Here is a 1153433-nt window from a genome sequence, read left to right on the forward strand (position 1 = left end):
TTGTGCCCCTTCTGGACTCACCCACGCCCCCACCCTAACCCCCCACACACCGATTCCTCTCTCAATTTTCTTTTCTGCCTTTCCGAAGAGGGAGTTCTTAAAACATTTCAGAGAAGACAGAAAAGGTCTAGGAATAAATTCAGTAAAGTAAGTCCTGTGTACAAAAGACAAAACTTTCAGGAACCTGTCAGGGTAATAAAAGAGAAATTTAGAACTTGCTCTGATGGGAGAATGGAGTTGGGCATTTTTGGAAAACCAACACAGAAGTATACAGAAAAAAATTGTTTCTGAGAGGGCCCTTTTTAGTGTTGTATCAGGCATAAAATGCCCAATTATCTATCAAGAGAAATGGAAAGGCCCTCCTAAGGCCCTCTCAGATTCATCTTTGTTCAGAAGATAAAAATTAAACTGCAGTTCTATCTCCTAACAAGAGCAAACACTCAGCTCTCCCCTGGAGATTTGCAGGAATGAGGCTTGAGCTCTCAGGAGACAGGTGAGTAATCTCAAATTCCGCTGCGAGCCTGCAGCAGGGTAAACATTCTCTGCCCACTGAACGAACTTAACACTCACATGCCTTGGGTGAGAATGTCTGCGTATTTTCATCACCTATTTATTGTACTAAATATGACTTTCGGGTGGTATAGTTGCTTTGATTTTCTTCACCCTTCATTTTTCTGATTATAATATTCCCTCTATTTTGCTGAGTGAATTGGATCAGGTTAATTTTCCTGGGATTAAGAAGTAGTATATAGTGTAGGAAAATATTCTTTCTGCTTTGTTTCTTGATAGCACTGTACAATCTCATACAACCACTTAAAGCTTAGTATATCGAAAGGGCATCTGTAATCAGCCTTTGAAAATTACTCATTAAAGGACCTAAAAACATAAAAGACTGCTTCAAGATGGGCATGGCTATGAAATCCAGCATTTCCTCCCACTCTCATACTGGAAAACACAGAAAAGCCACAAAAATATGAAATTTTTTTGTGAAACTAGGAGACAGCTATACTCCAAACTCAAAATACATGCAAGACTGCACTGCCCGTGGTGTATGGGATTTCTGGTTCCTCCACATCCTCGCCCACACTTGGTATGGTCAGTGTTTTTAACTGTGGGCATTTAAATAGGCATGTAGTTGGTTTTTGTTGTGATCTTAATTTGCATTTACCTAATGACCAGTGATGTTGAAAATCTTTTCATGTGCTTATTTTCCATCTGAATATCTTTGGTGACAGGTCTGTTAAAAGATTCTGCCAATTTTAAAGACCGACTTGTTTTTCTTATCATTGTGTTTTGAGAATGCAAATTTTGCTGATCTGTTGGGCGGGCAGTAGGATTGTTACCTTATTGCAATTTTAACCGGCATTTTCATGATTATAAATGAAGTCAAGCACTTCTGGGTTTATTGGCCTTTTGGACTCTTTTTAGGGGAAGTGCCTATTCATGCTTTTTGTCCGTTTCTTTCTATTGGATTTTCTCATTTTTTATTGATTCGTATAAGCTCATTGCATGTTATGGATATGACTCTTTATCTGTTAGTGAATATCTTCTCCCACTCTGCGTCTTGGTGATTTATAGCACCTTTTGATGAATAAAATTTGTAATTCTAACACAGTTATATTTATTGGTCTTTTCCTTTATGGTCTGTGCTTTTTGTGTCTTATTTGAGAAATATTTCCCTTTCCAGATATCAAGACTATATTATGCAAACTTATTTCAATAGCTCTTTCATTGTGCCTGTCCCTCTTCAGTGCTTCATCATCCACCCGTGAACCGTGTAAGACAGGAGTCCACATTTATTTTTCCACATATATACTCAACTACTACGGCACTGTTCATTTAAAAGATGTCATTTTCCACTGCTCTCCACTGCGTCGCCCAATGTCCATACACGCATGACTCTGCTGCTGGGCTCTTTCTTTTGTCTCATTGGGCGAACTTAATTACTCCACAGCGTCTTCATGTTACTAAGTCTTGAATCTGGTTGAGAGATCTGATAACTTATGCTTCACAGACTAACATACTTACCACTTCATTTGCTTTGTATTCCTTGTGCCTCTCAAATCTTTTATCTGGAATCATTTTTATCCTATTAAGTACATCCTTTGGAATTTATTTTTAATACAGTTTCGTGGGTGTTGAATACTTCCATTTTTTGTTTATCTGAAGATTTTACCTTCATTTAAGAGGATAACTTCACTGGCTATTTATCTTAGAGCATTGAAGATACTATTTTACTGACGTTTAACATCCTTGGTCATTGTTGAGGAGTGAGCTGTCAGTCAAGCTCTTGTTATTTTGGAAGTATTCTAACTTTTCTTACTCCTGTTGTACTTAAGATTTTCTCTTTGCCTCAGGTATTTTGCATTTTCATTATTGTATGTCAAGGTGTGTGCTTCTACTTTAATTAAGATTTTATTGATCGTTATAGATTCACATACAGAAAAAATAATACAGAGAGATCTCATGTGAGCTTTTCCTAGTTATCCTCCACATTAAAATTGTGTTAAACTATAGTATAATATCACAATCAGGAAGTTAACATTTATACCATCCTATAATCTTATGCAGATCTTTCCAGTTTTACTTGTGCTCATTTGTGTGTGTTCAGCTTTATACAGTTTTATTACATGTGGTACTCCGTGTCCCTCAACCCAGTGAAGATGACAGATAGTTCCAAAACCGTGCGTACCCCTCATGGCGCCTTTTTGTTACCACACCTGTCTCCTCCTCGCAGTCTCCTGAGTCCAGAGAGACGGGCTGCAAAGCTCAACTCCTCCTCATATTGTTTTAGACCTTCTCACTCCACGTTCTATGCCCCTTAGCAAATCATTTGCATTTTTCATCTTTTTGTCTTTTTATGCTGCATTTTGGAAGATTTACTCTAACCCATCTTTTAGCTCACTAAGTTTCTTTTCAGCTATTTCTCGTTAGTTGTTAGACCTTTTCACTGGGTTCTTGGTTTATAGTTTTAGAGTGAGAAGACTGACTTGATTTTTCAAATCAGTGTATTTTTCAAAATAATTTTCTACTTCTTAAACTTGTTTTCTTGTAATATTTTTAGCTTATAAGCATAAGTTGCCTTATATGTCTTTTAATTTAAATATCTGAATTCTTTATGATTTTATTCTGTTATCTACTTTTCTATGTTGGTTCTAATTTATGGTATTTTCTTTCTTGTATGTCTGATCATTGTATTGAAAAAAGTTAATTGCATAAATAATGTGAGAAATTGCAGAAATCCTCAAAAGAGAATTTTCACTTGCTTTTGCCAGGAGCTTGGGGAGTTAAGAAAGCATCATCTGCTGAGGCTGCAGGTCCAAGGAAGGGTTTCTTTTCTTCTGGTTCACCCTCTCTCAGAGGGTATAGCTCTTTTCAAGTGCTGCACTTAGGGAGGAACTGATTTTGAAGTCCATCCTTTGCCCCAGGAGGTTGCCAAAACAGCTCCATCCTGCAGCTCCTTGTTTCTTTCTTTCTTTCTTTTTTTTTATGAAGGTATTTGCAAGGCTTTCACTTATTTATTTATTTTAAATATATTTTATTGATTATGCTATTACAGTTGTCCCATTTTCCCCCCTTCACTCCCCTCCACCCTGTACACCCCTTCCCACCCACACTCCCCCGCTTTAGTTTGTATCCATGGGTCATACATATAAGTTCTTTGGCTTCTACATTTCCTATACTATTCTTAACCTCCCCCTGTCTGTTTTCCACCTGCCATTTATGTTACTTATTCTGTGTACCTATTCCACCTCTCTCCCCCTCCCACTCCCCTATTGATAACCCTCCATGTGATCTCCATTTCTGTGGTTCAGTTCCTGTTCTAGTTGTTTGCTTAGTTTCAGCTGATTTCCCAAAAGAGACATTACAGGCAAGAAGGGGCTGGAGAGAAGTATTCCAAGTCATGAAAGGCAAATACCTACATCCAAGATTGCTCTATGCAGCAAAGCTATCATTTAGAGTGGAAGGGCAGATAAAGTGCTTCCCAGATAAGGTCACGTTAAAGAAGTTCATCATCACCAAGCCCTTATTATATGAAATGTTAAAGGGAGTTACCTAAGAAAAAGAAGATAAAAAATATGAACAGTAAAATGACAGCAAACTCACAGTTATTAACAACCACACCTAAAACAAAAACACAGCTCCTTGTTTCTTTGGGTAAAAGGCTTTTAGCTTTGAGCTTAACCCTCTGAATTTTCAGCTTATCCCAGATTTTGGCTAGGTAATTCTTCAGTATCTTGTTAGCTTATCTATGCTCTTAGAAATTTTAAAAACACTTTATTCAGCTTTTTTTAGGTATTATTCAGGATGCTGAGGGATCACTAAATATTTTTAATTTTTTTGAGAGTTTGAGTCACGTAAATGTAATACCAATTTAGAAATCACACACACGTGCGTGCACACAGGCACCGTGGAAAGATTCCAAATAGGCACTTGTAGCAGGAGGAAAGTTGGGGAGAATTTTATCACCGCTCTCCATGCCCTAATACTCTGTGAAATCAACCACACAACCACGGAGTCTGTGTTTTGTTATTTACTTTTGAGGTTTAAAAAAACGATGTACAGATTGCCAAAACTTCTTGGCACAAGTACAACTAAAACACAGAATGGAGCGTGGGGGTGAAGGAGAGCAGAATTATTTTCCATATTAATCACATAAGTTCATTTACCAGTGAAAGTTTCTAAGGCAGCTGAATTTAAAATAATATATCAGGTTTTTTGGGTTTTTTTAGTTTTAAAAACTATGATTTGAATTAGCTAAAAGCAAAGATGATAGCTGTTATTGTTACATTCAATTTGTCTTCAGTAGCCTGCTTAGTCTGGAAAAGTCAGTAAATGGAGTCTAGGAAGATAAGAGAGTAAGCTTAGCCCGTGATCTACAATTTATTGAAGGCACATCTCTTAAGGCAGCAGCAACTTCAAATAGCAATGGCTAAGTACCTCTTAAACATGGCTTCTTGAACAACAATTATGCCTTAAGCAAAGGGGAACAAGATAACACTAATAGGGAGAGACGCCAGGATCCACATACAACTGAAGGGAAGAAAAACAAGAGTGTATGTTTGACAGTGATGTTTCTGTTTAATATCCTATAAAAGAAAGCAACAAGTGTTGGCAGCTCATGATGTTGACTGGAAAACAGTTATTTTCACATAAAAAGAATCATAATTTAAATTAAGCAAAAGATGATAAGTAAATCCCACTTAGCACTTTCCATAAGTTCATTCCATTTAACCTTAAAGTATCCCCACCCAACAAATCCACTCAGATCAAGCTGTGCTTTACTCTCGAGATATTTTAACCCTTCACTTACAGCAATCTTAAGAAAGTCAAGAATGGTAAAGATTTGTGAGCTATCATTACCCTGTTGTTCATTTCTTCTCCTTACCAAAAATGTCTTAGTCATGCCAGAGAGGGTTTACAATGAAAAAAAGATACTTAAGAACTTGCAACAAAGTTGATTCTTTCGGAATCAGATCTACTCTGATAGCTCCTAGAATGTTCTCCGGTAGCATCAATGTCTCAGGGAAATAAACTATTAGGAGATGTTTCTACAGTTATTACATTTATGAATATGAGTTTGCCCCACAGCACTTACTGACAATAGTTTTGCAACTGTTTTCACTAAATATTGTATAGATTCAAATATATGAATGAAATGTGTAAAGTACAAAAACAGCAATGCAACACTTCAACAAACACACACCCCAGTTTAAGAATCCCTGAATTACTGTCACTCTCTAAGCCTCCAGACTGTTTTCCCAGCACATTCCCTCTCTATCCCAGGTAACTATAATCCGATTTTCCTGTGTCATTCCTTTTGCTTTTTAAAATTGCTACCAAGTATATTTCTTCTTGCAAACAGTATATTGTTTATTCTTCGCGTGGTTTTAGTACTTTATATAAACGAAATTGTCAAGTGTCTTCTTGAATTTAGGTGGTTTTTTTTTTTTTTTGCTCCTTAGAGATTCAGAAACATTGTATGTGGTTGTAATTCATTCATTTTCCAATTGTTTACTATTCCCTTGTACGAATATTCCACAGTTTATTTATTAAGTCTACTATTGGGTTGTTTCCAGTTTTTTTCCTGTTAACAAACAGTGCTTCTAATAACATCCTTGCATGTGTATGGTTTTTAAATTTTTTTTGAAGTATGGATGGGAGTGGAATTTGTAGGTCACAGAATTGGTGTATCTCCAACTCAACTGGAAAATATCAAATCATTCTGAAGTGATGGTTCCAATTTTCATGTCCACCAAGAGCACAGAGCAGTCTGGTGACTCCATAAATTAAGCAAAATGTCATATTCTGACATGAATTAACTTCTTATTATAGTCTTAATTTCCATTCCCCTGTTTCTTAATGAGAGTGAACCTCATATATTTTCTGGCTTTTTTTTTCTCTCAGGTGAAATGGCCCTTCATTTTTCCCCCCTTTTTCTCTTTTTGATCCATTTTTTACACTGTTTGTCTTTTTCCTGTTGATTTTGTGAGATTTCTTTAATATCCTAAACTCTAATATTTGCTCAATTATATACATTGCAAATATCTTCCAATGCTTGTCTGTGTTTATTTAATTTATGGATATTTTGAGCTGAAGTTCTTTATTTAAATGTACCAATTAATGCATTTTTGGATCTTGTTTTAGCAGCCTTCATAATGCCGTAAGCATAAAAATAATTCTCTATCATTACATCCATTGAAAATTATGTTTGTGCTGGTGTTTAGGCCCAGTTTTATTTTAGCTCATAATTATTTCAACGCTCTTTTTTTAAAAATAAGTCCCTTTATCACTATTAATATGAAAGGCCAACTTACCAATTTAGTTTATGTAGTTTCATTCTGTTTCTGGGAATGCTTCTGTTTTGTTGACTGACTTCATTGTACAGTTTTACAATTAATTCTTTAAAATTTATCTCAGTAAGGCAAAGTTTGCTCTGTTCAGCAGTGTCTTAGCTGTTTTGGATTCTGCTCTTCAATGTAAACTGTAGAATCAGTTAGTTTGTTAAGTACCATAACAGATGAAGTACATACAATATATACAATATACACACCATGTGTCTGACCCCCGTTACTCTTTACCACCTCTTCAGCCCCCTCCTTTCCCTCTGCTCACTGCCATACTGTCATCTGTGTTTTGATTTTTTCTTTGTTCATCTTGTTTGTTCACTTGTTGCTTTCAGTTTTATATCCCACATGTGAGTGAAATCATATGTACAAACAAAATACATACAAACAAAAATCAAAATCATCAGAATTTTTACTCAGATTATATTGTATTTACAGATTAACTAAAGAGAAAGCTGAGTTTTTATGTTATGTCTTCTAATTCATAAATATGGTGCTTCTCTCCATTTATTTAGGTCTTACTTAATATTGTTCATTTAAGCTTTATAATTTTCCCAATGAATATCTTGCATGTTTGTGATAATTTACTCTTAGGTGTTTAGTTTTTAATGTCCTGGTTAAGGCTATATTTGTTTGATTCCATTTTCTAACTCCATGTTGCTAAAGTATAGAAATATGGCTGAAGTTTTTCATAGATTCATGTGTCCAGCAGGCATGCCAGATTTATTCAGTGAGTCTTTAGAGGTTTCTACATAAATAAAATAAATTATACTATCTGTGAAAAAATAAGGGATTCCATTTTCCTTTTTAAACTTTACGCCTTTTCTCTCCATCCCTCGTTGCCCTAATGTAGCTGTGGTGAGAGCAGGAACCCTGTCCCCGTCTTACCTGAAAAGGAACACTGTCAAAGCTCCGTCACTGGGTGTTGTCGCAGGCTTTTGACAATACTTTTAGTTAGGGAAGTGTTTCGCTTTCACTTCTTAGTCTGATAACTATTTTAACACAAAGGGAAGTTTAATTTTATCAAATCCTTTCTCTGCACCCATTTATATGATTGTACATTTCTCTTTAATCTGTATGGTACATTCTGGAAATTTATTTTCTGTTACACCATATTATATTCCTGAATGAACATACATATAGCAGATGTTAAAACTTTGATGTCTATCTTCACAGGTTAATTTGGCCCGTGATTTCCTTATACTGTCCTCTTGGGTTTGAGACCAAGGTAAGGAGAGCCACATAAATGGAGAACATTTCTTCCCTTTCTATAGTTTAGAATAGTTGTGTAAGACTGATATAAAGTCATGTATTGAATGTTTGGTAGAAATTAGTGGTAAGGCATTCGAGCCTTCTTGAGAAGGCACAAGGAAGGGGAGACATTTAACTACTGATTCAATATTTTTAATAATGAAAATTTTATTTTGTTTTCCCCTTTACTTTCCTTGTTAATTTAAAGTTTTCTAAGAATTTGTTCATTTTATATAACATTTTATATTTATTGGCATAATATTTAAATATTATCACTTTAAATTATACAGAGTGCCTACTTATGCCTCCTTTTCATTGCTAATATTATTGTTGTGCTCTTTTTAAGTGTTTAAATTTATTGAAGTGGCAGTGGTTAATAAAATTACATAGGTTTCAAGTGTGCAATTCTCTAATATACCTTAGGTATATTGCATGTACGTTTATAACCCAGGATCAAATCTCCTCCTGTTACCATGTATTTGACCGTTGTTACTCTTTACTACTCATCTTTCCTTATGGCCGGGTAATATTCTACTCCATACATGTACCACATCTTACATATACAATGTATACAGTGGTATGTATCTTTTTTTCTTGCCCAGTCTTACCAGAGTTGGTCAATTTCCTATCAATTTCAGAGGATCAATTTTTGGCTGTGTTCATTTTCTCTATTTTATGTCTGTTTTCTTTCCATTGGTTCTCTGTTATTTCCTGCCTTCTATTTTTGGAGGATAAGTTCAGTTTTTTGTTTATCTAATTTCTTAAATGCATCACTCTGAGACTTTTTTATTTTCTAACATAATGACTTAAAGCCCTACATTTCCCTCTAAGAACCACGATGGCTTCATCACGTAAGTTTGTTATGCAGCATTTTCACTATCCTTCAGTTCCAGTATTTTCTAATTTTCATCATGATTCTTCTTTGATCTATGCGTTTTAGAAATGTTTAATTTTCAAAGGTATGAGTTTTGTCTTACCTTTTCATTAATTATTTCTAACTTTATTTCATTGCTGTCAGAGAACTTTCTACGCAACACCAGTCATTTAAAGTTTGGTGAGCCTTGCTTTGTGGCATAATGTGTGGTTAATTTTGTGAAAATTCTAAGTGCCCTTGAACAAAATGAACATTTTACAATTGATCCATTAGGTTAAGCTGGTTAATTATGTAATTCAGATCGTCTATATTCTCACTGATTTCATGAGCCTGATCTCTCAGCCATAAAGCAAATGTGTTACAATGTCTCACTCTGATGGTGTACGTCTTTTCACCCTGTGTATACATATGTGAAGACCATTATTAAGTAGATACATACAAATTAAAATTCTTATATCTTGCCAATTGAAACTTTTCTCCACACTGTGATTACTCTTTTATCTCTACTAATATTTTGTCTTAAAATACATTTTGTCTGAAAATTAGGTAGTTAGAGTAGAGTTCTGCTTTTGACTACCATTTGTGCAATAAATCTTTGTTTCATCCTCCCGTTTTCAAACTATACCCTGAGGCTTCAGGTGAGTCTTTTATTTTTTATCAAGACTAAAAAATCCTTGTCTTCCAACCACATCTTTAATTATATTTTAATATTTTATATTCCTGCAAATAAAATTAGGGACAATAATAATAACACAAAACCCAAGATCGGTTTCCCCAGGCATCACTAAAACACTCTAAAAGCTCACATAACAAAGTGCTGAAGATTTCTACATTACACAGAACATTTTAAGCCCAATTTACCAAATTAATTAGTGCTAAATGGATGTCACTGAGTATGTTGTATCTAGTGTGTACTTATTCTTGTGGAATACTGAATGTAAATTACCTTGACTTTCTATGCTTAATAATAAATATGTACTGTTACATAACTAAACAGAGAAGTTATACATCAAATATGGTAGAGATTCTATCTAAACTGGATCTAGATGCTAGTGGCCAACGATAACTGGCAAAAGCAAACACAAAAACTCAACCCTTGGGAAAATAACACTAGTAAGAGATAAGACATTATCAGAAAAATAGCTGAATAATTCTGCAAAACCTATAAAACCTCTTTCTGAACAAACAGAACTTTATGCTGTGCATATAAGGATCCACCATATTTGGTTTTCATTTCAGATATTAAAATTTTGATAAAACCTCTGCAAGCCATTATTGCAAGTATCTAGACACTGAGAGCTCAGAAGTGAGAGATCTCTATTTGGAATTCTTTCTACTATCCTATGTATTTTTTTCTATTTTCCCTACCTTATTTGAGTCTACATTTTTTGTTCTATCTTTTCTGTTACTTTTACCTTTTAAAAATTTGATTCAGTTTTTTCCCTTTCATTTTCTTTTATAGATTTGGAAGTTAGGCTTTCTATATTTATTCTTTTATTGGTTACCTTAACATTTTCAGAGTGCCTACTTATCCTATCAAAATCTAAAATTATAGCCCTGACTGGTGTGGCTAAGTGGATCGAGTGCCTGCCTGTGAAGCAAAGGGTCGCCCTTAGGTTCCCAGTGTACAGCACAGGCCTGGGTTGCAGGCCAGGTCCCCATTAGGGGGCATGTGAGAGACAACCACACATCGATGTTTCTCGCACTCTCTTTCTCCTCCCCTTCTCCTCTCTAAAAAAATAAATTAAAAAATCTAAAATAACAATTTTCATATCTTTAAAACAATGACCTTGCTAACCATTAAATCTGATTATGCCTTTTTAAGTTATATGTAATTATTATGGTACATCATAGTGTTACCTTATTTTTTGTATCCTCCCTGTGTTTATTTCTATGTATTAGGTAGAGTTGCATTGACTCCCTATCTTGGTAGCGTAGCCTATGTAATAGATGTCCTGTAGGGTCCAGTGGCACAGCCTCCCCTATCACCCAAGCTGGGTATTCAAGGTGTGCCCTTTGTGTACCCAGCTTGGGTGATAGGGGAGGCTGAGAACACCTTTCTTCTGTAGTTGAGCCTTGATTGCTGTTGGCAGGTAAATGGGAGGGATTTACCCAGGCCAGTCAGCTGCAAGAACTGGCTGTGACCACTGACCACCAACCTCCGTGGAGGATCAGCTGTGCAGGGGCAGGGTGGTTGGTGGTGCTCTGACATGGTCTGTAGCTGTCCACTGGGTGCACAGGCTCTGGGGTTTCCCAGATGGTGCAAGCCAAGGTCAGCTCCCACCTGTGTTCTGCCCAGGGCCACCCTGCAGGAACTATAAAGCAATCTAGAGATGACTGCTACTTGTGCTGGGCTTGGAGGTTCCCAGGTAAAACCAAGCTATGAATCTACGCTAGCAGCTGCTAGTACTGGGCCTAGGGCCACTTAGCAATAGGAGTAGGGGCTGAGGGCTCACTGAGGCCAGCTGTTGCTTCTTTGAAAGGGTTTAGGAAATTGTGAAGCATAAGCTAAGACCAGCCATACATATGGAAAAGTCACTGTTAACAGATTGGGTAGGCCCTAAATTGGGTGGGACAGAGTCTCAGGGGGTCTCCAGGGCAGGGCAAACAGTGTTAGCCAGGTTGATGGGGTCTCAGATATGGCACCCACCTGCCAGCTCTGTGACTCTGTTGGGGGAGGGTTCAGAAAAGGGACAATGGCCTCTTCCTGCCTTTCTGTCTGGGAGAAATCTGTCCTTCAGCTCTCACCTTGATGCCAGACACTTCAGTTCCTCCCTATATGACACTGTTGTCTTTCAAACTGCTACTATGGTGCTGGAGATCAGAGGAGGTGAGTCTCAGTAAGTCTGTGTGTAGGTTCTTTAAGAGGACTGCTTGGGATTCTAGAAATTTCTTCCACCAACTCAAACCCTTTGGTTTTTTGCAGCCAGAAATTATGGGGACTTATCTTCCTGGCACTGGAACCTGATGTAGGGGGACTGCTGGGGGGCTGGGACTCCTTGCTCCTGAGATATCTCTCCTGAATTATTATGCACCACAACGGGTGAGGGACCAGCCTATTCCACATCTCTGTGTCTCCTACCTGGTTGGATATGGTTTCTTTAATTCCATATTTGTCAGACTTCCATTCAACTCAATTTCTGATGGTTATGAGTGATACATGTTCTATATTAGTTGTAATTTTGATGCGGTTGTGCGAGGAGGCGAGCCTTCATCTTGACTGGAAGTCTATTGTTATTGATTTTAAAGAGAGGGGAAGGGGGAGAAAGAGAGAGGAACAGCCATGTGAGAGAGAATCATCCATGGTTGCTTCTTGCCCACACCCCAACTGGGGACTGATCCCACAGCTAGATATTTATCCTGACCTGGAATCGAATCCAAGACCTTTCGGATCACAAGACAATGCTCCAACACACTAAGCCATGCCAGTCAGGGCAGTTTCACCCTGTTTTAAACCCAAAGACAAGTATTGTTTTGTGCATTCAGTGTTGTTTGTTTTTACTTACATATTTACCACTTTCTTTTTAACCCTTTTTGCATCTTCCAAGTGAAACTGCTTTCCTTTTGTCTGGAGTACATCTGCTGAATTTTTTAGAGAGAGTATCTTCTGTCACAAACTCTCTTACTTTTTCTCATCTGACAATATATTTTTCTTTTTTCAAAGTTATTTTGCTAATTATATAATTCTAGACTGACATACTGTTTCTCATCCCACTAAATATTCCACTATCTTCTCATTTCTATTGCTGTTGCTGAGAAGTCAATCATCAGCCTAATTATTTATACTTCCATTCCCTCTGGTAGGTTTTTGTTGTTGTTGTTTTTCTGTTAGTCTACACTATTCTGTACTTTAAGCTACATACTCTAGGTGTTTGTTTACTTTTTATTTATTTTACTGTGGCTCATAATCTATAAGTTGATATTTTTCATCAAATTAGCAAATTTCTGTCTTTTTTCTCTTTGGATGTTGCTTCTACCTCATTCTTTCTCTATTTCCAGAACTCCAATTATTTGAATTATATTGGAATTTTTCACTCTGTCCTACCTGTCTCTTTTTTTTCTACCATATTTTACACTTTACTCACTGTGCTACATTCTAGAGAAATTCATCAGATCTGCCATCTGGGTCACTAACGTACTCATGAAAAATCTAATTATCCATTAAACCCAAGTGCTGTTTTTATTTAATTTTTTTATTTCTGAAAGTTCTAGTTTATTCTTTTTAAAGTCTGCTTATTTAGTTTTATAGCACTTTATATTTTAATCCTCTTTTCAAAGCAAATATTTTTAAAATGCTAGACACACCATTTTATTGTCTGATAAATCTGTAAGAGTTTTGCTGGTTTGATTCATTGTTTGTTTACACTGATGGTGCTTGTTCGTGTTGTCCTCTTTTCTTGTGTGTTTGTGATTTTGACAGTGATTTCCCATTCTTTGGAATGTCAATGCAAGTGTTCTGAGGCCTAGCTTGATACTGGATAGCATGTTTTCCATTCAACTTTTCCCCAAGTTCTGAGGACAGTGACAACCTGGGACATCACTAAACTAAAATACCACCAGTAGCCTTTTTTAACCATCCGAATGCTATGAGTTCAATCTGTAAATGCTTGTGTACTGATCTGTTAAAAATTATTGGGAAAGCCTCTTTTCCCATAAAGCTGATGCCACATTTCAAGATAGATAAGCTTCCCTTCAGTCTTTTTCCAGTTAGTCCTTTAATTGAGGATCTAGCCACTGAGCTCTCATGCAAAGACAATCACCCATCAGACCCCCTAGCTTGAGTAGTTTTGCCCCCTGACACTCTGCCCTCAACCTTAGTCACACCACGTGGAAGCTGAATTTAAGTTCACTTAAATTTGGCAAGTATCTTAGGGTGGGAGCTCCACTTACCTGTCAGAATTCTCATTTTCATTAGTTTTTCACTTCTGAGGGAGTCGGATCGAAGTATGTCTTTTTCCATAATGCCAAAAGCAGAACACCAACCTTATGCTTCCTTATTACTTCCGTTGGTATGTGCACATGTATGTGCAAGTGTGCAAAAGGATCTGCTCTCTACTATTATTAAAACTTCAGTAATTAGTTGAATTACACAAAATGCCTGTGTCTGAGGATAACATTAAGATACTTGTGTTTATGTTACTAATGTTCTGGACTATCTACCATTTTTGACTTGTGTTGTTTCCATGTCAGCTGCATTTGAGTTCACAGGATCGACTCAGAAAACTGTTCCTCACACCGCCTGTGACCTGACAGCTCCACGATGTGGTTTTTCCTTCGTCCGAAAAGAAAATGAAATAACGCTCAGTTTCTTGTGACCTCTCCCAGAAGACAGAGAGTATATAATGCCATCGAATTCTCTATTAAGTCTTTTTGTTTGTTTTTTAGTTTGCTTATCTTTGAAATTATATGTTCTTGCAATTTGTGTTTCTATAAAATAGTAAAGACACACAAGGATCTGTGTCCCAAATGAGGTAAGAAATTTGTGCTTGGACATCATGATAAGCCTACAATTTCTGCTCTAGGAAAAGTGATAAAGGGAGTCTGAACATCATGGACTGGTAGATCACTCTGGCAGTGGGAACTAAGCCCAGGGACTTAGAATAAAAAGGAAAACAAAACAAGAACATAGACTAGGAGAGAGAGACTAAGCCTACTTGTGTTCATGTACATGAGTGCTTCCATGCATTCAGTTTTAGAGCAACTACAAACACCTTAAATCTGTATGGCTGAGCAATGTTGAATTTTCCAGTTGACCATGTTCCTTTAAAAGAAAAAAAAATGTTTAAATAAATAGGTAAATAGTTCACCAGGTTGTGACTCTTGATACTTTCTCCTAAAGTACTTTTTTTTTAAATTTTCCCATAACAAAATGAGAAGGCATCTGTGACTGTTATTTAACATTTACAGAGCACCTAACAGGTACAAGGCACTTTGTATGTATTATACAACTTCATTTATGTCCCACTAACCCTTTATTGTTTCCCATTTTGAAAATGAATAAATTGAGGGACAAAAAAACTAAACAATATATCCAAGTTTACTTGTATGTTAAATAGAGATGCTATGATTTAAACTAATCCAAGTAAAATCTCTAATTTTTCTAGTATAATCTAGCAAAAGTTTAATCATTTGTATTTAAATTAACATCACTCAAGGAGTGTTAAGGAAATAGGAAGAAATACTTTCGTAATTCAAATTCGAGGATCAGTTTTGGTGTTCTTTTCCAGAACAAGGAAGCTTACGGAGCTTAGCAGATCAGTGGAAGCAGCCATAAAGTTAGTGTTTTAGAGGCTCTGAGTGCCCATGTGTCTGTATCCAAGTTGAGTATGTGTAAAAATAAATATTACCTGTAGAAAACACGTCTTGATTAAGTAAGGAAAGCTTAAAAACAAGCTTTGCCATGAAAAAAGTAGGTAAATCTTCTCATGGATAACATGACAGTAAAAAATGTATTGTTACTTTGTTCCTTTTGATATTTTTCCATTCTAATAGATTTTTTCTAACTCAGAGACAATTATTATAGAAGAAAATTATTAGTCACTGTAGTACACTCATATATTATTAAGTAAAAACTATTGTCAAGTGACATATCTCTTCTAAAGTTGACATCAACACATTAAAATGACACTGAGACCAAATGTCCAGGCTTGCATCTCCCGGTAAAACACCTCTAGTGAGTGGGGAATAGGCAGCTAAATTTACTTTGCTGATTGGTATTTTATTACATCCTACCCTAAAGAGCTCTTGTATAAATTTAAATGGAATTAGATAAAACTCGAATAGTGCCATTTGAAGGATCTCTATTCTAATGCAATCAAGATAGAATGTCTCAAGGAGCCCTCAAGCCTCTGAACCAACTGGCCATTCATTGGTTCTCTGACTCCTGCTGCCTCTTTCATCTCTGTCCTATGGTCTAGGCAAAAAGAAATGTTAATTTTTCTATATAAGAAATGTTGATAGTGCTTAACCTTCTAGAGTAGTATTGAGATAGACATGCTTGTTAACCTGTTGACCTTCCCTGGTATTATTTACATTGAAAGATTTTCTTTTAAATAGTAAAATATTTTTTATATAAATGTCTAGCACATTTTTCCAGTGCACATACCAAACACTGAAGTTCTAAATATAGAAACAAATGGTATACAGACCAACACATATTACCAAACAATAGCAAGCAAATTCCCCACTTCAACCTCTTCAAAAGATGCTTTGAAGAATTGTTTAAAGCAGGGTTTCTCAACCTCAGCGCTGTTGACACCTTTGGCAGGGTAAGTCTTCGTGGTGAGAGCTGCCCTGTGCATTGTAGGGTGGTTAGCAGGCTCCAGGGCAGGTAGGATGGCTAGCTACCTCTTGGACGCCAGCAGCAGGGCCTCCCCACATCCTCAACCTCCTTTACCCCGTGCCTACCAAAAAGGGCTCCAGGCATTGAAATGTCCTCACCGAGGCAAAATCACCCCCGGTATAAATAATTAGCTCTGGGTGAATGCATAATTAAAAAACCATTTTAGTTGGTTTTGGATTATCAAGTTTTAGATAATCTTTCTATCATTTTATGTTATGTATTTGTCTGCTAAAAAAGGTTTTAAAGCTTTGGAAAAATTACAGTAAATTATAGGCTGCACTAGTAGAATATCTATTCTAGAGTTTTGACACATGGTAAGCACTCAATTAGCTATTGTTGAATGAATTGATGAATGGATGAATGAATAAATTCTCACTAAGAGAATGAGATGGCAGTTTTGTGTAAACTCAGGCACGATTAGTCATGACCCAGCTAACCACTGTAGGACCGGACACTGACAGACCCCTTAAAAACCTGGGCGAGGGCGGGCAGAACAGCACAAACTTCTTCAGGCGTGGGCAGGAAACTGCAGCTAGGCAGCCACTGCTGCATTTCAGGCTCATGCTGGAACCATGCAGTTGGCGGTTATCCGATACATACTCGCAGACACAACACGGCGCCCCCCAGGACTACTGCACAGGATGACACCCGCGGGTGCGAGTGGGTGGGCAGGTGGCCTGACATTTTGGAAGCTGGTCAGCCAGTAACGGTGCTCTGGTCACCGCTCTAACACAAGGTCACGACTGTAGTTCCTGGGGGCGACTGACAAGACAAAGCAGAGAATTTCTCATGCCAGTGAAAGGAATTTAAGCATAACAATGACTGATTTATTTGCCAGACTTGAAGTTCTGAGTTGGCCCATAATCTTTTCTTTTATGGCATGAGTAGATGTTTCTTGGCGGTTTGTATGTTGGTGGGCAACCTTTTAAAGCACTGGGTTGCAATGATATTAATACATATTTATGTGTTTATATATACATGCACTAAGCTGTACACATGCACACACACACAATCGTGCTTTCATATTTAAAATATCCAAATTCTGAAAAGTTACATTTGGAACAGATTTATGTTATCTGTTTTGTGCTCCCATAGAGTACCCTATGAAGCAAGTTCAAGAATTCATTTAGACACTTCCAATAGAAAAGGTCATCATGGAGATCCAAAAATCTCAGTTTTGTCAATTCAAGAGCTCTGTGGAAACCACAAACCTTCCTGCCATGGGAACACCCTGATGACGCGTTATATAAACAGCTCCCTGAGAGATGGTGCGGGCTGCTGCAGGGAGGTCAAGGAAGTCCCTACCACTACTAATATTCCCATACATCCAATACAAGGCATCCGAAGACAGCCTCTGGAGACTCCTCGTAAGATTCACTCCTTTAAGGGTGCAGTCCAAGGACTCACAGCCCAGGACCCATAAATGCCAGGCTTTATGAATTGCTTCAGAGTGTCTGTGAACCGTAGCAGTCATAGGAAAATTATAGGTGTATTTTGTAGATATTTTCTAAGGCTTTCACCAAATTCTCAAACCTCTGTCATCCATAAAAACTTCAGAATCATAAATTCAAAGATATTCTAAGTGATGAATTCATTGCATCACTAGACATCTAAAATACCACATATATTTTAGAGTTAAAGAATTAAATACCTATTACCATTTTAATATTGCTCTTAGAAGCATAATAATATTCAAAGCTATATATCTTAAGGTTTTCCTTATTTAATTATATCTAGTAGCCTTTAATAAATTATTATTAATTCATAAACAAATGCACAGCCTAATATATTTCAGATATGGTTGCTTCCATTTGCTTTTGAAATTTACATATAGTTCACATGAAAGCTATCACCACTAAATTTAAAGTTTCACTTCTGGGTTATCTCAAGGTTTATCCATAAAAACCATATTATCTTCTAAGTTCATATTTCCATAAATTTTATGTGCCTGATAAATTTCAGTTAAATGTTAACAAGTACAGAAGCTAATGATTCAGAAAATTAATCAGCTATTATTCTGAAGTTGCAAGTTGAATCAAAAACTGAACATAAGGCGCATGTTGGTGTGCACGAGGCAGTAGCAGCAGTGAGCGCTCTGTCGGAGCTACGCCAGGGCGTTTGCAGGAACTATTTCATTTAATCCTCTCAAAAGCCCTGTGATACGAATAATATCATTCCCACTTTAAGCATAAAAGAAATGATTACATAGGGAAATTCAGTAACTGAGACAGGAACTAGGATCCCCAGCTTATATGATTTTTCTGACTCCAAATCCTAAGCACTTTAAAAACAACTTATTGGTATTTATTGCTCCATTTTTGCTTCTCACCACCCAAAATATTGGGTCTGGTGGCCCCCAGTTTCTTCCTTGTTTTTAATCATCCTGTTCACATCAGGAAATATCTTCTTCCTTAAAATGATTTCAACTTTATCCCTCTTTTCCTCAACATGCTGCAGTCTCACATAGAAAATAACAAGCAAAACCAAAACCAAAAGCTTTGAAAACATGCCAAGTAATACTCCTTCCATTTCATTGACCTTATCAAAACGTTACACCATGGTAGCAAAAAAAAGAAGAAAAAACCCAAAATAAAATAACTTGGTTGCAATCCCACTTTACCTCTATTTTTTTATTTTTTAAAGATTTTATTTAAAAAGAGATTTTATTTGTTTATAGCAATATTTTTGCTGCTATATCTCCAAGGGCAAGGGAAATAAAGGAAAAAAATAAACCAATGGAGCTATATCAAATTAAAAAGCTTCTGCACGGCTAAAGAAACCATCAGCAAAATGAAAAGGGAACCGACTGTATAGGAGAACATATTTGCCAATGATACATCAGGCAAGGGTTTAATCTCCTATATATATATATATATATAATCTCATATGACAACACCAGGAAGACAAGCAATCAATTAAGAAATGGGCAAAGGTCCTGAACAGACAATTCTCCAAGGAGGACCTGCAATGGCCTACAGACATACGAAAAGAAGCTCAACAGCACTGGTCATCAGGGAGATGCAAATTAAAACCACCAGGAGGTAGCACCTCACACCTGTCGGAATGGCCACCATCAATAAATCAACGAACAAGTGCTGGCGAGGATGCGGAGAAAAGGGGACCCTAGTGCACTGTTGGTGGGAATGCAGACTGGTGCAGCCACTGTGGAAACAGTATGGAATTTCCTCAAAAAATTAAAAAGGAAACTACCTTTTGACCCAGTGATTCCACTGCTGGGAGTATACCCTAAGAATCCCAAAACGCCAATTCAAAAGAACTTATGCACCCCTAGGCTCATAGCAGTGCTATATACAATAGCCAAGTGCTGGAAACAGCCTAAATACCCATAAGCAGATGAATGGATTTAAAAATTATGGTACATTTATGCAATGAAATGCTACACAGCAGAAATAAAGAAGAAATTCCTACTCTTTGTGACAGCAGGGATGGAACTGGAGAGTATTATGCTAAGTGAATTAAGCCAGTGGGTGAAAGACAAATACCATATGATCTCACTTACTAGAGGAATCTAATGAACAAAATAAACTAATGAGTCAAAAAGAACCAGAGACACGGAAACATGGGACAGGCCGACAGCTGCCAGAAGAAAGGGGGGATAATGGTGGAAAGAAGGGGAAAAGATTAGACAAAGCACACGTATGAGTGACCCATGGACATGGACAACAGTGTGGGGACTGACTATGGGCATGGGACCTGGGCTGGGTGGAGAAGGGGAAAGGGGAAAAATTGGGACAAGTGTAATAGAATAAACAAGAATTTTTTTAAATTATTTATTTAGTTTTAGAGAGAGGGAAAGGGAGGGAGAAAGGGAGAGAAACATCAATGTGAGTGGAACATCGAACTGTTTTCTCTCCCACGTGTTCCAACCAGAGCAGGACCGAACCTACAACCCAGGCAGATGCCTGACAGGGAATTGGACAGGCGAGCCTTTGGTTTGCAGCACGACGGCCAAGCAACTGAGCCTCACCGTTCAGGGCCCCTCTGTCTGTTTTTCAGAACACTTGCCTTGCACACATATTAAGTCCTTTTTTTCCTGGATGATATGGTAAGTTCCTCAACCTTCATTATAAGTAAAATAAAACAAAAATGCATTGTTTATCCAACATGCCTCTTCCTTCCTTCCAGGTAAAACTAAACTTAAGAAATACAAATTTGTTAAATGGACCTCTTTTGAAAATATTAGATGTAGAAAATGGTAGATTTTATTTAAAATGCTGTAAGAGTACTGAGTAAAGTCAATAGAAGTGGTCCAAGTTGTACCAGACTTCAGAACGGACAGTGAAATATTGTCAGCTGAAACTGTAGCTCAGATGTCCAAATGCCTGCTCAACCGTAGGGCCTGTAGGAATGGCCGTAGTGGACACTCGGGTCTCACATGAGTGCCCATTGTGCTTTGTTTAGCACCTTCCTCAAATGCAAATCCTCTCCTTGCTGCCACCTCTTTCTTATCCTTCAGAATCATTATCTCCACTCCCTCACCTGATTTTTGTTTCTATAATTCTGCATGACAAAAACAAACTAACAAACAAACAGAAACAGCAACTTTTTCAAATGACCTCCTTGTTGCCGAATCAACAATTGTTATCCCATTTGATCTCTTCCCAGCATTTCCCTGTTGAAGCTTCTTTTTCTGGCTGTTGTGGCAACGATCCTCAGCAGTTACTCAGCTTCCTCTGTTTCCGTCTCCTTCCCTTCTTTTTCCTTTTCCCATACCCAAAATACTCATGGGCACCAGAACTGGGTCCTCAGGCTTCTTTCTTCCCACGTCAATCTACATGATTTCCCAGGCAATCTGATCCCAACCTATCACTTTCATCATATATATATATCATTCTCAAATTTTGATTCCTGGCTCCCCCTTGAGTTGTGAATCCATATATCCAAAGGACATTTCCACTGGGCTGTCTCAACAGGCAAAATAAATTCAAAATAAAATAGAACTCAACATCTTCCCTTCGCCTGGTGGCCTCCCCAGGTGGTCTTTCCTAGTTCGGTGAATGATACCCCAATCCCCCTACCTACATACTTATGTCTGAAAACTGAAGGTTGGGCTTAACACCTGTTCGCGGATTGACAGCTATCACTAAAGTCCAACACAGACACTTCAGCTTTGAATTCCCAGCTTGGAGTAGTGTGTTCCACACTTAGGTGCCCAATCCACATTGGTTTTCATTAAACTGAATTAATATCAAGTGCTTTTCTGAAAGTGGAAGTAGAGACATGTAATTTCTTGCTTAATATTCTTCAGTGGTTCCCTACTCCATTTATGATAAACTCCAAAGTTCTTGCTGAAACCGTAGTCACAGAGCCCCTGCCTTCCTTCTCCTCTCTCTTCTTTATAGTACCACCTTCAACAGAACCCTGGGCTCTGTAAAAACCCAACTACTGCCATTCTCAAAGAATGCTCACGTCTCAGGACTTCACGTTCTCTCAAACGTTTTCTCTTTGAAAACCCTCCTTCACGATTTCACCAAAGTCCAGTTATTCCTCAAGACTTAGCTCAGCTATTGCACGCTTCAGGATATCCTCTGTGGCTTCCCATAACATCCTGTGAGAACCTCTGCGAACCCATCACCATGTTAGAACTACTTGCCTGTCTCCCCCTCTAGTCCATGAACATAAGAATCAGGACTGTTTTTCATCTCTGCACCCACTCCAGCTAGCACAGCACCTGATGATTGACGATTGCTTGTGGAAGAGATGAAAATGTTTGGGGAGATTCATAAAGGATGCTTTCTGAATGTGCCTCTGGAAAAAATAAAAAAGGTAAAATGTCAGTACCACTAGAGGGCACAGAATTCTAACAGAATTTTCCACTACACTGGCTCAAAGGAGATGTGTTCCTTCTGTATCAACCTCTTCACGCAGTTTCTAAATATATGGACCTTAAAAATATCAAATGGCTGTATCCAAACTACGTCCAGAAGAAGTGTTACAGTAGTTGACTGAAAGTGAGCAGTGCTGTCCTAACTGACATGTCAGAGAAGATGAAACTGGGTAGAGCCAAACATAATAAACAGGGTTTTATGACTAAAGCTGAAGTTAGTTTTAGGGAAAAGATCAAAATGTAATTTCAGCCCTGACTCATGTGGCTCAGTTGGTTGGCTGTAATTGCTCAAAGTGAAAGGTCGCCAGTTCGATTCCAGGTCAGGGCACATGCCTGGGTTGCAGGCCAGGCCCAGAGGGGCGCATGGGAGAGGCAACTAGTAGTGTTTCTTTCTGAAACACTGGTAGTGTTGCACATTGATGTTGCTCTCCTTTTTCTCCCTCCCTGCCCTTCTCTCTAAAAATAAATAAATAAAATCTTTAAAAAAATTTTAATGTAATTTCAATAAATTGATACAAGATTTGTGACTGTTTAACAATTTCCAATACAAAAAGTATCTATGCAGGGAAGCCCTTACTTCTGTAGGAAAAGTAAAGAGGAATGTTAAGGCTATTTCTGTATTTAGAATGGAACCCCAAAGCCTGCTTTAAAATAACAAATAGAAATTTTCCAATACTTCTCTTTTGGAATGAGAAACTGTCAAGTGACTAACACACAATGATAGGTAAGCTTTTTCTTTCAAAAGTTAACATAATTTAGTAGTTAAAAATATTTTTGTTTTTGTGGGTTTTGTTTTGTTTTTCCATTAAATACCATAAGTTTGAGTCCTGGCTCAAATACTTATTAGTTTTGAAACATTATTAACTTGTCCAAAGCTTAGTTTCTTCCTCTGTAAACTGGATATGAAAGCAGTGTCTATTCACGGGGCTATTGTCAGAATCAAGTGAAATAATTCTTATAAATCACAGTGCCTGAAGCACAGTAACTGAAGCTAAAATTTGCTATTATTTTTCTTTGAAAGTGGTGATCAGCATGTTATTAATCCTTAGGAGAATCAATTTTGATAGTTGCTGGAATGAAAACAGTGAGATCTTTGGGCCTTTCTCCTACTGTTTGTACTCACACCTACACTCTTTCTGCATCCCTGGGGCAAAGGCTGCTCTGAAAGGTCCACGCCTCATCCACTGTGTGGGGCAGGGCCAGGGTCCCTACTATGTTAGAAACTTCATGTCGTCTGGCCAGACTCAAGTGAACTCTGATGTTGCCCTGGGTTCTCTGACTAATTTCTGCTTGTTGGAGAAACATCTTGAGAAACTTAGCATCATATCTCTTACAGATCAGAATTCTTGATTGATTAAAAATGGTACTGTGGTACACAATGTTGATAAGTTTTAAATAATAAAAGAAGGCAAATATGTTTACTGAACCAGTGGTTATAATGAGATACCTAACAAATGCAATGAAGGCTGCTATGCTTATTGGTTTGATTATAACCTGATAGAAGGAAAAATAAAAGCCGAGGGAAAGGGTGACATAGTTTAAAGGGCTTTCTATTCAGTGACAAGGAGACTTCCGTTCTACCTCTAGGCCCACCAGGCAAACAGCAAGGCAAGTCACTGAATAGCAGCCAACCATGGATTTCCATTTCTTCATCTGCAAATTTCCTTTTTGCTGTAAGGTTAAGAAATCTATTTATCATTATTACTCTGGTTGGCCCAGTAATTTCACAGTGGATCAAAGTATATCCACATCACTGAAAAGTGTCACTTACAGTGCTCACTAGTTGATCAGAACCACAAACACTACTTAATGGGGGGGTATGTTGAGGCGGAAAGGCTGGGCTAAAGGGAAGATGGGGAGGCATAAAGAAGAAGGAAAAGGGGAGAGCATTTTGTGAAACTAGCTCAGATCTAGTTATTCTGACTCAAAAATCTCTCCTCGGCATCTCTAGCTCTTGTATTGAACTTTTAATATTATTATTTTAGAGTACCTTCAGAAGAAAAATATAATGGGATAAAAACATATTGAAATAAAATATTTTTAGTAACTACTTTCAGTTGAAACCATCTCCATGTGGACTTCAGCAAATAGAAGTTTCCATGATTCAATTTTGGGCAGACATCTTTTAATGTGCAGAGAATGATGGCTGAAAGCAAACCCATCTCCAAAGGATGGAAGGGCCAATCAACTCACACGTTCTGCACTAGCAATAAGCATTTGCCGTTGAAAAAGGTGGTTGTCCTTTAACTTTGTGCTTCTTTATAATGCTCTAATGTAATTAATTATGCACAGGATATACACTGCATTGTTTCACTCTTTGACCAATGTGCCCATCTTCTCTTCTGATATTTGGGTTTTAATATTTCAGCAAAAAGAATGAAAGACTTTTCTAGCAACATGTATATTCAAAGGCATAACAACAGAAAAAGCTTAGTCACAATACCTTGTTTCTCCCACAGTTAATTCATGCCTTTTGAGGGGAGTGAGCGGGTAATAAAGAAAGTGAGGTACATTGAGATAATCTGGTAGGAGTGGCTATGCAGCTCCACTTGGCCTTGGTTCCAGAACATGCAAGGGCAGGATGGTTATGAAAGCTAAATGGCAGAGACAGAGAAACAAAGCCATGTGCTTTTAAATGCATACTCTGTTGAAGATGAGGACTGGGTGGATGTCTTACTAAACTGGGAGGCATGATGGTTGGGTTCCTCCCAACCCTGGTACTAACTGCCTGTGAACGCTGGGGCGGGTCTCCTTCTCTGGGCTCTCTAACTGGAGGTTGCTCTAGAAGAGATGATCCCAAAGGTGCTTCCCAACTCCAAACTGCTACTGACCATCGGATCTGATTTTTTAAAAGTTTAACGGCATTTGTTTAATCAACATCACAGTTGCACTAATGCTATTACTGAACCTCAGGAAAGCATCACTGGGTATTTAAGCAGCTGGCTCTCTTCCTAGGAAACATTCATGTTCAGCCTTCCAGAGACTTCCTGCTTGCACGCTCGGCCCAGCCACACCAGTGACATGGAAGTGGCCTGACTTAGGCAGCAGTGGTGATCAAAGTTTGCAAGAAAAGAAAAAATCCTCTTGGTTAAGAGGAAATGGTTTTCATTTTCCTGCCTCCAGAAAAGCCAAGGTTTTCAAGTTTAAAGAGTGCACGCGAGTCATTTTAAGTCTGTCTCTGGGTATTTCACCCTGAAAGTCCCCTTATAGAAACTCCGTGGGGAGACTAAATATAGCAACAGCAAACTCCCCCTAGCAAGCAGCCCCTGCCTCCGTGCAGCCCTAGGATTGGAGAGCTTGCTCCAGGGCGCTGTCTGCATCTGCCTGGAATAGCAGGGCACGGAGCAATTTCTCCTGCACCTCCACAGCGCGTGGGTGTGAAGTGTAATAGGGGAAAGGGAGAGTGACTCTGGGTATTGCTGCTCCGTGCACAATCACGTGGCACCTCTGCCAGTTGCGTAGAGCTGCTCTGAGGCCAGTGCCTGCGATGGAGAGGCTTGGGGGAAAGGAGGGAGGGAAAGCAGGGTCCTGCCAGTGGCCAGGAGCTGGCAAGAGGGTTTTACAAAAATAATAGCAATGACAATAAAAAGTGAAAATAAAGCATTTAAGTTGAACTACTGCCACAGGCAGGAAGGAGCTGTCGCGAGCGTGGGTATGTGTACAAGAGAGAGTTGGGAGAGTGTCTGTCTCCGAGGGGCAGAGACAGCTGAAATAAGACTTTTGCCTTAGCACTGCCGGGGGGCTAGGCTTCCGAAAGGAGTAAGGCACGCCGAATCACTACCTTGCAAAGATGTGCCATGGGTTTGTGGTAGAGGCTTAGCTCTTCCTTCAGTTTAACTTGGTGATCATTTGCGTTCATTCTGGAGGTGGGGGGTGGGAGGGGGAGGTCTGCTCTGTTAGAAGAAGTTCCCAAGCCTGGCCTTCTTTCAATTTCCCCACGCTGACTGTGATGTACAACTACTTAGACTTTATAATACGGCGTTGCCGAAGGCCAAAGCCCGCAGTGGCACTGTGGTCTCCCTCAAAGCCAAGGACGGGGGCTTTGGGCTGCCCCAGTGTCAGAGGAGGAGGAAGACCCAAGCAAGTCTTAAAACGTCTCTCACCGTGTAAACTGCAGCGTACGCGGGTGGGGTGGGGACTCGAGAAACCCGTGCCCTGGGCTCTCCACCTTTCAGGATTTTTCTCTTAGACCCTGGGGCCGCCGCGGCCACGGCCGAGACTTCGCAGTTTTATGACTTTCTCGAACTTCAATGGAAATTTCTTGACCGAAGGAACCGGATTTGTTCTCCCATGCTTCGCGCCACTGTCAGGCGGAGCTCCCAAGCAAGCCGTTAACCTGCGGAGGGACCACTTCAGAGTTTTTGTGCCCTCCCCGTACTCCACCCCCGGGCTGGGAAGGATGGCCAAGTTACTCGCGGGTTTGCTGTTTGATGCTGGGATGGAAAGTCACAGCCTGCAAGCTGGAGCGAGCCGCAGGGAGATGCCTGGTCCCCGCCTCGCCGTCTCGGCAGTCCCGTCCTGCGGGGTTGCTCACTGAACTGCCTAGGGCTCCAGAGCTGTGCGGGACCCCAGAGCCACTGTCCCGAGCGTCGCCCGGCGCGCCCGCTCGGGACTGGTCAGTCCGGAAGGGCAGGGCCGTTCCCGCTCACACACCCCTTGCGGAAGGATGGCAGGACCTGGCGCTGCAGAGTAACGGCGGGAGAAGCAGTGATCTGCATCTTCAGTTTCTCCTCTGGGCACGGGGCTGACTTAACCTTCCGGACAGCTCCCAAGCCCCAGAGCACCAAACCAAACTCGCGCCTCGGGGAGGGGGCTTTCGAGCCCCGTCCTCTGGGGAGGGGGTGGGGGGAGAAAGGCAGAGGCAGCCTGGGCGTGGAAAGTGGAGGGAAAGAAGAAAGGGGGAGCCTGGGGCTGGGTGTGCGCGCGTGGGAGCGCGCCTCGGAGCGCCCCGCACTCCCCGTTGCAGCCCTGGGGGCCACTTCGTTAGGAGGGAGTGGTAGCCACGGGGATCCGAGGGAGCGAGAAACCCTGTCAAAGCGACGCCCCAAACAGGTCCGGACTGCGAATTCGAAGCTAAAGGCTGCTAGAAATTGGGACTCCTCGTCCTCCTCCGCACCCCCCACCTCCGCCCCAGCCCCGAAGCCCCAGCGGTTTGCTAGCTGCTGCTTCCCCGCCCCCGACTCGGAGGTCGGGAGCAGGAGGCCCCGGGTCAGCCGCGGCTTCCTCCTTGCAACCCGCTAGCGCGCTCGCGGCCGCTGCCCCCGGCGCAGGGACAGGCGCCCCCCTCGCGGTGCCCGTGGTGATGCCATGCCCCGCCACCACGCGGGAGGAGAGGAGGGCGGCGCCGCCGGGCTCTGGATGAAGAGCGGCGCGGCGGCGGCGGCAGCGGCGGGCGGGGGGCGCCCCGGCGGCGGCATGAAGGATGTGGAGTCCGGCCGGGGCAGGGTGCTGCTGAACTCGGCGGCCGCCAGGGGCGACGGCCTGCTGCTGCTGGGCACCCGCGCGGCCGCGCTCGGCGGCGGCGGCGGCGGCCTGAGGGAGAGCCGCCGGGGCAAGCAGGGGGCCCGGATGAGCCTGCTGGGGAAACCGCTCTCGTACACCAGTAGCCAGAGCTGCCGGCGCAACGTCAAGTACCGGAGGGTGCAGAACTACCTGTACAACGTGCTGGAGAGACCCCGCGGCTGGGCGTTCGTCTACCACGCGTTCGTGTGAGTACCCGAGCCCCCCGCGCGCCCCCTGCCACGCCCGCTTCGGGTGGCCCATGTGCCTGGCCCCCTGGGACGCGCTCTCCGCGCCCACGCCCTGGCCCGGCGCGCGCGCGTGCAGACACACACGCGCGCGCACAGACACACACACACTGCGCGCACACGTGGTGGCTTTTATTTCTTTGCACGTGTTTAATGGTCTTCCTCGTAGAGCCTTCCACCTCCCGCAGCCCCACCTCTCCCACCTTTACCAACTGAACCTTCTATCCGAACACACTCAATAAGCTGTCGGACAGTTTTAGGCAGCAAAGACCGGAGCCAGGCAGACGTGAGACCTAAGCTGCGCGGATAATTGGGAGCGAATAGGTTCCGAGATACGTAAACTTCACCCGAGCGGGGCGCCTGAGAGCTGGGAAATGCAAAGGGAGGACGTGTGCCCGTGTGAGGCTTGCGAGACTTTACTGGCGAGGTCAGGAGGTGATGGCGGGGCTGGTCGGGTGGAGAGAGTTGTGGGGGCGGAGCTGGTGAAGCTGTCGCTCGGTGGGGAGAGCAGCTCGGTTTTAAGTGCGCCCGGAAACATACCTCGCCACCACCAACGGAAAGTCTTTCAGTGCATGTAGTCCTTCCTGCCACAGAGGTGGCCAAGGTCTGGAAGAGGCGAGCAGGCCGGGGCAAGGTGATGCTCCCAAGACAGTGGTAGAGGGCAGTGGGGAGTCTGGGGCGCTTGAGCCCGGCCCAAAGTGCAATAGGAGAGGCGCAAGTGGGCCGCCCAGGACAGGGATCAGACAGTAGGTTAAGTGGATATTTGTGGCGCTGAGTCAAAGTGTGTGTGAGTGTGTCTCTGTGTGTGTGTGTGTGTGTGTGTGTTAAGTAAGCCTTCGCCATCTAGCAGAGAATGCTTAATGAGAAAATGATTGGAAGCAAATGTTTATTTTTCCCTTAGGCATTTAAAACCTTTCAGTGGCTTTAAAGTTTACTACTGTTTTTCCCACAAGGTCCATTCATTCAGTCAACTGTTTGAGCTAGGTTTATCTGGACATTTTGAAGTAGTTTTTATGCCAGTACAACCTTTTAATTCTTTCTTCTTTCCTCTTTTTCTTTCTCTACTCTCTTTTTAGTTGTTTTTCCTTTTCTGCTTTTTTATGTTAAAATAAAATAAAAAGATGTCAGCATTAGGGAACCAGTAGAGAAAGCTGCGGTCACTGATGCTTCCTTGTTTCCCAGTAAATAGGTTTCAAACTCGCGAACTAGGTTTCTTTTAGAAGTGAGGCATGCCCTCTGAACATAGCTCTCACCTGGGATGGAGGGTTGGCACCGAGAGGAATTTTTTTTTGAAGCAACAGGGAAGAAGGGGCTGGCTTTGTAAATCGGCGAACCTGGAATTTGACCACGTAAGAGCCAGGAAATTGGTGGAGTCTACAATCTGTGGGGCTCTGGTGTCTGGAAAATTTTACAGTCTCAGATTGATGTGAATATGTAGCATTAGGTGGAATATTCCAGCCAACTTTCCATCTCACAGTGTACACAAGGAGAACGTTGTGTTGCATTATTATTACATCAAAAGGTGTAACTTTTATTATTCACTTATGTAAGATTCACATTGATTTAGATGTGATTACTGTAATAAATGATAGACGTGGAGAAATACTACTGACACTTTTCATGTTCAACCCCTCCGAGTTGATATATAATTAATCCTATTAATTAATGAGCTTGATAAATTATTTTGACCTGACAAGATCCACTAAAACATTAAGCGATAATAATCTGTGCTCAGTTTGGCAGCAAAATATATACTGTATGGATAATGACTTCTTTTTAAAAAAGAGGATGTTCAAAATAGTCACAGTTTTGAGTTTATATCTTGATGCCATTTATTGCCTTTAATTTTTGGCAAATTATGTTTGTATGTCAGAGCAGGTTAGAGACAAACTTTGTTGGTGCTCATACTTTACATGTCCTATGTGTTGCCTTTGAACCTGAATGAACACTTCTTGTAATGCAACATTTTTTCCCAATATGTTCATGTTTAACAAGTTTTTATGGCCTTACAGAATTTCTAAATTTTGACAAATGATTTTTTTCAAGAGATTCAGGTTTGGATAATGCTCTATTCACTAGGCTTGATCAACCTATCAGTGCCTTTAGTGGTAGATATGAAATAAATTAGGTAGTTTTCAGGGTGACGTGCTACTGTAAAGGCCGGTATTACACATTTCTGGAGTCTGCAACTGTAATGTTTGAGCGATTAGGTAGTCGTGCCGGGCCCACATTAACACAAAGAGGGACCGAATAGGATTTTCTGGGAGGGTTGTGCAACTGCAGGGGGCCCTGGAGGACAGGCCATCTTTGGAAATTGCTGTTTATGATTCTGAACAAGGAGCTTTAGAATAGCTGCGCTTTACCTATTAAATTAATAAAGGAAAGTTACTTTGAGCTGTGAGTCTAACAAGACTATTAATAATAAAGGAAATTATAAGAAAGCTATTTCTAGAGGGGTGTAATTAACTAATTCCCTGCCAGCCTGGGAATCCCCAAATCTTACTTTAATAACAGTTTTTGTAACACATTAAGGTTCTTGCCAAGAACAAGTGCACTGTGATTAATGAGATACTTCGGGGATGGATTTACTTGGTAGACCCAAGTTTTCACTGCCAAGAAGCAAGAAAAGTACATTTAAAGTTCTGTTTCAGGTAGAGAAAATTATTTGTTAAATATGCACAAATCATTATTATAATGGTATTTTTAATGATGTAAGATGGTGTCAAGTGTATAGATCCTAGCCTACTGCTGAGACGGCTGGCAAGAACAAGAGATGACCTCCTTCAAACACTTGCTTGCAATCTATAAATTGGTGGAGATTAGAGAGTCCACTCCCTTATCGTTCTTTAGGATTTACCAGACAGGTCTGTTTTCTGGTTTCCTATTCCCTGTCTTCAGCTATTCTTCAGTTTAATAGACAAGCTATTCAAATATGAGGTGAGAGATTTCTTTAAATCTTATATTTCTATTTTTAATTGCTCCTCTTTTGTAGGGAAAGTTTAGAAGAGTAGTGGTAGCAGAGGGACACATGGTGGGGCTCCATATATAAATCCGCGTTGATGCAGCGAATGTGTTTCTGAGAAGCAGCATGAGGAACACTGTGGTGGATACATGGAGGTGCATCCTTGTCTCGTGTAATGCCATGGATCACAATGTATAGATACTTTAAACTAGATGAAATAATCCAGCCACCCAAGCTGGGAACCTGGAAGTCATCCCTGACACCTTCGTCTTTCTCATACTTGCTCCCAATGGCCATTCAAATGACCATTAAATTCTGTGTATTCACTTTCTAAATATTTTTCAAATCTATTCCCTTTTCTTCCTTGGGACTGCTACTAGTTCTCTCTGTTTCTCAATGTCTCTCCATTGGATTATGTGTAATATTCTGTTATTTAACCATCTAGCTTTTCTTCTCAGCCTCCCAGTCCTGTTTCAACCTGATAATGTCTCCCTAAAATGCAAATCTCATCATATCATTCCCTCAGTTAAAATATTTCCATGACCCTTCACTGTCTACTCATTTATTCATTCATTTATCTATCTGCAAACATGTGAGTGTCTCCTATGTGCTGACTCCCAATTAGTAAGGCAAAAGCCCCCATTCTCAAGGAGGGAATCACAATGGAATGATTCCAAGCTTGTGAACAAGTATGAAATGATGTTATCTGTATCATTACAGAGAAAAGCAAAAGTCTCATGGGAAAAGAGAGGGAAGTAGAGATGAAGGCAGAAAGGTAAGCATGAGCCTCAAAGAGGAAGTGAGGAGTGAACTGTTTTGACAAATGAGTAGTTAATTTTTAGGTGCAAAAAGCAAGAGAAAATGAGCAATCCTGGTAGAGAAAACAACTTGGGCAAAAACGGGGACTTGTGAATCAACACAGTAATTCTGTGAAGTATTTGCAGGGTGAAGATAGCTGCAAGAAAAAAGAGTAGAGAAAAGGCACACATACTTGACCTTGGATGGCCTCAGATGATGACCATGGAATCTGGCCTTCATCCTGTAGGCAGCAGTGGTCATTGAATGGTGACCATCAGAAGAATGATATAATCAAAAACAAATGTTGGAAAGATCTGTCTTTTGGTAAATTGATCAAAGGGTACAAAATGGATTCAGTATGGCTTGGAAAATGATGATAGTGGTTGTTCAAGCTTTCTATGCATTCTTGTATTATTTTATCCATAAACTCATTATATAAATGTCTGTTGACTATCTGCGGTGTGTCGTGGACTATTCTAAAAAGATTAGAGATGATCATCTAAGGAGCTTAGGTAGTGGGAACAAGAAAGAGTTTAATTGGAGAAATGTTATGTAGGTAGAACTGGCAGATTGTTTTCAGCAGTCTCATGTGTGATGTGAGAAGGCTGATTTTGACTTGGGTGAGGTGGGGGATGGAAGTACCCTAAACCAGTACTATATGGGGTGAAGGGCAAGGGTCACATTTTCAGGGCAATATAATGACATTAGATTTAGACTTGTTGAGTTTCACATGTTTTGAAGACATTTGGGTGGAGATTATAAGTGGTAAAAACACAATTATGAACCAAGTACATTCGGTCAACCGGAACCATTTTTTGAAAGTTAGAGAGCACTCAATAAAATATTTTTGAATGAGTGAATGCATTTACAAATCTAGAGCTTAATCTAGATATATACATTAGATATTCACATTTGGAAGCCTCCACCAATTGCGGTAAAGTGATGTATGGTAGAATGAATGAGATCGCCCAAAGGTGCAGAGTAAGATGTGGATATGGTGGAGGACAGAGTGTGGGGAATATCAGTGTGAACCAGTGAATGGAAGACTAAGAGTCCTTCCATCACACAGCAACCAGAAGGCCAAGGAATAATCCAGGAGACCTTATTTTCACAAAAGCAAAGGAAGGAATCTTTAGCTGCCAGTGCCATAGAAAGGACTAAAAGAGGCATGTGAGATTTCATTGGCTTGGTCATGAAGGAGGTCACTGATGGCATTTACTACAGCAACTTGGGTGGAACTCTGAGGGTTTTAAATGTGATGTGAGTGGATTGAGGGTGTTAAGAGTTGGAGAAATGGAGACAGTGGTGTATGTTATACTCTACATTCCTTGGAGCTACTCACGGGATGCTTCATGACATGGCCTCTGCCTATCTTTCTCTCCTCATCTCTATTTACACCCTGAGCCCCAGACTTACCATCCTGTGTCTTCCTGCCATGCTTTTACTCACACTCTTCTCTTGTTTTCTTCCCACTTCTTGTACTCTGGCTGTCTAGCTTCTACTTTTTTCAAAACACAATTGATGGATCACTTCTTCTCGGGCCTCTCTCAGCCCTACCAGAAGGATTTAGGTGCCCCTCGTCTCAGGTTCCATTCCACTCTAGGAATGTCATGAGAATGGTGTTTGCTCCACTCTTTGGTCACTGTGTGCTGCTTGGTCTGTCTTCCCCACAGAAAGGTGAGTGCCCTACGCAGAAAATAGACTTATCTCTGAATCCCAAGCACCTAGCATGATGCCTTGTATCTAGTAGATATTCGATAAATGCTGGCTTAATGAGTGAGTGAATAATGTTCCTTGGAAGTTTTACATAGAAGAATTTTAGAATGAACCAAAGCTGAAGGAACTACCCAGTCTTTTTTATTTTCTTGAAAGATACTGGTAATTCATTTAAGAGGAAAGAGGTATGGGGCTAGAAGTAGGAGACCATTTCTTTGCTCCCAACTTCTCCACTAATTAGCCTCATGACTTGGAATAGTCATCTCACCCTTTTAAGTCTTCAAATATTTATCTGTGAAATGGACACAATAGTGTCTGTGATCCAGCCAAGATGATAGAAGATACTGTGGATTGTCTAAATACTATCAAAAAGAGGAGTATCTGTCATAAGAAATGATCTTTTTATTATTTCTCTTCCTTGATGTCTGAGCTTCAGGGCCACCTTCTAACTGGTCACTTAAACTTTACTTCTAACTCCTGGAGAGGTTTATGCTACATAGTAGCCAGAGTGATCTTTCTAAAGAGTTAAACAAAAAACATCACTCATGTGCTTGGAGGAGGAATCTGTTTATTAACACCTATCTTTACTCAATTCCTTAAAGTCAGGGCCTCTCTCTATCTTCTTGTCTGCGATATCATCAGCACCCAGAATAATATCTGCCACATGGAAGATGCCCCATGCATACAGATTGATTCACTTACTGATACTCCAAATCTCCAAAATATACTGGTTTCCTGGTGGAAGGTAGACTTTTACTCTGTTGACCACTCTCTGTGTCAGGACTCAATTAGACCCAATGAATTATATATATATACATATATATATATATATATACACACACATATGGAAATATATATATGTAGAAATATATATATATTCCCCTCTGAATTAAGTCTATAGAAATTGTTTGCATTATATTTTTGCCTCTGTATTCCTTAAAAATCACTGGTTTATTTTAGTGTAGAGAGGCCTTATACAAGTTATACTGCTTTATACCTTTCTAACATAAAATGCTATTTGTACCCTTCAAATCTATTCGTTTCCAGATATTTAAACAATGCTATAGTATTTGAGGAACATATTACAATTAAATAGCTTGAAAACTGTTAAAATATTAGTATGGGGAATATGATGGCCTACAAGAAAAAAAAACATAAGAAAAAAATATTTCAAAATAGAATTAAGTTTTGATACAAGAAACCCTATAAACAAGGAAGATAGCCAGCAATCTTTTTATTATTGCTTCCAAAGAAGTGGTGCCAGTTTTAATTTTTAATTGCAAGTGGCTCCTTTGGCAGATGAAAATGCCAGGAGAGCATGTTTTTTCCTAACTCAGTGGTGTGGAACTACTGAAAGTCCAATTGTTGAACAGCCATAGCTCATAGTTATGCTTAATGATTTGTAGCTGTTTCAGTTTTAATTTCCTTTTTCTTCAATCATTTACAAGTATTCTATTGGACGTTTTATTTGGTTGCAACCTGGGAGATAGATTGGCCACACAACTGCTTTTTTGAATAATTATTGGAATTCTTTGATGGGTCTCAGAGTTGCAGGTGGATTTTTGATTTTTTTCTCATCAGTTTGTCTAAAGAATGAGTTTCCTAAATGCTACTGACATCATCTATTTTTAAACTTAAAAGTAGTTCGAACTTTTTCTCTTATGTATATGGATCACACAGATGTGCACATATATTCCACACACACAAACACATACAACATACACACACTGTATCCTTTAGCAGAGAATTTATTAGGGCAAATATTTACATTTACCTTATTTTTGCTCCTCTAAAAGTAAATAGGACATTTCAATAAAATGTAAATGAAAAATAAAAAGAATCTTAAAGTTACTCTGGATAATATGGAGATAATGTTATAATTTGAAAGCTATTTAAATTTAAGTGTATATGAAGACATACACTTTTTACAAACTTGGCCATAGTATTTGTTATTTCCATTTACAGTACCTGTGAGGTAATTCTAGAGTCTCTATTCCTTCTTTAGTCCATGGCAGGCTGACCTTTTATAATGATCATGTTATAATTTCTCACTTTTTAAACAGTCAGTTTAGTTTAATATTTAATTAACAGCCATATGTGTACAGTTAATATGCTAGATGCAGGGGGTTCAAAAAAGGCGATGATGCAGACTTGGACTTCAAAGAAATTCCACTGGGGAATATGATTAGATTTGGATCCAATTACCAGCTTCACCTTCACCAATTTGATGACTATGACAAGTTGCTTCCAATACCATCCACTTAATCTGTAAAACAGGAATGATAGTATTACATCCAGCTACGACAATATTATATATACATATATATGTATATAATTACACTTAACATAGTGGCCGTTACTAAAAATGGAAAGAAAAACACAGATAATGTGGTAGAGGGTTGTACTGCAAAGTTAAAGGTCCAGGATTTTATCCTGTGGGTGATAGGTAGTCTTTGAGGTAGGCAGGGTTTAGGCAGGTAATAATGCCATTGAATTTCCATTTTAGATTGATCACTCTGGCAGCTATACTGTGAATGATGACATGAAAGGGACAAGCTGGAGGTAGGAGATCCATGTTGAAACTGTTGTTCCAACTTAGGCAAGGTGACTAGGACTTAGACTGGGGCAATGGGAGTGCAGATGAAGAAAAAAATATAGCAGTAGAATTGAAGTGTATTAATGAATAGGTGAATGTGGAAGATGAGGAAGAGGGACAGATTTATTTCCTGATTCCTGGTTTGGGTGGTTGGCTAGATAATGGGGCCAATATCTGAGGTCAAGAATACAGGTGGAACAACAGGTTGAGGGGAATGTTGGGGACAATAAAATGAGTTTAGTTTTGGAGATGCTGACCTTTCAGTGACTGTGGCACTTCCAACTATGTATGTCCAGCACCTGTAGATGAAGATTTAAAACATGTGAAACTACAGACAGATAAAACCACAAGGAGAGCATGTAAAGAGACAGCAATAGCTCAAGGGTGGAAACCCAGGGAATACTAAGAAGTAAAAGGTAAGCAGAGAAGAAGGGGAATAAAGTGGAATAGATAGCAAGATGCAAAGAATTACCAGACAAAAATATGATCAGATGTCATGGAAACCAAGGATATTGAGAGAGTTTCAAAAAATAGTTAACTATGAAATGCAGACAGTGGGAAAGAAGATTGTTACCACCAACAATAGTCTTTAGTTATTGATTTTGTGCTGAACATTATTCTAAATACTTCACACACATTAACCCTTAATTATCAGAAGAGCTACGAGATACCATTAGTATTACCATCTCCCTTTAATGGATCAGAATACTGAGGAAAGGTGAGGTTCAATAACTGGCCCAACGTCACCACATGAGTTAATGGTGGAATAGGGCTTTTACCAAGGCAGGTTGCTCTATGTTCTTAGCCATTATATATTTTTTGGATGGTACCTGTGGGCCCAGGCCCCACTCCCCATCACATGGATTGCATAAGTACAACTACTACTTTGGGGTCTAGGGTAGCTCTTAGCAATATAGTAAGTACAGTAAGTCCTCACATAACATTGTTGATAGATTCTTGGAAACTCCAACGTCAAGGAAAATGATGTATAATGACACCGATTTTATTATAATCTAATTGATATAATCAGGAGTTAAGCTCCTATGGCATATTTCTGGTCACAAAAGCATCACTAAACTTCTAAAGACCCAAACATTTCTAATATTAAACATTGAAATAAATGTGAGTTATACATACACATACTTAAGAAAGATTAATGAAAACAAGTAAGATAATTATTTTTCAACCCACTTATTCCATTTCAGAGTCTTGGGTGGCTGGGCCCCATCCTGACAGCTCAAGGCACAATGTAGGGACTCATCCTGGACACGACCCCTTTCTATCACAGGGTGTACTCACACACCACCCCCAGCTCACTCAGATGGGGCCTGTGTGGACATGCCAGCCAGTTCACCTCACGTGCATGCACACTTTTGGGATGTGGGCAGAAACTGGAGTGCCTGGAGGAAATGAATCCACAGAGATGAGGGACAAAGTGCAAACTCCACAGACAGTGACCCCATCTGAGAATCGATTTTTTTCTCATCAATGTTATAATAAAATGACACTTTTCATGGACCTACTGTATATGCAAGGTAAACATTTGTTAAAAATGAATAATAATTAATATCCTTTATGACCTAGTATCAGAGAATTACATATAACTTTGTAGTATAAGGAATGTGTGTTTCTCTGTGTTCAAATTCTAACCAGCTCATAGTCTAATTTTTCCATAAGATTTTCCTGGTAGCTCTGGCTTATTTCCTTACCTTTATTTACCTCCCCCAGCTTTCATTACATTTGGATCATGTATTCTAGCCCTTAATTACATTTTGCATTGTGTTCTAATTGAATCGCTGGTCTCATTCTTTACAAAAAAAAATGTGTTCAAAGAAACCAAAGTACTCTTTTCTTTTGTGTCTTTTATGGCATCAAGCCAAGGTTTTCGTTCTAGTTTCTAATCAAAATTCACCTAGCTTATTGCTACCAGGGGGACTATTTGAATGTTACAACCTTTTTTTTCTCCAAACAAGACTTTCCTTAAGTTCTCTTACTTTAAATTGTGGAGCAACTTGTATTGAGGACCCAAATTGCTATAGCAACTTCTTAATACCATTTTCTGTGAATGTTAAATTCCTAATTTATACTTTTATTGCAGAATACCTAAAATTCACTTAAAAATAGCAGCAATTGCTTCGTTTAATTTCATAATGGCTAAATATAGAAGCATTTGCTCCAAATTGATTTTGCAGGATTTTCTTTCTTTAAATGAATAAATAAAATGCTCTTGTTTTCTTCACACTAATGTAAGTATGTTCCATTTATCCTTCCTGCCTCTTTGCCTCCCCTCACACATATACATTTTTCCTGGACATTTCTTCCTTTATCTCTCTCCTTTGTCCTGTTGTTCTCCCTTCCCCCGATTTAACCACTCCTAGTTGGTTTTTGTTATTGTTGTTTGTTTGTTTCTTTTTCTCCTTGCATCTGTCTTTCTGGAACGGTGTTTTTCTTCAATTCTATTTACCATGTTGTATAATTCGATGTCTCTTCCTCTTAAAGTGGTCTGCTCTTAATCAAGAGATGCACTGACCTTGTAATTGCTTACAAACTCCAAGACTCCATTGCATAAGTAGACCAGGCCACCTAATTTATACATCACACTGCAGTAATTAACAGAGGCCTCTAGAAGGATGTAGGGGTTAGAGAACCCTACTTTTCTTAGAGTTTTAGTTAGGCTCAGATTTCTTCAAAAATAAGAAAGAGGAGGCTTAAAATTGCTCTGAGATTTTTGAATACCTGTTTGTCTATTATTTCTGAAATCTGGGGCTACTCAGATTCAGTGAATAATTCTTAAAGGATCATATTTTCCATTTTTGAAGTTGATTACTATATACAGTTGAGGAATACATTAGAAATTATTTTTATTCTAGATGGAATTATTATAGAAAAGGGTACATTAAAGATGTCTAAGTATGTTTGTGATGTAGTTAAACAGCAGTTAACTTAAACATATTTCTCACATAGATTGTTGCTGTTGTTTGGAGTTTCCTTACTCTAAGAACAGTGAGCCAAGAAATAGATCTATAATTTGGCTGCAAAGAGACATAGTTTTCCTGTTTAATTGGGAGAGTAAAGCATGAACTCAAAATGCAAGTTGTCATAAGACTACATATGAGATAGAAAATCACCTGGATTTTTCCAAAGCATAAACCTTTTGAAAGCTATTCCCATAACCTTTTATAAAATGGGAACCCACCTCAGGGAGCCTATTTCTCCAAACCTGCTTTCTTTCATGCCTGACTGAGTCTAGGACTGGATGAAACTGAGCATTTAGCTCGTGCTCCCCACGTTCAGAGTCGTTGGATACATTGCTCAGCTTTCTGATTTGCAAAATTAAGATATAATTTTCCAGTGTTTGTTCCATAAGCTGACCTCATGCTATATAAGACCCTGAGTAGGAACCGCAGGGCTGAATGAAAATAAAATGCAGTTCTCTCAAAAATGTTTACTGCAAAAGGATATCAATTTACTATTTACTGAAACCATCTCTCTAAATCGACTTAGGATAAAAGCAAAGATTGACCCTTCTTCAGCAACATTTAGCTATTGCTCCTATTGAAGGGATTTACAAGGTGAACTCCAGGATCACTATATAGAGAATTGCCAATTGATAGTTCTCTTGACCCCTTGAGAAAGTCTGGACCAGGGTGCCCAGCTGCCTGGGCAGGTGGGCATTCTGCTCAGGACATTCCCACACAAATACCAAACCCAGAAGTTCCCACTGATCATAGTAATTTCCAAAGAGCAGTAATTAAACTAGTTAAACTAAATGTTCTAGTTAATAAAACATTCTGAGTATGCTTAATTTGCTCCAAAATAGTTTTTAAAAATAGAAAAGAAACTAATGCTTCTTTATAATACTTTTGGGATGTTATTTTTCCCCTCCCTAAAACAGCTTACAAACAATAATGTATCTAAAGGGCTATTTTAATCAAATGAAATGCCTGTTTGTTTTCAGTGTACGTTCTAAGCTTCTAATAACTATCAACTTTTTTATTCTAGTACATAGAAGGAAAATATTATATTCAGCCTTTCATCGGGCTTGGAATGTATTCATTCACTCATTTTTTCTTTCATTCATTCAACATTTCAGTGACCACTACATACTGTGTTCTTGGAACATTGTAGAAATACTCCTTTCCATTTGATTTGGATTAACTCTCTTCAGGCTTGTGAAAAATGGCTCTTTCCTTCAACTAGAGAGTGGCACTTCGGAGCGAAGATAAGGTCAGTGAGTGTAAGAACGTCTGTTCATCGTGATCCCTAAGGTACTCTTGATCCAGCGCCTTAGGATTACAGCCTAACCCTTCAGATGTACTTCTGAAGCCAATGGGTAGTCTGGCTACGGAACTGCAAGGTGAGATTAGATTAGCTTTAAATGTACCATGTCAGATGATAAAATGCTATAGTAGTTTTGTTTTGCTCCATCAAATGGAAAAGGCAGAGAAGTTGAATGGCAATACAAAAGGCTTTTGGGGAACCCGTTTATAACTCTCAAGAAAGGACTTTGAACCCAACGGACACTTGTTCTTCTTACTCATGCCATCCTTGGCAGTTAGAAGAAATGACAGCCACTTTATTTAGGGGCAATATTTTTACCAAGCTTGAATATTCAAATTGGCATCCAAATTTTTTTCGTAGAAAAAAGCCAGATAAGTTCATTTAAATTCAGATCCACCAAGGGGAAAACACAATGAGATACTTAGAGTCAGCCCAAATGAGCCAGCTACCCTAGCCATACAGTCTTACTTCATTTCAGTCTTGCACTTCCCAGTGGTCTTGCAGACCTTCCAAGTGTAGGGCAGAAGATACACGAAGAAATAAAGTATTTGGTCATCACATGTTTGCCAATCACATGGACTTCTAGACAGTCATTCAGACCACCAGCCTGATTTGGCCGTGCTTCAGTGGCCCATTATTCCCTTCTGTCAGTAGAAGGGAATAGGAGTTATTCCACTCAAAGTGGAAGTTACCTTTAGCAGGAAAGATTCCCATAAATGGCTCCAAAGCTTTTGCTTTCACTGTTGGACTTGATGTGTTACTTTACAAATTACTATTCCCAAACTAGTTGGGTCATGCTGCCGAGAGCTGTTTTCCAGACCTAGTGGGTATAGAGTTTTATTCCAGGCTTCAGGGCAGGAAGTGAATAATAAAAATAAATTTACAGATGGCACTAAATGAGATTGCCTAGACAACCTTAAACAAGAATAGTCAAGAAACTGTCATATTGTACTGGAAAAAAGAGAATTCTTCTAAATCAAGGGTCGATACCATAATTCAGAATTGTCATCAATGAAAGATCATACATTTTTCCTCCAAAAATGGTTAATGGCAGTTATGTGAATTTTTTTTGTTTTGCTTTGGTTTGCTGTTGGTCCAAAGTCCCTTTCCACATTACAATCTTAATTTAGACTTCCAGAGCACATGATAATACGTTTAAAAGATCTATTCACAATAAATCTGTTGTATTTTTTTTTATACTTGCTTCAAGAGCCACATGTAAAGATAATGGTTACTCCAGAACAAGTGACTGGGGTGGGGGTGGGGAGCAGCAACATGGCATGACAAGGACCTGGCCTGGACGGTTAGTTCTGTGAATATGAAGGAAGAGAGAATAGGAGAGAGTTCAAAGGGATAATGGCAGTTCTTAGTCCTTGATTAGAGTCTGGTAGACAAAAGAGATGAAAGAATCAAAGTTTTCAAGGTTCCAGGCAAAAGTGACTATGACCCAGCAGAAGTTGCTTAATTCTGGTTTTAGAGAGAGATCAGGTGGACAAGTTGACATGTAACCTGTGTGAGGTTTGGGGAAAAAAGACAGAAGGTCATTAGTGACCAATGAGGTGATGGATGAAGAAATAATAAAGGTGTCAAGAGAAGAAGGTAGGGAGAGAGGTTTCATGAATACCGACATTTGGGGGGAAAGAGGAGAAAGGGGTTTGTGACAGAGACAGAAAAGAAGAAGACTAGGGTAATATAGAACCCACAGGAGGACTAAGTCTCAAAGAAGGATGCAAGGAGATGACAGGATTACAAAGAAGAGAAATGTACGTGTAAAAAGAATCAATAACATGGAAAGCCAGGATAAAGGAGGAGGGGACAGAAGAAAACTTGAGGGTCTAGGAGTGAAGGGCACCGGCAGCACCGTGTGGTAAGAGGACATCCCCTACCCCAGGGGAAAAACTCCTCCCAGAAAAAAGGGCCAAAATAACCCGCCAGCTAGGTAGTACGCTGGCACAGCAACCAGCCTCTCAGAAGGCCCCCCTCAGGTGAGGGTGCTCTGGAAGGTATGACTGGCACCAGGACTCCAGGAGAGAGTGGTAGTCAGACAGCCTCCTGTGAGAGCAGGGAAATCTGGTTTGAAAGCAATCTTGCAGTCCCTTAAGAAAGATGCCGATAAGTGCAAAGCAGTTCTAAAGAGTGTGAGATAAGGCACCAAACAGTGCTTGGAGGTGGAAAAGGAGAAGACAGATTAGGCAGCATAACTGACAATTCAGTGGTTGAAGAGTGAGAGGGAATGGAGCAGCAGAGTCCAACTAAACCTCTCTTTGTGCCTCTCGGCAGCTGGAGGTCCGTACAAATGTAAAAGCCTAGGGGAAAGGGCCCCTTGAAAGGGGGAAGATTAAAGTAATTGAGAGAAGATCCGGGAAAAAGAGATAGGGATTTGTGGTTAAATACAAGTCTGGGATGGCGACTTTGGGTGTGATAAGGAGGAGGGGGGTTACTGATTCCCTGACAGCAGCAGGGGCCCTGATGGAGTTTGGCATGACCAGGGGGAGGACTCGTGTGCATGATTCTGAGAACCTCTCTAACAGTGGTGTGCGGGGGAAATTTCAAAAGCAGGTGGAAATGGAACCATACCCCACAGCTGGCAACTGTGCATCCAAAGTAAAGGGAATGAGAAATGCTTTGGAAGCCCCCTACACTGAACATGGGTGACCTTAGGCAAATCACTGACATCTCTAAGCGCCGACCCCCTGATCAAGGTGGAAATGTGCAAGTGTGAAAGCTCCTTGTACAACACAGTTGCTGGCACGCACACACACATGCACACAGGTAGCTTTTTTGCTCCCTAAGCAAATACAGTCTTTTAGCCGCATCCAAGAAGGAAATACTGCAATAATAGGCCCACACAAAAACATGTGCTTCATGAATAAATGAGTGGATAAATGAATTAACATATCGGAATATATCACTTATTCTACAACAGCATTGTATTTGGAGACAAGATTATGTGGTCAGAAATTCCTGTTATCTACAGAAGCTCTTTGAGCTTGAACAAAGTAGATTTTTCTCAGAAATCAGGAAGTATTTTATAATCTCTTTATTTTTGAGCACATGGATAAAGCTTAAATTTAAAAAATGACCAGAGGCTACTGCTTTGCCACATTGCAGTAATAGGGTTATAGAGCTGGAAGGACCTCGGGCCACCTCCTGTAACACTGCCCTTTTTTAGATGGGAACACTGAGACTGGAAGAATGTTAGGTAACTTGGTCAGGATCAAACCCGGAGTGCCAGCAGTGTGCTGGTGGCCGGGCCTTCCCATCGCCCTCCCAGAAACGACTCCAATTTTAAATCCTGTGATCTGCCCTAGCCTTCCTCTTGTAAAGATTCTGTACAGTTAAAAAAAAAAATGAATAGTGACATTTATTTCAAATGCTATTGTTGGTTCAACTATTATATGAAGAATATAGTATTGAAAAGCATTTTAGTACTTTTCACTGTGCATGTTGACACAGAAAAATATTTCTCTCTTTTACAAATTTCTAAAAACCAGCAAAAGATGTTAATTTTATGGCTTTCTTCTAAAGAATCCAAATAATGAAGAAAGGGTCTCTTTGGGGGTTAAACATATATTGACTCTCTCTTTAAAGTCTCCAGTAAGTGGATAGATCAAGTAAGAAACAAATGAATAGTTACACCTTCAGTCACAGCACTGTGTTTTCTTTCCAGGTATGAACATTTTGTGAAAAACGTCTCCAAAATTCGAGCAAATGGGAGTGGGAGTGGGAAAGAATATATATAAATGTTATGTGAAGATTCCAAAAAACATTTTTCTCTCTTTCTGCCTCTCTCTTTCTATCTCTGTCATTACACTTGGTAAATTCAGTAGAGAAAAGCAAATGTGTTCATCCAGAAATTCAAATGAGCTCAAACATCTGTATTGAAAAGTGCCACGTTAAACAGGTCCAGCACCAGCTTTTCTGTCCGAGGGAGCCTGGGCCATGACAGTCACATATAGGCAGGGCAGCAGGATGCAAAGACGTCACTTCTGAAACATCTTTGCCCTGTTTCATGAGAGGTGAGACACATCTCCAGCTTTGCAAGCACCACTTTTTAAATGTGAATGGTTAAAATTTACTTAAACTTAAAATTTACTTTATCTCTCTGGTATTTCTTTGTCTCTATGTAATAGACATTTTGTGGTTAATGTTATCATTTGAATATTAACGGTTTCATTAATGAATTACGAGCAGAAAGGAATTGTGGTGGTTGTTTAGAATTGCTGGCCGGCCATTGTGTGCATGAGTCACAAGCACACCTTCAGAGGTGGTGTGTACTTTATGTACTTCTTCAGGCATCTTCCCTTTGGCTAGGAAAATTTTGACACAGAAGTGACTTGAAGAAGACAAAGAACTCTCATTTATCCTTATGAACAGTTCGTTGCACTGTTATACCCATGAGTTTTGAATATCTACGGTGTTCTTTGTTGGTTGTCATAACCGCCTTCACTGATGGTCCTGATTGAGCCACTTCACTCACTGTCCAAACACAGCCAGCAAGTGAATGGAGGGGTGGAAAACAGGCAGAGGAGATTCCCTTTGACATGTGGTTGTTGCTTTCTTTTCCTTAGAGAAGAGGGTTGGTTTGGTGTCACAAGGTAAAGAGCATTTTACAAAGGTCACCCTTTGCCATGGAGCAGATTTGAATACAAATGCAGAGCACTTACGCTGGACTGCAAATAAAGGGACCCTGACGTGATTAAACCCTGACCTTACCTATCCAGGAAAGTCTGATTGTGTGGTAGGCACTGCTCAGCCACATCGAACTCATAGGTCAAACCCGCACCCTGTGCATTGATATCAAGCTATTAAATTTTCTGATGGCTTCTAAAGACAGCCTCAGCTGTTAAGTGTTTGTTACAGAGGCCAGGGTTTTCTTTCATTCAGAGCTCTATGTTGTTTGCAAAGATGGAAGCATACGGATGTTCCCTGAAGCACTGTCATTTAAAAAAATACAGGAATAACATAAATGCTATCATTGGCAACTAATTAAATCAATGTTGTCAACATTGTCCAAGGGAAAAATGCATTCTTTGAAATTAAAAAAAATAAAAATGGGCTTCGGGTCAAGATGGCAGCATAGGCAGAAATGTCTTTTTTCCTCTTTGCACGACTACATCAAAATTACAACTAAAGTAGAACAACCGTCACTGAGAACCATGGGGAATCAAGTAGAATGGAAGTCTGACAACTACGGAATTAAAGCCACCACCCAGACTGGTAGGAGGGGCACAGATGCAGAATGGGCCGGTCCCACACCTGCGTGTGGTGGATAAAAGTTTGGGAGGGATATCTCAGGAGCGAGGAGTCCCAGCCCCATACCAGGCCTCCCACCTCAGGGTTACAGTGCCAGGTAGATAAGTCACCACAACTTCTGGCTGCAAAAACCAGCAGAGATTGAGTTTGGGGAAGTAACTGCTAGAGCCCCAAGCAGTTCCTCTTAAAGAACCTACACATGGACTCACCTACTCAGACTTACTCCTTCTGAGCTCCAGCAACAGGGTAGCAGTTTGAAAGGCACCAGTGGTATACAGGGAGAAACTGAAGTGTCTGGCATCAAGCTGAACAGAGGCCATTGTCCCTTTTCTAAACCCTCCACCCAGAGAGCCAGCAAGCTGGTGCCATATCTGAGGTTCCATCGACCTGACTAACACTATTTGATCGGCCTTGGAGATCCCCAGAGACTCATCTCCACCCAATTTAGGGGCCCGCCCAAGCTGATTTTCCATTTGAATGGCTGGTCTTGGCTCATGCCTTATAATTCCTAAATCCTATCAAACAAGCAACAGCTGGCCTCAGTGAGTGCCAGGCCCAGCACTAACAGCAGTCAGCATAGAGTCACAGCTTGGCTTCACCTGGGAATCTCCAATACCAGCACAAGTAGCAGCCATTTCAGATTGCTTTATAGCTCATGCAGGGTGGCCCCAGGCAAAACACAGTTGGGGGCTGACCTTGGCCTGCACCACTGATCCTCCACAGAGGACAAAGTTTGGTGGTAAGTGGTCACCGACAGTCCTTCCAGCTGACTGGCCTGGGTTAATCCCTCCCATAGATCGGCCAACAGCAACCAAGGCTCAACTACAAAAGGAGGGTGTACTCATCCCACACAAAGGGTGCACCTTGAGTACCCAACATGGGTGATAGGGGAGGCTGTGCCACTGGATCTGTTGTGTAGCCATGCTACACAACACCTACTACATTAGGCCACACTACCAAGACAGGGAGTCAAAGCAGCCCTACCTAATATATAGAAAAAAACACAGGGAGGCTGCCAAAATGAGGAGATAAAGAAACATAGACCAAATGAAAGAACAGATCAAAACTCCAGAAACAGAGCTAAATGAAATGGAGATAAGCAATCTATCAGATTCGGAGTTCAAAACACTGGTTATAAGGATGCTCAAGGAACTTAGTGAGGACCTTAACAGCATAAAAAATACTCAGTCAGAAATGAAGGATACACTAGTTGAAATAAAGAACAACTTACAGGGAAACAACAGTAGACTGGATGAAACTTGGAATCAAATCAATGATTTGGAACATAAGGAAGCAAAAACCAAGCAATCAGCACAATAAAAATAAAAAGAATCCAAAACAATGAGGATAATATAAGCAGTCTCTGGGACAACTTCAAGGGGTCCAACATTTGCATAATAGGGGTGCCAGAAGAAGAAGAGAAAGAGTAAGAAATTGGAAATCTACTTGAAAAAATAATGAAAGAAAACTTCCCTGATTTGGTGAAGGAAATAGACATGCAAGTCCAGGAAGCACAGAGTCCCAAACACAATGGCTGCAAAGAGGCCCACTCCAAAATGCATCATAATTAAAATGCCAAAGGTTTAAAGATAAAGAGAGAATCTTAAAAGCAGCAGTAGAAAAATAGTTACCTCCAGGGGAGTTCCCATAAGACTCTCAGACTTCCAGGGGAGTTCCCATAAGACTCTCAGCTGAAATCTCAAAAGAAAGTTTGCAGGCTAGAAGTGATTGGCAAGTATTTAAAGTGATGAAGTATTTAAAAGCAGGGACTTATAACCTATATTACTCTATTTAGGAAAGATATCATTTAGAATGGGAGGGCAGATAAAGAACTCCCCAAACAAACAAACAAACAAAAAAACTAAAGGAGCTCATCATCACCAAATCATTATTACATGAAATGCTAAAGAGACTTATTTAAGAAGAAGATAAAAACTATGAACAATAAAATACAAATCTATCCATAGTTGAATCTAAAAAATAAACTAAGCAAATAAGAACAGGGACAGAATCATGTCTTGGGTACAGAGAGTGTTTTGATGGTTGCCTGATGGAAAGGCGGGGATGAGGGAATGGGTGAAGGGGTGAGGGGCTTAAGGAGTACAAATAGGTAGTTACAGAACAGCCACAGGAATGGAAAGTACCATATAGGAAATGGAGTAGCCAAAGAACTTGTACACATGACCCATGGGCATGAACAATGGTGTGGGGATTGCCTGAGGGAGTGGGGGGTGCTGGGTGGAGTGGGGGACAAAGGGGAAAAATCAGGAGTACTGTAATAGCATAATCAATAAAATATAATTTAAAAAGGAAAAATAAAAATGCATGATATGGTATGATGTGGTTTCTAAATGGAATTATTAGGTGAAAACAATCAAGGTGTAAATGGTGTATATAGTATCCATAAGTATTCACTTTAGTGAGTAAAATAATACATATACACACTCATTAGATTCTCATTATTCACAGTACTTATGATCTCTAAATTGCTGTGAACAATGAATTTGTGAATACTGAATTATTTCTCCTAGCAGAAATATAGATTAGGCTTCTTGGAGTCTTTAGTCACATTTTCATCAACCAATCAATACATAAGCTGGTCTTATGTGTGTTTCTGTTTAAAGACACATTATTTAATATGCAGTTGATTTATTAACATTGAATTCATAGCCAGGAGCACTATAACTCATATCTGAGTGAAGCTCACCTTAGATGTGCTTTTTCTAGAAGGCACATCACATCCTTCTTGCACTTAGAACATTAGAGAGCACTCAGCACTATAGTGGGAGCATTTTAAACCGCAGAGTCGTGTGTGTGTGTGCGTGCGCACACACACACACTGCAAAGACTTGGCATTAAATAGACCTTGGAAAGGACACTTGTTATAGTATGGCTGCTGAAACAAGAAGGCAGAGTATCACTATGGTCAACGTCAGCAGGGAAAGTGGGCATCAAGAGACTCGGATTTTGGTCGCTCTTTGCATGTCCACGAACAACCACAAATGCCCAGGGAGCATTGATTTTGGGGTTACAAATACATTTTAGGAGTAAGCAAATTCACAAACATGAAATCTGCAAATAATGAGGATACCAATATAATTATACGCACCCCCCTCAACTGATGCATGTATACAAATAGAAAGTTTCTAAAAGGACTGAAAGAAACTGCTTGATGGAAGTGATTTGGGGAGAATAGGACTTCAGGGCAGGACTGAGACAAGATGCACCTTTTGTTGTAACTCTCTCTGTCCCTCATGACTTTTTTTTTTGCTGTAAACATAACATATACCTTCTCCTCTGTTCTCTCTTCTTGTCCTGTACCATCACCACCATCTATCTCCATTCTCTCAGCAAGCCATGTGCATTTTCTGAGGAGCTCTACGGACAAGAGTTTATTTGAGCCAAATTTATCATAGTAAATACACCTTGAGTCTGGTTGTTGTAAAGTTGGTCAATACAGTTTTGCAAATGAAGAGTGGTTTACAAATGCTAAGAATGACACTCAGAACCTGAGTTCTCTGGGTAACATGTGTTATGGAATATTACCCTGCCTCCCAGCACCCTGTGAAGGCCTGGACTTCAGGGCATGTTAAGTCTGCCAAATATTCTTGCTCAAATTCTTACCACGGATTGTGGAGTGGAAGCTTAATAAGTAGGAAACAAGTTAAATAATTTTAATAATATAATGACAGCTATCAAATCAGTAGATGGTGTGTGTGGAAATTCCCTTTAGGTAGAATTCCAGGTTCTGGTTTTCCCTCATTTTTCTCTTGGTGGCAGAAGTGGTAGCAAGTCCCAGGTGTGGTCTCCCCTGGCTTTGTGCTGGGCTCAGTCAGAGTTACTGAGTCCCACCTTCCCCGGGACATCCAGAACTCAAAAGCATTCATTTATGGCTTGTCTGAAGCTTGTTTCTCAGCTTGGTTTCTTTATTTTGAAATCTTGCCATTCATAACTTATAACTTTAGAAGAAGAAGGGAAAGCATTCATTTTATCTCATATTTTTTCCTTGCATATGCCATGGTATTCTTTTCTTTTAGCACCCATGAAAAGCCTAAATAGAAAGTAACCTCCCCGTAAAGTCTTTCTTCCTAATTAGAGATTTTCACTTCCCCCAAGTACTTCCTGCGACGTACTGTAGCCAAGCTGACAGAGGGTAAAGAAAAGGTGTGTAAGGTGTGCCCATATCTAATTACAGCTGGGATTCACTAGTCTCCCATGTCACCCTACGTCCATTGCTGCTTTATAATCGAAAACTCCTTATAAGTTAGTTTGTAATTCAAACTTCTGTATAATTGGATTAATTGGATTTCTGCCACCCATCACTGTTTCTCTTCTCAAACATTGAGAATATTGCCTTTTAAATATGTTTGTATGCATATACACATACATAATCAAAATGTGTGAAAACACCCCTTCATTTGGGGAAAAAATACAGGCTTGTAAAAAATAACTTTAGCAACAAATGGTGAGTTTATTTTAAGAATACTTTGTAAATGTATGGACCTCTAAATATAAAAATAAAAAGATTTCTCAGTTTATTTTTCTACCAAATATGACAGTTATCCACAAGTGGAACAGATTGTAGTTATTACCGACCCTATGTCTGCAAAACCACAGGGGTTTCAGGAAGAAGCATGTGGATGTCTATTGGTCTGCATTCTTTACAGTTGCATCTGTACCCAGGAGCCTTCAGTAAACTAAAGGGACCTGTTTGGACCAGAACCTGTGTGTACTGAGTGTGCTGTGCTGGTCATGGCTTTCTTGAGTTACTGAGGATGGCTTTTGGCTGGTGACTCCCTGGCATCAAGTCCTCCATGACTGGTTTAGAGTCTTGTTCCAGAGTATACACTGTAAGGTGATACTGCTGCTTATTAGCAAGTACACAGCCTAGATATAGTGTCCCATTTATATATCACCTTGTAGCCATAGCTGTGAGCACTGAGACACGAGTCACCATAACTTTGTAACTTTAGTCATATTTGAAGGGGCTCTTGCTTTTAGCCCTATAACACTCTTTAATGATTCAGATTCTCTTTTTGTAGACAGGGCCATGTACCAAACCAAACCATCATCAGAAGGTCCCTTAGCAACATAAGCACCGGACAGCCAGTTTCTGATTCTATGTAAGGGCTGTCCGTAAATGCTTCCCATTCACAGCCCCTGCTGAGAACACCGCTGCCTAGACCACAGGCCACATCCAGCCTGCTATCGGTTTTTATAAATAAAGTTTTATTGGAATACCATCATACACATTCATTTATGTATTGTCCACAGCTGTTTTCATGCTCTAACCGCAATGTTAAGTAGTTGCAACAGAGACCTTATAGACAATAGAGCTGAAAATATTTACTATCTGGCCAAGGAAATGTTTACTTCTCTGCCCAAGCCAGAAAAATCTGTTTTCTGTCATGTGTCCTTGTCCTGTTGACAAGTGACTTATAGAGACATAGGATGAAACATAAACAGGGTAAGTCAATTGTTAGTAGAGTTGAAATTGAAAGGGTGCCATTAGTTGGAGCTCAGGTCATGGCCAGTGAGGGAAAGTACAAGGTATAGTTATGAGGGAGCAGAAACATGAGTTAAGTGGAGGAAACTAATCAGGAGACAGAGGGCAGTAGATCAGAGCCAGAGGAAAGCAGAGATGTCAAAAGATGAGAGAGAGAAAGACCATATTACTCTGAGACAGAGATTAGCTTCTTCCTCAAGCTCCAAGCATTTCTGGCAGCTCTCCAATCCACAGGTATATGTACACAAACCTCCTTTGTCTGTATAAGGCAAGAGCTCCTTTTTTGTGCAATTGAAAGAGAGAGACTAAAAGAGACCCTGTATTATGTATTTGGCCATCACGGGGCAAATTTAGTTCCATAGAAATAATTCCCCTTTTGGATCTCAGTATTGCCAATCAATAAGTGCCAATAAATCAGCTTGGGCAGAAAAGTCATTTGATGTAGTGGAAAGAGGCCATGTTGATAGAAAATTTATATGTAATGTTTAGTGCAGTTATCTCACACTTAATGAAATTAATGTTTTTCTTTCTATTTGTTCAGTCAATTGGTAAATATTGGAAACATTCTAAATATAAAGAACTTGTGTGTGACAGCTTGATGGATGAGGACATGTACATAAAAAAGACCCACTACTGGGGAACGCAAGCAATCTTCTAAGACAGTTTGGCCAGGTACACCAACAACTAGCATGCAGAGAAACCAGTGCTAATTAAATTTAGTAAGTATTTATAGCAGACTTATTATGTACTAAAGCGTAATGCCAGGCACCATGGATACTGACATGGATGAGGCTGAGACTTTGACCTTGGAAGAACAGTAGTGCTGTGCGTGAGGAGAACGGAGGATTGCTTTCTGCCACAGAGACCAGGGAGGCCATTGTGGGGTGACATGCAGATGGACGCGTGAGATAATTGGGCAATTAGATTGCCCACCGCAGCATCACTGGTAATAGAAAAGTTATACATCCATGAAGAGAATAATGAGTAAGTAACTGGCAGTGTCATCATACAATAAAATACCATCCAGTAGTTGAAAGGAATGAATTAGAGCTACATGAATCAATACTGATGAATCTTAAAAATATCTTACAGGATGAGACCAACTACTATATAGTATTTTAAAACACAGAAAGTAATACTTCTATATTGCTTAGACTAGCATACATATGTGGTATGAATATTTCTTTAATGTTTAGAATCGATAGATACAAAAATGGCTTTTAAATCTGGGGAAACAAGGAGGGAACTTGGATTGAGGGGCCAGGTTTCAACTGTATCTGAATATGTAATTCTTTCTTTTTTTAAGGCCTAACTCTGAAGGAAATAGAGCAAAATCAGTGATGGGCACATTGACATTGATTTTATTATTCTCCGACCTTTCCTGTTTGAAATATCTCCCAAGAGGGAAAAAAGAAAAGCCTGAGTGTGTTTATATGGAGACATTCCAAAGAGTGCGTGGTGATGCTCAGTTACTCTCTGAGCAGGTGATATGGATTAGAATACAGTTTTAGCTCTGATCTCCTCAGTTTTATTGTGTGCTTCATCGTATTAGTCAACCAAGTAAAATTCATTTATTTGTGATAGAGTCCGGACTCCTTCACGTGGTCAAACTAATAAACGAAGCCCGGAGATGGTTGTGTTTGAGCTCAGTCTGTGTCCTGCCCACGGGTATGTGGCTGTGCTTATATGGAAGCAGCAGAAAGGTTCTCAGAACTGAGGGACAAATATGTCAGGGATCCCTGGCCAATACTTCTGCTGCAAAGACTAAGGTTCCACACATTTGGGGGCCACAGCTCCTTTCAGAATATGAGAAAACTGTGAACCATCTCCTTAAAGGAATATGCACGTGTGTGTGAATATGCATAGGTGTGTGTACAAGTACATACGCACAGGATGGTACACATTTCCTGAAGTTCATAAGCCATGGCATCCAAGACCCTTGGGTAAGGACCGAATGGATAGACACATTGCCTTAGATAAATTTGGTCAAATCTTTGGGTGAGGACAAATAATGGTGCAGTTTCTGTGACCATACACAGGATTCTGGATGCGGAGCTGCAGACATAGTAAAGGGTTTGTGTCATTCAGTGAGATTTCATAAGTGCGTTGATTTAGAGATCCTGATAGCCACTGTCAATGTTGGAGCACAAATGACCAAAACATACAGACTCTGTTCCCGCCGCAATTGTTTTGGAATGGCTCTTGAATGGTTCTTTTAAAAATGAAGCCACTGGGCACAGAAAATCGCTCAGCTCGTTCTGTCACGCCGTGTGCAGTCATCGGGATGGTGTAATCCAGCTGAGGGATTGCATCTGAAAGGAAATTCAGATGACAAGCACAATCTTGGCATCAAACTCTGACCACCAATGTAGAATATGACTAAGGAATGAAAATTTGTTAAGAGGTTAGGACAGAATGAACTTAACACATTTTTATTCACCAGGTGGTAAATAGAAATGAAATCCCAGAAGCTTGGTTCATTGAATAAACACAGCAGTGACTGACATATCCAAATATAAGTAATAGTTTCTCATTGCTAGTGTTGTTTTTTCTGTTATGCATTTTTATTCATGATTTAAATACTTAGTGACTCTTATAATATTAAACTCCATTTTCCATTTTTCTGAAATGATATTTATATCTATTGGTTTGATCAGACAATTAAAATGCACTTATATGAGATATAAACTATTTTTCTTCTTTCTTATAATTTAATCTGTATTAGATCATTCATCTAGTAATTGTTGTTCTTATATTTACCTTAACCATATTTTTTTCCTTAACAGGCTGACTAGCTAAAGTATATAAAAACAGTGACTCATGGGCATCTATTTTGAAATAACCAATATAAATAGGTGCAGTCTGGTTATACCACATTTTAAACAACTGTCCAGCCAAATGAAATGCAGAAAGAAAAATAAAAGTACTACAAATACCTTGAAATGTGTGTTTCAAGCTGACTTTCAGAACAGGTCCACATTTATATAGCTGCATAAAAAAACAAGGCCAAGAAACCAGAAATTCCAGAATATTTTCAAACTGGCTTAGACATTTTGACACTTTACTATTTTTCTCTGCCAGGAGAGTAAATGAATGGTTTGCCCTCTGGGGGAAAAAATCCATGTAAAAGAGAAAATATTTTAAATTCTTACCTTTACAGAAGAAAAAACAAAGAATAGTTCTTCATGGTGGGAGGGATGGGCGTACGTACATAGGGAGGGCACGGTGAAATGTTTTTGTGTAGAGTCTTACACACTTGTAATTATTTCCTTCTTTTTTTTTTCATCACACATTTACGAGATGAGCCTGGTGATACGAAGATGAAAGAAATCATTTCTGTTTGTAAGCAGTTACAGTTTTCAGGGAGAAACCTGAGGAAACAACACAAGTGTGTGCTGTGGGAAAGCAGTGACTACTCCTGTGGGGCATGGGGGAGAAGATGGGGGAGCTGAGTTCAAGTTTAGTGGGCGAAGGATGCCAAGGGTCAGCTTGTTGGAGGCAACAGGTGGGAAGGATCAGGAACAGAGGCCAACTGCAGGGAAGAATATTTTGTGAACTCCTGTTGTGAACAGTAGATTGTACCTTGTGTGGGGAGATGATGTAAGAGGTAATAATTCTGCCTTCTTAGAGCTTTTTGTCAAACCTTTTGGCCGTATATTTAATGTAGCTTCTTGCTCATTGTACTGTAATCACCTGATTACCTTTTAGTCTGCTCTGTAAAGTTCTCAAGAGTAGAAAGACTACTTCCTTCGTCTCTGTTCCCTAGTGCCTAGCATAGGACCAGGCGGCTGGTGCATGCAGAATGAATGCCCCTTTGGTATTACTGAATGAATGAAAGGATGGGTAGATAGATGGATGAGTGGATGGAGAGATGCTCTGCATTTATAAAGAAATGTACTTGGGCTGTGAATGCTTTAGTGGAAAAAAAACAAGATAGAATGAAAAATGCAATACATTGGGTGTGGTAGTATGTAAAAATATTTTTATTAGAAATGTTCTTGGACTTTATTACAAATTAGAAATTATTTCCCCTTATGCCTGGTTCTTCCATAATTTCACACTGATGCATATACTAGTGCACTTGTTAAATTGTTGGACTAAACTCTTCTTTGATTTTGAAGTATATTCTTTCATTGAGATGACAGTTTCTAACTAGTAAAGAAAGTGTCCAATTAAAACACTTTAATTGTGCAATGTGAACCTCAATTTTGTGAAAATAAACAGCTTAATATACTGGCAAGAATATCTTAATTCTGTTAAACTCTTTAAAATGGTATTAAATGTCAAAGAGTACACCTTTCAACTACCAGTGGAGGAAAAATAAAATAGCTCAGGAGACACAAGGAGAGCAAGCAGACAGCTGGAATTTTGGGGAAATGTCTGTGGTATTTGGGTTTATTTTTAAGGGAAAAAGATTTTCCGTTAAATTTTGTAATACAATAACATTTTTAAAAACTTACACTTGTAAGAATCTTTACAATGCTGATGTAAAACTCACACTATATTTTATTCATGAGTTACCATTCGTTTTTTGATGGGGGTGGATAGGGTAAGAAACGGTTTCATAAGCTTCTCGCATCTACTTTAATTACCTCTTTCTTGTTTCTCAGTTCATGCACTCACACCTGAATTTTTTCCACATCTCTTCATTTTTTAATTTTTATGGAATCTATGTGTAAACAACCCATACCATACATAAATTTTAAAATACTCCAAATGTTCACTAAGACTTTAAAAGGAAATCAAACATAAAGCATTCAGTAATATGTAGGCAACTTAAGACAGAAGAGAGAGAGAGAGAAAGGCTTTCTGGTCTTGTGTCTTTTTCAGATGAGGAAGTTTTAACTACTGCTGCCTTAGCAGAGTGGGATATTAACTCCTCTGAATCATTCTCTCCAGCTTGGAGTCCCATTCTCATTTTTCTGTCCCTCGTCTTTTCCCCCAACATTTCCCTCTCCTCTCTTCCTTTTATTCCCCTCATTCTCCTCCCCCCTCTCCTTCCCACAAAAAGCTCCAAGAGTTTGGTGGTGATTCTCTAGAATGGACCTGGGATTAATCCTCACTTCCTTCTGTCCCCTGCCTGTCCCAAGCACTTTTAAAGATGTGAAGAGGGCCTGAATGCCCTTGGTTCCTTTAGGCTTTTCCTGACCCGCATCCCAGCCAACCTCTCCCCTCACCCTGGCCACTGGAATTGCTCAGGGGCCTTTGGAAAAGTGGAAGGCACACTTATTAATATCAAAATTGCTGTACTCTGTTTTAAACCTGAAAACAGGCTTTACACTAGTGAACAAAAACCTCTCCTTCCTAGTCAGAAGACAAGGGTCAATTCAGCTTCACAAATTCTTCTGAGAATGATCTTAAACGGGGAACCCTCCAGTCTCAGTTTCCTCATCTGTAAAATGAGATTAGTTCGACCTGCCTCACTGGGGTGTCATGAGGATTACAAAGAATGATGGAAGTAAAAAGCCAGACACCCAGCTGGCACGTACTCCATGTCGCCTTCCCTCTGCGCCACCGTTCACCACACCGCAGTCAGCCCCATTTACTCACAATCACAGGTATTCGCAGCTTACAGATACCACAGTAGCAGTTGCTTACTGTAGTGTGTTTATTCCACGAGAGTAGTTTTAATTTATTTTAAAAGACAGGGCCCTCCCCCTTGGGTTCATGACAATATGTTTCAGCTGCCATATTTTCTGTATCGCCCACGTCTTGAAGGCTCTGTGTTAGGTACAGCCTGCAGGTTGTCGGAACCAGTGGCACGGGCCTCGGATACACTGAATGAGTCTCTCTCCCCCCAACCCTTCAGTTTTGCTTTAAGGATCCCCTTTGGTTTGAGTACATTTTTATCAGTCTGTTTATGTAACTTTGTCTCCATCTTTAATTGTGAAATTTGTTTCATAGATGTTCATTTTCTTTCAGTACTATTCAGAGAGAAGAAGGTAATGCATGGTACCCAAAAGAGAACCCTAAAAAAATGCCTTTTTGCATTTTTACTGCACTTTGGTGATTTTTATCAGCTGCATTATTTTATAGTTGTGTTCATATACTGTTTGTTAAAATAGTTATTTGGAATAACTGAATTAATGTAAATCTCTGAATAACATATTTGCAAATGTGGCATTTTATTTTGTTAGTGCAAATATATACCTGTTGCTAAGTGGGCATACAAAAACAGTTTATTCTCTTACTAAAGATAACTATTTATCAAAATGACAGTATCTTAATATTTTTAAGAAAACTATTTGCAAATATTAGAGAAAATGTTATAGGGAAAAATAAATTATAGGTATTATGTGTTTGACTATGTGATGGAAACTTATACAAGCCCCTGTATATTAATAGTTTCATATTCAATTACCCATTCTTGTACACAATAAATATTTTTAATACTCTTTTTTTCTCATCTTTAAAATAGAAACAATAGTAACACCTTCTCATTGAGTTACTTTGAAAATTAATATACACAGGACTTAGGCCAGCACCTGGCATATGGTAAGCACTTGTTAATGTTAGCTGTTGTGATTGAGTTTATGCCATAAACGTAGCCCAGAATAAGACCTTAGGGACATAATAATAGGGATAATCAATATTTTAGGTAGGGGAAGACATGAAGGAAATAAACAAATGGCTTCCATGTTTAGAACATGTGGTATAAGAGTGGAGGGAAATTGGACTGGGGTCCAGGGCTAGGGATTTGGGAGTGCTCGGAGTGTGGGGGGAGAAGGGGGAACACTGAGTTGTGTTTGGGACGCATTGAATTTAAAGTGATAGGAGGTCATTGCCATGACTATGCGCTATAGCGACCTCACGGATTGAACTAGAATGTTTATTTTATTAACTCATTCTCTTCACGAGCTATCTACTATGGGCCAACTGTGTGCTAGATACAGTGCTTAGGTGAGAAACCTAGGGTGGAAATGTGCAAATTTGAGTCCGTTTTTGAAGGGAGAGTTAAGAGTGATGAACAATATGATAGGCATGAAGAGTTGGCCAAAATTTACAAAAGCAGAGGAGAGAAGAAGGAAGAAATCTCCAAGCAACTGACACAAGAGGCTGAGGGCATATCAAGAGAGTGCTGTCGGAGAGAAATGAGCTTCCAAAATTATGGGTGTTCAGGAAAATCACTTTTATAGGTATTGAATATGCTTTTTAGAGTTTAGGGTCATTTTTGTAAATTACAGGGATAGAAAAGGAAGATAAAAAATTATTATTGGCTTATATCTATACCATACTTACAAATGAAAATAATTACACATATCTACTTATTCTATGAAAGCACTGTTTTCATGTAAGTAAAAGTATTGAAGCAGTTGTTTAATGAGCAGTGAAGGATGTATTTTTATGCTCACATGTTTGAAAACAGTTATGCATTTTATGCGTAATTTGTAATACATCAGACATACCAGATAAATAATGTTTACTTTATTTTCTTATGTTTGGTAGCAAGGATTTCTTTAAAGAAAAAAATATAGATGTTTGTCTTAGTTGCTATGTACAAACAAAAGGACAAAATGGGGAAAGGGACTTCAGAATCAACTGGGATGGACCTATAGTGTTCATCACCCAACACCCAACACTAAAGGAGACCTCAAGTACTGCTAGATTTAGCTCAAATCAACAAATATGTATTGACTTCCGACTTTTGAGCAATGTGTTAGGTTCTACAAACCACAAGCTTATTATCTTCAAGTGACACTTACAGTATAAATAGCCCAGACACGAAGGAGAGTGTTCTGATCACCCAGATACGTTTCTGAAGCACTGTGAAGCTTCTACAGAGAAAGAGACCTGCTGGTTGACAGAGCAAGAAAAGTTTCATGGAGAAGCAGAATTAGAGAGAAGTGAGAAGTAGGAATGGGGAGTGGGAACAACAGGAACGAAGATGTGGAGATGGGCTTGGTGCCTGGCGTCCCTGGGGCATGACTGTTCTGTTGGCTAAAGAAAAAGGGACACAGAAGCAGGGAACAGTAGGAAATTGGGATGGGGAGGGTGGAGTGGGGGCATACTAGGGGTGCTTCTTCATTACTTTAGAAAGACAACTAACTGCATTGCTCACCCCCTATGACTCGGGCATTGCCTGCATGCCCCGGAGGTTTAGCGCTCAGGTGCGCTCAGCGTGGTATTCCGTCATGAGTGTGTGCTGCGCAGTTACGGCTCTATTTATGTTTTTATCAATCTCAGTGTCCCACTCCACAGAAGGAATAATCTCTCAGCAAACAGCACTTCAGTTAGTGATATCAAATTATTTATTCATCTATTATATCTTTGCAATATGAAAAGGCATTTCATTATAATAAAACTTCTAACACAAATAACTATGAAATAAGAACAGTCAGTAAATTTAGTTTTCATTATTTTAATGAGTTAAATAAACATTAGACATTCAAATTTCTGGGTTTTATGCCCCTCAAGGGTTTTGCCACCACACCCGTGAATGTCCACTGTGAGCCCATCATCTCTGGCTCTGGAACTTTTGCTTTGGACCTAATCACTTCTGCTGACCTGTGCTTCTGGAATACATTTGGTTCTGTCACCGGGTGCTTTAAGACATTATTATGTAACATTATAAAACAAATTATTTTTAGCCAAAATCTGACAAATCAAGGTACAATTTAAAGCCCAAAGCCTAATAAAATTATGGGGTGGAGGGAGAGTTTTAAAAATCCACTTCACAAATTTTGCAATCCTCCACTCATATACAGCAATTAATCAAGTCATACTTTTTAATTGAGCGAGGTCTTACAAATGTGGCATGATTTTCAGTGCTTAAAACTATTAAATAATTTTTTATCATCCATTTTCAAAATATATCTCCTCATTTACTCAATTGTTAATTGGGACTTTTTCAAGGAAATAGATTTAAGCATTATAATGTACTTTCTCAGAACAAAATAGATTATTTATTTTACTTTTGAAGCTTTTTGAGTTTGCCTCATGGACCATTCAAGCCTAAAGGAAGAAGCCGGGTCTCGTTCATTCACAGTGGGTCCAAGGAGGTGCTTAGTAAGTTCACTCCAAAATGAAGGACAGACCAAGGCTATAAACTCTTATTTCAAATAAAGGCTCTTGTAAATACAAATTCATATCTTATTTGCAACTGATCTTATGATATAGTCAATAGCTTTTATATTTGTCAAATTTGTGTAATTATTATGATTTTATAAAGGAATTTAATGCATCTTATACAGCAATGGTATCTTTGATGTTCCCATTCTCCATTATTATTCTTCCTTGCCACTGCTCCAACTTCGTTTTTTGGGGGGGAAAGTCTTCTGAATGTGATACACTCAAATGATATTAGGATGGAAATATCACTGAATTCTCACAATGTTTGCATTTTAGTTCACTGATTAAATTCAAGTTAGTCATAGTCATTATGATATTTGGGGGCATCTGCAGACCAGGAAGTACCATGGGCGGCCCAAGAAGCTTTCCTGAAACTCGTGAAATCCTTCCCTTCTGTATTGGATCCTTCATGAAGATTCAATCTTTATTTCAAAATTGCATGCTTCTTTCCTTTACGTCCTTATGAAAAGTCACCTCCTCTCAGAAGTCTTCCTGGGACAACATGAATCCAGTGATACATGCTGACTCCAGCCCTGTGCTTCCTCAGCACTGTAAGAGCCTCCAGTAGAACACATGGGAATTTCTCAACAAGCGTGTGTCTCCCTTACTGGGCTCCTCTGGGCTCCAGCTTTGATTCTTCATCTTTACGCCCAGCCACTGGCTGGTTGAATGAGTAAATGCTAAGTTCTTAGAGACCTTTGCCAGCTTCCAAGTTGAATTGTGGTGAGATATTTTAATGCCTGAATCTTGCAACCAAACCGTAATTAGTGTTACTTGGATCAACAGTTGAGATCTGTTGAGTGAATTTCTCGCCTTCCTGAGTATCAGCCACTTCCTGTGTTCTTACTCAAATATGCACATTTCATGATAGATGTTTCTTAGAATTATGAATTTTTTTTTCACAGTGGTCTGTTGCTTTAAAGCAGGGTGTCCATCCAACCTGTGGCCTGTGGGTTGCATGCAACCCAGGATGGCTGTGAATGCGGCCCAACACAAAGTCATAAACTTTCTTAAAACATTATGAGATTTTCTTTGTGATTACATGTCACAGTGTGTTTAATGTGTAGCCCAAGACAACTCTTCTTCTTCCAGTGTGGCACAGAGATGCCAAAAGTTTGGACACCCCTGCTTAAAGTCCCTGAGATTTCCAGACATATTTAACAACATCCAGACAATGCCAAACTTTGCCATGCATACACCTCAGCAATTGAGATGATTTAAGGGTTTTAAAACTATCTCTTTTGAAGGAAAAATTAGTTTACCTATGGTTAAGTGTTGGGATTGCCTGCTTTCAACTTGCCATCTTACATTTGGGTCTCATCCTGTACAATATAATTTAATCGACGTTGACTCCACTATTAAATCTTCGGCCCGGACTTCTCCTCTCATTTATCAAAGGGTTTCCATGTGGATGTCGGATAGGCATCTCTACCTGAACATCTAGAAAAACAAATCCCTGGTCATTCTCAGGTCCTCATCCCAAACCTGCATCCGCATGATCACCCTCATCTGGGTGTCTCACCACTTCAAACTCCAACCTTCTAGACACTCACACAACAAATAAATAAACAAATAAAACCCCAACAAACAAACAACCCCCACCACAACAAAAAAATCAACAATTTTTACTTATTTTGACTCTTCTCTCAAACCTCATGTTCAGTCAATAAGGTAATCTTTTTGTGATATCTCTAAAACCTTCCCAGTGCTCGCCTCCTCCTCCACTCTCAACTTGGTCGTTACTGCGTTGGCCCCTTACGTAATTTTTCGCATTCTGTTCTTGTCCCCACCAGTCTGTTCTCAACCCTGAAGCTTAGGTGAACCTTTTCAAGCTTAAGTTAGGGCATGTATTTCCTCTGTAGAAAACCCTCTACTGGTGATATTGAAATGTTAAGAACTTTATTAATAATAACTTCAGTTAATTTGTGTTGATCGCTTACACTATAGCAGAGCCTGTGCTAAAAGCATACATGCCTATTCTCATTTTATCCTCACTGTGGTCTTTTTTATCATTGCTATCTTTCACATGAGAAAACTGAGCTAAAGCAAGATTAAACAACTTTCTGAGGATCACTCAGATAGTGAGGTGGCAGAGCTATGCTTTGAACTTCAGCACCCAGATTCCAGAGCATAGACACTAAAAAAACTAAGCTCAGTTTTTCTCCTTTCTGTGTAACTGTTTAACACTCTGAGCATGGCTTTTGATTATAAACGAGACCTATCCATTCATCCATTTTTTTTATCAATCAAAAGAGCCAACAATAAGATGTAATATATTTAGAAAGTAACTTTGTGATGAAGTCTCTCGTATCCTGTTTACATAAGAAGTACTCAGCAGTAACCACCAAATAGTTCTCTTGACATCGATGGCCCCACGAGTGTTTTAGTCTGGCTGGAGATACTACTGCTAAGTTTTAATGTTTATCTTGCACTTTAGTCCTTATTGAAATTCTGCTATTGATTGTTTTATTTTGACTTTTTTCTCCATCATTGTTTTTTTATTTTTTAACATTTAATTTATTTTTAAAAGATTTTATTTATTTATTTTTAGAGAGAGGGAAAAAGAGGGAGAGAAATATCAATGTGTGGTTGCCTCTTGCATGCCCCCTACTGGGGAGCTGGCCTGCAACGCAAACATGTGCCCTGACTGAGAATCAAACTAGCCATCCTTTGGTTCACAGGCCGGCACTCAATCCACTGAGCCACACTAGCCGGGGCTGTATTTTTAAAATCAATATTCATTAAGGTGATATGTGAGTATGAATGATGAGTACTGTTCTCAGAAAAAATGCATTAATAGATTCTATTCTTTATGAGAGGTAACAGGAACTAAAAGGAATATAATTGTAGGTAAAGTAGAATATTTAGTTTAATTGGGAAGTGTTAATGTTACTGTATTTTATAAAATGAATAATGATCTGTTCCAAAATCATTAAAACTTAAATATTGGCATATTATTATAAAGGCACTGTTAAAAATGTGTAGAAGACTCATTTTTATAGGTGAAAAACATTTTTAAATTACATCTGATATTTTCCATAAAGTCTAACCAAGTATAAATGTCAGAACATATTTTTTCTTTTCCAATATTTTTGATACCCACATCTAAATAACTGTCCAAAGGAAAATTATTATATATAGTGAGATGTAGTCCTCTTGCCAAGAACTAAGCCACTAATATATTCTTCAGTCCTTATTGTGTTAGAAATGTAAATTCTATGTAATTTGTTATTATTTCTAGTCAAATTATAATAACCACACATTGTAAATTTACTGAATGAGTACAACATAAAATTGACAAAATTTTTACACCTTAATGTACTTTTAGAACTTGGTTAATATTTCTTTGTTGTTACCATGAAGGCTTATGAACTTATTAAGCTTCATCACTGTTAGACATTTATATAATAAAATTTTTAAAAAGTGAATGCCTGCTTTGAGTTACTGTTCTCAAATTGAGAGTTATTCTTAGAAAAATACAAGTCAACCCACCATCCATAACATTATCTAATTACTCCAATATAGTTAAAAGCACATTGACGATATTTTTCCTGTAGGAGTCGGTTTCTTTACATGTTTTCTATTTATTCAGCTTTACTGTTTCTGTATTGATTTAGGCTTGGACATGTTTTTTTTATTAATATTCCCATGTATCTCAATTCTACTTGACTAAAAATTTGATTACATGCACATGATAAAAAACCTACGTACAGAAAGTGCAAACACTGAAAGACATGTTTCTCACTGGTCCCACCTTTGCTTCGCTTCCTCAAAGGCAGCCACGATAAGCAGTTTCTTGGTATGTTTCCAGGGATATGTCTATGCAAGCAAACAAGTGAACATAGCCCTTTTTATTTAGCTAGTGTTTTCATTGGACACGTTTTTAAGATTTTCCTGTATTTTCTATAACACATACACCATTGTGGATCAGTAGAGTATAGTGAACCGATGAGCTTTGGAGACTTAAAGATTTGGGCTTAGAGGATGGCATGGTACTTAATGAGTTTTGTTGGCTTTGTTATTTGGTTATTTAGTCTTCCTAAGGGTGTTCTTTGTGGGTTCATATATGTAAAGCATTTAACACACTGCTTGGCACGTAAAAAACTATTTTTCTGGATTTATAGAATCTCATCATGGGTTAGCTAAGATTCACGAGGTGAAGGATAGGATGCTTCTGAATTATTTACTAGTTGTTAATCATTCCGGAAGCTAATAGAGTAGAGAGGGCTGCATTCTAAATGAACACCAGGGATATGGGGCACCCTGCTCATGAGCCCCGCATACCCAATTATTTTTCATTTCATGTTTATTTAATATTTTCTTCCCACTCCTAGGCCTCTATTTGGCATGATCTTTCTTCCTGTTTCTCTCCTCATCTGATGCATAATTCTTCACCTATTTTGAAAGTAGTATATAGCTTACATCTTTCTTCTCAGTACACTTACATCCTGAGCCTTATGATGCAGCTGAGAATTACCATACAAGCACATTTGCTTTAATCACAATTCCTTTCATATTTTTAATGATTAAAATTAGGATACAATAGGAATCTCTGTATTCTATGAATAAAAGGAAAAGTAAAATTTTTGCCCTTTCCCCGTATAGTAATATGTCTGCAATTAATTTCTGTTTATTTTTCTCAGCCACTCAAGAAGTGTGGTGGTGGTGTGATAACATAAATAGCTTCGGTCTGGAAAGTTTTCGCTGGCTGAGAAACAGGTGTAGAGAAGCTGCTAGGTAGGTACCATTGCCCTCTGCCCACGCAGGGAAGAAATTAAAAATTAAACAATATTCACCAATAATTAAACCGAAACAGGTGATCAAAAACTTGGGTTAACTCCTGGAAAAGAACATTTTTTAAATATACCTGAAGGTATATTTTTCTTTTAACTCTAGAAACAGCTCACAGTGTCATTAAGCAAGTACAATGTTCTAGGAAATAAAAACTGACTCTACCCTTTCAGGAGATTGTTTTGTTGTTGTTATTGTAATGTTTAAATCACCCTAGTTATTGGTAAAAGAAAAAGAAAGAAGACTACTTTTGACAGCTAAAACCTATAAATATGATGATCTGGAATAATTGCCAAAGTTTATCTGAACTTACAAAGGCACAGAGAGTAGTAATATTGGTGAGTTTTATGTTGCTCTTAAAAACCTGCCAAGGGAAAATGTTTTAAAGGTCTCCCGGAAAACCCATGCATGCTACAACAGCAGTCGCCTGATTGTTAAAATAGTCATGTACTCATATTTCAAGGAGGCTTAAAGTTTCACTTCAAGATTTGTCAAGTATGTGAAGATCACATAGCGCAATTATAATCATACTTGGTATTTAGTGTAATTCACTTCTTGAGGGGTATTTTTTAGGGTCAGTTCTTTCAAAATATTTTATTTTCTACATGTGAATGACAACACTGAGCTGTACTGAGGTTTGTTTCTCTGAGCTCTCTTCTTATTCCTCTCTTCTCACCCCCACTCCCCTTTCCATGGTTTCCAATCTACCCTCCTGTGGCTGTCCCCTCATCAGCATTGGCTGCTCCAAGCTTGGAGGTGACTTTGACCCCAACACAAGGAGCGGAGGACACAGAAGTGAGGACAGTTTTGGTATCTTCAAGACCAAACAACACTGCTGAGCAGAGTTCAAGCCCTACTTGTTCCCTTCCCCTTCTCCTTATCATGGCCCTGGGCTCCCCAAGGGGTGTTCTACAGTCACGTCATTGGAGGGCCCCTCAAGTCCAAAGTTGTGTACTTTCCTCTACGGCAGGGGTGTCAAACTCATTTTCACCGGGGGCCACATCAGCCCGCGATTGCCTTCAAAGGGCCAGATGTAATTTTAGGACTGTATAAATGGAACTACTCCTTAGCAGTTAAGCAAGAGCTCAACACTGCCTCCAGGTAGGAACAAGGCGCCGGCCGGATAAAACAAGGTGGAGGGCCTGGTGTTTGCCACCTGTGCCCTAAGGAATCTCATAGCTTATCTCCAATTCGCTCTTTGGATACTTCTCAGGTTTCACAAGAAAGGAGAGCAGCCTCGTCAAAGGTCTGCCATACATTATTTTCATCACGCCCTGAAAGTAGAATAAGAAGAAATCTTCATGAGTTATCACCATCCACAACAAGGCGTAAAGGGGGCAACGAAGGGACTAATCAGTAAGGAAAGGACCTATGAAAAATATCGCTGTGGTGGCAGGAAGCAGTAATACCTGTGGTTTCAGGTAGCAATGTTCTTTGAAGGTGTAACATGAGGCCTGGAAGAGGAAGCCTTATAAACACAGGGCAATAACTTTTAAACTTGTCTTCCTATTGTATTGTTTGTAGTTGGCATAAGAGTACCGAACATAGTTTGGTCGGGTACCTGACACTCCAAGTTTCATGGAAGACCATTTCTGACGTGGGAAAAAAGTGACAAAACGTCTACATTTTCCAAGGGCATGGAGGAGAGGCAGATTTACCACAGAGTGAATGAACCTTGAGTGTCACTCTCCCTCACTTGCACAGCCCCTTCCAAGGCTCTGATTTTAATTTTCCAGTTTTGTATTTGAAATCTTGCATTTTTTCCTCAAGGAGTGAGTAACCTATGGTTGTGTGACACATTCTAAATAGTTTTAATGCACCCTATCTGAAGGCACTCTAAGAAATAAGCTCTATGATTTGCTGAGTGGTATAATTTCATCTACAGCACTCACAATTGTTGTACTGAAATTTGCTGAAGCCTGGGGTTACCTAGACTGGTGTTTCTTCAGGACCGTTTCCAAGTAGATTGAGCTCTCTGACCCCCTGCTCCCATGTACTTGACCACCTATCATGTGGACTAAGAACCTCCAGGACACCTTGAAACGTTCCAACATCCGAATTACAGGGGTGCCAGAAGGAGAAGAGGAAGAACAAAAAATTGAAAACTTATTTGAACAAATAATGGAGAACTTCCCCAGTCTGGCAAAGGAAATAGACTTCCGGGAAGTCCAGGAAGCTCAGAGAGTCCCAAAGAAGCTGGACCCAAGGAGGAACGCAACAAGGCACACCATAATTACATTACCCAAGATTAAACGCAAGGACCTACATCCAAGATTACTGTATCCAGCAAAGCTATCATTTAGAATGGAAGGGAGGATAAAGTGCTTCTCAGATACGGTCAAGTTGAAGAGGCTCATCATCACCAAGCCCTTATTATATGAAATGTTAAAGGGAGTTACCTAAGAAAAAGAAGATCAAAAATAGGAACAGTAAAAATGACAGCAAACTCACAGTTATTAACGACCACACATAAAACAAAAACGAGAGCAAACTAGGCAAACAACTAGAACATGAGGGTTGTCAATAAGGGAGTGGGAGGGGGAGAGGGGGGTAAAGGTACAGAGAATAAGTAGCATAGATGATAGGTGGAAAATAGACAGGGGGAGGGTAAAAATAGTGTAGGAAATGTAGAAGCCAAAGAACTTATAAGTATGACCCATGGACATGAACTATGGGGGGGGAACGTGGGAGGGAGGGGGGTGGGCAGGATGGAGTGGAGTGGGGGGGGATGGGACAACTGTAATAGCATAATCAATAAATATATTAAAAAAAAAAAAAAGACTAACTAGGGTGCCTAGGAGTGAGAACTATGAAAATACAGCCCCTTTCCCATAGATGTTGCCCAATATTAAGTTCTTATAATGTCATACTTCTCTAAAATTAAATGGAATTTTCTTTTTCAAGTGTATTTTATTGATTATGCTATTACAGTTTTACCTTTTTCAAAGTTGTACCCTTTGTCCCCCTCCCTCCAGCATCCCCCCACTTAGTTCATGTCCGTGGGTCATACATATAAGTTCTTTGGCATCTCAATTTCCTATACTATTCTTAACCTCTCCCCCCGTCTATTTTGTATCTGCCATTTATGCTTCTTATTCCCTGTACCTCTCCCCCCATTCTTCCCTCTCCCCCTCCCTGCTGATAATCCTCCATGTGATCTCCATTTCTGTGATTTTGTTCCTGTTCTAGTTGTTTGCTTAGTTTGTTTTTGTTTTGTTTTTTTTAGGTTCAGTTTTATAGTTGTGAGTTTTTCATCATTTTACTGTTCATAGTCTTGATCTTCTATTTCTTAGATAAGTCCCTTTAACATGATAAAGTCTTGGTGATGGCGAACTCCTTTAACTTGACCTTATCTGGGAAGTACTTAATCTGCCCTTCCATTCTGAATGAAAGCTTTGCTGGATAGAGTAATATTGGATGTAGGTCCTTGCTTTTCATGACTTTGAATACTTCTTTCCAGCCCCTTCTTGCCTGCAAGGTTTTTTTTGTTTTTTTTTTTTTTTTAGAAATCAGCTGATAGTCTTATGGGAATGCCTTTGTAGGTAACTGTGTCCTTTTCTCTTGCTGATTTTAAGATTCTCTCCTTATCTTTAATCTTGGGTAATTTAATTATGATGTGTATTGGTTTGTTCCTCCTTGGGTGCAACCTCTTTGGGACTCTCTGGGTTTTCTGGACTTCCTATAAATCTATTTCCTTTGCCATATTGGAGAAGTTTTCCTTCATTATTTTTTCAAACAAGTTTTCAATTTCTTGCCCTTCCTCATCTCCTCTGGCAACCCTATGATTTGGATATTGGGACATTTAAAGGTGTCACAGAGGTTCCTAAGCCTTTCCTCATTTTTTGGAATTCTTGTATCTCCATTCTGGTTGAATGTTTATTTCTTCCTTCTATTCCAAATTGTTGATGTGAGTCCTGGTTCCCTTCCCTACACTGTTGGTTCCCTGTATATTTTTCCTTATTTCACTTTGTATAGCCTTCACTTTCTCCTTTATTTTGCATCTGTACTCAATCATTTCTGTGAGCATCCTGACTACCAGTGTTTTGAACTCTGCCTCTGGTAGGTTGGCTATCTCTGTGTTACTTAGTTATTTTTCTGGAGTTTTGATCTGTTCTTTCATTTGGGCCATATTTCTTTGTATCAGCACACCTGTTACATTGTAAGGGGTGGAGCCTTAGGTATTTGCCAAGGTCAGGCAACCCATTTCGTTGTGTTGTGGGGCTATACATGGGGGAGGGGTCAGAGAGGGAACAATGCCACTTGCTCAGCTCTTGGCCAGCTTTCAGTCACTGTTTCCACTACCCACAAGTGAATTGTGCCCTTCTGGTGCTGATTCCCAGGTGGGTGGGCTTGTGTACATTCTAGGACCCTGCGGTTCTCTCTAGTTGACTCTCCTGTGAGACTGGGAGTTTCTCCTGCTACTGCAACCACCATAGGTTTTTACAGCCAGAAGTTTTGAGGCTTTATTTTCCTGCACCGGAACCCTGGTTACATGGTCAGTCTTGCTCCCTACTTGTTCCTTGTGGTTTATCCACACGCAAATGTGGGACCGCCTGGTCCTCCAACCATTGCCTTGCTGTGTGTCCTTTCCGACCCAGCTGCCTGTCTCCACCCCTCCTACCAGTCTGGATGAATGTTTCTTCTTTAACTCCTTGGTTGTTGGACTTCCATACAGTTCAATTTTCTGGCAGTTCTGGTTGTATTTTTTCTTTAAAGTGGCTGTTATCTTTCTTTTGGTTGTATGAGGAAGTGAAGTATAACTACAACTCCATCTTGGCTGGAAGCTCTAAATGGAATTTTCTAAAGAAATATTCATATTTTAGTTATAAAGATGTAAGTTACAATTAAATCTGGAATTGGCATACCAGGTCAAAATGATCTCAAGTATAAAATCCCAAGTGAAGAAAGTGAGATTTAGAGAAGTGACCTAAGTCTAGGACTTTCTCAATAATTATGGTGTTTTGAAAATGCATTTCAGTTCTAAAATAAGATCTTCTTTCAAAGGCACATCTTTTTTCAAAATTTATGGGATGAAATACAAAACATATCCTGTAAAAATATAGTTCATATTAATGAAATACAACTTTAGTAAATATTTGGAAAGCTATTTGAGAGTCAAGAAGAATAAACTGAACTCATGAAATCACAGGCTGAGGAAATAATATGATCAAAGGCCATATTATTCGAAGGCTTGATTTAAGGCCAGGAACTTTGTTGAAATAATGTAAATTAAATAAGTAAAATGTAATAAGGCTTTACTTATTGCTTAAAACTCCCAGTGTCACTTTGCTATTAAATCTGTTTGCCATTAGTCTCATAAATCCCCCTTAAATTGCTAATAACATGAAGTGGTTAGCTACATAGACATTTTATCAGATAGGTAGATAGGCTGTAGTTTGCTACTTGCAAATATATTTTAGGATAAAAGCATTATTTCTGAGAATAAAACAAAGCTTTTAAAACCATACAACTAAGTCTTGCTTATAAATAAAAATTTTACCTTTTTTACATGATAGTATTTATATATTACCTGTTGCAACAATTAAAAATTTCAATTCTAAGACTGTAATTTGTGGACAGAACACACAAATTGTGTAGTATGATTCCCTCTGAAAGCTCTTATTGCCATCATTTACATCCACCCAGGAATTTCCATGAATTTCTGGAAGGAGAATCAAGTAGCATTCTTGCAAGGCTTTAATTAGCTCAGTGTGGATTATTCACACTGTAGATTGGCTATTACATAAGAAACCACTTTCAGAATCAGGCCTCCTATGAGATCACTGAAGCACAGTAACTCTTCCCCAAGAAAGCAAGCTGCTTCCTTCCCATGTAACTATACTTCGAAGGGATAGTTCACCTGTTCAAATTTCCACTTGTTCATCTTCATTGGTGCAAATGATCAAGAGCTGCCTGGGTGAAGGTGGTTATAGTATGCCAGTGATTATGTACCCCATACCCTGTTGTCCTTGAGGAAATATCCTCAGAGGCCATACTCACCACTGGTATGTATGCCAGAATGGAGTGGGGGAGCTGTTTCTCAACCTGGTTGGAATTGTCTTCAGTCACTTAATGAACCATATAAGAACTTCAGTCCCTTTTTGGCTTCTGGTCATGAATGAGTCCCCAAACCTGTCACCCACCTTCCTCACTATTCTTGCCTTCCAATGACTGCATCTCTGTTTTCATAATCAAAAAGGAAAGAGTTCCAGACAAGGAGTTCCATAAGTGAGTTCTGCTGTGGGAGTATGATTGTACCTTACCCATGAGTGTTGAAGACTTGATTGAATCTTCAAGGATTTGATGAGGTTATTTTCACACTATAAAAATAAAATTAAGTATCATTTATTTTATGAAGTTAATAACAATAAAGAAAAATGTAGCCATATATCATGATATTATAAGGGCCTTTACTATAGTTATAGAAAATTTCAACTCTAAACTTGTATTTATTCTCACAGTCTATAAAAAGAATATAACAAATGAAATAAATTTACATTTTGACTTGTGGAGAAGACAAGCTTTATTCCAGCTTCTTGGTACTATCAAATCATTGGTTTCAATATCATAAAACAGAATCATTTAAAATAAAGGTTGATTTAATTTTTTTTCACTAGGTTTAATAGGTTGATAAGTGATTTACCCTTATTTTTGAATTTATTTATATCTGTAAGTTTGAATCTTATTTATGCCTTTAAAAATTCTTTATTTTTGAATAACTTAAAATACTGAAATTATACACATGTATATGAAAAGATTCAAAATACAAAATATACTAGAAGGTGATCTGAAATATAGATTTATTAAATGCTAACATGAAAATATGAGAAACATTCTAATAATTAACTACAATTGCTTTCTCACAATTATTTTATCATGAACTTTTTTTTTTAAGTGCAACTCATTTTTTAACCCAAACTATCTCACATCCACTTGGTAAACACAGGAGAAATGTAATTATAATGTAAAAAAATGTTGGTTCACAAAAGATTTTTCTTAATACATTAATTATTTAAACATCCACAAGTAAGTTCTTCGATTGTGAAGAGAAAGATTTAGCAAATATAAAATCTGATTTTAAAAGGTAAAAGACTTACAAAAATACCTTCTTTTAGTACCAGAAGTGGCTGGTTGGTATGGCACCCTGAAGTGGCTTCTGATGACTCTCACCTTTATATAATTCTTTGCTCTTTTTTTTTTATTGTTGTTCAAGTACAGTTTTCTCCATTTTCACCCCACCCAACCCCACCTCCCACCCTCGAACCTATACCTTTTGGCGTTGTCCATGTGTCCTTCATACATGTTCCTTGATCCCCCCCATTATCCTCTATTATCCCTCTCCCTCATCCTCTCAGATTACTGTCAGATTGTTCCTTATTTCAATGTCTCTGGTTGTATTTTTCTTGCTTGTTTGTTTTGTTGATTAGGTTCCACTTATAGGTGAGATCATATGATACTTCTCTTTTACGGCTTGGTTTGTTTCACTTAGCATAATGCTCTTCAGTTCCATCCATGCTGTCACAAAAGGTAGGAGCTCCTTCTTTCTTTTTGCTGTGTAGAATTCCATTGTGTAAATGTACCATAGTTTTTTGATCCACTCATTTACTGTTGGGCATTTAGGTTGCTTCCAGCACTTGGCTATTGTGAATTGTGCTGCTGTGAGGTGCAATTCACAATATTGAATTGTGATATGTGCAATACAGTGCAATTCAATATTGTGCAACCTATGCACAACATTGGGGTGCATAGGTTCTTTTGAATTGGTGTATCAAGGTTCTTAGGGTATAATCCCAACAGTGGAATTGCTGGGTCAAAAGGCAGTTCCTTTTTAGTTTTCTGAGGAAATTCCATACTGTTTTCTGCAGTGCCTATACCAGTCTGCATTCCCACCAACAGTGCATTAGGGTTCCCTTTTCTCCACATCCTGGCCAGCACTTGTTGTTTGTTGATTTGTTTGTGAAGGCCATTCTCACCTGTGTGATATGATATCTCATCATGGTTTTAATTTGCATCTTTCTGATGGCTAGTGATGTTGAGCATCTTTTCATATGTCTCTGGGCCCTCTGTATGTCCTCTTGGAGAAGTGTCTGTTCAGGTCCTTTGCCCATTTTTTAATTGGGTTGCTTGTCTTCCTGGAGTGGAGTAATGTGAGTTCTTTATATATTTTGGTAATCAGACCCTAGTCTGAGGTTTCATCTGCAAATATGTTTTCCCATATGGTTGGTTCTCTTTTTATTTTAACGTTGTTTTCTTTAGCCCTACAGAAACTTTTTATTTTGATGAGGTCCCATTTGTTTATTCTTTCCTTTATGTCCCTTGCTCTAAGGGACATATCAATGAAAATGCTGCTGCGTGAAATATCTGAGATCTTCCTGATTATGTTCTCCTCTAGGACTTTTATGGTATCATGACTTATATTAAGTCTTTTATTCACCTTGAATTTGTTTTTATGTATGGTATAAGTTGGTAATTGAGTTTCACGTTTTTGCATGTAGCTGTCCAGATCTCCCAACACCATTTGTTGAAGAGACACTATTCTCTATCACCACTATTTTTACTCCATTTTATGCTTCTGCCCCTTTGGCAAATATTAACTAACTATAAAGACTTGGGTTTATTTATTTCTGGGCTCTCTATTCTGTTCCATTGGTCTATGTGTCTGTTCTTATGCCAGTACCAGATTGTTCTGATTACAGTGGCCTTGTAATATAGTTTGATATCAGGTATTGTGATCCCTCCTACTTTGTTCTTCTTTTCAATATTGCTGCAGCTATTTGGAGTCATTTATGGTTCCATATAAATTTTTGAAATATTTGTTGTATGTCTATGAAATATCATGAACTTTTTAAGTACATTATTCATGTTAAAGTGTAGCAGTAACTCCAAAAAGAAAAGTATCAGGTGTAGTCATAAAATAAGGCTAAACTAGCTGCTGGGGTTCCAACTAATTTGTAGATTATTGTTTTCATCATTTACAATTATATATGTTCCATTGTTTATAGACATAGAAACAATGGAACATCTATATCTATATCCATAAATATAGATATACTGCAATAAATATTTCTAAAATATTGGCCAAGGTCCACTACCCAATAAATTAATTTATAAAAATTTTAAAGATTTATGTTACTATAATATTACCAAATATTCATTAAGAGATTAATGTAATACTGTTTTCAAAGATGTGAGAAACAGCTTCTGATAAGAAATATACCAAATACCTCTTGTCTCCCCTCCTCCCTCTCTCCCCCTCTTTTCAGTTGCCTTTACAACAAGCCTTCTGGCTAGCTCAGTTCAAAACCTGGATCCACCATAACAGGAGGAGAAAAGGAGTGTGATGGGTTAGATCTAACCAATTAAAGCAGCCACCAAAGCTCCTGACACCTGATGTCTCTCCCTGCCCTTCCTGTGGATGCCAATAAGCCTCCTATTGTACTTTTACTGATCCCTTAGACTTTTATTTGCACTTCACCCCTTACCTCAATATGCAGGGGAATCAAGGTCTTTTCTTTTTGTTCCTCTACAGATGACTGCAGTTGATCAGTTTGTTTTGAAAGTTGACAGTTGAAAAGAATACAGAAAATTAAAAGTTACCATGAGGTAAACACCACAAAAATCATTGTTGTTAGCAAGAGATGCAAATGGATGCTGAAAGGAGTAGATGAAAGCTAAAGGGAAAACAGGATATTTGCATAGTCTCCAAGTATCACCCCCTCTAAGATATTTAGTAATTACAAGGGAAAAAATAGTCACTTTCTAGTGTAGAAACCCAGATAACACCACTTTAACCACACAATCATAGTTAACACCACCAGTAACAAGATACATCTATGTTATATTTCCCAATATAATGGTAATAAGACATTAAAATCGCATACCCCTATATGATGGTATGTATATTAATAATACATAACCTAAATGTAATAATAACAAAAACCCAACTTGAAAGATATTCTACAAACTAATTGACCAGTAACCTGCAAATTTTAAAGTAACAAAAGGGGAAGAAGGAAAAAACTGTCAGATTAAGGGAGACTAAAGACATATGACAAATAAATGCAATGTGAAATCTTGGTTTGCCACTGAAAAAAAAATAAAGACAATAGTGAAAAAACTGGTATAATTTTTTAAAAGCCGACCATTTAGTTAATAATAATGTGAAGATGTTAACTTCTTGGTTTTAATAAATGTACTATTTATATAAAATGTTGCTTCGGGGAAGCTGTGTGAAAGGTGTTAAACAAAATTTGACTAAGTAGATTTGAGGATCTCATTAGCTTTATTCAATGATTCATGAATGAACAGGATCCCATCAAAAAAGAGGAAGCAGTTCAAAGCAGCTGTACAAAATGGAAGATTTTTTCAGCAGATGGAGGTGGAGGAATGAAGTTCTAACAAAGTGGATTATTTCAGGCAAGATCACCTTCTTTGTGGAAAGGTAGAGGGTCTATCAGACATATTACTTCACTAGTGTTGACCAGGTAATTTCAGATTGACTGGTTAAAAGTCACATTCCTGAGACAAGATAAAACTGCCGTTGACTTTTGGCTTTTTGATATGGGACTTAGCATAACTGACTCCATGTTGGGCCTGTTGTTTCTTTTTGAGCAAAACTATAGAGAAACTCACTGTACTATATTTGCCTCTTCTTCTGTAAGTCTAGAAGAATTGAAAATTTAAAAATTTACTTTAAAAAGATCTTGACAGCTCAAATAAATATAATTCAATTGTATTGACTAAACATAATTACTGAGCACCCACAATGTGCTAAGCATGACAGAGGATATGATGATGAGTAGACACAGTTTCTTCCCTCAAAGAATGTACAGTTTGGTGAAAACAACCAAAATAAGACAGCTAACACAAAAGAGGCAAAGATGAGTCCTTCTGGGGTTGTACGTGTGTGTTTGCGTCTGTGTGTCTGTTCAGTATAGTGCATTAAGAAAATCTTTTTGTGAGTATAACATGATAGAACTTGAAGAATAGGTTTCACTTAGACTAAAAAACAGAGACAGGTTCCAGGTGTAGAAATCAGAATAAACAAAGCAAGAATGTGAGTGTGTTTTGGACTAATAGGTGGCCCACCCACCATTACATTTGGGTAGAAACCCTGTCCCCTGGGCTCCCTGTAGAGGAGGTACCCTCTGAAACCAAGGTGAAAACAGCCTTGCCCTTGGGCTTATACTGGGCATGGCAGCCCTGATGATTTCTGAATTGCCTTAGGGATCATTTTTTCCTTCCTTAAAAAGTAGCCCATGTTTACTGCTGAATAGCTCCTTCTTCTGGTCCTGTAAACCCAAAAAGCCCAGCAGCTTTTCTTTCTCTGTCCTCTGTAGTTCAAACTGGCAGTGTCTCTGTTGTTATAGCCCCATCTCAATTCCTGGCTTCTGCTAAGATAGCTGATTAAATCCTTGAGTGGAATCCATGATCTCTTCATCAAATGATTATTCAACCATACCTTCAGAGTTCTCTTCAACATAAGCTTTATTATTATTATTATTTGCAATATGTACAGGCAGAGAACTTTACAACTCTCCAATTTCTGTTTCCTTTTTTTGCTTAACAATTCCTTCCTCAATTCATCTCTGTCATCTCACATTGTGCTGTAAGCAGCAAGCCACACCTTCAATACTTTGCTTAGAAATCTCTTCTGCTGGATAAGTTTCATCAACCACAAGTTCTGTCTTCCACAAAACACGAGGCCACAATTCAGCCATGTTCTTTGCCACTGTATAACCAGGACTGCCTTTTCTTCATATTATTTTTTTAAAGATTTTATTTATTTTTAGACAGAGGGGAAGGGTAGGAGAAAGAGAGGGAGAGAAACATCAACGTGTGGTTGCCTCTTATGCACCCTCTACTGGGGACCTGGCCCACAACCCATTCATGTGCCCTGATTGGGAATTGAACCAGTGACATTTTGGTTCACAGTCTGGTGCTCAATCCACTGAACCATACCAGCCAAAGCTCTTCATGTTCTAATAATGTGTTCTTCATTTTAAGTCTTCACCAAAATGGTGTTTAACATTCATATTTCTACCAACATTCTTTTTATGATAATTTATGCATTCTCTAAGAAGATGGAAACTTTCTTTCCAGCTCTCTCTCTCTCTCTCTTTTGTTTTTTCTGGGCTCTCACCAGACTGTCTTTAACATTCATAGTTGTACTAACAGTCCATTCATGTCCATCTTGACTTTCTCTAACGTGCACCTCAAAACTCTTCCAGCCTCTACCCATCACCCAGTTCTAAAGCCACTTCCACATTTTTAGGTATTTTTTACATCAACACTTCACTTCTGGGTCCCCAAACCTGTCTTTAACTTTAATTCCCCTCATAAAGGCCCTATCTCCAAGTATAGTCACATTGGGGGTTGGGGCTTCAATATTAATTTTAGGGGTGCCCCACATTACGTCTATAACAGTGGACAATCTGAGAGAGAAAAGAGTAGGGAGGCTGTTGATTTTCAAAGGGATGCTACAGTGAGGGCTTGCTGGGCTGTGTTGAAAGCTTAGATTTATTTATTGTCAGAAGAGCCAGAAGGGTTTCTCATGGTTTACTCAGGTTGTCTTGAAAGACAAGATAATGACACTGAATACATTTTTAATCATCACTTTAAAAATGTGCTGCCTCTTGAGTTTAAATTTTTTAATATTTATTCAAAAATAGCATCAATTTTACACAATATATAGTAATTTCACCTTTGTACATAACAGAGAATGCTAGGATTATCAAAGTAACCATGACAACAAGCTTTCTTACAACCCAGTCCATGATGACAGAGCACATGGGCAGGCCAGTTCTTAGCAAGAAATATTCGTTTGTGGTGATATATATGTGTGTGTATATATATCATATACACACACATATGTACACACACATATATATATGCACACACACATTACAACCGAAAAAAAAGATCCACTAGGAGAGTATATCATCAGCTTTGGCATGAACAAGCAGCCTAGTATTTTTACAAATAAAAAAGTCTTAATGCTTTGGTGTCAGAAATCCCAAATTTGAGTTTAGTCCTTGGCATTACACAGCTGTACATTCTTTGCGAAGTGACAGCCTCCTGGGGCTTCAATTTCCTCCTCTGAGGAAAACAGGAGCTGTATCCCTGCCAGACCTACTCTCCAGACTTGTCAGAATCGGAAGGCATCATGCCCCAAAATGGACTTTATAAAGTATTACATGATTTAACTTATTATTTCATTACTATAATAGTGATTATTTTCTTATATTTATTGCTTTCACACTCACAATTAAAGGTGATAATAAAAGTCTAGAGATATCCTTATTACAGCAAAAAAATTATAGAAGAAAAAGCACTTACATCTTTGAAAGGTTAAATGATTTGTAGAGATGATATATGAGGAAGAGAAGGCCAATAGATAATCCAATAATTGCCTTCAAGCCAGTGAAAATTTTCCAGAGAGTTAATAATGATGAGCAGAATAGGAAAGTTCACCATGAGTTATTTAGACTAATTAAACAAAATAACTTGGCAATAGTGAGAGTCACTGCAAAGTAGAATTGGCTTCTGGGGAGGTTGTGGAATCCCATTATGTGGCAGCTGTCCCATTGGCTGGGCACCATCGACCTCCAGCCTTGCCTTGAGGTGAGGAACTCAGACTTCAGACCCAGGGTTCTCTGTGAGCTTTGTGCTCTTCTTCCATATAAATCTAGGTGCTATGCTAGTGGGTGAGGGAACTTTTTATTTTCCTGGTACTGATTGTTTACCTATGGAACAATAAGCAAACAGCAAGTCACACACTGAACATAAAACGTACCAAGTGTTTTTCTCTCCTTGAAATCTAAAATGTTCTCTTTTTATTTTAAAATGTCAGAATGAAATTTATTTAATAAGTATGGTAAATATTAAAATAAACTTTTTTCCAAGACTGTTCACATAAAGTGATTTGTTGATGGGGAAGACAAGAAAAAGGGGAGGAAGGAGAGGAGACTGAAGGGGAGGGATTCAGAGGATGGGGGTTCTGCATTTAGGGGGAGAGGTAGAGATGGAGAGGAGAGGAGGATGTGGAGGGAGGATACACTAGACTGAGTAAAGGGCACACCCTACTGTTCACTTAGACTGTGGAAATCATCATTGTTATGGCCTTCACTGTCTGCTTTTGGAAGTTTAGCTGGTTAACTATTTTGTCCAGATTTTCAACCCCTCAGTTCCTTTACTTTGGTGCAATAATTGGAAAGGGCCACCAGAGTGGACACTGGAAATTTTCTAGACGACAGTGGCAGTGACAAAGCAATTTCATCTGGATGACATCAAACACATGTTGGCCGACCAGAAGCTTTTTACCTTAGCTGTATGAAGAGGTTAACATGAATTGGCTTTCTGTTTCTAGAATTTCAACCACTCTTAGTACAATAATTTACCATAAGCATTAATAAATTATGTTATTCTAGTGATACATTTTCTCGTAAGTTAACTTTGAAGATTTGAAGGTTGAAACTATGCACTGAATAATATGTGTCACTCCAGATCCTTACTGGAAATGAGGGAAGGAATATCTGTCTATCTACCTATCATCAATCTATATGTCTGTACGTCTGTCTACCCACCTGCCTACTACCTATCAATCTACCTACCACCTTCTATCTATCATCTCCCTCCAGTGTTTTTTTTAGGAGAAATTATTTTTCAATTTCTCAAATCCTCTATAATAATTAAAGTTAAATTTCTTAACTAGATGGGATGGAGGATGGATTCAAGAGATGCTCAGTAGATGGAAGTCCTTAAAAAGGTTAGAAATCAGTATGGCAAGTTCTTTCTAGATAATCTAAGTAAGACTTTGCTATCAACTCATTTTAATTCATTGTTCAGTGAATACATATGTGTATGAGCATAACTGCATGGATGCTACCAGATCTCTTACTTTAAGTAATATACATCTTGCGTGAAGGCTGCTTGTGTGGAAAGTTCTTTGTTAAGCTGCACTTTACACTTTTCATTGTCAGGCACTGTCGTTCAATCTTTAAGACATGCAGTAGTACGTTTTTGCTTTGTTCGGGTCTTCCTGAGACAAAAGCAAAAACAAACCCAAACAAACAAACCTTTCTTCTCTGTTTACATTCCCCAGAAGACATTATATATTGGTACCTGGGGATCACTTGATTTTTTTAAGCTGAATATCCAAAACACTCTTAAGGACACAAGGTTTAGTCATGAACTTATTTGTTACATTATCAAATGAGTTGTACTTTCCATCTAAAGGCTTTCCAAAAAATTATATAATTATCAACTGCTGCAAATAAAAACTTAAAAGTATAACTCCCAGGGAGAATTATAGAAAGTGATCTAAATTATATTAATTTATTTAGTGATTGAAGTGATATTTCAGTTAAAACATTGCACTTTTGAATTCTGTTGTAGAAAGCCAGTGTTTGTCTGTGGGCCTCTGATTTCAGTGTTTGATTCTGACCCCAGTGTCTGCTCCCACTTGGCCTCGCAGCGTTGCGTCCTACATGGACAAACAACAGCCATGTGCGATTAGCCATCAAGGGTAAGACGGAGGGACTGGACAGCACGGACAACAGTGAGAAATGCCAGTGAGATAGTAACTGAAATTTCCTGGCACGCTTCGGCAAGCGTGGCACAATTTTCCAGCATGACCTCCAGTGAAACTCTGTTTTTATGGAATTTATCCTCCTTATTTCACTTTAGATTTTTTTTTTGACTTAAACAACAGAAATTTATTTTCTCACAGTTCTGGAGGTTGGAAGTCCAAGATCAAAGTGCAGGTTGGTTTCTCCTGAGGCCTCTTTCCTGAGCCCACCCATGGCCCCCTTCCCACGGCGTCCCAAGCACGGTCCTGTCTCTGGGCACAAGCAGCCCTGATGTCTCTTTGTGCGTCTGAATTTCCTCCTCTTACTGGGATACCAGTCAGGTTGAGTTATAGGGTTCTCGTAAGAATGCCCCAGGTAATCAATCTCCTAGCCAAAATTTAGTCATAGGCATACTTGTCTAGCTTTGGAAAAATACAACAACATTTAGACGATAGTCTACACTATATAAAAATGCCATCCTTGCTCAATCAAAGAACCAGAACACTGTGTACAACTTTGTTATAGACCCATTTTTTATCGTAACTGAGAATTTTATTGTCATCCAATTATTTTTACCTGAAATAAAAACGTAGAACACATAATCCATGATAGATTCTTTTAAAGTAAGCCTTAGGGTTTTATATTCCTGTAGCCTTATACTATTAATTTTTAGAGTGGTGATTTTATGTGATGGGAGCAGTGGCTTAGAAGAATCGATCCATTTCAGAATTGAGGGAATAAATCGCTGAACATTTTAACCTAGTTTATCAGGACAGTCTTTCCTTTGTTTTTAAAATATACCCGGTCTAAGCATCTTATTGATTTTGAGACTGTGTTTTTCTCTTTTTGTAACTGTTTAAATAAATTCAGTGCATCTCTTCTTTGGAGATACTATTATGGGATCTGATTTCACTAACTCTTGCAAAGACCTTCTGACTTTGAGGTTACTAATGGGAGGTGAGTAACCTGTGTGATCCACCACACATCCTGTTTAGCACTCCATTTGAAGGGCTAGGTACTCTCTACTCTTTTCCTCAACACAGAGACACTTCCTAGCATGTGAGCTACGGATAGAAGCATGTGAGAATACAATACATCCAAAGAGAATGGAGACATTTCTCTCTCTCACCTTTTATCCTGGATTGTTTAAGTACTGTTTTTTTTTCCTCTCATAATGTGGTAGAATAAAAGTGCCATTATAAAGTATCCCACACAATTACAAATTCAATCATGCTGAGCCAGAACATGCTCAGCGATGACGTCAGAGGGACAGCGTGTTTTTGTTGTATGGTAAGTCTAAGAGGAAGCAGGTTGGTATTCCTGTCCCTAGTTTTCAAAATGAATTTCTGGAGTAAGCATCTCAAATTTTCCTAGATTAAAAAAACAATATAAAAATTTCTGTTTGGAAATGATAGAAAACAATGCTTTGGTAATTAGAAAGAAACTTTGCTATTAATTTCTTTATAATAAAATTGTGACATTAATTGACCAGAATGACTTTTTTAAAATGCTTTTACTTATCTTTTTGTTAAGTATCTTATTTTTTATCTTTCCATAAAGTTAACATTCTCCTTAAGACCTGTTTGAAATCTTTGTTATCCTAATTTTTTCCCAATTCCTTCTAAAAATTCTTATTTTTAAAAACCAGTGTAGAGATGAAATTGTTGTGACTGATGTGTCTAGATCTTTCGCTTTGTTTTTATTCAAAAAGCCTCATGTCAAAGCAGTGGACTGTTTAGGTCTTGGTTACAATTGTTTTTTTAAGTTAGTATTTTTCTTCTCAGCTTTATTTCTGGCTTGGGTGTGTGTGTGTGTGTGTGTGTGTGTGTGTGTGTGTGTGTGTTTATAAAAAGCCTTGAAATTTGTAAGGCTTATCTTCTCAGGCTGCAAAATCAAATTAGTTTTGATCGTGGTCTCAGTTCGTTAGGTCTCCCTAACAAAACGAACTGAGTCAGCCGCGGCCTGGTTCACGGGATCAAACGCACACCAGGCTACCCTAGTCTCTGAGGCCGGCATGGCCCCGCCCCTCGGCTGTGGCAGGGAACAGCCAGCCCGGGGTTTGTGCCACCAGACAGACCCCTGCGTAACTGGTGAGCACTGCGGCCCTTTCAGGGACTGCGCTCCAGAAACATCAGCATCAGCCTTTAGGTTGATGGATCTCTCCAGGACTGGTGCTGGCTGGAGAGTTCCCAGATACTTTAGGAATTTAGGAATGGGAATGTTTAAATTAAGATGACAGAAAATAACTTTTTAAAGAGAGAACTCTGGTGGTAAAGATTACTATCACTGTTTGCCATACTATAATTTTTTTAACTACTTAAATTTATCTTGAAATGTTATCTGTGTCTCCTGTCACACAGGATTAATATATCTCACATGATCATTTACTGATGCTTGCCTTGCCTTTATTAAACCTTTTTTTTGTAATTAAAAACTTACCTAATTTTTGTTCTGAATGCAACATGTTTCTGTATAAGGGTTTTTTTTTTCACATTTTTTTTATTGTTGTTCAAGTACAATTGTCTCCATTTTGCCCCCACTACTTCCCACCACTGCAGCCATCCCCACTTCCCACCCTTGATCCTACCCTGCTTTGGCTTTGTCCATGTGTCCTTTATACATGCTCCTGACAACCCTTCCCCCCCACACACACACGTTTTAAATTTTAGGTAAGAGAGTATGTTTTAGCTTTAGTTTGTATCTGCGATATGTGGCATAGTGCTAGGGAGTTCAACTGAATGAGAAATTTATTCAGGACACCTACCATGTTCAAAACATAGTGCCTACCTAAGAATCCCTTAAAGACGAGATGTAACGCTACTGAACTCACATATCAACACACAAAGTTGAACAAGCAGCCCTGTTTGCTTCTTTTCATCTTTCATTACGGTGATGGACACCACATGTCTTTCTTAGGTGATTTTCTCCGGGTAGTTAGTAATCACTGCCATGATTGTCTGTGATATGGCACCACTCAGATAGCAGCTATTCTGCTTATAATCAGATGAACACGATACTGTGTTTGGCTTTGTTTATGGAAAAAAAGATATTTTATGAAATTGTGGTTAGAGGCCTGTTAGCAAAAAGGATGAGTGGTTTCTTGGAATTCTAATTTGAATTTTTGAGAGAAACAGAGGAAAGTGCCTCGCTGCGGGGCTAAATCGGTTTGTGCCTTGCTTCTCTAGCTGAAATCTGTGGATTCTGTCAGAAGTGTCACTGGGAGAAGAAATGATTCTATACAAGGGCATTAAGCAATGCTAAAAAAAAAAAAAGATGATGCTGATGATAACAATACTGTCAGCTCACTCTATGGCCAACATCATATAAGGCACTTCAAATGTATTAGCATGTTGAATTCTCACATCCTGTGTGCTTATCCTGCTTTACAGATGGAAATATTGACGCCTGGAAAGATTAAGAAACTTTCTTAAGGGCATAAGTCGGGGAATCAGGGTTCGAATCAGTGTGACTCCAGGGCTAGTGTTCTTAAGCACCACCTCACTGCACATGGTTACATTAAACTTTGCATTAATGGCACTTCCAAATGCGTGACATTAAAAACTAAAGAAAAAAAGTAGCACAGGTGATATGTGTATATACATTTTAAAGTAAAAAATTAGATTACTGTTTTTATTTTTCTGGGAATTTTCATTGCATTAAGTTTCTAGAAAACCAAAATATGAAACTGGGCATTTTCCCAGCATATGTGTGTGGCACTCCAGTAAGTGTTTAAGACATCATTGGAACAACATTTAATTTGTGGGGTCTTTTTTATTAATGTGCTCAATTAAGTAATTATTTCTTTTGCCTTTTGGGTATGTTCCATATTTGATCTTCTCCTGCTTTCAAGAAACCACACGATATAATTCTTACTTAATTCCATTTGACTCCATTTCATTCCAAAAACAAAAATTATTTTTTTAAAAAAATGCAAAGCACTTATTTTACCTATGAGAAAAGCCAATAAAAGGAAAGAATTACCCAGGGCATTTTTTTTTTTCAAAATTTAAAGTTGGCAGGAAATTTTGTTTATAAAACTATGGAAACCAACTTGAGATTCACATACAAGCATTTCGAAACTTGTTTTGCCAATGCCTTGTCACTCAACAACTCCCTTAACCTCTCAAGGTAAGCTTACAGTGAGTGTTTGTTTTGGAATATGAGGACAACCAGGCATTTGATGACAAACAAGCATTTTTTACCTAGATGTTTGAGATACAACTCACATACCATGCAATTCACCCTTTTAAAGTATAAAACTCAATGGTTTCTAGTATATTCACAGAGCTGTACAATCATCACCATGTAATTCCAAAACATTTTTATCATTCCAAAAAGAAATTTCATACTCATACATAGTAACAGTTGCTCCCCACCACTGCCACCACCACATCAGCCCTAGGCACTTCCAATCCACTTTTCTGTCTCTGTGGAGAGACAGACTTGGCTATTCTGGCCAATTAACGTAAATGGAATTGTGCAATATGTGGCCTTTTGTGCCTGGCTTTTTTTAGTTGACACACTGTTTTCAAGGTTCATTGATGGTGTAGTATGTTAGCAGTACTTCATTCCTTTTTGTGGCCAAATAATGTTCCACTGGATGGCTAGACCACTTATTAGTTAAGTGGTCTACTTATTAATCATTTGATAGGTGTTTGGGTCATATATTACTTTCATACTAAAAGTCAGGAGAACAGAAGCAGGAATACAATCCAAGCGAGTTCCCAACTAGAGGACAATAATTAACACTCTTGCCTTCTTTCTCATATGAATAGGATTAGTCTATGAAAAGAAGATACCTTTAAAAAGAAAAATCCTGACTTTCATTTATTCAGGCAAAAGAGGACTTTTTGTCACTAAAACACCATAGCAAGTTAATATTGCTTTTCGTTGCTTTGCCTGACATTTGGTAGTATAAATTCATTGGCTAGAACAAGCAAAAAAATCCACATTAACAAAAATATAAGAGGATATATTTTTTTAATTGTTTTATACCAAGTGAAGCCTGAAAATAATCAGTATGGTATCATAAAACCCAGAGTAAAAATTAGCATTATGTTTTCCTCCTTGTCTTTGTTGGAGAATTCTCAGATAACCCAAAACATAAATTTCAATTTATAGTGAATTTTATGACCTGATACTTTAAGTGGGTGTTTAGCAAGTGGCAATAGAAGAAAGAGCACTAGACTGCAATTACTTATTGCAAATCACAAGCTGCTAGAAATACCACTTACTAATTATGTACCAAAGAACTTGAGTGAAAAAGCGTGGACTGGCAATGAAGCTTTGCTCATCACGGTATGTACTTGCTTCTGTAGCCACAATGCCCATGACCTGTGCAGTCATCATAGGTCTCCAAGGGAACACACAGGTCCTGTGTGTTTGGGAAGTCACAACGTGAGGGGGTGAGAAGCAGGCAGGAGGGCTTGCGGTGTGATGGCCTTCGCCTGTAACTACTACAGTGGTGATAACAAGGACAATAAGAATTAAGAGCAGTGGCTGTTATTCGTCAAATACTTACTATCTGCTAGGCACTTTGCATCTATATTTTACCTCTTCACAATCTTCCAAGATAAGTTTTATTGTCAACATGTTTCAAATTAAATTTATTGGGCTGACATTAGTCAATACGATCATATAGGTTTCAAGTGTACAATTCTACAATGTTATCGTTTGTACCCTACTCTGTGTGCCCACCGCCCGAAGTCAAATCCTCTTCCATCATCATACATCTGACTCTTCACCATTTGCATCCCATCCCAACCCCCTTCCTCTGACAACCACCGCACTGTTGTCTGTGTCTGAGTCTTTGTTTGTTTGTTTGTTCATGTGTTGCTTCAGTTTTATATCTCACCTGTGAGTGAAATAATATGGTTCCTAATTTTTCCATCTGACTTATTTCACTTACCATAATACTGTCCAGATCCACTCATATTGTTGCAAATGGCAATATTTCATCTTTTCTTATATCTGAGTAGTATTCCATCGTGTATATATACCCCATCTTCTTTACCCAATATTTATCATCACCATTTCACAGATGAGAAAGTGTGGCACTGAAGAGTGAAGTGATTTTCCCTGTGTCACAGAACTAATGAATCACAGCTGGGGTTCAAATGCAAGCTTGACCAAATCCACAGTCCCTCTCTTTGCTACTGCAGAGGATAAGTATTTCATGTTTGACCTTGAAGCTGTAGACATCACATACCCATACTAGTGATAATAACATGGTTTATTCAGCCCAAAAGATGCAGACGCTGCATGCATGCCCCAAATAAATGCATTGCTCCTGCTTTTATTCTGGATCCTGCACCTTCATAGCTGCCCCTGTCAGTGTATGCCCATGGGTCGCTGTTGTGCCATCCGTCCTCCTGTGATCTTAGGCTGCTTGGGACAAGGTAGGATAGAGTTTAAGGCAATCAACTTGTGAACCATCTCCTTTCAATACCTTCAGTGCCTGTTTCTGACTTACAGAATCTAGAATCACATTGAAATATTTTAATTTTCCTTTGAGGAGTCTTTGGGTGTCCCAGGGACCCCTTCCTAGGTTGCCTTGAAGGATGAAAGGAGTTCTTACCTGAGGGGAAACTGGGAAACACCTGGAGTTTTCCAGGATTTGAGGATTTCCTAGAGTGTCAGAGCTAATTTGCTTCTCATGAGATCTTCAGATTTGACCCAACTTTTAAGTCCTTGGAGAAAAGTACTTGATTGAGTCATTTCTGTAGAAGTTCAAACCATAAAAGTATTTCCTTATATGTTTTAATGCTTAGCAATCCCATGTGTAACATTGAAGGGACTGGATGAATTCCTCCCCCAGTCAAGTTCTTTGGGCCAATACAGTATCATCATCATCATCATCATCATCATCATCATCATCATCATGAATTACCTTGTCTTCAGGACTAATACACTTGCTTAAATTCTCCATGGTTCCCTCTGGTATCTGTCATATCACATTCATTGCACTCCTTGACTGATATTCTCTGCCTGACCCCTGAACACATTCATTTCTGAAACTCCCAGGAAAGGTAATCTTGTAAACTTCTAGCTCTACTGTTCTCTGATTCTCTGATCATTTTCAGTTTACCCAGCAGGACTTGCATTCTTTTCCCTTGACCCCATACTTGACCTTTCTTTCTTCCCTCTACCCCACTTCACTTTCTTTCCCTTTCATGCCTAGACATCCGGTGCCTCCACCCATTCTTGGCTACCTACGTTATATGCTCATCATCTATTATGCCTATGGTATAACTAGCCAGTCTCTACAAAGCAATGGGAAGGGGGGCGGGGGGAGAGAGAGAGAGAGAGAGAGAGAGAGAGAGAGGGAGAGAGAGAGAGAATGAGAACAGGTCCACTGTGGTTCTCCCAGCCCCGCTTCTAGATGAGTGTAATCCCACTCTACCCATCAAGGTGATCCTTATTCAAGTCCAAAGGCTCTTGTTTTGTACCAGCAGAGACTGCATTCCACACCACCCCCAAGGCCCAGAGGTTCTGACAAACAGGACCCTGGCCCCTTGCCCACTTTTTTTTTTTAATTTTAGGGTTTTTATTTTCTCTCTCTCTCTCTCTTTTTTTATTGTTGTTCACCTTGCCCACTTTAAGGCACATTCACATAGCGGGGTGAGAGCTTGTACTGACAAAGTATGTGGGCTTCTTCCCAAGGTATTACTTAACTGTTTTGCCTGGAAAACTCTGTCCACTCTGACAGATGATGACAGCTTCCAAAAACCTTTCATCAGCATCTTCTGGGGCAGACCTGCCTCTGCCACCCGGGCCCTGCTTTGTTCCTCCTCCGCGTCATGCTTTAAAATGCTTCCCTGTGGACTGCATTTCTTGGCATACAACATTGTCTCTCCTCTCTTCCGTTTAGTTATACATCAGGCCAAAAACCAGATAAGCACAGAGAAACACACAGAATGAAGAGATAAAAAGGGAATTTCAGAAATGCTGTCGAGAACATGTTTCGTGCAGCACAGCACTTTTCAGCGCTGTTCAGGGCCTCCCAGGTGACTAGCTTCTTAAAGCTCACTCTTGGAGAGTTTCTGTCTCCTCCACTGCCCAAGTCTCAATTGGCATCCACGTGTTTACTTCCAGCACTTCTTTATCTCTTCCCTTCTTCACTTGATGCTTCGCATCATGTGTGTTTTGGGAAAACAGATGAAGAGACGGGTCAGAATTACACCTAAAAGAAGTTGCAGGACCCCTGTGATAGCATGAAGTTCCTCTTATGAGTAAGTAAATGCATGAGTTTTATAGTGTTGGGACACGTGCAGTCAGTTTTGACGTCCATCGGACATTTTAAAGTTATTGTTAATTTTTCACCAAGGCTCAATCCAGTTGAGGTCCTGAATTAGTTATCTGAGGATAGGTGAGGTAGGGTCATAGAAAAAAATATAAAATACAAAAGGTTTCCAGAAATCATTTAATATCATTCTTTATACCCTTTATTAAAATTACATTTCACTTATCTATAGAAATCATTTACTTTTTATTATATTTATTCCTCTAACATGCTTCAGTGGTATATAACAATGTGAAATCTTTATAATTGCAGAAAAGTGAGTTTTTTTAAATTTCAGTCTTTTGACATATTTTTTTCTCACTGTACCCAAGTTGCCAAAAAATGTAAGCTCAGTAAATACTTATCACCTCCAGAAATATTTCATGGCAAAACAGAGCACATTTAAAGTGAAAACAGTTCTTTAGAGTGAGAGAAGCATTATAGCTATAAAAATGATTGGAGTTTTTACCATTAAAATGTCACATTAAGTCACCGAACATTTTTGCTCATTTTGTTCTCATAGTTGGGAACCTAATTTACTGATGGTCTATCTATAATTAATGTTGAGGTTTAAGGTAAACTTTGCAGAGACAACCCTCTGGAGCCCTCCAGTGAGACCACAGACACGGGCTGCTGCTCCTGTCACTGTCAAAATGGGCCGAGCTCTCTCACAGAAGTACTAGCTGCAACGGAGTGAGTGAGGCGGACAGGGAGGCAGTGACTAGAGAACCTTGAGTCGTCAGTCTAATTCCCCTGTGGATGGACTTGGCTTTCACACAGGGAAAAAGAAAAATTCTACCAAAAAAGAAAAAAAATGTCCTGTAGTCTCAAGCATCACCTCAGACTCATCCGAGCCACTCACAGACGTAACCATTTGTGACAAGGGACACCAGGTGAGAGAGCATGAAGACAAGGAACATCCTGTGGGTGGAGGGTCCGCAGCAGCATCCTTACATACAGAGTAAGACATGTTTGTGATAGGTCCACACTAGAAGATCGCAGTCCCCTTGGAAAGCTAAATTTCAGAAGTGGAACACTTGTGTAGTAGCTGAGAAGTAGGGTTCAGATAAACATTATGTACAAAGTATTAAGCAAACTGTAGTTTATCTCTGTTCGTTACATTTAAGTTTTTACTATTGAGCTGAAATCTACATACTGAAATGCAGTACAATTCAGTGACATTGCATGAAGCTTTAAAGTAGTTTAATGATATTTAGCTTTTTTCAGTTAAAACCAATTTTGATAAAACCTCAATTTTGAAGGAAATATGAACAAAATCTCATTGTAAGTTGACAGTAACTGATTTACATGAGTTATTTAAGATTTTTTATGTTTTTATTATTTTTTATTTTTTTTAGAGAGAGAGGGAAAGGAAGGGAGAGAAGCATCAGTGTGAGAGAGAATCATCAGTTCACTGCCTTCCATACATGCCCTGACTGAGGACCACACTTTCAACCCAGGCATGTGCCCCGAGCAGGAATCAAACTGGCTATCTTTCTGTTTGCAGAATGACGCCCAACCAACTTAGCCACGCTGGCTGGGGCAAGACTCGTTTAAGAGTTAAAGAGTACAAGATTAAATTTGTAACATGTGAATTTTAAAACTTCGCTGGAGTGGCTTGCAAAAGCGTGAATAGAATCCTTTTGCCATACAATTGTACATAGTCATACTCCCATGCTTATTAATATTTCTTATATTTCTTCTTCTTCTTCTTCTTCTTCTTCTTCTTCTTCTTCTTCTTCTTCTTCTTCTTCTTTCTTCTTCTTCATCAGCATCATACTTTCAAGTTACTCTCCCTAGATTGTTTACCTGCTTCCAGCTCTGTACTTCAGTTCCAACTCTTCCCTTTGCCTTATCTCCCTTGATAAATTGTGTTTCATGAAAACAAGGCTTGTGTCTTATTTAGGGTTGTGGACAGAGCACTAGTAAAATATCTTGTCACACATTGTTGAATTGAATGGATTTAAACAATGTAAAACATTGATGTTAGCAATGACTAGGCAGCTTTCTACAGAAGACTTACCATGCAAGAGGCAAAGCTTTCGTGTGTCAACATAAATGATGTTGCTGCCCACGCTGAGGACAGTGTTTGTTCCCCAAGCACAGATAGAACTCTAAAATGGGGTGACACATGACTCCTGGAATCTGCTTCCAAAAGACCCTAACAGCACTATAGTTTAGATTTCTTAAGCCACAATAGTGCAAGTGTATTTTTTTTTGCAGTTCTTGTCATTCTTTGACTTAGAAGAAAGATCCTAGTATATTGTATATGAGGTCTGTCCAGGAAACGTCCAGCCATTGCTAATCTAATGAGAATGGTTTGTGCGACACCAATGTAACCTGGGAGCTAAGGAGAGTGGACTGGAATGCACATGTGTAAACAATGATGATTTCATTGTCCTAGTCAGAGGGGGTGGTAGATGCAGGTGGGTGGGCATGTGTACTGTGTGGCCTTCCCATTCAAAATGACTAAGTAGAGCAACAAATCTGCTTCCAATTGTGCATTAAGCTTAAACATTCCTCCACAGAAACTATTAGGATGCTTCCTTCAAAAGGCTTATGGGGACAATGCAATGAGTGCAGCGCAAATAAAAGTGTGGCACAAATGCTTCAAAGATGATCAAAAATCTGTGGAAAGTGATCCCTGCTCTGGAAGGCCTGCAACAAGCAGAACACCTGGGAATGTTGAACGTGTGTGGGCTGCAATCAACAAAGATCGGCGACTGACAGTGTGAGAACTAGAAGCTGACCTGGGGATTCCAAAAGCTACTGTGTGCGAGATTTTGATGCAGAATCTTATCATCAAACGTGTTGTGGCAAAATTCATTCTGAGGCTTCTGCTACCAGAGCAAAAGGAATATGGTGCTGCAGTTGCTAATGACTTGATTCAAACCACTACCAATGAACCAGATTTCCTCAAGAAGGTCATAGCTGGAGATGCATCCTGGGTCTACAGCTATGATCCAGAAAGGAAGGCCCAGTCGTCCAAATGGAAGTCACCTGCTTCTCCTCGGCCAAAGATGGCGCGGCAAAGTCACAGCAAGGTCAAGACCATGTTAACTGTGTTTTTTGATTGGGAAAGTGTTGTCCATCACAAGTACACCCCTCCAGGTCAAGTAATTAATGAGTAGTACTACCTCAGTGTTCTTCATATGTTAAGAGATGCAGTATGACAAAAACAGCCGCAGCTATGGGCAACTGGTGATTGGCAGCTTCATCACGATAACGTGCCCACTCATGCATCACATCTCATGCAGAGTTTTTTGGCAAAACATCAAATCACCCAGATGAGTCAGCCCCACTACAGCCCAGATTTGGCATCCTGTGACTTCTGGCTTTTCCCAAAACTGAAATCACCTTTGAAAGGGAAGAGATTTCAGGCCTGTGATGAGATTTAAGAAAATATGTTGGGGCAGCTGATAGTGATTTGACAAAGGATTTTGCAGAGTGTTTTGATGCTGGGAGAACTGTGTGAGGTCCCAAAATGCCTCCTTTGAAGGGGACTGAGGCATCATTATTCTGTGTACAGTGTTTCTTGTGTCTTGTATCTTCTTCAATAAATGTCGCTATTTTTCATGGTATATGGCTGGATACTTTCTGGACAGACCTTGTATATTAAATATCACTTAGTGCGGGGGTCCCCAAAGCCCCCTGGGCCTCGGACTGGTACCATTCCATGGCCTATTAGGAATCAGGACACATAGCAGGAGGTGAGCAGCCAGTGAACAAGCGAAGCTTCGCTCATATTACCAACTGAACCGTGCCTCCTGTCCCGCACCAACCCCCCCAACCCATGGAAAAATTGCCTTCCACGAAACCAGTCCTTGCTGCCAAAAAGGTCGGGGACCACTGACCTAGAGTACTATATGTATGTTATATATAAATGGGCTTCAAATAGCATAAAAAGAATGAAAATTACACGTATTCCTTACTTTCTTTAATAATAGATCAAAAATTGTTATGTATCAGATAATGATTCAAAAATATCCAGAATCATTAGCTGTTTAATCATTGATTTTTTTTTTTTTTACCTAAACTAACAGGCAGCAAACTGGTTTCGCTTCTTAGCAAAGGTCCTTGAAAGCTTGAACTCACGTTAAAGGTCAGTACATGCAAAAGGAGTGACAGTTTTAGAGGGCTTGCCGTAATGGTTTTGAAATGGATACCTATCCATTTCACCTATCTCTGCGTTTGCATTCGACTTGTGTCCTCTTCATGACCTCAGTAATAAAGATATTTCAACTTGGAATATACAGTTCTATTTTTAGAAGTATTATTTAGACCAATTTATAAACCCTGTGATTATTAAATGTTTGTGAACAAGACTTCCAATGTCTTTGGAATGATCCAAATGAAAGGGGTCTTGTATTGAGCAATTTGCCAGTTTGAGGCCTGCCTTTTACAATTGCTCTGCAGTTGACCCTTTAGTCCTATTTTGAGTTACCAGATGAAAATAAGGTTTCCCTTCAAGTGGTGGTTGCTAAGGGCAACTGGCACTGACGCCAAAAGATGAATACTCTACCTCCTTAGTATAATGCTTACTTTGTGAGCTAAATAAAAAGCTAAATTGCAGAGAAAGAAGTCATATAAATGGGAACTATCAAGAAAGTAAAAGAAACAGGAATATCAGAGATGTGAATATTAGAAAGAGAATTACCATTAGCACTTTCTTGCTATGCCTGGCATTTTGGACTGACATTCTAATCTCCTGAGCTCTCTGCCTTTTCATACAACATAGCTAGAAAATTAGCATCTGACTTTCTTTTGTAACACGAATGTATGTCATTAGTTCTTAGTGGATTTTGAAAACCTGCAAGTGAAATTCTGATGGGTTGCACAGAGAAGTATTTGTCCACTTTTTCATCTTGATTCTTCAAGCACAAGCCACTCGCTTGTGCCATCACAAATGCTTTATGCTATTTGGAAAATGTGTGGCAGAGAGTTATCTGTAACTGAAGTTGAGTATTAGCTTATTTCATGACCGTGTTGGTTTATTTCAAGAGACTTCATTGTCCATATGATGTGTTTTAGCAGCATTTATAACTTCTTTGACCCATTGTGCTATTTTAATATAGCCATTGCAACGATTGACAAAGCTCGGAAGAAATGTCTCCTTTATTGCATCCTTGCCACTACTGATTTTGAAGGGTGAGTTCATTACTCCTTTATTGGCATCTGCTGTGTGTCGAGGATCACACACTGATTGGGGAAATGGACGTAAAATCAAGTAATTACAGATTAATATACTTTGAGCTATAATCAAGGCATAAACGAGATGTCATAGGAACACAGAGAAAGCGCCGTGCTCACTGATTGAGTCGGATTTAGCTTGTGGATGTGTGTAAGAAACATCTGCCTGCAGCAGGGTCACTTCCTTGATTGTCAGGGTTCATCCGACTGGTCTGTTTGTTTCTTTGCATGTCTCTTTCCTTCCTCTCTGTTTCTGAACCTAGTTTGTTGGTTAAAGAAGATAACTCCACTAGGGAAGATTCTGCCTCCCAGAGTGGGGATTCCAGAATATGGGTTTCTGTACCTAAGACTCTGAATAGTCTCTGTGTGAGAATGAACGGTTTTGACATTTTCTAAGATGAAGGATGAAGGGGAGAAAGAGTTCTGTAGGCACAGCCTCTACGTCCCAAGACAGTCCTAACTTCAAATGGGTCCTTTTACCCCAGTAAGAACTGCCTAATCAGACTTTATGTCCTGAAGCCTTTGATTCTGGAAATATGGTCAATGTAGCAAAAACACATGGGAATGAAGGAGTGCTTGCAAGGGACTGCTGTGGTGTGGTACAAGGGTTATGATAAAGCACAATAAGAATTAGAAAGGAAAAAGGAATGTAAGGACATAGTGTAGAAGGTTTTGTATGTCAAACTGGACTAAGAAATGTGGCTTTTGTCCTCCAGGCAGAGGAACCAGCAAGTTTTTCAACAAGAGAATAGATATGATCTTTTTTTTTCAAAAGAGAATAATTCTAGTAGCAAAATGGAGAATATGCTGGGTTTGGGTTTTCGGGAAGGAGATGGAACTTGGAGGTGGAAATTTTTGTGTTGCTAACTCGTAGCTAATAATTAGAACCATGAATTGGAGGGTCCAGAGAAAGCAGGTAAAATTAGATGACAATCAAGAAAGAAGGAATCTTTAGAAGTTTCTGTAGAGATAAAAGGAGGAGGAGCAAGCAAACAAGCTGTGAGGGAGTGATTAGAAGGAAGGGAACCAGGAAAGTGCGTATAGGAGCCCATCGAGGAGAGCACTTCAGGACAGAGGAGTGAAATTGTTAGTATTGGGGTAAAGGGTTTTCTGGGGGCAAGAGAGAGAACCTAATGGATAAAAAAGGTTTCTTTAGAGGGCCAGAAAGAAGAATTACAGGAAAATGAAACTAGTCCTAAAGCAGTAAATGTAGCTCTAATCGTAGAATTACAGGACTGACTATTACCAGTTTTTAAATTGTGCCACTGTAGGCCAAGACTCCACTTAAACTAGTTGAGAGAGGTGAACATTTTAATTGCTTATATTGAATCCAAATTATGAGCTAATAAGCAGAGGTATTAAAACTAGCACCCTACTGATTTAATTTGGAGAGAGGTATTTATATTAGCTGTTTCTAAGATTTTTCTTTCAACCTTCCTCAAAACCATAGTTATTTGGCAATTGGTTCCCAATTTTGAAAAAAGTGCTATAGTAAAGGAAGAAATACAGCTTCAGATGTTTTAGTTTCTGAAGGTCTCAGAATTCCATCTTTCTTTTATTCTCTTTAATGTTTTTTAAAGAACACTGAATAGCTTAAACTTTTAGATTTAATTTCTTTCTTTGTACCCTTACATGTAAATGCCTGCTGCCTTCTGTCCAACAAAAACTTGGAACTTTATTCTCGTTCACCTTGTTTTAAGCAGCAAAGTCACTGAGGGTCTAGTGAGAAATTATACATTTTTGATTGGGCAAAATATGTATAATTCTTTTTTCCTATAACTGCTGTCATTGATATTTTACAGAATAACATTTCCATGAGGAATAGTACACAGGAAATATGCAACATCTGTGCCCCTTAGATGGGACGCCCACACTGGGACCCTCGGAGAGGCCATGCATGGGTGCACCCCTGTTACTGGGAAGAGGACTTGGTCTGCTGATAAAGTAGCTGGAAGACAGAGGGTTTCTGTTAATTTCATCTGAGTGTCTGACATGGTAACAGATGCATCCTTTTTTGTGTCTGTCCTTTCTTCTCATGCATTGAGATGGGGCATGTGGCTGAGAAACAGAGTCTTAGCTTCTAGTTCTGACTTGGGACCATATTAACTCTGTAACTGACTGTGGGTAAGCCAATAAAGTTTGAGTCTTTCAATTTGCTCATTTATAAAATAAAGGCAATGATATCACCCAGACAACTTCGCAGAATGGCTAGGACTTTCCGAGGACACTTGGACCAAAAACTTGAAGAGGTGCATTACTGTTCTCTTGGAACCGCACCTTTTGCTGTAATATGATAAGTACTATCTAGATATTTGTATGAATAAATGATCATTGTTGTAAAGTGTGTCTGTATTTCATGCCTCAGTGTCATTTCACAAAGGCATTAATTTCTACCTAACTCCATAATGTTTTCACTTCTAATTTTTTATTATGAAATTTTTAAGCTCTCAGAAAAGTACAGAAAATCATAGATGTTCTTGTGCCTTCTGCGTTCCTTCAGGTTTTCTTGCAAACAAGTGAATTTTACAGATACTGCTAAAGCCCCACGTTCCCATCCCAGTCACCTCTTTCCCTCTCTGAATGTTATCATTGTCTTTAAGTAGGTGTCTATTAGTTCCATGTGAGTTTCTATGCTTTTACTACATGGGAATTTTTTCATAAAGTGTACATATAATATAATTTAATGGGGGGGACTCCACAAAAACCAGTATTTTCTCCTGGAGGGCGGGCCCCTTGTAGTTCCGGCTTCCCCTGCTAGGTGGGTGCTCTGTATCTGTGCACCAGCTGGCGTTGTTGTGAGAGGCTGTATTCAGCTTCAGAGACTTTATTTTGGAGATTTTCACTGTGTTTGCCCATGTCAGGATGGGTGGTTTTCAAGTGCACCTGCCCACACCATGCTGAGCATTCAGCAGTTTTTGGCCCAAAACTGCATGACTTCCGTGCCCCACCCTCCCTATTCACTTGTTCCTGCCTCCGGGAGACTTCTTTTTGTTTCCCTGATGAAAAGTGTGTTCAAAGGGACATGTTTCGCTGATGTGAAAGAGGTGAAACAAAAAATGGCAGAAGCAATGAAAGGCATCAAAATCTACAAATTCAAAAACTATTGTGAGCAGTGAGAAATATGTCTTGATAGCACCATAGTTATTACATAATCTATTTGTGTTGTACCCTAGTGTATTGGGTTTGCATGAGATAACTACAGAAGAAAAATAATACATCTCCAAAAAGAGATTTAGGTTAATAGATAGGCAGGATTTACTTTGCAATTTTAATATAACGTTTTTATGCAATGCTAAGTGGCAACTCTCTCTGCTACCTTTTAGTGGGCCACAGTCAAAGAAGTCCTATAAATTAGTGCTATTTAGGGGTTCTCTGCTTTCAGAAAATATGGCATATTAAAGCACAGGCTTAAAATATATAGTAAATTTGGGATTTCCTAAAATAGGACAGTAGGATTTACAATTGTAAACACCTTTGCACAGGGACACTCATGGCACCTTAAATATGATTTGATGTACCAAGTTTATTTTTTCAATGCTCAAGAGTACATCTTGCATAAGGAGGAAAGGCATATCCATCATTTGAAAGGCAGTAATTTTAGCACTAATCGATGACAGGCACTTCAATACTACATATTTAATAATCATAGAGGTAAACTCTACTGAAGATGAGGATAACCAGGTTACCACCGTGCACCCTGCCAAAGCCTCATAGCTGCGGCAGTCAATCGTGGTATCATTCTTCATTTCCATGTCTTGCCATGTTCATCACTGTGAAGCTGATGAAACAGTCTTTTAACTCATTCTGTAAAACTACTGTGTTATATAAATCAGGTGATCGTTAAAGCAACATTTATTTAGTTTTGTGATTTCATTCTACTCAAGAATCATTGAGTGACCTTTCCCTGTGAAAGAGTATTTCAAAGAGTATTGATTCTGCAGCTGTATTAGGATGGTTGTTTTTACTGGCCATTTAGAATGTTCACTTATACCCTAGATCCTACAAATTATGTATTTCTGGGCAACATTTGAAATGAGGAGAGAGCAAGTGGGATGCAGGGGGAGGAAGGAAGGGCCATGTAGAATAGTTATAGAATCTAGTAACTCACAGCTGTGTTTATTTCAGTGGCTTCTGCTGAAATTTGGAATACAAATTCTATGTTCATTCCTGAAACATTTTTCTCTAAACTATATGCAAAGAAAGCAGGTGAGGGCAACAAAACAAACTAGAATCTGAGATGAGTTTCAGAATTGGAAGATTTCGAAGAAATTAGGAGCTAAGAAAGTTTTGCCTTAGTCTTTGTTGTGGTCTGAAATATTATTTATCAGACAACTGTGTCCGACTCGAGCGAACGATGACTGCAAATGAGATCAGTGGCCAGATGCTGACCAACTGCCACTAGAGATTTGCAGACAGCTCCAGTGGCCATAAAGGGACTTAAACAATACCTTTATTCATGCCAGTTGAGTAAGACCTTGCTTAGCTTGACTGTTAACCTCTAAAATTAATAATCTAGGTCAAAAAAAATTTTTACTATGAAAGTTAAATTATCCTATTTGGCTGCTTATATCATCAAGTGAGTTAGAAGACTGCCAAACCTCTGACTTTATTGTGAGTTACATAAATGTTGCAATTGAAAAACAAATGATAGTTCTTTTAATCTCAAGAATTTATAATTTGATGGATTGAAGTTTTATTTGATACTAAGAACTTTCAGCCACATAATTTTTATTCTTAGCCACTTAGTTTGGCTTATGCTGAGATAAAATGACTAATTTGAACTTGGATTAATTTGAAAATTTAGCATACTATAGATTAGAAGTGCCCCTGATTACTTACACTGTTGACTCAAACTTCTGTGAGCAAACTAGTTAACATTTATTAAGTCATTTTCAGGCATCATGCTTCCCATGCATCGCACCTTACTTTTCATGTACAAACAATGTTTTTCTATTTCTGTTTCTTCATCTGCAAAATGGGGATAGTAACTAAAGCCATCTCAAGGGCTTATTTGAGAATTAAATTGGATCATTTATATAAAGCTCTTAGAACAGCACTCAGTAAGTGGAAGATATTAAAATCAGATATTTTGATAATCAAAGCAGCAAATGAGATAGGCATTATTATTATCATTCCAATTTTTAAATGTGCAAGTAGCTCCCACAGCTGGCAATGCTAAGATGCAAACCTAGTCCAGTTTGTTTTCAGAGGCCAGACCCTTACCTACATTCAAATAGCTAAATAGCTGTTAAATTTTGTGTCCATTTAACATATTCCAGATTCTTCAAGCAGACCCTGCCACGAGCACCCCCAATTCCGGCATCACTGTTCTAGCTCTGCTCAGGCCCACTCGTCTCTTTCCCATTGAGTATTTTTTTAGAAGAATTATCAGATTAAATGGAGATTCTACATTTAGAATACAATATCCAGTTCTGAGATTCTCAACCACAGTGCCAGTTGTTAGATGTGTCAAAAGAAATATTATTCATAACAATAAAATAGTACAATAAAGAAGTGAAGGTTACAAATGAGTTTTGAAACATAAATTATACCAGCTGTAAGATTAGCCCCAAAACAACAGCCCATTCAGTCCTTTCCAAACATGCTTTCTTAAGAGGAAAAGCAAAGGAAGAGCTGCCAATGCTCCTCAGAGAACTTCACTCAGAGAATGGCTGAGCAGCAAAGCCACTCTTCAGCTAAATGCTTACAAGGATCTCCCTCCTAATTTAACCAGCCCAGTAAGGAAAAAGTATCAATATACCTGGAATCATCAGATACCCTGTAGATCACGACAAAATGATATTTGGTCACCTCTCTATCGTCTGTCTACATTGCTGCTCACTAAATTTATTTATGTCTCAACTCATTTTAAAAAGCCTAGAACAACAACAATTAGTTATAGGTGGGGCTTTAGTACTAAAAACATGGGGAGAAATTTTGCAGTTAGCTGAGTTACTAAAATGACTGAGAAGATGGAAAAATTACATCTTGGTGCACTTTGGAGAAGGTTGTTCATGCCAGCTCAAGGTAAAAGAATGCTTAATTAAAGCTTTGTATTCATGAAAATTTAACAAGCAATTTAGAACATCAGCCAATTTTTTATATCTATCTAATTATGCAAAGGTTAGCAAAACTGACATAATGTTTAAAACTTTTTACCTTGACTTCAGACCCTCTGGAAATGGTCAAAAAATTGTTTTAGACCATTTTTTACTCCCCCAAAGCAAGTAGCAAGTATTGTTATTAAGTTTTGCAACTACAATACTCTCAAATTATCAATAACAAATTTTGCAATTTTATAAATATGCAGTATTATAAATTCTATACTATTATAAATTCTACAGTTATTTTGTATTTCATACATATGGAGGAATAAAAAGTATTGTGGACTGGTTTTTGATGTAGTTAATAAACTGTATTACATCACTATGCATCACTATTAAGAGGATATTCCCCTAAGTTGTTAAATTCTTTCCACATTAGAAATTAGAGAATAATTTGGAACATTAGAATTATAGAGTAATTCAAAACAAATACAGTATTGGGGGGTTGGCTACTCTGCTGAATATTGTCCTAGAACACTCTTTCAGAGAAAAGCCAAAATTCATACACCATTGCCTCAGTGAAGATCCAATATGAGGGCAGAGTGTGGCTCAAGGGAAATAAAGGTGGGCATTCCTGAGTTACCGTCTAAGCAGAGGGAAATGCTGATTTTTTTTTAAGGAATAAGGGAAAAGGTTTAGAAAAGAGATACATTTTTGCAAGTGATAGAAAGCATTAAGTTCTTGGAATGTTGCAATAAATAGCTATGGTTCAAGCAGAGAAAGATGTGTTTTCAAATTTCAAGGAACAAAAACCCCTTGTGTTTCATTCTACTCCTGGTGGAAATGCTGTAAGGCTCAGCCCCGGGATGGCCCAGCTCGGCTGCCGCCCTCCCATGTCGTCAGCATGTGATCCATTCACACAGAAAGCAGACAGCGAAGATTCTCACTGTCAGGGGTGGACAGTCCTCTAGACTTCTCTGCAGTCGAAAAAAAAAGGTGACTTTACAATAAGATTTAACTTCATAAAGCTGTACTTTTGACAGATCCAAGTGAAAAATATCATTCAGAGTTATTGTTCCAAGTGTTCAGCATTTTCACCTCCTTAGAATTAGTCTTTATTCCATTGAAAAATATTTCACTAATTAATCTGTCTCTTCCTCTCCATCTCTGTCACCCCTGACCTGCCCGAGACTCTATTCAGTGCTATTCAGAGACTCTATTTCAACAGTCTCCTCGCTGGTTGTTCCTTCTTCCCGCCATCCTCTGCACAGCCAAAGTGATCTATTTAGGATGCAGATCTGTTGACATCACCACCTCCATTGCCAGAGCCCTGCAGACAGAGGACAAGCTTTAATCAGAACAGACCACACTCCCTGTGCACCGGAGCCACCTTCGCTCCCTGTACTCTCCCTAAGACTCTCGACTACATCCCGGCAGCTCTGAACTGCTTGTCGTGTCCTGTCCTTCCCAACCTCTGCTTTTGCCCACGCTGCCCTTCTCTTTCTTTCACTCTAATTTCTCCTTTTAGACTCTTCCCCTAGGTGACTTCATCCAGATGTGGGTTGGGTGGCCCTCGTCCTTGAGCCCATGTTCTGGGCATGTCTCGATTACTCCACTTCCACGTTGTTACTGACATTGAGGTTCTTCAGTTCCCCGAGATGGAAATCGAGAGGAAACTCCAGAGAAATTTCCAGACAGATTTTATTAAACTTATGCTTGAGCACAAGGGAGGCAAGCACAAAGAACAGGAAGTTCCTCTGAGCTGGCTCCCAGGACTGGCTCAGACTAGCTGCTTTTATAAGCTGGGGATAAATTGGGCTTGTGGAGGGCCAGGGTGGAGCTACTTTCGCCTTCTGTCAGGTTGCTTAGCAACTATTTTCCTGTGGAGCTGTGAGGGCTAAGGCGCGGACTGTTCACTATTGCCAGGAGGAAGGTTGTATAGCAATCAAACTTTGAACATCTGCGCCTACAAGTCAGTCATTTCAACACGGGAAGTTAGAAGGGAGATAAAATCAGCTACTTCTGCCTTTTGGAGTAGGGAGTGGTGAGGTGGTGACATTTTTGCCCAAGTTCCTTCTGACCACCTGGTCTTAACTTGGCTTTCTGGCCAACCTGTATTTTCTATTTCTAGGCCCAAGTTCCTGTGCTGTCTCAATGTCGTTTTGTAATTATTTGTTGTTTCTTCCTCCCCCATTAAATTAACTTTGGGGGGATAAGAATATTGTCATACCCATCCAGCAAAACCAGAAGAGCTGAAAATATCTAGTTAAACCATTTCTTAAAAAATATTTTATTTGGCTGGAATCAAGGTACACAGGCTTAAAGTCTCGCAAAGAAGCATTTGTAAAGAAGCCAGCTCAGTCTATAAACTAACAAGTTCAGGTGTTTTAGATGTGTGTCAGCATTTTTAAGTAGTCCTTTACTTGTACTGATGGGGGGTTTTTGTGGGGGGGGGTTTTTTTGCACTTTTTCGTTTATCCAATTCTGTTTGTAATGTGTGCTTAATTTTCAGCTAAATTGCAGGAATGTACATGGCTCTGCAAAGGAAGTAATTACCCAGGATGAGGACATCTGATATATTTGCTGTTCCTGTGAGACTTGTAAAACCACTCATTCTGAGGGACTTTCTCTTAAAATAAGGTTTTAAAATAGGGCAAACTTAATAAATGGTTTACTTGTGGCTGTGAAACACCAATATTTTGTACCACATTTTTATGTGCCTTAAAAAATATGGCCAAGCTATACTTTTCAATTAAAAAATTTTTTTAAAGGTAATACTACCTGAATTTTTTCTGAATACTGATAACTCTACATAACATATGGTGTTAATTATATTTTTTAAATGTTATCAATAGTTTCTATTCTAGGGTTAAGCTTCACATTTTTAGATATGTTTTCATTATCATAATTAGATTTTTGGGAAGATCACACCCTATGTTCTTCTTTTTTAGTGTATGTAACATAATTCTTTAGAAAAATGTTTCCTCCTGTGTCTATGGAATGATAGTGGACTCATGTTAAATTTATTAAAAAGATTACTTTCTGAAACCCATAAAGATCATATTGAAAAATTGCAAGTTCACTATTTAAGCCTTTAAATAATGCATTGACAACATACGTGTTCTCTTTATACATTTGTAAATTGCCATTTCTCCTTTCTCCACGATTACCCAGGGAGACCCCTGAGGAATGTCTGTAAGAGATGCTCAATAAATGCTTTTAGGCAACTGCAATAATGACTTTCTTTGCTTAGAATGAAATATTTAGTGTTTTTCTCCAAAAATCACATATGCAGCCTTGACTGGTGTGGTTCAGTGGCTTGAGCATCGTCCCACAAACTGAAAAGTTACTGCTTTGGTTCCCAGTCAGGGCATGTGCCTGGGTTGTGGTCCAGGTCCCTGGTTGTGGGTGTATGAGAGGCAAGCGATATTTCTCTCATGCATCAATGTTTCTCTCTCTTGCATTCTCTCTCCCTTCCTCTCTCTCTAAAAATAAATAAATAAATATATATATATTTTTTTAAATCACATATAGAATGATATATGCCAATAAGAGCTTTATAATTTGAGGGGTTCCTTCCTTATAAAAAGGGAACATAAATATGAGTTCAAAATTTCCATATGTTTTGTCCTTGCATTTGAAAAAAGTAATCTTGGTTTTTCTGAAAAAAAATTTGCAAGTGATGAAAAAGTTATTTCTGTTCATATAAAGGTTCCTCTTTGTTTACCATTTCTGTAACTAGGATCCTTTTTAAACATGGAATACTATTATTTGATCTTTATGTATCTCTAACTTCCTACCCTATTCTATTATAGACCTCTTGATTTGGTGATACTTTGTAAAACATGCTATTTCTTTCCCTTTTTCTTCCTCTATTCCATTAAGTTTATTGCATTTAAAAATGATCACAATTCCATTGCATTAAATATAAAAGTTATTTACAGAGATGTAAATTGCATTCTGACTCCTCAGTTCAGAAACAAAGAGAGGCGCTTCTCTGCTTACACAACAGCTTAGCCTGTCTTCAAAGTTGTTTCCCTGCTTGACTCTTGGTATCTTTCCAAATAAACAGAATTAGTGTTTCTCCAATGCTTTCTGTTCTTTTCTGCCTCTTTGCTTTTGTTCAATCTATTTCTTCCTCCTGATGTGCTCCCCTCTGTTTTTGAGTTGAAATCTTATCCTCATCAGTTCCATTAACCACACAGGTGGTGACTTCCTTGATACTTGCACCCTGGGGTGTCGAAGGTGTAGTAAATAAGTAAGTACTCAATCACTTCAGTTTAGATGGTTAAGCTGTGAGAACAGACATTCTGGATCATTAGAATTCACTGCATGTCTATCAATCATCAGTAAGTTTAAACAGCAGAAGCTAAAGCTAGAATATATTTTCATACTGAATCCATTTACTACTACTTTTGTCAGTGTTTGATAAGTATGAATAGGACAAACATATTTTGCCAAGACATAAATAGAAGAATTGCCTTGATAGAGTAAGAGAAATACCAGTGGCTTCTCTGTGGATACTTTTTTTTCCCTAAGAGTAAATGTTTAAGTAGGTGCAGGTTGAAGTGTTGAAATGATTTTAATTGTGTAACTATTCTTAAAAATATGCCTAGAGAGGTTTTTATTCACCTTTTTAATATTTTATTTTTCAATTACAGCTGACATGCAATATTATAATGGTTTCAGATAGACAACGTAGTGATTAGACATTTATATAACTTACAAAGTAATGGTCCCAGTAAGTCTAGTATCCATCAGGCACCATATATAGTTACAATAATACTAATGACTGTATTCCCAACATTGTACTTTATATCCTGTGTTTATAACTGGGAACTTGCTAATCCCTTCACCTTTTCATTCATCCCTCTACCCTCACCCGCTTCTATCTGGCAACCATCAATTTATTCTCTGTATCTATGAGTCTGTTTTGTTTAGTTTTACTGCCATTATTTTTTAGACAAAGCGCAGCCAACAAGGTAAATAAAGATTTGTAAAATTTAATTCCTCTCTCTGTAGAATTGTATGGTCCCTTTAAAAAGTAGCTAGGGAAGAGCAAAATTTTCAAAGCAATTATCAGTCCTAATTTTTAACACAAAAAGAGCTGTCATACTTTATGCCTTAATTACTTCAATTTGAGAGCAAATTTGTTAAATTGTTACAATGCTGACAAGCTCAAATTCCCTGAAATAAATGATCAAAATAAGAAGTGCAGTATAAGATTAAAAATTTATTCTTTTTTGGTACTGCTGTCTTGCTTTAAAAAATGAGTGTTTTTGAGTGTGAAAGTTTAACAAAAGAAAGAATAGCAAACTATTTAAAATGTGATACTACATTTGCATAAATTATTTTGCATTAAGTATTTGACAAATGTTTACTGCATAAAAAGATTGGTTAATATACTTTGGAACTTTGGTCAAATGAAACAACAGAAATCAGAAATACTAAACATTAAATAATTAAATTTGGTTAAAATGCCAATAAGTGCAGTTGTACTTTTCCTTTTTAGAATGAATTATTGATCGGTTAAAAAAAGAAGCACCTTGTTGGACATTGGAAATCTGGCTATTACTATTTTTTCTTCTTTAAAGCAAAAGCATTTAGATACTCTGAGAACAAGCTGTGAGATTGAAAGAATGCTTTCCGTATAAGACGAGAGAGTCTGGTAAGTTTAATGTGTAAAAAAATCATTAAAAATTGTTATAATTGAAATTTAAAAGATGTCTTTTTTAAGGAAAAATATAATTATCTATGTGTGTATATATATGACATTTATTAGGGCTTTCTTTTTACCAGATACTGACAGACACTCAGGATAGAAAAATGAATCATAACTACCATTCCTCGGAGATCTGCATTGTAGAGAATGTAAACAGAATAACAATCTTACTTTGGCAACGGCCTTATGTTGAGTTCTAAACTATTTTTTCTATATCCTATAATGTACTCATATATATGCATATCGTTATAATTACAAAAATCTGAGACATATGTGAATGTGTGTATACATACATATTCATGTTTTTAATCCATTTGTTTCATGTTCTTCCCATGACAAATCATACTTGATGTTAGAGTAAGTAGATGAGAAAGCATATCAACTCTGTTAAGCAATAGATCATTTTCGTTCATTTCTAATGTGGGACACTAAATTGGTGTCATAACGGCCTGGAAAGCCTCAAAGTGCCTTCCTAAAATATCTAAATTTAAACCAAGGCATAATTTAATCAAAAAAAAAAAAAAGAGAGAATGCAACTAATGCAAATGTTCATAAAAAAGAAAAATACAGAAGAGTTTTTCTATAGTAAGCCACACCATTAATGATTTAAAGTATCATCTATATCTGTCCCCTCCCTGTCAAAAGAACAATACTTAGAACTGCACGTGATCATTTTCTATGCTCACTCATATCCATAAACATGGATACACCCACACTGATGTCATCATACTACCTATGTTAACATACTCCTAGGGACAGTTTATTTACTTGTTTCTTAGTTTTCATATCAGGGACAGAGATGTCTAACTAACACAGTCACACACTGAGTGTATATATGTATGCGTGTACACACAGTTAGACACGTGGAACAACCAGGGTTTCCAACTGGGAATGGTGATTAGCTACTTCATAAATGGCTTTTAGGTTTGTATGTATATTCACAAAGTTGCCCAATTTCTTTAAAGTATTGACCATCTCCACAACTGAATGGGAAATTTTGAATCTCACAAGTGTTGCCTATCCCCCTAGAAAGTCAGTGTTGATACACCTTTTAATATCAAGGCAGAAAGTGGTAATTAAATTAATATATCAGTATCGATTTTCTTGGTAATCCAAGTGTTCTATATGTGATCATTCTTCCTTCACCTGCAGGCATTATCCAACTTTTTTGACTATGCATGTGTGTGGGTGTTTATTCAAAAATAATTTTAATGACATTATGCTGCATATCTGAATTCAGTAGGAAATAAAACAGTATTTTCCATTGAAATGAATAATATTTAAAAACATCCAAAAATGGTTCTTGAGATGTTATAGTTAAAATAAAATGCTTAAGAATGTTCAATTTAATGTATGATCTTTGAATCTCCTGGAATTTAAATTATATATTAACTTGATAGTAGTTAATTTAGGAGAGAAGAGAAACTAGATACCAATTATAATTTTTAAAGGTACATGTTAATCATTCAGCAACCAAAAAACTTAATAAAATGAATCCAAGAGGTTTTTCCCCAGTAGCTGCCCAGAGCAAATGACCAAGTGCTCAGGGCCTACAGCGGACGTCCAGGCGCACACGTCCAGCCAGAAGGCGAGTCTGACTCTGACCTGGCCTTTTACCCCAGATGAGCTCCAAAGCTGTAGGTCTCTCTTGTTTAAATTTCAGTCCTTTGCCTCCATTTCTCTTCTGTCAGTCCTAAAGCCGCAGTCCCTCCACCCCTACCCCCTTGGTCATGCCCATCATTTGCTGTTTAACTGCTCATCCGGGCTTTAGACCACTTTTGAGGAACTCCCGTCACTTCGCATTCCAGCAACAGTTAAGAAAACCAACGTCTTGTTGAGTCGCACCTTCTATTTTCCCTCCATCGACATCTTGTCATATTTCTGAGGTAACCTCCGTCTCTACACTGGGAAGGAGTTCTCTCCACCCTTTATTCTTCTATTGCTTTTTCTCACACTTATTTCACACAGTTTTACCTGGTCCTTTGCAATTACATTCTCCATGACACACAAAATGTACTTTCCTTTTAATTTTGCCTTTCTGGATCCCATTCAGTCTTCAGAGCCCCTGCAAATTTGTGCATTCCAAGATTTCCCCCAGGGCTCTCCAGAAGGTGTCCAGTGACTCTGGACACTTTCTAAGCCACTGAAAGAAATTTATTAGCAATACAGGACATCTAGAACTCAGTGACGTATGTCTCGTGTTATACGGTGATATTGTCTTTCTAACATGTAACATGTGAGACTGTCTCTGTGTCACATGCAATGTGTAATATTGTCTCTGTAACAGCTTTTGAACAGAAAGAGCCAAGTCTGAGTCTTCTCTTGATCCTAGGCAGAACACAAAGAGAACCTGGCCGGCACTCAGTATAAGTCTCATTTATTGAGTAGATTACAAAGGTCATGAACACTTTAAGTCATCAGTGTTCACTTGGAGGCAACTTTGGCCCCCCCAGGGGATGTTCGACAGGGTCTGAAAACATGTTTTGATTGGGATGTCCTACTGGTGTCCACAGAAGCCAGGACGCTACTGAGCATTCTTCTACAGCCCCACAAAAAAGAATTATCTCCGACCCCAAAATGTCAGTAGAGCCAAAGTTAAGAAATTTTATTTAAATGGATATTACATTTAACTGTAAATAATCAAGGATCTTATATAGCTCCTCAAAAGAAAGAACCTCTAGGGTTTCAGCCAAGAGACACAATTATATATAATTGCCTTCTTTCTTCCACTACTTATGGAAGATGAAAGAAATACTCAGAGATAGCAAGAAATAATTTGAAAATTTCACTCTTTGAACTCTCCTAAGGCCACCACACAATAAAATCAGGTGAACTGAGTGTTCACAGCACTCATTCAGACTCGGCAGGAACTACCCCTTTGACAGCAGCTGTCCTCTGCCTGAGTTCACTCTGCTCTGTGCTACTCAGCGGTTTTCACTTCCTTATTCATATCACCTGCTGTAATACACTTTTTCTGACAATGTATTTTTGATATTTAAATTTTAATTACAAATGACTAAGTGGCAAAGTATTCATAACCTGTTTAAATTGTTGCCTATATTAACACATTTTATATTTATTAAGATACAAAATTGAAAAAGGGTAGAAAAATATTAGAAAAAAAATTGAAATGTAAAAGGGAAAATCATTTCAGATATTTTTAAAAATACCTTATTTACTTATTTTTAGAGAAAAGGGAAGGGAGGGAGAAAGAGAAGGAGAGAAACATTGGTATGACAGAGAAACACTGATTGGTCCAAGCCCGAAACGCAGGTGTGTCCCTGATTGGGACCCGACCAGCAGCCTTTTGCTGTGCACAATGATGCCCACCGGTCAGCCAACTGAGCCACACCAGTCAGCGCTGGCTATTTTGAAAGACATGAAGTTATTTGGAATTTTATCCTATTGCAAAGAGAAAAAAAGTTATATTTAAGCTTATTAAACAAATACTATTTTTTTTTCAAACTCTCCTCTAGATAGAGACAAATCAAAATGGTAGCAAGTGTAATTCTTTTGGCTCATACTTTCCTCCTAAAGTTATTTTGGAGGAGGAAATACACAGTTCTCTAAGAAATTGCAAATATTATATATATGTATAGTTTTATATTAAATTACAGCTATTTTTAGAAATCCTGAAATAATATGTTATCTAAATATTATATTGATCGGTTTTCCTGCTTTTAAGATACTCTAAAAATAAAAGAGGCACAGAGAACATATTTACTTTTACCCAAAATTACTTGGTTTGGAGTTGGAGCCATTCTAAATATGTGCTTTTATTGCCTTGTTTTTAAGACATTTATTTCAATCCATACAAAACATCCAAATAATTTGGTCCTGGAATCTCATTCATTGGTGAACTAAAAGACCATCCAAATAATTAATAATCTGGGATTACGCTTGGTCTTTGGAAAGGAAATATTTCTAGAAATAAAAATACTGTTATTCTCTTCCTCCTGTAATTTTCATAGCACTCTGATGGCAGTTTTATGGCCCCTCACAGAGATTTGGCCCAGAAAAAGCATGTTTGAACAGAGGGTGTAGCCTTGCTAAATCAAAATGAATTGTGAAATAGCTAGAAATGCCACAACTTCTCTGTACGTGCTGCAAATTGTTTCAAGATGTTTTCTATAAACTTTCACTACTTCTGTTTTTTTTTATCTTATTCATTCATTCAACAAATATCTACTAAGAACATACCATGTACCAGCCACTAGTCTTAAGTGCCCAGGTACCACTGAGCATAGCAGACACTCTTCCTGTGTGACAGAAATTACATCCTAACAGGTAAGAGTCAAATAGCTATACAAGTAAACGCACTCATTTACTCATCTAAAAATATGTATGGAGAGGCCCTGCGTCCCAAACCTGTTCTAGACTTGAGGGATATAACCAAAACCTCAGAAGCTCACATTCTGGCAAGCAAATAAGACAGTAAGAAATACAAAAAAAAAAAAAAAGTAAACAAGTATTATCATGTTTGGTGGTACTATGAAAGAAATAAAGGTACCTAAGGGCATAGAAAGTTTTGAGGGTTACAGCAATATGTTTAGAGACTCAGTGGTAATGGATGTCTCTCTAGGGGTATTTGAATAGAGACCTGAATGAAGAGAGGGAGTGAGCCAAGAGAAGAGAATTCCAAGTAAGAAGTGCTTAGATCAGCAAGGGGATTTGGGTGAGTGATGGAGAATGGTAGATGAGGTCAGAGAGATAGGACGGGGCTTGATTTTGTACATGGCAAACAGCTTTGGCTATTATAATCTGTGGAAAGTTCTTTGTAACAAGTCAAGGTGCTAACAAACAGGTTACTGGGAGTCTAACCAAACCTAAGAAATTTGGGGAGGTTTCTGTTGGTGTCTGCCTGTGTCCCCAAATTCATATATTGAAGTCTTAACACCCACGTGACTGTGTTTGGAGAGATGGCCTTTAATGAGGTAATTAAGGTGAAGCAAGATCAGTAGGGTGGGACCCTAATCCAACAGGACTGGTGTCTTTAAAAGAAGAAATGTCAGGGATCCATGCACAGAGGGAAAAGCTGTGTGAGGACAGCCAGCCATCTATAAGCCAGAGAGTTAGGACATAGGAAAAATCACGCCTGCCAACACTGTGATTTGGTCATCCAGCCTCCAGAACTGGGAGAAAAACAAGGGTGACTCCCACATTCCTGAGTTCTGCAGATGGAAGGAAGTTGATACTATATGCATGGTGGGGAACTCTGAACTCGTAATTTTATCCCGCTACCTGATCAGTTCCATTTTGGGCATGTTGAATTTGAGGTGTTTCTAGAATACCCAAGTGGCGAACTGATTAAGTAGGTGAATCTGGAGTTCAGAGAACGGATGGGCGCTAGAGACAGAAACTTGGAGGTCAGCAGAGTATACGTAGTAATGGGAACCTGCTGCAGTGTAAGTTCTCTGCAGACAGGGGATTTTGTTTGTTTTGTTCACTGATGTATCCCAGGTGCATGGAATACTATTGACATTATAATAGGCACTTAATCCATATTTGTTGAGTGAATGAATGAATGAATAGATTACCCAGGGAGAGAGTTTAACATGAAAAGAGAAACAGGTCTGGAATGAAACCTTGAGGAATACTAACATTTACAGGTTAGGGAGAAGTGCAACAGTAAGTGCAGCCTGAGGTGTAGGAAGCCAAGGGAAGAGAGCCTTTCAAAAAAAGGCAAATCCATCCTCTGCAATGAGTGACATGCAGTAGCAAGCCTCGCATACTTAGAACACTTCTAAATCTTAACAGTTAGACAGTTTTTTAAAGGCTTGAGTTTATTTATCACTGTTGTCAATCTTGGCATCAAAGATTTGATTTCTCATATGTAAGATTTACCTCAGATAATAGTCTCTCGGAACCCCTTTGAAAGCACGTCTCTGACACATTTCCAGCAAGAGCACATATACAATTACAGCATCATTCTTTGCATCGAATTGTGATCATAATGGCAGTTGCAAAAAGTGTATCCACGTAATGGAACACCAGTAGCTCTTATAGATAAGTTCACTTGGAGTCTCCTCTCTGGGTGCAAGCTCAACCACTGTTTGCTCTTCTGACTCCCTTGCTCCTTTTATTTCACTCTGTACTTCCCTATGCTCTGCATGAAACAGACTTTATTAGCTTCATGCCTAACCACGTGATGAATCATAATTAAGATTTGATTGAACAGTAAAAAGTTATTTTATTTTGCCAGCTGTATACCTTCTAAAACAGAAAAAAATAGACTTATCTTAAAAGAGAAAATTTGGTACAGATTGTAATGAATTTCTAAGGTTCTAAGTATAATTTGTCTAATTATAGTTATTCTCCTACAGATTCTCTGCTGTGCAGCAGAGCTGTGGGATCCTCTGGGGAACACTCTTCACTCACGAGCATGGTTTTCTTATAGCTAAATTAGGGTCACAGCTCTCAACTTAGAGATCAAGGGTAGTCATCAGAAAATCCTCTCTCCAGCTCCTCTGAATGACCTCTTTCCTCAGGTAAATAATTCACTTGACTTTTACACGTTATCATCTATAATTGAAAGAATAAGGAGAAAAGTCATTAATTAGTCCTTGATTAAAATCTCAGCTGCAGACTGTAAATATTTAGTTTAAGAAGTACTTCTCTTCCTCCCTGCTTTATTTTTCTTCAACACATTTATCCTACTTGAAATTTTATTATACGTCTATTACTTTATTTGGTCTCAGCCACTCATCCTTTGAAAGGTAATCTGCATGAGAACAGAAACATTGTCTCTCAAGTTTGCGGCATCTCCACTCCAACACCATGCCCGTCACGTTGCAGTTGTTCAGTAATATTACAGAACGAATAAATGAATAGACGGCAGGAAGTGGATATAAATATGTTGGTTGAGTTTTCAATTTAGTATGAAATGCAATACTTGCTATCAAGTTACACATTTGAAATCCAGGAAACATTATGGCTTGCTAACATGTTTAGCTGATTTCTGCTAATCTCCAGCTCCACACTGGTTGTTTCCAAAAGATCCAACAGGCACTTTGACTTCGAGGTATCCCAAACACCATTCTTTCCACCCCCTGGCTCCCACCCAGCCCTCACACCTCCTCCTCCTCACCATCTACTGCTCATTTGAGTTATAAAACTCCTCTCTCTCCTTCAGATATCCAACCCATCACCAAGCTTCATTAATTCTTCCTCTGCGATGTCTTTTACATCCACCTTCCAACCCACTTGGTCCTTGTTCTGGTTCACGGGGTAACTTCCCTTTCCTGGCAGCTATAGGAAGAAACCTCCTAAGGTCTTCTGGTGCCTCTAGTCTCTCTTGTCCAAGCAATATTCCACATTGTCAGCTGACATCTAGTAAAATAAGATAGCAATTAATTGATGAGAACATTAATTTATCAGTAAATAAAAATTAGTTAAATTCCTTTTATGTGTCCGTTCTAGGCTCCAGAAATAGTCCAAACCCTCACAGGGCTCTCTGTCTAGTGGAAGGGAGTAGAGACTCAAAATGCTCATGTCACTGCCCTTCTTAAAGTTGCGCAGACTTCTCGTTTCCAGTGGAATAAAAATCCCTTAAAACGTATTTCCGAACTCTCTTGCCTTTCTACCTTCATTCTAGACCATCCCCGAGACCCTAAGCACAAACCCGCTACCTAAGTCCCGCCTTGTTTCAGGAAGGGGTGTGCACTTCCACCCTGGGCTGTACCGCTGGTTTGACCTCACTCCCCTCACTGGAATGAATCCTCTTCCCCTTACACTTGTGATGAAATCCTACTCATTCTTAGAAGCCCAACTCAGTTGTCAGCTCACCACCCACCCCACCCCCCACCCCCCCACCCCCCCCCCCCCCCCCCCCCCGAGGCAGAGAAGTAAGACTTTTCCGTTTGCTCACAGACTTGGTTTATCCCTCTGGACAGGCATTGAGATGTGCTGTGGGTGGGGGGTGGGTTCTGAGTATCTTAAAGATATATGCTCCTGCTGAGACCATTTTTTGTTTGTTTGTTTGTTTAAGGCCTCTTTGTTCTAATAGGAGATAATTACTGTCTTCATTTCTACCTATTTACCTGTTTGAGATGTTACATTTATATCAAATACTATCTGTTAAGGAGTTCCTAGACGCCCTCTAATATGCTCTATGAAGTGCTAGCTGTGATTGTGCAATGTAACAATCTGTGCTCTTTTTCTCTGAAGTTCTGTGTCTCTAAGCGGTAACAACAGAGGTTTTACAGCCCATTTGGTAGGAACCATCTCACTGTGTTCAGAGTTCAAAATGGAAATGGATTCTCCACTAAACTGAAACAGAGCCTTCATGGAATATCTATAGAATATGGTTAAATACTTTGCTCTCCCTTCTTCACCTGGTGTGGCACAGGAGCAGTTACTTATGTACTTAATGCCTGATATTGTCTGGTTACAAAAGGATTTGAAAATCTCTTTTACGGTAAATATGGATAGTGGTAGTTGGTAGCCTTGGGTAGTACTGTTTAATAGCTACTATGCTTTCACTAATGACCATCAGATTCAGGGATTGTCAACTGACATATGCGAGAATCCCTTCATAACACTAGCAAATTTCAGTTGGTTTCTAAATGATAAATGCTCATGTCGACACAGTTCAAAAATAGCAGAACTTGATTTCCCCTCAATATCCTGATGATCATATTCACAGACATCAGGGAGTCTGGGCAATCAATCTGATGGGTTTTTGCCATCTTGTTTAGAATAAACAAATTAATAACAGAAACAGTTTTCTAGCAGGAGATAATAAAGGAAATGGGCAAGCAAAAATAAATGTTACAAAGAGGAAAAATAAAGTCTTGGTGAGCAGATTAATTGCTTTTGTAAAATAGATGGAATTTTTTAAATGTAGGCAGGAGTTTTAAAATTATATGATTCAGCTAAATTGCATAATATTTGTTTCTATCATTAAATAATTCTCTTTCTATTGGGGCCAAAATTGATGTTTAAATAAGTTTTATGACAAAGAAGTGCTTGCCAAATGATTTACTGGTGAACATTTCTTTAATAGGACTGAGGGAATCAGTGAAAGAGGCAAATTTCAACAGGTCACTCCAGGGTGGGTGTGGAGGATTAAGTCTGTCCCTGAACCTACTGGTGAGAACACTGAAGGATGCACTGGTGTGTGTAGGACACAGAATGACCAGTATCTCGGTGAGTTCACAGTACGACTAAGTTCCCCTGACCTGTCCCAAATCACTAAGCTAGATCCCTTGGGGCTCTGGCTTTCTCTTGCGAACTTTGGCCACAGTTTTACACAGTCTATAGGCTCTCAATGGATGTTTTCATCTGATCATTACAAAGGCTTTTGGGGTGTAGAGCAGCAATTTCCAATCAGTGTGCTGCAAGAATTTTTAAAACATGCCATACCTAACTATCTAGTCAGGGGCACTGACCTCTTTTCCCTTAGATTGTCAAATTAAAAAATGACAATGACCAATACAACAATAGCTGCCTGGTGTGAATGAATGAAAATTACACCTATTTTTTTGTCAGATTGGCAAAAAATGTATTTTTGGTGTGCCACATAATTTTAGTAATTAGTTCATGTGTGCCACAAGATGAAAAAGTTTGAAAGTCGCTGGTATAAATGTTCACACAAGATTCTGAAGCATAGGATGAAAAGAGGAAGGAGCAGAAGAAGCCAGTTCTAAATTTTGCTGAAAGCAACTGTTGCCTTCACAGAACAGTGAGCCTCCTTGGTCCCTCCCTGACATGTAAAGGGGGTGGACCCTGTTGCTGGCTGAGGCCATGCATCAATTCAATAACATGTAATTTACTTTGTCATTTTTTATTGTATATATTTAATGTGGGTAACATGATGCTTTGATATACACATACATAGTAAAATTAATACTAAAGTGTAAATAATTCACATATTTGTCTCCTCACATAGTGAGCTTTTCTGTGTGCATGATGAGAGTACTGGAGAGCGATACTCTCAGCAAGTAGTCAGTATACAATACTACATTAGTAATTATAGCTGCTGCGCTGTACATTAGATCTCTAAAACTTGTCCATCCTGCATCACTGCTTCCTTTGAAATATAGACACATGTAAATAAAAAGGGAAATCATTTATAAAATATCTCTAAAACAATATTTGGTTTTGTGGTATGGTATTTAATGATAATTAGATAAGAACCTAATGCTATGAAATTCTGATGATATTGTCATACTGAGTTCTTAAAAGTTATAATTATTTAAAAATATCTGAATATCTTAATATTGCTTGAATATGTCATGTATGTTGAAAAATCTTATAGCTAAAAAATAATTTTTATTAATAACATATCAAAACTCAAAAGTCTGTGGTTAATGTTTATGGAATAATTACTTTTATTTTATTTTTTATTATTTTTTAAATTCAATTTTATTTTTTTTTATTCAGTTACAGTCGTCTTCATTTTCTCCCCTTCCCTCCACCCCACCCCAGCCAGGCCCCCCTCCCTCCCCCACCTCCACCCTCCCCCTTGATTTTGTGCATGTGTCCTTTATAGTAGCTCCTATAGACCCCTCTCCCCACTATCCCCTCCCCACTCCCCTCTAGCTATTGTTAGATTGTTCTTAATTTCAATGTCTCTGGTTATATTTTGTTTGCTTTTTTCTCTTGTTGATTATGTTCCAGTTAAAGGTGAGATCATATGGTATTTGTCCCTCACCACCTGGTTTATTTCACTTAGCATAATGCTCTCCAGTTCCATCCATGCTGTTGCAAAGGGTATAAACTCCTTCTTTCTCTCTGCTGCGTAGAATTCCATTGTGTAAATGTACCATAATTTTTGGATCCACTCATTTGCTGATGGGCACTTAGGTTGCTTCCAGTACTTGGCTATTGTAAATTGTGCTGCTATGAACATTGGGGTGCACAGGTTCTTTTGGATTGGTGTTTCAGGGCACTTAGGGTATAATCCCAGCAGCGGAATTGCTGGGTCAAAAGGCAGTTCCATTTTTAGTTTTCTGAGGAAATTCCATACAGTTTTCCACAGTGGCTGCACCAGTCTGCATTCCCACCAACAATGTACTAGGGTTCCCTTTTCTCCGCATCCTCTCCAACATTTGTTTGTTGATTTGTTTATGTTGGCCACTCTGACTGGCGTGCGATGGTACCTCGTTGTGGTTTTAATTTGCATCTCTGTGATGGCTAGTGATGCTGAGCATCTTTTCATATGTCTCTGGGCCCTCTGTATGTCTTCCTTGGAGAAGTGTCTGTTCAAGTCCTTTGCCCATTTTTTAATTGGGTTGTTTGTCTTCCTGGAGTGGAGTGGAATAATTACTTTTATATTGTTACATGCAAAATAATAAAAATATAATTGAGCTTCTATTTTAAAGCAATAAGAATTCTTGTACAGTTTGTTAAAATGCAATGAGACAGTATTGCCTCATAATATTATAGTCCACATCTAGAAACATGGTATTTATTTGTATCATAGACAAAATAATGCAGCTGATTTTATATATTTTTTAGTTTTGAAAAAACACTTTCACATACAGCACCATTAATTCATATGATTTTTACCAAATTAAAAGATAGCTTATGAGATCATTTTAATTCTCTCAACATTAGTTATCAAACTTAAAACTTTTATGCTCATAATGTTTTCATATCCCTTCTGATTTTTTTATTTAATGCAAAATTTTATAACATGTAGACACATATTTAAAGAAAATACATTACCATATTTATAACTTAGAGCAATAATTTATGAATGTCACCTAATAAATGAAACACCTATTCTGAAGAACTTCTAAATGTTATTAAAACATCAAGAAACCTTAGTTTAGCATCTGGGATTTCTTATAAAAAAATAGAAAACAAACTACATATGTATTTTTGGAAGAAAGACTTAAAACTTAAAGAAAATGGTATAAAGAACTGGCTGTGGAGAAGTAAGTCTTAAACTGAGTTTAAAGAAACAGATCAGGTCAAATACAGTTCAAACCTTCCTTTCTATTTACCCTCTAGGGGACATGCTTCCCATTGTATTTCAAATTTTAATACGTTCTCTCTGCTTGTGGGTTATTTTAGCTCTATTATTAAAATTGCTCCCTTTCTAAATGTATAATTTTGAAAGGTTTGCAACGTCCCATGCATGATTTCTTTAGGGGAAATCATAATAACAATGATAATAATAAAATGTTGATGAAATAAAATTCATCTTTTAGGAATGCATCTTTAGAGGGTAAGTATAAAGAATGGAGGTTCAATAACACATACATTTAAATAAAACAATGCAAGTTGATCTTCACAACAGTCACCATAATCAGCTTTCCACTTATTTCAATGATATTGCTATTGTTCAAAATTATTTTAGAGCTCTTCTTTTGGATCTGTCTTTGTAACCAAGTTATGAAGCACATAAAAAAAAGTCCTAAATGTTGTCATTGTATCTCATTCTTAACCCAGATGTCATTGCCCACCTTCGTCGTGTATCATCAGGGACTCCAAGTGACCTGTTACAGCCTCCCAAAACAGAATTCCTTCTTTGAGTTTACTTAAAAGAATGGGATACAGTTTTAAGAAAACTAAAAAATGATTTTGAAATACTTAACTGGCTGTTCATGATAACAAATGTGTAACCTTACAAAGTAAGGTTTTATAAAGGAAAGCAATTATCTGAATGTATAAGATATAATATGTGCAGCCATATATTTTTATCTATTTTTTAATTTATGAAGGAACTAACCATGCAAAAAGAATAAGAATACCATGAAAAACTATTCTAAACTTCAAGGAAGCATTTAAAATTTTTCTCTTTTTGTTTGAAAGTTCTTTTGCGTAATTGAATATTTATTTGGCTTTTGTAATACCAAAAGCAGCAGGTGAAACCCAGCTCTAGAGGCTTCTCCAGGGTCTTTGTTAATCTCAAAGGAAGCTTCACTTTCTACAAATCAATCCTGGATACCACATTTTGTAAGGCTGGACGTATAGCCAGAGATAAAATTTATTTTCATGTTTTAATGACATGAACAGGAACATGTCTGTTTGGTTCACGGGTGTTATGGGTGTCCTAGCACCCAGTATATAGTAGGTGTTCAATTACTCTGTTGAGTGTATTTTGGATGTCACACACATACCTTGTCATGTTTAGGTGTCCTGATGTTATACAGAAGTGTTCAACTTAGGTGAGAGACAACAGTGAAAATTTTGTTTTTACGAAAGCAATTTTTAGAGAAGAAATTTAGATATACTAATTCATAAAGTGACATAGCTCCTAGCTCTTCTTTATCCACTATTTACCCAGTACCATCTCAAGGGAGCAATTTAAATTCATTTATTAATTCCATCAACACACATTCGATCAGTACTAAATACCTACTACCTGCACCTGCCAAAGAGCATTCTGGGGACTGGGATAATAGCTATAAAGAAAACAGGAGTCCCAAAGAGTTGGTGTTCTAGTGGGGAAGAATAACGATTCTCGAAGATATGGTCATTTATTTGTGAACACTCTTTCTGATGGTTGTGAACACTGTTTCTGATGGTTGACAAAGTGTGAGTAACGATCCCAGTGTAGAGGGATCACTCTGGCGTAATTTGATGCGATTGATAAATTGAATCACAGCAAGGTGTACCCATTATCCAGTCTGAGCAAATCTGAACAGTCAGATACCTCTCACCTAGTATTCCTTCACCAATGCTGTAAATGGCCTGCTTAAAAAGAATGGGAGGCCACCTGGAATTTCCCAGTAGTTACAAAATAAGTGTAATAGCAAAACGTTCATGGAGGCAATATGCTTTCAGAAAATAGCACATGTGAAATGTCAGTATAATCTTTAATAAAAGCTACAGACATTGCAGCTTTTTATCTTTGCATCAGCCACCTATTTTAAGAGTGATAAGCACAACATCACCTATGTCATTAATTCAGAATCCCTCTCCATGAGGCTGCTTCTAACAGCCATCTAAGCCAGCAGTAAAACCTGAGTGAATATCTTTGTTTATGTATCCATGAATGAGTCTCCCTAAAAGCATGAAAAATATTCCTAGCACTAAAAATGCATTAGGAAAATTTCTTTATTTTTTAAAGGCCATTTGTTTTGTAGACATTCATTCAGCTTTGACAGGACAGTACTACCAATAGCAGCTGGAATCCAGCCATGGAGTCCTCCCCAGCATCACCTCACATGCCTCTCTTTTTCCCAGTCAAACATCCTGCCAATCATTAGCTCTTAAGTCTCCAGAGGCCAAAGACTGTGTTTTTTGCAAGCATCCCTTCCGCCCCCAGCAGCCACCCCAAAGTATACACAAAGCCTCACCATGGATCAAAGAGCTGGGAAAGCCCTCTCTTCCTTGCCTTGAAACTGAGCTTGTCCATAGCAGCCAGCATTTACTTTTTCTTTAGATACGTATGATCCTATAAAAGAGTTCCTCTGAACTGATCTTAAGAGGGTTTGAATAGTTAATTACGTTACAATGTAGGCCTCATCTTTCGCTGGTCTGCCTACTCTGCTTGCCAGCTTTCTATCAACAGTTGGTGGCATTAAGCAACAGCTGCCTTATCTTTATCTTGCTTTTCACTTGGAGATTCGGGAGCTAGGCCAGGTCTTGAGACTCTTTCCTTCTGCTCCTTCTTATGGCCTGATCTGAAATCCTTTTACATATTTGGGATACCCAGACACAGAAAGACAAAAAAAATGACATTTTCTCCATATTCCTCAATGTAAGTTCCAGTTTAGGCCCGCTTTTGTGTGTGCTTGTATTTCATTAGTTCTTTTTGTATTGAAATGTAAAAATATTCTAGCTTTGTTTTCTGAAAATAGGTCTTAGAAATAATTCAAACATGGATGTAAAATGTAGTCAGCAGGAAAAAAGATACTGCTGGGATCAAAGTAGAGAGTGTTTGCTCAGCATTTATGTATTCATTCATTCACTCATTCAGTAACTATTTATTGAGCCTCTACCGTTTGTCAGGGTCTGTGGAGCACACGAAGGTGAACAAAACATAACTGTGTTCCGTTAAAACACGCAGCCTCGATGGAAAAATCATAATCTTGTAGTGAACCAGCAAGAGTCTGAACTACTCAGATTTTTAGACCCCTACTAAGCTAAGTTTTCTGATGGAGAAAGTGTCATTTCTTTTCTCTGCTCTGGGAAGTATTCTGAAAGCCGGCAGAATCTCCCTTCCCCAAAGATGAGCGCAAGCGCATTGAGGTGGAAGACAGAGGCAGAGATTTCTCCAGACATTAGACATCTCACCAATCCATTCCACCTGCTGCTTCCAAAATAATTCCACTCAGAAACCCCTCCTCTGAGTGGGTTCCAAATTCTTAAGTAACCAAAAAACGGCAACATTTCATTCGATTCTCACACCAGTGAGATGAGGTAAATATTTTTTACCTGTGAAAAACCTGCATGAGAACTGCCCAAGCCACGTCAGGTTCAAAGGCAGGTCTATGTCACTCCAAAGCCATATGCATTTTTAAAGTCATAACTTCGTAGTGTCCTGCTTAGAGTTCTTTCTCCATGAACTTGGCATCTTTTGTGGGCCATGATGGCCTAGCAGTCCCTTTATGGGTGGCACTCATAGGTTCCTCTCTTATCTGTCTGAACCTCCCTTGTTTCCTCAAACAACTCCTCAAGGCTTAGACTGTACGGTGTCGCTCTCCCGGCACCACCTCCAGTCTTTTAGCGGTAACAACAGTTCTCCAGACCCCTCTCAGGGCACTTTCTTGGGACTGACACCCTTGCTTTAGGCCCTTCCGGCATGATACCACAGAGTCAGAGCCTCTCCGCATTGTCCCAGACCTCTGAACTATCTGGCAAGAAACTCTTACCCTCAGGTGACAGTTAATGTTAAATCAACATTAGAGACATGATCCAAAGCTGTATCTGTCTGGCACCCAAGACAGCGCTTATGGTCATTGTACCATTTCGCCTCTGCAGTTTTCTTTGTCCCAGACAAAGGAGCATCAGACCTTTGCTTTTGTGTCATTATGTCAGCTTGTAATAGTTTCACTATCTTTTCCATTGCTTTTTTTATCGCTGTAAGTGCACAGCTCACTTAACCTTCTGGTAGCTTTGCTGCTTTTAATCTGCCATGTAGCAGATGCTTTTTCACATCCTATTAAAAAAAATGAGAGATGATAAGACTCCCAGAAAAGGACTCCCGTGCATTTACTCAAGTTTCTCAATCTGCTGAGTTTACTGTTGCCTTGTCAGAGGGGGTTCTGCCCGCTCCATGCCTCTCGGCTCTGCCATGTTACTTGTGCTGCTTCATCTCCCAAATTCTAGGCAAGGTTTGAGCATGTAATTTTCTTCAACTTCTTTCTTATTTAGCCAATTTTCAGCAAAAGAGTTTTCTGCTAATATATAAAAATCTTTCTTGGACAAAACTATGATCAAATCTGTGGAGTGATATGTGATATTTGATGTGATTCATAATTGCTATAATAAAACTTCCAGAAATGTAAAATAATATGGGATCTTAGAGAATACTTTGTCTGGCCTTCTTATTTTCAAATTGGGAGAATGTAGACCATGGGGATGAAGGATTTGTTCGAGGTCCCAGAGAGAGTGGGCCCAGAGCCAGAATAAAATTCCAACCTCCTGTTCTTAGTCCATAGCTTCTCCCTCTCTCACTCTTACTTCTTCTCCTTCTTAAAAAGCATTAGGTATGTCAGTTAAGTGGCTGAGTAGAGTAGTAGTTAATCTTCTGTCAGTTCCTATTCTGCAGAGGACAAAACGTAAAAGTAAAGAGATATAAATTTAGAAGCCAGACAGTGACCAAATGCTAGTTCTGTCATTTTCTAGTTATGTGAGGTTGGACAAGCTATTCTATCCTTCAGTTATTACATCCATGAGAAAGATGAGTAATTACTCAGGTTAGATAGGGAGGAAGCCCATGGTGGGATCTGCCAGGGGTGGGGGACAAAAATGAGGGTCAGGGGGAGTTGGGTTTCTGGCTATCCTCCTATCATTTGGTCTCTGGAGTGTCCTTTGCCCATAAAATGGAGTTTCTTCATCTGTAAAATGGGAATGATAAGGGTATTTACCTCTTAAAGTATTTTTCAGGATTCAGATGATAAATTTAAAGTCTTAGCACAGCACCTAGAACCTAGTAAGAGTTCAGTACTTTTCTCTTTACTTGTTCTTATTCTATAATGTAAATCTTGACAATCCAGTGCTTTTCATGTGGCAATAACATAAGAAATAGAAGGAAGGAAGTTGAGATCTATCTGATATCTAATCTATCTGGTGTCATGCGTTGCCATCATATGTGTTATGAGCTACAAGTCTTACATGCTCTTAGGGCAGGAAACCCATAGAGCCTCCCGCCCTTCCTTCCTTCCTCTCCTTCATTTATCTCAGGTGAGTGTTTGAATAGTTTGGTACTTTAAGTATTTTTTTAAAGACTTTATTTATTTTAGAGAGGGGAAGGGAGGGAGAAAGAGAGGGAGAGAAACATCAATGTGTGGTTGCCTTTCATGTGCCCCTTGCTGGGGACCTGGCCTGTGACCCAGGCATGTGCCCTGACTGGGAATCAAACCGGCGACTCTTTGGTTCACAGGCTATTTATTGCTCAATCCACTGAGCCACACCAGCCAGGGCAGTATTTTAAATATTTTGAATACATTAGATTTTGGAAGCATTTTTGCAAAAAAATAAATAAAATAAAATCTATGATTCAATTCGTTGCCATTCACCATTACCTTCCCTTTACAATCCTCCATACTATTTTAGTGCAGGTGAGAGATTTCTGACCCCAGCTAATTTGAATTTATTTTTCAAATGAGAGTTCATGAGCTACTATGCTAAAATTAAGGCCCATTACATATTCTGCACTTCCTTTGTCTGCTAATGGTGTAATACGATTTTTAAGGAATTGAGTTTCTTTTTACATGATTTCTTCTTTAGGAACTCAGGCTTATTTGCAAGTTTTTTTAATCTATATGTACGTTTATATATTTTATATAGATATATTCTCCCTTGTTGCCTTCTAATTATTTTAAAGAGTTGGCATTACTCCTCTTTATTTAACCCATGTAAAATAGCTCCAATCATGAAGGAAATATGGTATGAGAATATTAGGAAAAATTGGTAGTAATGACTACGTCTGTTGTTAGAAGCAAGAAGGGAACATGAAACTAATTCCTACAAAATAAAAAATATATATGTATACTTAAATGTACTAAATAGATTCCTCAGAACTTGGTCCTTGTTGTTTTTATTTTTAAAGCAAGGAAAGATTACTTCCTCTTCTTTTTTCCTTAAGCCACTTTTATTCAAAGAAAGGCTTAATTTTGGAGATAATTTAGGGGATTAAATGTACCTAAACAACAACTAGGAATTGCCCCGTGCCCTGTGGGATAGTCTATTCTTTGTGTATTTTTGCTAGAGTATAACAAGGGCAATCCCAGTGGTTGCAGGCTTTCCCTGGAACCTTCACTCCGCAGCCCACTGCCTTGGAAAACTGTCTATTCTGCCCTAAGGAGACACTCTGGATGCACACATCACACACACACGCACAAACCCCACAAGTGGATTTAAAATGAGAAATGGAGAAGTCATTTGACAAAGGAGGAAAAGTTTGCTCTGATGAGAGATTTACGCCCCCACACTCCTCCTTAGTCACCATGCCTGAGTGCCATGGCTGAGAAGGGAGAGGCAATGCTGAATACAATCAACACTGCCACGGACTTTGTGACATGTGGTTTTACTCATAAATAACATAAATAAGCAATAGCTCATGCTTATGAAAAATGTCTGTCTGTATGCCTTCTGTGTGTGGGTCTCTCTCAATTAAAAAGAAGCATTTGAAATCCAACAGAAAATACATTGTTTAATTTACCATCAGCTTCAGAGCAGAAATACAAGTTATGTTATACTTGATAGCATGGTTGCAGTAGGAAAGGCAAACAACAAATTTAAACAACTCAGTATAACCCAAATAATGTATTAGTTTACCTAGGAAGAAATTAACAAAGAATCTGAGAGAGTATGTTAAAAATTGGTTTATAGGCTGAAATAAAAGATGTATTTTTCTTACAGTTCTTGCTACTTTTCCGTAAACATGATTCATTTAAAAAATCAGCTAACAGAGGAAACATGATATCTTTTAAAATAGTTTTTTAATGCAATATCAAGTTATATTATCATCTAATTGGTGACAAAATAACACTGAGTTATATTCAACTCTTAAGATATAAGCATATACTCCAAAAATGTGTAAACTTAATATATTTAATGAAGTTCAAGTAGCAATCTTTTTTCCTGTGCTTACACAAGCTTTTAAAAACTAATTGATTACATTGATTGCTGTTTTGCTGGAGGATTTCACTGATTAATTTAAAAGTATTATAGATGGTAGAACAGGACTTTTCTTTAATAAGTGTAGTAGGAAAAAATAATTTCTATAGAATTATTTTTAATCACCAAAGATAAAATAACCTAGTTACGTTCATTCTTGGCGAAAACCCTTTTGGGGGTTTATTCTTTTTGTAGTAATCTCATCCCCCTTTTATTTTTAAATATTGCAAGTAACTTATTTATTTTTTTAATTTAAGCTTTTTAAAAGATTTTATTTATTTATTTTTAGAGAGAGGGGAAGGGGGAGAGAAAGAGAGGGAGAGAAACATCAACCCAGTCATGTGCCCTGACTGGGAATTGAACTGGAGACCTTTTGGTTTACAGGCCGGCACTCAGTCCATTGAGCCACACCAGCCAGGTAATTTAATCTTTATTATATATTTTTTCCATTACCATTTAGTCACCCCTCTTCCCCCAGCAATCGCCACACTGTTTGTCCATGCCCATGAGTCCTTTTTCCTTTTTGCTCAATGCCTGTACCCCTTCACCTCCACCCCACTAGCTGCCTAGAATATTTGATTTTACAGTGAAGATAATTTATAGAATCAACCATATTGTATCATACAGCTTATTATATAACAAAAATGAATGCACCACTGTCATTTCTTTCTCAGTAGTTTCCTAAAATGTCTTATACCCAAAGTAATTCACATTCAGAATGCATGGATTCATTGTATATAAAAATTCGTAACTCACATAATCTAAGACAAAATACGAATTTACTTAAAAAAGTTTGTTACCTAATAATAATGATTCCTTAAATTTATCAGAGAAACCCAGATATTTGCAAACTATAAATAAAATCTGTTTTTAATTATCTGTCACTTTCTTACAACAAATAACTTCTTTTCATAAATTTTAATGTTCAAGATAAACAGGGCACCTTTTTAAATTCTTGTTAAAGTGAGATCGTGTTATTAAAAAGCAATGTTAGGTGGAAAATAGATTATAACATGTTATTGAATAAATACAAAAAATAGGTAACGCTCTTTAATTCTATTCTGTGGTTAGAGAAAAGGAAGAACAATGAGGAATAAAATTAAGAAAATGTTATAGACCAGGGGTGTCAAACTGACTTTCACTACGGACCACATCAGCCTCGGGGTTGCCTTCAAAGGGCAGAATGTAATTTTAGGACAGTATAAATGTAACTACTCTTTAACTAGGGTCAAGGAGCCCGGCGCTGCCACCTGGTAGAAACAAGGTGCTGGGCCCGATAAAACAAGGCGGAGGGCCAGATTCGGCCCGTGGGCCTTGTGTTTGCCACCTGTGTTATAGACTGAATGTTTGTGGGTTTCTGGCCTCCCAAAAGACATACGTTGAAATCCTACCTCTCAATGTGATGGTATTAGGAGACGAGGCCTCTGGGGAGTAGTTTGATAGTGGAGCCCTCATGAATGGAATTAGGGCCTTATAAAAAAGAGACGAGAGTTTGCTCTGGATCTCTGCTCTCCTCCATGTGGAGCTACAATGAGAAGATAGCCATCTATGAACCCGAAAGCAGGATCTTACCAGACAGTAGGTCTGCCAGCATCTTGATCGTGGACCTTCAGCCTCCAGAGCCGTGAGAAATGAATATATGTTGTTTAAGCCACCCAGTATGATAACAGCCTAAGCTGAGACAAAGAGAACATGTAAAATGAGGGAGTGAAGACACAATTAAGGCCTTAAGTTCTGTGGCATGTTGATTAAAGTTGGGCTGTTCAGATCACATTTAGTCATGGGATTCAGGAAAAGTGACTTCTTTTCAGATATTAATCAGTTGGTTAACTGCTATAACGACTCATTCCTTACACATGGAAAAGTTCTCAAAATGGGGCAAATGTGACCATGAACTTAACTGTGATGGACCTCGTTCCCTATGCAGCACATCAGGGTCTCAGTGTGACCCGCTACAGGGGTTCTGAGCAGTAACATCTCTTTCAGGGTAATTTTTACATCATGAGCTGGAAGTTCCTACTTTTCATTTCAATCAAGATTTACAGGGAAAAACAAGTGCAGAAAATATCAAGCCCATCTCTGAGGTAATGATCTCCAGTTTGTGTGAGATTTCCATTTCATAAAATCCAAACATTATTCTTACTATTAAATAAAACTATTTCCATACTAAAATTCAATTATATTTATGTACTCAGTGATCCTCACTCTTAGAGTTTATCCCCATTATTTTCTGAGGAGAAGCCATATGATTTTACAATTTTTGTGGACCTTTGTGAACTTATATAGACATGTACCAAATAGTAATGATTTCCCAAACACAGCTCCTCAGGTAAATCGAACTCAATATTTAGCAGCTGTTATTCCTCAGTAACTTTTCATATTCCTGCATTGTTATATCAGTTACCACAATAACACATGATAACAATTTACCTAAACCCCAGGAGCGTTCAGGAAGCATTTAGTTCTTCTTTACATGTCAGTTGGGATTAGTTGTTGTTTGGATTATCTAGGCTACCCTCAACGGGGTTTAGTTTTAATTTGCAATTTCGTTCTAGGTCTGCTAAACCTTTCTTTCATCCTCCTTGGACCAGAAATGTGTGAAGAATAGCCTCCTCATAGCAAAAGGCAGAATGCATGTGTCAAAACCCAACCAAGTAAGAACATTGTAACCCTCTGCTCAAGCACTTCTGCTTACATTCCGCTGGCCAAAGCAAGGCACGTGGCCAAGCCTCTCATCATCGAGGAAAGAAAATATGCTTTGACTCCAATGGAGGTTCTGCAAAGTCACATGGAATATGGCATAGCTATGGAAAAGTTGAGAACGAGGGACAATAGTGCAGTCTGCTGTGCTTTATCTTCTAGATCACAATTACTTACATGCCTTGCACATACAAAATGCCCATACCTAATAATCTTGTTTCTCCAAATATCTCAGAGTTATTATTAATTTTTGGAATCAGGTTCAAAGTTCAGGATTTTATTATTTATATTAGTTCCACATGCAGCTCCTCTTGATATGGATACTTGTAAATTTAAAAGACAAAGTGTCTAATCCTCGCCCACAATATACACTCCCAGCGTATGTGTACAAAGGGGACAGAATGCTCACAGGGAACACGCCATTCACAACAGGGGACAACAGGGCACATAGCAGTCACTGGTCCATAGCAATTCTGATATCTCCCTGAAGAACGTCGCCAGGTTTCCCTAGCCTGGATTAGGCGCAGATTCTGCTCCCCGGGAATTAGCCAGAAAGGAAAGGAGGCTGTATCAACTCTTGCCTCAGTGAATGTATTTGGAAAAATATCAGAATTTTCAAGATAAGCAACATAAAGATTTTTCCATTTAATTTTGACATTTTCTGTGCCTCTTTAACATGACATATCTTAGAACATAATTACACAAGTCTGCAGATTTAAAAAGTTCTTGGTAACATGTACACATACTCTTTCACTTTATTAAAATTATTTATTTCATTTTTGACTATGTAACATACTTTAACAGCCCAAATATCAAAAAGTATACAAAAATTTAAAGTGAACAATTGACATCCCAAAATGTTTTCACTTTTATTCTCTGTTTTTTATACAGAATAGTAATATAGTAAAAGTATTAGGCAATGGTCTTTTTTTGCACTTAACATATATATTTTTCTATGTCAATACAGAAAGAGCTCCCTCATTATCACATTTAGTGGATATACCACAGTCTGTTTAACCACTTACCCACTAGGGTGTTTCACAGTTTTGTTATTACAGATAATATTGCAGCGAATAATCTTGTACTTATGTGTCTTCACACATTGGTGAGTATAGTTGTAGGAAAAAACAAACAAAAGTGGAAATGTTGAGTCAAAGATTTATGAGAATATAATTTTGAAAGAAACTACCAAAATATCTTTGATGTACTGTCTAACAATATTACTCCCACCAATGCTATAAAAAGGGCTTCTTTATCTACAGCCTTGTCAACAGCGTGTTAGCAACCTTTTGGAACTTGGCCAATTTTCTAAGTGCAATGTTAAGTTGCATTTATTTTGTTGTGAATGAAAAAGAACTTCTTTTATGTATTTAAGAGCTATTACATAGCTCTATTTCATTAGTCCAAGTTTTGTTTGTGTGTGTGTGTCAGGGAGATGGAGAACATAAAATATATTACTTACAATTTGAGTGAAATAAAGTTTGAAAATTACTACCTTCGAGGGCAGATAGAATCTGTTACTAAGAGAGGACTGAAGCCCTTGACACTCTGAGCCCTTCAGATTCAAAACAGCCTCAGGCCCTGCGGCTTCATTCACCTTGAAGGGTTGTTCTGGGGCTGCTTTCAATTCTTGGAGACTTCAGCAATAGAAACCAGACATTCTGGTGTGTGAAGTTTTACTTTTTAAATGGTATAAGTATATCAAGATATTACATTACATTTTAGGTTGTCAACTATAGCCATTTAATATTTTTCAACATATCCAAGACTGTATGCAAATAAACTGGTAAGATTTTCCATTCACATATTTGTTGGAATGTGTTATTTTTCTTGATTTTTTATTTGTGCTGTTGTGTTGGATTTATTATATTGCTTTCCATGATGAATTATAAGACTTTGGAGAGCAGCATAGAAAAATATTTTAAAGAGGAATTTAAACCAAGATTTCCTTCACTAGGGAATGAATAAATAAGTGGAAGTACATCCAGATAATGGAATATCATTCTGTAGTAAAAAGAAATGTACTATCGAGAAGACACGGAAGAAACCTAAATGCACATTATTAAGTGAAAGGAGCCTGACTCTGAAAAGGCTACACACCGAATGACTCCGACTATGTGACGTTTGGGAAAAGGCAAAACTGTGCAGACAGCAACAAGGTCCAAGCCTGCCAGGGACTGGGGGTGGGAAGGATGAACAGGCAGGGCTCAGGGGATTTTTAGGGCAGTAAAACTACTTTGTACGATTCTGTAATGATGGCTACATGACATTGCACATTTGTTCAACTCACAGAGATTTGTCCATGGATGGGAGCACGGCCTACATGAGATGTCTCTACCTTCTGCTCAGTTTTGCTGTGATCTTAAAACTTCTCTTAAAAATGAAGTATATTTAAGACATTTTAAAAAATGAATTAGGGATTAACATAAGAATTATGAAAAGGGTATATACTTGTGCAAAAATACAGAAATCAGTTCTCCATTGGATAATTCCATGGAATAACTGTCAAAAAAAAGCCTGACAGTACTGTTACATCTGAAGGACTGAAGCCACCATTTGTGGTAAATGTATGGGACCAATGAATAAGATATAAGGAAAACAATTTATTTTACCACACCCGGTTCTACCATCGACCTTTCCACTAACTTTTCATTTTGGTTTTTCTCTGCTTAGTCTCTATTGCTTCTGAACCTCTTTCACTTCATAACAGAAACTCTGAGCTTTTGCTGCTTCACTAAATTTCATTTTAAAACCTATTCTTTCTTGGAAATGATCAATAACACTGCTTTTACAAATGCGGCATTTGAAGAAAATCATAGTCCCCTAAATAATTTGTTTCTCTATCAGAGAAGGCAACAGAGCTACAGATGGTATGTTCAGTGAGTCGAGAACTTAGGGCTGAGAAGCTATTAATTCTCACAGCGGTTCTTCTACTATTTTATGGTCCCAGGACTTGATGTCATTCAGAGTCTGCTTCATACACTATAAATCTATAAAATGAGGAAATAAAATTTAACTCTTGTTTTTAAGAATATTTACAGCGTTGTACACTTAGGCTATTGTACTGGCTATCTACTGCAATGTAACAGATTCCACAAATTTAGCAGCTCAAAACCAAAGAAGTTGACTGTCTCACAGTTTCTGTGGGTCAGGTGTCTAGGCACAGCTTCTCTGGGTTTTTGGCTCAGGAACTCATGAGACTGAAATCAATGTGTCGGCCAAAAACAAACAAACAAACAAACAAACAAACCAAAAAAAAAAAAACACCCTTAAGTATTTACCAGAGAAATAATATTTCCAAATTTTTTATTACAGTAATCCCTTGGCCCCAGTCAGTCAGAGTAGCATCTGCAGAGAACTACTCTAGTTTTTCCATTCCAATTATCTTCAGTTCAAAAATATTTTTGAGTGCCTATTATCTGCCAGTTTAAGGCGCTGGAGACACTAGATGAGTAAGAGGACCTGACCACAGGGGATGAATGATCTAGAGGTGAAGCAGATTGGGGAATGGTGTTAAGGGAGACCAAGCCTGAATCATTTTGAGAAGAGAAAAGAAATTCAGAATACCTGCCAGGATCAATTGCTCCTGAGAGAAACTTTCCTCCTAACGAGTAACTAGAAATTCTCTGCAAATAATGGATTTGCAAAAGGGAGCTGTTATATTGGGACACTATGAAGCAGGCTGCTGTCATCATCCGAGTTGACAAGGACTGCTGCAAAACTGAATAGCTCAAATGAGATGCTGGATGACAGGCCACGTTCAAGGAGCAGTTTTACAACTGTGTCTGTAGTGAGAAGATAGAGCCCTGTTCACCCAGCATAGAAGGAAGAAGAAATTCTGAGCAGACAATCGAAGGGTGAATAAAGGCTTCCCCAAACATTGTTACACAAAAGGAAGGAAAGATTCCAGGAAGTAGAATTGCCTGCTGAAAGCTGTAACAAGCTGCTGGTACCATCTTATACTTTGAACTCCAGGTGGAACCCTGAGGATTTCAGCTGCTAAGTCCTGTCATGGCTTGTGTCCTCGTCCAGTCCCTTGCCTCTTCCTCTAAGTATGACTTCACTGATGCTGCAATTGAGCATCTCTGGGGAAGAAGATCTAGGAATTGCTCCAGGATTTTTGAGGATTTTGGAGGTCATTTTTGCAAGGCTTGCAATATAATGAACTTTGTAGCTAAAATAACACCACTAGGGGGCTCTCTCTACTGGAAGGGCTTAAAAATGTGTCACCTCTGAGTTGGGAGAGTCTCTGCTGGGAGTTTTTGTGGAGTCACTGATATGTTTGACCTTTCTCTGAGAGTGGGAAGTAGGAGTCAGCATGTTCAGGAGCGTTGAATTGGCAATGAGTTGAACCTTAGCAGGCTTCAGTTTCGATATAAGATTGCCCAGTAAATGGTTAAGTGTCCCCTGAGATCATACAATGGTTCTTTTTCTGTGGCCTTTCTAATAATAACAAAGAACCAAGAAGTCTTTTTTTCTTATTGTTGTTCAAGTACAGTAGTCTCCAGTTTCTCCTGACCACTCTCCCAACCCCAGCCATCCCCACCTCCCTCCCCTGATCCCACCCCCCCTTGGTTTTGCCCACTTGTCCTATATAGCTGTTCCTGAAAACCCTTCCCCTTTTCCACCCATTGTCCCTTCCCACCTCCCCTCTGGTTACTGTCATTTGATTTGCCTAAAAGGATGGTGCCCCTCAACTTTTTACCTCCTCAGGAGGTGACCTGTGAGAAAAAGAGTTCCACGGGGTGAATGACTGGGGAAGAAAGAATCCAAATGCCTCTTCACAGCACTGTTTCTCAGACTTGCATGATTATGTGAATCACCTGGAAATCTTATTAAAATGCAGATTCTGATGTTGTAGGCTAGCAGGGTGAAGCTGGTGAAAATTTGCATTTCAAACAAGTTCCAAAGTGATACTGATTCTTCTGATTCACAGACCTCACTTCAAGTAGCAAAACTTTGAAGCATCAGGATAGGATAAACATACCTTAGGAGATATAATTATGGTCTTCATACACTATAAAGCTGCAAAATAAGAGGAAATGGCTTATCCCATGCAACTGAACTAGAAATTACAGAACTCTTCAGGAAGACTTAGAGGACAAAACAAAACCCAAACATATATATTTACTGAAGCAAATTGCTCAAGGACTTGTGAGGAGAGAACAGGAAATCTGACAATTGCTAGAGAATAAGACAAACCTAACTCCGTTGTCTCCTAACTCTGAAGGATATGATCTTCTGTTTTAAGTTTTAGGAGCCATTTAATACCAACTGGTCAAAGAACTCTGCCCCCACACCCACACACCCCACCCTACCCCGACCCCCCTTCATGCCAAGCCATGCATCCCATACCTGCCACGGGCTCTCAACTGCTTTCATACGACAGGGCATCAACGGAAGGTTCCTGCTTCATAGTTGAAGTGTAGACTTGGTTGTCAAATATTCTAGTTATTTGGCAGTGGTGGTGGGGTGTTGGGGTGGTGTATGAAATCCCTGTAGGGGTGGGGCAATGGAGAAAGACTGGTGAGAAGATAGCTTCACTATCAAAGGCTACTGAAGATTGTATGCAATAGGGCATTTGAATATTTAATGCAATGCAACTCAAAGATCACCAAAGAACTTGTACTTCTCTTGAGACAATGTAGTAAAACTTCCGTTGCACGATAGATGCTATTACACGCCATCTTAGAAATAGTTTTAGAAAACTATTTCAAACTTAGAAAAAGTTTGTAAGGGTTGCAAAAACTCTACTTGGTCTACTCACGTATACAAATGCGCCTTCCCCTGCCCTGCTTTCTACTACTATTTATATCAGCTGGCCTCCAGGAGGTCAGCTTTCTTCACAGCATCTGATATAAATAACCACAGTACTCTAAGTAGATCTGCTCAAGATTTACAGGTAGTTCATGGGCTGGTATCTGGTTATTTATATTAATGATTTGGCAGTGCAATGCTTTTGTGACTAATATAAATTCTTTTACATAAAAATGCAATAATCTTACACCTGACTTCAATGGTTTTATTAAAAACTCGGTATACTTAATGAACAGGTATGTCAAGTTTGAACACGGCAGGGACATGAACAAGCAGAAGTAGTGGACTTTCGAGGCCATGCCCTTGAGCTGAAATCTCTGTGAGAGACTTCAGGGAAGTCCAGAGGCAGAAATGAGCATAACGCACTCAGCAGAGTACAGCTATCTGATTTACCCCAGGTCTGCGCTGACAACTCTCGGGCCTGGGAAGTGTGGGCATCTGCTTATTTTTGTGCCTTTTATACTGCAACCCAAAGAAACATGAAATATTATTGCTTCTTCAAAAAAATTAGTCAACAAAAACTGTAATATAAAATTCTTTTTAAGGGTGAAACTAACCAATAACTTTTATCTTGAAATTGTCTATGTTAAAGGCTACTCTGTCTGGCTTCTGCACAAAATTCTCCAAAGACCTTTTTTTCATTTTAACCATTTTAGATGTATCTTGACCTAAAACCCACCATTGACTTCAGGCAGTACAGCAGCAGTCATTAATACTTACAAGATTTGAATATCAAAGTATGGAATAGAAATAGAAGCGTAACTAAATACATAAAAGCATTAATAAATAAGTAAGCTATAGTTTTTCTCTGCTGGTAATGAGTTCAAATAGTAAGTCTAAATAATGAAATCTTTCATAATATAAATAATTCATTTTATTAAGTATTTTTCATTTACTCATTAAAATGTAATTTAATTATGTTAATAGAATTTTCATGGAATTTAATCTAACATTACCATGCAGTTTCATAATTTGAATTTGAAAATAAATTTCTAGTAAATAAAAACCCATTTTATTTTCATTTTTCATTATGCAATATAATAGATGAAAACAGAACATAACGGCAATTTTACAAATTCAATTTATTAATATCTCTAGTAGTGACCGTACAAATATTATATTGCAATAAACATATGCCCTTTTAAAATCTATACCCCATATTTTCTATTAGGATTATGCTTATATTCACTTTGTATCTTATAAGTAATTTATAAAGGAAAGAAAGCTGGACCTAGATTTGACTTCCTGGTTCGTAGGTATCCTTACCAGGTCTGGAACACTGAGTCTTAGCTTTCTCATTGGTTAGTTGGGAGTTCCAACGTTAACAATGTCTATCTCATGGATAAGTATTGACTAGGTGAAAATAAAATATTGAATGCAGTATGAATTTTTGTTATTGTATCTCTCAGAATAAGCTAGGTTTTGCTGAAATGACAAAAGAAAACCAAAGCCACAAATCTCAAAGGCTTGAAAAATGGAAGGTCATTTCACTCCCATGCATTACTTCTATGGGAGCGTTGCTCACTGTAATCCCCACGAGACCCTGTGAGCCCAGACCCAGTGCTCCCTGTTAACTTGTGCCTCCACAAGCACCAGGTGAGGGGAGAGATGCTGGCAACTTGTGCACTGTCAGTTAAAGCTTTCTCCCAGAAATGGTACACCAGGTCGGCTCACATGCTCACCGTTCATTGGCCAAAGCAAGTCACATGGCCACCCCAGGCCTCTGGGGGAATGAGGAAGTGCAGGTTCACAGCACTTTTGGAGTCATTTTAATATCTGTGAAGAGCTCTAGCGGTATCACAGTATTAAAATGTGAAACTGTAATTTATTTATCCTAACACAATTAGTGGAGAAATTATGCAGGGTGGGGCAAAAGTAGGTTTAAAGTTGTTAGTACAGCCCTGGCTGGTGTGGCTCAGTGGACTGAGCGTGGGGACAGCAAACCAAAGGGTCACATTTGTATTCCCAGTCAGGGCACGTACCTGGGTTGCCAGCCAGGTCCCCAGTAGGGGGCGCATGAGAGGCAACCACACAAAGATGTTTCTCTTCTCTTTCTCCCTCCCTTCCCCTCTGTCTAAAAATAAATAAAATTTTTTCAAAAATTTTAAAAAGTTGTTAGTATGAAAAACAGAGTTTACCCTGGAATTATTGTTTATTAATTGTATTATTTTACATGTGAACAACTGCAAACCTATTTTTGCCCCACCCTTTATTTGCCTGATAATGGAAGTAAGTGTGCAGCCAAGATTTGAGAAAGGGAGATGTTATGATATGAAATAAATTAAAATCAGGATACTGCTTCAAGGCATATGCACTGTTATTAGGAACATTTTATATATTTTGTATATATATTTGTATGTATACATAAATTATATATACATACAAGTATATGTATGAGAAAATACTAAGAAAGGCAGAAGGACAAAAGGCTTGCTGAGAAATCCTACATCTAGACTGGGGAAGGTTTTTTTGGAAACACGAATTAAGAACTGAGTAGCGAAAAATGTGAGGGATGTGGATTTATGAACAGGAAATGATGAATTAAAATGCAGAAAAGAAAAATTCCAACACAGAAATTTTGATTTCTGGTCTATTCTTAATGAGTACATTTATGTCATTTTTGCCAAAATATCAGGACCTTTTAATCTCATGACTCAGCTTGTCTGCATCTGTGTTTCTTTTGCTCTTTGTCTTATTGCTTTGTCATTTAAAAGCCCAGTGATGAAAGAAATTTTGGAAACTATATTCATTTCTATGTGCACAATTGCTCCTGAAAATGAAATGATCAATTAGGAAATCATTGGCTCCTTCATACTTCTTTTCTCACCTCTAATCATTTAATTGCTTAAATTGTGCTCTCCAGACTTAGCAATTCATTACAGTATCTGATCAGTAGAAGATTAAATGTTTATATTAAGTTAGTTCGTATGAATTTCACACTTTTTGCAATTTCTAGCAGCCACCAAAAATTATTCAGCATTGTCTTTCAATAATGGCAGTAATCAAGGCGAGGTTCAGGTAGGGTACTTGCAACTCTTTATTCCTTGTTCTGGATTTTAGCTTATATTTACAGGAATGTTGCAGCCATGGTCTTTTTTTTTTAATTTAATCTCTATTATATTTTTTCAATTACTATTTAGTCCTTATATACCACACTACCCCCATCAATCACCACATGGTTGTCCATGTCCATGAGTCCTTGTTCTTTTTTTGCTCGATCTCTCCACCCATAACCTCCCCACCCCCGGCCACTAACTCTCATCTGCTCTCCATCTATGAGTCTGCCTCTGTTTTGCTTGTTAGTTCAGTTTGTTCATTAGATTCCACATATGAGTGAAATCATATGGCGTTTGTCTTTCTCTGATTGACTTATTTAACTAAGCATAATGTTCTCCAGATCCACCCATACTGTCGCAAAGGGTAAAATTTTCTTCTTTTTTATGGCTGAGTAGAATTCCATTGTGTAAATATCCCATAGTTGTTCTATCCACTCATCTATTGACGGACACTAGGGCAGCTTCCATATCTTGGTGATTTGTAAATAATGCTGCAATGAACATAAGGCTGCTTATGTTCTTTCAAGTAAGTGTTTTGGGTTCCTTAGGATATATTCTCAGAGGTGGGATCCCTGAGTTAAAAGGCAGATCCATTTTTAATTTTTTGATGTATCTCCATACAGCTTTCCACAGTGGCCACACCAATCTGCGTTCCCACCAATAGGACAAAAGTGTTCCCCTTTCTCCACATCCTCACCAGCACTTGTTGTTTGTTGATTTATTGATGATAACCATTCTGACAGGTGTGAGATGGTATCTTATTGTGGTTTTAATTTGCATCTCTCTGATGGCTAGTGATGCTGAGCATCTTTTCATGTCTCTAGGCCTTCTGTATGTCCTCCTTGGAGAAGTGTCTACTCAGGTCCTGAGCCTATTTGTTAATTAGGTTGTTTGTTTTTTTGGTGTTAAATTTTGTAAGTACTTTATAAATTTTGGATATTAACCCCTTATCAGAGGTATCAGTGAATATGTTCTTTCATTCAGTGGGTTGTCTTTTAATTTTGTTGATGATTTCCTTTGCTGTGCAAAAGCTTTTTAGTTTGATGTAGTTCCATTTGTTTTTCTTTTGTTTCCCTTGCCTGGGGAGATATATCTGTTAAAAAATTTCTATGAGCATTATCCAAGACTTTGCTGCCTGTATTTTCTTCTAGGATTTTTATGGTTTCGGGCCTACTATGGACTAAGTCTTTGGTCCATTTTGAATTTATTCTTGTGTGTGGTGTAAGATGGTGGTCTAGTTTCATTTCTCTGCATGTATCTATCCAATTTTCCCAATACCATATTGAATAGACTGTCTTTAGCCCATTGTATGTACTTGCTTCTGCCACTAAATATTAATCGACCGTAAATGTGTTGGTTTATTTCTGGGCACTTTATTCTGTTCCATTCATCTATGTGTCTGTTTTTATGCCCATACCAGTCTGTTTTGATTACTACGGCCTTGTAGTATAGTTTGATGTGAGGTAGCATGATTCCTCCCACTTTGTTTTTCTTTCTCAAGATTACTGTTGCTATGCAAGCCCTTTTGTAGTTCCATATACATTTTTGAAATATTTGTTCTAGGTCTGTGAAGTACATCATTGGAATCTTGATAGGAATTGTATTGAATCTATAGATTGCTTTGGGTTGGATGGACATTTTAATGATGTTAATTCTTATTCATGAACATGGTATGTGCTTCCATTTATTTGTATCTCTTTCAATTTCATTCTTACAGTTTTCCATGTACAGGTCTTTTACACCCTTGGATAGGTTTATTCCTAGGTATTTTATTCTCTCTGAAGCAATAGAATTGCTTCAAAGAATGGGATTGCTTTCTCAATTTCCCTTTCTGTTAGTTTGTTATTGGCATATAAAAATGCAACTCATTTCTGTATATTAATTTTGTATCCTGCTACTTTGCTGAATTCATTGATCAGTTCTAGTAGTTTCTTGATTGAATCTTTGGTATTCTCTATGTACAGTATCATATCATCTGCAAATAAAGACAGTTTTATTTCTTCCTTTCCAATTTCTATGCTTTTTATTTCTTCTTCTTGTCTGATTGCTGTGGCTAGGATTTCCAGTACTACATTGAATAAGAGAGGTGAAAGTGGACATTCCTGTCTTATTACCAATCTGAAGGAGAATGCTTGTAGTTTTTGCCTGTTGAGTATGATGCTGGCAATGGGTTTATCATGTATGGCCTTTATTATGTTTAGGTATGTTCTGTCTATTCCCAGTTTACTGAGAGTTTTTATTATAGATGGGTGCTGGATTTTATCAAAAGTTTTTTCTGTATCTATTGATATGATCACGTGGTTTTTATCCTTCATTTTATTTATGTGGTGAATCATATTTATTGATTTGTGAATGTTGTACCAACCTTGCATTCACAGTATAAATCCCGCTTGATCATGGTGTATGATCTTTTTGATATATTGTTGTATTCGGTTTGCTAATATTTTGTTGAGGATTTTAGCCTCTATGTTCATCAGGGATATTGGCCTGTAATTTTCTTTCTTTGTAGTATCTTTATCTGGTTTTGGAATTAGGATAATGCTGTCCCTGTAAAATGAGTTTGGGAGCCATCCTTTTAAATTTTATGAAATAGTTTAAGAACAAGAGATGTTATTTCTTTTCAGAATGTTTGGTAAAATTCACCTGGTCATCTGGACCACGGCTTTTGTTTGTTGGCAGTTTTTTTTATTACTGCTTCAATTTCACTAGCTGTAATCTGTCTATTCAGATTCTCTGATTCATCCTGATTTATTTTTGGAAGATTGTATGTTTCTAGGAATTTATCCATTTCATCCAGATTGTCCGCTTTGTTGGCATATAGTTGTTCATAATATTTTCTTACAATCCTTTGTATTTCTTTGGTGTCAGTTGTCATTTCTCTTCTTTCATTTCTGATTTTATTTATTTGGGTCTTCTCTCTCTTTTTCTTGGTGACTCTGGTTAAAGGTTTGTTAATCTTGTTACTTTTCAAAGAAACAGCTCTTGGATTCATTGATATTTTGTATTGTTTTCTTAGGCTCTCTTGTTTATTTCTGCTCTGATCTTTATTATTTCCTTCCTTCTGCTCACTTTGGCCTTTGTTTGTTGTTCTGTTTCAAGTTCCTTTAAGTGGAAATATTGTTTATTTGAGCTTTTTCTTGGTTTTTTTTTTTTTTTGAGATAGGCCTGTAATACTATGAATTCCCCTCTTAGGATTGCTTTCCCAGTGTCCCACAGATTTTGGAGTGTTGTGTCCTCACTTTGATTTGTTTCAAAGTATCTTTTGATTTCTTCCTTGCTCTAGTTGTTGACCCATTGTTTAATAACATGTTATTTAGCTTCCCTGTCTTTGCATGTTTTCCATTGTTCTTCTTGTGATTGATTTCTCGTTTCATAGCATGGTGGTCAGAGAAGATGCTTGATATGATTTCAATCTTCTTAAATCTATTGACACTTGTTTTGTGTCCTAACATGTGGTCTACCTTAGGAAAATTTCCATAGGGGTGGCTGGGGTGGGAGGTGGGAATGGTGGGGGTAAAAGCAGACAACTGTACTTAAACAACAGTAAAATAATTTTTTTAAGTAGAAAAAAAGAAAACTTTCCATGTGCACTTGAAAAGTATGTATATTCTGCTGTTTTGGAGTAAAATGTTCTGAGGATATCAGCTAAATCCCTTTGATATGGTATGTCTCCTTGTTGATTTTCTGCCTGGAAGATCTATACATTGAAGTCAATAGGGTGTTGAAATCCCCAGCTATGGCAGTATTTCTGTTGATCTCTCCCTTTATGTCCCTCAAGACTTGCTTTACATAGTTAGTTTACTAGGGTTTATCCTCTTGTTGGATTGTCCCCTTTATAATTACGTAGTGTCCTTCTTTGTCTCTTAGGACAGTCTTAGTTTTAAAGCCTACTTTGTCAGATGTAAGTACTACTATCCCAGCTTTTTTTCCCTTTCAATTTGCATGAAATATGTTTTTCTAACTTTTTCCTTTTAGTCTGCGTATATCTTTCAATCTGAGATGGGTCTCTTGGAGGCAGCATATATATGGGTCTCATTTTCTAATCCATTCAGCTACCCTATGTCTTTTGGTTAGAGCATTTAAGCCATTAACATTTAAGGTGATTATTGATAGATATGTATGTAGTGCTATTTTATTGTTAGACTCTTTTCCTGTTTTTTTTCTTTCTTTTTCTTCTTCTTCTTGTGAAAGCAAGCCCTTTAACATTTATTGCAGTACTGGTTTTGTGTTAATAAACTCCTTTAGCTTTTTCTTGTCTGGGAAGCTCCTTATTTCTCCTTTAATTTTAAATGATAGCCTTGCTGGGTAAAGTATCTTTGGTTGTAGGTCCTTGCTTTTCATCACCTTGAATATTTCACGCCACTCCCTCTGGCCTGAAATATTTCTGATCAGCAATCAGGTGCCAGTGTAATTGATGCTCCCTTATAGGTTACTACCTGCTTCTCTCTTGCAGCTTTTAGGATTCTCTCCTTGTCTTTAAGCCTTGTCATTTTAATTATGATGTGTCTTGGTGTAGGCCTCTTTAGGTCCACCTTCTTTGGGACTCTCTGAGCTTCCTGGATGTGTGTGACTTTTTCCATGACCAGATTAGAAAAGTTCTCGGTCATAATTTCTTTAAATAGGTTCTAGATCCCTTACTTTTTCTCTTCTCCTTCTGGTATTCCCATAATATGGATGTTATACTTCATGTTGCCCAAAATGTTTCTTAAGCTCTCCTCATTCTTTTAAAATTCTTTTTTCTTGCTGGTGCTTTGCCTGGGTGTTTTTTTCTACCTTACCTTCCAAAACACTGATTCGATCCTCTGCTTCGTCTAACCTGCTGTTTATTCTTTCCAGTGTATTATTTATTTTCAGATATTGTATTTTTATGACTGGTCCTTTTATATGGTTTTTATGTCTTTTTTCATGCTCTCAAGTATCCTTATAATCATTACTCTAAACTCTTTACCTAATAAATTGCTTCCATTTCATCTAGTTCTTCTGGATATTTTTTCTGCAGTAGTTGTTAAACTAATCAGTTGTTAAACTCATCTGTCATTAATTTAATCAAGCTGTAAGCATCCAGGCTTAAGTACCACAGGGTGGGGCAGAGTAATTCTTGCAGGTGGTGCTATTGCTTCCCCTCAGGCTGATGCCATTTGGAGAGGAGTGGTCTGCCTGAGAAAGATGACTTATGCAGTATGGGGAATGAGTCAGCACTTGGATCCTGGCAGCTGTTCCTTCAGTTCTATCCCCAGAGCCACCAGCCCCAGACTCTCCTCAAGCATCTCTAGTCCACTTTGCCCTCCCTCTGTCAGAGCCCAGGGTAAGTGGCTGCAAATGAAATTTTGTGTGTTGGCCCTTTAAGAGGTTCTCTGCATCTCCATCCATTTCTCCCTGACAGAGAGAAACCCTGCTGCATTTCATAGTTGGATGTTATCTGGGTTCCTTTCTGGCTCTGTTGCTGTAGGTTGGGGAGCCCAGCTTGTGGTTTCGATCCCACATCTCTCAGGAGGAACCCCCTGGCCACTGACGTATTCCTCTGGCACTTCAGCTGCCACCAGTAGAAGCCCAGCCAGCCCTTTCATGCTACCTCTGCATTGCCTACCTGTCATGTTGTGGTGAAGTGGTTTCTTCTGTCTGATCTTGGTTATAAGGCTTTTCTCCATCTAATGTTCAGTTGGTTATCAAGATGATTTCTCTACAATTTAGTTGTAATCCCAGACTGGTCCTGGGAGGAGGCTAGTTTAGCTTCCACTTACTCCTCTGCCATCTTGGATCCCCTGCCATGGTCTCTTTAAACTAAGTTATATTTTGGTTTGAAACTAAAGCAACTTTTTCAGACAGAAATTAAGATGCTGCCTTGATGGAAGCCATAATGAATTTTCAACTTTTCTTAAAGGAGATGTTTGTATTATTTTTATTAGGACTGCCATGTACAATTACCACAAACTAGGTGGCTTGAAACAACAGAAATTTATTCTTTTCAAGTTTGAGAGACCAGAAGGCTGAAATCAAAGTGCCAAAAGTCATATTTCTTCTGAAGACTTCAGGGAAGATTTCTTCCTTGCCTTTGTCTAGCTTTGGGTGTCTCCCAGCAACCCTTGGCATTCCTTGGCTTGTAGCTGCATCACTCCAGTCTCTTCCTCCGTCATCACATGGCTTCTCTCCTTTGGTCTCCCTGTGTACCTGTGCAAAATTTTCACGCCTTATAAGGACACCAGTCTTGGGACTTAGGACCTACCCTAATCCAGTGTGACTTCATTAACTATTACATATGTAGACCCTATTTTCAAATAAGGTCATAGTCACAGGTACCAAGGGTTGGGACTACATGTCTTTGGGGAGGAAACAATTTTACCCATAACCACGGTGTTACTGAAAAATTTCTGTAATTCTCTGGCATTCTGTCTAAAGGATTCTGTGGAATACCTTCCATACCAGCCTTAAATACACAACAGATACTTATTTCATCAAGATTCTTATTGCCAGATAATAATTCCTCCTTGCTTCTGATGGCCATTTTATTTAAAATTCTGCATCACTGTTTACTTGATTTAACACTTAGTTCCTTGATATCAGCTCTTCTCTTTCTCATGATTTTCTCAGTGGGACTTGTCAACTTTTACTTTTTTTCTGAAAGCGTTGGGAGCAAATTCATATGAACCAGAGTAGACATGCCAGTGATCGGGGTGAGTCACCATTTTCCCCCTGTGTCAGGGATCTGCTGACAGATGCTAATGGTAGCTGTCATTGAACTAAATATGAAACAAAGGTAAAAGAAAACAAGGTTGGCGCTGCTTTTAATTAAGACACTTAGAATTGTTTTTCTCTCTAAGTCTTCTATAACTACCTTGGATACATTTAGCTAAGTGCTTTTTTTTAATCTAAGAAAATTTTTGAAGCACCTTATCTTTCAAGGTGACATTAATATAATTTTGAGTGTAGTAATAATAGAGAAAGTTATGAAATTCCATTTAGGATGATAAATTGAGACCCAACGGTGCCAGATAATAAATTGAGATGCAATAGCACCCTTTTAACTGCATGACTATGTTAGGCTACTATATAGCTATATACAATGTATATAGCATACATTGTATATAGTTATATAATAGTTGCTCAAAGTAATGAAACTGCTTGATTCCATCGAGCAGAACTGCAAACCTTTATAATTATAGTAACAAAAGTTGATATGTTGTAGTGTAAATATTGCCTAGAAGGAGCCAAGGGTATGGATTTCGAGGTTTCTCAAGGATTATATTATTTTATAACTCTAATATTTACTTGTCTCCAGCTCAGGGGTTTATAACCTAAGGTCCAAAATGTGGATAGAATCTTTATTTTCACAAACTTTAATATTTGATACCTCCTTCAACTATGAATGTAAGCAGCAAACCACAGTGGTATTGGCACCAATGGAAACCATAGATCATTTATAAATCACAACACAGTTACTGAAAAAAATGAAATTTAATTTATACTCATCACCACTTCAAAATTGTTAGCTACTGGACCTGCTGCTAGACTTTGTTATTTAATGCATTAATACAGAATTTTTTCAATATTTTCCTAATAATTTCCATGTAATCATTCTCATTGTAATGTGTTTATTTTATGCATTTAATAAAATGGCTCTACGTGCTTCATGGGACTGCCAAAGTGCCCCACGAAACAAAAAACATTAAGAATCAATGTGTTAGCTTTAGTCCCCGCTATTTCACAATGTCTAGTTAACAGTAGGCTCAAATATTGGCATTACATATTACTGCATTTCCTTTTCTGTCAACCAATTGATTCATCAATTGAAGTATTATTTTTAAAACATTATGATACCTAAATTGGACAAAATGACTGAAGATGCAGGGTCATAAGAATAAAAGTATGACATAAAATTCCAGTCCTCAAGTACATTTCAGTCTAGTTAGCTACATAGCATATGAATATCTTAAAATAATGACTTAATTTGTATGTTTATAAAAACATTTTCCAAATGCTGTCCTACATAAGGACTCATTGGACATCATCAATCATGTCGTTAAGTTGGTAGAGCAAGATCATACCAGTTTCTAAGTAAAGAAATAACTAACTTTCCCTTAAACAGAGAAAAGATGGAATAAGAAACTGTATAGTTCAGTAGGACTTTTCATTTCATATCACTGTTTCCTTTAAAACTCCTACATCATAAAAATCCCCAGTCATACATTTCTTAAATTATAAGATGGCCTGTTAGCAATAAAATGGATTGGAAGACCTCAAAACAGGAAAGAGAGGGAGACTACGCTGGGATCAGGCAAGTAGTTACTGTCCATGAGCTCTGATGCAGTTATGTGCAGGAGTTTTTTATCCCAAGCTTTTCCTAAATGCAAGTACTCCACAAAACCTAGGAGAAGAGATGACTCAAGCAGAAATAAACCAACCTGGCTTCAGTATCTTCTCATTAGCTGTAACCTTCCTGTTAAGGTACTTTCCCTAAGATTTTTTTTTTATTCAAAAAGTATTTCACTAGAGCATTACTTGGCATCCTGTTACAAATGAGAATCTTGGGCCTCACCCCAGACCTGCTGAATCAGAATCTGAATTTTAACAAGATCCTCAAGTGCTCTAAATGTGCATTAAAGTTGGAGAAATGCTGTTGACTTTAAGCTCAGCCATCAAAACAGAGAGATGACTAAACTCCTACACTTTGCTCTTCAATAGTTTGAGATTTTGCTGTTGTTTGTACCTTCATCAATAGACATGAGGCCCATACTAATAAAAATGCATTAATCACTTTGGGTGAAAATTTCATTAAATCAGGTGAGTGTTTCTAAAGAGATGGTGAACAAATTTTCATAATGGTGAGAGCACAGTGCTTAGGAAAACCAGCTTCTGTTGACAACACGAACTTGCCGGGAATGCTCAGTGAGTGTAAGTGGTAAACATTTAGAGGGAACAAGGCCCAAGTATTGCATTAGGCAAATCATTAGTGCATCGTGTGCCAGCGAAAACTAACGCTTTTCCTGTACCAGCTTTGGCATGTTCACACATGAATGTATTTCATTCAGAAAAAGTGAAGGCTGGGTTTATGAGAAACAGATGTGTCACGGTTCACCCACTCCCTGACCACCTGTGGTTTGCCCATGACTCAACTTTCTTGAATAAAGGGAGTTAACTCTTGGATCTTGGACAAATTTTAAATTACATATTTATTTTCTTCCTCTTCATATTTCTCTTCACTGTTCATTGCTATGACAAAACCTTACAATTCAGAGAAATCTGAATAAACTACGAATGAATTCTCAAAACTCCAAAGCATTTTCATTTAAAAGCAAGTCCTTGCGCTGATGTTTAGATTGTGGTTCTGTTAAAAGTTCAAACAGAATACCAACTTACCCAGCCAATTAGAAAGAGTACTTTTGGTTTATAGTTTAAAGCCACCTGGTTATGAGGTGTTTGTACTTACTGCTTATTTTGTAGTTATTCTCACTCAGGAATATGCTTTAGATTCCATCAGTCAGTCACTTAATCTTCAGCTACCCCGTTCATGGAACAATGTGGGCAAATTAAAACCATTCATATTCCACAGACTTCAGTACCTCCTGTTAAAATTCACTCTGAACGCTTCCTCCAATTGCTCACAAGTCGCCAAAAGTAAGGATTTGAACTTCATTATATTTTATTTCTGCTGCTATGCTCTGCTTTCCATTCCCCAGAAATGGGCAGGGAAATGGTCCAGACATAGGTAGGTGGATGGAAAACTACAAGGCACCAATAGCCCACATAGGGAGTAATTATGTCTTGAACAGTCACTGACAATATTTTTAAAAAATATTATTTCCATTTATGTAATCAAGTTAAGGCTGTTTTTGACATACCACTGAGGCTTCTTTTTTTAAGAATATTTTTTATTGTTTCTTCAGAAAGCATTATCTAATTAAAGAAAACATAAATTAATATTGTCTGTCAAAGAAGTACTCACCTTTTATGGGTCAAATTACAATAACAACATTATTCAAAAAAGCAAAGCCTTTTTAAAAACCCATAATTACTTCACTGTCTATAATTTTTAATTGAAATGCAAATAATATAGAATTTAAATTCCATAAAACCTTGGTCTATATATCTTGATATCAAAATGCTGTCCAAAATAGCACATGGGAAATTTTTACATACTTTTTATAAATGGGAGCACTTAAGTGACAAAGAAGTAACTAACCTGGCCGCAGTAGGAGACATTCACAAACCTTAAAAAGAACTCCCAAATGTATTTCTTAAGTTAGTGTTTTGTGAGTTCAAATGCACCACCTCTATCTAGAGTGAAAGAATGATCGGGAAATAAATAACCTATGCAATCTGATACGATTAAGTATTAATTATTTAGCAATAAAAATTTATTAGAAACCGACTTGAATGTCATTTTGAGATTTAGTTTTCAGAAAAGAAAGTATTCCATTTCGACACAGTAGGTTTGAAAACACAGCACTATTTAAAGTTTACTCAGGTCCAAAAACCTTCAATAAATTATCAATGTACTTTGGGATTTATTAATTTTAATCATAATAAAACCACTGATATTAAATTGTGATCACAGATGGAGCTATAGAAAGTAATAAGCTTTTTAAAATGTTTTTCAGTTACACTTTATATTTTAAATAGTTTTTGAGATATAAATCACATAGCAGAAAATTCACCTGTCATAAGTGTAAAATTCAGTGATTTTTAATAAATTAACCAAGTTGTTCACCCACATCACCATCAGTTTTAGAACATTTTTTCCATCACTCTGATCAGATCCTAATAAGATTCCTCACACTTGGTCACATGTCCATTTGATTTAAAAAGTTACAACACTATCACTTCATAATGTAGTTACCCTATAGGGTCAAATATGGCTCTATTTGATATATTAAGATCTCTGAATTTGAAGTTAAAATGCTTTGAATTAGATAGATGTATAACAAGAACACCTGGCCCATTGGTCACACTTATACTGATGTTTTATCTGAGAAGAAAAGCTACAGTGATGCCCAAAGAGTGTAACTTGCCCACGGTAGATTCTTTCACACGACAGTACCCTGAACAAGTTTTACTTTTCAAGCCTTCCACTTTCATCCCTTCAGCATATAGTGAGTGAGTTTAATTTATGTCACTCAAAAATATACATCTTTAGAGTATGCCAGTTGACCAAAGATATTATTTTAGATGTTTCTTGGATAGAGCTGGTAGTGGGGTACAAAAAATAGCTAAAATATGGGGCCTATAATTAAAAAGCCAACAATTTGGCTCAACAGAAAACTCTGTCCAAAATTAGCTTTAAGATAAGAACGGTTATCCAAAGTAGTGGTAAGCAGTGGTTGGGAAGGGAGAGACACAGGGGGAGGGTAAGCAACAGCGTTGGAGCTGGATCCTAAGGGCTACACAATGTTTTGATAGAAACGTTCAAAGCTAGTTCCAAGGAGAGGGAGGGTACAGTGTGAGCCAAGGTGTGGACTCTCGAAACTACAGGGCGTATTTAGGTAATGAATCATTGAGGTATGATGTGAGCTCAGAGCGGGGAAAAAAGGCTGGGAAACGTGGGTGAGAGTGTAGGTGGAAGCCAGATTTGAGAAGGCTTGAATAACGTGCCACAGAGGTAAGACTGTTCTCTGCATAACAGGGAACCAAAAGCAACGTTCGGTGGGTTTTCCTGTCATCACATCACACTCACATTGGTTACAAAAAGGACAAATGTAAAGAAAATATACATATTTAGAATGCGAAATTATCAAATAGTTTGAATTACTTGAAACTGCCATTTTTGAATGTCAGGAACAGTCAAATATCACCATTTTCATAGAGTTCACCTCAATAAAGTTATCTTTGAATCATGAATGTGTATTTTACCTTTGACTTGTTTAATGAAAAGACATTGTTGAAATGCGATGTAGTTAAGACTGTGAAAGTCATCACTATAATGTAGCGCAAAAGGCAACGGATCGATTCTGTAATTTCTGACTAACCGCGGCTTCCTAGATACGCTCTCAGGCACATCACATACCTCTATTCATCACTTGTTACTAGATGCATTTTAAGGACAAATAATGGTCAGAATGTTTATATAAATTTCCCCAACTCATTAGCAAGTAAATGATAGCGTTGTGATTCAAACAGACATCTTTTGCTGTGTTTTGGTGGCGGGATTGGGCAGTGCAGTTTGCTGCACGTTGAGATTAAGCTATTTCTGCCACATGACCAACAATCAATCCCTTCGTGGGAAATGAAAAGTATGTTGAACACCTGTCCTGAATAAGGGACAGAATCAGGCCCCAGGTAGACAGCAGTCATCAAGAAAGATACTGTCTGTCTTTTTATGGAGCACATATTTGAGTCAACAGACAGATTTTAAAACACTAATCACAACTAATTGCTTCACTAAAAGCAAACTATGTGCTCAATACAAAGTACAGGCGGGTGGATACAAGGAGGAACTTATCTTACATACATGAAGGAAGAACAGAATGTGAGCGAAGGCCTGAAGATGAGTAGCAGTAAACAAGTAAAGGAAATAAAAGGATTTTAGGCAAAGAAAGTAACATAGATGAAGATTTTTGTTTTCCTTAAATAATAACTTTATCTCGAGGCACATAAACTTGGAGTCAAAACCAGGGTGTTAAAGAACAGTTTCCTGGGGTGGGGTGGAGGGATGGGAAGAAAAGGCATACAACTGTAATTGAATAACAATAAAAATTAAAAAAAAAAAAGAACAGTTTCAGTTTGCCTGTGCCCCAGCCACAGATACGGGCAGTCCTCCTCAAAAGCAACACCAGTTTTTCCTCCGAGTGTTCACATCGCATCTCCAGTGTCCCCTCCTGCAGCCCATTACAAGAGTAACAGTCCTCATACCTTCCTGAAGTGCCCATAGCCACAGGTGCACAGTTTAAAAGGACAAACCGAGGCAGCCGGTGTGAGTAAAATAGAGAATTAGACTAAGTTATTCGAAGCTCTATTTCTGTCCTAGTGACCTATAATACCGTGTTTCTGGGCTTCATGCAGGTACTGAAACTACTCCCGACTGAGTAGGCGGCTTTGTGAGAAACAGGGCACAGAGAATATGTGCAGGGGCAAAGGGCGGGGGCGAAAACCAGCTAACGAAAATCTGAATTCTAGAAGAATGCTTTCTGAAGAGATAGGAAAACCGTGTTCCCACGTATTCAGTCTAAATGTTATCTATAAACTAATAATTCAAATATAATGCAGTTTCTTGTTTGCTAAAAGTGTAGGAAAATTGCTTTTGTACAGGAAATGTTTTAATTTATTTGTTATTATAACCAAGAATGTCAAATACTAATTAAAATACATAAGCTAATGAGAAAAACTGTTTTAACTTTATTTTTATTTTTGACACTATTACAAATGTCTCCATTCCCCATCCCACCCCACCCCCGTTAGCCCATCTCCCCCCAACCCTACCCCCTTCCCCTCGGCCACCACCAAACTGCTGTCTGTGTCTATTTGTCATGCATTATGTGCTTCGGCTCATCCCTTCTCCTTCTTTCCCCAGTCCCCGCCCCTCTGGCAGCTGTCAGTCTATTCATGTGTCCATTGCCTCCGTTTCTATTTTGCTTGTTTTTATTTCTTAGATTCCACATATGAGCGAAATCATATGGTATTTGTCCTTCTCTGACTGGTTTATTTCACTTAGCATAATAATCTGCAGGTCCATTCATGCTTCACAAAAGGTAAGATTTCCCTCTTTTTCAGCCAAGTACTATTCCACTGTGTAAATGTATCACAGCTTTTTGATCCACTCATCTACTGATCTTGGCCCTGGCCAAGTAGTGTGATTGGTTAGAGTGTCGTCCGGATCTGCCAAGGAGAAAAACTTTTAAGATTCAGATAAATAAATCTGACTTTTGGTTATTTTTTCAATTTTTCTTTTTCTGGAACTAAATTCTTGAATAGAGCAGAATTCATATTTTAGCTTCTTTATATGCAACAGGCTTCGTGTAAGGGTCCTTTTCTTCTGAATGTTCCACAAAACACCCGTCAGATACTAGGATGTTTCTAAAGATATTTTTAATATCATTTTTATTTTAAGTCAGGTTTATTGAGGTCCAACTTATACGCAGTGAATTTACCATTTTTAGACATCCCTATAATTTGGTGAGTTTTAAGAATCCTATGCAGCCATGTCACACCACAATCAAGCTATAGAATACTTCCATCATCCCCCGAGTTCTTCCGTTTCTGTTCTCTCATTTTAGGTCCTGGCGATCACTGATCTGACTTCTGGCCCTATAGTGTTGCATTTTCCAGAGTGTCACATAAACTTTTTCACTTGACATAATGTTTTCCAGGTGAATCCATTTTGTTTTATGTATCAGAGTTGATTCCTTTCTATTTTTGAGTTGTATTTCATTGTATAGATATACCACAATTTGATTATTCTTTCACCAATTAATGACCATTTTCGGTTATGTCTAGGTTTTGGTGATTGTGAATAAAACTGCTATAACCATTCTCACATCAGTCTTTTTGTGGATATTTTATTTGGGTAAATATGTAGCAGAGGGAATCTCTATTGTATGGTAAGTGTACATCTAACTTTATTAGAACTGCCAACAGTTTTTTCAAAGTGGTGATATCATTTTACATTCCCATCAGGAAGGTATGAGAATTTTGGTGGCTCAACATCTAGAACAACAGTCTGTTGTGACAGTTTTTAAATTTTAGCCATCCCAATTGGTATATAATGGTATCTTATTGTAGTTTCCATTTGCATTTCTCTAATACCTAATTATGGGGAAGACCTTCCATGTGCTACTTACCACCTATGTCTCTTGTTAGGTGAAGTTATTTTTTTTTATATTTTGCCCATTTCTTTAAAAATAGTTCGCTTTTTAGTAAACAAAAAACAAACAACCTTGATTGTAAATTTCTTTACAAATTCTGAATGGACGGGTGTTTTATCACATATGTGTTTTGCAAATATTTTCTCCACGTCTATGGCTTGCCTTTTCATTTTTTTAGCAGCGTCTTTTTCACTTGCATAGATTTCCTACATAGATGATCATGCAGTCTGCAAATAAAAGATAGTTGTATTTATTGCTCTCTAATCTGTATACCTTTTATTTCTTTATTATACATGTTTGCATTGCCTAGGACCTCGATTGCAATGCTGAATAGGAGGAGTGAGAGCAGGCACAGTCCAGCCAGGTTTTCCTGATCTTAAGTGAAAACATTCAGTCTTTCACCTTTCCATGTGCGAGTTGGAGGTTTGTTGGAGGTGCCCTTTATCGGGTTGAGGAAGTTCCTTTATGTCCTGGTTTACTGTGAGTTTTATTATGAATAGATCCTGAATTTTGTCAAATGATGTTTCTTATCTATAAAGTATATTGCATTTTTATTAATGCGGTTGTTTTTAATCTGCATTTCTGGGATAAACTTACTTGGTTGTAATGTATTTTTTTCTGTACCACTGGACTTGATTTACTAACTGTGTGTGTGTGTGATTTGAGAATTTTTTTATCAGTGATCCTTAACTGAGGACAGTTTTGCTCCTCATCAGACAGTAGGCAAATCTGCAGAAATGTTTGGTTGTTACAACTGGAAGGAGGGGGAAAGATTTGCTACTGGCATCTAGTAGGTAGAGGCCAGCGATGCTGCTAAATACCCTAAACTGCACAGGACAGCTCCCTACAACAAAGAATTATCTGGCCCTGAATGTCAACAGTGCCACGTTTGAGAAGTTCTGCTTTGTATGTTTCCAATCTTTTAAATTTGTTAAGATTTGTTTTATAACCCAGAATATGCCTATCTTGGTGAATGTTCGAGATACACATAGAAAAAAATGTGCATTCTCTTACCCTTTGGGGAATACCACATAAATGTCAATTAGGTCAACCTGGTTGATAGTGGTGTTTGAGTCTTCTATACTCTCATTGAATTTTCTATATACTGGTTTTATAGATTACTGAGAGAAGAGTGTTGCAATCTCCAGCTATAATTGTGAATTTGTTACTTCATTCAGTTGCATCAGTTTTTACTTCACATATTATGTTAGTTACATTCAGGTTTTCATAAGTTCTTGAAGATTGACATTTTCATCATTACATAACATACCTCTAATTCCCCGTAATATTTTCTTGTTATAAAGTCTACTTATTATATATTAATGAAGTTACACAAGCTTTCTTTTGATTAGTGTTTTGTGGTGTATTTTTTCATTCTATAATTTTTTAACCTGTATACAAGGTCTGTCCAGAACATATCCAGCCACATACTATGAAAAATAGAAACATTTATTGAAGAAGATAGAAGATATAAGAAACATTGTACATAGGACAATGACACCTCAGTCCCCTTCAAGGTAGGCACCTTTCAAAAATTTTGACTGGTAGGCACCAATCAAAAAACACAGTTAACATGGTCTTGATCTTGCTGCAACTTTGCCGCATGCCTTCTTCGAACATGGAGAACCAGGCGGCTTCCATTGGGACGACTGGACCACAGCCATAGACGCATGATTTATCTCTGGTTATGTCCTTCTTGAGGAAATCTGGTTCATTGGTAGTGGTTTGAATTAAATCATTAGCAACTGCAGCACAATGTTCCTTCTGCTCTGGTAGCAGAAGCCTCGGAACAAATTTTGCCACAACGCATTTCATGCCAAGACCTTGCGTCAAAATCTCTGACATAGCAGTCCTTGGAACCCCCAGATCAGCTTCTAGTTCTCGCACTGTCAGTCGCCGATCTTTGTTGATTACAGCCCGTACACGTTCAACATTCTCAGGTGTCCTGCTTGTTGCTTGTCTCAGAATCACATTCTGGAAGTGATTCCAGAATGTGAATCACTTTCAACAGATTCTTGACCATCTTTGAAGTATTTGTACCTCAGTTTTATTTGTGCTGCAGTCATTGCATCATCCCCAAAATCCCTCTGAATCTTCTGAATAGTTTCCACAGAGGAATGTTCAAGCTTAATATAAAATTTGAAGCAGATTCATTGCTCTACTCATTCAGTCATTTTGAATGCAATGGCCACACAGTGCACATGTTCATTCAACAGAATCTACCACCCCCACTGACTAGTACAGTGAAGTCATCACTAGTCACACATGCGCATTCCAGTCCACTCTCCACCATCAGGTCACATCGACGTCGTGCAAACTGTTCTAATTATATTAACAATGGCTGGACTTTTTCTGGACAGATTTCATATGTCTCTATATTGAAAGTGCATTTTTCTTTTTTTTTAATTTTTATTGTTATTCAATTACAGTTGTATGCCTTTTCTCCCCATCCTTCCACCCCCCGCCGAACCCACCTCCCTCCCCCACCTCCACCCTACCCCTTGATTTTGTCCATGTGTTCTTTATAGTAGTTCCTGTAATCCCCTCTCCTCACTGTACCCTCCCCACTCCCCGCTGGCTATTGTTAGATTGTTCTTAACTTAATAAAGTGCATTTTTCTATACAACATATAATTGGGATTTTCTCTAATTCAAGTGGACAACTTGTCTTTTAATTAATGTGTTTAAAGCATTTACATATAATGTGATTATCGATTTGGTAGGTTTAAATCTACCACATTGCTCGTTATTTTCTATCAATTGTATGTGTTCTTTATTGTTTTTTTCTTCTTTTCCTAACTTCGGGTTAATTAATTTTTTTATGATTCTATTTTATCTTTGTTCTTGGCCTATTAGTTGTTCCTCTTTTTAAAGCTTTTTAGTAATTTTTCTAGAGTTTAAAATATACACCTTTAACTCATCGCAATCTACATTCAGGTAATTCTAGACATTTTCACCTATACTATGAGAACCTTTCCATACATACTCCATTTGCTCTTTGCCATCCTTTGTGCTGTGTTAGCATTCACTTTACGTCTATTTATGTTATAGGCTTTGTAAGACATTGTTATTATTTTTGTGGTTACATCCTTAAAAGTGAAAAAGTATCTTTTATTTGTACCTCTATTTTTACCATGTCCAGTACAGCTTATTTCTTTACATAACTCCAGATTTCCATCTGCTGTCACATGCATCCTGTCTGAAGAACTTCCTTTAACTTTTCATGTACCAAGGTATTGTTGGCTTCATGCCTGTTCCCTGGTGCAGGTGGTCCCCTCCTGCAAGTCTCTGCCACAGCAGGGATCCCTCTCTCTCTCTCTCTCTCTCTCTGGTTTTCTCCTCCCACGCTTTCTCATGCACACCTGCTGAGACCCATGGACAAGAGCTTATGAGTAAGAGTAGACTCCCCGGTGTCTGGAATTTCTAGCTATTTCAACTGACATATTAATCCATGTGGTCTTTTATAAATTTATTAGTATCGTAGCTAATTTCTTCTTATCTCTTTGTAAGGAGTCCCCTTTTTCTTCCTTACTTGGTAAAAGATAAAACATTTTATGTCCCTCTTGGAGGGGCTTGTCACTCTTTGGAGTTCAGTTTATTTGGTTGCTTTGCAGCTCAGCTCTCTAAAGGGCTCAAGGCAAGTGGTAACCTATACCTTCTGGCTCTTGTTCACTGACAGAGGGAGCAGGGCTCTTTTGTGGTTTTCTATACCCTCTACCTTTCTGTCTAAGCAAACCTCCCCTTTGACCTCTTAAACAAAGACAAGTGCTAGCCAATTTGGATCTGAAATGGTTCAAAGCATTTCAGGACTCCATTTTACGTGTATTTTAGAATGGAGCCTGCATTGTCCTGAATAGTATCTTATGTTATCCTAGTTGTTAATTATTCAGAAGAACATGTGTCACTACTAATTCCTTGTGGAGTTTTTCATTTGAGAGATTTATTTATCATGACCCCAAAGTGTCTATTTCTACACAGGCATTATTAAATCATTTTACAAAAAGAGCAAGTGTGAAAGTGTCTGAGTGCCGGGGCTCAGGGCTGGGAGGTATTTGGAGGGATGGCACGCTACGAGATTAACCATGAGATGTGCTTAAGTTCCCATTTATTACTTCTTATTTCTCTTAACTCCTGTAAGTTTTATACGTAAGATTAATAGCCAACTGATTTCTGCAACATATTTATCATTCCCTGCTCCTATGTACTCAAATAATTTAAATGTGCTTGATAAAACTAAAATAAATGTATTTAAAAGCAATAATTATGTTTAATTCTTTGGAATCTGGGCTGCATGCAAAAAAATTGCAAGATTCTCTTAAGTATCTATTATTAAATAATACTTAAGGCCAGCTTCAGCATACTGAAGGCTGCCTTTTAGAAGTGCAGGATATACTATAGACATTCAAATATAAGGAGTAATGTTAATGCCCATAAAATAATTTCACCTTCATTTATGCTGAGATGCAGTATCGTGAGGAAATTTAACATTGTATGAGGATTAATATAAAAAGAAACTGGGTGCTAATAGAGCGTTCAAATTTTCTGTAGCATTCATAATGTTAGGCCTTAAAAACCCCCGCAAAACTGTGAACGAGATTGAATCATAGGAGCGGTGAGCGATGAAGCAGAGCGTGCCAGGTAAGGCGCCCCAGGAAAAGGCTGTTCACCCAACACTGCCTAGTCCATGTGCACTTAAGGCATCCTTTAAGAAAAACATATACATTCTTTGTGTATGGGTCTTTATGATTTTATTTGTTAAAATTGTCCACTATGGAAAAGTAATGTAATTAGGAAATTAACATTTAATTTAAATCCATTTCTAAGAACAGAAGAAAATCAACAAAGTTAATTATGAAGTTACAAGCTATATCAATTAGCTCCTTTTGGAGTTGGAGTAGTTTAGCATGTGAATTAAAGTAATTCAAGAAACATATGATCTCACCTTTAACTGGAACATAAGCAATAGAAGAAAAAAGCAAACAAAATATAACCAGAGACATTGAAGTTAAGAACAATCTATCAATAGGCAGGGGGGAGTGGGGTGGGGACAGTGGGTAGAGGGGATTACAGGAACTACTATAAAGGACACATGGACAAAATCAAGGGGTAGGGTGGAGGTGGGGGAGGGAGGTGGGTTCAGCTGGGGTGGGGTGGAGGGATGGGGAGAAAAGGCATACAACTGTAATCGAATAACAATAAAAATTTAAAAAAATAAAAAAAGAAACATTTAGTTGCCAGGCACAGTTGAAGTACCTACCCGGTAGGTACTTCCGCAGCTGCGATAGCATAGTCTCTGTTCTCAAGTGGCTTCCAGTCTGGTAAGGGGATTAGGAAAACTCAGCACCACAGGGGCGAGGAAACAGCCACCCCGTGTAAGAGCTGCAAAGAGCCAAGCCCAGAGTTCACAGGGCCCAGACTCTCCCAAACAGCCAACGGAAAGAATGCAGGCGGATAGAGATCACGGTGAGAGGGCAGTGCTGAAAGTAGAAAAGAATCCCTTCTCCGCCCCCTGACACTGTTCATAAGATGATGGCCTCGAAACTGAGCTTCTCTTCTTTTCTTGAAGGACATAGAATTCCTTGTGCAGCTCACGTACATCTGTCTCCCCAGCCCTCATTTCTCCCAGCAGCAATTGCCTTTCCCTCTTGTTGTTCATATGAATGCACTTCAAAACTATTATTATATTCTTTTGTGTCTTTGTTTTATATTATTTTTTCATGTTTTAAAGGCATCTTTATGAGAAGATTTTAGTACTTTGTTTGAAAAAGGATAACTTTACCAAATTCGTAGCCACGGATAACCCAGGGGAAGGTTCAGGGGAACAGGTGTAAATTTTCTCTGGGTCTTCAACAGTTACCTAACTACTAAGCACTTGGGTCAAACCAGAATTCAAGGCAATTGGAGAGCTGAAGCCAGCCTGAGCTGAGAGCCAGGATAGAGCAAGAAGCTTTTAATACTACCAGTTGCCAATTAGGAAAAGTGTAAGAAATTTACAGATGAGTAAAGGAATAGAAATGAGATTTAGGGCAATTGTAATTAATATATTCAGTCAGGGCTTATAGTCATCTTTGGATGTGCTCACTTATTTAGATTGTGCACTATGTGCTGCTTATTTATTTTTTAATTTTTTCTTTAGTTTACCATTATAAAAAAAAAATAGTAACTTATGCATCTCTAAGTAGGAGATGTATCAGAGCTAGGCTCTGTCCAGAGTCCTTACCTACTTGGTTGACTTAAAGATACAACCAAAAGGCTTGAAAACATGCCAGGAAGAAAAGGTTACTAGCCCCACCCAGGAATGGCCAGAAACTTCAGCATGAATAATTCTAAGAGAGAATTGGTTGAAATCAGGGGTTTATTAAGTGGGAAAAAGTATCTTTGGCTTTCAAGAATGTTCTATTGGCCAAAACATCTACAGCCAAAAGAAAGTTAAAGCATCATATGATGTTTCTTATTTTATATGAACCTGGCTCTCCATAACAGAAGCCTGGCTGGGCCGCCGTCAGAACTGTGTGAAACCCAGAACTTTGGGAGATAAATGACTGCCTGATTCCCCTCTGGAAAGGCAAAGAGATGGGGTCTAGGTCCAAAAACTGGTCTATACATTTTGCAGCTGGGAGTCTGAAGTCTAAAGCCAAACATCTTACCAAACAAGTTTTCTTTTCTCTCAAGTTTCAGTCTCCTTGCCACTTCATTTATAAGCAAAAAAATAATAATAATTATGGTAGAAGAATGATTAGTTCAAGCTGATCTTGGCTAAGGGTTAAAGGAGAAGCATATCTAAGTTAGCATCATGTAATAGTTGCCTCTTCCACTTTTATTTTGCTCCCTAATAGAATAATTATCATTGAGCTGAGCATTTTGGAATAATTATTTCTAGTAGAGGCATTGCCTAGTCCTTACCTGTACATGAATGGAGGCCTGTTTCCTTACGGGTAGGTAACCATGCCTCCCAGCTTACCTGAGGCAGTCCCAGTTCATGCCCCTTTCATTCTCAAAACATGGTTTGGATGAAAACATAAAACCACAGGTCATCCTGCTAATGAGCCACTGGCTCCTCTCAAGACAGCTCCTCCCAGAGGGGAAACTGCTAGCCAAATATACCCACAGATATAGCATATGAAATATCACTGAAACGCAAACTTCCTGCATTTTATTGTCACATTAAAAGAACTAAAGTAAACGAAGCACAACATAAGGAAAGGGATAAAGATTCACACCCACTTTCGTCTCTTTTCCAATGGAAGTGCCTGTGGGACTGAGAAGTCTGGTAATTAGCAAAGGGAGGGAAAAGGTAAGACATGCAAATGAGAAAACCCTTACTAAAGCCACGCTGCCTTCCCTGACCGGAGCAAACACTCAGCGTTCCTGTCCCAGAGTGACACAGAGCTCCTCTGAGCCAAAAATTTCATGAGAAGGGAAAGGAACCTTTTTCCAGGTGGCACGCTTTCCCTTCACAATGAGGGTGTGCTCCTATTGGGCTTTGTCTGTACTTGGCAACGTTTATTAATACACCAAGTCCAGTCAATCATACTGTAGCAAGAAGGGCTCTTGTTGGAAGAGCAGCATGAACCTCCAGATTTGGGTTTAATAGACAATGTAGCAAGGTCTCTTGGGTAAATTTTAATAGCAATTAGAACTAATTAAAAAGACAGGCTTGTCAGCACCTGAACCAGTGGAAAAAGAGAGCCAGTGACTTACTTGGCTTTAGATTTTGAGCTGCACCCAAGTTAAAGCTGAGTCCAATTGTTTCTTCAGCAGTATGTGCACGTTGGGGGTGGGGGCAGTGTATATGGATGGGGTGAGAGGGTTTGTAATCATAGATACCGGATCAGCTTTGGAATAAAAGTGAAAGGCATTCTTAGTTGCTTTCAAATTCTCTAAAAATAGCCACACGTCCATTGCCAAAGCTAACATAGACAGGATTCCCATGGAAACCCTTTGGGCTAGAAGGGGAGGGTATTATTTTTTCACCAGTTATTGGTTGAATAACTGTTGCCTATTAACATATCATTCTTCATAATGTAGGACTGTTATCTATTGTCAAAACTGATGAAACCCTAAAGGCACCTGCTTATCTGGAATACTTATCTAAAGGGAAAACAATGACGTTACTTAACAGATTTTCACAAGGAAAGCTTAACAGAAAAAAAAGAAAAGAAACACAGGCCACCTTGTTTCACATGCTGTGCTTATGTTTTTAGTTTTTGTACTTGGTTTTCAATTCCTAGTTCGAGTCCATGGTCATTATCAGATTTTATTATATTATTTCTCCCATGTATTTATTTGTGATCATAGTCATGCTCATATGCATTTTTCCATTTGGAGGGAATCCCTTTTTTTCAATGTGTTTGTTAATTCTGAGGAACTAGGAATTTAAAGAACGTAAGGTAAGCCTAGACTTTGACTTTGTGGAGTTAGCCGCTGGGAATGTCGTTTTCTCCCCTTTCAGATGGAAGCTATAAATATCAAAAATATTAAGAGCCAAGAATAATCTGTTATTGGTCTCTTTTCTCTTGGAATTTTAACATCTTTGGGAAAAGATATTTGACAAAATAACTGTAAACTATCATTTTATGGATTCTGAGATAAGATGAAGTTAAATATTATTAAAGATTACATAAAGCAAGGATACAACAAAATTATAAAGATATTTTCCACATAAGCTTGAATAGATAAAAATTTACTAATGTATGCTAATTGATAGTCATTTTTTTAATTTTTTTGAATTTTTTTTATTGTTGTTCATGGCTTCATTCTTTGATTTTTTTTCTTTCTTCCTCACTCCTTCTTTCTAAAATGTGTTTTGTCCAAGCTACATTGTAAATAATAATTAACATACACATATGATTCCTGATAACCTATCAAAACACATCCATGTATATCAGAATTAATCTATCACCAATATAAACATAAACGTTTATAAAGTCATAATTTTTCTTTCAGTATTATCAAACAGTATACATATTCATCACATGTCATTTCATTTCCTTATCTGGTCAATGCCATTTGACCTACAGTTGTAAAAAATGTCTTTGAGTTACTGCAATGTGCTTATTTTCTTGTTTAGTATTTGTATCTTTAGATAAGGACTGAGGAGGCGATGCAAAAACTGAAAATATTTCAGCTCACTATCTCCAAATATATGGTAAAGTTACATTTCAGAATATTCTTGTCCTCAATAGCAGTGGTAGCAGCTGGGAACAAACCTTCGATAAGCAGAAGTCACCAAGATTCCTAGATGGCATCTGGAATTGTCCAAGGCTGCTGAAAAGGTCTGGTTTCCCTCCCCCGTCACAGTGGGCAAGAGGCCTGCGCATAGGAATTTGTGGTCCCGCACACAGCCCTCTTCCTCATTAAAGCTGGGCCCTGGGCACGTGCAGAGCCTACTGTCACTCTTCCTGGCCCTGTCTGCAGGGAGACGCTTGCTGTCAGCCAGGGAGAGCCTGTAGAAAGGCACGGTCAATCAAAGCTGTCTGCTGGCGTTCTGTGTGTGATGAATTCATAAAGTCACACTAAATGTTTGGGGGAGGGGTATGAAGCATAGGGTATCACAATCTGGAAAGACTGCTGAGGGGTTTTTTGGTAACTTTATAGATTTGAACGTGTTAGTGCATGGTTTTAATTTTGTAAGAAAGTGTGGGGAGGTTAGGAGAAACACAATGTGAAAAGCATAGGCCTGTGTTTAAACACAGCTTTGCCACTAACCAGTTGGGTGACCTGGGGATGTTATTTTCTTTAATGTTTTTAATTTGGATGCTCCACATCTTTTCACTGAAGACAACATTTAATCATATGATACAGGGTGGGGCAAAGATATGTTTACAGCTGTGAGTACGTGAACACAGAGTGTATCATTGTTTATTAATTATTGTATTTTCCATGCAAACAACTGTGACTTACTTTTGCCCCACCTTGTATTTATTATTTATCATTTTAATCAGACATTAGCTTTCACAAGTGGTCAAGCAATGCTTGACATTGCAGAATTTTGAAAACATCAGGAACAAAAAGGGTAGGGTGCTGTCACCAAAAGTGTGGTACTATCAGAATGTATGAAAAAGCTAATTTAGATTAACATCCAAATTGGAGCAGTTTTTCCTGGGCTCTAGAGTAAATACAACCTATTATACAAATAAGAGGAGGATGTCATTGTGTTGTGTGGAAGTAAGTAACTAATACTACACATAGCTACAGTTTGAATAAGTTACATTTACTGCTGTGTCTCAAGAATCAATTAAGGAAGTATATTAAGTTCATGCATTTTAGTTAAATTTTATTTTTATGCTTTCTGCTACAGTAACCCATTATTGTCATTTGAATCTGATTTAAACATTTAATCTCATCTTTCCAAGATATAAAGCTAATTGGGTAGCACTGAACCATTTTAGTAATGCTTACAGTAAACACACACACACACACACACACACAACCCTGCACAATTATATTAACAAGCTATTATCCAGAATCAGATTTATTTTTATATAACAATAATAAATTAGTGTCATAGATGGTAGATTTTATTTACCTAGGAGCAATGTAATATATCACTTACTTATTACAAACATAAAAATTCTCCTTCAGATAAAGATGTATCTTCTTATTTATTTTTCTGAAAAAGCATTAGTGCCCTGGGCCCTAGATGTGTCTCTGCCACAGTACCTTGAACAATGTTAACAAACCTACATTAATTATTTTCTAAACAGGCCTAAGGGACCCACAGGCAGGATGTGTTGGCCTTAAAGAGATGAGTTATTTATCATAAGCACTATCTTGTAGACTTTTGAAAGAAACAGTGTGGGAGTTTAAATTACAGGTCCAAGAACCTATTTTTCGTCTTTCTCCCACACATATACTCATCCCCTGTCATATTCTTGCCCTAAAGTTTGCAAATTCCAGTGTTTCTCAATAAATCCTTCCTTTAAATGAATATATAAAATGTCAATGGCAAGTCATGTTTGGTGCCCTTCATTATCCTGTGTCAAGATTTTTCATATCTGACTACTTAAAATATAAATTCATACAATTATAATACTTTAATAGCAGAACAAATTGTGTTATCAGAGGAAATGTGTTCATTTCAATTCTGAGACTTCTGGTATCAAAAGAAGCCTCCAGCTAATGTGTTCTCTGAATTCCATAGTTTAGGTTTCACAAAGTCAGGAGAGAGAAAGCCAAAAGAGAAGGTAGATGTATGGAGGAACATTTTCAATGTTTCATGTTTCCAAGTAGTCCCTTGAGGCGTAATCATGGGCTGTTGTGAGAAAGAACAAAACACCCAGGAGAAAAAAGAAACCTGAGCTGAGTTCTGGCTCCACTGTCTCCTTGTCTGTATCCCTGGGAAATCATTTCTCTTTGCACTTCAGTGCCCGTCTTAGTATGCAAAGCTGCGGAGTGCAAGAGTGCAGATCGAGAGCTTCCTTTCGTCACATGGCTCTGTAAATTCTGAGTTACTGTACAGCTAAAAGAGCTTATGATCATTATTTTGATAATAGCTACCTAGAAGAAGGAAAGAAAATCTAAGTGGGCCAAGTCACTAGAAAGGCTGCATGTGCTAAGGTCACACACAAAACACTAAGCAACTGTTATGAGTAAGTGACTTCTCATCATGAGGAAATACCCCGCTAGGTTAATTGGAAAAATTTTCCCAATTAAAAATTTCACTCATTTTAAGTGACAAAAATAAAAGTAAAAGAACTGTATGAGACTTCACAGAATATATTCCTCTAACTAGAAGTTGGTGTTTGGTACCAGAAAAGATGGAAAAATATAAACTATGCAATGCAACAAATAAATATGAAGCATCTAGTATGTGCCAAGTACTATACCACGTGCTAAGGATTGTGTGTTGAACAAAGCAAGCACACAATTCATCATTCTTGAAGTTTATAGTCCAGTTGAGGAGGGAAGGGGAAGGCAGACAATCAATCATCAATAAATAAGAAGAATATCAGGACCAGATAAGGGCTATGCAGAAAAATAAAACAGAGCAATGGGACTAAATGGTGACTACTTTCCACTAAGTGGTCAGGAAAGTTTGTTATCATGTGGTGATATTTAAACTGAAATCTATGTGATCAAAAATAAACCAACCCTGTGAACACTGGGGTATGAGTGTGAAAAAGGCCCTAAAAAATGAGGGTGAGCTAGAGGTGCCTGAGGGTCCATATGTTGGAGTACACTGGTCAAGGTGGAAGTACGGACTGAGATAAGGAGAGATAGGCAGAAGACAGTGCTTATCTACCTCCCTCTACCACAAGCAAGGGGGTTGGACTGGACTGTGTGTGTTGGGTTATATTTGGATTCGACTGTATGATGAGTCACTGCTGGAGTGTTTAAGCAGAGAATGACTTGATCTGTTAGCCTATATAAAACATAATGCTATCTGCTCCATGGAGGTTAGACTATAAGAGGCAAAACTGGAAACTGAGAGACTCCATATAAGGGAGATTATTGAATTGTTAAACAAGAGACCATAGTAGCTTAAACTAGGGTAGTAGTAATAGAGACATTTATTCATTTATTCAACAATATTTGTTGATGGCCTACTATGTGCCAAATCCTGTTCCAGGCATTGGGTGTGCAGCAAGGGTCAAAACACAAAACCCGTCCTCTTGTAGTTTATATTTAATGGAAGATATAGACAGTCAAGGGGAGAGATGAGTGCTCAGACTATTTTAGATAAGCTGGTCAGGGAAAACCTCTGATCAGACATAAATGGAGTGAGGGAGCAAGCACGGAAGTTGCCTGGCGAGGGGAGGACTGAGGCCCAGGGATGGCAAGAAGACCCTAGAATGGGAATGTGCTTGGAGAGTTATAGCAACAGTATGGCTGGAGCACAGTTGGGTAGGAGGCCACTGGAAAGATTGAGGCATGGGGGCTAACTAGGGCAAGGTCATGCAAGGTCCGGTAGACCATGGTAAGGATTTAGATTTTGTTTCACGTTTTATGAAAAACTTGAAAGGTTTTGGAGAAAGATTTTATTTTACTTAATTTAAATAAAATTTCAATATGTTTATTGATTTTAGAGAGAAAGTAAGGGAGAGAGAGAGAGAAACATCAATTGGTTGCCTCCCATATGCACCCCAACAGGGGATCAAACCCTCAACCTAGGTATGTGCCCTGACCTTGAGATCACACCCCAAACCTTCTAGTGTATGGGACAACTCTCCATACATGGAGTTGGTCTCCATGGGACCAACTGATTCACACCAACAGGGCAGATTTTATATTTTAAAAAACTATTCTGGAAGGCAGTAGGGTATACTGTGTTTTCTGCCCAGTTTTTCTATAAACCTTAACCTGCTCCCCAAAAATTCTATTATGTTTTTAAAGATATATGATTCTGAAACTGACACATGGAAGGAGACCTGACTTGGGCTGATGAACACACAGTACAGTGTGCAGGTGATGTGCTGTGGAATTGTGCACCTGAAAGCTGTATAATGTTGTTAACAAGTGTCACCCCAATAAACACAATAAAAAGGAAAAAATGGGTAGAAAAGCTATAATCTACAAAAGTTACCAACCATATAAAATATCCAAGAAGCTAAATGAGACATATATCAGATGTATGGGAGAAAAAACTATGAAACAGGAAAAAAGTGTATAAAATAATACAAAATAAAATGAGTAATATTCTTGAGTAATAAAAGAAAAGAATTACTCTGACTACTGTTTGAAAAAAGACAATGCATATGGAGTAGTGGAAAGGAAGTAGAAACACCTATATGGAAACTGTTGCAGTAAAACCAACAAGAGATAATGGTAGCTTGGTCGGGTTGGTAGGGGTGTAAGTGGTGAAAAGTGCTCACTTTCAGGACATAATTTGAAGGTAGAGTCTGCAGGATTTGCTAAATCATTCAGTATTGGGTATGAGAGTTAGAAGCCAAGAAAATGCCAAGGTTTTTATCATGAAGAATTAGGTGAATTTGCTGGAGATGGGAGTGTGAAAATATGGAATTTAAAGAGTGGGGACCAAGTGCTTGCTTTTAATCATGTTAAGTTTGAGATGCCTATTAAGTATCAAAGTGGAATTGTCTAGCAAATAGTTGTATAAGTTCAGAGTAGGATATGAAACTAGAGATACAAATTTGTGTTATCACAGCATATAGCATGGAGATAGTATTTAAGCTATGGAACTAGGTGAAATCACCTGAAAAGTGAAGGTAGACAGGAGAAGAGAAAATGAAGAGAATGAACTTAATATGTCTTTTGAAGACAGAGACACAAGAATTTGTTGATGAATTAAAGAAAGGCAACAAGGATAAATTATTGGCTTGAATAACTGAGTGTATAATGGTGTTGTTCATGAGTTGAGGAAGACTGGGGGAGGAGCAGCAGTACATTTGTAGGGAAGGAATCACAGTTGTCTTCTGGCATATTACATTTGAGCTGCTTGTTAGACATGCAGAAGAACTTGCTAATATGCAACAGGTTTTAAAACCAGGAAGGGGTAATATCAGCCAATGGTGCTAAGACAACTTAATAGCCGCATGGAAAAAAAATGATGTTGAACCCTTACTTCATACCATATACAACAATAACTCAAAATGGATCAATACCAAAATGTAAGAGCTAAAACTATAAAGTTCTTAGAAGAGAACTTAAGTATAAATTATTATGACCTTGAATTTGGCAAAGGATTCTTAGATATGACACCAAATGCATGAGTAACAGAAGAAAAAATACATTATTAGGACTTTATCAAAATAAAAAAACTATGTTTCAAAAGACATCATCAAGAAAGTAAAAAAGATAATCCACAAAATGGGAGAAAATATTTGCAAATCATATATCTGATAAGGGTCTAGTACCCAGAATATGTAAAGAACATTTACACCTCAACAATAAAAGGACAAATAACCGATTTTAAAAAATAGATAAAGGATCTCAAAAGCATTTTTCCAAAGATGATATAAAATGATCAATAAGTACACGAGAAGATGTTTAACACCATTAGCAACCAGGGAAATGCAAACCCAACAACGAGATACCACTTCAGTTCAAGTGAGATAGCTATGATTTAAAAGCAAAGGTGGGTAATAATAAGAGTTAGGGAGGATATGGAAAAATTAGAACCGCCATGCACTGCTGGTGGAAATATAAAGGTGCAACCACTTTGGGAATCAGTCTGGCAGTTCCTGAAAGGATTTAACATAGACTTACTATATCACCCAGCAACTTCACTCCCAGATACAGTATACCCAAGAGAAATAAAGGTATGTCCACGCAAAAATGATTATGAATGTTCATAGCAGCATTACTCATAATTACCCTAAAGAGGAAACAACGCAAATGTTCATCAACTAGTGAATGGATAAAATGTGGTATAAAATGTTGTATAATTCAGCAATTAAAAAGAGTGAAGTACTAATACATGCTACAATTTTGATAAAACTTGAAAAGAGTATTACATCACAAAAGATCACATATTGTATGATTCTATTTATATAAAATATTCAGAATAGGCAAATCTATACAGACAAAATGTAGATTAGTGAAGAAAAGAAATAATAAGACTTAGAGACAAAAGCAGTGAAATTGAAAACAAGAAATTAGTAGAAAAAAATCAATGAAACCAAAGTTGGTCATTTTAAACAATGAAAATCAACAAGCCTCAAAACTCACACAAGAAGAAATAGACAATCTAAATGGCCTGTATGTATTAATGAAATAGAATTAATAATGAAATAATAAAAATAAAATAAAAATAACAATGAATTCATAATGAAACCTTCCAAACAGAAAGTACTAAGCACAGATGGATTTACTGGTGAATTCCAAACATTTCAAAAAAAAATTTGTATCAATTATCTCTAATCTCTTTCACAGAACAGAAGCAAAAGGAATACTTCCTAACTTATTCTGAGGCCAATATTACCCTAATCCCCAAACCAGACAAAGGTATTACAAGAAAAGAGAATGGCAGATTGATATCACTTATGAACATAGATGCAACCTTTCTGAACAAAATAGTAGCAAATTGAATCTTCTAATGTGTAAAAAGAATTATACACCACAACCAAGTGGAATTTATCCCGGGTATGTAAGGCTGCTTCAACATTCAAAAATCAATCAATGGCCCTGGCTGGTGTGGCTCAGTTGGTAGGGTGTCATACCGCAAACCGGCAGATTGAGGGTTTGATTCCTGGTTGGGGCACATGCCTAGGTTCCGGGTTGGGTCCAGGTCAGGGCACAGATCAGAGGCAACCAATGGATGTTTCTCTCTTGCATTTATGCTTCTCTCCCTCTCTTTCTTTCTCCCTTTGTCCTCTCTAGAAAAAATAAGCATGTTCTCAGGTGAGAATTTTTTAAAATCAATTAATATAATCCTTCATATCAATGAGCTAAAAGGAGAAAAGTCATATGATTGTATCAAAAGATGGAGAAAAAGCATTTGATGAAATCCAGCACACATTCATGAGAGTGGATCAGTGATCGCCTAGTGCTGGTGGGGAATGGAAAAAAATACAATAAAAGTTGAAAAAAGGAAATGGGAAATGAAAGCTAAAACATATGTTTCTTAAGGTGATGAAAAGTTTTCAGATTGATTGTAGTGATGCGTGCACAACACTGAGCATATTAAAGACCGCTGAAGTATATACACTTGGAATGAGTGAATATGCGGTGTGTAAACTACACCTTATGTTACAACAAGTTAATAAAAAGAGAGAAAGCAGACCAGCAAAGCAGTGGACAGTGAGCCTGAAGAGGAATTCGTGAAATGCATTTTCACAGGAGCTGAGAAGAGTGGGTTTCTAGAGAGGGGGGATGGTCTGCTGAAGTGGATGGAGAAGAAAAAAGGAGGTGAGGAAGGGAAGACAACTACTTAGAGCTTCTTCAAGAAATCTTGCTAAGAAAGTGAGTAAACAGATGGGACAGTAATGGGTTAAGGTGGGGTGACTTATTGTGTTAATTTTTTGTTTTACTTTCTTTTGTTTTAGATCAGTGTTGTTCTTTGATATTATTGTTCTAGAACAAAATGAAAAATTGATGCTATAAGAGGGAGATAGTGGATAATTACCACAGCAAAGTCTCTGAGAGAAGGTGGAACCCATAGGCTAGTTGAAAAAGGAATGAACCTTGAATAGGAGCTGGAACCCTTTATCCAACATAATTGGAAGGAAGACATATAATGGGTACAAATGAGTGATGATAGTTATCATATAAACCCAGTTCATGAGATTTGTGGGAGTTTTTTTTTTTTAGAGCTGCCTTGTTGTGCATGCACACAGGTGTGTGTGTGTGTGTGTGTGTGTGTGTGTGTGTGTGAAATTTCTTTCAGGTGTAAAACCCAACTTTTCATTCCCTTTCATCACGTTTCAATCTGGGACTATCCCACATGGTTGGGTTACATTTATACACATTTCACTCTCTGCTTCACTGATGGAGCTGTGTATTGGGCTTCAGCCAACAATTCTTGCAGTGGAGGAGGAGAGGAAAGCATTTCATCATCTGGAAGTGAATTACTCTCCAAATAGCCAGTCTTCTATCCTTGGCCCAAGCCAGGAACTCCCTAAACACTCCTCTTCCCCAAATGCTTTTCCGATTTCAACTTCATAGCGTGATCACAGAAGGATGAGCTTCCAGTAAAAGGGCAGAACAGAGGAGCGTAATTCAAAAGTAAAACAGAAATACTATGGCATGCCAACACATGGGTAGAGAACAAATACATATATTTTTAATTTTGTTCATCTCTTCAAAACTGATTTTTGACTTTTGACAGTAAGGTAGAGTCAATGATATAATGTTTAATGTTATGTACATAATAAAAATACAACCTTTAAGATAACAGTTGTCTTCTGGGTTGTTTAATAAAATTACAAAGTACTAAATAAATCTAATCATAATCAAATGCAAAATCATAGATACATCACGAAATGTATTGGGTTGGCCAAAAAGTTCTTTTTTTTTCCCGTTAGATGGCTCTAGTAGTGCTTAGTTGTCTCTAACTTCATTAGAAACAATTTTGTTAGATTGTATTGTGACAGCTGTCATCCTATCAGCATGCATTTAAAAAAAAACTTACCAAAATTGGTGAATTTTTGTGTAGCCATTTTAATATTGAAGATGAAAGAAAATATGCAACATTTCAGCATGTCATACTTTATTATTTCAAGAAAGGTAAAAATGCAACTAAAACACAAAAAAAGATTTGTGTAGTGTATGGAGAAGGCGCTGTGACTGCTCAAATGTATCAGAAGTGCTTTGCGCAGTTTTGTGCTGGAGATTTCTCACTGAACAATGCTCCACGGTCGGATAGACCAGTTGAAGTTGATAGGGATCAAATCAAGATACTAACTGAGAACAATCAACATTATACCATGCTGGAGATAGCCAACATACTCAAAATAGCCAAATCAGTAAAGTTATCAGTGAAAATGAAAAATGTGCTTTTTATTTTATGGAAAAAAACATATGGACTTTTTGGGCAACCCAACAAAATGCTTCTTCGTTTCCAAAGGACGGGTAGGTGTAGTTCTGGAGACAACTGGCAAGCAGTACCTCCAAAGACATTGGGGAACCTACTCACCTGCTCTTCCACTTTTGTATTAAAGACATTAAAACATCAGTAGATGATTATGAGAAGTTTTTGTGATGATTTATTGTCTGAGGAAAAAGAATGACAAGTAGATTTATTTCAGGGCTTTCAAAGGAATGAAATATAATAAAACTAAATATTGTAATCTTTGAAAGACATAAAATACAATGATATAAAATATAATCTGCAGAGCAATCAGTTTAGTTTTGAAAAACCAGAAGATGACCTGAATTATTTTAAAATCAAGAGCATTCAGTATGAAATCAATAATTATTTTAAGGAGAAAGGAACCATTATTCATAAATGTGAGTTAATTTCATTTTCTACACTTTTAGTGTACTCTGTTGCATGTTGCAATTCTCGTGTGTTACTGAGATTTATTTAGTACTTACATATGAATATCAGAAAAAACTGAACTGAAAATATGTACTTTAGGACATTTTTGTGCATATACTCAATAAATTAGTAGTATTTACCCACTAAAGGAACTTTGTTCCTATAGTTATCGACACTATATTTTGATGTAAAAACTTGAGAAACTCAATTTCATATTGTTATTATCACAGTAAAAATATTTTAAAATAAATATACAACAACATGAAATATTTTATTCATTATTTATCCACAAACTCCTATTTCTTACTAGTGTGCCAAACACTGCATCATGAATTTATATATATAAATCTATATATAAATATAGGTAAGTATGAAATTCTGTCAACCTTCAAGGAGCCCTCAATCTAGGAGTAGGAGTCTATGAAGGGATTGTAATCAAAGAAAGGCAATATATTAGATGCACGTACTGAAAGAGGTTTTTGCACAACTAGAGGAAGAGCAGACAAAGTCTGGGTGACCTTCCTGGAAAGGTGAGCAGGAGATGAAGGAGGAAAAGCTTTGCTGCATGCCCCAGGGTTATGCGTCGCCAGGAAGTAGAGGTTACTGGGGGGACAGCGACAAGAGCCCATCTCCAAAGGTGAGTGGGCATTTAAGGCTCAGATAAGATGGGCATGTATTCTTTTACTCTAAATCAAGAAAATAACAAATTATATACTTTCAATTGAATTAAACTTACTGTTTTAAATAAAAAGATCAAAGAATGGGATGTTTAATCCATTGGGAAAACAAACTTTTCTAGTCACTTAAAAATGACTGTTGATGGTAATGTGATTAGTAAATAGAAACTACCTTTTTAGACTTCATTAAAATGGAACTTTGGGGATTTTGATAACAGATTTATTTAATAGCTCCCGAGAGATGAGAAGCTGGGGAGGTAGGTCCAAGGGAGGAGAGGATGGGTCCATGGACAGGAAATTTAGGAAGAGGGGGGAAGAACTTCGGGGATCCCGGACCTATGATTACATGCAAAACAACTGAGTGTGTGCGTGTGTGCATGTGTGCTTTCAGGGGAGGGGTCTGCAGTCTTCAACAAATCCTCAAGTGATTTATAACTCCAAAGAGCGAAAAATCTCTTGTCTTAAAATACAAATTTATTTTACACATGGTAGACTTTTCTCTAATTCAACATCCTTATTATTCCAAATTTTTGAAAAATCTTGCACTATGAAATTTGACCATAATTTGGGTCTTCCGATACTTTATCTCAGATACACTTACATTTTTAAAAATCTTACATATATTTTAGAGTAGTCATTGCAAAAAGTACATTGCTATAAAAGATCATACACCAAATCACAATGTAGGCTGGACTCTAATCACCATGGCAACAGCATACCTGCTACAAAGTGCAATGAGGTGAGTCTCAAGGCTGAGTTTTGAAAAGGATAATAATTGACAATTTTTAGAAACTAGACAGCAGTTTAAAACACTTGTACATGGTTCATTGTAAATTGTTAAGTGGTTTTATATATTAAGTGGTGAAACTTCTTTTTTATTTTAGTCAAATAAATAGGCTTCATAGTAGTGAAAATTCATAACCTATTAATTGTTACTTATTGGGTAAGAAGACATTATTTCTTTTAAAACAGTTTTCATTGTTCTTAATTTCAATGTCTCTGGTTATATTTTGTTTGCTTTTTTCTTTTGTTGATTATGTTCCAGTTAAAGGTGAGATCATATGGTGTTTGTCCCAATAGCCAGAGGGGATTGGGGAGGGGATAGTGGGGAGTGGGGAGAGGGGTCTATAGGAGCTACTATAAAGGACACAAGGACAAAATCAAGGGGGAGGGTAGAGGTGGGGGAGGGAGGTGGGACTGGCTGGGGTGGGGTGGAGAGATGGGGAGAAAATGCAGACAATTGTAACTGAATAAAAATTTAAAAATTAAAAAAAATAATAAAATGCTGAAAGAAAAAATAAAATAAAATAAAACAGTTTTCACTGAACTGTAACATTTAGAAAAAAAATAACAGTCCATTCTCCCCCCCACCCGCCATTCAAAACACTGAGAAATTTGGGGAAGAGTATTTTCCTAAAAACTCTGAAGCTACCAAAAAAGTTGTCTTTAATGAAAAGATGTTTGCACATTCACCCACCACACCTGAATTGTGATGGTTACTCACAGGTATGAAACAGAAAGGTTAAAAATTGAGCTAAATTTTCAAGGACATCTTTTATTTCAATGCCACAGGTAACCTAGATTTTAACTTCTCAATATGCACTTTTAAATACACATATTATTGAATATATCAATAAACAAAAGTATAATGTATAGAGACTATTTATTAGCCTTAATCTTTTTAAATTTCTAATTTATATGTGAAAATTATGTTTTTAAAAGAGAAGCCCTTTTTCTACTTCTGTAACAATAAAAATGTGGGGCAAAAATCAATATCAAACTTTGTAAAATGCATATGGACATACTCAGAACCAAGAAAGCTGAGGTCTTCTGGTGGGTTTGCATTACAAAATATAAGACCTATTATATTAGCATTTGAGGTAGTGCAGTTTTGGTTTGAGGAAGAACAGCCATAAATCAATGCAAAATGGTGCATCCAGAAACAGACCCACACATACAGATTTATGATGAAGATCACACTGCGGTGCAGTGGGAAAAGATTTTTTTTTCAATAAGAGCTGCAAGGACAATTGGATAGTATTATGGGGGGAAAAATGAATCTTGACCCCTTCACAATGTACACAAAAATCAATTCTAGATGAATAGCAAATCTACGTGTAAAGGTTAAAAAAACAAAGCCTCTAGAATATGAGTTGGCAAACTCTTCTTAAAGGGCCAGCTAATAAATTATTTTCGGCTTTACACATCCTACAGCCTCTGTTACTACTACTCGGTTCTCTGCCATTGTAGCAAAAACAGTCATAGATGACACGTAAGTAAATAAGCCTCTCTGAACACTAGTAAAACTTTATTTTTATATCTATAAAAATAGATGAGAGGCTGAATTGGCCTGTGAGCCAAAGATTTCCAATCCCTGTCCTAGAATGTCTTTCTGACCCTGGAGTATGCAAAGATTTCTTAAACTGAATACAAAAGATGATAACCAAAAATTTAAAATTTGATGAATTAGACTATATTAATTTTTTTAATATATTCATCAAAAACACTGTTGAGATTGTGAAAAGGCAACCCAGAAAATAAAAGAAATATTCAAAATACCTATGTACATCTCAATTAATTTTCACAAACTGAACAAACCTAGGAAGCCAGTGCCTAGTTCAAGAAACAGATTATTACCGCCCCTGCCGCAGAACCGTCTGGATTCACATCCAGGATACACACACACACACACACACACACACACTTCCTACAGATAATTTTTTAAAAATGCAACCCATTAGAAAAAAGAAAAGAAAAGAAATTCTTGAGTGAAAGTTTTACAGAATAAATTCCACAAAAGATAATATCCAATTGATCAATAAATATATGAAAGTTTCTCAGCCTCATGAGTTATCAAGGAAATAAAAAATAAAACTTCAGTAACATACTACTATGTATACACAAATGAAAAGAGGGTTTGGGGGGAGAATTCTAATTATCATCACGATGTAGCACAAGTGGAACTCTCATAGGCTGCTAGTGAGAATGTAAATAGGTATAATGCCTCTGAAAAACTGTACTAGCTACCTGAGATGATTATAAGCGTATCCTATAATCCAACAATTCCATCCTTTGGTATAAAATCAACATACACATATCCATGTGGTTACGAAAATTCCGGTACCTAAATGTCCATAGTGGCACTATCCATAATTGTCACAATACACATCAACAGAAGATCATAAGTTATATGTGGCATATTCACACTATAAGTACTGTGCAGCACTGAGAAAGTTCTACAACTGCACATAGGGAAATGCCGTGTGGTATGTCCACATAATATACAGTCACACTACACAGCAATAAGAATCATCTACAACAGGCAATAATACAGATGAATGTCTACCCAGATGCACCCTCCAAAAATATATTGAGTGAAAGGAGCCAGACACGAATAAGTGCGTATAATGTGATTTTAATTGCATAAAGTTCAAAACCCAAAACTTACCTGTGATGTTAGAATTTAGGCTCATGGACACTGAGGAGGGAGGACATCATAACTGAAAGGAAACAAGCGTGTGGAAGGCTCCCTGGGCTGCAGGGCAGTAATGTTCTGTTTCTTGATCTAGGAACTAGTTTCGTAAGATCGTTCAGTTTGTGAAAATTCATTGAGATGGTCATTTAATTGCACTGTTTCATGTACATTGTATTCTGCTGTAGTTTACTCTACAGGGGCTTAAGTCAGTTGAAAAGCATTAGATTAGCATCAGAATAAACGAGGGTGATGTTCCCTGGCTGCCCATCCCCTTTCTGCTTCCTTTTTATTTTGTTCTTTCTTTTACTACAAATTTGTACATTTGATGCTCCAAATATAGCCCACAATCTATATGGCATACTGATAAGATTGAATAAATTAGTATATAGGAGAGAAGAAACAAATCTCCCATGCAGAAGAATTCAAATAATTTATGTAGCTACTCTGCCCTTAAGAAGGAACAATATACCCTCCCCTTCAGGGTAGGCTGAACATAGTAACTTCTTTCCAAAGAGTACAGCACGTACAGGAGGGAAGAATAACTTGACAGTGTAAAACCTGACAAGACAGCTTCAAGGTCAACCTCATCACTGATAAGTTGTATTGATAGTATGTACCCTTAATATGATGTGATCAGAATGATATTTTGCCTCCATGGTCTTCCTCCAAAACCCATAACTCTAAGTATGAAAAAAAAAACCAGACAAGCCCAAATGGAGGGACAGTTCACAAAATAGCTTACCCAGTACTCCTAAAAACTGTCAAGGTCATCAAAAACAAAGAAAGCCTGAGAAAGTATCAGAGCCAAGAAGAGCCTAGGGACATATATCGTCTAAATGTAATATAGTACTTTGGATGGGATCGTGGAACATCAACAAAGGATGCCAGGTAAAAACTGAGGAAGTCAGAGTATGGTAGATATACTTTGTTATGATATATATACTCTACTAATGTAAGGTGTCAACAGTAGGGGAAGGTTGGTGCAGAATGTGCTGGAACTCTCTCTACTATCTTTACAATATTTCTGTAAATCTAAAATAATTACAAAATAAAACGTTTTACTAAGAAAAATAACCCACATAGTAAGTGTAAACCAGGAAACATGACTTACAGAATCAAGTTATTAACAATAAGAAAATGCTAGAGTAGGAAACAAAGACTAGTTTCATAACCCAAGAACTAGTAAAAATGCAGTGATTATTCCTTGCTTTCTCTACAAGTTTAAATGCATTTCTATTGATCAAACTTTGAGAATGTGAATTACTTTTGTTTACTTTGATATATTATGGTGAGAGCTTTATGCACTATAACTTACTCGGAGATATTTTAAGTTAAACTCTTTATATAGGAAACTTCATGCAAAAGAGCTGAGTGAGGAAATAGGGAATGTTTTTGTTAGTAATTACAGACCATTAAAAATAAATTTTCACTCCATTACACTCTTTCAACAAATATAATAGAAGCATCATAGAATGTTGGAACTGAAAGGGGCATTTAAAAGATTAGTTCAGTTCCTTAACTTTATATGAACTAACTCAGTGCCAGAGAGCTTGGGACTTGCCCAGGGTCATAATAAATTGGTGGCAGAGCTGGAATTCATTTGTTCATTTGAATAAGCATTTACTGAGTATTTATTATGTTTCAAGTACTATGATAGGTGCTAGAGATAGAAAAATGAGTAAGACTCTATCGTTCAAGAGAAGGAGGTGGCGGTGGAGAGAGGCAGGCAAATGAATGGAGGATACGGTGCGATGTGGAAGTGAACCAGTAGACATGAGTTCAGGGTGCCATGAGAATGAAGGAGCAGATACTTGACAACTAGGTATCACTTGAGACTTTGTAAGACAGGCAGAATTTATACAGGTGAGGAGACTGGGACTAGATATTCCAAGCAGGGCTGGTCACATGAGCCAATGGCAAGAGATAGGTGAAATAATGTCTTGTACGGGAAACTAGGCAGTCTGCTGTTAGGTAGAGTAGAACATCAGGGAGCAGCGATAGTTCTACTGAAAATGCTAGATCATGGAGAGGATCTGTGCCATTTAATGAGCTGAGTCTTTATCCTGTAAGAAATGGAAAGTCATGAAAAGGTTCTGAATCTGAGGACACTCGGATGACTTTTGTGGAGGATAGATCTGAGAAGGAGAGGACCACGTACTGGGAACTCGGTCAGAGATTACTGCAGTTCACCAGAGACGGAGGGTGAAGGCTGGTCTAGGAAGCTGGTGGTGACTATGGAGAGAAGGAGGTATATTCCAGAAGTATTTAAGAAAAATGGTTGGTGATAATTAGATGGGGTGGGGTGAGCGGAGTGGGTAGATGAAGTTGCTGGCCAAGAAGTCTTAAATGGGCCCCCCATCTGTACTGCCAGCCTTTGGAACATCAGATCTCACAGGGCACACATAGGCCCTGGGCTCTGGTGAGCCATCTGTCTGCCTCCCCACCAGGACGCAGCTCTGATTGCCAGCAGGTGAGGGCATTTTGAGCTAAGAATTCAAGAGAAAACAAACAACAGAAACAAAACTCTTTTCCTGGGATAAAAGGTACCTTCTTGCCCTATAGTCACATAATCAAGTGAGATCGTGGAGGTGATTCTCTGCGGAGCCAAGGCTTTTATCTTCACTGGCAAGCTACACAGAGCCTGCCCTAGAGTTTCCATCTGCCCCAAAGGGGGCACCTCCTTGAATCTCTGCCCTGATGCATCTCACGTTAGGCTTGGTGACTGTGGGAAAAGGGTCAAGAGGAAAGACATTGAGGTCAGCTTTAAACAAGCTACGTTTAAAATATCTGTGGAATATTCAGTTAGCAACATCCAAAAGGCAGTGGGATAATCAACTCTGAAACCCTAGGAAGACTTACCAACTCGATAGTCATAGGCTGTGGTAGTAAAATGTCACGTGTGTGACTGCCATTTCCCAGGGACAGCGTCTGGGGTAAAAGGAGAGCAGTGGAAGGGACAGCAGGCCAGAGATGCAAGTCATAGAATCACCAGCATTTGAAATAGAAGAAAAGCCTCCTATAAAAGGTTCAACAAGATGGTCTGAAATCAACCAGGAAAACTGGGAGAGATTTGTATCCCAGAGCACAGAAATTTAGATAGTTTTCAGGAGAGTTTGCTCAATGGCATAGAATATAGAAGAGCCACTAAAAACAGCACCTCAAAACATCCGCTAATTTGGCAATGAGGAGGTCATAGGTGACTTTAGTGAGTGATGTCACTGGAATGATTGTCCTTAATTGCAGTGAGGTGAGTTGATGAGCATGTAGGCGGTGAACAAGTGGAGACTGTTTTTCTAGATGACTCTTTAACAGTTGGATGAAATTGAAAAAAGACAGGAAAAAATGTAGAGGCAGAGCTCTTTTTTTTGTTGTGCATTTTATTTGGCATGAGATGTTTAGTAGATTTGCAGGCTACAAGGACAGATGCCAACAACGAAGCAGGTATCGATGAGAGAGGTGTGATGAGGCAGAGTTCTGGAGGAGGCAGGGGAGGCCAGAGTGAAGGACGCACAGAGGAGGGGCTAGTATTCAACAGCTGAAGGAATATTTTTTCTCAGACCCAGCCAGGAAGGAAGCCAGCATACATGAATAGACGTACAAGTTCATAAGACAGTGTGTGTGTGTGGGCATGTGTGTGTGTCCCAGAGAAGGTGGCGGGACAGTAGGGAAATGAAGATAGTACTTACAGATTTGGACTACAGAATCCTCTCCTGAGAACGAGGAAGTTAAATGGAGTCTTAGGAAGCAGTGAGGGTTTAGATGGAGGGTAAGGAGTATAGGCAAGGGCATCACTGAGGATAAAGATTAAACTGAAGCTAAGGGTGGGAGACAATGTTTGACAGCGACTATCTGCAAGCTCATGTGATTTTCTTCAGTTGTCCTCAACTGATAGAATTTTTCAAATATAATAAGTATCTTTTAATATATTCTTGGCATTATGCATTGTAAACACTACCTCAATGCCAGTAGGTTTGCATATTACCCTGGCTGACAGGTTAATTAACTTCTCCAAGGTTGCATAGCTGGTGAAAAGGCAGGCAGGACTAGACTGCCCAACTCCAGCCCGTATGTTGTTAGCCAATATGCTCCATTTCCTCTCGAGAAGCTACAGCTTTAAGAATTGATATGACGTTTTGTCTAGCCTCAGGGAATTTGTAATCCACAGAAGAAGATACGTCAATAAATAATTACAAGCAAATGTGGGGGTTGATATGTTCAGAGAGCAAAGAAGAGGAACCCATCCCTTTGAGCTTTAAGGAAGCCTTCTTAGGGAGCTGACGCCGGAGCATTTAGCAGATCTGAGTCAGTACTCACCAGGTGAATGAGGAGTCACCAACACTGCAGACAAGGACTGTATGTGCAAAGCAACGAGGCATCTGAAGGCACCACACTTTTGCTCAATGCACTGTTGGTTGAGTGGTGTGAGGATTAGACTAGGTATGGGACCAGATATTAAGAGCATTGTATCTATCTAGAATTTACTTCATCTGGTAATCAGCTGGGTGGCATGTAATGTCTTAAAGAAGAGAATGACATCAGATTTGAGTTTGAGAAACATGACCCTGCTGGTACCAAGCAGGATGTGTTATACAGCAGGAAGGATGAGAGTTATTAAAATTATCCACTGTCACTTACTCTGGGGCAGGCACTGTGTACGTGATTTACACAGATTCAATGATTTCACCATCACAGAACAGAACCCCTATGAGGGAAGTGTAACTATTCCCATTTCACAGATGAGGAAACCGAGACATGATAGTTTGAGTAACTTTCCCAAGGTCTTGAAGCCAAAAAGTGGCAGAGGCAGAATTTGAACACAGGCATACTGGCTCAGGCAGGGATCTGGGCTGGGAACCTATTGCGATGGCCTCAGCTACTGAGGGGAACAGGCCTAAGGCAATAGCAATGGAACGAGAGAAGTAAGAATCAGTCCCAGGTTCCAGATCGAGCCCAGTGTTCTTGTCATTAGTTGTCTGAGTTTGTTTGTTTTTTGTAGTTTTGCTTCTCTATCTAAACATAGATCTCATAACACCTGTAGTGGGTTGAATAGTGTTCCCCTAAAATTCACACTAGATCAGAATGTCAGAATGTTATCTTATTTGGAAATAGGGTTTTTGCAGATATAATTAGTTTTTAAGGTGAGGTCATACTGAATAAGAGTGGACCCTGAATCCAATGCCATTGTAAGAAGAAGGGAGAACACACAGAGAAGAATGTGAAAATGAGGAGAAATTGGAATGATGAAGCTTAAACAGAAAAGGCCAGGGATTGCAAGGACCCAGCAGGATCTGGAAGAAGAAAGGAAGAATTTGTCCCCAGACCCTTCAGAGTGAGCATAGCCCTGTTGACACCTCACTTGTAGACATCTAGCTTCCAGACTATTACAGATTACATTTCTGTTGTTTTAAACCAAAAAGTTTGTGATAATTTGTTACATCAGCCCCCAGAAATTAATACATCTTTCTTTACTCAAGTTAAATTTCCCTCAGGGTTATATTGTCATGTATTGTAATTGCAAACAAATAAATGCATAGTTTTTGAAGGAAACATCATTCATGACTGAAGATCTCATGAGGCCACCGTCTTGATTGCATTTCACTGCCCTTTGCCCCCTAGGCTAACCTCACTGGGATCCCCTGGAGCAAATCTTGCTTTCAGCCTTCATATTGTTACCCATACTTCAAATATCTCAGGTTGAAACAACAGAAGTCTTTTTTACCCTAGCCTGGCAGTGACATGAAGTTAAGGCTTATTTTATAACCCAAACATCTCCCTCTGTGCTTGAAAGGGTATAAAAAGAGTGCTCAAGCCTGCTTTAGGCTTGGCTTTTGCATCGACCCCAGAGTTGACAGAGTCTGCTCTTACTCAAGACCAGAAATACGAGGAGCTGTCTGCGAAGCACGTGATAAGCAATGGAAGCAATCAAACACAAAGGGGGTATTTTCACATCTTATTGAAACCCTGAGTCTCCACAGCATAAATTGCAGGATTGTAGAGCTAAGGGACAGAATTGACATGTAACTCCTATGTAACAAAAAAGAGTTAAAATCATTTCAATTTCTACCAATACAGTGGCATTGATTTAACTTTTAACCCTACATCATTTATTCTTTTCTCTGCAAACTATTTTCTTGTGGACATGTCACTTATATTTGTTACCTGCTTCACAAATGCTGGGGGGTTGGTTTTGTTTACCACTCATTCATGTACAAGAATATGTGTGAGATTTTCTGGGGCTGCCTACTCAGACTCATCAGTCACAGAGACACCTAGCCTGCACGTGCGTGCACACACTCCTCAAGAGCTTGAGGTGCAACCTGATGGTAAAGAAGGGGACTTGGCGGTTCAAGCAGTTTTGCCCAGAGCATCTTCTCCACTTTTGCCGCCCTGGTCCTAGACAATGTAATTCCTTCCATGCTTTCCAAGGAGCAAGAGTATTATAAGTTGTGTGTGGTTAAGGAGATAAATAACTACTATTCTATTCTCCAGAAACAAACATATGCTGTAACAAAGCCGGTGCCACTTTCCTATTAAAAGTTACCCCTGCAAGGTTTTGATGGTTGTTGTTTTAATGAATTAGTTACATTAGCAGACAGGATGCAGGCCTTGGGGTCAGTAATAAGGAAGTTCTAGACACTTAGATTTTACCTGCCATATCTCCTTTTAGTAGAAGTCCCTCAACCTTCTGTTATGTGATCTTCATTTTATTTTGTCATAACAGCTTAGTTTTATTTATTAATTTACTCATTGTTTATAAGTAAATTATAGCAGACTCTGACCCACCTTACTCACTGCATGACCTTCAGAGCCTAGAGCTGTGCCTGCTGCTAGTCACATGTCTGTTGGGTGCACGCATCGGTGCACGCAGAGTAGCTACCCCAGGGAGCACAGGTGTGAGGACTGAGAGAGAGAAGCCGTGATAGCAGCTCAAGCAGTTGGCAGCAGAGGCTCTTCAGCAGAAGCATAGAAGCAGGGGTTTGTGAGAGACCTGGGGCAAAGTGTTAGGTAACCTCAGAAAACTGTTGCCTGAACAATCTGCGGAGACAAAGGAGGGAGGCATATGGAGATCGGACCCAAAGCGGGGACGGACAGGGGCCAAAGGGCAATTCTTCAAGTCATATCCTTTGGGCAGGTGTATAGAGCGGCACGGCGGGGCGGGGTGGGGGGGGGGCCTATGTAAGCTGAACATTTCCATAGCTTGCCAATAAAATGTGACTTGTAAATCAGGATCTCAAAAAACAAAAAATCTGAATTCCCAAGTACCATTCCCAGGGGCTTTACAACAAAATATGCCGTTTGAAACCCAATGTTTAGATGTGCTCCGTGGAGAATGGCATATAGCCGTGGTATGCAGTGCAATGACATTGTCGGGGGAAATTTAGACTCTGAAATAAAATAACTAAGTTAAAATATGTAAAACACATTTAAAAAATATTCAGGTAACATTACCTGGCTCTGGGATGTGCCTTTGCCTGTTCTTTCCAAATCTGATCCCACCTGGCTTTATATAGGAGACGAGAGAGGCTTATTTCACCCAAAATATCCTAGGTATGTATTTCCAGATGAAGAAACTGTAGAAACAAAGCAGAGCATATCACTGTGTTTAAAGAAAAGTGGAGAACTGTACCTATATTAACATTACCCAAAGTCACCTAGTTACATTAAAAAGTTTCAAATAAATATCTTGAAGGGAAAAAGACAGTGTCCTTTTCTGAGTTAATATGTCTCTGTGCTGTTGTCTGGGCGCCTTTTCAATTTTCCTTTGTGACTTGGCTGCTTTTGGATTGGAAGCTTCTTTTTTCTTATCTGCGAGGGGGAATGCTTTTCTGACGAGAGCCTGATGACATCGCTGGATGGCAGGGCCTGCGTGGGTTTACCACAGAACACAGAATCCTGTGTCGCCCATTATCATCTGAAATGTGTCCTATTGGGCCCAAAGGGTCCCCAAATGAGGAAATAAGATGAGCATGCCAACATGGGAAGCGGCCACTCCTACCTGTCCTTCCCCATACCTCTGGTGGTGATTTCACCGTCCCTCCAGTCCTGGCTCGTTATGGCGAAGTCCCGGAGGACACAGCCGTGAGCTCACATTCAGCAAAGGGCTCTCATGGGACTCCTTTGCCTAGGCGGAGCATGTCAGGGGAAGGAGTGGGGGCGAAGGGACTGACTGAATATTATGGGCCATGGTTCTAAACCACCAGTGCTGTTCAGGGGGCTGTGCTTCTCCTCTGTGCAACCTTTCCTGGAAATTCTAAAGCTGATGAGCAACACCTGAGAGGGAGGAGAGAGGGGAGAGAGCAGAGGGAACAAGACAATCGGATAGAAGATGGAAGAGAGGTACAATCCCTGAGAGATTTACAGGAAGGAAAAAAAGACTTTAACTGTGACATTGTTATAAATAATAGTTCCATATTAGGTAAGATTATATTCACTACAGGTAATAGAAATTGGACTAACAGTGGCTTAGCAAGGTCAGGATTCATATTTCTCACATAAGATATCTGGAAGAAGTCAAGCCTCTACAATGTCATTAAAAAGTGGGGTTCTTTCTGCTGTTGGTCACTGATATTAAAGAAATCTTTTTGATTCCAATACTATAGCCAATCTACATAAGAAGCCTAAATAACAAGAAGGTTGTGTGGAGAACTCAGAATCAAGTCAGGAAAGAGACCTGAGCATTAATCTTCAGTCGGTCTAGGCTGGTCAGCGTCCAGGCCCTTGAAGCCAGCATGCCAAGGCACGTTCTTCTAACTCGGGGCTCCTCTGGACCTGCCAGTATTCGCCTCGTCACCTCCATGACTGTGACATTCCTCCACTTCCAAACTTACTCAGCCCCTGCTGATTGACACATTTTTCCTGTGCGCTCACCAGCTAATCCACCCTTATCAGCCTGGGAGCCATTCTGCCACTGACATGATTTTGTTTATTTCTCTTCTGATTCACCATGTGTGTGCTGCTTTTACCGCTTTCTCAAGACCAATCTGATTTTCCTTTATATTTTTAAAATTATTTTTCGTTGCCTCAATGTCTATGTCTTAAACAATTTACATTGCAGTCGTTGCTTTCCTTGGGTATCTGTGAGTCCCCAGCCTGACATGTCCCTTAAGTGTTTGGTGATGGGTTTGTAGGTAGTTGAATGAGCGAGTGAATGAATGAATGAATGAAATGTCAGAATGGAAGAAAAGTCAGAAAAAAATACGTAGGCATTTTGCAGACTATGTGTTGTGGGTAGAGTGAGTTTAAAATCAAATTCAAAATCAAATTCAAATCCTGGCTCTGCTACTTTCCCTGGAAAGCAGCATGGGAAGATCACTTCACCTCTTTGAGACAAAGATTTTGGATATTCGTAAGATGGGGAGAGTAATACTTTACAGAACTGTGTGATGATGACTTATCAAAAACCTAGCATAAGGCCTGCCCCCGATAGTTTCTTAATAGAAAGTTTCCTCCTTCTTCCTTCTATATGAGTAAGGCCTCTTTTTGTACCTGAATTGTTTACAGTTACAGTTTGAAATCTTATTTATTAAATTATGCAGCTGGTAGCAATAATATTAAAGATGATTTGGTAAAAGAAAAATCACATATTATTTGAACATATATTTTATAATAAAAATTTTCAAATAATTTTAGGCCCCGACATATTATACTTGACCTTACAGTTTAATACCATAACTCTACTAATAGAATTCTTCCCATAATATAAGCATCACATAAACCTACTCACTCCGTAAGCCCTGTCCCTTTTTACATAACAATTTTTCAAAGGTTTCTTAATGTTTTGAAATGGAAAATTCCTTCATTTAAACTCATATCTCATATTTTATATCTCGATATCTGTCCTTAAAAATGTTGTGCTTCCTTATTTGTTAGCTCCAGAATAGTTGTAACATTATAAAGAATCAAAATCTTCTAACGCAAGCTTCATATAATAATCACCTGAAGAGATAACCATAAAATTCCGAAGCCCCTCCCCATTCCAGATCAGAATCTCTGAGGCAGCAGCCAGAGAGAGTCATCTGTTTTCAGTCTTCCAGACGATACCAAGGTGCAGCCAAAGGTGTCGGCCATAATCTCTCCCACCATCCACATGTAACATATGAGGGAAAGGGAATTCCAGAGGATAAATGATTTTCCCTGTGCCCCTTAGCTGAACTGGAACTGAACCCGGTTTTTCCACCTCCAAATCAATGTTCCAAGCTAACCTAAGCCTAGAATTTTAGGATGCAGTTTCCTTGATGCATACAAAAACTTTGCTGTGTAGAATATTGTTTAAATTAATTTAAATGTATGGATATAAAGAGAATATCAATGATAGAAGGATTAAAGTATTAATTTTCAATTCATTCTTTAAAATTCAGTTAAGCACATGTTATGTATTAGAAACGGTGACTCTTTCATCATTGGGTCTTTTTTTGTGAGGTGGATATTACCATTTCCACTTTTCAAAGGAGGAAATTGATACACAAAAAGTTCAATAGACTCACATTAGGTCACATTACCAGTGAGTGGCAAAGTCAGGAAAGGAACCCAAATCATAGGACACAGTTTTGTCTGTCTTTTTCATCCCTGAAAATAGAATTTTATATTTCTATGATTCATCATCTTTTCTGGTATTTTTTCTTTCGGACACTATCTCAATTGATTTGGTAAGAATTTAATTAACTCATAGAAAAATTCTCTTATTTGGAAAACTAGAGACACTTGAAAGGTAAACTTGTAAATTTTGCAGGCTGTACCTAACAGTTAAAAGCCATCTAAGGCATCTCAGCATGATGTTATAGGGTTATTTCCCTGATAAATTTAGTGTGGGGGTGTCATTCTGTTTTGGAAGGGCCAAGAGGAGAGGACCCACTGAAGAAGAGTAGTGAGCAGCATGCACTTCTGTGCCGCAAAGGGCCGTTTTACATTGAACTTGGACAGGTCCCAGTGCAAGCGAGTAGAAGAACAATACTGAGATGAGGGGACCCTGCAGTGTCCAAATACAATCAGAACTACTCTCAACTTGTCAAGATAAACAATCTGACATCAGACATAACTTCTCTCCAGAAGGCATTAAAATGTTGATTTAAACATTAACAGTTTCTTGAAGTAATAGTTTTAGTTCTTTAAAATAATGCTAACAAGTTTTCCATTATTCTCCCTTGAAATCTAGATCTTTCACTCTGTATAAAATGAAAGTCAACACAAGAAAGGCTGGCAAAGCAGTGGCAGTTCCTATGCGCACATGGAAAGGCCAGGGAAGCCCAGGGAAGCCACAGTCAGCATCATCTGAACTGGAATGCAGTGAAGGTGGATTTAGTGGCCGACACAATTTCGTACCAGCTCGAGCTACAGATTAAATATAGAAAAATATCACATAAATATTCCTCTCTGTACACGTTAAAACCTATTTAGAAAAGCTAAAGTGGTCTTGAAAGTTAAGGAAATTAAAAGAATAAAGCACAAAATATTAAGTATCAAGATACAGTGGTACCTCGGTACGCACTGTTAAATTGTTCTAACGAATGGCGAGCAAGCAACGACTGATGAACCATTTCCTCTTGGGTGCTGGCACGGTGACTTACACAAGTTGTGGCAAGTGCAACCAGGGGTGAGCAAGCACCAAGTGCTGAAACGTTGTTTTCTCACCAGAATGCAACCAGGTTTGACAAGTTCTGAAGCCAATGAGTACTGAAGTACCACTGTAACAGAATTTTTAGGTCCAAAGAATAGTGTTTAATGTTTGTTTATTCAACAAAGATTTTTGTATTACCTTCTATGCATTGGAAATTGTTCTAGGTCTGGAGGTAAGAACGGTGAAAGATATAGGTAAGGACCTTGCCTTCCAGCGGCTTGCATTCTAGTGGAGGGAGCTCACCAGTAAAAAGTAAGAAGGTCTATAAACAAGATCATTGAAACTTCTTAGGTGCGCTGAACGAAATGTAGACAGGGTGTGCACTCAGAAAGTGATTGGTGGTGGGTGAGAATGGCCCCTTCCATGGAAAGTAAGGGAGGGCTTCTTTGAAGAGGGGACATTTGCAGTGACATCTAAAGGCCATGAGCCAGCCATGGGATGAGTTAGGAAGAGGGCATGTGAGGCAGAGGGTTCAGTTTATGTAAGTGGCTGAAATGGCAGCTTTGCATTGGAGAGGAATGAAAAGGAAGCCAAAGCCAACAGTCATGAATGACGACAAAGTGCATCAGTTAGATGAGTATCCGGAAATTAGGATGGAAAATTAGGATGGAAAAATTCCCCTGATGTCATATTTGGAGGTGTTCAAACTCCTTTCCCTCCTATCCCCATGTCTTCCCACTATCTCAAGCACGTGTCATTTGGGAGAGATTTCAAATATTGATTTCCAGAAAGGAGCATCTTGCTCTCTAGTTCAGAATGTCATGCAATTGACTTCCACCTGTGTTTGGTTGGTGGATGGTTTTTATAAATTCAACTATTTGGAAACCATTAGCAAGGAAGCTTCTGTATTTTTTATGGGAAGAAAACTCATATAATACACTACCTAAATTGAGACTCCCAGAAAATAAATATAAATACCATAAATATAAAACCCTGTTCTGACCTTCAATTCTTAGTCATGCTGGCAAGTCAAACTGTTGAATTTATTTGTGACTCTATGAAGGAAGCTAGTTTTTGGTATTCCAAATATGTCTAAATATTTGTTTCTTTTGTTCTTTATTCAGTGTCTCACCTTATAGCCTTTCTCTTTTGCCACATCCATTTATTTCTCAAAATCACTGCTAGCAAAACTTCCACAAAATCTCATTTTAAATTCAAGCTTCTCGTTGCTGTTGTTTCTGCTTTGGGAGGGGAGCTCTTTCCATGCCATTCCTTTGACTTTTGGAACACAATGAAATAAACATTGGAGATATCCTCTTGTGCCAGCATTAAAGAATCAATGCTTTTTAGATGTCTGACAAGTAAATCAGCTCTCTTGAATGAAACAGATCTTTAAATAAACATAGTTCTTAAAATGCCCGTATTCTGGTCATCACAAAGTCATTAATCAGAGCATTTCGATGATGGGTCCTGTGTCTTTTGTCTTAATAGAGATTTTTTCTCAACTGACTTGGAGCTATGATTACCACTCAACCTACTTCTCATGTTTTATGTGCCTTAAAACTTGTTGCTACTGTGCATAATAACTGGGAGAGCATAGCTGCAGGGCTCCAGTTACTCTGGCAAAGGAAATTTATTACATTGTCTCCAACTAAGCATGCAATTAATGTCTCTATTTCAAGGCTATTTCAGCAAATTCAAAACCCAGAGGCTATCTATACATATTTAGGGATGCGTAGGAATGCTGGTGATATCTTCATTGCAGTGAATAGCCACGCCAGAAGAATGTGGGGGAGAATATGAAATATCTTATCATGTGTTGCAAATATTTTATTGCAACTAAGGATGTGGTATGATTCTAAAAACCTGTAACTCTAAAAAGTCTCAGTGGAGATAGAATTGACACACACACACATACACACCCAGGGAGAGTTTTTAAAATGAGTGAGATGTTCACCTTTCACTGGAACATAATCAACAGAAGAAAAAAGCAAACAAAATATAACCAGAGACATTGAAGTTAAGAACAATGTAACAATAGCCAGAGGGTACGGGGGAGGGGACAGTGGGGAGAATGGTTTTCAGGGACTACTATAAAGGACACATGGACAAAACCAAGGGGAAGGGTGGAAGCAGGGGAGGGAGGTGGTTGGGGGGGGAGGGGTGGGGAGAAAATGCACACAACTGGAATTGAACAAAAATAAAATAAAAACAATGAGTGAGATGTTTTTAGGTTGTCAACATATTGGCGTGGAGGTCACAAATGCTGAATTTCTGTCTGCAATGCATGGGGCTGTTGCACTTGCAAATTCTGCTGGACATTTATGTAGGTAAAAAATCTGTTAACATGGTCTGAACTTAAACCTAACTCCATTTTGCAAATAAACACAAACTACTTTTGCATGATTTTAATAATCTTTGAATTTTGCAGCAACGCAACTACTGTGTAAAGCAAGAGGCAACTGTAGTTAGTTTTATTTGGAACTTTACAAAGAGTTGGTCACAATTAGAAAAAAATTATGCCATTGACGGCAGGCCCAGCTTGTGGTATTTGAGCTGCCAATAAAACATGCCTGATTATTATAAATTTGCAGCAGTTGCAACCTCAGGGATTCTGTGTTTAAGTACCATCACCCAACAATGTAATTATATCTTCTAATCAAGTGCATCATGCCCATTTACCTAGTACATTTTTATTATGAATTAGTTTCCTTACATTTCCTTTATATTACTGATCTTTGAAGAATTGTGTGTTTAAGAAAATATTTTATTTATTAGTTTCATTTCAGGATATTAGAGGAGCATTATATAACAATTATATTTTTAAAGGAGGGTCAGGTAAGCTAAGGTTAAAGGCAATTCTTCTAAAATCCATCACTCCTCCGAGGGGAAACAGGGTGCCCTACAAGTGCACACATGTTCATTTTGGTGCGAAGGCAGGAAGGGGGCATGAAGAATTGGCCTCGATTCCAGCGCCTCCTGTATGCCAGGCCCTGTGCCCAGCCCTGCAAATGCATGATCTCACTTGTGTGCGATGCGCTGAGAATACCACGTGTGCTCTGGATCTCTGGGCCCTGGAGTGCACATTCGGAGCTGTCTGCTTCACGTTTGGGGAGCAGAGGTTGAGCAGAAATGAGTAGATGACTATTCTTGACGTCACTGGAATGTTAAAATTATTTTAAAGTTCTATTAAGTAAGTGACAGTCTCAGAGCCTGATTTAGGGTAGCTAATGAAATTTTCACAAAGAAATATTATCATGAAATTTGAAAAGATTTCATAGTAGATGCACATGAACGTCGGTGCACGTTGGGGCGCTCGTGCTTCCTATTTATAGCTCTCGGGACACATCCGTAAGTGATAAATGAACACTGAAATGCTACACATATGTTTATGTCCATTTTTAGCTATGGAGTTGTTTCAAAAGTAGTATCTCCACTAAGCCAAATCTCAGGCATTTAGAAAGTACAAAATAATTTAAATTTCTAAAATGAACCAAAAAAGAAAAAGAGGACCAAAGACTGAGAGATACGGCCATCATAAATATGATACAAAATTATTTCTTAAAAATACTGTAAGAAAAACATACTTCATCAGAATTCTGTAGTAATCCTTCTTTGGTGGTTGATTAAAGTTTTTAAAGACTGATAAAAGAGGAACTTTCTGATACATAGATATCGCCTAGGCATTTTTAAGAAGGTAATTTTACTATACAGTATAAAATTTCAAAGAAGTCAATTTAAACATATTAAAATTTTGAATGAGTGACAGGTTGTTTTCCTTTTGCCCAGGAAAGGCTTGAGGTATTTAATGAGAACAGTGATTGGTGTATCTTGTTTTTGACTGACCAGAATATGCCTTAAAAATTAATAAAGACAATCGATGTCAGAGGGGCTGACGTTGGGAGAGAGGGTCCCTACGCTGCAAAGGTGGCCACACAATAAATTTGAAGATAACTAGAATCAACCTCTCTTTTTTAAATTTTATTGTTGTTCAAGTTCAGTTGTCTGCATTTTCCCCACACCACTCCCCGCCCCGACCCCAGCCATCCCTGCCTCCCTCCCCTGATTCCACCCCCCTTGTTTTTGTCCATGTGTCCTTTATAGTTGTTCCCGAAACCCCTTCCTCCCTTCCCCCCCATTATCCCCTCCCACCTCCCCCCTGGTTACTGTCAGTTTGTTCTTAATTTCAATGTCTCTGGTTATATTTTGCTTGCTTGTTTGTTTTGTTGATTAGGTTCCACTTAGTGAGATCATACGGTATTTTGTCTTTCACTGCCTGGCTTATTTCAGTTAGTATAAATCTCTCCAGTTCCATCCATGCTGTAGCAAAGGGTAGGAGCTCCTTCTTTCTTTCTGCTGTGTAGTATTCCATCATGTAAATATACCATAGTTTTTTTATCCACTCATTTGCTGATGGGCACTTAGGTTGCTTCCAACACTTGGCTATTGTAAATTGTGCTGCTGTGAACATTGGGGTGCATAGGTTCTTTTGGATTGGTGTTTCAGGGTTCTTAGGATATAATCCCAGCTGTAGAATTGCCGGGTCAAAAGGCAGTTCCATTTTTAGTTTTCTGAGGAAATTCCATACTGTTTTCCACAGTGGCTGCACCAGTCTGCATTCCCACCAACAGTGCACTAGGGTTCCCTTTTCTCCACATCCTCTCCAACACTAGTTTGTTGATTTGTTTATGATGGCCATTCTCACTGGTATATAGTGGTATCTTTATGGTTTTAATTTGCATCTCTCTGATGGTTAGTGATGCTGAGCATCTTTTCATATGTCTCTGGGCCCTCTGTATGTCCTCCTTGGAGAAGTGTCTGTTCATGTCCTTTGCCCATTTTTTAACTGGGTTGTTTGTCTTCCTGGAGTGGAGTCCTGTGAGTTCTTTATATATTTTGGAGATCAAAACCTTGTCCAAGGTATCATTGGCAAATACGTTTTCCCACACAGTTGGTTCTCTTTTCATTTTAATACTGTTTTCTTTAATTGTGCAAAAACCTTTTATTTTGATGAGATCCCATTTGTTTATTCTTTTCTTTATGTCCTTTGCTCTAGGGGACATATCAGTGAAAGGATCAACCTCTTTAAACCACTCTTTCTTAGGTTTCCTTTGTTGCAAGTTGTAGTAACCCAAATATAACTGTTTTTAGCAAAAAATGAGAATATGCTGGCTCACTTAACTAAAATTTCAAGGGTATTACTTGTTTCAGGTGTAGCTGGGACTCTCAAGTTTTGTTATTAGATTGGCAACTGTCTCTTTTACTATTTCTTGACTCTGCTGTTCTTCCTCTGAATTGATTTCTCTCTATAGTAGACGGTCTGCACATATTAGTTGACAGAAACACCATGCTTAAGTTATCCTTATCCAAACAGAGTGAAACTTCCTTTTTCCAAAAAGATGAATGAATAAATAGGTGCTGAGATGGGCCTTATTGAACAAATTCAGGTCTAATGTCATGAAGTAAATACTGTGGTCTGGGGGATGAATGGATGGTGCTGATTGGCCAGGCCAAAGTCATGTGCCTTCTTGGAGAAGGGATGTTAGCTCTGTCAGAACCTGAGCCAAATGCACTGATATGGGAGGAGATGAGTTTCTATAGCTTCCAACTGCTGGTGGTCCAACCCAGGGGGAACAGCCAGATATTAAGAAAATCTATTTTACATATATTACAGTTACATAAATCCTAACTTATTCATCTTCCTCTTGAGATGTAAGAATGCATAGTGAGGGAATGACAGAATTTTAGAACTGAAACAGACTTTGTAAATTATGCAGTTGAAAACCCTCAATTTAAGTAATTTTTGAGAATTTGCTCATCTTTAAATTGAGTCTTGCTAATTGCAAGAGCTGGTTATCTTACAGCAGTGAAAAATACTTAAGTGGAGTAATATAAAATATGAATCAGAATCTTATAAAAGCATCCAGTGTATATCCTAAAGGTATTTTAGGAATGGCTCCTAAGGCAGGATACAGGGGTTATTCCAAAAGTTTACATAAAATTTAAAAAACAAGTTTCATCTTTTTCCTTTCCCAGCCATGTTTTCATTTCCTAAGTTTTTATTATTTTAATAAATTGTTACTCAGTCAAATATGTACATTGAAAAACAATTGTGATTTTTTTATTCTTTATATTTTAGTTCCTCTGATCCTTAGTTCTCATAATTATTGCAGATGAGCACAATTAGTGTGCCCCCTTTGCTAGCAGAAATTAATTATTTCATAAACATATATGTGTTCACTTCAGAAAATGTACACCCTTAAAAGAAATGCAAAAAGAAACCTAAATGGACAAATTCTCCCATCCTCGACAGAGATGCCCAATAGGTATTATTTTAAAGTGAGCCAGGACCACAGAGAACCAAAGGAAAACATTTGTGTCTGCAAGGGCTTATCTCAGTTCATTAGAGCTGGTGATAGGAGGACAAGGTCAGGGACCTAGTCTCTGGGAGTGCCTGCAACACCCTGGACCTAGGGCCCCACACCACAGCACTGTTCTTGTCTTAGAGGGCATCTGACTTGAAAGATAGGGATAGAGTAAGGCCCAACATTCTCCAGCCCTGTGAGCACATCTACAGAGCATGCTGCCTGGTGCTAGCAGCCAGACTCTTCATTCCAGAGGCATTTACATCATAAATGGGAATTATAAAACTATGGGGAAAGTATCAAACTGATTTTTGCTGACCTATGAAAGTTTGTTTAAGGTTTCAACTTAATTAAATGCCTTTGTCATATTAAAGACAGTAATACAGTAATGTTAAATTTTGCAGGAAATACTGATTTAAAAATTTCCAAAGGTCAAAAATTGAAATACAAATAGATACTGTAATAGGATTAAAGTGCAAGAAGAGCTAATGGTGAATCTGTTCATTGACTATAATGAGATTATTCTCGGGCAGATGAGGCCTCAGCTTAAACAAGAAAATGAGCTGTACAAAGCAGACATGTAATATTGCAACTTCTATGAACTCACTCCCCTTGTGTGTTTTTCTCAATATACTTTCCTCCTGATTTCTTTGGGGAAAACAGAAACATTTTTCATAGAACCTCAGCAAAGTTTTGTGCAAGTTACTAAATTTATATTTAATCCTAAATTTACCTGTGTCAACTATTTATTAACTCTTCTAGTCAGAACAGCATAGCAAATAAAAACTCACATGACTTAGCCTTGTCAATCTTTTATTAAAATCTTCAACATAAATACTGTTTGTTACAGTTACACGGGCAAGAACCACAATATGTTATTGGAGCTAAGCCAGTTAAGTTAATGATATATTTTAATTTTGTGAATGGATACATTTTAGTAGACTTTTGTAGAATAGTGACTTAGCTACAACAGACTTATAGTGTGAATAAATAATAATAAAAATCAAATTTTGGCTAGAATTTTTGGCAGAAAAAAGTCAACATATTAAATTATTAAGATATTATTCACAGTTTTTAAAGCTTCATTAATTTTTATTAGAATTATACTTTCTGTCTTCATTATTAGTAACATTAATGAATTTTTGAATGCCTAAAATAAGAAGTTACTGTATGTAAGACACTAAACCAGTCACTGTGGGGAAACAAATGAATGTGAAAATGATAGATCTTCTTAAGGAATTTACAGCCTAGGTGGGATACAAGACATAAAATACGTAAAATAAATAACAGTATAGAGCACTCTCCATTACCCGATGTGTGATTTAGAGAGTTAATAATCTAATAATTCAAAAACAGAGCAAGACTATTATGGAAAGTGAGCTAGGTCTTGAGAGATGACTATAATTCATATTAGTGGAATGTGTTGAAAATTCACAAGTATGTTCAGATACATCTTATCTCAATATTTTTTATGTAATGGGCCTGCATTTTAAAAAATACCTTCTAAGCGGATATTTTAGTTTTGGGCATGAGGCTTCATTAGGACACATTATAATACACACTGTAAATTATAAATAGGAATATTCTCAGATGAGGGCACAGAATGGTATTGAGCAAGTCCTGAGTTCATGATACACTGACATTATTAGTGCAAAGACTGCCTTTCTTTTTATATAACATTTAATGCTTTGATTTTATTTGTTTAGTTTATCTCCTTTCTTCAAAATATATTGTACAGGATGTTTTTTAATTTACAAATAATTATTTACATAAGTGGACAAACATAGTGTATTAGTCAGGTTTCCCCAGAGAAACAGAACTAATAGGATATTATGATATTTACTGAGAGAGAGAGATTGATTAGTTTCCAGGAACTAGTTCGCACAGCTGTGGGGACGAGCAAGTCTAGAGTCTGTGGGACAGCCCAGCAGGCTGGAAATGGACAGGAGCTGATGCAGTCTTGAGGCAGAATTTCGTCTTCCAAAGGGAAACCTCATATTTCCTCTTTTGGCCTTTTAACTGTTTAGATGAGGTCCACCCACATCATCAAAGTAACCTCTGATTATCAAGGTCAAAACACATCTACAAAACACCTTCACGGTAACACCTGTATTAGTGCTTGATAACTGAGAACTGTAGCATAGCCACGTTGACACATAAAACTAGCCGTCACACATGGCTTCTGGAACCCTATTCTGCTTCAGATGGCTCTCAACCCATTCAGTATCTTTACTGTTTGCATAGCTTCAACAGGAGAATACACTTGTGAGTTTAACTAAGTTATATTCCCCATTTCAACTCATGAAGAGAACAGTCAGAATTCTCATCAGCCCAGTCTAGTAACATGTTCTTCGAGCTCCAACGTGCAAGCTCCAGAATTGGAATGTGTGATGAGCATGAGGAAGGCGCTGCAACTGGTTATTCGTGCACTAGTCCTTAGCTCTGGGGCTGCCCCGGAGTCCTGCCCTTGCATGGAAATGGTAGCTGGCCTCCACTGAGCATGCGCCAGGTGCCGCACTAGAGCTCTTCAGGCCCTTCACTTCTCACAGCGTCCTCATAGAACTCTTCCAGATCGTGTAGCAGGAACTTAGATAAGTGGCCTTGCAGGTGATGCTGATCAAGTCTACTTGGAAAAAATATATTACTAATTTTATTTAATTATCCTGGTTATATCAAAATTTTTAATTATTACATTTAAAATAATTCAGATTAAAGTGGGGGGAGAGGAAAACAATTTACTTTGACTATTAGCACCTTATAATTGAGTACTTTAAATCATATAATCTAAATAACTAGACTAATAAATAATTATAAGAGAAAACCTACCTTTATTCCCACCCACACACCACATTCCCCAAGTTACAGTTTGAGTTTCAAGGAGGAAAGCCACATATTTTTTAATAAAGTCTTATTTAACCTCTTGTCCTTTATGCAGAAAAACTGTGGTAGCAATTTTAAATTACTCAAGCATTTTATACAACGAAATAAACAATTATTTTTGCACTTAATCTGCTGATGAAATTAACTGCTGACTCAGTTCTGGTCCCTCATGCAGGCAAAGCAGAACTTGACTTCATAACATTGTTTTAACTTACAAAGAATTCTATTTGTGTTAGCTATAGTCTCATTTCAGTAACAAAGATCAATATAGGGCACATTTCTAAAGATGGGCTTTTTGTACATTTTCAAATCAAAGCATTTGGTTTAGAAAGAGCATTAAAGTCCATGTGAAATAATCCTCCTAAAGGTCCAAGAGCTCACATCTTACAACTAGTTAAAAATAAAGCAAAGGCTAGAAGTCAGACCCACCCCCTACTCCAAATGCCTCCCAGTCAATAACGCTGCTTTCTGGTCTCACTAGAGCTCAGTCTCGTAAACCTCATTTTCCCTTGTAAACTCTTTCTTCATATAAACATGCACCTCTGTGTTGAATGCAAGGAATTATAGCATGATCACTGTACCATAGTGAATGATCCCATGTTCTCATGATTCTTCCACAGTACTGTCTATCAGTCCCTGGGCGGCACCAGCATTAATGTTTCCAGAGACAATCAGGGAGCTGTTTTCAGAGATTGCACCAGCACATTTTTCTGGTGTCTAACAGCATTACCTGACCTTATTTTTGAGGCAACCACAGAGTCCCATCTCGGGCCAGCCATGGTCAATATTTGTCTTGGACATAACCTTCGCTCCTATTGTTATTATACTCTCATTGATCCTCGTTTCAAAAGAAACTCCATTTTGGGACTGGTGGGGTGGGGATATGGACTATTATCATGTACAGGTTCATTCTCAACATTTTAATTTTTGAAAATACAAATCTGTATAATAAACTCAAGATAAAATCTGGGCCAGGAACAGACACTTAATGGGGAAAAATCACCGCACTGCCTGCTTGCTGAGTCCCGAAAGCCGTGCTCCTCTAAGCTTGGCCTGGGAAGTGCCAGGCATATACCTTTCTCCAAGGATCTCAACTCTCATAAGCGTTCCCAGGAGTCTATGCCTAATAGTTTGAGTTTCCAAGCGTAGAGCTTGCTGTCTATGCCAGCGAGGTCTGCCCAGTGGCGCACACCTGCATGCCTGCACGGCCATTGGATCTGTCCTCTAAATTAGTCTCATACCCGATTTCTCTTCAAAATTCTGGATGGAGCTGTGGCTACACTGTGTTAATGCCTTAAATGTTATATATGCTAAAAAAAAAAGAAAACACGTTTTTAATATGATCGCAGACTATAGTCACTGAGACATATCGATCCTGCTTGCTTTCATCAGATACCTTTTACTTGATTATTTGACTAAATTGCTTCATTCCACAATCTTTCTCATCTTTTTTACTTTCCCAAAGTGTTTTCTTCAGATAGTTCTTAAGAAAGGTTCTTCTTTATTCTTAGACAAATATAAACCCAATAATTTTTCTTGATAACTTTAGTAGCTATATAAATAGATACAGGTTAGGAGAGTAGTAAAGTATAACATGTTATGAAACTTAGACTCTTGAATATAAGCAAAAGCATTTATAAGTCACATTTACGTGACCTTACATGTCACTGTTCTGGATTTTTGAGATGCTTCATAGTACACATAGTCACTTCTTCCTGGCACCTGGGGTCTACTGAGCAGCAACTGGCGGTAGAGAGCTGAAGGAGCAAGCAGCATGGAAGTGCAGCGCAGAAATATCTCGGACTTTCACTTTTCTTTCTTGTTTGGTCGGCCACAGTTCTCATTTTGTTTTTCTTTTTTGCTTTCATGATGCCAAACAAGTTCCATGTGCCTAGACGGAAACTGAACCTTACAAAAGTATGTTCTCTTTTATTTGACATTGATTGGGCTCCTTGCCAAATAATCCTAATTCTTAGCTATATTAATAACCACAGAAAAGGATAGAGGCATCATTCCCCACAGTACCGACAGAGCCAGTTGGCTTAAATAACAAGACAGGCAAACGTGCAGAAGGCGACAAAACCTGCACCCCATTAGGACAGGGTTCGTCACCATCTAAGTAATGCCCTTAAAAATATGTTTGCTCCTTTATCTTTCTTACTGGTCGTAAAAGTAATATGCATTTATTGGGTAAGTTAGAAAACTAAGAAAAATAGAAAGAGCAAAGATTGCTAACAATCCCACTATTCGAGTACTGCTCCTTCTATTGTGTTGCTGTATTTCCTTCTGAGTGCATGCATTTGGGCCACTTTTGGTCATAATACACCTATCTTTGCAACATAATCATTTACCTTTTTTCTTGAAAATGCTTCACAGAACTATTTTAATGGTTTGGTAATAATTCATCATGTGGAATTTTCCTATCGATTAACATTTAAGTCCAATGTTTCACTAGGCTGAATCCTACAGTGGTAAACACCTATCTACAAAAACCACTTTGTGCGCACTTGTGTGTGTGTGTGTCTCAGTTATTTCCCTGGGAGAGAGTTCTAGAAGCAGAATTGCTGGCTCACGCATACAGTAGAAGTGATTTGCCGGAGAATTGTAGCAATTTATAACTTACACGTTCACCAAGCCTTCTGCCGACGTCCTAATCACCACGGCTGTCTGCTCAGCAGGCTGGGGTCGGTTTTCAAGTGCTAACGTAAATACAAATTTTGAAAAAGAGAATTTACGTAAGAGCTCTTTGGTAATGTGAGACTGATCTGGTGTGCCCTTTCTGAGGACATAATATTAAATATGGAAATGTTAATATTATTAAAAGAAGCACTTAATTGCCAGGTACTGCCAATTATCATCAGTGAATTATGTCACTGTATTTACAGATCTAAGCACTCAGAATCTAAAAGAATTTAGCACAGACTAATGAGAAATAGCTCTCTTTTATCCTATTTGTTTTTGTTTGTTTATTTCCTCTTAGTGATCTTACGGCTTTTCTAAATATCTTGAAGAGCAGGGCAATATGTCTTTTCCCCTTTTGTATTCACCTAGAGCTGTTAAAGGGCTTGGAGGAAGACTTGGCGAGCTCCAGACCAGGGGTGTAGAGTGCAAAACTAGGACTGGTTTGAAGAAATAAGAGTGGGACCCCGGCCACAAACATACAGGCCAAAACGATATGGGATTTATTTCCCATAAAGTTGGTGATTAATTAATTGATTAACAGACACATATTTCTTTTCTAACAGTGTGGGATTTATGTCTCAGTACGACACTGAATTCCTAGTTATAGATACCTTGGCTAAATGTCGTGGTGCCTCAGAATTTTCAGACAAAATTGTGTTTCGCACGCAGACCATCTCAAGATGACCTCTTGAGGCTGCCTGAGCATTATTAGTCTCTGCTTATTGCCTTACTTTGTCTGCTACTTTTTTTCCTCTTCAGTTTTGGTCCTCTGGGCTTTTGCTGAACTGACTCTTAACTCCTTACCTTGTCTTTTTGAGGACTAATCATTTTCTTCTTTTTAATTGTATTTGTTAACTTTTAGTTTTATTTTTTCCATTGTATGGAAATAAAATCTATAGATGGGCTTGTGGCTTCAACATCTTTTTTCTACATAATAAGCATTCAGTACTATAAGCAGCCTTGTCTCTCTCATTGTTTATTTTAAATGTATCTCATTTGTCATGAAGATTTGTCAGTGAGAATTTTCTCAGTCTGTGTGGTAGAGTGCTTTATTCTATATTTATTTATTTGAGTGTATCTCTTCTATCATAGTTTATATTCAACATTATTTTGTATTAGTTTCAGGTGTACACCATCCTGGTTAGCCAGTCATATACTTTACAAAGTACTTCCAGTGCCCTCTGGCACCATACACAGTTATTACAATAGTATTGACTGTATTTACTATGCTGTACTCTACAGTCCTGTGACCATCTCGTAAGTACCAATTTGTACTTCTTAATCCCTTCACCTTTTCCTCCCAGTCCCATCAATACCTTCCCCCCTATGCCTTCCCCTCTGGCAACCATCAGTCTGATCTCTGTATCTATGAGTTTGTTTCTATTTTGTTTGTTCATTTACTTTTTTCTTTAGTTTCCACATGTAAGTGAAATTGCATGGTATTTGTCTTTCTCTGACTAACTTGTTTCAATAAGCATAATATTTTGTAGGTCCATCCATGCTGTTGCAAATGGTAATATTTCATTCTTTTTATGGCTGAGTAGTATTCCATTGTGTGTGTGTGTGTGTGTGTGTGTGTGTGTATACCACAGCTTCTTTACCTGCTCATTTATTGGTGGGCACTTGGGTTGCTTCCATATTTTGGCTATGGGGCTGCATATAGCCTTCAGATTAGTGATTTGGGTTTCTTCGGACGTGTACTCAGAAGTGCAATTGCTGGGTCATAGACAGTTTCATTGTTATTTTTTTTTTGAGGACCTTGCATACTGTTTTCCATAGTGTCTGCTCTAATCTGCATTCTTATCAACCGTGAACAAGGGTTCCCTTTTCTCCATGTTCTTGCTATGTGTGTTTATTTTTGATGTCAGGATATCCTACAGGTGGATTAGTTAAATCAGTCAACAAAGTAGTCTTGAAACAGTGCAGGTATTCATATCAGAATATCTGGGTTTAAGTACCAGCGACCCCTTGCTTATACATATTTATTCATGCCATAAAACTTGGTTCGTAGTAAGAACTCAATAAATTTGTATTTTTATCTCATCATATTTATTTAGTAGTTACTATGTGTATAACAATAGAATAGATGTTTCAAAGGTAGAATTGATTTATGCAATAGTCTTTTCTCTCAAGAGGAGGTAAAATCTATTAAATTATACATTAAATTATTATCTAAAATGAACACATTTTGTACTTTGAAATTCTTTCTCTACTTCACTTATCATCGTCTATCCTGATTCACTGGAAGCTGAAGCCCCGGTTCTCAAAGTTTGGAGGCAGCACAGTCACTTGACAGGGCTTGTCCCGTGGACATCCAGGCATGGCACAGAGCTATTGGATAGTGGGCTCAGGCGATCATGGAGCTCACCAGAGCTACAAACCACTAACGTGAATCGTTACTGTTTAGCACTCCTATATGGGTTAGTGGGGCATGTGTTCAACCTGCCTGTTCTTCCCCCCACCCCCAAACCAGCCTCCTGGAGGAAGTGACATCTGAGATAAGGCCTGAAGAATAAGAAGGAATTGCTTTCTGCAGGAGGCAGAGGCAGGTTGCAGGAAGGTGTATCAGGCAGAGGAAGCTATAAGTGCAAAGGCCTACAGAACAAGAGAATGAGACCTTTGTGGGTAACTGGAAGAAGTTCAAGATGGCCGTTGTGTAGAAAAGGAAATAGGAAAGGAAGTAAGTAGTGTTAATATCTTGGGTTTTATCCTGAGAGCAATAAGTTGCCACAGAAGAGTTAGCAGGAGCTACGGGTGATCCAATGCTTGTTTTACAAAGGTCCCTCCGCTGGCAGCAGTATGAACAGTTGAGTGGGGACAGAAATTGGAGGAAAGAGTTGACGGTGGCCTTATCTGGGCTAGTGGCAAAGGAAATGGAGAGAAAGGGGATGATTTGAGAGCTTCTTAGGATTATCTAAAGAAGTTGTTGAGTATGATTTTGAACCTTCTACTTCAAATGACTGAAAGCACAGTTAAGTCAGGACGTAGGAAGAGCACCTGTCATGGGAGCGGGAAAGTGGAGAGATGCAACATCAAGAAGCTGTGACTGAGCTGATTTCTTTTTGTGTGGACTGGAATATTCAGTTAAGGCACCTATGTCAGCCACATGAAAAACCTCCCTGTTGAGCCTCTGTTTCAGTGCTCGGGGTGAAGCACCATCAAAGCCATGTTACCTTTTCTCTTGAGTAGCTGTGGCTCTACTTCTGTTGCTCATGTTAGTCATCCTGAAGATCCACTCTGTCAATTTAAAATAAATCAGTTTAAAGCTAGCAAAACAAAAGGCCATTTTTACTTGTTATTTTTATGTCTTATGCCTTGGAACTGACAAGGAGCCTTTCTCAAGATAGGTGGTGAATAGAAATGACTGTAAAAGTGACACCACATTTTTTGAGTCACGTCCGTGTTGACTAGACAAAACTTTGCACACAGAGGAACACATGTAAAAATAATAATCCTGATGCTGACCATGTTGGATGGAAATTTGCACACAGAGCACTTCCTTATTAATTAATCTTAATAATGTCAAGACAAAGGAGCATTTAGTGACAGTTACTCTGCCCAGATAGCAGAGATATGCTGCTTCCTAATGCTTCCTCTTACTTTCACTTTTTTCTAAAGTTCACAGATGTGCCCTTGATGTGGTCCGGGTATTTTCGTGAACTTCTGGAAAATTTCACTCACACACTAATGGTTCCAATGAACACAAAATACCTCTTCCAGAGAGTGGTTGCCAATAAGCAGTATTTTTAGAGGCACATGTCACAGTTTCTGTTTACCTCTGTTGTGACTGTTAATGGGCCCTGAATGATTAAGAAACAGTCTCTGATAAAAGGCATTACTCCACTGCTTCATTATATACTATGGGCAGTAAATGTTTACTACACTTCAGGCTCAAGCGAACATGTCATTAAACCATGTTCCTGTTAAATAAGTTCCCAGAGCACAACTGTTCCTCCCTTGAACATGTTTGCCATTTCCCTGCGTCTGAAATTGCAAGTCACTCCTTCGGGTTCCTACAGCTAAATGCCCCTTCACAATGATGCCGTATCATGTGGGCGTGCTCCCTTGGGGAAGTATTTCTGACTTCTTTGGTAAACTCCGCCACTCACTGCAAGAGACTATCTCTGTTTCCAATAATATTTTTGACCTGTTGAGTAAAGGAATCCTTTTCAAAGAAGAAGTAGGAGGTGAAAAACACACAGGATGTGGAACTAAACACTGGAGTTGGTATGACATTTTATTGCCCTGAATGGATGGATACACTATGATATTCTGGGTATGTGGGGAGTAGCTTTCCTCTGGGGACTGGAGAACCAGGATTTCTGGTATCTGACCAGAGTAGAAATCTATTTTCCTTTCCCATCATAGGAGAAGTGAGTATCACACTTTCTCACCCTCGAGCTCTGCAGGGAACCTTTCTACATCTTCTGCTGTGCTTGAAAATGAAAAAGGAAGTGCTTGCTATTGAAAACTGTTCCGGCTACTATAATGTTAGTGCTAAAAATTATGACCATAAGCAATTAGAAGAGAAAAGTCGCCCAGGTGCCATTTTGGCTTTCAGTAAGCATGACCATAAAAATAAAGTGCCTCTTTGGGCATGCTCAGTGATTACGTTGAGGTTGAGTGTGAATACAGGGGAAAATATCTGAAACATAAATATGTATTTTCCATTCTGACATATAGGGTTAACATTATATTTAGAGCTATAACTATGAAGAGTTAGCATCTTTTCATCTAACACAACATGGTAACATTTTTATGCCTCCTAACCTGCGGGTGCTAAGAATACCTTGTGTCTGGTCCTCCTTGGTACAGATTATTCACTTTTATAAACTGATGAGGTTCATTTCCATGTGTTTACACAAGGACAGGAAAATGTTTTCTTGCCTAAAGCTCCGAAATGGCATCATCTCACGTGGCTCAGGCACAGACCTCGCCAGGTGGCTTAAAAATGCAGGGGGAGCAGGGAGTTGCCAGGGTCAGAGCCTGTGTGTAAAATAAGCAGCCACAGTTGGCATTAAACTTCCATAATAATTCCCTGTGCTAAGCTTGAAGCAAAGGAAAATTCTGTTGACAGTCAGGTCTGAAAAGCATACTTTGGTAGGAAGGAAGAATCGTAGAGGGGGACTTTCTTCTTTCCTCCTCTTCCTAGAAGAATCTTTTACTTGTGTGTGCTTCCTGAATTCAAGGGAGTCTAATAAATTTCAAATTCTAGACAATGGCATGAAGGCTATTTAAATATCATCAGCTAGTCAGTTTCTATGCATCCTCTCTTAGGAAAAGATCATTATTTATTTTTCATGTGTTTGTGGATAAATAAAATATAAATGATATGTGCAAGCATCTCTTCCCTACTAAAAAGGAACATTCTATCCCACCAGCAGTTTGCTTAAGACAGGTTTTTCTCAGAATTAATCTTCTGTACTCCCACAGCACTATAGAAGTAACAGCATGTCTCATGGTTGACATGTATCAGAGTCATTCAAGGATGATTCTTTCAGCCCCACCGGATTGTGAGCCAGGGGGCGCTAAGTTCCGAGGCCTACTCATCCTTGGAACCCACTCCAAGGACATGGAGGCCCACTCCTCCTACGAGGCATAAGCCAGCACTTTACCCATAGCAGGTACTGAAATCTCGCTGATTGAATGAAATCAGACTGAACAGGGAGACCACAGGGAATAGCATTTATACTATGCTGAAAAGCATCGAGCATCAGAATCCATTTAATGACAAAGCCCCTGTGTACTCTGTCATGGACTGACTGCTGAAATTGTGTACACAGAGTAACTTGGAACTTTCATGATAAAAATTAGTGAGAAAGAGCTAAAGAGCCACTTTGTACAAAGAATATCACTGCTGGTCAGGAAAGGAGGAGGGGAGGCTTGTTAGCACTGCATAGAATAGAGCTAAGCTGATTGGCCTGGCTTCAAAAGTGAGACCTATTGAGAAGCTACCATGGGCAGCACATTAACTGTGCCCAAGCTTCATTTCTAACTGTAAGGAGACATTGCCAAGGTTTAGGAACAAGTGAGAGCAATTTATAAAATAAGCAGCAAACCAGGGTTTACTCCAGTATCTACTGTCATTTGAGTTACTGAATCAAGGGAAGAACATTTTTAATTGGAAATATTTTTTATTTAAATGGACTAAAATGCACATTTCCCTAGGTGATTTATAATCTATTGAGTCATTTATAAGATAGTGTTACAATATAGTGTACACTGTTTGAAAACATTCTAAACGTGACTCTTTCTGGGTGAAATCAAGCATTGTTTTGTTTTATTTGTGGGGTTTTTTTTCCTTTATTTCTTACTTAGAGATGCTGTTTATTCACAGTGAGGAACTGCGGTGTTTCATCGGCTTGATTTTGCAGTTCATTGTCCTGGATTTGGTTTTTATCAGCTACCTAGGACTCAAGTGAACAGTCTGAGAAATATACTTAAACAAAACAAAGCTTTTAAAAATAACCTTCTTTTTAGGGGCTTGTTTCCAGGATTCTCCTAGTATAAAGGTCTCACCCTGACAATATGTTAGCCAACTGGAAAAACAGTTACTTTTGAAGCCTACTTCAATCCAACTTATTGTTGGGTAACTGTAATATGAGTTTACAAGATTTTTCAGTGGTTTATTAGCATGTGGCACATACGGGAATAGAGAAATAACGCCATCCAAATGAGCCTCTTCCTCTACTTCCCACAATTAATAGACATTACTTCAGCTCACTACCAACTCATACCACCTTTTAAAGTGAAAGCTTTTATTTAAATTACCTTATCGTACCCTTTGGACCAGGTGTTTAGCAGTCACGAGGCTGTCAGTACGGGCTCACTGACTGTATGGAGCCCTGAATCATGCCTCCATCGACCAGAGCCCAAGGAGCCAGGCAGCTAAGAGCAGGGAAGAGAGCAGGCAGGATTATTTCCAGAACAGGAGCACAGCACAGCACAGCACAGTGCCAGCCCCAAGGCCACTGAGAACAGGACCTGGGGGCCAGGAGCAGAATGGAAGGTGAGACAAAGAACGGTACTGTGAAAGCAGCAGGAAAGGGACAGGTGCTCAGTGCAGGGTGGCAGATCACTGCCACTTCCTAGAAAGAGCGCACCTCTGGGGCTCGTGGACCCTCGGTGACTAGGGTGAGTTTCACAGTACCCCTCATCTGCGGTAGAATGTACAATGGAATTCTGATGTAGCAGTCCACTCCTCAGCATCCACTCAGCTGCCTGGCTTCAAATCCTCACTCTGCTACCTGCTAATTGTGCCTCCTTCGCGAGATGACTCAAGCTCTTCTTGTCCCTGTGTCTTCATCTGTAAAATAGAAGTTATAAAATCATTACCATCTCATACATCCTTATGAAGATTACTTACCTAATGTGAAAATGGTCTGGTTTGGCTCCTGTAAGAGCAGCAGCTGGCGCTGGGAGTGAAGTGTTTCATGTTGTGTTTGTTGCAACTCCAAGGACATGCCGATTGAACTCTCCAGTTCTTGTGTGGCTTTCTTCCCCCAACAGTGTCTGTAACCGGCTTTGTCTCCTCACCAAATCCTTTGCAGTAAATTAATTTTAAATTTTAAATCCAGAGGTTTACTCACGCAGAATACCTAAGTGTGGAGGTATATAGTCCTGGTCTTTCATTTTTCATCTTGTTAACTGAAAAAGGTCATGGGGATGACAACCAATCTCGGTCACAATGACAGTAAGAAGAGGAACTCTTCCTTGACTGTTTTTGTATGCATTTCTTTTCAAGAAAAATAGAACCCTTGTTTAGAGTTTTAAGTAGGAAAACACTTGGTATAATATTCATAATTTTGCACAAATTTTCACACAGAATCTTGTTAGCTGAATTCCAAAAATAGAACAAATACCAAGCAGAAGAGTACATGGGAAGGGGTAAAGGAGTGGACCTTGGCGAGCAAGTTTGGGATTTCATTTTTGGTCATCCATTTTAAATTATAAATGTGCAGAGTTCCAGTGCTTGGTGTTTTTAAAGATGCTGAAAAAGAATCAGACGTGTTTTTTTATTCTGAAGCAGCATATAGAGTTAGGTAAGCAACATATGACCTGTACATAGGAACTTTACATCCCTAGAGCTTAAGACATACCTGGCAGATAAGAATTACGAATTGCTCACTTTTTATTCCTAGAACAAAGCAAAATCAGAAAATACAGCAAAAGATTAAAAACAAATGTTTATAAGTGCCCTAAGGGAGATGTAAAATTCTATGGAGAGATGAGAGAAGGATGTGGGCAGGCAAGCAGTCCAGCCAGGTCTTCACTGATGTGCAGGGTTTCTGGCTTTATTAACAGAGAGGACATGAGCAAAGGCAGGGACGGTAGAAAATTTAGGGAACAGGAGTAACTCTGAGTAGGTTAGGCTCAGTAGTGAGAAATGAGGTTGAAAAATAGGTTGGCTCCAGACCTAGCAGAACCTTGAAAATTAGGCTTGGAAACTTGGACTTGATTCTATAAGCCATTGAGGACCTGTGAAAGATGTTAGAGCCCGATTAGAATTGAGCTTCAGGAGAATGAATCGTTAAGATGGATTAGTAAATTTCCAATGATGAATACGATGGAGATGAGAGTAGAACTCTCTGGCAATAGGGACAAAACCAGTACCAGAAGCACTAAGAAGTTAAAATTGAGATGACTCATCCTCAGCCTCTTAGTGACAGATGAAGGTATCATTAGCAGAACCAGGCAGGGCACAGAGAAGAGCTGGCTTGACAGGGGAGATGATGAGTTTTACTGGGGTCATGTTAAGTTGAAGGTGCTGGCAGGATGTTCAACATTGGAACTCATGAGAGAGATTTTCAGTGGAGAGACCATTCATCTGAAGAAGATAATTGAAGCCTTGGAATTAATTATCAAGTGAGGAAGCCCTAAGAACAGAATACTGAGGACAGACCTGTAAGGAGCACCCACATTTACAGAGCAAGAACACACAAAAAAGGAACGGCAGAAAAAATGAAATGAATACCTTGGAGTGTTGAGGAAGTCACTGAGGGAGGAAGTGTCAGAAATAAAAGAGCACACAAGAATTTTGTTGTTGCAATAAATACGGAAACTGAAAAGAGATGCTGAATTTGGTGAGTAAGAGGAATTGGTGGCCGTCTCTGAGAGCAGACGAGTGGTGGGGGCCAGGCAATACAGTAAGCAATCAAGGAGGGGATGTGTGGTAAGAAAGTACAATAGAATCAATGAGCAAGATTTTGTTCAGGATATTTGGTAGTGAAAGGAAAGAGATCTTCAATTCATCTTGATTCTACCATTCCCTTAAGAGTCACCAACTTTGCTTGGCAATTAAGAGAACAATAGTAAATTAAAATAACTTTGTAAGTGCCCTGGCTGGTGTGGCTCAGTTGGTTGGAGCTTCATCCCATGGACCCAAAATTCATGAGTTTAATTTCTAGTCAGAACATGTACCCAGGTTACGGGTTTGATCCTTGGCTGAAGCACATATGAGAGGACAACTAATCAATCAATGTTTCTCTCTCATGTGTCTGTCTGTCTGTCTGTCTCTCTCTCACCATGCCTCTCTCTCTAAAACAGTGATGAAAAAAATGTCTTTGGGTGAGGATTAAAAAAAAAAAACTTTGTAAGAATGAGATTGCAACAGGCCTATAAACTGGAAAAAAGGCCCCAGTATATACCATAAGGACTATTTTGAAAATTAATATTAGATGATACAGGATCTGAAAATAAGTGGTAACATATGGGACACAGGCCATAATTAATATGCTCCAATTGGATGAGATCTACATAATGTATATAGATTGTTGTAACAGTTAATGTGGTTTCCCAAACAGCTCAGATCTGGTTCTGAGGAGAATCCCAGTGGTGGATGAGCCATTTATGATTCAGTCATGTGTTTGCCCAGGGATGTGACCTGTCCTCCCATGGATGAGTTACCTTATGTCTCAATTACCATTGCCCTTCCACTACCATTGTCTCAGTAATATCAGAGAGGGAGACTGAGGAATCTCTTCACAAGAGAGTTCTTCAAGATGGAAAAGGAGGAAAACCAAGATGGCGGCATAGGTAGACACACTGCGCCTCCTCGCACAACCAGAACTGACAGAAAATTGCGGCAAGGGGCACCGACACCAAGGAAATAGAAAATAAACATTCATCCAGACTGGTAGGAGGGGCGGAGATGGACACCGGGGTGGAGAGGACTCGCGTGGCTGTGGTGGGACTGAGACTGGCGGAGTGTGGGACGAAAGGGGCAGGCAGTCTGACCACTAGCAGACCCTGCAACCCTACATTTGTGCAGATAAACTGAGAGGGCTGGGCTCAGAGTGGCGGAGAGCGGGGAAGGCAGAGCAGTGGGTAGCACCCCGGGGACCCACATTCGCACACAGATAAACCAAGCGAACGGCGGGGAGCGAAGCAGACTGCGAAACCCAGGGCTCCAGCTCCAGGAAATAAAGCCTCAAACCTCTGATTGAAAGCACCCGTGGGGGTTGGGGCAGCAGCAGGAGAGACTCCCAGCCTCACGGGAGAGGTCGTTGGAGAGACCCACAGGGGCCTAGAGTGTGCACAGGCCCACCCACTCGGGAACCAGCACCAGAGGGGCCCAGTTTGATTGTGGGTATCGGAGTGAAAGAATGAAAGCCAGAGGAGAGTGGGACGGGAGCCATTGCTCCCTCTCGGCCCCTCCCCACATACAGCGTCACAGCACAGCAACCAGCGTTACCCTGCCCCACCCCGGGAACACCTAAGGCTCCGCCCCTTAAAGTAACAGACACACCAAGACAAAAAAAAAAAAAAATAGCCCAAATGACAGAACACTTCAAAGCTCCAGAAATAATTCATATAAGCAGTGAACAGATAGCCAACCTATCAGATGCACAGTTCAAAATGCTGGTTATCAAGATGCTCACAGAATTGGTTGAATCTATTCGAGAAACAGATGAAAAAGTGAAGCCTATGCTAAGAGAAACAAAGGAAAATGTACAGGGAACCAATAGTAATGAGAAGGAAACTGGGACTCAAGTCAATGGTGTGGACCAGAAGGAAGAAAGAAACATCCAACCAGAAAAGAATGAAGAAACAAGAACTTGGAAAAATGAGGAAAGGCTTAGGAACCTCCAGGACACCTTGAAACATTCCAACATCCGAATTACAGGGGTGCCAGAAGGAGAAGAGGAAGAACAAAAAATTGAAAACTTATTTGAACAAATAATGAAGGAGAACTTCCCTAATCTGGCAAAGGAAATAGACTTCTGGGAAGTCCAGGAAGTTCAGAGAGTCCCAAGGAAGCTGGACCCAAGGAGGAACACACCAAGGCACATCATAATTACATTACCCAAGATTAAACGCAAGGACCTATATCCAAGATTACTGTACCCAGCAAAGCTATCACTTAGAATGGAAGGGAAGATAAAGTACTCTTCAGATAAGGTCAAGTTAAAGAAGTTCATCATCACCAAGCCCTTATTATATGAAATGTTAAAGGGAGTTACCTGAGAAAAAGAAGATCAAAAATAGGAACAGTAAAAATGACAGCAAACTCACAGTTATTAATGACCACACCTAAAACAAAAACAAGGGCAAACTAGGCAAACAACTAGAACAGGAACAGAACCATAGAGATGGAGATCACCTGAGGGTTGTCAATAGGGAAGTGGGAGGGGGAGAGGAGGGGAAAGGTACAGAGAATAAGTAGCATAGATGATAGGTGGAAAATAGACAGGGGGAGGGTAAAAATAGTGTAGGAAATGTAGAAGCCAAAGAACTTATAAGTATGACCCATGGACATAACTATAGGGGGGGGGAATGTGGGAGGGAGTGGGTGGGCAGGATGGAGTGGAGTGGGGGGGGAATGGGACAACTATAATAGCATAATCAATAAATATATTTAAAAAGAAAAAAAAAGATGGAAAAGGAAACCAGACTAAGTAGTGCATCCAGCAAGGAGGAGGGAGAAAATTCCTAAAACCTGCCTTGCACGTGAAAGACAAGAGTCAGAGTAAGTATTTCATTGAGCTAAGAAGTGCAGATATGTATGTGGGGCATTATCCAGCGCCTGCTGGGATGCAGCTGCCAAGTAGGAATTGCCTCGGAGGAACATTTTGAGGAAGACATAATGAAAATTGTGCTGCTACAAACATTTGTATTCAAATATGGATAAAAAAACTAAATTAAATACAATTAAATAATTTTAAGAGAAGACATAATATTTGCCTACTTCCCAACCAAGAAAGGATAGATGACTCCATCTTAAAAATAAAATCACACATAAATACTAAAATTAATGTGATTATTATTATTAATGTTACTATCAGCATAATAGAAATGGTGAAAACGTACCCTCACACTTGCTGTAATATATCTAATTGAGGAATGGTGGAAATAAGGTGCATTTATCCTTAATAACGTGAATCATTGGTGTAACAATGATCCAATTATATGAGAAAAATGATCATAGTATGTTCATTTTAAATATCAAAAACAAAAAAAATCAGATAATTACTTGAGTGTACATGGCTCAAAATTAGATTCTAAAAATACGAAGCACAGGAGTTGCTACTGCACAAGTACAAAGGCAGCTCGACGTAGGTGTGTTATTTCGGAAAGTGCATAAAACTGAGCAACAGGTTACAAAAGAACTGCTCAACCCAGTCATGGAACAAGAATCAAAGCTGAGTGGGACCTTAGAGGCTCCTCTTGACGGCCTCCTGGTTCTAGAATTGAGGAAACTGAGGGCCAAGATGTCCAAAAAACCCATTACATTAATACAGATAAGTCAAGCAAAATCCCTTTATTAAATTAGTATGGCACATTCAACTGAACAGGTTTTATATTCATCAGTTAATATTTTTAAAATATCTCACTCAGTTTGAGTGTGGCCTAACTTATAAGCAATTAACTTATGCTTAACTTATGAGCAAAAAGTATCTAAACTCAGTTTGAATGTAGTTTAACTTAAAAGCAGTAGAAGTTTTATATCACACATGTAAGAAAAATTTGTGAATGAACATTCACAGATACTTAAATTTGTCTGAAGAAATCTCATTGAGAAGTTACACGTTAATTTCAACATGGTTTTTAAAAAACCACATGCTTTCTCCATTTATTAGAACCATAAATTTCCAAATTCAATAAATTTCATTGACACTGATTAATACAGACTGGATTGTTGTATAATTTTTAAATTATATCTGTTTTTGTTTATTATACAAAGTAAGCATATTACAGGACAAAACAACAAGAAAAGGTCTTTTCTTGAGAATTATATATTTTCATTGTGTGCATACTACACATGTGACTATTTTGTTTATTGGTTTTATGAAAGCTGGGATCAGCTAATTTCAAATCTACATAAACACTGCCGTTACTATTTAACTAAAATCTACGCATTATATAAAATGGATGTGTTATACAAGTTTGGACTTCTAGCTTCGTGAGAAGTTGAAACTTTTATTATTGTAGTAACTGTTTATAGAAATTTGTCCTAATGTCTATTTTGCTTCAGTACAATAAATACATAAAATCTTTACTGTTAAAAAATGAATGTTTTTTTATTTGACTTGTATTTTACAGAACTATAAATATTACACCATATGGGTGATTCTCTTGACCCTTATGTCAAGGGTTTTAAGAATTATTTTAGAGATATTTTGGAATTTTTAATAACAGAATTAGTTGACCTGCATAGTTGCCTATTTTACAGTAGATACAGGTGGAGGTAGGCATACGCTTTGTTAGACATGGCACGTACTCTGAAAGGAGTTAGTGTCCGTGTATTCACTCATCATGGAGTAAAAATCTCTACTAATGGTGTCTATCGTTTCATTATTTAAAAACTTGAGAACTTAGTAACATGTATAGCAGAGTAATATGTACAGGGAATTAATATTTATCCAGCAATAAAGTTACTAAACCAGCAGTAAGTCTATGAATTAAAACGCCAAGAATTTAATATGAAATCATGATATCACATAGCTTGCTTCATATTTCTTCATAATTTGAAGGGTTTTTTCTTTTACAAAATCACTACTAAAATCAAAACTGCTTGTTGTTTCTTTTAAGAGTATTCAATTTTTTTTTCTAATATTCCAAAAGTAACCCCAGTGAGGCATATCTGAGATGAACACTCAGGAAATTTTCCAAGGCCCTGCAGATTGGTCCCCTTCTTCCAGAAAGACTGCTCTCCCTCCCTCATGGCCCACTGTCTAGTCCAATGCCATGGGATTTCACGGCTGCTCAGCTAGGAGTCTGTTTGGCGTGTCTCACTCAGTTGAGCAACAACTTACCTATCACATTTTGCCAGCTTAGCTCTGGCCAGCTCCTCTTGAGCTTCCCTCAAGGTGACCTAGGCTTCCTGTTTGTCTGCCTGTTGCAGTAGCACCTGATTTCCACTTCCTGGACAACCTGTTGACTTGAGAGCCGCACACTTGGACCCTTTCCCCGCTCCCTCTCTGGTCCCCTCTGCCCCCACGCCTTCTTCTCCTCAGTGCTTTCCAGATCCCTGTAACAGAGGCTGCTCCAGCGGGCGTTGTACTGATTCACCACTTCCTTCACTCTCCACATCTAGGGCCTTGGAGCTCATTTTCCTTTCACCAGTGTAGACTCGTTAGGCTCAGGTACTTCCACGCTCTGCCACAGTAATTGTGTTCTAGTCTGTATTTTCCTTTGGGGGCCCCTATCAACTCCTCTTGTCATAGTGTCTGGAAGTTCAGGGTGACCAAATAGAGGGCCTCATGGTTTCCATTTGAGGGCCAAAATGCTATTGGGTAAATGGGAGAACTGAGGCATACCCAGGTTAACTCACTTGGACAAGCCACCCAGCTGGTGAGAAATACAGCAGGGATTCCCACCCAGAGAGTCAGCACGCCCAAGTATGTGTTCTTAAACCCCAACCTTGACAAGGTGAGGGTGAGTGGAAGGGGTGGAATATTGAGGAGACTGCTAACAAATTGACTAACCCATGACAAGTCACCAGCAGGCCCTTATTTTTCTTTTTTTGTAAGTAGATTTAATAACTTAGGACTTCATATGTAAATTCCAAAAAATTTGGTGTGTTCTTTAATAAGGACTATATTTAAATATCTCATTTTTCTATAGCAGGGAGAATAAAATTCATTAACCAGGAAGACAGAATAGGCCTGGGGGGAAAGCTCAGAAAAAATGTGGCAGTTTTTTTTGCTCTCTCTGGCACCAAATCAGAGCCAGATTCACAAAAAGACCTAGGCAATGCTGGAGCTATCAATGAAATGCATCACTTCCCTCTGACATGAGGACCTGCCTCTGAGCACCAGAGGAGCCTTAGAACTACACACATATGAATTAGGGTTTTATCAAGTATCATCAGAAGAATTACCATTTTCCACATAGTGTCTTATGCATTTATCTTGTGTTTGCTAGAATATTTTATGAGAACATCCATAAATGTGGAGGAGCTGCATAAAATTATCCCACTGGGCTTTCAGCTGGTCTTCTGGGGAAGAGAAGCTGACACATAGACAATGAATATGCATGTTGCGACAGGAACAGAAGGACAAAGAGAGTGACAGGTACCATCAAGTGTTGTGTGGGCTTAAAGACTGATGTAACAGTGAAGGTAACGTGGGGAGGTTGAGACAGACGCTGAGACTTCTAATAACTGTGCGGGTCAGATGTCAGAGACAGGGCAGGGTTGCAACTGTATTTTGTAAGTGGTGGCAGAATATTCCACATAGTTACCTAACATTAGCGTTCTAAGCCACTCGAAATGTTTCCACAAGAGGCACTCTCTACTATTAAAATTTCTGTTCCCCACACCTTCCAGCCATGCCACCTCCAATAAAAAGCCACTCTAAGGAAGGAAAGCCAGAGATCGGTGGTGGGTTCTAAATCTCTTCTCTCTAACGTCGGGACACTTACAGACATTATCCTTTTCCTTGAGCTCAACTGCAGTGTGCATATACATGAGAGGCAAATTCACTTGTCTTCCTCCCAAATTGCCTTTCATTGGATTTCATATATTATGTCCTGTCATTGTGGAAGACATTTGGAGTTAAATATTCTATTGTGACTGAAATGCCACAGGCATTTATCTCTTCTTCCTTTTTTTTTTTTTTTTTTTTTTTTTGCAGAGCATCCACTCCTGAAGTTTCAAGAAATTTAAAAATATACATATTACAGTTTTTTCCATATTTCCAGTTACCTGGTAATTTCTGACATTACTCTTCTCTCAAGTCATCTCTCTATCTCCTTTTTTCCTACTTTTATTAAAAACAAGTCATTTTCAACCTGGACTATAATACTTTTCTCTTATTGTGCTTCCTGGAGTCTGGGACCCTAGTACTGTCTTACCCAAGTGTCTTAGCGTTGCTTCCAAAACTGCCCGCACAGAACTGTTTAATGACTTCTAGTTTTTCTCTCCAAGCCTCTTGCACTCGTTCTTGTTGCCTAATAAACCAGGACCAAGGAACTCAGTCTCTGCATTCAGGCTCTTGTCGTACCCCCTGAACTGCCCCATTGCATCCCATATGCCTTCTGTCCCCTATTAACTCCCTGTTCAGTCTTCTCCACAAGGACCTAGGTTCCCAGCATGCTCCAAACTACAGTCCTTTTTGCTTCAAGGAATCTTGGGAAGTCTATCTTCTGCATACACTCTTTCCTGACCAGCTTGGGGAAACTATCAAATTTCCGGAAATGACTTACTAAAAAAGGATGCAGCTTCCCAGGCCTCCCTTCCCTACAATGCTAATTGGAACTTTCCTGATATGAAACATTGTTATGACCCAGTGTCTTAGGTAGCTCAGACTTCTGTAATAAAACACCCAAGATTGGGTGGCTTGAACAACAGCCACTTATTTCTCACAGTTCTGGAGGCTGGAAGTCCAAGATCAAGGTGTTGGCAGATTTGGTTCTTGGTGAGATCCATTTTTGTCTTGTAGACTGCTCCCTTTTTCCTGTCTTTTTTTTATTTTTCAAATACAGTTAACATTGAAGATTATTTTGTATCAGTTTCAGGTGTGTAGCATAGTGGTTAGATAGTCATATACTTTACGAAGTGTTCACATGGCACAGAGGCAGAGGGCTGTGGTCCCTCTTCCTCTTCTTAAAAGGACGCTGATCCCATTATGGGGGCCTGCCCCTCATGACCTCATCTAAACCTACTTACCTCCCACAGGACCCATCTCCAAACACCATCACATCAGGGGCTAAGGATCCAACATATAATTTTGAGGGGACACAAACATTCAGTCCACAGCCCCCAGTAAGCTTCTGCTTGTGTGTGTGGTCATTTGGGTCACTGCATTTCTGCAAACTCTCTACCAGTCACAAAGGATGTTTGCAACAGACACTTAGGGATCTACCACTTGATCAGGTCAGAGAATGATATGCCATGTTTTCCATAGAACTTTCTCCACTCGCCTTCCTTTGTGTGAGCTTTGTGCACAAGGGTGGTCTACGCCACAGTAACCAGGGTTAAGCCACACAGTATGCAACAGGAGAGACGTCCACGGACGCTTCCATAAAGCATGCTTCTTGAGCTGTGCATCTGGGAACTTGCAGGGCTCCTATTTCTTTGGAGTTTTTTTCTTAAATAAGCTTCATTTACCATCTCTTTGTACTAAACCTCTCACATTTACTGGAGAATGGGAAGACAAATCAATTTATAAACTCTATGTATTTCCTATTGCTACAGAAAAAAATTACCATAATGTGAGTGACTTGAAATAATACAAATTTATTATTTTATACTTCTGGATGTCAGAAGTCTGATGTGGCCCCTGGCTAAGGTCAAGGCATCAGCAGAGCCGCACTCTCTCCTAGAGGCTCCGGGGAGAATCCATTTCCCTCTCTTTTCCAGTTCCCAGGGGCCACCCGCACCCCTTGGCTCACGACCCCATATCACTGAGACCATGTCGCTTCTCTCTGACTCCCCCGGCCCTCCTGCCCCCCTCTTATAAGGGCCCCTGTGATTACATTGGGTTCGCTCTGACCATTCAGGATAGTCTCTCCTCTCAACACGCTTAACTCAATCACATCTGCAACATCCTTTTGCTTGTAAGATAACACATTCATAGGTTCCAGAGATTAGGACTTGGCTGCTTTGAGGGAGCATTACCTGCCTACCCCACTCCACTCAGTTGTCAATATGAACCTGTGTATAGTACCTTTCACATACTGATTGAAAATAAACATTAATATTCAATGAAGAGAAGAAAGTTGTGTTTTTAAGGTCCCAGCAAGCAGGTATTTAATGGCCGATGGAGCATTATGTTCCGCTTTATTTATGGAGGAATGTTTATCATATATTCCTAATACACCAGGATGGCTACGTATCGAATTATTGCTGATACCTGCATCTAATACATACACATTCATAGCATGGAGCATTAAAAATGAACAAGACCTAAAAAATGCCAGAATCCATTCTATACAAGTACTTATAGGAATCTCCTGGAATTTTCAAATGTAAGAATATGTCAAATTTCTGAAAAATCCTCCCAGTGACACTTTCTCTCACTCTGCCCATGGTTTTCCTCCAACATTTGGACACACTTTTCCCTGTAACACCCCATGAGCCAATGACAGCTGCGGAGGGGGCCTGGCATGTCTCTGGCAGGCACTGGGGCTCCTCCAGCTCCTGACCCGGGCCTTCTGAGCCTGCCAGATGCTTCCCTGCACGTCCTGTTCCTGCCCCGTGACTACGGCTGCACCTCTGCGGGCCAGACCACATGCCAGCTCAGGAACTCAAAAACGGAGAACACTGGAATGAAAAAAATGTTAATTAACTTAAGAGACCAAACACACATGGGTGGATTGTGGATTGTCAGGGCAACGCATTCAAACCCATTTCAGATGGGGAAGTCCAGACAACTTTAAATCAATTAGTGCGACCCATTTCATCCTCCACGTTTGCCTATGATCAATTTTCCTTATAGTACACAGTATGCAGAATACTTTCATGTGTTTTTCTTAGTTATTTTAATTTCTCCAAGTTATTTCTAATAACAAGTAACATTTTGAATGTTTTTTCCTATAATTCTTATTTAAAACAGAAGCACTGTATTCCAAGCAGACAAAAATTAAACATTAGAGGTTTGTTTCTGAAAATGTTTCCCTTTAAATAATTACTAATATTTGAAGATAATCACCATCAACTCATTGCAAGCTCCGTACCTACTATCTTAGAAGTAATTGAACACTAGAAATGACCTTTATCAGTTCTAAATCTTTAGTAAATTTAGAGGGGGAGTCGGTAAAATAAAGAAGAAAAAATTTGTTTTTTAAAAGGAGAACAAAAGTGTTAACTAAATTAGGAAATTGTTAGTTTTATTTCTTGTATCTAAATATTCATTAACTTTGACATTTGTTATGCATTCTTAAAAGACATATTTTTCTCATCAGTGTTTCTCCTTTTCCACTTGGCAATTATTGTTATTTTCTATTGCGTGAATAATTAGCCTGCCTTTCCATTTACACATTTAGTTTTTAGGGTAAAGTCAATATTTCCACCCTAGCATTGGGCCTATGGTTTGCAGTCTAATGGTAAAGAGCCAAATTACCTCCGGAGAACAAAGATGTGACAGCCAACAGCGGTGACTTGCGGGTGAGGAGGGAAATCCCTTCACCTGAACAGAGTTGGTTAACAGCTGGATAATATGTTTATGAGCCATGCCTGTATTTACCTCTCTCTTGCTCTCTCTCTCTCATCTTTCTACACCACTTAGTAATGTTTGGATACAGGAATAGTCACCTCACTTATTTCTAACACAATTCTGCAATAATAAAGCCTTACCCGTGTGCAAACCTTTCACTGCTTTAAAGCATTTTCATCGCTATTCTTTCCTTTGATCCTCCCAACTACCCTGAGAGGTGATCAGAAAAGACAGTAATATTACCGACTGGGCACATGAAGAGACCTTTTCAAGCCTGAGCTGCCTGTGAGGGCCTTTGGGCAATGTTTTCATCTGCAATTGCCACGTGAGCCTTGCTCTAACAGCAGCGTGGGGAGAAACAAAAGTTAAAAAAAAAATGTTGGTCTGAATGTGGTGAAGGCCAGCGGGGAGGAGGGGCCTGGGGGAGAGGGAAAAGGGAGGGAGAAGGGAGGGCATCTGTAATAGTGTCAACAGTAGAAAAATCATGTTGGTCTGGTGCACTTCCGGTGTTCCCTGATGCCCTTTCCCCTTCTCCCTGGTATAACAAACGTTCCTCAGCACCTTCAGATGTTCCAGGCTGGCAGGCTGTCTTCTCCCATGTCACCCCTCCAATTCTACTCTGGCAGAGAATGTGACCCCCACCCCCACTCCCAACACACTCTGGCTTGTTTTTACATCACACTTACTACCTTCAGATGTACTACATATACATTTCACTTTTTCATGCAGTGTATTTGTTGTCTGGCTTCCCCACTGGAACGTAAGATTTTTGAGGGTAAGAATTTTTCTCTGTTTTATCTGTATCTCCCATGCAACTGGAATACTCTGGCAAAGGGCCTGGTCAAATGTCAGTATGAGTCACTGGGACTTAGGGCACAAACCAGCTCCACTCCCATTCTCTCCTTTTCAGAGGCAAGGATGGCAATTGTCTTATAAGCAAGACAAATACAGCTTAAATTAGAGAACAAATGGTCTGGCCTTAGGTATTCGAGCTTTACAGGAACGCATGGGCCCCCACTGTCTAACACGTGGAACCCTGAGGGCCCAGGAGAAGCTGAGTTTGGGAGCAGGCCCTCCTTCTCCTAACTCAAGTGTGTTGTTCCCTGGCAACCTGGACGTAGTTGTTAGTTAGCATCCTTCCTGTTTGTCCACCCACAGTGGCACGTGGGAGGCCCTGCATTTTTTGAGGGGATGAATGGATGAATGAATGAATGATAAATAAATGAAACCAGTTATTTGTATATGAAAGTAAATCAATGTTATGGAATGCTTTATTCTTAATTGTACAGAGAATGTCTCAATCAAGCAAAAATTGGCAAATAAAAGAGGGACACTTGGAGTCTGTAAGGCCAACCCACTCATTCAACCACATCTGCCTTTATGGGGTCAGCCTCAGGTGTTGTGCCAGCAAGCAACGGCACTCGCCTGGTTGAAGAGCCACTCTGGCTCGGTGCCCCTCTCCCAGCATGTCCCTCCACAGAGCCCTGGCCAGGAGCTTCCGCTCTGCAGGCTGTCATTTACACACGCCAATTCTGGGCATAAAAGAAAAACTACAAGCGTGCAAGGTAAAGATACCAGTTTAATCTGCTCTAATTTTTGAAAGATCCGTATATTCACAAATGACATTAGGAATACTTCAGTCACCAGTCATTCTTCCTCTGAGATTAGTCATCAGACCCCTTGATTAACCTTGTGAATGCCTTGGGAAAAACCAGATAATTATAATGAGCTAAATTTAGAAACAACAGTCATTTTTTCTATGGATTAGAAATCGTGAAAGTCAGTGTCTCTTATCAGTCTTTGCACCTCAGAAGCTACAGGAACATTATAAGAAATAATGAATTGAAAGAAATATGTCGTGCTTCTAATTGAAAAAAAGACTTTTATTTCAGCTTCCTTGGATGCCTATCTGCTTATAAGAATATATATGTTTAATATTGCCTCCTAAGTGTTCTATGATCTTAGAATTTTTTTAAAGTATTCCTGGTTTTCATAAAACCCACAAAATAAAGATAGATCAATAGATAAACAGACACATATATACACATGTGTGCATACTTACCTGTGTGCATATCTGTATGGATAAACATACACACGTGCATGTATGTGATACATTCATGGTAAACCAGTTTGACTGTGATTGGCCTGCCTCTGCATGTTCATTTCTTCTCTCAGCGGACCAAGGCTCTCCAGAGATATTCTCATACCCTTCCCTCCTGGGGTCTCAGCCTGTGTTCCACCTGCAACAGGACCCCTTACAGAAAAGCCCTTATCAATTAGCTACTGCTTATTTCAGTACAGTCTTAAAATCAAAAACCTCAAGATAACAAAGAAATTTATTTTTTGAAGTAGAATTTCATGCAGCAATTATATAGATGAAAGATATTTTTGGCCCAAAGCATTTTTGTAACACATACCATGTAGAGGAGTCTTCTTGGTTCTACTTACAAATGACTTTTACAGTAGTATTAAAAGGCTTCTGTCTCTCTCTCTCTCAGCTCCTTTGTGCATTTATGTAACACATACTTACTGGATACATTCTAGGCACAGTGCTGGGAACTGTGGGAAAGGCTATAGACTCATAATACACACTCCAAAATCTACAGTATAAATTTTGCCACATGAATAGCTTAGACGATTCTGCAGATATCATAGGGGTTCCAAGCAAAAGAATGTTCTAACGCAAAGCATCAAGGGAGCATTCAGAGAGGAGGTAGCATGTGAATTAACAATGAAGCCATTAAATATAAGTAGATGTGTTGTAAGTAGAGGAGAAAGCATAGGAATTCGAGGGTAAGGGAAGGTATGATAAAATCATATAAGTGCTAGAATGAATAGATGCTTGAGGTAAGGTGAGTTTTCAAGTTTACACAAAACAGGCTTCTCTGAGAGAGTGGTGGAAAAGTGGGACTAAGATCTGTGGTAGACAGACGGTCAATAATCTCAAATGTGTGCTGAAGAACTTCAGATTTGTGTATGGATAGAGAGGGAGAGCCGTCAACAATGTCTTTTAGGGAGTGACATGGTTAGAGGGCCCCTTCACTGGGCTTAAGCTGGGATGTGGAGAAGACTTAGTGAGGTGATGTGAGCCTGACTTCAGGGAGCTTAAATGGCAGGCAAAGCCTAAGCAATTGTGATGGAGGAATGTGGGGTACAGAGAAAGAGGTGTCCAAGGTAACTAAGGTGCCGATCCTGAATGTCTGGTAGGATAGCAGGGCCTTTAACAGAACTGGAAAATCAGGAAGAGGGCATTCTCAACTTCCTGCAGGGATAGTAGGTTGTCCAAGACTCAACTCCTGTAGAGGTGAGAACTGGGGAGATTGGCAATGGATGAGATACTTGAAAGAATGAGAGCAAAGAGAATAACTAAGAGTAGGATCTTAGTTTTACCCAAATTTTAGTGACAGGCCCGAGCTTTTACTGATCTTTCTGTTTTATGTGATTGTACAGCAGCAACTCTCAACTGGGGGAAGAGGGGGTGTTGTTAAAAGTGTAGGAGGGGGAGGGTGCAATGCTACCGGCACCCAAAGGGCAGAGGCCAGGGCAGCCTGGAAAAGTCCTACCGTGCACAGGACAGACACGCACAAAGTTAGCCGGTTCAATAGGCCGGAAGTGCAGAGGGTGAGCCCCCCGGCCCTGTGTGTGCCCACAGAAAACCCCCGCAATGCCTTGTTTAGTCAAACACACACCCTCTCTCAAATGCTCTCATCTCCTATAAGAATTAAAAGATAGAAATCCTTTCACAAATAAGCTCTCCACAGGGGTCTTCAACTCTTCCATCATATTTCCCCATTAATAATAATAATAATAACAACAACAACAACAACAACTACTACTTAAATAAGAATGCCAGTTCCGGACTAAATTATTTACACAAAAGCAAGTAAACACTCATCTTTTTCAAGGAATTTCAACTGAGTAAACACTTGGTCATATTTGTCCAGGGAGTTCACAGAAGCACACAATCAATAGGAATCAAGTTCGTGGACTTGAGCAGCCACAGTCCATCCCTGAACTTCCTTGCCTGCCTGCCAATGGCAGCAGTGACTCACAAGACAGGTCTGCACTGGGCCTGCTCTGCTTTGCTCGGGGTCCTAGTGTTTCTGCACTTGGAAATAACATTTTATTTTTGTAACTTTCCTCAATAGATACCCGTGTAATTCATTGTGAAAATAAAAACAAAAAGTAAATGTGGAAGAGTGAAAATATTCATGAATCTCTGGACAAGTAGCTTAAATACTTGGGTGCCATTTTTGTAAATCTGTGTGTGTGTGTAGAGAGCCACACACCGAAACTATTAACAGAGCATTAATATTCATTTAACTTTCCAGATGATAAATCGGAAGAGATTTTATTGATTTTTTGGCTTAGTTGGCTTCTATATTGTCTGCACTGGAATGAAATTTTTAAGTTAGAAATTGGAAAATAGCATATTTTTAAAGTAGACAAAATTTCATGCATTTTTTTTTCAGATTGCTTTTAGAAAAACCTCACTGTCCATCCATAGGAAAATATAAAATAAACTTTGGAATACTTATATGATAAGTAAATAGCAATTAAAACAATAACCCATATCTATATTTGTTAACATCAATAGATCTCAAAAAAGATAAAATTGAATGAAAGATACAAGCTATAATATAATATGTAAAATTATATTCCTTGTGTAAATTTAGTAAAAAATGTTAAACAACACTGTAAATGGGTTATGGGTTACAAAGGTAGTAAAGGTTTTAAAACGTAGACTGGAAAGATCCACACCTAATTTGTGAGAGTAATTGTATCTGGCAAGGGAGTAGGGGAATACAAAGGGAAGAAAAGAAGAACCTTGACGTTATCAGAAGTTTTTCATGGTTTTTGTTATTTGTAAATGCTTTTTTATTTCCCCCAACTTGACTTACAGCTCTTTATAAACAATGATCATACCTACTCATCTCTTTATCCGTAATGCCTCTCACTTTATCTGGCAAATATGGTGGTGCTGAATAATTGCCAAGTGAATGAATGAAGCATCAGTTAAAAGCATTTTGGCCCTGGCTGGTGTGGCTCAGTTGGTTGTAGTGTCATCCTGCAGACCAAAAAGTCACAGGTTCAATTCCAGGTCAGGGCATATGCCCAGGTTATAGGTTCTATCCCTAGTAGGAGAACCTACAAGAAGATAACCAATCAATGTCTCTCTCCCTCTCTCCCTCTCTCTCCCTCTCTCTCTCTCTCCCTCTCTCTCAAAAAGATAAGGCCCTGGCTGGTGTGGCTCAGTGGATGGAGTGTCAGCCTGCAAACCAAAGGGTTGCCAGTTTGATTCCCAGTCTAGGCAGGGTACATGCTTGGGTTGTGGGCCAGGTCCCCAATTGGAGGCACGTGAGAGGCAACCACACATTGATGTTTCCCTCTCTTTCTCCCTTCTTCCCCTTCTCTAAAAATAAGTAAATAAAATCTTTTTTAAAAAATAAGGCATTTTGGAAAGTTCACAACTTTTAGAAGAAAGAAACAAACGATAAGTTGTAAATTTAAATATTTTTTATTTTTAGTTGGGGTAAAAAAACAAGCAAAAAATATACATAACCCAAAAGTTATCATCTTAACCACTTTTAAGTATATAGTTTCATAGTGTTAAGTATACTCATATTGCTGTGCAACAGATCTCTAGAACCTCCTTATCCTGCAAAACTGAAACTCTATACCCACCCATCAAGTCCCCATTCCCCCTCCCTCAGTCCCCAGCAGCCACCATTCTTTCTAAGAGTTTATCTGCCCCAGATACTGCGTAAAAGTGGACTCACACAGCACCTGTCCTGTCCTGCGACTGGCCCGTCTCAGCCAGCACAACATCCCCAAGGTCCATCCATGCTGCAGCAAGCCGCTCTGTGGTTCTTTACAAAACCAGGTGAACGTATAACAAGCAAAATGACAAAAATGTGAACATTTGTAAATTTAGAGTCAAATATATGAATGTTTGCCATGTTTTTCTCTATTCTTTTCTGTATTTTTTTAAGTTTTAAAGAAGAAGAAAGACAAGAGTATTTCATTAAATGGGGCTTGAGTTGTAGGGAAAAAAGAATTGAATTGACCACAAAGTAACTACTCTTACATTAGGATAACATGCCAAGACCTGAACTGCTCAAAAGAAGCAATGCCTATTTTCATTCCTGTTAAGTTTCAGTATTAAATATTATGGGTATTCATTTGAGTCTGAAGCATGTACCTAAATAAGATAAATGATTTTGTTTTTTGTATAGAGACTCTAAAGAAAATACCCTGAAGATGCTTGGAGAATAAAGGAATTGAGTTTTATAATTTGAAAAACCTGATTCTAGGTAGTATGATGCCTGTCAAAGGTTTTACACAAAACTGTCTCATAAGCTGCCTCTTGGTACAAAGGCCAAGACACAATTAAATTCCATCCTATTTACTTGAGGAAACTTTAGAATTGGCCATCTGCTGCAAGACTCTGCTGGCCTTGCCTCTTTTATGTGGAAATGGGATTATTATCCTGCTTAGAAAGCCAAAGCAAGGCCTGTAATCTTTTCTTAAAGAGGCATGTGTAACTTCCATTAACACATATCCCAAATAATATTCCAGCATCGCTATTTTGGTTATATGGCTCTCAGATGGAATGTGGAAAAATAGCCAGGAATGTTGATTTTGCTTTTGATTCCAAGTTGCGTTTACTTTGTATTACTTTCCCGCTGCCCCTCCCCCAAAGAACTGCTGAACTGGCCAGTTTTGTTTTCTTTCTCTAACTCCATTACTCAGGTGAATTTTTAATGAAGTCATCACCATATTTTAGTCAACCTCCATTTTAAATGTGTGATATCTCCCCAAACTCAGAAACATTTTTTTGTGAGTGGGGCACAACATAAATTTCCTCCAAACGTGGTAGGCTCAGACCTAGATCAAGAAGTTTAAATGCATATCATGGTTTCTTTCCTCCCCATCTACTGCTTATATATTACTTGTATGCTAAAGTGCTCTTTCCTGCCAGTCTAGAAGCAGCCTCAGAATCCTTCTCAACATTCAACTTAAGTCTGATGCTGAGTTGATCAGAATCAATACATGAGATGAAACCTCTTAGTGCAGATGCTTTCCAAGACGCTTGGAATCCCCTTACGATCTAGATAATAATACATTGCTTCAATCACATTGATTGAGACTATTTTTTCTCTTTCCTTCTCTAGGAGTAGATTAACATCTACTGTCTAGTAAGCAATATTGACTGTCTCCTTGTAGATCACAAAACAAGATATGTTTTCTTGTCAATAAAATTTCACTCTTGATTTTCAGCATGAACGGAGTAATTTTGTCAATAATGTATTGGGTAGTAACAATTTGTAATCGTACATCGAGTGAACTGTCATTGTTTCAGACACTGTGCTGTGTCATACGTGTACTTCCTCACTTTATCTCTGCAACAACTGTCTAAAGCAGGAACTCTGACTACGCAGCTGAGAGCACTGAGGCACAGAGAGGTCGATCAGTCATACCTGAAAGGGGCTGAGCCCAGGTTCAGATCCACAAGCCGTGCCCTTGAACCATTGTCCCACACTCAGCTCTGTGCTGGAGTCTGCTCCTACTGGCTCACAAGAGCGAGCTATTAAATTTTCAGGAATTTTGCAAGCTGACTGTTAAACATGGCCATTATTAAAAATTAAATTATACAAACTTTAAAGTGAATAAATTACATTAAAATCAAAGGTAATAAATAACCTAAGTTCATCGTTCAATTATTTACTGCACTTTACTATTCTTACCCTTAAGGTTATTTTTTATTTCTTGTGTCATTAAGGTGGAATATAAGAGTGTACTATTTCATTTTTCTTGCCGACTCTGCATTCAGCGGCATCGCGTTAGCAGCTAAAATCAGCCGTGAATAAAGAATTCATGCCACCGAAATGGCAAATGCTATATCAGTCAGGGTTTTATTTTCTTTTGTTGAGAGCCAGTTATTAAACATTGACCAGCACAACCCTGACTGCATTGGAGGCGGTGGTCTCGTCAGTTCTGTTTATTTGTCTGTCCTGTGGTTGTTTTTGCCATTGGCTCCCTCACTGCTACCTATTCCGGGTGAGCTGAGATTTTGCCGGAGGCATCTAATCCTAAAGTGAGAAGGATAACGAGCCTCATTACCTTCTCTAGTCTGGCTGTAGGTTACTAACAAAACAAGTCTGAATTTTAAGAACAGAAATATTTATTAGATGACAAATAGGTAGACAATGGGGTACCTGGGTAGAAATTGATCATTATGTGACCCTAGGATGAGTACATTAAATATAGATTATATTTATTAGAGCAAAACTAGAGGAGGTTTGCAAATTTTATAATGTATAGATACTATTTTTATGTAAGCATGATGGTTTATTTTAGAGTCATCAGCGAGCTGCAGTGTCTGGGGCCCCTGTCCCTACAGTAACCTACTGTTTCAACTTCTAAGTGACAGTCGTGAGTTTTTGAAAAGACGGCCGTGTCTTTTTATCTTTATATTCTGTTCTTCATTCTGTGCTTTGTCTTTGCGTGATGCATTTCAGTTAGTAGATGCTGATCAATAATTGTGGAATTCATCTGGTTCTAAGATTCATAGCAAGTATTCTCTTTATAAATGTTGTTATATGTTGTATTTCTGGCAGTCTGTTGGAATATGGACCTTAGTGAAAAATGTGCATATTTCTGTTCTCACCTAGTATTGACAGCTAGTGCTTTTATTCAGTTTTTATGTGTTCAAAGGAATAATTTAGCACCTCATGGAGACCAGTATAAAATAAAATTTTCAAGTTAATAGAATTGTGTCATTTATTGTTTATTCATTCAATGAATTTTGCCAATTATTAGGTAAAACATAAACCTAATAATTACTTTTGTTTGGTACTTACTATGTCCCAGGTTCTAATATAGGCACTGCCTCTATCTTATACAAAATATGCAATAATTCTATGAGGTTGCTGTTATTATTATTCCTATTTAAACAATGAGGAAACTATATTCTTTGCAGAGTTCAAGTTACTTGTCCAGACTTAATCCCACATGAGTGTTTCTTATTTCTGAGTTTCTATATTTAACACCTGTTCTGGGTGTTGTGTGGAATGTCAAAGAAACATGTAACATAGTTATGAATACTGAATAACTTTCGACCTCGTTGGGAAAAAGACATGCAGCAATAATCACATTAAAAAGATGACCATATATCCATTGAGTCACAGAAAAAAGCAATAAATATAAAAGCAGAAATAAAGAACTTGCATCTCAGTATGTAATACTGAGTTTCCTTTTCTGTGCAGTCTCCTTGTGCTAGTCTAAAACACTCATACTATCAGTCCTGCCTGTTAATCTGAGAAGTCATCTCATCCATGTGTTGCTACCCATGGTACTTGGAGAATATACTCCAGATCGAATTAGTGTGGCTGAGATAGAAACCTGATGGTATCTACCACTAACATAAAACAGCAAGTCCTCTGACAGCTCTTGCACAGCTTGTTCAGAAACCAGCTCTCTGAAGAGGGAAGGTATCACCATCTAATACCTACCTCTTTTTCTATGCACAGCACTGTTAACTGAATAATTTCTTTGCTTCTTATGTTTCTTATGTAGTATGCTAGAATGAAGAATGTATACACAAACCTTGGAATTCCCCTTCCTAGTCCCTTTCCTTTCTGAAATTTTCCCCTGACTTTCCAGTGGCTTCTTTCTCTGGTTGCACCAGCTACCCTCAGGGTAAAACTGCAAAAATCTGAACCTCAACCCATTCTATTTGTTCCTCCAAGATTTTACTCCCCTTCAAAATTTTTCTTTGTTCACTCTCCAGCGTCTTCACGTAGTTTTTTGTTTTTTGGTTTTTTCTGTACTTGGACCAGAATTTATAGTTAGTTGCAAGCGGTTCAGTCAGGAGCTTATTCTTCCAGACCAGATGTGGAAACTCCTATACTGATTATATAGAACAAAACATTTTTCTGCCATCTGCCAGAAACATATTGCACTAACATAAATTTATGAGTCAAACACCTCCCTTGAGGGTTAGACCATTTGCCACCCTCTATACGCAGCAGCGCTGAGAGCGTACGCATATTGTCTCAGCTCACATGGTTACTCTGATAGACTCATATCATTAAGCCTCTGGGTGACTGTTTTACCCCCGATCTAAGGGATTGTTTCACTTGCCCCTAACCCCCACCTTCTCTGAAACACCCACCGACAGTACCCAGACTGCTGAGAAACAGTCCTGCTCTCGAGGGACTACAGAAAATATTTTCCTCACTACACAAGGAATCCACGCAATGCTTCACATAGGATTGCCAACAAAATCAAATTTAAACCCAGCCTCCTGCCTCTGTCACCACCGCCACCTGCAACCCAGCACTCACACCTCTTTACATTCCCTCTTTTCTGTCACACTGCATATTGTTCCTTGATTACTTTTAATAAAACTATCCTAATTCTTACTAGCTTTGTAAAAATACTATTTTGATTGTGAATTTCTGATAATGAAGACCAGCCAGGTACTTATTAATTAAATTGAGTCAAAAATTCTATCTAGCTTGGAAAGACCTTCCCTTCTCCCAACATTTTACTACTCTGCTATGAAAATGCCTGCACCCGTACTTGGCCGTATATACACCATGCCACTCTTCAAATACAACTTTGTCGTGAAATGCTTAGGGTATTGAAAGAAGTAACTCTGGATTTCTACATTTCTTATGAATTTTATTCTTCCCAAAACTGTAATTGTTGAAGACTGTAGTGTCATATTTCCTACATACTGTTTTTATTCACCATAAACCCCTAGTTCTTTCTCTGCCAATATTATACCTGATTATTCCTTTAAAACCTTATATGCATGAAAATATGCCTTCTTTCATTTAGCTACATATGCTACTTAAACCCAGTACTCATTTCTTAAAAGATGTAGAGCCCCTATGTCTACTTGTGTCAATAACAGATTAGCTCTATGCATTGCTGCAATTATTGTGAAACATTTAAGCGACACTGATGTTCAAATCAAATACAGCATAAAACAAATGAGCCAAAAGTTGATAAAGTTAAATAACTTTTGGAAGATTTTCTTGGACCTTGGTTATCAAGGGGTCCCAAAGTGCTATCACATTACCTTTTGATCAATGCACATAATGTATAAAGATAACTTGAATCAAAATTACAATAAATGAGAAATATCAAAGGATTCCATTAACTGGAGATTTCCACACTTCATAAAGCAAAGGTTCATTAGAGATTGAGCCAAAACGTTTCCTGGTGGGGGAGGGTCAACTCTAAGAAATAACCTGGAAGCTAATGGGATGCGGAAATGAGCATGCCAATATGTTGACATCACTTGTAGAAATGATTTCCAGAAATTGAGTGATACATCTTTCTCTCTGATTTAGTCCATTGTCAAGTCTCCAATGCCCATTTTGCTTGCACCCTCTCTTTAGACAACAGCTTGAAAGTATTCACTCTGCTTGTAGGGCTAGATAGCAACAGCAATGATAACAAGAAGGATTAGTGGCTGTGATTCACTGAGTACGTACTAGGTGTACGTACACCATGTCATTCGTGTGGCCAAACAACCTGCATCACAGTTGTCATAATCCCCACTTTTCAGGGCAGAAAACTGACTCTCAAAGAAAGACACATGGAGTTAATCCAAGGTCACACTGATGGAAATGGCAGAACTGGGATGTAACCCACTCCGGTCTAACTCTCAAGCTTGAACTTGTAACCACTACACAACACAGGTCCCTACACTGTTGGGGATGACCTCATCTAATGAGAACATACTTTGTAGACTCGGGAAAGGTTGCAGGCATAGACGTGGAAATGCTTTAAAAGCCAGAGAGTGCCATAGAGATGCAAGGCATTGTTCCTGTTTGTTTGCTTTTTTTCCCCCCTTTCTATTATCACACTTGGTAAATAAATGAGTCATCCTGAAAAACGTATGCTTCTCTTCAGTTTATTCATCTCTAAATCAACTCCATGGTGAAACATACTCTTCAAAAGCTGAAGACAGTATAAAAATAGAGAATTCAGATAAATTAAACCTCTTGATTCAAACTCTACATATAATTAACTGTAACACAAAGGCAAAAGAATCAACTAATAAAACCTCACTCAAGTCTTCAATTTCAAATATTGTCTGAAAGCAAAAAAAAAAAGTTCTACATAAAAATCCTGCAAAATACAAATTTTAAAAAGCAAAACAAATAGTAGAGCAACCAGGTCTATGGACATAACCTCCCTAACATTTCCTTAAATTACGTGAAGGTTGTGACATTTCGTGGCCACTGGCACAGCTAAATATAAACAGATTACTCTGTGCCTCTTCCCTGTGCTTTTACTGACTGACACAACAATTAAGGGAACAAGTTTCCTTTGTAAATTACAGCTCCATGCAGCTTTGAGTAAGCAGAGAGTGTACATTAGAAATATTTTTAGCTTGACATGAAACTTTCCAAAGGCTCCTAATTAAGCATTTAAGCCCAAGAAACTATAATTGCAACTGCCAAAATAACTGGGAAATCATACCTTTGGTGGGATCAATCTTCAACTAAAACTATTGTTTGGAAAACCTTATGGAAAAAGCTTTAGTTTTCTTCAACATCCTCTTAAACAGAAGGGTACTTTTTTTTTAACAGAAGGATACTTCTAACACTGCCCACTTTATGAGAAATTCTGGTGCTTTGTTTACGTGCAGAGAGGATATACAGTAAGTGTGTGAGCACATACAGGTGAAAAGTAGGGCTGTAAGAGTCAGTCCTTTGTGAACAGAAAAGAAAGCTTCCAGTCTCATCCTGCTGAACTCTACAACAGCGCAGTATGTACCCACGGTCACATGTGGATTCTGGCCGTGGGAGTTCATCTGTCAGAATCACTGGGAGAAATCTTAATACAATATCGCCTCACTTATAATTTCATCCAAAACCTACTTAGTCTTCATAAATGTGCAACATTTACAAAAGAATAGTAATAGATTTTTATGCAGAATGCATCTATACAGCTCATACTTCAAATATTATATGAAGGTAATATGTTTTTTATAGTTTAAATGCTAAGAGCTCTTAGATTAAAACAGCAGTTGCTTTTAATGAGGAATTTTCAGGGCCATTAGCATATATGAATTTAAAATAACTGTCATCTAGCTACTATTATCATAACAAGTCATGTGGTGGGTCACTGGTACAACTACCTAGATAAATCTTCTGTGGATATTTTTAGAGGACTTTGTATCCTTGTAATTTTAAATAAGTAATCACATGAAAGCAATGTTATTTCATTATTATTTTCATTTGAACTTAAGTTATTAATTTTTATTATGATTCATTTTAATCCCAAAACCATAATTTTGGCAGCTAGTATCACAAAATGGGCTGTCAGTAAAATTTTGGTGACAGCTGCCATTTGTGAAATCCTTACAGAGGCCGTCAGGCAGTGCGTGGACTCACTCACTGAATTCCCCAGCCCCACGACCTTTACACTCATTCTGCTCAGCAGCTCAGAAGGTAGAGAACTCCGCCCGGGGCGACAGAGTACAAACTGTCCAGGTTGGATTTGGACCCAGCCATTCTGACTCAGGGCTCTTCTCTTCATATCATCACTATGTGGATGTGCCGATTCCTGTTAAGTGGGTAAATGAATAAATGAATAACACACTGGCTTAGAGGAAGAAATAAACTGCAACAGAATATGATGGTAGAATAATGGCTTGTTTTCAAAGACTTACATCACATTGCTTTCATACGTATACAGTTTCAGAATAGGCCCCTTGGGACACTCCCGTCTTATACTAATGGCACCACCAATTCTCAAAACAGTTGTGGAGCTATCCTTGGGAATCAACTTCAGAGGCAATTTATAAGCCACAAATGTATACAGTTTAGCCTATTGGCTAAATAATCCCACTATTTTTTTAACCAAAGAGGATTAGCCTGCATGAGTATGCACCTTCCTCACCAGAGCTGGCTTTGAGTGACATTTGGCATTTCAAAGACTCAAATCCACCCTCAAAGGGTGAAATGTGCCAGCTGCCTAACTTTCAAAAGGATCTGTCAGTTTATTTTAATCAATTCCAAAATCGTCATCGGCAATAGAGGCATCATTACAAAGGCAGAGTCCACTAAGTTGGAAACTCTGATGAGGATCCTGTTCATTTGGATAACTAACTTTTTCAGAAGACCCCAAATTGTATTCATTCTTTTAAAAAGTGTGAAAAGTTCTGCCTTTCCCTATGTTTGTTTCATACTAGAAAATAAGGGATGGGGTAGAGATTAAAGGGGACACCTTCTCATTTTTTGCCCCAGAATATTGCAATATTTAGGTCCCTTGGAAAAATTACTTTCCCTCAATTGAGACTTTTAATGGTGATGGTGATGATAGAAAGGCTGTCAACAATGATTTACTACAAATGGAAGAGTAAAGGGTTTTTAGTGGCAATTGGGAATTGGTCTAAGGCAAAATTTAGAAGTAGAAACTTTGTTCTTTAACCCCTGTTAGGTCCCTTCATCCTCTATTTCCTCTCCCATTGAGACTGCACTTAAATCTTTCTTCCCTCCCCTCAGCATCTCAACTTTTGTTCTATGTGGGAAGTCAGGAAGGTACCAGCTAATGGCAGTTTGCCATGTGACCAACCACTAGTGCTTGCATTATGCAAAGAAACTTTTAAAGAAGGAAAAGCAATCCATCTTAGCCACTGGGGAATGCTTCCATCTCTCTCACATCAATGTTTCTCTCCCTCTCCTTCTCCTTCCTTTCCCCTCTTTCTAAAAAGTAAAATAAATAAAATCTTTATTAAAAAAAGAAAGCAGAAGCTATGAAAGTACACCACCCAGATGTACTGTTAAAGCAAAAATGCAAAGTATAGAACAGTGTATAGTATTATGCTGTGTGTGTGTTTTTATTTTTTTATTTTTTTAATATATGTAGTGATTATGCTACTACAGTTGTCCCATTTCCGCCCCTTGACTCAACTCCATCCTGCCCACCCCCTCCCTCCCACATTCCCCCCCCTATAGTTCATGTCCATGGGTCATACTTATAAGTTCTTTGGCTTCTACATTTCCTACACTATTCTTACCCTCCCCCTGTCTATTTTCCACCTATCATTTATGCCACTTATTCTCTGTACCTTTCCCCCCACTCTCCCCCTTCCTGCTCCCCTATTGATAACCCTCCATGTGATCTCCATTTCTGTGGTTCTGTTCCTGTTCTAGTTGTTTGCTTAGTTTGCTCTTATTTTTGTTTTAAGTGTGGTTGTTAATAACTGTGAGTTTGCTGTCATTTTTACCATTCATATTTTTTATCTTCTTTTTCTTAGATAAATTGCTTTAACATTTCATATAATAAGGGCTTGGTGATGATGAACTTCTTTAACTTGACCTTATCTGAGAAGCACTTTATCTGCCCTTCCATTCTAAATGATAGCTTTGCTGGAGAGAGCAATCTTGGATGTAGGTCCTTGCCTTTCATGACTTGGAATACTTCTTGCCAGCCCCTTCTTGCCTGTCAGGTCTCTTTTGAGAAATCAGCTGACAGTCTTATGAGAAATCCTTTGTAGGTAACTGTGTTCTTTTCTCTTGCTGCTTCTAAGATTCTCTCCTGTTTAACCTTAGGTAATGTAAGTATGATGTGCCTTGGTGTGTTCCTCCTTGGGTCCAGCTTCTTTGGGATTCTCTGAGCTTCCTGGACTTTCTGGAAGTCTATTTCCTTTGCCAGATGAGGGAAGTTCTCCTTCATTATTTGTTCAAATAAGTTTTCAATTTCTTGTTCTTCCTCTTCTCCTTCTGGCACCCCTATAATTCTGATGTTGGAACGTTTCAGGATGTCCTGGAGGTTCCTAAGCCTCTCCTCATTTTTCTGAATCCTTGTTTCTTCATTCTTTTCTGGTTGGATGTTTCTTTCTTCCTTCTGATCCACATCGTTGATTTGAGGCCCAGTTTCCTTCACATCACTATTGGTTCCCTGTACATTTTCCTTTGTCTCTCTTAGCATAGCCTTCATTTTTTCATCTAGTTTTCGACCAAATTCAACCAATTCTGTGAGCGTCCTTATTACCAGCATTTTGAACTGTGCATCTGATAGGTTGGCTATCTGTTCACTGCTTATTTGAATTATTTCTGGATCTTTGAAGTGTTCTGTCATTTGGGCCATTTTCAAAACTTGAATTTCTCACATTGTATTTCTATCCCAAAATGTTAGGAAAGACAACTCCCGATGAAAACCATGTAGTTTCAAAAGAAATATCTGAAACTAGTCTCGTTCATGCTGCAGAGGAAGCAAGAACCCTCTAGCTGTGGTATTTACTAAGTACTTGAAGGGCCAGTAGTGGCCTTCTCATGTAATAACTTTATGCAGAATTCTCAGGACAGACTTTTAATATTGATAAGTTTTACTATTGACAAGATGGTGATATTAATAAACCTTAACATTGATTAATGCTGATACATTAATAACAAATGTACTTAATAAGATTAAAATTAAAGTTTTCCTGTGCAATTTGGAATGAAGTAAGGGGGATTCTGACTTGGCTTTGTAACTCAAATAACTTTTACCCACCCCCAAAAGTCCATCTAATTTGAAAAGGAAAATGACTACCAGGGAACTTATGAAAACATCAGTCTAGCCTTTGCCTATCTGACAGATGAGGTTAAACATTTATCTGAATTAAGTCTAATGTCAGACAGTAAACTATGTATTGATTGAAAGAAAAAAGGAGGGTAGGCCAATTTCACCAGCTAGATACCCAACAGAACTTGCAGTGTGAATTAGTAAACTTAAGTGTTCCCAAAACAGTCATTAAATATGTAAGTAAACAGGGGAGGACCAAGGCAATGGTCCAGGATCCGTGTTGTTGAAATGCATGAGGAGATGAGGCAGATACTTCTGAATTCCTCCAGAGGCACTGTTCTTATGCTTAGTCGTAAGCTAGTTCCATGAGGCTCCGTGTTTGCATGTGAAGAATTGATGGGGAGGCAGGAGCTGCCACTGAATGCCCACCAAACACATCCTGAGGAAAGGGGACAAAGAGAGAGGGCTGAAAGATTCCAGCAATTTAAAACTAAATGGTGCAGCCATGCTTCTTTTTATTTAGCCTGCCGTACTTGCAGGGAGATAGATGGGCGAGTCCCTGAACCGTGGATCCTGTCATGTCTTCACTCGCCACTTGTGAACATTTCCCATCCCCCCTGCGTGGTAGATTTATTTCAAGTAATCCAAAAACCATTTCAAGATCTCCAACATCCTGGAATTTACAATAAACCTTCAGAAGTAAATCCTAAACACTCTAATATTGAAAAACATTTTTCAACATCAAACATATTTCTTATCTAAATATTTTGGTCTACTGTGTGTTTTTGAAGATACAAAGTTTTGCTGGTTTCCTTCATGTAAACTTATGATTTTTTTAAACACAAGAAATCTTACAACATCAGAGTATTTCTCAAAAATGGAAGTGTTTATTTAGAAGCAGTTATGATTTCCAGGGAGGTTTATTATCAGGTAAGAGCTATAAGCCTGGCTTAGTCTTGTATCAACCATCCCATAAGGAAGAGAATCATTGTTTAGTCCAATGGAAAATGGTTCAATGCTTGGCCTTTCATTGGATCTAAAATAGAGTATTTATCTGAGATGATTTTCACAGTTGGCATGATCTACAATGATATTTATTTCAGAATTGCTCAAGGTCTTATTTCCATGTAAAGAAATGATTGACCAGAAGCTGAAGGATGGTGAGATTGTTTGACTGCAGAAAAGCACAGGTGCCCCGCAGGACATCCCGAAGGACCTAAAAGATCTGTGACTTCTGAGTTCGAGGCTGTAGAAACTTAACAACTACAATGTGGTCCACCACAAGCCTTTAGTTTTCCTCCATGTACATTGCTTTTATTTTTCTAACTATGTGACTCTGGGCTCACAGAATCAAAACCAACACTTTGTTTAATGCTTACAATATGAGCCCTTGAGCAAATAAAATTAAATATTGTAGTGTAAAAATAAGAAAAAGGAAAGAACGGTAAGGGGGAAAAAGAGGAAGGAACGAAGGCTGGGAGAGAGGGAAGGAGGGAGGAGAAGCAGAGCTGTGGCTACTTAGCTCAGGCTGTGAGTCAAGAGTTAAATGGTATTTACTGAGAGCCTACTATACGCACAGCAAAGCACTCCATTAATTTCATCATGACTCCTGGCAAGTATATCTTCCATATGACTCTTGCCCCCAACTCTCCTGTAAGAATAATCTTTCACACTATTTAGTTCCTAGAGATGCTGTGAAAATTGTAAGTGAATGTTTGTGAAGCACGTGAAATCCTCAGATAAACGTGTCACGTACACAAGAAAGAAAGCTGCCTTTCCAGGCCACAGAGTGTGGAGTTTGTCTAACAAGCCAGATTTTTCTGGTTGGATGCTACTTGCCTGGAGCTATGATACACTGACGTAGGTCATGTGCCTTTTATTAATATGAGTCCATGATTCATGGCCTAATAGGAGCATAAGCTCATGATGATCAAATTATTTTTATGTAAACTAAATGTCTCCTAATCTTTTTCATTCCTTTTGAGTAGAATGCCTCAAATCTTTCTGATTCATTATACAATTTTTAAAAAATGCTTCTTGACAAACAAATGCTCCTTATGTTCAGGAAGGTTCTTGCAAAGATGTTCAAAACCCAAAAGTAATTGATTGCTTAGAAGTTGGTTTACCTATAATCGAAGTAAATTTTTAAAGTCCTATCAAGTTCCAAGACAATTTCAGAAATTATCACATTAAAATGATGTGTTTTGATATATAAAGAACTCACACGACTCCACTCCAGGAAGACAAATAGCCCAATTAAAAAATGGGCAAAGGACTTGAACAGACACTTCTCCAAGGAAGATATACAGAGGGCCCAGAGACATGTGAAAAGATGCTCAGCATCACTAGCCATCAGAGAGATGCAAATTAAAACCACAATGAGGTACCATCTCACACCAGTCAGAGTGGCCAACATAAACAAATCAACAAACAAATGTTGGAGAGGATGCGGAGAAAAGGGAACCCTAGTACATTGTTGGTGGGAATGCAGACTGGTGAGGCCACTGTGGAAAACAGTATGGAATTTCCTCAGAAAACTAAAAATGGAACTGCCTTTTGACCCAGCAATTCCACTGCTGGGATTATACCCAAGAACCCTGAAACACCAATCCAAAAGATCCTATGCACCCCAATGTTCATAGCAGCACAATTTACAATAGCCAAGTACTGGAAGCAACCTAAGTGCCCAACAGCAAATGAATGGATCCAAAAACTATGGTACATTTACACAATGGAATTCTACACAGCAGAGAGAAAGAAGGAGCTTATACCCTTTGCAACAGCATGGATGGAACTGGAGAGCATTATGCTAAGTGAAAAGCCAGGTGGTGAGGGACAAATACCATATGATCTCACCTTTAACTGAAACCTAATCAACAAAAGAAAAAAAGCAAGCAAAATGTAACCAGAGACATTGAAGTTAAGAACAGTCTAACAATAGCCAGAGGGGAGGGGGGAGGGGACAGTGGGCAGAAGGGTTTTCAGGAACTGCTACAAAGGACACATAGACAAAACCAAGGGGGAGGGTGGAAGCAGGGGAGGGAGGTGGGTTTGGCTGGGGTGGGGTAGAGGGGTGGGAAGAAAATGCAGACAACTGTAATTGAACAATAAAATAATTTTTTAATGATGTATTTTGAGATTAAGGACCATATTGTTATCTTTTCCAACTAGTTCAAACGTTAGAGAGCAGTTCATATGCAGGTTTTTAATAGACTTGCTGAACATCTTGCAAAGTTAGTTTGTAAATTGCCAAAAAATTCTACTATTTAAAGTTGTCAACATACATATGACATTATTAATTCAATGGCACTTTTTGAAAGATACAATTCTGTGCTCTTCATAATGTGTGTCAAAAGTTAGCAGCACTAATTAGCACTCCGCTGTCTGGGACTGAGCTCACTTCCAGCGGTTAATCTGAGAGCAACCCAACAAAGGCTCCTGTGATCCAAACAAGTCTGGCCCTTCGATTCACATGTCAGACTTCCCTAGCTAGAACTTTGTTGCCATTTGTCTTTTTTAAATATCTACACCATTATTACCACTGCTTGCAATTTACTAAAAAGGTCACTTTCTAAAGAAATTGGCACATACATGACAAAATATAAAATCTTATCTAAGGCAGATTATAGGTTATTTAAATTTTTGATACATATTCAATCAATTTGAGTCTCATTAACTTCTCTGTCTAATACAGTTGTTTGCATGAAATTTAAATTATTCCATAAGCACTCTAGGAGAAAATTGATAGTTTTTAAAGTTATCTATATATGTTAATGAAGTTAAGAGTATATGTAAAAAGAATATAATAGCAACATTGCACCCAAGATGATAAATTTGTATGTGGAGAGGCTTTTAATCATCTCTTGCAAGTTACTGATTTAAAAAACTAATTATTGACATAAAAAAGAATATATTGTAAAATTATATTTTGTATTTTTCTTGAAAATAATTGAGATGCTTTTTCCAGAACACAGTTTTTATTTACATGTAGATCAATATAGATGGATCTCGCCATATTAATCTATATATCTATATAGATATTAAATGGAGACTGTAAGTAAAGATACAAAGAGATGGAGATAATTCATTACATAGACACAGTTGACCCTTGAACAATGCAGGGATTAAGGGCGCTGACTCCCCCATAGTCCAAATTCACATATAACTTCTGACTCCCCCAAAACTTCACTATTTAGCCTACTATTGACTAGAAGCCTTACTGATAATATAAGCAGTCAATTAATACATATTTTTATGTTATATAGATTATATACTATGTTCTTACAAAGTAAGCTAGAGAAAAGAAAATGTTATTAAGAAAACCATAAGGAAGAGAAAATACATTTACAGTATAGTATGTATTGATTGAAAAAAATCCATGTATAAGTGGACCCACACAATTAATATCAGGGTTGTTCAAGGGTCAAATGTATGCAGTATTAACAAACAATAAACTACTTTGTATTTTTCTTGTAGAAAAAATGTACTAACAGCAAGTTTCTCTATGGCCTTTCTAATAATATTTAAAGAGAACTCTGTAACAATATTCAACAGAACACAATGATTTAAGCATAAGTAAGACATACTGTGCTATACTGTGCTATACTGTGCTATACTGTGCTATATATATAATAAAATAAATTAATTAATTAATAAATAAATAAAATAAAATTATTTATTTATAACAAATAAATAAATAAATTCATAGCACAGTGTGCTATATATATATGTATATATATATAGCATACTGTGCTGTACTGTGCTATATATATATATATATAGCACACTGTGCTATGAATTTATTTATTTATTTGTAGAAGCATAAAAGTCTACCAACCCCAGCAGTGTACTACAAGTGGTTCACCCCAGCTTATGAGAGCTAAATATTAAATTTTCAGGAATTTTGTAAGCTAATTGTTAAACGCACACATTATTAATTTTTTAATTATATAGATTTATAAACAAAATACCTGTATTTTTCATTTTTCAGTTAGAGGTGACATTCGATATTGTACTAATTTCAGGTGTACAACATAGGAATTAAACATTTACATAACTTACAAAGTGATCACCTCATAAGTTCTGTACCCATCTGACACCAGAGTTATTACTATCATTAACTACATTCCCTATGCTATACTTTACATCCCCATGACTGTTTTCATACAGCAATGTGTACTTCCTCATCTCGTTGCCATTTCACCAATCTTCCAATTCTCCCTTCCATCTAGCAACCATCAATTTGTTCTCTGTATCTAGGAGTTTGTTTCTGTCCTGTTTTGTTAGTTTATTTTTGTTTTTTAGGTTCCATATATAAGTAAAAGTGCATGGTATTTCTCTTTGTCTGACTTACTCACTTAGCATAATACCCTCCAAGACCATCCATGTTGTCGCAATGGCAAGATTTCTTTATTTTTCATAGCTGAGTAGTATCCCATTGTATACACGTACCACATCTTCTTTATCCACTCATCTACTGATGGGCATTTAGGTTGTTTCCATATCTTGGCTACTGTAAATAATACTGTAATGAACATAAAGGTGCATATATCTTTCCAAAAGAGTGTTTTATATTTCTTCAGTTAAGTACCAAGAAGTGGAATTACTGGGTCATATGGTAGTTCTATTCTTAATGTTTTTTAAAGAACTCCACCAACAGAGCATGAAGGTTTCCTTTTCTCCACCTCCTCACCAACACTTGTTTGTTGATTTATCGATGGCAGCCATTCTGACAGGTATGAGGTGATACATCATTGTGGTCTTAATTTGCATTTCCCTGATGACTAATGATGTTGAGCATCTTTTACTGTGCCTGTTGGCCATCTGTATGTCCTCTTTGGAGAAATGTCTATTCAGGTTTTCTGCCCATTTTTCAATCAGATTGTTTGGGTTTTTGTTGGGGGGTTTTTTTTTGGTGTTAAGTTATATGTGTTTTTTATATATTTTGGATAGTAACCCCTTATCAGATATATTGTTGGTGAATACCTCTCCCATTCAGTAGGTTTTCTTTTCACTTCATTGATGGTTTCCTACTCCATGCAAAAACTCTCTATTTGATGTAGTGCCATTTACTTATTTATTTATTTTTGTTTCCTTTGCCCAAGGAGACATATCCAAAAATTCCTTATTAAAACCAACATCAAAGAGTTTACTGTCTATGTTATATTCCAGGAATTTTATGGTTTGGGGTCTCATATTTAAGTATTTAATCCATTTTGAATTTATTCTTATCTATAGTGTAAGCAAGCAGCCCAGTTTTATGCTTTTGAATGTATCTGTCCAGTTTTTCTAACACTGAAGAGACTGTTTTTACCCATTGTGTATCCTTACCTCCTTCACCATAGATTGACCATACACACATGGGTTTATTTCTGGGCTCTCTATTCTGTTACATTGATCTATAAGTCTGTTTTAAAGAGTACTGTGCTCTTTTGATTACTGTAACTTTGTATTTAGAATAAAGTACCTTTAAAACAAAATTAACAAATACTCAAAACTCAGAAGTTATTTATTGTATCTATGTAAAGGAATATTACATAATTATGAACTATTGGACCTCTCTTCCCAGCTTGACATTTAGTGACATTGCATTGGTAGCTTGAAAGTGGCCATTGCGGGAGTGTTTACACCTCAGAAACCAGCAAATCCTACGGATGGGTTTCCCTCCCCCCAAACAGTCAGCTGTTACATTTACTGGCACACCACTCACTTATCCTAACTAAATAATTGAGTTAATATCTACTTCTATTGATTCTTTATATCAATTTATCCTTTTTTCTGATAGACTTCAGTGCAAATGAGGAAAGGACAATATTATATATTTGATCTATAAAAAGTGTTTTGAAATTTTGTGATGCTAAGTCTTCTTCCTAAACTTGAAAATCAGGTGGGATCTGAGGCAACATGGACAAACTGAGTTCAAGTGTAGGTTGGCAAATAATTTTGCGCCCTTCTCGAAGGCAGTCCTGGCTGACGTGCCGCCAGGTTGAACAGCTTGCTGCTATATCCAGTAGCAGGAATGAAGCTGAGTTGACATTCACTGAAAAGAACAACCTCAGTCTCCATATAGCTCATCCTAGTAATTCATCAGCAGTCTCCTTTTCAACAACTCTCCATGCCTTCACAATTCAGTTTTCATTCATTTTTGTTTTGTAGTGTAATATGTTTCTTGTAAATGTTCAGAGGAACATGGAGTTCCATTATTGATATGCACACTGAAACCTTAAACTACAACTATATTTACGACTTACCATCCACTTTCTGGATGGAATCAGTTTGTCTTTTTGTGGAACCCTCTTCCAACAGGAACACACCAGAGCAGATCATGCCAGGACCCACTTTGCGGTGACATGTCTGCGCAGTGAGATTATGGTGACCTAATGAATGGGAATACAAAGAGAACTTCTTTAAATCTGCATGCAGCATTCCATTCAAACTTCACTTTGGGTTCTTAAATATCATTAAATAAAATATAATACAGATCTTTACAACTTAGTAGAAAACATACGTGTCCCACTAGTAAATTTAGAAAAAGAGGAGGAAAGATGAATGAAGGTCAATGAATTTATCTCTTTATAATCTGTTTGTATTAAATATTCAAATTAACTTACTAATGTTACATGTAAAATACTTGTAATAACACTTTACTGAAACAACACTGAATATGAGGTGATCAGAATATTATCCATGGTGGCAAAATTGTTAGGAGATTATGTAGGTTTAATTGATGAATATGTTTCTTTTTACTATTAATCTGTTTGTTTACATAAAAGACATTCAATATTTCTCTGTAATTCTGTCATAATTTTTTAAAGTAATCCAAAAAAGTTTACAATGTTTATCATTACCTTTTATAAGAGAATAATCTTGAAATATAAGTTAGAGGGTTCCTTTTTTCATATTTTAGTCTTTTGAGGGGTTGTATTTTCTATTCAACTTCTTTATAGTGTCAAAGCATGAAGATATTATATCTAAATTACTTGCTCAGAGGTTGGTAACAAAAATGTGTGTGTATGTGTCCAGAAGGTATCCAGCCATGTAATATAAAAAAAAGATATTTGTTAAAGAAGATACAAGATACATTGTACATAGGACAATGATGCCTCAGTCCCCTTCAAAGTAGGCACCTTGGGACCTCACACAGTTCTCCCAGTCACCATCAGCTCTCCCATCGTATTTTCCTGAATTTCATCGATGGTCTGAAATCTCTTCCCATTCAAAGGTGATTTTAGTTTTGGGAAAAGCCAGAAGTTGCAAAATGCCAAATCTGGGCTATACAGCTGCTGAGTCACCTGGGTGATTTGATGCTTTGCCAAAAAACTCTGCACAAGATGTGATGTATGAAGGGGCTCATTGTCGTGATGCAGCTGCCAATCACCAGTTTCCCATAGCTGCGGCCTTCTGAATCATTTGAATAGTTTCCACAGAGGAATGTTGAAACTTAACGCAAAATTTGATGCAGATTTATTGCTCTACTCACTTAGTCATTTTGAATGCAATGGCCACCCAGTGCACATGCTCACTCAACAGTGTCTACCACCCCCACTGACTAGCACAGTGAAGTCGTCATTGTTCACACATGCATTTTCCAGTCCACCCTCCTTGGCTGCAAGGTTACATCAATGTCACACAAACCATTCTCATTTTAACAGTGGCTGGACTTTTTTCTGGACAGACCTTTTATGCACACATATATACACATACACACACAGAGTGGGGTAAAAGTAGGTTTACAGTTTATCCTTGTATTATTTATTATTGTATTATACATTGTAAACCTACTTTTGCCTCACCCTGTATTTGCGTACACACACACACACACACACAAAACCATATTACATGGGTGATCAGAGCAAGTACATTCATTTTATCATTCCAGATGAGAAGTGTCATTTATGGATTCACAATTTCCCTATTTTAATTACATGGCCTTGTGGAAGAAAAGACATAATTATCATTTTCAATGTCCCTGGCCTCACTGAGCAAGTGGCTCTTGATATTGACATTTTGTACCATGGATAATGATACTCTTCCTTCATTCAGAAGAACCAGAAGTGCTATGTAAGCACCCACTCATCAATGCCATTGTTTTATCATCAATTATCACGCATTAGAAAAGAAACAGCACCAAACCTCACCCAGCGCAAATTATTATGTTCTCGCTATGCTTCGCCCATATTAAACATTCAAATTAAGTTCATGCTTTTGATAAGGAGATAAGAAATTATGCTGTGGTAGGACCAAAATATTCTTTATCAGACATGGCATTTTAAACAAGGTAAATTAAAGCTATTTAAAATTTAAAAGTTTATTTTTAAGGAACATGAAATTGCTGATAAAAATTAACCAGAAATTAGAAGAATGCTTGAGTCTTAGTTACATTAAGACTATTATTTTACTAAAATGCTGGGTTTTTTAAAAGGAATTACTAAAATGAATAGTTATTTAAATGAATATGTTATCTTCTGTCTATGTTTTGCATTTTTTTACTATATAAGTATGCACACACATACATACAAAAAATAATTTAAGAAAACAATGTTTTAATTTTGTATACCATCATCCATTATATTGGTAGGCAAGGTTAAAATTCAAATATTTCATTCAGTTTGATTAAGTATTTTCAGTTATTCTGATAAGACACAAAGGAAGTGATATTCACATGGCCTAATCAGTTTGGAAAGGCACTCTGGTGGAGTTTTGGCTAATGGTGGACTGCAGGGAAAGAGTGCTATTATGGCCAGCAAGGTTCTGAAAGTGGTTTATGAGTCAGGAGCATATTAAACTGTAGAAATAATGAGGCTACCAACTGAGATATAAAATTCACCATGCAGATTCCACCATCTGATAGAAATGAGATTTTTAATTAAATTTTAGTGGAAGGCCTATCTTCTGAAAACCTTACATAAAAAGGTTGCTACAAATTTGGCAGTGTATGTGAGTTCACCTTGATTTAATCAACCTAGACTTTGACCATGGGATCCTCTATGAAACCATTGCAATTTATATCCATACACCTCAAAGGAAACTAAAATGAAGGGTTTTGCTCCTTATAAATTGAGGAAAGTGTATATGCTCTTAATGTTTAAATTTTGAATGAGCATTTTAAGATGTGTTTATTAGATAACAGCTGCGTACATGTGGCGTTTCTTTTGTCTGGGTTCTGCTCTATTAAAGTTTCTACCATTTCCATCATTGACTTTTTTCTTCAACTTCTTCAAGCTATTTGAAAAAGATGTCTTCTGAGAAGTCAACACACATGAAACTTGGGTTTAGATCAGAGCCTGCCTGATACCTATTTACTTGCTGATTTTTTAAATTGAAGTGATGTTCGTGGTTGACAGTGACATCAGCTGGGGGAGACTCTCCCCTTAAAAGGGTGCCACGTTTCCTTGTGTGAATTTGAATGTCTTCGGTAGGGGTTTCCACGTAGTTGGAAAATGCATGACTTAAGAATAATTTAAAAATAAAAGTAAGCCAGTTATAAGTTTACAAAATCCGTGATAGCAACATATATGTGTGAGTGTTTATATCTGTTGGTGTACATGTATGAACAATGAAAATGAAATGCCAACACAAATGAAAACAAAAAAGTAATCATGCTGGAAGTGAAATTGAAATCGAATTTAAATGGAGTTATGGAAAAAGTCGCTGACGTGGGAATGTTGCCACTGCCCCACTCAACAGCCTCCACGTGCAGTCAGAGGAACCGCGTGAAGGCGGGCCCATTGACATACAAGAGGAAAGTGGTGGTGACGAAAAGGATGATGTCCCAGAGACAGCAATGCTAGCAAAATAGTAATTCACATTAAAGGAATTCTCAGAGAGACTTCATGACATGAAAGTGTAAAGGACAAAATGTTGGAAACTAATACAAACCTAGAAAGGAGTATGACAAATTTCCAAGCCATAGAAACAAGCTTTTCCCGTATTGCAAATGGTTCACACTTCACTGGGTGGCCAGGCTGTGCGGCCAAGATTAAAAGGCAGGGAAGTACCACCCAGGGAACAGACCAGTGCATCATTCAAGGTCACTGAGAGTTGACAACACACACAACAGGCACAAGTGGTGCAGCATTTACTGGTAGCAAGGAGTGTGAAATTGCACAACACCTAGCCCCGTGGCATGCGTCAGTCCCTGGTAGCCAGCAGATCCCTCCACAGCTCACTCAGGCAATGCAGCTGCACACACCACACTTTGTGATGGAGTAGGACCCTAACCCTTCCCCTTGGGCTCTGAAATACAGAAAGGGGGGTGGGGCTTGAAGGCCATCCAAGCACAGGCTTAAGCAGAAAAAAGGAGTCTACATCAGTCCCTAATCCGGGAAAGATACTCCTGCCGAAGAGCTCAGCACTTTTATCTCCCAGTAAGAAAATGTCCATGGCCCAAGGCCACTCTGTATTTTTTATTTATTGATTTTTAGAGAGAGAGGAAGGGAGAAGGATAAAGAGGGAGAACCTTTGATTTATTAATTAATGATTTTTTAACTTTATTAAGTGGATCTTAAGCATACTCACCAAAATAATAATGATGATGGTGATGATGTCACCTATGTTGTCTATGTGAGGTGATAGGTGTGTTCATTGCCAAGGCCACTCTTGTGCTGTGTGTGCGGCAAGAAGCTGTGCATTGCTTACTGCCTGTCCCAACAGACAGTGACTTGGCAAGAAGAAGGTATTATTCAAATTATTAATGTGTTTTTACAAAGAAGAAGAACACTTTAATTCCCAGTGTTTCGATGGTTTTCAGTTATAGTATACTTAAAATACCTTTGTTTTACTTTTTTTCATTTCCCTATACTTTTATAACTGACAATGAGAGAATTATGAATGTTTTGACAAAATTTTTTAAAATCGTGGGTTAATCATAATTTTACCCTTGGTTATTAAAATGACTGTGCATGGTTTCAGTCTGCAGTCGTTTTCCCAGCTGCACACTACTGTGCTAAGAAAAGACCGCGTGTAAACTTCAAATGCTGGCATCGTCTACAGGAAGAACAGTTTTAAGTACCAAATAATTTACAAGCTAAAGTGTTTGCAATTGTCTCAATATTGACCTTGATGTTCTGCCTTTTGGATTAAGCATGAAACTAATGACTTTAGAGTATAAGTGAACATTTTCCCAGAGATATAATTTGTGTTTATTGCATATTTACAAGTCCAGGAAGAAAAAACAGTGGTGGTTTGCTGACCCAAAGCACTGACTCACGAACTGAGTACTGGGAATTCTCTCAGTGTGGGTTCCACCATGTGATCTGTTAATGAGCAGCCATTGTTTACTAATAGCCCACCATGTGTTCTGGAGAAAATACAGAATCTCATGCTATGGTTCCCACTTTCAAGGAGTTCGCAATTTAACTAGAGAATAAGAATATATTTATTAATTTATTCAATAAACATTTGAATACCTAATATGTACCAGTCATAAAAGGGGTACATAAAAGGACAAAATGTGCAAAGAATGCTGCCTCATAGAACTTGCATTCCACAGCAATAAGTAAGAAAAGTGAACTTAAGTGAACAGTGATGTGGATCTAAAAGGAGACAAATAGTAGGGGTTTGAGAGGTTGTGAGAAATCATCAGAGAACGTAGAATTTGAGCTAAATCATAGTAATAGAACTATATATGGAGTATGCATGGAATAAAATTATTCTAAATTTTCCCATGACATTTAACGTTCAAATACCGTTTTGCTTTGAAATATGTATTTATAAACATAGCAAAAAATTTTTCAGATACTAATATATGCTTTAAAATTGTTTTCTATCTTTCTACTAAAATATCCACATAGCAACGTTGCAAGGGAGGCCGCCACCTGAAGTCCTCTCTGCTTATTAATTGCATGACAGCCATTGGGCAAAGTAATTTCCATTGGCTAAATTCTTCCCCTTCAAAAGGCATAATCTAATGTTAATGGCCTTAAACGTCCTCTCTCAATATAAACACTCAACTTCTTTCTTCAGATTTCGGTAAAACTGAAAGAATGCATTCCTGGAAAGAACTACTCTTATTCACTCAAACTTATATATATGGCATACAGACTGAATTACTCATAATCAGAAAGCCAGAAAATGGCCTTTCACTTGTCAAGAAAGAAATAATCTCTAAGATTTCCAGCCTCTGAAGTTGAGAAATATATTTAGCCATTGAATATATTTACAAAGGAATAGTCTGTAAGTGTACATTTACATTTTTCTTTTTTATTATTCCAGTTACTTTTTCATGTCTGCCTTCAACACCAACACCCTCATATCTGTCTTCAACACCAACACCCCCCAAATCATAAATTCCCTGGCATAAAAAAAAAACAAAAAACCTCTCTCATGGATTCTTTTCTATTTATAAAATAAAACTGTTATCCTTTGCCCATCCTTGGCTTTTGGTCATTTCTATTCCATGCAGGCACAGATAATGTGTTGGAAGAGAGAGTGAACTACAGAGAATAGTGTAGTGGTTTCACATGATAGGTATTTAGTAAGTGACCATTACATTCCTTTTTAGCTGACTGAATCAGTCAGGGTGCTTTGCCCCCAGTCACAGAGCCTGGTCAAACTTGACTGAAACCATAGAGTTTATTTGATCACATAACAAGAAGTCCACTATCCAGAATTAGTTCACTGGACAGAATGGTGGTTCAGCTTCTCTGAGGCTCCCTGGTCCTCACCTCACGATTGTGAAATGGCTGCAACAGGGCCAAACACTTTGTCCTCACAGAACATCAATAGCAGGAATGGAGAGGGGACTTCTATCTCTTTTTTTTTTTCTCAATCACTTTCCCACTCTCTGTTTTTAATTCATGAAGAAATTATTTCCCAGAATGCTCTCTAGCATGCTTTCCTCCAACTTCCAAGAGCCAAAATTGGATTGTATATCCACGTTCCCAGCTGCAAAGGAGGTTAAGAAAGCAAGTTCAACTTCTATGGCAGGAGGTGGGCTTTGTTGGGAAAAAAAAAAGCATAGAAAAATGTTTGCAAATTGGCATAAACATTTTTAACAACTATGAAAATGTATAATTCCATGAGGCCTTTAAAAAAATCTCTATTATAGCTATAATCCTGTATCACCCATTTGTTTTGCTTTGTGTGATGTTATTTATAACATTTTTCCTAACATCTGTATCTCTGTGTCCATACAAATTTCTTTCAAAAATTATTTTGTATTTCAACAATGAGATCAGATGTTCCTGTGTTTCTGTCACTTCAAACCCCTTTTTCAAGAAGAAAGGCTCTTTTCCTGACACCCGTACCTTTTGGTTGGGTTTGACCATTTTTTAATTGGGCAACATGTTGCATATATATTTATATTTCTTAAGTCTTCTGAAGGTAGTAACTTTCAAAATATGAATTTTATATTATTTCTTCTCAACATTTATATTTACATTTTTAGTTATTATATTTTTCCTGTATATTTATGTTTTTATTTTTTCCACTTAAACTTCTGACTTTACATCACATTTATTTGTCTTCCCTAGAATAAATTTTCTTATATATGACATCTCTCTATTATCTGATTCCTCATTTTAAAGTTCTGTATTTTGATTGTGGTTGGTAGCACAAATCTATACATGTAATAAAATTTCATCATTTTATGTACGCATTAAATAGAGCATAAAAACTGATGAAATCTGAGTAAAACCTGGAGTTTAGTAAGTTGTGTTGTGCCAATGCCAGTTTCCTGGTCTTTTATACAACTGACCCTTGGAAAACACAGGTTCGAACTGTGCGGGTCCGCTTATATGTGGATTTTTTAAATGAATACTGTAAATGTATTTTCTCTTTTTATGATTTTCTTAATAATATCCTTTTCCATGGCTTACTTTATTGTAATACACTATCACATACAAAATATGTGTTAATTGACTGTTTGTGTTTTAGGTAAGGCTTGCAGTAGGCTATTATTATTAGTCAACTTTAGGGGAGTCAAAAGTTATGCTGGGTTTTCAAGTGTGCAGGGGCTTGCTTGAGCAAAGGAATGCAGGGGCTCGCATCCCTGATGCCTACATTGTTAGGTGGTCAACTGTATTGTGTTACCCCGAGGAGAGCTTGGTAAAGGGTACACAGCATTTCGTGTACCCTTTTTTCAACTTGTGTGTAGACTTATTTCAAAAAAAAAATTGTGTTCTCTTATTTCTTTCTTCAGATTGAGCATGTTTATACCAATAAATTTAAAAGGTTTGTATACTGAAAGAGTGTATTAACTTCCTTATTAATGAATTTCAAGGCTCTCTCTTATGATAATAAAGTTTTATTATAATAGAGTCCGATAACAATAATAAAGTTTTCCTTTTAACTACAGTGCTTTCATACTATGTAAAATGCTGAAAAAAAATTCCTATCAATAACATTCTAAAAGTCTATTAATAAAAATAATAGTTTTTTTTAAACATGGGTAACAAAGTAATTAACTTTATTCCAATTATGGGTAGATATGGCTAGCAAGTAATTTATTTTTTCCCCACATTTTCCAGCATTTCTTTCAAATTGACTGCATCACACATTGCTTCTTCCACTATGATTTTATCTTTGCTTCTCCTAAAATATTTAAGCTTTGTGCCCTTTTTTGATATCTTTGTGCCTGCCTCCCTCACTTATTCCTGATTTTTAAATACCTGTTTGCCATTTCTTTATAATTTTATAATCTTATTGATCAAAAAATATTTTTCCCTTTGTCATCCCTGCCTTTGACACATAATTATTGGCCTTTTTCCCTATGTAGATGCTGGACAGGACACCCATGGGATGACAGCACGCTTTTCTGAAAAGCTAAGGCTCAGTAAAGGGACAGGACACACAAGCTCTCAAATGCAAATGAGATGAGGTTCCCAACACTGTCACAAGCGTGGTGACACTTCCCCGGACTTACCTCCATTTTCACTCTAACTAATCTTGGCTTCCTCAGACGTTCCACCTGCAAGGTAACAACACGACAAATATCTGAACCCCAAGCCTGTTCATACTTTCGTCCAATCTGGTTATTTGAACCAGATTTTTACAAAGGGCTCAGTCTTTCTTGGGGAAAAAAGGTTTTTCAAAGCCCTGGGATATAGGAACTGCAGCCCTGGCTTCACCTGGACTCAGTGTGTGAGTTTGGCTTACTTAATTTTCTACGCTTCAATTTCTTCATCTGTAAAACAATAGGAATAATAAGACAGGGCTGTTCTGAGAATTATGTGGAAAGCACTTCATACAATACCAAAAAATTAGCACATACCTGTGTATATTGTTTTTTTATCTTTTTTAATTTCAGGGTTTGTACTTTTAAAGAATCAGCTTATTCATTCACTGAATAACATTTATTCAATGTTAATCAAGCAGTATCCACTTTCCTTGTAAAAACCCATTCATTACAGATATAGTTCTTCCTTCAAAAACATTGTATTTTCTACATTGAGTATGAATTTCAGTCCTATGATCATTGTTTCTTTTTGTCTTGGAGTTCATGTATTTCTGGCTCACCTCTGCCCTTTATGGTCATCTCATCTGTGTGTATGCGTGTGAGCGTGTGTGTGTTTAGTGTGTCTGTGTTGGAGGAAGAGGGAGAGAAGAGCGATCGCCTCTCACTCTGAGTAGCTTTCCCTTTGGTCATATTTTTTTGTCCATCTCATGGAGATTAGTGTTGACATACACCCTATTCGAAGCTTTATCTGAAGAATCCTGTGAATATTGGGGTTGAGAGCTCATGTTTTCAGTTGGTAACATAAGTACAGTGATGCTACTTAGACTCCTAAAAACAGAGATTTTCAGCAGGTGTTCCTCAACAATTTTTAAAACATGCAACACCTGACTATTTATTCAGGGGCACTGACCTCTTTTTCTTTAGATTGTCAAATAAAAAATGATAACAGCCAACACAATAGCCATTTGGTGTGAATGAATCAGAATTATACCTATTTTTGTCAGATTAGCAAAAAATAATATATTTTTGGTGTAGTGCAGAATGTCAGTAATTACTTACATGTGTCGTGACATGAAAAAGGCTGAAAATTGCTGTCCTAAAGCACTCCCAGGCTCATTGGATTAGCAAAGTGGCCATGAAGCCATTTGAAACCCTTCTAGGATGTGACCAGAATGGAGAAGTGCAGCCGAGCAGGGAGTCAGCCTGTGCCTCATGAATTTTCTTTTTTATCGATAATGAGTCCAGAGAAGCAGATGGTTTTAACTATGCAACCGACCAGCAAAATTCTCCAAATATATAAAATAAATATCAAAGATCCCTTTAGAGGATAATTTAAAGCACAAGTAAATTCCAAAAGGGCCAGGAGCAAAATTGAAATAGTAAGAGGACTAGTGAGGTGTGTGGGGAGTTAGAGAATGAATTAGTGAGTGCTGCCCCCAGAATCCCAGGAGCCCATAGATGCAATGGCCAAAAGAAAGGATGTACCAGAATGTCCCTCATTAGGGGTCTCTAGAAAGATTCTTTAAAATTCAGTCCCAGCCCTGGCTGGTGTAACTCATTGAATTGTGCATGGGCTGTGAACCAAAGGGTCACCGGTTCAATTCCCAGTCAGGGCACATGCCTGGGTTGCGGGCCAGGTTCCTAGTGGGGACCATGTTAGAGGCAACCACACATCGATATTTCTCTCCCTTTCTTTCTCCCTTCCTTCCTCTCTCTCTAAAAATAAATAATAAATAAAATCTGTAAAAAACTCAGTCCCAATCCCCCCAATGTACTACAGAAGATCCCCTTTGGTGTGGTTTTGGATGTTTTCATCAGAAAGCTCTTCATCTGCAAGTACCGGTGAATGTGAAGTAATTGAGCTTAACCTTCAGGGCCCTTCACTTAAGCTTCATGGCCCCTGTAGCAAACTTTCCATTGTAATTATTAATTCTTCTGGAAAAAGTCTCCCTGAATGGTACATGTTTTAGGCATCACACAACATGGACCCACCCCCAATTGTCAAATAAAGAAACTTATTTAAACCAACACAAGTAAGTAATCCATTTCTCATGGGGCCTTTATTCCTTGTTTCTCCTCCTCTCACTGTGTCCATTCCATTTTTCTATCCTCTGCAAAACAGCTTTCCTGCCTGCTTGTGGGTTCCTGGCCTTACTAGATCTCTGGGCTTGCGTATAGTTTTGGCTAGCAGTGGTGCTAAGTTTGGCTCCAGCACCGCATGAACTTTCAAACCAAATCCCCACAAGCAAGTCACCGACTCCTGTCCCTAGGCTCCAAATCTAAATTCCTCAGAGAGCCGCCTGACTGGCCAGCTTGGGTCAGTTGTCACTCCCATCCCATCAGCTGTGCCTGGGATAATTGGGGATGGTCCTGTCACAGACTAAGAGAAGTATTTTGGGGGGAGTGGGGCGGCAGATTCTCTATGGAGAGTGAGGACTGTGAATGGGTTGGCATGAATGTTATGTCTACTGTATTTGAAAAGGAAGGTGACTCAGTGTTTTTAGTCTACTTAAATATACTAATAAGTGAACAAGGAAGGGCAGTAGCAAATGGCTTGCTTTCTCACTGTGATTCACACAGTGCTCAGAAACCTCTGTTTTCCTGTCTTTTTATATTTTTAATGACTTTCAACTTTTTTAGCAAGTGCTTTTTAGCTTTCAGAAAACACTTTCACTAATTTGCAGAGTGTCTCATAAGTTCATTCCAGTGCTAAAGTGCCCTTCTGGTGACTCTCTCAGGCTAGGGGGGAAACCTAATCACTGTCTTTTTTTATATCTAAAGACAGTAACACGTGTTTGTTTTTCTCTAAGCTAAACACATTTGCACTGTTATTCTTAAGAATATAGCCAAAAAGGGAGAAATGATGTTATTTTCTGGTGAACGTTTGGCAAAACCTGGTAGCACCTTATGGAGTCAATTAGACTCAACTGAGTTCATGTGTACAAACATACTCTATTTCTTAGCAAGCAGGTGTGTCTAAAATGTGTTACATGGGAATATAGGAAAGACATGACCCCAGAATTCTAGAACAATCAATTCTAGAACATTTGTACACCCATGCTGTAAGCCACAGAGAGACTACCCTTTTTCCAGACCCTTCCTTACATGTTAACCCTTATGAGCAAGTTACCAGATTGCTCAACACAGCAGGGTCAAACCAGTCTGCTCTCAGTAGACAAGATGTGTTATCCTAACACTGTATATCATACCCACTTTGGAAGCAGGTATTTCTTTCATCCAATTGCCTTTTCTCAATAATGCATTCCTAAAATTTATATTTTTGTATTCTTGTTTCTGCCTATGATTGCAAAATATTTTTTCATGAAACCTACAGCATTTTATTGAAAAGATTCAATTTTTATTGAAAAGGCTTAGAGAAAGGCAAATTTAGCTGCCAAAAGGGCCAGCTAGATAATCATTCTGAGAAAAAATAATAAAAAAATATTTTTAATAGCTCAATGGTAAGTAAAGGGGAATAATAGGTAGACCCAAAGAACACCGGCCAATATATACCTGGACAATAAACTAAGTCATTAGTTTCTTCCAAATATAGGTATATTTCTAACAAATACTTCTTTAGAGTGTTCTTTTTATTTTCTTAGGGTGTTCATTAATTCACAAAAATAAATTTCTTTAAAACTATTGATGAATATGAGTAACAAAAAGTTACAACTGAAAGTATCAAATATTTAAATTTCTATTACACAAATAATTAGAAGTATTGTGTATTGTAAGTATACAGTAAAAGTATGAACTTTATTTCAATCACCACTTTGTCCTACTTCGGACTGTCTCAGTCCATATTCATCTCCTCCTTATTGTCATTGCACGGGGGTTGCAGCCTCCCTCTGCAAGTATCTCAGTGCCCAAATACCAAAACTATGTCTAGATCCTGCTGCCCGTGTTCTAAATTCCCATATTTCAACATACCACCCTATATAGATAGGCTTTACACTTTCCTTGATCCTACGCCCTTTCCCTTGTACTTGCACCTGCCTGAAATGCAGCCTGCACGTTGGCTTCATCTATAGCAGACAGAGGCTATTTCCAGTGCTACCTGGCTGCCTGTGCTGCTACTTTTTAAAAATAATTGCTGAAGTATTATGTACCATGAGTACTACTCATGACACAAAGTTACTTAGTACACATATAAAATAAATTACTAAGTACTATCCTAGTAGCCTTACTAACTTAACGGCCAATTCCAAAATACCACACTCTTTCCTCGGAAGCAGTGTTTGCTCACTGAGAACATCTGGGTCAGTACCTGACCTTAGTTAAGCTTCTTCGCCTTATCACAGGTCCTTTCCTGTGGTATTAGCTGAGTTATTTGCAAAACAACCTGATATTCTCACAAGGTAATGCTTATTAAACATCAAAATGTTAGTAGCAGGCAGAGCATGAGTCAATCAGACTTTATGAAGCCATGCAGAATTATTTGAAAATACTAGTTTCCATCAATAATTGCATACTTTTGTTTCACACACACACACACACACACACACACACGCAAACAAGGTCCCAAAAGTCTTAATGAGATTTTAGACTTACTAACTTAGAAATATAAATACAATATAGAAAACATCATCTGAATGTTTAATTAGTAGATTTTTTGTTTATTTATTTTTGAAAAATAAAATTTTAGCTTTAATATTTTTTGTTGTTCCAGTCATCAACCACCTTCGGTCAGAGGGACTCATAGACATTCTATAGAAATGGAAAAACAAGAGTCCTAAGATTTACACAGAGCTTTTCCCCTCTGGGTCAATATTTGAACATTTTTGCAGTTCACAAAGTTTCTGCTATTTTGGAGAACCACCCTCGTGAGAAATAGTTCATGTCGTTGCCCGAGGAAACATTTGTTGCCCACCTTTTACCTTTAGGGTCTACCATACATTGCTTATATTGCTTCACTTAATGCTTACAGCATCTTTGGAGGTGGGTATCAGACTTCTTGCTTTGTAGATAAGGAACCTGGAGTCTAAAGGAGTGAAGCGACTTGACCATGATACTTAAATGTCCATGAAAACCTGGACCTGAATCCCAAATCCTCTGGATCTGAATCTCAGGTTCTTTTGCTGCCATTGTGTTCTCACTGTCTTTTTTTGATGTTCATTTAGAGACTCCATTGTCATTCAAGTGTGTATGTATTTAAAGCCATCGTGAAAATGTATACTGAAAAACAGACTTGGCCAAAATACAGAAAATTAATAGGTAAACTATCTCATAGATATAGTCTCCCTTATCTACCCTAATCAAAGGAATTAAGTGGAATTATGGATTCACTACAAATTATTGAACCTGTTTCAGAGTTATACAATGGCCTTGTCCCGGTCCTACTCTCTGTAAGATTTGGTGCATCATCTCTTTGAAAGGCTAATCCCCACACTGAGTTCTTTTGATCATAAGGGATCCCAAACAGGATGTTTTGTCATGCGGAAAACCAGCACTACTGGGATGCCAGCTGGAGACGTGTCATGAAAACTTGGCCCCAATTCCGAGGCCAACAGTGTGTTGAAATTAGGACATATCATTTACTTAGTTCCTGGCTACATACTTTACAGCTGACAACTGGAGATTACTAATAATGTCTTCTATGCATATGTACCCTTTCCCAGGAAGATTTCAAGTCATCATATCAGCACATAGCAGCTATTTAACTGTCTGACTATGGGGAGCTTTTAAGTCCCCAGAATCTTTAATGTGGGGGGACATTAAGAGAGAAATATTGTTTTTCTCCACAGCAGGGCTACTGTACAGAGCTCCTCCATGTGTATCAGTGGAAATTGCATAGCCTATCCATTTCAAGTGAAAAGATAAAAGCTGGTGTTTCTAGCCAGCATTGGAACCAAACAAAAATTTGACTTAAAGATCTGAACCCATCCACTCCTGGAGGTATCCACTCCTTCAGTCACTTCCTGGTACCACATTGCCTGTGTCAACTTTACTAGCAGAGAGATAATAACAAACGTTTTGTTGAACATACACTATATAGAAAGCTGGGCGCTCTCTATAATATAGTCTTAATTAATTATTCCAACAGTGCTCCAAAATAGCTATTATTAACCCCATTTTATAGAAAAAAATACTGAGACCAGATAAATTAGATAACTTTGCCAGGTGTCACAGTATAACATGACAGGCAAGACTAAAAACTCTGTCTGACTCTGACTTTGCCATATCGCTCCATAATCATCATACTGATTCTCATTCCCTCTCTCCCCTGTATTTCAGCCATTTCTCTCTTGGTCTTATTCTGTGAGGATCTTGGTCTAATCTACTAAAAAAGCCCAGAAAGATGATGCCGATGTGTGGTAATAGTCAGACACATAGGTCTGACTTCAAACCACACTTTAGTCAGTCCCTTTAATTCAGTTCAATCCTTGCCATGCATCCAAATCATCAGCCAATTAATTTAAGCAGAGAAACAGCTGGAGAACTTAGATTGTGCTATGATCTAACTACAGTGCCTAAGGACCTTGAACTTCATGATCTATATATAACATCAACATTCTCAATACCACTCAAAACATATTAGAAGATCCTTCTCTGTGTTCTTACCATCTTCCCTTTGCATGATCTCAAATTATTTGCTCTCGATTTATATTTAAATATTTTTCTGCCTAGCCTTTATAAAATTACAGTAACCCATTAAGCTCTGACATTGCTACAACTGATCCAAGGCACAGAATGCATATTATTTTAATAACTGAATGATAAATACAGGGGATGGCAAACGTAGGTTTACAGTTGTATGTGAAAGTGTGCTTGAGTATAGTAAGTAGACTGCAAGAATGTGTAAACAATAAAGGCCAGCGATTTGAGCATTTACAGATTGTACCTAAGTGCACCGTGCCATTGTGACATTCTTCTGAGTGAATAAAGCCATTGTAGTAATCATAACGTGCGTGTATTTTTCCATATAAACAACTGTAAATTTACTTTCACCTACCCTATATATGTGGGTACATAGACTTGAAGGAAGATAGTGTTAAAATATGGATGTAAATCAGCATCTGCTTTATAGAGGGAAATAAATTTCTAAATGTTAATCTAATTAAATTATCGCATAAAATTGGCTTGACTTTTGCTTTCTCAGAGTAACTCACAACTTTTTTATACTTATTTTAAAAGATGATCTTATGAAAATATAACTTTGGGTTTTGTTCTGTTTGATGGCTATTTAACTTAGAATTCTTGCTATTTAAAGCTCAGAGTCTCTCTTGCCAGCTTGTTCCAACTTTTAGCAGTCATAGGCTAATTTAAAAGAAGCACAGAATGTTGTAGAACAAGGGGAGTTAGATCCCAATCCACTCCACTACGGTGAAACCGACCTGGAGTATTGCTTTGTTTGGTTCAGAGTGTACTTGGAGAAAATATAGAAAACAGAAGCATGTTCCAAACAGAGCCAACAAGAAGGTGAATGAATTTGAAAACATTTGTAAAGAGGAATAACTGAAGGAACCTGAGATGTCTAATCCAAAGAAGAGAAATTGCAAAGGGAATAGAGTAGCTATTACCAAATAATTGAAGAATTCATATGTGAAAGAGCCATTTAGATGTGTTATTTTAGACTGGAAGGAGCAGAGCCAGAACCAATCCACAGAGCACCACAGAGAGCTGCCTGGGCCGTGTCCTACACAAGAGTGCCCAGCCAAGGGGTTATATGAAGGCTGCAATTATACCCATGATCCTTTAGTCAAGCCCTATGGCCTTGATTAAGCTGTAGGATGGTAAAGACCCTCTCTGGAAATTGGTCTTTCTATAGGGCATGCCTTTTTCTAATTTGCATGGAAGCACTGCGTGTGTTACGTAGGCCCTCATTTCAAGTTCACATAATGAAACCATTTCTATTAGTCGTTTTCATTAGAAAATGGGCTTCCTCAAAACCTAGTGGGTCCTTGGACCTTTATGTTTCAAGCAATTAGATGACCACTTAATAGAAATTCGCGAGACAGAAAGGCGCGTTAATCAGAGGTAGTCCGGGAAATACAGGATCTGAGAATTCCGACACTGGCAGAAGTTGTTGAGAGAGTGGGCCTAGCTGGAGGGGAGGAAGTGGACACAGCAGGTGCCACATCGCATCCAGTGAGTACTGTCACAGGCAGCAGGCAACTCTGCAGTTGCAGCTAGCATCAAGAAGAACCAAGCAGCAACGGTAACATAAGCAGAGCACAGTCATGGGAAAGACAGGAAAGGGCAACTCTAGAGATACAGCCAAATGGATGGCTGCCTACATCAGAAAGATAATGTCTGGAGGTAGGGGACCACCCGGAAAAAAAGGTGGTAGCCTAATGCTCATCAGGATGTGGAAAGGGGGAAAGCCTGTCGTATTGTTGGTTGGCATGTAAATTGGCACAGCCACTACCAAAACAGTATGAAGGTTGTTCAATAAATTGAAAATAGATCTACCTTATGATCCAGCAATACCACTGACAAGTACATATGCAAAGAAAATGAAATGAGGATCCTGAAGAGATATCTGTATTCCCATGTCTTTTTTTCTTCTTTTTTTTAGAATTCTACATCTTTATTGTATTTTTTCCATGCCCATTTAGCCCCTTTACACCCCCCTCTCCCTGGCAATCACCACACTATTGTCCATGTCCATGGGTCCCTTTTCCTTTCTGCTTAATCTCCCCACACCCTCACTTCCTCCCTCCACTAGCTGTCATCTCTCTCCATCTGTGAGCCTGTCTCTGTTTTGCTCATTAGTTCAGTTTGTTTAGTGGATTCCACATATGAGTGAAATCATATGGTATTTGTCTTTCTCTGAATGGCTTATTTCACTTAGCGTAATGTTCTCCAGGTCCATCCACACTGTTGCAAAGGGTAAAACTTTCTTCTTTTTTATGGCCGAGTAGAATTCCATTGTGTAAATGTCCCATAGTTGTTCTATCCACTCACCTGTTGGTGGACACTTGAGCTGCTTCCACATCTTGACGATTATAAATAATGCTGCAATGACATAAGAGTGCTTATGTTCTTTTGAATTAGTGTTTTGGGTTCTTTCGGATCCCAGAAGTGGGATCCATGAGTTAAAGGGCAGATCCATTTTTAATTTTTTGAGATATTTCTATACAGCTTTCCACAGTGGCCACACCAACCTGCATTCCCACCAACAGGACAAAAGGGTTGCCCTTTCTCCACCTCCTCACCAACACTTGTTGTTTGTTGATTCATTGATGACAGGCATTCTGACAGCTGTGAGGTGGTATCTTATTGTGGTTTTAATTTGAATTCCTCTGATTATTAGTGACGTTGAGCATCTTTTCATATGTCTATTGGCCATCTGCATATCCTCTTTGGAGAAGCGTCTATTCAGGTCCTTTGTCCATTTGTAAGTGGGGTTTTTTTTTGGTGTTGAGTTTTGTAAGTACTTTATACATTTTGAATATTAACCCTTTATCAGATGTATCAGCAAATATGCTCTTTCATTCTGTGGGCTGACTTTTTTATTTTGTGGATGGTCTTCTTTGCTGTGCAACACACTCCCATGTTTATTGCAACACTGTTCACAATAGCCGAGACATGAAAACAACCTGAATGTCCACTGACAGATGAATCAATGAAGAAGATATGGTATATGTACACAGAGGAATATTATTCAGTCATAAAAAAAACTTGCCATTTAGGACAACATGGATGAAATTTGGGAGCATATACTAAATGAAATAAGTCAGACAGAGAAATACAAATACTGTGTGATGTCACTTACATGTGGAATCTGAGAAAGATGAACCCATGGAAGGAAAGAAAAGAATGGCCATTGCCAGGGACCAGGTGGTGGGGAAATTGAGGCAAGGTTGGTTGAATGGTACACACTTCCAGCTGCGAGAGGAACAAGTTCTGGGATCTGACGGATGGCATTGTGACTATAATGGTACTGTACTGCATTCTGGTAAGCAGCTGAAATAGTAAATTCTAAATAGCCTCACAATAACAACAAAAAAGATATTATGTAAAGTGGAGGATGTGTTAACTAACAAAATAAATAAATTAATAAATATAAAAATAAGTTTAAAAGAGAAATTTAAAGTTTTGAAAAATGGTGATGGACCTGAGGAGAGTAAGACAACCTTCATTTCCTAAGGAAGGTAATGAAAATAGAGATTCGAGCACAAGGAACGATGTCAAGAGGCAGTTTCTGGCCAGGGCTCAGTCTCAACTCTTAGTGAAGCACTGTGTTAGATTCAGTGCTTATTGTGATGAGGTCGAGTCTTTATGAGTGCTGACCCAGAATTCCTTTTACCCTCACCACCTGCGAACTGAGCTTGAGGCAGACTGACCTTGCAGGTGAGGGTCAAAGTGGCTCCGACCTGAAGCGAGAGCAGCCTTGGGAGAGCGGGAACCCGAAAACCTGTGGATGATTCATGTGCTGGGGCAGTGCTTAGACTACAGGGTCTTGTCAGTGTTCTCCAATCCTTAAATGCTCTGATTCGATACAATTATGAACCTTCTGCACTGAGACTTTCCATTTGTACAATGTGCTTTAGATACACGCGTGAGTGCCTTTTCTTCCATAGGTTTCCTTGCTCGCCTTTTACAAGCATAGCACTTGTAGAGACAGAACATTTTGACAGAGCCTTTTTGACCTTCAGTCACTTCAAAATGTAAACTTTGGGGAAAAAGTATTGAAGAGGGTGATATTTTTAAGTAAAGACCATAGGGGATGTTGCCCCTCTGTGCCATCCTTCGTGATTTTCTCCACCAGGTGAGTGGGACCCCATGTCAGGCTAAGGTGGACGTGGGCTCCAGTATGACTTCCAGACAGTTTAGGCTCTGGGGTTTGGTGAGTGTCAGGAAGAGAATGCATATGACTTTTGTGCAAAGAACCTGACATTTTAAGAAGTCGAGAATTTAATGGTCTGCTCTTTAGGGCATATCAAAATGTTCCCTCCACGAAACTGCCGCATTGAAAAGTCCACAGCATCAAATTGGCCACATTGATTTCACCTGCACACGCTCATGCTGTAAAATAGAACTCTTCCCGACTTGCTGGCATTTCTATTATACTTTTGAATACTGTTTAAAAACCTCAAAATTTGGAATCATGGTATAATTATTACACTGTATAATCAGATAGCTGGATTTCTGTTGTGACTACAATGACATCAGGAAAACCTTGCAACTCTGGCGACTTATTTTATGATTCTTAATATTTCTGTGTTGATATGCCCTATGAACTTGGCAAAAATATATATAATAAATTCCTTATTTTTATTAAAATGTATCCAAGTATTTAAAGCCATCACTCATTTTTAGACCAATTTATCATAATCTATTGTCTTGAAAATAGTATAGTTTTTGAATGCCCTTTTATCTAACATGTGACCAGTGGGAGTTTTATACCCAGGGGGTAAATTATGTAATATACAAATAATCAATAATGCATGTTTCTTGTGTATATCATTATAATGACTAGAATTCTATATAAGCATAGATTTTTAAAAGTCAATTACTTAACCGAAGATGATTGTTTTCCTGGTGCTTCAGTTTTTCTTTTTTCCTTTTATGTTTTAACCACTTGAGAGCGATACTGTTGAACAGGTTTTCTGTCTTTCAAGTAAATGCGATGAGTTCGTGCAGACTGGTGCGGGGCTGGTCTGCATGAGGCATCACGTGCCGTGTTAGTCACTGTCGTTGAGTGGCTGCGGTACGGGGTGCAGAGTGCAACGTGCTCCGCCAACTGTCCTCCTACTCACCCCCTCACGTTTTCACGGAAAGAATTAGCTCCCCCATTTAACAGAAACCTGCAGCACCAAGAGGAGGACTTTTTATTCAATTACAATTTACAGACAATCTAATTCTGTGTTAGTTTCACACAGATGTACGGCAGTCGTGTACTTTACAGAGTGAAGCCCCCCAATGCTTCAAGTACCCACCTGGCCCCGTACATAGTTACCACAAAATCATTGACTACATCCCCTATGCTGTAATCTACATATCAGTGAACATTCTATAACTACCAATTTGTATTGCTTAATCCCCTCACCTTTTTCACCCAAAAGGAGGACTTCTTAATTTTATTGCTTGTTAAATTTGGAACAAGAGGTAATTTAAATAGGTATCATTTCTATAGTTTCACTTTTAAGTTTTTATTTGACCATGTAATGTACTGATAACTGATTATGCAAAACCTAGCAGGAAATTCTTGGAAACAAATCAAAGTACCTGGTTGGCTTTTTCCTTTTTCTGTTCTATCTCCGTCCCTGTGATATACTTGTATATTTATGTAGTAAATGTTGTGATGCTGTAGCTGCCAACTCCTTCATCATTTAATCTGTTCAATAAACAAACTATGTAGGAATCCATATTTAAAGAAGTAGCTACTCACTAAAGTTAAAGATTTGTTTTACTTGGAGTATAATAACGCACCTATAGTAGTAAAAGCAGTATTAAACAAAAATATTCTAAATGATACTTGCCATGTTAATCCAAATTGAACAATATTTAACCTAAATGTAAACTAAAAGCCAGTTCATTTGTTCACTACAGAATAATAAAAGCCAGAGAAAAATCAAAGCAACCAATCCAGGTTCTATGTATATACTCCAATTTTGCACATAAAGGTGTCTCTCCCTCCTCCTCCTGCTCCTTTGAATAGGATACTTTCCATCCAGCAGAATCTTAGATTGGGCAAGCACTTACCTGCAACCTCAGATTTTTTTTTTCTCAAACGTGCCATTAAAGAGGTGAGTGCTCATTTTAAGAATATAGGAGAAATTTTACCTTCCTCTCTTCTGCTAGGACAGGAAGTTCCCCTAAAGAGTAAAAAACAAAAACAAAAACACACAAAGAGCTACAGCAAAAAACAAACAAACCTAGAACTATAGGGAAGCAAACTTCTTGGCAGGGTGTCTTCCACCTTTTCAATCCCTGAGAGATTTTCAGTAGATACTTGATAAATAGAAGAATGATCGGATAGATGATGGATGGACAGAGGGATAGATGGACAAACGGAAAAGGAACTGATTTGGATTTCACAGCCTTATCCCAAACATAGCCTCTGTTTCTCCATGTACTTCTCTGCCTTCACTTTTACTTCCTAAAAGAAGTGCCAGCACAACTGTGTCATACTCGACTGTTTGTTATGACCCTGCTACTAAAATTAAGTGCTGAGGTTTTTAAATTATTCATTTTAAGTTAGAACAGATTCAGAGCTATCTCTATACAATGTCACTCTTGCCGATTTGTATTCCAATGTATTTGTCATGAGTGAGTATGGAAGGCTGCTCTGTATGAAATGGACCAACAGGGCATGTTGTACCTGTGGACATTGTCTTGTGAGTCTCAGCAAAAACGAATTTCAGGGACTACTGCTTTGAGATAGCAATGATAGCTGATATTTATTGAATAATTTCTATGTGCATACATTTTTGCAAAACAATCTCTAACCCCACTAAATGAGGTGGCTCTGCAGGCACCTGCACAATCTGGGTGATATTTCATTTGACACCATCAAAACTCTTGTTCTATTACAATCCTCCAAACTTTAATGGACAGGAAAAGAATAGAAATACTTACATGGTATTTCTGTTTCCAAACATCAGATGTGATTTATTGCTGAGTAATGCAGCAGGAACAATGGTTTTCACTGGCTTAGAAAAGCCTAACTACTTTCTCCTTAATCATATTAGTAACTATTTTACTATTTAATTATATTTCCAAAGCATCTCAACCAGAACAGTGTTTGTAATACATTAAAAATAATCTAGAAAAACTCTACTTGCTCACTAGATGACTAGATGAGTTAAGATCCATCTACCAGAAAAAGTCTAAGGTAGTCATTTTAATAGGGACATGTGTATATTTTGAAGTATTTCCATAATACATGTACACATTTATCTTTTACAAAACATAATGACAGTCAGCAAGTTTGTTAATAGTATGAGTTGAGAAAAGACTGTGTAAAGCATGACACAATAAAATATAAACTCTGAAAATGTGTCTTTGGATTAAAGATCCTAATTCAAACCTAAATCCAGCTGACATTATATTTAATGTCTTCATTATGATAACATTTAACCATTAAAAGACATAGTTACTTAACCAAGTGAGAATGCCTCTTCCAACCTGAAAGAGCAAATATTTTAATAATATAAAACATAATTCACCTTTGTTATCTTAAGAGCAGCCAAATAACTGAATATCATGGTTTTTTGTTTTCTGGAAAACAGACTACCAATAATTTTACCAAAGTAGTTGTTTTAGAAAAAACTTGAAAGTGAACACATTTAATTACCTGGAAAAGATAAATGTTACCATCAAATTTTATCTATTAGAAAACATTGTAGAAATGATAGAGAATGTAATCTGGGGCCTAACTGTTTTATCAACATAATTCTTGATTGCAAATGATTTAACCATCATACAATGAGGTTTTTCAGGGAAACTTATTTTCACCTCAATCACTGAAGTTATAAAACTCATATTATTTCTCAAGTCTTATTGGAGTAATTTATAAGAAGAAAAAATTGGCAGGCCTTTTGTCAAGCACATGACATCATTTAAGAAACAGTTGTAATTGTAATAGCTGCCTCTCATTATCTGCCCCAAACCAGGCACGATTCTAGGTACTTGACTTATTGTCATGTCTCACAGCCCATTGAAGTCCTCTCACCCCCATTTATTTCACAGATGAAGAGACTGAGGCTCCTCCCTACTTAAAGGACAGAACATGAATTTAATCCCCAGCAGAACCCTTGACCCATGTGCTTCATTGGTATACACTCCCTTGAAATATTTATCTTTAAAAGTTCACAGGAAACACAAAATCATATTTTTACAAAATAGAATACAAATTTCTCAAAACAGGACAGCAGAGCTTATAGTCAAATGTTATTTTCTTTAAATAATGCCATATACAATTCTTCCAGTAATGTTGCCGTTAATGAAAATACTTTGGAAATCTGGTTCTGCGACTACCTGTAAGTCCTGCAGCACATTTTTTTGACTATTTCCACCAATAGAAAAGTCTTTGTTCATTAGAGATGGCTTTCATTCAGAAGGAGCTTGAAAGCATTTGGAACCTGTTTTATGCACGAGGTGGGTGATAAAAGCAGCTGATACAATATTTGCTCAAAAGTTTTTACAGCAAGTTCACTGCGACATCATCATCACAGTGAAGTCAGCTGTGCCACGCCGTCCCGTGGCTTTGTTTTGTAAGGGATCTCAGAGGCAGCGTGATTTCTCCATCATGATAAATTTGAGTATTTTACCCAAGAATATGAACTTTCCACAAATAATGTCATTGCTATCACAGAAGTAAATCATCATTCATCTCACTTAGATTTTGGCAAATAAACTTTTCTCTGTATTGCTGTTCCCACTGCAGACTATGATGATTTATTGCCAGGTTTTATTGAAAAGAACATATTTCATTGCCAGTTACGAATTTCCTCAAAATCACATTAGTTTTCCACTTTACTTGAAAAAACACAACAAATCTCGACTTGTCACCGTGTTTGTTCATCAGTCATATGTGTGAGACATCTTGGCAGGAACTTCTCTCATTCTTTTTCTTTCTTTCAATTTAATTTTTTTCATTCTTAACTTGTTTTATTTTAAATTAAAATTGTTTTGTTATATAATCTTAATCATTCAGCCATTATTCTTATAATTTATTTTAATAGCCGAAGTCAATGTCCAAATCTTACTTTTATTGGTCCCTTGGGTTCTTCATGTATTATTACTTGAATCTTTATGTTACAGATAATGGAGAAAAATTAAAAATACAATGGGTAATATAATAATTGCCAATGTACCTGCCACCAATAAAAATTAACATTTTGTTATGATTATTTTTGATTTTTTGACAAATTAAATATTTCAGTTAAAATTGATATCTGCTTGTATTTCTCCCTTAGTTAGTCCACACTGAAACATTTTTGATGCCATCTATATAATCCATATACAATATATGGAGTTGCTTGTGTAATTTTTTCTTTATAAAAATTATATATATCATACAGTGTATTATTTTCTATAACTAGCTTTTTTTTCACTTAACCTAGTCAATTGCCTTTTTGATGTCCTGGGCTTTTGTACACAGAAAAGAATATCTATAGTCAATCGTTTGTCTTTAAATTAATATACTGTTTAATAGAGTTTTAATTTTAAAGTCCAGCTTTCATAAGATTTCAAAGTAAACTTCTAAATCTTTTTTTTAAGCAGCAATTTTTGTGAATAAATTAAATACTAATTCGTATTTGTCTTTGAATTAATATTCAATGTATTTATGCATTTGGTAAATAAAAATCCCCTAAACACTTAAAAATACTTAAAGAAATGTTAAGCATACTCTCAAACATTTTTAAACAAAACCACAAATTTGGTATATCTGCTTTTTTCGAGCACTACAACCACCCAGGAAGGCAGGCTTTCAAACACACACACACACACACACACACACACACACACGCATCTTCCTAAACACACAAACACTGCTTACACATCCAATAGCTTAGGTGGATGGTTCTTAGAAATCAGATTACCTTGAGCATCTAAACATTGGTTACAAAATTAAATCTTTCTGTGTATTTAATCAAAAATCTCAAGTCCTTCATGTTGGAATTCTTTAAAAGTGTGTCTTTATTGATCATGTTCCAGTTAAAGGTGAGATCATATGGTATTTGTCCCTCACTGCCTGGCTTATTTCAATTAGCATAATGCTCTCCAGTTCCATCCATGCTTTTGCAAAGGGTATAAGCTCCTTCTTTCTGCTGTGTAGAATTCCATTGTGTAAATATACCATAGTTTTTGGATCCACTCGTTTGCTGATGGGCACTTAGGTTGCTTCCAGTACTTGGCTACTGGAACATAATCAACAAAAGAGAAAAGCAAACAAAATATAACCAGAGACATTGAAGTTAAGAACAATCTAACAATAGCCACAGGGAAGTGGGGAGGGGACAGTGGGAAGAGGGTTTTTCAGGAACTACTATAAAGGACACATGGACAAAAAGCTATCATTTAGAATCAAAGGGCAGATAAAGAGCTTCCCAGACAAGAAAAAACTGAAAGAGTTGATCAGTACAATCCATTATTATATGAAATATTAAAGAGACTTATTTAAGAAAAAGAAGATCAAAACTATGAACAATGAAATGGCAATAAATGCGTATCTATCAATAATTAAATCTAAAAAACAAACTAAGCAAACAAGAAGAACAGAGACAGAATCATGGTTACAGAGGGTGCTGTGATTGTTGCCAGATGGAAGGGATGTGAGGGAATAGGTGAGGGGATTAAGAAGTACAAATAGGTAGTTACAGAATAGCCATGGGGATATAAAGTGCAGTGTAGGAAATGGAGTAGCCAAAGAACTAATACACATGACCCATGGACATGACTAATGGTGGGGGGATTGCCTGAGGGAATGTGGGGTGCTGGGTGGAGGGGGGCAAAGGGGAAAACCTGGGACAGGTGTGATAGCATAATCAATAAAATATAATTTTAAAAAAGAAAAAAAAACAAGGGGGAGGATGGAAGCCGGGGAGGGAGGTGGGTTTGGCTGGGGTGGGGTGAAGGGATGGGGAGAAAATGCAGACAAATGAAATTGAATAACAATAAAAAATTTTTTTAAGTGTCTCTTTAAAAAGCAGATAATACAAAAAACAGATAGTACAAATTCAAATTAGTCAAGTAATTACAAACTATTATTGCACTTGAACTTACTGCACAAGTTCCTAATACTAAGAATTTGGTTTGTTTTTTATCATCTCTATCATTTTTCATACCATCCCATGTGACAATCATTTGCCATGAAAACAAAATGACCATCTTAACCTGACTGCTTGGTTAGAAATTAAGTTTACAGGTTATTGAATTAGGACCTTAATGTGTTTATATATTTAGACTATTAGCCCAAGAGTTGAGGCACTGGAGCCTGGCTGTGCTTTCTTACACGGTCCCACAGAGCCAATGATTATTGGGATGGATTCTGTTACGATACCATCAGCCGCTAGGTGTCAGCTGGTCTATTGTTGAGAAATGGTTTCTCATGGCCTGTCCTGTGGGCACCCCTTAATTGTCAACCTCACCCTTTTTCTTGTTCGAATCTCACAGACAACTTTTTACTATCTGAATTTTCCTAATGGAACTAATGAAAATAAAATGCAGTATACTTACTGGTACACAGTTTTAGTGAAATATGTGTTTTCTTTTTTTTTTTCTTTTACTTTTTTTTATTGTTGTTCAAATACAGTTGTTTTTATTTTTATTGTTATTCAATTACAGTTGTATGCCTTTTCTCCCCATCCCTCCACCCCACCCCAAAATATGTGTTTTCTATAGACATTATTGGAAATTCATTGATGCCTGTGCTTCTATACACTCATATGATTTACCAAATTTGAGTAATATTATAAACTCATGGCCTGTGACAGGATTATTTTCTTTTTGGTGCTGTCATTGTCACAACCTCTGAAAGCATTTTTCCCTATAGTACTGCCCCCTGAAATCTTTGAAAGCACCTCACTTTCTGGTAAGAACTGAACACTTCAAGTACAACTTTATTTTCCCTACTCCGCAACAGGGAATTAACTGCTCAGCAAGGAATCCTGGCTCTTTTTATGGAACTCAGAGGCCACCATTTAGGTGCCATGGGTGCATGCCAGGTTGTGACACATGAGCACTGGTGACGGCTGCGGTGGCATTTTCCCAGGATACTGCCCAACACGGCAAGGAGACACATCGTTTTGAAGTTTATGTGAACTTTATTAAGTTTGTTTTACCTTTAAATTCAATTTTATTAAGGTCTATTAGAAAATTATTCTAATATAAAATGTTTTATCTCATTGTTTCCCTTTCAGACTATCATTCTTTCACCAGTCCAAATATGCCATGTAATAATATCAGATTGTATATTAAATTATGAGAATGTCTAACCTTAATAGAATGAGGTGTGATTTACTCAAATCCCACATCCACCTCAGTTGTAACTGATTCTCCTCTTTATGTAATTATTTTTACATAAATTTACATAATTTTACATAATTTTTGGATGAATATGATGTTTTCAAGATATGTATATATATATGGTATATATTATTATTATTTATCCATGAGATTTAGAGTGTTTTAACTTTTTGGCTATTACAGATAATGCTGTAAACAAATATCCTTAAATATGTCTGTTACCAGGTGCTAAATTTTCTCTGGGATCTGTATCTGTAAGTGTAATTATCAGGTTATAGGTATTCTTCACTATTAACTCTACTAAATATTGATAAAAATGCAGTGAAACCTGGGCTGACAGCTTTCATCTCCACCAAGAGCACAAAAGACTTTCATTTCTCCTCATTCTCAACAATACTTGATGTTGTCAGACATTTTAATTTTTAGCCACTTCTGATAGCATGAAATGTCTTCTCTTCACTTTTTTGCTCTTCATTGTCTTTATTATAAGTGAGACTGAGTATCTTTTCATTCATTTACTTGCCATTCAGGATTTCCATTTAGTGAATGTCCTGTTCACATCCTTGCTTATTTCTCTTTTATGTCTTTTTAAAATGATATTAGATATTCTAAATGTATACTATTTGTTATATACGTTAACATATACTTTCTCAAGTACTTTTAGCATGTGTGCCTTTTTATTGTAGAGAAATTTTATGTTTTGCTACAGTGAATATATCAATTTTATCCTCTTGCGTTTTGTGTTGCATATAAGAAGTCCTTTCTTGCCTTGATGTAATAAGGTTATTCTCCTACATTTTCAACATTTTCAAGTTCTTTTTTGTATTTAATTCTCTAAATCATTTGGAGTTGATTTTTATGTATAGTGTGAAAACTCAAGTCTAATTTATTTCATTTTCATTTTCAAAGGCAATTGTCCCAATATCACCATTAGTTGATTTTCCTATTTTCCCAGCAGATTTGTAAGGCCTCCTCATGACGTACCAGATGCACGTGTACGGAGTAAGCTTCTGGGCTCTCTGATCTTTTACACAGATACACTTTTTGTCTATCCCAGCATCCATCAATGCTCTTGATTGCTATATATTTAAAACATCTGGTAAGGCAACTCTCCCCTTCTTGTTCTCTTTTTTTCTAGTTGTCTAATTTTGGACCTTTACTCTTTCATATGATAACTAAACCACTTTGTTAGTATTCCTCCCCCCTAAAAAAAACCACTTATGATTTGCTAGAAATTGACAATTTATAGAAAAATTTGAAAGAACTATATCCAAAAAATATTGTGTCTTCCCATCCATGAATTTGCCCTAGCTTGCCATTCGCTCTGGCCTCCTGTGCATAACAGTAACATCAGACCCATCCGCATCTTCGTTGTATTTATACCTGGGTATCTTCAACATTCTGTTGCCATTGTGAATAGTGTCTTTTTGGTATTTCATTTTCTATTTGGCTATTGCTGCTGTATAGAAACACTACTGATTTTTGTAGATTGGTCCATATCCCACCACCTTGCTGAACTGCCTAATTAGTTTTAATAGATGGCTTTAGTATCTTGGATTTTGTATACAGATTACCAAACCTATCAATCATGTCAACTTTTCTCTCTACCTTTTGAACTCGATTTCGGACTCTACTCCAGTGCAGTGTTAAACAGCAAGATTGATAGCATTCAAAGGGCAAATGGCAGGAGCAAAAAAAAAAAAAAAAGAGCAGTTGGATTCATTCAAGGTTGATGGAGCAGAAAGGAATTAAGAAATTAAAGATTATATTAGAAACTATTCACTCTAATAATCCAGCTGGATGGTGAAAATGATGATGATGGTAATGGTGATAACTGACACCTAATGATTGTTACTACATATCAGAAATTGTGTTAAATATTTTACACTTATATCATATTTAATCCTTAGGAAAACCATATGAGGAAGATGACTGTTAGTATCACCATCTTAGGGATGAGAAAATGAATCCTAGAAAGTTCAGTGACTTGCTCGTTGTCACACAGCTAGGGGTTGATGGGTACGAGATGCACAATTCAGGCCGCCTCTCTGAGAACTCTCAGCATTATTAAACCATCACTAATTTCTTTAGTTCTATGCAGAGCAGAATGGGAGTAATACAATTCCAGCACAAATCATTTTAAGCTCATTTTCACTTCTTTCTCAAGTATATCTCTGGTTATTTTCCCTGGAGATGTTTAAAAACAGAATAGAAACCTATGTTTCTTAGATTCCAATTAACAAACAATTACTGAGCACCAATTATATGCTAAGCATAAGACATTCAAAAATAGCTAAAAGCACAATTTTCTCAAAGAGTTTTCTGAAGCAGATAATTGAGGATGTGACCAACTGTAATTACAGACAGAATAAAGGACATAAGTAAAAGTATAAGCGAAATGCTACTTGGGATGAAAGCCAGGGAACAGATTAGATTACCCTTTGAGACTTTTTCCATCTGGTGATTCTGCAATTCAGTCTTTGCTTTTCAGCTTTTTGATTGTGTACTTACTGATAAAATTTTTAAAAAGTAACAGATAGAGATAGGTGAATTACTATGAAGGCGTGCCCATGCATTGATTTTTTAAAGAACAGAATGGGGGTGGGGGAAGCAGTATACCCCTTCCCTAAGGAGTAATTTTATAAAATATATTATTGCCACTTCACAAGCTAAAATGTTGCAATTTAAAATTTAAAAGTCCAGCACTGCTACAGATATATTTAATCTCTGGATTTTGGTTCCACTGTACAGAGAGAGCTTCATGGTACAAGTGGACGTGGGTGGTTCTAAGATTCATTTGCATAATTGTTAGTAATGCAGAACAGGGTACAGGCATCAAATAGGAAATACTCCATTTAAAAAGCCTGAATCTGCACAAACCAACCTTGGGTGCACTTCTAAATACATAAGAATAAATATAAATTAAGAAAAATGAAAGAATCTATCAGGAGTTAATGTCTTCAGGAAAAGCACAAGGCACCAACTTGTAAAAAGTTGTTGAGACAATTAGATTTAAGTGCTCAGAAGTGTTGATACTTTTACTTGGCTCATCTTTAACTTCATCTTTGAACATCTATTCCTTTTTCTAAAAATCAGGTTTTTTAATTTACTACTGAGAGTTTGGGTGTAATTACGCATGTTAGGGTTGTTATTATTTCCTTCTCATCAGCACCCACTGCACTAGGGACGGTGGAACTCGCCTCTCCGCCTCCTGTTGGGTCTGTGCTGATGGCGGGGTGCTGTCCTGAAGAACATCTTCAGGACAGAGGGGAGCGTGACAACAGTGTGTGCGTCGTGTAGTAGTTTATGGTCCTTAACGTTGGCAGCCGCTTCTATTTTTTCATGTGGGTAAAATACACTTATATCCCATTTTATTTTTCAACTTGATTTAGATAGTTTTTGTGTGACTAACAAGTTATGACTCATGCAGTTGTTGGTCTGTAATTAATCACCGGCCTAAGGTCTATCAAAAACCCACTCTTCTGTGAGATTTCCAGCAGTTGGGAGCCTGAGACTCGCCCGTCTTCTGTGCCTGCCCTGGGGTGTACCAGGTAATCATTGTCTGATGCGAGCTGCTGACATTCAGAACACCTGGGCTGTCTACACTTCTCAAAATGTTGAACGAGGTTTTTCCTCCTACACTGTTGTCAACTATTTACTTGTACCACCATTCCCTTCTAAGACAGTTGATGCCTTCCAATGTGTTTTCTGGTGTTCTGTCTTGGCAAAACAAAGTGAGAAATTATAACGTGAAAAATCCTAATAAGCTTACTTTTCCTGCTAGGCTCATGCTCTATTAAAAATTCCTGAAGCCTCCACAGTTGGATTTTATAGACTTCTCTTGAAACTTCAGAGCCAAAATGTTTGAAAGGGTTTAGGAAGAGAAAGAAAAAAGAGGGAAGAATCCAATATGACACAAATATGCTTGGGATGGAGCTGACTCAGAAAGAATGAAGTTGTCAGAATACAGCATTTGCAAGCAATGGGGAGAGATAACGTCAGAAAGAGACCATTGTGCTGCTTAGAGGCCGGGGGTGCAGAACTGAACAGCAGAGTTTCCATTGCTACCTGCAGGAAAATCTCATGCTGCAGCTCATCACACAGCAGGCAATGAGTGAGAGTAAGAGACCGGGCAGCTGCCTGAGCTGCCATAAAAGATAAGAAAGTGGAAAGAACAAAGAACACCCAGGCTGGAATCTAAAATAAGGCAGATTAAAAAGAGTGGGAGGGAGATTTAAAATGTCAGGCGCAAGTGAAGTTGAATAAAATACAAGTTGTTGCTGAAAGGATGTCATTAATAAAATTAAATGCAACTGTATGTTACATAGTGAGAACTCTTATCATTGCTTGATACATATTAAGAATCCGTACCATTAAAGGCATGTACAATGTGTCTTCATTTTCTCAGAATTTATATGGTGAGATAGATAAATCTGCCACATCACGTAGGTGTTCGAAGATAGGACTCAATAAAAATTCTTTACATGTAAAATAATGGATGTTGAATTCTTTTAGCAAAAGATTTCATGCTGTGATAAGAATAGTAGTGTTCTTTCAGGAAGATATTCACTCTTTGATCCTGAATACAACCTAGAGCCTATGACCGGGCCCATCCTCAGGGATACTCCCACTTTCCTTTACGTATGTTCAAGTGAACTGCCGAATCTATGCATAACAGTGAATCTCTAGCAACAGGCAACCATGAACAGAATTCAAGAGAAAGAGATCATATTTTTTAATGAGGTCATGACTAGCTTACATTAATAACTAGCACACTTCTCTCTTGCCACATACAAGTCACTTTTCTCAGTTTCAGTCTCCTCGCCTTTTAAATGAATAGAAATGGCAAACTCATGGGGTAATTGTGAATAATGAGACAATAAATATAAAACATTAATGAGAACAACTGACCATTTGTCAAACTAGAAATGATTCAACAAAAGTTAGCTTCCATTATTTTTAAAGTGTCATCTATTTAAGTTCATAGAGCATTTCAATTTAAACCACCTTTGTATTAAAATTAACTCAGTGCATCAGTGCCTAGTAAATAATAGAAACTAAATATTTCTTTACTGAATAAATTAGTACATGGTAAAAACAGTTTCTGCCCTCAATGAACACAATCCGCTGGGAGAGACAGAAAATGTAATTGACACTTACAAAAGAATGTACTAAATGCTATCAAATGAGTACTTTGGAATACCGAAAAAAAAGGAGTTACTTTTCTGACAATATGATGGAATAGGTACCCTGAAATCCCTCTTAAAACATCACCTAAAAATGCACTGTGGAACTAGTGTGAAAGTAAGGGAGTCCACAAAGCCAAAATTAAGGAGAAATCATGACTCTGGAGAGAAGGCAGTTGGCCTCTGCTTTGTGCTTCCGCCAACAGCTAGTGGCCTAGAACTCAGATCTCACATACTCAGGAGAGAGGGGACAGAGCCCAGGACGTGATGACTGTCTCTCAAGTAAAGCAAAAAGCAAAAGACAAAAGCATCTCTATCGACTCAAATGTGTCAAAATTATTCTGACACTTGAAACTTTACCTTTGACGCTTCCTAGAAAATACGTCTTATTCACATCCCTACCATTCCCATGGGGACCAATTTAAAGAAAGAGTGATTTAGAAAACAGCCATGAATACACAGTCACCCAGTGCCTTGATGTCTTCCTACTCTCCACTGCCTTTCAACCCAACAGCTGTCACTGTTATCTCTATTATCATTTAGTTTTTGTCCAGAAATTGCATGGCATTGAGCTTTGATGGATGCTCACAACATGTTTGTTAGAAATGACATGCAAATTTTTCCAAGAGATTATGTCTCAAGTTTTTATTCGAAGTGAGAAAGGCCAACAACAACCAAATTTCTTTCTAAATTAAATATTAAGAATGGTGTAAATAAATTTCCCTCCAGCTTTGTCTTGGCTGACAATTCTTCTGGAGTAAAGTTGATTATTTTTATGATTCTTCACTGAAACTGTCAGATCTGTCCAAGGGAAAACTAGTGTAAGGAGAATGTATAAAGGTGATTGTTCATATAAAACCATTCCTTTTAGAGGCAAAAGAAGACCATTTGTTTTGAGGGAAATTCATGCACCTTACGTTGCCTGCCTTATTTTGTAAAAGGTGAAAGAGTTATATCATCCGAAGAGAAACCGGAGTCTGCTCACCTTATTTTGATTATCAAAAATAACATTTCGAATTCAGCGCAGTAACTTCAGAGGAGCAATTGATCTCAGAGAGATTAAATAACATGGTCACACAACTGTCATGTGGTCAGACAGGGATTTAAATTAGATCTTCCCCTGGAAAGTCAAGCTCAAACTCCAAAGCAGTCAGACCTGCACTGGTTTTCAGGGTTTTCTTTCTCAATGAAGGCCACGCAGTGGTTCTCCCCTGGGGATGGCTGTGAGGAGACACACTCAGGCCTCCGCTCCATACATTCTGATGCAGCAGATTTCAGGTGGCGTCTGGAAGTCTATATTTTTAAAAAGCTCCACAGTAATGCAGATGCTTATTCCTTGTTAAGTAGCACCAAATAAGCTACTTTAACGTCAGCTGGGCTGTGAAATAACAACAATGCTGGCCATATATCTGAAGAACAATGCAGAAGCATGCCATGGAGAATATGGGGTTTGGATTTGAAAAGGAAAAAGACAGCATGCAGTTATCAAGGATTCTTTCAGAGATGACAAAACCAAGGAGTATCAGGATTAGGAAGAACATTAAGTGATACTTTGAATTATTTATTACCATATACATTATAATGCTTTTAATTTACATGTTATTCAAACACTGGTGATGTTTATATATCTTATCTGTAATAGGCGTAATGCATCTATTTAACTATATATGTATAGAAATTGTCTTTTTAAAAAATGCAAAAAGAATTTAGAAAGTGTTCTTTTTCATAGATCCTAAATAGTCTATATTAATTGTCAAAGTATTTAGAATGTGTCACAACGTGGACAGTTTTGTATCTACTCCAGAAAATCTACTTACTTACTGGAAATTTCAGTGAGATCTTCACAAGATGAGTTGTACAAATTCTAAACTTTAGAGAGTTGGACATTACAGAGAATCTTTTATTTTAAAAGAATGTGCTTGAGTTACAAAACTTAATGGTCTCAATATAAACATGAGTTTAGTTCCAAAGTTTATTTCTTAGCAAGTCTATTAAATTATAAGATTATTTATGAATTATAAGAAAGTACCCAATTAGAGTTTGTGAGGGAGGCCACATTGTAACTGAAATGTCATATATGAGTTGTCCAAAAAGTTCATTTGGTTTTTTTCCATAAGATGGCTCTAGTAGTGCTTAACTGTCTTTAACTTCATTGGAAACAATTTTGTTAGATTGTATTGTGACAGCTGTCATATCAGTGTGCATTTAAAAAAAACTTATCAAAATTGGTGAATTTTTGCATAGCCATTTTAATATTGAAGACAGAAGAAAATACTCAACATTTTTGGCATATTGTGCTTTTTTATCTCAAGAAAGGTAAAAATGCAACTGAAACACAAAAAGATTAGTGCAGTGTATGGAGAAGGTGACTGACTGAATATGTCAGAAGTGGCTCGAGAAGTTTTGTGCTGGAGATTTCTCACTGGGCAATGCACCATGGTTGAGTAGACCAGTTGAAGTTGATAGCGATCAAATTAAGACATTAATTGAGAACAATGAACATTATATTATTCAGGAGATAGCCAGCATACTCAAAGTATCCAAATCAATAAAATTATTGGTGGAAGTAAAAAATGCATGTTTTATTTTACAGAAAAAAAACTAAACAAACTTTTTGGTCAACCCAATAGAAAACAGAACATGGTACTACTCCAGGAGCAAAAGAAGAAGAGGGTGAAAGTGTAAGACTGGCTCACTTTAGAGCTCAGAATAATAAGAAAACAGTTGGAATTTCACTGTATCTGTAATGAGTTACAGAAGATTTTTTATAGGAGAATAAAGGACAGTCGGAGCTGAAGCAGTTGGTTCCTTTTTCATTATGAACCATTATCATGGTTATTGAGGACTCAACAACAATAGAACCAAAGGAAAAAGGTAAGAGAAAAAGTACAAAATGCTTGAGAGCAAGCTAGGATACATCAGGATACATCAGGATACATCGCGATGGGCCTGGAAGTATGAGGAGGTAGAGGACCACAGCCAGAGTTCAAGGCTTTGTTGGTGGGGTGATGAGGGATGGAGTAGAAACATCACTAAAACCAGCTTAAGATTAAGTGACTTTCAAGGAAATATTTTTACCTTATAATTGATAACACCTTTATTTAAAAACAATGATTCTGTGTATGCCCTGTCTACACTGCAAAAATCCTGTCTCTTCTGCCCACACTACCAATATAAAGAAAGGCAGGAATATTTTCCTTGGCTTTTTTTATATCTTCGATGATAAATTTAAAAGTTCAAGTACCAACAATTTTCTCTCTTTTTTGCCATTGTTTCTGCATGCTTACTTATTTTTTAAAACTATATATTTTTGATTATGCTATTATAGTTGTGCTGACTTTTCCCCCTTTGATCCCCTCCACCCAGTGCCCCCCACTCCCTCGGGCAATCCCCACACCACTGTTCATGCCCATGAGTCAGGCGTATAAGTTCTTTGGCTACTCCATATCCTATACTGTACTTTACATCCCTGTGGCTCTTCTGCAACTATTTGTACTTCTTAATCCCCTCACCTTTACCCCTTCTTCCTCTCTCCCCTCCCATCTGGCAATCTTCTGATAACTAGCTTCTTTTCTCTTGCTTTTAAGAGTCTCTTTCTATCTTTAATTTTTGGCATTTTAATAATGATGTGTCTTGGAGTGGGCCTCTTTGCATCCATCACAATTGGGACTCTCTGTGCTACCTGGACTTGCATGTCTATTTCCTTCACCAAATTAGGGAAGCTTGCTTTCAGTGCTTTTTCAGATAGATTTCTAATTTCTTGATATTCCTCTTCTCCTTCTGCCACCCCTATGGGGTGAACATTGGACTTCTTAAAGTTGTCCCAGAGGCTGTTTATACTGTCCTCATTTTTTTGGATTCTTTTTTCCTCTTGTTGTTCTGATTAGTTGTTTTTTGCTTCCTTGTGTTCCGAATCATTTATTTGATTCTCAGCTTGATTCACTCCTTGGTTTTTTCCCTCTAAATTGTTCTTCACGTCAACTAGTGTATTCTTCATTTCTGATTGGGTCTTTGTAATGCTGTTGAGGCCCTCACTAAGTTCCTTGAGCACCCTTATAACCAGTGTTTTGAACTCCGCATCTGATAATTGCTTATCTCCATTTCATTTAGCTCTGTTTCTAGAGTTTTGATCTGTTCCTTCATTTGGGCTGTGTTTCTTTGTTTCCTCATATTGGCAGCCTCTCTGTGTTTGTTTCTATGTATTAGATAGAGCTGCTTTGACTCTGTGTCTTGGTCATGTGGCCTAATGCAGTAGGTGTCCTATAGGGTCTAGTGGCACAGCCTCCCCTATCAACCAAGCTGGGTACTCAAGGTGAGCCCTTTGTGTGGGCTGAGTACACCCTCCTCTTATAGTTGAGCCTTGGTTGCTGTTGGTGGGTGAATGGGAGGGACTTACCCAGACCAGTCAGCTGCAAGGACTGGCTGTGACCACTGACCACCAACTCTGCCCTCCGTGGAGGACCAGCTGTGCAGGGGCAGGGGTTGATGTTTGGATAGTGTCTGTAGCTGCCCACTGTGTGTGCTGGCCCTGGGGTTTCCTGGGTGGTGCAAGCCAAAGTCAGCCCCCACCTGTATTTCGCCCGAGGCACCCTGCCTGAGCTATAAAACAATCTAAGATGGCTGCTGCCATCTGGGTTTTAAGATTCCCAGGTGAAGCCAAACTGTGACTCTAATATGGCTGCTTCTAGGGCTCACTGAAACCAGTTTTTGCTTGTTTGATAGGATTTAGGAGCCAAGACCAGCCATTCTAATGGAAAAGCAGCTTGGGAGGGCCTGTAAGTTGGGTGGGTAGAGCCTCTGTGGATCTCCAAGATGGGTCACACAGTGTTAGCCAGGTTGATGGAGTCTCAGATATGGCACCAGCCTACTGACTCTGTTGAGGGGAGGGCTCAGCAAAGGGACAATGGCCTCTGCTCGCCTTGACGCCAGACACTTCAGTCTCTCCCTGTATACCACTGGTGCCCTTCAAGCTGCCACCCGGGTGCTGGAGCTCAGAAGGAACGAGTCTGAGTAGGTGAGACCATGTGTGGGTTCCCCGAGAGGAACTTCTTAGGAGTCCAGCAGCCTCCTCCAGAGACTCATTCTCTACTAGGTTTCACAGCCAGAAGTTGTGGGGACTTACCTTCCTGGTCTGGGGGGCCTGATGTGGGTCTGGGACTCCTCACTCCTAAATTATCCCTCCTGAACTTTAATCCATGTGGGTGTGGGGTCCACCCATTCCATCTACCAGTCTGGATGGATGTGGTTTCTTCAATTCCATAGTAGTCAGACTTCCATTCAACTCAATTTCTGATGTTCCTGAGTGATGGTTGTTCTATATTTTAATTGTAATTTTGATGTGGTTGTGCAAAGAGTTGAGCCATGTCTTTCTACATCGCCAACAATTTTCCCAACAATTTTCTATTTAATTCAATATGCTGGAAAAGTGGTCTTTTTTGTTTGTTTATTCATGAAAAATGACACACCTATGTACTGAGATATTGTAGAGCAAATAACTTCATGTTCTGATTTTTTACTTCAATTTTAATAGGAGCATTTTCTCCTGATATTACCTGTTACTTCTCAAAAGTTATTTTTAATAACTGTATGGTATTTCTACTTGTACATGTACCAAATTTCTCAACAATCATCATCTTTCTTGATCCATTTAAGATTTTTTCTTATGCATAATATTGAAATGAATATTACTGTGCATAAGATTTTTCCTTATCTCCAATTATTTAATGAGGGTAAATTCATAATAGTAAAATTACTGAGTCAAGCCATATGTCTATAGTTGATGAACTAATTACTTTAAAAATACATTTATACTTTTGCATATATTCTACAGTGTGTAAAATTTTCTCATGATTTATTATTTTCATAATAAACTATTATATTTATTTTTTCTAATTTAAATCACTTTGATTACCAGTGACATCCTACTGTTTACTCATAATTTTTTCCTTCTTTGTAAGTTTCCCATTTGTGTTATTGCCTATTTACTAATTGGGATCACACTGTTTTTCTTAAAGATTTGGAAGAGTTTTGTAGTCGATGGCTATCATCATATTTTTGAGCATGCTTCAACATTTTTTCTCACCAAATTTTGATCTTTCTTTTATATTTCAGTGTATTCTTTCAGATCACACAGAAATTTAAAATTGTTACCTTTACTGTGTTATTTTGTATATGATTTTCTATAACTTATCATTTACATTTTTATTTAGAATGTTTGAGCTTTATTATTTATAGCTATCCCCAAAATATTCAGATTTTCTTGTTGGTGAATGAATATGAGAAGAAGACTTTAGGGTTTTTTCCCCATAAATAGCAAGCCACTTGTTCTATAACAATCTATTGATCTTTCACCATTAACTGTGACATTGCTTTCATTATAAGTAAAATGAACTTTGTGTATATTTCATTCTAAGCTATCTCTTTACATCTTTGGTATGTTTATCCTTATGATGTTGCATAGCATCTTAACTGTTATATTTTATATTTCAATTTAAAAAATAAACTTTCAAAACAGTTTATGACAAATAAAGATAAATTATTTAGTTGATTTGAAATAGGCATTCTGAGCTTCAACCTTCATGTGCAAAATAGGTTTGTCCAGGATTTTAAGCAATCAAGAACTTTCCACAAAAAGTGAGCTTTAGGTACATTTTTTTAAGAGAAGGAGGTCACTTAAGAGATGTAGTAATCCAAACCCGCGTCATTAAGAGAATAAAAGCCCAGCAGTGCCTTGCTCTGTTAATTTCTCTAACCACCATCCATGCTGTGCCACCAATGGGGTGCTGGCTTTTTTTCCTAAGTGATTAGCACATACGATGAACCGTGACAAGTAATTATCATGACCCTTGAAATTTTAATATATGTGAACATTGCCACAGTGTTATTATTCAGCCAATCTGCTAAATTGCTTTCTACTTAATCTTTTCAATAACATATATTTGAAATTCTTAGCTTTCAACTCAGTTCTAAGTCTGCCTGAGTGCCGGCTGCCTTTTACCGCTGGAGGAAGAGGGCCTCTGCTCCACCACCTCCATCTATGCAGAGGAAGAATCCTACCCAGAGACAAGCTCAGTTTACAAGATTAGTGGCTAAGGCAAGGCTTGAGTCTACGTCGCCTGAATACCATTTCATTACTCTCTCAACCCTCCCTCCTGACTTTCCTATCTTCCCATGCTATTGTTTCATTGTCTCATTGAGAAAAAGTAATAGTAGTTCATGCTCAATCAAGATAGATATGTGTATTTTTTCTTGTATTGGAAACCAAAAGTGCTATACAGCCAGTCTGAATGGGTAATATTAATAGAAATATGTTGACAAGCCAAGACGTTTTCTTCCTCAATGCCTGTACCTAGTATGTACATTTGTTCAATATTTCTATCCTCAAGAATTTGGAACCTTGACTCTATTCTCCCATAGACATTTAAAAATATATGAAAGAATATACTTTATTCACAAGCAGATTTTCCATATCCATTTATGTCTCCAGAAAGCACTTATCAACAGAAGCTAAGCATATGGACTTTCTAAAATTAAGAAAACCTTTTTGGAACTTGGAGAGACTTTTGAATAATGCTGGATGCAATAAGCCATAGTGAATTATTCAAAACAGAAACTCAAAGGGGTGAAGGAAACAATTTGGTGCTATAGAACCAAAGCTCCATAAATTAATATATGGTGATGATATTCAGGATCATTTAATTTGGTGGCATAAAAGAGAATCAAATGAATTGAAGAAATTCTTATAAATCTACTTTCTTTTTTAAAATTGAAGATATCTGCTAATTTGATTCTACCACCTGTGCTTTACTGCAATGTTCAACAGTTTCTTTATATGAATTGATAAATATGCATTTTATTTTCCAAATATTTCTTTCTCTGTAATTAAAAGCATAGAAATATAACTTAATATTTGTATGAAATTGAATACATAAAATAGAGAAGTCCTAACAGACCTTACCAGATGAACATCCTTGTGATGTTTTCAATCCTCAGATATTTTAAAAGTGAAATAGTAACACTTCAATAGGAAGTTTTCAAACAAAAGGTAAAGCTCCAGAGGCATAGTCAGATTTTAAAACACTTGAAAGAAAAACATAGGTGTGAGGGAAAAAGTTACAGGTAATAAGATTTAATGGTTGTGAGAAATATCAGACGAAAGCTGATAGTGTTCTCTAGGAAAAATAGCTTTTGGGCAGACAGAAGAGTAATGAGGTGTGATACTAAGTGAAAAGTAAAGAAAGCAGAAACAGTAATAGCAGAGAAAGCTCAAGAATTAAAGAGAAGATTAAATCAGAAGATAGAGAACATGAGGGATCCCAAATCTTTTTCCTTAATCAATCTGATGGGACACTAAACCACTGAGAGTCCATTTTTCTCAAGTGAGAATGATGCTTTTGGCCAAAATCAGATTGTTCCCATGGATGGGAGCTGAGGAAAGGTGCAGTCATGGCAACTTAGATGGGGAGACAACCAGCCTGCATTGCGACTCTAGTCTGGGGCCAGGGCTTCAAGAACTATGATGAGAAACAATGCTGCTATTTGGAGATCACCATTTGGAAGTGTCTTAGCTTCCTCAGTATAGAAGAGAGGCCGTTCAAAGCAGAGATGCTGAAAGCAATGTATGGGAGTACCTAAATAGACTATGGCTGATGCAAAAAAGAAAAAGTTCCAAACTGGTAATCGTAGGTAATTTTACATTAAGAAAGATGAAAAATTTAGGACATCCCATCAAAAGGACTTCAGACATCAGGATCATATGTAGTGGTTGAGGTAAAGGCACATCCTCAGTGAGAACGATCCCAGATTGGTTCCCTACAGTTAAGTGTTGCTGAATTTACTTAATGCATAGTTATTTCTTCAATAATAAAAAGAAAGAAAATGTATAAATCCCTTTATCAAATAAAAATCATTTTTTACTTGAACTGCATGATACAAGCACATTACTGCAGGCTGACGGTGATACACTAAGTTGCAGAAATACTACTTAACCATACAGCTAATCCGATCATTGTTTGTGGCATTGAACTCTAGGATTAATTATGTTTTTATACCCTACACATTTCTAAAAACATGTTAATAAAGTTATTAAGTCTGGAGCTAGACATGACATTAAAGCTCATTTTTTTTAACCTTCTCATCCTACAGTTGAGGAAATAAAACCAGAAAGGTAAATGTGCTCAGTGCTTCACAGTGAGAGACAGAGATAGAAAAGGAACCACCTGCCAGAGCATTTAATGCTTACATAGAATATTGTAAGAGTTACATTTTTATTACCATCATCTATCATTCTTCATCTGATCAGCTGACTAATGCGTAAACATTTATAAATTTAAACCCTTTCATTTATAATCACTCTTAAAGAATGAAAAGGATTTTTTTGTATGTTTGAAGCTGATAAATTACTGGCCCTGGTACACCATGCTCCTGTGCATACTTCATCTCTTGCCTAGACCTCCTACTCCTCTCACCCAGATATCCTTGAACTTTCAATTTGGTTGCTCTGAGTTTCTGGACAATTTCCTCAATGAGAATCTGAAAAAGGTTAAAATTAACGTGATAACAATATATTGAAAGTGGTGAACATAGACATGCCTTAGTACTCACTGTATGACAAGCAATGAGGCAGGTGCACCAACTTCACATCAGCTGACTACCTCAAGAAGCCATGGATGGGAGAACCAAGATGGCGGCGTAGGTAGACACACTGCGCCTCCTCACACAACCAGAACTGACAGAAAATCTAACAGCAATGAAGTCCGACACCAAGTAGATAAAAAATAAACATTCATCCAGACCGGTAGGCGGGGCGGAGATGGGCAGCCAGGGCGGAGAGGACTCGCGTGGCCATGGCGGGACCCAGACTGGCGGAGTGTGGGATGAAAGGGGCAGGCAGTCTGACCACTAGCAGACCCTGCAGGCCCACATTCTCGCACAGATAAACCGAGAGGGCCAGACTCAGAGTGGTGGAGAACAGGGCAGGCAGAGCAGCGGGTAGCACCCGGCGGGCCCACATTCGCGCACAGATAAACCAGACAAATGGCTGGAAGCGAAGTAGACCGCATAACCCAGAGCTCCAGCTCCAGGAAATAAAGCCTCAAACCTCTGATTGAAAATGCCTGTGGGGGTTGGGGCGGCAGCAGAATAGACTCGAAGCCTCACAGGAGAGGTCATTGGAGAGACCCATAGGGGCCTAGGGCGTGCACAAGCCCACCTACTCGGGAACCAGCACCAGAGGGGCCCAGTTTGATTGTGGGTATCAGAGTGAAAGATTGAAATCCCGAGGACAGTGAAGCAGGCGCCATTGCTCCCTCTCAGCCCCTCCCCCACGCACAGCTTCACAGCTTAGCGTCACATTACCCCGCCCCGCCCCAGAACACCTAAGACTCCGCCCCTTAAAGTAACAGACATGCCAAGACAAAAAAAAAAAAAAATGGCCCAAATGACAGAACACTTCAAAGCTCCAGAAAAAAATACAACTAAGCAAGGAAGAGATAGCCAACCTATCGGATGCACAGTTCAAAACACTGGTTATCAAGATTTGGTTGAATCTGTTTGAAAACCAGATGAAAAATGAAGCCTATGCTAAGAGAAACAAAGGAAAATGTACAGGGAACCAATAGTGATGCGAAGGAAACTGGGACTCAAATCAATGGTGTGGACCAGAAGGAAGAAAGAAACATCCAACCAGAAAAGAATGAAGAAACAAGAATTCGGAACAATGAGGAGAGGCTTAGGAACCTCCAGGACATCTTGAAACGTTCCAACATCCGAATTATAGGGGTGCCAGAAGGAGAAGAGGAAGAACAAAAAATTGAAAACTTATTTGAACAAATAATGAAGGAGAACTTCCCTCATCTGGCAAAGGAAATAGACTTCCGGGAAGTCCAGGAAGCTCAGAGAGTCCCAAAGAAGCTGGACCCAAGGAGGAACACAGCAAGGCACATCATAATTACATTCCCCAAGATTAAGCAGAAGGAGAGAATCTTAGAAGCAGCAAGAGAAAAGGAGACAGTTACCTACAGAGGTCTTCCCATAAGACTGTCAGCTTATTTCTCCAAAGAGACCTTACAGGCAAGAAGGGGCTGGCAAGAAGTATTCCAAGTCATGAAAGGCAAGGACCTACATCCAAGATTACTGTATTCAGCAAAGCTATCATTTAGAATGGAAGGGAAGATAAAGTGCTTCTCAGATAAGGTCAAGTTAAAGAAGTTCATCATCACCAAGCCCTTATTACATGAAATGTTAAGGGACTTACCTAAGAAAAAGAAGATCAAAAATAGGAACAGTAAAAATGACAGCAAACTAACAGTTATAAACAACCACACCTAAAACAAAAACAAGAGCAAACTAGGCAAACAACTAGAACAGGAACAGAACCATAGAGATGGAGATCACATGGAGGGTTGTCAATAGGGGAGTGGGAGGGGGCGAGGGGGGAAAGGTACAGAGAATAAGTAGCATAGATGATAGGTGGAAAATAGACAGGGGGAGGGTAAGAATAGTGTAGGAAATGTAGAAGCCAAAGAACTTATAAGTATGACCCATGGACATGAACTATAGGGGGGCAATGTGGGAGGGAGGGGATGGGCAGGATGGAGTGGAGTGAGGGGGGTGGGAAATGGGACAACTGTAATAGCATAATCAATAAATATAGTAAAAAAAATTCTAAAAAAAAAAAAAGAAGCCATGGATGGAAGACACACATTGTATTAGACATTTGCAAAGGGGAATGGGTGGGAGAGGCCTGAGAAGGGGAGCTCAGATACAGGGCCTGTGCTCAGGACCCCAGATGGGGCCAAGTTCAGATTGTAAAAAGCGTTGTTAGTTATACCAAGGAGGTTTGAACTTTGTTCCAAGAGCAATGGAAGGCCCATGAAGAGTTTATAGCAGGAAAAATCACATGACCAGATTTATGTTTTAGAAAAGCATTCTCGCTCTAATGTGAAGAATGAAGGAAGAGTGGTCAGCGGGGTGAATGGAGAGTAAGACAGATGGCTAGAATGGTGCTTGGAAATAAGAGGTGATTGATGAATGATTGCTGAGTGTGCATTGTAGCAGAGTAAGCAGTTACGATGCTGTTGCTGAAATCCAGGCAAGAGAAGGGTTTACCAGGCCACCAGGTGGCTTGTCATCGAGTGTACATTAGCATTAAGTGTCCAATACAAGTCTGCAAAGTTAAGGGCACCCCATACATTTATGTTGTATGCTGAATCCAGAGCAAAGGATGTTTTTTATTTTGTTTGACAAGATAGCATTTCCCATGCAGCAGGTTGCTTCCCTTAAAGATGTGGCATTCTTTTACCACTGAAGCTGCATTACTTCTGAGCTGGCAGTTTTGCTGGTGGCTTCTGTGCTTTGAGAGCCTCACCCATACATCTTCTTCCCCATTTAGCAGTGTGCATTCCTTCGCTCATTCTTCACAGCAAGGTTCAAACACATGAAAGTTTTCTAATTATTAACACCCAGGAGAGGGAAAGATTGGAGAGAAAACAGGAGAGAGTAAGAAAATCCACACCAGGTGAGTTATTATGGAGTATTTCTACTAATTGATGCCCTTACCATCCCAAATGCTGGCAGATGCAGCTTGTACAGGATCCAAAAGACTCTCACCATCACTGAAACTATTAGTTAATTACTTGGGAAAATTATGTGTTGCTGGCACATAGGGCTATGCACATAGAAGGCAAATGAAATAGACTTACTGGGTTTATTAATCAATAACTTTTGATAATGAGCATTAATAGATTAGATATGTTTCCTAAATTTATAGATACATCCACTAAAGAATAGAGCTTTCCACCTCCTTGTTAAGCCAGGGTCTCTCTTGCTTAGTTTCAGAGCTGTTTGTGATTTTCCAGAACTAGGAGCAACTGTTGTCCTTAATGCTGAACTTACCAGAGAGGTCTGGAGCCTCGTGTCATGCAAAATGCTCAGGCTTTGTCATCATACTGATGGAGGTTTAAATTCATGTCATGAGACACTTCAGCGTGACAATCATGCACAAGTTCTCACACTTGTCTGAGTCTGACACATATGTTTGCATTCTTCATCCATGATATAGAGTAAGCTTAATATAACTTAGATAAAAGTCCTAACTGAAATGTTTGGAATATTAGCTGCAGTCTGAAATTCCAGATGTGTTTTTCCACTCTTTTTTCTCAGCACCAATAGATTGCGGTTAGATTTTAATCAGTAGTATTGTTGATACCAAACAAGCTTGGGAAAGTCTCAGTAAACTTATCTCCTTCAGTAAAATTATAGAAATTCAGACCTAAAACCAGTCTTCAAGGCCACTGCATCATCATGAGCGTTTAGAGTAATAAAAGATACCGTGGAACAGTGGTTCCCATGTGTTCCTGGGGACCCCTGGCAGCCTGTCTCGGCCAGTGGCGTGCCTGTCCATGGGTCCACTAAGTGTGTTGTCTATAAAACATCAGAACTGGGTATCCCACATATGTGCAACTGTTTTTTTGAAGGTGTACAGATACTATTGTGATTAGAAAAAAATTCTTCATAAGCATTACTAAATTTTAGTAGTGTTTTGTTGCATGAAGTACAATTGTACTCATGCAGAACCTATGGACATTTTCAACAAGGTCCTTGTACTGGAAGGACTTGGAATGTAGCAACTTGGAACACGGAAACTATGGCATGTGCGCATGGCATTGGGAGGCGTTACTAACTCAGTCCAGTCTGGGGAAGAATGCAATAAGGAATTTTATAAAAACAGACTTACAGATATAGAGAGAAAAGCTAGGAGGATGCATAGTGAAAAAAGGGAGATGAGACCATTTTAGCCTACAATCTTTTTAGCCATTAATGTTTTTATTACCAGAAGTAGGTGTTTCAGGGGTGGGTTTATCAAGGCTCCACAGGAGCATACTTTCAGGACCAGGTTGCCCTTGTGAACTCGTCCTCTTCAGTGCTGGTAAGAGGGGACAGGTGGGGGGACAGTGCCGTCTTGTGGTTTGAGGCCTCAGCTTCCCACTGACACATCTGCCATGCCACAGGGCTCTCTTTTCCCATCTGAAGTGTGAAAATATAAATATAAAGCACAGTAGAAGAAGGTTTTTTAAATGTAAAATAAGACAGAAAACTCCCATTGCTATGATTTAAAAAAAAAAAGCAGCAAAGATAAATCTTGGTTTCTTTACCAAAGAGAGGGTTCTGTGAGGATAAGCTGTATGGGGAGGTAAGGGGAGGAGGAGGGAGAAGGGGACTTCTGGACAGTGGTGGCCTGAAAGTGCTGTTGGTTGAGTCCCCCTGCACTCAGGCCTCAGGCCAGGGCTGGAGCAGTTATGTATTTATGTACCTGCCAAGGACCAGCAGAGGAAGGAGGCCCTTTGCAAGCATGCAAGCTCAGCAGGCCTGCTGGTCAAAAGAAACATGCAAAACCCAGACCAAATAAGCCCTCTTGGCTGTCTCTGGCTTGCTCTCCCCACTCAACAGAAAGTTTGCTTTTTCTATGGTTCTGCATTTTTATAAAAAGATGTGGGGAGAAAAGTTACAAGAATAATACAATGACCAGGAAATAGAACCTATTAATTTAAAAAAAGGTAAAGGGGTTGGTGTTACTTAGTCAAGAGAAGAAATGCCAAAGGGACAACTTAATAATGGCTTTCAGTAAAAACTGTGTTGCAGTGAAAATGCAGATCTGTTTGCTCTCAGCACTGAGGCAAAATAAGAAGCAGCCAGAGGTGTCAGCCAGGTATGTTTAGGTTAGACATGAAGGAGAACTTGTAAACTTCAGAGATGTTTACACTGATTAAAAGGGATGGATAGCTTCACTGCTTCTGATCTAGTATGTTTTCTTATTTTAAAAAGATTAAATAACTATTGGTTCTCATTTATTAAATATTAAATAACTATTGGTTCTTTGCTCCCAAATAAAAAAGTCCACATTTTTTCCTTTTGTTTGTCCAAAAAAATGACCACAAAACTCAGAAAAATTAATCCAATGGTTTTCATGTTGATCAGTTTTCCTGAATTCTCCCAAAGTAAACATTCCCTAAATCTCCCTGAAAATGGTAGGTTCTATCTTAAAGATTTCAATTTCAGAAAACATTTTTTTGAAATAAATACTTGTGTCTATGCTAAGGGCTTGAAGATTGAAAGGGTAGCACCTGTGTGATGTGCTTCACCTTGTGCATATACACACAGACACACTCACCATCACACACACACACCATCACACACACACACCATCACACACACTCACCATCACGCACACACACTCACCATCAAACACACACACTCACCGTCACACACACACTCACCATCACACACACACTCACCATCACACACACTCACCATCACGCACACACACCATCACACACCCTCACCATCACGCACACACACTCACCATCACACACACACTCACCATCACATGCATTCCCCATCACACACAGGCACACTGACTAAATTTTAAGTGCTGCCAAAAATCTTCAATGTACTTCTGTCTTCATGTTTACCCTTGTTTGGTTATTTAAGATCCTGTTTGAATATTGACACATACAAATAAATGAGTCTGGCATGGAACACAAGATCTATGAAACTTATAGACACTCCTAAAACTCATAGCCAGTACCATGAGTCTCACCCAAACCAGAATTTGCACAGAAATTCAAGTGCGAACCCACACACATGAATTTGCTAATTGAATCCCTCCCTAGACCATGGATATTAAGTGGCTTTGGCCTTATCCCTGATAGATAATCTTGGGGAATTGAGACATAGCTATAAAATCAGTCTTTTGAAGAAAAGTAATTCATTTTTTATTGTTCAATTATTAAAACTGAGCTCATTTATACAATTCCCAAAGTTACCGTGACAGAGCAGAGTCATCAGCAGTTTCTATGGCAGCAATGTCTCATGTTATTTCTTCTCCCAGCACCTTTATTATTTACACAGGATTAGTTAGGGGTATTAATTCCTAATACAAAGCAAAAACAATTCAGGTTTCACTCTCAGCTTTATATCACCATAACCCAGTAACGTCTAGATGTTGTGCCTGCCTGGAAATATTTCAGACGACACTGATGTTCGCACCTTAGACCTTCCAGGAGAAATCTAAGAGAGCCAGAGGGGAATGAAAAAAAGGGACTGGACTGATGATAAAGAGAAGAAGATTGCTGTAATGCGAGGCCAGTGCCTAAGGTTAGCTCGCTCGTCCTTAGGAACAGTTGTGCAGACTGCACTGCTCCCTAAGCACAAGGGGTCAAGAGCATCTTGTGTTCAGCTGGATTATCCCCACTGGAGAGCTTGTCAGCAAACCTGCCTAACTCTGACAGAGAAAACACTTTGCCTGTTCACAGTTCTACCAAGGTGGAAGTGAATTCTTCCCTTTCATACTAAACCCTTAAGTAAATCTGAAAAGTTTTCCTATATAACTAGTCTTTTGATAAATTAAATTTAATAGTTTTGCTTTTATCACTGAAAAAAATATTGAGATTAATAATTAATAACATATTAATGAGCAGGTTGAAAGTATGTTCTACATTTACTTCAAAAATGCGAGGAACATCTTAACCTCTCAATACCTGATATATCAAACTTCTCAACACCTCCCTGTAGTTGTTGTATCTGTGGGAACATAGCTGTCTGTATACAGTTGGCTGGCTCTAGTGGTCAACCAGCGGCTGCAAAGGGCCAGGAGAAATGGGCAGCGGTGTTATTTTGGGCACCGTTCACTCACTGCGCCCCAATGAGGAGGCCTTTCCCAGGCATCTCAGAGTGTTTGCTTTCCAAGACAAACTGGGGAACCTCCACGGAGGTTGGGAAGACTAGTGAGCTGGAACAGAGGGCAGTAAGAAGTGTCCTAATATGGTTCAGCTGGGTCAGGAAAGAATCCAAACCCTGTGCTTCGTGGGCCATTTCTGCCTCTGGCAATGATGTTTCCTAATGATGAAGAATGTCTCTGGAAAGCATCCTCCAATGTGAGGAGTTTGGACTTCGCAGGACATATTCGAGAGACGCCTAACTGAAATACAGATACCTAATACTCTCAGGTGAATTTTTCCTCTTTCTGCACTATGAACATGTTCCCTAGCCACGGAGAAATGAGGCGTTGGTGTGCTTACACATTCACAGGAATGAGTTCGCCATCTGGGAGGAAAGGCAGTGCCCCTCCAGGGGAGTCCAGGACACTGCAGGAATAGCTGATGCAGAAAGAAGGGAGGAAAAAGACAGCACTCAAAACTGCCTTGCGGTGGCGACCAGGGACGCCCCCGCTGCAGCTTATTCCCAGGGCATGTGGTGGAAATAAATTGACTAAGTAAATCTTGAGAAAGGGTGAGTGAGGCTAGGGGGGAAAAAAGTACCAATACTTATTTCAGCTTTACTTTCATGTTGCAAATTTGAAATAGTTTTAAAAGAATGAATACATGGTAATAGGACAGAGCTGTGAAAAAGCTTTTCGTTGAACTGGGTGCATGGGCGGCCGGCAGAGAACTTACTGTAGTACGTGTTCTGAGACATTTAAGGGTTTTTCATGAGATGTTTGGCCCTAGAAAAGAGGGCCGGACCAAAGAAGCCTGCGGCCCACCCCTTCCTCACTCCCCTTAACTTACTGTTAATATTACTGGATCGTTACTATGATCTAGATCAGGAATTCTCCACCTCAGCACTATTGACATCTGGGAACAGATACTTTTTTGTTACAGATGGATGCCCTGTGCATTGTAAGACGTTTAGCAGCATCCCTGGCTTCTGTCCACCAGACTCAACAGCACACACCCTACTCTCCCGACTTGTGACAAATGTTTTTAGACATTGCCAAATGTTCCCAGGGAAGATGAGGGGATGGGGGTAGACAAAGCTGTGTTTGACGGAGAACTTTCGATCTAGTTTAAACTTTCCAAACTGGGTTCTGGATGTCACCACGCTCCATGAAAAAGTGGCACCTTGGGAACTGGTGCATGCTCTCTCCCCTTCTTAAAGAATCCTACTGCATGTTAGCATTTTAAAATCTGTCAGCAGCCCAGGTTGACTTTGCTTAAACCCAAGTTAAATTTATTTAAGCACCGTATCCCTGTTTTCCACTAACATCTATTAGTATTTTGTGAGGTTCTTTGTCCTTGAAACACACTTTGGATGGGCTGCAACCAAAAGAACTTAGATAGTGAACACTTCATGTTATTATTTTAAAGGTTCCTGTGATCAAAAATCCCTGAACATGGAGGTAATCATTTTTGTGAATATATTTCAAGGTCACAAGAAAAAGGCTTTATTATGAGGAGAGGCAAATTTTATGCCTCCCAGAATCTTCAGAATTGGGGGAAGAGTCAGAGCAACAGAGGACAAGATGAGCCAGACCCTCACTCAGTCAAGTTCCTGATCAGAACTTCAAAGGTGATTGAATGCTGGCCGCCCTACACTCCTTTTCCCCCTAGAATCTCAAACCACACCAAACAAATTAATACAACGAGAGAGATATGTGACAATAAGCACCTAGTCTAAATAGCTACCACATAAAACTTTGGGGTCCTATCTATAAATTGGGGGTTCCTATGCTATATATACTTCTGTGGTTATGGTAATATATTACAATAAAAGAACAAAAAGTTATGTAAACAAGCTCAAGTAAACAAGTGGCAAGTATCGCGCAGCTGCATGAAGTCCAGAAAGGATCCACAGAGACTACGGCTTGGCGCAAGGAAAACTTTAAGGGCTTGAAGTGCTCTTTCCTTTTCTAGTCTCATCTCATCGTGCCTTTCTGCCCTTCCCTTCCTCCCATTCTCTCACTCTCTCATAGTTTGTCATCCATTCTTTTTTCAGAACGGCTGCCCCATCCTCCCCTCCGTGGGTAGGCTTCTGCTTCCGCACTGTTACAGTTCTCATAAGTTCAGTTGGCGCATGGCTGTTCTGATCTGGGCCTGATTTGGGTGTGAATTTTTATGACCTTTTCCTAGATGACTGGAGTATCTATGGCCATCCAAAGGCCTACTTAATTGGCTCTGGATCAGGTGATTGCCTCCAGTCTAGTAATCTGCAGCTAGGGGGAGAAAGGGACAGGCACAAAATATTTATAGGGTAGCCAAGATCTGCTCATTCAGCAGGTGTAAGGGCCAAGGCACCTCTTAAAGAAAGAGGTTATGGGTGAGACAGAATCCCCAAAACGTAGTTGTTACAACCCACTTCTGTGTTCAGTGGTACAGACACAACACCAGAAATAATCACTAGTACGTGTTGGGTCCTACCTGTACATATGTCAGGTGTTTTCCTAATGTTTCTTAGTCATTAACTTATTTTATTCTCATAACAAACCTATGAGGTAGACACAGCTATTTTCCCCATTTTACAGGTGAGGAAACAGAGGGACAGAAAAGTTAAGTTGCCCAAATCCAGCAACTGATAAATGATGGAACCAGGATTCAAACCTAGGCATCCAACTCACTCTGTGCTCTTAGTTAATCTACTGAAATCCCTCTCTGGAGGGAAAAAAAAAAAGATAAAAAAATAAAATATATTGAGTAGCTTCAGGCAGTTAGATGCCTAAATTTTAACAAACTATCCCCGGTGAGCCGGTATTCCTGAAAAAGCGTCAGCCGGTATTAAAGGCAACCCGCCTGCGGTTACAGATCCATCCATCATAAAGCTCTCATGCCTGTGATGGATGCGCTGTAGGTGAGCTCACTAGTAACCTCCAGCTCTTAGAGCGTACCTTTTGCTTGGAGCCCAGCAGCCTATAGTGCAGGGATGGTTTAGCTCAATCTTGACCGAGTCCCCACTGCTCACTGAGGCTGTCTGGGAGCAGCACTGCCTCCACCTCCCCCTCTTCAAGAGAAGGGATTCTGCATCCCTTTTTACCCTCCAGTCTGCCTGTCTGCCTTTGTCACGATCTGTGTCTCTCTTTTCCATGAGTTAATCAAAAATAGCTTGATCCCTTTGAATATAGTGGAGCATTCTGAACCAGAGAGTGGGACTCCACACCTAAGATCATCTGTGACCTTAGGCAGATCACCTACACTCTCGCTAACTTACTCTCTTATTAATAGGGTGGTCATTAGAGCTACTTGCTGAAGACTTCTGCCTCTGAAGTGCTGTTTCAGAATCAGAAAACTCTAACCTTTAACATTTTCCTGACATTCAGTGCAGTGAAGAAAAGGCCCAATGTTCTTTTTTCTATGTTCTATATTTTTGCTTAGAATATGTTCATTGTTCCAATCCCTTGACCAATTCCAGGCTGTCTTTTAAACTATTTTCCTTACTAGATCTTAGCTAGTACTTTTTATGTTTATATTTAGAAAGATTTTTTAAAATATAGTGGTTTTGCCACACAGTAAATTTTAGGGGTTTCTTTTCTTTTTTTTTTCTTTTTGGTGTGTTTTTTTTTTTCCATTACCATTTAATCCCCTTATACACACCTCCCCCCAGCAGTCACCACACTGTTGTCCATGTCCATGAGTCCTTTTTCCTTTTTACTCAATCCCTCCATCCCCTAACCTCCCCCAAGCCCTTAGCTGTCATCATTCTGTCTTATCTGTAAGTCTGCCTCCATTTTCCTTGTTAGTTCAGTTTGTTCATTAGATTCCACATATGAGTGAAATTATATGGTATTTGTCTTTCTCTGACTGGCTTATTTCACTTAGCCTAATGTTCTCCAGGTCCATCCATACTGTTGCAAAGGGTAAAATTTTCTTCTTGTTCTACAGCTGAGGAGTATTCCATTATTTAAATGTCCACTAGTTGTTTTACCCACTCATCCACTGATGGACACTTGGGCTGCTTCCGTACATTGACCATTGTAAGTAACGCTGAAATGAACATAGAGGTGCTTATGTTCTTTCAAATGAGTGTTTGCGATTCCTTCAGATACATTCCCACAAGTGGGATCACTAGGTCAAAAGGCAGATCCATTTTTAATTTTTTGAGGTATCTCCATACTGTTTTCCACAGTGGCTGCACCAGTCTGCGTTCCCACCAACAATGCAAAAGGGTTCCCCTTTCCCCACATCCTCGCCACCACTTGATGTATTAATGATACATCACACAGGTGTGAGGTGGTATCTCACTGTGGTTTTACTTTGCATTCCTGTGATGATTAGTAACATGGCACATTTTTCATATGTCTATTGGCCATCTGTATGTCCTGTTTGGAGAAGTGTCAGGTAGGTCTTTTGCCCATTTTTAATTGGCTTGTTTGTTTATTGGTGTTGAGTTTTATAAAATCTTTATAAATTTTTGAGAATAACCCTTTATTAGATACATATATCAACAAATATATTCTCCCATGCAGTGGGTTGTCTTTTATTTTGTTGATGTTTTCCTTTGCTGTGCAAAAACTTTGCTGTATAGTCCCATTTGTTCATTTTTTCTTTTGTTTCCACTGCCTGGAGAGACATATCTGATAAAATATTGCTACAAGCAAAGTCTGAGATTTTGCCGCCTATGCTTTCTTCTATGATTTTTATGGGTTTTGGTCTAACATTTAAGTCTTTAATACATTTTGAATTTATTTTTGTGTGTGATGTAAGAAGGTGGTCTAGTTTCATTTTTCTGCATGTATCTGTCCAATTTTCCCAACACCATTTATTGAATAAACTATCTTTAGCCCATTGAATGTGCTTGCATCCTCTGTCAAATATTAACTGACTATAAAAGTGTGGATTTATTTCTGGGCTCTCTATTCTGTTCCATTGATCTATGTTTCTGTTTTTACGCCACTACCAGGCTGTTTTATTACTATGGCCTTATGGTAAATCTAGATTACCATTTTTTGCTGTGTATAATATGTACCCGTGTTGTTGGCCCAAGCTTTCAGGAAAGAAAATCTTTTGTTTTAATATTTAAGTCAATTGTTTGTTTGTTTTTAGATACTTTTTTGTATTATAAAGGAATTTTAGCATTGATTTTTGAACATACTATGGTATAAGAAATTTTATGTAACAAAGAATTACAAAACAGAAGAACATATACAAAGTATTTCAGGTACTACCCATGTATAATGCACATCTTTATTTTTCCCTCAAAAATTTGGACAGAAAAGTGCACACTATACATAGCAAAATATGGTATATTAGGCAGCGTGACTCCTCCCACTGTGTCCTTTCTCAGGATTGCTGTTGATGTGCAGGAGCTTTTGTAATTATATATAAATTTTGATATTTGTTCTAGTTCTGTGAAATATGTCTTTGGAATCTTGATAGGAATTGTATTGATTCTATAGATTGCTTTCAGTAGTATGGACATTTTAATGATGTTAATTCTTTCTATCAATGAACATGGTATGTGCTTGACTTATTTGTATCTTCTATTTCTTGCTTCAGTGTCTTATAATCTTCCAAGCACTGGTCTTTTACATCCTTGGTTAGGCTTATTCTTAGGTATTTTATTCTTTTTAAAGCAATAGTGAATGATTGCTTTCTTAATTTCCCTTTCTGTTAGTTCATTATTGGCACATAAAAATGCAAATGATTTCTGGATATGAATTTTGTATCCTGCTACTTTGCTGAATTCATTTGTCAATTCTAGTATTTTCTTGCTGGAATCTTTGGGATTCTCTATGTACAGTATTATGTCATCTACAAATAAAGACAGTTTTACTTCTTCTTTTCCAATTTCGATTCCTTTTACTTCTTATTGTCTGATGCTATGGCTAGGACTTCCAGTACTATGTTGAATAAGAGAGGTGAAAGCAGACATCCCTGTCTTATTCCCAATCTTAAGGGAAATCCTTATAGATTTTCACCATTGAGTGATGCTGGCAGCGGGTTTATCATATATGGCCTTTATTATGTTTAGGTACGTTCCCTCTAATAGCACTTTGCTCAGAGTTTTTATCATAAATGGGTGCCAGATTTTATCAAATGTTTTATCATGTGGATTTTATCATTTATTTTGTTTATGTGGTGAATCACATTTATTGATTTGCAAATGTTGTACCAACTTTGCATTCCTGGAATAAATCCCACTGGATCATGGTGTATGATCTTTTTGATGCATTGCTGTATTCAGTTTACTAGTATTTTGTTAAAAATTTTATCATCTATGTTCATCAGGGATATTGGCCTATAATTTTCTTTCTTTTTAGGGTCTTATTTTGGTTTTGAAATTACAATGATGTTGGCCTCATAAAATGAGTTTGAATTTTATGAAATTGTTTGAAAAGGAAAGATGTTATTTCTTCTCAGAATTTTTGGTAAACTTCACCTGTCCAGAGCTTTTGTTTGTTGGGAGGTTTTTTTTGTTTGTTTGTTTTTTGATTACTGCTTCAATTTCCCTAGGTGTAATCTGTCTATTCAGATTCTCTGATTCATCCTGATTTACCTTTTGGAACTTTGTATATTTCTAGGAATTTATCCATTTCATCCAAATTGTCTGGTTTGTAGATACATAGTTGTTCATAATATTTTCTTACAATCCTTTGTATTTCTTTAATGCCAGTTTTTATTTCTCCTCTTCTATTTCTGATTTTATTTATTCAAGTCCTCTCTCTCTTTTTCTTGGTGACTCTGATTAAAGGTTTGTTAATCTTTTTTATCTATTCAAAGAAACAGCTCTTGGATTCATTGATATTTTGTATTGTTTTCTTAGACTCTCTTTTGTTTATTTCTGCCCTGATCTTTATTATTTCCTCCCTTCTACTCACTTTGGACTTTGTTTGTTGTTCTTTTTCACATTCTTTTAAGTGGAAATTTTGTATGAGTTTTTTCTTGTTTTTTGAGATAGGCCTGTAATGCTATGAATTCCCCTCTTAGGATTGCTTTCCCAGTGTCCCACAGATTTTGGAGTGTTGTGTCCTCACTTTGATTTGTTTCAAAGTATCTTTTGATTTCTTCCTTGCTCTAGTTATTGACCCAGTCATTACTTAATAACATGTTATTTAGCTTCCCTGTCTTTGCATGTTTTCCAGTGTTCTTCTTGTGATTGATTTCTAGTTTCATAGCATGGTGGTCAGAGAAGATGTTTGATATGATTTCAATCTTCTTAAATCTATTGAGACCTGTTTTGTGTCCTAACATGTGACCTATCTTAGAAAACTTCCCATGTGCACTTGAAAAGTATGTATATTCTGCTTCTTTGGGGTAAAATGCTCTAAAGATCTCAATTAAATCCACTTGATCTAATGTGTTGTTTAAGGCTTCTGTCTCCTTGTTGATTTTCTGTCTGGAAGATCTATCCATTGAAGTCAAAGGGGCATTAAAATCCCCAACTATGACTGTATTTCTATTGATCTCTTCCTTTATGTCCATCAAGATTTGCTTCACATATTTATTGCTTCTGTGTCGGGTGCATATATCTTTACTAGAATTATACCATCTTGTTGGACTGTTCCCTTTATCATTATGTAATGTCCTTCTTTGTCTCTTACTATAGCCTTGGTTTTAAAGACTACTTTGTCAAATATAAGTACTGCTACCCCTTTTTTTCTCTTTTCAATTTGTATGAAACATCTTTTTCCAACCCTTTCCTTTTAGTCTGTGTATATCTTTTGATCCGAGATAGGTATCTTGGAGGCAGCAGATATGTGGGTCTTGTTCTCTTATCCATTCAGCTACCCTAGATCTTTTGGTTGGAACATTTAAGCCATTTACATTTAAAATGATTATTGATAGACACATATTTAGTGTCTATCGTTTTTTTGGTAGACTATTTTTCTGTGTTTTTTTTTTCTTTCTCTCTTTTTCTTCTTGTTAAAGCAAGCCTTTTAACATGTGTTGCAGTACTGCTTTGGTGTTAACTAACTCCTTTAGCTTTTTCTTGTCGGGAAGCTCCTTATTCCTCCTCCAATTTTAAAAGATAGCCTTTCTTGATATAGTAGCTTTGGTTGTAGGTCCTTGCTTTTCATCCCTGTGAATATTTCAGGCCACTCCCTTCTGCCCTGAAATGTTTCTGTTGAGGAATCAGATGACAGTCCAGTTGGTGCTTCCTTGCAGGTAACTACCTGATTTTCTCTTGCTGCTTTTGGGATTGTCTCCTTGACTTCAAGCCTTACCATTTTAATTATGACGAGTTTCAGTGCAGGCTTATTTAGGTCCAACTTGTTTGGGACTCTCAGAGCTTCTTGGAGTTGTGTTCTTTTTCCTACACCAGATTAGAGAAGTTTTGGGTCATTATTTCTTCAATTAGGTTCTTGATCCCTTGCTCACTCTCTTCTCCTTCTGGTATTCCCATGATGCAGATGTTGCTACACTTCATATTGTCTAAAATGTTTCTTAAGCTCTCCTCATTTTTTAGATTCTTTTTTCTTTTTGTGGCTATGCTTGGGTGTTTTTTTTGCACTTGTCTTCCAAATAACTGATTTGTTCCTCTGCTTCATCTAAGCTACTGTTTATTCCTTCCAGTGTATTATTTATTTTCAGACATTACATTCTTTATCTCTGACTGCTCCTTTTTTATGGTTTCTATGTCTTTTTTCATGCTGTTGCGTATCCTTATAATCATTATACTGTCTAACTGATAAATTGTTTGTGTCCATTTCATCTAGTTCATCTTCTGGAGAATTCTCTTCTTCTTTCATTTGGGGTCTGTTTCTTTGTCTTCCCGTTTCAACTGATTCTTTGTATTTGTTTCTATGTATAGGTTCATCTACAAAGGCTCTGGCATAGGCCTTTGTCAAAGACTGCTTGTGACTGGCCCTGGTCAACCTGTCTGGAGCTATCAGCAATCCACAGCGTGTGGCTCCCTCTGCTGGGCCTGTTTTTGTGCAGAAAGAACAAGATGTGTACCAAGGCCAATTTTTATCACCACCTGGCCTGTGATAGGATCAGCTTAAGACTCAGAGCTCCCAGAGACCTGCCTTAGTTGATAAACTAATCAATGATATAGCCTCAAGCTATACTCAAAAGCTGGCTTAAGCTCCTCAGGGTAGGGCAGAGTAATTCTCATGGGTGAGGCTATTGCTTCCCCTCAGACTGGTGCCACTTGGAGGAAAGTGCTCTGCCTGAGAAAGATGGCTTCTGCCATATAGGGAATGACTCAGCACAGGGTCCTAGCAGCTATCCCTTCAGTTCTCTCCCCAGAGCCACCAGCCCTAGACTGTCCTCAAGCATCTCTAGTCCACTCTGTGCTCCCACTGCCAGAGTCCAAGGTATGTGGCTCCAGATGAAATTTTTTGCATTGACTCTTTAAAAGGCATCTCCAGCTATCTCTTACACAGCTTTTCATAGTTGGATGTCAGCTGGGTTTCTTTCCCAGTCCTGGTGAGCCCAATTTGGGGTTTAGACCCTACAGTTCTCAGGAGGAACCCCATGGCCACTGAAATATCCCTCTGGCACTTCAGCTGCCACCCATGGGAGCCTAGCCAGCCCTCTCACAGTGCCTCCACACTCCCTACCAGTCACGTTGTGGTGAAGTAGCTTCTTCTGTCTGTCCTTGGGTATAAGCCTTCTCCCTAACTAGTCTTCAGTTGGTTATTCAAGATGATTTCTCTACAATTTAGTTGTAATGCTAGATTGGTCCTGGGTAGAGGTTAATGCAGTTTCCACATACTCCTCTGCCAACTTGAGTCTGCTATATTCTAATATTTGAATAGATCAGCCATCTTTTTTAACCAATGGTCAAATACGTAAGCAGAGACATGGAAATAGGAATACACATAGCAACTTTAGAAAATGCTGTAAAGATTAACTAAGTTTAAGAACATGTTAAATGTGGGAAAAGAGTGGGTGATGAGCCAGAAATAACTGACCAGGGGCATTCCTGGAAAACCCAAGTTTGTAGTGAATGACAAAGAGCAAGACAGTGGAACCAGGAATATCAGAATTTGAGTCTTGGCTCTTCTGCTTACACAGCTTTGAGCCTCAACTTTTCTCTAAAATTAGAAAAACTGGAGAATGTATTTCACTAGGTTGTAGTAAGAATTACATGAGCTAAACCATATTAAATTCTTGATAAGTGTACAAATGTACATATACATAAGTACTCAAACTTTGTTAGCTAATCTTTTGTCTAGGGATCCTTGAATATTTTAACAATGAATTTCCCAATGTATTAAATCAAAACATTGTATAAATAGTTCATAACCCATTGACCCTCTGAACCTAAAACTAGCTTGGCTTTCTGACCCTAATATAGTAACTTTGTCAGTTAAGGATACAAAGAAAAAGTTAAGACATATGGCTCCCTCAGCTTGAAACTTTTGATACTGTCAAAGGATGTTTCTCCAAAAACGGGAAAGGGTTTGCAGAGAACAGTGCCAGAAAAACCCATCCTTTTAAAGCTTAGTCAACAATGGTAATGGCACACAGCTAACAATTCATTCAAATGAAATCAGATGTCAGCCTCAGTTCTCTATTAAGACTGACTTCATATTTGTGGTCATATTTTATGTAAACTTCCTAATGAATCTAAACATATAGCAAATGCTCAGTCAGTTCCAGTGAATTATTTAATAGAAAAGTGTAACACTTTTCTACTTGTGCTGTAGTTACCTAGTACATACTACTCTACTTCTTTATATGATCTTTAACTAAAAGAGAACTATAAACACAGTTTTTACCTTTGGGGATGATTTTGAATGCAGTAGTTTTCTTTTCAGGTTAAGATGAGTTTGGAAAAAGGTACTAAAATAATTCAATCACAATTTACTAAATTAGAACGCTTGCTAGTACTATGTGGGTAATATCAGTCACATTCAACTTGGAGATATTTATATAATTTTCTATTTTTCTTCCTTTTTCTAAAGATTTTTTTTGGCTTTTTATTGTTTTTCAGTTACAGTTGTCTCCATTTTCTTTTCTAGAGAATTTTTAATGTGAAAAGGAGTTTCCTCATACTTCATCTTCGAATCATTACATGCCATAACAAGCTGACCTGAGATTTACCGGTCATTTCAAAACAACTTGCAGTATAGCTGAAATACAAACTCATAACAGATTTTTTTAAAACTATAAAGCAGAAATAGTGTCTTCTTCTTTACGGAAATTAGTATTGTAACTCTTAACTCAGCTATTTTAAATAAAAGTGAAAATTAGGGATCACTAAAATCCCACTTAGAGGCCCTCAAGATAAAGTTGCCTTCTCAGGTGGGCCCTGTAGGGGAAGAAAAAGTTTTCCTCAACCTTCTTTGGGACCCTGGCGGCGTCTGAAAAGTAAAGTGATAAAGACAGATTAATAGAAGCGTATAAATTTATTTAATAGAAGTTTTATATGACATAAGGAAATGAAGAGCAAAGAAACAGTTAGACCTGTGTACTTTTTATGTTATGTCTGATGAAAAATGAAAAATCATGGAGGAATGTAAGAGATTAAGGATACGAAGAAAGTTAGTAAACGGGGGTTGGGGAACACTTACCACAGCGTACTAGGATTCAGATTCTCTGATTCACCCTGACTTATTTTTTGGAAGATTGTATATTTCTAGGAATTTATCCATTTCATCCAAATTCCTTTGGCATTCCTTTGTCTTCAACGAAAAAGGATACTCTTTTCCTCCCAGAATAAGGAGGACACCTCTCACATCAGATTTTACGACCTATTTCAGAGAGGAAGAGGAGGAGGGTGTGCGGTCAGAATGACCTTCTGTCATTCTCTCAAATTCTTCCCCTTAAAATATTCAACACGCCAAGGTGCCATTTTTTGGTGTAGTATGTTCTGAACACCATCAATCCCCATCCCCACCTTGGTTATGGACATCACCCTGTCCTTGCAGACCCCACAGTCTGCGTGTCATCCACAGCACCTGGCCGAAACTGTCTGGAGCTCACCTGTTATTTTGAAATCGGCTCTTCAAGCCCAAAGCCTTCCCTTAGGTGACAGATCTCTCCCTTTCCCTCCCAGAGCTGTGCAAATTTTAATTCCTTTTGTTCCCTAAAGTATGTGAAAAGAGAAGAGAGGTCATTTTACTATTCAATTATTTTTTCCATAATTTATCATTTTAGGGCATGATCTGAGACATTCTAAAACTATGAAAATGTTTGTTTTTATTTGAAATACATAGGAGAAATATAATCTACCATTGAAAATTACCTTTCAGTAAACCATTAACGATTCTTAATAAAAGGAATCATTTTAACATACTTTTAGAAAGATATGTTAAGTATGCTATCCAGCATCTGAAACAATTAATTAAATGCTTTATAACATAGCTAATTCTTTTCACCTTGTATTTACATCCTGAAGAGACAAATATCAGAATAGATCTACAAATTATCATTCATTTAAGCACCCAGCTTTTTAAATTGAGCATCTATGTGCCAGTTGCTCTTTGAGACAAGTTCCAGGCAAAAACAGTCTCAGTGCTTGGCTTCACAGAGTTGATAATGCACTGAGGATACAGGAAAAAAGTAATCCGGTAGATATATAATTAGAACTCACAATATGGGCTCTGGAGGAAAATAAATGGGTACAAGAGCAGGAAGAAAGGGTGGCTTTGTCAAAATCTGTAGGTTGGTGTCATCCAGGTAGGGATGAAGGGGGATTATGAGTGGAGAGAACAGTTTGTGTGAAAGAGGAGTTCGCTTAATAGTTCTGGGAAGCTGAGGGAGATGCTGCAACTGGAGACTTGCAGGAAAAGGGGAGATCCTGCTGAAAGTGATAGCATATAATGCTGTAAGATGAGGCAAAGGCTTTGTATTTGTTCTGAAATGCCATGAGAAGCCATCTAAGGGTTCTACACTTAGATGCTTAGATGTGTGGTCCAGTCGATGTTGTATAAAAATTACTCCATTGACCGTGGTGAAAACAAACATGGAAATGCCAGAGAAATAGCAGGGAGCCAAAGAAGCTGCATCTGGCAACATGGTGGGCCCAGGAAGGGTCCTCTACAGGTGACTGAGGTTGGGATTGAGGACAGAGAGTGTCTGCTTGCTCCCTATTTTGCCTTCAGGGATCCAACCTTCATTCATGCCATTAACTGCCAGGGAAGATAGTAAACTGTTCTGCCCCACAGAATTTTATTGGTTTGGGACACAGAACTTGGTAGAAAAATATTAATTAATATTACTGCTGCAAGAAATTATCAGCTCATAAAAAGCTGTACTGTACTAAAAACTACCATGCTTATTTTGTTTATGGAAAACATCTGTCCCCAGTGTCTGCTGAGGCATCATTTCTTTCTACTCCTGGCATTATATTCTGGTCTCTGAAAGTCAGTATATTTTAACTATACTTATTACGTCTAATCATGTAGTTCACTTGTACATTACATAGCAATGGTACCTAATGACTCCCTAAGCCTCCAGTTATATTAAAAGACAATAAGCAATATCCAAAAGGTGCCAACCACCCTAGAGTTCCTTAGAATTTTCAACTTAACTCTTTGGGAATGGGGGAGACCCCTCAAATTGTGAAAGTTCAAAATCTTCTTCCTCTAACATTTTTAAGGGAAATATGAGGCTTGTATTTTTATTAAAAATATGTGGGGACAAATGATGTCCTCCAACAATGATGTTTCTCATTTCCATAGCAACTTCTTACCTTTTAAGCTCAACAAATCATTTTTACTACTCACTAAATGTTTAGATAAAGGCCCAGGGGCTTCATTCAAAAAATAAAAAGTGAAGCCTTACAAAACATTGACACAAGGAATTAAAACAAAACTGGCTAACTTTAGTCTCACAGTGGGAAATTTTATAGTCGTTTCAGTAGTATTTAGTGGTTCTTTATTAGCCATGTGGAAACGCTAAAACTTTTATAACCCAGAATTCTGTAGTTTTAATATGTGGCAAATATCCTTGGATTAAGTCTTACAGAGCTTCTCAAATATTTCAACTATTGCTAGATTTTTTTTCCATAAAATATGACTTGTCCATATCTTATTTTGGAAAACTGTCTAATTTGTTATATTACAAATCAGAGAAGCAGGCCCTCTCCTATTTTATGATGATGTGTTTCATGTGTGTTCTCCTATGACTCTGAGGGTCCTAGAGTCCAGCAAAGGCTTTTTCTACAAACAAAGGTTTTTAGCCCATGTAGATGACAATGAGACTAAGACAATAAGAATTTTAAATAAATTCAGTGTCTTAAAACAATCATTTCAGTCATGGAAATGAGAAAATGGGATAGGGAGTGAGGAGAATCTGGCTAATTTCTTCCTATCAGGAAAGAAAACATTTAAATTTTAAATGTTTATCATCTAAAGAAAAGATTTAAAATTAAAACATGATGTAAATAGTATGAATGCCAACTCAACCATCCTCTGTACTTTTCTTTAATGCTATATACTTTAATTGCTTTTATTAACTGAATTTTCTATCTAGAATTACACTGGATTTATTGATTTGTCTTGTTTTAATTAAATCTATTGATATCCATTTAAAGGTGACCCATACAAGTGTTTTCCCATTTATTTTTGCAAATGGTAATTCTGGACTCACAGATTTCTAGGCGCATTGCTGGTCACAACAGGTATCCAACAAATATTCCTCCCCATTCCTGTACCTGAAACAGATTGTAAAATTCTTAGTTTATAGTTTTCTGATTTGACTGTCTAAATCCAAAATCCAACTTTGCTTTTAGCCAGTTACACTTGGCAAATATTATATCAGATACTTCACTGAATTTAGGGAAGAGGATCTTTCCAAAATGTTCCTCAGCATCCAGTGGCAGGAGTACTACTACATATGTAGTTGAGAGCATCCATTCCAAAGACACTAAGAAATCTTGAAGATTTCATATATAGAGTGTTCCATACTTGCTCAGTAGGTTACATTTACATTAATATCCTTTCTATATAGGGAGAATCTTAGCATTAAATAATTTTCTACTAGCCTTCAACTACCTCATTCCATAAAAGTTTGAAGAAACTTTACTTAAATTATATCTAATATGAGAAAAGGTAAACAGAGGCCCATATATTTTTAGATCTGTAGTAGCATGAGAAATCTTCATTTTATTTTAAATAAGCCTCAGTTTTGAAAAACAAAAATCCCTAGATAGATAATATACATATAGAATATACTCTAATGTATGTCTATATGTGTATCTATGAGGAAAAATAATTCTTAAGTCTAATTTCTACGGGCATTAGACATTAGAAAGAACTGCTAATACCCCCAGCACAGTTTCCTACTCTGCAGGTGGCAATAAGGTTTTGATTTTTCATTCGTGAATTTCTTTACTCAGTCAACCAACATTTATTAAACATTGTACCAGGCACTCCTCTAAGTGTTGTAGGCCCAGAGATAAGTAAGACCTGGTCAACGCATTCAGAGACTCACAAAGCACCCTAAGACTAGTTCCCAATCCTGAATCAAGTATATAGGACTGACTATAGGAGGATCACATGTATATGAGTTTAGGAGGATAGTTATGATTATATCATTAATCAGTTATGTAAGTGATATTTTAAAACTCTAGTCTCATAAATACTAACTCCTAACTGAGGCTACCTAACTAATTCAAAAGCTATAAACAAGTCCCTCAACTTTCCAATGAATCGAGTTTACTCAAAGTTTTCTCATTAAATGCAGTGCTGAAACTCAGATCCCTCCTGTATTTATAGAATTGAGCTGAGAGTGACCACTGATTAAGCTTCATTAATGTGGGTGAGGAGTGAGAGATAAAAGCTTGTGTCAGTTAACCGAAGGGAAAAGAAAATAAATTTCAGTGGAAGAAGACCAAATGGACAGTATGAACTTGTTACTCCTCATAAACCTCCCACAGGCACATAACACGACTGCCAAAAAATGTACTTTCACTTGTCCGGGTGCAAGGAAATATCTGGCAGAGTATCTTATTTATTAAATCTTAAAACATATTAATTAAGAATCTTATCCTTTAGAATTATAAAGCCAACTCCATGTGTTGTACGTGAACTGCGAAGAGGTCCATATGCAAACCTTTGGTTGTGCCAAATGGAATATATAGAATACTCGTACATTACATTGAAACAGAAATTTAATAAGATAGGGGAAAATGGCCCAGGGCAGAATATGCAAAATCCAGAACAGTGAAACTATTCATTTTATCCAAGATAACTTAAACTGTGCACAATTTGTTAAATATTGTTGTTGACAAAATTATAAAAAGAATATCAAAACCATTTGGTAGATATGAATATTAAATAGAACCTTGTGGCTATGTTTTATTCATTTTTATTGATGCAATTTAGCTTATTTTCTTTGCCATGAATGTTAGGATATTTAGTGTAATATTTGATGCATAGTTATATTAAATAGTAATTATTTATGCTCTCCCCCATTCTTAACATTTGATTTTCTTCTATGTTGATCTCATTAGATAAATGACCATTTTCATAGCTATCTTAAGTCACCTTTGGAAGGAGATGGTATATAATAAAAAAATATACCTTTGTATCATAGAGTCGAACAGAGTTCTTTGTGCAGAGTAGCAGCTTAACAGACATTTGCTACATTAAGTATGAATTGATTGGTGGGGTAAATAGATAGAAAAAGACATCAAATAATTTATTAAAAGCAATGCAAGTTCATCTGGGAGGAACAACTATGGTATGTTTTATAACCCTAAAATTTAAAAGGGAAGTTTTTTTAAATATATAATAAAGCAGCTATTTCCAGAAAGACGGATGTTTGATTTGGCTTTTTGTACGGTAGCCAGTCTTGGCTTTCTAAATCACCTCGAAAACAGACAGCATTTGAGCCATGTTTGCTGTTAACTAAGTAATAAACCACAAGACTTTGGCTAATTTTTGAGGTCATGAATACAAGGCAGTTAATTGCCTTAGTTAAGACTATGGGCATTTTACAAAAATCCTGTGCCAGCAGTCCTTGAAATAAGGTTAAATAGATTTAATTTATGTTAAACTTTAATTAACCATATGCACTACTCTGTGATAACATTCATGCATATGTTGCTTACATTAATTGCTTTCATAAGTTAATTACTGCACCACACATTGGCTTCAGTTTATTTGAAAATTAACAAATGTTCACACCAGCTGTGGAAGTGATTGAAGGCAATAAATGAATAAACCATTGGTTTACTTGTTTAAATTAAATCTGCTATCTCAAGCTGTCCTGAGTCTTAATACATTGAAAAAGACACTTGGGAAGTGATGATCATGTACTTCCAATTTTAACCACTGCTTAGTCATACTTAGTTAAGTAATAAAGTTGTGAACCTTCGCATTTGTTTCCATCTTCTGCTTTCTGTAGTTAATTGAGTCATCGTTGACTGTGATTTACTGTTATTGTGACAGAATTGATCTATACTTTTATATAATCAGAAATACACCTGGTCTTTATACAGAAATGCACGTGGTATGTTAGCCTGATGTCCATTATGGCCACTTTTAACTGGGTATTAAAGTTTGCACCTTGAGAGATGATTCATATAGACAAATGGCAACTTTTTTAGTAATAGAACCCATCTTCTATTAAAACAAAAGTTTACCATTTTGTTACATCAGTTTATTTCCCTGAATCCGTGCCATGTTGGCCAACATAGTGTGATAATACTATACTACTAATATATCTCGTATAAACACCTATACTTCCCTTAAATACTATTCAAAACGCTTTTGTTAAGAATCAAATTTCAGGATGTCTAGTTAAAGATGGTGGGTTGAATGCATGCATTCGCCTCTAATCCCTTCCTGACATCCCAATAAAATGAGTATAAAGAGGGTTTTTTTTTTTTTAAGGTTTTAACTCACTAGGACACAGGAGATAAAAGACAGACTGCAAACAGCCCTGAAAAGCCTATGGACAAGTGGTAACCGACTTAGCAGAACCTAGAGAGTTAAATGCGAAGTCAGCAGCTGGGAAGGCCAAAAAGATCCCTAATTTCTATTGCCAACAAAGGGCTCAGGGCTGTGACACTGGGCGCCGCTGGAAGTGGGAGTGAAGGGGGTAACAAAAAAGGGTCTGGTAAGCTTGTTCCAGAGCCAGTTACAGCCCAGATCCCTCCCCAACTCCACACAAGCACGTAATTAACCCTCCCACAGCCTGGCAAAACATGGAAGAGACCACGAGAGAGAGCTTCCAGGCGGTGGTCCACCCGCACAGCTGAGGGAGGAGTACTGCACTAAACACAGGCAGGTAAAATCAAACATCAGCAAAAAGGATTACACCCCCAGGCACTGCAAGAGCCTGCTCTGGGGGCTTTTCACAGCCTAAGAACAAAGACTTGACTCCATAGCAAAGAGGGCAGTGGATCAGGTCCCCAGAAAAAGGCTCAGCCAGATCACCTAATGATAAAGCCCACCCAGCTCCAGGTCCTCACTGAGAACTTCAGCTGATGGTAGGAATTGTATGGTCTTTATTTTATTTTACTTTTCAATATCAGTTTACATTCAATATTATTTTGTATTAGTTTCAAGTGTACAGCATAGTGGTTAGACGATTATACTTTACAAAGTGCTCCCCCTGATATTTCCAGTACCCACCTGACACCATGCATAGTTGTTGCAATATTATTGACTACAGTCCCTGTGCCATACTTCACATCCCCATGACTATTTTGTAACTACCAATGTATACTTGATTCCTTCACCTTTTTCACCCAGTTGCCCAACTTCTCAGGCAACCATTAGTCTGTTCTCTAGATCTATGAGTCTGCTTCAATTTTGTTAGTTTATTTTGTTTTTAGATTTACATATAAGTCAAATCATATGGTATTTGTCTTTTTCTGACTGACTTATTTCAACTAACATAATATCTTAGTCCATCCATATTGTTGCAAATGGTAAGATTTCATTCTTTTTTATGGCTGATATTCCATTGTATATATGTACCACAGCTTTTAAAAAGACTTTATTTATTTACTTATTTTTAGAGAGAAGGGAAGGGAGGGAGAAAGAGAGGGAGAGAAACATCAATGTGTGGCTGCCTCTTGTGCGCCCCCCACTGGGGACCTAGCCTGCAACCCAGGCATGTGCACTGATTAGGAATCAAACCAGCAACCCTTTCATTCACAGGCCAGTGCTCAATCCACTGAGCCATACCAGCCAGGGCTGTAGCACACCTTTTTGATCCATTTGTCTATTCATGGGCACTTGGGTTGCTTCCACATCTGGCTATTGTAAATAACATGGCAGTGAACATAGGTGTTCATATGTTCTTTCAAATTCGTGTTTTGTATTTCTTCAGATACATACCCAGAAGTGAAATCCTACCAAAAATAGGACCCAACTCTATTAGAAAAGTGAGAGCTGGAGCACAGAAAATATGTGTGTGGATGCATTGAGGATGGCAAGAAAACGAGGAGAAAGGGGACTGTATCCTCATCTTACTAAAAGAAGTCAATAGAGAATGCCTGAGTAACCGAGAAGCAGCAAAGAGGCATTGTGTTTAGATTTTTTTAATTAGGGTCAAATTGTGAGTGGAAGCTGACCATTCTCAATAGCTACTTTCATGGGGCTCGATAGTTTATTAAACATTTTACTAAATAATACAAAGATTCCTTAATGATAAACCTTAGGTCTTCAATTAAGTTAGGTCTTCGGCCAATGAGGTCAGTGGCAAAAGTTCCTTATCCCATGTGGCCCAAATGAGATCTGAATATTTGAAAAACTCACACAAAATTATCAGAGGCCTGAAAGTAAAAGAACAAAACACATGCTATTTAAGCGCCAGAGGTTTTGTGCTTTTTAAAAATTCAGTTAGACTGGAAAGCAGTTAGCTTGGGAATAAGAAACTAGGTGACTCTCAACCTTATACATGAATCACTTTGATTTTTTTTAAAACCCTAAATTTAAAGTGTAATAGATGCATACATAGTTCTCATTTTTTAAATATAAACAAACTTTAATTAGTGCAAGAGAAAGCTTCTATTTCTTTACCAATTTCCCAGAGTTGACCCTTTATCACTTGTTTTAACGCATGTCCTCATGATGGTCTGTCACCCTGGGAAGTGTGTAGCCCTAGGAATTACCGATTTGGGACACCCCATCTGATATCATGTCAAACAGCTTAAAGTGCATCTATATCCTGCATTGCATATAAATCATGTGAGGTATAAAATTTAAGAGGATATTTATAATTTTGCTATTTAAAGTATTATTGCTTTAAGGAATTCACTTCCCTTATGATTTATTTGTTAGCATTATCAGCTTTTCTGTACTTTATTTTACACTAAAACTGCTTTTTAAAGTGCCTAGAAAATGTTTCTTGAAAATTCTTATGAATTAATATATAAGATTTTTATTAACTAAGAATGTAAGTCTGTCAATGGATTATGATTTATGTGAAATGTGTATTATTTATATTGCTTTAAAATAAGTTTGAGCATGAAGAAACAAATGTAGTGCCATTCTTGAGTAACAGTCCTCAATAAAGCAGCCAGAAGGGGAAGATATCTGAATTTTTATAAGCTGTTATATTTGGAAGTATGTTAAATGAAAATTACCTTCAGATGCTCAGATTGGAAAGAATTCTGAATAGAATTTATGCTGTTAATAATTTTAGGAATTTAAAAGTCTTAATTAGATTACCTTGACAACAATAAAAATATATAAATATATAAATATATAAATAAATAAATAAAGATAGATTACTTTGAGAAGCATTACAGGAACTGTTAATGAGTGTTAAAGGGGGGTATAAAATTAACCTTTCCTATTCCATTTCTTCATCAGGTTAGTTTCTATCATCTGTTAAAGAATAATAATACCTTTGCTTCTAGTCCATACAAGATGAGCATCTAGTCGAGGGGTAAGGAGATGACAAGCAACTACAGCCTTATCATTCTGGAGATGTGCACCTTGCCTCTGACCACATTAGATTAGCCAGTCTCTGCTGTTACCAATCAATGACCTCTGTCATCTGTCAGAAGTAATTAACTGACTTGATTATTTTGAATTAGGTCTAATGAATTTACCAGTATTGTTTTTCACTCCATAAACCTGTCTTAAATATTTTAAAATATATATAACAATTATGAATCAAAAATACAACGTAAAAGCCAATTGCCTTCTCTTCATGTTACAAACTCTTTCTTTAAACTGAATACACTGATGTCATACAGCTTCTCCTAATAGCAGTGACTGTAGAGGACTTTACAGTTTGTTTTTTCTTCATCGTTACTATAGGCAAGACATTGTTCTAATTTTTAGACAGGGTCCTTGATCTCTCAGAATTTTTTCTTGAAATACACAATACAAACAATAAACAAGTGAATAAATAAATGTAATTAAATAAGTAAACAGACAAATGTATGAAGTCTCCCATTAAAAGGATAATTCCAGATAGCCATGAGTGCAATAAGGGATAAAACTGGCTGTTTTAGGAATAGAGGATATCAAAAGACATTGAATCCTTCTTTAGTCTGAGTGAGTGGGCTTCTCTGAGGATGTAATATTTGAAATGATGATTGAATAACCTACTGAGCAAAGATCTAGGGACAGAGCATTCATGCAGAGCCAGTAGAAAGGCCCTAAGTAGATTATAGCAGTGATGATGATGATGATGATGATGACGATGACAATGACAATGACAATGACATAGTAAGGATGATGATGATGTTTGTGATGCTGTGATAATGGTGATGGTGGTGATCGTGATGACAGTGGTGGATGTGGTGATACAGTTCTTTTACAAATAAAGCTCAAAACTAAATACAATGTTTATGGTTACACAATTGTAAAAGATACAGCACCCAAAGCAAAATATTTAATGACAATGACATTTATTTTTATTTAATGTTTATTATATTTTTCCATTACCATTTAGTCCCTTTATACCTCCCTCCCCACAGCAATCACCACACTGTTGTCCACAAGTCCTTTGAGTCCTTTTTCCTTTTTTCTCAATCCTTCTATCCCCTAACCTTGCCCCCACAAATAGCTGTCATCCTGCTCTCCATCTATGAGTCTTTCTCTATTTTCCTTGTTAGTTCAGTTTGTTCATTAGATTCCACATATGAGTGAAAGCATATAGTATTTGTCTTCCTCTGACTGGCTTATTTCACTTAGCACAATATTCTCCAGGTCCATCCAAACTGTTACAAAGGGTAAAATTTTCTTCTTTTTATGGCCAAGTAGTATTCCATTGTGCAAATATGCCATAGTTGTTTTACCCACTCATTTACTGATGGGCACTTAGGTTGCTTCAATATCTTAGCAATTGTAAATAATGCTGCAATGAACACAGGGGTGCTTATGTTCTTTTGAATTAGTGTTTTAGGTTCCTTCAGATATATTCCCAGAAGCGGGATATCTGTGTCAAAAGACAGATCCATTTTTAATTTTTGGATATATCTCCATACTACTTTCCACAGTGGCTGCTCCAGTCTGCATTTCCAACCAAGAGTGCAAAAGGGTTCCTCTTTCTCCACATCCTTGCCACCACTTGTTATTTTTTGATTTATTGATGATAGCCATTCTGACAGGTCTGAGATGATATCTCCTTGTGGTTTTAATTTGCATTTCTCTGATGATTAGTGGCATTAAACATCTTTTCATGTCTGTGGGCCATCTGTATGTCCTTTTTGGAGAAGTGTCTATTCAAGTCCATAACTAGATGTCTCAAGTGGTTGTCTCACCCCAGCTAAGTGTATTTCCCAACACTCAGTGACAACCGCTTCAAACCTTCTCTCCTTTGCCTGATTGGTTGCTTCCTTTTTCAAAATTTTTTTTAATTTTTTTTTAGTTTTTATTGAATTTATTTGGGTAACACTGGTTAACAAAACTATATAGGTTTCAGGTGTATAATTCCATAACATCATCTGTATATTGTATTGTATGTTCACCACCCAAAGTCAAGTCTCTTTCCATCACCATTTATCCTGTGTTCACCCCTTCTACTGTCTCCCACCCCTTTTCCCCTCTTGTAATTACCATAGTGTTGTCTGTGTCTATGAGAGGTTCTTTCTTTGCTCTGCATTATTCTTATTAGCATTTAACATGATTAACATCTCCTGTTAAAAAGAAAGAAAAAGAAAGTGAAAGAAAAAGAAAACAAACACTTAGATCTCAGATCCCCATCCAGCTTTTGCCTACTTCTCTGTTCCTCTTTACAGCAAAACTTCTCAAAGAATGGTCTGTCCTTGCTGTTTTCACTTCCTTAGCCTCCCTGTAACTCATTCCCATTGAGCTTCCATCTCTTCTTTGACCAGTTCAATGACATCATCTGCATCCTGTTCTCGTTCTACCTCATAGTAGTATTCCATGAAAATGACCAACCTCCTAGAAATTTTTCTCTCTTCTGGCTTTCTCCCGTTCAATGGCTTCTCTTCTCTAACCTATTTCCACACTTGGGATTGTCCTAGCTCTGGGCATTCTTTGTTTTCAAATTTCCCCTTGATGACATGTCTTCAAATCTCATCTCTAGGCTGATAATGTCCATCTTTTAGTTGCTGTCCTGAGCTCTCCCCTGAACTCCAGGCCCACACAACTAGTAGGCTCCTTGACATTTTTACTTATTTGTCTTAGTTACTGGCACCTTCCACTCAGTTGTTTATATTGACTATAAGCATTCATGATATTTCCCTTTTTCTCGCTCCACCTCCAGTGCATCAACAAATCTTGTCCATTCTACATCTAAAACATTTCAAATCTGTCTGCCTCTCTAACTCTCTTACTTGTCCCCTCTCTCTGTCATCATCACAAGTTCCCTTTTTTTTGCCTGGGTTACTGCAATAGTTACTAACTACTCCCCCTGCTTCCACCGTTGCTCCCCATAATCCAATATCCAAACAGCAGCCAAAATGACCTATAAAAGTATAAATCAGATTATAACTCTATTTTGTTTAAAATACTCTTCTTGACTTTCTTTTGCCCTTAAAATAAAATCCCAATTCCTTATCACAGCCTGCAAGAAAAACGCATGATCTGGTCCCTGACTTTTCTTCACATTACAAGTTTTCCACTCCCTCACTAATTTCCAGCCCTCAGATCTTTCTAGTCATCAAATACATTAGGCTTGTTTCTGCCTCAGAGTCTTTATACTTGTTTAATCCCTCCACATGGCATGTCCTCATGTCCCACTTGTCTTAGAACTCTCTTCTCCAGGTATCAACTCAAATGGCCCCTTCAGACTAAAGATCTCCCTGACTACCTGTTCATATATAGCTCCCTGAACTATATATCTGTTCCATTGCCTTTTTAAATTCTCTTTATTGCACATGTCACTATCAGAAATTCTCCGTGAGGACAGGGAGCTCATAGTCCCAGAGCAGAGAACAAAGCCTGATTCATAGGTGACACTCAGTAAATATTATTGTAAAATTAATGAATGAATGAAAAATTAAACAGTCCTATTTTAACCTTAAATTTCACTCAAAAATTACATGAGGGGTTTTTTCTAAAGAAAGGAAAGTGGAATAAAATTAGATGTTGTATTAAAATTAGTCACTTGCGAAGTTGATAAGTTTATGATTTTTTCAACTTTCACAACTGTTTTCAACCATTGCAAATATTATATTTTAATTATTTTTATAAAATATATAATATACTTTATAATTCAATAATATATACAATCTCATTTTTGAAACTAATAAATCTACTTAACTCATTAAAATATTATAAATTCTATAGCAAATTCCTGGCTTTTGTCAAAACCTCTCACCTCTCTCCTCCTCAGCTTGAGTTCCCACACATTACTTAATGTCTCTAGACCTTAAATACTCTCACTCCATCTAAACATTACCATCCTACGAATGTGTTCCTGTGTTTGCTTGTCTCTGTAATCACTCTAGATTCTCAATTGTGCATTTGGCATAATTAGGAAGATCTATGGCTGTAACTGTAACTGGGGCTGTGAGGGTCCTCAAGGAGCTCAGAGTACACACAAAATAAGCTAACTCAAAAAAATTGAGAATTATAAGCTGGAATTTTAAAGGACTAAAGTATAATTTTATTACAGTAATTTACAATAATGTTCTATAAAAAGGAATTATAGCTTGAAGTGCCCAAAGAAACTCACCATTCCCTCATTTTGGGGATATTCAAGGGCAAAAAGACTTAACAGTCCTGTTTGGTATTCTGTAAATCCAGCTGCCAGCCAAAGCCCAGGTGACTTTGGGTAAGGTATCTGTCATCCTTTGGCCTGTCATCCTTTGCTTGAACCAGCAAGAATCTGTGCAATGAACAAGATAATAAACTTCCACAGGCATGAGCCAACCAGACCACTTTTAAAGAAAAAGTTATTCTTGTTTTCACCACAGAATCATACATCTGTAAAATATAGCAGCCATGAAAATTAATATAATTTTGATTAAGTTAAATTACACTTTTAAATATATTTTATTGATTATGCTATTATAGCTGTCCCACTTTTCCTCTCTCCTTATTCCCCCCTGCCCCACACCACCCTCCCATCAGCCCTCCCCCACCCCAGTTCATGTCCATTGGTCACACACACAAGTTCTTCGGCTTCTCCATTTCCCACACCACTCCCAACCTCCCCCTGCCCATCTTGCACCCACCATCCATGCTTCTCATTCCCCACCCCCTTCCTCCACCCCCCCTTCTCCTCCCTGCTAATAACCCTCCATATGATCTCCATTTCTGTGATTCTGTTCCTGTTCGACTTGTTTGCTTAATTTGTTTTTTTGTTTTGGTTCTTTTTTAGGTTCACTTGTTGATAGTTGTGAATTTGTTGTCAATTTACTGTTCATATTTTTTATCTTCTTTTTCTTAGATAAGTCCCTTTAACATTGCATAGAACAAGGGCTTGGTGATGATGAACTCCTTTAACTTGACCCTATCTGGGAAGCACTTTATCTGCCTTCCATTCTAAATGGCAGCTTTGCTGGATGGATGCAGGTCCTTGCCTTTCATGACTTGGAATACTTCTTGCCAGTCCCTTCTTGCCTGTAAGGTTTCTTTTGAGAAATCAGCTGATAGTCTTATGGGAACCCCTTTGTAGGTAACTGTCTCCTTTTTTCTTGCTGCTTTTAAGATTCTCTCCTTATCTTTAATTTTAGGTAATGTAATTATGATGTGCCTTGGTATGTGCTTCCTTAGGTCCAGCTTCTTTGGGACTCTCTTAGCTTCCTGGACTTCCTGGAAGTCTATTTTCTTTGCCAGATTCAGGGGAGTTCTCCTTCATTATGTGTTCAAATAAGTTTACAATTTCTTGCTCTTCCTCTTCTCCTTCAGGCACCCCTATGATTCAGATATTGGAATGTTTCAAGATGTCCTGGAGGTTCCTAAGCCTTTCCTCATTATTTTGAATTCTTGTTTCTTCATTCTGTTCTGGTTGACTGTTTCTTCCTTCTGGTCCAAATCATTGATTTGAGGTCCGGTTTCCTTCCAGTCACTGTTGGTTCCCTGTACATTTTCCTTTATTTCACTTTGCATAGCCATCACTTCTTCTATTTTGTGACCATACTCAACCATTTCTGTGAGCATCCTGATTGCTGGTGTTTTGAACTCTGCATTTGATTGGTGGCTATCTCTTCATCACTTAGTTCTATTTTTGGAGCTTTGATCTTTCATTTGGGCCATATTTTTTTGTCTCAGTGCACGTGTTACTGCCCTGCAAGGGGCGGAGCCTTAGGTATTCACCAGGGCAGAGAAACCAATGTAGCTTCATTGTGGCACTGTCTGTGAGGGAGGGGACTGACAGGGAACAATGCTACTTGCTTGGCTCTCAGCTTGCTTTCAGTCACTTCCCCCACTACCTATAAGCAAATTGGGCCCTTCTGGTGCTGATTCCCGGGTGGGCGGACTTGTGTATGTTCTAAGACCCTGTGGGCCCCTCCAACGGACTCTCCTGTGATCCTAGGAGTTTCTCCTACCACTGCAACCCCCACAGATTTTTCTAGTTAGAGGTTATGAGGTTTTATTTCCCTGCACTGGAACCCTGGGTTTCCCAGTCTGTCTGGCTCCCCAGTTGTTCCTCTTGGTTTATCTGCACGCAATGTGAGACCACCCAGTCCTCCAGTCACCACTTTGCCATGAGTCCCCTCCAACCCAGCTGCCTGTCTCCGCCCCTCCTACCAGTCTGGATGAATGTTTCTTCTATAACTCCTTGGTTGTCAAACTTCCATACAGTTCAATTTTCTGGCAGTTCTGGTTATTTTTGTTTTTAAATTTATTGTTGTCCTTCGTTTGGTTGTGCGAGGAGGCAAAGTGTATCTACCTGTGCCTCCATCTTGGTCAGAAGTCATTAAATTAAATTACATTTTAATGAAAAGTAATTTCCTTTTCTTTTGTATACCTATTAACAATTCTTCCCCATAGCACTTCAATTATGTCAAAGTCATACTTCCTCACCCAAAATGAAGGGCAAAGTTGTACCAAGCATACAAAAGGTGACCTCAAGGGTGATGTATGCCCTAGAATTAGCCAAATAAGTGGAGAAATGTGTGTTTTGGGAAGCTCTAAATAAATTCTTCACTTTGTGTTATTTTGAATTTGTAAATTTCATAGTAAAATAAAAATATTTTTATTGTACTATATCAAATAAATTCAGGGTTAAAGGTAGTGGGAGTTTTTATTTTAAACCCTATAAAAAATTTCAAATATGTTTATGTAGGCCACAGTTTTCTCAAAACCCTATCACATCTGTTTGACCACAATGGTGTGAAATACTGGCTATGTAGTCAAAAGGCAGAGGTTTGTCACTTAAAGCTGAATGATTTGAACACATCATTCACCCTCTCTAGGTCTATTTTTTATCACCCTTCCCTGACCACCTCAGAAGTTGTCCTTATTAAATTCCATATTAAATTACTTTGTTATACAAACAAAAGGTTGAATTTTGTTAGCAGAAAATGCTTACCCCTAGTACCCAATTAATTCATTAGTAAATTAATTAAGACATTGAACGAAGTTTTATGGAGTGCCTACTAGGTGCCCAACATTTCCCAAGGCTCTGGGCTTCTGTGCATAGGGCAACAAAGTAGATTTGGGGTAGGACTGGGGTGGGGGGTGGGGAAAGTGGGAATGAAAGCACATGAGCATGGAGTTTCCACTTGAGGTGATAGAAATATCTAAAATAAGATTGCAATGATGATTGTGCAATTCTGTAAATTTACTAATAATCATAGAACTGTACATTTAAAACAGGTGAATTTTAAGGTTTGCATATGTAGTTCAATAAAGCTTTTATAAAAATAAATAAATAAGGCATAGTCCCTTAGAAGTTTATAGTCTAATGGGAAAAACTGACATATAAACAAAAAAGTGCTACAATATACTGGAGAAATATGGATGCTTGATGACCTATAGTTGTATATAGTTGAAACTTCAAATGATTTAAATATCAAAACACATTAGCAAACTCCTCACTCCACAAGCAAAACTGTTTCAAACCTAGAACAGATTTCACACTCTACTGAGAGACATACAATATCTAAAATTTGGAAAAACTCACTATCCCTTGTGCTCAACTTGCCATGTATGAGACTTTACTTTAAGAAATATGGCCTTGACACATCTGGAAATGTTGCCAATGTTGTAAATGTGGTGTTCATTGAGCATAGCAGAACCTTAGTGCTGTTTGGAGAGTGGGTGGAAGCAAGGCTGGGGAGGACCGCCAGGCCCTGGCACACTCGTTTGCTTGAACCGGCCCCCGGCAAAGTTGCCTGGCAGGGATCCCCAATCACAGAACAAGCAGAAGGGAAGGGGATGGGTAGAGTGGGCGACCTCAAGCCCACCCTGGTGTGCACCTCTGCTTCCACTCAGAAAGAATGAATCTGTCATTTCCGTCCATGCTTCCTATCTTCAGAGACACTCACTTTTCTGCTTTCAGGACACTAAAAGGACTCCCTTGCTCTAGGTTTTAGGTTAGATCTCAACTCTTCCAAGTTTTCCTGCATGATAGTTCCAGCGATTGTCCCAGTTTAAATCCTAAACCCCCAAACTACTTTTCAATTTACAGACAAGTCTTCCTTGGAGCGACATCTCTCCACCTAGTATCTGCCTCCCTGAAAATACACTGGATATTATTTTCTTCCAGCTTGATCTGTACACCTCAGAAGAGAGGAGCACCCCCTACCCTGCCATTTTGGCCAGTGATTAATTCATGAATTCTTTCATTTACTGAAAAAAATATTTATCCAGATGCATTATTTCTTTGAAGTTGATCCAAGCTGATCAGATAATGTCTCCAGTACTAAAGCACATGAAGCCTGACGGATCCCTCCCCACAGACAGCCCTGTGTGCTGCCCAACAACACCTAAGCACGTGTCCTCACAGCCAAAAAAGTGCAGCGCTTCTTTTCATTCACTTCTGGGGAAGTTGAATAACATGTGAAAATGATTAAAAAGATCAATAGCAACAATCATTTACTTACTGGATTTCTCAATTTATAACTACATATAAGGCAGCACATGAAAAATATTTATTTCTATAGTGTCTTTCCCTCTGAGTCATTTTAAGGTTTGAAAGAAAAATTCATTCTTCTTAAACTGTCTCTCTGGACCCTGGTTTTCTCTATTATAAAATAAAGGGGGTGGATTTATGACTTCCAAGACCTCTTTAAACTTAATAGTCTTTGATACTCTGAATCATACCCAAAATTTAGCCCTTAGCTCCACAGCGAGAAGAAGAATTTTGAACAAGAACCAAATGGGGCTGCCTACTCCCAAAACAATGCTTAATGATTTGACTACATCTACCAGAAGACACAGTCTATCAAGCTGAATTATTTATGTGTTATTATTGAGATGACTATCACTGGAGTCAAATTATTAAACTTTCATCAGGAAAAATCTTTTGCCCAGCTCTGTTTGTTTTCATGGATAGAGTGGGTGTCACCTAACTCAGCCTAATTTTTGTCTGACTGGAGAGTGTCCCCAGCCCTCCTCACGCCCCTGGGTCTGCAGCACTCCCATCCAGCCACTGCTGGTGTGGTCCTTAGGCCACGTGGTAAACAGGCCAGGTGCAAACAGGCCTGTGTGTGACTCTGTGATGCTACTAGCTTTCAATCGCACTCCCAGATGGGGGCAGAGATGCCATCAGTGTGTGCATCCCAGTGCACCGGTTCTGTCAGAAAAACAGACCATTCAGGCGACTCTTTGCTCCACACAAAGAGGCAGTACAAGGCGGCAACCAAGCACATGGACTCCGGATCTGCACTACCTGGACTCGAATCATAGCTTCACCACGTACAAACCCTGCGACTCTTAGCCTCGGTGTTCCCTGTTGGTAACTAAAACGAGAATAATAATAAGGCTCTTTTAAGGATTAAATAAGGTCGCGTATATGAAGTACATGATAAATGCTCTGTGTTAGTTATCTATATGTCTTACCTTCGTGGGGAAAAAACTTAAAACTAAACCGCAAAGAAAAGAACACTTACACAGGCAAAGAATACGCGGTATGACACGAAGGCACCGGCAGTGGGTGGGTCTGATGGAGCATGGCCCAAAGTCCCTTTCTGTAAGGTTGTCAGGAGCCCAAGATGAGATGTTCATAAGGCGCCTAGACTAAGAGAGGTCTCAATAAGTATGTTTCCTTCCCCTGCACAACATCTTTAATTTTATTTTCTTTATTTCCTTTTCTTTTTCTCCCTTCTTTCCTTCCTTCTCTACTATTTTATCCCCCTCCTCTTCATCCTCCTCCGTCTCCATCTTCTTATTCCCATGAGATGTCTACGTATCTCTGTCTATATTTCCCTTTCTTCCTCTCTCTCTTTGTCACACTCTTTCATTCTCTCCTCTTTCAACAAATGATCACTGGTTTCCTTCTCCATGCCAGGCACTCTGGGGACCCTGGGGACAAAATTGGGGAAGAAGCCAACATGGTTCAGACCCCCTTCTAGTCTAGTGGAGGAGAAAGGTATTCATCAGATGACTCACTAATGAAGGTGTAATTACAACATCAGATAAGTGTCCTGAGCCAATAAGACACTGTTTTATAAGGGCGTTTATTGGAAACCCCTGACCTCTGAGAGAAGGGTAGGAGCATTTGCTAAGTCTGAAGGCTTTGATGGAGTTTACGAGGCCCAAAGGAGGGGACGACATTCTCTACATTCTCTGTGAAAACAATGGTTCATGAGGAGACCTGTGGCTAGTGCGACCATTTTAAGAATGAGACTGGAAGTCAGGGGAAAATGTACTAATGGTGCCGCGGCAAAAATGTGATGCACTGAAGACATTTGGAAGAAATATTACAATATCTAGCAAAGAGTTTCTTTACCTTACAGATAACCAAACAATATCTTGTGATTTATTTCTAAATAACAGTTTCCTCTGCACTTACAGAATCATGTGCTTTATTTTTTTAAAGATTTTATTTATTTATTTTTAGAGAGGAGAAGAGAGGGAGAAAGAGAGGGAGAGAAACATCAAAGTGTGGTTGCCTCTTGCACGCCACCCACTGGGGACCTGGCCTGCAACCCAGGCATGTGCCCTGACTGGGAGTTGAACTGGCAACCCTTTGGTTTGCAGGCCAGCACTCAAGCAACTGAGCCACACCAGCTGGGGCTCATTTGTTTTAAATACATGTAGTTATTTACTGATTGACCTTGAGTATTAAAACTAAACCTATTTCTCTTGTTCTACCTCAATTTGTTTTAATATAATTGTCGGTAATTACCCCCATACATAGCCAAGTACTCATCAAGGATTTTATGATTACGCTATAAAAATCAAAAAGTGGAGTCATTCTTGACGCCTCAGCTCTGTAGCTGTCATGAAGGCATCAAGAATAGGCTCAAAAATATTTTTTACAGGCAAAATAATTAAAGAGATTGACAGATAAAAAAGTTAAAGAAATAACCCAGTGCAGAGAGATTCTGCTCTCTGTATTCTAATTGCTTTTTAACTTTTCAGATTATTTGAGGAAAATTTGAAGATACAATTGAAGCTTCAAAAGTATAGCTGAGTTTTCCAAGTGTTAAGAAATCCAGGCTTTTGTAAATTAATTTTTCCTTGAATGTTCGCTCTGGTGCCATAGGGAGTCTAAGGAGACGTGGAAAGACTGTGGTAGAAATAGTGTCTAGAGCTAAAATAGCCAACGATATTAGCCAAAAAGTTAAGCACGTTGACCTTGGCCTGTATCTATGTGTATCGACCTATTTGGCTGACTTCAGGAAGGAAAATGGTTGTAATTGTTAACAGAAAATAACCTGTTTGAAGTTTCGGTCTCTGGCTATATGAAGAGTGCATTTGGCACACCGGGCCACGCTTCACAGGCTGTTTAAACTTACAAAGTTAAACTGTTCTGAAAGGAGATTTGGAAATTAGATCATCAATTTCTTAAATTCATGTCATGATCATTATTTTCATTGGTGCAACTAAAGATGCAATTCAACATTGAAACAAACACAGTTTCTCCTCATTTACTATTAAATATAGTCAGCATAGTCAGCGATGCATGTTATTGTCCCACATTATTTTTTTAGCTAAAGGTATAGCTCAACTATTTCTCAAAAACACCAATCTTTATGCAGTCAGTGAAGGGTAAACTTGCCCTTCCTTATGCCATACAGAATGTGCATGGTTAATCCTAAAGTACAACTATTGTTAAGGATCCTTCACTTCAGAGGGGAATTGAACATTAATTAGGAATTTGTTTGTGTCGAATGAAAGCAAACTTGGTCGCACTGAGATGAGATTTATTTTTAATTGCTAACAATATTTGAGGACTAAATTACAGAAAATTGCAATCAATTTCCAGTGTATTGGCTCTTAAAATTAATCAGGCAACTGGGTTAATAATAGCATATTTTTATTAATACCTATGAAAACATCTGTACTCGTTCATCAGAAATCTTCAAAATTATGTGCTAGGCAAAAAGTGTGAAATTATTCTTTAAAAGTTTGAATAAGTTCTGAGAGCAGTTTCTTACTAAGAGTGAATTAACTACATTTTTAGTCCATTAATTTGGGGAGATAAGGTGGCTAGATGTTAAAATCATAAGCTCTAGAGCTAGACTTCCTAAGTTCCAAACTTATTTTCCATACCAACTAGCTGTGTGATCCTGAGCACGTTTTTTCTTTGCGCCTTGGTTTTCCTATCTGCAAAATGGGAATGATAATAACACACAATAATTGCTAACATTTACACAGCCCCTACTGTGCACCAGGTACTGTTCTAAGACAGAGAGAGAGAGAGAGCGGTGATATGACATGGCTGGTACTATTCTCGGATCAATTAGACATTTCATCTTCATACAACTGTATGAGGCAAGCACCATTTTCCTGTGTCGTAGATAAGGAAACTGAGAAACCAAGAAGTAAAACAACTTGTCCAGAGGCAACGACGTGCCAAAATCTGAATTTAGACCCAGGGTACTTAGCCCCCAAGTCTCTCCTCAGCCACAATCCTATATTGCCGAGTGCACCCATCAATATCAGGCTCAAATGAGACTATATACCTAAAGCACTTAGACCATTGTATGGCTCTAGTAATATTCAATAAGTAGTCATGTTATTGGTTCATAAAAATTATAAACCATATTTTGTTATATGAGGTCTCTTACTGCAATAAATATTTAACATTTCACTAAAATTTTCTTATTTATACCACATTTAGCTATGTTTTGTGGGATTTATAGTAAGGTTATTTTGGGGTCAACATAAACTAAAAGCCATCACACATTTGTGGTTTCCATAATTTTATACACCAGAGTATGAAATAATCAAGGTCAATTTTTTAAAAAACAGTTTATTCACTTTTTTCCTACAAATATTTACTTGTAGAATAAGGCACCTACTACATGCCTGGCATTATTCCAGGAACTATCAGAGGGCAGAGAACCAAACAGACCAGGTCCTGGCTGTCATAGAGCTGACCTCCTAGTAAATTATTCTGCCTTTGACTCAATTCCAACTTGAGCCTTTAATCCTGGGAAACTGCGCCACAACTAAAATGAAATCTTCCATGGCCAAACACTTGGGACGTTAGCAGGGTGATGCATTGCACAGGCCGCAGAGCTCTGTGTCACCAGCCTTTGCCCACACACTTGAGAAAAGGCATCTCAGGATCTCTGAGAACTGCATCCATAAATGAAGCCCACAGGGAAAGAATGTGCTGGCCGTGTTTTTCTCCACTGGCACATGAGGGGATGCCTTGCAAGTCATCCCATTCTCCTGGTCACGGCGTGGAAAAAAGTCATAAGAGGTCCAAAATAGAAGCTGAGGATTTTAAATTCCTGAGAACAGACTTTGACCACTTAATTTATTCCCTTATGTTGTTTTCTCGTGCAGTTATTCCTTTTTAAATGTTTTTTCATATTCTGCTACTATCCATATTATGTGCAGGGATTACATTAGTGAAGGCTTCATATCAGATTATATTCTTTTACTAGACAAGGAAAACCAACTCATTTTAATAATGTTATTTTTCAAGATATTTTTTGAGCCACTTTATTATTTGAGGTTAAATTACTGAGCTTATAGAAAATTTAATCTCCTAATAATTTAAGGGAGAGCACAAGTGTCTCTTTTACTCTGCAGTTCTGGCGACCTCTTCTTAAGAAAAGGCAGGGGAGAAAGGAAACCTGCTTACATTGACCACCCACAAATTTAACATGCGTAATCTCGTTTAATTCTCACAACAAATCTGGAAGTAAGCACATTTATCCCCCATTTCACCACGTGAAAATAGAAATTCAGGAAAGCCGTGTGTCTGGCCCAAGTTCACTGAGGTAGCAGAACAAGGATGCTACCGGCTGTGTAGTATAACATAGTCCATGAAACCCAGTGTATTACTTGAACCGAGATTATGCAGATATGTAATTATCAAACCAGTGCAGTTCAAAACAGAAAGCTGTTCTGAACTGTCTCTTAGAGATTCTATTTTTATATTAATAGTGTGAAGAACCATCTCCAAATGCTTTTTATCAAAAACAGTTTATCAAGAATAATTGAATTAGTAGCCATTCACAATTGATTTACAATAATTATAAATCAATTATACTTTTCCGATGAAATGCTGCATTTTTTTTTGCTTTTTTATTAAATTCATTGGGGTAACATTGTTTAATAAAATTAGACAGGTTTCAAATGTATAAATCCATAATGCATCATCTGTATATTGTATTCACAACACACACAATATTGTGCTCACCGCCCAAAGTCAAGTCTCCTTCCATCACCAAATCCCCCCTTTATATTCTTCTACCTCCCCCACCTCCTTTCCCTCTGGTAATCACCATATTGTTGTCTGTGGCTATGTTTGTTTCTTTTGCTTAATCACTTCACCTTTTTTACCCAGCCCCCCAATTCCCCTCCCCTCTGACAGCTGTCGGTCTGTTCTCTGTATCTATGAGTCTGTTTCTATTTTGTTTGTTAGTTTATTTTGTTCGTTAGAGTCCACATATAAGTGAAATCATAAATTATATGTCTTTCTCTGACTGGCTTAATTCACTTAGCATAATGCTCTCCAGGTCCATCTGTGCTGTCACAAAGGATAAGATTTCCTTCTTTTCTTGTGGCTGAGTAGTATTCCACTGTGTAAATTGTACCACCGCTTTTTTATCCACTCATCCACTTATGGGCCCTTGGGCAACTTTCCAATCTAGGCTATTGTAAATAATTCCACCACAAACATAGGGGTGCATATATTCTTTCAAATTAGTGTTTGAGGTTTCTTTGGATATATTCACAGAAGTGGAATTAGTGGGTGAAAAGGCAGATCCATTTTTAGTGTTTTGAGGTATCTCCATACTGATTTCCACATTGGCCACACCAATCTGCATTCCCAGCAACAGTGCAAAAGGGCTCCCCTTTCTCTACATCCTCACCAGCACTTGTTGTTTGTTAATTTATAGATGACAATCATTCTCTCAGGTGTAAGATGATATCTCAGTGTGGTTTGAATTTGCATTTCTCTGATGATTAGTGACATTTAATATCTTTATAGATGACTAATTTCCACAATAGCCTTTGAACCTCAATATTACCTGCACTTGTATTAGAGAGCTGCCAGGTCCTTGTACATAGGCTCTCATTGATCATAATTAATAATGGTGATGTTCAGAGAAAAAAGTAAAATTTTGTTCTAACATAAAAACTAATAAATATATCCCACTTGACATGCTGTTTCTCCTGAGCTTTGATATGAAATAGGGGTTGTTTCACACTGCAAATTTGAGGTCAGGAGGTTTTTAATTTATTCTTATGACCCTAAGTCAGGAGTAAAAGCTTGGAGCATCTAAAGTCATTATCATCATCAAATAATATTTATCATGCAGGAGAAGGGTGAGGTTTACACTGGTAAGTATAGCTGAGATTAAAAGAACTTCTTGCATTCTTAATAGGTCATGAGCCTATTGTGCACCGATCTGGAACACCTAGAGCCAGTGGAGTGTCTCTGATGAAAAGCCAATGAAAGGTCTCTTATGCTTAGTATGAGATCTAAGGTATAATTGCATCACATCCAGAAACATTATCGTTTTTCCTTCTGTACTTTAAAAAACAAAAAATATGATTGATCTTTAAAGAGGCCCCAAAGCACATGTCACTGCCTATCAGTCCATCGATCTACCTATAATGACCACACTTTTCTGTCAAATGTTAAATAGTAGGATATGGCATTGCCACCATGGAGGACAGATCTATGTGGAAAGGTATACAGATAAGTTACACAGAGACAGCTTATAGTTAATTTTGTTTTACAATATAAGGTTTTAACTAGAATGTTGGCTTCTGTACAATTTAGATACAGTAAAAATATGTTTAAAAAACATTTTTAAAAAAACTTCAGGAAAGTCTTAGTGGCCCAGTTGTACAATGTCATTAAGAGGCACCAACACACTGGGGTTCTCCAAGAACACCAAAAAAATTGGTTAATGTAGCACCCCATCAGTTTAAAAAGCAATTCTCAGATTTCCCCACCATCTCAAAATCAAATTTCATGGTGGCAGACATTTAATTTTAAAATAATTGCTGAACTGAATTTTGATAAACAATATTACAAATTTGAAGGAAGTTTGTTAAATTTCCTTGAGCTTATTCCTATGAAATTTTAAAAAAATTTAAAAAAAGATTGGCTACACAACCAGCCAAGACTTTTCTAAAACCAGCTGGCTTATAAATTCAACTGACCTGTCGTGGCCACACTTCACAGTTAAGAATCATGAGAAGAACTTGTTCTGAATCTTCTGGCTGACTCCCCATGCAGAGTGAACAAGTATCTTCTGTGACATATAAACAGTGTTTTATTAGGTTTTGGCTTCCTTTCTCCCATGGAATGGATAATGCTTTTTTTCTTTTTCATGGACTTAGGGTCAGTACCAATTTTTCCTCTCGAGGTACGTATTATGGGAAAAGAGAAAGTGGAGATTGTCTATCTTTTGCCCTTGCCAGTTACTAAGGTTGCCAGTTATCTTAAATCTATCCCCAAGTAAAGCAATGTATGTTTTTATATTTATGAAAAATATTTCCTTAAGTTATCATCTATATTTTAGTATTTAAGTTACTAATCATACTAATAGATTAACACATGTCTACAGTTCATTTTGGTTTTCCTCAAGTCGAATCATAAAGAAAGCCCTGAGAAAGTTTGAGTTTATCAAGAGAAGATGAAGATTTTATGTGATTATTTCAATAACTCTATGTTAATATTATCTTCTTGAAATTCCATAGGAAAGGATGATAGATACATGGACCAAAAGAAGTTTTAAATAGCAAACAAAACACAAACAATTTCATTAAAATCTCTACTCTCATTACCACTTTTCTTTGTACTCTCTTCTGGTTAGTATTGTTATTAGATCAAAATTGTTTCTTGATTGGCAGTGTTCATATTTACTTACACTTACTCAAGAAAAACAGAAAGGAACACATATTTTTAACTCATTAAAATTAAAGTAAAACACAGACACAAGTCCTTGGCCCTCACAAATGGTGCGTTCCAGGTGCAAAAGTTGAGCCCTGGCTTGCATTTAATATTAATTCTCTACAATATTAGACAAATCATCTGCCTGTGCTATCTCATAGGAAATATGAGTAGTGGAAGTATTGTTTCTCTCTCAGAGCTATTATGGCACTTGTTTCTCATGGTCTGGAATCCAAGAGCGCAGGATAGAATTACATGTTGCAAACAGCATTGCCGGCCATGTAAAGTGGAGCAGGACACTTGGATCCGCCATGTTGGAACAGAGCCTACTGGTTGAGGAGACGGGCAAGGACAGGTGTAAACACCCTGTGCTTTTATGTCTCTCCTATTTCTTTAAAACTGATTATGGAACATCAACATTAGTCAATGGGAGATATTGTTGAGTTTATATGCTCCATGTATATTATAGTGTTAATATTACAAGCTGAACAGAAAAAATTTAATTACAGTGGTATAACTTTCAAAGTATTCCTATTACACTCATTTTTACGTATACTTCAAGTCAATATTTTATCATATTCAATTTTGGCATTTGTGCTCAATATACTATGAATTGGACATTTCTGCATGATTAATAAATCATTCTTGCCATTCTTAATAGGAATAAGTCTAGCTGCTGCTCTCACCAAAGTTACACTGGGAAGCAAGAGTAATATTTACTTCATCCTTCTCTCTCCTCCAGTAAACTAAGTTTATTTGGAAAAAATGATTATCAACTTAATTTCATATTCAATCATGAAGAAAGAACAAGACTTCTTTTTTTACAAACACTCTACCCTCTCAAATGGTTTTTTATTCAAAACTATCCTGAACAACCTTTTTATTCAAAACTTTTTACCTTTTTTAAATTCCCAAAAGTGATGGAAGAAATTTTGTTTTTTCAGAAGCAGAATTAGTATAAGAAATATCACAGAAATTTCTCTTGAATATTTTTTTCAGCAACTATCCTGGTAAGCCAAATCACTAAAAATCAAGAATAGCCAAGAAAAACTAGAACAAGGGCCACTTGAATTTGAACCTCTTATTGCTTGTTTTAAATGTCTGTCTTGATAGTTGTTTGCATTAGAAACTGATAGAGTATCCAATATCACTTTCTTATGACATGCCACTAGGGGCTGGTTTTGGTAAACAAACTGATTAAAAGATTATCTGTCATCCAGAATTTTATCATCTTTTATATTGATTTGCTTGCTTGGCATCAGGACACAGTCGAGTGTCACTGAATGGAGTGGATGAGGCTATCACTTCCCGAGAAAGAAACTAAAATTGTTGTCCAGAATTCAGGCAGAAAATATTCACTGATTATTGCCAGCTTGCGTGATGCATGAAAGAAAAGCCCAACTGGTTGGTAATACACTAACTGTATGGTCCCCATTCGTGAGTCACAGGAAGCACGGAGCTTCTCTCAGCTGTCTCACTGCCTCATTCAGTGGGCGAGGCAGCTGCTGTGCCCTGTGTTCACCTGGTCACGGCGCTGACTAAGACGCTCATGCCTGCTGCAGCAGTGGCCACAATGATGACCACACTGATGGGGACAGTTGGGCCACAGCTATGTGTGTGTCAGAGGGGATTGGGGGAGGGGCGTATTCCAAAGGCTGGAGCAGTAGAATGATCACAATCAGGCATGGTCCATCTTGAATTCAAAGGATAGGCTTTCATAACCTGGAGGAAGACCATACCACGGAAGGGGGAATCCAAATAGTAACTCTTTTTGCATCTTAGGATGTCATAAGGATTAATCATCCAAATGTAACCTTCTACGCTCTACAGAAGGCCATGTGAAATGAAGCTCCTACTAATTATTAGATTAGATATCTGGTTCAAGACCTTAAAGCTATCCTTCTCTAGCCTTTTCTATTGCTGCTTCTTAGATCTGAAAATGTAAATCATTTCCCTGAAAACTTTGAGCCTGATTTCCAGTTCCCTCTGTTGCTCCCCAAACCCTGAAGAAGAAAAAAAAGTGTTGAAAATGTGAGTATCTTCCATACAGAAGGGGTATTTGACATGAAGCAGTGGGTACTCTTGCAGTGGCTATATTGGGTGTATTGTACCTCTGATTTAAATGTTCAATTCTCTCCTTTTTCTCAGAACCTCTTTTCCCGAAAATTATTCTTCCCTAATTTAAGCCCTTAGCTTGCTAGTGCTGGAACCTCTGCCATCCTCTAAGATATGTAACCTGGAGGTAATCATGAAAACACCATCTATACCTTTGCTCACTTTTTATTTGGTGATAGTGTTCTTATATCCTAATCCACAGCCATTTCCCACAGAACATCCCAAAGAACAAATACCTTTCAGGAATGAGAATTATGTACCTAGAACAAAGTGCAAAAATTAGTTTTTAATACATGAAAAAGGTGATCTCATTCCTGAAGTGCATAGGAGAAATGGACTCTGAATTTCATATTCTATCTAAATCCATTAAATTAAAAGAGAAATGAAGGAACTTGATGGAAAAATAGTTAACATTTCACCAAATAAAATGAGTGTCATGTCTCTGAAATTAAATAGTTTGGCTTGTATAACCGTGGTTAGATATGAAAGGATAGTGTTTGTGCCTGACAGCTGAGATCATTACTTAAGAACAATTTGTCCGTGTGGAAAAAATGGCCACTGTAAGTTTGCCAAGTAGAAGTAAATTAGAAGGGTGAGTGGTGAAATGGAAGCAAAGAGGAAGGATTCAGTGAGATTGGTATTGTTAAATGAGGATAGTTGCTGTGTCACATAAAGAAGTCAACTTCAAAGTTTGGCTTCAAAGAAAATGTTCCAAGAAAACATGCGTGTGCACATATGCCTCGACCCACAGAGCCAACACAAACGTCCAGCACGCTCTCTCTCTTCTATTTGTGCCAGCAACTTTACCATTTATTTGGTCCAGGAGGTTTACTTTCTGAGATGCCTCATCATTTTCATCACTGAGAAGGAGTTTTATTAGACATGCTGCTAAAGCCGCTTTAGGACCTAGCATTGTACACTTCTTATACATAGCTCAGAACCCCTCTGTCTAAACCATACTCTAGAATCTGTATCTCGCCACTGTTTCAATAAGCACTCCACAATTTTTGAAAGAAAATATTTTTATACTGGTGTGAAATCACCTCAAAATTGGAAACATGACAAAAATATTTAACCTTCCAAGGGAGGGAAATAATTTTCTCTCAACCCTTATAGGTTCTTAACTGAAACACTCCCATAATAAGAGACAAATAAACAGGAGAAAACCAAACAGAAGCTGAATGTACCTGGAGTATACCCAGGAAAACTGAATAATTCCCCTAAAGGGCTCGAGTCATCACTTTAAACGCTATCTCCAGCTGAAGACAAAAGAAGATGTTGGGAGTGGAGGGGAAGCCAGTTATGGGAGGTTACCAGGAAAAACACAGTAAACAAGGGCATGATTGTTATGCAAATTCAAGTCCTTGCTTTCTCCATTAATAAATTTCTAGAGATTTAGTCCTTCTCTACCTGGTACAGTGAGAGAGACAAATGGAGAGTTTTGCTGTTATCTGTGGAGGCAGGAGCAGAGTAGACACAGTCAGGGGTGGAATGAGACTTCCTCAATGTGTACCTGTTACAGAGGTTTGGCTTTTAAAGCATGAGAATGTATTGTCTATTCAGAACAAAAGTAAACAAAAATTTAAAAGAAAAAAATGTAAGAAAGGTAAAGAAAAGAATTACGGTGAGAAAATGCAGACAGCTGGAGAAGAAAGTACAGTCGGTATTTCACCACAGTCATCACTCTTTATCTCATCATTCTGGGGCCGAAACATTTCCCTGGAGAGAATTTATGAGACTTCAATCATAATAACCATCCACCAACAAAGAACAGTAGCAAAACCGAGTCCACACCAGGCTCTGGCCACTAAAGTTCAAATTCCTTGGCAATCTCTCAAGGGTTTTTTTTGGTTTTTTTGTTTTTTTTTTTTTGGCAGACCTCAGTACAGCCAAGTAAGAATATGTTGTCTCTGGGTTCATCTTCAGATACTTTTATGCAACTTCCTTATCGATGACACAGTACAAGATTCATTAAGACCACGCCATGCTTCTGGCTCCAACTGTAGGCCTTTGTTAGACAGGCTCACCTGAAAAATCAAGTGTTTCACATCCAGATCTGTCTGGCTTCAGGGCTGTGTCAAAGAGCAAATGGGGAGGGGGGAAGGGAGAAAGAGGAACAGCAGGAGGCTTTGGTGGGGGTAGATGGTGAAGAATGAGTACATATAAGTACAAGATAATGCTGCAGAAAACAGTTTGAGATAATTAAGGCAGCATTCCAGCCTATCCACTTAAGGGAAGCTTATCAATACAGTTATACTTTGGTGAACAAGGAATTAATGTAGGGTATAATTTCATTCTCTGAAGATTTTTCAAGGGGTGTATGTGTGTGTGTGTGTGTGTGTGTGTGTGTGTTGATGAAACTCTCACTTCTAGTAAACTTAGAATAAGCTATTGTTTTTTAACCTATCATCAATTATAGAAAATGTCACTCTATAGTAAAGGGGAGCAGGAATTTAAGGCAAAAGCATGATACAGCAACAAATGTGCTTTTCTAGATACATAGCCCTTCCCCAGAAAAACTTAGTACAGTAAGCTTCTTAAATGCGTGGTTTCCTATGTGTGGTTAAATTGTCCGACATCTGTTTAATGAGCACAAAACGCTTGAAAGGAAGGGCAAACATTGGCCTCAGACGTGAGGGCTCGGGGCCCGAGGCTCTGTGTGTGCACAAACTCATAGGCTTACAGCCCCCCAGTCCTGTCCACTGTTGTTGCCTTTCCATCTAGATCCTGTTGACTCGAAATTTGTCTTTAGCTCATGGAAAAGGTTTCCCTTTTTTTTTTCTTCCTACAGATAGGAGAAGGCTCTTGGCAGATTTCTTCAAAAGCAGTTAAGTGAGTAGCATCATGGAAATTTGGCAGTGAGTCGAGGACAAGGGCAGACCTAAACATTAGTTTAGGTTATTTTCACAGGCAATGGTTCCACGATTTTTCATTCCTTTATTTTTTAACACTTAACATAATCACTCACAACAATCCCTCCTCAAGTGAACCCGCTGGTCCATTCTAATCATTGTGTAGTCTAAGTAATCGTGAAATTTAACTTTAACTTGGATATATAAACATTATGGCAGAACATGAATAAATCATCCAAAGGCCTGCTGTACTGTTCATTTTACACTTCTTTAAACTTAATGCAAAAAGTCAAATTCAGACCTTTGATTAAATAAAAATGGAACAACTAGATTACTTCGACATATTGCATCTCTGGTAATGTTGTCCTTTTGCCCTTTAAATCATTTTTAATTGCTTTGAGTGTTGCCAAAATGCTTGCTCACTCTAGTCTATTATAACTACAAGTAGGGAATTTGTGCATCTAATAAAAAGAAGATGTTTACTCCAGGTGATTTAATCTACCTTATGTTGGTTGGGTTACTTGGGGAGGGGTGCAGGTTGGTATAGAAGGAATTAGGATCTGATTCTTGAATAGTGGCTCAAGATGTTAACAATCTTGAAACTGAATTATTTTGCATTTTATACTTTGAAAGCACTGTAGTGCACCAAAGTACAAAAAAATGGGTCTTCTAAGGTTCTATTTTTAAAGCTACTATGCAAAACCAGTTGTTCTCACAATAAGGCCAACTTTAAAATTTTTTAAGTGCTAAGTTCTTTAGCCTACAATTCTGTCACCATTTGATAGAAACCTTTCCTTTGCTGTCAACTAAGAGAGAAGGGAATGAAACTAATAAATTTCAAACACGCACTTCATGTTGCTGCTATACTCAGACTGCTTCTTTGTGCTAAATCCGTTACTGCATTCATCATTTCATGTAATACTTGGGAGCAACCCAGTGTCAATAACTTCATTTTACATATCAAAGAAAACACCCAAGCTCAGAGAGAATGCTCAAAACCACCCAGCAAGTCAGTTATCAGAGAAGGGACCCAAACCAGGACAAGTCATTTAGCAGCTTCATAATTACATCGCTGATATTGTCAGATTCCAGGAGAGAAGCAAGGCAGGTTGAACTCCTAAAAGTTTGGCTTTCCTCCCTCTCCCTTCAGGATGAGCTTTGGACATCTCAAAACTCTGTGATGTCAGAGGTTCTGAATGTTTAGAGTTACTGTTGGTAGACTGTTGAAAGGTTCCTCAAAAGTCAGCATGGGTAGCCCCAACTGGGGTGGTTCAGTTGGTTGGACGCCATCTTGCAAAACGAAAGGTTGCTCATTCAATCCCCAGTCCAGACACATGCCTGGATCACAGGTTCCGTCTCTGGTTGGAGTGTGTATGAGAGGCAACCCCTCACATCAATGCTTCTCTCCCTTCCCATCTCCCTCCCTTTCCCTCTCTCTAAAAATAAATAAATATAATCTTTAAAAAAAGTCAGCATGGATACAATCAGATGTTTGGAGCACTTGGTGTTCAGACCCATTTTAGTACATTGTACAGAAACTGGTTTGCAGGCTCAGCTCTGCTTGACTGCCTCTCTTGGCCTGTGGACCTGGGCTTTCTGATCTTTGAGATGAGTGAGGGTAGACCTAAAACAATAGGTTTCAATGCTGCCTATAAGTTTATAAAAATATTTTTAAGTTCTAATGCCCAAAATCTTTTTAAATTCTTTATACATTTATTAAAAAACTTTTTTAAATTCTAATACCCAAGGCTTCCAATTTGCTTCCATCTTTGGTTGAAACCTGAACATGAATATTTTTTAAATGCTCCTCTGATGATTCTGATGTACAACCAGAATGGAGAACCACTGGTTGGGATGTTCTCCCTGTGTCTGTCCATTTCTAACAGATTCTTGTCTTAACATTGAAATGCTTATGAGGATATTTTTAAATGTCATAGCCATCCTGCTCCATGGCATCAGGAGCCTAAGGAAGGTTAATTTTATAAATATTACTCCCTAGTGTCCATATTGTTTTTGCATTGCATTTAATCACATGATTGGCTGCAGAAAACCTAAGAGAAAGGCTTAAAGAGCTCACCAGGAAGAGATTTCATCCTTGTTCTCATTTTTCCTGTCCCGGTCATAACAGTGTTTTCTATCAATCATTCTTGAAAGCTAAGCCTCACCAATTGTGAAAAAGAAAAATTCTTAGAGAAAAGGAGCCTGCTTTGAGAATGACTACATTGTTTTATTAGATTCCTTAGGGCCTTCTGTGCCTTTTAAGTTGATGTGTACCCAGTCCCTAATACAGTAAGTAACTGGCACATACTAGGTGCTCCATTTCTTTCTTACTAAATAAATAAATGAAAGGCATCCAATTAAGCCAATGGATTCTTTTTTTTTTTTTTAATCTGAACACTTCATGAATTTGCGTGACATCCTTGTGCAGGGGCCATGCTAATCTTCTCTGTATCGTTCCAATTTTAGTATATGTGCCGCCAAAGTGAGCACTAGCCAATGGATTCTTGAAAGCAGAAGAGTGTATTATGAATATAGTTCCCTCGTGGAGCTTCAAATTACCCATTACAACAGAACAATTTGAATCTACTATAAAGCAAGCAGGCCGTTGAGGCATTCAATGTCTTAGCCGCCTCACCTCCATCCCAGGTTTACCAGTTGGAAAGATAAGTGGTTGATTTTATGGAATTATAGTACTGAGAATAAAGATCATCTCAAATAACCTATCCACAACATGTAGTTAGTAGAAACACAAAATTGATGTTGTATTCAATTTATGAAGACTGTTTCACAGTTGTTTTGTATGTGAGGTATAATATTCAGTCTGTCTAGCTCCAAAAACCCATTCTATACTCCCTCCCAACATACCCGTGTGCACAAACAGAGCACACTCCCCTATCAGACGCGTGCTTACTTTCTAGGTTCTCACTTTAAATTAAATGTCTGTCTGTAAGCTATTAAAGTCAAATGTTGTCTCTATATTGAATAATATGATAGGGAATTTAGATTTTTTATGCTGATATATCAAGGTACAACAAAATATGAAAAATATTTGAGGCTTCATACATGAGATACATAAGGAATATATGTTTAGTTGATGCTAAACAGGCTTTACACTAAGGTCAAGAATCAGGTAATAATTCCATTGATATTTATGGGAGGATTGTCCTAATTGGCACTATAGGAACATAATTTCTTCCATTTTCAAAGTGCTGTACATTATCTGCAAACAGGAAAACATGTGGGGACCATCTATTAGTACCACAGTATATGGAGACATTAATGTTCTTATATCACAACTAGGACCCGTTTTACTAATAACAACAATGAGTATAAAACTTCATGGAAATCTAAATATGTGCAACCTGTTCACTGCAGTAAAAGTAAAAAGGAGGGTTTGGAAAGTATTTATTCTTCTCTTTTCTCCTCTATTCTTCTGAGTTACATTTTCACACTTAGGATGTTACCAACCAGCCAATACTTTTTGCATTCTGTTTTGAAAATGTGAACTTTAAATCAGATTTTTTGCAGGAGAAAATGAGTTTAGTAATCTCTGGTGTTGTTAGGAGGCAGAGCCTGCATCAATAAGTAGAATAAAATGCATTTAGCTTTCAGGCTAGGACTGGACAATAATGATCCTGCAAATCAGAGCTAGAATTCTAGATGCTCTGACTGGGAATCTTGCCCAGGGCTTTTTGGCTCTCATTTTTGTTGTTTCATATTTGCTATTTCATTTATATGCATCAAATTAACACAAGCTTTCTTACTTGGGCAAGAAAAGGAAGATGCTTATAAGTTGCTGGAGTTAAGGAACTCCAAGGAACTCTCCAAGCAACAAAGCTCCCAATTAAAATTCAGGTTTCCATATTTTTAGGAAACAGCATATATATGGATTATCTACAAAGACATTCAACACATACTCTTATTCGAGAATGGTGTTACCAATTAAAGATGCCATAAAAATATTTTAGGTGACATAGTTAAGCACAGCATATATGAATCTTAAAGGTAGCAAACAATATGAGTTTGGTTATATAACATACTGGACACCCCTGAGATTCAGAAATGTTAAGAAAACAAGAATTCTTGGCCCCAAATGGGGGAGAATGAATAAATCATTTTCTTTTTGCAGAGCTTATAATACATAATGATTGTCTTGTCATTTTTTTAATTGCTTTAGAGAAACTCAGACTGAAATTATTTTATAGAAGTTTATTTATAAATTTGAGGATTTAGGAGATTCCCAATACAATTCAATCTAATTACAGAAATTACATTCCCCAGCACAAAAAGTATGGCAACTATACTTAGTGCATTTAATTTTTTAACTAAACTTACAGCAATAGCTCTTTTCATCTAACACTGTAAAACAAACATAACATGGAGTGATTTTGTACTGCTAAGGATTTTTGAAAACCTTCCCAGCCATGGGCCGACATGAAAGGGAATGTTTGATGCACAATATTTTGTGTGTGCTGAGCTTTTTTCTGAGGTAGACTGGGATTGCAATGAAAGAAGCTTGACAACACAGTCCTTCCACAGGCAGTGTGACATCTGAGCCTGTCACAGTGAGAATTACCAGCATGAGACCGAGAACTTGAGGTAGAATAGGGTGCCCAAGTGAACCTACAGAGAAATTGGACCACATTATCAGTAGCACAAATGATCAAATTTTAATGGTACACCATTAAGACAACCTTTAAAATACCTGTGATGTCAATTTATAAAAATATTGATCAGACTTTGCTGTTCCCTTTATTTTCTTACCTTTTAATAAATATTTAAATGTTCCCCTCAATATTCTAGTTCGATGCCCCCAGATTAGTTATTTCTATATGTATTATCATCATACAAAACAAAAAAGTGTTCCTCCTTGGGTCCAGCTTCTTTGGGACTCTCTGAGCTTCCTGGACTTCCCGGAAGTCTATTTCCTTTGCCAGACTAGGGAAGTTCTCCTTCATTATTTGTTCAAATAAGTTTTCAATTTTTTGTTCTTCCTCTTCTCCTTCTGGCACCCCTATAATTCGGATGTTGGAACGTTTCAAGGCGTCTGGGAGGTTCCTAAGCCTCTCCTCATTTTTCCAAGTTCTTGTTTCTTCATTCTTTTCTGGTTGGATGTTTGTTTCTTCCTTCTGGTCCACACCATTGATCTGAGTCCCAGTTTCCTTCTCATCGCTATTGGTTCCCTGTACATTTTCCTTTGTTTCTCTTAGCATAGGCTTCATTTTTTCATCTGTTTTTCGAATAGATTCAACCAAGTCTGTGAGCATATTGATAACCAGTGCTTTGAAAGGCACATCATAATTACATTACCCAAGATTAAACGCAAGGACCTACATCCAAGATTACTGTATCCAGTAAAGCTATCACTTAGAATGGAAGGGAAGATAAAGTGCTTCTCAGATAAGGTCAAGTTAAAGAAGCTCATCATCACCAAGCCCTTATTATATGAAATGTTAAAGGGAGTTACCTACGAAAAAGAAGATCAAAAATAGGAACAGTAAAAATGACAGCAAACTCACAGTTATTAACGGCCACACATAAAACAAAAATGAGAGCAAACTAGGCAAACAACTAGAACATGAGGATTGTCAATAGGGGAGTGGGAGGGGGAGAGGGGGGGAAAGGTACAGAGAATAAGTAGCATAGATGATAGGTGGAAAATAGACAGGGGGAGGGTAAAAATAGTGTAGGAAATGTAGAAGCCAAAGAACTTATAAGTATGACCTATGGACATGAACTATAGGGGGGGAATGTGGGAGGGAGGGGGGTGGGCAGGATGGAGTGGAGTGGGGGGGGAAATGGGACAACTGTAATAGCATAATCAATAAATATATTAAAAAATAATAATAATTTTAAAAAAAGAAATTAAAAAAAGTGACTGTCCTTATTAATTAATTACCTTAATAATCTAATTAATTCATTTTTAAAGCTGATGCAATTTAGTAAGCTAAAAAAACATACAAAATATGATGCTGTCCCTCCCCAACTTGTGGCCAAGACTGATGTAAATGAAAGTTAGATAACAACATACAACAATATATGATCACGTGTCAAATTGTGCAAGATGCAGGAGGTGATATCAACAGCAAGTGGAGCGGAGTGGCCTGGAGAAGGTGGGGTTGGTGGAATTTTGGATGGGCTGAGGTGCCAGGAGAAAGTCTTTTAGACATGACTTGAGCAAAGGTGCCAAGTAAGCATGAAAATAGGGAGATGCTCCCCACCCTGGAGAACTGTACACATGGGGAATGAGGTTGGCAGAGACCAGGTCTGGCCATGTGTGACAGCTCTGGATGGCAGGCTACATTCGTTCAGTTCAAGAGGCCATGGGGAATTACTGAAGGCTGTTGGGAGGGTAAAGAGAACTGATTAAAAAAAAAGGAGGATTAGGAGCAGTTTGTAGACTATATGGCAACAGAAAAAAAAAAGTGGAGCCAGGGAGACTACTAAGAAGCCAATGGAAGTATCCAGTTGTGAGTCATTTGGCGTCTGTACTGAATGGAGCTAATTTTATTGCTTCTTGGGGCCACACACTGATCCTCTGCAGAAGATTTTAAGCTTGTCCTGTTGACAAATTCCTGTTACCTCAACATCTCCAAACTATGATTTTTGTCCCCTCAGCTCGGTGAAGCAGTTGCTTGGGCTCCACCTTCCTGCACTACATTCCAGAAGGTGCATCTAGTGAGAGACCTGGGTGACTATAGGACTCACTTTGCGTGTTTTCCTTTTCTAATGGATCACAGATCTGCATTACTGTTCTCAAGCAACTGAAAACAATTGTTTCATATGGTTTTTGCAGTTTTATAGTTGTTTAAAATGGGCAGGCTAGTCTAGAACCAGTTATATCTGAAGTGGAAGCCTTCCTAAGAGTTTTGTATATTAAGAGACCATCATTCATTCCTGAAACATCTCTTCTGTTGTTCATTGTTTTATTCTTTATCCGATTAATTATTGTGTGCATCTACCCAATGACCCTCATGTTTGATATATGCTTGAAGTGTTTTCTTTTAAACTGTGGATTCTTTGTCATATGTTTCACATTCTCTCAGATATATAAATTATAAAATTAAATTTTAAAAAAGAATCTAAGCTGGTTACTATGTAATTCCCAACTACAATCAATTGCTATCTGGCATTTACAAATTTTGTTACCTAAGGATTTCAATTCATTCTAAAGATATTATTAATTTTTTTTCTTCTAAAGTGATGAGATTTCTATCTCATACTTTTCTGAGGAAAAAAACAAAGTTTCAACCAAATTCTAATGTTTATAAGCTCAAACATTATACATGCTACTCAAAAAATGGTTAACTGACATATTTACAAAAAAAAAAACATTCTGTAGCTGGTTGAATTTAAGTAACTGGAGGTAATTTGGGACATTTTGGAGTCAGTTTCCTTTGGAGGCAGTGATATTGGTTTAAATTGCAGATCTAACGTGAAATATTTTAGAAGGGCTCCTTAACTTTGTTGATTGAAAAGCTGAAAGTTAGCACGGAGTTGGGGGGTGCAGGGGAGAACCTTCTTTGCTTGACCACAGTGCAGTACATGGCTCTGCATATGTGCAGGACTCATTTGTGAGTGATTTATATATATAAAGCTTGAGTGAAAATACAATTTAAACAATATATTTTTTAACTTCAGTGTTTCACAGAGAAAACTTAGTCTTAGTGGAATTCAAATTATTATTTTTTTAATAAATGACGATTCTTTCCTATTAAATGCTATAGAAAAGAAGTTGACACCTGCATTTCTTTTTTTCTAAGTATTTTTTAATATATTTTATTGATATGCTATTACAGTTGTCCCATTTCACCCCTTCACTCCACTCCATCCTGCCCACCCCCTCCCTCCCACATTTCCCCCTAGAGTTCATGTCCATGGTTTATACATATAAGTTCTTTGGCTTCTACATTTCCTATACTATTCTTACCCTCCCCCTGTCTATTTTCTACCTACCATTTATGCTACTTATTCTCTGTAACTTTCCCCCCACTCTCCCCCTCCCACTCCCCTGTTGATAATCCTCCATGTGATCTCCATTTCTGTGGTTCTGTTCTTGTTCTACTTGTTTGCTTAGTTTGCTCTTGTTTTTGTTTTAGGTGTGGTTGTTAATAATTGTGAGTTTGCTGTCATTTTTACTGTTCATATTTTTTATCTTCTTTTTCTTAGGTAACTCCCTTTAACATTTCCTATAATAAGGGCTTGGTGATGATGAACTCCTTGAACTTGACCTTATCTGAGAAGCACTTTATCTGCCCTTCCATTCTAAATGAAAGCTTTGCTGGATAGAGCAATCTTGGATGTAGGTCCTTGCCTTTCATGATTTGGAATACTTCTTGCCAGCCCCTTCTTGCCTGCAAGGTCTCTTTTGAGAAAGCAGCTGACAGTCCTATGGGAAGTCCTTTGTAGGTAACTGTCTCCTTTTCTCTTGCTGCTTCTAAGATTCTCCCCTCCTGTTTAATCTTGGGTAATGTAATGATGATGTGCCTTGGTGTGTTCCTCCTTGGGTCCAGCTTCTTTGGGACTCTCTGAGCTTCCTGGACTTCCCGGAAGTCTATTTCCTTTGCCAGACTGGGGAAGTTCTCCTTCATTATTTGTTCAAATAAGTTTTCAATTTTTTGTTCTTCCTCTTCTCCTTCTGGCACCCCTATAATTCAGATGTTGGAACGTTTCAAGATGTCCTGGAGGTTCCTAAGCCTCTCCTCATTTTTTTGAATTCTTGTTTCTTCATTCTTTTCTGGTTAAATGTTTCTTTCTTCCTTCTGGTCCACACCATTGATCTGAGTCCCAGTTTCCTTCCCATCATTATTGGATCTCTGTACATTTTCCTTTGTTTCTCTTAGCATAGGCTTCATTTTTTCATCTAATTTGTGACCAAATTCAACCAATTCTGTGAGCTTCCTGATTATCAGTATTTTGAATTGTGCATCTGATAGGTTGGCTATCTCTTCATTGCTTAGTTGTATTTTTTCTGGAGCTTTGATCTGTTCTTTCATTTGGGCCAATTTTTTTTTTTGTCTTGGTGCACCTGTTAGCTAAAGGGGCGGAGCCTTAGGTGTTCACCAGGGCAGGGTAACGCTGGTCGCTGCTCTGATGCTGTACGTGGGGGAGGCGCCGAGGGGGAGCAATGGTTCTTGCTCCACTCTCTGCCAGATTTCAGTCACTCCCTCTGCTACCCACAATCAAATCGGGCCCTTCTGGTGCTGCTTCTCGGGTGGGTGGGCTTGTGCATGCTCTAGGTCCCTGTGGGTCTCTCCAACGACCTCTCCTGTGAGGCTGGGAGTTTCTCCTGCTGCCGCCTCAACCCCCACAGGTGTTTTCAATCAGAGGTTTGAAGCTTTATTTCCCTGGCTGGAACCCTGGTTTGCAGGGTCTGTCACCTGGTCCACCTGCTGCTGCCTTGCCGGCCAGCTGCAGCTTTGCCCACCCCACTCCACAATCCTCCACCTTGCTGGATCCGCCAGCCGCTGCCTTGCTGCAAGTCCTCTCCTCCTGGCTGCCCGTCTCTGCCCCTCCTACTGGTCTGGATGAATGTGTCTTCTTTATCTCCTTGGTTGTCAGACTTCCATACAGTTCAATTTTCTGTCAGTTCTGGTTGTTTTTTGTTTTTAAGTTTGTTGTTGTCCTTCTTTTGGTTGTGCAAGGAGGCACAGTGTGTCTACCTATGCCTCCATCTTGGCTGGAAGTGACACCTGCATTTCTAATAGCATGAAAATACCTAAAATCTAAAAGAAGCATTATTTAGCAAAAATATATTACTTAAGTGAGAGTAGGAAACCTTCATGTTAAAAACTGACTTTGAAACCTTCAATTAAATTGCTATACCTACTAATCACAGCTCTTATTTTTAAGAGGGCAGACTTATATTCCTTGTCAAGTAGGTCATGATGAGTTTTGGTGCCTCATTTAAGTTCCCACAATTACCCATCATTCAGGAAAATGGAAAAGAATGGATATCTACTAAAATAGATTACAGTGATGTTGTCTTGGCCACTTTTACATTAGTTCTCAAGTCATAGAGTGAGTGCCTTGGCAGCTTTGTAGTTATTCAATCGATCAACTAAGTAATTATAATTGTCCCCTGATAGATGGTTAAGTGTAAGCTGTGAAACATTAAGAATGATAGCATCGTCTGAGTTGCTCATTTTACTCCTCTCTGTGGCCCTTACAATATTGTATGTGAATTATTGTAGGGATGTGGCCAAATGATTTGTGCTAATCAATAGTAAGAGCAAGCCTCATTACTCAAGTTTCTTAGGGTGTTTGCAGCTGCCATTGTTTTTCATGTTGTAATTCCTGCATATTTATTGATTCTAAAACCTTCACCTGCAGTGAAAATATGTATTAGGGTACAGAAAGATTTTATTTTTATGTGAACTATAAATATTTTATTGATTTCATATACACCATATTTATAAGAAAATATTTTAAGCTCATATTTTACATAAATTGATCATAGTAATGTAACCTAATTTATGTAACCATTCTCATTACATAGAGGAAGTTATATATAAATATTTATGTATTTGGAAATTTATATGCAGTTTATATATGGTCAATCCTTATTATTCATAAATTTTACATTTACAAATTTGCTAAGTCACTAAAATTTATTTTTGAGATGTAAATCAATATTTGTGGCACTTTGTGGTCATTGGCAAAGTAACAAAAAAGTCAGTCTTCTGATGCACGTGTTTCCAGTTAAGGTTGGACAAGGTTACGCTCTGCTTTCTCATTTTCATTCCCATACTGTAAACCAGTGTACTTTTTACGATCTATTTACTGCTACTTTTTCACATTTTTGTGCTTTTGTTTATGATCTCACTACTTCAAATGCTCCCCAAGAATAGTGCTGAAGTGTTGCCTAGTTTCCCAAACAAGAGAAAGCTGCATTGTGAATTATGAAGAAAAGAGATGTGTTAGACAAGCTTCTATGGACATCACATCAGTAACGGTGCTCCTGGCCATGAAGTCAATGTTAGTGAATCAACAATACATGTTAAACAAGATGTCTCTAAACAGAAACACACATGAAACAACGTTATGTATTGAATGGTTGAAAACATTATTGTGGTCAGGGACTCACAGGAGCCCAACCACATACCTTCCCTAAGACCAATGGTCTACTGTTCTCAATCCAGTGTTCCCTGCAACTTTACAAAATATATAACTACCACAAATAACAAAAATCAATTCTCTTCTGTGTTTTTTCCTAGAAGTCATTAACCCAACATTTTATTATGAACCATCATGGCCTGGTTGTGAATGTGAAATACACCATTTGAGCAGATGATTTTATGCCCATTTTGGTTGGCACTATCCCTTGACCCACAGCATTAAACAAATTGCAGGAGAAAGGTAGCCCACTAGGCTCCAGAATTGTTAACCATTGGATAATCATGTACATTCAGTCATACCTTGCTACTCATCAGCTTCAGAACTGGTCAGATCCTGAACTCATCTCATTTTGACAAAAAAATGTTTCAGCAGTCAGTGCTTGCTCAGGACTCATTGCACTTGCTAGAACTTTCATGAGTCATACCACCGTCCCTCAAGAGAAAATGCTTCACCATTCAGTACTCACTGGTTTTGGCACTTGTCATGTGTTCTGGAATGAATTAATGATGAGTACCGAGGTACCACTGTATTCTTTTTTTTAAAAATACTTTTTTAAAATTGTGTTTTATTGTTTAAGCTATTACAGTTGTCCCTGCTTTTTCTCCCTTTGCCCGCCTCTACCCATCCCCACTATCTCCCCTCCCTTGGGAAATCCCCTCATTGTTGTCCATGTCCATGGGTCATGCATTGTGTTCTTTGGCTAATCCCTTCAGCTCCTTTCACCCAGTCCCCCTTCTTCCCCTCTGGCAGCTGTCAGTCTTTTCCATATATTCTTAAACTTCAACAATGAGGCTGCTACTAAAGTTTAACTTATTAGGTATAGGCATTTTCACTTAAATGTTTAGTAAAGGCTCATAACTGGGGTAAGTAGGATAGAATCCTGTTGCTTTAGCACTAGCAACCCCTAATGAAGTGCCCTATGGAAATAGAGGGTAAACTACTCTGTCTGTGTATGAGAGCATCTAGCAGGGGTATCCAATCTTTTGGCATCTCTGGGCCACACTGGAAGAAGCATTGTCTTGGGCCACACATTCAAAAAACAAACACTAATGAAAACTCATGAGCAAAAAAAAGATTTTAAGTAATTTTATGATTTTGTGTTGGGCCTCATTCTTAGCCATGTCGCCTGTGGGCTGTGACTGGGACACCCATGAAAGAGCATGCTTTTACATGGAATAATTAGGTTCATGAATTAGGATGTAGCTAAAAGAGATGTCTGAAAAACCTCTTGGTTTTACAAAAGGGAAATAGCAGGCCCAGAGAGGTGAAGGTGCTGTCCAAGCCCAGATGGTTGGGCAGAGCTGGGGAGGCATCGCCTGCAGCCCTGTGGGAGTTCTTCCCTCCAACAGACTGCCCCCCACCCTGTGAAGTTCCAAAACCAACTACAGAAGAGAGAATACATTTTTGCCACTTTGAGATGTCATCCCAAGCCCAATGGGGATTTCTTGTTATTACATAAACATATTACTTTTCTTCTTCATTAGTTTAAGCACATTTATGAACAGAAGTCAAATATTTCCAATTAACTTAGAATCAGAAGTTTTATTTATCTTTCCATTTTAAAAGGGAAAGCAATATTTAGTGTCATCACAAATTAATATTTGTGATGACGCTAAAATATTAATATTAAAGCTGAACTGTCATTAGGAAAACAGAAACTCAGTGGTGTTTGGTTTGAAACCCATGACTGCATCTTGTGCAGATCCAGGTGAGAGGCACTGTGGAGCGAGGGAACGTTGCAAAGGAAATGCTTCGAGAAAAATTTACTCCATACAGGCTCTATCTGGGAGTCCAGCACTGCCTCTGCCACCCAATAAATGGCACAGCTGTTTGGCAGTGTCCACCAACAGCTGATTTCAATAAAACCCACTCAGTTGTGCCTTCAAGACTTGTTTTTGAAGGGAGTTAGAGAGATTAAGGACTGAAAACTCATGTTTTCTATCTCGTAGGCAGTCAGAGGAAGTTATACCCTTACAGTGCATAGAGTACAGAGATACATATACAGTAGAATATTTTCTTCTACCATACAATACACTACATGGAGCGAAATTTCAGCAGTGACAAGGCTAGAAGTTTTTCATTAGGCTAGATTCACACAGTAGAAATGAACTGCCATAAACTTAATGGCATTAATTTTAGGGTATTAATTTTATTTCTCCTTTTTTAGTATTCTCTTTAGGATAGAAACACATTTCTTGCCCTACAGTCAACAAATTTTTCAAGCTCCTCTCTGTGATTTGATCGCTAGTCCCTGTACCCTTCCTCTGCAATGACTTCTGATCAGCACAGTGAGATATAACAGCACCGTGTAACTTTAAGATGTACACCTAAAACAAAAGGCATCCTTCTACTTAAAGATAAATGAGTAGATGAGAAAATGCATGGTGAGAGCCTTTGGCACATATAATTTTTTTTTATTTTTCAATGTATTTTTCATTCCTTCTTATTTTTCTTCAACCATATGAAGCAATCAACAAATATTTATTAGGTACATTGATGTTTTCAGAACTATACTATGTTCTACAAAGGTCTCAATAGGAATAAAGAACATGTTCCCAGCTTTCAAGAATGTAATGTTTACTAGGCCAGGTTCTAAAAATTACAGGTGTCATTTATGATATCAAAATGTGGGTGGGTAAGAATAGTGTCCTTGATTTAAGTTTTAGAAACAAGCTGTGCTACAATCTTCCCTAGAACGTCACCATCACACATGTTAAAGGAGTCTCAGAAGTCCTGTGATAAACCCGGTCACTGTTATTCCAGCCTTCCCAAGATGAATTTGACAGAGGAGCTGATTTGTTGAGTCAGATCGATGAAAATCTTCTGGGATGCTGGTGTTCTGTGGAAAGCAGTTTAGGAAATTCTAAAGTAGAGAGCCACATAGGGCATTTTAGTTAACGTTTGAGTACGACCTCAAAGCAGTGAACGTGCAGAGAAGAGAAAGATCGTTATGTCATAAGCTGGTGACGAGATACCTAACAGGAGGTTGGACTTTAAAAGAAATAAACAGGTTGTTGAGAAAAAAAGGGGAACACTGAGATGAGGAAAGGGAAACTCAGGCTCCGCCCCCAATGTGTTCACATTGATTACTTTGGGGCGTGGAGCAGCAAAGGTGTAACAACGGTGAGCACTAGGCACTTGGACTTTTTAAGTCATATGTTTCTGTATTATTTCCATGCTTGTTTTTGCAATACTTATTCTATAATATGATTGCTTATTCTTATAATCATGATACTTTTCTAAAATTCTCTAAGGTTTACCTATCACATTAACTACAATGTATAAAGTTATTTCCATAATTCATACACATGTATGTGTGTATACACACACGTGTGTATGCAAAATTCACAAACAGGTGTTCAAGTACAATATCTTGATCAAAAACAAGTTGAAGCACCAAGGTCAACTTGTGTTGTACACTTGAACACCTGTTGTTTATTCATCTCTCAAAGAAAGCTGACTTCAGGGATGAGAATAAACAATGTGGTTTCTTACTAAGTTTCTTTTTCTCTTTCGCTAGTCATCCAGTCAGTATGTGATAAGTTTATACCTGAAACTAAGGAGCAGAGGAGCAAGCTGAAAATAGCCAACTTGCAATCCCTGACTATAGTTTGGCTTCTGTAAGAAAGAACCTTTTGCTTGCTCTTCAGTTTCAGTGTATTCATTTTTAAAAGTACATTTTATTTTTAAAATGGCAAATTCAGGTATTCCTTAATACTTAATAAGCTACTTGTGCCTAAAACAAACAAGTTTGTGCCTAAAACTCATGCCTAAGAAACACAAGATTTTCTTATCTGAAAAGATAACCAAATTTGAAAGTAACTGAACTGAAAAGCCTAGAGAAAAAGCAAATAGTTTGTAAATATTGTCGTCTGCTTGGAAAGCCATTATTTCCTTCATCTCCTGCAGATATTATTCTTAAGGGAATTTTTTAATGTGGGAAATAGATATACATGAACTTGAATGTAAATAAATGTATACATATATATTTGGCTAAGTACACAGGTATAACATGTATGATTGGACCAAGTAAAATTGCCAAAATTTAATTGTTTCTGAAATACAATAAAGACAATTTTGTATGGTTCAACCTAATAATTTCGCTCACTCATTAGTGTTTTCTCCTGACTTGGGCAGACAGTTTGCCAGTTGTGTTGGATGATATGTTGACTCTCATCACATCCCAGTTTGGGTCAGAAATTTTCTCTTCTGGCTTCTTCCACCTCTATATCATCCTACTCTGTCTCTTGTTATCTGCTTACGATTACTGGACAATCTGGTTACTTATGGTTGTCCTTCTATGCTGATCCATTTCCTGCATGTCCAATTATCAGACCTCAGATTAAAGGTCAGAGGAAGTCCCTGTATTGAGTTCAGTATCATGGGCACAGAATTAGTCAACTAATGTTCTCTTTCTCTATTATCTGTCCTTATTTCTATTACTCTTAATGCTATCTAAAAGCATATAGAGGATCCTCGAAATTCAGGTACATGAGAGGACTCTGTAGGATGGCAGCCTCTAATTGTCTGATGTCACTGATGAATTGCTAGGCAGGAGTTCTAAAGGCCTGCATAGAAGACTGGCTCTGGGACAGATGCTGCCAAGAAATATTTTCCCCAATTCAAAGATTTTCCCCAATTCAAAGATTTCCCCTATGTTCACTGCAGCGTTATTTATAATAGTCAAGAAATGAAAGGAACCTAAGTGTCCATCGATACACAGATGGATAAAGAAGAGGTGGTGTATATAGACAAAAGAATGTTACTCAGCCATTAAAAAAAGAATGAAATCTTGCCATTGTGACAACATGGATAGACCTAGAGGATATTGTGCTGAGTTAAATAAGTCAGACAGAGGAAGACAAATGTCATATGAATACACTTACATGCAGACTCTAAAGAACAAAATAAATGAGCAAACAAAATAGAAAAAGACTCATAGATACAGAGAACAGACTGATGGTTGCCAGGTGGGAGGAGGCTGAGGGGCTAGGTGAGGACGATGAAGGGGTTAACAAGTACAAATCGATAGTTACAGAGTAACTATGGGGAAGTAAAGTACAGCGTAAGGAATATACCAGTAACATTGTAATAACTATGCATAGTGTAGGATGGGTACTAGACTTATTGGGGTGATCACTTCATAAGTTATATAAATGTACACCTGAGACTATAATTGTATGTCAATTGTAACTGAAAAATAAAAAATTTTAATTATTTTAAAAAAGAAATATTCCTCCCCAAGTCAAGCATGCTTACATTTATTTGCCCCCTATATTTCATTCTTCACTGGATGCCACTATGATTACAGATCAAAATTACTACTAGCTTCCATGGATTAAGTATCTAAACCTTAATGTGACCAGTAATTTGACTACCCCATGTGTGTATTATGTGTGCACATGTATACAGTAGCAATACAATGATCTAAAAATGGAAGTTGCAGAGGGATGTTCTATGTGGAGTTTCAGTAATACCAAATTTAATTTCCCGGTTCAGGAGAATTAGACTTTAGAGGAGGTGTTAAATACGACCTAATGAGTTTCACGACAGACATTTGTCAGCAGAAACAGGAAAGATTCTTTGCTACTGCTTGCGCATGGTGTCAGGTTGCACCACCTTCCCAGCTACTGGTGAAGAGGCTCCCTAACCGTGGCAGGATGCGTTGCCACCTCCACCTCTGCCAGCCACTGCCAGTCCACTCGCAAGCTGCCATGCCAGCAAGCTGGTTTTCAAATTCCGCCTTTCAGAAATCTAATGTAGAAACAGACGATGTCTTCAAAGAACCGGCATTTTCTATGTACTAGTGACCAGATGAATATTAAACACAGCACTTAAGTAATACAAGTTCATAATTATTGAGCTGTTTCTTTGTATAAAGCTCTCGTGGGTAATATTGGTGCCTCGTAGGTATTCAATGAATTTTTCTTAAAGTCAAAGAAGTGAGAAAAAGGCCTGCCCTCAAGGGCTTTATAATCCTCTCACAAGAATGCTCACTATTTACATAAGGCTTTTATTTCATCACATACATAATCAAAACTTACCTACCCAAGGCATGTATTAAATTTCTCACTTTACAAGTGAGGAAACCAAAGCTCAGAGGAGATAGGACATATGACTAAGAGCTCTTTATTAGTCAGGGTTCTCCAGAGAAACAGAATCAACAGGAGATGTACATATCAGATATTTATTAAAAGGAATCAGCTCATATGATTATGGAGGCTGAAAGGCCCCACAGTCTGCCACCTGCAAGCTGATGATGTAATTGTAATTCCAGGCCTTAGACCTGAGAACCAGGGGAGCGGATGGGGTAAATCTCAGACTAGAGATAGGAGAAGATGAGAGGAGATGTCCCAGTTCAAGCAGTGAGGCAGGAAAAGGGGGGTGAATCCCTCCTTTCTTTACTTCTTGTTCTATTAAGGTCAAGAGATTGGATTAATGCCCACTCATGGGGAGGACAATCTACCCCACTGAGGGTACCAATTCAAAAGCTAATCTCATCTGGAAACAACCTCACAGACACACTCAGATATAATGTTTACTTGGGGTACCCCATGGCTGGTCAAAGGGACACCTAAAATTAACTATTACAGGTTTCAAGGTAGGAAGTAGTGAATGAAACTAAACTAAAATCCAGGCCTTCTACATCTAATGCCTAATCCAACAGTTCCACCAAACTTCCCTGACTCACTAAATCAAACTGAAAAGAAAACATCTCAGCAAACAGAAGAAAACAATATCCATTCATTCATTCATTCACTGGTGCCTCAAATGAGTAGAAAAAGTTGTCCCACTGTCAAAACATGTGGCCTTCAGTTAATAGTCTGCTGGCTTTAGATTCTTGGTTATCACAGTTATATCATATTGATAGGATTATAAATTTTTTCATTAGTGGGAAGGAAATCCCTGTCTAAAGAAACAATGCTTGCGTACTCCATAGAGAGAAAGATATAAAAGCCCCAGAGTCTACAGTACTTTTTAGAGATGCTACAGATTTTTTCAAGCATTTAGTGTTAAAGAGTTATTCTCGGATGCCTTTTAAAAATATGTGTGTATATAGGCACATTATTGCATTTGCTCTTTTATTGGAGGGTGAGGGTTTTGTAGAAATCCTTTGAAAGACTGAATTATTATGGCAAATCATTTTGAAATTTGAGAACATTAAATTACTTTCTGCTTCTCAAAGCTTCATGGCAAAGAGAGATTATCTGGAAAACATTTTTTTTTTCAGGTACTACCCATGTATAATGTGCATCTTTATTTTCTCCTCAGAAGTTTTGGCAAAACAGTACATATTATACATGGCAAAATATGGTCTCCCGTGATTCCAGGTTTCTTTCTTTTTTATTGGGCTATCTTCTCATGTTCATGTGCCCTTACCTTGTCATTGATTTTCTTTTTTTTTTAATATATTTATTGATTATGCTATTACAGTTGTCCCATTTACCCCCCCACTCCACTCCATCCTGCCCACCCCCTCCCTCCCACATTCCCCCCTATAGTTCATGTCCATGGGTCATATTTATAAGTTCTTTGGCTTCTACATTTCCTACACTATTCTTACCCTCCCCCTGTCTATTTTCCACCTATCATCTATGCTACTTATTCTCTGTACCTTTCCCCCCCTCTCCCTCTCCCACTCCCCTATTGACACCCCTCCATGTGATCTCCATCTCTATGGTTCTGTTCTGTTCTAGTTGTTTGCCTAGTTTGCTCTTGTTTTTGTTTTAGGTGTGGTCGTTAATAACCATGAGTTTGCTGTCATTTTTACTATTCCTATTTTTGATCTTCTTTTTCTTAGGTAACTCCCTTTAACATTTCATATAATAAGGGCTTGGTGATGATGAACTTCTTTAACTTGACCTTATCTGAGAAGCACTTTATCTTCCCTTCCATTCTAAATGATAGCTTTGCTGGATACAGTAATCTTGGATGTAGGTCCTTGCGTTTAATCTTGGGTAATGGAATTATGATGTGCCTTGGTGTGTTCCTCCTTGGGTCCAGCTTCTTTGGGACTCTCTGAGCTTCCTGGACTTCCTGGAAGTCTATTTCCTTTGCCAGACTGGGGAAGTTCTCCTTCATTATTTGTTCAAATAAGTTTTCAATTTTTTGTTCTTCCTCTTCTCCTTCTGGCACCCCTATAATTCGGATGTTGGAACGTTTCGAGATGTCCTGGAGGTTCCTATGCCTCTCCTCATTTTTCCAAGTTCTTGTTTCTTCATTCTTTTCTGGTTGGATGTTTGTTTCTTCCTCTGGTCCACACCGTTGATTTGAGTCCCAGTTTCCTTCGCATCACTATTGGTTCCCTGTACATTTTCCGTTGTTTCTCTTAGCATAGGCTTCATTTTTTCATCTACTTTTCGAACAGATTCAACCAATTCTGTGAGCATATTGATAACCAGTGCTTTGAACTGTGCATCAGATAGGTTGGCTATCTCTTCGTCACTTAGTGGTATTTTTTCTGGAGCTTTGAAGTGTTCTGTCATTTGGGCCTTTTTTTTTTTTTTTTGGTCTTGGCGCTTCTGTTACTTTAAGGGGCAGAGCCTTAGGTGTTCACCGGGGCGGGGTAACGCTGGTCGCTGTGCTGTGACACTGTACGTGGGGGAGGGGCCGAGAGGGAGCAATGGCGCCCGCCTCACTCTTCTCCGGATTTCAGTCTTTCACTCCGATACCCACAATCAAACTGGGCCCCTCTGGTGCTGGTTCCCCAGTGGGTGGGCTTGTGCACACTCTAGGCCCCTGTGGGTCTCTCCAACGACCTCTCCCTTGAGGCTGGGAGTCTCTCCTGCTGCCGCCCCAACCCCCAGGGGCACTTTCAATCAGAGGTTTGAGGCTTTATTTCCCGGAGCTGGAGCCCTGGGTTGCACAGTCTGCTTCACTCCCCGCCGTTCGCCCGGTTTATCTGTGTGCGAATGTGGGTCCCTGGGGTGCTACCCACTGCTCTGCCTTCCCTGCTCTCCACCACTCTGAGTCCGGCCCTCTCAGTTTATCTGCACAAATGTAGGGTTGCAGGGTCTGCTAGTGCTCGGACTGCCTGCCCCGTTAGTCCCACACTCCTCCAGTCTCAGTCCCGCCACGGCCACGTGAGCCCTCTCCACCCCGGCGCCCGTCTCTGCCCCTCCTACCGGTCTGGATGAATGTTTATTTTGTATTTCCTTGGTGTTGGACCCCCTTGCCGTTCAATTTTCTGTCAGTTCTGGTTGTGCGAGGAGGCGCAGTGTGTCTACCTACGCCGCCATCTTGGTTCTCCCTGGAAAACTTTTCAAGCTCTTAAAATTTTACAGCAATGGAAAAGTTGCCTGACACCGATTGCAGATAATATGGTACCTGGTAAATTTACTGTTGCTCTTCACTCAATTAATATTTTGCACCAAGCAACATTAAACAGAAAAGACAAAGATCAAATACTCTTCTGATCAATTGGTCCTTCTTTTACGTAAATCAAATGACAAAATGGGAATAATAAAGAAAGGAAGCTGTTTTTCTCTTAGTTCTGTGGATTGCAAAGTAGCATTAAATTTAATTCTGCCTAAAGAACTTTCAAATGTGTGATGTCACTTTGCCTGCATCTATTTTTCCTTTGGTTATTTTTGTATTTAAAGAGACAAAAAGCATTCAGCTCTGTAGATGAATTTTCCCCCATGTTTTCAATTTATTTTGAATGAAAACCTTTAAGTCTGAAACATTCTGGAGTAAAAGTACACTCACATGGGTTTTTACCACAAGGACTTGAGTAGGAAGAGATACACTGAAAACCTTTCTTGGGGATGAATGGAGAACAGGAGAATTACAGTCGTCTGCCAGCTGAGAGTAGAAATCACATCAATGCCCCTCAACTCGAAATCAAGGGTTGGCTATCTACAGCCCGTGTACCAAATCTGGCTCACTGCCTGGTGTTGTAGATAGAATTCTTTTAGACTACAGCCTCACCCATTCACTTACATATTGCCTGTGGCTGTTTGAACACCACAACTACAGGAATAAGTAGCTGCAAGAGAAGCCATATGGCTCCGAAGTCTAATATATTATTGTCTAGTCCCATACAGAAAAGTTTCACCATCGCTTCTGTAAATCTCCTTTCCCTTCCTTTTCTACAGGTAGCAATAATTAGTGTGAAAGGCAGCCTAGAATGTCTTACTGCAAGAAATGGAAAATAATGTTTTGGGTTGGCGGGGATGGGGTTTTGGATTGTGCAGGTGATACTTCTAGGTTCCTGCCAGTCTCATGCATTGAAGGACCCAGGAATCAAAAGCCACTTCTGACCCCTTGATAACATGGCCTTCCTACTGCTGCTCTATGAACAGAAGCAAAACATCAGGGTGCCCAGAAACAACTGCATTGCAAACTGACAAGGATGATCAGGTTCATTTAGTACATCCCTGTCACCAGACTTTCAGCGGCTGGCAAGTAAGTGGAAGAGAAAGGAGACTCTCCCACTTACTTGCCAGCCCCTGAAAGTGTGTGGACAGTGTGTTAAGCTGACTGCAAATATATTTTTGGAAGCAGAAGGTACGCGCTGTCTAGTGCCTGTCTATGGCTTGCCAACTTTGCTGGTCCATAAAATAGTTCAGTGACTCTACACAGTGTGATGCTGGCTTCGCGCTTTCTTTCAACTGGGGTCAGCAACGGCAACAGGTGCCACCATAGGCCAGTTCTGCGACAAGCCCGCATCTTCCCTGTCCCCTGGGCAGGTACTTACTTGTGTAGCCATTTCAAAGTTTATGGTTATTACCCTCTGGAGACATCTGTCTGCTAAGCTTATTTTTTCCTGATGTTGTGCCACATCATAAAGTCTACCGCCAAAAGTCCTCTAACTACTTAGGAAGACTTTGTGTTCTGCTGTTTTAGCCACCTTACTACTTTATTTCTGTAGGTCAAACAGGGTAGAGGAAATCAGTAGCAATTCCACACTCCGTGGCCATGGCCCTCACCACATCGCCTGGCTTCCTTTGGTTACAGGTTTTCATTCTGTGAGAGCTTCGAAACTCACACTGTGCTAGAAGTGATGGGCGCGCTTGTGTGTGTGCATGACAAAGACCCCAAATAGCTGCAGCAATTTTGAGAAAGAAGAACAAAGCAGGAGGGATCACAATACCTGATATCAAACTGTATTACAAGGTAACTGTCATCAAAACAGCCTGGTACTGTCATAAAAACAGGCACATAGACCAATGGAACAGAACAGAGAACCCAGAAATAAACTCAAGTCTTTACGGTCAATTAATATTTGACAAAGGAGGCAGGAACATAAAATGGAGCAAAAACAGCCTCTTCAACAGATGGTGTTGGGAGATCTGGACAGCTACGTGCAAAAAAATGAAACTCGATCACCAACTTACGCCATACATGAAAATAAACTCAAGATGGATAAAAGAATTAAATATAAGTCGTAACACCATAAAAGTCCTAGAGGAAAACATTGGCAGGAAAATCTCAGACATTCCACGCAGCAACATCCTCACAGACATGTCCCCTAAAGCAAGGGACATAAAGGAAAGAATAAACAAATGGGACCTCATCAAAATAAAAAGCTTCTGCATGGCTAAAGAAAACAGCACCAAATTACAAAGAGAACCAACAGTATGGGAAAACATATTTGCCAATGATACCTCAGACAAGGGCCTGATCTCCAAAATATATAAAGAACTCATACAACTACACTCCAGGAAGACAAACAACCCAATTAAAAAATGGGCAAAGGACTTGAACAGACACTTCTCCAAGGAGGACATACAGAGGGCCCAGAGACATATGAAAGGATGCTCAGCATCACTAGCCATCAGAGAGATATAAATTAAAACCACAATGAGGTACCATCTCACACCAGTCAGAGTGGCCAACATAAACAAATCAACAAACAAATATTGGAGAGGATGTGGAGAAAAGGGAACCCTAGTGCACTGTTGGTGGGAATGCAGACTGGTGAGGCCACTGTGGAAAACAGTATGGAATTTCCTCAGAAAACTAAAAATGGAACTGCCCTTTGACCCAGCAATTCTGCTGCTGGGATTATACCCTAAGAACCCTGAAACACCAATCCAAAAGAACCTGTGCACCCCAATGTTCATAGCAGCACAATTTACAATAGCCAAGTACTGGAAGCAACCTAAGTGCCCATCAGCAAACGAGTGGATCCAAAAACTATGGTATATTTACACAATGGAATTCTACACAGCAGAGAGAAAGAAGGAGCTTATACCCTTTGCAACAGCATGGATGGAACTGGAGAGCATTATGCTAAGTGAAATAAGCCAGACGGTGAGGGACAAATACCATATGATCTCACCTTTAACTGGAACATAATAAATAGAAGAAAAAAGGAAACAAAATATAACCAGAGACACTGAAGTTAAGAACAATCTAACAATGGTCAGGGGGCAGTGGGGAGGGGACAGTGAGGAGAGGGGATTACAGGAACTACTACTATAAAGGACACATGGACAAATCAAGGGGGAGGGTGGAGGTGGGGGAGGGAGGTGGGTTCAGCTGGGGTGGGGTGGAGGGCTGGGGAGAAAAAGCACACAATTGTAATTGAATAACAATAAAAAATTAAAATTTAAAAAAAAGGGGGGGGGAGAGCCCCGCAGAGACTGCCCGTGGAGCATGGGCACTCTCAGGAAACCTCCCAGGGGTAACCGGCTTCTAAAGCACTTAGATCACATGGGTTTAATCAGTTGAAAGGTACCAAATTCATAATTGAACTTTTATTATCAAATACACTACTTTAAAATAGCTCTTTGTTTGCAGGGAATATAAACCTAGTTTATCTCCTTTTTATTTTTGTTCCCAATAATAATATTTAAATAAATGTACTTCAGAATTTCTATTTTTCATTTTCAGGTAATATAATGGTTATTATCATATATTCATAGAAAATTGACATGATTAAGTCATTATTTCCCTAATAAATTTATAACCTTTTTATAGAAAAATGATTCAAGCCAGACACTCATTGTCAAACATTTTTTAACATATGTTTTCAACCTTTGCCATAACTCACTTTCTACATAAACAAACCCTTTGAAACAAAGTCTGGAAAATTTAATCCACACGGGTTCATATCAAAACCATTAGACTGGATTACTTTCCACAGTGGCAGCACCAAAATTATCTCTTGAAAAGATGGCTTTAAAAGGAACACTCACATAGATTTTACCAATATTGTCTCTTCCTCACCCTTTACAGATAACTTTTATTTCATTCATGGTTATAATTAGTACGCTTTCCTGATGGGGCCCTGTCTCAGTCAGGTGGAGAGGATTGCCTATTCGTTGGCCTGGCAGCCTGGCTCAGCGTCATCCATGGCCATCGTAATGATGAATCTCCACCTGGTCATCTTAACTCCGGCCCCTTTCTGACTGCAGCCCAGCAGCTTCACAGCGCTGCTGCCCTCTAATTTAGGGCAGCCTGGAGTCATTTCCCAGAACCACACTAATGAGGGACAGCGCCCCTGGTTTCAGCTCACCAAAGCAGCTGTGTGTCAGGAAGACACCATGGCTAGCCAACCTTGAGAGTGCCACTGCACAGGTTCGAACCCAGCCAGGATGTCGTCATTCACAAGGGTTTGCTTAGACACACAATCGAATTATTCCAGCCCCTCAGGCTTTCCTGAGCGTGGTTTCATGTTTTACATTTTCAGGTGTCATGCGTTATAAGCAGAAATTTTAAATAAGTCACTTTACTTCTTGGTCATAATTATTGTCCGTGTTCATCAAATCTTGTTGTAATTAGGTTGCATGTGTCAGTGCGATGCTCAGTGAGCATTTTAAACTCATTAATATACTTATGCATTTATTTGTTACGTTAAAACACAGATTTCGAGTTTGGTGCCCTCACTTCATCATTAAAACAGCTGGAGGGGAGAGACAATGAGGTATATGGGGCTGAATGGGACCAGAAAGCTGGAGCTTGGGGACCGCTGACGTGTGACTGGCTGTCTGTGGCTGCAGGCAGGAGAAGCAGCACGCAGAAGGGTGACGATCCCTTATTATATCACATTATTATATTACAGTGTGACACTGTGCAGAAAATAGAAAGGAGACAGGCCTGCCCAGAGGGCCTCTCTGGAAGAATGGAGGAATTAATAATGTTCTGGTGGGGATCTTAAAAACCAGACAAAGGAGTTTGACTATGACAGCAAGAGAAAGGAAGCATAAGCTTTAAAAGGAGGCCTTGGCATGATAAGAGCCGTTCTTTGGGGCGTAGGCTGGAAGGCCTCTGCAGGCTGGATTCCAAATGCACTATTGCTTTGGCTTGACGGGTGGTGCAATTTCACTTCTGAAATTCAATAAATGTCACTTTTTTACTAAAGCCTTCCCTGGCACTCTGTCCAAACTTTCAAATCCCCCAGAGTCTGCATCCTATCCTTTTTTTCTGCTGTGTGTGGAGTTTTTTCCCCTCCTTAGCACTATCACTCTCTAACCCTGTATACATTGTATTTGTCTATGTTGTTTATGACCTAACCTTCTACTAGAATGTAAATTCTATTAAGGCAGAGATTTTTGTCTATTTTATTCACTAGTATACTTTCAGCATCTGAAACTCTGTGTCATACACACCAGGCCCTGAGTAATACATGTTACATAAATAAGTAAATTTATTAGAACCAGTACCAGGCTTGATTCTTGTTACAAAGTAATAAAGTGGCAAATAAGGGAAATGAAGTTCCTGTCCTCATGGAGCTTAAACTCTAGCAGAGGAAACCAAAATAAATAAGATGGTGCTGTTTGCCTAGAGGAAAATATAACAAGTTAACAGAAATATAAAATACATAACAAGAATGTGAAATATAAAAGTAGAATGCTCTCCTGTCGCATGCCTTGCATATATGACAATAGGAAAGACTGTTTTTGTTTTTATTTTAAATTCATTGGCCCAAAACAGCATACACAGATTTTCAATCGCAGTTGTATTTTCTGGAGAGGACACAGAAACAGAGCTTACAGAAGCAAACCTGACTGATGGGTTTCTAAATCGCAGACCTCAGGGCCTTTAAGAAATAGTGTTCAAGTTGTCTTGTTCTATTCTGCAAGATCATTCCCAGTCACTCCATTCAGCCATCCACTGCCAGGATGAAAAAGATGCCTTTTGACTGCTATCAGAAAAAAGAGATTTCTTATTTCATTTTGATAGGCCATGATTCATTCAATTCATTTTGGACCAAGTGAGTGTCTTCACAGAGCTCAGACTTGTGATAGGTACCCAGAGCTGGGGCAACCATTGAAAAGCCTAAATGTTCCCATCTTGAGACCACTTCTCAAGGAGGTATGGTCCTTTTTAAAAAACACAGACTGGGGAAAACTTGGAAAGAAAAGAGCAGTGATCCCTTCCACCAAGAACGTGCTTTTTTCCAAGGAACCGCAGTTGTGTGGATGCGGGTACACTTTTTGCACGGGGACAAGTTCTTCCAGCATTTTTACCTGCACTTTCAGAGACAGTCCAGCCCATCGGTCCTTTCAGCAGAACCTGCCTTAGGCACTTAACCTTTCGTGGCTCAGGCACCCCAAGACAAAAAAAAATGGCCCAAATGAAAGAACAGATCAAAGCTCCAGAAAAAATACAACTAAGTGAGGAAGACATAGCCAACCTATCAGATGAACAGTTCAAAACACTGGTAATCAGGATGCTCACAGAATTGGTTGAATTTGGTCACAAATTAGATGAAAAAATGAAGGCTATGCTGAGTGAAATGAAGGAAAATGTAGAGGGAACCAACAGTGGCGGGAAGGAAACTGGGACTCAAATCAATGGTGTGGACCAGAAGGAAGAAAGAAACATCCAACCAGAAAAGAATGAAGAAACAAGAATTCAAAAAAATGAGGAGAGGCTCCAGGACATCTTTATACATTCCAACATCCTAATCATAGGGGTACCAGAAGGAGAAGAGGAAGAGCAACAAATTGAAAACTTATTTGAACAAATAATGGAGAACTTTCCCAATCTGGCAAAGGAAATAGATTTCCAGGAAGTCCAGGAAACTCAGAGACTGCCAAAGAAGTCAGATCCAAGGAGGAACATACCAAGGCACATCATCATTACATTACCCAAGATTAAAGATGATTAAAGATAAGGAGAGAATCTTAAAAGCCACAAGAGAAAAGGAGACAGTTACCTACAAAGGACTTCCCATAGGACTGTCAGCTGCTTTCTCAAAAGAGACCTTGCAGGCAAGAAGGGGCTGGAAAGAAGTATTCCAAATCATGAAAGGCAAGGACCTACATCCAAGATTGCTCTATCCAGCAAAGCTTTCATTTAGAATGGAAGGGCAGATAAAGTGCTTCCCAGATAAGGTCAAGTTCAAGGAGTTCATCATCACCAAGTCCTTATTATATGAAATGTTGAAGGGCTTTATCAAAGAAAAAGAAGATAAAAAATATGAACAGTAAAAATGACAGCAAACTCACAGTTATTAACAACCACAGCTAAAATAAAAACAAAAGCAAACTAAGCAAACAACTAGAACAGGAAAGAATCACAGAAATGGAGATCACATGGAGGGTTATCAGCAGGGGAGTGGGAGGGGGAGAGAGGGGGGAAAGATACAGAGAATAAGTAGCATAAACGGTAGGTAGAAAATAGACAGGGGGAAGATAAGAATAGTATAGGAAATGTAGAAGCCAAAGAACTTATATGTATGACCCATGGACATGAACTAAAGGGGGGGAATGTGGGTGGGAGGGGGTGTGTAGGGCAGAGGGGAATAGAGGGGGGAAAATGGGACAACTAATAGCATAATCAATAAAATATATTATTAAAAAATAAAATAAATAAAAATAAATAAAAAACACAGACTGAAGAAAGCAGAGAACATAGATAAAGGAACATAATTAGAAGTCAAAAAAACTTTTTTTACTTTTTTAAATTTTAATTACAGTGGACATACAATATTATATTAGTTTTAGGTGTACCACATAGTGATTAGACAGTGAAGTAACTAGCGAAGTGATCACCCTAAGTCTAGTACCATCTAACACCATACACAGTTATTACAATATACTGACCATGTTTCCTAGGCTGTACTTTGCATTCTCATGACTGTTTTTATAACTAGAAATTTGTACAATTTAATCCCTTCTCCTTGTTACCCATTCCCCAACCATCAAAATGTTCTCTGTATATATGAGTTTGCTTCAGGAAAACAATTTTAATAATAGTAAAAACGAAAGATTTGAAACCCTAGACAGAGACCAATTAGCAGAGCTAGAAAGGAGCATAGAAAGGAACTAGTCTTGTTACCCAGACATTCCACCCGGACATTCTCCAAAGAACCCACATATTACAATGCATTTTTAAGCCTAGAGAAAATGGAAGGTGTGTAACCAAGAACACATTTTTTTTGTTAAAGAACCACAATCTTTAAGAATAATTTCAGCTGGTTAAAAAGCCAGATAAACCAGAACATACCACAAAAAAAGGGTCTTTTTTCCTTGAAAACAAAAATCGGGAATAGAGAAGATATAGTCCTGCTGTTGGGGACTGGTGGTGTCACAGTGACAGAGAGAAAGCAGAGCTATTCGAATCCTAACCTATTGCATGATTTCATCAGAAGCATAATTTCAAACTAAAAGGAATTTTTTTAATGTGGTTCAAAGAAAATGAAAATATATAATGGGCATATTGTCAGCCATTGTTAATGAGTTAGTGTTGCTGGATCCAGATTTATTTTGTTATAAGGTATCAAAGAATTTGTGGATGAACTTGAAGAACTTTTAATAAATGTTAATAAATCTTGAGAAATGCAATTGGTGCCAAATGACCAGAGAGAAGAAAATATTCTGAGTGTCTAAAAGAATAGCAAAAGGGACTCTGGACTTATATTGATAAGCTCAATAACAACTAGAAATATTCCAGAAAGAATAGTAAGAAAGTGATTTCTAATAAATTCAAAAGAACAACTAGGATTTCTGGAAAGCAGCACGAATTCACAAGAGCAAGAAACACTACACTAGGCTTATTTCCTATTTCAATAGTTTACCCGTTTGCTATATCAGGGGAACAGAGTAGATAAAACATATCTTGAATTCAGCAAAGCACTGGAAAGTGTTTTATAATGTTTTGAAGATTTGTACCTAGTGAGAAGTATCCAGAGACGAGCCACGGGGTTTGTAAAAAATCTCTGAAGACACATGCAAGACATTTGAAGATTCTTGGAGTAGGGAGTTGGTAGTTCATGCTAGGAATAAATGAATCAAAATTGATGTAATATGAAGTAAAAATAGCATGTAAAATAACTTTTCAGAAATCCAAGTGAGAGAAGTCTATTAGGTTTAGTTTACATTAAGTTGAAGTTGAGCCCATGGCATCATTTGCTTCTTCAGAAAGAATGCAACTTCAAGCTGCATTAAGACTGCCACTCCAAGTAAAGAGCAGTGATGTCCAAAACCACACATTTCTCACTTTCAGATTTAGTCAAACATATCACAAATACCCTATATCACCCAGAAGGGACTTGCATCTGCTAACCAAATACATGTGGGTAAAAATAAGTAAAGGTCTGTATTCCCACTAAACTGAAAACGCTGTTAGGCATAGACCATACCTAAGTTCCCAATACCTGTAAATATCTGTGACTGAAATAATACAGTGAATGAAAGGTGATGATAAGATGATGCAAAGAAGTCAGGAATGAAGTTAATCCATAAACACATATGACAAAAGGGTCTGCACCTCCAAACTTCCTAGCAGCCAAGGTGAGGATACAAACATGTTAAAAGATCACTGTGTCCATAAAGCAAAATCCCATCATGTTTTCCAGGAACAACAGATAATACTTTGGTCTGATGGACTGTGGAATTTCTTTTGTTTCAAGACACTTGTCTTCAGAGATTTCTTACAAAATAACTAGGGCTCATCTCTGGAGAATTTTCACCAGGTACAAACCCTCCCAAGAGTTGTATCACTCTGCCTGAATTTCTCTTTCTTTTCCTCAAAGATATTATAAAACACTTTCCAGTGCTTTGCTGAAATCAAGATATTTTATCTATTCTATTTCCCTTGCATAATAAGCTGGTAAACCTATGGAAATAGAAAACAAGCATGGTTTCATGTTTCTTGATCTCAAACTTTTTTATCTAGAAATCATAGTTGTTCTTTTGAATTTACTATAAATCATTTGCTTAATATTATATCTAGAATATTCCTAGGAGTTGTAATTGAATGTATCAATATACAAAGTCTAGCATCCCCGACTTAGAATATTTTCCTCTTTCTGGCCATTTGGCACCTGTTACATTTTTCAAGGTTTATTAAAGCGGGGGTGTCCAACTCACAACCCGCGAGCTGCACGCAGCCCAGCACGGCTATCAGCACAGCCCAACACAAAATCACAAATTTACTCAAAACATTAGTTAGTTTTATTACTAATTTTCATACTAAGTTTTATTACTTAGATATGTACATTTTCTATATTAGTGATCACAAACTTGGAACCTGCTCAACAATTTTCAGAGATTACCAAATGGGCCGCTGCATAATTAGGGTTATTTTGTGAGGACTTTTTGCTTATCTGTGGTGGCGGACATCACAAAAATTATGCATGGATCTTTTTTTTGTTCATCAGTTTTCGTTAGTGTTTGCATATTTAATCTGTGGCCCAAGAACGCTCTTCTTCTTCCAGTGTGTCTGGAGATACCAAAAGGTTTAACACACCCCTGTATTAAAGTTTATTAATAAAAGTTCTTCAATTTCACCCACCAATACTTTGATGCCTTACCACATAAATCTAGACCCAGCCACATGAGCTCATTAAAGCGGCCAACGATTTGCCCATCGTATTGCAAAAAGATCTTTTTGTAATAAAATCCTGAGAGAAATTTCTCACATCATACCCCATTAAGCAAATACAATATGAACTACAGAAGAACTCTTAAAATACTATAATAAATTGACTGAGTGCTTTTTATTCCTCAAGAAGACAGCAAAAACTCAAACACAGTTTAGAGAAAGTATCCCATGAGCGATGAACGTAGCCAGGTCCAAGTCCACAGGTTGTCAGTGGTCAGGTTTGCTCCAGACCCTGTGGTGTGGCAGGAAAAATACAGGAGAATAAGCGAATGAATGTCTTCAAGACAGTGTTCTTTGAAACCAAACTTTTGCTCTTAGGTAGGCGGTGGAAAGTTTGAATTTGGATTTCCTGGCAACAATTGACAGTGAAGATATTTTATGTTCTCGACTCAGTGCTGTTTTGCTTAGACAGGAGGATAGTGACGGGGCTGAGTCAAACGTTGAGGGATGCAGGAACAAACTGGGTGCCCTTAAAGAACAGTGACAAGGAGAGTGACAAATCTGGACATTGTTCCATAGGCAAAGTAGACAAAGAACTGGGCTTTGTAGATGTAATTTGCAGACTGACAGGGAAGTCACGATAAAACCAAATATCTGAAGAACACAGAGAGGAGAGAATACATGTCCTCCGTAGCCCAGAGCCCAAACGAGGGCCAGTGAGTCAAGGGCCTGGGTAAGGAGACTTGACTCAGAGGGGAAAATAGTCTTCCCACCGTGGAGCCGTCTGTAACAGGATGGTGCTGCCCTAAGTGATGGGAGAGCTCTGGATGCTGGAAGGGCTCGCGGAGAACCATCTGCACAGTGGTCTGTCAGTGATGTTTCAACACTGATCCCTGTCTTGAGAAGAGCTCAGTCAGATACCCTTCCAGCCACGAGGAGTAAGAATCAGCCTAAGTGTGCTCTCTGTCTGTGTTTAGGGTCCAGGGACTGCTCTGAGGGAAGGATCTGGAACTACTGTGCATTCCCTTGCTGCGCAGCCTTCCACAGCAACACACTGTGGGAGCAGAAACCTCTCTTTCCCACTTCCTCGGACTTCCTCTGAACGTAAAACACATTTCACTTTTTTAAACTCTTAGCTGATGATACAACTTCACAGAGATAGTATTCATGGATTACCGTTTGGGGGAATATTTAGGCTTCGTTGCACTTGAGAAGAAGAATTGTGAGGTGTTTTTAATCAAATATTCGAAATCACCTTGACAGAAACCAGAAATGTCCTGTTTAATTTTTACTGTTATGCACTGGGAGCTGGGGCATGCTGTAGACTGATTTCACGTGCAAAGTGCCCTTCTTTTATGGAATAATTATGCAGAAGGACATTTTGCAAAATGCCAAGTTTAGAAAGAAAGGTAAATTTGAGATGCTGGAAGTAAAAAATGGGTTTCAGCCGTTCCTCTGATGATAAGGTTTCAGTTTCCCCAGGCAGCATGGTCTCTAGGAAAGTGTCGTTGTCAGCCAGTAGGTCATCTGTAGCCACCGATGCCAGCGTGTCTCCAGCCATCAGAATCCAAGATGCACTTGCTCGGACTCCCATCACATGCCCTGAAGCACACAATTCATCAAAGCCGTGCTTAAACATGTACAGTCGGAGGCCGGGTTGGATTTCCTCTGGGAGTTGTTTTTGAAGAATTACCTGTAAAAAAAAAAAAAAAAAAAACCCCTCTATATCTACTTCTTATTAGCATTTTTATTTTAATCCCAAGATTTCATCCCACTTAAGACATTTACGATCTCTCCTCTCCCAAAATTTTCTTAATGGTTCACTTACATGGAACCCTGATGGTCCAGCAAAATACGTGCCGAGGGCACCTTCTAGGTAGAAATGTGTGGACAGTTCAGTCCACAAAGCCCACACAGTTCATCTGCCGGCTCACTGAGCTCCACTCACGGAGATGTCTACTTTGAACACCAGCCACACTTCACCTTTCTTCACTGCCTTTCTTCACAACTGTTTGTGAGTGGCTGGGGTTGTTTGTGTGCATGACATTGTGTAACTTGCTACGGTAACTTGCTATTGACAAAACGTCAGCTGAGCCTTTGTGAATGCTTCGTTTCCTACCATTTTAATTCTTGCTAAATGAATCCACGCTTGAAGCACGAGTTTTGGAAGCTGGACATCATCCGTTCCGCAAGCACCATGATATTTCCAAGCAAAGCCTTTTTATCAAATTAAATCTGACAAATTGATTCTTAATTAATCCACAAGAAAAGTTGGTGGTGGTTTTCTTGAGTACATTTAGAGGCCTTTTAACTGATAATATTCTGTGTCATAACTGCCCTTCTCCTCTTACAATAAATAGTGCTTTCAAAAGAAGAAGCTTTAGACAAAAGGTCTGCATCAAAGAGAATTTCTCCATAAACAAAATAGAAATGATTGCTTCAGGCAAAAGGAAGGCCCATGGCTGTCACAGAATAACTGTGAAGGAATATGGATCTTATATTATCTCAGGTTTAAGGTAGAAAGAAAAAATATCCATTTTTTTTCAAACTCACCTTAAAACTTACCTGAGTGAGTTGGTGACTCATGCCAAAAAAAGCCACTCCCCGGCTCTCAGCCCTGCCTTCTCCCCCCACCCCCACCCCCACCCCCAGGGAATGAATGTGTTTATGTGCCATGGGCCTTCAGCAGTGATGACACCTATGAACAGTTCCTCAGAATAACAATTTTAAATGCATCAGATACATGTGATCACAAAAAAATGATGACATGCTATTATTAAAACAGTAAACAGTAAACAAGTTATGTTGACATGCTTTATTAAAACAGTAAACAAGTTTCGGATATAGTAAGAATCTGGCACAGCATGCTTCTTTATTAACGCATTAAAAAAAACAACCCCGGCAGTGGATCTAATAACTACCATCATCCTGAAGTACTGCTGAACAAAATCAATACTCAAGATGAAACAATTATGGATTCATCTACAATTGTAAAGTGGGGTATGAAAATATCTGTGATTTCTATGAATGGCAAAGTCATAAGTACTGCTAATACTGTCATGGTTTGTTGCCATAGTTAATGACAAATAAAAATGTGATTTTTTCCTATCTTCGTTCACAGCCCCCCTGAATTCTATCCACAGACCCCTTGGAGGCCCAGGGACCCTAAATTAAGATACCCTGCATCCAATGACTCTTGCCCCTGCTCCCTCTTTTATTCAACCAGTACAGGGGGAGCAGGTAGTGGTCAGTTGTCAGCAAGCACACATGTGTGCGGGGTCCTCGGAAGCTGATGTCAGCAGAGCCACACTCAAACCCCAGCAGTGCACTGTGTCCCTGCCAGTGAGCCTGACGTCTGAACACTGTCACCTCGGTGGGGTCATTCTGTGTCAGCTCAGTGCTTCCCCAGCCAGAGCGTCTGTCTCTGGCAAAGCTACCCATAGCCAACACATAGCAAAATGTGTTCTTTGTTCTCCAGAATGTCATCCTCCAAGACCAGGAAATGTTTCCCCAAGTGTCCTTTATGCTTATGTACCTGAACCTTACACGCTTGGTCTGCACCTTCCTTAGGATAACACGTTCCATACCTTTACTTCCCCTATGAAAAAAGTACTTCCACATCTCCAACCAGACCTTGTGCCCAAGACTTAGGTCCACAATCTCTGTGGATGACTAAAATTGGATTTATCCTCTTCTCCTCAAAATCAGTTTTTCCTTCTGACTGTTTCCTCCTGACTTGTTAGGAGTCTCACCAATAACTAGGTATGGAAACTTCGGGCTTTCCCACCATCACACCTTCTTTCCGAACTTTACTCCCCAATCTAATAATTGTGAAAGGCAGAGAGCGCCTGTACTTACAGCATCTCTGCAGTCTGACTTTCTATTCCATTCTCATTTCTACCAGTTACTTTACATCCTAACCTAGATCACCATTACTCTTACCCCTGCTACTCAAATATTCAAACACGTCCTAACATAGCTGCTGACAGCTTCATTTTACCAGAGGGCAGCTCCACTGAGCTACAGACAGACTCCACCGTGTCAGCTTCTCCCCTGAGCACGTCCCCAGACTCCCAGTTCAGCCACCTGTCTGACCCCGAGCTACAAACTCAACAACTTTTTGTTCCATGAAACAGTGAGCAATTTTACCTCACTTTCTTGCTCATTGCCTTCTTCATATTGTACCCTCATTCTGAAAAGCATTCCTCCAGAAGCTTCCCTCCCTTCAAAGACTATCAAGCACCACTGATTTGTGAAGACTTTCTTGATGTGCTTCCACCGCTCCCCATCTAATGAAGTAGAATCCTCCCTGCTTCGGCCGCTCTAGCATTTTTCTCAGGACCTATCTGCCTCGACCCTTCATTACAACCCATTATGTTCACCTTACCCACTGCACTGGATATTAAATTCCTTAAGGGTAGGGACTGCTCTAATTCATCCTTGTGTCTCTGTAGTTCTTGGCACATTGCCTTGTACAGTGGGTACTCGTACATCTTTTCAATTGAACTAAAATGATTCTTATACAGAAAATGATTTTGCAGTAATGACCTCCCTTCCACTTTCCACGCACTGCCAAAGGATAAGCTAGCTAGCAGGTGTTCACTAACTCTAATTTGTTGATTAACTAGTGAATTCTAGTGACACTGTGCTTGCTCCTGGCCTTAACCCCCACTGTCTCGTGGACGAGACTTTTCCACCACTGTGCAGACTAACTCCTGCTGGGCCTTCAGGGATGAGTTTAATCAGTATTTTTTCTAGAAAGCCTTCCTAACCCCAAGTCTGGCTTCATGGGCATGCAACCTCTGGAGTCCCATAGAGCCCAGCACTTACAGGGGTCCCACACCTGGTGTCATGTTCTACTGTTGCCATCTTGAAATTCTTAATAATTTTTTAACCCAAAAATGTCCCTGTATTTGCACTTGACCCCACCAATTAAGTACAATCAGTCCCACCTAACCCCTCCTCTCCTGCGTGCTCTGCCATCCCCTGTGTTTTCCCTGCCTTGACAATCACTCAGAATTTTAATATTTCACTTACATCTGTTTAGTGCTCTGTGTGCCTCCATAGACCCTAAATTCTAAAGACAAAAAAAGAAAAGAATTGTTTATTGTTATATACCCAAGGCTGAGCCTAATATCATGTACATCATCAATATTTGCTGGTTGGGTAAATGGATGAGTGGCTAAGGGAAGGAAAAGGAGGAGGACCAGATGAATTAGTGAATGTGCTTGTCCATCCACACCCCTTGGGAAGCGGAGCATCGGAGGTCTTTGACCTGCAGTCTTCAGACAGACCTCCGTAGCAATGACGGAATTCAAGTGCGGAAACTACTCCTCTTAGAAAGGAGGGTAAGATCTACCCAAGGAAGAAAATGGGCAGAGTAGTGACGTGAAGTAAAAATATTAAACAGAAAATGATTAATGAGGAAGGAACAATCAAAAGTAATCATGATATAGATCTGTTTTGAATGCAAACATAGCTACCATTGGGATGCTTTCGAAGGAACAAGGTATCTTAGTGATTAAATAATCCAGTACTTGCTCTCCCTACAGTTTTCTGGTAAGCTGCACTCATGGGGCATATCTAGACAACAGGTACTCACCAGAGGAGAAACACATGTCACTGTCTTTATTTGATGCCACATTATCCTCCAAACCACCTTAGTGATTCCTGATTTTCGTCTTCTCATTGGGAGTTTGCAGGTCATATAGGTGCAATGAAATTCAATTTCTAGTTTGTAATTTTTAATCCATGAGGACCAATTTAATAATCTACAGTATCTTGAGTCATTATACTCATGAGTGAAAACTATTATGAGTACTTATTAACATTGTGTACTAGGTGCTTTCATTAGTAAACTCCTTTTCCTTAGAGATTTCTATTTGGAACGATAACTACTTCCCTCTCAGTGAAAAGATAGAGAAATATGCCCCAAAGCCTTGCTGAGCCAACAGTGTGATGGCCGTTCTCATCTGTGCATGCTCATTCTGCAGCACTGACAGGACAGACAGCCAGGACAGACAGCCAGGACAGACGGCCAGGACAGGCAGTACTGGAACCCTCTTTCTGCTGCACAACCTTGGATGAGTTACAAAATGTTCTTACTTCTCAGTTTCCATATCTGTGTAATGGGAATAACGATATTTCTACTCCATACATTTATGAGGATAATGTGGTTAGTGCATGTGAAAGGGGCTCAGCCCTGTGTAGCAGCTCGTAGAAAACCCTCTGTGGGCATTGGGAATTGTTTTCAGCATGGAGACTATGAGCAGTTACGAACTTGCACTCTGGTTCTGGTAGGATAGATACAAAGAGATAAGGGATGCATGGCAGGTTAGGAGTTGGGGAAACTTCCTCTGAAGGGCCAGACAGTAAATATTTCAGTCTTGTGCACCATACTGTCTCTGTCACACCCTTCAGTTCCGCCATTGTAGAATGACAACACATAAACGAATGGGTGTGGCTGTGCCGATCAAACTTTAATTATTTTTTTAAAAAAAGGCATTAGAGGACAGATTTGGTTCCAGACCATAATTCACCAATCCTTGGCTATAGGCCCTTGGGGGGTCACAAGTGCAGTAGAAAGACTTGTAAGACTTGTCAAGGCAAGCCACGGCAGGGCGGGGGGCGGGGACTAACTCCAATCTGTACTAAAGAACATGGAAACTGATATTTTCAGGGGGAGTATTATATGAACTTCCCAGAGAGGAGTAAAAGCAAAAATTATGGCCTAGAACAAGTAGCTCAGGTATTGTTGCTTTGGTTTTTGTTTTGTTTTATTTTAGACCTGCATTTCAAGATAAATAACTTTAACTTTAAAACAGAGTCTTCCCTGTTTATTAGACGTTTCCTTGGGAACTCGGCTCCCCTTCTGCACCTTAGAAGTTCCGTATTTCTAGGAATAAAAGCCTTTGTAGATTGATTGGTAGAGAAGTCTGCTTCTGACTTTTGCTTCCTTTCATTGTATGTGAGCAGACAGTGGAGGGGTCCTTTCTCTGGTAATTTGACTGTAAGGAAATGGAAATTGGGTATCAGAGGAAATCATTCCCTTCTTTTTTATTCTTATTATTATTATAAAGAAATAACAAAAGAGAATCTGTGAACAATATCAGACACTGAAAATGGGCCCGGGGCTTTTTTTCTAACGACCCCTTAGAACACTTGCCTGTTCGCCAAAACCATTAAATGTGAGGCAGAGTCTGCGTCTTTGAGAAGAGGGCAGCTACTGCACGTGCTCACAGGATGGCAGAGCAAGAACACACTTTCTGGGCCTTTCTCAAGACCCCTGCTTGGGAAGGGCGTTCATGGGAAATTCACAGGTTCTGAGATACGGATATTTGAATACAACATGCAACAGGCCCCCACAACCTTCTCTTCACTAATAAGTGTACAATATGAGAAAGACAACAAGCCAGAAAAGAAATGAGGTAAAATATTTGCTCACTGTTTCATGGAACAAAAAGTTATCAAGTGTGACTGAAACACGGGGTCAGACAGGTGGCTGAACTGCAAGTCTGGGGACATGATGGAGGGAGAAGCTTGTATGGCAAGGTCTGTCTGTGGCTCGGTGGAGCTGCCCTCTGGTAAAATCAAGCGCGCCATACATCGTACTGTATTTTGCTATTCCAGATGGCTAGTTCCTTCCAGGGCCTTTATGATTTAATCAACACCAATTCCAATGGATCTGGCGCTTTATTCATTAGAAAGAAGAAATTAAGTCTGTCATGATAAGGCAAGGTTCTCATCAGATTTCTCTTCTTTGTTGTTGTTTTACAGCTTTCTCCTTGTATTTGGTTGCTTGATTTTGTCAGTGTTTTCCACCATCCCTGAGCACACAAAATTGGCCTCAAGTTGCCTCTTGATTCTGGTAAGTGAAACCTATGAACAAAAATGTACATAAAGTTTATGTAATATAAGAACTATCTATATTATATATACAATGCATTTTATCCCACAAAAAGTGCTATCTAGAAAAAATGTTACTGTGCAGTATAGAAGTTTCAAAGATCACTGAAAAATTTGCCTACCATTTTAACCTTTAGTCAATCCTCAGAAATATATAGATATATTCAGGGTTGCTATTACATAGCAATAGCTGGTGTTGCAGATATATCATAATAGAATTAAATACTCAGAAGCAGTTTTAATGATGTTTATCTACAAGTATGGTAACAAATAAATTATAAGAAGAATTAATGTCCATGAGGTCTCTCATTCCATTGCTAAAAGCTACAATATAAGAACATTTTCCAATAACCACAATTTAGCAGTAGATGTGTATAATTGGCCAAGATCTATGAGAATATAGCACCTCATTAAAAAAAAAAAAGAATAGTCCTTTATGCTCTTTTTAACCAACAAAACACATTGTGAGTTTTGCTGCTAATATAGTTACCTGGTGAGAAATTCTACAATTTACTGTCAGTCCTCAACCACACAGAAGTGCTTGATCCATTTCAAAATGAGAAAAAGACACCAAGATATTTTATTTTGAATTATTCTGTGGCTTTTGAACTCTTATACTTTCTGTTACAACTAAAGTAGAACACTGTAAACTCAAATCACATCAGTTGAAAGTTTGGTTCATTTACATACATTTTGACCCACTCACTCAGTCCAAAAATACCAGACTTGACAGTCTCAGAACTGTCTGAGTGACCTCTCACCCGGACTCATGTCAGCTGTAAAACCCGTGAACTACAAAGGAACAGGAAGAAAGAGGGGATGCGGTAAGATGGCTGTGTGCCCTAAAAAACAGACATTGGTTATGTACAGCAGCAAACATTTACTATAAGAAAATTATTCTTACCTTGAAGGTGGAAACTGAAAGATGTCAGCTACTATAACCTGAGCAGAGGGCAGCTGCTCATCTTACCTGCTGAATGTTACCAAAACTTCAAGTCTCAGTCCTATTTTCAGGGAGAAATCATTTTTGAGCCTGGAACAAATCTATTACAATTTGTTTCCATACAAACTGTGCTCAATTAAGGTTACTCTTTCACAACTCACGATGGAGAAGAGACAGACCAAAAAGCACACTGGGGATTGGTTCTACTGATGAGGTTTCCATTTGGGTCACAAGCGGCCTTTCAGCCTCATGCACGCCTTGCTAACAAGTGATCCGAACCCAAGGTCTCAGCGGCAGCTGGCTTTTAGGTTCATACACAGAACCACAGCCGGGAATTTTGGAATGAAAGTAGAAATCTGATTGTCAGACTTGGGAAGAGGAAAAACTGGATGACCCATGAGTGGTATATAGTACACGTAAATCAAACACAGGAATGCCCCAGAAACGTTTCTCTTATAACCAGATCAAGAATCCAGAATGCTAGGTTTACGTCCTCTGCATCTATGGAAGACAAACTCAGTCATTGGTGGTGAGTCTGTAAATAGTCCAAGGGAACGCATGTTATTACAAAGCTCAAAGCTGACTAGTATCTTGACTTTAAAACTTCTGAACAATCAATCAGTTTAATAAGAAGAGTGCATTCAAGAAGAAAAATGTAGACATTGTCACACATCCCCAGTCTTTTTTTGCCAGCTTTATTGAGACATAATTAACATGTAACATTGTGTAAGTTTAATGTATAATGTAATGGTTTATATATGTATATATTGCAAAATGATCGCCACAATAAAGTTAATGAACACTTCATCAGTTCACATAGATACCATTTGTGCGGGGGGAACTTTTAAGCTAGAGCCACTCGTAAGTGCACAGTACAGTACTGTCAACTCCAGTACCACGCTGTACATCAGATCCTCAGAATTCATTTGTTTCATAACGAGACACTTGTAACCTTTGACCAGCTTCACCCACTTCCCCCATCCCTCACCCCTGACACCGCTAATCACTCTGTTTCTGTGAGTTTGGTTTGGGTTTTTGTTGTTTGTTGTTGTTGTCATTGTTGTTTAGACTCCGCACAGAAATGAGATCACACAAGTTTTGTCTTTTTCTGGCTGACTTATTTCACTTAGCATAATGCCCTCAAGGTCCATCCATGGTGTCACAAGTGGCAAGATAGCCTTCTTTTTATAGCTGAATATTTCTTTATATATATCACAGTTCCTTTATGCATTCATTAGTTGGTATACCCTTAGTTTGTTTCATGTTTTGGCTATTGTAAATAATGCTGCAATGCAGATGGGGTGCGGATACCTCTTTGAGATCCTCATTTCATTTCCTTCAGGTGGATACCCAGAAGTGAGATTGCTGGATCATAAGGCAGTTCTATTTTTTATTCCTTGAGGAACCTCCATGCTGTTTTCTGTAGTGGCAATACCAGTTTACACTCCCAGGAACAGCACACGAGGGTTCTCTTTCCTCCACACCCTGGCCAGCAAATGTTACCTCTTGTCTTTCTGATGATGCCCATTCCAACAAGTGTGTGGTTTCGATTTGCATTTTCCTAATGATTAGTGCTGTGAACATCTTTTCATGTACTTGTTTGCCATTTGTATATCTTTTTTTCAGTCTTGAACACCTTTGAATTTGATCCCTTCATGCAAATGAGTCCTTTGTTTGGAGCATGGTGGTAGGCTCTGCAGACAGATGTTCTCGAAAGGTGTTGCTACCTGGCATTCCATAGGAATAGGGTTTGCTTATCCTCCTGTTTTTGTGCTATAGTGATAAATCGTCTGCGTGTGTTTGAGCCCCAAGTGTATTCTTAAAACCTACCTAGAAATATGCACACTGAGGTGCAGGTCAAAGATGTACTAATGTTGTTCTTCTTCATTAATTCTTTTTCCCAAAGCTATGTCTAACCAAAAAAAATGAAATATAGACTTTTTATTCATTAGAAGTTAACAAAGTAGTTAACATAGTATATCATAAAGTTCACTCAGTTGCAGGATATTGTGGGGGGGAGCAAGAGCGATCTTAATGATTTAGGGAATCTCTTCTTTATTCTTTTAACATGCATGTTTGAGGTAGCTCATCTGATTTCAAAATCTGTCTACCCTCTGAACATCTAATCAAACATAATTCATGGAGCACAATTCTGGCCAGCAGTGTGTTTAGTTCCCAAGATGAAGCCCATCTAAAAAATTGCTGTCCAAATAGTAATAGGGATGGCTTTTAAAGTGCAGAAACTTACCATTAAGCCACTTTTGTATTCTTCTGGTCACAGTATAACAAAGGGTAAATTTAGAGGAATTGTATATGAATCATACATCACAATTGTATATTTTTCATAACTGTCCCATTTGGGTTTTTTAAACGTATTAAAAGATGTTCCCAAATTCTAACTCTGATTCTATTTCTGTACAAATAGAGGCACCCACACTTCTGACAGGCAGCGTGCTCCAGGCAGACGGCCCCTGGACAAACTGCCCAGGGGCCTCTTCGACGCCCACACTCCCCACCTGTTTCCTTGGGGGCACCAGCATAACAGGATTTGCTCTTGCTCACCTCCTGTGGTCCCACAGTCTTCAGGTCTCCATATTTGACCCCAAGGGGAGGCTCTCCCGTTCTCATCCAGAGTTGCACTCCCAATGCTACTGGCAAACTGGTAACTGACTTGCCTCAGTTCTTTCCAGTTGTGTGAACTGGGGTTTCAAGATATGATGAGGTTCCCTTGTTTCTCTCCACAGAAGCAGCAGAGCATACACTTAAGAATGTGATTGACACCACTGAGTTCAAATTCACTTCTACCACTTTTTATCTGTGTGACTTTGGAAAGTCACTCTCTGTGTCTTAGTTTTCTCATCGGTTCAAAATGGCTAATAATATACACCAGTTCATAAAGTTGTGAGGATTAAATTCCAGCACAGAGAAAGCTAGTCAACATTATGGTCACTGGCTCTTCCATATATATATATATAATGGTATGTAATAAAGACACAAGTACAGGTGAGCAGTGGAATATTTGAAAATGCTATATTTGAGAAAATACCATACTTTTCTAAAAGAAAACAGGTATTTTTGGAACAGTTTTCTCACCACAGATACTGTTAATTAGGGCAACTTTTTGCACTAAAATTGACTCAATACACATTCAGAACCAGCATGTGTTCACAATAAGTATTCATTTTTGATGACGAATAAAACAGATTTTTATTACTGTAGTTTTCTGATAAATGTATCTGATGGCAATGGCATGGCTTTTTAAGCTCTTCTGAGTGGAGCACTGGGCAGGGACCTCCGCGCATCTGACTGGGAGCGAGCTCTGCCCTCACTCTGGGGATAAAGCTTATGAGTGCTAGATCGAAGCCACCTGCCCAAATGCCAAGGACAGGTCAAAGCTGGTGTTAATTTCTTATGTTTTGTCAATTCTTCAAAGCTGAAAGGGAGCTAGCATTTTTAAAGTAATTTTCATTTACAACTCATTGATTTCTTATTAAAAGGAAAAAACTTGCAAAATAAGTATTTCTCCTCCCATTTTACTGAATGACTAAGTTTCAAGGTCATGTCCCCACCATCAGACAGAGCCAGGACTCAGTGGGCTGGCTGGCTGAAAACCTGCACTGTCTTCACGGCATCCAGCAAGCTCATTCTCGCGCTTCTTAATCAAGACAAGCAGGTCTAACCGAAATGCATTTTCCAGCAGTAAATAAAGTACTGATGTCTAATGCTTCTTTTTGGTTCCAAATATGTGAAATGATGCCTACCCCCTTTTACTAGGTTTAGTAAACTACCCTCTTTTATTTTTTTCTAAAGTGTCCACTTGCGAAGTTACCAATAGTAGGTGTATCAATTCAGACCACTATAAGATCTTTGTATAAAGAACTCCAAATTCTCTCGTGTAAACAGTCAACAGCCTGACCTGCGGGGGAAATAGTCAGGTGTGGAGCTCGTCTCCTTGCCCAGCTCACTTGTTCTGATGGGAACTGTGCTCCTGAAGGGAGTGCCCACCTTCCAGCTTAAACTATGGTGGAAAGTTTTGTTTGGATTTGTTTTGATTTTATTAATGCATTTGTATATTTTAGAATTTCATGTCCTATTTCTTAAGAACAATGCTGTTTACAGTGTATTTCCTCTCAGCTGAATAACTTCATGCCTTCTAGATTAATTTTAAAGTACCCATTTTAGGCCTTTAACATAGATTTTTTTTCAACATATTGAAAATGGGTTACCTCTCCATTTACCTCAAGTGATGAGTGTCAGCCATGAAGTTTTTACTGAAGGTGGTCGTTTCTAAACGTGCCCAGCCACAAGCAGTGAAAGGATTGCCATGATGGGTTCTAGCGAGATAGGGAATGTCTCAGCAAATTTGCGCCTCTACCCTCCTACTGTGTTAGGAGGTCTCCAAACCACAAATGGATTGTACTAAGCATCTGGACAAGTACTCAAACACATGGTCAAATATCAGGTTTGTCCAAACATCTGGGTGTTTGGCACCTTCTACATAGAGCATATGTGCATTTGCTGTTTTTGCCTCACGTAGCAAAGCAAACATGGGTTTGCTGTTTCTCTGTGTAATGAATTAGTTCCTGAAACATGTACAAATCTAATTTGGGCAGATCTAATTATATCTTAAATGCACTAGTGGAGCTTACTATTTAAAGAAAATCTGTAGTGAATCCTTTTGTAAAGTCAAGAGTCCTGTTGAAAAGCTAGTAACGGTGACATAATTAATCTGTGCTGCAGGTTTGTTTTCTTCCAATTTGGGTGCCTGTCGGGTTGTTTTTAATTGCTATGTAACAATCCATGATATGACACAGTATTGAAGAATTACAGCGATTGTTGCCCCATTTTCCATCAGTCAGCATTGGTGGAGAGGGGAAAATATCAGTCAAAAACACATTTTTCCTGTCCTTGCAAAGTAGAAAGATTTGCACATAAAAATTGTATGATTTTGCGTGAAATAAGATTACATTAAGTCTTCACATTTGAAGCTCTAGTATTAAACATTGTAAGAGGGTATAACAGAGTTCAAGGATAAGAATCCATTCGAGGATATTAAATCTTATGTTTGTAAGGGAAGGGGCAGAGTCTCAGATATGAAGCAATCAGACACGAGGAATGCGTGATGCATCTTGTTTATCACACCCCTGCAACTGACTGCAGAAAGCTCTCAGAATATCCTGATGAGCATTGAAAAGTGCAATTATTTTCCTTTGCTTGTCTTTCATCAAGAAAAATGCAAATAAACTTTAAAATGATTTATGGAGACTAACGACCCTCATCAATCTGCTGACAGCTGAAAAGAAAAAGCAGTAGTTTAACACCTACACTGACTCTTAACGGAAGGATAATAATATAGTAACTTGCCTTATGAAAAGTATTTCAGCTATTAGAGCAAAGAGTTGTTCAATTTAAAGATAATGAAGTAGTGTCTGAAAAAGAACAGTTCTCTACCTACAATTAAGGAAGGAAAGAACTTTCCCCACTCCTGATGGAGCCTGTGTGTCTGACCAAGTGGCCCGGTCCACATCACAGACATGCTCTGCACAATCTTGTTTCGAGACTCGACAAGCAGCCCAGCAGACACCCTTAAAGGTGTCAGTGAGCCCCACTCAGCCAGGTCCCCCGGATTTCCCATGTCCTTTTGAGCTCCACAAAAGTATACTCAACTGAGAGAGGGAGAAACAAGGTGGTATGGTAAACATTTGAGAGTTGTTAGAAAATAACAGAGTTCAAGGTAGTTGGCAATAAAGGAAAAACACCCTTCTCTTATGTTCTTTCCAGGCTTAAATAATTTCCACTATTTGGAACCTGAGTCAAACACTTTTGTCTGCCTGGAATATACTGTCTCTTCCCTCTGACTTCCCTCAACATTGGCTACTTGGCATTGTATGTCCTCCCTTATTCATTTATTCAAGAATATTTATGCAGCACCCAATATGGGTGAGGCATTCTTTTGGGATATAAGGATGTAGTGATGAACAAAACAGGCAAAATCTCCATTTTTGTGGGGGATACACATGCCAGGTCTGTCTGGAAAAAGTCCAGCCATTGTTGATATAAGAACAGTTTGCATAACATCAATGTAACCAGGCAGCCAAGAGGAATGGACTGGAATGTGCATGTGTGAACAATGATGACTTCACTGTACTAGTCAGTGGGGGTGGTAGACACCGTTGAGTGAGCATGTGTACTGTGTGGCCATTGCATTCAAAATGAGCAAGTAGACCAACAAATCTGCATCAAACTTTGCATTAAACTTGAACATTTCTCCACAGAAACTATTCAAATGTTTCAGAAGCCCATGGCTATGGGCAACTGGTGATTGGCAGCTTCATCACAACAGGGCGCCCACTCATGCATCGCACTTCTGGTGCAGAGTTTTCTGGTGAAACATCAAATCACCCACGTGACTCAGCCCCCCTATAACCCAGATTTGGCACCCTGTGACTTCTGCCTTTTCCCAAAACTAAAATCACCTTTGAAAGGGAAAAGATTTCAGACCATCGATGAGACTCAGAAAAATACAATGAGGTAGCTGATGGCAATTGGGAGAACTGTGTGAGGTCTCAAAGTGCCTACTTTGAAGGGGACTAAAGTGTCATTGTCTTATGTATAGTGTTTCTTGTATCTTCTTCAATAAATGTCTCTATTTTTCATATCGCATGGCTGGATACTTTCTGGACAGAAAGTAAACAAATTAGCAAATCAATATATTAAGGGTTATAAGTAAAAGGAAAGCAGGAAAAAGGAATATATACTGAAGTAGTATGTCGATAATCTGTTTAGAGAAGTCCTCTGGAAAGGGTAGCCTTACAGCAGAAGCTTCAGTGAAGTGAGGCATCAAGCCATGCAGAGATTCAGGGAAAGAGCATTCCAGGCAGATGGAGCTTCAAGGACAAAAGCCCTGGGCAGGAGCACACCTGCTGAGTGAAGGAAGGGCAAGGAGACGAGAACAGCTGAAGGAACAGTAAGAACAGTAAGCCAGGGAAGGAGTAGAGAAAAACGAGGCACCAGTCGGACTGCAAATTTCTTGAGTATAGGATCCAAAACTGATTCAGTGATAGCAGTTAATCCAGTGGCATCTGGTAGCAAATTATCAATAAGCATTTGGTGAAAGAAGATGGCCAGTTGTTTAATTGTACAACATTAATATTGAAACTTCACAATATCATGAATATGGCACCAAAATTCAAAGAAGGTGCATTGCCTGACTCTAGCATGGATTGGAGTACGCGAGTCATGGGCTTGAAGCCATGTAGGAAGCAACTGAAGTCATTCATGTAAAACATAATGAAAGCCTAGATGAACAGAGGCAGCGTGAATGCAAGGAGGGGATGGACTGAAGTGACAAGTCAAAGCTGCCAATCCTGTATGCTCGGTCAATGCCTCACAGAAAGTCTTTTCTTCTCGGAACTGAGACAGTCTGCCCCTTGCTTACTACCTGGCTCCCAAGTACTCGCTTCCTGCCTCATTACAGATGCTTTTGATGCTGCGTGTGGTTCTGATTCACCCTCTGTCTTCTCACTGCCTCTTTGGTTTAGACCTGCATACTGCTCTGACCTATGTATCCCAGTCTGAATTCCCAGATGTTTTCTAATCCTGTAGATTTCCACAGAATGCCAGATATTTCCCTGCATCCTGCCTACGCCCTCTCCTAATTTCTCTAGGCCCAGTCCCTTAATTCACTGCAGTTTTAATTCAAATATATGCCTATATGAAGTGCTTCCTACATTTCAGCCTCTGTGCTGGGGACTGGAGCCCTAAATGTGAATAAGACATTGCCCTGCTCTGGAAGCATATCTAAAGCACATTCTTCTCTAAACCTCTGATCAACTCTAGAAAAAATAAAAGCCTTAAAATCATGGGTTTACAGAGAATAAATGGTGAAACTGGATGAAAGACAAGCAGGTTAATTTGTTATTTTTTTAAATTTTAAAGTTCCCACTTTAAGACATATTCACATGAATGAATCATCTATCTCTCATGAAAATTACAAATAAGATTATCAAAAACTATCCTCAATATAGATTACCACTAATCACTTTCTTATATTGAATATTGGGTTGGTACTGCACGAGGCCAAACCCTGGAAAAAGTGGGTGGGTCCCCTGTTCCTATGCAGCCGTACATCAGGGGTCACAATTAAGGTGACAAGACATTATCATGCTTCTGCATAGCAGATTAGAGAAGAACTTTCCAAGCTATAAGTGGCAGCTTGACAAACAACATTACAGGCTGGATTCAATGAAAATGCTGCAGACCTGGCTCCCTCCAGGACTATAAATCACAATGAATCCACAGAACATTACTGGAAAATGGAGAACAGGAAGGAGACTGGGCATGTGTGACAGGCCCTCCAGCCTTGGCTCGCTGAAGACTAATTGAGGGTGATTCAGCGCTGCAAGATCTCAGCGTCATGGGAAAACCTGGAAAGCCTTCCACGGAAGAACACTGCAGAACAGCCTTAACAAGGAAATGCAAACCCCAGACCTCAACCAGCCTTGGAAAAGGGTGGGGAGTAAGGGCAAGAGGGAAGATTCACTCTGTTTCTCACTTCCCTTCCCCCAACTCTACAGAACATTTTTTTAATCAGATGAAATCAAGTACAAATCAATATAAAATGCCAAGAGAGCCCTGGCTGAGTGGGTCAGTTGGCTGGAGTGTCGTCCTGTACACTGAAAGGTTACAGGTTCAGTCCCTGGTTGGAGCACATACAGGAGGCAGCCAATCGATGTTTCTCTCTCTCTCTCTCTCTCTCTCTCACCAAAAAACATATCTTCGGGTGAGTATTTCTTTTAAATACAAAGAGAAACCCTAACATAATGGGAGACTGTTGTGCATGTTATGCAGAAGTGAAGGGGACCCATAGGCATCCCTGCTTCTTTCACGTCATGATAATAAACACAGGAGAACCTGGGAGTTGATTAAAACTCTACAAAGCTGAAGGGTTTTCTGCCCCAGTTAACCAACACATTTGATTCTCTTCAGCAAGCTCCTTCCTGGGTCATTTTCTGGTTTGGACCTATGGTCTACAGCAGTGGAAAATGGTACAGTGAGGGTTGCTGTTGCCAGGCACGGATAGGCATTAAACCAGCTGAGGCAAGCGAGTTGTGTGACCGGGTCGGGAAGCTTATCAGTTTGTAGCATCCAGGAAAGAACCATGCGGAGCTCTAGGCTGGAGGTCAAACATGGAAACATGCAGCTGGGTCCTTCAGAAGTCCAACTGTGAGGACGAGCGTTTCCTTGAGTCACCTCTGCAGACTGAAGGAATTTTTTTTTTACTTTGAGCTGCTCATTGACTCATTTTTTCACTCATCATATATTCACTAAGCACCTACCAAGAAGGCTGGGAGCCAGAAGCACTGCACACATTACACACCAGCTGGACACTGAAATACTCATATGGTCCCCATCCCTGTCTGGGATGGTTCTTTAAAATTATTTTTCTAACTAAATCAGCTGGAGAATTTAGAGTTTTATGCATATGCAGTTTCTTCTCTTGCCTTACGGTTCCATAATGCAAATCACCTCATATGCAATTGTAAATAGAATAATGATGTCAATGTAACATGGAAGTTAAAGATGATTTCCCCAAGTGACAACAGCTGAACATAAAGCATAGCAGCCTAGCTGAACCCAGCAAGTCTGGAGGAGTGCGAACTGCCCGTGTCTGCCTTCTTTATTTTGGACACTTGCTTGGCCTCGGAAATGCTTTCAGGCAATTCCCCCAGTCTTTGTGTAAAAGATACAAATGTAAGGTGACAAACAAAAGAGATCCATCTTTGGCATCACTACATTTTGTGCAAAACCTGCAATTCTCTCTACCAGTGACATGTGATGCGGGGCCCTTGCCTCCACAACTCAGCACCCTGAACCCTTCCCAACATCCCCTTCCATCAAGCTGTCTTCACATTTGTGTTCTGAAGGCCAGGTTACTGTAGCATTTCCTTGGTAGAATTTGACATAGCTTTTTTTTTTTTTTTAAGATTATACAAATCTAAAAAAAAAAAAGCTACATCAAATTTTGTTGACATATCTTTTTTTATTTTACAGTTACGGTTGACATTTAATATTATTTTATGTTAGTTTCAGGTGTACAACATAGTGGTTAGACATTTATATAATTTATGAGCTGATCCCCCTGATCAGTCTAGTACCTATGTGATGCCATCTGTAGTTACGGCACTATCATTGACTATACTTCCTATGCTGTATGTTACATCCCTGTGACTGTTCTGTGACTACCAATTTGTGGTTCTTAATCTCTTCACATTTTCACCAAACCCTCAACTCCCACCTGGCAACCCTCAATTTGCTCTCTGTATCTCTGATGTTGACATATCTTTTTAACTCTACCGAAATCTTATTAGGATTGTTGTTTTTGTAAGATCTCTGCTTCCACGGGTTCAGAGTGCTTTGCCATAGCTCTATTTTCATCATAAGCCCTGTTCTTCTTAGTGAGCATACTTGCCCTAAAACTAGGCTTTGCTTTAAAACCAGCAAGCCACTATAGCACTGTGGCTGGAAAGCCAGTAGATGTAAGTGGCCACAAACTTACCTATTTTGCCTACACAGAAGTGTACATTGTATTCTGCTTGGTAATATGGTCTTTTCAAGTGACAGGCATCAGCAGCACCAAGTTGGTGAGGGGGCGAGGGCAGGGCATGTCATTCTTAGGTCAAATAAATCAAAAAGACAAAAACCTATATATTAGGTGGTGGTTTGGACTATTCTTTATCTAAACTTTTCTACTCTCCTCTTTACCAAGCTATGTCAAATAAATCTTTATGCTTTATAGACCTATTCATCAAAAGTTCAGGTTTTAAAATTTAGCCTAAATTGTAATGAAGTTTTATGCAGTTTAGATAGAAAAATAATGTTGTATGGTGCTGCAGGTAGAATCAAATTTTAAGACTGTTAAAATATTTTCAATCAAGCAAATTAAGAATATTTTATTTAAAATATAAAATAATTTGATTTGATAATTTTAAACTCTATTTTTCACGTTAACTGTCTTTTGATATCTTCTCAGTATATAAAAAAGCTGTAACATTGGGATTATTCTATCTCTTCCTGCTTTAACCTAAAGTAAAATTCCAAATAATTGTCAGAATTAAAAGATCTAATTCCTTACCTTGCCACACACAGGCTCCTCACATATCTCTGGTCTTGCCTGTATCTCTAGCCTTATTTCGACACCAATTTCCCTTAAGATTGCCCACATGGGCATTGTTGTATGTATGTTTAACTACGCACATGTGTGTAAATGCACACACACACATTCGTACCATCACACTCTACACTCCAGCAATACTGAGCCATTCATATTTTTCACACATAGCGTGTCTATTCCTTTATTAATTGTATTTCTTCTATTTTTAGAGCCCAGCTCCACTGTTTCTCTTCACCACCTTGGTAATTCCTAGTTATTTTTTAAGTTTCAGCTCATCTCCTCTCTTTCTAGAAGTTTACCCTGACTCTGCAGGAGATGTGATGTTACCTTCCTCTGTACTCGGGGTCCAGTGCAGCTCAGAGGAAATGGCCAAGAGCAGCATTCATGCTCCAGTGTGATTGCAGGTTTCCCAACATATATTCTATTTCTGTTAAGACTGACATAAAATTATTGTCAGTCATCTTTGTATTTCCTAGTACGTAGTGCCTCGGTGCCTAGCATGTAGGAGATGATCAATAAATATTTTTAAATGTGGTGATGTGGCCATCCGATCTGAAGACACCGGCAGTGATTCTCCACATGCAGCCTTGTTTAGTTGTCTCTAGAGCATGCATCACTATTTGATATTTTCTTGTTTATTTGTGACTCTTTTTCATTATTGGGTTTTGTCACCAGAATACAGGTGGACTTTTGTTACTGTGTTCACTCTCCCCTGTACCTAAGCCAAACATATGTGCAAAGCCTAGGACAAAAGAGATGCAAGACAAAACTATCAAATGTGTGAAATGAATGAGTAGATCCAGATTCCGCTATCCTCAACTAATAACAAGCTTTTGAATAAATTAGTATATAAGTTCAGTGCCTCCAGAAAAACCATTGAAATACTCTGATTTTAATAAATCTTTTAATTGTAGCAGTATGAAATTCCAAAACCAATTTTTCACCCATATGGAAGACCTATAAAAGCAAATATAAGTATTGTACAACACAAGATTCAAAGATCTAAAATGATTATTTGCTCATTTTTGCCTTTTTTTCCATTCATCTTTACTTTCTGCTGAGTTTCACTTACCCTTCTGAGTCTGGGGTAATCAAGTATCTATGTTATTAAAACAAATACTTGTACCTAACATCAAAGCTGGCTGATCATTAACATTAAAGAATAATAGTACAGCCCTGGCTGGTGTGACTGAGTTGGCTGGAGCATTGTTCTCTAAACTGAAAGATCACAGGTTTGATTCCTGGTCAAGGCACATCCCTAGGTTGTGGGTTCTGTCCTTGGTCGGGGAGCATACAAGAGGCAACAGCTTGATATTTCTCTCTCATATTGAAGTTTCTCTCCCTGTCTCTAAAATCAATAAGCACTTCCTCAGATGATGATTTTTTAAGTATAAAAAATAATAGTACAACATGAATCAGTAGCCAACATTAAAAATAAATAGGATCATATAACAAGAGAGAATTACTGCAATGACCTAACCAGTTATTCAACTCTAGCATACTATAATTAAAAAGTCATTTAGTAATGACTGAGTCATTCATTAATGATCTCTAGAGGCAAAAGAAATAGGGACTAATGTCTCTAAACAGCCTCCTGTGATAGCATTTTAGAACAACTGAGCTTAATTAAACTGAGATGTAGTTATCACTCCCTCCTCAGATCTCATGCAATACATCATTTATATTTTACTTTTGACATGCATTTTCCTTTAAACCTTGCATTAAACAAGCATTTTTTAGTACCTATTATGTTTTAGACTCTACGCCCTAGCCTATTCCTTAATCTTTAGATTATTCTATCTTTTCCCATTTGTTTACCTAAAATAAAATTCCAAATAATTTTCCGAATTAAAAGATCCAATTCCTTACCTTGAGAGAGAGAAGCAAAATTGAGTGAGAGAATCAAAAGTAAGCAGAATCAGAGACTATGTAATCCACAAATATGGCGGTTTAATAGAAATGTGTAAAAAGGACAATTGGTTACAACAGAGGGAGTGATTGACTCCTCTGCTGTGAGTTAGGGAAGGCTTCCAGAGGTGGGAACATTTTAGATGGGTCTTGAGTTACAAAGGTGTGGGACAGTCAGGCTAGATTTTAGGTGGGTCAGGTAGATGAGCAGATGCTTATAGGAAAGTTGAAACCATGCTGAGAAGAATCTAGTTCTCCAAATACAGTCATTTAGATTTTATGCTGTTAAGTGATGGAAATCAAAAGGGTGTCTTTAATGAGCACAATGATCTGATCAAATGTGGTTTTGAGAAAGATAATTCTAAGTACTCCTTGGGGCATAACTGGGATGAAGAAGGTGCAGAAAAGAATGGAGGCTGCCGCATTGCCCTAAGCCACACAGTGAGCATCTGGACTAACACGGAAGCAGAGGGGAAGGAGAGGAAAGGCTGAATTCAGGCAGCATTTGAGGGACGGTGTCTGAAGTGAGAGATGGGGGTGAAGAAGCCTGCGAGTCTGACTCTGGACTGTGGACAGGTAGTGGCACCATTGCCCAAGACCGAGAACACAGAACAGGTTCAGAGGAAAGATAGGATGGTTTTTAAAGTTATTACATGGCACTCATTTGCAGACCATCAGAAAGCATTGGGAATATTTTATGTATAGTCCAGGAGATGTGGGAGTCTAAATTTGGAGATCATGGGTATGTAGGAGAAAAGAAGGAACTCTGAGAGGTTGAGGGTAAAAAAATTGTACAAGGATATAGTAGCCACCCTTGTGGTGAGCAAATCATTCTGAGATCAGATGTAATGCTAATTCTCTTCCCTATGTTATGCCCCTAGAAACCTAAGGCCAAACATCGCTTACTTTAAAATTTGGACATGAAGCATTTCATTAAGCAGCTTCCCAGGACAGGGCTTACCACCTGTGTCACCTTCAACAGTGAAATTTAAATGGTTGGGGCATTAACTTACAAGCAGTCTTCACTCAAATTCTGGTGGCTCCTGGATGAAGGATGCAAAACCAGGGATGGAGCCTTCTCCCCCAAAGGAGCGATGGATCGACATTGCACTGAGGATCCAGTGAATTTAACTTTTTTTTAATTCTTTAAAAGTTCTCGTGGAGAACTACTCTTAATTACCCTAAATCTAGGATAAAAATCCACAAAGCTTCAGGGTGATTGCCATCCCCTGCTGCTGCCCATGTCCCCACACGATAGAGGGATGGAGTTCTCCAAGAAATGGAGGACCCTGGAAGGTTGGGTTCCTTCTACCCACATAAATGTCCAAGGTTATGTGGGATCAGTGCTTTGCAGGAGTTGAGCACTTTCCCTAAATATCAGTTCTCTTTACAACAATTATTGGATGAATTGAAATCACCTCCTAACACATGGTAGGTTATTTGCTGCACCCTTGAGAACCACTCACCTACACTGTTGTGAACAGTAAAATGTCAGCCCTCAGTCTGTGCCTCTGACATAAATAATCCTGGCCAAATAGCTGAACAGCAGCTATCAATACAACAGTTCAATCGCTGGCACAAGCATCTGTGTCACTGGGACAGAATGATCAAAGGAACATTTATTTAAAAGAAAGTTTAGGTAACCTACATATGGCGTTTCCCTTGCTATGTCATCAAATGATGGTTGGAAGTAGGAAAAAAACACAAAGTTTGCAATTTTCAGGAGATGACAGCAGGAAAGCTGAAGAGAAAAGGAATTAATTGCTTGAGAAAATCCATCTGAAATGAGAGATTACTTTTTCTCTTGTCTTAGTAATATTTAGAAATATAGAGAGATGAAATAAAATCTCAACATGATTTAATTGTAACCAGAACCAAATTCGTCTTTATGTTTCTGTTGATGACAACTTTTTTAACTTATAAGATGGAAATTTCTAACCACTATGGTGACTAGACACTTCTTATAAGACTGATGTTTTAGGTGAACAAAAACATGAGTCACCTAGGTTCCTTTTACAATAGACCAAGAAAAAATCACCACAGCAAATCGCCACACTCAACTTTTATGAACCAGGTCCCAGCCTGAGGGTGCTGAGAGGCGAAGAGCATGCAGGGGGCGCAGTGGCCGTCCGCCGCCCTCCTTCCCAGCTCCGCACTGCTGGAAAGTCCCCTGACACTCACAAATTTTAACACTTAAGTAATAGCATCAAATGTAAGCCACATGCTTTTCTTTTCCTAATTTTACAAATTTATTTTTCAATTACAGTTGCCATACAACATTAGTTTCAGGTATACAACATAACGATTAGACATTGTATAACTTACAAAGTGACCACCCTGATAAGTTCTAGTACCCACCTGACAATACACATAGTACAATATCATTGACTATATTCCCTATGCTGTATTTTAAATCCCTGTGACTGGTTTTATAACTAGCAATTGGTCTTTTTCTCTTTTTATTAAATTTATTGGGGTGACACTGGATAACAAAATTATGCAGGCTTTGGGTGCACAGTTCCACAGCTCATCATCTGTACCCTGTATTGTGTGCTCACTGCCCCAAGTCAGGTCTCCTTCCATCACCACTTATCCCCCTCCACCCTCTTCCATTTCTCCCCAGGCCCCTCCACCCAGCGATCCCCATACTGTTGTTGGTGTCCAAGAGTTTTTTTCTCTTTTTTTTTCTCAGTCCTTCCACCCAGCCCCCCAATCCTCTGTCATACTTCTTTCACTTCTTTTGCTTATTCCCTCAATCCCCATCCCATCTGGCAACCATTGATTTGTTCTCTGTATCAATGAGTTTGTTTCTGTTTTGCTTATTCATTTATTTTGTTCTTTAGATGCCACATATAAGTGAAATCATATGGTGTTTTTCTTTCTCTGTTTGACTTATTTCACTTAGCATAATGCCCTCTCTAGGTCTATCCATGTTGTAGTAAATGGCAAGATTTCATTATTTATATGCCTGAGTAATATTCTGTTGTATATATGTACCACCGCTTTTATATCTACTTGTATATCAATGGGTGCTTAGGTTGTTTCCATATCTTGGCTATTGTAAGTGATACTCCAATGAACATAACAGCACACACATCTTTTTGCATCAGTCTTTTGGACTTCTTTGGACATGTGCCCAGAGTGGAACTGCTGGGTTAGCTGTTGTCTTTTTCTAAAATCTTGCACACCCAACATTTGGTTGAGAGACTGTGGAAGAAAGTATTATTTTAAAATAGTATAATGTTATAATAATATTATTTAATATTATTAAAATATTAATATTTTTAAAATAGTCTCACTTCATGGTCACTCTTCAACATACAGCTCTAAAGGCAGAAAATAAGGGACAATTGAAGTCTCTTCTTCCCAACTTTGGCTTAACTGTCAGAAAAGTAAAGAGTAATCTCTACTGTCTTCACACTGCCCCAAAGACTTCTGACCTGGATATATATCAAACTTGGAGAAAAAGGAGGCAGTTTTACCAAAACAGTTGAAACATAGTTGATGCTCTAGATCCCCAAAAATAAGAATTTAAGCAGAACAGGATAAGCAAACTTTGCTGAGTTTTATATTCTACAAACTTACAAGTAAAAGCATTCTAAGTGTTCTGAATTTCCATTTAAATTTATCTTGGAAAATATATACAAATGAAATACAAGATGATCCTTGTGTATCTGCTGATTTTCTTTACTACTAACAAGTGATAACAAAGCTAACATTTTTTCCCATCTCCTCAGAGCCACCCTTGGGAGCTGGTCAGTTCAGGGCCACATTGAAGACCAGGAGGGAGGGACTGTGGGTTGGCACTTGGCAGTGAGCAGAATAAAATCTACTTGAAAGTTCTAATAATTATAAGAAATCATAAGATAAGGATATGTTGTAATATATGTATGTCTTCAAGCTTCTGCTTTTAGCATGTGTCAGGGAAAGTCTTGTTCTTCGCTTAGGTTTCACTCTTATTCTCCTGCCTAGAAGAGACATACATATAGATTCTGTCCCAGAGTTCATGCCCTTCTTCGTGTATCATCTCTGGGTGCCCGATGCCTCTCAGAGAAAGCCCCCACCTTTACCAAAACCTGGTGAGTGACAAGAGCAGCTTTAATGAGGAGACAGAGAATGAAAGCTGATTCTTCCTGAGGCCTGTGTCCTGAACTACATTCCCATTGTTCTCAGCATAAAAGTCAAAGTTCTTACAATGACCTAAAAGACCCTCTGGCCTGGCCCTCCATCCCCATCTGTCTTCATCTCTTATTCTTCTTCCCTTACCTGACCTACCCCAGCCATCCCATCTCCATGTTCTTCTTTCATACCGCAGGGCTTTTGCACCAACTGATCCTTCTGCTTCAAAGCCTCCTTCATCAGAAATCTGCTTGGTTCACTCCCTTAATAACTTCCAATCTGCTCAGAAAAGCCAACCCTGACTCTCCTGTTTAAGGCTGGACACCTGCCAGCTCGCTCCAGCACCTTTGCCCTCCTTTATCACTCTCTATGACACCTATCCTCTGTTACATAAAATGTACTTATTTATTATGTTTATTATATGCTCCCCTCTCTGGAAGCATCAGGCGGGCAGGGATTTTGACTCTTTGCTCACTTATGTATCTCCAGCACCCAGAAGAGTACCTGGTATGTAGTAAGCATGCAATAAATATTGAATGAGTGGATTTACTTTACAGCAGTTAGAAAAGTGGTCTCTATATATCAAGCACTTGTTCTAAGTACTGTATAAATATTGGTAAGTCATTTAAACTGTGGTAAAAACCCTATAGAGGAGGAGTTGTTGTCCCCATTTTATAGAAAAGAAAACGGAGGTACCGTGATGTTAAGTTACATTGCCCGAAGTCATACAACTAGTGAGTGGCAGAGCCCCTTCGTGCTCCTAACCTGCTCTCTGCTAAAGGAATGAATGAAACATGGTGGAATCTCCATTTTCAGCACCTTGTCTAAAGCTTCCTACTATGACCAAGTGGCCCCAATGTTTTATAGTGGCCTAATCAAGTCACTGCACTGGCCCTCTGTTCCCCCGGAAGGGGAACTTACAGGTGTTTAGGTCTCCAGGGGCAGGTTTCAGGGAGAGAGAAGCAAGTAGGCCTATCTACCGGGGCAGGTCACAAGCACAAAAAGGATCAGAACAGAACACGCAAATCAGAGCAAGAAGTAGAGACAGGGCTGCAGAAGTGGGTCTCAGGCCCATTGGATCGGGACAGACGCCTCCTGCGGATCCACCTCATCCTGCTTCTGCTAGGCCGGGGCTGCTCCCAGCCACCACAGCGGCCTGGAGCTACCTGGGAGACAGGCTCACACATGGTTACATACTAATTTATGCAGCTAGCTATAGCTTTTTGGAATGATTATCTCAATGTTTGGAAAACATTTAGGATGATTGAAAAGGGGTAATTAGAATTTGGGAGGAGGCATATTTCTTACCAATTTTCCATTGAGTTAATACTTAGGGAATTTCTGCTAACAAACTGTTGCCAAAAAAAGATCCTGCTGGGTTTTCTTTAATTAATGAGTCGGCTTGGTTGTAATTATTTCATTAATTGCTTAAATGCAAATAAGTGCTATTGAAGACATTGAAAACTATTTCGTCTTAAATATGTTAAAGTGTCCCCCTTGTCCTGTCATTTGTGTTCTTAATTTGCCTAGTAAATCCTCTTTAATCAGTGCTACCAAAATAAGTGTTACCTAAACTCTAGCAGAATTATCACAAATTCTGAGTTAATGGAGTCTGAATGGAAGTATATTTGTGCTCTTGAAGAAGATAAGGGTCCTCTGAGCCTGTGTTTGCGATGTAAACAAGCAGAGTAAACAAAATGGAAGTTGTAAAAATGGGAACTTTCAACAATATAAAGAATTTATATGCTGATAAGATACCAATTTGGGGTATATAAAGCTAGTCTTTGAAAACTATACATTCAAGTGTCTCTTAGATGCTCTGTATTGTGGTAGCTGTGAAATCCTTGCATTAATACAATTCCATTCCCTGCCTGTCAAGATACCGGGCTGGGAGGGGGGAGCAGCAGGAAGTCTCTCCCACAACCACACCTGACCAGAGGCTGTGGTACACACAACTGTAGAGTCAGGCTGCCTGGTGAGCCTGACAGCATTTCTTCCTTGGAAGCTTCATGATCTAGTCTGAAAGATAAACAGGATGAAAAAAGGGGAGCACAGACAAGAGAGAGGGCAGAGCTATCTCTCTCAGCCAAGGAAATTCTCCCTACTTCAATAGGAGAATCCTCTCTGTGGGTCCCTTGTGCCTCGTCCCTCCAGCCTACCACCTCCATCTCCCACCACCACTTCAGTCTGAGTAAATTTACCTTCAGCACGCCTTGCCCTAGGACTTCTTTTTTTTTTCACACATATTTGAAATACAACTTTATTCCGATTCTAAACAAAAAGGAATGGGAATGACAGTAACAACCAAGGTTTCAGCCCTGAGCATTGTGATGTGACTGCAGCAGTCTCACAGTTAAAACTCGATACAGCAACAACCGCATTCCAAAACAGCTCAATACGCAGCCCCAGAAAATGAAGGTATTTTTTTAACTGCCACATTCACGCCGAAGCCCGTTCATCTCCTTCCGCATCCCAGAGATCCCAGAGACCAAGCACAGGTTCTGCTTAGCTATAGAGGGAAGTGGCGAGCACTCTGTGCCACAGACATCACAGGACAGCTGCTATAAACCTAGACTTCTCGCTCTGGGCTCCAGCTTCCCTTTCGCATCCTCTCCCCAGACAGCGGTGGTCTGAGCAACCTCTAGGCTGTGCTCACACTGTGCTGCCAAAGCTGGGTCCATGACAACCTCTGGTGGAACAGGAGCAGACATGGTGACAGCCCCCGAGTTAGGGTCTCCAGTTAGTTTTTCAGCAAGCCAGAGGAAGGACTTTTCAAAGTCATATTTACTTTTGGCAGAAATGTCGTAGTACTGAAGATTCTTCTTTCAGTGGAAGACAACTGATTTTGCCTTAACTTTTCCATCGTTAATATTCACTGTGTTGCCACACAGCATGATGGGGATGTTTTCACACACTCATGCCAGATCTCTATGCCAGTTAGGCACATTCTTGTGCCTCTCGAAGTTTCATCAAACATTATAATGCCACATGGGCTTGGATGTAACAGTGTCTCTCAGTCCACAACACTTCTCCTGGCCAGCCGAACCCCACACATTGAACTTAGCAAGACCTCTGCCGGTGTGGTCCACGAAGGGGTGGACTCAATAGCCAGTCATGACCTTTCACAAATGTAGTTTTCTCAGTCCCACCATTGCCAAACAATGCAAGTTTGAACTGAACTTGGGGCTCTCCTTGGCGGCCACAGTGATGTTACTTCCAGAAGGACCCCAAGGGCCCGTGTGACTGAAAGCTGGAAAGGGAGCAGAGGCACCCTTCCGCTCCAGGAATTCCTTAGTCTAAATTCTACCAAAGTGTCTACTTGACACGCTTTATCACTTTGCATCCACTCAGGCATTGTACGTGGCTTCAGAAACGGTAAAGGCTGTACTCTCTCCAATGAATGCTTTTCTGGGCCAGAGCCTTACTTCTAAACAGACAGTTATTTTTGCTCAAAGCCTACTTTTTGTTAATATCCTGTGAAGTCAATATATGGGTCTATATTCCATGATTCGGCACTAATCATGCACAGGATGTTTCATTACTTAAAATGTGAATCAGTCCTGTCATACGTCGTCATATTACTACCATGGCCTCCAAATCAAATGTCATGTTGCCAGGAAGGAATAAGTGCATGACCAAATACAGGAGCAGGAGACCAGAGCAGGGTTTCAAGTTACTGTGAGAGATCATTTCCCTCCTACGCTAAGTGATTTTCCAAATCAGTCCATCGCCGATCAGAGGTGGTTTGGCAGGTGTGCATGACGGGTGCCAAGAAGACAGCGGTATGTTAATTAAGATATGCTGATGCTGTGAGCACAGGTGTTTGGCAGAAGTAACCTTCCAGACACTATTACAGGCAAATAATAATGGTGGCTTATGTGCAATAGGAGCCATCTCTGTCTGAGTTAAAGGTTAGGTGTAGCAAGACAAGACATTTTCTCTCCAACAGACTTTAGAAAAACAGATTGAGATGAGAACACGGCTCAGTGAATAGTGCAACAGAGATGCGGATTGTGATAGCAATGAGGGATATCCCAAGTACTCCTTCAATTCAGCTTTTAGAATAATTCACACTTAAATCACATAGATAAATATTTGGTATGTACTATGTCTTATGTTCAAGAATCATAAAAATTGGTGTTCTGAAACACTTAAAAATTTCCTAAAGTTCTCTTGTTTTTATCCTCATTTCAGTACTTAAGCCAGGAGGTATAAAAGATATAGTCCTTCTTAATCTATTGTTTAATGGTTTAAATGAACAACAGACAGAGGAGCTCATTAAATTAGTTCAAGGTTATCTATGAACAGGCCCTTCATCTTACTCAATTTAAGAGTATTCTTGATTTATAGCATGACTGGTCTTGAATGATTTTGATGGATAACTAGAAACAATTAACTAGATACATAAATAAATATCCCAGAATCTTGACAGATTTCATAAAGGATCCAATGTGAAGATTCACATGGCTAATAAAATTGAAACTATTAAAATAAATGATCTTGCATATATTTGATTTTTATTGTGACCTGAATGTTTAAGAGGGCAGAAATCTTCCAATTTCCCTCAATTTAGAAAACATTATTAATGGGACATTATTACAATGTCATTGTTTGCCATACTTTGGGGATAGTTAACATTTTATGTTTATCAGGGATTGCACTGAGAGTTGATACGTGCTTTCTACTTGCAGTGGTATGTTTTGTCAATAGCGCCTCCTGTAGATTTTTATTCTTTGAGTTCTGTCTCTCCTTTTCTTCTGGTAAGCCTAGATGACTCAGTACCAGCATCAGTGTTGGAAGCTTCTGTGCAAGTTCACATACAAGTATGTGTGCAAGTGTATGTGCTAATGCTTGTGCAATATGCACCAAGAGTGGTGTGTGGTTTCTACCTCTCAGAGCTCACAGAAGGATATCACTCCTTTTGCCGCAGAGTACACTAACACCAATAATACACACTGTAGTAATGGGGAAAATGTACAATCTTAGGTTAAAAAATGCACTTTGATTCTTGTAAGGGAGAACAGTTGGGAGGGGAGGAAGCCAAGACTGTTTTGGATCAAAATAGCTTCTGTTCTGCCAGAACATCTAGAAGGAAGGTGTGTCAGGTGACCCAGAAAAGCAAGGGGACTTCTCCCAGTGGCATATGGAGGTCTGCAATACAGTCTATAGTTTGTGGACACGGAAAGAAAGCAAGATAGTATCTGATTTCTGCTGGACTTCACTACTGCCAAGCCCATAATTTTCTTCACCTGCAAGCCATGGTCCCAAAGGTTTCTATTTCTTCCAAGTTATGCCCACTGTTTTCACATTCTCCCTACAAGGGGAGAGTCCTCTGCACTGGACAACTCCACAGATGAGGTTCTCAGGGTTCCACCCCTCCATCAACCTCTGTCTTCCTCATTACTGAGTGAATAAAACACTGCCTGCTTCTGCTTGGCCTTCAGGAACCACTTTGGCTTCACCCTGAAGTTTCCTCCAAAAACCAAAACACTGAAGATTTTGCCTAAAACATGCTCGAACAAATGGAGAAACTTTTTAAGAAACTTCCAGCCTGTCTTGAGAAACTTTCTTAACCAATGGTGAAAATCCTGTCATTCTAGGAAGATAGTAAAAGGAGAACAGATAGTATCAGATGACCCCAAATGAAAGCAAAATTGTTCAGCACTATAAACCATAAGAGTAAAATTGGGTAATTACTGTTACTGTCCTAGAGCTCAGTTTAATCAAAATTAGCACACACTGACACCACCAAGACATCTTGCAGTAAGAAACCGTTCACTTTCCATTAAAATTAGTGCCAGTAATGCTAAATAGGCAAGTTGCGGGGGGGGGGGGGAATCACAAACCAATTAACATATTCCAATTTTTCTACTAGCTTGTTCTTCAGAATTTTGATCTTAAGTTAATAAAGCAACATGCTAATTGATTTTTGCTGAAACTAAAGTTTTGAAGTAAAGGAAACTTCAACAAATATTTCTTGAGGGACTGCCTGGGAAGAGGAGTTATAACAATGGGTGAGGATTTCTCAAGGACCACCGCTCAGCACATACCCCACATCAGTTTTCAGTGTGTGTGTCTTATCACCCCCAAATAAATTATAAACTCCTCAAGGAGGGCAGACGCTTTGCTCACATTTATACCTGCATGGTTATGGTATTCACTATACAATTGTAAAGTGAAATCATGAAAAGCAGAACACCTATAAATGAAGTAAATGTTGCAGAGCAGTTAGTTATGCTAAACAATGCAAAAACCCTAAAGGAAGAGGGAAGGGACAGAGTTCCTTGAAGTCCAGAGATCTGTCAATATGAGAGCAACTTCTTTGGTCCAAGCGAGAGCACTGTAAGGGCTGCGACATAAGTCCCAAATGAGAAGAGTATAGAGTTCTGAAAGCTCTCCAAGAGCACACCTAGTCCTGACCTCTTAGTAGCACAGAAGCCATTTTAGTCAGCTGGGGCTGTTATAACAAAATACTGCAGACTGGGTGGCTTAGACAACAGATGTTTATTTCTCAGTCCTGGAGACTCAAGTTCAAGGTCAAGGTGCCAGCTGATTGGTTCCCCCATGAGGGCATTCTTCCTGACTTGAAAATGATTGCATTCCCACTGTGTCACCACATTGTGAAGAGAGAAACTGTGGGCACACTGCTCTCTTTTCTTATAAGGGCGCTAATTTCATTATGAAGACCCACCCTTGAGACTTCATCTAAACATGAGTACTTCCATCTCCAAACACCATCACCAACCACCATCACATTGTGGGTCAGAATTTCAACATATGGATTTTGGAGGGAAGCAAACATTCAGTCCATTACACTATCCTAACTCTTGTCTTGTCACAGGTGTTCACCTCAACCCACAAGAGAAATAGCCCCAACAGAAGAGAAGATTTGCTTTATAGCTAATTTGACTGATGTGTGCCAATTTCTGAAGGCCAGGGAAGTCTCTTGATTGAAATACATTATTCATTTGTTGTAAGGAATTTTATTTAAAATTTTATAAGAAGAACCCATTGCCCTTGCACATTCTCTTACTATAAAACTAATAGAATGGCCTAATTTTATTTCTGGTAGCAGAGTTAATTGTATTTTTGTTTTTATTATTGATATATTTATTTAAGCATAATATTTTTTTTGTATTTTTTAATTACAGTTTACGTTCAGTATTATTTTGTATTAGGTTCAGATGTACAGCATAGTAGTCAGATAATCATATACTTTATGACAAAGTGCTCTCCTGATATTTCTGGTGCCCACCTGGCACCACACAGTTATTACAATATTACTGACTGTATTCCCTATACTATACTTTACATCCTGGGACTATTCTGTAACTACCAATTTGTAGTTCTTAATCCCTTCACCTTCTTCACCCAGCCCTTCAACCTCCCTCCCTTCTGGCAACCGTCAGTTTGTTCTCTTGAATCTATGAGTCGGTTTCTGTTTTGTTTGTTCATTTATTTTGTTCTTTGGATTCTACATATAAATGAAATCACATGGTATTTGTCTTCCTCTGTCTAACTTAGTTAACTTAGCATAATGCCCTCTAGGTCCCTCCATGTTTTCACAAATAGTAAGATTTCGTTCTTTTTTATGACCAAGTAATATTCCATTATATATGTACCACAGCTTTGTTATCCACTCATCAGTGGATGGGCACTTGGGTTGTTTCCATATCTTGGCTATTGTAAATAAAGCTGCAGTGAACATGGGCATATATAATATCCTTTCAAAGTAGTATTTGGCTTTTCTTCAGATATATACCCAGAAGTGGAATTGCTGGGTCATAAGGGAGTTCCACTTTTAATTCTTTTGAGGGACCTTTTGGAGACTTTCTTGGTGTTCTCATTTTGATGTGATTCAGGGCTTTCAGCTTCAATTCCAAGTTGAACTGGTTCATTTGTGATTATTTGGCAAAACCATAGCAGAATGAATATCTGGGTTCAGTTCAAGGTACAGCAAACTGTTTTCAATTTTTCCAGCTTGGAGTTCATGGTTGAGAGGTTTAGTTCTAATCCCTGCTATATACACATGTAGCTGGATACAAACACACCCATGTATAAACTTTAAACAAATTAAGGTATAATTTGGCTTGGGGTGGAGGAGGGTAGACAACCAAAAACAACTCAGTGAGTCCACTTTCTGTTCCCAATGGAGGGAAGAGGAGCATGTGAAGGAAGCCCCATTGTGTGCACTGCCAACTTGGACACCACAGCAGAGGGCAACACTGTGGCTCTGCCCCGTGGAGAGATACCCCTGTGGCAGGTAGCATCATGCTTTACCCTGATGTAAGATATGACTTTAAGAACACAAAACATGAACACAGAAGTGGGCACTTGAGTGTCTCCCTCATATCAGGTGGGCATTACTGCCCTTAACAGCCACCAACCCAACCCTAAGTGTCTAAAATCACTACACGGGGGCAGAAGCACTCATTGTGGCCTCCCACCTAGCAACCAGGACGCACAAGGCCACCGCTGGGCTGAGCTGTGGGGGAAACTCAGAATGTCCTCTGTCCCAACTTTTGTGGTGCTGCTCTTCTCCCCAACAAGGAGCAGCCACTTACTGCCTGGACCATATGCTCCCAACAGGTGGCCCCAGCACCTGAGAAAAACCTGTCCCTGATCTTTCTTTGGTAACAAATTATAAATCAGTCACTTGGAATGGGACATTTTCAGTCTACTCCCCTCCCTATGCCCCTCTGAGGAGCCTTTGGGATAAATGAACACTGTCATATAAGTGTGATTAAATGAATTACTTTTCAGATGGAGATTTACATTTTAACAGGTGTGAAAAACTTGAAGGGATAAATTATTTCTACAGAAATTTCAGGAATCACGCAACAAAAAGCAGGAGGACCTCAGGAGGCACCGGAGTTTCTTGGCGCTCTTGAAATGAATTCATTTTTCATGTCTTCCTGAGCCTTCCAGCCAATGAGGCCAGCACAGTTACACTGGCTTTCAGAACCATCTCAATCACTCTTTCCCAAGGCAAGAACCACTGACACCCCTCACTCCTTGTTCTGGGATCCCCATCCTCACCCCTGCCCCACTCTGTCCTCACCCCCCTTCTCATCGTCACGCCCTCCCTCCTGCTGTGTCCTGCCCTACACACCCGCACTGTCTACTAAGCAGATCAGTGAAGTTCCATCATTCCTCACCGCCAGTTCCCTACAGACATGGTTAAGGTATTATGTTAACTCCACAGCAAATCAGTCCTTTTCATAAAAACAATTATTCCTTCTCTCTTCCAATAGGCTAACAGTTAATATATCATCCTAAAAAGTAAGAAGAATGTGAAAGTAAGCTAAATTGATGATAGCATCTGATGGTCTCTAAGTAATGGTTAGTAAGCACTTGTTTAGTGTTTTTTCTGCTCTTTAAAAAAACAAAAATCAAAACATGATTTATTTTTGTATATTTATTTCCATTTTCTGATTTAAGTGTGGATCACCTCTACATCTTAATTTCATTTCCTGAATAACTACTGTACTGGTAGAACTTTCCAAATTTCAAAGAATAGAACTTCAACCCTTCTGACTGATGCCTTTCCCGGCAATTTATGACTCAGTTTAGTTCACACACCCTTTCCCTGCAGGGATTGTGTGAGGAGGCATGTTGGCCTGCTGCCTTGTGTTACTTTAAGTGTGTACACAACAAAAGGAGAAAAAAATAGCTGAAAATTGATTATGTTGATATTCTGATGAAAGGCAATAGTTCCAATTTTGTATGTCTAATTAACCACAGCTCTTCAAAAATTGGTGCAAATGTCACAGGGTTTATAATGTTGGCATTTCATCTTCACAAAAATGCTATTTGATGGCATAAAACTAGAAAAAACTAATGGTCACAGCAGACAGCTTGCAGATTAGACGAAGTTCACTGTGTTTTAATGAACAGTGCTGTTAATTAATGAGAAAACAACTAAAACATGAGCTGTGAGGCATTGTGAATTTGTGGCCCCCGAAATCAATCAATCTTTACTTAAAACCACTTTGAGTAACTTGAGAATAAAATAACTGCAAGAATAGAATTTAAATCTCAGATTATACAGCAAAGTCTTATATATCAATGAAAGAGCATCACAGTTCTCTGGTATGACATGTAAAGATTCTTCCTTAATATCTAGAAAAGAGGGTTAATGCTAAGTTAGTACTATCTTTTTTTAAATTATATTTTATTGATCATGCTATTGCAGTTGTCCCAATTGTTCCCCCTTTGCCCTCCTCTACCCAGCAACACCCGCTCCCTCAGGCAATCCCCACACCATTGTTCACGTTCATGTGTCATTCCTGTAGATCTTTGGCTCTATTTCCTATACTGTACTTTACATCCCCACCAGATATTCTGTAACTACCAATTTGTACTTCTTAATCCCCTCACCTCCTCACCCATTCCCACACCCCCTCCCATCTGGCAACCATCAAAAAACTGCATATCCATGATTCTGTCTCTGTTCTTGTTTGCTTAGTTTTTTAGATTCAATTGACAGATATGTATTTATTGCCACTTTATTGTTCATAGTTATGAACATGCAGATGTAAGAAATAATATGAGGTATCTTGTGTGTACTTTACCCTGTTTCTTCAAATGGTAACATTTTACAAATTTGAGTATAATATCATGACCAGAATAACAATACTGCTACAATCCATAACTCCTTCTTAGACTTCTCCAGTTTTGGTCATACACAGTTGTATGTGTGGTTTTAGTTCTGCACAATTTTATTATATATGGAGCTCATGGATCTGTCACAAAAATCAAAATACCAAGTAGTTCCATCACCACAAGGATCTCTCATGTTCCCCTTTAATAACCACACCTGCCCCTTCCTTCTCTCCCACCCACCACTCCCCCCGACTTCTAGAAACCATTAATGTGTCCTGCATTTGTAAGAATTTTCACTTCAAAAATGTTATATAAATGGAATAATATGATATGTAGCCTTTTGAGATTGCCTTTTTTACACTCAGCATAATAATTCTCTAGGGATCCATTCAAGTTGTCTTATGTATCAACATTTTATTCCTTTTTATTGTTGAGTAGTATACCGTGGTGTGGATATACAACAGCTTGTCTAACCCATTCATGTGGTGAGAGCATATGGGCTATTTTCTGGTTTGGGCCATTATGAATAAGTCCGCTATGAACACTTGTGTACAGGGAAGGGAGGGAGAGAGAAAGGGAGAGAAACATCAGTTGGTTGCCTCTCATATGCCCCCCAACTAGGGACCTGGACCCCAACCCACGCATGTGCCCTGACTGGGAATTGGACTGGCAACCTTTTGGTTTGCAGACTGGTACTCAATCCACAGAGCCATATCAGCCAGGGCATACCCATATATTTATAAGAAACTATTAGACTGTTTTTCAGATAAGTATTATCATTTTACATTCCCACCAGCAATGTGTGAATGATCCAGTTTTCCTGCATTCTCCCCAGCATTTTTTGTTGTCACTATTCTTAATTTTAGCCATTCTGATGCGTCCAGAGGGTTATCTCATTGTAATTTTAACTTGCATTTTCCATATGGCTAGTGAAGTTGCATATCTTTCCATGTACTGATTTGCTATTCATATACCCTCTTCAGTGAAATGTCCTTCATGTCTTTTCCCCATATTCTAATTTAATTTATTTGGTTTTTCTACTCTTGAGTCTTGAGAGTTTTTATATATTCCAGATGCTAGTCCTTTGTCAGATACGTAGTTTGTAAGTGTTTTCCTCCAGACTATAATGGACCTTTTCATTCTCTCTAATTTGGATGAAGTCCAATTCATCAATTTTTCCTTTTGTTTCTTCTGCTTTTGGTGTGAAAATTTTGCTTAATCCAAATTCCCAAAATTTTCTTCTGAGTTTTTTACTAAAAGCTTTATAGTTTAACATTTAAGTCATGGTACATTTGAATTGATTTTTGTATAAGGTGTGAGGTAGAGATTGAGGTTCATCTTTTTTTTTTTTTTTTTTTGCCTCTTGATTTCCAAGTGCCCCAGCATCATTTGTTGAAGGGCTATTTCTTCCTTTATTGAATTGTTTTTGTACTTTTATTTAAAAAATCAATTTGCCTGGGTCTGTTTCCAAATTCTCTCTTCTGCTCTGCTGTCCGCTGTGTGCCGGTGCCTCCACCAGCAGCTCACAGCCTTGAACATCGGAGCTATCCAGTAAGTCTTACTGTCACACTGGGTGAGTCCTTTGACTTGATTCTTCTCTGCTGGGATTGTTTTACCTATTCTAGGACCTGGGCTTTTCCATATTAATTTTAGAGTAAGTTTGTTTTATTTCTACAAAAAAACAAAATTTTGCTGAGCTTTTGATAAGAATTTCATTAAACCTATACATCAATTTGGGAAGAGTTGACATCTTTATGATGTTGAGTCTCCCAATTCATGAACATGGCCTTTCCATTTACTTAGGTCTTCTCTGATTTATTTTATCAATGCTCTGTAATTTTCAGCCTGTCCATGTTTTGTCAAGTGCATAGCTCAGTGTTTCATTTTCTATTGAATGGTTACAAATAATGTTGTGTATTTTATTTATTTATTTTATTCTCACCCACGGACATTTTTTCATTGCTTTTAGAGATGAAGGGAGGAGAGAAAGAGATAACCATCAGTGTAACAGAGAAACATCGATTGGTTGCCTCTCATTGGCTCCCCTACCAGAGACTGAGCCCACAACCTAGGCATGTGCCTTGACCAGAAATCAAACCCACAACCTTTTGGTGTACAGGATGATGCTCCAACCAACTGAGCCACATCAGCCAGGGCAATAATTTTGCCCTGTGCTTTTCATTTTGGTTTCCACATCCTTGCTATTGGTACACAGAAATGCAATTAATTTTTGTATGATGATCATCTATCTTATAACTGTACTGGACCCACTTCTTAGTTCTAAGAGCGTTTTGTACGATTCTTTGTATTTTCTCTTTAGACAAGCATGTCATCTGCAAATAGAGACTGTTTTAGGTCTGTCTTTCCAATTTGCATGCCTTTTATTTCTTATATCCTTGCCTTATCAACATGACTGTATTACTCAACTCTATTGAATAAGAGTGATGAAAGAAACATTCAGCCTTTTTCTTGATTTAGAGGATAGCATTTACTCTTTTGCCATCACTTATGACATTAACTTTAGGTTTTTGTAGATATTATTTATTACATTGAGATAATAAACCTCTATTTCTAATTTGCTGAGAGTTTTGATCATATGTGGGAAACCTGGATCTCCACATGCAAAAGAATGAAATTGGACCCTTATCTAATACCATGTAAAAACAATCAACTCAAAATGGGTTAAAGACTTAAATGTAAGGTCTAAAATCTATAGGAGAAAACATAAGGAAAAAGCTTCTTGACATTGGTCTAGACAATGATTTTTTTAATAAGATCCCAAAAGCACAGGCAACAAAAACAAAAATAAACAAATGGGATTGCATCAAACTGAAAAGCTTCTGCACAGCAAAGGAAATAACCAACAGAATGAAAAGACAACCTTCAGAATGGGAGAAAACATCTGATAAGGAGATAATATCTACTATATAAAGGAAACTTCCATAACCCAATGGCAAAAAGAAGTAACCCAAATTAAAAATAGGCAAAGGACCAGGATAGTCATGTCTCAAAAGAAGATACACAAATGGCCAGCAGGTATACGAAAAAATGGTCAACATCACCAGTCATCAGGGAAATGAAAATCAAAATCACAATGTCCTATCATCTCACCCTTGTCAAAACGTGTGTTCTCAAAGACAAACGATAGGTTCTGGTGATGGTGTGGAGAAAAGGGAACCTGTGTGTATTGTTGGTAGAAAGTGGTCTTCTCACACTTCCATCCCCCACTTATTCTGTCAGATTAGGGATGATTGCCCTTGTCTAGCTCAATAGAACTTTATTCCTTTTTATTGAAATAAGATGTAAATTTTGGGAACCAGGAAAGAGAATCTGTTCAAAGTGGTTTTCATTCTCTTGTCCCCTATCACGTAAGCCTAAGACATTGAGAGAGGACTTCCCCACAGCCTGCCGCTCTGGGCATGAAGGAAACTTTCCACAGTCTTCTGAACTCTCACCTCTCCCTGCTGCCTACTCAGTGATGGAGATTTTTGAGGTTATTTTTCACACAGTCTGAAACCAAGCCCTCATGGAAATACTAAGTAATGGTATAGAGAGAACAAGAGAATTCTGAATCTAGTGTTACTTCCCCCAAGGCAGAAGTTATGGTCCCATAGTGAAATCCAGTTATAACTTCCTCTTGCTTGATTTGGAAAAAAAGATTTTTTTCCCCTAACCTCTTTTTTTAAAAAAAGCAATGAGCAGTATTCCTGAACAAGGGGCCCTGAGTAAAGAATTCTTAGATTTAATTTATCCTACCTCAGTGCAACATAAAAATGGTACAGTGATGGCCTCCCTTACTTTAGAATAGTGGCTATATATTTATTACTTTAAAATAATGTCAACTATTCACATGAAAAAGAAAAATCATGATATGGTAGTTCCTGGGGGCCCAGGCCACATTTGGGATCTTGTTGGGTATCCCTCACAATAAGATCTCTCACCAGCGGACTGCCACACTTTCTGGCACAAGCAGGAACTAGAGACAGGGGTAGAAAAGTGGACTTGGCATTAGACCTGGATAGGGCAAAAGCCCACCTACGTGGGCATTTTAGGCCTCCACATGCTTTTTACATATGAGAAAATGTGATAAATTAAAAAGAGGTGTTCTGGTACTGTAGTCACCTTAATGAATGAATAGACCCAACTACCTAGATATATAACAAAACAAAACAAAAAAGCCTTTCACATCAATAATGAGTGCATGTTGCATGGTTTTCGTTACTTGTGCACCAGGTCATTTTCTGAGATTTATCCCATAGATAGTTTTAAGTCACTATAAATAGGCAGCAATGATATTGGAGATTTGTTTTCCATCAGGAGAAAAATCTGTGGATTACTTAGTGCAAAAAACAGAAGGATAGAATGATATATCTCTACAGGGCATTTCAAAAGTGCAACACATCATTACATACTATGACTGAGGAAATAGACACCTGCCTGAAACTTGCAACAAAAAGGGCGTGTTCCTAAATTTGATAACGTTTTTTATGTTGGTACATGAGGTGGGAGAATGGGGAGTGGATTAGGACCTTTACTTTCTTTTTTTTTCTTATTTTTTATTTTTATTATTATTTTTAATCATTTAATTGTTATTTGTTATTCTTTAGCTGTGAAATAATATTTTTACTATTTTTTTATTCAAGTACAGTTGTCTCCATTTTCCCACTGCCATTCTCCCCCACCCCAATTACCCCCACCTCCCACCCTCAATCCTACCTCCCTTTGGCTTTGTCCATGGGTCTTTTATACATGTTCCTTGATGACCTTTCCCCTTCTTTTTCTCATTATCCCCCTCCCCTCTCCCCTCTGGTTACTGTCCATTTTTTCTTTATTTCAGTGTCTGGTTATATTCTGCTTAATGTTTGTTTTCTTGATTGGGTTCCACTTATAAGTGAGATCATATGGTATTTGTCTTTCGCTGTCTGGTTTATTTCACTTAGCATAATGCTCTCCAGTTCCATCCATGCTGTCACAAAGGGTAGGAGTTCCTTCTTTCTTTCTGCTGCGTGGTATTCCATTTTGTAGATGTACCATAGTTTTTGATCCACTCACTTACTGAGCACTTAGGCTGTTTCTAGCATTTGGCTATTGTAAATAGCACTGCTATGAACATAAGTATGCATAAGTTCTTTCCATTGGTGATTCAGGATTCTTAGGGTATATTCCCAGCAAAGGAATTACTGGGTCAAAAGGCAGTTCAACTTTTAGTTTTTTGAGGAAATTCCATACTGTTTTCACAGGGCTGTACCAGTCTGCATTCCCACCAACAGTGCAGTAAGGTTACCTTTACTCTGTAACCTCTCCAGCACTTGTTGTTTGTTGATTTATTAATGATGGCCATTCTGACATGTGTGAGGTGGTATTTCATTGTGGTGTTTTTTTTTCTAAGATTTTATTTATTTTTAGACAGAGGGGAGAGGAGGGAGAAAGAAAGGGAGAGAAACATCAATGTATGATTGCCCTCCCGCACCCCCTACTGGGGACCTGGCCGCAACCCAGGCATGTGTCCCAATTGGTAATTGAACTTGTGACCCTTTGGTTTGCAGGCTCGCACTCAATCCACTGAGCCACACCAGCTGGGGCTCATTGTTGTAATTTTCATCTCTCTGATGGCTAGTGATATTGAGCGACTTTTCATATGTCTATGGGTCATCTGTATGTCCTTCTTGGAGAAGTATCTTTTCAGGTCTTTTGCCCATTTTTTAATTGGATTGTCTGTCTTCCTGATATTGAGTCGTATGAGTTCTTTATATATTTTGGAGATCAAACCCTTGTCCAATGTATCATTGGAAAATATGTTCTTCCATACAGTCAGTTCCCTTTTCATTTTGATATGGTTTCTTTAGCTCTACAGAAGCTTTTTAGTTTGATGTAGTCCCATGTGTTTATTTTTTGTCTTTATGTCCCTCGCCCTAGGAGGTATATTGGCAAAAATATTGCTGTGTGGATATCTGAAATTTTACTGCCTATGTTTTCTTCTAGGACTTTTATGGTGTCACAACTTATATATAGTATAGCAGATAGAGAAGCCAAAGAACTTATATGCACAACCCACAGACATGAACTAAGGGAGCAAGATTGCTGGAGATGAGGGGGACACCAGATGGAGGAAGGCAAAGAGGAAAATAATTGGGACAACTATAATATCATAATTAATAAATTTATGAATATTTTAATAAATATTGCTTTCCTCGATGGTGTGGCTCAGTGGACTGAGTGTGGGCCTACAAACCAAAGGGTCACCAGTTCAATTCCCAGTCAGGCTACATGCCTGAGTTGCGTGCCAGGTCCCTAGTAGGGGGTGTGCAAGAGACAATCACACATTGATGTTTCTCTCCCTCTCTCCCTCCCTTCCCCTCTCTAAAAATAAATAAATAAATAAATAAATAAATAGTTTTAAAAGATTGTTGAGGCTATTGTGGGTTTTTTGAGGTTCCACATAAATTTTTGAAATTTGTTCTAAGGACCTTCACTTCTACGCTCTATATTCCTGTGATGTTGGAATGTTTTAATAAAGACTATCACTTTTATAATTAAGCAACTATAATAAAATCACTTAACAAATAATAAATTCAATAAATATTTTTAAAATATCTATTGTTCTACATTATAAATGCTGAGTCAATCCTTGTTTAAAAATTAAGACAGGAAATTTTTAATTTGTTTACTTTTTATTGGATGACACTGGTTAAAAAAGTTATACAGGTTTCAGGTACACAGTTCCACAGCATATTATCTTACACTGCCCTGTGTGTTCACGCCCCCCCCAAGTCAAGTCTCTTCCATCACCATTTATCCCCCTTTACCCTTGTCCACTTCCCCCCACCCTCCTACCCTGGCAGTCACCACACTGTTGTCCATGTCCATGAGTTTCTTCTCTTCCTTTTTTTTCACGCAATCCTTCTACCCACACCCCTAAGTACCCCAACACTCCCCACCGTCTGACAACTTCTGTCTCTATCTTGCTTGCTAGTTCATTTTGTTCATTAGATTCCACATGAGTGTCTTTCTGTGACTGGCTTATTTGACTTAGTATAATATAAGAGAAGGAATTATTTTTTAAAGGAAAACCAAGTTCGATAAACTCAGTGCCTGTACCTATAGGGACAACAAGATGACTATGATATGCTTGCTCCAGAGATACTTTCTTCTTTAAAGTTCTGTTTGGTTTCTCATTCTATGACCCACTGCTTAATGGGACACTTTAGTTGGCCTTTCCCCAAGGTTCACTCCCAACTCTTGTAAATAATCTCAAAGTCATTTTGCTGGAGCAAGTGCTATTTTCTAAGCAGCTTTAACCAAAGGGCTGCATAATAATTAACAACCTTCAGATTTGAAGAATTTAGGGTCTCATTTCCGGCAAAGGATACATGTGCCAAACATGCAGTAATGTTTTTGAAACTTGCTGTTCTATAAGGAGGTTTGGACACCATAATACAAGAACTCAGCATACTTCTAAATAGTCAGTTCTTTTTCTCTGAAAACAACTCTTAAGAGCTTAGAGATTGTCACTCTTTGCAACAAAATGCAGCTCTGTTTTCTGCAAAACTGTCAAGCCGGGTTTTCAGGGTCCTCTCTTTCACTTCAGGTACTTCACATGTTACCAGGTAGCTGAAGTCAGCTACCCAACAGACTCCAAACGAGGCAGATTGGTAATTCAGCCTGCAAATTTAGTATTGAAACTAACTCTTAAATTTGCAAAATGTTAGAGACTTGAAAAGGAATGGCATTCCATGATAGCAAATGCACACAATAGCAAATGCAGAGATCTCCACATTCTCCAGGTTCTGTTTGATTTGGAGAACAGATGTTCTTAACTTTAGTCATGTAACATATAGACGTTTTAAATGAAGGGCCTAAATGGCCAGAGATACCCATAGAGCTACTTGCTATGGTTGCTCCAATTGCCTCTAACATGTCTTGTTTGATACTTTAGGAGTTCGTGATGATTGTCGTCTTTGGTTTGGAGTTCATCATTCGAATCTGGTCTGCAGGTTGCTGTTGTCGGTACAGAGGATGGCAAGGAAGACTGAGGTTTGCCCGAAAGCCCTTCTGTGTTATAGGTGAATATCAAAATCCAGACACTTGGATTTCTGCATCCTTTTCTTCTGCCTCCTGTCTGTATTGTAACATTTAATTAATATTCAAAGTTAATATTCATACAGTGTTTATCACATCAAGCACTCTTGCATTTTAAAAAGTGTTGACTCATTTAATACTCACCACAACGCTGTGAGGTAGGTATTTTTATTATCCCCATTTTACAGATGAAAAACCTGAGGCGAAGAGAAATAAGTTATTAAAAGTCATATAGGTGGTAAGTGGTGGACCTAGGACTTGAGCCAGGAGGTATGGCTCCAGAACACCCACTTATATCAAGTTATGCTGAACTGAATGGTTCTCCAGTATCACCCTGTATTAGGGAAGCATTCACTTCAGTGAGTATAAAACCTCTCTTCTCTACAATATGAGCAATATCCTTTTATGCTTTAACTAACTGGAATGGATAGACGTGTATTAAACCTGGTAATGCATATCAGTTAGTGTTCCTCACGACTGATTACAAATATGTTTTACTTTATGCATTGGTAACCTCAGACCAGATCAAGTGTTTTCCACTCTGGAATATGCGGCCCCCACCCTGCAGTCCTGAAGTAAGAATCACATCCCTGCACCTCCCTTGATGCTGTGGGTTCTGTGGGACTCCATTCACCTGGGTGCCAGCTGCAAATTATACTTCTTAACAAAGATGCCATATGGCATTCTGAAGTTAGGATCTGGGATCTACCAGCATTATATTTTAAAGGGTATCATAAATTATATCTCAATATAAAATTCTTGTTTTAAAAAATCATAAGTTACCTATATCTCAGCCCTTTATCTCTAAATATTTCAATGTAGATTTTTCTAAGAATAAGGACATTGTTTTGTATATAACCTTCAGTAAATTGAACATCGATACAGTATCTAATCTGCTGGCCGTATCCCGCTTTTGTCAACTGACCCAGCAGTGTCCTTCATGTCATTCTTTCCTCGTCAGTGCACGAGCCCGTCTCAGATCACTTACTGCACTTAGGTGTCGTATCTCATCAGTCCCTTTTAACCTAGAACCACTCCACACACTTCCTTGGCCTCATGACTTTGACGTTACAGAAGAATATAGCCTCGCATTCCCCTTTTTTAAAAAATAAAATCTTCTTCTTGGGGTAAAAATAAACCTGATATATAAAAGCTATTGTTGCTGTCGTTATGGTTGTTGTTGTTATTTAACAGCTAAATTTGGTTTTCTCGATCCCTTTGCCTTCTCACTTCTTTGGCAGCCATTCAAATCCAGATACTGCACATTCTTGGTGAGGATTACTTATTTCAACTATTTCCAATCTCTGAGAGTGGATTTTTAGTCTACAAAGTAGTGTAGACTATCTCCATCCACAACAGGTTTTTCATTTTGTTTTAGAAGTCAGGAAGTATTGAGCCATCTTCTTAATGTCCTCCTTTACCCCTGTTCCCTGTGGCAGGGGCAGAATGATTTAAGGAGGAATTGGAGGAAGTGTCTCCCATCCATGGGCACTGTGAAGAACAATGTTTTATTCCATCCTTGTTGTGAAGGAAGAGCCCTGTCCTGGGGATGGGAGAATGGGTGGGTTCCCCACACACTGTCTGCCACTGAGGTAATTTCATAGTATTCACATTTCAAAAGAGTCCCCATTTATTCAATCACTCTTTATAGAATTTAGCTGTGTGTGAAGCACTGTAGTAAATACAGTGAAATTATAATTCAATCTTAAACGGCCTTGTCCATCCAGCTGCCTCTCTTCTACAAGAACAGGCTTTCCTCTTTTTTGGAAACCATTGCTCAGGTGTAGAGGAAAGTAGGTGGTAACTCCCAGACCTGCGGGTCCACCCAGCCCCAAGGCATATTAGTGAAAGCATTGGATAGTTCTCTCTGGAGATTTTACTCTTTTTCAATTCTCTGCTCAGGAAACATCACGAAGGACTATAACCTGATGTGAAACTGCTGTACAACAAGTACTTTCTGTCCTACAAGGGACCCAGACAAAACAATCCACAAGGCAGGTGGCTGACCAAGACTCCCTTCACTTCTACAGGATAAGGTTGGCTCACGGATGACTGAGGGAGTGTTCTAGTCCAGATTTTAAAACCAATTAAAATTTGGTTTTGTTCCAGTTCCAGAGGCAATGCTAATGTATTTCTGGCCCCCAAGCTGAAAAGAAGGTTCTTTCCCAGATGTCTGCTGCCTTTTGATAGCTGCTTTCAGCTATGGATGCATCAGTACATCTTAGTCCTTTAATCTTTCTCTTCCTGCCTCAGATCCTTGCAGGTTTTGAAGCAACACATGACTCTAAACATGGTGGGGTTTTTGTTTGTTTGTTTGTTTTTACATTTGATTATGCTATTACAGTTGTCCCATCCCCCACCTCATTCCCCTCCACCCTGCACCCTCTCTCCCACAGCATTTCCCCATTTAGTTCATGTTCGGGAGACATACATATATGTTCTTTGGCTTCTCCATTTCCTATACTATTCTTAACCTCCCCCTGTCTATATTGTAGCTACCATTTATGTTTCTTAATAACTGTACCTTTTCCCCCATTCTCCCCGTTCCCCCTCCCTGCTGATAACCCACCACATGATTTCCATTTATATAATTGTATTCCTGTTCTAGTTGTTTGCTTAGTTTGTTTTTGTTTTTTCAGATCCGGTTTTTGATAGTTGTGAGTGTGTTGTCATTATACTGTTCATAGTTTTGATCTTCCTATTTTCCTTAAATAAGTCCCTTTAACATTTCATGTAATAAGGACTTGGTGATGATGAACTGCTTTAGCTTTACCTTTTCTGGAAAGCACCTTATCTGGCCTCCACTCTAAGTGATAGCTTTGCTGGATAGAGTAATCTTGGATGCAGGTCCTTGCTTTTCATCACTTTGAATACTTCTTCCCAGCCCGTTCTTGCCTGTAAGGTTTCTTTTGGAAAACAGCTGACAGTCTTATAGAAACTCCTTTGCAAGTCACTGTGTCCTTTTCTCTTGATGATTTTAAGATTCTCTCCTTATCTTTAATCTTGGGTAATGTAATTCTGATGTGCCTTGGTTTGTGCTTCCTTGGGTCCAACTTCTTTGGTAGTCTCTGAGCTTCCTGGACTTCCTGGCAGTCTATTTCCTTTGCCAGATTAGGGAAGTTCTCCTTCATTAGTTTTTCAAATTAGTTTTCAATTTCTTGCTCTTTATCTTCTCCTTCTGGCACCCCTATGATTCAGATGTTAGAACATTTAAAGTTGTCCCAGAGATTCCTAAGCTCTCTAATTTTTTTTTTGAATTCTTATTTTTTCCTTCTGTTCTGGTTGAATGTTTATTTCTTCCTTCTGGTCCAAACTGTTGATTTGAGTCCCAGTTTCCTTCCTGTCACTGTAGGTTCCCTGTACATTTTCCTTTATTTCACTTTGCATAACCTTCACTTTTTCCTCTACTTTGCAACCATAGTCAACCATTTCTGTTGAGCATCATGATTACCAGTGTTTTGAACTCTGCATCTGATAGGTTAGCTATCTCTTCATTGCTTAGTTGTATTTTTTCTGGAGCTTTGATCTGTTGTTTCATTTGGGCCTTTTTTTTTTTTTTTGTCTTGGCATGCCTATTACGTAGCTAGGGGCTGAGGCATAGTTATACACCAGGGTGGGGAAACTCATGTAGCTTCATTGTGGCATTGTATGTGGAGGAGGGGTCCAAGAGGGAACAATGCCACTTGCTGGGCTTTCGGATGGCTTTCAGTTACTTCCTCTGGTACTCACAAGCAAATTGGGCCCTTCCAGTGCTGATTCCCGAGTGGGTGGGTTTGCACATGTTCTAGGACCCTGTGGGTCTCCCCAGTGAACCCTCTGGTGAGGCCGGGAGTGTCTTCAGCCACTGCAACCCCCACAGGTTTCTTCAGTCAAAGATTTTGAGGCTTTATTTTCCCACACTGGAACCCTGGGTTGCACAGTTTGTCTGGCTCCCCAGTTGTTCCTCCCAGTTTATCTGTAAATGTCAGACCATTTGCTCCAGCAGCCACCACCTTGCCATGAGCCCTCTCCACCCCAGCTGCCTGTCTCCGCCCCTCCTACCAGTCTGGATGAATGTTTCTTCTTTAACTGCTTGGTTATCAGACTTCCATACAGTTTGATCCTCTGGCAGTTCTGGTTGTTTTTTGCACTTAAATTTGTTGCTGTCCTTCTTTTGGTTGTGCGAGGAGGTACAGTGTGTCTACATACACCTCCATCTTGGCCGGAAGTCCTAAGCATGATGTTATGTTATCTGTAAGACTCGACATCTTTGGACCTATCAATAGTGACCTTACAAATTTAGTATAACACGCTTCAAGCATAGATTTAGTTTAGTTAACTCCTTCGGCCTTTTCTTCATTTGGATATTTTACCTGTAGTAAATTAATCATTTTGGAAGAAAATTTGGGAATGAATAAATATATAATGAATCCCTATTAGAACAAAGACAACATTTGTACTTACATTTTAGGATAACTCTGCATTTTTTTCAGTCATTTATTAATGTACATATAACAGTTTGACCCAGTGGTCCAGCTGCATTGAGGTGCTAATAAAACATATTCAAATGTGGCTCTGCAGTATGAGGTCAATAAAATTTCACTTACACAGAGGAACCAAATGTCACTGCCTGAAGGCAATAGGTTGTACCAGGTGATAAAACTCTTTCTGGGCCTCTTTAATAGGGCCATAAAAATAATTGATGTCACCAAATGAACCTTGTATTTCCCTTGTTCCACATAATTTACCATGATGAAATGAAAAAAGGAATAACATCTCTCTCATCTGTCCATGACAACTGTTCTGAGTTTGGAAATGTAGCTAAGATTTCTCAAGACTTCGTGTATTTGTAAGATTTGGTTACTCTGAACATGCCAAATATACACCCAAACATTTGTAGAAGTCTTGAGTATTCAAAAAAAGATTGTGATAATTTGGCTATGCCTTCAGTATGGAAAATGCTTTCTGTAAGCACACAAATGTTGTTCTTTCCAACTGGAAAGAACTGGAAACTACCTCAGTGGTCAGCTAGTAAGCCTCCTATAGTATTGAGCCCTGTAGATCAACTGATAGTATTTGGACACAATTTGTTAGAGGCCCACAGGCCAATTCCCAAAGACTTTAGCACTTCCCCCTCCTGAGCTGTTCACCCTCTTACCCCTGCACTCTAGCCAGAACCAGAAGCTTTACAAAACCTTGCTGATTTTTAAATCATTGTATACTTGGGTGTGTTGGGAAAACATTTTAAACAACAGTGCTCACCTATGGGAAGAGAAAAATCTATTTAATTTTTTTTAATTAAGTGCTTTCTTTCATTACCATATGTGTTTATATCTGCTTGATTGGGGAGTTTGCTTTGAAAACTGATAAAATCTTTTTTTCATTACAAAATTATTTCTTATGCCTATACATTCAATTTACATCTCTCCCTATGGCTCTGTTGAAATAACATGTCTACAGCTAGCGGAAATAACTATTGCTTTACCAATTTAGAGAGTCAAATATATTTTGGGATGACTATCCAGGTTGCCCTTCATTTATCTGAGCTGGCTGCTTTACAATTTCTCTGCAATCAAGGACAAATCACTCACTCAGTGAACATTCGCAACTGAAAATGTGTGAAATAACTTCAAAGACTGATCTGGTAGCCATTCCTTTTTCAAGCTTTCATTAATGACCTACCTGAAAATTGCAAATAGTGCCAAAGGCTGGCACTTAGATCAGGATAATGAGCCTGATGCATCAGGAAGCCAACAAATGACTTCCCACAGTGGATTTTTGGATTCCCTGGCGACTTTAAAGACAGATATAACAGGGCCATATTTTTCAATCTTGCAGCACATCTCAAGGAAACAGAAAATACTAGCTTGTAAATCTTGGATCTGCATTTGATGCTAAATACAAGTTAATTTCTTAATGCTATTTTAACAGATTTTCTTCCGTGTGATATTTCCACAAGGAGACAAAAGAGGCAAACCACAGCTCCAATGTTTCCCCTGTGAATTGAGCAAATATTTCTTTGACGTGAGATAACAGTCTCTCGGGAAAATGCCTAAAAGTGTATTTTTTCTTAATGAGAAAAAATAACCAGCTTCTTACTAGGCTAAAACATAATTGAAGCCTTTATTAAAATCAACCATATAGCCAAGGCCACACTAATATACCTGTGAGTTCATCTCATTAAAAGTCAACTTCAGCAGCTAATGTGTTCAGAAGTTAAATTGGAGATTCCCAGAATTGCCACCAGCCTCTCAACTGAAGATTTGAGACAGCTTTTTTTTCTTTTTTTCTTTTTTTTTTCTTCTCTGCCTTCTCCATCTTTTGTTCCAAGAGATGTTAAATTTTATTCTAAGTCCTTGAATTGCATCATTTTCTATACTTTCCTACCTCCTCTCTCCTTTGGTAGAAATTATATTCTCTCAAGTTATTTCCTACCAATTGATTTACCACAAAACATTGAAGCCATTTCAATCCTTTTAGTTATTCATAGCTGATATTTATTAGCTTCTATATGCTAGGTACTGCTCCAAGCACTCTATAAATATTATATCCCATTTTGTGGATGAGGAAGTAAGACAGGACTTAAGAGACTTGTCCAAAGTTAGAAAGATGGTAGGTGAAAGAAACAAGATTCACTGCTGGATATTTCACTCCAGAAAACTATACCTACCTGATGAACTGTTTTTACTCATACTTCTGACATCAAATCTAAGGAGATTTTTTTCTCACACCAACCAATTCTCCAACTCTCCAAACATGAACTGGGCATTCAACAACTCAATTAAATTCTGATACTAACTACCCAGAGTGAGTGCAGACACACAGATTATGAACTTATGCCCACAAGGCTCCCCCTGCGCAACCCCCAGCCTTGACTTCAAATGCCAGCCACAGTGAGGTGCCCAGACTACACACACTTCTGCCCAGCTGACTACAAATTTAGGAGTTTCCACAATCCTCCCACCTCAGGTTTGATAGTTAACTAGAATGATTCACAGAACTCAGGAAAGCGTTTTACTTACTATTATTGGTTTATTATAGAAGATACAATCCAGAACAACCAAATGGAAGAAAAGTGCAGGATGAGGTGGGTGAGGGAAAGATTACCACGGAGCTTCCATGCCCTCTCCAGGCATGCTGCCCTCCAGCACCTCAGTGTGTTCACCAACCTGGAAGTTCTCAGAACCCCATGGTTTGGAGATTTTCATGGAATTTTCATTACATAGACATGACTGATTAAATCATTGGCCATTGGTGATTGAACTCATCTCTAGCCCTTCTTGCTCTTCAGAGGTCCAGGGTTGGACTTAAAGTTCCAGCTTTCTAACCATGCTTTGGTCTTTCTGGTAAGTTAAAGCTATTGAGGGACCCCCAGATATCTGTCATTTCATTTGCATACAAAAGACACTTATCATTCCGGAGATTCCAAAGTTTTTAGGAGCAGAGTGTCAGGAACCCAGGACAATGACCAAGCAAGTATCTAGTGACATCTCCCATTGCACCACACTACCCAACTATGAGAAAATTGCCCTTATTATTTATTAGTATTTTTAAATTAAATTGAATTAAACCTTATTTATTGTCACCAACTCACAAAGAACCTGACACTTTTATGTTCACCTTTAGTAGCCCAAGAATTTTTAATGAGAAGCCGGACTTTACAAAATGACTTTCAAAGCAGTATCAGCCTTAATTATACCAGGTTTAGTATCAGGTTACCTACCGCAGTTCTCTAATCTAAAGGGGAAATTGGGCTCTAAAATAGACTTACTCAACCTGTATCAGATTGCATATGCTCTTGAGCAATATTATCATGAGGATCTCCATGTATTTCCTAATTGGAGACATATCCAGGATAAGTGATGTTACTCCCAGAAAAGCCTTTGTTTGTTAACATTAGTAGACATTATTGAGAAACCTGTTTAGGTAATTGTTGACCTGGTATACAAATCTGAACTTGTCAAGTAGCTTGATTAGCTGATATAACTTAACCATATAGATGCCTTTAGAAGGAAATGAGTAGTGAAAGATTATTTCCCACTCCTTCCATAAACTTCAGTAGAGCACTGTCATATGTTGTACTAATAGCCTGTACTAGCTAATGTTATGTAAGAAAATTCATTCACAGATAGAGCACTTACAATACACCAAATGGGATCTCAGGTGTAAAAAACACAAAGATGAATAAAACGTGGTCCTTGCCTATAAGAGTGCAGTCTCCTGTGCTCTTAAAGAAGGACAACACTGGAAGGAGGGAGACTACGGTGAAACAAAATAAAGGTGATGGAGGTGGAAGCAGTCATGGGAAGGGGATATAGAATCCCATGACTAATTGCATGAGACACAGGAACTAAAGGTACCCTGGGTTTTGAGCTTACTCATTCAACAAATATTTATACAATGCCCACCATGTCCAAGGATGATTCTAGATGCTGGGGAGATTGTGTTGCACCAAACGAGCAAGATCTTACTTATAGAACTAACATCCCAGTGGACAGAAGAAACAATACACAAGGATGTTTATATAAAACAAGATAATATCAACTAGAGAGAAATGCAGTGAAGAAAATAAAACAGAGATATTGGGGACTGCTTTAGATAGGGTGGCCTGAGACAGTCTTTCTAAAGAGTAAACCATCAAGTTGACCTGAATATTAAAAAAGAGCCAGGCATGGGAAGATTTAGGTACAGATCTTTTCAGGCCAGAAAATAGTAATTGCGAACATTCTTAATACCCAGTGAAATTGGCTTGTCCGAGGAAAAGACATGAGGTCATTTTGGCTGGAACTCAATGAGTAGTGGGGAGAGTAGTAGGAGCTCATGGGGAGACAGGCACAGGTCACACAGAGGTCACATGAGGGTCATGTAGGCCATATGAAGGCATATAATCACCTGATATGAGGAAGCTTCTAGCGACAGGTAACCAGGTAAAAGTCTAATAGATGGGTGGCAGGTATCATGTTGAATATTTGAGCTAAAAAAAAATTTTCTGATCAGGCAACAAAAAGTATGAATATACAAGGTTCTAGGTGTTTTAGTCATCTATACCTGTTTGAACTTCTTATCAGCAATACACAAATTTTACCCATTCAGAAGAATCTAAACCTACTCTCTCTTACTTTTCCACATAGGTATATATCTACCCTTAGAAACATAAAATTTCAAAATGAAAAAGAAAATGCATTATGTTCTATGATGCATGAGCCACGGGAACTAGGGGAATGTGATGAACACTTTTCCACAGGCCAGTGGTGACCACCACCAATAAACAATCCCTAAGAGCCCGTTTACCGATACTCCACTGCACACTCTTACTTATAGAGTGTTGCAATGCAGAGTTATTTCATTAAAGACTATTTATTTCCTTTGATAAATTGTCCCCTTTTGCCCTGAGATGTTATCTGAAGACTTATGATCAATAAGAAACATTAAACTGTCACTAGGGGGTAAATTTTCAAAGTGGTGCTTGGAATTTGCCAGTGTGAGTCCCATTAACTTCAGTGGAAGTCCTGCGGTCAAACCGCTGCACGTGGCTTTGAAAATGTTCTACAGCACGTCTCTGCCGTGCTTTTTTTTTCATTTTTAATAAATACCACAGAGCAACTCAGTGCGCAGCTGATTGCAGTATTTAAAAACGGGGATAATGTATTGTGCAGTGGGCGGCTTTTAAAATTAGATTTTAAAGCCTCATTCCTGTTAAGAGTCGCAACAACAATATAAATATACCTTTAATCCTTCAAAGAGCACCTTTCTATCAAGTAATTTGGAGCTCAATTAGAATATAGTGCTCATAAAACAGCACCGCGTCCCTCTGCGACATTGTTTATCTCACTCTATGGACAGAAAATTTGAGGCACTGTGAAATGAGAGTGCCTTGTACCTGGCCCCTAAGTCAGCAGTGAAGCCAATAATAGAATGCTGGCCCCCCTGTAGCCCATTGCCCTGAAGCGCTGCCTCTGTACGAATCAAATTTAATTACAGCATAATCCATTTAATCTACACAGGGACAAACAATGGGGGTACAGGGAAAACGAATTCATTAACAGGGTTGGTGGGAGACCATGTTATGTAGAGTAGCAACTTTTCCTTTCGGGATCCAGATTTCCTCGTGGTATCTGATGCCATGAAAGGGATGATCCTAATTCCACTGGCCACATCAGCAAAGGACCTTTCCATTTCCCTCACTTTCAAACATAAGTAAAAGTTCCCCCTAAAAATGCTGCAGAACCATCTTTTTTGTTAGAAATAACTTACTGATTTTTTTTAATTATGAAAGGAAACAGCACATTAATTTTCTCCTGGGTCCCTTTTGGTTTGAAAGAAAAAAACCACATTGAGTTAAAAGCTCAACTCACAGTCTTCCTTGAAATAAAGTATAAGTGAAGCTTTGCTTCATTTTTGACTTTTGATTACTTGGACACTAATTCACTGTGCTTGTGTGCATGCTAATCAGTCCATTGCCTGTTTCCTGCTACACATTAAAGAAGGGGCAATAGTTTACGAGCTATGTTTAGATAAGAAATCTTCCTTTGAAGCTGAAATAACAGAAGGTTGGGAGTTGGGCAATCTGGAGTCACATGAACAGGGATAAAATTTCATAGTTTAAATTATAAATCATATTTAGAGACTATCTCTTATAATTCCTATAAAAATCTTATTAAAGTTAGAAGAGATTATGATACCCATTTTATATATTTAAAATGGAGTGTTAGATTAAGAGCCTTATCAAGGGTCATACTGCATATAAGCAAAAGAGTCAGAACCCAAAATAAACAGAGATTGGCTCACATCAAGTTCCAGGGTCTTTCTTCGACACCACATCTCCCTGTACCACCCACTGTGGCACAAGAACAAATTAATAAACCATGTGCTGATGTCTGATCCCCATCCCCAAACCTCCCCACACCCCATATTTTAGCTGATGTGAGATCTAAAAGAAAATAGATGTCAGTGCCATAAAATGTGTAATTCTTCTTCCCATCAGTCATCGTCCTAAGATCAGACTTCTTTTTCAACTTTTTATTTTGAAATAACTTCAGACTTATGCTTAGAAGTTACAAAAATAGTCCAAAGAGTTCCCTGGTACCCATGTACTTTCATCCAGCTTCCCCCAATGAGAGCATCTGACATAACTGTAATGCCATTATCAAAACCGGGAAGTTGATATGGATACATATTACTAACTAAAGTACAGGCATTCAGATTTCACCAACTTTTGCATGCACTCAATTTTTTCTATATACATCACATTGAAATTTTATCACATATATAAATTAGCCACCATGATCAAGATACAAAACTTTCCCACCACCCTAAATTATCTTAGAGTGCCACCCCTTGCATTATCCCTTTATAGTCACTCTTCCCCCTCCAAGTACTAACCCCTAGGAATTATTAATCTATTTTCCATGACTGTAATTTTGTCATTTTTAGAATGTTATGTAAGTGGAATCATATAGTAGTAACCTTTCAACTGGCTTTTTCACTCAGCGTGATGCTCTTGAGATCCATCCAAGTCGCTGCCTGGATCAGTAGTTCATTCCTTTGCACTGCTGAGTAGTACTCCACAGTATTGCTGTCTCACACTTTATTTATCCATTTATGCATTTCAGGTCAATGGGTTGTTTCCATATTGGGGCTGTTTCTGTATTTTGGGTACCATGAGTATTACGTACAGGTTTTTGTATAAACATGAGCTTTTCTTTCTCTGGGACAAATACCCAGGAGTGATATTACTGGGTCATATGGTAAGTGTTGGTTTAACTTTATCAGAAACTGCCAAACTGTTCTCCAGAATGTAGCCATTCCTTTCAAAATATAAAAATGCCTAGAATATTTCATGGCAGTAAATTACATCTGTGCTGACTTAAGTGACATTTTTTATTTTCATAGAAAATGTATGATTCTGCTTTATCTGGTTTTCTATGAAAATTATTTCATAAGCAGAAGTTTCTAAAGTTCGTATTTAGCCCTCTAGACCAATAAGACAAATGAAAATATAGTCCATTAAGGAGTAGTTCTTCATGCTCTGGTAAATGAATATAACTTTGATGTTTACATAGATTAACTGTTGAGAGATCAATTAATGTAAAAAGTCAATACTCTGCAAATTCCTGAAGGATCATTGCTTAAATCTAACTTTACTTTATAGAAAGTCCTTTTTCAAGCAAACTTTAATGATACCAATAGTAATTATGCTTGCCTGCTAAAAGAGATATATACAGTTGTCCCTCAGAATCTTCAGGGACTGGTTCCTGGACCCCCACAGATACCAAACACCCCAGAAGCTCAAATCCTTATGTAAAATAGCCTAGTATTTGCATATGCACCTCCTCCTCTCCCATGTGCTTTGAACCATCTCAGATTAGTTATAATACCTAATACAATGTAGAAGACATGCAAATAGTTGTTATACTGTATTGTTTAGGGAATGATGTCAAGGAAAAACATCTGTACATGTTCAGTACAGATGCAATCATCCTAGGCCTAATTACATACTACATATGAGCAACAACATAATATTTTTTCTTTCAAATATTTTTCTTCCATTTTTAAATTCTTTTTATTTTTCAATTATAGTTGACATGCATTATTATATTAGTTTCAGGTGTACCCCAGTGATTAGACATTACATAACTTGCTAAGTGATTATCCTGATAAATCTCACACCCATCTGACACCATACGTAGTTATTAGAATATTATTGACTGTGTTCCCTATGCTGTACTTTACATCCCCATGACTATCCTGTAACAACCAATTTGTACTTCTTAATCCCTTCACGTTTTTAACACATCCTCCCCAAAAACCCTCCCGCCTGGCAACCATCAAAATGTTCTCTGTATCTGTGAGTCCATTTCTGTTCTGCTTCTTTTTATTTTGTTTTTTAGATTCAGTTGTGATGGATATGTATTGATTGCCATTTTATTGTTCATATTTTTAATTTTTTTTTCTTCTTCTTAAAGAAGACCCTTTAACACTTCATAAAATACTGCTCTGTTGGTGATGAACTCCTTTAGCTCTTTCTTGACTGAGAATCTCTTTATCTGTCTTTGGATTCTAAACGATAGCTTTGCTGGGTAGTGTAATCTTGGTTATAGGTCCTTGCTTTTCATCACTTTGAATATTTCTTGCCAATCCCTTCAGACCTACAAACTTTCTGTTGAGAAATCAGCTGAAAGTCTTATGGGAGCTACTTTGTAGGAAACTAATTGCTTCTCTCTTGCTGCTTTTAAGATTTCCTCTTTGTCTCTAACCTTCTGCATTTTAATTATGATGTGTCTTGGTGTGGGCCTCTTTGGGTTCATCTTGTTTGGGGACTCTCTGTCCTTCCTGAACTTGTATGTCTATTTCCTTCACCAGGTTAGAGATGTTTCCTATCATTATTTTTCAAATAAGTTTTCAATTTGTTGATCTCTTCTCTTTCCGGCACCCTCATGGTGCAAATGTTGGTGTTCTTGAAGTTGTCCCAGAGGTTCCTTACACTATCTTCATTTTGGGGGGATTCTTTTTTCTTCTTGCTGTTCTGATTGGATTCCTAATATTCCAAATAGCTGATTTGATTCTTGGCTTTATCTACCCTACTGTTGAGTTCTTGTAAATTAGTCTTCATTTCAGTAAGTATATCTTTCATTTCTGACTGGTCCTTTTTTATGTTGTTGAGGTTATAATTAAGTTCATTGAGCATCCTTATAACCAGTGTTTTGAACTCTTAATGTAGTGGATTGCTTGTCTCCATTTTGTTTAGTTCTTTTTCTGGAGTTTTGATCTGTTCTTTCATTTGGGCCATGTTTCTTTGTCTCCTCATTTTGGCAGCTTCCCTGTGTTTGTTTCTATGTATCAGGTAGAGCTGCTATGTCTCCAGGCTTAGTAGTGTAGCCTAATGTAGTAGGTGTTCTGTAGGTTTCAGTGGCACACCCCCCTGACCACCCAAGCTGGGCACTTGAGGTGTGCCCTATTGTGTGGGTTATGTACACCCTTCCCCTCATAGTTGGGTCTTGATTGATTTTGGCATATCAATGGGAGGGATTTTCCCTCAAGCTGATCAGCTGCAAGGACTTGCTAAGACAACTGACCACTGACCTCTGACCACTGTGGAGTATCAACTGTCTAGGGGCCCACCCCACAGAGCAGGATGTACTTCAGTGGGGCTCTGGTGCCCACTGGGTCTATCCCTTGAGTGTGTTGTTTGTGAAGATGTTTGGGTGGTGATCTGAAGCTGTCCACTAGGTGTGCTGGCTCTGGGACCTTTGAAGAGGTGCAGGCCAAAGTCAGCTACCACCTGTGCTGCTTTGTTCTGCCTGGCACCACCCAGCATTAGCTACAAAGCAATTTATAGATGCCTAATACTTGTGCTTGGCTTGGAGGTATCCAAGCAAGACCAAGATGTGAACCGAGGTCAGCTGCTGCTATGCTGGGCCTGGATCCTCTTAGTGAGAGGTATGGGGCACACCAAAGCCAAATGCTGCTTGTTTGAAAGATTTTAGGAAAATCTAAAGCATGAGCCAAGACAGGCCTTTCATATGGAAAAGTCATTCGAAACAGGTGGGTGGGCCTGAAATTTGGGATGGGTGAAGCCTCAGGGAATCATCAAGGTGGGCCAAACAGTGTGAGTCAGGTTAATGGAGACTCAGAGATGGTACCCGCCTGCTGGCTCTGTGTCAGAGGGCTCATCAAAGGAACAATGGCTTCTGCCAGCACTTCTTTATGGGGAAAAGCTGTCCGCCCAGCTCTCACCCTAATACCTGACAATTCAGTTCCTCCTTGTATGTCTCTGTTGTCTCTCAAGCTGCTGCCTTAGCACTAGAGCTCAGAGGTAGTGAATCCAAGTAAGTCCATCTATGAGCCCTTTGAGAGGAACTACCTGGGTCTCCAACAGTACTTCATCTCATTCAGCCTCAATCCCCGCTGGTTTACGGCCAAGAGTTATAAGGACTTCTCTTCATGGCACTGGAAGCCTGGGCTGGGGGCCCTGGTGTGGGGCTGGGACCCCTCGCTTCTCAGGTAGGGCCTCCACAGCTGAGATATCCCTCCCAATTTTTACCCACCACACATGGATGTGAGACCAGCTTGTTCTACATCTCCACCCCTCCTACCAGCCTTGATGTGGCTTCTTCTTTAATTCCCTATTTGTAGAACTTCCATTCAGCCAGATTTCAAGTGTTTCTGAAAGATGGTTGTTCTGTATTTTAGTTGTAATTTTGATCTGGTTGTGGGAGGAGGATAGTACCATGTTTACTTATGCTGCCATCTTGCCCAGAAGTCTCTTTTAAATATTTTTGACCCATAGTCATTGAATCCATGGATAGGGAACCCACAGATATGGGGGGGCAAACTGTAAGCACATTCATTAGAGCCTTAAAGCACTACTCCTACAGAATAAAAACTTTTAAATTACTACCAAGGCCCATGGAGCTTCATAGCAAAGTGAGCCCAAAACTCATTGTTCTAATGTGATCTAAAAAGAGGTCATTTGGTCTCTCTAATCTCACACCTCTTAGAAATTCCCCTATTCCTAAAATTATCATCTCAGGCTCTTCTTTTCCTCCACAATTTTCTTTACTGTCTCCCAATGGATTCTTTATCAGCATCAATAGAAAAGTCATGTTCTCAAAAATTAATAGCAACCCCATGTGGTCAAATTCATGAATTTTAACTTCATCCCCACTTTGGTTATAAGTGATGTTGGAACAACTAATTACTCATTTGGAAAAACATCAAGTTGATCCATATATATTTTACCCTATTCCCAATCCCCAAATAAATCAAAGATTTAAATTAAATAAAACTGTAAATACTGGGTGGAAGAAATAGGTAAATTTTTTTATAATCATGTAACCAGAAGACTTTTCTAACTGTAATTTTAAAAATAGAAGGTATAGAAGAAAATATTGATAAATTTAGACTATATAATATTTAAAATTGATAAAATTAAGCTACATAAAATCAAAGAATGCTGCATAAAACAAAACAAACATGCTAATTCAAAAGACAAATGTGGGAAAATATAATTCCTATAGAGATAAAGTTAATCATTTTAAAATATAAGGAGCTCTAGAAACTAAAAGGAAAATTCAACAACCTAGTAGAAAATAAAATATGTCAAATGCATGTGAACAGAGAATTCACAGAAAATAAAATACATGTTTTTTTCTTCAACATACTAAACCTCACTCATAAAAAAAATGCATAGGATAGTATTTTGTCATCCATCAGATTGGCAAAGATCCAAAATCTAACCATTCATTTTTAGTGACACCGTGAGGAAATAGGCATTTATACTCCATAAAGTACAAAGTGGTATCACCCTTATGGAAAAGTGTCACTGTCTCCTAAAATTACATGGCATTTACTCTTCAACTCAGAAGTGTACTTCCCAATAGTTTCATTAATTTATAGTAAGTTCTCAGTGTAGCTGAATAAACTAAGAACACAATAAATAGAATGCAGCAAAGACCTTTCTCAGAATATCCTCAAGTATTCAGCCCTGCCAACAGCTTGACTTTAGTTCACTGAGACTGATTTTGGACTTCAGACCTCCAGCACTGTAAGATAATAAATTTGTTTTTTTTTTTAATGACCTTTCCGTCTAGCTGTAGAAGGATCTCAGGATATATTAAGTAAAAGAAAAATGTAATACTGCCTATGTAGTGTGCTACATTTTTGTGTAAGAAAATTGCTTTTTATTTATATAAAGAAATATTGAACAGGTTTTTTAAAAAGAATAAAAATGTTCACTTGAAGATGAGTAGGGACAAAGTAAATTGAGACAGGGTTAGAAGCAAGATTATTCATCATTTTCTCTTTATGTCATTTTGATATTTAAATAATACAAACATACTAACTATTCAAAAATTAAATAAAAAGAATGTTGCCTGCACATAATAAGCACAATGTAAATGTTGACTATTATTATCATTGTTGCCTAGCAATATTAGGATGAGTTGACAGGTTCCTATAATGAACAGTTTTGCAGAGTCTCACACTCGAGGCATTTTTGTCATTGCAAAGGGCAATGCTAAAGGTAACTTACCATAGGATTTTCTTATGAATGTCTTTAGTCCTAGGCTGAAGTAACACAGAACAGCATTTTTAACTCTCTTAATAATGCCCTGTCTGGAAAGGTTTTCTGTGATTTGCCTTAATTTGTCCTCCCCACATTTCTTTAATTTTAAACTTGGAATTTTAGTTGTACATTCTCAAAAGATTGCCCAAGATTAAATAAGAGAATACGTGGAAGGTGCTAAGCTTAAGCTTGGCATGTAATAAATGCACCATAATTGTTAGTGGTAATAAACTGAATCATAAAAGTAATGGGTTCAGTCTAATCTCTGATCAATCCTAGAAATGATAAATACAATCAGAAGAAAAATTATCAACTCAGTAAGACCTCTTTGTATGTTTTTGTTGGTTGTTTTTCTCCAATCAATACTGATTTCCTAGAATTTAAGACTCTATGTACCTTAGTAAGAATATATTTTATTTTCAGAGAGCAGGGAATGGGGAAGTAACTATTCCGGGTGCTTTTTGAGTCTAGAGCTCTTTAAATATGATCATTTCAGAGATGGTTGTGTTACGGGGTCTAAAGGCTTTGGGGTTAATACGAGGGGTTTCTGAAGCTTTGTTGTTTACTGGTTTTCCATTATGGCTTAACCTATGTTTCTCCTGGGTTTTCATGGCCCCTTAACTAGGTGAACTGACCCTGCACTGTGCTCCTTGTATTTCTCTTATCATAGCATTCATCACCCATGATCGTGGTTACTCCATTCAGTATCTTCTGTGCCAACTGTCCTTGCAGCCCCCTGTGAGCAGGGTGTCAGCTGTCTTGTCCACCCATCCAAGTCCCATTCACACTTGTTATTATTGTATACCCAAGTCCTAGCAGTTTCTGGCCACAATAAGTATCTATTGAGTGATTAAAAATTGAAAAGAATCGCAGGTTAGTAGACATCCACATGCAGAACCTTACTCCTTCATTGCACCCTCTACATATACAATGTAAAAACAGTGAGGAAGTGAAGGAAAAATTTGTGACAATTATCCAAACAACGCAAGACAAAAAATATATATAAAGCACCTTTACCTTGTTTATCAAGAGCCTTCAGAGGAATAATTTTTGCCTGCATTTTTTGGTCTAATTGCTTCAGTTCCCTATAACTTGGTCATGTGAATGTGATGATATTTTTAAATAAAGTGCTTACTTTGCATGCTTGTAACTATAGGCTCCTTTACAGGAGGCTCTTCTACCCCCACGTGCCTTTCTCTCAATGTTTTTACTTTGCCTTTTACAAAATGTTTTAAATATTTGATTTTAGCTTCTACCACAGACTCCAAATCTGTGCTTGGAATTTGGAGATCAAAGTACTGTAGCTAATCCTCAGGACATTTGCCCTTGTGTGGCTTAAGAATCCATCTCTTATCAAGTTTCTGTGGTTTTCTGGATTATTTACTGGTCATGATGCTAAAATGTGCACATCTGAAACTGTTTTTGAATTACATTTTCTTGATACATCTTCACATGAAGTGTGTGGGGAAATATCCTGCTCCCAGATGGTACTGAGCTCTGTTAGGCCGTCTCCAGCCTCAACATAAAGGATTCCCAGGCTGAACTATCACATGTTTTCAATAAACCTTGTTTTTTGTTCTCCTTTAAACAGAGCATGCTTTATTCAAAAAGCTCATGATGGTAGGAAAGAAATCAATAATGACAAGAAAGTCAGTCCAGAATAGGATTTTTCCTCATAGCTTAGGATTTGTTTTGAGACAGTACGTTTCGCAGACTGAGCCGCAGCTTCGCAACTTGGTTACCACAAATTCTAATCCTGTCCTGGTTTGTGTTATCTTCTATAGGCCTCTCTGGGACACTATTTCTTCCCTTTTAAGCACAGATAAGAACAGTAATGCACTTTGCAGGGTTCATAAACAGTAACACATAACAGCAAATATGAAATTAGAAAGTTCTAAAAACTGCCCTGTATCTAGGGCCAATGAGGGCAAATTTGGGCAAGGATTTTATAATCAAACATGGAACTGAGAAGTATAACTAAACATGATTTGCTTAGTTAATAACCCCCCTAAAAATACAGATAGATGGTGTATGATGTATCTGCACGTGACAACACGTAGGGTTTCCAAAATTATAATGAGTGTCAGGTATTTATCTGTGGCTTGTTTTGCTCACATTCACTCCTTGAAGGCACTACCATTTCATTCTTCACAGAAAAGTCCATTTTCACACTCCAGTGTCTATCCCTAAGGATTATTCAGGAGCCTAAACTGTATCTATTTCTTATTTCTAAAAATAAGAAGCTGTGCGTTGAAAGAGATTAAGAAAACCAAGCATACCAGGTAATTCTCAATTTCCCCTGAGAATACTTAGAATGAATTCCCATCCATAGGTGTTCTTTGCTTAGTGACATTTTAGCTGAAGTGACTTGTCCATCTGCAAAATCCAAATAGCACGGTCTAATTCAAAGCACTTCCTGAAGATATCCTTTCAAAAACTTTTAGTAGTAGGTGATGATTAATCATAACCTGATGTCTGAAAATAAGTATCAAGTTTCTCAAAGAAAAATCACAGATCCCAGCACTACTAAACATAAGCAGCTGCCAAGATTCAAAGAGTCAGTATCATTCAACTGCTTAGAATAAGTGCAAAAAGGGAATATTGAAAGCTAGGTATTTTGCTTTCCCCTGTGAATTTAAGCCTGCAATGGCATTGTTTGACTGCTGATGTATAAACAGGCGGGTTATGACACTGAACAAGATGCCTCAGCATCTGGTTTCATCGTAGGATGTCAGGGGGTTTCCAGTAGGAGTTTCAACTTTAATCATTCACTGGTCAGATTCCAGATTTTTTTAGACCTGTAGTCAAATGTGGGTGCGAGCTCTGCTGAACTGAAACCGGGCGCAGGCTTGCCATTCGGTACGTGTGAGAACGTGGAGGAAAATAACATCTGCAGACATCCATGTGCAAAATTGCTGCTTCTAAAAGGCTTTCTTGTACTTTCTATATAAAGGAACGTAACACCCAGCCACGGTGGCATTGTCCTAAAACGTGTCCTGAATCATCCAAAATATGCATGACTTTTCATCCTCTTGATTTATTGAGGACTGATGGGATTCCACACAGGTAGTTTACTCAAGCCACTACAGCGTGCCTTAATAAGATGGGTTTGCCTCCTGCTCATTCACAATGGTTCTCAGAGGACAAATGCTTTTTTCATGTTTTATAAATACAGAAACACAGCTTCCTTACATCCCCCAGTCTGTAATCCACAACTGAAATGAAACATTTGTGATCATCTTGTGAAGCAATAGTTTCAGTAGATTACTGATATGGGAGGAGATTGGTCCTGTGACAAAAAATAAACAAACAAAAATATCTATTGACTGAGTCTGCACCCCTGCCCTCTCTCCAGAACTCCAGCCTCACCCACTGCCTACCAGAGAGTTAGAGGGCATCCCAATATTAACATGGCCCAAAGCCCTCAAATGGCCCTCCTCTGTGCTCCCTCTTCCCCCTGCTGCAATATTTGCCCCACTCAGTATATAGCACTTCCTTCATACAATGGCTCAGCCAAAAAGCCTTTGTGTCGCACCGCACAATCAGTCCTTCAGCAAAGCCTCCTCCATCTCTGCCTTCACAAGGTGACCCACTTCAATAACCTGGCTCTTCTCATGCTGCCCTCACCCTTTGTCCAGTCCACGGCAATGGCTTCTTCTTTTTTGTTTTTATTATTTACTTTTGGAGAGGGAGAAAGGGAGGGAGAAAGGGAGGGAGAAAGAGAGGGAGAAAGAGAGGGAGAGAAGCATCCACATGTAAGAGAAAGATCAATCAGTTGTCTCTCAGACACGCCCCAACCAGGGCTCTGGCCAGAACCCCAGGCATGTGCCCCGAGAGCGAATTGAACTGGCAGCCTTTTGTTCTGTGTGATGATGCCCAACCAGTGATGAGCCACGCTGGTCGAAGCAGTAACAGTGGCTTCTCAACTGGCCTAATGACTTCCACTCCTTCCCCTCCTGATCTGTTTCTCAAAGGCAACAAAAACCATCTTATAAAATACAAATTTGATCCTGCACTCTTCTGCTCAGAATCCATCCTACTTAGGACATCTATAGCTGTTACCAAGCCACCATGACCTCAGCAGAGCCCACCACTCTCCCGCTTCCTCACTCCACTCAAGCTGACCTGACCTCCTCACCTTCCCCTGAGCACACTACCCATGCTGCTGCCTCAAGGTCCTTACATTTTCTGCCCGGAAGACTTTGCCCCCAGATTCGGTCACGGCCACCCCTTCACTTTATTTGATCTGGGCTCAAATGTCATCTCCTCAAAGATGTCTTCCCTGACCACCCACCTCAGACAGCACTCTGCTCCTCTGTGCTCCTGCCCGCCACTCTGCTTTTTATTTCTCAAGACCCCTTGTCTACTGCAGGAGAACAAGCTCCTTGAAGCCAGAACAGAGTTCTTTTATTCACTGCTTCAACCCCGGTGCTTGGCTCATAGCAGACATGCAATGAGAAATACTTGTTGAATGAACTAATGCGTCAGTGAGTGAATTGCCTGCACACTTATTTGAGACAAATCATTTCCAAAACCATCCTGCCAATGCTTCATCATTCAACCACTTGATGTCCAAACAGAAAAATGTAACACTTAGAATTCTAGAAACTCAGACATAGAAAGGACCCTTAACACCTTCCAGTTCAATCCACTTCGTTTTTAAAATATGGAAACCAGCACTGAGCAATAATTGGTGACAAAGCTAGTTAATGGCAGAACTGATAGTTAAACCAGGCATAATTCAATGTTCTCTATACTTTCATACGTTATATCTCTATTCCTTTTGAGAATTTAGAACTTTGTGTGCATAAGCAAATATAATGGAACCCCAAATTTTCAATTCTTCCTTGCCGCTCTGTTGGCAATAAAGCACCTGGCACATGATATACTTGGGACACTAAAAAATTACAAATTCGTGCAGAAATTCGTGCAGAAATGGTCCCACATAGACAGAACAGGCCAACAACTCTCTCATATCCTGTTGTCCCATGGGAACAAACTGAAATATAAAAATTTGTAAATTGTAAGATTCCTGCTAATGTTTTCTGAATGTCAACAAGTTGCAAGTAGTTACATTCCCTGTTCTTAATAACACTTGACTTCTTGGGGTTTTATGTTTAAGCCTTGATTGACTGCCTACATTTCTGTTTCCTGGTCTTTTAACTGCAGAAAACTTATCAAAAGAGAAGCATGGAAAAAATATAACCACTGAGGAATCAGACAGATATGGTTTAGATTCTTGGCTCTGTTTTCCTGCTAAATGACCTTGGATAAGATTCTTGAACCACCTTAATATCCATTTACTGATCTATGAAAACGTATGTGTATGTATAAAATAATTATTTTTACATTAAAAAGTTAATGTGATGCCAGGTTCACCAAAGCAGACTAAGGACTTTGTGTGTATTATTTCATTTAATTCTCACGACAGCCTGGTGAGGAACATGGTTCTAGCCTTTATTTATAGATGACAACTCCAAGCCTCAGCAAGATTAATGGGCCCGAGGTTATGCATCTAGGAAAGCACAGAATGAGCAATACCTGGGCTCTCTCGCACACAAATCCATGCTCACAACCTCTGCGTCTCCTTGGAGGGCTGTTACAGAGAAGGACTGAAATAGAGCCTGTGTGCTTAGCATCCCACAGAGCCCTGTACACATCAGAGATACTCAATAAATGCTACCCTTGTCGCTTCTCTCTCCTCCCACTGACTAGATAAATTACCTTGGCCTATGTGCTAACCTTGTTTGGCCATAGCTTTTTATTTTAAATAAATGATTATTCTTGTTCTTATTACAAAAGCAGTGCATGCTTATGATAGATCATTTGGACAAAAGAGGTCTGTATAAAGAAACTAAACTTGATCCCATCGCTCAATGATCACAGTTAGAATGCAGATATAGAGACTTTACAGACTGAGAACCGAGATGGCGGCGTAGGTAGACACACTGCGCCTCCTCGCACAACCAGAACTGACAGAGAATTGAACGGCAAGGGGGTCCGACACCAAGGAAATAAAAAATAAACATTCATCCAGACCGGTAGGAGGGGCGGAGACGGGCACCAGGGTGGAGAGGACTCGCTTGGCTGTGGCAGGACTGAGACTGGCGGAGCGTGGGACAAACGGCGCAGGCAGTCGGAGCACTAGCGGACCCTACAACCCCACATTCACGCACAGATAAACTGAGAGGGCCGGACTCAGAGTGGCAGAGAATGGGGCAGGAAGAGCAGTGGGTTGCACTCCTCGGCTCCACATTCTCGCACAGATAAACCGGACTAACGGCGGGTAGCGAAGCAGACCGCGTAACCCAAGGCTCCAGCTCGGGAAATAAAGCCTCAAACCTCTGATTGAAAACGCCCGTGGGGGTTGGGGCAGCAGCAGGAGAGACTCCCAACCTCACGGGAGAGGTCGTTGGAGAGACCCACAGGGGCCTAGAGTGTGCACAGGCCCACCCACTCGGGAACCAGCACCAGAGGGGCCCAGTTTGGTTGTGGGTATTGGAGTGAAAGATTGAAATCTGGAGGAGAGTGAAGCAGGCGCCATTGCTCCCTCTTGGCCCCTCCCCCACGCACAGCTTCACAGCATAGCGACCAGCGTTACCCCGCCCCGCCCTGGAACACCTAAGGCTCCGCCCCTTAAAGTAACAGATGCCAAGACAAAAAAAAAAAATGGCCCAAATGACAGAACACTTCAAAGCTCCAGAAAAAATACAACTAAGCGACAAAGAGATAGCCAACCTATCGGATGCACAGTTCAAAACACTGGTTATCAAGATGCTCACAGATTTGGTTGAATCTGTTCGAAAACCAGACGAAAAATGAAGCCTATGCTAAGAGAAACAAATGAAAATGTACAGGGAACCAATAGTGATGCAAAGGAAACTGGGACTCAAATCAACGGTGTGGACCAGAAGGAAGAAAGAAACATCCAACCAGAAAAGAATGAAGAAACAAGAACTCGGAAAAATGAGAAGAGGCTTAGGAACCTCCAGGACATCTTGAAACCTTCCAACATCTGAATTATAGGGGTGCCAGAAGGAGAAGAGGAAGAACAAAAAATTGAAAACTTATTTAAACAAATAATAAAGGAGAACTTCCCTACTCTGGCAAAGGAAATAGACTTCCAGGAAGTCCAGGAAGCTCAGAGAGTCCCAAAGAAGCTGGACCCAAGGAAGAACATGCCAAGGCACATCATCATTACATTACCCAAGATGAAACGCAAGGACCTACATCCAACATTACTGTATCCGGCAAAGCTATCATTTAGAATGGAAGGGAAGATAAAGTGCTTCTCAGATAAGGTCATTTAAAGAAGTTCATCATCACCAAGCCCTTATTATATGAAATGTTAAAGGGAGTTACCTAAGAAAAAGAAGATCAAAAATAGGAACAGTAAAAATGACAGCAAACTCACAGTTATTAACGACCACACCTAAAACAAAAACAAGAGCAAACTAGGCAAACAACTAGAACAGGAACAGAACCATAGAGATGGAGATCACATGGAGGGTTGTCAATAGGGGAGTGGGAGGGGGATGGGGGAAAGGTACAGAGAATAAGCAGCATAGATGATAGGTGGGAAATAGACGGGGGAGGGTAAGAATAGTGTAGGAAATGTAGAAGCCAAAGAACTTATAAGTATGACCCATGGACATGAACTATAGGGGGGGAATGTGGGAGGGAGGGGGTGGGCAGGATGGAGTGGAGTGGGGGGGGGGAATGGGACAACTGTAATAGCATAATCAATAAATATATAAAAAAAGAATGCAGATATAGGTACTTTTATAGTTCTTATTTATATACATACTATATGAAAACATAATACTTTGGGGGACAAAACTGAAATCATTCTATCTATCCTGCTATATAATCAATTCTTTACGAATGGATGCATTGGAGTAAACATTTTCTTATCTGTGACAGATGATAGCTACCTTAGCCACGGAGATCACTCTGACAGTAAAAGTAAGTACAGTAACTAAATAAGCTCTAAATATACCAAAGGGGAATTAGGAAAATATTTTTATAATCTTGGGCAGTCTTTCTAGATGACTTGACTTCTGTGACTTCTAAATAACATGAAATCCAGAATCTGTTTTTTTTTAAGTCACACTTTTGCCTATCACATTGGCAAAAGTTATAATTTTAAAATATTCTATGCAATATATGAAAATGCTTAGAACAGTATCTGTCACACAATAAACAGTAAATTTTAGCTGTTACTATTTCTATTATTATTTTATTAGCATTACTTTGTATAATGCTAATAAAGGAGAGAGAAAAATAAGTCCTTTCATACATTGTTACTGATACTTGGTACCATCATTGGAGGACATTTTGGTACCAAAACTCAAAATTTGCCAACATTCAACCCAATGAGCCAATCTCTAGAAATGTATCTTTAAAAAGAACCCACAAAAATGTTTGTGCTGAACCATTCACTTCAGCATTATTTCAACAGCAAAAATTAACCTAAAGGTCATTAACAAATTTTTGGCTAAGTAAAGTCATTAAATTTATTTCCTATTTATACACATGTCCAATGTTTTGATAGATTATAGCAGTTTTTAATTTTAAAATGTTAAAAAATGCACTTCATTAAAACTATCCAAAGTTTAGCTAGCTTATAATGAGACCATTACAAACAGCTCAAGGGATGGGAACAAAAACAGTGTTGAGAAAGGAATTTACATATAATCATCAGGAACATTGTATTTATTGCACTTCTGTTTTCCCAGAGATGAGATAAAATGAGTTTAAAGAGCGAAAGGAAAGCGTTAGCTATTAAGGAAAACTTTCTGAGACTCCAGACAGTTTCTCGAAGTCAAGATGTACCCTCTTTGTGGTTTACCTCTAAAGAATTTCTCTGTCCTTACAGTTGCTAGTTTAAAAGTGTTCCACCATGCTTTGTTTAACCCATATGATTTCGTTCTTTCCATGGTTATTTTAAATTAAATCAAATGTAGTAAATCAAATGTACAGTTGATGTACAGTTGGCCCTCCACAGCTGTGGCTTCCACATCTGCAGATTCAACCAACCTCAGAACAAAAATATTTGGAGAAAAGTTACATTGTTGCTGATGTGTACTACGCGGTTAGGCCAATGATGGCTGTGTCTGTACAGAACCTGTACAGGCTTTTTTATTGTTGTTATCCCCTAAACAATGCATACTATGCCCTAAACAACAATGATTACATAGCATTTACATTGTATTAGGTATTACAAGTAATCTAGAGATTACTTATAGCATATGGAAGGAGGTGTGTAGGTCATATGCAAAGACTATATCATTTTATATAAGGGCCTTGAGCATTCACAGATCTTACTATCCATGGGAAATCCTGGAACCAATCACTCACAGACACCAATGGACAATTGTAAACTTTCTAATAGGTGCATTGTATTGTGTAATTGTGCAACAAAATACAGCCCATCGAGTTCGGATGTACAATTGACCTTGCTTTAACCCAGTCTTTGGGTGCATGCTAGGGTAACCTTGCATGTGAATCCATCTTAATAATGAGGGCTTTTCAGTATTTCAGTGACTAATCTCTCTCAAACAGGATCCAGGATGATCATTTTACATTGATTTTGTAAATAATACTAGAACAAAGTTCCACTGGAGTCTCATGATAAGCTCGTTTACAGTCCCTATGTGTCTGACATATCATTACAGTTTTCGCTTTGTTCAAATCTTTGTAGTCTCCTCAAATCTCAAGAATTCATCCGTGAATCATTCTAAGTAATTCAGTAAGTATGTGAGCCTACTTCTAATACCTTATATTTCACATTTCTAATGGCTGCTTGTAATCAATAACTACTTCTCCACTACTTCCCAACATTCACATCTGTTTCCTTTGGGAGAGGCAGATTTTAAGAACTCAGGATTGCATGCTTTTTTATTTTTTCCATGCAATCTGGAGCTCCTCCTTGTTTATTAGCAGTTCTATTTCTTTCTCATACCCCATTTTCTCTTAATGTACCCATAAAAGTACCATCTGTTTTTAGTATTATTTTATGTCTGCTTTATCCTCCTTGTACTTTTCATTTCCCTGAATACTTTATGCAGTAACAATTTATTCTTGCTTTATTATCCACCGGCTTTCACAAACCATCCCTTTTTCCCTCCTTCACTTCCCCACCCCCAACCCATGTCACCGCGGATTTTCTTTATCTGAGAGGAATAGCCTACCACACTTCCTAAGGGCACAACTCCGGTGTCAGGTAAAGGCCAGCTCAGCCTCGTTTGGATTGGACTTTGACTGATTGACCACAGTAAGCCTTAGTTCTTTATTTGTAAGGAGCTGATAATAATTCTCTACATACCTCACAGGGTTTTTAGGACTAAATTTAAAAATGTGCATCAGGTTTTCCCCACATGGGCGCTACTAACATTTGGGGCTGGGTAATTCCTCCTCCTAGGGGCTGTCCTGGGCCTTGTGGGATGTTTCACAGCAACCCTGGCCTCCACCACTAGATGCCAGTAGCAACCCCGCTCACAGTCAGGACTATCTCCAGTGTTGCTAAATGTCCCTTGGGAAGCAAAATTGTCCCCATTAACAATTATTTATGTACAGAAAGCATTTAGCACAATGCCTGGTACATAGTAGTGATTTTATAAATATGTGTGATAGATTGGTGATTAGATGGATGAATGAATATTCATTTCAAATGCAAGTGTCTAATAAAATAGCTGACGCTTGATTTAACTGCTTAACTCATGAATGGTTAAATAAATGAATCTGAAGCCAATAAGCTTCAAGGACTGTCTATAGTGTCTTAAACTAAAATGTTTCAAAAAAACATTTTAGATAATTAATTACTTGCACGGCTTAAGTTACTCCACCCAATTTTCTCCAGCTTTATTGAGACATAATTGACATATAACACTGTAAGCTTAAAGTTTGTTGATTTCATCAAATATATTATAAATTATTAATTAATACCTGCCTTATATCACATAATTACCATTTCCTTTTTGTGGTGAAAACATTTAAGATCTACTCTCTTAGAAATTTTCAAGTGCATAATACAATATTATTAAATATAAATATTCTGCTATATATTAAACTCCAAAACTTATTCATGTTATAACTAGAAGTTTGTAGTTTTTGACCAACATTTCCCTCTTACTCCCTAACCCCACCCCCAGTCTGGGCAACTATAATTCTAGTCTCTGTTTATATGAGTTCAGCGTTTTTAGATTCTACATATCAGTGGTATACAGTATTTGACTTTCTCTATCTGGCTTATTTCACTTAACATAATGACCTCAAAGTCCATCCATATTGCTGCAAATGTCAAGATTTCCAAGGTTTCCTTCTTTCTCATGGCTGAACAATGTACCATTACATAAAATGTATTTAATAAATTATAAATAGTGTGGGGGGGTGTGTATATATATATATATGTAAGTATATATATACACCTTCTTTATCCAGTAAGCTTATGGACACTTACGTTTTTTCCAAATCTTGGCTATTGGGAATAATGCTTCAATAAACATGGATGTGCAGGTATCTCTTCAAGATCTTGTTTTAATTGCCTTTGGATATATACCCATAAATGGGATCGATGGATCATGTGGTCGTTCTATTTTTGGTGTTTTGAAGAACCGCCGTACATTTTTCATAGTAGCTACACCACAGTGCATTCCCACCGATGGTGCACTGGGTCCCCCTCCTCTCCACATCCTCGCCAGCACTTGTCTGTTTTACAGTAGCCGTTCTAACAGGTGTGAGACAACATCGGGCTGTGGTTTTAATTTGTATTTCCCTGATGATTAATTATGCTGAGCACCTTCTCATATACATGTTAGCCATTTGTATATCTTTCTTGGGGAAAATGTCTACTCAGTTTCTTTGCCCAATTTTTAATCAGACTTTTATTTATTTTTTTATTATTGAGTTGTATCAGTTATTTATGTATTTTGGATATTGACACTTTATCAGATATGTGATTTGCAAATACTTTCTCCCATTTTGGAGGTTTCTTTTTCATTTTGTTGATGGTTTTCTTTGCTGTAGAGAGGTTTTTAATTTGATGTAGTCCCCCTTATTTATTTTGCTTTGTTGTCTTTGCTTGTGCTGTCAAATCCAAAAAATTATTGCCACAACCCATGTTAAAGAGCTCACCTCTGTGTTTCCTTCTAGGAGTTATATGGTTTCCACTGTTACATTTAAGTCTTTAGTCTATTTTGTGTTGATTTCTGTGTGTGGTGTAAGATAGTGGTCCAGTTACATTTTTTTTTTTGTATGTGGCCATTCAGTTTTCCCAACACTTATTATTGAAGATCCTCTCCTTTCCCCATTATATATACTTTGGATTGTTTCTCATTGATTAATTAACCATACATGTATGGTTTCATTTCTGGGCACTCTATTTTATTTCATTGATCTATTTGTATGCCGATACTGTTTTGATTACTACAGCTTTGTAATATAATTTTAAACCAGAAAGAGTGATGTTTCTAGTTTGTTTTTTGTTTGTTATTTTTTTCTCAAGATTATTTTGGCTATTGAGGCATTTTTCAGTAAATTTAAGATTTTTTAGTCTATTCCTCTAAAAAATACCATTGAAATATTATTAGAAATTGCATTGAATATATAGATTACTTTGGGCAGTATGAACATTTTAACAATATTAATTTTTCCAATTCAGGAGTATGAAATATTTTTCTATGTATTTGCATCATCCTCAACTCTTTCATCAATGTCTTTTTATTTAATCTTTATTATATTTTTTACATTACCTTTTAGTCCCCTTATACACCCTTCACCCCAGCAATCACCACACTGCTGTCCATGTTCATGGGTCCTTTTCCCTTTTTGCTCAAACCCTCCACCACCTACCTCTCCCCCCATAGCTATCAACTGTTCTCCATCTGTAAGTCTGTCCCTATTAGCCCAGTTTGTTCATTAGATTCCATTTATGAATGAAATCATATGGTATTTGCCTTTCTCTGCCTAGTTTATTTCACTTAGTATAAGGTTCTCCAGGTCCATCCATACTGTACCAAAAGGTTAAACTTTGTTTTTATGACCTAGTAGTATTCCATTGTGTAAATGTCCCATAGTTGTTTTATCTACTCATCTACTGGTGGATACTTGGGCTGCTTTCAGATCTTGATGATTGTAAATAGCACTACAATGAACACAGGGGTGCTTATGTTCTTTTGAATTAGTGTTTTGGGTTCTTTTGGATATATTCCCAGAAGTGGGATCACTGGGTTAAAAGGCAGATTCATTTTTAATTTTCTGAGGTATCTCCATACTGCTTTCCACAGTGGCTGCACCAGTCTGCATTCCCACCAACAGTGCAAAAGAGTTCTCTTTTCTCCACATCCTCACCAGCACTTGTTGTTTATTGATTTATTGATGATGGCCATGCTGACAGGTGTGAGGTGGTATCTCATCGTGGTTTTAATTTGCATCTCTCTGATGATTAGTGGTGCTGAGCATCTTTTCATACATTTATTGGCCATCTGTATGTCCTCTGTGAAGGAGTGTCTATTCAGGTCCTCTGCCAATTTCTTAATTGGGTTGTTTAATTTTGTTTTGTTTTCATGGGGTTTTTTGGTATTGAGGTTTCTAAGTTTTTATAAATTTTGGATATTAACCCCTTATCAGATATATCAGCAAATATGTTCTGCCATTCTATCGGATGTCTTTTTATTTTCATCATGATTTCCTTTGCTGTGCAAAGACTTTTCAGTTTGATGTAGTCCCATTTATTGATTTTGTTCTTCTGTTTCCCTTGCCTGGGGAGATATATCCAATAGAATATTGCTCCGAGCAATGTCCAAGATTTTGCTGCCTGCATTTTCTCTAGAACTTTTATGGTTTCAGGTCTAACATTTAAGTCTTTGTTCCATTTTGAATAATCTTGTGTGTGGTGTAAGAAGGTGGTCTAGTTTCATTTTTCTGCACATATCAGTCCAATTTTCCCAACATCATTTATTGAATAAACTATCTTTAGCCCATTGTATGTGCTTGTCTCTTCTCTCAAATATTAATTGATTATAAAGGTGGGAGTTTATTTCCGGACTCTCTATTCTGTTCCATCTACCTATGTGTCTGTTTTCATGCCAGTGCCATACTGTTTTGATGATAACTATGGTCTTGTAGTATAGTTAGATATCAGGTAGCATTATTCCTCCAACTTTGTTCTTCTTTCCCAGAATTGCTGTTGTTGCTATGTGGGGCCTTTATAGTACCATACATATTTTTTAAATATTTGTTCTAGTTCTGTAAAATACATCATTGGAATCTTCATAGGAAATGCATCAAATGTATGAATTGCTTTGGGTAGTATGGACATTTTAATGATGTTAATTCTTCCTATCCATGAACACAGAATGTACTTCCACTTATTTATATCTTCTTCTATTTCTTTCTTCATGTCTTATAATTTTCTGTGTATAGGTCTTCTACATCCTTGGCTAGGTTTATTCCTAGATATGTTATTCTTTTTGCAGCAATTATGAATGGGATTGTTTTCTTAATTTCCCATTCTCTTAGTTCATTACTGGCATATAAAAATGCAGCTGATTTCTGGATATTAATTTTATAAAGTAAGGTACTACAAAAATAATAAATACATAAATAAAGGTGAAGAGTACTTATAACTTCTAAAATAATTGCCTAGGCAATATTCTAGATGGTACTGACAGCAAAATTCCAGTAGACAACTGTAACCCAACCAGAAACATTTTTGTAACTGTGTTCATTGTTTGCCATTTGGTTGCTCATTTATGCTTTCATTTTACTGAACTCTGACTTCCCTCTTGTGATCTGAATTACAATGAGAGTATTAAATTAAATCTGTGGTTACCTTTGCATATTTTGTGACTTCAAACATTTAGATTATGATTCACTGCGTGCATAATTTTTTTAAATTATGCAAACCAGCAGCATTCCTTTTACTTTTTCTGGGTTTTCTCTAATGAACTAACTTCATAGTATACTTTTTTGTGCTGCAGTCTAGCAGATCTATAGCTGATTTTTTAAGCTAATGAAAAATATGCCTCACCTTTTCCTCTGTAAAAAGGGAACTTATGATACTTAACCAACATGATTGTTATGAACCATATTGTTATGGTTGTTATGAATACAACTTTTGTAAAACACTCAGAACTAAAGAAAGTACAGGCACATAGTAAGTTTTAAGTGCTGTATTTTCTGTGCCCCTATTACTCATTTACTTATTTCTAATCTTTTAACACAGTAAATGGGGTATTATACGCCCTATTATTTCCTTTGCGCACTTGGAAGGAAGCAGGATTAACATGAAAAGTAAAATCAAGCATATATCCAGCAAGGCCATATAAGGAATATCCACCTCTTTGTCTGTAAGCCACTTGTCTCAGGAGTAAATCCCTTCAAATGATGAAAACCAAGATGTTTGTACACTAACTCTTTTTTGAAGTATTTTTTCTGATCTCAAAAGACATAATCATTGTTATAAAATTCCAACATGAGAGAAACTTATAACTTAAAAAACAAAAGGATCTATTTATCTGAACTTGGACTCTATCCCTAGATATAATTAATGGGGATGATCTGTGTATGTTTTCACATGGTTTTCCTGTTACATAATATTTATTTATTAAAATAAGACTTCATTTTACATACTGCTTTGCAACTGGCCATTATTCATTTATTTGATGGCTTTGGTGCTTGTGTCAACATGTTGGATCTCTCTCGTTTTCGATGGCTGCAGAGAGCAGTGACTCATGGACGCACTTGCGCTCTCTGTGTACCTACCCACAGAGCCACAGAGCACTCAGACCTCATTGGGAAAAGCCTGTCTGCTGACCTTTGTATGGCCATCGACTCGCCCTCTCTTCCTCCCTAAGTCCTGACCCAAAAGGGGCATCAGGAGAGTGATTCAGAAGATCTTCTCAGTCCACACCAGGAGACCAGAGCTTTCTGGGTGCAGGGAAAAGGACTGAGCTACACAATGAGCACAAATTTGTCCTTTGGTTAATCCTAAGGACCACAGAAACATTACAAATGCAACACCCTTGACCTGAAGCTCCTCTGTGCAGTGTGGATGCCCGGTGGTGCACAGCTCACTTGAAGCAGGAAGGAGATTTTATTTGAGGATGTTAAGGTCAAGCGAACTTATTTTAAATTGTCATAGGAGGCCATTCATCCCCACTTTGCATCTTCCGCTTCAAAGCCTACGTTTCATCATTCAAATATTTTCCCTGGGAGCGATTAAGTCCTCTTTTATCTTTTCCATGCTTTCATTAGCTGCATTTTTTCTCTTTCTAGCTTACAGAAGGGTAGACCTTTTATGCCAAATGCCAACATGTCAAACATTAAATATTCATTCCCATGCACTGCGCATGTGTATAACAACTTACTCTACTGTAACAAATGTAATGTTATTTAATTTGTGTACCAAACTTACACATAATTGACTGACCGGGTATAAAGAGTACTCTATGCAGACAGCTTAGACTATTCAGCTTAGTTGAGGCTTTTGTTAAACATGTAAAGCTGCAGGCTCCACAACATAAGAAAAATTTTTTGCAGAAAGGAGCTACAGGCTTTTTTGTCGAGAAAACAAAATATAATTTTTGATAATTATACCAACTTGTACCTTCCATGGCTGGACAGGCTAGGATGCCTCTGTGGCATCAGCCAGGAAACCCAGGTGTTAAGGCTGAGGGAAGCTCCTTTCTGCCACACAGGAATGCGAAGGAAACCAGAGATGTTGGCGAACCCTGTCCCCCGGCTTCAAGGCTCCCTAGAACACCGGACTTTCTGAAATCCATTGTCCAATTGGTTGAGGGCTAAATAGGCAGTGTTTCAGAATCGCACAGGAAAAGCCTAGAATGTTCGCACCTCCGAAATAAAACAATAGATAGGTCTTGTTCTCCGCGCATTCACGGAACCCGAATGGCGCTAGCCACGCCGGGGGTCGAGATCTGGTTATTGATACCCCCAATAGGTCCAAGTGAACCTTACTGAAATATTGTTTTGAGAAATAAAAGTGCCTTGTCATGCTTCTTATGACTGTTTCAAACTGTTTCTTGCAGATACCATTGTTCTTATCGCTTCAATAGCAGTCGTTTCTGCAAAAACTCAGGGTAATATTTTTGCCACGTCCGCACTGAGAAGTCTCCGTTTCCTACAGATCCTACGTATGGTGCGCATGGACCGAAGGGGAGGCACTTGGAAATTGCTAGGTTCAGTGGTTTATGCTCACAGCAAGGTAAGATTTACTATCTCGGTTATAGAATAAGATTTTGTTTTACTTTTTCATAGACTGCTGTAATATTTGATAAACATATCACAAGCAAACCTACTCATTTCAGAAATTGGTTAAAGTAATTTAGAGAAACAGTATATAATGGATTTTTTAAACATCTTCATAGCCCTGACCGGTGTGTCTCAGTTGGTTGGGCACCTTCCCGCATAGAACAGGTTGCCTGTTCAATTCCCATTCAGGGCACATGCCTGGGTTGCGGATTCAGTCCCCCAGTGCGTGCAAGAGGCAGCCCATTGCTGTTTCTCTCTTGCATGGATGTTTCTCTCCTTCTCTCTCTGCCTGCCTCCACCTCTCTCTAACAATAAATAAATAAAATCTTTAAAAGTCATCATAAACATGCAAGGAGTAGTCAAACTCCATGAGGTAAAATCATGCATAGATTTGTTTTCCTTTCTCAAAGATTTTTTTACTTCTAAAAATCTTTCATTCCTTTTTTTTATCCAGGAATTAATCACAGCTTGGTACATAGGATTTTTGGTTCTTATTTTTTCATCCTTCCTTGTCTATCTGGTGGAAAAGGATGCCAATAAAGAGTTTTCTACATATGCAGATGCTCTGTGGTGGGGCACGGTAAGTATACAAATCTGTTTTTGTGTATCAGATGTGAATTTTTTTTCCTTTGAATACAGCATAGTGATTCCTATGAATGGTCTCAATAAAAATATTAACTCCCAAAAGGGAGTTATGTGAAAATATATAGCACTTACGATTGTCTCAAGAATTTCCCCCCTCTTTGGCTCAGCAAAGTTAAGTTCTCGTATAAATTATTAGTAGTAATGCTTGAGTGCTAGATTGTTTCCAAAATAAAACTATATTACTTTTAACTGTGATTAAAATGTTGATAGGCTTATTTATTTGTTTTACTTTTTTGGAGCACAGATTTAAATTACCAAGCGCTGTACTGGTTTATTATTCATCAAATTGTTTATCTGATGTAAAAAATAAAGGAAGGGTAGCTGAACAAAAGTTAGAAAAGTAAAATTACGGCACAAAAAGTAAAAAAGAGAAGGCTGGGAACCATCTGTGAGATCGGAGATTATAGACACTGAATTTCAAAACTTTTCATTCAAAAACCTACTTTTCCTTTATATTTTTATTAAAGGATAGTTTTCCAAACAAATTAAAGCAATTATGACTCTCATACAGAAAGAAAATAAACACATGCTAAAGTTGTTAACTCATTTTTTAAAATTTAAGTATTAATGAGGGAACCGGTAAGGTGTTACAAGCAGCTCAAAGGACTATCCAAAGAACAGAAGCATCAAGTTCAGGAATATTGAAATGAACGGCAAAAAACTGTGGTTCGTTTGCACAATGGAGTACAACACAGCCATAAAAAAGAAGGAAATCATGCCTTCTGTGACAGTATGGATAGACCTCGTGCGTATTATGCTGAGTGAAATAAGCCAGTCAGAGAAAGACAAGTACCATATGATTTCACTTAAATGTGGAATCCAAAGAACAAAATAAACTAACAAACAAAATAGGAACAGACTCAGAAATACAGAGAATCGACTGACAACTGTCAGAGGGAAGGAAGGTTGGGGGCTGGGTGAAAAAGTGAAGGGATTAAGCAAAACAAAAAACAAAAAAACTCATAAACACAGGTAACAGTATGGTGATTACCAGACAGAAGGGGTGGCGGGGGAGAAGTAGAAAGGGGTAAAAAGGGATAAATGGTGATGGAAGGAAACTTGACTTGGGGTGCTGAACACATAATACAATATGCAGATGATGTAGAATTGTACATCTGAAACCTACATAACTTTATTAACTAATGTCACCCCAATAAATTCAATAATTTTTTTATTTAATTTTTTAAAAGAAAATGTGCAAATAGAGGCAAACTGGCTTCTTCCACAGTGTCAGAGGGAAGTCAATCAAACCACTGCTAGGCAGAGGTTGCTTTCCATGTCTGTAGACAAGAATCATTTTGCAGTGCTGCCAGCTACCTACAACTTACAGAGCTGTAAAAGAGCTCCAAGAACATGAAAGGTGCAGTGCCCCATAAAGTCAGAATTCAATAACCTGGAAGGGTGTGCACTAAACAACGCATAGTTTTCCATTGAAGAAAAATATCCCCTACAGTGTGAAGAATTGAAAAAGCGGTCATTGGCTGGAAGAGGCCTTGGAGGTCACTCAATCTGTCCACCTATTGAGGAATATGAAGCCAAAGTGACTTATTACCTTATATCTTATCACCAATAAAGGCCAGGACAAAACAAACTCCTAAGGCCCTCTTTCTATGAAAGTGTTGACATTAACTAGATATGAGTCAGAAAAATATTACCAAATGCAATGTTTGCAAATATGTTGATATTGGTATGCATTAAATAAATGTACTGCCTAAAGGAAAAATAAATAAATGAATAAAATCAAATAAAAAACTGCCATGAAACATGTGCCTAATAAGAATGTCACAGGATAAAGAAGTTCTTTGTGCAGTGCATAAACTTTTCTCTTAAATTTTACTCCTTAAGACATTCCAACAGGGTGTTATGTGAAAATATACAGCATTCATAATTGTTTAAAGAGTTTCCCCATCTCTTTGCCCAACAAAGTTAGGTTCTCTTATAAATCATAAGTAATATTTCTTGAGTGCTAGATTGTTTCCAAAATCAAAATGCATCATTTTCTTAAACTGTGATGAAAACATTGGTAAGTTGTTCATTTAGCTTTGTGGATGGAGCAGAGGTTTAAGCTACCAGTGGGCAAATTGTTTCCCTACCCCTCAAAGCCTCCTCGGCAGGAACGAGACTTTTGTCCAGGACAAAGGGAGTGTTTCAGGACTTGTGTTAAGCAGAACTTGGTATGGTTTTCTTTTTAATTTTTATTGTTATTCAATTACAGTTGTATGCTTTTTCTCCCTATCCCTCCACCCCACCCCAGCCAAACCCACCTCCCTCCCCCACCTCCACCCTCCCCCTTGACTTTGTCCATGTGTCCTTTATGTTTGTGGTTGTCTAGCAGCAATGATGTAAGAATCAAAAATGTATTCGCCCGAAGATTAAGACTTTTTTCCTTCAATTTCCAGAGTAAATGTCTACAAGATTGTGTGAATGATAACAAAGCGTGTTGTTGGTGTGATAATTTAGTGTCCAATTCCTCTCCCCCCCGACCCCCCTGAGGATGATGGGCATTCAGAAAGCAGGACAGAGAGCAGTCACCTGACATTCTGGAAACACTTTGTATGTGTAGAGAGCAAACGAAAATGGTTGACTCGTGGTGGGGTAAACTGTGTAAACTGAGAAAGCAGGAGGCTTTTCTAGCCAGTGAGGGGAAGAGAATTTATAATTGCAGCCTTCAAAGCAACAGTTTGAATGTAAGGTTAGTTTTGCTTCTTTTTGTAACTATTTAAACTCCTGAGGCGCTCAGGCGCACCTCTTCCCACGGAGATGCAGTTGGTGAGTCTGGCCTGGCAGCGCCTGATCCTTTTTTCCATTCGCCTTCCTCTCCCCTTATTACTAATAGGAATTGTTGTGTTGTGCATTGAGCAGTGTGTGGGAAACTCTTAATACATGTCTCACTCAGTCACCAGATTGTTTCTTTTGCCAGAATAATCCAAGTAGCAGATTTTCAAAGATCATATCTGTGACTTTTAGCAGGAGGGTAAGGGGGAGAGCAACATATTTTCATCAATTTTCATTTTATTAATGCTATTTTGACTGAAATTTAACATGTACTTAACAGACTCTTTGAATGGCCTAATTATCTCTCTAATTTTTTAAGAAAAAAATCTATTCTTGAATATTAGAGTAAAAATCTTCTAAGACAATAAGTTTCTAGGGATAAAAATGGCCTTTTGGGACCATGTTGGTTTATTGATATTAACTGACTCATTAATGAAATTGTCTAAAGCCTAAAATAATAAGGAAACAAAAGGCTTATTATTTCTCTTCATTATAAGACTATATACTATGTCTCTGGTGTGAAATAAAATAAATTTAGAATATTATACTTTCTATTATGTATTAATGAAGACCTTAAGAAATATATGGCTGGGTACTTTTTAGTTAAAATTGCCCATCTTGCACATACCAGACACCTTGCTAACTATGGAAGTATCCAGAATAAATAGGGAAGTAGCTGAGCATTTCTAAGAGCTAGACTTTGATGGGGAAAAAAGGAAACTTCCTATATTAAAACGGCCCAAGGAGTTGACATGAAGTATCAAACTGCAATTTGTGATGCAGGGATACAGTGCCCCAGTGAATTCTAAATACTAACTACTAAACGTCTTTCATTAAGAAGCTGCTGAGGGCTGTTTCCGAGAGCAACTTTTGGAGGAACACAGCAGCGTGATCAGCACTGCTTAAAGCCAATAACAATTCAAAGAAGTTTGATATCTGAAAACCATTCCATACTAGTGAATACCAGTACCTAGCTCAATGAGTAAGGAGGATAACCAATATAAAGGGCCTGGCGCTATAACACATGCCGGAAGATGGTGGCTATGATTGGCATAGATATTGCTGTTGTGGATGTTAGATGGAAGCACCATCATAACAAAAGGAACAAAAAAAAGCCATATGCTTCACGGTAGACCCAGAGCTTAAGCACAGAAGAAGCGTGGGAATTGGGGATTGCAATGGAGCATTGATGGCAAAGGAAGTGGAGGAGGATGAATGGAGCTGACTCTAGTGGCTGTGACAGCTACTGGGAAAGGGGATGTTCTGACTGCTGGACAGAGCTCCATTTAATGTTACTTCCTGTTGTCACTTTATTCCTTTTTAGTTGCTTTATATTTATTCTGAAATAAATATACAACAGGTTTTACTGCAGTTACTTTTTATTATTCCTTTATTTCCTGTTATTATTTTTCTCCTTTTGATTTGGTTTAGATTTGTTCTGAAATAACTTTAGATTTCTTCTTTTTCCTGAAGTAATTTTTTCTGGTAATGACCTGGTAAATACCAGCTGGTCCTCTTTCTCTTTACTGCTATTTTTGTGATGAAGATAGTGTGTGTTTGGTTTTTTAAAGTGAATTCAGCAGCAGATAGTACAAATCTACCCTTCAGTAGCATCTGAATACCACCTCCACCTGAGACCATGCGCTTGAAATTGTTACTTCAGGCATGAAGGAGAATTCGGTACCAGCCAGAGTTGGTCCTAAAACTCATGCTGAATATCTTAACAGTCTTTCTCAAAATAGACAATATACAAAGCTCTAGTACAATTAATATACTCTGCACTCAATAGGCCATACCACCTGCAAAATCTAAGAATAAGAAAGAGTGTAAATTTGTAGGATGACCAAAATACCTTTTCCCTTGATAATACCAGTTATAATTCTGAGACTCAAGCCTCCTTCCACTGAGTTCACCAGGACAAAATGTTTTCTGCAATGTGCTATAAGTGGTTGTATGCTGACTCAGTGCTGGTACATTAAATAAAAGTTAACAAACATTTCTTACTACCAGTGCATTACCTGATGGTATCAAAGCTTTCCTTGGCCATGAGATAATCAACACATCAGTTCCTAACCATTCAAGAACATTGCTGACTACCAGGCAAATACTGAGACACGCGTACCCCAGCCACTGCCCACCAAAACACCCGAGCAATCAGGAGCACCGACGAGTCCCATGCCGCCCTGAATGGCACACATTTATGAAGTGCATTGTTCATAAGCCTCTTTGGAGAAGCCTTTCCTAAGAGTCTGTTCCTTTTATAATGTCATCTCACACATGGCCCTGGACACTTTTGCTCAGTATTATTCCATAAATATTAAGCACATGCTGTATAGAAAATAACAGAATAATAGTCAGGAGACCTGGGTCCCAGCCCCATCCTCATGACTTAGTGAAGGTGTGATATTGCACAATCATTCAATATTCTGTTCTGTAAAATAGTGATAATAATATTACACAAAATTTCTGTGTGTTAAATGAGACTGGACATGTAAATATGCTTTATCAAGCACCAGACAAATGTTAATGATTCCTATTATTACACATTTGACCACAAGCCTGGAAGAACAATATAGAATGCTAATGCCCTGAGCTATCTGCCACAGCAGAACCCAAATTATATGATGCCACTGCCACAGGAGATCCTGGTGTTTAAAGATAGAAAACCATTCCGATGTTCCAGGTGTCCAAATTTCAGAATTAACTGCACAAGCTCTATGACTACCCACTACCTGAAATCAGATGCTCAGGAAGTGACCCAAGGGGAAGAAGAGAGGAGGGCAGGGGAGGAACAAGAAGAAATTATTCCTGGCTCGTGTGGCTCAGTAGATTGAGTGCCAGCCTGCTAACCAAAGGGTCACTGGTTCGATTCCAAGCCAGGACACATGCCTGGGTTACAGGCCAGGTCCCCAGCAGAGGACACATGAGAGGCAACCACACATTGATATTTCTCTCCCTCTCTTCCCCTCTCTCTAAAAAATAAATAAATAAAATCTTTTTTTAAAAAAGAAAAGAAATATTGACAAGTTGCCAACAATAACCATACCCCTTAAAGGACCCCCTTTGGGAGAAATTATACTGTGCTATGGAAATCTACAACTAGTATATTCTTAACTTGTTCATGTGAATGCATTAGCTATGAACTAGTATTCTTAATTATATTCTCCAAATCAGGCCAATAAATTTTTTTGATATGTTACTTGAAGGAAAGAAAGAAGGAGTTAGACCTCCTGGTCTGGAGTTAATTCTGCTATTAAAAAAATGAAAACTGTACCCTAACTGCTGCCTAAATCATAATCCAACCATAGCATCTGCCATCTCATAAAAAAATTTTGAATTTGCATTTGTTTTGCAGTATTATTCCTGAGGAAGAATTCTTGATTGCCAAACACACTAAGTGCCCCCAATGCACCTCAGACTTTTCTACTACAAATAGACCTTTATGCCAATATTTGCAACCCATAGATTTTTCAGAAAATATCTTTTCTCACCTGGGGGACTGTGGTTAAACATGTGGAATATGAGGGCAAACATTTGTCTGAGCTGTTCCCACCTGCCAAATCACCTTCAAGTAAATGGTCCAACTGGAGAGGAAGCACAAACTACCAGCCTTCATGAGGCTGACAGGGGTGAGCAACAGGCTGATGTGTGCGTTTCCTCTTGGGCTCCGATCTGTCCCGTCGGGACAGCCTGAGAATGCATCTGCCCACGTCCACCTCAGGTCGTCAAGTGTGGTTGGTACATGGCATCCTCTCAATGCATTACTCTGCCTAAAACTGCACTGAGAGCGATAGTGGAAATGTTCTAAATATGCCTTTTAATTTTTAAAAGTATATTTAAAATTTCATGGCTTTTTCAATGATATTGTAAACTCCATGGTCAAAAGTCAGTGAGCAGGGTATAAAAACATACACTGCTGTTTAAATTTGAACTTTATTCTTTTCATCTCCCTTTGCCTGGAACAAGATTGTGATTAATCTGTCATCTGTTTGGAGTATGTTATTTCTTTATTTGGCTTAGTAAGAGACATTATTCTGTATGGTATTGGCTAGTGAATTTATTGTAATTCCCACAGTGAACCTGTGCTAAACAAATGGTTGGCAAAGCCCTGACCAGTGTGGCTCAGTTGGTTGGGTGTTGTCCTATAAACCTAAAGGTCACCAGTTCGGTTCCCAGTCCAGGCACATACTGGGTTGCTGATTCAGTCCCCAGTCAGGGCACGTATGGAATGTAACCAATTGATGTTTCTCTCTCGCATTGATGTTTCTTTCCCTTTCTTTCTCCCTACCTTCCTCCTCTCTAAAAATAAATAAATAAAATATTTAAAAAATAATAAAATAAAATAAATGACTGGCAAAGAGAAAAATCACTAGTAGGAATCAAACACAAATAAGTGTATAATAAATACATAAATAAAATGTTTAAATTGTATCTATCCAGCATATATTATCAAGCATATCTCTTATAAACTCTGGAAGTAGGTAAAAAATGGATTATGCCTAAAATAGTGGATTTCCTCCAGGTATGATTTCCTCCAGTCCCCCGAAGATCACATATGCCATCTCTGAAGGTTCCCTGAAACAAGCTGCTGTTCCAGGAGCTCCCTGAGGAGCTGGTGCTTTGGGGGTCCTGTTTGAGCCACCGTTCTCAAACTTTAGATCCAAATGAAAGCAATCATTACAGGGTCCAGCCAATGAAGGGCTCACAAGATTTCTGGAAGGGAGAAGTGGATCTATTGTTAAACATAAGTGTGGGAGGAGAAACCCTGAAAGGGCTTCTCCTACTCAATTTGTGTGCAAAGGACCCACTGATAACCCCTAGCAGAGCCTTCCAAGTTCTAGGAATAGAAACATAATGTAGTTGTACTGTTCCAAGGAGACGCACTGGGACTTCAAGGACAGCTCGACCTGATAGTCTAGAAAATCTGAACATCTTTGCAAGCCTCATCTGCTGATGGTTTTACTGAATGCAGCCAGTCATTGTCTTAGAAAGTCGGCAGCTAGGTCAAGCAAATGGGCCAGCGTGAATTCACAGCAAAAGCTCCCATCTTTTTATTGTAAGTTTATCTTAGAAATTTCCTGATTGTATGTATGGTGCTAGCTCTCTGATCATACCAGAAAGCCCAGCAGGCCCCCTTTCAGCCACAAGAAGTGAAATAATGCACCCAGGAAACCTCCACCACCACCCTCGCTGGCACAGAGAGACAAAGCTGCCACTCTGTGGGCAGATCCTTCTCAAACCTAGCCAGCGGTTTGGCAACCAAAGGCCTCTATGCTTTCCACCAAGGAAGCTGCTGTGGCCGCCGAGCTGCTGGTCATTCTAGTCCCAGCTTCTGATGACATGCTGGTCATTCCTGCACGTGGTGAGACATGATCATCCAGAAGCCTGAACCAGAGTGCAGAGAAGGTGGCAGTCTTTGCTTCCCCCAGAGAGACTCCAGGGTGCTGCTCCAGGTTCACCATAATGGCTCCTCCCCCACAAACCACCCTGTAAGATAGAGGGCAACCCTCCGAGAATGAGAGAGCAGGCCTTCCTCTCTACTCAGGGTGAAGCACTGAGCATGTCGTCACTTTGCCATGTCTCAACCAACTTAACTCCCTGAGCCCTGGCTCAGGAGAATAAGTCAAATGTAGTCTGTGAAATGTAGCATTATTGCTGTGACTGAACCATGAAATTTCTCCTTCTGTTACAGAGCGGGGGGGGGGGGGGTCCTTCACAATAAATTATTACAGAAAGGATTCCCCCTTTCTGTCTCTGGAGGTTCCTTCCCCCACGCCCACCTGCTAGGTTCGCAATGCCCGCCGCCAGAGGAAAGACGTCTCTCAATGCCAGAGACTGGTGAAAAGGAAAGGAATTGTTTATTTAAAAGTTACACAGACTTAGAATAATGACCTAATGTCTTCAATAAGATACTAAAGTCCTCTAGAACACCCACAGATGCACAGTCCTTCCCTCTCCCTGTGCCCAGTCCGGGGTACCGTGTCTCAGGAAAGGAAGTAGAAGTCCGTGATTCAGGCTCCCGGCACCATCAGCTGTGTGGCTGCTGCAATCTCCAGTTAATCCAAAGCCATGTGGCACCTTCTCATGGCCCAGCAGCAAGAGTCCTTTCTCCCCTTTCTCTATGGCTGCAAAGTCTCTCCTGCTGCCTAAGCCGCGTGGCAAGAAGAAGCACTCCAAAACCTCGTGGTCCTCTCTACTCTCCTTCAGAACCGCGTGGTCCTTTTCCCTTTCCCCTCAGAACCTCGTGGACCTCTATCTATCTACTTGCTTCAGAGTCTCGTGGTTCACTCCTTCCTTCAGAGCCGCATGGTCTCCTCCCCATTTACTTTTGGAGCCGTGTGGTCTCCTCCTTCTTCCCCAAAACCTTGTGGTCCTCCCCACTACTATGGAGCCGCATGGTCTCTTCTTTACTTCAGAGCCGCATGGTCTCTTCTTACTCTATGGCTGCTGGGCCTAGGTTTAAATCCCAGCGCCCAGCTTCCTTTGCAGCCCCATTTCCGACTCCTCCTACAGTCAGCTACACCTGCCAGCATCCCTGTATTCTTCCAGCTTTACTGGGCTGCCATAGTAAGTCTGGGCAGGTGTGGCCCCATGGCATGGAGCCAATCATCTCCACGCTCTCACGCAGGCCCTGTTAACCAGGGGGAATTGCTTCCCAGACCCATCTTGGGTGGAAGTCACTCCTATCTCCCTGGCTCAAAGCAGGGCCACAGCTATTTAACATATCTATGAAACCAGTTAAAGGTTATAGATATGTTAAATGACTGCCAGGGGTTAGCTACAAAGCTGTTGCTACCCAAAACAGCTCTGAATGGCCCTGTTCCATGTGTCCCATCCCCCCTGGCTCAGGCCTGTGGGGGTGAGGACATCCTATATACATTTTTCTAATATTTCCTGGACACCCCGAGTCCTGGACCCCATTATAAATCCCTTCCTGGGGCCCTCCTCTTGGCTGCACCCTGCTTCACTTCTGTATATCATTATTAATAAAATGATGTAAAAGGATTAAGCTATTTTGCAGAAAAAGTGCAGGAGATTAAAGTCTTTTCCACACATTTAAGATTAGGAACCTGTAGTAAAATTGAGCCAGAATACTTTCCCTGCAATCCCAAGAAATTCCTTTGAGAGCCCTTTACTGATACTGTTGGTGGCATTTGATTAACTTGGTTACTAGGTTCCACTACAAAGTCCCTCTTTTCAACCTTGGATGACCTTCCTCTGCCTCTTGTTGATTTGTACTTGACACCCTCTCACACGCTCAGAGCCCAGGTCTTTTCCTCTGTTACAAGCCTTTTCCTCCCCACAGATAACCCTGTCCTCTCCTTCACTGGAACTAAAGGGAACTAACTGACTGACTAGAGCGTTCCCTGGCCTCCACTCACACTGTGTCCACACCTTCACCCCAGGGTATGAAAGGCATCTTTTCACACTGCCAGGGCTATTCCCCTCCAACTGTACCATGGATTCTATGTGCTCTGCTTCCTTGGGTGCCTTAGCCCATCATAAAGCCTCCACCTCTTCCCTCTTCAGTCTCGTCCTCTCTGAAAACACGCACAATTATACCCTAGGAAGCCCCCTCCCTCCACCTCAGAGATTCCAAGGAGTTCTCGCCCTATATTTCTCACTCCCTTTGTCGCCAATATTCTTGAAAGGATTCTTCATTGATTTACTAAATATTTATTGAGCTCCTTCTACTTTGTGGCAAGCATTTTGCTAGATGTTAGGGCATAACAAAGAGTAAAGAACAATGGTTCCTCCTTCTAATAAAGGAAATAAGGACCTTTCCACCAAAGAAAAATACAGCGAACTACCACTTATGACAAGTGCTATAGGAAACAAGGATCCAAAACTGAGATGAACAGAGGTCCTATTGTGGACAGAGTGGATAGGGAAGGCCTCTCTGATGGTGGGGTATTTTGGAGAAGACCTGAAGGATGAGGAAGAACCCTGGGAAGAGTGGGGAGAAGAACAATTCTGGCTGAGGATAGGCTGAGGCAGAAATAGCCTGGGTTGTTTGAGGAGTTGAAAGGACACTGTGGTTAAAAGTAGTGAGCAAGGGTGAAATCAGAATGCTCTTGTGGAGGTAGGTGGAGGCCAGATCATGTAGGCCATAGTTAGGAGCTTAGAAATTATTCTGAGTTTAATGAGTAGCCACTGAAGGGTTTTCAGAGGGCAATAATAAAATGATACCCCTTGCAGATGTGCGGACAAGGAGCTGGAGGGAGGCAAGAGCAAACACTGAGAGAGCAATTAAGAGGCTGCTGCAGCAGCCTGGCATACATGGTGGCGGTGAATACAAAGCGAAGGGGATAGTTTGCAGGGTTTCAGGGAAGTAGAATCGATGGGACTTGCTGGAAGATTCAGTGAGAGGAGTGAGGGAAAGGGGCAATCAGTATGACTGGGAGGCTTCTGACAGGAGCACCTGGATAAATGGTGGAGCTCTGGATTAGGATGGAGGGGATACGCTGGGCAGAGTAACAGGTTGGGAGGAAGCGAAGAGTTCTTTTAAACACGCCTAGTTTAAATGACTGTGCAATGTCCAAATAGAAAAATCAAGTGCAGGTACATGAATCTGAAGCTCAGAAGAGTGGTCTGGCCTGAAAGTATAAATTTGGTGTGTTCAGCATTAAAATAGTATTTAAGTCCATGAGAATATTTAAGATCACCTGGAAAGAAAGGTAAAAAAGAGAGAACAGAAGAGAAAATTAGGGAAAATATAATTTTTAAAAAACAGAAGAAGGCCTAGAAACAAACCTCAGGAATGCAGTATTCCAAGGCTGACTAGAGGAGCAGGAGCCACATAAGAGGAGCCACCAAAGATATAAAGGGAAAATCACAGAAGGGAGGAGAGAAGAGGGGTTCTGGGAAGGGGTGTTCAGCTGAGTAGAACGCTTCTGAAAGGTCTGGCATCACAGAGTTTATCTCTCTATCGTTTCTGCCTCTCAAAATGTTACCCCTCCTTCAAAGCCCAGGTAAGACGGCATGGCCAAAGCAACCACTGACTTGGAAATGACCAGTGACCTTCTATCTCTGTATCAATCTCTCTTCTCAGTCTCCTTGTTATCCATATACCTGTGACATCACCTGCCTTCTTTGTAAAACTCTCTTCTCTATTAAGTTTCCATCTGTATTACTAATTCCTAGTACTCTTACTTTTTAAAAAATTATTTTTCTTTGATTTCACTTTCTCTTCCATCCCTTAAATGTTTGTGTTTCCTGAGGTGTCTTTGGGCCCCTTCTTTGAATGCTTTGCAATCTCATTTATTCACAAAACTTCAACAATCACCCTGTGCCTGAATCCAGAACCCAAATCTCATGCCAAACCCAATCTCTCTCTCTCTCTCTCTCTCTCTCTCTCTCAAAACTCAAGCTTTTGATCTCAATTTCTTGCTCAACATTTATAGATCAGAGACATAGTGACATTTTAAAAAATGCTTCTTAAAACCAAACTCTCCATCTTTGCTCCAGAACTTTCTCTTCCTCATTATCATATTTTTTTTTTATGGTGCAACCATCTTCCCCTGGAAATTGTTAAGTCATCGTTGGTTTTGTCTCCCCCTGCCTCCCAGGCAGCAATCAGGGCATTTCTATTGAACTTCCTAAACACATCTCGTTACCCTCCACTCCCACATAGTTTCACTGCCCCGTTCCAGCTCAATTACCCTTCATTCTGGGAGATCGTGCAGCACCTCATAGGCCTTGAAGAAGAGCTGAGACTGTTCTAAGGGACATGGGAAGCATCTGGAGCAGTTCATCCCAGGGAGAGACATGATCTAATTACCACTTTCCAAAGGCATGCCCTGATCTGGCTAACCTGACTTTTCGCTACTCCTCTTTGCACCGATCATGCTGCAGTGCACCTGAACGACTTACTCTCAGAACCCACCCTGCTTGTTCTTACCGCTGTGCAGCTGGTCACCTGCCCCCCCACCCAGACCGCCCTCTTTATCATTTCTGCCTCTCAAAATACGACTCCTTCTTCAAAGCCTAGGCATAATGACACCTCCCAATGAAGCCCCCCAAGCTTGTAATAATCTGTTCTCTGAATCCCCGTGGCAGATTAATTGTACATCCATAGTAATACCTGTCTTCCCCTTTTGTGTTTTAATGATTTGCATATGGCACGTCTCCCTCTTATGCCGTAAATATCTCAGGACAAGAACTATGTGCCTCTTGTTTTTGTTCCACCACAAATCATAACACATACCTTGCATGCACCAGACCTTCAGGAAACGCCTGCCAAGGTAATAAATGGACAGCCACAATTAACATAAATTATTGTTCTGTGTACTGGTCTAGTACTAAATCCATGGTGCTATCTCTTCTGTATCACTGATGGTTATCAACCCACTTAAGTAACCTTTCTTTGACTACACTTAGAAAAGATGGAAAATTGTGTTATAAAGGAGGAACAAGTATGTAGGTTATTCCCTATCTTAAACAAAGAGAAGTTCTGTTATGCGTCATGGAAAATTAAAGCACGGTAATAAAAGGCACCAACAAGACTTGCTGAATGATGATTTAGTGCAAACATTGTTTTGCCTCCTGTTCGGAGGTCCCAACTTTCCGCTCACGTACTTAAACTGCACATTCTATTTATTTTGTTTTCAGATTACATTGACAACGATTGGCTATGGAGACAAAACGCCCCTGACTTGGCTGGGAAGATTACTTTCTGCAGGCTTTGCGCTCCTTGGCATTTCTTTCTTTGCACTTCCTGCCGTGAGTATCTTTGCAAAAATGAAGCAGTTTAAATTAGATCTTACAGGTTCATTAGTGTGAGCTTTCACAAATGACTATGCCCAGGAACCTATCTACATCAGGTACAAGTACCATTTTTCTGACATGATGTTGACTTTTCTACATGTATCTATGTGGATAGGTTCTCAAATATACTGGTAGTCATCTCTTGGAGAAGCTTAACCTGGGAGTTTTATACCAGCAAGGTCTTAATGACGAAATGTTAATTCACATGGTATCACCTTTCAGTCGACATGCTACTAATACACTCAGAATACTTGGAAAGTTTTAAAGGTTCCTTTTTAAACTGATGGGTCTGCTTTGGTTCACAATGTGTGCTGCTGAAGAGGTGGGCGTGGGTAAGTGGAGTATTCACCTCTTCAGATCCATTTGAGTGGAAATTATATGACCTTAAAAGGTTTTCAATATGTCAGATGATTTATTCTTTGTGTCATCGTCATTGATTTTTCTTAATGAGCAGTTTCTGCATCTTATCAGAATAAAGAGCACATTTATCTTCTCCCAAGCTTCTGATTATTTTCTCCGTAATGGATGAAGCTTGTCTCTCTGATGATTGTGTCTCCTTTTGTTTCCTTAAAGGAAATTGGTCAAGATCTTACAACTTGCCTCCATCCACAAGCTCTCATGTTTCTCACACCACTCTCATGGGGGGAACAGGAATAACAAAAAGGAGTTTTTAAAGCAGTGGCAGCAGTAATGACTAAGGAAGAATACCCAAGTCTTGCTCCAACAGAGCTGACTTATGTCACAGTCTGCCCAACAGAGACCCTGGGGCACCCCTCCCATGAAAGCCAAGGGAGTGGGGGTTTTCCGCACCACAGCCTTGAGCTCACGGGGCTCACTCTCTACCTGTGAACCAGTGCAGAGGCAGCTTGGCCTCCCCATGGCTGCTGCCCAGCTCCCGACTGACCAGCTGGCTGGTTCTGCCCCAGACCACACAAAATCACAGAGAGCAGACTAAAAAGGGCCATGCAGAAGCTTAAGCATTAAGACTTCACTTTGAAATCTGTTTTTGTCACGAACTACCTATGTCACTGTTTTAGTTTGCTGGGGCTGCTGTAACACAGGATCTCAGACTGGTGGTTTAACCAATAGAAGCGTTTGTCTCACAGTTCTGGTGGCTACAGGTCCAAAGTCAAGAATGTTGCAGCACTGGCCCTTTATGAGGGCCAAGAGAAAGGATGTGCTCCTGGCCTCTTCCCTTGGTTTGTAGATGGCCATCTTCCCCCTCAGTCTTTACACTGCCTTCCCTCTATCTGTGTCCAAATTTCTCTCTTAAGAACTCCAGTCACATTGAATTAGGGCCCACCCTTGTTGTAACCCAATCACCTCCGTAATGGCTTTATCTCCAAATAAGGTCACCTTCTAAGGCACTAAGGATTAGGACACCAACATATGAATTTTGGAGGGAAGCAATTCGGCCTATAACAATAACCTTGGGTATTTATTCACCAGAATAATGAAGGGAGAATTATTACACCTGAGAAATTTTGTGAACAACTATGTGATAATGTCCCTCCAGTACTTATCATAAAAAATAAATAAATAAAACCTTTGTCCTACATGAGTCCAGATATATGTGTTTCCTGTTGCAAAATAACTAAATCAAGGCGAGTCAAAACAACATCTCACGTACCCAGAGTCAAGTTATCTGGCAACCTCAGCAATTTAGAACAGAGCAGGAAGTCACTCAGTAACCAGATTCCTTACAGGAAAATACTTTCAGAGGCAATAAGATGCAGTCTTGGGCTTTTTCCCCAAAAAATAATGGCACAAAACACCTGCTGCTTTTATGTTTATACTTAACCAGCAGCCACATGTGTAACAACTCTGACCCATGAGAAACTCCAAACAGGGAAGTGGGCTGCCGCTTCTGGGCCGTGGAAACCACGACCTGCGTGTAGTGTCCTCACAGGCCAGCCTCTTGACACCCATGCTTAACCTTTTCTTAACTTAGAGAAAATTTCAATAGTTTCACAATTCTTTGAAGATCATAACCAGGAAACGTGGAGGTAGGCTGATAGAACAAACACTACAAGGGGAAGAGATGATGAAAGAATAAGAAGGGAAAGAGTAGAAAATCTGTAAGAAGCAAGCGCACATAAGTGCCCCAAAAGTGTAAAGACCTGGGGCCAGTGAGTGGTAAGGTCAACGCCCCTCTGGGCACTGGCTGCCTCCAGCACAGAGAAGCACCTGGTCCCCACCGTGAGACTCCGGCCCACCACAGGGGGATTGAACTGTGTCACTCTGTTCGGTTCGAGATCAAAAACTAAATAATCATTCTCGGAAATGTTCCCCAATAAAATGATTATAATTTTTATATATGCCAATTAAATTAATATATTTTGGAAATCCCCAAACTTGCTTGCACAGAACAGAACATTCCCTAACAATGCCAAGAAAAGTAAACTTTTCTCTGGATCCTTTTTACTGCAGCCTCACTTTAGGTGCGGAGTTCTTGTATATGTCATGGAAGACTAAATCGTCCGTGTACACCATAGAAAAAACAAGGTGGCTAGAAACGCCACTGCGTCCTGTACACCCACCAGCCAACACGCTGTTGGCCTGAGATTCAGGACAGCGCTTTGGCACTTTGCTAAGGAAGTTAGATGTAGGTTACCGGCCACCAGTGTTTGGGGTTTCTCCCATCCAGGAAACCTGAGGACCAAGAAAGAGCCTTTTCCCATCTTTCCCTGAAAGCAGAAGGACTCTGCTGCGCATCGCAAGCCATACAGGTCACCCTTCCCGAGCTCCCCTGGGAGGGCCCTGTCCCAGGGCAAAGGAGCTGGCAGACACAGCCCCAGGTCCCCAGCACACCCTCAGGGACAGGCTTTGTCCTCTCCTGGACACTCCCCACCCTCCTGCGGGGGCTGTCTTTCAGCCTAGCCTGTTGGCCATGTGTGAGGTACAAATCAGGCTCATTTCATCTGTGAGTTACCAGGGACAGATATTTCAAATGTTTACCAAAACAAGTTTTCTTTCCACTGGGTGTTTACGTAGTACCTCTCGGTATAATACTAAAAGTTAAAAGTTTAAGTTCTCTGATCTTAGAAAATGGATTAAAATAAAACTCAATTCCTAAGAATTTGTATCTGTTGGTGTCACTATCTGAAGGGATGGCACATGAATGTTATATATATAAGTTATATATGGGTATATATATATACTTACATTCATATATACATAATAGACTTCATTTTAACAGACTTCCCATCAGGTTCACTGTGCTGTACACTGAGAGAAGTGGAAGAAAATTGGAATGGAGCCATAATGAGATGATAAGCAGACCAGGTTTAATAGCTGTTATAATGTACAGCCTGGTGCAAGAGCTATGTAGCAAACATTTCCCATCAACTAGCACACATTTCTAAGCAGTGCCAGTATGATTTTCAGTGCATTCTAGTTTGTTTGGCAGATGCTACGTCTGTGATATGTAGAGCCTGTCTTCATTTTTCAAAAGGGATTTAACTCCAAACCTCATATCCACATACCAAGTGCTTCAAAATGGTAGCTATTGCTGTTAACTCAATATCTACAAAACCTGAATGATGCTCCCCATGAGTGGTTTTCACATAATGCACAGTATAAACATATGCTATAAATTCTAATGTTTCATATTCTCTCACCTGTTAATACTTCATGAAAATTGACATTAAAAGGAAAATAACTAAATCTTTCCTAAATGACCTTAAATAGCCAGGAAAAAAAAATAGGAGTTATGAATAACTATAGTTGATCTGGATTTGGAAACGGAGAGGTATTTTTATAACCTCTAAATAGAGGGAAATGTTTAAATCTAAAAACAAGACCGTGCAGTCCAGGTTTTTCTACGGTTTACTTTGAGGAGTCACAACCTGTGTGAGACGCAGACCTTAGCAAGAGATGGTCTCTGAAAAAGAGATGGAAAACAGAACCTACGATGTAGTTTCTAATTTTGTGACACAGTCATCTATCCTAATTAATAATGAAGTTGATCATTCATTAATAGCAAATAGTATCAGCATATAACTGTATTTTAAACATACAGTAGTTCCCCTCCCCGCTTATTCACAGTTTCACTTTCTGTGGTTTCAGTTACCAATGGTCAATCTTGACTGGAAAGTATTAAGTGGAAAATTCCAGAAATAAACAGTTTATAAGTTTTAAATCACATGTTGCTCTGAGTAGCATGAAGAAGTCTCCTGCCCTCGTGTTTCATCCCACCTGGGACTGTGCCCAGCACAGCCACGCTGTAAACCCTACCCACCCATTAGTCACTTAGCAGTTGACCTTGTTATCAAATCAGTTATCAGACAGAGAAAGGCCACATTCACATAACATAGTATAGCATATAGTAAAAATTGTTTTGTTTTATTACTGTTGTTGTTAATCTCTTACTGTGCCTAATTGGTAAATTAAACTTTATCCTAGGTGTGTATGTATAGGAAAAAACGTAGTACATAAAAGTTTCGGTCCTATCGGTGAGTGGTGTTAGTATCCACTGAGGGTCTTGGAACATATACCTGTGAATGACGGGGGGACTGCTGTAATCATGTTCCTTACTCTCTGCTAACTGTCACAGATGCACTCAGAATTGTACCTCCTCAAGAAAAGAAAGAAAGTTAAAGTTCCTCTAGAATCCCAAAATATCTTAGCCAAGTTTTCATTCAGCTGAGACTTACCACCTTCTAAAGAAGAGGAACCCTGTCCTCCCCCCTTTCCCTGTACTTTGGTAGGTGGAGAATTCTAGCATCATGAGGACTAAACTAGGACAGGTTTTAAGCACTTTCCCCCACCCCCCATTTCACAAATGGAAAATATAAAATTTAGTCATTTCATCAAAATGCTAGAAAAACTCCCATGTCCACCGCAACAAGACTTGAAAAGTTCCAGGATATAACCCACCTCTGTCCAAAACCAGAGCTCCTGCCCTCTGCATTCCATCCCTGGATGGGGCCATTTACTCTAATTGGAGCATAAGGAAAAGTTACCGAGATGGCCATACAAAAGACATTTTTTTAAATGGCGATTTTTATTTGTAATTATGGTGCCTCTGCTATATCGTCAGTGGCAATCAACAGTGATGCTGGTTGAGTTACTGAAGAACAGAAGTTGTTGTTCCAAGGCGATCTTGCCCAACAACTTGCCATTGGCCACTAGGATTATCACAGCAGTAAACAGTGTTTGTTTTAGTAAGTAGTATTTATGGACAAATTGCAGATTGTTTGTCTTTTCTCAGATTCATTTTAGAGATTTCTTTTTAATTTTTTGTAATTGCAACAGTTCTTTTCAAAAAACTTAAGTACTATTTTTATATTTTCGGTCCAGGGCATTCTTGGCTCAGGTTTTGCATTAAAAGTACAAGAACAGCACCGCCAGAAACACTTTGAGAAAAGAAGGAACCCAGCTGCCAACCTCATTCAGGTAAATGTCAGTGTCACAGGTGGATGGCAACGTCTGTCTCCGCACGTGCTGCCCGGGTCCTTTTCTAGTCTCTGAGCTTCATTGCTTCATGGAGCCACTGTTGTGTTTCGTTTTGTTTTGTTTTGTTTTGTTTTTAAATGAAACTAGAACTTAATGTACAGTCTTGGATTTGAGCAAGTGTCCCTCCTAAACAGAAAAATAATACAAATTTTCAGTAAATGGTCCGTGTAACCTGCGTCGTTCAGGTTAATTAGCCATGTCAGCAAGGCCATGCAGAGGTTAGCAGCTATGTTACTCCCGGAATAACCTCATATGTCTTACGAATTACTCGGTGAAGTATAATTGATCATTAGGTGATGTAGCAGAACACGGAACCGCTCCCTGCATTACGATCACTTCCTCCAGCCAGATGCACGCCGCTGACTGCAGAACAACGTATTTGTTTACGGTGTCAAGGTTTAGTACTGTGGAATCACTTTCAGTGCCATCGAGAGCATTAACTTGAAGTAGTTATCTTGTTTTAAGAACTGGTGGGATTGTGGAGTACATCAGTGTTTGGAAACATGAAATCATAAGCATATTATTGGAAAGCTAACTCATAATATATAGGTTGTTTAACATTTTCTTTTCTTGTCTATAACTCAGGATTTGCTTCGGTACTAAAAGGAACACTCCTCCATTTGCCATCCTTATCTTTTGGAAGTAGCATGATCCTAGAACCAAGCTGTTTAAGAATCATAAAATACCTTTTGCTATAGACCCATAGCTGGCGTTATTTAATTATGGACGTGATGACTATACGATATAGTTTCCTCCCTTTCTGCAAGCCAGCGGGGGATCCAGAGCTCCTGACTGAGGGGGTCTGGGCTGGCGATCTGAGCTGCTAGGAGGCTTGCCTTCACGCTGTAGTAACTGCACACTATTTTCGTTTACACTGTGGGGTTAAGCGGGTGGGTTGTAGGGTGGGAGAACCACTGCATGACCATGCCCTTAGCCTTTCCTTGTGGCTGTGATGGTGTGTGAAGTACCTCCAAAGCAAACAGGGCAAGGGAAAGAAGTGGGTGAGCATGGTTCACTTCTATTATGAAACAGATCTGTTTTGTATCTGATGACTAAGTGAGGATATCAGTTTTTAAATCAAACTATTCTGCAACTATTGACAAGAAAATGGACCATTGGGCATGACTTCTAATACAAACCACTGAGAGTCTCTATTTTTTTTAATTTCCAAGTTTTAAAAGAGCACTAAAGATAATCATTTGTTTTCTTGAAGGAAAAGATCTCCAAGTAGCAGGAGTTTAAGATCTGAAGCCAAATGATGAAAGAGGTGTCACACACTCTAGTGCGCATGCAGCTGCCCTGGGGCCCAGAGCTGACAGCCTTCCATCCTTGGTGATTCTTAACTGGCAGAGGGGTGTTTCTATACTTCTAAAGAACTTTTCTCCTTACCATTTTTTATCTTTTAATTATCTTTTCATTTGTTTCTTACCCTTTAATTTCCAGAACAAAATTCTAAATTCCAACCTGTGTATGTAGCGCTATTCCATGGAGTACTTGCACCCCCCCAGGCACCACGCCCTGGCTACACGCAGGCCCATGATGCACCTCACATACACCTAGCCTACTTGCTCATGAATAAAGATTGAATCAATTTAAAACCCATACTAATTTACTTATAGCTTTTTATTATATATTTTCTCAATCAACACCTATTCAAAATACAACCACTTCTGTGTATAGATCTGTGCTACTTCTAGATATTTAAAAAGGACTCTATATCAAAAACCACCTTAGAATATTAGTTATTCTGTTAAAAGTGAGCCCTGTGAGGTGCATCCCTTGCGACGACATAGAGCTGTGCTGCCCGATGCAGTGGCCACTGGCGTACAGGGCTACTTAAATTGAGAAAGCCAGTTCCTCCGCAGCGCCAGTCACATTTCAAGTGTTCAATAGCCGTATGTGCCATTGACTACCATATTGCACAAGGCAGCTATAGAGGCTAATAGGAGGAACTTTCCTAATCTCACTTATCATCATCAACTACTAAATCGGGCAAAAGCAACTGCCACCTGACCTTGAACATCAGTCAGTGCTCCTGGAGCAAACCATTGGAACAGACATGTTATATGTCCCCTCGGGTAACCCCTAAAACATGGGGAGAAGCTAATTGAGCAGTTTTGCCTGAAGATCTAGAATTTTATTTTATGGAACTTGGTTTTGTAACATACTGTGACCAGTAACTGAACTGTACAAACATAAGTAACAATAAAGCGAAATCATTAATTTTTCTTTTACTTAGAACTTTAGCTCATGTGTTGTTCTGAATGAAAAAAATAAAAGACTGCAAAATGAAAGGCTTGAAACACTCAAGAACACCTTTAAAATCTAATCATAGTTTCAGTAATCAAAGTAGAAGCTACTAATTTAAGAAAGCAATCGTTTCCTCCCATCCAGTTGCAATTTATTTATTTATTAGTCATGGGAATAATAGTATAATTATTAAATGTACTCACTGTTCTTCCTTGCTGACCCTCAGCCAGAATTCAGGGCTTTAAACCTTGATTATATAGTACAGAAATTGCTTGTAAGGATGCACTAGATTGAAAAGCAAGCTTCATTTGCTGATCCATTTATTTTCTTACCCAATAAACCTGCCTTGGATTCCAAACATGCAAAGCATCAACAGCAAGAGCAATCTCATTTGTTTTAAGCTAGAGCCATTATCTTTCTAAAAGGGCATGAAATGCCCATATTGCTTTGTCATTCGGGTGGTGAGACAACTGAATTAACCAGCATCTCAGGGTTTTAGGGGAAAGTGCAAACCCCACCCAGCAGCTTACAGCAAATTTAGCTGTGTCAATATGCTTGCATGATTCATTTAAATTAACTTTTCATTTCAAGGGGAGCACTCCGGGAAAAGAAAGTGCTCTCACCAACGTTTTGAATACTTTCCCAAATGTCACAACTTTTATTAGTAATACCTAACACTTATGAAGTACTTTTTAGTTTGCAGAATGTGTCTGATACATTATGTCCCTTGATCCTAAAGCCAAACCTAGAAAGAGCTAAGACTCAAATCCCTGATGTCTGAATTTGAATCCATTACTCCTTTCATAGAGCAGCAGTTAGTTACATGTTAGAGGTTTACCCCTGGAGAGAGAGAGCCAGTTCAGGGTGGAGCCAAGATGCTTTAGTAGAAAGAAAACAGGGGAATTAAATGAAAGTTTGTGAAATAAATGCTGACAAATGGGCTTATTTTCGTGAAAGGGAGACATTAGAAGATGCTGCTATAAGGAAGCTAGCTGGTCCACAAGGAGAAAAATATCTATCCATCTGTCTAGAAACTTTGGCTTTAACGAGTAAAACAACTGCATTTTTACCCAGTTACCTTAAAGTAAGGCCACCAGTCAGTAAACTCAAACCGCTTATACATCTTTTTAGTGCTTCAGTCATAAATAAGAACAGATGGGGGGTTGGGAACCTGGTGTAAAAAATATAGCAGTAGAAGAAAAGAAAACATAGGAAAGCTAAAGTAGTGAAAATCTTCTAGAAAGTAGAATAAAAACACAGAGATGGAAAATAAGACAAAAAAAGAAAGGAAACTTGGATGATCCATTCAGGAGACCAAATATCCAAGTAACATGAGTACCTCAAAAAGAGTACTGGGAAACTAAGGGGAGGATTCGTCAAAGAAATATCACATTATTATTCTCTGAAACAGAGTGGCCACAGGAAGCAGGCCCACCAAGTGCCCAGCCCTGTGATCAAAAAACTGCACACCGAGGATATCATGGTGAAGGCTGAGAACACTCACAAAAAGATGGATCTTAGGATCAACTGCCTTCTGGGCAGGACGTATCCCAAGGGTCGAGAATCAGAGTCGTGCTGGATTTCCTCATGAGTGACGCTAAAATTAAAAAACAGTAGAGTAGAGAAAATGGTTTTCAATGTAGAATCCTATAGCAGGCAAACTAATTATTGAGTGTAAGACTAACATAAAGACATTTGTAGATGTGCAATATCTGAAAAGTTTACCTTCCATTTACCCTTACTAAAGAGGCTACTTTGTGATGCAGTCACCGACCTGCAGTGTCCGCGGCATTGCGGCTGAGACGAGACAAATTCACATGGACTACCGAGTCCTGTGGAGGAAAAGGGACTGCACAGCCACTCTCTCAAGGGGAGAGCACCCTGACCCTTGCCTTGACAGGCTTTTATTGCTTTCCTGGGCACATTACAGTGAGGATGGTCCTCATTTAACATGCACAGGTTCACTTTAGGTGGTTACAGAAAACAAGGGAGAGGGTGTTGCCAATTACATCAAAAAGGAAGGATATTTGCAAATGTAAAGGGAAAAGTGGTTGAACTGGTTACACTGGTCCTTGGAAGGTTTAGCATAGATTTTAGGAAGTTACTTTAAAGATATGCAGAGAACATTTGCTGCCTCAATTCAGGGTGAAGGAGTTTTAGCAAAAAGCAAGTCTCATAGCAGCCTAGGTACAATGCAGGCCTGATTCCCCATGGGAGAACCTATCCGTGGGTGTGGGTCCTGTGTGCTGGACCTCACTTTCCACTGGCCTTTCCGAGTGGGAGCTGGGCCCACGCCATGCAGAATGGTCTCCTATAACTTTATGTGTGTGTGTATCTCATTTTTCCCCATTTGTCCTCTGATGGACACTTAGGTTGGTCCAGGTCTTAGCTACTGTGAATATTAGTCTTTGCTAATGCTGCAATAACATAGAAGTGTAGATATCTCTTTAATACCCTGTTTTCATTTCCTTTGGATATATTTTCAGAAGTAGGAATTTTTTGAGGAATCTTACACTGTTTTTCATAGTGGTATATATATAAGTTTAACCACGAAAAAGAAGGAAATCCTGCCATTTGCAACGACATGGGTGAGTCCTGAGGGCGTTGTGCTGAGTGAAATAGCCAGACAGAAAAAGACACATAGTGCACGGTAGCACTTATATGTAAAGTCTTTTTTTTTTTTTATTAAGTTAAACTCCTAGAATCAGAGAGTAAAAAGTAGTGGCCAGTAGCTGGAGTGTGGACGAAATAGGATAAAAAGGATACAAACTTTCAGCCCTGGCTGGTGTAGCTCAGCAGATTGAGTGGAGGCTGCAAACCAAAGGGCCACCAGTTCAATTCCCAGCCAGGGCACGTGCCTGGGTGTGGGCCAGGTCCCCAGAGGGGGGGTGCACAAGAGGCAACCACACATTGATGTTTCTCTTCCTCTCTTTCTCCTTCCCTCCCCCTCTATCTAAAAATAAATAATTTTTTAAAGGGGGGTTTGGGAGTGGAGGCTTTGAGCAAAAAAGAAACAGGACTCGTGGACATGGACAACAGGGTGGTGATTGCTGGGCAGAGGGGAGTATAGGGGGACTAAATGGTAATGGAACAAAATATAATAAAGATATATTTTTTAAAAAAGAAGTTAATTGATAGTGCCTCAAACTGAAAAATCAAAATACATAAGTATGAGTACAATCCTTAGGAATTAAGATTCTTAAAAATAAAAGCAACAACTATAAAAATGGACAGCAGTGGCATCTAAGGAACAAAAATCAGTGAGAAGCAAGGTGGAAAAACAGATTACTGTTTCTCATCCTGAATCTTCTGTATCTCTGACATCTTAAATTATGTACCCTGGAAATAATCAGTTTCGTGTTAATTATACCTTTGGATGGTCAGCTGAAGTTAAAATTTTTAGAAAGGGTCAAATGTGCCATAGCTATAATACTCCAGACAACACAAACTAAATGCTCCCTAAAAACGTAATTATACTGACATTGTAGTTTTAATTATAGAGCAAATTATGAATTTGTTTGGCTGCCTTGAGCACTGTGGTCACCTCATAAATGGTAAATTTGCCTTTCATGTTGCTCCTTGTTGACTTATCTTTTGGAGTATGTATGCCATATAAGTTAAATCTTTCTGGGGCATTATTTTTTTCTTGCTAACCACAATGTGATTTTGGCTTGAAATATGGGAACATCAGCTACTTGATCTTTTGGTTGTGATTTTAAATTTCAGTTACCAGAAGAGAGAGAGCTAAGGACCAGGCAAAGTTGTTAGAGTATAAGAATAATAGAGCTATTCTTTCCACATTCGTCTCGACTGTTGTTAACTGATATCAGTCCTGAGATACATTCCACTTGTTTCTCCTGCACCTCCCATTGACAGGACATGGGTAAGAAGGGAGCGATGAAAGGGTAAGAGCTTACCCACTGAGATTACCTTGATAGAAAAAGAGCAAGAAGCCAGGTCTCATTGTTAAGATCTTCAATTTTCTAAGAGTGGCCTCTTTTGCCCCCAGTTCTTTATAACGTTGGCCGTGATGTTCTGGTCCCATTTTTTGCTGTATTGTTGTGGATTTTTTTTTTCTCTGGTATCTAAAAAGGCATAGACCTGCTGTATGCTTCTAGTTCTACATGAGTCTTTCTTTCTCAGGAAGTATCTGAGCTCATGTATATTTGCCTTCTATGGAAATTGTTTAATTAAAGCATCTATCTATGCCTTCACAGCATTGAGGTTCTCTGGGCCTCACTACAGAAGAAGCTGCAATAATAAATCCATGTGTTTTATCAATTACTCTAGACCACTCTACTGTTTGTGCAATATTTGCAAAAATTAACATTGAGACAATGATAATTGCTTTATTCTCTATAATGTGCCATGATGCTTAATGTAAGTTTTCACAGATTTGCAGGATAAATGAGCATGGGCCATGTAAGTAAGGCTCTAGGCAAGAAATGCTGCTTCAATTATTTAAACCTTCCTTAATAATATTTAAAAACCCTCAGGTCCTGCTATATATTTTTTTAGTTTTTAATACCACTTCTTGAACATGTTATTGAAGTATAATGTGCATACGGAAAAGAGAATACAGCCCGAGAGAACGGCGCACTCCTGTGTCCCAGAGCGAGAAGCAGAATGTGGCCTTTCAGCGCCCTTTCTCGATCACTGTCCCCCAGGGGAAGCCACAGCACTGCAATTTAAAAATGTGTCTCCCCTGAGGGGCTTTTCTGGACTTTAGGAGAATGGAATTACAGAATATGTACTCTTTTGTGTCTTGTCTCTCTCACTCACCATCATTGGTGTGACGTTCATCCGTGTTCTGGAGCACAGCTTCAGTGTACTCACACTGCGTCCCGTTCCATTGTTAATGCTCACAGTATATGTACTTATCCTACGTTGGTAGGTGTCTGAGCATTTGCAGCTTTAGTTTATAAAGAACAGTGTTGCTTCCAGCGTCGCAGTATACATATTTCAATGAACACGTATAAACATATCTGTTGAGCACATAGACAGGAGTGTGTGTCTGTGTCATAGGATCTGCATGTGTTCGGCTTTAGCAGGTACTTGCAGACAGTTTTCTGAAGTCGTTGCGTGGATGTTTAACTTTTTGTCTAGCACACGTTTGTTCAATGATGTTCTCAGGAAAAGGAGCATTACCAGATCGCTGCTTTCTTCATTGTGGGGTTCCCCACTGTGAATGGCGGTCGTGTAGTAGGAGTGCGACCTGTTTAAATGACTTTGCCACATGACATTGAATGCTTTGATATATGAATTACAATAAAAATTTTCTCTTCGGATTTTGGACCATTATAAATGTTTTCAGACTTATCACAAAGGAAGAAATTTGCCAAAATCAGTGTGGAAAATACGTTCAGGCAATGGGCAGTTCAGAGGGATGCTTTTCCAACAGGCAGGAAGTAGTCGGCAATGGGCAGTGGATGGGCTCCGAAACCAAGAGCCAGGCAACCTGAGATGGTGCCAACCCTGCCAACCCTCTGTAAACCTCTGATCTTATCTGAGCCTTTATTTTCTCATCTGCAAAATAAGGGGTCTTGAGTCACAGTCTGGGAGGATTACATGGAAGTACCGCACAGCCTACAGGTCAGGTATAATTACATGAAGTAGACAGAGCTTCTGTTTCACACCAAGGAGCTACAAACGTATTCCGGGACCGCGGGATGAAATCCTTAAGTGCTTTCCCGTTGTAGTCCTCCAGGAGACGTTTTCCTCCACCTTGTTTAGCCCTGCTGTGATCACTGCCTCCATTTTTAGCATGAGAAGTGTTACATAGTTCAACTTCGCGGAATTTCACTAAATCAGTAGCATACCCTGGTGGTCATTAGTTTACTCTCTAGTTTACTTGTTAGTTTACTAGTTGCATTGTGGGTTTCAGTAGTCACTTGCCTCCATCTTATCGAATGGTGATTAAAGGTGTGCAGTCGGGTCCTGGCAGGCCTGTTGGTAGTTTACCTCCGGTCACGTCTCTCCCTACCCAATTCAGAAAGTGCTTCATGTTACACTTCGTGCTTTTGTTCTGCGGTGTCAGTTGTTTCGATGTGACAGAATATGTTCAATAGCCACCTGAAAAACGCCAACGTGGTCCTCTCCATTTGGGCGTTTATCAGGGCTAAGGAAAAGATTCTTAATGTATATTAACTTACAAATAGCCCTTTATTTCATTCTATCTTCTTCTCTCTTTTTTTTTTTCTTTTCTATGTCCCCGCACACATCGCATGCAGTGCGTTTGGCGTAGCTATGCCGCCGACGAGAAGTCTGTTTCCATTGCAACCTGGAAGCCGCACTTGAAGGCCTTGCACACCTGCAGCCCTACCAAGTAGGTATCAGTGTGACGGCTGGCGCTGTAGTCGAGTCTCTTCCAGTCTGAAATCAAACTCTGCACAAGCGCGCACGCGCAGTGTCTGTTTGGGGCCTATCTTCTTCTCGGCTTCTCCTTGAGAGATTCAGCCCAGTAGCGATCGGGCACAAAACTCAACGGATTCAGTATCATTCCTCACCATCCATAGGGGCTTAAAATGAAAGGAATTTAAACTTTTATAGAGATTTATTTCTACTATTTTATGTTTATTTTCTAATATCTCATTTCATACAACCCACCAGAACCCTAAAGGTCAGCACAGTATTTTTGAAAATTAATGGTTGTTCTAACTCCATGCATCATCCGACCCCAAGCGGAAAGTGCTTTGAGAACAATGTATGTTTGCCCGCTGGAGTTCCTCAACGTCATTGCCCATCCAGACCTGCTTACAGGATGGTCCTTGAGCTTTCACTTGCAGACCAAACTAGTATCAGTAGGTGAGTAAGAAAAGAGCTGGAGTCCTAATAGGGTTATAGTTTACCATGAAGTGATGGGACCAAACATTAAAATTTGGAATTAGCCTTATTTGCATTTCCTTGGCCAAAGGAAATCACCTAGCCACGCCCACATGCACAGAGGACAGGAAAGTGCCACCCTGCCACGTGCCTGGAGAAAGAGGAGAACCAAACATTAGGAACAGTCCTCATGGTTGTTGCCACTGAACTTTGACTTTAAAAAATAAAAAATCCTTAGTCCTGGAATCCTGGACTCCAGTTCAAATAGCAGAGCACATATTAAATCATAATCTCCATCTAATTAAAGAAGTCTTTGAAACAACCAAAGTAAGTCAAGGTAAAGGCTTTCGGAGAGTCACCCTGCTGGATTACCATGGTCAAATCCCTGGACTGTTCAAACATTATCAAACTGCTTATCTGACTTAGTATTTTAGAGCACTAGCCATTTCCTTCACAGCCCAGCAAGACTTCAGTCCCAGTGGCTTCATAGGATTAGGCACCTAACCACTGTGATTCAGGCAGAGACGCTTCTTTCCTACTGGTGTGGAAGAGAAGTCAGCTGGGGAAAGCTTCCTGACGTGTCCCCTGGCACTGCAGGCTCAAAGGACATGTGTGAGGCAGCAGAACACGCACTGCAGAGGGGGGCAGGCATCATTCACTGACGGGTCTGCTCTATTGCTTCCTGTCCTGCCCTGGGCTTCAGTCTTCCCACGCACAAGGTGAAGGGCAAGACCTTGTCTAGCTAACTTGTAAGCTCTAATGGGGCATGTCTCCTAAAAGTTGGTGGCCAAACTATGTCAGCACCTGTGATGGAGACAGTCCTAGAACGCCAGGATTTTAAAGGGGATGCAACCTTTGCAAAGACAGAAGTGTGGGTGCTGTTGAGTGAATGTGTGGAGGAGAAGCCTCTTTTCATTTAGATTTTTAAATTTAGTTAAATTCCCTTACTGAGTACTGGACTCTTTCAAAGTTGTAGTATGGCAGTGGGGGTGGGGGGGGGAGGAATATAACTCTTGAGTCATCTATCCCTTGGGAGTATGAATCAAAAATGGGAATTACATAAAAATTGCACTTCTTTTCTTCATGAAGGGTTCCAGGTCCATGCATAAGAGGAAGGGTAGCAGAAAAGCCAAAAGAAAGTTCTCAAGTGACCAAAGAGAACAGTCTGTTACCATATGTGATCATTTGGCTTCCCACTTCCTCAGTTTTTAGATGAAAACTCATTCTGAAGCCTGGAAAAACTGTTTAATAATTAGCCATATTCTTCTAGTATATAAACTATTGTTTTACTCACATAACTTCTTTATCTTCCTTTGAGATTTTCCCTGTTTTAGGAGGGGGCAGAGGTGGAGGGGAGTTTATACGAACACACGCATTCACCCTGTCCCACTGTGGCTGTTGGCCAGCCCCTCAGTCTCCTCTCCCCACACCCCGCATGAGCCCCTGAGACTCAGCCCCACTTACTGAATAACAGGTGTTGGTCCAGAACGGCACAGAGGTCACTGGCAACATGCATGGAACCCTGGACGTCCTAACCGCTCCCTCAGCAGACATGCTTCATTGTTCTAAACTGTAGTGGGTCTGAATCTTTCACATTGTTTTTCTTTGTTAAACCATCAAGAATGTGGTGGTAATTACAGCCTCTTTCCAAAAAAAAGAAATGTTTACTGTCTAAAACATGTAAACTTTGCCTACAGTTTTAATGTAGTCACAAACTCCCTGAAGCCAAGTTCAGAACCTTTGCTTTAGAAAGCAAACCTGCTTTAATCAAGTGTGTAGGTTTGTGAGGAGAATAATTTACAGTGACCTAGAGGGATATTTTTACATTTATAAAGCTAAGTGACTTATGAGCACAACGTGGTATGTAGAGAAACAGACCAAAACTTATTTCTATTTACATGGTGTACTTTCCTGTCACATTCTGGGCTTAAAGACTTCTGAAGGCAGAGGTCATTCATTCATGCATGCACTCATTGCCCAAGGATTTACTGAGTACTTACTACGTCCAAGGCACAGGGAATGAAACAGTGGAAGAGAAAAACAAACAGATTAGGATCTCTGGCCTTGGGAGCATATATTCAAGGGCTTCTGGGAAGAGACAATAAAAATAAATAAGTAAAATACGTAATCGATTAAGTGGTGATGGGTGCTGAAGAGAAAAGTAAGGTGGAGAAGGAATTTAGGGAGCATTAGGTGCTGCAGTTGTAATGGGTGGTTGGTTGACAAAGGGATCATATTACCAATAGCATTGTCCTCATCGTCATCATTAAAAAACATCAACTGTGCTCTTGCTCCCCGCAGTTCTACAGATACAGTGGGATGACTTGACTCTACAGCCTCACCCGAGGGCGTGAGATACGAGAGAGGTGTGAGAACTGTGCAGGGAGAGAGGGGCAGGGCGTCGGCCGTGCGTTCCCACTCAACCTGCCAGGGATACACTCCACAGTCTCCTACTCACCTCTAGGGTCTGGTTTGTCTCTCACATTTCCTTTGAGGTCTCTGCGGTTGCTATTTCAAAATTTTGTTTCAATAACAAAAGTATTTATGGAGGGAACATGTATTTCTTGATTTTCTTCTCAAAGGGAATGAAGACTACGCAAAGGGTGAAACACAGGTAAACGTGCCGTTGTAGGGAATGTGTCAAATAGTTTATGAAGCTATGGGGAATTACCACGCTCCGAGGATGCCCGGTGGTATCTTAAGAAGTGGGAATTTAGATATGATCTAATCCAATGCCTTCAATTTATTCATAAGAAAATCAGGACCCACGAGAGAGTGAGGTGTCTGCCTAGGGACACACAGATCACTGGCACCATGTCCCAAACGCCTGAATTTGCTAAACTGGGAAATTAAAAACACCACCCAACACTAGGTGAGAAGCGCTCTAACAGATTTGCTCTGTGCCTGACATGCTCCAAGAGAATTCCTACTTTATACAACAGGAAAACGTCGGTCCGCCTCAGCAAGTGACTGAGGTACAAATCACACATTAACGAATCCAGATCAAGAACCCAGAAGTCTGGGTAAAGCAAGGGGCTACAGCTACCGTGTAACCAGCACTGCTCTAAGACTCTCTGCTAGTGCTGGTTGGATCGGAACCACCTTGTCTTAACCAGGGATAACCCTGGCCATTACAGTCTGTACTTTTTAGTTACACATAGGCAGTATTGGGGTTTTGCTAAGTAGATAATGTTATGCTATCTCTGGTCTGTGCCACAAAGAATATATGTCAAAAAGTTGGGTACGTTTATTATAAAAAAAAATTGCTTCCATGGATCTTGTTTGAAAAGGATTACTTAAGGTATTTGAGTCCTCAGTCTCCAGTTTAGTCATTGCCAAGTGCTATAAATGTTTTCACCGGTTTATCATCATTTCTCTTATGTCTGCACGCACCTGAAGGAAAGAACAAGGGGAATCATCAAGCAGGTTTGTGCTCTCTTCTGCTACATGTTTGTTTATATATCTGTGCCTAACAGATGTTTTAAATGTGCCTCATGTGCGGAAAATCGATCAACAAATACAAGATGATTAAAAGTGACCTTTTACTAGATTGCCTGCAGAGGTTGCTGTTTTATTGATCCCCCTACCCCCTCAAGAGCAGAAGTGTCTTTCACTAACTCACTCACTGCTTTTTACAATCTGCTGGGCATGGGATATTGTGGGGGCAAAATAATACATACAGTCTTTGGCTATCCCTTGCTACCATTTTCCCAGACAGAAGTCACACCCAAGTATTTAAATCTCAAGAAGCAGTACAAGATATACTCCCTTCCTCGGGGTCCTTCTTTTAGAGTGAGAAATTGGTTTTCGTTGGTTCATTCATTTGTTCGTTTTTGGCAAAAGCAACACTGTGTACAGGAGGTGAGAACAGTCTCTCTGTGGCATGTCCAGCTCACTGAGCACTGAGGTTTACTCAGGTGACCTGATTCAAAAGAAGAGTCCCCCTGACTCCCATCCTTTAGGAAGAACATAATCCTCCCAGAAAGTTCAACAAATAATTTGGGGTCATTCTCCCATGCCTTGGAAGGGAAAGCTTTACTGGAGTAAACAGCAAAGATTTAGACCTAGAGAGAATAAGAAGTGGGTAACACACTTTAATCTGTGTTACTGAGTACCAGTAAGTACCCAGGAGTCTGGGTTTGGGGGCAAACCCCTAGAGAACAGAGCCAGGTGATGGTGTGAGAAGTAGCAGAGGCAGAACCAGCAGGAGAATCCCATGTGCCTGGCAGGGAAGAAGGGAGTCAGGTCTTTTGCCTGGTATTGCCACTTGCTTCACTACCGAGGCAACAAAGGCATCCTTTGTCCAGAGTCAGCCTCTGAATGGGGGCCAGTGTGGGTCCAGAAATTGTTCCTTTAGCTTTGTCAAAGTAATGGCATTAATCGTGATATATTTATACAGTATTGAAACTAGTTTTGCAAGTTCACTTGGGGTGAGGACGCTCTGGGTCACCCATTTCTGCATCATATTAACACTTAAAAAGATTCACACACCAAACCATAAATGCATTCGCTCATGATGGTTGATAAACATGGTAGGATGTTCAACATCAAGCAGCTCTTCGGGGTAGATGAGCCTACACCGGGGAGGCCGTTAAAGCTCCTTCTCTTATTTGGCAGAAACTGAGTTGGAGCAGACTCTGCCATCCTTCTGTTGTGAACACTTTACTTGAAAAAAGTTACACCGAATAAGTCATAGCCATTATAAGCCATCTTAGTGTCTTCGGTGATATTTGAAAGGCTTTCCTTGTCCCAGGAGTTATCCTTTTACAAATTATCTCAAAGAGTGATTTGTCTCCAGTCATTAAGGTCTTTGGCACAAACCTCATAGCCACCTGAGAGCAAGGTCACCTGTCATGATTGCATCCTCCAAAACAGGGCTGTTGACACCTGCAGGGGAAGTTTGTAAATCACGGGGATGGTCTTGCCAAAGTGCGACCTCTGTGGCAGTCCTGCGTGAGGGGCCCCCTTGGGCTGACACAATGATATCGCACTTTTCCCAGATGTTAGCGGGGCAGAGAGCAATGACGGAATTAAAAGGTAGCTGTCGCGCTTCAGCCCCTCGGTCCAAAACTGAACCTCCTAATCAGCTCAAGATTCAAAAGCCTACCAACCAAGTTTTTTAAATTTCATGATGCTCATATATACCCGCAACATTAAAATGTATTCTGCATCTGTGTGGCTGAGGTTGTCAAAGATAACCCACCTGAGGGTTTGAATATGTGCAGAATAACTGAGCTAAGTGATTGCCTTAGAGAATAACACAGAGAGTTCTTGCTTCTCTGTGTCATTTGGCAAAAACTACCTGAAGACAGTTCGTGAATTACTACTTAGCGTGCACGCTCTACGTAACGCTTCATACGCTTACGTCTTCTAGCCCCTGAATACATATCACAGCACCCCACAGAAAGCTTTGACAGAGAATGTGCTCAGCAAATAATTCTTAGATAGTGTGATCAAATGTTGCTGATCTCAAGTAGTTTGTGTAAAAAGGGATAAAACATCAACAAAAATGGCAGAGACACATAAAAACAAAAAAAATTAAAAAGTAAAAACATTTCAATAATCTGAGGGAAAAAAAGATGAAGCTCCCATTTTAATATTACCTTGGCTTTCACCTTGTTGTGTTCCATAGGCAATGAAATTTATAATATTGCATAATAAATGCAAAAAGACTATTGTAATAACAATACAACAGTGCCATCTTAGGAAATGATAAATTGGCCCTTACTCAACCAAAATGTGCACAAAGGAAAATGCATTTATAATGAGAATTCTCCCTTAGCAGGGAACAGGTCTGGATCCAGAATATTGTTAATTAACTCTTGGCCCAATTTCAGTGGGAATGATAAACAGCACCCAAGTGCAGAGCCCTTTGCAGTTTGGGGCCATCAGGTTATTGGTGGTGATTCAGATAAGCAAACTAAATACCCTGTAGCCAACTCACCAGGAATCTCAGAGCCTGTAATCCCCTAAAATCCTTCCTCCTGGTGTTTCATTGTGTTAAGATCAGGTAGCAACCCAAGTGTAGATGGGTTCAGTAGAGCAGCCGATACCCCTGTCCCGGTGCCTGGCACTTACTCCCTCTGAATGAGAAGGCCACAGTTGTAGACAGGGCTCTACATGGAGAGGTTTTTCTCTCTGCAGAATGGATGGAGACCTCACACTCTTAGTTAGCTAGGTTCCCTGCTCTGGAATATTCTTGTTAAGGAGATTTTGTCTTTGCACACAATTAGGGTATGTTTAAACAAAATCCCTTCAAAATTAGGGCACTGAGAAAGACACCCAGTTCTGACACGGCTCAGCATTGTTTGTGACAGATCCAACTTTTTCTTGAAAAATACAAACCATCAGTTCAAGAAAAGCTCAACTAACAACAGTGGGAAAATAATGTTTCTTTGACTCTTTGGTAGAGGGTCAGGTACCAATTACTGTCAGTCTCAACTGAGCCTGCTCTGTTCTTTGTCTACTGAGACCATGAATACAACTTCCTAAACATCATTTAATTATTCATTTTCCTCTGTCTTCCCACTAAAACAGTTCTAATCTCACAAATGTGTTTATTAATTTATCCTAATAACTCATTCTATTAAGTAATCTTTCCAACTCACTTTTTAAACTGGACAGATTTTCTTTGTTTTGGTACAAACTGTCACTTTCAGAGAGCAGAACTGGCCTACAAACCCATCCAGCCAGATTAAGCCAGAGTTCTCACCTTGAAGCTTTATGTCCTCATCCCTCCCTCCTTGACAAGGAGATCAGTGAGCTGTCAGGCAGTTTGTGGATTCATCATTGCGCTGCTACAAGAAGGCTTCTACTTCTTCCTGCCTGTTAAGATTTTTTCGCTACAAGAATGGATCATACCGTCAGAGTTTCAGGGATTATCCATAAAGCTGACTGTCTCTGCTTACCCCGTCTCCTTAGTCAACCACTGTTGAATGTGTGCTTCGCAGTGAAGCTGCCTCGCTTGCAGTTTATGAGGAATTAACAGAACTCTGTCAGACTTCTTGGTAGACTATCTAAAGTTGTTTTAACAAGTGCTTGTGAGACTGTTATAAAGATGCATGTCGCAACAGTTAACGCACAAATGAAAATGATGTTTTTATTACATTACATTACAATACTGTGCTGTGATCCGCTGAGTGCTTTGTCCAAACTGCTCCTCTGTGGATGGCTGTATCAGGCTTTGAGGAGATGTGGGCTCTCAGGAGAGAAGACTGTGTTCTGATATTCCTTCCGCATTCATTTTCCATTATTTCAATTTCCTTTCTCTGTCCGCAATGAATGAGCTGCATGTGTTGTTACATGCAGCAAGACTAGGCCTTTATTTTCAGCATAGTCAACTTGTGCCGTTATTGGCAAAATGTTAGATCATTTCACAATTTTTTCAAAATGATTTCTTCTTCTGCTCTCATTTATTGATGGAAGGGAAGAAAACACACCATAAGACTTAAAATAAGTAACTTTTTTCTATTGAAGTAGCAACCTGGAATCTTTTCTTCTGTCTTTTGAACATGTATGCAATCTGACAATCAGGTATCTATATTAAGTATAACCGCAGGTGTTTCATACAAATCAAATTTTTTTTTATTTCAAAGCAATTAATGTTATCAACTTCGTTGATTCTTGTAAATATTTATTTTTTTAAGTTCTGAAATATTTTGTTCCTCAGTCATTTATACTACATTGTATTGCTATTAATTATAAGGGTTGCTATGTTCTAAAATATTTATATTCCTATTTTCATATGAATCAGATGCTAACACCATCATTTTTAATGCCTATTCCAAATCTAATTATTTCAACCTAACCATCAACGGCACTAGATATATTTTGAGTGGCACTCAATTAAACTACATAGTAATTACTGCTTAAATATTCTGTATACTTATATCTGAAAAAACAATATAACCAAATAACTTTGTTTTTCAAAATGGAAAATAAAAGCCCTCAGCACTTTCCTGGTGGTGAAATGCTTAGTAATGTGCTACTCTATTTCCCTCACTCCTAGTAAGTTCTGTAGTAGTAAGCAGAAGCTCTTCAGAATGTACACCACACGGAAGCAGAGGTACCCAGCATCCCAGCTATTGACATGAGACTTGAGAATGCCAACTAACCTCAGGTGCATGACCAGGTTACAGCGCCATCCCACTTGAGCCCTGTTCAGAGACTCACTCTTCCTAAGGACTTCTCGAATGAGGTTTTCAACCGGCTTGTAGTTTTCCTTGTTGCCTGTTGCCTGCTTTGATACTCTCTACCCTTGAGACACATTTGTCCTCTTGGCAGGGTCCCACGCAGTACTGGCAGTCAGCCCCTTGGCGCCTCCTTGTGGTAGGACAACTGCTGAGCTGCTGCACGCACTGGATTGTTAACGGCTCACTTGCCATATTGTGCCTGAGGCGAGAATTTGTAGAAAGCTTACCCGATGAAGGGCTAAAACGCTAATTAAGTATAACAAGAACTACGGAATTCTAAGTCCAAGAGGATTACTGTGGGTTTATAGTGATGCCACACAGTTCCCTGGCAGGGAACATCCCGTAGCAGACTGCATGCTGGGCCCATTTGAGTAACTGGTCCGTCTGGCTCCTAGAGAGGGAAGAATTCCCTTGCAGAGGGGCTGTGCAGACTCCCCTGAGTACCGTCCTCAGCTGGGGATGTGGGACTACACGCTAAGCGCTACGATCAATGACCACAACAACTCTTTGGTGACTTTCTCCCAAGGGAGGCCTCCTTGTTGTTTCCTAGGGATAATCCTTGTTATTCCTCCTTAAAACAATGTCACATAAATCTTCCTCAAAAATCATGTTTACTGATGTCAGACACACACTAATAATAGTAATAATAATAATAATAATAATAAAAACACAAAAGGAAAATAATGAAAATTTCAGTGGGCCAGTGAAGAATCTATATTTCTTAATCAATGTGTGTTTTCAATAACAGCCAACTAATCGGTTTAATAGCTGTCTAATCAAGATGCTCTGTTGATATCCAAAGGGGAAATGAAGTAGAAAAACTAATAAAAGTGAGCTTTTTGAAAGAGGACACAAGACCAGATCTTTGCCTTGGAAAAGAAAATGTGGCCTGGCTAAGCAGGTCTGGATTAGGATCTTATTCTTAACTTTCATACATTATGTCCAAAAAGAGAGTGAAAATATTACATTTTTTAAATTTAGTGTGCCTAATATGTTGAGTTAACTTTAAAATAGTTCTTGAGAATTTTTTAAATAGTAGATATGGGCAAATATTCAAGTAATTTAGAAGGACAAAAAGAGAAATGGTACCTAGAATTCATTTATATCAACTTTAAGGGCTTTAAATGGTACTAAGATTCAGAGAATAATACTTTCGCTTTCTATTAATTCTTAGGAACAATATCAAAATATTTCAAAGGGGTGATTGCTAAAAATATTTTCATGGGAGCAATTGTTTTTCAATATTTTGTTGTTATAAATAAGCTATGGTGGATTTGATGCTGATACTTATTTTGGATTTTTTCCCTTTTTTAGCAATTGAAATTTTTTAAATGAAAAATTAAATTTCATATCAAATGGTTTTATGATGTATTTATCAGTTTCCTGTTCATTTAATAGGCCTAGGAAAGAGAGAGATCTCGAAAGTCTGAGAAAATAATTTTATGTTAACTAAAACGCAGCCTTCTGTAGTAATTAGGTTCTGTTAGTTCCAGAAAAGGTAATCAATTAGACAAAGAATGGTGAGAACACTTGCAATGAAAGCTGTGTCAACTTAAGCCATTCATTAACCTAAATAAAGATGCAGAGGTAAGCATATGTTCCTGAACCAGCTCATCGCGAATTCCAGGGATGGAACGGATGTGCTGACACTGAAAGGAGATTTGAAATTTTTACAACAAAGAAAAAAAAAGCTTGAGGAGAGTAGACATTTGGGGCACTATCCCTTGGAGGACTTGTGTAAATGATTTGAAGGCTTTGGATGAGGTGGAGAACCTAGCCTGAGATAAAAAGACGCAGTTTTATGACCTCGCTGCCGTTGCTCACTGTAATCTACTGTTTAATCACACGCTCGTCAGTGCAGACAGAGCCTGTGCTGCTGGGATGGTTTTAAAGGACTCTTCAACTCACCTGACCCCATCGCAGAGCTGCCCAGCCTGTTCTTTGCATGTGCCTTCAGTTAGTCGTGCTGGATTTGGCTACGTCTGCGTTTCCGAGGGGAGCTGTCGGTTGCATGGTCAACTTGTTTATTGTTACCAGGACTTTCTGATCACCATAGTTCATTATTGATTTGTTTTCATGTGAACACACATAAAACAGTGGTGTCTTTTTTAGAATATCATTTGTTAAGCAGCTAGGCATGGAAAAATAAATGTTACTGTTTCTTGTTAGCTGCAAAACACATATCCACTAAACACATTTGCTGTTGGCATGCTGCAGTTGGGGACAGTGGACATTTCGGTAAGTGGAAAAGAGAAGGCCTCCACTTCGTCTCAGATAATCTGTGTCCATGAGAATTCTTCCTTTGTGCCCCACAAAGGCTGCAGCTGGACCGCAGGTCCCCCCGCATCTCAGAGCAGCTGCCCCAGGTGACTCCACTCCAACCCATCACCCTTCATTTCCTCAGGCCCTGAAAAGTTCTGGCCCTCTCACTCGGTAACAGTGTCACTTTCTAATAAATAGCACACTGTTTGCAAGTGAAACAACACACACAAAACGGGTATGCAAAGCTTCTTACAGTTCATTTGACTCCCGCAAGAGGCCCTTAGCCATGTTGTTATTTTTGTCTCCATGCGAGAGATGAGGACTTCAAAACCCAAGTCTCCGGGATTCCCACCTGTCCTTCCCCCCACCGCACCCCATCTCTCGATTAGAAAAACAGAGAGATGCACTTTGGATTCTGTTGTTGCTAATGTTTCCTTGATCAGCCCACAGCAGTCCAATCCTAGCTGGCACCTGAGAACTGAATATCCAAACAAATGTAATTTACCAGTAGCTGCCACAGCAAATCAATACACCTGTTTGATAGCAGGAAACTGTGTTAGTGAACATAACATCTCATTCCATTAATCAGTCATCATTCATTACATGTTGGGGCTGTTCTACCTGGCGTGGTTTTGTCTCACAAGAATGTATGTGGACATAATAGAAGAGTGGTGTGCAGTGTTGTATGTTTAATATTATGTGTGCAGTGCTACCAACCGCTGTGGGAGTGCATGAACTTACGGACACCATAACCTTGCCTGGAATACAAAATGCATGCAGAATGTAGACATATATGAATATGTAACTGTCTCCCTGTTTTCCTGTAGAAATGTTTAGAAATACAGAGATATGCTCCCAAATAAAAAAAAAAGTAACTTCCTTTTAAATCACAAATTTTGAGGTTAAAGCTAAAATCTGTTTTGAAAGCAAACACCAAACCAGTTCTTGGGTATTTCCAGTGTAATTTGTGTACAAAGTACTGTACTTGACTTCAGACCTTTCTATGAAGAATCCAGGAAGGGCGTGTGTACCTGTAGTGTGAGATTGACTTTAAATGAATGTAAACAGAGAGATTAAACAAAGCTTAAATCTTCAATATGAGAAAAATATATTTCTATGCTCCGACTTGCTGGGAACACTTTATTTATTGAAATGTATATGACCATATACCATTTCATCAAATTACTTACCCATGGGAAATGGCAGAAATTGCTTGAAATGGAATAATCGTACCTCTGTTGTCCACAGTCAGAAGCTAAGTTTTAAGGAGCGGGTGCGCATGGCTAGCCCAAGAGGCCAGAGTATTAAGAGCAGACAAGCCTCAGTAGGTGACAGGAGGTCCCCCAGCACTGACATCACAGCCGAGGGCAGCCCCACCAAAGTGCAGAAGAGCTGGAGCTTCAACGACCGAACCCGCTTCCGGCCCTCGCTGCGCCTCAAAAGTTCTCAGCCAAAACCAATGATAGACGGTAAGCCCTGCTTTTCCATAACCATTTTTAACTTGATAGGCTGTAGTGAGTGAGATTTTGCAGTAATTAATTCTCCATGGTGCCACCTGAAGATAGAAGGAAACAACCTCAGGGAAAGAATCGCTCGTTTGTTTTATTGGAAATTTATTCATGGCCTTGGGCAAACGTACGAAACATATGTTTACTCTTGGAAGTGACTTTGGCAGCCAAATCCAAATTTCAAAGAAATCAAAATGTTGTTAAGCTTGCATTCATATCTGCAACACATTATTATTTATCAGACAAGGTCTATGGCCAGATCAGCGTGACTGTCGTTCTGATGTGTAGATTCTGTCTGGCCAGCAGAGGCCCAACGCCCAGGGCCGGTGCTCTGTGAGCGTCGGGAAACACATGGAGAGAGTAACAGCACCTTTGGGGACAAAAATAAGGTGCCATTGTGCTTTCCACTACGTTCCGTTCACTACTAAATCAGAGACCACTGCTTATTTTCCCTTAGAAAAATTCCTGTTGCAAGTTCTTATCTAATGATAAGTGGAATTCCAGTCCTCCCAAGGGGAATTAACCTGTTTTATTTATCATACTGTGTGACAGAAGCCTCCTTGCCAGGACATCTTACTGATTACCACATAATTTTCATGTTTATAAAATAAAGCATTTTCTTTTTCATTTAAGATTAGCTTGGTTTTCCTTTTAAGTATGTCCCCTGGGATTTCTTACACTGGGAAAAGAACCAAAATCAAATAGCATCTTCCATTTATGCATGAAAACTGCGAAGGCTATCAGTTCTTCTGTTCTCATTCCCTTCCATAACCTGTATTTTCCCAGGCCCTGAAAGCCTGGGGGATAAAATTAACAACCAGGAGTCATAATCACAGTAATCTTGGGCTCCCAGCAGTGAAATCCCTGAAATCCCAGTCCGTGGGTCCCTTCCAGCCCATTCAGAGATCCTCAGGGGCATCCCCATTCTCGAGTGAGCAACATAAGACCCCCCTTCCCACTTCTTCATTCTCTACAATCCCATGGACACCATGCTGTCCGAGTAGATGGCTGGCAGCTGGCCCGATGTGGCCCTCGTGGCAGGGCTTGCAGCTCCCACCTCGCCTGCAGGTCATGCTGATCCTGCCAGCTTCCCCCCACCAGTCACTTTGCTAAGGTAGGAGGTGGCCCCTCTACCAGCCCTGGACACTTCTCCATCAACCCCTGACAACCCAGATTTTCTGTGTCCTCTCGTTTCCACACTCTCCTCCCTAGGAATTTGGCTGAGAGCCTCTGAACAGCTGAGTCAAGAGTTACCAGTTACAGGGCTTTATGTTGCTCTCAAAATAGACTTTCTGAATATAAATGAGTCCCTCCTTTCTGGAAGGCAAGTTGGCAACATATATCAAAAGCCTTTACATAAGCCTAAGCTTGGATACATCCCACCCACCAATTCCACTTCTGGGATATAATCGATACAAAGAAATAATAGCAGACATTAGTAATAATGCTATAAATTAAAAATTATTGACATATTGACATGAAAAGATGATCACAAAAAGTAAATTATTCCAATTTGCTGTGTGTGTGCGTGTGTGTATGTAAATTTATGTATTTTATAGTAAAATGTCTGGGAAGATTTTCAACGTATGAAGTTACCTGCCTGTGGTGAAATCATAGTTATGTTTTGTTTCTTCATTTTGTTCACCTGTATTTCCTCCAAACCCCTCTCCTTAACGTCGATTTCCTCCCAAGTGGAAGGAACAGCAGGTCTGAGTGCTGGAGATCCGCCTTCTTGACTGCAGACATAAATTGTCTGATGAGGTTTAACAGCTCCTGGGACAAACAGAGCGGCTGCATTGGGCTTCATGGCTGCCATAAAGTGCCACAGACCGCGTGACTTAAACAAAAGAAATCTATTTTTTCACATTTCTGCGGGCTAGAAGCCTGAGATCTCCTTGGCTTGTAGACGGGCACCTTCTCCCTGTGTCTTTGCTTTATCTGTGTCCAGGTTTCCTCCTTTTGTAAGGATGCCAGTCATTTTGTATTAGGGCCTATGCAGATGAGCTCATTTTAAACTAATTATCTCTTTAAAGACCCTATCTCCAAATAGAGCAACATTCTGAGGTACTAGGGATTAGGACTGCAACACGTCAATTTTGGAGGGATACAGTCCAGCCCAGAGCAGAGCCCCGGCTCACCACATCACAGCATCTCCAGGCAAGCTGGGCTGTGCCTGTATCTTCACACCTACCTCTGGGTTCACACTGGGGGAGAAACGTGCACTACCCACAATGGGTCCACACGCTTCCAGCCTGAGCTTCAAAAAGCATCCGACTCTGTGCCGTGAGGTCCTTACAGCCCGTTGAACACATCTAAACATCATATTAAAGAATCTGGATTCTGAAAGTGAAAAATGAATTCTACTCGTATGTTTAGCCAGAGGAAAAGCATTTTTCAAAGACTCCTGGAGTCAGTACTATCCATCACAGTATTTTCAGTTACTGCAAAGGTGTCACAGAGGTCAGACAGATTGAAACAGAAGTCCTATTCTCAACCAGACCACAAATTGGAAAGGTCTCCTGCCATTCATTTTCTACATCATTCCATACAAGTGCAGCTCTGTTTCATTAGAAAGGAATTGCTTTTCTCTGGTTGATGTCCATCTCAATTGGTTCTGAGCTCCCCAAGTGACGGGAGGCCTGATTGCTATTCCGTTGAAGTAGGAATGTTGACTGCCCACCTGGAAGAGACCATGATTCCTGACTCCTCATTTATCCAGGAGTCCGGAATCCTTACCACTGATTTAACTCAAGGTTAGGTCTTAGGAAAACAGCAGTTCTCTTTTCATACAAAACAAACAAACAAACAAACAAGCAAAAAAACCCACCTGAAGTAAGTTCAATTGCAATAAACTTTACTCCTGAATTATACATTTTTATTTATAGTGCCTCTCCAGGTTTTAAGCATTTCTAAAACCCACTTACTACTCATAGAAAATAATATATAACACTAAGGTCAATTCCCAAATACAGGGTAAGACCAAAGTAGGTTTCCAGTTGTTTGCAAAGAAAAAATAAAATAATTAATAAAAAATACTACAAGAATAAATTCTGTTTCACATACTCCCAACTGTAAACCTAATTTGGCCCCGCCCATATTCCAGAGCTACTTGCTCACTCCCTTCTAGGGTTCCTTTTTCTACTTCTCTCACTCCCGCACGCATTGCAGGCTTCTCATCGCCCACTAACAGCTCAGGAGGAGAGCGTGAGCAGCAGAAAGAATCGTGGAAATTCAGGGTGGCCTTCAGTTAACAACTAAGTTACACTAGGAAAATAATGGGCCTATAACTGAAAAATACTGTAATACAAAAACAAAAGAAACTTAGGATTAATCTGTAAGTTTTAACAATTACTGTGAAATCTCCTTTACTGTAGGTGGTATTTTTATAGTTTAATGATGCTTACAAAAGGTTATAAAATATTTCATGTTGTTTTTATTTACTATAAATTTGGGTGAAATGCACATATTACACTTAAAAAGGGCACAGTTGCCTCCAATAGTCCCCATTCGCATGCACCAGGGAAGCAGAAAATGTTGAAGCCAGAAATTTACAAATGGCAAAAAGGGAAGAAGTAAACTGTTAAGGGGCTGGTGTGATATTTCCACAGCAAATTTATTCTGATCAATATGATATGAGTAGTATTTTTAGTTTATAAATCCAATAATAAGAAATAGAAATATTGCACTAATCAATAAATAGTAGTTAAGCCTCTTCATATAATTTTTTTAATTAGGTAGGATCTGACTCCAGGTTCCACAGGTAAGTGCAATTATGTGCTTTTTCTCTCTCTGACTGGCTTATTTCTCTCAGATAATGTCCTCCAGGCTCACCCATATTGTTGCAAATAGCAAGATGTCTTTCTTTTTTAAGAATAAATAATACTCCGTTGTATAATATATACAATGTATCATAACTTCATTTCACTATGTACATGTATATCAAGTCATCATGCTGTATAATTTAAGCCTATACAATTTTGTTTTTAAAATAAAAAAGAAATTAGGTAAGATAAGTGATATTTTTATCTTAATATATAAGAGTAGTAATGATAAAAGTAACATTTATCAGATCTTTTTCTGTGGCAGGCATTCTCCTAAATGCTCCACTTTCATTATTTCATTTAATCCTTTCAATACCTCTATAAAGTAAATACATGATTAGCCCCATTTTATGGCTGAGGAACCTGAGACTTTGAAGCTAGGTAACTTACTAGAGTCGAACAGATACAGGTAAGGGAGCCACAGTACAGACCCGGGCAGCCTTATTCCACAGTCCTCCTGGAGGTCGCCTTCTCAGATGTACTCCCACAGGGCATATTGATTTGCCTTTAAGAATCTTTAATATCTTTTTCCCCACTACCTCCCCCCATCTGCTCTCACTATTCCAGGGTCAATTGGTCAGATCCCGTCCTATATAAACCATTTGACCTTGCCACTATCCCATCCCGTTTTTCTCCCAACCTCAGCTGCCAAACCTCTGAACTACATCACCTTTAAAGACTGCCAGAGCTAGGAGATTAGGCAAATTGGGGAAATGACCTCTAGATGACAAGTATCTGGGAAGAGACTCAGAATAGCAGCTGCATTGGGCTGCATCTGTTTACCTAGGAGGGAGGCAAATGGTGGTCATCTGAGGCCTGTTTCAAGAGGCAAAAAGTATGTCAAGAGAGGGACAGCTGTCAACAATAGACGAGCAAATGGAACGTGGCAAACTGCAAGTAAAAGGGATACCCAGCAGCCAAAACTGACAAGAATGAAACTAAAGTACAGCGAGGGGAAAGTCCGGATTTCTGGTGACCGGTCGCTACCTAGGACTACTATACTTGCTGGACCCTGCACGTTCCCTGCATGCTTGGGAACGCCTTTCAGAAGTACACTCAGAGTACAGTCATCTTGATAGAGAAGGATAGGGAGGTAGTCTGAGGTAGTTCCACCATGCAGTGCATGAAAGAATCTGTCCTACAAACAAGCCTGCAGAGTTTAATGCGTTTAACACTGTTTTCACTTTAGGGGAACATATCAGTGCTGCTGGGCAATTCTCAGGGCTCATGCTGGCTGCTATGGGAGGTACAATGTCACCAGATGTTTGTGAGAAAGACTAGCTGGACCCAGGTACAGGACATGTGCGGGGTTCACCGGAGCAGAAGCTGGGTAGGCTGAACATGCAAAATACCTCCCAGTACCCTCATTCAGGCACTGCTAATATCTCTTCTCTCTTCCATGTTCCTTTCTCTGCTCAGCCAATTAGGATGCATTTGGTTGCAGGGCACAAAAGAAGCAAATTCAAACACCATAAACAATAATGAAATGTATAAAACCACATATAAATAAGTTCAGAGGTAGGACAGCTCCTGGCATAGGCCATCAGGGTCACTTCTCTATGATTCTCTAGTCTTCTTTGACTCTGCCAGTCCCTACATCTGCCTCCTCCTCAGGCTGGGAGCAAGATGCTGTAGCAGCTTCAAGCATCTTACCCAGACACGATACTGGGAGAGGCAGAAAGGGGATTGTCTTGTGCTGGTATCTCTTCTTAAAGTGAAGAAAACTGTCCTTTCATGTCTTCTTTTGCAGAATTGGGTCTCATACCTAAAGTGATCACTGACAAGGGCAATGGGTGTGGCAGTCACTGGTCAGGGCCCAGCACCTGAATCTGGGGCCAGAGTCCCCGAAAGCACATGGGTCACGGTGGGGCTGTAACTAGAAAGATTTCAGGATTCATGCTGAGAGATTGGACATTGGAAAAGAACCTCTAGTGATGTCTCTGATAGAGCCAAGAAAGTGAGGAGAAAGAATTCCCTTAAACATGTTTTCTCCCAAATATTCTGTCTACAGGTCACTTCTGTTTCTCTAAGTGGCTATGCTTTTTAAATATAAAAACCCAATTTGGAATTTTTTTTTGCTTTCTTTTGCCACATAATTTTTATGAGACATGAGCACAGAGGCCTAACTCTTTGAATTTCAAAAGGAAAAAGTGGTTGAAGGAAAAATAAATGAATTCGCATTTAAGTTATATAATCCTTCTTCACATGCCATCAGCCCGTGCACCCCACCCAGGGGAAACGGGTGCAGTTGCCTTCCTCGCCTCCTCACCAGCCCCAAGACGCCTCACTCCTCAAGCTGCTTGCCTTGGAGACTCCTCCCCTCTCAGGCTAATGAAAACTAACTCAGCCTCCCTTAAAAATAACAAAAGAGTAGAAATTCACAGCGTGAGCTGCTGGAACCCTCAGCTCTTCTTGAAGATAGTAAGTCCATCCCCTTCCTCTTTTTTTTTTTTCAGTTTAATTCTATCAAATGCCCCCTCCCTTAAAAAGTCACAGTTTGAAGGGAAGGAAAGGGGGCAGTCTGGGCCTGGGTCAACACCTACACAGCTGCCCAGGTGCAACTTCTTCAACCTCTGTCTTCCGGGGCCACCAGTCCCCTAGAACTCTCATTTGAGATTGTCGGTGTGAGTGAGAGAATACTGACAAGAAGGAAGCATTTTAGTGCAGTGATTTTGACAACTCTCCTAAACTAACAGACTCCTTTACCAACAATGGGATGTTTTCTTCCAAGTGGCGTAAATCACAAGCTATTAACATTTTATATTTGACTAGTTTATGCACACGGGCCTTTCATCTTATACTAGTCCTCTCTGACACAGACTTTTCAACGGCATCTACTTTTCCTCAGGTTTTTCTCAGTCTCCCACTTGACGCATTTGTTTTGGTGTTTGCACTTAATATTTTTCTTGATTTTTCATATACATGGCTCAGCTTCACCTAGACTTCAGTCATAATTTTCCACAATATACCATACTTCCTGACACTTTTGGAAATTACCCGGTGATGACTCCACAGTGCGTTAACAGAAATAATTGTTTTTTTAACCCATGCACCACTTTTTTAAGTTAAATTTATTGGGGTGGCATTGGTTAATAAAATTGTATAGGTTTCAAGTGTAGAATACTATAACTCATCATCTCTATATTGTGTTATATGTTCACCACCCGAACTCACATCTCCCTCCATCGCTCTATATTTTGCCTCCTCTCACCTTTATTCCCTCCCCGCACCCCCATTTCCCTCCAGTAACCACCATGCTATTGTCTGTGTCTATGAGTTTATGTTGGTTTGTTGCTTTCAGTTTTATATCCCACAGGAGTGACATCATATGTTCCTTAACTTTCTCCAACTGACTTATTTCATTTAGCATTGATATTCTCAAGATCTATCCATGGTGCCACAAGTGGCAGTATTTCATCTTTTCTTAGAGCTGAGTACTGTTCCATTGTGTGTGTGTACCACACCTTTATCCAGTCGTCCACTGAACAACGCCTCAGTTGTTCCAATGTCTTGGCCACCGTGAATAATGCTGAAATGAACATAAGGGGACATACTCATGTATCTTTACAAATGTTTCCACATGTTTCAGGCAGGTACCCGGCAGAGGGGTTTCTGGGTCATTGGGTAACCCCATACAGAAATAATTCTTATTAAAGCAGTATTCTCCTGGGGCTTCAGTGTCACCTGTCTGTACACTTCCCTGGCAGGGAATCCCTGACAGAGGAGCATGCCCACTGCTGTGAGCTCCACCTGAGGGTAACAAAACCTGAGGTTCTCTTTCACGAGTGAACAAAAGGCTTTCTTGAGAATGACTGGACTCTGAACTCTGGAAATTAATGCTCCATAGCCTCCTCTGTGCCGCTTAGTTGTTCGCATAATTCTCTTCAAATCCTACAGAGCGTGCTCGGTAGGATTCTGAAACACACTTTCAGCTCTTCACTAAGGAATTGGTGAAAACCATTACCTGGAGGAATTTTCTGGGGTAGAGGGTAATTTCTCCTTCAGTTGTCCAGGTTCCTCATTCAGTCCATCTGTCCGTCAGTCAGTCCTTCACACAAAGACAAACCCTAGTCCTCTCCTGTGTGTGCAACACTCTTCCTGTCTCCCTAAGGTCTGCTCTGTGTTCTGAGGAGAGAAGGGACCTGTCAATCTCTGGTCATAGATTCTCAGTGACCAAGTATTTATGATACTTGGTAAGGGTTGCTTTTTCCAGTGCTTTTTGTAAAATACCTGTTCTTAGTTTTTAAAAACTGGAGAAATGCATTTCTATTTTGATTGGACTAGAGTTTTCCCTGGCTTTCTATTCTAATCCAAGGACTGTGTATTTCTGCCTAGATTATTCTAGGTTCTGCCCCAATATTTGTTGTCACCTTACAGTGATAGGAAAAAATATGCTTTGCTTCTGTTGGTGGGAAGACACCTTTCTACTTAAGATATGAGCTATAAGTGGATGCCATCTCCTCCCTTCAAGCAGACTCTAAGCTGCCAAATGAACTCTGAGTACGACCTTAAGCCATACCTTTCTGGTCTCCACAGATCCAGGACTTACTGAGAAACTCAGGGTTGTAAACTGGCACTCTGAACTTTGTTTCACTGGCACAGGAAAGCGCGTGTGTGCATGCGTGTACATTCATGCTTTAAAATGAACTAGAATGCTGTATTAGTTACCTGCTGTTACATAAAAACTGGCCCCAAACTTGGCAGTTTAAAACAACAGACAATTATAATCTCGCAGTGCCTGTGGCCAGGAATCCTGCAGCAGCTTGGCTGGGGGTTCGGACTCAGCGTCTCATGGGGTTGCAGTTAAACTCTCGCTGGGCACGAAGTCATCCCCAGGCTCACCTCGGGGGAGGCCCCATACCCAAGCTCACTAGAACATTCGCTGGCAGGCCTCACTTCCTTCTATGCCAGCCACTCTGCAGGTAGCCTGAACGTCCTCAAGACGTGCAGCTGACAGAGGGAGCACACGCTTGAGAGAGAGCACCCTTGAGAGAGAAAGACAGAAGCTGCAGTCTTTGACAGCCCAACCTCCAAAGTGACATGCCAGCACTTCCCTCTTATACTAGTGGGCACACAGACCAACCTGGGACACTGTAGAAGGGGACTGTACAAAAGGGTGGATACCAGGTGACGGATATCATTGGGGGCCACCTTAGTGGCTGGCTACCGCAAATGCTTTTGAATCAGATATGTCTTTCAAGTGGCAGATTTCCACCATTCCCTGTTGTCTTTGCCAGAACCCCCACCACCAGCTCCCTGTCCCTTTCAAACGCTTCCTTTCCCTGCCTGTCACTAATGCCTTTGGGTTTGTGACTGCTAGCCTAACCATTTTATGCCCAGTGTCTTATGTATTACATATAGCTCACACCCTCAACCTTGACCACATTAGAACTAAACTATTATATTCCATTCTTAGTGCAGCCTTTCATAAGTGATATTTTAAAAATATTGAGTATTTGATTAATGTGACCAAATAAAAGAAAATGAGAGAGCAGGAAACCAGCTGGTCAGTAGCAAAACCAAATTCTTTTCACCTCTACCCCAGGGCTCTATTTTTCACCATGTGCGGCCCGTCTTCAGCTGCGTCACGCGGTTGTAGAAGAGGTGTTCTTGGTCACTTCCAAGGGCAGAACCAGAACCAACAGTGCTATGTCCGTTTTTAGCTTGATATCACAGTAGTCTTGCAATTAGAGACCCCACACCAGTACAACAGAGTCCACCATTGGAAGCCTTCAAACCAAACTTGGTGGTCAACATTCAGGGATTTCTGGGCCCTTAAAGAGATCAAGTGAACAACCCCCTACAAAATTTTCTTCCATACCTGACTTTCTGGAACTCCTCCTGTGGCTCTTCCTTAACTGTTAACTCTTATCCTCCCTGGAAATTCCAAACTGAAACGTGGAAGAGGGCAAGAAGGGTTGGCTGGGGAATACCAGGAACACGATTCCTGTCCTGACCCTGGTCTCATCTCTCGTTGACATTGCTTATCACCTCTCAGAGTCCTCCCCTTTCTATCCCCTTTCTACTGTCAGCTGCAGCCCTCAGTTTCCTGTGAAGTATGTGATGTGTCCCACCTGTTATTATGAGGAGTATATGTCGGCTCCAGAATGGAGCATGAATTTGGGTAAGTCTTCCACTGGCAGGTTTCCAGTCGGATCAACAAGTATTTGAGGGCTGCTCGCAGGGCTAGCATTTCCTAGGAACTAAAGGGGGCGAAGTGAGCCAACATGATGACCACCACCTCAAAGAACTTGCCATTTGTCCACAAGTTTCACCACCCAGTCCCACCCCAGTCACAGTCTTGATTGACATGTGGAGGGGGGGGAGACAAAAGGCATCTTCCTTACTCTTCAGACTTCACACTTTTCAGAAATAACCTGTGGGTGACCTCTGAAATGGGCACAAAATAAGCGCAAAGTTACCCATTACACAAATCACAGAATTTAGGCCATATATAAGAGAAGCGCTTTGTAGCTGCATGGTGGCTTTTCATTTGTATATCTCAAATTATTCCCTTCAAAGGCACACTTAGTTGTCTGCTTCACAAAGAGAAACCAATATGACACAATTTTTAAATTATATTTAATCGCTTTTGTGGTGTGCTCTACTTGGTAAAGAAGATTTTTTTTTAAAGTTAGGGAAAGGCCAGATCCTTTTTCTGACGGATGGCTGACACAGGAAAAAGCCACGTTACCCAAGCATTGCTTTCTCCTATCTGCTGTCTGAAAATCACATTGTCCCAAATTCCTTTTGTTTTATTTTCAGTGTCTAATTTTTCCCAGCATTTCCTCTCTTGCCATCTTTGTCTTCTGTTGCCATGTGCAATGCATAACAAGAGCTTCTGGATTCCAAAAATACAGGAAACCTCAGAAGAATATTAGCTGGGGAAAATTAATTTCTGTATCTCTAGTTACAAAGATTCATTTGCACATGAAATCTTTAACTCCCGGTAGTGAGAAATTTGCATTTTCACTAATCTAATGCAGTAGCAACTGCTGCACCATGTCATTCTGTTGGAGTCGGTGACTAATCTTTCCCAAAATTGATCTGAACCTGTGTTCCCATGATTTTATTTTGGTTGAAAAATGTCATGACCTCATGTCTTCTTACATTTGTATCAGTTATCTGTTGTGGCAAAATTATCTCCTCCTCCCATATTCAGTGGCTTAAAACAGCAACTCTTTATTTAGCCCGCAGTTCTGTTGGGCAGTACTGCTGGTCTTGGCTGGATTCACTCGTACATCTGGTATCAGCTGCTGGGTTGCCTGGGGGCTGACTGGCCTAAGGAGGCCTCAGCCGGGCTGACTCTACTCTGCCTCATGTGGTCTTTCAGTCCAGCAGGTGGGGCTGACTCAGGTGGTGGTGGTGGGTTCCTAAGAGGAGTAAGAGCTAAACCTGCAAGATCTAGTGAGGCTTAGGCTTAAACTCTTACAGAGTGATGTCCACTGCATCCTGCTGGTCAAAGCAAATCACAAGAACAGTCCACATGAAAGGACTGGGAAAACAGGCTCCACTTCTTAAGGTGAGGAGCTCCAAGAATCGTAGCCAGTATTGCAATCCACCACCCCAGTTGTTTGTAGCTTATTTGCTTTTATTCTTTGCAATATCCTATTAGTTCTATGAACCAATGTGTTAGTGTCTGATTCACTTTTAATTCCTCCGTTTATTTTCCTTCACTTCTAGAGTCTAAGAAGCATAGGGAATAAAATAGCATTGTTAGCACCTAACATATGTCAGGCACTGATTATGCATTTTCTATTGGTTCATTCAATACCTATATAGCCATTTTGCAAATAAGAAATCGAGACTCAAAAATGTAAATAATTTTTTCATGTAGCTCAGTCCAAGTGCTGGAGTTGGGGGTTGAAATTGCATTTAGATATAATTCCAAAGCTCTTTATGTTCTACCATACTCCTCAGCATGTTCTCTTTCATACATGTCACATCACTAATAAATGAAGTTTGATGTAAATCAGCTATAAGTTTAGTGTTGCTCAAATGAGTTATCTTCTTTTTGTCAATTAATTTGCAAATCTGCTCAATGTATGCCTCTTTGTCATTATATATACACGACAAATGTTCTCTCCCTATCCCTTCAAGTGTCGATTAAGGTAATGCACCAGCAATTCTCATTATTTTTTGAAAGCAACAAAACATTGCCATCTCTGGACAGCTTAGTCCAAATGGTTTACACACTGGAATTTCCTGGCAGTATTACTGCTAGGGTAATAAGAATTGAAAGTTGAGGGAAAAAAACCAGATTTATTTCAAATTCCCCAAAAGACTTGACTAATGAATGATGCCGATTTGTGATTCTATCGTTTGTCAGACACTGAAAACCATGACTGCTTTGAGGTCAGACATCTCTGAGTGTGATTCAAAGGAGTCAAATCCCATCCTTTAGCAAATTAAATAAGTTATTTTTAAGTAACTTTGTTGTCAATTCAGAGTGTTTCTCACTGAAGTGAAGTACGGTCTGTCTTGGTCTAGAAGGGCAAGAGCAACCCACCGATATCTTCTAATCTGACTCAGTTCGGATGTCTGAGGCGTGGCCATCAGGCGTGGACCAATGACCGCCCCGTTATGTGCAGGTGGTTGGCCTTGGCTTTGCCATAATCACATGGCTTTGCTAGGGTTACCTGAACATTTGTCTAACAAAGGCAGTCCTGCTAGTCTATGATTTACTTTGCACTGATTACAAACCCTTAGGTGATTTACTAGTAGAACTACAAATGCCTACAAAAGTCAGTTTGTGTTTTCACAAATTTGGGGGTTCTATGTCTTTTTTTTTCCTATTGGAAAGACTCAGTGCCTTGAGTATGGTGAGTTCTCAAGGAATTTTTATGAAAGTTGAATTAATTTGACACAGCAGTGGGAAAACCAGTCTTGAAATAAAATGGAAGTTGTTTCAAATTTCTGTCCCCTCACTAGATTGGGTGAGATGAGGCAAGTAACTTAACTTCATCACACTCTCTCTCTATCTTTAAAGTAGCAGGAATAATACCTACCTAATAAGGCTATGTGTAAAGTAATGAGATACAGTGTGTGTAAAATGACTGTACAATGTCCAACATAATATCTATTATTGAGAATAGATACATGTATTGCTATGATTTATTAACTCATTAATGCTAATTTTCATGAGTTAAAGTTCTAGGCTTGATTAATTTGCATGTTTTCATCTTCCCTTCTTCTAGTACCAGATGGTACCTCCTACCTATGGTAAATGGAAGTTTAAAAGCTATGTTCATACAGTCTACAGTCATACCTCCCTGAACGCGCCCAATCTCGTCTAAAAGTTATGTTCATACAAACTTTATCCCTTTACTCCTTAGACTGAGTTTTAGGAGTCCTCTTGTTGAATAATTTATATAATCACAAAAAGAATAACACTACCTTTACTATACCTCATGCTATTATTATTTATCAGGGACCATTCCCTTTATTAAAGATAGCATAAATAGTTCCTTTGTTCTGGAAAAGAGGTATTGGTTTACTAGACAGCCCAACGTGTGGCATGTAAGAGTTGCTTAAAAATATTTATTGTGAATGAATGAATGATGAATAGCTAATGAAGAAATAAATGACTTATTGTCTATTCGGGGTCATTACACCTTATTCATAAAAATTTCTCTGGGATTGTGAAAAGCCCACACACAAATAACATGTATCGCCGCAGCACAGAGTGTGATGTTATTAAAAGTGTTTGTTGCTGAATCACGGGATGCTGAGGTATTTAATGAAGTGGCTATGTGGGTGATTTTTTAAGAAGGTAATGAAACCCTTGCATTGTTTTATAGTTGCAATAATTTTAAAAGAATACATGTAAACATACTTCAGTGTGCCCATTTGAATAAAGATAGTCAATATGGTAACATAGGAAATTAAAAATAAGAAAGAAAAAAGGTCTTATATTTTTTTCTGTTTACCTTATGGACAATTACTAAGCCATTATTATGGTGTGACCAGCAATTTTAGCAATATAGATGATATTAATTATTTCTGAAAACTCTCTAGTGTTTCATATCATCACTCAAAACAGAAAGACTCCTTTTAATTCTTAGGAATTGTTCCATGGAATTTTTCCAGCATTCCTGCTAGCCAATAAGTAAGGTTATTTGATAATCCTTAATAAAGAATCTTAGGGGAGAAGGCAGTGAGTGGAGGTGAAAGAGGGTATAGGGGCATAAATGGTAATGAAAAAATACAATTAAAAAATTAATTAAAAAAAGAATCTTAGAGAAATTCATATTATAATTAGTGTAATTTAAGATGTTGATAATAAATTATCTACTCAAACAGTGTATGTTGGATCTTTGATCTTAAAAAGAAAGTGCAGAAGTGTCTTATTAGTAAGTTCCCTCATTAGTGTGCATTAGTATTTCTAATTAGCAAGCCTGAGAACAAACACAATAAAAATCAAGTTTGCCAAATCAACAGAGTGCTGGTTCATGTATTTGGTGAACATGGTTAGATGGCTGTGTTGATTGGAACCAAGTTTCCTGCAGTTGGCCAGCCCGTTAGTAACCTTGTACCCGTCTCGGTGATCAGATCAACTGCCACAGTGTTGCAGTGCTTGTGTTGACAGGTAACCATTATCTTATTTGATAATGACCCCAAAGCTCAAGAGAAATAACAATGCCAAAGACAAGCCATGAAGTGTGTGCATGGATAGGGGAAAACATAGTGCCTGTAGGTTTTGTAGTCCCTCAGATCTGTAGTCCTGCAGATGAGTAGTCCCTCTCATCTGAGGGACTACTGTTCTTTTGGACTCCAAGTTAAGTGGGTTGCAACCTGTGTGCATTGCCACGTACCATCTGGCAAGGAAGCGTGTGAGGGGGGCAATAAGAAAACTCAAGACAAAAAAAAGAGATTTCATCCTTCATATCAAAGAGCAGTGGGTGATTTTTTAAAAACATCTGAGGTAGAATTGATGATGAGATAGGATAGACTGAAGAGAAGTAAAAATGAGGAAGGTGCACCAGGCACAAAAGATGTGCCTACAGTGCTTTTCAGTCTATGGTAGAATGCCATAAAATTAAATTAATGAGTTATGATTAGCATTTTTTGATGAAATGAAGCAAGGTGATGTGGAAAGTTATGAGATGACATGGGAAGGTATGGAGTTAGATGGGATGGTGTAGGCCAGGATAGGAAGTAGAATGTGTCACAAATAATAAGATCCAGTATTATTTGAAGAGCCTTTTAGGTTTTTTCCAAAGAATTTTTATTTTACCAAAGTAATATGTATGCCTAGTTTTTAAAGTCAAATAATGAAAAATAACACAAAATGAATCATAGGCTTAACTGTAAAACATAAAGCTATAAACCTTTTTTTAGACATAAGAGAATAGATATAGAACTAAAGAAAGAGTTCTTAGACTTGGTACCTAAATTATGATCCATAAAAGGAAAATTGATAAAGTGGACTTCTTCAAAATTAAAAAAACTTTCACTCTGCAAAGTAGTATCAAGAGGATTAAAAACAAGCTTCAGAATGAGAGAAAAATACTTGTAAACCACATATCCAACAAAAGACTAGTATCTAGGATATATAAAGAACTCTCAAAACCCAACAGTACAGAAGAAAAAGGTGAATGAGAAAATTAATTAGAAAATGGGCAAAAGACTGAACAGACATTTCACCAAAAGGACATAGAGATAGAAATAAGCTCATGAAAAGACATTTAATATTATTAGTCATTAGGGAAATGCCAATTAAAACCATAGGCGATATCACTGCAGACCTATCAGAAGGACTGAAATAAAAAAGAGTAACAGCACGAAATGCTGAGGAGAATTCAGAGAGCCTGGGCCACTCCTATATTGCTGGTGGGAAGGAAGAACAGGACACTTACTCTAGAACAGCATGTGGCTGTTTCTTATGCAACTAACCATGCAGTTGCTATATTACCAGCAATTGTGTTCTTGGGCATTTATCCCAGAGGAATACAAATCTGTGCTCATATAAAACCTGTACATGAATGTTTACAGCAGCTTTATTCATTATAACCAAAAACTGGAAAAAAACCCAGATGGCCTTCAACAGGCTGTGGAATATTATTCAGAAATAAAGGTGAACAAACTAACAATATGCACAACAACTTAGATGAATCTTGAAGGAATTATACTGAGTTTTTAGAAAAAGGTCAATCCCAAAGGTCACATACGATGTGATTCTATTTATATAACATTCTTGAAATGACAAAATTATAGAAATGGAAGTCAGATTAGTGGTTGCCAAGAGTCGTGGCTGTGAGATGGGAGGGAGGGGGTGTGGTTCTGAAGGGGCGAGATGAGGTCTCCTCCTGACGATGGAAATGTTTCGTATCTCCACTGTACCGACGTTCCCATTGGGCTGTGATGCTGTACGATAGCTTTGCAAGGTAACGTAATTGGGGAAAGCTGAGCCAAGGGCACACGGGATCCAAATTATTTCTCACAATTGCATGGGAATCTACAATTACAAATTTAAGGTGATGATTACAATTTACAAAATTGAAAGTTTAATTTAAAATGACAAAATAGATTAAGTCAAATAATATAAGCCCTTTATAACAAAATATGAGGGTTCCCTGCCTCACTCTCCCGTTCTACCACCAGACCTCTTTCCAGAAACCACAATTTCTATTTTATCTGTTTCTTCTGATAGTTACAATTTCCCATATTTCTTCAATAGTATGTGTGTATAGTTAACTTCTGATTAACCATTTTGAACATGTTTAATTCCAATCCTATTAAGTGAAGATTTAGCTTTTCTTCCCACTCTTTCCCTTCTGCAGACCCTCGGAGCCTTCTGATCTGGGTTTTGTATTTGATAAGTCAAAAGTCAGGGTCTGTGCTGTGTGTGTGTTATATTGTACTACGAGTGTTTCTCTTTTCTTTTGCTTTTCCTGTAGTAAGTAAATGCCCTGCTTGTTACCATTGTTGGCACTTTCATAATTCTTCCCACATGTTTCAAAACTGTCTCACTAAAATTTCCCACAAAGTCAATTGCATCAGGTAACCGATCAGTTTATTGTGATTATTCTTGGAGAATTCATGCTGAAAACCTCCGTCCTCCTTTTGGCTACGCTGACTGCCCTCTAAGCCTGCTGCACGGCCATTATCTTTTTAATTTCTTTCTATTTTCTTCTAGATTGAATTTCCAGTTCCTGGGATCTCATGTTCCTGTTTTTCTTGATTTTTTTCTTTTTTTAATATTTTTTTTATTTTTTAAAGATTTTATTTATTTATTTTTAAAGAGGGGAAGGAGGGAAGAGAGGGAAAGAAACATCAACATGTGGTTGCCTCTCGTGCACCCCCTACTGGGGACCTTGCCTGCAACCCAGGCATGTGCCCTGACTGGGAATCGAACCAATGACCCTTTAGTTCACAGGCTGGCATTCAACCCACTGAGCCACACCAGCCAGGGCAACCTTGATTTATTCTTATTTCAAAAAATAAAACACCTATTTTTTTTAGACGAAAAAAATGGTATGATGACAGGTGTGACACTGACCACTGTCAATGTGCCTATCCCCTGGTTCACACCGGTCTTACCTGGAACAATAGCCACCTCCCTGGTGATCACAATAGCGTGTGATCACACAGGCTTTTCCTTCACCTCATCCTGTTCCTGTTGTGTCTCCTGTGCCTGGGTCTTCCTCTCTCTTGGTTTACTTTCCGTTTTGTTGAGGTACACCAACCAGTACATTGACAAAGAGTGCAAGGAAAGCAAAATTTTTTGAGACCTTTCATGTCTGAAAATGGCCTTTTTCCATTCTCATGCTACTTGATAGTTTGGCTTGGTATAGAATTTAGGCTAGAAATAACGTCCCTTCAAAATTTTGAAAGCATTGCACGCTGTGTATTTGTTTTCAGTATTGCTATTAAGTCCACAGTCATTCTAATTTTTGTATGTGAGCAGCGTGGTGTTTGTTTGTTTGTAGAATTCACTTTTTGTCCTGTGTTCTGAATTTTCATAGTGATATTTCTTGGTATGGGTGTATTTTTATCCACTATAGTGGATCCTCAAGGGGTCATTTCAAACTGGTAATTTATGACATTCTATTCTGGAATACTTTATTGCTTTTTTTTTTTTTTTAAATGATATCCTCCCTTCCTTTTCTCTGTTGTTTCTTATGGAAATCCATTATTTGGTGATTGAACTTGTGGACTGGTCCTTTCATTTTCTTATCTTTTCTCTCCTATTTTCCACCTTCTTACAAACTTTTAGCTCTAATTCCTAGGAGTTTTGACCAACTTTATTAACTAAATGATGGATCTCTAACAGATTTTTATTTCTGCTGTCATTTCTAAGGTTTTGTTGTTGTTGTTGCTATTTACTGAGTGTCCCTCTGTTTCAGGTCCCTGTGTTTGTTTCATAGAGTTGGACTCTTGCCTTATCTCTGTGAAAATATTGATGGCAGGAACTTGAAATTTTCTTTTCCTTCATTTCTGTTTCTTTCTAGTTCATTTTGATCTCTGTCTTTGTATGCGAAGTTTTCCTCAGAGATTTAGTAAACCTTGGATGTCTCCTCATAATGAAGTGTGGAAAATGAAAAGGGTGACTGGCATTTCTGAGCATGTGGTTGGAGGCAATCGACTTTGATCTTCACCATAGGTTGATCTGGGTCAGCCATTTCTTGGAAAATTTGTGCTGTCAGTATATTTATCTCTTTTTTCTTGGTCTACTCAGATTCCACAGAAAGTTCTTACCCAAACTCCTAGCTGGAGGATAAAGGTCCTGCTGCCATTGTTATTAGTGACCAGATGCCAGTAGGCTCCCGATGTTCATGTTGTATATGGTCACTTGATACCCCAACTTTTGGCATGATGCCCATCCTCAGCTGTGCCTGACAACCCTTATTTCAAAGACTTCCAATCAGTCCGGTACTGGCAAAAAGAGACGCATATGCCCAAGGGTGTGGGGCAGGTTGCACACGACCTTTTTGTCTTGTTATTATCCAGAGGTCCCTAGTGCTGCCAATTCCAAAGGCTTTTGAGTTTTCTGAAGTGTAACTTTTGTTGTTTCTCAGCTTTTCCCAGTGTTGGCATAGGATTTTCTCTCTGGTGTCAGCTAGTCAGTTAGGTAACTTGTCCATCTGCTTTCTTACTTCCAAAATTATGCTGTCGCTGCCTCCTCTCCTATTCTATCCTTTTATGAGTTTGTGTCTTTTTTAAAAGTTTCTCATCAGTATGTTTTTAGTGGGTTTTTCTGAAGGATCAAAAATAGATGTCTGTGTTCAATCTACCGTCTTAACCCAGAAGGGAAGTTTTTCATCGGTGTGTGCGCTGGATCGCAATACTAAGTGCATTTCTCATTGTGGATGGAAATCCAAAAATTTGAAAAGCGCTGCTAGGGCATGCCACCCACAAAGTAGTCAAATATATACAAGACTAATTGAAGGAGGTATAAGTGGACAAAATAGTAATAAAAAATACAATAACGATTGAATTTTTAAAAAAAGACTAGTTGTATCTTCTCCTTCCTGTGAAAGCCTTTTATGTAACTGAGGGAATTTTAAAGGTATGTGGGACCAGTTTTTTTTTTTTTCAGAATGTGGTATTTCACAGGAAACTCTAGATCTAACTCTTTTTAGGAAAAAAAAAAAAACTAAGCTTCACTCCCTCTGATACTGTATTCGAATGGGCCTCTTTATTTCTATTATGGGTACTAAGGATTATTTATTCTGGTTCCCACATTTTCTGTTCCATGTTAGAAAAATCATAACACCAAAAAGTAAAATAAACAGCAATCACAGTGAAGTTATACAATCTCTGTGAATCTGTAATCTCCAATTGTGCTAACATTTGCTATATAAATTATAGCTACTTTGGTAAAAATACACAGGAAAATGCAATTTCCTGTTCAAAATGTTAAAATTATCTCTTCACCTGGAATATGGGTTTAACAACTCTAGAGGATATCTTACTGTGAAACCAGTATATGTTGCAAATAAACGCTTGGACTTTTTCTCAATAAAAACTATTTTTGTCAGATACTCTAGCATCTTAATGCTATAGCCTAGGAAAAATTTAATGGGAATATGTTCGCAGGTGCATCAGAAAGGTTTTTACAATGTTACCTTTTACTTCTATGGGAATTCAATGAGATTATTTCCTAGTTCTTAATATGAACTCATTTCTGAGCTCTTACTCTAAATCTCCTAAGATTTAGAATTCAGTAAACAATGGTCACATGACTGAAATTCCACAATTTGACCCTACAATACCAGCAATGTCAGGTACTAGGATAAAGGTGACATTTGGAGAGACACCTGAGTGTGAATATTCAACAGTGACATGTGAAGTTATACTACATATCACTGTAATGTATGTGCATTTCTATTAATATTACACTGCTTCTGAAGAGAAAAATACTTCTAGGTCGCCTTTCTGTTATACCAATGTGGATGATATAGATAATTAAAGTTTATAGACCCAAGAATTTGAAGTGGACCTACAGGCTGCATTTCACCCTAAAAATAAAGTCCCAGAGTATGATTTTATTCAACAAATATTTCCTGAGTTCTACTATAGAAGTTATTCATTTTCTTACTTGAAACTCATTTTGTCTCTTAAATATTTTCATGGGGCACTGGTGATGGGGGCAGGATTCTATTTTTAAATCCTATAAAAACTAAACACTATGAGGAAAATTGGGGTATTTTTCACAGTAGGATCTTGAAGTATACCTAGTCATGAAAAAATCAGCAAAAAAAAGCCATAAGAGAACGCTGTAAGAACAAAATCCAGGTTAGCTAGTAAGTTACACTTTGTGTAACCCTGATCGGTCTCCTCAATAAATATCAGCAGAGAGTTCTAGTCGCTTGAAATACATCAGAGAACAAGATCCTGGTCTTTGTAGAGCTGACATTCCAATAGAGAAGATAAATAATGAACGCAAACAAGTCAATTCTTTAGTATATTGGAAGGTTTCGAGTGCTATGAAAAAAAAAGAAAAAGGAGAGCATGGTAGGGAGATTCAGATTGGTTGGAGGTAGAGGGGGTGGGGCATAGTAACCTTAAATTGGGTGGTCCAGGTGGTTCTCCTGAAATCTGATATGGGGAACAGAGACCTAAAGCAGCTAATGAGCCCGGAGGCTGCCTGGAGGGGAGCATTCCCCAAAGGGAGCCCTCCAGAGAGAGAAGCCTGACTCCTTCAAGGAGCACCTAGGAGGCCTGGGAACAGAGACAGGGGCCTGTAAGGAAAAGAGCAGGGGGGAGACTCAGGGGAAATGAGGTCAGAGGGGAATTGGGGAAAGGGGAGACATACAGACCTGTAGGCCTTTTAAGGACTTGGGCTTTTACTCTGGAAAAAATGGGGTGCCACTGGAGAATTGTGAACACAGAGACACAATCTCAATTTTAAAAAGATTGCTCTGCCGTTAATAACCCTGTGTCTTGGGCAGGCCATTTAATGTTGCTGAGCTGCAGTTTCTTTCCTGTTAAATGAGCACAGTATTTCTAATCTGATAGTATTATATTTTAAATTACAGTTCACATTTGTAAACCACAAAATATACAACCATTTACTAAATACAGCTGTCATTGATAAAAAGGGCCCGTCCTCCATGCCACAAAGTGTCAGGGCAGAGGCGCTGAATTCAGCCATCTCTAAACACAAAGTTGAGAAACAGGGGCCACCCTGGCCTCTCAGCCAACACCTCCATTGGAGACACTCATCCCTCGGCATCCGGGAGATGATTCACCTAGTGAACAAGAACACAGTGAAGGACCGTCTGCCCAACCTCCGAGTTCATGCAGTTTCAACACCCTATATCCAGACGTTACGGAAGTCACAGGAGCTGCTGTCATGGTGCCCAGGGAAAGTGTTTTTATCATTCATGAAGCAAAGGAGCGTTAAGTATCTTCTTTGCACGGCACAGCGTTCTCGGGGCAGACGGCACAGCGGTGAGAAGACAGACAGTAGTGAGGCACATGGATGAGAAGACACGGCCCGCCCTCACAGAGCTTTCTGTCTGCAAGGAAAAGGGTTTGTAAACAACCAACTATAACACTATGTAAGAAGAACTGTAAGAGATAGTGTCCACAGTACAGGAAGACAGGGCTGGGTCGGTGTCAGGGGTCGGGCTGGGTGTCGTGGAGGTGTTAGCCTTTTGAAGGGCTTGTGATTGTGCAGCTGAATCAGGCTCTGCACTGTCACACTGCTGTCCACACCTCTCATCCTCTTCACTTTGGATAACTCAAAATAAAAGTAATTGCTAAAGTACAAAATAAAATTGTTTTCAAAATAGCACAAAAGTTATATGTGTGCTAAAATTTAAATGGTGTGTTTTAAATACTCTGTTGGTCTCCCCATTTTTTGGTGCACCTTGGTTGTGTGGGACTGTATGCATATTATAATCTGTTCACTGCAAATTCAGCACCCAGAGAGTGCCTGCCAAAGATAAGGAAAGGAAAGGAGAGAGTGGATGGCGGTGTGCAGACAGTACCCCTTGGGAAAGTATCCAAAGGTAATTCATGATGCTTAAACAGCACCTCAAGAAACTGTTGTAGTCCACTGTAGCTGGAGCATGGGATGGAGCATGGGAATAAGATGAGCCTGAATGTGGGCTTTTGAGCTATCAGAATAAAGTTCCCTCACATGGCCATCAGACATGTTCAACTTTCGATCTATGTTGACTTTGACATGAAACATCAGTTGAGACGGGGCCCAGATACTGTTCTTGAAGTAGTGGGTGCACCAACATGTCCCATGGTTCCAACGCTGGTTTCAACCACCACATTACCATTTTTTCACCTGAAGCACAAGTAGAATATGCTTTTAAGGCTATTAACCAGGGTGGTCTTACATCAGTAGCTGTCAGAGAGAAAGACCATTGCAGTAGTTGTGACACAGAAGAAAGTACCTGACAAATTACTGGATTCCAGCACAGTGACTCACTTGTTCAAGATAACCGAAAACATTGGCTGTGAGATGACGAAAGTGACAGCTGACAACAGATCGCAGGTACAGAGGGCACGCTGTGAGGCAGCTAACCGGAAATACAAGTACGGCTTTGAGATTCCCGTGGACATGCTGTGTGAAAGAATTGCTGTTATTTCTCGGGTCTACACACCGAACACGGAAATGAGGCCTCTTGATGGTTGTATGATTTTAATTGCTATAGATGAAGAAGAAGGCCCTCCGGTGTACGGATGTGATCCTGCAGGTTTCTACTGCGAGTTTAAAGCCGCTGCAGCAGGAGTTTTCAAAGGAGTCAACCCGCTTTCTTGAAAAGAAAAAAAAAAAAGAAGAAATTTGATCAGACATTCAAACAGACAGTGGAAACTGCGATTACAAGCCTGTCTACTGTTCTAGCAATTGATTTTAAACCTTCAGAGATAGAAGTTGGAGTAGTTACAGCTGAAAATCCTAAATTCAGTATTCTTACAGAAGCGGAGGCTGACGCTCACCTTGCTGCTCTAGCAGAGAGAGGCTCAACAGTGCGGTTAGTTTACCAAATCCACAACGCCACTTGCCCGCGTGTTTGCTAACAGCAGACCGGCGTTGTGGAGGCCCTGGATTGAAAAAGGAACCTCTCCCACTCCTCCTGCCACTGAAGTGGTTAGGACTCTATACAAATAAAAACAGTGCTTTGGGGGGGGGGGGGGGGGGGGAAACCATCGGTTGACGCAGAAAAGACACTGGAAGGAAATCTGCCAAAATTGAAGAGGATTTGTTCAGAGTGTTAGAACTATGTGAAATTTTTTCTCAGTCTTTATGATTTCATTTAAAATTCAAATGTTCAAAGTTTTTACAGAAAGCAAATATTCTAATTATAACAAGAGAAAAACAAATTAAAGTTCAAAAGTATTTGGAAACAAAAAAGTCTAGAACAAAAAATATATTTTCTGGAGTATTTTTCTGGGCTTCTTAGGAGTGCCTTGAAGGCCTAATTTGCAACAACTAGCACAGAACAGGGAAGGAAAAAAAAGGACCTCAGCCAAAGACATAGGAAAATGAAATTCTGCTGCTGCATCCGAGCCCAAGCAGTCATTCTAAACTCTATCTGAATTAAAGGAATTGCCTTTGAACTAGTGTATGAGTAAACTGGAACCTCTAAATTTAGGATGATATTTAAAGTGTTTAGAAATGATAGTGGGGACCCTGGCTGGTGTGACGCAGTGGATTGCACCCCTGGACTATGAAGCAAGGGGTTGCCAGTTCTATTCCCAGTCAGGGCTCATGCCTGTGTTTCAGGCCAGGTCCCCAGTAGGGGGCACTCCAGAGGCAACCACACATTGATGCTTCTCTCCCTCTCTTTCTCCCTCCCTTCCCCTCTCTCAAAAAATAAATAAATAAATAAAATCTTTTTTTTTTAAGTAGAAATGATAGTGAGGAAAGGTAATTGAAATAACAACCAGCACCAGAAGGAAGGAACCCTGGGAAAATAAATGGTAATTCACAACAAGATATAATTAATTAGTTATCACCACCATTAATAGTGGCCATTTTAATGTGTGTTCCCCATAGGATAATGGAATAGAATCATCATATGCTTCATTTAAAATCCTAAAGTAAAAATTTGTTGTTAACTTCTAGCCCTCACACACTTTTACTAGAAGAAACATGTTGCAATAATGGTTGCCTTTAAGTTCTGGAATTTTGGAAGATTTTTTTCTTTATTCTAATAGTCTTTCTATTTTCAAATACTCTAGCTTGGAAAGCATTTATTTCTGTGAGGGGGAAACATGATTAAACTTACTAAGGAATTATGAGAAATACAAATCATTTATAATCTCATACCCTACTACAGCTAATATCACTTTTACATATTCTCTTTTAGCTGGTCCATAATATTTTTTAAGATTTTATTTATTTTTAGATAGCAGAAGGGAGGGAGAAAGAGAGGGAGAAAAACACCAATGTGTGGTTGCCTCTCACACACCCCCAACGGGGATACCTGGCCCGCAACCCAGGCATGTGCCCTGACTGGGAATTGAACCTGCAACCCTTTGGTCCATAGGCCTGTGCTCAATCCAATGAATTACACCAGCCAGAGCAGCTGGTATGTCTTCATATTTCATTGTACATAGTTATAATTAACATGAGTATCTAGTTTCATAGTTCAATTTTATTTAACATTTAAAAATATTTTCATATTATTATATACTATTCATAATTATATTTTGGTAGCTGTGTAGTGAGTGCATCATGGTGGTCAAATACTACAATTTACAATTTTCCACTTTGGGACATTGAAATTTATATAATTTCTTCTCTGCAATAGGCAATAATACAATAACCATTATATTATCACTAACAATGTGAAAATGTACCAGATTCACCTCAGGTTTGTTAGTATTAGTCATTATTCTTTTGTTAATAGGTATAATTCCATATTTTGACATAATAATTTTTCTTTTGTTTCTAGTAAGCTTGAATAGTTTTCAGTCATTTTCACTACTAGACGTTTCTCCTGGTTTTTGTACCTTTATATTTTGGATTGTAATACAATCAAGTAAGCTCCTTATCCATTATAAACATTGTCTTCTTATACACTTTTATTTTCTCCCGATCAAGCATCCTGATCTTTGCATTCTCATTTAGTTATTTCAGGCAGTAACATTTTCTGTCTCCATGACGAACACTGTCATCTGCCCCCTTTATTGTTTTTTCTATTGATCCAAATATGAAGACAGTATCAGTCCTCCACAATAAAACTAATGATTTCTGCTAGGTTTTGACAATTCGATTTTATTTTGGTCTATGAACATGTAAGCCTCTTATACAAGGGGGGACTCCAAAAAACCAAAATTATCTTCTGGAGGGCAGGCCCTTTGTAGCACAGGCTTCCCCCACTAGGCAATGTTCTCGGAACCCATCTGTATCAGTGCCAGCTGGTGGTGTTGTGAGGCTGTGAGAGGCCTCAGTGAATTTTTTTTAAAGACTCTTTCAATGTGTTTGCCCATTTCATGGTGGGTGATTTACAAGCACACCTGCCCACATGCGCTCAGTGCTCAGCAGTCTTTGACCAAAGATGGGGTAACCCCATGCCACACCCTCCCTGTTCACTCAATTTCACCCCGAGAGACTTTTTTTTGTTTCCCTGGGTGAAAAAAGTTTTCAAAGGGAAACATTTTGCCGATGTGAAAGAGATGAAACAGAAAACTGCAGAAGCACTAAAAGACATCAAAATCAGAGAGTTTCAAAACTGTTGTGAGCAGTGGAAAAAAGTCTCAATAAGTGTATTACATCAAACGGAGAGTACTTTGAAGGGGACTGAAAATTGAATATGTAAGAATAAATACATGCCCTGGCTGGTGTGGCTCAGTGGATTGAGCTCTGGCCTGCAAACTGAAAGGTTGCTGGTTCGATTCCCAGTGAGGGCATATGCTGGGTTGTGGGCCAGGTCCCCATTTGGGAACATGCAAGAGGCACTCAGTTGATGTTTCTCTCACACATTGATGTTTCTCTCCCTCTTTCTTCCTCCCCTCCCCGTTCTCTAAAAATATTTTTTTTAATTTAAAACATTTAGAAAAAAATAAATACACAATTCATTTATAAATAAATTTCAGGGCTTTTGGGGTACCCCCTCATGTGTAAAAACAGTAGTGACTCTTTCCAAAGAGAACAGTGCTGAGGCCTGGAGAGAACGAGGTTTCGGATGGCAGAGGGACAGAGGACAATAACTGGAATTCAGAAAGCTGAGGCTTTTAAGTTGAGTAAGAAGATGATGAAAACTTGTTCCTACATCACCAATTTCTCAAGGGATTTTTTTGGTTTTTATGACTTGATCATTTCCTGTTGTCTCATGAAGCACCTACACCATCTCAAATTGTTCCTTAGGAAAATATAGTGGCGGTACCTGGGGAAACATGGAGAATTAGTCCCAACCCAATGGCAGATGAGTCAAACACACTCCTCAGCTCTGCCTGAGGGAAACCAGAGGCCGCCGGTTTTTCACTTACAATAATGGTTCTGGCCTTCGGCTGTACCCTGGATTCCTCTGGGGAGCTTTAAGAAAAACTCTGATGCCTGGATTCCAACCCTAGTTTCCTAATGTTATTGGTCTTGAGAGCATTATAGGTATTGAGATTTTTTTAAACCCTCCTCAGGTGATTCTAACTTGTAGCCAAGGTTGAAATCCACTGTAATCATCGCATCAAGAAATGTAAGCCCTGGCTGGGTGGCTCAGTGGATTGAGTGCCAGCCTGAGAACTGAAAGGTCACCTGTTTCATTCCAAGTCAGGGCACATGCCCGGGTTGGGGGCCAGGTCCCCAGTTGGGGCATGTGAGACAACCAATAAATGTTCCCCCCCTTCTTTTTCTCTGTCCCTTCCCCTCTCTCTGAAAATGATGACTTTTTTTTTTAAATAAATGTAAAAAAGAAATCTATTCTGTAAAAGGAGATGACCGAGAGAAAGAGCTAGAAACTGCCTATCCTTTTATCATAAATATCTACTACATCTTGATGGCAAATTTCATAGTGGAACAGAAAACAGAAGTTTCCAGAATGTTTCTGTACCTCCTCCCTCTTCACCATCTAAGGTCCAGGTAGTCCTTTCCAAACACTATACAATGGATTTCCCAAAATGCGAGGGAACAAGGTATCTGAAAGCAAATCTTGCACACTGCTAACCAATAGGAAACAGCAGAGGGTTGGGAGAGAGACAGTGTTGCATGTTATACGTCATTTCCTGCAGGCATGGGTTTTGCACTGGGGTAGCCTCCCCATCCCTGGGAGGAACACCCACAGGGAGCACCGCGCTCCACTGGCATTTTGCTGATCATGACTAGGTCTCATGTGAACATCAGTGTTCACATGAGCTTATGTTCCCATAACCCACATCTCCCAAAATGCCAGGACAGAGAGCCAGATGTGTGGTTGGAGAGCAGGGAGGCAGCCTTGGCTGGAGGGTTAGCCCCACGCAGGTGCTTTAGGGTTCACAGAGGGTTTTAAGCCTCTAGAAATCATGAAAAAGACATTTAATGTGGTGTTAACCTCACTGGCAAGAAAGTGGCGTCTCAAGATACTTATGAGGCAGAAAGATGGCATTTTCCCCATTTTTGAGGCTTTAAAAATAAGGAGAAAAGTTTTGTAACTCAACCCTTGCTTCAGTAGATGTCAGCAAAGATACTTCCTCTGACCAAATCTACAAAGAAAATTTTTTAAAGACTGAGAGTTTATGCTGTGAACAGTCTGGTTTAGGTGGTATAACAAATTCCACAATCAGGTGCATCTGGACATAATGCAGTTGGTGACTGACTCCCACCTTCTGCCCAGTCCTGTTTCTAAACAAGGTGGATAAACTGAAACTCTTGTTGGGGTAGAGGACAGGGATGAGGGAGAGCAGCACTGGGCTGGAAGGAAACTCATAATCATTTGGGATGCTCCCAATTCCATTTACAGTCAGTGCAAACATTATAACTTCACTATCTTTGCTTTCTGCTTATTGTGCCTGTGCATACCTGCTGAAGTTTTCCACTAATTTTGTAGGAACAGGGCCCTGTATTTCTACTATTCCATTGTTTGGACCTTCATTAGCATGTTAGGGTTGGGTGTGTTGTATTTTCAAGTAGGTAAGTCACTGATACAGGCATTGCAGGATCTTCTCTCCCTGTAAGCCCTTCCGTGTTCCCCGTTTTCTGCGGTATAAGATAGAACCACGTTAGAAGTGGTTCTCACTAGATTTCAGATGAGGGAAAGCAATCACATGCCTCTATTTTGAAGGGCAGAGTAAAATACTCCTGTGAATTGTTTACTGGGAATCCTGACAAAATGCATTAGTTGACATTTCTTTGGGGTAACTAATGTCTGAGTTTCTCACGGGAGGCCATAAGAGTGCCTGGTGACTGGCTCTGACAGCCACCTGACCTATGCGTGAGTCTCCCCAACCCCGTCACCACAGACAGTGGGCATGGGTACTTCCAGGTCTTTGGGGGGCATGGACTGACTCAGCACACGACCATGGTAACCGCATGGCTCTGAATCTGATCCTTTCTCAGTGTTATTGGGTCACTTCACCTGAGATCGCAGTAGCCAGGTGCACACAGCCATGTAAAGGAAAATGGAATGCGGGAAAAGGAAATCCAAGTACCAACAAGAGGAGCAAGAAAGACAAATCTGGAAGGAGTCGGGAGTGAGACTCGGAGCCAAGCCGGGTTTACCAGTGCAACTCCAGAACCGAACTGCTTAGATTTAAATTCCCCTCTGCCATTCACTCTCCATGGGTCCCTGGGCAAGCTTCTTAGTTTCCGTGCCTCGCTTTCATAATCTGTAAAATAGGAGCTAATAATAATAATAATTCATGGGGTTTGTAGCAATTAATTAAAGTTCTTGCCACATAATTTGATTTCCCTAAAAAGCACATCACTATTATTCTCATCATAATTATTGTTCTTGAGTGGAGAGTTGGAAACCATAAAGAAAAGTTTTCCCAACCGTGTTAGTTTCCTAGGGATGACATAAGAAATCACCACCAACTGGGTGGCTTGAAACAACAGAAATTTATTCACTCACAGTTCAAGAAATCGGGGTGTCCGAAAGCAGAGTGTCACCCTGGTGATTTCCTTCCGGGGTCTCTGACAGAGAAACCACCACACGCCTCCCTCAGTTTCTGGTGGGTGACAGCTCTGCTCAGTGTTCTTGGCTTGTAGACGCATCACTCCACCTCTGCTTCCGTTTTCTCTGTCCCCCTGTGTCTTCTTTTCTGTCTTACAATGACACAACCATTGGACTTAGGGCTCACCCTAATTTAGGATGATCTCATCTTAAACCTTACCTGAATTACATCTGCAAAGATGCTTAATCCAAATACAGTTATATTCTGATGTTCCAAGTGAACATGAACTTGGGGGCAACACTAGTCAACCTACTTCACCACCTAAGAACAGATTGGGATCAAATCGGAGGAAGAAATCGTGAAGAGCCCTGGAAGAATGTCACCTAACCTTGGGCTGGTGTTAGAACAGGGCTGTGTCGTATGGGCGGTCGATCAAGCGGTCGATCAAGCAAAATGGCTGGCTACCATGAAAGTCATCACTGAGTCAGAACCAACTGACACAGAGTTAGTCACCATGCTCCTGTTCAAACTGCAGGCAACTTCTCTGGAGAGAAGTTGAATGTACCCAGCAGGCGGCACGTGAGCTGAGCCCTTCCCCCTGCCCTCTCCTGACGTAGTGCATGCCACTACTGAACCCACTATTGAACCCTGAACGCATTCTGACACTGGGTAATCAACAGCAAGGGCAAGAGCTTTGGAGCCTCAAGGACCTGGATTTTAATAACATGCTCTGCAACTTACTAGCTCCACTTACCACCTTTGTGTCCTCAGGTAAGATACTTACCTTCTCTGAGCCTCAGTTTTGATACTTAAAAACCAGGCATAATATCACTTCAGACTTGTAGATGTCAGAAAACTGATGTATGCGGAAGCTACACCTAAGTGCCTGGTTTAAATTTCAGTGAGTGCTTGCTGTTATCATTACCTTTGTAAGGCCAGAGAGACCATGAAGAAGAACCCTGAAGACCCATCTGCAGCTCTTCCCCCACCACCACCTCCACTCTCAGCACACAGTAAACTGAGTGAACACACAGAAAATAGTTTAACTGCATTACACATCAACTGCATGCTATTACAAGCACTGCTTCAATGAATGGACCTCAATAGCTTTTCAGGGTTTTTTAACCCACCCTGGACAGCCCGTGGCACAGAGCTTTGCTTGACTTGGCAGATGAACACTGGGCAGAGCAAAGGCAACAGAAAGCACTGTTGGTCCTTTAGTGTGTGTTAGCATTTAAAGAGACTTAAATAGAAGTCAGAGGCTGTATAACTCATGTCTCGTGTGCATTTTTATTACTTTATTACCAAACTAATACATGTTCCTTGTAGAAACTTTGGAAATATAGCCAAGCAAGAGAATAAACTCATTTTTTTATTGTTGTTCAAGTACAGTTGTCTCCATTTTCCCCACCACTCCCCCAACCCCAGCCATCTCCACCTCCCGCTCTCTATCCTACCTCCTTTGGTTTTGTCCATGTCCTTTATACATGTTCCTGAAAACCCTTCCCCCTTCCCCCCATTGTCCCCTCCCACCTCCCCTCTGGTCACTGTCACATTGGTCTTGATTTCAGTGTCTTTAGTTATATTTTGCTTGTTTGTTTGTTTTGTTGATTAGGTTCCACTTATAGGTGAGATCATATATTAATAGCAGATCAATATATAGATTTTTCTTTAATAATATATTGTGACTTTTTTTCCAATAACTAGTTTTAACATCATTTTTAACAGCTTCTTAATATTCCATTATATAAACCTGCCAATATTTATTTAACTCATCCTCTATTCCAGAAATTTTAAGTCATTTCCAATATTTTGTTGCTGAAAACAGCTATAATGATATGAGTTTATTCCTTATTGATTTGATAAATTCTTACTAATTTGGTTTATTGTAACCCTACCCCCTTTTCCAACTTTTGCAATTAACCCAAAAGTCAATTTGCTCGGTTTAGGAGGAACTGATCTTGTTATTTAACCTGAAAATCCGTCAGCATTGTTTGCGTTATCTTAAGCGACCTCTCCTGCGCTGCCTGCGTCCGGTGACCGAGAAGCAGTCAGTGTTCTCGGACCTGACTACTCCCTCACTTGCTCAGGGCATGGGGCTAAGGGGCTGATGCCATGGGTTTCAAGCTCTAGCTACACAGGCCAGTTAGTTAAGTATCCACAGGCTGTTTCCCTAACCCAAAGAACCGTTTTTTAAATGCTGGCTGTTAGTTTCAAAGAACTGGACAAAGAGCAGGTGTGGATCAATACAAATCTATCACCGCTGAAGGAAAGACAGTGTGTCAACATCTTCATCTCCCCCATGGGAAACAGCTCAGTAAGGTCTTCGTGTCAAATAACATAAAATTGGTGAGGCTGTAGAAAAAGAAGAGGGAATGACATTGGGAAAACCAATTGGCTGACCTTATGCTTCTCTTGGTTTATAAGCTTAGTCTGTCAGTCCCCCCTATTGCTCTATGAGACAAGTTCAGCAGCATGTTTGAAATAGCTGGTAGTAGTGTTTAACTGGCAATTCTCTCTTGCAGCTGACACCGCCCTTGGCACCGATGATGTGTATGATGAAAAGGGATGCCAGTGTGATGTGTCTGTAGAAGACCTCACCCCACCACTTAAAACTGTCATTCGAGCTATCAGGTTGGTGGAACACCTCTGACAAAATGATTCAGAGATCTGTGTTGCTATGTTGTTAAGTTCTTTTTTATTGCAGGTAAATCTCCTAGAATAATTGCCTTCTCTTTTCCCATTCAACCACATGCCTATTAAATTCTGAAATATTTTTTCTTAATACAAAACTCTATGGTATTTAACACAAAGTGTGATACAAAAGGTGGGTGGGATTTGAGAAGCCACGCCGTGTCAGCAAGATGACATGAGAATGACATGAAGCCATCCCATGTCGGCAAGATGACAGCAAGATGGTGTGTGATGGGCTGCTTCTTACAGATATTTAGTGCATAGACACAGCTGGATTTTGAAAACTATTTTCATGACTTGATGTTCCAACCCATGTTCTGCAATTTGTATCAAAGAAAAAAATCCCCTAGGTTATTTCAAAACAGGTTGAGTTCTAAATGGGAAACCTAAGGTATTCTGCAGTTGCTCGTACCCTGCTGAAATTTAACTGTTACAAGCAGATCTTAACATGCTTCCTCTACTGATGGCAGAAAAGGAAGTGAGTACCCAAAGCAGCTTATTTCCAGGATTCACACCCCACAAAAAAATGTAGAAGCTGGACTAAATGAATTGCCGCATGCTCAGCCTGCCGACGTTAATCCCTGGGGGAGAATTGGTGTCTGTCAGAAATGCCGAGCAACTACACTACAGAGAAATACCTCTGATATTTTGGTTCTTTTGGCCTCTTACCAAAAAGCCAGAGGGAAGCCTAACAACGAACCCAATTTAGCTATTCAGATACTTGGTCTAAACTCAGATCAGTATGATTGATTACTTGTTTCTATTCTGAGTTAGTCATTTAGCATCATGTTACACATTGCTTTACTTTGTGGTTGGAAGTGACCAGGAAAGCAGAAACGAGTTCTAAAGATTTTGGTGAAAGTCTGTGGGGTCAAAGAAAATCATGGTATAATGAAGTGGTGTGCCCCCAAAGATGCTTAAATGTCATCTGTAACAACTTAGAAAGAAGTGAAGTCCAGTGACTTCCCCACAGAATCTTCAGGCAACAATCCCTATGCGTAAGGTGATCAACCCCCTTATGTGTCCTGGGCCATCCAGATTATGCCTTTTGTCTCACCGTCATCGTTAGTAACACTCCCTGTCTTTCTCACAGTGTCCCACTCCGGACAATTATATGATCACCCTGTCCCTGGGGAACCTAGAAGGCTTGGATAATATTTAATCCCAGAAAACGCAAGGCTATGCAGTAAAATGATGCCTGAGGCTGTCAGGCATCTGGGAAGGATCCAGAACTGCACTGCCCAATGTGGTAGCCGCTGGCCACATGAGGCTATTTAAATTAATTAACGTTAAATAAAACGTACTTTTAATGAAGTTTAAAATTCAGTCCCTCAGCAGCACTACCAGCGTTTAGGTGGCTAGTGTCAACTACATTGGGCAGAGAAGACACAGCACATTTCCATCACTGCAGAACGTTCTATTGGACGTCGCTGGTCTAGAAGTCACCTTGAAATTCTTTGCATTCATTCATTATATCCATCAAAAACTCCAAAGCAGCAATTTTCAACAACCGTGCCATAAGAATTTTTAAAACATGCAATACCTGACTAAGTAGTCAGGGTTACTGACCTCTTTACCCTGAGATTATCAAACAAGAAAACTGACAACAGCTAACACAATAGCCATCTGGTGTAAATGTGCTGTCTTGAACAATAAACATATAGGTCATATAATAGAGTTGCATCTTACTGGTCACGTTGCATAATAAAGTTGCTTCTGATTGATTAATTCCTGGTACCAGAAATTCTTATATACAAGTGTAGGCCCCTGATTTTTTTTGAGAAGTTACTTTGGAGCCCTGGCTGGTGTGGCTCAGTGGACTGAGCACCAACCTGTGAACCCAAAGGTCTCAGGCTCAATTCCCAGTCAGGACACATGCCCGGGTTGCAGGCCAGGTCCCCAGTAGGGGGTGTGCAAGAGTCAACTGATTGACATTTCCCTCCCTTCCCCCTCTCTAAAAACAAATAAAATCTTTTTTTAAAAAAAAGTTACTTTGGAGCTAAAAGGATAGGTAATAACTTTTTTTGTAAATTAATCAAAATTATACCTATGTTTTTTGTCAGATTGGCAAAAAATATATTCTTGGTGTAAGGCAGAATTTTAGTAATTAGCTTGTGTGCCCTGAGAGGAAAAAGGTTGAAAATCACTGCCCTAAAGTGAAGGTGGGCAATTCATCCACAGATTAGTCTGATTTGCAACAAGTATGGTAAAATCTTATCTAATGGGAGCAGATTAGGTTTCCTAAAAGTCATATTTAATCCAGTTTGTGTCATTTCCTAAGACCTGCAGAAGCTTTCTAAGTTTGCCTCGCAACCTATAAAAAGAATTGTGAGCTGCAAGAAAGAAAAATGAAATAGGTTTATTCTGCTAGCTAAGCAGTTTAGCAAGAGCTTAAGATTTACTTTCTTATACCTTCCTCTTGAAACTTGACTGATTTTTTGCAAGGTCCTTTGCAGAATTCCCTTCTTTTCAGCATTCTTCCTGGACAGAACTTTATTACTTACATGTGGATTTGGGGAGCTTTCTGATTGCTGCTTCATGGCACTTGAGGTAGATGTTTTTCTCCTCCATATCCTGATTCTGATGAGTGTGTCTTTATTTCTCACTTCTAAGTCCCATTTAAAATTGGTGGGTTCTATATAAAAACATAATAGCTACACCCAAGAGTTTATAAGTCATTGGAAATCTTTGACTCATGATATTACTTAACTTATAAGACTGCACAATTGAAAGACAGCCAATACAATGAGCCGTTCTGAAAAAGAGTTTGCAGTATACATCCCTAAATCTCATTCGAAAGAGGCCTGTTCCTGAGTTTAATGAAACATAAATAAATTGAACATCATTTGGTTTTTTGCCAGATCATGCTCACCTCTTACTGCACACCTAGAGTAGTATGTTACATGTATACTACTGATTTCAACTGTGAACCATCCATTGCTCATCTCTAAAATAGTGACCTCATTTTGGCATTCTCCTCATTATTTTTGGTTATTTGATTATTGAATGTGACTACTTGAACATGCCTTTGTCTTCCAGTAGCTTTTTCAATAATAATAGTTTTTCTTAAAGTCAAATTAAAATTAAAATGTGTAACAAAATATGTATTCCATTGCAAGGGTATCAGCAGGGAAAATAATCTCATTACCTTCACAAAGAGCAAAGTCAGAATTCTTTAAAAATATCTATTAAGCATCTGCCATTTTCTAGTTATTTTTTGAGAGTAAAGATTCTCAAGTAATGAGATGATTAAGACCACTCTCAACTAGCCTGGACTTTGTTACCTGACTGTATTTTGAGACTTTTTTAAAGAATGACATCACCGCCCTGACCAGTGTGGCTCAGTCGGGTAGGCGTGATCGCACAAAGCTAAAGGTCACCACTTTGATTCCTGGGCAGGCCACGTGCCTGGGTTGCAGTCTGTCCCTCATCGGGGAGCGTATGAGAAGCAATCGATCAACATTTTTCACTCACGTCAGTGTTTCTCTCCCGCTCTTCCTCCCTCCCTTCCCCTTTCTCTAAAAACAAATAAAATCTTTTTAAAAAAAGAGAATGACATCACTTTTTATAGTGCCAAGCAATGGCTATTCTTAGACATTTCCAAAATATGTCTTAAAAGACAAAAGAATACTTACTTTTGTATAGTTTCTCCAAGATTACCACAGATGATCCTCAAAATATTAGTGGGAATGAGCAAAGATCCTGGAAATGTGTTGTCAAACTCCTTTCTGAGAATGAAGCCTGTACTTATTTTTAACAAAAATTCTGTATCTTGTTAATGGTTTATTTTTTTTTTAATTTATGCTACTACAATTGTCCCATTTTTCCCTCCTTCGCCCTCCCAGACCTCCTCCACTTCCATAGTGAATGCCCACACCCTTGTCCATGTCCATGAGTCCCTCCTGCATGTTGTTTAACTAATCCCTTCGCCTGCTTTCAGTCAGTCCTCCCCTCCCCCCACCCTCTGACAGCTGTCAGTCTGTTCCATGTTTCTATGCCTCTGGTTCTATTTCGCTCACTAGTTTATTCCGCCAGTGGTTTAACTCAAACAATTATGTGTCTTTTTTCCACTTAGAAATTAATTTATAATAGAAAGATGAAATTAGCAGGGAAGTAAACAGATTGACAAGCAAATTGATAAACTCTTGAATATTCTACACACTCACTTTTCACTATTATGGATAGTTGTTTGCTAGAGCTGCCATAAAAAATACCACAGAGTGTACGGCTTAACCAACAGGAACTTATTTGCTCACAGTTCTGGAGGCTGGAAGTCCAAGATCAAGGGGTCAGCAGCGTTGCTCTCTTCTGAGGCCTCTCTTTCAGCATGTGGACGGCCAACTTCTGACAGTATCCTCATGTGGCCTTTCTCCCGTGCACCCACTCACGTGTCCAAATTCCCCCTTCCTATAATGACATCAGTCAGATTGCATTAGGGCCGACCCTAACAGTCTCGTTTTAATTTAATCTTCCCCTTAAAGGACTTGTCTCCAAATACAGACACTTTGTGAGGCACTGAGGCTCAGGGCTTCCACATACAGGTTTGGGGGACACAGTTCAGTTCATCACTCAGCAAGATACTGTTGTAGTATTGCTATTCAAAAAATATTTTCTCAGGCATAATATCAAAATTTCAGATTTAAAATGAGCCCACTAATTACCTGGATACATTTTTTCATGATATCAAGCATCCAGATATTTGGGACTATCTGAAAAGGTTGACTGAGTTACCTTTCAAGTTTGCACTTGGCATTGTGTAAATACTACATAAGTGTGAATCTTGGGCAAAATTCCAGAAAAATTAATGTACATTCTTTTATATAAAAATAAATTTTAAATGTCATATCCAATATAACTATATTTATAAAGGGTCTTGGAATAATAATTTTTTTAAGTGCAAAAGAAATGTCTGTATTTGTCTTCCTGTCCCAAACTGGCTAGATAAATTCTCAGACATGCACGCCAAGGCAACATCCCAGCACTCTGTAAAGCACTGGGCAATGAGAGGAAGAGCTCTGTCCGATAAATGGTGCAGTACAAAGCTTACCTGCGTCTTTCCAGTATTTTTTTCATAGAATGATTACTCCTCAGATCAAGGCCACACTTAAGATCCTCAAGAATAACTGTTCTCTCGTCTACTTGTTTTATGCAACCGTGTTTTCTGACCGTTGTTAAGGAATGAATCAGAGTTCCGTACAACTTGTTCTTCCTGTGAAGATCACCAAAACAACCCAATGGAGATTACTCATTATTTTGAAGAGAAATGATCGAGAAGCTTTTGATTGTATCGTGTTCTTAACTTCTCTTGATGCCTCTATGCAATAATCACCATGCCTGCTACAATCCACTTGAAAGCAACCTTTTACTCCCCAGGCCAAAGCAGCCTTCTAGAGAATCAAAGGAGTACATAAGGCCTTGAGTGAAACCAGGATTCTTTAGTTGAAGCTGCAGCTTAGCCTTACCCTGGCACCACGATGCTGCTCAGGAGAGATACCAGTAACCAAGAAGCATGGCAGCCCCTGCGTAACCTTGGGCAACTCATGTCATCTCTCTGTGCTTTGTTTTCTCATTGGTGAAGTGAAGATGGTAATAGTATTGACCTTGTAGGTTTGTGACAAGGATTAAATGAATTGACATTTGCAGATCACTTAGGAAGGACAGTGCTGGGCCCAGGTAAGCACTATCTAAAGGCTACCTATTACAACCTCCAGGTGTCTGAGCCCCTTAGTGCCTCCACTGCCCATCCTCCACTCAGGCCAGACCCTCTCCTTGCTGAGCTCTATGTGCGTCACGTGAGAGGAGCACTTCTGTCTCTCTTCTGAGGGGGGTGCCTCCCAACTTCCAACCATTTGCAGCCTTGCCTGCCTGTACCCATTTTCAGGAGTCATCTCCTCACTGCCTGCACTGAGGAACCCCTCAAAGTAATGCTACTCAGAGCTGGAAGAGCAATCTTTTCGCCCAACTGTGAAGCAATGTTCCAAGATCTCTCCCTTTTCACCCTCTGGGTGAGCTCGCTGCCCTTGCAGGCACCCTCCCAAGAAAGAATAAGACAGTAACAGGGAGAAATTACTGTCATCTCCCTCCCCCACCCACACAGAGGCCTGACTTCAGCTTTTTAATGTTCCTCCCAGGGGGTCAGTTCATGCACTCAAAAAATATGCATTGAGCTTCTACTCTGCACCAGGCACAGGAATAGTGTGTGTTTAGAAAGAGGGAACTGCAGCTGTCAAAACCCAGAGGTGAAGATGGCGTTAGACAGCATGTGAGCGAGGAGGACAGAGGACGTGGGGAGGGGAGGTTAGACTAAAGAGAGAGGAGCAGGGATCTTTGTAACAAGCGGCGGGCATGGAGGCTTTTAACTACAGAAATAAATTTGTCAGATAGAGGCTTTATTCTAACAGTTAGAAAGATGACTGATTGCAGTGTGAGGAACGGATTAGAGAGAGGAGACTGTTGTTACCACACCTGGATCTGCTGGGGGCCTGAGCCCGGCAGACAGAGTGAAGCGGTGTGAAGGATGGATTTCAGACCTCCTCATATGTAAGAAATAATAGGGTTTGAATATTCACTGGTGGAGAGTGGAAGAGCAGTAGAAGTTAAGGCTGATCCCTCTGGGTGCCTGGCTCAGACAGAGGCTGGTTTGGAGGCAGTCAGTGCACTGTTTCAAGTGTTGAGTTGGGGGGTCAGCAGGCAGGTGGACCCCTGGCTCTGCAGCCCAGGAGACAAATCCAGAATGAAGACACACTTGGTAGTCATCAGCACAGACGTAGGTAATGTACAGACATGTCACCCCAGGGAGAGTGTTGGAGTAGAGAGGGAGAATGGCCAACACACAGAGTCGAAGGCTCACGAGAATGTACAGAGCTGCAAAAGGAAGAAGGCCCTGATGCAAACAGACTGGAAAAGCCAGACGGTGGGACACCAGGGCAGCATGTGGAAGAGGAGCCAGAGGAGTGTTCCAAGTGGTTGGCTGTGTAAATGCTGCCGAGAGGTCAAGAAGATAGAGACGGGAAAGGTTCCTCAAAAGTGGCAACAAGGAGGTCACCAGTAGCTTTGGAGAAAAATTCAACAGAGGCCAAAAAGTCTGAAGCCTGAGTATAAACAGAACACTTTTCCAAAATTATCCACCAGAATCTTTCACTTTAATAGGAGCATAGATGAGGTGTCAAGAATTTCTTTATAACTAGCAAAGACTCATCAGCTCCTCTGAAATTACTCAGCTCTGAGCATCAAAGAGAAGAACCACTGCTGATGTGTCAGCGATTTGGAGGTGGTTTATGCAAATCAGTCCTCGCAGTAACCCTGGGCTCACAGGGATGAGATTTTCCAGTTTTCTTGCCCTCATGTCCTTTCTATTCTGAAAGGCACAGATGGGACCATTCCCCTGACCGTGCCCTAAAAGGCGCTCTCGACTCTGAATTTTTCTTACGTCTCACTGCACACTCAGGCAAGGGTGCTCCACAGAGAACAAAGAAGAGGCACACATTTGCCGTCGTGGGTTTCTGTTAAATCTATGAGCTGTTTAATCATCATGAGTTCTTCACTGTGCTGATGGCATCTCTGCCATTGTAGCAGAGGTGAGGAGCCTTCACGAGTCACTCCTAAGACATTCTTGACAGCCACGTCGGCGACAGGTTGCAGTCAAGGGTGCTTCTGGGAGAATAATTTACGGATCATTTAGCACATATTTTTAAAATCAGCTAATATATTCCCCAGAATATTCCTTTTGTTTGTTTCTGTTTTGAAACAACTTGTAGCCACACTTTGCTACATTTGCTACACACTCTGGTCACATTAAACTAGTGTTTTCAGGGAAAATGCATTCCTTTTGCACCATCTAATTTTTAACCATTTATTTGGTTATAATTTAAACTGAATCTCCTATTCAGTGCAGTAACCAAAAATATTCAAGAGCAATCAACATGTATGAGCACTTATTTATTTACTTATTACTAGAATTTCATACCCCTAGGAAAATAAAATTCCAAAATTTAGTTACTATATCAGTGTTCACAAAATTCTGGGAGGAAAGCTAACCATTTACTGACTTGCTTGGATCCAGAAGTTCTCAACCGGTTTTTACTACTCATCTCTTTAAGTGAAAACCCAACAAAAACCAAATAAACAAAAAGAATTTTATTTAATTTAAAAAGAAAATAAAACCCAACAAAATGTACAGGATAGCCTACTAGATCCTGAATATAAAGCACAATAATAACAAGCATTAAAAGAACAACTGTAGCCCTGGCTGGTGTGGCTGAATGGATTGAGCACTGGCCTGTGAACTGAAAGGTCGCTGGTTCGGTTCCCAGTCAGGACACATGCCTGGGTTGCAGGCCAGGTCCCCAGCTGGGGCTGTGTGAGAGGCAACCAATCCACATATCTCTTTCACATCAATGTTTCTCTCCCTTACCTTCTCTCTAAAAATAAATATGTAAAATCTTTAAAAAAAAAAAAAAAGAACAACTGTACTCCCAGTGGTAGAAATAGTGTGGCCACAGAACTTTCCTGATCCGTAGGTCAGCCCCAGGAGATACCTGCTTGCCCCTGCAGTAAGAACATCTGTGAGCCTGTATACAAATGGAATTCATTTACATGACTCTATCAAGAGTTGAAAGCAAGATAAGTCGGTACAGCCAGGGACTCCTGGGGTTCCTTAGTCACTGGCTAGGATCCCAATCTGAGATCAAACAAGAGTGAAGTAGTCCTGCCTATATAATTCTATAACTAGTTTTGAAGGGTTCTCAGAGTCTAAATACTCTACATTTGACCCTTAAACAACACGGGGCTTATGGGTGTTGACACCTGCACACCTGTTCCTCATAGTTGTAAGTCCACATATAACTTTTGACTCCCCAAACACGCAGCTAACCAACGTAAGAGTAATAAGAAGGGTCGGGAGAAGAAACACATCCACACTAGAAACATAAGATCTAGGAATATAACAGGGCCATTCTGCAGCCCGGAGAAATTTTCTAAGACACCATGAGTGCAGGGTGCAGAATGGGTGTCATCTCCTCCAGCAACTGTCTGCTGTCCCCTCTACCATGCACTCCATCACCAGTCTGTGCTTCCCACCACCTTTCATTGACAAGGTGGATTATGGCTGTCTGCCCGCTTGTCTGTCTGCCCTGGTAGACTGCGTGTGCTCAAGCAGCAGGGTTTTCTTCATCGAAGTACGCCTGACATCTAGCACAGGACGCAGCACATAGCAGGCATTCGATAAATGTCTGATGGGTGACTGAATGCATGAATGAGCAAATTCTTGAGTCCCACTCAGCACACACACCTTTGGCATCACTTAGAGAAGCGCCACACTGAACTCATCTAAAGAGCTCCACACTCTGACAGGTCAGGCTCTAGAACCCTACCAGAGCTCCCAGTGCGGTGACTGTTGCTCCCCCAGGACTGCAGACTGGCAGGGACTGGAGACCAAGTGCTCACAGGAGGCTTCTCCAACTCTGCCTGAGTCACCGGTCCTCAGCGCCCAGTACAGTGCCCAGCACACAGCAGAAGGTGCCAAGTGAATGTTTATTGAAAGAATGAATAGTCACCCGGCACTCCCTTTCCACCCAAAGGCAGTCCTTTGAAAAACTAATTGAACTTCATGCATGAAAACTTCAGACCTGACTCAGGGCAGGAGGGCCAGGAAGCACTCGGGTTCTGATTGGAGGCCGCACACCAAAGCACACTGACGCTCAGCCTAAGGGGTTCCATTTGTGTGACTTGGGAGACATCTGGGTGGAGGCAGGGAGTATGGGGATTGTTCTGCCCCCATCACCCCAATCCCACACCCATTTCAGTAGATCTCAACCTGAGCTGCACGTAAGAACCACCTGAAGAGTCTTACAAATTTTCTGGACTGCACCCTGGATTAATTAAAACAGAAGTTCTGAAGGTGGGACCCAGGCTGTGGCATTTTTTTAAAGCTCCCCGCTGATTCCAGGGAGCAGCCAAGCCTGGGAAAAACGGCTGTCTCTCCAGTCAATCAGCCCGCCGCTGCAGTTCACAGTTGGCTGAGCCCTCTCCGCCCTGCACATGGTTTGGCTGCTGGCCGGGCCCTTCCATCTGTTGGGTGGCAGCAGCAGTCACTGCCGCTTCTGTCTTCTAATCATTCTTATCTCTGCATATTCGTATGCAGTGATTTTACCCCGGTTCAGAGGCCTGGAGGAAGACTTTTGCAAGATTTTATAGCACACAGCAGCACAAAAAATGCACCTACATTGCCTTATAAGTGCATATGTGTGTGTGTGTGTATATGTAAATATAATCTACCCAGAGTTTAACATTGCTTTAGTTATTTCTTTGTGCTCAGAACATTTTCGGAGCATACTTCCTTCAGTAACAAGACCAGTTAGTTGCCAGTTTAGATTTGTGATGAATCTTTTCCCCCCTCTAGTGGTAGTACTGGGGCATGTCAGCTTTGTGTAACAGGTTTCCACCTCTTAGACCCCTAGCCTCTAGTTCCCAAAAGCATCAGAGGACACTGGTTAATTTAGGGACCTTTGCTCTTCGCTGCTGCATTAGCTCCTGTGAGATTTACCCTCGTGAAGGGAAAACACCGATGAGGCTCTAGCTCACTCCTCAGCCTTCTGTCCGTCCTCCAAAGGACCTTCAACACCTGTAAGAACAGGTCATTCACTTCAGCAGAATTTTATTGAGCACCTGTTATGTACCAGGCACACATGAGTAAAGAGAGCTGTTTCACATCAAAGCATCTTTTCTATTGTTTTTATTTGATGATAAAATATTAAGATCTTAATACTCAGACAGTAGTAGAGCATTATGTTTATCACCAACCAACTTACTTCACCTCTCTGGGCTTGTTTCCTTATCTGCAAAATGGACGTGACAATGCTATGTTTTCCATAGGGGTATACTATAAAGCACTGCCTGACATTATTATCATCTTAATCATTAAATGTATTCTAAAGGTCCTAACTGTACTCTAGAACAATTTGCTCAAACACACCTTTCTGCCCAGCAATGCGGGGATTATAATAAATTTCTTCGGGCCTTTCATTTATTTACCTTTAGAGAGAGGGAAAGGGAGAGAGAAAGAGAGGGACAGAAACATTGATGTGGGAGAGAAACATCCATCAGTTGCCTCTCGCATGCCCCCACCTGGTGACCTGGCCCACAACCCAGGCATGTGCCCTGACTGGGAATTGAACCAGCAACCTTTTGGTTTGCAGGCCAGTGCTCAGTCCACTGAGCCACACCAGCCAGGGCTAATCTTCTTTAATAAGCAGGTAAGAGGCCACCAAGGTCTTCTGCCTCAGGCCAGGTTCATGGATTGTGTTTATTCAAGGCATTTCCTCATGACTCTTTTTACCTAGACCAGGGGTCAGTAAACTAAAGTGGGAGCCAAAGCCAACCCAATACTTGTTTTTATAAAGAAAGTTTTACTGAAACATATTTATACTCATTCGTGTATGGTCTATGGTTGCTCCCATGCTACAGTGCGGAGTTGAGTGAATTCAACAGAGACCACATGACCCATAAAGCATAAAATACTTACTCTCAGGCCCTTTGTCTAGACTACGAGTTGCTCTGGATTTACCCCCAGCTGCATTTAGAGAGTCAAGATTCATAATACACAGGCTAACCTACATAAGAACCCAGATGGGAAATCAGCTTTCCTGCCTTCCACCTGCCAACCCAGGACACCCCCAGCCCCTAACTCTCCTTCCTCCCCCTTGCTTTGTAGTAAAAAGTTTTAGTATCTGAACTACAATGGTCTTGAAAGAAAAAAAAAAGAAAAACATTTCAAATTTTAGTCTGATAGCTATTTCTGGACATTTTCTTCAATTTTCAGCACCCTCATATCTTTCCTGAAATTGAGAAGTAGTGAACACTGGGCTTTATTTCTTCCTGCAAATAACCAGAAAATAGGCTCTCACTCTTGTGTGCACACAATCTCTTTGTGCACTTGCAGCTACTAGCTGGGAAATCCTGTCAAGCAAGCTGACTACTACAGTGAGGCCGATGGATGTCTCCTGCATCTGCGTTATAGTAAGCAGAGGGCCTCTAGGACTCGTGGTAAAGTGGAAACACTACCATTTGGGGGGTTGGAGAACCCACATTAGCAATGGACTGGATCGTGGAGAGGACCCTTTGAGGAAAGGACGGTGGTCAATTTGAAGGGCAGAATGCATTCCAAGCATAAGATCCCCTTTGGGAAGACGGAGATGGAGTTGGGTTGAATAGACTTAACATGGCCTCAGATTCACTTGTGTGAGATTGTGAGTACAGGAAACAGGAGGAGGTCAGAACAGCAGAGAGCCTAGACATTTTCCTTACCCCTTACAAGCTTGCCTGCCATAATCCGCCCTGTGACACTAGCTTAGTGGGGTGGTGAAAACACAGGCTGTGGCATCAGCAATCACCTGCCTCTGACCAGCTGTGCAACCTTGGACAGGTCACTCAACCTCTTGAATTTTCACATGACCCAAATATCAAAGGTGGGAAATTCTTACAGTTGCAAGTTGACATAATGCAGGTAAAGTATTCAGTGTAGCACCAGCCACCCAGCAAGGGCTTTGCTATTGGAGACCCCTTGACATTAAGCTGAGGTGGACAAGATCTATGTCCTGCTCACTTTCATATCCCCACCACCTAGCTCTGTGTCCAGTAGATGGGAACGGGCCACTGAGGTCAAATTCATTGCATGCTAGAGATGGAAGCAGTTTTAGGCATCCCAGTGATGACCAGAGAAATGAGGAAATGCTGCAGGGACCAAGGATGACAAGACTAAGCAGTCAGAGATGCTTTCCCAGGCTTAGCTCAGTCTCTCAAGTTTTCTACTTGATTTTGACCATGAAAATCATGTCCAGCCCTGGCTGGTGTGGCTCAATAGATTGAGTACTGGCCTGAAAACTAAGAGGTCACTGGTTTGATTCCCAGTCAGGGCACATGTCTGGGTTGTCAGCCAGGTCCCCAGTAGGGCATGCACGAGAGACAACCACACATTGATATTTCTCTCCTTCTCTTTCTCCCTCCTTCCCCCTCTCTCTAAAAAAGTAAATAAATAAAATATTTTTTTAAAAAATCATGTCCAGTCCCTGGAGAAGGGAGTGGGGACTGGGGGGAAGGAGGGAGGTTGAGGTAACTGAATGATAGAAACGGCTCACACCACCTGACCCTGATGACAGGGGTCTCCACTCGAAATGGATCAGCATACACTGGCTAACATGGTCAGCCAGTGTGTAACATGGCTAACACACCCACAGTGGGTGTGCCTCACATTCACTCCCCACAGAATGGCATGATTTCTAGAAGCACTTAGAGTAGTCTCTTAGGAACAAAAAAACTAATGTCTTACTCTTTTTAGACTCTAACTACATGTTTTCATCTCTGTTTCTTGAAGGTTCTATGATACTAAAGATTCATTCGGCCTACGTAATTACTATCCCATCAAACTCTTCACGTTTGGTACTTACTGATCTATTCCTTGACGTTCAGTGTTTTCGTCTTTCTCCTTACTTCCTCATAATGACAGCTTATTGTCGTGATTTAATTGCTTTGTGAAATGCTAATTATATTAGTTATCTAAGGTGAAAGAATATTATGTTTTTATGATTTTCAGAAGCAGTTCTATTTAAATAACTTTTCTCAACCAGGCAGGCCCTGCCTATTAATGAGTGAACATTTCTACTTTAGAAAGTATTTTGGTACTCATGAAACAGAGTCGAAGGCTTATGCTGTTCCTGAAATGTGCCCGAGGACCTCAGGTCTATTCTAAGGCATTCTTTTTAGATCACTACAGAGTCTGCGTTGTCACAGAACACAAGCAACTTTGAACAGCTAGAAAGTAGCTAACCCTCATCCATTTCTTCAGCAAACATTTACTGCATCTCTAATACTGGCCAGAGAATGCGTGGGAGGCCAGGGTAAAAAATTCAGACTCTGATACCAAGTCCAGTGGGTGAGATGCAAAGCCACAGACTCAGCTACACAACAGCGTGTTTGAGAGCACAGAGCAAGACCATCTACCCCCCAAGGGGCGGTCAGGAAAGATTGCCTGGAGAAGTCAGTGCTTGACTTGAGTCTGGAACAGTTAGCATTTAGGTACAGGTCCAAGACAGAATGCTGAGACGTGAGCACTTTGGTGACAAGAAAATGCAGAAGGGTGGGAGTGCAACTTCATGCAGAGAGATGAAGAGATGAGCATCTGGAGAGAGAAGACAGGAGCTCTCTGCATCCGATATAGCCTCCTCCCTCTCATGTTGCCCACTGGATCTCCTTGTAGAGCTTATCAAGGGGAAAAGACACAACCTGTATGCAAGGACCTCATACAGCCTCATGGAGGAGGCTGATATATAAGCAAATAGTTACAATGTGGTATGTTATATACTAAAATAGAGGTCGATAGACAAGTGATTAACTGCTTTGGAAGAATTACAGAAATTTCCATTAAAAGGTCACTTAGAGTTCAGTCTTAAAGATACTGTAGGATTTCAGAAAGAGAAAATAGTATATGCAAATGATTGATGTATATGTTTGTTTGAATGGTATTTTTGTGAACCCACAAATATTTTATTGTTGCTGGAACCTCAAGTTCCAAGGAGGAAGTGGGAGCAATTAAGGCAAGAGAGATAAACAGAGGCCAGTCCATGTACGGCCTTACAGAATGTGCTAAGGAGTTTGATGTTTACCCAATAGGCATTGGAAAACCAATGGAGGCTCTTGGAGGGGGAGGGGTAAAGTGGCCATCTTTGCATTTTGAAAGGTTTGTCCTTTCTAATGCAGATAGAAAGGAGGGGATAGTTTTGAGAGCTATCAGTACATGCTTGGTCTGCCCTTAGAAAAGGAAAAATGACTGGTGTTATCCTTTATGTATTTACTTCAAAAATACTTATGCTTTTAGGCCCTGGCCAGGTAGCTCAGTTGGTTTGAGTGTCGTCCCAATACACCAAGGTTGCAGGTTAGATTCCTGGTCAGGGCGCATACAGGAAGCAACAAATGAATGCATAAATGAGTGGAATAACAAATCAATCTCGATCTTTCTCTCTCTCAAATCAATTTTAAAAAGTACTTATTTTTTTAAATATTCTTTCCACATTTATAAAATGTATTACCCAATTCTTTTATTCTTTTAGATAAAAGAACTCTTTTATCTCACCTCAAACTTCTTCAATGTTTTTTGTTTCAACTCACAACAAAGCCAGTTAAGAAAACCTATTTGAGCCCTGGCTGGTGTGGCTCAGTGGACTGAGTGCTGTGAACCAAAAGGTTGCTGGTTCAATTCCCAGTCAGGGCAAATGCCTGGGTTGCAGGCCAGGTCTCCAATGGGGGTGGGGGGGTGAGAGGCAACCACACATTGATGTTTCTCTCCCCCTTTTTCTCCCTCCCTTCCGCTCTCTAAAAAAGTAAATAAATAAAGTATTTTAAAAACTAAAAGAAAATCTATTTGATCTCTATCTTAGAAAACTCAATTCTTTTTTTTTAAGATTTTATTTATTTTTAGCGGGGAAGGGAGAAAAAGGGGAAGAGAAACATCAATGTGTAGTTGCCTCTTATGTGCCTTCTCCTGGGGACCTGGCCCGCAACCCAGACATGTGCCCTGAGTAGGAAATGAACTGGTGATCCGTTGGTTTGCAGTCTGGTGCTCAATCCACTGAGCCACACCAACCAGGGTGAAACTTAATTCTTAATAGGTGAGATGGTTTTATACACTCAGTAATGCACTGGTAAACTTAACAATCAGCTCTCCTAAAGGCTAAAGTCCTGCTTTGCAGTGTGGGCTGATTTCCATAGTATAAATACTGCTACCAAAGTTAATATCACACTATCAGCATGACATACCGAACAAGCAGTTGGGAGAGATGTGCAATATCACACTGCTAGCATCTCCATCGTACAGACGCAAAACATGTGTGCAACTCAAGAGCAGAGAGAGTAACATGTAGGAAAATAAGTAGGAAGTGATGAAATTTGAGTAAAGATTACCTTTGTTTCACTGTAATTTATTTTATTGTACATTTATGTAAGTTAATTTTTAATAATGGCTGTGTTTAACAACCAGAAAAATTCCTAAAGCTGTAATAATCAGCTCTTTGGAGTCAGGTCCTGCCCATCACTGCATATATTCCTCTTTTCCAAATAACTGGAGTGGGATTTATTAACCCAACTTGCACTGTTCCACGTGAAGGTGGGAAAACCTGTAAATAGAGCACTAGGGGAAAAACACTACCACCTGAAGAGGGATATGATGTGTAAAAATAAGTGGGAAGCCAATTCAGAATTTTAATATCTACTTTGCATACCTATTATCATATGGCCATCCTGAAATACCATAAAAGACTATCCATTTCCTATTTTATATTAATTAAAATTATAAGTGTTGACCAAAACTTCAAAACATGGGTTTTCTTTTAATTTGGATAGTTCATATGGTAAATTATGTAAATAAAAATGAAATTACTTAAGGTCTGCCTAAAATAGGACTGAGGGCTAGAATGTAACATTGCCTACTGAAGGCCTCCAGACTGTTCCTCCTGTTAAAATACTTGTGAAAGAGAAAGAAAAAAGCGTGCACAACATTGAGACAAGCTATCACATTAAACCCACACAACTCTCTGGGAGGAAAAAAGGGCAGGTATTCATCAGGGCAAACGGAACTCAGCTTGCGGGGGCGTGCAGACTCACCGCTGGCCCCAAACGCCTGAGCTGCAGCCCCCGCGAACACATCCACTCGTGCAAAGCTTGTCCCTCTGCAGGCAGGGTGGCTTCTACCACCCTGGGCAAAAAAAACCCTGCCGAAGATCGCGGTTAACCTCAACATCCCCAGAAATGATGCCATGGGAAACCAGGAGGTGATGTGGGGGTGAGAACCAGACAGATCTGGGTGGCATCCTGGCTTTGCCTCATCCTGGTTGCTAGTTTGGGGCCAAGTCAGTTCTCTGAACCTCATTTTCCATAAATTTAAAAGGAGATAAAAATATCTTATCACGTGTTGTTCAATATAAGACATACAAAGTAGTTCACATAACAAGCGGTAATAATGTTGAAAACATGAACAGTGACAACCATAAAAACCACCTAGGGGAGTATAAAGATGATTTTTCCTTTTCCCTGCCCACCCAGGCCTGGTCAGCTACTTGGAAGATAAGCAAAGAGGATTTCTGGGCTTTTCTGCCCTAGCCACCGTGGCTCAGTTGGTTACAGCTTCATTGTAAACAAGAAAGGCCGTGAGTTTGATTCCCAGTCAGGGCACATACCTAGGTTGTGGGTTCGGTCCCAGGTAGGGGTGCCTATAAGAGGCAATCAATCAATGTTCCTCTCTCCCATGGATATTTCTCTTCCTCTCTCTCTCCCTCTTTTCCTCTCTCTCTAAATCAATAAGCATGTCCTCAGTGAGGATAAAGATAAAAGAGAGAAGTTACATTAAAACAGATTTCCTTTACTTTCTGCTAATAACTTTGCTTAAGTGTCTTTGAAAAAAAAAACCTGTCTTGAATGAAGAAGAGATTGGTTGAGAAAATGTGGTAGAGAGAGTAAGAATATTATGGATACTCTTGGGTATCCATATTCTTATGGAAACTATATACAGGGATGTATATTAACTAGGTTCATTGTGGTGATAATTTTGTAATATATACAAATATCAAATCACTTTCTTGCACACCTGAAACTAATGTCAATTATACCTCAATTTAAAAATACAACATGTATTATGGATAAATGATTCAGGAATAATTAGGATACAATCAATTTGAAGTTAATACAATTACAAGATAGAGTTTGGGACTTTTTAACCAATAAAGCAATCTGGATTCCTTGCAATGGGCTACCACTTAGGATAGGTAATGAGGACTTTCTGTTTACACTCCACATTTGCTCCTAATCTTTCCACTTTCCACCAAGGGACGATCAATCTCGGTTCACAGAGCCTCGCTGACTGATTCCCAGCCTGGGACCCGCGAATGTGATAATGGGAGTCTATGAGCCATTCAATGGCTGCAAAAACACCAAGACTTAACATTTACCTGTAACAAAGCCGCACTGACTCATTAAAATGTCGTGGTTCTATGCTTTCCTCAGGAATTATGTCATGTTATTGCAGTCACTGGTTACCTTAGGTAGCTTAGCTATTTATGGCATCATGGAATTTAATGATAAAATATTGTTTTAAAGCATGGGGTCCATGTTGGCGGGAGGCACAGCAATAAAAAAAAATCTCTAGTTCTGAAAAGCTTAGACATCCAAACTTAGTTGATGAGTGTCTTATGTCTGAAACAAAAGAAACTTGGCTAGCTAATGAATCAGTGTTCTGCAAAAACAATTTATAAAGTAAAATTTTCATAAATTTCTATACAGATGTACATTTTTCTACAGAGAATAAGAGAGTTTTGCAGATACATCTGCATCTTAAAAATGAACATTGTTAGGACTTGGCTGGTGTGGCTCAGTTGGTTGGGCGCCATCTAGAGAACCAAAAGGTTGCCGGTTCAATTCCCCATCAAGGCATATGCCTGGACTGCAGGTTCAGTCCCTGGTGTGACAAGTACCAACGGCAACCAATGGATGTTTCTCTCTCACATGGATGTTTCTCTCTCTCTTTTTCTTCCTCCCTTCCTCTCTCTCTAAATTAAAGGTTTTTTTAAAAGATACCCAATTTATTTTTTAAAATTTAATGAATATTGTTACATAAAGACCATTTTTAACAACTTTTATATTTTACAAGTGATGCATGCAATCACTAGGTGGGCTTCTAGAGGTGACACGGAAAAGGTAGAATTGCATTTTGACTTTAATTTTAAATCAAGGTTTCAATGAACATTAAAAAGGTACAAAATTTCAGTCTCTTTTTTAGTGTGTTTTTCTATTCTCAAGGTGTGCCCTACATGATATCATACTCTTAAATTGTCCACTGTAATCTCAGGCTTTTATATTGCATTTCATAGGAGTCTAAAATAATTTGATGCACAACCTTTTTCCGCAGAGTTTATTGTATTTATTTACCACTAGTAAGCTATTTTTGTAACTTCTTTCATGACGTTATGAAGATTAATGTGTAATCTATTGCTCTTACAGAATTATGAAATTTCATGTTGCAAAACGAAAGTTTAAAGAAACATTACGCCCATATGATGTAAAAGATGTCATTGAACAGTATTCTGCTGGCCATCTGGACATGTTGTGTAGAATTAAGAGCCTTCAAACACGGTAAGCAATGAAAATGTTATTTGTTGGCAAGGAAAGACATGGAAACTGTCTGGGAGGAACTCTGTAGTAGAGAAAACCCTTAAATTCCATGGTTCTAATTCATTGTTACTGGACAACTGGACCTAGCTTTTAACACAGATTTTACTTAAGGGTGTAGATCAGGTACAAAAAGCCTCCAACTTGCAGTGTCTCGGTTTCCTCATCTGCAAAAATGAAGAAAATGTTAGAGCTTGCCTCACAGGATTGTCATGAGAATTGAATGAGTTCACAGGTTAAATGACTGCTCAATGAATATTAATGGCTGTTTTGGTGTCACCTGAATTGTCACTGCTGCTGCTGTTGTTCTGTTATCATCAAAATCCTAACCATCCTTCAAGAATGAACCAGTCTTCCTCTTTCCTTAAACTTTACCTGACTATCCAGCCCACAAAAGTAGACCTTCCCCTGTCTGACCTCCCAGAGCATTTAAAGCCTGCTGTGGAGATAAAAGCACTCTGAATATTTGTATATTGTGCTAGAGTCAAGACTGGCTGGCTCTTGTATTGCTTTCTGGTTGCAAGTTTGTTCTCCTTGCTGTGACTAAGACTCGGCCTTTCCCTTCCTCCATGACCTGTAAATGCCAAACACATGCTGTCTTTCCAGTAAGCATCTTATTGAGTGATTAAAAGAAATGAGTTCAACATGTTATTCCAACTATATGTGTTTGATTGTGTTATCTTGAAGGCAAAATATTTAGTCAATTCCGTTTTTGAAGGGTCTTGCTTCACTATCAGGCACAAATTACCAGCATTTGTGATTAAACAGTTCTTAAAATACAAGGACAGAGTCTAAACATTTGTTTATATGCCCACAGCACACTTAGGCCAGAGTGAAGGATGTACTAGACCCTTAGTAAAACACCTGTTGATCAGTTACAAAAAAATTACAGTCTGTTCATTCATTCTTTCAACAGATAATTATTGAACCTGTAATGTGTGCCATGCACTGTGGACATCCAAAAATTAATAAAATAATAACCCCATCCTCTTGAGCCTGCAGTTTAATAGATTAGATGTCACGACAGGAGGTAGGCCTTGCCTGTAACTCTAGGCAGGCAAAGTAAACTGGAAGGTTGCGTCAGCACTCCTGGTAATTCTGTTGTACAGCACACCAAACAGAGAGAAAGTACTACAATTTCCATTCAGCCTGAGTCTCTTTGGAAATTGTTTTAACTCATCCTGTGGTCATGCTGCGATCACTGCCTAAATGGCAGCAGTCTTCAAAGTCCTGTAACAGAACTATCTCTGGGTCCCAGGGTTTTTGCTGCAGGATTTCCAGAACTAATCTAGAGTATCTACATAATGTAGAGTGTATTTTCCAACTACAATTCCAACAGTTTTCTTATCTGCTTATCTCCCACATATCAGATGTACAATGAATGTTCATAAATAATCTATTAATGTGAAATAATCATAATTATGATTTTTGTTATATTTTAAATAGTTGAATTCAGGAAATACTTGGTCAAAAACAGGAAAGACAAATTGCTGTGTGGTTTAAGACAATTTTGCCTCCAGAAGATCACCCATAAGCAATTTCATCATGGAGCAGAATAGTGAGAGAAATAATCTCACGTGTAATTTTCTTGTTAAGAAAATAAGAACATCAACTGAAACAAGTTCATTTTCATTTTAGCTTACATAAATTAAAGATAATTGTGCCCTGTCTGGTGTGGTGCACTGGACTGAGCGCCAGACTTCAAACCAAAGGATTGCTGGTTCGATTCCCAGTCAGGGCACATGCCTGGGTTGTGGGCCAGGTCCCCAAGACGGGGTGCATGAGAGGCAACCACACATTGATGTTTCTCTCCCTCTCTTCCTCCCTTCCCCTCTCTAAAAATAAATAAATAAATAAAATCTTTTTTTTAAGATAACTATTTAACTTTTCAAAACACTTCATTTTGGCCTAGGGCAACCTCCGTCTTCAGCCTCATAACCAGATGTCCTCTTTCTCTGATAGTGTTGATCAAATTCTTGGAAAAGGTCAAATCACATCAGATAAGAAGAGCCGAGAGAAAATAACAGCAGAACATGAGACCACAGATGACCTCAGTATGCTTGGCAGAGTGGTCAAGGTTGAAAAACAGGTACAACTGAACAAAAATGGTTAAAATTTTAGCCAGAATTATTTTTTAAACCAAAACTGATTATAGGCAGTTGGATGTATTAATATATTGTGATTAATATACTTAATAGTGATTAATGTATTTTAAAAATATACATTAATTATATTAATAAACAATTAAGAAATAAAACCAAGAAAAAGTGAATAAAATTAAGTATTCTCTGTGTATAAACAGAATTCTCTAAACACCTGGACTTCCACATAAGGAATAGAAAATTTCATCTAATCAAACATGAAGCAATTATAGATTTTCAACAGTAAGATAAAAAACATCTATTTTTTATTTGTGTTTTGGTTATTATCATTGTCTCTCCCTTAGGTCACTCTTTAAAAAAAATCTTATTATAGCAGTTATGGTACATTGAACATTTGTTAACCCTCAGCTGTATCTCATACAAAGACCATTTTCAGGAAATCAAATTGCTCTCCCAATTTGATAGTAAATATTTCCGATATTAATTATGAAACATTTTATACCTTTATTTTTAAATTCAGAATCACCTAGATTGACATTTAAGATCTTGGTTTTATGATAGAATAAGCTCCTTACTATACCGCGGTAGAGTTCCAGTACATCTTCACAGAAGAGGCTCAGGAACGGCAACCTGATTGGGCGAGGGGTCTTGAGGTTGCGTTTGTACCATGATTGTACGGTTTTCGAGAATATCAACTGTCCGTTTTAAAGAACCAAGGGCGAGGGGTCCCGAGAAAGATTATGGCGAGGTCAAGCCCCCCTCTCCTTCTAAGTGCTCCCTTGCCCCTTCCACCACTAGACATCATGTTCTAAAATGGTACTAAGTGGAAAAATAAATAAAAAATTAAATAAAATGGTACCAAATAGCAGGTCTGCATTATACTTACGCTCAGTGTTTTACCGTATTGATACACCCTGATTTCCTTTTTCTAATTCTAGAAGTGCAGCCCATTCTTACTAACAGGTTATAGTCACATGTAACCATTCTCCCCGTTTTTAGGTACAGTCCATTGAGTCCAAGCTGGACTGCCTCCTGGACATATATCAGCAGGTCCTCCGGAAAGGCTCCGCCTCAGCCCTCACTTTGGCCTCGTTCCAGATCCCACCTTTTGAATGTGAACAGACGTCTGACTATCAAAGCCCTGTGGACGGCAAAGACCTGTCCAGTTCCGCACAGAACAGTGGCTGCTTAACCAGATCAGCTAGTGCCAACATCTCCCGAGGCCTGCAGTTCATTCTGACACCAAATGAGTTCAGTGCTCAGACTTTCTACGCGCTTAGCCCTACTATGCACAGTCAAGCAACACAGGTGCCATTGAGTCAAAGTGATGTCTCCTCAGTGGCGGCCACCAACAACATTGCAAACCAAATAAATGCGGCGCCTAAGCCGGCAACCCCAACAACTTTACAGATCCCGCCTCCTCTCCCAGCCATCAAGCACCTGCCCCGGCCAGAGACTCTGCACCCCAACCCCTCAGGCTTACCGGAAAGCATTCCTGATGTCACCGCCTGCCTTGTTGCCTCCAAGGAAAATGTTCAGGTTGCACAGTCCAATCTGGCCAAAGACCGTTCTCTGCGGAAGAGCTTTGACATGGGAGGAGAAACCCTGTTGTCTGTCCACCCGGTGGTGCCCAAGGACTTGGGCAAATCTTTGTCTGTACAAAACCTGATCAGGTCGACAGAGGAACTGAATATACAGCTTTCAGGGAGTGAGTCTAGTGGCTCCAGAGGCAGCCAAGATTTTTACCCCAAATGGAGGGAATCCAAATTGTTTATAACTGATGAAGAGGTGGGTTCAGAAGAAACGGAGACAGACACTTTTGATGCCGCACTGCAGCCTGCCAGGGAAACTGCTTTTGCGTCAGACTCTCTAAGGACTGGAAGATCTCGATCATCTCAGAGCATTTGTAAGGCAGGAGAAAGTACAGATGCCCTTAGCTTGCCTCATGTCAAACTGAAATAATTTCCTCTTCTTCTTTCTAGGCATAGCAGTTTCTTTAGCCATACATATCATTGCATGAACTATTTTGAAAGCCCTTCTAAAGTTGAATTTGCAAGAATCAGGAAGAACATGAAAGGCAGTTTGTAAGCCCATTATCTTTTAATTGCATGAAAATGCATGTTTAGGGATGGCTGAAATTCCAAGGTACAGCAACATTAACCCACTCATTTAGTAACGTACCTTGAGTAAAAAATCCTGAGAAACCAAATACGGCTAATGCTGTGGAGTGAATGAAAATTGGGTTATTTAGGAGATTTGACTCTGTATTTTGGAGTTACGGGAGTAAACACCTTCAAATTTCAGCCATTTCTGCTTTGCGATTAAATGCAAAATACATTTCCAAAATTAGGTCATAATGTATATTTAAACACAATGGCTCTCATCAACAGCTGCTAACAAGGTACCAAGTAAAGCAGAATTTGGGAATAGTAGAAATGGCTGCTTATTTCAAGATACATTTGCCAACTCATTCCTAATCAGTCATGTTATTATTAATGTAATTTGAATGTCAACGTGTGTGCTTTTGGTGATTTAATGCTGTAGCAAGCAATGTTGCACATCATTTCATGTTGTTCTTGTCGAGAGAATGTTCTTCAAATAGAAAATGTGCAAATCCTGAAATCCAGGGCCAGTGGGGCAAACAGACTGACCATTCGACCCATTTGACTTTATGGAAATATATTCTCTAATAGCTAGATCAACTTTATAAGTGGCCAGCTTCTACATAAACAGATGAAATATTGATCAGTAGAACGGCCAGTGCGATTGGGCTGACTCATCTCCGCAGTGGCGCCAGCCCAGGCTTGCCAATGCTGCCCACAGAAAGGAGAAGCAAGAGAAGCTATTTCCACTAGGCTGATCCACAGGCAGGATCCCCGGGAATGAGACATGTGAGTGAGACTGAGATGGGAAAGGCCTGAGAAGAACCCAGACACAACACAGGGAATTAAGTGAAGTTCAAGAAAATGACTTCCCCTCAAAGGGCAGTGAGAGGAAGAGAAACAAACAAAAATGAAAGAACTCGATTTTCTTAGGAAATGAGTACTGCTAAGGAATTCAACTACCTAAACATCTTATTCTTATATAGAAACAGAGAATTTTGCAAGGTATTTATTTTTTAATATGCCCTGAATGTTCTTTGCTATTATGTAGCGCATTTTGCATATGAAAGGGTAAAACTAAACCTCCTTTACTTTTTATACCACAGTGAACATTTTCTATTTGCCCCAAGAATGTTGCTCCAAATCTGAAATTATTGGTTCAGTTTCCTGGAATAAACATTTATAGTTAGAAGCCAGGTGACGCTGGCAGAGTCTGCAAATATAAACACTTCGTCATATAACATGACAGCCCAACGCCCAAGAGAAACAAAATTAAAAAATGTATTTACCAGAAAGCAAGCAATGCTGACTGCTCATTAGAAACCAGTCTAGTGATCTCAGACCAGCAGAACGTCAGCCAAGATAATGGCCTTCAAAAGGCAAAGAGAAGCAAATTAGTGTTTCAATTCAGTTCAATTCTAGCCACAGAAGGACTTTTAAAAGTCTTCCCCTCCCCACCCCTGTAGATAGTGCTGCCTCCAGAAATATTTCTCCAGTGCCCAGAAGAATGAGCAGGGTTATCAACTGGGTACCCAAAAGCAAGAGGGGGCCCTGAAATCCACCATTCCCTCCCAGTTCTTTCTCACAACTGACTTTCTCCATCCGTTACTTTCTCCTCACTTTTCTTTCCCATTAACTGCTTGTCGATTCCCTGCCACTATTTTGCTTTTGAACTTCACCAGGCCTTAACCAGCCTCCATCCACAAGTAAACTGCTTCTCTGCTCTACCTAAAATGTGCTTCTCAACCTTTGAAAATCCTTGTCCCTTTTGATAGACACTGAAATTTTGAAAGCTTCCGCTTCTCGCCCACCCCTGAGTTCTAGCACTCTCCCCTAGAGAGGATCATTCAGAATCTTTGCTGCGGGAGACACACAGAAGATAGTCTAATTTTACACTCCAGTTGAAAAGATTTTATCAAGCTTTCAAAGCAATTATTTTCATTTTTGAAACATAGAATCTTAGTAAATTATCAAATGCAATCTTTCATCTCCACTCATCTCACCTGGAGTTGTGATACACCCTCTATAGGAGGTGACTCACACACATGAGCATACACACACCCCTCAACTGACCTAAAGCCAGACAGATACCTGTATGCGCTTGGAGGAAGAGGATGGAGGCAGCAACTTTCAGGTAGCACTGATTCTTGGACACACTCTGTCCTGGGTCAAACCCCACTGGCAGCAGGAATTCTGAATGTATTGGGGACCCCTCCTTGGGCCTCTTTAGGCCTCAAACACAGTACAGTTCATTCAGCATCGCTGAAGAGAGAAAATTCCGAAACAAAACCTCTAAACATCACTGAGGTCTTAATCATTGCAAATGCAATAAACCACATTGTGAAAACCTTTATACATTGAGGCCATGACCACTGAGGTAGACACACTGAGACTGTGTCTACCTTACTCTAGCACACAAAAAGTCTTGGCTGTTCAAAGATAGTTGCATTGTGTGAAAAACGTAGGGCTCCGTCTGTTGCATTTCTTTCTGGGGAGTTCAGAAAGGTCTCCCATTTACATCTGGCAAAGTCCCATTGGTGAACCCCAAATGGTGTCTTGAAGCACAGTTTAGCTGAGCACTGAGTAGCCACATGCTTTCTCAGCTCAAGTTCGTCTGCCTTCCTCCACCTGCAGGGTTGATGGAGGTGACACTTGGTGGCAAACATCCCTTCTATGAGGTTAACTAAAAAATGTTCTGTGTCTGATCTCAATGTTTGCATTATGTTCAACGAAATTAATATCTGCAGATTACAAGTTTTGTTTAAAGTAAGACACTTTATTGAGTTTTTAAGTCTTTATCTCCTATTCAAAGGTGCCTTTCTCACCTCCTGTTGACTCAGTGATTCTGAAAGTTCTTAATCTGCAGGTAAAACAGGGAAAAGGAGGAAACCAGGCACAAAGGGACTAATTCTCATGCCCATTTGCAAAGCAAAACTATAAGGAATAATGACACGAGTAACTAAATTAATGGATCACTTAAGAAAATATCATAAATATTACCTTATCTCCCCAGAAGCTGATTTTCTTTTGCCTTAAAATGACTTGGTTGTGTTTTTGTAAGAGAAATTTAATTTAATATAATTACGTGCATTTAAGTGAGTAGTTCAAAAAGTAATGTATGACAATGCAATTGTCTGTTTCCTGAAAACAAGTCAGGAATATCCATTTCAAGCTACCATTAAAATGTAATTTCCTTTGCTCTCTTTCACTGGGATTATTTGTTTTAAAATAAAACATTAAAAAGATGTCTAAACAACTAATGTGACTGTTTTTATCTGGAACTAACTGGTTGGTTCCGAACTTACTGGTCCCAGTCAGCCAAAATGACTGTATACAAATTTGGGGCTAAGCTCTAAAAATTATTGTTTTGCACCCTAGCTGGTGTGGCTCAGTGGAGTGAGCACCGGCCTGTGGACTGAAAGGTTGCTGGTTCCATTCCCGGTCAGGGCACAAGCCTGGGTTGCAGGCCAGGTCCCTGGATGGGGGCTTGCAAGAGGCAACCAATCAATGTTTCTCTCTCACATTGATGTTTCTCTCCCTCCTTTCCCCTCTCTCCAAAATTAAATAAATAAAATCAAAAAAATATCTTTCTGTGAGGTTGCTAAAGAAATAACTGGTAATTTGGGAACAAGAGAGGCTTCTAAATGTTTTCGAGGGTTTTATAAGAAAAATAATTTGTTATTGATTTGATTTTTTTTAACTTGATATATCAAAACTTAGATATGTGTGCATGTGAAGCTGTGTGTGAACTACACTAAAAGGGTTTGTTAAACAAGTGACAGGAAGTGGTGATGGTGGTGCCCACATGCTGCCACCCCTGGCTACTCCCAGTTCCCCTGTTAAGCACCCACCCAGCTCTGCCTTACCAGAGGAAGGCAGATGCCTGGGTTGCAAGCCAGGTCGCCAGTAGGGGGCAGATGAGAGGCAACCACACGATGATGTTTCTCTTCCTCTCTCCTTCCCTTCTCCTCTCTCTAAAAATAAACATATAAAATCTTTAAAAAAATTTTTTTTAAATATAGGCTCTCAGACCTTGAAGTAGCCACTTTTATTAGCCTGGTTTCAAGTGCTTCCAGAATCTAATACAGTAAAAATTATTTCTTTAGAACTTTTTAAATTTACACTAACTGCAATAAGACTTGACACTGTAGCCTACCTAATTCCTCATTATTGAGGTTTTTACTACATTTCAATGCAGAAATTTATCAGACACATTATGTGTGAGCTATAGGTTCATACGCTACCCTGGAAATCATAGCACCACAAAACTGGTGAATAGAAAAAATGTTTCTATTCAAATAAATAAATAGAAAATCCCAAGGTACGTTGGTATGATACATTTCTCTTTGCCCATTCATGTGAGTCACTTCATTTCTATCATCATTTTGTTGACCACTTTAAGACCAGCATGCTCTAGGCTAGACATCGTTCCCATACACTGTCACAATACCTACACCTACGTTTTTACCTTTTCATCAACAGACTTTTTCTTATCATTACTAATGCTCATCTCTCCATTAATTGCTGCTTCTTCCTTCCTTTTCCCTTTGTCTGAGTTGCTGTGACTACCCTCCTGGATTGCCAAACCCTACTCATGCCTCTGACTCCAAGTAACTAGGTACTCACACTTTTCCAGTGCTACAGCTCAGGGTGGAGTCATAAGAACATCACGCCACACACATCCTACATAATAGATGCTTTTGAACATCTATGAAGCTCCTCACCTGAGCCCTCTGGGTGATGCTACACCACCACTTCCTGTTACCAGAGATCCCACCACAGGTCTTGGTGGTGGGGAGGCTTCCGCCACTCCAGGATGGAACTCTTGCCTTCAAAGGAAGACTGTTCTGCTCTGGATCCCCAAGGCCCTGGCTGTTCTGTCAGCCTTCTCCTTCCCCATATCTGCAGCTTCTCACTCTCACTCTTTTTCTTCATAAACATGAGTAAGATTCTCCTGTGTTACCAGCAATGCTTCAGAATGTATCTTCCTCTTTATTCTACTCTACATCTCCCCTTTAGAACCACACTACATATAAGATAAATAGCACAAGGTTTTCCATCTCCGCAGCATTCATCCATGAACCAGCACATGACAGTTAGGCCCATGCCTACCCAACATCACAGAAAAACCCCATGAGTTCTCCCATGAGCTTCTACAAACTGGTTTAATCAATGAACACACTCAGTCAGCATCCCTTTTAGCCTGAGATAGTTGACACTGCAGCCTCTCTGGCTCAATCATCTTGATCCATTTCTCCCACCTCCTGGCTGCTTTGCATCATCGAACTGTCTGTGTTCCCACAGGCTCCATCACCAGCCTCTCCCTTTTCTCCTGACCCTTCCTGCTGTCCCTCAGGTAGCCTTACCTATGATCTCAACTTGCAATACCAGAGGAGCTCACCCAGCCACAGACCTGCTACCCAGATTTCCCTTCTGAGCATCACCTCCAAATGTCTTCACTTGGCGCAAAGGCAGCTCAGATACCCAGACTGAAACTGCTTGAGAGCAGGGACATTTCATTGGCATTATAGCTTCAGCTTCTTACCCCATGCCATGCAGTGGGCACTCAATACAGCTGAATGAATGGGAGTGACTTGGTCTCTCTGGGCCTTTTACTCAGCTTTCAGCAACCCCCACCCTGCAACTTCAGAAGCCTTTCAGTTGACAGGAGAGTGATCATCCAGCTTCGTTCATACTGTCACGGATCTGTTACTTCTCCCAATGCTCGTCGTCCTTTTCTGAAGGGGCCTGGGAGGAAATTAATGTCAAATAATGAGTAATGATGTTTCTACAGGGCTTGAAAGAGCAGCCCCTCCCTCATCCCCACTGAGGAGTCCGAGTCTTTGGCCCCCACCCATCTCCATCCCCTAAACACAACTGGCTCAGACCCCACAGACGACACCCATGCCCAGACTTTTCCCATTCACTGAGAAGGCTGACTTCTCTCAACTTCACTGTAGGCTCCAAAGGGAAAAGGGGGGGGACCTAGTCTCCCTCCCCCTGTTCCTGAGCCCTGTAACACCACATTACTGCTCCTCATCTGTCTGTACTGTATATCCTACCAAAGCCGGGCCCCCAGCCAGAGCAGCCTGCAGTCTCTGGCTCCCAGACTTTAGAATAACAACCCATGCTTAGCGACTGCATGTTGTGCCCATTCATGCTTCCCAGGTATCACCTCATTTAATCCTCACGTTACCACAGGTGATGTGTCAGGATGCATTTGGCTGCAGGTATATGAAAATCCTGACTGAAACAGCCTGAAACATAAGGACATTCTATTGTGTAACATAACTGAGGTCCAGAGGTAGGGCGGCTCCAGGCAGAGCACAGTTTGCTCAATTACACGATCAATCTTCCAGGTTCTTCCTCTGCTGTCCTCCTGGTGAGCAGGATATTGCTGGTGGTTCCTCTCACTGTCCACAAGACGGGTGCCAGTGGCAACTGGTGCCACTTATCTCCTTGATCTCATCTAAGAGTCAGTGTGGGGGGAGCCCTTTCTCCAACAGGGCCTATAAATCCTTTCCTGACACCCGAATAGACTAATACAGGTCACATGCTTATTCCAGGACCTGGCAACAGTCGCCACATGTACACCCTGATTTACTTAAGCCAATAAGAACCCCTCCTCCTGCCTTTGAAACTAGAAGCAAGAAAGGTACAAAAATAAAACAATAAAGGAAGCAGGGAGGAAGGAGAGACCTACAAAACTATAATTCTGTGAGAAGAAAGTCACTGAATGGATGCAGGCAGAATATACATATGTACATAGTTACAGGTGGTTACTGTTAGATGAGAGAATGAATGCCCTGAGAAATCAGTAGCCTGCCAACGATTAAAAAGCAGTTTGGTGGCAGAGCTAAGATTTAAACGCACGTGGTCTCACCCTTACTTTAATGCCTGAGTCGTGCCCACACAGCAGTCTTAGTGACCGGGATTCAGAGGTCAGAATTTCAGCCCCAAGAAGACAGGATGTTAATTTGGTAATTCTTGGTATGAAACTTCCTTGGGAGGCAAAATGGTCTTTTTGATATTCCCTTTAAGAATAGCATGCTTTGGTTTTCCTCCAGACATATTCATGAGTGTTTTTCTACTGTGAACCTCATCTAACTCTTGTTTAATAAGTGGCCCAAAACCATGAAATTGCCAAATCTTGCTGGCTTCAAAAATACATCTCAAAATACAAACATTCTGCAGCCCTCTCACCACACCACTCCACCGTGGTCCATGAGCACTGCGGTAGCCCCGTGTGGGACTCGGGCCGCTGGAAGAGGAGGCTGAGGAGGGAGAGTTCAAGTGAGGACACGTTTAGCATGCCACAGTCTTGAGTAGAGAGGTCCAAAGGTGGATTTGGCATTCATATTAGGTCTAGAATGGAGATTTAGCAAGCCTTACTAATCAATTTATTCATGGCTTGAAGGAAGCTCAGGATCCTTTGCTGCAGAACGCCACCTTCCCGAGCCCACCCACAAACTTCCAGCAGTGGGGACAATGCCTGGGTACGACGTTCACCAGGCTGCCTGCCTGCCCACTTCCCCAGGCAGCTGGGGCAGGATCACTTTCCATCTCCATCCACCCGAACACAACACTCCACACACCTTTCTTCTCTCATTTGTCTGTCTTTAAAGGTACAGGGGGCTCCTGGGGCTCCTACAAGGGTCCCTCCTTTACCAGAGGAGGGACCTGTTCTCAACTCAGAGCAGCCTGACCAGGCTCTGGGTGAGAGAAGCAGTTTGTGGAAATGCTGTCTCTTCTGTTTCATGCTCCTTTACAGGGCTGCCTCCAGGGGGCTGCCCAGGTGGCACACCGTGGTTCCCAGGTCTCAACACTGGACCTGCCCAGAAGCCCCTGCTGGCCTCTGGCCATGTAAGCTTATCCAACGGTAGGAGGACAGCACATCAAAAATTTTGCACATCAAGTTATTTATTTTATTAGATATCTTTGCCCACAGACCGCTTTCTTACATTGAGGAGACATCTCAAATATATGCCCGAGACAGGATCAGGCTGCAAATTCAAACTTCCATCAGCGCCCGTCACATCTTTGTCACCGATGGCAAAGCAAAACTTCCCCTCACGTCTCAGCTGCCTGGGGAAGGTCAGTTTTTTATTACCGACAGAGTGAAATCTAATGGCATCCAGAAGAACCAACAGATTATTGAAGGAAAGCTGAGAAAGCCTAGGATGAACTGTCCTGACATATTCCTGATGGGCAAGGTCAGGGCTATGGGGGCCACTGAATGCTGTGGGCAGCTGCCAGCTCATCCTTGGTCAGCAGCTGGCTCTGGAAGCGCTACACCATCTAGAGGCCTGCGGAGAGTGTCCTGGTAAGGCAGAGCCCCAGGGCAGGCCAGAACCCCCAAAGGAATATTGAGGGATATTCGCCCAGTCTGGACTTTCCTGGCTGTCTGTCACATTCCACAAAGGTAGCTGTGGCTTTAACCCTCGCTTCGCATGGGCTCTAAGGAACACCCAGATTCCTAGCCACCTAAGTGATTCTTGAAGAAACCAAGACATGGTACAACTCCACCATCAAGCCCTCAACCATAAGCAGCCAAAGACAGGCTTACCTTGGGCCTGCTGGTCAGGGTCTCCACTCTGCATGCTCCAGATCATGAGGAACAGCACTGCCCTGCCTCGGGTGGTCCGACTACAGTGACTCACCTCTGGCTGTGAACCACCCCTCCTACTGAATGAGGCTGCAACTGTGCACCTTCAGGCCAGCGGTGAAGGTTTGCATCAAGGTGGCCTGCCAGCCCAAGAAGACACACGTAAACTACTAGCATTGGGGGTGGGAGCCTTGCAAGGCAGAGACCTGGGAGATGGGAGGTTGGAAGCCCAGAAGAAAGGGCTAGGGGAGGGGCGTGTGTAAGGGCCACCCACTGAAGATATGTTCCTCCTGGTCCTCCCCCATGTAAAATACCATTGGAAGGTAAGTTTTTAGGATCCCTCCACCACGGCTCCTCGCTGCAAGCTCTTGTTTCCACGTTCTGATTCTGAATGCAGGCAAGCTCAAGAAACCTGTCAAACAAGGACTTGGAAAGAGTCAGAAAAGGTCCATGCCCTATATATCTATCTAATTCACCCTACCTCTTGGACCGCCTTAGGGAGGGGCATCCTAGCTCCTCTCAAAAAAGTAATTCCAATTTAAATCCTTTCTTGCCAGATTGGATTATCTGATTAGTTCTTGCCTCTATGTTACCCAGATATTCAAAATTATCTTCATTCTAATTTCAAAATATTTTGGAGTAGATCCACCAGGCAGGGGTTGAGGAATAGAAGGTAGTGGGGCACGAAGGTTCCCAAATGGCCTCCCTCCTTAGATTTGGACAGGCACCGTGTCAGTCTGTTTGCAGTGCTATAGCAAAATAGCCTAGACTGGCTGGCATACAAACAAGCATTTATTTCTCACAGTTCTGCAGGCTGAGAAGTCCAAGATCATGGCACCTGCAGATCTGGGTCTGGGGAGAGCTTCCCAGCTCACAGACGGCCTTCTTCTCAATGTAACTAAGGACAAGCAAGCTCCCTGGGGCTTCGGTTATAAGAAGACTAACTGCATTCATGAGGAGGAGCCCTCCCAAGGGCCTCCGAATACCACCACCAACATGTGAGTTCAGGGGGCACACAAACATTCAGACCATAAAAGCTATACTGCCAGCCGACTAATGACGACACCTGTGTAGTGAAGCAGAGTTGGGCTCACTTAGTGTGCTGCACCGAGACAGGGACAAACACAGGAGTACACAGCTTCTTCCCAAAGAATGTTTAGAAAAAGAGGCCAGTTTTGTAAAAACAAGGCAATTTGGTGGTTATCTTAGCAATTTTTACCCAGGAGGCAGGGAGGGAGGCTCACTTGGTCTTGGTTGAAGTGTCACTGCCTCCATCTGGCTTCAAACACAGTCACAGAGTGAGTGGTCTTTCTACATCTCGTTCCATCACAATCACTGATCGGTCTTGACTGGTTAAAAGATTCCCATGATTCTGTCTGGTAGAAAACATTACAGTCTACCTGTCAGCTTCCAGCAACAGGCTCCTAAATCTGTTCATTTTTTGATCTCCCCTCTTGGCCAAAGGCAAACTCAGCCCTCAGGACACTTGTCTGCTGGGTTCAGATCCACACCACCATCATCAGAATCCATTGATCTCAAGGTCATTTAGAGAACACGGCCTGCATCTACACTACAGTTAGCCTCTCCTGTGCCTTTTGTTGCAAGAGAAGATACTGAATCACAGAAAAAGACAATGGCAGTAGCATTTAACACTGGTCAGGATGCATGGGTCAACTACAACACAGGTAATTGCCAGAAACAAAGTGATTATTAACCCTGTGGTTAGGCTGCAAAGCAAAGAGTCTAGACTTCAAGATCAGGTCACGAAATCAGGTCCCCAAATCCATCTGAATATGTTCTAGAGAGCCAGGTAGTCTTTTCTTTTAACTTAACCGCAGGCTGCTCTACCTGACCAGTAGTGTTTTAGTAGGAGCTGGATGCAGTGTTTGCTACAAAACCCTGAGCCAAGAAGAAACCAAAGGCTATGTGATCATCTATAACCACCATGAAACTTTAAAATAAACTAGTTTATTGGACCTCCTGAGCAGAGGCAGTGTCATTTATGACTTCTGCTAGGGTCAGAGACAAATTTTGGAGCCCTTTTCTAATTGTATTATTCCTACTAGTAGAACTGGAGCACCCGAAGTATAGATGAAGAGAGGGTCAGTTATCTCTCTTGGGAGCTTCCTGAACAGCCCATGCGTTGCTCGATGCAGGTCTCTATCTCAGAGAAACTTAGCTTCCTGTAGGAGTAGGTGTTTTGAATATCAAAAAGTCTCTGATGGTTACTCCAGATATATAGGAGAGGTTTGTGTGATACTCGGGTGAAATTCTGATATCCGCATAAAGAGTAGTACCTTAGCACTGCACAGATGGAATGGGGAAATAAGTATCATTAATCACAATGAAAGTGGGATCATTATTAGTCCCCTAGCAGAAGGCTTGAGCAGAGGCTGGGGAGTCACTGAAGGTAACAGACTACCATGGCAAGGATAGCCTCAATAGTTGTCTCTATTCCTGTGAGTTGCCTCATGAGTGAGCATAAGTATTTTGTTATTTGGGACCAGTGTTAAAATTTGATAGAACTGAAGGTTAGAATTAATACTGTGAGAAAATGCAAATGCCAGAAGGGATCTGTAGAAGAAAGTCTACCTTTAAAGTGTTGAAAGAATAGCTATTAAATTTGTATTAGTCAAATCAGGTAGAGTATAACAAATCCATTAATCAATTAGACTTAGAACAATAACTAGAGCCCAAGAAAAACAGACAAGAGAATTTTGCATTTCCTTAGGTGGCAGAGAAATGCTACAGAGGATTGGGATAAAATATGTAGATATGGGAAAGAACAGTGAAATTTTGGGTTAACCTCTTGGGGGCACCAAAGTATCAGGATATTAGAGCAAAATGAAAAAAAAAAAGGCAGAATTCTTTTAAGATTTTACTTATTTATTTTTAGACAAGGGAGGGAGAAAGAGAAAGAGAAACATCGATGTACAATAGATACATCGATAGGTTGCCTCTCACACATCCCCATCTAGAGACCTGGCCCACAACCCAGATATGTGCCCTGACTGGGAATAGACCTAGTGACCTTTTGGTTCACAGGCTGGCATGCAATTCACCGAGCCACACCAAGCCAGGGAAAGCAGAAATATTTTAAAGATCTATCTTGTTTTATTGTTTTGTGTGGAAGCTATCTACTTCACATCATCATTGGATTGATCTGAAGGTCTTGGTTTGTTAGTCTTCTTCCGAAGATCATGGACTTCTGGAACACACTTACCAATCTTCCATTTAAGTATTCCTAATAAAATCCTTTGCATCGAAGCCAAGGGTAGTATTTCCCAGTTTTTGGAAGTTTAATCTCTTTCAAAAGACTGATCTCCAGGTTTCCAATCATGCAGAGTTTGATTAGATGGACATTTGGGGAACATTGCATATACCTATTAATGATAAAACTAGTAAATCAAATGAGTCCTTATGAAGGAAAAAAAATACAATAAAAATAAAAATAAAATAAAATACAGGCCTGCTTTGGAGAATGAATGAATGAATGAATGAATGAAACAATTCCTTAATACAAAAAAAGAGGCCTTTATAATACTCAGAATTGTAACTTGCAGTACCAGCGAGTACAGGTTCAGAAGTGAATTCCTAGAGGAATCTTCTGTGGGACCCAAGAGTGGATCTCATTGTCACAAAGGCAAAGAGCAATTCTCAGACCATGGAACTTCAAGAGTCTTGGAGAGTATTGATTTTCAAATTCAGTTTTAGAATTTGTTTTCTTTCTAGCTCTTCTCAACATCAAGTTAGAACAGTGAAGTATTTTTGGTTTGTTTTTTTTTTTTTAATAAAGGACACTTTGGGCTGTTTTTAGTAATAACAACAGTGAAATGTGTGTCCTATATCACTGAAGAAAGCAGCTGTAATTCTGTAGGCCCAGAATAATAATAAATCAATCTACCATTAGCACTTTAGCTACCCATCATGAATATTCTCACTCCACCCTGAAAATAAGCAAACCATAGCCAGCACATATTTATAAGCCATCACCAGGGAAAATTGCTTTGGTCATTGCTGCTTCTTTATCATAGTCATAAGCTGAGGTATTTCCTCCTAATTCTGGGCCATACACTTTCAGTGAGCCTCTACTTTTTTATTATGGCTACCCACTTAGGAATAGCAAAACTTCTAAGAGTTCTTTAATTTCTTGCCATTTCTTTTGGAGATTTTCAGGAAAGGTCAAAAAATAAAAATTAAAAATTAAAGTAGTCCTGGCTGGTGTGGTTCAGTGGACTGAGTGACAACCTACGAACCAAAAGGCCACTGGTTAGATTCCCGGTCCGGGCACATGCCTAGGTTGCAGGCCAGGCCCCCAGTTGGGGGCATACAAGAGGCAAACGATTGCTGTATCTCTTGCACAGCTATGTTTCTTTCTCTCCTTCTCCCTCCCTTCCCCTGTCTGTAAAAATAAACAAATAAAAATATTTTAAAAATAAAAATAAATGACTTCTGACCAAGATGTAGGGGTAGGTGATACACTTGGCCTCCTCACACAACCAAAACAAGGACAACAACAAATTTAAAAACAAAAAAACAACCAGAACTGCCAGAACTGCCAGAAAATAGAACTGTATGGAAGCCCAACAACCCAGGAGTTAAAGAAGAAACATCCATTCAGACCAGTAGGAGGGGTGGAGACGGGCATCTGAGGTGGAGAGGATGTGCAACAAGGCAGCCGCTGAAGAACCAGGCAGGTGAGGCAGCGGTGGTGGAGTGGGTGGTCCCAAGTTTGCATGCAGATAACTGGGAAGAACTACTGTGCAGTGAGACAGACCACGCAACCCAGGGTCCCAGAGCAGGAAAAGAAAGCTTCGAAACCTTTGGCTGTAAAAATCTGTGGGTGTTGAGTGGTGGGAGAAACTCCCAGCCTCACAGGATAGTTCTTTGGAGAGATCCACATGGTCCTAAAATGTTCAAAACCACCCTTCAGGGAATCAGTACCAGAAGGACCCAGTTTGCTTGTGGGTAGTGGGGGAAGTGACTAAAAGCCAGCAGAGAGTTGAGCAAGTGGCATTGTTCCCTCTTGGACCCCTCCCCCACATATAGCTCCAACCCAGCAACATGGATTGTCCTGCCCTGGCGAATACCTAGGGCTCTTCCCCTTACAATGTAACAGGTACACCAAGACAAAAAAAATATGGCCCAAGCGAAAGAACAGATCAAAGCTCCAAAAATAGAACTAAGCGATGAAAAGATAGCCAATCTATCAGTTGCAGAGTTCAAAACACTGGTAATCAGAATGCTCACAGAATTGGTTGAGTATGGTTGCAAAATGGAGGAAAATGTGAAGGCTATGCAAAGTGAGACAAAGAAAAATAGACAGGGAACCATCAGTGAAGGGAAGGAAAGCAGGACTCAAATCAATGATTTGGAGCAGAAGGAAAAAGTAAACATTCAACGAGAACAGAATGAAGAAACAAGAATTCCAAAAAAATGGAGAGGCTTAGGAACCTCCAGGACAACTTTAAACATTCCAATATCCAAATCATAGAGGTACCAGGAAGAGAAGAGGAAGAGCAAGAAATTGAAAACTTATTTGAACAAATAATGAGGGAGAGCATCCCCAATCTGGCAAAGGAAATAGACTTCCAGGAAGCTCAGAGTCCCAAAGAAGTTGGACCCAAGGAAGCACACACCAAGGCACATCATAATTACATTACCCAAGATTAAACAGAAAGAGAGAATCTTAAAAGCAGCAAGAGGAAAGGAGACAGTTACCTATAAAGGAGTTCCCATAAGACTGTCAGCTGATTTCTCCAAAGAAACCTTGCAGGCAAGAAGGGACTGGAAAGAAGTATTCCAAGTCATGAAAGGCAAGGACCTACATCCAAGATTACTCTATCCAGCAAAGCTATCATTTAGAATGGAAGGGCAGATAAAGTGCTTCCCAGATAAAGTCAAGTTAAAGGAGTTCATCATCACCAAGCCCTTATTATATGAAACGTTAAAGGGACTTATGTAAGAAAAAGAAGATGATCAAAAATATGAACAGTGAAATGACAACAAACTCACAACTATCAACAACTGAACATAAAAAAAATAAATAAATAAAATAAAATAAAACCTAAGCAAACAACTAGGAAGCGAATCACAGAAATGGAGATCACACGAAGGGTTACCAGTGGAAGGGAGAAAGGGGAGAATGGGGGAAAAGGTACAGGGAATAAGCGCATAAATGGAAGGTACAAAATAGACAGGGGAGGTTTAAAATAGTATAGGAAATGTAGAAGCCAAAGAACTTGTATGTACATGAACTAAGGCAGGGGGAGTCTAGGTGGGAGGGGGTGTGCAGAGCAGAGGGGAATACAGGGGTGGGGAATGGGACAACTGTAATAGCATGATCAATAAAATATATTTTAAAAAATTTAAAAAATAAACATCTCTATTTCCAAAGCTTCCTGACATGGGCCAATCCAACTGCATGCTTACATAAATAGTTTTTTAATCTTTTGTTAGCTGGCAAGCTCAGCTGAGGGTGAACAGCCATTTTGATGGGGGATTCAAGGGTTGGAAAATATTAGTTTAAAGTAATAGTTAATAAGCCTAGTAGTTAATGCATGTAAAAAGCTATTGTTTCAGGAACTGTAGGTGTGGCCCACCCTGACTCCAGGAGACCACAGCAACTGACCTTTGTGCTCCAGAACAGACCATAAGCAATCAAGGCGGTATTGAGTCATTGTGTTCCAGGGAGACACAGTCCACCACCCAGGACACAGATAAAGGAAATCACCCAGGACACAGGACATAGATAAAAGAAAATCACTGGTCAGCCAATGAAAGGATGTTAGGGAAATTGCCAGATAACACCCTTCATCTGGTTAACCTCTTTCCTCAATTCCAAATCCCTTACCTACATGTTTTCCCCCTTATAAAAAAGGCTGGCTTGAAAGGGAATGTAAGATGGTCTGTTAGGGTACATACCAGCTGTCTTCTCAGACCGCCAACTGTCTGAATAAAGCACCCGTAAAGAGTCAGTCCCCGTCTCTGCTTATTGGGTTTGACAGGTCACAGGCAGCACAAATGTCAACTTTTCCAGTTTCAATTTGAGCTGATTTAATTTCTGGGAGGAAGTAATATTCTAATGGCGAGTCTCTCTGCAATAGCATAGAATAGTTGAAAAATTCTATTTTATATTTTAAAGTATGGACCATTAATAAGCAACATTAAATAATCTTAAGCAAAAGGGTTTCAGGTTAAAAAAACTTAACTGTACCCTCATATTGGTGAAATAATCATAAACTGTCCTACCTCAAGTAAGGAAAGGAGATTTGCCAGGAGAATTAACAAGGACATTAACAAATACCCAGGGAATTTAATTTATCCCATAAAGTTGTGAATGAAAAGAGGCCACATACAAAAGCTGACCAGCTCAGGGGAGGCCTGTGTGTCAGACTTGCAAACTCAGAGAACTAAAGCACCCACAAAGGATGGGCTGAAATTACAATGCATTAATTAAAAGTAGGTAATGGTGGATGGTGATTTTCCTAGGTTAGAATCCTCCCTGACAAAGTCAATCTTTACATTAACTGAGCCTGTCTAGTGTCTTTTTCCATATATGATGACATACCTTTGGAATGTCAAGGTAACTTCCCTTTTCCAGGCCCCTGGGGCACAACCAGCACACCACAGCAGAGACCACAAATCCCCTCATTGTTATCATCACTGTTAACTATCCCTTACCCATCTGTGTGAAAGAAGTATGTGTCTATCATTTTACTTTTTTATCCAATCCCAGAGGTTTCCCCCCTTTGCTTTTTCCCACCTCCCTAATCTGTCACCAGTGGATTTCATGTATTCCCCTTATGCCTCCTCTTTTGATTGGAATGTATAAAATAAGGTGCCAAACTGCCATTCTCTGTAGCATTTTCTCAGTCCGTTGAGGTTTTGCTTCCCAGCCACTGTCATCAGTTTGGCTCAAATAAACTCACAAAAATTCTCTACAGGTTTGCATGTTTCTTACATTGACAAAGTGTATTATGAATGTCATCAGTTGACAAAGAAGTTTCTTTTTTAAAATCAATGTGTTGACAGTTATTGTAACAGTTTGTATAATGAACAAGAAGTTTTTCTTTTAACTTTAGAAGTACACATCATTTTATTATAAATAATTAACCTAGGAAAGCTCAACTTTTGTCAGTTTTTTTATATTATTGTAATTTGATAACCAAGAAAATATTCATAATGTATTTGAGTTACTCAAAATTTGGAGATTGTCAAGCAAAACTGAACCGTCCTGTTTTTCTTTCCTTTAGAAACTAAGGTACATTCCTTTTATAAAGAACAAACACTGAAATTGGTAATATTTGTTTTTCATTTGAATTTACATATCTTAGGATTTTTTCCAGCTTTATTGAAAGATTTAAGGTGTACAAAATAATGATTTTGGTTTTTTGTTATTCAATAAATACTTACTGATTCTGTCCTGGGAGGAAACTTTATAACATTGGGATACATAGGCAGTTCCTGCAATTCAGGGAGCTTACATTCTAGGAGATAACCTTGAAAAGCATCTGGCTTATTTCACTTAGCATAATGCTCTCCAGTTCCATCCATGCTGTTGCAAAGGGTATAAGCTCCTTCTTTCTCTCTGCTGCGTAGAATTCCATTGTATAAATGTACCATAGTTTTTTGATCCACTCATTTGCTGATGGGCACTTAGGTTGCTTCCAGTACTTGACTATTGTAAATTGTGCTGCTATGAACATTGGGGTGCATAGGTTCTTTAAGACTGGTGCTTCAGGGTTCTTAGGGTATAATCCCAGCAGCGGAATTGCTGGGTCAAAGGGCAGTTAGTTCCACTTTCCATATGATCTCACCTTTAACTGGAACATAATCAACAAAAGAAAAAAGCAAACAAAATATAACCGGAGACATTGAAGTTAAGAACAATCTAACAATAGCCAGAGGGGAGTGGGGAGGGGACAGTGAGGAGAGGGGTTTACAGGAGCTACTATAAAGGACACATGGACAAAATCAAGGGGGAGGGTGGAAGTGGGGGAGGGAGGTGGGTTCTGCTAGGGTGAGGCGGAGGAATGGGGAACAAATGCAGACAACTGTAATTGAATAACAATAAAAATTTTTTAAAAGAAAAAGAAAAGCATCTGGAAATGTCATTTTCTTTTTCTTTCTTTTTTTTTTTTTGAGGTGTTACTTGTTAGGGTGGTTGGCAAATAGGGCTGTAGAAGAATTCACAAAGGTAAAAATGCAGAGAGTAAAAGTTTTTATTTTTACGTTCCCAAGGGAGGGCAAGGGCTTGGTGGGAGAAATGCACCAACCCTGAGGGGCAGGAGCCTTGAGCTTTTATTAGGTGGTGGGGGAGTTGTAGAGCAGATGTCTCAGTTGGTCTTCTATAGACTGCAGCTTGTCTGGAGGTTTTTTGAGTGCATGACCTGTTTCCTAAGTTCCCAGAGTATCTGAGCCTTCAAGGTGCTTCCAATAATTTTCTAGTCCTGAGGATAAAGGTTCTTAAAACAATTAAGGTCCGTCATACTTAATGGAGTCCAGCTAGCTCTGGCAAAGAGGGCCTGAAAAAAGGACTTTTGTTCTATTATTAACTGACATTTAACATTATATTAGATTCTGGTGTACAACATAATGATTTGATATTTTCATACATTTTGAAATGATCACCACAAGTATAGTTAACATCCAGCACTACACACAGTTATAGTTTTTTTTCTTGTGTTGAGAACCTTTAAAATCTCCTTTCTTAGCACAACACAGTATTACTAACTCTCATCACCATGCCATATATTACATCCCCAGGGCTTATTTATAACTGGAAGTTTGTACATTTTGACTATTGTAGTGCAGGAGCCCCAACTCAGGAGCTGCTTAAGTGTTCCTGATATTAAAAAAAACAAAAAACAAAAAACCACCCAGTGGACTAACAAATGTGGACATGCCTTTTATTACTCACATCACAGGGGAATGGCAGGTCAGTGTGAGAGGGACCGCCCCTCCCCTCCAGTCTGAGTTTTGTAATAAGGGGTCCCAGACAAAGGCCCCATGGGTCCAGGTTGCACAAACCTCCAGGTGGCCTGGAGCTACATTACCTCAGTGTGTACGTGCAGAAGGAAAAGGTCAAAAAGCTGTCACAGGACAAAAAGATGTTCCCAAAAGAGATAAGGAGGGAGCTATAATCCATTTGCAAAGCAATACACATTCCTTCTGGCCAGTGGCCTTCTGACCAGCCTTCAGTCACGGGAGGGGGAAGGGGCATGTCCATGACCCCACACTGTCTTCACCCACTTTCCCCCCTTGTCCTCCATGTGAAATAATTACTACAATCAAGCTAACTGACATATCTACTCTTAGCAAATCTCAAGTATTTAATACATTGTTATTAACTAGTCACCATGATATACATTAGTTCTCCAGAACTTGTTCATCTTATAACTGAAAGTTTCTACCTTTTGATCAACGTCTCCCTATTTCCCCTACCCATAAGCCCCTGGTAACCACCATTCTACTTTGTTTCTATTAAACTTGTTTAAATTCCACATACATGTATGGCCTTTATTATTTTGAGGTACATTCCTTCTCTACCTAATTTGTTGAAAGTTTTTATTATGAAAGGATGTTGAGTTTCGTCGATAATACTTCCTTGACATCCAACTTAATCAATGTTTCCTATTTCTTGCAGTTCAAAGTATCTTACCTGATAGTCTTACCTGATTGTTGTCTCTTTTCACTCTTTTTATTATCAAGCATCCCTTTTATTAGAAATGAGCAGCAGGAGGAAGGGGGACTCACTGCCCTTGTCCCAAGGCAAATAGTTGAAATAGGTTTAGTTTAGATAAAGAACAAACAGGAAGGCAGGAAATCAGAGGGAAGACCGTTGTGAGGAGCATGTGCAGAACGCCATCCTTGAATGACTTCAAAAAAATTTCCAGTGCAGTTTCACCCCCACAGTGGGTAATTAAGGAGAATTATGAGAAAAAGGGCATGTGCAGAAAAGACTAAAACCAAAATAGCTGTCAATCCATATGAAACTCCTCCCCTACATTAATACAGCAGTCACGTGTGTAGTCAAGGCCGCAGATTCAGGAGACTTGGTCCTTTCTCGACACTCTCGGCAGAACCATTGTCTCCCTTGAGGATGTACTAATAAAACGCTTACTTCTTAAATATCCACTTTCATCTCACTGATCCATAATTCTTTACCGCGTCAGTGAAAAGAACCAAGTTCCAGTAACGTTATTTTGATTGATTTGGCTCACCAATACTGTTTTTTGAAGGATGGTAAATAAATTATAAGTAATCAATATTTTATCATATAATATCTTGAGTATTCAGCACAATGTATATCTTGATTAATTTTAATTTGCAATCACTTTCTAATATAATCTTAAACATCAAAGAATTTATTATTAAAATATATATGCAGCACTCTGGCCCTACTGAGTATCAAAAAACTAATACTATAGAAAATTTTATCTACACATTGTATGAAAAGCCCTTTAGTTAGAATTCCTTTAATGTGCATCTTGCTAGGGAGAAGCCCTGCTAATCATCTAACATGAGCATTTGCAGTGATATTTCCATCAAACCTGAGAAAATACACTGGGGATAAGTCTGATCAATGTAATGAAAGTAAAAGATTCTTTCTCAAGAACACTATACTTATTTTTGAATCAGAATACTATAAACAATATGGGAAGCCAATTGTTGGCTCTCTATCTTAAATACATGTCAGGGAAAAAAATTGTTTACATATAATCAATGGCAAAGTTTCAGTCCCATATCAGTTTCCTTGGTATCACTGAATGTACCCTAGACAAATACTCTAAATATGAGGAATGTTTCAGCGTCCTTTCATCCTATTTTGAACATGAGAAAACTCACATTTTAATAAACTGTAACTAAATTGAAGGCATAATTCAGATATTTTGCACTCAAACACAAAGTTCAATGATGAAATTTTTAATTAAATTGTATTTTGAAATAATCACTTTGTTGGAAATTTTTTTACAGATACCACAATTTACTTAAAGTAACTTAGCTCTTCTTGATAGTTTAGAGCAATAGTCAGGCAAACTTTTTCTATAAAGGGCCAGAGAGTTAATATTTTATGCTTTGTAGTCATGCAGACTCTGTCAAAAGCACTCAACTCAGGCCCTGGCTGGTGTGGCTCAGTGGACTGAGCACCAGACTGTGAACCAAATGGTTGTGGGTTCGATTCCTAGGAAGGGCACATGCCTGGGTTGTGGGCTAGGTCCTCAAGAGGGGGCCATGCAAGAGGCAACTACACATTGGTGTTTCTTTCCCCCTCTGTCTCCTTTCCTTCCTCTCTCTAGAAATAAAGAAATAAGCCTTTTTTTTTTTTTAAGTACTCAAACCATTTTATAACACATATTCTCAAAACACAGGCAGTACAAAAACTGGCATAAAAATAACTAGTCCAATCATGTATTAAACATTATAAAATGTCAGCAAATAAAAGAGTGTGTTCATTGGTGCATGGATAGAAAGATATCAATAGGGTAGAATTAAAAAATCCAAAATACATTCAAATATACATACATAGGTATTTAGTATTTGGTAAAGGAGATTTTATGGGAGGAAAAAATTTTTGCTTCCACATTTCTAGGTTCTATCATTGGTCTAAGAATTAAACTGGCATAAGACAGTAACAGGAGAAAAGCAATTTAAATTACATACATACATACATAAATACATACAGAAGCCTCAAAAAGATATGACACTCAAAAGGCAGACAGTTAATTGAGACTTATACACCATCTTGAGCTAAAGAAAGGGATTGAGATTGAGCTAAGGGATTGGGATTGAGGCTTCTGGGAGGAGGGAGGCAGAGACCATTCACAGAAAGCGGTAGGAGGGAAAGTGTAATAAACAAAGGTTGCCCTATTATGCAGCTAAGTCTGTCAAGTGAACAAAAGTTACCTCAGGTAGTAAGTGCTCTTCTTGGTACAGGTATTTTTTTCTAATGGGAAATTTCCTTTATAAATGCAGAATTCCCCAACAAATGGGGAAGTTTATACTTTATTTTAGTTAAAAGGGAGATAAAGAGCTTTTCCTGGGTCTTCTAGGTCCTAACTGACTCCAGCTCAAAATAATCCACATGCCAAAATGGCATATTTTGGCATGGCATGTTCTGAATCTCTTCAAGACAATTCAGATTAGTGTGAAAGAGACGGATTATTCAATCAATGACTGAAATGAAGAACTAAGCCATTAAAAGTCCATTTGAACCACACATAGCATACTAACTCAAATTACATCTCAGGCAGATCAAATATTTAAATGTAAAAAATAAAATCTACCCTATACCAGAAGAAAACCATGAGCAACTATATTATAGTTATGGAATGGGAAAGGCTTTCCTAAGAATGAAATAAAATCCAAAGGCCATAATTTTAAAGATTAATAAATTCAACATCATAAATATAAAAAATGTCTGCATGGTAAATACCACCAAAACAAAGTCAAAGTTAGCAGAATACGCCACCCCCCAAATGTGCCTTTTTGGTATAAAGGAGTATTCTGGGCTGATTGTTTTTTAGAAAAAGCAGACACAGAAGAAGCTCTAAAGATAGAGTAAAGTATACACTTTTGTAAGGATATTTTATACTTACAAGGTAAATCTCCATTGGGATGAGTATCTCTTTTTAGTACTAGGAAATGAAGAATGACAAAATCACAAGAAACTCCTCAATGGAGAAGGTGCCAGACTTAAATCTGCATAAAAGCCTGACTGTATTTTTTCTGGTTGACTGGCCTCCCTACCTCACCCAAACATCTTTCTTTTGTCTTTAGCGGGAGATGGTATTTAGTGTGGTAGCTTGAACCATTTGGAGGAGTTTTATTCAGTTCTCCTGTGTGAGGTACACATGTAACTAAACTTGTTTGTTTTTCTCTTGTAATCTGTCTTTTATAACAGAGCATCTCAACCACAGAAACCTAGGAGGGTAGATTTATTTTCCCTCCCCTACAAAAGTAAAAAACAAAAAGCAAACTGGAAAGGAATATTTGTAATTCATTTTACAGATGAAGCACTAATTTTTATAATATGCCATAATAATTTTCATAATATACAAATCAGTAACAACCTAATGGATAACAACCTAAATAGTTCACAGAAATGGAGTACAAATTGTCTTTATACATATGAGAAGATATTCAGTGCTACTTGTAGTAAGATAGATATAAATTAAAACACAACTAAGAAACCATTTCTTATTTATCAAGCTGATAAAAACTTAAAGTATTCGATACACATTGTTGATGAGGGTGAAACCAGAAAAGTCAGCATCTGTGCTACCTGTCATTACCACCCTGCTCCTGCACAGCTGATCGTCCACAGGGGCAGAGGGTGGTGGTCAGTGGTCACAGCCAATCCTTGCAGCTGACTGGCCTGTGTAAATCCCTCCCATTGATCTGCCAACAGCAACCAAGTCTCAACTACAAGAGGACAGTGTACTCATCCCACACAAAGGGTGCACCTTGAGTACCCAGCTTGGGTGATAGGGGAGGCTGTGCCACTGGTCCCTACATGACAACTACTACATTAGGCCACACTACCAAGATACAGAGTCAAAGCAGCTCTACCTAATACACAGAAACAGACACAGGGAAGCTGCCAAAATGAGGAGAGAAAAGTGGCCCAAATGAGAGAATAGATCAAAAATCTAGAAAAAAAGAACTAAATGAAATGGAGACAAGTAATCTACCAGATGCAGAGTTCAAAACACTGGTTATATGGATGCTCAGGGAACTTAGTGAGGACCTCAGCAACATAAAAAAGATCCAGTCAGAAACAAAGGATACACTAATTGAAATAAAGAACAATTTGCAGAGAAACAACAGTAAAGTGGAAGAAGCCAAGAATCAAATCAATGATTTAGAACATAAGGAAGCCAAAAACAACCAACCAGAGTAGGAAGAAGAAAAGAGAATCCAAAAAAAACAAAGGTAGTGCCAGCAGCCTCTAGGACAACTTCGAGAGGTCCAACATTCTAGGGGTGCCAGAGGAATAGAAAGATCAAGAAATTGGAACTCTATATGAAAAAGTAGTGAAAGAAAATTTCCCTAATTTGGTGAAGGAAATAGACATGCAAGTTCAGGAAGCACAGAGAGTCCCAAACAAGATGGATGCAAAGAGGCCCACTCAAAGACACATCATAATTAAGATGCCAAAGGTTAAAGATAAAGAGAGAATCTTAAAAGCAGCAAGAGAAAAGCAGGTAGTTACCTACAGGGGAGTTCCCATAAGTCTGTCAGCTGATTTCTCAAAAGAAACTTCAGAGGCTAGAAGGGATTGGCAAGAAATATTCAAAGTCAGGAAAAGCAGAGATCCACAGACAAGATTGCTCTACCCAGCAAAGATATCATTTAGACTCAAAGGGCAGATAAAGAGCTTCCAAGACAAGCAGAAACTAAAGGAGTTCATCATCACCAAACCATTATTATACGAAACATTAAAGGGACTTATTTAAGAAAAAGGAAATTAAAACTATGAAAATAAAATAGCAAAAATACACATCTATCAACATTAAATCTAAAAAATAAACTAAGCAATCAAGAAGAACAGAGATATGCCCTGGCTGGTGTAGCTCAGTGGATTGAGCACGGGCTTCGAACTAAAGGGTCACTGGTTCAATTCCCAGTCAGGGCACATACCTGGGTAGCAGGCCGAGTCACCAGTGGGGGCCACATGAGAGGCAACAACACATTGATGTTTCTCCCCCTCTCTTTCTCCCTCTCTCCCCCTGTCTCTAAAATATAAATAAATAAAATCTTTAAAAAAAAAAGGAACAGACACAGAATTATGGATATGGAAAGCCATATGATTGCCAATTTTGATGATTGCCAGGTGGGAGGGGGCTATGGTGCAATGGGTGACTAGGTAAGGGGATTAAGAAGTAAAAATAGGTAGTAACAGAATAGCCATGGGGATGTAAAGTACAGTACAGGAAATGGAGTAGCCAAAGAACTGTAGACATGACTCATGGACTTGAACAATGGTATGGGGATTGCCTGAGGGAGTGGGGGGTGCTGGGTGGAGAGGGGCAAAGGGGAAAAAATGAGGGCAACTGTAATATCATAATCAATGAAATATAATTTAAAAAATGAAAAAAATGTTTAAAAAAATTTTAAGCTGTTCATGGAGTAGCACACAAATCCTTGGGAGCATACTTAAGAAGCCAATTTCTTTGCACTTCAGTGAAGAGTGAGTCATTCAGGCAGTGGGGACATCTGCTTCTGGCTTTTCTTGATGGTCAGTATAGGCATGGAACCCTCCTTTCCAGCTTTCCTTACCCCTACTTTAGAGTTCTCTATTGTGCTTTTATACCTTCATATTGCAGCATACCTAAATATGTATATAAATAAAGTTTTTATTTCTATGGTGATTATACAGGAATCCAATGTGATTTACAGAATAGGTTGAAATCATTCTATCGAAGACTTAGAAAAGAATTAAGAAGAAGGGTCTGGGCTGTAAATGTAACCTTTACATGGAAGGTTGCCTCATCCTATTATCTTCCTCTAGTTTCCAAAGATAATTATCAATTTATTCTCAATGATCAGAATAATGTTAGTGTGGACAAAAAAAAAGAGGCCACATACTAAACCTGAAACCTTGGGGGTTCCTGCATAGCAGACCTTACAAACTCAAGAGACCTAAAGTAACCACATGGGATAGCTGGGAATGAAAACTTCCTAACTGAAAGTGAGTCATGGAGGAGGATAGTCATGTTCCTGACAAAGGTCAGTCTTTACCTTAACTGAGCCTGTCTATTGTCTTTTTACGTCTACAGTGACATACCTTTGGAATGTCTAGGTAATTTCCTTTTTTCCAGACCTCTCAGTGCACCATCCCTGCACACAGGGCAGGAGACCACAGAAACCCTCATTGTTAATGTTATTGTGTTAGTTGTTAACTGTTAACTATCCTATCCCCACCAATGTAAAAGAAGTATGTGTCTGTTTGGTTTTACTTTTTATCCAGTCCCAGAGATTTCCCCACTTTGCTTTCTCCTACCTCCCCTAATCTATCACCAGTGGATTTCATGTAACCACCTACCATCTTCCCATTTGATTCTGATGTATAAAATAAGTGGTAAAACTGCTGTTTTCTGGAGCATTTTTTTTCAATCCATTGATATTTGGTTCCTGGCAATAGTCATCAGTTTGGCCAAATAAACTCATAAAAATGCTTTACAGGTTTGGCTGTTTCTTACATTGATACCCAGCACCTTGTAAGCAATCAATATTTGTTTAGTGTGAGGGGAAGCAGTCTTTGCCAACCCAAAGTATCCCTTTTTGGGATATTATTTTTATAGCTTTTTTTACAGCTGCTTCTTGAAAATGACTGATATCTAGTGAATCTATGACTACTGTCTGTGGTATTTGGAGGAAAGGACTAGCTCAGATAGTAAAGAGACTTACAGGAAACCCTTTCAGAATTGAAGGGGATTACTGTGGTTTGATTCTTACTAAGATTAAGTAGATACTCAGGAAGCTGAGAATACCTTCCCAGACATGGATCCATTAAGCAAGAAAAGAAATTTTTTAAGTGAAGGCATTTGGACATAGTCTAAGCGTGTAGGAAGGCTGAATTAGACCCCAAACATTTGAGACTGTGGGACTGTTCTTAAGCTTGTTCAAGGCACCCTATATGACCAAGTAGTGTACATAGTTAAAGTTAACACTGGTATAAATTAAATAAAAACAACCAACTTGGATTCTACTTACCTGATATAGAAATTGACATGCTTTTATCCTTTGCTTATAACAGTACTACCTTCAAGACTAAATTCAGTAAGTTGAATACCAAACAATGCCCTTACTGGTTTAATAAGACATCATAGTTAATACAAAAGAGTTTTGGACACACCTCCACTCCAGGAAGACAAAAAACCCAATTAAAAAATGGGCAAAAGACTTGAACAGACACTTCTCCAAGGAGGACATACCGAGGGCCCAGAGACATATGAAAAGATGCTCAGCATCACTAGCCATCAGAGAGATGCAAATTAAAACCACAATGAGATAACACCTCACACCAGTCAGAATGGCCATTATAAACAAAGGAGCAAACAAGTATTGAAGAGGTTGTGGAGAAAAGGGAACCCTAGTGCACTATTGGTGGGAATGCAGACTGGTACAGCCACTGTGGAAAACAGTATGGAATTTCCTCAGAAAACTAAAAGTGGAACTGCCTTTTGACCTGGCAATTCCACTACTGGGATTATACCCTAAGAATCCTGAAACACTAATCCAAAAGAACAATGTTTATAGCAGCACAATTTACAGTAGCCAAGTGCTGGAAGCAACCTAAGTGCCCATCAGCAAATGAGTGGATCAAAAAACTATGGTACATAAAAAAAAGTTAATTAATTTAAAAAAACAAGAGTTTTGGAGTTAACTGGAGATCTTGGTATCAAAACTATTTAGTACCATATTTTGCCATGTAGAATGCACATTTTTAGCCCAAATTTTCAGGAAAAATCTTTCATTTTAATTGTTGAATTCAATTTTTTATCTATATATAAAACCAATTATCATATTCCAGGTTATTATTTTGCATATGGGTGTTGTTATTGCTTTCTAGAGTTATACTTTTAATGCATGAGAGTAGATAAAAGAATTAAAAACATTTATATAGATACCAAATTAGTACTACCCAGGTATAATGCACATACTTATTTTTCCTTCAAAAATTTGGACAAAAAGTGTGCATTATACATGGCAAAATACAGTAACTATGGAATCTTGGGTGAGATATTTATTTCAGCAGAAAAACAGCACCAGAAGGTTACCAGTGATTGGACCTCGGTTCAGCAACCTCAGTACTTGAGTTTTGCTAAGAGAGAATTCAGAGGCAAAACTGAAGTACAAGCAACAGTTTGTTTAGAAAGTGAGCTGTGGACGAAATGGGCCAGCTGGACTTCACGGGCTCAGGAGATGAGTTGCAGAGGCAAAAGAAGGGCCCTTGGAGCTTAGGAGAAAGAAAACCAGAGGTAATGCATCTGGGGAAAGGTGTAGGCAAGAGATAGAGAGACAGAGACAGAAACAGAGACAGAGGTAGAGAGAGAAAGGTGGGCCCTAAGCTGGCTATTTAAAAAACAAACAAACAAAAAACAAAAGACTCAGGAAGAACCTTGAACCTTCCCCCTAACAGGCTAAAAAAATTTAGATAGAGGATCTGCTCCAGGAAGGGACCTATCATCATAGGTAACTATAGTTAAATATGCACTAATGTATAATGGACAGGGAAGAGCCTAGCAAGATTCATTTACTCAAAGTCCTCTCTGTGTCCCATTATTAAGATGGCCCTGAAAATATTTAACATTTGCTTTTCCATCTCCATGTGAATGCCTTTCTGCCCTTTGAAGTCTCAAAACACCACCACCACCTCCTCTTGGCTGCCAAGTTACATTGATGTGGTGCTAACCTTTCTTATTATATTAACAATGGCTGGACTCTTTTCCAAACAGACCTCATCATATTCATGGTATTTTTGTCCTATGCAACCTCTTAGCCCATATCCTCAATCCTTTGCACGGAAATGTAATGATGAACTTGAAACCTCTCTTGTTTACTCCCAGTGAATAGCATCACATTCAATTGGTTCAAGTCTTACTGTCTCTTTCAGAGGAAATATTTCATGGTAGATAGAAGCACAGACTCTGGAGGCAGACTGCTAATGTTCAAGCAAAAATTTGTATATTTACAGTGTAATGTTAGGACAGTTACTTAAACTCTCCAGACCTCACTTACGTTCTTTGTAAAACAGGAGTGACAATAGTATATCCACCTCACAGGGTTATGGTGAGGATTAAATTAATTGAAAAGCTTAAAATAGTACCTGGCACATAGTGAATACTATGTTACAGTTAACTCTCTCTGCCTTTTAATATGGCCTTTCTTTTCCTTCTTTCCTATTATAGTATTCTTTCTTTCTTTTTTCCTTACTATTTCTACACTATGCCTTTGACTAAACATTGTCCCTTAAACTGCTGGTCCAACAACAGCCAACATGTTATGTCATTATTTTAAGTGACTTCAAAATAATACAAACATATCAAAGTTTAAGTGGTTTACATTTTAAAGGTGTTGGACCCATTCTGAGATGTTGAAACCCATGTTTCTGTTCATTTCTTTGTTTAAAATGGCCTGAATCAATTGACAATAGAGTCAAAGTCAGGCTCTCTGGGTTAATTTTCTCTTTATATTGCCAATTATCTTCTGTTTCCATTGTTTCTTCATTTTTTAGAGCTTAGTTTCCTTATCTGTTAACTACCCTTAGGGATGAACATAGTAAGAAATGTTCAAGATCTAGATGAAGACCTACCAGATAGGATGCTTTCTGCAGACCCACAACTCAAACTGAGTCAACCCATGAGGAAGGGGAAATTTCAGAAGTGAGCATCTCAGTGATGCTACTAGGACCCTGGCATCTCTGCCCCTTCTCTGGAGCTGACCTGAGTGCAAGACCACTCTGGGTCTTGCTGCCACCAAGCCCAAGTTTGGCAGGCAAGAATGAGGGGTGAAAGCTCATTTCTAGCTGCCAGTGCAAAAGTAAAAGTCCCCTGTTGCTAGAGCATGTTGCTAGGAAATGAAGGCACCGGTGATGGTAGGCTGATCTCTCACTGTAGCTGCATGGTTCCTTACCACTGTTTAGCAGGACTGCCTGGCCAAGACAGGAGCTGATGCCCCAAGGGTCTTTGGAGAGTTTTTAGGTTGGCAAAGCTTGCATAACCCAAACAGAAATGATGCGATCCCAGCCAGCGGGATCCGTGTATTGTGGCAGCAATGGACAAATACACACGGACTACAGAAATCCTGTGGATAAAAAGGGATGGCATGACCACTCTCTAAGTGAGAGAGGGCAAGAGGACCAGAGAGAGCCCAAGAGAGCCCAACCCCTGCCTGGACAGGCTTTTATTGCTTTTCTGGGCACATTACATCGAAGATGGTCCTCATTTAATAGGCACAGGTTCACTGTAGGTGATTACCTTTTATAGACAACAAAGGAAAGAATGCTGCTAATTACTTCAAAGAGAAGGATGTTACAGATCCAGGGGGAAAGTGGTTGAACTGGTTACAGTCCATACTTGGGAGGTTTAGCACAGACTTCAGGAAGTTACAGATACTCAGTAAACATTTGCTGCCTCAATCCAGGGTGAGGGAACTTTAGCAAAAGCAAGTCTCATAGCAGCCTAGGTACAATGCAGGCCTGATTCCCCATGGGAGAGCCTGTCCGTGGGTGTGGGTCCTGTGTGCTGGACCTTGTACCCACTGGCTTTTCTGAATGGGAGCTGGGCTACATTTCCCAAGTGTGGAACAGTTCCCTATACAGACACTCTCAAATAGTCCTCACAAACTGTCAGTATTTATAGTCTACATGACCACTTGCCATAGTTACTGCTCCACATGTTCCTTCTTAGCCATAAGCCCCCAGCAGGACTATTCAGCAGGTGGGCCGCTGACTACTTATCAACAGATGTAGAATGATGACCTCCTGACACAGCTTACTTTATACTTATATCAAATAAACTTTTTTCTTTGTCATAAACAAGCAAATTAAAACAGCTTAACTAAAATCATAAACAAGTAGATTTGAAATCATATTAAACCAATACAAAACAATCCACCCTATAATTTCAAATCACTCACTCACCAATTGATCCTGTCAATTAGTATTGCCCAGTACAACTCTTAGGTTCACAGAAATACCAGTACACCCTATCATTCTGCATCAGTTACAATATAGCCACAAACACTCCTATTTTGTGGGTATCTTTCTTTTGACACAGATTCTTTTACACCATAGTTTAATGACCATTTCAGACAACCATATCCTTAATATTGTCAGTATAAGATAGTAAAGAATTATTTAACATGTTGCCATAACCAATCCCCAAAAGACCAAAAATTAAGTTTCTTAACCTACCCAGTTAAGCTTCCTTGACAATTAGGTTCCCATGTAAAAGTCATTTTTACCAAGCCCCCATGGGCACAAGCTTGCATAGCTCTACGGTAACAGAGTGAAATGCTCGGTCCCTCTGACTCCATCTTGCTCAATCCTGCCTTGTTTCCAAGCCCGTCAGGTTTTAATAGCTTCTTCTTAGTCTTGCATGTAGACACGCTAATCACTAGAGAAATTCTACAAAAACGGCCCCTCCCATTTCCCCTTCCCTTGACAGAAAAGAAGCCTGAGCTCTTTAAGAATTAGGTCTCACATCTCAGTTGGTGCCTATTTGATCAATAAAACTTTCCTTACTCCAAATTATAATGTTTTGCATTTTAGCTCTTCCAAACGGGCACACAGACTTCTGACCGTGACACTGTCAGGCATGTGTTGATTGCCGTAACATCAGAGTTCAAGGCTGTCCTAATTTGGGGGAAATTATGTTTTTGTTCTTTTTTCAATTCCTGCAGAAAAAGTTATTTTTACATTATTAGCCTCATCTTCCAGATGTTCTGCTACTTGTCTTACATTTTCTATTGTATGACTTAAATTTATTAGATTAATTTTAGCAGGTTCAATGTGAAATATTTGTTCAATTATTTTAATAGCTCCTCTAAAAATATTTTTTCCTTCTTTAGTCTCTGAAGGGGAGCTGAGTGTGCCACTCCAAACTATGCCTCTTTGAAAATATTATTTTAGGCTGGTTGGTCTTAAGAAACACCAGACAGGGGAGTAGCTCTGAAAACCAAGTAGGTTACCCTTTGTAAAAGCACATTTACAATTGTAAGGGTGTTTCCCTCAGTGTAAGAGGCCTGCCTTCACTCTCAATGGAGAAAGAATGACTTAGGCAGGTGTAATAACCTTACTGTTCTTTGCTGTGGGTTTCAGCTAACTCCCTAGCTGAAGGTGGTATTTAAGGGGGTAGCTTCTGTCATTTGGGCAGGTTACTCAGTGTTCCTGAGTCTTTCTCATGTATACAGGGGGCGTGCATATTGTTAAACTTTAACTCCTTTTTCTCGTGCTACTCTGTCTCACCTCAGTTTGATTATTAGACCTGCCAAAAGAACCTAGATGAGCAGAGAAAAATGCCGCCCCCCTCAACAGTTGGTGCTAGAGCAGGATAAAATTCACTGGCTGGAATCCCAAGCGCCCTCCGCCACCCCGAGCCCCAGAATGCTGCGGCTGAGAAATCCTGTGACCTCTGAGGAACAGCCGGCAGCAAGTCAGCATTCTCACCCAGTCAGCCTCCCAGACCGCTGTGTACCGGGCTCGGTGGAAATTAGAGGTGGCAAGTCGTTTTTCTCTCTTTTAAATTTACTTTAACAGAAGAAAATATGAGTAGAATTTGTTCCCGGGGTTTAGTGACTCGGGTTGCTCGGCATGAGTACTCGTGGGTTTGGTCATTCCTTTCCTCTCAGGCCTGGTGAAAACGGCCTCTGGACCGTTTCTCATTCTCCACCAGCAGAGGATGTAGACGCGCCTGGCAAGCAGCCAAGTGGGCTGTGGCTCCAGGCTTAGGAAATGTAAGAAGAAAGGGGTGAACTTTTGGCTTGATAAATCATCACCTTCCGTTCAAAAGGGAGGAAAACAAGCGATTCCCTGTGTTTTGGAACAGCTGTTTCTAACTCTGGGAATGAACAGTTTGTCTTGGTTGTGCCATAAAAAGGCTTATTTGTTTAAGTCACTTTTGAGATGGTTGGGCAGCTTTGCTGTACACCTTTTCTGCCTTTTCTTCTCCCAGAGATGGTCACTGTTTTTCTTTATTATCTGTCTGTCATATCATTTGTGTTGTTCTATGTTTGAGAGCTTGGTTTTGACCTATAAGAATACCCTCTCTGAGGATGTACAGATGGCCTATATGTTACCAAACAACAAGTAGGGTCCCGCTGCCCACCACCATCCTCTAGGCAAAATTCCAGAGGTTTGGTGGATAAAGGAAAGGAGTCTTTATTCAAAAGCTACACAATTTTGGAATAACAGCTTTCCACTTGCATTAGTCACTTAAGCCTATCAATTAAGGCTAAACTCTTTAACACCTGAGTTCTATTATTTCCCCTGTTAGTTTTTAATTCTTTTATTTCTATAGGGTTAGTTTACAAACTTAAACAACGTAAGATGCAAAATCTACAATTTCAGAAGAATGTCAGGTTTCTGCCTCAGAGCCTGTCCTGTCTAAAACATCCCCACCCCCAACACACGCACACAAAAATAACCCTGCCACCTGCTGCCAGGCCACCCCAATCCTAGGCTGTGCCCCGAGTTTCTTCTCCCACCCAAAGTCCATCCAAATCACTGTCCTTGGGGAAACACAGACAGCTGCAGCACAATCACCCAGGCATCCTCAAGGAAGAGCGCTCGAGAGCCATCTCTGCCCTCTTTGTATTTTAAATCTTCTGGCTCATAACTCCATGCACTCTGGAAGCATTCAGCTTCTCAGCCAATCTCTTCCCACGCTGTTTACCATTGCCTCAGGCAACCTCCTCCTACGGCCCCTCCCTACTCCTCCCCAGTGATCTGACCAGATCTCTGTGTATCATATAACATATAAAAAGATGCTCAATATCACTTACCATCAGAGAAATGCAAATTAAACCTACAATGAGATATCACCTCACACCTGTCAGAATGGCTATCTTCAATCAACAACAAATAACAAGTGTTGGTGAGGATGTGGAGAAAAGGGAAGCTTCATGCGCTGTTGGTGGGAAGGCAGACTGGTGCAGCCACTATGGAAAACAGTATGAAGTTTCCTCAAAAAATTAAAAGTGGAGCTGCCTTATGGCCCAGTGATTTCACTTACTGTACTTTGCCATGTGTAATGCGCAATTTTTTGCCCAAATTTTTGAGGGAAAAATAAGGATGCACGTTATACAAGGGTATAATAATGGGGTATAATAATCCCATGTATAATGTGCACAAAAACGTGGGTGTGCGTTATACACAGCAAAATACCTATATGTGGAATCCAAAGAATAAAATAAAATTGAAACAGACTCATATTTAACAGCGAACAGACTGAGGACAGCCAGAGGGGAGGGGAATTGAAGGACTGGGTAAAAAACGGTGAAGAGTTTGAGATGTTACAAAATCATCACGTAAAGTACAGCACAGGGAATACAGTCAGTAATAATGTGATAACTACGTGCGGTGCCGGGCGGGTAATAGAACTATCAGGGGGAGCACTTTGTAAAGGATATGATTCTCTAACCACTATGCCGTACACCTGAAACTAGTACAAATATATTGAATGTAAGCTGTAATTGAAAAAAAATTTTTTAAAGAGAATATCCTCCTTGATCTCTGCCGTCGGGAAGGTGCACATATCCCCATGCGCTTGGCAGCCAGCCAGGCAGACTGGGCGTTCAGGCTGCTGTACGGTGCAACGGGACATATGCCCAGACATTTACCTGGGACTTGCAGCTAAGTCAGCTATTGTCAGTAGGTCAGAAGCACAGGATTCTACCTTGTCCTTGCAACTGGATCTCTCTGTCTTTATGTCCCACTGTGGCAGCTCTCAGAGGAATTTGTCATGAGGGGTCCTGGTCCATAAGGAGTCTTCATCATCTCAACCTTGTTGCTCTTCTGCCTGTAGCAATGACGGGCTTTTGCTGTCTCAGACGCTTAGTGAACTTTCTAGCTCTTGTGAGGGCTGCATCCTTTGCACGCCATTGTCAATGCCTCTTGCTTCCTTGGTGAAGCCATAAAAGTCTTTTTTGTTTGAGTGCTATTGAGATTAATAGATCATCAATAGCCAGACCATGGATCCTTTGAAATGGAAAAACTCCTAAATTGGAGAGTTTTTAGAGGGCTCTCATCTTAAACAGCTGTTTCATTGGCACCTATAGAAAGACCAAATTAAACAGTGGATGCAAAGGAATCCAATGGCTAGCCTCCTTTATTTGAGTACTCCTTCTAGTAATCCTTTGCCTGAATTGCCTTTACACTCTGAAGAGACTATTAAACAGTCACCTTTTAAAATAAGGCCACCAGGAAAACAAAATAATATAAAATAAAATAAAACAAAATAGGGCCACCTGATGCTACTAGGGATCCTCCTCAGATCTCTTCCATTTCTAGATCAAAGGCCAAACAAACTAAGGGCCTGAGTGAAAGAATTTCTGAAAACCAGGGAGAATCCTCAAAAGTATTTGTAAATGGATCATCTCCTGAGTTTAGTGGATAGATGATGTGTTGCCACCGTGCAAGGCCGGGCGGGTTCATGGTATTCTCGCAGATGGAATAATATTCACGGAGCCATTGGGATGTCTGGCATGCTTTTATTCATGGGTGGGTGAGCCACGCATGCTATAAGCCACATGTCTCCCTGCATGTCTCTGCATGGCACACATCATGGCCCTTGCTCCCCAGGGTGGCACCTATCATGGCACCCAACAGGGAGTCCCTAGTTGTTTAAATACCAAAGACAAACAATGCTGGCAAATGCTTGAAAATTATATAACATGGCATAATTCTGCGCATGCCAGCCCACTTCATGTTATAGGAACAGTTTGTCAGACCCAGTCTCAAGGCTATGAGAACGCTACTTATCAGGTCCATTCAAGGCTATGGGAACACTGCTTCCCTTCGTTACCCAGACACCTGGGTGAGGAAGCCAGACTGCCTCCACTTACCCTACAGATGAAAACACAGGATAAGATGAAAGGCCACCAGGCTGACCAAACTTGAGACAGTATCAGAGCCTGATCAGAACTGTTCCAGGTATCCTCCTGGAAGCTAAAATGAAACTGTTTAGTGCTGTCCCTCCTGGGAGCACTCCCAAGCCCTTCTTTCCCCCTCTTCTTTCCCCACAGGCACATCTCCTAAACCCTAAGGGACCCCATGAGGCTTGCATTCAAGGATCAGAGGGCACAACAGCTCCTGTCTCCAAGGCCCCCTTTTCTCTGACTTCCCAGTGAGCTAAACCAGCTCAGCCTTGGCTTTCCCATTGCTTCCTCTATGCTGAGTCCTTCCTTCTTTCACTGGACCCAGCTTTAATAAACATACTATCAAAGTAAATAACTAAATAAATGAAATGAAACTGTATAAAAGGATTTAGTAAAGAAAAATAATGTAGTTAGATAAGTGAATCAACCTATAATGTCATTTAGGTGGCAACTCAATTCTTTTCACCATTCCAAAACCTCTAAAATTATTTACTCTAAAATATGGGTTTCTAATAAACTTTTAGATCTTACCATTAAATTGTGTAAAAATTTGCAGATCTCTAACAGAAGAGCTAGCGTCATAAAGCTGGTAACAAAAGATAAGGATAAACAAGAATTAATTAGATGGGTCTGAATAAACTGATGAGGATTATAATTTTTATGACTTGTTTGGAACATTGGTGATTTTTTAATGTTTGTCTTCCAGATTTTAGTAATTTTTTTTCTTAAGCTACCTATGCTTAGAGCAATTTGGTAAATTATACCTTTTATTGTCAAAAATTGAAATTCAACCAATTAGAAGATCTAATTGATTCATGAATTGGGCAACATCCCATCTAGCAACTAGAAGGGCCCTCTAGTAGGTAGAGGTTGTACAAAATGAAAGGTTTTCAAAGGCAGAAACAAGGTGGGACTAAGAAGTGAAGAGTGAATTATTTCAAGCAGGGCTACCTTCCCTCAGGGGAAGACAGGTGGTCCCATTGGCAGATTACTTTTACTAGCCTGGATCAGGAAATTCCAGTCTGATGGGTTTAAAATTCTACTGCCAAAAGGCTGAAATTGCTATTAGGTTAGCTACGAAATCTGAGTTTGGTATCATGGACTTTTAGCGCAAGGCTTTTATGGCTTAACCAAGAAAGCAAGAGGTTTCCACAAGAGAGCACAAAGGATGCAGCCCTTCCAAGAGCTACAAAGTTTACTTCCAGAGTAGTTTAAACCTGTAAAAGCCCTTTATTGCTACAGGCAGTAAAGCAACAAGGTCCAGATGACAAAGACTCCTTATGGACTGGGACCCCTTGAGACAAATTCCTTTGAGAGCTGGCACAGTGGGACATAAAGAAAAAGAGATCCAGTTACAAGCCCCAGGTAGATTCCTGTGCACATGTCCTACTAGATACAGCTGCCCTCCAGATCTCCAGTCAGTCTGAAATGCATGCTGATAAGGGCACCTTCTGGATGGCAGATACCATTTCCATATTAGGACCTAGTGGTTAGGGGCCATTTCCCTTTGCCAGGAGTCTGTTTTTCCCACTCCAAAACGTGCTGTTGAAGTTTAAGCATAATTGGTTTATTTTCTGTTTGTGACTGTATTTTGTAGAGGCTCATAGAGTGCGCAGGTGAGCCTTTCCATTGGTTGGTATCTAGTCTCGCACCATGGAAACTTCTCGGTCCCAAACCCAGTTGGGTAAGGTTTGGAGTCCTGTTGTGTTTCAGCCCCCAGTGACCACGTTGCAAACCCTTGTGACTGTAGACACTCCAGTTTGTATTTAAGAGTCCACGTTAGCTGGTACCAATGTGTTAAAAGCTCTGACAGCATTTTTCAAATACGTAAGTAAAGGCTGCCTCTGAGTCTCTGTCCATCTAAATTCTCTACTCTTCCTAATTACTTCATAGATGGGTTTTAATATTATTCCTACAGACGATATGCACTATTTCCAATATACAAACAATTCTTTTGTGGTAGGAGTTGATATGCAATCTATCTTGTTTATGACTGGGTCTGGTATTTTCCTATCTTCAGAGGACCAAACCATGCCTAGAAGTTCTACTGTGGTTTGAGGTACTTGGACTTTACCTCGATTGATTGTCCATCCTGAGTGTAAGGAATTTTAATTAAGTCTATCTTGACCCTCATCTGTTCTTGCAAGTTCTGACCATAAATAAGGATGTCATTGGTACAGGAAATGATAGTTTGTGTGTGTGTTGTGTGTTCCTGAAAGACCTGGTGTCTTGTGTTAGGAGGTTATAGGCCATCACTGAGCTGTTTAGGCGCCCTTGTCGTAATCTAGAGAACTGGCATTGCCCACCTTCCCGGGTGAAGGCAGCCATTGCTTGGCTCTCCTCGTCAACTGGTATGGCAAAGAACAGGTCAGCTAAGTCTAGCATTGTGCACGCTCCCGTCCAGTGGTGCTGTTGTTGATGGTGGTGCCTGTACCTGGGAGTGCCCCTTCTTTGGGGACAGTGTCTAAATTCCTTTAATCCACTGTAAATCTATATGATCCATCTGCTTTTTGACTTACCAGATTGGGTTATTATACTGTAAAGCAGGAGGCACAATAATTTGTTCTCTTAGGAGTTCCTGAATCTTTTTTCCTTAATTTGAATATGTCCTTCCGTAAGATCATATTGGAGTATATTTGTTAGCTGAGATGGAACAGACAATTTAATTGCAGTCCATTTTGCAATAGCTAAATTAGTTTTAGGAATTGTTACATCTTTATTTGTTATATGCTGTCCTATTACATCCAGTCCAAGAATGTTTTCTAAATTGGGACCTAGAAGGCAGTTAGCCTTAATGTGTGATCGACCGTCAGTTGTTAGGAATTGGTGTACCCATGTCCCTGGGGTTAATCCCTCCTAATCTTTCAATCACTCCTGTGTTAAAGTTTTCTACACTTGCATCACTGTTACTTGGGACCCTGTATCTAACACATAGTGGTAGATGTAGTGTTTATGTTTACAAAGGGGTTTCTGTAGAAATGGCCACTGTGACAGGGTGTTTGTCTCCAGCCTGGGTCAGGAGATGGAGACGGCCAGCTCCCTCTAGGAGATTCTTCTCTCCTTTGTCTATCAATAGCTTGTCCGTTAATGGGATTAGGCTTTATAAAGGAGTGATTATTTTAAGGAAATGGATACTTAAATCCATTTTCTGTAGCTGTATTTCCTCGAAAAGGTTGGTTGTTTCTTTCACTTTGTCTACCACTGTAAATAGTTTCTGGGGTTTCTATTTGGGTTTTTGTTTTTATAATGTGGATTAAAGGATGGTCTAATTATTTAGGTGACCAAAAGGGCCTTGTAGATTTAAGTCTACAAGGACTATTATGATTGGGTCTATTTACATTAGGCACAGACCTGCTTTGTCTATATACATTAGTGTTAAAGCTATTGCTTTTATCTTATTTCCTTAACTATTCTTATGAAGTCAATGAGCTCCCCCGTGTTTTGGTGCCTGCAAATACTAAAAATAATGCTTTTCTGTCATGTGGGGGAGCAGCTTCTAAGGTGACTTTTGGAATTGGTTCGTTTGCTTCCGCACAGAGCAGTGAGGGCGTCTGTCCTCTATCATAAATCATAGTCAATAGTCCTAATTTCATTATTACATGAATAGCTTCCCCCTCTGTATTTTATGAGATGTTTTAAGAGATAATATATTAGGTTTGAGCCATCTTAATCTCCAGGCTGTTGTTACCCAGTCAAACAAAGATCTTTGTAAATTAATAATTATGTTCTCCAAATGCTCTAAGTAATGGGTCTGAGCCGCACAATCTCTGCTCCTGTGAGAATCAGGCTGTGTTCTGCTTTGGATCATAAATCCAATGGCTGCTAGGTTTTTGTGCCCGTACCAGTTTGCTGGGATTCCATTCTAATTTTTTCATATGTCTAGTCTAATTTAAGTTCTCTCTTCAGTAAGTCTGATTGGGTCCATATGAGCATTTGTTGTGGTTTGTCTATTTTCATGGGCTAGCTTCTAGTAGATTAAAGTTACCTGTATCGAAGGGGTTAAATAATAACTGTCCTTGGGGTTTGGGTTACTGCCCTTCGGAGAAAGGGGGTTTGGGTTTTACCTACTCTGGAGATGACTTTTTTGTGCTAGCACTTCTCCTTTCTGCCCATGGGCATTTATGTTATGTAATGCTCCTATTAACATGAGAGCTGGAACTTATTTTTCATTTTAACATAGGCTCTTTTTAACATAGGCTATGTAACTCAATGGGTCAGGTGATCTGCCAAAACCTGGAGCTTCCTTAATTTATGTTTTGTCCAGACTAAGTCTTCAGTAGGTCCCCAGGGATCCTCACAAGTTAATATGTGATCATTCCACCCCTAAACGCCGTCTTGAATAATTTTGGTAGAGTTAGTGAGCAAGGCATATTTACTATTGTCCTCCTGCCTTTTCAAATAGTGTTTCAAATGTTTACTATAGAGATGCTTAATAAAGCATAATAAACTGTTTATAATATGGTGAAACAGTATTAAGGTAATTATTGTGGCCTTCATGAGCATCCAAACTATAACAGCTCTATCCATTCATTTATTCATAGGTTGTTTATAATTTCATGGCATAGATGGTAAATTGCATAATTTTAAAGTCTGTCAATCCAGTAATGGGCGTTACCAGATTTTGGTCAATGTCAACTTTAACAGAATTTACCAACCAGCATTTCAAATTTGGCATGGAGTATGATATACCCCACAGCACCAACCAATTTTAATTATTACTTTTGGCTCAGGTTGCCAACTGTGCTAGTTGTTTAGTTTTTGTTTTGTGGGAGGCAGCAAAAGTTATGCTCAGAAACTGATTTCTGTCTTTGCCAGCAATTTATTTAGCACAGGTTCACTGTGGGAATTATGATAATTTTATAAGCCAGTAGCATACAGGATAGTATCTCTTAATAAAATAAATGACTGATTAATCACATTATCGTTCAGGTGAAGGAGATGAGAGAAATATAGTCCAAATTTTAACAGAGGTGTACATTTTTATAAGAGTAGGCTCCCGGGAGATAGGTGATTTCCAACTGCCAGAGCAAAAGTGAAACTCTCCTGTTGCTGGAGCTCGTTGCTAGGCAACAAGGACTCCACTGTTGGTAGGTGAGCTGATCTCTTTCCGGAGGCCACTGAGAGGATTCTCACCTCTGACTGGAATGCCTGACCCAGACAGGAACAAGTCTCCCCGGGTCTTTGGAGAGTTTTTAGGTTAGGAGAGAACGGCCTCGCCCAAACCAGAACTCCCCAGGAGTCCTCACACCCTCCCAGTATTTACTTACAATCTAAATGTCCCCTAGCCTCATGTGCTGCTGCACAGGCTTCCCCCTCAGCAGCTGGAGGACAGCAGATGCAGAAGGGTGATAGCCTGTCGTGACTTACTGCTTACTTATGACAAAGCAACTTTGTTTCTCTGTCATAAACAAGTGGATTAAAACAACTTTACTTAAATTACAAACAAGTGGATTTGACCCCTGGGCAGGTGCTCAGTTAGACAGAGTATCATCCCCATACACCAAGGTTGCGGGTTCGATCCCCAGTCAGGTGACATACAAGAAGTCAACCAATGAATGCATGAAGAAGTGGAACAATAACTGTCTCTCTCTCTCAAAAAAAAAAAAAATCAGTAAATAAATTTTTTTTAAAAAAGTGGATTTGAAATCATATTAAACCAATACATAACACTTTAGCTAAAACCTTTTAGTTGGTTTCTTAATTAAAATAAGCTTAGTTATTTAGAGTATCTTTTTTCAGCCATAAATATATGTAATCGTTTTAACTGCAGTGTCATAAAAGAAATGACTAAAGGAATCAGAGGTACTTCAGCAGTAAAAGGGACTTGATTAAATTTATGGCAGAGACCTTAACCTGAAGGGGCTGTGAGAGAGGTTCCCACACTCCCTCATCAGGACAGCCCTACAGGACAAACTCTTGTGTTTGCAACAGAGCTCTGTGGTGCTTAAGGGCCCCTTCCCTGGACTTTCCTCTTCCCACCTATCAAGTACTTCCTCCATCTTTGTCAGGTTGAGAGTGCGTCGGTAGCTCGCCTGTGTCTGTGTGCACTGGATTGCAATCCTCTTTTTCCCTGAATAAATGCTTTTGGTGATGGAATACCTAGTTGATTCTGTTTTTCCAGTGGACAGACTCTAGTGAAAATGATAAAAAGATTTATAAGACCGAAGGACTGTCATTATATAACAAGTTAGGTGGTCAGTTTCAGGAGGTAGATTCTGGCTCAAAATGGAGAAGAGCTTTCTAAGCATCAGAGCTTTTCAACAAGGCATATAATGTCCTACCATAAAGCAAAGGATAGACTGGCATCTTTCTGTGGAGCATTAGGATCTAAAGTCAGCACCTAAGGTGAACCCTTGGTAGTTTGTGATTAAGGGAAAAGGTACATTGACATACTGAACCATTACAATCACAATCATCGTGGTGAATTGCTAACACATGCCCTACTGGAATTGTTCAGTGCGTTGGGCATCTTCCCACAAAGCGAAACGTCACTGGTTTGGTTCCGGGTCAGGGCACATGCCTGCGTTGCAGGCCAGATCCCCAGTTGGGGGTGCAAGTGAGAAGCAACCATTTGATGTTTCTCTCACACACTGATGTTTCTCTCCCTCTGTTTCTCCTTCCCCTTCCCTCTCTCTGAAAATAAACAAATAAATAAATATATTTATTTAAAAAAATAGGGAACAACAGAATCACTTCCCATTTGCACAATTTATCGTTACTTGTTACTATTTACTTCCCTCCCTTCCATCCTTTACTCTCTTTTACTTCTTTGGTTGAATCCCAGTAAGTTTAAATGCACATGTAATAAAAACCCACTTTATACCAACATGTATGCTTATAGACTCTTTCTGAAAGGATAAACAATAAAGCTAACAGTGGTGGCCTCTGGGGAAAGAAACGTAATTCTAGAGCGAGAAGAAAATCCCCATACATTTCGCATCATTTTAAGTTCTTTACTATGTCCTTGTATTTTCATTAATTTCTAATCCTCCTATTTTAATAGTTTCTGCCAATATGACTATGTCTATTGACTTTAAAGTTAATGAAACTTTTCCAGTTTTTGATGATGAAAACAAACTTACAGAAGAATAAAAAGATTAGTACAATGAACACCCACAACTTTCATCTTGGCTCAATAATTTAATTACCTGTTTGTCCTTTTTGCATTATAGCTATGTGTATATATTTATAAATTAATACTTTTCGCAAAACATTTGAAGTAAGTTGCCAACATTATGATATACCTTGCCTAAATACTTCAGTATTCATCTCCTAAGGATAAGGTGTGCGGTTTAAAAAAAAAACAATTCTGATAAGGTTTTAGGTAATCCAGAGGCACAGTAAAATTGGGGTGGGGGGAGCGGCGCTAAAGGTTTTTTAAATTTACTTTTAGAGACAGGGGAAAGGTGGGAGAAAGAGAGGGAGAAACATCAGTGTGTGAGAGATGTTCATCGGCTCCATTTTGATCGGCTGCCTCTCACGTGCCGAGACCTGCTGACCTGGACGCAACCCAAGCATTTGCCTTGACTGGGGATTGAACCAGCGACCTTTTGATTCGCTGGCCGCTCTCAATGCACTGAGCCAGCACCAAATGGGCTGGCCCACTGAGCCCCCGTATTGGCTTGTGGGAGTGCGAGGGAGCCAATGAGCGAGTGCCCCTGGAGGGGGCAGGGCCTGGGAAAGGAACTAAGCCGGAGCCGGGAGCTGACGGTGCGCACTCTCGTCCTGCCTCTCATCCACATGGGGTTTTCTCTTCCTTTAGATTTAAACCCAGGTTCTGGCGACCGCGCGGGGCCTGGTGACGACCCTGGACAGATCGCACAGCCCAGGGACCAAGAAGAATTTCCACTCCAGGAAGTGATGGCTTCTCTACAAATGCCGCCCAGGTCTCATTTTAAATACTTTCCGAAACCATCAGTGCTTCAAGTGGAAGCGTGTGTGCTGGAAAAGATATTCGGTGAGTGCGCTGGAATCTTTATTATTTTGTTTATTTATTTTAGGGAGAGGTGAAGGGAGGGAGACACACGTTGATATAAGAAACATCGATCGGGTGCCTCTCCTACACGCCCAAACCAGGGACCGACCCCGCAACCCAGGCTTGTGCCCTGACCGAAATACACCCCGCAACCTTTCGCTTGCGGGCGGATGCCCGACCAACTAAGCCGCACTGGTCAGGGCAGTGAGCTGAAATTTTTACCGCTCCGCCTCACCGTGGTCTCCAGTGCCCACCCTGAGCCATCCACGGAAGACCTAAGGCAGTGTCTAGTGTCCTGCAAGCCAGGGAGGGGAGAGAGAGAGAGGGACATAAACACTGATGTCAGAAACATCAAACATGGATTGGCTGCCTCTCCTACATACCCGGACCAGAAACCGAACCACAATCCAGGCATGTGCCCTGACCGAAAATCAACCCGCAGCCTTTTTGTTTGCTGGACGATGCCCAACCAACTGAGCCACACTGGTCAGGGCGGTTCTAGCTTTACCCCATTCGCCTAACCCCTCAGGAACCCTCCATGTCACACAGGTCCAAGCGGAGCCCTCCTCCCAACGTTCCAACGGGAGTTCGAAGTTCTGCTCCAGATGGGACAGCCAGACCCTGAGGGCAAGGTTGAAGTCCGTATCACCGGGAGCCCCTGGTACCGAATGCGTGCCAAAAAGATGATTTACATCTTGACTGAAAAATCCAGAAAGAAACAACATGGAGGTAAGGAGCTTCATGAGCCAAGGCTCTGGATGCTGCAGACCTAGGCTGTGCTAGGGGATCTTTGACTTCCACCTCTCTCCTCCCACAAGACTGGGACTAGTTCACATCCTGGAATGCCAGGATTCCTGGGTTTCCAGAGCAATCATGGGAGCCCTGGAATAAGGCACTGTGGGCGAAAGCCAGAAAACCCAGGGAAAGAAGGGATTTAAGGAACTCCTAGCCCAGCCCTTTCCCACTGGTCTGCCCAGCTGAATCAACCTTTTCAGAGGTTGAGGAGGACTCTATCTGTCCCACACTTTCTGAGATAAAACTCCAGCCTGAAAGGCCCTGTGTTCTGAGATCCTCAGGCTTAGAATGAGCACTGTAAAAATGCAGATTGACAAGCAAGACTCCTCCCCACCCAGGAGTTAAGAATACTGGCAAAGAGCTCAGTCTCTTTACCTATAAAACAGGTCTAGTGATAGTAATATACATAGAGGGTTTTTTCCGCAAGGATTAAATGAATGAATACACCACAACATTTAGAACACATCAAAAATGCTTGATAAACATGCTATCACTATCTCACTGGGTATTGGGGGTGATTCTAATGTAGGTGGTCTCCTCTGAGGTGACAAGCAGTGAAGCCTCAACAGTTTTTTCTGGGGAGTCGCTGTCCCTCTGCATCTATGTGCTCTCCTCTACATGCTTACTTTCATGCTTTCCTTCCAGACTCAGTGATGCTCAACCCGGAAACCATGGAGTACCTTGAAAGAAAAAATGATCATTGCCTTGCTTTCTCCACTGCCATGGTGATGAACAGATCAGATGAAGCCATGTCATTAGTGGAAACAGGTCCCAAGACTGTCCAGGAACCTGTTCCCAAAATAATATGATCTGTGTAATTAGGACCTCAGTGCAGGGACGTTGGTCTGAGCCAGGAGCCTGGCCCTAAGGGCCCAGCCTGAATCCTGCTTTTGTGCTTGTGACTGCGGGAATCAAGTGTTCAGGCTCTACCACCCTTACCTGCACTGATACTGGTTTAAAGATTCAACTATAGTCATAATAAGTTTGAAAGATATAAATATGGATTAGGATTGATTATCAAGAAAAGCTTCTTTGCATAATTGGTAGATACAAAATAGATTGGGGGGGGGGGTGTTAAGAATAGTATAGAAAATGGAGAAGCCAAAGAACTTATATGTATGACCCATGGACACAAACTAAAGGCGGGGAGTGGGGGGTGATGCTGGAGGGGGCTGCAGAGCGGACAGGAATAAAGGGGAGAAAAAATGGGACAAATGTAATAGCATAATCAATAAAATACACTTTTAAAAAATCTTTTAAAAAAAGAAAGGAAAATCTTCTTTGCTTGCACTAAGACGGGAAAAGGCTAATAATTATAAAAAATTGGTTCTGCTTTTCATGGTGTCTTGTACTAGGTAGGTGTGGCGAGGGTCTCTCATGTCCCAGGGAGCTTTGTGGTTAAGGAAAAACATTCCTGTTTATTTCATTAATGCTAATGTTGAAAAATGTTTCATTGACATAAAACAAGCTTTACAAACCAAATTCTTTTTTTTTAGATTTTATTTATTTATTTTTAGAGAGAGGAAGGGAGGGAGAAAGAGAAAGAAACATCAATGTGTGGTTGCCTCTTGCGCACCCCCCACTGGGGACCTGGCCCGAAACCCAGGCATGTGCCCCAACTGGGAATCGAACCAGTGACCCCTTGGTTCACAGGCCCATGCTCAATCCACTGAGCCACACCAGCCAGGCTACAAATCAAATTCTTAAATGGTGAAACACTGATGACAAACTGACTGTATACAGATGAGAAAAGGGTAAAGTAGGAACATGAGATAACGGGTGTCCTGCCTGTTTGTCATACTAGGCTGGAAGCTCCTTTCTGGCATTAGGGATGATATTTGAATTTTCTTTTACCCTTGAGGCCCTGGGCTCATAGTTAAACACTGGATTATTGACTATTAGAGTGGTGGTCATATTTGTCAATTAGTTAGCCCCAGTTAATGCAAATAATGGTGTTAATGAATAAAAACCACATCTACCATGTGGCTATTTGGCTATATAGGAATCCCTGTATATGCTATATAGTACCTGCCTAAATTTCATATTAATAACCAGGAAAATTGAAATGTCTTTCCTCCATTTCCCTCAGCAATAACATGGACCCCAGATTCTTTTCAGCCTAAACCACTGAAGAAACAACTTGTTGCTGGGCCTTAAAAAGCCTCTGGTGCCCTGGTGTGTCTCAGTTGGGGTGTCATACCGTGGATTAAAGGTCACAGGTTTGATTCCCAGTCAGGGCACATACCTAGGTAGTGGGTTCGATCCCCAGTTGGAGCACATTTGTGAAGAGAAACCAATTAATGTTTCACTATGTTCCTTTTTCTCTCCCTCCCCCCTTCCCTTTCTAAAAGCAATGAAAAAAAAATGTCCTAGGGTGATGATTTTAAAAAAAGCCTCTGGAGTAGGTGCATGGGGCCCACCCAGACAGCCCTTTGAGGAAGAAGCCAGGGTTAGTTACTAGCCCAAAGGCACAAAGTGTGTAAACAGGAGGCTTCAGGGGAGGTCAACTGACTCTAGGGCATGTGATATGAAGGAATCTCTCCAGGGGGAAAAGGCCAGGCTTCCCCTTGGGCCTCAGCAATGCGCTGTAAAGGTCAGGCCCTTGAGGTCCACCCAGGCATAAATGTGGAGAGCTTTACGTAATTGTCCTCCCTTATTCACAGCAGATACATTCCAAGACTCCCAGTAGATAGTACTGAACCCTACACATGCTATGATTTTTCCTATATATATACACCTTTTCACTTAAAAGAAGCACTTTATGGCTTCTCTTTGACATATCCAAATTGCCAGTATCGCTACTTTTGGGAATTTTGGCCATTATGTAGTAAAATAGGGGCTACTTGATTGAACACAAGCACCGGGATTCCTCTACAGTCAATCTGACAGCTGAGTCAGCTGCTGAGTGACTAAGGGCAGCCAGCATGTATTTCCTGGAGATGACAGAGGGCTGATTCATGTCCTTTGCAGGACAGAGCTGGACAGCACGAGGTTTTATCAGACTAAGGATGGCACACAATTGAAAACTTATGAAGTATTTGTTTCTGGGATTTCCCATTTAATATTCTCAGGCCATGGTTGCCAGTAGGCAGCTTACACAGCAAATAATGGGGGGACTACTATAACATCCTTCGCCTTGGCCATAATCAGACTCTTAGGGATTCTGATTTGAGCTAGTCTCCATCCAGAGCAGCTCTTAGATGCTTTGGGGCCTAGCATCTCAGAGCGCCCCTACCCAACCCCACAGCAAGGGGTGTTTTTCCTGCTCTGTGGTGGTCTTTGTCAGTGGATCATGATTTCTGCCCCCACAGGCCTTCAGGAGGCAGTGTTCCGTTTCCATCCACAGCTGCGAGCCCACCTTGGCTCTCAGACTCCAACCCCCACCGATCTCTGCCTGATCCTGAGTCCCTCAGGGGGGCCGGGGGAGGAAGCGGCTTCCAGCTGGAGCTGCCTTGGCCCCACGGTATGGTCCTTATTTACTTGCTACAGCCTTGGGACTTTAGGCTGGTTTCCTTAATGGCATAAGATTTGCTTCTTAAGTGATTATCATTATATTGTCTTTTTCATTCTACATATTGACCTGCTCTATTAACATAATTGAAAATTTGTCCTGTTTGCGTTTTTTTAAAACTAGAATTGTCAGCTAAAGACCCCTCTCCCAGAAAATGAGGGATCCAATTTGCATGGCAGCTGCTTTTTTAGGACATTTGTCCAGTCCTTTATTATTGTGAGGCACTGTTGGACCCTCTTCCTGTTTTGTTTTGTATGGGATCATCAGTGTTCCCATCCTTCTGCTTAATTCCTACTTTTTCCACATTCCTTTGGCCATCCACAGTTTACTAAATCCACCCTTCTCTACTTACACAGAGAAAATATGCATATTTATATTTGATAGTCGTACCTATACTTACTGGAATAATACTCAGATGTTTACCTTCCTACCAATTAATAAAGTTTAAACATATCCTTTTGTATCTTTTTATAAATTACAGTCATGTTTAAATTTGTACATTAACTTATTACTTAAGTTACGACTAAAAATGGGAGAACATGCGGGTGGGGGTGTAAGGGGGACAAATAGTAATAGAAAAAAATACAATGAAGAAAAAGGAACAGGAGACTGTAGGAGTGGATAACGTCCTTTCTAGGTTCTTTGGCTAATCTAGTAATTAAAGTGACATAAGACAATGTTGGAGCCCAGGGCAGGCTGCCCCAAGATATTCTATAATGGCATACTGATTATTTTGAGTCATAGTTACTTAAGAAACTGCTCTTGCAAGAAGGAAACTCTGACCTGTGTCCCTCCAAAAGCAGCAGATAAGTCTCCACGTGATAGGTGTCCTCCCTGCTCCTGAGGGCTGAGAGACAATCTTATCACAAAGGTTAAAACAATCCAGAATCAACGCTTATATAAACAGCCAGCTAAGGCCTTTGCTAATCTACTACCCAAGCCCAAGCTTTTTTTAGATCCTCACTAGTGCCCAAACCTTGCTTAGATTCCTTTCTAATGAGCCCTAACTTTCTTTGTTCTGACAATTTCTTACAAATGAATTGTTCGTCTAAAAAGTATAAAGAGGTTCCTTGTTCAATCATTTCATGATCTGATCGTCTGTGTGTATTAGTTTAATATAATTGCAAATCCACGTGTTTACGAATTAAGTGAAGATGTTTTAATCCACTTGTTCATGACAAAGAGAAAACGTTGCTTTGACGTAAGTATGAAGTTGTGTGAGGATGTCGTCAGTCCACATTGCTTTGAAAGCTGTGCCGGGATGTCATAGCTCTGCATCTGTTGTCCTGGACACGCAGTCATGTGGAGAAACAGCTGTGGCTAGGGACACTTAGACTACAGGTACTGAGTCTGTGAGGACTATTTGGAAGTTTCAGTGTGGACGGCGCTATTCCTCCCTGACCTAAAATCTCTCCAAAGACCCTCGGGACAAAAGCACCTGTCTTGGTGAGGTCCTCCTTGTAGATAGTGGTGAGAAACTGGGAAGTACTCCATGAAAGAGTTTTTGTTAACCAGCAACATGTCCTAGCAACAGGGGACATCTGCTTTGGGCTGGTAAGTGATCCATGATGTGGTCACTGTCTAGACTGTCTAAACTGTGGGCTGGACCTGGGACAGAGGAGATTGCTTCCAGCAAGTCCTCTCGGAAACTGTCCACCTGTAATCAGTGTTTGTTGCAACATAAATCAGTACCCCTCCCCTGTGTGCTGGTTCCTGGAACAGGCCTGTGTCCTGATGTGGTCATGTAAATAATTTCCTTACTAGTAGCATTCACTTAGTAGTAGTGACTGTCCCTTTTGCCCTATAAGATTGTTACTTGTTAACTGGCCCAGGGATCCATTTAGATGTCTTGCAGCCACCCAAATCATACCCTGTATGTATGTTTCCCTTAACACACTCTATTACTTATCAGACTGAAATGGCCAGACTCTTTCCATCTTTCCCTGCCCTTGGCCTCCAGATGCCGATTTGCAGTCCTGGGACCTTTCCCTGAGTCTGTACTAACAGCTGGCTGGGAATTAAACTCATTAGTTGGTCAGGGACTCTCCTGAGTGCCTAGTTATATAAAAGTTAAACCACATATTACATTTTGACTTTATCCCTCTCATCTTCCCTTGTCTGGAACAATAGTGTGATTAATCTGTGATTTGTTTGGAATGTTATTTCTTTGTTTGGTTTATTAAGAGATATTATCCTGTACACCCTTAGCATGTGAAATTACTATAATTCCCACAGTGAACCTGTGCTAAATATTTGGCAATGACAGAATCAGTTTCTGAATATAACTTTTGCTGCCTCCCCAAAACAAAACCCAAATAGCATCATATTATGATTATCTTCTGTGCACATGTTAACTTGTTTATTCTCCTGTTACTCTACTCTTGTGTCAATTTTATTATTTAATTATTAATCCAATCATAGAACTAAAAAAGGGTAGAGGGGGGTAATTCTCCCCATCCCAACACCAGATTAACAGGAGAAAAACTAACTTCACACATATGGGTGACCCATAAAAATATGCGACTTCCTGAAAGTTGGGTAAAATTGAGGTTTACATGCATGCCATCCTGAGCTAAGGAGAGAGGGTAGAAATCCCAGGCTTCAAAAGGAAGGAAGACAATTCACAGGAAGATGAGAAAAGCAAATATTTAGTGTAAAAAAAAAAAAGTTTGCCATGCCATGCAGGTAAGTCTTTCTATTAAAAAAAAAAAAAAAATCTCTGGTAACAGCTCTCTTCCTGGTCCAAGCCCCATATCAAAATTCTCCGAAGCAGTTAAGGGGGAGGTAAAGAAAACTTCCTCAGTCTGCTGGACCCCAGTTGCCTTCAATTCAAAATAATCCACCTGCCAAAGTGGCACGTTCTGATCCCTCTCAGGACTGAAAAACTGATGGGAAGCAGGGCGAGTAGCACCACAAGCTCCCGCCACAGGAACAACACTCAGCATGGAGCCACCAGAGCTCTGAACTGCGTCTGCGAGCATCTGTGCTGTATCTCCACTTGTTTTGTGTATCCTAGTTATGTCCTAAGGTAGTAGTTGTTTCTTCTCCATTCCGGCTTATGGGAGGTTTCACAGGGACACTCTACTTTCAGATCATGGGGGAAATCTGTATATCCAATCATTTGGAAATTTGAGCAAATTACATTTGTTAATAGAGTATGTAAGTTTTAGTTTCTTAGTTATGAAAGTAGTACATAAGCATTAATGTTTTCATTAGAGAAATGTTCATTAAAGTCATAGATTAAGTAGCCAGAGATCAAACAAGGTATAAATAGGACTGAGTATTTGTTCCCTGTAGGTAGAAAGAATCTCTCCACGAAGCTCCCTGAATCATCACCCTTTGGGCCTCCCGTTCCATATGCTTCTCCTCCTACCTGAAGCTGGTGCTGCCACCAGGGCTCTGGGTTACATCCCTCTTTTACAAGGGCTTGAAGGCCTCTGTTATCCCCGTGTGCCTCTAGATTGTTAGCCTCTCCCTCCCACGGCATCATCCCTGCCTCAAACCAACATCCTACCCTTTTGTACAGGAAGTGACAACCTCACTCAATCCAAAAGCCCTCTCGGTTGCCAACTATTTCTTTGTTCCCCACCTCACCAAAAATTACCCAGGCTTTACCATCCAGGAGCATCAGTTCTGTTTACCCAAAAAGGCCGCTAGACAGATCATGGGGGAAATCTGTATATCTAATCATTTAGAAATTTGAGCAAATTACATTTGTTAATAGAGTATGTAAGTTTTAGTTTCTTAGTTATGAAAGTAGTACATAAGCATTTAGTGTTTTCATTAGAGAAATGTTCATTAAAGTCATAGATTAAGTAGTAGAGATCAAACAAGGTATAAATAGGACTGAGTATTTGTTCCCTGTAGGTAGAAAGAATCTCTCCATGAAACTCCCTGAATCATCACCCTTTTGGCCTCCTGTTCACATCCTCCACATGCGACTCCATTTAAGTGCTTCTACTCCCTCCAAACCGGCTCCTAAAAATCTCACAGCTACAACTGAACTGTTCCTGAAAAAGTGAGCAGAGAGCCCTGTGGACACAAACTAAGGGGCAGTTCTTTGCCCTCATCTGCCTGGACTGCTGGGCAGCCTTCCCCACAACACCGTTCTCTTTGAAACTCCACTCTCACCGGTAGTAACCCAGGCAAAAATGGAGAGCTTGAGTCTAAAGCAGTAGGGGGCTGGTTTCACACAGGCCCCCGAAACTGAACAGCTGAAATCAATTTGAGAAAATATTTTTCTTTTCCTCATCATAACCTGGAGCACTGATTCACACAAAACCAATATTTAAAAAACCCCATTTATTATTATAAAACCATTGACACCCCTTAAAAGCTCAAGTTTGCAAAAACTTGAATGGGACACAATTAAGAACCATTGCCACACACCCTTCCTCAACCGCACTTTCACCGCACAAGCAAAATTAGGTGGGGCCCTTAGCCTCCTGACCTCCAGGACGTCATTCCCTCTCCAAGCAATGCCATCCTCTGGTGAGGTCAGCCACAAGCACATCTGAATAAGGGATTCGGCAGAGGCCCCACCCAACCTTAAACAGAGCACCCGGAGGCCCACGCAGAACTTTGCAGCCATCTAGCCCCAGTTCTGGCTAAAAAGAAAGCTGCTGATCAAGTGTATGCTTTCTGGAGAATACTCCTAGAGTGGTGATTTTTAAATGTAGACATGCATCAGAATCACCTGGAGGGCGGGTTAAAAGCCAGTTCGCTGCCATTACTGGTGTGGCTGTTATGTTGGGGGCTCCGTTCCCAGTCGGGGCACATATCTAGGTTGCCAGGTTCTATCCCCGGTTGGGCGTGAATGGGAGGCAACCAATCGATGTTTCTCACATTGACTCTCTCTCTCTCTCAAATCAATAAACATTTTTTAAAATAATTTTAAAAAATAACAGATTACTGTATCCCACCCCAAGAGTTTCTGATTCTATCCTCTGGGGTGGGTGTCAGGGTTTGCATTTTTAACACATTCCCAGGTGATGCTTTGAATTCCTGAGTCCCAGATTATGTAAGTGACAAGAAAGACTTGGCGGAAAACAATCCCCTAAAGCGCTGCCTGAAATCACCCGGGGCTCATCTAACCCTGGAGTGAGCAGATATCCTGAACTTTGCACTTTTGGTCTAGCCACAACGGGCTCCCCCACCGCATCTCACTGTTCCCGTGCTGGAGCTGGGGCCCACACCCAGGGATTAGACTCCTGGTCGTTCTCAGAACTGTCCCAGACCCTCAGACTAAGGTACCAGAGTGAGCCAGAAAGGTGCGGGGAAGCGAAAATGAAGCGCCCCTACCAGGGCCCCTGAAGTCGTCACCTCGATTTCCGCGGACCCGACGCTGGAAAGCCAAAGGCCATAATCAGGGGCTTCCCAAGGTACTAGCAAAAAGGCTCTCCTATAGTGAAGATCAGGACTCCGCATCCCGGGACCACGTTCACCGTGAGTAAACACCGGAGCCTCCTCTGGGGTTCCGCCAGCGTTTCGCCACTCCGGGCTGAAGGAAAGGGGGCGCCAAACCGGGGGCAGGGACAGCCCCCGGTACCGCTGAGGCGGCCGGCAGGGAGGGACCAGATATGATGGGAGAAGCGGGCTTCAGGTCACGAGAGAAAGGGGCAAGAGTCCACCCACACTGGACCAATGGATGATAGTTCAGGACTCCAGAAGCTTTCTAGAGGCACGGATTAGGTCCCCCTCCCCCCAAACCCCGCGAGAGAAGTAATTTAGGCGGAACCGGGATTAGATGAGACGGGCAGGACCTCCGAGGGTTTGAGCTCCGGGCTCACTCAGCACGCGACGCCGGTAACAAGCACAAATCAATGTAAACAGTCTCTGGGTTAGGGTGGACGTTTAGTAACGATCTCGGAATTCGGACGCGACGAAGCCTTCCGCGCTGGCGTGGAGAAGGAGCGACGCCCGCCGCGAGCTAAGGGGACCCGGCGGAATGGGGCTACCGGCGGTCCTCCGGCGCCGCGCCCGCGCCGTGGCTGCTCTCCGGACTCGCGCCTGACGCTCCAACGCAGCCCTCGGGCTCCCCCGCGCTCCCCTTCTTCTGTCCTCTGCACGCACCGTTCGCGCGCGGGAGTGCTCTCAGTCACGCCCCGGCCTTTCCCTGGCCCTCGCCACCGGCCCTGGAACACACCGCAGCCCTCCAGGCTCCAAGTTTGCGAGACCCCCTGGCCGACCGCACGGGTTAGCCGAGGGACGCGCTCCTTGGGAGCCAAGCGGGGCGGAGTGGAATCTGTAAACACGGGTGGGGTGAAAGGTGGCGGCTGATGGAACCCACGCCTCCTCCAAGGACTCCATCATCCGCAAAGCCTCCACGTCTTCTAGAAGGCCCTTCTCTCGGGGCCCGCATTCTCCCACAGCCGCAGAAACCACACCAGCCCTCGGGGGGCAACGTGCACCAGTGCCGGGGCCTGGCCGTGGGACGAGCAGTGTGGAGTGTCTTCAGCGGGCTGTTGGCTTCAATGGTGACCTCCCGCAAGAAAACGGAGGCTCCGAGACGTGAAACAGCTCGTTTGGAGAGGGAAAACTGCACTTGGATCCAAGGCTGTGTGGCTCTAAGGTCCGAGCCGTCCCTAAGAGACCAGATTAAACTTTCGCGCTGAGTGGCGTGAACTAAGAGCAGATGTCCGGAGGAAGCTGGTCCCCTGGAACCTGCAAGGTGGATGGGCACCACTGTCCCTCCCGGCAACTCCCGGCCCCCCAGCCCAGGCGCCCTGTGTCGGTTCTGCGCCTCCGCAGCTCCCGACGTTTCGGTGTCCAGCGAGGCTGGAACCGTCAAACCAGTGGGACTCGCAGCAGGATGGAGTCGGTGAGCGAAGGAGTCTGTGTGCAGCCTAGAGCGAGCTCCAGTTCCTGGCGCTCACCAGCGATATGAGTAAATTTACTCATCTACCTTTAAACTGCAGATCAGCCCTGGCCGGTGTGGCTTAGTTGGTAGGGCTTCCTCCCTCCCGCAAAGCGAAAGGTCGCCTTTGGTTTCCCGTTAGGGCACAGGCCTAGGTGGCATTGGGTTCCCGGTCAGGCTTGTAGGAGAGGCAACAGATGGATGTTTCTCTCCCTCTCTTTCCCCTCCCTTCCCTTCTTTCTTAAATAAACACATACATACACACATACACCAACCACAGATCAGTTGTGAAACTCTTGTATGCAGTATTTGAGCTGTGGTGGTGCAACTGATAGAATTCACACGTAAGCGACGCCATTTCGATTAAGTGCGGTTAAGTGTTGGAATTTTTTTCAAGGTCTGTAATAATTTCACAGACCTCGCCTATTCGCACCTGTTCTTCTGCTCTCCTTAACACAGATTGTTTATTTTCCCTATCATATGCAAACAAAAATAAGTATTTCTGGATTTCCCCCTCTGCCTTGCAAGGCAAAAGGCCTCTAAGTACCTCTCCTTCAATCACTGGCTGACTTGTTCAATCCTTTGAGCATCCACCTTACCTTGCCTTTTATCTGCTACCTTGTGGTAATTTTCAGATCTATCTATGACAAGTAGTGTTGTGGCCCAAGAGCCTGAGCTACAGTTATGGTGAACACTGCAACCTCTGACTTACAGCTCTGAATTTGGGTAGCTCCAGACGCATGTGCAGAAGAGGTCTACTGGGGTGCCCAAACAACCTTCACAGTTCACCAGGGCTGGTAGCAGCAGGGAAATGGGAACAAGTGGGGAGACAGTGTATATGAGGAATAGTACCAGACAGATCTTAAAGTCCTGATTTGGTCATTTACAGCTTGTGAGGCAATTTCTTTCTATGAGATTGGCTTTTCCAAACCAAAAATGAAATACAGCAGGACCTTGAATAACTCATTTCAATCAACGTGGTTTTATAATGTTGATGTGAGAAAAAATCAATTCCCAGCCAGGAATTGAATATTCCTGTGTGGCATTTGTACATTTTCCCCATGTCTGCACATGGGTTTTTCCAGGTACTCCATTTTCCTCCCACGTCCCAAAGGTAAGCACGTTAGATAAACTGGCGCATCTAAATTGTCCCAGAGCGAGTGTGGGTGTTTGAGAGCGCAGCCTGCAATGGAGCGGGTTCCTGTCCAGCATTAGGTCCTGCCTTTCACCCTGAGCTGCCAGGATGGGATCCTGCCTCCTGACCCAGGAATAAATGTGTTGGAAAATTTTTATCTTACTTGTTTTTATTAATCTTTCCTAAATGTATGTATAGCTTACATTTATTTCAATGTTTAATATTAGAAATGTTTGGGTCCTTATTTGGAAGTTTAATGGTGTTTTTGTGATCAGAAATATGCTGTAGGAACTTAACTCTTTTTCTCTTTTATTTTTTCTTTTTTAAACTTTTTTAATATCAAATAGCTTATGGCAAAATTGGTTTCCTTATCAACATTTTGTTTAAATTTCAGTTGCCAAGAACTTATTGAAGACTTTAAGTTAAGACTTACTATAATCATCTTTTCTTTGTGCAAGAGAGAGAGAGAGAGAGAGAGAGAGAGATGCTCAAGTATTTAATGCCTACTAGGAATAAACTATTGCTGGTATTATTTTTACATGAATGTTTTGTGGAAAAAATGCCCCTTCTACCCCACCCACCCCCACCTAATCCATTCCTCCACTGCTGAATGGGAAAGGATAGAAGCACCCTCTTTTCTTAAGGTACCTGCCCTCATGTCTTGCATTTACAATGGCTGCTTTTAAAGCATTCCTGAGCCAAAGGCACTGAACTATGTTTTAAAAGACTAGTTCTTCTCCTACCATTGCTGCTTGACATTACATGGATTAAGGGCTTGGACCCAAGGTCAAGATTCGGGACTATCACAAACTTTTATAGACTCATAATGTTTTGAGTAATTTCAGGGTCAGACACTGACCCCAAAATAAGGTAGGGCACTACAACAAGAGATATACCCTGAGATCCATGGTATCTGTGCAAGTCTATCAAATTTGCATATATAGCTCCTAACAAATTCTCTGTCCAATAGACCTTTTTGCAATAATGGAAATATTTATTTATGTTGTCCAGTATGGTAGCCAGTGGCCACATGTAGCTATTGAGCACTTGGAATATGGCTAGTGCTATGAGATATTGAATTTTTAATTTAATTTTAATTACCACATGTAATCAAACTATGAGACAGCAGAAAGATCAGTGGTAGCAAGGGGCTTGGGGAAAGGTGACTAAATGAAATACAGTGTGTTACTGGGGTGGTGAAACTATTCAATATGTTCCAATAATGGTGGATACATGATATTATGCATTTGTTAAGCCATAGAATTTACAACACCAAGAGTGGTACTTAATGTATGGAAATTAAGAAGAAATCATTTAGGAGGCTGGAGGATCTCAGAAAAGAAACCAGATTGTGATAAGAGAGTCTAAGTATCACAACTGTATGAAATAACTCACTGAAGCGAGAGGAGAGTGAGGGAAAGGCACTGACGTAAGTAACTTTGGAAAAGAATGGCATCTATAGAACTAAAAGCATGCCCTGGCTGGTGTGGCTCAGTGGATTGAGCGCTGACTTGTGAACCGAAAGGTTGCCCGTTTGATTCCCAACCAGGTCACATGCCTGGGTTGCAGCCCAGGTCCCCAGCTGGAGGCGCACAAGAGGCAATCACACATTAATGTTTCTCTCCCTCTCTTTCCCCCTCCCTTCCCCTCTGTCTAAAAACAAATAAATAAAATCTTAAAAAAAAACCCTAAAAGCAAAAGAAACTGCACATAAGTGCCATACTGTAGTTGATAAAGTTGTTTCCCATGGAGGTACAGATTAGCAGTTCTGATACTGTTATACATACCCACCGGAATGGAACAATTAAGTAAATGGATGGTGGATGGATGGATGGTGGAAGCCAGGTTTCTCATTGTTGGAATAGGAATTTACAGATAAGCAATGATCTATGATCTATACTGTATAGAATGATCTATGGACTAATGGATTATAGAATTTAAGACATCAGTAGGAACTCATTTATTTTTTTAATATATTTTATTGATTATGCTATTACATTTGTCCCATTTCCCCCCCTTCACTCCACTACATCCTGCACACCCCATCCCTCCCACATTCCCCCCCTAGAGTTCATGTCCATGGGTCATACATATAAGTTCTTTGGCTTCTGCATTTCCTATATTATTCTTACCCTCTCCCTGTCTATTTTCTACCTACCATTTATGCTACTTATTCTCTGTAACTTTCCCCCCTCTCTCCCCTCCCACTCCCCTGTTGATAACCCTCCATGTGATCTCCATTTCTGTGGTTCTGTTCCTGTTCTAGTTGTTGGCTTAGTTTGCTTTTGTTTTTATTTTAGGTGTGGTTGTTAATAACTGGGAGTTTGCTGTCATTTTTACTGTTCATATTTTTTTATCTTCTTTTTCTTAGATAAATCCTTTTAATATTTCGTATAATAAGGACTTGGTGATGATGAACTCCTTTAAGTTGACCATATCTGAGAAGCACTTTATCTGCCCTTCCATTCTAAATGAAAGCTTTGCTGGATAGAGCAATCTTGGATGTAGGTCCTTGCCTTTCATGACTTGGAATACTTCTTGCCAGCCCCTTCTTGCCTGTAAGGTCTCTTTGGAGAAATCAGCTGACAGTCTTATGGGAACTCCTTTGTAGGTAACTATCTCCTTTTCTCTTGCTGCTTTTAAGATTCTCTCCTTCTTTTTAATCTTGGGTAATGTAATTATGATGTGCCTTGGTGTGTTCCTTCTTGAGTCCAGCTTCTTTGGGACTCTCTGAGCTTCCTGGACTTCCTGGAAGTCTATTTCCTTTGCCAGATTAGGGAAGTTCTCCTTCATTATTTGTTCAAGTAAGTTTTCAAGTTTTTGCTCTTCCTCTTCTCCTTCTGGTACCCCTATAATTCGGATGTTGGAATGTTTCAAGATGTCTTGGAGGTTCCTAAGCCTCTCCTCATTTTTCTGAATTCTTGTTTCTTCATTCTTTTCTGGTTGGATGTTTCTTTCTTCCTTCTGGTCCACACCGTTGATTTGAGTTCCATTTCCTTCCCATCACTATTGGTTCCCTGTACATTTTCCTTTATTTCTCTTAGCATAGCCTTCATTTTTTCATCTAATTTGTGATCAAATTCTGTGAGCTTCCTGATTACCAGTGTTTTGAACTGTGCATCTGATAGGTTGGCTATCTCTTCATTGCTTAGTTGTATTTTTTCTGGAGCTTTGTTCTGTTCTTTCATTTGGGCCTTTTTTTTTTTTTGACTTGGCACGCCTGTTATGTAAAGGGGCAGAGCCTTAGGTATTCACCAGGGTGGGGTAACACTGGTAGCTGTATTGTGACGCTATACATGGGGGAGGGGCCAAGAGGGAGCAATGGCGCTTGCTCCGCTTTCTACCAGTTTTCAATCACTCCTTCTGCTACCCACAAGTAAATTGGGCCCCTCTGGTGCTGATTCCTGAGTGTGTGGGCTTGTGCATGCTCTAGGCCCCTGTGGGTCTCTCCAACGAACTCTCCTGTGAAGCTGGGAGTTTCTCCTGCTGCCGCCTCAACCCCCACAGGTGTTTTCAATCAGAGGTTTGAGGCTTTATTTCCCCCGCGCTGGAGCCCTGGGTTGTGTGGTCTGTCACCCAGTCCACCAGCCACCTTGCCGCGAGTCCTCTCCGCCCGCCTGCCCGTCTCTGCCCCTCCTACCGGTCTGGATGAAGGTTTCTTCTTTATCTCCTTGGTTGTCGGACTTCCATACAGTTCGATTTTCTGTCATTTCTGGTTGTTTTTCATTTTTAAATTGTTGTTGTCCTTCTTTTGGTTGTGCGAGGAGGTGCAGTGTGTCTACCTATGCCTTCATCTTTGCCTGAAGTCCCCAGTAGGAACTCATTTAATACAGATGGTTAATATAGAAATATTTAGAAATACACACACTCACATATCTCTTTGCTGTTAACTGAAATGGCCTAAAAGAAACACTCCAATAGAAATGATCACATCTAGCCCTGTCAGGGTGGCTCACTTGATTGAAGTGTTCCCGTACACCAGAAAGTTTGCTCTCGATCAGGAGCAAACAATTATAAGGACAACTGATCAGTGTTTTTTTTTTCTCTCTCTCTCTAGTCATGTCCTCAGGTAAGCATTTTAAAAATAAATAAATAAATAAAAGAAATGAGTACATCTAGCATCCAGATTTTGAATACCATTCTCCATTAAAAAGGGCTCCTTAGAAAATGGCTGATTCTAGAACTAGGCAGGAAATATACACTATGAGTCTGGAGCATCTTGTAATACCAGAAAGTAAGGAAGTGCTCAAAAAAAATAGATGGAGGTACATCAAGGGAACACATGTGCCAAGTAAAAGAGCTCCCAATGGAAACAAAGCCAAAGCTGGAATAATTTGAACAAAATAAAGTATTGGATTATAACCCAAAGTATAAAATAAATACCCATGACTCCATACTAATATAAATAAATGATTACATAAACTAATAAATGCAGAAGAGACAAATGTCCTATACAGAAGAATCTCAAATAAATTATGTAGATACCCCACCCTAAGCATAACTTCCCACTCCTTAAGTGTGGGCTATGCCTAATCACTTCCTTCCAAAGACACAGCCTGGAAAGGGTGAGAGGGGCAGCCAGGGAAGAATAACCGATAAACGCTACATTAGCCAGGTGATCAAAGTCAGTATCAAGCGTCATTATGTTCATAGTATGAACATGATATGACATGATATGATGAAAATGGCACTTGACCTCTGTGATCTTTCTCCCAAAAACCCACAACCCCCAATTAATCATGAGAAAAACATCACACAAATTCCATTTGAGGGAAGCCTGTAATATATCTGACCAGTATTTCTCAAAACTATCAAGGTCATCAAAACCAATTTCAGTTGATTCTCCAAACTCAAGGTGTCTTTTTAAATCCCTTAAACAGAATAACAGGCTTCCTTGTAAGGAGCACTATACCCACGAGGAGTACCCACGAGGTACCTGCCTTATATTTTAACAGTACAGCTGGTTTACACAGCATGTACCTGGAACAGGGTGAACACACACTCACTGAATTGAAATAAACCCAATCATATTGATTCAGGAAATGTTTATTTTAAATAAAATATATCACTTTTAGATGTGAAGAGGATATAAATATTCTTATCTGCCAGCCTTGCTAACTGCTTCATAAAGTGGGATCCGTAAAGGTGGCAGTAAAATCTTGGAAGACGTTTTAATAACTGAAAAAGCCCAGTAGAGATACACTTACAGAGAATAAAGCTCCTCGGGATAATAAAAGTGACAGGTAGTTTGGGGTGTTTTGTTGTTGTTGTTGTTGTTGTTGTTAGTCGATGAGGTTGGTTCTTGCTTTGCTGTTGTCTGGACTATAGCAGACTGTCCGGTAACTGCTCCCCTTCTTCACAGCCAAGGATCTAAGAGCTGTTGTATCAGGAAGCCCTTGAGCTAGCCAAACTCAGCAGGTTTTGACTCACGGACACTCCCCATGTGACAATTCTTCCCATATATGGGAAAAAGGACATGATAAATAGCAAGAGAGCATGGTACTCAAGTCTTGAGCCACTTTTCTTCCAAAACAGAATTTATATGATTTACAGCCAACAGCACAGAGGGCAGCGGGAATGAGGAAATCAAATGTTTTTCAAAATCTTTATTCTGCTCTATATCACAATCCCACTGACCACTTCGCAATGTTTCTATAAAATCATAAAGAAAAATAGCGCATCAATGCTTTGAACAACAGATAAGTTGTTATGAATGTTATCACTACCGTAGGTATAAAAATGAGCAGTTTCCTCATCACCAACAGATCTGTGAGGCTGTGTCCTCAGAGCTTGACCATCAGCCACTCCAAAGGGACAAGGGCTTCAACTTTCTAAATTCTTAAATAATTCAATTCAGTAAAAACCTCAGTAACCGAGGGCTGGCTGACAAACCAATGTGAGTAACATCTGATTATTACTGAATAATGTCCTGAGTAGCAAATAAAAGGATTTTCATCAAAAAAAAAATTTTAATATCTACAACGTTCTCAATCTTACACTCACTGCTACTTTAAAGGAAACAACCAGTAAGTTTAGAACCTGGTAAAGAAATGGATGTGTTCTTGACCTTTGGCTACAAACTCATCGGAACCATCTTAGACTTGTTACAGGAGGAGGCTACAGAACTCCCCCAGACTGAGCACAGCTGGGAGACTTGTCCTCGGGTGCATAATGGTTTCTGTGCTGAACCATGACGGGTAGACGAAACTGGGAGTTCTTCCCTTTCCTCCTAAATCTGTGCCCTGACTGGGGTGGCTAGTGGGTTGAGTGTCAGCCTGAAAACCCAAAGGTCTTCCTTTCGATTCCCTGTCAGGGCACATGTATGGGTTGGGGGCCAGGTCTCGGGTTGGGATCTTTAAAAAATAAAAATAAATCCTTAATGATTTGTGGGAAATTTTAAGATGAAGACTGCGTTGAAAAAGTGCCTAAAAATTCCAAGACAAAGTCCACTTTACCTCTTAAATGAGACACCCAGGAACAGAGCATAAATAAGATTCTAGCTCTACCTAGTGGCCAACAGTGGGAGTAACGCCTTCTAGTCTCCTATTGTTCCAGGAACTGAAGAAGGTATGACCCACCTTGACTCTAGGAGACCATAAACAGTTCCACTTTTGTGCCTCGGGAGGACTGCCAGCATCAACCTGGTATCTGAGCCATTGTGCTCCAGGGTGAGACTCCCACCGCCCAGGGCACAAGTAAAGACCACTGCCCAGGACACACATGAAAAAAATGCTGCAGCTTTTTATCTGGTTCACTTTTTCCCTGAATTCCAATCCCCTCACCAACACTTTTTTTCTCCTTATAAAAAGGGTCAGTTTAAAATGAAATTTAAAACAGTCTGTTAGGGTACAAGCCCACCACCTTCTCAGATAGCTGACCATCTGAATAAAGCACCCAGAAAGAGTCAATCCCTCTCTCCGTTTATTGGGTCTGGTGGGTGACAGGCAGCGGGAACACTGACTTTTCCGCTTTCAAATTCACTCAGTTGAATTTTGTATTTTAGTGGCAAAGTATATATAACTTAACCAAGGTCATGCCACTACTAACTTTTCATATGATTCAGCATTTTCTTGTAGATATAATGAGCAAAGAAATCTCTCCCCATCAACAAAAATGCAGGGCAATTCTTTTATTTTTTTAGGCTCAGGTTTGACTCATTTAGATAAGAGCTATGCTGGTAACGAATAATGTGATACTGTGATTTATTATTTATATATAAATTTGCACATCTAGATAATCAAAAGATAGTTCTCATATACTGTACATTTGAAGTCCCTGACCCACAGCTCCAAAAACCCTTGGAATTTCTTGTGAAGGGAGAGATTAATGTGTCCCTTGTTATGTGAATAAGATGACTTCTGGATCACACCTATGGATGGGAGCTGATTACCCGGGAAAACAATCATGTGATTAGAGGGTTGGAACTTTTAGTCCTAACCCTGGACCTCCAAGAAGGGGAGAGGGGCTGAGACTGAATCAATTACAAATGGCCAGTGATTTAATCAATCATGCCTACATAATGAAGCCTTCATAAAAACCCAAAAGGACAGAGTTAAGAGTTTCTGGGTTGGGCAACGTGGAGATCTGGGGGAGAGTGTTGTGCTAGAAGCACGGAAGCTCCGTGCCTTTTCCCCATACCTTGCCATCTCTTCCAGATGGCTGAGTTAAATCCTTTTATAATATATCTGTAATCTAATGAGAAAACAAGTTTCCTGAGTTTTGTGAGCCACTCTAGCAAATTAAAGAAGTCAAGGAAAGGGTCATGGGAACCTCTAATTTATAGAGAAGCACAACAACATGGACTTGAAACTGACAACTGAAGGCCAGAAAGGAGGTCACTGGAACCTCCAATCTGTAGCCCGTTGGTCAGAAACACTTGGGCTTGTGACTAGCATCTGAAGTGTTTTGGGTGGGGTGGGGAAGTCCTATAGAATTAAACCCTTAACTTGTCGAATCTCATGCTATCTCTGGGTAGTGTCAGAATTGAGCTGAATTCTCCGATACCGAGCTGGTGAGAATTGCTTGCTGTGTGGGGAAGGAAGACACACACACACACACACACACACACAGGGAATTGGGTCCAGGAACCCAAAATAGGTAAAATTGAGAACACTTGTTTCCTCTTAACTTCTGAATTAAAAATGGAGCTAGAGTCAGATTAACCAAAGTAAGCCAATTGCTTTCAAGCTTTAGTGGCCAGCTTGTTAAACCACAGATTGCTAGGTATACAACATAATTTCTGATTGAGTAGGTGTGGACCTGCAAATTTGAATTTCTAACAAATTTTCAGGTTATGTTGATGCTGCTGACCAAGGACTACTTTGAGAGTGCCTGTACTAGAATTCTTTTAATCTCCCTCAACTTGGATTTTCTCATTGATAAAGTGGGCAGAACAATAGTGATATGTAGATTAACAAAAAAAAGGATGTGCAAGTGCTTTGTAAATTGTTCAGTACTAAGGCAAAATTGGCAGCAATTGCTATCATGACACATTTGGCTTCAAGAGTGAATACTAATGATGCATGGGAAGTGTTGATGTTAGAATCTTTGATCTTACCATAGCAGTCTATATTCAAATACATGGGCATTACAAGGAACTCAGTATCAAATGGAAAGAAGGAGAGAATACCTTCCTATGCTAGTCCCCCTTCTAATCTGCTAATAAAATAAGCTTTCTTTTTTTCAATTTTTATTTATTGAGTTTAGAGAGATAAAGGGAGAAACATCCATTTGTTGTTATGCATTCAGTGATTGATTCTTGTATGTGTCCTCACAGGGAATCGAACCTGCAACCTTGCATATTGGAATGATTGTGTAACCAACTGAGCGACCCGGCCAGGGCTAATAAGCTTTCTTATGTCTCCTGACAAAAATAGGGTTTCATTTCTCACAGGTACACACTGGAGTTGCACTGTATGTAAATTAACTTATTCCAAGATTAGTAGGTGAGAATTCCCTTCAGTTACCCCAAGTGTGAGCATCCCTCTGGGCCGAGTGTTAAAGACATATCCTATTCCAAAACCTAGGCACTAAATGTAAGCACATCAAAAATGGGCACCGCAGAACCATGTGGCCATATATATACAGCCCTAGCTTCAGTTCCAGGAAAAAACTTCAAAATCAAAGTATGAGAGCCATTCCTCATTAATGCTGCAAATAACATCCTTTATAGTAACATTTTTTTTAAAGATTTTATTTATTTTTAGAGAGGGGAAGGGAGGGAGAAAGAAAGGGAAACATCAGTGTGATTGCCTCTCAAGTGCCCTCTACTGGCACTTGATCTACAACCCAGGCATGTGCCCTGACTAGGAATCAAACCAGCTACTCTTTTGGTCGGCAGGCCAACAATCAATCCACTGACTCACACCAGCCAGGGCTTTATATAGTAACATATTAATAATTCTGTAAGATAGTTTCCAGGAGTTCCCTTGAATTGTAGTGCTTGAGATATACAATGTCAGGAAGACATTTCTCATAATGGAATTACCTTTTAAAATAATGTTCACCAATTTCATAGATGAAAAATTATATTTCATTGTGTCAGTTTGAATTTCTAAGGAAGAAGAGGGAAGCTGAATGTTTTCTTTCATAACATGTGGGTTGTTTCTTCGTTTATGAACTACCTATTGTTCTTTGTGGACTGTTCTATGAGAATTTACTTACTGATTTATGAGTACTATTTAACTATTCTGTATCAGCCATTTGTTGGTCCTGATATTGTTGATATCCCCCTTACCACGGCCATTTTTTCAAATCCTTTTTTTTAGCTTGATGAATTTTCTTATTGTTCTTCTACTATAGTTGTCCCAATTTTTCCCCCTTTGCCCTCCTCCACCCAGTCCCCTCCCCCGACTCCCACAGTCAATCCCCACGCCATGGGTCATTCATACATGTTCTTTGACTAGTCCCTTCCCCTTCTTTCCACCCCTACCTCCCTCCCCTATACCTCCTCCCCTCAGGCAGCTGTCAGTCTATTCCATGTTTCCATGTCTCTGGTTCTATTTTCCTCATTAGTTTATCTTGTTCATTAGATTCCTCTTATAAGTGAGATCATATGGTATTTGTCTTTCACTGACTGGCTTATTTCACTTAGCATAATATTCTCCAGTTCCATCCATGCTATCCCAAAAGGTAGGAGATCCTTCTTTTGGCTACATAGAATTCCATTGTGTAAATGTACCAGTTTTTTGATCCACTTATCTACTGATGGGCACTTGGGCCGTTTCCAAACCTTGGCAATTATAAATAGCACTGCTGTAAACATAGGGGTGCATAGGTTCTTTTGAACGGGTGATTAGGGATTCTTAGGGCATATTCTCAGAAGTGGAATCACTGGGTCAAAAGGCACTTCCATTTTTAGTTTTTTGAGGAAATTCCATAATTATTTTCCACCGTGGCTGGACCAGTCTGCATTCCCACCAACAGTGTACTGGGGATCCCTTTTCTTCACATCCTCACCAACACTTGTTTGTTGATTTATTAACGATGGCCACTCTGACTGGTGTGAGATGGTACCTCATTGTGGTTTTAATTTGCATCTCTCTGATGACTAGTGATGGTGAGCATCTTTTCATGTGCCTCTGGGCCTTCTGTATGTCTTCCTTGGAGAAGTGTCTATTCAGGTCCTTTGCCCATTTTTTAATTGGGTTATTTGTTTTACTGGAGTTCAGTAGTATGAGCTCTTTATATATTTTGGAGATTAAATCTTGTCTGATGTACCATTGGCAAGTATGTTCTCCCATACAACCACTTCCCTTTTCATTTTGATGCCACAGCCATTTTTTACTTTACTTAAAGAAAGAAACTTTCCAATTTTTATGCTCTAATTAATCTGTATTCATCTTGCCCCAAGGTATAAGAGTATCTACCTTTGCCTTTTAACTAAATGGTGAGTCACTCATTAGAAACCTTTTAATACTTTTAATGGTATACATTTCTTCTTACTATAAATGAAAATGTGATCATTCTCTAGTCTTCTACAACTGAACTTTTCTCAAAATATCTTGGACTTCTTTTCATATCAACACATATGATTTTTGACATGCAATTTTTATTATAAGTCTTATATAGTATTATAATCCTACTGAATAAAAGTGGAATGATTTATATCAACAACTTTGCTCCAGTGTTAATCCAAAGTAAGCATTCATTTTGGAAAGTCAAGTTATGGGGCTAGGGAGGAGAGCCATCCTGAGTCTGGTAGGGAAGTGCCATCCTGAGCAACTCAGGATGTCCACCTGCTGTGCTGGCCCATCCCGCCCACAAAACCACCATCTAGGAGACAGGGATGGCCCTTGGTCCCCGCACTGATTATCTTCTAGCATTCACCAGACAGATAGGCCTGGAGCCCAACCCCTCAAACTTTACCAAAGCCTCTGAAAGAGGACTGTCCATCTGTTCCCCCTTGTAGTTCCCTCCCCTCCCACAGACCCAAAGTCCTGGTTCACTCCACTCTAATGCTCCCTGTCTCTTTGCCCTACTTGTCCCCCATTAAAGTCCCATGCCTGTAACAGAAGCTCAGGCAAAGGGTCTTTGAAGGTTGGACATTTTCTTCTTTTTCTTTTTTAGCAGTACAACTAAATATTATTTCATTTGAAAGTTTAATAAAATTAAATCTTATATCTCCCCAGTGCAACAACAGCCATGCTTTCTATTAAAGTTAGAAATGAAAAATATATATATAATAAAAACGAAGAGAAAAACAAATTTAAAAAAGAAAGAAAAGCAATTACTCATGAAATTAGGTCCAGCTGAAATTCTGATGGCTGGGGTCAAGTTAGCACAACCTGGTGCTTCTGTTACTGCTGCTGCAGATGTGACTTGCAATGTGCCTACCAGACGTGGCAGAGCCACCCCTCCCTGGACAAACTCTAACTCCCAAATGCTACATGCCAACAGATAATCCTTCTCAAAAAATATTCTGTGTCCTTGTAAGTTGCATAAAGTTGAATATTTCTGATTTCTTCCATGTAAATAAATTCCAGATACTTGTTTTCTGGAAATGTTCCCTGAAATCCTAAAAATGCTCTCAGGTGACATCTTCATTTTTGTTTTCTCCCTAGAACAGGGTTCCTGGGGAGGTCTCAAAGCAGACACCTAACAAATATTTCTGGAATAAATACGTTAAAGAGGCAAGGCAGAGGGATTAGAGAAAAATCAGGATCTAAACTGAGTTCCTAGCTGGAGGGGAAACAGGAACTGAAATATTCTAAGTAGTTCTGAGGGACTAGAAGCTTTTAAAAAAATTTTTTGCCATGTCAAAACAATTTCATTGATGGTCAATTGTGAATATTTATATCATTAAAATTACAACTTAACTTGATTATAAGTTTCTGATACAATAATAAACTGGTCGTATGCACTTATTTTTAGAGGTGCTGATATAGCACAACTTAAAAATTAAAGGGAACACTGGCTTGTACTAATTATCATTAAATTCTCAATTTTGATATTCTATATATTTTTTAAACTTATTATAGCTGGCATATAATATTATATTAGTTTAGGTGTACAACAGTCATTCAGCATTTATATACCTTACAATGTAATCACCACACTAAGTAACTATCTGTCAACATGCAAAGTTATACAATATTGTTGACTATGTTCCCTGTGCTGTGAACTGTATGTAGAAAACCCTAAAGACTTCACCATAAAACTATCAGAATTAATAAATGAATTTAGTCAAGTTGCACAGTACAAGATTAATATACCCAAAGCAATATACAGATTCAATGCAACCCCTATCAAAATACCAATAGCATCCTCCTCAGAATTAGAACAAATAATCCTAAAATTTATATGGAACCACAAAACACCCCCAATGGCCAAACACTCTTGAAAAAAAAAAAAAGGATAAGTGGAGGTATCACACTCCCTGATTTCAAACTAAATTACAAAACTAAAGTAATCAAAACAATGTAGTATTAGAACATTAGGGTTCTTGCTCCTCAGCAATATTGTCAGTTTGTCTCAAATAAAATCTTACAAAAAGCAAAAAACAATTGACATAAAAACAGACACATAGATCAAGAAACAGACTAGAGAGCCCAGAAATAAATCCTCACTTTATATAGTCAGTTAATCTACATGGAAGAATATACAATGGAGAAATGACAGTCTCTTCAGTAAGTGGTGTAGGGGAAACCAGATGAGAAGCTTTTTAGACAACTCACCACCTAGGCAACTTCCTCTGCTCTTACCATGGTCAGCAAGGCTCTGAGCCAACTGGCTTCCCTCCCTTTCTGGCCTTGCCCCAGCCACCAGCTCTCACCCAAGAGTGACTTCCTCCAGGAACCTTCCCTGAACTCCTTGACCAGGTCAAATCCCCACTGCAGTTTTCCAAGCACCCTCAAATTCCTCAAAACACAGTGAGGTCATAAACTCATTGACTCTTACTTAGATCCACGTAATGCCTCAACTAGGCTGGAATCTGCTGGAGGGCCAGGCCCTCCTATCATCAGAGGTTGGTGGACTTACTCAAGCCCACCCAGAGACCACAGCAGGGGAGACCCCTTTCCGCAAAGGGCCTTGGTCCCTGGAGTCCTGACAGACTGTCCCCTGGAGTATGAGGGGACTGAGATCAGCTTGGGCCCTATCAGGATCATTCCCTTCCCTGCTCCACTCAGATTAAAATGCTTTCACTTGGCCCTCAAGAAGTTATATACATATATATACATATATACACACACACACATATATATACATATACATACATGCACACACACACACACATGATTCCTAGGGAGGGGATGTGATTGGTGGGTCTTGATTTTCTAATCAGTAAAATGGTAATATTGTGAGAATTGAGTTAATGCAAGAGCCACTGGCAATCAGAGTTTGCTACTGTTAGTACTTACAACCAAAGGATTCCACTAGAATGGGTTTTTTTGTTTATCAACTGTTTTGTAAGCAACCCAGGCTTTTCTGGACTATATGGAGCCCTTGCTTTACCTCCTTTCCAAATGGCTTAGCCCTAAAGTCTGACCTTCCTTAGGGCAGACTTTTTATCTCCATTACAATGAAAGCTTGTTTTGCTTCCCATAATCTTTGCATTTACACTTGATGGAAAACTGGTCAGGCGCTTCAAACTTTGAAAAAAAAAAAAAAAAGCAACCACCCCAACACAACCATTTTTTTAACCATCGAGCTACTACTTCCAAAACTTTTCCTATGAATTTTCTCAATGCTTTGTGTTGTTCTGAGTTTTTTTTAGGGTTGAAAAATCTTCAGTCCAGGGTATTTATAGGATTTATGGTATATACTTAAATTTCCAAATTTCACTACTTTGACACAAATTAACCTGAAGCTGTTTTCTACATACATTTAGAAGCATTGCCCTTAGGACAGAATTTCTAGACCTGAAAGGGCAAGGGAAGTTTTTATGTGCTTCAATTACACTGGAGAATTAGAGTTCGTAACTCCAGTTTACAGTCCTACACATAATCATTTATTACCCACTGAGTCTTTGAAGGGTCCATTGGCTGAGGGTAATTTGAGGGTTCCACAACTGTTGGTCCATAAAGCAGACTCTGTCAAGAAGTACTGAGTACAAAGGACCTGAATAGACACTTTTCCAAAGAGGACATACAGATGGCCAATAGATATATGAGAAGATGCGCAACATCACTAATCATCACAGAAATGCAAATTAAACCACAAGGAAATATCACCTTACATCTGTCAAAATGGCTATTATCAATAAATCAACAAACAACTGCTGGTGAGGATGGAAGAAAATGGAACACTCATGCTCTGTTGGTGGGAATGAAGACTGGTGCAGCCATAGTGGAAAGCAGTATGGAGGGTCCTCAAAAATATAAAATGGATCTGCCTTATGACCCAGCAATTACACTTCTGGGAATACATCCAAAGAAATCCAAAACACTAATTAAAAAGAATTTAGGCACCCCTATGTTCACTGCAGTATTATTTACAATGGCCAAGATTTGGAAACAGCCCAAATACCCATCAGTAAATGAGTGGATAAAAAAAGCTGTGGTACATTTACACAATGGAATACTAATGGAATACTAGCCTTAAAAAAGGATATCTTACCTTTCATGACAGCATGGATGGAACTGGAGAATATTATGCTAAGTGAAATAAGCCAATCAATGAAAGACAAATACCATATGATCTCACTTACATGTGGAATCCAATGAACAAAATAAACTAACAAACAAAATAGAAACAGACTCATAGAGAAAACAGACTGACAGCTGTCAGAGGGGAGGAGGTGAGGGGCTGGATGAAAAAGGTGAAGGGATTAACCCCCGCCTCCAAAAAAACAAACCTCATAGAAAGACAACAGTATGGTAACTATCAGAGGAAAGGAGGAGTGTGGGGAGGTAGGAGAAGGTAATGGGGGGATAAATGGTGATGAAAGAGATATGACTTGGGTGGTTAACAGACAATATACAGATGATATATTATAGAATTGTACGCTTTAAGCCTATATAATTTTATTAATGTAACCCCAATACATTCAATTTGGGGGGAAGCTTTTATTTATTTATTTTTTGAGAGAGGGGAAAGGAGGGAGAAAGAGAGACAAACATCAACATGTGGTTGCCTCTTGTACACCCCCAACTGGGGACCTGGCCTGCAACCCAGGTATGTGCCCTGACTAGGAATCGAACTGGCGACCCTTTGGTTGGCCGGCTGGCACTCAATCCACTGAGCCACACCAGCCAGGGCTACACTCAATTTTTTTTTTTTAAGGTACTAAAGTCAGGGACTCTTCACCTAACAAATCCACAAAAAAAAAGGAAAAAAAAAAAGTTTCCCAATTGTGTCTGTGTGAGGTTGTAAGGAAATAGCCAATCATATATTGCTGCTGGGTATGAAATTATTTCAACCTCTTTGGAAGGCAATAGTAGTATCTAGCAAAATTATGTATGTTCTTTCCCATTGGACCAACATTCTCCCTCTGGGAATTTAGCCTACAGTTGCTTGATAGACATTCCACACTTTTCCCCTGCAGAAGACAGCTCATTTGTTAGTTTTCTTTCCCATTATTGGTCAATCTCTAAGAATAGTCAACACTTGCTACTGTGTGTGATGCCTGTTTTAAGTACCCTACATATATCAACAGTTAAACCTCACAACTTCATGTGGGGTCAGATGCTATTATCTTCCACTTAGAGACTGAGAGGGTACAACAAGTTGGCTAAGGTCATAGGGCCAGAAAGTTCCCTAAGTGGGCCTCATTTTGGCTTTGAACTATTAAGCTAGTCTCTACTAGGGAAAACCGTAGTCCGCATTCTGATGATCCCCCAACAAATCAGGGGTGAGCCCCACCTAGGGTATGTCTTCATTTACTCCCAATTCCACGTACCCTGTGGGGGCCTAGTATAGCAATTCTGTATGTGTGGTAGAGAATCCCAGAGACCCTATCAAGAGGTCTGTTAGGTTCTCCTTTTTCACATACCTATCTGTAAGGCTGAATTTTCTTCAAACTCCAATCTAAATAACATTCTGCAGCAGACTGAAGAACTCGGCTAGCAGTCTCCTATTAAGTTTATGAGGATATAAAATTGCTGCACTGGCCCTGGCCAGTATGGCTCAGTGGATTGAGCACCAGCCTGCAAATCAAAAGGTTGTGGGTTCAATTCCTAGTTGAGGCCCATGCCTGGGTTTCAGGCCAGGTCCCTGGTTGGTGACTGTGCAAGAGGCAACTGATCAATGTTTCTCACACACAGTAATGTTTCTCTCCCTTTTCTCTCTCCCTCCCTTCCCCTCTCTCTAAATAAATATATAAAATCTGTTTAAAAAATTAAAAAAAAATAGCCCTGGCTGGTGTAGCTCAGTGGATTGAGCACAGGCCTGTGAAGCAAAGGGTTGCTAGTTCAATTCCCAGTCAGGGCACATGCCTGGAGTGCAGGCCAGGTCCCCAGTAGGGGTGCATGAGAGGCAACCACACACTCTCCCTCTCTCCTTCCCTTCCCCTCTCTCTAAAAATAAAAAAATAAAATCTTAAAATAAGTAAGTAAATAAAAGTGAAAAAATTAAACTGCTACACTGAGAAGGCACTGGCACTTCTGTATTTGTTTTGGATATTTTTTTTCATCTTATAAATTATGTTAACCTATTACAGGATTATTATTTTTTTAAAAGTCCAGGTCATTTCCAAACAATATCACATGTCCCTTAGATTGACCAGTTTTTGATTGGAGCTGCATCTCAAAACTTGGCTCCCAGACCTCGCCCCCCTTTTTAATCTAGCCAGGAGTGCTCTTGGACCTCTACACCTAGCTTTGGGGGTTCAATTAAGGCTTAAGTACAAGGTCCACCTTAGTTGTTATGTTATCTCCAACACTTCAACCACATGTCAAGGAACTACTATTCATTTAAAATTTTATTCTTTAATTAGCAACCTTGGGGAAAAGTCACCTCAGGACACAAGAGGCAAATGCAGAAACCCACAACAAGCTGTTTTCCTGGTCAAGCTGCAGCGCAGTTTACACCGGAACAGACCCTCTCCAGCTCCGGCCACAGCCTGTTGTTCACATCCTGGTCCCAGGTACGTCGGTTGCAAACTGACCTCACTTCATCGAAGGGTCTAGCTCGAGGGCATTCATGGCTTCCTCAAGTCTGAGCATCCCTGCACCAGAAAGCAACAGTAGGTGTGCGTGAGGAGAGGACAAAAGCCTGGCCGGTCCACGGCCTCTTTCAAGATCCTGGCCAGGCGTTCTCCGCCTGAGGTTCTCAGGCAGCTCAGAACGTGAGGCCACCGGGCCCGTTCCAACAGCCTCCAAGCTGGGCATTGTGCGGGGAGCCAGGGATGAGAGCTCAGGAAAGCCTGCCCTACGAGGCCAACTCCGGGCCACCTCCCATCATAGTCGTACTCCAGGTCCCTAGGACCGGCCGACAGTACTACCGAAAGAACCTCGGGGACGGCCCGGACACCAAGTACCCCTGGGGCGCGGTGGCTGCCGGAGGGGATAGGCTGGGAGGGGTGAGGCGGGCCGAAGGAGAGGGAGCGAGGCTGCGTTCCTCTACCCCTTCCGCACCGCCTGGTAAAGGGCCGCTCACCTCGCTCCTGCCTCAGGCGGTGCCTCTCAGCCATGGACTGGAGCATCCACTTGGTTCGGAGCTTGTACATGTAATTGCCGTAAACCACGACCTCGGTGAAGTTCGAGGATTCCAGAACCTTCAGCTCAAGCATGGCTTTGCTCACTTGCTCGATGTACGGGATTCGAGATCCGCCTGGGCCTGTTTAGAGAGGAAGGTGAGCGCCGGGGCCCAGGGCCGAGACCCCGCGGTCGAGGCACCCGAGTCAGGACTGGGTTCACTCACCAAACATGGCTTCCAGCAGCTGCGTCTGGACCTGGAACACCTCGGGATCTTTCAAGTCTTCCGGAACTTTCACCCACGGTGGGATATCTTTCCGTTTCGGCAGGGTCCCCATCTTGCGTGCCTCGAAACGAAAATCACGCTCCGAGTTAAGGTCTCCCAGAGCCGCGGCGCGCGAGAAAGTTGAACACCTGGGCAGGTCCCGCCCACAACCAGGCCCCGCCCCGGAAGGCCCCGCCCCCGGCCTGGCGGCCCAATCCCGGGCTCACAGGGCTCCACTCGCGGGCCCTCTGCCTGCGCTCTGGGGGACTACGCTCTTGCCAGCCCTGCTGGGCCCAGCTGCCTCCAAGTGTAGGAGAGTTTCCGGTTTCCACGTGCGTTGACGCGCGTTTTCCCCACCAGAAGCCCTGGGCCTTGGGAGTGCATGGGCTGATGGCCCGACTCTTCCCCGAGGAAAGAGTGGTTGGGCCTGAACCCCGGAAGACGGAAGTCCAGGTTTGAGTGTGCGAGAACCACCCAGAAGCTACCAAATCGAGATTCCGTCCTCCCACGTTCCAAAGGAGGGTCCATTTCTGGCTGGACCCCAGGGCTTCACAGGTCAGGCGACCCCTGAAACTTCTGGGAACTCAGAACTGATTCCTGCCGCTTAACAAAGAGGAAAACGAGATTCGAAAACTCATTACCATCAAGGGATGTGATGGGGATCAAAGGCGCTCCCACTGTTGGAGTTGCTTGAAGCCCCAAGGACTGGAACTTTTGAATCTACTACGATTTCGAAGCTCATCTGTGCCGGGCTTGACCACTGGGACAAAACTGTGTGGTCTAGCCCTGGCTACTGTGACTCAGTGGGTTGAGTGCGGCCTGTGAACCAAAGGGTCGCCAGTTCTATTCCCAGTCAGGGCACATGCCTGGGTTGCAGGCGGGGTCGCCAGTTGGGGGCGTGGGAGAGGCAACCACACATGATGTTTCTCTCCCTCTCTTTCTCCCTCCCTTCCCCTCTCTGTAAAAATAAATAAAATCTAAACAAAAATAATAACTACAACTGTGGTCCAGGCTTCTGACCCTGAATAAACTTGTTTATTCATTAAAAAAAAAAAAAAAGCATTGCTTGAAGCGATGTACTACATTCACCCAATGAAGGTATGATTTCAATGTTTAGAGCTTCAGTGATGGAGATGAAGCTGGTTTTTCCCAAGGCCACATTCTGGTAACATCTAACACCCCCTCAGCTGACTATTATGACCATTTTTTAGGGCATATTTCATCACAATCAGTGAAAAACTATGGGTTCTTTTACAACCGCTGGTGTAACGAGTTTTGGGGAAAAAATGTCTAAAACTCTCAAAAAAATGGCTAAAACTCTAAAATTCTAAAAGGGTACATACCTTCTGAATATCCAATTCCTCAAGGAAAGAAACTTTCATACAGTTCCTGGAAAGGTATTGAGGAACTGGATATTCAAAAAGTATGTAAATTCTAGCCCATAAATTATGAATTACAAAGAAGATAATGTTGCTTTACAATAGAGACTTGAGAGACAGATGCCACCTTAACCAAAGACCAACATTAGCATCACCAATAATGAGACAAATGGACTCCTGGGTTGTCATGTCATGAAAACAAACAAACAAAAACAGAAGACTTTTATTTATAGAGAGACAACTAAATGCTATGCATGAACAAAATCCTGTATCAAAGACAGAGAAAGGACATTTCAGGACAGTGGGGAGAATTTTAATATGAACTATATTGTAAAATACTATTCTATAACAGAACTTCTAGAGTAATAAATGTTATTATGTAAGAGAAGGTTCTTGTTTTCACACAAAAAAAAATGCAGAAATGTGTGAAGTGTCGATACAATTTACTTACAAATAATTCAGCCCCTTAATAAATGAAATTCCATCATTTTCTATGTATGTAGAGAGACAATGCGACAAATGTCAACAGTTGGTTCTTAGTAAAGGACACTACTTTTCTGTAGTTTTGAATTGTAATGGAGTGGGGGAGATAAAGTACTAGTAGCTAATAAAATGTAACTTTTGGGGGGAGAAAAAGTGTAACCCGTCTCCCCAGTGAGGACTTCCCCTCACCATGCTCCCTAAATCACACACACACACAAACAAGCACACACACACACGTCATTTCTGTGGCTGGAAGTTTAATACAGTATTTAAAGAAGCAGATAGAAGGGTGCAGAAATTGTGTCCAACTTAAGGGTATCAGAGATAAGCCTGCAAACTACACAAACTTATTTTAAACTTGTAAAACTGTACAGAGACTTATATTGTTGGCTCAAAAAGCATGACCATCAAAAACTTTTTCAATAGTAATGATTAATATCCCTTCTAAAGAGCTCATATACAAAGACATCGACACAGGTATGTCATGTCAGCAGTTTATAGGAGGCTGTTTCCTCACTCCGATGATTTGCCATTGTTTGCCTTGCCACTGGACTGTGGATACCTTGCTGTTTTTTCACTCACACATTTTGAACCTAAAATCTCAGATTTACAAATAGCTGTTTTGGAGGTCTGGTTGGAGAGTGGTGTGATTTTACTAAGGGGAGTTAGATCCCCCTCCCTAGTGTCTTCTCAGAAAGGTGCCACACCAACTCCTTCCTGCTTGGGGGATATCTATCTTAATTTTGTTATCTCCCAGAAATAAATTGTGTCTCCAAGCACACCTACTTTTAGCTTCCCAGTCTGCCCCTGAGCAACTGGTTATGAGTATATATGAGATGAAGCCACTGAAAATTCATTCAGTCCCAAATGTTACCTGCCTGTAGCTTTTAATTTGAAGCAGGTAGGAACTCCATCCAGAGGCCCTGGCACATTCACAAACACCATAGCCTCCCTTTCTCTCATTCGGGTTACTTAGCCTACTGGGCCAGTACTTTGACTGCTGGGCAGCAGAAGGTGAAAGTAGGTTTTCATTGGAATTTCATGGATATCCTCCACCATCCACCTCAGAGATGAAGCAAGTAAGTGCCAGATACAGGAACCAGAGGTGTCAGAGACACCCAGGGTTCACCCCCTGGCTTTCTGGAAACTCAAGACACATCCTAGTCAGCTACACCTGGACCGAGATTTGGCTTCCTTCCAGCCACCCACCCTGAGGCGTGGCAGTGTGGGCAGGAGGAGGCTCCAGAGCAGACAGCAGGACCAGGTCCCTAGAGACGATCACTCCTTCCAACCCGAGGGCACACAGCGGCCTTTTATCTGGACAACCATCCAGAAGTTCCCCGGGGGCCGAACGGAGACAAGGCTGTAGAAAATTGGGGACGCTGTCTCGGGAAAGACAGTTCCCGCAACACGCATTCCACTCCTTGTCTTTCTCAGGAAAAGGCTGCTGTCGGAGGCTGTGTCCAAGGATCCTCCGCAGGGCCCGGGGCGCAAATTTTAAGGGACTTTGGAGGAAACGGTTCCATACGTCCAGAGCAGTCACCGCAGCCCAGATATCCTAGACCAGTACATCTTCTTTCTCCTCCCTCTGTCCGCTGTCAGGGTTCTAGCCCATTATCTTGGGTCTTCCCAAGGGTTGTGCTGGGGAAGCGGCGTACAACCCGCGAGCGCTTCGTGCTTGCGGCAGGGAACACCCACCATATCTAGCCTTTGCGGAGCCAACTTTCTGTCAATCCGCTCAGCCTGTTTGGCTTCCGCAAGAAGAGTCCTCCCGAATCTCGGAGCGCACCCAGCGCTCTCAGTACTCGCAAAAGTGCCGGCACTCTCGCCCGGGCTGGAGTGGCTCGGTTGGGTTGACCGCCAGCCTGCCGCCCCAAAGTCACCGGTTAGATTCCAGGTCAGGCACAGGCCTGGGTTGCCTGCCAGGCCTGCGGTTTTGGGGGTGCGAGAGGCAACCAATCGATGTTTCTCTCGCACTATACGTGTTTCTCTCCCTCTCTTTCTCCCTCCCCTCCCCTCTCTCTAAAAATAAAATCATAAATAAATAAACAAACAAATAAATAAAGTGCCGGCACCTCAACGCCTATAAGCAGCGCCCAGCTCTGGGAATGCACAGGCCCCCATCACCCGGGCGGGGAACTCGCACCGCTCGCTCGGGTGGGGAAGGGGAACTGGAAGTCAGGCAGGATCCCACGACCCCCCACCCCCACTCCCCACCGCCCATCAGGCGGCTTCAGCTTCTCAGGACAGTGTCCGCCCCTAGATTCCCGGGCAGGTAGGAGCAGCAGAGTTGGGGATCAGGCAGAGGCCCCAGGCCTCCAGCCCTTACTTCAGAAACGGCCGTCGAGGTGCCTGCTGGCCGCGACCCGGGGCAGCCGTCTGACTCGCCTCCTGTGCCACGGGCGTCGGTAACAGCCCAGTGTGGGTCTGCCACTTTCAAGTCTAGACGCACCTCGTGCACCCTCCGGAAGAGTCTAAGGAGAGCAGTGCCCAGACCTGGGGAGATCAAGGCCGTAGGGTTGGTGGACCCCTCGGGCTGCTAGTCAGGGTCCAACCGCACGGAAGAGAGTCCGCGGAGCCCGGCTCTAAGCACAGCTGGAGGCTCTAGGAAGGACCACCAAGAAGGGCGCAGACGCGAAGTCGGCTACCGGGAAGAGGCCTGGGACCGACTCTTTCTCTCCAAGAATGGGCACCTCGCTGTGTGTTAGCCGTGGAGTCCGCAAGGGCGCGGGCTGCAGCCACCATCCGCGCTTGCAGTTTCCTCCGCGGAGGGAGCCCGGGAATACGATCCACCTCCATTCTAAGCCCGTTTCTATTTCAGTCTGTTCTGTTGGGCTTTGGCCATGCCCGGGCCCTGGGCAGAGAAAGGACAAGCTCTTTTGCTCGGACACCAGGTAGACGTGGCACTGGGGAGTAGTTCATTCACAGTGACCCCCCCCCCCCCACCACCACCACCTTCCTGCAGGCCTAGCCGATCCAGACAACCCAACTTCAGGGCTAGTTTAGGACCCAAAGCAATTACAACCATTGACTGACCCCCTGCTGCACACCTACCTCAACTTCTCTAGCACCTCCAGGACTGTCAGGCACGTCCGATTTCTTACTCGCTGTGACCCATGGGAGAAGGCTCAATGCGTCCACATCTTGAAACTTGGGGAGAGAGGTGGAAGACAACCTAGCTAGAATGTGAGAGTGAGAATTTTCCAATGGCATAGATAGTACTCTGCCAATTTACATCTTACTTAAATTGCTATTAAGGCTCTATGATATTCAATCCAAGGTTACCATCAGATTTTGTTGGCTTCCACTCATACACTGCCTTGCGTTAATGAGAAGGCCATATGGCTCATCAGCCCTGTCTGGGAGTCTGTAAGATGGATGCCCACAGAAAGAATTATAGATGAAAGGACAGGTGAATTTTTAATACTCTGGCTATTTATTGACCTATTACTTTTTTAAAAAAATGTCCCTTGAACATTTGGAGGGGGGTTACTTGATTGGATGCTAGAATTGAGAGCAATTTTTGTCCTAGATTTCAGTTGTTACTTTATTGTAAAACATTACATTTAAAAATAAATTGGTTTTAATTTATACTCCAACCAACTAGAATCCGTTGTTCCATGGGATTTTACATAACACAGCCTGCAGTATTAAAGAGCTCCTCAAGCTTGAATGTATAAAAGAGTCGCTTTGGAATGTTGTTGTTTTTGTTGTTGACTTTCTTTCCAAAAGAAGTTGTTTCAGTCATATTCAATATTATTTTGTATTAGTTTCAGGTCTACAGCATAGTGGTTAGACAATCATAGATTGTACTTTACAAAGTGTTCCCCCTGCTATTTCCAGTACCCATCTAGCACCATGCATAGTTATTACAATATTATTGACTATGCTTCCTATACTCCACTTTACATCCTTGAGGATCTAGTTAAAGGTTCCGTGGGTCTGGAGCAGCCTAAGATTCTTCATTTCCTTCATTCTTCATTCCCCAGGCGATGCTGTTGCTGCAAGTTAATGGATCAAATTTGGGGGCAGCAAGATTATAGATGCCTCAACTATCTACCTAGGACCATATCTAGGAGATAAAACTCAGTAGATAGAAAAGTGTGAAGGAGTTACCAAATTTTCTAATTAGTGTTCTCTCAAGCTCTGAATAAAAACATGTGATGTCTTAACGTCTTGGTCTCCATACATTTTCAACATGAGGGAATCCCTTAAATAGCCTGCCTTGCCCTGACTGGTGTGGCTCAGTTGGTTGGGCATCCTCCCCAAAAAGCAAAATGTCACCAGTTTGATTCCCAGTCAGGGCACATGCCTGGGTTGGGGTTGGGGGATGGTTGGTCCCTGGTCTGTGTACACAGGAGAGGCAACCAATTGATGGTTCTCTCTCACATCATTGTTTCTGTTCCTTCTTTTCCTCTCCCTTTCCCTCTCTCTAAAACAAATAATTTTTTTTAAAATAAAAATAAGTGGTCTGCCTTACCCCTGACCCTACCAAATCCATCCTCCCAGTCCCCTGATGAAAGAGGAGCTATTCATTACTATTGGTCAATTGCCATTCAAGGATGTGAGTCCCAGAACTGCCAGACATTCTGATTTTTATATGAAATCTCCCATTTTTACAATGTTGGCACCTGATTAAAAAATTGAATTAAAAACTGGTGTGGATACAACAAAACACATTTGTGGGCATCAGTAGGCCTGTGGAAACCAGTCAGCACCTCCAAAGAGTGTTATACCTTCCAGGTCTATCTGAATCCTCAGCCTCCAGGAAACAGTCTGCTCGAGAGGGGTTGCGAAGCCTCAAATCTAATCACGCACCACTTTCTCTCCATCTCAGATGCTTTCCTTCCTCCAGAGGTACATAACCTCCTTTGCTTCCATCTTGTCCTCTGTCAGTTCTCTCTAGGTTAATATACAGGCTTAATGCAATTCCTATCAAAATGCCAACAAGATTTTTTGTAGATACAGACTAGATTATTTTATTTTATATATTTTTAGAGTAGACTATTGTAAAATTTATATGAAAAGGCTAAGGAACTAGAATAGCTAAAACACCTTTGAAAAGAAAAAGATCGGTCTCCCTAAATTTATTATTATAACTAATAATTAATTATTATAATTATATTATTATATGATAATATGATAATATTATGATTAATAATCATTGTTATGATTGTTATAGCTATTATTATAGCTATAGTGATCAAGACTTTATGGTATTAGCAGATTAAGTGTAAAATGTATAGCTATAAAGCCTTTAGGGAAAAACACAGGAGTAACACACATAGAACTGCAAGTATCCTCTATGTCAACTAAGGAACAATAATATCATCCTATATAATTTTGGTATAAGAAATAGATTTCAGACTAGAGATTTTCATGGGGATGCTTCCTGGATTGGATTCTTCTTGGCAACACTGATGAGACCTCAAATTTCAATTTATAGTTGCTACGTTAGTGACTCCATAAGTTCCACGGGAGACGGTTGTAGAGCCCAGATCCTTCGGTTAAAGTTATATATTCACCTGATTTTTCTACCTACCCATGAAAGTTTGTAAATCCATACAATGACCTTTTGAATTGATTTTGCCCTTCTGTGGCTCTTAATTCATATTCTGCTTAGGTCTTAAGACTGTGGGCCCTGTCAGACACCTGCAATCTTCTCATGCACTTCTTTGGCCAACAGAACTCTCATGGAGGACGAAAGGATGAGCCTGAGTGAATTCTGGGAATCTCAACTCCCTGGGTCTGGGCATGACATCGTAACTACCGATGTGAGAGCTATACAGCTTCATCTTCCTGAGTAGCAGTTAATAAGTAATACTTTAAGCTTGACAGAAAAACAAATCAAGAAATGGAAATATAATTGTGTTAGAGAATTAAGGCATCAAAAATTTCAAGGGATTCCTCTCTAATGTCCAAACCACAAGCACCACCTGCTGTTAGCTGTGCTCACCTGTCTCTGACAGGTTAAGGAAGAAGCTGGGAATGTGGTGGCCTGTGGTGAGAGAACTCACTGGCCAGGGTTCAGGAAGAAGTGGGGGATTTTAGCCCTTGAGTGCCTTTCTTACTCCTTGAGGATTTGCGCGCTCGCGTGTGTGTCTTTAACTAGGTTTTCTATTATAAAGTTGTTACAACCGTTCAGGAATGCTAAAATAGTCCCATTAGAACTGAAAATCACCCCGATTCCCAAATATATCAGTTTCTTTCTCCGCAGATATTTTCCCGCTGTTGGATCTTCCCTACTGCAGTGGAGCTCCGCCTCTCCCTCCCAGGAGGCTGGGGGAAAGGGCGGAGGCTAGAGAGCGCGTTTGCACCCCATTTTGGGGAGAAGCGGAACTGTAGAGTTTGGGAGGCAAGGCCTGGAATCCAATGAGAAGGGCGCGGACGGGGAGGGGCTTGCCCCAAGCCCTTGAAATAAGGCCCAGGCGTGGGAGTAGCTGCCGCAGCCAGGCTCACCTGCGACCTTCCGACTTGCGTCCACAGCCGCGCTCCCTGCGAGGCGGGCCGCAGCATGGCCACCCCCAAGCGGTTTCCAACGCTGGTGCAGCTGGAGCAGCGGGAAGGGACGCTATTCCAGATGCTCAGTAACATCACTAGGAGGCCCTACTGGTTCCACTCCGAGTACCTTAAGAGTCCGAAGGCAGTTCATCTCGACGCGTGGCTGGTGGAAGCAATCTTTGGTGAGTGGCCAGAGAGGGGAAGTCAGTGCGGCTTCCTTCCCCGACTCCTACCAACCCCATCCCCCAGGCTGACCGCATCTCAGGGCAAGCCTCTTCCGTGGACCTGGCTGCACTCCAGTGACACCGCCGCCTCCCCCTCCAGTTGCCTTCCTTTCCCTTGTCCCACCCCTCACGCCCTCTTCCCCACCCTCGCAGGCCCGGGCGGAGAGCACATCCCGCACGTCGAGTGTGTATCGCAGACCCTGCTTCGCATTAATCAGTGGGACCCTGAAGGCGAGGCTGAGATCTTGATATTTGGTCGGCCTTCTTACCAAAAGGACGTGTCCAAGATGATCATGAACTTGGCTTACTACCACCGCCAACTCCGGGAGCAAAGTACGGGACCGGGAAGAGTGAAGGGAACCCTGGATAGATCTTGGGTTCCTTAGGAGGGATGCTGATGCTTCCTGGATGAGCCCGGGCAGCGGTCCCAACCTCTTAGTCCGCTGGGAGTGGGTTTCCTCTTTACAGGGGATCTAGAAGGCCAAACTGACCCCGCGCTGTCAGATTCCGGGCCCCCACCCCCTCAGCCTGAACGATGACTCCCAATGTGGAGAGAGTACGGGGACACAGGTGCGGTCTCCTCATTGCTTTTCTTCCAGGCTCAGGGAGGACCGCTGCTCAGGAGACCGAGACCCAGCGCTCCCCTGCTGCAGCCCGGGAGGCAGCGATCCAGCGCTCCCTCGACCAAGTCCGGGAGGCGGTGACCCAGCGGTCCCCCGACGCTGCCCCGGAGGCGGCGACCCAGAGGTCCTACGACGCTGCCCGGGAGGCGGCGACCCAGAGGGCCCACGACGCTGCCCAGGGCCCGGTTCCCAGGTTATGAAGTCATTTCGGGGCCCGGGGTGAGAGCCAGGGAGCATTCAAATGGAAACCCTTGTCTAGAAGATGTGAGTTGCTCTTTGTTTCCTCTCCTCCTGTTCGCCCCACGTTAAATGTTTACAAACACGAATTTAAAAAGGGCTAACAAAGACTAGAACGTCCTTAATAAAGAATCGAACTTCCTACAGTCTGTTGATTGGCAGATAGAGGGGGAGGGAGAGTACCTTACTCCAGCTGCCAATATCTGCTCTAGGCCGCTTTGTATCTACAAGCAGGTGACACCTGTTGGATTTGTAGCCGCCAGAAGCCGTCTTCACTGGCAGGTGCTTCCTTCGAACTCCTTAACTGCACACACCTGGCTTTGCCGGGAGAGAGGTCCTTCAGGCCCTTCGAGCCTGTCCTCACCCGGAAACCTCTGCAGACCTGCGGTGTTTTTAGTCAAAGACACAAGGATTTGAAAACTTGGTTCCTATCTGGGCAGGCTGAGTATACTGTGCCGCGCTGCAAGCTGCGACTTCGCAGCTCGGGCACGCGTGGGTAAGGGGCGGTGAAACTGGGAGAAACAGCCTGGATTGCTCTGCTGTCCTCAAGTCTTGCCTGGTTCATCCGGCCTTCAGTGAGGTTTGACTCCAGCGAGAGGTAAACAGTGCTAGTGACTCATAAACACAGCAACCAGCTGTCGCAGGGCACTCTGTCACTGTTAAAAATTTGACTTACAGTGTAAATTTAAGGTATTTAACATGTTAATTTGATACATTTACATGTTATATGACTATCATTGTAGCGATAATTAACACCTCTTTCAGGTTTGGCTTCCCAGCTGCCTGCTAGAAGAAGGAAGCAAACTGTTAACAGTTGGGCGCTCAGATTAGAAAACAATAGCAAACCCAATCTTACTGTGTTAGAAAACTTATGTATTAAAAATTCAAGGGAACCTACCTTTAAAGACCAGGGGAGTGGTATGTCTATCATAGACCCTTTGGTTACCACTAATAGATGATCACTCCAATTTTAAATAAGCATTTATTTTATAGTAAGAATAAAGATACATAGCAGAATTTACAATAGGTTATTAACTATTTTTAGAAGAGTCAAGAAAAGCCAAGGTACTTCAAGATCCAAGATCCAATATGAGTGTAGACTCAAAGTTTCAGCTGAGGCTACAGAGTAAACAAGATTCAGTGTTCATCCCCCTGGCCCCTCTAAGGAGTACCCACATGACCAGAAAGGCAGATTCTTTCCTTTACAGGAAAGATTGCTGAGCAGTAAGTAGCAAACCAATGGGAACATTTAGGAGTCTCTGTGACTATTCCGAAACTTTCACAAAAACTCCCTACACACACAGACATATCCGAAATGATTTGAGGGTGGGGGTTGGTAAGATTCAGTAAACATCATTGGTTGCAGGTTGGAGAGATCAAGAAAGAAGGAAAGGTTGAACTTTAAATAAAAGCATTCGGTTGTGATGACATATAAAATTCTTTGTGCATGTATAGTGTTGATTTAAAAAATTTTTTTTAATTTACTTGTAGAGGGGAAGGGAGAGAGAAAGAGGGAGATAAATATTGATGTGAGAGAGAAACATTGATTGGTTGCCTCTTGTATGCAACCTAACCCATTACCCAGGCATCTGCCCTGACCAGGAATCGAACCAGCAACCTCTCACCTAGTGGGAGGATGCCCAACTAAGTGGGCCACACTGGTCAGGGCTGGTGTTGTTTTTTTTAAACGTATAGTCTTCTAACCGTGGCATGAACCAGTGCCATCTGAGTTTTCACCCAAAGTCCTTATCTTACAGACCTCCCTATCTGCCCTCTCAAATGTGCTTTTACAAAAAATCACCTTTCACAGTTTAACTTGTACTTTTCCATAATTGCACATACATTTTTTTTCTTCCAGCAGCTTGATGGTCTTCACTATGGGTACACTTTAACCTTTCCCTTACTACCGGCTGATTAGTTTCCCAGATTTCTTAGTTACAAACCACTGCGCTGAATTTCTATTTGCATCTTTGTGTTCATGTTGGAATATGAGGTGGGGCAAAAGTAGGTTTACAGTTGTGAATATGCAAAACCTAAGAGTTTACTCTTGTATCATTTATTAATTGTATTACTTTCCATACAAACAACTGTAAACCTACTTTTGCCCCACCCTGTATTTCTACAGAGAGCTTCCTAGAAGTGAAATTGCTGGATTAAAGAATGAGCACCTTTAAAATTTACTGCCAAACTCTTGTACAAAATGTACAAAATGGCCATAACAATTTATTTTTCCACTACACAGTATGAAAGCTATTTTCAGTATACTCACCCAAACGCCATGTTACCAATCCATTTTGTCCATATGTGACTTTTTAAATTTTTTTCATTATCTACCCGTCTATTTTAACCATGTAGCTTTATAGAAGGGCAAGCCCACTCTCAAAGTTCAAATTGGTAGTCTTGGTCATTTTTTTTTCCCCAAATGAAGCAACTTGTTAAAGTACATAGAAAGATGATTGAGGGAAAGGATAAATGTCTTCCAGAAATATTGGTTTCATCAAGGTACACTAGCGTGCTTGTTTCATTCTTTAAACTGCATGTGCATTCTATGTGTACAGATGTATCTTACCAGGTAAAAGATGGTAAATTATATGCAAAGACTGGTAGCCGAAGCCCAACGCACTCAGTGGAATGTTATCAAGGAACAAAGGCAAAACCTACAGGAGTCTAGAAAACAGTGATTCTTTTCTGTACATTTTTATGGATAAAATGATTGATGGCTAATAAAGAAGTCAGACTAAACAGTTTTTGATTAGGCTGACTAGAGGCATCAAAGAAAAACGTTCATTGTTGACAGAATCTGTGGAAAATTGAGTTCAGCTATGGAACACATGTGACAGCCTTTCTCAAAGTTCCCACAGCCCCGCTGTAGGCCAGGTCAGCACTGCTTCCCTCATTAGAATTTCTCAAGTCCACACTTTTGATCAAAACAAGGCCTTTTAAAATATGACAATGGGACAAAAAAAAACCCCAAAAACCAAATCATGCACCTCCTGATGTGACCCACTGAGGACACAAGATGATTTGTGTAGTATTTTTGCCAAAAAAAAAAGTGTATAACCTAGATCTAAGCATGAGGAAACATCAAAAACAAGAGCAGGATTGTAAACGAGGGAAAGAACACTGCACAGTCTGAGGACGGCGAGCACTGCTTACACATTTTGGGTGCAGGGTAAATTGGTTGGCAGAAAACGGTTTAGTGTGGACAGTCTGTCTTTGCGCGGGCTTACTAAAGAATACAAATGGAGTCTCTGCAAAATACTGAAAATTTAGCCTCGCCCTGGCTTAGTTGGTTGGAGCATAGTCCCATAACCGAAGAATTCAATTCCAGGTTGAAGCACATGCCTGGGTTGTGGGTTCAGTCCCGCGGTCCGGATGCGTATGGGAGGCAACTGATGGATACTTCTCACATTGATGTTTCTGTCTCCCTTCCTCTCTCTAAAAGCAATGAAAAAAAAAGTCCTCAGGTGAGGATAAAAAAAAATTTAGTCATGGAGCATGTGACAGTCTATCTCTGTTATGTCTGTCTCTGTACTTCTGTTCCTACTTCAGATTTAATAGACAACTGCACTAGTTACTTTCCTCAGGAGTTTTCACTAGACAACCCAGGAAAACCTTATTTACAGCCGGCTGGATTCCTTCTGGAGCACTTGTATAATCAGGTTTTAAAGACCCTCACCTGACAGCGTCACCCCTTTAAAAAGTGTTTGTGATTAGCCTTGGCTGGTGTGGCTCAGTTGGTTGGAGTCTTGTCCCATGGACCAAAAGTTCGCAGTCAAGGGCATATACCCAGGATGAAGGTTTGATCCCTGGTCAGGTGCACAGAAGAAGGCAGCCACTAACGTCTCTCTCTCTCCACCCCACCCCGCTTCCTCTCTCTAAAAGCAATGGGGAAAAAAAGTCCTTGGGTGAGGATTTTTTTAAAAAGTGTGATTATAACTGGTACTGCATTGAGTTTTTAGATTAATCTGGGAAGAATTGACCACGTCTGTGCAACACTCTACTTTGCTATCCATTTATTCAGTTGTTTTCCTTCTTCCCTCCTTCTCTCCTTTGTCCTTTTCATATTCATTCATAGATATTTCAGTTAAAGGAATAAAGTTTCTATATTTTAACAGAAATAAATTTTCATTGCTCAGTTGATTGAGCATCAATCCAAAAAGCAAAGGTCACCAAAGGTCCTGGTCATACCTGGGTTTCAGGTTTGTCCCCCAGCAGGAAGGGGGGTTGGTAGGGGATGGGGGGAAGGAGGCAACTGATCAATGTTTCCCACATTGATGATTCTCTCCTACTCTTTCTCCCTTCTGCTCTCTCTAAAAATAAGTAATCTTAAAACAATAAATTTTCATTATGCTGAAGTCGAATATAATAAGGTTTTTATAGTCCCTAAGGCAAGTAAGAAAAAAATCATTTAAGAAACAGTAATGAAAATGGTATGTAAGAGCTGGCTCTCCCTCCTGGGGACGAGCACACCCTCACTTTCCCTTCCTCCTTTTCTTCCCCCACAGGCGTGCATCTTCTAAACTCCACGGGACCCCATGAGACTTGCAGCCGAGGGAGAAATGGGCAGCAGCAGCTTGTCCCAAGCTAACCCCCTGAACCTGTCCCCAAGGCTCTCTTTTGTCTGATTCTCCAGTGAGGACAGCAGCGCTGCCTTGCCTCACTTCTTTCCTATAATATTTCTAGAGTGCCAAAGCAGCCCCACCTAGCCTCTCTCGTGTTGCTTCTTCTAGCCTCAGCCTTCCTTGTCTTACTGTTGCCAGCTTTAATAAGCATACACTCAAAGGGGGAAAAAAAAGGTATATAAGAATATAACACAAAATCAGGGAGGAAAAGAACAAAAAAAGATGATAGGAAACAAATAGCAAAATGGCAGACAAATCCAATCATACTGATAATTACATTACATCTGAATGGACAAAATCTTCCAATCAAAAAGCAGAGATATTCCAACTGGTTTTTAAAAAGCCAACTTCAAAAGAATACATTTTATATTATTCTATTTATATTAAATGTTTAAAAAGGCAACTTTGTAGAGACAAAAAGCACATTGGTTGCTCGAGACAGTAGTGGTGATTGATTGCAATGCACATGGAGAACTGGGAGTGATTCCCCAACTGGTCTGTGGTGACAGTGGCACAACTCATAAATTTGCTAAAAACATTTTTTGCATTATACACTCAAAATTTTATAGTATGTAAATTGTAACCAATTAAGCAATTAATTTTTTAAAAAATATATGGAATGCTTCACAAATTTGCATGTCATCCTTGCACAGGGGCCATGCTAATGTTCTCTGTATCGGTCCACTTTTAGTATATCTGCTGCTGAAGTGAATGTAGCAATTAAATTTTTTAAGTGTGTTCATTTTAGAGAGGGGACGGGAGAGACAGATACAGAGACAGAAAGAGAAACACTGATTTGTTCCACTTATTTATGTATTTATTGGTTATTTCTTTTTTAAAAAAATATTTAATTATTTTTAGAGAGAGGGCAAGGGAAGGAGAGAGAAACATCGTTTGGCTGCCTCTCACACACCCCTAACTGGGGACCTGACCTGCAACCCAGGCATGTGCCCCGACTGGGAATCGAACTGGTGACCCTTTGGTTCACGGGCCTGTGCCCAACCCATTAAGTCACACCTGCCAGGGCAGTTGGTTACTTCTTTCATGTGCCCGAATGGGAGACTGAACCCTTCATCTTGGCATATCAGGATGACATTCCAATCAACTGAGCCGCCCAACCAGGGCCACAATTCAATTTTTAGAAATTGCAGTGCAATAGTACTCATACCCAAAGTCTCTAACGTGAAAATTCTGAATTTAATCTTTATTGTATTTTTTCCATTACCATTTAGTCCCCTTATACCAGCCCCTCCCCCCAGCAATCACCACCCTGTTGTCCATATACATGAGTTCTTTTTCCTTTTTGCTCAATCCCTCCAAAAAATGAAAATTCTGACTGTGGACATAGGGCAATTGGAAGTCTGATACATTGCTGGAAGGAATGTAAATTGGTTCAATCACCTAGGCAATTTGAACTTATGCACATCCTATAACCCAGCCATTCCGATCTTAGATGCATACTCAATAGAAATGCCTGTATGTATGCACCAAAAGTCATACACGAGAATTCCCATTGCACTATTCAGTATAAGCCCAAAGAGGAAACAACCAAAATGTACATCAACAGAATAGGAAACTAAAGTATAGTTTTTTCATACAATGGAACTATAACTACTTGCAGCATGGATAAATCTTACAATTCCATTTGTATTTAAGTCAGTATAGTAGTTACCCTTGGGGAGGATGCAAATGGATGCTTCTGGAGTGCTGGTAATGTTTTTTTCTTCTCTGGGTGCTGGCTACATGGATGTGCTCTCTTTGTATTGTTTGATGAATCTTCACACTTTGGATGTGCATATTTTTTAATGCTATGCATCAACAAAATTCTTACTAAAACAATAGAAAATATTTGGAATTATGGAAAGGTACTTGAAGGCAACATATGGGAAATGAAATTTTGAATTTTTTAATACTTTATACATTGCCTTATTTTTATTTTTTTATTTTTTAAATAACAGAAATTTATTTTTTTCACAGTTCTAATGGCTGGAAGCCTAAGATCAAAATGTTGACAGGTTTGGTTTCTCCTGAGGCCTCTCTCCTTGGCTTGCAGACGGCTGCCTTCTCACTGTGTTCACGTGGTCGTCTCTGTGTGCGTGCACCTGTGTGGTGCTGTCTCCCTCCATATCCCAATCCCCTTTTCGCTTTCCCTCCTTTTCCTATAGCCATTTTCAGGGACCTTAGTTGAGTTCATTGTCTTTAAGGCTCGTAACATGGCTTTACTATAACTGCCAGCTTTCTCTAAATTTCTGAGGAAATACATTCAGGTAAGCAGACTCATTGACTGGCTTTACATTGCCTGATTTCTAAAAAAATATTGAACATGTATGCTTATCCTCAGAAAAATCAATAATGCTATTTTTGTTTTGAATGTGGTACTAGTAAATATGTTTTACTTTAGCAACTTGTTAGAAAAAACATTGTCTTATTCCTCAAATTACTGTGGATTCTTCACAAATTAAGAGGTTTATTCTAATTCCTCTTAAAAAGAAGTCAAAATAAGAAATGAGTCTGAATTCAGTTGCACAGAAAAATAAATGCAAGTGGGAAAATATAGTTTAGAGGTAAGAATTTGGATCGTAGAATCCATGTTTTGGTTCAAATTTCACACCTCCCCACATCCTAGCTCTGTGACATTAGCAAGTTTACTTTTGCTCCATGAATCCTGCTTAGGTGCTTGACCCAGGGCCTGGTATATGATACAAGTTCAAATAAACATAGAGCCCTGGCTGGTGTGGCTCAGTGGATTGAGCACAGGCCTGCAAACCAAAGGGTTGCTGGTTGATTCCCAGTCTAGGCCACAAGCCTGGGTTGCAGGCCAGGTCCCCAGTAGTGGGTCCATGAGAGGCAACCACACAGTGATGTTTCTCTCCCTCTCTTTGCCTCTCCCTTTCCCTCTGTATAAATAAAATCTTTTAAAAAGAAATTTAAAAAAACATGTAGCTAATATTATCCCCAAATTCTGATAGATAGAATGACAGAGCAAGTATACTTTTTTAGATATTAAAAGATTATGAAGGTAGTAAAAATACTGCATTAGCAGATGGAAGAAAGGGAACACAGAAAAACCATATTAGATGTTGTAATAGTTTGCAAAAGCACCATTATAAAATAACAGCCTGGGTGGCTTAAACAACAGATATTTTTCTCAGAGTTCTGGAAGGCTTGAAGTCCAAGGTCAATGTGTTACCAGGTTTAGTTTCTTCTAGGCCTTTCTGCTTAGTTGCAGATGGCTGCCTTCTTGTGGTGTCCTCACGTGGTCTTTCCTCTCTGCTCCACCGACCTCTGTCCACATTCCCTTTTCTTATAAAGACTTATCGGGAAAAGGCCCACCCATAAAACCTCATTTTACCTTAATTATCTCTTTAAAGGCCCTATCTCCAACTATTGGGTTGGCCAAAAAGTCTGTTACATTTTTTCAGTATGATGGCTCTAGTGAGTGTTTCACTGTCTTTAACTTCATTAGAAACAATTTTGTTAGATTGTATTGTGACAGCTATAATATCAACATACATTAACAAAAACCTATCAGAATTGGTGAATTTTTGTGAAGCCATTTTAATATTGAAGATGGGAAAAGATATGGAACATTTTCAGCCTATTATGCTTTATTATTTCAAGCAAGGTAAAAATGCAACTGAAATGCAAAAAAAGGGGGGGCAGTGTATGGAGAAGGTGGTGTGACTGATCAAACATATCAAAAGTGATTTGCAAAGTTTCTTGGTACTATTTCGCCAAATGATTCTTTGCTGTGGGGCTGTCCTATGCATTGGAAGATGTTTAGCAGCACCCTGGTCTCTACCCACTAGAAGCCAAAAGGGGTAGATAGCTGACATACTCAAAATATCCAAGTCGATGAAGTTATTGGTGAAAATGAAAAATCTGTCTTTTATTTAGGGGAGAAAATAACGGACTTTTCGGACAACTCGGTACCCTTATATCCTGAGATAATGGAGCTAAGGAGTACAGGATCATTTAGTAATTTTGAATAATTTGGGGGAAATTGGAATGAATTTTAAGCATAATCCTCTTCTTCAAAATACAGTCCCAAATGTTCAATGGTTTTGTAGAAGTCCCACTAGAAAAAACCTGCATGAATATTTCTCAAATTTCTACAGAATGAGAGAAAGCAGGAGTTCCTAAATTTAAAAGTAAGGGATGAGGATGAGGGAAAAAATCACACAGAACCAATGATTAGTTTAACTGTATACAATAATTTGTCATATTCAAAAAATTTGAGAATCAAAGAATAGAAAATATTACTCTTAATGGATCATTATTACAAAAATCTTATACAGGTAATAAAAATCCTCATATTCAGAGTTGTAAAGAAGTAATGATAGGAATGAATAAAGAAAAATGTAAAAGCATTTTATAAAAATGTGAAGCAAAGTAGGAACATGATCATTATTACTTGTAATCAAAGAAGTATATTTTAAAAGAGATGTGTGTGTTTCAAAACCCTTGCAAACAATGAAAATCCTTTACTGTTAAGGGGTAAAGAAACAGCATGAGTTAAATCAACTCTAACTTTGGTCTGAAGTCACAGAGCTTTTGGCACCCTCTCCCCACAAGAGTTCTGCGTCTGAAAGTGAAGAAAGTGGAGACAGCAAGGGGTTGGGCTGTTTTGTGCAAATTGGTCACAGCATTGTCACTGGTAATGGACAAACCAACCAGCCGGTGCAGGACACCTGTGCAGGTCTGCGGGGGAGAGGGAACAGAACACCTTCTCTTGGCAGAGCTGCCCAGGATCTTGGCTCTTCTCTGGCGAATCCAGCGCCAACAAAATGATGCGAATCCAGCGCCAACAGAATGATATGCTAATGGCCTCACCTTTCCTGTCGGAACCCACGCCAACGTGCACAAAGGCTCCACTCCCGGCACAAGCACACTTGGGGCTACTCCGGGCCAAACCAGCAGCAGCTTCAAAGGGTGAGCCTCAGGGCAGAATCACTGGAATTACCTATGGCCTTGCTAGAAATGCAAATTTGCGGGCTCCATGTCCTGCATCGGGATCACTTGAGGACCCTTAAAACTGCTTTGGAAAGCTCTCAAGGTGATTGTTACACACGTTAAAGTTTGAGAACAAATGATGCAAAACAAACCAACAATCAAAAACTCAAAGCTTATCGACCCTGCATCTCTGCCTCCTGGACATGAGGGTCTGACTCTGACCATGAACTTATAAAAGGGTTGGTAGTTTCAATATGGTGGAGACTAAGAAACGAACAAAAATTAAATCACTGCCTATCAGGCCTTTTACCTACCCCACACAGCAAGACATGCATGAACAGTCAATCTTTTGTAAATGTGTTTAATTTTAAGTGAGCAAAGTACTTTGTGCCATTGAACAAAAGGGGGAATTCATTTCTTTACTACAACAGCATTTACATTTGCATCAAAATAATCAAACCACTATCCATCGAGTAAAAGGAAAAAGAATGCTGAGATGTAAGGATACTTCCTTCTGTTGAACTTCAGCAGCAGAAGCAGGTCCGTTCCCATAATGCTCCTAACAGTACTTATCCAACAGGAAGCTGGGGAGTCTGGGGACCTGATGCACGTGCCTTCAGAAACTCCTCAAGCTGTTTCATCTTCTCATCTGGATAAGCAAAAATGCTCACTGTTTCAAAATTACTCGGTCATTGCGGGGGGTGGGGTGCAGGGAGGAGAGCGAGGAGGGTGGAGGAGTGGTGCTGGCAGCATCATCTCTCAGGGTGGGGGCTCTGAACTTGGGTCTGTAAATGGTGGTGTAAACAAATGGAGGCTGGCAGGGGCAGTGATGGGCCCGAAGCCTCAGATCTCAGCTTACTCCAAGGTCCTACTTGGACTCCTCACTAAAGGATGCCCACGGGCTGTGTGCAGCATACTGGAGTTGGGACACTGCAAAAGGCATTGGGAAGGTAAGAAAGGCTGGAAGAAAGCCAGGTACGGCCAGGTGGTTCACCTGTGGTTTCCCCTCCACATGCATGTTTCAAAGACCCTCACCTCGCGCACGACGTTCTCGGTACCTTGACGCCAAGCTCAGGAGCAGGCTCTTCACGCGATTTTGTACACGGGGCTGTCCGAAGACGGTGATTTCGACTACGTTCCCAGAGTTCACTATGTCCACCGTCAGCAGGACCTGGTTCATCCACTCTATTTCCGGGACGCTGGCTCGGTCTGGGCCTAAACAGGAAAACAGAGAGTCTAGGGGGCGCCATGGTCCAAGGTCAAGAGGGTCTAGATTTGAAGGGAATGTCGTCCGGGGAAGGGAAGAGCTGGAAGTTGGAATCATGGCGTCAAACGTGGCCAGCGAATTTGTGAAAGACCTTGGAGAGCTGCCCTGCCAGGCAGCTCTACGACTGGAGGGGGCCAAGCCACCCGCACGACTGGGATCGCTCACCAAAGATCGAGTCAGCCAGCCATGCCTCCAGGTAAAACACCAACGGGTCTCTCAGTTCCTGCACAGGAAACCACCATGGCCGGGTGCGAATCTGCGGCAGTGGAGGTGGCATCCCCAGCAGCCCGTCCAGGGACTGGGCGGACATCCGCTGATCACCCTGGACCGCAGCGCCTGGCTGGCCGGCCATGCTAGGACCAGCAGCCCAGGAGCGAGACGAGTTAGCGCTCGCGGGACTCCAGTAAGGGCGAAGGCTGCGCCCAGCTTTTGTGGTTTCCAGCAAGCCCCCGCCCCCGCCCCCGCCCTTCCCGGGGTCCCCCCGCCAGCCCAATTGACGCTGCGCGCTGCGCGGAGGCGCAGTGGAGCGCTTCGAGCTCTGCAACAATCACCTGGACTTCCTTTTCATCATAGAATTAGTGTTTGGCTCCAGCTGGGTCTCAGGGTGTTCAGCCGTCATCTCTGGCAAGTAAGGTACCAGCCTCCAAGGACCCTGCCCCCGCACACAGCTGACTAACAGTGTGGTTTGAATTGGTGACTTTGTTAACTAGAAATCACTTTCAGTGCCTAGATGAAGGTTTCTATGTTACCTTGCAGAGGTAAGTGGGTAAATCAGGCCCAGGGCAAGCTCATTGAATCTACATTTTTCTCTCTTCTGCTCCCTGTTATCTTCCGAATCTCTGATTGGTTACTACTTCTAAATCATTCAAGCAAGTGTTTCATATTTCAAAAAATAAAAGTCAAAGGTGTTCCTTATAGAAAGCAGAGCAAGTATAGACAGATCCTGTTTACTTCCAAAATCCTAAGACAACTAATGTTGATGCTCATTTCTTCCAAATGTTCTTAATTTTAAATTTAAGTTAAAAATTTAAATTATGAAAGCTTTCACGCATTCAAAAAGTTATATAACAAACACCCATGAATAATGCCCCACCCCTGCCCCTCCACCCCAATGAACAAAATGTTATTTTCCCACATTCGCCTCAGTCCTCTCCTCTTTACAATACGTATCACTAAACATCTTTCCTTTCCCTCGCCACAGGAAATCACTGTCCTGAAGCTGGTATATATCATTCCATGCATGTTCTTATCCTCTTTCTAGCCCATTTCTAGAAATATTGTTTGGTAGTTTTAGGATAGATAGCATCTGCTGTACAGACTGTTTTGTCTGTACAACTAGCTATGTGTTTGCTTTTATAATCACGTTAGTGGAAAATATTGACCACTTATATACAGGGGGTAGTATTGACGTCCTGAGTTCCTGCATCCACATCATCTAGGCATCAACAGTTAGCAGTAGATAACCTGTGTGAGAGAAGATATTGGATCTGACTTTAGTGGACATTTTTACTTCTTCAGTTTAATTTAAAAAGTCAACATAATAATGCATGCACATTGTAAAAGATGTCTTGAGGATATAAATATGTGAAAGTTTTTTTCTTTGATGTATTTCAATCTCTTACCAATCTTTTTTCAATTGTGTGTATTCTAAATATCTTCTAGTTTAAATTGCCTTTTCAGTTTCTTTCAGATGTCTTTTGATGAATAAAATTTTTAATGTTAATGTAGTCAAATTCATCAATCTTTATGGTAAGCGTCTTGCTTAAGAAATCCTTTTCTGTCTTGAGGTCTAAAAATATTCACTATACTTTCAACTAAGAATGCTGAAGTTTGTATCTTAACATTTAAATTCTTGTACCATCTGGGTTATTTTTTTAAATTGAGCATTATGTAGGGAAATAATTTTATCCTTTGATAAATGCATAATTTTTTGCTTGAGCCATTCTCTTGAGGATACATTCGACCTGAAGCTATTTCGTACAAACTCCTTGAAATTTTTCAGACTCCTGCATGTAGCATGAGCTAGTCACAAGGCTGGTTTGTACTAATTAAATATTAGATCAAGATATGAGAAAGGTAAACTCGAGACAACTTCCTTTGCCATTCCTATCCAAATGGCAAAGTTTATTTCTTTCATTTATTATTTTGAGTTTTCAATTATTATTTTTATTTATTTTATTTTTTCCATGACCATATATCCCCTCTATACCCTGTTCCATGTCTACCCCCCCTCACTACAATCACCACACTGTTTGTCCATATCCATGAATTCCTTCTTTTTTTTTTTTTTTTTTTGCTAAATGACACTATGCCTCAGCCTGCCATGTACCCCAGGTGTCAACCTGCTCTCCATCTATGAGTCTGTCTCTATTTTTGTGTGTTAGTTCAGTATGTTCATTAGATTCCACATATGAGTGAAATCATATGGTATTTGTCTTTCTCAGACTGGCTTATTTCCCTTAGCATAATGTTCTCAGGCTCATCCATAATGTCACGAAGGGTAAAACTGTCTTCTTTTTTATGGCCAAGGAGTATTCCATTGTGTAATGTCCCACTGTTGTTTTATCCACCAATCTACTGATGGACCCTTGGGCTGCTTCTATGTCTTAGTGATTGTTAATAATGCTGCAATGAATGTAAGGGTGCTTATGTTCTTTCAAATTAGTGTTTTGGGTCCCTTTGTATATATTCCCAGAAGTGGGATTGCTAGGTCAAAAGGCAAATCCATTTTTAATTTTATGAAGTATCTCCATACTGCTTTCCACAGTGGCTGCACCTATCTGCCTTCTCGTCAACAGTGCAATAGGGTTCCCATTTCTCCACATCCTCGCCAGCACTTGTTGTTTTTTGATTTATTAATGATGGCCATTCTGACAGGTGTGAGATGGTATTTCATTGTGGTTTTAATTTGCATTTATCTGATGATCAGTGGCATTAAGCATCTTTTCATATGTCTATTGGCCATCTGTATGTCCTATTTGGAGAGGTGTCCATTCAGGTCCTCTGCCCATTTTTTAAATTGGATTATTTTGGTTTTTTGGTGTTGGGTTTTATAAGTTCTTTATAAATTTTGGATATTGACCCCTTATCAGATGTATCAGCAAATATGTTCTCCCATTCTGTGAGTTGACTTTTTATTTTGTTGATGTTTTCCTTTGCTGTGCAAATACTTTTTAGTTTGACGTAGTCCCACTTGTTTATTCCTTTGTTTCCCTTGCCTGGGGAGATATATCTGAAAGAATACTGGTACAAGCAATGTCTGAGATTTTGCTGCCTATGTTTTCTTCTAGGATTTTTATGGTTTCAGGTCTAATATGTAAGTTTTTGATCCATTTTCAATTCATTCTTGTGTGTGATATAAGCAGGTAGTCTAATTTCTCTACATATTTGTCCAATTTTCTCAACACCATTTATTGAATAAACTGTCTTTAGTCCATTATATGTACTTGCTTCCTCTGTCAAATATTAATTGACTATATAGGTGTGGGTTTATTTCTGGGCTCTCTATTCTGTTCCATTGATCTATGTGTCTGCTTTTATGCCAGTAACATGCTGTTTTGATTACTATGGCCTTAGAGTATAGTTTGATATTAGATAGCATGATTCCTCCAACTTTGTTTACCTTCTCAGAATAGTTGTTATCTGGGATCTTCTGTGGTTCCATATAAATTTTTGAAATATTTGTTCTAGTGCTGTGAAATACATCATTGGAAGCTTGATAGGAATTGCACTGAATCTATAGATTGCTTTGGGTAGTACGGACATTTTAATTATGTTAATTTGTCCTACACATGAACATAGTATGTGCTTCCACATATTTGTATCTTCTTCTGTTTCTTTCTTCAATGTCTTAAAATTTTCCACGTACAGGTCTTTTATATCCTCGGTTAGGTTTATTCCTAGGTATTTTATTCTCTTTTAAAAAATATATTTTTTATTTATTTTTAGAGCAGGGAAGGGAGGGAGAAAGAGAGGGAGAGAAACATCAATGTGTGGTTGCCTCTCACATGGCCCCCACTGGGGACCTGGCCCACAACCCAGGCATGTGCCCTGACTGGGAATCAAACCAGCGACCCTTTGGTTCCCAGCCCATGCTCAATCCACTGAGCTCCATCAGCCAGGGCCATTTTATTCCTTTTGAAGCAATTGTGAATGGGATTGTTTTCTTAATGTCCCTTTCTGTTCATTATTGGCATATAAAAATGCAACTGATTTCTGATATTAATTTTGTATTCTACTACATTGCTGAATTCATTTATCAGTTCTAGTAGTTTCTTGGTGGAATCTTTGGGGTACTCTATGTACAGAGTCATGTCATCTGCAAATAAAGACAGTTTTACTTCTTCCTTTCCAACTTGGATGCATTTTATTTCTTATCTCTTTTTAAATTTTCATATTTTAAAAATATATTTTATTAATTATGCTATTACAATTGTCCCATTTACCCCCTTTATTCCCCTCTGCCCTGTATCCCCCTCCTGCCCACATCCCCCCCCCACCTAAGTTCATGTATTGGGTCATACATATAAGTTCTTTGGCTTCTCCATTTCCTATAGTATTCTTAACCTCCCCCTGTCAATTTTGTACCTACCATTTATGCTTCTTATTTCCTGTACCTTTTCTCCCTCTCTCCCTCCTCCCCCTCTCCACTGATAACCCTCCATGTGATCTCCATTTTTGTGATTCTCTTTCTATTCTAGTTGTGTGCTTAGTTTGTTTTTGTTTTTGCTTTTTTATAGGTTCAGTTTTTGATACTTGTGAGTTTGTTGTCATTTTACTGTTCGTATTTTTGATCATCTTCTTTTTCTTAGGTAACTCCCTTTAACATTTCATATAATAAGGGCTTGGTGATGATGAACTCCTTTAACTTGTCCTTATCTGAGAAGCACTTTATCTTCACTTCCATTCTAAATGATGGTTTTGCTGGATAGAGTAATCTTGTATGTAGGTCCTTGCCTTTCATGACTTGGAATACTTCTTTCCAGCCCCTTCTTGCCTGTAAGGTCTCTTTGGAGAAATCAGCTGACAGTCTTATGGGAACCCCTTTGTAGGTAACTGTCTCCTTCTCTCTTGCTGCTTCTAAGATTTTCTCATGCTGTTTAATCTTGGGTAATGTAATTATGATGTGCCTTGGTGTGTTCCTCCTTGGGTCCAGCTTCTTTGGTAGTCTCTGAGCTTCCTGGACTTCCTGGAAGTCTATTTCCTTTGCCAGATTGGGGAAGTTCTCCTTCATTATTTGTTCAAATAAGTTTTCAGTTTCTTGCTCTTCCTCTTCTCCTTCTGGTACCCCTATGATTTGGATGTTGGCACATTTAAATTTATCCCAGAGGTTCCTAAGTCTCTCCTCATTTTTTTGAATTCTTGTTTCTTCATTCTTTTCTGGTTGAATGTTTCTTTCTTCCTTCTGGTCCACGCCGTTGATTTGAGTCCAAGTTTCCTTCCCGTCACTGTTGGTTCCCTGTACATTTTCTTTTGTTTCTCTTAGCATGGCCTTCATTTTTTCATGTAATTTGTGATCAAATTCAACCAATTCTGTGAGCTTCCTGATTATCAGTGTTTTGAATGTGCATGTGATAGGTTTTCTATCTCTTTGTTGCTTAGTTGTATTTTTTCTGGAGCTTTGATATGTGCTTTCATTTGGGCCTTTTTTTTTTTTTGGCACTCCTGTTACATAAAGGGGTGGAGCCTTAGGTGTTCACCAGGGCCGGTAACGCTGGTTGCTGGGCTGTGACACTGTACATGGGGGAGGGGCCAAGAGGGAGCAATGGCTCTTGCTCCACTCTCTGCCAGTTTTCAGTCACTCCCTCCACTACCCATAAACACATTGGGCCCTTCCGGTGCTGATTCCCAAGTAGGTGGGTTTGTGCATGCTCTAGGCCCCTGTGGGTCTCTCCAATGAACTCTCCTGTGAGGCTGGGAGTTTCTCCTGCTGCTGACTCAACCCCCACAGGTGTTTTCAGTCAGTGGTTTGAGGTTTTATTTCCCCGCGCTGGAACCCTGGGTTGCGCAGTCTGTCACCTGGTCCACCAGCTGCTGCCTCCCCGGCCAGCTGCAGCTTTGCCCACCCCACTCCACAATCTGCCACCTCGCTGGGTCCACCAGCCGCTGCCTTGGCGCAAGTCCGCTCTGCCCATCTGCACGTTTCAGCCCCTCCTACCGGTCTGGATGAATGTTTTTTCTTTATCTCCTTGGTTGTCGGACTTCCATACAGTTCGATTTTCTGTCAGTTCTGGTCGTTTTTTGTTTTTAAATTGTTGTTGTCCTTCTTTTGGTTGTGTGAGGAGGCGCAGTGTGTTTACCTACGCCTCCATCTTGGCCGGAAGTCAGATGTCTTCAGTGTTTGATGGATGATTGACATGAGATATGTTGAGACAATTTGAAGATCCTAATCAAAGCAGGGGTACCCCCAGCTGGCTTGCCTGCCTGGACTAGTATGTCCAGCCGAGGAGCCAGGCTGCAATTATGGGAATGCCTCCGGCACTTATTCAGTTTATTTCATTAGCTCTAAAAGTACACCAAATGTTCAGGTCAAGTGTTGAAGCCATAGCTCTCAGGTCCTAGATTTTTAAACTGTGGGACATGAAATCTGTCAATTACGACAACATTTTGGAAACTAATACAGGCTTAAATACACCAAAGCGCTGCTCACATAGCAATGATAAATGTTGTTTTGTAAACCTTTTGGTTCAAATGTTTTACGTATGTATTGGGTCACATTGTAGAAGTGATGGGTGTTTGAGAGTCAAGATCACACATGTTTCCAGAGTTCAGTAGGGAAAACTGCAGAGAGGTTCAGGGCAGTCCTATGCCTAAAAAGAAGCAGACCTCTGCGTATTGATTTGCACAGACCTCGGGCTCACACTATTAGGAGAGTGGATTGGTCCAATCGAGAAGGTCTGCCCCCAACTTCCCGTCCACCAATGGATGTGAGGCTGTGGTGGATCAATGCGCGTGCCAGTGCGGGCTCGTGCGGGCTCCTCCAGTAGCGGCTGCGTGAGTACTCCCGGAGAATAGCCATCCCCGCGGCACGGTGGGGTAGGGCAGGGCCGAGCTGAACGTCAGACACGCCGAATCTTCTTCGAGGTACCATGTCTCGGCAAGAAGTGGGAGCCAACGCCTTCTCCTGGGTCGTAACCTCTCGGCCGAGCTCCACAGTGTCCCAGGCTCCGGAGCGGAGGCCAGAGGAAGAGCGGAATCGAAGAGGTCGAGGGGGCCGTAGGGGCGGCAGAGACTGCGACTGGAGGGAACCCTCCAACCTCCAGCAGCCTGTGGCCGATGGTCCCTGGGAACCGCCGCTCTGCTTTGGATTGAAGAACGATTGGGTCGGCGTGGTGATCGGTGAGAGTTAGAGGATGGGTGTGCGAGGGCAGGACCAGGATTGGAGAATGGGTGGGGTCAGGGGTGAAGCCTGGGCAAGGGCATCCCTTCTGCCTTCACCTTGCCTCTAGTCAGCCGCCACCTAATAAGATTCAGATCTCTCCCGGTGACATTTTTAGTGTCTTGGGGTACTAGAATGATGTCATTTAATGCACCACTTGTTTATGGAGATGGTGTTTGGGGAGAGCAAACTCTTAGAAGACTTGGAAAATCTTTGGGATAAAAAATCAGGGTTACCCCAAAATGAACGTCAAAACAGTGCTGAAATCAAGTCTTTTGAGCACTGACTAGAGCCATTAACCAAAGATAAGATGGTAGAAGATATTAAAGGGCCGTTTAGAGTACTAGCCATATCTTGCACATAGTTTAACTTAAATATTATTTTTTTATCCCCACCCTAGGACATTTTTTCAATGCTTTTAGAGAGAGAGGGGAAGGGAGAGAGAGAGAAATAATGATGTGAGAGAGAAATATCTATTGGTTGCCTCAGTACCTGCCCCGGCCAGGGACTAACCCACAACCTTACAGTGTACAGGACCGGGCACAAACAATAAACTAGCCATGCCGGCCAAAGCTAAATATGAATTTATCTGCTGGAAAAACAGGATCTTTTTCTTAGTATATCTTGAGTACATATTCATTTTTGAGAAGCATTTAGAAATGATTGCAATTTGGCCCTAGCTGGTGTGGCTCGGTAGATTGAATCCCACCTGATAACCAAAGGGTTGCTGGTTCCATTCCCAGTCAGGGCACATGCCTGGGTTGTGGGCCTGGTCCTCAGTAGGGGGCAAGTGAGAGGCAACCACACACTGATGTTTCTCTCCCTCTCTTTCTCCCTCCCTTCCCCTCTCTCTAAAAATAAATAAATAAAATCTGTAAAAACAAAAGAAATGATTGGAATTTAGATTCATCCCATTTATTAAATCTGATGATGAATTTCAACATTTTACCATTAGGTTTGGGAGCTGATATTTTGTTTTACCCTCCCCGTTTTGAACCTGTTTTGAAAAAAAAAAATGAACAGATTTTTGTAGGCTGCTAGGAAATAGAACAATATAAGACTGATTGCTTGACCAGCCAGAGATTAATTGACCCCTCAAGGTGTCTCAGGCTCAAAGATCTGAAGAATGATGCTCCATAAATGAAAGCCACTATGTTTGCAATAAAAATCACTTAATCCCTGGCTGGTGTAGCTCAGTGGATTGAGCACCAGCCTGCAAACCAAAAGGTCACTTGGTCAGGGGACATCCCTGGGTTGCAGGCCAGGTCCCCGCTTGGGAGCCTGTGAGAGGCAGCTGATTGATATTCCTGTCATACATCCTCATACATCAATGTTTATCTCCCTCCCTTCCCCTCTCTCTATAAGTAAGTAAATAAATAAATACATTGTTTTTAAAAATAAAAAATAAATAAAATTTTAAAACCTTTTAAAAATCACTTAAAATCTCAACACTTATGGAGCACCTGTGAAATGCAAGCACTGTGCTAGAGAACACCCTCTTGATGTTGATTCTGGATCCAATTTTTAAAAATAAATACAACTTTAACTTACGAAACAATTTTAAATGTACAGTACAGTATTAATAACTATAAGAATACGGTTGTATAACATAGTAGATCTCTAAAATGTTTTCAAATTGCATGGTTGAACCTACCCATTGAATAACTCTCCAGTTCCCTCATCTCCCATCCCCCAGCCTTGTCAGCCACCATTTTACTTTGTTTTTCCGAGTTTGATTACATCAGACACATCATGGACGTGGAGTCACTCACTATTTGTGTTCTCATGATTGGCTTATTTCACTTAGCATAATGTCCTCAAGGTTCATTCCTATTGTCACGAATGGTAATCAGACTGGTAACTGCCGTTGTCTGTACGTGCCACATTTTCTTCATCCAGTCATCTGCTGACAGACATTAGGTTGTTTCTGCCTCCATTGTGAATAATGCTGAAATGAACACGAGAGTGCAGATAGCATTTTGAGATCCTGATTTCAGTAGTTCTGCATAAATACTTAGAAGTGGGACTGCTGGAGTACACTGTAATTCAGTACTGTTAAGGAAACTCCACACTGTTTGCCATTGTGGCTGCACCACTTACATCCCTATCAAAGTGCACAAGGGTTCCCCTTTTCTCCGCATCCTCCTGAACACTTTATCTTCTTGATGATGGCCATTGTAACAGTTATGAGGAGATTTCTTATTGTGGTTTTGATATTTGCATTTCCCTAATGATTTCAGTATCTTACCACATATGCCTATTGGACATTTGTTTGTCTTCTTTAGAGAAATGTCTATTCAAGACCTTTGACCATTTTTTTAATGGATTTTTTTGTTGTTGAGTTGTTGTGTGCAGGGTTCCAATTTCTCTACATCCTTGCCAACGCTTTGGATCTAATTTGTTTGCTTGGGCTGCTATAATGAATCCTTAGTACCTACATCCAGAAAAGGAGCCTCTTACCGTCCACCAAAATTTGGGATAGAAAAAGCTTGCTTCCCTTTTTCCAAACTGAAAGAGATCATTAGACCCTAGGAACTTTTGTTTGGATGACTTAAGAAAGAACTACAGACGGTTCTTTGAGGAAAGTAGGTAAATCCCCCTTAGTGATTTCAACTTGCTTTTTTTTAACCAAAGAATAAGTAGCACCTAAATTTGTAGACAGAAAATAAGTAGGCTAAGAACACAGTAATAACTTTCATTTCTAGACACAAATTTCAAAACTTGATAAACCTATATACTTTTCATCGCAAACCAATTTGGCATGCAAAAGATAACGAGACTATCTTCTAAACTTGAATGCATAAATCTGGAAAACAGTCATTGACTTGCTAGTTGATATTACTACTTCAAGTTGGAGGGATTCTTAGGCAAGTGTTATTGTACAGTAGTCATAGATACAGTATATCAAATTGCTTTTAAAAAATATCTTTATTTTTAAAAACAGGTCGTGGTGGGTCAAAAATAAAAGACATCCAAAGTACAACAAACACCAAAATACAGGTAGGTGATCTGTGTTCTTAAATCCAGAAAACTCATAGTTCATTCCTAACTCTAGTTTCTAGTCAGTTGTGAGCATACTATGGTAACTTAGGTAAGTTGCCAAAGCTCTTCATACCGCCATTCTTTTCAAGAACTCACCTGAGCCAAGGGCCATTCCAGGTCTCAGGGGGTTTTTTGTTTTGTTTTGTTTTGTTTGACTCATATAGGTAAAATCCTTTAAAGGTAATCTTCACTGAAGAATGGGGTCTCTGGGGACTATTTGTCATGCCCTTCCTGACCCCCATTCCTCAAACCTTGAGCTGTTCCTATTTCCCAATCTCAGTAAGCAACATCATTCACCAAGTTCCCAAGCACAGATTACTAGTTTCTCATTATCCCACAATCAGGCCATCATTATTGAGTCCTTTCCATTTCCCGTATTTCTCAAAGGAAATCACATCATCTGGAGCATCCCCCCCAAATGAAGCAACCTGCTTCCAATGGTCCTCCTCTAACCATTCCGCAGTGGCCAAAGAGCTGTGGCCAGAGCCTTCTTTCCAGAACACGAACTATGTGTGTTCATGACTTGTCCTGCATGAAAGCCTTACATAATATTTCAGGCACTCATTGATAGCAGTACTATATTTACTTTTTACTTTTATGTTATTAGAAGTTGTTTGATTGTTGGAGGGGCGAGTGGCAAGGGGACTTCAGTCATACCAATTTTTTCCCTTGTATATAGGTAATAAAAGGGTGTCCTGAAGCAGAAATCAAAATTTTTGGTAGCAAGGCGATGCAGAAAAAAGCAAAAGCAGTGATAGATAATCTTGTTAAAAAACAACAAAATTATAACTCACAACCCAGAGTTGGTAAGTAATTTTTCCCACTAAAGCCCTGTAATATTTTTTTTAATTTCATTATGTTTTATAAGCCATATTATAGCTGATGCTTTTCTTCACAATAAAGCTTTAGGTTGCCATTATTAAATCGAGTCTGTTACAGATTTTTTTTTCTATGGATTTCTAGGATGCTTTTTCCTCACATGAAAACACTTAATTTCCTTGGTTAAGCCTAGCAGTTTTATTTTAGCCATAGATGAGTGGGGGGAAAAAAAACCCACTAACTTTTTTAAAAAACATTCTTCTTATTAATAATAGAGCAAGAGTTAGTCCTGGCCTCCTGTCTCTATAGTCTCTTCCCTGGAATGTGACTGACTTTGAAAAATGCCTGATTATTTGGTATTTTAAAAATCTCAAATCCGCTTGAACTAACGAAAAAGCTTATTGAACCATTTCCAGAAGCAACAAGTGTTCTTTTCACTAAAAGAACAGAGCCCTGGGTTCAAGTGGCAGCATTGCCTCTTAGTCTTTCTTGGGAAGGAACCCCTGAGAACCCTGTAAGACCCCATTTCCTCATCTGTTAACCTGGGCTAACATCTTCCTCACGGGATTATTGTCAAGATTAAGTGATTTATGTGCTTTAGTAGACACTAGGCTCTCACGCTACTTAACTTCTCCAATAAGCTACATTTTTCCTGTTTTATGAATCTGAAGCCAATAACTGATGACAATAACCATGACCAGGATTGCCATGGTTTGCAGCACCAAAACCCTGTTTTCTATTGCAAGCATCACTGTCTGGTTCTTAAAACACAAAATAGTAAAATGGTTTTGGGGATTTTGTACTAATAACATTTGTTTGGAAACTAATTAGGTAAAAATATTTTTACAGATGTTGTTACATCCCAACCTTCTGTTCGAAGAGATGTAAGGGCAGATGACAGTGCTGTTACAGAAGATCAGCCAGTAATTGATTGGGATCAAATTCGAGAAGATGCTTTGAAATGGGAGGAAAAAAAGTGGGCAGGTTAGTGCTGTATTCTACCATTTACATGTGGTGTTGGTGTTTCTCTTTTTTTATTTTTAAGAATTAAAATTTTTTTTAAATGTATCTGTTGTTAGAGAGCGGGGAAGGGAGAGAGAAAGAGAGGGAGGAAAACACCGATGTGTGGTTGCCTCTTGCGCACCCCCAACTGGAGCCCCGGCCTGCAACACAGGCATGTGCCCTGACTGGGAATAGAACCAGTGACCTTTTGGTTCGCAGGCCAGCACTCAATCCACCGAGCCACACCAGCCAGAGCTGGTGTTGGTGTTTCTCTTAATTGAGGTTTTTATTCTCTATTAAATGTATCACTTTTAGTCATGAGATGTATATGAAAAACGATAGTAAAATTTGCAATGCTGTAGTTCTAGGGGACGTGTCTTTCTTTGTTGTCTGTATTGTGACTTATGCTATAAATGGGAAGTTAAAATATTAAACTTACCTATACCTTGTCTTGTTTGAGATAACTTACTGCAGAAGTAAAATGAAACAGAAAATCGGGCCCTAGGGGAACATGAAGGGAATGAACGAGCGGACCGTGGGCTGTTAACACTGTTGCTGCGATGGAGCACCAGTTTTGATCCTGGACTATCCTGACTGACAAGGGCAAAATAAAAAGGGGAAAACATTTAATGAGCATGTGGTTCTTAAGAAGAAATGGTTTTTAACATTTGTTTCATTTTAAGTGAAATTCTTATTTGGAGTTATATATGGAATAAAATGTCCCACGTTATGGTCACTGCATTTCAGAGGAAGTTTGAACACTAAACTTGGCTATTGGAAAGAGGCAGCAATACAGCATCATTTATTCAAAATTAAAACGCTAATGCACCAATATGTGACAAATATTAGCAATGACGACTAATTCCACTACGGCAGTCAGCCCATGTGCACATTAAGTCTCCAGTGCCACCTCGACGAGATGTGTGTTGGGGAGATTTGGGATGGGTTAACACAGGTTAAGTTTGGAGGAGGTATGATAGGCATTTATGAAAAAAAGATATAGTAGCTTCTTAGAGTAAAACCAGGATAAATATTTCATTCCTAAACAATAATGGGATGGACCTTCAAAGAAAAGATAATATCAGTTTACTGTGTTTAAGAGAAGATTCATCAATTGTGATGATCGTGTCTTGTAAAGCTTGTTTTTTTTCTTTTATGCTTAATTTTATAATTAAGATCTCTTGCTTGTGTGAAAAATGTAATTAAAAGACAAATCAAAAAGGGAGATGTAGATTCTAGCCTAAGCCTGGCTGGCAAAGTGTGCCACAAGTGTGTAAAACTGCATGGATGCAAGGTGAACCTGGTATGTGTTTTGTGTGATTCCTGTTACCTTGAATAAGTGTCAGTGAAATGCAAGTTGTCGTTATTTATCAAAGTTTGAATTTCATCTTTGTCCCAGATTTACCCCCAATTAAGAAAAACTTTTATGTGGAGTCAGAAACAACAAGATCAATGTCACAGGCGCAAGTAGACCTTTGGAGGTGGGTTGTTTCATTACTTCTTTGAATATTTGTATAGTTATGTAACCAAACTAACTCATTAGGCAAAGATTTGAAATGATTGCATTTGGAGTCTACCCGTTGCATATTCAAATGAAAACTTGGTTGCATCCTATTTGGTATATGTGAGAGTATTACTATCCAATAAAACTCTGCATTGGTGGAAAATGGGCTGTGTATGTGTCTGACAGAGTAGTTACTGCCCATACATAGCTCTTGAACCCTTAAGATATGGCTGGTATAACTGAGGAACTGAATTTTTAATTTAAAAAGTTAAATTAAAAAAACCATGGGGTTAATGCCTGCTGTATTGAATAGCAGTTTTAGAGAGTTATTTTTACAGTTGTTGGAAATCATAATAAATTGATCTGTTATCTGCATAATAGAATAATATCTTACTCTTCAATCCTTATTATCTGGAATTAAAGGTCCTAATGGCAACATCTTAAAAGTTAATGTCTGCTATAAAACTAAGATAGTACAGCAGAAACCATAGTTATCCCAGGGTTGGGGTAGGGCTCAGACCTTGGACAAGTACCTAATATTCACCTGACAAATGAGAATAATTCCCACTTCACAGGATTCTTGAGGTTAAAATAAAGAAATATGTGTGGAATATTGTAGGCCTCAAGTGTTTGCCAAATCTGATTTTGCATCATGAAGCATATTATTTTCAGGCTCTATTCTTAGCCTTTCCATGAAACTTTCATTGGCCCATTTACACATACAATGTAATTTTTTTCCTTCTTCCTGAGACTATTCTGATAAGAAAAAGATGGGCAGACTTCTATTTCTTAATTATTACATTTTACTGTAACTTTACTAACAGTCTGGTTTTAATCAGTTGCAGTTGAATTTCTAGATACTACCTGACCTAATGCCGGAAAATGTCTTGCTTGGGAAGTACAGTGACCAAGGCCAATAATATTTGTGCTGCTTTTCCTTAAAGGAAGGAAAATTACAATATTGTGTGTGATGACTTGAAAGATGGTGAGAAACGTCCCATCCCCAATCCTACTTGTACATTTGAGGATGTTTTTGAATGTTACCCTGAAGTTATGGAAAACATTAAAAAGGCAGGTTTTGAAAAGCCAACACCAATTCAGGTATGCTGAATAATTCTTTAATTCTAATGTTTCACTAATGGTTTTCCCCCTAAACAGTGCCTGTTGGAAGTTAAATAAATCACCAGGGAGCCCTCCCCCAGCATCTCTTGCATCATGAGTTCCCAGCAGGCAGAAAGTGTTTGTGGAGAAAAGTTTGGGGCTGGGAGAGGAGGGACACTTGGCACAAAGAAATGTACTTTTTAGTTTATTATTTATCATTATGTTTCAGTCACAGGCATGGCCGATAGTTCTGCAAGGAATAGATCTTATAGGAGTGGCCCAAACCGGAACAGGGAAGACACTGTCCTACTTAATGCCTGGACTTATCCACCTTGACTCTCAACCAGTGTAAGAATTTCTACAGCTGAGTTCTCTAAAGGGGTTAATAGATCTGGATACCAAAAATGCAATTACAGTTTCTTTGTATGTTGCATTGGTCCAAAGGGAATGCCTAGTCTCGGGAAAATACACTTGTACTGTGCCGGTAAGAGTATAAATTTACAAAACACTTTTGGGAAGTCCCTGGCCAGGGTGCTCAGTTGGTTGGGCGTCATCTGGCAAATGGAAAGGTTGCTGGTTGGTTTCCGGGTCAGGGCAGACGTCGGGGCTGTGCGTTGAGTCCCCAGTTGGGGTGCATATAAGAAACAACCAATCAATAGGTGTTTCTCCCTCACTTCAATGCTTCTCTCCCTTTCTTTTTCCCTCCCTTCCCCTCTCTGTGGAATCAATAAAAGAAAAAAAATTGGGGGGAAGCAATGAAACATTGGAAAGAATTTGTTTAAATTGTCATGTTCAGTATGACTGTGAGAGAATGTTTGACACAGGAAAGCATTGGCCACGTTAAATGAAAAGGCTTCTGTCTATGCCCTTGGATTCTTTGACTGTTTGTTTGAATGTCTTTCCATATTTCTCTACTTTTTATGGTAAATGTATGTAATTTTGACACTCATTGCTGCAAATCTTGATAGCACTGAATGCATGTTCCATGTGTGTGAGGGAGGTACTTTAATATTCTGTTTTCTCTCCAAAGAGCTAGAGACAAAAGGAACAGACCCGGCATGTTAGTCCTTACACCCACTCGAGAATTAGCTCTTCAAGTGCAAGCTGAGTGTTCTAAGTATTCATATAAAGGTCTTAAAAAGTAAGTCATTTCTTTGGCTATTCTCCCATCAGCATCTTAATCATTTGTAGCTTTACACATTCTCTCATTATTTTTTCACGCATTTCAAGAATCTGATTGGTTCAGCACGGGTCAGGTATTATCCCTGACCCAGATCAGCTGTAGCCAGGGTGGTGGGGTCAGTAACAATGACGCAAACCCAGCTCTTCAGGACACACACGCCGTTGCAGGTTGGTGGGTATCGATAGTTCTCAGAAAGGGGCAAATAGTACCAAAGGCTTCTGATACTCTTTTTGATTTATGTACTTTTTATTTTATTTTATACCCTAGATGCTTAGGTTGGTTGGGATTTTGAGTTGTGTTGGGATATTTCGTGCCTGAACATGAACCTTTGTGTTTTTTTCAAGCGTTTGTATATATGGTGGTGGAGATAGAAATGGACAAATACAAGATCTGACAAAAGGTGTAGATATCATTATTGCAACTCCTGGAAGACTGAATGATCTGCAAATGAATAACTTTGTCAACCTGAAAAGTATAACCTACTTGGTAATCACGGAGTAGGGGTCTGAGATACTGGAAGAATTGAACTCTTATTAAAACAGTCTTTTAGAAAATGGCTGTCCATTTTATAATATTTTTATATTGTAGGACTATTTCCCATTCCTTCTAATATGTTAAAATAAGGATTTAAAGATAATTTTATTTTAATGTTTTTATAAATGTTGGAAAATATAGATAAGTACAAAAGAAAATCAAAATCCACATGGATATTTACATATAAACTTTTTTCATTAAATTTAGAAAACACTAACTCAGTTAAAAATAATCAAATCAATTTATATTATAACCACAGACCACTATGTTCTACTGGAGAAATTAAAATATTAGCTTAGGAATAGGGGAAATAAGAAAAAAATTACCTGTTAGTATCATATTTATAAAGAGAGTATACATGTTATCTACCCCTCATATCTATCTAGCCACAAACATTTTCAATGCAGGTATTAGATGAAGCTGACAAGATGCTGGATATGGGATTTGAACCCCAGATAATGAAGATTTTATTAGATGTGCGTCCAGACAGGCAGACTATTATGACAAGGTAGGTATATGCCCCACTGCTAGTCTGGAACATAGGAATCATTGGAATAGAATCCAGTCTTTAGTTGATTTCCCCTGCAGGATTTTGAGAGCATTTCTTGAAAGTATTTTGAGATCCTTAGGTGAAAGGTGTCATGTCATCACTTAGTATAGCAATTCAGTGTGTCAGTGTAACGAGAACTATTGGTTTACTGAGTTACAGACAGATTTCTGTAAAAACAGAGAGAGGGCGCCTGGAGGAGAGAGGGAGTTTCATAGTGGGGTCTCACATTTGAATAAGTGATCCCTTGTTCTTAGAGGTAAACATTTGACTACTGAATACTGTTTTGCCCAAGGTAAAACTGAGGAAGCAATGATTGTTATTTAAATGCACAGTAATTCATAACCATTTTCTTCTTTGTGTCATTATCATAAAAAAGAATAGTAGATAATTGAGGAAATATACCAAATTTCCTCATTGTTTCCTTTTTTCCCAGCTAATTACTCTGAAAGTATAAAAGGTGGTTACTTTCATAATATACGTAAGTTTAAGAAACATTTGTATTTATAAATCCTTTCATCAATACACTTAAAATGTTTTTATTTGGCATAGCATTTAGTTTTGTCTGCTGACAGTGTATGAAAAATACAGGGATTTTGGTTTTTCTATAAAGGCCGAGAGAAATCTAACAGTTGAATATATTCTACCTTTTCAAAGATTAGAGTTTAAGGTCTAAAACTCCTTCACCTTTGGCTTATAAACCTGTTTATTAAAGATATTTAAAGGTTTCCTCTAGTAACCTCACTAATGTTGAGCAATTCTTTCTGAAGTACTTACTGAAAAGTACTACATCTGTCTTTCATGAGCAATTTGGTTCATAGCATTCTTCGGGAAACTTAGTAATGGTTGTTTCATAGTACATTTTTCATGTTTGTGCATCGTGTTTTATTTCCAGTGCAACATGGCCATATGAGGTCCGTCGACTTGCACAATCTTATCTGAAAGAGCCAATGATTGTATATGTTGGTACCTTGGATCTGGTTGTAAGTTTGTTTTTTATTACTATTGTTAAAAATTTTTTTTTTCAGTGCAAATGGAGAGCTTTGATTTGCAATCAAAGCAAATGCATATAAATGCATTTTAATACTGCTTAATATGCTATTACATTTATTTACTTTTTATTAAATTTGTTGGGGTGACATTGGTTAATAAGATCACATAAGTTTCAAGTATACATTTCTATGATATGTGATCTGTATATTGCATTATGTGCCCACCACCCAAAGTCAAAGCACCTTCCAAAATATTTCTTATAAATTATGGAAATTGTAATAACTTTGTGTTTTGGCAAATCTCTCCCTGCTCCCTAATTTTAGAGCAAATACTAGATATATATGATTCTGTCCATAAACATTTCAGTATATGTGTCTAAAAGGTTAATTTAAACATAACTGTAGTACATATCACACCTACAATGTTAATAATCCTTGAACACCATCAAACAGGCAGTCATTGTTCCTATTTTCCTGACATCTCATTTTATTAACCCTGTGAGAATCGGGTTCTAAACAAGTCTATACAGCTGTGCATATATTTAAGACTGCTGTTTCATTTTTGTGAAGTTCAGGTAGATCAGTTTGTTCAAATGGTGTTAATAGTTATACAATTTATAATTAAAGATCTCCATTACATCTCTTTTCATTATAAAGTTTTCTGGCCTTTTACTTAATAATTGTAATTGTTTTTTTCAATTAATCATTAATGAAAATTGCCCCTTTTTACTTAATCACTAGTAGTAGTAATGGCTCATTGCCTAGGCTCATTTCATTAGATTTCATGGAAAGCAGAATAAATGCTTGGGTCTTTCCTTTCATTAAGTGCTATTAACATCTATTTTATCTCTGGGTCAAAAAATAATACTAATGATATTTTGAAATTGTCAATATACACATTGAATGGGAACTCTTGTGTATAAACTAATCATCTTTCTTCATAGTAAGGGCTGTACTCAAAACTCATGGCACTTTTTGTAAGGTTAGCCTCACCCCATGGTTATTTCTTTTCCTACAATGGTAACCAACTTTCAACACACTGCCAACGATTCAGGAGTTCCAACTTCTCGTGGGTGAATAAGTGATAAAAAGTAAAATGCTGAGCTACAGATCCTTTGGTAGAAATAGATAGTTTGTGAGGACCTGCCTTTTTCCTGTTAGCAGTTTATTAAAATATTGATCTCTGATGGAAATAAGATTTATTTTGAGCCAAATTATGGTATTTGCCCATCAGTGTTGATGCACTATGATCTTTGAATCTTTCAGGCTGTAAGTACTGTGAAGCAAAATATAATTGTCACCACAGAAGAAGAGAAACGATCTCATATCCAAACTTTCCTAGACAGCATGTCTCCCAAAGACAAAGTCATAGTGTTTGTCAGCAGAAAAGCTGTGTAGGTATTTCTCTTTATGTCCTTAATCATCAAATTGATTTGTTTAGCGTTCTTTCTGTTTGTATACTAATTTCAAGTGGGGGTGTATATGGCTTTCAGTAGGTTATTTCAGACTTTTGCTAATAGAGGTAAAGTAGTGAACTGATGGTGGCGTTAGAATAAGCGCTTAAGATCGCTGACTTCGTGTTTGCTGCAGTGCTGACCACTTATCCAGTGACCTGATTCTCCGACACGTATCAGTAGAGTCTCTGCACGGCAACAGAGAACAGAGCGATCGAGAGAAGGCACTAGAAAACTTTAAAACAGGTACATTTATGCAATTACTATTTGTTGCATTTGAAAAGTGTGCGATGCATGTGATTGGCTGAGTGACAGCTCCTTTCCAGGGACCCATTTCTAAGATCTGTCCTCAGTTTACAGACCTCAGACTATACTCGGTAGAGCTGTAAATGCTAACCGAACTCTCAGAACTATCCAAACTCAAAGGAGCTAATGTATAAACCTGGGTGTCAAAGCAACAATTTGCCATGGGGATAGTTTGCCTAGTTTACCTGAGATGCATGGATCCTAAGACACGACTCAGACGAGTCAGGAGCCATTTGCTGAACCATGGCGTCTATTGTGTTGTAGCCTGCCTGCGGTCAAGAAGGAAAACTAAATATCCCTTTCCCATCTTCACTACCTAAGTGTTTTAATAGTAAAAGGTGATAGATAATACTTCACCTGGTCAGATATTAGGGGCAAATATACATTCTGATTATGTTTTAGGTTGGCTTATACAAGAATGTGTCTGTAATCCTTTGGCTTTACTCTTTAGGTAAAGTGAGAATACTGATCGCTACTGACCTGGCATCTCGTGGTCTCGATGTCCATGATGTCACACATGTCTATAACTATGACTTTCCCCGGAACATCGAAGAGTATGTGCACAGAGTAGGACGCACTGGAAGAGCTGGGTAAGTAATCATAGCCTGCCTATGAAAAGCGTCAACTCTGGCCTTGGCCAGTGTGGCTCCGTTGGTTGGAGCATCGTCTCACAACCCAAAGGCTGCAGGTTTGATTCCTGGTCAGGGCACACGCCTGGGTTGCAGGTTCAGTCTCCAGTTGGGGCATGCTCCATGGGCAACAAATTGCTGTTTCTCTCCCTCTCTCCCCCTTCCTTTCCACCTAAAATCAATAAGCAATTTCCAGCCAAGATGGAGGCATAGGTAGACACACTGTGCCTCCTCACACAACCAAAAGAAGGACAACAACAATTTAAAAACAAAAAACAACCAGAACTGACAGAAAATTGAACTGTATGGAAGTCTGACCAAGGAGATGAAGAAGACACATTCATCCAGACCAGTAGGAGGGGCGGAGATGCACAGCTGGGTGGAGAGAACTCGCAGTGAAACAGTGACTGGTGGACCCTGTGGTCCCACATTCGCATGGAGATAAACTGGGAGGAACAAAGGGGGAGCGAAACAGGCCATGCAACCCCAGGGCTCCAGCAGGGGGGAAATAAAGCCTCAAACCACTGATTGTAAACTCCTTGGGGGTTGAGGTGTCAGTGGGAGAAACTCCCAGCCTCACAGGAGAGTTCGTTGGGGAGCGGGTCCCAGAATGTACACAAACCCACCCACACAGGAATCAGCACCAGAAGAGCCCACTTTGCCTGTGGGTAGCGAGAGAAGTGACTGAAAGCTGGCAGAGAGCAGAGCAAGCACCATTATTCCCTCTCAGACTCCTTCCCCACATACAACGTCACAGCACAGCACTGTGGGTTGCCCCACCCTGGTGAACACCTAAGGCTCCGCCCCTTTATGTAACAGGCAAGCCAAGACAAAAAAAAAAAAAAAAAGGCCCAAAGGAAAGAACAGATGAAAGCTCCAGAAAAAATACAACTAAGCGACAAAGAGATAGCCAACCTATCAGATGCACAGTTCAAAACACTGGTAATCAGGATGCTCACAGAATTGGTTGAATTTGGTCACAAATTAGATGAAAAAATGAAGCCTATGCTAAGAGAAACAAAGGAAAATGTACAGGGAACTAATAGCGATGGGAAGGAAACCGGGATTCAAATCAACAGTGTGGACCAGAAGGAAGAAAGAAACATCCAACCAGAAAAGAATGAAGAAACAAGAATTCAGAAAAATGAGGAGAGGCTTAGGAACCTCCATCTTTAAATGTTTCAACATCCGAATTATAGGGGTACCAGAAGGAGAAGAGGAAGAGCAAGAAACTGAAAACTTATTTGAAAACACAGTGAAGGAGAACTTCCCCAGTCTAGCAAAGGAAATAGACTTCCAGGAAGTCCAGGAAGCTCAGAGAGTCCCAAAGAAGTTGGACCCAAGGAGGAACACACCAAGGCATATCATAATTACATTACCCAAGATTAAACAGCGGGAGAGAATCTTAGAAGCGGCAAAAGAAAAGGACATGGTTACCTACAAAGAAGTTCCCATAAGACTGTCAGCTGATTTCTCCAAAGAGACCTTACAGGCAAGAAGGGGCTAGAAAGAAGTATTCCAAGGCAAGGACCTACATCCAAGATTGCTCCTCTCTCGAGCAAAGCTTTCATTTAGAATGGAAGTGCAGATAAAGTGCTTCTCAGATAAGGTCAAGTTAAAGGAGTTCATCATCACCAAGCCCTTTTTATATGAAATATTAAAGGGATTTATCTAAGAAAAAGAAAATTTAAAATATGAACAGTAAAATGACAGCAAGTGCACAGATAATAACAACCACACCTAAAGCAAACTAAGCCAACAACTAGAACAGGAAGAGAATCACAGAAATGGAGATCACATGGAGGGTTATCAACGGGGGAATGGGAGGGGGAGAGGGGGGAAAGGTACAGAGAGTAAGTAGCATAAATGGTAGGTAGAAGATAGGGGGAGGGTAACAACAGTATAGGAAATGTAGAAGCCAAAGAACTTACATGTATGACCCATGGACATGAACTATAGGGGGGGAATGTGGGAGGGAGGGGGTATGCAGGGAGGAGGGGAGTGAAGGGAAGAAAATGGGGCACTGTAATAGCATAATCAATACATTAAAAAATATAAAATCAATAAGCATGTCCTCTGGTGAGGATTAAGAAAGAAGCAGCAGCAGCAGCCAACCGTGGCTCCTCATTTTATCTAGAAAACTTTTGTTCTTTTGCCTGTAAATTGTCTGAGCCGCCCCAGAACTTGCTTTCCTACTTTATTTCTGTCCCGTGGGCCTGTTTCAGGTTCAACCAGACCCCTCTGTGGTTAGCTGCATGTAACTTTTCAGTTCCACTTTTTACTTTATATCTAGAGTGTCACAAAACTGATAGGTACCCAGTGGTCACTCTGGTCCAAGTTGGCATGTTTAAGGGACCTTTTCTCCCCGAGGGCACGGCTAGCACAGACCCCGTGTAAGGTGCCGTTTAAACAGCCACAGGTGTTTGGATTCCACATTGCTGTTTGAACAATGCTAAATTCTGACATATAATACGTATTTGGGCTTGTGAAAAAGTTGAGGTTTTGCTGCTGCTGCTTTTATTATTCTATTTTGCTAACTAAATAATGAATATTAATTGTAAATCAAATTACTTGAGTTTCTCCACCTCCCCCCACCCCGCCTGTTACAGGAGGACTGGAGTTTCAATTACCCTTATCACTAGAAATGATTGGAGGGTTGCCAATGAATTAATTAACATTCTGGAAAGAGCCAATCAGGTGAGAATATAAAACTCATTAGAACTCTTCCTCATATCACTTTTCTAATTTCTAATAATTTCATTTATTCTGAGTACTGGGGCTTATTGCTCACCAGGAAAGACAGATATTAAACAAGTGATCAAACGTGAGGGCTGTAGACAGACAAAGATGAGGAGCTATAGTGTCATATAATTGGGGAACCTAGCCTAATGGGGTGAGAGTCACTGACCACCCTGCTGAGGAAGAAACCAGTGGGCGAGGAGAGCTGTAGAAGAATGGGATAGTGTCCCAGCAGGGACCATAATCTGGCCGAGGGATGAGAAAGGACAGACTGAAGGTGGCCCCAGGTAAGGCAAGGGCACTGGGAAGCACTTGGGGGCTCTACAGACAGGGCCATGGTGCCCTGATGGGTGTTTTTAAGATCATTCTGATTTTATAGCTTGAAGGTAAATTCAGAGTGTAAGATGCAGGGAGATGCATTTTATTGTGTTGAAAAATGTCATGTAATCTGTTCTGGACATTCTCTGATTGAAATGATTTGGAGGCAATTTAGTATGTTGTGGAAAAGCTGCTATACTAAAAGAATAATCTCCACCCTAAAAACACATCTAATGGTTTCAGAGTATCCCAGAGGAGCTTGTGTCTATGGCTGAAAGATATAAGGCAAATAAACTGAAAAAAGAAGTGGAAAAAAAATTGGGAAGGCCCCAAGGAAAACCCAAGAAGTTTTATTATTAATGTCTGCGTCGAAAAGTGGTACCAGCCTACTTAGAAGAGGTAAAATTTGATTAATATATGGTCTTTCAAACGCCTGTTTTCCTTCACTAGGCTTTGGTAGTATGTTTACTGTCATTAGCATAATCTCTAGGAGTTATTAACATAATGAATTATTAGGTGTTCTTCTTTACCTAAAGTTACCTAAATTCCAGTGGTTATATCTTATTTAGAGTTGGAAGTATTCAGAGTTAAGAAAATAAACTTTAATTTGTACAGAAAGGTCAGAGTGTAGTGCAGTTGGTCAAGGTATGAACTGTCATGACCTCTTCTGAGCACCTTGGTGATGTACCAGTTAAAACACTTATGGCTTTTGGTCCAGCCATTCCTCTCCTAAGAATACGTTCTATAAGTATTTGCATGTACACGTAAAGATTTATTACAGCATTCTTTGTAGTAGGAAAAGACTATTATCTAAGTGTCCAGTAGGGCACCTTACAAATAAACTACGGAGAAAATATTTTTGTACATCATATTTCTGGTTAGGATCTCATATTCACAATATAGAGAACTCCTACAATTGAACATAAACAAACAGCCCAGTTAACAATGGGCAGAAGACTTGAACAGACATTTCTCCAAAGAAGGTATACAGGATGGGGCAAAAGTAGGTCTACAATTGTGAGTACATGAAACACAGTTTATTTTTGTTATTATGTATTAATTATTGTAATATTTTCCATACTTTTGCCTCCTTTTGCCCAACCCTGGATGGATGGCCACGAACCATATGAAATGGTGCTCAGCTGAATCACTAGGGAAATGCAAATCCAAACCACAATAAAAGTACTTCACACCCATTAGGGATGTGTCAGCGTTGGTGAGGATGTGGAGAAACAGGAACCCTTGTGCACTGTTGGTGGGAATGTAAAACGGTGCATCCCCTATCCAAAATGTGGCAGTTCCTCAAAAATTAAAACTAGAACCCAGCAAACCGACTTCTGGGTATATATCCAAAAGAATCGAAAGCAGGCTCCCTCAGAGGTATTTGTACACCCACATGCACAGCGGCCTTAGCCTTACTCATAATAGCCAAAAGGTGGCAGCCACCCCACTGTGAATGAACAGATAAACGAAGTGGTGTGTGAGGGGAAATTCTGACACACGCCACAGAATGGCTGCCCCTTGAAGATACTGTGCTACATACGGACAAATACTGTGTGATGCCGCTTACGTGGGGTCTAGGGTAGCCGATAAGACTGACCAAATAGAACGTGGTTGTCAGGAGTTGGGGGGAGGGGGGCTAATGGGGAAATGTTTATTGGGTGTAGAGTTTCAGTTTTGCACGATGAAAAAGTTCTGGGTAATTTTGTTGACCAGTGTCATCCCAATAAACTCAATGAAAATGGAAAAAAAAATTCTGGAGGTTGGTTGTAGAACAATGAATATACCTAACACTTTAACACCATTGAATCATTACTTAAAAATGGTTAGGATGGTTAAGTTTTGTTATGTATTTCATCACAATTAAAAGTGTTTTAAAAGATTTGGGAACAGCAGTTTATGTTTTTTACTACTTATTTTTCAGATTTCAAGATTTTTTAGAGATATGCTAGTTAAACTATGTGGAAGTGTGGAGATGTGCCGGGCAGTGTTTGAAAAGACCTGACCAATTGTTAATATAACTGTTTTAAAATATAGAATTGAATATGTTATATCCTCTTTAATAAAAATCAAAAGTATTTAAACTTGAAAAATTTTTTCATGGATATGAAGGAATGTACCTGTAAGCTTTTTTCACCTTTTACTATTTTTATTTTAAAAAAATAAAAGTAAATGTTGTCTCCTGTAATGTTGTTGTTGCATTAAGGTAAGTCTGTAAAGGGTGAAAGATATTGTTTGGATATTGTCATGACAACGAAAAAGACTGGTAACAAATAAAGGTTTGTTTTCGATGAAAAGATAAGCTGATCTCTGTCTCTGTCTTCCATTCTGTGTTCACTGAGGAGTATTTCATTGGGGATTCCTTCCTTAAGTGACTACACTTCACCTACTTTGAAATGATACAGTAAAAGTTTCATGGGAACAAAATAGGCAACAGCTGTTTCTTACATTTTAGCCCATAGCTGCATGCTAAAATGAATCCCAGGAAAATATTTCATTTCCATGAAAGCTTCTTCGACTAATAATCTCCCCAACTTTCCCTTACAGTTTTGTGTACAGTGTCCTGTGTTCCATATATGATAGCTGCTTGTATTAACATTTAGTATTCACACGGGTACTTACTTTTCTATATAATTAGGTCTTCATCCTCTCATCTTACATTATTCATGCAGTAATAGTTTCCTGGTATTGTATTAATAAGATTAATAAGAAAACAGAAAGGAAATAAAGGTAGAGGCGTAAGCTAATGAATTAAAAAGTACAGAGTTCGGTGAGAATCACCACCTGACTCTTTAGTAGGACCCACCGAACAGACAAATGTCTGACAGGTCCGAGTGGCTGCGGAGTCAGCTCTCCCCCTCTACCTACCTTAGGGAGATAGGCACCTACAACTTTAACAACAGTGTAGATAACACTGTTTCAGCAAGCAGCAATTCAAAAGCTTGACTGTATTTTCCCAAGTTACCAAAATTAACTCAGGTTGTTAACCTGAACAGACAAAACAGAAGAAGAAACATGAAAGGTAATCAGAAGCCTTCAACAAGCGGCTAAGTCCTGCATACCAGAACATTCAAAACAATGCGTTTGTCAGAGCTCAGTCCACAAAGCTAGCATAACTGGTATCAAAACTGAAAAATAGCATTCAAGCCATTGTCCTTTCTGTACCTAAATAAAATCTCTAGAAAACAACAGCAATCTGAATATTCATCGCAATTCAGCTGCGATGCATAAAATGCAAACACCAGAAAGAATGAGGCAGTTGTATATATTGGACATATATATTGACTTTAGATCTGTCAGTCACTCATTGCATTATCTCTGGAAGCCTTCTGACTCATCCAAAAAGTTTCCACAGAGGAACGTTCAAGCTTAATGCAAAATTTGATGCAGATTCATTGCTCTACTCGCTCAGTCATTTTGAATGTGACAGCCACACAGTACACATGCTCACTCAACAGCATCTACTGTCCAACTGACTAGCTCAGTGAATCATCATTGTACAGGCATGCGCATTCCAGTCCACTCTCCTTGGCTGCCAGGTTACGTCAATGTCTTGCAAACTGTTCTTTATATGTTAACAATGGCTTGACTTTTTCCGGACCTCGTAAATGTGTAATGTTTTAAGTCATGAGTTTGTGGTAACTTGTTATGCAACAATAGGAACCAAATACTATCCAACCTACTCTACCCCCACTATCACCACAAAAGCACTCGGCCTCTTACTCTATCCTCCCCCTAGAATTAATCATAATTTTGATTAACGGTCAATGGTTATGATACTTGGATTTCACAAATACTTACAACTGAGCTAATTTCTCAAATCAGACTGATCACTTTTCTTTGAACACATTCATTCTTTCCTGAAGTAGCTTGGATTTTTTGTTTGCATAGTTTTTATTTATCATTCATTGTCCCCAAATCTCTCCTCCAAATGTCTAACTTTGGTCTTAGTATGTTCAAACACAGTAGATTGTGAAACAAGATCTACAAAATACATAAACCAAAAGAGGTAAGACTGATACAGTCAACTACATGAGAAATCTAAGCCTTGGCTGGGTAGCTCAGTCATCCCAATACACCAAGTTTGTGGGTTTGATTGATCCCCAGTCAGGGCTCATATGATGTAGGAAACAGCTCCCTTCCTCTCTCTCTCTACAATCAGTCAATAAATTTATTTTAAAAAGAGAAAACGTAAGATGTATGAGGCTGCTGCCAATGTAACACAGCATACTCTTTTATAGCAAACTGTTTTGTAAGTAGAAATAGTACTCTAAAATAATGTTAAAGGTGTAGTGTAATAAATACCTAAATCAGTAATGTAGCCATTTATTATCATTATGAAGTAGTATGTACTGTACGTAACTGCATGTGTTATACTTTTGCTTGACTGGCAGCACAGGTTTGTTTACACCAGATAAAAATGTAATTCCATTTCAGCATCAGCAGACACGTGAGGAATGGGCTGTGTGCGCTGTGGCGTGACCACGGCTGCATCACTAGTTGACAGGAATTTTCCGGCTCCACTATAACCTTGTGGGCCACCATCATACATGTGGCCTGTCATTATGTGGCACATGACTGTATCTGAAATGTACTTTTACACACTTCTAGAAAGCAAAATAGCCAAAAAAGAAAATGTAGCAAAATATAGTAATAAAGAAGTACACAGCAGCTCCCTCGAAGTTAATTGCTGCCTGAGCACTGAGAAGGGGTGATATTTTATTTCAGTTTCATACCGTGTGTATGTATCCCATTTTCAGAAACATATATAAAAGTGCTACTAAAAAAAGTTACGTGTTTTATATTTACCCACATGTATTAACTTACTCAATATTTTCCTGTAAGATTATGAATTTCCTGAGACATGTAAAGACAACGTAGAACGTATTTCTTCATTTCATTCTTACCTACCCTAACACTGAGGACAGGACACTGCTTCCAAATATACCTGTGTGTTGAACAAAGCCCGCCGGTTTAATGGAGGCTATGACCGTTTCTAATGTACTGTCTTCTGCAACCTTCCACACACTGGTGCCAGGAGAGAGGTGCTATTAAAAAAAGCGGTGTTCAATAAGTGCTTGACTAATTTAATTAAGGTGATATGTATCCTTTCCATTCCAATCTGGTAAAGCTTTTAGATTTTAAATACTCTTTTTGCTTTGTATTCCTTGACTAATTTCTTTCCCAAAATAATCAAGCCTTTTATAATAGAGTTTATTAAGACAAACGGAGTTAAATTGTTTACATTCATTTTCATCAATCATGGCTGTGACAAATTTCAAACATTGCAACTATTGCAAAGTCACTCTAATTCTTCACTCTTTTTAAAAATATAATTTCAAGATTCTTTAAAAACTGGAAATCCATTGTTTCTTTCATATTCAATTTGCTTTAACAGAAATTCTTTACTTAATTTGTCAACCTCATCTTGAGAGAACAGATTGACTCCAGGAACAAAATAATTAGGAAGACTTTCTTCCCTGAGGCACTGAAGGAAACACTCCAGGCACCTATCAAAGCAGAGCTCCACGTCTCTGGGCTGCCACAGGCCGTCATCTGCGTACTCGGTACACACGTGAAAGAAGGCAGTCTTCACATGATAAGAACAGAATTTCTTCAGTTCCTTTCGGTTTCCATACTTCTTTTTCAACTGTTCTAAAAGATACTTCATTAGTTTTAAACAATCTTTCCTGTTGAACAGAAAAAGAAAACCATTGATTTTTACTTATTTATAACATCCTTCATTCCACAAAGAGCTTTAAGCATCTTTCAGGATGATACAATAAACAATACTGATAGTATAATACATAAAAATACACAAAAAATGAAGAAATATAAATATAAGTATAGTTACTCTAAAACCTATTTTTTCCAATATATACTTCTTTCCTCTTCCCCATTCCTAAGTTAAATATTTTATTGAATCAGGATTAATTCAATGTGAAACTGGCAAATATTTGAATTATTCAGCCAATGATTTTGCTTTGTTAGGCTACAAATATTTATATTACCCATCCAGCTGTTTAGTTGACAAAACTTAATGTTTTCGAAAATATTTAACCACATCAGCAAACATTTTTCCTGCTGCTGGCTCCAAGGCCTGCACGTGAAGCCTTGAAGAGCCTCCTGTGTCCTGAGTTGGACATTGTGGTTCTGACCTTTTTTAAAAAATTAAAAATAGTGTACTGATTATTACAATGTTTTTAACATGGTATTTAAATTATATTTATTTATTAGTGATATTTTTATTGTTGTTCGAGTGCAGTTGTCTCCATTTTTCCCCCACCACTCCCTCCCACCCCACCCATCCACACCTCCTACCCTCCATCCTACCCCCCATTGGCTTTGTCCATGTGTCCTTCATATATGTTCCTTGATGAGCCTCCCCATATTTTACCCCATTATCCCTCTCCCCCTTCCCCTCCAGTTTCTGTCCGTTTTTTCTGTATTTCAATGTTTCTGGTTATATTTGCTTGCTAGCCTTGTTGATTAGGTTCCACTCATAGGTCAGACCATAGGGTATTTGTCTTTACTGCCTGGCTTATTCGCTTACCATAATGCTCTGACCTTTTAACTTTTGTGACCATTATACTGGGCAACCTGAGAAACTCAAATGAACAATTCCCTTTCAATCTGACTTCTTTATGGTGTGTACGCTACCATGAAAAATAATTGCCCATCTCTCAGCGTGGTTTCAAATTCAGCCAGTCAGTCCCTGGCCTTCAATGTAGTCAAACCATCACAAAGCAAGCACCAGGATCCACAAGAGTGAACCTCTGGCGCCCTCCTGTTACGTGACATTAACTTTCATTATGTTGAAGCAACCAGAATACTGAGACACAACCAGCTGTCATGGCTGCTCATGGACGGTGTTCACACCCTCTTATTCTGTCCTCCTCACACATCCATCTGATCCAGGTTCAGGACTATGGCCCCTGGCCTTGACTTCTAACAGCACTCTCCCTTGGTTCCTTGGAGCTGGCTTCCCTGGTTTCAGGCGCACCCTCTAGATAATACTCCAGGTCGGTCCAGCCGTGCGCTCACCCCAGGACTCACCCAGCGATGATCATCTGTAGGTCTGAGTTATGGAGTCAGTTAAAAAAAGAACATTTTATATGTAAGGCCTCATTGAACAAAGTAAGAAGTTACCTGCAACATTTGTTTCCATCAGTTTCACAGCATGTTTTACGTTGTCCATGATTTTTCAAAATGTCCTTTTCAATGTGAGAGAAGGACAGCCGCCAGGTGTCCTCTTAATTTCCAAAAGAAAAATAGAAAAGCATTTTACCAAAAACGTCCACACACAAACAACACAACATAGAAGTGACTTCGTACATTAAAAAAATATCATTCTCAAAAATTTCTAGGAGAGAGACCCAAGGAAGTGAACAGATAAATAACATAATTACATTTTAAAAGAAGTCATTTGAAGCAAACAATTGGACAGACATAAGAAAAAATGGTGGGAGGAGGCTTCATAGAATTAGCCATGTAAGATATATTATTTCCTATACATGGCAAAAATCAGTTTGTTAATATTTCATTTCAATAATAATTTGAATCAACTGATTCAAAAACCATCCTTTCCGAGTTTTGGTGTTCATGTAAAATGAATTAGGAGACACTTCTGTTCCTTGGGAGAGTTTCTGTGAGAACAGATTTCTCCCCCTCTCCCCAAGTTTCACCATGGCTAGCTCTTGGAAGCTCTGACTGTCCTACAACCTAGTTGGTTTCACAGCAGAAATGCATGATTGATTTATAATTTAAAAATGAATACAACGTGTCACATTAACAGATCGAGGAGAGACATCATCATCTCAACAAAGTAGAACATGCAGGTAATGAAATTTAACATTTATTCGTCATTGTAAAAAAAGCCTTCTCAGCAATTTAAATCTGCATGGAAATTTGATCGGATGGAAGACAGATTAAAAAAAGAACACAGCAACATGGTGATATAAAGTAAAAAACTGAGGTTTTTTTCCTTTGAAATCAGGAGGGCAGGATGTCTGCTATTCCTTTCTGTTCAACATGCACCAGCTATCCTAGGGAGCATAATACGGGCTATAGCACTGGAAAGAGAGAAACAAAGCTATCATTATCGATAGATGATAGAATTGTGTATGAGGAAAATAAAAAGAAGCTAGGTGACAGGTATGTGTGAGTTCAGTGCATTCTTCAGTTTACAGCCCTGGCTGAGTGGCTTGGTTGGTTTAGTACTGGCCTGAGAACTGAAAGGTCACTGGTTTGATTCCCAGTCAGAGCACATGACTGGGTTTCCTACCAGGTCTGTGGTAGGGGACGTGCAAGAGGCAACTGATTGATGTTTCTCTCCCTTCCACCTCCTCTCTCTCAAATATAAATAAAATCTTTATGAATGAAAATAAAAATTGCCCTGGCTGGTGTGGCTCAGTGGATTGAGTGCCAGCTTGTGATCCAAAGGGTTGCCGGTTCAATTCCCAGTCAGGGAACAGGCCTGGGTTGCAGGCCAGGTCCCCAGTGGGGGAGTACGAAGGCAACCACACATTGATGTTTCTCTCCTTCTCTTTCTCCCTCCCTTCCCCTATCTCTAAAACTAACTAAATAAAAACTTTTAAAAAATTAATAAAATGGCTGTACAAAAATTCACCAATTTTGATAAATTTTTTAAATTCAAGCTGATATGACAGTTGTCAAAATACAATCTAACAAAATTGTTTGGAATGATGTTAAAGACAACTAAGCACTACTAGAGCAACTGTCTAGAAGAAAACCAAACAAACTTTCTCATCAACCCAATAAATAGAGATATGCACCTGACCATGAACTGGAAGACTCAGTATTACAGGTACATCAAGTCTTTCCAAATTTATCTATAGATTCAATGTAGTCTCAATCAAGATTCCAAAAACAATGCTTTGTGGAACTTGACAATGTTTATGAAATTTTTATGAAAACACAAACTGTCAAGAACATCTAAAACACTCATGAAGAAAGACAAAGTGGGAAAACGTGCCGTACCAGATATCGAGACTTACAGTATACTAGTATGACGGTGTCGTGTAGAGCAAGGGCAGGCAAAGGTTTTCATAGAGCGGAATGAAGAGTGTGTAAGAGCTCTCCAACACGTGGACGAGGAACATACGGAAAAGGAGGCGCTGAGCTACATGTGCTGCTCATTGCTCCGGTATGAATCCATTTATGACATTCATTTATGCCATTCCAGAAAAGGCAAAACTATAGAGATGGTAAACAGATCAGTGGTTGCCAGAAGTTGGGAATGGGAAGGGTTGTGTAAGTGAAGAACAAGGGACTTTTTAGGGCACTGAAACTATTGTGTAAGGGTAGATACGTGATACAATGCCCTTGTCAAAAAGAACTTTGTAGCAGAAAGAATGAACCTTAATGTACATAAACTTAAAAAAATGATTTACGAGGTCAAAGGATCTCAGAAAATATGTAGACTGTGAAAAGGGACTCTAACTGCGTTACAGATGTATAAAACAACCTTCTTGAATGAGGTGGGGGCAAAAGGTGTTGACCTAAATTGCTTCGGCAATGGGGTTACGCACTGCAGTGAAACAGATACCCGTCTCCCGGGGAGGAACGGCTTTACGTTTGGAAACAACTACGTGTGTGTGTGTGTGTGTGTGTGTGTGTGTGAACTGAACAATTAAGTAAATAGGTGGCAGATGGGGAGTCAGGTGTTTCACTGTCCGAATGAGAGATGCCAGACAGCAAGGACAGAGAGAATGACCCATGTGGTAATGGAATCTAATTAAACAGGATGAACTCATGGGTAATAATATAGACAACAGGTAGATAACATATAAAATATTTAGAGACATGGTTCAGAGTAGGGTTAGTACACATACATATATTTCCTTGTTCCTTCAGCTGAGAGGGCTGACACCCTAGTAACAGAACACACAATCACACAGCACCCAGTTCGTGGTTTCTAGTACATTCTCCAATCAAAGGATCCAGGACTCCATGGAGAAATGGCTGATTCTAGGACTGATACAGGAAATACACAAGATGTGCCTGAAGCATCTTGAACAGCCAGAAAGTGAGTGAGTGCTGAAAAAACAAACATCCCCCACAATTTGGGGGCATGTCCAAAGGCCACAGGGAACCAAATGAAGAGAGCTCCTAAAGGCCAAAGCTGGAACAATCGCAACAATACAATGAATAACATGGTACTGCATTATAGCCCAAAGTATAAAACAAATATTTATGAATCCACCTTGATATAAGTGGTTAACAAAATTAATAAAAGGGGAAGAAGAGACAAATCTTCCATGCAGAAGAATTCCAAAAAATCTGTGTAAATACTCTGCTCTTAAAGAGGTGGAGCACAATCCCCTCTCCTTACGTGTGAGCTGTGCAAAGTGACCGCCTTCCAGACAGTACAATATGAAAAGGAGGGAAACGAGTAACTTAACAGTGCAGAAACTTGACAAACACGACCTCAGCCAGCTGATCAAGGTCAACATCGACAGTGCTTAGTCATGTTCATGACATGTTTCCTTCACATGATGTGATGAACACGGCACTTTAGCACTCTGGTAAAAACCCAGAACTCCAGCGTGATCATAACAAAAACACCAGGCACATGCCGTACGAGGGGCATGCTACCCAACACCTGGTGAGTGCGCCTCAGACTGCCACGGCCGCCAAAAACCAGGCAAGGCTGGGAAAGTGTTCCAGTCAAGAGGAGCCTAAGGGGACACGGTGACGAAATGTAATATGGTGTCCTAGATGGGACCCTGGAACAGAACAAGGACACAGGTGAAAACTAAGAAATGTGAATAAAGTATCGTTTGGAGAGGCTTGGGAACTAGCCAAAGATCACACAGCTGGTAAGAGAGGTCTCAGGACCCAGACCCAGGGCAGGCGGACTCCAAGGCCAGCGCTGCCTTTCTTCATTAGAGACAAAGTAAATAGATACCACTCAATGTGGGCTAGCAGATGTTTTAAAGCTGAATATTTGGTATTACAACTACAACTAGGCCCTGTGCAATTCCATCTTTCACCTAACTCCCACCTTGTAGCCTCCTTAGCCTGATGACTCTGGAAGTGCCACAAGCAATAGCTGATCTTTTACTGCCCTCGTATATAACATTAACAACTTTTTTGTGTGTCTTTAAATAAATTAACTTTCACATTCAAGATACCTTGAAATTGGTTTTCTTCCTTTGCATGCTTGGGTACCAGATAAAATGGCTGCAGTCTTAGGCCTCTCCTATATTTCTTTCCAAGCCAGTCTTTGATGAACAGGCCTTCCTCGGTGCTCTTGGGCCAGCTGCTTTTCACTTCCAAAGCCAAGATTATATCCACAGATATTTCTTTAGGTTTTCTAATAAGAAGTGTTACAGCAGGACTCCCTCTCTTCTTCCTCTCCATAATGATGTCTAGATCTGTTTAAACATATAAAAGGAAAAGTGAGGATTTATCAATCTAATGTTCTTGAAGACATAGGAAAAATAATAAAACTTTAATTGGAGATCTATAGAGTGTTAAGGTGAAAATTAGTTCTAATGCAGAATCTGACCCCATAAGGCAAGGTGTTTTACTCGTTTAACCAATACTCACTGGTACTATCTTGGCGGGAGGCCCTGTCAAGCATCTGTCTAGCATGTATGATGGGAGCACCTGAAGACTTTGGGGTCTAGGAATGCTTTGATTAAATTTTCATTTAAATTGGTGAGTGGCAGTTTGGAGGGAAGCCTGGAAAAGAGGCCAGATGAGCAGCAGGAAGGAGCAATGTGATCAAGAAGACCACAGAGGGAAACATGAGAGAGGGAAACAAAGACCACAGACAAGGCTGCACACAAGAGCCTGGGGGCCTGTGCTGGCACAGAGGCAGGGAGCACGAAGACACAGGGAGCAATGCCCATTCACTGCGGTGTTACTCACCACAGGCAATAATGGAAACGACCTAGGAGTCCATCCACGAGTGAATGGATAAAGCAATTGTGGAAGGCGGGTAGGATGGAGGGTGGGAGGTGGCAATCTGTGGGGTGGAGGGGAGTGGTGGGAGGAAAATGGGGACAACTGTACTTGAAAAACAATTTTTAAAAAGTTTGGCTGGGGTGGGGTAGAGGGGTGGGAAGAAAATGCTGACAATTGTAATTGAACAACAATAAAATTTAAAAAAAAATTTAAGTTTAAAAAGAGAAAGAATAAAAAAGAAATTGTGGTATATACAGGCATACCTCGGAGATATTGCAGACCATGAATGAACCGGGAGAAAATAAGCCAGACACAGAAAGAAAAATATTGCATGACCTCACTTATATGTGGAATCTGAAAAAGTAGAAAACACAGAAGCAGAGAGTGGCATGGTGGTTTACAGAGGTGCAGCGGCGGGGGAATTGGGAGTTGTTGATCGAAGGCGGCAAAGGGGCAGTTGCGTAGGTGAGTCTATACATCTAACGCACAGCATGATGCCTGGCATTAATACTACATAACGCACACCGGACACGGCACAGAATTAAATACTGCACTAATAGAGTAGGTTCCAGGTACTCTCACCACACACAAAAAGAGCTAACTATGTGAGATGGCGTGTTAATCAGCCTGTCTGTAGAATCATTGCACTATGTATATGTACGTTAAAGCATCACATTGCACATATTAAATATGTAGGGTTTTTGTAAGATACAGGTAGCAGAAATGAGAGCAATCAAAGAGATTCAAGTCAGCGGCGCTGGTAAACGGACTGAATCTACGAGACGGGGGTGGGGTGGGGGGATGCAGGAGTCCTGGGACACTGGGATGCCGTTGCAGGGTTTCAGCTCAGGACAGGACTGGTGCTGTTTCTGTTCTGTGACAGAGACTAAGCAGGAGGAAGAATGGTTGAGCTTCCTTTTAGACACGCTGAGCTGTAGGTCCCTGAGGGACACCCAAGTGGAGGTGGCCACAGGGCAAGTAGCTATGGTGGTCAGAAATTCAGGAAGGACCTCCAGATGACAGATACTGCCTTTGGGATTTGGGGTTGGACAAGCAATAGCTAAAGATTCCTCCCAGATAAGACTTCTGAAGAAACCACAGTGAGAAAGAGCAGAGATCACCAAGGAGAAAATCCTACGGAACACTCTCATTTTCTTATTAGAAATCTGCAAATCTACTCTCATCTTACCCATTATACCCTTCTTCCTCCTATGACCACCTAGGAAGTGTCCATCCATCTTTCAAAGGCCACCCAGCCATGGCCTCTGGATCCTCACTTCCTCAAGCATCTTACCCCCTCAATTGTTCCCACTCCTGCATCAGTGGACTCCCCTGCCCTGCTGTATCTTTCCTAATCGCACACAAAGGGTTCCAGTGTTTCTCATTCTAAAATATTCCTCTTCTTTACTCTATATCAGCCTCACCCCCTACTTACCCATCTCTGTACTACCTTCTCAGCCAAAACTTTCTAGAACAGCCTACACCTGCTGTCTCTACTATATGCCTGCCCTCTTTCTCTTGTGTGCTCATGACCCCCTGAAACGGCTAAGTCAAAGTTCCCAGCAATCCCACAAAACCAAAGGCCAAATCCAGTGGTTTTCCGAATGTCCGCAGCATTCTAAACACTGACCACTCCTCCTTCTCTGCCCCCCAACTTCTAATGGGATCCTCCTCCTACCCCTCTACTTATCATTCCAATTTCTCCCATCCTGATCCCTCTCACTCTGCATACTTTTGCCCCAGAGAACTTCACTACTTTCGGTACACAAGATAATTATGGTTGCCATTTGTTGTTAATTGTGTATCTGCCCTTACGTAATTATAAAGTACAGAAGGGTGGGGGTCTTTTTCTATTTGTTTGTTAATATATTCCAAACATCTAGACCCCTGTCGCAGTACATAATCAATGAGTACTGATTAAATTAATGATTAATCTACACTCTCTGCCTAAGTAATCTCATCCACTCCCAATACCACATATATGTTGACATGCAGCCCAAATGTATCCTCTGAACTCCAAACCCATATCCAAATACATTCTTGACACATTCACCCGAACACATCACAGGAATCTCTAACAACATATCCAAAGCCTACTCTTCATTTATCCCCCCAAACATGTTCCTCCTCCATCCCTGCAATCTTAGTAAATGGCACAATCTACACAGGTGCCCCACCCAGACACCTGGGAGCCCTTTGCAGTCCCACCCCCCTCACCCCTGCACTCGGCCCACAAGGAAGCACTGCCGCAGCTGGGCTGGCTCTGCTTCCCTCCAGCCCCAGCACCCCACCCCACCCCACCCCACCCCACCCGCATCTTTCATTTGAACTATCACAGTATTTTCCTTTCTAATCTCCTATTTGCCTTCTTATAACATCTCCTTAGAAGCCAGAATCAAGTTTTAAAAACACAAAGCCAATCATTATTTTGTTATTAAAACCTGGCTTCTCGATGAACATGTAATAAAATCTGAACTCCTGTCCAGGATCTACAAGTCCAGCCAAGGGGAGATATTTTTTCTAATTGCTTATATTTTCTTAAATAACAAATCCTGAGTAAATATGGTCCCTAGACTCCTCTTCAACTTCATTTCACATCACTCCTCCCCTTGCTCACTTGGGCCTCTTTTTGCGTCCTGAGCTTGCCAACCTCTTTGCTGCCTCAGGGCCCTGCTCCACCACTCAAATTGCTACTTCTCCCAGTTCATTCCCTTCAGAGAACTCACTGCAACTTGTGTGTACAAGTTGCAGGCTTCCAGAGGGGATGCTGGGATTTCATTCAGCCACATGTGCTCAGTGAATACCCAATGGAGACCAAAACAGAGCCAATCAACATTGTAAAAGAATACCAAGAAAATGTAGGAGGATAAAATCAAGAGCAAAGAGTCGCTGCTAGGAGGCAGTAGTCAACAGTGTGGCGCAGGGAGGTCAACAAAGATCAGGAGGGAGCGTACAGGGGCAGTTATTAGGTGTGATTAGACCTTTAAGAATGAAAAGTCAAAATCTTACCTTCGATGTTTTTAATTTCTTCCTTAATGATTTCCCTAAACTTAGACAGCATCTTTGAAGCTGATAATATTTCGTTTTCTAAAAACTGACTCAGAGGATTTCCTTGGGGATTTCTTTTGAACTTCACCAAGTAATGGGCACCACTGTTGCCATATTCTTCTAGCTCAATTCTGGGGACATCCAGTTTGAACATAATATCAAATTCATTAGGAGAAGAAACCTAAGAAAAAGCAAAAACAGCAGTGAAATGTTTGCTTGTGAATATTTTGCAGCAACTGAAATTCTTCTCTTAAAATTTTTCAAAGCAAGACTCCTACCATTTATACCCTTTGGGAATGGGACTAGCGGAGCCGGGAGAGTATTATTGGTTTTAGTTTGTAGGTTCTCTAATCACTGTTTTTTTTACCATGAGTACGAACCATTTTTGTAATTTATAATAGTTTTAAATGATATCATGTAAGCTTTTAAAACCTGTGCTAGTTTGATTCTGAGTGGAAGCCTCTATAATATTAAAGGCCACTAAGGTGCTGGCTTCTACACACAGCGGCACACACACTGCAGCCACCCTCCCGTCACAACGGTCTCAAAGACGTGTGTCCTCACCCAGCGGCTCTGGCGCAGGGGCCACCTCCTTGTTTCAACTGGTCACCCAAATGAGTGGGAGCTCCAAGTCATGTACGCTATTAGCGTCTTAGGACCAGCATTTGTACGACCTTCGAAGAACCTTTTCCATCCTCATAATAACAATAATTAAAGCAATCATAACAGACGCTTGTCTTTACTGTACAAAAATGCCGCAGCTCTTCTTTAGTTAGGAGTGTGCTTCAAGTGCAGCACTGCCTGCACTGTTCAACACGCAGCTAACTGGCCTTGTGCCTACGGACCAAATGAAGTGTTGCTAGTCCAAACGGAGATGTGCTGTGCTGTATGAGTCTCCCCCCAAAATTCACATATTGAACCCCTAGCCCCCAACGTGCCTGTACCTGGAAACGGAACTTTCAAGGTGTAATTAAGGTTAAATGAGATCATGTGGGTGGAGTTCCAATCTGATAGGATTGGTGACTTGGTAAGAAGAGGAAGAGAGACAACTGCATTCTCTCTGTGCCCACACACCAAGAACACAGTGAGGACCCAGGGAGAAGGCGGCCATCTCCCAGGAAGAGAGTCCTAACCAGAACCTAACCCTGTTGCCTCCTGCACTGCGAGAAAATAAATTTCTGTTGTTTAAGCCGCCCAGTCTATAGCATTTTGTTGTGGGAGCCAAACCTGACTACAACATACAGTAGAAGTATAACATTTAAAGTGATGTCAGTGGGAATAAATTAAGAGCCTCTGAAAATACACTTTTCCATAAAAGTAGTAAGAAACATAGGCAGAAATGGTCTAACTCAACTCTTCCCAAACCCTGTAAATTAACTACAGGTTTGTAATGACTCGAGGAGGACTTATTTAAGAAAAATGGCTGAATAAAAAAAAAATTTTTTTTTTAAAGGAGAAGAAAAATGGCTGAATGATTCTGGCCAAGATGGCGGGGTAGGTGGATACTGTACTCACCTCCTCCCATGACCACATCAGAATCGCAACTAAATTTTAGAATAATCAACCTGGAGGACCATCTGAAGACTACCTGAAGAGAAGTCCTGTAACTAAGGGTATAAAGAAGCAGCCACATTGAGACTGGTAGGAGGGGCAGAGACATGACATGGGCTGGCCTCATGCCCACGTGTGGCAGTTGAGAATCTGGAGGGATAGGTCAGCTGCAGAGGTTCCCCCCTGAGGAGCGAGGGATCTCAGCTCATGCCAGGATCCCCAGCCAAAAAAACCAGTGCCAGGAAGAGGAGCCCACATAACATCTGGCTGTGAAAATCAGTGGGGATTCGATCCGTTTGAGTGAGATAGAATGCTGCTTAAACCCAGGCATCCCCTTAAAGAGCTGGCACACAGACTCTCACTCGCAGGCTCTCACCCTGTGCTCTGGCAGGGGCACCAGAGACAGCCAGGAGAAACGGAGTCATGTGGCTTCCGAACTAGGGCTGGATGGATGGGAGGGACAGCTGCTATGGTCCCTGTGTTGAGCCCTCTCCCCACATGATGAAATCTTCACTAGCACCACCCTGATGGCCGCGGGAACCCTGCCTGCCCCACCACGAAGGTCCATTGGCCCTAAGCAGGTGGTGGCTGCCCTCAGTGCACCCTGAGACTTTTGCTGAGAGGCCGCAAGCTCAGCACTGGCACCAAATCTGAATCTGCATTAACCTGGTAAACACCACTTGCCCCAGCCTGGTGTCTCCCTGAGACCCTGCCTCATCCAACTTGAATGCTGCCCAAGGCTTTTCAGCTGCTGAGCCTTACAGGCAGCTGGCAGGCAGTGGCAGTATTAAGGTGTCTGGTGCCTTTTGCTGATCTTCCCCAGACCCAGTACTGGTGCCAGTCTGCCTCGGTTCACAGTATGGCCACTCTCACAGGCATCCAGGCCCAGCACAGGCAGCATCTGATACTGGCCCAGTACCAGAGCCGCTCCCAAGAGTCCCCAAAACCAATACACTCGGTGTCAGACTTCAGGCCACAACAGAGCACCACGCAGTTAATTAGCTCCATTAGCAGTGCAGGCAAAGGGTAGTGTCAGCAGGCACCAAACCCTACTGGGACAAATTCCACTGTGAGGGGTCAGCCTCTGCACAGCAGCTCGTATGCTGTGCTACAGCCAATCCTCACAGCCAGGCAACCTGAGTGTCAATCCCACCCACTGACGTGCCAACAGCAATCAACTAACTAACTCAAATAACAGGATGGCACACACAACTCACACAGGGGACACTCCTGGAGCACCCAGTTCAGGTGATCAGAAAGCTGCGCCACCCGAATAGTAATGCTTAGATCAGATAAAATGACTTCAAAACAAAGGCTATAATAAGAGAGAAGGAAGGACACTATATAATGATAAAGGGATCAATCCAGTAGAGGGTATAACACTTGTAAGCATTTATGCACCCAACATAGGGGCACATAAATATATAAAGCAAATATGGATGGATATAAAGGGAAAAATCAATAGTAATACAGTCATAGTGGGGGACTTCAACACCCCATTGACATCAATGGATAGATCTTCCCAACAGAAAATCAACAAGAAAATAATGGTCTTATATGACACATTAGGCCAGATGGATTTAATCGATTATCTTCAGGGCATTTCACGCAAAGGAAGCAGAATATGCATTCTTTTCTTTTTTATAAAGTTTTATTTATTTATTTTTAGAGAGAGAGAGAGAAGAAGGAAGGGAGAGAAAGACAGAAACATTGATGCATGAGAGGAACCTCAGTCAACAGCCTCTCACACATCCCCAACAGGGAACCTGGTCAACAACCCAGGCATGTGTCCTGACTGGGAATTAAACTGATGACCTTCCCATTCACAGCCTGGTGCTCAATCCACTAAACCACACCAGCCAGGGGGGAATATACATTCTTTTCAAGTGCACATGGAACATTTTCTAGAATAGACCACAATGGGACACAAAACAGTCACAATAAATTTTAAAAGATTGAAATTGTATCAAGCAACTTTTCTGACCACAATGGTATGAAACTAGAAATCAATTACAAGAAAAAACTGAAAAACACACAAACACATCAAATTAAATAACATGCAACTAAACAATGAAAGGGTTAACAATGAGCTGAAGGAAGAAACCAAAAGATACCTTGAGACAAATGAAAACACAATGACCCCAAATCTATGGGACACAGGAAAAGCTGTCCCAGGAGGGAAATTCATAGCAATACAGGCCTACCTCAAGACGTAATAAAAATCTCAAACAATTGAACCTTACACACCTACAGAAATGAGAAAAAGTAAAACAAAGCCCGAAGTCAATAGAAGGTAGGAAATAATAAAGATCAGAGCAGAAATAAACAAAGTAGAGTCTAAGAAAACAATATGAAAGATCAGTGAAACCAAGAGCTGGTTCTTTGAAAAAAATAAACAAGATTGACAAACCTTTAACCCTGGGGTGTCCAATCTTTTGGCATCTCTGGGCCACGATTGAAGAAGAAGAGTCGTCTTGGGCCACACATTAAATACACAAACACTAACGAAAACTGATGAGCAAAAAAAAGGTCTGTGCATAATTTTCATGATATCTGCCATCACAGAGAAGCAAAGGAGTCCTCACATAACAACTCTAATTATGCAGCAGCTGTTTCGATTATCTTTGAAAATAGTTGAGCAGGTCCTAAGTTTGTAATCACTAATACAGACAATGTACATATCTAAGCAATAAAACAGTATAAAACTTAATAATAAAACTAAGTAATGTTTTAGTGAATTTACAATTTTTTGTTGGGCCACATTCATAGCCAACCTGGGCCACATGAAGCCTGTGGGCCACAGGTTGGACACCCTTGCTAACCAAAGTCACCAAGAAAACAGTAAGGTAGTTGGCACTGGGGTCATCATCCGGTATGTGGGAGTAAGATGAGAAGGAGCGTGAAATATGAGACAGGAAGGGTCTCCTGTTGATCCTTTTGGGCCCCAAAGAGGGCCAGCTGGCTGGGTTTTGGGGCATGTGCCCTGAGGCACCGAGAGGAACATGAGTGCAATGATGATGACTGGGGGTTGCCCAGGCCCATCACTTGGGCTGGGGACCACCACCTCCTCCCTCACTGAGGAGGTAGGTAGTGGGCCAGATTCAGCGGCCTATGGACTGGACGTGGAGGTGGGCCATCTCCCTCAGACTTTAAGAATTGTGTCAGCTGCAATGGATCACATACAGGGGGCCTGGAAGATGATCAGCAATGCTTTGGGATTCAAAGACTCAGTGTTTGATGGCCCGAGCTGCAATTGCCCCACAACTGTTCGGCAGTGTGGCTATCAGAGCCAAGCATCAAGACAAGAAACACTATCCATGTTTTCTGGCCAAACAAGCAAAGAACGGTGGTCGATGTGTGAAATGGTCTGACCTTGCACAACTGCCTTATGAAAGCACTCAGGGCGAGGGGCCTGCAACCGAGTGCTGTGCAGTGTTCAGACTTCTCCACGAACACAGAGGTAAAAGGCACGTTTAGATTGGAATACTGATGCTACCTGGTTGATTGGAGAAGACATTCCAGTAGATTGCCTGGGTCGTGTTTCCCTCCCAACACACAACTTTGTTCAGAAGACCTTGCTCAAGCGTGCCTCCTGTGACAGGTACCCGAAGCTCCTGCCAAATGCATTTCCATGTCAGACTCGTGGCTACAAGTGTCATGAGCACCGCAGCACCAAAACACCTACTATACTGTGGACTGGGATAATGTCAGACAACTCATTGTTTTCCAAACTCCACTACTGGTGATAGTGGGGCCTCAGCACTGCCTTCTTTGACAATGCGTTGGATGCAAGAGTCTACTTCCCAGATGTCTGTTAGTTCCCAGCACAGGTACTCCACACCCCACACTTTCACATTCTACACCTCCAGGCCTTCCTCTGAACACTCTGTCTGCCACAGGCACAGGCAGAGGTCGATGTCCACACCTGATGTCCACATGGTCAGCACCACCCTGCCTGTGGACAGCAGGATGCTTGAGGATGCAATTCAACATCACAGTGAATCAGCCTCACCTGCAGCCTTGTCTACAAGCCCCAATATTCTGAGCCCAGCAGGCTCATTACAGCCCAAAACTCCAGTGCCAGCACAGAGAGACCAGGCACCAGGATCTAGGACCCAGAAAACAACATTGGGCCTTGTGGACTGAGAGATTCGAGCTATTCCAGGAAACAGAAGCCAGTGAAGTGATGCTCTCCGCTCGGATTGGGTCAGGCTCCTCTGGGACTGTTTATAAGGGCAAGTGGCACAGAGACATTGCAGTAAAGATCCTAAAGGTTGTTGACCCCACACCAGAGCAGTACCAGGCCTTCAGGAACGAGGTGGCTGTCCTGTGCAAAACACAGCATGTGAACACCCTGCTCTTCGTGGGGTACATGATAAAGGACAACCTGGCGACTGTGACCCAATAGTGCAAAGCCAACTGACATCGCTGGATAGATGATGCCTCAGGGAATGGACCATTTGCATGCAAAGAACATCATCCACAGAGACATGAAATCCAACAATATATTTCTCCACGAAGGCCTGATGGTGAAAATTGGAGATTCTGGTTTGGCAACAGTGAAGTTACACTGGAATATTTCTCAGCAGACTGAATGCCCCACTGGCTCAATGCTGTGGATGGCCCCAGAGGTGATCTGATGCAGGATAACCCAGCTTCCAGTCTGACATCTACTCCTATGGCGTTGCACTGTATGAGTCATGACAGGGGAGATACCTAACTCCCACATCAACCACCAAGATCAGGTTATCTTCACAGTGGGAGGAGGGTATGCCTCCCAGACCTTAGTAAGCTATACAAGAACTGCCCCAAAGCAACGAAGCAGCTTGTTGCCGACTGTGTGAAGAATGTTAAGGAAGAGAGACCTCTCTTTCCCCAGATCCTGTCTTGCATTTGAGCTGCTCCAACACTCTACTGAAAATCAACCAGAGCGCTTCTAAGCCATCCCTGCATCCAGTGTCCCACACCTAGGATATCAATGCCTGTACACTCATCACATCCCCTAGAGTTTAGGGCCTTGACTGCCTGTCTTCTAGCTGACTTTGCACTGGCACTCAAGCCACCAGGGGAGGAAGAGGAGTCAGCAGGCACCACCCTTCTGCTCCCTTTCCAGAGAAGCTGCTGCTAAGGACCTTCTAGACTGTTCAAAGGGCCTTACTTCATGTTGTCTCCTTTTCTACCCTTTCTGGCCCTGGGAGAAGGAAGCCATTCACAATGCTCGTTTGTCCTGCTCCCCACCTGCGTGCCCCATGCTCAAGAGTTGAGCGGTTTCCACGTGCACCAGTGGCTGCTGTTGATAATATGTGATATGGGACCCTGGCTATTGGCTAAATAAGTATTTTTAGGGCAAGAAAAAGCACTCAGAGGAAAAAGAAAAGTAGGCAAACCAGCCCTGATGGGGGGGGATACGTGGATTTTGAATATCGGCTGCTATGAGGAATGCTTATCAGAGTTAGGGCTTTTCTTCAGAGATGGTGTGGTGCCCAAGCAGTAAGTTTGCATATAATGCCCCAAACAGCCCGGGCTGTAGAAATCATGGCTTTGTACGTTGGTACTATGGGACATGAGTCTGGGGACACTTATTTTTCTTGAAGGTCTCCAGTGCAGTTGGGTAGTTTTCCAGAAGAGGTACCTGGCCTGCCCCTCCCAGTCTCCGCCCTGGAAGGGGGCAGTCTTCCATCATGCTCAATTTTGTCTTCCAGGTCCCTCCCCTACGGGGTGGGGCCACTGGCCAGCCTTGTCCCTCAACACTCAGACAGGTGCATGCAAGGAAGCCAGGAATACAGGCCAGGTTTTCTTGATGATAGGGATTTTAATTTTTTTTTTATCATGCCTGAAAAAATACAGTTATCTGAGGTTCCTCAATTATGTTATTTCAATAATATAAATTAAATGTAAAAAAAGAAAAAAATGAGGAGCCAGGTAAATAAAATTAGAAACAAAATAGAAGTGACAACTGTCATCACAGAAAGGCAAAGGTGTATAAGAAAATACTGCAAACAATTACCAGTATATAACAACAAACTGGACAATTTCAAAGAAATGGGTAAATGCCTAGAAATATGCAATCTTCCAAGACTAACTCAAGAAGAAAATGAAAATCTGAACACACCAGTTACTACCAACAAAATTAAATCAAAAAATTCCCAACAAACAAAAGTCCTGGATTAGATAGCTTCACAGGTGAATTTTACTGAACATTCAAAGAAGAGTTAACACCCATCCTTCTCAAACTATCCCAGCCCTGGCTGGTCCGGCTCAGTTCGTTGGAGCATTGTCTCGTACACCAAAAGGCTCGGGGTTCGATTCCAGGTGAGGGACATACGTAGGATGCGGGTTTGATTCGTGGTCAGGGCACATATGGGAAACATCTCTTATATCCATGTTTCTCTCTCTCTCTCTCAAATCAACAAACATAATTTTTTTTAAAAAAGTACTATTCCAAAAACATTCAACAGGAGGGAAGGCTCCCAAGCTCATTTTATGAGGTCACCGTTACCCTGATTCCCAAACCAGACAAAGACATCACACAAACAAACAAAAAAATTAGGACAATATCCCTGGTGAACATAAATGCAAAAATCCTCAACAAAATATTAGCAAACCGAATTCAGGAATACATTAAAAAGATCATACACCCTGATCAAGTGGTATTTTTTCCTGGGATGCAAAGTTAGTTCAATATCCACAAATCAACAGGGTACAACCACGTAAACAAAATGAAGGGTACAAACCATATGATCTTATCAATAAATGCAAAAAAGCATTTGACAAAGTCCAGCATCCATTTATGATTAAAAACTCTGAGCCAAGTGGGAGTAAAGGGAACATACGTCAACATAATAAAGGCCCATATATGACAAACCCACAGCTAACATCATACTCAATGGGGAAAGGCTAAAAGGGTTTTCCTTAAGATCAAGAACAAGCCAAGGCTGTCCACTCTCACCACTGCCACTGTTCAAAAAAGAAACTCCAGGCAGGAACCTCCTCCTAAACCTTTGATTTATAGTGGAGTGATGGCTTTAGTGACAACCACCCACAAACAAAGCTGTAGAATACACACTTAAAAACAGTTATAGCTAATGTGTGGTTAGGAAGCATGCTTTTTAGTATCTGGAGTTTTTCTCTTAAATTTCTTTTAACATCACTCTCTGTGAGCTTCTCATAATATGTCTATAAGGAATTGGTAAGACAGTGGGTCTTGCGAAGGCTGGAGGGAGAGACCGGAAATATTTTTCCTTTGGAGTACATATGTCCTCATAGAAAAAAGTTTCTTAGACATATTAAGTTTGTGGATTTTTTCGCAGATCGCTCCTAACCATCCAAGTCATAATCTGACCAGGAACCACCAAGGACAGCACAATTAGAGGGTCACAATACGGGTCTGCTTGCATGAATGAATCCATGCATTTGAATTCTCCCAATAGCAGTGTCTTGAGATCAGTAACAGTGGCTAGCGATCAATATGGGGGGCTCTATCGTTGGGTGTAGTGATGAATAAATGGAAGCACAACTGTTCGTCGTTTTAATTAGAACAATAGCACTAGAATCCGAGTTTCTTCCAAAGGAAAGTGAGGGACCGTGGGAGGTGGGAATATCGGGGAGGCTGGGAGGGGTGAGGAAGCCCGGCCGCGCGCCCGGGGCACAGTAGGGGAGGTGACTGCCAGCTCACCTTCACTTGCTCATAGTAGCTCCCACTACTCAGCTTCTCCACACCTTTGAACTCGGACGGGCCGCTCTGCAGTCTACGTAGCAGGTGGTCCACGACCCTGTTCACAACCTCCGCTGCTGCTGAGATTTCACAGCGGCTCAGCCTCAACTTCTCCAGCACCGCCCTGGGCTTCCAGCTGCACGGCGCCGCCTCCCTCCCGGCGAGACGAGGCGCCGGGACCAGCAGGTGCGGGCCGGGGACCTCCGTGGGCCAGGGCTGGGACTTCTGCTCCCGAGCGGAGCGCGCGCCCCTCTCGCGGGAAGATCCCACCCTGGCAAGGAGCGGCTCCTCGGCCGCGGGTGGCGCGGCCAGAACCGCCTGCCCATCCAAAATATCCTCGGCGCTCTGAGGCGCCTTCTGGGCGCGCGCACCCCGCGCGCGTGCCTGCGGCCTCTCCTGGGGGCCAGGGGCGCTCTTTTTCCGCTGGGATCCCGACGCCCTGGTGGAGCAGCACTTCTGCTCTTCGAGCTGGGCGGCGTCGGAGACTACCAGACACTCGCCGGGCTTCGTCGGGGTGGGCTTCATCCGGGTGGGCTTTGTCGGGGCGGCTTTCGTCTGGGCGGGCTGCGTCGGGGCCGCTTTCTTCCGGGCGGGCTTCGTCTTGGCGGGCTCCGTCGGGGCGGCTTTCGTCTGGGCGGGCTCCGTCGGGGCCGCTTTCTTCCGGGCGGGCTTCGTCTTGGCGGGCTCCGTCGGGGCGGCTTTCGTCTTGGCGGGCTCCGTCGGGGCGGCTTTCGTCTGGGCGGGCTCCGTCGGGGCCGCTTTCTTCCGGGCGGGCTTCGTCTTGGCGGGCTCCATCGGGGCGGCTTTCGTCTGGGTGGGCTTCGAACTCTGCACCGAAACCTGGAGGGTGGCGGCTGCGGACTTCACCGAAACCTGGAGGGTGGCGGCTGCGGCCTTCGAAGCTGTGCGCGTCGCTTTTCCGCGCTGAGGATCCATGGCTGGCGCGCTCTGCTTCCCGCTTCGAGACGCCGCGGCAACAGGAACGAGCAGCCGCGGAAACGAAACTTAAAACTTGAAAGTCTGGCGGGAAAACAGCTGACCAGGGAGCACGCAAGAAAGGTGAACCCACGGCGGGAGGTCACGGGGGGCCACGCCCCCACCGCCACCGGACGGACCCGCCTAGGGCCCAGGAGAGGTGCAAATATTCTACCTCTGCAGTGTCATCTTTGCCACTGGCTCAAAAACCTACCCCGAAAGAAACAGGAAACACTCTCAGGAGTCTTCACAGCCAGATGCACTTGCTGGCATACTGCCTAAAAGAATTTTGGTAATCTATAGGCTCTTGTCCATTGAAATTTACAAACTTTCTCAGTGTTAAGTTTTTAAAAAAGGGAGTTTATTAATTAATGGGAAAAACAAAATGTTCACCTATTACAACACTGAAAGAGATTAAGATTGACTGTAATTGCAATAAATGTTTATTTTTATGGAATAAGCATTTACTTTTGCTTTCTTAAAAGCACACACAATTTTCAAGAATGTGTATGAAGTTCTTATTTGTGAGTTTTATCCCTTGGTTCTCAAAAACTCATAAAAAATTATACATTTTAAATAATACATGCTGCATTGGCTGTTCAGATTCCACAGTTCTCAATACAGGCTTTCAAAAATCTATGTCAAAAATCGAGCCCTTGATTGGTGTACATATGACAGGAACCCTGGGGTTTAGGATGCCTTGATTACTTCTTAATACCACACAGTTCAGTGACAGCAGATGCATTCACATTGTTGCGCAGCCATCACCACCATCCATCTCTAGAACTCTTCATCTTGGACAACTGGAACTCTCTCCGGCTTAAACACTAACACCCCAGTGCTCCCTCCCTCTAGCCCCTAGCAACCACCCTTCTACTTTCTGTCTCCGTGAATTGACTGCTCGAGGAACCTCATGGAAGGGGAATCACACAGTCTTTGTAACTGGCTCATTTCACTTCAGATAATGTCCTCAAGGTTTATCCATGTTGTTGCATGTGTCAGCCTTCCTTTTTTTAAGACTGAGTAATTCCATTCTATGTATATACCACATTTTATTTATTCATTTATCTGACAATGGATTGTTTAAAAGGTTTCCCTGAATCCAGTACTTTGATACATGTCTTTCTTTAGGACAAAGAGGTTTTCTTACACCTGGGTAGTTAGCCCTAGTTTGAATTGTGATGCAAGAGATGTACTTTGTGAAATGGAAGGACTGTTGTGTAGTTAGGCTCCTTCACAAGCCAACCAAGTTCAGGGAAGAGTAAAATGGAAGTTGAAATTTGGAAATCCATTTCCTTAAAACTGCAAAGGTAGTGGAGCAGTATTCCAGGATGCCCAGGGGTATGCCTGCTCCATTTCCCACCCCACCCCCCAATTTTAGAGGAAAGGGAAGGGAGGGAGAAAGAGAGGGAGAGAAAAATCGACTTGAGAGAGAAGCATCAATTGGTTGCTTCTGACATACCCCCAGCCGGGGTCCTGCCCTGCAACTCAGGCATATACTGTGACCGGGAATCCAACTGGTAACCTTCTAGTTTGCAGACAACACCCAACCCACAGAACCACACCAGTCAAGGCTCCTGCTCCATTCTAAAGTCCTCTGCTCTATGGTTCTAATTTTTCCTCCAAGGATTCTAGTTGGTTGTCATGGAATCCAGTAAATGACTCTGCAGGTAACTTAATGCTGTCTTCCAGCCATTTCCAAAGTCTTCAAAGGTCCACTGGTGTTTGCTTATCCCAAAACATGCAAGCAACAATCCACTGGGCCAGAATTAAATACCTCTGCTGCTGGCCTGTCAAAGGAGGAAAACGTGTTCCTTGCTCAAACTGGCTGCAGCAAACAGTGTCCAGATCATAGAGCGAATGACTTTTCAGTTAAATCTTGATGTGAATCTTGGACTTTTTAAAAAATATTTTATTTATTTATTTTTAGACAGAGGGGAAGGGAGGGAAAAAAAGAGGGAGAGAATCATCATTGTGTGGTTGCCTCTTGCATGCCCCCAACTGGGGACCTGGCCTGCAACCTAGGCATGTGCCCTGACTGGGAATTGAACCTGCGACCCTTTAGTTCACAGGCCAGCACTCAGTCCACTGAGCCACACAAGCCAGGGCCTGAATCTTGGACTTTATCTAGAAGAAAAATAAACACCAAGAGATTTGTTTGTGGGTATACATTTTCCCTACTTGACTTTGCACTTTATGCTTTATGTTTCATGTTTGTCTCAGTAATTCACTTAGTCACTCAATAAATATTTGAGTGCCTACTATTCTAGGGTCTTGGGACATACTGATACACAAAGATCCTTGCCCTCATTGAGCTTGCATTTTGACATGGAGAAACAATGAATATAATACATACGTTAATTATACAATACAAGATGATAAACTGCATTGAAAAAGGAATAAAAATAAAGCCCTGGCCAGGTAATTTGGTTGGTTAGAGCATTCTCCCAATATGCCAAAGTTGCAGGTTTGATCCCTGGTTGGGGCATATACAAGAATCAACCAATGAATGCACAGATAAGTGGAACAACAAATCTATCCATCTATATATCTATCTATCTATCTATCTATCTATCTATCTATCTATCATCTCTATTCCTATCACTCTTTCCCTTCCTTTCACTCTCTTTCAAATAGTAAATAAAAATTTTTAAAAAGGAGAAAATAGTGCAAGAAGGATCAGAAATGAGGAATGGCACAACACTAAAATACTAGGAGAGTGAGCAAAGAATAAAGAAGGGGATACCCAGGGAAGAGTATTCCAGGCAGAAGGAAAAGTTAATGAAAAGGACTTAAGGTGGGACTATGCCTAGTTGTTCAAACTAGTGTGGCTGGAGCTTGTGAAGTATGAGATGTGTCAGTTACCAGCTTATTACCTCTCAGTTGCATATACACCCTTTAATATATGCTTTCTGATAAACTACTGAATTCTTCTAAGCATGTCTCTTTTCAAGTGCCCACTATGTTAAGCTTTCTCAGTAGAGGTTGCTGAGGGGACATGGCAGGAGGAAGAAGTTTCCTTCAATTTCCAGCATATTGTAGGGAGTGGAAGGGGGTTGAGTGAGGAAAAGGCCTTGTGGGTAGGAGAAAATCTGACAGAGCATATCCCAGGCACAGGCCCATCCCAGGCACAGGCCCGGAGAGTGATCCCTTTGGGACCTTGAAGCCTGGGCCATAACCTGTCTACAGCTTACTAGACCGAGAAACCAAGATTCCTATCAGGCCTGCATACAGCTGCCTGTGGTCCAGAGAGTTGCTCAACACAGCAGGCAGTTGGTCTTTCTGCAGGCCTGGTGTGCAGCCCACCTGTGGCCCAGGAAGTCCACACAGAACTCCTGCTCCCTCTGCAAGCCACTTTGTGTAGCCCATGCTCTCTGAAGGCTTTCTGCACTTGAGATCTGAACCCATCTCAAGTTTATTCTTCCTTGGGTACTCTCCCTCAGCCCTAGAGTACTATTTAGAGATTCTTTATATCTTACACTTATTCTTATATTAAACATCTCCTGTTTAATCTACTGTGTGATTTCTATTTCCTGATTAGATCCAGACTGCTACAGAATTGATGTTAGGAGTAGTCCCAGGAGATAGATCCCCTAATGATGGGACTGGGGGATTGGTTTGATTGTGCCCTTTGACTTGAGTGCAGTACTCAAGGAGGAGAAACCATCAAAACAGATTGAGAGGCAGTGGCCAGAAAAATAGGAGGAAACCAGAGTATCTTGCTGTCTTGGAAGGCAAGCAAAGTGTATCAGTAAATGGCTATGAAGGGAGAAAACATTAACGTATAAAATCTTCATCTTCTGGTCTATGTGTAACTGTTCCTATTGCCTTGAATGACATTCTTCTGAAACATGAAATACCATCGAGGTCGTAGGGAAATGGGGATACAGAGCAAGGGAAGAAGGAAATGTATACAAGGGAATAGCAAATGCAAATGGAAAGAGGCTAAGAAAGGTATTTGGAGACCAGATAATAAGGGTTCTTCAATAACTTTTCTGTACTTTCATGATGAATCACTTCAAAGTAAACTCCTTTAAGAAGCAAGCATTCCCCATCATCTGCCATGAACGGGATCACTCTCTCTCTGCCACCTCTGATTGCAGCTCACTGTGGCTTTATCCTAACATTTACTGCATTGCCTCATAGCTGTGTGTCCAGTTACTAGTCTGCAAAGTCTTTGAGGACACGGACTGGGATTATTCATTGCTGTAAGTCCAACCTTTCTCCAAAATGGTAATAAAATTGACCAATTTATAACTGACCTCCTTTTTCTTCTGTTGCTTATACCCTGCCTAAATTGATCATGAACTATGCCTCTCAATAGCAGAGATTTGATTTTCTACTTTTCTAATTACTCAACAGCTAGTATATTTGAAATTAACTAGAGTAGAAGGGAAGGAAATTCATTGACAAGCAAGTTATGTTTTGTAAAATATTATCTGTAAGGTCCAAATATTTTCTGGTGACATGTTTTTTATTCTTCTTTTTCTTAAATCTCTTCTCTATAATCATGGCAGTAAAATCGGCTTTTAAAATCCAGGGACCGTAACACTGTGTTTCTAGGGGTTCTCTAATTTTGGTTGATCATCTCTTTAACATAGATAGATAAAACAGTGCAACTTAAGATCAAAGAGGATTCCCTTAACTCGTAAAATGGATGTGCAGTAAAGGACTGACTCCGTAGATTTAGGGTGTTCAGACTGTGTACATGCCAAGGAAAGGACTGGCGCCTGACAGACTCCTGGAAGCTAACTTCTAAGCCCATGGAATATCCTAGCTGGTAAAGTGCCTTTGTATAGCCCTGGCCGGGAAGCTCAGTTGGCATGGTGTTGTCCTGATACACCAAGGTTGTGGGTTCAATCTCTAGTCAGGGTGCATACAAGAATCAACCAATGAATGCATAAATAAGTAGAATAACAAATTGATGGCTCTCTCTCTCTCTCCTCTTCCCTTAGTCTCTCTGTAAATCAATTAATAAAACAATTTTGGAAGGCAAACAATCCAATTAAAAAATGGGCAAAGGACCTGAATAGACACTTCTCCAAGGAGAAAATACAGATGGCCCATAGACAAGTGCTCAACATTTGAAGAAAGGCTAACATCACTATCATCAGACAGACACAAATTAAAACCATAATGAGATATCACCTCATGCCTGTCAAATAGGCTATCAGTAAATCAACAAACAACGAGTGCTGGTGAGGATGTGGAGAAAAGGGAACCCTTGTGCACTGCTAGTGGGAATGCAGAGTGGTGCAGCCACTGTGGAAAACAGTGTGGAGTTACCTCAAAAACTTAAAAATGGAACTGCCTTTGGCCTAGCAATCCCACATCTGGGAATATATCCTAAGAATCCCAAATCACCAATTCAAAACACACATGCAGCCCGATGTTCACAGCAGCGTTATTTACAATAGCAAGATCTGGAACATCCAAAGTGCCCTCAGGAGATGAGTAGATAAAAAGCTGGCCTGCCTGTCTCAGCCCCTGCCTGTGCAGATCGTTCCCTCTGCAGCTGACAAGTCCTCCCTCCATTGCAGACCACACGCAGAAGGCCAGTCAGAAGAGAAAACCTCCAAGAAAAGCCAAATTGAATGCCTTAAGGCAGAAAGCCACTTACATGACCACGGAGGAGAATGCTGGAGGCGCTCTCTGCTTTAGATCCCAGAGAGCATCTGAGGTGCTTTTTGGATACTGGTCTGGATTTTGCAAGATGTAAATGCAGCCCTGGAGGGGCCACTGAGGAATGGCCACCTGCCTTGTTTCCAGTGTTCATCCCACTCACACACCTAGTCCATGGGCAAGAACACATGTGGGCATGGATGGGAACAGGAAGGACAGGAAACTCTACCCAGGAGCAAAACAAACAAAAATTGAAACCTGAGGGGTTGTTACAAGACTGTGGCATGGAAAGGGACTTGGTTCCAAAACAGTGTCATCAACCCCTGAGCTGGCCAAGCGTTGCTCCTCCACCTCTGCCTGCCACTCACCTCCTAGGCAATTAGATTTTCACAGACCTGGACTGAGGGGGAGGGTAGGTATGAGGGGAGGGTGTGTGGGAGGGTGTGGATGAGCTGACTGCAGACATCTAGAGAACAGAGTAGAGGTCAACAGTCTTACCACTTCCAGGCCACCACACCTCCACGTTCTCTCTAAGGAGCCCTGAGCAGGCCCAGAGGTCCCTGAGGGCTGGAGTGCACCTGTGCTGCTGTGGCTCAGCGCAGCCCTGGTAACCCTGGGGTGAAGGCACAGAGCTCCTGTCCTGGCCTCACCTTGCTGCTGACCCTCAGCCCTCCACCTTTTCTGCATTCTTTTTGCTTTTTCCAGTGCCCATTTTCCCTCACCACCAGGGTTCATTTAACGGATGGTGGGAACCTTGTGATCAATCAAATTCACACCGAGAAGGTAGAAGCTCCTATGGATTACAGATCCCAGGGCATGGGCGTTTTTAAATTTGAAAGAAAATGTTGGTGGAGATAATAATGGGGTGAGGGACACTTGTAGGGGTCCGAAGATTCAAGTGCCTGCTCTGTAGGTAGGTAGCTGGGCTGCATGGACGTGGGCCTGGGCCCGGGCAGGAGGAAGAAGGCGTGAGGTAGTAGAGACCCGCAGGGAACCCTCTCCCTCGTCCCAGTCTCTTCCACTGGGTCAAGCGATCCCCTTCTTGGCGCTGGGCAAATGTCCTGAGATTTCTGAGGATGCCCCACAGCCTGTCACCAGGTGCTCAGCACAGACACACCTGGGACTAAGGGACACACCCACCTCAGCTTCTCCTCCAGGCTCTCTGCTTCTCCTTCATAGTTCAGATTCTAGAGACAATGATGTTCCCAGAAAAGGAAGCTGTTGAGTAATGGGGTGTAGGGGGAGGCTGCTTTACTTCCCCTCTCAGGTCGGCTACAGCACTGTCGGGCTCCGGCTGTCTGTGGTGTCTTGCTCACTCTCATGGCCAGCATGTGGCAGCTGCTGCCGCCCATGGCCCTACTGCCTCTGGCTTCCACGGGCACAGAGCTGAAGGTCTCCCAAAGGCTGTGGTGTCCGTGAACCCTGAATGGGTCCGGGTGCTCGAGAGGGACAATGTGACTCTGAAATACCAGAGGACCCACATGGAGGGGGACAATTTCACACAGTGGTGGCATAATGAAAACCTCCTTCCAAACTAGACCTCCAGCTACTTCAACCCCTCAGCCGGAGTTAAGGTCAGTGGGGAGTACAGGTGTCAGACCGACCTCTCTGCACTCAGTGACCCATGGCAGCTCCAAGTCCACACTGCCTGGCCGCTGTTCCAGGCCCCTTGGTGGGTGTTCCAGGAGGGTGACCCCATCATGCTGAGGTAGCGCGGCTGGAAGGACATTCCTGTTCACGAGGTCCAATATTTCCAGAGTGGCAGAGGCAAGAAGTTTTCTTATCAGAAGTCTGACTTCTAAATTCCAAAGGCAACAACAGGCAAACACAATGGCTCCTACTTCTGCAGGGGGATTTGGGAACTCTTACCATGTCTTCCGGAGGCTGGGAACGTCATTGTTCAGGGTCTGGCAATTCCACCCATCTCACCAGGGAGGCTAACCATGTTCTGCCTGGTGCTGGGACTTCTGTTGGCAGTGGACTGTATGGGGGGATACACGGGCCTGTATCTCTCCGTGCACAGAGACCTTCGAAGTTCATGGAGAAACAGGACAAATGATAATGTCACATGGAGCAAGAGCCCTCAGGACAGACAGGAGCAATAAAAGCAGAACCTCTGAACCTCTCTCTCTATTCACAATTCGATCACCCCTAACACCCACCTCTCAGAGCAGCAGGAAATCTACACCTCAGAATCCAGGCTGAGGGTCCTTCACCCAACTCTATTTTCTCTTGGTCTCCAATGGAAAGGAAGGGCATGCTTTCTGTAATATTATTGCCATTTTTAGTACTTAATCTGGTTTTTAAATATTATCTTTAATTATAGTTGACATTTAATGTTATGTTAGTTTGGGGTGTACATCATGATTAAACATTTAGTACACCTCACAAAGACAGTAAAGGGCCTGTGATCTTCAGGGCCCACCAGGAAACCCCTGTAAGCAGCTGCATTACCAGGAATTGAAGTCTCAGAGCTACACAAACATCTGACACAGTAGAGCAACAATACGGTCTCTGGATGGTGACTCTTGGAAAAAAAAATTTTTTAAGTGTCTTTGTACGTACCTGGGGCTTTGGGCCATGCCAGAGGGTTTACACTAACAGTGTGATTTGGTCTATGCTGCATCAGTCTGACCTCTGGGGGGGTCAGAGACTGAGTAACAGGTCAGTCATGCAGGCACAGAGTGGTAAGACTCCCGGTCAAAGCCCTGGCTACCCCGGTGCGGGCTAGCTTCCCGGGTTGGTGATACTTCGCACTGTCACACATCATTGCTAGGAAAACTACGCGCTGTCCATAGGACTCCCAAGGGACAGACAACTGGAAGCTTATGCCTGGTCCCTCCTGGACCCTGTCCTGTGTGCCTTTTGCCTTTGCTGAATTTAATCTGTATCCTTTCACTGTAATAAACCATAACCATGAATATGACAGCTTTTCTGAGTTCTGTGAGTCCTTCTAACTCATCATTAAACCTGAGGATGGGCAGCCACAGCCCCTGCTGACGCTGCCACAATCATCACCTCAGCCAAGGCAACAAAATGCCCAAGACCCTCGTACTCAGTACACCTCTGAGTACAATCTCTAGGATTCCCAAAAGCCTGGTCCCCAGCTCGGCTCACTGGGGATTTTCAAACTGGAAGGCAATCTAACTTAACAGTAAGTTCCAAGCAGGGCCCTCAACAAATTATATACAGCAGTGGTGATCCAGAGGTAGACCCCAAGACCCCAGCTGGCCATCAGTAAGAAACAGATGAGCAACCCCACCTTCTCACCACCTGGCAACACCTCCACTCCAACATTGACTCCCTCCTGGTCCACTCGAGAAGAGAAGGCTACTAGCCAGAAATAAAATGGGATTTCTTCCTGGAATGAAAAGTAAACACAACTGAGGGTGGTTTGGGGGATTCTCAACACAAATGGCAACAGACTAACTGCAGCATAATGAAGAGCTTTATCTTCTTTTACAATAGAAATCCAGTTACATATCTATCCCTGCCAAAACATCTTATCTTTGGGTCTGTGATTAATGTGTCTACAGGAAAGAGAAAGATTTCATTTAAATATATATCACGTGACCCTGGCCAGCTACCTCACTTGGAGTATGGTCCCAGTGTACCAAGGTTGTGGGTTCAATTTCTGGTCAGGGCATGTATTAGAAGCAACCAATAAATGCATAAAGCAGTGGAACAACAAAGAGATGTTTCCTTCTCTCTATCCCTTCCTCTCTCTCTCTAAAATCAATATATAAAATTAAAAAAATAAATATATATCATGGGGAGAAATTAGTAAAATTGAAAATGTAGGCTTGTGATTCTCTTATTAAAGACTCAAACTATTGATTTAAAAGTATTCATAAATATAATGTTGTATAGTCCTTGAAAATGACATGTCTGTATTTATTGTCATAGTAAAATGTCCACAATAAACTATGATATGTAAAAGTAGATTACATAACAGTGTACATATCCTATATTCATTAAAAACATCAAAAATACATCATCAAAATTTAATTAAACCCAATGCTGGCTACAATGTGATGACATAATCTTACACTATTAGTATAACCTGACACAAAGTTTTTAGGAAGTTAACTTAGCGGTTTTCAAAAATTTAAACATTGAAGAGTCCTTCAACCCAGTGTTTTCACTTATAGAAAGAGCACTATAAATTCATTTTTTGTAAGACTTTATTTATTTTTAGAGAGAGAAGAAGGGAGGGAGAAAGGGAGAGAAACATCCATGTGCAAGAGAAACATCCATCGGTTGCCCCTTGAATAGTGGAACTGGGACCCAACAGGCAGCCCAGGCACGTGCCCTGAACCAGGGATCTATTACCCGGAGGAATGATGCCCAACCAACCGAGCCACACCAGTCAAGGCCACACCAGAAATTTTAAAAAGATATCTGTACAAGGATGATCATTATTTCAAAAAATTAGAAACAACCCAAATGCCCCCAATAGGAATTGATTAAATAAATTACAGTTCACATACACAACTGAATATTACATAGCAGTAAAAAGTGAGGGAGACTGATAAACACCGACATGGAGAGAGTAAAAAATACGACCCAGCAATTCCACTGCTGGGATTATACCCTAACAGCCCTGAAACACCAACCCAAAAGAACCCATGCACCCCAATGTTCATAACAGCACAATTTACAATAGCCAAGTATTGGAAGCAACCTAAGTGCCCATCAGCAAATGAGTGGATCAAAAAACTATGATACATTTACACAATGGAATACTACGCAGCAGAGAGAAAGGAGCTCCTACCCTTTGCAACAGCATAGATGGAACTGGAAAGCATTATGCTATGTGAAATAAGCCAGGCGGTGAGGGACAAATACCATAGGATCTCACCTTTAACTGGAACATAATCGACAAAAGAAAAAAGCAAACAAAATATAACCAGAGACATTGAAATTAAGAACAATCTAACAATAGCCAGAGGGGAGGGGGAAGGGGACAGTGGGGAGAAGGGTTTTAAGGAACTACTTATAAAGGACACATGGACAAAACCAAGGGGGAGGATGGAAGCAAGGGAGGGAGGTGGGTTTGGCCGGGGTGGGGGGAGTGGTGGGGAGAAAATGCAGACAACTGTAATTGAACAATACAGTAATTTTAAAAAATAAAATTTAAAAAAATACATTGTTAAAAAAAGAGGTGAAGTGAGCCCTGGTGGGAGTAGCTAGGTTGGTTGGGCGTCTTCTTCTGCAAACCAAACCAAAAGGTCCCTGGTTCCACTCCCTATCAGGGCACATGACCAAGGTTCAGGTTTTGTCTGTCCCCTGGTGGGGCACGTGGGGAGGCAACCAATGTGTGTTTCTCTGCCTCTCTTTCTCCCTCTGAATCAATAAAAAGAAAAGAAAAAAAAACAAAGTAAAAAAATACATAGCCACAGTATTATAGGTGCAAAATAATAGTTGCATTAGTATTGTACTAATAAACTAGGAGGAATTAGCAAGAAAGTGCTGATAATGATTATAGAGGTGGGGATTGGAAGACCGGTGGAAGATGCAAGTTCTTTAGCTCTCAAAAGTTTTGTAAGATTTAAATTGTGTAAAAGAATGCAATATTTTAATGTAATAACAGCAAAATTATGTACTTGATTGATTTTAATTATCAGAATAAAACTCCCACACAGGTTGTTTCATTATTTAACCAAAGGTTTCTTAAGGAAGGTTGTAAAAATATCAATTCCCAAAGGCTGGACATTTAACCTTCAACTGTTGGATTCCCCCAATTAACCACCATGAATCTTTCATCCCCAAACGTACTTGAACTCCTTTCAAATCTCTTCCTACTCAGACTCCACTCAGTATAGAAAAACAGAAGTCAAGTTGATAGTGTGCCAGAACATTCACAGAATCTGATAAAGAAGTACTCAAAATCATTGTTCGTAGGTGGCCGCCTGGCGATCAAGGCTGCAACTTGCCTGAAAGGGCAAGAAATGACCCAGTAGGAGGCCCCACTCCAGATCCACAGGTTATCAGACAACCTGCACCCACCAGGATACAGGTACACTCGCCAAATCCACCACGCTGTTTGAGCGTCCAAAAGTCGCGCCAAACCTCCAGTCCGCGGCGACAGCCGCCGGCGACGTGCGCTGCGCCGTGACATCAGAGCAAGATGGCTGCTCCCTGGAGATTTACTTTCACGCCCTAAAATTTTGCGCGTCGCCTGTGTCAGGTTTAAAGTCAGCCAGACTCTGCCTTTTTCCAACCATGTTCCCCCTCCGAGATTGTGCTCGCCGGATTGCGGCTTCTCTCACCCAACGACAGTTTCCCGTGGCCCGGTTCAGCGGTGACAGCGCTGCGCCCTGGACCCCGCGCTTCGACGTGGTTGTCATCGGCGGAGGACACGCCGGGACCGAGGCCGCCGCCGCTGCCGCTCGGTGCGGCTCCCGGACTCTGCTAATCACCCACCGCGTGGATACGATCGGTGAGGAGCGCGGGTGGAGTGGAGCTTAGCGTAGGACGCAAGCTGCAAATATAATCCCCTTCTTCCCTTCTCATGCCTGATGTGGATAACCTATTCCCTCTCCCCAGGCCAGTGAGAATCCTGGCGTCTGGTTTTAGCTGATTCGTGTCCCGCAGAATCAGGCGAGCCCCGGGCAGAAATCTTCTGCGGACAACGGATAGTGCTTCTGGGGACAAAAGTAGTTGCTTGGGGGATGTGGTGGGGCGGTGCCTTGGAAAGGGGGAAACTCGGAATACTGTAGTTACTGATGGCTTCTTATTTCATTGTTGCCATTTAACCTGAACTAGCTTGTTGCTTTGGATAAAGAGTAAATTAACATTATGAGTGATTGTTTATTAAATGACCATTATGTTTTTCTCGAGATTTTGTGAAGTGCTTTTGAAGAACGATGCTACCTTTTATTGCATTCTGAATTTCTACTGGATGCTTGTTCCCTAGTTTTGTGATTACGACTCGACAATATTTTGGAGGTTTTTTTGGCCCCTTATTAGGCAATGGTTGAACGGCGGCCATAATTTGCAGCAAGACCGCTCGCTTGCATCATAATAGATGCTAGCTAAACAGTATCTTGTAAATTATGGGTGCGCATGTCTTTCCTCCTGCATTTTGCTTGAGAGTGAACAGTAGTTAAAATATTAACTGTTTTAATAAAAAATTGTGAATAAGTCACATGTTTGTATACTGAAATACTTTTTAAAAATTGCCATCCAGATCGTAACAGTGGAGAAATATACACTGTTAACAGTGATTCATTTGGAGAGGAACTATGTGATTACCCAAAAGATTACACTTTGCTTATTACACAATATTGTTTATTGTACTACTTTTCAATAATAACAAAAGTCTAGTGAACAAAAAATTGTTATTGAACTAAGATGATCATTTGTACTTCTGTCGGGGATAAAGGGATTCTCATCAAAACTCATTCATATTGTCAACAAAATATGATACAAGTTTTAAAGTAAATACACCTCATAATAACATAGATGAGATTAGTAAATAACAATTTTATCTTAAAATCAAAGTTTCATTTTTAAGGTAATTTGATATAGTGGAGTATTAGGTATTTCTACTTGACCTCATAAAGATAGCTTTGGCTTAGGAGGTTTAACGTCTATAATAATACAGAATGCAAGAATTGTCCTGTTATGATTCAATCATATCGTTTGCCAAAATTGAAGTCAGAGGCAGAAAGTCCTCTATTTTATACCAACCTGGAAAATCATGATTTTTGGCAAACTAATTTTTTTGCTTTTCACAACAAAAAAAGACAAGACGTCTGAGCATGTTGACTCTCTGTTGTATCACCTTTGCATTTCATGGAGAATATTGTCCATTAAAGAGGTTGTTAGACTTTCTGAATTTTATTCTGGGCTCTCCTGTATATTATCTATGTGACCTTGGACTAAGGGACAATTTATTTAAGCCTCAGTTTCTTTCTCTACGAAATGGAAATAATAGTACCAACTTCATCAGGTTGCTGAAAGTTTAAGTCAGAAAATACATGCAACACATCTAGAACAGTGCCTGGCCCACGTGAAGTGGTCAGATGTTAACTTGTTTTACCATGAACTTTTCTACATAGCCGACTAAATTCTTTAGTACAGTGAAAAATGGACTGGTTTATATATTTGTACTACTATGTGCACCCCAAGTACTGGTACCACACTTGAGATATTAGTGGCCTCTAAGAGCACAGATGACCAATTGATCTTATTCCAACTGCAAAGGATTGGGAATGAAAGCTGGCTTCTTGGAGTTCTGTATTGAGAAAGATTTTGAGGACTAAGCAAAAGAGAATGACTTGTCCAACTTTTATGCCTGTAAGAAGAGTGTTCAACATTGATAATTATATTTCTTTGAGAAAAAGTTTTCAGCAATTTAAAAAGACAAGGATTTCTTTGCATTTGACTTTCACAAATATAAATTTTATAAGTAGGTTTATAATCTAGTACACTAACTCAATAAAGTACCTAGAAGTTGTCTAGTTTAGCAATATAATAAAGTGGTGGAATTTCAATAATTTACTCCTGGGGTTTTAGGGTTTTGTTTTGTTTTTCCTTCTGTGTATGAGAAGACTCATTTCTGGGGATCAAAGTTTGAAAAATGTCAGAAATTAGTGGGATTTAGAGAATTTTGAAAAATTAACTGATATGTAATGGAAGTTAAACGCAGAGTCATTTTTCCTGGCTAGGTAGCTCCATTGGTTAGAGCATCACCCTGATATGCCAAAATTGTAGGTTCGATCCCAGGTCGGCACATACAAGAATCAACCTTTGAATGTATATGAGTACATAGAATAACAAATCAATCTCTCTCTCCCTCTCCTTCTCCCTCTCCCTCTCTTCCTCATTCCTCCCTCCCTCTCATTCCTTCCCTCCTTCTCCCTCTCCCTTCCTCAGTCTCTCTAAAATCAATAAATTAAAAAAAAATTTTTTTAAGCTAAGTCATTTTCACGAATAGCAGTATCTAAAACAGGGATGGTCTAGGACGCAGAAACATAATTTAAATATGTGAAGCTAGATGGATATAAAACAACCTGGAGAACTGGGAACAGTGAGGAACTGGAAAATACATTCCCATTCATTGTTTTGTTTATTTTTTTAAAAAACCTTATGTGTACTGAGCAAAACATCACAGGCTATGACCTCTAACCTAAAGATACCTTCTTTCTCTAAAGATGAGAAGAGGATTACTTAAGAGTGGTACAGAGTAATAGGGGGAAAAAATCATACTTGGTGATATTCCACATTTCTGTATATTTATATTTTCATTACTTATTAACAAACAATTCAGATGTTTGGGGTGTGATCAAGTTATTGTATGTGGTGTTTTTGTCTAAACAAAAAGTCCTTGTCTGAAATATTTTTAGTTGATAAGATCTGGGAGAGAGGGATGTGTGTTTGTTGAGTTATAAAAAAGTTGTAAGATTGGACCCGAGTCACTAATTGGGAATGAATTACATTATTCTCAGTACTGATTTTTGGTATTTCTTTAATATAACAGTTTAACACTTATATATGAAAGAATATGTTGACTTAGAAACTCAGGAGTGCAAGTTGGTTGCTGTCATATACACTTGATAGGTACATATTCACTATGCTTATTGATTTTATACACAGTGTTTGGAACACTTTTCTAAGATACTCATGTAAGGATACTTTAGTGAATAGAATTTTACACATTTGAGAAAATAATTATAAGAATTTTTAATGGTGCTGGTGAAGGAAAATTATTTGCCATTTGAAATAAATGTAAAAAAAAGAAATTACATGAGTTTTTAAAAAGTATAGCTCAGAAGCAAAGAATATTTTACACTGACCTGGGAAATAAATTAAAACAATTATTAATAAATGTTATTTATTGCTTACTCTAGTCCAGACACTGCGCTAATTGCTTTATCTACACTGTCTCGTTTTACAACTAACAAATTCTTACTCAACTAGTTTGAACAAGAAGGAGAATTTCTTTTCTAACAAGAAGTCTGCAGGTAGATCAGCTCCGAGGTTGGTTAATTCAGCACTGTCACAACGCCCAGAGATTCCATTCCTGCCACATCGCCATTGCGGCACTCTTCAATGTCTTCACACTGGTTATCCTCACGACTGCAGAAGGCCTGTAGTAGTTCCAGGCGTTTCATCCAGATACCACACCTTTCAGCAGAAGAAGGGATATTTTCCCTTCTTGGCTCTTGAAAGAGGAGAGAAAAACAGCAACAAAAGCCTTCCTAGAGACTACCCCACCCCCCACCAGCCTAACTCCTCCTGACTTATTTCCTTCCACTAAACCAGCCCCTGGCAAGTAGGAATAGGATTACTGTATTTCCGTCAATAAAGATTCACCCTTAAACTGAGTTTAGGTCACAATCCCTAAACATAAAACCTCATAAAGAAGAGTGTTTACTTAAATAAAATTGTGATTATATACCAAAGGAAGGAGGGAAATAATCTACTACAGCCATCATCCCTGTTTTTAGAGTAGAAAAACAGAGGTACTAAAAATTAGATAACTTGCCCAAATCACAGAGGTTATAAATGCTAGATCTAGGGATTGAACCAGATCTCTCCCTCCCTCCCAATCCTGCTCCTAATCCCAGAACTATTCAGCCTCCCTGTGGAAACCATACAGTTGTTGGAGGGCTTAATGGCAGCTGCAGTGGAGGCACAGCTGTTGATAGAGATTTCCTACCCTCCTAAAACCTTCGAGGTAACCACATGAGTTTAGACCTCCATTTAAGACTAGGGGAATTTAAAGAAAAGTTATAAAATATGGTCTCTACTTTGAGGAAGCATACCATTTAATTTTTTCTGCAAAAAAAGCAAAAAAGAAAGCAGCAGATGGCATTTATAGAAGACATAATTGGTCATAAGGGTGAACCAGTGCCAAGGGACATTTTTTTAAGATACTTATTTATTTTTAGAGAGAGGGGAAGAGAGAGAGAAAGGGAGAGAAATATCGATGTGCAAGAGATACATCGATTGGTTGCCTCTCGTGGGACTTCTTAAAAGTATGCTTCATTTGGAAAGGTTTCATGAGGTAAGCATTTTAAAGGAAAAGGAAACCGAATGAAATAGTGAAAATACGCACCAAGGAAAAGATTGAGAGGAAACTATAGGCAGTGGTTTGCCTTCCAGAATGCCCGAAATAACTCTTTCATCCCTTTGGGACTTTGGAACTTTTAGTGTTTGTTGCAAATTTTTAATTTTTTTTTATCACACGAGATGATTCTAGTTACTTGTACAGACATTTCCCTATTAAAACGCTCACTATCACAAGGTGCTGATATATTTATTTTGCCTGTTTTCTTTAGGTCAGATGTCTTGTAATCCTTCCTTTGGTGGGATCGGAAAGGGGCATTTAATGAGGGAGGTTGATGCTTTGGATGGCCTGTGTTCCCGAATCTGTGACCAGTCTGGTGTACATTACAAAGTATTAAACCGGCGTAAGGGACCAGCTGTTTGGGGTCTGAGAGCTCAGATTGATAGGAAACTTTATAAACAGAACATGCAGGTAAGAATAGGTCACAAAAACTGGAGAGATTGATTGTGGTGGTTGTTAAACTGTTGTTTCAAGTTGCATTCTCTTTTGACAGAAAGAAATCCTAAATACACCACTGCTCACTGTTCAGGAGGGAGCTGTAGAGGATCTTATTCTCACGGAGCCAGAACCTGAGCACACTGGGAAATGCCGAGTCAGGGGTGTTGTTTTGGGTATGTACTAGTTCTGCACAGTAATAACAGCATCAGACTCCGTGCAAGCAATTTATTTTGGAGCAGAGTATGGAGAAGTTTTACCTATTCTAGGAAATGTTATGTTTTCATGGATGAGGAAAATTGTATAAAAAAATCACAATTCTCCTTTCATTTTGGCCTTTGCAAAGCTTAAATTATGGGCTTATCTGTACATGTTTAGAATGCATCACCTGTCTTTTTCTGTTTTGCTTTTTATTTTTCCTCGTTTTGACAACGCTCTAACCAACTGAGCTACTCAGCCAGAGCTAATGAATGATTTTTGAAGTTTCCTTCTGATCTCTGTATTATTTTCTCCAGATTTCTTTATTTTCTTTGTTCATTTGGGCTCGTTACTTTCATGTATATGCCTTTCTTCAAGTGTCCGGGGAACTTTGGTTGTCTCTTTAGAATTTTCAAAATGAGGCACTAACACACTAATTGGAAGGTTTGTGAGTGCACAGTTAATTTTATTGCTTGGCTGACTCTCTACTCCGGTGATTAGGGATCGAACTGGACTTTTTGCTGGGGAACTCACAAATATCAGTGTCTCTTAGTTCTCATAATGCCGGCTGACATTTTGGGAACAAAATGGTGAGAGGAGCTATGATGGAGAATGTCACCATTTAAAATACAGATCTTGACTTAATTTCCCTGTTATAAAATTAATTTGTATTATAGATTTATTAATTTTTTGGATGGGGAATACATATACAGGCTAAACAGTTTAAAGGGGACAGAGAATGTAGTGACAAGGTGGTCTCTCTCTCATCTTGTCCCCCAGCCAAGCAGTTTTCTTCTTCAGGAGCATTCCGAGTTTCTTGTGTCGTCTTTCTATCTGTGTGTGTACATGTATCTTCATACGTGTGTGTATGTGTGCGTTCACATAGCAGCATGTTATACACACCGTTCTGTACTTTTATTTTAACCGCTCAGTTTGGTGTTTGCTATTTGGGAGCTATTTTTCTTTTTAAATGCTTGTGTTTTTGTTCTGGTGATTACATTAGTAACTATGATTTTATATAATAAGCTTAATCTTCTCTTTCTTCTGTCAATGAACAGTCACTAAATTAGTTTTATATTCATTTCCTTTTTTCTCTCCTGTCTCCTATCTCCTTCAGATTTTTCTTTCTTTTTTTTTCTTTTCTTCTTCCCTTGTCACACCACCAATTGAAGCGAAACAACACGACATGCTGCCACTTCACCCAAAAGCGGTGTTTTTACTCTGCCCTTTCTGGACGGCTCAGTGGGTCATTACCGAAAGGCCCAATGAGTGCTTTTAAAGGGGTTCTCCATCAGATTTAATGATTATATTGTGTGTAGACTTTTGTAACTTTGTTTATGCTTATGTTACTTAATTTCATATCTTGAAATGCTATTTTTACCCTGTCTATATTTTACATGCTCAGTAATATAATATTTTATTATAGTACAATGTACATAAAATAAAATTTGCCATTTTAGCCATTTTTAAGTGTACAATTGTGTGCCATTAAGTACATCTACAATGCTGTACAGCTCTCACCACTATCCATTTCCAGAACTTTCTAACCCTAAATTGAAACTCTGTGCCCATTAAACAGTAACTCCCCATGACCCACAGAATAATCAAGCTCCCAGCTTTCTCGGATCTAGAGATTGATAAAATACAGGCTTCTTACTCATGTAAAGTTATTTCTCAAGTTTCTAAAGAAAAAGTTTTTCTGTAGTTCTAATGTAAAATAGTCACATTCTAATTCGATCCACGGTAATAATTAGAACAGGCTTTCCACTCTTTTCTGTCCTTCAGTGGATGGAAGGAAAGTATATGCGGACAGCGTGATTCTGACTACTGGGACATTTCTGAGAGGCATGATTGTGATTGGATTGGAGATGCATCCAGCAGGACGTTTGGGGGATCAGCCTTCCGTAGGCTTGGCTCAGACTCTAGAGAAGTTGGGGTTTGTGGTGGGAAGATTGAAGACTGGGACTCCACCCCGGATTGCCAAAGAGTCAATTAATTTCAGCATTCTAAACAAGCAGACACCAGATAACCCACCCATACCATTCAGCTTTATTAATGAAACAGTGTGGATTAAGGTAAGATAATTTACGAAAATCTGTATTTACAACTAAATATTGGCTACTTACAGCAGGATATAGCCTAAGCCTGCCTTCTTAGTTTCCTTCCTTCCTTCCTTCCTCCCTCCCTTCCTCCCAGGAGCCTCCCTTTCTCGGTAATAATTCACTTTACATTACTATTACTTAGGGTTCAAAATAAATGATCTTTAAAAGGATTAGCTAATTTGGCTGATTGGGTCATTTTACTCTATGCTCTTAAATTTCATTACTTCAATAACTTTGCCTATTTACACTTTTGGAAACAATCTCAGACCTATAGAAAAGTTGCAAGACAATTAAAACAATCTCTTATAAACCATTAAAATTCACCCATTGTTAATATTTGACCATATTTCTATCTTTCTCTAGTTACATATATAGTATAAAACAGTAGTATACAAATTTCTTCTCCTTTTTTGTCGGAAACATTTGAGAGGAAGTTGCAAAGATCATGACCCTTTACCCCTAAATACTTCAGTCTGTATCTCAGCTAAGCATGAAAACATCCTCTTCCATAATCTCAATGCAGTGATGAATTTAGGGAATTTAACTTTGATGCAATAGTGTTATCTAATACAAAGTCCATGGTCGGATTTTGCCAATTGTCCCAATGTTGTCCTTTAGAGCAACCTTTCTTTTCTCATCTAGGATCATACATTGCATTTAATTATCATTTCTCTTTAATCTGAAACAGTTTTTTAGTTTTTCATGATACTGAAATTTTTTTAAGAGTATAGGTTACTCTGCCTGTCTTTTAAGTATTTAACAAAAAGTATATTGTGTTTTTAGAATTGAGGACTAATAATTTAAGGTTCTGGTTTCTTGTGTTACCCTAATGAGGGGCTTCAAATGTTGTTTTTTTGAAGTCACTTTAATATTTTTACTTTGGGAAAATATAGATTGTGATGGTATTTTCTTGGTATGTATATTTTAATCTTTTATATAAAATTTTAAGTTTACAGAAACTAGAAGATATAGTATAATGAATCTCTATGTGTCCCAATACCCAGCTTCAATAAATAACATTTTTTATCATTCTGGTTTTGTCTTTCATCAATACTTTCTTCTTGATGAGTTTAAGCAACAGTCTAAGACATCACACCATCTCACGTATAAATACTTTGGTATCTGTCTTTAACAGATAACAAAGTTGTAATTATTAACCACAATACCATTATTGCACCCAGCGAAACATAATTTCATAACATCGTCCACAACTCAGTGTTTTAGTGTTTTTCTTTTACAGTTGTTTTAAACTGTTTATGTAAAATGTTTACCTTTATTTTAAATGTTCCTTTATAGTTGTTTTATTTAAACCAGGAATCAAATTAGGTTCATACATTGCATTAGATGCTATTATTTATAATAGTTCCCCCTCTCTTATTTTTATTTTTTGACATTTATATGTGGAAGAAATAGTAATTTGTTCTCTTGATCCAACATTTTAGATTTGTCTGACTTCATCCCTCTGGTGCCTTAAATATGTTTCTCCAACCTCTGTATTTCTGTAAACTGTTAGACTTAGAGGCTTGCTTACATTTAGGTTCATCCTTTGGGTTGTTTTTGGCAAGAATGTTTCATAAGTAGTACTTGGCATTATGCATAGATTTAATGTCTTTAAAAGTAAGTTCATATTTTGTGTGCAACTTATTTGAATAAGAGGCAAACTAGTAGAGAGGCAAAAGTGTTATAACTGATTCATGTGTTTTAGCCAGAAGATCAGCTGCCGTGTTACTTAACTCACACCAACCCTAGAGTGGATGAGATTGTCCTCGAGAACCTGCACCTTAACAGTCACGTTAAAGAAACTACAAGAGGACCTCGGTAAGGACAAAATATCACTGCTCAATGACTTCAAGGAGCAATGCCAGCCCTCTTTTGTTTGTTTCATTAAATTTTTTATTTCCATGTCCTCTTCTAGATACTGTCCCTCCATTGAATCAAAGGTTTTGCGTTTTCCAAACCGTGTACATCAGGTTTGGTTGGAACCTGAAGGAATAGATTCTGACCTCATTTACCCCCAAGGGTTATCTGTGACACTACCAGCTGAATTACAAGAGAAAATGATCACATGCATCAGAGGCTTGGAGAAAGCTAAGATGATCCAGCCAGGTACAGAGAATCACCCCTGCCCTTTAGCATGAGCTCAGCATTGCCTTAGCAGACAGTGAGAAGATCTTAGCTACAGTCATGGTTGCTTAGCACCTCACAAGACAAAGCCCAACATCTGTGCATTTAAAATAGTCTTCATTTTTGCTCAGACTGGTGCGGCTCAGTGGACTGGGCAGCCTCCTGCAAACCAAAGGGTTGCAGGCTCAATTCCCCGTCAGGGCACATGCCTGCGTTGCGGGCCAGGTCCCTGGTTGGGAGCGTGTGACAAGCAACCAATTGATGCTTCTCCAGCAATTCAATGTTTCTTTCCCTCTCTCCCTCCCATCCCCTCTCTCTAAAAATAAATAAATAAAATCTTTAAAGGAATAAAAATAAAATAGTCTTCATTTTTGAAGAGCATTGAATGATAATCTTTGCATCTTTACCTGAAGGCAAATCCAGCTCTGTTTTTACTTACCTTGTGTCACTTACTCTTTGGTCAGGCTATGGTGTTCAGTATGATTACTTAGACCCCCGTCAGATCACTCCTTCCCTTGAGACTCACTTGGTGCAACGGCTCTTCTTCGCTGGACAGATAAACGGCACTACTGGTTATGAGGAAGCTGCAGCTCAAGTAAGAGTTTGTTCAAACACTAATGTAAACAGAAAGGGACTGTGTAACTGGTGTTCCTCCTTCTAACGCTGCATAACTATGTAGATCTTAGATACAACTCATAACGAACAGGAGACTTCTGTTCCAGGGTCTATGGAGATGGCTACTGTATGCAATAGGATTTAAAAACACTTGTGGCTTTATTACTCTTTTAAAATGACTATTGAAAATGATCACATATTATTCTTTTTAAGTGGGAAGTTATATTGTTTTTGCTTGTAAGTGGGAATAAGCTAGAAAAGTTTTATAGGTAGATTTTTATATAAAAAGTGTTATCTCATCTAGGCCTTTCAGGAATGTATTTTGAAAATAATGAATCATAGCATTGTAAAGTGGTACATTACCCACTTACTGTATTCTGAACAAGGTTCAGATTTTCTGCGTCTATTCTATCCCTTCTGGGCAGTTCCAGCTTTCTTACTGCCTCTTGTGGTTTTTTCCAGACAGTGTTCTGAATGGGATAGTTCTCTGTTCAGTGTGTAATGGCCTTTTAAACATTTCAGTCCTCTTATAGGGTGTGATAGCTGGAATCAACGCAAGTCTTCGGGTCAGACGCAAGCCTCCTTTTGTCGTGAGCCGAACGGAAGGCTACATAGGAGTCTTGATCGACGACCTCACCACACTGGGCACCAATGAACCATACCGAATGTTTACCAGCCGCGCGGAGTTCCGTCTGTCACTGCGCCCTGATAATGCTGACAGCCGCCTCACGTTCCGAGGTGACTCCACTGAATCCGCCAACCAGGTTTACTCTTCTTTCAAGCCTCTCTCATTATAGTCTCTCAAACCTCTCTCATCATATTCCCTCCTGCACTCTTTTAGGGTATAAGGAAGCTGGCTGTGTGTCCCAACAAAGATATGAAAGGGCTTCTTGGATGAAGTCTTCTATACGAGAATGCATTTCTATGCTAAAATCCATTGAGTTTTCAAGTTCTAAATGGAAAAAGTTAATTCCAGAGGCTTCTATAAGTATGGATAAAACTGTGCCTCTCAGGTATGCATTTTTAATATAAACCTTTCTTACTTTTTACAGAAAAATGAGATCATTTCAGAGACACAATACTTGTAGACTCCCTAGCTACTCACTTTAAAGGAAGCTTGCTTTTGGCTTCTTTTTAAATTCCTTTAGCTATAACTTATCTTTTTATTCGTATTAAAAATATTTATGATTCTAAATTATTATTTTTTACACTATATACAAGTTTTTTGGCTTCCATTGAGTTCTTCTGGCTTTGCTAAGATTTAGAGGGTGCAGACCAAGAAATATAGCTATCTGCTTGCTTTCTTTTACAGGCATGCAGCAAGCAGGGTGGTCTCACCTTGTCTGTGAGCTGTATAGCAAGGAAACTTCTTTGATTAAGCAAAGTGTTATAAATTCTTTGGATTTACCTGATGTGTCCCTTGTTACATATTAGGAGGGAGTTGTCCTTGTTTTTATCACTCTGGTTATAGGGACTTTTAAAGGATTTTAAAATAGAGCTTTCAGATTCAGAGATATGTTCCTAAGGACCTTGAATGAAAAGTTCACCAATTTGACACTGATTTTTCCCAATTAAAAAAAAAAAAAACAGTAAGCTAATAAGGAAGGGGGGTGGTTCTCAGGAGGTGTAAATACACAATTGTTTTAGCTTAAAAGTACATATGGGGCACTGGTCTTGAAGCTGTGTTTCCAATATATATTTTTCCCATTTTTTTAACTTTTATTTTCCTTGTGAGGGATTTTGTGGACTTAAAGGTATATTCATTTTAATGCTGCGTACCCACATTTTTTGTCTCTCATCTTTCCAAATGCTGTCTCTTCATTAACAGCCTGGCAAAACTTGTCCTTGTTCAGCTTTCATCTCCACATGCTACTGGTGTAAGCAACTTATAGTTGTAATTCACTCAATGTTTCAGCTGTTTAAATTTAGGAGGGTTCACATTACTTCAAACTTTGCATGAAGAATTTATCACATTATGCTTTGTTTTGATCAAATATTGCACTATTTCAAACCTATATAATTAGAATTTGCATTAAATGTCACTAATATATAGTGAGGTCATGGTGAAAGCAGGGGAAGTGGTTGTTTTCAACTCAGTTTAAAATGCTAATTGATCATTTAAAAATATGTAAAAGGCTACAACCAAAGCTACTTTAACCAGCATAGCAAGGCCATCATTTAAAATCAAAGAAGAAATAAGGAGCTTCCCAGAAAAGAAAAAGCTAAAGGAGTTTGTTAACACCAAACCAGTATAGCAACACATGTTACAGGGCTTGCTTTAAGAAGAAGAAAAAAGAGGGAAAAAATACCCAGGGGAAAACAGTCTAACAATAAAAGGACACTGCATACATATCTATCAATAATCACCTTAAATGTAAATGGCTAAATGCTCCAACCAAAAGACAGAGGGTAGCTGAATGGATAAGAAAATGAGCCACATATATGTTGCCTCCAAGAGACCCAGCTCAGATTGAAAAATACACACAGACTAAAACTGAAGTGATGGAAAAAAAAAGATATTTCATGCAAATGTACAGGGAAAAAAAGCTGAGGTAGCAATACTTATATCCGACAAAATAGACTTTAAAACCAAGGCTATAGTTAGAGACAAAGAAGAACACTACATAATGATAAAGGGACAATCCGACCAGAGGATGTAACCCTAGTAAACATTTACGCACCCAACATAGGAGCACCTCAATATGTAAAGCAAATCTTGATGGGCACAAAGGGAGAGATCAGGAATACAGTCGGAGCTGGGGATTTAACACCCTCTGACTTCAGTGGATAGATCATGTAGACAAGAAATCAACAAGACAGCGAGCAGTCTTAAACGACACACTAGATCCAGTGGATTTAATTGATGCCTTCAGAGCATTTCATCCCAAACCAGCAAAATATACTTTTCAAGTGGAACATTTTCTAGGATAGACCACATGTTTGGATACTAAACAAGTCTCAATAAATTTAAGAAGATTGAAATCGCATCAAGCATCTTCTCTCACCACAAAGCTATGAAACAAGAAACACTGAATCACAGGAACACTGAAAGGCACACAAAGACATGGAAGCTAGATAACTTGTTATAAAATGAATGGGTGGACAACTAGAGCAAGGAAGAAATCAAAGATACCTTGAAACAAGTGAAAACGAGGACACAACAATCTAAAATCTGTGGGACACTGGGAAAGCAATCCTAAGAGGGAAATTCATAGCATTATAGGCCTATCTCATAAAACAAGAGAGCACTCCAATGAATAATCTGGCTTTACACTTCAAGGAACTTGAACAACAAACAAAGCCCAAAGTGAGAAGAGAGGAAATAATAAAGATCAAAGCAGAAATAATTGAATTAGAGCCTAAAAAAATGATGCGAAAGATCAATGAATCCAAGAGCTGCTTCCTGGAAAAGATAAACAAGACAGATAACTTTTAAACAGACTCATTAAGAAAAAGAGGGAGAGGACCCAAATATATAAAATCAGAAATGAGGGAGGAGAAATAACTGACACCAAAGAAATAGAAAGGATTGTAAGAAAATATTATGAGTAACTGTATGCCAACAAATTGGACAACTTGGATGAAACGGATCAATTTCTAGAAACATGCAACCTTCCAAACTAAATCAAGAAGAATCACAGAATCTGAATAGACATTAATCCTAGTGAAATTAAAGCACTAATCAAAAAACTCCCAGCAAACAAAAGCCCTGGACTAGATGGCTTCACAGGTGAATTTTACCAAACATTCTGAGAACTAACACCTCTTCTCAAACTATTTCAAAAAAATTAAAGAGAAGAGAAGGCTCCCAAGCTCATTTTATGAGGCCAGCATTATCCTAATTCCAAAACCAGATAAAACACACTACAAAAAAGGAAAATGATAGGCCAATATCCCTGATGAACATAGACACTAAAATCTTCAACAAAATATAGCAAACGTAATACACAATGCATCAAAAAAATCATACAGCATGATTGAGTGGGATTTATTCCAGTAATGAAAGGTTAGTACAACATTTGCAAATCAATGTGATTCACCACATACACAAATGAAGAATAAAAACCATATTCATTTCAATAGATTCATAAAGAGGAGGCATCCATTTCTGATAAAAACTCTTAGCAAAGTGGGATTAGAGGGAACGTACCTAAACATAATAAAGGCCACGTATGACAAGCGCACTGCCAGTACTCAACAGGCAATAAACTACAAGTGTTCCCCTTCGAGCGGACTGGGAAGTCCGCTTTCAACTCTTCTTGTTCAACCTAGTACTGGAAGTCCTGGCCACAGCAATCAGATGAGAAGGAGAAATAAATGGCATCCAAATTGGAAAAGAAGAAGTAAAACTGTCTTTATTTGCAGATGACATGATACTGTACATAGAGAACCCCAAAGATTCCACCAAGAAACTACTAGAACTGATAAATGAATTCAGCAAAGTAGGATACAAAATTAATATCCAGAAATCAGTTGTATTTCTTATATGCCAATAATGAACTAACAGGGAAATTAAGAAGACAATCCCATTCACAATTGCTTCAAAAAGAATAAAATAGCTAGGAATAAATCTAACCAAAGATATAAAAGACCTGTTCTCAAAAAAACAAAATGTGTAAAAGACGGCTGTCAATTTTATGTTTTTACCAAACTTACCCCATGATAGCTATTTTGTTAAGGTGATTTTCCTTTTTAAAGTAATTTAGCCAAATGCTTTTCTTTTTAATTCAGGGTTTCCCTTTAGGAGGAAGCAAGCAGGGTCCCGGTCTCCATATTTGATTTCAGCAGACTAAAACTTATTTATTTTTTCCTACTTAAATTTTTTTTTATATTTTGATTACAGTTGACATCTATATAAAGCTAAAAAAATAGAAAGTTGGTAAAATCCTTTGGTTGCTTTTACTCCCTATATGCCAGGCTCTGTGCTAAGCACTGACAAGATGAAGCAGACTTTTGACCAGACTTTCAGCCCTTTTAAGCAGAGAGACGCACGGGTGCCTGTACACACTCGTTTCCTGTCCGGGCCACACAGAAACCCACTGATATGTTACTTAGCTCAGACATTCTGTGTCTTCTAGTAAAGTACGAGAACTTGTCTTCTCTGTGCCAGACCTCTGTACTCAGAGGCTCATGCTTCATTCAAAGCATGTCTTGAAGTTTGGACCTAGAGCAGCTCTGAGCCTTGTAAACAAATGATATGCTATTTTTTTTTTTTAAATAAATCAGATGGTCAGGGGCTTTTCTTCAAGGTCTCCATCCGCTAGATTCCAAGGCAACTCTTTTCTTAGTTTGTTATTAGGTGGTGTGTTCCTCTATGTTCTATAATTTTTTTAAATCAACCACCATTACCCTTTTGGAGCTTAGGGTCCTGTGATTTCAATATAGCTTATCTGATGCGGCCTCTGTAGTTAAGACGTCAAGTTCCTTGTGAGGAGAGAATTTCTGGCCTTTCTTGGAGCTGGCTTTCTGAGGAATAGATGAATCCAACATCTGCAGAGGGTGGGAATGCATGACTGTGATAACGGAATGAGCCAGAAAGAAGGTTCACCCTCTGGTAGGAGGCCTGGAAAGACTTGGAACCCCTACATGGGCAGATCTGACTTTCTGTTGACTTGATAGTTAATTGGTTTAATTGGTTTTGGGTAGACAGAATTTATCAAAAGGCAATCCATTAAAAGAAGGAAAGATCAAAGTAAATAAAAATAAAATGAATTAAGGCAGTAAAGGCAGCCAAAGGGAAAGGCAATAAATATAGGGAAACTATACAGATCAGAGAGGCCTGTGAGAACCAAACAAAAAGAAAGGGAAACTGCAGAATATTTTGTAGTCTTGGAGAAAGCAGGAGAACTTCAGCTGGTTCCCATCACGCAAAAAGATGACCCATTAATAGAACATGGGCTTACGTGGCTATGGCTTAGATGTAAATTCTTAGCGGAATTCAGTGAAACCCTTGTTATCAGAGGATATTCTGTTCTTACAAGAAAGGACAACCTTTACCAACAACTCATTTCTCATGATGAAGGAAGGGAGTTGGGGAGAATCACACCTATCTTACTGAGGTTCTCCTGAGGTGCAGATGCTGCTGCATTTGTTCACTGTACTTGGAGAAAATTAGCTATTATATACTCTGAGATTATTCTTTCCAAGGAATTCTGATGTTAATCTGTCTTATGTGATATGCAGCCCTACGTTAATGAAATGTTTGTGTGTTTGCAGAGCTCTAGATGTTCTGAAGTATGAGGAAGTGGACATGGCGTTATTGGCCAAGGCTGTCCCAGAGCCCTTGAAGAAGTACACTGAATGTAGAGAGCTAGCCGAAAGACTGAAAATAGAAGGTAGAAAACACATTTTTTACCTAAGATGCCTATGTACTCTCTTTACCATTTGTACAAATTGTGAGTGGACGGCAGATCCATTAAGAGCTCTGTTTTGAGAGGAGCCATCCTGGCCACAGGGCCAGCAGAGTCTTACGTGCTGTGCTAAGTGGGTTCCCAGACTAGGAGCATTGCAACCCACGGGGGCTCGTTAGGCATGCTGCATCTCAGGCTCCACCCCAGACGCACTGAGTGAGCCTCTGCATTTTGGCAAGATGCCCAGGTGTTAATGTGCACATTTCAAGTTTAGGAACTGCTACTGTAAAGCTGTCCTTTAAAAAAAAAAAATTTATTTTTTTAACTTCCTTTTACGGTTTCCCTATATAATGTTAGAATGGGAAAAATATACTGTTTGGCTTTCACAATGTACTGGAATGCTCTACCACTAACAGATACGTACTCTGCATCAGGAGAGAAATGCAGATCTGCCCTGTACATTACAGCACATGGTGCAGCCTCACGCACTCCGGGTCAGTGTATTGACCTCCGAAGCCACAGACGACTTTGCAGTTTTACTGCATTTTCTAAAAGTTTTTCATTATAAAAAATTCCAAACATAAAAATATTGAGAATAAGATCATTTTTGCTATTTTGATAGAGGATGTTTTTTCCTGGAATGGAAAATTATGCAGAGCAAAAGCCAGGGAACAGAATGAGGTAGGGAGAAAAGTAGGAAAACTTGGATGATGCTGTGCTATTTAAACAGGAAAGGACCTGAAGCTCCTTGGGGCCCTGTGGGGGCGGTAAGAACGCTACATTCCTTCCAGCAGTGGCACTTTCTGTTAGTTCCAGGGAGCTCTGTCACCTTGCTATGCTTTGGCCACATTTACAGGATGACCCAAATGGTGCCTGCCATCCCACCGTGCAAGTTAACAAAAGTCGAGCAACAAAAAGAAACCCACCTAAACTCTAGAATCACTCTTAGTAGTACACTAATGTGTAAGAAGCAGTGTTGACCTTTTATTTCAGTATCATTATTTCTCTATTAAATAAAAATTACTTTATTGAACATGTAGGATCTGGGAAAGGTGATTTAATTCCATGTTTTAAACCTGGTTTGTAATTTAATTTGGCCAATAAATCACCAGTTCAGGTTAATCAGAATAATCCAGAATAATTACCTTTAACTTGTTTGTAAATATAGATGCTAATTTATATCCATGGCTTAAAAGAAACCACACTGGGTTAAAATGTAACACATATCAGTAGTTTTCAAATCACTTCTCAGACCCTCCACTGGACAGCAAGTTTCTGGAGGGAAGAAATCAATTTCAGATTCTATCTCTCATGTTTTGCTCTATACATGCTTGAAAGATTACATAAATATACTTTTAACATATATACACAACTATATATACATACAAACACAAAAACTTTATCTCCTCATTTATATTCCATGATCCCCTGCGGAATCTATTCATGGGTCATAAAATTGTATTAAATTACAATTTGTTGTGCTGGATTGTTACATCATGATGTTGTATTAAGCCCTTTCCGTGCATTATTTCATTTGGTACTTACAACTGTCCTGTGAAAGATAGGTGTTAGTATTAGTACAGATTAGTGGTAACTTGCCCAAGAACACATGACTGGTAGGTGGCAGAGCTGGGATTTGAACCTAGCTTGTCTGACTGTAAGGCCTGAGCACCTCAAAACTACCCTTTGTTGCCATAACGATTATCAGAAGTTATCACAGTGAGCCCTTAAAATTTCTAGATAAAGAAACTAAGGCCCAGAAGGATAATGACATGCCCATAGTCAGAGGATTATTCATTGGTAGAGCTCAGAGCTGAGATTTTCTGGCTGCCACTCAAGTGACTGAGGCAGGTGTTACCAGACCCTTCAGGGAAGACTGGCTTTCTTGAACAGGACCGAATGACCACCTCAATTTAGGTTTTAAATAGGTTTTGAATTAATTTTTCTAAGAACAGAATGCTTTAGTTACAAAATAATGGCCAAATTATCTTTCTAACTTTACTTCTGAATAAAACCTTAGTTAAATTCCTTGAATTATGTATTATCATCTAAGAAGCCTTAAACTTTTTAAAATTATAGCTTATATGTTCATAATTCAGAAAACCTTTTTCTTGAAGAAACATCTGATCTTTAGAACTTAAAATTCAAACCCACAGCCTATTAAGGGATGTTCCACCAAAATGCGCACTGAAAGGAATGCATTTTCTTTTCTTACTGTTAATTTTCCAAATCTTTGAAGTGGAAAGGCCAGGCAGTGAACTACCAGGCAGCATGCTGCAGTTAATATGTAAGACACTCCCTCTTTCCTTTAGCTTCAGTTTCCTCATCTGGGAAAGGGAACCCATCCCCGACCTATGTCATGGTGTTGAGATAAGTGTTGAAGGAGATAATAATGTATGCAAAAGCTTTTTGTAAATTGTAGGAAGCTATAAAAATGTAAGTTGATATATTCTGAGTATCATAACATATATTAATTTTGTTCACCAGCCACTTATGAATCAGTATTGTTCCATCAGCAACAAGAAATAAAGAACATCCAGCGTGATGAAGCTCTCCAGCTGCCAAAAGACCTAGATTATTTGACCCTCAGGGGTGTGTCTTTGTCCTGTGAAGTTCGAGAGAAGCTGCATTTCAGTCGTCCGCAGACGGTAGGAACAGGGTATAAATTAAGAGCCAGTACTTTAATTTTTTAAATCTGGAGTTACTATGGCCATATAATTAATATTTTATTTCATCATAACAAACTTAACCTTTTATTTTCAGAATCTCTCTCTATGACAGATGTCAGTATATTTTTATGAGAGATGAAAAGGCTTAGTGTAAATAAATAACCAGAAGTCAATTTGGTGGTTTTCAAATCACTATTTGGATCTCTGTCTAGGGTTCAATAGTGTGGCCTTGGGGCTACTAGGAGAAAGAGGGGAACCAAAGAGTCCCCCCTCCATGCTTTAGCCTGTGTGTGTGTGCATGTGTGCACATGCATGAACACACATCTGTAAGCAGTGTGTAGTGTGAACTTCTAATAAAGTAGCTAAAGACTGATAGGCTGTATGTATTGATTCTAAGATGTACATTTTAACGTCTCTGAAACTGATTTGTACCTTGAAAATTGGTGGTGCCTCAGTGCTTAATGAGCAGTGTTTGTGTTTAGTAGCAGTAGTTCATAAAATAATTGAGCATTTAACAAAATACGGTTTGTAAAAATTTCTTTTAGTGATTTTTAAAGGGAGGAGTGATTTCATCACATATGTTGTTCTTAGGGATAGTCATCATGGAAACCAGGCAAACAAACCTTAAATTTTATAACTGCGTATGTCCTGTTCATTTTGGGTTATGTTTTTATGGATAGTCATAGGCTGCACTGCCCAGGATTATGGCCAGTAGCCAAGTAGACCATTTACATTAATTAAAATTAAATAAAATTTAAATTCAGTTCTTCAGTCATTTTAGCCCCATTTCAGGAGCCAAGTAGTCACATGTGGCTAGTGGTTACCATGTGCAACAGTGCCAATGTTATAGGAAGTTTCCATCATCGCAGAAATTCAGTAGGACGGCACTGGTCATCACGTTCACAGCCCCTCGTCCGCAGTTCTAAACTACGAAAAACCCTGTGGAATGTCTGTTGCAGACTCGTTTGTGGTGAAACTGACCTGAACTGGTATGTGGCTATTTAGTCCTTATGCCACTTAGAGTTAATATTCATATATCTCACTGTAAAAATACAACACAGAAATATTAACATTAATTATATGGTGCTGCCCAACACACTGCTGGGGATGTTACATTAGGGTTTCTTTTCTTTCTTTCTTTTTTTTTTAGATTTTATTTATTTATGTTTAGAGAAAGAGGGGGAGAGAAACATCGAACAATTGCTTCTCATATGTACCCCAACTGGGGACTGACCCTGCAACCCAGGCATGTGCCTGACCAGGGATCAAACAGGCAACCTTTTGCTTTGCCTGATAACACCCAGCCAACTCAGTCACAGTGATCAGGGCTGTTAACTTTTTTTTTTTTTAGATTTTATTTATTTCTTTTTTTAGAGAGAGGGGAAGGGAAGGGGAAAGAGAGGGAGAGAAACATCACCGTGTGGTTGCCTCTCACGTGCCCCCCACTGAGGACCTGGCCTGCAAACCAGGCATGTGCCCTGACTGGGAATCGAACCAGCAACTCTTTGGTTTGCAAGCCTGCACTCAATCCACTGAGCCACACTAGCCAGGGCACATTATTTTAATAAAAAGAAAAAGTAGGCTCTAACATCTGTTAGTTATGTGATCTTGGACAAGTCAATTTAATATCTCTAAGCTTCAATTTTCCTGTTTTTTTAAAATGAAGATATTAATAACAATCACATTTTCTTTATAGAGTTATTTTGAAAACGCATATAAGATAGTAGTTTTGAAAAAATTTTATAAATTGTAATATACAAATTGCTATTGGGAGGGAAATGTTGACACAGCTCACTTTATGTTTCTTTTTGTGGCTTTCATTCTAGATTGGGGCTGCTAGTCGTGTACCTGGAGTGACACCTGCTGCCATCATCAATCTGCTCAGATTTGTGAAGACCGCTCAGCGAAGACAGGCAGCCATGACTGAGTTGCCCAAAACTGACCAGTGCTTGTGTGACACAGAGAATCTTGAAGAGCGACATTTATAGCTTTCTAGTCAAGGAAAACCTTTAGTTAATATAAGTATATTGATAGGAGATAAATATTTCTATATAGCACCTGTTAAAATAACCTTATTAGTTATTACAGGTTTGTCATTAATTTATGAAGAAGACAGAGTATCATTGTGCTTTTTGTATATCTGAAAAAATAAACTCTTAATTTATACTCTTTCTCTTAGGTGCTCTAATACTATGAGGCTATTAATATAAGTTTGTGCACAGTTCGTTAAAGAGAGACATAGTGTACCTAAAACTGAAGCTGAGAAAAAAGCTTGCAATTTGCCCCTTCATAAAGACTTTGTCCATTAAATGTACCAAATTAAAAGTCTTATCATTCAGTTTGTTTTGAAAGTTAGTGGTCTTCTGCTTCTTTATGCTAGGTTAGGAGGTGATTTCAGAGCCCTCCAATTTTTATAGGTAAAAATTTGAAACTATACAAAATTATGCAAGGTCATTCAGCTAATTTCCAATATTGGAATATGGAGGGTGAAAGCTGACTTCTAAAACTTATGTACTTCTACAGGAAATCCTTACCAGTAATTGTCTTTGAACTAATGAATGTTCATTAATCCCTATAGAATAGAAGGACTGGAAATCATGGTTTCCTGTCATCCACAATGTGGAAAATTTCTTGGTAACCTGGTTAAGGCAGAATAAAGTAAAGGAAGGGAGAAGAAAGTAAAGGTAGTTATTTTATATCATACAATGTCTTTTTTATGAAACTGTCATGGCCACAATTTCTTAACATTGAAGACAAATCTGTAGTAATTGGTGACTAGTGTTCCCATGTTTTCAAGTCAGAATTGACAGAGAAATCAGAACGATGTTGGCATTCCCCTTCCCCTCCAGGACTTGCCATGTAGACCCAGGGTGAGGGTGGGATGACCAGCTGGGCCCTTCGGCTGGCTCCTTAGACAGCTTTCTGGAGAGGCTACAGGATGAACACAGCCAAGTGGGTCAGAAGGCCCTGCTTGTCCCTGGAAATGCCCACTCAGATCTCCCATCAGCCTAGAGACACTCCCATGTCAGCTTCAGGCCACAGCAGATGACTAGGTTCTAAGAAACTGGAAGTCACTTTGACTATACCTCTAGGTGTTAAGCCTGATCATTAGTTAAGGGAGCCAAACATCTTGCTATAATTGTATATGGCCACTTGGATAGAGCTCCGTTTTCATGGATTTGTGTCATCTAATGTTAGTCTTTGCATAAAGCAGTCAGGTTCAGGAGCAAGTAAAAAGTACTTGTAATGCTGGATTATTTAGCAGTGATGAATTCTTTTTGATACTTGATGTAGTAATTTCAAAAAGTGGTAACTTTTAGTTATAGGAGAATTAGTTATCTGGGCAGAATTCTTACTGCAGAGATGATATTGATTATACTAATGCATTATATTTTTTTCTGTAATTTTTTTATTGTTCAATTACAGTTCTCCCCATTTTTCCCCCATTACTCTCCCCCTGCTCTACCCACCACCCTGCATTGTATTTTTTTAAAGAAGGTGTCATATGGTAATTGGTTAGCTCTAGAAAGGAAACCACTGTTTGAACTTGTTTTTCGGATTAAATACAATAGTAGAAGCAGTGAATGGAGTGCGTAGTGAATGGAATATAACAAAAATTTATTTTGAGGAAATAGAAAGTTTCTAAATGCTTTGATAGATTTTTGACAGCTGCAGTTTGGGGCTAATGACATTACACATAAAAAGAAATTTACCTTTTGTAATGCAATTGCATTACAATAGTAACCACTGAAAAATGTTCAACAAGCCCTGACAGGTATGGCTCAGTGAATTGAGAGCCAGCCTGCGAACCAAAGGGTTGCTGGTTCGATTCCCAGTCAGGACACATGCCTGGGTTGCAGGCCAGGTCCCCAGTAGCAGGCGCGTGAGATGCAACCACACATTGATGTTTCTCTCCCTCTCTTTCTCCCTTTCTCTCTCTCTCAAAATAAATAAAATCTTTTTCAAAAAAGAAAAATGTTCAATGACAAACATTGTTATATGTTCTGACATGTAGTTTAGGATATGAAACCTCTTTAAATCTACAATTTCAAGTAACATGTTAACTTACACAAAACTACCTGACTTGAAAGAATATTTTGAAACAGTCCACTCTCTGGTGCTGCTAACCAGAGTGCTGCAGGCTGGATGCCCTAGGAAAAAGCTAAGAATGCAGCCTCAGGCCAGTCACTTCACAGAAGAACCCCAGCAGTGACAGTACTCAGCCTCCAACAGAAGCAGCCACACTCGTGATTTCCTCTACCCACCACAGACCACATTGCCTAGTAAAAGCTAGGACTAAAGTTCATTTCAACAGAAACACCAAAATAAAAAGAGGAAACAGCTAGGAAACATTAGCATTTGTGAAGTTACTGGGGGTGGAGGGAGGATAAAGATAGGGACCTATGCTAAATTAAACCATCGCTGCCTTGAATTATAAAGTTCCCTTATAGCCAAGAGTTTGGATTTTAGTTCCGATTGTTTTAAAGTATTTTGTCATTTTTGAGTTTCAACCTACATTGGAAGAGCCATGAGTTTACTTCAGAAATCGGAACTTTGAGAAAAATGCCCTGTCCAAGAGAAGTGGTCAGAAATACCAGGGAAGCCACCAAAAGCGACTATAGAGACTCCTTTGGGGCTGGCAGAGCTGCTAGTGCTGGAAGGCACGCAGTGAAGATAAACTGCTTCCTTTAGGCTCCCCCTTCACAGTCCTCCTAAAGTTGCACTTCACTCCACTCCACCTTAATTTTTAGTACCTCTCTTACCTTAACTGTGTAACCAGGTAAAAGCTTCTTGAGTGCAGGCAATGCCATAGTTGTGGGCACTTAGGACTTGTTTTTTGAGAGAATGAATGAATATTACTAAATGCAAGAGATGGCAAAACTAAAACAGCTGAATAAACAATAAAAATATGACACAGATACTAAAAACTACATACTTTTGTGTCTGCCCTTCTTTTTCTCCATAGCTCTTCCATCTTCACCCTCTCTACAGCTTCATTTCCTCCCTATCTTCAAACACTGTCCCTGCTTTCCAAAGCTCCTAATGTAATAGTAAAGCTTAGTTCTATGATATTTATATATTTAATTTTATTTTACTTAAGCATATTTTTAGTATTTCCCAACCTAAAGGCCAGATGAAAGATGCAACAGTAAAAAGAATTCATGGAATGGAAGAAAATATTTGCAAATCATATACCTAACAAGTGGTTACTATTTAGAATATAAAGACTCCTATAACTCAACCAAAAAAACAAAAAAACAATTTAAAAAGTGGGCAAAGGAGTGAATAGCCATTTCTCCAAAGAAGTTACATAAATGGCCAATAACCACATGAAAAGATGCTCAACTATTGCGACTCACTAGGAAAATGCCCATCAAAACCACAGTGGGATGCCATCTCACACCTATGAGGACGGTTATTATCCAACAGTAAATAACAAGTGTTGGCAAGGCTGTAGAAAAATTGGAACCATCAGGTACTATTGGTGGAAATGTAAAATGGTACAGCAGCTATATAAAACAGTATGACAGTTCCCTCAAAAATCAGAATTACTATTTGATCCAACAATTCCACTCCTAGTTATATACTCAAAAGGATTGAAATCAGGCTCTCGAAGACCCTTGAACAAGGTCATGTTCATAGTAGCATTATTGACAGTAGCCAAAAGGTGGGAGCAAACTAAGTGCTCATTGACAGATGCACAGATTAAGAAAATATATAAATAAAATGGAGTATTTTTCAGCCTTGAAAAGGAAGGGGATTCTGACACACATTACAACAGGGATGAGCTTGGAGGACACATTTTGCTAAGTGAAATAAAGCCGTCACAAATGGACAAATATTGGGTGATTTCATGCATATGGGGTACCTGCAGTATCTAGTGTAGAAGAGTGCTTGCCAGGAGTTGGGGGGAGGGAGGAACGGGGACTTTACAATTCAGTGGGCACAGAGGTCAGTTTTGCACGGTGATAAGTGCTCTGGAGGAGGACGGTGCTGATGGCTGCACAGCAATGTGCATGTACTTAATGCCATTCTATGCTTAAACATGGCTAGGCTGCTAAGTTTTATGTTGTGTGTATTTTACCACAAATTTTTTAAAGCCAAATGAATTAATTTGTATATATATCACACAGCTCCAAAATCCATTTGGTTTATTTATTGATAATTCATCCACCTCTTCTAAAAATGTAGGTGAGACATTTTAAAGAAAACAGAACAATTCAAAATTAAAGATCAGCTGAGTAAAAAGGAGATTATGCTTAAATGTCAAATTCTAACTAATTGCTCCTCTGACTGGTGTGGCTCAGTGGGTTGGGTATTGCGCCACACACTGAAGGGTTGCCAGTTCGACTCCTGGTTGGGGCATGTCAGTTGGGGTGCTACAACCAATGTTTCTCTTCCTCTTTCCTTTCCCCACTCTCTCTAAAAATAAATAAATATTTAATTAAAAATATTTAATATATTATTATACATATATTAAAGAGAGAGTGGGGAAAGGAGGGAAAAAGAGAGGTAGGGAAACATCAATGTGAGAGAGAAACATGAATCAGTTACCTCTAGTATGAGCCCCACCAGGGGCTGAACCCACAAACCAGGCATGGGTCCTGACTGGGAATTGAACTGGTGACCTTTCACTTCACAGGACAATAAATGAATAAATAAATAAATGTAAAGTAAAATCAAAGTTCTAGCTGAGAGCTTCCTGGGTGTGATACAGTTCTGTCTCATCAAGCAGACTGGGAAAAAAACTTTTTCCTATTACTAAAATCTAAAAGCAATTTATCACACAATCCCTTAGGGAAAACAGGGCTTTTATTAGTGATTTTATAAAAGATGAAAGTAGCTACTATTGTTTGCTGTGTACCAGATAAGAAGAAATTGCTTTACGTGAATTATTGCACTTAACCTCATGATCAAAATTTTCCTCCTTCTAGAGACAAGGGAAACAAGATTTGGAGATACTAAGTAGCTTCCTATGATGAACACTGCTAGTTGTCTTCCCAGTACCACTGTCTTGTCCACTGCCCTCTGCCTTGCTGAAAGATCCGTGATTTGGTCTACTCCTCCTTGAAGCCCAGAAGCTAAATCTTCCTTTAAACGAGTCTTGGTCATTGCAGTCCTCCCAGCATTTGGCCTAGACCTGAGGCTGGTGTGAAACTGACCCAGTGAATTAATTGTAAAGGGGGTCCTCCGGGTGGCTTCTTTGCCATTAAAAAGGGCACCTCTTTCACGTGATGAAAATGTTCTGAAATTACATTGTGGTGATGGTTGCACTTTTCTGTGAATATACTAAATACCGTTGAATTGTACACTTTCAAAAGGTGAATTTTCTTGTATGATGTATATCAATAAGCTATTATTGATACTAAAAACAAAAACTAAAGGAATGTATGATTGGCAAGCTCTTGAGCAATGATTCTTAAATCTGATTGGACATCAGAATTCCCAATAGAGCATATTAAAGTAGATGGCAAAGCATTATCACAAGCAATTCTGATTCAGCTGGCCTGGAAAGGTCTTGGCATCTGTGTTTAACAAGCTCCATAGGTTATTCTGATGCCCAGCCAATTGTGAGAACCACTAGCATGCCTCAATAAATATCCATCGTCTCAGCTGCTTTTGGCAGAAGCTAAATTGCAATTAATTTTATAGTGTGTGCTGGCTCAGGAACCCAGAAAATCAATAATGTGTATGTGCGGAAATCTGAACTTGCATTCTATTACAGAAATTCAAGTCTAATGAAAAGCCACTCCATATTCAAAAAAGAGGACGAGATTTTTTTTAATGTAAACTTTGGGCCACTTGAATGCCTGCCTGGACAAGTATACACCGAAGTGTAAGTACTATTCTCTGAAACTTGTTTCAGTAATTTATATACACATTTTATTTCACCAACTTTAAGATGCATATATTTCCATATATTTTCATCTCTAAATTGGTGTATGCCCTATAACCATGTCCTAGTATCTTACAATTATAGTTGGCAGCATTTGTCTCTTCCAATTGCAAGTGTCCTAGATGTGATGAAATAGTGTGTATTTATTTATACTGTGTTGCAATAGAAAATAGATTTCTTACTGTGGATCCTAGTAAAAAATGTTTGAATAAAACAAATCTGATTGAATAGCACTACTGCCTGATGGGAAAACTCCAATACATGAGGATTCTTTTACATCTGTGTACTCCTCAAATGAAGACTTTTTTTTATTAATTTTTAGTTACTCAATTACAGTTGTATGCCTTTTCTCCCCATCCCTCCACCCCACCCCAGCTGAACCCACCTCCCTCCCCCACCTCCACCCTCCCCCTCGATTTTCTCCATGTGTCCTTTATAGTAGTTCCTGTAAGCCCCTCTTCGCACTGGCCCCACCCCACTCCCCCCTGATGAAGACTTTTTTAAAAGCCTTTAAAAACAAATCCTATTTATATCTTCCTAGGCTGTAGTTTGGTTAAGTGATATGATTAAAGCGCGATTGCAGGTTACTGTTGAGCATGGGTCTCCAGTACTCTAACTTCACACCCTTCTGCACTTTCAGTGGGTTTTTTCCTCCTAAGGACCAGAGGTGCTCCACTAGATTAAAAGTTTCTCCGTCCCTTCTAAGTAATTTAGAAATTCATTTCTCTTGGTTTAACCTTCAGTTCCCATTCCCACCCTTTGTAGACTATTTTATGCTAAATAGTCTATAAACTATTTATGGAATTGATGTGCTTAATGAGCCATTATAACACTCAATCTAATGTAAGCATTATGCCAGAGCTTAGAGACTGTATGGGGAATGTAGAGTGTGAATTTCCCTTTGAACAGCACCCTCTGCCAACTCAAAATACTCTTTGTGTACTCGGAGACAATAGTACATCTGTAGTGTTGGCTAGGGTAAAACACTGTTTTTTCAATCCAGTGCCTTGTAATGAATTCATTTTTAGTCTTATGTTGGTTGCTCTTTGGATTCTCTTAGGGTTGGTCTATACCCTTTTAAAATATGGACAATCCAAATTTAAAACAACACATTAAGAGACATAAAAACACACTGCCTAAATTTAAAAGGAAATATTCCTAGACTATACTATATTTAATACAAGACCAGACTGTGTGTGTATGCACATTTCAAGCAATGAAAGGAAATATTGTATTTTCTATATTTTCTATTTCACAATGAACAACCTCAACGCGGGGCAATTTAACAGACTTCAGAGACAGGTGTCACAGGTCTGAAGAAAAACACTAATGAGCAGTTATATGAGAACCTGAACTCCAAGGCACGCATTCCATAGAAAATGTTCTCTGTATCCAACCGTAGCTGAATAAAAACCACCTTATATCTCAGGAAACATTTAACTGAGTTTTCAGCTCTATGCAGAATCCTGTAGGAGTCTCAACAGAAGTCCAACGGGTCAATCTCAAGAAGGTACGACAATAGCACCCTGGCCAGGTGGCTCAGTTGGGACCTTGTCCCATACACCAAAAGGTTGAGGGTTCGACCCCCCAGTTAGGGCACATACCTAGGTTGCAGGGTTTTGATCCTTGGTCAGGGTGCAGACATGAGGCATCTGACTGATGTTTCTCTCTCTCTCTCATGTCGATAAACATATCCTTGGTTGAGGATTAAAAAAAGAAGGGCGAGGAAGAGGAGAGGAGTGGGAGGAGAAGAAAGTATGACAACAACTAAAGTGAGGGACTGCAGGTCAAGGCTGTGCCAGGCCCTTCCTTTTTGGCAATGATATAGCTGCACATGTTCCACCTCAATGACTAGGACCCAGGCCTCAGCAAATGTTGCAGATTCTCTCACCAAAAGGCTGAGAACCACTTCCTTGGGCTCCAGACAGCACTGGAACTTGACTTGCTTATGTGGCAACACTACAGTTTATTACAACACCAACTAGGATACTCCCTCAATCACATGATTTTACTGAAAATTTAACCAAGTGGACTATTTAACATTTTTTCTTTTGATATTAGCCATCTGTCCTTTGACCTCTGGAAACCACACTTGCAGAATCATACTGTCTTCTGTCAGCTTTTGCTGCTAGTTACTCTCATTAAAATAAACCAAACCACCTACTTTTGCCCTGGCTGGTGTGGCTCAGTGGATTGAGCACGGGCCTAAGAACCAAAGGGTCACGTGTTCTATTTCCAGTCCAGGGCACATGCCTGGGATGTGGACCAGGTCTCCAGTAGGGGGCGCATGATAGGCAACCACACATTGATGTTTCTCTCCCTTTCTTCCTCCATTCCCCTCTAAAAATAAAAACTAAAATCTTTAAAACAAAACTGTAGGAACTCAAAGTGAATAAGAGGTATTGATTGATGTCAATTACATCAGTGGTTCTGGTAGAAAAGAGAATAAAGTTGTTCATTTATCCTAGAGGACAGCCTAGGCATAATAATCATAAGCTACCAGCAGTCAGATTTAAATAAATATCAAGAAAAAATTTCTCTGTACCTCAGTCTGTAATATGGGTACAATACTTGCCCTTTTGTAAAGGTTGTGAGGATTTAATGTTAATCAAACAAAGATGTCAATTAATATATTCAAAGTTGAGTTGAGTGGGTTAGATTAAGAGGCTTTTAGATTTTCTGAGATTTTTTTGATTCTATTGTCATATAGTTATGAGGCCAAGTTAAGCCTCATATATTGAGATGTCTAGAAGTAGTGCAGTGTTTTCATATTATCCAATTCAATAACTCCTTCTTATCCTCCAAGTTTCAGCTATTCCTGATATATACCTTCTCTGGCCAATCTGAATTATTTCCCTTTTATTCCTTCCTCTCGTAGCCTCCTTCTTTTCCTTCATAACATTGCCACAGCTCTTTCCAGTCCTACAGAATCCCAGTGTAGCATTCATTTAGTCAAATTAGTTTCCTTTGTTAAAAAATTAATCATAGCAAAATTAAATTTAAAACTCTCTTAAAAATTAATCTATTACTAATGACTCAGCCACTTTGAAAAGCAGTTTGGCAGTTTCTTATAAAGGTAAGGCATACACTTGCCATATGACCCAGCAATCCCATTCCCAAGTATTTAACATAAGTTAAATGAAAACCTATAGTCAAACACAAATCTCTATGTGAACGTTTTATTTGTAATCACCCAAAACTGGAAGCGACCAAATATCCCTTAGCTGGGAAAGAATAAACTATCTTACATCTTTTTCAAAAGAACAGATTATTGATATACTCAATAGACATATGAAAAGAATCATGCTAAGTGAAAGAAACCAGACTTAAAAGGCTATACACTGTTCGAACCCAGGTATATGACATTGGTGCAAAGACAAAATCACACGGACAGAAAGTAGACCAGTGGTTACCAAGGATTAGGGGAGAGGATTGGTGTTGACTACAGAGACAGACACAGGGAAAGTTTCAGGAACCTGGAGTGCTGTGAACTGTGTAGACATGTCAAAACTTGCATAACTGTATACTTTAAAAGGGTGACTTTTAGTGTACGTAAATACCTTAATAAGGAAGTGGGAAAAACTTTTAAATATTTTACTTATGTGGTAGGTTTTCTAGTATTTTCTTACGATATAAACATTTTATCATCAATTCAGCATTGCTGTCATGATGTCTGTCCCGCAGACACCAAACTGAGCTCCAAACACTTACAGAGACCCAGGGGCCTACTAAAAGTAGTCCAAGGTAGATGGCAATGTTCCCTCTACTTATTTCACTCATTTCTGCTGGCAACTGCTGGACTGCAACATAACACTCTATTTCAAAAACAGTAACAATAACTTCTTTTATGGACCCTCTCGGAGATTTGTGGTATTGAGTCAACAACCTTTCAAGAGCCATGTAGCAGTTTCCTAATAAAGTTAATACATTTTTCTCTTTGAAATCACTACTGACTGAGCAAGTAATGTATTTACAATAGATATGCTTCAATTCTAGTTTAACTAACCAGGGAAGTTCCCAGAGACCTACAAATAATGGAGGTTGGTGACTTTGATGCTACCCAGGAGAGAGAACCTATGGGTTTGTAAGTGAAAAAGGCAGTCATGAAAAGTAAAACCACATCAGGGAAGAAAATTGTAGGAAGATAAACAGGAAAAAAAGGAAAAATGTCTTATTTCTTCCTTCTCTCTCATCTAAAGCATCATGCCCTCCTCCCATATCATTCGCTCCCTTCAGGATATGGATCATAGCTCCAGAATGCAACTTTCTCAACTGACTGCATTTATCTGCAATATTTCATGACGACAAATGAACTAGCGTTTGATTATCAATCTAAAACATGCAAGGCCATCTTGACACACATGAAATTGTCACTCTTTTTCTGCAGTTTTCCCTTTCAGGAATTGTGAATACTATGGTCAGGAAAAGCTTCATTTGGTATGAGCTCCATGCTCCACTCAGCAGAAAAGGTAAATAAATTTTAATGAAAATAAAACCCATAGTCCTGGTACTATTCAAGACTTTTATACCCCATACTTGAATTACTGAAAATCAAGAGCTCTTCACCACTGATTTGTACAGTTAATAGCCCTTATTGGGCAGAACCAGAACTCAAAAAACCAAGTGAATTCACTTTCTTGAGAAAACTGTTGCCCACCTTACTGCTACACCAGAGCTTTGTCAACCTCCTATTTAGCAGTTTAACATTGACCCTTTCCTGCAAAATTATGGTCAACTTACATTTTGCCTAAAAGAAACTTTTAAATACCAAATATTCAAGAAACTAAGATGTTTTTAGGTGTCTCTTAGTGCGATGAGAGTGCTGTTAGCTGCAGATAATCTAATCAGAGACAGGGGTATTTAAATCAGAACCTCTATTTAATAGTCTTTTGGAATCACCACAGGAAGATAGAAATGCTAAGTCACTAAAACCCCAAGGTAATGTTGGCAAATAACCGTATGTATGCCTCATTGTAAAAGCAACCAGACTGTTAAATGTTAGTTCAGTGTAAATTGTCATTACTAGTCTGGGTTCCTGAACCAGATAGCTGAGTTCTTAATATACCTGAGATATGGGAGGTGACTTATCGATAGGATTAACTACAGGAAAGGTGAGGGTCTAACTGTGTTCTGAAATGATGAAAACTTGGCTATTTTACACTGCATATTCTGGGCACAATGGTTTTTTTAAAAATCAGACATGCCTTATAATCTGTGCTTAACCAGGTTGCCTTTCCAATTTTTTTCATATTCTAAAGGCACACCAGAATTCCTAGGAACAAATCTCAGTAAGATCCTGAGACCTTTACAGGTATTACAGCATTGGGGCAAATTAAAGTGATTTTCAGCCCAGCTGGTGTAGCTCAGTGGGTTGGACACGGGCTGCAAACCAAAGGGTTGCCAGTTTGATTTCCAATCAGGGCACATGCCTGGGTTGTGGGTCAGGTCCCCAGTGGGGTCCACGTGAAAGGCAACCACACACTGATGTTTCTCTCCATCCCTTTCCCTTTCTAAATAAAATCTGTAAAAAAAAGGTTTTCAAGCACGTTTGTTCTAGTTTCAAAGGCCACTCCAAAATAGTTCATTTTTAATCAATCAAAACACAAGGAAACGCGCTTAAGTGTAGGAACTCTACTGTAGAGCAAAAGTAAATTTCATCCATGAAATGTACAAATTTGTAGTGACCACCAGTAGGTGGTGCTCAAACCAGGCAATTATCTTAACCAGTTTGAACTTACTTACTGGACTCTGGTTGCCCTCCTTCCTAGGCAGCTATTTTTTTAACTGCACACAGTTGATCTTATGGCTAGTCAAGCCTACAGCTATTAAAATTTGCTTTTCTCAGTTACCAGCTTTTTAAAAGGAACTTGTCTCATCACTAGAAGTATGCAACATAGTTGTAAAAACTTAAGGGGTAGTTGCCTCGTGGAACCATAAAGAATATTTTAATACTCTTTACACCCCTCATCAAAGTTTCAGCTAGTAGAGGTTTTTACTTTTTAAAGACAAAACATTTCAAATTATAATCAACTTGAAAATTAACAGGATTCATTCCACTTACATAACCTTAAGCAGGTAACATAGTATGTGATTTTGCCACTTTCAACTGGGTGTATTATAATTTTTACATTTTGTAATGCCTTGTGTTCTGAATAAGTCAAAACCAGGCTTTTACTAGATGGCTGTCACACCCAAGTAAACATTCTAATAACAAATGACACCTTATCCCTGCCTTGTAACCAATCATTGCATGAAAGCTGCCGAATTTTATCAGTTTTAAGTGTTTCAGTGTCCAACTAATTTTAGCAACTTTGTTAATTTTCAATGGTGTCATGTTTAAGTGGCACCAAGCAAAATTTCAAAACTAGGTCCTTCCCCCTCATTTGCACTACTTTGCCACTCTTAAATTCTGAGCCTGAGTTTCTTTACCCAATTTACTAAAGTGGACATTTAAGTATTTAAAGTGACAAAACACACTCAACTTCCAGGATCATTTATTTTTCCTAGAATCTAGATACAATTAACTGTAGCAAGACAGTACTCAATACTATTTAAGCCTCATTTTAAGTTCTTTAAACTAGCTCATTTGTAAACGTGAATTCACATCTCAGTAAAAATGGAAACTAGATTTGACATTAACAAAATTACTCAATATTGATGTTAACTACAAAATTTTTATATGAAACACGTGGACTTAATATACCAGAATTTGGCCTTTATAAACTAGCTTACACATGAACAGTTACTTTATTGGTCCTAACCTATTTAGTGTTGCACCAGAGCCCCTCCCACAACTTTTACTAAGTAAACAGATTTCTCCCCTTAGGACAAAATTAAGTTGTTCCCACCCAGAAAACGAAAACAAAACAAAAAACAAAACACCCCTAACAGATTTATCCAATTCTGAATCATCAGCAAATATAACACCAGAAATAGATTATGGGCCACTTTTAACCTAAATAATATAAAAGTTACAGTGCTGATCGAAAGAACACACAGGTTTCTCATTAAACTTTGTTTTAATGGGTCTCAAAATTCTGTGACAGATTTTGGTCAAGTTGTTTCCATTAAAAAGTACTGATTTTAAAAACTAATAACTTAAAAACTGCCACACACACAAAAAAACCAAATGGTCCACAAAACATTCTCCTTTCCTTCTGAAGGTTTTACGATGCATTGTAATCATTAACCAGTCCTTTACTATTAAACTTAAGTGGCCAATTGAGACAAACAGTTCTGAGACCGTTCTTCCACCACTGATTAAGACTGGGGTGGCAGGTGTTGGGGGTAATATTCATTTAGCCTTCTGAGCTTTCTGGGCAGACTTGGTGACTTTGCCAGCTCCAGCTGCCTTCTTGTCAACTGCTTTGATGACACCAACAGCAACTGTCTGTCTCATGTCACGAACAGCAAAGCGACCTATTAAAACAAAATTGTGTATCATTAGAAACACTTGGCACACACAGAAAAATCTCATTTCAGTAAATTTCTAGTTACATTAAATAGTCATCCTTACCCAGAGGAGGATAGTCAGAGAAGCTCTCAACACACATGGGCTTGCCAGGAACCATATCAACAATGGCAGCATCACCAGATTTCAAAAACTTTGGGCCATCTTCCAGCTTTTTCCCAGAGCGGCGATCAATCTTCTCCTTCAGCTCAGCAAATTTGCAAGCAATATGAGCTGTGTGACAATCCAGAACAGGTGCATAACCGGCACTGATTTGGCCTGGATGGTTGAGGATAATCACCTTGGGGAAAAAGGTTTGTTTAGTGAGTCTCAAAACATAGCTAAGGCTGTGAGGAAGTTAAAAAACAAGACACTTCTGAAGCGTTACCTGAGCTGTGAAGCCAGCAGCTTCCATTGGTGGGTCATTTTTGCTGTCACCAGCCACATTGCCACGACGAACATCTTTGACAGACACGTTCTTGACATTGAAGCCCACGTTGTCCCCAGGAAGAGCTTCACTCAGAGCTTCATGGTGCATTTCAACAGACTTTACTTCAGTTGTAACATTGACTGGAGCAAAGGTGACCACCATGCCAGGTTTGAGAACACCAGTCTCCACTCGGCCCACAGGGACAGTACCAATGCCTAAAAAATGTTTAGGCCATACTCATAAATACCCCTACTGAAGAAATTGCAGCCACCCATAAAGTTACATTCTGATAGCAACATTCAATTCAACTTACCACCAATTTTGTAGACATCCTGGAGAGGCAGACGCAGGGGCTTGTCAGTTGGACGAGTTGGTGGCAGGATGCAATCCAGCGCTTCCAGCAGTGTGGTTCCACTGGCACTGCCATCTTTACGGGTGACTTTCCATCCCTTGAACCAGGGCATCTACGATACAAGATTGTCAATCACTGTTACCTGCAATTCTGGCCCCCTCCAGGGCTTTTTTTTCAAAATTTAAGTCACTTACGTTAGCACTTGGCTCCAACATGTTGTCACCATTCCAACCAGAAATTGGCACAAATGCTACTGTGTCAGGGTTGTAGCCAATTTTCTTAATGTAGGTGCTGACTTCTTTAACAATTTCCTCGTATCTCTTCTGGCTGTAGGGCGGCTCAGTGGAATCCATTTTGTTAACACCAACAATCAGCTGTTTCACACCCAGTGTGTAAGCCAGAAGGGCATGCTCACGGGTCTGCCCATTCTTGGAGATACCTGCTTCAAACTCACCAACACCAGCAGCAACAATCAGGACAGCACAGTCAGCCTTTAGAAAAAAACAAGGCCATATCCTATTAAATGAAAGCTCTTCAAAACAGGTAAGACCAATGTACAAGACAGCTCCCAGAATTAATCCTACAAACCTGAGATGTCCCTGTAATCATGTTCTTGATAAAGTCTCTGTGTCCTGGGGCATCAATGATGGTCACATAATACTTGCTGGTTTCGAATTTCCACAGGGAGATATCAATGGTGATACCACGCTCACGTTCAGCTTTCAGTTTATCCAAGACCCAGGCATACTTGAAGGAGCCCTTCCCCATCTGTAAGGATTAGAATGGTTACTTGGTAACTAAGTCTCCAACTTGAAATTCCTTACCCCCACTACTTAGAAATGCTGGATTCCAGCGCTAAACTAGCGCCTTTACCTTCTCAGAACATAGATACAGAGGAAAGGGATTCAACGCAAATATCACCTTATTATAAGTTAACCAGTATGGCATGCACGTAGACTGAAGACTTGTGGAAAATTACCACTTAATTAAAGTAAGTCTGTCAGGAAGTACAGAATCTATGTTCTGTACCTACCTCAGCAGCCTCCTTCTCAAATTTTTCGATGGTTCTTTTGTCGATCCCACCGCATTTGTAGATCAGATGGCCAGTAGTGGTAGACTTGCCGGAATCTACGTGTCCAATAACCACAATGTTGATGTGAGTCTTTTCCTTTCCCATTTTGGCTTTGACTTAGTGGTGGTTTTCTCGACACCTAAATTGGGAAAAAACAAACTTTAAAGCCACAATCCCACAGGCTCGTGAACAAGCCTCGATGCAAATCAAAGGGCAAATTCCAAGGAGAATTACAACCAATGCCAAGCTGGCCCAACTCTCGTCTCCACCCACCAAGTGTGGAGAAACTCCATCGCCTCCGTCCCCTCCCCCAACCCGACAAGCTCCGGTCCCTAGGCCACGAGTAGACATCCAAGTGCCAGGACGGCGCCCGGCACACGGCGGGGTCACAGGAAGCAGCAGCCCGGGGGAAAGGCCCTTTTCCTTTGTGCGGGTGACTCACCCGCCCGCCCTGAGCCGCCGCGTCCTCCATTTTGAGTTCCCAGCACAGGGCCGGCGAGCGGCCATCTTTCCGCGCATGCAACTGGTGCCGAGCAGGCGGACTGGCCTCGCCGCCCGGGTGGGGCGACAGGCCCGGGGCGGCGCGCGACCAACCCCGGAGCCGCCCGGCCACCCTCGGGACTCTCCCCGTCCGACTCGGGCGCCCCACCACGCCGGACATGTGCGCCCGGCCGCGGGCCCGCCGCCACCCACACCCCGACAACCCGACGAACGCTAAGCAACCCATGCTGCCGAGATCCCGACCGACCTCGGCGAAACTACATCGACGGAAAAAAGAAAACGTAGATGCTTTTTCTGAAAACTCAAGAAGGACTGAGACCTCAGTGTAACAGAGCAGACGACGAGATGGGGGGGAATCGCACGCGGCGGCGGGCACGGCGCAGAAGCCAGGCCTCAGCCCAAGCACGAGGCTCAGAGGGCGCCTGAAAAAAAGCGCAAGGCCTCGAACTCTCCCACCCCCTCACGTCCCGAAATTCGGGGTCGAGAACAGCGCAAAGGGACTCAGTGGCACGGCGGGAGGGGAAGGCACGCGAGGGCCGCCGCCCGCTCCAGGAGGCCAAGGCCGCGGAGGCCACGCCCGGTACTCACCTGTGTTCTGGCGGCAAACCCGTTGCGAAAAAGAACGCTCAGGAGAACTACGGCACTTATATACGGCTCTCCCCCACCCTCGGGGAAGTGGGCGGAGCCAGCACACGACACGACTTTCCCAGCTTACCCCGCGCCACCTCCACCAGGCGCCCGCTCAATCGCCGTCCCCTCCCCCCACTGTTCGGGGACTGTGGGTGATGTGCAGTCAGCCCACTGAAGAGCACACGTCGCCGCGCGCATGCTCCTCTCGACCCCGATGACGAGAGCAAGGTGGGGGGCGGGAGGAGCGAGCCCTAGATTCTAGGTTACTGGGAGTTTACCGACGGTCCCTGGGATTCCCCAAGGCAAAGGCGAGTCCTCCTTTTGTATGAATTACTCTCAGCAGCAGCCGGGGGGTGGGGCGGCGAGGAAACGGTGGGGCTTGGATGCCTAGAATCTTTCCTCTATCCTTTCTAGTTTGACTGCAAAGGTGACCTCGAGATTGGGGTATCCCGTCATCCCGCAATACACCTGCCGTCTTCACCTTTGTCCTCTCGCAGGTCTGGGACAAACCTCTGAAACTGCTTCCCCGGCTGGGCGCGCAGCCACAGGGGGCTGGCTCCTCCCCACCCCCTAGCCCTCGGCGCCCCGCCCGGCTGAAGGGGAATGCGAGGCCCTGCGAGCCGGGACCGCGGACGTCGGGGACTGGGGCAGTCACTTCGTGGCCATGAGCCCCACGAATATGCTCCTGGAGTGGCCCCTTGTCCGGTTCCAGTCCAAGCCATCTATCTGCTTTTATCGAAGTCCGTTTCACTCCTTCACCCACACGTCCAGTTTTTCGGTTTAGGATAGACTTCAGTCTTACAGTTTGCTTTCCTTCTAACTCTAGGGGTTTTTATTCTTATTGTATTTTTTTCCTTTACCATTTAGCCCTCGTATACCCCTCCCCCACAATTCTAGAACTCGAGTTTTATTACACCAAAGGGATCCTGAGTGTGTGTCATCCTAGGGTACATTTTTTTCAGTTGTACACTCATTTGATTGCAAACATGAAAAATCTAAAAAGAATTTTCAAATTCAGTCTTTCCACATGATCTCACGTAGAGACTGCATCAGCAAAGTTATCCACCCAGTGTGAAATCACTGCTTCTCAAAAGTCGCCTATACCATTTAAACAAGTGGCTTCGTTTTCTGTCGTCCAATTTTTTGTAACTGAACATTCGCATAAATTCACGGCGAAACTGGATGAGGCCTTTTTGGTTGCCAATCTGGGCAGACTCTGAGAAATAGTCCTCTGAAGAAAGAGGCAGCTCTTTTTTTAATGAGCTAATTACTAGATCACTGTGTTCTTCCAAGTGCAGAGCATCTCTGAAACATCTCCAAGTCTCTTGACACAGATTTGAGAACCTACTATGTGTCCAGTACTAAACAAAGCTCTGTGGCATGTACAAAAGAAGTATTTCTTTTGGAGAGGAACCACAATCACATTGGAAAACTAATAGATAAAACAACTGGGAAGCAGTTACCGTGTGCTTACTTTCTATTTCATGGTAAAATATAGTTCTATCCTGGCTTTCAGTTACTCCTCACAATCCAAATGTCTTAGTTTTCTTGTTTTACCACTCTTTGTAGATACAAACTTCTAAAAATTAGGTTTTTCTGTTTCTTCATTAGAAGTTTTCTAGCCTCCTCAGTTTAACTTTGAGATAGTTTTCATAAAAGAAACTAGGCCACATAAAACTTTACCTGGAACACATTATCTTCTAGCAACAAAAGCCTTTTCTATGTTTGTTTTCTAGCTTCTCTCTTTTCGCAAATTCTTTTTTCTCGTTGCATTTTCCTCATAACCTACTGGGCACCACTGAGTGGGTGCTCTTATTAATGTCGCGATAATGGCCCAGACTTACGGTGTGTTGGGGCGGGGTGGGGGGCATGCATCTCGAACCATATGGTGAGTTAACGTTGGACACTGGCCACAAGCCTAAAGTCGGGGCACAACTCAACACTTCTGCCCTCCAACGGGGCGGGGCGGAGCGGGGCGGGGCGGGCCGGGAACGCGGGTCCGGGCAGTGCGCGGCGGCCCCCGGGTGGCGAGGCGTTCGCAGGACTGGCCTTACCTCGCGCCCGCTCCGCGAGCCAAGCGGGCCGGGCTCCGCCAGCGCGCCGACACCTGCGGACCGGGCAGGACCTGCGGCAGGGAGCAGGGCAGCTCAGGCCCTCGGGCTCCGGTCCCCGGGCCCGCCCACAACTTGAGGTCACTTTCTTTGGAACTACGACGGCGGAAGGAAGCGCTTGGGAGGAGGCAGAAAACCCCACGTGGCTCAGGGTGGGGGTCGGTTTTCGTCACGGTGCCTAGGCCTCTGAAAGAATGAAGCAAAATTTTTTAAAAGCTCTTTCCCCAGGCCCTATGCTTTTAACATAATCCTAGCTCATTTCCCCCCACAATTTTACAGCAGCTACAGTATGTCTTTTACTAACTTAAATGTTAAAACAGAAACATTGTTGATTGAGATTTGTAAATGTGCTTTTGGGTCATAATCTAAGGTCGTAATTTTGCTTAAGATATTTCTTAAAGTTGTCCACGCTATTTAGAGTAGCAAACTGTTAAAAAGGAAACATCTACACGACCCTTTAAAAAATTTGATTTTGCTTATTAATTTACTTAGTAAAAGGCTGAAAAGTAATAGTTCTCTGATATCTGTAATTATGATTGAAAGCATCTTTCAGTTTGGGCTCATCACTCTATTGGGCCTAATTTAAATAGCTTTAGGTAATTGCATTTTGCTGTGGTTTGCCACGTTTCCATCTTGCCTGTGTCAATTAAAAATTATTTTTAAAAGGGTATTTTAGAATATGATGAATTAAAGGAATATTTGGCTTCAGAATTCCAAGTAAAATGGTACTTGAGGGTGCCAGGCATTGTTCTAACATTTGCAGTATTTAATGTAACCCCACCACCCTCATTTTGCAGGTGGAGAATCTATAAGGCAACTGATAGTTATGCATAATAAGCAAATGCAGACATTTATTCTTTTATAAAGTTTCACCTTTTATTGCACAAAATGATGAATACAATCTATCACCTTGCTGTTTTTGCTTAATACTGCTTGGAGACCTTCTCTTATGAGTACAAGAGGGCTCAGCAGAGTGACTTTGGAACCCAGGGATCTGACTAGAGAGCTAGTCACTAGCTTTTTCTAACAGGTCCAAGCAATAGCATTGCGTCAGAAAGTCCGGGATTCAGTCTTTCCTCTGCTGCTTGCAGAGCTGTGGCAGTCACTAGTTCTTGGTTTCTCAGTGTGTCTGTAATGGCTGATTCCCCTTAGCACCCACCTCACGATCCTGATATGCAGTGACAGGAAACCATGTGGAGGCACTCAATTATCTAGTTAAAATCACGTTTCTATAAGCTTTATGGACAACACCTGCCCTCATCTGGTTTGCTTTGTGGCATGACCCTGGCAGAAAAAAAATAAACGTATTGGTATCCTTTTATTTCTAAAGGTTTGAAATAGGTAATACATATACATAGTAAAAAATTGTACAGAGGTTATAGCATGAAATGTTACTCTCCTTTTCGGCTTGAGAGAAAATCTGAAGAGTATGCCCGGAAGTTTAAGGAATCTAAAGTCGTTACTATTACTGCTCTCATGATTCCAAAGCCAGTGCCTACTAGGATGGGTGCCCTCTCATTTGTTAGGAAGGAAAGGAAAACCTGCCCTCACTATCTCACTACTTTTTGTGAGTCCACATTTTATAGACAATGTTCGTTTCAGTATTTTTACGTCTTCATAGGTGACTTAGTAGAAAGAACACTGGACTAAAGAGCTAGAGTCTATTCCCAGCAATTTTATGTATTAGCTGTGTGATCTTGAATCATACCCTTGAGCTTGTTATCCTCTGTAAACTATCTAATAATACCTATTTCACAGGACTGACCATTAGGATGAAATGAGAAAATGTACCTGAAGATGCAAAGCATTTTTACACATGTTGGTGCTCATTATAATTAGAAAATGATCATTAACTTTTTCAAAAACCAAAAAAGAAAAATCTGTTCAAAATATAAAGAACCTTACTAATTGTCATTATTTATTCTAATAATGAGCAGTATTTGGTCCATTTCATTTAAGTATAGAACTATAGACTCACCAACACATATGACACTGTGTGTGTGTGTTCTGTAAGTGGCAAGGACTTTCAAATTATGGCCTTCAGTATATGTTGGTAATTGTCCAGGACTTCAGAGGGCATTCTTTATTTATCCATTCATCAATATTCACTGAGCAGCTACTGTGCACCAGGCACTGAGCTAGACGTTGAGGAGACAAAAGCCATCACTCTTGGATGGTGTGTGCAGCAGAGCCCTGGAGAGGTAGGGAGGGGGAACACTAACAGTAAACAGATGATTGCAGTGGAGCGTGAGTGCTGGAACCAGGTAAGCCTAGGCTGTTTTTCAGCATTCAGGAGGGGCCCAGACTAGAAGTGGCAGTGGATAGCAGAAGGAAAGCTTCTCAGGGTAGAGAGGGTCTCACCTTGCTTGAGCAGAAGCTGGGAGTCAGCCAGTGGATGGAAACCTTGGATGGAGCATGAGTGACTGCCCTAGAAAAGAAGGTGGGAGAGAGTTTGCTCCTGCCTGTATAGGAACAGAGAGCAAGACATATCTGTCCGAGGGACTTGTGAAGAACATTGGGGTTTCAGAGACAGACGGACCTGGGTCCCAGTCTCGAATTCATCACTTACTGGCCGTGTGGCTGAGATACGTAGCCTCTTTAAGCTTTGGCTCCCTCCTCCATAAAAAGAGGATGACAAAACTTACCCTGTAAGACTACTATGACAGTTAGATGAGAAAAGTATCTCTAGTGTGAGCTTTTTTTTTGGGGGGGGGGGGGAGTTTGCACCAAGTTAGATCAATAATTGGTAGGGAATTTTTTATTTTTCCTTTTTGTTTGTTTTTACCCACTGTGTACGTAGTATAGTGCTTTCAGAGTGAGGCGGTTCGGCAGTCCAAAAGCCTTCACTCAAATCCCTGTTGGCTCTCCCACAGCTACTGATGGGATGTTTGGCAAGTGATTTAACCTCTCTAAGTCTCAGCTGTCATATCCAGAGAGTGCAGATAATGATAAATACCATCTACCCCAGAGGGCTGTGGTAAGGATAAGACAATCAATGTGAACTACTTAATGTAGTGCCTGGCACCTGGTAATCATTCAATAAATCTTAATTGTGGCTTCTTTGTTGTTGTTATTTCAGAGTCCTCATGAACTGGCATTTGTCATAGAATGAAGTTTCTTTACTAAGAAAATGCCACAGTGACTTTGCTTTGATCTCTGAGTTTAACATTCCTGCATTTTACATTTGCTTATTAATTTCTCTGTAAGTTCTATTTTCAGAATCTTAAGGATGTGTTTTAAATATTGTGAAGTTAGAAATGTTTTCTAAAAACAAGGTTTTTTAAAACTAGTTTTTAAAAAAATCAAATGCAGCATAAACAGCCGCTGCTGATTCTAAAGTCCTGTCACATCCTTGTGCTTTCTAAGATTGAATGTCCATTCCTTCACTTGGTATCTTTTGAATTGTTGCTATGTCATCTTTGTTTTTCTAGAACCACCTGCTTCCAGTGTGTCTACTGGCAAGCTGTTCTTGCTGCAAAAAGAACTTTGCAGACTTATTTTTTTAAAACACCCATCTATTTTATATGACTGTGGGAACAGCATGTCACACCATCATCACTGCACAGGAAAAACCATGTCTCCCTTAGTGGGGAACCACTGTGGCGAGCTATTAGATCATCTTCTAGTTTTTAGAACACACTTACTCAAAATGAAAAAAGAACCTGAAAGCCATCATGTGTATGAAAACTTGACGGTCTCTCCATGAATTTGTATGTTGCCTGCCTGTGGATCCACGGCAGAATGACTAGTACTGACCTTTTATATAGTACTATATTATCTCCATTTTTGATTTCATTAATTCCAGTGAACCTGTAGCAGCCTTTGCTACCAAGGTCTACAATAACAAACTCCCCCAGCTGGAAGAGAGTTTAATTTTCATCTAGTGAATCCCACTAATTTTACAGATAAGGAAAAGTGTTAAAGGGACTGGGTGATTTGCCTAGGGCTCATGCGGCTAACCATAACGGCTGCCCATCCTCTGGCCTCCATTTTTGCCTGTGGTTGGTGAAGTCGTGGGGATTCGAAGTGCACATTTTAGAGCTACCAGCTAAGTTCAAAGTCCATCTCTGATATTTACTAGCTGCGTGACCTTAGACATATTAGTTAACCTTTTTAAGTCTGAGCTTGCTCATCTGTAAAATGGGATTATTACTTAAAGAGTTGTTATGAGGATTAAATAAGATAATATATATTTTTAAATGTTCCTTACATTCTCGAAGAATTAACTGTTATTATTTTGTCTGTTTTGTTCATTATTTTATCCTCAGCACCTAAAACAGTACCTGCACCGCAAGTATTTATGTAATGGACAGGTGAATAGACGAAGAACGAGTCAGTTGTGTCTCTGTGCTATCAATGACTGATTCAAAAAGGGTTTTTCTATATTTTTGTGGAAGGATGGTTCTCACTGTCAGACATCAACAGATAGTTTCAGTTGCAGAAGGTAAGTAAAAGCTGTAGGTAGAACTACTTAATTTTTTTTTTTTTGGTCTCCATTAGGTAGTGTATTATGGAGAAATAATGTTGAACATTCCGCAAATTGGTAAAGGACAGACATAATCCATTCAGTGAAACCCAAGCAAGATAATAAGACCTTTCTTAGGTACATCACAGTCAAACTACTGAAACCAAAGATCAAGAAAAAAACCGAGAATGGTCAGAGAAAAATAGGGAGCACATGTAGGGGAGGAACAATTGAGATGACTGTTTCTGATGATGTCTCATCAGAAACATGGAAGCAAAGAGATATGTGAACGACATCTTGAAGTGCTGAAAGAAAAAAAATAAACCTGACAGTCTAGAATTCTTTAGTGAAAATATCCATCAAGAATTAAGGTGATAAAATCACAATAAGATATCACTACACACACACTAAAATGGCTAAAATTTAAAAGACAGTACCAGCTTTCAGCAGACAATTGGAACTCATGTGTCTAGGGAGAAGGGAAAATGCTAGCAATTTCTTAAAAGGTTAAACATACGTCTTCCATATTATCACTTCTATGAATTTAGTCGAGAAATGAAAGCGTATGTCCACACAAACACGTGGGGCCGAATGCTTATAGCAGCTTTGTTCGTAGTCACCCGAAACGAAGAACAGCCCAAAGGTCCATCACCAGGTGACTGGATAAACAGGTGCTAGTGTATCCATGTACTAGAACACTGCTCAGTAATAAAGAGGAATAAAGTATTGATACGTGTAACAATATGAATGACATTCACAATGATTGTGTTGATTGAGGAAACCATACAAAAAAGAATACATACTATAATTCTTCGTTGATATAAAATTCTATAAAATGTAAATTAATATGTAGCGACAGCACATTGATGGTTGCTGGGGGGCTGGGAGAGGGTTTGGGGAGGGGAGAGAAAAGAGGTTTGTGAAGAGATGTGAGGAAGCTTTGGTGAGCGACAAATATGTTCATTATCTTGATTGCAGTGCAACGATTTCATGGGTGTACGCATATATTAAAACTTACCAAACTGTGTCCTTTATTATTTTAATTTTTACTGAATTTATTGGGGTGACATTGGTTAATAAATTATGTAGGTTTCAGGTGTGCAACTCTATAATACATCGTCTGTATATTGTATTGTGTGTTCACCACCCAAAGTCAAGTCTCCCTCCATCACCACTTATCCCATCTTTACCCTCTTTCACCTTACTGCCCAACCCCACCTCGCAATCACCGTACTGTTGTCTGTGCCTATGAGTTTTTTCAAATTGTACATGTTAAATATATGCTGTTTGTCATATAGCAATCATACCAGAATGAAACTAAGAAAAATAGAGTGAAACAAAGCAAAACAAAACAATGAAAGCAAAATAGATATATTTTTGAATAAAAGAAAATGCGAATTCAGACTCGCACTATAAGAAATGCTACAGGATGTTCTTGAGCCTGAAGAGAAATATTACCAATATTTCTTGAATATACTTGAATCTCAAGTCTTCAGTGAGAAAGAAAATGGAAATGTTAAATATCCAGGTACATATAAAATACTACTTTTCCTCTTAATTTCCTTAAAATACGTAAGACTAAAATACCCAAAAATGCTTAGCACAGAGCCTGGCACACAGTAAAAACTCAATAAATGCTATCATCATCAACATTACTGATGATGAGTGAATTCACATATCTTAAAAACATAACAACTGAAGAAAAAAGACTTTGAAATTTTATATTCTGCTGTACTTTAAACAAACTCATAATTAACACTGTGTATTATTAAAATGAAGTACAGTGAAAAAACCACAATAACCCAAAGGAAACATAAAATACCTCACTATATAACAATCTTCTAAATAAGTGTCTACAAAATTAAGCTGATGTCTATCAAAGTCTTTCTATTTTTTTGTTTTACTTTTCCTGGAATGTTCCTTTATTTTTTTTAGATTTTATTTCTTTACCTTTAGAAAGGGAAAGGGAGGGAGATAGAGAGGGAGAGAAACATCAGTGTGTGGTTGCCTCTCGCACACTCCCTCATGGGGACCTGGCCCACAACCCAGGCATTTGCCCTGACTGGGAATTGAACCAGTGACCCTTTGATTTGCAGTCCAGCTCTCAATCCATTGAGCCACACCAGCTAGGGCCAAAGTCTTTCTATTTTTGAAAACATTTTATTCTGACACTGAAATTTAACAATCAATGAGCAAATGAAAGCCAGACAGCAGAAGGAGTGTATTATTAGATTCTTAACCTGAAGCAAAAATGGTCTACAGAAACCCTCTTTAGATGTGGGCATGTCCATTATGCGACAGGAATGTGGGAGAGCATAAAAAAGAATTGCAGCTATGGAACGGAAAAAAGGAGCCTTCAGTGTCCGAATGCCTAACTGGAAGACAGGGTTCAATGAAAGCTGGTAAAAATGCATTTGGCCTTCATTAGCTATTATAGAATGAAGCAATCAGTTCAGGATAACTTTTTCTACGGCACAAATGGACAGAGGAGTTGGTAAGACCAGCGAAGCACAAGACTCAAGCATGGTTGGCTCCACCTCCTCCCAGGTGTCATTCCATCTGGTGCATTGTCAGAGAAGTGTGTCTAAAAGGCCTCCCTGTTATTTTCCATTAAGACCCTTCTTTGTTTCCTTCTTACCACTTGTCACACATGTAATTCTTTTATTCACTTGGCTACTGTCTGAGCTTTGTCTCCTCCACTGAATGTAAACTCCATGATGTGCTGACCAGTATGGTTCAGTGGGTTTGGGCATCATCCCATTAAGTGAAAGTTTGCTGGCTTGATTCTGGGTCGGGGCTCAGGCCTGGGTTCCCTCAGGCCAGTCTGTTTCTGGTTGGGGCTCAAGCAAGAGGCAACAGATTGATGTGTAAAACATAGATGTGAGAGTGAAATGTCCATCAGTTTCTACTCCTTCACCCCACAACTGGGGATGAACCCATAACCCAGGCATGTGCCTCGACTGGGGATTGAACCAGCAACTTTTTATTTTTTTAAACAGATCAGTTATTTAATTAGGTTTTTCAAAAGAAATTTAGAACTTAATTTTGTGAGGAAAAGCCCATTTGTGAACAAACACAGAGTGGAGGTGGCCCTGGAGCTGAGGAACAGCTTTGATTTGGGGCAGAATTCGCGAGTCCACGGCTTTCTGGTCAACATTGAGTTGCTGTGCAATCCTGTGCAATCCTATTTCTCCTTCTCAGTGTCCAAGGTCTCCTCCTCCTGGTGTCTGGGCTTGCGTAGCTTCTTCTTGAAGTAAGCATCAGTGAGATGCTTGGGGATTTTCACACCACTAATCTCAATTTTGGTGGAGGTGGCGATGACAAATTTGAACCAGCCACCTATTGATTGGCAGGACGACACCCGAGCAACTGAGCCACACTAATTAGGGTTAAGTAAAATATTAAAAAAAAAAAAAAAGTAAACTCCATGACAGTAAAAACCTTGCCAAACTTTGTTTTCTTTTCTTTTCTTTTCAAACCATGGAATCTGGTGCCTGGCACATAGTCGATGGTCAATAACCATTTGTTGAATGAATGATTGAATGAATGGAGTGGAGCCTGGGAATGCAATCTTTTCACCTCAAGTGCACTTCTTCCGCTGGCACTTGTATGCTGCCTTCAGTTTGAGAAGCAACCGTAAAAACCTTCCTTTAATATTAAAAATCATTCTAAAATTCATGCGTTTTTCCAGTAGCCTTCTAATGTGCCCTGGTCTGTCTCTTTATCTAGTTTGGACCTGCACTCTGTGTTCTTGTTTGATTTTTTTTAGGTTTGACTAGGAGTGAGGGTTGTACCCAGCCTTGGTGGTGGCAGGGAACATTCTAGACATTGTTGCCCTCATGTCTGCATAGCAAATAGAGAATGACATTTTCATGTGACCTGAAAAAAGAGTTAATCACACTAATAACTGAGATTGGCTTAGAAACAAGTAGGGGTGGTGTGGGCTGAGGGAGCTCATTGAGAACAAACATAAGTCCTTTTCCTTCATCCATTCCCCCACTCACCCATCAGTCGTCCTCTCATCCAGTAATTATAGCATTTACTGAGCTCAGACCTATACCAGCACTGTTCTAAATGGTTTATGCATAGAGATTAATTTAATCCTTACTGTTATCCTAAGAGTTGATACTATTATTATCCTGCTTATAAATAAGAAAACCGATAACCACTTTTTAAGCATTGCTCAGTGGTTTTTGAGAAGGGGCTGACAGTCTTTCTAATCAGGCAGATAATGTAGTTAAAAAATACTATGATAATTTTCCAAATCACTTTTGACCCAAGGAATCATTATGGAACAGTATTTAAGCAAAACTACACATACCGTCCTAGAATCATGGGATGTGTTGCTGTGTAATACACATTAAGATGAGAACAATCTAACAATGGTCAGGGGGGAGTGGGGAGGGGACAGTGGGGAGGGGATTACAGGAACTACTATAAAGGACACATGGACAGAATCAAGGGGGAGGGTGGAGGTGGGGGAGGGAGGTGGGCTCGGCTGGGGTGGGGTAGAGGGGTGGGGAGAAAATGCAGACAACTGTAATTGAATAACAATAAAAATTAAAAAAAAAAGATGAAGTCAATGCTGAACAGGAGAAATGAGCCACATGTTGCAGGAAGGAAGCTGGAGGAGCAGAAAAAAACATGGCCTTGGGGTTGACTCAGGCCTCTGTTCCTCAAGAGCTCTGTGATCTTGGGCAATGTGCATAGGGATCAGTTCCCACATCTGTGAAGTGAGAGTGAGAGTGACAGTCTGGTGGGTCCTCCTGAACTCCCCAGGCCGGGCTAAGTGCCCTCTTCTGCACTGCTCCATCCCCTTTGGCCATGTCTTGCATGTCATTAACCACATGGAAAGTACTCAATATGACCCTCTGTCCCTTAGATTATAAATTCCTTTAGAGCGACAATGTCTGGGGACCTTCCTCACCACCACTAACTAGGGCCTGGGTGAGCCCCTCACTTCTAGTTAGATCTGACTGACTCCTCAGACGTCACCTCAGTCACCTTCACTGGGGAGCCTGCCCTGAGCCTCTCCTCACACATCCCTCACCCCAAAGCTACAATGACATCCCTTCCATAAATTCTTATTGAACCAAGTTTCTATATTGTCTTCTTTGCGCTACTTGTTTTAGTTTGTACTTATAGATGATTATAGTGACTATTTAATAATCCCTCCCTCTCCACAGCCACATAGGGCTGGAGAAAGCAGGGAAGGACCAGATACTGTGGTTCACACGGGATTCCTGGTGCCTGGGCAATCCTCACAGAGAACATGGGTCTGGAAAGACGTAAAGGATTCGTACTGTCACGCAAAGCTGAGAGAACAGTGATTCAAAACGTGTCAGTTCACTGGGTGGAGGGGAAAGGGGGAAAACTGGGACAACTGCAAGAGTATAAATAAACAACAAATACATTTTTTAAAAGACATTTTGTAAGGCATGTAAGACATGGTGTGTTTAAGGAAAAATAAATAACCAGTGTGTTTCTAGAACAATGTTCTCAAACAGGAGTGATTTCATACACCTCTCCCAAGCACAGTTGCTAATGTCCGGAGACGTTTTTATTGTCCTACTCGGGACGCTGTGGGCACTGAGTAGGCAGAGGCTGGGGATGCTGCGAGAGAGATGCCTGGCAGCGCTCAGGGCAGCCGCGCACCACAAAGAGTCACGAATGGTTCTAGCTCAGTGTGTCCACAGTGCTGAGGTTGAGAAACCTTGTTTGAATAAACAAAGCTGGACATGCAGTTTGAGGCTTTGTCATGGAAAACTCCAAATCGGTCTTTACAATCTCCAGCACTGATTAGGACACACTTGTACTAACAAATGCTTGTGGAATGAATTTAAGACTTGAAAAACCGGTTAAATTCTAAATTCAGGACAAACACTGAAGTACACTTCACCAGATACAGAATGGGAGAGGAAGCACTTTTGCTCTTCAGGTGGGCAGGCATAGGCTCGGTTCTCCCTGCACACACGTCACATTGCAGAGGGTCTTCCTCCAGAAAGAACCATTTTTCATTTCCACGGAGGAACAGGCGTGTTTAAAACTTAATTGAACAGTTTACAGTAACACTTAATTCTTTGAGTTACACTTTACTGGCAGTTTAATCCTGTTTGATGACTGACTGTAATCTCGTTACATTTCAGGAATGGAGAACAGAAACAAAAGGCCTTGGAGGGGGAAGACTTGTGGCCACAAATACAGACGCGCAGATGCTGACAGCATGTTGTCTGAAGGACATCTTGGTTGCTTCAAGTTTTCTTGGTTGCTGACAAGTTTTGGCAGACTGTGTTATGGACTTTAAAAAATAAGTAATTCAAGTAAGAAATAGTAGAGATTAAAAAATATGATATTTTGGGATTCTGAGGTTTAAAAAAGTTAATACAAATAGATTTTAAAAGATATTCTACCAAAACTCAAGAAAATGTTGAGATTCTTCCAAAATACGTGTTTATATCTTGAAACAACACGTGCTTCGTCAACAGGTATCCCAAATTTCAGTAATTTTACCCTGGTTTGTGTGCATTTATATATAAAGATCAGTATTAAGTCACATTCCTAGACTTTCAATAATGCTTACTAAACAAAAGCAGACTAGAGTGGTAAGCTTTTACCAGACTCTAAATTTGTTGGCTATAAGCAAACACAAATGGACAGGAACATTATTAAAGAGAGAGAATGAATATCCAGTAAGGGAGAGAATGCGGGCAAGTAGGGACTCACGTACAGTTGGTGAGACTGGGAATCAATGTAGTCTTTTTTTTTAAAGGTAATTTAACAGCCTTTTCCAAAATTTTGAGTAGCATACACTTAGACAAATCTTCTAGAATTTGTCTTATAAAACATACACAAGGACTGAGTGGAAAGATGCTGGCAATATATTGAAAAGAAAACAACGTGCAAATAACAGCAATGATCTTACTTAAATATATACTTGTATATAAATTAAAATATCTGGAACTGGATATCCCAAAATACCCCCAAAGTATGTAAAGTGATAACATCTTCAGAAGTGGGTTTGGGGGCGTTTCTTAGTTTTCTATTGCTGTGTTACAAATTACCACAAACTCAGCAACTTAAAACTGACACTATGCCCTGGCTGGGTACTCAGTTGGTTAGAGCACCGTCCCGATATTCCAAGGTTACGGGTTTGATCCCTGGTGGGGGCACACACAAAAATCAACCAGTGAGCACATAAATAAGTGGAACAACAAATCGATGTTTTTTTCTCTCTCCCTTCCTGTCTCTCTAAAAATCAATTAAAAAACCCAACCTAATACTATTATGTAAATTAGAAGTCTGGGTTCTCTGCTCAGGGAATCCCAGCCTAAAATCAACTTTTTAGGCTGTATTCTCATTGGAGGTCTATGGGGGTGAATCTACCTCAAGCTCATTCAGGTTGCTGTGATACTGTGATTTATAATAAGAAATATACATTTGATATTCCTCCCAGTTTGTGACACAGAGCTCCTAAGACTCTGGGACTTTCCTAAGTGATGAGATCAATAAAGGTGCCTTCTGTTATGTAAATGAGGTGACTTTAGACCTACACCTAGGTGGGGGGAGGGCCTGGTTGCCAGGAGAACCAACAGTGGAATTGAGGAGGGGTGGGGGCTAGGGGTTGCATCAGTTGTCAATGGTCAATGATTAACCAATCATGCCTATATAATTAAGCCTCCCATAAACCGCCCCCCAAATCTTCCAGGTTGGTGAACATTCTTTGGGGACATTGGTATGCCTGGGGAAAGCATCGAAGCTCCTCCTCAAACTTTTCCCATACCTTGCCCTATGCATCTCTTCCATCAGGCTGTTCCTGAGTTATCCATATCCTTTTACCATAAACCATTTATCTAGGAAGTAAAATGTTTCCCTAAGTTCTGTGAGATGCCCTCGTAAATTGAACAAAATTAAACACACCCAAGGAGGGGAGTCCTTGGAGCCTTCAATCTATAGCTAATGGGCCAGAAGCAGAGATGACAAACTGGACTTGGCAACCGGTGTCTGAGGTGAGGGGGAGAGGAACGATGAGCAGTCCTGTGGCCTGGAGCCCTTATATAATCTGTGGGATCTGACTCCGTCTCTGGGTGGATGGTGTCAGCGCTGAGCTGAATTGTGGGACACACAGCTGCTGTCTCAGAATTGCTTGGTGGTGTGGGGGCCCTTGGAATTGGTGACCAGAATTACTACTGGCAAAATCCTACTTCTTGTGTAGTAATAGTTATGAAACTGAAGTCCCACTCACTACCTCGTTGCCTGTCAGTCAGGGGCTGCTTGCTCTTAGCTCCCTGAGGCTGTCCGAACTGCTTTATAGTCCCTTCCATTTTCAAGTGTGCCTAATCCTTCGTACGCTTCAAATCTCTCACTTCCTCTTCTGTCACCATCTGGGAAAAACTCTCCGATTTTAGATGACTCATATGGTTAGGGCAAGCCCCCTCGGATAATCTCTTATGTTAAGTCGATTGTACGGTGTAACGTAACCCAAACATTCCAGTCCCTCAGATTCACTGTCCTGGGGATTATGTTGGCATATACACCAAGGGGACAGGAAATTTGGGGGGGCTGTCTAAGAATTCTGTCCTCCAAATGGTGGAGGTAAAGGAGGGGTATTTTCATTTTGTTCTTTATACCTATCTGTAATGTTTGACTTTTGGGGGAAAGAATATATGTGTAACTTTTTGTAACGGAACATGTTTGGAAGTATACACTGTAATATTTTAACAGTGCTTAGGTGTTATATAAGCATGCAGTGATCAACTTTTGTCATCTAAGTATAGGAATGTAAGTTATTTCCCTTTTGAAATAAGAATTCATGCTGGTTATAGACTAAAGCAGTTAACAGAGTTTGTATTGATGCCAATTTGGCTAATGATAGAATTTTTTTTTTTTTTGCAGTGGTTGTAAATATACATACATCCTGACAATGCAGCACAGCCTGGATGTAAACCAATGAATGGATCTGAGGAGAGTCTAGATAAATTGCTGGAAGATAGACTCGCTGGCGGTCAGGAGCACCGCTGACAGAGAGCATCAGGGGACAGAGCATCCTCTGGGGTCTCAGGTTCCGGGGCCCTGACTGGCTGGGTGCAGGTCTCACAGTTTTTCTGCACCCCTTTCTCCTCACCTGGAAGAAGAGGGGGTTGAACAAGATGAACCCTCAGATTCAGTGTTTTTCCTCAGTTTTTCTTCTTGAGATTTTTTTTTACCATAGTTTCTGACAAAAGTCTCATAATAGTACCATCAGTTTGAATGGTAAAAGGATTGAATAAATAAATAAACACCAGTCTGAAAGGATTGCTACCTGTATGGTGAGAGGTGGGTTTTATGTCTTTTTGAATTATCAGTGTAGTCCCTGAAAGGAAGGGCTGAGAATCTGTCTTTCTAACAAGCTCCCAGGTGATGCGGATGCTGTGGTCCAGGAACCACAACTGGAGGGGCACTGTGGTAGAGTATGTTATACAGGGTGTTCCGAAGGCTTCTCTGATAATATGACCTGTAAACAGACATCTATCTAAAGAAGCCAGCCACGTGAGGAAGAGCAAGAACATTCCAGAGAATAGAGAGTGGGAGCTCCTAAGGAGGGCATGTACTTGAGTGTTTGGGAAACAGCAAGGGGACCATTGTGGCTGGAATGAAGGGGAGGAGTGGAGAGCAAAGAAGATATAAAGGTTTTGATGGCTAATACAAACACCAATTTTTACCCCAAATGAGACAGACAGCCAGACAAGGATTTTGAGCAGAGGAGTGATGTGGCCTGTGTTAAAAGGAGGCAAATGTAAGGTATGGCTGTCAAGAGTAATAATGATGACTTTCAACACGTTGTAATAAGATTCATGCTTATGTCATCTTGTAAATGGATGGAAGGGAAAGCCTTAAGTTGTGGCAACTATGGCTGAGTGTGGTGGAACCTAGTCCGCAGTGTGATGGTATTTGGAGGTGGGGCTTTTGGGAGATGAACAGGTCCTGAGGTTGGAGGGTGTGACAGGGTAAGAGCCTAACTTCCACAGGCTGGTTAACAAACTCAGATGGTTTTCAGAGGCCAATCGGCTCCCCCGACCCGTGTTTTTGTAATTTTTCACTTCCCTGACTCTACTGAGCCCTCACAGCTCCCCCAGCACTTCTTCAGTCTCCCATGAAATGCCCCATCCTCCTCTGTATAAATCAAAGCTGAGTTCAGTTCACACTGGACTCCCCCCTATTACAGTGATGTATTACTGGTTAAAATCTGTCCTTAGCACTTTAATTAGTGTCTGGCTTTGTTTATTTTTGACAAAATGTGCACAAAATACACTATCCATACATGTGTACTTAATTTAACCCTTTGGATATCCAGTCGTGTTTTGGTGAGATTTTAAATAACGACAATATTGCTAGAAGTCACATTAGCAGTTCTCAGTCCCCAAAGCTGAAATAACCTCTTTCTAGTAAACAATGGTGGAAAGGAAGTTCTTGGACTCCAGTAGGAAGAAGGAGATATTCACATTCCTCTCACACTAATTCATTTCTCCAAGTTCCTGGTTTATTTGTTTATTGTGTGGGCTGTTTATTTGTTTGTCCTAGTACTGATTTGTTTAGTAGTTTATGGTTGTGAAGTTTGAGTTTGCGAATTGAAGAGTAATTGATTACTACCTCGAGATAGAGTAAAATAACCATAAAAAATGAGCTTGAAGAGGTCAAATATCTTTTCTCCATTCTGTGCTATATACAAAGCACAGGGCTCAGGTAATATCCTTGTGGAAAATAATTGACCTTGGGAAATAACCCAGAAAGAGCTTTGCTGGGAGTATGTGTGTATAGGGCTTATTGTGGTAAAAAAACACAAAATGCAATATTTTTTCATTTTTACTGTCCACAAGTGTACAATTCAATGGCGTTAAATATATCCACAATGGTGGATAACCATCACTACTATCTATACCTAAAAATTTTTCATCATCCTCAACAAAACCCCCATATCCATTAAACAATATACAATTAATTCTCCCTTCTTCCCCTCTCCTTAGGTCCTGGTAACCTCTACTTTTTCTACCAGGAAGAGCATTTTAAATATTAGATTCTTTTTTGTGTTGTTATTCTATTACAGTTGTCCCAATTCTCCCCACTTTGCCCTGCTCTGCCCAGCCCGCCCCCTGTTCCCACAGTCAGTCCCCACACCGTTGTCCATGTCCGTGGGTCATTCATACGTGTTCTTTATCTCTTCACCTTCTTTCCACCATTATCCCCTTCCCTGCTCCCCTCTGGCTGCTATCAGTCTGTTCCATGTTTCCATGCCTCTAGTTCAGTTTTGCTTGTTAGTTTATTTTGTTCATTAGATTCCTCTTATAGGTGAGATCATATGGTATTTGTCTTTCACCAACTGGTTTATTTCACTTAGTATAATCTCTCCAGTTCCATACATGCTGTCACAAAAGGGAGGAGTTCCTTCTTTTTTTCTACTCCATTGTGTAAATGTACCACAGTTTTTGATGCATTCATCTACTGATGGGAAATATTAGATTCTTAAAAGTTATGTTTTATAGCTGTGCAGGAAGGCATTTTTATTTACCTTATCATGAGGGATTACTCTGACCACATTCTGATCTAAGTGCGGGCAGTATGGATGTGCATGAAATACGTACGGCACTGAGGCCTGCATGCAAGTTAATCACATAAACTTGTAAACCGTCAAGTGTGAAATCATGAAAAACCCACACGTTGGTCTCTGCCCCTGGTTCCTGGCACAGAGCTCCTGAAACCCTTGTGATTTCCTAAGTGATAAGGGCACTAGGAACATCTTTTGTTCTGATTTCTGGTCTTCAATCCTGCTTCCTGACCCAGCTCCTAAATCTCATGGAATTTCCTGGGTGATAGGAGAGTCTTATGTTGCAATGAGTCTACTCTTGGTGGTCTCCTGGACAGCTTCAGGGTGGGAGCCAGTCCCCAGAAATACCAAGCCATGAGTAGAAGCATGGAACTTCCAACTGCACTTCCTATCTTCCAGGAAGGACAGAGGGGCTGGAGATTGAGTTAATGATCAATTATAGATCATCATGATGAAGCCTTGATAAAAATCCCAAAAGTGAGAGGTTTGAAGACCTGCTGGGTTGCTGAGCACTTGGAAGAGCTGGGAGGGTGACGTGTATGGGGAGGCCGTGGGAGCTCCTCAGGCCCTGCCCTTTGCATCTCTTTATCTGGGCAGTTCATCGGTCTTCTTTATTATATCCTTTGTAATAAACCAGTAATCATAAGTGTTTTCCTAAGTTCGGTGAGCCATTCTAACAAATCATCAAACCCAAGAAGGGGGTTATAAGAACCCTCTGGCTGGCCGATCAGAAGTGACGATCTGACTTGGCGGTAGGTACCGGAAGTCAGGGGCCGTCTTGCAGGGTCTGGCGCTGACTGCCAGTAGACAGTGTCTGAACTGAATTGGGTTTTAGACCAGTCAGCTAGTGTCGGGAAAATCTGCACATCTGGTGTCAGAGGGAAGCAAATGCAGTGTGAGAGTAAAGGAAAATGGGAATTTGTCCTCAGGCATCAAATAGTATAAAAATGTGTTCTATAGAGTCCCTTTTTTTCTACATAATTTGTTGTGAAGAGATCAGTGTCAAATAAAATATAATTTTTAATCATTTGCTTCTATTCCTATCTTCTGGATCAATTCTTCACTTTTCCTTCTAAAATGCTGCATACCACACGTGAGGCAATGGAGAATTTTTTCACGCCTCAGTTAAGAAACTGAACATTCATCTGCAACTGCCTCTCCTCGTTACATGCGGTCGTGCTCCTAGTGACTTTTCCACAGCTGTCCATCTATGACAAGGTTTTGGAAAACATTCGTCACAACCGCCTTCATGTCTCTTCAAAACTCATAGGCCCTGGGGCGCCTCAGATTTCTCAGTGATGGGCCGCAGGTGCTTCCCTCCCTCGGCGGCCATGCAGAAAAAAGCAGAATTCTTTTTTTTTTTTTAAAGATTTTTATTTATTTATTTTTAGAGAGAAGGGAAGGGAGGGAGAAAGAGATGGAGAGAAATATTAGTGTGTGGCTGCCTCTCACGCACCCCCACTGGGGACCTGGCCCACAACCCAGGCATGTGCCCTGACTGGGAATCGAACTGGTGATCCTTTGGTTCGCAGGCTCACACTCAATCCACTGAGCCACACCAGCCAGGGTGGCAGAATCCTTTCTGAGTGAATAAAATTCAATAGAAAATATTAATACATTTTATTTAAAGTCATTTATTGAGCTCAGTTTATACTTCTACTGTAACCTATACCAGCGGCTGGCAAACTTTTTCTATGAAGGACCAGACAGTGAATATTTTCGGCTTTGCTGACCATGTGGTATCCGCTGCAAATACATATTCAACTCCGCCCTTGTAGTTCCCTGGAGCCGTAGACGATTTGTAAATGGTGGGTGTGACTGTGTCTCAATACGAGTGTATTTAGGACTACTGAAACTAGAATTTCATATAGTTTTCATGTCGTAAAAATTTATTCTTATTTTGATTTGTTTTCAACTATAAAAACATTAAAACTTTTCTTAGCTGCAGGACCAACAAAGATGGATTTGGGCTGTGGGCCTTTGTAGTTTGACTGCCTCTGCTTTTTTACTAATTTTTTGCTTGCACTGAAGTTTTTTGTTTTCATCGTTGACAGTTTTAGAGAAGTCCCCCATTTCTTCTCCCTGCACCGAGGCCTTTGCAGCTTACTTAGGCCCGCTGAATTGCACAATGTGTGAGACATCTTGACTTTCCTTTAGAATGTCGAGTCCCACTCCTATTTGAATAGTGAAAGGACAGACCAAAAAGCAGAATCTTACTCAGGCTAACAAGCTGTTAGTCTTTAAAGATTCTTTAAAGATATCTTAAGATAGGACTACACAGGCACTTTAATTAACAGCCTTGCAGTAATTATCTTCCAATAGCTCTTTTTGAAGCCCCTCACACTTCTGGTCACAAATTAGGCATGATCTTATACTCTTAGCCCCCAAATTCATTTGCAGTTTGTCCTACTTAATCACTTTTTAACTTTATCTTCATCACTGTTGAACTATTCTAGTAGTGAAGAGTGGTTTTGTGATAACCTCATTAAATAGCTAGGGTTTTTATTGTTATTGTTGTTGCTTTTAAGTTGAAACTTTACTCAATTCCTGTGGCTTATGTTGCAACTGTGAGAGTTTGGTGAGTCAATGTCACTTCATGAGTAGCTTTCACTAAAATTCAAATTGGTTGGAAACTTGGAGAATGGGAGCACAGTGATATACACGATTGGAATTTATTCCCTGTTCAGTACAGAGCTGGGTTCTGTGGACACACGGACCACTCTACCTTTGAGGAGCTTACAGTTCAGTGGAGAAGACAAGATGAATGTACAAGACACCATAATGCATTTATTAGTTAACTCATTGAGAACTCCCAGTTGCTACAAGTCACTGTATTGCACGTTATGTCATTTTTGTCCTGATGTAGAGGAGGAAAAAATTCTTTAAAAAAATTTTTTTATATTGATTTTTGGAGAGAGAGAGAGGAAGAGGGAGAGAGAGAGAGTGTGAGAAAGGGAAACATTGATGTGTTGTTCCACCTATTTACACGCTCATTGGTTGGTTCTTACATGTGCCCTGACTGGGGATCAAACCCATAAACTTGGGTGTATTGAGTGGACACTAACCAACAGAGCTACTCTGTCGTGGCAAAAAATTCTTTCTCCTACCACCCACCTAGGTTCTCGGGCTGGAGGGATTGACAAAGGTCAGACTAACAGGGAAAAAGTATGCAGATTTCCTTAACACAGTTTTTATGTGACCCCCCAAAAGGGTTGAACCTGAGTATTTTTATACTAGTGGAAAGTCGTGAAAAAACCCAGTTGGACAAAAGGTATGAAGCAAGGGTCGTAAACTGGGGGAAACTCGACAAGGCCTGTTCCTTCAGATTCTTCTCTGCATCCCTCTGTCTTTGAAGGTAAAGATGTTCTCTTACTGCAAGTACAAGGGGGCGCTTCTCACAAAAGTGTCTTCTGACCAGCTTCAGGCAAGACACGGGAGATCTCAAAGTTTTCAGTTTCACATATTCAGTATGCCCAAGTGCCACGTTTTAGGGCAGGGTGGTCTGAGTCCTGTCACTCACAACTGTGACGGGCCATGGAGGCTGCCAGCATTCCACAGGTGAGGAAAATGAGGCTGCGAGAAATCACGTTGCCCAGAGTGGGAAGGTGGAGTGACTGCCTTGCCCCAAAGCAAACTTCTTTTCCCCTCTCCCACTCAGATTATTGAGTCCAATCCCCTTCACTAAAGACAGGAAGAGTTAAAATGGGGAAAAGAACTTACTTCTTCTAATTTAACGGTCTATGATAACGACGATGGTTAGAACCAGTACAACGAGAATAATGTGCATTGGCAAAAAGGCCATATTGCTGTGGGAAGTTCGTGCCGGGCAACCTGGTCGGCAAGGCTGTGTTTTGTAGGAGGCATAGTGCTGAAAGGAAATATATTCAAACTAAAATTTAAAATATTTAATCTAAATTTAACTTTAGTTTTAAAATAAAAGTACAGTGCTAGAACCTATCAGGGAAGGTAGGCATGTGTGATTTGATGCTTGTCATGTTTGCAGAGATCATTTAAGTTAGTCCCCAGAAGGCATGACAAAACACCTCTAGAGGTCTTTCTGGAAGAATGGGAAGAAACCAGAATGTATCCTACCGAGATTTTAGGTGTTAGCTCCTTTAATTGAGGCCCATGCTGATCCGAAATAATAGTGCTATCTATGGGTCAAGGCCAAGCTGCCACCAAGGTGTTTAATTGGCCTACCTAGAGTTACAGGGTAAAACTCCTTGCAAAGAAGGGTGCTGAGGGCATTATCATCCCCTAAGGAGCTTTGTCAAGAGACACAGTGAGGTTAGGAAATGATAAGTTTGGTTCAGAGAGAATAGGGAGAAAGAGAACCCAGCCTAGGGTGGCCAGCAAAATAATGAAGTCATCAAGATTATGTTCCTAGAATGTTGTTGATTACTGTTCACGTAAAACAAAGTGCTTAGGTTATTTTTTAAAATAAATCTTCGATTGAGTGCGAGTATATGAGAACTCTCTGTACCCTCTTTGCAAATTTTCTATAAATCTAACATTCCAAAATATAGTTTAAAAAAATCTTTTAATGACACTTGACTATTTCTCACTTCCTTTAGTGGGGAGGTAGGAAGCAACTCCCTTCTCCAACAATGCTCTGTGTAAGCCTCATGAAACCCTACCAGCCTTTTAGTGGTAGAAATAAAAACACTGGGCTAACCCTGAGAAGTTAACCACCCTAGGTAAACCTCAACCTCAGTGTTTGTTCTCACATAGAAATGAATTTTAATTTCAATTCTATTGACATTGTTAGTATAATAAACCTTTTTGTAGTTCATCTGTAAAATATAGACTAGTAAATATTGCATTATTTACATTTTTAAACTGAGGCATTGTAATAATAAGGAAAGGTATAAAGTTATGGCAGAAACTAAAAATAAAATAAAATAAAATAAAGTTATGGCAGAAACTTCTACAGTCTTACAGATGTAAAATTGAAGTATCCCTTCCCATTGACTTCTCTTCCGCTATCTGAACCTAAAAGAAATGAAAGTTTCATCACTAAAATAAATTCTCTCCAGGGATATCTAACTTTTCCAATAAACAATGTACAGATAAACCTTCAACAAGGGGAGGTTAGTATTGCTGTATCCCAGGTGCTGTACAAATGCTGTCTCAATCTTCACAAAAGGGGCTGACAGTGTGGTAGGTTTCACCATCCCCCCATTTGCCCGTGAGGAAACAATAATTCTGAGACCTACTTAACCTTTTACAGATCCGCAGCTAGTAGCAAACTGGAGGCAAGTTTTGATCCCAGATCCAACAGATTCCAAAGACTTTTGTCACCACGCAACAAGGTTTAGCAAGAAATGTAAAACCTCTTCCCCATTCATTTAAAACACAGGGTCTGGCAGAAGCAATGCCTGCTTGAGTGTGGTTGGTAGGGCAATGACATGGGTGTAATAATTTATAGTTTTAATTTGAACATTTCACCTAAAATGTCATATGGTGTGCTTGAGTGTGATTTTGTTCTGTTACAGAATTATATGCTATGATCTTGTAATAAAAGACTTTGTAATAAAAAGGGGCATGATATTATGCTGGGCCCTGTATATTCTTCCTATGGTACCTACACTGGGACTTCCATGTGTCAGTATCGAGCTGAATTTACTTGCTAGGTTAGAGAATGGCATAGCAAACTAAAGAGAAAGTTCTTGATTCTCCTTACATCTTATTACTGGAATAGCCAAGAAGTAATTCTGGAATAGACCAGCAATGCCAAGTATGTTCCACAGAATGTCAATGCAAAGATGTTCCTTGTGGGAGGAAAAAAGTCTTTCTTGGTGAAATACGTTTGAGAAATTCGGCATACTACCCCCGCTAGGATATTGATAGTGAACATTAGTTTATTTAGTAAAGACTCTGGAAAGTCCTGTGGTCAAAACTCTGTTTAGCTCTGTTTCTCTTAAAAATGAATTCTTCTTTAAACTTAAGTGACTGCTAATTTTAATGCTATGCAGCGTTTCTCAAAGTGTGGTGCATGAGGGATATACGTTAGTATTACCCAGGATACAGGTGAACAGTGCACAGTTCAGGGCCCTGCCCAGCCTCAGATCGATGGAATGCAACATCTGGGGGAGGGCCTGGAAATCTTCCCATTTAACCAGCTCCCCACGTAATTCTATGTACATTCAAGCATGAAAAAACACTTGGCATCTTTCAATTCTTCATCCATACTTCCACATGCTCTCCCATAGCTGCTGCCAAGAGCTCTCAGAATCAATCACTTCACTTTAATGGAGTTTTGTGGGCAGCCTTGAACTCCAGATTGTCAGGGGAAGCAACAATTTCCAGATTAGAAGTGTAAATAATATCAGTCACAGGGCTTAAAAATTACAGATCACTTTTAAATGCAAATAAACACAATTCCTTTCTTTTCGCTTCCCATCATTTTAGTAGGCTCCTCAGAGAGTTGAATGTACCTTTCTAGCTGGAAGCTTTCAACACTTAATAGTGCTATTGATGATGTAAATATTTTCCATCTGTCCCTTCCCTTTCATTTTCCTTCCTCTTTGGTATCTTTTTTTCCTCTCATGAAGATGCTGGAAAGCTATATACTAAAATGTTACTAGTGGTTGTCTTTCTTTAATGGGGTTGTGAATAGGTGATTTTCTCCCCGCCCCACCCCCTCACTTTGTATTTCCAGGTTCGCCAATGGTAAGTCAGTCAGTAAACTTAAAACCGTGTGTCTGTGAGCAGAGAAATCTGTTGGGGGGCACCACAAACCACCGGCTACCTTAACAGCGGGGAGAGTAGAGTGAGATGTTATATCTCAGGGTTTCTTCTCTGTTAGGTATACTTTTTGAAAACAGTTTTTTTTTTTAAGTTAAAACTGTTCTTTTAGATTTTTTTTTACCTTCTGCCCTGTTTTTCTCTTTTTCTTTCCGATCCTATCTCGTCCCACCATCTGTGAATTCTGTGTTAGGGAAGCAGCTGACGACATCGCTGGAATGAAAGAGCCACTGTCTGGTCTTGCTCTGTGAGTACAAGCCACGCTGCGGTTATGTATGGCCGCTTTCTCCTGGAGGGCTGAGATTCCTCCTTGTAATTCCACTGCTCTTGTTAACATCCCTACAGCGTAAGGAGGAAGCCAGGCCCTGAATCTTTGAGCTGGTCACAAGTTTTCCAAATCTCCATTTCCTCTGGAGCAAATAACACAGAGCCTGAAGAGATCACTTGTAGTTTAGAAAGTGGTCTTGTATAATTTCTTCCCATACTCTTAAACTAGCCAGGCCTCTTAGTCATTAAAAGGCCATGGGGAAAGCAGGAATCCACGTGCATATTAATTTGTGTTGGGGACGGGATCGTACTGTCTTTGTATCTCTGCAGCAACACTGTACTTCGTCCTCCAAGCATGAATGAAGAAAGCCCCAGACAGCGTACAGCCTAGCACGCCCGGCAGAGGGAAAGGAAACCGCAGTCCCAGACACTCCAGGCACTCAGTCCCCTGGGCAACGTGGCCTCGATAATTTCCCTCGTTACTCTGGAGGATTTTTCAGTCTGCACTTGAAACCCGCCTGTAATTGTCCACTAAGCACAGAGGAAGAAGCTCAATCAGCCCCTGGAGAAGGCACTGCTGAGCCGGCCGGGCTGCCGCGACTGTTCCGCTGCGCTCTTCTCACCCGTAGGGAGGTGAAGTTTAGATTCACACGCAGCGCTCATTTTTAGATACATGAGGATCATTTTCGCTACCGCAAGTCTGGGTTTTCCTTAGAAATGTGGAAACCTCCTTTAAATATTTTTAACTAGTACTAACAGCAGAAGTCCCTTGAGTCTTCTGAAAAACGGGAAAATAATTTTAGGACTTTTTACATGATAAATGGCCACGGAGGTGCATTCACATTTATTGTTGTTACCAGTACAGTTTGGGTCTCACCCTCCATAAAGCTACTAAGTGTAGACTTTAGCTACGCTTGAGCTCAATTTTCTTTTGATTTGGGGTTACTCTTATATTAGAGACTAAACGTAGGCCCGTGGCTAAGATTTCAGTGAGACAAAGAGTGTAAGGTTTTTTTTTTTTTTTTTTATCAGGGTTTTAGGCTGATAGAAATATTTTAACTTGAGTTGCCTAGTGTATGTACAAACCAAAACAAATAGATTTGGAACCTCACTATGTGCTACGTTTACACGTTAGAAAAAACCTACCCAAGACAAGATTCTCTAGTCAGTAGAAGCCTGTATGCTGACATTTTTTAAAAGAGAACTTAAAAAAAAAGTAGCCTAGTGAACGTTCTATTGAGTGTTCTAATGAATGACCACTGATGTCCTGGAGGTCACCGAAGGAGATAAGCATGCATGAAAAGTGGAGTTTTCGTATGGTCTGCTACACTCAAAAGAGGGGGTTTCTGGGCACCTCAGTGTTGAGGGGTCTATCTAGGTGAGCTCGGTGATTGCTCTGCTCAGGGCAGCCGTGGGTGGGAGGAAAGAAAGCCATCACCCCTGGGTGGGGGCGGGTGTGTGTGTGTGCAGAGTTGCACCGGGGGTCCACCAGGAGCAGCTCGTCTCTGTGGAAGACAGAGGTTGATCTATTCTCTGTCTTTTCCTTTCTATACTAGTTTTGACCTCTGCTATCACAGTTTTGTTCTTTCTCCATCCCCACTGCAACCCTTCCCACCTGCTCACTACGCAGAAACAGCACAGGGGCAAGTCCTCGGCTGAGGCGGGCAGCAGGCTGCTGGCTAGAGAGTGCACGGCTGGAGGCCGGGCTGCTCTTGCCTTGTTTCTGTCTGATTAGAGAGCTAAAAGGCAAGTTTCCAACATCCGTCCTTCTAACTTCTTTTCAAAGTGATTATCAAACACTGTTGGCCTAGTTAACAGACCTTTTAAAAACATGTTTTTTATTTATTGATGGGAGGAGAGAGAGAGACATTGATTTGTTATTTTGACATGAACAAGTGGCCTTTTGGGGTGAGACTGTGCTTTGTCAGTAGAAAAAAATGGAGAGAACCAGGCATTCAAAGGTAAAATGAGAGACAGTTCAGTTTCCAGAATTTTCTTCCTCTCTTCTTATTCAAGAATTGCTAATCACCACTGCTTATAACCGTAATAGAAACCAGAAATGTTACTTACAAAAAAATTAAAAAGCCAAATTCAAAAGAGTCTTATTGCTGTTCTTCAAAGTCTTCTCCCCAGACCGGTTTCTGGGATGAAAATCATTGAGCAATTCCCCTTCCTACCACCCAATTTCTAACCCTACTTTTGTCATTGAAGTGCGTAGAGTCCAATTTTATGTCATAATTATAGCTCTATTATTTTCTGTGCAAAGTTTAAAATATTTTACAATAAACAGAAAGTCAACTTCAAATAATTATGTATGAAAACCTCAGAAAACACCCTAATCCCACTGCGTCATTACCTCAGTCCGCCTGATTCTTATCTGTGGTATTTCGGAGGGAAATAGTCAACAACTAAATGTCAGTGCTAACAGCTTAAGTTTTAGCTCTAAAGCTGAGAATTCCCTAAACTGTGGAAGCCTTGAACTTTCTAACCACTGACCCCAGACTTTTCACAAATGCCCCTTTGTAACTGGAAAACTATCATTACTACTTGGAAAATAATAATGTCCACAATATTATTCCTGGCTACTAGAATTTTTTAGAGGAATTATTTGAGCTTATCTAACAAGGCCTGAACACTTACAATCACCAGGGACCAATCCGGGCCTACAGGGGAATATTCACGGGCAGCAACCCTACCGATCTTTCCAGGAGGTGGGTGGAGAATGGGCAAGCAAAGAATCAATTCTCTTCCCCTGCCGTGGTCTGCTGACTGTGCCCCAGACAAACGGGATCTCCTTTTCACCTGCACTAATTTTTATTTTTCTTTGAGGGGTTGTACAATGCAAGAAAGGACTTACATTTCTACTCCTAGACCTTATAGTTTTGGAAATTTAGTATCCATTCTCTTAAGTTCCCATCTATGATTATGTAAACATTATTAGGTGTTTTCTTATTTTATTTGTCCACCATGTATTGAGACAGGTTAGTAAGCCAGGGCAAGTGGAATAGGGACACTGAGACAGATAGTTAAATGGCCAAGCCGTTTACAGCCATCTAGTAAATTGCAAAATCTTATCTGCCCTAACCAAGGACACTTAGGAGTAAGTGGTTTAGGTTTTCCTCCCCAACCAGAGTGTAAAAAGCTTTAATCATTCTACTCAGGGGAATGGAGAGCAGAAATCCAATTAGTGCCAGTGGCCAACCACACCCAAGGACAGATGAAGCTAAGGGTATAAATCTCACTTTGGCGTCAGCATAAAGCTGATGAATATTCTATTGAGATTCTCCTCTAAGACCTCCCTTAAACTCCCAGCCTTTAAAAACCCTCAGCCCTGGTGCAGTAGCTCAGTTGCTTAGAGTGTTGTCCCGATACTTTAAGGTTTCGGGTTTAGTCTCAGTCAGGGCACATATAAGAATCAACCAAGGAATGCTTAAATAAGTGGAACAACAAAATTGACGTTTCTCTTCCCCTCTCTCTCTAAGTCAATAAATATAAAATAAAGTGTTTCAAAATAAACATCAATCATTAAATTTTTAAAAATTAAAATAAGTAAGTAAAAACCCTCAAAATAAGGAGCCAGCCTGCACTGCCCCTCCCAGGACCTTGCCCACACCTTTCCTTCTCCCTCTTGTTCCCCCACAGGAGTGTCTTTCCTAAACTCTAAGGGGCCCCAGGAGACTCACAACCAAGAGAACTAAGGCAGGGGCAGCTCATCCTGGGATAACCCCTTGACCCTGTTTCCTAGGACCCCTTTTCTCTGACTTTTAAGTGAGCCAAAGCAGCCCTGCCTAGGCTCTCTCCTGTTGCTTCTTCTACCGGAAGCCTGTCCTTGTTTCACTGTCTCCATCTTTAATAAGTGTGCTCTCAAATCCCCTGGGCGCGTGTGAAATCTTTGCTGCACGAAGTCGAAAACCACACACTACAGCCCGGCCCTGGGCAGACCTGCTCTGGGCCTGGTCCCTGTCCGGTAACAGCATGACTACAGAAGTATCATAAAACAGAATGGGGCAATCTCATTTGGGATCTCAAACTTAATTTAGTTAAATCAATACTCTTCATCCACCTCCCACAGCCTGGCCAGTTGATTGCCCAGCTTATTTTGGAATGTCTCTGTTAACGAGGAGTCCACTCCTGCCTGGAGGAATCCATCCCATCTTGCAAGAACATTGATTCAGTCTTTTGGGTCTCTTTACAACAAATGGAATTATTCTTTACCGTGACCGCCACCTTCTTCTCCATCCCATCAGACACATCACTGAATTCCAGATACACAACGTCACCCCTTTTTTCCAACTGACGAACAGCCACAGAAGGAAATGCAGTGTGTCCCACTGAACCAGGAGGCCCACGTGGCTGCTGCTTTTTCCAATGTCATGTCGCAATCCATCCCTTTCAATCATTCTAAATCTTCTTGAGAACTCTAGTCAAATTCACTGGTGCTGATGATTATTTGACCACGGTAGTGTGAGAGGGGAGGGTGCCTTCCTAAAGTAGAAAATGAGATTCTGAGAGGTGAGGTTGCTGGCTTGAGAGACAGTGAATGGCTGAGAACGCAGAACTGGGTCTCTGCCTCTAAAGTTTGTGTTAAAGAGAAGGGCGGACAACTACGGCGCACCAGCCAAACCCAGCCCTTTGCCCGTTCTTGTACTGCCCTTGAGGTAGAAAGGGTTTTCCATTTTTAAAGGGTAAGGGGAAAAAAATCAAAAGAAGAATGAAATTTCCTAACATGTGAACATTCTATAAAATTCACATATCACAGTCCACAAATAAAGTTTTATTGGAGCATAGCCACACCCATTCAGTTACGTGTTTTCCACCTGATTTTATGCTACAGTCACAGAATCAAGTGGTTGGACAGAGAACCTATTGCCCACAAAGCCTACAATTTTACTGTCCATCCCTTTACAGAAAGTTTGCTGACTTTGTTGCTCCAAGTGCGGTGTGTAGACCAGCAAGGAATGTCATCTGGGAATTTGTTCGAAAGTCACAATCTTGGCCCCGGCTGGGGGCTCAGTGGGTTAGAGCATCATCCTAACACACCAAGGTTGTGTCCCTTCATCAGGGCGCGTGCAAGAATCCATCAATGAATGCCTAAATAAGTGGAACAATAAATTGATGTTGCCCTTTCTCTCTGTCCCTCCCTTCCTCTCTCTCTCTAAGATCAATTAAAAAAAAAAAAAAAAAAGCACATTTCAGGCTCCACCCAGATGTGCTGAATCCGGATCTTTATTCCAGCAACATCTCAAATGATTTGTACGCACATTCAAGTGTAAGAAGTATTGTATACTATTGCGCTGTTTTGGCTGAAGGGTTGGAGGACAGCAAGTCTAGCAACGAGGACATTGGGTGGCTTGAAGATTAGAAGACAGTGTGTGTGGGGGGAGGAAGGACAGTGTCCACAGACATTTAAAGAATGCCTGCCATTTAAGCTCACAGGCAGCCACGCATTCCTGTCCCAGGCCTCTGGGATTCCTGCATATAAATTTGCAGATAGCAAGCCATAGGCAAGCGAACATACACATCTGCATTGCTTACTATTAAAATGTGTTTTGCCAAGGCATTTTGAATAAAGCTGATCAACAGGAGAATAAGCAAGCTAGCCAGTATCCAACTCTCCACCTACAGCCTTCACCTGTGATTTGCAGACAGGAAGGGAGCTTCCTGAGAAGCAGAAGCACCCACTCTTGCAGAAATTGGTCTGAAGCTCTCCTGTAGAGAAGCTTGAGAGAGAGTAGTTCAAATATTTTGCTAAAACATCTTTGCAAATGCTAGCTTAGTTGTGAATAAGATGGTGTGGCCTGCAGTCCTCTTTCGACAGATACTCTGCCAGGAAGTGTGCCATTCGATCACATTCTGATTTCCTTTTCATTCATTAGTCATATTCAAGGAAGAGTTTAGTGCTCTCTAATTTGAAACCACACTGGAGTGTTCAATATCACTCCTATTACATGCCATTAAACACCAAAATGTTTCTATTCTCTGGGGCCATAGTCCTAACTTACTACTAGAAGTTGACGACATATTTAAGGACAATTTTGCATTTGCTCAATCAGTGGAGAATGTGCTAGGCCCCAAGATACATAAATAAATAAGACACTAAAAAAGGGTCGGAATTCAAGAAGTTGACAGTCTAAAATAAAGCAAAACAAACAAAAAAGAAGTTGACAGTCTACAGGGAAAATAGATGTGTAAAATAAACAACAAAACATTTTGGACCAGCATAGAGATTAAATATACAGACATTATCTTTCTCAGCATTTCCACTAAGATTCATTTGCTCCATTCTCTGTATCGGTCCAAATGTTTATTATTGTTGTTAGTGTTATTATTATATAACATTTATTTAAATTTTTTTATTTCAAAATATGTATTTATTTACATACATATGCTTTTATTTTTTTTTATCATGGAAAAGTTCAAACATGCAAAAGTAGAAGGAATGGTAGAGTAATCTATTTCTTCCCCTACCCCCAACTTCCCCTGTACTCACCCATCAGATGCGGCTGTTAACAGCGCATAACCAGTCTCTTTCATCTTATCTCCACCTACCTAGCCCCTCTCCTACAAGTATTTTGAAGCACATGCCAGGCTTTATAACATTTTGTGGAGAAGTGATGTTCCTTTGAGTGAGATTTTGAAGGATGCCTAGGATTTTACCACACCGCTGAAAAGAGGATAGGGGGCCGGTAAGTGGAGGGACTGGCCCCAACACACCCAGGTGGTCAGGGAAGTGTAAGCCATGAGTCCACACGGGCTCTGGCTTGAGGGAAAAGTTTTACAGGTATTCGTGGGAAATAAGGTTGAAAGGAGAGTTAAGCTAGAATGTAAGCTCCATGAGGGCAAGATGATGCTTGTATATCATCCTTGGATGAAACCCCTTAGGTCCCCAAGTGCCTGGAGGAGGGTAGAGCTCAAAGGCTGTGAACAGAATAAATCAATGAAGGTGGGGGTACACCATGGTGGCCTTAGAACGCTAGGGTCTTGTACTTTATTCTGGGGCTATTGAATCGGTTCAATTTAACTAATTGGGGAGCTGGATTGTTCATGATTAAATGGTGTTTGGGTGCGGGGAGCTGAAGCCCACAGAGCCCCCCCCCCCCACCCCCATCTGCCATGGATGAGAATAAGTCTACCAAGACACGATCTGCTTGGGGAGGAAAGGTGGCTGATCTGTCAAAGGAGAAGGACCAGGAGCCTTTTCCTCAGTGGGCTTTTATTGGGTTCAATTTCCACAGGAATATAGGTAAAGCTCATCAATCATTGTCAGGCAGTAAGGATCAAACAATAGATAACAAACAAAGAACTCTGAGGGCTTATTCTGAGTCAGGGTCAGATAGCTAAAAGGCCATAAAACTTTGGGGAACAAATTCATTTTATACTCGGACCCTTATCAGAAAACTGAGGGCATTCTTAGCAAAGCAGGTTTCACAGGATTTTATGTATTCTTTCTTAGGCCTGATCACCCTGGGGAACCCACCCTTTCCAGCACAGGGCTGCACCGCCCTCTGTCATTGTTTCAGGCTTAAGTCAGGCAAGGGAAGTACGGCAGCCAAGAGATTAGGAGACTTCTTGAAGATAGAATGAGGACTCAGGCTACGTCAAGCCCAGGGGCCAGGGTCCAACATCCTCTTTCTCTATAGCCCCCCAAGTCCTTCCCTGTGGGCCTCTTTGTGACCATGCCTGTCTTAGGTCATCCCTCCCTTGAGGAATCTTACCCGTCATTGGCTAACTGGTCAGGCTCAGGGCCAAGCAGGGTGAAGTAAAGAGGACAGAGGTGGCGCCCCTGCCAGGGAGATAAGCTTTGTCTCCTTAGTGGCTTATGGTCCCAAGGCCTCTCACTCAGCCTTAGCCATGGGGGGATTATGGCTTCTGAAACTAGGCAGGGCGGTTCCCAACAGTTCCCAACCTGAAACTGCTTACAGGTCAGTGGCATGAGGGTAAATTGGAAGATGTATGAGTGAATAGTGATTGAGTGAGGGGAAGCCGAGCAGAGGTGGGACAGTGGGTGGGACGGGCAGCCTTAGAGTGCCATTTGTGGAAGATGGGCTTAAACAGAAACAAATCTACATTATGTCATAAATTTGCCAAATTCCACATGGGGATTGGTCCTGCAGGGCCTCAGCAATGACAACCTGATCTAATGCAGCGCCTCACAGCTGAGCCTGCAGAAATCATGAACCTCACCAAGACTTTTTAAAAGCTTTTAAAATAATAATAATTTCTGATTTTTATTTTTAACATTTTATTTATTGATTTAATTTGGAGAGAGAGGAACATAAAATTATTGGTTTGTTGTTGCCCTTATTTATGCATTCATCGGTTGATTCTTGTATGTGCCCCGACCAGAGGTTGAACCTGCAACCTTAGTGTATCGGGACAATGCTCTAACCATCTGAGCTCCCCAGCCAGGGCTACTTTCTGATTTTTATAAAGCTATTTCACAGCATCAATCTCAGGATAAAGTAGTCAAATAAAGCATTAAAAAAAATTGCCCTGGCCGAATAGCTCAGTTGGTTAGAGCCTTGTCCTGATACACCAAGTTTTCGGGTTTGATCCCCGTCACAGCACACACAAGAATCAACCACTGAATGCATAAATATAAATAAGTGGAACAACAAATCGATGTTTTTCTCCCTCTCCCTTCTTCTCTCTCTCTAAAATCAGTATAAATAAATAAATAAATAAATAGATCATACAAATATTTTAAGTGCTGTATGGACGTAGCACACAGCAACATTTCTGCAGGATGTTTTAATGTATCAACTATGATTGCTTCCATACTTTGGTTTCCTGTTACCTTGGAGGGAACCAGGATAACACATTATTCAGGCAGGCCCCCCAGGGTTGTCAGGAGAGGGAGCCTCCAGTGGTGTCCCCAGCCTGCTCTGGGCTTGCAGGGTGGAGTCTGACTTCTTTGTGCTCAGCTCGCTTTGTGGCAATTTGAAGTTGTGTAAGAGAGCAGGGTACAAAGTGCACTTGTAATGCTTCACTTTGCCTTATTTGGTCTGTTACACATTTTGTCTGGAAACTGCCTACAGGTCAGTGGCATGAGGGTAAACTGGAAGATGAATGAGTGAATAGCGATTGAGTGAGGGGAAGCCGAGCAGAGGTGGGACAGTGGGTGGGACCGGCAGCACTTAGAGTGCCAAGGACTGTGCGCTGTGGTAGAAGTGGGTTCTTGCAGTGGCTGTGAAACCAGGCCAGCCGGGGATGCCTGGTTCCCAATTCCACGCATGCCAGGATGCCCATGAGCTGGCTCAGGGTCTTTATTCGGCAGCTCCCGCAGGCCGCCCCCCAGCACTTTAGAGCAGCAGTTCTGACACCTCAGGACGCCTGCTCAACACCTGCAGTCAGGTGAAAACACAGGGTGCTGGGCCCCGGAGTTTGATTCTGTTGGTTCGAGTGGGGCTGGATAATTTGCATTTTACAAATTTCAAAGCGATGCACATTCTCCCGGTCTCCGGACCACACTTTGAGAACCATTGCCCGAACGTGACGACCGCTGAACCAATCATGTCTTACAGATCAGACTCGGAGCCTAGCAGCTTGCGAACAGTCACAGAGCCGCCTCGGGGCCGGCTCTACACACGCCCAAGCCTCTCTCTGCCCGGAATCCTGCCAGTCTTCAAAAGTCACTTCGAAAGAAGTTATTCCCAGTCATTTTGCACTGTTACAAGTTTTCCAGTTAGTTTATGTGCACGTTGAATACAATAGTCAAATGAGTATGTTTTTAGATATGATAATGTGTTTATAAATTAAGAATGCCACTACACAGAGTGTAGGATTATTTGAAAGGATTCATACTTGTAAATGGAAGATTAGGCCTCTCTCCTAGCCGATCTACCATTTGAAAGCAGGTGGTTGAATTCTGTGGGCTCCAGCGGAATTCTAGCTGTAGCTCATCTTGCTGATGCCTCTTGATTATGTAACCTGCCCTTTTTTTCGAGCTCCCCAGGTGTTGGCGTTTCCCCTCTGCTTACCCTGACGTACCCGCTGGCTTGCAGTCTCTGGGAAAGTTGTGGAAACAGAGCAGTTTGGGAGCGGCAGCCGGAGTCGGACAAGGCTTGATGAGCAAGCATGCTTCTGCCAAGAAAGTCCCTCATCGTAGTAAAAATGACTACCTTTGCGATGAGTTTTCCCCACTCTGGAGGCACACAGCGCCAGAGAGGGAGCAGGGCCCAGAACCCCAGCTAGGAGGCCCAGCACCCGGAACCCGCAGTCTCCCTGTGTAACCTACATGGATCCTCGGTCACGTCCTTTCTCTTTGTGTGTCTGCGCATTTTACTTAACCATTTTGCCCGTGAGTTCCCTAGTGACATGTGAGCAAGTGATTTTGAATGCAGCTTTGTTGTGTTATATACATTCATTTCATTCATTTGTTCAGTCTCAGCTATTTGTTCCCTAAACATTGACTCAACGTCAGGTGCTGTAGGGGCATTAAAACTACACAGATGAGTCGACTGTAGTTTCAGACCAGTGGTGGCTTTCAGGGTACACATGGAGACAAGACATGGGAGTAGATAATTCCAGCAAAAGAGGTGATTATTGAAACAGAGGGATGAAGAAACAGAAAAGGAACAGAGGTATGTGCAATGACTGACAGCAAGGAGAGCTCAGAGAAGTTCCCCAGAGGAGGTGACAATGGACTTGGGACTTGGGGGGTGGATAGAGACATTCTAATGTAGGCCAAAGAAATAATACGTGTAAAGGCAAGGAGATCAGAAAGAGAATGCCTTACTCAGCATGGCTGCCTTGCAGGGTGTGGCAAGGGAGAGGCAGCAGATGGGACCAGAAAGGTAAGCAGGACGTGACATAAAGCAATTGTGCTTGGAACCAGATATACCAGCTTTTGTTTTGGATAATATCATTTGGAAGAGATTGGCTAACTATAAATCTAAGGGAAATTTCAGGAAGTGTGCAATGGCCAATTGTGGAGTTTTTAGGATATTAATTTTAACCTTAAAGACAATGGCCTTTGTTTATAAGCAAACTGAAAACAAACATCCAGTTGAATATGTATCAGAAAGGGCAGTGCCGGTGATTAAAAAGCTCAGTACTCCGAGGATGAGGGCAGATAAACTCCACTATCTTATTTCAGTCCTACTGGTTGAATATTATGACTATAGTAAGAAAAAGGACAGGAATCTTATCAAAGTGTGTTTGTTCCTGTGCACCAAATAATGTGGAGACATGTCATGAGACTGATTTGTTGGATTATCAATGTTCAACAATTGCCATATTTTTCAAATTTATATTTACAGTCTTGAATATCTAGAGAAAAAGTGATGTTGTACTTGAACTTGCCTTTTGCATTTTCAGTGTGGCGTCTTAGTCCATTCAAACTGCTCTGATAGAATACCACGGCCTGGATGGCTTATAAACAACTTCTATTTCTCACAGTTCTGGAGGCTGGGAAGTCCCAAGATCAAGACGCTGGTAGATTTGGTGTCTGGTGAGGACACTCCTCCTGGTTTGTAGACAGTCATCATGTCACTGTGTCCTCACACGGCAGAGGAGCTCTCTGGGGTCTCTTTTATAAGGGCATGAATACCATTCATTGGCTCTTTTCTCATGAACTACTCACGCCCCAAATACCATTACTTTGGGGATTAGGTTTTAACAGGCATTTTTGGTATAGCAATATGTAAGTCAACTTTAATCAAAGCACAGTTCTGCTCTGATACGTAGCTATCAGATTTTTCTTAGACACATTGAGTTAGTTACAACATTCAGAACTTCTAATATACAAGAGAAAGGGGGAGGAGAAATGGTCTTGGGGAGGAGAGAAGATTCTGGTTGTTACTGAAGGCTTAGCGAGAAATGAGTCTTTCAATGATATTAATTTACTTAGTTAGATTTTATGAGACAATTACTAAGCCCTACAACATGACAGGCGTCAGCCCTGAAGAGGTGACAGGGATGAGGGGGCTGAGTCCTGCCCTCAAAGACCTCAACACCTGGGGTAATGAGAGGTTACAACAAAGTATGTTAAGTATTTTAACAGAAGTTACCTCATAGTGTCACAGAGATACAAATACACAGCTTCTAACTCAGTTTTGGGAAAAGAGTGTAAGAAGAATTGGGAGATTAAATGTATTCAAGAGAAGGTGTTGATACTTAGGTCTTTTTAAAAATTATCATTTTAATAAATTATTGTTTTATGAAACATTTCACACATTAAAAAGTGTAGAGAGTCGTACGATGCCCATGTGACTATCATCCGGATGTAACGGATGGTAATGTGGGTGTCACGTTATTGTCTGCACTTTCCGATGTTTGAAATGTCTCACAGAACAGGAGTCGGATCCCACGCCCTGGCGTGCTCCTTGGCAATGAGATGCTGTAAATGTTTTGAGGGTGACACCCTTGATGTATAAACTCTAACTTTTAGGAAACGTTTTGGATCTGTAACCTCACCTAGCAATCACTCCAGTCCCCCACAGTGTGGGGGCATCGCGGGCTTTTGAGGTCTCATTGTGTAATTCGGGAACCAGAGGCACAGAGAGAGTAAGGTGACAGGAATAAATGCTGTAAGGACATATAATTTAATTTAAAGCACTGTATTTGTCACTTCTTCTTCTGAAGCATCATACATAATAATAAGTAGATAGTAGCTTCTTGGTATGAAAAGTCCACCAGAGGTATTTTTTCTTATAAAAGAAATCACACTAGTAAACATTTACACCACATACAGTTACCAGGGGTTTCACCTGCATTTTAGAACACAAGCCTCGCGAAGCTCTGGGACTGATAGAGTAACCCTCGTTTTAGGGACTGGGCCTCAGGGAGACCTTGTGGCTTGCCCGCCATTGCTCCAGCATCCATCTCGCTACAGCTCGTTGCCAGATGTGCGCCAACTGGTGCACTGTGCGTACTCTCTAAGGCGGATGGGAGGGAGGCTTGATTGTCTGTGGCTCCACTTCCCCTTCCAGTTTGGGGGCTGTGAGCCCTGTGCGTTTAAGTGAACAGGAAGGTCTGTTTGACTCAGAGCAGAATCGTTCACACAGGGCTCGCTGCACTGCACTATGACCTGGGCCGATCAGCTATTCTGTCTCACTCCCGTGGCGGCACTCTCTACGGTCCATTTTCCTTGTTGCTGCTTTTCTTCAGTAGTGGCCCTATAGCTGTCAGTGCCCTTGTCAACCTTTCTGACCTTTCTTCCAAATTCCTCGCCCCAGCAGTTAGCCTAGGATACCGAATCCTATCTTTGGCCCCCTGCCAGAAAAAGCTGCCATATCACAGTGGAAAGTGTGGCTTCCTGAGCTGCCACTTGGCAAAGGGCTCTTGCTTGTCCAGCTTTGGGCCAGCCCCAAGGCTCATGGATTCCAGGAGAGGTGATGAAGGGCTGTGACAGACGCCTGCCCTGGCAGACAGCAAGCGCTGGCTAGCCTGAGCGTGCAGTGCAGCAGCGGCTGCCCTGAGAAGGGACTTCTGTGTCCCCAGAGGATGAGTGCCCCTGCACTGACCCACCTGGTGGGGGAGGCCTTCACAAGCACCGGCATCTTTGGGGACCTTTATTTCCAATCCACTGGCAGTTGGAACCACCGGGCCACTGAAAGAATCTAAGCGGGATCCCAAAGATTTAGCTGCCAATCTCGAGAAGCACCCTAACCAAGGAGCGTAGGCCTGAGAAGGCGGCAGGCAGGCCTGGATTCAAGGTTTGCTCTGATGTTGATATGTTCTTGGAAGCTACAAAAAACTTTGAGTTAGTCTGGCTCAAATGAAAGGGAAATTTATTATTTTTCGTAACCACAAACAGAGTGAGCCCGACGCCCTGTGTGGTCAGTGCTTCAGTGATGTCACCAAGGACACAGGGTTTTTCTCTCCCCATTCCTGTCATCGTCAACGTTGGTATCATTGTTTTTTACTTCTTTACTGAATTTATTGGTGTGATATTGGCTAATAAAATTACATAGGTTTCACATGTATAATTCTGTATATTGTATTGTGTGTTCAACGCACAATATACACACAATACAATGTGCAGCATCTCTATATTCACCCCAAGTCAGGTCTCCCTCCATCACCATTTATCTCCCTTCACCATCTTCTACCTCCCCCCCTCGCCCTTTCCCTCTGGCAATCACCATACTGTTGTCTGTGTCTTAGGAGCTTTTTTATTTTTGTGGGGTTTTTTGTTGTTGTTGCTTAATCCTTCCACCTTTTTGATCAGCCGCACAATCCCCAATACTGGCGTCATTCTAACTCCAGTCCTGCAAATTCCCCCTCATGGTTCCAGGCCTATTGCTAAGGCTGCCAGGCAGTCAGAGCCACAGGCGTCCCTGCAGGTGGACACCGCTCCCACACAGGTGCTGTGGCTGCTCTGCTTCAGCCTGATCAGCCCAGGCAGGTCTCCTGCCTCCACTCCTGGACCAGTATTGCTGGCCATGGGGATGCCATGTTGATGAGCTGCTCAGACCTGCTTTGTCCTACATGAAGCTCCCAGCCACACGTGGCCACGGGGCACTTGAAAAGTGTCTAGTCCGAATAAGACATGTTCCAAGTGTAAAATAATCACCAGACTCCAGGAACATCTCTCTTACACAGACAACTAAAATATCTCTTTAATGTTTTCTTTATATTGATTACATGTTGAAATGATAACATTTTGGGTATATTTAGTTAAATAAAATTTATTATTAACATTAATTTTCCCTGTTTATTTTTACTTTTTAATGTGGCTCCTAGAAAATTTAACATTACACATGCAACTCACTTTACAGCTCTGTCGGCTAGCCCTGGCTCTGACAAATCAGCATCCACTTCCGGGAACGGAGATGGACGGGTACCCAAATAAAATCATGGCTCTTTCAGAAGGAAGGTATTTAACAGACGGTGGGTGAGGGGCACACAGTGTGGGGCCTCACATCCCCTGAGAACTATTTATGTGAGAATGTGCTGTGCTAAGTGTTGTGGGGGAAGACATTGCTGACTGAGGAGAGGAGATAAGATATGCAGGCCTGTGAGTGGTGCTGATAATGAGGCCTGAAGGATTTCAGACTTTGAAGAGAGAGTTTCTGTCTCAGGTGACAATGGAATGCCAGCTTGATCTGGGCCTTGAAGAGTAGATGGGGTTTCAAGAAAAGAAGTCAAGTGGCAAGAGCTGGCTTGAAAGGCAACCTAGGCGGGAGGGAAAAGCACAGGGAAAGTGCTGAGGTGGGAAAGTGCCGAGGCCGGAAAGTGTAAACTGGAGTTCTAGTTCAGGGGAGGGTTAGAGGGAAAGAACACTGGGTCACACTGCTAAAGGACTTATGAGGCCACCGTGGTGAATCTTAGTAGCAGCTTTATTCTGGGCTGGCTGATGGGAGCATTTATTAAAGAGGTATAGGTAGCAGGAAGACACACTGTTAACTACTTTAGCAAATGAGCTTAGTTAAGCCAGTTCGCACATCTCCTTTTGCCCTTAGCAAGTGTTCACAGTCTGCTCGGCATAGTTTAGTGCTTGCGTGCATGGACCCTGGCAGTAGACCACCTGGGTTCTGATCCTGGGTTGCGATCCTATCTGTGCATTCTTAGAGGTAAGATTTTGGGCAATTTTATTAACCTTCCTTGCCTGAGGTTCCCTATCTGTAAAATGGGAATGATAACACTATACTTACTTCATAGGGTTGTAACGAGGACTAAGTGAGTTAATATATGGAGAGTTCTTAGAACACACCGTGTATGCATGTAGTGTGTGCCATGCTTTCGTTTAAAAATTTTGGCTATTGCTGACTACATGTAGCTAGACAGCTAGAATGCTAGCGTTAAAAAAAACCCTCTGTTCTTTCAAAATCTGTACATATGTGAATAATAACTATATGTATGTAAACATAATGCACAGAGAGACTCTCTCGAGAAGAAATATCACTGTTAGGTCGGCCTGGTGCAGTGAGGCCAGTTCCACATTCTGTGCAACGCGTCTGACCCCACTTTGCTGATGTCCGCAGAAATTGTCGCAGCGTTTACAAATAAACCTCCAAGTATTTAACAAAAGCAGTGCAAAATACACTAACTAGGTCAAAGTGTTCCTAATAAAATAGGATATTTTTCAAAATGTAGTGCTGAATTGGGGGTTTATTTCCTTTTTAAAATACACCTACCTGCTTCCCTCTCTCCCTCCCTCTTTCCTTTTCACTGGAAGAATGTGAGTAGTAAAAGTGTTCTGAATTTAGATAAAGGGCTCAAATCCTCCCAAGATGACCCAATGCACTAGTCAGCATCCTGGCTTGCCCCAGACAGGTGTAGTTCCTAATAGCATTCCTTTCCCTCTTAAGAGTCTTGATTTGGGTGGTAAAGCCATCTATCTCTTCTACGGGGAAGAGGAGAGGGACTTGCATATACTGTATTAGTGTATTGGAGGTTCAGGGTATTAGTGTATGTGGGGGGGAGCAGTGTTCTGGGAGGTGGGGAGAGAGATTTAGAGAGGGAACTTTTGAGTTTAGATGGCATTCTGGGCTTTTGGACGGGCAGGAAGCTGTCCCGGGCAGGGGGCCCGGTGGCGTGGACTCCAGGGGTGAGGGGCGCTGGCCGGCGCCGGTTGATGCCCGGGTGATGCCCCCTTTCCCCGCAGGGACCATCCTCCCAGACCTTGCTTCACTCCCTTCGGCTCAGAGCAGGGGCACGACCCTGCGGGGCTGCGTGGGCTGCACTCAGGTGAGACCGCTGGAAACGCCCTGGCAGCTGGGGGTGACCAGCTGGGGATGGGCCCGGAGCCCCGGCCTGCCCGCGGCCACTGGCGGGGCTGAACGACACGTTCACAGCTGGCCTGCCCCAGTCCCACGCACCGGCAAACACGCCAACAACCCAAACCGGGGCATTAAACATTCTATCGATTTTCTAATCTTGGCTGCGGCGGCTGTATTCCTCGAGAGTAACCTATTCCCGAAGAAGAATCCCCAAGCTCGACACTTTCTGTGGGAGACGCTGCATTTTCCAGAAACGACTTTCTAACCGCCAGGCGGGCCCAAGCCGGTTCGGCCCAAACGCTCGGATTCCTGCCCCGCGCGCCCACGCCCGCCTCCTCCGACTGCGGCCCACCCCTCGCCCGCCGCGGCACTGTTTTCGGGACGGTTTGCAAGGGAGTTAGGAAAACCTTTGCAGGGTCCCGCCCGATACCCATCCCGCGGGCTCGGGGCGCAGCGGGCGGGGCGCCGAGGACTCCATCTGGGCTCCCGGCATCTACGGCTGGTGGCCGCGGGGCCCCGGCCTCCCTGGGAGCCGGGCCTTCGCCTTGGGGCCCCCAGCCCCTGTGGGGCTTACAAAATTACTCTAATTATATTGTGATCTTAAGGGCTAGTTCTGCATTTTAGGTTAAAATGAAAGAAATGAGGAAAAGAAATAGTCTTTTGGGGGTGGAGGCGGCCCTGCTGCCCCGAGCTGCGGGTGGTGCGGGCGCAGCGGGCGGTGCGGACCCGGCGGGCAGTGCGGGCGCGGCGGGTGGTGCGGACTCGGCGGGCGGTGCGGGCGCTGCGGGCGCGGCGGGCGGTGTGGACCGGCGGGCGGTGCGGGCGCGGCGGGCGCGGCGGGTGGTGCGGGCGCGGCGGGCGGTGCGGACCCGGCGGGCAGTGCGGGCGCGGCGGGTGGTGCGGACTCGGCGGGCGGTGCGGGCGCTGCGGGCGCGGCGGGCGGTGTGGACCGGCGGGCGGTGCGGGCGCGGCGGGCGCGGCGGGTGGTGCGGACCCGGCGGGCGGTGCGGGCGGTGCGGGCGCGGCCCCAGGCCCCCAGGCCCCGCGGGGACCTGCCATTGTTCGGGAGGCCCTCGCCGCCCCGGTTCTCTTTGTTTTCTCTGGGTGAGCGCGCAGCGATGGCTGCTCTCAAAGTCCTCTGCTCTCCTCGGAGAAAAACCTCGTTTTTTGATAGTTCAGATGCGCGAGTCAGCCCGACGCGAGTCAGACTCGGGTTTCCGAGGGCTGCAAACACCCGCCGCACCGGCCGGGGCGGCTGCGCCCGCGGCTGCGTGGCGCCACCCAGCGGCTGGGAGGCGGAGGGTGGCTTTGGTGTCCGGGGTAGAAGGACCGCGCGCTGCCGCGTGGCTTTTAGGGCAGTACAACTGGTGTGTTCCACGTTTCTCAAGGAAGGGGTGTGTGTGTGTGTGTGTGTGTGTACACTTCCATATTAGCTCTTTTAAAAGATATTAAAAACTATAAAATCCTTGCAGTGAAAACGACGGACGCTGCCCTGGGGTAAGGAAGCAGAGAAACAGCAGCACTGACGGGCCCCCTCCACTGGTGTCTGTTTTTTTGGCAAGTAAATATGGGTCACTTGGCATGGCCTGTGGGCTGACAGGAATATCAACAAGGGCCACTTTGTTGGCCACAGAAGCCACTTTGTGCCCAGGCTGAGCGGAAAGCTTGAAGTGTGATGAAGCTGGAGGCCCGGGCGCTCCTGCCTAGCGCTCTGAGCCAGAGACCCTGGTTCTGGGGCTGACCCTGACTTGTATTTTTTCCAAACAATGTAGTATTGTTTTCCTGATGAAGATCCCCCGGTTTTTATTTTTGAAAATTTAATATAAGTAAGAAAGCACAAAGGGGGAAAATGTAATTACCTATTGCCCCACTATCCAGAAATAATTTCTGATAACATTTTGGTGTATATATTCAGTTTTTTTCTATGCATATTTTTTTAAACAGAAGTGGGACCACTATATACTCAAGATACTTGAAAACATTTGCCCACACAAAACACCCATATGTGAATGTTCATAGCAGCATTATTCGTAACTTCCAGAAAGAAAACAATCCAAATATGCCCATCAACTGATGAATAGGTAAATAAAAAGTGCAATATTAATTCAATGGAATATTATTTGTCAAAAAACAGCAACAAAGTATGGCACATGTTACAACATGGATGAACTTTGAAAATGTCACGCTAAGAGGAAGAAGCCAGACATGCAGACCACATGCTATGTGACCTCATTTGCATGGAATGTCCAGAAGACTCAAATCTGTAGAGACAGAAAATAGATTAGTGGGGGCGGGCTCTGGGGGTGGGGTGGGGGTGGGGCTTGGGGAGTGACGGCTAATGTACAGGGGTTTGTTTTTGAAGTCATGAAATGTTCTGGAATTAGATATGTGGTAGTTGAATACAGTATCTGTGAATATACTAAACACTGCTGAATTGTGCACTTTAAAGAAGGCGGATTTTGTAGTATGCAAGTTATATCTCGATAAAGCTTTTATTAAAAAAACAAAATGTAATCACACTGTATATAACAATATATTATGAATATTTCCGTAATATTCCCAATAACAACTCTTCTGCAACAATTTTGTGTTTAATTATCCAAGTAATGCACATTCATTGTAAAAAAATTAAATAATGAAGAAGAGTAAAAATTAGAAAGTAGAGTATTTCTTCCCTTGACCAACTTTAACACCTGCAGAGTGCCCACTTAAAATTATTTTTATCTTGGCCTCCTGTTCATAGAGGCTTATGTGCAGTCCAAGCCCACCGTGTTGTTTTATTTTTCATCTTCCCCTCCCCCTTCTCTTCTTCTTCTCCCCTGCATTGCCACTCTTTAATGAGTTGCTGTACGTTCTAAATTATGCAAGTGTCAGGAAAATCACATCATTATGTATGGGTTTTTAATTTTCAGGAGTGGTATTGTGCTAAGTCTTGTTTTTACTCAATACTTTTTGAGGTCTCTGCGTGTTCCTGAGTGATGTCGTTCTGCAGTAAACAAACACCATGTTTAACACATATTTCCCCAATGAGGGACACCTGGGCTGCCACCAACTCTGTCACAATAAACAGTGTGGCACATATGTTCCTTTAAGGACCTCAGCAAGAACTACTCTGTGATATATATGCAGGTGTGGGTCATTATACAGGGTCAAACAGTGTATTCTTATTTAATTTAAACACAAATATTTTGCTTTCTGAAACAGTTATGCCAGTTTATAGTCTCTTCTCTGCCTTTGTGGTCAAGAATTTTCATCTCCCCCCATCCTTTGTCAACACTGGGTACCATCAAACTTTTAAATGTTTTCCAACTTGGTGGGTCTAAAGTAATATCTCATTATAGTTTCAGTTTGTATTTCTTTCTCTATGATTACCAAGAGTTCGATCATCTCTTCCTGTGACTCACATCTGGCCTTCTGTTAAGTGAACTGTCTTTTCATTGCTGATTTTTCTTTTAGGTTTTCTGCCTTTTTCTTGTTGATCTGCAAGGGCTTTTTGAATATTCTTGATGTTAATGTCTTATACTGACAAGATGTTATAGTCTCTCCGTGGTCTGTCATCCATTAACTTGGGTATATTGTGCTGAACAGAAGCACTTAATTTAATGTAGTGAAATCCATCTCCTTCTCTCCTCTAGTCCTAGGCTTTAAAGATATTTTTTTTTCTATTCACTTTCTGATTTCACTTACTACTATTAGCAGATCATTTTCTACATATATATCAACATATATATATAATTTGTTTGTTTTTTTTAAAAGGATAAAACAATTTGTATAATTACTAGGTAACTCTTTTTCATCCTCCAACAAAATGTATGGACATTCTCCTACATTTCTCTGCTCTTTAAAAAAAAAAAAGATTTTATTTATTTATTTTTGGAGAGAGGGGTAGAGGGAGGGAAACATCAATGTGTGAGAGAAACACTCATCAGTAGCCTCTTGAATGCGCGCTGGCTGCTCAGGATGACACCGAGCCCGCTGAGCCACACCAGTCAAGGTTCTGGTCTTTTTTTTTCTTTTTTTTTTAATGGCTGCATAGTATTCTCTACTATGCATGTACCAGAAATTATTTATCAATATTCTTATTGACAGAAAATTGACAATATTCCAAAAAGTGTTTGGTGCTTGGTCAACTAATTTTTAGGCTAGATTACTATAGGTAGAATTGCTGGTTCAATGAATATATTGATTTAATTTTGATATACTGCCAAATTGCTCTCCAAAATGTTATAATTTTGTGCTCATTAACAGTGTTCAAATGTGATTTTTTTCCTCTTGTAATGAGGCTTATTCCTTCTTTAAAAATTTAAATTATTGGGGTAACATTGGTTGATACCATTACACAATTTTCAGAGGTACAGGGTTACAGTGTGACATCTATTTATTCTATGGCATGCATCTCATTGGTCTAGTTTCCTCTCATTACCATATTAGACCCTGTTTATCCTCTTCACCCTCACCCCAAACACGATTTTTAACACGACAGAATAGCATGGCACTGAAGAGATTCTGCTCTAACATCAGAGAGACCCGGTGTAAATCTTGTCTGTGCTACTCAGTTGTGTGACTTTCTCAGTTTCATCATCTATAAATGGTGTGCTCATACCTACTGATAGGGCTGTGGGGAGAATGAAATCAGTGTGAAATTTGGGGCCCTCATATGGTACCTGGCACCAATTCTCTACTCTGGGAAATGTATAGACATTGTGATTTATAACATTATAATACTAGATACTACTACATTGAGTTTGGAACACGTCTTCACTATTTCCTTAGCTGCTTTAGTTTTCATCCAGCTGACGGTCTGGTGCAGTCCTGGCTCAGTCCACTCCAACCTCTTCCTCTTTTCAACCTTCTCAGTCTCACAGTGGAAGAACTGGGACTCAAAATGTATAATAAGCTGCACCCCATGCTAGTCTACACCTCAGGCCAGTCTAAACCTGGAGAGAAAGTCACCATTGTTCCTCACCTTCTTATGTTCCATTTTACTGTGTGGGTCAAAAGGAAGAGCAGAAAGAAGGACTGAGAAAACCTTCCAGAGAAAACAGAGAAGCCAGGGGCACTGGCAGTGACTTCGCAGGGAACATTCCTGCCAGCAGGGAAGATTGAGAGGGAGCTGGGGAGGGGGCGGGTCACCGGGCCCCGCAGTGAGGAAGATGTTGGGGGTGGGCATAGGAATGGAGAACACAAGTGAGGTTTCTAGCCTTACTTTCCTCCTGCATTCTGAACTTTCAGTTCCCAATAGGAGCTGATGTTCTACCCCTGGGTCTATCCCATAATTTGAAATTAAAGGTTTCATGGAACCAGGTGTGGAATGTCAACAGGCCTTCTGGAGGGAGTTTATTTTTCAGTAAGAACATGGAGGGGGAGGGGACGGTTGGCCGTTGGCACCCCATCAAAGTGTCCAAATCATTAAAATTTTCAAAGTTATAGTAGAAATACTGAGTTCATTTTTTTTTCCCACAGAAGCAACTAAAATGTATTGGCTTGCTGAGGTTTACAGAAAACATTTAAAATACTCATAGTACTATAGAATAAAGATAAAATAATTACATATTCACTAACATCACACATGGAGCTAAGATAATATTACAACAGATTCCCAGCTGGAGTTGCTTTTGGGCCAAGAGTTAATTTTACAACTTATTCTGGGAGAAGATATTAAAAATCTTCAGTGTGCCCTTATGCACAGGCTTCTTGTAGGATTTTTCTTAATTAATAAGAAACAACTTTGTCCTTTAAATAATAATTTGATTCTGTGATAGGGGCGGATATTGTTAAGGGATTTTTCTTTTTTTTTTTTTTTTTTGGTCTAATGTAGTAGTTTGAGCCAGTGGGCTTATTTTGCTGAAGTTGGCCTGGGGAGCCAAGGTTACTGGGTGGGTCCCTCCGAGGGCCAAAGACTCCCCATTAACAGAGAATACCTCTTTCAGGGGTGTCGCCTTGTTCGGGAGGTAACACGGGACAGCGCTGTGCGGATGCTGTTACTGATCAGGTGCTTCTCTGTAGCAGGTGGTGGGGAAACACACAGCCCCGTGAGTGCCCAGGATGGACACGCTCCCTGCTGCTGACGACAGAGTAGCAGAAAGCTCTGCTCACCTCTGAAGTATTTCCATGCTGTTAAAAGAAAAGGCGTTATAATAGATGTTGTATAGGTAATTAATGAAATATACATACTGAATTTCCTCTAATAGCCTCCTAGTACTTCACGCAAAACAGTTCTTGAATATTAAAGAGACCAGACTATATATCCTATCCCGATTGCTTTCAATCTCAACCAAACTTGTGTGGGAAGCTCAAGTTTCAGACTGAATGAGTGTGAAGTTGTAAAATGCTTAAAACCGGGCTATTTCTGGTGCTTTAAAGGGACACTGGAGCAGTATGCACACTGGATCCTAAGAGGCGGTGATGTTGGAAGTGCCAGCATATTTCAGTTGTTTCTGTCGAAAAGACCACTTTTCCAAAAGACTTAATACGGTATTTAGGGTGGTAGGCTTCCCCCAGTGTGTGGGACGCAGGCCGTTTAAATGCCTTTCCAGCTCACTTGTTCAATAATGGCTTCTTACTTACAAGCACAGGACAGCCAATGACGTGGAACTTCTAAGTTTCCTCCTCCCCACCATCGAGATAAAGTGAAAGTAAACAGGCTTGGAAAATTACTAGTGTTCTTCTCAAGGCACATGAAGACGGCTGGCAGAAAATTTGTTGCATCTCGTTTTTTTCAGTGTTCCTGTACTGTCCGTAGCAGAGTCTCAGAAGGAGTTTTCTGTAGGCCCCTCTTAGGGCCCAAACTTGTGATTGGCTTTTCTGCCTACGGTTGCTCTAAAAGGCATAGGCATTTGAAAAGGCTTTGTGATCCATCTTAATTTACATCTCCATGAGGAAGATAATTTATTCTTGAACTGAAATTAGACATTTATTTGCCCTACATCTACTTATCTGAAACAGTTACACACTTTTCCTGAGAGGAACCGGGCCACTTCCTATAGTGCTCTTCCTGCCTTCGGATTTAAATAATTTTATCAGCATTTTTCTGTTGGGGGAATTTAATTTTGAACAGAGGTGATAAGCCGCCTTAGAGAGGAGATTAGATTTTTTTTACTTTGTAACAGGGTTTAAATGCAAACATCTCTATTTCTGGTTCTTGAAAACAAAACAAAGGCTGAGCAAAAACAATACAAACTGCTGATTTCTGTGTTTGTCTCAATTTCTTTAAGAACTCTTGTTCCCAAGGTCAGTTGGCATGCTCATTCCCAGGGGATGCGACTGCTCGACTGCTCGGTGGGTAGTGACATTTCACATGGAAGGTTTCAAAGGCTGGAACCTCTGAAGACAAAGGTTTGATAAATTTTTTTCACTGCTGTATTCCAGGTGCAAAGAGCAAAGCCTGCCTGGCTCATAACAAATGCTTGAAAAATATTTGTTGCATGACTGGGAAGAGCAGTAGCTTTCCCATACAGAACTAAGCTGTTCTCACATACTTTCAAAACCATTTACCAATCACTGCCACTTACAACATTTTGAGGTTAGCATTTTTTCACTCAAAGAGTTAACCATTTTTTTTTTAGAAGGAAACATGTATATGAGGATATATATATATCTATGGAAACAAATTCAATTTCTTTGTCCATTTAAGCACAGGGTTATTTTCTAAATATTTATTAAACAACTGAAAGATAAGACAAAACATGTATAGTTACAGGGAAGACCATGCTGAGGGAAATCAAATGGATCCTGCCTTCAAGATGTGCATGAATAATCTAATAGGGTTACTGACAAGCATGTATTCATATGCATTATAGAGAGAAAGCCGTGGAGGAGAAAAGGCATCAAGCAGCCTAAGTTCCAAGGTGGCCTCCAGGGAGGGAAGGACTGACTGTGTCAAATGCATCTCTATCCTTGTTGCCTGGCAGAGCAGATATATATTTTAGCTATTCCTATTTGTTGAGTGAATGAAGAAAGAACTTCTCTGAGGCTGGGTGAAAAAGGTGAAGGGATTAAAAAAAAAAAACCTAACCAAACAAAAAAACCCCAAATACAAACACGAAAAAAAAAAAACCCACTCATAGACACAGACAACAGAGGGAAGGGGGTGGAAGGAGGTAGAAGAGGGTAAGGCGGGGATAAATGATGAATGGAAGGAGACTTGGCTTGGGGTGGTGAACACACCCTGATATACAGACGATACAATATACAGATAATATATTATACAATTGTACACTTGAAACCTATGTAATCTTATTAACCAACACCCCCATAAATCCAGTAAAAAAGAAAAAATAATTCTCATAATTGAACCTGAGTCCTTGAGTTTAGAATACAGAAGAAAAAGCCCCCTCAAAATAAATACATAATATGGTGTTCCAGGGGATCAAAGGAAGAGACCACACCCAAATCAGGGAGGGTGGGAGAAAGCAGGGGTCATGAAGGAGGTGGGGATGAAGAGCAGCCTTCCAGGCCCGAGGTTCGGAAGGGGAAGGGAAAATGGAGAGCCCAGAGGGAAGAGTTAAGTAGCCAGAAGCAGCTGCAACAAAGTGTGGTGGGGGCTGAGGGTGGAAAAGCTTCAGCCTAGGAGTGAGGACAGCAGGCTGCCCAGGAGAGCGGTGTATTAGGTAGGCACAGGGACGCTGGGGTCGGGGGAGAGTCCTGATCAGGGAGATGAGGAGTACTGGGGCCATTAACCCACCACAGTAGGAGGAAGTTGGGCGGAAGAGGATCTGAATAAAAAGGTAGTGAGATCACTGGTCTATTCTAGATGGCACAAAAGCCACAAGAATCTTATTTGGGAGATGGCAGAGGGGTTAAAAAAATTCCAGAGGCTTGAAAAACTGGAATGGAGAAGACAGGTGGTTAATTAGACCCAGGGTTGGGGGGTGGGAAACTAGGGAGGAAAAAGAATAAAAAATGACTTCATGTCCAAGCCTAAGTGACTGGGGAAATGAAATGTGTAGCAGGAATAAGGAGAGAGGCAGAAGAGCACTTTTACTGGGGATGGGGATGAGGGAGTGAGGTTGGATTCAAACGAGTCTTAGGTGCAAGATAGCCAGTTGGTGATGTCCACAGGCAATCGAAACCTGGAGGTAATTGTATAGTAGCTCGAGCAATGGATTTTTTAAAACGATTTACTTGAATAGGTTATATTACTGCCACATTTGGGTAAATGAAAATTAATTCTCCTTCCTGCTGCTGGTTGCCTATTTTCTCTCTGCAGAGGTAGCCACTGATTTGTTTCTTGAGTATGAATCTCAAGATATTCTGTATGTTTGTATGTATATATATATATACATGTTTTTATGTCCATAGGAGAGTTTTGTATTTTTAGTTTTTAAAGGCTAGAGAAGACTTGTGTATATTTGAGACAGAAGGAAAAGAATAAGGAAAGATAGAGATTAGAAAAACAATTAAAAAAGAATTACTCCACTGGCTGGTGTGGCTCCGTGGGTTGAGCACCAACCTGAGAACTGAAAGGTTGCCAGCTCAATTCCCGGTCAGGGAACATGCCTGGATTTCGGGTCAGGTCCCCAGTAGGGGGCGTGTGAGAGATGTTTTTCTTACACATTGATGCTTCTCTCCCTCTCTTCCCCTCTCTCTAAAAATAAATAAAATCTTAAAAAAATAAAAAGCAATTACTGAAGCAAGGTCTTAGAGAAGGTAAAGAGGATAGAATCAGTGGTGGGCTAAGAGGGGCAGGCTGATGGCGATAGAGATTTCTGATGCTGCGTCACTTAGATTGCCTGTGTCCTTGGCCTAGTGGCAGAGACGCATGAAGAGGTAGGTTGGTGGCTTCAGGAGGATGGCAGAAAAGACGTAAAATAGCTGCTGTGGACACTAGAAAATACCATAGAATTGTCAGGTCCAAAAATCAATCCAAAAAGGTTTATTTTGACGATTTATGAAAGAAATATCACCATTGCAACTTAAAGCTATTTACAAATTTAAAAAATTTACAGAAGTTATTCACATCATATCACATTAAACAGTTTTATTAAAATATTACAGGTAGCATTGAACAAATACAACATAAACCAAGTTCTAAAACACAGAAAAGCTCTCAAAGCATGTTCAAAAGCTATTGGAAGATAGTCCAGGAAAAAGTTGAAAATACGATTTCAGGAATCAGCAGAAAGGTGATTCTCACCTTTATATTACAACTGGTCTCAGGAGATGTGGCCTTTAAAAGTCACTTAAACCTTAAACTGCAACCAGAATCTTACGTTTGGACAAACAGAAGGAACTGAAAAAAAAATTTTTTTAAAGTTCTGGTGTAGCTCATAGAACATAGGACTTGGAATTTATACTCTGATTGACTTGAAGGTGGTTTTAATCAAGGATAATGTTATTTGTGGTTGATTCGGCATCACACTTTATTTCTGTAGGTTACATGCCAATCGATATTCCAGGGAGGGGAAAGTCTCAGGATTCATCAGAACCACGGCTATGAATCTCAATGCTCCTGCCTGCAGGGCTCTGTGTACACACTAACAGCCCCCAGGGGAAGACCACCATCCAAACACCTGGCACTGACCCTGGTCTTGGCTGCTGCCTCTGATGAATGCAGGGCACTGTCCCTGAAGCCAGGAAGGGAATGCCTGGCAGCTGACTGGGCATGCTTCCCTCAGCCCAGCTGCCAGGCCACATTATAGAAAGGCTGGCAGCTCCTTGGAGATGCTGATGTTTGAGATGTAAGGGTCAGGGATTGCTGATGACAAATAATTTTTATGAGGAAAGTGGGTAAAAATAGGCGTTTACCAAGACCTGAGATTTATTATCTAGTTTAATTAAGCAAAGGCATAGAGGAGTGCACTTCAGCTCGTTCCTGAGTATGGCCCTTAAAAATAACTAGAACTCCCCTACTTCATAGTGCCTGATTTGCAGCTGGGTATGTGACCCTAAAATAGAAGTTCCAGCATATATGTTATTAGTAATTAAAAATAACTGATTTTACTAATCTGACCATTAGTGACATGTCATGATTATGAGCCTTAAAAATTTAATACATATACAATTTTTTCTTGCACATAGAATGCTTACAACATTAAAATATCAAAGGCACTTTTAGGTTACATGATAAACAAAAATACGTGGATAGAGACAGGATTATTTATTGGTTCCTTCAGCTTCTGTGTCCATGGCGGTCATCGAGGGCCCAGTTCTGCACTTCACCTTTAGCAAAGAGTGTGAAGAAAATGGCACCAAATACGTTAATAGCAGCAGAGATCCAGAAGACAGTTTGCCATTCTCTAATGGTGTTCTGTAGAGAAAGAACAGAACACGCACAAAAATTTCTTGTTTGTAGCCCACTTTATAAAACAAGGTGGAGTTACAATGCTGTTATAATAGTAACATTACCATGAAAGAAACAACCCCAATGTCCATCGCAGTGAGATTGTGATATATGTGTTCAGTGAAATACTATACAGCAATGATAATGAATGCACTACAGCAACGTAGATACATCTCACGAACAAAATGTTAAGCAAAAGAAGCCAGACACAAAAGATTACGTACGGAACATTTATATAAAGCTCAAAATTAGAAAAAACTGATCCATGATATTAAAAATCAGGATGTGGGAGCTCTTGGTGGGAGGGGGTACCTGGGGGCTTTGCAAGAGTTACATGTTCTGTTTGGGTGCTGGTTTACGTGGATGTACCAACTTTGCAAAAATTTGTTCAGCAGTGTCCTTAGGATTTGTGTAGTTTAAAAATACATGTTATACTTCAATAAAAAGTTTATTAAGACTAAAATGTGTGGCATATCCTTGAGTCGTGTGTTATTAGGCAAGTATTATGCCTGCATATCATCTCCCAAGTTCTTAGGTGGAAAGGTCAGGCGCACATCAAGTAAGGATGAACTGAGACCAACTTCGAGTTTGAGGCCTGGCCTGAAAGATTCCACATGGCTCTCGCGTGGCACACCACGTAAGACACGCACTGGACTTGTCAATAAGAGACCAACAAAATGTAGTTGTTCAGTGTATAATCCACTGGTATGAAAGCATCAGACAGTTCTGTAAATTTCTGGGTCATGTGACTAACAATCATTTTTTGGATTTTTACAATTTCGGTGTTATTGGAGTGCTACATTTGCAGCATTAAATAGACAAACAAACAAAACAGAAAAACCCAGTAGAATTGGCAATGAAAAAGGAAAAGAAAAGGCAGTAGGAGGCTAGTATGAGGTTATTTACTTAGGAAAAAAGGAAAAATATGAAGAAAGGAGCACTGTGTGGTTGTTATACTTACCTGAGATGAATGTGTTTTGGGGAAAAAAGTCTTAGAAATCCACCTTAAATTTCAGTGACTATTTAGATATGCTAATGATGTGTCACCATCCTAGAGGCGGAGTCAGTTAATAATTACATCGCATACCAGAAAGAGAGGTTTAACAGCTTTGTAGGGTTCCTAAGACAAAGCTTCTTCTATCTATGTGATTTACAGGGTAAAATAGTGCCTGAGTGTTATCTGGAGGCAATTAGTAACTTAAAGTTAATCAGTTGTACCAGAAATCTCACACAGCTCCTAGTTGGCTTTCTAACAAAAATTCCACCAGTTTTTAGAGAATGCTGTTTTGTTTGTAACAAAATAGAACCTCAGATACACCTTGACTTTTAATTTTTTATTTATACCCTGACTCATTACCCAGAGTTTTTGAGGCAGTGCAGTGATTTTAATTGTAAGTAATTATAATTGTAAAAGAAAATGTGTTTTTCCTTTTTGAAAATAACATCCTGGCCCTGGCTGGGTAGCTCAGTTGGTTAGAGCATCATCCCGATATACCCAGGTTGTGAGTTTGAACCTCTAGTCAGGGCACACACAAGAATCAACCAACGAATGCACAGATAAGCGGAACAATAAATCGATGGGTGTCTCTCTCCCCCTCTCTCTTTCTTCCCCCCTCCCTCCCACCTTTTCTCCCTCCCTCTTCCTAAAATCGATAAATAATTAAAAAAAATAAAAATAACATCTTTTTAATAACACTAAACAAATACTTTAGTAATATATCCAAAATCCACTTCAGTTCCCACATTATAAACACCCCAGATGTAATTCAGGATCCATATTTCCCCGACACCAGTGCTGGGAGCACCAGTAAGTGAAAGGATACCCAGCAGTGTGCTGACTTTCTTTTGCTGTCACAGTGTTCTGTGGAGATCACGTTAGACATTTCTGTGTCCACATGGAGACACAGATTTCAGAAAAAACCTCTGTCCTAATATACCTTCTATTATGTGAGAAAACAGTAGCAAGGGGCACTGATTCATTTAAGGAAGGAATCAGAGATGGCGGGAACAGAAGAAACAGGAACGTCATCTGTGGCGAACACATACATGTCTGAAATCATGTACCTTCATACCAAATCTGTATATTTGGTATTAAGGAAGTTTGTAAGCATATCCTAAAATTCTAAGAATTGGTGTTAATTAGATCACAGAGACAAAACAAAGGAAAAGTTAGTCTCTTTTACAGGTTTAAGTCAGCTTTTTTTTAAAAAAAGATTTTATTTTTATTTTTAGACAGAGGGAAAGGGAAGGAGAACGAGAGGGAGAGAAACATTAGTGTGTGGTTGCCTCTGGAGTGCCCCACACTGGGGACCTGACCCGCAACCCAGGCACGTGCCCTGACAGGGAGTTGAACCGGCCATGCTCCCAGGCCTGTGCTCAATCCCCTGAGCCACACCATAAGTCAGCTTCTTGAAGAATATATTTCACCAGTCCTTTAGATTTTTTAAGCAGTAGAAAACTGGAGTTGGAAAGGGCCTTTGAGGTCATTCATTTTGATTTCTTACACAAAGTAGGCAACCTTTTGTCCTGTAGCATCTCTGCTTACCGACCTGGCCCCATGCTGCCAGCCGCAGGCCAGGTGCCTCTCAGCCCACCCTGCTCCTCGGGGCTCGGCCCTTGATACAGACAGTGCAGCCCTCCCCACACCCCTGGCTCACTCCTCTAGGGCTTCATCCACCCAAACTGGCTGTTCTCTCCTCTGTGCCCAGAGCGCTGTGCACATTTTTTTTCCTGCAGCACCTGTCACGCTGTACTTTATTTGATTTCATATAATCTCTAAATGATGATTTTTTCAAGTACAGAAACTTGTTTGTCACTTTTGCCTTTGAATCCTCAGTATCTGGCATATAAATAAGCACCCAGGAAATGCCTTTTGAATACATGGTTGACTATCTCAGGGCTCATTAATTCATAAGGTAGGCCATCCTATATAGTAACAGCTTTAAACAAAAACTTCCTATTGTCACCTCATAACTTCTCTCCACCTGTCTTTGTGAAACCGCTGAAAACAAGTCACCACCTTTCATCCGGTAGTCCTTCAAATATGCGAAGACACTTGTCACGTCTTCTCACGTCTTCTGCTCCTCTAAACATTCTCCATTATTTCAACTGCTCCTTATTCATTCTCACATGATTTTCTGACACCTTACCTTCATGCATCCGATTCTTGAATAGTTACACATCACCAATTTTTATTCACTCAGATAAAAGACACAGTCGCTTACCTGGTATAATATCACAACTTTTAAGTACTCATGTAGCTTCAGCTATGAGATCTTTGTTTCACTTAGTTCTATTGTTCTATCTAAAATCTAAAGAGTGTACTTTGAAAATATACATTCCTACCCATTAAGATATTTACTTTTTGTTGCTATAAGGAATTGCATAAGAATAAACATTAAGAATTTACCCTTAATTAAAATATACTCAACTTTGACACAGAAGTGTAGCTTCCAGGGCACTGTTCAGGTCTTTTCAGTTTATGAGTTAATTATCTACTTACCTCAGGGGTCAGACTTTTAGCAATGACAGGCCCAACCATCCCTGGAATAGTGGCGAATGTATTTGTGATCCCCAGGAGGATACCCGCATACCTGCAGAAACATGGGCATAGAGGTTTATATTGTGTTACACATTTAAGTAGCTTTTTTCAATAGATAGCTAGCCATACGACTTCCAGGCTATATTATTTTCTTTTTTTAAATTTTTAATTTATTTTTAGAGAGAGGGGAAGGGAAAGAGAGAAACATTGTTGTGAGAAAGAAATATCGATCATCACCTCTTAGACATGCCCAACCAGGGACTGAACCCTCAACCCAGCATGTGTCCTGGCCAGGAATTGAACCGGTGACCTTTTGCTTTGCATGATGACACCCAACTGAGCCATACCAGGCAGGGCCCCAGGTTGTATTCTTATGAAATTTTATGTCCAAATGAAATGCCTTATTGGAACATGACATTACTGAAATGTTTAGCTGGTGAAAACCTTGCATTTCAATAGTTAATTAGCATTCTAAATTACATAAACATAGTCACTGAAATAATCCCTTTTATAGTGATGTAGGAAAGTGCTGAGATATGATTTCCATACATGAGTATATCTAGATAGGATACTTGATATGTCTTAAAATTTTTTTATGTTAAAAAAAGAGTTTAGCTCTGGCCAGTGTGGTTCAGTTGGTTGGAGCATTCTCCCATAAAGCAAAGGGTTGCAGGTTTGGTTCTAGTCAAGGCACATGCCTGGGTTCTGCGTACGTGGGAAAGGCAAATGGTCAATGTTTTTCTCTCACATCAATGTTTCTCTCCCTTCCCCCTGCCCCTTCTAAAATCTATAAGCATGTCCTTGCGTGAAGATTAAAAAAAGGGTTTATTTCCTGAGTACAAAATTTATTTCATTGTTGAAAACTTAAGAAAACATTAAGAAGAAAATAAAATTATCTATAATGCTTCCATAGATAGATAATCAGCATTAACATTTTGGTGAATACCCTAATTACTTTTCTATGTATATATTTCTAATATATTATAGAAGTGGGATCATATTTAACATCAATTTTACAACTTACTTGCTCCACTTATTACATATCTGCTGTAGTTAACTCCTTGAACAATGTCCTAGAAGTAGGCAAGATGGGTCTACAGTGTGTGTGCGTATGACAAAAAGAATGCATTTTTTAAAAAAGATTTTGATTTATTTATTTTTAGAGAGAGGGGAAAGGAGGGAGACAGAGAGGGAGAGAAACTTCAATACGTGGTTGCCTCTTGCACACGCCCTACTGGGGACCTGGCCTGCAACCCAGGTATGTGCCCTGACTGGGAATTGAACCAGCAACCCTTTGGTTTGCAGGACAGCACTCAATCTACTGAGCCACACCAGTCAGGGCAGAATGCATTTTTAATAAGTTCAGAAAAAGTTCTTATTTATTTTAAGGGTATCTTAGGGGAGTGGGGTATTCTTATCTATGTTTACACACAAATCTTTGAAGAAAGAATTCCTGCCTGTATTTGAGAAATGCTAATAATCTGTTAATTTCTCCAGTACATAAGGAAGGTATATATACTAAATAAGGCTTCCAAAACCAAGATCTTAGGTACCATCCTAAAAAGAATAAAATGCTTATCATCTTCTATAAGGAAGTCATATTGGAGTGGTAATCAGAAGACCTAAAGATTCCTACCGAGTTCTACCATAAACCATCTGTATGACCTTCGGCAAGTTAGTGACAGATTATTTCCCTTATCATTGATGGGTTCATAGACATATCCATGTAACATATCTGGTAGTTTCATCTGAGCACCCCCACATCCCACAAAGTATATGAAAAGAAAAACTTTAAGTGCGAGATACATATGAAAGTGTGTAAAGACCATAGGTGTACAGCCTGACGAATTTTCACATAGTCAACAAAATCATGTCCTTAGCACCTGATCAAGAAACAGAACCTATTGGTATAACCATTTTAAAGGACATTTCATATATGGTCTCTCAGACTGTATAAATTTTAATTTAAATAATCATAATTTTGTCAGGTAACCCCTTTCCTACTCAAAAACCTACAAGGATGGTTTAATGCTTACTATGATCTTCTGCCTGATTTACAATGGCCTGACCCTGGTTCATCTACCCAGCCTTGCTTCCTAGTACTGCACAGTATACAACTTCAGATGCAGACAGCTCTCATTCCAGCTGTTCACACCTGTCATGCTCACTCCGTGCACTTATCTTTATTCCTACTACTATATTCACTATCTGAATCCACACTCTGTCCATCCAAACCACATCCTTGGCACCTGTTCCAAGGTGCTTTCTTGGTCTAGTTTAGCTCATCTTGAACTGTGTCTTCTTAGAATCTTTATTGTCCTTACAGCTGGTACTACGTATTTTAAGAGGTATAACTGTTTTGTAATTCATGTTTGGTAATTCTGCCTCCATAGCCTCACTGCAAACTCATGTCTCACTCCCCTTTATTATTTCCAGGGGCCAGGACTACATGCGTGCTCACTCAGTACATGCTGTCCGGAGAAAGTGCACACAGCCACAGTCATTCGAGGCCCCATGCGTGGATCCGTGGATCCGGGGCCTCTGGCTGCACTGACTGCTGGGGCTTTGTCCCACAGAGACTCACACCCCTCTTGGGTATTGGCTCCGAAGAGTGCCAATTCCTGGCTAGAAATTTCATATAAACGAAATCATATAGTATGCAACCTTTTGAATTACAACCTTTGGGGCTGAGCATCATCCCAAATTGTGTGGATCAATAGTTCATCCCTTTTTTATTGTTCTCTATCTTAACTGCAGAACTGGGATTTTATCCTGTAGATAGTCCTATATTCTGGATTTTGTACGTTGCTTCCCTGAGGTATCATTTAACTTAATGTTATGTCCACTGTATTTCCTATAAAGTGGTAGGATCTAGGCTCTTGATCCTAGAGGGTTAATTAGATTTAGGTTTGATATTGTCAGCAAGAAAAATTAAAGGTGATGGTGTGGTTAAAAATTAATTAACCAAGTAAATGGCATTTAAATCACCTACACATAGGAAAAGTCCAATTAGAGCTTTTAATTTTTATGAGATAAACAGGGTTATTATAAAATAAAATTGCAGTCAAAATTAATGAAGCTTGATGCTTATTAGTCTGTATAATAAGCATTATTATACTTACTGTGGGATAATACTTTTTCTATTAGGGGTTAGGATCCTCAATACCTTGGCTGTAGACTACAGGCCTGAAATTCTTCTCCCTCTTTAGAGATGAAAAAGAGCTTGCTATGGACTGAACTGTGTCCTCCCCAATTTCCTACGTTGAAGTCCTAATCCCTAATGGGACTGTATTTGGAGATAGGGCTTTCGGAGGTAATTAAGGTTCAATGAGGTAAGGGTGGGGTCCTAACACCCTAGGATTGGTGGCCTTATAAGAAGAGGAAGAGAGAGAGATCACTCTCTTGAACTCCGTGAGGAAGTACTGAGGACAGGCCCTGTGGAGACACGCGGAGTAGGTGACGGCAAGTCAGGGAGAGTCCTCACCGGAAACTGACCGTGCAGGCCCTGTGATTGCAGACGTGCAGCCTCCAGAACTGTAAGAAAATAAATTTCTGTTTTTTAAACTACCCAGTCTACTCGGTACGGCAGCCCAAGTTGACTAATACAGTGCCTGAGTACTGCTGAACGTAAAAATACCTGCTGAACGTAATTCAGTTATCTGTGAACATCATGAATTTTTATGTTCAAAACTCCTGTATACAGGACACCACGACAAAACCATGTGGCACAGCTCTTTTTGGCTTATGCCCCTTAGGGAACGTATCTTAAATTAACCAAGCTTGGCAGAACCTGTCTTTTTTTTTTTTTTTTTTAAACCATTAACACCCTGGCAGTAGGAGGAAGTGAGTGCAATGTTGCCAGGCCTTTTCAGTGACAGAGATTAAGTGCCGATGAATGTTGTGAAATTCTAAATGTCAGCACCAAGAAGCTCATTCAAGTATTTATATTACACTAGGCCAGGAAGGGCCATGAAAGACGGGTGACTACTTGGAAAAAACATGTGGTACGGACTCAGTGTGGGTTCTTTGCTATTGGACTACTAGAATTCTGTGGGATTAACAGTTAAAAATCTACCCAATTCCCTTAAACTCAGGCAACAAAATTATTTACAGAAAATCCCTATTTCAGTCTACAGAAGAAAAGGCTTATAAACACCATCTGCACATTTATATGTTAATAGGAACACTGACTATTTATTGAAAAACCTTACGTCAGGCATGCTTCTAAGTATTTTACACACACACACACGCACACACAGATATAATCCCATTTTAATAGTAAACTCAACCCCATGGGGAGGGATTATTATTTTCATTTTACAGATGAAGAAAGACTGTAACATGTTACTCGATTCGTCTGATTCTAAATCGGTACTTAATATTTTAATACTGTCTTGTTAAAAACATAGCCATTGCTGAATTCAGTCTGTAGGAAAAATTAATTTTCTCATGCTTAATTTTTTACCATGAGCCTCAGTGCTGAATGCTTAAGTGTCTGTGGTCCTCCAGTGTTGTTCTAACCAGCACTGTACTTGGAACAAAGAAATTCTAGTAGGAAAATGAAAACTGAAAGCTCACCTTAAGGGTCGAATCAAAATATAAGGGAAATAATTTTGACTTAAATGAGATTAATTTACAATTGTACAGCTGTATAATTTTAAAAGTTATATATGTTGTTCACACATAGATCACACACATGTTAATCACACATATGTTAATCACAGCCATAAAGCTGGTGCCTTGATCAGCTCAAAGCACATGCAGCATTCTTCACTACCTGAGGCATTCAGGCACTTCACCACTTTCCTAACTTCTACAACTTCGCCGGCATCATTTGTCACTAAATGGCTTAGCTTCACACTGTCTCTAGATAAATGTCTTTGCTGACTTACAAGACTACAAAACGTTAGCGCCAGACCAGGATCTTGAGGATGTAGAGTTCAACCACTTAGCTGATGCTTGAAGCCCACTTTCAGGATCCCACCTGCAGGTTGTTCAGTACGTGCTTCAGGACATGACCTGACCACCCTCCAAGCCAGCATCCGCTCACACAGATGCAAGCAGGGACCGTTACTTTCATATCTGTGTCTCCAACATTGGGTACAGTGCCTGGCACAGTTTTTTTGAATGACTGGATCCCTTAATCAGCTTGCTATGACACTGAAATTTCATAATTGGAAATCTACCTAATTGTTCATCTAATTCATTTTTTTCCATCCTGTCCAAAAGGACACATTGGGACACCTTTTTGAAATCCCGATATACCAAACATACTGTGTTTCTTCTATGTATGAAGCTAAAAATGACATTGAGATATTAGACTTGCTATTTTGGCTCAGTAATCCAATGGTGGCTCCTTACTGATCAAGATTTTCTTTTCTAAGAGCTCACCAGTCATCCACGTAATACTTTACTTGGATTGATTTGTGACCTTGGTCATGGCACCTGACTCAAAATTTGCCAGAAAATAATAGTTTATTGAATTATTTGCAAATACATCTATTAGATTACGAGCCAAGTGTTACATGTGAGTGTCTGTTGTATTCTATTTAATCCTCACAACAATCTTAGAAGGTAGGCACCACGCACATTTGCTTTTTTTCTTTTCCAGCATCCACTTTGATTTTCTTTAACGAGAGCTCCAATTTCTATTTGATAGTCCAGTATTCCTTCACTGCCAGTTTACGGGAGCAGTGTTGGCCCCTTGACAGATGCCAGAACTTCTGACACGCTTCAGGCACCTGATGAACCCTGAACTACATTTTCACTCCACAAAATGGGGTGAATGGCTTACTGCCTTCCTTCTGGCCAGGTGGTTGCTGAGGTAATTTTACAATACGCTCCTTATCACTTTTTCTCTCATATTTATTTACTTAGTTTTCTAATAAACTCACAGTACCTGAGGCAACCAGAGTATGTGTGTTCTCTGCAATGAATTATTTTTTTCTGAATTCTCAAAATAACTTCTAGTTCCTTGACAATGACCAATTTTTAATCTTCCAAAAAGTAATTGAGGGGCAACTTAATGTAGTAGAAAGATCCCTGGACCATGGAGGTAGAAGGCCTGATTCAAGCCTCAGGTCCACCATTTACTAGCTGTGACTTCAGAAGTCAATGACTCCTCTGTGCCTGAGTCAGTAGCATAAAGAAATATTTTTCAGTCTTTTAATTATTTGCTATTTCCTTGAATCCCTTTTTGGGGGGAGGTAAGTCAGGATTAGGTTCAATTTGTAAATCTCAAATACATGCCTCAAGTCACCGTGCAGAATTAAGGCAAGTTGGCTTCTTCCTATCCTCTCTTCCATAGAAATGGCTTCTTATGCCTTTAATCCTTCAACTTCAAGGGATTCTTTATTGTTTCATTCATGTTTGTTTCAGATCTTTCAAATTATCACAAAACTTACAAAAGATTTTTAAAGTTAATTTGCTCTTCTTTTTTTCCCCTCTCATCTTTGTTAAACTCTTTCAGTTTTTAACCCACCAATATGTATACCAAATAAATATTTCCTAGCTTGTCTGGTTTACAAAATTCTTTTCTTTTTGACAAAAGTTTCTGGTGTATTGTAAATATTTCCAACATTAAACATTTAGTCCTGTGATTAAAACCAGAGAGTCACTCATCAACAAATATTAACTGAGCATATTCTATGTGACTGGCACTATAAAATAAAACTTTCATGCATGATCAAACCTGGAATGTGAAAAAATGATTACATTGTTAGACTGAATAAGAGATATCTTCAAAAAGTTTTTTTTTATTACAACACACTTTCTACATACAGTGCAATATTTTTATTAATATTCTGATTATCAGACCCTTATGCATTTAAAAATGTAATTCAGCTACTATATTAATATTAAAAATATATTTTATGTTTAACTGGTAAATGTAAACCTCTAGCTTACATTTACATTAACTTCTAGCTTACATTAAAAATAAAAATCATATAAAACTGTGCAAGAATAAATTTGAAATTCAAAATTTAAATATTGCAAAGATTGTAACTAATGGGTTTAAAAATTAATCACATCTATTTCTGGTTCTAACAGTTTAAATCAATTTTAATTATATGGAAGACTATGACTGAAAATAATTGACTCACAAAGTTACCACTTTATGAAATGGGTGGCTATTTTGTAGTCAGTATATAATCAATTATGATTCATACAAATTTCTAAATACTAACAAAAATATTACTGCTTAAGGCAAGTAGATACCACTATCAGATGAGCAACTACAAGATTCAAAATCACACAATTCTTTACACTTAGGTAGTTTAATTTTCATTGAAATTCTGAATCTTGGGAGGTTCTTTCATCCTAGGACTGTGATTAGATTATCAAGGTATAAATTAGAGAAATAAACTAATATGCAGTCTGGTGTTATTAATATAATTAATTCTATGAAAGAATTATATGAAAGTAAACAGATATGTGAAAAGTGAATACTTAACATAATGTACAGAATAGGGCTGAATGTTAAAATATTTCTATAGAAAATGTTTTGATATGGGTATAAAAAAGTTGAGAGGACAAAATATCCTAATAAGTGAAATCTCATTTAGATGTATTGTTTCCCTCCTATTCCTAATCTCAGCAAGTATCACAATTTTTAAATTTCAATTTCAATTTTATTATTAATATAAACTTACATAGTATCTTATAGAATTCACTATTATGCAGTGACTTTTTGCAGCTATTTTAATACATATATGGTCAAGATAGAGGTGTAGGTAAACACACTTTGCCTCCTCGCACAACTACAGAAAAAGTTACAACCAGACCTCAAAGCAAATAACACCCAGAACCATCAGAAACAGAGCTGTATGGAAGTCTGACAACCAAGGATTTAAAGTAGCCACATTCATCCAGACAGGTAGGAGGGGCAGAGATGTGGGGATGGGCGCAGAGGTGCAAAGACTCAGTGGGGCATGGAGAGGCAGCGGAATGGTCTGTCCCACATTCACATGTGGTGGATAAAAATCTGGAGGGATACCCCAGGAGTGAAGGATCCCAGACCCAGGCCAGACCACACAGCCCAGGGTTCCAGTGCCAGGGAGGTAAATTCCCATAACTTCTGGCTGTAAAAAGCAGTGGACGTTAGGGTAGCAGATGAAACTAGTAGATTTTCAGGACACTCTACTTATGGGCCTGCATGGACTTAGAACTTAAGCCAACCCACCCCCTCTGGGATTCAGTACCAGGGCAACAGCTGGAAGGGCACCAGTTGTATATGGGGAGTAAGTGAAGTGACTGGAAACAGGGTGAGTGCCAGGCAAACCTCCAGAAGCCAGGCAGCAGGATTGTCCCCTCTCTGAGCCCTCCCCCAACACAGAGCCACAAAGTGGTGAAGAGGGATGCCCCTCCTTGATGATTACCTAAGGCTCCATCCCACACAATTTACAGGAGACTTTCCTACAATAGCCCATTGCAGTGCTACTAAGTCAGGGAGTCAAAGTAGCTCTACAAAATACACAGAAACAAGTACAAGGAGACTGCCAAATTGAGGAAACAAGGAAACATGGCCCAAATGAAAGAACAGAACTAAACTCCAGGAAAAAAACAAAATGAAATGGAGAGATAACCAACCTAACAGATGCAGAGTTCAAACACTGGTTATCAGGATGCTCACAGAACTCATCAAGTATGGCAACAACATAAAAAAGACCAACGAAGAAATAAAGTTTACATTAAGTGAAATAAAGAAAAATCTATAGGGAACCAACAGGAAGGGATGATGCCGAAATTCAAATCAGTGATTTGGAACATAAGGAAGAAATAAACATTCAACCAGAACAGCAAGAAGAAAAAAGAATTAAAAACAAAAAGAGAGAATAGAATAAGGAGCCTCTGGGACATCTCCAAGCGTGCCAACATCCAAATCATACGGGTGGCATAAAGAGAAGAAGAAGAGCAAGAAATTGAAAACTTATTTGAAAAAATAATGAAAGAAAACTTCCCTAATTTGATGAAGGAAATAGACATACAAGTCCAGGAGGCACAGAGAGTCCCAAGCAAGATGGACCCAAAGAAGGCCACACCAAGACACATCATAATTAAAATACCAAAGGTTAAAAATAAAGAGAGAATCTTAAAAGCAGCAAGAGAAAAGAAGAGAGCTACCTATAAAGGAGTTCCCATAAGACTGTCAGCTGGTCTCTCAAAAGAATCTTTTCAGTCTAGAAGGGACTGGCAAGAAGTATTCAAAACGATGAAAAGCAAAGACCTACAACCTACATTACTCTATTCAGCAAAGTTATCATTTAGAATGGAAAGGTAGATAAAGTGCTTCCCAGACAAGGTAAAGCTAAAGGAGTTCATCACCAAGCCCTTATTATATGAAATATTAAAGGAACTTATTTAAGAAAAAGAAGATCAAAACTATGAACATTAAAATGGCAACAAATTCACAACTATCAACAACTGAATCTAAAAAACAAAGCAAATGACAAGAACAGGAACAGAATCATAGACATGGAGATCATATGAAGGGTATCAGCTGGGAGGGGGAAGAGGGAGAATGAGGGAAAAGGTGCAGGGATGAAGAAGCATAATTGGTAGGTACAAAATAGACAGGGGGATGTTTAGAATAGTATAGGAAATGGAGAAACCAATGAACTTAATATGCATGACCCATGGACATGAACTAAGAGGTGGGGAGAATTGCTGGAGGGAATGAGGGTACCAGGCAGAGGTTGACAAAGGGGGAAAAATTGGGACAACTTTAATAGCATAATCAAGAAAATATATTAAAATAAATAGATAAATAAATACACATGTAGCTGATAAACAAACTCAGTTATTTAATCCATCGATTTCTTTAATTAGAAGTTATGGTTATATGCCCTGGCAGGTGTGGCTCTGGACTGAGCACTGGCCTGTGCACCGAAAGGTTGCCAGTTTGATTCCCTGTCAGGGCACATGCCTGGGTTGTGGACCACGTCCCCAGTAGGGGGTGTGCAAGAGGCAACTGATTGATGATTCCCTCACACATCAATGTCTTGCTTCTCTCTTTCTCCCTTCCTTCTCCTCTCTCTATAAATAAATAAATAAATAAATAAATAAATAAACAAACAAGTTTCACATTTCATTTACTAGAATTAGGAAAGAATAACATTTATTAAAAATAATATACATTTAAAGCTGTCCTTTTTTGCTAAATTTGTAGAGAAAAGTGTCACTGCAATTCACTCTAAAAAGATTTACAAATCTACACTGATAACATTATAATTCTTTCAAGGCTATAAGATCATTTTTCAAAATCCTGAAGACAAGAACGTGAAAAAAGGTTTAAAACAAAGCCCAGTAGATTATTCAGCATACAAAAGATGTAAAAGAAATAATTTGATAAAATTGCAGACTTTTGTTTTTGTAAATAAATCTTTGACAATAGTCAATGCTTCATGTGATTTCTAAGTGGTAATTAAGATTTTCTTAGCAGAGGCAATACACTTAGTAATGAAAGCATATCATCTTTGCAAGGGTCTTGGTTTCTAAATATCAGTCCTCACTAAAAAGAACCAGGATTCCTTGGAGAAATGGCTGATTCCAAGGCAGGGAAGGTATGAGATGAATCCAAAACATGTGGTTGTTCCATCAGTAAGAAAGTACTCAAGGGGAAAAAGAAAAAATAAAGATGAGGCATGAGTATAGGTCACAGGAACTGGCTAAAAAGTGTTCCCATGGGCCAAATCTGAGATAATGTGAGCATAAAAAATAAATATGGACAATAATGGATTATAACTCATAAAGTAAATTAGGAATCTCAAAGTCCACACTGATAATTGATAAGCAACAGAATCCTGACTGATAAGTGTGGAGGACAGGGTTGAAATGTTTCCTCGGAACCATCATAGTAAAACTTGGTTTGGCCCGGATCATCTACAGACCCTCAATCTAAAGTGGGGGTGGTGAGGGGAGTTTGAGGAGGAGCAGGAGGTCTGCATGATTTCAAAGCATCTCTCTGGAAATGCTTTCTTAGTTGAAGGAGAAAAAACTAACTAGTTATTAGAGAAACTTGACAACACCTTCACTGGGGGATCAAAATTAACATCACTAGAGTCCTCTGAATGTGATTTCCTGAGGTCACAGGCCAGTTACTGTAGCCAAGAATGCAGTATCTGAATTTAATAATGATTGGGCATTCCAGGTATATAGACTACCATGAGCAAAGGGCCAAAGGTAGGAAAGTACGTGTGTGTGCTGGGGGATATTTTTAGAAAATAAAGAGTAATTTAGTTCAGCTAATCCCTAGAAGATGAGGCGATGAGGGATAAATAAAATTATAAAGATAGGTTGGGGCCATAATGTGGAGGATTTTGCATGTTGGCTGAGAATTCTGTATTTAAATTTAATAGAGACTATAAAGATTGATTTTGTTACACATGAATAGTAAAGAAAGCTTTAAAGAAAAACATGGTAAGATCAATACACAAATAGTTTTTCAGAAAGAATTTCAACATGGCATTGAATATGAAAGTCTATTTTCATTCTCCATTCATGCAACTGATTGCGCAGGCGCGGGTGCTGGGACCACTGTGGTACAAAAGACAGAGCTGGCCCCTGCACTCTCAGGGCTTACAGTCCTAGAGCTTTGGCTTGGGCTATCTTTTATTTCAAATGGTTTCTTGGTCCAACGCTAACTGTTACAGGTTTCTTTCCTTGGTTCCCCACTGTTAAGGGTATATGTAGCACTGATCATACTTTCTCTGTACCATTATCAGCAGTTATACTGTATTTTATGTACTGTTTTTATGAAACACTGTGTACAGAGGTGATGATAGTTAGATATTTAAATTTAAATAACATCTTCATGCTTTGATTATTGTGTAACCAAAATCTTGTTTAAGAATTTCGTCATTTCTGGAGTAGTCAAATCCATAGGGAAGAAAGTGGAAAGGTGGTTGCCAGGGACTGTGGGGGAGGGGGATGGGAAGTGCGTTTAATGGGGAGGGTGCTTCAGTTTGGGAAGATAAAGTTCAGGAGATGGATTGCGGTGGTGGAGGTGGTGGCGCAACGACGTGTATGCACCTAATGCCACAGAACTGTACCCTTAACACGGTAAATATCACGTTATGTATACTTTACCACAACTAAAATAATTTAACGTTAATCATAGCCAATCTTTATATTTGTACTCACGAAGGAGCAATATCCAGGTGGTTGATGCTAAATCCGGAAGAGCAGAAGCCTCCTAGTGTTGTTGATATGGTTAGGAATGCAACAGCCAAAGAATAATCACAACCTATAAATCCAGCGGCAACCAGAAATATTGCAGGTCCAATCATTCCTGAAGTTAAAAGGTTATAAAAAGAAAAAGCCCTAGCATTAATATTTGCTTGCTCTACCTTAGTATAGCATACATCTGATATTTGGTATTACTGCCACCTACTGCAGAAACATTGTATTACCTAGAAGACTCCAAATTTAAATTACATAGTTTCATGAATAAACTTGTGGAAAACATATCGGCATGCAACTAATGCAACTAATATAAAAGTAAAAGGCAGATCTCATTATGCAGTCCATTCAATCTACATGTGACCAAGATTCAGCTAAAGTTTTATCTACAATGTTAGAGAAAAGAGCAAAAAGAGAATAACTGAAAAATATGGTCCAAGAGAGAGGCAATAGTTGATAAAGAGTGTGACTTAAAATTCAAAGAAAATAAATTAAATTATAAACTGTTGGATAAAATTAAAAAAACTATCTAGGTTTCTAGCAACTGAAAGCGATATGCATAGCTTATTACAGGCAGTTAAGCATAAAATATAACACAGGAAGGGACTGAATGAGTGGGCTGCCATTTGTTCTCTCGTCTACAGCGGTGCGGTCCAGAAACTGTGATGACAGGATTGTTGTACGTGTATATACTGCAACTGGGAAACTAATTTTTAAATTTCAATTGCATTTAAATAGCAGCATATGGCTGGTGGCTACCGTACTGAACAGATCGGGTCCACAGAAAGCCAAGAAAAAGGCCTTTTTAAAAATCTATTCTAAAGGAATTTATTTCACTTGAGGATGTGGAGTGATTTCTTGAGTCGAAGTAAGAAAGCAGAGGAACAGGACGGCAAATTTCAGTAGTACGTATCCAGAGGTGTTTACATAATAATCCCAAACAGGATAATTCTCTAAGCTAATGCACTACATGCATTAAACATACTGTTTTAATATGTGAGCAACATAAATGACTAATACTATCATTTAGACTTTGCCTTATACTGTAAACACAGTAAATAACTGTGAGCCAAAACAAAACCTGATTCACTTCACTTACCTATAAGGCTAAAAACTCTTCGAACACATATAGTTGAAAAATTCCATTTTGCTCTTAAATGGTCAGCAGCTTGACCAGATAGGATCATACATAGCCAGCAGCCAAAATAAGGCACAGCAGATAAAATCCCATTCTGGGAGGAATAAGAAGATACAGGATGAATTATGGTGGCAGGAAGAACCAAAATACACACACACCCCTCCACCACCACTTGAAAACAAAAGAAATCCATAGCACTATACTGTTGATTTTTATATAGTTATAGTTATGGTTTATAGAGGATTTTGGGACTCAGTTCAGTGCGGTCCACAAGATCCTGTCTCAGAGGGAACTAGAGCTCATCACAGTCAAGTCTGCTTAAGGCAATCTTGAATATTTTTGGGGACTTGGGCTGTAGCTTCAGTGAGAGAAGACAAGTCTTCCTAATAGCCTATGGATTTTCCTGAACAGTTTCTGTCTTCAATTTTCACGTATTTATTTTTAAAGTATTTTTTATTATAAAAACACCCCAAAACAAATAAATATATATCTTAATGAATTATTCTTCTTAAAGAAATTGACTTTAAAATTGACTTTAGAGAGAGAATGGAAGGGCTTCGAAGAGAAAGAGGAACATCCATTTGGTGTTCCATTTATTTATGTATTCATTGGTTGCTTCTTGTCTGTGCCCTGACCAGGGATCAAAGCCACAACCTTGGTGCATCAGGATGATGCTCTACCAACTAAGCTACCCAGCCAGGGCTCTCAATGAATTATTTTTAAGTGAACACCATCTAGGTCCAGTGCCTGGTACACTAGCACATGCTTTGAGCAGTGGACAAAAGGCAGTGAGGTGACTGAGAGACACTCTATCTTTTAAGTTACCACCTGAACAAAATGAAACCACCAGGAGATAGAAAACAGAATTGATCATGGAAATAAATGTGTTATTATTTTTGGGGGAGTAGGAAATGATTTGACAGCTTTTCAAAACCCCCCACAAATTCTGTAAAATAAAGAACACACACTCAAAAAAAGAGAAATTTTTCATCTATTCATTTTCCCTTAGCACAAACCCGAGGTGCTAAGATTAAATGGCTTAGTTCAATACAAACAAATGTTTTTATAGTCTAAGAGAGACAGGTACCCTCCTTAGTGTTTACAAACTCAAAAAAGGCAGAAAGATATTTTATCAGCAATATTTAAATCTTGCAATAATTTCATTTAAGCACCATATGAATGCAGACCAGAAAATTTTAATATTTTTAAATTTGTGTGCTTAAGAAAATATTTAATTTCTTTCATTATAGTTTGTTGTTCTCTGTATTCAGACATTGTATGCTTCCAGTTCTTCCGTAACTGAAAATTTTAATTTCTTTCTGGCATTATGCCATGTAATTTCCTCTTTAAATTTTATTCCAATTAGACTTCTGCATAGTGGGATCACATCTATCATCACTCGTGGCAGAATCCTAGAGGTGAAAAAACTGTCACAAACAGAGAAGTTAATTTTCAGATCTTGGTCTTGTTTCCTGGTAGGATAAGGGTGAAAGTTTATCAGAGTTACTGAATTTTTCTACTTAAAGCGCCAATTGTTTTTTAAAGCTCTGATGTTAAAAACTCCCCCAACAACCTAAAGCTACTAAAATCCTCAACATTTATTCATTCCATGGGCATCTTCTACAGTTACTAAGCTTTCTGTGCAAGGACACAATTCCTTGCATTCACTTATTTAAAAAATTGATTCCAAAATATAGTACCTAAAATAGGGTGATCGATATTACCTCAACTCTCACTGAGTTGTAAGAAATAGGAACAGTAGAATTGGAAAAAACAAGGAAAAAAGAGAAGTAAGAATACCTGATGAAACCAAACTCATAAGAAAAAGCAAGCTTAATAGCAAAGATCAAGAGCTTTAAAAATTTTAATTAATAAGAGATTATAATTTTAAATACAAAGCTTCTCAAATCAAGCTTTATCTTAAGCGAAAGCCATTTCATGAGTGTGATATACTGATTTTTAAGGAAAAAACCCATGTGAAAAGAGGCTTCTAGGGGGTCAAATATGCAGTGACAGATGGAAACTAGACTTTTGGTGGTGAGCATTCTGTAGTGTATACAGATATCAAATTATAGTGTTGGTATACCTGAGACTTATATACTGTTATTAATCAATGTTACCTTGATAATATAAAAAAGGTTTCTCCCAGCTGGTGTAGCTCAGTGGGTTGAGCGCAGGCCTGTGAACCAAAGGGTCCCCAGTAGCAGGTGCACGAGAGGCAACCACACATTGATGTTTCTCTCCCGTCCTCCCTCCCTCCCCCTCTCTCTAAAAATAAATAAATAAAATCTTAAAAAAAAGACTTCTATAAACTAGAGAATTATTGACAAACTCTATTCACATTTCTTTTAATTTTGAAAAAGAAAAATGCTTTTTATATGAAAATGCAAGACAAAAAATTCTTGTTTTAAAGTGTCTTATTATAGAACTTTAAAAATCCACAAAAAATAGATAAAGACAACTAAGTGCACAGCAGTAATTCCTGGCCAGCTATTGATATTTCATTCTTCCCACAGTTCTCCCAGGAAAATCTCAGATAGAAACATCAGGGGAATAATCTTTAGATTTGCATGCAATTCATCACTCTAGTAGATTGTGGTCAAGTTCTGTTAACAGGTAACTTAGGGGAAAAAACGTTGCTCACAACAAATCCATCCCATGCTATTGCCAAAGCCTTGTTTCAGTTTAACTGTTGTCAGTGCTATTTGTGGATATATTTTGGTATAAACAATCTTGTTTTTTGAAACTAGGCAGAGGAGATCTTCATGGCTCAGCTGCCTGAATGAAGTTCAAGGTTTGGCTCATGAGGCCAATGTTTTCAGTATGCTCTGAGAGAGAGGTGACTGGAGATACACTTTAACCATATTTAAAGCCAGTTAACTCCATGTAACCAAGCTGTGAAGTCCGCCTTGCTATCTTCACATTCACCATCCAGGCTGCTTCTTGATTCCTAGAGTGTCAGGGCACAGGGCAGGCCACCCCCAGATACCCCACAATGGTATGGTGATGATTTCAACTACAATCACTTGAGAAACAGCAGGAGTGGGAAGAGCTCTCTGACTCCTCTTTCTCTCTAAAAGAGGAAATAAACCTCCATGTGATGGGTGCCCTCTCTGCTTCTAAGGGACACCCTTATCCCAAGGGTTAAAAAAGTCCAGAGTTTAAAAGCCTGCGTAAGCAAACCTTGTGAAGTCTTTACCATTTACTACCTAAGCCCAAACCTTGCTTAGGACCCTTACTAATGAGTACTTTCTTCAACCTGTCAATTTCTCACAAATTTATCATTTCTTTGTCTAAAAAAATATAAAAAGGGGCCCAGTTCCATCAATTCTTTGAGTCTCATTTTATGACATGAGCATCATATTGTGGCTCCTCGTGTGCATGTATTAAATTGTTTTTTCTCCTGTTAATGTAGTGTCAATTTTATTACTTTATTACTAGTCCAGAGAAAAGAACTATAGAAGTGTAGAAGGTGGGGGGAAGTCTTCCCTCTCCCTGATAATTTTGGTGAGCCAGTCAGGAACCCTCACCGCTGGGAAAAACTGCCTTTTCCTGGGACTGCAGCAGCTAAGAGATCCTTGAGAAATCTGACAACGAGCTGGCAAACAGGTAAACTTTTTCTTACCTTCTCAGCCTCCTAGAATCTCTATCTGCAGGGTCCAATGGAAAACAACATGATGAGAATTTTATTCTTTCTATCTAAATTTAGATTAGGAGGAGGGTTAGAGAGCTCCTCCCACTCCCTGATGCTTCTTAAGTGATTTTAGTTTGAAATAATCTATATGCCAGTGTGGGTATCCTGGGGTGGTGTGCCCTGGGCCCCAACAAGGGCTATCTCTCACTCTGTGGCTGAGTAATATTCCATTGCATGAATATACCGCCTTTTGTTGGTCCATTCACTAGCTGATGGACATTTGGGTTGTTTCCACTTTTTGGTTATCATGAGTAATGCTGTTATGAACATTTGTGCACATGTATCTGTGCGGACATCTGTTTTCAGTTCTCTTGGGCATAGACCTAGGAATGGAATTGCTGGGTCTTATGATAACTTTATGTTTAATTTTCTGAGGAATTGACAAACTCTTACACAATTGCTACATCATTTTACATTCTCACCAGTAATGTATGAGGGTTTCTTTCCCTCTACATCCTCAACAACACTTGTTATTTTCTGTTTTTTTAAAAAAATATTTAAATAGGTGTGAAGTGGTATATGGTTATGGTTTTGATTTATAAGAGGAGACCACCCAAAACCCCGGAATTTATTTATAACAATTGTGTATTTATTCTTAGGGCATGTTTAAACTTCAGTCACCTTCAAAGTATTCTCCATTTGATGCAACACACTTTCAAGATATTTTTTCCACTGCTCAAAACAGTTTTTGAACTCTTTGATTTTAATGCCTTTTAGTGCTTCTGCTGTTTTTTGTTTCGCCTCTTCCATATCAGCAAAATGTTTCCCTTTGAGGACTTTTTTCATCCAGGGAAACAAAGAAAAGTTGCTCGGGGTAAGACTGGGTGAATAGGGAGGGTGGAGCATGGAGCTCATGCTCTTTTTGGTCAAAACTGCTAAATACTCAGTGAAGCAGGTGTGCTCATAAATCACCCACAATGAAACATGTTCAAAGAGTCTTCAAAAAAAATTCACTGAACCCGTACACAGCCTCTCACCACAACGCCAGGTGGTACACTGATACAGATGGGTTCCTAGACCACTCACCTAGCAAGGGAAGCCTGTATTACAAGGGGCCGGCCCTCCAGAAGATACCACCAATTTTCCTTACAAACTGTGCCTCATTCTCCTTAGGCTTTTCTTCAATCTCTTTAAAGACAAAATCCATCAATGTAAATAGAGATAATAGGAACTCCCTCAATTTGATGAGTTCAAAGGTCCTTCTTATGTAACTTTCTAACTGCAGCTCTTCCAATGCCTAAATGATGTTGCAGAGTAACCTCTGCACAAGGACTTTGCACCTCCCAGCTCCTCTCTCCGCTGCCTGCAAAGAAAGCCCCACCACCATCCCTTGTAGAAGGGAATGTTGGTGCCACGTGAAGTTGTCATCTGATTGATCCTGCCACGTTATTAGGGATTAGCAGGACTTTTTGGTTAAAGGGGTACCAACGAAAAGGTACCTTGAAACAAGTGTTAACACAGACTGAGAAAACAAAGGACAACTGTGAGGCAAAAAGAGAAGTCTCTAAAATTTAGCATATTAGAGTAAAATGGAAGATACAAAATAACTGAATTTCACATAGATGAAAACAAATTCTGTGTGTAGTTTAAAATCTGTGCTCTATATAAGAAGCATATGACCATATTTTCTTACCGCTTGAACATTGAACCTTAGGATCTCCTTCATGTAAGTAGGCAGTAATGTCAGCAAAGTATAAAAACTCCAATTATAAGAAAAGTGTGCAACGACAATAGCCCAGAGTGGCAGGGATTTTAGCATGGGTATCCATGGAACTGACTTCTGTGAAGAAAGCTGAAAAAAAAAAAAAAAAACAGGCACATTTAGGGCAAGCTGTAGCTATGTTTTGCTATGTTTAGATCTGTACCTTATCAGCCAAAATTCCATTTAGAACACATTATCAGCCTTGACTAGTAAATTCCAGATTTTTAAATGAATTCTTTTAAAATATTAAAGAGTAATAGAGCCCATTGTCAGATTAGAAGAAAAATAGAAATATAATTAGGGCAATAATGTCAACCACAAACACTCCTTATAAATGTCAAAAGTCACCTGCAGTATTAATTACTCCATCTATAAATCAGAGAACAGTTTCACAGCCAAATTCAGAGGTTGGCATAAGGACAAATGAAAGAGACTGCAAGTCGTATTAGAACTCACATTTCATTTTACAGTCTTTATTAAATTACAATGATTTATAAGAGCTGTGCAATAGAACTATCTTTATGGAGCTATTTGGAGTAATAGTCTTCAAAGCAGGGTGGAAGCACCCCAGGGATATGCAAGATGATCCACCAGGGTATGGAGAGACATGCTAGAACTTTTATCTATACTCACTTTTATTCTAAAAAAAGAAATTAAATTCTATTAATATTTAGTAAATAGACTGGCCCTGGAATATGTCAGATGTGAAGGGAAAACAGCAAAACGCATCTGATGCTGTCAGGAGAGCAATCTCCAACAGAGCCGGGAGGCCTCCAGGAAGCTCAGTGTGTTAATGCACTCCCTCCACAGGAAACAACGGCTAAACCCAACAGCTTGATACAGCCCCTGGAAATGGCTCTGCGTCACTGCACTCTCTTTCAAAAAACAAAATTTTCACCTAGTAATAGATACAAGCAATTAATCGTGTATAGCATAGTGGAAGCCTGCTTGTCAGCACCAATCACCGCTCTTTCAAAGCAACTTGCATTGCCCCTTTGGAAGCCCCTCTTTTTCTGTCTTTATAAGTTCTGCCCCCTTTTCCCCCTTGGAACAGAGTTGAGTTTCTATTCAAATCTGTTTTAAGGAATTTGAAATTCCTTAAATTTGGATTGGATGGGCAGAGAGGACTCGTAGCAAGGTGGTGAACTGCATAGGCTAGGAGTGGCTGGTTGACAGGGAAACTAAAGATTCAAAACCTCTAGCTGTGAAATACTGTGGGGGTTGCGAAGGTGGGAGAACCTGCTAGTCTCACAGGAGAGTTGATTGGAAAGTGGGGCTAGAGCAGAGCAAGTGGACACATTGTTCCCTCTCTGGCCCATCCACAGGCAGCACCACAGTGTCACAAAGAGGGCTGCCCTGCCCAGGTGAATACCTAAGGCCCTGCCCCCTAACAACTTAACAGGTGCACCAAGACAAAGAAATAGGGCCCAAATGGAAGGACAGAGCAAAACTCTAGAAAGAGAGCTAAGCGATGAGGAGACAGCCAACTTATCTGATGGAGAGTTCAAAACCCTGGTAATCAAAATGCTCACAGAACTGATCGAGCTTGGTCACAAAATGAAAGAACAAATCAAGGATACCCAAAGTGAAATAAAGCAGAATATTCAGGGAACCAACAGTGACAGAAATAGGACTCAAATTAATGCTTTGTAACAAAAGGAAGAAATAAACATCCAACTGGAACAGAATGAAGAAACAAGAATTCAAAGAAATGAGGAGAGGCTTAGGGACCTCTGGGACAACTTTAAATGCTCCAATATCCGAATCATAGGGCTGCCAGAAGGAGAAGAGGAAGAGCAAGAAACTGAAAAGTTATTTGAACAAATAATGAAGGAAAACTTTCCCAATCTGGCAAAGGAAATAGACTTCCAGGAAGTCCAGGAAGCTCAGAGGGTCCCAAAGAAGCTGGACCCAAGGAAGCACACACCAAGGCACATCATAATTACATTACCCAAGGTTAAAGATAAGGAGAGAATCTTACAAGCAGCAAGAGAAAAGGAGACAGTTACCTACAAAGGAGTTCCCATAAGACTGTCAGCTGATTTCTCAAAAGAAACATTACAGGCAACAAGGGGCTGGAAAGAAGTATTTGAAGTCATGAAAGGCAAGGACCTACATCCAAAATTACTCTGTCTAGCAAAGTTGTCATTTAGAATGGAAGGGCAGATAAAGTGTTTCCCAGATAAGGTAAAGTTAAAGGAATTCATCATCACCAAGCCCTTATTATATGAAATGTTAAAGGGACTTATCTAAGAAATAAAAGATCCAAAACTATGGACAATAAAATGACAACAAACTCATAACTATCAACAACTGAACCTAAATAACAAAAACAAAATCTAAGCAAACAACTAGAACAGGAACAGAATCACAGAAATGGAGATGACATGGAGGGTTATCAGTGGGGAGAGGAAGGGGGAGGGGAGGAGTGGAAGGGGAAGCACAGGGAATAAGAAGCATAATTGCATAAAATAGACAGGAAGAGGGTAAGAATAGTATAGGAAATAGAGAAGCCAAAGAACTTATATGTAGAACCCATGGACATGAACTAAGGGCGTGGGTGTGTCGGGGGGAATGCTGGAGGGTGGGGGGTGCAGAGCAGAGTGGGGATAAAAGGGAGAAAAAATTGGGACAACTATAATAGCATAATCAATAAAATATACTTAGAAAAAAAGAAAAATTTTCTTTTCTCCCAATAAGAACTGTGAGATCAATTTATGGTATTGTATTTCCACATTATAAGTTATGTTCAGGGAAGAAAAATCTTCCTTTATAAAAACATTCAAGTTAAAGATGAATTTTTAAATGTTATTAGGAGAAACTATCCAATATTCAGCAGACACTAAAACAATCCTTCAAGGTTCTAAGGCAGTGATGTCTGAGAGAACTTCCTTCCACAGTGGAAATGTCCTGTGTCTGCATTGCTCAGTGTGGTCACCAGTAGCCGCATGTGGCTATTAAGCCCTTAAAATCTGGCTAGTGCAACAGAGGAACTGAAATTTTAATAAGTTAGTTTAAATGAAAAGTTAATAGCCACATGGGCTAGTGCCTACCATAATGGATGACGCAAGTTTAAGGCAAGACCTTAATAAAGTACAAAACAGCTTTTTCTGATATTCTGGATCTAAAAATTATCTCCTTGCTATTGTTTCTAAAATACCACTGTGATAAATGAAGGGAATTTTTAAATTGCTCAGATTATCTTCCCAGTCAACATTTTGAAAGGAAATTTTCTTTAGATATGTGAATTGTTACAAATTTCTGAAAGAACATCAATGAGGTCTTGAACCTTGTATAGAGAAGGTATCATTAAATCTGTAATAATAGATAGAGCAGCTTTTTTCTATACAAGCTGAAACAAAAAAGGACAAACTACCAAAAATTATTTGCTGTTAAATGTGTTAATTTTCAGAATATAGGAAGGCTAAGGTAATTTAACAAATACTTGAGTGTCTTTAAGTGCAAATTCACAGAAAAATGTTTTCCTGTCGTAAGCAAGTAACAACAAATTGATTTGGAAAAAGTTGCATGAAATAGATGTTCTTAATTTACAACAACAAAATATTCAAACCAAGGACCCCATTTGCTTCATAATGTTGCCAAATTGTATGCTTTTTCTTAAAAGTATAAAGGAGAAGCCAAACAGTTATAATACATGTTGTACTCAGGAATCAATTAAATAAAAGAAAAAAACCAATACCAGATCTCTGGGAAAGAAAACCTCAGTGAAGTGGTAATGTTTTCTCACACTTTATTAAAAAGAGATCTTTAAAACTGAGTAAAAGTTGATGATCTTAAAGCACTCACTAGTACAGAGTTCACTAGTTATAAGCTGGTCTTCTGAGTTTACCCGCCAAGCACCCTGAAGATTTTATTGCTCTTTTTGTAACATTTCTAAATCAGAATTGGAACTGTATATATTCCCATGAATGTAAGATCTACTCATGGTAAGAACGAAATCTCATCTCTGCCTATGATATAGTACTGACTTTTTCTTGGCTTGATGAGTGAGAAAGCATTCTAACCAGAACCCTGCCTATCCCGTGCAGGTGTTCTCTACACACAGCCGTCAGTGTAAGCTCTCTAACATGCAAACCCCATTCTATCACCAGGCTCACAAACAATTCATGGCATCCCAGTGCCTACAGGGTAGTTTAAGCTCTTCAGTGAGACACAGGGGACCCCCCATGGTCTGACTTTCGCCTGCCCCCTATATTTCTTGCAGCTCTTTGCTTTTTGCCAACTGCCGCACTTCCTGGCAGATATCACCCTCTGTCTCTTGTGCCTTTGCTCACACCATATCCCTGGCCTGAAATGCCTGCACATCTCAATCCCCCAATTTGTCTGGCTTCCAACTTCCCTTTCAAGACTGATTGGATATGCTTTTATTAGTGAGAGAGAAAAAGCAACCCCAGGTTGTTGTCACCTGAGCTGGCCAGCTTCCATCAACTAGGTCAGAGTGTTTGACCATTGAACTTGAACAAAGCCACTCTGCAAACATGACGGAATGAGACAAAAAATAAGATCACTCTCTAATCATGTCTGAGCACAGACAAAACCATGAATGCTATAAACCACAAAAAGGAGCAAAAATCTCCTCTCCTGACTAACAGCCTTAGCCCCCACCTTTTAGATAAAAATTAAGATAGCCCTGACCAGTATGGCTCAGTTGGGTATCGTCCAGCAAAGCAAAATTGTTGCCAGTTTGATTCCCTGTCAGGGCACATGCCTGGGTGGCAGGTTCAGTTCCTGGTGGGGGCATGTGCAAGCGGTGTGGGCACGATCAATATTTTTCTCTCACATTGATGTTTCTCTCCCTCTCTTTCTCCCTCACTTCCCCTCTCTCAGAAAATAAATAAATAAAATTTAAAAAATTAAGATAATTATAGAATTGCTACTGCTTTCCAAAAGCACAACAGTAGTGCTGTCTTATGGCCCCGCATCGCGCAGCCTATACTGTATGGAAATTCTGTTTCTTAATGTCTGTCTCCTTTTGAAGATCACAGATCTCACAAGAACCATGTCCTGTTCATTTTCTTTCTGTCATTAATTTTTAAGTCCTCAGTACCTGAAAAAGACCTAGGACATAGTAAGTTCTCAAAAAATGTTTAAAGAATGAATAAAGTACAGCAGATGCTGTGGATCCAAGATTTAATCCTCCTAACTCCTCTTGCTTCTGAATGTTCTACTTTCTGAAGCATATGAAAGAACAAATTAACTTAGGTTTGCCTTTTGGACAGATTTAGAAACACATCAGGTAGAGAAAGCTTTAACAAATAATCTAAAATTAAAAAGTTTTGTAAGTCCATAAAAATAATAATAAAAATAAAGTATTGGAAGAATCTAGTTGTTGGCCATTCATGCTGAGAAAATGTGACAAAACATATCAAGTTTTATGTGGCAAGACTTGTTTACAAGGCATTAAATTCTTTTTATCTGTTTCTTAAGGGAAAAAAGTGGGTAATTCATTTGGTTCACATCACAAAGGCCACCAAGCTCTCAAAGTAACTTTCCTTATTACTTTGCTGATTTCTCTAAGTTTTTGCCAACCTTTAGCAAAGCCCATGAGATACCATGTTTACTAAAAGTTCAGCAGTTTGTGGAGGCATTTGTAGCAAAATTAAAAAACTTAAAAGAAATGTAAATGAGTAAATGTTTAAATACTGCCTGGCTATAGTATATTTAAAAATTGAAAGTATCAATAATAATAACATAATGGGCAATAAAAATTTTAAATGAAATATTTTATAGACTATATATATTTTAATTTTTCCTAATGTTTTCATATTATTCTTTTATTCTCCCAAAAGGCAAATATTTTGTTTCCATGGCTTGAGTATTTACTATATGAAATCATGGCAGACTTTTATTTCTGACTTGCTATTGTGTTTAATAAAATATAAATTTTTTTCTAAAGATGGCAAATAGGTATATATTATATTATGATAATATAATGATTATATTATGTATTATATATTATACAATAATGTGATTCTGTTATATAGCATCATAATATTATATAATTTATTATCATCATATTATATATTATATAATAATAGAATCATATTATATATAATAGAATCATATTGTAATATATAATACTATGATGATGGTAATAAATGTACTGTCCTCATTAAATCACACTCATTTAAAATACAGATAAAAACATATCAATTAGTTTTCTAACAACTAACATTTAAAATGAAGCTATAAGATTCCTTTAATAAATAACACATTTTATTTTCTACTAATTAAGAAGAAAAGACAAACTTAAGATTCACTTGATAATCACGCTAGAACAGCAATTTTAAACTGGTGAGCTGCAGCACAGAGGTGTGGGGCACTGACCTCTTTTCCCTTAGACTGTCAAATAAAAAAATGATAACAGCCAACACAATAGCTGTCTGGTGTGAATGAATCATATTACTGTTTTTTTTTTTAATCAGGTTAGCAAAAAATATATTTTTTGGTGTGTTGCAGAATTTTAGTGATTAGTTTATGTGTGCCATGATGAAAAAGGTTGAAAATCATTGCTCTCAAAGGTTTAAAATGACTTTAAACAGTAATTTTTTCATAGATTTAATCTAGAGAGAATTGGAGTTTCTCAGACAAAACAAACCAATATTTTGTGCGTTTATTTTATTTGCCTGCTCTACTTTGCCTAGTGAGCAATGCACAATAAAAATATCTATTAAAAATGGTATCTCGGGCTTCCAGGCCAGATAGTGGCATAGTCAAAGAAAAAAAATTGGTACCTTAATTCTGAAGAAAAAGAACTTTTAAAAATTATTTTTTATTTTTTTTCTTAAATTTTTATTGTTATTCGATTACAGTTGTATGCTTAAAATTATTTTTTAAATATGCCAAAGTCCATACCTGATTTTTTAATGATGAACGAATGTATTCCTTTTCTTGGTGGGAGATTGTCCTGTGAGTTTCTGGCGTATCACTAACTAACCAGATCCATAAAATGAACCAAATGATTCCAATTATACCTTAAAACAGAAAAATAATAGTTAAGTAAAATTAGAATGTACCAACAGCAACTTTTATATGTCTTGAAAAAACTATGTTAGTATAAACTCAATGTAAATTTGGTTTCAGTTTAGTTTTCATTTCAAGTTCCTCTTATAATTCTTTAATGGGATAGTTGCTATTTGTATTATTTCTTATAAATTTTGAAGAGAACAACTTTTTGACCATATGACTCTGCTTATCAGAGTATACCAGAGAAATCTTTTATTTTTATTTATTTATTTGCAAAAGTTTATTTAGAAAGTCAGAGGTAGAAGAGGTGAGCTATGGAAGAAATGAGCCAGCTGGGTTTTGTGGGCTCAGGAAACAAGTTACAGAGGCCAAAGAGGGGCCCTTGGAGCTTAGGAAACACAAAGGCAGAGAGAATGTGCCTGCGGGGAGGAAATGGGGACAGGGGAAAGGCACGGGGGAGGGGGGGTGCTGCAGAGAGACAGAGCAGGCCCTGGGGAAGCAGGGAGTGGGAAAAGATGTGGGCATGCTCAAGAGAGAGAAGAGCATGCTGACAAATCTTTTAAAATATAAATTTATGCAACCTATTATTTCCACAGGTATGTTGTTGATTGATTTTTTTTTTTTTTGACTGCAGATAGATGTAGTCAATGCATAAAATGTTTTTGTGGTAACCTAATTTATTAAAAACATGTATCATCATTCTAATGAGAAATAAAAGGCCCTAGACAAGATTAGAACTACCAAGGGAAAGCATCTTATTTTGCTTGAGAAGGAATTTTTCAAAATATACATATCTATAATGTCCAACATAGTAATTTTTGTTAGTAAGTACAGTATTTAAGTCATGGATCCAAGAGCAGTTTCTACTGAGATATTCCAAAACTAATATCAGGTCAAAACTTAGCTAGATCATTTTAACCATATCAACTTAAAACACAAGTTATCAGTAGTGTTTTAGAGCTTTGTGGTTTAGGAGATGATTACTTCCGTGAGTTAGAATATACATTTTTAACCAATTATGGGGCTACTGTTACACTATGGATTTTTATTTTATTGATTATGCTATCACAGTTGTCCCAATTTCCCCCCTTCTCCTCTGTCCACCCAGCACCCCCCACTGGCCCAGACATTCCCCACACCATTGTTCATGTCCATGGGTCATATGCATAAGTTCTTTGGTTACTCTGTTTCCTATAATGTACTTTACATCCCCACGGCTATTCTGTAACTACCTGTTTATACTTTTTAACCCCCTCACCTCTTTACCCTTTCCCATACGCCCATCTCCCATCTGGCAACCATAAAAAGCCTCTCCATATCCATGATTCTGTCTCTGTTCTTGTTTGCTTAGTTTATTTTTTAGATTCAACTGTTGATAGAAATGTATTTTTGCCATTTATTGTTCATAGTTTTGATTTTATTCTTTTTCTTAAATAAGTCCCTTTAACATTTCATAGGATAATGGTTTGGTGATAATGAACTCTTTGTTTTTTCTTGTCTGGGAAGCTCTTTATCTGCCTTTTGATTCTGAATGATAGCTTTGCTAAGTAGAGCAATCTTGGCTGGAGGTCCCTGCTTTACATGACTTTGAATATTTCTTGCCAATCCCTTCTAGCCTGCAAAGTTTCTTCTCAGAAATCAGCTGACAGTCTTATGTGAACTCCCCTGTAGGTAACAAACTGCTATTCTTTTGCTGCTTTTGAGATTCTCTCTTTATCTTTAAACTTTGGCATTTTAATTATGATGTGTCTGGAGTGGGTGTCTTTGCATCCATCTTGTTTGGGATTGTCTGTGCTTCCTGGACTTGTATGTGTATTTCCTTCAATAAATTAGGGAAGTTTTCTTTCATTATTTTTTCAAATAGATTTCCAATTTCTCACTCTTTCTATTCACCTTCTGGTATTCCTTCTGATATGAATATTGGACCTCTTGAAGTTGTCCCAGAGGCTGCTTACACTATCCTGCCAGTTCTGTAGCTCTCTGGGGCAGGGTTCAGAAAAGGGACAATGGCTTCTGCCTGCCTTTCTGTCTGGGAGAAAGCTGTTCCCCAGCTCTCATCTTGATGCCAGACATTTCAGTTCCTCCTTGTATGGCACTTGTGACTTCTGAGCTGCTACCCCAGTGCTGGAGCTCAGAGGGGGTGAGTCTGAGTAAGTTTGTGTGTTGGCTCTTTATGAGGAATTGCTTGGGACTCCAGAAGTTTCTTCCACCAACTCAATCCCTGGTGGTTTTTGCAGCCAGAAGTTATGGAGACTTATCTTCCTGGCACTGGAACCTGGGCTGGAGGGCCTGGTGTGGGGCTGGGACTCCTCACTCATGGGATATCCCTCCCAAATATTTAACCATCACACATGGATGTGGGACCAGCCCATTCATATCTCTGTCCCTCCTACCAATCTGGGTGGATGTGGTTTATTTAATTCTATAGTTGTTGAACTTCCATTCAACTTGATTTCTGACAGTTATGAGTGATGGTTGTTCTATAATTTAGTTGTAAGTCTGATGTGGTTGTGTGAGGAGACAAGTCATATTTACTTATGCTCTGGATTTGTTACACTATAATTAAGGTTAAAATTTTCAATCAACTTACCAAAAAAGTAGAAGACATAAGTCCAATTCATATAGAAGCAAATTATTCCAGAAAGAGGAAGAGAAATTACTGTCCCAAGCTGTGCTCCTACAACAACAACAAAGACTTTGTAAACTCTTCAGAGAGATGAATAGAGGGACAAGTTACAGCTTAAGGAAGATGGGTAACAAATAATGGAGAAGAGAAGGAATGATTCAGATCCTACAAGAACTGAATTAGTCACATGTAAAATACAAACCACCCATTTTCTTAAGGAATCATTTACTAGAAAACCCACAACATGTAAAATGTGTGTGTTAATATGTAGTTCCATTAACAACTACATAGCTATCGATGAATTAGAAGGCATCAATCAATATAAGACGTAATAAATGCCACATGTGTTAGAAATTCAGGTATCTGGGGTTCAAAGATGGTTTCTAAGGCTGATAAACATGACCTAGAGTAGAATGCTTGATGAAATAAGAATAAAACTTTTAATAATATAATTTCCCCAAAATATATTAGGAGCAATTATTTCAGAAAATAAATAATAAAATTCAATTTAACCACCAAACACAAGACATCTTAGTTGGTATGGTGGAGCTAAAATAATCAGATATTGTTTTTTGGCTCAAGTTTTGGTCTTACTATCACATTTTAGAAAGTGTTAAGTGTCACAGAGCAATAAGAATTTTCAAATATGAGACAGATTTCCTCTGACTTTCAGAGGTCAGGAAAAGATGTAAGAAGCAGCAATGGACTTTGAAAAGACAGGTAAGAAGATACAGAGGGAGCTGTAACAGGATGAGTAAAGGAATGGAAGCAGGAAAGCAGAGAGTAGGTTTGGGAACTTCATTTAGGTAAAGGAAGGAATAGGAGATAAGAGCTGGAAAAATAAATCAAATGGTTACTGAATGCCAGGTACTATGTGCCAAGGTGTAGGCTAGCTGAAATGAAGTGGTGAAGAATGTAAAGAATGTTGACAACTGGTTTGGGTTTAGATTGTTCAATAGGAAAAGGGGAACAAGAGATAGTACCTCATCTCGAACTTATCATCAGATTTCTCATGTCAATCTCTACACAGCTGCAAGAATCATCTTAAAATATAAATTGGTTTATGTGTCTCTGTGGATTAAAAACTTCTGATGTCTCCCCATTCTATTTTGAATAAAATAATCCTCATTCTTTCCTGTAGTTTGTAAGACCTGATGTTATCTGGCTCTTGTCTATTTCTCTAAGCTCTTATGCCGTATTTCTTTTATTCATTATGTTTTAGCCACCTATAGTTTTTTCATTTCTTTGAACCCTTATGTATTTCTTGCCTGAGAGCCCTTGTGCATGCTACTCTGATTGGCTGGAATGCTCTTTGCATGACTAGTTCATTCTTATCCTTTAAATTTTAGCTAATAAGGCACCACAGAGAGGCCTTTCTAAACCACTGTGTGAAAGCAGTGAGGTCAACAGTTTCAATTCAGTTAATGTAAGAGAGGCTAGAGTTCTTGTGTAATCTGGTAAACTTATAATTCATATATAAAGCTCATGCTGTCTCACTTATAGATCAAAATGATGGCAAATGCATAGAAAAAAGATATATGAAGAGAAGGGCTAAGAGTCATGTTACATGAATTAGACAATAAAATTAGAAATCACAATTTAAAAGGACAAGTGTTCAATTTTCCAGCCATTGTATTTTTTAAATAAAGCATAGCATTCTCTATACCAACATCTGAAAAGTCAACATTTTTTAAAATAAATGATGGCAGATGAAGAAAATGGCCTTGGTTAATAAAGTCACATTGCTATATACAGTTGAGCCAAATAAAAAAATATTAATAATTAAGTTATACCCCAAAACTTAATTTTTCCCCAAAGGAGGCATCTCACAGTGTATGATTCTGGAGTAGAGACACTTTTTCTCCAAGGTTGATATGTACATAACAAGTGACAGCAGACATTTTTATAAGAACAGTTATCTTACCTGCATATGAAATACTAAGAAGCTTGCTTCTTTCAAGAGGGGGAGCCCAAGAAGACCACATGGCATGCATGGCTGGAAATGTAACCCCCTGAGGAGGGAAAAAGTATATTTCTGATGAAATATAAGGTAGTTTTATTAATGTTTTAAATTGAATTGAATTTTATTGCAAGAGAAATTTCTGGATAAAGATCAAACTAGAATCAGGTTCCATGAAGTAAGATGTCTTCACAATGTTGAGTGAAAATACTTTATAATGAAGTGCTTTCACAATCTGAACAAAGACTTGTGGATTCTGTCAGCTGGTGTGAAGACTAAGGTAAGGGTTACAACAGATCTAAAAGAATGTACTGAATGATGACATAAAGTATTCTTCTAAAGGTTAATTTTACTCATTCACTTTATTAATGATCTGAATGAAATGGGAATGTTACCAATATGTAACTTTGAAAAATACTGAGCTAATACTGTGGGATACTGGGAGAAATTCAAATTGATCTTAATTGACAGGAAAAATGGTCTGGAAAAAAAATGAATTCAATCACAGTATTTATAGTCTTTCTTTTTTCCTTTCTGGGGATAAGTAGTCTAGTAAATGTCAATTATGATATGGAAAGGTAATGGAGCAGTGGAGGCCGGGAGGCTCACAGAAAGTTGGGAGAGGAGGAAATGCTACAGGACAATGGGCGCGAATAGGTTTTGGTAGATTCAAAGCAGTGTGGGTTCACAGCTCTCCTTTGTCACTCTAACTGTGTAGCCTCAGTGATTCTCCTTCAACTTCAGGTTCTTTGCATGTAAAACAGGGATAAAACTCCCTATCTTGCATGATTGTTGTAAAAATAAATGGCAGCTAGTCCTACTATTAATGGAGAGAATACACACTTTAATACTTTGTGCTTTCTGCTGATTCTGTCCAAAAGAAAAAGAAAGAAAGAAGTACCAGTAGAAGCAAAAATGATTTAGGCAGCATTCCAAATTGGTAAGAATCTGTATCATTGAGCAACAGGAGTCATTATAGAATAAATATTTAGATGTTTGGAAATGTCCACAGGGATTATGAAAACTTTTATTATACAACTTAGGGACAATGTAGGTATATTTACAGTGAATCAGATGCTAGGGATGAAAGATGCTGACCTAAGTTTATGAATGAGGAAATGCACATGTGATACATATTGGAGGAATAAAGAAAGATGAACGAACATAAGAACACAACTTAAATTCTATTCAGAAATAAAGCAGGCACTTGAGATGTAGAAGTAATTCAATCAATATACTATAATGCTAAATTAGTGGTATAAATAGACAGTATGCTAAAATATGGAAATATATGCAGCAAGGAGATTCAATATTTGGAACAGAGAAAATACACTACAATTAAGTATAACTAACTCAGTAAGGAGAAGAGAAACCAGGTGATATGGGGGCATTTTTTATTGTCAAGTGGGATTTATTTAGTACATCTCTATTTAATAAGGACAAAATGAGAATCCTTCCATGACTGATCAAAGCTTAAATTTAAACAGCACTTGGAAATATCCAAAGTATTCTAGCAATCATTATCCAACTTGAGCTGTGACTAAATATGGGGCAGGTATTTTAGTCGCAACTTTAAAAAATGATGGAACTGAGGCCTAGCGATTAGGACTTACCGAATGCTTTCTCAGTGAAGCTGTTATTCAAACTCTGCTTTTATGACTCCAGTTAGTGGCTTTCCAACATAGCATAATACATCACTACCTAAAATAACCTTCATGCTCTACACCAAACCCAGAGGCCACTATGTTGCTTGGGTTAAAAAAATGTTAAGAGAGAGCAAACTACATCTATGCCTCAGTTTCACAGGTAGAAGTGGAATTTAGAAACAAAAGGAGATCATTATTTAAAGATAAAGGTACATATGATGAAATGCAAAGGAGAAGTGGAAAGGAAAAAAATACAAGGAATTACAATTTTTAAAAATGATAAAAGTGTTAGGAGGGGAGAAAAAGAAGACATAAAATTAACTGTAACAATTCTAAAAGCAACAAAAAGACCAGAAGAATCACAGAACCAAAGAAAGTTATATAAAATGATAATCTGTCTCTAAATTAGAGGACCAGAAAAAAAAGAACAAACGATAAAGAGGAAGTTCTTCCAATAGCAACAAATTTAAAAGAAAAGATAATTCAATAATCTACTGTATAACATGTGTTTTAGATTTTGTGCAATCAATGGCACAGCAGAGATAAACTGTGGCAAAAGTTCAGGAGGTCTGTCCTAACTGTTTTAATAGTGTTTTGTTTTCTTATCTCCTATAATAAGAGAGTAGGGAGAGCTGTGGAATGTCTCCTGGAAAATGTTTTCTCTACTCTTTGAATAAAGCTGTCAATTTCAGGGGGCTCCCACTCCAGACTACTGACCACTAAAGAAATCTACTCAGGTTACCTTCTGGTTAAAAAAATAAATCCCTATAATCTCCCAGTATCAATTTTTGGTTCATGTTCATACCGAAGAGTGATATCTTTAAGAAGACAAGAGAGCGATATAGGGTAAGAAGAAAACAGAAGACAAGAAAATTACCTCTCCTAGTCCTTCTAGTGCTCTGAGCACAATGAGCGCTCCAACTCCGAAATCTGCAGCAATGGGAGTAAACAGGGTGAAGACAGCAGTGCCAAGGATCCCAAATCCTAGCAGTAGTTTCCCCCCCACTTTGCTGGCAACATATCCTCCAGGGATCTGTGTGATGATGTAGCCATAAAAAAAAGAACCGAGAATCCATCCTTGAGTTTCTGCATCCCACTGGTACTTTTTACCCTACAAAGGGTAGAAGGGGAAAAAAAAGCCAACCTTTTAAGACCTTGATTAAACAGCTCCTTTATCTTACTGGTGTGTAAGTATATAAAAATGTACAACAATTCTGAACCACTGTTTTAGACTGAAGAACACACAACTTTCTACAAGGTGGGTTGAGTCACCATGACACAGACATGCAGTCTCTAGAAGTGAATGGAAAGTAACTGAAAATCAAAAACTACACAAAGGCTTGCTACTTTATGAAACTAGACTGCAGGATGAGTTGCAGAGGCTTTGTAATGACCATGACCAGGAAGGCTCAAAACAGAGGCACAGGTTTAATGCAGAAAGCTACTAAGTAGGAGGATGCTGTAGTGGCCCGGTCATGCTTTGAGGCCAGGCCTGGGTTCCAGGCTAGCTCTATTACTCACAGGACTTATATTCTGGGAAAATTAGATGAAAAAGGCATGTAAAATAAGGTCTGACACATACTAGTGTTCACTTAATGTTGATTATTAGATAAATATAGATCATTACTATCTCTGCATTTCAGACCAAGCATTTGAATGAGCATATACAACAATACAAAGGAGCAAGAATTTAAACCAAGCCACAAACTTCATGTGACTAGAAAATGTCTTTTAACTAGCAGCAGCACATAGTAAGGTAATAATGAACATTTAGTAACTGATCTGAGTATCTGACGTCTTTGATACATGTAGCTGTATAACAGAGCCAACTTGTCAAGAACCACTTGAGGATTTCTTTTTAGTAAGGCTGATGAAGATAAGTAGCTAGAGCAACAAAAGCACTTGCCAAAGGGAAAGATACAAAGCAAATCCCTAATTATCCTTGTTTATGGTGCCAATCTGTAGCTTATTTGTACAATTCTAGAGCTTTAGTTATACAGTTATACATCATAGGTAGGAGTGGTGAAAGTGGGTGATATGTACCCAAATATGTATTTACCAACATTATTCAAGTCAAATACAAAGATTTTTGATGTCATTATTTTGTACATGTGCTTGTTTGGGCAGAAAAACCTCTTCCCTGCTTGAATGCTCTTGTTTGTAAATGGCAGAGGAGACTCACCCAAGTGTGATCTGACTCCTTTGTGAGCACTGAAAATGGATGAAAATATACTCATAAAAAAGGACACCAGGCTTTTCTCCCTGTACTGTCTCCCTGTGTGGTAAGCAAAATAAAATACAGTCACGTGTCACTTAATGACATTTCAGTCAATAATGGAACACATATAGGATAGTCGTCTCCTAAGATTATGACGGAGCTGAAAAATTCCCATCAGCTAGTGACACTGTAGTACATCACATTACACAAACACTTAGCATCGTGTTGCAATTGCCTATAGCATTTAACACAGTAACACGCTGTATAGGTTATAGCCTAGGAGCTGCAGGGAGAATTCGCCACCCCCAAATATTTCTATTTAGCATAAGGATTATTTTAGGATGTTTATATTGTATATAAACAGCAGAACTTCAGGGAGAAGCTCTGAAAACCAAGTAGAAGTCACCCTTTTAAAAGACACTTAGATCTGTAAGATCTGTTATTTGAAAGGATGTTTTCTTCTCTATACCTGGAAGGTGGGGATGACCTGATCTCTAAAAGCTCTAATCACTGAAAAAGAAAATGACTTAAATCTCCACAACAAACTTACTCTTGTTTACTGAGCTTTTCCTTTTATTCTGACAAACAAGAAAACTTTCTACACGGTAGTTGAGCCACCACGATCAGACTTGCAGTTTCTAGAAGTAAATGGAAAATAACTGACTTCCCAGGCCCCCAACATCTTCTTTTGTCTTCATCTGAAGGTGGTATTTAAGGTGGTAGCTTCAGACATTTCGGCAAGTAACTCAGTTTTCCTGGGTCTCTCCCACGTATAAAGGAAGCATACACGCTACTAAACTTCTGTTTTCTCCTGTTAATCTGTATGTTATTACAGGGATGTCTAGCCAAGAACCCATAAAGGTGGCGAGAAAATTACTTTTCCTCCCCTACACTGCAGTAGCCATATAGCTCAGGTGTGTATTAGGCTATACTGTCTAGATTTGTGTAAGTGCACTCTGATGTTCACACAATGGCAGAATTGCTAATGATGCATTTCTCAGAATGAATCCTTGTCATTAAGTGGCACATGACTGTATTTAAAGTGTTTAAAACTCAATTCTGAACAAATGATGAACACACACGTCAATTCTACTATAACATGAGGCAGGCAAAATGACTTAAGTAACTTAGGTTTAGGCATGTATACATTTGGGAAGAATGTCCTAAGAATGTCCTAAGAAATTGCTCTGACCTTATTTTTCACTCTGCAGTTGAGATTATCTAAGCTCTCCTGAAAGAGTAGCCTTATAAGTAAAACACTTGTTAAGTAATAGTCTTACAAAAGCTATTCAGCAACATCTTAAACAATCAAACTTTCTGGTGCGAGGGAAGAAATTTTCTCCTACCCTCCTAGGTTCTTTGGCCAGTCTAATAATTCGATGTACATGGAAAGATTAACAAGAGAAAATAACCAAATTTAATTATGCATGTGTGGGAATCTACATACATGAGAGAGTCAGAGACCCCACATACCTGAGAGGTTCAGAAACAGACAGGGAAAATGAGGTATATGTGACCTTCTGAACTAAAGATAAGGTAAGGCACCTAGGGGGAGGAAAGTTACTGCAGAACGATTAGAAGAGCAGATGTTCCGTAATTAGATGTCTGCCCTGGTTATTTCTGGTAATAACTCATTCTAGGCAAAGGCCCCTAATTTAAATTCTTTAAGGGAGAGGTAAAAGTTTCTCACAAGATGCAACTCAAAATAATTTACACGCAAAAATGGTGCATCTTGGGATGGCCCGTTCTGAATCCCTTCAGTCCTGCCTTTGAAACTTCCTGAGAAGTTACACATTCTAGAAGCTGAGTTGATAGATTGTTCCATATCTCATTAAACTAGTCTCCCAGTCTTTCAGTTTAATTACATGGTTTTATCTAATTTCAGAAGCCAGTGATACAGGTGGGTTTCAAAGTTAGGCCTATGTGCAAACAATCAGGTATTTAAGAGGTATCCTTATGGAAACAAAAGAAAAACTATAGCTAATGATCGAGCAGACTATAATCCCAGTTTCTGAGTTCTGAAGGCAGGCAGTCAAGAAGAGTTCTAGATGTCTGGCTCAAATCATTATCAGATGGAGTGAAGGCAGCCAGTGACAATTTGATAGGTTTTTCCTGGGTTGAGGTTTGAATGTGTCTGGTGATCTTCTGCAATAGGCACAACCATATATAAGCTGTTGTGGGGATTTCTCTGAAGTTTACATCCAGTTGCCCAACTTCAGCTCTCATGGCTTTGGGAAAAAGGGCAGTTTTACTTCTCAACGGTCCCAAGTCACAGGTCTTTGAATTGCTTCCACAGTTGCATTTCTGGTTTTGCAGATTTGTAAGAAGATGAGGACAGTTATTCACTCTTTTTTAAAATTATATTTTATTATTTATGCTATTACAGTTGTCCCATTTTTTTCACCCCCTCTAACTCCTCAACACCCCCCCCCCCCCCAACTCCTTCAGGCAATCCCCACACTGTTCTCCATGTCCATGGGTCATGCATGTATGTTCTTTGGCTACTCTTTTCCCTATGCTGTATTTTGCAGCTCCATGACTATTTTGTAACAACCAATTTGTACTTCTTAATCCCTTCACCTTTTTCGCCCATTCCCCCAACACCATCACATCTAGCAACCATTAAAATGTTCTTTGTATTTATGATTGCTTCTGTTCTGCTTATTTTCTTTTTTAGAATGAGTTGTTGATAGATATGTATTTATTGCCATTTTAGTGTTTTCTGGTCATCTTCTTCTTAAGGAAGATCCTTAAACATCTCATGTGATTCTAGTTTGGTGGTGATGAACTCCTTTAGCTTTTTCTTGTCTGGGAAGCTCTTTATCTGCCATGCAATTCTAAATGATGGCTTTGCTGGATAGAGTAATCTTGGTTTTAGGTCCTTGCCTTTCATCACTTTGAGTATTTCTGGCCAATCCCTTCTAGTCTGCAAAGTTTATTTTGAGAAATCAGCTGACAAGTCTTATGATGTGTCTTGGTGTGTGCCTCTTAGGGTTCATCTTGTTTGAGACTCTCTGTGCTTCTTGGACTTGTATAAAACACCAAATTTAGGGAAGTTTTCTGTCATTTTTTCAAATAGGTTTCCAACTTCTTGCTCTCTCTCTCCTCCCAGCACCCCCATGATGTTAATGTTGGTATGCTTGAAGTTGTCCCAAACACTGTTTTGGGACAACTACCATCATTTTTTGATTGTTTTTCTTTCTTGCTGTTCTGATTGGTTTTTTTTTTGCTTCCTTATATTCTGATTTTTGGCTCCATTCACTGCACTGTTGAGTCCCTGAAAATGGTTCTTTATGTCAATTAGTGTATCCTTTGTTTCTGATTGGATCTTTTTATGCTGTTGAGGTCCTCACTAAGTTCCTTGAGCATCCTTAAGTGTGTTTTGAACTCTTCATCTAGTAGATTCCTTGTCTCCATTTTGTTTAGTTCTTTTTCTGGAGTTTTGATCTGCTTTTTCATTTGGGCCATGTTTCTTTTTCTCCTCATTTTGGCAGGCTCCTGTGTTTGTTTATATGTATTAGGTAGAGCTGCTACATCTCCCAGGCTTGATAGAGTGGCCTATTGTAGTAGATATTCTGTAGGGTCCAGTGGCACAACCTCCACTATTACCCATGCTGGGTACTCAAGGTGTGCCTACTGTGTGAATTGTGTACATCCTTCTGTTGTAGTTGAGCCTTGATTGCTGTTGGGACATCCAAGGTCAGCCACTGAATGTGTTCTGTCCGTGGTCACACAGCATTATCTACAAAGCAATCTGCAGATGGCTCCTACTTGTGCTGGGCTTGGGGTGCCCAGGAGAGGCCCAGCTGTGAACCATGGCTAGCTGCTGCTACTGCTGGGCTTGGAGCCACTTAGTGAGCGGTATGGGGCTTGCTGAAGCCAGGTGCTAGTTGGTTGAAAGAATTTAGGAAACTGTGAAGCAGGAGCTAAGATAAGCCATTCATATGGAAAAGCCACTGGAAACAGGTCGGGTGGGCCCAAAAGTTGGCTGGGGCAGGGCCAACTTTTTGGGAATCGCCAGGTTGGGGCAAACAGTGTGAGCCAGGTCAATGGAGTCTCAGATATGGTCCTGCTGGCTCTGTGACTCCATGTGAGGAGGGACAATGGCCTCTGCCAGTACTTCTGTCTGGGAGAAAGCTGCCCCCCCCTGCCACCCCTGCAGCTCTAGCCCTTATGCCTGATGCTGGACAATTCAGTTTCTCCCCACATGTGTCTCTGATGTCTTTTGATCTACTGCCCCCCTGCTGGAATTCCGAGGGAGTGAGTCCAAGTAAATTTGTGCATGGGCCCTTTAAGAGGAACTGCCTGAGACTCCAGCAGTTTATGTCTCCCACAGCCTCAATCCCTACTGTTTTTTGCAGCCAGAAGTTATGGGGACTTCTCTTGCTGGCACTGGAACCCTGGGCTGGGGAGCCTAATGTGGGGCTGGGACCCCTTGCTCCTGAGATATCCCTCCTGCTTTTTAATCTGCCACATATGGGTGTGGGACCAACCTATTCCACATCTCTGCCACTTCTATCAGTCTCAATGTGGTTTCTTCCTTAATTCTGTAGTTGGTTTCTTCTTTAATTCCATAGTTGTAGGACTTCCATTCAGCTCGATTTCTGATGGCTTTGAATGATGCTGGTTCTATAGTTTGGTTGTAATTTTGGTGTGGTTGTTTGTTTGAGGAGGTGACCATGTTTAATTATGCCACCATGTTTACTGTAAATCAGGGTGGTTATTCTCAACTCTTCAAGGAATTGTGATGTAATTTAAGTGAAAACTTTGTCTTCCTAATTTGCGTCTTTCGCTCTGAGTATATATTTTTATTTTAGCTTAGGACTTTTTTTTTTTTAAGTTTCTGTCAGGTTTCAGCTGGAACAAACAGTAAATATTTCTGGCAGTAATAAACAATACATGGACTTGCAGGTGTTCAGACAGCCCCCCCCCCCCCCAAATGTGACCCTTTGGAATGTGAATTATTTTCAGCTGAAGACAGTTAAGACCCTGCAGGCTCCTGAGAAACTTTACGTCTTCCTGAAAGAACTAGGGGACTTGCCCATAATAAGAGTTGCCACCAGAAATAACGTTTTATGAGCAGAGCAAATTTCTAATTTCTAAATATCTGCTCTTCTTAGAGCCCTGCAATGATGTTTTGAACCCCCCAGGGCACCTCACCTCATCCTTAGCTCAGAGTGCTGCATATACCGCATTTTAACTTTCTATTTCTGAACCTCTCACATGTGTAAGGTCTCTCACTCTCTTATATACGCGGGATTCCCATGTGTATGTATGTTTTAAATATTGTTATTTTCTCTTGTTAACCTGTCTTATGTCTATTTGGTTATTAGGTCAGCCTAAAGAACCAGGAGGGTAAAGTTCTTCCTTCCCCACAGACTGAAGAGGATGCACAAGTCATTGCCTTGCAGAGTCATTCCCTCTGACAGCCAAAAGAAAGAACTGACAGCTTGCATGTCCCAGGCAGGCAGAAAGCCTCCCCAATCCCTTAGGACATAGGTAATGGCTATTCTTAGGGAAAAAAGGATGAATAACCAATTGGTCTGGATTTGGGAAGGAAGGAACAACGTGAAATTTTATTTCCCTCTCTCACTGGGCTCATGAGGTAAATCATTTACAAAAACTTCTGAGCATCCTCTCTGAGTTTAAGAATTCTAGGTACCTTTCATCTCTTTAATTTTTCATTAGCTCTTTCCAGCAATCATTCAATGAATACATAACATAGGGCATTCCGAGCTAAAGGTGAGGGGAGGCACCTTTGAGCTTCACAGGAGAAGAAGGCCACTGAAGAAGGATAGAGCAGGTGTTCAGTAATTAGAAGTTTGCCCTCCCCTACAGACAGGTCATAAAAAGTTACTTCTGGTGATAACTCTTATTATGAACAAGGCCCCTAATTTAAATTTTTTAAGGGAGAAGTAAAAGTTTCTCATGAGCTCACAGGGTCACGACTACCTTCAGCTCAAAATAATTCACATGCCAAAGTAGCACATCTTGGGGAGGCCTATTCTGAACCCCTTCACTGGAAGGTCAAACAGGTTTTTCCAAATTTTCTTCAAGGATGGTATGTTTATAGAGGACATGGACAAACAACTTTTCAGACAGCACAGCAGCAATAGCTAGAGTTATAAGTTACTGTCCAACCCGTTCCTGGGAAGACACAAAACAAAGTGAGTCAGAATTTACATGAAGTGTTCTTGGTTTTTATAGGATGAAGAAAGATCTTTCAGTATGTTTACCTGGCTTTATTTTAGGATTAAGATTGTTCGCTTAAAAAACAGAACTTACCGTTTGATTATGAAGAACCTGATTGGAAGCAGAATGCTCTGCACACTCCTTAGAAGTTCTATTATTTGCTGAAGTTGTATTTGAATCTACCATATCCACTAATGCGACACTCAGATTCACACGTAATGCATAGAGAACGAAGAAACCAAAAAAGGCCAAAACTGCTAAGTTGTAACGAACAGAGCAGCATACTGGAGCTGAAATAAAGATTGGGGAAAAACTTTCATTAAAAGAAAAACTTAGATGATTTTGTCTAAATTACTCAAAATGTTAATTTTGGAATGTACACAAATTATTAAATCATGAATATTTTTCTGAGACTATTATCAGATTAAGCATATCTAAACACATTTGTTAAAAATAATTTGTTCCTGGTATCTGTGGTTTTGATAAACATTCAACACATGAGAGTTTGCACTGTAAGAGTTTCTTAAAACATGGAGGCAATAGCTTTATCAACTTTTCTCAGAAAAATTTCTAGTCCAGAGTCAATACTGAACCCCTACTTCCTGTTGGCTGGTACAAATATAAGAAAAATAAGTAAGGGGGTTTAATGGCATCACTATTTCCGAAAAAATATCTAAAACATAGCCAATAAGCCCTCGAGTACTCATTACACTGTAGCATGTATGCTACTGACTACAGATTAGTAGCCATCGCATAGTAAATGTAGCACAGCACAAAATATTTACTGCCAATTTCACGCTAGGGTGCGGAACCCTTCTTGATAAATTTCTTACCTTGAAACATATCCTTAGAAGCTGCGATTGAATCAAAAGCCATGATTAATACTTAAGGCTCTCCTAAACTAAATGTATTTAAGAATCCAGAAGCAAATTTGCAGAATCTATGACAGTTGCTGCATCTGTGACAGTGGCTCAGCTGACCATGCTTGAAAGGCCCATAGCAAAAAGGGAAATAAGTGCATGTACCACAGTGATTAAAGAAAAAAAAAGGAGCCAGTGAAAGAAGGATCATGTGAGAGGAGTCTGACCTATTTTTAACTCCAGTGGTAGGCTTATGCACTATTTTCTCTTTTTTCTTCCTTAATTGAGTTGCATAATGGGGTGAGGAAATGGGAATTCAGGAAGAGTGTTGACTCCTTAGTGACAAAAAGAACTGGCTAATCCAGGTCTTACACCTTTAAGTTTGGTAAACACAGAGGTTTGATAACTATCTGTTTAAAGATATGAATATCTATTTCATTTGGTAATGATATGTGTATACATATGTTTTCACCTATTCAGGAATCCTGTTGTTTTCACTGACCTAACATCAAACAAGAATACATTTTTCAGAGTACCAAGGTTTTGGTACTGATTCAGACTGGTTGACTCATACAGAAGCATTAATGAATAGGGCACAACTATATTTCGGTATATGTTAATATTCTACAATTCTAACTTTTCCATAAGCCCTCACATACTTAAACAACTGCTATCATTTTTCCTCTGTGCAAGATTTACATCTTTTAACAGAGGACTTTTCATTTGGCATCTAGACTTCTTTTTCAGTAGTGGAGCTGGCAGAATCATGGCACTGCTGCCAGTCAGGTCCAGACCCAGGAGAGATGCGTTTCTAAGGCTCCATTCATGTCTCTGTTACCAGAATCTAGATACATTTGTTCTCTGCTCCAACCAAGTGGGCAGTGGTCCAGTTAAGGAGAGTTGGAATACTGCAAGGCATGTTTAATAGGAAAGCATATTTGTTTTTTCAATCCTCACCCAAGGATATGTTTATTGATTTTATCTTTTATTTGTTTATTGATTTTACAGAGAGAGAGAGGAAGGGGGAGAGGGAAACATTGATTGGTTGCCTCCTGTAAGTGCTCCGACTGGGGATTGAATCCGCAACCTAGGTATGTTCCCTGAACAGGGAATTGGACCTGCAACCTTCTGGTGTACGGGAGGATGCTCCAACCAATGTAGCCACTTGGCCAGGGCCAGAGCACACTTATAAATCATCATTTTTGTCTCAGACAATAATAGAAGAAGTCTGATGAGTACTCATAATCTTGACAAATTTGGGTTATTAGAATGTGCTACTTTGAGTAATTTGGAGAAAGAAAAATCTAGATTTATATACAGTCTGCTTTGCCAACATACAAAGTTCATCATCTGCTTCAGCAGAGGAGTGACAAGATGTGATTTATAGTTTAAAGAGCTTCTCTGGTTGCTGTGTGGATATTACAAAGGGGAGAAGTTTGAATGGGGGCAGGGGACACAAAATCAGGGAGGTTCCTGAAGGGACTATTGTAGTTTTCTAGGTAAGAGATGAAGGTGGCTTAAACTAGAGCAAAGCAGAGGCAATGGAGAGAAATGGGCAGATTTGAGATAAATTTAAAGGAAGACTAGCAGCCCTTGCCTATGTATTAGATGTGGGAGTGAATAAAAGGGAGGAATGAAGTTATTAGTTATTCTCTTACTCTAAATAATTAGTTTCTGCTACTCTGATTTGTAATGTTATTACTCTAGTCTATCCTTACTTGCAGTTACCTCATTTTACTGTATGTTACTAGTTTCTCCCTACATGTTGCTTGAGTTGGACTCTGATATACCTCAGCATGTGAATAATATATGAGGCTAGAAGCTTGGGAAGTAAAGGAAAGGTATGTAAAGTGATTTCAAATTATTAGTGATATTACTGAAAATCTGATCTAGAAGTTATGGATCAGGCAACTTTAACTTTTTGGGGCTCAGTCAATAATAAAAAAATAAAAAGCCAACACAGATGCTATAAAGTATACAAATATGAGGTTTTAAGAAATATTAAAAATAGATGGTAAGTATCTTTATAAAAATGGTTGTTGATTTCAAATCAGTCAGAAAAATTTTATTTCAAAAAAGTATGGCAATAAGCCAAAATGTGCCTGTGAATTTGGGTAATGTTTGAAACTGGTTCACAAAAGCATGCTTGCATGATGAAAAGAGATAACATCCATTGAGCACCTGCCACATTGAAATCAAGTTCAAAGGAAAATCATACTCGCATAACGAACAGAGCACCTATCAAAACAAATACTAGCTTCTCAAATATGGTTTAAACTTAGGAATGTGGAGTGGGTGTAGCTGAAAGAATGCAGGCTAATAATTTACAGTGAGGCAGACTTGGAAATGAACTTCAGTTCTGATTTTCACTGGCTGTGTACCTTTGGGGAAGTTACTTAAGTTTTCTTTCTAAGGTTTCTCAGCTTTAAAATGAGGCGATCATCATATACCTCACCGGGTTTTGGGTGGAGTAAATGAAGTACTGTAGAGCAGTATAGTAGGCATCCAGTAAAAGTGAGTTCCTCTCCTGTTGATGCCGGATAAAGTTATATCAATAAGATAAAGTGCCACAATGTGTGTGTGTGGACGGGAGTCAGGGAAGTCCTCCTGGAGAAAGTACACATGCGCTGAGTCTTCACTAAAGAGCAACAAGTCACCAGACAGGTTAGAGGAGGTATAAAACAAAGACAGCAGTATATACGGAAGCATGGAAATAAGAAAGGCAAGCACAGGGACAGCAGGGAACTTCAAATGATTAAATGTGGCTGGACTATGGTACTGTAGTAACTGTGAGTGGGATACCAGGTATTGAGTTTAATAACAAAAAGTAATAGCTAATACTTAGTGAGTATTTACTAAGTGCTTCTCCAAGTGTGTTGGCCTATATAAGGGTTATTGTAAAGATTAACTGAGTTGGTACATGTAAAATACTTAGAACAGTGCTTAGGACATAATAAACCTTCAATAACTCTAAACTGTTAGTAATTATTATTATTGCCTTTTTTGGATAATAAGAATTGAGGTCATTTGTTAGGAATTTAAGTTATTTCTCATTTGTGAGAGATCAGGTATTGGGAAAAGAAGTCAGAAGTTGTTGAAGGGAGTAGGGGTGTGAAGTTCCCAGTGAAACATACAGGATTGCCAAGTGAGTAGATACCCATACAAAACTGGTGGGAACAATGGAGTGCATGTGACCTTGAAGAATTGCACACCTGTGCTCAGAAGTAGGCACTAGGAAAGAAGACAGGACACTGAGACACAGGTGGTGACAAAGCACAGGGCAAGGGAACTTAAAGTACCACCAAGAAAATAGTGTTGGACTGTGATTCTGACCCAACAAGACAGTAAATGGAGAGGGCTAATGGTTTAGGAAAATGTACACTAAAACATGAAAACTCTGTAAGGACAGGAGGGAAGGAAGTCACTAGACATTTAGGAGTCCAGAAAACTGAGGGGACATGGTGTTGGATGAAAAGTCACTCAAGATAATGGTAAGAAATAAGAGTGTAGAAGATGGAGAGGTGTCTGATGGCAAGTGTTTGATGAATGAAGCAAAGTGCCAGGAAGTGGGTAGAAGGCACAACAATGTAGGGGAAAAGCGATCTAGCCCAAAGGCATTGACAGTGGAGGGGTACTGGTCTGGAAGCATCAATGTGGAATAAGGAGGAGTCAATCTCATCAATTAACACAAGGCAAGAGAAAATTATTACTTCTTGAGGAAGCAGTGGAAAGTGAGAGTAGGATGCCCAGAAGGCAGGTTTCGGTTGAAGTAAGGAGGTACAAGTGGTGAGGCAAGACTGGGGAAAAACTGAAGGTGTCAGGCATTTACTCATTGTGGCAGGGTTTTCCAGTGGAGAGGTGTGGGCATAGGTGAGGAGCAAGAAAATACTGAAGAGTGAAGGGCTCACTGAGCTGGAAAACCCGTGGTGAGGGGGACTGACCTGTGCAAAGATGATGAGAGTGGGCACTAGACCTAGAGATTTTCCTTGGCAAGGGAATTGCATTAGAAAAGACTTCCTACCTACATGGAGAAAATGTTTTGACTTTAAAAGGGGTAATGCTCAACTGGTCTTACCCTGCCTTGGTAAACTAATTCCTGATAAATCCTTATGTATTCCTAGCTCCCAAATTAATTCCTATTTAGGTAGAAGAAGTATGAAAACATTAAATTCCATTAAAATGGCCCTTGCTGGGGTGGCTCAGTGGATTGAGCATCGGCCTGCAAACTGAAAGGTCACAGGTTTGATTCCCTGTCAGGGCACATGGCTGGGTTGCTGTCCAGGTCCCTAGTTGGAGGTGTGTGAGAGGCAACCCACTGATGTTTCTCTCCCTCTTTCTCTTTCCCTTTCCCTGTCTCTGAAAATAAGTAAACAAAAGAAATTAAAAAAAATCCATTAAAATGGACTCATTTACTTTAATATTAACACTCATTATCACATGACTCAAAGCCATTTCCCTTCATCCTGCAATATGGTTGCTCTTTACCAGCATGGCATGCCTTATATTTAAGACTATATTCATACAAAAAGCATATTTGTGAAACTCAATGCTTGAGTAGCTGAACCTTGAACGTAAACCACCCCTAACAGAATAGTAGAGGCAAACAAACAAACAAACCCCAAAACAAAATCAGTGAAAGCACAGCATGCACTATTTTTAGCTAGAAAATCACAGGCTGCCATAGAGTGTGACAGTGATGAATGGGCCCTCATTTTATGGATTACAGCTTCTCTGAGGAATATAAGATCCAAATGGTCTTTATTTATGATGATGATTATGATGATAATAATAGTAACTAACACTATGCACCCAACTCTTTTCTAAGTACTTTCTATTAGCTTATTTAATCCTCACAAGAACCCTATGAATCAGGTGTATTATTTTCCCTCACTTATAGAGGAGAAAAGCATGAGAAGTTGGGTAATTGCTAAACTCACAAAGCTAGTCAGTGGAGCTGGGACTGGAAATTAAATTAGGCACTCTGGCTCCATACCCATGTTCTGCCTTTAAACACAAAGAAATGACTCAGAAGCCCTAAAGCTTACTTCTCCAACATGAATGAGCTCATTTTTGGAGCAACAGTATTTTGAAAATCCACTTAATTAAATATAAGACACATCTCATTCATATAAAAGTAAACCTTCAACTGGTGAGGAATAAAGAATTTTTATGTGTGAGAAGGGAAGCTTTGCTCTTCCTTGCCTAATTCTCTCCATTCCTTCTACCTAAATTAGGCAGAAAAATCTATAGATTTCCTGTTGTTTATGAACATTGAGTTACCCTTCCCACATTATTTCTGTGTGCATCTCTGAAACCCACGGGGCTAAGTACTAAAAACAACTGCTTAAGAGGCAAACCATGGTAGGGTTACTAGGATTCTATCATGTCAACCAGAGATATTAATTCTTAATACTATGCATAATTTAAAGCCATGTCCTCTTAATTGTGGTGAAGTGGGGAACTTTCAAATTTGGAAGGATCAAGTAAAAATGATTAAGCATTTTGCAAATAGGAATTTCTCAAATATAACACAAGTGTGGCAGTGTTGTGTCAAGGAAGGAGGGTGGGACTTATAGGGAACTGTTCCATGTGTGGAAAATGTAGCCCAGCCCCTATTTGGAAAAGCCAGTGGGGAGCAATGTCCAGTACACAGGACCCACACCCATGGACAGGTTCTTCCATCAGGCCTGCATTGTACATAAGTTGCTACGAGACTTGCTTTTGCTAAAACTCCCTCACCCTGGATTGAGGCAGCAAATATTTACTGAGTATCTTTAACTTCCTAAAGTCCTTGCTAAACCTCCCAAGTATGGAGTGTAATCAGTCCAACCACTTTTCCCCTTGATCTGTAACATCCTTCTCTTTGAAGTAATTAGCAACATTCTTTCCTTTGTTATCTGTAAAAGGTAATCACCTATAGCGAAACTGTGCATAGTAAAGGAGGACCATCCTCAATGTAATGTGCCCAGAAAGGCAATAAAAGCCTGTCCAGGCAGAGGTCAGGTGCTCTGTCCCTCTTGCCCTCTCTCACTCAGAGAGTGGCCATGCCATCCCTTTTTCTCCACAGGATTTCTGTAGTCCATGTGAATTTGTCCATTGCAGCCACGGATCCTGCGGGCCGGGTCCGCATCAGGACTAAAATCCAGAACTCTGACCTGAGTCCTTAACAGGGCTACATGCAATCTTTGGAAACTTTTTGGGAACTTAACTTCTTTGGCCCTCAGGTGTTTATGTATAAAAGGATGTGCCACGAAATGGTAGCTGGTATCTGAGGTCTTTTAAGTGCTGTCAAATTTTATAACTGACATTTTATCAGACTTTCTCTTCTGAAATGCACAACAATACACTTAGCCATAGATAAGGTATGGCTAATTTCATATCAGTTTGTTACAGAAACTAACATAAAAGATAGATAAAAAGTATGTAAACATATTGAAAGAGAAATTTTTAGGACTGCTGAAGGTTTATGCCTTTAGCCATCAACCCTAAAAAACTAATTCTGAATTGTGGAGTTGTTGCACGATGTGACTAATGCCCTTGTGCTGGACCTGGGCCACAGTGGAGACTGCTTGCAGCAAAGCCCTCTCAGAGACGGTCTGATGGTGGCAGTCAGTGTAAATCAGCACCCCTCCCCTTCCTGCTACACTGGCTCCTGGAATAGGTCATTGTCCTCACCCGGTCAAGCATGTAAAGTATTTGTTCCTGGGACTAGTCACTTACCAGTTCCTGTGACTATCCTGTCTTTTTCTATATAATTCTCTAGCACATGCCAAGTAGTGCAAGGATCCATTTAGTCTCGTTGCCACCCAAAACATGCCTCATATGTAAGTTTCCCTTCATAAACTCTGTTCATTACCAGACTGGAGCGGCCAGCTTCATTCCTGGGTCTTACCCTGCCCTGTGCTTAGGGAGGTAGACTTTCAGTCTCTGTGCTTAGGGAAGTAGATTTTCAGTCTTGGGAACTTTTCCTGCGTCTGTATGTACTGACATGGATGGGAGGTTTTTGTTTTTTAAAACACCCATTCTTTTGTGAACATGCAAAGTTAATATATAAGGCACAATTTAATTAAAAATATTTAAAAAATCCATTGTGTTCTTATATACTAACAATACAATTTCAGAAAAAGAAATGGAAAAAAAAAGATTCCTTTCGCAGTTTCAATAAGAACAAAATACCTACGAATGAGCTTAACAAAGTTTGTGAAGGACCTGTACACTGAAAAGTACAAGACTTTATTAAAATAAATTGGGCTCCTTGCTTTGCTGCCCTGCCGTCTCTGGCCCCATGGACCCATGACCAACTGACCCACTACTGACAAATCTGCCCAGGTCTCACGTGTGCCACATCTGGTTCCTCCAGCGTCATTGCTATGAAGAAAGTGGTTTAAGAGCTCCACATGGAGGCTGAGCTCAACCTGTGAAGGTTTGATATTTGAAACAAATTCTGTCTACAGAATGCTCAACATGACCCCTTGCTAATTGGAGATACTTTCAAGTACCAATCCCTTCCTTTTTGTAGTGATATGAAGCTTTGAAGGTGTTCTAAACCACTTTTCATGAACTGGGGAATATTCAAAGAGAGCTAAATTTGAAGCCTGTACAAAAAGCTTATCCCTGTAACCTGTGCCACACTATATAAACTTCTGCTTTTGTAAGTCCTTAACATCTACCTCTCTGAATTTTTATGTATTTCTTATTTGACAAGAATGACTATTTTATATACACTGGCAGCATCATACAAACAAAACAATATAAAAGGAAAAAAATTGAAAAAGACACAATAAGCTGGAAAGATATTCCATGTTCATGGATTGGAAGAACAAATATAGTTAAAATGGCCATATACCCAAAGAAATATACAGATTTAATGCAATTCTTATCATACCCCAATGGCATTTTGCAAACAAATAGAAAAATAAAATCATCTGATTTGTATGGAGCCACAAAATAAAAGATCATGAATAGCGAAGGCAGTCCTTGACATAAAAGGACAAAGCCAGAGGTATCACACTCCCTGACTTCATATTATAGTACAGTATCAACAATAATCAAAACAGCTTGGTATTGGCAGAAAAATAGACATGGAGACCAATGGAACAGCCCAGAGATAGACCTACATGTATATGGCCAAAAATATACTTGACAAAGGAGCCAAAAACATACATTGAAAAAGAAGAAAGACTTTTCAATAAATGGTGCTGGGAAAACTGGAAAGCCACATACAAAAGAATGAAACTAGGCTGCTATTTGTTACCATATACAAAAATTAACACAAAATGGATCAAATAACCTAAATATAAGACCTGAAATAATAAATTACATACAAGAAAACTAGGTACTAAACTTACAAACCTTGGTCTTAGGATTTTAAGAATCTCACCTCAAAGGAAAGGGAAGTAAAAGTAAAAATAAATCAGACTAAAAAGCTTCTAAACAACAAGTCTGTCAACAAAACAAAAAGGCAACAAACCAAATGGGAGAAGATATTTGCTCAGAAAAACAATAGCTCTGACATGGGGGTTAATATCCAAGAATATATAAAGAACTCATACAACTCAATGACAAAAAACCCAAACAATCCAATTTAAAAAATGGACAGAACCTGAACAGACACTTCTCCCAAGAAGACACAGAAATGGCCGACAGATATAAGAAAAGATGCTCAATTTCACTAGCTATTAGGGAAATGCAAATCAAAACTAAATGACACACCACCTCACACCTGTGAGAATGGCTATTATCAACAAGACAAGTAATTACAAATGTTGGAGAGGTGGTGGAGAAAAAGGAACCTTCATTTATTGCTGGTGGGAATGTAAACTGGCACAGCCACTATGGAAAACAGTATGGAGATTCCTCAAAACATTAAGAATAGAGTTACCATATGACCCAGCAATACCTCTTCTGGTTATCTACCAGAAAAATTTGAAAACATTTGTTTGTAAAGATATATGTACCCTTATGTTCATTACAGCATTATTCATGGTGGCCAAGATAAGGAAACAACTGAAGTGTCCGATAGATGATTGGATAAAGAAGATGTGGTACATGCATACAACGGAGTACTACTCAGGCATAAGAAAAGACGAAATACTTCCTCTTATGACAACATGGATATTTCTTGACAGTATCATGCTAAGCAAAGTCAGATGGAAAAAGTCAAGAACCATATGATTTCACTCACTGGTGGGATATAAAACTGAAAGCAACATATGAACAAACAAGACAGACAAAGAAAACTTCACAGACATAGAGACAATAGTATGATGGTTACCAGAGAGAAGAGGGGTGGAGAGAGGTAGTAAAGGGTAAAGAGGGTCAAATATATAGTGACAAAAGGAGATTTGACTTTGGATAGTAAACACATAATGCAATATACACTTGATGTATTATAGAATTGTGCACTTGAAACCTATATAATTTTATTAACTAATGTTGCCCCAATAAATTTAATTAAGAATTTGTTTTAATTAAAAAATTTTAAGTAGAAAAATAATTAAGGGTTATCTTGTTTCTCCTATTATATTGTACAGGGTAGACATTATTGCTAAAGGCAGGACAGGCGGGCACAACCAAGAGTGACAGTAAAAGGAGCCCCTGGCACCTCTTATAAAGCTGCCGTGCTCGTCTCTACCTTTTTCATCTTTCTCCTGGTGCTCCTCTTTTGTCCTCCTGCTCACAGCATCTCAGACACAGAGCTTAATTTAAAACATTGCTGATTAATGCAATGTCCTATAACTGTACGTTCCTCTTCTCTAAAACCTTTATCATATTTTAGATAGCCAAAAAAGGTGTTGCTGTTATTTTACTTCACCTTTACTCTTCAGAGTTTATGTCAAGAATAAAAATAAGATGGGAAATTGTTATAATGAAGGCAGTCATGTCAAGTTAGGAGGAACAGGGCTAAGATCTCTACACTCAACCCATGAATCAAGTTGGGATTGTTTCTAAAAGCAATGTTATGAGTGTTTTTTTTTCTTTTTGCACCAATTTTGTTGAGGTACAATGTACATACAATAAAATGCACCCATTTCAAGCTCACAGTTTAGTGAATTTTGATGAATGTATATATATATATCTGTGCATCCCAATCAAGATGTAGAATTTTTCTATCACCCCAAGAAGTACCCTAGTGCCTCTGCTGTCAATTCCTTCTTGCCTATGGCTTCTGGGCAACCATTGGTGTGCTTTCTGTTATTTCAAATTAGTTTTGCTTATTCTAGAACTTGATGCTGACAGAATCATACATTAACATGGTGGCTTATTTTGCTCAGTGTTTTTGAGATTTGTCCAGGTAGTTAGTTATGTGTGACAAGGGAAAATTCTGAGATATCCTAAATTAAGTTACACTAGGCTGCAGGAGACAAGGGAGGTTAATCAGTTAACAGAATTGAAGGCAAGAAACCAACAAAAGGCTTCTCATATTCCTAAATGTATGTTGAAACTATGAATCAACTTCCAGATGGATATTTCATCTCTTATCTAAAAGGAGACAGTCCACCACCTTCAGATAATACAGCATCCTGCTTATGCATAAACTTTCTGGACTGTTGTCCACAACCAATCCAAAAAGCTGTAAACATTCCCTGGCCAGGTAGCTCAGTTGGTTAGAGCATCATCCCCATATGCCAAGATTGTGGGTTTGATCCCTGGTCAGGGCATATACAAGAATCAAGCAATGAATGCATAAATAAATGGAACAGTGGATGGATGCTTCTCTCTCTCAAATCAATAAACAAAAGCAGTAAATACTTCTTCCTTATGGACTATACACCTATCCCCAAATTAGCCCTGCTGCATAGCTCCCACCCCTTTATCTATAGCCTATGTAAATTCTTTCAAAACAACTTAATTTTTTGGAACTTCCAGCCAAGATGGAAATGTAGGTAGATATGCTTCGCTTCCTTGCCCAACCAAAAGAAGGATAACAACCAATTTAAAAACAAAAAACAACCAGAACAGCCAGAAAATCAAACGGTATGGAATTCTGACAACCAAGAGTTAAAGAAGAAACACTCATTCAGACTGGTAGGAGGGGCGGAGACGGGCAGCTGGGGCAGAGAGGACGCATGGCAAGGTGGCAGCTGTTGGATGGGTTGGGGGGTCGAGGCTGGTGGCTGGTGGACCAGGTGGTCCCACATTTGTGTGTGGATAAACCAGGAGGAATAACTGGGGAGTGAGACAGACCCTGCAACCTGGGGTTCTAGTGCCAGGAAACAAAGTCTCAAAATCTCTGGCTATTAAAGCCTGTGGGGGTTGTGTTGGTGGGAGACACTGCCAGACTCATAGGAGAGTCTGTAGGAGGAATCCAAGGGATCCTAGAATGTACACAAACTTACTCATCTGGGAATCAGCACCAGGGAAGTACCAGAAAGAGCACAATGTACTTGTGGGAAGCAGGGGAAGTGACTGAAAGTGGGGAGAAAGTCGAGCAAGCAGCATTGTTCCCTCTCTGATGCCTTCCTCACATACAGCACCACAATGCAGTGACACAGGTTGCCCCTCCCTGGCCAATAGCTAAGGCTCTGCCCCATAGAATGTAACAGATGCACCGAGACAAAGAAATATGGCCCAAATGAAAGAACAGATCAAAACTCCAAAAATAGAACTAAGCGATGAAGAGACAGCCAACCTATCAGATCAGGGTGCTCACAGAAATGATTCAGTACGGCTGCAAAATAAAGGAAGAAATGAAGGCTATACAAAGTGAAATAAAGAAAAATATACAGGGAACCAACAGTGAAGGGAAGGAAACCAGGACTCAAATCAATGATTTGGAACAAAAGGAAGAAATAAATCTTTAACTGTAATGGAATGAAGAAAAAAGAATTCAAAAAAAAGTGAGGAGAGTCTTAGAAACCTTTGGGACAACTTTAAACATTCCAACATCTGAATCATAGGGATGCGAGAAGGAGAAGAGGAAGAGCAAGAAATTGAAAACCTATTTGAAAAAATAATGAAGGAGAACTTCCCCAATCTGGTGAAGGAAATAGACATACAAGTCCAGGAAGCTCAGAGAGTCCCAAAGAAGTTGGACCCAAGGAGGAACACACCAATACACATCATAATTACATTACCCAAGATTAAAGATAAGGAGAGAATCTTATAGCAGCAAGAGAAAAGAAGAGAGTTACCTACAAAGGAGTTCCCATAAAACTATCAGCTGATTTCTCCAAAGAAATCTTGCAGGCAAGAAGGGGCTGGAAAGAAGTATTCAGAGTCATGAAAAGCAAGGACCTACAACTGAGATTACTGTATCCAGCAAAGTTTTCATTTAGAATGGAAGGGCAGATAAAGTGCTTCCCAGATAAGGCCAAGTTAAAGGAGTTCATCATTACCAAGCCCTTATTATATGAAATGTTAAAGGGACTTATCTAAGAAATAGAAGAAGATCACAACTATGAACAGTAAAGTGACTACAAACTCATATCTATCAACACCTGAACATAAAAGAAACGCACTAAGCAGACAACTAGAACAGGAACAGAATCACAGAAACAGATTGCATGGAGGGTTATTAGCAGGGATGGAGAAAGGGGAGAATGGGCAAAAAGGTACAGGGAATAAGAAGCATAACTGGGGAGAACCAAGATGGCGGCGTAGGTAGACACACTGCGCCTCCTCGCACAACCAGAACTGACAGAGAATCGAACAGCAAGGGGGACCAACACCAAGAAAATAGAAAATAAACATTCATCCAGACTGGTAGGAGGGGCGGAGACGGGCACCGGGGTGGAAAGGACTCGCGTGGCTGTGGCGGGACTGAGACTGGCGGAGTGTGGGACAAATGGCGCAGGCAGTCCGAGCACTAGCAGACCCTGCGGCCCCACATCTGCGCAGATAAACCGAGAGGGCCGGACTCAGAGTGGCGGAGAGTGGGGCAGGCAGAGTGGCGGGTAGCACCTTGCGGCACCACATTCGCCCACAGATAAACTGGACGAACGGTGGGCATAGAAGCAGACTGTGCAACCCAGGGCTCCAGCTCCGGGAAATAAAGCCTCAAACCTCTGATTGAAAGTGCCCCTGGGGGTTGGGGCAGCAGCAGGAGAGACTCCCAGCCTCACAGGAGAGGTTGTTGGAGAGACCCACAGGGGCCTAGAGTGTGCACAGGCCCACTTACTCGGGAACCAGCACCAGAGTGGCCCAGTTTGATTGTGGGTAGCAGAGTGAAAGATTGAAATCCGGAGGAGAGTGAGGCGGGCGCCATTGCTCCCACTCAGCGCCTCCCCCTCGTACAGCGTCACAGCTCAGCGACCAGCGTTACCCCGCCCCGGTGAACACCTAAGGCTCTGCCCCTTAAAGTAACAGATGCGCCAAGACAAACAACAACAAAAAAATGGCCCAAATGACAGAACACTTCAAAGCTCCAGAAAAAATACAACTAAGCGACGAAGAGATAGCCAACCTATCAGATGCACAGTTCAAAGCACTGGTTATCAATATGCTCACAGACTTGGTTGAATCTATTCGAAAAACAGATGAAAAAATGAAGCCTATGCTAAGAGAAACAAAGGAAAATGTACAGGGAACCAATAGTGATGAGAAGGAAACTGGGACTCAAATCAATGGTGTGGACCAGAAGGAAGAAACAAACATCCAAACAGAAAAGAATGAAGAAACAAGAACTTGGAAAAATGAGGAGAGGCTTAGGAACCTCCAGGACACCTTGAAACGTTCCAACATCCGAATTATAGGGGTGCCAGAAGGAGAAGAGGAAGAACAAAAAATTGAAAACTTATTTGAACAAATAATGAAGGAGAACTTCCCTAATCTGGCAAAGGAAATAGACTTCCGGGAAGTCCAGGAAGTTCAGAGAGTCCCAAAGAAGCTGGACCCAAGGAGGAACACGCCAAGGCACATCATAATTACATTACCCAAGATTAAACGCAAGGATCTACATCCAAGATTACTGTATCCAGCAAAGCTATCACTTAGAATGGAAGGGAAGATAAAGTGCTTCTCAGATAAGGTCAAGTTAAAGAAGCTCATCATCACCAAGCCCTTATTATATGAAATGTTAAAGGGAGTTACCTAAGAAAAAGAAGATCAAAAATAGGAACAGTAAAAATGACAGCAAACTCACAGTTATTAACGGCCACACATAAAACAAAAACGAGAGCAAACTAGGCAAACAACTAGAACATGAGGGTTGTCATTAAGGGAGTGGGAGAGGGAGAGAGGGGGAAAGGTACAGAGAATAAGTAGCATAGATGATAGGTGGAAAATAGACAGGGGGAGGGTAAAAATAGTGTAGGAAATGTAGAAACCAAAGAACTTATAAGTATGACCTATGGACATGAACTATAGGCGGGGAATGTGGGAGGGAGGGGGGTGGGCAGGATGGAGTGGAGTGGGGGGGAAATGGGACAACTGTAATAGCATAATCAATAAATATATTAAAAAAAAAAAAGAAGCATAACTGGTAGGCACAAAATAGACAGGGGGAGGTTAAGAATAGTATAGGAATTGGAGAAGCCAAAGCATATGTATGACCCATGGACATAAACTAAGGGAGGGGGGAATGCTGAAGGGAATGGGGGTATTGGGTGGATGGGGATAAGGGGAAAAAAAAATCGGACACCTGTAATAGTAAATCAATAAAATATACTTAAAAAAACTTACATTTCTCTTCCCCAAACTCATTGCATATTAGAGCCCCATCAATGCCAGGACAGCGGACATGCCTGTGCTCTCCATCTAGGCCTGCTGCTGCTGCTGGTTTAGACTGTATGTCCCAGGATCTGGCCTTTTCCTGGCTAGCATATGGCTCAATAAACTCTTTCAGAAAAACTTCCAGCCTGGAAGGTTATTGTTTATCATGTGTAGCAGAAGTTTCTTTTTATTACCGAGTAGTATTCTATTGTATGGACATATATCTATTTGTTCATCCATTCACCTGTTGATGGATATCTAGGTTGTTGCCAGTTTTTTACTATTATAAATAAAGCTGCTACGTTATGGTAATGTATGTTTAACTTTAAATTGCCAGTTTCCAAGTAGTTATTCCATATCTTTGTCAACATTTGGTATCTTCAGCCTTTTAAATTTTAGCCATTCTAGTGGGGATGTAATCACTTATTGTGGTTTTAATCTGCACTTTCTTGACAACTAATGATGTTTAATATTTAGCTAAAATTATATATATATATCTCCCCCGAAACTGCAACAGACTTTAGTAGTCTCTAGGGAATATCTTTATTTTGACATTTGTTTCTGAATTTCCATACTAGATTATTTCACAGAAGAAAATGATGTAAATGTAACACTATATGTCACCGGAAAAGATCAGTTTATGCAACTAAGTCCAACTCCCAGTGAAACGTTACTGTGGTATAGTATTTACACGAGCATCCACCAACACCATCTCCCAGCTGCCAGATGGAGCTACAATGTTGTCACCTCTACTGCTGCCTGCCATCTGGTAATGTTAAATAAAAATGATGTCACAGAACTATACTTCTCTTGGCCAGGAAAGGTCAAATTTCTAATTCAACTCTGTTTCTTATGTACACGTCTTTGCAACTACAGTATGCACACAAACTGTGTTAATGTTTAGTTTTAATTACTTTTAAAGAAGTTACATTAGAAAAGTATCAAATTGAAAAAAATGTTAATTCCCCCCAATTCAGGGAGGATGCGTTGTGAAGTACCTACTTTTCTACTTGTTGCAAAACCTTTGGCAAGTTAGAACCTTAGAACTTTATAGATATATCTTAAGAGTAACTGTTGTAACTTAAATCTCAGGACCGTAGAAGACAGTGCGCAGCACTTTTAATCTATTGCCACACAATTTCAAGATACTCCCTGGGTTACACAGTAATTTCCACCCGCATACTCATAAATGTAAACCTCAGTCCTTTTTTTGTCTCTCATCCTCGTTCAAGGAGCTACCAGCTCACATGCTGGCGGAATGCGGCTGCGGAAACCGGGAGGTGGCAGAGAGGAAGAGCCAGCGGCTCATTCCAGCCCGTCGATTTGCAGGTTTCTTCCCCAGTTCGCTCTCACGCTGGGTACTCTGTCTGGCCCTTTGCTCCTGGTTTCATTGACTCGTAGATTCTGCTGCAGGTCATTCCCCCACGGGACCCCCTCCCCCCACCTGACACTACCGAAAACAGCCAGGAGCCCACTGCCAGCGGCGCCCAGCAGCTCCCTGCCCAGGTGCCACGGGACTGCACTTGCTGAGGTCCCACCGAGCCACCAGCAGGGCCTGGCCGGCGGTCCTCGCCCGCCCCTGCAGTCCTGGAGCGGCTTCTGGGCACTGGGGCCGCGAAGGCTAAGCGGGGCCCTCACGGAGCTCTCTTTCCTCGAGTGCCCACGCGCCTAGGCTCTCCTTCCCCACCCCCCGACTCCGCCCGCCCGCCCACCGGTCTAAGCAGCTCTGGCTCTATCGGCCGAGGGCGCCGGTACTCGTCACCCCGCCACCCGGCCAAAGCCCCGGGATCGCGCCGCTCCTCACCGACTTCCGCCTGCGGGGCGTCCTGCAGGAGGGGTGTATTGTCTGAGACCTTTTCGCCATCGTTTGGGGGCAGGCCCCGAACCGGAGACCTCATGACGCCTCCGGGGAGCTGGAGTGAGATCTACCGGCTTAGAGGAGCACCCGGGCCAGACAGCGGGAGCCCCGGGGCAGCCCCCAGTCTGGCAACGCCCCTCAACCAAGTCCTGTCACCATGGCCCCGCCCCGCGGCGTCCCGGGGACTCCGCCCCCGACGCCATGTTAGCTGTGGGCAACTCTGGAATGGGGAAAGCGGAATTCTGGGATCTCTGGCGTCGTGGGGCGTGGTCCGCGTTCAGTTTGCCGCTCTGCGGGTTCTAGGCACGCGGTGTTGGGAGTGTTCTGATGGACAATGCCTCGGCCTCTTGCGCTCCGGTGTAGAGCGCAGGGGCTGCCCCTCCGAGACCAGGGCTGAGTGGCACCTTGCAGGCCGGTCAAGGGGACTTGAGTCGCGCAATTAAAGAGAGGGTTTGAATCAAACTTGGAAAGTGGATGGTGTGTATCTGGCGTACAATTATCAGTAGTAAATTACCGTGAATATTCCCAACGCTGGTACTATCTACCTGTAACCGCATACTGTCCCTAAAATAGCTTTTGAGAAAGAAAAGAGTAAATAGAAATATATCGTTGAGTTGTATGAAAATGCCAATTCTGTAGGTCAAAATAACCCAATATCAGCAGGTTCGTGATTCAACCTATAGAATCCTCTGATATATGTGTGTTATGCCTCCACAGGTCTAAAGCTTGAAACAGCTTCTCTGGTATTTGCTGACTCTGAGAAAGAGGAACTAGGAAAAAAGGCCAGCTTGTGGTGGCGGGCAGGGGTGGGTGGGAGTGGGACAGATCTGGGGCCTCTCTCCTGACCAAAGGCTTCAGAAGTTCATCAGTTATTGTCGGTGATAAAGATATGGAAGTAAAAGGGAAAAAAATATGGTAGATGTCCTTGGGGAGTTCATTGTAGCCAGGGAAGACTCTCAAGGCAGTAATTCAATAAATCAGGTCAAAGGCTTGGTGAGTCTAAGAGGGAACAAATGGGTCACCCTTGCCCTATAAGGAGGGCTGGGGTTTCTGAAGGTGTCCCTTAGCCTCCAGATAAATAAATGTTAGGAAAGTTATCAAGTAAAAACAACAAATTAAGTTTTGTTTTTGAGTTACTGAAATTACCTCATAGATTGAAAACTCTCTGAGGGCAGGCATTCCAGTTGGTTAGGAGCCTTGTAGAACAATGCCACCCAACTTGAATATTCTCGAAATAACCTGGCAGATCCTTTTAAAAAGCAGATTCAGATTTAGTAGGTCTGATGTGACAGTTACTTTTATGTGTAAACTTCAAGGGTGTTTTTGGATTTAAACCTATGAGTTCTGGGTAAAACAGTTTGCTTTCGTTAATTTGGGTAGACTTTATTCAATCAAAGGCCTGAATAGACCAAAAAGGCCAACTCCCTGAGCCAGGGAGCGTTCTCTCGCAGAGAGCTCTCAGACATTGTTTGCACCAGGACTCCCCTGGGTGTCCACCCTGCTGGCCCACGTTGTAGATTTGGATTTGCAGCCTTCATAATTGCATGAGCCAATTCCTTATAATAATTCTTTTTACAAACCCACATCCTATTGATTCTGTTTCTCTGGAAATCCTGATGGTACATCCTGAGATTCTGTATTGAAAGTGACCACCACACTTTGAATAGCTAGGTTATTCAAAGAAGACTTGGACCAGAGAATAAAGATTCCAAGAGATTTGAAAGATTTCAAATAAGAGGACATCTTTAAAAAAAAATACGCCTTTTATTTTAGAAGTTTTAGCTTTACAGAAAAGTTGCAGAGATAGTATAGAGAATTCTCCATACCCTTTGTCTAGTCTGACCTATTAAAATCTTATATTGGTATTGCTCACAACTACTTAGCTTATACTGATACATTATTACTAACTTAGTTTAGCACTTGTGTCTTCTCAGGCCTCTCTGTGACAGTTTCTCAGACTTTTCCTATTTTTGTTGATCCTGACAATTGGTAGCGTACTAGTAGGTTTTGTAGGAAGTCTTTCAATTTTGAGTTTGTTTGATGTTTTTCTTATATTTAGACTGGGGTTATGTGTTTTGGAAGAAGACTGCAGAGGTGGTGTCATTCTCATCATATAATTGCAAGGGAAGGCGCAGTCCATTGATGATTATCGCAGGCGACATTAACCTTCATCACATGCCTGAGATAGTGTTTGTGAGGTTTCCCCTCCTTTGGAAGGAAGTGACTATGTGCAGCCTCTACTTAAGGGGTAGGGAGTTATTCTCCATCCCTTTGAAGGGGAGAAGTCTTTGTGTAGGAGATTTGTTTATTCTCCTCCCATTTACTTATATATTCAATCATTTATTAATATTGGCATGGACTCATATTTATTTATTTTTTAAACTTAAAAAATTTTTTTTATTATTATTTCATTACAGTTGTCTGAATTTTCTCCCCATCCCTCCACCCCACCCCAGCCAATCCCACCTCCCTCCCCCACCTCTACCCTCTCCCTTGACTCATATTTATTTTATACTTTGGGTTATAAGCCAACACCATGTTATTTATTTTTTTGCTCAAATTGTTTCAGCTTTGGCAACTGGGAGCTCTTTCAGTTGACCTCTGTACCCTTTTACATGTCACTATTGTGTTTTTTGAACACTATCTTTCTAGATGTTATAGCAGATGTCCCACATGTATACTATATAGTCTTTGCTTTAAGGTAAATGATATTAGGAGCCAAGATGGGCTCTGGGTGCACTTATTGCTACTGCATTGTCATTGATTGTAGGCCTAGAGGAGGTACTTTCTTTTTTTGCTTTACTTTATAATCTTTCTAAGAGAATTTTTTTTAAAGTGTAAAATGACGCCATTTTCTTCCTTATATCTGGGATTTACTTTCTGACTGCTCACTACTATAGAAAATTGTTGTTGATGTTGTTCATTTTTTGGTTGGCAATTCTTCCTTTACCAACATTCTAAACCAGTGCTGTTCAATAGAAATATAATGCAAGCCATATATTTAATTAAAAAAATTTAAATGACCACATGAAAAATTTAAAAAATAATCTACCCCCACCAAAAAAGGTGAGATAAATTTTAGTATATGTGCTGCTGAAGTGAGCACAAGATGAATTGTATCACATAAATTATTTAACCCAATATACTAAGTATTTTATTAATTCAACACTTAATCATTATAAAACTCTTCATAAGATATGTTGCATTCTTTTCTTGATACTAAATCTTTGAAACTTGGTATGTATTTTACACATACAGTGTATCTTCATTAGGAAGAGCCACATTTCAAGTGTTCTTGGGATACCACATTGGATAGCACAGTTCTAGACCAAGTGAATCTTACAAGGTCTGTCTGGGAAAAGTCCAGCCATTATTAATATAATGAGAATAGTTTGCATGACATCAATGTAACCTGGCAGCCAGGGGGAGTGGACTGGAATGTGCATGTGTGAACAATGGTGACTTCACTGTCCTAATCAGTGGGAGGTAGATGCCATTGAGTGAGCATGTGTACTGTGTGGCTGCCACATTGGAAATGATTGAGCGAGTAGAGCAATGAATCTGCATCAAATTTTGTGTTAAGTTTCAACATTTTTCTGTGGAAACTATTCGGATGATTCAGAAGGCCACAGCTATGGGCAACTGATCATTGGCAGCTTCATCACAACAACACGCCTGCTCGTGGATTATATCTCATAAAGAGTTTTTTTTTTGTGAAACGAGTCACCCAGGTGACTCAGCCCCCCTACAGCTCAGCTTTGGTGTCCTGTGACTTCTGCCTTTTCCCAAAACTAAAATCACCTTTGAAAAGGAAGAGATTTTAAACCATTGATGAGATTCAGGAAAATATGACAGGGGAACTGATGGTGATTGGGAGAACTGTGTGAGGTCCCAAGGTGCCTACTTTGAAGGGGACTGAGGTGTCATTATCCCATGTACAATGTTTCTTGTATCTTGTATCTTCTTCAATAAATGCCTCTATTTTTCATAGTACATGGCTGGGTACCTTCTGGACAGATCATATATATATGTGTGTGTGTGGGTGTGTAATGGAATATTACTCAGTCACAAAAAGGGAATCCTGTTTTTGTGATAACATGGATGCATGGATGGACTCTGTGGACATTATGTTAAGTGAAATAAATGATAGAAAAACAAGGTACTGTATGTCCTTACTTATATGTGGAATCTAAAAAGGTGAACTCATAGAAATAGAGAGTAGAATGATGGTTGCCAGGAGCTGGAGATTGAGGGAAATGGGGGTGATATCAGTCAAGTGGTCCAAACTCCCAGTTATAAGATGAATAAGGTCTGGGGATCTAATATGCAGTATGGTGACTATAATGAATAATAACGCATTTTATACTTGAAAGTTGAGAAGGTAAATCTTAAGTGTTACCACTACACACTCACACAAAGGTACAGTTTTGTGAGGGGATGGAGATATTAACTAATCATTTTGCACTATATATGTGTTTTAAATCACAATGCTGTACACCACAGGTGGCAAACACAAGGCCCTTGGGCCGAATCCGGCCCTCTACATTGTTTTATTTGGCCCAGCACCTCGTTTCTACGGGGCGGCAGCACCAAGCTCCCTTATCCTAATTAAGGAGTAGTTACATATATACAGTCCTAAAGTTACATTCGGCCCTTTGAAGGCAACTGTGAGGCTGATGTGGCCCCTGGTGAAAATGAGTTTGACACCCTTGCTGTACACCTTAAACTTACATATGTTATATGTCAATAAATAAAGCTGAGAAAATATTTCTCCTTTTCCCTGGTGTAGTATTATTTATATGTACCTTATTGTTATCTTTTTATAATATCCATCCAATACTGTTACCTCTTTAAAAAAACTCTTTAGTGCCCTGGCTGGTGTGGCTCAGTGGATTGAGTGCCAGCCTGAGAACCAAAGGGTCGCCACTTCGATTCCCAGTCAGGGCACATGCCTGGGTAGCGGGCCAGGTCCCCAGTGGGGGGTGCATGAGAGGCAACCACACATTGATGTTTCTCTCCCTCTCTTTTCCCTTCCCTTCCCCTCTCTCTAAAAATAAATAAGTGAAATCTTTATAAAAACTCTTTAGTGATAGCTTATTGTCTAGGTCTTCACATTTTTTCAAGTTTCAGATATTTGTTAATCAGTGTAAACCCCACACAATACACCAACATGATTTCCTGCATTAGGAGGGAACATATTTCATGGTTAAGTGGAAAATTGTGTGGATGGCTTCTGGAAGAACTTCATTCTAAACAGCTTTATAGTGAAACATTTTATCTAGAAGTCTGGACCTTCTGTCTTCAGTTGGCTGTAATCTGGACATTCTTTCCCATATCCTGCTCCCTTTAGGCAGCTGCACTGTAAGATGTTCTCAGACAGTGATCAAGGGTCTGGGTTATTCTTTCTGTCCTGACAGACATCTGGCTTGAACAATGCCAGGTGCAGGATGTCCAGCTCTGTCCCAGTACCTCCAGGTCCAATGGATGCAAAGAGGGGATCCAGCTTGGTTGCTTCGTGGCCTGACCGAGGGTCTGGCAGAGCACAGTTGCAGCAGAGGGTCTGGAAGCAGGTAAAGAACACTGCACAGCCTGGGAGCAGGTAGTCGGTGCCTAGATCTTCACAGTTTTTGACTGTGTACTCTGTCAATAAAATTTGGGGGTCAGGGAAGAGTGAAAAAAGTGAAGGGAAATCAGAGGTGCAAACCTCCAGTTATAAAATAAATGTTATGAGGACATAATATACAGCATAAAGAATATAGTCAATAACATCATAATAACTTTGTATGGTTACTAGACATTGGTGATCACTTTGTTAGGAATATAAGTGTTGAATAACTATGTTGTACACCTGAAACTAATACAATATTGTATGTTAACTGTATCTTAATACAAAATTTTTTGAATATACACCCAACATATGTATTTTTAAAATAAATTACATACATACACTCTTTGTACTCAACAAACACTCAAAAAATGATGAGAAAGGATAAATCCAAATCGATGTTTTGATTTTTCCCTAAACCATTTTGCATGTGCACCTGGGTGAATGCTTCCCACTTTGGAGGTTACTTCTCTAGAGGATAAAATCCCAATTCTTTGGTAAAAAACACGAAACCCTTAGAAACTGACTTCAGTTCCCAGTCTCATCTTTCAGCACTTTCTGCCAGCTGTTGTATGCTTTACACATTGCACTACTCAGTGAACGTGAATATGCATGGTCTTTTCCTTGTATTGTTCCCTCTACCTGTTTGCTTCTTCTGTGCATGGTGAGTTCTTAATTGTCCTAAATTCCACGCTTTCTGTAAAGATTTCTTGGCAATCCCTTTTCTGTGCTGTCAGGTATACTGAGTCTTTATTATAGCACATTGTGTTGCGGCTACCTAAGACAGATTAATAGTGCGAGTCATTCCTTGAGAACAGAAACCTTGACTTACTTATCTTCCATCCCTAGCTCTGAGCAGAGAGAACAGCTTAAGAAATATTTATGGAGCCTCATATTATGATGTAAGGTCCTGCCTGGGTTGCTCTGGGAACATACAAGATGTACAAACGTGGTTTCTGCCTTCAAGGAATTTATAAGTAAAAGGTACCTCTGAGGAGATATTTCTTAGTTACTGTCCAAGGGAAGTATAAATATTTCTCTAACAATTATGAAAGTTAGAGGACATATGGAAACATTTTTATTCGTACTTTCTAGATAGCAGGTGATATATGATGAATGTACTCCATAGGAAGAGCAATACTATTTTTAGGAAGGGATTTCAAAAACGGATAATCTAGACATACTTTCCCATGTCCTGCTTCCTCTAAGCAGCTGCACTGTCAGACATTTCTCAGACCGTGATCAAATTACAAACAAAATAAGATAGGTAAATGTGCAGTTTTCTGTCCTGTTTGTATGCACTCAATTGTTTTCATAATAAAGTTTAAAGTTCCTCAGTGCTTTACAACCTAACGATTGGGTTATTCTCGTAACATACTCACAGAGACATGGGTATTATTATAAATATTTTAAAGAAGGGAAATAATAGATAGCAGTTGAGTGAAGTGATTTATTTAAGGTCAGCAAGAGCCACTATTACAACTCAGATTTATTGTCTTTTATGGTATTCCAATCCTAGGATAATACTTTTTTATAATATCATTTATTTTCTACAACTTCTATGTTACCCTTGCATCATAAAGCTTTTGTGTGCAATTCTGTTTATCCTTGGAAGTCATTTCAATGATAAGTATATAATATGTGAAGTCAGTTGCTGATTAGAAACTGTATGCCATTTTTTGGGTCAATTTTATTTTATTTACTTGTTATAAGGGAGCCTAAAAAGCAGCCACATTTTAAAAAAGGTGTAAGTAATGTTGTCTCTGTGAAAAGCCTGAAAGAGTCTGATAGTAAATTTTAAATACACTGAAAAATTTAAGAAGATATGTCAGTTTTATCTCTTCAACTTCAGGGACTTTGAAATCAGTTTTTGCAAGTGTTGTGAAATATCAGTGGAACAGATAGTAAATCAGCTGGGAAAATCACACATGAAACAGAATGACCTTCAAAAATAAGATAAAAGTGCAGCCAAAGCAACTCGAAATTGAATGACTCAGGCAGATTGGAAGATTAAGGTTCAAATCTATTCGCCTAACTGCTGTGTGAAGCTACAGTGCTGTTGAGTCAGCCCTTCCTGATAATCCTTTTTAGTCAGAATTCTCTCTACATATGCACTCATATTTTCTGACGAATGAAAAATATACTGGCTCTGAAACAAATTGTTGTTTTATAAGAGAAAAGATAATGAGATCAATGGAATCTTGATATTAGAAAGTGCTACAGCATCATAACCTGCTGGTGAACATAGCCACATATTATTTTAACAGTGGATGTATTCTTAAAGTGTTGTATAACTTCAACCATATTTAAAGTGACACATGAGAGTTTGCTATTTTTTAGAGAAGCTATGATTAATCCTTTGGTAAAAGGATAGCTAAATTTTCATTTTTTAGGTATTCTTTTAATAGGGCACATTTACACTAGTTTTCTCCACCAGTGATTCAAGTAAAAAGAAAAGTGCAGTTATGTTTAGTTTATCTTTCTGAGGTCCTCCGGAATAAAAATTGCAACCTTACAAGTCATTATCTATAACACTAATAAATCAGAATATTAAAAATTATTCCTTTCTATTTAAAAAAATTCCATCAGAACTTGTTGCATCAGTTGGCGTGATGACTCCAGTCCCCATCAGTGGACCCTGTTCTGTTTGTCTACAAACAAACAGGCACCAAAGAACAAAAACCCAACAACGTCAATCTACAGAATGTGATGGTTCAACACCTCCGCACCCCACAGAGAAACCAACAGCAAGATACACAAGTAATGAGGCTATGTAGTGACATCCTCCCATGTAAAGGAAAGCACTTAACCAGGTCTCAGTTTTAACTTACAAGATGTGGCTGTAAAATAATGAGATTGTGCGAAAGAGACATTTAAGAATTTGACATTTAAGAGAGTTTTAGGAGGAAAGTTCCAAAAGTATTTTGAAGGATAGAAATTGGAGAAAAGATATTTAGTCTCTTAAAGTTTGCATTCTCTTTTACATTAATTTCTGTTTGTTTATTAAAAAAGTCCCTATATTGCCTATTTCTTTATTATCACATATTGTCTCTCACTTAGCTACTGTGATGTTAACAGAGGCGGGCCCCATACAATATGTTTCATGGAGAAGCTCATCAGTGAATTGATAAGGAAAAAACTGTCTTTTATGGAAACTACAAGGTGGGGTGGACTTTTATCTGAAGGAGAAGAGATGATAACAGGAAGGACAGAAATTAAGGTTATTAACTTCTTAAAGTAACTGCACCAACAGTGCTTGCAAGCTATAAGTCATGTGGTGAAAACCCACCCAGCACCACTGTGGTCTGATGGAATAGGATACACTGGACACAATGCCTGTTATGTGTTAGACACCATGGTAAGCACTTACATGTTATTTAATTCTCAAAGCATCTATAGGCCTAGGTGACATTATTCTCATTTTATAGCTAAGAGAACCTGAGCTCAGAGAAAGAGTAACTTGATTAAGCACAAGGATTCAAAAGTGTGTGTCTTACTCCAAACCCCACATTCTTTCCATGCTGCCTATGTAATTCCTTATTCACAGGGGGCTAAAATTTCCTTGACTTAGGTGTTTGGTCCACCATCTAAACCCACAATCAATAGGAAGGGCCTGAGGATAAGAGTTAATTGGTATGCTGGGAGTGCCTAGGTTTAGAACTAAGGAGGCCAGATCCTATTAAGTCCAAGGGGCTGGCAGAGGGTTGGAAATGGGGGCCCCAAGAGGGGTAGAAGGCAGGTAGACATGGGATGCCAAAAAACAAGGATAAAATAGCTTTTGATGACATTTTGTCCTAAAAAGTACCAAATGGCCTGGGAAGGATATTTGGGAAAAGAAAACTCAGTCCCAGTCCATAGTTGGAGGGCTGTCCAAAAGTGGTGCAAGTTTGGACAGGGGTAGGAGATGCTGGCTGACCTCCTCGTTACTTCTGATAGCTTTCATTGTGTTGCATTGTTGACATTTTCTGATTACTTAGTCGTGGGATGAGTAAATTGAATGCTATTAGGTAGGTCTAAGGAAATTAAAGCTGTCACACCTTTGATAGCTTAGAAGAGGCTTTCAGTGATAGCTTCAGTGGTGTCTCAGAGTCATTGTGTTTATCACTGGCTTTTTTTTCCCTGATTTCTTAAGCAGGAGAATTTGTAAATTGAATGCTACAATGCAGGTTTAAGAAAATTACTTTACCTCTGGATTAGACTGCCAGTACATTAAAAAAAAGAAATTCTGGCTACTACCTGGTTAAAACCCAGTCCGTCCCCGCACTGTCCCCTTCATCGCTGTGTAGCAGGTGGTCCTACCTGAAAACCTAGACTGTGTTCTAATCCAGGTTCTTATGCCCTTTAGTCACGACAGATTGAAACAGATCACCACAATCCTTAAAAAACATTTCAAAGCCCATGCCTTAGAAAACACTTCATTATGAAAAATTTTAAACATGCACAAAAGTAGAGAGAATAGAAAAAACACTACTGACTATTTACTTGATTCCAATGATTATCAATATTTTGCCAAATTTATTTCACACATTTCCCATTCTGCATGGTTCCCCTTTCCCCCACAGCCATCACTGGACTGTTTTAAAGAAAATTCCAGACATTTCATACATTTCAGGTAAAGACTTAAAAATACTGATGCCATTATCAAACCAAACAAATCACACAATAATTCATTAATATTATCCATTACTCATCCATATTCAAATTTCCCTGTCTCAAAGATGTCTTTTTACAGCTTATTTGTTAGAATTGGGATCCAAAATAGGTTCAATTTAAATTGGTTGATATGTCTCTAATAGTCTTTCTCATAAAAAAACAATAGATTTTATGTCTTAGAGCAGTCTTAGGTTTATGGAAAAACTGAAAAGAAAGTCTAGACCATTCCCATATTATCTGCCCCTCCAGTTTCCCCTGTTACTAACACACTGGTACATTCATGTGGGACATTTGTTATAGCTGATGACCAATGTGGATACACTGCTATCAACTAAAGGCCATGGCTTTACATCACACTTTTTACACTGTAGTTTTATGGCTTTTGCCAAAAGCATGATGTCATGTATTCATCATTACAGTATCATGAGGAAAAGATTCTCTGCCCTAATCCCGCCCCCCGTGCTCCACCTACGTATCCTCTTCCTCCCTCCCGCCCCCCCAACCAATGACCTTTTTACTGTATAGTTTCGCCTTTCCCAGAATGCCATGCATTTGAAATTATATAGTATGGAGCCTTTTCATGCTGGCTTCTTTCACTTAGCAATAAGCATTTGTTCCCTCTGTGTTTTTTTGTGGTTTGATAACTCATTTCTTTTTAGAGTTGAATGTTACTCCATTGCATGGGTGTACCACAAGTTGTTTATGAATTTACCTACTGAAGGACATCTTGGTTGCTTGCAAGTTTTAGCAAATGTGAATAAAGCTGTTTTGAAGATTTGTGCACAGGTTTTCATGTGGACATAAGTTTTTGTTTTTTTTTAAACTCATTTGGGTAAATACCTGGGAGCACAACATTGTATCATGTGGTAAGAGGATATTTAGTTTCATAAGAAATCACCTAACTGTCTTCTAAAGTGGATGCACCATTTTACATTCCCAGCAGCAATGAATAGGGGTTGTTGTTGCTCTACATCCTCACCAGTATTTAGGCTGTTTTGGAGGTAAGTCATTCTAATGATATGTAGTGCTGTCTCAAAGATGCCAAGCTTCTAAGTCTCTTTTAACCTATAAGACTTCTATTCCTTTCTTCCCTTGCTATGCCATGTATTTGTTAAAGAACATGGCTATTTATTTTGTAGAATTTTCCACATTCTGACAGACTCATGATGTGTAAAGTACATGCCTTTTTGATGGAGGTTTAGCATCATCTTCATGTTTGAAACAGAACACATAAAAAAGATCCCATTGAGTACAAAGACCTTAAGATTCTATCGTAGTTTACATATTAGCACTTAAATGTAATATTTCAACATATTTTTCTTACATATACATAATATTCTTTTGAAATCCCTCACACATTTCAGCTAACAGATTTCTTTTTGTACAATTTGTCTAATTTTATGTTGACTGATAGGATTTTTAAAAACCTCTGGTGATGCAGAGTTAAGGCCTTTCAATTCCATCAGTGGTGTCGTTTTGAAAACATAACTTTCCAGAATGCTTTGGCTGAGTACACATTTTGGAGAAGCCATGTCTTAGCACTCTCAGGAACAACAAAAAGCAGGGGATGTCTGATTTCAAATAGATTGGAGAGGGCTCTAGCAGAGTGACTTACTTCTGGGTCTATGGGTGACATCTTGCTTGTGATGCTCCTGTTCCTTGAGACAAAAATTTATCTTGACTAATGGATTTTAAAAAACCTTCACTTGAGGATATGTTTATAAATTTTAGAGAGAGAGGAAGGGGGAGAAAAAGGGAAAAGATCCATCAGTTGCTTCCTATATGCACTCTGACAGGGGCTTGAACCCACAACCTAGGTATGTGCCCTCATTGGGAATTGAACCCACAACCTTTTGGCGCACAGGATGATGCTTCAACCAACTGAGTCACGTGGCCGGGGCAGAAAGTTTTATATTTTAGTAAAGGCTCTATTGCTGTATGGTTTATTACTCTTTTAATACCTGTGTTTTAAATGGTAATGTGGAAGGTACTGTCAGTAGTGTTGTTGGTGATCTATGGACTGACGCGCATAACACATTGAAAATTGGGTTGAGAAATAAACTTTCATCCTGGCTGGTGTGGCTCAGTGGTTGAGCAGTGGCCAGTGAACCGAGGGGTTGCTGGTTTGATTCCCAGTCTGGTCAGGGCACGTGATGGGTTGTGGTGGGGGGTTGGGGGGTGCTGCAAGAGGCAACTGATCAGTGTTTCTCAGGTGGATGTTTCTCCCTATCTCTCTCTCCCTCCCTTCCCCTCTCTCTAAAAATCAAAAGAATAAAATATAATAAAATCTTTTTTTAAAAAGTAAACTTTCTGTGTTTAAGAAAAATACACATTTTATTTGCTTGGGAGGAACAACTTACTTTAAAAAATAAGGATTTCATTTAGTGAAAATCAAAACCTATAATGTACTGTATTATCATCAAACTTCCCATGTCAAATTTGTTTTGCATTGACAAATTTTTATCAAGATGTCTAGCGTTTCTATAGAAACTGCTCTCCAGTGTGGGCAAAACTGCTGGTGCCACTGAGGCTGATTCCTGCACATGATGAGTCTCTTACATTCTTTACCCCATTGCAAATGAGGAAAGCAGTTCACTGCTGTCTCCTGATTGGGGTTGATACATGTTAATTTACTAACATTTAGTAATTTTGGCTGTGTGTAAGTTCAAAATGGACATAAAGAGATGGCACTAAGATCACAATACCTGATACCAAACTGTATTATGAGGCCACTGTAATCAAAATAGCCTGCTCCTGGTGTAAAAACAGACAGACCAATGGAACAGAATAGAGAGCCCAGAAATAAACCCAAGTCTCTATGTCCAATTAATTTTTGACAAAGGGGGCAGCAGTATAAAATGGAGTAAAAATAGCCTCTTCAACAAATGGTGTTGGGAGAGCTGGACAGCTACATGCAAAAAAATGAAACTCGAGCACCAACTTACACCATACACAAAAATAAATTCAAGGTGGATAAAGACTTAAATATAAGTCGTGACATCATAAAAGTCCTAAAGGAGAACATAGGCAGGAAAATCTCAGATATTTCATGCAGCAATATTTTCACTGATATGTCCCCTAGAGCAAGGGACATAAAGAAAAGAATAAGCAAATGGGATCTCATCAAAATAAAAAGCTTCTGCACAGGTAAAGAAAACAGTATTAAAATAAAAAGAGAACCAACTATATGGGAAAACATATTTGCCAATGATACCTCAGACAAGGGTCTAATTTCCAAAATATATAAAGAACCCACACGACTCCACTCTAAGAAGATAAGCAACCCAATTTAAAAATGGGCAAAAGACTTGGACAGTTCTCCAAGGAGGACATACAGAGGGCCCAGAGACACATGAAAAGATGTTCAGCATCACTAGCTATCAGAGAGATGCAAATTAAAACCACAATGAGATACCACTTCACACCAGTCAGAATGGCCATCATAAACAAAGCAACAAACAACAAGTGTTAGAGAGGATGTGGAGAAAAGGGAACCCTAGTGCACTGTTGGTGGGAATGCAGACTGGTGTGGCCTCTGTGGAAAACACTATGGAATTTCCTCGAAAACTAAAAATGGATCTGCCTTTTGACCTGGCAATTCTACGGCTGGGATTATATCCTAAGAACCCTGCAACACCAATCCAAAAGAACCTATGTACCCCAATGTTCATAGCAGCATAATTTACAATAGCCAAGTGCTGGAAGCAACCTAGGTGCCTATCAATAAATGAATGGATCAGAAAACTATGGTACATTTACACAATGGAATTCTATGCAGTAGAAAGAAAGAAGGAGCTCCTACCCTTTGCGACAGCATGGATGGAACTGGAAAGCATTATGCTAAGCGAAATAAGCCCTGCGGTGAAAGACATATACCACATGATCTCACCTTTAACAGGAACCTAATCAACAAAACAAACAAACAAGCAAAATATAACCAAAGACACTGAAATTGAGAACAGGCTGACAGTGAACAGAGGGGAGAGGGGAGGGAATTTCAGGGGGAAAGGGTGAAGGGTTTGCAGGAACAATTATAAAGGACACATGGACAATAACAGGGAGGGGTGGAAATAGGAGGGAGGTGGGGAGGGTTGAGGGGTTGGGCTGGGGTGGGGGGAAAAGGCAGAAAACTGTGCTTGAACAACAACAACAAAATAAATAAATGAAAATTAAAAATAAAAAAATAACTTTGAACCATTAAGAAGGACATTAAAAACAATAGAAAAAAAAAAGAGATGGCACTAAGTCACCTCACAGAAACAGACTTGAGACTTCAGTGTTGCCTAAAGAAACCCTGCATCTGTATGATTGGAACCTTATGGTAATGAATGAAATTGCTGGAGGAAGTTTTAGTTATCTTAAGGGAACAAGATCATACTTGCAATTGTTTCCTCAAATTTTAGGAACATTTAAAACTTTCTGGCAGGAGCGGGGGAAAGGTTAAAAAAAAAGGTAAATTTTTTTCCTAATAGTTCATTATAAATCTAGTATGTATTAAAAAAACCCAAACAAACCTGAGTTACCTGAATGTAGATTTTAGAAATGTATTAGCATTTGTTTTATTTTCTATAGTAATCAATGGAACAATAGCTATTGTGATTTCCGGATATGGCTGTAATTGTAGATTTTTGATAAAGTATTCCTCTTGTTTTGTTAAGTTATAGTGAGTTTAAAACAATTTAGAACTGATATTTTTAGCATCTATGAGAGAGAATTAATACCTGGTTTTAGTTTAATAGCTGTTATGGTAATTTGTGTGATTATTCTGTTGCAGATTCCTTATCTTATTTAATACTCATGGCTCCCTCTGAGGGATTATGTCCATTTCACAGACAAGTACCTTGGGGCTTGGAGATGGGAAACATTTTGCTCAGGGACACAGATGTCAAGTGGTAGAGGAAGGTACTAGGTACTATCTTCTTAAGTTCAAAAGTTTGTCTGAGGTTTAAGTAATTTACAAGATGGCAAGATGCCTGGAGCATGTGTTCCATGAAATGTTGATTGTATTCCTTTCCTTTTCCTTAGACCATCGAGAAGAGAGATGCCCCCATCCCTTCATGTGCATTTTCCTCTCCCACAACTTTGCACCCAAACATGTAAGATACAGTGGGCTTATTTTAATATATTGTTTCCAGTCTACAAAAGTAGAAACCCTTTCTATACCAAAACCAAAACAAATAAAAAATGAAAATGAACAAAACCCCCATATATCAGAGGGTAACACCGATTCTTCCAAATCAGAGAGTAGCATCATCATGGAGTTTTGGGTTGATGATGCCTTCCGAGTGCATATAAATTAGATGTAAAGCTATAAATGGGCCATGAATGGTCCCTGCCATGGATGACTTTGTGTGTAGAAGCTTCCAAATTTAAAGTCTGGGCCTGATAGTGTTACTCAGCACTACTTCAGACTCTGCCTGGTGATTTGCTGTCCTCCACAGCTGCCGTTTGCGGAGAAACCTGAAGTTGGTAGATCATTCAGGTCTACCCTGAGAATACTTGGTGTCAGCCCAGAGTACCCTCTTTTCACAGCAAATGTTTAAATGCAATGGAAACTCTTTTAGAGTAAGTGACTGAATCTTACTTTCAGTCTCTGGAGAACGTGTTCTCCAGGGAGCACAAGTGAAAGGTATTTTTAGAATGGGTGGCATTTGGCCTAAGGTTAAGGTTGGCACTGAGTTCACGTTATCTTCAATGTTTATGGAGGGAAAGTGAAATTCTTTTGTCCACAGTGATATCTATAAGGCTATTCACAATCAGGATGGTGGTCTTGAAATCTCTGGCTCTATTTCATGTCCTTCCTCGCAGTCTATATGGCTAAACCAATCACCTAACTGTGGTATAAGCTGAGTTATAGCTGGTCCATTTCACTGATATTAAAGCAAGTGACATTGAAACAGCTGTGTTTGGTAGACTCCTAATTATATAGTAAGTGTAAGAATTATATATTTTTATAATTGGAAACATCTTTTCATAATAATTTTATCAATAACATTTTTGCTATTGTCATGATAGCAGGAATGTTTACTTCCCTCTACCCCTGGTTTGACCCGGGGAATATGCACTTTGAGGCACAGGAAAGAAAGAGGCTATGCAGTCATGTGCCACCTGACGATGTTTTGGTCAAAGATGGACTGCATAGTCAACAGTGGTCCCATAAGATTGTAGTGGAACTGAAAAATTCTTAGTGCCTAGTGATGTTGTAGCTGCCCTCTCGTAGCACGACACATGACTCACACATTTGCGGTGGTGCTGGTGCCAACAAACCCGCTGTGCGGTCAGCTATACAAAAGTACAGCGCATGCAGTTATGTGTGGTATGTTGTGCTCAGAGATGATGACAAGGAACCATTTTACCGGTTTGTGTATTTACTACACTGCTTTTTATCCATAGTTTACAGTGTACTCTTTCTACTTATTAAAAATAGTTTGCTCAAAATATAACCAGAGACATTGAAGTTAAGAACAATCTAACAATAGCCCGGGGGGAGTGGGGAGGGGACAGTGAGGAGAGGGGATTACAGGAGCTACTATAAAGGACACATGGACAAAATCAAGGGGGAGGGTGGAGGTGGGGGAGGGAGATGGGTTCTGCTGGGGTGGGGTGGAGGGATGGGGAGAAAAGGCATACAACTGTAATTAAATAACAATAAAAATTAAAAAAAAAAGTTTGCTGCAAACAGTACTCCATGTTAGCTGCTAGCAGCCTCATGCATGTTGATTGCATCATTTCTTTTGTCCTTGATTTAATCTTGTTTTGTATAGGTTGTAGTCGAGGAGCAATAGGCTATATCACGTGGCCAAGGTGTGTAAGCTGTACCATCTAGGTGTGTGTAACTACACCCCGTGATGGCCTCACAAGGATGAAATTGCCTAAGCACTCATTTCTCAGAATGTTCCTTAAGGGGCACGTGACTGCATATGGATCATGTGGTGACTCCAGTAACGTGTTGCACCAATTGCTGTAACCACTGGGTGGCAGGCTGGTGCAGAATGGCAGCACCCTAGGAAACCACAGTGTTCTGTGTCTGGCTTCTCTGGCCCCAAGCATGGTACCAAAAACATCTACATCAGGCTTTTTCTGGATTCAGAATGCAATCTGGATGAATCAAGCACTGTCTCACATTATGGACCTATAGCCCCAATTATTATTTCTCCTCATTTCTGATTTTAGACCTTCAAACACAAAAGACTAAGGGTCGTATCTCAGGTAATAGAGCTGTTTTTTCTCACTATCTTAATGTGATTCCAGGGCCCCCTAGATAGACATCTAAAACTCAGAGGGGTCATAGCCTAAAATTTTTAGTCTTTTTGGAAAACTCATAGGACCCTGTCATGAAAATTTAAAAACACCAGGAGTGGTGATAGGCATTATAAAGAAGGATTCATTAACTAAAGTCCCTGGAGAGAGACTGCAGACCAAGAAAATTACCTCCCCTTTCAGAGTTTATAAGAAGCTAAAAGGTTTTGGTCTACATTGGCTTCCAGTGGTCCATCCCTGGTTAAGATTCAGTTCTTTTCCCTTTCACCATATTCTTTTCTGCTTCACAGGGACATTGTCTCCAATAGTGGCATCTGGTGTCTCAGCTAAGATAAAACAACTTTTGCTCCCATGTTTCTTCAGATTGGACAAAATCTATTTCTGGCTCAAAATGATCTGCCTTAAATGATCTTCAGGGTAGCGATGTTGTTGTCTGGCTCAGTTACTGCTTCTGATGCTTGAATCCTCCCAGACCTAACACTACCCTCCCTCTCTCCACCCAGCTCTTGATTCATGGTCCTACCTCTGGCTCCAGAGCTAGCATATCTCTCTGAGGTGTGCTGACTTATACCCTGGTGCACAATCCCAGCTCGGCCTGAGTCCAGTCACCATGTTACTGGTTAGGCTCTACTATTAGCACCCACACTTCTTGCCTATATGACTCTTCTGTTTCAAGACTCTTGATGCTGTCACCATCGAGTCAATTCAGCTGTACTATTTTCATGCCCCATTGGTTGCTTGATGGAAACTAATAGAAAATTCAAGAGACTCTATAGACAGACTCTCAGAACTAATGAGTTCAGCAGGGTTGCTGAATACAAGATCACACACACAAATTAATAGTATCCTGGACTCCCAGCTAAGATGGAGGCATAGGTAAATGTGCTTTGCTTCCGTGCACAACTACAGCAAAAATTACAACTAGACTACAAAACAAATAACACCCAGGTTTATCAGAAAATCAAGCTGTATGGAAGTCTGACAACCAAGGATTTGAAGAAGCCACAGTCATCCAGATGGATAGGAGGGGTGGAGACACGGAGGCATGGAAGACACAGAGAGATGGAGGAATGGGTGGTTTCACATTCACATGTGGTGGATAAAACTTGGGAAGGATACCTCAGGAGTGAGTGATCCCAGCCCCAGACCAGATCACACAGCCCAGGGTTCCAGTGCCAGAAAGATAAGTCCCCATCACTTCTGGATGCAAAAACAAGTGGAGGTTGCGGCGGTGGAAGAAAGTGCAGGATTCTCAGGAGACTTCTCTTAAGGGGCCTGCAATGGACTTAGGACTCATGCAGACCCATCCACTCTGGGATTCAGCACCAGGGCAACAGCTGGAAGTGCACAAGGGGCATACAGTGAGAAGCAGAGAAAGAGAAGTGACTGGCAAAGGGGCGAGTGCCAGGAGACAGCTTCCTCCCAGGCAATGTACAGAGGCCAGCAGCAGCATTGTCCCCTCTCTGAGCCCTCCCCCCACACAGAGCCACATAGCAGTGAAATGGGTTGCCCCACTCTGGAGACTTACTATGTCTCTGCCCCACACAATTTACAGGTGCCTTTTCTACAATAGATCATGTTACTAAGACAGGGAGTCAAAGCAGCTCTACCTAATACACAGAAACAAACACAGGGAGGCTGCCAAATTGAGGAGACAAAGAAATATGGCCCAAATGAAAGAAAAGAAGAAAACTCCAGGAAAAGAACTACGTGAAATGGTGATAAGCAACCTATCAGATGCAGGTTGCTTATCAGCTGAGTTCAAAACACTGGTTATCAGGATGCTCAAAGAACTCATTAGGTACTGTAACAGCATGAAAAAGACTCAGGCAGAAATGAAGTTTGCATTAAGTGAAATAGAGAAAAATCCACAGGAAACCAACAGTAGAGGGAATGAAGCTGAGATTCAAATCAATGATTTGGAACATAAGGAAGAAAAAGGCATTCACTCAGAACAACAAGAAGAAAAATGAATTCAAAAAACCAAGAATAGAATGAAGAGTTTCTGGGACATCTCCAAGCATACCAACATCCAAATCACAGTGGTGCCATAAGGAGAAGAGGAAGAGCAAGAAATTGAAAACTTATTTGAAAAAATAGTGAAAGAAAACTTCCCTAATTTGGTGAAGGAAACAGACATACAAGCCCAGGAAGCACAGGGAGTCCCAAACAAGTTGGACCCAAACAGGGCCACACCAAGACACATCATAATTAAAATGACAAAGGTTAAAGGTAAAGAGAAAATCTGAAAAGCAGTGAGAGAAAAGCAGAGAGTTACCTACAAAGAAGTTCCCATAAGACTGTCAACTAATTTCTTAAAAGAAACCTTGCAGGCAAAAGGGACTGGCAAAAGTTATTTGAAGTGATGAAAAGCAAGGACCTATAACCTACATTACTCTATCCAAAAAAGCTATTATTTAGAATGGAAGGTCAGATAAAGTGCTTCCTGGACAAGGTAAAGCTAAAGGAGTTCACCATCACCAAGCCCTTATTATATGAAATGTTAAAGGAACTTATTTAAGAAAAAGAAGATCAAACTATGATCATTAAAATGTCAACAAATGCACAACTATCAATAACCGAATCTAAAAAAACAAAGCAAACAAGCAGAACAGAAACAGAATCATAGATATGGAGATCATTTGGAGGGTTATCAGCTGGGAGGGGGGAGGGGGAGAATGGGGGAAAAGGTTCAGGGAGTAAGAAGTACAAATTGGTAGATAAAAAATAGACAGGGAGATGTTAAGAACAGTATAGGAACTGGAGTAGCCAAAGAACTTATTTACATGACCCATGCACATGAACTGAGGGAGGGGATTGCCTGAGGTTGTGGGGGTTACCAGGTGGAGGGGGGCAAAGGGCAAAAAGTTGGGACAATTGTAATAGCGTAATCAATAAAATATACTTAAAAAATTAATGATATCTTTTAGACCATCAGTAATCCATTAGGTAATGCAATAAAAAAGACCATTTATAACAACATCAAGGACTATAAATCTGACAAAGGATGTGCAGATCTGTATGGAGAGTACAAAATGTTATTGTAGAACATAAAACATACCATGCTCATGCATGGCGACATTCAGTTTCATAATAGTGTTGATACTCCCTATAGGAATCTGCAGGCTAACAAAATTCAAAGAAAAAAATACCACCATGCTTTACCCCTGCAACTAGACAAACGCTAAAGTTCATATGGAGGAGTCATAGTCAAAGAACAGCCAAAACAATTTTGAAAAGGAACTAGGAGAAGCAATTTACCTATCAGACATCAAAACAATACAGAACTGTATTAATTAAAGCACATGGTGTCTGGCCCAAGATAGACAAATAAGTCAATAGAAGAGAAATAAGAATTGATAAATAGATTGAAACATTTATGGCAAATTGATATAAATGTGATATATATTAGAATTTCTGTGAGTGACAGATAACACAGAATAGCAATGGTTCAATGAAGATTAATGTTTATTTCTCTCTCACCCATTATTCCAGAGGAAGTCAGGGACCGAGACTTCTATCTTCTTGCACAACTATTTATGGCCTACTTTTCTAAACTCAGCTAATGGCTCAGGATAGCCTCTCCAGCTCCAGTCAACACATTTGTATTCCACTAGAAGGAATGATGCTAAGAATGGGAAAAGGCATGTCTCTTCCCTTCGGGACACTTCCTGAAGGGTGCACACCCTCCTTCTACTAACAGCTCATGAGCCAGAACATGGCCACACCCAGCTGCAAGTAAGCCTGAAAAATGCAATTAACTCTGGATGTCATGTTTCCTGCTAAAATTCTGTTACTGTAGAAGAAAATGGAGAAAAGATATTGAAGAACTAGAAATTTCGGCTCAGCTGGCAATGCAAAACAGTGGAAGAAAGATTCATTATTTAATACTTGTGTTGGGGTAGCAGATTCATAAGGAGAAGTAAAACTAGGTACCTTGTTCACACCATATATAAAGAAAAATTTTAAATGTATTAAAACCTAAATGTGAAAAATAAAACCTTAAAACTTCTTGAAAAAATATAGGAGAATATCTTTATGACTTTGCAGTAGGAAGAGATGATTTGTTAAAAACAGAAGACATGTAAGCACAACTCATTAAGTAGAAGTCTGATAAATTTGCCCACATCATAATCAAACCTTCTGTCCTACAAAGCAGAACAAACAAAAATAAGAGACCAAGGATGATATTTGTAACTTATATTGTTAAGACAGCATTTTGTAATAGTAACATATGAAGTTTCTACAAATCTGTAAGAAAAAACAACCTAATGCAAACTGGATGAAAGATCTCATGAGGCAGTTTATAGAAGAGGAAAATAAAATGACAGTTAATACATGAAAATATACTCAGCCTTACTAGTAAAAACATTGAGTGGAAGGATGCATTATAAATTATAATGATGGTTGCTTCTGGAAGACAATATCAAATACCTAGTGAGGGGGAAGAATAGAATTGGAGGCGAGAGCAAAGGGCAATTTAACTTATTATGTAGCTTCCAGTCTTTAAGTTAAAAAGAAAATGAAGAAAGGAACAAAACCAAACCACAAAGCCTTCTCTCAGCAACATTATCAATGAATCTTCTGGAGTCCCTCTTGAAAGGTTTTCTTAGGCTCTGCCGAGGAATAAATGCCAATCAGCCACAAAATTAGGCAGTACAGAGCTTTATTTGGGGTTTGTGCTCTCTGGCAAAATCCTCTGCTCTGCCCAGAGCCCTGCGAAGAAGGCGGCACCAAGCAGGGAATATGGAGGGGTTTTAAGCACCAAATTCTGATTTGCTCCCCTCAGGGGCTAGGGATTGGTCTCCTGGAACAAAGCCACAGTCCATCATTGGTGGTTTGAGAGGATAAGGGGCGGGCTTAGGTTGCCAGGCGGATATCCCCGCCCAGCCCGACAGCTCTCACATTTGCCTGCCTCCAGAATAAATCTGAACTTATTGATCCATCTTATACAGTGAAGCTTGAAAAGAATTTTCTCCAACTTCCTTTTCTCACCAAAGTGCCCCCAAATTGCCTCTACCTGTAGATACTCTGTGGTCCACTGTAAGCTGATGTAAAGCAGAAGCTCAATCCCCATCTCAAACCTGCTGAACCAGTGTCTGCATTTTAATGTAATCCTCATACACAGTAGAGTTTGAGAAGTACTGATTTAGATTTGATACTTGGCTCACACTTGGCCCTAGTCCTTCTTTCTGAACAACAGAGATAAGGAGACCAGACTAGCAGTTAACAGCTGTGTCAGAGACAAGATCTGTACCGCGGATCCACTTACATACTTTTCCCCATGCCCAAGCCCTGCCTGGACAGGAAGTCCACCACTAAAGATAGGCTGCCTGTAGGAGACGTGAGGACATAGGAGACCTCCAAAAGTTGTTCAGCTCCACGAAAAAGGGTGGAACAGGAAAGGGAGGAAAGTAAGTTCCTGGATTCCAAAAACCACAGTTTGTCTAGGTGCTACTTTCTCCCTTTTTAGCACATAACTTTGTCATGAGACATTCCTTAGCTGACCTCTTTTCCTTTTACATTTTGCCCTCATTAAAAAGTTACCACCTAAAACTTTTCTCCATGAATTAGAAACTTTAAGTTGTCTGGGACCGAACGTGCCTGATTTTCAAGTTTCTGGAAGTTCCTTTATGGTGTAGTCATGGTGAAACCTGAGTCATCTGAAGATGGTGTCAGTGCCAAAACACTGGTTGGAGAAGGAGCTGCTGACAGCCAGGGCGGCAAGGAGCTGGAGGTAAGTAACCTTGGGGCCAGGGCCACTGGCCTCCTTCGCACAGGAGAGCTAGCCCGGACCTAGCTGTGTTCCCACAAATCGCTCTACACTTCACGGTGCTAGTGAATACTTGTCTGTTGCAAGTGTGTTTAGACACAGTGGAAAGTATAAAGCATCTCCCCAATTGTTTCTCAGAGTTCCAAGTAGCAACACCTAACTTTTGCATGTGCCAGAATGTTTTTGTAAGCTGAGAAACCACGTTTTCCTGGCGAGGTAAATAATATACCTCAATTTTTGTTTTAAGGTGATAACGTTTTCTCTCGTGCACATTTATATACACATTAAACAACTACCCAGTAAATACACCCCTGTTTGTGTGTGGGGGTGTGTGTGTGCCATTTCTCTAAAATTCTGACTCACAGTCCGGAGGACAATGATGAATTTTTTTCCACTTCACATAGCTGTTATGAATTTCTCCTCCCAAGGATGAGCCTGTTTACGCACGCAGGGCATCGTTAGCAGAGCGCTCTGCACACAGCCGGAGAAACCCGGGGCTGGGGAAGTGGGCACCGCGCGTGCTCCGCGGGGGGCAGAGATGCTGGGACCAGGTTGGGCTGACCGCAGTTAGAGGCGGCTGTCTACCTCTCCTGGACTGGCGACGTTCGCCAGAGCCGCGAGAAGCGCCATTTGGTGCGGTGGGAGGGGTGGAGCCACCAAGTCCTGTCTCAATTTAGATCTCTCCCGCTGCCTTTAGGCGCGCCCATTTCAGACTGCTGAACTCGAGTCAGGGGAAAGAAAACGTCAGGGAAGAGGTGGAAGGCCACACCCCGCAGCGCCCGCGAGTTTCCCCAGGAGCCGACGGTCGCCCAGGCAGACGCCCCCAAGATGCGGGGCCCACGGCTTCTGACCGCCGCACTCCTCGTCTGCGCGTGGACCGCTGCGCTGGCCGCAGCCCCCGGGTAGGAGCGCGGGGCGGGCTGTCCGCCTGGGCCTGGGCTGCGGGTGGGAAGCGGCCCCGCAGCGGCAGCCCCCACCCAGGCACTGGCCGGGAGGTTCGAACCGTCAGCTTGGTTCTCCATGGGACAGTTACCGGTATTTTCTTCACCCATGAAGTTGTTTAAGCGTCTCTCTGGCCAGAAGTGCTTCTTAAAAAGAGTCATTTTATTTTTAGTCCACGGTGCCTCTGCATTTTTCTAAGCTGCTCCCAAACAATGTGCCTGCCTTCTTCTCTCAGAGACTTATGGTACCAGTTTTTCTAAACAAGGTGTCTCAACTTTGGCATTGGCAGAGTGTAGCTTAGGTGACTAAGTGTAGTTCAGGTGCACACACTATAGAGAGGTTAAGCACGGAGGCACCCAAGTAATGGGAAGTGCCCCACTCCTAGAGGTTTTTACAGTTGATCCCTAACTCCTAGCTTGGGCAGAGGAAGAGCTGTTTTAGCGATTTTTATGCTCCGCTACATCTGGAAATTTCACCACTGATAATCAGTGAAATGTCTGGTGGTATATTTCAAACAGTGGTGTTGGTTAGATCTTTTCTTGGGCAAATACCCAAATATAAAGGTTTGAGTAAGAAACAGGCAAAATCTATGTGTGTGTGAGTGTGTGTGTTTAAGCCAAGAAAAAAAAATCGCAGTGGGATGAGGTCCTCTGTGAAGAGGCTGAGAGGCTTGCACAATGCCAGCAACTTCTGCAAGCCCCAGGGAGAGCCGTCTCCACTCAGGCTCCTCCTGTGCTGTTTGCGGTTTATAACATAGAAGTAGTAACACAGACCCTGCTCTAGTGGTACACGAATCACTGTATTAAAACTGATTTGTGGGAGTTACTGTGTCAATGACATTTCAGTGCAGTTGCTAAATGGAGCAGCGGGGCGATATTAATTGGAACAGTTGCAAATGGCACAATATAGGCAGTCTATCTCACTGTCTGTAAAATTTGAGGATCACAAAAGAATGGAGATGTGAAGATAAAAAATGTTGTTTTCCTTTTGTTGGGAACTTTTAGGCCCCGGTTTCTGGTGACAGCCCCAGGGATCATCAGGCCTGGCAGAAATGTGACGATTGGGGTGCAGCTCCTGGAACACAGCCCCCCACAGGTCACTGTGAAGGCAGAGCTGGTCAAGGTGGCCCCAAACCTCACCATGTCTGTCCTGGAAGCAGAAGGAGTCTTTGAAAAAGGTAAGATAAACAACAGTGAGTTTTACCCTTCTACTGTGATTATTGGAACATGTTAATAAAGCTATGTGTTAGGTAGGGTAACAGAGAAACCCCAAATTTGGAATGTCTTACCTAAGGTACTTTTAATTCTTATTCCTATAAAGTCCAAAATGGTGTTCTTGGTTGTTCTTCCAAGTAGCAGTTCAGAGACCGAAGTTCTTCCATTTTGTGGCTCCATCATTGTGCAGGGAAAGAACAATGAATTTCTCACATGGGAGGTTTTTTTGGGCTAGACCTAGACATGGCTCATGTCATTCCTGTTTCTCTTTCAGTGGCCACATTTAGCTGCAAAGGAGGCTGGGAGATGTAGGCAAATGTGTGTCCTAAAGAGGAAATGGGTATAGTTAACAGTCTGACACAAAACTGTATTTATTATGTATACTTTACTACATATTCCTATGGGGAAAAAAGAAGAGTGACACAATAGTTAAAAATCCAGTTTTATGAAATATTTCTTCATTTTTATTTTATTTAAAATTATTTTCTAAGTGTATTTTATTGATTATGCTATTACAGTTGTCCCATTTTTTTCTCCCCTTTATTTGCCTCTGTCCTGTACCCCTCTTTCTTCCCCTCTGCCCCCTTAGTTCATGTCCATGGGTCATACATGTAAGTTCTTTGGCTTCTCCATTTCCGGTACTATTCTTATCCACCCCCCTGTGTATTTTGTACCTACCATTTATGCTTCTTATTCTCTGTACCTTTCCCCCTTCTCCCCTCCCACCTTCCCACTGATAACCTTCGATGTGATCTCTCCAATTCTGTGATTCTGTTCCTGTTTTAGTTGTTTGCTTAGTTTTTTGTTTTTTTTGTTTTTTTTAGGTTCAGTTGTTGATAGTTGTGAGTTTGTTGTCATTTTACTGTGAATAGTTTTGATATTCTTCTTTTTCATAGATAAAGCCCTTTAACATTTCATATAATAAGGACTTAGTGGCTTAGTGATGATGAACTCCTTTAACTTGACCTTATCTGGGAAGCGCTTTTTCTGCCCTTCCATTCTAAATGATAGCTTTGCTGTATAGAATAATCTTGGATGTAGGCCCTTGCTTTTCATGACTTTGAATACTTCTTTCCAGCCCCTTGTTTCCTGTAAGGTTTCTTTCGATAAATTAGCTGGCAGTCTTATGGGAACTCCTTTGTGGTAACTCTTCTCTTGCTGCTTTTAAGCTTTTCTCCTTATCTTTAATCTTGGGTAGTTTAATTATGATGTGTCTTGATGTGTTTCTATTTGGGTTCACCTTGTTTGGGACTCTCTGAGCTTTCTGGACTTGCATGTATATTTCCTTCAGATTGGGGAAGTTTTCCTTCATTATTTTTTCAAATAAGTTTTCAATTTCTTGCTCTTCCTCTTCTCCTTCTGGCACCCCTATAACTTGGATGTTGGAGTGTTTAAAGTTGTCCCAGAGGTTCCTAAGCCTCTGTTCATTTTTTTGAATTCTTGTTTCTTCATTCTGTTCTGGTTGAATATTTATTTCTTCCTTGTGTTCCAAATCATTGATTTGAGTCCTGGTTTCCTTCCCTTCACTGTTGGTTTCTTATATATTTTTCTTTATTTCACTTTGCATAGCCTTCACTTTTTCCTCTATTTTGTGACCATATTCAATCATTTCTGTGAGCATCCTGATTACCAGTGTTTTATACTCTGCATCTGATAGGTTGTCCATCTCCTTGTTGCTTAGTTCTTTTTCTAGAGTTTTGATCTGTGTTTTGATTTGGGCCATATTTCTTTGTCTAGTCACACCATTCTGGATGAATGTTTCTTCTTTAAGTCCTTGGTTGTTAGACTTCCATACAGTTTGATTTTCTGGCAGTTCTGGTTGGTTTTTGTTTTTAACTTGGATGTGTGAGGAGACAAAGCATATCTACTACGCCTCTATCTCAGCCAGAACTCCCTTTTCTTATAAAAAATGATTAATTATATTATGGGAGCTCTGATGGCAGCAGGTTGGCAAAGTAGGGCCACTGGAATATTTCTTAATATTTATTTATTTATTTTTAGAGAGAGGGGAAAGGAAGGAGAAAGAGAGGGAGAGAAACATCAATGTGTGGTTGCATCTAGCGTGCCTCCCACTGGGGACCTGGCCTGCAACCCAGGCATGTGCCCTGACTGGGAATTGAACTGGCAACCCTTTGGTTTGCGAGCCGTCATTCAATCCACTGAGCCACACCAAACAGGGCATATTTCTTAATATTTATAGTAACAAAAAAAATGTAAAAGTGGGAGCCATTTATGAAAGAACCTACATCTCTTGTTTCAAGTTGGTGTTGTAACCTGGCCTAGGTTTATTGGGTCAATGAATCTCTTCTTTTCTAATACTAAGGGGAAAATAATTTGTTGGTGGGGGGCAGATAAATAAACTTTTTCAGCAAAATAACATTGATTGTATTTTTTTCTAATTGAAAGAGTAATATATGCTCAGTGCTTACAACCTGATAAACACTGGAAGTAAAGGAAATAAGCAAACATCACCCATAATCCTATCGCCCAGCTGTAAACACTGTTAACCGGAAGAATGTTTCGATGTTTAGTCAGAAGCCAAAAATTGAGGCACAAATTCCTATAATGTTAAGAGTTATGTTAAAAAAAATCATGCAGGGCACATAATGAAGGATGGATGTAATTTCACAACAGTTTGTTGTAGTATAAGTATTTATACTCTACCAGCATAGCAAAATTAACACAATCATGAAATGAGATAAAATCAAAGTTGATTGATATTTGTTGTTCTTTCCCCACTGGAAGTTGATTAACTGGGTGAGTAAGTTTGGGACAGGAGTCAAGAAGAGGTAATGTGCGCAGGGGCCAGGGCACTTGGTCCAGAAAAAGGGAGGCCTCGTTTCTCTAGAAGAGGAAATGTCGACTAGTGCTTCAGATCTGAGACTGAGCCTCAGCACGAGTTGTGTGATCTTGGGCAGGTTACTTAACTGCTCTGAGCCTCAGTTTTTCTCATCTGCCACCTGGGGATAATGAAATTTAATTTCCAGGACAGTTACCAAGTCAAAATCAGTACCCCACACCTATCAGGCTCTCAAAAAACAACAGCTATTAATATTGTAAGGAACACATCATGTAATAGTCCTAAAGGAGAAGACGCAGGAAGCATCATTACCTTTTTACATGAGGCAGACCTCTACTTTCATTTCTGAACCATTATTTCTGAAAATGAGTGAATCCTGGTCTTATGATAATGGCTAAAGAAAATAGTGAAATACGAAGCCACAGCAGATGATAGTTAAGGTAGTTCCACATTCATTATTATTTATTAAGAATTATTATTTTGGCTCTGCAATGTGGTAGTTTTACTGTAAGGCAGGTTTGGATGATTTCGATAAATATTTGGGCTTTGCTTGGGTGTTTGTATACTCTTATTCTAGAATTTTCCCTGCATTGTCTTTTTTGAAATTTCCTTTATCTGTCTCCTTTTCTTTTTTCTGCAACTAGTAGCAACATTGGGGGTGCATGTTATTGTGGCTTGGTTTTTAACTTTATTCTTAGATTTTCCTTTTGGGAGGAGAGTCCATCACATGCTTCTGGGAAGGCTAAAGCACTCAAGACTAGGCCAGACAACACTCTCCTGGAAGCAGAATGGATCTTTAAGAAAGAAAGATAGAAAATGTGTTTCTTTCAGGGGCTGTTTTTGACACTGTTGAAACACAGTTTCATTGAAAATACCATTGCTGGGAGCGTGATTCCACTTTGAAAGGAGAATGCTATTCTGTTACCAGAGGCTGTGAGTCATTGTTCTCAGAGCAGATGCTTCCTGGAATGTGAGGACTTAAGGAACATTTCTCCCTTCTTGTTTTCACATCCTTTGCTTTATCTGACTTCTCCAGTTGGAACTGAACTATGTGTAGATAAAAGAGACTTCTAAATCAGTGGGGTCTGGATCTTGCTAGGATTCATTTTTATTCATTAAAATTTTTTATTTATTGATATTTGAGAGAGTTGGGGGAGGAGAGAGAGAGAGAGAGAGAGAGAGAGAGAGAGAGAAAGAGAGAGAGAAAGGAACATCAATTTGTTGTTCCATTTATTTAGGCATTCATTGATTGATTCTTGTATGTGTCCTCACCAGGGATGGAAACCGCAACCTCGGCGTATGGAAACAATGCTCTAACCAGCTGAGCTACCCAGCCAGAGCTAATTTTTATTCCTAATCACATTAACACAAACAAGTAAATACATTTTAGGTCTGATTATTTCATCACTTTCTGGCAGTACTGGTCTTCTTAGAAATTCAGGGGGCAGGATGGTGTTCACCATAACTAGAATGCATTTCCAGCTTAATTTTTTGTCAGAAATAGTAATAGCTAAAGGATTTGAATTGTAGAATATATCTTAATAAATGCAAAAAAACTATAGCTTGTCCTCAAGGAAGAGTTCATTTGTTTGAAGACATGGGGACAATTCTGTTTGCATTTATGTCCTTGACGCCAGCAGCATTGATTGCATTGTAGTTAATTTATTCATTGTAATGTCTTTTACATTTATTAGGGATCATTTATGTGTTTTTGAACAATTTAGAAAAAGTGTTTCTGCTAAATTCTGTGCAGTTGTCTAAGGATGTATTAATGTCTTTTGAGTGGTGAGATTCAGACATTCAAATGTACTGGTCATTATTGCCACCACCACCATCACCACCACTGTCATTACCAGTCTCACCGTCATCGTCATCATCTCTTTGCTGGATAGAACTACGTTCATAATCTTATCGTCTGATGTATTAAAGAGTAGGACGTCTCCTGGCGGGTGCCTGCTGGTCTGGAGGTACCATTTATTTGTAGTGCCAAGACTACTTCCATCTTCCCACTGAGGTATTGGGGTGAGACCTACTCTCTGAGTATGTCTACATTATTTAATAACATGCTCTTCCCTTTTGTGCTAAAATCTTGTAGAGTTAATGGGGCGTCTACTTTCTATTTTTTAAGAATTAAAAATTCTTCTTTGTCCTTTATTGTTTTCTATCTTTTCCACATTGACTATGGGGTATGTTATTTTCCATCTAGATCAGGTAAGGTTGGGAAATCAATCGTTCTTAAATTGGGATATTAGCCGAAAACTTCAAAAAAAATTCATTCAGTACGGGTGGGAACAAAGCTCCTGATCATATGTTTCATAACTTGTAGCTCAAAATCAGTCCCGTGGTTTTTATGAAAGTAGATTAATGAGTGTGGTGTGGGGGCAGGTCTCCCAGGGCAGGTTTTCACAGGCAGCTTTCCTAGTAGAGCTCAGTCTGAACTTGCAGTTGTGTGAGGATTATTAAAGGGTGTGGGCTCTTCATTCACATGTCTATGCTATTGTGTGTGACATGTATAAATAGGTGGTGGTGCCTGAGGATAAAGGACCATAGTGTAACCATGAGGTACTTGGGCTCTGAAGCCAGCCTACCTGAATGCTCTTCATTCTTGGTTGTTTGGCTGTGGGCAGTCATGATCTCAATAGGCTTCAGCTTTATTATCTGAAGAATGGTGGTTTCTGCCTTTTACAATTGTATACCTATTGTAAGAATTAAGGGAGCTAACATGTTTAAAGCACTTAACACATGGGAATTATTCAGGAAAATGGTAAAATGGTAGCTGTTGTTATTAGAAGAGAGACGGTAGCTGTTGTTATTAATGTCAGAGGCAATTATGAGTCACCTATTGGGATGATCTCTAACTGTATAAAAGACACATCACGAGGAGAGAATGGGAAAGGATTTAATGTGTTAATTATTGAGTTCCCCATAGTGCAAGGGACTTTCTGCACCATATTTAACTGCAATAATCATTTTCAGCCCTGGCTGGCATGGCTCAGTGGATTCAATGCCAGCCTGTGAACTGAAAGGTTGCTGGTTCAATTCCCAGTTAGGACACATGCCTGGGTTGCAGGCCAAGTCCCTGGTTCGGGGTGGGCGAGAGGCAACGGATCAATGTTTCTCCCGCACATTGATGTTTCTCTTCCTCTTTTTCTCCTTCCTGTCCCCCCTCTCTAAAAAATAAATAAATAAAAATCTTTAAAAATATATTAAGAAAGATTACAAAATTATTTGCATGTTTGCTGGTGGGAGTTTAGTCCTGGATCTAATGGGAAACATAATCTGGATCTGAAGAATCTCAAGATGCTATGCTAGCTCTCCTTCTAATTTACTTTGAGCTTCATGGAATTTTGGAGCTGGACAGGACCTCAGAGATAAGCCAATTTGATCACCTAATTTATGGCTGAGGAGGCTGAGGTGTGGTGTTTAGTGACTTGCCTAAAGTGAAATCACTTGGTGGAAACAAATTGCAGGTCCCCAAATTTACAGTCCAATACCATTTCCATTCTACTCTGGGAAACTTTCATAACATCCGGAGAACCGTGTGTAAGACCAAGGATATATCTGCAAATGCTGTTTTTTTCAAAAAAACATTTCATTTATTTGTTTGTTGATTTATTTATCTATTTACTTATTCATTTCTTGTTTTTAGAGAGGGGAAGGGAAGGAGAAAGAGAGGGAGAGAAACATCAATATGTGGTTCTGCAACCCAGGCATGTGACCCTTTGGTTCGCTGTCCGGCACTCAGTCCACTGAGTCACACCAGCCAGGGCATGTTTTTATTTATTTATTAATTTTTTGATATGGAAGGAAATAAGGCTAACTAAGGAGTTTTAAAATGCTTACCTGCATTTTTGTGCAGGTTTCTTATTTCAGCTCAAGGTGGAGTTCCCCTTTATGGACTAGTGGCTCTGCACCGGGGTGAGGGTGAGGATAGGGCTAGGAGCCTCATAGATCTTTCTCAAATTAATTTCTGTGGCTGCATTTCTCAAAGTTCAAGTAGTACTTATTAAAAAATACAACTCTGTGGCCACCCCCTGAAGGCAAGGGTAAGGTCTAGGAATCTAAACTTTATTTTAAGCAATCACCATAGTTGATTCTTAGACATTTTATTTTTTATTATTATTATTATTTTTTAATTTTTATTGTTATTCAATTACAGTTGTATGCCTTTTCTCCCCATCCCTCCACCCCACCCCAGGTGAACCCACCTCCCTCCCCCACCTCCACCCTCCCCCTTGGTTTTGTCCAGATTCTTAGACATTTTAAACTGAGGACAACTGCCCTTTAGTATCCAAAGAATTGTTCTTGATCCAGTACCAGAAACCCTGAGTGAGGGGCGTGTCTTTGCAAGTTGATGATGATTCATGGCAGCTGAGAGAAGGCCTCCGCCAGACTTCCATATTTGCCTTTCAAGCAGCCCCCAGCCCTCAGCATCAGTGTTAATTTTAACCTGGGGAGAAACTTGGGTTTGATTATGAATCAGTGATTGAGTGAAGTTGAAAGTGAACATACTGATTCTTTAAAGTCCAAGATAAATGTTTGCAGTAAACGTTTTGCAGCTCCTCTTCTAACGCATAATGAGTCACTTTTCCAGTGACTCACTAAGCGTTGTGGTGGAAATAGAAATCAGCTCCTAAGAATTTGGGCTGAGTGGCTGTTTGATCCTTTATGTGATTGATTTCCAACCTTTTCCATCTCATGCACACATAAGCTAATTACTAAAATTCTGTGGCACAATTAAAAATATATATTTTTGCCAGTTTGGCCAAAAAATAGGTATAATTTTGATTCATTCATACTGGATGGTTGTTGTTGTGTTGGCTGTTGTCATTTTTTTATTTGACAATCTAAGGGAAAAGAGGTCACTGTCCCTTTCTAAATAGTCAGGTATTGCGTGTTTTAAAAATCCTTGCCGCACACCGGTTGAAAATCACTGCTTTATGTTTTTAAGAGGGCTTTGCAATGCTGAAACTAGTTGTTTCCCCAGTGATATTTCTCCCCATTCATTTATTATTTGCTCTGTGTGAAACGTGAATAAATGAGGGGTGGGGAATAAGAGGAAGGAAGGCATTAGAGGAAGTTTACAGGTTTTGGAAGGATAACATATAATAGAAATGCAGAAGGCTGGAGAGTTGTTATTTTTGTTTGTATAAAAAATTCAATGTGGTTTGTAAATAGTACTTATTATGTGTAACCCTGTACATGGTACTGTTTTACCTTTTACATCTAGAGCCATACAAATGTCCATTCATAAATGTTCCACCTCCACTGACATATTGGCATTTAGTGGGAACAGTTACTTCTCATACTGAAGAAGGGAAGGGTGTGCCAGGGGAAAGAGCCAGTGGCTAACAGTGAGGTCGTGAGAAGGAGATAGAGGTTTGTGTGTGTGTTTTCTGAAAAGATGTTACATTCTGCTTTAGATGTAAGTTTGAGGAGACATTCAGCTTAACAATAACCCACAACCTTCGGACCACCTTGAGGAGACATTCGGATGGAGATGTTCAGTAGGTAGTTCTGAAATTGTAGGGAGGGAGAGAGTTTAAGGCATTGTTTTCAAAGAGGCAGACAGTATTTGGAGTCTTGGTGGCAAGCAGGAGAGGCACAAGAGAGACAGCGCTTCTGAAAAGAACAAGACTAACGACAGAGCTTGGGAGGAGGAAAAGAACTCAATGAAATGGACAGACAGTGAGCAGCTGGAGACAGGGACAGATTGAAGATGGTGAGATGTCTCAGAAACCAAGGGAGTCACAGAGGTTTTAATAGTTCCAAGTGTCCCAGAAGGTCAGAGACGAGAAGAGGAGGACAAAGAAAGGGGCACTGGCGATCCTCAAGTGAATAGTTTTAAGTTGAGAGGAAAAGCCAAGTTTTAAGTGATAAGTGGGTGGTGTGAAAATATTATCAGAAAGTGTAGATCACTTTGCAGAAGTTTGACAATAGAAAGGAGGGAGGCCTGTTAAAAGGCCCGTGAGGGGTAAAGTTGTTGATGCAAAAGTGAGGGGTGGATAATTTATGGGTAAGAGGTGGTGGGATTGGGATCAGGAACTCGGGTGAGTAGATTGTTCTTTAAAAAAGTGTACTTTTTCTTTGATGTAAGAAAGAAATGGAAGAGGATGAGTAAGGAAAGAAATATTTTGAGGTATAAACTGGAGATAAAGAGGATAAAGTTGAAATATGGTTTTAGGAAAACTTTGCCGTAGTGAATCTATCTGATTCTTAACTTGTACAGACTGGCCACCTCTTTATTGGAAGCGGGAATAAATGTTAAAAGTAGTGGCCAGTTGGAGAGAGTAGCAGAGATTGGAGATGTTCCCTGGCGGTGCCCTAGCCTGGGTTCCTGTCTGCTGCTATGATGTGTGGCCATGGAGCAAGTCACTTCATCTCATTTGGTCTCAGTTTTTTTATTTCTGTAATGGCAATAATAATAGTGTCTACCTCAGGACCTTGTTGTGAGAATTAAATGAGACAGTGCTTTAAAACTGCACCGTGCAATGCGGTGGCCACTAGCCACATGTACTTAGTTTTTGAGCACTTTGAAATGTGGCTCGTACTAGTTGAGATGGACTGCGCGTGTAAAATACACGCTGGATTTTGAATACGTAGTACCAAAAATGCAACAAACTCATTTTTTATATTGATTACATGGTCAATGGTTAGCTTTAGGATATATTGGGTTAAATAAATATGTTATTAAAAATAATTTCACCCATTTCTTTTCCCCTTTTTGCAGTGTACTGCCTTACAACATTCATCATAGTGCCTGGCACACGGTAAACATTAGGAGCGTCAGCCGTGTTGTACCCGCGTTTCCCAGCATTACATAGTAGTCAGTTCTGGTGCCTCCCTCAGCCCTGTGGCGTGTGGCCAGGTCTCTGTGTTGATGGCTGTTTGACTCTGACTTGAGCGGGCCTGCAGTCTTATTCTGTATCCCTGGGGGAAGGAGAAGCCTCCCTGAAAAGACAGCCATCCTGTAAGTGTGCAAAGGGCCCGACAGTGAACACTGTAGGTTTGGGTGTAGGTTTGGATGGCCTTATGGTTTTGCAGTAACTGGCCAATGTTGCCTTTGTGGTGCGTGTCGCCATCCACAGCACACTACAGATGAGTGTGCTTGTGTACCATCAGATCTTTATTTATGGAACTTGGATTCAGAGTTCTTCTAATTTCCACGTGTCACAAAATATTGTTCTTTTTATTTTTCCACCTGTTGTCAATGTAAGAAATGTTCAGACCTGTAGAGCATTTTCGTGAGTTCTTTTGAGCCAAACTGATGACTGTTGCTGGGAAGCAAAACCTCAATGGATTGAGGAAGTGCTCTGGAAAATGGCAGTTTTACCACTTAATTTTTCTTTTAATCCTCACTCAAGGACATTTTTTCACTGCTTTTTTGGAGCCCTGACTGGTGTGGCTCAGTTGGTTGGCCGCAAAATGAAAGGTTACCAGTTCAATTCCTGGTCAGGGCACTTGCCTGGGTTGTGGGTCTGGTCCTGGTCGGGGCTTATATGAGTGGCAACTGATCGATGCTTTTCCTTCACATTGATGTTTCTCTCCCTCTCTTTCTCCTTCCCTTCCCCTCTCTCTAAAATAAATATATAAAATCTTTAAAAAAAGAAAGAGAGGCAGGGGGATAGAGAGAGAAACATTGATGTGAGAGAGAAACATCAATTCGTTGCCTCTCAATAGGCTCTTTGATCCTCAATGTAGACATGTGCCCTGACTGAGAATCAAACCCATGACCTTTTGGTTTATGGGATGATGCTCCAACCAACTGAGCCACACCAGTCAGGGCTACCCCTTACTTTTTATGTTAGAGTCAATGGGAAAGATGTAAGGAGGTTACATGAGATTCATTAGGTGATATATTAGGAAGGTGGGAGAGAGCAAAGCAGGGAAATCTCTGGGATTGGATCAAAAATGAAACAGATAGATGCATACTTCTTTTACATTTGTGAGTATAATAATTCGTATGAGTTTATTTGAGCCAAACTGACAATATTTTCCAGGAAGCAAAATCTCAACAAATTGAGAAAATGCTCCAGAGAATGGCAGTTACGTAGGGGGTTACGTGAAATTCATTGGTGATAGATTAGGGAGGTGGGAGAGAGTAAAGCGGGGAAATCTCTGGGACTGGATAAAGAGTAAAATGAAGAGACAAATACTTCTTTTGCTTTGGTGGATATAGGATAGTTAACAATTCACATTTATAGCACATAGAGATGGTATGTGGGGGAACAAGATAACAATGACAGTTCTGCTGGGAGATTGTGCCCTGAGGGGTCTGGAAAAAGGGATTACTCAGACATTCCAAAGGCATGCTATTTTAGCTGCAAAAAGACAATTGACAGGCTCAGTTAAAGTAAAGAATGTCAAGGAAGATACCAGCCTAGGACAGGACTACCTGCCATGGTTTGCTTTTAGGTAGGAAATTTTAATTTTAGACCATCCTACTGAAACCAGAAAAGCTGGCGTTCATGCCGCTTGTCACTACCGGAACCAGTAAGTAGAGACCAAGGTTGAGTCTTTGTGGGCACTTTATTCTCATACCAGTGATCTGAGAGATGGAGGGTTATGTACCCTCAAAAATTGTCTTAACATCTCATTTCAAGCGTACCTTTTTATAAGGAGAAGATAGGGTAGGTAAGGGGTTTGGGGAAAAGGTTAACTGGATAAGAGTTGGAGTCTGTCAGTGATTGGCTTAGTACATCTGTATCTGTTGACCAACAATTCTTTATCTGCATCAGGAGCGTTCCCTCCCTGGAGCGCTGTGACTCCAATACCCTCTCCATCACTCACAGACCCCTGGGGACACAAAGGTTGAATTCCTTGTCATCTCCTGGAGTCCTGCATTCCAGTTCCTGGAATAATAGCTTTCCTCATGCCTTACTCACTTAAGCCTATCAACTAAGGCTAAATTTTTTAACACTTGAGTTCCCCTATCACCTTGTAGTTACTTTAGGTCTCTGAGTTTGCAAGGCTGCCATGCAAGCCTCCCCTGAACTTGTCAGGTTTAGTGTGTGGCTCCTTTTTCATCCACAACAGTATACTATTGAATAGCAGAGAGCTGCCAGAAATAATTAAGCAGTAAATACTAAGTCGGGCATATATTATGTAGAAAATCTTTTTTTTTCCATAGAGGATATTTCTGGACCTAGTGAATTTCCAGTTACGCAGTACTCCTTCCTTTCAGTGATCCTCTACAGGGCTATTTTGCGAGCACAGATGTCAGAAGAGGCAGCATATGGTGTTACAGAGTGTGTTTAAAAAGTTAAGGAAAGGTTAGTTTTTGTGTATGCTCATTACACAATTTAAAAATAGCATCGACTCTATTTGTAAATCAAAAGGCCAGCACTCTGGCTTGTGCCAAGTGAGAAGCCTGAACACAAGGTTTCTTTTGAGTGGTTTAGCGGCGCTGGGAAGAGAAAGCATCTGAAGGGTGTTAAGACTGACTTTCTCTGGTTATACACAAAAACGATATGAGTTTTGCAAGGTTACCTACAGTAAGGGCAAAAAGGACTTTATATAACAACAGAGTGTAGCTTTACTCAGTGATTTAAAAGGAGTGCCATGCAGGGTTTCATGAGGTGCTGACTATTTCTCATGTCTGACTGGAGTCTTGCCAAAAAGAAAAAAAGTTCACAACAACTTGTAAATACTATGTATTTCATCCTCAGCCTAGCAAGTGGAGAGAAAGACATTACTATTCCTCATCTACACTCCCACTACACCACCCTCAGTTTTATGTTTTGGTGGTGTACATTATTGCTAGAATGTTAAGACTTTCAAATAAAACTTAATAAGTGCCTAGGAGATTCCAGGCTGCGTTTGTAAATTTAGAGGAAAGAAAGTAGAAAAAAATGTCAAGTACTCAGAGTTGTTGACCTTTTGATAAGGACACAGGAGACCAGTGTGTGGGCCTTAAATCAGATCAGCCAACCTTGAGTCACTCTCTGAATTGAGAAAGAACCAGCTTTTGAGGGCAGCTTCTGTTTCTGGCTGTGTCTTTCCTGGGTCTGTGAAAGGACATGTTTCATGTGTCAGAGCAGTGGGACCCAGGCATGTGTCAAACCCCATTCCAATTTCTTGACAAAAACTTGTCAAAAGTTTGACTCTAGTAAGAGCTACATTAAAGGAGAGGCGAAGATGCAAAACAGGCTGGTCCCACATCCGTGTGTGGTGGATAGAAGAAGTTCAGGAGGGATATCTTGTGAGCAAGGAGTCCCAGCCCCACAACAGGCCCCCAAACCCACGGTTCCAGTGCCAGGAACGTAAGTCCCCATAACTTCTGGCTGCAAAAACCAGCAGAGATTGAGTCAGAGGAAGAAACTTCTGGAGTCCCAAGCAGTTCCCCTTAAAGAACCCAAACACAGACTTACTCAGACTCACTCCCTCTGTGCTCCAGCACCGGGGTAGCAGCTTGAAAGGCACCAGTGGCATATAGGGAGGAACTGAAGTGTCTGGCATCAAGGCAGGAGCTGGGGGACAGATTTCTCACAGACAGAAAATTGGGCAGAGGCCATTGTTCTTTTGCTGAGCCCTCCCCCCACAGAGCCACAAAGTAGTCGGGCAGGTGCCATCTCTGAGACTCCATCAACCTGGCTCACACTGTTTACCCCACCCTGGAGATCCTCTGAGGCTCCGTCCCACCAAACTTACAGGCCCATCCAAACTGTTAACCTTCACTTTTCTATATGAGTCGCTGGTCTTGGCACATGCTTCACAACTTCCTAAATCCTCTCAAACAAGCAACAGCGAGCCTCAGTGGCCCCCAGCCCCCACACCTCTTGCTAGGTGGTCCCAAGTGTGGCACTAGCAGCAGCCAGCCTAGATTCACAGTTTGGCTTTGCCTGGGAATCTCTAAACCCTGCACGAGTAGTAGCCATCTCAGATTGCTTTATAACTCATGCAGGGTAGCCCCGGAGAGAATACAGGTGGGGGATGACATTGGTCTGTACTACCTGAAACCCCAGAGCCTGAGCACTCAGTGGACAGCTACAGACCACGGTGGAGCACCACCACCCTGTCCCTGCACAGCTGATCCTCTACAGAGGGCGGAGGTTGGTGGTCACAGTCAGTCCTTGAAGCTGACTGGCCTGCGTAAATCCCTCCCATTGACCTGCCAACAGCAATCAGGCTCAACTACAACAGGAGGGTGTACTCAGTCCATACAAAGGGAACACCTCAAGTGCGCCGGTTTGGATGACAGGGAAGGCTGTGCCACTGGACCCTACAAGATACCTGCTATTTTAGGCCACACTACCAAGACAGGGAGTCATAGCAGCTCTACTTAATACATAGAAACAAACACAGGGAGGCCAAAATGAGGAGAAAAAGAAACATGGCCCAAATGAAAGGACAGATCGAAACTCCAGAAAAAGAACTAAACAAAAGGGAGATAAGCAACCTATCAGATGCAGAGTTCAAAACACTGGTTATAAGGATGCTCAAGGAACTTAGTGAGGACCTCAACAGCATAAAAAGATCCAGTCAGAAATGAAGGATACAGTAATTGAAATAAAAAACAATTTACGGGGAAACAACAGAAGAGCGAGTGAAGCCAAGAATCAAATCAATGATTTGGAACATAAGAAAGCAAAAACAACTAACCAGAACAACAAGAAGAAAAGAGAATCCAAAAAAAAAAAAAGAATATAGTGCAAGCAGCCTCTCGGACAATTTCAAGAGGTCCAATATTCTAGGGGTACCCGAAGGAGAATAGAAAAAGCAAGAAATTGGAACTGTATTTGAAAAAATAGTGAAAGCAAGCTTCCCTAATTTGGTGAAGGGAAATAGACATGCAAGTGCAGGAAGCACAGAGAGTCCCAAACAAGATGGATGCAAACAGGCCCACTCCAAGACACATCATAATTAAAATGCCAAAGTTTAAAGGTAAAGAGAGAATCTCAAAAGCAGCAAAAGAATAGCAGTTAGTTACCTACAGGAGAGTCCAATAAAACTGTCAGCTGATTTCTCAAAAGAAACTTTGCAGGCTAGAAGGAATTGGCAAGAAATATTCAAAGTCATGTAAAGCAGGGTCTTCCAGCCAAGACTGCTCTACTTAGCAAAGCTATCATTTAGAATCAAAGGGCAGATAAAGAGCTTCCTAGACAAGAAAAAACTAAAGGAGTTCATCACAACCAAATCATTATTCTATGAAATGTTGAAAGGACTTACTTGAGAAAAAGAAGAGCAAAACTATGAACAATAATATGGCAATAAATACATATTTATCAACAATTGAATCTAAAAAATAAAATAAGCAAACAAGAAGAACAGAAACAGAATCATAGATACAGAGAGGGTTTTGATGGCTGCCAGATGGTAGGGGGGCGTGGGGGACAATGGGTGAAGAGGCGAGAGGATTAAGAAGTACAAATAGGTAGTTACAGAATAGCCATGGGGATGTAAAGTACAGTATAGGACAAGGAGTAGCCAAAGAACTTACATGTGTGACCCATGGACATTAACAATGGTGTGGGGATGGCCTGAGGGACTGGGGGGTGCTGGGTGGAGGGCAGCAAAGGGGGGAAAATTGGGACAACTGTATAACATAATAAAATATAATTTTAAAAAGATTAAAAAATTCTTCCTCCAAAAAAGAGCTCCATTAAAAAAAAGTTCTATGAGTGGGATCTTCTGCACTTCAAATTTGGATAGCTGGTTTTGGATTGCTAAAAAACTACTTTATTTGGATTGTAGATTCACAGCTGTTTTTTACTTTGTCCTTGTTTCATGTCACTTAGATAAATAAATTATGCCCGCCACCCCCCACCCCCAACTCCCCCTTTTAGTCTTTGTAAATTTGCCAGTGGTGGGAGGTAGGCTGTGTGGCAGGCCGTGATAGGAAGGAAGCATATTGTTTCCTTAGTCACCAGGCTGACAAAAGAGCCAACCCCGATGATTTATCCTAAAGTAATGAAAATAAGTAACTCTCAGTAACTGAGGGCGCAAGTTTGTTGGGGCTCAGCTTGCTGCAGTTTATTTATTTATTTTTTTGGTTTTATTCCAGTGTGGGACATTGTGATGTATGCCTTGCTGTACTACCCAGATACAGTCCTTGAGGGATGAAGGACTCATTGCCCCAACCTCTGGGAGTGCTGCTCTCAGAGCCAGCACCCTCTGGGGATTACATCAGCTGAAGGGAGTTGCCTTGCCCGAGGAGCACCCCTCCTTGGGTGGAGGTTCAGCCAACTCAGGGTAACTCCCAAGGGTCATGGCTGCTTCTGAGCGCCCCTTGTGGACGTCTCTTGAGCCTGCAGTTGTCTCTCTCCCCACCCCTCTCCCTAGTTCTGTCTACTTCCCTTCCCTTCCCTTCCCTTCTTCAGGTGCCCATCCCAAGGCACCCCCCACAAAACCTTTTGCACTTTAGTCACCACCTCAGAGTTGGAACTCAGCCTTAGACAGATGTGGTTATTGTTTAACTTTGCTTTGAAGAGGGATTTTTCAGGTCTTGAAATTAACTTAAAATGTATCGTAACTGTAGTGTGAAGAACTGATACGAGTTGGGAGCTTTTCTAGTTTTCATATACCCATCTCACAGGTTGTTGTATAACGTGAGTTATTTTAAAATTAGTTTCACTGCTGCGGTGCTTATAGTATAACTGAGGGTTGGGAGAAACATTGGGGAGGAAGAAACTTTAGGTTCTGGTGATGACTGACAGAAAGTTGAGGGGAGAAAGGCATCTGAGATGATTTGGAGCCTCTGTGCCTGAGAGAGTGGTGATACCCACATACACCAGCAGGCTCTCCAGGCTGGGGACTTCTGCAGTAATCAAAGGTAAGAATAAAAGAACAAAAGTACAACTACCGTTTTCATCCTGAGAGACAGTACAGAGTGGTGGTTTAGAGATGGGGCCCAGGCTGCAGGGCTTCGAATCTGGGCTCCCTTCTTTTCTGTGTGATCCTGGGCGAGTCACTTAACTGTTGCTATGACAGGGTTCTCATTTGTAAATTAAGGATAATAATGTTTAATAGGATCATGAGGAGGATTAAACCAGTCCATACATGTAATGGTAATAGAACACTCTAGATAGTATCTATATTGTTGTTGTATTCACAAAATTAAAACTCTTATACACAGAGCTGTTGGTTGTTTTATTGCGTCTGAGCAAAACCCTATGTCTTCCACCCTCTAGACCAGCACTGTCCGTCCAGTAAAAGTGTAATGGTACCATCTATGTAATGTAATGCTTTCTAGTAACCACATTAAAAAAGTAAAAAGAAGCAGATGAAGTTAATCTTAATAATATATTTATTTAACCCAATAATTTATGAATATTATCAGTTCAACATGTAATGACTACAAAAATTAATCAGCCAGTTTACACTCTTTTTTGTTGTTTTAAGCCTTAGACAAATGGGGTATATTTTACACGTGCAATGTATTTCAGTTGCTCAATAGTCATGTGTGGCTAGAGGCTACTGTAATGGGCTGTGCAGCTTTAGTGGTTTGCTAGTTAACCTTTTTTAAAAAAAAAAAATCATAAGTGTTCCAGGTATCTGTTACTGTGAATGAACCAACTCCAAAACTTAGTGGCTTCAAACAACAGTGGTTTATTTTTTTTCGCGAGGCTCACTCCCCCCGTTTGTATACACAAGATGGATGACTATTGGCTGAATCATTTATTACCACGATGGTTGTGGCATTTTCTAATGCCATGGTTCCTTTTACATTTATTAGTTGGAATTCTATGGTAAAGAAGAACTTTTTCTTCTTCCCAGTTAGTCATCTACTTAATTATAGAGCAGTGCAAACTCACAGGCTCTTGTTTCTTCAGTAGGTTGTAATCCATCCATTATTTGTTTCAATGCTCAAGTTGTCTGACCATTGTATATCTATGTAGATACAGTCATATATGTACATGGTTTTATTTCTTATAGATTCCCCCCATTACCCCTGCCCCCACACATGTATAGCTTCCCCTATTATCAACGTCACTCACCAGAATGAACCTACATCGGCACATCACAACATCATAATCACCCAAAATCCATAGTTTCCTTTAGGTTTCACTCTTGGTGTTGTACATTCCATGGATTTGGACAAACATATAATAATGGATCCGTCATTATAAAATCATACAAGGTACTTTCACTGCCCCAAAAGTCCTCTGTGCTCTGCCTGTTCATCTTTTCGTTGTCTTCATCATTATACCTTTTCCACAACTTCAAATAGTTGAAATTATGCAGCATGTAGCCTTTTCGGATCGGCTTTTTCCACTTAGTAATATCCATTTAAGTTTCCTGCTTTGCCTGTAATGGCTTTTCACCTTATGATCCGTTTTGAGTTAAATTTTGTAAGGGGTGTAAAGTCTGTGTCTAGGTTCATTTCTGCTGCGCGTGGACGTCCAGTTGTTCCAGCACCGCTTGTTGAAGAGGCTGTGTCTCTGCTCCATTTTATGGCCTTTGCTGCTGTGTTAAAGATCCACTGACTATATTTAGGGCGGCCTCTTCCCGGGCTTTCTATTCTCCTCCAGTGATCTATTTGTCGATTTTTTTCTCCCGATACAACTCTATTACCGTAGCTCTATAGTAAGTCTTTAGATTAGAAAGTGTCATTCTTCCAACTTTGTTTTTTTCCTTCACTATTGAGTTGGCTATGCTGGGTCTTTTGTCTCTCCACAGAAACTTTAGAATAGTTTGTCAATGTCCATAAATTAACTCATTAGGATTTTGATTGTGATCGTATTGAATGTATAGATAAAGCTGGGAAGAACTGACAACTTGATAATATTGAGTTTTTCTATCTGTGAAACTGGAATATATTTTCATTTATTTAGTTCCTTTTTGCTTTTGTTTATCAGAGTTTTGTAGTTTTCCTCATTTAGGTCTTGTACACATTTTGTTATATTTATACCTAAGTATTTCATTTTCTTGTTTTTTAATTTCAAATTCCAGTTGTTCATTGTTGGTATATAGTGACCATAATATTTTTAATTGAGAAAACACTCTCTCCACATGTGCTGAGGTACCTGGTAAGATCAGAGCAAATTTTATTCTGTGGCAGATATTTTCAATTTCAAATTATTTCCATATTGAAATGTTTCGGTGTTTCAGCCCAAATATTTCACATGGTCTGTGTCTTTGCCTGCAGAGTACCATGTCTCTTTTTGATACATATTTTTATAAGACAGAGCTTGTCAAGTCAATTGTCTGTTTTTGGTTCTCTCGAATGTTTCACCAGGTTTTGTTGCTGCAGTGTCATAGGGCTTCTCAATTTCACGTCAGTTCAGTATGGAATATGCCCACTAGGTGGGCCAGAAAGTGTGTTTGGTTTTTTCCATAAGATGGCTATTATTTGTCGTTAACTTCATTCAAAACAATTTTGTTAGATTGTACTGTGACAGCTGTCACATCACTGTGCATTTAAGAAAAACTTATCAAAATTGGTGAATTTTGTGTAGTCATTTTAATATTGAAGATGGAAGAAAATACACAACATTTTTGGCATATTATGCTCTATTATTTCAAGAAAGGTAAAAATGCAACTAGAAAGAGATTTGTTCAGTGTATGGAGAAGGTTCTGTGAGTGATGGAACATGTCAAAAATGATTTGCGATCATTTGATAAGCCAGTGTGGCCTGATTCCAGAGGCCACTCGCTTAACCCTTGCTCTGCACTGGGCTGTGTGCCGCCTGTCCTTGTGGGATAGATACGTGGCCTCCAGGAGAGGGGTCCTGTTTGTCTTGTTCACGGTCTTGTGGTACCCTTGATAAATACTTCTTAAATGAATGAGGGAACTGAGGGTCTGTCACCATCTCTGGATTCATGTCACTTAAATGGGAACTGTGGATACGTACTCTTTTATTATTAACATGAAACATTTTTTCCCTTGAAATAAATGGATCTGATGAGAAACTGGCATGAGTTGAATTAGCAGTCCTATGTTTAGAAACTTTACATGAAAAAAAAGTCTGCATCACTCTAATACTAATGAGTCAGTTATGAGTCCCAGCTCACCACTGACGTGACTAATGCCTTCTGTTTCTTCCGTTGTCACGAGGGTGTGTGAACATAAGTGATCAACCTCAGATTCCTTCTGTGCACTGTCTGAAGTGTCGCCCAAATGTGTGTAACCTTACAACAGCAGCAACAACAGCAGTGACCATGACAACAAACATGATAATGGAAAAAGAGAAGTAGAACTTACTAATTTTGGGGGTGTTCACTCACTGATAGCCCTTTAAGTCTGGTTCAGTTTTCCTTAATTCTTTGGCACAAGAATATGTAGTAATCTTTCAGGTGTTCTGAGCATTAATAAAATTGTTTTGGTTTGACCAAATAAGCTTATGATTCCATTAGTTTACAATTCCCTTCATATTTAAGGGTACCAGGGGAGTCTTGTGAGTTCAGTGTTGTATCATCTGATTCAAATTATGACTCTTTTTCCCTCTCATTTTCCTTGTAGGCTCTTTCAAGACACTTATTCTCCCATCAGTAAGTATCCATTAAAAATTTGGTTTCAGAAATATACATTGCTTCAGTGAATTAAATACATGAATATTTTATTGGTTTTACTATCAATTTAAATTTTTTGTGAGTTTGGCTTGAGTTTAGTCCCACCTCAGACTATTTAAGAATAGTATTCCTTTCAACTCATAGCAGAGATTTTCCTCTTATAAAATAGAGAACTTAACTGAGGGAAACTGGCCTAGACGAATAGTGTGGGAACCTGGGCTGGTTTGATCTTGCTTCTGCCATAGTGGACCCTACTGTCCTGGGTGTGTAATTAACACTCCATCCTTTGCCGTGTATAATGTGCACCCACATTTTTGGCCCAACCTTTCAGGAAAAAAATCTTTCATTTTAGTTTTTTAATTCAATTATTTATTTATTTATATTTAGATACTTGTTTTCTATATTATAAAGGAATTTCAGCATTTATTTTTGAACATATTATGGTATAAGAAATTTTATGTAACCAATATTTACAAAACACAAGAACAGATATAAGGTATTTCAGGTATTACCCATGTATAATGTACATCCTTATTTTTCCCTCAAAAATTTGGGCAAAAATAGTGTACATTATACATGGCAAAATACAGTAGTTTCCTTGTCCTGGAAAAGGGCAGAGTCATGCTGAGCCATGTTGGAGCCTGAGACCAAAGGAAGCATCAGTAATACTGATCCTGTCTTTGTTTAAAATTTTAATTTTCTGCTCATGATTTTATTATTTGCATTATTTTTGATATTTTAAACTACTTAAAATAATGTTATTTATTTTGATTACTGAGTTTTTTGGAACCTCCTTAACTTTTGTACCCGAGGTGAGTGCCTCACTCACCTCACGCTAGTCCCAGCCATGGAAAAGGGGGTAAGACACTGTCTCTATTTCCTAACGGCTACCTGGGGCAAAATGAGATGTTAGAATGCTGTGAAATTTGATACAGAAGTGCAAAGGGGTTATTATGTTGTTGAGAGTATTGAAGGATGGAACATGATTGCTAAATATTGTATCTGAATTAATCCTAGTTCCCATTGCTTTGATTTGGAGTTTGTACTTTTATTACTATGCTTCATTTTGGAGCTTCTCGTCATTTAACGTACAGTAGAGTAGAGCACAGCATCCAACAAGAGGTACAATTTGGTATATTTTTCTGAGAATAGATGACTAATGACTTTGACCCTGACACATTCCATACTTGTGTGGGTCAGCATTACTTGATGGGTCCCCCCATTACCTCTTGAAGGTTCCTTGTCAAGCACATTCAGAAACCAGGTTCATTTTGAGGCGTTCCTAGAGAACCTAGTGCTCCCAAACAACACCTTATAAAAGTTACTTATATTCCATAGCTGTTATGTTTCTTAGTTATTGTGTTTTCCTTACTAAGAAATACTTTGCTTCTCTATTATTAAATAAAGTGGGGGTGGGTAGGGTAAGGGCATAGCAGGCAAAAGTGGGGGTGGGAATTTATCTTGATGACAATAAAACCTTAGATTGCATTGATGTAACCTATAACATTAGATGCTGGCCGCCAGTGCCTGTGTATATAACACTGTTGAAAGAGTATTCAAATGAGAAGATTGAAATAAATTTTGTGTAATATAATTGTCCTATGGCAGAAAGGGGTGGGATTTAAGTTCAGGAATCATAGCTTAAAGCACAATAACTATCTGGTTCCCTCAAAGAAGTCTGCAGTTACGTAGGGCGGAAAGGCTGAAAAGAGAAGGCATATAGAAGGGATAAGGGCACTTGGGCTTATTCCAATAACGCTAGAATACAATGTACTTGTCTGAACTATCATTAGCTGGAAATTTGGCTACTATTACTCTTTTAAGTCTTAACTACACGAAATACTAACTCCAACATCCTATATGTGTCTTTAATATTATGCTTTTTCTATTATATGTAGTCATAGCAATTATTTATTGAAATCTTTACTAGAGATTATATTTAGGACTTGTCCCTTTTTAGTAAAGCAGTTTTAAAGACTTAGTCATAAAATGTCTGGGAAAATTTGATGACACTGGCAAAAATAGAAGGTTCTGTATTTTTGTAAGTTTTCAGTTAAAATAGGCCAAACTTTCAAAGCACACTTGCATTCTGATATTTGTAAATGTAGTATTTTATTTCATTTGAAAAATATTTTTTTAAATTTATTTTTGGAGAGGGGAGAAGGGAGGGAGGAAAGAGAGAGAAACATTGATCGGTTGCCTCTTACACACCCCCAACCTGAGACCCGGCCCAAAACCCAGGCATGTGCCCTGACTGGGAATCGAACCAGTGACCTTTCAGTTCCTAGGCCAGTGCTCAATCCATTGAGCCACACTGGCCAGGGCTAAATGTAGTACTTTAAATTTTTTTTAAGGCCTTCATGATTTTTTTGCTGTAAAATATGAATATTTGAATTCTTTAAAACAAGTGTGTTATTAACATCTGTTTACTCATTGTTTCTACTTTTGATACACTACAATGAGCCTTTAATAAGGAGTAAATAAAAACATAATTGCTGCTTAATACAAAGATTATTTTTTTGTACAAATGTGCCAGAAAAAATTTATTTGTAAATAAATTTAACTTAAAATAAAGGAGTGATTTTTACAATTAGAAATGTTTTTAGTGTTTGCATTAAGTAAAATTACTAGTATAATTTTTAATAGTAACTATCATCTTAAATTTCTCAATTTTATTTTGAAAATTATTTGAAATTTTCATATTTGCCTTTAGTAACTGCTGTTATTAGTGAAATAAAATAAGAGAAATACAGTCATGTTTTCTCAGTTTCCATAGGACAACTGATCTTTCAGAGAGAATCGTCGATTGTTGTTCCACTTATTTACACACTCACTGGCGGTTCCTTGCATGTGGCCTGACCGGACTTCAAACCCGCCATCTTGGCCCATCAGGACGATGCTCTACCAGCTGAGCTCCCTGGCCAGGGCCCATCTTATGTTTTACATGCATTTCCAAGTGAATTGCAGACATCAGTACTTTTCTCCCTAAGTGTTTCCTGCTGACCATTTACTGGTGGTTTGTTACATTTCCTTCTTCTTACCAACATAATCCTAGCTTTATGGTAGCTGCTATTACTGGAAAATCTCCTCTGAGCTTTCTGTGGATAAAACTTATTTGCAAAAGGGAGTCAGAATGTAGTTTAGAACCTCGGGTTTATTAATCTGTAAATGAACTACAAGTCAGGTGTGCTAGTTATCTATTGTTGTGTAACTTACTATCCCAAAACTTTGGGTTAATACAACAATAAACTTTTATTATTCACAGTTTCTGTGGGTCAGGGATTTGGGGACCACACAGTCGGGCAGTTCTGATTTGGGGTCTCATGAGGATGCAATATAGATGTCAACCAGAGCTGCAGTCATCTGACGGCTTCACTAGGGCTGGGTCTTCTGCAAGGTAGTTCACACACCTGGCAACTTGGCAGTGCGGGTTGGTGGGAGGCCTCAGCTCCACCCCACGTGGGCTTCCCTACAGGCTTGTTGAGTGTCCTCAGCACATAGCGCCTGACTACTTCTGCCAGAGCGAGGAATCACAGGAAGAGGGAACCAGGCAGAAATCATGCTTTTTGTGATGCAGACTCATTCTATTCTAGAGAAGCCACTAAATCTGGGGAATCAGGCTCTATCTTTTCAAGGGAGGAGGGTCAGAGAATTTCTGGACATATTTTAAAACCACCACATGAAGGATTTTAAGAGTAGCATAGCTCCCCCTGGGCTTGAAGCTCAGCTGCTGACCTGGAACAACTCTCTTAACTCCTCTGAGCCTCTGTTTCCTTATCTGTAAAATTGTATTAGAAGGATTATTGTGAAGTGAAATGACACAGCACAGTCATACTGCGGAGTATGGCTTCCGTTCTGTTAATGCTGGTTGGTGGGATTTCTCTAAATAGAAATAGTAAAAGTAGCACCCACCATCCTTGCCGGAATGGTGGCACACACTGCACGAGGTGCTGGAGGAGAACGCATTGTAGAACAAGCTTGAGAGTGCAGAGCAAACCCCAGATCTTGTGCAGCTAGCTGTGCCCTTCACCAGCTGACTGCCGCAGATAGGGTGTGGCAGGGAAAGAACGTTGAAGGTTGTTGGACACTCTGACCCACAATGACTGTTAATAAGGAAGACTTTGCACTTGGAATAGGAAATGACAAGTGACTGCAGCTGAGAGAGAGCTGTGGGAGGTGTGTCTCACTTTCCAGAAACCCTGTGATTTAATTGGAGAGCAAACTACAGGATGTTTAAAAAAAAGGAGAGCAAATTGTTTAACTTCAGGGCCTAGGAAGGGCAAATTTTCAACATTGCAATTACTTTTAATTATGCTATGTGTTTACATTTTCCATTCTCCTTATAATTAAGAACATTTTTGAGGTCAAATAATGAGACCTTGATATGTCTGATCTCTTTTTTTCCTAGCTACCTCTGAACAGTGCAGATGAGATTTATGAGCTACGTGTAACTGGACGTGCAGAGGATGAGATTTTATTCTCTAATAGCACACGCTTATCATTTGAAACCAAGAGTATAACTGTCTTCATTCAAACAGACAAACCGCTATACAAGCCAAAGGAAGAAGTGGATTTTCGTATTGTTACACTCTTCTCAGATTTTAAACCTTACAAAACCTCCTTAAACGTTCTAATTAAGGTAAGTGCCAGACAGAAATGAAGCAAGGAGTTTAAGCCATCTTACTGACGCTCTGTTTTGGGTTTTGCGCATTATCTTAGAATTCATCCTGGACATCTTCCCTCCCACCATGGAATTCTTTCTCTAGTAAAGGGAATTTAGGCTCCAAAGAAAAAAAGAAGGAAGGAAGGAAGGAAGGGATGGAGGTAGGAAGGGAGGGAGGGAGGGAGGAAGGAAAAGAGTCCAGGCTCTAAAGTCGGCTTGCTTGGGTTCCAGTCCTGACTTCTTCATCATTGATTTATTCATTTGTGAACCATTTATTGAAGTTCTGTTCCAGGTACTGGGTTAGGGTAGTGAACCCAGCAGATTAGGTCCCTGTTCACATTGAGCTTCTGTTTCAGTGGGCAGTGGGGAGACAGATAATAAATAAACATACACGTATATATAGATGGACAGATATGTATACATTTGTGTGTGTGTTTGTGTATGTGTGAGAGACAGGGAGGCAGAGGACAGAGATTGTCATTTCCTGTAGGGTTATTAGGGAAATCCTATTTGAGCAGAGACCTAAAGGAAACAAAAGAATGAGCTCATATACACAGAGGGAACGGCACATACAAAGGCACTATTAGGTGCATTGGGACAACCACAGGCTGACAGTGTGCTGGAGCCCAGGGAGTGAGGGGACAAATTTTAGGAGATACAGACAGGTGGGCTGGAGGAGGGGTTATAGAGGGTCTTGTTAGCCATTATATGGACTGTGGGTTTTATTCTGAGTGAAACGAGAATTCACTAGAGAATGCTGCGAAGAGGCATGATGTGATCTGATATAACATCTTAAAAGAATCACTGTCTGCTCTAAGAATAGATCCAGCTGTGGGACCTTGAAGAAATTCATTAACCTCTCTGAGCCTCAGTTTCCTTATCTGTGAAGTATGTGATAATATCTCAGAAATTTCTTGTGATGATTAAGTGAGATAATGCAAGTAAAGCATTTAGAACTGTGCCTGGCACCACAGTACGCGCTCCCTGAACACTAGCTGTCATTACTGTAGGAAGCTCCTTTGGGAGTCACTCGGCCTCTGCTGCTTGAACACCCTGGTGATCTGGGGGCAGCATGGTCAGCAGACTGAGCGCTTTCCTGTGAGAACCAACATGAAGACAATTGGGCTCCAGCTGGAAGTGGTTTCCATATTTAAGCTGAGGAGAATGCTGGACATTAAAGCATAACATGGAAATAAGGCAACCAACTCATCCCAGTTTGTCTGGGACTCTCTTGATTTTAAAACTGAAAGTCCCTGGTTCCAGGAACCCCTTAGTGTGGGACATCGGTTCCCCTCAATGTTCTGATGAATAACATAGAATGGGAGGTAAATTCAGGCTTTCCATTCAGCATCTTCCCATTTTTAGTTTGTTATTAAACCAACAAACCAACAAAAATCAAGCAAACCAACATGGGTACATGTAATTTTAAGCCATGGTGCGTTTGTAGCAAATCCCACACTGGTTGGCATGGTGCTCAGTGCATGTTTATCAAAGGCAACTAGGACTACTGCAGGGTTGGCCGCTCTGTGAATTTCTGCCTCTGCTGTATGTTGGAGCGTCTGAAGTGGGTTGACACAGAGAAGAGCATTTCTAAATTCATGAAACTCAGCAGGGCTTTATGGACTCCATTCATACCATCCTTTGTCATTTATCCGATACACTGAGAATTTCCTGCAAGCCAGAAACTATGGGCAAAATGGAGGGTTTAGAAGTGAATGGCTGCTTATCGTTGGCTGTTTATATCCATTTTGCCTCCTTCTACCTTAGGTCAATAAAAGTCAGCCTTGAATAAAATGTCTGTTTGCAGCATTAACCCAGAACTAACCCTGCTGATTCTGGATAGCTGCTCTGTGCATTTGTATGATTTTGCCTTGCTGTTCTGCTCTAGCATCTGCCTTTGAAACCTCTGACTTGTGGATTCTTTGCACTCTTCTCTCCAGTTTTGAACTTAGCCTGACACATCCATCTTTCCCAGAAACCCGCAGAGAGACCTTCCTCTTGCTACCTCTGGTTGTGAGGGATCATACTGGCTTGGCCCACCTGTGGCCCTCTTGGCCAGGAGAATGGAAGTTAGACTAAAATTTCGCCTGGAATGCAAAGTATTTAAGAACATTGACCGGGGGGTGGGTGGGGGGTGGCCATACTCTGCTCTCTGCGTCCAGGCAGTGAGGCTGGGATATGAACTCATGTCTACTGCCTCCTTCCTGTAAGAGGCAGAGGCCAGGCCAGAGCATTGATGCGAATGCCCACACTGCTGTGCTCTTCCATCGAAAACAGCCACTCAGGCCAGGCTTCACCAGATGGTAATGTTTTCTACGTCTTTCAGTGTGGAATTGTTGTTTTCTTGGGAAAACGTTCCAGAATAAAGTGGGACTTAGTTTAACGAGAGTGCCTGGACTTGGACAGTTATAGTTCCCTAACACAGCACCATCTGCAGGCTAACATGGGTAAGTGCATCTGATGGCTCTGAGGTTGACTTTTGGGGCCCATTTGCCCAGCCCACATAGGAGGTAGCTATACCGAATGTCACAGCATATTCAGGGGAGTTAAGTGGTTTCCCTCCCCACCTTCCCTTCTTTCTTTCTCCCTCCCTCTCTTCCTCTCTCTCTTTCTCCCTTCCCTCCCTCCCTTCCTTTCATCATTGGATCTTACTCATTTTTCCTGCCACAATAACTGATCTTCTGAGGAGGGAAAGGAGCTTAAGAGGCCTTTCAGCAGCAGGAAAACCATGTTTAATTCTGCACTAATTTTGGCCTCTTCCAGCCAGTGGGACCTAACATAATGGAAATAAGTGCCCCCAACATGGTGCTGGCTGCTGGTGCAGCTGGCTTCCACTTTGACCTCTGTTCTTGAAGAAGTTGTTACTGCTGATATGGGTGAATGACTTTATGTGGGAGCAGGTGTTGGCAGGGGGATGTATCCTGATTGTGTTCTGACATTCTGGCCTGGATGCAGTTGTTAAACCAGAATCTCATCCCTGGCCAGGTGAGGGCGCCACCTTGTTAAGTGATTCACTTCTCTAATTCTACATGCTGGACAGCACTGTATGCACAATCTAGGACTCCAGGGAATGGCAGAAACACTCCTTGCAGACACATTATTCAGCCACGGTGTTCACGGCTCAAGATAGACTGGCCCAGGCAGCTGGCACTGTGCTGTCCTGAAGCAGCTGACAGCAATCCAGCCATCCAGAGGTAACTCAGAGGGCACGAGGGGCTGCCTGTCCAGCATCTCCTCGTGCAGCTGTTCCAGCTGTGACAGGGGCACTGTGCACATTTTATGTGGCTGTCCCGTGTGCATCCCACCAGGTGGTGGCTGTGTGCAGATGGTGGGTTCTGCTGTGATGCCATCATGCACGGCCTGTTCAAATCCTGACGTGCTCTGTAAAGACTTCTGGTGTTCCTACATTCGCTCTGCCTTCCTGTTGGTGACAGTTAGGCCTGTGTCCAAGACAGGCTTGGAAAACGACAAGGATTATTTCATTCACTCTCAACACTCCAGATCGCCCAGGTGTAAAGTCTCAAAGACTTCAGTTTGGACTTCTTTTGTTCATAGGGCTATGAGACCACTTGGGAGAAATGTGCACCCTCACCAAAATAAAAATACATCAGCATAGGACAAACACTCCTTTTCCTCCACTGCCAGTAACACGGGGAGATATTGTTATTATTTTATCTCAGTCTGATAGAAGAAAAATGATATTTCATTGTTTTCACTTGCATTCTTTGAATTGTTAGCATATATTTATTAGCTATGTATATTTCTTCCTTTATTTTCAAGCCTCTAAACTCGTAGGCCTCCCATGCATCCTGCTGTGCAGGCACAGTAGAGCACACTGCTGATTACAGTGCCTGTCTCAGGAGCCTGCCGTGGATGGACACCTGCTATTCTTGAATTGCTTTTGGTCTTTGGTTTTAACAGTTAGTTTCTGGCTACTCAATTCTCAGCATCGTGCTTACTACTGACTTTCACATTCTCCCCCACTTGGGGAGAGAGATTTCTTTTGGCTTCTAATAACTGGACCAACCCAATACTTCTAGATCTGGATTGGGTTATAGGATACTAGAAATATCCTATACTTCTAGTCAAAGGATAAAGAATAGTAATATGGAAAATATTTGATCCCTGCTCTCAGAAGTTCACAGTCTACTTGGGAACAAACAAATGCCCCCCCCCCCCCCCCCCAACTAGTGAATACTTCAAACAGTAATATGTATTCAAGAGGGATGAACTTCAGATGTCCCAGGGGCTCTCGAGAAGGACGTCATTTCTGCCTGCTGGAGGCATATACAGAGGCAGGACACCAGCTAATTTCACCAGGTGGGCAAGGACGGGAGGGCGTTCCATGCAGCAATTGTAGAGGCCGAGATGCGTGGGTTTGGGGTGTAAAAGTCAAATATGTATGTTTGGGGGAAGATGGATCTAGAAAAAGAGGGGCTAGCTTACTAAGGCTTGTAAACTCTGCAAAGGAGTATAGACCTCATTCTGTAGGTAAACAAAAGTTAGTTACTAGTGGTCTAGTAGAATGACCATAGCCAATGTTTATTCACTGCTTGTTGTTTATACAGCAGGAATTGTGCCAACGATTTCAACCACTTTGCCTCCGTCCCAGATTAATGTTTCAGGATAGCACTGTTAGTAGTGGGGAAGGCCTATTGGAGGGGCAAGACTGGAGGAGGGAGATTACTTGCAGTTGGGAGTTAGAGAACAGGATCTGGTGGCTATGTGGGAGGATACAAAGCAGACAAATTAGGGAGATAGTGAAGAGACAGAGATGACAGGGCTGGGGATGGGAGAAGATTCTGGAATGACTGCTGGTTTGGCCAGGATGGATGCTGCATTGTGAAGGGATTGTTGTCTGGGGAGTATAGGAAGACACAGGTGTTTTTCATGCATCCCCTTGGTTAACCATCTCTGTGAGACATTTTTCTTGAATTAAATGACACCTGGGTTTGAATCCTGAATTACACCATGTGTTGGTGCTGAAACATTGGCCCATGCTGATTGCTTACAGTCAAGTGGTTACCTAACGTCTCCAGGCATGAGTTTTCTCGACTATACTGTTGGATAACCCTACCCGGAGGCAGAATTTTAGTGACTGAATGGTGTGTGAATTGTAATGATGAGGCGGAGCGCCTGACCCATAGTGGGCTTTAATACACGGAGCCTGTCATCTCTACAGTGGAATTGTCCTTTAACAGCAGCGGCCGCACAGGTTTGGTGATATGCGTGCTGCAGTGTCTCCTGTGGAAGGAGACTTGGTGCCAGGAACTAAACGATGGAGCAGAGACAGAATGTTCTCCGGAAAATATGAGCAGAGAAGAAGTTTTTATTTGTCTTCTTTAGTAGTATAGAGCTCACATTTCCTTATTTATTTACTTATTTCTCTATTTACTTATTTTAGAGCTGACATTAAAAAAAATCTCTGTGCCATATTTAGTGTGTGCCTGGGAGTGCTGATGGGATCATTTATAACTAGGTAGGGTACATATGTACACAGGCAGTTTTTATACAGTTAACATGTATGGTTTTTATTGTAGGACCCCAAGTCAAATCTGATTCAACAGTGGTTGTCAGAAAAAACTGATCTGGGAGTTGTTTCCAAAACTTTTCAATTATCTTCCCATCCAATACTTGGTGACTGGTCCATTCAAGTTCAAGTGGATGTGAGTATAAATATATCTTTAAAGGGAATGTTAAAATGATATAAGTAGATCAAGTGGGGAAATATATCCAGTCATTTATTCAAAGAACAGGAAAACATCAATCTGAACACCTAGACAATTTAAGTGATTTATTTGTAACTTACTGTGTTTTTCAATGGGCTAGCCCAGCTTATAACACATTAGAGTTTTAATGATTATTGCCTTTTTCTATAATGTAATTTTTGAGGTTCAAACATTTCACTTTTCAGTATAAAACTGACTAAATGATGTTTGTTTATTTCATGCATCAAGTATTTTAACACTAAGCAACGCATGCATAGCTGCTGTTCGGCAAATTTTTTGTCTCAGAATCATAACTCCTACTTTTATCTTTGTTTTAAAAAACACGGTGAGTTGAAACAGCCACATCAATCTTGTGTTCCCCAATCCTCCTTTCTCCCCAGCTCTCCCACCTGCTTCCTTTATTTGCTGCTGACTCATGGCTCTGGGATCCAGCAGGCGGGGCATTCAAACCCCCTCCGTGGCTCCGCCTTTGCTTTTCTCCTGGGCCTCACCGTGTGATGTTTGAAAATTTGTTGAATATTTCCCCACTGGAATTTATTCAAATAAATTTGTGAGTGAGAGCTTTAAAAAATAATTCTGTTAGAACAGGGATTCTCACCATCAACATTTTGGACAAAAATTCTTTGTTGTGGGTACCTGTGCACTGGAAGGTAGTTAACAGGATCTCTGGCCTCTACCCACCAGCTGCCTGTAGCGGCCCTCCCCTTCCTCCAAGCTGTGACAACCCAAGGTGTTTCCAGACTTTGCCAAATGTCTCCTGGGGGGAAAATACCTTCTCCCTGCTCCAGTGAGACCAACTGTATTGGAAGGAATACTCAATCATTAGCATTAGACCTGAGAAGTACCAAGTACTTAATAAAAAAAAATGAAAAAAATTATTTTCCTTTGGTTAACATTTTCTGGAGCCACATCCCCAAAACAGAGCTAGTTTACCTTAGTCAGCACCTGTGCATAAAGATGAAGAGCATGCTGGGCTTGTGGAGAGGCTGTGCCACAGGAGGGGAGACATGGGAAGTGAGAGCGTGTGGAGGCACGTCCAGGAGCTGTGGCAGCCTGGAGCAGAGGGGATGGACGCTGGGGAAGCAGACAGCTGAGCTTGTAGGGAAGGAGGAAGGAGTAGATGTTTGTGAGAGACGTGGAGAGAGAAGGGTTTGCATAGAGGCAGGGAGCCTCCTGTGTCTGGGATTTGGAAGTTTGAAGAGTACAGAGAATAATGGGGTTTGAGGATTTAGGAAGCATATTGTGAGTTGTAAAGAGTTAGGTTTTATTCTCAGTTCCCACTCTCTGATTTCACTATAAATTCTTTAGGAAATAGTTTGTCCATCCATCCATCCATCCTTCATCTAATATGTGTTGAGGGCTTATAGTGCTGTGATCAACACAGGAAGCTAAGCATGTGACTTCTGTCTTCAAAGACCATTGCCACAGTGAGATGAATAATATGATAAAATTTAAACGACACAATGGCAACAGAAAAACAGAAAGAAGGCAGTGGAATGGTAAGGTGCTGAATCAGCGAGGCCCTCCAGGGGCCTCCAAGGATAGAGTCTCACTGGGACCACCTTGGGGTGAAGAGGGTTTATTGTAAGGATGAGCACTGATGTCTTGGGGCCCAGCTACTCCCTCTGTTTCTTGTGGTCTGCTCTATTTTCTTCTCCCACTTCTGCCAACCTTTAAGGTGTTCTGTGGCCCAAATCTGGACAGGTCACAGTGCTCAGCCAAACAACCGTTGTCCTCAAAGCCCTACACGCAAGACTCCTCATGGGTGGATGGGCTTCCCCTGGGTCCTGTGTCCGTCGTTGGTCCACTCAGAAACCACCCTGCATAATGAGCAGGCGGGGAAGTCTCAGGTGGGTAGAGGCCTCTGAGATACTAATTTGTTCAATGAGTGATGAACAGAATAAGAACCAGAGGAGAGAGGAGAGAGGGGAAAATAGTGGAGAAAGCCTTCTGGAAGATGTGAGATTGTAGATGGGAAGATTCACACACAGATTGTCTCATGTAGTGGTTTGTGGACTTGACCTATCCTATGGCTTTGATAGGAAAAAAAAATAAGGACATTTAGGTACTAAAAAAATTAAAACCTCGTGAAAAATTTGGGCTTTGCCCACCTCTTCAGCCTTCATCTTCAGTTAAGTGCTACCCTTACCCTTGAACTCCATGCTTTAGACATACATCCTTTACCAGTCTGTCTTATCCCAGAGCCTCCCAGTGTGGTCCCTGGGACACGTTTTTTTCTGCTGTTGTTCAGGTGACTTGATTTTGCTCTCCAGTCATCGCCTGAAATGGATTAACTCCACCAGACGTTCCCGTAGCACTCTGTGCTTCTCTTGGTTCGTTCATTCATGCCTCTTTGAGTCGGCGGTACTTCACCTCTGGGACAGTAGTTATTAAATGAATGTATTAAAGCAATAGAGTAGTCATTTGTCTTAAACTAAATACAATGTTCCCTTTTCCACATTCTATAAAGCATCCTTACCCTTTTGAAGACAAGCGTGTTGATTAAGTACTTATTTTTGATGATATAATATTCCCTCACCCCCACTTTTTATTGAGGTATAATTAACAAATAGAACTGTAGGATATTTAAATGTACAATGTGATTTGTATGCATTGTGAAAGGATTTTGCCCCCAGGAGATGTTAGTGCGCACAACTAAGGAAAAAAATCAGCCCTTTATTAAAAAATAAAGTCCTTCAATGGCCACCAGGGGTCAGAATAATCAAAGAAATGACTTAGCTTTGCTGTCTGCTTTGTATCTTTCCTTGGCTCCTACACAGCATTCATGCACTGTATATTGCTTATTATTGAAACTCTTTTCTTTCAGCAGTAAATTATTACTATGGTGGAAATATATTTATTATTTAAATAGTTCACCATTATAGCCTCTATTTTTGTTCTCCCAAGGCAGTGGCTATTCTCAGTATTAATCTCAGGGAAGGGAAAATATTTATTCTTAGGAGACTGTTTAGAAATCCCATTTTGTTTCTAGAGAAAACATGGAGTGATCCTATTATTACTAGTGAAGGACAGTGTACTAAAAACACAGGACTTATCAGAGCTTTGATTTGTAGTGACTGTGCAGATAATCAGAGGAGCATTTTTAAATACCCTTCCCACTAGGTAGGGTAGGCTCTTTGGCATTTCTACAAGGTAACATGTACCTTTACACAGTAAGTGTGAATGAGTCATTTATTTTACTGTTAACTTTTCTGGGTTACTTAAATTGCTTTTGACCTTCAAGTAGTCCTTTTTACCTTCAGGATTTTTAATAATGAATAATTATTTTAATTAGTAAAATTTCTAGGTTTTTGTTCTTATTTTTTGTGTCTCCTTTCTTGTGTAGGGTCTGATGGTAGAACATAGTAAGTTCTCTCTATCTTTATAGACATGTATTTTAAGAATGCTAGTTTAATTAAATTACAAAGCAACTCTTGATTATTATTTTTAAGCCGTCTTAAAATTAGTAAAATTTAGTGACAACACTGACTTATGCATATACTTAATTTGCATACCTGCGTTGAATGTGAATAGTTCCTTGCTGCTTTGGGGATTGTACTCTTTATTCTTCTGCCTCTCCCAGCTCTTCCCACCATTTGCCCCCTAACCTCCTGGAGCACCAAGCCTTGCTCTCAGAGGGAAGAGGTTTATTTTCCACCTCCCCATGGACGCGCGTGTTTCAGAGCTGTTGTAGGTCAGGTACATTACAGGACTAGCTGGGAAATGCACTTCGATTTGATCAACTTGCAGATACACTTTGGGAAGATAACTTGTTGTAAAAGTTAGACACTGCTTGTATTTTCGTTTTTTGCAGTACTTCTTTGAGGGCCTTATTTCTAGGTACCAATCTCTTGACTGGTATCCTTGGCTCTCCCAAATAGTTGTAAATGTTTTTTCCCCAATTATTTTATTATGGTAAACACACATACATTTATTCTCTTAATTCTTTTTAAGTGTACAGTGCGGTGTTATTAAGTATGTTCTCACTGTGGTGCAGCCATCGCCACCGTCTAGGCCAGAACTCTCTTCACCTTGCAAAACTGAACCCCTGCCCTCATTAAACAGGAAGTGCCCATTTCTCCTGCGCCCAGCCTCCGGCCACCACCGTTCTGCTTTCTGTCTGTATGATTTTGACGACTCCAGGTACCTCATATAGTGAAATCATGCAGTGTTTGTCTTTTTGTGAGTGGCTCATTTCACTTAGTATGATATCACCAAGGTTCATCCATGTTGTAGCATATGTAAGAATTTCCTTCCTTTTTAAGGCTGAGTAATATTCACTTATAGGCATACCAGATTTAGTTGCAAATGTCCTTGCATCTATGCTTTAAAGTGTATTCCAGCCCTGGCTGGTATAGCTCAGTGGACTGAGTGCAGGCCTGTGGACCAAAGGGTCACTGGTTCGATTCCCAGTCCAGGGCACACGCCTGGGTTGTGGGCCAGGTCCCCAATAGGGGGCATGTGAGAGGCAACCACACAATGATGTTTCTCTCCCTCTCTTTCTCCATCCCTTCCTGTCTCTCTAAAAATAAGTAAATAAATAACATCTTTAAAAAAAAAAGTGTATTCCAGGTTACTAGAAGGGGACTTAAGAGGGCTTTTTTTTTTTGTTGTTGTTTTTAAAGAAAGGTAATGTTGGAGGCCTGGAGGGATCTGGCCACACCAGCCCTCTCCCTATGGGCAGCCCACACCCAGAGTTCCTGGCCTCTGGATGACCAAGCCTTGGTGCTCATGTTCCTCTGAGAACCTGAGGGGAGAGCCCTTGTCACTCAGAGTCCTGCCACTTGATAATTGCAGCCCTGTGCCCTTTTCCTCAGTGGCAGGTGGAAGCCTGTCTCCCTTTTAGAGTGGCTCATGTAGCTGAATTTACTGCCAGAGGCTCCAGCTGCTAGAACTCAGCAGTAGATCTCAAACATCAGTGTACCTAGAAATCAGCCGACTGGGGAGCTTTTTGAGATGCTCCGTCTGGGCCCCACCCACAGATCACAAATGAGCACTACCAGCCCAAGACCTAGGAATTTTCATTTTAAACAAGCACTCTAGGAAATTCTCTTTGTTTTCTGGACCCCACTTTGACGAGTGCTGAGTATGTACCCACAGTCAGGGACTCAGGTTCCATCCGTTCCGCTGAGAGGCTGTGTTGGGTGGGAAAAGGCAGGTCCTGATACATTCTTTGAACTCTCTACTGGTGAGACTGTAAGCTATTGGACCTCTCCAGTTGAGTAGGTCCATAAAACCCCTGACACCCTAAACTCGCCAAATCAGTTTTTCGGGGATAATCTGTATTTTTACAACAGCTTCTCTGGTGATTGAGATACATAGCATAGCCAGCTTGGGAGTCATTGAACCTAGAGGTAATCCTGTGGTCTCTTCTAGCTGTAACCGACTGCAATTTCCCAGCTGTTGTCTCACTCTGCAGCCAGTGCTGGGGTTGGGGACCAGAAATAGAAGATAGAAAACTCAGCAGGTCCTAGGCTTGAACTCCCTCTTTTGGAGCCTTGCATAATACACGGTGGGTGTCACATTATTATGTAATACAGAAGCAGTCCCATTTGCATTGTTCCTTTGTTTATAGTGGTTGCGTCTACTTTTGTGTCTACTTGAGTGAGTTGTGGAAACTTTAGGCGAGGGTTGCCAGCAGTCAGGCCTTTTTTAGCGTTTCTGATGTTCCTTATCTTTCTCTCCCTGTGGTTCAGCTGTGGCCTGGGTCAGTTTGCTTTTGCTGTCAGGCTGTCTGGGGCCCTTTGTCCTTTGCAGAAGAGCACAGCTTTGTTTGGATAGTGCTCCTCCTTGAAGCACTCTACAAGTAGCATCTGGTCCACCCCCCTGGCTCGTGATGACAGCTTAACAGAAAGCATGGAGCAAGTTGTGACAGGTCAGAAAACAGTGGCATCCTCTCTGGAATGTGGATGGGGCTTCCAGAATACTTTTTTTAGCCTCTGCCTGAAAGACTGGTCTTCCTGGGAACACTTCAGGTTCTTCCTTCCATGTACAGTGAGAAAGGGAAGGAGGAATCGGTTTTAGAATTTTATTTCTGAGAGTGTCAGCCAGCAGAGGTCAGCATTTCATTCTTTGTCCTTCCATGGGCCCATACACACACCTCTTCTGCAGCACTTTGTGACCACTGCAGTTCGTTTCCTTTTTGTTTTTATTGCGGCCAGATGCACATAACATGGAAGTTGCCACTGTAACCTGTTTAAAGTGTGTATTTCAGGAGCATCAAGTACATTCACATTGTTGTACAAGCATCACCACCATCATTTTCCAGAATGTGTTTCATCTTTCCAAACTGAGATCAGTGTAGTTTTAAAAAATATGACTGCCTTACTTATTAGTGGGAGAAAGGGGAGGAAATTTTATTTCCTACCCTACTAGGTTCTTCCACTTGGTCTAACAATCAATTTGACATGAGACATGTTAACAAGAGAAAATAAAATTTAATACATATGTGTACACGGGAACCCCATATACATGAGAGAGTCAGAGACCTCATATACATGACAGGTTCGGAGCCAGGAAGTTAAAATGAGGTATTTGTGACCTTCTGAGCTATATGCTGGACCATGAGTCTCATGGGGAGATTCTGTTCCTCCCTCTGTACTCTCAGTAGATGACTTCCCTTTGTGTTTCATAAAGAAAATGAGTTATCAGATAGAAATTTAACTCCCTCTGTCAGATTCACATGTCTACCTGCATCAGCACCCAACTCATGCTTATCTTCTTCTTTTACGGAAAAGATGTCATTCTTTGCATCTAAGACCCAAACCTCTACATCTGCTAGCTTCTTCCTTCTCCAGCTTTCCCCAAAACCTTACAGTATTGGTGTCTCTTCTTTCTCCTGAATCTTCAACCTGGATTTCTCTTTCTCTCCTGATCTTTCCACAAAATCTAGTATGCTCAGGTCTCTCACATTAAAAAAGAGAGAGGGAGGGAGAGGGGGAGACAGCAAAGGAGGCAGGGAGGGAGAAATGAGAGAGAGAGAGATACTGAACTTTGACCCTACTGCCCCCTCCAGTGACTTTATTTTCTCTGTCTCTCTAATTCTAGCTGACACTCTAAAAAAACAAAAACGAAAAACAAAACATGTGTGGTCTCTCTCCCTCCCACTTCCCAACTCATTCCAGTTTGGCACCTAAATTTCTTTCTACTTGTCTGGATGCTTCTCTTTGGTCTCTTTTGTTGTTTATTCTCTCTTACATATGGGCATGTTGTAAGATCTGGTTTTAAGTTTCTTTCATTTCTCATTCTAGGCAAATTTATCCATAGACATGGTTTCATTTTCTATCTATACACTGATGACTCTCAAATTTGCCTCTCTGAGAGAACCTCTGAGTTCTAGACCTATGTAAGCGTCCATCTACTTGATGTCTCTGCTTGGATGTTTTATTTATTTATTTATATTTATTACATATTTTATTATGCCATTACAGTTGTCCTAATTTTCCCCCTTTGCCCCCCTCCACCCAGTATCCCCCATTTCCTCTGGTAATCCCCCCCTTAGTTCATGTCCATGGGTTATGCATATAAGTTCTTTGGATACTCCATTTCCTATACTGTTCTTAAGGTCCCTCTGCTTATTCTGTACCTACCAATTTGTACTTAATCCCTGCACCTTTTCTCCCATTCTCCCTCTTCCCCCACCTGGGTGATAACCTTCCAAATGATCTCTGTATTTATGATTCTGTTTCTTTTCTGCTTGTTTGCCTAGTTTGTTTTTTAGATTCAATTATTCATAGTTGTAAATTTATTGTCATTTTAATGTTCATATTTTTGACCATCTTTTTCTTAAATAAGTCCTTTTAACATTTCATATAGTAAGGGCTTAGTGATGATGAACTCCGTTAGCTTTACCTTGTCTGGGAAGCAATTTGTCTGCCCTTCCATTCTAAATGATAGCTTCTCTGGATAGAGTAATATAGGCTGTAGATCCTTGCTTTTCATCACTTTGAATACTTCCTTCCAGTCCCTTCTTGCCTGGAAAATTTCTTTTGAGAAATCAGCTGATAGTCTTATGGGAACTCCCCTGTAGGTAACTAATGCTTTTCTCTTGCTGCTTTTCAGATTCACTCTTTATCTTTAACCTTTGGCATTTTAATTATGATGTGTCTTGGTGTGGCCTTCTTTAGGTCCATCTTGTTTGGGACTTCGTGCTTCTTGGACTTGTGTGTCTATTCCCTTCACCAAATTAGAGAAATTTTCTTTCATTATTTTTTCAAATAAGTTTTTAATTTCTTGCTCTTTCTCTTTTCCTTCCAGCACCCCTAGGATTTGGGTATTGATATGTTTGGAGTTGTCCCAGAGGCTCCTTATTCTATCTTTGTTTTTTTTGGATTCATTTTTCTTCTTGCTGTTCTGATTGAATTTTTTTTCTTCCTTGTGTTCCAAATCATTGATTTGATTCTCAGCTTCATCCACTCCACTGTTGATTCCCTGTACATTTTTCTTTATTTCACTTAGTGTAACCTTCGTTTCTGCCTGAGTCTTTTTTGTGCTGTACCTGATGAGTTCCTTGAGCATCCAAATAACCAATGTTTTGAATTCTGCATCTGATAGATTGCTTAACTCTATTTTGGTTAGTTCTTTTCTTGGAGTTTTGTTTTGTTCTTTCATTTGAGCCATATTTCTCTGTCTCCTCATTTTGGCAGCCTCCCTGTGTTTGTTTCTGTGTGTTAGGTAGAGCTGCTTTGACTCCCTGTCTTAGTAGCATGGCCTAATGTAGAAGAGTGCACCTGTAAGTTGGATGGGGCGGAGCCTTAGGTAATTGCCTGGGTGGGGCAACCCGTATGAACCAGGTTGATGGAGTCTCAGATATGGTACCACACACTCTGTGGCGCTGTGTAGGGGAGGGCTCAGAAAAGGGACAATGGCCACTTCCTGGCCTCTGGAATTTTGTCAGGGATGAAGCTGTCTCTTATCACTCTCCCTGATGCCAGACACTTCAGTTTTTCCCTGTATGCCACTGGTGCCCTTCAAGCTTCTGCCCTGGTGCTGGAGCCCAGAGTAGTGAGTCTGCGTAAGTTCTAAGTACATTGTATACCCTTTAAGAAGAGATGCCTTAGAATCTCACAGTTTCTTCACTACCCCAACCCCCACTGGTTTTTATAAATCAGTTATGGGGACTTATAAGTTATGGGTAATTAATCTTCCTGGCACTGGAACCCTGGGCTATGCAGTCTGGTATGGGGATGGAATCCCTTGCTCCCAAGATACCCCTCCTGATTTTTATCTACCACATGCTGGTGTGGGATAGCCCATTCTGTGTCTCTACCCCTCCTAGTTGTTTGAATGAATGTGACTTCTTTAATTCCTTAGTTGTCAAACTTCCATACAGCTCGATTTTCTGATGATTCTGGCTGATAGTTGTACTGTAGTTTAGCTGTAATTTTTGCTGTGGTTGTGTGAGGAGGTGAGCTGTGTTTACCTACTCCTCTCTCTTCTCTGCTTAGATGTTTTAAAGCTATCCCAAGTTCCTCATGTCCAGTATCATTCTTATGGTCTTCCCCCACTACACTTGGCTCTTCTCCAGAATTTCCTATTTTGTTGAATTACTCCACCACCCATGTACAAGCTGGTAAACATGGAGTTTTCCTTGACTTTTTATCCTCTCTCACATCCCATATTTAGGCCTTTACCAATAGCCATAGATTTTACCTGTAAGTATATTTCAAATCCAATGAATTCTCTTTATTTCTACCTCTACCTTCTTTGTAAGCCACTATCATATTTTCCTAGATACTTGTAGTAGGTACTGCAAATCTCCCTAAATTTACTCTTTCCCTTTGCAATCATTTCTCTACACAGCAGCAAAAGTAATCTAAACATGAAAATTGGATTCCATTATTCCTCAGCTTAAATCTCTCCAAAGGCTTTCTGTTGCCCTCAGGAAAAAATTCAGATGTCTTACTAGGACCTACACATGGCCCTGCCTTATCTGATTCCACTTTTCCAGCCTCATTTCAGATTTCATAACTCTCTATGAGCTTAATTCACCTTAATTCATTTTATTACTTTTTTGTATTTATATATTTATGTGTGTGATTATTTGATAAATATCTTTCTTTTCACTAGTTCAAAAGCTCCATGACAGAAAGGTGTATCCCATCACCTAGCACAACGCTAGGCACTTTGGTGTAATAATTCTCTGTGGAAGGAATGGATGAATGATTGCATCTGTTACATTTGGGTCACAGCCCTGTTACTTCTGATTCAGTAGCTCTGGCGTGGGAACTGGGCATCTGTATCTGTTGAGACTACCACAGTTGATCCTGATGTTCATTTGGGTAGAAAACCCTAGAGAATTATGTTGCAACTGCAGTTGAAGCCACAGATGTTTAGATTTTAAACAGGAAAGGAAAGGACAGTGTAAATATTAATAAACATTTTCAGTCATTTTGCACATCTCTCCTTTCTCTAAGTTGGTCAATATATATCTACTGACGTTTTTACTAGATGATTTCTTGTTAATTTTAAAGTTCTTTGCTAGCCTTTTGGTAAAAATAAAAGAGGGAAAAAGATAGGGTCTTACATGATGACTGCTGTGTAGGTATGTCAGGCTGAAGTCTTAGATTTCATTTTGTAGGTAATGGGGAGCTCTAAAAACTTCTATTGTGTTTGAATTTCAATGTTTTAAATTTCTTATAAGACTTTTGTGGACAAATGAGGCAAAAATGTGCAAGCATGAGCCTCTGGGATTATAAAATACATAAAAATTATATTTTCACTATTTTCCTCTGATTGTAAAAGTAATGCATGCTCAGTGCGAAAGCACCCAAACATTATGCAATAGGAAGAATGACACACTTATGATAAACCCCCAAACAAAAGAAATCACCAGTATTTGTTGTCTGGTTGATTTTTGTAGGGACTTTGAGGCAATAGTGTGAATGATTAAAGTAGTATTTTAGGAAGATTCTAGCATGTGGGGAGAGGAACAGCCGTCAGGGAACTACCAGGAGGTTAGTACCACTGTTTAATGAATGCATGACCACCTTCTATGTTGGGTTATAATAGGTCAGTCCGAGGGGTGTAGGGGGCTGCTTTCGGGGAGCAGCAAAAACTAAAGAGGAACGGATGAATTCAAGAGACACTTTGAAGGATGAATCACTGGGTTTAGTGAATGATTGGATTGTGACTGGAGTAAAGGAGAAAGAGGAGTAAAAGGTGTTAAGGTAATTAAATGAGGAGGCCATTAGACCCAGATGGCTCTAATGCTGTGGTGACTCAGGTCAGCAACCCAAACCCGCGCCCATAAATGGCTCAAGGCAATTATATCAATGTGCAAAGGACAACCGACTACAAACAGCAAACGAGCCTTTAAGCTATAGCCAATCAACAATTCCCTTACTTGGCTTCCTTATTTTCTTTATAAAAGTCTCTCCCTGAGCTCTTGTTGGGTGAGTGCTCCCAACTACTTCTGGTTTGACACTGCCTGATTCCAACTGATTTTTGCTCGAGTAAACTTGTAAAAATTTTAATATGTTTCAGTTTATCTTTTAACAAAGGTGACTCTGGGATTTCAAGTGTGGTCTTTCGGAGAACCACCCATTATAAATTCTAAGGAATTCCAAACTGGAAGCTTAGTTTGGGGTAGAGAACTAAGCAGGCGAGGCTTGGACTGATCCATCACTGCATTCAGGAGCTAAGAAGAAGAGCCACCCAAAACAACAGAGAGAACCAAGAGAGTGCAGGCACAGAGCAGAAGGGGGAGGGGTTCGGAGAGGGTGGCCAAGCATCACTTGCTTCAGAGGCATCCAGGAGAATAAGGCCTGACAGGGGTGATGGGCAGTTAGCAGAGGCAGGCGGCTCTCACTTACTGAGCTCCCATCCATGCCGGTGAAACAGTGGAGGCAGAATTCAGATTACAGGAGCAATAAGGAGCATACACAGATCATTTTAAAGTCTTGTTCCTAAGAAGCAGAGAATTAATATAGTATCTGGTGAGGACAGCAGCAAAAATATACCATATAATTTCATTCATATTATGGATTACATAAACTTTTGTGGATCAGTCTAGAACTCCAAGCCATAATCATTTTAGTGGGAAAATGTCTTATAAATCAGAAATGTGGACACCTCCTGTGTTTCTAGCCTTTCTTAACATGAGCGGTTGCCCAGCTTGGTGTGTGCTGTTATTTTTGTGTGACTGTGAGGTAGAATATGTATTACTCGACAGATTTTTAAAAAAGCCACATTGTTCTTTTGCCATTTAGTCCTGTTCTTTGGGACCAATTCTACTCTATTCTTTGAATGAAATGTAGGGCAAATCTCACCATTTTTCTGGTTCTTAAAAGAGTCTGTCATTTTTGGTTACATGCCCACACACAAACCAGTCTACATTTAGTAACTAATATGTCCAGTCAATCAAATTAAGTGCCCTCTTCTCTCAGTTTGGGTACTGTGGTCTGGCTGCTTATTCCCAACTCGTTGGGCTGTGTTTGACTCCCTCAGGATTGAATCATGGAGGGACGCGAAGACAGGTGAGGTGAAAATTCTTTCTTGATGTATAAGAACGAGCCATATGAATTTGCCAATATTTGTCCTACAGAAAGGCAAAAACGTAATACTGCTGTCATCTGGCATTGGAACTCTCAAGGTCTGCAGGCATTTAAAACTAACACCTCTCCTTCTCAGAACTCTGTGGGTGCTTTGGAGCATCCCTACCACTGCTGGGAGGTCTCTCACCCGAAGTGTCTTGGAGGCTTTTGAATCTGCTTCCTCCAACTGGCAGCTCATAGCTCTATATTCTGCTCCTGGGCATCTACACTCACCCCAGCTTCCACTCCTGAGCTCGCTGTACCTATCAAGAGACTGGTTTTGGTCAAGATGGAAGGCACCCTTTCTGGCACTCTTTTTTTCCCTATTTAGTTGAGGCAAAACATGCCTGTTTTCTTTGCTCTTTGAGACTCAGCAGGTGCAGACCACCCCACTCAGCACACTCCCTTAGCCCAGCTGTCCCTGCAGCTGGTCAGCAGCAGTATTTGCACTTTAGGTTGTTCAGGCGTGTATGTGCATGCTTTCTGATAATTTGGGGATGTTCATGGGGACACACATCCAGCTCTCTGGATTGCCCTATCAAAGTCCCTTTCCTAGGCTTGAAGTGAGGGGCAGGCAATGTCCGCCTGATCCCTTGGGGTGGGGTGTATGTGACTCCTACCCCATTCAAAACATTTCTCCTAAAATTCCTTTTTAGTGTATTTTCATCTTGATGCTCTTGGTTGAGGGTTGCAAAAGCAGCATTTGGAAACCCCCTTTACAAGTCCTGCGTGCTAGTCTTCTGTTTCACTTTGGAATGTGGGTCTAGTTGCCATCTGTTGTCTTGGGGGACAAAGCCAACCCTGAGTCTGAAATAGTTCTATTTTAATGTCCTGTTATGTGTGGATGTAAAAAATTTAGTCCCTTTTTTCATCTTTACATAAAATTTAATGGAGACAGTGGAGATCAATGCTGAAACAGACTTTTGGGAAATTGAAATGTTCTAGATGTGTAAACAAAAATAATCCATCTTGCACCTCAGTTCTGTTTCTGGCATTTTTTTCCACTCTAGAAGCAAGAGTTGAAAGAAGCTTACCATAGCATAGTGATGAGACATTTGTTCAATGTACAAAGTGCTCCCCCTGATAATTCTAGTACCCACCTGGCACCACACATAGTTACTACAGTATTATTGACTATACTTCCTATGCTGTACTTTACATCCCTGTGACTGTTTTGTAATCACCAAGCTATACTTCTTAATTCCTTCATCTTTTTCACCCAGCCCCTGCTCCCTCCCATCTGGCAACCCTCAGTCTGTTTGAAGAGCTGGTTTGCGAAGGGAGTGCTTTCCCCATGGAACAGTGACCATATTGGGGAAAGAACTCAGGAGACATTGATGAGTTATGTAGTCTCTTTCCTGGAAAGGTGTTTGCTCAGAAAACATGCTGCCCAAGTATTTACGCCTTCAGGTCAGCTTCTCTCTCTAGTTGTTGGCAGAGTGAATGAGCACAAGCTGTATCTGATGAGCTAGAATAAACATAAAACTCATTTTGAAGCAGATTGTTTCTTTGAAACTGAAGAAAAATTGTTCAGTAAATGAAACTCATACTTCCTACAAAAGACCTTGGTTTGATTTTGCTGCGTGTTTTTAGTTATGTTTAGTCAAATTTAATTTAGTTCAGCTAGAATGAACACAGAATAATTTGGAAATAAATTTCACTCTTTAGGCCAGGGTTTGCTGACCCTGGCCTACAGGCCAAAGCCAGCCTAGTACCTGTTTTTGCAAATGCAATCTTATTGGAATACATTCAGTCTCATTTGTTTACGTGTTGTCTCTGGCTGCGTTTGCACTCCAGTGGCAGAGCTGAATAGTTGTGACAGGGACCATATAGCTTATGTGGGGAGGAAGGAACATTCCTCTACCCTCTGGGTTCTTCTGGTTGGTCTCATAATTATATTGACATGAGGCAGATTAACAAGAGAAAATAACCAAATGTAATTATATATGCACCTATGTGAACCCCACATACATGAGAGATTCAGAGACAGAAAGTTCAAATGAGGTATCTATGACATTCTGAGCTAAGAGGTAAAGCACCCTGGAACTACAGAGGGGAGGAAGGTCATTCGCAGGTCACTATGAAGAGCCAATGTTCAAGTAATTAGAAGTTTACCTTACCCTATAGATAGTTCATGAAAAGTTATTTCTGGTAACAACTCTTATTATGGGTATTCCCCAAATTTGAATTCTTGAAGGGAAAGGTAAAAGTTTCTCAGGATCCCACAGGGTCTTGATTGTCTTCATCTCAAAATAATTCATGTGCCAAAGTGGCACAGCTTGAGAAGGCCTGTTCCGATCTCCTTCACTTGCAAAGCCTAAATGTTTACTGTCTGGTCCTTTATAGAAAAAATTTGCAAATTTCTGTTCTGGTCTAAGGAAAGTACTTAGTACCAGGGGTTTTGTGGTTACATGTGGAGTAAATTGTTACTAATTCTATGAAATATTATTAATTAATTAATTATTTTATTTTTGGACAGGGGAAGGGAGGGAGAAAGAGAGGGAGGGAAACATCAATGTGTAGTTGCCTCTTGCATGCTCCCTCCTAGGGACCTGGCCCACAACCCAGGCATGTGCCCTGACTGGGAATCGAATCGGTGACTCTTTGGTTTGCAGGCTGGTGTTCAATCCACTGAGCCGCACCAGCCTGTGAAGAAATATTATTAATTTAAACCTTTTAGTAACTCGTACCATTTTATTTGTAAAAATTATTTTTAAATTTTTTAAAATTAGTTTTTCAATCCTTACCTGAGGAGATATATATGTACATACATATACATATATATGTATATTTTATATATGGGAATATATATGTATATGTAATAAATATATATTATATGTTGTTATTACTATATGTTATATGTTAAATATATTATTATTAATATATATTAAAATATATTTCTATTACTGATTTTGAGAGAGAGGAAGGGAGAGAGAGAGAGAGAGAAACATTGATCCATTGCCTCCTGCATGTGCCCCGCCGGGGGATTAAACCCGCAACCTAGGTATGTGTCCTGACCAGGAATCAAACCTGTAACCTTCTGATGTATGGGATGATGCACCAACCAACTGAGCCACCAGCCAGGACTGTAAAAATATTTAATAAAAATAACTAAACTCATTGTGAAAGTTGGTATGGCCTAACGGACAATATGTTCAAAATTACAAAATCCATTTCTGTTTTTCAAGCCCCTTGGACAGTAAAATAGTTCATTTCTTGAATTGTATTTCACCACTTACAAACAGCCTGGGAAAATTTTGTCTGGTACAAAGCACACTGTCAGCACTCAGTTACAAAAGGTTATTTTGATTTATTGGAACAATTTAAAGTGACATTGAAAAGAAGCACTTTCCTTCTGCTTTTTCTTCAGTTTTCCATGAAGGCTAGCTTCTTTCACTCCGTGGCATTCTTATTACTTCCAAATGCAGGGCAGAGAGTTAAGATTATTCTGTGGATCATTTGACAGATGGGTCTGCCTCTTCAGGGTAGTCTGATTCTGCTCACAAGAAGGCTGTTTTAATTTCTTGCAGGAGATACTGTATAACCGAGGGTAATCTGATGAACCCTGTAAGAACCAGCCTAGGGACAGGAATCAATTTGTTCATGTATTTATACATATATTCATTCAATAAACATTGAAGGCATGGTGAAATGAGGTGCTGTGCCTTTAATGATTTTGTTTTTTATCACAGGAGGTGTCCACCTGTGATAAAAGCAGATAATTATAATATATTGTGTTAAGATAATTATAATATATTGTGTTAAGTAAAACTTAACACAAGATATTATGGGAGAGAAGGTGCATCTAACAACATGGGGGGCGGCAATCAAGGAAGGGTGCTGGTGTAGGCTAAATCCAGACGAAGAAGTCCCAGACATTCTGTAGGACATTCAGGTGGGGATGTCGAGAAGGTGGAGTTGAGTCAGAATCTCTGGGTTGAGGTATGGGCTAGAGCAGGGGTGTTAAACTCATTTTCACCAGGGGCCACATCAGCCTTATGGTTGCCTTCAAAGAGCTGAATGTAATTTCAACTCCTTAACAGTTAAGAAGTAGTTGCATGTATACAGTCCTAAAATTATTTCAGCCCTTTGAAGGCAACTGTGAGGCTGATGTGGCCCCCAGTGAAAGTGAATTTGACACCCCTGGGCTAGGGCTAATTAGTTAAGAGTCATATGGAGATGGCAATTTGAACCATGGGAGCTGATGAGCTTATTAAGGGCAAGGAGAGTGGGATTAACATTGGGCTCAGGATGTGAAGAGCCAACATTTCAGGATCAGAAAGAGAGGACCATTAAGGAAACAAGGAAGAAGTCTCGAAAATGTTTATAGACTGAATGAAGGGAAGGAGACAGTAAACAGAGAGATGGAAAATCTAGGAGTTATCAGGGATGATTGGTAATGTAGGTGGCAGAAATGGAGAATTCATTTCAAATATAGTCTAATGGAGCTACTTAAGTGTTAAACAAACAATTACTTAACACTTGGTTTCAAGGCTGTTTAATGTAGGCTCAAACAAAGTTGATTTCCTACATTTGTCAAAGCTAATAATTTTTATGTAATCTAACACATATTCATTGAACATTTTTTTGGTATCAGGCACTCTGTTAGGTTGGCATTGCAAGGGATAACCTAGGAGATAAAAAATGGTCCATCATGGACCTGGCTCTCAAAGAACTTGCAGCAAGATAAACCATATACCTAAATATTTATGACACAGGGTAAAAAGTGACAAAAAAAGGACTAAAGTGCAATGGAGGAAGAGAGATTAATTTTAGATGGGGGATTTGAGGAAGCAGTAATATTTGAGCTAAGTCTTAGAAGATGGGTGGAGATGGAAATATGTATAAGTCAGTCATAGAGAAGAGTCAGAGCTAGGCATAGTGCGTGAGACTCTGGGGCACCGTCAGTCTCGTATCATTGCTCTTGACTACATCTGGCTCCATCTCTAGACTGACCCTCTGAGGACTATAATTTACCTTTACAGAGCCTCTTATAATGTTTTATATATAGTGCTTACTTAGTGTTTGCTATATGAATTTAACTTGACAAATAGACATCATGATTGTCAAATTACTTAGTCCACAGTCTTGCCTGTGTGGGCCATAGTAGTAAAGCAAAAAGTAATTTAAAGACTAGAATTCTTTTTTTGCATGTGCCTGTCCAGATCTCCCAACACCATTTATTGAAGAGGCTATTTTTACTCCATTTTATGTTCCTGTCCTCTTAGTCACATATTAATTGACCATAGAGATCTGGGTTTGTTTCTGGGCTCTCTGTTCTGTTCCATTGATCTAGGCATCTGTTTTATGCCAGTACCAGACTGTTTTGATTATAGTGGCCTTGTAGTATAGTTTGATACCAGGTATTGTGATCTCTCCTACTTTGTTCTTCTTTCTCAAGATTGATGAGGCTATTTGGAGTCATTTTTAGTTCCATATAAATTTTCGAATGTTCTATATCTGTGAAATATGTCATTGGTATTTTAATAGGGATTGCATTGAATCTATAGATTGCTTTCGGTAGTATGGACATTTTAATGATGTTAATTCTTTCAGTCCATGAACACAGTATATCCTTCCATTTATTTCCTTCTTCCTTAATTTCTTTCTTCAGTGTTCTGTAGTTTTCTGAGTACAGGTCTTATACCTCCTTGGTTAAGTTTATTCCTAAGTATTTTATTTTTCTTGTTGCTATAGTAAATGGGATTTCCCCCTAGTTTCTGTTTCTGATATTTCATTGTTGGTGTATAAAAATACCTTTGATTTCTGAATATTGACTTTGTACCCCGCTGTTTTTCCAAATTCACTTATTAAGTTGAGTAGTTTTTGGTGGAGCCTATAGGGTTTCTATGTACGGTATCATGTCATTTGCAAATAATGACAGTTTTACTTCCTCCTTTCCAATTTGGATGCCTTTTATTTCTTTTTCTTGTCTTATACCTGTGGCTAGAACTTCCAATACTATGTTGAATAAAAGTGGTGAAAGTGAACACACTTGTCTGGTTCCTGATCTTAGGGGGAAAGCTTTTACTTTTTGCCCATTGAGTATGATGTTGACTGAAGGTTTATCATACATATGACCTTTATTATGTTGAGGAATGCTCCCTCTACTACCACTTTGCTGAGTGTTTTTATCATAAATGGGTGCTGTACTTTATTGAATGCTTTTTCAGCATCTATTGCTATGATCATGTGACTTTTGTCTTTCATTTTATTATGTGGTGTATTATATTTATTGATTTATGAATATTATACCATCCTTGCATTCCTTGGATGAATCACACTTGATCATGGTGATCTCATTAATGAACGGTTGGATCTGGATTGCCAAAATCTATATTGGCAATATTGGCCTATAGTTTTCTAGACAACCGACTTATACCATACACCAGAATAAACTCAAGATGGATAAAAGACTTAAATATAAGCTGTGATACTGTAAAAGTCCTAGAAGAAAACATAGGCAGAAATTTCAGGTATCCCATGCAGCAATATTTTCACTGATATATCTCCTAGGGCAAGGGAGAAAAAGGAAAGAATAAACAAATGGGACTACATCAAACTAAAAAGCTTCTGCACAGCTAAAGAAAACATCAGGAAAATGAAAAGGGAACAAACCATATGGGAAAACATATTTGCCAATGATACCTTGGACAAGGGTTTGATCTCCGAAATATATAAAGAACTCATATAATTCAACACCAGGAAGACAAACAATCCAATTAAAAAATGGGCAAAGGACCTGAACAAACACTTCTCCAAGAAACTGCCTTTTGACCCAGTGATTCCATTGCTGGGATTATACCCTAAGAATCCTAAAACACCAGTTCAAAAGAACCTATACATTGTTATGTTCATAACAGTGTTATTTACAATAGCCAAGTGCTAGAAACAGCCTAGGTGCCCATCAGTAAATGAGTGGATCAAGAAACTGGTACATTTACACAATGGAATACTATGCAGCAGAAGGAAAGAAGGGACTCCTACCTTTTTCAACAACATGGATGGAACTGGTGAGCATTATGCTAAATGAAATAAACCAGGTGGCTAAAGACAAACACCATATGATCTCAACTATAAGAGGAACCTAATGAACAAAACAAACAAATGAACAAAACAGAACCAGAGGCATGGAAACAAGGAACAGACTGACAGTGACTAAAGGGGCAGGGAAGGGGAGAACGGGGGAAAGAAGGAGAAAGGTCTAGTCAAGGAACATGTATGAATGACCCATGTACATGGACAACAGGGTGGGGATTGACTGAGGGAGTGAGGGGTGGGGCAGGGGAGAACAATGGGGAAAAATCGGGACAACTGTAATAGAACAACAATAAAAAAATAGCACTGTATTGTAGGCCTTATAAAATATATAGTAGTACATTTTTAAATAATGATACCACAAAAGATGTATAAATAGAAATATGCTATTATAAAGTTCTGGTGTTCTAAAGAAAAGAAAGACTAGAATTCTTATTTGCCAGTAAAATGAGTAATACAGGTAGATTACCTCTGTGATTTGATTTTTTGAGGATGACAAATTAGAATTATAAATGAATTAAATACGTATAAGTTATAGCATCACATATGTGACATGTAACTTAAGATGTAAGTCACAAATGTGGAGATTTTTAGACTTTGATCAACACAATTTCTTTGGGATATGCTTTAAATGACAACTTTGAAGCCAAGTTTTAGATAACTATTTTGTTAGTGTGTAAGTAGTCACATTTGTTTTATACTTTGGAATTAACTGTATCCTTTTAGGATTAAAAAAATAACTTGTACAGTAGCTTCAGGTTAACCAAGGATGCTCTTTTAAAAAGCCAATACTTTGTTGCTGCTTTGGGATATTTCATTGGATAAACTTGGGGAATCAGAATTAGAATACCAATTTTATTAGTGGAATTACTTAGCCATTTTGAAGTGGTTGGTTCTATTTAATGTGTTACGTATGACTTACAATGGACAGATTGAAATATGAGGATGAAATATTAGACAGATGACAGATGAAATATTAGGGAAAAGGCCACCTATTTTTGTTGATTTGGAAAAAGAAATAATTTATAATATCTATTAAAATAAGGTATAATGTGGTGATTTAAGGGTTACACTAGAAATTAATTCTAGGAATTATGAAGGTAGAGGATGTTGGTCCATGATGATTTTGTACTCTTAATTATTTAATTATTTATAAAAATCAAGATAGTGATTTTTCAATACAAATTTGAAGTCCTTTCCTGTTAGTTTGATGTGTGTTATCCTTGCCTCATAAATTCCTGAATTATCAAATTTAATCTAATCTTATTTCACAAATGATGGAAGTCAGAGGAAGCAGTTTGTTTAAATGACCTAGAGTGAATTATAGAGTCAGGTCACCCCTTTATGTTAGTGCATTGGCAAGAAAAACTCAAAACATCACAGACTTCATGTGGTAGATGACTAAAAATGAACTACAAATGACAATAACTTTGCTTCATTAAATCGTTATAAGTATAATTACATTTTTTTCCTAAATTGTTTTGTGAGGTAAGTAAGGAAGCAGTGTAATTAAACAAGAACTCATATATTTTCTTGTTTTTTTTCTTCCTCCCAATAGGACCAGACACATTATCAATCATTTCAGGTTTCAGAATATGGTAAGAGTTCTTCAATTTGTTTTAAAGGAAAACACATTTATTACTTTTGACAGAGATAGGAAAAATTTCCAAAAGATGTGTTATTTAAAGTAAAAATCCCAGTGGAGATAAAATATTGATGTTTTTTATAGGTCTAATCATTTTTTCCTTTGTAAAAGTGAAAGTTATAAAAGGTCATTATAAAGAATAAAGGAGGAAGCCAGTCAGAAAAAGACAAATACCATGTGATTTCACTCATATGTGGAATCTAATGAACAAACTGATATAATAAGCAAAATAGAGACAGACTCATAGATAGAGAGCAGGCTGACAGCTCTGGGGGTAGGAGGAGGTTAGGGAGTGGAAGGACCGAGCAAAAAGAAAAAAGGACGCATGGATATGAACAATAGTGTGGTGATTGTGTGTGGAAGGGAGGGGACAAATGGTAATGGAAAAACACAATAGAAATGAATTTTAAAAAAAGAATAAAGGAGGAAAAAGATCACTTACAGTTTCATTATGCTTGTCTATTTTTTATGCATGATTGTTCTGTTTTTCTACCTTGTTACGATCATAACATACACTTAAAATTTTGTGTGGTGTTTTTAAAAACATAACATTAATTATTTCCCATAGTTCTCACTTGGTAGGCACTGGTGAAGACAGTCCCACTCAAGTAAATTCTCTTCTTGCTGGTGCCACATTTATAGTATCTCAATTAGGCACACACAGATAAAAACAGTGTGACCTAATTATTTTGTTGGTGGATGCAGAGGAAGGAGAGATGAGAGTGAAAGTGTAGGATCTAGTATTAGTTTTAATTTGATTACATAAGCTTTTTCATATGATTTGTGTCACGTTTTGAGATTGGGTTTCATTTAGCTTTAGAAATTCTGGAAAGTAGTTTGCTTACAGCTCGGTGGTTCTGTCTCCACAGAGCTCTTACCGCATTGTCAAATCTAAGTCTTGTGATCAGCTCGGACAGGAGTCAGCCAAATTTCCTTATAAAGGTCCAGACAGTAATATTTTAGGCCCTGTGGGCCTTGTCTCTGTCATAACTGCCCAACTTTGCCGTTGTAGCACGGAGCAGCCACAGACACTGTGGAGGGTGAATGTGGCTGTGGTCCAATAACATTTTGTTTATGGACACAGAACTCTGAATTTCAGCAATTTTTTCAAATCTTGATTTTTCAAATCAAAATATATGATATTTTCAAAGAATATCAAATATTCTTCTTTTGATTTTTCCAAACAGTTAAAATGCAAAAAGCACTCTTAGTTCCTGCTGGTCATCATTTACTGACCCCTGATCTGGGACTCTGTTGTCCAGTTTGGGGTCACTCGCTACGTGTGGCTGGTGAGCACTTGAAACGGGGCTGGTCCGAATGGAGATATGCACTGAGTGTGTACAATACAAGATTTCGAAGACATAGTACACAAATAAGAAAGAAAAATATCTCATTAATATTTTTTACATTGATTATATGTTGCAGTGATGCTATTTTGGATATATGTAGGGTTAAGTAAAATATTACAAAAATTAATTTTGCCACTTTTTTTCTTTACTTTTTAAATGTGGCTACTAGAAATTTAAAATTACACTATGTGGCTCACATTTTATTTCTTTTTGACAGCCTTGATCTAGAAGAATAAAGCAGAGGTGGCCAAGTTTTTATAGACTACTTTCATTTTGCATAGCGATGGTGCTGGGTGGTGGCATGTTGCTGATGAAGTATAGCAGAGGTGGGGAATTGATTGCCAACCTAGGATGTTTGAGGAGGGGGACATTCTACCTCTGACTGTCCCCTGATTTCTGTGTTGGTGGAGAGACTTCGAGGAAGGTCTCAGTTGACTCATACAGCTTTTTTGCCTCTCCGGTCATTGCCCGATGTGGAGTCAGTCCGAGAGTGTCTCAGCACACCAGGGTCTTTCGCCTGCTTTGCAGCTGGCTGTGTGCCCTATGTGTTGTTGACCCGTTGACCTTCTTGATACCTCTCTTGTGTTAATTGAATTGTGAGGTGCCTTTTATGAGACTGATCTATTTCTCTGGTCATTGAGGTTAGAGAAAAATATATTTTTGTAGACTGAAAGGAAATAAAAATTTTTATATTCTGGATGAATTCTTTATATCAAATACTATTAATATTGATAAAATATTTTATATCTTAATTACATAAAGCTAACCAAAGTAGGGTTTCTAATTTTGGAGTTACCTATCAGTACCTGCCACACAAGAACAAAAAATGATTATTCTGTAGCCATATAGTTATTCACTAGAACTTCTACCACACAACTCTCTCCTTACAGCAGTCCATTACATTGGACTGCCATGGGATTTGCCTTTGTCTCAAAGGACCAGGACCATCCATGACTACACGTGTGGCAGCGTGCAGAAGAAGGGGCCCCAGGATGTTCTTTTAGTAACTGAATTGGTGAAAGGTCCTAGGGAAGGGGCTGCTCTAGAAGCAGCCGTTTGCCAAGTGATATGGGAGTTTCTTAGCACGTAGAAGGACGCACTAATGGGTGACAGTTAAATAAACACCTGGTCTTTTGGCACTCAGCTGTATTTGCATCTAGGGTTCTGGAGACAATTCAGTTTCCACCAATGGGAAATTTCCACTCACACCAGTGTCCACAGCAACTGGCCCCTGCTGTACTGTCTAGTCACTCACTAGCTTCGTAGGGGTTTCTAATTTTGAGTGAAAGGAAATGCTTTTCATCTATGCCTTACTGTGTATTTGGATTATAATGAATCAAATTTCAAACTGTACTAATTATCAACTCCTTTAAAATGATTCTATTTGTTATTTGGTCAAGCTGTAAATAAATGATAGTAAAACAGATTCTTTAAAATACTTACTCTTGTTTTTATTTCCAGTATTACCAAAATTTGAAGTTGCTTTGCAGACACCATTATATTGTTCTTTGAATTCTAAGAGTTTAAATGGTACTGTCACAGCAAAGTAAGTATAACTTTTTATGACTATAAACTGTTATAAAACTGTATGACAAAGAACTCATTATATGTTACAGAATGTCAGCTCAGTGTTCTGCTTATTAAGATACCTCAATGGGCAGGAAACAAATATCTATAATAAACAGTTAAACATGGAACCTGTTTCTCTTTGCTTCAAAGTTGATCCAGTCCTAAAATATTTTCCACAGATTAGTGTCTTTCCAAGATTAATTGAAGGATTTACATCATAGGTTATGCCAGATACTTTTTAAAAATGTACCTTTATTCCTCATTCAGTTGGCATGGATTGAGGCAATTCACCTCTTCTTAAATCCTATTTTTTTTTCCTTTGTTAATGGTGGAGGTTGAATCTTGGGGGAGGGATTTTGTTGTCCTATTGCAATTAGCATATGAATAAATAATTCACATACATTATCCATGTCAGCATATGTACACAGAGATGTAGAGTGGCTCTTGTGATTTTGATCTACTGGCTTGAACAGCATAGCATTTGTTTTGTGAGACAAAAAAGCATCCTCAGAGTTCCAGACTAACAGTTCTCAAACTCACAGACACAGACAACAGTATGGTAGTTACCAGAATGGTGATGGGGGGAGGAGGGCAGTAGTGCAGGGTAGATGGGGGCCAAGTGTCTGGTGACCCCAAAGGAGTCTTGACTTGGGGTGGCGGGCACACAATGCAACACACAGATGGTGTATCATAGAATTGTACAACTGAAAGCTATGTAATTTCATTAATCTATGTTACCCCAATATGCTCAACAAAAAAAGGAGAAAAAAGAAAAAAGGAACCCAAAATATCTAGACTTAACATTAAAAAGAAAAGTGTAGGCTCAGATTACAGGTTCTCAAAAGTACTGGCTGGGTTGTCCTCAAGAACTCCAGGGCTGATCTCTTGAAGCTTTCATTTTTGGTGTGTCAATGTCTGTGCTTTGGCTTCTGAAATGTCTTTAGTTTCAGAATTCAGGTGTGATAGCTGATGAGAACTGGACTGCCTCTCGCTACTGTCTCCGCACCGTGTTCCTCTCCTGGTGAGGTTTTGTGGCCGTGGTGGTGATGGGCCATGAGTTTCCTGGTGGAAGCAGTCCACAGACCAAAACATTCTGAGGACTCCTGCTTATGATTCTATCTGGTCAAAAAACTGTATGAAACCCATATAGCACAAAGGCAAAAACATGTCTGTGATTTGTGTACCAAGTTAGTTTGTGGCCCATGCTCCACTAAGGGGTAGCTTCCAAAGTGAATTTGGGTACTGTGGATGGACTTATGTTTTAGAAAACATATAAATACCTGCATTTCACATAATTATCTTGCTCTTTATCTTAGCTGAAGGTTAAGCCTTCTGCCTGGGTTTTATTTTGAGTTCTTAGACTAAAGCTTATAAAACTGAGCGCAAATCCTTACAGAACATCAGCATTTGCCTGGGTTAAGTTGAGTGTGGAAATACATCATCTTAGCTTTTGCTTTTGGTTTTCAGGGCTTTGCCAGGGAATTTACTACAATTAGTTAAAATAGTGGCTCCTAAGCTCTGGTAACTTCGGAAAATTTTATATACAATTTTAGGGGGTGTGGATCCCCTAAAACCACACCACTGACACCCTCCTCCCCTGCTCAGTAAGAACCCTTGTAGTTAGTTCATCCCGATTCTCATTTGTTGAGCCTCTTTGAAATGCGAATGGCTGACAGCGACATGACAATTGTGACGGCCCGGGCATTTTTTAGTGTTTACCACGTTATACTCTTATCATTTCCCTCAGTATGTGGAGCAGTCAAGGTTCTATCACAGAAGTAAAATGAGCTGGAGATGAGTAGTAAGATTTGATGCGAGGAATTAGCTTGCTTGATGAGGGGCGGGGCTGGGTAGGCACGTCCTAAATCCGTGGAGCAGGCACTCGGGAAGGGCTGCAGGCTGGAACTCAGGCATGGGCTGAAGTTGCTGTCCACGGGCAGAATTTCTTCCTCTTTAGGGAAGTCTCAGCTCTGCTCCCAAGGCCTTTCAACTGGTTGAATCAGGCTCACCCAGAATATGCAGGGTAATCTCTTTCACTTAGAGCCAGCTTTAATTAAAACTATAAAATACTCTCACCTCAACACCTAGGTTAGTGTTTGAGGAACTGGGGACTTAGAGTGAAGTTCACACATCAAAAAGACCTCAGTATGTTTGCTTTTTCTGTTGTAGATAGTGGGCCTCTTTGCCATCTGAAGTTCTCAGATCTGGCTAGTTCTGACGATAGTCATTCCAAGTCTCCTCCCTCCCAGCTTCAGTTGTCTAGGGATGATATCTGTGGTTGTGGCAAAGGAAGGTGGTTCTGTCCCAGGGCAGTGCAACCCTCCGTGTCCCACCCACGAGGCCTAGGCCTCTTCCCCCAGAGGAATGCACATTTCCTCCGCCCCATCGGTCGTGAGTTCTGGGCCTGCCAGTGCAGTTCCTGGTGGTCTGCTTTCAAACAGACTGAGGGTATAATTTGTATAATTCACAAAAAAATAATGAAATATTTGGACTGGCAGAGTCTTCTTTAAGTCTTCAAGAACTGGCATACACCTATTCTACAAATACTGTGTCCCAGAAAAGATGGAAATGGTGGTGAAGAGGATGATCTTGTATCTGCCAGAATGAAAGCAATGTCTGTTCTCCCCTCAGGCTAATCTCTCCACATAGGTGTGGGTGCTGCCTCCTGACAGGAGGTTCCCAGTTCCTCTCTCACCTGTGTTTTCATTTCTTCCATTGTGTTCTTCAGTGGCATCTTCACTATGTGTTTAAACATATCTGCCATTAAAAGAAACAAATCTTCCCTTGAACTCCTGTCTCCTTCCAGCTGTTGCCCTATCTTGACCAATTCATAGCCCCCTTAGAGTTGCATTTTTCAATTCTTTACATTCCATTCATTCTTCAGCCCCCTACAACCTGTCTTTCTCTCTGGGCCATTGAAACCCATTTTACCTGCCCCCCCCCCCCTGCCACTTTCCAGCATTTGACGTTGTTGTCTTCTCCCATTTCTTTTTTTTTTTTCTTTTCCTTTTGGCTACTCCTTTGAGACTCTTTACAGGCAACTCCCTTCTGCCTATTTTTAAAAGTTCTTGTTCCTCAGGGTTCTGCTTTTGGCTCTCTTTATACATTTGAATTTTCTGCTCCATGGCCTGGGCTCCTGCTACTCTTTGTTCATTGATGACACCTAAATCTCTATCTCTAGTCCATATTTCTATATTGAGATTCAGATCTTCCTGTCTTCTCCCACTGGGTATTCCACAGATACTTTATTTATTTTTTATAACAATTTTATTGAGAGTTTTATTCCTGTGCAATATAGTTTGTGCACTTGAAATGTATAATTACATGGGTTTTAGTACATTCAGAGTTATGCAGCCACCACCACAGTCAATATTAGAACATCTTCATCACCCCCCGAAAGGACCTCTGTACCCATTTGCAGTCACTCCTCTTTCCCCATGCCCCTGACTCCTAGCAACCACGAATCTACTTTCTGCCTCTCTGGTTTTACCTCTTCCCACAGATACTTTAAATGAAACATGTCATCTTTCCCTAAATCTAATTCTTTTCTGTGTCCCTATCTTGATGGACTGCACCACCCTCTGTTTAGTTGCCCATGTCAACTCCACTCTTCCCACTCCTTCAGTCCCCGCGTCTAATCAACATCCAATGCTATTGGAGGTTGGTTTCATCTCCTTAATATCTTTCAAGTCTATCTCTGTTGCCACTTTTTTGATTCAGGCCCACATCATCTTTCCCTCCTCAGTTACTGTTATGGTTTCTTAAAAGTTTTTCCCGGCTCCAGTTTTACCCTTTCCAATCTTTTCTCTACACTGCATTCAGAGTTCTTGCTGTTGTCCTCTTCTTCCCCCCACCTTCCCCCTCTCTCCTTCTCCTCCGCTTCTTCTTTATTTTTTATTTTTGGCTTAACGACAAATCAATTTTATGACTCTTTTGCATGAAAATTTTCAGACCGTTTCCTTGAGGATGAAGTTCAAATTTTTTAGTGTATCATTTTTTAAAATTTTTATTGTTATTCAGTTACAGTTGTATGCCTTTTCTCCCCATCCCTCCACCCCACCCCAGCTGAACCCACCTCCCCCCCCACCTTCACCCTCCCCCTTGATTTTGTCCATGTGTCCTTTATAGTAGTTCCTGTAATCCCCTCTCCCCACTGTCCCCACCTCACACCCCCCTGGCTATTGTTAGATTGTTCTTAACTTCAATGTCTCTGGTTATATTTTGTTTGCTTTTTTCTTCTATTGCTTATGTTCCAGTTAAAGGTGAGATCATATGGTATTTTTTTTAGTGTATCTTACAATAGTTCTTTTCTGGTTTCATGTATTTTGGAACATCCTACCTAATCCCTTCTCTAACCTCCCACATGCTATACCCAAACATTACTTGTATTTCCAAGAATGCAAAATGCTTTTTCTGACCAATAGGCCTTTACATAGGCTATTTCAAGACGGACTACTTGCCCCTAACACTCTATCTTTATACTTCCCATAGCTCTAGTCACACAGTGCTGCTGTTTGCTAGTCCACTTCTCTGAAGGTGTGTCTGTTTCTTATTTACTCCTGCATCTTGTTGCCTAATGTAGTGCTAGTCATGGAGTAGGCATCCAATAAATACGTATTGGGAGAACAAACGGATAAACAATATCCCTAAGGTTTTAGTTCCTAGCTCTGTGTAGCATGGGAAAGGCCTTCCTAATCAAAAGCCTGCTATTTAGAATGAACCAAATTGAGTTGTATGGGCAATGGGTTTGGTCTTCTTACAGAATAGGGGGGTAGACAATTGGGTGTGAAGTCCAGTTGTTCCTTGGCTGTATTTTGAAAATGGGTTCTGTCGTCTTACTACTTGGATGGTTTCCAATGTTTCATAATAGCTGTCATAGTAATTTCAATGAATAAATGATAAACAGTTTAGGTTACTATTTTGCTAGTAGCCATTTGTCCCATCCAGGCATAGTTAATGTGCAACACATTGCTGGAAACTTTCCAAAGAAGAAGGTTAGCAGTCTCTTTTTGGTTCTGAAATCTTTAACTGAGATGAATAAAAACCTGCGTTTATTAGCTTTGATGTGAGCATCTGCTCACTACTCCCACCTTATTGAAATAAATCATACATTCTTTCCCACCAACCACAGTGGGTTTGAGAGAATTATAAAGAAAATAGCATACATCTTGTTACTTCTGTACCTCCTGTAGTTAATAGAAATTTAAAAATATTTTTAACTGAAGATTTATTAAAATATATTTATTTCTTGAAGACTTGAGACATTTTTATTTTAGAAATGACATGAAAAAAGGTGGGGAGAAACATGAATTATGTTAAAAATTTCAAATTTTTAGGTATCATTTTATAAACATTTTGTGCAATGGCTGTTTTCAAAAAAAGAAAGAAAAAGGAAAAGAAAAATCCTTGTTTTGTTAATAACACTATCCAAGAATATCTCTGATTTGCTTTTTTAAATGTTGTCAAGCTACAACTTTCTGAAAAATTAGTGTATCCCAAATGCTTCCAGATTCTATTTAGGACAATATCTGTTAGTGTCCTTGTTTTTGCAATTATTATAATCACCTTGGGGATTAGGAAGCTAAAACTACTTCATATTTAAATAAAAATTAAAAATATTTGTTTCTGAGAATACTTTAAACTATGTCTAGATTTTCAAGCTCCCTGCACTATCATGTGATATAACTCTTTTAAAATATAATGATCTGGTATTTTAGTTGTGCATTTATTTACACTTGATCTTAGCCAAAAGGCCGAGAAGCGATAGTTGTGCATTTATTTAAACTATAACAAGATACAGAAATGTTAGAGGACTGTTTTGAATGAATGAATTTGATACTGAAGTTGCTAACCAGGGTTTCCACTAACTGTACAGTTTTCATTTGGAAGAGTGGCACATTTGAAGATTGACTTATTTTGTTCTTAATTGTGAGCCATATTTTACTATTGACTTTAGAGTTGAGACGATCCAGACAGTTTCTGTGTTCAACTAATGGGTTCAGGAAGCAGAACTACTGTTTGATTTATAGAGTGCTTAAGCAAAACTGACTTCCATGTTTGGCTCAGCATTTCACAATAGACATGGAAGGAACCCAGGAAGCACACTTAAAAAAGGCTTCTTGGAAGTAAAATGGTTTACCAAAGATTGCCTCTCCTTCACATGAAGAGACTTTCTTGCCGTTAGAGGGGATAAAATTAATACCTAGAATGCAAAGCAGCAGAGATGAGATTTAACTTAAAAAGATAATTTTGGTACTATGCATTAAAAAAAATACTGTACTCTTATTTTAAACTTCCCTGCAAAATAATTTTTGAGAGCCATGAGCCCATTTGGTGCCCTAGTGTGTTTGGTCTAATAAGTCCTCCTGGTTATTATTTAAACATGAAGCAACGGGCCGTGGGGATTACAATTTCAACTCACATTAAAAAATGTTCGAAAACTATGAAGCAGGCATGCATTAAGTTAACAGGCCAGTCCAGGGTTTTGGAATAAAAGGTTTTCATAATCTTTTAGAAATCTTTGAACACAGACAACAGTGTGGTGATTGCTGGGGGGAGGCTGGGCGGGAGGTGCAGGAGGGTATGGGGGGGCATGAATGGTGATGGGAGGAGGCTTGGCTTGGGGTGGTAAGCACACAGTACAGTGTACAGATGATGAGTTGTAGCATTGTGCACCTGAAACCTTATAATTTTGTTAACTGGTGCTACCCCAATAAATTCAATAAAAACAAAAAAACATCTCAGAGCAAGACGTCACTTGCACTTACGATCAGATTTTCTCTGGGGTCTCTGAAGTGGTCAGAGTTCGGGTAAATTGTTATCTAGGAACTAGTCTGAGGTGTTGTAGTTAAAAGTCTTCCCATTTTGGAGATGTAATTTTGAGGATCACCATTTTTTAAGGACATTCCTAGCTATGTTTAATTTTGAAAATTTGCACTCCCCCTCATGCATGCTCATGGAAGTACCCGCTGCGAGCTTACTAGAATATTAATAGTGTCTGAAGTCACAAGTGGTTGTTTACAAAATAAAACCTCTTTTTCTAGTGCTTCTCATTTTGTTATGGAAAAATGTTACAAATAAAAATTACTGCTATTCAAAAAAAAAGAAAATTTGTAGTAAGAGTATGTTTTACTATAATTCTTTTAATTGGGATGTCAATGTATACGCTGTTGATAGTAATATATTTATTGTGTTAGTTTGATAGTGTCAAGTTGAAAATGTAAAAAAACCATTTATTATTTTTCAGGTATACATATGGAAAGTCAGTGAGAGGAGATGTAACACTTACATTTTTACCTTTATCTTTTCGGGGCATGAAGAAAAATATTACAAAAAAATTTAAGGTAACTTTTATAGATACAACTTGTAACAGGGAAAACTATTAAATGTTCTTTTGCTAGAAATAAAATTTGTACTGAATTAACAAAACAATTGAATGTAAGAAAAAAGGAGCTTTCTGGCATTAGACAAGTGAGAATTTACCCTTTTATAGTGGTTAAAATAGAACCAGAGGCATCATAGTGCTTGACATGACTTAGTTTGAATTTTATTTCTAAAATTTAAATTGCTGAAGTGAAGAATAAAACTGTAAACTTTTAACAAAACAGATAAATGGATCTGCAAACTTCTCCTTTAATGATGAAGAGATGAAAAAGGTAATGGATTTTTCGGATCGGCTTTCTGAACACATCTCTCCATCTTCCCCTGGACCAGTAGAAATTTTAGCCACAGTGACAGAATCACTTACAGGTTTGTGGAATTTGAAGCGAAGGTAAAGCTATTTACATGGTGAGCTCTATCATGTCTCTTATTAGAACTAGCACATTTATTTGGGAACATCACTGCTGTGGTAAAGATGCTGTTTAATGCTGAAATTGTCATGACGGTTCAGTAGTCCAGCTTGCAGAATATTTTCATCGTGAAGGGGAAACTTATTTTCTATGAAAGTCTACTTCAGCCACATGTGAGAGAGATTTGTAATTTTTTCATTCCTGTTATTTTGTATCAGCCTGAAAACTACATGGAAAGGCTTACCTTTTCAGCTGTCTAACCATTTTTTTTTTAAATCACTTAACATCTGAAATCACACCTGCTCCTAGACAGTTTTCTCTCTTAATAATAAAGGTTACTTACTTGGATTTTTCCGATGCTATTTCAACAGTTTTCACCAATCCCAAAAAAGAGCAAAAGCCTAATCTGTCAGTGGCCTTAATCTCCTGGTGCACATGTCAGTCATGGGGATGGCAGTAATGGCACTTACTAGAAGGATCGGTAGAGGACACAGTAGCCACAGAGCTGATGTCAGAATGTGGCTCCTGTGTCCTGATATCTTAACCCCTGGGAAATTAGCTCAGATGGGGATATTTGGTGAATAGAAACTGTTGGTGGACTATACCTTTTGCTTTCTAAACGATGCAATTTCCAAAACAGGTATCTCAAGAAATGCAAGTGCCAATGTATTTTTCAAGCAATATGATTATACCATTGACTTTTTCGATTATGCTTCTGTCCTGAAGCCATCTCTCAACTTCACAGCCTCTGTAAGTTGGCTCATTTATTAGTTATCTCAAAGCATTAACTTCAATTTAATGAAACAAAATGCAAAATAATATTTTCAGTGCTTTTCAAACAATTTAAGCCAAAAGTAGATATTTTTCCTATTTACATATATGAACTATATTAGAATTGTTTTCAAATGATCTTTGTCTAATTTTTCTGAAAAGGTAGTTCCAACAAAAATATCTTCCTCAAAATTTATTTAATAAGCAATTTAAGTTAGATTTGGACTGCTACATTGAAACTTTTATGAGATAATTGAAGGAATTAGATGCTTGTCAAAATTATTCAATTTTGATTTTTATACTGACTAATTTTAGTTCTAACAAAGAGTTAGTATTAAAAATTATCAACAAATCTACCTGTGTTTTTTGAGAGAATATTGAACTAACATTTAAAAAAAAAGATTTTATTTATTTATTTTTAGAGAGAGGGGAAGGGAAGGAGAAAGAGAGGGAGAGAAATATCAATGTGTGGTTGCCTCTCTCATGCCCCCCATTGGGGACCTGGCTAGCAACCCAGGCATGTGCCCTCTCTGGGAATCAAAGCAGCGACCCTTTGGTTAAGGCCTGTGCTCAATCCATTGAGCCACACAACCAGGGCTGAACTAACACTTATTAACTGAGTGAATTACGATGATGTGCAAGGTTTGGTGATGGATTAGAGAGCTGAGAAAGATGCAGCCCCTGTCCTGGGTCCACAGTCTTTGTGACGGTGACAGGAAAAATGTACATACAGGGATTTAAAATAGGGGTGGGCACCCTTTTTCTGCAAAGGGCTAGACAGTAAATATTTTCAGCAATGTGGGCCATGCACTCTCTGTCACAACTATTCAACTCTGCCATTGTGGTGGGAAAGCAGCCACTGCCACTTTGTACCTGAGTAGGGTGGCCATGTTCCAGTAAAACTTTTCTTACAAGGAGGCTGGATTTGGTTTCCTTACCTGTCATAGTTTGCTGACCCCTTGTTTAAAGAAAGGAGGCGTCACTTCTTGTTGACTGACTAAAGCAATTTAGATAGTTTCTGATTTCAGTGATCTTATAATTTAGACAGTTTGAAAAGTTAAGTAAATAATTCCAAAAATCAAAAACCAAAAAAATGGTACCTTCCAAATGGGTAGAGTGAAACAATGAGAGTTCAAAGAAGAAGGGTTGGCTTTGGAATAAGGATGAGGGTCATTAAAGAGATGCCTTAGGGGAGGAAAGAATTTAAACTATTTGTTAAAAGATCAGTAGGATTTTAAGTGTTTGGGTGAGGGGGTGGGAGGTGGAGAGCGAGATGAGCTGGGACACAAGGTGAGAGCTCTGGCTGGCAAGTTCAGTTCGGGTGACAGTAACTTTACCAGCACCATGCAGCAGAGAGCCTGTGTCCAGGAGTGGTCAGAGAGAAAACAGGGGGTAAAGCTCGGAGAGTTGTAGAAGATCTTAAATGGCTCACACATGTTTTTGAACTTTATGCTCCAGAGAGCGAAGAGCCTAGGAGCCTTGTGAGTGTGGGAGACTGATCAGGACTGTGCAGGAGGATGACAGCAGCTTGGGTGTGAGGTGATGAGCAGCCTTGTGGAGGTGCATGTGGGAGTAGACAGGGTGAAAGAGAGAAGTAGAGGCTTGGTGCACATTAGATTTCAGAGGTGGGTAGAGGGAGGGAAAATTCAGCGATGTTAAATATGACAGATTTGTGGTGTTAGGAAAAATAGGAATGGCGAGATGGTTACTGAGTTTTAGATGTACTGAATTTGAGATGACAGGGATGTAGAGGTAGAAATATCCTCCATGGTATTGGAAGTGTTGAGTATGAGCTCAAGAGTGAGGTGTGGATGGCAGCAGGAAGACAGAAGAACAGATCATTGATAATTTGGCCTTGACATGTAGGGAAGGGAAAGGGAACCAAGAAGAGAGCTGCGAGGATGCAGAAAGAAGGATATGAAGTGAAGGAGGTTGTTGTGGAGCCACCGAAAGCACGAGAAGCCATAATATCAAGAAGGGAGTGGTCAGTGATGTTGGATGTCTCCGAGAGAGACCACCGACTAATCTGGAAATTAGGGTGTCACTGATAATTTTTGAGAGTTTGGTTTTAGAGGAATAGCATAGATGGAAACTGGATTTAATGGAACTTAAATCCTTTGAGTCTCTTGTTACCTGGTTTTAAAATGTTGTGTTTTGACGATTAGGTGAAGGTGACTCGTTCTGATGGCAAGCAACTGACTCTGGAAGAAAGAATAAATAATGTAGTCATAATGGTGATACAGAGGAACTCTACAGAGTACAAGAGCAGGTGGAACAGCAGAGATGAGGAAGTAGAAGCTGTCCAGATCATAAATTATACTCTTCCCCAAAATGGAATATTTAAGACTGAATTCCCAATCCTGGACAATTCCACTCAGCTACAGTTGAAGGTACCATCTGTCTTCTATCATTATGTTACTGCAGTAGCATCATAAAAATTGTAATCTTGTGGTAGGCATTCAATCTGTTGGAAGTCAATGTGCACAAGAAGTAGACATGTTTCTATATCTGAAAATGGGGGGAAGTATTAAAATTAATTTAATGACAGTGGCTGAGGGTTAGACTAAATCCTTCCTTGTATATTCATTTTGAAAAGCACAGTAAAATACAGCAATCTGAAGATATGATGGAGAAGCTCCCCCAACTCCCAGTCTAGGTTGATTTTCAGTCATTTGAAATTGTATTTTGGCAGGAGCCGAAATGAAAGAGGAATATGTAAATTTTTATACTTGTACCCCTTTGTTGAGCTCTTTCCCCAGAGTGGCTTGTCTGATGCCCCAACCGTTCCTGTTACCTTTCTTTTGGTGACTTGGCCCTCCCACAGGTGTGGCCTCTTTGAGTTTTACTCTAACTGTTGGTGGGTCAAGTGGGTTAATACAATTTCTTGTTTGTAAATGAGCTCTATGTCGTGGAGAGAAGGAATGGAATCATTTTTTTTATATCATTCTCTCTTACAGTGTTTTCTGATAACATACCGTTGTTTCTGAAATAAGTGAGGGATGTTTCTTTTCCTCTTAGATCAATCATGATGATGAAGACCCTCTTCTGTGTTTTATAGATGCCACTTGGTTTATAGTATAAGCTGTGAAATGTTGAAGACCCATTGTCTGGGGGATGTATTTTTCCTGTATGAAAAAAAAAAAAGTGCATTTTCTTTTCAGTAATTGTTCAGCAGGTAGCATCTTTTCTCAAGGTGTTGCTAAAGATGAAAATTTATAGCTTCCTTTTCTTTTGTTATAGGCCTTTTTTCTTAATAGTGTGGGTAGCATGGCAGTTTATGGTGTATTTAAGTCTCCTAGTAAAACATACATCCAGCTCAAAACAAGAGACGGAAATATAAAGGTAATGCTTACAATCACTTGATAATGACATATAATTATACTTTTATGCCATTAATATGTATATATTAATTAAGATTTGTTTTTATAGGTGGGATCACCTTTTGAGTTGGTGGTTAGAGGCAACAAGCAATTGAAGGAGTTAAGCTACATGGTAATCTGTTATAGAATCTAAATTTCTTTTTTAAATATATTTATTGATTATGATATTACAGTTGTCCCATTCCCCCCCCACTCCACTCCATCCTGCCCACCCCCCTCCCTCCCACATTCCCCCCCTATAGTTCATGTCCATGGGTCAAACTTATAAGTTCTTTGGCTTCTACATTTCCTACACTATTTTTACCCTCCCCCTGTCTATTTTCCACCTATCATCTATGCTACTTATTCTCTGTACCTTTACCCCCCTCTCCCCCTTCCACTCCCTTATTGACAACCCTAATGTTCTAGTTGTTTGCCTAGTTTGCTCTCGTTTTTGTTTTATGTGTGGTCGTTAATAACTGTGAGTTTGCTGTCATTTTTACTGTTCCTGTTTTTTATCTTCTTTTTCTTAGGTAACTCCCTTTAACATTTCATATAATAAGGGCTTGGTGATGATGAGCTTCTTTAACTTGACCTTATCTGAGAAGCACTTTATCTTCCCTTCCATTCTAAGTGATAGCTTTGCTGGATACAGTAATCTTGGATGTAGGTCCTTGCGTTTAATCTTGGGTAATGTAATGATGATGTGCCTTGTTGTGTTCCTCCTTGGGTCCAGCTTCTTTGGGACTCTCTGAGCTTCCTGGACTTCCCGGAAGTCTATTTCCTTTGCCAGATTAGGGAAGTTCTCCTTCATTATTTGTTCAAATAAGTTTTCAATTTTTTGTTCTTCCTCTTCTCCTTCTGGCACCCCTAGAATTCGGATGTTGGAACGTTTCAAGGTGTCCTGGAGGTTCCTAAGCCTCTCCTCATTTTTCCAAGTTCTTGTTTCTTCATTCTTTTCTGGTTGGATGTTTGTTTCTTCCTTCTGGTCCACACCATTGATATGAGTCCCAGTTTCCTTCTCATCACTATTGGTTCCCTGTACATTTTCCTTTGTTTCTCTTAGCATAGGCTTCATTTTTTCATCTGTTTTTCGAGTAGATTCAACCAAGTCTGTGAGCATCTTGATAACCAGTGTTTTGAACTGTGCATCCGATAGGTTGGCTATCTCTTCCTCACTTAGTTGTATTTTTTCTGGAGCTTTGAAGTGTTCTGTCATTTGGGCCATTTTTTTTTTTTTTTGTCTTGGCGTGTCTGTTACTTTAAGGGGCGGAGCCTTAGGTGTTCACTGGGGCGGGGTAATGCTGGTGGCTGCACTGTGATGCTGTACGTGGGGGAGGGGCCGAGTGGGAGTAATAGCGCCCGCCTCACTCTCCTCTGGATTTCAATCTTTCACTGTGCTACCCACAATCAAACTGGGCCCCTCTGGTGCTGGTTCCCGAGTAAGTGGGCCTGTGCACACTCTAGGCCCCTGTGGGTCTCTCCAACAACCTCTCCATGTGAGGCTGGGAGTCTCTCCTTCAATCAGAGGTTTGAGGCTTTATCCCCCCCCCCCCCCCCCCCCCCCCCCCCGCCTGTGCTGGAGCCCTGGGTTGCTCGGTCTGCTCAGCTCCCCGCCGTTCATCCAGTTTATCTGTGGGTGAATGTGGTGCCGCGGGGTGCTACCCGCTGCTCTGCCTGCACCGTTCTCCGCCACTCTGAGTCTGGCCCTCTCGGTTTATCTGTGTGCAAATGTGTGGCCGCAGGGTCTGCTAGTGCTCGGACTGCCTGCCCCGTTCGTCCCACACCCCGCCAGTCTGGGTCCCGCCACAGCCACTCGAGTCCTCTCCACCCCGGTGCCTGTCTCTGCCCTTCCTACCGGTCTGGATGAATATTTCTTTTTTATCTACTTGGTGTCAGACTTCCTTGCCGATCGATTTTCTGTCAGTTCTGGTTGTGCGAGGAGGCGCAGTGTGTCTACCTATGCCGCCATCTTGGTTCTCAGAATCTAAATTTTTGATCTGTTATGGAATCATGTTAAAAAGTGTCCAATTTATGTCTAGATTAAACCTAATTTTATAAGATTTAAGAAAAGATTTGTTAATTAATTTATTTTTAGAGAGAGGGGAAGGGAGGTAGAAAGAGAGGGAGAGAATCATTGATATGTGAGAAAAACACTGATCAGTTGCCTCTCACATGCCCCAACCAGGAACTAGCCTGCAGCCTAGGCATGTGCCCTGATGAGGAATCCAGCTGGCAACCTTTTGCTTTGCCCAACCAACTGAGCCATCCCAGTCAGGGCTAAACTTAGTAATTTTTAAAATTGAGCCTCACACCTTTTTAGCCTGCCCTGTTTATACTGTAATCACAAAATCTTGTCTTCTTTCTTTGCCTGTATCTGCATTTCCAATTTAAGGGGGATAATTAAATATTGCATTATGTTTAAAATTTAGATATGTCACATATCTTCATTGTAGGAAATTATAAAATGTAAGAAAAACAAAAAAGAAAGTAAAATTGCTATATTCAGACTTGTAGATTTGATAACCTAGGTCTCCCAATGGTGCTCTGTATTCCTTCCACTCAAAAATAGATTTTTTTTATGCTGGCTGGTGTGGCTTAGTTGGTTGGGCATCGTCCTGCAAACGGAAAGGCTGCCAGTTCAATCCTTGGTTAGGGTACATATGGGTTGCAGGTTTGGTTCCCAGTGCAAGTGTGGGGTGCATGCAAGAGGCAACCCATCGAAGTTTCTCTCTCACATCGATTTTTCTCTCTTTCTCTCTCCCTTCCCCTCTGTCTAGAATCAATAAAAGAAAAAAAAGATAGATTTTTTATATTAAAAATTTTGTTTATTTTAAATTACAGTTGGCATACAATATTACATAGTTTCAGATGTACAACATAGTGGTTTGATTAGACATTTATATACCTTATGAAGTGATCATCATAAGTCTAGTACCCACCTGCCACCATACACAGTTATTACAATATTATTGACTATATTTTCTGTGCTGTACTTTACATCCTTGTGACTGTTTTAATAACTGGCAGTTTGCACTTCTTAACCCCTTTCATCATTTCTGCCCACCCCCCCCACCCTCCTCCCATCTGGCAACCATCAGTTCATTCTTTGTATCTATGAGTTTCTGTTTTGTTTTGTTTGTTCATTTGTTTTGCTCTTTAATTCCACATACACATGAAATCATGCAGTATTTGTCTTTCTCTGACTTATTTATTTAGCACAATGCCCTCTAGGTCCATGCATGTTGTTCCAGGTGACAAGATTTCATTCTTTTCATGGCTTTTTATTTCATTGTATGTATGTATTACATCTTCTTTATTCATTTGTCTGCCGATGGACAGTAGGTTGCTTCCACATCCTGGTTATTGTAAATAATGCAAAAAGTAGATTCTTGACTGTGAAGCTAGTGCTATTGTTTAGGCCATTGTTGCCTTTCTGTTTCCCATCCTCTTCTCTCTGTGTTGGTCAGGCTTTCTGGCATTCAAAATGACTTTGAAGTTGATTTAAGTAAAAATTTGTGTGTGTAGTTAAAATTATGATGAATGTAGCTTCAGTTGACAGTCTCAGTAGGTTTAGCATTAAATGAAACTTGACTACTGTTTTTTTCAGGTGGTATCCAGGGGAGAGTTGGTGGCGGTAGGCAAGCAAAATGCAACAACCTTCTCTTTAACACCAGAAAATTCTTGGGCTCCAACAGCCTGTATAATTGTATATTATATTGAAGATGATGGGGAAATTATAAATGATATTTTAAAAATTCCTATTGAGCTTATTTTCAAAAATAAGGTAAGATTTAAGGTAATGATGTTTAAAAGAAAGCCTTATATTAGTGAAGTCTGAGAAATGTAAACATTTTTAGAAAAGTGTCATTAAACTAAACTGGTTACAAATTTATGTTCATTTCTGGAACTATAGTTAAATCTCTTCATATTTAGTTATTACATCTGTAGTTTTGAATGTGGCATTATTGGGCTCTGTGGGTCTTATTCACAAGTTATGATTCATGGCTTTAAGATTTTAACTCAAATCCATGAAGCTATTTTAGGAATTCTCAGATGGTGGGGTCAGTATTGCTTGGGCATGGAACTCCAGCGGCAATATTGAATTAGCGTGGGGTTGATGTTGGTGTGATAGTGAACTGGAGGGTGTTGGAGGGAGGGAGGCTCTCTGCAATGATATGTGAAAGCAGAGCAGGCTGTGGTTTATCCATTTCATCAGCCTGGAAACTAAGCCAGGGCAAATTTACAAAAAACTTGGCTACATTGTACGTGGAGATCTCTGTGTGGAGTCTGGTCTCCAAATACACCAGTGATTATTCTAGCCCAAGGTGTATAACTTGCCTAGGAAACTCCCTTGGACCTCACTCTGAAAATTAACCTGATTGCAAGAGTGGCAAGTAGAAATAAATTATATTATACATATTAAAATGAGCCATTGTTCTCATTAAAGCTGCTACCTTCCCCAAGTATGCCAGACACAGCTGTTTTCTTTTAGCACTGGCTGGGAGCTGAGTTGTGAGGGTGGAGAAAGGGAAGAGGAAAGGTAGAGAAGTAGAGGGGAATTCAGATTTAGGCCACTGTCAAAAGTTCCATCACTTGCAAACACTGTGGGAGTAAAGTGTTTTTTTTTTTAAATTTCTTTTCCTAGAGAAGGCTTATGTATGGTTTTAGAATGATCCCTGAGCAATGGCAAATGCAGAATTTTTTTTGCTAGATTTTGAGTCATCGATCTGTTATTGGTAATACATGTAAATAATGCTTTGACTAGTAAAATAAATCAGTCCTGTTTTCTCCCTTTCTTAGGTAAACCTCTTTTGGAGTAAAGCTACTGCTGAACCATACGAGAGAGTCTCTCTTAGGGTCTCTGTGACACAGCCCCACTCGCTGGTAGGGATCGTAGCTGTTGACAAAAGTGTGAACCTGATGAACGCTTCAAATGATATTACAATGGAAAATGTGAGTTCAGCTGTTTTTCATTACAAAAATACACATTAAAGAGAAAAAAGAAACAGTTGTGTTACTTCAAATATCTAAAGGAAATTTCATTAGTTCCTCTTCAAGTATAATCCAATAACCAGTAAAGCTTCCAAATAAAAAAAAATCTGCATTCCAGTCGTTATGTTGGGAAGAGGCTGATGTGGTCAAGTGTCTTTGCTGTCTTATGTGAGAAATGCCACCTGGAGTTTCCCCCTCATGTTCATACTGTATTTTAATTCAAGAATCCTGAGACAAAACTGGGAAACTGACTTGCCCAATTCTGGGCGACAGTGGAGAAGAAAGCTTTTGATGGTTTTGAAGTACTTCTGTTTGGCTACATAATGGTTATAGATAATTACAGTCTTCATTGAATCAGGAGTTTGCAGTGCATTGAGGGAGTGAAATCGTGAATCTGCAGAAAATTTACAAAGCAAGGAGTATGTGAACATCTAACGTTACACAAACTAATCCCCTATTATTAGTCCTTTCATTTTTGTTTGTTATAAGTTCTTGATATGTCCTCGTGTGACATTGTCAGTGGAAATCTAGGTCGTATAACTTATGCCCGTTAATTGATTAGGTAGAGATTAACAGCCTGTCAGGGAGAAAGATATGTATGTTTAAGCAAATTTGGTCATCATGTTGTAAAATTAATCTTCTTGAGAAAAGTTACACTTTTTTTCAGCCTATACAGCTAGTTTTCCTCAATCCCTTAAAAAAAAGACTCCTTAAAAACCCATTGGTCATATTTTTTCTCTTGACTATTCTAAAATTCACATTATTCTCAAAAGTGTATAGCATCTTGCATTTGATTTAACTGAATATGGTTAATAGCTTCATTTTATAGATTTGTAAATATCTTAATAAATATATTTTATTTTTATCTTCTATATATGTACACATGCATACACACACACACACACTTCTATCTAATGCTCATGTTCTCTGTGTATCTCTTTCTGTCTCCCTCTCTCTCTACATATTTATATTAAATGTTGTCAGATATTAAAATTGCTACCCCAGCTTTCTTTAGGTTCTACCTGCCTGGTGCATTTTTCCATCATTTTATTTCAACCCTTTGTGAGTTATTGTTTTAAGTATATCTTGCAGATAGCACATATTTATATTTTATACTTGTTTTTAATCTAATCTGATACTCAGTATCTTTTAATAAGCTTATTTAACTCATTGATACATGTACAGTAATTCTTGTTCTAATTAGGATATTTCTGCTTATTTATTATATATATGTTTAATTTTTAAATTTGCAATTATAGTTGTTATTAAATATTTTAAAATTTAGACTATTATTTGTTTCTTTTAATTCTTTTCATGGACAGGATTGTATTTTGTTCTGCTGGGTTTGCAAGTTATACATTCTATTTTTGTTTCTGTGATGGATGCCCTTAACTCAGGAACCACACTCATATTTATTCTTACTGCTTTCTTAAGGTTATCAACATTTGTATCTTCATCTAACAAGAGAAGTGTTTTGGTGTGCTCTCATATTCTTGTGCGTTTTTTTGTCTCTGCCCCTGTCCCCACCTTCTCCCCACTTCTGGCCAGATCATGTTGATGTTGTACAGAATTACAGTTCTGTGTTATGACTGACTGCTTTTCAAATCTGTGCTTTCCCTTCATTTTTTTTTAGCTCTGGAAACTTACATCCATTATTTCTTCATATATTTATTTCCTCTTCTACATTTTAATTTTTCTCTTTTTCTGGGACTTCTATTATTTAGAGGTTGGCACTTCTACTTCCTCTGCATTGCTTAGCTTTTTGTTTTATGTTTTCCATCTCTCTGCCTTTTCTGTATTTCTTTGAGAGAGTTCCTCATTTGACTCTGTCAGCTCACTGATCATTTGTCAGCTGCATCTCTCCTACTTTGATCTCTTATATTGGGTTCTTTATGTCAGCTATTATATTTGTAGTATCTATTATTTTCCTTTGGTTATCTTTTGTACTTGTTTTATATTGCTGATATTTTCCCTCTTTCCTTATGTATATTTACTACATATATTTTAAATGTAGAGCTGACTTTTTCAATATTCTGCTTCACATGCTATGTTGTCTTGTTGGATGTCTTTTTGGAAGTTATACTCTTTGAATGTCCATTTGGTTTGGCAGCTACTCTGATAATGTCTGTTGGGGAGGCTGGATACCCTGTTCCAATCTGGGTAAGTCTTGTGAATTTAAAGTGAGGGGCAGGGTGAACTGCAGGGACTAGAGAGCTACTCTTGATCCTCCCAGTGTGCTGCCTGATTCTATTCAGTGTTTCTTTTGTAAGCTTTCAGGGAAAAGCAGCACCAGGAAGAGGCAGTCTCTTGAGATTATGATCCAGCAGTGCGGAGGGTCTGAAGGAGGAGGAGAGGAAGAGTGAATGCTTGAGGGCCAAGGGGTCTGTGCTCCTGTTTTCCTCCTTTTCTCACACCAGACGGACAGAGGTGCCAACCTGGTGTTGTCTTCCTGACACCTGCACAGGCAGTTTGGGCTGCTGCTGCCCGTGATGACTTTGGCAGTGCAAGGAATGATCTTGCTGAGGCTATCACCTGGGAGAAGCAAGAGCAGAACCTAAAAACCTTTCCTCCAGCCTGTCCCCTGACTGCTGCCTCTAATGGCTTTCAGCCATCCACTGCCTCCCAACACAGCAATTCATGATCTCCTTCACTCTTCCCAGGCTTTCCTTGTCCAGCACACCCAACTTTCCTGCTTGCTTCTGTTGTTTCTCCAGAGTTAGCTCTGGAGGAGGGAGTCAATGGGCTGTGACGGTAGCCTATTTTGGCTCATTTATTCTTGTTAAATTTGTAGGTGCTGCTGAGAGACCATTGAATGCCTTGGAATAAGTTAAGTATACGAGGTCTTCCAGGAATAATTTTCAGGCCACCAGCCTTCCCTTCATCAGCCTGCGCTGCAGCTTTGGCAGTGCCTTTTTATTGAGTCAGTGAGAACAAAAGGATCGCTTCATGAGATAGATGCTTCTTCCTGGGTAGCTTCATCAGTTCATGCCTAAGCGTGAGCAGAAGGCGATCTCGCAAGTATTTGTGTACTGTGGCAGAGTTTGAGTAATGGAACCGGAACCTCTCCCTCTTTATTATGTTGGGCTCTGTCTCCACTGTCTGCACGTGGGCAAATAACTGTTTGCCTGCTTGTTGAGATAGTATGAAAGTTTGTTTTCTCATTCACCGTTGTCCTCTTGGTGCCTGTTCTAGCACATGTGTGCTCGTTTGCCTACCATGGATGCAGTAGCGGTGGTTAGCAGAGCAGAAGCAGTGGCTGTGGGTGTTGAATTTTCAACTTTGGTTTTTTTAAACTTCTACTTAGAATCTTTTATGATTTTTATTCATGCCTTTGTGTTAACTTGTCTGGTTAATGCTAATGTAGATACGGGGGATGTATCAAAATAGTTACTGAAAGAGTATAATATCTTAACTTTTTTATTGTAGTAAAATATATAGAACATAAAAGTACAATTTTTTAAAAGCACAATTAAGTGGCCTCAGTTGCATTCATGATGTTGTACAACCATCAGTAGTGTCTTTCCAGAGCTTTTTCATCACTCCAAACAGAGGCTCTGTGACCACGAAGGAATAACTCCCCATTCCTCCCTTTCCCCAGCCCTTGGTAACCTCTAATGACTTCTGTCTTTATGAATGTGCCTATTCTAGCTATTTCATACAAGTAGAATCATTTAATATTTGTCCCTCTGTGTCTACCTTGTTTCACTTAGCATAATGTTTTCAAGGTTCATCTATATTGTAGTTTGTATCAAAACTATTTCTTTCTATGGCTGAATAATATTCCATTGTATGTATAAACCACATCTTGTTCATCCATTCTTCTGTTGATGGATGCTTAACCTGTTTCTACCTTTTGGCTATTGGGAATAATGCTGCAATGAATATTGGCATACAAGTATCTCTTTGAGTCTATATTTTCAGGGGTTTTTTTGGGTATATGCATAGGCGTGGAATTGCTGGCCATAATCTAACTCTGTGTTTAACTTTTTTAGGAACTGCCAGTTGTACTCATTGTTGCCAGCAAAGAGTTCTTTTAAAAAATAACATTGCTAATATGATACATGCAAATATCTCATTGAAAAATACTATCTCATGGATATTGTAATTTACATTGCTTTGATTATCAATCAGGTTGAATATTTTTTCTGCTTATTAATAATTTGCATTTCATCTTTTGTGGATTTTCTCTTTTTGTTATTTTAAAACATTTTACTGATATTTTGCAGAAATTATTTCAACCATTGAATTTAGCTCGTTTATCTCTGCCAAATGTATTCGTCATTTTTAATGCTGACCTCTATGTGTTAGTTTTGTCAGCCAGTGACATTTAAATTCCTCCTGGGCAAAACTCAAGCCCATACTTCCTAGAAACTCTTCATTGCTGAACAGAGTAAAAATACGTTTAAATAAGAAATATAATTTTGGCTGATTAAATCATGAACAAGGCATTCACATATTTCTCTATTAGTGTCATTTTCAAATTCGATAAGTATGTGGGCTGTGTATTATCTAAGTTACATGTGAGAAATGTTGCAGAGGAAAGAACAGGTTGATATGAATGTATCCTTTTCATATGTTTTATCTTCTGCCTAGGTGGTCCATGAGTTGGAACTTTATAACACAGGATATTACTTAGGCATGTTTGTGAATTCTTTTGCAGTCTTTCAGGTATGTATAGTTTACTATGTAATTTGAAAAGATATTACTGTCTTTTACTACTGCAAACACTTTTAGAATTAATGATATGAATTATGAAATATAAACCTTTTATTAAATGCATTGCTGAAGTGCAGAGTGCTATATAAGTATAATTTAAAATGGAAAGATAATCATCCTTCCAGTTTTAAGAGCAAATGGAAAAATTCACTGTTGAGAAATTAATGGAATTGTCATTATTGCCTGCATATCACTTTCCTTGGCTTGTTACACATGTGTGTGTATCAGCGTCTGAGAGAGGGGGGGAGAGAGAGAGAGGGAGAGAGAGAATGTACACTCATGTACATACCTAAACACTCAGAAATGGGAAAGAGTAAAAAAAAAGGATTTTAATATTTTGCATGAAAACAAATGAGCAAGAGTGAGTCAGGAGTATGGGAAATTGCTATTACACTTTAGAGAGCATTAAACCTTTAAGAGAAATTTTTAATTATTCTTTCTAGAAATGTGGCCTCTGGGTCTTGACGGACGCAAGCCTCATGCAGGATTACATCGATGGTGTGTGTAAGTAAAGCCTGGCAGTGTGCTCTTAAAGTCCTTAAGTCTTTCCTCTCAGGCATTTAAAGCTACTTACATAGGTGTGAGTACTTTCCGGTTGAACATGGGTATTGTGATATTTATTTTCTGTTCTCTTAGCCTAAAAGGTTTGGAGTTTAATGTACTTGGAATTATACCTGGGCCATGACATGGAATGTTCAACCGGGCTTCTGTCTAGATCTTTGCAAGGAATGCCTTCCATTTGCTCTCTGTAATCCTTTGAGGTGGTTACATTTTTGGACATACTGGAAGATCCTGTGCTTCCAATTTGTATTGCAAACTGCCATGTTACTTTGGAATTAGATAAAAGGGGCAACATGTTTTTGAAACATTTTTGTTCCCTAGCTTTTTGATGTGCACCTAGAACAGAGCCCAGATGCTGTAAAAGGTGTTGATGTGCAGAGAGACACACACACACACACTGTCACCTCACCCCGAATTCTTCCCCGCAGGGTCCCGTCTATACGTGCCAGTTCCCGGATCGCTAAATACGGTCGGCCACTCAGCTAATAATAAGTGTACTTTTAAGAGGAAGTCATAAAACGTTTTGACTGAGGAAATGTACAAATGAGAATAGATAATTCTAGAAGTTGTTCCTTTTTCCTTTCAGGTAAAGTTATACTAATGTCATCTTGAAAGGCTTCAGAACTGTCTCAGTTTTGGTCCCCAAATTCCCTATTTCTGTCAGGAGTTCTCAGTGTCTCCACACCAAGTTCTTTGGAACTGGGTTGGTTCTTGCCATGTACCTGAACCTCTGTCCTTAAATTAAAAGGATAATTTTATAGTCTTTTTTTAAATCCTCACCCGAGGACAGTTACTGATTTGAGAGGTGGCAGGGAGAGAGAGAGACATCAATGTGAGAGAGAAACCTGTAGGCCCCCTGACTGGGGATGGAACCCGCAACCCCTTGGTGCACAGGATGATGCTCCAACTCACTGAGCCACCAGCCAGGGCTGATTTATAGTCTTAAAGATTTTATGGAGTCATTGTGATCTCTGTGCATTGAAGACTTGCGACACATTTACCTTTCTTCATGTAATTATCTATCCTAGACAACCTTTGTCAGTCTCGGCTTTCGCCCATCTTTGTTCATCTTTACTTGGTAGCTCCTGATGCCCAGTGTAATGCTCATTCTATTGTTAGTAATGCTTACTGTATCCTTCAGCTTTTCTGAGAACTTTCTTCCACCTTTTTACTCTGACAAATCGGATACTCTCATGAGCATATTGTATCCCTGGAAACCTTCTCAAGCGAAACATTTATTTATCTGCCCCTCCTCTGGGTTGGGGTCAGCAGCTACATAGAGTATTTTGGTGGCTACTTTTTCTTTTTCTTTTTTTTTTTTTGCTACTTTTTCTTAAATACTTTAAGACCATTGTTCAACAATCCTCAGGTAAGAGCCTCTTATTTGAAGCTCAGAAATGTTAATTATAACTGCTTTAATCAAAGTTCAGGTCACCTACTTTCCCTGTCCCTTTCTCTGTATTGATGCTCTCTATGTATTGATTTAAAGTCGTACTCTGCTGTCATCTGCGGGGTTGGAATGTCCATGTGGTTGATCCTCCGAATGCATGCTGTCCTGTGATCACTGCTGTGGGAATGGGAGTCACTCAAGGGCACATTATCTATAACAATGTGCCTAACAATCTATAAAATGTCTTCTTTGGTCTTGACTTCTGATTATTCTGGGTCATTGGCTCCTTTTTCCTCTATTTTCCTCCAATACCTGGTGTGGACCACATGGTCAACCAGTTTGGTAGAATTCTTCCCCAGTCCCTTGTCCTTCCCTGGCATCTTCCCCGTTACACAACTCCGGAATACCGTGACTGTTGTCTCGCCGCTCTGTGTCTGCACCATGGTGCTCCGCAGATGCCTCAAATTCAGTATGTCATCTTACAACTTCACTCGTCCTTAATATGTTTTGATTGATATATGATTCCTTGAATTGATACGATTTCATATCTCTGTTAATGAAATCGTTATTTACCCAGATGTCCAAATCTAAAACTCAGAACTTACCCTCTCTTTCTGTCCCATGTGGTTAAGAGAGGAATTTGCCATCGAGTATTTCTGGCTTTGAATTCTGGCTTCACGACTGAGAAAATCAATTAACCTCTCTAAGCCTCAGTTTTTTCTCTGAAGTATAAGACTAATACTATTACTTGTATTACAGGGTGTTGTGAGGTTATGTTCAGAAGTATGGCAGTGCTTAGCATGTGTTTGGCAATTATAGTCTGCAGTTACCTGTTATGTTATCCCTCAGATCTAGTTTTTTATTCATTATTCAGAAGATAGTGGTGATATTAATTGTATGCTTACCAGGTCTGAGGCAGTGGAGCTTCCGGCTTGGCCTCGTGGAGCAAAGCAGCACAGTTAGAAGAGCGTGCTGGTGGGGGAAGTGCAGTGTGGCATGGGCACACACGGAGACCATCCAGCCAAAAGATAGAGCAGAATTATCTCCCGAGACTGTCCTTGCTCTCCTCTCCTCGGTTTCAGGCCCTTATCAGCGTCTCCTTGAGCATTGCTGTAGCTTCCTAACTAACAGCGTTGCCTCCTCCATTCCCCCAGCTCTAAACCACTGTTCAGTCTGAGGCCAGAGATAGTGCATAAAAATCATGGGTTGGAGCATGTTTCTATTTATTAAAAATCCTTCAGAGAACCAAGATGGCGGCATAGGTAGACACACTGCGCCTCCTCGAACAACCAGAACTGACATAGAATCGAACGGCAAGGGGGACCAACACCAAGGAAATAAAAAATAAACATTCATCCAGACCGGTAGGAGGGGTGGAGATGGGTACCGGGATGGAGAGGACTCGAGTGGCTGTGGCGGGACTGAGACTGGCAGAGTGTGGGACAAACGGCGCAGGCAGTCTGACCACTAGCAGACCCTGCAGCCCCACATTCGCACACAGATAAACTGAGGGGGCCGGACCCAGAGTGGCGGAGAGCGGGGCAGGCAGAGCAGTGGGTAGCACCCCGAGGCCCCACATTTGCGTACAGATAAACTGGATGAACGGCGGGGAGTGAAGCAGACCATGCAACCCAGGGCTCCAGCTCGGGGAAATAAAGTCTCAAACCTCTGATTGAAAGTGCCCGTGGGGTTTGGGGCGGCAGCAGGAGAGACTCCCAGCCGCATGGGAGAGGTCATTGGAGAGACTCACAGAGGCCTAGAGTGTGCACAGGCCCACCCACTTGGGAACCAGCACCAGAGGGGCCCAGTTTGATTGTGGGTAGCAGAGTGAAAGATTGAAAGCTGGAGGACAGTGAGGCGGGCACCATTGCTCCCACTCGGCCCCTCCCCCACGTGCAGCTTCACAGCCCAGCGACCAGCATTACCCCGCCCCAGTGAACACCTAAGGCTCCGCCCCTTAAGGTAACAGACACGCCAAGACAAAAAAAAAAAAATGGCCCAAATGACAGAACACTTCAAAGCTCCAGAAAAAATACAACTAAGCGAGGAAGAGATAGCCAGCCTATCGGATGCACAGTTCAAAACACTGGTTATCAAGATGCTCACAGAATTGGTTGAATCTGTTCGAAAACCAGATGAAAAAATGAAGCCTATGCTAAGAGAAACAAAGGAAAATGTACAGGGAACCAATAGTGATGCGAAGGAAACTGGGACTCAAATCAACGGTGTGGACCAGAAGGAGGAAAGAAACATCCAACCAGAAAAGAATGAAGAAACAAGAACTTGGAAAAATGAGGAGAGGCTTAGGAACCTCCAGGACACCTTGAAACATTCCAACATCCGAACTATAGGGGTGCCAGAAGAAGAGGAAGAACAAAAAATTGAAAACTTATTTGAACAAATAATGAAGGAGAACTTCCCTAATCTGGCAAAGGAAATAGACTTCCGGGAAGTCCAGGAAGCTCAGAGAGTCCCAAAGAAGCTGGACCCAAGGAGGAACACAACAAGGCACATCATCATTACATTACCCAAGATTAAACGCAAGGACCTACATCCAAGATTACTGTATCCAGCAAAGCTATCATTGAGAATGGAAGGGAAGATAAAGTGCTTCTCAGATAAGGTCAAGTTAAAGAAGCTCATCATCACCAAGCCCTTATTATATGAAATGTTAAAGGGAGTTACCTAAGAAAAAGAAGATAAAAAACAGGAACAGCAAAAATGACAGCAAACTCACAGTTATTAACGACCACACCTAAAACAAAAACAAGAGCAAACTAGGCAAACAACTAGAACAGAACAGAACCATAGAGATGGAGATCACATGAGGGTTGTCAATAGGGGAGTGGGAGGGGGAGAGGGGGGTAAAGGTACAGAGAATAAGTAGCATAGATGATAGGTGGAAAATAGACAGGGGGAGGGTAAGAATAGTGTAGGAAATGTAGAAGCCAAAGAACTTATAAGTATGACCCATGGACATGAACTATAGGGGGGGAATGTGGGACGGAGGGGGTGGGCAGGATGGAGTGGAGTGAGGGAGGGGGAAATGGGACAACTGTAATAGCAAAATCAATAAATATATTTAAAAAAAAATCCTTCAATAGGTCATCATTGCTTAAAGCAGGGGCGTCAAACTCATTTTCACCAGGGGCCACATCAGCCTTGCGGTTGCTTTCAAAGGGCCAAATGTCATTTTAGGACTGTATAAATATAACTACTCCTTAACTAGGGGCAAGGAGCTCGGCACTGTCACCGGGCAGAAACAAGGTTCTGGGCCCCATAAAATAAGGTGGAGGGCTAGATTCAGCCCGTGGGCCTTGTGTTTGCCACCTGTGACTTAAAGGAAGACATCCAAACCCTTCAGCAAGGGATATTTGATATTTTAAAATCTGGACCCAACCATTCTTTTTCCTCCCTTTGTGTGCCACTTTTACATACTCATACTCTGCACGTACCTTTGTACTTAGCTTAATTTTTTTTACCCCCCTGTATGGGATACATTTAATCTGGAGACTTAAGGAAAATGGAACGGCCGAAACAATGGAATGTCCCCCCTCCCCCGCCCTACACTTTTCATCATTCAGATTCTGTGTAAAATCAACCCTGCTCTGAGTAATGGACATTTTACATATGTTTGCTATGATTTTCTGTTTGTCTGCTCCCTGCACAGCCTGTGAGTGGAGCTCATTGCATTCATCTTTGTATCCTTGGTATCTGCTGTAGTATTATTTTCTTACACCTTATTTTGAAATAATTTTAGACATAAATAAGTTGCAGACATGGAGCTAGGTGATCCAGAGTCTGTATGGCAATATGGCTTTTTAATAAGAATGAAGCTAGTAGCATCATATGGCTACTGTAGCCAATGGTAATCAGCGTTAGAGAGCTAAAAGGGAATAGCAACATTGAAGGTAGTTTTAAAAATGTGATTTAACTGATTTTTTAGCAACTGAACTCTTAAGTAGTTTTTCAGGCATTGGCCATGTAGGGGCAGGAAACTTTTTTTTTCCAGCTCTCTCTTGGCTATCACTGGCCATGTAGCCTTGGGTTATCATTTAATTTCTCGTATTTCTCATCTGCAAAATGAGAGGACTGGACAAGATGAACTCTGAAGTCCTGTTCAGCTGGGAGGTACTGTGATTGTGTGGATTATTTATAATCTTTCTCTCCAGAGACTTTTCCCTAACAATTGTCCATGTTTATTTTTAGATGAAAGTGTAGTGCTTGCTGAGGACCACTTGGAGGAAAATGACAGACACTTGGTAAACTTATATGACTTTTCTTCCGTTGACAATCCACATGTCAGAAAGAATTTTCCAGAGACTTGGATTTGGCTAGACACCAACATGGGGTAAAAATTTATAAAGTTGATTGTCCATATATATTTTGTTTAGTGTTTTAAAGAAGTTTTGTCCTCTTTCTAATGGTTCAGTACAAACACAGTGTGATTAAGAACTAAATAGATCTAGAGGTTTTTATTTCAAAATGATGTTTATTTTATCTAAATACAGTATTTAATAAAGCCACCTGGAAATTGTGGCAATGAAAGTATCATTTAGGAGAAGATAGGCTTTTTTTTAGTGAAGGGTGATTTTAACTTCCTTGAAGTTTCTTGGTTCTCATTGGAGAAAAATTGCTGAGAGTGTATTTGTTGCCTTGGGGTGGGGAGCGCTCATGGTCACTCCCTCTACCTTGTGGCTCCTCCTAAAACGTCCATCCCACTGAGCCACAGGGAAGACGGCTGTGGGTGGTGCAAGGAAGTCCGCTTGCTGCCAAACCCAATGCTACCTGCTTGATGACTAAGGAAGTAAGTCATGAAAGGTACATGTATTTTATGAAAAGTCAGCCATTTACGGAAACTTGGAATAAGATGCAGGTCAAACCTAAAAAATACCCAACAAATAATAGCATTGGTTTGGATACAGAAGGGAACCTTTATGCAAAATGAGAGACACAATTAGAGTTATTTGAAAAATATATTTATTTTATATACAAGGTTATGAAAATAATGTTCATTCCTTAAAAATAATTTTTATTGTTGTTCAAGTATAGTTTTCTGCCTTTTCCCCCCCGACCCCAGCCTAGCACCCCAGCCTTCCCCACCTCCCTCCACTGTTTCCACACCCTGCCCCCCCACCCTGTTCATTCGTAATATGTAAATACTGTAAAGCTTTTAATATGGATCAGGATGATCAGGATGACCTTATTATGACCTATTTCTTGCTGTTTTATGCATAGATTTAAGAAATTTTGATGTATAAATGATTTATAAAATTAATAGTCTTCCAAAAAATGGTTTAGGTTATATTAACTTATTTTGAAATGTGTCAGTTCTTGGTTTTGTGATTTTTATGTTTATCTTGACTTCAGTTCCCAGACTTATGAAGAATTTGAAGTTATTGTACCTGATTCTATCACTTCTTGGGTAGCTACTGCTTTTGTGATCTCTGAGGATTTAGGTCTTGGACTAACAGCTACTCCAGTGGAGGTAGTATATTAAAGTGCTGCTTGTAAATGTTACGGTTTCATAAAGTGAAGAAAGTGTCAACTCCACAGATTATAATCTTATATGATGTTGATCACGGTTTCGAGATTCCTAGGTTTTTCCTTTTTGCTTTTCATCTGTTTTATATTTTAGAATGTGAGCTGTATTAAGTAGTTAAATATGCTGGATCCATATTAAGATCCATATATTTGGATAGAAAGTTTATTATTGACCAAGTCCCACCACTTCCAAAGGTCAGAAGATAGAAAGTATTTCTGTGTGTCCCTCTTTCAAGATCAAACATAACTTCTCTAGATGTCCCCTAGCAGACATTCCTTCGTATCTCTCTGGTCTATTTGCATCACCTGTCACTTCCTGAACCAGTCACTGGCAAGAGGAACATGATAACTGTCATTGGTCTTAGACCAGTAGCTCCCACCTCTGTTGTACACAAAGCCCCCCTTTTATAACAGATATTTTGTTTTATCTCTTTACCAATCAAAATGAAATTCATAGAATGTATAATATACCCACATATTCAATTAAAAATCAATATGATGCCCTAAGTGAAATATTAAGCAGGAATAAAAGGACAGTAAATATAAAATAATTATATTTTAGGATATAAATGACTAGGCATAACTAACTGCACTAGAAGACAGAGTAATATTTTAAAATATTTACACCATGCACAGAAGTGCACTTTGACACACTTGTATTGTTTTAGCAACGCAAAACCTTTAGTGGTGCTGCCTGTAGTGATGCAAATTTCTGAAACCATGAACAACTTTTACTAAAGTTACAGAAAAAACAAGTACAGTCTTCTTTTGATTAACAAAATAGTTGTATTCATGAACAATCAAATGTGTATTGAAAAAGCCGTGGGTTTGCCTGTACACTGGAATTATGTTGTAAGTTCAGGTTGTCATAAGCAGGCACTTTATCCATGGCACACAAATGCCTGAAGAGCCATTCCAGGCTCATGAGGGATACGGGACACTTCTCTGTGGTCTGGGACTGCCCCGAGCATGCAAACTTCCCCCTGCTGGGGCCAATGGCACCCTTCAGACACTGTGGCAATCTAGACCCTTCCACAAATGTCCAGATAAACCTCTAGAGCGGATTTCTGCTGCCAGTGAGAACCACCAGCTTACAGAGACCGAGCTTTATCCTCAGAGGCAGGGGAGGGGGTTCAGCTCCCCCTGCAGGCCTTGGTCAGCAGTGTCAGAGTTGTGTCACCAACACGGAAGTCCGTGTGTCTGCCTGTGTGAAAGGCAGTAGGCAGAACATCGTTTAGACTTTGCACATGAGTCTAAAACAGGGGCTTTTTCATTTGGCTAGCCGCTTTTGAAGTAGATGGGCGGCATCAGTATAGCACAGTAGAAGAGGAACTTGGCATTGTTGTCAGACTCACTGCGACCCAGTTCTGGCTCCTCCACTTGCTGACAGTGTTACCTCATACTAGTTACAGGGCTCTCTCAGCTTCAGATTTCATTTCTGTAAAATATAAGCATAACCCCTGCCTCATGGTTGTAATGTTTAAATGAAATAATTTGTGTTAACTACCTGGTTCCGGGTAGGCCCTTAGTAAAAGGTAGTGTTGACTAACATAAATCAATTTATCATATTCATTTGCAGTAAGTTACTGTTTGCTGTGTGTTGATAGGCAAGTGGACATTTCTATGTGAAGTTATAAGTTTCATAGGTTTTGTGAGATTTTCTTTTAATTGCATAAAATGTGAAGTATTTTGATTCGAATAAAGTACGTACTCATTGTATTTTTTCCAGCTACAAGCCTTTCAGCCATTTTTCATTTTTTTGAATCTCCCCTACTCTGTGATCAGAGGTGAAGAATTTGCTTTGGAAGTAACCATATTCAATTATTTGAAAGATGCCACTGAGGTAATACATTAAAGGTGTTAGTTACTTATACTTCAGGGAAAAATGGAGAAAATGTGCCGGGACTGGGTTGGGGTCTGGGTATCTAAGCCTTTTATACATTCTGGAGAAATGAACATAAACAGAGTTTGGCAGCAATTTCTTCTGCTTATTAGTGTCTAAGGGTATTATTCCCACATCTAAGCATTCTCCCTCTCTCTCCCCGCTCCGTCCTCTCCAGCAGTTTCCTCACTTAGTCACGTAACTTCCATGTTGTCTCTGAGGGTGGTCCTTCTCTGTCCTGCCTTCTGCAGTTGTTCCTTGTCTTACTCAGGTCTAGAATGTGTTGTTGCCGCTTGTCACTGTCATTCTGTGCCTGCTGTAGTTGGCAAGAAATTTATTTCATTCAAGATCTCGCTTGAAAGTCAGATGCCCTCCCCCACCCCCCCACTGCCCCAGAGTAAGTAGGGAGCTGTAATTAACCTAGGTTAATTACTACATGAAAATGCTATACTTCCTTAAAGCACTGTGTCTGTTAATAAATTGGTTCTTCCTTTAAGATTTTAGTTTTTAATCTAGTTGACATGGTACAGTGTGAAGAGCAAAAGCTCTGGAGTCAGAGGGAGTTCCCTCTCTACTACTCCTGGTAAATAACTTAATTGTAGCTTCTTCATCTGTAAGTGGGAACAATAATTACTGTCTCTACAGAAAATAATTTGAGAAACAGACAATAAAATAAATGGGAAAACAATTCATAAGATGTAATGCCTAGAGAAGTGCTGTTCTTAATGAGACCACTTTATAGAAGTTTATAACCGACATATGCTTTGGGACTCATGTCTGAGTCTTACTCTCCTTGGAGTAATTTTAGCAGAGACTCTCAGAGGATGTCCTAACATGTCACCTTTTTGTCTCAGGTTTTTCTAATAAGACCAGTGTCTCAGAATGACACTTAAATCAGGCTTGTGGCAATATGATGACATGAAATAACCTTTCTGGGCACTTCCTTACCACTCAAAGGCTTTGGATAATAAGAGAATTTAATGTTAGTTGGAGCTGAGTTTAGAAGTGGACTAAGAAAGCGCAGGAAATAAATGAAAATTTCCCGACACCCTTTTGTCCTCTCTTTGGCTGAATCTGTCTCACCTTTCTCTAGTCTTGGGCCTCACAGATTACCAGAACTGAAAGCAGTGATAAAGTTAACACCTTACAGCAGAGCATTTATTATACAAAACCTTTGATGATAATTTTTTCTTCCAGGTGAAGGTGATCATTGAAAAAAGTGACAAATTTGATATTCTAATGGCTTTGAATGAAGTAAATGCCACAGAGCACCAGCTGACCATTGTCGTCCCCAGTGAGGACGGCGCCACTGTTCTCTTCCCCATCAGACCGACCCACGTGGGGGAAATTCCTCTCACCGTGGGAGCGGTTTCACCTGCTGCTTCTGACGCTGTCACCCAGAGGGTTTTAGTGAAGGTAAATATTTGACGTTTCCAGTACGCGAAATGGAAACATGTAAGTGAAAAGAAACAGAAGGTGGTTTTTCCTGGTTAGATGTTTTGGCGAGACCTAGTGGGTCATCTCCTCCACCCTTGTGGTGATGCCTAATTGTTTTCTCGTCTATATGTAAAGATATATTACATTCTGGAAGTAGCTGCCAATTTGCTCTTTACTCTTAGAGAGTGACTGTAAAGCAAGTCTCTTTTGCAGTCAGTTATATTTACAAATCACGTTACGTTGGGGTGCTATTAAACCATGTTAAGTTGACACGTAGATTTTGAATTCTGGAATTCCTCAGCACGGACAGAAGACATATTGTGGATTTTTGAGAGAGCACGTTGTGCACGAAAAGACAACTCAGCCTAGTGCGCGAGCACTTGTGCTCTGCGGTGAGGCGGCCCTGGGGCCATTTGTTCTCTGGTCTGCACACAGTGCTCTGTAAACAGCTGAGGGGAGACCACATTAATTGTGTTGCTTTTGTGTCAACAGGCTGAAGGAATAGAAAAATTATATTCACAATCCGTCTTATTGGATTTGACTGACAACAAGCTACAGACTACGCAGAAAACTCTGAGTTTCTCCTTTCCTCCCAATACAGTGGGTGGTAGTGAAAGAGTTCAGATCACTGCCATCGGTAAGAATAGAGTATCTCCCCATCACTGCTCGTTCATTTATACGTGATGCTATATATTTTCAGCTATTTGTAGATGTACCACACTTCCTTGTTTGGCCAGAATGAGAAGAGGTTGCAAAACGTTTTTAGTTGGTATCAAATAGAAAGGCTAGCAAGCTATGCGTTCTAAACCAGTTCTTCTCCATATGAATCACCTGGGGGTGTTGTTTAAAGGCCGATGGTAGTTTCAAAGGCCTGTGCTGGGGCCTGGGTTTTGCATTTCAGACAAACTCCCAGGTGGTGCTGCTGCTTCTGGTCTGCTCACTACTTTTTGAGTAGTGAGGCCCCACTATAATGTGGCTGCAGAGGGAGGGAGGTTATTTCTCAGAGCAGAACTGGCTTCCATGGCTCTCAAGTCTGGTAAGTATCGGAGTCTTCTCTGGCACTCCTCAGTCAGAATCTCTTGGGCCAAGGCCAGGGTATGCGTATTTTGAAAAGGTTCCAAAAGTGCTTCTGACAATCAACAGCTGAGAACTACTGCTGAGGGCAGTTTTTCGTACTGGACCCGAGTCACCTTTATAGCAGGGAGATACCCGCTGACTTCACGCACCCTCTCCTAGTCTCCCTCTGCTTCCATAAAAGGGCTTTTGGATCAGCTATTAAACACAGCTCCCACACAAACAGTCTGTTTATGTAGTTTTGCTTTACAAAAACTGGAAGGAAATGTTTAGGTTAATGACATCTAAACTGTTGTGTTTTCAGGGTGTTAAGACCTTAAACACCTTCTCAGAGGTTCTTGTTCAATCTCATCTGCAGGTGTAATGCTTTTTTGTTATAACCCCAAGTAACCAATTCCTCTATAGAGGGCTTTCTTTGGAGCCTTAGACATGACTCTTTAAAAAGAATTATATAAGCTCCTTAGTTAGGGGAATAAAAATTCTGCCTAAGCGTCTCCCACAGCGATGGGATGCTGGGAGGACTCAGCCCATGCATGCACACACGCCCGCATGATTGAACACACGTGCTCACACAGGGAAGAAGCCTTGACTTCTAAATGTGTGCCACCGCACCCTACGCTGGAATGAGTCTGTCCAGGGCCACTGAAGTACTCCGAGACTTACCTTTTAAGCTTGACATAAAGAATCTTTCAAGTTTTATTTTTATGTGGTATTTATTTTAAAAAGACTGTTTGGTAGCTCAGAATGTATGAATACTAGCTTGCTTCTTTGAATTTTGATGGTCTGAGTTTAAATTCACTCTGAATATCAGAAACATAACCTGCAGTGGTAGTGTTATTGCCTTTATGTACATCTTTGTATTAACATCTGAAGTCTGACGTCCGGGTAGTGTGGCTGCAGCCTACTCATAGGAAAGAACCCTTCCTCTCTTTTTCGACTTTTTCTTTCCGATCAGATTTTTCACTGCGTATTTGGAGTTGGAATGGAGTAAGTTTCTGAACTACACAGAACATGCTCCATACAGCTCAGCCTCAGTGGGGTCAGGATTAGAACTCAACCATTATATTTCTGAATTTTAATTACTTTCCTGAGTGATGGTGTTACAGTGTGGATAGAGAAGTCTTTCAAGCATGTTTTGTTTAATTTTCTATTGCTAACTTTGAACAATATTTCTAATCCTTTTTGATTCTGGAAGTCATTGAAATGCTTATATTTGTTAGTTCTATTTTGTGATTGCTAAATAAAGCACATTGAAAATGTTGCAATTTCTATCTTTTAAAAAATTTTTTTCTGAAGTATTTGTAGTATATTATTAAGAAATCAGATTGAAGTTCTATTTATACAAAGAATACTAATTTAAAAACCAGTTCTTTCCTATATAAGAATGATGGTTTGCTAATGACTTTTTTGTTCAAGATTTATTTTTTAAACTTATTTTTTGTCTGGTGTATGCCTATATCTTTACCTGAGCTAAGAAATGTCCTAATTTGCCATGTAATCTGCAAGTTCAATGTCACTGTATTACCATTTATCAGAGCGATCCTCCTATAAGAGCTTCTCCTCTGCCCTCAGCACTGGGTACCTTCCGTTCCCAGTGGATGGCTCCTCTCCACCAGCAGGTGTGGGTGTTGAGCGCTTGCTGAATGTGTTGAATATCTTGTGCTTGCAGGAGATATTCTTGGTTCTTCCATCAATGGCGTAGCCTCACTGATTCGGATGCCTTACGGCTGTGGTGAGCAGAACATGATAAATTTTGCTCCAAATATTTATGTTTTGGATTACCTGACTAAAAAGAAACAACTGACAGAGAATTTAAAAGAAAGAGCCCTTTCATTTATGAGACAAGGTAAGCATTTCAGAAACATGCTTTTATTTGTAATTTTTTAAAGACAGAGTTCAGTCTAGACTGTTTTACAAAACAGGCAGATCCTGTCTTTGCTATGTGATGGTGGGACTTCGCTATGTGATTGTGTGGAAATGTGCTGGGAGTGTGCGCTCACTGTTTACTAATTACTGCTAAGGTGTTTGTTAAGGGCTTGGTTTGTATTTTAATAAGGGACCTGAAATTTAAACTACTAAAAAATCGAAAGGGATGAGTGTTTCTTATTCATTAAACATTGAGTGCCAGGGTTCCTTCTAGTGCTGAGACGACAGTGGAATTCCCTGTTCAGTGGAGAAGACAGTCTGTCTGTAAGCACTTGTGGTGTCCCATGGTGGGGACCTTCTCTGTGCATGTAAAATGTCAAGCAGATGGTTAGGAGAGAAATGTTTGTATGGGGAGGCCCTGCTGGACCCTCGGAAAGTGCCAGACCTGTGGTGACTGCACCGTGGCTCCTTGAGAAGCAGATACTGTTTGTGGACACCAGATACTTTGTGTCTGCAACTTGCTGATACCAATGGTTAACATCAGTTGAGTGCTTACTATATGGCAAGCAATGTTCTAAAACTTTTACATATAATGTATCACTTAATGCTCATAATTAGTGTTAGTATTATCCTTCTATTTTTATAGATGTGGAAACTGAGGCACAGAAAAATTAACTAACTTGCTCAGGGTCATACAACAAGTAAGTGGCAGAGCTGGGATTTGAACTCCAAATGCTCTCTGTGGTATAATTGTGGGTGCCATGCTAAAAATAAATGAGATCTTTGCCCATCGCCATGATGATTCTATTTAAGGAGATGAATAGAGAATATTTGAAATTGCCATAATTTACCTCTGCACCATTTGAAAACTTGTATTCAAAATTTAATTCGGCTGGTTTCAGGAGGATGGCATGTAGGAACGAGACTGTTGTGAAGATTAAATGAGACATTTTAGCACTAGTTAATTGCATCTAACTAGGGAGTTAGGGTCTAAAGTCAGCAAGTAAATCTTGTCCATTCTACCTCTGAAAACGAATGGGAAATTCTTCCCCCCTCTTCATCCTGTGGCTGACTGTTCCATTCCAGCGCCCGTCATGGCTCATGTGGACCACTCCACTGGCTTTCTGAATAGACTGTCTGCTTCTATGCTCACAGTCTCCACATGTTATGAGAGCGAACTTCTGGTAATTTCAAAATCATGTCACCTCCTTGCTCAAAGTCTCCAGTGGGTTCTTGGCCTCATCCTACAAGGCCCTGAGTGAAGTGGCTGGGCCTCCATCTTCCACCTTCTCTGGTGCTGCCAGTGTTTGGTTCTCCGTCTGGCCACATCTGGAGCTTTGGGACCTTTAAACATGTCCTTCCTTCTGGGAGGCTCCTGCCCCTGATCTTTCCGTGGCTGGCTCCTTCTCCTCATTCAGGTGGTGTTTTTCTCAGAGTGGCGTTTCCTGACCATTTAGTAACTCTCATTTACGTTATTCCATTTTATTTTATTTACCACACTTAAAACATTATTTCAAATTATCTTAAAAAGTTATTTTTGTTTTAATGATTTGTCTCCTGCACTAGAACATAAGCTCCCAGCCAGAGGGGACCATATTTAATATGTCCTCCACTGTATCCCTGTTTTGACACCTCAATGAATCCAGAATGGATATGTTTGTACCTCCATAAATACAGAATGGATGAACACATTACTACCAATATTAACTTCTTTGGGCCTTAGGTTCATCATCCTAACGTGGTGATTGGACCTAGAAGGTCTCTCAAGTGCTTCCACAATGTGGTGATGATGTGCAAACACTAGGCCCTTGCATGTTCTTATCAGCTAGGAAATGTGGCCAGTGGTTTTACCTTTTGAGCTGGCGGAGTGGCGGATGGAGGCCAGTCCAGTGGAGCTCCCCTAAACACATCGTTTCCCACGCTGGACTGAATCACATTTCAAAGTAGTGCACAAAAACTTCTTGGTATAATGATTTTCATTATGAAATCAGTGTCTTATTTCAGAGATTCTGTTTTTTCTTTTGCCATCACATTTGCCAAAGTCCTTTAAATATACTGTAGTTGTTATTATTTTTTTAAGGAATTAAAGTGGCTTTGGCATGAGTCATGATTATATTATTTAAATGTCATTTATGAACAGCGCATTGTTTTACTTAAATCATGCTTGGCCCAGGAGTCCTGTAACCTAACCCGTTGTTTTTGGTCAAAACAACAGCTACATCATTGAATGAAGTGTCTTTTGCTGTCAAAAGAAAAATAGAGCCATAAAATAAAAGCTGTTTCTGATAAGGACTGGAAATCCTGAATCTGTTAATTAGAGATTTAAAACACTTGTTCTCCTCAAGTATTTAAATCATAGTGCCTGCAGCTCAATTTTTCAAGGGGGACTCAGACCAGGCTTAGTTGAAAACATATTATATTTTCTCTGTTGAAATAAAACAGGAAAAAAGTAGGTTTCAGAAGTCTGGTGCTGCATTTGGTCATCACAGGGATGGCCAGAGGCAGCAATGAAGATGTCATAAGGAAACGCGGTAAAGTTCTCATTTTCTGATTCATGTCATGAAGAATAAGGGAGTTGATAGGATTACTTATCTTTTAGTACAGGGAATATTTTTATCAACTTTTTTTTTAACCAGAGAAAGTGATTGATATAGTAACAAGGAGCTGATTTTACTTCTTTTATTCGTATGCAATTTTGCACTTAAGGTAAACCGCATCAACTTATGGTTGGAACGTTACTGTTCCATGTGTTTTCATGACTAGCACTTTCATATTTATTATGATAAAATGTAAATACTTCACATTTGTGGCTATTTCAAAGGAAGGTCATGACCCAGTAAGTCTGTGTCTTTTCTGGCCCTTTATAAATGACAGTTCATGTGGCATTATCCCAGCAGCCTCTGGACTTCCTCTGTATTTAAATTTTCAGGGTGCCTGTTAATTCTGATTACACTATTATTACTTTCTAACTCAAGAGCTATTACTTTTTAACTCAAGAGCTATTCATAAAACCATGAACTGAAAGGCCGTACTCTTACTTCCTCATAAACACTTGGAAAACACCATGTTTTTGCCTTTCTCACCCATCATGATGAAAAGTCTCCAACTTAGGTGACTACATGGGGACACTGAATTGTGGTATTAACAAGAAACATCACAGCTGAGTCAACAGTGTGCTTTTCTGCATATGGAGCAGATGGTGTGGAGGACAAGCAGCCGAGGGTTCTCTAACAATGCATGGCTGGTGTAAGACGAGGAATGGTGCCTCACAGGAGACTCCCACCAGGAGAGCCAGATGAGCTCCTCTCTTTGGGTTCTAATTCTCTCCTTTATTTTGCCATGGGTGCAGGGCTGGTGGTTTAGATTCTCAGTTTTATCTAAACCAGCTCAAGAAATATGCTCCCAGCAGGAAATCGTCCATGAGTCCTTCCCCCCCTCTGGGCTGGCTGCCCCTAGTGGAAGAATGGTGCTAGTTGTTGATATTAATGGGGACTGTTGGAGGTCAGCCACGTGGGGGTAATTTCCATAAGCACTGACCTCATCTCCATGAGCTCATCTCTCTGACCTGTTTTACATAACTCATACTTGGAACTGCAGTTGTTGATGTGATCTCGGGGCTTGGAGGCACATGGTCTTCTGGAAGTTGGTCCTTCCTTTCACAGGAGCACCTCCTGTGGTGATGGAGGGCCCCGAGCCTTTCCTTTTTTCTTTCCTCCTCTCTTTTCCTCTGCTTTCTTCTCTCCTCCATCCCCCCTCCTCTCCTCTGCCACATTGGGTTCACAGTTCAACTTTACCTGGTAGATTTAGTCCTGAAGTGGAAATCGAGGGAGAATGCCTTGGACACTTTTGCTAATTTCCTTTGTGAGTATTAGAAAATTATTCTGCTTCTCTGTGATCCCCAGCTAGCTCTGAAAAAGGAAGTGATTTGATTTTGTTTTTTTCAACATTTCAGGGAAACTAAAACATGTTAAAGTGAACTAAGGTAATATGGATAATGCCTATCATTTAACTTTTTTCATTCTTATTTGGCTTTTTGAATATGTTGATCATTAATATCCTTTTAAAAGTCAAACATATTCTGAAAGGCATATGCAAAGGGTATCTGTGCCTGCTGTGTCCCTTCTCCTTACCCTTGAAGGTAACTTACTTCGTTTCTAGGTTCTCAGTCCCCCTCTCTGCAGAACTTAACATATACACATATGTTTTCTTGTTTATTTTTTTTACACAAAAGGTAGTATACTACATATGCTACTTTACACTTTGCCCTTTTCACTTAATAATATTTCCAGCAAATTACTACACGTCAGTTCAGAGAAATAGTCCTTATTCTTTTTTCACAGCTACATAGTAACTGCATTGTGTGTATGCACTAAAGTTTATTCAACCAATGTGTAACTTTGGGACATTTAGGTTATTTGTAATATGCTTGCAATTGCAAACAATGCTTCAGTGAATAATCTTTTGCATGTTGGTATTGTTAGAGGTGTATCTTCAGGATAAATTCTTAGAAGTGGGATTATTGGGTCAAAAGGGCCCAGCAGTGTCCAACCTTTTGGCATCTCTGGGCCACACAGGAAGAAGAAGAGTTGTCTTGGGCCACATATTAAATACATTGTGACATGTAATCACAAAAAAATCTCATAATGTTTTAAGTAAATTTATGATTTTGTGTTGGGTCGCATTCATAGTCATATGGGGCCACATGCAGCCCACAAGCCATGGGCTGGACCCCCTGGACATTTTTCTACATAGGAGTTTACTGTTCTGAACTCCCTCCAGCAATGATGGGTACAGCCTCCCCAGCGGAGTGAATGGCCAAGCTTTTGAATCTTTGCTAATGTGATGGATCAGGAATGGCATCTCAATGTAGCTTTAATTTACGTGTCGCCTATTATGAAGATGAACATTTTTCATATATTAAGGTCCATCTTTCTTTGTTTTTTATAAAATGTCTGTTCTTTTATTCATTCTTTCCTATAGGTTTAAACAGTTTTTTCTAAAATTAAAATTTCTAAATTTCTAAACAGTTTTTTCTAAATTAAAAAATGTTCTTCATATATATATGTATACATATATTGTAATAATATATGAACATATACATAACATTTATAATTAATATTAGGGATATTAGCCATTTATTTCTCTTATATGTTACAAACATTTTCTTCTAATTCATGATGTTTTAACTTTGCTAATAGTGTATTTTGCCAGAAAAGGTAAAAACAAAATTTGTAGTCAAATTTGTTAACTTTTAAAAAAATTGTGTGGTTGGAAAGCCTTTCCTTCCACCTATATTACAAAATAACACCTACTGCTTAATGAGAGCTTGCCATGTAAAAAGTACTGTGCTAAGGACTTTTCATACAGTAATCATTGAAAGAAGTTTCTGAGTTAATAGGAAACAGCAGTATTGCAGACAGCAGACCTTGGCTAAGGCCTAGTTTCAATATCTGCCAGCCATGTGACCTTGCACATGCGTTCCACTTTTACCATCTTTAAAAAGGGATAATAATGGCACCTACATCACAGGGTGGTTGTGAGAATGACCTGGGTCCCAAAAGGGCTTTGAACAGTTCCTGACACGTAGTCAGTGTTTTGATAAAGTCAGCTATTTAATGACTGTGCCATGATATTTTAGTTTTAAACAAAGATTATAACCTAACATCCCCTATTTTAAATTAAGCAAAATTCTGTCGTCATTTAAATGTTAATGTATAGTTCTTTTACCATGGGCCTTGAAGATCACCATGAGGCAGTGTCTTGTTTTTTTGAATGTTTTGTCTCCCTGTAGCTTACATCAGCTCCACAGATCTGGGGTGTCCTGTGGAGAGGCACGCTGAGAAAAGTTGGGGACATGGCAAGACCAGATTAACTGACTTAAAAATATTAATACTCATGTTTTATTAATCAAATATGAATAATTATAATTGTTGATGCTTCTAAAATGTGATATTCATAAAGTAAAAATGTTTATTACAAGAATTTACGAGGGATTAAATGCAACCTGTTACAAATGTTCACGATTGCCGGGCTCCATGTGCTGTGCTGAAGGCTCACGACGTGTGCCCTACTTGCTTGTAGTGGAACCCCCTACTTTTCGGGAATAATTCTTGGTCATCAGAGAATCATTGATAATACCTGGAGTTTGAAATGGTTTTGGCTCTTGCTTATGCTTGATTTTTAATGATTAATTATTGCTATTTTAATTTCATTTTTAGCATAGTAGTCTGTTATGGGTTCTTTGGTGAATCTTTAGTGTTCAGGGTATAATTTCTGAGTTGTTGGACTTCGAGACCTGCATGCATCACTGCACAACTATGAAACATCTGCCTCTTATTTGCCATCATTTATTTGCAAATATGAAACATCTGCTTTTATTAAAGCAGACACATGAACCTTAATCCCCTTCCCAATTTGTTTCTATAATGAGATTTCATTACCACCATCAAGGTTTTTAAAAATTTTTTTAAAGTGAAAACTTGGAATTGATGTGGTGGGCAGACCAGTTGGTCTTTGGTTTACCTCGGTTGGCCATGGCAAAAAAATTTTAGAGGCATTGTCTTTGATTATTTAACAATTCTCCCTTCCTCCAACCCCCTCTGGTGCTGGCCTAAAAGTAGAAAGCATTTTTACTTTCTGTGTTCGCTTTAAACTTTAGTAATGATATTTTAGTTTTTTCTTGGGTAGCAAACAATTTTAGTTGACTAAGTATTGAAACCATTGGGTAAAAACTACAGAGCTAAATAAAACTCTGCCTTTAATTTGCTTGCTTTTGAATGGCTGGAATTGTCTATGCTATAGTATTCCTCTGAATTTACTTTACTTTGGGGATATGACAGTGGTTATTTTAGGCATTCTGCTCGAAAAGTTCTGGTATTTTAAAGTTTCCACAGCACTTAACAAGGAAAGTATTCAATATTAGTTGTTGATTTGATGTCTTTTTCTTTCCCATTCTCTGCCCATGTTTCCTCAGTATGAATGCATGATTAGAAACTTCCATTTATTGCAAGTTGATTACATTGATGATCTGTTTTGGTGCCTGTAGGTTACCAGAGAGAACTTCTCTACCAACGGGATGATGGCTCTTTCAGTGCTTTTGGGAACGATGACCCATCCGGGAGCACTTGGTAGGTGTTTTTGCTGACAGAACAAACCTTCGTCACAGCGTGGGACCTCACAGACCACGGGGCCGTGAAACTGGTAGATGTGTTATGTAGATAATGGCTCTGGGGCTGCATTTCTCGTAGCTTGTCTTTTAAAGAGATTCACTTGTTTAAATATGATTTTAAAACACTAACAGAGCAAGTATTTTTGTTTAGAAAAGATAAATCCTCTTTTAGTGGAAAAAGCAGGAATAAAAGTACCACACGATGATGATAAAGTTGGCAAGAAAAATCAATTAGAAATACCAGGTGATTGTGACATAGCTTTTTCTTTAATCTGACATGATCAACATGAATTTTGTGTTAATGCAGTCAGTGTAGTTTCTTTAGGGTTATTTTCTTGTGTGTGCGAAACAGTGGTGGAATTAAATAATGAATATCTAGAGTTTCCGCCAGAATGGAATCTCTGCATGGCTGATTTTGGATGATGACTCTCTCTCCTTGCTATCTCTTTACTATCTTCAATTCACTCAGAAAAAAACTGGCTGTATCAGTCAGGTTGGACAGGGCATGCTGTGGTAACAAATAACCCATCTCAGTAGTTTATTGACAATGGAGTTTTCTCTCTTACACATACTGCATTTCCACTATGGGGCAGTAGGGGGCTCTACAGACTATGCTTCAGCTGCCACCATCTCACCTCACCTGGAAGCTCCAGGCTTGCTTCTCTCCCTGCCTGGGAGAAGGCTGAGATGCAGCACTGGCAATTGGATGCTTCAGTCTGGGTGTAACATTTCTTTTCACTTTATCATTATCACTGCTGGTCACGTGGCCATGCTTAACTTCAGGGAGGCAAGGAAGTGAATTCCTCTGCATCCTCAAAGTAAAAGAGCTGGATATTATTGAATATTAGTAATGTTTACCACACTAAATCTTTTATAGTATGAAACAGATCTGGTTCAAATTTTCTTTTGGCATGAGTCAGGATATAGATCCATAAATAGAAAAGTTCCAGTGTTTTATTGCTTGACATTCTTTTTGTCTCAATATCTAGTGATCAGCCAACTTTTTCTGTAAAGGTTCGGATAATAAATATGTTAGGCATTACCAACCACATGGTGTCTCTGTTACACATTCTTCCCTCTCCTCTCATCCCTCTCCTTTTCCCTTTAGAAACCATTTTTAGATGGAAGGTGGAGGGGCAGAGATACAAAAAACAGACTCTGGGCTGTATTTGTCCAGATCTGGCCCAACAGATTTGGCCCACAGGCTATAATTTGCTGACTCCTGTCCTATAGGAAAGAAAACATCCGTTCCCTCTATTTAACAGTATGACAGTTTGTGATGTCTGTATACTTTATCCACAACTTAAGGGCTAAGTGAAGTATGTCGCGAGTTCATCCTTAGTAAATACCTAAAACAATCCAAAGATGAATAATCTTGGACAATTTATTTGACTGTCTTGGAGTGTCAAATTCTCAATCTATAAAATAGTGAGGCTACATTAGATTATTTCTAAATTTCTTCCTAATTTTGATATTTTGTAGGTTGACCTAAAATTTCTTCACCACACTTGAGTGGAAACTAGGTCCATCAGCCAGGCGGAGTTGTTTACGTCACCTCTTTGTTGTTTTCTTCCCTCTGTTTCTTCATCAGCGACTCTCCCTGGTGACTCTTCTGATGGGGAAAGCAGTTTCATTATTGTTGGTGTTTTCTTGCTCAGTGTTATTTGGAGGACTTTATAAATTGTATTTTATGTAATTCCACACCCCCCCGCTTTTTTTTTTTTTTTTTACCAAGGTTGTCCGCCTTTGTTTTAAGATGTTTCCTCGAAGCTGATGCTTACATAGATATTGATGAGTATGTGTTACACAGAATGTATAGATGGCTCAACTACCACCAAAAATCCAACGGTGAATTTTGGGAGCCAGGAAGAGTGATCCACACTGAGCTTCAAGGTGGCAATAAAAGTCCCATAACACTTACAGCTTATATTGTGACGTCTCTCCTGAAATATAAAAAGTATCAGGTATTTAATCTTTAACTTCATAAATGATGGGTGGGAAATCACAAGAAAGGTAGGTCTTGAAGGATCAAATATTTGTCTGGAAACTAAAATAGTTTTGTAATTTTATATCACATTCAAAGTCTGAATTTGGGCACCCATTTGCTTTGCATTGTGGCCACATTCCGAAATCTGAAAATCAAAATACTGATCCACTGTCTCAGAGTAAGAGAATTCTAGAAATGCTTTCCAATAAAAAATGTTGTTGTACTTGCTGTTGGTAAGATAAGTCAATATGTATTTTGTCATTGGAAAGGTTAGTTTCTTGGGGGACAGACAATTCTTCAGAATTTGGGAGTGCATTCTAGCAAATTTAGGTTGTGAAAGTTTGTTTAATTTCTAAAATATCGTGGGGCAATTACCGTGTCTGCTAATTTAGTACAAAGTACACCCACACTCTAAAGAAGTGTGTTACATGGGCACGGGTTCTGGATGAGAGTGAGTGTACATGGAAAGTTATGCTAATGAGCTTAATTTTGCTCCAGAACTGTCTCGGTGATTGATGCCTTACTGCTTAATGCCGGCTGCGTTTCACATGATGCAAACCAGCCGTTGTCTATATTAAACTACTATTTTCCTAGTCTAGTACTAGGCATGTGAAAAATAAACGTTCCCCTGAATTTAGAGCTTCAACACCTGAGATCCAATATGAGAAATATCTTTCTTAAGCTATATTTTATGCTTTCACCTGAGTTTGTGATGGCTGGTCTGATGGCAGTGGATTATCAGAACTCAACTAAAGTTAGTGTCACCTGAGTTTGTGATATTCAATGGGAGAAACACTGTCAAAAATTCTACTTTTTATTCCCTATAAGGAATGGTACCTTTTTATTTGTAGAAACTAAAAAGCAGTGTTATTTTCAAAACACATGGCAAATCTGTAAATGTCTATGATCATTGTTGATTCCCATTCCCTAGAACAAAGTCAGGTGCACAGCAGATGGTGAAATTATTTTTTGAATAAGTGCTTAAACATACTTTTTTGGGGCTTATTTTGAATGGTAAATATTTTTTCTTTTAAGCCTTATCTTGATGTGCAAAAGTCTGTCAAGTTTTTGGAATCTGAATTCAGCAGAGGAATCTCAGACAATTACACCCTAGCTCTTGTATCCTATGCACTGTCACTCGTGGGGAGCCCCAAAGCCAAGGAGGCTTTGAACCTGCTGACTGGGAGAGCAGAGCAAGAAGGTAACACACGGTCCCATCCTGTCTGGGGCTGTGAGACGGTCAGGTCATGCACTGTGAGATATGTAAATTAGGTGAGAAACTTTGGAAGCCAGCTGGGAGCTTGATGACATTTACATCTTCTAAACAGGATGAAAAAGGAAGCACAGATGAGATCACATGGGTACCACGTGGCCACGCTACTGCCCCTCCCCCCGAGAGTTTTCTAGAGAATTGTGGGGCTTGGCTATTTCCTTCTTTTAGATATTTTCTGCCAGATGTCAGTTATCCTTTAAGTTCTCTACACCAGTTCTGGTGTGGTGGCCTTGAGTGGACCTTGGTTTGTGAGAGACTTGGGTTCAAATTCTGGCCCTGCTTACTTTCTTTCATGAGCTTCAGTTTCCTGAACTGTAACATTGGAATAGCACCAATTTGGGGGTTGCTTTGGGGATTAAAGGAGATAATGCACAGTGCCTGCTATCTGGCAAGCATTTAAAAATGTGAACTAAAATGCCAGTTAATAGAAATGCAAATGCCAAAAAATGCTGTTAGTGAATTGATGTGTATGATACGTTTTTTTGATTGGGGGCTGCTTAGGGGCTACAGCAGGACAAAATGTACAGGTATTGTCACTTCCCAAATGACCTCTATAGTCAGGGATTCAGGGGGTGTGTGTGCACACACTCAACTATGTAGATAGATAGATAGATAGATAGATAGATATGGGGATGAGTGGGCTGAAATAACTTTAGGGAATGTCCACTGATTCAAAGCTCTGTTAATTCAAGAAGGGATAACTATAGACTTCTGAGACTGTAAAAAAATAGTGTATTATTATTATTACTAGCAGTAAGTTAGGTCGAATCCTTATTCCCTATTGTTGTGCTAGGGACCAGAAAATTATTGCATCAAAGCTGAAGCAGTCCTTGACATTTCTTCTCTACTTGGCTGGGTGGTAGTTATTACACATTCCACCTCTGTGTGTTCATCAACTAAATAGTAATGTTTGAGCAGGGGAAGGCACCAAATAAGATGTTCCTCTGGGGGCTAGTAGGAATATCTCCAGGAAGATTGTTGAGTTGGCCAGGGTCCTTCAATTTTTTCTCGGGGGCTTGGATTTTGAACTTGTAACACCAACTTTCAGATAATGAAAAAGGAGAAGTTTCCCAGAACATTAATGCTGGTTAATGGCAGAGTCCCAGAACAGGGTTCTTTCCAATGTATCCTAAAATATTTGGGGGATGGCCCGGTCAGAAAAGTTATGTACATTATCTTCTGGAATATAGTATGTTTTTTTTCTTTTATTTATAGCTGTTTAGTCTTGAGCCAAACATATGGAATTTCTTTTGGGGGAATATTTTCATCAAAACATCTTCACATATAAGCAATAGGAAAAGGATGAAAATTTGTAAGTTTTATAGTTTAAAAAGTGACATACAAGTACATGTTTATATGTGTGTGTTGAAATACACATATTTTTGCTTGGCATAAATACACGCATATATAGAAATATACTTATTTTTATGATAGTCAAGTAAAACTTGGACGAGTGTAAGAACATTTAATGGTATAAAATGTAATTTTTCTGTAATTGCTCAGACTGTTGTTACTTTTCTCTTGCAGGAGGCATGCAATTCTGGGTATCGTCAGTGTCCAGGCTTTCTGAGTCCTGGCAGCCGAGCTCCCTGGATATCGAAGTTGCAGCCTATGCGTTGCTCTCCCACTTTCTGCAGCGGCAGGTAGCTGAGGGCATCCCGATTATGAGGTGGCTAAGCAGGCAGAGAAACAGCTTGGGAGGTTTTGCATCTACGCAGGTGAGTGATGATGGTTTTAAATTTATTATCCTCTTCTCCTTAGTTTTAAGAAGTATGTGGTTGCTTTTTTTCCTGACTTTATAAAATTACTTGGCAGTGTAAAAGTTTACTAACTTAAGTCAAAGTTTTAAGTTACTGATTTTAATTTTTTTCTCAACATGTTTATGTCATATCTGATATTTATATGGAATACATTAGTTCCTTATCTATGTTAGCCATTTCTTCATCTGTGGTAACTGATATTGTAGATGGTCAGTTCCATCCAGCAGATATTTTCCAAGCCTCTCCTGTACTCTAGGTCAAAGTGATTCAAACATGAGTAAAGGAGAGTTCCACTCTGAAGGAAGGTGGATGAATGTATAGAGGGTGTCCTACACATTACTGAATTTACTTTTCGGAGACCTTGATGTACACTCATATGCACAAATGTTTTTCTTTCCTCAACAGGACACCATCGTGGCCTTAAAGGCCCTGTCTGAATTTGCAGCCTTAATGAACACAGAAAGGACAAATATCCAAGTAACCGTGACAGGGTCCAGTTCACGGAGTCCTGTAAAGTTTCTGATTGACACACAGAACCGCTTTGTCCTGCAGACCGCAGAGGTGTGGGCAAGGGGTGGTTATTTGAAATTCGTGTAGATGATTCCTAATGCTGGAAAACTGCTTGATTTCTGTTCTGTTGACCTCAACAAAGACTTGTTGCCAGAGCCCAGTGGAAAGACTGGGAGGAAGGAGTGCACGCCTTTGGTTGACTTTGCTGAGTTGGGGAAGGGAGGAGGGGATGGGAACTTTGCAAAAGGAGAAAACGCGGGCACTGTCATATTGGGAGAAGAATGAACACTGGTTGAGTTACTGTTCTTTGCAGGCACTGTGCTAAATTTCTTTACATGTGCTATTGCATTTACTTTTCAAACCCAACACTAAGGAATAAGTACTTTTATCCCCATTGTACACATGATAAAACTGAGGCTGAGGGAGAGTTTAAGTAACTTGCTCAACATCGTGTTACGGATAACAGCAGAGCTACGATTCGATCCATGGTCTCAAAGACCACGTTCTTTCCAGCTGCACCACATGCCCTCATTGGAGAATTGATAAAACCAGTAGTAGAATTCTTACTTTGAAATGCAATAAAGGCCTATGCTAGACCCTAACTTTATCCCCCAGGTAACCTTTTGGGAGCTTGAGGGGAAGGGATGAAAGTGATAATTTCAAGACTGGAAACTGAGGAAGAGGAGTTATGAGAAGGGAAAAAGAAGGAATAAACTTAGTCACAGTCACTGATGATGTGTCACTGTGTTCTCGGCAAGGTCTGGGGGCAGTTAGGTGCTGGCTAAGGGAGGTCAGCAGAGAGAGATGACTGGCTTCCTGTCTTTCATGCGTCAGCCCCTACGGAAGGGCAGGCCTCTCCATGCCACTGACTTGCCCTCCTAAAGGGCAGAGGTGCAGGCGTATGGAGAGTGCTCACTTGCTCTGCCTTCACCTCTAACGTGGTTGACCTGTAGCTTTTGGCAGGGAAGGCCGTGTGAAGATCTTAGAGCTTTCCACAGATCGCTTGCTCTCCTCACGAGGGATAACACTGCTCTCTCGGGCTACTTGGAAGGACCTAGATATGGAAAATTAGCCTCATTCATGTTTCCCTCCCACCTTTATTCAGCTTGCTGCGACAGAGCCAACTGAAGTTAATATTTCCGCAAATGGTTTTGGATTTGCTGTTTGTCAGGTATGTAATAATGTTAAGTTTTGTTTAGCTAAATATGACTTGGTGTAACAATTCTTTGGTTTGGGGCGGTGCTAAATCTTCAACCTAGACAATGTATAAAATCCTTAATGAATTGTTTCTATGACTTAGGCCAGATAAATGACTCTTTTAAATAAAAGGTATTAGAGATGTGATTAGCTAGTGAGTAGACGGCAACTCTGTGGATGGATAATCTATTGGAAAAATACTTCTTGGCTATTACATACTTTTTGAAATGAGGATTAAAATTTTCTAATATTATTAATGTGAATTCTTATGCACTCCCACTTTGTTTTATGAAAATACAGCTCAGAATTAAAACACTATGACTTGATAAACAAATATGCATTTTACTTTGACTTGATAAAGTCTGTGTTTCTACTATGACTGGATAAACAAATATGCATTTTACTTACAACTTAATATTCATCTAATGATATAATGGTCAACATGATATTACAAGTCATTAATCTTAATATAGAAAGTGTGTCTTTTAATGTAAAATCTTCTATCATAGCAAGTGAAACAATTAGAGCCGCGTATTTTTAATGCTCTGGTACAGGAAGGAAAACCAGAGAAATCTACCTTTTATGGTGCAATAGGGATTAGAATAAAATGGAAGTAGTGTGAAACTATTGAATAAAATAATTATTGTACTAAATAATATATGAAAATCATAGGGACTAAAAGTCATCTTAGTAGAATCCAACATAATATGTGATAGGACCAAAAATGATTCTGTGTTTGATTAGAAAAAAACAAACCAAACAAACCCTGAAAGAATTACTGAGAAAATAAAATAGTAGCTATTATAGAGAAGAGGTACTTTTTCAAAGACCAGAACAACTATTCTAGACAAGAAAACAAGTATACTCAGTAAGTAGGGCGGAAGGTCAGGTATAATTTGGGAACTTCCAAATAATTTTAAGATTATTTTTTCTGATACTTAGAACAAGTGAATTTTTTTAAATCAAGGGACAAATGATCACAGTTAAAAGGAATGGTATTCAATGAAAAAGATTGAAAGAGAAAAGAGTAACTAATTTGTATTGGTCTTTACTGAAAAAGACCATGTGAAAGTTCTTATTCTTAAACTATATTTCTTCCCCCCCCCCTTTTTTATTGTTGTTCAAGTACAGTTGTCTCCACTAAACTATATTTCAATGCAAACAGTAAATCTAAAAGCAAAAACACAGGATATTTTAGATACAATTGAAAAAAGTCACCAAAAGTGGTTGAAATTCATTCTTGACAAACTAAATGTAGATAAATTACTGAAGCCGAATGATTTTTACTGGAGGTTTGAAGGGCACAGCAGTAAATATGGAACCTACTGGTCAGAATTTTCGTCAGTCCAATGTCAGTATTAACATGCAGAAAACAAAAGGTAGGGAGGGACCAGAGGCACTTCTTGTGATGGAGAAAAGCATTGCAAAAGGTGGGTCACCCAGCGATAGGCGTGGGGATTTCCTTTAGTTGATAGTTTTGTAAGTGCCCTTGAAAAAGAAGGGCCAAGAAAACTTTCCCCACCCTCAAGCTGTCAGCCTGCTGAGAAAGGAATTTTGTAAAAAATGAGTAAATTCACAATGGGTGCTAGAGGTTTGTGTGTGTGTGTGTGTGTGTGTGTGTGAGTGAGTGATTTAAATATAAGTAAAAAAAAATACACAATGGGAAGAAGGCTCATGAACCTTGGCATCAAAAAAAGTGGAAGAGGTAAAAAATTTAGATTCCAGTTCAACTTGACATGACATATGCCTAGAAAATTTTGAGTATATTCCCAAGCTTCTGATTCTAGGGTCCCTTTCAGAAAAACACCCATGCTCATTCTCCGTTGGTGTTCACGGCACAGAGAAAAAGATCCAGTTGACTTGATAACCATCATTTATTTTATCATCTTTGAAAAATGTTGTGTGATCAGCCCTGGCTGGTGTGGGTCAGTAGATTGACCAGAGGGTTGCTGGTTCAATGCCAAGTCTGGGCACATGCTTGGGTTGCATGTCAGATCCCAGTGGGGGGCGCTCAAGAGGCAACAACGCATTGACATTTTTCTCTCTCTCTATCACCCTCCTTCCTCCCTCTCTAAAAATAAATAAGTAAATAAGTAAATAAGTAAGTAAATAAATAAATAAAATCTTTGAAAAAAAGAAAAACGTTGTGTGATCAAAAAGAATCCTCAGCAGTTGAACAGGTTTCTGTTCAGCTGAGGCTCTTAGATGTTGTAGTTTTGACTTATCTTAGAGTTTCTAACTTTCCAGTTTGTGAAAAATGATTTCAGATGGGCAGAAAAGCTTAAAAATTAGTGGATACTCTCAAGAAAGTTGGCAGTAGTTTCGCTTTTCCCCTATATGGAATGTTTTATGTTCTTTGGAAAAAACCAGGAATATCATTCATGATAGTCTATGACACTGGTTTTGGAATGTTACCTAACAATTTTCTCAATTTTAAAAATAATTTTTAATGAACTTTCATAATACCGTTTGTTAACGATACTTTGTTAGCTAGTAAAACTAATATTTTTCTAGGTTGGAGATTGTGAATCTAGTTGAGAATCCTTAGCATTTAGAATACATAATGATGGCAATTTATTGCTAATAATTTATTGCTAATTTATTATTTATGCTAATTTGTTATTTTTACAGCTAAATGTTATTTATAATGTGAAAAATTCAGAGTCTTCCAGAAGACAAAGATCTATCCAAAATCAAGAGGCCTTTGATCTAGATGTTGCTGTAAAAGATAATAAAGATGATATCAATCACTTGAATTTGAATGTGTGTACAAGGTGGGTATGTATTTAAGTCACCCCTCTTCCTCTTTCTCCTTTAAAAATAAGATTTGTAGACTTATTTTTATTTATATTTACCTAACTTTATCAATATGTGAAGAGTTACATTTAACAAAAGTTTCAGTTATGCGTTATACTTTATTTTTATTTTATTTTGTATTTTTTTCCATTACCATTTATCATTTCATACCAGAGTAGAAATACATGAACTGCTAATTATATTTAAAAATGTCTCATTGTGTCCAAAATTATTTACAAGTTTTTTATGTATTTATAACAAATTTGTATAGAAAAATTTAATAAAACTCAGGTCTAATTGATGAAAACTGGAAATTAACCAATCATGTTTAATACATCCAAATTGGTATTTCTAGGATTAAGGGTCCTTTGCTCTACTGACTGAGCTAGCCGGGCCGCCTCCAAATTGGTATTTCTTATTGTTATCTTTCTGTTGTACTTTTAACTCAAAACTTCAGAAGAGCAGGGAAGTTCAATGAAGGGAGTGGGTTTTTTTAGACGTAGCGAGAATATTCTAGTTTAGAAGATCCACACCTTGGATAATTGGGCACTCACAGGTGCCGAGAATACTCAGTGAGGTAAATTCGGTTTGTGTCCAGAGCCTCTGAGAGTGTCGTTGAGTCATAAGGAAAAGGGATCCACCTCAAGCCTGCTGACCTGACAGATGCGGGGCCTGTGAGGCTGCCTTCCTCAGCTTTCCTGGGCATTCTCTCACACACGCAAGTTTGAGAGCAACTCCTTCCGAAAGGTCTTGCAGCAAGAGACTGTACAATTGGGATTGCTGAACCAGCCGCAGTCAGCAGTTGCACCGGGTGGCTTTTCCATCCGGTGTGGGTTCCCTGCTCTACAAAGCAGGATTTTCTAGCAGTCCTGCTGGGTTTGCTGTGTGAAAGGACAGTGGGAACTAACTTCCCAGTGCTGTGATCCTTTCCCATTGGAGTCAGACTCCTTTCCATAACCACGCTGGGATCTTTCTGCTCCAACCACAAAGTTCTTGCCAGCTGTTCATTTTAGGAAAATATTTATTTTAAAGGAGACAAAATGCTGTGGGTGCCCAGGTGCTCTGATGCTCACATTGTGTACAACAGGGTGAGAGAATGATGCAGTGTGATAAAACTTTCCGAGGCTTGTCATGGTTTCAAGGTGGCCAAAGAAAACACCAGATGTGCTCTAAGTATGCGGGAGAACAAAGGGAAGGACTCTCCCTCTTTTTCTAAAACCAGATGAAGAAAAGGTTGCCAAAGACTTGGCCGGGGTCTGCTGCTAAGTGGTCAAGTGATGCCTCCATTTCAGTTCCTGGCTTTCGGCTGGAACCTTTGGGGCCGTCAGCCTTTGAGAAAATGAAATGTGCAATTCAGTTTGGAACCCCCACTAGAAAACAGAGCTGCCTGCTGAAAGGTGCCTCGGTTGTGCCTGTCACAGCCCACAGGCACAGCCTGCTCCATGGCAGGCGTTTCATACTGTCCTTCAGGTGAGCACACTGTCATATCATTAGTCCTCGTGTTGGTGAGAGTTACAAGTCTTTCACACCTGAAAGGGAAGGATTACCTGTTTTAAGTTTTCCATAGACACTTTTACATATCTTAACGAAATGGTAATATTTGGAATAACACTTGGCAGTTTTGATTTTTCTCTGAAGATAATTTGCCAACAGATTTCGGTCTTTCTTCCATCCTGTCCTTTTTATTTAGGTTTTTGGGCCCAGAGAGAAGCGGCATGGCCCTCATGGAAGTGAACCTGCTCAGCGGCTTTACTGTGCCTTCAGACGCAATCCCCCTGAGCGAGATGGTGAGGAAAGTGGAGCAAGACCGTGGGAAACTCAGCCTGTACTTAGATTCTGTGAGTAGTAAACCTAAGTTTCATGTAGGTGGCCATTGGCAAGGCTGCCATTTGTTGTGCTCAAAGTCTCCCTTACTTTACACGTTTTCTTTAATTCGTTATTTCAGCTTTTTGTGTCCCTGAATGACTTCAACATGGCAACCGTACGTTTGTCCTCCTTAACGAGACATTGTTATAAAATTAGTTTAAATAGAATTACTATTAATGATGACCCCAATGAAAGTCTTGGTAACCAAATCATTATTTTATGCCAGATATAAGATGAATAGAAATTGCCATACTAGAATTTCAAAAATTAAGTCTGGTTCTCAGTTGGAGAACTCCTCCCCCGCCTCAGGGTCTTGCTCACCATATTTGTTTAAATGCTCATGATGAAAGCTTTAATTACGTGTTTTAAAATGCTTTTATGAAGCTTTTAATAAATCCCAAGTAGGTTAATATTCCTGCATTGAAGTTATGTGCTTGAATCATAGAAGAATATTCTCAGACATTTGGTCTTTACACATAATTATTATATAATTTTCATACATACTTCCCATGGCTGTATGAAAATTACTGACCCAAGAATAAGGTACATAAAATATGTAAGAATAATGTAAGCAAAGAATTCAAGACTCGTTATATCTCAAAACTGCTGGCGTGTGAGTTTACTCTTCTAACATCTATATGAAATCCATAGGTTGAATTGAAACTGAGTTCTAAGTGTTCTTAGGATTTCGTGTTACGTGTGGGGAATGTGTATGTCTTGTATTCCAGTTTTGCCAAGTATGGAACAGAGATATTGCTTTAAAAATATATCTGCTTTAAAAAAGCTAGTTCCTGAATGTTGTCATTGTTTTAAAGCTTCAAAAATCACTCTGGTTAAAAACCTGTTAAAAATTAATTCAGGGTCTCTAGAATTCTTTTGCTGGTCAGTAATTTTCATATATTAGATACTGCTTGAAAACCACAGGACTGATTTGGAACTTGAAAAACCAGTTTAAGGTTTTTATTTAATAATGTAATTGGTTTTGGAGTTTATCCTGGACTTGTGATGTTCTTGTTAACAGTTATCTTAATTTCAGTGTCTATTATGTTTTAACAGATTTATTTGTATTTTCATTTACTGCTTATTGACGCGTGATGGAATGCTTGAAGGAATTTATCAATTTCAGATTCCTTAACCAGTCTTTTTGCCAAATTGGCATAAGCTGCTTCTCCTAGAGGCAAGGAGACTGGCCTTTTGTACTTCATATCAGTCAGTTATTGGTTGTGGGGTGCACCTGTCCACCCTGGGCTTACCTCGCCTTATGGGGAGAAGTGGCTCCTATGAGCCGAGGGCAATTCTTTAGAGAAGGGGGATGCTGTGAGCTGTCAGCAGCAACGGCGGTGGGTGCACTGCCTGGGGCAGGGGGTCTGGGTGAGGCACTAGGCCCAGGAGCATCTGTGAGCTTGTTGCTTACTTGACCACTCAGTATCTGTCCTTTTCAGTAACATGAAGTAAGGACAATACCTATCCAGTAAGGATAGTTTTATGAGTTAAATGAGATAATTTATATAAAGTGCTTACCACAGTATGGGGCATGTAGAAGTGCTACGTAAATGTTAGTTTCTGAATCTGTTTCCTAAAATGGTAAGTTTTAGTTTTTCATGAACACATAGTCTGCCACTTCCTTAAAGGTGTTCTGTATTTTTCAAGGTAAATGAAACCCAGTTTTGTGTTGATATTCCTGCTGTGAGAAACTTTAAAGTTTCAAATACACAAGATGCTTCTGTGTCCATAGTGGATTACTATGAACCAAGTAAGTGTGTTTTGAAGTTTTTATTACTTTAGAAGTTAAACTAGGCATTCATTCATTCATTCATTCATTCAAAGAGGTGACCAACTGCATTGGTTTTTGTGTTGGGGGGTGTATTGTTGGGGGAAGGTTAGGAGGTGGGGGAGCAGGAGGTAAGCTTTCCATTTAAATGAAGACAACTGATCATTTACAAAGGTCACATGATAGCATTTAGCATAGGTTTTTATTTTATTTTATTATTATTTAAAAAATTTTTATTGTTATTCAATTACAGTTGTCTGTATTTTCTCCCCATCCCTCCACCCCACCCCACCCGAACCTACCACCCTCCCCCACCTCCACCATCCCCCTTGGTTTTGTCCATGTGTCCTTTATAGTAGTTGCTGTAAACCCACTCTCCCCACTGTCCCCTCCTGACTGCCCTCTGGCTATTGTTAGATTGTTCTTAACTTCAGTGTCTCTGGTTATATTTTGTTTGCTTTTTTTCTTCTGTTGATTATGTTCCAGTTAAAGGTGAGATCATATGGTATTTGTCCCTCACCGCCTGGCTTATTTCACTTAGCATAATGCTCTCCAGTTCCATCCACAGCATAGGTTTTTTAAAAGTCATGCTTTTGTTCATAATGTTTTAGGTTTTTAATGCACAATTCCAAAATTTACAAAAAAAATTGATATAGAGAGTCCAGTTATGTTTAGTTTTCAAGGTTTTGCCCCTATTCCAGGCACCCATTCTGCCTGGCTTTTGTTTTAAACTGGGAGTTCTTCAGGACGGAACATGAACATCTTCTCTAATTTTACTGGCAACTTCTTACTTTATGAAATGTTGGCCGTGTAGGATGTGAAAGTAGATATCTGGTTTGGAGATCACCTAATTAATGAGGGTGATCTCTATTCAGTCACAGTGACTTTTTGTGGCTGTGTGACCTCCAGGCTGATACTTCAGTAATAAGACGTACCCTGGAGGCTTAGAATCATCAGAATGCATGGGAATCATGAGCTTTCTGTGTGTGTTAGGTAGTTGTAGACTATTACACTTTAAAATAGGGTGTTGTTGACATTATTAGTAGTTTCTGACCGAGTATTCGTTTAAAATTAAGGTGTAGTGCCAGTTCCCTCTCCTAAATCAACAAGCCAGTTTCCCTCCTCTTTTGTTTCCTGCTGGAATTGGGAAGAGCATTCAGTCTGGTTCTTGTGGGACATTTGGGGGGAACACTGATGATGTGTTTTTTTCTGGTTTTGGAAGGGTGGGATGTGCAGTGGAGACTCAAGGAGAGTACCTAGTTATCCAATTTGTTATTTAACCTAGTTGCAGAGTTCTCCAATGGATGTTTTTAGGTACATGGAGAACATTTTAAATGTTTAAGAAAGGACAAAGGTACAGTGTATGTAAATTTTTTTGTGGAAAACAAGTTATTTATGAGGGACACATTTTAAAATGAACACTTGAGGAAGATCAGAATTATAAAAACCTACAACCCATTTTTTAAAATCCCAAAGTTAAAAAACATATTTATAATATTACAACATTGAAAAATCATGAAGAAATTTGAGTATAGAATTTTTAAAAATGTAAAAATTAAAATCACTCCTTTCATAGTGAGTATATTATAGAGTTATAAGTGCTTTATATAGTTTTTTCATATTGGCTTATCTGATGAAATTTACCAAAGATGAATCATTTTTAGAGATTATATGCTCAATTCTTTTTATTCTCTAAAATTTATTTACCGTTAATAATATGTACTCAAGTTTTAAAGCAGCGATTTTCAACATTTTTCATCTCCTGGCACACATAAAGTAATTACAAAAATTCTGCAGCACAGCAAGAATATACTTTTTGCCCATCTGACCAAAAATATAGGGATAATTTTGTTTCATTCACATTGGATGGCTATTGCTGTTTTGGCTGTCGTCATTTTTTTTTCATTTGACAATATAAGGGAGCAGGGGTCAGCGCCCCTGACTAAATAGTCAGGTATTGCATGCTTTAAAAATTATTGCGTGCTTTAAAAATTTTCAACAACAGTTGAAAATTGGTATTTTAAAGCATTGAAACAATGCTTTGCATAAACAGTTTTCTTCATATTTTTGTATTTTTAAATAAAGCCCATGGTAAATATCTTTTTTTAAAGAAATTAATTTATTTTTCATTTACAGTTAGTATAAAATACAAATATCTCTTTTCATAGTTCTAATGATCAGAACTTTACTTGAATGCATAGAAAATGTCCCTCTAAAACAAGCCCTAGAGGAGGTGAAACAACCCTCAGTTTAAAATCTCCCTGCTCCACGATCTCGCTGTGCTTGCCGTCGAAGCGTGCAGCTGCAGCCCATTTTCCCTCTTTCAGCGCTGGCCAACTGCTGGTGGTAGACAGATTGGACTGGAAGCATTGTTTCTCTCTTGGATTTGGTTAGCAGTTGGGGCCCCTCTGGAGTGGTTCAGTTGTTTCTTGTAAAGAAAAATAAAATTATATGGAGAATGGAAAACTCAGAAAAGTGTACTGAAATGCTTTTAAGTTTTGGCAAAGTAAAGGTTTCTAAACAAGGGAGATGTGTAAACTGATGTCCGTCTCTGAACAGGGAGACAAGCAGTGAGAAGTTACAACTCCGAAGCGCAGCTGTCCTCTTGTGACCTCTGTGGAGACCCCCAGGGCTGCGGTCATTGCGGGAATGGAGCGTCGGCCTCCCTTCATCACTCTTCAGTCCTCGTTGTTTTCTGCTTCGTGCTTCTGTTCTCTTTGCAACATTGGCTGTGATTCATTTTTTAAGGGCTCCATGTAACACATTTCCAGAAGTCACATGTGATCATCTTATTTTCATAATCAAATATTGCTTCTGTTTTGAAAAACAATTTTTTTCTTTTTATGAGGTTGATGGGGATGGTGTACAACAGGTCTTAGTATGTATAGCTGCATAGATTTCTTCTCCTGACTTCTGTGTGGAACAAAAATTCAGAATTATTGCAGTTGTATATGTTTATATTTCCCTCTTAAAATATTTTAGGATTTTTTGGGGAGGTGTTGGTTTCTCCAGAATAAATGTGTTACTTTAGATCCGTTATTCTTTTCATTTCAGGAAGAAATGAGGTTCCTAAGCATTATTAAACATCAGTCTTTCCTTTAATATCGATAACGCAAAAATAAAAGGCCAAAGCGAGAGGCATAAGCATTTATTTGAGATCAAAAGGAATAGTTATTTGGAAAGCACTGATTCAGGCAGAAGCCCATATAGTGTTTGGATTAGGAGACAGAGACAAGAGATATTTATGAGAAAGGGAAGGAAAACAATGGCATCACTAGAAAGAAGGCACTTCTATTGATGCTGATAAGCTAACATTATGTAAAATTTAATTATGTAAAATAATTCTACAGAATGATTTTAAGTTTCAGTCCAGTAGCCATCAGCCTGGCAGTCATAAGAGCTGCTTTCTGGTTAAGCAGACCCAATGTTGCTTTAGGCCCAGTTCAAAGGTTATTTTGCCCTGTTTTAACATTCCAAAGATTTGAGGCATCAGACTTGCAGGGCAGTCCCCCCGGGAAGGCAGCTCTGACTCCATTTTAAAGTATTAAAGATGAATTTCCTAGGACCTGGGAGAAGGAAACCAGAATGAGGAGTTTGCTCTGTTCCCTTCCCACATCCACTTTACTCTCCACCCACCCCACCCCCCAGTGGTCTTAGTATGCCCTTTGTAATTGAGTATCACATCCCTCTTTTTAGAAGGTAGGTGGTGAATTTTTTTTTAAGCAAAATGGTGTTTTTCCACTCCACATGTAACCACATACCTTTACTTTTCCTCTATTTTTCTTCTGGAGAGAAGAACAAGAGAAGGAATGTGTTTTCCTGTGCTTTGCTGGTGGGGTTGGACCTTGAGGCCTGTACAGAAAACTGCCTGAAGGGGCTCTCCTCACTTCCTCAGCCCCACACTCGGGCTCTGTTCCAGGGGGGAGAGTTGGAGTGCATTGCAATACGTGCCTTATGTGACTTAGACTAGAAGATCTTGGACCAGGAGGCACAAGCTTTGCTAGTGATAGGGTTGATAAGCCAGGGGGATGACAAAATCCTATGTAAGACACAGCAGACTGACCTCTCTGGGTGAGAAAGAAGCTGAGGTTTGACAGGGACCAGAGAGTCTTGACATGATGGCTGGCTGAAGTACCGTAGGGCATGCCCTGGGGTCCTGGGCAGGTCTTCTGGGCTCAGGTGTCTGAGCATCAGACTGCCAGCTCTCTAGTGACGTCTAATTCTCACTGCAAATCTTTAAGAAGGTCCTGAATTTTGAGCACCTGGATCATTGGTTACCCTGTATTCTGAAGGATAATATTCATTTGTCTGGGTGAACATTTTAAAGAAAAATTCCTTTCTTTTCCCTTTTCTTATTTTCCTCTATTCTCTCTTCCCTCTTTCTTACTTCCCTTCCCTTCTTCCTTTCTACGTTTCCTTCTGAATAGATTAAAACATAGTAGAAATATCAAAAACAAAGATCTTTTACTAGATCTAAGAATACTTTAATCTTACCCCCTAATTCCACGGCATATCTCTCAAGTTGTTATGGGAAAAGTGATTGCTGTGGGCTCCAAGGAGCCTACATTATAATATTTTCAACTTTTAAAAAAAAATTTATTTTTTATTATTGTTCAAGTACAGTTGTCACCATTTTCCCTCCACCACTCCCCCCAACCCCAGCTATCCCCACCCCCACCCTGGATCCCACACCCCCTTGATTTTGTCCATGTGTTCTTTATACTTGTTCCTGAAAACCCCTTCCCTCTTCCCCCCATTATCCCTTCCCACCTCCCCTCTGGTTGTTGTCCATCAGTAAATGAATGGATCAAAAAACTATGGAACATTTACATGATGAGATACTATGCAGCAGAAAGAAGGAGCTCCTACCCTTTGCAACAACATGGATGGAACTGGAGAGCATTATGCTAAGTGGAATAAGCCAGGCTATGAAAGACAAATACCATAATGTCTCACCTATAAGTGGAACCTAATCAACAAAACAAAGAAGCAAGTAAAATATACCCAGAGACATTGAAGTTAAGAACAAACTGACAATATTTTCAACTTTTTAAAACAAATCTACCGGAGAACCAAGATGGCGGCGTAGGTAGACACACTGCGCCTCCTCGCACAACCGGAACTGACAGAAAATCGAAGGGCAAGGGGGTCCAACACCAAGGAAATACAAAATAAACATTCATCTAGACCAGTAGGAGGGGCGGAGAGGACTCGCGTGGCTGTGGCAGAACTGAGACTGGCGGAGTGTGGGATGAACGGGGCAGGCAGTCCGAGTGAAGCAGGGTGCAGCCAAGAGGAGGGCCCCAAGAAGGGATTTGTAATGGGGTCCAGGACTCAGGGTGTCCAGGAAATATTAGAAAAATGTATGTAGGATGTCTTCACCCCTACAGGCCTGAGCCAAGGGGGATGGGACACATGGAACAGGGCCATTCAGAGCTGTTTTGGGTAGCAACAGCTTTATAGCTAACCCCTGGCAGTCATTTAACATATCTATAACCTTTAACTGGTTTCATGGATATGTTAAATAGCTGTGGCCCTGCTTTGAGCCAGGGAGATGGGAGTGGCTTCCACCCAAGATGGGACTGGGAAGCAACTCCCCCTGGTTACAGGGCCTGCGTGAGAGCTTGGAGATGATTGGCTCCAAGCCATGGGGCCACACCTGCCCAGACTTACTATGGCAGCCCAGTAAAGCTGGAAGAATACAGGGATGCTGGCAGGTGTAGCTGACTGTAGGAGGAGTCGGAAATGGGCTGCAAAGGAAGATGGGAACTGGGATTTAAACCTAGGCCTGGCAGCCATAGAAAGAGAAGAGACCATGTGGCTCTGAAGGGAAGTAGAGACCATGCGGCTCTGAAGTAAAGTAGAGACCATGCGGCTCTGAAGTAAAGGAGAGAGACCACGCGGCTTCAAAGAGTAGGGAGGACCACAAGATTATGGGGGAGAAAGAAGAGACCATGCAGCTCTGAAGGAAGGAGTGAACCACAAGGCTCTGAAGCAAGTAGATAGATAGAGGTCCATGTGGTTCTGAAGTGGGGAAAAGGACCAGGCGGTTCTGAAGGAGAGTAAAGAGGACCACGAGGTTTTGGAGTGCTTCTTCTTGCCACGCGGCTTAGGCAGCAGGAGAGACTTTGCAGCCATAGAGAAAGGGGAGAAAGGACTCTTGCTGCTGGGCCATGAGAAGGTGCCACATGGCTTTGGATTAACTGGAGATTGCAGCAGCCACACAGCTGATGGTGCTGGGAGCCTGAATCACGGACTTCTACTTCTTTTCCTGAGACACGGTACCCCGGACCGAGCACAGGGAGAGGGAAGGACTGTGCATCTGTGGGTATTCTAGAGGACTTTAGTATCTTATTGAAGACATTAGGTCATTATTCTAAGTTTGTGTAACTTTTGAATAAACAATTCCTTTCCTTTTCACCAGTCTCTGGCATTGAGAGACGTCTTTCCTCTGGCGGCGGGCATTGCGAACCTAGCAGGTGGGCGTGGGGGAAGGAACCTCCAGAGACAGAAAGGCGGAATCCTTTCTGTAATAATTTATCGTGAAGGAACCACCCCCACCCTCCTGCTCTGTAACACGAGCACTAGCAGACCCTGCGGCCCCACATTTGTGCAGATGAACCGAGAGGGCCAGACTCAGAGTGGCGGAGTGCGGGGCAGGCAGAGCAGTGGGTAGCTCCCTGGGACCCCACATTTGCACACAGATAAACCAGGCGAACGTCAGGGAGCGAAGCAGACTGTGCAACCCAGGGCCCCAGCTCGGGAAATAAAGCCTCAAACCTCTGATTGAAAGCGCCCGTGGGGGTTGGGGCAGCAGCAGGAGAGACTCCCAGCCTCACGAGAGAGGTCGTTGGAGAGACCCACAGGGGCTTAGAGTGTGCACAAGCCCACCCACTGGGGAACCAGCACCAGAGTGGCCCAGTTTGATTGTAGGTAGCGGAGTGAAAGATTGAAAGCCGGAGGAGAGTGAGGCAGGCGCCATTGCTCCCACTCGGCCTCTCCCCCACGTACAGCGTCACAGCTTAGCGACCAGCGCAACCCCACCCCGGTGAACACCTAAGGCTCCGCCCCTTAAAGTAACAGATGCGCCAAGACAAAAAAAAAAAAAAAAATGGCCCAAATGACAGAACACTTCAAAGCTCCAGAAAAAATACAACTAAGCGAGGAAGAGATAGCCAACCTATCGGATGCACAGTTCAAAGCACTGGTTATCAATATGCTCACAGACTTGGTTGAATCTATTCGAAAAACAGATGAAAAAATGAAGCCTATGCTAAGAGAAACAAAGGAAAATGTACAGGGAACCAATAGTGATGCGAAGGAAACTGGGACTCAAATCAACGGTGTGGACCAGAAGGAAGAAAGAAACATCCAACCAGAAAAGAATGAAGAAACAAGAACTTGGAAAAATAAGGAGAGGCTTAGGAACCTCCAGGACGCCTTGAAACGTTCCAACATCCGAATTCTAGGGGTGCCAGAGGGAGAAGAGGAAGAACAAAAAATTGAAAACTTATTTGAACAAATAATGAAGGAGAACTTCCCTAATCTGGCAAAGGAAATAGACTTCCGGGAAGTCCAGGAAGCTCAGAGAGTCCCAAAGAAGCTGGACCCAAGGAGGAACACGCCAAGGAACATCATAATTACATTACCCAAGATTAAATGCAAGGACCTACATCCAAGATTGCTCTATCCAGCAAAGCTATCACTTAGAATGGAAGGGCAGATAAAGTGCTTCTCAGATAAGGTCAAGTTGAAGATGTTCATCATCACCAAGCCCTTATTATATGAAATGTTAAAGGGAGTTACCTAAGAAAAAGAAGATCAAAAATAGGAACAGTAAAAATGACAGCAAACTCACAGTTATTAACGGCCACACATAAAACAAAAACGAGAGCAAACTAGGCAAACAACTAGAACAGGAACAGAACCATAGAGATGGAGATCACATGGAGGGTTGTCAACAGGGGAGTGGGAGGGGGAGAGGCAGGGAAAGGTACAGAGAATAAGTAGCATAGATGATAGGTGGAAAATAGACAGGGGGAGGGTAAAAATAGTGTAGGAAATGTAGAAGCCAAAGAACTTATAAGTATGACCTATGGACATGAACTATAGGGGGGGAATGTGGGAGGGAGGGGGGTGGGCAGGTTGGAGTGGAGTGGGGGGGGAAATGCGACAACTGTAATAGCATAATCAATAAATATATTTTAAAAAAAGAAAAAAAAAGACATCAGCATACGTCACTTCGTTTTGACTGGACAATGGTTCTAGAGCCTGAATGTTGGGAAAACTAGTGGCCAAACAATTCAAGAACAGAACAATGCTTTCATATTTGGTTTCACCCTCTTACTACCTTCAGATATAATTCTGAAAAAGAGTTAAAGCTTATTAAAATACTTGGGGTGAATGAAATATTTCCTTTTATTGCCCTATTATACTTTATGTTTCCTATATGTTCTAACAATAATATCTTTGGTTTAGTATCTTGATTACTGTAAAATCTGAGGAGCATTGTGCTAATATAAAGTCCAGATATACAGCTATAATATTACCTAACAGTGTGTTACTTATATGCAATACTGTATCCTACATGCAGAAATTTTCAGAATTGTAGATAGCATAATATTCCCTGCTCCCATTCTTTTCAGCCTGGGTATAGTTATTTTTAAAGTTATATTTAACCCTAATTTCTGTTTATGTTGAATATAGTTATAAATAGTCTGACAATATAACACCTATTATCTTTATGTTGATGTAATTCATTTATTTCATTAGATATTTCTGGCTATCCTATGACATTTTTTAAAAATTGAAGCTATGATTTTTCTTTATTACTTTTAAAAGCAGCCATCTTATTAACCTGTTGCCACATAATTGGGAGTTATTTGTAACAGCCTTACAAATAAAATCATAGCTCCAATTTTTTATGATTTGATTTATTGAAGTTTAATACTGATTTCTATAAAACTATGCTGTAAATAGCTCCTTGACAAGATTTCTTAACATAGGGACAATATATATTTTGAGTTTTCCAAGTGTCTACCATAGGTGCGGGTGCCATTGTATATTTATTACTGGGTGCATCATTTTTCTTGCATATTGTAAATCCGAGACACTTATAGTAAGTGGACTCACTCTTGGTTAAGCTTTAGAACTTTTATACTCTAAATAGAAGCTTCTGTTAAACAGAAGAGCATATTCCTCATTTTTCTTTGCTTTCAAGTTCTAGTAGAACATAGCATTTGTGAAACTTAAAATGTTCCTATCTTCTCTTCCAATGATATTCATGTTAACATTAAATAAGTCACACTGAGAGTAATTTGAGATGCAATTATTTTTATCAAGACATTGAATAGAAGTCTGTTATCTGACTTCAGGAAATTAAATAGTAAATATACATTTTTAATTAAGTATATATGAGCGGGAGTAGGCTTGTTTCAAAATTATTTCTAGCCGGTGAGTTGTGTTTCATGCGCCTCACCAAAAGGCAGTGCTACATTGCATCATTCCGTAGAGCGTTGCCATTTTGACGTCGATTGTTATTCTAACAGAGGAAAATAGATATTTCTTAAATGATTTCTGAGTTTCTCATGCCAAAGGCTGCTGACAATGGGTGTGTGTGTCTCTGTGACAGGGGTGATACTGATATTCTTCTGACCAACATGCTGAATCAGTGGTAAAAGCTAGTTCTGTGTTCCATTTGTAGATCTTTGAGATTTATCTTTGATAGCTTCAATAAAATATGGCTCTATCCTGGTCCTTCAAGCCTTTAGTTTTGGATTTTCAGTAGGAGGCAGCTGACGTGGTAGAGTCAATTTCTTCTGTACACAGGAAGGCTTATAAAATATTGCTCATAAATCCCCTTTTGGAGAAGCTGTTTTGCATATGAGACAAATATTGTTGAAACATTATTTTCTCAAAAACTAAAGCTTTATATATTGATCAAGGTAATTCTAAAAGTTTAAAATTTAAATATGTTGTTAATTGTACTCTATTATGTATTCAGCAAGAATCATGGTCTATCAATAAAAAATTAAATAATTCCCACCTGTGTATTATCAGTGTTCTTTTTATTTTAGCTTAAATCATGCCTGTAGCGCATCTCTACCTAAAGCTGTCTCGTTGGGAGAAATGGGTTGTCTGCTGTAGGCTAACGTGGGCGTTACTGCGTGAGGAGGGTTTGACACAAGTGAGGTGAGGGAAGCTTGGTTGTGAACCGCCTTCACCTCCCTCCTCGGTCTTTGCTTTTGGTGGCAGAGTGGGGTCTGTGGAGAGACAGTGATATATGCACATAAAAAATGTGAGGTGGCGACTCATTCAACTTTGGTATATTATATAGAAACAGAGAATTCACAGAGTGTGCACACAGGAAAATGGAGATATGGATGGCGGCATCTGTAGTGTATCAATACTTCAGGTACATCATCTTGATTTCTACCTGGTTTTTTTTTAACACTTTTTTCTGCTATGAATTTTCTGGGTTTCTGCAAAATGCTAAAGATAGTATAACGGTTCTCAGCTGTGGATGATTTTTGACCCCCAGATGACATTTGGCAATATCTGGAGATAGATTTTGTTGTCACAACTGGAGGTGGTGCTACTGGCATCTAGTGGGTTGAGGCCAGGATGCTGCTAAACACCCTACAATTTACAGGACAGCCCACAGCAAAGAATAAGCTGGCCTAAGATATTGGTAGTGCTTACAATGAGAAACTCTAGCTAAATGTGCAGACTCTTGACCCACAAAAACTATGAATTAATCAACACATACTGTTTTAAACCACTAAGTTTGTGGTGCTTTGTTACGCAGCAAGAGAAAACTAATACACAAATTTAAAAAATTCTGTTATATGCAACTGATTTATTCCTGTTACACCTGGTGTTGCCATCTTCTCTGTAGCTGAGGGGTCTGTGAACACTTTCTCATTAGCCCTCACGCCCAGCACGGCCTCCATGGCCACTGCCACCATGTCACCATATCAAGGAGGAGCTGCGTTCTCCGGAATCCTCATTGCTCTGGAGCTACACCGATTTCCGCTCTGAAGTGGGGAATTTTGCTCTCCCTGACTCCATGCTGTACTTTATCCCGTGGATAGAGTGGTGTTAGGATGAATGAAGGATGAAAGGAGGTGGGGATGTTTGGCTGGTGAAACAATGTGGAGTCTAATGTTTTTCTTCAAATATCTGAAAGGCTGCCACCTGTGAGCTCGCATTGCAGAATCATCACATGTGGGAAGTTTTGGTACTCTATTAGGAGGAATCAAATAGAATCATTTCAGAAGGTGATGACTACATGGTCCCCAGGCTTGTTTAGCAAAGCCTGATGATCATTAGGTAAGGCTGACATTTTTTGAATCAGTATCTTATCCATTACTTTTTTTTTTTTGCACTGAGTGTTAAAAATGGTAGAGGTAAAAGTTTTCTACCTTAGCTCCTTTTACAGATTTGATTGTTTAAGTCCTACCAACCCTCAATACATCTGCATGTGACCCTATTTAGAAATAGGGCTGTTGCAGGTGTAATTAGTTTGATGAGGTCACACTAGGGTAGGATGGGATGCTAATCCAGTAAGAATGGCTTCCTTATAAGATTATAAAATGTCCATGTGAAGACAGAGATGCATAGGGAGAATACCATGTGACCACAAAGGCAGAGATGACTTAGGCAGCTGCAAGCCAAGGGATGACAAAGATCGCCAGCAAACCACCAGAAGCTGGAAAGAAGCAAGGAAGGAATCTTCCACAGGTGTCAGAAGTGAGCATGGGCTTACTGAAACCTTGATTTCAGATGTGTAGCTACAGAACTGCGAGATCACCAACTTACGCCATACACGAAAATAAACTCAAGATGGATAAAAGACTTAAATATAAGCCGTAACACCATAAAAGTCCTTGAGGAAAACATTGGCAGGAAAATCTCAGACATTCCACGCAGCAACATCCTCACAGACACATCCCCTAAAGCAAGGGACATAAAGGAAAGAATAAACAAATGGGACCTCATCAAAATAAAAAGCTTCTGCATGGCTAAAGAAAACAGCACCAAATTACAAAGAGTACCAACAGTATGGGAAAACATATTTGCCAACGATACCTCAGACAAGGGCCTGATCTCCAAAATATATAAAGAACTCACTCGACTCCACTCCAGGAAGACAAACAACCCAATTAAAAAATGGGCAAAGGACTTGAACAGACACTTCTCCAAGGAAGACATACAGAGGGCCCAGAGACATATGAAAAGATGCTCAGCATCACTAGCCATCAGAGAGATGCAAATTAAAACCACAATGAGGTATCATCTCACACCAGTCAGAATGGCCAACATAAACAAATCCACAAACAAATGTTGGAGAGGATGTGGAGAAAAGGGAACCCTAGTGCACTGTTGGTGGGAATGCAGACTGGTGAGGCCATTGTGGAAAACAATATGGAATTTCCTCAGAAAACTAAAAATGGAACTGCCCTTTGACCCAGTAATTCCGCTGCTGGGATTATACCCTAAGAACACTGAAACACCAATCCAAAAGAATCTGTGCACCCCAATGTTCATAGCAGCACAATTTACAATAGCCAAGTACTGGAAGCAACCGAAGTGCCCATCAGCAAACGAGTGGATCCAAAAACTATGGTATATTTACACAATGGAATTCTACGCAGCAGAGAGAAAGAAGGAGCTTATACCCTTTGCAACAGCATGGATGAAACTGGAGAGCATTATGCTAAGTGAAATAAGCCAGGAAGTGAGGGACAAGTACCATATGATCTCACCTTTAACTGGAACATAAGCAATAGAAGAAAAAAGCAAACAAAATATAACCAGAGACATTGAAGTTAAGAACAATCTAACAATAGCCAGGGCGGGGGTGGGGGGTGGGGGCGGGGATAGTGGGAAGAGGGTATTACAGGAACTACTATAAAGGACACATGGACAAAACCAAGGGGGAGGGTGGAGAGGGGGGAGGGAGGTGGGTTCACCTGGGGTGGGGTAGAGGGATGGGGAGAAAAGGCATACAACTGTAATTGCATAACAATAAAAAAAAAAAAAAAAAAAGAACTGCGAGATAATGAATTTCTGTTGTTTTAAGCTACCCAGTTTATGGTACTTCGTTGTGGCAGCCTTAAGAAACTAACACAGCTCTGCAATGTTACTGAAACCCAGAGACATTACATCCTTGCACAAGTTCTACAATCTTTTTTCCCCTCCACAACTTCTTAAGAGCAAAATTGGGACTTCTGCCTGGTGGGTAGTTTACACACAATAAACATTATATAAAGAATAAATAAATAAATTCACTGCTTTACCTGGAGTTTGAATTCTAGCATCTTGATGGCTTTCCCAGCTCCTGCTTCCTATCCTGTGCACTCCAGGCTAATGCTAAGCCCCCAACATTTCCCCTCCACTCTCAGCATTCCTGCTCCCATGCCTCCGCTCACAGCTGGGAGGACTGGAATTGCCATCCATTGTAGGCCAATTTACTCTGAGTGTGTGTTTTCAAATACTCCCTGCTGGGGCAGTGATGGCAAATAGAGTTCCTCTAGAATACCTCCAGAAATCATCTGATAACGACTGCCTGAAGGGGTTCTGCCCGGGCTTTTGAGGCCACTTTTTGGGCCCAGTGGGAACAAAGCTGGAATCAGCTGTGAATATCTTCACGGGTGAGGCAGGGCCCCATGGTGGTGCTTGAGCGGGGCATTTGCCGTGCCTGACTTAGAGTCTGCTGTGCACAATTTAGTATTTTATTATATTAGCTTGCACTATAAACTAATTGTTGTTGGTGGTGGTGGTCCTGATTCACTTACCACATCATAAGCCTACAGTTATGAAATTTTCTACCTTATATCATAGACTCTCTTTCTTTATATTTGATATTTATTTGTCATCTGTTCCTATCATTTATTTATATATCTCTATCTCCATATTTATGATAAATGCTATCTGTACCTAGTGTATTGTGTAGGCTCTGAACTATATATTTATACACAATAAAACAACAACAATAATAATAATAATAAAAATTAATGCATTAAAGGTCCTGGCAGTCTAAACAAATGAAAACAATTTTTTTTTTCTTAAAGGGTTTGATTTTCCAGTTTTAGTGTTTTTTTCTCTGTAAGTTTCCATACACTTTGTTTTCTTAGGAACTGGTTAAAAGATATTAAGGAACAGGAGAAATTATTAAGGCATATAAGATTATTTGGTAAATCGGTAAGTAAAAGTTCATGGTTTGAAGGTTGTTATTTTCCCCTTTCGCTTTAAAGAAGTGCACTGCAAAGGATATTTTCTCTGTTCTTGGGAAATTCAGCCTGGGTTTGTGTCATTTTTCTCATTAGCTTCTGAGAGCCCTATGCTCACTTCTAATATTGCCCCTTTCCTTACGTTTTCTTATAGTTTGCTTATCAGAAGCAATGAGAAGCAGGTTCCTGGAGGGCAGGGATTACACTTTAGCTTTACATTTTCAGTATCTGTAGAGTTGGACATAGAGTAGATACTCAGTCTGGTAGATTCAAAAAAATAAAATAAAATAAAATATTTTATTGATTATGCTATTACAGTTGACCCAATTTTCCCCTCTTTGCCTCTCCCCACCTGGTACCCTCATTCCATCCAGCAATACACCCTTCCTTAGTTTATTATATCCATGGGTCGTGCATGTAAGTTCTTTGGCTTCTCCATTTCCCATTTCCCATACTGTTCTTAACATCTTCCTGTCTATTTGGTACCTTCCAGTTTGTACTTCTTAATCCCTGTACCCTCCCCCTCCCAGGTGATAACCCTCCAAATAATCATCATATCTATGATTCTGTTCCTCATCTGCTTGTTTGCTTTGTTTTTTAGATTCAGTTGTTGATTGTTGTGCATTTGTTGACATTTCAATGTTCATAGTTTTGATCTTATTTTTCTTATATAGTTCCATTTAACATTTCATATAATAATGTCTTGGTGATGAAGAACGCCTTTAGTTTTACCTTCTCTGGGAAGTACTTTATCTTCCCTTCAATTCTAAATGATAGGTCACAGGTCCTTGCTTTTCATTATTTTGAATACTTCTTGCCAGTCCCTTGCCTGCAAAGTTTCTTTTGATAAATTAGCTGACAATCTTATGGGAGCTCCTTTGTAGGCAACTCTCTGCTTTTCTCTTGTTGCTTTTAAGATTCTTTCTTTATCTTTAACCTTTGGTATTTTAATTATGATGTGTCTTGGTATGGTACTCTTTGGGTCCAACTTGTTTGAGACTCTCTCTGCTTCCTGGACTTATATGTCTATTTCCTTCACCAAATTAGGGAAGTTTTCTTTCATTACTTTTTCAAATAAGTTTTCAATTTCTTGCTCTTCCTTTTCTCCTTCTAGTACCCTTATGATTCGGATTTTGGTACATTAGGAGATGTCCCATAGTCTCCTTAGTCTATCCTCATTTGAAAAAATTTTTTTTCTTCTTGCTGTTCTGATTGAATGCTTTTTTCTTCCACATGTTTCAAATCATTGATTTGATTCTTGGCTTCATCTCCTCCACTGTTGGTTCCCCATAGATTTTTCTTTATTTCATTTAATGCAGCCTTCATTTTTTGTCTGGGTCTTTTTCATACTGTTGCAGTAACTAGTGAGTTCTTTAAGCATCCTGATAACCAGTGTTTTGAACTCTGCATCTGAGACGTTGCTTATCTCCATTTCATTTAGTTCTTTTCCTGGAGTTTTCATTCTATTCTTCCATTTGGGCCATATTTCTTTGTCTCCTCAATTTGGCAGCCTCCTGTGTTTATTTCTGTGTATTAGGTAGAGCTGCTTTGACTCCCTGTCTTAGTAGCATGGCCTATTGTAGCAAAGTGCATCTGTAAATTGTGGGAGGCCTTAGGTAATCTCCAGGGCAAGGCAACCTGTTTCACTGCTTTGTGGCTCTGTGTGGGGGAGAGGTGGGAGATGGGACATTGTCACTGCCTGGCCTCTGGAGATTTCCCTGGGAGGAAGCTGTCTCCGGGCACTCACCCTGTTGCCAGTCACTTCACTTTCTCCATATATACCACCTGTGCCCTTCTAGATGTTGCTCTTGTGATGAATCCCAGAGGGGGTGGGTCTGTGTAAGGCCTGAGACCTTTGTGGGCCTTTTAAGAGGAGTCTCCTGAGAATCTTGCAGTTTCTTCCACCGTACCAACCCCCACTGGTTTTTATAGCAGAAGTTATGGAGACTTATCTTCCTGGTGCTTGAACCCTGGGCTTGGTGGTCTGATCTGGGGCTGGGATCCCTTGCTCCTAAGGTATCCCTCCCAATTTTTATCCACCACACGTGAATGTGAGACTGCCCATTCCACTGGCTCTCCATGCTACTCTGTGTCTCCGTGCCTCTCTGCTTCTCCACCCTTCCTACCTGTCTGGATGAATGTGGCTTCTTTAAATCCTTGATTGTTTGACTTCATACAGCTTGATTTTCTGACGAATCTGGGTGATATTTGTTTTGTAGTCTAGTTGTAATTTTTGCTGTAGTTGTGCGAGGAGTGAAGCATGTTTATCTACACCTCCATCTTCTCACCTGTTTCAGAGTTCACAGTCTGAAGATGCTGCTACACTGTGGGCCAGGTCAGCCCTGGGACATGTTCCTCGGGGGAGGGTCTGGCTCCCCTGTGCTTCCCGGCTCCTGCCTAGAACTCTTGGAATCCTCAGGGACTGGAGCTCCTCCCAGCCTGCTCAGCTACCACTTTCTGGGCTCACCCTCACTGCTGTCCGCCAGTTGAGCAGCAGCCCTGTTGCCCTGAGTTGCACCATGACCCGGAGCCCGCCCCCCCCCCCCCCAATTAAATGTTTTTCGGAATGAAAGCAATATTTATTTTTAAGGTCCATTGTTGTTTCCTTCAGAGCTTCAGTTAATTTATTTAGATGCTAAATGTTCTGTTCACCAATCCCAACATGTGTTGTCGGTTCCCCACCACCTAGCAATTCTCGAACACCAGCTGGGTGTCCACAATTCAATTCAGTTTTGGTACAATCTACCTGGAGATGGCATCAGATCCCACAGGTTAGGGGTTCAGTCCCACAGAACTGCCCTCCCCACTTCCATCTCACTTTAGACCCCAGTCAGGACCCCAGGCTGTTACCTATTACTTCTCACTGACTGGCTGTAAATCAGAGGTTCTCAAGACCCCTGCTTGGGTTAGATCAATTTGCTAGATCAGCTCACAGAACTCAGGAAACTATAGATTACTGGTGTATTATGAAAGGAAATAACTCAGGAACAGTCAGATGTAAGAGGATTACATGTCAAGATGTCGGGAATGCGTGTGTGTAGCTCCCATGCCCTCTCCAGGTGAGCTACTTCTGCACCTCCATAGACTCACCAACACGGAAGCTCTCTGAACCCTCTCTTTTTGGGTTTTGGTGGAGGCTTCATTACATAGGCATGATTGATTAAATCATTGGCCACTGGTTATTGAACTCCATCTCCAGTCCCTCTTCTTAGTGGGGCTCTTACTTCCAACCCTGTAATCCCGTTGTTGGCTCTGTAGCAATGGTGCCCCTCTTCAGGTGCTTTCCAAATGTCACCTCATTAACATAACAAGAGACACATTTATTGCTCTCATCACTTAGGAAATTCCAAGGGTTTTGGGAGCTGTGAGCCAGGAACCACGGATGAAAACCAAGTATAAATAAGAAATGTATACAGTAACCAGAGGGGAGGGGGAAAAGGGATAGTGGGGGAAAATTGGGGTAGGGCTGTCAAGGAATGTGTATAAAGGACCCATGGACAAAGCCAAAGGGGGTAGGTTCAAGGGCGGGTGGTGGGGATGGTTGGGGTGGGGGTTGTGCGGTGGGGAGAAAATTGAGACAACTGTACTTGAACAACAATGAAAAAAAGTATTTGTTAAAAAAAAAGCTTGCATATAAAAAGCAAGTAAAATGTATAAGAAAAAGAAATATTTTGGTTATCTTGAATGACCAAATATACTTTTTTCTTATAAATGACGGTATTGCAAATATTAATTATAAGGGGCAGCATAATATCACATGCATACTTAATCTTTCACAGCATCTAACAGTACTTTTAACACTGCAGATATTCAGAAGTAACTCAATAATAGAATTTAAAGTACCTGAAGTTCAGAACATTTCCATATGAATAAATTTAAAAATACATGACTAGAGATAGAGGAAAGGGGAAAAGGGTAGAAAGAAAAAAATGTAGAAGATAGAGAAATATGGAATAGTTCTAAACATAAACATTACGTGACTTATTAAATTTCAGTTATGGGGATTTGCAGAACTTCAGCTGATTCCAAAACACTATACCTGTTTAAGTCATGTATTTTTAGTGCTAGTTAAAAAGTTAATCTTATTTCATAGAGTTATAAGTTAATGTAGCTGTTTGTGTTGCTACATTTTCTAATTTCTTGTTGCCCTTGCAGGAGAAAGAAGATTTTGATTTTTCTTAGTTTTAACTAATTTTGGTAATAAATACACGTTTGGTAACTGAATGTACTTTTGGAGTATTAAATTAATTATAAAATAAGTGATACCATGAAATAGTAATATAACTACTTAATAGGAGAATTTTTAAAAATTTAAAAACTTTCACATATTAAAAACTCCATTCCTGTCAGTTATGACTACCTTTTTTCCTTTCACAGCCAAACTTTTTAATAAGATTTCCTATATTATCCACACTTTTTCACTTCTCATCTAGAGACCACTGAAGCCTGAACTTATAAAAGATACTCTGAAGAAAGTGACCAGCTCTCTTCGTTTTCTCTGCATCCAAAGGGCAGTTTCCTTCCTTCCTTCCTTGACATTCCAGTAGTCTTCGACACTGCTGACCCCCCTCTTTCCCGAACCTCTGCTTTCCTTTGCCCATGTGTCAGAGGTATTACCTCGGTCTCGTCCGAGTTCTCATTTCCCTTCATATTGTTTAAAATGCAGACTTGAGGTACCTTGGAGTATTAATCAGGAAGACTGAAGAATAGATCAGATGTAGAAATTGAAGAAGAGCCCAAAATCTGGCCTTCGCAACGAGGTGATGGGGAAGAAACTTTTATCAAGATGAAGAGGAAAGACTGGAGAGAGATGAAGTGTGTGTATGTTTAACAAGGGCTCCATTTGGGTCATTTTACCTCATTTCATTCCTTGTGAAGAACAGCATATAGTTATGACCCTCGAGTAATCTGCTGATGTGAAAAATAACAATATATTACCTAATTATTCCCATCCAATGCTCTACTCATATGTATGTATGTATGTATGTATGTATGTATATATGTATGTATGTATGTATGTATTTTGCAATCTAGAGGAATTTGGAAAAATCCAGAGGTATTTATATTAAAAAATCATTGGTGTTAACCTTAGGATTTTATTTTAAAAACTTTTTATTTTGTAATATTTATAGACTCATCATAAGTTGTAAAATAGTGCGCAGAGGTTCTCTATGCCCTTCAGCCAGCTTCCCCAACAGCGACAGCTGGATGACTACAGTGCACTGCGGGGCCAGGCCTTTGATCGCCACTATGCCACTCACCAGATGACAGACCATACTTTGTTTTCATGATCTTTTTACAGGCATTCATTTTCTTACGTCTTTGTGTAAATTCTAGGATATTTTCTCACAGTGCCACGTTCCGAATGTGCCACGCCCCCCTGCCCCGCCAAATTCATATGTTGAAACCTAACCCCTAAGGTGATGTATGGGGTCTTTGGGAAGTGATTGGATCACGTGGGCAAAGCCTTTATCAATGGGATCCGTGCTCTTACCACAGAGGCTCAAGAGAGTCCCTCAGCCACGTGAGGTGACTGAGCAACAATGCGGGCCTGTCAACCAGGAAGCCGGCCCTCACCAGACCTCTGCGTGGACCGCCCAGCTTTCCCAGCTGTGAAAAGTAAGCGTCTGTTGTTGCTAAGCCACACAATCTATGCTATTTTGGTAGAGCAGTCCAAATTGAGTAAAACACAGATTTTGAATAACCACTATCACAACCAAAAGTGTCAGTACTAGAGGATTTATCTTACATATGGTGATGTATATGTTGAATTTTAAGAGGATATACTATTCTATGCTTTCCAAATCTTTAGCCCAGTACATTCATGTTCTTTTCTTAGAATATTTCTCTGGGAGTTTTCCAGGGAAAACGTTTTGGGTAAAGCTGTTGCATATTAAATAGACAATGTTAAGTTCTAAAATAATCATGAAGTTTTATCACACAGTCAATTGTTTATTAAATTAATTTTAAGGTTTACAGTAGGCATAAAATGTAATAGAGTTACTCTATGATGGAAATATAACAACCAAATATTCCTAATGGCAAAAAAGTCCAGTTCAGAGAACCGGAGAATAGAATGGGGATTACCAGGGGATGGAGGTGGGGACCATGGGGGATGTTACAGGGTAAGTAAGTTCTGGGCATCACGTGACTATAGTTGATAATATTGTGTGCTTGAAATTTGCTAAAAGAGTACATCTTAGGTGTTCTCACCACACCAGAAAAAAGAAAGGGGAATATATGAAGTGATGAATATATTTACTTGATTGTGGTAATCATTTCATAATGTATACCTAGATCAAATCATCACATTTTACACCTTAAATATAAGCAATTTTTATTTGTCAATAAAACTGGAAAAAAGAGCACATAAAAATATCTGCCACTAGGGGGCAGAAGAGGATTAGAGCAAAGAAAATTTCCGATAAACTATTGCCTAATTTTAAAATTCCTGTTGTGGGAACTACTATAAAGGACACATGGACAAAACCAAGGGGGAGGGTGGAGGTGGGGGAGGGAGGTGGGTTCACCTGGGGTGGGGTGGAGGGTTGGGGAGAAAAGGCATACATCTGTAATTGAATAACAATAAAATAAAATAAAATAAAATAAAATAAAATTCCTGTTGTGTACTAAAAATGAAATGAGATCTGAGAGCTTTTTCTCCTTTCTGTGAAAACAGATAATAAGGCTGTTAAAATATTCTGCTTACTCCTATTACCATATACTCTTTAGCATGCATTCCTCAGCATGTAATTTATATATATTAATTTTTTATTTTTAGAGTAAGAAACCCAGAGTGGGAGCTGCTTTTTAATTTTATAAAAGTAAATCTTGATTTTCAAAACCCGAGAGATTATTAGTCTTTGTACCGTTTAGAAAGTGATCCTATCGTCATATTCTACTGACATTCCCTACTGACAGCCAGTTTTGGTCAGGGAATAAGTTAAGGCAAGTAAAATTTGACCTAGAATTCATGGAATTTTAATCTCCTAGTGGAATCAAAGAGTCTCCATAAATCCTCTAACATGTATTTATTACCACCTTTCCCCCACCCCAACTTTTGTTTTGTGCTTCAAGTACTTTCTTTCCTCCTAATGCTTTTATTTTTAAATTTATAATTACTGCTTGAAAAGAACAAATATAAAGGAAAAGGTAGTAAAATGTACTTGTTAGTGCTTTGGTTGCCTGGCTTGCTTCTCAGAGGCTGTCTTCATCATACAGCACCAGCCTCTCCTCTGTTCTTTTTATCGTGAACTAAATTATTTGAATAAAAATGTTTTATGAGAATCCAGGAGACTGCTCTTATATGGAAGGGCTGTGTAGAAAGTTGCTAATAGACAAGTACATCATTGCATTTGGAGGGAATGTACCCTCATGGGGCCCACCTGTTCTCTTCCCTTCCCTAAAATGAATGCTTATTTGTGATAAAATTTTGCAGTGTGGAAGATCCTCAGATGGGGGATGCGTTTCCCTGAAGGTGGCAGTGATTCTGGAAGGGGGAGTATGGATAATCTGGGGAAATTGTGGGTCCTTAGACAGGAAGATGGAAATCAGGAAGTGGAAGAGGGAACTCTTGCCTCTCTCCAGATGGTTTCTTGTGTGTTTGAATTTTGGGGTATTTAGACATTATTGAGGAAGGCTGGGAGAGAGGGAGGACGCTGAGATCAGTGAATTGCACCACATAAATTGATCATCTAGTTGCCCACTTATTCTTTCTGTTACCTCTTAGATTTTAATGATTTCTAAATGTTTTGGCCCCTTTCAGTTTTACAGAAGGGAATTTCAGGAAGAATTGAAATTATTAGGTGAAAACCATGCTGTCCTGTGAGGCCAGTGTGAAAGTGGTAGACTTAGTAGAAGGGATATTGAAAGCAGGAATTTGAATGTCAGAGTCATAAAGAGCAGCCCTCCCTTTCCATGAGACCCTCATTCATTACTGTCTTGAAGGGGGATGGAGCCCTCTCAGGTACCCAGAATAAGACATGTGGAAAGAGGCATAGTAGGGATTTCTTCCCCCAGAAAATGCTACACAGGGCTGCCCCCTAAGCTTTTCCCTTGACAAGATTCTTTTAAATCTATACTTTACTAAGATGAGAGATTAAACGAGTGACTTATCTACATTTATGATCAACTCAGACTTGATTCCCTTATCCAATGGTTTTCAAGTTCAGAAACCGAGAACTAGTTCTGTGAGCTTGCTGACTTCCCCAAATTTTCAGGGTTAAAGTTGGAATGAGAAGCTATATAACTCAGGTTTCCTGTGTCCAAGTGATTTGATACTTCCTCAAATAGGGATGCTCTTGGCCAAGATCTCACTCAGCAATGAAATAGGCATTTCAGGATACCAAGAGGTAGAGATCATTCAAAAAAATGTTTCTCTCCACTCATCTACTCATAGGCACTTGGGAGGCTCCCAGATCTTGGCGATTGTAACTAACACTGCAATGAATATAGGGGTGCTTATGTTCTTTCAAATTAGTGTTTTGAATTCCTTTGGGTATATTCTCAAAAGTGGGATCACTGGGTCAAAAGGCAGTTCCATTTTTAATTTTTTGAGGTATCTCCATACTACTTTTCCACAGTGGCCGCACCAGTCTGCGTTCCCACCAACAGTTCGAAAGTGTTCCCCTTCCTCCACATCCTCACCAGCACTTGTTTGTTGACTTGTTCATGATAGCCATTCTGACAAGTATGAGGTGATAACTTATTTTGGATTTAATTCACATCTCTCTGATGCTTAGTTACATTGACCATCTTTTCATATGTCTATTGGCCCTCTGTATGTCCTCTTTGAAAAAGTGTCTATTCAAGTTCTTTGCCCATTTTTAATTGAGTTGCTTGTTTGTGTGTTTAGTGTTGAGTTGATAAGTTCTTTAAAAATGCTGGTTACCAACTCCTTATCAGATATATTATTGACAACTGTGTTCTCCCATTCAGTGAGTTGTCTTTTCATTTTGTTGATAATTTCCTTTGCTGGGCAAAATCTTTTTAGTTTGATGTAGATAAAAAAGCCATGGTACATTTACACAATGGAATACTACTTGGCCTAAAAAAGAAGGAAATCTTACCTTTTGTGACAGCATGGATGGACCTGGAGATTATTATGCTAAGTGAAATAAGCCAGTCAGAGAAAGACAAGTACAATATAATTTCACTTATATGTGGAATCTAATAAACAAAATAAACTAACAAACAAAATAGATACAGAGAACAGAATGGCAGCTGGTAGGGGGGAAGGGACTTCAGGGCTGGGTGAAAAAGGTGAAGGGATTAAGCAAAGAACAACAACAACAACAACAACAACAACAACAACAACAAAACCAACTCATAGACACAGACTATAGCATGGTGATTACCAGAGGGAATGGAGGTTGTGGGGATGTAGAAGGTAAAGAGGGGATAAATGGTAATGGAAGAAGACTTGATTAGGGGTGGTGAACATACAGTATAACATACAGATGAGGTATTATAGAATTGTATACCTCAAACTTATACAATTTTATGGACCAATGCCACCCCAATAAATTCAATAAAAAATGAGATAAAAGGTTTCTGCAAGTTCTTTAATTTCTTTTTCTCTTTTTAAATTATATTTTATTGCATGCTATTTCAGTTGTCCCAGTTTCCCCCCTTGTCCCCCTCTACCCAGCCCTCTCCACTCCCTCAGACAATCCCCACACCTTTGCACATGTCCATGGGTCATGCATAGGCATTCTTTGGCTACTCTATGCCTATGCTGTACTTTACATCCCTACGGCTATTCTGTAACTACCACTTTGTACTTCTTTTTTTTTTAATTTTAATTTTTTATTGTTGTTCAATTACAGTTGTGTGCCTTTTCTCCCCATCCCTCCACCCCACCCCAGCTGAACCCACCTCCCTCTCCCACCTCCACCCTCCCCCTGGATTTTGTCCAAGTGTCCTTTATAGTAGCTCCGGTAATACCCTCTCCTCACTGTCCCCTCCCCACTCCCCCCTGCCCATTGTTAGATTGTTCTTAACTTCAATGTCTCTGGTTATATTTTGTTTCCTTTTTTCTTCTATTGCTTATGTTCCAGTTAAAGGTGAGATCATATGGTATTTGGCCCTCACCATCTGGCTTATTTCACTTAACATAATGCTCTCCAGTTCCATCCATGCTGTTGCACTTCGTACTTCTTAATCACTTCCTTTTTTCCTCATCCCCCTCACTTCTGGCAACCAAAAAAATGTTCTCTGTATCTATGATTTAGATTATGTTCTGCTTGTTTGTTTATTTTGTTTTTTAGAATCAACTCTTGATAGATCTGTATTTATTGACATTTTATTGTTCATATTTTTTATCTTCTTGAAAAGATCCTTTAACATTTCATATAATACTGGTTTAGTGGTGATGAACTCTTTTAGCTTTTTCTTGTCTGGGAAGCTCTTTATCTGTCCCTTCATATTAAATGATAGCTTTGCTGGGTAGAGAAATCCTGGTTGTAGGTTCTCACTGTTCATCATTTTGAGTATTTCTTGCCAATCCCTTAGCCTGCAAAGTTTCTTTGAGAAATCAGCTGACAGTCTTATGGGAGCTCCCTTATAATTAGCTAACTGCTTTCTCTTGCTGCTTTTAAGAGTCTTTCTTTGTCTTTAACATTTGCCATTTTAATTATGATGTGTCTTTGTGTGGGCCTTTTTGGATCCATCTTGTTTGGGACTCTCTGTGCTTCCTGGACTTGTATGTCTATTTCCTTCACCAAATTAGGGAAGTTTTCTGTCATTTTTTAAAAATAGAGTTCCAATTTCTTGCTCTTTCTCTTCTCCTTCTGGCATCCCCATGAAGCGAATGTTGGTATTCTTGAAGTTGTCCCAGAAGATCCTTACACTGTCCTCACTTTTTTGGATTCTTTTTCTTTTTGCTGTTCTGATTAGTTGTCTTTTGCTTCCTTATATTCCAAATTGCTGATTTGATTCTCGGCTTCATCCACTCTACTGTTGATTCCCTGGAAATTGTTCTTTACTTCAATTAGTGTATTCTTCATTTCTGACTAGATCGTTTTTATTCTGTTGAGGTCCCCACTCAGTTCCTTGAGCATCCTTATAACCAGTGTTTTGAACTCTGAATCTGATAGATTGCTTATCTCCACTTTGTTTAGCTCTTTTTCTGGAGTTTTGATCTGTTTTTTCATTTGGGCCATGTTCTTTTTCTCTTCATTTTGGCAGCCTCCCTGTGTTTGTTTCTATGTATTAGGTAGAGCTACTATATCTCCAAGGCTTGATACAGTGGTCTAATGTAGTAGGTGTACTGTAGAATCCAGACACAGTCTCCCTTATCACCTAAGCTGGAGACTCAAGGTGCACCCCTGTATGGGCTGTGTATACCCACCTGTTGTAGTTGAGACTTGATTGTTGTTGGCACTCCAAAGTCAGCCACTGACTGTGTTCTGGTGGGGTCACATACCATAAACTTCAAAGCAATCTGCAGAGGGCTACTACTCGTGCTGGGCTTGGAGGTGCCTTGCAGAAGCCAAGCTATGAACCAAGGCTGGCTTCTGCCAGTGCTGGGCCTGGGGCCACTTAGCAAGGGCTTCAGGGCTCACTGAAGCCAGAAGCTGCTTGTTTGAAAGAATTTAGGAAAATCTAAAGCATGGGCTAAGACAAGCCATTCGTATGGAGAAGCCACTGGAAACAGTCTGGGTGGGCCCAAAAGTTGGCTTGGGCAGGGCTTCAGGGAATCACCAGAGTGGGGCAAACAATGTGAGGCAGGTTGATGGAGTGTCAGTTACGGTCCCCGCCTGCCTGCTCTGTGGCTCTGTGGGGGAAGGGACAATGGCCCCTGCTAGCACTTCTGTCTGGGAGAAAGCTGCCACCAGCTTTCACACTGATGCTAGACAATTTAGTTCTTTCTCGTGTCTCTGTTGCCTTTCAATGTGCTGCCCTATGCTGGAGCTCAGAGGAGTGGGTCCAAGTAAGTCTGTGCATAGGCTGTTTAAGGGGAAGTGTCCGAGACTCCAGCAGTTTCTGTCTTTCACAGCCTTAATCCTCACTGGTTTTTACAGACAAACTAATAGGGGCTTATCTTCCTGGCACTGGAATTCTGGGCTGGGACTAGTGTGGGGCTGGGACTCCTTGCTCCTGAGATATCTCTCCTGATTTTTATCCACAGTACATGGGTGTGGGACCTGCCTGATCCACAGGTGTGCCCTCCTACCAATCTCAATGTGGTTTCATCTTTAATTCCATAGTTGTAGGACTTCCATTAAGCTCAGTTTCTGGTTGTTCTGAATGATGGTTTTTCTATAGTTTAGTTGTTATTTTGATGTGGTTTTGCAAGGAGGTGAGCCATGTTTACCTAGGCAGCTAAGACATAAGCTTTTGCCCTCTTTATTTTCCACCAAGACAGTGTTAAACAATATTAGATATTAATTGTATAGTCTTCAGACCAGTGATGAAGGTAGAAAATTTTCAAGAATGCTGAGACCTCAAATGTGTGGTTCATTGGTTAAAGCAGTAGACACAAAAAGGGTCTCTTGCATTCTGCAGCTAAGCCCTGTCTGTGGGTGTGACAAGATGGGTGCTTCAGAGGTGCGTGTGTGTGTGTGTGTATGTGTGAGAGAAATTGACTCCTTTTATTACTTCTTTTGGAAAGAAATGGTGGGCCAGGGAACATAGGATATTACCCTCTTCCTTTACCCAGTACACCAAAGGGCTAAGTCCTCTCTATTATTAATTGGATGGCAAAGAAACAAGCCATCTCAATTTCAAACAAAGGGTCATTGAGCAGTCGTTCCGTTTTCTCCTCCTCGGCGCAGTTTATCTTGTGGGAAAGGAATGCCAAGATGCTGATGACAATTCCTTAATGATCACAGGTTATTGACTCCATGTGTTCCTGTGTAAAAAGAAAATCATTGTATTGCATTGTCAGTGGCTCATTCATAACTTCCATCTAGCCCTTTCTCTGTGGCCTGCATGCATCTTTTGCGGAAGCAGTTAATGTTGATTGCTTGGCTCCGATGTGCTCAGCATTGTTCTAAGTTGTTTACGTGTTTTGTGCTAGGTAATCCTTCCAAATGCCTGTAAGATAGGTGCAGTATTACAGATGAATACGCTGACAAAACGGAGTTAAGAATATATATCACGTAATAGGTGGAGGCTCTGGACTCAAATCCTAGCAGTCTGGTTCCTGAGTGTGTGCTCCCATCTACTGCTGTACCCTACTGCCTGTTAACATTCACCTGACTTCCATCGAATCCTGTGGATCTAGGTTAAATCTTGCAGATTTTATCTAAAATTCATTAGGATCTGGTGTGATCACATACAGGGAAATTACTTAAGTATGAGGACAGCATCCAGAGTAAAAACTGAAGTTTGACGATGAAATTACTCTGGTATTAACTTGAGAATAATGTGATGTAGGACGTCATTCCCTCAATTTGAATCATGAATATTACTTTCAAATATACAGCTACTATTTGCTGAAATAGTACTTAACTAAGTGTAATGTGAGTGTTTTACATGTATAATCTCTTAATACACTCAGCAACCGAATGGGATTAGTACTTATTCAAACCCAACACCAAGCCTCCAAAGTCCACATTCTTAACCACTGAGTTGTATCAGTCTCCTAGTTGGCCGTTTTGTAGTTTAGGACAGGCCTGATCTTTTCAATCAGCTGGTCTCTTGAAAAATCGTGAGCAGTAAAAATCTGGTCTCTGTGTTCCTAAATTTTGTTTTGCTGATTCTATTATGTTCTTCAGCCATCTGTGTACCATTCTTTCTTTCTTTGGTATTCAGCTTTTATCATCTGGCTTTGATTTGTGCAAACTCCTTCCTCTATGCTATTTGTATTGTTTGAGTTTCTTTTTCTATGGAAACCATTTTTTTGTAGTTAATTTAATAATATATGTTTTCTACTTTAAGTCTTATTCTTTCCCTATGGTAATGGAATTTATAAACATTATGATTTTTTTATTAAAAAGTATATATGCATATATAATTTTAAATTTATAAGCTTTTGGCTCTATAATTATCCTTATGAATTGTTTGTCAAACACACTGATCCAAACTCACTTGCCAATGTCACTTTTTCTGCATGCCTCGATTTGAGGCGTAGAAAAGTGCCTACCTTAAAATACTTGTTAATGGTGCTCGCTTCGGCAGCACATATACTAAAATTGGAACGATACAGAGAAGATTAGCATGGCCCCTGCGCAAGGATGACACGCAAATTCGTGAAGCGTTCCATATTTTTGTGCTGAAAAGACTAGAGTTAGACCGTGTTAAACACATAAACATCAGCTCAAGACCAGTGAGCACAGGAGAGTAAGGAGACAGCACCACCGAATCCCATTGGCATTCTACCATAGAAGTTCATGTCATAAATCCAGGGAGTCAGAACAAAGCAATTTAAGACGCAGAGGCAACAAGAAGAGCCTCACAAACAATGGGAAGACAAAGAAACAATTCCCAAATGAAAGGAAAGGAGGAAGCCTCAGAAAGAATACTAACCGAAAAAGAGGCAAGTCAACTATCAGATACTGAGTTCAAAGCAATGGTCATCAGGAAACTCACTGAGCTCTCTGAGCTCAAAGAGAACTACCAGAAACTACAAGGAAACTACAATGAACTCACTGCAAACTATATCAACATGAAAAAGGATATAGAAAATATCAACAAGAGCCAAGAGGAAATGAAGAATACAATTTCTGAATTGAAGAACACAGTAGAAGGAATTAAAAGCAGACTTGACGAAGCAGAGGATCGGATCAGCGAGCTGGAGGACAAAGTAGAAAAAAACACCCAGAAGGAGCAAGAAAAGGAAAAGAGGCTCAGAAAGAATGAAGAGGCAATAAGGGAAATGCAGGACAACATGAAACGTAACAATATCCGTATAATAGGAATACCAGAAGGAGAAGAAGAAGAGCAAGGGATAGAAAACCTGTTTGAAAAAGTAATGATGGAAAATTTCCCTAATCTGAGAAGAGAAAAAGTCACCCAAATCCAGGAATCACAGAGAGTCCCAAACAAGAGGAACCCAAAGAGACCCACTGCAAGACACATCATAATTAAAATGGCAAATTTCCAAGACAAAGAGAGGATCTTAAAGGCAGCAAGGGAGAAAAAGGAAGTAACATACAAGGGAGCCCCAATAAGGTTAGCAACTGACTTCTCAATGGAAACGCTCCAAGCCAGAAGAGAATGGCAAAAAATATTCCAAGTACTGAGAACCAGAGGCCTGCAACCAAGACTACTTTACCCAGCAAGGCTCTCAATCAAGATAGAAGACCAAATAAAGAGTTTCCCAGACAAAAGAAGTCTAAAAGAATACAGCTCCACCAAACCAGCTCTGCAAGAGATGCTAAAGGGACTGCTTTAAGGAAAGGAAGGAAAAGAGAAAGACAGAGGAACACAGGTAGGAAATAATGGCAATGAATAACTACCTATCGATAATAACCTTAAACGTAAATGGATTAAATGCTCCAATCAAAAGACATAGAACAGCTGAATGGATAAGAAAACATGACCCACACATATGCTGCCTACAAGAAACCCATCTCAGGACAAAAGACTTACACAGACTGAAAGTGAAGGGCTGGAAACAAATCTTCCAAGCAAATGGACAGGAAAAAAAAGCAGGGGTAGCAATACTCATATCTGACAAAATAGACTTCCAAAGAAGGGCCATAAAGAGAGACCCAGAAGGTCACTTCATAATACTCAAAGGAAGAATCCACCAAGAAGACATAAACATTGTAAATATATATGCACCCAACATAGGAGCACCCAAATACATAAAGAAAATCTTGGAGGATTTCAAGAAAGATATTGACAGCAACACAATTATAGTAGGGGATTTTAACACCCCACTATCAAAAATGGACAGGTCTTCCAAACAAAAGATCAACAAAGATATTGTGTCACTTAACAATACCTTAGAGGAAATGGACTTAACTGATATATACAGAGCTTTTCATCCCAAAGAAGCAAAATACACGTTCTTTTCAAGTGTCCATGGAACTTTTTCAAAGATAGACCACATGATAGGACACAAAGCAAGCCTCAACAAATTCAAGAAAATTGAAATCATATCAAGCATCTTCTCTGACCACAAGGGTCTGAAACTAGAAACCAACCCCAAGGGTAAAAACCCAAAACACTCAAAAGCATGGAGACTGAATAGCATGCTATTAAACAATGAATGGGTCAAGAATGAGATTAGGGAAGAAATCAAAAACTTCCTGGAAACAAATGAAAACGAACTCACAACAACCCAAAACCTATGGGACACAGCAAAGGCAGTCCTGAGAGGGAAGTTCATAGCAATACAGGCCTACCTTAAGAAGTTAGAAACAGTTCACACAAACAACCTAACCCTACGCCTACAAGAACTGGAGGAACAACAACAAAGACAGCCCAGAGCAAGCAGAAGGAAGGAAATAACCAAGATCAGAGCAGAACTAAATGACATAGAGACTAAAAGCACAATTGTAAGGATCAATGAATCCAGGAGCTGGTTCTTTGAAAAGATAAACAAAATCGACAAGCCTTTAAGTAGGCTCATCAAGAAAAAAAGAGAGAGGATCCAAATAAACAGAATTAGAAATGAAAGTGGAGAGATTACAACTGATACCACAGAAATACAAAGGATCGTAAGAAATTACTATGAAGACCTGTATGCTAAGAAATTTGAAAACCTAGATGAAATGGACACATTTCTAGAAAAATATAATCTTCCAAAACTGAATGAAGAAGAAGCAGAAAACCTGAACAGACCAATATCAGCAAAGGAAATTGAAGAAGTCATCAAGAAACTCCCATCACACAAAAGCCCTGGACCAGATGGTTTCACAGGAGATTTCTACAAAGCATTTAAGGAAGAACTAACCCCTATCCTTCACAGACTATTCGAAAAAATCCAAACTGATGGAAGACTCCCAAACTCTTTTTATGAAGCCAACATCATCCTAATCCCAAAACCAGATAAAGACACAACGAAGAAAGAAAACTTCAGGCCAATATCGCTGATGAACATAGACGCTAAAATTCTCAACAAAATATTAGCAAACCGCATCCAGCAATATATTAAAAAGATCATCCACCATGACCAAGTGGGATTCATCCCAGGGATGCAAGGATGGTACAATATTCGCAAATCAATAAACATAATACATCACATCAACAACAGCAAAGACAAAAATCACATGATCATATCAATAGATGCGGAAAAAGCATTTGATAAGATACAGCACCCATTTCTGATAAAAACACTCAGCAAAGTGGGAATAAAGGGAGCAGTCCTCAACATAATTAAGGCCATATATGAGAGACCTACAGCCAACATCACACTCAATGGACAAAAACTTAGAGCTTTCCCACTAAGATCAGGAACTAGACAAGGATGCCCTCTCTCACCACTCCTATTCAACATAGTATTGGAAGTCCTAGCCACAGCAATCAGACAAGAAAAAGCAATAAAAGGCATCCAAATTGGAAAGGAGGAAATGAAACTGTCACTGTTTGCGGACGACATGATAGTGTACATGGAAAACCCTATAGACTCCACTCAAAAACTACTCGACCTAATAAATGAATTTGGCAAAACAGCTGGATACAGAGTCAATACCCAGAAATCAAAGGCATTCCTGTACACCAGCAACGAAACTGCAGAAACAGAAATCAGGAAAAAAATCCCATTCGATATAGCAACAAGAAAAATAAAGTACCTAGGAATAAACCTAACCAAGGAGGTAAAAGACCTGTACTCAGAAAACTACACAACACTGAAGAAAGAAATTAAGGAAGATACAAACAAATGGAAGCATGTACCATGTTCATGGATTGGAAGAATCAACATTATCAAAATGGCCATACTACCCAAAGCAATTTATAGATTCAATGCAATCCCTATTAGAGTACCCATGACATATTTCACAGATATAGAACAAACATTGCAGAAATTCATATGGAACCATAAACGACCTCGAATAGCTGCAGCAATTTTGAGAAAGAAAAACAAAGCAGGAGGGATCACAATACCTGATATCAAACTGTATTACAAGGCCACTGTAATCAAAACAGCCTGGTACTGGCATAAAAACAGGCACATAGACCAATGGAACAGAATAGAGAGCCCAGAAATAAACTCAAGTCTATACGATCAATTAATATTTGACAAAGGAGGCAGGAGCATAAAATGGAGCAAAAACAGCCTCTTCAACAGATGGTGTTGGGAGATCTGGACAGCTACGTGCAAAAAAATGAAACTCGATCACCAACTTACGCCATACACGAAAATAAACTCAAGATGGATAAAAGACTTAAATATAAGCCGTAACACCATAAAAGTCCTTGAGGAAAACATTGGCAGGAAAATCTCAGACATTCCACGCAGCAACATCCTCACAGACACATCCCCTAAAGCAAGGGACATAAAGGAAAGAATAAACAAATGGGACCTCATCAGAATAAAAAGCTTCTGCATGGCTAAAGAAAACAGCACCAAATTACAAAGAGTACCAACAGTATGGGAAAACATATTTGCCAACGATACCTCAGACAAGGGCCTGATCTCCAAAATATATAAAGAACTCACTCGACTCCACTCCAGGAAGACAAACAACCCAATTAAAAAATGGGCAAAGGACTTGAACAGACACTTCTCCAAGGAAGACATACAGAGGGCCCAGAGACATATGAAAAGATGCTCAGCATCACTAGCCATCAGAGAGATGCAAATTAAAACCACAATGAGGTATCATCTCACACCAGTCAGAATGGCCAACATAAACAAATCCACAAACAAATGTTGGAGAGGATGTGGAGAAAAGGGAACCCTTGTGCACTGTTGGTGGGAATGCAGACTGGTGAGGCCACTGTGGAAAACAATATGGAATTTCCTCAGAAAACTAAAAATGGAACTGCCCTTTGACCCAGTAATTCCGCTGCTGGGATTATACCCTAAGAACACTGAAACACCAATCCAAAAGAATCTGTGCACCCCAATGTTCATAGCAGCACAATTTACAATAGCCAAGTACTGGAAGCAACCGAAGTGCCCATCAGCAAACGAGTGGATCCAAAAACTATGGTATATTTACACAATGGAATTCTACGCAGCAGAGAGAAAGAAGGAGCTTATACCCTTTGCAACAGCATGGATGAAACTGGAGAGCATTATGCTAAGTGAAATAAGCCAGGAAGTGAGGGACAAGTACCATATGATCTCACCTTTAACTGGAACATAAGCAATAGAAGAAAAAAGCAAACAAAATATAACCAGAGACATTGAAGTTAAGAACAATCTAACAATAGCCAGGGCGGGGGTGGGGGGTGGGGGCGGGGATAGTGGGAAGAGGGTATTACAGGAACTACTATAAAGGACACATGGACAAAACCAAGGGGGAGGGTGGAGAGGGGGGAGGGAGGTGGGTTCACCTGGGGTGGGGTAGAGGGATGGGGAGAAAAGGCATACAACTGTAATTGCATAACAATAAAAAAAAAAAATACTTGTTAATGGCACAGAGAAATAAAACGTTATATCCAGATGGGGCTCTGAAAAATGCAAATAGGGTCATCCCCTGAGGACCACGTATTAAGGTCAGAGTGCAGTATTAGACAAATGACTTGCTTCAAGTTGCAGAGAGTGGGGCAAAACCCTTGGTGAAAGGGGCCTCGGACAGGTGAATTCGTCACCAGTACAGAGCATTTTACTTTAGGCATGTATGAGTGGGCCAGTGAGCTTGGAGAGTATGAGAATTTTGAATAAAGAGGGTGGTAGGAGGAGCAAGGGGTAGGGAGAGAAAAAAGAGAAATTTGGAAAAGTGGGCAAAGCTAAATGTGTGTGTGAGCTCGCAGTGAACATCATGCAGTTGCCTGCCAACTCAGTGTTTCGCCTTTGTAACTTTCCATCCCTTGTCCCTGCTCACCGCCTCCCGGTGATGAAAACAGGAGTAGTCAAGTTCGTACAGCATGTCTTTGCCTTCACAGCCAACTGGGCAAATGTGGGCCAACATGTCCCTCTAAAATCTCTGAGACCAAGCGATTCTAGACAGTTGGCTCTTCTCCCAAACTGAGGAGATATAAACCAGGACTTCATTGAGAGAGAAGAATGAGGCAGATGCTAGAGAGTGGCAGAGATGAGAAATAGAGATTCTCAGGTTTTTCCATTGTACTAGTCACTGCCTTTTCTAAGCCATTTTCTAGAACCATATGCAACTGTGTCCTTGGCGTTGACAGATCCCTTTGCCTTTTTGCTTAATGGATTGAACTTCTTATTTATAACCAGTCACTTTTTATTGTGGTAAAGTATGTATAACACAAAATTTACCATTTTGACCAATTTTAAAGTATACAGCTCAGTGGCATTAAGTACACTTACACTGCAGTGTCACCACCACCATCATCCATCTCCAGAACCTTTTCATTTTTCTAAATGGAAACTATACACATTGAGCAGCAGCTCCCCATTCTTTCTCCCTCTTGGCCTCTGGCAACCACTATTCTTTCTTTGTCTATGAATTTGGTGACTCTAGATAACTCATGGAAGTGTAATCAACATATTTGTTCGTTTGTGACTTGCTTATTTCACCTAGCATAATGTCTTCAAAGTTTATCCATGTTGTAGCATGTGTCAGAATTTCCTTCACTTTAAAGGCTGAATATTATTTCCCTGAATGTGTAGACCACACTTGGTTTATTCATTTATTTGTTGATAAACACTTGAATTACTTTCACATTTTGGCTATTGTGAATAATGCTGCTATGAATATGGGTTTACAAATATGTTTTTGAGTCCTTTCTTTAAAAAAAATATTTTATTTATTTTATTTTTAGAGACAGAAGAAGGGAGGGAGAAAGAGAGGGAAAAAAACATCAATGTGTGGTTATCTCTCATGTGCCCCCTACTGGGGACCTGACCTGCAACCCAAGCATGTGCCCTGTCTGGGAATCGAACCAGTGACTCTTTGGTTCGCAGGCCAGCACTCAATCCACTGAGCCACACAAGTAAGGGCTCTATTCTATTTTTAAAAAGTGTTTTAGGAAATGTTGATATACTTTATTATTTATTTTTAAGTATATTTTATTGATTATGCTATTACTGTAGACTCATTTTTTTCTCCCCTTTATTCCCCTCTGCCCTGCACCCCCTCTCCCTCCAGCGTTCACACCCCCCCCACCCTTAGTTCATGTTTATAGGTCATACATGTAAGTTCTTTGGCTGCTCCTCCTCCCTCTCCCCCCCTTACACACACATGCACACACACACACACGCACACACACACACTTTTTGGTGGGATTATGCTGAAGTTTATTCAGTGATTGCTCTTTATTTTTTCTTTATCCTTAAACTAGAAGAGTTGTTTCTGCACCACGTATTATAGGAGGTTTTTATGAAAGAGGGATTAGGGAATTTTTCAAGCTTGTAGAAAATTTCTGTTACAAGTAAAATTCTTGTGACCTTATCATACAGCATTATATGGGTAAATTCTTTCAATTTTTTTCTTTCCAGCCACCTGAGATCATCAGCCACAGCACTGCCCATAATGCATTCTACTCTGCCTTACTTCCAAAAAGCTTCCTAAAAATATAGTGTGTATGAATAATTGATTCCTGGTTTACTTTTACTTTCTCTCTTCTTTCTTGATACAGCCCCCACACCTCTTAGGTTGCTGTGGCGTCCTGTGTTCTGACAGCTTTGTTTGAGATCTATAGTTAATTATGTCTTCTTTGGGTGTCCTTTCTACCTCTGTTTGACCTTGAACCCATTTAACAGCCCATCTTCATGTGTATGTTTTGGAATTTAAAAATCTCTGAATTTTATTAAAAGTGGAGCTTAACTTTCTGTTTCTCATTCTCTTCATTGTTTTTGGGTGATTTCCTGAAGAAGAGACTAGTATTATAGTTTCCAACAGTGAATCTGGGAAGCAAGAGTTTTAGCTAGTTGAAATAATAATAGAAAGTTGACTTTCATGAGCAAGAAATATGAGGAGAATGAATAAAAACAGAATACCAAACAATTTCTTTATGGTGAATTCTAGCTAAGTAAAGACACCTGCGTGGTTTGCTTGACTGACAGCATTTGGAATGCAGAACAGATGTGAATTAGCTGCCATTGCCTTTCACGGGCAAACTGAGGGTGCTCTGGAGATCTCTGCATGAGGCTGATGTTTATTTCTCAGATTTTGTTTTTGAATCTAGTATTGTTATTTGGTGTTTCCATCTCTAAATGGCCTGCCTCAAATGCTTTTCATATTCTTCCCTGTGACTTTTATTTGGTCTTGCCTAGTCTATTCACTCTATTGTCCTTTCTTCCTTCTACCTCCTGCCAATCAACAAGTATCTGCTTAGCAGGCTGGGCGGATTTCTCAATTTTAAAGGTAATGTGAATGTGATAGGGGAACAGTTAGTTTTCATTTACATTAAGTCTAGAATTATAAAGTAACTGGAATTATAAGGAAGAGATAAACAATTTATGGTTATACCTTACATTTAGGATATGAGCAAAAGTTGGAATCAGGTGTGAATAAGAAAGGTTATATATTCATATGAGATCAGAAATGTTTAGATATAGCATTTGGCTGGCCAAAGAGTGACATCCTAAGGGCAGTGGTGTGAGAAAGAAGCTTAGATAAGGGTTTGTTTCCTTTATAAGTGGCACCTGCAGGAATATTATTTAAGACAAAGTGCTCCATAAAATGCACTGATGAGTAATATCACAGTGCAGTGGTGAGGAGTGGCTGGGTGGAGGAATAGAATGGCTACACACATTTCAGTTATGAGAAACTCTATGGTAAACTAAGCTAAAATTAAAGAATGTCTCCTACTTTTAGAACAAATTTTCCATTTCTATTATATAGGAAAGGGAATATTTCAGTCCCATTTCCCAAATGAGGTATCTCTAAATAGCACAGGACTGCAATGGTTTGATGATGAACCCAAATTCCAGGGGAGTAGTTCAATTTTTCAAATGTTCAAGATGAGATAAAATCTGAAGTTCTAACCAAGTGCTCTTCCTCCTAAAGGAAAAATGGAATCCCTATGATTTCGTTCACCTAACAGAGTCATAGAGTTGTCAAAGTTCTAATATCCACTTACAATCTGCAAGGATTATTTTCCCAAGCTGTTTGATCTAAGAATGATAGCTTCTTCCTAATTGTTTAAATTTGGCCATTTTGGAGTCTGATTCAGAAGTTAAGAGGTCCTAACTGAGTCTAGGGTTGCCAAACTATGACATAAAAGAATTAAGCTTAGTTCAGAAATGAAAACTGTGAGTTCTGATTGAGTGTGAAACTTGGTAAATATCTTTGTACAAATCAATCTGCCTTCCACAAAATGGGTTTGATATATTTCTAGGAAATGAATCCTGCTAGCTTTTTAGAATGATTAGATGCAGTTCTTGATCAAAGTTGGCATTTTCATTGTGTTTGTAGTGTAACAATTAATACTAAAAATCTGAGTTGTTACTTAAAGAAGAAAGTGAATGCAATGAGATGAATCTCTATTGCTAAGTACTGTTAAGTATTATGTAGTCGTTAGGAAAATTTATTAAGTGCTTAATATGAAAAATTCCCTTTTCTGCATATTAGAGAACATGTGTGCTTTTACATAACAATACTTCTATGTGCGAGATATGTCCATCCATTTTATAAATTTATAGTAGGTTTATAAATATCTCATAAATATTATGAATCTAGCTTGTAAACTTCACATACTTGGTATACCAACTAGTGTTTAGTGTTTTAAAAAATCTTAGAAAACAAAATAAACACAAAGTAGTACAATGATCACAAAACTTATAAACACCAGTATTTAAGCCTCCCTCCCCTCTGATTTAATTCTATGTGGTTGATTACTTTTTAAAATCATCTCTCTAATTATCTTTATCTTTTGCTGGAGTTGCACAGCTACTACACAACTAAGAGAAGAATTATCATTTTAGGCTGCAAATTTTTTGGTTTAGGGATTTGAGGATAGAATATGGCACCTAAGTGCACCTTCTAGGATGATTTCCTCCAAGCAGGTGCTTTCCAGGATAAGTCTAGAAAGGTAGATTGTATAAAACTGTGTTGAGTGTTAAATGCAAGATTGGAAATGAGAAGTAATCTTGGTAGGAACTATTGCTGACATTTGTATAAGGGAAGTTCAGAATGAGAGCTGGGCTTTAAGAAGTTGATAAAGCTTCCAATTATTTTCATTTACTTTAATGTACAAATTCCACTTTGAATAATTGGAGAGAGCTGACTTTAAAAAAAAATTTCCCCCAGCTTCATTGAAGTATGATTGACAAATAGAAATTGTATATTTTTAAAGGTGCACAAGTATAAATACTTAAGGCATATAATTGTATGTATTTAGTGTGATGCTTTGATATGCATATACTTTATGAAATGATTATCACAATTATCACAATTAACATATCCATCACCTTACATAGTTACCAAGAAAAAATTTATTTTCCACTTACAGTTGACATACAATATTATATTAGTTTCAGGTGTAAACGTAATAATTAAACATTACATACCATATGAAATGATCACCTGATATTACCCTCTGACACCATACATTGTTATTACAATATTATTAACTATATTCCTTATGCTATGTTTATATCCTTTTGACCATATTTATAATTGGAAATTTTTACTTCTTAATCACTTTCAGCATTTTCACCAACCCCCCTAAACCCCAAAACTTCTGGCAACCATCAATTTGTTCTCTACCTATGAGTTTGATTCTACTTTGTTCATTTGTTTATTTTGTTTTTTAGATTCCACATACAAGTGAAATAATGATTTACCTTTTTTTTTTGTGGTGAGAACACTTGAAACCTACTTTCTTTCATGGCTATAGGCAAATTTCATATCTATAATAATATATTATGTTCTAAAATTTTAAAAAATCAGTATATTTAACGGGAAAAACAAAAAAAGTAGAGAATTAACAAACACCTACCTCTCTCTTTGTTTTTGTTAGTTGGTCCATACCATTGGTTCTCAAACGGGGTGATGCTTTGCCTTCCTTCTAATAGGACTTTGGACAGTGCCAGGAGATATTTTTGGTTACCATGACTGGGAAAGGGTAGAGGGTATGTGCTTCTGGCACCGAGTAGGAAAGGCCAGGGATGCTAGCTGCTAAACAACATATTGGCCAGTCATCTACAAAAAAGAATTATCTGGTCCACAATATCCGTAGCATTGAGGTGCAGAAACTTTGGTGTACGCATATTGAGGGTACCTCTGGGCAGAGCACTGAACTAAGCTTGCAACTTCCTAGTACTCAGTCCTCTTTGAAGGACTTGGATAATTATTTGTATTTGCTCTTGACACATAACATCAGGTAAGTTACTATATAAAATGTGCTATGATATTGAGAACATTTGGGTATGAACAGTAGCTCTTTATTTTGATATAATTTTATTTTAGTGATATTTCCTGAAATATAGTACATGAATGTAGTGTAAAGTCATTAGTGAGATAGCTCACATCACACAGGTCCCGTAAAACTAGAGCTATAAAAGGTTGAATTTTGTATGGAAGGACAGCCTAAAGATTATATATTATTTACTCCAACCAATAATGCTATAGTAATTTTTCAAGACAAAAATTACTATAATAATTGTAGTAACTTTTAATAATCTAAAAGGTAAATTAAAAATTTTGATTAAATGGTGATCATATTTTCAAAATGTTCTTAGGAAGTCCATCTAAAGAGGTATTCAATTTTGAAGTCGTTCAAGTTTTAGAAAGGAGAAGCTTAGTGATCCGCAACTTTATCAGATTTTAGACTTTTAAACTTTTTATTTTGAAAAAATTTCAAATCTTGGAAGAATAAAATGATGAATTCATGTGTACCCTTCACCTAAATGTACCAATTATTAACATTATGTCTCATTTTCTTTCCCTCTGCTCTTAATGTGTATGTATACACATGTTTTATGTTTGTTTATTTTCTTTGCATCCCAATGACAAGGAATTCTCTTATATAACCATAACCACCATTCAAGAACCAATGGTGTACACTGATGGACAAAAAATAAGAAGAAAAAGACAAGTATTTGTTTATTTTCTAATGTTTTCTTTTTTCCTGTTAAATATTTTGATTTAAAAATAAATTCTCACAACATAATGTACTGTAGACTTGAAGTTTGCTAAGAGAGTAGGTCTGAAAGGTTTTCACCACACACATGAGGTGATGGATGTGTTAATTATCTTGATTGTGGTAATCATTTGACAGTGTGTACATAGCCTCGCATATGAGAACATTACCTTAAATACGTAAATATACACAATTTTTATTGTCAATTATACTTCAGTAAGCTGGGAGAAAATTGTTGGAACAGAAGTTAAATTGCTACAGTTATTCAAAGTAGAATTTGTTGAAGTAAATGACAACAGTTTGAAGCTTTATCAATCTCCCTAAAGCCTAGCCCTCATTCTGTACATCTGCTACTCAAATGTCAACAGCAATTTCTAATTACTTACCCAAATAAATACAGCGATCGAAACAAGGACATTTTAAATCAATACAATATTATCTAAATAGAGTCCTTATTCAAAGTTTGCCCACTGTGCCGATATTTTCATTTATAGAATGTCATATCTCCTTCATCTCCTTTAATCTGGAATATTTGCTCAGTTTTTTCGTCTCTATCACTGATATTTGGGAGAAGACAGGCCAGTTGTTCTGAAGACTACTCCTCAATTTGGATTTGTCAGACAGTTCTGCATTTTTGTTCAGGTTATGCATCTTTGGCAGGGGCGCGACTGCGCATGCGGTGCCGTGTCCTCACTGCAGTACACTGGGAAGTAATTCAGGTTATGTTGTCCCGTTACTGGGGGTAACTTCGATCACTGGATTAAGGTGGTATCTTCCAGACTTCTCACTATAAAGGTATAATTTTCCCCCTTCTAATTAATATGTTGTGTGTGGGGAGATATGGAAATAATCCGTTCCACACAAAATTACATTCAATGATGTTAACAGATGGTTCTTACTTGAGCCAACGATTAGTATGACTGCAAAAGAGTAATTTTCTAGCTCTATCATTCCCTCTACATTTATTAGTTGGCTTTATACTTTAAAGAACATTTTTCTCTTAATCAATTTTTCACTTATTTTGGTATCAGTATGAGCTCATGGATTATTTTTATTCAATGTGCTATAATCCATGGCTTTCATAATTTGTTTTGATCAAACTACTGCATGTTTGGGCACTGGGAACGCTGATAGGCTGGATCCTGTGTCCATTTGACATGGTCCCCCATATTTTTGAGTCCCACCTTGCTTACTGGCATGATAAGATATTCTAGGTTTAACGTATATTTTTCCTGGAATTAGCTTCTCTCTTTTTAGTTGGAAATGGTATTTAGAAAACAAGATCTGAGTTTCAGTTGTTGCCACTGCTGTTGGGTATCTTTGCTTCTAGGCTCTTTCAGCAGATAGATTTAGAAATAAATTTCTTTCTTAAAAAAATTAAAATTAGTAATTGTGGTAAAATATACATATACGGTATCATCTGAATAATTTTTAAGTGTACAGTTGAGTAGTACTAGGCACATTCACATTGCTGTGCATCCGATCTCCAGAACTCTTTATCTTGCAACAAGACTAAAACTCTATACCCATTAAACAGCCCTCCATTCTCCTGTTCCCCTAATCCTTGGCAACTACCATTCTACTTTCTGTCTCTATGAAGATGACTGGAATCATATAAGTGGAATCATACAGTTTTTGTCTTTTTGTGACTGGCTTATTTTACTTTAGATTTCTTCTTTAACCATGAATTCAGTAAGACTATTTTTGAAGCATTATGTAATGGATTTCTGTTAAAGTTGATTAAGATTTTTTTTACAAATACTATTTTAGAAATAAGTGAACCTTATAAGTGAACCTTTCAGGTATATATGTTTGAAGATGCTGATTAAGTATTTGTCAGTTTTATTAAATAATAAATGCTTGGCCTTAGTATCTTATAAATCTCATCAACTTTTCTTGAATATGCTTATATATTTTTCTTCCAGAATTGTGTGGGTACTTAGAAAATAGTCTAGCAGTATTTAAGATCTTTGCCTCTTAAAAAGAAAAGGAATGAATAAATTTATAAGTAGCTAGTAAAACTCTCCTAGATGAATTATGTTATTCTAACTGGAGCACTGAAAAGTCACTTAATCACTTCTAAAGAAATATCATAGATATCTACACATCTATGTGTAGGATTGACAGATGTATTGAAATGTGAAATGTTTAACTTTTAAGGGAGTATTTCAAATATATGAGGTGATTCTTTTAATAATTCACCAGAGGAGCCAAAAATTACTGAAGGCTATAAAAGATGGACACTTTGGAACTTCATGTGATTCAGAAGATTTTTGGATAAGTTTCAAAGTCTGTGTTAGGTAGAATGTTTGAACAAATTTGGATTTGATTTGTAAAAAATGTTCTTAACAAATTATACAGTTATGGATATGGTGGGGTAAACATAGGTTTACAGTTGTTCGTATGGAAAATAATACAATAATTAATAAATAATAACACAAGAATAAAATCTGTGTTTTGCATTCTTACGACTCTAAGTCTACTTTTGCCCTACCCTGTATTTGTCATGTAATAGTGAAGGTTGCTTGAATGCCAGCTAAATATGGACATTCTATCCACCCTCTTTCTCTTTATGTGGCTAAACCTTTCAGTTATACTGCAGTATACTAGTACTTTACAGCGATATACATTTTTTTAATTTATTTTATTTTCTTAATATATTTATTGATTATGCTATTACAGTGGTCCCATTTCCCCCTCCCTCACTCCACTCCATCCTGCCCACACCCTCCCTCCCACATTCCCCCCCTATAGTTCATGTCCATGGGTCATACTTATAAGTTCTTTGGCTTCTACATTTCCTACACTATTCTTACCCTCCCTCTGTCTATTTTCCACCTATCATCTATGCTACTTATTCTCTGTACCTTTCCCCCCCTCGCCCCCTCCCACTCCCCTATTGACAACCCTCCATGTGATCTCCATCTCTATGGTTCTGTTCCTGTTCTAGTTGTTTGCCTAGTTTGCTCTTGTTTTTGTTTTAGGTGTGGTCATTAATAACTGTGAGTTTGCTGTCATTTTTACCGTTCCTATTTTTGATCTTCTTTTTCTTAGGTAAGTCCCTTTAACATTTCATATAATAAGGGCTTGGGGATGATGAACTCCTTTAACTTGACCTTATCTGAGAAGCGCTTTATCTTCCCTTCCATTCTAAATGATAGCTTTGCTGGATACAGTAATCTTGGATGTAGGTCCTTGCCTTTCATGACTTGGAATACTTCTTGCCAGCCCCTTCTTGCCTATAAGGTCTCTTTGGAGAAATCAGCTGAAAGTCTTATGGGAAGACTTTTGTAAGTAACTGTCTCCTTTTCTCTTGCTGCTTCTAAAATTCTCCCCTTCTGTTTCATCTTGGCTAATGTAATGATGATGTGCCTTGGTGTGTTCCTCCTTGGGTCCAGCTTCTTTGGGACTCTCTGAGCTTCCTGGACTTCCTGGAAGTCTATTTCCTTTGCCAGACTGGGGAAGTTCTCCTTCATTATTTGTTCAAATAAGTTTTCAATTTTTTGTTCTTCCTCTTCTCCTTCTGGCACCCCTATAATTTGGATGTTGGAACGTTTCAAGATATCCTGGAGGTTCCTAAGCCTCTCCTCATTTTTCTGAATTCTTGTTTCTTCATTCTTTTCTGGTTGGATGTTTCTTTCCTCCTTCTGGTCCACACCGTTGATTTGAGTCCCAGTTTCCTTAGCATCACTATTGGTTCCCTGTACATTTTCCTTTGTTTCTCTTAGCATAGGCTTCATTTTTTCATCTGGTTTTCGAACAGATTCAACCAAGTCTGTGAGCATATTGATAACCAGTGTTTTGAACTGTGCATCCGATAGGTTGGCTATCTCTTCATCGCTTAGTTGTATTTTTTCTGGAGCTTTGAAGTGTTCTGTCATTTGGGCCATTTTTTTTTTTTTGTCTTGGGGTGTCTGTTACTTTAAGGGGCGGAGCCTTAGGTGTTCCCGGGGGGGGGGGGGGTAACGCTGGTTGCTGTTCTGTGATGCTGTACGTGGGGGAGGGGCCGAGAGGGAGCAATGGGGCCTGCTCCACTCTCCACCAGATTTCAGTCACTCCCTCTGCTACCCACAATCAAACTGGGCCCCTCTGGTGCTGGCTCCCGAGTGGGTGGGCTTGTGCACGCCCTAGGCCCCGGTGGGTCTCTCCAACGACCTCTCCCATGAGGCTGGGAGTCTCTCCTGCTGCTGCCCCAACCCCCATGGGCGTTTTCAATCAGAGGTCTCAGGCTTTATTTCCCCGTGTTGTAGCCCTGGGTTGCGAGGTCTGCTTCGCTCCCTGCCATTTGTCCGGTTTATCTGTGCATGAATGTGGGGCCCCAGGGTCTGCTAGTGGTCAGACTGTCTGCCCCGTTCATCCCACACTCCGCCAGTCTCAGTCCCGCCACGGCCACGCGAGTCCTCTCCGCCCCTCCTACCGGTCTGGATGAAGGTTTATTTTTTATTTCCTTGGTGTCGGACTTCCTTGCCGTTCGATTTTCTGTCAGTTCTGGTTGTGCGAGGAGGCTCAGTGTGTCTCCCTATGCCGCCATCTTGGTTCTTCCCCTACCGTGATATAAATTAGCACTATCTTTTGGATTTGGACTGAAACAATATGATGAAATTCATAGTGAAATATGAAACCAGGCTGTGGGGAGTGGGAATTGGTTCCCCTAAGCAAGTTTTTCATTAGGGTCACTTAATCTCTGGGCTAGAAGTCACCTGTCATTTTAAAGATCATTTAGTCCAGAATTCTTTAACTTTCTCTTTCAGACATCGCCCAACCCGCATCCTCATTTTACTTGTCTTATCATTCCCTCTTTAGAAAACTGTGACTGCTAGAGCATGGTCTTATAGCTCTCACCTGCTTATACTGGTCAGATTCATTGGAACCATGGAGAAGTGACTTATTTCTCTTCCACACAACCAGTCTTCAAATATTTAAAGACAATATTATTTTATTTTCATAAACTGAAAATTTTCAGCAGTACAACCCAGGGCTCAATCCAAGAGGCAGAACTGAGGCAGAGAGGAAAACAAAGAGAACTGGCAGGATGTAGGATCTATTTCCTCCATGCAGTAAATCGGAACAACATTTGCTCTTTCTCCCGGCCGGGTGTAGCTTCCTCAGGTCCCTGCCTCAGCGCGGCCCCTGCTGTCAGTCAGCCTAGTGCAGATGTACTCCGAATTCCACAGCCGACCCTCCCAGCGCTTTGTTGTTTCTAATGGAAAAAAGTAGGCGCTTGTGGAGTAAATAAAATACACACTTTCCTTGTAGCATAACGTTTAAAGATGAGCATAACTTGCCATTTCACAACTAAGCAGGGCACTGATAATTATTATCCTTGTCAGAATGGTATGGACCAAGTGTGACAGCCATTAAGGCCATCCTTTCACTCAATTAGAACATTGACTTTCATCATGTATCATGTTTAAAGTGCTGATTGTTATAATAAAATTATATAAAACTGTGTAAGACATAATACGTGATTCTAAGAGCTCCGGAAGAAAGTCTAGCTTGAATTGGCTCCCAGAATTCTCAGGCTTTTGATGTTCTCACTGGCTTGTACTCCATAGCGGGTACTGATGGTGCGGCCCACCCTGGAGAACCCCGGTTCCCTTCCAGAATCCTCCATCCATAAGACTATATTTCGGGGGCAGCAGGCCCTGTATCCAGCCCCAGGGGCCAGTACTGGTAACTTTTGAAGTTGGAAGGAAGATACTTTAGGAATTTTTGGCAGGTCAATTCTTTCTTTTGGGAGACTGTTTCATGTGTGACAGGACATTTAACATCCCTTATTTTCATTGTCTAAATTCCAAAGCATGTCCCATTGCTGCGGCAGTTAAAAATGTTCTCAAACATTTCTAGATGTCCCACGTGAGCAGGGGAGTGGGGAGGAATGTAAGAGACCATGCTGAGGGGCTGCATAACACTAGTTCCTGTGACAACCATCAGTCTGGAGTGGTCACAGAGACCCCGGTCCTCTTGCCAGTGAATGCTGTAGGCCTGAGAGCTAGCACCCTTCTGGCCAATGGGATGAGAGAGAAAGTCTGCCAAAGTGCTTCTGGGAAAAGTTTAACCTATTGATAAAATGAGGAGAAACAGTTTTTTTGTCTGTGTCTCATAAAAATATGATGTCTAGAAACTGGTTTCCATTTGCTTGTAGATGTGGTGAATTTGCTAAAGACAGCTGAGCAAAAAAAGGGGGAAAACCTGATCCTAAATGGTGCCAGTGAGCTGCTAAATCAATCAGTCCTAGAACTGTTTTGTATTTTGACTTCTTACTATGTGAGATAATAAATTCCTTATTGATTGAATCAATTAGGCCAAAGTTTTTGGCCACTTAAGTTAAAAGCTTATTAACCAATGTGCCTTATCTTGCTTTTTCCTCCCACCTTAAAGAATAATATATTGAGACAAATTACATTATTAAAAATTAAAAATTAAAAATATTCACACCTCAGCGAATACTAATGCTCTTTGAAAGGCAGACCTGGGCATGTCTTCTACACTACTCATTTGTCAGATCGAAATAGGTCAAAATAGAAGAGAACCAAGATGGCGGCCTAGGTAGACACACTGAGCCTCCTTGCACAACCAGAACTGACAGAAAATCGAACAGCAAGGAAGTCCGACACCAAGGAAATAAAAAATAAACATTCATCCAGACCAGTAGGAGGGGCAGAGAGGACTCGCGTGGCCATGGTGGGACCGAGATTGGCGGAGTGTGGGATGAACGGGGCAGGCAGTCTGGCCACTAGCAGACCCTGGGGCCCCACATTCATGCACAGATAAACCGGACAAATGGCAGGGAGCGAAGCAGACCTCGCAACCCAGGGCTACAACACGGGGAAATAAAGCCTGAGACCTCTGATTGAAAACGCCCGTGGGGGTTGGGGCAGCAGCAGGAGAGACTCCCAGCCTCATGGGAGAGGTCGTTGGAGAGACCCACCGGGGCCTAGGGCGTGCACAAGCCCACCCACTCGGGAGCCAGCACCAGAGGGGCCCAGTTTGATTGTGGGTAGCAGAGGGAGTGACTGAAATCTGGTGGAGAGTGGAGCAGGCCCCATTGCTCCCTCTCGGCCCCTCCCCCACGTACAGCATCACAGAACAGCAACCAGCGTTACCGCCCCCCCCCGGGGAACACCTAAGGCTCCGCCCCTTAAAGTAACAGACACCCCAAGACAAAAAAAAAAAAATGGCCCAAATGACAGAACACTTCAAAGCTCCAGAAAAAATACAACTAAGCGACGAAGAGATAGCCAACCTATTGGATGCACAGTTCAAAACACTGGTTATCAAGACGCTCACAGAATTGGTTGAATCTGTTCGAAAACCAGATGAAAAAATGAAGCCTATGCTAAGAGAAACAAAGGAAAATGTACAGGGAACCAATAGTGATGCTAAGGAAACTGGGACTCAAATCAATGGTGTGGACCAGAAGGAAGAAACATCCAACCAGAAAAGAATGAAGAAACAAGAATTCGGAAAAATGAGGAGAGGCTTAGGAACCTCTAGGACATCTTGAAACATTCCAACATCCGAATTATAGGGGTGCCAGAAGGAGAAGAGGAAGAACAAAAAATTGAAAACTTATTTGAACAAACAATGAAGGAGAATTTCCCCAATCTGGCAAAGGAAATAGACTTCCAGGAAGTCCAGGAAGCTCAGAGAGTCCCAAAGAACCTGGACCCAAGGAGGAACACACCAAGGCACATCATCATTACATTACCGAAGATTAACCAGAAAGAGAGAATCTTAGAAGCAGCAAGAGAAAAGGAGACATTTACCTTCAAAGGACTTCCCATAAGACTGTCAGCTGATTTCTCCACAGAGACCTTACAGGCAAGAAGGGGCTGGCAAGAAGGGGCTGGCAAGAAGTATTCCAAGTCATGAAAGGCAAGGACCTACATCCAGGATTACTGTATCCAGCAAAGCTATCATTTAGAATGGAAGGGAAGATAAAGTGCTTCTCAGATAAGGTCAAGTTAAAGAAGTTCATCATCACCAAGCCCTTATTATATGAAATGTTAAAGGGACTTACCTAAGAAAAAGAAGATAAAAAATAGGAACAGTAAAAAGGACAGCAAACTCACAGTTATTAACAACCACACCTAAAACAAAAACAAGAGCAAACTAGGCAAACAACTAGAACAGGAACAGAACCATAGAGATGGAGATCACATGGAGTGTTGTCAATAGGGGAGTGGGAGGGGGCGAGGGGGGAAAGGTACAGAGAATAAGTAGCATAGATGATAGGTGGAAAATAGACAGGGGGAGGGTAAGAATAGTGTAGGAAATGTAGAAGCCAAAGAACTTATAAGTATGACCCATGGGCATGAACTATAGGGGGGGAATGTGGGAGGGAGGGTGTGGGCAGGATGGAGTGGAGTGAGGGAGGGGGAAATGGGACCACTGTAATAGCATAATCAATAAATATATTTAAAAAAATAAAATAAATAAATAAAATAAAATAGATTAAAAAAAAGAAATAGGTCAAAATGATAAAGTCTGTGTCCTAATTCCAATGAATGATTCTAAAACCGAAAGTAATTCTACGAGTAGCTAAACATTTTCTGTTTAAAAATATACTGGTATTTGAATAATATTCATATGACATCATGTCATGTCACAATATCCAGTCACAGTGGCCTTTTCTTTTATCTTTGCATTCTTGCTTGAATTATAACATTAATTTTTGATGTTTTGTTTCCAGCTGGTGTTTCCTAATTTGACCATGGCTTTTGCCTGAAAATAAACACATGCTTCAAAACTAAGGTCAATGTCTCATGAATGAGTCTATTAGTGTGATCTTAACTCTTACTTTAAGAAGGCTAAAAGATTTTTACAGATATGTAGAATTTTAGTGCTTGGGTAGACATCAAAGGCAATCTTGCATGCATAAATACTTTCTGAATCCTTAATTGGAAGGGGAGGGGTTTAGGTAGTGTAGTGTACTTGAAAGTCATAAAAATTCTTTAAGCAATAGCATGTCTTGGTGAAATAAAAGCTACAGTACTGGGATTAGAACACTAGTTCTTCTTGTCTTGGCTTTGCATTTCCCAGATGGATGACATTAGACAAACCATTCACTTCAGTTTCTTTATCTATAAAAAATATTAGCTCTCATTGTCTTGGAGGGTTATTGTGTAAATTAAGTGGAATGGAGCATTGCTCCAGTAGCAATGTTAATGACCGCCACAACAACATCCTGGGTGAATTTATTTTGAGTAAAAAACATTGCAGATTAAAATAAAAAATAAAAACTCCATTGCTTGCTAGAACTACCTTCCCCCTTTTGTCGTTTTGCTAACTCTATCTATCATCAACCTCTGCTCAGACATGTCTTCCCTGCAGAAGATTCTGTGCTTCCTCTCAAGAGAAGCCTAGATCAGGTCCTCTTCCTTGCGTTTCTTCAGTGTCGGGTTCATAACTTGATCATAACACTTGCTTGTCTCCATCTTGCTCTTCAGCAGTAGTTCTTATGTGCCTAAGAACACCCGGGAACCCATTTAATAAGAGATTAGTGGGACAATCCCCGAGATTCTGATTCAGTAGGTCTTGGGACCTGGGAGTCAGAATGTTTGATGGCTGGTAATTTTGATGAGATAGTTTTGGGCCTCACTTTGAGACCTCACTCATCTGAAGGGGTGATCTCCCTGAGAACCAGGCTCTAATTTTATTCTTTTACACCCTTAACCGAGAATGAGACTAGATAGATAATAGGTGCTCAGCAGACAAATACATAATAAATGCCAAACATTTTCTGAAGTTTAGTTTGTAGAAATATATAATTCCTCGGATTTCCTCCTCTAATTTATACATATTGTAAAAAGCAATACACTCCAAAGAAATTTTGCCTTTTGTGGTCCAAACATTCAGATTTCTGAAATTATTATAATTATATTAAATAGAAAGGAAATCTTTTAGCATTTTTTTAGATGTCAGAGAAATAGAGACAGTATTTATTTCTTAAAAATAATTTATCAAATACTTTCAACATGATTACATTATATTGGATGCCACAAAGATAGAAGAATTACAAATAAATGTAAATAAGATTTGAGTTGCTCAGGAGCTAGATATCCTGGGAAAATAAGCCAAGCATATAAAATAGCTCTGCACTAATATGAATGCTGTAGTGGAAATTAGATGGGATGTACAAGAGGTAGGAATGTTTATGAAGGGATTTGTGGAGCTGCTAAGTCTTGAGGAATTAGCAAATGAGAGGGAAATACATTAGAGGGAGGTACAATCACCTAATAAAAGACTTATAATTAACAATAGGCATGGCTCTAGCAGACAAGTAATGCTACAGGAATGGTGGGAGACATTAATGCTTATTAATGTCTTAATAAACAGTGCTGTCCCCTTCCTCCCCCAGTGATGAACAAACAAATAAAACAAAGGATTAGCAGATGAGAAACCAAGGTATCATTTTTAGTTCTGATAAAGCCTGAATCTGAGATTCGAGTTTAGTGTGAGAGCTAAAATGCTTGCTAACTGACCCTAAAGGAATACCACAATGGATGATGTCCACAGGCAGCTTGTTCCTAAGAGGAAGAATGAGCTGAGCTGGGAGTGCTCCCTAATTTTGCTAATCATATAAATCACTGCATTTCACCTACTTTGAGAGAAGGAAGTGGCAGGAGGAAGTCAGAAGTGTCACTCTAGTGGTGCTCCCTCCACTTGGAAAGAAAAAAAGAGGAGTATGGAGGGAATGTTCCTCTTAATTTTCCCTTGTTTTGTGCTCTCTTGATCTTTGGGCTTAACCATTAAACTCAAGGTCAACTGGGAGCATAGCTATTCCCTTCAAGTGAGACCATCTGTTGTCTTTCAGGGCAGTTCTGATCCCACCTTCACATAGCCACCCCTCAATATTAAGGCCACGCTTATTGTAGACCCTCACCTTCGCTAGTCCATCAGTGCCTAACAAGACCCATTCCCACTTCAGGCTGTCCAGGCCAAACTGCACTGCGCTGAGTTCTGCCCAGTGATCCAACCCTAACATCTCGTGGTCAGGCCTTTAGGATGGGGAGGGTGGCACTACACTGGATGTTGTGGCCATGCATTTGGGTTTTATAAGCAATGTTCTTTTGTTATTTATTTAATCAGTCCATGAATAAATTGTTTATTATTGAGTTGGGGAGTATCAAAATTAACTGCATAACCTTTTTTCTTAAAAGTCAAATGTGTTATGTGGGTTGTTTTGGAGTACACAAGAGGGTTGATTTGGAGTTTATGTGGTTTTTTTTTTCTTTTTTGAAGGCTATTCCTGGGCCAGGGAGGTGACAGGGACAAAGAGAATATTTTTTTGAGACTTTTCCAAGAATTAGAATGAATAGGTAATAGTCAGTGGGATGCAAAATCCCGCAGAGCAGGTCCTGACTGTAGACTTAAGAACATTCCCCATTCCTTTCTCTTTGCCTTAAGGCTCTTAAGGGGCCAGAACACATCAAATAGGGGTCCAAACGGGAAACATTTATTAGGCAACAATGAAGTGGTTGTAAGGGATGCCACGGAAGATTCTTCGAATGCCTCGAGTTACTCTGATGTACAGTATGGGAATGTGCATTTGTGTTTCTCTCTCGGGTAGTTGAAAGATGCCCTCCTGGCCTGAGTTATGATCCACCCTGAAGGTAGTTCCAGACATCCAGTACTAAGATAGTGACCTTGACGAATGGCTAACATATAAAAATAAAGGAAAATATTACATCAGGGGATTCCAGTATTTCTCAAAACCAAATGGCATCAGAGCCACTAGACGTGTCATTGATAAGTCCTGTAGACTTGAGGGAGGCAGTACTAGTGAAGAGAATTTTACAATTTCTCCAGATTTCTGGGTCCTAATTTAAAGAGAATTCCCTTACAGCTTCATCTCATTGCCTCCTGTGACAGGAGAGCAATTAGTTTTTATCCAGTGAATATTTGGCCGTTTCGTTAATGCTGTCCACCTGCGTTCAACCGACACAGCTGTTTTCTTTCATTCCAGGAGAGCTGGGCATAAAGTGTCTCACCCACTGTCAGCACTTGGCTCCAGGACCTGACCAGAATCCAGACTGACATAAATTCCCAGCTCTCCTAATGAAATACAGCCTTACAATCCATAAGTGGTGTAAGGTGTCCTGGCCAAAACTGGGCCCCATGAAATTTAACCCAGAAGAAATGGGGATGGGATGTTTTTGTGTCAGGGGACTTTCCCAGTTCTGTCCCTAGGACCATTTGTAAGCCATTGCTGAGATAGTTTTGTTAGTAAAATGATTTACTAAACTCCTAGTTAGAAACATCTAACTAGGAAACATCTGGAGGAAAACAAGTCAGTTTTTTGTGTTATTTAAAGGAAAATGGCATATGATAGTTACCACCAACAGGGGCCCAAGGAAGAAGTGACCATTGCTTATAGAAAAGGCATTGGGTCTAATGCTGAACAATATACAAAAATGGAGACTTAATTCCTGCTAATAGGAAATTTGCAATGTGGGTGGGGCCTCTCTACTGTTGGTCTCTGGCTGGAACCTTCAGTCATGATCCCTTTGATGGGCTGCTGACTGACATCCTTACCCCATGGGCTTCAGGGAGATCCTTCATGTACATCCTGTGCCTCAGGGTCCCCCAAATGCCAAACTGGTTGTTCAGGTGTTTTCAATTTTCTTTATTAAAGGCCTAGTCTATTTATTTTTATTTTAAATTATTTTTTAATATTATTTTTTAATTGTGTTTTCACCATCCCAGTCCATTTTTTAAAGAAGGGAATTTAAATAAGGGAAGGGAGAGAGAAAAATAATGTACTTATTAAGATTTTCTGCTAAGTCCAATGGGCAAGTGGAAGAAGTTAAGCCTTTTCTTCCCCAGAGGGTTTGGAGCACAAGTCTCTCAGTGGGTCCAGGGTGGGTGAGGGGCCCTCTCGCTGGCTTGGCTGTCCTTTGTGGTGGATGGGGAGTGAGCTGCAGGCCTGTTTTGTTACCATGACTCCTGTGAAACTCAGCAAGAACTCGTCTATCTCCCAAGGTCAAGCTTTAATTCTCAGGCACTGGATAGTCTAAACTCCTAAAGAAGATGAAATTGTTTTCTTGTCTTAAAATTTGCAAGCTGTTTCTGTTCAGGACAGTAATCTCTTTATTGCTGTTTCCAGATTATGCACCGTGGGGACTGCAGTACTAGGAAAGGCTCTCTCTTTTCTGCCTCTTTCTTTGCATATACAAAGGAAATCTGTGAGATGAGGATTCTAACATGGATTTTTCTTAGTCAATGAGTTTATTCCCCTCTGTTTTCATCTGGAGAAAGATAAGAGGAGGGTCACTAGTCCAATCACATCACTTCGAATCTTATTAGTAAGCCTAAATATCTTAATTATTTAATTATCACTTTTTGGATTACTAATGAAATTGAACACTTGTCTATAAATTTGTATATCTTTAGAAAATTGCTTATTCGAGTCCCTTCTCATTTTCCCATGGGCATGTCATAATTTTCTTTCTGACCTGTAAAAGTCTTAAACACCAAATTAGATGGTGCATGCTATCATGCAAAATTAATGCATTTTTCCCCTCCCTAATGTACTGAATTTTCTGGCCTATAAGACGCACTGGACCATGAGACATACCTAGGTTTTAGAGGAGGAAAATAGGAAAAAAAACCCCAGCTCCACTGTCCCCGCTCCCGCATGAGCCAGGTAAGCTATATTCAGACTATAAGATGCACCCCAATTTTCCTCCCAAATTTGGGGGAGGAGTGTGTCTTACGGTCTGAAAAATATGATATAGTAACTATTGTGTTCTGAGGAACTTAGTCCAGATAAAGCCCTTCCACTTCTGCTTGTGGTAGAATGTCTTAATTTGAAGGCACAGAATGAAGGATCTGTACTGAATAAGAAGTATAATGCCTTATTTATATATTATTTTACCATTTGAAAAGATTTTTATTCACACAAACACAGTTGGAACCAAATGAGGTGTTCTCTGATGTTGCAGACCAAAAGAATTAAAGTCTCTTCATATATCTCACACGTATTTGAATTGTACTGGCTTGTTACTGTTTATATTTCATGGGACTTTAGCCTATTTGGCACTGGGGCTTGCCTGACTGCTGACTGTTAGAACTCTAACCCTGGTTAGTGCTAAGTGATCAAGAGAATGGAGTCTGTTCTTGGTCTCTGATGTTCAATTTGGCAGATTTTCAGGGGTGGGCTGGGATTCAATGTATCTCAATTAGAGGCACTGTTGCATTTTAAAAATTATTTTTAATTATTGTAAACTACACATAACTTAAATTTGCCATCCTAACTATTTCTAAGTGCACAGTTTAGTGGTATTAAATACATTCACATCCTTGTGCAACCATCACCCCTGGTGTCTCTAGAACTCTCTTTATGTGGTGAATTTTAAACTCTCTACCCATTAAATAGTAACTTCTGATTCTTCTCTATTCCCACCCACTGGCAACCACCATTCTACTTTGTCTCTACAAATTTAACTAGTCTAGCTATATCACATAAGTGGAATAACAAGAATTTGTCTTTTTTGATTGCCTTATTTTACTTAGGCCATTGGCATTTTGGGCGGGACGATTCTTGGTTGTATGCAGCTGGACACTAGATGCCCATGGTAACGCCACTGTCTGTGACAATCAGAGCTGGAGGATGGTGGCGTTCTTTTGATTGGGTCTCCAAATAGAATCTCTAAACCATCTGAAGTTGATTCTTTCAAAAGCAAATATGTTTTTGAAATGTAAATAGCTCCTTATCCCAATCTGTGTAAACAGCCCCAGATGCCACTTTCTTAGACCTGAGAAAGCCAGGCCAAGTTTTATCAAAGGCTCTTTCAAAGTTCAGTTCCTGACCAGGCATTTGTAAACAAGTTTTAAATGCTCTGCTTGGAATGACTGGTTTGCATCCAGGCCGGTAGGATCCAGAGCCCTTGACCACTTCCAGTGGGAATAGATTACACAGGCAGCTACTTGTCCTCAACTCCCTTTCCAACCAGCCACTTATGATAGTTCCACTTAATGTTCTCTGTGTAAATAGCTTCCCACTATGTTTATCACTTATTTTACATTTTAATATATTTATTTTAACATAAATACCTCAAATAGCTTAGAAATTCTGCAGTAGTGAGCGTGTCTTAAATGCCAGAGTGAATGTTAGACTTGAGGAAAGCAGCCTTCCTGGTAAAACTAGGCCTCTCTGACACCGTGGGCTGTTATGAGTCACTAAGAACAGGTAACCTTGAGGGTCTTATCATTATTGCCACTCACATGCATCAACAAAGCGTTTATTTCTTAAGGTGTTTTGTATTATAAAAGTAATAAAGCATGTTATTAAAATGAAGAAAATTATGAAGAGAAAGAATAAGAAGAGAAGGAAAAGCAGATCCTGTGTAATCCCAGTATCCATAACTACTTATGGCTCACTCATTGATTTATTGACTTCTGGTATATTGAATGCATTTGAAAGACAGTTTCTACTATAAAGGACACATGGACAAAATCAAGGGGGTCGGTGGAGGTGGGGGAGGGAGGTGGGTTCAGCTTGGGTGGGGTGGAGGGATGGGGAAAAAAGGCATACAACTGTAATTGAATAACAATAAAAATTTAAAAAAAAGTTTCCACCTACTTCCTTTTCAAAGGGAACATTCTTATATTCAGTTTTGCTAAACTGATCATGACATTATGGAGTTAAAATGGAATTCTGTGATTGGTCCATTCACCTCCCTCATTCTATCATTAAACTCTTTGGAGGCAGTTAAGTGTCTTGCCTGTGGTCACACTACTCTCTGTAGCTGTTCTTGGTAACTCTTCAGTTTGGGCAGCTGGGAATATTTTTTTCAACGATACTTAAAAGTAAGCTTGGAAAATTATAAAATCTGCCTCTTCAGGCTGTGTTCTGAGCTGTATGTGCTGTCTGCCAGTCTTTGTGGCTCTGCCTCTCTGCCTCCGAGGTTTCATCCTAATTTTTCTTGGTTATATCTTATAATCCATTTCCCCTCTATACCCTTAATGACTGCTTTTTATGGTTATCTGATGCTACACTAGCTCTGCATATGTTGGATGTAGAAAGGTAAGTTACAGTAAGTCATGGTTCAATAGAACCGTGAGAACAACATACCGAAGGCCAGGGTTTGCCTTTGTCTTGGGCAGCCACAGGATTTCTCCACGCTTTGGTTCCTCTCTCCATAAAATGGGATGGTAACGACTACTTAAGGGTTTCTGTAAGGATTAATAAGGTAATTATAACAGAGTACTTGTAAGCCAATGCTGCCATTGTGACTACTTCATGCCCTAATGCCACTGTTTTTTCTTCCTCATTACTGAAGATCAAGTATGACTCTTATGTGAAACTGCTGAAACTTTTGGATAACCTGTTCTAATAGCAAGATAGAGTTTTACTCAAAATTATTTAGTTAATAAAAAATAAAAGCCTCCATGAGTCAAAAATGCTAAGAGGGGCTTAAAGTTATACAGAATTATTAGCTGTGATTTTCATCTTTGAGGAAGGAAAGAAGGTGAAAATGGAAAAACACATGGTCAAAACAATGGGTCTAGGTTAATACAGCTGTTATCTGCCCATGGTGATGTTTCCTGTTTAGGAACCCCTATTAACGTGACTTAACCGTGTGCTTGGTCTCCACCACATGGTTAATGCACACCTTCTTAAGGTTTGCATTGATTCTTCCTAATTAGACTCGACACTTCCAAATCTGCCTCACAGCACACAGCATAGACCAGGCCCCATTACACGGGTTCAACTCCCTTGGCAGTAGGTTTTCAGTGGAATAGTTTGAAAATTACTGCATCACAGTATAACTTACATGTTAGATGGGTGATAGAAAGAAGAAGAAGATAAGGAATAATTTGGAGGTATAAGCTTAGGCATTAATGAAGGGTATAGAGGAAAGAAAAGGATGGGACTTCAGACTGGTAGGACAAATGTCACCTACATCTAGTTTTGGCCAGAAGCAGGCCTGGAAGTACAGAGGTGGCCTTGTGTCCATCCATTTGAAGAAGTGCTGATTGGAGAGAAGGGCCATCACACAGGTCAAACCCTGTCCTGCTGCCTCTGCTGAAATGCTTGTCATGCCTGCATCTTGTCACTTGGGTTGGGCTTAAATGTCATTTCTCTGAAAAGCCTTCCCTGTCCACTCAATCTAAGTTTACCCTGTCTTCCACAGCCCAGAAACAATCATTTTCTGTTGCAATGTTAATTTAGTTCTAAGTAGTCCTTGTCATTAGTTAAAGCGATACAAATTCCTTGATAAATTCACCTAACATCTCAGTCATCTGTTCTCTTGTTTGCAGCAGGATTGCTAAACTGCTACCACAGTGCCTGGTACTCAGAAAGTTGAATGCATAAATGAATTACATGCACTCACAATTAGCTATAAGGAAACATCCAAATATTTTCTTGACTTAAAAGTTTATTATTCAATATTTAAAAATTGAACCATTTGGAGAAGAGTGGTAATTGCTTCAGCTTCAGCATATATTTTTGTAAAGTAGTGAAACTTGAGCTATTTTTATTGTGGTATGTTACTACCAGATAACCATAAATTAATGTGGTTGGTAATAAGAATGGGAAAAAGTAAGATAATGTTGGGGAATGAACAGTGGACCAGGTGTAAGGCTCTCTCGATCTCAGCTTTCTACTCTCAGGAGGCCTGGTTGGAGTATTGATGGTCTCAAGGGGCCTCTCTACTTCTGTGAGCTCTTTGTAAGAGCAAACAAGCAGGAGCAGAAAGTCTTTAATGCGTGCATGTGAACAAACATGTCAAAACACTTCATTAGAAGAAAATAGGGCATCATTTTAAGCCATTGTGAAGCATGTCAGTTGATGAACTGATTAGGGCTCAGTCTTACAGGAAGAGCTTAGAGGGAATATGAGATAGGAAAAAATTTCCAACAGCTTTCTTGTTGAAAAGACAGCTATCTAGGCAGTACAGGAACTTTCCCTTAATTCAGACCCTAGTTGATGACCTAAGTTGGCTAGTCGAAGCAAACTGGGAAACTTGTAGCCACATTTGAAGATTTTATCATTTGTTTAATCAGAACTCTCACCTCTAGCCATAGGCCATTGCTTTCAATTTTATCTGATTATTATTTTGGCACTGATACTAGGCTTGATGAGTGTGCTAACAGAAGAATTTGAAGTAGAAGATAGTACAAGGCCAATGCTTCATTTACAGATGAAAGCAATTTACTCCTCTTTCCCTTTTAAAATCTATCACAGATAAATAAACAAAATAACAGCAATGTTTAATGAAGGCAGTGGTTGAAAGAGCATTTACAGTGTCATTGTTGTGGGTTGTGGCAGCAGTGGCAAAGGAAGATGTGAAGTGATGTTTAACTTAGATGGATGGTCTCTCTGGACAGGTGTAATTCACTTTTATCCAAGACTAGATTCTTTCTACTTTCTCTGTAACATATTATATCCAACAATGAAAAAGTAATTTGTATCCTATGTTTCTGAATGCTAATAAGCATTAAGGTGATTTTTCTGTAAAGAAATGAAAACAATTGGCTTACAGTACAAATCTCAGGCAGGAAATTCTGATCAGGTAATTATCACTTATTCTTGCTATGTATATTTCAGTAAAGCTATACTACCTTTGATAGTTTTATAAGAAGACACAGAAATGTTCTAATCATTCAGCAAAATTAGCTGGTTGTGAATTAAAACATGATGACTTTAAAGAGATTTCCTTTAAAAATATATCTTCACGAATACATATATGCATCCTTATTAGAAAAGCAACATAGTAGAGTACGACAATTCTGGAGCGGTGGTCAGCACACGTGGGTTTAAGTCCCGGCTCTGCCTCCCCCACTTCCTCCCAACAGGGAAATTTTTCTGAGCCTTCTTACAGCTTCCTTACTTATAAAATATTCTAATTTGGACTTATTCCTGCCATATAATCCTGTGGATTTTATGATTTATGTAAAAATTGGATTGATCTTTGTAAAAACAAATTTGAGGAAATGAGAATGAAATCAACATTGAATGGTCTTAAGCTTACCATTGAGTTTTTATTAGGATTTTCAATTCTTGCCTTATTTTATTTATTCATTTTTTTCAAGGGAACACAGACTCCCTATAAGCTTTAAGGAAAAAAGGTTTTCCTACCTAGGTGAAGGGTAAGTTGATTTGTCCTGGCAATGGTACTCCTGGTTAGAAACGTTTAACTAAAGATCATTCTTCCCTTGGCCTCCACCTGAAAGGCAGAAAGAAACTGGAGAATAAAGGAGAAAGTCCTGAGATGTGGTTTGGCAGCCTCAGACCTTGGTGCCTCCTGGTCTCCTCTGTGCTTGTGTGGCTTGCAGTTGTGCCAGGAGAGTGCTCTGGTACAGCCTCTCTGGTCTGGGGTGTGTGTTTGTTTGTGCATGTGTGTCTTTGTGTGTGTGTGTGGTTTGAGGAATTCATCTTTGTCTACCTGGCAGGATAGAGTTGTTTTGGCCTTCTTTCTAGAATATTAGCTTCATTAAATTTTAAAAGTAATTACCCCTGAAAAGGATGAATGAACAGGACTCTTTTCCAAAGAGTCACCATTTGGTGCCAGCGATCCGGCACGACTCCATACCACTCCACGTGACACAGGATGTGGTCTGATATTTAATCTAAGTACAGGCTCCATTTTTTTCTGGATGCAGGAAAAAGACATGTAATGCTTCTTTCTTGTGAGATGACTTTTTAGTAAATTGCTCTCTTTCCTCCTTAGAAACTGGAATTACCGAGGCAGATGAAGGTAAAAAAAAAACCCAGAATAGTCATTGCATTTAAGCACTTGTTGGCCCCCAGCAGCCATTTTGGTAGAAGGTGATGGACGTGTTAAAGTGGTGTAATATTTCTGGAATGTGAGTAGGGTCAGTGTACAGCATAGTCAGCAGGGTTGTCACTGCAGGGATCTTGCGCAGAACTGCTGACCTTGCTGCAGCATCTAGTCCTGCTGAGAGCAATGCCTACACCTCTCAGTGCCCTTCCATATTTCATTCCCTTGGATCTTATCCCGTGGAAAATGTATAGTACTGGGACAAGCAGAATGAGTGGAATTAACCGATCTTTTTATTCATGTATGTTAGCTGTATGTTAACTTCTGTGTAATAAAATGTCGTAAGTTAGTCATTGCACTTATCTACAATTTCACAGTTGATGGGGAGATATTTCTTACATAAGGTAATTTCCATACCCATTAAATCAAAGCAATATCATTGTACGCTTTGTCTACAGATATGAATGGCTATTGGTATTTTCATCAATTTTCTGATGTTCTTCTTAAAATAACAAAAGAGAACGCATCATGAAAATATTAGAATAGGTTGTCCCAACTTCAGTCTCCCTTACAGAAAGACTAACTACCAAATATCTACATAGAAGACACCTTTGTGAAAATCCAGACCACAGGTGTGAGACTGAAGCTCCCCCACCCCCGAGGACTTCAGAGACTAACAAGGACTGTGTCAATAGGTGATCAGAGTGTTTTTACTTTCATTGTATTGTCCCTCTTCTAGGGTGTCACAGCTCCACACTGAGAAGGCTCCCCTGGGCCTATGGTTTCTCCATGCATAAAAGCGGAACCAAGGTGAACATCCAGATTCCCCTTCATGCTTCCAGGGAAGACCATTTGGGTCTTGTCTCACAGGGATCCCTGGGGGAATTGGTAAGGTTGGACCACTGGGATCAGAGATAAAGAAGGGGGAGGGGCTTACCACATCAGCCTAGAGATCTGGGCAGATCATATTCCTACTGGTGGTGGTATCTGAGCAGAGATCCCAGCCAGTGACTCTGCAGATATGCTGAGCCAAGTTGGTGGCCTTATCTGTCTAGGGAACTTGGTCAGCAGTTCTATCTGTTTTGGGTCTACAGCCAATGGGCCACAAGGGCTATGAAACTCATTCTGTGGTCCCACCTGGACAAGGAAGAAAGTCAGCAGCCCACCCTATTGCTGAACATAGTGTCCAGTCCTGCTTGACCAGGAAGGCTGGCCAGAGACTCTGGGAAGCTATGGAGCCCATCCTATAGCCTCACTCAGGCAGAAAACCATACCAGCAACTCCATGAGACTATGGAGCAGAAACTCTAGCCCTGCCTGTCCAGGGAAATTGAACAGTAACCCAGGCAGCCTTGGAACTAAGTCTATAGTATTGCCTGGCTTCAGAATCCAACTACACCCCTGTCTGACTGCTGAGTATAGCCTGAAGTCTAACCCAGAGGTGGAGCCCAGCTGGTGACAATGGAGCATAGCCTGTAGCTCTATGTGACCAGGGAGCCTGGACACTCTACTTGACCATGGAGCACAGTATTCAGCCCCATGCAATAGTAGGATACAGCTGGGGGCCCTATCCAACCAAGGAGCCTGGGCAAAAACTTCACCCAAAATGGAGAATAGCCAGTGGCTGATTTCAAACTATACTACAAAGCCATAGTAATTAAAACATTATGGCACTGGCATATAATAGACACATAAACCAGTGGAATAGAATATGGAACATAGAAACAAGCTCCTGAACACATAGTCAACTAGTATTTGACAAGGGAGCCAATGACACTCAATGGGGAAAGAATAGTGTCTTTAATAAATGATGTTGAAAAATCTGGATAATCACATGAAGAAAAATGAAGTTGGACCCCTATCTTGCATCACTCACAAAAATTAACTTGAAATGGATTAAAGACTTAAACATAGAACCTGATACTGTATAACTCCTAGAGAAAAAATGGGAAGAACTTATTTGAATTTGGCCTTGACAATGATTCTTTGGATGTGACACCAAAAGCATGAACAACAAAAGCAAAAATAAGTGTGACAACATCCATCTAAAATGCTTCTGCACAGCAAAACAAACAATAACAAAATGAAAAAGCAATCTGCAGAATGAGAGATAAATTTGCAAACCACATATTTAATATATAAAATATACAAGGAACTGCAGGTCCATAGAAACAAACTCCAAATAATCTGATTAAAAATGAGCTGAAGAACTGAATAAACAATTTCTTCGAAGAGAACATCAAAATGGCCAACAGACACAGGGAAACGTGCCCAACATCACTAATCATCAAGGAAATGGAAATCAAAACCACAATGAGATCTCACCTCACACCTGTCAGATTGGCTGGCATCAATAAAGCAACAAACAAGCGCTGGCAAGGAAATGAAGAAAAGGAAATCCTTGTCAGTGTTGGGGGGAATGCAAATTGGAACAGTTACTATGAAAGCAGTGTTTCTTCAAAAAATTAAAAATCAACTACCATATGATTCAGCAATCCCACTTCTGGGTATATATCTAAAGGAAATGAAACCAGGGTATCAAAAAGATATCCTCATTCCCATGTTTATTGCAACATTATTCACAGTAACTAAGACATGGAAACAATCCAAGTGTCTATCAATAAATGAATGGATAAAGAAAATGTAGCTGATTCAGGCTTCCAGCCAAGATGGAGGTCTAGGTAGATATGCTTTGCTTCCTCACACAACGAAAGAAGGATAACAACAAATTTTAAAAACAAAAAACAACAAGAACTGCCAGAAAATTGAACTGTATGGAAATCAGGCAACCAAGAAGTTAAAGAAGAAACATTCATCCAGACTGGTAGGAGTGGTGGAGACAGGCAGCAGGGGAAGAGAGGACATGTAGCAAGGCTGCAGTTGGTAGACTGGGTGGGTGAGGCAGTGGCTGGTGTACTGGAAAGTCCAACACTCACATGTGGATAAACTGGGAGGAACAACTGGGGCACAAGAGAGACCATGCAACCCAGGGTTCCAGCACAGGAAAATAAAATCTCAAACCCTCTGGCTGTAAAAACCTGTGGGGGGTAGCAGTGGCAGGAGGAACTCCCACTCTCACAAGAAAGTCCGCTGGAGAGACCCACAGGGTCCTAGAATGTACACAAGTCCACCCACTCAGCAATCAGCACCAGAAGGGCACAATTTGTGGATAGTGAGGAATGTGACTGAAAGTGGGCAAGCATAATTGTTCCCTCTCTGACCCCTCCTCCATTTACAGTGCAGGAAGGCAGAGAAGTCATTTGCCCTGCCCTGGAGAATAACTAAGGCTTCACCCCTTATAACAGGTGCACCAAGGCAAAGAAATATGGTCCCAATGAAAGAACAGATCAAAACTCCAGACAAAGAACTAAGCAACAAGGAGATAGCCAACCTATCAGATGCAGAGTTCGAAACACTGGTAATGAGGATGCTCACAGAAATGACTGAGTATGGTTGCAAACTAGAGGAAGAAGTGAAGGCTATACAAAGTGAAATAAAGAAAAATTTACAAGGAACCAAGAGTAAAGGGAAGGAAACCAGGACTCAAATCAATGATTTGGAACAGAAGGAAGAAATAAACATTCAGCTAGAATGAAATAAAGAAACAAGAATTCAAAAAAATGAGGAGAGGCTTAGGAACCTTTGGGACATCTTTAAATGTTCCAACATCTGAATCATAGGGGTGTCAGAAGGAGAAGAGGAAGAACAAGAAATTGAAAACTTATTTGAAAAATATTGAAGGAAAACTTCCCCAATCTGGTGAAGGAAATAGATATGCAAGTCGAGGAAGCTCAGATATTCTCAAAGAAGTTGGACCAAAGGGAGCACACACTAAAGCACATCATCATTACATTACCCAAGATTAAAGATAAAGAGAGAATCTTCAAAGCAACAAGAGGAAAGGAGACAGTTACCTACAAAGGAGTTCCCATTATATTATCAGCTGATTTCTCTAAAGAAACCTTGCAGGCAAGGAGGGGCTGGAAGGAAGTATTCCAAGTCATGAAAAGGAAGGACATACAACCTAGATGAATCTACCCAGCAAAGCTGTAATTTAGAATGGAAGAGCAGATAAAGTGCTTCCCAGACAAGGTAAAGTTAAAGGAGTTCATCATCACCAAGCCCTTATATGAAATATTAAAGGGACTTATCTAAGAAAAAGAAGATCAAAACTATGAGCAGTAAAATGACAACAAACTCACATTTCTCAACCATTAAACCTAAAAAAACAAACAAAGACAAATACAAAAACAAACTAAGCAAACAACTAGAACAGGAACAGCATCACAGAAATGGAGATCACATGGAGGGTTATCAGTGGGGAGGGGGTGAGGGGAGAATGGGGAAAAGGTACAGGGAATAAGAAGCATAATTGGTAGGTACAAATTAGTCAGGGGGAGGAAATGAGAAGCCAAAGAGCTTATCTGTGTGACACATGGACATGAACTAAGTTGGGGGGAAATGCCAGAGGGAATGGGGGGTACTGGGTGGAGGGGTATAAAGGGGAGAAAAAATGGTAAGACTGTAATAGCATAACAAATAAAATATACATAACAAAGAAAATGTAGTATACAAGGGTATATACACAATGAAATATTAGTTAACTATAAGGAAGAAAGAAGTCCTGCCAGTTGCAATAATATGGATGGATCTTGAGGGCACGATGCTAAGTGAAATAAGTTAGAGAAACAGAAATACTATGTGATCTCACTTATATGTGAAATCTAAAAAAGTTTAACTCATAGAAACAGAGAGTAGATGGGTGGTTGGCAGGCGCTGGGGATAAGGGAAATGGGGAGATGTTAGTCAAGGGGTACATACTTCCATTTATAAGAGAAATAATGTCTGGAAATCTGTTACTGGTACAGCATGGTGGTTGTCATTAACAATACTGTATTGTATGTTTGCAAGTTGCTAAGGGAGTAAATCTTAAATGTTCTCACCAAACACACAAAAAGGTAACTATGTGATGGTGTGTTAACCTCATTGTGGTAGTCATTTCACAGTATGTACATGTATCAAATCATCATGCTGTACATTTAAATTCACACAATGATATATGTCAATTATATATCAGTAAAGCTGGAAAAACAAAACAAAATCATTAAATAACATCTTTTCTGGGGTCTTTGAAATTTCTAGGGCTGTGTTTTGCCCCCTATATTGTTTTAGTTACTTCTGTTAGCTTTAAGTGACAAGGCTATGTATATATTTTTTGCACTGTTTTTACCTAGTTTGGGATAAAAAAATTGTCTGATTGTCTAGGCTAATATTCTTTTAGAGCTTTCTACAACAACCTGTATTAAAATAGAATTTAACAATTCACTGAAAGTTTGGTATAACTCACATACAAAGCTATTTGGGATTTCCCTCCTTCCTTCCTTCCCTCCTTCTTTCTCTCTTCCTTCCTTCCTTTTTCTTTCTTCCTTTTTCCTTCTTTCTTTTTCTTTTCTTTCTTCTTTCTTTCTTTCTTTCTTTCTTTCTTTCTTTCTTTCTTTCTTTCTTTCTTTCTTTCTTTCTTTCTTTCTTCTCTCTCTCTCTCTCTCTCTCTCTCTCTCTCTCTCCTTTCTTTCTTTCTTTCCTTCCTCCCTTCCTTCCTTCCTCTCTCTCTCTTTCTTTCTGTGGTGGAAGGGTATCTTTGACTACCCTTTCAGATTCTTTGATGCTCTTTGGTTTATTACAGTTTTCTATTTTTTCTTGCACCTATTTGAAAATTTAAATTTTTTTTAGCAATTTAAAATTTTCATGTGGTTTCAAAATATTAATATATAATTGTTTGCAAAATTTTATTTTTTAAATTTCCAAAGTTTCTGTAGTTTCCATTTTTCATTCTGCATTTTTTTGTTTATTCTTAGAAACTATTACTGTGATGAGCTATCACTTTCATGGTAATGTTACAATGTATAGCAAAAGGAAGATTATTCTGAGTGGGCCCAACATAATCATGAGAGACCCTTAAAAGCAGAGGCCTCCCATGCCCCACAGGCTAAAAAAGAAGAAGTCAGAGAGACATGCTCTGGCTGGGTTGGAAGAAAGTAATCACCTACGCTGTGAACTGCCTGTGGTAGCCACATGGCAAGGAAATGTGGGTGGCCTCTGGGAATGGCCCCTGGCTAACAACTATCAGGAAATTGGGTCCTCAGACTTACAACTAAAAGGAAGTGAATTTTGCTCAAAACCAGTGAGTTTAGAAGAGGATCTTGGAGCACAGGAGAGAAATGTAGCCCTGGCTGACACCTTGATTTCACGCTAGTGAGACCCTGGGCAAGGAGTATAGCTACACCATTCCTGAATTATCGACAGCAACTGTGAGATAATAAAATTTGTGTTGTTTTAAGTCATTAAGTTGGTGGTAATTTGTTATGCAGCAATAGAAAACTAATATAAATCGGCAAAGAGCATTCAGGACAAACAGGCCCTGACAGTTCTGTGTTTGCTCTGTGGTATGATATGTACGCTTGTATGGTTCACGTCAGTAATGTTGGCCGTTGCTTCTTAGAAGCCTACATCCTGTGACTAAGCATAAAAACACAGGTTTAGAAAGCTGTTTAGACCTTTCTGTTCTTTTAGCGAAAGTAAAGTCATTCCATGCCACCCCTCTTTTTTTGCCAACTTCTTCATGCCTCTTCAAAATTTCTAGATGAAGAAAATCAGTATAGAGAATCTAAGATGCTTCATTGCTAAGTGAACAAAAGGGTGATAAACTTAGTTACTCTTACAATCAGTGGAATTTTAGGTGTATAATATTCTAGATGAGAGTCCAAAGACAATAACTTGCAATATTGTTATATATATACTGGCCGAGAAGACAATAAATATCACAAGTGAAAGACTGGAGGTCATGGGAAAACCTTTCATCAAAATGAGCAAGTCCTCAAGTCTGGCTGTTACAGATTGAATTGTGTCTCCCAAAAGATATATTAAAGTCCAAACCTCCCATACCTTAGAATGCAGACTCATTTGAAAATAGAGCTGTTGTTGTAAATATAATTGGTTAAAATGAGGTCCCATTTCGAGTAGGAAGAGTAAGACAGCCATGTGACGTTGGAGGACTGGAATGATAGAGTTACAAACCAGAAACCTCAAAGATTGCTGTCAAACCACCAGCAGCTAGGGAGAGGCACAGATGGCTCCTTTACAGATTTCAGAGGGAGGATGGCCCTGTTGACACCTTCCTTCCTTGATTTCAGACTTCTACCATCTGGAATTATGGGACAATAAATTTCTGTAGTTTTAAGTCAAAGTCTGTGAAATTTTGTTACAGTGAACTTAGAAAACTAAAACACCTGCTGAAGCTTTTTTACCAAGTTAAGAAAATCTGACCCACTTATATCTGGCTTTACATGGTCTGAAGCTACTGGTGCAGGGTGTCATACCACAGAGCTTGGCTCACTGCTAACTGCAAAGTGGAAGGTGTCGGGGTTATCTCTGGGAAATGCTCTCTCCCTTCAGCTAATCCTCCCAGAGTCAGGAGAGTGTGACCTTGATTAACAGTTTAATACGTCATCAAGGAATCTACTTAAAGCCCTTTAACTTGATTTGCATTGACTTTGGGTCACAACATTCTAGATCTTTTCCCATTTATTCACACATTTTTGCTAATACAGAGAAAAATATTTCTCAACGTTTGTTTGATGGACTGTCAAAAGTGCAATTTAATGGAAGACTTCTGAGTCCAAATACATTTAGGCAATGGTGCATTAGACAAAGATAAGCATGTTTCTCCCTCCCTTTCCTCTTTATAGGACTTCTCATAGTCTTGAGTATGTTCACATGTGCAGGGAACCTCTAAGGTATAGGATAGAGATGGGGAGGGACTTGCAGGGTCTCCCAGAGTTATTTACATACTTACACTTTTTATTTTGAAGAAACACCCTGAGGGCCAATGTTCTCCAAAGTATGCTTTGAGAAATGCTGGCAGAACCATACAATTTTTAGAGGTGGAATATAGTTGGGGGAGATTTATCCCAATCTTGTAGCTTTAACTTATTCAAATGAACACAAATAAACAGTGGTAGACCTAGGACATAGCGCTCAGGTCTTCTGAAGCCCAACATTGTTTTACTGTGAACCATTTTGTACAACCTACACTTAAAACGCAGGGCTTTTAGAATCTCATATTTTTATTGTGTCAAAACAAAGGAATTAAGCCTGTATTTTTTTCAAGTTTAAATGAAATATAAAACTGATGCTCTATCTTCTTTCTGTTGTCTAAATAGCACTCTCTAAAATTGTTATCCTTTTCTTTTTGATCAGGACTATGCCTGCTTTTCATGACAGTGAAGTGTTGCTGTTAGATTTTCGCATTATCTGTCCACGCAGAAAGCAGTTCAGAAACAGATGGGGACCAGAAGGTCTATGGATGGGAGTGAGGAGAGTGGAGGAGTGGGAGATGGAGAAAGAACCTTCCAAATGAATGATGTAGGAACAGCTGAGGCAAACCTGAGCTTCATTAAAGTTTCCCGTTTCTGTCTTGCAGTTTGGAAATATTAGCATTCTGCACTTCCCCTAGGGGTTTACCCTTGCTTTTTCACAGACTGGGGAGGCAATGGCAAGCAGCCTTGCTCCGCTGTCAGTCCCAGTGAGGCCCTCATGCTCAGTGTGCCTGCCAGCGAGTTGATAACTCCAAGAAGCTGATCTCATCTCAGGCATGTGTGTCCTAGGACTGGGAAAATCTTTGTCAGTGCTCTAGGGGGAAATATCAAAGATAACAACAGCAGTCTTCTCAAGTCATTTTCCTTCTGCCTCATTTTCCTGACCTGATATAGGAAAACTTACAAAAGTTAACAATTAAATAGACCTTTTGAGATGTCAAAGATCTAGTCCACAGGCTCAAAACGTCAGTCCATGCACCATTTGAAGGACCATGGGTGAGCTTCAAAGGGTCTGAGAATCCCTGAAATGGTCTGAAAAATTTTGTGACTAAGTTCATTTTTCTGGGAAAAATCCATAGCTCTCATCAGATTCTCAAATAACTTGATAAACCCCAGAAGGTTAAGAACTATTGATCTAGCCTGATTTTCCTACTTTACAGAGTTGAGGAAACAGAGTTGGTTCTCAGTTTCAATTTCACACTCAGAAGTTCCTCTCTCTCTCTTTTTCAATAGATGTGTAGATAGATAGATAGGTAGAAATATATAGTAGAATGGGTGAAAGAATTACCTACCTTATATAACTGCTAATTCTACCCTCATACTTCTCCTTTTCATCCTTTCTTTTTCCAGAGTTGATTCTCTGAGAACCTGAATGACTTTATTTAATAATAAAATACTACATTTTTAAGTGGAGGTTAGGCCTGTAGTACTCTTTCAATCCAATTCGAATGAATCTGTCACATTAAACAAGAAATTTGAAAAAAGTAATATTTCTCCATATTTGGTTATTCAAATTTGGAAGATAATCTGGGTTCCATATGGGGTTGTTTATCTCCAGATGAGGTCCTTAAAACTGTTAGTAAGATATTCAGAAGTGAGAAGATAGTGTTACTTCCTCTGCTATGTTATTGCTCATATTTTTTTCCTCCATTCCTCTGCTCAGCATCTATTTTTTCCTACTTAAAACTAATCACAATGAGGTAGTCTCATTATGCAGGGTAGTCTCATTTGTGTGTGGAGTAGGTTTTGCATCAGTCAGAATCCAGCTAGGAAACAATGCAATCTCTCTAGGCTTTTTAGCAAAGGGAATTTAATTGGTCACACAGGTGAAGCTCAGCAGCCAAATGGGGTGGGGCGGCAATCCAGAGAATAGCAAGAGCAGCATGCTGCTTCCTTCATCGTGTTAGAAGCACAGTGGGAGAAGTGGTGTTTCAGATCCTAAAATTTGGCGATTTCTGGAAGGATCTAGAACCCTCATGGGGGATTTCTAGTGAGAGCTAGAACCAGAGGAGACGCACAGCTATTGCCTTTAGCACCATCAAAAACAGAGAGAAAGGAAGAAATAGTTGGTCTTTGCTACTCCACTTTCCAGTCTTCTCTCAGTGCCTCCCATGGGCCAGAACTACCTGGATGACAGAAGAGTGCATTTGTCTCTTCTAAAGGCAGAGAGCAAGAGAGCTCGGGAATGGTAGTTCCCTGAAATACAGAACACAGTAGGAGATGTGGATGGGATGGGCACAGGAACAAAAAGGCAGCCAGATAGCATAGATTCTAAAACTAACCAGAAAAGCTAGATTGAGAAGAGTCAAAAGCCCTTAGGAAATTGCCACTTTGCAGATGGGCTTACATCCCTTATGAAGTTTAGCTCAGCTGGTTTTACCTCTGGTGTTGGGACAGAAAAAAAATTTTTTTTTGCTTGAGTAATAGATGACATATTTGGCTTTTCTCTGGGTCACCTTGTATGAAAAATATGAATATTTCAAGGCTGAAATCACTCAGGTCAATGACATGATCATACCTTGAGAGGTTGCCAGGAACTGAGAACAGGGGTACAAGCATTTTTCCACTTTCCATTTCACACTCAGAAGTCTCTCTCTCTCTCTTTTTCAATAGACATGTAGATAGATAGGTAGATAGATAGAGATATATAGTAGAATGGGTGAAAGAATAACCTACATTATATAACTGCTAATTCTACCCTCATAATTCTCCTTTTCATTCTTTCTCTTTTTCCAGAGACCATATGCTAGAAACTCACATAAGTTAAATGCCACTATAATGCTGCATCCCACTGAATTCTATGATGTACTAAATATTCTGCTTAGGTAGGGAAAGAAATGAGTGAGACATGGTTCCTGAATTTAATGGATTTTTATGGAGTCAGAAGAGTTTATGCAGGTTAATGAAAAGGAATTGAGAAGAGAAGATTGTACAAGAAACTAGTTTATTTTGCATGGTGGGCTATTTTTAGAGAAAATATTTTAAGAAATTCATAAATTGAAGTGTGCTGATTCCTCATATCACAAATCTAGTGACACCTCAAGAAACCAAATACCACATACAAAGCAATATCCCCAAAAGATTGATAATTTGATGACCTCTTGCCCACATAAAAATTAATCTAAAAAGTGGTATGTCACCCATGATTTATTCCTCATCTGTCTTGCTCATTAATTGGTAAAATAATGTATCAAGGGAGTGACAGGATGTTAATTTGTCAAAGTCAGAAGGAATCAGCCAGAAGCCTTCTCTGGGTTTTCTTAAAGAAGTAAGACTCTTGATTACTGGTCAAGGGGTGATCTTCATTATTAACCAGTCACTGACTATTATTTAACATGGTGTACATTAAATAATACAATGATATAATTTCTTGCTGATCATCACCACAGATATTCTAGATGGATATTTCCCTCATTTTCTGGTGAGAAAACCAAGGCTCAGAGGGATTAAATGACTTGCCAAGATCATGCAATTATTTGTGGCAAACTAGGGTTCAAACCCTGTTCTTCTGACTATATTCACCTTATTCAATGACATCACATGGTTTCATAATACCTCCTGGGGTGTAGGCAGAGAGGGCTTATAAATGATTTGATAAAATTTGATAATATAAATGATTTTATAAAAAGTACTTGACAAAATATTTTTTGTCACATTCACCTTATTTCTTAAGACAAAATGGCTGACATGACTTTCAGTCATTAATTATTAAAATGGGAACTTAGGGAGACTATGTGTGATCCTTTTTCTTTTTCTGAAAAAAGCTTTATTGTTTCCATTTGGTCTACTGCATGGGAGAAAGCTCCCGGGTGGTTAAGAGGCTACTTAATGGTTTTAGGGAGGGGCTCAGTCAGAAACCAGACAACAGGGGCATGCAGAGGGGCCCCTCAAAGGCCTGTAGGCTCCAAAGGCTCCTAGTTCTGCTTGAGGATGAGCCTTTCTAAGAGATACTAAACCAGCCCAGCCTGGGGCCCAGCCAGCCTACAGAGGTTAATCAGGTGGTCGTCCATCTTCCTGATGAGTTTCATCTCCTCATCCAGGAAGTGTTTCTCCAGGAAGTTGCAGAGGTGAGGGTGTGTGCAGGTGGAACTCAAGACACGCAGATACAAAAGGGCCTAGTTCAGGCTCTTCTCCAGGACCATGACAGCTTCCACGGTGTCCTGTTTTAACTCACTCATCTTGGGAAGGCTTGAGCAGGCTATGCTGGGTTTGCCTCTTCAGCAGAGCTCAGCACTCTTGGCTTCTCAGCCAATCTGGGGAGGAAGTGGCCCACACCCTTCAAAGCCACAACATTTTGGTGGAAATAGAATGCCAGAGAGAGGTAGGTGTAGGAGGCCCGCAGTTGTAGGTTGACCAGGCCGTTGGCTGTGGCCTCCACCTCAGTGGCATAATTCTGATGAATTTGGGAGTTCTTGGTTTCTTGGCAATAGGGAGTTAAGCTCAAAAAATGGTGTTGGCTGGTCTTGGAGGCTGAGGATGGCTGACACGGTTCTGAAGGTGGCAAGTGGAAAAGGGGTTAGAGGGTGGTGGAGGCAGGAAGAAGGGGCATCCCTAGGTCTGCTCCATCCAAACACTATTGAATGAAGAGACAGATCCTGGAGTCCATGGAAGGCACTGCAAAAACAGTTTAATGAAAATTTTAAAAGTATTTTGAAAAATCATGCCCTGAGAACAAGCAGAATGGTAAATTAGACCACAGATTTGACCATATGTTAGTCACACAAAAATCTCAGTGATTTCCACAAAGTGAAAATAATACACACTAAATTTTCTGAACACATGAAGGGGAGGAGAATAAGAACTAATAAAAAATGCAATCTGTACACTTGGAAATTTAGAAAATATATCTCTTAAAGCTTTTTTTACTAAGGAGTTAAATAAAAACAATTATCTATTAGGAATAAATAAAAATTAGACAATTTAATGCCACAAAAAGCCTATAAGACACTGCCTAAATAGAACTAAATATTTTAGTCTTAAGAGGATTTATTAGGAAATGAATATAGTTTTGGGATAAGGGAAACTTATGAAATCTAGATGATTAAAGGCTTCAGAGAAAAATATTGACAGATTTAATCCCATAAAAATTTAAAATTTTAATATGGCAGATGACACTCCAATCAATGTCAAGAAACAATTGACAGATTCAACTTTGCATATTTGTAACATATAATGCAAAGACTTAATATGCAAAAAACATAAAGATGTCATACTTATCAATGAAGAAAGAGCTTAACATGTAATAGAAAAAGAAGTAAATGATATGATTAGGCAAAGCAGATGAAATACAAATGGCCAAAAAACTTTAAACACATGTAAAATAAAGGAAAATGAGGTAATATTTTGCCCATAAAATTGGTAGACATTTTAAAGATTGACAATACTGGCAGGGGGTGAACATACGGGGAAACATACACTCTCAGACTGCTGCATAATGAGTAGATTAATACAGCATCTTTGGTGGGCCAGTTGGCAGTACCAATTCATATTGAAAACAGGTATGCTCTTGAAACTTGTAATTTCATTTCTAGAAGTTTTATTCTATAACATTTGTACAAGGAAGGATGCTTATTTTATCATTATTTGTAATTAAAGAAAGCAATGTAAGAAACCTCTCATAAGTGCTTACATTTGAAAAATTTTAAGTTCATATACTATGAATACTCTAAAATTCCCTTTCAGAAAAAAAATGTAGACCTGTATGTACTGACATAAAGATGACTATCTGCTAGGAGAGAAAGAAATTACAGGATGCAGGATGATGCTATAATGTGATTTTATCCAGGTTAAAATATATATAGATATCAAGTTCTTGGAGTTCTAAGATGTGAGTTTCTCTCTTCGAAATATATGTCTGCAACTGGACTGAAATGAGGAAAAAGTCGTCTGCCAGATGTAGGAGAAACTTATGGCCTAGTCATCATTGTACATGCAAGAGCCATGCTGTGCACAGATGTCATCGTTGGTTATAGTTATCACCTCAGTATAACTGTGCCGTTGTTATGTCCACACATGGCTGAGTTTTAAATCTGGATCCTTAATTGTCACATAAAACATCTTCAAGAAAAGATTATACTATCTTGTAGCAGTAAAAAAAAGTTGTTTCTGAGAAAGAATGAATGTCATTGTATAGGCAATGCAATGAGAAATAGTGGCAATTGCCAAATGTCTCAAATAGATCATAGAATTTTCAAAGATAAGAGGTTGCTATGCTGTTTTAAATGAGACCTTATTGCATAGATAGGCAACACTTCTCTGTGAAAAACTTGTCCAGCTTTCAGGAAAGGTTGTTTAACTTCACTTGATATGAAAATCAATTAAAGAAAAAGTAAACAATTGAGTCAGTATCTCCAGTGTGCTTTGAGATTGTACTGTGAATCCTATAAAGATGCTATAAAGTCAACACCGTCAGCTTGAGTGATAAGGAGAAGTCACTCACTGTGCTATGCCCAGCTGTGATGGTTCAGAAATGATTCAGAAGAATCATTAGACATTGTCTATGAAGAAGCCTGAGACTTCAGCCTTAATTGTGATTTGAATGACCTTTTGATTGTAATTGTTGGAGAAGAGGACTTTAGCCATCAACCAGGTAAACTGCTGGAACCATTTCCAGCTGCATAAAGTACAGCATTAAACCCAAAATCTCACATTAGTTTACGCAAATCAATAAAGTTAGCCCTGAATCTCAGGTTAGTGTACCCAAATGAATAAATTTAGACTGATTTAAGGTTATTGAGTCTATTCTCTTTTGTCTCAAGTTTATATATAAAATCTTGCAATTGTTTGGTATGTAAGCTGTTTCTTTCTACATTAAACTTTGTCCTTCTCTCCTTGGACCAATAACAATATGGAATAGTTTGGGGGGGTCTTGATGAAAGTGGCTACCCCTTGCAAGATATTTGCCCTAGGTGAGGCTTTAAACATATTCAGGAAGGACATGGCTAGCTGCCTCAGACTTGGGTGGGCAAGCTGCTTCCACTGGCATGGACAGCTAGCCTTGCCTGGGTGTTAAATAGTCAGGGCCATGTAATAAAAAAGAAATTGACTAACATATGTGATAGAGTACAGATTCTAGATGAATTATGCTTCAAAAGCCACATTGCTACACATACTTTATATCGTCATTCTGAGAAAGAGGCAAGTAGTGGACAGTCAAACAAAACCCCTTGGTCTTCAGGTGATTTTCAGGCTAAGTGCTGCAATATCCCCTGAGCCTTGTTTCATGCACTCTTAACACTGCTTCTGTTGCTAGAATGTTGTCTTTAGAATATGTAGTTCATCCATGCTGAACTACATATTGCAAAGGGTATAAGCTCCTTCTTTCTCTCTGCTGCGTAGAATTCCATTGTGTAAATATACCATAGTTTTTGGATCCACTCGTTTGCTGATGGGCACTTCGGTTGCTTCCAGTACTTGGCTATTGTAAATTGTGCTGCTATGAACATTGGGGTTGCAACAGCATGGATGAAACTGGAGAGCATTATGCTAAGTGAAATAAGCCAGGAGGTGAGGGACAAATACCATATGATCTCACCTTTAACTGGAACATAATCAATAGAAGAAAAAAGCAAACAAAATATAACCAGAGACATTGAAGTTAAGAACAATCTAACAATAGCCAGGGCGGGGGGTGGGGGTGGGGGGGTGGGGGCAGGGACAGTGGGAAGAGGGGATTACAGGAACTACTATAAAGGACACATGGACAAAACCAAGGGGAAGGGTGGAGGTGGGGGAGGGAGGTGGGTTCACCTGGGGTGGGGTGGAGGGATGGGGAGAAAAGGCATACAACTGTAATTGAATAACAATAAAAATTAAAAAAAAAAGAATATGTAGTTCAGCCTCAAATATGAAAAAAACCTGGTTCAAATACAAAAGGCTAACTTACATTTATTATACTTTATTCATTTGCACAGGCTTTAGAACTTTCACTTTGTGTTAAATCCACTTATCTAAGCAGTTATTGACAATAAAACCATCCCCAAATGTTTCTTTTGTTTCCTATATTCTTCATGATTTACTCTTTCCCAAACCTGCATCCCTCCTGCTCCATCCTAGCTGAAATGTTAGCAGACAGCATGTAAACCAGAACTGCTTTTGAACATTCCCATTTTTTCTTTCCATTTCCTCTTTCCCAGGCAAAAAGAGAAAAAAAAATAATTATGGCTTCTTGCCTTTTATTGGAATATAATTCTCCCTTGTGTACACTTCAAACTCAGCTGCATTCTAATAGCATAAGTTATTTTTATTCTTCTTGTCTTCATTTTTTAAAAGCTCATTTAAAAACAATTCACCCACTTTACAGACTCATCAGTTTTAGACAAGGAAAAGACCTGTGATTGTATTTTCTGGCTTTGTTCTACCTCTTAGCACCAGAGCTGTCCCTGCAATGCTTTTGCCAGTGACAATCTTGGTTCATTTAAGAAGTTTCAAGCACTAGCATTTATCATAGTCCCTTGAGGTATGATACACAGAATAAGGGGCTTCATTTAGGGAAGTTTTCTTCTTTTCCCGTTATAGATGTAGTTAACCCCCACAAGAAAATTTAATAATAGATATACATGAGTAATATTTTGACTTGGTTCCTATTTTAAGATTTTTAATATTCTGGGACTTCAAAATGGAATAAACTCTCTTCTATAAATTCTCTTAAAATTACAGATTTTTTTTTACCTCACATGCAACTACCCTGCTTTTCCTTCTTTCTTGTATTTTCTTTTATTTTTATTTAACATCTGTAGAAGAGTGGTAAGCACTAAAATGTCAAATATATACAATACTATTTATTGGTTTGCATTTATTTTCATGAAAATTGTCCTATGTGATGAAGTTAAAGGCGGTGAGATGACATCCTTGATTTTATTCTCTATAGTATGTTGGCTGTTCCAGAACTATCCTAAGCCACTACTTCAAGATTCAGTTTGGGTCCTGAGTCCTTCATTAAGTTTTGCCTTGCTTATTAGATGTTATTAACCTTTCCCTTTTCTTACATCATTCCTAAATTTGGCAGTGTGTATTCTTTTTACAAATTGTTATGCATGCTTGTGCTATAAAGTGGAGAATAACCCACTAGAATTTAGGGACTTTGTCATGTCTACCTCTGTTAGTGAGCAAATACAATAAGTCAACCCAATTGATGTGGTTGATGGGTAGGTGAATTAATTTTGTTTTAATTATATTTTGTTGATTAGGCTCTTATAGTTGTCAATTTTTCCCCTTTTGCTCCCCTCCACCCAACACCCCCCTACACCCTCAGGCAAAACCCACACCTTTGTCCATGACCATGGGTCATGCATATGTGTTCTTTGGCTACTCCATTTCCTATACTGTACTTTACATCCCCATGGCTATTCTCCATGGCTATTCTGTGACTACCTATTTGTACTTCTTAATCCCCTCAGCTCTTCACCCTTACCTCAATATGCTCTCATATCTAGCAACAATCAAAATGCTCAAAATGTATTTATGATTCTGTTTCTGTTCTTGTTTGCTTAGTTTGTTTTTTAGATTAAATTGTTGATAGATATGTAATTATTATAGATATGTAAATATTATTGTTCATAGTTTTGATCTTCTTTTTCTCAAATAAGTCCCTTTAACATTTCATATAATAATGGTTTGGTGATGATGAATTCCTTTAGTTTTTTCTTGTCTGGGAAGCTTTTTATCTGCCCCTCAGTACTAACTGATAGCTTTGCTGGGTAGACCAATCTTGGCCATAGGTGCCTGCTTTATATGACTTTGAATATTTTTTGCCAACCCCTTCCAGCCTGCAAAGTTTCTTCCAGCCTGCAAACTTTCTGGTAACTCCCATGTAGGTAATTAACTTATTTTCTCTTGCTGCTTTTAAGATCCTGTCTTTATCTTTAACCTTTGGCATTTTAATTATGATGTGTCTTGGAGTGGGCCTCTTTGCATCCATCTTGTTTGGGATTCTCTGTGCTTCTTGGACTTGCATGTCTATTTCCTTTTGCAAATTAGGGAAGTTTTCTTTCATTATTTTTTTTCAAATAGATTTCCAATTTATTGCTGTTTCTCTTCTCCTTCTGGCATTCCTATGATGTGAATGTTGGAATGCTTGAAGTTGCCCCAAAGTTTGCTTAGACTATCCTTGTTTTTTTAAATTCTTTTTTCTTCTTGCTGTTCTGATTAAATTTTTATCTCCCTTGTGTTCCAAATTGCTGATTTGATTCTTGGCTTCATGCACTATACTGTTATTTCCCTGTAAATTGTTCTTTATTTCAATTACTGTATCCTTCCTTTCTGACTAGATCATTTTTATGCTGTTGAGGTCCTCACTAAGTTCTTTGAGCATCCTTATACCCAGTGTTTTGAATTCTGCATCTGATAGATTGCTTATTTCCCTTTTGTTTAGTTCTTTTTCTGGAGTTTTGGCCTGTTTTTTCATTTGGGCTATATTTCTTTGTCTCCTCATTTTGGCAGCCTCCCTGTGTTTGTTTCTATATATTAGGTACAGCTGCTATGACTCTGTGTCTTGGTAGCATGGCTGAATGTAGTAGGTGTCCTGTAGGGTCCAGTGGCACAGCCTCCCTCTTATCAACCAAGCTGGGTAGTCGAGGTGTACCCTTCATGTGGGCTGAGTGCACTCTCCTCTTATAGTTGAGACTTGATTGCTGTTGGCAGGTCAATGGGCGGGATTTACTCAGGCCAGTGGCTGGGACCACTGATGACCAACCTCTGTTCTCCATGGAGGATCAACTGTGCAGGGTGGTGCTTCAATGTGATCTGTAACTCTCTACTGGGTGTGCAGGCTCTTGTGTTTTCTGGGTTCTGCAGGCCAAGGTCAGCCCCCACCTGTGTTTTGCCTGGGGCCACCCTACCTTAGCTATAAAGCAATCTGAGATGGCTGGTACTTGTACTGCATTTAGAGTTTCCCAGGTGAAGCCAAGCTGTGATTCTGGGTTGGTTGTTGCTAGTGCTGGGCCTGGGGCCAGTTAGCAAGAGGTATGGAGGCTGGGGGCTCACTGAGGCTTGTCTGATAGGATTTATGAAGTCGTGAAGCATGAGCCAAGACCAGCCATTTGTATGGAAAAGCAGCTTGGGTGGACCCATAAGTTGGGTGGGATGGAGTATCTAGGAATCTCCAGGGCAGAGCAAACAGTGTTAGGCAGGTTGATGGAGACTTATATATGGCACCAGCCTGCCAGCTCTATAGCTCTGTGGCTGCAGGGCTCAGAAAAGGGACAGTGGCCTGTGCCCACCTTTCTGTCTGGGAGAAATTTGTCCCCCAGCTCTCACCTTGATGCCAGACACTTCAGTTTCTCCCTGCATGCCACTGATGCCTTTCAAGCTACTACCCTAGTGCTGGAGCTCAGAGGGAGTGAATATGAGTAAATCTGTATTTGGGTTCTTTAAGAGGAACTGCTTGGGACTCCAAGAGTTTCTTCCACCAACTCAGTCCCCTCTGGTTTTCGCAGCCAGAAGTTATGGGGACTTATGTTACTGGCACTGGAACCTTGGGCTGGTGGCCTGTTGTGGGGCTGGGGCTCCTTGCTCCTGAGATATTCCTCCCCAAATTTTGTCCACCACATTTGGATGTAGCACCAGTCCTTTCCCCTGCCTGTACTCCTCCTACCAGCCTGGATGCATTTGGTTTCTTTAATTTTGTAGATGTCAGACTTCCATTCAACTTGATTTCTGATGGTTCTGAGTGATGGTTGTTCTATATATTAGTTGTAATTTTGCTGTGGTTGTATGAGGAGGTAAGCCATGTTTACCTATGCTACCATCTTGATGGAAAGTCTGGTGAACTAATTTTTTAATTTTATTTTTTTATGCTTTCTTCTTACTATTTGATCACTTTTAAATGACTATGGGTTAAAAATATTTAGTAATCCAACTGTTAACTAATTTAATACTTATATTTATAGTAAAATACTTGATTTGTAACTTTATGATTTGAAATCCTGTTCTGGTAAGGTCACAAGTTCTGATTTAACTTGTCAGTTTCCTCAGTAAGAAATTTAATTTGACACATGATTTTCTTACTTAATAGATATAAATTTAATGTATTATTTTAAACTTGAGCACAAAAAATTTTAGAATGCAATTATTTAGATGCTGAGCTAAGTTTCCACTGATCTTGGAAAACTTATTTAGACTCTTCCAAGAAAATCTAGTCCAATTCAATGATTTTTCATTGAAATTCAGGATTATTTTCTTAGTTGCATTTCCATTCACAGGATCTATTTATTAGGCTGTTCACTCTTTATCTCTTCCTGGTTCTGTATGCTGCCTGATGGAGGTGTGCATGTGTGTCTGTGTGTGTTTGGTGTATAGGTGTGTTTTTGTGTATGTATGTAGGTGTGTGCTTATCTGGGCACATGAGTGAATGTGTGGTAGGTGAAGAACCACTTCCATGACTGGCCACACACTGGTGCTGCACAGGCCTTGCTTTTGTTTGGTCCGACAGGCTTCTCACCTTTGTGTGGTGTTATGTTAGTCGTTCTTCTGTTGTCCACTGTGTGTCACCGTTTGTTAGGGTCCCTGATGTGGACTGCGGTATTCAATGCAGGCTTTGTCAGTGGTCATTAGGTGGCCTGGTGGTTTCCTCTGGGACCCTTGCATAGTTTCCTGATGTGGATGAACCCCTGAAATACGGGATTCCTGATCCCACGAGCCTTCAAATTTAGGCCACATACCACTCTGCTGAGCGGATTGCTGGTGTGTTGACCCACTTAGTTTTGGGCCCACAAAAATGTATAAATTCCGTTATACCAAACTTGGAGCCTCTTTGGTGGGCTCCATGGTGGGAGAAACATTTAGGGGTGCATTTTAGAATATTCCTCCCTCTGTTCCCCCAAATCATAGGAGACACACTTGTTCTTTCTTCTCTGAATCCCCCACCTCCCATTTGGCTTCAGAAGTACAGACTGAAGATGACTAATGGTAACAGGAACAGACCCTTTACACTTCTGACACTCTTCTAAAATTTCCCTGCCTGCCTCTTCCCCTGTTTTATTTTACTTTTATCTCATAATTATTTTTTATTTTTAAATCTATCTGTTTTATATCTCCTTTAGTAGTAGAAAAGAGAGCTCAATTTTGGGGGTTTGCATAACTCTTCTGTTGTTTTTTCCTGTATCCCACCTGTCATTCTATCCTATAAAGCCAGTATTTTAAAATTTAGTGTCTTTCACCTCAGCAGCTTATGCAAAGTGGTCACTGGGAAGGAAAGTAGAAGATGCCGTTTTAGGTATGAAGTTTAGTGTGCTTAAAGTGATTCTTCACATATCCTCTTCCATTTGAATTTTGTAATGCTCGGTCTTTAACAGGTGGCTACTCAAACATTCTGAACAGTGTAGGGGAAGAGATTCAAGATAGGTGTCTGTCCTCAGGGGAGTGAACACCATTCTGTAACAATCAAGGTTCCTGATGATGTCTTGTTTCATGCAATTCTCTGTCTTCATTCCCTGACTTTCATTCTCTGCTTCTTTAGGGTTATCGTGGATAAGAATATAAGTACCAAGTGGGCTTCAAGGGCTCTCTTCTAGAAGTTTGTGTGGAAATTAGTATTGTACTAACCCCCAAACAGCTCCATTTTTATTACCCTGAAGAGTCTCAACTGCCCTCAAAGTCCAGGTTGCTTTCTCTCCCTCCAGCTGCTGGTCTGAGGGGAATAGATTTTCTCTGGTGGCCTTGGCTACAGCTGGTGGAGAAAGCATTTCACCCTAGGAGGAGTGACAAACTTCCAGGAATTTTAAACAATAAAGAATTATACTACTTGCTTTTAATAAGTAGTATAATTAATAAGTTTTAATTATACTATAAAATAAGGTTGCTTTAATAAGTTTACTTATTCATCTATTTACTAAATTTTCTATTAACTACCTAATGATCACCTGGCAAAGAAGACTGAGGAGAACTCTACCAAAATATTAAAAGTGGTTTTCCCTGTGTGATTAGTTGTGGGTAATTTTTATTTTCTTTTTTTTTAAATTCTAAAATGAAGACATTACTCTTACTATTAATACACATTAATAGAATATTAATAAACATAAACCTTATTTAAAATGAAGTTGGGAGGTTGAAAGAGAGAACTCTCATACATGTGTCACTGAACATGCACTACTGGCTCAAAAAGGAAGAGACTTCCTCGCATTTCCTCCAGGAAATGATGCTATATTACTGCCTCTGCAAGAGGAAGAAAATATCCTCCTCCGTGGTAACAGCCCAGCCAATGAAAAGTCACTGTACTTAGGCCTTCCAGTTTCCTTCAGTGGAGTCTTGTTTACAACAGATCCTTCCAAGTCCATAAAAGAGTGTTCCTCTGGACTTGCATGTGGGTCACCACTAGACCACATGTTCCCAGTTGCAATTCCTTGTTGTTCCTGAGTAAACCCAACTTGCTGGAGAAATACCTGGCTGTCTATTTAAGGTCAGCAGACAAAAACATGATTTAAGGTTCCTGAAGATGAGGAAGGGTTTGGAATACAGAGTAGAACAGAAGGGTTCACTGCAAACAGAAGGAAAGACAATTGCTGGATGGAGACAAAGGGGGAAATGGAAGGATAGATGTAAAGAGATGAGTTTGAACTTTCTCACCACAAACACTGGCCAGGAAGAGCAAGGTCGGGGACTAAAATTCTCCTCCTATTTGCTCTTGCCTGTGAACAAGCATCAGTTTGGATAGAGTGAGAAAACCCACTCACAGCAGCTTGTATCAGTGACTTCTATTTTCTCTGTGAAGTAGGTAAGACTATCCATCAACTAGGAAAGGGAGAAGTAGCAGGAATGAAAACTTGAACAGACTTGTAAACATATGGAATGGCCTCAAGATGGAAAAGGGAAGAAACCTTTCAGGGACACAGAGAATTGTCTGTCAGCATTGAAAATCCAACAGGGGTTCTAAATCATAAATATGTAGGTAATTAATTTCAATTGATAAAGATCCTGGCCCACGGGATCCATGAGTTGTGGCTGCAATGGACAAATTCACAAAGACTACCGAGTCCTGTGGAGGAAAAGGGACGGCACGGGCACTCTCTCAAGGGGAGAGCACCCCAACCCTTGCCTGGACAGGCTTTTATTGCTTTTCTGGGCACATAACATTGAGGATGATCCTCATTTATTATGCATAGGTTCACTTTAGGTGGTTAGAAGGGAAGGTTGTTGCTAATTACATCAAAAAGGAAGGATATTTACAAATGTAAAGGGGAAAGTGGTTGAACTGGTTATACTCCTCCTTGAAGGTTTAGCATAGATTTTAGGAAGTTACTTTATTTTTTTATTTTTTAAATATATTTTACTGATTATGCTATTACAGTTGTCCCATTTCCCCCCTTCACTCCACTCCATCCTGCCCACCCCCTCCCTCCCACATTCCCCCCCTCCCATAGTTCATGTCCATGGGCCATACGTATAAGTTCTTTGGCTTCTACATTTCCTACATTATTCTTACCCTCCCCCTGTCTATTTTCTACCTACCATTTATGCTACTTGTTCTCTGTACCTTCCCCCCTCTCGCCCTCCCACTCCCCTGTTGATAACTCTCCATGTGATCTCCATTTCTGTGGTTCGGTTCCTGTTCTAGTTGTTTGCTTAGTTTGCTTTTGTTTTTGTTTTAGGTGTGGTTGTTAATAAGTGTGAGTTTGCTGTCGTTATTACTGTTCATGCAGTAAATGTTTGCTGTCTCAATTCAGCGTGGGGGAGTTTTAGCAAAAAGCAAGTCTCAAAGTGGCCTAGGTACAATGCAGGCCTGATTCCCCATGGGAGAACCTATCTGTGGGCATGGGTTCTGCGTGGCATGCTGGACACTGCTCCCCACTAATCATCTCATAGCTGATTTGTGAAGTCTTTTTATCCAATGGCACTTAGCAACTTGTGTACGGAGCAAAGAAGATGAACAGCTGGACTGGTCCAGAGTTGGAGCATTCCTAGAAAGACCAGATGAAATGGCAAATGGCAAGTGGGTTTAGCTTTTAGTAAAGGTATGTTTAAGTGATGGTTATAGCAAATAGGGAAGAAAAATAGGAAGTGGAATAATAAACCACAATGGAGGACTCAGGCAGAAGAATAAGCACAGTGGGAAAGGGGCCTGAGAGAGCAAGGTGAATAAAAGAGCAGAACACTGAGATGTAACATCTCAGGGCTGGGGAATGGCTAGGTGAGAACAGGATGCCAGCTAGTGACGAGGGAGGAAATAGGGGAAGGAGGGTGGAAATGAAAGTTATGAAAAAACAAGAGGTCATGGAAAAGAGGGGTTGGGAGGGCTCTCCTTCAGCATAGTAACCACTGGGGTGCCATATAGCCGTGCTTGTTGCCCGAGATTAAAAGCAGCTGTTCCCCAAGTATTGGCCAAGCAAAACAAAAGTTTGTGGCTTATTCATGTTTTGAATCTCCAGTTCACAGTATATCACCTGAGCTATTAGTGTTCGATAAATCTTAGTTGAATATAAATGACCTAGAGGTGATAGGAAGTTTGTGTTCTTCCAACCCACTTATTTCTCCTATGAGACAAAGCAAATGGTATTCCTTCTTGGCCACCCTAGAAAGGAATAAAACAGTAAGTGAAATTTAGAGTATGCAGAAATTATGAAGGTCCTTTACAGGAGAGGCTTGTGATCTTGCCTCAAGTATTTGTGCTTGTCACCATTATTGATTGCTGTACCTAAGTGTATGACAAAGAACACTGTAAATTAAGCCAGCCTGTGCAAAATTTACATTTTCCATGAAATAGTTTTGGTATTAGCCTTGGTCATTAAGATTTGAAAATATATGGTAGTAATTGGGAGGAGAGCCAGACTAGGGGCTTTTCTGTGTCCCTGTCTCCCCCAGCCCTTCGTGGTTGAGAGGACAATTCCTGTATACTTGGTTCTATAATTTTCAGCTTCCTTATCCATGTGTCCACTGCTTTTAGCCAGGGCCATTGAGCAAGATCCTATTCAGTCTCCCATCCACTCCCAGTCATCAGGGTAGAGACGTCAGAACAGGAAGTGCCAGGAGTGGCCTCTTGGCCATAGGATTCCACAGGAATAGACAAGATGAGCTGATTGGGAGGTGTAACTTAAAGAGAACTGGTCAAGCTGGACTTGTGGGCCTTCAGAGATGCAGACTGAGGTATATTTGGGATCCTCTGGCTGAACCTAAAGGAGCCCTGGACTATATGACAGCTTTGCAAAAGATGAAATTGGGAAAACAGTCTCTCCCTATGGTCTGTATGGCTGTTTGGATGGTGGTAGGAAGTCTGAGGGTAAAGGTGGTGTGGGGGCTCATTTAACTCCTTAACTAGTCAAGCTTTATTCCAGTGCCATATGCTGACCCACACGTTCTAATCACGCAATTGGCATTCCCATTGTTGCCACCAATTAGTATTCATCTCCAATCCTGACCAAACTTTCTCTGACTTTTGGCTTCCGTTGTACTTGACCTCCTGTTGCTATCTTGTCTTGCTTTGCATTAGTTCCTCTAACTTGTAATTCCCTTGGCTCCTTTATGAGTGTTCAACATTTGGCTCATTCTTTTTTGGCAAATGTGTTTCCAAAACCTATCCTTTGGGAACTGTAGTGGCATGAATGATGTGAGAAGAGGATCTGAAGCAGGTTCAGGGGATACTTCATTTATTTTATTATGAAGATTTTATTGATATTCCAGTTATAAAGAATTGATAGTAACACCAGACTTTAATAGCTGTATATAAATATTACTGCTTTTGTTGGTTTTTGCAGTATTTCCTTAAATATCAAATATTTGGAAAGTATACATGATGCATTCAGTCGCGTGGGCTCTGTAACTCCCCAGCAATCTTTTTGTTTTCTTTGTAAGGCTTTGAATTGCAAGTGTACCTTTAGACATCTGAGGACAGGTCCCAAGATGAGTAAAATGGGTAAATCTGAGTTTATGTTTAAGGTATTGTGGTTCAGGAAGGAGAATCAGACTGAAAGGTGTTTAACGAGGTATTTGCTTGTTTGTGCTGTATGTTGAATAGTACCTGCTCTTTTTGTAAATAAAAATGTGTTCTATAGTGCTTCCACTATTTTTACTGTAGTCTTTCATAATAAGAATTATTTTTTATTACTTAAAGATTTGTAACAATACAAACAGCATGAGGATTCCAATAGAATGTTAATATTTTTTTCTGTGAAAATAGTTATCAATACTTTTAGAGACATTTTAAGTAAACATGATTTCTGATAATGCTATTCCATAAATTAAAGGCCAGAAGACATTTTAATGGCATAAATAAAGGTCATTCCATCATCCTCATCTTTTAAAAAATACCTTTAGGTTTAGATGATCGCATTTCATTTTGGGGCCTTTAGACATCCTTTCTGTGTGCTGTGTGTCATTGCTCACGGGCTGTTGACCATCCACCTGATCTCTTACATCCTGTGCATTTGGGATGTTATAGTTTCCAAAGGAACAGTTGATTTTTACTTCTTGTACCTCTTTAGGTACAAGAAGTAAATCTCACACAAAATCTCACACAGGTGATGTTCAACTTAGTCCAATTCTAGACTTCTGAGATTGTCTTTAAAACTTTGGGCCTCTAACAACTTACCTTAAGCAACAGAGAGCTCAGCTCAGATGCTCCTCCTCCCAGTGCTTGCAGTTGATGACCTCGGTTTGGGCATCTTGCATGCACATTTTACCTCTGCAGTTCTGCTTTCATTTTGAGTTCCTTACTTTCCTGCCCTGGCATGCATTTTACTCTATAATCTTATAGTGATGGAGAAGAGGAAGTGTGCCTCAGGCACTTTGGAATCACCACAGGGACAAAACAAAGGACCTTTTTGTTTCGTTGTTTTGGTTGAGGATTTCAGTAGTTGGTCTAGTAATAAATTCTAAATATTTAAATATTTTAGGAGTTTGAATCTATTTTCCATTTTATCTTCTCAAAAATTGCTTTTACTTGAACCATATTATTCTGGATATGACCTTTGAAAAAACAAAGCTTTCCTGCTTTCAACACTTGCTTCTTCTAGAAAAAGAGCCAAGGATTTAACTTCAGTAATTTATACCTGTTGATTGATAGCCTGATTGCATTTTGACTGAAACTCATTCTCTTTAAAGCTTTACAACAATTAGTTTATGTCTTTTACAATTTTCACTCTGATTAAGAAATTGAAAGGTTTTATTTTTCCTCTTAAAGCAATTTTAGGTTATCAGCTAGATGAAGAGATAAAATGTAGACAACACATCAATGTTACAAGTGATTTGGTGCTTTAAGGGTAACTGGGGTGGGGTTGGGATGGTAAAGGGTAAGTGACACAGGAGAGCACCCAGGGCATTGTCCCTGGAGTGTTTCCTGCACCCCAAGGGAGAGGAGCTCATCTGGTATACTGGAGGATGCTGGGAGTCTTTAATTTGTCACCAGATACTTCCAGAACCTAGAACTACCTGGCTGTGAACTCACATAATGGTGCTTTAACTAAGTCAGAATTTTTTTCTTCATCATACAATCTTGTAGGTAGGCTATTGTTGTGGGTTGAATTGTGTCTCTCCAGAAGGTTTGTTGAAGTCCTAACGCCCCTTCAGCCCACTCTGGCACCTGTAAACGTATCCTTACTTATTTCCATAGGGTCTTTGCAGACATAACCAAGTTAAAATGAGGTCATACTGGATTAGATTGTGCCCTAATCCAGTGACTGATATCCTTGTAAGAAGAGAGGGAATTTTGATCACAAGGACACAGAGGTAGAGAGTGCCATGTGAGAAGGGAGGCAGAGTTGGGAGTAATGCATCTACAAGCTAAGGAATGCCAAGGATTGCTGATGTAAGCATAAATACAGATTAAAAACAAGAGGCTTCACCTGAAAATAAGGAAAGAGATTCCACCTACTTTCTTTTCTTGCAGCATTTACTTTAGAAAACTTTGAATTATAAATTATTCTCTATTTCTTTGAAATGTATGTAGTACCTGTAAAAGCTCAATAAGCCTCTTACCAATCTTCTGCCCACTAGGAATGTCTTTCTCAAGGAACTGTGAGCCATCTCTTTGAAAGGCAGTCATTACGGAAGATAGCATTCCTGTCTGCCAGTTTCTTTGGGGGGGGGGGTAGGAGCTTAACTTCAGCAGGCACCTTGCTCCAAAACTACCTTCTGTCATAAAGATATGAGAAGTTTATTTTTCCTTTGGACACAGCCAATTAGCAAATACAGATGGCTACTCTAGTTACCAGGTGAATCTAGATGAACTGTGTGTGGCAAATGAAGTTTCAAGTCCTCTAGCCTGCGGACTAGTCATTGTTTAGCTCAAGAGCATTAAACAAAACAAAACAAAACAAAACAAAGCAAAAAAACCTCAGGCACAGAAAACAGTCTGATGATTGCCAGAGTTTTGGAAAGGGCGTGAGGTGAGGTAGAAGAGGGTAAAGGGGGGGGACAAATGGTGATAGATGGAGGCTTGACTTGGGGCAGTGAACACATAATACAGTGTCCAGATGATGAGTTGTAGAACTGTGCCCCTGAAACCTGTATGATTTTGTTATCCAGTGTCCCCCAAGTAAATTCAATAAAAAAGCATGTATACAATGGAATGTAGCTGCTTGGTTATATAAAAGGGTGAGTTTTCCTCATGTTTTTGCAGTCTCTTAGTGCATTGCCTGTGATGGGCATCATGTTTTTGTTTAATGCTTATTAAATAACGAAATTGTTTCTTTCTCTTCCGCCTTTATGGGGAGGCTTTCTGGGTTGGGGGAAGACCTTGTTTTTACTTACCTTTGCCCAATACCAGCGGCCCCCAGAAACTAGCAGGAGTCAAGGGAAAATCCTCCCCTAGAGGATCTGGAGAGAACGTGGGTCTGGCGACACACTGGTTTTGAGTGTTTAGCTTCAGAACTGTGAGAGAATAACGTTCTGTTCTGGTAAGCCTCTCAGTTGTGGCAATTGTTTTGGCAGTCCTAGGGAAGAACAGCAATCCGGGGCTGGCCTGGCAGCTCTGCTGCACAAAGTCCTCGTGATGGGGACTGCTCACCTTTTGTTGTGCCAACCCCAGAGTGTGCTCCTTGTCCTCACAGTCTGACATGGGGATCACACCATGACATTCATGTTCTAACCGCAGGATGGGGCTAATATCAGTAGTTTCCTGAAAGCTGTCACAGACTCTTCCACTTCAGTCTCATTGGGCAGAGCTTAAAGGTCATGTAGCTAGCTGCCTGTAGCTTCTTGGAAATGGAATATTTAGTCTCGGTGGCCATATACACAGCTAAAAAGGAGATACTCTAGAAGAAGGGGAATGATGACATTAGGGATCATTTGAATTCTCTGAATGTTTCCACCTGCCTTCTTTCTTAGTTTCTCTGCTAGAATACATTACAAGTTCTTCCTTACTTTCCCAACCAAAATTTACCACTTTTTCCACACTTTTTCTTCCTCCAGAATGGCAAGATCCATATTTTGTAATTTGCACTAGGTCCGATGTTATTTGGTTACTTTTAAGATATTTTCAGGTACATTACACTGTCACCTCCTGTCGGGGGGCTTTAACGCAGCCCCCCACCCCCCCCAAGGTTCCGCCATGGACGAAGAAAAAGACTACCAAGACATGATCTGCTTGGGGAGGAAAGGTGGCTGTTTCTCTCAAGGGGAGAAGGGCCCCAGCCTCTCTCTCCAGGGGCTTTTATTAGGTTCATTCGCATAGGAATACAGATAAAGCTCATCAATCATTGTCAGCCAGTAAGGGTTAAACAATACAGGATTTACAGAGAACTTTGAGGGCTTATTCTGAGTTACAGACAATTAGTTAGAGGGCCATAAAACTTTAGGAGCCAGACTCATCTCAGGTCTGGACCCTTATCTCTTAAACTGAGGGTACAAATTAAGTAGGTTTCACAGGAATGTATGTATTTTTCTTAGGCCTGATTCCCCAGGGAATCCGCCCCTCCCAGCACAGGACTGCACTGCCCTCTGTTATTGCTTCAGGCTTAAGTCAGGCAAGGGAAGTAAGGCAGCCAAGAGATTAGGAGACTTCTTGCAGACAGAATGAAGACTCAGGCTATTTCAAAGCTGAGGGGCGAGGGTCCATCACCCCCTTTTTCCACAGCCCCCCGAGTCCTTCCCTGCAGGCCTCTTTCGTGACCAGAGCCTGTCTTAGGTTGATCCTCCCTTGAGGATTCTTACCCGTCATTGGCTAACTGGCCAAGCTCAGGGCCAAGCAGGGTGAAGTGGGCAGAGGTGGCACACCTGCCAGGGAGACAAGCTTTATCTCCTTAGTGGCTTATGGTCCCAACTCTGACTCAGCCTTAACCATGAGGGGTTACAGCCTCTGAAACCAGGCAGGGCGATTCCCAACAACCTCCCCCATTTGAAATGTACTCCCAAGACTGACAAACCAGATCCACCTCAGGTAGTATGATTTCCAACCCAGCAGGTGACACTGAAAGATCTTCACTAATATGGTATGGTTACCATGAATATGTTTTCTTTTTTTTTGAGTGATTTTTAAAAATTTTATTTATTTTTTATTGTTGTTCAATTATAGTTGCCCCGATTTTCCCCATTACTCTCCCCCACTCTACCCACCCCCACCTCCCACACTTAGTCCTCCCCCCATTGATTTCAAGAGAAATAAAAAATAAAACTGACCTTAAATAATCCATACATGACCTAACTGAAAAAGAAATCTATTGCATTGCAGCACACGATACAGACTTTAAACTAATCTGTTAACTTCACACAGGCATAGATATCCTAGAAAATACAAATGAGGAGATTTTCAGAAAATATTCCAAGATTTATGTGAGAATTTACAGACAAATTATAGAAATATTTTTATCTTTAATTTTTATTATACTCTCAAATTGATCCTGTAGTCCTGAAAAATATCGGTCTAAATTTAGTTTTTATTGAATATCAGTATTTGGGGGGCTAGGATAAATAGCGATGGTGGAGTTTCTGGGTTTCTAAGCTTCTTTTTTCAGTTTCTCATTATTTTTAAATCTTCACACAAAATAAAGTTTTCATCTGTTTGACAGAACATTGAAGGATGTTTAATTAGTGTTCATCAGTACATCTTTGAAGGAGGAGGATTATTCTTCTTTATTCACTGCACTGAGTCCTCAGATGAGCTCTCCTCTCATTTTATTCTTGGTGTGTTTCTGTTTTGTTTCAGCAACGTGTGCAGTACATTCTTGTTTGCACTAAAAAATTGTCATATGGACTGTTTTGACTGTTTCCATAACATGCAAATGATAAGGGCTTTAAAAAATGTTCTCAGCCCTAAAACAAAGTATATTTATTTACACATCTAGGTAACCAGAACTCCTCTTAAACTTTATCACTCGTTCTTCTAGATGAAAAGAGAACTTTTTTTTGTACTTTTACAAGAGATTGGCAAAATTCCTGTTAGCTCTCCGACCTCCTGCTGAATATCACTGTGGACTTTTACCGGCTTTATAGCTTTTTAGCTATTAATAGTACTGTCTTCAGCTGTTGGACAGAAGTTCTACCTAGTAGGGTGTATTGGCAAATGAGGCTAGAATTGAACAGGGGGTTGAAGGGTCTTCAGATTTCCACACAGCAAAATTCTCTGTGGGATTTGTAAGGGCCAAGCTATCTGTTTGGAATAGAAGAAAGAGGAACACGCAGAGATTGTCTACCTAAATTAGTATCACAATGGATAATCCTGTCATGTATGTCTGAAGGTCAGAGCAAATGATGAGATTTGGGAACGATGTGGGTAGAGATGATAGTTGAAGCTTTCTAAAAAGGAGGGGGATTCAAACAAAAACCGAAGGGAAACCGAGGGGAGAAGGAAATGGGGTCAGAGAGGTCAATGATGATAATGAGTGAGATAAAGCCCCTGGGTGTACTGGCTGAGAGATGAGTTTCAGCCATGTTAGGAAACCAAGCCTGATTTTCAGGGGACAGAGAAGTGAATGGTGAGATGCAAACAGGTGCAAATGGTCCCTTGAACAGGTGTGTAAGGAAGGGGAGGAACAGGACTGAGTAGCTAGTGGAGGGGTTTCCACTAGCTTGGGCAGATTTGCTAGGCCAAGAAGTGCTCAGTAGTCTATGTGCAGAAGCAGAGGAGGAGAGATTGATGATGTAAGAGAACTGAACAAGGTCAAGGGGATGTTGTTTTGAGTTGGGGGAAAAGCACAAGCTTTAGACCTTGATAGTGCTTGCTAGAATCCTGGAACTCTATGATGTTGGGCAAGTTAAATGACCCTCCTAAATCAGCTTCTTCATTAATAAAATGAAGATGCAACAGTACAATAGACTGCCTCCTAGTACTTCTGGGGAAAGCTGAAGACATGTTAGAGACTGTGTAATAGTAACATGCCTGTTTTACAAGCAAAGAAACGAGACCCAGAGGAATTGAGTGACTTACTTAAGGTTATGCAAGTAGTCAGAGAACTAGAATTTGCACGCAGAATTTGAATCTTTGTCTTCTTCTATTCTGTTTCACAAGCAATAGGAGCCAACAGACAACCCATAACTGGAAAGGGCACTGTTGGCAAGGCCTTACCACCACAGGGGAACACTCCAAACCGGGGGTGCTCAGACCAATAGGGTGCCTTGTTTAAAGGGGGCCATTGGCAACTTGATATTAAACCAGAGATTGGTGAGTAGGGATTGGCATGAAGACTTACATTGGAACAGAGTCTTAAGGATGCAGTTATTATAATAAAAAATTTTGGCAAAGGGGTAAATTTATTCTATGTATCTCACAGACATCTATGTAAGACAGTTGAAGGTAAACTTTGAAAAAAGGAGATTTTGACTGAAAACGAGGAAGAACTAAGAATGTGAGGTATTAAAGCATGGAATGGAGTGAAGAAGTGCTTGTGGGAAGATTGAAGGAGCATCTGTCAGGGGTCGTGTAGGGAGGCACATAAACTTTTAAAAAAAGTTTATTTTAGAATAGTTTTAGATTTACAGGGAAATTGCAGAGATAGTACAGAAAGTTCCCATCATCACCACACCCCACGTCTGGGGGGGCAATTAGAAAGAGGAAAAATCTATCTGGGACAGGAGACGTGAACATTGACTCAGAGAAAAAGAAAAAAGCAACCTGTTGGTCATCAGGCTGGGAGGACAGACCCAGATAAACAAGCTGCACAATTAATAGGAGATGCTACTCTTCCCAAGCTCATGTGACAACTGTCAAATGCTGCACTGGTCCCATCTTCAAGTGACAACATTTTTCTGAATGATGCCCCCATGCTGTCTTTTTATACCCATTTATTACTGGGACCATCCAGTAATAAATGGCCTTACCTTATGACAGTGCTCGGTTTCTGTTAGTCCCCATTTTTCCTAATCTTGCCCCAGAAATAGCAACCACATAGAGGTGGTCCCTACTGTTCTTAGATCCTTCCCAGAATCTTTCACAAAAGTCAAACTTTGGATAAGACCCTTCTCTCCTCCCTCCCATCATGCTGAGTGGCATCGCTTGGCTGCTCTAGAGTGCCCTCCTTTGCTGCATCCAGCCAATAAATCTCAGTTTGTCTCAGGTGATCTTTGCAGGATGAGGTTTTAGCAACTTTTATTAAGTATGAGGTCTTATGGACTCTGCAGTACTTTTTAGAGATTTGAAGCTGACTTTGTTTACGAGTATAGGGGAATGAGCTCTTCGATGATTCTGGGGGATATAGGTGAGTGAAATATCAAACAGCCTTCTGGAGGATCCTCAGGGGGTTGTTTGGTTGGTAAAGATGGAGCCAGTTTCTTTTCTACTAGCTCAAACTTTTCAGGTACTGCTTCTGTTTTGGTCAATGGACAATTAGTGAGACCTCAATACTAATAGCCCCCTTTATTTCTATAATTCCATTTATGAGCAGGTAGAACATACCAAGTGTACCAAGTGTACCAGGTGGTGTGCCAAGTGCTTGCAGACATTATTTTGTTTAATACCCACAACATTCCAGTTTTCAGGTAATGAAACTGAGGTTCTGAGAGGTCAAGTTTGTTCTCCTAGGTGGTAAATACCAGATTTGGAATTTGAACTCAGGGCTATCTGACTCTGTGTACTCTTAGCTACCAACAAGTTATTTCTTTACAGTGTCTCAGTAGCTCCCAGTGTGGCAACTTTCAAGTGTACATTCTTGGCACCTCATCCCCTGCACCTTGCCCCAGTTATGTTTCAGAGAAGTCTTTTAACTTTCGTTGATTGCACTAACGGAGAGGTAGCAACCTTTGCCTTCTGTGCTCCAATCCTGGCTTTTGCTTTCTGTGATCTTTTCTACTATCTCCACACAGATCAGCATCACCAAAGTAATTAACCTCCATCAAGTTCACCTAGTATCTCTGACAAGTTTGGTGAGCTCAATTAGAATGTATATTTAACATTAAAAAGTCTTCTAAATCTCCAATACCTTTTGTAAATGTCTTGCTTAATTCAGAGAATCCAGTGGTAGGTTCTGCTGCTTTCACTTTATGTTCATTTCCTAGCAGAAGCTTGAGCTACCCTCATCCTGGAAGAAGTTGCTTGGGACAGGGTACAAGTTGGTCCTCAATGTAATTTGTGTGGTTGTGGCCCAGTGAAATGGTTCTTTTAATGTGTGAGAGACCCCCAAAGGGAGCTAGAACTTTCTTCCCATTAGGAACCCTTCACTGACTTATGTTGTTTCAGTGGGCTACCCAGTAATTCCATGAGGACCAGGGTAGCTCCCATGGGCCCTTTCCCCACCCCTCTTTCCTAGAGAACTTTAGGAGCAAGTGCTTGCCAGAAATGTGTTTGGCTCTCATCAGGTGTGGGGTCAGGTCACTTTGTTCTTGGTCCAAGTCTTTCACCATGACATAAAGTTCGTTTTAACTTTGTTACTCCACTGGAGTCCAATGTCAGCTCAGCCACTGAAGAAACAATTCTTCTAAGTAGAAATGGCAGAATATTTCCATCTGGTAAGCAGAGAAGTTGGAGAGTGGGGTACTGTAGCTGCAAGAGGCTTGAGATGGAAGATGGAAAATTGATGATAGTATTTACATGGCAGTCTTGGATATTGGGGAGATGGCTTCACTGGGGCTATGCAGTAGGAAATGTGATATTTATAATAAGTGTGTTTTGAGCAATAAATGATTATAAGGGAAAACTATATGTTTGGCAGGAAGCTGAACTCCCTGACCTAAAATGTCTTTCCTCATGTCTAATTCATCTGATTAAATCTAAGTTTGTGAACTGCTAGGTAATGTACCTAGAGATTACAGCTCAGCAGAGGAACATCAAAAGAAGATCAAATATACATTTAACACATATTCTTTAGTAGAAAGCATGAGAGTCCAGTAAAACAAATAATATGCACACACAAGATTTGAAGTCAGAAACATTTAAAAGCAAGTCCCTACCTTCTTTCTCTCTGTGAAATATTTTACAATGTGCACTTTCTCTTTGAACATCAGTCTTCTTGTCTAAAAAGTGAGACAATAGTAATCTAATAGGGCTCTCATTAATATTAAATAAAAGACCATCATGATGAAAATATAAGTGTAAGGGTTGTATATGGAAAACAAATGATAATTATAGTTATAATTTACATCTCGTAAATAAGAAGGGGCTCCAAAGTCAAAGAATAGGTGGATGAAAACAGAAAAAGTGCAATCCTAAGATCAATTGCTTTCAAACATAAGGCATGTATCCCATTTACTATGGCCTAAAAAAACCCAAAACCCAAAACACAAAAAAACCCACAAACAAAAACCTAGGAATAAGTTTAACCAAGGAGGTAAAATACCTATACTTGGAAAATTATAAGAAACTGAAGAAAGAAATTAAAAAAGATACAAGTAAATGGAAGCATATACCATACTCATGGATAGAAAGAATAAATATCTTAAAAGTGTCCATACTGCCCAAAGCAATCTATAGATTCAATGTAATTCCTATCAAATACCAATAGTGGAGTCTGAAGATGGTGGTGAGATAGATGGGAGCGGAGTCCACTTCCCCCTGCACACGGGTGAAACACTTACTCGATCTACTGAGGAACAAAGCAAACAGCCAGCAGTACCCCAGTGTTTATGAAGATAGGAGACCAAAAAGTATAGAGGACACTGAGAAAACAGAAGGTAAGGGGATTGCTTCAGGACAAAAAGGTCCCTGGGACCAGCGAGGGGACCAAGGTGACTGCAGCCCCAGGCCCGCACCCCCTGGGCCTCCTGCAGGACTCCTGGGAGAGAGCCGAGCTAATGGCTCCCTCCCCTGCCAAACAAGGCTTGAGCAGCACGGAGAGACACCTGGTTGCTTGAAGTGACAGGGAGGGGAATAAGGATGAAGTGATAAACCCACGGAGACTGGGGGGTGCTGGCTGGGGAGAGTTGAGAGTTGGGCCATGTGGGGCCCTGACCCGGACAGTCCTGGGCCTAGCTGGAGAGGTGCGCTGTTCAAGAGGACAGGCCCTTCCTTGTATGGGGTGGCAGGATTGAGCAGGAGGAATTTCTTAAAAAGAAAAAGTGATTAAAAAAAAAAAAAAAAGAGACACTCGGGGGCAGTTTGGGGAATTCTCCTGCACCAGCAGCTCCAGCCTCCACTCCACCCAGCCACCCCAGGCTCCTGTGGGGGTGTGAGGGTCACTGAGCCCAAATCCGAGGCATGGGGAGAGTATGTACCTCAGAGGGCCTCTGGGCACAAATCTGAGGCACTGGGGAGAGTGCGCACCTCGGAGGGACCTGAGACCACATCCGAGGCACCAGGGAGAGTACACACCATAGAAGGCCCCGCACACACCCATAGCCCTGAGGAGGGTGAGTGCCTGAAACTGTGGGTCAGGGGCTGCTGGAGAGCTGGGGTGGAGGCTGCCCGAGTTCCGGTGGGGAACAGAGAAGAGCTGGGCTAGGCCCTCTGAGTTGGCTGTGGCCAAAAAGACCAGCAAAACTGGCTTGGTCAGTTTGAAGCCAGCAGGAGGCTTTTTTTTTTTTTTTAAAGTAATTCTTTATTATTATTTTTATTAATTTTTTTCTTTTAACACCTTTTTCCTCTCTTTCCTTCTTTCTTGTTCTAGTCCTTCTTTCTTTCCCTTTATATCTCTTCTTCCTTCCTTCTTTTTCTTCTTTTTTTTTTTTAATTCCCACAAGTGAGACAATAAAACCTGGAACTGTGAAAAGACCGGAGTTGGACCCAAAGAGGGGGCATCCCAACAGTTGAGACAGTGAGACAAATTTCACTTTGCTACTCCAGAGAACTTGCAAGTTATTGTGTATTTTTGTTATTATTTTTTCATTATTCTTAAATCACTCATTTTATTAGTATTTTTGTATTTCTCTTCTTTCTGTTTAGTCTTCTTTGCTTGACTGGTTAATTTGCATTGTTTGACTGGTTTCTCCTTGTTCTCTCTTTCATAGTGTATTGTAGTTAACTGTCTTTCACTTCACCTGTGTTTCATTAGGAGCACAGGTATGAGGACCTATACTCCCTTTTCTAGATATCCAGACCACATAGATTCTGTCATATGATTGTTGCTCCTTTACTATTGTAAATAATAGCTGTTTCATACATTTGTAAATACTACACAGAGCCCCTCCCAGATCTCAGCCCACTTCACTGTTTCCTGAACTTTATTACTGGTGTGGCTAACTCTATTCTCTCACACATTACACCTATTTTCTACCCTTTACTCTCACTTTGCCTCATAATCTGACCTCCCTCAAGCGCACAGCTTTCTAGATCCAACTCACAATCCTTCCTCCCTGCAACAAGAGTCTTATTTTCTTTCCACCATTTCTAAAAAGTGGCTAGGTGGGTGAATTATCATGGTTAACACTATACATATCCAAATGATCTTCTATCTCTTCTCTAAGGGCTGGTACTTTAAATTTCATAGAATGCACTCCTGCTGTCTTAAACCATTTCACCTTCCCCCTACAACCTATCACAAAAAAGAGTAAAAGCTGTGAACACCAGGATAGCTCCTGGAATAGGAAACCCACCAACAAAGGAACCACCAACAGCTAAGAACAGAAGAAGGTGATGGAGGGAGTGGAAGCCACACTAACTCAACCCAGGATCTATCTGGAAATACAACTAAATAGTGAAGAAATTACTCAGAGCAAACAACTGAACAAGAGAAAGAGAAAAGCCTCAAAACCTTGTACATATGGAAGAACCAGCTCCAACACAACCTGCCCACACCTGCACAACAGAAAACAAGAGGTGGTGGACAGACTGACTCTCAGATAACCAGCTGGTGGGAAGGACCCACCAAGGAAAGATCCAACATCAACCAAAAACCAAAGACATACACAGAGCCAACATAAACCACAGCCCAAGACCAGTAAGCTCAGGATATCAAGGAGACTGCACCACTGAATCTCACAGGTTCTACCATAGAAGTTCAAACCATAAACCCAGGGAGTCAGAACAGACCAATTTAAGAAGCAGAGGCTAACAAGAAGAGTCTCACAAACAATGGGAAGACAAAGAAACAATCCCCAAATGAAAGGAAAGGAGGAAGCCTCAGAAAGAATGCTAAGTGAAATAGAGGCAAGTCAAATATCAGATACTGAGTTCAAAGCAATGGTTATCAGGAAGCTCAATGAGCTCACAGAGAATTACCAAAAACTACAGGGAAACTACAATGACTCACTGCAAACTATATCAACATGAAAAAGGAAATAGAAACTATCAACAAGGACCAAGAGGAAATGAAGAATACAATTTCGGAACTGAAGGAATTTCGGAAGTAGAAGGAATCAAAAGCAGGCTCGATGAAGCACATGATCGGATCGGCGAGCTGGAAGACAAAGTAGAAAAAAACATCCAGCATGAGCAAGAAAAGGAAAAGAGGCTCAGAAAGAATGAAGAGGGATTAAGGGAAATGCAGGACAACATGAAACGTAATAATATCTGTATAATAGGGATACCAGAAGAAGAAGAGCAAGGGATAGAAAATCTGTTTGAGAAAGTAATGATGGAAAATTTCCCTAATTTGATGAGAGAAAAAGCCACACAAATCCAGGAAACACAGAGAGTCCCAAGCAAGAAGAACCCAAAGAGGCCCACTGCAAGACACATCATAATTAAAATGGCAAAATTCCAAGACAAAGAGAGGATCTTAAAGGCAGCAAGGGAGAAACAGGAAATAACATACAAGGGAGCCCCAATAAGGTTAGCAGCTGACTTCTTAATGGAAATGCTCCAAGCCAGCAGAGAATGGCAAAAAATATTCCAAGTAATGAGAACCAGAGGCCTGCAGCCAAAACTTCTTTATCCAGCAAGGCTCTCAATCAAGACAGAAAGCCAAATAAGGAGCTTCCCAGACAAAAGAAGTCTAAAAGAATACACCTCCACCAAACCAGCTCTGCAAGAGATGCTAAATGGACTGCTTTAAGGAAAGGAAGGAAAAGAGAGAGAGAGAGAGAGAGGAACACAGGTATGAAAAACTGGCAATGAATAAGTACCTATCAATAATAACCTTAAATGTAAATGGATTAAATGCTCCCATCAAAAGACATAGAATAGCTGAATGGATAAGAAAGCATGACCTACACATATGCTGCCTACAAGAGACCTACCTAAGGACAAAAGACCTACACAGACTGAAAGTGAAGGGCTGGAAACAAGTTTTCCAAGCAAATGGACGGGAGAAAAACCAAACAAACAGGGGTAGCAATACTCATATCAGACAAAACAGACTTCATAAAAAGGGCCATAAAGAGAGGCCCAGAAGGTCACTTCATAGTACTCGAAGGAAGAATCCACCAAGAAGACATAAACATTGTAAATATATATGCACCCAACACAGGAGCACCCAAATATATAAAGAAAACCTTGGAGGACTTCAAGAAAAATATTGACAGCAACACAATTATAGTAGGGAATTTTAACACCCCACTGTCAAAGATAGACAGATCTTCCAAACAAAATATCAGCAAAGATATTGTGGCATTGAACAACGCCCTAGATGAAATGGACTTAACTGATATATATAGAGCCTTTCATCCCACAGAAGCAAAATACACATTCCTTTCAAATGCCCATGGAACATTTTCAAAGATAGACCACATGCTAGGACACAAAACAAGCCTCAACAAACTCAAGAAAATTGAAATCATATCAAGCATTTTCTCTGACCACAAGGGACTGAAACTAGGAACAAACCTCAAGGAAAACCCCCCAAAACACTAAAAAACATGGAGATTGAATAGCATGCTATTAAACAATGAATGGGTGAAGAATGAGATTAGGGAAGAAATCAAAAAGTTTCTGGAAACAAATGAAAATGAACTCACAACAATCCAAAAGCTATGGGACACAGCAAAGGCAGTCCTGAGAGGGAAATTCATAGCAATAATGGCCTACCTAAAAAGAATGGAAACACTTCAAATAAACAACCTAACCCTACACCTACAAGAACTCTAGGAACAACACAAAGACAACTCAGAGCAAGTGCAAGGAAGGAAATAACCAAGATCAGAGCAGAACTAAATGACATAGAGACTAAAAGCACAATTGTAAGGATCAATGAATCCAGGAGCTGGTTCTTTGAAAAGATAAACAAAATCGACAAGCCCTTAAGCAGGCTCATCAAGAAAAAAGGAGAGAGGACCCAAATAAACACAACCAGAAATGAAAGAGGAGAGACTACAACTGATACCACAGAAATACAAAGGATTGTAAGAAATTACTATGAAGAACTATATGCCAAGAAATTTGAAAACCTAGATGAAATGGACAAATTTCTAGAATAATATAACCTTCCAAAACTCAGTGAAGAAGAAGCAGAAAGCTTGAACAGACCAATAACACCTGAGGACATTGAAACAGTAATCAAAAATTTCTGACACACAAAAACCCTGGACCAGATGGGCTCACAGGAGAATTCTACAGAGCATTTAAGGGAGAGCTCAGCCCCATCCTCCACAGATTATTTCAAAAAATTCAAGAAGATGGAAGACTCCCAAACTCCTTTTACGAAGCCAACATTATCCTAATCCCAAAACCAGATAAAGACATAATAAAGAAAGAAAACTTCAGGCCAATATCACTGATGAACATAGATGCTAAAATCCTCAACAAAACATTGGCAAACCACATCCAGCAATATATTAAAAGGATCATACACCATGATCAAGTGGGATTCAGTCCAGGGATGCAAGGATGGTATAATATTTGCAAATCAATAAACATAATACATCACATAAACAAAAGCAAAGACAAAAATCAGATGATCTTATCAATAGATGTTGAAAAAGCATTTGATAAGGTACAGCACTCATTTATGATAAAAACACTCAGCAAAGTGGGAATAGAGGGAGCATTCCTCAACATAATAAAGGCCACATATGACGGACCTACAGCCAACATCATACTCAATGGACAAAAACTTAGAGCTTTCCCACTAAGATTAGGAACAAGACAAGGATGCCCTCTCTCACCACTCCTATTCAACATAGTATTGGAAGTCCTAGCCACAGTAATCAGACAAGAAAAAGAAATAAAAGGCATCCAAATTGAAAAGGAGGAAATGAAATTGTCACTGTTTGCAGATGACATGATAGTGTACATGGAAAATCCTATAGTCTCCACCAAAAAACTACTTGACCTAATAAGTGAATTTGGAAAAACAGGGGGATACAAAGTCAATATTCAGAAATCAAAGTCATTTTTGTACACCAACAATGAAACGTCAGGAACAGAAATCAGGAAAAAAATCCCACTTGATATAGCAAAAAGAAAAATAAAATACCTAGGAATAAAGCTAACCAAGGAGGTAAAAGACCTGTACTCAGAAAACTACACAACACTGAAGAAAGAAATTAAGGAAGACACAAACAAATGGAAGCATGTACCATGCTCATGGATTGGAAGAATTAAGACCATCAAAATGGCCATACTACCCAAAGCGATCTATAGATTCAATGCAATCCCTATTAAAGTACCCATGACATATTTCACAGATATAGAGCAAACAATTCAGAAATTCATATGGAACCATAAACACCCCTGAATAGGTGCAGCAATTTTGAGAAAGAAGAACAAAGCAGGAGGAATCACAATACCTGATATCAAGCTGTATTACAAGGCCACTGTAATCAAACAGCCTGGTACTGGTATAAAAACAGGCACATAGACGAATGGAACAAAACAGAGGGCCCAGAAATAAACCCAAGTCTTTATGGTCAATTAATATTTGACAAAGGAGGCAGGAGCATAAAATGGAGCAAAAATAGCCTCTTCAACAAATGGTGTTGGGAGATCTGGACAGCTACGTGCAAAAAAAAGAAACTCAATCACCCACTTACACCATACACAAAAATAAATTCAAGGTGGATAAAAGACTTAAATATAATTTGTAACACCATAAAATTGTTACACCAATAAAAGTCGTAATACCATAAAAGTCCCAGAGGAAAACATTGGCAGGAAATATAAGTCATAACACCATAAAAGTTCTAGAAAACACTGGCAGGAAAATCTCAGACATTCCACACAGCAACATCCTCACAGACATGTCCCCTAAAACAAGGGACATAAAGGAAAGAATAAACAAATGGGACCTCATCAAAATAAAAAGCTTCTGCATGGCTAAAGGAAACAGCACCAAATTACAAAGAGAACCAACAGTATGGGAAAACATATTTGCCAACGATACCTCAGACAAGGGCCTGATCTCCAAAATATATAAAGAACTCACACGACTCCACTCCAGGAAGACAAACAACCCAATTACAAAATGGGCAAAGGACTTGAACAGACACTTCTCCAAGGAAGACATATGGAGGGCCCAGAGACATATGAAAAGATGCTCAGCATCACTAGCCATCAGAGAGATGCAAATTAAAACCACAATGAGGTACCATCTCACACCAGTCAGAGTGGCCAACATAAACAAATCCACAAACAAATGTTGGAGAGGATGCGGAGAAAAGGGAACCCTAGTGCACTGTTGGTGGTAATGCAGACTGGTGAGGCCACTGTGGAAAACAATATGGAATTTCCTCAGAAAACTAAAAATGGAACTGCCCTTTGATCCAGCAATTCCACTGCTGGGATTATACCCTAAGAACCCTGACACACCAATCCAAAAGAACCTATGCACCCCAATGTTCATAGCAGCACAATTTACAATAGCCAAGTATTGGAAGCAACCTAAGTGCCCATCAGCAAATGAGTGGGTCAAAAACTATGGTACATTTACACAATGGAATTTTAGGCAGCAGAGAGAAAGAAGGAGCTTATACCCTTTGCAACAGCATGGATGGAACTGGAGAGCATTATGCTAAATGAAATAAGCCAGGAGGTGAGGGACAAATACCATATGATCTCACCTTTAACTGGAACATAATCAACAGAAGAAAAAGGCAAACAAAATATAATCAGAGACATTGAAGTTAAGAACAATCTAACAATAGCCAGAGGGGAGGGGGGAAGGGACAGTGGGGAGAAGGGTTTTCAGAAACTACTATAAAGGACACATGGACAATAACAAGGGGGAGGGTGGAAGCAGGGGAGGGATGTGGGTTTGGCTGGGGTGGGGTAGAGGGATGGGGAGAAAATGCAGACAACTGTAATTGAACAACAATAAAATGATTAAGAAAAAAGAAAAAAGAAAAATTCCCCCAAATACCAATAGTATTTTTCAGAGAACTAGAACAAATAATCCAAATATTTATATGATACTCCAAAAGACCGCCAATAGCTACAGCAATCTTGGGAAAGAAGAATGAAGTTGGAGGTATCATGCTACCCGACATCAAACATTCTAGAAGACTATAGTAATGAAAACAGCCCGGTACTGGCATAAAACAGAAATATAGATCAATGTAACAGAACAGAGAGCCCATGAATAAACCCATGAATAAATCCATTCTTATATGGTCGGTTAATAGTTTAAAAAGGAGACAAGAACAGACAGTGTATAAAGACAGTCTCTTCAATAAATGTTGTTGGGAAATTGGACAGATACATGCAAAAAAATGAAACTAGACCACGTTCTTACACCATATACAAGAATGGATTACAATGGATTAAACACCTAAGTGTAAGACTCAAAACCATAAAAGTCCCAGAAGAAAATAGGCAGTAAACATCTCTGACATTTCTCACAGAAATATTGTTTTTGACATATCCCCTCAGGCAAGGGAAACAGAAGAAAAAATAAGCAAATGGAACTACATCAAACTAAAAAGGATTTGCACAGCAAAAAAAAAAATCGACAAAATGAAAAGACAACCTACTGAATAAAAGATGTTCACCAATGATACATTAAATAAAGGGTTAACATTCCAAATTTATAGAGAACTCAGATGACTCTACACCAAAAATAACAGAGAAACAAACAAACATATAAGCCAAACAACCCAATTAAAAAATGGGTAGAGGACCTGAATAGACAATTCTCCAAAGAGGACACACAGATGGCCAATAGACATACAAAATGATGCTCAGTGTCACTAATCTTTAGAGAAATGAAAAATTAAAACCACAATGAAATATCACCTCATACCTCTCAGAACGTCTATCATCAACACATTAACAAACAACAAAGGCTGGTGAGGATGTGGAGAAAGGGGTATCCTTGTGTGCTGTTGGTGGGAATGCAGACTGGTACAGCCACTGTGGAAAACAGTATGGAATTCCCTCAAAAAATTAAAAATGGAACTGTCTTATGACCCAGTGATTCCACTTCTGGGTATGTATTTGAAGGCACCCAAAACACTAATTTGGAAGAATATATGTACTCTTATGTTTATTGTAGCATTATTTACAATAGACAAGCTATGGAAGCAACGGAATTGCCCATGTAGATGAGTGGATAAAAATGCTGTGGTATATATATAACAATGGAACACTACTAGGCCCTTAGAATAAAATCTTGCCTTTTGTGACAACATGAATGAACCTACAGGATAATATGCTAAGTGAAATAAGACAGACAGAGAAAGACAAATACCATATGATTTCACTTATATGTGAACTCTAAAGAACAATGTAAATGAACAAACAAAAATTGAAACAGTGTATAGTCTCAGCAATGGAAATACTTGAACACAATAAAAAAAATGAAATAGACTCAGATAACAGAGAACAGACTGATGGTTGCCAGAGGGAAGGGTCCTTGGGGTACTGGGTAAAAAATGTGAAGGGATTGGTAGTTACAAAAATAGTCACAGGGATGTAAAGTACAGCATAGGGAATGTAGTCAATAATATTGTAGTAACTATGGATGGTGCCAGGTGGGTACTGGAAATATTGAGGGGAACACTTAATGAAGAATATGATTTTCTAACCACTATACTGTATTCCTGAAACTAATACAAAATAATATTGAAAGAAAACTGTAATTAAAAAATAGAGTTAAAGAAGCTAAAAAATATAAAGCATGTTAAAATTCATGTTAAAAGGTGATGAATAGTTGTTAAAAGTAATAAAAGCCTTTTTGAGGACAACGGAGGGGAAGAGTTGTTGGCCCTTGATTTGGGTGAGAGGCGTACCCTGGCTCTCCAGAGAGCCGCCTGAGTCCCCAGAGGGCTGAATGGCCCCACACCTCAGCAGAGACAACACCTGGAGGGAGGAATGAGGTATTTGCCAATGCACCTGGCTCTATTAAACTCATTATTTCCCTTCCCAGATACTTTAAGAGTCTGGCAATCAGGAACTTCTCTTTGATTAATAGGTAGGCTTACAAGAGTATATTAAGAGTCCAATGATAGGAATTTGGTTTCATTTACAATTAGCCAGTAGTTGCTCAACTGTGAGCAAATAAGGAAGGGTCTGATGACCCTCTCAAATGGTAGTTGCAATATAATTTAACTCTTCCATGAAGATCTTTGTGATGTTGCAAATTTTGCTCATGTGATTTTGATCAGTGTACGTTACAGCTCATACATACATGGTCTGGCCACTCTCACAAGTCTATTTCATTACAGGTCTAGCTTTTCTCCCCTTGATATAAAGATATAAATTCTCCATTCTCATAAAAAAGCATCTTCATTGTCTCCAGGTCCAGGATCTTATCATTTGTCTCGAAATTATATTTAAAATACACCTAAAATGTCATTGTTAAACTCTCCTCAGTTCTTTCAGTCCCTCTGTGATTGCTTCCTCCTTTGGACCACATAAGTTAGCATGGCTACCTATTCTTGCAACTGGATTACTTTTTTTCTCCCTGACTAGATTGTAAGTCAAAAAGTGGGCTTACATCTCTTCCTTTTTTGTGTTTTCCACAGCATCTATCATTGGAGGTGCTCAGTATATAGTTACTGGTTATATGATTTTGGCACAAATTTTAAAATTATAGTATAATGACTCAAAATAAACTCATTTATTCAAAAAGGACAAAAATGATGGAATGATGCAAAAATGCAAAGATGGTATCTCTTATAATTTACTTTGATATTGCTTGGATTTAATGGGAATTGGTTTTTTATTAGTCAAACACAAAAATGATCTATTTTTTAAGTCTTGGTGAAAAAGGACTCCATATGGTTCTTTTAATTCTTTCCCAGCTTTGGTTTATTTTCGAGTGTGTGTTGTCGTGTACGCTGCTGCCCCTGTTCTTATTTAGGAAACATTATTACATTATTCAATGAGTCCTGCAGTTTGTAAAGAAAGCAATTCATGACTAGATTGCATTACATCCACTAGATGGCAGGCGATGGCTAGAGAAAGAAGGAGAACCTGAATTACGATTTTTTGGGGGTATTGGTATGTTTCCACTGAGCTGTCTAAGTCAACAGGCCTTGCCAATAACTCCTTAATTTCTATAAAGTTCTTCAGCATTCGCTTTCCAGAGATTTTAAAAGCGATTGCAAAACATTCCATGAAATATACTGGCCAGATATTTTTCCACTACCACATCGAACTCTAGACTGACCTTTCATTCCCCTCAATTTTCTTAAACCATAAATGGTGTTCTAGTCTACCATGGGAATTAAAATAAATTACAATGAGCAGAAATGCATTATTCAGAGAGATGGAGAAATTACTCAAATTCTTATTTACATGAAACCTGAAGTTTAAAGTTTTTTGAAGAATTATTATTTTTTAAAACAATGGAGTGAAACACAGTATTGTCCACAAATGTCTAAGGCTCTTTGAGAGAGCTTGAGGAACATTCTCTCGTTTGTCAGCTCTTCCACTGGACACATACTGTGAGTGTTTGAGATGATTGTAAACCATGTGGGAGAATTCTCTGTTCCACCAGTGTGCTCGCCCCCCAAAGGAGTCAGAAAGTGTGCTGTGCTGGTGTTTGTGCATCTGCATTGGCCTTCCCAGGCTCCTTTGACTACTTATACATATTTTTTTCTTTTTTCATATGTGGGTGGTCATCTACGGATGCTAATTAGATTCAGAGGAGAATTGAAAAGCTCTACTTGTACCCCTAAATTAAGAGAAATGAATGAAACCAATTCAGCTGTATAGACTCCCATAGTTTCTTTAGAATCACAGAATTCCCCATCACTATGAATGAGACAAGGTGAATTAACTAATTAATTTATGGCATCCAGATGTATCCCTTAGAATTTATACATGTTATATTTTAAAATATGAGATGTCTGTCTGGATTCTTCCAGCCATTGTTAATATAATGAGAACAGTTTGTGTGACATCAATGTAGCCTGGCAGCCAAGGAGAGTGGACTGGAATGCACATGCATGAACAATGATGACTTCACTGTAGTAGTCAGTGCGGGTAGTAGACACTGTTGAGTGAGCATCTGTACTGTGTGGCTGTTGAATTCAAAATGCATGAGTGAGTAGAGCAATGAATCTGCATCCAATTTTGCATTAAGCTTGAACATTCCTCCATGGAATCTATTCAGATGATTCAGAAGGCCACAGCTATGGGCAACTTGTGATTGGCAGCTTCATCAAACACGCCTGCTCATGCATCACATCTCGTGCAGTTTGTTGGCGAAACAGTGAATCACACAGGTGACTCAGCCCCGCTACAGCCAAGATTTGGTGCCATGTGACTTCTGGCTTTTCCCAAAACTAAAATCACCTTTGTAAGGGAAGAGATTTCAGACCATTAAATGAGATTCAGGAAAATACAACAGGGCAGCTGATGGCAATTCCAACAGACGATTGTGTAGAATGTTTTGAACAGTGGAGGAGATGCTGGGAGAACTGTATGAGGTCACAAGGTGCCTACTTTGAAGGGGACTATGGTGTCATTGTCCTATGTACAATGTTTCTTGTGTCTTCTTAAATAATTGTCTCTATTTTTCATAGCACATGGCTGGATCCTTTCTGGACATACTTCATGTACTGAACAGATATTATTACAGATGGGCTGATTACAGATTCATATCTGTGGCCATCAACATTAGCAACCATATCTGGTTTAGTTAGTTGAAAATGAATGTCTCAAACAATAGCTAGGTAAATAGATTTTTTAGAAATTTCAGAGTTAAGAAAAGTTGACATAATTACTAAATTTTCCTCTTTAGGCATATTTTCAATATCACAAGTACAGAAATGAACAACACATGCATCATACACCTTTGTGATCCAAGATCCCTTCCTGGCAGAGCATTGAGCAGTAAGTGAGGAGTGAAGTGCATGGGCAGCATCATTTCATCCTCCGTGGTTAAAGATATTTGATGGATATGAAGAAATGAAAGCACAGGATCATTGATTTGGCCTCTCCTCTGGTTAAATTAACAAATACTATTTGATCATATTATGTGCATTTATTACCCATCTTTTCAATGCACAATTAATTTTCCTCAAACATGCAATATCTAGTAGAATAAAACAAACAAGTGATTACAGTATTGCTGTATTTGTATGTAAACCTAATAAAGAGGCCTTGTCCTGGCAGCCACTGGTGCTTGCCTTTGGAAAAAAGCTGTTAATTTAGCCTAAAGAGTCATTGGAAGAAAATTAATTAACTATTAACAGTTTGTGTTTCAATAAATATTTACTTAGTGTCCAATATTGCCAAACATTAATTGAGTGAAAATTGGGTTAGTGCCCAGTATGGGCACAACAAAGTAGTTCTTTGAAAGAAATGGAAGGCTCAAATTCTTGTAAGAGATCTCTACCCTCATCTGCAAGACTTTAAAACTAACTGGCCTATTTACCCATGCTACTCATTCTAACTGTGTATTTCCAGAACTCAGGACAATTCCTGACAGTTTATGGGCACCAAATGAATGAATGAAAGTGCTATTGGTCCTTGAAATGAATGTTGACCCTTTTGTTCATATTTGACTTTCCAATTAAAGTCTGGTTTTGTCATGCTTTCTTTAGGCTGTATTTTAGCCATCAAACTTTATTTTGGTTAATAGTTCTGGATGCTCTGAAGCCTAATTTGGCATTCTTTTTAAAATATTAACGAGGGACACAATTGTTTAAGTAAATTGAAACCAGTGACATGAAAAAAAATGGTTACTTGGATGACTTTTCACTTTGATTTTCTGTCTTAACTACCTGGGAAGATGATCACATCTTCCTAGGTTGCTAAGGGTACGGTGACCTTATAATTGGTTGTTTGCAAATCAGGACACCTTTGAAAATGAAAAGTCATTTAACTAATTATTATGCCAGACAATAGGTGTAAATTGGAACTGTCCTTGGTAAACTGAGATGTATGGTCATCCTACTTAATAATCCATTTTTGGCCTGGCTTATTACTTTCTGCTCATATTTAGGGTAAAATAAATTTAGATAATCAATTCCAATGTATGTGATGATCTCATGAAAGACTTTCTGATTCTTCTTATCAGTTAATCAGAATGTCTCAGCATTGTGAGTGACTTTTGGTAGAATTTTCATACAAAAACTGCACATGTTTAAAGTGTATAAGTTGATAAAATTTGACATATGTATACTCCTGTGAGATTATCACCACAGTCAAGATAGTGAATATATTCATCACTCCTAAAGGTAATCTTCCCTCTTCTCTCTCCCCCACATCCCCAGGCAATCAATGATCTGCTTTCTATCACTATAGATTATTTAGTATTTTCTAGAATTTTGAATAAAAGGAATCATAATGTATATTATCTTATTTTTTGTCTGGCTTCTTGGAGATTCTTCCATGTCGTTGATTGCATGCCTTCTTTTCTTCAAGTAGTAGTCCATTTATGGATATTTCACAATTTGTTTATCCATTCACCTGTTGTTGGCCATTTACATTGTTTATAGTTTTTAGTAATTGCAAATAAAGTTGCCATGACCATTGCATAGTTATCCTTTATGAAATGATGCTCTTGTTTTTCTTGGGTAAATACCCAGAAGTGGAATGTCTTGATTATATGGATAGTTTGTGTTTAACTTTTAAAAAACTACCACTTTTGGTAGGATTATAAGTCAGTGCAACCATTATGGAAAACAGCATGAAGGTTTCTCAAATAAATTTAAAAAAAGAACTATAAGATTTAGCAATTCCACTTCTGAGGATTTATCTGAAGAAAATAAAAGCACTTATTCAAAAAGATATATGTACTGCCATTTTCATTGCAGAATTACTTGCAATAGACAAGATAAAAATCAAGCTAGGTATCCAATGATAGATTAATGGATAAAGAAATGTGGTTTATATATACAATTGAATACTATTCAGCCATAAAAAAGAATGAATCTTGCTATTTGTGACAACATGGATAGACCTTGAGGGCATAATGCCAAGTGAAATAAGTCAAACTGAGAAAGACCAATACTTCATGATCTTTCTTATATGTAGAATATAACATATGGCTTAATATATATCACAGAATATGTATATGTGTGTGTGTGTGTGTGTGTGTGTGTGTGTGTGTGAATAAAACCAAGCTCATAGACACTGTATAAATAGGTAGCTGCCAGAGGTGGGGAGTCAAGGGTGGAAGAAATGAATAATTTTTTTTAGTTTAAATAAATTGAGTACAAAAAAATTAAACTAGTAACAACAACAACTGCAAAACTGTTTTCCTAGGTATTGGATTGGCGAAAAATTTCGTTTTCTTTTTTTTTTTCACTTTTAATATTCTTTTTTCTTTTTTAAATTATTTATTGATTATGCTATTACAGTTGTCCCATTTCCCCCCCTCACTCCACTCCATCCTGCCCACCCCCTCCCTCCCACATTCGCCCCCTATAGTTCATGTCCATGGGTCATACTTATAAGTTCTTTGGCTTCTACATTTCCTACACTATTCTTACTCTCCCCCTGTCTATTTTCCACCTATCATCTATGCTACTTATTCTCTGTACCTTTCCCCCCCTCTCCCCCTCCCACTCCCCTGTTGACAACCCTCCATGTAATCTCCATCTCTATGGTTCTGTTCCTGTTCTAGTTGTTTGCCTAGTTTGCTCTTGTTTTTGTTTTAGGTGTGGTCGTTAATAACTGTGAGTTTGCTGTCCTTTTTACTGTTCCTATTTTTTATCTTCTTTTTCTTAGGTAAGTCCCTTTAACATTTCATATAATAAGGGCTTGGTGATGATGAACTCCTTGAACTTGACCTTATCTGACAAGCACTTTATCTTCCCTTCCATTCTAAATGATAGCTTTGCTGGATAGAGCAATCTTGGATGTAGGTCCTTGCCTTTCATGACTTGGAATACTTCTTGCCAGTCCCTTCTTGCCTGTAAGGTCTCTTTTGAGAAATCAGCTGACAGTCTTATGGGAACACCTTTGTAGGTAACTGTGTCCTTTTCTCTTGCTGCTTCTAAGATTCTCTCCTTCTGCTTAATCTTAGGTAATGTAATTATGATGTGCCTTGGTGTGTTCCTCCTTGGGTCCAGGTTCTTTGGGACTCTCTGAGCTTCCTGGACTTCCTGGAAGTCTATTTCCTTTGCCAGACTGGGGAAGTTCTCCTTCATTATTTGTTCAAATAAGTTTTCAATTTTTTGTTCTTCCTCTTCTCCTTCTGGCACCTCTATAATTCGGATGTTGGAATGTTTCAAGATGTCCTGGAGGTTCCTTAGCCTCTCCTCATTTTTCCGAATTCTTGTTTCTTCATTCTTTTCTGGTTGGATGTTTCTTTCCTCCTTCTGGTCCACACCGTTGATTTGAGTCTCAGTTTCCTTAGCATCACTATTGGTTCCCTGTACATTTTCCTTTGTTTCTCTTACCATAGGCTTCATTTTTTCATCTGGTTTTCGAACAGATTCAACCAACTCTGTGAGCGTCTTGATAACCAGTGCTTTGAACTGTGCATCTGATAGGTTGGCTATCTCTTCCTCACTTAGTTGTATTTTTTCTGGAGCTTTGAAGTGTTCTGTCATTTCGGCCTTTTTTTTTTTTTTTTTTTTTTTGGTCTTGGCGTGTCTGTTACTTAAAGGGGCTGAGCCTTAGGTGTTCACCGGGGCGGGGTAACACTGGTTGCTGCGCTGTGACGCTGTACGTGGGGGAGGGACCGAGAGGGAGTAATGGCGCCCGCTCCACTCTCCACTGGATCTCAATCTTTCACTCCGATACCCACAATCAAACTGGGCCCCTCTGGCGCTGGTTCCTGAGTGAGTGGACCTGTGCACGCTCTAGGCCCCTGTGGGTCTCTCCAATGACCTCTCCTGTGAGGCTGGGAATCTCTCCTGCTGCCGCCCCAACCCCCACGGACACTTTCATTCAGAGGTTTGAGGCTTTATTTCCCCGCGGTGGAGCCCTGGGTTATGCAGTCTGCTTTGCTCCCTGCCGTTCGTCCCGGTTTATCTGTGCGTGAATGTGGGGCTGAAGGGTGATACCCGCTGCTCTGCCTGCCCCTTTCTCCGCCACTCTGAGTCTGGCCCTCTCAGTTTATCTGCGCGAATGTGTGGCCATAGGGTCCGCTAGTGGTCAGTCTGCCTGCCCTGTTGGTCCCACACTCCGCCAGTCTCGGTCCATCCACGGCAACGCAAGTCCTCTCTGCCCCCGCTGCCCGTCTCCACCCCTCCTACCGGTCTAGATGAATGTTTCTTTTTTATTTCCTTGGTGTCGGACTTCCTTGCCGTTCGATTTTCTGTCAGTTCTGGTTGTGCGACGAGGCGCAGTGTGTCTACCTACGCCGCCATCTTGGTTCTCTCAAATTTCGTTTTCTTTTTTTCTGTAAGATAGCTCTAGTAGCACTTAATTTTCTTTACCTTCATTCAAAACAATTTTGTTAGATTGTATTGTGATAGCTGTTATATCACTGTGCATTTAAAAACTTATCAAAATTGGTAAAATTTCGTACAGCCATTTTAATATTGAAGGTGGAAGAAATTATGCAACATTTTGGCATATTATGCTTAATTATTTCAAGAAAGGTAAAAATGCAACTGAAACACTTAAACACACAAAAAAATAGATTTGCGCAGTGTATGGAGAAGGTTCTGTGACTGATCGAACGTGTCAAAAGTGGTTTGTGAAGTTTTGTGATGAGATTTCTCACTGGATGATGTTCCATGGTGGGGTAGACCAGGTGAAGTTGATAGTGATCAAATGAAGATATTAATTGAGAACAATTAATATTGTACCCACACAGAAGACAGACGACATACTCAAAATATACAAATCAATAAGGTTTTTGGTGAAAATGAAAAATGTGTCTTTTATTTTATGGAAAAAATTATACAGACTTTTTGGCCAACCCGGTAGTTATACCAGTTTACATTTCCATCAGCAGTGTATGAGTGTTCTAGTTGCTTTATATCCTTGCCAACACTTGGTATGGTCAGTTTTTTATTTTTTAAATTTTAGTCATTGTAATGTGTACTGATTTTAATTTGTTGTTTTAATTTGCACTTACATAACAACTAACGATGTTGAACATCTTTTCATGTCCTTTTTTGTTGTCCATATATCATCTGTGGTGAAAGTTTTGTTCAAAGATTCTGTCTATCTCTTATTGGATTTTTTTCTACTATTGAGTTTTGAGAGTTTTAAAAAATATGTATTTGAAACATGTCTTTAATCATATACGTCATCTAAAAACATTTCTTAAAGTCAGTGACTCTTCTTGTCATTTACTTAAAAATGTCTTTTAAAGAGCAGAAGTTCTTAACTTTGATGAAGTCCAACACACCGATTTTTTAATTAATTTAAAAAAATTGTATCAAATAAAACTACTTTTAAAAAAACAACATTATATTGATTATGCTATTACAGTTGTCCCATTTTTTCCTCCCCTTTATTCCCATTTACTCTGCATTCCCCCTCCCACCACCATTCTGCCCCCACCTTAGTTTATGACCATCGGTCATATATCTAAGTCCTTTGGCTTTTCCATTTCCTGTACTGTTCTTAACTTCCCCCTGTCTATTATGTACCTCCAATTTATGCCTCTTATTCCCTGTACCTTTTCCTCCATTCTCCCCCTCCCTGCTGATAACCCTTCATGTGATCTCCATTTCTGTGATTCTGTTCCTGTTCTAGTTCTTTGTCTAGTTTGTTTTTGTTTTTGTTTTGTTTAGGTTCAATTGTTGATAGTTGTGAGTGTGTTGTCATTTTACTCTTCATAGTTTTGGTTTTCTTTTTCTTAGATAAGTCCCTTTAACATTTCATGTAATAATGGCTGGTGATGATGAACTCCTTTAGTTTACCTTGTCTGGGAAGCACTTCACCTGCCCTTCTAATCTAAATGATAGTTTTCCTGGATAGAGTAATCTTGGGTGTAGGTTTCTTTATTCTGTTCTTGTTGAATGCTTATTTCTTCCTTCTGGTCCAAACCATTGATTTGAGTCCCAGTTTCCTTCCCTTTACGGTTGGTTCCCTGTATATTTTTCTTTACTTCACTTTTCATAGCCTTCACTTTTTCCACTGTTTTGTGACCATACTCAGTATTTCTGTGAGCATCTTGATTATCAGTGTTTTGAACTCTTGTTAGCTTTGTCCTCATTGCTTAGTTCTATTTTTGGAGCCTAGGTCTATTCTTTCATTTAGGCCCTATTTCTTTGTCTCACTGTGTCTCTTAGGTAGTACGGGGTGGAGTCTTAGGTATTCACCAGGGTGGGGCAACCCACTTTGCTGCATGTGGTGCTGTATGTGGGGAAGGGGCCTGAGAGGGAACAATGCTGCTTGCTCAGCTCTTGGCCATCTTTCAGTCACTTCTCCTGCTACCCATAAGCAAATTGGCCCCTTCTGGTGCTGATTCTCAGGTGGGTGGGTTTGTGTATGTTCTAGGGCCCTGTGGGTCTCTCCAACAAACTCTCCTATGAGGCTAGGAGTTTCCCCCACTGCCACAACCCCCACATGTTTTTTTCAGTCAGAGGTTGTGAGACTATTTCCCTGCACTGGAACCCTGGGTTGTATGGTCTGTCTTGCTCCCCAGTTGTTCCTCTTGGTTTATCCACACACAAAAGTGGGATCACCCAGTCTGCCAGCTGCTTCCTTGCCCAGTCCACCAGCTACCACCCTGACGCGAGTCGTCTCTGCCCCATCTCCACCCTTCCTACCAGTCTGAATGAATGTTTCTTCTTTAATTCTTTGGTTGTCAGACTTTCATGCAGTTTGATTTTCTAGCAGTTCTGGTTATTTTTTGTTTTTAAATTTCTTCTTGTCCTTTTTTTTGTTGTGTGAGAAGGCAAAGTATATCTATCTACGCCTCCATCATGGCTGGAAGTCAAATAAATCTATTCTTAACCTAAGATGAGTAATTGATTTGTAGGCAAGATTGACCAGATTGAATTTAAATAAAATAAAAGCTGGTGGTAGTACTAGTAGTAAATTGAGACATCTAGTCAACCCCCAAAATATATTATTTTATTTAGCAATGCAGTCACATCTATTTTTGATATGTAACATGACTAATTCTTATTCATTTAAAACAGAAGCTGGATCAAAGTTTCTCAATAACTATGAAAGCCCTGCCATGTTTTGAAAGAAAAACAAGTCAAAGCATCTTCAAGAGTGCTGTCTTCCTGTCCCCATTAGCAATTTCTATGGCTCTCAGATAGACTCCCAATCAGTCCTGGTGACCCCCTGAAATTGATCCACTACTCTCCATTCCTTAGGGCATTTCTTTCATTCAGATAAATACCATCTTTTGCTGAAATATAGGAAAAGTTTCTAATTTTTCTGTCTCCTTCCATTATGGCATCTTCAACTTATTCCCTACTCAGATGCCAGAATTTTCTTCTGAAGCAGCAATGTGATCATGCCATGTCCTTGCTTATAAATCTCCAAAGGATGTATCTTAATAATAAAGTCTAACCTCCCTAATATGGGCCATAATTATAGTGATCATATATCTCAGTTTAAGCCATTATTGTTCCAATGTGTTTGTTAGTAGCAACTCCATTCCATTTCTAAAGAGTCTTGGCTTAATTGATCATTTACATGGTCACTCTCCTTGTAAGACCTCACTTGTATTCTGGTTATACTCACTTTATTTCAGTTCAATTTCATCATTGTGGTATCAGTTGATGCTGGGCTTTTCAGCACTCTCTTTTCCCTGCCTTACCCTTTTGGCTGGCTAGTTCCTATTTCTCCAATTTGCCTTTCAGGGTCAGCCTGAATTGAACTTGTTCTGTGAAACAACCTAATATTCCCTGTGTTTATATTTTAGCCCTCCTATTATTCTCTCATTATAGCATTTAACAGACCATCATAATGATTTGTTCACTGAACTATCTATCCCACTAGACTGTAAGCTCTTTGAAGGCAGGGGAATTTTTTGCCCCTTCTCCAGTACACCCAGCACTCAGAACAAGTAGCTGTTAAGCAAATACTTACTGACCACATCTGCACATTATGACTTTGAGGCAATAAAATGCACCCTTTTTTACTGGAAGGAGCTGGAAATGTCTTGACCTGGAACAAGGAAACCTAGAGTACCTATTACGATCTAAATAATGGATTGCTTATGTAAAAACACAAACACCCTCCAAGGATTGAGTGAAAAAACCCTCTGGAGAAATATCTAAGAGAGAGACTTAAGTGTTCTACAACAATCCTGCCAAGTTCTTGCCTTTCCTTGTGGAATATATCACTTTGAATCCCAGTGCATTTGATCTTCAGAGTTCAGTTTTTGTCTTTGTCCTAAATATGAAACAGAATTATTTGCTTCTATTATAATCAGCTGAAAGAGACTATAATTATTTTCTAATAAATAAGACAAGCAGCCACAAAAATCCAAAGAAAGGAAAAGCCAGGAGGTGCTCACAATAACCACAAAAATGATGAATATAAAAATAAGCAAGTTTTCAAAATACATTTTTGTGTCTCAGTAAAAGCAGCAGTAAACTGGACTGTGCTTCTTATTCCATCATTCCCTTACCCTAAGGTAATGACTATATTCTAACTCCAGATAGGCTGCCATATGTTTGCCTATATCTGAATCCCTTCTTTCCAAGTTCCCTGTCTGTTCATAGAGAAGCCCTGAGTTTTATCATGTTTTCTTAGCATCTGGAAAATATTTACTTTGGATATCTTACTCAATCTAAGGCAAATATCAACTCTTTTTTTCCTTATTTAACTTCCCTTGCTGAAGATCTTCCTCTTAAACTTGGTTGCTAGACTGAGGTAAAATCCACAGCAAAGGTGTAGACTGCTGGTGAAGGAAAGCTTGGGCACCACTGGAAGATCCTAACTTGCCCAGTTCAAGGTTTTAGTTCTGCTCTGCTCTGAAATCTAGGGTACCAGTTCATCAAGTCAGTTCCTTAGCACATGTGCTTAAGTGTGTATGCACATACGATATATGAGAGAAATCCTGCCCAAGTTCACCCACTGCATTTGAAAACACAATAGTCCTTATTATGCTGTAATCACAATTTGCACCAAAAGATTGAAAGTTATTGTTGAACATGATCTAATATTAGATGTAAACTTTGAATCTGTTTATGCAACCTGCAGAGTCTGGTATGATATTCTAGAACAGTAGGTCTCCAAGCATGGTCCTTGGATCAGTAGCAACAACTTCATGTGGGAGGGAACTTGCTAGAAATGCAAATTCTTGCGCTCCACCCCAGACCTCCAGAATCAGAATTCTGGAGGAGAGACCCAACAATCTATGTTTTAGCAAGCTCTTCAGGGGAGCCTGAAGACTTTAAAGCTTGAGAACTGCTGTTTTAGGAGAATCATCTTCATTTTAGACAAATATATAGAAGGTTGATTGTATTCAACTATCAAGTGCTTTGTTGACAGGTAGAACATTAAATAGGAATGACTAAAACTTTACCTTTGTTTCTGTGTGCCTACTAAACATTTTTCCATTGCTAGTAGATTTGGAACAAATGAAGTAAAATTGAAGGAGGCAGATTACAATCTTTGAACTAGTGAATAAATTAAACTTCCCTTAAACTTGTTGAGTTACAGCCAGGAAAAAAGAAAAAAGAACCCCCCCCCCAAAAAAAAAAAATCTGAGCAAAAACTACAAGTGGACAGGGGTGGGGCACTCCTTGGAATGGAGTTTAGAGTTGGCTCTGGCCACAGAGAAAGCCTTTACTAAACATATGTTGCAAGCTGTGAGTACTAATTCTATCCATATTTGCTTTTCATTTATGTGACTTTCATTTGTGGCTGGGTCTGCCTTACAGGTGCTCTGTGTTCCAGAGTGGAGATCAAAAGAATTCACAGGAACCCACTTCTCAGGATTTCAGGAATGTACAGCCAAGAGTTAAAATGCTACTTGGTATTACCATTTTTTTTTTTCTCTAAGCAAGGCGACCGGGTTTCTTAGGGAAGCTCCTCTCTTAAAACAACAATAGTGACAGCAACAACATTGCTCTGTAAGGGCTTCAACCTAATATTTACCTTCTAGTTGTCAATATTCTTAACATGCTGTGTTTCCATATCTTTGTGGAGCAATGGGTTATAATTAATCCAGGGGACAGGCTCAGCATTGCTGCGCTTTGCCAAGAACTTTAAATTGGCAATAACTGATGTATATTTCACATAGCAGTTAGCTTAAGTCTTGCCCTGGTCAAGTAGTTGATGCAAGACAGAAACTCCTCCGAGGCAGCAGGAGGTGGTTGGGAGTGTGTGGTGGGCGCCCTGACACGGCCACAGTGACCTGGCAGGAGAAGGGAAACAGACAGCTTTCCCACCCGTTGCCTACAGTGTCCCGTCATATCCCACCTGGGATATAGAATTGGTTTGGCTTCTAAAACTGGGGCTTTCTCTGGAAACCCGGTTTTCCTTCATCCAACCACTTATGTTAGGATTCATGAGAGGAATCGTCTGGGATTCTACTTTGTTCACCTGAATGTGCTATGTCCATTCCAAAATATGTTGCTGCCATCTATTTTTTTCCCCTCAAGTCTTGGCGTCACATTTGGGAATTGGAAAAATGTGAGCTTGCTCTAGGAACCAATCTTTATAAATGCTCTACATGAAAAATGCATTTAGATGACTGGGTTTCAAATAGGGCCCTTCAAGCTCCTGACATGTTCTAAGGGTGTGCCTGGCAGCACATCATGTCTGACACATGTCTGGGCTCCCTGGGGCTTCTTAGGCTGATGGCATGCCATTTCATTCTAGGATTCTGTCATTCTCCTCCTGAGTGGTCTGTAGGCATCAGATCCAAATCCATCTGTTATTTTGTTTGTTCATTTCTAGGTTTCAAGAAATGCAATGTTAGGACTGATATATATATATTTAACTATGAGATATTCTGGCACAGCTGTAATTAGAAAACAATATAGTCGGCTCCAAATAAATTAGTTGTCAAGTGAGACAAATAGCCATGGCCCCTGGGATGCTTCTTTCCCAGAACTTTATTGTGGTGCCATCTGCTTAGATGACAATGTCTTGTGGTGGTACGTATATTGGATTAAGATGCAGGAGACCTTGTTTATAGTCCTATGACCAACAGGTTGTGTGAATATGAGTGAGACAAGTCCCTCTCTGTGCTTTGGTTTCCTCATTTAGAAACAAATGGATGGAACACTTTTAAGTTTTAAAACCTTTCAGCTTAAACAGTCTAGGAATCTTACTAGTGCTATCGAATGGCTTTTAATAATGAGTTCTGTTTCCACTTGCTCTGTCCTCCACTTGAGCTCTTCCCCTACCTCATCAGAGGAACTTGACAGAGGGAAAAAGGCAGAAGACAGGTTAGAGAGAAAGGAAGAAATTGTTAATACATTATTCAAGAGCAGTGTCAGTTCCTGCCTGTCCCAGCACCATCTTGAGCCTTAGTGTCAGGAGGTTTATCTTCCAGCATCAGCTCATTGGAATTCTTGAGATAGTAGAAGCCAATCCCAACCCTATCAAGAGCTCCATCCCCACCATCCTGGAGGTGAGGATGGGTGGGCAGGTGGGTGAGAGGTTTCTGCATCACGCTCCCAAATTCCAGAATCTGCTGGTCTTATGGAAGGCTCTGGATTTACTGATATACAATTGTCAATTCCTAGGCTTCTCTGTTTCTTGAGGATGCCCCAGTTCTCTAGAATGAGAAGAAGTTGACCTTGGATCTAGTTACTGTAAGCTCCCTACTTCTCTATCTACAATAGATACTGATTACAACCTCCACATCCCCAGTCACTCTCTGACTTCTGACTTCACAGGACATGGGCTTTCATGAACCAGGAAGCTTCTGCTCACCACACTGCAAGCATGGACGCACCCCACAGGCTTCTGCCCTCGTCTTCTCACCATGATCCTTGGAATCTGGACGTCAGTCTTGACGGAGCACCAGATTTATATGTCCTTTTTCTTCACAACTGGGACCTCTGATCACCTTTGACCCATAACTCAGGCTCCTGGTCCTGTCCTTCAGCTCAGTTTTTTCTCTGGACAACCACCAAAACCTTAATTTTTCTGCCAGGTGAACCATGAGGAACTGTTGTTTGGCAAACAGGAGATGGAGCTCTCATGTTACTGACATTTTTGGGTTGTGGAGTAGAGTCTCTAAAGGGCTCTAGTTGTTTGGCATATATTTCCTCAGGAAATCTGAGAATATAAGCATTCTAGAAGCAAAGCATTTTAGAACTGGAGTTGACCACATCAACAGAAATGCTCACATATTTTTCTTGTGTCTAATAGGTAATAAGTACATAGCAAATTGCCCTGCCAGAGCTAGTGGAGAATTTAATTAATTGCTTGTTTGTAACACATGGAGTCTTTACTGAGTGGCCTCAATTCATTTGTCCAAAACTAACCCCAAAGATGAATTGCACATTAGATTTATTACCTATAATTTTGTAGCTTGCAGATGCTACTGTGGGAAGTGGTCACTAATTTAATAATTTAGAAACAACTTGGGAATAGTCAAGTGGAAAAAAAGGCATTTGATCCTGCTTTATGAGTTCAGATTTTTGGGGGAGGGATAGTATTTATGAGTTTGATGAGCAGGAACTTTGGATCCCATTAGTGGTCACAGCTGTTCACTGTGAATGAGTCAAGTTTGCTGCGTTGAGGAAGTTGCTGCCTAACAGCATTTGTCAGGTCAAAAGGTGTGGGCAACGTCACAGGGTGTTTGTGTTTGTCAATTCCTGGGGAAACGATTCTTGGTCCAAATGGTATACATTTTAAAAAAGAAATGTTTTCGATATTAGAAATAATTATTTAGGCATCATTATTTATGACTGCTGTAGCTCTTTGGCTCGTTGCCAAGGCAAGGCAACCCCCATTTGTAATGGAGGCCCCTACACGGTGTGCAAGCAGAAATGCTCCAGACCACAGATGGGGTTTGCTAGACTTTGGGACTCGGTACCCAGCAGAACCAATGTGAGGGACTTCTAGGGGGTTAAAGCTGCAGATGTCCTTTGAGATCATTTAAACCTGCCCCCTGTTTTAAAATTGAAGGAATTCAGACTCAGGATGTGAAAGGAGGTGATCAAGGTCACCCTCTTTCCAACAGAAGAAATGTAGAATCCAGGACTCCTTCCTCCCAGTTTTCTCCTTTTCCATATGTTGAAAAGAATTTGAACTAAATGAGAAAAACAATAGTTAAGATATTGCTTTCTTAGTTGCTTTTAGTGGATTTCTGGTGAGGAAGCTGAGATGCATAACATTTAAAGGGGTTTCTACTCAGCCAATTTCAGCTTATTCTCTTCTCTGTGGTGTGTCTATTGCAGCCTGTTTTCTTCTTCTTTTTTGAAAAGATGCCTAAACAGAAATTGAATGATTCTATTTTATTTACTTGGTATTCTTTAAAAAAAGTTTTTATTGTATTTTTTCCATTACCATTTAACTTCCTTATTATGGCAACCTTTTTTCTTTCCGAGTTTAATACTTTGAACTTCTTTTAATTTTGTGCATACTTAAAATTGATTTTTTCCTCTGGGTTTAGGGGTTGGCTTTTGTTTTCTCTCAGTGTATGGAACTAAGACCAGATAAATGATCTCAAATGAATTATGCAAAGTTTCTGTGAAGTGAGGGATAACCTGTGGAGAAAACGTGCTTTGCCTTTTTGTCTGGGAACTGTGTGTTTTTAATTATGCACAGAATATGCTGCTGGGAGAAACCTAGGCCTAGGAAAGGCTTGCCATACTGAGTTGAGGATGTTTGAGGCGGAGTCCGGATGTGGCAGACAGGCAAGGAGAAACTGGTGTGAGGCCTCTAGAGGGCAGTGTTAACTTTCGAATCAGCCCTGAAAGGGGTGGATGTCTAAGGCCAAATGAAATAAACAGTACCGAATGTCTTGGACATTGGCTTTTTCTGTAGTTCTAGACATGCAAGGATAAGTAATTATGTTTTGGTACTTTTTTTGAGCCTGGATATCCTGGACTCATTTGAAGTTCTAATCTTTGAAGTGTAGAGAAAAGGATACAAGATTGAGAATATTAGCAGATCTGAGATCTAATCCTAGTTCTACTACTAATTAATTCAGTTCCCTCATCTGAAAAATTAAGTGATTCTAATATTTCTTCTTGAAAACCTAGGATTCAGCTGGTTCTTCTATTCTGCCCCATGCAATACTCAATTTTATCCCGGAGCTTACCTCTGGTGTGTTCTTGGATGTAAATCTCACCCGTCTTGGCTACAAGGTCAGGCTTCTCTTCCAGGGATGTTTCTTGCCCTATCACCCTCCCAAAGTAGCTACTGTGGTCTACCAAGACTCAGTGAAATTGCTTTTTAGCAAAAATGCTTAATGACCCTTGTTATAAGTTGAAATATGACCCCCCCCCCCCCCCCCCGCTTCATGTGTTAAAGTTCTAACCCCCAGCATCTCAGAATGTGACTTTACTCAGAAATATGGGTTTCAGATGTAATTAGTTAAGTTAGGGTGAAGTCACACTGGAGTAGAATGGATTCCTAATCCCATATGACAAGTGTCTTTAAAAAAAAGAGGGAAATTTGGTTACAGCCAGGCACACAGGGAGAAGGTCACATGAAGATTAGAGTTATGCTGCTATACACCAAAGAACTACAGAGGTGGGGGGAGACACTGGGAATAAATCCTTTCTCTGTGTGTTCAGAATGAGCGTGGTCCTGCTGATGGTTCTATCTTGGACTTCCAGACTCAGAACTGTGAGACAGTAAACTTATGTTGTCTAAGCTGCTTAGTTTGTAGTACTTTGTTAGGGCAGCTCTAGCAAACTCATACAATCTGAATAGGAATTCAGTTAAGTCACTGGAATATGTAGAATGTGATGTTTCCTGGGTGGCTGGGAAATCACAATGACTTAGTCCCACCTCCAGCATTGTACTCCACCAAGGTCAGTATTACTGTGTTATTCAGAATGACAACAATTTTTGCATAACTTGGGGCATGTGATAAATCCAGAAAGAAGAAGGCACCCATCCAGGAGTAATATAATTTATCTTTCTTTAAAATTTAATAACCCTTTATATTGTTCAGTTTGTATGATACTCCCCGAAGCAGACTCTTTCTTCACTCTGTCAGTTACATTCTTCTCTCTTTTCTGTACTACATGGGTCCCTATGTTCATCATTGGGTGTCGGTCACTCACTGCCTGGATAACTTTTGTCTGCGAGACTAAAGTTAGCACACCAACAGGTCAAATCCCAGGCATCATCTCTCTTGTTTTAATTGACTCCGCAACTTTGCTTTTGATCTTGAGATATGTTTTCAGGAAATTCCTTTCCTTATATTTGGGGAACAGAAGATTAGCATTATATCTTTTTGGCACTAAATAGGGAAGATACTTATGTCAAAAATATTTTTTTAACAAACAGTAATCTAATTATCAGAAGAGGGAATAAAGGTGGACAGTATTTTCATGTCTTCTTGATAAAACCAATGAGGTGGTTTAAAAATGTTTTTCATTAACCCAAGACAGGGTATAGATCATGTACTACTTATTCTACATTAGAGATACAAAGGACAGAAATTTAAAGTTTTATTATTTTTTCCATATGAAACTGAAATCTAAATTTCCTAGCAGTAAAGGCAAGTGAAAACATCATGATTATAATCTTCTATGTTTTAGCAGAAAGAAGCATACAATTTCATCCAGAGAGGGTTAAGTAACCAGCCTTTGTTTATGGGGAAGGTCTTGAGTTCCAGTGACGTATACTAGATTGGCAGGAGTCTTGGACAACGTTTTGCAGAAGGCTCTATTCTAAGTAAAAGAAGACCCTCTAGATACTGTTATACAAACTAGGCATAGAATTGTGAGTTGCCATGTATAAAATAAATTGATGGGATAAATTGCCTTGGACAAAAGCAGGATGGCTCAGGGAATTCAGTTCATGTCACTAACTCAATCTGTGTCACTTGGGCTGCAGCTCCTTTTGCTTAAAAAAGGCTTATTATTATTTACAAAAAAAAAGAGCAAAATAGCCCTTTTAGGGTCTGTTTCTATTCCGCGAAGCTCTGTTTGCCTGTGTGCTTCTATGGGACATGGGACTCTCAATCAAAATCACTTGGAAATTGATAGCTAATTATAAAAAATCAATTGCAAATATTAACATCTTTTGAATTACTCACTGTTTTATCCCTTGGACGCAGCTAATTATGGATTGCATTAGTTACTTGTAGCTGTATAACAAATTACTCTAAAACGTCATGGCTTAAACCAACAAATGTTTATTATATCTCAGCTTTGGTGGATCAAGAACCTGGGTGCAACTCAGGGTATTGTCTGGCTGTGATCAAGATGCTGGCTGTGGAAGGATCCCATGGACCTTCAAGCTCACCCATGAGCTCACTCATGACTGTTGCAAGATTCAATTCCTTGCTGGCTGTTGGCCACAGACCTCCCTTGCTCCTTTCCACATGGAGTTCTCCATAGGCAATTTGCAACATGGAAGCTGAGCCAGCACTTGGGAGAGCAGGAGAGAGTGAACACAGAAAAGAGTCTTTCTGTAACCTAATCTTGAAAGTGACATTCCCTCACTTTTGTCATATATTGGTTGTTAAAGTGAGTCACTAGGTCCAGCCCACTTATAAGGGAAGGGGCTACACAGGATGTGAATATCAGGAGGTAGGCATCACTGAGAGCCATTTTGGAGGCTGCTTACCAATATACTGATGATAGATTTTGTTAGGTTAACTATGTTTTAATTGAATAATTTGAACTGATATGTTACTACCTTTCTATTAAAAAGTGGTTTATCTCAGAGGGGATATATAGAAAATTCCATACTTATTGAATTATTTTCCTTTAGTGTTTCATGATATAATATTAAATGATATTTGTATAGTATTTTACCACTTTTCAGCACAGAAATATTCTCAAAAACTCTGTAAAGGAGGAATTAATACAGTAATTTGACAGGTGATAGAGGTGTCCTTCAGAGAGATAAGTGGACTTTTGCCATAGTATGTAACTCTAAATATGGCTTTCAAAATTACTTTTAATGTATAATTTATGAGGAATTTTTTGTCCAAAAAATTCTGTACACGTCTAAGGAAAAAGTGCTTATTTTTTTTTTTACTATCTTTTGCTCATTTATTTGTATGAGCAGCAAACAACATGTGTATATGCAAAAACTAAAAAATGAGACAGAATTGTGTTATTTTCAATTCCTTTAATCTTTCCTAATGATACCAGGCCTGGAGTTGAGTTGCAAGAGATTGGGGAATATTTCTGCTGTGAAAGTTTAGGAAATAACCAAGCTTGGATCTTGTTTCTACTTGCACATGACTGAAAAATTTTTATGACCCCTTTTTTCCACTGGCATGATTCTTTGATCCAATCAGAAAGGCATCTTCTGTATTCTTTTTCTGCTCATTTTAGAAACTGAGAGAATAGAGGCCCCGATTTGAAGATGGGCAGAAAGAAAGGAAGTAGAAGAGAAGGATGAAAAGGTGCAGAGCAGACAGAGTGCAGGGCAGCCACTTGCTGATTTCCAGCTGTGCACTCAGGGTTTAACTGCCCTGGAGAAGCCCCCGCCTCATTCCTGGTCCGCTGGGTGAGGGGGAACTCCTCTGTCCACTTTTACACAGGTCAGGCTGGGGTATGTGGAAATACCACCCTGGTTAAGTCAGTTGTAAAAATTAGGTAAAACAGATTGGAGACGATGGGTTGTTTGACAGAGTTAGCTGATTTTATAGGGATTTTGACCACTATAATGGCAAAATCAGCTGTGCGTGCAGAAACTGTCATTTTTATAGTTCACTTGATGAAAAACGGTAGCATATGACACAAAAGTTGTGAGAAAACATTTGAACATTATAGTCTCTGAAAAGTCATAGAAAAAAAGTCTTTCATTTTTTTGCAAGTGTTCTCAGTTTAAATTATGTTTCTATGGAAAATAACTTCAACCACCGTGAGTGTGGATGAGCAGGTGTCTCACCCCTAGACTGTTAGGACCCTTCAACCTTACACTCTGCGTTCCTATGAACCTTCATAAAACACCTATGTTGCTATCTGTGCAGAAACACTTAACAGATTCTTATTCTTGAAAATTAAAGGCCATATTCCTAACATTTATTCAAGGTTCGCATCAACTTTCATAAACATTTGTAACACTGCTTAACTAATTTGTAATCCAACCATGTTAACACTTAATTTTTAAATCCAACAGGCTACTCGACACCTCAACTTAGATAGAAACATCTTATATGTTATATGCCTAAAACAAGGACTTGTGATTCCCATTTTATTCCACAGTTCCTCCCCTAGTCTTCCCCATCTCAGTACATGGTGTCCCCATCCTCCATCAGGTCAGAAGGTGAGAGATCATCCTGGATTCCTACGTTTCCCTCATGACCCCATCACAGTCAAGCCATTGCTGTGTTCTATCCATATTACCTGCTAAAATAATCCAAGTGAGACTATTTCCTATCACACCCACTGCTTTCCTCTAGTCTGAGCTGCCATCTTCTCTTACTAGACGACTTTAGTAGCTCCTAAATATTCTTCTGTTTCCATACTTTCCCCTCAAAATCTCAACTTCCACACATAAAAAGAATATTTAAAACATATATATCAGCTTTATCACTCCCCTTCTAAAGCCCTTCGATTACTCCCCGTATCATCTATTGCCCCGGCCTGAAGGTCCTGCATGACTTGACTTCTATTTCTGCCTCCATTCTCCCCATTGCGCACTCTGTTCCATCACACTGGTCTTGTTTTTGTTCCTAGCAGGCCAGCTTGTTCCCTCCCGACGGCCTTAGTTCTTCCTTTTCCTGTCACTTCTGACCACTTTCCTGTCACTTCTGGCCCCTCTTCTGAAGTTCCTGTGACTATTATGGTCAGATTCATCAATTTTTTTATTGTCCGTATGTCTTCTTGAAGTGTGGATTATCTTTTGTGTGTGTGTGTATGTCTTACATCCTCAACTGGATTAAAAGTCCTCTGCAAACTGTGATCTAATGATAGTCTATGCATTTTCCATTATTGCTGCTATTAAAATATGCTGTGCATATATAGCTATTGAATAAGTATTTATTAATTCATTTTGTTATCATACCAAGGCATAGTTTAAAAATCACTTTATAAATTTGAAATAATTCTTGCTATTGAGTGATTGCTAATATATTTATTTAAAGTGGTACTATGTTAAGGGTGTATCTACAGAAATTAATTCCCAAATAATTGGTACCCACTGGAAGCTTTAACAATAGGCTGCTGGGTTCTGCTCTTCTTTCTGTTTGTATAGGCAGATGTGACTTCACAGATTTGTCGTAGACACAGTAATTCTTAGAGAATACATGCAGAACTGCTAAACCAATCCATAGGCAAGAAACTTAAGAGATGCGCCTTAAAGAGAAGAAATTGTTACTAGAACTCAAACTTTATTTAGGAAAAGCAAGTACCCTGCCTTGTAGAAGGATCAGTGTCAAAAGAAATAATGTTATCTTTGACAAAACACAATTCATTCTTATCATTTAAGAATTTGCCAATCTGATACATTCCTCTACTCTTCTTCCCTCTCTTCCCCTAGGAAATAACATTCAATAAAATCAAGCATCACAGCCATCATCTTCTCAACTTTCTATTCCCTTTTTACAATGTTATCTATTTTATTATTTTATTTTATTATTTATTTTAGAGAAAGGAGAAAAAAGAGAGGAAGAGAGGGAAAGAAACAGTGCTGTGAGAGCAAAACATTGATTGGTTGCCTTTCATACACTCCCCAGCTGGGGACCAAACCCACAACCCAGGTATGTGCCCTGTCGATGAATTGAACTGGCGACATCTTGCTTTGCAGGATGATGCCCAACCAACTGAGCCACACTGGCGGGGGCTGCAATGTTGTCTAGACACTCATTTCTCCTTATCTGATTCCCCTCTGTTTCCAAGGTAGCAGTATCCCTAATTTCAAAGCCGATTTACTATCTAACTATAGATCCTACTTTTTCCCGGGTTGTCTAGGACTTGAGCCATAATTACCTCTTTTCCTCCGTATTTAACATCTAACTGAACTGCATCTTTTTTCAACATACCATCCTATCTTGCCTTCCCTTTACCTGCGCTTATAGAAGGAATAGTTCACACTCATTTCTCCATCCTTTCATTTATACCACATTCTACTAAGACAGATCTTACCATCTCCCCATTTAAATGGTATTGTAATAAATGAACATGTTTTAAAGCAAAATTTCTAGTACAGTTTATCCTTGTCATTTGTGGTAGTCATGCTCTATAAAGTCGTTGCGTAATTAGCAAATACTGAATTGTTGCTCTCAGGGTAGGTTCCTATATTTAGGTTAGGTTAGCCTCTGGTCATATTTTCACCACCTGATCCATACATAACCTTGTTGTGTGTGTGTGGTTCTGTTTAAAGATACTTAATTTAATGCATATGGTTGATTTATTAAAAATCTTAATCTTGGGAATGCCATCTCATCATTTTTGTTTTACTGTAGTCATTGGAAGGATGTCATCAGGTCCAACTTACAGAGGAGAGGGGGTTACACAGGGGATGTGGGTACTAGGGGGTGAAGATTGTTGAAAGCCATTTTAAGAGCTATCTTTCCCACCCACTCCCATCCACTCTTCCCTTTTGTCCTGTTATACGATATATATTGAGCAACTGTTTTATGCTAGGTACTATAGAATGTACTATAGGAAAGTATAATAAAATCTTGTTGATTACCAAAATTATCCAAAGAAGATATAACAAATACAGACTCTTGGATCTTACCTCTAGATAGTCAGATACAGGAAACCTAGGTAACATCTGGGAATGTGTATTTTCAAAACACCTCTGGAAATTCTAGTAACGTATCAGGCTCAGATTTATTTCTCTAGGATTCATTGTCTCAGGAATTGCTGATCTAATGGGGAAGCTGGTAAACCAGTAATTACTATTGAGTTAGATAAATGCTGTTAGAGTCATGCACAGGACAGTTTGAAGGATAGAAGAACAACATTTAAGTGGAACAAAGTGAAGAATTGCTTCTTAGAGGTTGTATTCTTGAATAAGTATTGACTTAGGAGTAGGAGTAGCAAAGAATAAGGGAAGAGAAATGGACCTGAGGTAGGAGGAATGATGTGTAGCAAATTATAGAGGCCAGGGAATTTTAAACAGTTTGGTATGAATGGGAGGAAGGGCCATTCTCTGGAAGTGTTCAATGGCCTACATATGAGCACATGGAAAGTGGAGAGCTGGGTTTCCCAGGGTTGGTGTTTTGCTTTGAGGTTGGGGCAGCAGGTTAAGGGGCTTGCAGATAGTGGCAAAAGAGTGAATGACTGAGCAAGGCTATGACATGGAGCAGGAAGGGAGGTGAAATCTGGGGAGAAAGTAGAGGGTGAAGACCTCTTCAAGGTTTGAAATGCATTTTGGAAGTTGGTAAGGGGAGCATCCACACATCCAGGAAGCATCGGAACAGAGGTTATGGAGATGAAGCCCTTCACCATATGGCTCTAGGAGGACCAGAAATTTAAATTGACCTTGAAGAAACCGATGGACTAAAATCCTGATGGACACAGAAGTAAGGGATAGAAATTGGCAACAGGTCTGTCATACGACAATCAGCAAAGGTTGGCTTTTTTAACCCATAACATGAAAACCTCAAATTTGTTTTTGATAGGCATCAATTAGTAGGCAGAATTTTAATTTTTAGTGGGAGGATGATCTTTCAGGGAGGCACATATAACTTGAAGACTTCTTATTCTAGGAGGGTGAGTAGATCCAATGGATTCTATAATTAAAAAAAATTAGGTTTTATAATGTACACTGAATTGATAACTTCAAATTATGACTGAATAAATCATGAGACTGAAAACCTTTTTCTTTCTGCTTGACAATCAAAAGGATTTTTCTTTTTCCTGAGAGGGAAATGCTAGATTACTAGCGGGTAGAAGCCCGCCATTTGAGTATGACTCTACCCCAGTTGTTGTGGGCCTCTGGGGAGAGGTCGTGGAGACCTGGGCCACCCTTGCCCCCCATGGGGGCTATCTCTAGTGCTGGAGAGGGTTTCAGACACCAGCCTTCACCCAGTGAGATGCACGTTAAAAATGTCTCTGAAAGCATTCTCCCTGAAAGGTGTTGAAAACATCTCAAATGGTTCCAAACCACACATGCTCACCTTCCTTTGGAAGGAGCTTGAATTCTCCAATTAATCATGATTAGAGGCCACATCATAAAATATATGAAATAGTTCAGTGAAGAATTGATGACAAATTCTAATCCAGATGGTTGGAGATGTAAGCAATAATTTTACCACTTACAGTCTCTTTAGAGGTTTCATTTCACACAAAACTGCTGGTTGTTATGGTTTCATGTTAGTTAACATCTTATGAATCAGGAGTGCTGTGCTATGGTGATTATAAAATGTATAAACCTAAGAAAGAGAGTTGGAGCTTTAAACCCATCACAAAAACATGGCTCCCGTTATGTCAGTCTCACCTCGTGGGTCCATTGCATGTGTTCTAAACAGTCCGGAGAACATTTTCTTCATTTTCCATTTTCAAGACTGTGACTTCTGATGCAAAAAGCAAAGCAGAACTGAACCAAATTTGTGAGGCCTGAGGATCTTCAAAGTTTTCCAAATGATTCATGAATCGATAATTGCTAGACTCAGCCACGCAGGGCATTTGTTTGTTGCCTCGGATGGCCCGAATTCCTCCTCTTATAAACAAATTCTTTTTGCATAATAAAGGACATGAAATAAAACCTCATGGTTATGCCCCAGAAGCTGGCACCCTCGCAGCAGTGAAGTTCTGCTCTAGAGATTTATGGGGGAACTGCTGATTGTAATTTACTGAAACACTCAGAAGTCTAACTTGAAATGAGAAACTCAGACCACGAAGCATATTCTCAGACTATTCACTGAATTTTACTGTGGTAGTGGGGAGATTTCAAACCAATAAATCTAACACATAGGCTTAGGGAACAAACAAGTTGCAGTTGTTTAGATAAGTATTTATGACATTTGGCTTGTAAATCTGCCTTTGTTTTAAGGATAAATACTGGACCTTTTGATTTATCTGTGAAGATGGAAAATGTATCTCTTAAAATGTGTCTGTCAACACTGGCTTGGGTTGTGATAACAGGGGAATGGGACAAATGTCCTTTATAATGAAAATTCTTTTTGTTTTAAAAGTTCTTTAATGTCTCTCATGCTCAGTACCTGAAAAACACAGACAACCAAAACCAGCCTAAAATGTCCTCATATTCTACTCCACACAAAGACAGCTATATATTCCATTCAGTTTGGCATCTATCCTTCTTGATTTATATGTCTTATGTTATCACATCTTATGGCATCATATCTGTTGTCCCTCTTGTCTAGCTACGAGTTGTCATTACCCATACCCACAGCCTGTGTGAGGGGCCCAAAGGCCATGCTCGTGCGCCCTACTGATCATTAAGGCCCTATCTGGGTTTTATAGTTTCCTCCTTAGGTGTCCTTTCCATTCCTCTCCTTTTCTTCTTCCTCTGCTTTTTCTTTTGCTCACCCTCTTACTGTGAGATTGTATGCAAGTTACTTAACCTCTCTGTGTCTCAGTTTTTAGAAGTATTTCTAAATGAGAGTTTTACGGGAAAAACATGCGGGAAGTACTCGGCACAGTGGCTAAACAAAGCAAAGCTCCACAAATGGCCGCTGCTCAACCAAATGAACCTTTGGTGGGAAGACTTGCAGTCTAAGTGCTGAGACGCGTGGGACAATGAGCAGACACGCTGTAGAGAAGTTTTAATGGTCACCAGTGGCAATAAGCATGAAAGAATCAGTTTGGAGCATGACACACTGATTCATAAACTAAAAATTTCCAAACAGGTTCAGTGCATATTTATTATGATTTTCCTATGATTTACTCTCCTCTCTGAAATCTGTGTATTCTTAAGGTGTCTTTGCCCTTTTTCTGTGTTTAACATATGTTTAATATAGGTTTCTCTTCTGGTTAGCATATCTTACGTTTTAAATTGTAGAGATTATTTTGAATGTGTCTAATAATGGTCATTGGATTTTGGGTTCACTGCATACAGCTACTGGAAATGAACCTGGACTAAGAGAAGGACAGCAGATTTACTCAGTAACCACTAGTCCTTAGGCTGCAGTCGCACCCTCCCGGTGTTCACCCTGGGTGTACAGAGGTCAGAGCTGACCTTGTCTCAGAAGTGGCCAGTCCTGACAGAGTGGAGGACCCTGAGTACATTTGCATTTGGCTTTTGATGTTAGGGTTAAGAACATTCAAATGGCACAAAAACACATGCACTCCGTGGCTCTGTAGATCATTGATATCAAGAAGATCTGCTCAGTTCACTTTGCTTCAAGAAATTTAAGTAGCTTCAGAAGCCAAACTCATGACGTTAACACATTTCATTAATTAAAGACAGTTGAGAATTCAAAGGAGAAGACAGAGAGGAGAATGACACCAGATTCCACCCCTCCTCCAAAACTCCCCGACCTGTATCTCGTCTTAAATTAAGCAAATTAAATAGGTTGTGTTAAAAGTAGTCATTGCTGACATGGCTAAGTTAGAAGTGGCATGTGAACCTACTCTATTAACAAATATAATGTGTTGCTTAATCCTGGAATGGCTCTTAAAATCAGCGGCAGAACAATTGCCTAATTGGCAAGTGTTCTGGACGATTGAGATGGTTTCAGAAAAAAATGTCAACCCCTCCCCTGGGTGTCTGTGATGCAGTTGTGTGGGAAACAGCAGGCTTGGGGTAGACTGGCAGGGGGTCGGGAGACAGCCAGACAGATGTCAGGGTCTAAATTAAGCCAGGGATTTAGGAGCCAGGAGATGAAGACTAGGGAGTCAGTAGTTGAATGTGGCCAAGAAGAAGATGGAGGTCAGGAAGCCAAGACATCAGACAAGGTCAGGGAAGTGTGAGAGGTGAAACGTGGAAGAATCAGAGGTTCAGAAGTTCAGATCCCTTGCAGATCTGGAATAGCACAAGCAAGCGGAAGACATGTAAGAATCAAACCAGCAAATGTACAAGCCACTTAGGGTCTTTTGAACTCCTTTCTCTGGCAGGGTTGAGCTGGTATTATTTTACCAAATAATATAACCCCAGGAGACTAGAGTGATGTGGTCTGTTCCAAATTCCTGCTCCTTTACTGACCGGCTGTGTGCCCAAGGAATATCCCTAAGCTTTAATTTCTTCTTCTTCTAACTGAAAAGTACTGAATTTTATTTTTGGTTAAATACACCACAAGGGAAGGGATTGACATTTAAAAAAGAAAACCAGAACTGGCAATCTCTAGGGAGTCACACGGTAAGGTCGGCTCACCCCCTGAGGAGGAGGCTGTCTGCTCCAGCTCCTCTGCACAGGTCCTCTGGGCAGTCCCTCCATGCCACTCCTCCTGGAGGAACCTTAGTCACGTCCCTGAATGCACCGAGGCCTGAGAAATGTTCATTTTTGGTGGCTCTTGGGAGAGTGTAGTGGACTGGCGTTCAGCTGGGAGAGAGGAGAGCACTGTTTTCCTGTGCTCTCAAACTGGATTTCAAAACAAACTGGATTTCCCTGACAAGTCACTGGACCTTTCAGGCCCAGTGTCTTAAAGTAATGTTCAAAAGAGTCAGAAATTGTTGATCATGGAAAACCCTTCACATGTCACCATTCTGGGGTTCTGTGAGGTCAGGATAATATCTGTAGTGTCACGTGATGGGCACATGTGACAGCAGCAAAGCACCCCCGGTGTGCTCTCTTTACTTTCCAAGTAGACCTGGAGGTTCCCAAATAGCTTCTCTGGAGTCCGGAGAGCTCCTGAGCTTTCATTTCTTCACCTGTTAAAGGGCATACCATCGTCCACATTCCATGGGTCTTCTGAAAGTGTGATAATTCACCTGTACACTTAATTTGTATATTTTTCTGGTTGTATGGTAGGTATCAATAAAATGCAGAGAACAGCACTTGTAAATAGATTCTTGATAAAGCCACAGGTCTCATTTGAACAATTCTTTAAACTGGCTGTACTTAGCCAATCTTGCTTGCATATAGTCATCTGTTTTTTTAAACAAAGGCCAAGTATACTTTCTTTGTGAAGGTGATTGGATTACAGTTGGGCGTGGATAACCTCAAACAGTAAAAAATTCACGCCAGCAAGCTGCTACAATGTATCAAACACACAGAAAGGCAAACATATAAATACCTATAGATAATTGTTAAATTTAAATTCTTCTGCTCGGAACTATGTAATTATCATCTCCCAGTCATGGGAAATTCTAGAGTGTTAATAGGTATTAAGGTACAAAAATATTCCATGGACAAATGAGTTTTGTAAATGACTAAGAATTTCTTTTTAAGTTCTTAGATCTTCTAGAGTTTTTCATTTCTAATGTGTTTTGGGATTCTTTAGAGATAAGTGGAATTTTGCATAGTTTTTTGAAATTGAACCATATCTGTATAAATCAGTTTGGGGCATACTAATGTAGTTTTGACCCACAGTTTGGGTTGAAATAGATTAGGTTGGCTAATTGATATTGATATTCCTACAAAGAAATGATCAATTTCCATAATTCTTAGGCCACTGTTATAACTGTTATTTGGAAACTGAGAATATACTTTTATGATTTATTCCAATAGATTTCAAATCCTTTAAGATAGTAACTGATGATTATGCTCCCAGCTTCTGCACTTCATAGGGGTTAAATAATTAAAAAATAAAAAAGGCCTCCAACTTTGTTTTTTTCCCTCAGGATTGCTGTTGCTATGCTGGGCCTTTTGCTGTTCCATGTAAATTTTTGAAATATTTGTTCTAGTTCTGTGAAATATGTCATTGGAATCTTGATAGCAATCACATTGACTTTATAAATTGTTTTGGGTAGTGTGAACATTTTAATGATATTAATTCTTCCTATCCATGAACACGGTATGTGCTTCTACTTATTTGTATCTTCTGCTATTTCTTTCTTCAGTGTTTTATAATTTTCAGAGTACAGGTGTTTTATCTCCTTGGTTAGGTTTATTCCTAGCTATTTTATTCTTTTTGTAGCAAGTGTGAATGGGATTGTTTTTTTTAACTTCCCTTCCTGTTAGTTTGTTATTGGCATATAAAAATGCAACCAATTTCTGGATATTAATTTTGTATCCTGCTACTTTACTGAATTCATTTGTAAGTTTTTTGGTGAAATCTTTGGGGTTCTCTATGTACTCTATTATGTCATCTGCAAATAATCACAGTTTTACTTCCTCCTTTCCAATTTAGATGCCTTTTATTTCTTCTCCTTGTCTGATTGCCATGGCTAGGACTTCCAGTACTATGTAGAATAAGAGAGGTGAAAGCAGACATCCCAGTCTTGTTCCCAATGTCAAGGGGAACGCTTATAGTTTTTGCCCATTGAGTATGATGCTGGCAGTGGGTTTGTCACATATGGCTTTTATTATTTTTAGGTATGTTACCTCTATTCACTCTTTGTTGAGAGTTTTCATCATAAATGGGTACTGGAGCTTATCAAATGCTTTTCTGCATCTATTGATATGATCATGTGGTTTTTATCCTTCATGGTTTTTTTTTTATGTGGTGAATCACATTTATTGATTAGGGAATGTTGTATTAACCTTGCATTCCTGGAGTAAATCCCACTTGATTGTGGTTGGAGGAATCATGCTACATAATATGAAACTACACTATAAGGCTATAGTAACCAAAACAGCATGGTACTGGCACAAAAACAGACTCATAGATCAATGGAACAGAATAGACAGCCCAGAAATAAACCTGCACCTTTATAGTCAATTAATATTTGACAGAGGAAGTAAGTACATACTAAGGGCTAAAGATAGTTTATTCAATAAATGGTGTTGGGAAAACTGGACAGATGCATGCAGAAAAAAGAAACTAGACCATCTTTGTATATCACACACAATAATAAATTCAAAATGGGTCAAAGACTTAAATGTTAGAACTGAAACCATAAAAATTCTAGAGAAAATGTAGGCAGCAAAATCTCGGACATAGCTCGTAGCAATATTTTATTGGATATATCTCCTCAGGCAATGGAAACAAAAGAAAAAATAAACAAGTGGGAGTACATCAAACTAAAAAGTGTTTGCACCTCAAAGGAAATAATCAACAAAATAAAAAGACAACTCACAGAATGGGAGAACATATTCACTGATACATTGATAAGGGGTTAATATCCAAAATTTATAAAGTACTTATAAAACTCAATGCCAAAAAAATGAACAACCCAATTAAAAAATGGGCAAAGAATCTGAATAGACACTTCTCCAAAAAGGACACACAGATGGCCAATAGACATATGAAAAGATGCTTAATGTCATTAATCACCAGATAAATGTAAATTAAAACCACAGTGAGATACCATCTCACAGCTGTCAGAATGGCCATCATCAATAAATTAGCAAACAACAAATGCTGGAGAGGATGTGAAGAAAGGGGACCCAATTGCACTGTTGGTGGGAATTCAGACTGGTGCAGCCACTGTGGAAAGCTGTATGGAGATACCTCACAAAATTAGAAATTGATCTTTCTTTTGACCAGCAATCCCCCTTCTGAGAATATATCCGAAAGAACCCAAAACACTAAATAAAAAGAACGTAAAATCCTTATGTTCATTGCAGCGTTATTTTCAGTTACCAAGATATGGAAGCAGCCCAAGTGTCCATCAGTAGATGAGTGGATAAAACAACTATGGGACATTTACACAACGGAATACTATTTGGCTATAATAAAGAAGAAAATTTTACCTTTTGGGGCAGTATGGATGGACCTGGAGAACATTATACTAAGTGAATAAGCCAGTTTGAGAAAGACAAATACCATATGATTTCACTCATATGTGGAATCTAACGAACAAACTGAACTTACAAAGAAAGTGGGAACAGACTCATGGAGGGAGAGCAGGATGACAGCTAGTGGGGGGGGGGCGGTTAAAGGGTGGAGGGATTGAGCAAAAAGGAAAATGGACTCATGTACATGGACCATAATGTGGGGATGCTGGGGGGAGGTATAAGGAGACTAAATGGTAATGGAAAAATATAATAAAGACTAAATTTTTTAAAAAATAGGCCTGATTATAAGTACTTAAAAGAAGTGTGGGGATTTTTAATGAAGTTACATTGAAGATAGGCATTTTGATGAAGTTTTAATTCTTCTAATAGTCTAAGGACTACAGGGTTTGGGAAGATAATTTATAAGTAGTTACTCAGAGTTCTTTTGACCCTAGATTTTACAAGGTGCTGGCAGTGTTCAGTGAGAATGTAGGCTTCATTCTCAAAGAAGTCTTTCCCTAGCTCCATCTTTCATTCACTGAAGATGCTGAAAACATTCATAAGTGATAAACTTCATAAGTTGTCTTGTTGCCCTCTGTCTAACCTTTTCTCATCTGCCACTAAAATTCTTTCTAAAACACTAGTCTATAGTAGGGGTCAATATTTTAGATTTTAGGGTCATACAGTCTTTGCGTCAATTACAACTACTCAATTCTCCCATTGTAGATCAAAAGCAGCCATAGATAATTTATAAAGGACAGGTGTGGCTATGTTCTAATAACAGTCTATTTAGAAGAATAAGCAGCAGGCCAGGTTTGATTAAGCCTGGGGCAGTTTGTTTGCTGACTCCTGGTCCAAATCATGCCAATGATTTACTTAAAATCTCTTGATAGTTTCCCATTGCACCAGAATAAAACTCAATATATGTAGCCTGGTATACAGTACACTTCATAACCTGGTCCCAGGCTATCTTTCTGCCACTGCCTTTTAACTACGTGCATCCCAAACAATCCTTCAGGATATTGCTTGGGCGGGTTACCTACCAGCGGGGGCCTGCGGTCTTCAGCGGGCCTGATTTTCTTGTCCTCCCAACTAAACTGTCTTTGCTACGGCTGACCCTGGCCCAGGATTAGGTCTTTGGTTCGACAGGTATTGCCATAAAGTGTGAATCCTAATTCTCAGTCTTAATAACCAGAGATGCCTATGTTTAACCAATTAATTGCCATCAGAAAATGGACATGTGAAACATCCATATATATGGGCTGTGTAAAAGGATCAGACTGACAGTTTTCATATACATTCTCAATTCTAAGTTATTAAACATATTCATTAAATTCCTCAGCAAATTTAAAGAATTGGAATTACATAGCACACATGTACTATTAATTGTTATTTCTACCAAGAAACATTTTTAGTTCTAAAGATGATTAAAACCACATGTAATTAGGGAAGATACAATAAAAGGCTGAGATAATTGAATGAAAATGTTAAGAAACAGGGCTCACAGAGTAGGAAAAATATTCTTTCAGTTTAAGACTTTATTTATTTATTTATATTCAGTTACAATTGTGTTTTAACTTTTGAGTGCTCATTCACTCATTCCATGAATGTATATTGCTTGCCTGCTATTTTCTAGGCACTGTTGGAAATTCTGGGATGTATGGATGTTAAAGGTATTATGAATAAATACCTATTACCAGGATTTCAAATATTAGTCCAATTAACATTTGAAACATCTGCCGCAGTCTGGACCTCTGGCTCTATTTTGTGTGTGTGTGTGTGTATCTGTTTCGGTGGTGAGATGATGTTGGGGGTTAAGCCTTAAAGTATTATTTTGTGTGGAAAAACACTTAAAGATGATGTTGTTGTTATTTCAGTGAAGTAGTCCTCAGAGTTCTATTTGATTTTATGCTTTTTGTCAGTTAGCTTCTTAACGGTAATGTCTCTACCAGACTGAACTAGTCTGTCATCCTCTAGAATACTAGCCAAATTTAATTCAAATTAATTCTGGAATGAAAGGCAACACATTTAATAAAGGTAAATACATTGACGACCATTTGAGAATACATTTTCAAAAGTGACTTCACTAACCAGATGGTGTCTCCGTGCAAATAACTGGATTTTGAAGAAATACTCCATATAAACTTAACTTGTAATTGGCTCCTAGTATAAGTAGATCATCTTATTCTTTGACCAAGGATGACTCAGGACAGTGCACGTGACCCCACTTCAAAGTGGAGGCCCCTACACAGGGTCAATGATGGTGACCAGGGCAACAGCGCTGGGTGTGGTCTGCCCGTGTCCTAAGGTTAAACTCTCTGGGGAGCTTCCCACTGATGGCCACCCAGTTGATAGCCCATTTCCCAACAGTAATTTGGCTTCAGACTTATAGACAGACCGCCTCTCATGGTTCTGGGCGTGGGCAAATGCCCTATTGCCTTGACTTTTCTTCTTCCTGGTGTGTTCTGTATCAGCCTTTCTTGCTTTGGAGTGGGAGGACCCCCTATTTGGTTGAAGGCATGGGAGGGCAAGGGCAAACTCTGTGTTACTAGGCTTATGTAATAACATAGGCATAAGGACTGCTCAGGTGGTCTGCCATGACTTACGGTGCAGGGCCACAGACTCGGAGCAATAAAGGGTTTACCTGATGGCTTCTGCCTTCTGCGTACAGATTCCCTTCTGTGTGTTTGCATCTCTCAGAGTCCTTGCAGGGAAAGGAGACAGTTTAAGGACAGGATTTTGAATTAATTTCCCACGCTTGAGCCATATTTTAATTTATTTTTATAAGCATAAGTCTGTACTTCTTGTTGATGTAACTTGCATGTGGTCTGAAGGAACACAAACTTTCAAAAGTAGTTAAGTAAATAACTGAATTTTGTTTATTTTCATATTATGAACTGATGGAAACACACAGTAAAAGAAATTCAAACAATAGAAAAGTATATCCCACTGATAGTGACTATTTGACCCTTAACCCACTGTTCCACTCACCAGAGGTAATGCTTTCAACAGTTTCTAATGTATGCCTCCAGAAACTTTTTATGTATATACATTAATGAATAATTCAGAATCATGTTAAAAATTTTAAATCACATTATTTAATAAACTCATGCAAAAATGGGAAGAGGATTAAAGCATTTCAAAATTTGCTTTTTTAAATTTAACAATGACTTAAGATTGTTATTGAGGGATTGATTGCTTTAAAGATGATAAATATCTCATTGAATGAGTAAGGCTGAGTTGAAGATATTTCTCCAAGGTAAAGATGTAACAAACTTATCTCACTCCTTTTTTTTGAAAAAAAAATTAGTAATGAAAACAGGAGACTTCATTTGTGGAAAACTCTAAAAGTTTCAAAATATGTAGCAGAAGGATTTTAAAAAATTAGTCTAAAAATACTTTTAAGAATACCAACTAGTTAATCCTCAAATTTCTCATGAATAAATAGCAAATAAGAGATACTCCTATAAACCCTTTGCTAAACTCAAAGATGAAGCTTTGGTAATTTTGTGTCCCCTAATGGGTCAAATAAAAAAAAAGCAACAACCAAAAGCATGCTCCCTCTTCCCCCCATCCCCCCAACATTTGATGTTTCTATTGTTACAAGGAGACAGTAAAACCCTTAAAACCTAGAAGGGGCCACACATTTCCTGCAGGGCCTGGACTGAAGGAGCGAAACTGTGAGGTTGCATTAACTTATTTCATTTCAACAAACACTTTGGTGCACCTTTCTCAGTACTGGCTTGGTTAGTGAGTTGGGTCCAGGAACGCCGAGCTCTGAGTCTGAAATCCTCAGCCCTGTCCCCTCTGCTGGACTTCTTCCTTGAGGCCCCACCACTAGTTTGCCCTGTGAATACCCTGATCACCACAGCAGAGGATTAAAGTATATCAAGGTCAAACTATAACTGTAAATATGTGTTAATTCTGTAGAAGCATTGGTATTATAATTCAAGTTAAACCAATGTTATGGAATGCAGTTTTTGGTTTATTTTGTTGGAGAAAAGTTTTGAATACTTATTATTTGTAATAGATAATTTAGAAAATTTCCCTTATAATTTTTAATTGAAACCCATGTGTTAAAGAACACAAAGAATTTGCACTCTGAACTCATCTATTTTCTAATATGGGTTCTGTTTCATCAGGGGAACTCAGAAAAGTGAACCATTACATAAACCTTAAGAAAACATTACATAAACATCAAGAAAAGAAGTTGAAATATGTTATCTTCTATTGGTTGTCTGAGATAATTCAGAGGAACTTCTAGAGTTGTGACAAAATAAGTTTTCTTGAAGGTCTGCTTCATTTTTCTGTCATCAGTGAGGTTTGCAACACCTCCTTTCCAAGTGATTTACTTTCTGAGACAATTTAATGTCTAAATAATGTCTTATTAATTTTATTATTTATATAAAGGTGAAGGCCTGCATTTACAATTCCATTCCTGTGTACATACAATTAGAGTTCTTTGTTAGAAATAATAAATTTATAGCTCTAAGGTTTCCTCCCCTCCCCCGCTTAGTTCTTTAAATTCGATTCGCTGATCTTCTCTTTTCCCTTTTCTACTTTATTTCTCTGGAGTGATAATTCTTCAGTCAACTACCTTCAGCTTATTACCATTTCAAGCATGATCCAGTATGTTATCTTTCTTATGCCCTTTATTGAAATATATTTTATTCCCTTTTCTTTCTTTTCTTTATCCCTTGTATATTGTAATTACTGAACTTAGAAATTATCCATAAAACAAATACTGCCAATCACTGCTATTGGTTAAATAGAGAGAAGGTTTACACTCCATTATTTAAAGGATTTAAAAAGGGACATTTTTGTCAGAAAAATAGACCTCTTACCCTGAATTTTTACATAATGACTTTTATTTAAGCTGTAATAAAACAAAGTATGTTCTGAATAGTAGTGTTCAATAAATGATATTGTCAACCAGTGATGCCTATGCATTATCTCACTTGTTACCTAACAGGGGAGTGGGGGAATGATTAATTGTGAAGAGAGTGAGATTCAGACTTGATAGCATTCGGCATCAGAGCAAATGTGGAGGCACAGCCAGAAGGAAGGTGATTAGGGGGCAACATAAGGAGACTGGGAGACTGGGGCAGTGAGGTAAAATTTGTATGTGGGGTGGAGGGATTCCTCAAAACAAAACAAGTCAGGACGAACTGGAGTAATGGAAGGCATGTTTTGTCTTTCAAATTTTGCCTGGGGCAGACTTAGCTTGACTGTGACTCAGCCTTTGACCTCTAAAACATGCCCACTGACCAGTGACCACTCATGACTTAAAGAAGCTCAGTCTCATGTTTGGGATTTTGGTGGCCTGGGAATTTTAAATGATAAACAGCTAAACAGAGCTTACTGTAAAATAAATAAGATCCATTGTAATTTAGCCTGGAAATATTTTTTTAAATATATTTATTGATTATGCTATTACAGTTGTCCCATTTCCCCCCCCTCACTCCACTCCATCCTGTCCACCCCCTCCCTCCCACATTCCCCTCCTATAGTTCATGTCCATGGGTCATACTTATAAGTTCTTTGGCTTCTACATTTCCTACACTATTCTTACCCTCCCCCTGTCTATTTTCCACCTATCATCTATGCTACGTATTCTCTGTACCTTTCCCCCCCTCTCCTCCTCCCACTCCCCTATTGACAACCCTCCATGTGATCTCCATCTCTATGGTTCTGTTCCTGTTCTAGTTGTTTGCCTAGTTTGCTCTTGTTTTTGTTTTAGGTGGGGTCGTTAATAACTGTGAGTTTGCTGTCATTTTTACTGTTCCTATTTTTTATCTTCTTTTTCTTAGGTAACTCCCTTTAACATTTCATATAATAAGGGCTTGGTGATGATGAACTCCTTTAACTTGACCTTATCTGACAAGCACTTTATCTTCCCTTCCATTCTAAATGATAGCTTTGCTGGATAGAGCAATCTTGGATGTAGGCCCTTGCCTTTCATGACTTGGAATACTTCTTGCCAACCCCTTCTTGCCTGTAAGGTCTCTTTGGGGAAATCAGCTGACAGTCTTATGGGAACTCCTTTGTAGGTAACTGTCTCCTTTTCTCTTGCTGCTTTTAAGATTCTCTCCTTCTCTTTCATCTTAGGTAATGTAATTATGATGTGCCTTGGCATGTTCCTCCTTGGGTCCAGGTTCTTTGGGACTCTCTGAGCTTCCTGGACTTCCTGGAAGTCTATTTCCTTTGCCAGACTGGGGAAGTTCTCCCTCATTATTTGTTCAAATAAGTTTTCAATTTTTTGTTCTTCCTCTTCTCCTTCTGGCACCCCTATAATTCAGATGTTGGAATGTTTCAAGATGTCCTGGAGGTTCCTAAGCCTCTCCTCATTTTTCCGAGTTCTTGTTTCTTCATTCTTTTCTGGTTGGATGTTTCTTTCTTCCTTCTGGTCCACACTGTTGATTTGAGTCCCAGTTTCCTTCACATCACTATTGGTTCCCTGTACATTTTCCTTTGTCTTTCTTAGCATAGCCTTCATTTTTTCATCTATTTTTCGAACAAATTCAACCAATTCTGTGAGCGTCTTAATAACCAGTGTTTTGAACTGTGCATCCGGTAGGTTGGCTATCTCTTCCTCGCTTAGTTGTATTTTTTCTGGAGCTTTGAAGTGTTCTGTCATTTGGGCCATTTTTTTTTTTTTTTTTTTTTTGGTCTTGGTGTGTCTGTTACTTAAAGGGGCTGAGCCTTAGGTGTTCACCGGGGCGGGGTAACACTGGTCGCTGTGCTGTGATGCTGTATATGGGGGAGGGGCTGAGAGGGAGCAATGACACCCGCTCCATTCTCCATGGGATTTCAATCTTTCACTCTGCTACCCACAATCAAACTGGGCCCCTCAGGTTCTGGTTCCCGAGTGGGTGGGCTTGTGCTTGCCCTAGGCCCCCATGGGCCTCTCCAATGACCTCTCCTGTGAGGCTGGGAGTTTCTTCTGCTGCCGCCCCAACCCCCATGGGCATTTTCAATCAGAGGTTTGAGGCTTTATTTCCCTGCATTGGAGCCTTGGGTTGCACGATCTCCTTTGCTCCCCGCCGTTTGTCCGGTTTATCTGTGAGTGAGTGTGGGGCTGTGGGGTGCTACCCTCCGTTCTGCCTGCCCCGTTCTCCGCCACTCTGAGTCCGGCCCTCTCGGTTTATCTGTGTACAAATGTGGGGCCGCGGGGTCTGCTAGTGGTCAGACTGCCTGCCCCTTTCGTCCCACACTCCACCAATCTCGGTCCCGCCACAGCCATGCGAGTCCTCTCCACCCCTCCTACCGGTCTGGATGAATGTTTATTTTTTATTTCCTTGGTGTCGGACTTCCTTGCCCCTCGATTCTCTGTCAGTTCTGGTTGTGCGAGGAGGCGCTGTGTGTCTACCTACCCCGCCATCTTGGTTCTTCTAGCCTGGAAATATTTAAGTAAATGGGCTCTAATAAGTTCTCTCACTAGGCTTAATAAAGTCTTGGGAAACTGATGTCAGCCCAACAGAGAAAAGTACTCTGAGGATGAGTTATTTGTAACTGTGGTGTATTCATCTGCATAATTAGAAAACTTTGTAAAACATGAACTTTTTGGTGACAGAATTGAAAAATTTACAAAAACAATGATGTCAGTATTTGCATATATATGCAGAAATACTATGAAGAAATGGAGATAAAAAACAACATACAATATATAATTTTATAATATAATTATATACCAAGGTTTGTCTGGAAAAAGTCCAGCCATTGTTAATATGAGAACTATTTGTGCGACATCAATGTAACCTGGCAGCCAAGGAAAGTGGACTGGCATGCGTATGTGTGATTAGTGAAGATTTCACTGTATACTACTCAGTGAAGGCAGTAGACGCTGCTGACTGAGCATGTGTACTGTGTGGCCATTGCATTCAAAATGACTGAGCGAGTAGAGCAACGAATTTGCATTAAATTTTGCGCTAGGCCTGAACATTCCTCTGAGGAAACTATTTGGATGATTTAGAAGGCTTTTGGGGATGATGCAATGAGTGCAGCACAAATAAAAGTGTGGCACAAATACTTCAAAGATTGTCGAGAATCTGTTGAAAATGATCCATGCTCTGGAAGGCCTGCAACAGTCAGAACACCTGAGAATGTTGAACATGTTTGGGCTGCAATAAAAAAGATTGGTGAGTGACAGTGTGAGAACTAGAAGCTGATCTGGGGATTCCAAAAACTGTGTCTGAGATTTTGATGCAGGATCTTGGCATGAAACGTATTGTGGCAAAATTCATTCCACAGCTTTTGCTACCAGAGCAGAAGGAACATCGTTCTGCAGTTGCTAATGACTTGATTCAAACTACTACCAATGAATCAGATTTCCTCAAGAAGGTCATAACCAGAGTTGAATGGTGAATCTATAGTTCCTGATCCAGAAACAAAGACCCAGTCGTCCCAATGGAAGTTGCCTAGTTCTCTATGCCTGAAGAGACACGGCAAAGTCACATCAAGATCAAGACCCTGTTAACTGTGTTTTCTGATTGGAAAAGAGTTGTCCATCATGAGAGGCAGTTCCAGGACAAGCAGTTAATAAGGAATGATACCTCAATGTTCTTTGTCAGTTGAGAGGTACAATACAAGGAAAATGAAAATGGCCACAGCTATGGGCACTTGGTTATTGGCAGCTTCATCACAACAACGTGCCTGTTCATGCATCACATCTCATGTAGTTTTGGTGAAACATCAAATCACCCAGGTGACTCAGCTCCCCTATAGCCCAGATTTGGTGCCCTGTGACTTCTGGCTTTTCCCAAACTAAAATCACCTTTGAAAGGGAAGAGATTTCAGACTGTTGGTTGAGATTCAGGAAAATCCAAGGGGTCAGCTGATGGCGATTCCAACAAATGATTTTGCAGAGTGTTTTGAACAGTGGAAGAGATGCTAGGAGAACTGTGTGAGGTCCCAAGTTGCCTACTTTGAAGGGAACTGAGGCATCATTGTCCTATGTACAATGTTTCTTGTATCTGGTATCTTGTTAAATAAATGCTTCTATTTTTCATAGTACATGGCTGGATACTTTCTGAACAGGCCTCGTATACAATATAATTTTATAATATATAATAGGTATATATGTAGATGCAGGATTTCTAATGTGCACCATCCTGGCATTATGTCTGATATGTGCAACATATCAGCATATATTTATGTTGTACATATGTTGTACAACATATGTACAACATAAATACTTCTAGGTGTAAAAAAGATGCAACAAATTATTGATTATAATGAACAGTGTTTTTTCCTACAAAAAAAGAAGGTAAAAACTCTCTGAAATATGTGGTGGTTAAGCTTCCATTACTTGTTTGAGACATTGTTGTCTCGGTTATTTTTCCTTTCCCCTTGCATTTCATCAGTTAACAATTTCTGGCAATTATCTTGCATGCTCTTTCACATACATTCCTTTTTTTTTGTCTCCACTGCTGTTGCCTGTTTAGGCCAGTTGCTCCTAAACTTGCATCTCTTATGGGGATTGTTGCACAACTGCCTCCAGGTTCTCCTCTTGTTTCACATCTTAGTTAAAACATGATATTTTTTTCACTTTATTGTAGCCATTCAGGTAGGTGTGAAATGGTATCTCATGGAGATTTTAACTTGAATTTCTTTTATCTTTAAAAATTTTTTAAATTAAAACAATTTTAATTTAGTTGACATTCAGTGTTAGTTTCAGGTGTGTGGCATAATGGTTAGACATTTATATAACTTGTGAAGTGATTGCTGATAAATCTAATATCCCCTTGACACCACACATACTTAATACACTGTTACTGACTGTATTCCCTATACTGTACTTTACATCCCCATGACTACTTTGTAACTCTAATTTGTACTCCTTAATCCCTTCGCCTCTTTTGCTCATCCCCCCAGCAACCCTCCAAATTCACAGCCATCAGTTTGTTCTCTGTGACTATGATTGCGTTTCTTGATGATTAGTGAGCTTGAACACATTTTTTGAGAGTTTTGGACATTTGGATATGTTCTTTGTGAAATGTCCTTGAAATCTCTTGCCCATTTTTCTATTAGGTTGTCTGTCTTATTCATTCACTTTTTAAGAAATTTTTATATATTATGGTAACAAGCCCTTTGTTGCTTGAATGCGTGGCGAGGGTTTTTTAACAAGGTGTGGCATACTATTTTACTTGCTTTATGGTGTCTTTTGAGAAACAAAATTTACTAATTTTAATACTGACCAATTAATCAATCTTTTCCTTCATGATTATTATATTTTATGTCCCATTTAGGAAGTAATTACTGACACACATGTCATAAAAATAATCTCTTATGTTATCTCTTAGAAACGTTATTGTTGCTTTCACATTTAGATGCACAATGCATCTGGAATTGATTATTGCATATTATTGAGGCATGATTATTGCGCATGCTGTGATTTCCTTGTGGATATCAGATTTCCACTATATTATTCATGGAGAAGGCTTTATGTGCTGCTCTACAATGCCAGCTTTATCATTACTCATTTTTACAGATATGTGTGGGTCTTTATCATAACTCTTTATTCTGTTCTATTGATTTACTTGTTAAAACTTTGGCAAAACAATGCTGTTGTTATTAATTTTCTTGAAAAGAAAAAAGTACTTTTCTGGATTCATTTTGAGGAAAACACAAGGGTAGTAAAATGTGTTATTATTATATTTATCACTTATTGAGGTATATTTATATATAGTAAAATTCACTCTTCTTAGCTGTACAGTTCTGACTTTGACAAATGCATGAAGCCATATATCTATCACCATAAATAAGATATAGAACATTTCGAGTACCTCAAAGTCCCCTTAGGCCCTTGTAGCCAATATTTTCCCCTAGCACAGCCCTTGGTAAGCCTTGTCTATTTTCTGTTCTACAGTTTTATTCTTTTAACGATATCTTTGCTGAGCAGATATTTTAAATTTGGATGAAGTCTGATTTATCAACTTTTCCTTGTGTTTTTGGTATATCTAAAGAATCTTTGCCTGACGTCACAAATTTTTTTCCCTATTGTTTTATGGTTTTAGGTTTTACCTGTAAGTCTAGATCTGGCTTGAGTTAATATTTTTAGATGTGAAATGTGAGTCAGAGATTTTTCTTTGCATATAGATATTCCATTATTCAAGTACTATTTCTTGAAAATACTTTCCTTTCTGCATTGAATTGCCTTTGTGCCTATGTAACCCCCCCAACTGTATATATACGTCTTTCCTATATCTATTTGCCTTTCCATATACATTTTTTAGTAATTATTTAGAATTTTTAAATATATTTATTGATTATGCTATTACAGTTGTCCCATTTCCCCCCCTCACTCCACTCCATCCTGTCCACCCCCTCCCTCCCACATTCCCCCCCTATAGTTCATGTCCATGAGTCATACTCCTTTCATTTTCCTGCTATCTTTTAGGTAAAACTAATTCTCTTCTGATGGGTGTTAAGTTTAGCAGGCTTCATAAGAAATACAGTTACCCAGTTTAATTTTATTTTACTCTTATTTATATTTATACTTCTATGTTTGTAGAAATTAAAAGAAACCTGAGTAACATCCTGTGAAATAGAGACTATGTCTAATTTTACAGTTTATATAGTATTTAGAAAATTAGATTTTGAAACTGCATTATTGCAACTCATTTAATGTAACTATAGTTCATTTGGCAAATGGTGATAGTTCAGCATACATGTTGGATTAAGAGTAATGCAGTATATTCTGTGCTTTGGAAATTCCCATAGCCATCAAATAGTAAAGAGGAATATTTGTGACATTTATTTATCCTGAAAGATCATATTTAACATCTGTTTTTTGTACGAGTGGAACACACTTTAAATGATTACATCATTTGCCTTTTTAAAAGATGAGATGATTAATCTTTTTCTTATTGTGAAACAAATTCTTAGAATGAATTACATGTTTGATTCAGGGGAAAGATCCTTGGCCATCATGATTCAATTTTGAGTTCCACAGTGTGGAATATACTTGTAATTTATCAATTTGACTTTTTAATACTATAAGACTAGGGAGAAAGTTCTCTACTTAGAGAAATCGGAGAAAAAAGGCAGCAGGTGTGGAGCACAAGTGACTTGACTTTTCTCCATTCTCCTGCCCAGTGAGGCTTTTGCTACTTCAGCTAAGAAGAGAACGGGACTCATCTGGATGTTCAGCTAGGGGAAGAAGCTAATGGTGAGATTCGGCTTAGGATACAAATGTGTGATTCCTGGTTGTCCAGTACTGGTAGGGTCCTATGATGATTCTCACAAGCAGTTAATTAGTAATACCTTTGTAACATTGCTCCTAGGGAAATGCTCATTGTGGTTATATGGAGAGTGTTGTGGTGGTAGGCAGTGAAGGGAATGCAGTGTGTTCACACCACTATCAGTAACTGCTTGCACCCAAACAAGTGGACTTTATAATTCTTCCCATCATGGAAACTCAAGAGAGAACACTGTGGAAAGACCACTGATTGTGTTAGTGGTCACAGATGCAGAGGTAAAGAGTACTGGGGGTGAAGGAGAGAGAGGCAGAGATACACACAAAGAGAGATTATTGGTAGTTAAAGAAAAGCAGTATCTAGAATGATGTAGATTACATTCAAGGAAACAATTACTTGATAGGCACTTAGTATTTAAAGTGAAAGTTAAGAATTTGCAGACGTGCACTAAAGACTTGCAAATAGTAATCAATCAAGGCAGTGAAGAAAAGACCTGATTAGTGCAGGCCACATGGAATGAGAACAAAGCAAACCTAGAGGAATAGCTAGATAGAGCTGGAAAGAAGAATCCAGCTGGGTCTGAACAGAAGTCATACCCTCCCCACACTGAGGAGCTCCTTCTTCTTCCCCAGAGGGAGTTTGGAAGTGGATGTCACAGTCTGCTGTATACTCTTCATTACTGTTGCTTGTAATCAGGAATAAACTACTCTATAACACAGTGTGCACAGTTCACATTCTGTAGAGTAGGTTCAGCTGCACTTAAGTTCTTTTAATTTTTTTTTTGCCATTTTCATAACTTCCTGGACTTTGTGAAGCCATTTGACCACTGTAATAAAATTATACATTGAATATGTACAATTTTAAAAATTTTTGTACAAAAATTGTACAATTTTCTTTCTGTGTCTGTGAAGACATCTTTTCAACAATATTGTTTTAAAACACTCATTTCTGTTTGTTCTGTGCTTTACTGTGTTACACATCCTGCTATTTTCAAGTTTTTTGTGATGATCAGATAGATACTCACAATCATTCACATCAAAGACAGACTATTTAGTGTACCAGCCTCAATTATAGAAGGAATAGAACTGTTAAAGTTCACGTAGCTACTAAGAGTCTGAGCTGAATTAAAGGCAAGGTTTTTTGACTTCTTAGCTTACTATGTTTACTACAACATTCTCTAAATATAATAATAACACTAAAATCTTTTTAGAAAAATCTTGTTAAAATTTTAAGGCATGGACTTCTGGTCAAGATGGAGGTGTAGGTAGACACACTTTGTCTCCTTGTGCAACCATAAGAAGTATCACAAGTAACCTCAAAACAAAAACCATGCAGAACTGCCAGAAAATCAAACTGTGTAGAAGTCTGACAACCAAGGTTTTAAAGAAGCCATATTCACCCTGATAGGTAGGAGGGGTGGAGCTGGGGATCTGGGGAAGAGGGGATGTGGTGCGGCTGTGGTGAGATGTCAGTGGCTGGTGGAACAGGTGATCCCACATTCATGTGTGGTGGATAAAAATCTGGAAGGATACTTGGGAGTGAGTGATCCCAGCCCCAGGCCAGAATGGGCAACCTAGGGTTCCAGCACCAGGAAAATAAAGCCTCCTAAATTCTGGCTGTAAAAACCAATGGGGGTTGAGGTGGTGGAAGAAACTGCTGGTCTCTCAGTAGAGTCTGTTTAAAGGGACCACACAGTCCTAGAATTTATGCAAACCCACCCACTCTGGGGATCAACACTAGGGCAACAGTCAGAGAGGTGCCACTCACATATGGGAAGTGGGTGAAGTAACTGGAAGCGGGGTGAGCTCTGAACATGCCTTCAGCAGCCAGACAGTGGTTTTGTCCCCTTTCCAACCCTTCCTCCACATACAGAGCCACAAAGCAGTGAAGCAGTTTGCCCCACCCTGGCAAATACCTTAGGCTCCACTCCATAAAACTTAACAGGTATGCTAAGAAAGGGAGTCGAAGAAGCTCTACCTAATACACAGAAAGAAACATAGGGAGGCTACTAAATTGAGGAAACAAAGAAATATGGTCCAAATTAAAGAGCAGAACAAAACCACAGAAAAAGGACTAAAGGAAAAGGAGATTGCCAACCTATGAGACTCAGAGTTCAAAACACTGGTGATAAGGATGCTCAGAGAACAACTTGAGTATGGCAAATGCATAAGGGCAGAAATGAAGGCTACACTAAGCAAAATAAGGGAAAATCCACAGGGAACCAACAGTGAAGGGGAGGCAGCCAGGGTTCAAATCAACGATTTGGAACATAAAGAAGAAATAAACAGTCAACCAGAACAGAAGGAAGAAATAAGAATTCAAAAAAAATGAGGAGAGAATAAGAAGACCCTGGGACATCTCCAAAAGTCCCAACATCTGAATCATAGTGATACCAGAAGGAAAAGAGCAAGAAATTGAAAACTTATTTGAAAAAAACTTCCCTCACTTGCTGAAGGAAATAGACATATAAGCCAGGAAGCACAGAGAGTCCCAAACATGTTGGACCCAAAGAGGACTACACCAAGACACATCATAATTAAAATGCCAAAGGTTAGAGATAAAGAGAGAATCTTAAAAGCAGCAAGAGAAAAGAAGATAATACCTACAAAGGAGTTACCATAAGACTGTCAGCTGATCTCTCAAAAGACACTTTGCAGACAAGAAGGGAATGGTAAGAAGTATTCAAAGTGATGAAAAGCAAGGACCTACAACCAAGATTAATGTATCTAGCAAAACTATAATTTAGAATGGAAGGACAGATAAAGTGCTTCCCAGACAAGGTAAACTAAAGGAGTTCATCATCACCAAGCCATTATTATATGAAATGTTAAAGGGACTAATTTAGGAAAAAGAAGATAAAAACTATGAACGGTAAATGACAACAAACTAACAACTATCAGCAGCTCAATCTAAAATACAAAACAAAAACAAACTAAGAAAACAACTACAACAGGAACAGAATCATAGATATGGAGATCATTTGGAGGGTTATCAGTGGGGAAGGGGGAAATGGGGGAAAAGGTGCAGGGATTAAGAAGTAAAAATTGGTAGGTAAAGACTAGATAGGGAGATGTTAAGAACAGTATAGGAAATGGAGAAGCCAAAGAACTTATATGTACAACCCATGGACATGAACTAAGAGGGAGATTGCTGGAGGGAAGGGGGTACTGGGAGGAGGGGGACAAAGGGGGAAAATTGGGACAGGTGCAATAGCATAATCAGTAAAATATATTTAAAAAATTTAAGGCACAAGCAAGCAAAATATAACCAGAGACATCGAAATTAAGAACAAACTGACAGTAACCAGAGGGGAGGTGGGAGGGGATAATGGAGGGAAGCGGTGAAGGGTTTTCAGGAACAACTATAAAGGACACATGGACAAAACCAAGGGGCGGTGGAATCAGGGGAGGGAGGTGAGGATGGCTGGTATTGTGGGGAGAGGTGGGAGGAAAAGGCAGACAACTGTACTTGAACAACAATAAAATTAAAAAAAAATTTAAGGCAAATTAAGTTATTATGGAGAAATTTTGTTAACAAATGTGTTACACCTCCAAATTTTTTTTTGTAGAAATGAAGGCATTATGCTTGTTCATTGTGTGGGTACTATAGATCTGAGAGTTGTATTTGTCAGGGTTAGTTTCAGCTGTGCGTGTCATAGATTACAAAACAACCTTGTTTTGAATTTAAGAAAATCAAACCCAGGGACAGCAAAATGACCATTGCTGTTGCAGCTCCACCATGTTCTGAATTCTGAAGCCCAAGCTTATTTCAGGTCCTTGGGTCACCTATCTCCAGTGTGGCTCTTGTCCCCATGGTCCAAGATGTTGCTGGGGCTTTTGCCATCAGTACACCACAATGACAGATATGCATTTATAAAGTTATCCATTGTTGCTCAAGGTTACATTGCTTTCCTCTGCCCCCATAATTCCACTTCCACTCAAATTTACCAATCATTTGTGGAAAATAGCTCAGATGCAACACTTCTTATTAAAATTTTCCTCTCTTTTGCATATTGTCCCCATTGGTGTACCCCAGAGTGTCCTTTATCTTGGAATAGGAGATAGTCAGTAACAATAGACAATCTTATAAATCAGGTGGCACATGCTCTGGGAGAGCCTCCTCACCTTCTCCTGCCCCTCTCTGTAGAAAGCCAGGTGTCTGATGGTGATCAAGTGGGGAATTGTGATAATCCTTCTCTCAGCCAGACACATGCACTACCATGTTACCCAAAGTAGGGGTGGAGGTGGGAGGAAGCACTTCTTTACTTCAGATTCAAGTCTGCTGGGCTTTGGGATTTGAGGACCATTCTTCCACAGTTAGGCTTATAGCCTATTCTTATATGGTCCTTGAGCTGAGAATGTTTGTAACATTTTTAAAGAGTTGTGGGATAATAATGATAATAATAAAATAATAATTAGAGATGGGGACAGTGTGTGACTGGCAAAGCCTAAAATATTTTCTATCTGTCCCTTTACAGAAAAGTTTGTCAAGCCTTGTTCTAGGTAATTTAACTAATCTCTGTGCTGTATGTTAAGTTTTTGGTCTTCCACAGAAGTTGAGAAGTGGTAAAGTTCAATTTTAACACTTTATTTCATGAATGACACATTTTTCTAACTGAGTAATAAATAAGATTCTTTCTATTTTTTATGTCTATTGACTTTCTTTTAATGTTTTCCCAAATATATTACATCCTGGGAAGAAAAAGTATAGATATGAATAAAGTTCAGTTTATTTCTCAACAGGGGGTTCCCAAATCTTCAGAAAACAAAGCATCCTTCTCCCCATATCTGTTGATTTCTTGACACATTTACACACAAACAAATTTATTAGATAGCCTTGAAACTGAAGTCTTAGCCAGAAAAAAAGAAGATGGAGTTTTTCTGGGAACTCCTCAGCTGTTCTCTTACTGGTGACGATGACACTTGTCCTGTCAAATTGTTTTTTTCCTTCTTATAAAGTTCTTTCAAGCCTCAATATCCATTTTCAATTTGTTCCTTGTCCTTTACTCACTGTACCCACTTTGCAGCATCCTGAATGCCGCATCCTGAATCACACTTCTTTGCTTTTGCATATGCTGTTCTCATCGGGAAACCCCTTCCCTTCATTCTCTGGTGAGTTCCTGCTCATTTTCTGGGATGTGGCTCAGGTGTCTGGGAAGCTGTTGCTGACCACTGCCTACACTGAGTTGGGTGTCCATTCAGTGTGCTTCTAGGATACCATGTATCTACCTCTACATGGGACCTAGTAAGCTGCACTGGTGCAATCACCTGCCTCTCCTACCAGACTGTGTGATCCCTGAGCACAGGAATTGTCTTTCTTACTTTGTGTCTCCAGCACTTGGCAGGTACTATAAACAATCATGAAAGTTAACATTTTTTGATTACTTGCTTCATCTCATGCATGTCCCAACATTCTACCTACTAACCCCACAAAGTTAAGTACTGTTGTCCTATTTTATAGATGGGGATACCAAGCATGGAGATTTAGGTAACTAGGAAGTGATGAAACTCGGTTAAACCTAGGTAATCTGATCTTAAAGACCAAATTTAATTACTTTTCTGCCTTAATATGGAAAATACCTAACAGATGTGGGTACTCAATAAATTCTCATTGAATGAATGAGCAGCTCTTTCCCTTTGCAGTCCATATCAGCTCAACAGAGCAAAGAATTCACTAAGATCTGTATGTAACTGTGGACAGTGGCCCTTCAAAACAAAGAGGGATTATCTTGAAGCATCAAAAGGCTTACTTGTGTTCTATATTATATTTGATGTAACCCCCTCCCTTAAGTTACTGAGTGGGATGTTTTTCAGTTACAACTTCTTTTGAACCCCTGGATTAGATCCTTTCTGTTCAATCTCCCAAACAACCAAGTGATGGCAATAATAGCCCTGAATAATCAGCACTCTTGGTCTCCACAATACCTCCTTAGGACTGTACTCGCCTGTATAGAACCCTTGCTAATGGAAGCAGCCTTCAACACCATTAACCAACCCTGGCCAAGCCTGAATGAAGAAAAAAGGTAATTATTATCAATAAATTTATTATAATATCCTACTGCCATGTTAAAATGCCACTCCTGGGTAAGAAATCAGAGCTATTTCCCTGATGTCACACATTAAAAATTGGTCCCAGGGTTATCAATATACCTTTGAATTTTTTTTTCAGAGAGCAAGTACGATTAGGTCAGTGTGATAGGCAAAATAATGGCTTCCCCCAAAGATGTTCACATCCTAATCCCTGAGACTTATCCATATATTGCCTAACTTGGCAAAGGGCTTTTGCAGATGTGATTAAATTAAGGGATTTGAGAGGGAGAGATTACTTGAATTATCTGGGTAAACCCAATCTAATGGAATGGGTCCTTTCTTAGCAGTGGGTAGAAGCTATAAAAGGCAAGGAAATAGATTTTTCCATAGGGCCTCCAAAATAATACAGCCTTGGAGACGCCTTGATTTTAGTCTGATGAAACCCACATTGGACTGTAAAATAATAAATTTGTGTTGCTTTAAGTTTGTGGTAATTTTGTACAGTAGCTACTAAAAACTAATGCCAAGAGTGGCCTTCTGGTCTAGCTGCATAATAATCGAATTATGTTTCAGAGCAAGGAAAATTATCAGGGATAAAGAGGGACATTACATAACGCTAGAGGAGTCAGTTCTTCAAGAAGACCTAACAATCCTTAATGTGTATGTTCCTAACAACAGATCATCAAACTACATGAGAGAAAAACTGATAGCATTGCAAGGAGAAACAGATAAATCCACTATTCAAATTCATACTTGGCGACTTCAACATCCTTTGTCAAAAATGGACAGATCTAGCAGGCAGAAAATTCATAAGGACATCAACAACACCTTCAATCAACTAGATATAATTGACATTACTCTGTTTACCTCTAGCAGATTACATATTCATCTCAAGTTTACATGGAGCATTCACCAAAACAGATCAATCACATTCTGGGCCCCAGAACACACCTTAAAAAATTTAAAAGAATAGAAATCATACAGTATGTGTTCTCAGACCATGATGGAATTAAACTAGAAATGATTAGCAGAAAGATAGCTGGACAGTCCCCAAATAGCTGGAGATTAAACAATGCACTTCTAAATAACATGTGTCAAAGAAATCAAAATTTGTGGGATGCAGTGAAAGCAGGCTTACAGTGAAATTTATAGCATTTAATAATCAAGTTCTTAAAAGTGCAGATCCTGGAGTGTGCCATAGACTCATTGAATTGGATCTCTGGGTGTAGGGTAAAAATGCAATTCAAATAGCCCCAGGTGATTTTAATGCGCCCTAAAATTTGAATGTTTCTGAATTAGTTTTTCCCCAATTTGTTAACCTGAAAATGAAAACAAATCCATTAGCATTAAAACTTCTTGAGGAGCCTAGTTTATTTGGGTACAAACCCAAACAAAAAAGGTAGGCCTTTTCCCCCCAGTACAGCACCCTCCTGTCCCATGTTTTACACATTTCCCACCAACTAGAAACTCTTAAAACATTTTAAGCCATGTTCTGTAAAGTTCTCATGCCACTTTTAGACACTATTAGAATGATCTTGTCATGGTATCTACTATTTACACCTTTTTATTTAAATACTTGGATGGATTACCTGCTTAAAATACCTTCTGTTCCTGAACCCATTGTAGGCTCAGGTGGGGCTAGGAAGGAAGAGAGCTGGAGGAGAAACAGGAAAAGGCAAAATACCTTCTGACTTGATGAGGTTGAGTTCTCCCCTTAGTTGGACTGCTGTATTTATTGCCCAAAGACCTGGCCTAGTTACGTGATGGTTCTGATGTGCCCCTCTGAGAAACACCACTACGCATTGGTGATTCCTGGTGAGATTTGTTCCCATCTTCTGGATTACCCCCAGCTGATGGTAATGTGAATCTTTCTTTGCCCTGTACACCACCGTGGTCTTGACAGGACTGTAGCCTTCAAGCTCACCTACCCTCTTAGGCTAGTGTTCAGACTTGAGGGCATATGGGGATCCCTTGGATATATGTCTTTGGAACTGAGAATTGAGGTATCCCCATTCTTCTACCATTTTGTCTTTTCATGTTTTCTTTCCTCTGTTTGGCAAGATTTCTGGCCAAGCATTCAACTGGGGCTCCTGTCTTTACATCTGAAATCCTTCCTTTGCCTTTGGGTGAGGAATACGCTTGTTTCCCCTCAGTCACAACACAGAAGGAATGGTATCCAAAAATATAGGCCTCTCTAGTCTTCACACTCCCTGCCAAGCTGGTGTCCATTACCTCTTAGTTGCCTTCTTATATTTCATGGTAAGCATGTGTGAGAAGTAGGGATTTGTTGTGAAGACATATTTCTGAGTTAGTTTCTCCTAGTAAACCCTATAGGGAGATCAGAGGCTTGCAGATCCTTGAAGATGGGGGGTAGCCAGTACTTACTGTCCTTAGCTATGGGTCCTGACCTTGGTCCCAGGAAAATAAGAAATATCACAGCATCTTATTATGTTCTCTGGTGGGAGATTGATATCCATTTTTGAGCCAAGAAGTAACAATTGTTATTAGAGCTGTTTATGCAATATACTAATCTTTTCTATATATTAATGACATGAAGCATTATAAATGAGTTTATCCTCTCTGAACCAATTAAAGAAACAAAATCATAATTGAAACTTAAGTCTGTGCAGATTACGCTAACTTCAGAAAGCTATTTGAATATAAGGCTTGTGTGTACATCCTGCCCAATACTTCCCAAGTTGGTTTGTATTGTTTTGGAATAACAGTATTGTGTAGCTAAAACTGTTCGTATTTGGAAAAATTGCCAATTACTATGAGACTGTTGAGGGCAGAGGGTAGGGGGTAGACATATTATAAAGCTCAGGTTAACTCCAAGAAATACCTTGATGCAATAAAATCACCCATGATTCTAGGCTATGTATTTGAATTCTTGATTTAGTCAAAACTGCATAAGCCAAAGCACTCTTTCTGTTGGGTGTCATTTAGTTTTATTTTGTAGCACTTTCTACTATGATAGTTTTCTCAATTTTAACTACTAAACTGAGAAAAAATGGAGTTTTAAATTTCTTTTCATAGCTATACAACCACATTTGAAAACAGCAGTGAATTATAAATTTATAAAATTGAGATTGAGGTAAAAAGAAAGTAATTTAAACATGAATGTGAACACCAAGGAAATATTATTTAATGAGCACAAAATCTTCTAAGTTTACAAGTGCCACAAATTATTTAAAAATACTTGACATTTAATGAACTTCAAGTTCATTGTATCCAGTGTTTTACCCTTGATTTATTTTCTTTTTAAAAAATGTCTGAAATCACATTTATTCATTACATCATGAGAAGTGTTTGAATTTCAGGATTATTCCTCCTATGATTAGTGTTTGCAAACACCCTGCTTGGTACAAATTATACTCGACTGACAAAGAGGGCACTGACAGTCTTACAATGAAAACATGATTGAAGACTAACAGTGTACATTTCCTCACTTATTCCTCTTGTGGAATTTAGAAATGTTAGACTACATGTCATATAAAACATGGCATTGCATTTCTTAGCAAGAATATGTTTCCCCATTTGAAAGAATACATTGCTAAATAAGGAGGAAAATGGTTCTTTCTATTTAAAGAATATCAATATACTATAGCCACTGGACTGGTCCATGTGAGAAAGTGAAACTAGATCACCAACTTGCACCACACACCAGAATACATTCAAAATGAATGAGAGACTTATTTAAGTCATGACACCACCAAAGTCCTAGAGAGGAAAACATAGGCAGGAAAATTTCAGACATCCCACATAGCAATGTTTTTGCCAAAAAATGTCCCAAGGCAAGGGAAAAAAAGGAAAAAAAAAAAACAAATGGGACTACATAAAACTAAAAAGCTTCTGCACAGCTAAAGAAACCATCATCAAAATAAATAGGAAACTGACTGTATGGGAGAACATATTTGCCAATGATACATTGGATGAGGGTTTGATCTCCAAAATATGTAAAGAACTCACATGACTCAACATCAGAAAGACAATCCAATTAAAAAGTGGGCAAAGGATCTGAATAGACACTTCTCAAAGGAGGATATATAGATGGCTCATAGATGTATGGAAAAATGATCAACATTAGTAGTCATCAGAGAGATGCAAATTAAAGCCACAATGAGATATTTATTTATATTTTAATCACATGTAATTTTTAAGGGAAGTTTAACTGTCATGTTTCAGACTCATTTGGCTATGTCATCAAAATTCTGCTTTGTAAGAGTTACACTGCATTCAAGTGGTCTCTTAGAATGTGTAAAAATGAGGGGTTTTTTTATTATGTCTTCTTTTCCCTTGTTAAATTGGATCATATTTTTCTTTGTTAGTTGAATTCAAATAGATTTATTTTATTGATAATCATGTAACTGGATGCCAGATTATTTTATTAGAATAAAAAGTGAATTTCTTATTATTCCAGAAATAATCAATTTTGCTTACTGTCTGAAGTTAAGAGAGCATTTCATTAGTGGTAATAATAGATGGGAAATGGCAATTGTGAATATAATCATAAAGATTCACATAATTATTTTATAAATTTTAAACTGAAAGTTCCACATCAGATTCCACATTCACACATAAAACAGGGCAAGATGTGACTAATTTTATCAAGAGCACATGATATGTCAGGTGATGGGCTTAATACTTTACACAAACTTAAAAGCATTTTACTTTTATATCCCTCTGATTTCATAAAATAGCTGAGATTCAGCCTGATGAAGCAATTGCCCAAGCACATGCACAGAGTAAGGGGTAAAATCAGGATTTAAATCAGGGTAGTCCACTTTCAAAGTTGATTTGTTGCTGCAGAAAATAATTCACATCTATTTTAATTATTGTAGTTAAAATAGAAATGTGTGGTTGATTTTCTTAGAGATCACATCAATTTGAATGTAAGTTACACTCTATGTTATAATTAAAGACTCAGTGTACCCATGAACCTGGGCATATTTGCCCAAATAAATATCTGTTCTTTGGTTAAACTTTTTTTTTTTAAATTCACTTATTACATTCTTACTGAGTATCTACTATATGCAAGTAAATTCTTATTAAAAATAATTATTGATTCTTGAACATTCTGTAACAAAAACTTTTTGCATAGTGAGTACTGATTAGTTTTAACAGAGAATTAGTCTTAGCAGATAGCAAGAGCAAAACAGCAATTATTACTACCACATCTCAGGAAGGAGGTACTGATATGTTACAGAGCAAGTTTTCTCATTTTATTTTTCTGTATTAGATAGTAGAGGTAAAATGATAATAAGTAAAAAACAGCCATAAAATATGAGCATATTAAAACAACAAAGGTTTATTTCTTTATCATGCTCTATGTCCAATGAAGGCTGAGGGAGGGGAGACTTATTTGAGTCACTCAAGAATTCCAACTGAAGGAATTTCTATCTTTATAGGTTGGCAGATCTGGAGAGTTACTTCTATTAACAATTTTCCAGAGCTAGTCACATGACTCGCTAAACTTCAAAAGGGCAGGAAGTATAACCACAGAAGTAGAGGGAACTAGAAATCAGTGAACAGTATAATGTCTATTACAGTGCCTAACCTGTTTGTTTCATTTTAATTTTTTAAGTTTTCATTGAATTTATTGGGGTGACATTGATTAGTAAAATTATATAGGTTTAAGGTATACAATTCTATAATACATCATCTGTATATTGTATTGTGTATTCACCACTCAAAATGAAGTCTCCTTCCATCAACATTTATCCACCTCTCCATCCAATTCTATTTCCCCCAATTCCCTTTTCCCTGTGGTAACTGCCATACTGTTGTCTGTGAGTCTATTTCTATTTTGTTAGTTTATTTTGTTCATTAGATTCCACATATAAGTGAAATCATTTAGTATTTGTCTTTCTTTGACTGACTTATTTCATTTAGTGTAATGCTTTCCAGGTCCATCCATGCTGTTGCAAAACGTAAGATATCCCTTTTTTATGCCCCAGTAGTATTCCATTGTATAAATGTACCACAGCTTTTTAATCTACTCATCTACTGATGGGCACTTGGGCTGCTTCCAAATCTTGGTTATTGTAAATAGCTGCAATGAACATAGGGGTGCATATATTCTTTCAAATTAGTGTTTTATGTTTCTTTGGATATATTCTCAGAAATGTAATCACTGGGTCATAAGGCAGTTGCATTTTTAATTTTTTGAACTATCTCCATACTCCACTCCACAATAGCTGCACCAGTCTGCATTCCCACCAACAGTGCAACAGTGTTTCCTTTTCTCCACATCTTCACCACTTGTTTGTTGATTCATTGATGATAATCATTCTGAAAAATATGAGGTGATATCTCATTGTGGTTTTAATTTGCATTTCTCTGATGATTAGTGACACCGAGCATCTTTTCATATGTCTGTTGCCATCTGTATGTCCTTTTTGGAGAAGTGTTTATTCAGGTCATCTGTCCATTTCTAAATTGGATTGTTGGGGTTTTTTTTTTGTGTGTGTGTTATCTGAGTTCTTTATAAATTTTGGGTAGTAACCCATTATTACATGTATTTTTGGAGAATATGTTCTCACATTCAGTGGGTTGTTTTTTCATTTTGTTGATGTTTTCCTTTGCTGTGCAAAATCTTTTTAGTTTGATGTAATCCCACTTGTTTAATTTTTCTTTTGTTTCCCTTGCCCAAGGAAACATATTTAAAAAATTGCTACAAGAAACATTTGAGATTTTACTGTCTATGTTTTCTTCTAGGATATTTATGGTTTCAAGACTAACATTTAAGTCTTTAAACCATTTGGATTAATTCTTGTGTTTAGTGTGAGAAGTGGTCTAGTTTCATTTCTTTGCATATATCTGTCCAATTTTCATAATATCATTTATTGACTAGGCCATCTTTACCCCATTGTATGTTCTTGCCTTGTTTGCCAAATGTTAAGTGACTATAAAGACATGGGTTTATTTTTGGGCTCTCTATTCTATTCATCCCTATGTCTGTTTTAAATGCCAGTGTGGTCTGGCATTATGGTACTGTTTTGATTACTATGGCCTTGTAGTATAGTTTGATATCAGGGAGTATGCCTTCCAACTTTGTTCTTCTTTCTAAGATGCCTGTGGCTATCTGGGATCTTTTATGGTTCCATATAAATTCTTGGAATGTTTGTTTTATTTCTATGAAATATGCCATTGGTATCTTGTTAGGAATTTTATTGAATCTGTAGATTGCTTTGGGTAGCATAGACATTTTAATGATGCTAATTCTTTCTATCCATGAACATGGTATATGCTTCCATTTATTTGTGGCTTCTTCAGTTTCTTTCTTTAGTGTTTTATAATTTCCTGAATATAGGTCTTTTACACCCTTGGTTAAATTGTCATATATGGCCTTTATTATGTTGACATATGATCCCTGTATTCCCACTTTGCTGAGAGTTTTATTATAAATGGGTGCTGGATTTCATCAAATGCTTTTTCTGCATCTATCGATAAATATAATCATGTGGTTTTCATCCTTCATTTTATGTGGTGTATCATGTTTATTGATTTGCAGATATTGTACCAATCTTACACACCCCATATAAATCCCACTTGCTTGTGGTATATGATCTTTTTAATGTATTGCTGGATATGGTTTGCTAATATTTTGTTAAGGATTTAAGCATCTATGTTTATCAGAGATTTTTTTCTATAATTTTCTTTGTAGTGCCTTTATCTGGTTTTGGAATTAGGATAATGCTGACCTCGTAAAATGAACTTGGGAGTCTTTCCTCCTCTTGAAATTTTTGAGATATTTTGATAAGGATAGCTATTAGATCTTTGAATGTTTGGCAAGAGTCACCTGTGTAGTCATCTAGTCCAGGACTTTCATTTCAAGAATTAGTTGTAATTTGTCTATTCAGATTCTCTGATCTTTCCTAATTCAGTTTTGGAAGTTTGTATGTTTCTAAAAATTTATCCATTTCATCCAGATTGTCCAATTTGTTTGCATATAGTTGTTCATAATATTTTCTTACAATTCTTTGTATTTCTTTGGTGTCAGTTTTTACTTGTCCTCTTTCATTTCTTTTTTAAAATTATATTTTTTCTTTCCTCTATTTCAGTTATCTGAAATTTTCCCCCTTTGCTACCCTCCACTCAGCATCTCCCCCAATCCCTCAGGCAATCCACACACAATTGTTCATGGCCGTGGGTCATGCATTTATGTTCTTTGGCTACTCTATTCCCTACGCTGTACTGTATATCCCCATGACTATTCTGTAACTACCTGTTTGTACTGATTTTATTTATTTGAGTTCTCTCTCTTTTCTTCTTAATGAAACTGGTTGAAGGTCTGTCAACCTTGTTTATCTTTAGCAGCTCTTGGTTTCATTGATCTTTTGTATAGGTTTTTTTTAGACTCTATTTTGTTTCTTTGTGCTCTGATCTTTATTGTATCCTTTCTTCTTATTTTTGATTTTGGTTTTTGTACATTTTCTAGTACCATTAGGTGTAAAGTTAGATTGTTTATTTGAGATTTTTATTGTTTATTGAGGTAGGCCTACAATGCTATGAATTTCCCTGTTTAGGACTGCTTTTGCTGTATCTCATGGATTTTGGGTTGTTGTGTTCTCATTTTTATTTGTTTAAAGGCATCTTTTGACTTTTTCCTTGATCTTGTATGTCAAATACATGAATTAATTCATCCAGAATTTGTGCTTATTTCAAATTTCTTTTGGAAATAAAAATAACTATGTCCAGTATAGATCATGTGTTAAATAAGCAGTCTTTTCTGTTAAAGTTACAATCTGGGATGTGATTTATACATTAAAAGTTTCAATCTGTACACTTAAAATAGCTTCTGCAGGGTCACCATATTGTTTTCGCAATGACCTGGGCGTTGCCTTAGATGTTAGATGTGCTAGTTAGTAGTCAGGTGATCATCATTTCTACCATCCATGCTGGTTGCGTTTTCCTCTCTATTTATTTTTTTTCTATTCCACTCTATTACATTTTAAAATATCTGGCTTTTCTCTCCCTCTTATGGACTTTTGAATTAACTCTAATGTCAAGATAAAACCACTTTGGATAACACAGCAGAAGAGCCAGAAGGTTTAACTTAGGTACCTTTCTCTTACAAATGCAAAACCAAAACCCTGCATTTTCCCTATGGCCTCACCATATGTAGTAAAGCTGTATGGAAGGAGGCCAGCAGTAAGTAAAAAAAGATAGTTGTTGGAAACTGTATAAAAGTGATTTTAGCACTCAAGATTCCTCTATTTTGTTTAAACTAAGCCTTTCTTTTCCCAAACATCCTTGCCAATCATTGAAATTTCCATTATTGAACTGAGTTGCTGTACATTATGGAATTAAAATGTTATTAGGTGAGAAAAATTGTTTTGTTTTTCTATGAAATAATAATGGTTTGATGTATTCTTTAGAGTAATTTTAAGAATTATAGAATTCTTTATGTTTCTTGATCTAAAATATTTTAGGTGACTTGGGTCCAAGGTTGTTTCCTCTCCCCCATGGGAAGTCACCTCTAATATGATGAAACAATGCTATCAATTTATAAAAATTAATTGTCAATTCTTATGACTTTTTTAAAAAGGAAAATCAAAATGAAATACTACCAAGATAAGCCACCTTCTTGTACAGATTTTAAGTGATAAAAGCACTGCTCCAAAAGAATTCAGCTGTGTAAGATTTGGCAAAGGGGCAAATGGTTGTATAAGTGGTTATGAAAATAAGATAAAATACTTAGATAAAACATAAATGAGAAATATATTTGGTATTTTCTGTATTTCTTTATGAAGTAGTTACATTATTTTTTCTAACTTCAATGCACTAAAAATCATTAAGCACTCTCTAAAATATTTAAGAATAATTAAAAACATGACTCAAAGAAAACTGTAACACAAACTGAAGCTACTGCTTAAGACTGTTCAATGTAATTAAATATTTTCCTTAGAGAATAAATGCTGACATGTGACCAGGCACTTGTATTTATTGTATTGTTTATGTGCTGCTCTTTGGAGACCAGACCTCACACCAGTGTGATAGAGAGGTACATGGCAGTCACTTCCCTGAGTCATTCTGAAAATTCTTGTGCTAAAATAACTTTTTGGTCTTTGTATTCAATTAAAATTTTTGATAAAATTACAAATTCTTGTATGAGTCAAATAGATGACTAATATAATTTAATTATCACTACATTCTTTATATTTTATTATTACTTTGGATGTTTAAGGAAATTTACTAAACACAGTAGATTTCCCTATGGTTCCCGTTGGTAGGTAAAGTGGGGGAACTTAAATTTCTCTTTTCCTTTTAACATTTTTGCTTTAAGATGTACTGTGGTCAAAACTTTTTGAATGTTAGCAGTGAAATGGTAACTCACAGGTTTCAGAGTTGGTTCTGCCACTGTCACCAATTTTTCTTGTACGTTGTTGAAAACAAAACATTTTTGATACCATAAACAAGAACATTTTGTACTTGAGACATAGTTGATTACTTATATGATTAAAATGTGTAGACTCGTGAGGATGTTCACTTCTCAGATTTTCTCTGTTTTTGATTGGCTGATGCCTTCCATTCTACCATTCCTCTTTCATCCCCATTGTTATCATTTGGTTTCTTATTGAGAGACAAGGAGCAGAGAAACACATGTACATCATTTGTCATTTCTACCTCACTGTAAATGAGTTGATGTAATCTTTTCTTATGCTTTTTGAAAGAATTTCTCTATATTTCTTTTCCACTTGAAAATTTAAGTTACCTCTTTCCTTTTTTGGCTATTTTTCAGTTACTAGTTTCTTTGAACTTTTCTTTATTTACTTACTTTTTATTGTTGTTCAAGTGCAGTTGTCTCCATTTTCACCCTACCACATCCCCCACCCCACCTATCCCCACCACCCACCCTTGAACTTACCCTGTTTGACTTTGTCCATGTGTCCTTTATACATGCTCCTTGATGGCCCTTCCCCTAGATTCCCCCATTATCCCCTTTCTTAGGTTTTAAAGAAATGAGAGAAGGACATGGATATGTCATGGGTAGAGTATGGTGGAGAGAGCAAGGGAAACCAGTGAAAGGAGGATACAGAAGGGCTATATTACATTGTCCTCCTACTTCCTAACCTTGGGGAGAAATGATTTTATATGTTAATAGCCAGCTTTGCAGACATAATGAGAAAGTCAGTAGGAAGACATTCTGGATATAACCTAGGCCTCTCTTCATTTTCCTGGATAGATTTAAAGTCTCTTTAAATAACTTTTGGGACAGTGTTGATTTAACTTCTTTCTAAACCAATAAAATGTGTTTTTCAAACACTCCAGGGTCTTGCTTTTCGATTCCCTTCAGCTGTGTAATGACTAAACCATTTTTAAGTCAATGACTTTCAGTTTCCAGGGAAATGAATCTCTTCAATAGTCTACACAAAGATTATGAGATTGACTTTGACTAAATGACATAGTTGCTAAGCACATGAATGCAGACTGGGAGACACATTCATAATTCAATTGGTAATCAAATATTTGCTGATTTCCTGAAGTATTAATATTGAACATTTCTTCCTGGATTAGACTCAGGCATAAGTTTATGACAAAAGTTTAAAAACTTTTAGTTGTTAAAATGTGTACGTGGTAAATAGCATCACCACTTGTCACCTGCCACTAAGTCCTGAAGCAAAGATTTCCTGCTCAGACCATCAGAGCCAGTGAAGCCCAGGATGTGATGGGGGTGGGGGGAGTGGAGATTGGTGGGGGTCTGGGGTTGGGGTTTGGGGGATAGTGTGGGGGAAAATATCCTGGATGCTTATTCTGTTGCTATCATTAGCTTCTGTGAGGAAGAGGCATGAGACTCTAGGAAGTGACTGCAACACTAACCAGAAGCTTTTGAATATTCTTACTCCTGTGCTAGAAAAAAAGAGCCCCTTGGAGCCAGGCCACTTTCTATAGCTTTGACAGCTGCTGGTGGTTGAGTCTTAGGGGCAGAGGGTGGAGCTGGGACTGATTCTAATTCCAGAAACTATATGGGAATTACATTTCCTTTTATGGGATTTGAAGTAATTCTGTGAAGAAAAAAATTTTCCAACTTTATTGTATTTGAATAATTTTAAGAATTATAGAATTAGACAATGATGGAATTGGAAGATTCCTTGGATACCCAACTCCCTAGTTTCAGAGGTGAGAAAATTAACATCTAGAGAGGGTGAGGAATTGTCAGACCATGCAGCCAGTTTGCTGTAGGAACTGATGATTCTGTCTCTGTTGATTTTGAATAATTTTACTAAATGAGAGTCTCAGCTTGGAAAGTATAGGGAGTTTGGTTCTATGTTATGTTACATTATCACACTATGTTTTATGCTTTGTTGAATGTTTAATTGTGAAATGCAAATGAAATATTTCTAGGATTATTTTCTTGTTCCAGAGTCCACAGGCTGTTCAGCACCCCCCTTTCTGACAATGGGACTATGCACTTTCTTCTTTTCTTTTTCCTAATTCATCATGGCTCTAAACATTAAGTAGAGCTGGAACAAGAAGAACAAGAAGCAGCGTGTTTCCTATGGTCCCTAAACATATGGCTCTCCCCAGCCCTACTGGTACGTGTTTTTGAGTGCCCACTTAAGTCTCCCCTAAGACTGTCCCCCAGCTGGACTCTCATGCAAATGGCAGTCTGAGTGGTGGTGTGACTTTTTGTTCCAGTTCCTGGTGCTGTGTCAAACACTCTGAGCCTCTGCTTTTCTATCAGACCTTAGGAGTGACCTCATGTCTTATGACCTGAGTTCCTTTGCATTTGGCTCTGCTCCCTTTTCCTGTTCCACTCAGAAGGCTCAGTCCTGTTCCCCATGGTTGAGAAAGCAAATGTATGCTTCCCTTGTTGTCTTGTCTTGATCTCTGTGAAAGGTTGTACTTTAAAATGTCTCACCATGATAGACTTTTTAATGTTTTGCAACAAAACAATTGAATCTCACATTTCCCATTACCTTGCTAATGTTATCAAAACTTGAAAGTTTTCATAACATTGAAAGGCTAAGCCTATCTCATTTAGTGCATAAACCCCATAGCGGTTTTTCTCTTAATATCCTGATCAACTTAATTATGGGTTAAAATTTAGTTAAATATCTCCTACTGTCTCTAAAAGTGACTGTTTATTAAAGACTGACAGTTCAAATGTACAGACACCTTTAGAGCAATTTTTTTTTTACCCTGAAAATATGGTGAAGTGTTATTCTTTTGGGAGCTCTTTGTCAGACAGTGATATAGAACAATAACTACTTTTTATCCTTGGCACTGTGAGAAAAGATATTTTTAACCAAAGGTCTTTGAACTCTTTTACTAAATCTTGCTCAGAAGCGATCTTATACAAATCTGTAAAAGCTGAAGCTCTGTATTAGTTAAAATCTTAAAAAAGAAAAAAGTGATCCCCCCACCCATCCACTGCCTCCTCTTGAGATCCTTCGTCCTTGAGAAAACAAATCAGAACACAATTTAAAAATCACGCAGTTTTAAACAAGTCATGGGCAGCTTCAAATTGGGAGTGGGTCATATTCTAAAAGAATTAAATTATTTATTTTAAACTCAGAATTTAAATTGCTATAGTATTTTGGGGAAGGTGGAGAATTTGGCAAAGTAAATTAAAATTATTTCTTTAATAAGATTCAGTAATTCTACTTCTAGAATTTATGCTTTGAAAATAAGTGATCAGAAACATGTTCAAAATGTATGTATGTTAATCATGGTGCTGCATGTAATAGTGAAATACTGAAAATAATATAAATGTCAGACAACATGGTTCAATAAACCATTATGCGTCAATACAGGGGAATTCTAACAGCTTAATAAACATTTATATAGTTATATCTTCTTTGTGTTTGGCATAGAAACATGTCAATATATTAACTAACAGTATTAGAGACAGTATATATGCTTTATAATCTCACTTTGGAACATACTTGAGCAAATACATATGTATGCACATACACATATATGAAATCTAGACATGTTTACCAAAATTTAACTGATTATTTCTACATAATAGAATTAGAGATAATTTTCTGTTTTTTTTTTTTTATCTTTACTCAGTTCTTATTTTAAAGTAATGAATGTGTTGCTTTCATAGTCAGGAAAAAGCAATGGCGTCATTTTTGGTACTTACGTTAATAAAAGATTATTTTACCAGTTTCCATAGTTGATTATTTCACACAGAGAATGAAGAAAGTGTTGGTGGTAAAACTTTCTTTTGTCCACAGAACATACTTCTCATCCCCTTTGCATTGTGAGATTCAACCTTGAATCTTTTGACCTCTTAATCCTGTGCCGCTATAGGGCTATATATAGGTAGGTTGAAGCTGCAAGGAACTGGGGAGCTGTTCTTGTTGACAGCCACTGCAGTGCCCAGGGGACACTTTGGCAGGTATCCAGAAGGAAGGGAAGCCTCCAGGGCTGGGGAAAAGGTCAGTCTACAGCCACACATTCATAAGACAAAATTTGCTTGTATTAAATATCACCACAAAGTGTTATCAACCCCAAATAAAGTAGAAGCTATTCTTTTTTTAATCGGAGCCCCTAACTATTCTTACATGAGCCCAGTGATGGGCTATTCTGAAGCATCAAATACATTTCCCACTGGCTTGAAAGATGAACCTCTCCTTAGTCATGCTGAGGCATTACCACAGTCCAGATGTACAGTTTATATCTTCTAATAATGTCTGTGGGAATTATTTCCTCCCAGAAATATCAGATTATATTTTTCCAAGTTGACTCTTTTTGGCTACACTTTAAGCCTTTAATGATTCCTCAGTGCTATAGTGCAACTAAAAAGAGCAAAACTAGCAGAATCATGAGTGAGTGATTAAGAAATAGAATCAACAGGTCAAATTTCCACCCAATTTTTTTCAGCCAAAAGACCCAAACAGTGTTATTCTTAGATGAGAAGACAATGTTTTATGTGTTGATAGGAATGTATCTAGTATCTATCTATATCTAATCTATAACCATATTACTGTTCATACACATGCACGTGAATGTACACACATGTGACAAGATTCTCTCAATGAAGCCAACCCAGGAAGTTCAACTATGGATGAGTCTACATGACCACAGACATCTTAATAAAAAAAAGTTCAGCAGTGGTTAATTAATTACCTTCTGTGTACACAAATTATGCTGTAGTAGATGTAACTGGGGAAATAAATATAAAATAATGAAGCTATCAAAATTCGTCAAGAGAAGATAAAAGTTCATCATGGAAGTCGGTCCTTGGGGAAAGACCTGAGGTAGACAAGAGTCTTTTTTGAAGAAAATAGATAGTAAATGTGGGTTAATGAGGAAGAAAGATAAGAAATTATAAGTGAAGAAACAGTAGAAGAAAGACACAAAGACAGGATGGCTGTGATTTGTGAGGGATAGTATAGGAAGGTTAGTGAGACTGGAACTCAGAGATCAGACAGAGGGCGAGACTGGAGGGACATGATGGTTACTTGTGTGAACAGTCCGTATTTCATGGAAGTTACAAGATATTAATCATCCTTGGCCACTGGGTAATAAAGTCAGTATTATTACTGACTCAGTAGCTCTTCCCAGTCATGTGACAACCAAAAGTGTCCCACAAGTTTCCAAACGTCCTTGATGAGTGACTTATCATTCTGTGTTACGAACCCTTGGGAAGATAATGAGAGCCAGGATAAAATGCCAGAATGTCATCAGGTTTTTGTATGTGAAATAGTTCTGTTTTTATTTTCCTATTCCTTTGTTAGACATACAGTAAGACTATACTTTTCTCTGTGGTGTTTACGACACATCCACATCCACTATTGTCTGTGATTTAATTCAGTTCAGTTAATCCTGATTCCTATGGCATCACATTACATGCTGCCTTAATCTTAGTTTATTGCTGTTTATAATTATCTTTATTTATGGCAGGTTTGGGTGAAACTTAGGGGCACCAGGCTGTTCATCAAACATCTGGAACAATTTTTTAAAAATTTTGGATTTACTAAAACCCAAACAATCTGCCAAGCACCTCTTCTCACCCCCTTTCTCCAAACTTTAAAAACACACATATTTTAGAGAACATTGATTCCATGTGTTTTTAATTCATTTTAGTTCATATCAA

General features: G+C 39.7%; 10 protein-coding genes, 5 non-coding genes and 4 pseudogenes across 20 annotated transcripts; 9 read left to right on the plus strand and 10 right to left on the minus strand.

Moving 5' to 3' along the window:
- Window positions 1-26511: 26511 nt before the first annotated feature.
- On the plus strand, window positions 26512-542685 carry KCNQ5 (potassium voltage-gated channel subfamily Q member 5). Of its 2 annotated transcripts, XM_024576602.4 has the most exons (14): window positions 26512-27871; window positions 372012-372102; window positions 408825-408951; window positions 443060-443235; window positions 443737-443862; window positions 457314-457424; window positions 462771-462866; window positions 471407-471501; window positions 475398-475424; window positions 483701-483921; window positions 515804-515912; window positions 535011-535142; window positions 537141-537267; window positions 538280-542685. In XM_024576602.4, exons 1-14 carry the CDS (start codon window positions 27471-27473, stop codon window positions 539240-539242), a joined length of 2802 nt encoding a protein of 933 aa, XP_024432370.2. In that variant the 5' UTR covers window positions 26512-27470; the 3' UTR covers window positions 539243-542685. The 2 variants fall into 2 exon arrangements, with proteins under 2 accessions (XP_024432370.2, XP_024432373.2); XM_024576605.4 differs by lacking the exon at window positions 475398-475424 and having other exon boundaries at window positions 26513-27871.
- Window positions 335779-335885, minus strand: LOC112319372 (U6 spliceosomal RNA). The gene has a single exon (XR_002976319.1). It is a non-coding gene; the product is annotated as a U6 spliceosomal RNA (small nuclear RNA).
- LOC139440358 (GTP-binding nuclear protein Ran-like) lies at window positions 392845-398181 on the minus strand (annotated as a pseudogene).
- Window positions 506478-507266, plus strand: LOC112319246 (proteasome subunit alpha type-6 pseudogene; annotated as a pseudogene).
- A 69654-nt stretch (window positions 542686-612339) lies between the features above and the next one.
- DPPA5 (developmental pluripotency associated 5) lies at window positions 612340-613278 on the minus strand. Its single transcript, XM_024576584.2, has 3 exons — window positions 613167-613278; window positions 612903-613082; window positions 612340-612471 (listed from the first exon to the last, which is right to left on the minus strand). Exons 1-3 carry the CDS (start codon window positions 613276-613278, stop codon window positions 612413-612415), a joined length of 351 nt encoding a protein of 116 aa, XP_024432352.1. The 3' UTR covers window positions 612340-612412.
- An 8247-nt stretch (window positions 613279-621525) lies between these two features.
- Window positions 621526-622617, plus strand: KHDC3L (KH domain containing 3 like, subcortical maternal complex member). The gene is made up of 3 exons (XM_024576590.3): window positions 621526-621750; window positions 621946-622125; window positions 622392-622617. Exons 1-3 carry the CDS (start codon window positions 621582-621584, stop codon window positions 622613-622615), a joined length of 573 nt encoding a protein of 190 aa, XP_024432358.2. The 5' UTR covers window positions 621526-621581; the 3' UTR covers window positions 622616-622617.
- Window positions 622618-627885: 5268 nt separating this feature from the next.
- Window positions 627886-627988, minus strand: LOC112319376 (U6 spliceosomal RNA). Its single transcript, XR_002976323.1, has one exon. It is a non-coding gene; the product is annotated as a U6 spliceosomal RNA (small nuclear RNA).
- Window positions 627989-629434: 1446 nt separating this feature from the next.
- LOC112319389 (small nucleolar RNA SNORA33) lies at window positions 629435-629568 on the minus strand. The gene has a single exon (XR_002976332.1). It is a non-coding gene; the product is annotated as a small nucleolar RNA SNORA33 (small nucleolar RNA).
- Window positions 629569-632631: 3063 nt separating this feature from the next.
- Window positions 632632-633849, minus strand: OOEP (oocyte expressed protein). Its single transcript, XM_024576591.3, has 3 exons — window positions 633663-633849; window positions 633266-633445; window positions 632632-632879 (listed from the first exon to the last, which is right to left on the minus strand). Exons 1-3 carry the CDS (start codon window positions 633847-633849, stop codon window positions 632800-632802), a joined length of 447 nt encoding a protein of 148 aa, XP_024432359.1. The 3' UTR covers window positions 632632-632799.
- A 6736-nt stretch (window positions 633850-640585) lies between these two features.
- On the plus strand, window positions 640586-657405 carry DDX43 (DEAD-box helicase 43). The gene is made up of 16 exons (XM_024576552.3): window positions 640586-640835; window positions 643820-643875; window positions 644597-644723; window positions 645586-645720; window positions 647138-647219; window positions 648187-648343; window positions 648573-648691; window positions 649374-649484; window positions 649871-650012; window positions 650468-650568; window positions 651503-651590; window positions 652866-652993; window positions 653190-653299; window positions 653811-653949; window positions 656598-656685; window positions 657289-657405. Exons 1-16 carry the CDS (start codon window positions 640586-640588, stop codon window positions 657403-657405), a joined length of 1950 nt encoding a protein of 649 aa, XP_024432320.1.
- A 4764-nt stretch (window positions 657406-662169) lies between these two features.
- Window positions 662170-682371, minus strand: CGAS (cyclic GMP-AMP synthase). Its single transcript, XM_024576593.4, has 5 exons — window positions 681254-682371; window positions 671989-672208; window positions 668202-668444; window positions 664195-664297; window positions 662170-662735 (listed from the first exon to the last, which is right to left on the minus strand). Exons 1-5 carry the CDS (start codon window positions 682226-682228, stop codon window positions 662384-662386), a joined length of 1893 nt encoding a protein of 630 aa, XP_024432361.3. The 5' UTR covers window positions 682229-682371; the 3' UTR covers window positions 662170-662383.
- LOC112319248 (RAF proto-oncogene serine/threonine-protein kinase pseudogene) lies at window positions 676749-678591 on the plus strand (annotated as a pseudogene).
- A 6847-nt stretch (window positions 682372-689218) lies between the features above and the next one.
- On the plus strand, window positions 689219-689994 carry LOC112319346 (low affinity immunoglobulin gamma Fc region receptor III-B-like; annotated as a pseudogene).
- Window positions 689995-693986: 3992 nt separating this feature from the next.
- On the plus strand, window positions 693987-721632 carry MTO1 (mitochondrial tRNA translation optimization 1). 2 transcript variants are annotated; one of them, XM_053914015.2, is made up of 13 exons: window positions 693987-694331; window positions 699181-699380; window positions 699463-699580; window positions 701388-701677; window positions 703410-703522; window positions 703620-703810; window positions 704293-704423; window positions 704977-705181; window positions 705285-705456; window positions 710660-710778; window positions 713281-713441; window positions 715289-715375; window positions 720398-721632. In XM_053914015.2, exons 1-13 carry the CDS (start codon window positions 694115-694117, stop codon window positions 720440-720442), a joined length of 2049 nt encoding a protein of 682 aa, XP_053769990.1. In that variant the 5' UTR covers window positions 693987-694114; the 3' UTR covers window positions 720443-721632. The 2 variants fall into 2 exon arrangements, with proteins under 2 accessions (XP_053769990.1, XP_053769989.1); XM_053914014.2 differs by lacking the exon at window positions 720398-721632 and having other exon boundaries at window positions 715289-719288.
- On the minus strand, window positions 700752-700887 carry LOC112319387 (small nucleolar RNA SNORA21). Its single transcript, XR_002976330.2, has one exon. It is a non-coding gene; the product is annotated as a small nucleolar RNA SNORA21 (small nucleolar RNA).
- Window positions 721633-727836: 6204 nt separating the features above from the next.
- On the minus strand, window positions 727837-731940 carry EEF1A1 (eukaryotic translation elongation factor 1 alpha 1). Its single transcript, XM_024576632.3, has 8 exons — window positions 731753-731940; window positions 730625-730802; window positions 730180-730359; window positions 729786-730082; window positions 729553-729703; window positions 729198-729454; window positions 728876-729110; window positions 727837-728778 (listed from the first exon to the last, which is right to left on the minus strand). Exons 2-8 carry the CDS (start codon window positions 730766-730768, stop codon window positions 728654-728656), a joined length of 1389 nt encoding a protein of 462 aa, XP_024432400.1. The 5' UTR covers window positions 730769-730802; window positions 731753-731940; the 3' UTR covers window positions 727837-728653.
- Window positions 731941-783488: 51548 nt separating this feature from the next.
- On the minus strand, window positions 783489-846335 carry SLC17A5 (solute carrier family 17 member 5). 2 transcript variants are annotated; one of them, XM_024576610.3, is made up of 11 exons: window positions 846111-846333; window positions 828888-829084; window positions 821262-821495; window positions 818703-818790; window positions 816743-816829; window positions 814042-814160; window positions 807097-807255; window positions 801731-801863; window positions 800593-800740; window positions 788413-788503; window positions 783489-784877 (listed from the first exon to the last, which is right to left on the minus strand). In XM_024576610.3, exons 1-11 carry the CDS (start codon window positions 846202-846204, stop codon window positions 784740-784742), a joined length of 1488 nt encoding a protein of 495 aa, XP_024432378.2. In that variant the 5' UTR covers window positions 846205-846333; the 3' UTR covers window positions 783489-784739. The 2 variants fall into 2 exon arrangements, with proteins under 2 accessions (XP_024432378.2, XP_045040796.2); XM_045184861.3 differs by lacking the exon at window positions 788413-788503 and having other exon boundaries at window positions 846111-846335.
- Window positions 846336-869401: 23066 nt separating this feature from the next.
- CD109 (CD109 molecule) lies at window positions 869402-989972 on the plus strand. Of its 3 annotated transcripts, none has more exons than XM_053914017.2 (34): window positions 869402-869419; window positions 870153-870357; window positions 871402-871574; window positions 891813-891841; window positions 896271-896501; window positions 902066-902191; window positions 923384-923423; window positions 926281-926365; window positions 933635-933731; window positions 933996-934137; window positions 934819-934928; window positions 937115-937339; window positions 938190-938291; window positions 938379-938441; window positions 941919-942095; window positions 943112-943264; window positions 947897-947971; window positions 948463-948523; window positions 954180-954321; window positions 955341-955458; window positions 957244-957357; window positions 958594-958812; window positions 959326-959470; window positions 961577-961753; window positions 968819-968900; window positions 970677-970905; window positions 971964-972129; window positions 973729-973919; window positions 974367-974522; window positions 975577-975642; window positions 978300-978442; window positions 980155-980302; window positions 981981-982083; window positions 984661-989972. In XM_053914017.2, exons 2-34 carry the CDS (start codon window positions 870284-870286, stop codon window positions 984834-984836), a joined length of 4338 nt encoding a protein of 1445 aa, XP_053769992.1. In that variant the 5' UTR covers window positions 869402-869419; window positions 870153-870283; the 3' UTR covers window positions 984837-989972. The 3 variants fall into 3 exon arrangements, with proteins under 3 accessions (XP_053769992.1, XP_053769991.1, XP_053769993.1); XM_053914018.2 differs by lacking the exon at window positions 869402-869419 and adding an exon at window positions 869979-870006; XM_053914016.2 differs by lacking the exon at window positions 869402-869419 and having other exon boundaries at window positions 869971-870357.
- Window positions 989973-1010443: 20471 nt separating this feature from the next.
- LOC128779575 (U6 spliceosomal RNA) lies at window positions 1010444-1010550 on the plus strand. The gene has a single exon (XR_008425623.1). It is a non-coding gene; the product is annotated as a U6 spliceosomal RNA (small nuclear RNA).
- The last annotated feature ends 142883 nt before the right edge of the window (window positions 1010551-1153433 follow it).

This window comes from Desmodus rotundus, chromosome 11 (genome assembly GCF_022682495.2).
Source record: "Desmodus rotundus isolate HL8 chromosome 11, HLdesRot8A.1, whole genome shotgun sequence".
NCBI lineage: Eukaryota > Metazoa > Chordata > Mammalia > Chiroptera > Phyllostomidae > Desmodus > Desmodus rotundus.

What these genes read in the sequence shown, in the direction of transcription:
- KCNQ5 (XM_024576602.4), top strand. Translation starts at nt 27,471, where the DNA reads ATGCCCCGCCACCACGCGGGAGGAGAGGAGGGCGGCGCCGCCGGGCTC. An exon ending in CAGCTGCCAACCTCATTCAG is followed by an intron (nt 462,867 to 471,406) that starts GTAAATGTCAGT and finishes CATCGCATGCAG; the next exon opens with TGCGTTTGGCGTAGCTATGC. An exon ending in CACACCTGCAGCCCTACCAA is followed by an intron (nt 471,502 to 475,397) that starts GTAGGTATCAGT and finishes ACGCACCTGAAG; the next exon opens with GAAAGAACAAGGGGAATCAT.
- DPPA5 (XM_024576584.2), bottom strand. Translation starts at nt 613,278, where the DNA reads ATGGGGACCCTGCCGAAACGGAAAGATATCCCACCGTGGGTGAAAGTT. An exon ending in GCTGCTGGAAGCCATGTTTG is followed by an intron (nt 613,083 to 613,166) that starts GTGAGTGAACCC and finishes CTCTCTAAACAG; the next exon opens with GCCCAGGCGGATCTCGAATC. An exon ending in CCGCCTGAGGCAGGAGCGAG is followed by an intron (nt 612,472 to 612,902) that starts GTGAGCGGCCCT and finishes TTTCTGGTGCAG; the next exon opens with GGATGCTCAGACTTGAGGAA.
- KHDC3L (XM_024576590.3), top strand. Translation starts at nt 621,582, where the DNA reads ATGGCCACCCCCAAGCGGTTTCCAACGCTGGTGCAGCTGGAGCAGCGG. An exon ending in GCTGGTGGAAGCAATCTTTG is followed by an intron (nt 621,751 to 621,945) that starts GTGAGTGGCCAG and finishes CCACCCTCGCAG; the next exon opens with GCCCGGGCGGAGAGCACATC. An exon ending in CCGCCAACTCCGGGAGCAAA is followed by an intron (nt 622,126 to 622,391) that starts GTACGGGACCGG and finishes CTTTTCTTCCAG; the next exon opens with GCTCAGGGAGGACCGCTGCT.
- OOEP (XM_024576591.3), bottom strand. Translation starts at nt 633,849, where the DNA reads ATGGCCGGCCAGCCAGGCGCTGCGGTCCAGGGTGATCAGCGGATGTCC. An exon ending in GCTGGCTGACTCGATCTTTG is followed by an intron (nt 633,446 to 633,662) that starts GTGAGCGATCCC and finishes TTTCCTGTTTAG; the next exon opens with GCCCAGACCGAGCCAGCGTC. An exon ending in CCGAGAACGTCGTGCGCGAG is followed by an intron (nt 632,880 to 633,265) that starts GTGAGGGTCTTT and finishes TTGCTTATCCAG; the next exon opens with ATGAGAAGATGAAACAGCTT.
- DDX43 (XM_024576552.3), top strand. Translation starts at nt 640,586, where the DNA reads ATGTCTCGGCAAGAAGTGGGAGCCAACGCCTTCTCCTGGGTCGTAACC. An exon ending in TTGGGTCGGCGTGGTGATCG is followed by an intron (nt 640,836 to 643,819) that starts GTGAGAGTTAGA and finishes TTTTAAAAACAG; the next exon opens with GTCGTGGTGGGTCAAAAATA. An exon ending in TTTGTCAGCAGAAAAGCTGT is followed by an intron (nt 652,994 to 653,189) that starts GTAGGTATTTCT and finishes TGTTTGCTGCAG; the next exon opens with TGCTGACCACTTATCCAGTG.
- CGAS (XM_024576593.4), bottom strand. Translation starts at nt 682,228, where the DNA reads ATGGATCCTCAGCGCGGAAAAGCGACGCGCACAGCTTCGAAGGCCGCA. An exon ending in GGAAGAAAACCAATTTCAAG is followed by an intron (nt 664,298 to 668,201) that starts GTATCTTGAATG and finishes TTGGAAATTAAG; the next exon opens with AGGACACCTGGCGGCTGTCC. An exon ending in GATGGAAACAAATGTTGCAG is followed by an intron (nt 662,736 to 664,194) that starts GTAACTTCTTAC and finishes TCTGTTCAACAG; the next exon opens with GAAAGATTGTTTAAAACTAA.
- MTO1 (XM_053914014.2), top strand. Translation starts at nt 694,115, where the DNA reads ATGTTCCCCCTCCGAGATTGTGCTCGCCGGATTGCGGCTTCTCTCACC. An exon ending in AGTCAGGGGTGTTGTTTTGG is followed by an intron (nt 699,581 to 701,387) that starts GTATGTACTAGT and finishes TCTGTCCTTCAG; the next exon opens with TGGATGGAAGGAAAGTATAT. An exon ending in ATGAGGAAGCTGCAGCTCAA is followed by an intron (nt 704,424 to 704,976) that starts GTAAGAGTTTGT and finishes GTCCTCTTATAG; the next exon opens with GGTGTGATAGCTGGAATCAA.
- EEF1A1 (XM_024576632.3), bottom strand. Translation starts at nt 730,768, where the DNA reads ATGGGAAAGGAAAAGACTCACATCAACATTGTGGTTATTGGACACGTA. An exon ending in GGATGTCTACAAAATTGGTG is followed by an intron (nt 729,455 to 729,552) that starts GTAAGTTGAATT and finishes AACATTTTTTAG; the next exon opens with GCATTGGTACTGTCCCTGTG. An exon ending in CTCTGACTATCCTCCTCTGG is followed by an intron (nt 728,779 to 728,875) that starts GTAAGGATGACT and finishes TTGTTTTAATAG; the next exon opens with GTCGCTTTGCTGTTCGTGAC.
- SLC17A5 (XM_024576610.3), bottom strand. Translation starts at nt 846,204, where the DNA reads ATGAGGTCTCCGGTTCGGGGCCTGCCCCCAAACGATGGCGAAAAGGTC. An exon ending in GTTCATCATTAAAAAATCAG is followed by an intron (nt 807,256 to 814,041) that starts GTATGGACTTTG and finishes TTTTTTTTTCAG; the next exon opens with CTTTCTTCACAGAAGTCAGT. An exon ending in CACCTGGATATTGCTCCTTC is followed by an intron (nt 788,504 to 800,592) that starts GTGAGTACAAAT and finishes ATGTTTCTGCAG; the next exon opens with GTATGCGGGTATCCTCCTGG.
- CD109 (XM_053914017.2), top strand. Translation starts at nt 870,284, where the DNA reads ATGCGGGGCCCACGGCTTCTGACCGCCGCACTCCTCGTCTGCGCGTGG. An exon ending in AGTGACAGAATCACTTACAG is followed by an intron (nt 934,138 to 934,818) that starts GTTTGTGGAATT and finishes TTTCCAAAACAG; the next exon opens with GTATCTCAAGAAATGCAAGT. An exon ending in TAACAGCTACTCCAGTGGAG is followed by an intron (nt 955,459 to 957,243) that starts GTAGTATATTAA and finishes TATTTTTTCCAG; the next exon opens with CTACAAGCCTTTCAGCCATT.